This window comes from Schistocerca cancellata, chromosome 9, assembly GCF_023864275.1.
Source record: "Schistocerca cancellata isolate TAMUIC-IGC-003103 chromosome 9, iqSchCanc2.1, whole genome shotgun sequence".
Lineage (NCBI taxonomy): Eukaryota > Metazoa > Arthropoda > Insecta > Orthoptera > Acrididae > Schistocerca > Schistocerca cancellata.
Genome location: NC_064634.1, coordinates 409,908,173 through 410,951,124, shown reverse-complemented (window position 1 = coordinate 410,951,124; position 1,042,952 = coordinate 409,908,173). Strand labels below are relative to the sequence as shown.

General features: G+C 41.9%; 5 protein-coding genes, 1 long non-coding RNA gene and 1 other non-coding gene across 15 annotated transcripts; 4 read left to right on the top strand and 3 right to left on the bottom strand.

Annotated features, from left to right (window-relative positions):
• Nucleotides 1-95,852: 95,852 nt before the first annotated feature.
• LOC126100135 (mucin-19) lies at nucleotides 95,853-625,439 on the bottom strand. Of its 3 annotated transcripts, none has more exons than XM_049910669.1 (10): nucleotides 625,160-625,439; nucleotides 288,373-288,435; nucleotides 160,125-160,244; nucleotides 153,891-154,667; nucleotides 146,944-147,136; nucleotides 146,670-146,816; nucleotides 140,872-140,924; nucleotides 140,650-140,739; nucleotides 118,559-121,097; nucleotides 95,853-97,930 (listed from the first exon to the last, which is right to left on the bottom strand). In XM_049910669.1, exons 1-10 carry the CDS (start codon nucleotides 625,316-625,318, stop codon nucleotides 97,851-97,853), a joined length of 4,221 nt encoding a protein of 1,406 aa, XP_049766626.1. In that variant the 5' UTR covers nucleotides 625,319-625,439; the 3' UTR covers nucleotides 95,853-97,850. The 3 variants fall into 3 exon arrangements, with proteins under 3 accessions (XP_049766626.1, XP_049766627.1, XP_049766628.1); XM_049910670.1 differs by having other exon boundaries at nucleotides 146,944-147,112; nucleotides 625,160-625,438; XM_049910671.1 differs by lacking the exon at nucleotides 288,373-288,435 and having other exon boundaries at nucleotides 625,160-625,438.
• On the top strand, nucleotides 254,794-298,522 carry LOC126100139 (uncharacterized). The gene is made up of 3 exons (XR_007522138.1): nucleotides 254,794-255,064; nucleotides 288,381-288,459; nucleotides 298,169-298,522. It is a non-coding gene; the product is annotated as an uncharacterized LOC126100139 (long non-coding RNA).
• On the top strand, nucleotides 559,714-559,786 carry Trnak-cuu (transfer RNA lysine (anticodon CUU)). Its single transcript has one exon. It is a non-coding gene; the product is annotated as a tRNA-Lys (tRNA).
• A 23,116-nt stretch (nucleotides 625,440-648,555) lies between the features above and the next one.
• LOC126100138 (hsp70-binding protein 1) lies at nucleotides 648,556-695,933 on the bottom strand. 3 transcript variants are annotated; one of them, XM_049910679.1, is made up of 7 exons: nucleotides 695,586-695,933; nucleotides 690,594-690,774; nucleotides 685,493-685,714; nucleotides 680,700-680,852; nucleotides 673,687-673,895; nucleotides 654,245-654,440; nucleotides 648,556-650,722 (listed from the first exon to the last, which is right to left on the bottom strand). In XM_049910679.1, exons 1-6 carry the CDS (start codon nucleotides 695,799-695,801, stop codon nucleotides 654,408-654,410), a joined length of 1,014 nt encoding a protein of 337 aa, XP_049766636.1. In that variant the 5' UTR covers nucleotides 695,802-695,933; the 3' UTR covers nucleotides 648,556-650,722; nucleotides 654,245-654,407. The 3 variants fall into 3 exon arrangements, with proteins under 3 accessions (XP_049766636.1, XP_049766635.1, XP_049766634.1); XM_049910678.1 differs by having other exon boundaries at nucleotides 654,295-654,440; XM_049910677.1 differs by lacking the exon at nucleotides 654,245-654,440 and having other exon boundaries at nucleotides 695,586-695,930.
• Nucleotides 671,360-714,559, top strand: LOC126100136 (transcription initiation factor IIA subunit 1-like). Of its 5 annotated transcripts, none has more exons than XM_049910675.1 (4): nucleotides 671,360-671,379; nucleotides 696,600-697,024; nucleotides 704,673-705,137; nucleotides 712,619-714,559. In XM_049910675.1, exons 2-4 carry the CDS (start codon nucleotides 696,668-696,670, stop codon nucleotides 712,967-712,969), a joined length of 1,173 nt encoding a protein of 390 aa, XP_049766632.1. In that variant the 5' UTR covers nucleotides 671,360-671,379; nucleotides 696,600-696,667; the 3' UTR covers nucleotides 712,970-714,559. The 5 variants fall into 5 exon arrangements, with proteins under 5 accessions (XP_049766632.1, XP_049766633.1, XP_049766629.1 ...); XM_049910676.1 differs by lacking the exon at nucleotides 671,360-671,379 and adding an exon at nucleotides 696,135-696,241 and having other exon boundaries at nucleotides 704,679-705,137; XM_049910672.1 differs by lacking the exon at nucleotides 671,360-671,379 and adding an exon at nucleotides 696,135-696,241.
• A 10,745-nt stretch (nucleotides 714,560-725,304) lies between these two features.
• LOC126100446 (DNA repair protein RAD50) lies at nucleotides 725,305-996,179 on the bottom strand. Its single transcript, XM_049911053.1, has 27 exons — nucleotides 995,722-996,179; nucleotides 968,722-968,868; nucleotides 936,813-936,928; nucleotides 936,616-936,728; nucleotides 935,944-936,156; nucleotides 904,479-904,636; nucleotides 888,661-888,832; nucleotides 867,535-867,688; nucleotides 865,609-865,708; nucleotides 860,244-860,383; nucleotides 850,846-850,971; nucleotides 850,665-850,758; nucleotides 847,609-847,729; nucleotides 846,934-847,022; nucleotides 844,970-845,107; nucleotides 825,502-825,653; nucleotides 823,609-823,811; nucleotides 804,820-804,989; nucleotides 795,923-796,123; nucleotides 791,291-791,497; nucleotides 791,012-791,185; nucleotides 744,553-744,678; nucleotides 738,693-738,876; nucleotides 738,189-738,283; nucleotides 737,920-738,053; nucleotides 725,722-725,850; nucleotides 725,305-725,552 (listed from the first exon to the last, which is right to left on the bottom strand). The coding sequence occupies exons 1-27, from the start codon at nucleotides 995,953-995,955 to the stop codon at nucleotides 725,486-725,488; spliced, it is 3,957 nt and encodes a 1,318-aa protein (XP_049767010.1). The 5' UTR covers nucleotides 995,956-996,179; the 3' UTR covers nucleotides 725,305-725,485.
• A 131-nt stretch (nucleotides 996,180-996,310) lies between these two features.
• On the top strand, nucleotides 996,311-1,034,522 carry LOC126100489 (uncharacterized). The gene is made up of 3 exons (XM_049911097.1): nucleotides 996,311-996,664; nucleotides 1,005,903-1,006,096; nucleotides 1,033,529-1,034,522. Exons 1-3 carry the CDS (start codon nucleotides 996,371-996,373, stop codon nucleotides 1,033,692-1,033,694), a joined length of 654 nt encoding a protein of 217 aa, XP_049767054.1. The 5' UTR covers nucleotides 996,311-996,370; the 3' UTR covers nucleotides 1,033,695-1,034,522.
• The last annotated feature ends 8,430 nt before the right edge of the window (nucleotides 1,034,523-1,042,952 follow it).

Below are 1,042,952 nucleotides of genomic sequence, written 5' to 3'. Positions count from 1 at the left end.
GTTCTTTCAGGGGCTTACATGCATTTAGAATAAAAAATAGCGCATTGAGAATGGCTAGCTACCAACCGAAATCTGGATTTGTATAATAAAATCTAAAAAGGACGACTGATTGCTGCAATCTATAATTTATAAATCAAAGAGCAGTGTCTTAAAGCAAACACGTCGTCTTGGAGAAGCAGAAAAATACGAAATAAACTCTAATAAAAAAACGACACACCAAGAAGGAAGTATCCGCTTGGGACGGAAATCGGTAGATGTGACGAACATGTACAGACAAGCACATGATTACAATTTCAGAAAAAAATGGATGATTTATTCAAGAGAATGTGATTCACATATTAAGCAAATCAATAAGGCGCTGTTCCACCTCTGGACCTTATGCAATCAGTTATTCGGCTTGGTACTGATTGAGGAAGTTATTGGATGTCCGTCCTCCTGTGGGATATCATGCTAAATTATCTCTAAATGACGCATTAGGTCGTCAAAATCCCGAGCTGATTGAAGGATCCTGCCCGTAATTTTCCAAACGTTCTCTATTTGAAAGAGATCTAACGACCTTTCTGGCCAAGGCCAAGGCAGGATTTGTCAAGCGCCAGGTAAATTGTAATATGAATGAGATTTTTTCATTCAACAGCGGAGTGTGCGCTGATATGAAACTTCCTGGCAGATTAAAACTGCGTGCCGGACCGAGACTCGAACTCGGGACCTTTGCCTTTCGCGGGCAAGTGCTCTACCAATTGAGCTACCCAAGCACGACTCACGCCCCGACCTCACAGCTTTACTTCTGCCAGTACCTCGTCTCCTACCTTCCAAACTTTACAGAAGCTCTCCTGGCAGAAGTAAAGCTGTGAGGACAGGGCCTGAGTCGTGCTTTGGTAGCTCAGTTGGAAGAGCACTTGCCCGCGAAAGGCAAAGGTCCCGAGTTCGAGTCTCGGTCCGGCACACAGTTTTAATCTTCCAGGAAGTTTCATATCAGCGCACACTCCGCTGCAGAGTGAAAATCTCATTCTGGAAACATCCCCTAGGCTGTGGCTAAGCCATGTCTCCGCAATATCCTTTCTTTCGGGAGTGCTAGTTCTACAAGGTTCGCAGGAGAGCTTCTGTAAAGTCTGGAAGATAGGAGACGAAGTACTGGCAGAAGTAAAGTTGTGATGACGGGGCGTCAGTCGTGCTTGGGTAGCTCAGTTGGTAGAGCACATGCCCACGAAAGGCAAACGTCCCGAGTTCGAGTCTCGGTCCGGCACACAGTTTTAATCTGCCAGGAAGTTTCAAGTTGTAGAATCTCTCACCGTGTACAGTTGGGCATTATCTTGCTGAAATATAAGACTAGAATGACTTTCCATGAAGGGGAACAAAACAAGGCAGAGAATATAGTCGATGTAGCGCTGTGCTGTAAAGGTGCCGCGAATGACAACCAAAAGAGTCCCGCGAAGAAAAGAAATGGCACACCAGACCATCACTCCTGGGTGTCTGGTATCCAGCCCTTTCCAAGGAATCTCCAGACCCGTCCTCACTGGTCACGGCTCAGTTCGAAGCGGGACTCAATCTACTCCAGTCAGTGAGATTCCAGGCCCCAAATGACCAGCGAAGACGTGTCTGGAGGCGTCCTGGACAATGATGGGATACCGGTCTGCCTGCACCTGCCATACAGCCTGAAAACCAGGTCTGGTGTGCCATTGCATTTCATGGCAGGACCCTTTGGTTGTCATTCACGGCACACTTACAGCACAGCGGTACGTCGACTATATTCTACACATTTTGTTGCCCTTCATACCAATCCATCCTGGGCTTACATTTCAGCAAGATAATTCCAGCCCACATACGGCGAGAGTTTCTACTGCTTGCCTTCGTGCTAGCCAAACTCTATCTGGGCCAGCAAGATCACAGGATGTCTCCCTAACAGCTAACGTTTCGAGCCTTATGGGCAGGGCCCTCGAACTAGCTCGGCATTTTGACGATCTGACTCATAAATTGGACAGAATTTGCCTTCATACCGTCAGGAGCATATCCAATAACTCTATTAATCATTGCCAAGCCGAATAATTGCTTGCATAAGAGCCAGAGGCGGGCCCACGTTACTGATTTCCTCCATTTGTGAAACTTTTTCTTTTTAATAAATCGTAGGCTAGACACAGTTGGCGGTGGCGTGTTTGTCTGTTAGAAGTAGTTTACCTTGTCGCGCAATTGAAGTAGATAGGTCCTGTGAGTTAGTATGAGCAGAGGTCATTCTTGGCAACCGGAATAAAATAGTAATTGGGTCCTTTTACCGACCTCCCAATTCAGATGATACAAAGGCTGAAAGAAAACTTGAATTTGATTTCAAACCCTCATACAGTTATAGTTGGTGATGACTTTAATTTACGTTGGCGAAAATACATGTTTAATTCCGAAGCTACGTTTAAAGCACCATCCGAAGTTGTGCTAAACGCATTCTCTGAATATTATTTCTTGCTGTTAGTTAATGAGTCCAAGCGAATACTAAACAGTTGTGGAAACAAAATTGACCCCTTGGCAACAAATAATTCTGAGCCAACAACGAGCATCAAAAAGGATACAGGGATTAGTGAACACAGGGTTGTCGTAGGAGATTGAATATTGTAACCTCCAAATCCTCCAAAAATAAACGAAAAATATACTTCTCCTTCCAAATTAACAATGTAACGGTAGACCTGATGTGGCTTGAATTTAAAGAAATAGTATCGGCAGCAATTGAGATATTTATACCAAATAAATTAACAAACGGCGGAGCTAATCCTCCTTGGTACACAAAACGGGTCAGAACACTATTCCAGAAGCAACGAAGAAAACACGCCAAAATTAAAACGTTGCAAAATCACCAAGATGGTGATCTTTTACAGAAGCTCCAAACTTAGCGCGGACTTCAATGCGAGATGATCATAATATTTTTCCACAACGAAACTTTGTCTCAAAACCTGGCAGACAGTCCAAAGAGATCCTGGTCGTATGTGAAGTATGCTAGCGGCAAAACTTAATTAATGCCCTCTCTGCGCAATAGCAATGGAGATACTATCGAAGACAGTGCTGCCAAAGTAGAGTTACTAAACACAGCCTTCCTAAATGCCTTCACAAAAGAAGATGAAGTAAATATTCCACAACTCGAATCGAGAACAGCTGCCAACATGAGTAACGTAGAAGTAGATATCCCCGGAGTAGTGAAGCAACGTAAATCACTTAACAAAAGCACGTCTTCCAGTCCAGACTGTATACCTGTTAGGTTCCTTTCAGAGTATGCTGATACAGTAGTAGCTCCATACTTAACAATCATATACAACCGTTCGCTTGACGGAAGATCCATACCCAAAGACTGGAAAGTAGCACAGGTCACACCAATATTAAAGGAAGGTAGTAGGAGTAATACACTAAATTACAGGCCCATAACATTAACATCGGTAGAGGATTTCGGAACATATATTGTGTTCGAACATTATGAATTGCCTCGAAGAAAACGATCTATTGACACACAGCCAACACGGATTTAGAAAACAATGTTCTTGTGAAACATAACTAGCTCTTTAAACGCACCATGTGTTGAGTGCTATTGACAAAGGATTTCAGATTGATTCCGTATTTCTGGATTACCGGGAAGCTTTTGAACTGTACTACACAGGCGGCTTGTAGAGAAATTGCGTGCTTATGGAATATCGTCTCAGTTACGTGACTGGATTTGTAATTTCCTGTCAGAGAGGTCACAGTTCGTAATAACTGACGGAAAGTCATCGAGTAAAACAGAGGTGATTTCTAGCGTTCCCCAAGGTTGTGTTATAGGCTCCTTGCCTATTATAAACGATTTGGGAGACAATCTAAGCAGTCCTCTTAGGTTGTTTCCAGATGACGCTGTCATTTATAGACTAGTAAAGTCATCAGAAGATCAAAACAAATTGCAAAACGATTTCGAAAATATATCTGTATTGTGCGAAAATCGGCAATTGACCTTAAATAACTAAAAGTGTGAGAGCATCCACATGAGTGCTAAAAGGAATCTGTCAAACTTCGGTTACTCGATAAATCAAATCTAAAGGCCCTAAATTCAACTAAGTACCTAGGAATTACAATTACGAACAGATTAAATTGAAAGGAACTCATAGCAAGTGTTGTGGGGTAAGGCTAACCAAGGCTGCGTTTAATTGGCAGGACACTTAGAAAATGTAACATAACTACTAAAGACGCTGCTTACACTACATTTGTCGATTTTCTTTTAGAATACTGCTGCACAGTGGGGGATCCTTTCCAGATAGGACTGACGGACTACATCGAATAAGTTCAAAGAAGGGCAGCACGTTTTGTATTATCGCGAAATCGGGGAGAGAGTATCACTGAAATGATACAGGATTCGGGGTGGATATCATTAAAATAAAGGCGTTTTTCGTTGAAGCGCAGTCTTCTTACGAAATTTCATTCACCAACTTTCTCCTCCGAATGCGAAAATATTTTGTTGACGCCGACCTACATAACGAGAAATGATCACCGTCATCGGAGCTAGCCCAGAAAGATATAGATGTTCGTTTTACCGAGCGCTATACAAGATTGGAATAATAGAGAATGGGGAAGATGGTTCGATGAATCCTCTGCCAGGCAATTAATTGTGATTTGCAAACTATCCACGTAGATGTAGATGTCAATCCATTTTTTCAAATTTAAATCATTTGTTTGTCTGTACATACACGTCACATCTGCCGATTTCCGTCCCTTTCGGATAATTCCTTCGCGTTGCGTCTTTTGTTTTCTTTTTTGTATATTCTGAGAAAGAAAATGTACGACTCACGTTGCTGGCAGCATTTAATTCTTAGAAAAGAGTAAGGTTTTGTGGTTTTAATGTCGATAACTTGCTAGTGAAATGCCTTAATAATTGTATCTAAGTTAATACAAAAGTTGTAAGAGGCAATTTTCTGGAAATGTGTTGCGTTCGACTAAAGCTTTTCAGGTGTCAAGACATTTAGAATATTCTTTGCACTACAAGTGTGAAGTAGAGAAAATAGTGAAAGTTGCTTTTACTGGTCACCCAAAGCTGGTACAAGGAGTTTAGTCAATAAACTGACTGGCAGAAAACTATGATCCGTATCTAAGAAAGTTTATGGAATAACCTACCGTGCTTGGACTGTATCAATCAAAGAGTCTACTCAGATAATATCTCTTGATACGTGTGGGTTGTTTACATCCACAGAATGAATGCTACATGATGTTTGCAACCTTTGGACATCTGGATACCTAGATGCAATTACTTGAGTTATATCAAGAGAAATCTTCTTTCTTAGTTGTTAGCAGGGCAGATCCTGCGAAAACAAAGTAAAACGCTGGAATTGATGAATGTGTAAATAGACCACAATCTTGAGAAAGAGATGAGGAATCCAAAAATAAATGAGCATCTCTCAGAAGCCAGGGTGGCAAAATTCTTTGAAAAAGAAGTCAGGATGAGGAATTTTCAGCGAGATATACATAGTGTCACCACTCAGCGGAGATGGAGTTTAACGTTAAGGACCATAGTTTGATGGAAGCTAAACAGGGAAAATGGTTGTATGAACCTTCATATGTATCTGATATTTCTCCCAATAAATTAATATCCCACACAGTGATAGCAATACTGCTTGAGTACTTCCTTCAAGGAGTTATACGTAATCTCAAAACAGCAGAGGCATATTTGGATAACAGGAACATTGATTCTATAACAGCAGTAGTGGAACTCGTTGTCCAACAGCTCGATCTGAGAAGCTTGTTATTGGGGGTAGAGGAAGTTAAGTGCAAATTGTTGTATAGAAGCGCAAGTGGACTTCAGAAATACGCTTAATCAAAGAGTTCAACTTAAAATTTCTACATCATGTGCAAAGAAATAAATGTATTGAGTTATTTATGAAAAAAAAAGCCGATGGAGGATTTGCCCACAGAAGTCAAAGAGGTAAGGTTCGGGTCCTGGGATGACCCACAGCTTTAATCTGCCAGGAAGTTTTAAAACTTTATAGGCCTGGTGTAGGCATGAAGTTGGCGTATCTTTCTATTCGCTAAGTCAGAACGTATTCCACATTGTCATCTTGCCAGCAGAAAGTTTTTATGCCAATGGCTTCAAGTGGAGAAGTTGAGTTGTAAACCTCTCACTTTGCTTGGTTTAATTAACTAAGCTGTGATTACGTGTACAAAGACCTGTGTAAGTCATGGATTCCGAAGTACATAGCAGAAACGATATGGAAAAAGGTGCCACTAATCATCAGACTCCTAAGTTATTCACCTATCTCAGTAAATACCAAAGTAAAGAATGGTATGTATATTGCAGTTTATATTGAAACCCAATAGCTGGAAGAACGATCAATATCTGTTCTGAAGTGAAATACTAGTTAAACTGCAAATGAAAACGTTAACCAGTCCTAAAGGTTAACAACTTGCATAAGAAACAATTTCTTATGATTGTAACTAAATTCATGCTACAGTCTCTTATACTGCCACTGGTGACATCAGCTGTTACCAGTGGTGTAACAAGTGTTTGGATAAGGGGGGCAAACCTCAGACAATAAACGATCCCCTAGTACCCAGAAGAAAGAAATAAAGAAAGATAAAAATTAAAAATTAGAAATAGAACAGAAATTAATCCTCTTCAGTGATATGGGATAATTGCAACAAAGAAAGCCCAGAAAATAATAGGAAGGATTAACGTCAATATCAAAAGATAAATTTCTAATGATGGAAACAAAATGTGAGAAGACACACTCAAGGGATTATTACAAAATATTTAGCAGGCAACTACAAAGATATGACCTTACAACATTAATGTTAAAGGATAAATATAATAAGGTGGCCCATAGCAATAAAAAATACAGAAATTTTAACAGAGACATTTAAGATATTGTTAAATTGCGAAGATCCGCTAGAAATACTTCAAATAAACACATATGCCCCTTTCAAAACATTGGCAGATAATATAAAACCACCAGCAATCCACAAGGCTTTGGACAGCAAAGTAGACGAGACCAAAAACTTCTGGAGCTTTGCACATATGCAGCATAATCAGTGAAGATACCATTACACCAGTGCATAGCGAAAATTTGAAACAAATAAGAACTATCAGAACATTGGACTAAAGCTATAATCCATCAACTGCACAAGAAAGGACACAAATCAAATCTAGGCAAGTATGCAGGAATATTCCTGGAGCCACTCCATTGCAATTCTGGATGTAGGTGGGGGGGGGGGGGGGATGGGGTCGCATTGTCCTGCTGGAATTGGCAAACTTCATTGGAATGCACAATCGACACAAATCTATGTAGGTAATCAGACAGGAAACTTACATATGTGTCACCTGTCAGAGTTGTATCTAGACGTATCAGAAGCCCCATACCACTGCCGTTGCACAGGTCCCATGCTATTACAGAGCCTCTACCAGCTTGTACAGTCCCCTGTTGACATGCAGGGTCCATGGGTTCCTGAGGCCCCTATACCATTGGTAAGCGGGTATGTTCAGCACACTAGGGGCTTATTTAATGATCTAACCCACCAATTAGCACACACACACACACACACATATATATATATATATATATATATATATATATATATATATACGAGGGCAGTTCAATAAGTAATGCAACACATTTTTTTTCCTCGGCCAATTTTGGTTGAAAAAACCGGAAATTTCTTGTAATATATTTTCAAACATTCCTGCTTCGTCTCGTATAGTTTCATTGACTTCCGACAGGTGGCAGCGCTGTACGGAGCTGTTAAAATGGCGTCTGTAATGGATGTGCGTTGCAAACAATGGGCCGTGATCGAGTTTCTATTGGCGGAAAACCAGGGCATCTCAGATATTCATAGGCGATTGCAGAATGTCTACGGTGATCTGGCAGTGGACAAAAGCACGGTGAGTCGTTGGGCAAAGCGTGTGTCATCATCGCCGCAAGGTCAAGCAAGACTGTCTGATCTCTCGCGTGCAGGCCGGCCGTGCACAGCTGTGACTCCTGCAATGGCGGAGCGTGCGAGCACACTCGTTCGAGATGATCGACGGATCACCATCAAACAACTCAGTGCTCAACTTGACATCTCTGTTGGTAGTGCTGTCACAATTGTTCACCAGTTGGGATATTCAAAGGTTTGTTCCCGCTGGGTCCCTCGTTGTCTAACCGAACACCATAAAGAGCAAAGGAGAACCATCTGTGCGGAATTGCTTGCTCGTCATGTGGCTGAGGGTGACAATTTCTTGTCAAAGATTGTTACAGGCGATGAAACATGGGTTCATCACTTCGAACCTGAAACAAAACGGCAATCAATGGAGTGGCGCCACACCCACTCCCCTACCAAGAAAAAGTTTAAAGCCATACCCTCAGCCGGTAAAGTCACGGTTACAGTCTTCTGGGACGCTGAAGGGGTTATTCTGTTCGATGTCCTTCCTCATGGTCAAACGATCAACTCTGAACTGTATTGTGCGACTCTTCAGAAATTGAAGAAACGACTTCAGCGTGGTCGTAGGCACAAAATACTGAATGAACTTCTCCTTCTTCATGACAACGCAAGCCCTCACACAAGTCTTCACACCCGAGAGGAGCTCACAAAACTTCATGCACCCTACAGCCCCGATCTCGCACCGTCGGATTTCCATATGTTTGGCCCAATGAAGGACGCAATCCGTGGGAGGCACTACGCGGATGATGAAGAAGTTATTGATGCAGTATGACGTTGGCTCCGACAAAGACCAGTGGAATGGTACTGTGCAGGCATACAGGCCCTCATTTCAAGATGGCGTAAGGCCGTAGCATTGAATGGAGACTATGTTGAAAAATAGTGTTGTGTAGCTAAAAGATTGGGGAATAACCTGGTGTATTTCAATGCTGAATAAAACAACCCCTGTTTCAGAAAAAAATGTGTTGCATTACTTATTGAACTGCCCTCGTATATATATATATATGGCTCTGAGCACTATGCGACTCAACTTCTGAGGTCATTAGTCGCCTAGAACTTAGAACTAATTAAACCTAACTAACCTAAGGACATCACACACATCCATGCCCGAGGCAGGATTCGAACCTGCGACCGTAGCGGTCGCTCGGCTCCAGACTGTAGTGCCCAGAACCGCACGGCCACTCCGGCCGGCTATATAACAATTAAATCAATAAAATTATATTTGAAAATTTAAACACAATATCACCAAGGCATTTACCCCCAAAATGAACTCCAAATTGTGAAATTCATTATCATTATTTCTGGCTCTCTTTATTCCTCTATACATTCGCTTAATATTACTATCTTCAAAAAATTGAAAATCCCAGTTAGTTATTACTTTGTTAAACCTGTCTGGTAAAATAATTTTAAATCTATTTTTATCCTCCATACAAATTTTCTCTTCATATCTAGTTTTTAAATATTGACACCCTGTAATGTAATACAATTCATTTACTTATATCTCACTAATCTTTTTAAACTAATTAGAACTGCTTGCATTATTCAGCTTTCTCATTAGAGTTTCCATTTATATAGAACAAAAAATAATAATATGAAACATAGAGTGTGGGATGAATTTAAATTTGTTATTTTTGTTCATAGAAATAATAAGCCAAGAGAGAACAAGCTCAATGTCATATTTGCAATGAATGTTTTAAACCATCTTTAATTATAGAACATTTGAGACGTGAGGACCATACTGAAAGTATCAGTATATTAAAGCAAAATTATAAAGAAGAATATGAAGTGAGATTTAATAGTTATGATAAAACTTATATAGAAATATAGTAGGAAACAGAAAACTCAGATTCTCTCTTTTTATGACTCTAAAAAATGTAGTGCATTATAATTTACCAATAAACAATTTACCAAAAATAATGCAAAACTACATTCAATCCTGTTCATTATTTTTAATACTTTTTCACTCAATAATTGGAGATTTAAATGATAGAGAATACAATTAAAATCAACTAATAAATTTATATCATTAGTATAAGAAATGTAGTATGAATTTTATTTTTACATTAGCAGATACAGAAAATTTACTTTAAACTTATTAAAATTTATTAAATAATAAATAATTTTAATATCCATAAGGTACTGTATCATAATTTTCCAGAAATACTCTTATCATACTGAAATGAGAATTCATTCTTAGCCAGTGTATTAACTACATTTTTACTATCAACATATCTAGTGATCTGACTGTATTCTAATTGTATCTTCACTTAACTCTCAATTAATCTTATCATGGATTTGCCATTCACCTATAATATTCTTATAATTTAATGTAAGTCCCTTTACTTTCATCTCAGTGCTTTTATCATTTTCTCAAAATAATAACTTTTTAGGCCAGTTGAATCCCAATCTTTAGCCCAATAATTTCATAATTCACCAGTCCAACCGTCTAACAATCTTTTTCCACAGTATTTTCACCATTATGAATATATACTATATTATCTGTATCAAATTATATAATAGATTCTCCCAGTTCATCTAACATATCATAAAACCTAAGCCTTGTGTTTGATGTAGTGAATGCAGCTATAAAAATATTTGTAGCTGTGTTATTTTCCACACAATAATCCTTCAAATTCTAATTCATCTGAACTATATTGTCATTAAGAACGTTTATATCTATAATATCTAATCGATCATCCTATGGTATCTCATGAAATTGCTGTAACTCAGTTAAATATTCTATTTGAGTCATATTTTGCCTTTGCACAAATTTCCCCCATAATGAATTAAGACATATCATACAAACAGCTCATTTTCCTGGATTTTCCTTGATTATATCAGGATCTAATTTCTCTTCAGCTGATTGATATACCCTTCATCAGTTTCAAAATTATGTGGACTTGTTTCTAATTTTATTTTCAGAAAATCTTTCACATAATTTTTAAACAGCATATTGCACTTATTTCTAAAATTCCAAACTTCTTAGGCATCTAAAATTTTAATCCTTTTTTGACAGATTTCTTCACATCATCAGTCATCCAAGTTCCACAAAATCTTATTTTGTCATCATTGTGATTGCATTTACTTATTTTTTCTTCCACATATTTAACACATAATGGAAACAACAATTTTTAATTTATTCTTACTGGTAAAACAGGATGATACAATCCTTCAGGTGGCACTGCTTTACATTTTATTACACCATAACGAATTTTAGAATAATATCTTAGTCTCTATATTTTTCTCAGATGTTGTCAGTATCAAAGTCATAAAATTGCACAGTAGGATAAAGACAACATACATCAATATATTTTATTTTTGTGCTAACTCCATCAGTTTTAGTTCTTAATTTTATTGCAGTTGTTGTACCACCAGAAAAAGTATCTTGTGGATTCAATGGTTCAACAATTTCAGGTACCTGTTTTAATTTCTTAAGCCCTTTATACTCTGCTGAGTTAAGTCAATCACATTCCCACACATCTACTAAATTATATCCAGCATTTCGTATTTCTGCACTTCTTGGTAAAGTCTTTTGATAAAGGTCATCCATTGTGTCTTTATTTTTATCGTTAATTGTCTCACTTTTAAAACATTTTTACAACCCTGCCTGAAACACCCATGTTATTGATAAACAGTATAGTTTCTTTATCAAAGCTACATTTATGTTCTTTAGATCTCAAACAAATATTCTTACATCTTTTACATTTGTAACTTGTATCACAAACATCTTGGTTTGAAGATATTCGGGTTCCATTGTTTAATCAAAATATATTTTAGTAACGAATGATAAATGTTTTATTTACTTTTGAATTTCAGTGCCTTGATGCCAGCTGCTGAAAAATTAAAACAAGGGCTGCAGAGCAGCACCCCAGAAAATTTTAAAAATATCAAATGAGATTTAATTAGATCTTTGACAAATTATAAGCTAGAAAATACAAGAATAAACATGATAATCCTTGAGCTTTAGAATATGAATATATCCAAAATAAGAACAAACAATAAACACAAAATAATTTAGTTCATAAAACTTGGATATTACTATCTGTTAGGAATTTTAAAAAATAATAATAAGTTTAAGAACTAAAATTGATGATTAAATAAAGGATTATTATACAGCAATTGAGAATATATTAGTTTATTCTATTAAATACATAAAACAAATATGAAACTGTTCGTGCTAAACAACTAGCCACTGAATTTGAAAATAAATTAAATATTGAATAACAAGAAAAGAGAATAACTACAACTAGAATTAAAAGAAAAGAAAAAGGATGTCTATATTTAAAAGATATAGTACATGATGTAGTGGAAATGAAGAAGAATAAATTATTTACATTGAGATATCTAAGCAATATGCCAAGAAAAATTATTTTAAAGTTGGTGGTGTCATCATCATCATCATCATCATCATCATCATTTAAGACTGATTATGCCTTTCAGCGTTCAGTCTGGAGCATAGCCCCCCCCCCTTATACAGTTCCTCCATGATCCCCTATTCAGTGCTAACATTGATGCCTCTTCTGATGTTAAACCTATTACTTCAAAATCATTCTTAACCGAATCCAGGTACCTTCTCCTCGGTCTGCCCCGACTCCTCCTACCCTCTACTGCTGAATCCATGAGTCTCTTGGGTAATCTTGCTTCTCCCATGCGTGTAACATGACCCCACCATCTAAGCCTGTTCGCCCTGACTGCTACATCTATAGAGTTCATTCCCAGTTTTTCTTTGATTTCCTCATTGTGGACACCCTCCTGCCATTGTTCCCATCTACTAGTACCTGCAATCATCCTAGCTACTTTCATATCCGTAACCTCAACCTTGTTGATAAGGTAACTTGAATACACCCAGCTTTCGCTGTCATACAACAAAGTTGGTCCAAAGATTGAACGGTGCACAGATAACTTAGTCTTGGTACTGACTTCCTTCTTGCAGAAGAGAGTTGATCGTAGCTGAGCGCTCACTACATTAGCTTTGCTACACCTCGCTTCCAGTTCTTTCACTATGTTGCCATCCTGTGAGAATATACATCCTAAGTACTTGAAACCGTCCACCTGTTCTAACTTTGTTCCACCTATTTGGCACTCAATCCATTTATATTTCTTTCCCACTGACATTACTTTCGTTTTGGAGATGCTAATCTTCATACCATAGTCCTTACATTTCTGATCTAGCTCTGAAATATTACTTTGCAAACTTTCAACCGAATCTGCCATCACAACTAAGTCATCCGCATATGCAAGACTGCTTATTTTGTGTTCACATATCTTAATCTCACCCAGCCAGTCTATTGTTTTCAACATATGATCCATAAATAATATGAACAACAGTGGAGACAGGTTGCAGCCTTGTCTTACCCCTGAAACTACTCTGAACCATGAACTCAATTTACCGTCAACTCTAACTGCTGCCTGACTGTCCATGTAAAGACATTTAATTGCTTGCAAAGAGTTTGCCTCCTATTCCATAATCTTGTAGAACAGACAATAACTTCCTCCTAGGAACCCGGTCATATGCCTTTTCTAGATCTATAAAGCATAGATACAATTCCCTGTTCCACTCATAACACTTCTCCATTATTTGCCGTAAGCTAAAGATCTGGTCCTGACAACCTCTAAGAGGCCTAAACCCACACTGATTTTCATCCAATTGGTCCTCAACTAATACTCGCACTTTCCTTTCAACAATACCTGAGAAGATTTTACCCACAACGCTGATTAAAGAGATACCTCTGTAGTTGTTACAATCTTTTCTGTTTCAATGCTTAAAGATTGGTGTGATTACTGCTTTTGTCCTGTCTGATGGAACCTGTCCCGACTCCCAGGCCATTTCAGTTATCCTGTGTAGCCATTTAAGACCTGACATTCCACTGTATTTGATGAGTTCCGACTTAATTTCATCCACCCCAGCCGCTTTATTGCACTGCAATCTATTGACCATTTTTCCCACTTCCTCAAATGTGATCCTATTTCCATCATCATTCCTATCCCATTCTACCTCGAAATCCGAAACATTACTGATCGCATTTTCACCTACATTGAGCAACTCTTCAAAATATTCCCTCCATCTTCCCAAGGCATCCACAGGATTCACCAGCAGTTTTCCTGACCTGTCCAAAATACTTGTCATTTCCTTCTTACCTCCCTTTCGAAGACTGCTAATTACACTCCAGAATGGTTTTCCAGCAGCTTGACCCATAGTCTCCAACCTGTTTCCAAAGTCTTCCCACGATTTCTTCTTGGATGCTGTAATTATCTGTTTGGCTTTGTTTCTTTCTTCAACATAGCTTTCTCTGTCTACCTGGGTTCTGGTATGAAGCCATTTTTGATACGCCTTCTTTTTCCTTTTACAGGCTGCCTTGACTGTATCATTCCACCAAGCTGTTTGCTTCATCCTACTTTTACACACTACTGTTCCAAGACATTCTTTTGCCACTTCTAGTACTGTGTCCCTGTACCTTGTCCATTCCTTTTCCAATGACTGTAATTGGTTACATTCAACTAACTGGTACCTTTCTGAGATCGCTGTTATGTACTTGTGCCTGAATTCCTTATCCTGAAGTTTCTCCACTCTTATCCTCCTACATATGGACCTGACCTCCTGCACTTTCGGCCTCACAATCCCAATTTCACTGCAGATTAAATAATGATCAGTGTCATCAAAGAATCCCCTGAATACACGTGTGTCCCTCACAGCCTTCCTGGATTCCTGATCTGTTATTATATAGTCAATGACAGATCTGGTTCCCCTGCCTTCCCAAGTATACCGGTGAATGTTCTTATGTTTAAAAAAGGAGTTTGTGATTACTAAGCCCATACTGGCACAGAAATCCAAGAGTTGTTTCCCGTTCCTTTTGGCCTCCATATCCTCTCCAAATTTACCCATAACCTTTTCATACCCTTCTGTTCGATTTCCAATCCTGGCGTTAAAATCACCCATGTCCTTCACTCTAACAACTACATCACTGAGTGCCTCATAAAAACTATCCATCTTATCTTGATCTGTCCCTTCACAATGCGAATATACTGACACAATCCTAATTTTCTTGCTAGACACTGTCAAATCTATCCACATCAGTCGTTCGTTTACATACCTTATTGCAACTATGCTGGGTTCCATTTCTTTCCTGATGTAAAGCCCTACACCCCATTGTGCTATTCCTGATTTGACTCCTGACAGGTAGACCTTGTATTCTCCCACTTCCTCTTCTTTCTCACCCCTTACCCGAATGTCACTAACAGCTAAAACGTCCTGCCCCATCTTACTTGCAGCCTCTGCCAGCTCTACCTTCTTCCCAGAGTAGCCCCCATTGATATTAATAGCTCCTCATCTCATTACCATTTGTTTGCCAAGTCGTATCTCGTATCTTAGGAGTCCCTGGTTTGTCAGTTAGAGGTGGGACTCCACCACCTCCAAAGGTCCGAGGCAGTTTGCTCTGATTGTTGCCAGCATCATATTTAAAGTACCAGGGAAGCAGGCTGCTAGCCTTACTTGCCCCGAGTCCCATTGGGTTTTACCCCTAACGGCTGAGGGACTAACCGGTGCATTTGGTAGTCTTTGCCGTATGAGCACAAAGGTGACCACGACTCAGAATATGTCCGAGATGCCCAGCCTTATTCCAAAGTAATTGGTATCCCGACTGTCGGGACCACTTACTTGGCCACTCATACGTTGCCCGTGGTTCATGAACTAGGACATGACTACACGACCCCACACCATGAACCATTGGTGGTGGTGTATTGTCCAAAAATCATTTTTCAAAAAGAGTATCCAGTTATAATAGTGGAAGTGAATGAACTGATTCTAAAGTAGTAGGACATATGCTTAATATTTATTTTCGTGTACACCAAGTAGATAAAAGTAAATAAATGTAAATATTCAGTTTAACAGTCTATCTTATTTTGTTGAGAAATTACGTGATCAGTTCAATGATATAGTTGACGAAATAAATCAGAAAAGAAAAAAAAAATATTTATGACGAAATTTTTAATGTGCCCACAAAAGAATTTTAATTTATCTAATATATTTTTATTCTACATAACAACAAGCTTGCATACAATGGTAAGCAAGCAGCTGTGATTATTGATGAAACAGTAATCTGTGGATAAAAGCAGAAGATGTTAATGAAATATTACAATATAAGAATACTAAAAGAGGAATTAATAAAAATATTGATGTCGATGACACAAATATATTACAAAATATTAAGGGGGCCGCCAGTGCCCTTTAAGAGGCAATGAAAAAATACTATATTTATCAATGAATCTGGATTATATTGTTCAATTTTAAAATCTAAAAAAGAAGAAGCAAAGGCATTCAAAACATGAAGTATTACCAGCAATTAGTGAACATGGTGAATACAAGATTAGGAAAGAAATGATAGCTTCCTATAGAAATCATACAAAATTCAAAAATTATTCTATATAATGACTAGAGAATATAAATAAACTGGCTGAAAACGAGTAAAAAATTGAGAGGAACTGTTGATATGGCTTAAGGACGAACTTTTGTTATTTTGAGATTATATGATTTAAAATATGAATATTATGTTAATTGAGCAAAATTTAAAAAGTACAAAATCAAATAGATATCAGAAATAGACATCTAAATTGTAAAGAATTTTTGTTGTTTGTTGTGGTCTTCAGTCCTGAGACTGGTTTGAGGCAGCTCTCCATGCTACTCTATCCTGTGCAAGCTCCTTCATCTCCAAGTACTTACTGCAACCTACATCCTTCTGAATCTGCTTAGGGTATTCATCTCTTGGTCTCCCTCTACGATTTTTACCCTCCACACTGCCCTCCAATTCTAAATTGGTGATCCCTTGATACCTCAGAACATGTCCTACCAACCGAGCCCTTCTTCTAGTCAAGTTGTGCCACAAACTCCTCTTCCCCCAATTCTATTCAATAACTCCTCATTAATTATGTGATCTACCCATCTAATCTTCAGCATTCTTCTGTAGCACCACATTTCGAAAGCTTCTACTCTCTTCTTGTCCAAACCTTTTATTGTCCAAGTTTCACTCCCACACATGGCTACACTCCATACAAATACTTTCAGAAACGACTTCCTGATACTTCAATATATACTCGATGCTAACAAATGTCTCTTCTTCAGAAACACTTTCCTTGCTATTCCCAGTCTACATTTTATATCCTCTCTACTTCGACCATCATAAGTTATTTTGCTACTCAAATAGCAAAACACCTTTACTACTTTAAGTGTCTCATTTCCTAATCTAATTCCCTCAGCATCACCTGACTTAATTCGACTACATTCCATTATCCTCGTTTTGCTTTTGTTGATGTTCCTCTTATATCCTCCTTTCAAGACTCTGTCCATTCCGTTCAACTGCTCTTCCAAGTCCTCGGCTGTCTCTGACAGAATTACAATGTCATAGGCGAACCTCAAAGTTTTTATTTCTTCTCCATGGATTTTAATACCTACTCCGAACTTTCCTTTTGTTTCCTTTATTGCTTGCTCAATATACAGATTGAATAACATCAGGGATAGGCTACAACCCTGTCTCATTCCCTTCCCAAGCACTGCTTCCCCTTCATGGCCATCGGCTCTTATAACGGGCATCTGGATTCTGTAAAATTGTAAATAGCCTTCCGTTCCCTGTATTTTACCTTGCCACCTTCAGAATTTGAAAGACTGTCAACGTTGATAAACACTTTCTCTAAGTCAACAAATGCTAGAAACATAGGTTTGCCTTTCCTTAATCTAAGATAAGCTGTAGGGTCAGTATTGCCTCACGTTTTCCAACATTTCTATGGAATCCAAACTGATCTTCCCCGAGGTCAACTTCTACCAGTTTTTCCATCCATCTGTAAAGAATTCATATTAGTATTTTGCAGCCTTGACTTATTAAATTGATAGTTTGCTAATTTTCACATCTGTCAACACCTGCTTTCTTTGGGATTGCAATTATTATATTCTTCTTGAAGTCTCAGGGTATTTCGCCTGTCTCATACATATTGCTCACCAGATGGTAGTGTTTTGTCATGACTGGCCCTCCCAATGCTGTCAGTAGTTCTAATGTAATATTGTCTACTCCCATGGCCTTAAGGTCTGTCAGTGCTCTGTCAAACTCTCCATACAGTATCATATCGCCCATTTCCTCTTCATCTTCATGCTCTTCCATTTCCATAATACTGGCCCCAAGTACATCGCCATTGTACAGACTCTCTATATACTCCTTCGACCTTTCTGCTTTCCCTTCTTTGCTTAGAACTGGGTTTCCATCTCAGCTCTCGATATTCATACATGTGGTTCTCTTTTCTCCAAACGTCTCTTTAATTCTCCTGTAGGCAGTAACTATCTTACCCCTAGTGAGATAAGCTTCTACATCCTTACATTTGTCTTCTAGCCATCCCTGCTTAGCCATCTTGCACTTCCTCTCGATCTCATTTTTGAGACATTTGTATTCCTTTTTGCCTGCTTCATTTACTGCATTTTTATGTTATCTCCTTTCATCAATTAAATTTAATGTTTCTTCTGTTACCTTAGGATTTGTACCAGCCCTCATCTTTTTACCTACATGAACCTCTGCTGCCTTCACTACTTCATTCCTCAGAGCTCCCCATTCTTCTTCTACTGTATTTCTTTCCCCCATTCCTGTCAATTGTTCCCTTATGCTCTCCCTGAAACTCTCTACAACCTCTGGTTTAGTCAGTTTATCCAGGTCCCATCTCCTTAAATTCCCACCTTTTTGCAGTTTCTTCAGTCCACATCTGCCCCTGGAAACGTCTTACAATTTAAAACCTGGTTCCTAAATCTCTGACTTACCATTATATAATATATCTGATACCTTCTAGTATCTCTAGGATTCTTCCATGTGTACAACCTTCTTTTATGATTCTTGAACCAAGTGTTAGCTATGACTAAGTTATGCTCTGTGCAAAATTCTACCAGATGGTTTCCTCTTTCATTTCTTACCCCCAATCCATATTCACCTACTACTTTTCCTTCTCTCCCTTTTCATACTCTCGAATTCCAGTCACCCATGACTATTAAATTTTCGTCTCCCTTCACTACCTGAATAATTTCTTTTATCTCATCATACATTTCATCAATTTATTCATCATTTGCAGAGCTAGTTGGCATATAAACTTGCACTACTGTAGTAGGCTTGGCCTTCGTGTCTATCTCGGCCACAATAATGCGTTCACTATGCTGTTTGTAGTAGCTTACCCGCACTCCTATTTTTTATTCATTATTAAACCTACTCCTGCATTGCCCCTATTTGATTTTGTGTTTGTAACCCTGTATTTACCTGACCAAAAGTCTTGTTCCTCCTGCCACCGAACTTCACTAATTGCCACTATATTTAACTTTAACCTACGCATTTCCATTTTTAAATTTTCTAACCTACCTGCCCGATTAAGGGATCTGACATTCCACGCTCCGATCCATAGAACGCCAGCTTTCTTTCTCCTGATAACGACGTCCTCTTGAGTAGTCCCTGCCTGGAGATCCGAATGGGGGACTGTTTTACCTCCGGAATATTTTGCCCAAGAGGACGCAATCATCATTTAACCATACAGTAATGCTGCATGCCCTCGGGAAAAATTATGGCTGTAGTTTCCCCTTGCTTTCAGCCGTTCGCAGTACCAGCACAGCAAGACCGTTTTGGTTAGTGTTACAAGGCCAGATCAGTCAATCATCGAGACTGTTGCCCCTGCAACTATTGAAAATGCTGCTGCCCCTCTTCAGGAACCATATGTTTGTCTGGCCTCTTAAAATATACCCCTCTATTGTGGTAGCACCTACAGTACGACTATCTGTATTGCTGAGGCACGCAAGCCTCCCCACCAACAGCAAGCTCCACAGTTCATGTATTTCTATAGTTTGAAATATTTAACCTGGAAGTCTATTACATGAACTACCAGGTAGTGATGCTGACAGGCTTTCTGTCGACTATCTCTGTGTGGATGATTGTCTATTTGTCATAAGCAAATCAGTATGGGATACAATACCTCCCCAGAGGGTTTTTCAGTATTAAGGATGTGGAAGATTCTAGTCACAGTAAATATGTAAATGGAAGTAACATCTATACATCTCTATGGGGGCTGACTGTCATGCTGACAAAGACGAAGAACAAATTATAACTTCTTGATACATAAAGGAGGCAATCATGTTGAGCAGATTTATACCATTACCTGTTAAAGTCTTCGTAGAAGTACTCCTCATGTCGTTCTGCAGTATTGTCCCATGGGATGTGGCATTAGCATATACGTGGTTGATCACATTATCATGACATCATTTTTATTTATGACCCCTAAGATTAAAATACATAAGTGCAACATTTTTAACTTGATGTGTGCATGTTGTGGAAAACTGTATTTTTTATGGATTATTTCGTAATGGTAGGGCGTGATACCATACCTCGATACTCTCCTTAAAAAGAAGGACAGTAAGGACCTATAAATGTTTATAGAATTATGCATTGTGTGTCTATAGTTTTAACGTGGAAATCAATTACATGAAACAGATACTGGCAGCTGTTCTGTAGACAATCGAATGGTGAAATTCAAAGCTACTGTGTTGGACGACTATAATCATTTCCTCTGCCCCATTATTTCCGATAGAACCAAGACTGGGATACATGCATCATTATGCACCTGCATATATGGCTGCCACAAACGTCATATGCATGGATGTGTTATGGTTCCATCACACAGCCTTAATGCCAGTATTGTGTTTTAAGTAAATACCTATGATTAACTATCTATAATTTCTTGACCATCAACGCTAGCAGACTCTTTCTTTCTTTCTCCCTTTCTCTCTCTCTCTCTCTAACACACACACACACACACACACACACAAACACACACACACACACAGCTGGGATTCTCTGATGTGTACAATGATTTCCTTTCATTACTTAGAGCTGATGAGATGGTGGCACTTCCCTGGGCTAGCACTTGCGTGTACAGAGAGGTGTCAGATGGCCACAGGCGGTCAGTATTCCCAGAGTTGACTGCACTGGAGTCGGTAACTGTAACCCTCAGAGCCTATTGCTATGGGGTGTCGACAGCTCCTGCAGAGAGGTGCGCTGCACCTCGCCCAATATTTTTTCGGAGGTTTATCAGCAGTTGACACATGAACACTGCAGCTCTTATTGATTACATTTTGTCGTGTAGTGGCAGAGATGTTATGACCTATGAGTCGAAAACTTGGTAGGCAGAAATAATTTTTTTCTTCTGAAATGTGACCACTGCTCAGCTTCATTTGGGTGGGGACAGGTACATACACACCTTAGCTACGAGGCTTATACTGACATTTCACACGAATATTGTAAGACTTATATGTCTCTCTACTCTGCCTGGGAACACTGGCAGGCCTGTCAGTGCGTTTGCAAGATTGTATTTTGACGCTGAATTTTAGCCAGTATGCTCAGTACAGTTCATGTGTAGGAGTGGGGAATATAGCAGTTGCGCCGGTCCTGCCCACATTTGAAGAAAATTTAAGACCAACCTTACCAGTAGGATCATCACAGAAGGATTGGCGGCTTTCTTATTCTAATGTCACACACTCTCTAATAATTATGTAATAGTTTATACCATGCTGTGTGTCTTCATTCCACCTTCGATCTCTGGCTGACCGAGAGTAACATCGGCCACACATAATCACTAGTTCTGAAAGCTTCATTCTGATTGATCCACAGAGGGTGAGAGGGGAGTTGACTGCTTGGTACTTGAACTGTTAGCAATGCTTAACTGTAAAGGCATCCACATATCTCCACTGGTGAATATATGGGCTTCACCAAGCTACAACTGGTTTGCTGTGCTGGAATACTTTCTCCCTGAATGCCAGGTTTCGTAGCAGTGCCTTTTGCACCAGACACCATGTCTGTCACATCCGAGACAGTTACATGAACTTATTGTCTAAATATTGCTGATTTCTCTACCATCCCTGGGGAGACGGTCTGGCATAATGTTTGGCAGACGTGTGGAGCTCTCTCGTTCGCAACCTGGGTTTGGTCATGGCCACTCGACGGGTTCCTTACCCAACTGGCATCGCATTCGGTTTGTGCAACCTGCATTATCCAACGAATGCAGAAGGAACGTGTGTTGATATCTGCACCCACATGTTGGAATTTGTTTGCTGTTATTGCCATGTAATCGAGGTCCCTAAAAAAAAAGGGTTCAAATGGCTCTGAGCTCTATGCCACTTAACTTCTAAGGTCATCAGTCCCCTAGAACTTGTTGTTGTTGTGATCTTCAGTCCTGAGATTGGTTTGATGCAACTCTCCATGCTACTCTATCCTGTGCTAGCTCCTTCATCTCCCATTACCTACTGCAGCCTACATCCTTCTGAATCTGCTTAGTGTATTCATCTCTCGGTCTCCCTCTACGATTTTTACCCTCCACACTTCCCACCAATACTAAATTGGTAATCCCTCGATGTCTCAGAACATGTCCTACCAACCGATCCCTTCTTCTAGTCAAGTTGTGCCACAAGCTCCTCTTCTCCCCAATTCTATTCAATACCTCCTCATTAGTTATGTGATCTACCCATCTAATCTTCAGCATTCTTCTGTAGCACCACATTTCGAAAGCTTCTACTCTCTTCTTGTCCAAACCTTTTATTGTCCAAGTTTCACTCCCACACATGGCTACACTCCATACAAATACTTTCAGAAACGACTTCCTGACACTTCAATCTATACTCGATGCTAACAAATTTCTCTTCTTCAGGAACGCTTTCCTTCCCACTGCCAGTCTACATTTTATATCCTGTCTACTTCGACCATCATCAATTATTTTGCTCCCCAAATAGCAAAACTCATTTACTACTTTAAGTGTCTCATTTCCTAATCTAATTCCCTCAGCATCACCAGACTTAATTCCATTATCCTTGTTTTGCTTTTGTTGATGTTCATCTTATACCCTCCTTTCAAGGCACTTTTCGTTCAACTGCTCTTCCAAGTCCTTTGCTGTCTCTGACAGAATTACAATGTCATCGGCGAACCTCAAAGTTTTTATTTCTTCTCCACGGATTTTAATACCTACTCCGAACTTTCCTTTTGTTTCCTTTATTGATTGCTCAATATACAGATTGAATAACATCAGGGAGAGGCTACAACTCTGTCTCACTCCCTTCCCAACCACTGCTTCCCTCTCATACCCCTCGACTCTTATAACTGCCATCTGATTTCTGTACAAATTGTAAATAGCCTTTCGCTCCCTGTATTTTACCCTTGCCACCTTCAGAATTTGAAAGAGAGTATTCCAGTCAACATTGTCAAAAGCTTTCTCTAAGTCTACAAATGCTAGAAACGTAGGTTTGCCTTTTCTTAATCTTTCTTCTAAGAGAAGTCGTAGAGTCAGTATTGCCTCACGTGTTCCCACATTTCTACGGAATCCAAATTGATCTTCCCCGAGGTCAGCTTCTACCAGTTTTTCCATTCGTCTGTAAAGAATTCGCATTAGTATTTTGCAGCTGTGACTTATTAAACTGATAGTTCGGTAATTTTCACATCTGTCAACGCCTGCTTTCTTTGGGATTGGAATTATTATATTCTTCTTGAAGTCTGAGGGTATTTCGCCTGTCTCATACATCTTGCTCACCAGATGGTAGAGTTTTGTCAGGACTGGCTCTCCCAAGGCTGTCAGTAGTTCTAATGGAATGTTGTCTACTCCCGTGGCCTTGTTTCGACTCAGGTCTTTCAGTGCTCTGTCAAACTCTTCACACAGTATCTCCCATTTCATCTTCATCTACATCCTCTTCCATTTCCATAATATTGTCCTCAAGTACATCGCCCTTGTATAGACCCTCTACATACTCCTTCCACCTTTCTGCTTTCCCTTCTTTGCTTAGAACTGGGTTTCCATCTGAGCTCTTGATATTCATACAAGTGGTTCTCTTTTCTCCAAAGGTCTCTTTAATTTTCCTGTAGGCGGTATCTATCTTACCCCTAGTGAGATAAGTCTCTACATCCTTACATTTGTCCTCTAGCCATCCCTGCTTAGCCATTTTGCACTTCCTGTCGATCTCATTTTTGAGACGATTATATTCCTTCTTGCCTGCTTCATTTACTGCATTTTTATATTTTCTCCTTTCATCAGTTAAATTCAATATTTATTCTGTTACCCAAGGGTTTCTACTAGCCCTCGTCTTCTTACCTACTTGATTCCCTAGAACTTAGAACTACTTAAACCTAACTAACCTAAGGACGTCACACACATCCATGCCCGAGGCAGGATTCGAACCTGCGACCGTAGTGGTCGCGCAGTTCCAGACTGTAGCGCCTAGAACCTCTCGGCCACCCAGGCCGGCCGAGGTCCCTCAGCCAGAACTGATATAGCACCAGTGTCTTTTGTATCATCAACCAGGTCGAAAAGGATTACACCTATAATAACGCAATTTTCGTGGCCATTGCTGGGTTGGAGCAGTGTTCACAGTTAAAAAATATATGTCAGCCTTATGGGGGAGAGTCTAGTACAGCAGGTGGCATGATTTTCCCTGGGTGGTCGTAGATACTGGTCAGCTCTATCCCTAGGTGCGCATTTTCTAGTGCTGCACTAATTCTTACACATACGCAGTATATTTGGTTGAAAATCGGTAGCTCTCCGAATTTAGCTATGATGTCACAAAATCTAGTAACGTGGTGGTGGCTTATCGAGGGGGTTACCTGTCGTCGTGTGCTATTTCTTACGCATTAAAATTCCACTTAATCAGATGACTGAGAACTGGACCTAATCCAGATAATCAAATATCCAGATAATTGGATAAATCATGAAAACTGCTTAAAAAAGAAAACTAAATTTGTGTATACACACTACTGCAATATTAATTTAATGACTACAAAACAATGTCGTTTAGATTTTGTCCACAACTGTACTTACATACAGTGTCAGTTCTTCGACATATCCATCAGAATTAGGTGTTTTGATCGTCCCCATTTGTTTTCATACTACAAAGTCACGCATTTGCTTCACGGTAAGCAGCTGCATATATTCACACTCAGTCTGCCATTCCATTAAAGTATGTGCAATGTCAAGACATGCGAACAACTCACCAGCTGACGGTCCCGCATCTGTTTCAGTGTCAATTTCTTCCTCCTAGCCATCAGTCTCTTCTCTCAAACTTTGAATGATTTCACCGTCACTGGGAATCAAGAGTCCAAAGAACCACAAGCAAGTCACTCACCTACATCCTCTACACTGCAGTTGCAACGTCCAGGAATTAACGAAAGGAGCTTTCTTATGCCCTCAAGTGATATTTCGTCTTCTGTTACTTCTTTTTCTTCCTCTTTCTTCTGAAACTACTTATTTTCATCGTCATCATTCTGTACCTCATCTTTCAATTTATGCGAAGCTCTTTCTAATGCGTTTGTCCTCGCTAAATTCCACACTCTACCACAAGGTGGCTTTCTGTGGGTGGGCTGGTGGATGGGTGTGCTGTCTGAATTAACGTCACCTTATTGCTTTCTTTCCCTGTAGTCTCTGGTATTTTAACTTCAGGTATGGAAAGTGAATTGTATCATTCACAAAACAAAGTAGCAGTCATCCAGGCCTTTGGAAGATTATTGTAAAATATGGGAAGCTTTTTAACATTCTTGAAAGCCCAAGGGTTTTTCAATTTTCATATCAACACAAGGGGGTATTCTGTCATATTTATAGTTCTGACGGAATTAGAATTAGCAATCAGCACAGTAACTCACATTTTACTAACCTGATGGATAGTAACACTAAGTTTCCTTTTTGCAGCTAAAGTTGTTTCAGGCAAAGCCTATAAATAACGCCTGTCTCATCCGTGTTGCATGAAAGCTCATGGCCACGAGAGTTTGCATCAATTTTGAATTTTTCAATAAAATTTTCTGCTGCTTTTGCATCTGCTGATAGTTTTGCATTACTTAAAGCGAACTCATGAATACCGTACCTTGCATTGAAAGACCACAGCCAACCATTACTTGCCTTAAATGAAGACAAACTGCCGATTTCCTCGCCTAAAAGTTTTGTTTTTTCGCACTCCGCCCTGAACGCGGTTTCCCAAGGCTCGCTGCTGCAAAAACCACTTGAATACAGCCTTCTTAAGCTCTTGTTTTCTGCTGTTTTTCAAACCTTTCCTTGCCGCTCTCATCTTCATTTTTATGTCTGAAATTGTCGATGTTTCCATGCTAAAAATCTCAGCTAGCTGTTTACCACTCATTGTTCAAGAACTTTTGTTTTGTCTGTCAGCGATATGACAAAGCGTTTTTTTTTATTTGACGACTTATGCTGCACAATAAATTAAAACACATGCACAAAACAAAATAAAAGACATGGAAGATGGAACGAATAATAACAAATTGTAGTGTGTTTAAAATTAGTTGCAACTTTTGACAGTTCAGCACAGGGCGAGTAGAAGGAAGCATAGTTCCCAGCTTAGCGCATCAGCGGCCGGCAACAAAAGCCACGCCTACCTTACGTCGCGAACGTCAGTGGCGGCCAGGCAAACATTCTTTGGCGGTAAACAAACGACAGTAATGAACAGAGCAGTCAAATCAATGGTCTTCTAAACATACTCACAGTTATGGTTTAAGTGGAGCGACCCTTAGGGAAGAGCGTCACTGTACTCTTCCTCAGAACTGGTACTGGCCTTGACTGAAATTATCATATCTTCAATCAGTCCTTCACGAATCCAGGTCTCCTCAACCACCTTCTCCATATGGCTGACAACTCGAGACCACTCCTGTGGGCTACCACTTGCAATGGTTTCTTTTGTCACCGTTTCAAGCTCACTGAGCGTAAACTTCTTCTTAAATGAAATGAATACCCTTAGCTGCACACAGGCGTTGATATAAGTCAACGGGGACAGTTGAAAATATGTGCCCCGACGGGGACTCGAACCCGGGATCTCCTACTTACATGGTAGACGCTCTATCCATCCGAGCCACCGAGGACACAGAGGACAGTACGACTTTGACTGGCACACGTCCCATGAGACCCACATTCGCAACTTATTGTTCCGCACTTTATTCACAGTGCCCCTGCCCATTATACTCATTACTCGCGGCTTTACTGCCTATTCCGGTAAGAGTTCGGGCACTGTTTGTGCATCTGCACAGAAGAAGATGGCCAAATGGCCTGTTAGCCTTAACTATATATATATGAAGAAGGTATCTGTCCTTTCGGACATGTCCAAAAGAACAGATACCTTCTTCATATAAACTTCTTTTTGCCACACTACCTGTCACCTGCGGCCATATGTCCTCAATAGCGTTTAAGTGGGCCTGATATGGAGGAAGCCTGATTACATTATATCCTTTCTTGGTAGCCAGTTCGTCGACCTGATAGCGTGGAGTTTTTGGCTCGTAATGTGCTACAAGTTACATTAACTCTGCCTTATTCATGCCAGGTTCAGCTTTATCCAATGGAACATTTATTTGCACCCAGAACAAAGCTTTCCTCCACTGCATTGTTGGAGCTTTATCTATCGCAACAGAGTGGTATGGCGCATTGTCCATAACAATTGTATTTGGAGGAATATCCTGTAGTAGAACATCAGAAAACCACTTCATGAAAACTTTGGCATTCATTTTCTCTTGACAGTCACCTTGCTTCCTGGAACGGAACAGCAATAAACAATTTGGAATTAAACTACGAGCAGAGCCAGCGTGGAGGGCGATTATCGCTTGCCTATCGGTGCTTTCGTCGTTCCTTGTGTTGGGCGATCCATCCACCACTTTGTCAACGTGTTGCACGAATTAACCCAAGTCTCGTCCACCCACACAATGCCTTCGAACGAACGCTCCTCACTGCACGCAGATATCGGCGTCTCCACGTCAATAAGTCACTTCTCTCGATGATGAATGTCCGAGTCGAAAATTTTTCGTGCCAGAAATTAAGCTCGTCCAAACAGTTTCGAAGTGACGACCTACCCTCACTGAACAGCTCTGCTTCTTTGAAGCTGAGAAGAGATTTATTTGAAATAGGATAATCCTTGCGCTGATAAGGGTACACATGTCTTCAAATTGCATCCTGCTGGAACGCACCGATCTTCGTTACCCATGAGTCACAACAATTTTTCTTGCCAGGAGTTTCTAATAAACAGAGGTTGCTTCTTCACTCGCATCTTCCTTTCTTTCCTTCTTCTTGGCAATTCTCAGCACTGTAGATCGATGAATGTTAAGTTCAGCAGCTGTTCTGTCCACCGCTCTTGTAACATCTAAAATCGGACCGCCGTTATTGCACTCGAGTTCAAAATAATTGTGCACAGAGCACGCAAATTCAAGATCTTGGCCACAGATTGGAATTCCCTTTTCACACCTCGTTACCTTCGCAGCCAGTGAATATGTTATTGCATAACCTCTTTTACTGCGAATCTCATAGTTGGACATGCTGAAATGTTATTATCAACCCAACGCCAACACAAAAACATTCGATCGCAACACCTGACCACTACAGAACACTTCAATGACAAAAGATAACACATCACAAAGAGAGCTAACAAACGCAGAAGCATCTGAAGGGCGACACCACGTGGTACTGTTTATTCCCGGCGTGGCAACAGAGGCACTTTACCAACCGAACTGCTGGCAGCGTGTTAGGGAGAGCCGACTCGCCATTGGCGTTACCTGGGCAACAGCACCACCTCTCCTCCTGTGAGCCAAACGTCAAAGTCGCAACTTATTTTAAACGCATTATAGTGTATACGTTAAGATCATGACACAGACTGATGTAGGCTGCACAATGATGGGCATCACAAATCCAACAGTGCATGTATTACATGTACAACAATATGTGTATTCATTGCCCTGTCTTTTAATAGATTCTTTGCGGATTGATTGCAGTATGATAAAGAAATGTACAGAGTAGTGTACATTGTAACAACTATCGAACAAAACCAACAATTATAGTCATACAGTATCAGTTTCTCTTTCCTCAAAGTCATCAGGATAATTGGTGATCTGGATAGTTGGAATTGGATAACTGGAGTTCTGCTGTACACGTAGTATCTTGCATCTTCAGTTGGAAGCGTGTTATAGAATTTCCTTTGATGACATTAACGTGACATGACATTATTTCTACTGTGTTCATTTCTAACAGGTACACTCTGTAGACACACGTTTGTACACGCACATGCACATGCACATGCACACACACATACAGTCTATACAGCATTGACATGAGATCAAGACAGAATCCATGTAATCCTATAAACTATGTAAAACAAATTACAACATGCAACAATTTGTGAACCCAGAAATCCTTTGCAAGTGCTGCATATGTACAGAAATACGATATATGTCCTAAACTCTGTCTCCTCCATCTTTCTGTCCATCTCATCTCTCCCCCTTTCTTTTTCCATCTGCTCTTTCACCTATCATCTTTGTATCACCACCTCCTCTCACTTTCTGCCATTCTTCTCCTCCTCCCTTCCCCTCCCTCTTTCTGTCCGTCTCCTCCTCTTTCCCCTGTTCTCTGTGCATCTCCTCCTCCCTCTTCCTGTCATTTTTCTCCTCTTTCCTCTCTCACTCTGTCCATCTCCTCTCCCCTCTCTCTTTGTCTCTCTCCTCCTCTTTCCCCTGTTCTCTGTGCATCTCCAACTCCCTCTTGCTGTCTTTCTTCTTCTCCTTTTTCTGTCTCTCTCTGTCCATCTCCTCTCCCCTCTCTCTTTGTCTATCTCCTCCTCTTTCCCCTGTTCTCTGTACATCTCCTCCTCCCTCTTTCTGTCGATCTCCTCCTCCCTCCCTCCCTCTCTGTCTGCCTGTCTGTCTACCTGTCTCTCTCTCTCTCTCTCTCTCTCTCTCTCTCTCTCTATCGCCTCTCCCCTCTCTCTATGTCTATCCTCTCCTCTTTCCCCTATTCTCTGTGCATCTCCTCCTTCCTCTTTCTGTCATTCTTCTCCTCCTTCCTCTTTCTCTCTCTCAGTCCATCGCCTCTCCCCTCTCTCTATGTCTGTCGCCTCCTCTTTCCCCTGTTCTCCGGGCATCTCCTCCTCCCTCTTCCTGTCATTCTCCTCCTCCTTCCTCTTTCTCTCTCTCTGTCCATTTCTCTCCCCTCTCTCCATGTCTGTATCCTCCTCTTTCCCCTTTTCTCTGTGCATCTCCTCCACCTTCTGTCATTCTTCTCACTCTTCTCACTCTCCCTCCCTCTCTCTCTCTCTCTCTCTCTCCCTCTCTCTGTCTCTCTGTCCATCTCCTCTCCCCTCTCTCTTTGTCTGTGTCCTCCTCTTTCCCCTGTTCTCTGTGCATCTCCTTCTCCGTCTTTCTGTTGTCCTTCTCCTGCTACTCCTCTCCCCTCTCTCTTTGTCCATCTTCTCCTCATTCCCCTTTACTCTGTGCATCTCCTCCTCCCTCTTTCTGTCATTCTTCTTCTCCTCCCTCTCTCTGTCCATATCCTCCTTCCTTCCTCTCTCTCTGTCCATCTCCTCCTCCTCCTCCTCTACATTCATTTCCACCCCCTCCCTCTCCATCTCCACTTTGCCCCAATCTCTGACTTTGAGCCTTATCAGTGGTGTTGCACAGGTAGCCTTGATCTGGAATTAACGTCACTTAAAATGATTGGGCAAATCTGTTTGGATCATTTGAATGAAGAGTATGAGAGAGACCTCTCCATGTGTTAGATCAATGCATGGTTTTAATCTTCAGATTGGTACGATTATAAATGTTTTGACAATTCAGACTCTGTAGTATTATTCTAATTATAAGACCGTAAGATACACATACAACTTTCCTGTTTCCTATCAAAATCGACTGTGAGAAATAAAACGAAACAGCACATTGTTGCATATGCAAATTTTGTTTGACCTTAGACATAATGAGGAAATATATGTATGTAGGAGAAACAATTTGTGTAATGGTTTAAATGCCTTGGTAACACAGTTAAAACTGACTGCCAGAAAGAAAACTAAACCACATATTTTCACAGCACAGCATTGCCATTTTATTTTCTTGCAGGTGGTTTTAATGGTACATCCAGACAGTGTTGTTTAGTAAATATATAGCCTATGTCCATCTGAATGTTTATTAGAGTATTGTGCAAAAATTTGAAGTAAATCAAGCAAGAAATTTTCGATATTTTTGCAACAACATTGGTCTATAATATATGCCATACTAAACTAAACTAAACTCACGCCATCTTTCGGCGACGAGTGGCCGTTCGGTACTATCTGGCCGCCGTGTCATCCTCAACCGTGGATGCGGATAGAAGGGGCGTGTGGTCAGCACACTGCTCTCCCACCCATTAGGATGGTTTTCGTTGGCCTGAGCCGCTACTATTCAGTCGAGCAGCTCCTCAATTGGCATCTCGAGGCTGAGTGCACCCTAAAAGATGGCAACAGCGCATGGCCATAGAAGTGCCGGCCATGCCTGACAGTGGTTAACTTTGTGTATGTCTAAATATAAGTTTTATTGCAGTATCATATAAAAATTGAGGTGATTCAGTAAAGAATTTATCGAGATTTGTATGTATTACATGCATATTTATACAGAATATAGATTTAAAAAATATATAGCGATCTCTGCCGAAATATTTAGCAGAATACCGAGCAAAAATTTGAAGTAAATTAGTCAAGTAGTGTTCGAGATTTTTCCTAACATCTATCCCCTTCATTTAATGTGTGGATATTTACAGACCATATATATATATATATATATATATATATATATATATATATAATGAGTTTTGGTCCAAATCTTCATGAGATCATTGTTCAAAAATTTGAAGTGAATCAATCGTGAATGTTTTGAGTATTTTGCTAACTGCTTTTCCCTTTATGTAGTATGTCACATTTACATACCACATATATTGAAAACATGTTACCTATGTCCATCTGAATGTTTGTTTGGGAGTTGTGCAAAAATCTCAAAATAATTGCTAAAGCACTTCTGGAAATTTTTGACTACTACTTTGCTTTTTATATTTTAAAAATATATAGCATATGTCCTTATGAATGTTTATTAACATGGAAAATTTTAAGTAAACCAGTGAAGAGCTTTTAGGGATTTTTGTTGACACCTTATATATATATCCAAATGTTTATTGGATTATTGTGTCAAAATATAAACTAAATGGATGAAGAACTATAACAACACTAAACTATGACTTACTTTTATATAGTAGTATATATATGGATAAGATTACTTACATACATGCCTCAGTGTGGCCTTCTGCTAGTGCAGTAAATGACGAAAATCACTTAACACTAAACTGTCATTAACAAAATGGTTCAAATGGCTCTGAGCACTATGGGACTTAACATCTGAGGTCATCAGTCCCCTAGAACTTAGAACTACTAAAACCTAACTAACCTAAGGACATCACACACATTCATGCCTGAGGCAGGATTCAAACCTGTGACTGTAGCAGTTGCGCGGTTCCAGACTGAAGCGCCTAGAAACATTCGGCCACTCCAGCCGCCTGTCATTAACATATAGCCATAGCATAGAACTCTAGAGATGTGACTTAACAGATAAATAGCCACAGGCTGATTCTCTCCCTAAGCTACCCAACTCCAAAGTGAATCCCACACCCTCCAGTGTGCTGTTTATGAAAGATGAGAATGGCTAGGGGGTTCTTCAATTCCAATGCTCCAGGCGGTGGGGAGGGGAGTGGTGAGGGGTTTATGGTTCCCTGGGTGACATTGAGCAATTACTGTTGGTTCTCAAGAGGAGGGGAGTGGGGGTTACCTCGAATATAACTTGCCACATAGGTAACCTGACACTGGATGTGTAACATGATAAGGGAAGTGATACAACTGATATGTGCCCAGGTTTTCCTTGATAACCTATTTATTCCCAGGAACAAAAAATCACTGAAAGTGACATGTCGCCTGTAGGTGTCCAGGACCAGCCCCTCATAACTACTAGCAGATGATGAATGTAACCCAACTAGTCTTTGCTTGAATCAAAAACTGCAGCTTGCCATTCACAATGTAACACACACAATGTTTACTGCATTACATTCCAAGTCCTTCCAGGATGCTCTACATACACTTTTTCTGGCAGCCCAAAAAAACACCATAAATTGACAGAAATCGTCAAGCCATTGGGAGCTGTCTTTAAAAAATAGGAAGAATATTTGATGTCTGCTGTTGCTCACAAAACCATAACAGAGGTTTCACAAACTGAGACAATCGTCCCTCAACCCCTCCATGAATCACAGCAACTTTTCGAAGACCCCTCCAAAAAGCGGATTCACAGAATTTTGCCATGGGCTTATTACTATTTAGTGATATTCTAGAAACAATGAAATAACTTTCCTTGTACTGCAGGCTACAGTATCTGTATTAGTGCATTAACTGCAACGAAAGACATGCCTGGTGTACGTCTGCAAGCTGCTCAAGGTGAATATTCAGCTACAAAAACATTCATGGGTCATGTTTTATTCAAATCTTCAAATAAAATAGTTGAATTATTCACGAATTTCAATCAGCAGCTTAAGGAATTAGTGGACAACTACAAACTTTTTTTACTCCTGGTGCTAATTTACTCTTTATAGAGTGAGAAGTTTAAAATAAAATGCAGTGGCCACAAGGAGAAAATGATATCTGGTGATAACAAAATCGAGTCATTGTGTAAAACCGAGGATTCAGTTCCTTTGAACAGTGACAGCTCCATTGTTGTAAAAACCAAAGGAATGTCAAAAGTTCAATCAAGTGAAAAAGAAAGATTTTGTTGGCAAAAATTTACACGAACTAAAGCAAAGGATATAAGTACCATCAGTAACTTCATCATTTTTTTCCTTTTCCATCATTCCTTAGTTGTTTCAAAATTCATGGAGGTGTGTTAAGTCTATGCAACTGAATGAAATGCAGTTCGTTTTTTGCCATACAAGTTTTGCTTCTTTTATTTGTGAAGCATCCTCAGTGGCCTGTAATACGTGTTTCCTTTTATATGTAAAATAAAAGTAAGACACAATAAAACTAACTGAAGAAAAGTTACATATATCAACAATCTTCCTGCAGGCATTAATAATGAAATAGACAAAACCTTCAAAGCAATCACATCCTAAAATTACTTCCAATTTGAAAAGGAATTTTATTTACAAAACTATGAGCTTTCGATGTGGTTCCTAATATAAGGAACATTGACAAATATCTTCTTCAGCCATTTAGGAAACATGTTCGATACAGTCATCACATACAAAGGATACAAAATTGTTTATGATAACAGATATGTAGATGAGATTATCTGCATGGTAGATGAACGAACAAGGATAATAGATAAACTTTACACAGACATACACAATATACATAAAGATACTTAGTTCACCATGGAAAGAGAACAAAAAAGTAGTATCCAAATGAGAGTTCTAATGCAAAGAGCATATTGGATTGCACATTCCAGGATGCAAACCAATTTCACACCAGAAATTTATCTATGCAAAATGAAATTTTCATTCAAAATTTATAAATCTAATAAGTTTTATTCTCTAAAAATGAGAGAAGACAAATCCCATCTGCCTATATCAAAAAACCAAATTCTCAATTATTTAAAAAATAACGATCTAATAAATTTTTCTCTTTATAAACAATATCTATCAAACATTACATATACATACCATCACTTGAAATTAAAATTTAAAAAACTCAAAGCTACATTTTAACAGTAAATGTTTTAATTTCGAAAAACTTCAATTTCCTTCTATATAAATACAACCAAAACATGAACTCCAAAGCTGAGCTATTTGAAAACATAGGAAATTATAGTAAAGAAAAATATGGATTGAATTATAGAGATTTAGAAAATTATTGTAAAGAAAATGGTTATTCAAATGTAATTAGTCAAGATCTGATAGAATTTTTAGATTATTTCAACAAGAAAAAATGAAGAAGACGAAACTAAAATATAAAAATAAAAAGAACTTCAACCAATTTGAAGAACTCTGTAAACAAAAATTAATCGATCTTATTGCAAATCGTATTAACAATACTGATAACAAAGATAATGATAAAGATGTGAATGAACTCTGTAGAACATCTTCATAAATTCTGTAAAACAAAAAAATAAAAAATTATTCTAAAATTAGAAAAGGAGAATTTATCATTCTTATCGAAAGCCCTGAAGATAAAATTAATGGTAGCGACAATGGTTTGAGTAAAAAAATCTTTAAATTATCTTCGAAAAATATGTAAGAACAATTAAAACTGTCTTAATAAACAAAAATTAGTAGATCATATCAATAGATCTGAGGGTAAAATTAATAATAAGGATAACGAGAATTATTTTCGAAAGCTTCTACCAGATTAAAATGAAACAAAAAAATTATCAGAAAACTTGACCAGCTTCCTATTTTCTAGATGATGAAGATTTTTTCAAATCACTTAAACATTTTTGTTTGCATTGCGGTTGCGTGTTTCCATATTGCTGGGGTTGTGTGTTATAATGTGCATTTTCGTACTGAGGTGGTGACGAATTATATGTTGGATTGTATCTCTGGCCGTTATTGTACTTATTTTTGTATTTGCTGTTGGAGTACGTAGTGTGTTTATTTTTGATACCGTTGTGGGGTTGGTACTGGCTGTCGCTGTGACGCGCTTTCGCTCGGCAACCATTGTTGCCTGCGTATTCTGTATTGTGCTGGCCGCCTGCACTGAAGCGTCCTCGTAAATCAGATCTAACGAGTCTAACACAGATAGGAAAGTGTCCGTATCGTCCTCAGACACGTTTACTAACTTTTCTCTGATCGCAATCGGTAGCTTAGTTTTTAGAATCATAATAACGTCTTTGGCGGTGATCGGCGAATCCCAGAACTTGATTTTCGCTAAATACTTTTCAAAATATCTTCTCAAACTACCGCGCTTACTGTTAAACACTTCGGCGTTGTAAACCTCTTTTCTCAGGCGCTGCTGCACACCAGAACTCCAGAATTTAGCTAAAAACATCTGTTCAAACTGTAACTTTTACAAGAGTCGACCATTTCGGTTCCCCATAAGGCAGCATCGCCTACGATAAATCCACTAACGAACTGAATTCGCTGGCGGTCACTCCAGCTATTCGGGAAAATTCCCGAAAAATTTCGGAGGAACACTATAGGATGAATTTCTCTTTTCTGTGGGTGAAAGGTCGGAAAAACACGATGTTTGATCACGCTTTCCTCCTACATCAAACTGACAAAAGTGGGTGGGCTGGTACTCTGGTTAAATTGTGCTTCTATAGAACTATGAGTTTGAGCGATATCAAATGGTGAACGGTAATGTACCTGCTGTTGTTCATTACATCGGGGTGGATTATTCCGCTCTCCTGACACGGAAGGTGGGGAATTTTCAACTTGACATTTTAGTGTACGAACTTCATCAACTATCTGTTGACGCCATTCAGGTAAATCTTGAGCTAACGTTCGTCTTATCTGGCCTAATTCTGACATGACCGTGTCTCCAGTTTTTCCAGGGGCTGCCAATATCTCAAAGGTCACGTTTTTAACAGTTTCCCTGAATTCGTTCTTGACCTTGTTTTCTATGAATCCGTCTTTGTTTTTAATCCACTCTAGGTAGTGGTCAGACAATGCTTCAGCATGTGCCTTAACAGTATTCTTTATTTGATCCTCTACATTAAGAGTCTCAATCTGTTTGGAAAGATCATCAACAACATTCTCGATCGTGTCTACTGCGGTTTTAATTCCTTTGACCTCATCAGAGATTGCAGTATAATCTTCTTTTAAGGTCGCAGCTTGTTTTGATATTCCATCACTTTTGAATATATCTCTCCCTTGGCTGCTTCGATTTTTTTATCTAACCGTTTTGAAATATCCTCTATTTTGACTCTACTTGTGTGTCAATTTCTAGCCTCATGGTCGTGATCTGACTACTGATTTGGCTTTGGACATTACCCAACAGGGTATTTAAATCAGCTGTTATGTCTGCCTTTAGTGCGGCCTTTACCGAATTTAAACGTGTATTTAGGTCATTTATCTCCGTTTGCAGATCTGTTTTTACTGAATTTATGTCTGTTTTTACTTAATTTATCTCTGTTTTTACTGAATTTATGTCTGCTTTTACTGAGTTGCACAGATTTGTAAGGACTTGATTTTTATTATGCCGTCTTTCGGCCTTCTCTTTTTCTTCGCGGGCGTTTTCATCTAATCTTTCCTGTTTTTGGCTTTCGAACTTGCGTTCCATTATTGCTTCGATCATTGCAGCCAAGTCATTTTTTTCAAAAGCGGGAATAGTTTGCACACTAGGACCAGCTTCTAAAACTTCGGTCGAGGCTGCTTCTGCCTCCGCTCGTGTACCTATCGCGCGTGGTCGTAATGTATAGTGAGGTCCATTCGCATCACTGCTGTCGTCTGCTTTTGTTTGTGTCCGTTGTTTACCGTCAGCCATGTTCATGAATTATTTGTCAAACGTCAAGATGCTACAGATATTATTTGTCACTGCCGTCAGTCGTTTGTCTGTGACGTGGTGCTATGGCTTACTGGGACCTAAGATGAAATTTTAACTCTAGGTAACAACTGACGTTCATGTACGCCAAGAAGACAAGATAGTTCCTACTAATTACAAACAAATGAAATATCACACGTTTTACCAGTTTTGAGCGTAGTTATCCGCTATATCGTCATTTTTATGCACTGACAACAATGGTACACTTTCACTGAATTTAACTACATAAGAATGGACTATGGACAAATTGAAATAAAGCTGTTTCAAGGCAAGGAAAGACAGGTTTACGTTCTGATCAACTCGAAAGACGCTACGTCACTACGAAAGCTTGGCTACTGCGTATAAAAATTTGACTTACTATGGCTGTCTTGATGATGATACGGCTGGATACTCGCGTTTTTTTGGTAATTTCATCAATCGTTCTTCTGAATTAATTAAAAGGTTTTCCCACTTCTCTTTCTCGGTTGATTGCATCCACATGAAAAAATGAAACAATTAATAGAACAAGCACTGAAAAAATTTTAAACACATACATGAAATGATTTTTTTGATCAAGTCCCTGTTCGGGCGCCAAGTGTAGCGTTGCTCTTCGGGGGGCAAAAAGAAAAAGAATTGTTATTTTATATTTTAAAAAAATGTCGAAAAATGAATATTTTGGTGGACCGCTTGGCAACAGAATCATGGATTGATTACACTATTATAATAACATACGTTGAGCATTAAATACCTGAATAAGAGCAGCATATTGATATATATTTGAGATCGTTCGGAAGAAACATTATCATTTGTATGCATTTTTATAGTCGCGATGTAGTCATACCCGGATCAACACTAAGGGACCAGAAGATTTATAGACTTTAAAAGAAATGCAACACTACACAAAAAAGTTGGTTCAGAAATAATAGGAAAACGATAATGTTCCTTCTGCCTCATGCTGCGTTCGGCCCATCAGCGTGATCGTAATTTCTGATGATGAAGTAACACAAAATAATTATCATCCAGGTAATTAAGGAGATGGAATCATCAAGGTTAATTTACGAAAATAAGCACACTTATCTTTAACACACGTTTTTTTTAATGCTTCGTACCTTTTCATATTAAATTACAATAGATGACCATAGTGGTTAAATACTTTATACATAACAGTCAAAATGTCCTCTTGATGCTGTCTGTTCGTAATCAGTTACCAGGAACTACATGTTTTCTGATTGGAAAAAAATAACATTTAGCATATCCTCTCAATGTTTTCACATAAAATATAAAATACAGTTGCGGAACGCAGCAAGTCCGCGTCCGCCTCTCATGGAATACAAACAGTAAAAGGTGAGGCGCCAAAAGCCTCATTTGTCTTGAAACAACAGAATTCTTTTTTACACCATTAATCGATACATGTACATAGAGATTTACTGGCACCGCGCAAGAACGGTAAAGAAAAAGAATAATAGATTCTGTCGCTGCTATGCAATGGTTCATTTCTTTTACTTTACAATTGTTCGATAACTTTAGGCCATCAGGCGTTTACTATTGAGCGTATATTAATGTTTGTGAGGCGAAAATTACTAATATTACACTAGGTATAAAGAACATACAGGAAGTGGGAAGTATGAAAACAACCATTCTATCTTTGCCAAACACCTGATAAAATATGGACATGAATTATCCAACACAGAACAATACATGAAAATTATTAGAGTGAACATTCACATCAAAAGACTCCTGTAATTACAAGAAAATTTTCCCATACAAACAGCACATGGAACGAAAAAGAAAATAATTAATGACCAAATAAATATAAGCATTAACTCTATGATCATATCAAACCACACACGCAACACATACAAAAGACGAAAAATAAACACACAGTGACAAGAGAGCAGCACAACACACTGTAAACATGCACATATTGAGCACAAAATGAAAATTGCAACTGATGTGTTACAATAAATGTGTGTGGAAAAATGCCGAAATCGGCCAGCTGGAGCATGGGGACTAATTAACACATTTCAAGAAACACACATAGGGACTAACAACACTAGAAACCGTAAGTAACGTCAAATGATAATTTAACATTTCGATATTTGTGATACAGAAGTTGTTTCTAATCCAAAAAACAAGAGAAAAACATGACAAAATGTAACATAGTAACATAATGTCACTTTTAAATAATATTTTTATTGTATATATAAAAAGAAGCCTGCTTTACTGGCCGCTGAAGATAATTCACAAATAAAAGAAACGAAACACGTATGGCAAAAAACAAACTGGTTTTCAGTTTAAAAAAAAAGGCTTCTATTATGTTTAAGTTTATTACGGACCAAGTTTAAATGATTTTCCATCTGAACGAATTGCAGCAGAATGGATAAGAGCTGGACATCATTCCGCAAAAGATGCCTCACATAGGAGACAGCGAGTACAGAAAAACCGCCACGTCAAAGTAAAGTATTTGTGTAAATTTGGTGAGTGTATTGTTCTTAATATTTACATCTAGCAGAACAAGTACATCTTCATTGTTCCTATGCATCAGTCTTAATGGTACTACTAATAGAGGGCGCCGCCGCTAAAACTAGCTCCCCTTCAGTTGAATGCGAATGCAATATTTCGATTTCTGAAATAGTGTAAACAGCTACAACAATGGACAGTTTTATGCAATAATCGATTGTTAGTATTCTTCTGTCGGCGTTTCAGTGTACTTCATCAGTGAAGTTAGACTTTTCTCTTTACGGTCTGCAAAATGAAGAAAACATTGAAACTATGGAAGCATTTGTAAAAACAGGTTCGATTAAGGAAACTCGCGAAATTTTCGGGGTCAAATATCCGGATAAAGGACTACCAGCAAGAGAGCAGTACAAAGTCTGTATAAAAACTGGCGCACCTATGGATCTACGCAAAATGTAGATCGACAAAGAATTCCTTTAGTTCACACGCCAGAAGTTATTGCAGACACTCGCCGAAGAATTACTCAGAGACGATAGAAGTTTACACTTAAATTAACCCAACAGTCGCATGTGAGGAGGAGTAGATACCAGCGGATATTAAAAAGTCTTAATCTGAAGTCATATCGTATAACGGTTGTATAGGAATTACGGCAGGAAGACGGAAATCTGCAGGTTCCAGCACTTAGCTTTTAAATAACATCAGCGATGGTTTGTTAGACCCTTTACATTACAGAAAGAGTGATGAAGCATGGTTTAATGTTTCCAATCACATGAATTCACAGAACACGAGGTACTGGGCAACGTAGCACCCTGACACTGTGTGTCAGCAACTACACTATCATGAAAAAATCGGCGTGTGGTGCGGTACAACAGGGACGCGCATCATTGGACCGATATATTTGGACCGACTGGATATATCAAAATTTTTGACACATTCTATGCTTAACCCACTGAATATGAGAGACAATACTGCTTCTTCCAGCAAGATAGGGCAACATACCACACGTCTAAGGTATCCCTGTAACGGTGTCCACGATGTCTTCACTGAAGAACGAACTGCCAGCAAACATTTATGGCCACCACATTCGCCGCATCTAACAACATGTGATACTTGAAGAAGAAGGTCTATGAAACAAATCCACACACAGTAAAGGAACTGAAAGACGAGACCAGCCCTGAAGTTGCCACCATCGATAACCGACCTTTACGCCGGGTGTATCTGTATGTGCTTAGAGGTGCACAGCTGTGTGTTGATGTTGCAGGCGGACACTTTCAACGCGTTTTTCATTGTAAGTAAACGTAAGTCCATTTAAGGTCTTCGTTTCTGTAATTTCACTGCATTTCCTTTACACTCACATGGGCCACCCTGTACTACTACTACTGCTACTGCTACTACTACTAGTGTCTGTCACGAAATTAAATACCTCAAGGTTAAACCCCTGCAGTCGACCGTCAGTAAGCGCCAGTCATTCGCATGCCTCGTAACTTTGTTGCCCGGCCCCTCCCGTCGGAAATTCGAGTCCTTCCTCGGGCATATGTGTGTGTGTGTGTGTGTGTGTGTGTGTGTGTGTTTTGTTCTTAGCATAAGTTAGTTCAAGTACTTTGTAAGTATAGGGACCAATGACCTCAGCGGTTTGGTTGCTTGCAAAGTCACACACATTTGAACACTTTTGTTGCCGCACATACATTTGTTCACAGGGCAGCATGTCAGCGCCAGATATATGTTCAGTGTTACCACGCAATACCATGTGTTCAGGGGTGGTTTCCGTCTTCCATGGAACGGTGCACTGACGTGCATTTGGTAGTGAGCAAAATGAAGGAGCAAAGGGCTACTCCGGTCGGTGTGCGTATAGGGCTTTCAAATGACATTTGAAAACAATTTAAAATCATCGTATCGAATATACTGCAGCTTTTTGCTGATCTGATCAACAGTGAAGAAGCCAGGAATAACATAAATTTCGTGCTAGTTCATAAAATGACACGTTTGGTATTTCCAAACCGACTGTATTCCGTATTAACAGTGCAGTAACATCGGCAGAATCTCTAGGTGTGAGCACGTGTTTTGATTGTCCAAGGAAGTGATATAAATGAAAACGGAAATTAAGGAATTTGACGCTTTCGACTTAAAGTTTGTGCGTACAATTGTACTTCGATACTACGACAGTGGAGAGCATCTGACGGCAATGGGGATACAGGAATACTACGTTAAAAGTTAATTATTCTCGCTCAGAGACCTCTGTTCTCTGTCTTCCTCGCTCACCTGGATTTTGATTCAGAAAGTGTAACAGTGGACGATAATTTGGAGTGGAATGAGGACACACAGCAGCAGCAGCAGCAGCAGCAGCAAGAACGAAGATTTGGATAAAATGCATTTATTGCCTGCTGAGGACAACAGTCTTGTAGCAGAGTCGATAAAACTCCAGTTTCAAAAAATATATATATTTTCCCCTTCAACGGAAATAGGGACCTGACAGTACCCACAATTACTTTTGTGTAGCGTATATCGGCGATTTGGGTGATGGGTGCTGTGACGAAGAGTAAGGGCTGCAAGAAAAAAACTTTCTGGGAGGTAGGGTGCTATTAAGGTGAGCCGTCAGCACTAAAATCCTTGCGGCGGCGGACTGTCGCACACGGAGTTTCTCGTAAATAAAATGCGTTCATACGTAACACGATACAATAACGATGTCTCAGATGTTGCCAAAATTAATGTCATAGTTTTTTTACAACTTTCTTGCTGGTATTTCTACAAGACCCAAGAGAATCAAATTCATCAGCGACGACATATTTCGTTATATAGGCGCAAAAGTTTCACACATCTTGCGGTATTTTATTTTTTATCTCGAAATGCTTTTATAGGAGAAAATATGCATCACATGCGTCTGTAAACTTTGAGGATGTTCTTATATTATTTTCAGTCTAAATATGGCAGTGGTTCTGTTTTTTCCACAGGCTAAAGTAAAAAACAAATTTTTTTCGAGAATTTCTTGTATCTTTAGCCTACTTTTCCATAGCAGCTGGCAAGGATTTCCTTTTGGAAAGCACTCCATCACTTTCTAGACTAAAAATAGAGATGCCTAACACGTTTCTTCGAAATTTTTACTAACATTTGAAGTTATCACTAACTGGAGATGCTGTAAGACGGTGAGATGACCTTGACCAGCCAATTTTCGTTTTTCTTTAATTTACTACGTTTTACGCAAATAACATACTATTACTGCTGCTACTAGTACTCGTATTACTATTACCGGTATTACTGCAACAAATGTAACACAAATGCTGATTCTTTCGTTTCTCCACCTCATCCGAAGTCTGATTTGAACACTGACTAGAATGTTTTCATTTCTAACTTTTCTTGTACGAAACTGTCATATTTACTAAATTTCTTTATTGTATTTTCTGGATTCCGTAGTTATCCGAAATTCCGGGCAGAGGACTTCAATAAAGTGTATCTCTGTACTGTATTTAGCGTGTCTAAATGTATCGACAATACGCGTGTTTGTCCAGCGTACAATTACAAACAACACACTAGAAACTGAAAAGGTAAGTAAAAAATGGAAGACAACGTAGGCTATCTCAATAAAGAAGAAGCAAATCGTAACCTCTGAAACACTGATTGCTGGTTTAAATAGGAGTTTTCAAGACGCATCTGTAATGCTTGCGCATGAAAAGCAACTTGAAGCAAGTTAGTTCATTGCAAAGAAAATGTTCCATTTATGGCAATTACAGAGAAGTACGACAAAGGAAGTCATATCTGCTATTAGAAATTGTTCAAAACCACACAACAACATAATGCTAGGACAAAAGAAATCTAGCTTACAAATCTGAAATTCTCTTCAAAATCAACGGTAATTATGCCCTCTGAATCAGTTTTAAAACGTTTATTTACGTCTACTACAGTTTTTTTGTCTCTAAATATACACTACTGGCCACTAAAATTCCTACACCACGAAGATGACTTGTACAGACGCAAAATTTAACCGACAGGAAGAAGATGCTGCGATATGCAAATGATTAGCTTTTCAGAACATTCACAAAATGTTGGCGCCGATGGCGACACCTACAACGTGCTGACATGAGGAACGTTTCCAACCGATTTGTCATACACAAGCAGCAGTTGACCGGCGTTGCCTGGTGAAACGTTGTTGTGATGCCTCGTATAAGGAGGAGAAATGCGTACCATCACTTTTCCGACTTTGATAGAGGTCGGATTGTAGCCTATCGCGATTGCGGTTTATCGTATCGCGATATTGCTGCTCGCGTTGGTCGAGATCCAATGATTGTTAGCAGAATATGGAATCGGTGGGTTCAGGAGGGTAATACGAAACGCCGTGCTGGATCCCAACGGCCTCGTATCACTAGCAGTCGAGATGACAAGCATCTTTTCCGCATAGCTGTAACGGATCGTGCAGCCACGTCTCGATCCCTGAGTCAACAGATGGGCACGTTTGCAAGACAACAACTATCTGCATGAACAGTTCGACAACGTTTGCACTTTTCAGCAGCATGGACTATCCGCTCGGGGACCATGGCTGCGGTTACCCTTGACGCTGCATCACAGACAGGAGCGCCTGCGATGGTGTACTCAACGACGAACCTGGGTGCACGAATGGCAAAACGTCATTTTTTCGGATGAATCCAGGTTCTGTTTACAGCATCATGATGGTCGCATCCGTGTTTGGCGACATCGTGGTGAACGCACATTGGAAGCGTGTATTCGTCATCGCCGTACTGGCGTATCACCCGCCGTGATGGTATGGGGTGACATTGGTTACACGTCTCGGTCACCACATGTATGCATTGATGGCACTTTGAACAGTGCACGTTACATTTCAGACGTGTTACGACCCGTGGCTCTACCTTTCATTCGATCCCTGCGAAACCCTACATTTCAGCAGGATAATGCACGACCGCATGTTGCAGGTCCTTTACGGGCCTTTCTGGATACAGAAAATGTTCGACTGCTGCCCTGGCCAGCACATTCTCCAGATCTCTCACCAACTGAAAACGTCTGGTCAATGGTGTCCGAGCAACTGGCTCGTCACAATACGCCAGTCACTACCCTTGATGAACTGTGGTATCGTGTTGAAGCTGCATGGGCAGCCGTACCTGTACACGCCATTCAAGCTCTGTTTGACTCAATGCCCAGGCGTATCACAGCCGTTATTACGGCTAGAGGTGGTTATTCTGGGTACTGATTTCTCAGGATCTACGCACCCAAAATTGCGTGAAAATGTAATCACATGTCAGTTCTAGTATAATATATTTGTCCAGTGAATACCCGTTTATCATCTGCATTTCACCTTGGTGTAGCAATTTTAATGGCCAGTAGTGTATTAACGAACTATATGGATATACATATCTCTTTGATAAATATATATGGCAGCATCTCTAGCGCAAAACACTCGAAATGTGATAAGAGTATATATAATAACCATAAGTACGCGTTATAAACGAATTCGTCAGTACTTACTGGAAAAGGTACATCTGTAACTACAAAAATGCACATGTTTACGTTATAGTCATGTCTTCAGAATAGCACAGCAGCACGCACATAGCAAATGACAAAGTTAAGATGGCACAGAACACGAAAAACGCATTTCGTAATAGGAATTATTTCCCGAAACTTGAACTGTAAGTGCAGCTACTCAAAAAATGGTTCAAATGGCTCTGAGCACTATGGGACTCAACTGCTGTGGTCATAAGTCCCCTAGAACTTAGAACTACTTAAACCTAACTAACCTAAGGACATCACACACATCCATGCCCGAGGCAGGATTCGAACCTGCGACCGTAGTGGTCGTGCGGTTCCAGACTGTAGCGCCTTTAACCGCTCGGCCACTCCGGCCGGCAGCAGCTACTCACAGATGTCCAGTTTGGACTGTAATTATCGTATGGGAGCGAAACTTGGCAGATATGTTAATCCGTTAATGCGGAACCGATCTGCGCTAGAACAAAATAGTTCCAGCTTTGGCCACCAGATGTAAATCTGGCGCGGTACAGTGTCTCATCGACGTCTCCGGTGCTCGTATTGAACAAATTGTGCAAGTGATAATTCCTAATAAAGTCAACACTATTTCTTTCTCACTTGTTCGATCTTTTCTACCCACGTCCTGTTTCTAATTCATTACATAAGTAAACATTTCTACTAGTCTTGCTTATATTTACAGCGCCAGATTTGCACCTGGTGAGCAATATCGGAACTAATTTTTCAACTGTGAATCGGTTCCGCATTAACACATTAGAATATCTACCAAGTTTAGGTGTCCTACGGTAATTACAGCCCACACTGGATTTCCGTGAGTAGCTGCATTTTAATTATAACCACCTAGTTGTTGGAGATCGCCATCTATACTGCTTTACAGCGCGAGCAAACTTTCGCCCCCCACATTTTGTGGTGAGGCATGAACGTCGTGGTTGCAACAGCCGACTATCTCTGCCATTTTAAGAGACGCTCGTTCTCAGACGGCAGGCCATAACAATCTGCCTTGTGTCAAATTCGCTTGTCAGTGGCGTTCCCCATTTGCGACCCTCACCGTCGCTAGAATAATCCCATTTTCTCATCTACTCCCCTTATACAGAGTGAACATTAATAAAACCGACTAACTGCAGGTCCTATGAACATGGGTCCGGAAATGGTCGGTGTGCGCGCAACGACGACAAATCGTCCCGAAACACAGTACAGAGCTGTATCACATCCACGTCACAACAGATGTTCAAAGTGGTCTACATGGGGTTGCAGGCGACAGGGATAATAGCCGTTGTAATGCAGGATTCACATAATCGTTCTTTGGATTACACACTGTTGATGGGCCACTTACCTGGAGAGTGTTCTAGGGTTGTCTCAACATAATGTAGAACCCGCCCCTCCAAATCTGGTGTATGCACAGTCCGCCGTCTCCCTGCACGTTCGTCTGTCTGAAAGGACCCATGATCACACAAACGCCCAAACAGGGCTTCACACGCTGTGTGATGTGGTTGGTGTCCGTGAGAGTACTTGTTTTGGTACAGCGCTGCTGCCTCTCTCCCGCTTCCATCTGCTTGGTCATGTACAAACAACATCTCGGCTTGTTCTCGACATGAATACCGGACCATTCTGCTGCTTACAGAACGGTGCCTCAATCACACAGCTTGAAACACACAAGGAACACACGACACGTGGTCAGATGAAATTTCATTCGTCAGCGCCATTTCCGTGGCAAAGATGCATTTCCAGGTGCATGTTCATAGGGCGTTTTTAGCTCCACTTCCAGTCAGGAAGCCTTTCCTGCAGATTATCGGTTTTGTGAATTTTCACCCTGTGTACATTCCTCGCCGTATCAAGTGCCCGCAACTCCACCAGGCAGCATCCAATTTCGTGTGAGTTTTGTTGAGAGTCCACAGCAACTTAGCACTTTTCACAGCACGCTATCCCCGCCTCGAGTATGGGCTGCTGCGTGAGAGGATAGCAGTTGTGACTGAGTTACTTTCACATACCACCATGCCTACTGAAATGCTTTATCGCTACGGCGTGCAATATTGTTTCCTAGATAACGTTGACAACTGGCGGAAACTATGCGTACATAACGATTTAAATGAAACTAGCTATTGTTTAAGCAAGCTGTTTCAGGGATAGTGTCATGAAAAACAGCTGCTCTAGGTGTTAAGCCACAGTCCAGTTAGGCTGTGGTTACACTGAGTTGAACAAAAATGGCTCTGAGCACTATGGGACTTAACATCTGAGGTCATCAGTTCCCTAGAACTTAGAACTACTTAAGCCTAACTAACCTAAGGACATCACACACATCCATGACCGAGGCAGGAATCGAACCTGCGACCGTAGTGGTCGCGTGGGTCCAGACTGAGGGCCGGCCTGAATTGCACAAATTCGCAACTTTCAAGGTTATGATTAAGAGCTATACCTAACAATTCGCAGTCTTCCACAGAGACTGTGAGATTTAATTGAGGTAACATTTCTGAATAGGTCTGCTTACAGAATTTCATCTGGCGTAAAAGGTGTGCATTATTAAGCGCAATCGTTAAGTAGACATCACACGTAAAATTCGCGACCTCATTATATTTGTTTTGTTATACGCTGAAGAGCTAAAGAAACTGGTACATCTGCCTAATATCGTGTACGGTCCTCGCGAGCACGCACAAGTGCCGCAACATAGCATGGCATGGACTCGACTGATGTCTGAAGTACTGAAGGGAACCGACACCATGAATCCTGCAGGGCTGTCCATAAATCCCTAAGAGTACGAGGAGGGGGAGATCTCTTCTGAACACCACGTTGGAAGGCATCCCTGATAAGCTTAATAATCATCATTTCTGGGGAGTTCGGCGGTCAGCGAAAGTGTTTAAACTTAGAAGAGTATTCCTGGAGCAACTCTGTAGAAATTCTGGACGCGTGGATTGTCGTATTGTCGGGCTGGAATTTCTGAAGTCTGTCGGAATGCACAATGGAAATGAATGTATGCAGGTGATCAGACAGGATGCTTACGTACGTGTCACCTGTCAAGAGTCTTGTCTAGACGTATCAGGGGTCCCACATCACTCCAACTGCACACGCCACACACCATTACAGAGCCTCCACCAGCTTGAACGGTCCGCTGCTGACATGCAGGTTCATGGATTCATGAGGTTGTGTCCACACCCGTACATGTCCATCCGCTCTATACAGTTTGAAACAAGACTCGTCCCACCAGACAACATGTTTCCAGTCATTAACAGTCCAATATCGGTGTTGACGGGCCCAAGCGAGGTGTAAAGATTTGTGAGATGCAGTTACCAAGAGTACACGAGTGGGCCTTCGACTCCGAAAGCCCATAACGACGATGTTTCGTTGAATGGTTCGCACGCTGATACTTGTTTGTGGCCCAGCACCGAAATCTACAGCAATTTGCGGAAGTGTTGCACTTCTGTCACGTTGAAGGATTCCCTTCAGCAGCCGTTGGTCCCGTTCTTGCAAGATCTTTTTCCGGCCGCAGCGATGTCGGAGTTTTTATGTTTTACCGTATTCTTCATATTCACGGTACAATCTTGAAATGGTCGTACGGGAAAATCTCCACTTCATCGCTACCTGGAGATGCTTTATCCCATCGCTCGGGCGCCGACTATAACACCGCGTTCAAACTCGCTTAAATCTTGATAACCTACCATTGTAGCATCAGTAACCTATCTAACTGCGCCACACACTTGTCTTACACAGTATAGGCGTTGCCGTATTCTGCATGTTTACGTATCTCTGTATTTGAAAGCGCACGCCTACACCAGTTTCTTTGGCGCTTCAGTGTGTTAGAAGGTAAGATATATAATTTAGGTGTTACTGCATATAAATACAAAGTGTCACGTGACTGATTATTCACTTGGTAACACTAATAGCAGATATAATGTTCAATTTGAGAAGAAGTATTATTAAAAATCAAGGGTGAAGAGAAGTAGTCAATGAATTGGCACTCAAGATAGTGTCGAGCAAGTTGTTAAAAATTAAATAAAGAAAAAGAATGCTTGTTAAAGTTGAAGGCATCGAATGGAGGAAGATAAAATTAACACTGAAATTTAATATTGGTTATCCGACTTTGCTTCACTGAAGTATCTCTATTGCCGATTGTTGTACAGATACGAAAATGACTTAGATATAAGATAGAGCGAACCATAAATGAGCTCGTTTGCTTGAAGAAAGGTCACAGGACTTTTTGACTTATCCCCCTCAGATTCTACATCTAATATGTGGAAGAAAATGGTCCCTCTTCTGCGTAAGGGAGGTCACCAGATACCCGAGCATGTGACATACATAGAAAACTGCACCAGTTGTTCCAGTCTATAATATCGCATGTTAAATGCCTTTGACGTCCAAAACGTCTTCGACGTAGTTCCGTAATTAATGTTAATCACACAGGAAGGACGAAATTCAGGCACACTTGCAGATGATCAGCATCTGGTGCGAAGATTTTCAGGTTATCGACATAAATAAATACAATACTGTACAATACAATAAGCGTAAATAAACGTTAAGATGTAACTTCGTTCTAAAAGGCGATAGGCGACCAAGGACTGATATTCGTCACAATTGTTTAGGATGGAAGATAGATTCCAGATTCAAAGTTATTGAAAGACTCCTTAGTGTAATTTGCGCACAAAAGAGATCGTTGACGTAACGTTCGTTCGTTCAGGCAATTCTCGTTTGCTGTTCGACGGCCTTAGTTTACAACCACGTTTAATCAAAATTAAGTCACAGAAGATCCCATGAAGCCCCACACGATTCCTCACAGGCTTCTTTACTCCACAATAATGCTTAAAACACTTCAAGAAATTCCTATGCCTATGTTCCGAAAGGGTTGAAGGCAATACTCCTTTCACTATAAATCTTGCGTAATAATCACGACATTAGAATCAGAGAATGGTATAAAGCAGGAGGAAAACGATTCTGCTACCCCACGTACCCTACTCGTTCCCATAGACAGTTTGTCTGGTGGATTCTGTTTGGTACGCTAAATTGTCACATTGCTGTTGCAGAGATTGATGCCAAATACATGGAAATGTCTGCAAATAAGAGTAATGAACTCCTCAATCATGGATATCATCCTATCAAATGCAGATTAAATAGATATCCGGCAACTACCAGGAATCCATGTTAATTTCACTATCCGGTCAGGTACCAGAAAATACATAAATATCCGGCAGATATCGGATTTTCAATAAGTTATGAAAATGTCAAAGCTGACTTAAGTAAATTTATATGTAACACACTATAAACAAAAACAAAACTCCGAGTTCCCGGGTTCGATTCCCGGCGGGGTCAGGGATTTTCTCTGCCTCGTGATGACTGAGTGTTGTGTGCTGCCCTTAGGTTAGTTAGGTTTAAGTAGTTCTACGTTCTAGGGGACTGATGACCATAGATGTTAAGTCCCATAGTGCTCAGAACCATTTGATTTGAAAAACAAAACTACTGTCTTCAAATCAAAAGATCATTTATTCGTTACGCAAAAACAATTAATACTGATTTAAAGGTAAGATATGGAGAATTAACAGTTTCTCTGAATTTAAGAGGTAATAAGCGATTTCACTTGCTCTCGTAATCGCCACTACTTCATAGATAAAGGGTTTGTCTCCGGGCGCTGCCAATCAAACTTTCTCGAGACGCTAATTATTACGAAAAGCTTGTGTCCACTAGCAAGTGACTTCTGTATGCACTTGCTAAGGTGTTTACATTAGAAGAAAAACTTGCTCAAATTTACTTCTTTCAGTCACTGGGACAAGGTTATTTCACAAACTTGCAAGTACGTGTTGAAGCAGTGCAGTTATTCTTAAAAATCAGAGCAGTCGCCACTGTTGTTGCATTATTATTATTATTATTATTATTATTATTATTATTATTATTATTATGGTACGTAATGAACAAAAATCGTGACAGAACACAAAAATAAAAAAAATAGAGAAATATTTATAAAATTACGTATTGATGATACCAAGAAACGCTATTCACTTAATTAAAATCAGAGGACTCAACTTAGATTAAAAACTTCGAGGATTATCGTACGCAAATTTCCAACATCTCTTGTCTATTGTCTAATCAACTATTCGATAACAGGAGAAAAAATGCGGCGCATATGTCATTAAGAGACTACCTTTTAATTATTCTTCGATTTTTGCAAGCAGTGTTTATTTTTTTTATCACATATGTAATGAATTTACGTTCACAGTAACATTAGATTTTAGCTGATTTCTGTTAAAGTTGTCTGTAATGCCATTCTGATATACCTTCTGATGAAATAAATTTATTGGTAAACTCATTTCACACTTCCTCAACTGGTGGTGCCAAGTATGTGTATTTAGGAGATCCAACTTGTGATATTCGCTATTTTTGGCTTAATTAAAATAGCAAATTCAGCCAGAAGGCAAATACTTGTTTATAAAGAATGATTAATATATAATAAGGCGTCGAATAGCGACGGTGGAATTTTCTAAATAATGTAATTTGTCGTCTTTGGGCGGCAATATAAACAGGAAAATACGGATAGGTATGCGATCCTTCACTATTTTGTTCGCTGGAGAACAAATGAAGCCTTGAGCGCTAAAAAGACTTTTACTGTTTTTCTCGAGTAAGACGGACGCAGATTTGTGGCGGTCCGATCTAATTATTTTTACTAAATAAATAAAAACGTGTTCCGTCTAAGTTTTGAGTGAAGTGTAGGAAGAAGAACTGTGGTAACTTACCGTGACGAAGCACGAGCGACTCAAGAGGACAATGGCTATATAAAAGAGCGCTCAATGGACATGATATGGAACCGTCATTGTAGTATTAAGCTTAAGGTACGATATATGTTTTAGTTATAATAAATATTTGTTCTGGGAATACTGAATCATTTAGCAGTGCTCATTTCTATTATCTCCTCAGTATTATTTTTATTTTAATTATGCATTTTGCTAATACTACGGACTCCAAGATCAGCAGTCCAATGTGCGTGTTACATTGATAAAAAGAAAACTGTTTTATCGTCTTCTTGCATCAGCTTTAATATTGAATTTCCCTTTTGTGTGATGTTACAGTTGTTTTTGCGCCCTTAAGAACTTTCTGGTCCCTTAGGAAATTGTTTTGTGATAACAATAACTTCACAACCGGGTATGATCGTATCTAGATCATGAAGTAATTAGAAAGACGATAACGCAACTTCTTAATCAATAGCACGCTAGTTGTGACTGCCTCAAGCCACGCGAAACCGCAAGTAAAAAACTATTCACATCTCATAATGCAATATTTTATGACAATGGTCAATCCATGATTCTTACGCCAATTGTGATTGATAAAACAGTTAGTTAAATCTCAATTTCCAACTTTCCATTGAATAACAACATCACTTCTATTTTGTAACATCACACTTGGCGCCCGAACAGGGACTTGACCAAAAATTAGTTCAAATTCTTGGAAAATTTTCTATGTGCTTGTGTTAATAAATGTTCTGTCGTTTCATGTACACATCGTCCCTCTGTGAGAATAACGATCAATAACGCAGTTTAATTACCGAGAGAAAAGAAAAGAAAAGAGACGTGTATTTGCTGAGACAACATAGCGGTAATCAAGCCATCAAAAAGTAAGTCAGAATTTTGCATACGCAGTGTAGTGCTTCAGTAGCAACGTTGCTTTTCCAAGTCGATCCACATCCTTTCTATCTCCTTCCCGCTATAGAAAATCTGCTTTAGTTTATCTTTCAAAGTAAAATTCTTCGTAGTCTGATAATAGAAATTATTTCTCCCCATTGTTAGTATACCTGTATTGCATTTTCAACATGGTGGATAGTGTGCGCAATTTGCAGTGAAGAGCATCTTCATTCATTCGTCTGAAACGGTTAGGTTCCATCTTGTCTTCTTGCCAGATAGAATTTCATTTGTTGCTCACGCGAGAGCGGTGCTCTTAGCGGACTCACCACGTCACTGACAAACGACGAAAGCCTTGCGTAGCACCTGATTTACTGACGAAAATGGCAGATAGTAAACAGAGACAGGTGACAACAGGAGACGGGAGTGAAGACGTTAATAGTATTCCATACCCTTTACGATCGCGAACGGTAGGTTCCCGTGTGGAAACTGAACTAACCATGTCTGTAACAGGGGAAAGTGACCCTAAAGTCCAAACTCTTCCCGCTGCAGCTACAAATGACCTCGGTGCGTTAATGGAAATGCTGAAACAACAGTTTGACGCAGTAAATGAGAATATAAAAACACAAAATGAGACTATAAAAACACAAAATGAGACTGTTAACGCCCGATTAGATGCTGTAAGCGAGTCAGTAAAAACACAAAATGAGACTGTTAACGCCCGACTAGATGCTGTAAGCGAATCATTAAAAACAGAGCTAGGCACAATCAAAACAGATCTGCATAAAGAAATTACGGCTGAATTAAATACCCATTTGGGTGAGGTGCAAACTAAGATCAGTGATCAAATTCAGAAAATGCAGAAACAGGTGAAAAGTGAAATAGCTGAAGTATCTGGAACATTAAACACAAAAATTCAGGCAGCTACCAAAGAAATAAACTCAGTTAGAAATGCAGTATCTGACATTGAAGGTGTAGTAGAGGATCTGTCGAGGCAGATAGACTCAATCAATATTGAAGAACAGGTTAAGAGCACCGTGAAAGCACACGCAGAGGCATTGTCGGAACACTACGATGAATGGATAAAGGGTAAAGATATTTTTATCGAAAAGAAGGTCAGGGAGGAGCTTAGGGAGACTGTCAAGGATGTAACTTATGAAATCTTAGCTGCTCCTGGTAAGTCGGGAGACACAGTAGTTTCTGAATTGGGACAGATTCGGAGGACACTTACACGGGATCTTCCCGAGTGGAAGCAGCAAGTAGTGGACGAAGTCAGAATGCTGAGAAACTGGGTAGAAAATCCGCACACACATACGCAAACTATAGGGAACAACTCTTTAGACGGTGACGAATGTCAGTCAACTCCTTATCGTTCACCGCCTGATTACATGCAAAACAACAGTCCTGTTGAGTCCCGAGTAGGGAAACTAAATGATCCGCCCACAATTGTGAGTTTAATGCAAGAGGAAAGTGTGATTAAGCATCGCACTTTTCCTGTTTTTCATCCGCAGAAGCGAGAAATACACCCCATCGTGTTCCTAAAGAATTTTTCCGGCATATTTCCCAGGAGCTGGACAGACAGACAGCGTATTCAGTTCGTCACTGGCTTTATTTCTGGTGATGCAGCATTATGGGGAACGGAAATGGTAGACACGTGTAGGAATTATGAAGAGTTTGAGAAAATGTTCTTGGCAAAATTTTGGAGTAATGGGGTACAGCAAAGATTAAGGAAGGAGGTGTATGGTGCGGAAATTTTCAATGAGAAGCATGGAAGTCTCCGGCGATACTTCGAGAAGTATCTAGCAAAAATTAAATTCTGGGATTCTCCGATTTCTTCCAAGGACGTAATTATGATTCTCAAAAGCAAACTCCCTGTGTCTATTAGAGAGAAATTAGTAAATGTGTCCGAAGAAGACACGGATGTATTCCTTTCTGTGCTAGATTCCTTAGATTTAATTAGCGAGGATGTGCGCTCCAAGGTTGGCAGCGGCAAATTCTTCCCTGGCAGCCAGCAGAATGCATCGCACGCGGACAACAATGCGCCCAAGGAGAGAGCGAGCTACTGCGACCGCTGTTACCAACCTGCCAGCGGTTATCAAAACGCAAACGGCAATAACTTTAAACGGAAGCAGAAAACCAATTACAGTAATCAGCAGAGATACCACCCAATTTACAACCACCAGGTACAACATCAGTACGGAAACCCACCCTTCAATTCTGCGCCAGAGCAGTATGGAAATTCTCCACAAACTAGTGGTAATTTTTCAAATGGGCCAGTGTACAATCAAAGTTATAGGTCGAAAAATAGCAAGTGGCATGGGCAAGGCGGAGGCCACCCAGCACAACATAAGAACAACTTTTCACAGGATAGAGGACCGCGGAACAATTTTCAAATGGCACCAAATGCGAACTTTCCTTCACAAGGAAATGATTTTGCCGGCAACCAAAAGATCGGGCGACATCAGCCGTCTCAAGTATTCTATTCACAAGTGAATGCACCCAATGGATTTTACCCCTTTACACCGGCATTTGTACCACATAACCAGCACCAATATGAAACGGAACAAACACTTAAGGCCATGAATGACAAACTGGTTAAACATCCTGCGGAAAATTAGAGGCAGCGCCTTTCAGCCTCCTAGAGGTCGGTGCCGGTTCCAGTGGGGGTACTAACGAATACTCTGATTCTGAGTATGTTAATGCGATACGGTACGACCATGAGACCGACTTACGAGATGACCTTGCACCTGACCTAGAAGCTCAAGACATTAATGACATTTATGATGAACAGGTCCAGGCTTCGATTAAGATTTCTATTGCTAACATTCCTGTCACAGCCATTGTTGATACAGGAGCAAACATCAATGTGATGTCATCATGTCTTTTCAGACAGGTGTCTTCTGTTTCAAAAATTTTATCATTGCCGATTCAGGGTTGCTCCATATCGGGAGCGATTGGTCCATTGAAACAGAGAGTTAGTTTACAGACGCAGCTTCAACTGCAGATAGAATCTGTTTTGGTTTTTTGCCACTTTCTAATAGTAAAGGACTTGTCAGTTCCATGTCTCTTGGGGATGGAGTTTCTTCGACAAACAAAAGCAGTGATAGATATTGAATCTGGAGTGTGTAACTTTATCGTAAATCAACAACAAGTTGTTGTTAACCTGTTAAGGAGTAAGGTGAAGGCAGTGTTGACACTGCATCAGGTTTGGAGACGACAGAGGACAGGCAAACCGTGCTTTGATCAGACAAATGACCTGACTAAATGGGATGACATAAATGACAATGAGTATGAAGACTTACTTCCTGACAAAGACGAGATCGATGCTAAAGCCAAGGAATCGACTGAACTCAGGGGGGAGCAGAAATATGAGTTGTTCCATTTATTAGTAAGTTACAAGAAAATCTTTTCAAAGAAACCAGGAGTAATAAAAGGGTTCGAGTATAAAATGGAAGTGCTTCCCCACTCAACGTTCTGCAAAGCAAGCTATTCAGTACCCTACGCCCGACGAGAAGCTGTAAAGCATGAGATTAGGAAAATGCTGTGTTGGGATGTTATCGAGTTATCGAATTCGCCGTACTCAGTCCCTTGTTGTCCGTACTTAAACAGGACGGTAGTGTCAGACTAGTACTGGACGCCAGATCAATAAACAAAATAATTGTACCGATAAGGACTCGACCTGAAGCACTTGAGGAGCACTTGCAAAAATTTCATGGCGTTAGATTTTTGAGTACACTTGATTTAAGAAGTAGCTATTGGCAGGTGAAATTAGCCAAGGAATCCAGAAAATATACTGCTTTTATATTTGCCGGCCGCTCATATCAGTTTAAGGTCATGCCTTTTGGTTTAAATGTGAGCTCGGGAATATTTATTTCTGCTTTCGATTTTGTGTTAGGACCTGAACTTCTGGATGAGGTAACTGTTTATGTAGATGACGTGTTGATAGCCACTAAGAACTGGGAAGATCATTTAGCTATTCTACGAAGGGTGTTTCAGAGATTTCAAGAACATGGTGTTACAACAAATCTGAAAAAGTCAAAATTTGGAAAAGGTGAGGTAAGGTTTTTAGGTCATGTGATTACACCTGAAGGGATTAAACCCGACCCGGAAAAGTTGTCTGCGATTAAGAATTTCCCTACACCGGTAACTAAGAGGCAACTAAGAGGATTTCTCGGTCTTTCGTCTTTCTTTCGACGATTTCTGTCTGGTCAAGTAATGAACAATCCCGCTTTGCACAATCTTCTCAAGAAAAGTACGCATTGGATTTGGACACCAGAGTGTCAGAAAGCTTTTCAGGCAATTAAAGATGGTCTTTTAAACAATAACATTCTCTGTCATCCACAAATGGACAAAGAATTTTGTATCACCTCAGACGCTTCGTTTGTTGGAATTGGATCTTGTTTGTTTCAAATTGAATTAGTAGACGAAACAGAGCAGATCAGAGTGATTAGTTTTGCGAGTAGGGTCTTAACAGAATGTGAAAAGTCCTATACAGTTACTGAGCTGGAGGCACTTGCAGTTATTTGGGCCTTCAAGAGGTTTAATTATTACATTTTTGGCAGGAAGATAAAAGTATTTACGGACCATCAAGCACTTTCGTATCTTTTGACCTGTAAATTACAACATCCGCGCCTGACCAGGTGGTGTTTATTTTTGCAAGAATACGACTTTGATATTGTGTATATAAAGGGCAAGGATAACATTATTGCAGACGCACTTTCTCGTTCACCAGAAGGTCTGCCTGAGACAAGTGAGTTGGTAGAACAGATGTCGAATTACAAAGTTCTTCTTATGCAGGATCCCATTCATAGAAAATATTTCTTGGAACTGTGCAAGCAAATCCAGACACTACAGAGCACAGATCCTAAGTGGGGAAAAATAATCAGATTTCTTCAAGAAAATCCAAACCATAAGTTGTCCAAATTCTTCAAGATTCATAATCAGGTATTATTTCATCGTACCTCTGTGTCATCAGACAACTGGCTTGTTTGTATACCTAGCAGTTTTGTCGAACATCTTTTGTGGTATACCCACATTTCTTGGGGCCACTATGGTCCAGAGAAGTGTAAAAAGAAGATTGCTACTTACTGTTATGTGCCCAACCTACATCGTCGGATACACAAATTGCTAAAATTCTGTGTCATCTGCCAAAAGGCGAAAGCTCTGAATATTCCTACTTTAATTCCATTGAATCCGATCATCGCAGAAAGACCTAATCAGCTCATTAGCATTGACCTGGCTGGCCCTCTACCGATGGGTAGGGGAGGTGTCAAATACCTCGTTGCTGTTCTCGACAACTTCACAAAATACGTTCGAATGTATGTTATGAAGACATCTTGTGCTCCGCCTATTATACGCTGTCTTGAAAATGACTATTTCCCTCGATTCGGAGTCCCCGAATCTATACTTTCAGATAATGCATCCAACTTTACTTGCCGCAAATGGCGTGAGTTTTTGGCTCATCACAATGTCAAGCAGATCTTAATATCACGTTTTAGGCCTCAGTCGAATTTGACTGAGCGGATCTTCAAGGAGTTTAACAGATTTGTTCGGACGTACATTCCAGACAAGCAAACACGTTGGGTTGATTTTGTGACACCTTTTGAGGAGATAGTTAATAATTTGCCACACACTTCCACAGGTTTTACTCCACACGAGCTGATATCTCGAAAGAAGGAACAGAATGAGTGGGTTGACCCTCTTCCCAAGATACCTAGCCCTGAGATAGATCTAGATGTCAAAATTCGAGAAGCTTTAAGTTCCATTACCACCAATGCTCAATTAAGGAAGAAAGTCTATGATAAAAAAGTAAACAAAGTTGTAAATTACCATGTAGGTGAAAAGGTATTACTTAAGACTCATTTCAAGCCATCCTTAATATGTAAAAAAAATCGCAAGTGGCAACACATGTACCAAGGTCCTTACCTTATTTTAAGGAAACCGCACATAGGGAGTTATTTATTAACTGACCCGGCTACGGGAAGAGTAAAAGGCTTATTTCACCACCAAGACTTAAAGAAATTTTATAATGGTAGTGGTTAAATACTGTCGTGGAAATGAATTCTTGCTTACTGGAAATTCCCTTGTGTGAACTGTTAATGATAAGTATTGTGTTGAACAGCGCACTGACTACATGGTAACGGCTACTACATGTCATCTTTAAGTATTAAATGCTATGTATGGAAAAATTGTTTATAGTGATGAACATGAACTGATATTTCTTCAACAAGCTGAAGCAGGAAATTGAGGTTGCACCAAGAATTTCAATTTAATTTTAAGTTAGTATTAAAAAAAAAAAAAAAAAAAAAAAAAGTGCTTGCGAGGTGATTGCCCGGAGCTAAATAAAATATGTAAAGGTGAGAAATGGAGGAGGATGCGTAAATAAGCACTTCTCTCAAGGTACAAGAATATTTATAGATTTATTTTTAGTAATGTAAGTACTTGAAGTTCTGTTGTAAAAGCCCAAATTACCTGCTTAAAAAAAAGGTACATGTTCAAACAGTCCAGACAGTGGACAGGAGTAGAAGAAATAGCTTAAAGTTCAGTTAAAGCGTGCTGTTAAATGGAAAAACAAGTGGTAACCCACATGTGTTCACGCAAGGAGACAATAAGCTGTAGTAAACTAAGTTAGGTGAAATACAGTACAAATAGAGGCAAACCATGAAGCATCGATAATGTAGCGTAAGTACTCCACGAGGCCACTAATTGCTATGAAAGTAAACTATTTCCCTGTGATCTGAGCCCAATGTAAAGAGTATATGAGGAATGTTAGCTGACGAATTGATTTCAGTAGAATCAAGGTACTAAATAACTACACAGCAAGCCCCCTGTATCATAAATAAGTCCAAGTAAAGATCTTCAGAAGATTTGTAGAGTAATCTAGCGACCATTCAATACCCTAATTGAAGGCTAATCTAAAGAACAAGCAATGCAGTGATATTTAAACTTAATATTGACTATAACCAGAGTAAGACGTAGAAGTAGCAAAGCATGCTGTAATGAAAGAGGTTGAAATTTATATATGTGCCTATGTTTATTAAGATAATTTTATTTACATGCAGATTTTATTGCAAAAATGTCTCCTAAGACACTCCTCTTATGAAATCCATTTTCCTTGTGCCCGTTCCTTTTGATCCTGGTTCATTAACCCAGACCAAGGGTCGACTTGTAAAAGGCACGTGTGCTTCGAAGCAAAGCAGTGCTTATGAGAAATGAGACACGTAGCGTGATGAACTTCGCTAGCTTTGGTAATGTTTGTTATGGACCGGTTGCGTAAACCCAGTGAACTGTCGGTAATTCCATTCATGCGAAAAATAGTAGACACGCGTTACCCTATTTTTTTTTTTAACAGAGAACGATTGCTGAGTACATGAAGCGAAGAGGGAGACTTATTGTTATCCAGTCTGCCCTCAAATATAAAAAAAAAATTGGCAAGCACAAAGGAAAGCACAAAAAGAAAAAAAAAGATTCAGCGTTAAATGTGTACTCGTTAAGTAGTAGATATGCTGCGTGGCAGTAGAAAATGATCTTGGGTGCACTAAAGAATAAATGCAACGAGTGTTGCGAAACCTGTAGTCTTCATAATGAGGAGATGAGCACTTAAAAGAAAGTTTGAAAGAATATTTTTAGGTTCACTAGTGAAAGCAAATCTTGAGATATAAAGAGTCCATTCATAAAGCAGTTGTTCACTGGACTTAACAAAAGGAGTGACCATTAATTGTAAATATTAGCTCGTAAGTGATATTTTGTAAATAGTAGAATATAAGTCTTTCTATACCAGTGGAGGAAACGTGCAAAATTGATTGTTTTGTAAATGAACTCTATCGGAGAAGGAACTAAGCACGAATGCTGTGTGAAGATGCATACCAAAGTGCGACGTGCATAATAAAAATAACTGTTCACTGTATACTAGTGGTAGTGTTGTACTACAAGTGTAAAAAGAAGTCAAGGCTACGACAACAGGTGCAACGCAAAGTTCAGTGTTGTTCTAAGTGCAGTGACAGCTAAAACATTCGCCGTCACTTACCTGTGAGCCTCATGGGAGGCAGTTGACCGAGAAGTATGGAGGCAGCTTCAGTGTCCGGCTCCTCCGATGGGAAACGCGCGCGAGGTGTTTGTATCGATGCACTCGTGTGATACGAAGTTCAAAAAAAAAAAAAAAAAAGCAATCGACGACCAGCAGCTCTGTTACAGCCTGAGCGCGAACGGATACTAAGTATTGGAGCTCACGCAACACTGTGCAGCCGCTGTGAGTGGCTGACGTGTGGATGACGAAACAATCCAAACTTTAAACTGCTAACCGCCATGACTTCAATCGTACATACTGGAGGAAAGACATTTGCACACTTGTGTGACTACATTTTCATACGTAAATTAAGCAATTTTCTTGAGTTGAAGTTAAGATGAGTGAGAAGTAGATTGTTAGATTACTCAGGCCTTAAAGTGATTAATACCGGCACTCCTGAACACTGCTCAAAATGAATTATAATTCTGTCTCTTGATGGACAAAGAAAATGAATGTGCACTATAGGAAGACCCTAAACTCCAGACCAGTCCCGATCCTTAACAAATGTATCCAATAGGTTGTAAGTTATACTAATAATTTTCCACTTCTTCTGTTTCATATTGTAAATAAAAACCCGGGAAGCCACTTGAATTCCTGGCACCACAGTGGAAAGGACAGATGTACTGCATGATGAACGCCGTAGACAGCTAACACAGAAAGTGAAAGCATCACGAAGTGTAGTGCTACGTTATTAAACTGTAATTGAACCACAAGGAGTCAACAGATGCTCGAACATTGTCCACTCTAGTTTAGTGAAAATAAGCACTCACTGTACTCATGTATTAGTTGTTAAGCTCAAGAGAAAGTAATTTCTGAATTCTATCCCCTGAAGTGCGAAATGAACGTTCACTTATTGTTATAAGCAAATATGGACCAAACTTAAATATGCACATAAATGTTAATCTTGGTATTATGGAATGAAGTGACTGATGAACAAAGAATGAAAAACTTTATTTTGAAAAATGATAAATATCTGATATATGTTTATAAATGTAATTTCAATTTATGTACTTTGTACGCCAGTAACATTATGTAAATGTCACACCAAAAATCACGAATATCTCATGAGGACATGAGGATCGAGGTAATCCTTCGGCATTCCCTCTCTCCTCATGGGAGGCAATGTGATATTCGCTATTTTTGGCTTAATTAAAATAGCAAATTCAGCCAGAAGGCAAATACTTGTTTATAAAGAATGATTAATATATAATAAGGCGTCGCATAGCGACGGTGGAATTTTCTAAATAATGTAATTTGTCGTCTTTGGGCGGCAATATAAACAGGAAAATACGGATAGGTATGCGATCCTTCACTATTTTGTTCGCTGGAGAACAAATGAAGCCTTGAGCGCTAAAAAGACTTTTACTGTTTTTCTCGAGTAAGACGGACGCAGATTTGTGGCGGTCCGATCTAATTATTTTTACTAAATAAATAAAAACGTGTTCCGTCTAAGTTTTGAGTGAAGTGTAGGAAGAAGAACTGTGGTAACTTACCGTGACGAAGCACGAGCGACTCAAGAGGACAATGGCTATATAAAAGAGCGCTCAATGGACATGATATGGAACCGTCATTGTAGTATTAAGCTTAAGGTACGATATATGTTTTAGTTATAATAAATATTTGTTCTGGGAATACTGAATCATTTAGCAGTGCTCATTTCTATTATCTCCTCAGTATTATTTTCATTTTAATTATGCATTTTGCTAATACTACAGACTCCAAGATCAGCAGTCCAATGTGCGTGTTACATTGATAAAAAGAAAACTGTTTTATCGTCTTCTTGCATCAGCTTTAATATTGAATTTCCCTTTTGTGTGATGTTACAGTTGTTTTTGCGCCTTTAAGAACTTTCTGGTCCCTTAGGAAATTGTTTTGTGATAACAATAACTTCACAACCGGGTATGATCGTATCTACGATCATGAAGTAATTAGAAAGACGATAACGCAACTTCTTAATCAATAGCACGCTAGTTGTGACTGCCTCAAGCCACGCGAAACCGCAAGTAAAAAACTATTCACATCTCATAATGCAATATTTTATGACAATGGTCAATCCATGATTCTTACGCCAATTGTGATTGATAAAACAGTTAGTTAAATCTCAATTTCCAACTTTCCATTGGATAACAACATCACTTCTATTTTGTAACATCACAAACTGCACATTTGTTTTCGTGCCATTCTCCTTTTCGACACTGATATTTTCGCACCAATGCTGAACACACATAACTTCCGTACATTTGAGAAAAACTTCCACGAAATGACAAATTCTGCAAGTACTTGCAGAAAGATGCAAGAAACTAGAAGGAATTTTCACCCTGCAGTTCACTGTGTGCTCATTTGGAACTTCCTGACAAATGAAGACAGTGTGCCGGCAGAGGAGTTGAACCTCGAACCCCATTCTGGCACACAGTTTCAATTTGTTGGAAGTTTCATGCAAGAAACTTGTTTCCACTAACTAGTGAACTTCTTGAAGTTGACGAAAGTACCGGACGTCGACGCGACGAATAAAGGAGGCGGTGTGTGTGTGGGGGGGGGGGGGGGGTTGCAGACGTAATACTCCACCCAGTTCTGCAGTTCAATGCATGTGCCATACCACAAACTTCGACAGAATGCCTAATAAATATGACTGCGATGTTGGAGTGGTGCAATGACTCAATGAGAAAGGCTGACCTCTATCTAAAATAAAGGAAAACAAACCAGCCGTGAAAATGTACGCTGTGGGTAAAATCGATGAGAGCAGAGAACACAAAGTAGTCCGTTTACGACCCTACAAATGCGACCCAACTCCGATAGAATAGGCGTGCGTCAAAATAAAACAATTTCAGTGAGAACAGTGTCACTGGTGACATTTCGAAGGAAAGATTGGAGAAACTAGTTAATACTGCTTTCCTTTCAGTTACTACACAGGACTGGCAAGGATACTGCAGGAAAGCGCAGCAGCTGGAGCACGAGTATTGGACGCGGGATGGAAGAGCGAAAGTGGCCATCGTTGAAGTTGTCAATACCACGCCCTCTAGCGGATGACAACGGATGATGAATCAACCACAAATAACAGTGATCTTTAGTGAAAGTAATTTTGATAGTTCTTTCAAGAATAGTTAATTAAACTTTGTAAACATTTACTGCTGTGCTGTGATAATAAATATAATGCGCAAACTGATTCTAAAAACGAGTTTTTGACTTTCGATTTATAGTACCATAAGTTGTACATTCATCTGCTTTTGATTTTCATTATTTTCTATAGATAAATAACACATAAATCGCAGGTAAAACTCTCGAGCATACATCAACAAATTAGGTGATTTCCGATCCGACGGATCGTGCAATACCTCCGCGAGAGCTGCCTCCGTTTTCGTGTTAAGCACAAAACGCGGGTAGTGGCGCCAGCACTGCTACAGCAGTCGACGCTGCCTTCCCTCGCCCCTCGGGAGCTCACATGCAGGGGCACGGCCATTCCCGACAGCCACCGCGCCAATCGTCAACTTACCGTACACAATCGGTAAGTCAGGACCCTTTGTCTCATCCTTACCTAAATAAGCCTACTTGTTTAAACCGAGGCTCAGAATTTTTTCATAGAACTATTGGTTTTACTAAAATGGGAGTTTTATCACTTTATAAATACATAAAAATTCGTAGATGAAAAACATTTTGTCTCTGGCCGCAGTGGATCACCGGTTCCCGTGAGATCACCGAAATTTAGCGCTGTCGGGCGTGGTCGGCACTTGGATGAGTGACCATCCAGGCCACCATGCGCTGTTGCCATTTTTCGGGGTGCACTCAGCCTCGTGACGCCAATTGAGGAGCTACTCGACCGAATGGTAGCGGCTTCGGTCAAGTGTATCATCATAAAGGCCTGGAGAGCGGTGTGCTGACCCCCACGCCTCTCCTATCCGCATCCTCCACTGAGGATGACACGGCGGTCGGATAGTCCCGGTAGGCCACTTGTGGCCTGAAGACTGAGTGAGTGGGCTGTAAGTCCGTGCCAAAAATGCGCCTCATAGCGCGTCATGGTTTGCGAGAATCGTTGTACAGACTTGTGGCTATTTCTAACACCCATAATAATAAAAAATCTTAACTTACACCCAAACCTCCAGATGGCGGACCCTCAGATCGGCACCAAACGTTGTGTGTCGATAGAGTATCAACCAACACACCGATATTAGCTCGCGCTGTGTGCTGTCGTCCAGTAGAAGATGCGTAAACGGCAGTTAAAAGTAAAACCAGAACTATGGAGTATAGGGAAATCGTATCTATGACCTGTGAATATGAATATCGTTGGTAGATGCGTAGTTAGAGCGTCATACTACAGGACCCACGTTCAACTGCTTTCGCTTCGTTAGTTGAAAGTAGCAAACCAATAGAGTAAATTTGGATAGATAGGTGTGGTGGTATCTATACAAATGTACACTATAGGTTTGCTACTTTAAATTAACGAAGCGAAAGCAGACTGCCAAAAGAACATCGTTACAAATTCCGAAACGCCCCTTTACATATCAGAAGAATGTTATCCCATATAACAATTTCATGCATAAACTGTTTAAAAAATCGCTATCAATTGGTTTCGAACTAGGGATTTTTAAAACGATGATTTTTTTAAGAAACCTTCCCGGCGCGCAAAGGGAGGTGTGGGGACACTGGTCAGGGGTCGCCCACCCTCCAGGAACAAAGGAAAGCGTAGGGATCGTGAAGAAGAGCTACAATGAACACCATTTATTTATTTATTTATTTTTCTTTTCGTTCTTTTTTATTTTTATTTATTTATTTATTTACTTTTGTCATTAATACAACACAGAATGTCAGAAAACCAGCATCACGTGAGGATGGCGCAGCAAGACGGCACCCTAAGAACAGCATTCCGATTACCAGACGTATATCGGTTTTAAGTGTGAAAGAAATGGAGATCAACTCTTCATGGCAGGAACACCCCAGCTATGGGGTGGCTTAAGAAAGACACTGCAGAGTTGTTGCTGTTGTGGTCTTCAGTCCTGAGACTGGTTTGATGCAGCTCTCCATGCTACTCTATCCTGTGCAAGCCTCTTCATCTCCTAGTACCTACCGCAACCTACATCCTTCTGAATCTGCTTAGTGTATTCATCTCTTGGTCTCCCGCTACGATTTTTACCCTCCACGCTGCCCTCCAATACTAAATTGGTGATCCCTTGATGCCTCAGAACATGTCCTTCCGACCGATCCCTTCTTCTAGTCAAGTTGTGCCACAAACTTCTCCCCAATCCTATTCAATACTTCCTCATTAGTTATGTGATCTACCCATCTAATCTTCAGCATTCTTCTGTAGCACCACATTTCAAAAGCTTCTAATCTCCACTGCAGAGTAAACTGGAGAAAAATTATCTGTATTTTGGATTGCGGATCACTGCCCAGTGGCGTTCATTAAGGAACTGCAAAAAGTCAAGGATACTTTTCTTGCCATCAGCAAATAAGTAGTGTGCTTCATGTCAACAAATCCCCCTCACAGAGTTCGCCTATGTTTGAGGGAGGTATCCCACATCTGGAAAGAGGAGCAGTTGAGTAAGTATCTGATGAGGAGTCTTACTGGTTATTAGGAACAACATCTGTCACACCAAGAACCAGACACATCTCGCCGATCTGCATACCAGGTGGTGCTCGTCGGTGTCTGTAACATCACAGTCAACACACAATGGGGTGTCTCTGACGTGAATCCTCTGAAGGCGTGACTGGCATACTTGCTTCCCACTGACAGTAAGGTACCATGCAGACTGGAAGTCAGTGTCAACATAAGAAAGGCACACAAATCACCAAATGGCACGCCAGTCGACATGGGGAAGCTTCCCTTAAGCCACATTCGGTGATCTGTGCTGCTGAAGGAAACTGTAGATCATCCTTGCGCAGGTGTTAATTTCAGCACATCACAGTACAGATGTAGCTCAGTTCAAGGAAAAAGTGGTGGAAGTAAAATAAGGGTGGTGGGACAGCCAAAAGTTGGGTAGGTGCTGAGTGTGGCACTAGGGCCTCCATCAGTAGGCTGGTAAGGCACGCAGGACTATGGCGCCACAACATAATGTGAGAGCCAATGAAAAGGGCTACTGCTCTGTCAGAGACATGATACAGACCTAGAACATCCCTGCGCCATGGGAGGGTGAGGGTTTTGTACCTTATCTTGAATAGCAAGCTGTGGCAAGCAAACTTACCCAATGCCACTAGCATGCAGCAGACTATGCACACCGGAATAGGAAGTGTGCGTGCCACATGGGGGACACCAAATATAGATTTACATATTGTGTGCGTTGCAGAAGATCGAGTGCTCGTAAATGGTCCTCTAAGAGCCCAGCTCGTAGTTGGGAAAGTAGACGTCAGCAGAAGAGTGCGATTGTCGCTGCAGATCACTTGCGAAATCGAGTCCGTATCATAGGAAGGAAGTCCTATAGCCATGGCGCTCGATTTGTGGACGTTAAGGCTGCTACCAGAGGCTTCGCCGTAGGTGGTAACCCAAGCCAGTGACTTCCTGTCTTCAGCACCTCTACGAAGGATGATAAGATCGTCTGCATAAGCAGGGCAGCTGCATACATGGTCACCAAGACACATCCCAGAGAGGCATTGACGGAGGCCGCATAACTATGTTTCCACGGCAAATGCATACGAGTACAACAGTGCAGACAGCAGGCAGCCTTGATGCACTGACTAATGGATTCAGATCAGAGGAGTAAGACGGCCATTCTAGACTACATGAGATGTAGCTCCATGAAGGAGATGCATTATAACATCGACAGTAGTATCAGGGTAGCCCATATTGCAGCGCACCCCTCCCACAAAGTCGTGATAGATGCGATCGAACACCTGGCTGAAGTCAAGAGCTGCCAAAAATCCAGGCATATGACAGTGTGAGCAAGAGCAGTTATGTCCTGATAGCTGTAGAGGGGATGTTATTGGCACCTCCCAAGGAAGTGTGATCAGGGCAAACATGTACCAAGCTGTCCGTTTAAGCTGCACAACCAATAGCTGGCTGAAGATCTTTGTCTCGCTGTTGAGTAACGTCAAGGGGTGGTAAGCGCACATCTGTGAGGTACCCTGAAGCTTATGGATGAGAATGAGGACACCCCGCCTGGATAGCGTCATGGACTTTGTCCTCCATGACGTTAGCAATCAGATCCATTGTCGCATCCACAGGAATCAAGCCAAAGGAGAGTCTCGAGTCTGTTGTAATGTTGGCAGGGCGGTTACATTGTTCAGAGTACAGCATAACATAATGTGCATGGAGGGCAGACACGATATCCCATTGGGTATCAAAACGCTGCTCGTCATCAGTCGTGAGAACATTAATCAAATTCCTCTGACAGCATCGTCACTCCGCTATGACATGATACATAGATGGACACTCTTGCACTAACCCACTCTGTGTGTGCGCCCTGGCAATAGCTTCTTCAAGGTGGCAGTGAGAGAGGGATGTGAGCTGTGCCTTGGCACAACTCGCTATCACCAGGTGCTCTGGCGAATACAGAGCCATAGTACATCCCTGGAGAATGGTGAAATAGAATCCCTGAGTCCGTCGCCGCCAAGTCGCAACCTCCCTTCCGTAACCAAAGGCCTTGTGGACAGCAGGCTTCGCACAGAGCACCCACCATGAGAAGGCAGACTGATAGGCATCACGGCATTGACGAAAAGCTGCCCATGTGGTCTCAATGAGCTGCTGGCAGTCAGGCGAAGTAAGGTAGACCATGTTAAATTTCCATGGTCACGCCACACCCTTTGGTGACAGAGATTGATGGCGCAGATACATGCGTCATGGTCAGAGAACATAGTGGAACAGATTTCAGCAGCCAGCACCCCACTGACAATATTGCGGGGGATGTGAACACGATCGAGTCGCCTGGAAGAATGGCTACTGAAATGTGTAAACCCCAGACGATCGCCATGAACATGCTTCCAAGAATCCACAACCTGAGGTGCTGATGAACTGTTGCTAGCACTGTGCAGAGAGTGATGTGGTAGTTGGTCTTTGGGTGCTGTTGCAATCGCCTACCGTGATCAATGCATCCTGCCGACCAAGGAACAGAGGAATGACTGTCTCTGAGAAGGAGGTGGAACATTCAAGGTGGGGACCCAAACAAGATGGCGCACAGACATTGACGATCCTGACGCCACTAAACGTGAGAGCCATACCTCTGGCATCAGGGAGATACGCAACTGCATCAGCGAGGGTACCATCATGTAAGAGAATCGCCACCCCACTACAAGTAGGGGAAGCATGAGAAACATGTGCTGTAAAACCATGGGGAGCACAGAAAGTTGCAACATGCACCTCCTGAAGGAGAGCTACATCAACATTCTCAGCATACAGCATGTCATGGACTAAAGCCAGTTTGTGGCATACGTGAATAGTTTTGACATTGACGGTGGCTATGCGATAAGTCTGAAAAGCTGCCATCTCCATGAGGACAGGCGATTCAAACACGGGGGAAGCACGGGGAACTCCTCGTTAGGGCCCCCCGGAAGGGCACATCACTGCGACGGGGAGGGAGCCGACTCCACCACGGGGCTCCATCCTCAGCATCGACATCGTCCGCCCAGGAGACAGACGTGTCACTCAGCCGGTTCAGTGGAACATTATCAGAGGTGCGCCCACAGGTAGCGTCAGACACAGAAAGGAAGGCAACCATATCAGACGGAGGTGGTGGAAGGTAGGTGTCTGGAGGTGGACGCTGACTTGAGATGGAGGCAGGGAAGGACGTCGCATCGTCAAGAGTCAGGGCATCAGAGGACTGCACGCCGTCAGTAGCAAGGTCGTCATCCTGTGCACACATCCGATGGACGCGGTCTTCAGAAGGGGTACAGCGCTGTCTCTTCCGTTTCCTCGGCGAACGTTTTCTTAACATGCTGTTTCATGATCAACAACCATGGGATCGGAACAGACAGCTTGTGCCTACAGACGGTCGTCGTCCGTTTGTACTGCCTCCGGCAGGGGTGTGGGAGAGACAGGCAAAATGTCCATCGCGTCGTCGAGAGGAGCCGACACGGATACCGACTGATCCAGAGGTGGTGTAGCAGGCAGCGCTGCCGCAGAGACAAGTATTACAGCGGGCGCCGCAGGAGGAGCGACGTCTCCGATCAGCGCGTGAACCAGCCTACGTCGGAGGCATTCAGAACGGACATGGGCTTCCTGGCCTCAACCTGAACGAGAGAGCGGCTGGCCATAGTACATGACGACAACGCTGCAACCGGCAATAACCAAGTAGGAAAGCACGTGTTTCCGTAGTTCAATTTTTATCTGACGGACACCATTGAGCAGACTGTACGTTCCGAATGTCTTCCACGTTTCAGCCACATGAGTAACGACGTTGCCCTATGGTTTAAAAGCTGCTACCACAGCATCGGACGGTACTTAAACGTTAGTTCGAAAACCCGCAACGTTCGGAGGCCGAAACCAGCGTGATCAACCACTATAGCACCTGTATGTCCGTCAGAGTATCGAAACTTGAGATCGTTAGCGTGACGCCGGTACCACATCGGCGCACAGTTCGTCATTCCAAGCTTAATGTACACTGCAGTACTAAGGATTGAAAAACGTATTCCGATTAAGTCTTGTGGCGGGAGACGCATTTCGTCCCGTATAAAACGTTCAACTTCATACGCCTTTGGTAGTTCGTAATCTAATGTGAAAGTTAATTGTGGCGTGGCGGTAAGAAAACGCCATGATGGTCAACGAAGTCGGACTCTAGAGACGAGCCGCTACGCTGAAGTAAACAAACGCGCGCTAGCTCGCGTAACAGGCAAGATGCAAACAAGGCATTACGCCTCACAAAAACCAAAGGCCGACTGATCTTAACATTTATAGCTCACAGATACGCTTTTCCTACACTCCGTAGTTCCGCTGGTACTTATAATTACCATTTCCAGATGTTCTACTGGACAACAATGCACAGCATGAACTATATCGGCGTTGTGGTTGATACTCATCGATATACAATGTTTGGTAGCGATTTGAGTGTCCGACAGCTACAGGTTTGTGTGCTAGAATTTGAGGGTCATTACGACAGGGTTTTGTAAAAAATGTCTCTGGAAAAAAGCAGCTAATTGAAAAACATGTCAGTTTCTTTCCCTAACTTCTAATGTTTAAAACATATATAAACTTTGAATAAAAAAAGCCCTCGGTAAAGTCCCCTAAATTTAATTAGCTTTCATTTAAAAAAAAGTGAAATGAATCGGTTAATCTGTAGAGGCGCTTTGGCGCTGGAAAATATTGCTTCGAGATAAACGCGTTTAGTTTGAAGTAACATAAAAACGTTGTTTCGAATGTTTGATAATCTGTGATCCCACGACAATAGAAGCATCGTCCCTTTTCCTCAGACATGCTCTGGTTGTGAATTTGGTGCTGCATTTTTTCCAATCCAGGCTCTTTCAACAAACTGACACGTTCCTAGCTTCGTGGTGGCCATGCGTTTCCTGTCAGATAACTCCGCAAGTTTTTGCTGTTTGTCCCTACGACGATTCGTAACACGTTCATGGCGAGTATTGGCACCATAGAGTCTAAATAACAATGAAGGGGGCATTCGGATGGGCAGAACAATTTTGTCCGCAACATCTCCTGCAACTCAGGTCACATAATTTTGAGACGGTGCATTTTAGTCCCTATGGTGCTTAGGGTATTTTGAATGTCGTTACTTCCCTGCTACAGATAGATCGCCGTCGACAGTACCGTGAAACTTTGTTTACAGACGTCTTAATAATTTAGTATCAGGAACTGAGCTGGCTTCAGGACTTTAATGGTATTGTGCTTCTTCGCCACAGTATCATAGCTCATAGTCCACTTTATTTACAATTTTTCGGTTGCGGCGTAACATGTGACAACATTTTTTACGTTTTCTGTTGCACTTATTCATACTCTCGAATCTCTGTTCTACTTAAATATGTCACAATGACACTGCAGATGGGTTCGATTCCCGGCTGGGTCGGAGAATTTTTCCCCTTAGGCCTTAGGGACTGGGTGTTGTGTTTTCCTCATTATAATTTCATCAGTGGAAGGCAACCGGAAACCACCACAGGAATCACTTCCCTAGCAGCTCATGCGGTGGGCCTCTCTGACGAGGCTTCCCCATGACAAGACCTGCCGTAAGGCCGTGCACAAAGTTTTTTTACACTGCAGAGGCGCCCGAAGTATCACGCGAAAACAACAATTTGGAACTATGAAACTTAACAGTAAATACGGTAAGCGATTTGCACCATCTGCTTGTCCATTATCATCTTCAATTTTTCTTTATTCACTCTTCTGCATGTTATAGACAAGCAAACTTACTATAACGTTTTTTCTGCATCTCATCAGGAAAGTAAAACTATACACTACATACAAAAAAATAAAAAATACGAGCAAAATGCTCGGATTTTGGAGTAATAAATGAAATAACAGCCAAGAATATTCTTTTACGTTTTCTAGTGCACATCATATTGTTAAACACGTTCTAATTATTTTCGTTACAGTGACACTGTAGGAAACTGTCATGTGCAGAAAAATTTAAGATACACACAAGGGTTTGACAACCTGCATTGGATGAAATTAATCAGGCTGTGATTTATAAATTTTATCCGCACATTAACATACCATCAATATGTATACTCTTACAGGCAGTTTACTTAGACTTGCACATTTATCTAACACTTGTCTCGTTAATACATGGAAACGAAATCGCAGGAATTATATGTACAATATAAGACTTCACAATACCGTGTTTCCATATTATTTTCAACATGTAAAATGCCTCATATCAATACGGCATTTACAATATTATACATTTACTGTACGTATCTATGAAAAGTAACTGATTCTTGAAACTTCCTTGCAGATTAAAACTATGTGCCGGACCGAGACTCGAACTCAGGACCTTTGCCTTTCGCGGGCAAGTAATCTACCAACTGAACTACCCAAGCACGACTCACGCCCCGTCCTCACAGCTTTACTTCCGCCAGTACCTCGTCTCCCACTTTCCAAACTTCACAGAAGCTCTCCTGCGAACCTTGCAGAAGTAGCACTCCTGGAAGAAAGGATTCTACGGAGACATGGCTTAAGGTACGTTGTCCAAGACGCGACGCACACTAGCGACTACGACGGGTCGCTACGTGACGTCAGAAGTTGCTAGCTGGCGCATGCGCAGTTCGAGTTTGGGATGCGACGCGCGACTGTTGAAGCAGCTGCCGCAGCACTGCACCAGTGAGCAGTGTTGCGACGGAAGTCGCACGACACAAAGATGTACGGCTGCCAGAAAGATGTCGAGCCAGTCAAGGAAAACTGAAATGAGCCACTCATAGGATGTGATTCTCTGTGAGCTGGTCTCGCAACATCCTTGCCTTTACGATCTGAAGAACCCTAAATATAGAGACACTATGTTCAGAGACAGAATTTGGGAAGAAATTGGTGCACAGTTGAAACTGGCAGGTGAGTGAAATATATAATATTTTCCCATTAATGCAAATTTTTCAGGCCTGTTATGAAAATCAGTATAATCCATGCAGATGTAGAATTAGAATGATGAAAATGAACTTGAAGGTCAATTTTCGCGTTACTCTTTTTTGTGACGATAAAAATTGAAAACGGCAAGTACATTATAAAATGAACAATCTAATGTACAACGAGAAAGTTACATTTTACAATACCTTCACTTTGAAAGTAAACGGTAGATTGGTGTCTCGATGATACCTTCTAGTTGTGAAAAACTACCACCAGATTGTTGTACAGCTTTCTGTAATCAATAGATGCTCGTTTTTGAGGAAGGCGTTTCTCAACAGATTGCGCAAACAGCATGCTGCAATAAGTAATTTGTCACATTCACTTCAATTCATTGGTAGAAGATAGTGCTCAAAAAACTTGTGCCAAAAGTGCACTACTGTTTTACAAGGCCCTTTTGGTCTGACACAGTTCACAATTGAAATTCGTCTTTTGTAAACCCTGGAGTCATCTTTTGAGTGCAGCTTGGCATGATTAAATGTTCATGTCATCCATAACGATGTATGCTGTCAGAATATAAGAATATGTAAGTTCATTTGGATGGGAATAAAGACTCAGTCGGCTATGAAAGTTGCCTTAGCTTGTTCCAAAAGTTTCTGCATGGGAGAAACTGACAAGTATAATTTGGGGAAATTTTGTGAACAAGCACGGACATTATTTCTTCCACATTTCTGCCAGTGTATACTGTAGACGTTCAGAATGAAAATTCTAGAGATGTTTAAGGTGTAACCCTATCTTGTTGTCAAGAACTTGAAACAATGCAATGACGCAAGTGTGCGCTTATTGTTAATAAACTTATCTTTCATTGGAATTTTAGGTGAAATGTGCAAAAACAGATGGAGGAATATTCGGGACTCGTATCAGAGAAATAAAAGAGAAAGAAAGCTTGGAACAGGTTCAGATGCCTCAGCAAAACCACGAAAATGGGTTCTGCTTGATCACTTGGGTTTAAGAAACCTACATTTCGTGGCATTTTAAATGAAATTGTCAAGAGCATATGGAGAAATATTAGTAACTCATACCGAAGAAATATGACATAAAATGGTTTAATTAGGTCCAAATGTGTCAGCGAAACAAAACAAATGCATTCTCTATCGTGTGATGACCACACGATTCTCGTTGCGCGTCGACAGAACTGGCGGCTAGTCGCGACGCTCCTGGAGATATATGAGCCCAAATCTCGCTAACGGAGTTCGATATCATTCCGATCTCAACTTTAAAAATAATTTCGATATGTTAGCTTCTTTTCATCGGCAACGATGTATGACCTAACGTAAACCATACGTAAAGTAGCCAGCGACCACATTTTTCACTGTACACAATTCAAATTTTATGCAGTAGGTTACTTGTAAATTAAGTATCGGGATAACTGTGACGAATATCGGAAAAATAGACACCTCATTATCAAGCTGTGATGTGAAACTGTAAGATACGCAAACATCAATTTTTTGTGCCTTTTACTTTCCTCACAATTGATAGAGAAGTAATATACAGCGAAAAAAACACGCAAAACCGGAAGAGATACTTTTCAATTTTTTAAAGTAAAAGGAGAATCTGTATCGAAAAACTAACTCTGGGAGCCGATGTAACTTTGTTGCATTAACATACAGTAATTTTTTACAGCAAGAAAATCGGAATTCTTATTTTTCTTATGTATTTGAATCCGCCGCCGCCGACCGGAGCTTGGGAAACAGCGACGACTCCAGTCGTCTTGCGGCCGTGTCGCCGTCTGCCAGGGTGGGAAAAGAGGAGGGGGCAGCGTCGCAGTCGCAGCCAACTGTCGCGTCTTGCACAGCTAACTTGCCTGGAGGATGTTTCCAGAATGAGATTTTCACTCTGCAGCGAAGTGTGCGCTGATATGGAACTTCCTGCCAGAGTAAAACTGTGTGTCGTACCGAGACTCGAACTCGGAACCTTTGCCTTTCGCGGGCAAGTGCTCTACCAAGTAGGAGACGAGGTACTGGCGGAAGTAAAGCTGTGAGGAGTGAGCGTGAGTCGTGCTTGGGTAGCTCAGCTCTTAAGTTGTTAACACTGTAATTGCCTGACGAAACAATGATGTATTTTCTGTTTTTTTTTTTTTTTTTTTTTTTTGTGGTTTTAGGGCGCACAACTTCAATGGTCATTAGCGCCCTGACTACTCTAAAAATGCACCGTGAGCCACAAGTTGACAACAACAACTAAAAGGAAAAACACAATAAAAGACAGACTGACAGGCATAGGATTAAAAAACTTCATCAAATGTCCTTAGCAAGGTGTGTCAAATTGATAAAACAAAGAACACGAGCAGCTGCTCGTGGGTCATCCGCTAAAACGGCATCGAAAGTAATAGGCAGGTTAAGATCGAGGCGCAGTTGGTTAAGATCGGGACAGGACATTAAAATGTGTCTAATCGTCAGCAAGTGCCCACATGGGCAGAACGGCGCCGGCGCAGCCGTCAGCAGATGGCGATGGCTGAACCGGCAGTGTCCAATCCTTAACCTTGCTAAAACGACCTCCTCCCGCCGAGAAGGGCGTGAGGAGGACGTCCAAGCCACGGGAAGAGGTTTTAAGGCCCGAAGCTTGTTGTCGGTAAGTGCAGCCCAATCGGCATGCCACAGCGACACAACGCGCCGACAAATGACCCTGCTAAGATCGGACGAAGGGACACAACAAGAAGCTGTCCGAGGCTGGAGGACCGCAGCCTTGGCCGCGGCATCTGCAGCTTCGTTCCCAGGGATACCGACATGGCCGGGAACCCACATAAAGCTAACCGGCGGACCGACGTCCACCAGCTGCTGAAGGGAGCGTTGGATCCGGTGTACGAAAGGGTGAACCGGGTACGGATCACTGAGGCTCTGGATGGCGCTCAGGGAATCTGAGCAGATGACATAAGCAGAATGTCGGTGGCGGCAGATGTAAAGAACAGCCTGGTAGAGGGCAAAGAGCTCAGCTGTGAAGACCGAACAATGGTCATGAAGCCGGTATTGGAAACTTTGTGCCCCGACTATAAAGGAACACCCAACCCCGTCATTGGTCTTAGAGCCATCTGTATAAATGAAAGTCATGGTGATGAACTTCGAACGAAGTTCCAAAAAACGGGAGTGGTAGACCGAACTGGGGGTGACCTCTTTTGGGAGCGAGCTGAGGTCAAGGTGAACGCGGACCTGAGCCTGGAGCCAAGGTGGCGTGTGGCTCTCGCCCACTCGAAAGGTTGCAGGGAGTGAAAAATGAAGGTGTTGAAGGAGGCGACGAAAGCGAACTCCAGGGGGTAGCAGGGCAGAGACATACAGCCCGTATTGACGGTCGAGAGAGTCGTCAAAAAAGGAACGATAAGACGGATGGTCGGGCATTGACAGTAGCCGACAGGCATACCGACAAAGCAGTATATCGCGCCGGTAAGTGAGCGGCAATTCGCCAGCGTCAGCATGAAGACTCTCTACGGGACTGGTATAAAATGCTCCGATCGCAAGTCGTAAACCCCGATGTTGTATGGAGTTGAGGCGGCGTAAGATGGATGGCCGTGCAGAGGAGTATACAAAGCTCCCATAATCCAGCTTGGAGCGGACGATCGACCGATATAGACGAAGTAGGACGGTTCGATCCGCTCCCCACGACATACCACTGAGAACACGGAGGACATTTAAAGAACGGGTACAACGGGCGGCCAAATATGACACATGTGGAGACCAGCTAAGTTTCCTGTCAAAGGTAAGGCCTAAAAATTTGGTTGTCTCCACGATTGGGAGAGCAACGGGACCAAGTCGTAAGGACGGTGGGAGAAACTCTTTGTAGCGCCAGAAGTTAATACAGACCGTCTTCTCGGCAGAAAAACGGAAGCCATTGGCGACACTCCAGGAGTAAAGACGGTCAAGAGAACGCTGAAGACAGCGCTCCAGGACACGTGTACGCTGCGCGCTGCAATAGATGGTAAAATCGTCCACAAAAAGGGAGCCTGATACATCAGCTGGGAGGCAATCCATTATTGGATTGATCGCGATGGCGAACAGAGCGACGCTCAAAACTGAGCCCTGTGGCACCCCATTCTCCTGGCGAAAGGTGTCGGACAGGACAGAACCCACACGTACCCTGAACTGTCGATCCATTAAAAAGGAACGAATAAAAAGAGGGAGGCGACCGCGAAGGCCCCATGTATGCATGGTGCGGAGAATGCCCGCCCTCCAACAGGTGTCGTAAGCCTTCTCCAAATCAAAGAACACAGCCGCGGTCGGGCGCTTCCGCAAGAAGTTATTCATAATGAAGGTCGACAAGGTAACCAGATGGTCAACAGCAGAGCGGCGCCTACGAAATCCACATTGTACATTTGTAAGTAGGCGTCGAGACTCAAGCAGCCAAACCAATCGAGAGTTAACCATTCGCTCCATCACTTTACAGACACAGCTGGTAAGTGAGATAGGTCGATAACTGGAAGGCAAGTGCTTGTCCTTCCCCGGCTTAGGAATCGGGACAACAATAGACTCGCGCCAGCATGCGGGAACATGTCCCTCAATCCAGATGCGATTGTATGTACGAAGAAGAAAACCTTTACCCGCAGGAGAAAGGTTCTTCAGCATCTGAATATGAATAGAATCAGGCCCTGGAGCGGAGGACCGTGATCGGCCAAGTGCGGTTTCGAGTTCCCGCATGGTGAATGGGGCATTATAACTTTCACAATTCGAGGAGCAAAAGTCAGGTGGCCTAGCCTCCTCTGCCTGTTTGCGGGGGAGGAAGGCAGGGTGGTAATGAGCGGAGCTCGAAACCTCGGCGAAAAAGCGGCCGAAGGCATTGGAGACAGCCTCAGGGGCCACAAGGACTTCATTCGCGACCTTCAAGCCAGAAACTGGGGAGTGGACCTTAGTGCCAGATAGCCGGCGCAGGCTACCCCAGACAACAGAAGAAGGAGTAAAACTGTTGAAGGTGCTTGTGAAAGCAGCCCAGCTGGCTTTCTTGCTTTCGTTAATAATACGACGACACTGAGCACGTAATCGTTTATAATTAATACAATTCGCCACTGTAGGGTGGCGTTTAAAGGTGCGTAAAGCACGTCGACGAGCACGTAAAGCGTCTCTACATGCTGCAGTCCACCAGGGGACCGGTACACGACGTGGAGAAGAAGTAGGGTGAGGGATGGAATATTCAGCAGCAGCGAGAATGACTTCCGTGAGGTGTGCGACCTGACGATCGCAGCTTGTGAAGGTTTGATCCTGAAAGGTCGCCCTGGAAGAAAAGAGCCCCCAGTCTGCCTTGGAGATGGTCCAACTAGAGGAGCACGGAGAGGGAGTATGCTGCAGGAGATGGATAACACACGGGAAGTGGTCGCTCGAATATGTATCAGCAAGTGCATACCACTCAAACCGGCGTGCAAGTTGGGGAGTACATATAGAGAGGTCTAAATGGGAATAGGTATGAGATGTGTCCGAAAGAAAAGTAGGGGCGCCAGTATTAAGGCAGACAAGATTGAGCTGGTTGAAAAGGTCTGCTAACAAGGAGCCCCTCGGGCAGGAGGCTGGAGAACCCCAAAGGGGATGGTGGGCATTGAAGTCTCCAGTTAACAAAAATGGTGCAGGTAGCTGAGCAATAAGTTGCATCATGTCTGCCCTGGTAACGGCAGATGACGATGGAGTGTAAACGGTACAAAAGGAAAACGTAAAAGTGGGGAGAGTAATGCGGATGGCAACTGCCTGCAGGCCGGTGTGCAACGTGATGGGATCGTAGTAAATATCATCCCGGACCAGCAACATAACCCCTCCATGAGCTGGGATACCTACCATAGGGGGTAGGTCAAAACGCACAGAGGTGTAGTGTGCCAAGGCAATGTGATCGCATGGGCGTAGCTTCGTTTCCTGGAGGGCTACAACGAGCGGACGATGCAAGCGGAGCAGCAACTTCAAGTCCTCTCGGTTGGAGCGAATGCTGCGAATATTCCAGTGAATAAGTGCCATCGTAAGAAAAGGAGGATGAGAGAAGGGGTCACCTCGAAGGCCGCTTAGGGCCTGGCTTCGAGCGAGCACTGCCGCCGCTATCAGTAGGCGGACAGTCATCGTCCATGGGGTCTATAGGGTCATCGGCCATCTCGGGAGGATGGCCGGGAGGGGGAGCTTCCTCCGCCGGTGAACGGCCAGATGTACGGCTACCGGCGGTGCGGCCAGGCGAAACGGATGACGGCCTGGGGCGGCAACCGCTGGGTGGCGCAGGAGAAGAGATGCGCCGTGGCGGGGAAGGAGAACTGTGCTTCCTATGCGCCTTTTTGGAAGGACGTTTGGTGGAAGTATCGGTCGAAGGCTGGGAGGTCGAGGGACGGAGGAAGTCTGCACGGGATGGTTCCTTCTTGAAGGACCGTGCATCTGACTTCGGTGTCTTCGACTTAGCAGAAGCTGAGGAAGTGGCTGGTGTCTGTGGTGTGATGGGAGGAAGAGGAGACGTCGACCGCGCGATCTTAGCACTGGCCGAACGGACGACCGTGGTGCTGAAGGTCAGATCGCATGTCTGGGTTGCGACCTCCCGGGTAGTCCGAGGAGAGGCGAGGACAGTACTATATTTCCCCGCTGGGAGCAGCGTGGGCTTCCTACTAGCCAATAGCTTGCGAGCAGCCGAGGTTGACACTTTCTCTTTGACACGAATTTCTTGGATGCAACGTTCGTCCTTATAGACAGGACAGTCGCGGGAGGATGCGGCATGGTCACCCTGACAGTTCACACAATGAGGAGACGGAGGTGGACAGTCACCCTCATGGGCATCCCTGCCACAAGTGACACATTTAGCCGCATTGGAACAAGACTGTCGAGTGTGATTGAAACGCTGACACTGGTAGCAGCGCGTAGGTGTCGGGACATAGGGGCGAACAGAAATAACCTCGTAGCCCGCCTTGATGCGCGATGGCAGCTTAACACTATCGAAGGTCAAGAAGAGTGTCCGGGTCGGTACAAGGTCGTTGTTGACCTTTTTCATGACCCGATGGACAGCCGTCACGCCCTGCTCAGCGAGGAAAGATTGAAGCTCCTCGTCAGTCAATCCGTCGAGGGAGCTAGTATACACTACACCACGAGACGAATTCAAAGTTCGGTGGGCCTCCACCCGGACAGGGAACGTGTACAGGAGGGTGGCCCGAAGCAGTTTTTGTGCCTGAAAGGCATTCTCAGTTTCTAGTAATAAGGTGCCGTTACGCAACCTGGTACAAGATTTGACAGATCCGGCTATGGCATCAACGCCCTTCTGAATAACAAAAGGGTTGACAGAGGAAAAATCCTTTCCGTCCTCAGTGCGAGAAACTACGAGGAACTGTGGGGCAGGCGGTAGTACTTTTGTCACTGTTGGCTGGTCACGTTTCCGTTTTTGGGTCGAAGTCGAAAGCGATGGAGTAGAATCCATTGCGGAGGAATCCCCCATGATTGCCAGCGTCTCCGATGGCGCGCTCCTTCCTTGTGGGGACCCTCTCAGAGGGCACTCCCGCCTTAGGTGAATGTTTACACCTCAGGTCACACCTCCCGAGAAACAGACGGAGGGACCAATCGGCATGGTCAGAAGGTATCAGCTCAGGCAATCACCCCTCCCCGGGCCTGGCCTGTACCAGGGGGTACGCGCGTGCCTTACATGTCTACCCAGGGCGGGGACTTACGCGTTACCCCGTCACCGGCTACGCGTGCGAACGCGTGGGTCGGCCTTCAGACACGCACAGGGAGGAAGGAAGAAGAGGAAAAAGAAGAGAGAGAGGGAGAAAGAGGACAGACTGTCTCAAACGCCGAGGCGGAGACCAGAGAAGGCAAGGAGAAGAAGGCAATGAGAAGGCAATGAGAAGGCAAGGAGATAAAGGCAATGAGAAGGCAATGAGAAGGCAAGGAGAAAAAGGCAATGAGAAGGCAAGGAGAAAAAGGCAATGAGAAGGCAAGGAGAAAAAGGCAATGAGAAGGCAAGGAGAAGTCAAGGGAAAGAGTAAGGAAGACAGTGAGGTGGAGAAGAGCAAAGAAAGGGACTAACAAAAGGAAGGAAGAAACGAGAAGTTTAAAACCAAAAGGACCACGATTATAGGTCGTGAAGATCGTCCGTCTCCGGACGCAGGCGCTAACTACCCCCGTGAGGGGGATGGACTCCTTTTAGTCGCCTCTTACGACAGGCAGGAATACCTCGGGCCTATTCTAATCCCCGGACCCGCAGGGGGATGTATTTTCTGTGTGAGCCGAACAACAGTAACTGTACTTATAACACAAGATCGGAAATGTTTATTGTTTTGGCTGTCATTTTTCTCTTATTCATTATGTAGTATTACAATGGCCTTACTTTAATATTATATTCTTTACTACAAAGATGTACCGCATTTGAAGAAGACCGACTCTATAATGCACATTAACAAGTCTATGTTACATCTGTGTCAAAATTTATACATAGCGTCCGGTCGGTGTGAAGGGGGCAAACGCCGATTGTCAGTACAGGTAGAGGCAATGAAACATTCCCCCTACCACATCCTTTAACCACGCAGTGGTGGCGCTACTTAACAACTTTGCCCCTGACGCCTGCGGCCGACTTCACGGTCGAATTCATCGGCGACAAGTAAAATTTCCCAAACATTTAAATTTTGTTTGTTACTGGGCAACAAAACTTCAATCTTAAAAAGCCATTAACGTTTTGGTTTCGGCTATTAGTTTCTAGCTGCATATTACTATAAGATACGACTGAGCAACGCGGGCTGCAATTTGACGAACCCTGATCTACACTGAAAATCCAAGACATTATAACCAAATCCCACCACGACGTTGGATGTCCCTGGTGGCGTTGCGGTCACGTGACGCAGTAACAAAAGTATGCAGCGAAGCAGACAAGGGCGGAGTGTCACCCTAGCGAAGATATGGGCTACAAACGGGGAAATCCATTGAGATAAGCGACTTTGAGAAATGGCAGATTATTATTACGCAGAGTTTATGAACGAGCTATCTCGAAAAGGCAAAGCTGGTCGGATGTTCATGTGCTACTGTCGTGAGCATCTACGAAAAGAAGTAGGAGCATGTGCAAGTGTTTCGGGGCACAGCGTTCATCTCCGCAGCAGACCATACCTGTGTGTTCACATATTGACCCAACGACTTCATCAATTACGATGAACAACGGCTCATAATGTGCAGCAAGCCACGAACGCAGGCTTGTGCGAGCAGTATTATGCTACGGGAGACATTCTCTTGCACTTGCATGGGACATGTAGTAATCGAAGACACCTACATCCATTCCTGCTTGATGTCTTTCCAACGGCGATGTCATCTCTTAGCAGCACAAATGTCCGTGTCTAGGAGCCAGAACCATATACAGTGGTTTAAGGAGTGTTATGGTTAAGTTACGATGCCTCAGCGACCAAAATTCGCCTTGCGTAAGTCGTATGGAACCATCTGGGTCGCCATCACAACGCACGCGAATCAGCGGCCCGTTATTTACGGGAATTAAATGACCTGTGCATGGACATCTAAAGCAATATACTTTCACAAAGCTACCAACAAACTGTCAGATCCCCGATACGCAGAATCAGTGATTTATTTACTTTCAAAAACGGAAACAATCTATTAAGCAGGTGGTCATAATGTTTTTACTCACCAGCGTATATTTCAAGGATGCAAATTACGTAAGAAAATCATTTTTTCATCGGTCTCGACAACCTTCCCTTACTGCTGCAACATATATTACTCTGAATATGCAGCAGAGTACAATAATGTTATTCCTTCAAAAGTTTTCTAAAGCTTAACGCACTGCTCCATCAAACACCACTGATGAGACGCCAAATTACACTGTCCATTCATATTAACGTGACCACCTGTCACAAAAGCCTGAAAAACCACCTTTTGCAGCCTGGACCATTGTAGGAAGTGTGTCTATGAGTTTCTGGAAGGTACTGACAGAAACGCAGAACCATGTCGACTAGTGTCATGGCCAGCTGCACTAGGTTTCACAGTCTAGGATCTATGACGCATACAATCTGATCGAGGTGGTGTGGTACCACCTAGATTGGGTTTAAATCGGTGGAGTTTGACAGTGTGGGAAGTACGGTGAACTGATCCTGGTGCTCTTCAAACCACGCACATACACTTCAAGCTGAGCAACACGTTGGTTTGTTCTGCTGGTAGATGCAATCGTGCCAAAGAAAAACAAGCTAAATGTAGGGGTGGACTTGACCCTCAAGGATAGGTGTATACTTCGGTTGATCCACAGTGCCTTGTAGAATGGCGACATCATCTAGGAAATGTCATGAAAACATTCCCCAGGCCATAATGCCCCTCCTCCCGCCGGTTCCCTCCGACAATTGTTGCAGGGTGTCTGCTTTCAAACGTTCCATTCCAAACACACCAACGCAAAGTAGTCCCATGGAGCATGAAACATTCATCTCAAAAGGCCACCTGTCGCCACTTTGTAGATGTGCAGTTACGGTATTTGTGTGCAGGCCTCCGTCGCTGATGAACAATCAGCATGGGTGCATGAAACAGATGGCTGCTGCAGAGGCCGTAAACAGCAACAATCGCTGAACGGTCATCAAGGTGACGCTGTTGGAAGTCCTTTGGTTCATTTGGGCAGTCAGCTGTCTAACAGCTGTATGTCTGTCTTCCTGTACAAATCTCCACAGCAGTCACTCACCTATGGCCTGTAGTGCACCACAGTTACCTAAGCATGTTTTGGATAGCACAGTATGCTTTAACCATGGTTGCATGCGAACGTTTTACCAACTTAGTCAATTAGAAAAATTGCCACCCTTGGCCCAAAAGCCACTTATCGTGCCGTTTTGGGCGTCAAATAAACCACTCCGTTTCCGCATTAAAACTGCACGGTTTTCCGCATCTCCAGCAACTTGCTTTATGTACCTTCCACTGCTAGTAGTGCCACCTTCCATTCGAGTGGTTGCTGCAAGCTGACATCGAACATAGACGGTGACCACATTAATGTTGTTAGATCAGTTAGTAAGCTGTCGTGATCAGCTAAATGCCGTGACAGCTGTTTTATTCCATCAGGCATTCTATCATATCCTTTTCTTTTTCCTAGCTTTATTTTCACAGGGTTGGCATGTTAATCTAGATTTCAAAACGTTAATGGTGAGAGTAGCAGGATACCCTTTGGGGTTTTTGTGTCTATTATATCGCAAAGGAATGTCCTTTCACATTGTTGAGAGTCAATTTCTCTACTTCGATGCTTAAGACAAACTTTTTCTGCAGGCTGGTTGAACATAGTGCAATCAGGGCAGCATCTGTACCTTTGTTCATTGCTTGGAACATATCTGAATGTTTCATTTTCAAACAATTTTTCCATGGCTTAAGTATCTCTGACAAAAAATATTTCATTTGGTTTTTCCATGGCTTAAGTATCTCTCTGACAAAAAATATTTCATTTGGGTTAAGATAGGTTTATGGTATTGTTATCAGTATAATATATAACCAAAACAAGTTTAATTACACAGGGTATTCAATGCATAGGTACCTACTTAACAATATCATATTTAAGGGCAAACACCTCGCATAGTAAAAACAACAAAAGTAATGCCTGTTACGTACCTCCTCTTTTCATCCACCACGAGAAATTTACCTTGGCAAATGGTGCACACTGTCACAGTTTACATTAAAATTTTCAAAAATGGTGTTTTCTTATTTGTCTATAATTAACAATTCTTTTAACAGTGAGACTGCAATTCACAAGAAATCAGTCAAGTTAATGTCATCTGTTAGTGTCCCATGTCGCAAGATCACCCGTGCCTGACCTCCATTGGCTCCCTCAGACCAACATATTACAAAATGGTCCTTAGCAATGTTTGGCCGATTATCAGACTACTTATAGGATGGCCAGAATTAATGTATCTGGCCTATCAACTGCTGCTGCAAATAGATGTTCTAGGCACTCTTAATGTGTTGCTCATACCAGTCTGACAGGACTTCCTGGCTACTTGCAATAATAGGGTGACAAGAACCTTATAAAGACATGCCACTGCACCCAATCGTAGCCTGATACACCTCCAAGTAGTGTTATAGACCACATCGAAATCCTTAGATTACCTGCTTGTCACACTGGCGAGCCACCTAGCAGATACCTTCACTCCTAATGATACAACAGGTAATTTTATGAACAGTATTGTGATATTAGACAAATCCGCACAGGAAAGAATTAAGTAACTGCAGATTCAAGAACCTTGACGAGATATTAATCATGAACTCTGAAGTCTTTCTCCCAATGCTACTCATGACAAACACCAAGATAACAATGGCTTGTACAAGCACTCTCAGATTGTGGACAGGGGATCAATAGTACATCCCCCACCCCCCAACAAGTTGAAAATATGACCTGCCCTCCAGCAATCAGTTTAACAATGTAAGGATTTTTCTTTAGCCACCATAAAAGGACTACGACAATGTAGTGGATTATACACTGACCAGCTGTCATGTAACCATCCATGCACAACATATCCAAATGATCCTCTTGGGCAAACGTGTACGCCAATGAAGAGTTAAAGTTAGATGTTCGAGGCCAAATGTTCAAGCGCTGCCTGGGTTTTTTCACAACACTACAATATTTGTACAATAAGCGTTACATCTGCTACTGAGCACCTCACACATCACTTAAATCTTATGGCTGGTGTCATATTATTCTCATCGTACTGTTCTGGAATCCACAAAACCTCTTCTTGGCACCTTGGATAGTTCAGATTGATTACACTCTACATGCAATACTCCTAGGTGTTCTCCAATCAGCCCACTTTGCAGACTCACCGACTGCAAAGAAAAGTACTCTTCATTCTCATAGGGATTGCTTGAAGAATGAAGCATATTCATCTTGTGATGAATATGCTTCATTCTTCAAGCAATCCCTATGTGAATCACATCCACACTGTGATTTGTTAATTCCTGAATACTACAACAATACTAAAATGAGCCAACTGACTTGATAGCTTCCTGTTAGTCTTAGTAATACATATCTTTGGTTCCTTTTGGTAAGTATTCAAAATGAAAGGTACATATCCAGCTGGGAAGATGTTACAGAAGTGAAAATTTTTGGCTGCAAAGTCTATGATGCTGGAAGATGGATCTCAATATTTGCAAGGTTGTATACGTAGACGAGGAAAAACAAAATACCGAATTTTTCCCAGAATTCCCAATTAAAAGTACACTTCCTCCCACGTGAAAATACACTTTTTCCATGTTAAGTGAGAGTATTCTTTTCCTCGAAACTGTAAAACTTATCAGTCTTTTGAATGGTTATGGTTTTATACACCAACGTAGGATAGAGATGCACGGAGAAATCTCTTAAAAATGTATTTAATAACTTAAAGAGGCTACATCTTTTATAGATTGAATTAGCTGAGCAATAAATAAATAAAAGACATATATTTGGTCTTAAATGAGTCAAAGCGCAGAGCCACACCTCTTCACACAGTATCCCTCTATTACACGTCACTGTATTTTGCTCTGTGGAATTCAAACGTGTAACATTTTGTAATGGTTGCCATCACACTATATTCAGGACAGTGGAAATTAAAATGTCCTGTGGTGCCTCTCCTCCTCCCAGCCTGCTGCTTTGACAACCTGCCCCTGCTTAAAAAAAACTCGCAATACTGGATGGGGTTATTTGTAACTGGGAGAACAGGAACACTTCAGAAAATTTGCACTCTTTATTGTCTGTTAGCTAATACCTTTATGTTCCGAGTGACAAAGTTAAATATACGATTCATACAACTACTAAAGTCAATAGACAATACAGTACACATTTCTTCAATCCTTAAGTCCTTGCATTGCTTTTCTCACTAACCTTAGTACAGCTTTAAATGGCATGCTTTCCTTTTGGCAAAGAATCTATTAGCTCATCAAAGTACGTCCAACGTTTTGCTACATGAAAAAAACAAATGCCGTTGTCTAATACTGAAAAGCTATAAACACGAATAGTACCCAAGACTGGTGTGGTGCCTCAATCTGATTACATGTATTTTGTCACTGTCTGCTAGATAACACGAAATATGTCTGCCTAATACTGCAGCAATTTTAACACACACTGAATAAACTACACCGTTTTGGTCAACAGGGTCATTTTTATAACACAAAATAATGTAATCATGAAGTAGCAATATCAAAGGCTTATTAGGCCTACTTCCAGCAAAAAGTTTCTTGCTAGGAAATAGTTTCACATTTCATTCATACACTCCAGCTTTTGAAGCACGACATCAAATACTAGTATGAAATTTGTATATAAATTTGGAATCGTCATATTCTTCCATAATTTGTGTGACTTCCTCATTTCTTCTCCTTAACTATTCCTGTCAGGGTTAACACTTATTCTCCAGTTAACTTTACTAACACTGCCACAATCACCGTTTTAGTTATCCCGCGTTTACTCTCCGTTTAGGCGTTATTTCGTGTTCCTACAGCGTTTTTTCCACACTACTCCCAGAACAGAACTTTAGCAGCTGCTAGTTGGGGATTGTACAACTGGCTCTTACCAGGTTAGAGTTCTGGCAAAATATTTTCTGCCAAAATTTCATTTTCTTGGATACACCGAGAAGATAATATGTAATCTTTCCTACCTGTTATTCAACAGGGATGTGTTTCAAACTCATATGAATAATCAATAGACCAACGTGCACTGGATGCTAGACACTTTGTGAAACAAAGTGCCCCCCCCCCCCCCAATAAATTGCCAACCGGGGAAGATACCTCACTTTGTCTCCCACCCCCTATAAATTTTTTTTCCAGATAGTATCTGGCTGCTTGTTGCTATTGCTTATACAGCTAACTAACTGCCACACTTCTGTAGCCAGAAGCAGGAGAAGGTACTACTCACACACGGCCAACTGCGCATGCGCATGAGCTCGGCCACAACTGCTCAAACGAATCTCACGTAAGCAGTTGTGACGTCACACTCATCGGAGGCAATTAACATTTTGCTGTTGGCAGCCACTTGTGCGAGCACTGTGTTTTGTTGTGTATATGGTGCATTTCCTTAGCAACCGTAAGTTTTATTTTTCTTTGTTTTCCTATGTCATGTTTTATTGCTGCAGTATTATTCTGCTGAAGCGAGATACAGTAATATCCCTTGTTAGAGTATTGGTTCTTAACAGTCAATATTACAAAAATTTAACTGAAAACTAAAACAATGAAAAATTCCCAGAATTCTAAAAAACTTCCGGGTTTTTCCCAGTCTTCCCCCAGATGAAAAAATTCCCAGGTTTTTCCCGGATCTCCTGGTTCGTATACACCCTGTGGTAGCGGCAAATTACCCCATAGAAGTCCACAAATCCTAGGTTAACAATTCAAACGCAGATGGAACTCTAGTGAGTCCCTTTAAATTCAACATAAGCCATGGTAAATTAATGTGGGAAGGGAAATGAAGTACAAAGCTTCAGGGGAGCAGGATAAGTGCAAGGCTTGAGAGGCAGGATAGTGGGGAGGGTGCAGAAACACACAGCTTGAGATACAGAAGAAAATCTTTGCGGAGGAGCATTTCTATATTTTCTGCTGATGTGTGGAGTGCTTATGAACAGGACTACCGCAACACTGACACTGAGGTGTTGCTGCTATCAGAGAGAAAATGCTATTTCAGTATTTCAACTTGAGAAGTCTACTTTTATCACTGTCTAGAAGAAGAATGAGGTACGATGATTAGCGATACTTCTCCCTGTATCCAATGGAAGCAATTTCTTCGCACTCTAAAACTACAATGTAACGTTTGCCACCAATATTCATGTAGTAAACCTCATTTTTGTCTACTACTGACTTTTACTATCACACTTACCTGAGTAACATCCAAAAAAATAATTTTGTTAATATAGATGAATAATATTCCACAATGATACATCAATAGCTGCATAATATGAGATTTCAATCAAGTTTGAACTTCAGATCTCTCATCACCAAACTTTCTTTCCTAAATGACTATGCGATACTGAATACAAGCTTCTGAAACTAATAGTCATATAAGAGCAACGTTACAGATAATGCTCCTTTACTCTTAGGGTAGCACATTTAAGTGATACACATTGAATTTGAATAGGAGTGACACTGTCCCATTTTCAGTCCACAGAGCTCTCTCTCTCTCTCTCTCTCTCTCTCTCACACACTCACACTCACACACATTATATATATATATATATATATATATATATATATATATATATATATATAAAGAAAGATGATGAGACTTACCAAACAAAAGCGCTGGCAGGTCGATAGACACACAAACAAACACAAACATACACACAAAATTCTAGCTTTCACAACCAACGGTTGCCTCGTCAGGAAAGAAGGAAGGAGAGGGAAAGACAAAAGGATTTGGGTTTTAAGGGAGAGGGTAAGGAGTCATTCCAATCCCGGGAGCGGAAAGACTTACCTTAGGGGGGAAAAAGGACAGGTATACACTCGCGCGCGCGCGCGCGCACACACACACACACACACACACACACACACACACACACACACACACACACACACACATATCCATCCGCATATACACAGACACAAGCAGACATTTGTAAAGGCAACAAGTTTGGGCTTGTGTCTGTGTATATGCGGATGGATATGTGTGTGTGTGCGCGAGTGTATACCTGTCCTTTTTCCCCCCTAAGGTAAGTCTTTCCGCTCCCGGGATTGGAATGACACCTTACCCTCTCCCTTAAAACCCAAATCCTTTTGTCTTTCCCTCTCCTTCCTTCTTTCCTGACGAGGCAACCGTTGGTTGTGAAAGCTAGAATTTTGTGTGTATGTTTGTGTTTGTTTGTGTGTCTATCGACCTGCCAGCGCTTTTGTTTGGTAAGTCTCATCATCTTTCTTTTTAGATATATTTTTCCCACATGGAATGTTTCCCTCTATTATATATATGAAAATTACAAATGATCGGATGTCACTAAAACCATGCACTTGCATACTTTGGTTACATAAACTAATTTTTGTGTGCATTTTCATATTAACTTGGAATTTTTTCATCTCAAGCACCGAAAGTTTCATTCCAAAGCAAACCTGCATGTTAAGGGCAGATATAGGACAAAATTGTGAAAAAATTAGACATTTTTTATTGCGTAATTTATTAGATTTTGGCTAGAACTATGTTTTAAATAGGTTTTTCTGGACATCTGCACCCACCATGCCACGGCTTTCTACGCTGTAATCCACACCACCTCTACACTAGAAAATTTTTGGGGCATTAATTTCTTGTTCACATAATCGAAACTGCAAATGAGTCTATAAGGCTCTCAGAAAGATTAGCTCTGCTTGTTCCTTTGTTTACAACATCCTTTTTTTAATAGTATGTCCTACAAATTTATTTCATCTTTTAGTTTTGCATATATCAATCTTTCCTGATCCATATGGGTTGTAACAGTGGATGCATATTCAACAAAGTGAGAAAATGGCAAATTTCACTTGTAAAAGGTACAGAAAATTTAAAGTGTTACTGATGCTCCTCCAAAGTGTGGAGAAATTTTCAACAAGAAAATTAGTGAAAGAATTGATGACGCTGTGTACAGTGCCAAAGATGAGTTTACCAGTGGATTTAGGTTAACTGACTCAGAAATACTTGCCCATATGATTAATGTTTTATGTGGTAACTGTGGGTCAAAGGGTCTCAGACTGTATGATGACAGCGACAGAACTGGCTTTGTAAGTAATATGCATATTTTGTGTAAAAGCTTCTAAATATGTTTAGTTCAGTTCAAGAATTCTGCTCTCCACGGAAAGATGTACGAGGCGAATACAAGATTGTGTTACACCATGCGATGCTTACGTGTAAGCGAAGGAGGCACAAATTTGTTTTATGCTAGATGAACCAGTGACTAGATTCAGTGAGTACAACAGAACACTCCTCCTCAGTGCACTTGAAGTTAAGTGCAAGGACGACATGAGAGCAGCTCTTGAGGAAGCTGTAGGTATTAAAAAAGAAAGGAGTGAAGGACACTGCGTAGTGGAGACAGATTTGTGTGTTTCTTGTAATAGGACCTGGATGAAGAGAGGTCATGGATCACTTCAGTGTATCTCCAATCACTGGAGTGGATACAAGGAAAACCTTTAGACTTCCAACTAATGAGCAACTATTGCTTTCAGTGCGAAACAAGAAACAACAATGACAGCAGTGAAGAAGAAAGGTGGCAGCAGGAACACAAGAAAGTGTGCAGTAAGAATTACCAGGGTTCAAGTGGTCAGATGGCGGCAGCTGGAATGGAACTAATATTCCAAAAGTCAGCTGAACAATATGGTGTTAGGTATGTGAAATATCAGGGTGATCGAGATTCCAGGACTTTAAAGACTGTTTCAGAGACCAATCATTATGCCTCACGAACTAAACTTGAAAAACTGGAATATGTGGGGCATATTCAAAAGCAAATGTGAGGAAGGTATCTCTGAGTGAAAAGAAATGAAAGGCAAGAAATTAGAAGATGAAAGGCAAGAAATTAGAAGATGAAAGGCAAGAAATTAGAAGATGAAAGGCAAGAAATTAGAAGATGAAAGGCAAGAAATTAGAAGATGAAAGGCAAGAAATTAGAAGATGAAAGGCAAGAAATTAGAAGATGGAAAGCCATTGGGAAGTGTTAACAGACTGCCAAACAAGAAAATTCACACTTCCCAAATTTGTTATGGACACACTATCCGGGATAATTAATAGAGTGAAAAAATGCAGCAAGCTGTGTGGGCAATATTCTTTCACAAACTTTCCACAGATGATAATCCTAAACATTCCCTTTGTGACATATCATGGTACAAATATCTTCAGACAGAAGCCAGTGGAAAGCCATATACCAACAAACATGGTTCGTCACTGTTTTAGGTGTTATAAAACCAACTTTCAGGTATCTAGCCAATTCTTAACTGCTGCAAAACTATGTACATGGGAAACACAGAATAAAAATGAGAGCTACGATCACCTTACATGGATGTGTTGTCCAAAAACAGTATATGTGTCCTGAATTGTTATGAGGATAGCTGCATGTGATGCAAATCTAGCAATCGGTAGTGGAAGTGTAGGTAGAACTAAGTGCCTGCAGAGATTGGGCTTCTATCCAGGTGCATTCACACTGAAGACACTCAGAAGCATCAATGAAACCCGACTGAACAAAGCTCAGGCAGTAGAATAAAAAATGCAGAAGTTGGCTAGGCAAAGCAGGCAGGGGAGGAGATTCTGCCAGGAACACAAGGAAGAGAATAAAGATTATGGATATGGACTGCATTAGTCACTGAAGGTACAGCTATACTGTCAAAAATTTAAATAAAATCTTTAAATGCAAATTGCTTTAAACTGACTTTTTTGGGCTATACTCCACTTTTTCTTAGGAACCATAAAAGCTGACACCCTGAAATTTGACAGTGTTCTTAAGAATTACTTACTGAATAATCATATGCAGGGGAATATGGAGCAGTCCCATGTAACACGAAACTGAAAAATTAATTTCAAAGCAACCATGACATTCAACAAAAATCTATTCCACACAGTTTATTATTAGCCTCTTACACTGATGTAAACTAGAGATGGGGGATCCGCTCTTGAACTAATTCATAGAGTTCAATCTTTCAAAGGAGTGAACAATCAGTGATTCAGAAAAAAAGAACGGTAGCTCCAAACGTTTCCCACGGCAGAGAGAGAGAGAGAGAGAGAGAGAGAGAGAGAGAGAGAGAGAGAGCATATCAGCAGCACCTCTACTGGTCAGAGCACAGTGCACGCCACACAACACAGCCAGCGCCAGCCTCTGCCCTGCTTCTACCTTGGCTGCCTGCATTGTGCAGTGCCCCATTGGATTTTGTGTTTCACATATGCCGTGCCGTCTCTGTGCGTCGTCTGCTGCCTGCAGGGTCTGGCGCAGCGTAACTTCGCATCGCTCTCTGTCGGCGATCGTTTCAGTCGCACGTCCTGCCCTCTGGGCAGTTGATGCGAGCAACAGGACAGAGAGCCACCTAGCGGATAACATAGGAACTACTTGCAAAAACCTGCTCGCAAGGGAACGAACGATTTGTCTCGGAGCGGGTGAGTTCACCGCTACCCCCACCCTCGGAACTCGCCCGCTCAACGCTCGCCCCACCGTCTCGACTCTAGCCAGAGCGTCGAGCAAAACGACTCAGGTGTCACGGCTGGTCTCTGCGGTCTCAGCTCACGCAGTAATACAGCTCGCGGCTCGACCTACTCGACTCAGCGCCTCTGCATCGGAGTCCGTCTCTACTGGATATTGTTCTTCGTAGTAATACCGCTATGTATATTACATTATTATGTTATATATTTAAAAAGAAAGATGATGAGACTTACCCAACAAAAGCGCTGGCAGGTCGATAGACACACAAATAAACACAAACATACACACAAAACTCTAGCTTTCGCAACCAACGGTTGCCTCGTCAGGAAAGAGGGAAGGAGAAGGAAAGACAAAAGGATATGGGTTTTAAGTGAGAGGGTAAGGAGTCATTCCAATCCCGGGAGCGGAAAGACTTACCTTAGGGGGAAAAAAGGACAGGTATACACTCGCACACACACACATATCCATCCATACATACATACAAGACACAAGCAGACATTTGTAAAGGCAAAGAGTTTGAGCCAAACTCTTTGCCTTTACAAATGTCTGCTTGTGTCTTGTATGTATGGATGGATATGTGTGTGTGTGCGAGTGTATACCTGTCCTTTTTTCCCCCTAAGGTAAGTCTTTCCGCTCCCGGGATTGGAATGACTCCTTACCCTCTCCCTTAAAACCCATATCCTTTTGTCTTTCCTTCTCCTTCCCTCTTTCCTGACGAGGCAACCGTTGGTTGCGAAAGCTAGAGTTTTGTGTGTATGTTTGTGTTTATTTGTGTGTCTATCGACCTGCCAGCGCTTTTGTTGGGTAAGTCTCATCATCTTTCTTTTTAAATATATTTTTCCCACGTGGAATGTTTCCCTCTATTATATTCATAACATTATTATGTTATGTATACATCAATTGTTTTTATTTTATTTTTATTTGTTTAAACTGATTAGATTAGGTTCCTGATGACTCCTCTTACAATAGGATTTTTATTATGGACACTCGAATTTACGCTTTAATTACGAGCGAACCGATAAACGTATCGCAAAATGTGATACACCAATATTTTCCTTGTTTTATTCTGCGTAAGGCTATATGCAGCACTTTCGTTTTACAGTCAAATCTATATTTTTTTTTATTCTGGTACGGATTTTGCGATTTTAGGCGTCTTCGGAAGGAAACGTTCACTTTAAAAATATATGGCTTGCGATGGATTTGTATGAGGTTAACGAAATTTTAATACATTATAGCCAAATATATTGTTAATGTAAATCTCAAGTTACAACATTTTCCGATCACCCAAAAAACCACGATAGTGCAAAACAAATCAATAATCAAAAACTTTGTCATATCGTGGAAATTTCAATAAACAATACAAAATTCTTACTCATTATCTGTGTTACTTCAAAATAGGATCAAATAAGATCAAAATACAGGTATAGTACTGGAATAAACCAAGTTTAAAGGGCAATGTGCCTTCCATTTATTTTCTATTGTAAATGAGCGGTGAGTCATGAAAAAGAGCTAATTCATTTCAGGGAGTGAACAGTTCTGATCCAATCTCTGAAAAGAACAGTTTTGCCCATCTCTAATGTAAACGGTGAAATTCCAGCTTTATTGCTCGATCAGTTTATGAAGAAAGGTACATTATAGAAATAATGGCAATAAAAAAATTCAAATACTTATAAAATGTATGTTGATGCGTTTTCCAAACAAAAATTGCAGAGAATATAAGGCATTATGTTGTACGTAATAGTCTCAGGTTCTAGTGGTTTTTTGCATTTTGCCCTGCATCTGTTGTAAGCAAGTTTGGCCATCACCAATTCTGTGTGTGTGTGTGTGTGTGTGTGTGTGTGTGTGTGTGTGTGTGTGTGTGTGTGTTACCTACTCACAAGAACAGAAGCATTACAGCATTGACAAATCTGGCTTCTATTCGAAACACTGAAAACCGCCTTCTGATTATGACTGGCAATGTCACTTCACTTGTGTTGCACATCTTTTTAGTTAAATCTGTTGATTTGGGTGTAACTTTTGGCTTTGAGGTCTTCTCACAGTGGATGCAATCTGTTAGAACATTCTAGATGCTTACCACAATGCCAAATTTCTGTATTCCCATATTATCAAGACAATCAAGAAATTTATGTTCAGTGTAGAACTGGGTTTTCCCTCTTTTACATGAAGCGGTCATATCCTATAACCGATTAACACACATTTTGCTTGTTACTATGTACAAGTGTGTGTGTGTATGAGTGTGTGTGTGTGTATGAGTGTGTGTGTGTGTGTGTGTGTGTGTGTGTGTGTGCGCGCGCGCATTTGTATGCTATTAAAACAGTTAATATTAAAAAACAGTTAATATTAAAATACAAGTTTTCATCCTTTACGTGCCACCTAGTGCAACGAGACTATACAGTGTGTAAAGGGAAATTTATATATGGTTAGTCCAACTTAATTATTCAAGACTTCATAGGAACACGTTTTGTAAGCCTCACTTAAAACAGAAATCATACTCACTCGCAGAATTTGACTGAATCATCATTTAACGCAAATATGAAATACAAAGTTATATCACAATACTAAATACACAAAGGAAACAAGGAAAAAGGGAACAACAGAACAATAGCACCTCTTATAAGAAAACTGTACAAAGGTTCTAGAACAAAGACTTTACTGCATAAATAAAGAAACCAATGCATGTAACAAAGTTATGCCAATTATCTGAAAATGCCAAAATAAGTTTTCAAAATCTGTCCATTACAGGATCTTTCTCTTATAAATTTAATAAACAGTAAGAACAATTTTGAGTACCGACTGTAGAATACGTATGGGTGTTTTCGAATGTGCAGTTTTAGAATCAAACAGCCTTCAACGTTTTTATAAATTACTATTTCTGTCTTGCAAAACAGATAAAGACTGGTATGGTTAACAACCAAATGATTAAAATGGGCTCAATATACAGAAGACAATACAAACATAGGTTTTTACACTTCTCATATGTCTACCCTCTGTACACATGAGATCCATAAGTTTGTAAACCTTTCCATTCAAAGCCTGTTTTAACATTTTGCTGCTCTTCAGACAGCTTGAAACTTTTATCAAGCATAAGAGCAGAAGATGTAAACAGCCTTTATGCAGTCATTATTTTTTTACTTTATTTTAGACTTACAATGTATCAGACTGCTGGATGTGAGATAGCACTCACACATATAAGGTCTGATGGCAATGCTTAACTGTGTCGCGAAAGCCATTTGCTATTTATAACATCGGATATATCTTGCTTAATTTCATGATTTTATCATTATTACTCAAAACTGGAACTAACAACATGATTTCACATGTCTTGTGGTAATAACAAAGATAGTATTTAGTAACGTCTTTAAAAACTTTGGTCGTGGTAGTCAGTATTAAGCAATTAAATATTTTAAGTAAACCAAAGTATGAAATCAAACTCATTATTCCGTAAAGTCTGATACCACAAGATTTGTGATTTGTTTTCCGGAGAGGGCCATCATGTTCCAACCGTTAACATATACAGTTTTAACATAGTTCCTACAACTTTAAAAAGCAATTTTTGTTTCTTCTGTGGTTCCAAAGCACAGATAAATTACATCTGCAAAAAACAAAAACAGAATACACGAAAGCCACTTCATTCAAATCTCAGTTTCTGACTGCTAATTGTTGCTGTCCATTTCACTAGTATATTTTTACACAAGTTAGCTGTGACATTCAGACAGCGCTGCCGATGTCACACAACGTGTGCCTCTTCACTGATGACACAATATCAGCTTCGCTTGCCACACTCAAAAGTCTTCACGATCATTTATCCACAAAAAATGTTGATTTTTAGCAGGAAAACTGGTATGTGCATTTTCGATTACACATAATATATGTACATACAAACTGATTACATTCGACAGGTCCATGAACCTATAAACTCATAACATGCAAACAAATCAATTTAAAACAACTGCCAACAACAGTTTTTTGCTTTCATTTTCAAAAAGTTACAAGGTAACTTCCTAACACACAATCACACTCACACACATCTGCTCACTCACTCTTCTCAGTACACCCAGAACGCGCGATAATTTATCACTTACTATCACATGCATTCCCCTTCAGGCTGCTTAAATATAACACAATGAATAACCACTGCCTAACAGTCATCTCCCCAGTTTCTCGTAATATGGCGCACAAAGCAAAGCAACTTTATAATTTTCATTTGTGTTATTTTATTGTCTTAGTTTTGAGTCACTTTCTGGGATACGGACAAAAAATACATCCTCAATAATGTGAAGTCTGTCACTTTGCTCTTCAGTGTGGCACAACAGTTTTCAAAATACTATTCACTATTAACTTCCCCAACACTCTCACTTCGGCATGTACAAACACACATTTCAGCAATATTTAACAATAACAACATGCTGAAATATACCTCTATAACACTCATCTGTGACAAACTGTTGCATTCTATGAGCTCCTATTGGTAAATTCACAGTTTTAAATGCAAGTTACTTGCCTGAAGCCCTTTAGTTCCTTGCAACAAGAAACTAAGGAACATAAAAACGCAAATATATGCACAAAAAAGAAAGTTACAATGCACAAATAGCACTGTATTTTATAGCAAATCACAGCTTATATGCACTTTTTCATTGTCCACTGTAATACCGGACTTTGGCTCCAGACTGTACCGCTGTTGATGACATCTCCTTCAGAACATCGTCCCATGCTGAAAGAGAGAGATTGAACTAATTAAAAAAGACACAGCTTCACAATGAAGAAAGAAAACACACATCAGTTATGTTGCTGTAATGTTTCTTACACATCTTTGAACCTCTTTCCACTGGAATGTTGTCTACAAGAATTTTCTCTCTCCTGCATGAAGTTATACATTTCAATATCATTAAGATAAAAGAGAAAATCTATGTTATATTAGCCAAAAATATGTTTGAAGACAGTGAAAAAAAGGCCCAATGAAGTTGGCAATATCATAAACAACAGAATGCTAGTCACCTCTAAATTTCAAAGATATGTTAGTTCTACAGAAGCTTTTAATGGAGGTCTTCAAGTGTTAACTTTAGTATACTGCATGAATCTTTTGTCTTTTTCATCCTACATTCCCTTAAGATATCTTAGTTTTTGATGTAATTTTCCACTAAAAAGGAGAATAATAGCAATATAAAAGGCTCCAGTTATAATTCCATTTTCCTTCTCCCTCACTCTTTAAAACAGTGTCACCAAGGCCAGGCACACACTTCACTTGCTCACTACACAAACTTGCAGCACAGTGAAGACTTGCCAGCCTTTTTAACTACCATACCATAATGATGCAGCAGCACTGACTCTTCAGTACCATTACTGAAAGCTGTTTTGTTGGACTCTCAGATAGCTACAAAAATTTATTAAGTAATTCCTGTTCAAGCCAAAGGATAACTAAACAATTATCACAGATACTTGGGTCACTGGGGTACTTGCTATAAGACTACCCACCACAAGTGCCCAGTTCTTAAATTGTTGATATGCTACATAAGTCAGAGGATTCAGTATTCAGTTGGTCCTAATATTTTTCTACGACTTACAGATTTTCATGTCTGGCCATGATTTTATGTATATAATACATGCAAAGTTGCACCGTGGTTCAAAGTCCATATTAAAATATAGGTGCCCCTTAAACTTGCATGTTAAGTCAGTTCAAAGACCTGTGAAGGCAAAGATAAGCCAACATGTAACAGGATTGTGCCCACGTGGGTCATCAGTATAAAAACAGAATACAGTATTATCTGACTACTTGAGCAAAAGAATTTCACACCTCCACTCACAGCCCATATTGTGATAAACCAAACTTGCTCCCTTCACAATTTGTTACAATTTGAAAGTGTAAGGGAATAGTAGTCTCCATTTAAAAACATCATGAGACAAAGGTGTCCAAAGGAAATATTTTTATAACTCTTATTACAACTGGATTTAAAGTTGTTAATACTATTATACACAACACTGCCCAAAATGTTGCAAGGTGTAGGGACAGTCTACGTATATTTAAACTATGGCAACTCAGAATGAAGTTGCACACATGCAGCAGCAACTATTTATTGTTTACTTTGTCTTACGTAAACCTATCAGGCACGTGCCTGTCCTGTATCCTCCTCCCACCCAGGTTTCTGGCCAATTTTTCCAAACTCCACTAGTTTCCCTGATCTCTCGCCATCCTCCCCCAAAGTCATTTTCCTTCACTCTTCATCCTTCTCCTTCAATTCTTCTGCCAGTGCCACCACTTTGTCAGTAAACTGTTTGTTTGATTCAATTACTTATATCTATGTTGAGCTTTCTTCTCATTAACAGCATATACAGTCAATTCATTCTTTACTCTCATCAAGAGTCACATATATCTATTTTGCTGTGAACTTTCTTTACATCTAACTCTCACTTCCTTACAGTAACGGTACGGCCTTTGTCTATGAAGCCACAATAAATCGACTCATTCAGTAGTCTTTATTGTAGCTAAAAGCATACGAAAATGGCTTCACAACTGGAGAGAAAAACTGTTTTCTAAGTCAGTGTTGTAATTCCAATTTTGGCTGGAAAATGATCCGCAGGTCCCCCCCCCCCCCCCCTCCGTGACTCAATTACACAACATATCTTCAACAATAATGCTCCACATTTTTCAAAATATTGACCATGAACATCTAAAATTTTCAATTAATTGCAACAGTCTGCAATATCAGTGTACATTTCTTTGCTAACACCTTTCAACATCTTTAAGGATGTTGTGAGCCTTTTCATCTGAATGAAAGTACTGTCACTGTCATGACAGGTTTTTTGTCAAAGTTAACAAGTCTTAACAACTGTATGCTAGGGTACTGTCAAGGTACAAAATGAAATTACTTCTTTGGTTTTAGGCAGCTTAATGTTAAAAAAGAAATAGCTACGCAACAAACGTCATAACATTCTGGAGACATGAGAAACAATGTACAGAGCAACTTTATTTCATGTCCACAGCCATATAACCAAGATGGGTTTGGGCAGTTGCTTATCATTTCCATCAACTAAGCAGGCTATTCCCAAACTCAAGAGATGTGAATGTGTGGCATCTACAGCAATCACAATTTATAAAATGTCTTTGACTATTGTGTCGTGCTTTCACATTAACACCCAATGTTTCATCCCCATAAGCGGAGGACATTTTCAAGGGGGATTGTAGCTTCATTGTGTGTGCAGCTCCAGGAACCCCTCAGTCTCTGTTACAGTGCAACTGAACTGAGCAAAATTTTCCTGAACGTTCTGTCCGATACAGAACTTTATCAAGTGCGTTGACAGTTTTAAAAACTTTGTCGGTGAGGCCTTTACTCGGTTACTTATATACCTGTGAATGCTGTGTAAGTCATTAGTCTTACTGTGATACATAGTAAACTGAGTAAAGACACCGCTGACAGAGTGCTTAGAACTACTATTGATAAAAATGTGCTCTATCAAACAGAACATTCAGAAAAGTCTGTTCAATTCAGTTGCACCGCCACCACAACTTTATGGGTGCTTAAGGTGCATAAAGAATGTGTACCTCTGAAGACCTATCGTTAGTGTCACTGGTTCACCCACCTATTCAATTGCAAAGTTCTGGAAAACATTTTTACACTCATGTGTGGGCTTATTCCCCACATTTTGTAAGTAAATTATTAGACAGCATAATGGTCCAGCAGGAGAGCACAACAGTTTTGATATGCATTATACTTACTATCATTCTGCTCAATGAGGTGTCGCAACAACTGAACCACATTTCCCCTCCCAATATTGCACAGAACAGTTTAAGTACTGCCTCACAACCACGTATTTCAAACAGAACAATGGGTCTACAAACAAACAGATAACATGGCTATGGGAAGCCACGTAAGCCCAGTCACATCAAGTTTCTTCATGGAAATATTAGAGGGGCATGCATTTTCCAACAAAAAGCTGAGTATTTGGTTCTGCTATGTGAATGAAGTGTGTTTCGCTGAGGCACTACTGAGAGGAACTAAGTCATTTTCACAGGACTCTCAACAGGATTAATCCAAAGATTCAGTTGAGCATGGAGGAAGAGGCAGGATGGAGATTAAATTTTCTTGACATGCCAGTTTACAAGGAAGATGATGGTAGCTTAGACCACACAGTATACCAAAAACCTTCGCATGGAAGAGTGTTACCTAAACCAGGATTTGAACCACCACCACCACCACCACCACCACCACCACCACCACCACCAACAACAACAACAACAACAAAAATAAGGCATCATAAAAATAATGGCACATAGGGCAAGGAACATCTGCAAACCAGAGCTGCTTGATATGAAATTAAAACATCTTAGTAATGCAGTGCTCAAAAATGGTTACTCATCTGCTCAGGTAAAAAGAGTTAAAGTAGTAGTAATGATGCCAAGCACCAGTGAAATTTAAAGTTTTCTTGCCTTTCATTAAGGACATTACTGATCGCATAGGACAAAAATCTTGAAAAAACTAATCACAGTAATCTACAAATCCACCAAGAAGATACAGAAATCAGTTAAAACTGACCAAGGATGCTTGCAAACTGCTGAAAAAAGTACAGATTTATAGGATTCCGTGTGGTTGTGGGGAGGTGTACATGGGCACTACAATAAGAACAGTCAAAAACTGACAGAGCACAAGAGCAATTGTAGAAGGGGTAGATGAACTGTGGCTCTGCAGCTACAAGACCACCACATTTGTTTTGGCAAGACCAAAGTACTGACAGCCGCAAGCAGGTACCATGAAAGGCTATACAGAAAGGCCATAGATACTTATCCCAGGAATTTTGATAGAAAGGAGAAAGGCATTAAATTGAGTGACATCTGGATCTCATTGCTGAAGATGTGCGTCAGTCTTTCGTCATGGGGGGACAGCAATAGCGGTCAATGGCATCCAACAAAGACCAATTGGGCTCAGGTATTTCAAGCATGTGGCACCATGGTACTACGTGGGAATATACGAAACAGAATTGTGCTGCCATCAGTAGCGAGCCTGGGAGTGAAATAGACATTCAAAAAAGCTACAGTCCCCTTTGGAATGGTCTTCCACAGATGGGAATGAAACATTGGTGTCACTTTATAAATAGGAATGTGACATTTTCAGCCATGAAAGTCCACCCGGGGCTGAACCGCACAATAACCCTGGAAGAGTGGTTCGGTGTGGGGCGGCGGAGGGCTGAAGTGGACTGCAGTAGTCTTCGTGGGGTTGTGGACCACTGTGGCTGTGACGAGGTCAGAGCCTCTGTCATTTCTAGGCCCCCAGTTAACATACAACACAACTACAGAATTTTCACATTTCAATAATCTTAATGTAGGTTCTTCTGATAATCTTTCAGACTGACCCTCACACATTATACTTTTAGCCATACACATCTAAATATGTAAAAAGATTATGTAGTATTATAGTGTAACAGAATACTGTGGGTCACGTCCTGTTCCAATGAATGAAGAATTGTCGCATCTGTTAAAGACGTTTAAGGAAAGTATGGGGCGTAATATCGACAGACATACTGTGTGTACCAACAGAGAGTGTGTACAACAGAAAATGTGTGCAGAAGCCAGGAGATTGCTGAGTACTTGCTGAGCTTCTGGTATGCAGTCCATGTAACCAGAAGAGGCATACACAATAAATAGTATTATGAATATCTTAGGAGAAAAACAAATGATATTTTTTATTGTAATTTAAGAAAGCGTTTGTATTACTGTGAGATCGGTGGCACTCTAGTTTGAGTTCTCATAGAGAAATAATGTCTTAACGTTATGTTAATGGATTGAATTGTAAATGCACTTATGCAATAAACACATGGAAACGAATGGTTGAAAGTCAAAACACAATGTTCAGACGTCACTTGATAATTTCGTATAAGCCATTAGTTGGAAAGCTTTAGCAATTTCCTACAGCAGAGCAGATGAGTCTAAGAATCACACACGGGTGTGGCACAGCATAGCTGGTCCACAAAATTCTACATGGCATCCAGAATTACATACAATCCAGATTCGTAAAAAAAAGTTACTAACTCTGACTCTTTAACAGAACATTGCGACACACACAGTACAGGAGGCAAGTGAAATAGTACTGAGCGATACCAAACTAAACTCAACCAACAAACATGACAAACCCAAAATTGGTATTTTTTTATTTTTCACTAAGCATGTATGCAAAGAAGATTGAAGTTGCTACAGGCAACAAGAAAACAAACGAAGATACAGAGCTATGCAGTTAGTTGTGAATTCAAATTGAAAATTGCTAACCAGTATCAATTATATTACAGTGTCATTTGATGTGAAAAAGGGATAAATCCCATTCCAATTACTGACTAGAAAGAATTTCAACGGAGATCTTATCTGCGAGACACTGAAATCGTCAGTACTGCAGCATGCTACATCTCAACAGAACAAGCCGAGACAATCTTCAACCACGGACGGCACACAGCCACCATTTGATGAGATACATGTGCTGAGCAGTTGTCATACTGTGTGTGTGTGTGTGTGTGTGTGTGTGTGTGTGTGTGTGTGTGTGTGTGTGTGTGTGTGTGATCTATAAGAAAGAAGCCTATACACAATCATTTACGATAAATATGTAAAATATAACACACACACACACACACACACACACACACACACACACACACACACACACACAGAGAGTTATGACCTGTCTATTGTGACAAGGCATGGCTTCAGAAACAAACGTGTGGCTTTGGAAACAGAAATAAGTGAGATTTTTTAAGTTGCTGAAGTAACAACTGGTTGATAACAATATACAGTTAACAGCATTAATAAAAATTTGAAGAAACTAGTACTCATGTAACATCAGATTTAAAATATGAATTGAAAGAAAATAATCACAAAAAATTTTTTGACACTTTATACACTAAATTCAAGACTGAGCACAAATTTCAAAATGTTATCTTTGACCTGACAGACAAACTGGATACTATAAATACAACAGTATGTTAAGTTAAATGCAAAACAGGATACCATGCAAGAAACTATTTCTAGTAAGGTAACTGAAGCAGTAAAAGAGGACTTCACAGCTCAGACAACAGAGCAGGCAATGAAGTTAACAGATATTGACACAAAGGTAAACAGTCTCACAGAAACTTACCTGATAAAGTACATCAAATAGTAAATAAAGAGTTTAAGCAATATTTTCATAATTTTAGAGTTAAGTTTGACAAAGTACAAGTAGAGATTTCCAATACGAATATATGGATACACTCTTTAGAGCACCACAAGCTCTTAAATAATGATGACACACTTAACACTCTAGAAATCAAACTTCAAAATTTTGTAAAAATTGCAAGGAGTTTACAGAATAGTTCAAAAAGTGTGACGACAATGGACTACTCTCGTGACATAAGAAGGACATGGACAGATGGCAATTCAGTTGCATCACATTTTCGAGGGGAATAAAGACTACATCAATGAAATAATGTACGACACATTAAATGAATCACATAAATCATGATGAACGAACCCAGTGGGTTATCAATGCACGTCGAGAACACTTGCATGCAGGAAATACAAATGAAAACAGTTATCTATACTACAGGGCAAGGATAGTGAGGAGGACAGAATACCTAGAGAGAGGAGAAAGGGGGTGTCGAAATTATAACAGAGGAAAATTTGAGGTAACATTAACAAACCTCTTGGTTCTCGTTTAACAAAACTGTTAAAGAAGCTGACCAGTACTGTCTGACAAAAAATAAGGTCTACAAAGAATGTGGACTCATGGGATTGGATATTATGCAGGTAGACAGATCCTGGAGTGACTAATCTATACAGTAGGTCAGGTCCATTCAGAACAGAAATCGTCCCTACCACTTTTATGGAAATAGTTGAGGGTGGGTCACTTTCACGTACAAATAAAAGTAAGTTGTGCCGCACTACCTAAAAAAATGGAAATGGGATGCTTCAGCTATGACGCAATAAAGAATTTAAATAGGAGTTAGAGGGAGAAGTGATCACGCTATGGAAGAGGATATCGTACGAAACTAGAAAAGATAATTAAGGAGATTTATATATCCCCAAATGTAACTTGAGATATCAAGATCTACTCTGTTGTTGAAACACAATATATAATGAGATTTTCACTCTGCAGCAGAGTGTGCACTGATATGAAACTTCCTGGCAGATTAAAACTGTGTGGCCGGACCGAGTGTTTGAGTCTCAGTCCGCCACACAGTTTTAATTTGCCAGGAAGTTTCACAATACATGACGTTCTTGCTCTTAAATATAAGAAACCTTTCCATGTTATAAGCCAATAAAATGAAACATGAAGCTAACTCTAAAGAAATAAATCTGTGAGGTTTTATTTTTCTTATCCGTGAGGATAACACTCACTCACTGTGTACCAGTAATAAATCTATACGTAATAATATTATAAGGAACACTTATTAATGGTGTAACAAAATAATAGAACAATTGTATGTAATGAGTAGAAAGTGACAACCTGGAGAATGAGATATAAGAAAATACACTAACCTATGTAATAATGCAATTAGGGACAAAATTAACATCAACAGGAAATTTAATAAAAAGGCAATTATGTGCAATGAAATATGTCTAAATTGCATACTATAATAGAAAACGATAAAGCGACATCTTTAGCTTGTACACAGGGATAAGTAATGCAACAGGACATTGTGGGTTGAGTCCTATTCCTCTTTCTGAAGAACTGTTGCTTCAGCTAAAGATGTTTGTGATGTTGAAACAAAGTGGGGGGGCGGGGGGGGTCAAATACTGACAGACCTACTGTCCCTACAGAGACGGCATATGAGGAAAGATGAAGCCACAGTGCACGGAGGCCAGGAGAATGACTACAGCGGAGTCCTGATAATGCGAACCCTGATAATCCGAATGTTCGGTTAATGTGAAGATGAAAAAATGTTAGTCTAAGTATGGAAAACTGTGCAGTAAACTGCTGCGCGCGCACGCACGCACGCACGCACATTTACACATTACAGTAAACATGTATTAGAAAAATTGGCAAGAAAACATTAGGTTTAAACAATGCATAAAATTGAACGAAAAGCTTACTAAAATACAGTGGACATTTTATCCCTACTTTTTCGATTACAAAAACTCTGTCATTGTTTTTTGGCATAATGAAGACAGTCTGTTATATGACGCATAGTTGCGCCATTGTCTCAAACATCAAATCAGCAGGTGAAGTAGTGGGCTGTTGCTCCAAATAGCATAGTGCAAGGTCAAGGGCTTCTGCTGCGTCACTGTGTGGTACCAGCTCTCCTTTGTCACTTTCAGGCTCATTGTCACTACCATCACAGTGGTCCACTTCTTCCTGTCTTGAGTCACAGCAACTAAATCTGTGTCAGTAAGGTTCTCCACACATGCCCCATCCACTCATCCATGTCTCTTTCACTAGCTTCTTCACATCCACGGATTGTATCATTTGTAGTAGATTTTCCTCTTCATTTTCAACTATGTTGTCTTGAAATTCAAGACATGTCCACAGTTTCCTCCACGCTTTTCTCAGAGTACTTTGACATATTCTGCCATGCCTCAGCAGCCCAATAAACAACATCCTTCACATTGGTCTTTTTATTTTGTCCACTAAACAAATGCTATTATCTTGGATCAGCATTCTTAAAAATTGTTTTCTGTAAATAGGTTTTAATGTTTGCAGTACACCCTGGTCCATCAGCTGTAGAAGTGGTGTAACATTCGGCAGCAAAAACTTTGCCACAATTTCTCCATCACAATTCCTCAGTGCTGGGGTGAGATGGCGCGTTATGAATCAAAATGATTGCATCGGGGGACAAATGATTTTCCTTAGAAAACCGTCGAGCAGAGGAACGAACTGGCCGTGAAACCATTCTTTGAACAGCTTTCCATCCATCCATCCATCCATGCTTTTTTCTGGTTGTGAAGGCGGCATTCTTCCATGTAATAGAACACCAAAATATCTGGGCGTGACACTCGATAGAACATTGAGCTATAAACAACACCTTGTAAACACTGCTGAAAAAGTCAGAACTAGAAACAACATTGTCCAAAAGCTTTGTGGCACTAGTTGGGGGTCCACTGCCTCCGTTCTGCGTAGCTCTGCACTAGGACTTGTCTATTCTGCAGCAGAGTACTGTTCCCCAATATGGTTAAATAGTGCTCACATCAAGATCGTGGATGCAGTCTTGAACCAAACGATGAGGATTATCTCTGGAACAATCAGGTCAACTCCTGTCCAATGGCTGCCTGTATTGAGCCATATCCCGCCGCCACATTTGCGCAGAGAACACGCACTTGTCAGGGAGTGTCGAAAAATCCAAAATAGCCCAGATCTTCCTATCCACACCGTGAGTAATGGAATTGAGCAAAACAGACTGAAATCCAGACACCCCCTCTCGCAAGTGCCAAAGATCTGGTAAAGAACGCTTTTATTCTTGAGGACCGCTGGAGAGAAGAATGGGAGGAAAAGACACCGCCTCAGGTTAACACCTTATTGGGAACATCTAACAGACCTCGGGGCTTTGACTTGCCCCGCAAAATCTGGTCTACCCTTAACAGGATCAGGACAAGCCACGGCCGTTGTGCGGACTCCTTGTACAAATGGAGCATAGTGCCATCACCACAGTGCGACTGCGGCGCTGACAGGCAGACAATTCACCATATCGTGGTAGAATGCCCTCTGAGGGCCTACCCTGGACCAACAAGGGACTTCATGAATGCGACTAACAGTGCAATCGATTATATTTCTAACCTAGATGTATGTTTGTGATATTGTAACTGTTTTTTGTGTTATGTACTTTTAGATTTTTCATATGTGATTTGTACTTGCCATACGCTAAATAAATAAAATAAATCTGGTTGTGATAATATATGGGCAGGTACTTCATGTTGCAGTTTTTAAAAGCTCTGGGCCTAGCAGATTTGCTGATCAGCATTAAAGGCAGCTTGTGATTACCAGCAGCATTGCTGCACACTAATAAAGTCACACAATCATAGCACATTTTAAAACCTGGAGCATGGTGGTCCACTTTTGATGCCAGGCTTTTTGTTGGCAATGCCCTAAAATTAAGGCCAGTCTCGTCAGCATTATAAATTTGTTGGGGATAATACTTTCCGTCTCTTATTTTTTCGAACTCACCCAAGTATTCCCTCGCTGCATCATGGTCAGAAGAAAGCTTCTCTCTGTAAATTGTTAGCTGACTGATTCGATGACTCTTTTTAATCTGTCCAACTAACCCGTACTCGCACTAAGAGACTTACCACCATTAATTAACTTGTTCAGGTAAACAGCCTTCTCCTGAACCAGTGCTCCACTTAAAGGAGTTCCCCTTTCTCTTTCTTGCATCACCCAACGGAAAAGATCTTCATCCACTGTATCCTACTGGGACTTTCAAAGTCTGCCGAATTTTCGATTGTTTTCCCGAAGACGTTGCACAGGATTGTTCAAGTTTCACTCAGTTTTTCTTTCAATAACAAACGGTTGCTTTACCACACCCAGTTCTGTTACCAGTTTAGATACATTCTCACCATTGTCTATGCACTTCGAAGCATTCAGTTTTTCTTTGAGAGTTAACATTGTATGTGTCCGTTTACTCATGACGAAAGTACGTAAACTGCTACACCTGAACGAGTACAGTACAACTGTTACACGTGCCAGCAATCTATAACTAACATAACCAAGCACTTTGTGAGCCAACTGGCAGTGCACTGACCTCAGTCACTACAAAGGTCTCAACAATGCACAACAACAAGGGCAGGGAGCGAGAGTGAGCCATTGCTCCCACACTTGTTCCCATTTGTTACCATGGTGTACCTACTTATCTGCCTGGTATACTTCAGTCTAGAAACTCGTCGCCATAATTTCAGCTAATCCGAACAAGGTCCGGTCCCAATTAGTTCAGATCAGCGGGATTCTACTGTAGTTCCTAGGCAACTGATACACAGCCCACAGACAGAAGAGGTGCACAGAGAAAACAAGATAATGGAATCTCTTTGGAGAAAAACGAATGATTTTTTTATTGTAATGTATGAAAGTTTTTGTATTATTGAGACTGGCAGCACTCGTTTGAGTTCTTATAGGCAAAGAATGTATTAATGTCATGTGACTGACCTGTAAATGCATTGGTATAAGCCATTAGTTGGAAAGCATTAGCAATTTCCTGCAGCAGAGAAGATGAGTCTGAAGTGCACACTGTTGTGGCACAGCATAGCTGGTCCACAAAATTCTACACAGTGACCAGAACTATAGTCAAGCCAGATTTGTCATTAAAAATAAAAAACATTATGTAATCCTTTAACAGAACATTGTGGCCATACAGAAGGCTAGTGAAGTAGTACTGGGTGATACCAAAAAGGTGTTTACAGAGTTACAAAATCGAGAGACAAAAAAGCCCCACCTCCTCCCTTCTTCAAGAAACAGAATTTATATTTGTGGGAAGATGGCTGTAACACTGAGCACTTTAATTTAGATGACTAATACAGCCTCTGTAGATCAATCTGTAAACAATCTTAGAATCACTACTTTTCACGTTACTTGTGACTATGTATCTAGCAGAAACAATAACATACCGAAAAGCACTTCACACAATTGGCATAGCTGAATCTCAAAAACAACATATGATCACATATGGCAAGGCGTGTCAAAAAAGGTCTTCACTGAAATTTTCTGTCATTTCTGAACACCTCACCCTAGCAAGAGATTTTACATCTATATAAAGTTGCTTTTAAACTAGCATTTGCTTCCCATAAGGCAATCTTAATCAACAAGAACAAAACAATACACAAGATAATGGTACAAGTGAATTTTTTTTTACATACAAAAGCTCCAATCATCAGTGAGATTCAATAAAGAATTATTTTTTACTGGCCTTAATTTCAACAACCCATGAATAATGGGCTCACCACGACAGGATGGAGTGACTTGACTGCCGTAACAATACAGCCAGCCATACTATATGTTCAGCTATGATGGAGGTATATATGGGGAGAGGCCATACTAACCTATGGTTCCTGAACAGGGGCAGGCAGCTGGCTTTTTAGTAGTCACAGGGGCAACCACCTGGTGGATCTAGCTTTGTAACATTAGCCAATATGGCCTTGTTGTGGTGGTACTGCAAAAGACAAAGTAAGGGGAGAAACTACAGCCATTACATTCCCTGACAAAGTCCATCTCTACTGTATGGCTTAATTTTTGTAGCATTCTATGGGTAAAATATTCCAGAGGTAAAAATGTGGGTAATGAGGTGGTGGACTAAAGATGATGTCACCAAGTAAAACCGAACCGTCATTCAATGGGTAGGACCGTGAAATGCCAGCTCCCTTAATCGGATAGGTAGTTTACAGAATTTAATTAATGAGATATGGTTAAGTTGAAGATAGATACACTGGGAATTAAACAAGTTGGTGACAAAAAGAAGAGCAATTGAGGTGAGCACAGAGGTTTCAATACAAAATCAAAGAACAACTAATGAGGGAATAAGGCGAATAAGAAAATAAGAATGTGGTGAAGGTACTATGAATAGCATAAAAAATGTATTATTGTGGCCAAGATATACAAAACCGACACACCAAAGAAGAACAAGTTTTATACACCAACTAGCTTTGAAAACAAGCTGAAAGAATGTATGCTGAATAACATTATTTATGTAATTACGTGAGAGGGTAATTTAATCATGATGAAAGACTGGAATTCAACAATAGGAAAAAGGAAGAGATGGAGAAGTATTATACATGAATTAGATGAAAGAATGAAAGACACTGTCTGGCAGTATTTTTCATGGAGACATTTACTTTAACTACAGTGTATGAAAGACAACAGATTTCGAAACCAGATTTTAAGCTGGAAGACATTTCATGGGCGGATGTGGACTCTAAGTAATTGGTTATGAAATGGAGATTAAAACAAACAAAACTGCAAAATGGTTGAAAATTACGGAGATAGAACATTGACTAGTTTAAAGAATCGGAGGTTGCAGCGAGTTTCAGAACTGACAAACGGAAACAGAACACAAATGGGTAGTTTTAAGATATGAAATAGTAAAGATATCAGAGGCTCAAATACGTGCCAAAAAACTGCTAAAAAACGAGACTGACAGAAATCCAAAACGGCTAAACAGGAACAAGTAAAGGAAATATGCAAAGGTGTAGCATGTATGACTCGGGGAAAACTGGGTACTGCCTGAAAGAAAATTAAGAGAGACCGCAGGAGAAAAGCAGCTGCACAAATATCAAGAGCTCATATGACAAGCCAGTACTAACCAAAGAAGGGAAACCTGAAAGGTGGAAGGGAAAAAAGGCCACAGAAGGTAAACGAACTTTAAAGCGAAATTATAGAAAAGGACAGAGTACAAAAGATGAGATGCGAGACGATATACGGCAAGAACAACTTAACGGAGCACTGGAATACACAACTCCCCTTGAATGGATGGCATTCCCCAAAATTATGGAGACCCTGGTGAGCACAATAAGATACACGTTAAATATCTGCAGACTTCAAGAAAAATACAATAATGTCAATACCCAAAAGGTAATTGCTGACAGTTGTGAATATTACAGAATTATTACTTTTAAAAAATGGAAAATCTAGGACAGAATGACATTATGGAAAGAACAGATTACTGCTCACCATAGAAAGGAGACGCTGAGTTGCAGACACATCAACAAAACGACTGTTCTATATTTGGGCTTTTAGCCAAGCGGCCTTCTTCCAAAGTAGAAAACACACACACCACCTTCTTTGGCTGCTATGGCTGGACTGCATACAGAAACTTCTAACATGTGTGTGGTAAAGGATGGAAGTAGGAGGTGGAGGACTGAAGGTAGGACCGAAGCATGAGTCAATAGGCTGGTTCAAATGTATGTAGGTTGCAGTAGTTATTCAGAGAAGGGGATTACACAGGATTCGTTAGTGTTGAGAACTCAATCATGTCAGTCTTGTGACTTTGAATATCACAACAACAAAAATTCAGTAACAATTGTTGCCTATTTCACTACTGTAAGTCATTTCTTCAAATACATGAAGTAGCTTACACTGAGCATTTCCTTCGAACACTCCCACAGATCGTAACAGTCAGTTCTACTTCAAATACTGTTAACAATTTCTCTCTAATCCACCGTTTCCTGTAGTCAAAATTACAACAATCTTGTTGGTTTTCAACTGCACTGAACTCTTAGCACACGCATAGGAGGCAACAGTATGTATGTCTAGAATAACTAAACCATAACAAAAAATGTCTGAAGGGTATGAAACAAAATTCCTAACTGAATTCCTGGTTTTTCTTTTTACTTCAGATATGTCTACCAATCATTTCCACTAACCAACTGGACCCATGAGAACAAATGTAGCTAATGCCAAATACACACAAAATAAGAACTGTAGGATAATTAAAGTAGAACAAACAATGTTTTGGAGATTGACAGGATATTCTGAACAGAAACTGGATGTATATATGAAAACTATAAATATGTAACATTACTGGACACAGCCTAAAATATATTAGCAAGAGTGCTGAATGGAAAAGTGCACAGAAAATTTCTAATGGGAATACCAGTGTGGTTTTCAACCGAACATACACACTTCAGACAAGCTGCTTGTCCTTACACATACAAAGGAAAACATTGTGTAGATATGATGCACAGCAGCACCTATTAGTAGTCGATTCTTGACAGTCTTCTAATAATCTTTTAGGAGCAAACAGTTAAAGAGGTACTATAAACTGCATGTCTGGGACAAGAAGGTTAGTGACGTTGCAAAAGCAGGACAGAAATGGTTCAAATGGCTCTGAGCACTATGGGACTTAGCTGCTGAGGTCATTAGTCCCCTAGAACTTAGAACTACTTAAACCTAACTAGCCTAAGGACATCACACACATCCATGCCCGAGGCAGGATTCAAACCTGAGACAGCAGGACAGAGGCAAAAGTGAAGGCAAATGACAAAAATGTCAAGTGCATTTAACTTTACAGCTAGAGTGAAACCAGATGATACATCATGCAATGTCAAGTTGAAGAAGACAGCATAAACCAATTAAAAAACAATATTGTGTTCTGATATAGATTATATTGCAACTGTGGCTAGAAATGTGAACACCCTTAACCCTTTAACTGCTCTGGACGTGTTAACACACACGCCTTTGTACCTGTCTCTGTGTGCTCTGAACGTGTTTATGAGCACCACCAGTCCTCCTATGCGCAGACACGTTCAGAGAACGAGGTAGAAGGACTGGTTGCACGCGTTAACACATTCCGAGTACCAGGTAGGAAGACTGGTGGCACACGTAAACACATTCAGAGTACATGGTAGAAGGACAGGTGGCGCGTGTAAACACATTCAGAACACACAGGGACAGGTACAAAGGCACACACGTCAACACGTCCAAAGCACCATAAATAAGAAAATACATAAGATACTGACATAGTTTAAGGCCAGAACACCACCAGATGACATAAGAGCCTCAAACAATTCCATTACAGGTTTCAGCTGCTTTAATTATCTAGGTGTTCATTTAGTTGCAGCTTATATGTTGGTTACAACATGTGGAGAGAGTGGCAGATAACATTATGCCTGAGAGAATAATTACAGATAGGTAACATTCCACTCGGAGGGAGGGGGTGCTGATCAATGGGTACGTGGATGGATCTCATGTCAGTTGACCTATTCACGACACGTTCTATATCGTCGTCATGAATATCATCTATGCAATTGGATGGAAGACAAAAGTAGTGAACAAATGTATGGAGGTGAACCGATGAAGCAGTCAGGGCCCATCAGCAACTAAAGTGGTGGTGGTGGTAGACGGGTATATAACGCAAAATGCAAAATTCATAAATGACATCATCTATCACTGTGCAGGTAAGTGCGAGTACAGTTATTATAGCTGTCCTCTAACATCAGACTAATCTCTCAGCTGTGCGCTCCAAGTTTCTCCCAGCATATACAATGTTCAAATAACTTACAGGAAGCAGACAGGTGACATCGTCAACAACTGCCGATACTTTTGAGAGGTACACACCCTATTCTTTTCAAGGCAAAGCTGCAGCATAAACATGCTATGCAAGGCAATTTATAACCATAAATAACAGAACAATTCTGGAAAGAAACAAACAAGTGCACACACGCACACACAATCTCAGAAGTTATCAATTGTGTAAATTAACAATCAATAGGTAAGGTAGCATTAATTCTGTCTCTGTTTTATGGCACACCCCAACGTAACATTAACTTCCACCTGACCAACACACCAACGTACTTACCCACCTCCATCGTGAAAAGAATATTAGGGTAGATTGAATTCACATTTCTAGAAAGTCGTTCAAATTCTCACTGACATAATGCCAGACAACAGAAGTATCGTCTACATATATGAAATAAACCTACAGGTTTCAAAACTGCCCACTCGAAGGCATGTTCCTTGAACTCTCCATAAACTAGCAATAATCGGCGACAACAGACTTCCCACCGTAACTTTTATCTGTCTGCTTATAGTACCAATCATCGTATACAAAGTAAGCGGGAGTCAGCATGTCAAAATGAGTTCCCGATTCAACACCAGACCTAACCTCAATTAACTAACAAATAAGACCAAGGAATATGACTGGAGACAGAGACCACTTCAAAACTATGGTCATTCCAACTCATTCTTCAGGCTCAACAGAGGCCCAAGTCGTTTTGCTACACGGTATATTGGAGCACCAGTGTTACAATCAGTCTAAGAGCAATCCATCCTCGCTGAGGTCCATAAGGAAGGGATTCCTCTTACACTAACTGTGAATGACTTTGTAAGCAGTAGGAAGTTTTAATAAAGTCTCTGTCTACACTTGTGTTTCTCTGATTCGTTACGGTTAATTGGTGTTGAATTAAGAATCAATTTCAACATGTGTTTATGTCCAGTTACTTACAGGAAGGTGGAGTCGCAATCGGAAGCTCTACATGTTACTTACAGAGGCCCCAAAAAAATGTACTCTCTCTTGGTCAGGCTCTATAGAGATATCAATATTGTCTTTCAATTTGAGTAACAAGTGTGTTGTTGTATAGTCTTCGACTCAACGGATGTTAGCACTTTTATCTCGGTACTGAGAAAACAAGATGGCTGGAGCATGCTCGACATTCGAGCAATGAAGATGTATTGTGAAGTGGTTTTTCAAGTTTCATATTGCCATTGAAGTGCAATGTCAGTTGAGGCAGGAGTATGAAACAGAACCGCCAACCCGCCTAATGATTAAACGCATCATTGACAAGTTTGAATTTCATGGAATTATTTGTGATATTTAGAGAGGAAGATCGGAAGACAGCGTACAGCTACAAGTCCTGCTTCATCGGCTCTCGTGTTGGAAATATTTGCCAATTCACCACAGAAGTCTGCTATGCAATGTGCATATGAAGTGGGGATTAGCAGTACAAGTGTACGAAGAATTCTGAAAGCTGCAAAGTGGAAAGTTTACATTCCACGATTACCGCACCTGATTAATGATGACGATCCTGATCGCCGAAAGCAATTTTGCGAATGGTATCAGCAAATGGTAAACTGATGAACAATTTGTGGCAAAGGTAGTGTAGAGGCACAATTTAAACTTAATGGAACCATGAACTGGCATAATGTGTGAACTGGGCACCGGAAAATCTGCACGTTTATGTGGACAAATTGGGGGGTTCATGTATGTTGTGGACTATCATCTATGGGCTTAATAGGACCCTTTTTCTTTGATGCTGCTGTCACTGGAGACTTGTACCTGGAAATGTTACATCAATTTTGCCAAGTATACGTGCACTTTATTGAAGGGATTTAGAGGTCTTCTACCAACAGGTTGGGGCACCACCACACTACCACCTAGCTGTACGTGCTTTCCTGGATGACAGTTTTCTGTGGCACTCGATTGGCCGAAGAGGGCCCATTGAGTTTCCTTCACAGTCACCAGATGTAACACCTATGGACTTTTACTTGTGGGGAACTGTGAAAGATAACGTCCATTGATATAAGTCATGCATGCTGGAGGAACTTCGCCATGAGATTGCAGAGACATGTGCAGCGATCTCCACTGTAAAACTGTCTGATGTAGTTGCAGCAACCGCTCGCCATTCCGTTGTGTTTATAGCCACCAACGGTGAATATTTTTAACACTTAAAGTAACCATGTGCTACACTGAAGGTTGCACAACATGTGTGATCAATCACTAAATTTTAAATAAATACATAAGTAATGTTTTTCGTTCCTTCAATTGTGTATACATTTCTCTGGTGGACTCTGTATTTTGCCTGTGTTTCTGGAATAGCTAAAGGAACTTGCCTTGGAGTTCATGGCTTTGAAACCCGCGTTTTCAGATACACATATGAAACTTTTGTCGTTTGGCCTCATGGCAGTGAGAATTTGAATGTCACAGTGAGAATTTGAACAACTTTCTGGAACAGCTGAATTCAAAGCACCTGAATATTTTTTTTCACTGAGGTCACCCTTGATATGTTGGTTAGGAAGAAAGCTGATGGTACACTGGGGCTGATGGTACACTGGGACATGCCATTTATAGGAAGCCACTTCACACCGACAGATCTACAGGCCAATAGTTGTTACTATCTGGTTCAATGTGAAGGGTGACTTCATAGCTTAGTTCACAGATCCTAATTCATATCAGACCCTGTGAGTGTCAGCCGAATTTGTCCATTTTGAGGTCACCTTCCATCAGAATGGTTGCAGTGAAAGATCATATAAGAATTGCATTATTGATCAACAGTGCAATGGGTGTGTAATGACAATACCAAGGTGGCATGTAAGCCCACAGTCTTCTAGCCTAATGCAACGAGCATTTCCAAGAGGATTTGTCGTAAGTTGCAGAAACATTATGTGAAATCTGTTCATCCACCATGTAAGATTAGATTCAAATGGCTCTGAGAACTATGGGACTTAACATCTATGGTCATCAGTCCCCTAGAACTTAGAACTACTTAAACCTAACTAACCTAAGGACAGCACACAACACCCAGCCATCACGAGGCAGAGAAAATCCCTGACCCCGCCGGGAATCGAACCCGGGCGTGGGAAGAGAGAACGCTACCGCACGACCACGAGATGCGGGCTGTAAGATTAGGATTTTTATGTTCTGTTAAGGATTATCTCTGTTTGTGTAAGGCGGGTGTCTACCGTATTCTTTGCAGTTTTAGTATGTCATTAGTCAGAATATCAAAGCTGCGGAGAATCGATGTAATGAGCTTAAGTGTCACACATGCTTACAATGGCTGAGCAAATCTGGTATTGCAGAACTTTTGTCTTGGCACCAGTCATTCTATCACACAGAACATGGGAGATTCTGGCATGCACTTCCCACTATTGGGGTGGCGTTCTGGAACCAGTTGGGATTAAATTAGCACGTAACTTTAAAAACAGATATGGAGGTCTCCGTTTAATTTCTGTCTCGAATCCTGCTCTCTCCCCTTGTCAGAGGCACAAAGTTAATGCAATCTTACCCATTAATGATTAATTTTTGAAATAGGTAACTTCAGACGTTAGTTGTCTTTAGTTGTGTGATCGTGTTAGTGTTCACAGCCTGTGTGTGTGTGTGTGTGTGTGTGTGTGTGTGTGTGTGTGTGTGTGTGTGTACTCCAAAACTGTTGAATGGCAAAAGTCCTCCGAGGTGAGGGCTGAGCAGGGAGTGGTCCAATTCCGTCAGATTCTACTTGTTTGTATCAGTGTTAGCAACATTACACTCAATTAGATTATTATACTCCAAAGAAATACCTGTTTAAAATAATTCTGCCCTCACAAAGTCCACAAAACTAACAAAATTAAAAGGAATTACTATGCCTGTTTTAAACTTCTTCCATTCTTCGTTTCAATTTGTAACATTTTTCTTTTCTGGTTGTGATTTGGTTTGTGTGTAAGTCAGTATCCCATTATTATTTCACTGGTTTCTCAAGCTTTCAATTTATTCAGGTCACACTGCTCTCAGTTCTTTACCGATTACTTTATTCTGGCTTGTGGTAAGCAGCCTATCTGACACACACACACACACACACACACACACACACACACACACACACACACACACACACACAACCCTATTTCTTTTGTGATATGTCAGGAGAGAAATAATGAACATTATTTGCTTTTGGTAGTGGCATTCTCTAAAAATAAATCTTAGGTGAAATTTGATACAATCACCTACAGTTACAGTAATTTTGAAAAATCTAAACACGTAGTCCAGTTGTTTTAGGTACTGTTATCAATACTGGCGAAAAAGCTAGAAGAAAAAAAAATGCAACATATCATGACTAACAGTAAACAATACCTCCTTACACAGAAATGAGTCTTATAAATACACTGTCACGTACTTTATGAATGTTAACTGTTATTAACTAGATACATAAAATATTGCAGTTACTTACCCATGCCCACAAAATCTACTATTTTGTCGTAATTTCCAGCTTGGACAGCAGGTTCCCGGAACCTGGCAGAAAAGTCATCACCCACACTGGATGCTCTACCAGTCTTGTCAACCACTGGGGAAACTCTTGGCACAGATGCACCTGTTTCATCACTGGAAATTTGTGCATCATTCTCCAGTGGAGATGACAGGTCATTTACTGCATCAGAACCTGATGCTTCCTCACCATCTAATAGAAGCAGCTGTTCATTCACCTCAAAACCAAATGTCAATTCCACTGGTGCTGAGTCTCCATAGTTTGTTCCACTATCATCATCATTCATAATGATCACTGGTGGACGAGGGCAGCTTACAGATGACACTTTCCTGCTCGCCGACCTATGTTTTGCTGGAGGTGGCACTGTACTTTGACTTACAGGTGTGGGATAAATACAAGGTGTAGGAGACATCTCATGATTTTGAGTCACTGATGAGATGGTATGTTGTTCAGGCTGTGGACTGGGGTTATAATTGGAGGTAGGTTTTGCTTCTTGTGAAGCACTGTCTTGACACGAAGATTTTTGGGAGGATGGGCAAGATTGGTTCTGCAATGGATTAGATTGAAGCACAGTTGGTAACACTGTATTCAACACTTTTGTATCTTGCACTGCTGTAGGCACTTGATTAGGCAAACACACTCCTGCTGCAGGTGAGTTTGCCTGCTGTCCTTGAGGCAGTGAATCACAGTTACCAGATACTGAACTCTGCAAAGGAGCAGCTTGCTGACAAGGAAGTTTACCGAGTTTCCGTTCTGCTTTATCACACACCAAGCTCTCCTCCAGTGACGGATATTCACTGTCAAGTAAAATGTTTACGGGATGTTCTGGTGGTTTCACATGGGTTTTAGGGTTAGACTCTACTTCAGCTGAGTAAGGAGGCACTAATTTGAAATCTGTAGTTGTGTTCGTCATAGCATCCTTTTTCGTACGAGAATCAGGGATGGGGTTTAAAAATTTGGCAGAAGGTTCAACAGGATCCATGTCTTGATTCACACTAGATGCTGGAGAAGTATCGTCACCAGATGTTGAACTATTTGGGGCATTGGTGCTTGCATTGCTGTGACTACTGTTAGCACTGCTAGAGTTTGGTGAGGCAGGATTGTTACCCAATTTTGAGCCACTAACTGGGGGAGCTCCAATATTGACTTTGGGTCCAGTTATAAATTGTGGATTACTGCTAGGAGTACTTGTGGAAGAAGTCGTCGGAGGAGATATAACAACTCCTTTAGGAACAGACACTGCTGGCCACTTACTATTACCAAAACCAACGCCCCCGTAAACACCTTGTGATGTGGTAACGTTTACAGACGCCATTTTTGCAATGTCTGCATACGACGCCTGAGGTGTTGAGCCACTGGATGTCGATGTTTGGTCCAATGTGGGACGCGCAGTTGTAGAAGACACTGGTAGTGAATGGACACTGTCTAAGTCACTACTGTCAGACTTATCTGATGGTGGTACACTGGAAGTCGACTTTCGACGGCAGTGTTCAGGTGAACGTGGACGACGGTACTGATAAAGCACAACACTGCCACCACTATCATCAGCTGTTCTGTCATGTGGAGGGAAGCCACTGTTACCATTGAATGTCTTTTTCTGGTGGTATCCACTTTCACGATTTCCTTGACACACTGCTGGATACTGAGTTGTGTTATACTGCCCCCCACCAGAACGTCTCCCATCGTCAGCAAACAACGTTACACCAGACGAAGGGTTACTCCGAATACCACTGCTACTACGTCGTTTCTTCCGACGCTTCTTGCTTTCAAACACACAGAATCCCGTTTCTTCACCAGTTCCTGAAACACTGCCACTAGCTGGTGCTGGTGTCGCATCGCGTTCAGGTCTGCGCCTATCATCACTCACTGGTCCCCTACGTTTGCGTCCACCACCTGGATGAGACGAGGAACTGTCATCTGTGGAGGAAACAGCAACCTCGTTACAGGAATATTGATGGTCTTCTGGTCCCCACGAGCGTCTGTCTACTCCAGAAGTACGGCCAACTGAATCAATTTCTTGTAAAGTTTGTTTCTTCATTCGACGTTGGACTGAAATGTTTTCTGCATGAAGACCACCTGATTCTGGACCAGCTGTCAGATCCTCTATCTTCCTGTTAGATATTTCTTCCATGCTGTTTGACTTCTTTAGTTTGGATTCAGTGCTTTTGTCAACAGTAGGACCATTCCGATGTTCTTTGGGAATCTGTTTGCTACTTCTAGTACCTTTCGCTGGTTTCTCTTCATCCTCGTCAATTATTATACTGCTGTTGGCACTTTTCTGTTCTTTCCTTGGCTTTGTTCCAGCAACTATCTCATCCTTACGGAGATTATTACGTTGCTGCTTGTTGTTAAAGTTAAGAGGACCATTACTGTGAGATGAACTTTTCGCTTTTCCTTTGCCTTCTGTATCAGACTCTATGAACTTAATAAGTGTGTCCAGATCTCTATCACCTCGATACCCTTCAATGTTATGTGACATGATGAAGTTGCTCTCATTATTTGTCTGTGGAAAAAAGAAAACTTAAGTTACCACAGAGAATACCAATATTGCAGCACACTAGTATATATTCTCTCTCTCTCTCTCTCTCTCTCTCTCTCTCTCTCTCACAACACACACACACACACACACACACACACACACACACACACACACACAAACACACACACACACCTCTAGGGAAAGTAATATTTACTGCTGAATATATAACTTCTCAAAATTGTCAAAGAAAGCTGTTCAACAATGGAATTTTAACACACATTATGGTTAAGGCAAGGTAAAACAGAAAAATTATGTTCTCGGATTTTTATCCCATTATAAAATGTGCAATTTTCTCAGTAAAGTGATATAGAAACGAATTATGAACTAACATGCACTATATTTTATTAGTTTTTTCCTCTAGAGAATGTTTCTATGAGGGGTCACTCATAATAATGCAACAGTTTTTTCTGTAAGCGGCTTGATTTTATTTAGGATCCAAATGCACCAGACTAGTCCCCACTCTCTTGGCTACAAAAATCCCATTTTTCAACATAATAACTGTTCAATGTGATGGCCTTTTGTCACCTACGCTCGCATGGTACCACTCCACTAGTCAATAACGAAGCCTATGTCTTGCTTCACCAATAACCTCACCATCATTCACATACTGCTTTCCACAGAGTGCATCGTTCACTGTGTCAAGCAGATGGAAGTCTGAAGATGCGAGACCTGGACTGTAAGGTGAATGAGAAAAAACAAGCCAATGAAATTTGTGAACTGCTCTAGGGTTCGCAGACTTGGGTGAGGTCTTGCGTTTTCACGGAGAAGCAGACTCACTTGGGTTTTTTACGGCGACAAACACAAAAACGTCAGTTCTTCACTTTCTTGAGGTTAGGCCAATACACTTCACAGTTGATTGTTGCACCACGAGGGAAGACGTCAAACACAGTTAGATCCTCCAGCGTCCCACAAGACTGTCACTATTTTACCAGCTGAGAGTGCAACTCTGAACTTTTTCTCTGGGAGGAGAGGTGGTGTGACACACACCATGGATTATCATTTTGTTTCCTGTGACAATGTTCAACAAAACATTGTCACAATTAGCCTTGTAACAACGCAAGTAATTCTGAACAGGCGATCCTTCATTGCTCTTTATGGTCTTCTATTAATCGGCAAGCGACCCAATGAGCACATACCTTTGAGTATCCGAACTGGTGCACAACTGTTGCAGCACTAAAACCAGAGAGATCCAGTTGTACAGTAAGATGTTAGATCATGATCAGTCTACCATCTCTAATGAGAGCATCGGCACATTCCAACATTGCAGAAGTTAGAACAGCTGTGACCAGCTGGCCAACAAACTTGTGCAACTATGCTTCAATGATTGTAAGATGCCATACCCAATGACTCCCCAAATATTTGTTCACAGACAGGTCACCACAGATATTCTGCAAGTGCCTATGAATATCTGCAGTGCTTGGAAAGCACATCTGTTACTGACAACATTTTGAAGGCTACATATAGTGCCCCCACCTATCTGAATTTCATCAAACTATGGAGACTGAAGAGGGAATTTCCACACTGTCCCACAACACATTCTGCATTTTTTAAACCAAAACTGGCCTAGAAAACATATGTTTGAGTATTTACTGAACACCCCTTGCAGGTGTTTCCAAGTGTTAAAAATTTTACATGCTTTACGTCAAGATCAAAGGAAGTCATTTTTTGTATAGTAGACTGTGGATTGCAGTATCACAAAGGAAGAATTGCCTCTTTCTATTGGCAGCACTGTAGCTTTTAATAAATATTTTGTATTTATAGGAGGGCCAACATTTTTCTCCAGAAAAGCAAAGATTTAAGCAAAGATTTTAACAAACATCATTTTGAATGAAAATTTGATCCACAAATGAAAGGGCATTTGTTACACCCAAGTCCTTAGTTGACTGGAATTAAGAAGCACAGAATACTGTAGTAGCCACTTGAGCCTTACAGTGGAAAGATTACAAATCTTCATGTTGGTCACATCCAGAATAGCATAGGTACCAATCCAAGGAAGTTTAAAGTGATTTTTTAAAACAAATTTTTCTGAAGGTGAAACCATAAGGAGTAAGTCGACAAACTTATTTATGGACTACAACAATACCGTAGGATGGTCATTACATGTAACACTGCTTTGTTCAGAATGAGGTATTCAGTATTAGATTCTTCCACAAAGTGTTTGATGATATGGCAAAGCATTTGATAACAAATCACAGATGACAAACTGATACATCACAGCCTAGATTCGTGGTGCTACTATTCCAAGACCCAGTACTCAACTGAACATATCATACTGCCACAAACATTTCATCCCAGCAGCAGTCATTGAATTCAAAGGCCCACTTACAGAGGCATGGCATATCCTGAAGTGTTTAAATATCTACATTGGCAGACCCGCAAACCAAAACAGTCTTCCAACAGTCTCATATGGACTCACATTCCTAAAATTGTTTCTGCTGGGACACTAAAATGGGGGGGGTCTGTGATGCAGTTACTGATTTTAATGATAGCAACATTGGTATTGTGAAAGTGCTATATGAGAATTAATTCTGCCATAAACAGGACCGAGGAACTTCTACAGATGGACAAGGTACACATCAATAAAGAATAATATGCAGCAAAAAATGCAGGATGCTACCAGATGAGTTGAAGATTAAGCATGCATAGCATGTATTCACTAAGTTTTAGCCATCTCAAATTTAAGTAGCTGCTTTTGAAAAATTGAGTTTTTCTTTAAATCTCAAGTACAGTATTCAAAGTCTCAAGAAGTTTAACACCCCCCCCTCCCCCCCCCACACACACAGGAGGGAGGGGGGGGGAGAGAGAGAGAGAGAGAGAGAGAGAGAGAGAGAGAGAGAGAGAGAGAGAAGGGAGGGGGGCGTAGAAAAATAGCATATTTTAAATACAAATGGAATTATTTTGGATTAAGTACAAAAAATTATCAAAAATTTAACTCACAGTTGAAGTATATTTCCCATTAACCAGTGGTTGAAATGCAATAATTTTACTACAGTACACTAACAATATAACATGTAATGTGCAGTAAGCTTTATAGCCACTGCTACAGCTGTATCTTAAATACAGCATTATCTCAGTTCAAAACCATATCTGATATTAAACCAGGCTAGAAAATGGCCCATCCTGTAGAAAAGAATTTGATATAATAAAACATTCGCAGATGGGTGTTATGCTTCAGTCAGTTGATGATGAGACTAATATTTCCCATAATTTGAATGCAAGCCTAACAGCTGTTGAAATATCACCGTTAAAATTTCAACGAATTAGTGCAAGGGAAACCAAAGGCCACATAAAGCAAAAAATACATCACACTGAAGGTGCAATTAAGAAAATTGCAGCAGTTGGAGGATTTGATCCCAGTGAACTGGAGCCACTATACATAAAGCAAGCGATGCTTGACTTGTTTAGGTTACAGTCAGCTGATCCAACTATTGAAAGAAAAATTACATACTTCAAACCATAATGAGGAAATTCAAATTTTGACCTTAGTTCCCCAAAGCTAGTCTATCAGAAAAAACTACAGAAGAATTGTGTGTTGCAGAAAGAATGGTAAGAAGGGCTAGAAAGTTAAAAGCTGAACAGGGAATATTGGCACAGCCCACAGGTAAATGTGGGGAAAAACGTTATGAAGGCAAAAGGAAGAACTCAGCCAGATTTGTCCAGATAATAAGGACTATATTCCTGTTCGACTATATGGAGGAAATGTTCAAAAACACAAGTACTTGTTACTGAGCATCTTAAAAGTTTGTTTACTGTAATAAAAATGGACCGGAAATTGGATTCTCCAAATTTTGTGAATTAAGGTCAAAGAAGTGTGAGACTAGGTGCAGCTGATTCACATTCAGTGTGCACATAATACATCATCAGAATGTGAAACTAATGTTCGTGCACAGTCCAATTAAGAAACGCTACAAGATTTTGCTACGTAAAACTGTAATTTCGAGAAAGAGGCTGCATGCTTCACAACTGTGAAATAGTCCAGCAACATAAGCTCTAAAGGAATATTTGGAAAGTGTTTTTGCAGATACTGATCCTGAAGATCCAATTTAGTTTAAATAATGGATTCACACTGATATGAGATACACGTGAAACCATTTGGCCCTTTCTACTCACCACTATATTGCAAAGCATCATAGCAAGAAGTTGCAATTGACTAAAGACAGCTACAAATCAAGAGAATTGATTAAATTAATGGATTTTGCTGAAAATTATAAATTATTCTTTTACTATCTAAGATGCAGTTCGAGGATTTCATTGGGAAAATAGCCCACTTATGTTACATCTATTTGTCATTTACTACAATGATAATGAAATAAAAAAGCATCAGCTACTGTATAATTAGTGATTGCCTAACATGATACAGTTGCAGTGCATGTGTTCTTAACTTACTTGATCATATCCCTGAAATGCATTTTCACAGACATTAAGCATATTCATTATTTTAGTGATGGTTCTGCTACCTCGTACAAATATTTTAAGAACTTTCTAAATCTCTGCCATCATAAAAAAAATGGTTCAAATGGCTCTGAGGACTATGGGACTTAACATCTATGGTCATCAGTCCCCTAGAACTTAGAACTACTTAAACCTAACTAACCTAAGGACATCACACAAGACCCAGTCATCACGAGGCAGAGAAAATCCCTGACCCCGCCGGAATCGAACCCAGGTGCGGGAAGCGATAATGCTACCGCACGACCACGAGCTGCGGACATCATCAAAAAGATTTTGGCATTACTGCGGAATGTTTCTTTCTTTCTTTTTTCCAGAACAAGCCCTGGGAAATCACCATGTGATGGAATTGGGGGCGCAGTTAAGCATTTAGCAGGAAGTGCTATCCTTCAGCGTCCAATTGAAAACCAAATCTCAATGTCAACTCACCTATCTGAATATCGCAAAGCAATCTGCATGACACTGAATTTATTTGTATCAAAAAAGAAATTATTGAAGATGAAAAATCAATGAAGAAAAACATTTTGAGGCTGGATGTAACCTTGCTTGTGACAAGAGAGCGTCACAATTTTGTGCCAATCGATGAAAAGCAACTTCAGATTCGTAGCGTATCTAATGAAACATTATCCTGCAAACGCTGACCAAAATGCTAAAGTTACTTCTAAACATGTTCCCATTATACTGAACCATTATGTTGCTTGTATTTATGATGAAGAATGGTGGATAGGAAGTATCTGTAACATTTCATATGAAGGAAAAGATGCCTTCATTAATTTACTGCATCCTCATGGAAATGCTCAACTGTTTCATTGGCCTGTTGACGAGACATATGCTGGATTCCAAAACAACAGATAATTGCAGCCGTTCCACTTCCAGCTCCATGAATGATGGGGCAGGAATATAGTTTGCCAGAAGTAATAGTTTTGGAAGACAGCAACAAATTTAAAGCATTCATCAACTGAAGAATTCTGCATCATGGTTTGGAAACCATAAAGAGACCCAAACAAGGCTTGGGAACCTGCTAGACACCCACATTCAGGCTTGGGAACCTGTAGTAAAGAAACCCACCTGTGGCTGACCTTGCCTGACTATAGGGCATTGCCCCTTAGTAATGGGGTTGCTAGTCAATGCAGTTGGTAGTAGTGGCATAGCCACCATAGACGAAAATGGAAATAAGTATTTCTGTTAAAAAGAAATTTCCTCTATTGACTGGTGGTTAATGAACGTAATGTGGCGTCTATTTTGAGATGTGTGACTTTAAACACTGCTGTAATTTAGTACATTCACATTTTTAGCCAATTTATAGGATGGTAGCACAGTAATTAAACACACAAGCTGGGCTCTGATTTGTGACATACCTATCAGCCCCATTGACAACAGTTTGACAAAAGACCAAGTACATAGTTCCCTTTCCCCAATACTTATGACTTGTAATCTGTGGATTAAATTTGTTGCAACACGATTTGTTGCCCACTTTGAACTGAGATTATGCCAAAAGCATTGATTTCTGAACTTTACTTGCATCATTTGTGTGTTGAGCACAAAAAAGTTTTACAACTATGTCCAGAAGCAAGGGGCTACCTCTTTTAGATTAGGAACAGTGACATACCGAACTTTAAAATTTCTTCGAGACTCTTTAGTCTCCAAAAAAGTGGTCTTTACAAAAATGGCTCCAATACCTCAACCAAGCTACAGGTGAACTTTTCAGAACTTCATGTAGGTCTCTCAGGTACAGACATTATAAGAATCACCAAAATTGAAGATTGTCAAGCTGCAAGCACGTTCTAAATAAGAACATTTGACACAGAATGATCCATTAACAAAAGTTAAAGGCTTAGCCACAGCCTGGGGGATGTTTCCAGCTGTGGCTAAGCCATGTCTCCGCAGTACCCTTTCTTTCAGGAGTGCTAGTTCTGCAAGGTTCGCAGGAGAGCTTCTGGAAAGTTTGGAAGGTACGAGACGAGATACTGGCAGAAGTAAAGCTGTGAGGAGCGGGCGTGAGTCGTGCTTGGGTAGCTCAGATGGTAGAGCACTTGCCCGCGAAAGGCAAAGGTCCCGAGTTCGAGTCTCGGTCGGGCACACAGTTTTAATCTGCCAGGAAGTTTCAGTTTACATAGAATTTCTTAAGAATCCACACACTTATTCCCAAGCTTCTTAACCACCAAAAACACACACAAATAACCATCCTGTCTGTCCTTTTGTAGCACATTTCAAAGTGTCAACTGAACACATCCGAGCTCAGATATATCACCAACTTCAATGCATCAGAGTTTCCTATTCTTAATGAAAGACAACATTCTTGAGCATCTTAAATCTACACCCATCCCCCCCCCCCTCCCGAAAGCTTCCTGTTTTCATTGATGAGTTCTCTCTTTACACTATCCCACAGAACATGCTTCTGAGCCCTATAACACAAACTCTCCCAAAACCCCTTGACAGCCTCCTAACAACCTTTCACTGTCAAAGTAACCAATTATCAACATTAGCCATAGCTGCTTCACCTTTACACACCAGAACACTTAACACACAATAGTGTGACGGCACTGGGAATCAATACAGAGTCATCACAAGTCAACATTAGTTGCAGAGTAGAGGCATTCTGCAACTAATTCAAAGGCAAAAAATTTTAGTAACACTGACTAATGCATACCTGAAGAGGTGTTCCACATTAGCAAAGATGAACAACTGGTTACAGGTATGAACTTCATAGCCCATTTTTTTGGACATTTTTTCTTTTTTGGTCCATACTATCATCTTGTAAAATATGGAAGCAGAGCCCTTGCAGTAGAAGAGACTTGTTTCGCAGTATTGGAGATCAAGTGCTCACAGCTCTCAAGCTATGCATTTTAGAGCCCTTGATTACTAGACTTTTTGCTTCGAACAATCTTTCTTCTCGCATCTCTTAAATATCAGCCATTCCTCCTAGGACACACTGTGTGTATTTCTTGCAGAGTAACAAATACACCCCGAGACCAGGTTCTTCCTGGACACAGTTTGAGGACATTATTATTATTATTATTCTTTCTTTCTTTCTTTCCTCAGACGTTATGTCTGGTCAAAAATGGAAAGTGACGCGGACCTTGATCAAGCGTGACTTCCTTTTAACTGTACGGTATATGTTATATTGCATTTAGGAACTTTTGGGTGATTGAACATGTATCAATAATTACGGATTTCTGTAGTTGTATATATAAGTTTGGATGCAGCTATATTGCATTGATGTACTGGTGGATACTGTGTGGTATGACTCCTGTAGTTGATAGTATAATTTGGTATAATGTCAACTTTATCCTGATGCCACATGTCCTTGACTTCCTCAGCCAGTTGGATGTATTTTTCAATTTTTTCTCCTGTTTTCTTTTGTATATTTGTTGTATTTGGTATGGATATTTCGATTAGTTGTGTTAATTTCTTCTTTTTATTGGTGAGTATGATGTCAGGTTTGTTATGTGGTGTTGTTTTATCTGTTATAATGGTTCTGTTCCAGTATCATTTGTATTCATCATTCTCCAGTACATTTTGTGGTGCATACTTGTATGTGGGAACATATTCTTTTATAAGCTTATGTTGTAAGGCAAGCTGTTGATGTATTATTTTTGCTACATTGTCATGTCTTCTGGGGTATTCTGTATTTGCTAGTATTGTACATTCGCTTGTGATGTGATCTACTGTTTCTATTTGTTGTTTGCAAAGTCTGCATTTATCTGTTGTGGTGTTGGGATCTTTAATAATATGCTTGCTGTAATATCTGGTGTTTATTGTTTGATCCTGTATTGCAATCATGAATCCTTCCGTCTCACTGTATATATTGCCTTTTCTTAGCCATGTGTTGGATGTGTCTTGATCGATGTGTGGCTGTGTTAGATGATACGGGTGCTTGCCATGTAGTGTTTTCATTTTCCAATTTACTTTCTTGTATCTGTTGATGTTATGTGATCTAAAGGGCTGTAGAAGTGGTTATGAAATTGCAGTGGTGTAGCCGATGTATTTATATGAGTGATTGCTTTGTGTATTTTGATAGTTTCTGCTCGTTCTAGAAAGAATTTTCTTAAATTGTCTACCTGTCCATAACGTAGGTTTTTTATGTCGATGAATCCCCTTCCTCCTTCCTTTCTGCTTAATGTGAATCTTTCTGTTGGTGAATGTATGTGATGTATTCTATATTTGTGGCATTGTGAACGTGTAAGTGTATCGAGTGCTTCTAGGTCTGTGTTACTCCATTTCACTACTCCAAATGAGTAGGTCAATATTGGTATAGCATAAGTATTTATAGCTTTTGTCTTGTTTCTTGCTGTCAATTCTGTTTGCAGTATTTTTGTTAGTCTTTGTCTATATTTTTCTTTTAGTTCTTCTTTAATATTTGTATTATCTATTCCTATTTTTTGTCTGTATCCAATATTTATAGGCATCTGTTTTTTCCATTGCTTCTATGCAGTCGCTGTGGTTATACAATCTGTAATCTTCTTGTTTAGTGTGTTTTCCCTTAACTATGCTATTTTTCTTACATTTGTCTGTTCCAAAAGCCATATTCATATCATTGCTGAATACTTTTGTTATCTTTAGTAATTGGTTGAGTTGTTGATTTGTTGCTGCCAGTAGTTTTAGATCATCCATGTATAGCAAATGTGGGTATGTTCCATTAATATTGTATCCATAATTTGTATTATTTAGCATGTTGGATAGTGGGTTCAGAGCAAGGCAGAACCAGAAAGGACTTCATGAGTCTCCTTGGTATACTCCACACTTCATCTGTATTGGCTGTGATGTGATATTATTTGAATTTGTTTGGATATTAAGTGTGATTTTCCCATTTTTCATTACTATGTTTAGGAACTGTATCAATTTAGGATCTACTTTGTATATTTCCAATATTTGTAGTAACCATGAGTGGGGTACACTATCAAAAGCTTTTTGGTAATCAATGTATGCATAGTGTAGCGACCTTTGTTTAGTTTTAGCTTGATATGTCACCTCTGCATCTATTATCAGTTGCTCTTTACATCCTCGTGTTCCTTTGCAACAGCCTTTTTGTTCTTCATTTATAATTTTGTTCTGTGTTGCATGTGTCATTAATTTCTGTGTAATGACTGAAGTTAATATTTTGTATATTGTTGGTAGGCATGTTATGGGCCGATATTTAGCTGGGTTTGCTGTGTCTGCTTGATCTTTAGGTTTCAGATAAGTTATTCTTTGTGTAAGTGTATCAGGGAATGTGTATGGGTCTGCAATGTAACTTAAATAATTTAGTCAGATTTGAATGTGTTGAGGTGAACTTCTTTAGCCAGAAATTTGCTGTTTTATCTTTTCCAGGGGCTTTCCAATTGTGAGTAGAATTAATTGCTTGGGTGACTTCATGTTGCAAAATTATCACTTCAGGCATTTGTGGTATCATCTTGTATGTATCTGTTTCTGCTTGTATCCACTGTGCATGCCTGTTATGTTGTACCAGGTTTGACCATATGTTGCTCCAGAAGTGTTACATGTCTTAGTTTGGTGGATTGTCTATTTTAATGTGTGTGTTATCTATTGTCTAGTAAAATTTCTTTTGGTTTGTGTTGAATGTTTGGTTTTGTTTCCTTCTATTTTCACTTTTTTGTATCTTCTAAGTCGTTTGGCCAATGCTTGTAATTTCTGCTTCTTTTCATCTAATTGGTCTATCGCTTCTTGTTGTGAGATTTTACCTAACCTTTCTCGTTTTTTTTCTGACATTTCATTTCTTATAAATTGTGTTAGCTGTCCGATGTATTTTCTCAGTTTTTCTATTCTGATCTGTAGCCTGTGTTGCATGCTGGTTTTGTGGGTTTCTTCTGTGTGTTGGTTGGTTCTGATCTCTGCCTAGTGTGTATATTTAGTGTAGTGAGTGCTCCTATATAAACCAGTAGTTTTAACTCTTCCATAGCTGTATTTTCATTTATTTTGTTGTGTATGACTGTATTGATAGTTTTTGTTGTTGTTGTTGTTGTTGTTGTTTCGACTTGTGGGTTATTTGGTGGTCTATGCAAGAATGGTCGAATGTCTGTATTTGTGTCTTTGTATTCTATATATGTCAACTGAAATTTCTCTTCTATATCTAACATGTGTGTCACTTCGTGTTCTATTTGTGCTTGTTCTGGTGGCTGCCTTAAGATTTCGTTTTCCTCTGACTGTTTAATTTATGCGTGTTGTTCTTTGTTTGTTTGCTCTGGGATGTTTGAGCCCATTACTGTATTTTCTTCTTCTTCTCATTGCACATTATTTTGTTCCAGTATTTGTTGTACTTGTTGTTTGATGTTTTCTAATTCTGACTGGGGTATCCTGTTATTTTTGATTATTACACGGATCTGATCAGCTAGTCGCCGTTCTGTTAAAAATTTTAATTCTGGGTATCTGGTAATAAATGTTGTGTATACTTGTGATCTGTATCCAGTTGTGTTGGTTCCTAAGTTTGTTGCTTGGTAATAACAGAACTTGAGGTGCCGGTTAACTTCATCTGACCATCTCATCCTCTGTCTTTGTTTTCCTTCTAGAGTGGTTGCAGGAAGCATATCCTGCAAAACACCTCTATTTGGATTTGAATCATTTTCCAGTTGGTTAGCAGTGTCGTTATCATTGTGGGCGGGCATAGGGCTCAAGCGTCGTCCCCGACCATGACGGCGCTTGTCCGAGGCTTCTTTAGTTCTGTCCTGAACCAACTAATCACACTAAAAGGGGCGTTAGCCCTATTAGCGGTTTGTTCTTTTCGTCGCCTTTTACGACTGGCAGAACATACCGGAGGCCTATTCTTTTCCCGGGCCTCCACGGGGTTTATTATTATTATTATTTATTATTATTATTGACTCATATCAAGTTATTAGTGAGGATCCAAACACACTGTCACTCACCACGTTTCCTTTTTCACAGGGCAGTTTGTGCCCGACTTGGGCCAAGTCAAAACCAACTAAGGCTAAAATTCCTTACTGCCAAGAAATTTCACATGCTACAGTTTTGCCACATGGGGGATTGCCAGCTTTCAAATTGTCTTTAGCATTAAGTAGCAGTAGATCTGAGTATGGTCTACAGCATGATAAAGATATCCATGTGTGTGCAATACTGCAGGGTTATTTGGATCCTGCCACCAAAAAAGGGCCCCTAAATTCTATAAATGAGGATGTTTCCTCCAATCTGTCCTCACATCTCATCACCCTTCACAACTTCATTTCTGTTTGACCAACTCCTCACTATAGTGATGTTTGGGGGAATTAAATGTTATTTTCATTAGGTCCTTGTTCATCAACAATCCGTGCGACTACATTTTCTTCTCTTTTTCCTCCCATCAGTCTTCAATTACACTTCTGTTTCCAGTTTTCTACATCTGCGTACATACTCTGGAACCCACCGTGTGGTGCACAGCAGGGTGTGTCTTGTACCACTACTAGTCATTTCCTTTTGTGTTCCAATCACAAACAGAGTGATACAAAAACAATTGTCTATGTAAGTCCAGAAAAGCCTTAGTTTCTCTTACCTTTGTGATCCTTACAAGAAATTTGTGCTGGAAGCAATAGAATCATTCTGGAAGTCAGTTTCCAATGGCAGTTCGCAAAATTATCTCAACAGTATTCCTCAAAAGAATGTCGTCATCTTTCCAGGGATTCCCATTCTGATGGAGGATCCTTAACACGCACGAATCGGTCACACTAGTGTTCTATATGCAATCTCCTTTACAGATGAGCCCCCTTTCCTAATCTCCTCCAAATAAACCATTTTTCTTCCCTACTATTGTCCCTACATATTTGTTCCATTTCATATTGCTTTACGTTACATGCAGATATTTGATGAACATGACTATCATGAGAGATGTAATGAACGCTGTATCTGAACATTCCTACTCATTCGCATTAACTTACATTTTCTACATTTAAGGGCAAGCTGCCATTCATCACACCTACTATAAATTTTGTCTAAGTCATCTTGTACACTCATGCAATCAATCTAACACAACCCTCCTGTACAACACAGCGTCAACAAGCCACAGATTGGTGCTCACCCTGTCCATCAGATCATTTATATGTATCCAAAATAATAGTGGTCCTACCACACTTCCTGTGGCTCTACTGACAATCCCTTGTCTCCAATAAACACTCGCCATCGAGGACAATGTACTGGATTCTATTACGTAAGATGTCTTTGAGCCACGACATATCTGGGAACTTATTTCATATGTTTGTACTATAATTAACAGTCTGCAGTCTAACGCTGTGCCAAAATCTTTCTGGAAATCTAGCAATGCAGAATCTGCCTCACACAGTTGAAGGTTTGCAGGATACAGGACAAGAAATGGTACGCCAAGTTTCGCATGAGCAATAACTTCTAAAATTTTACCGATTTGTGGACAAGATTTTCTTTCTCAGGAAAATTATTATTACCAACTGAGAATATGTTGAATTCTGCAGGAAACTGATGCTAAGGATATCAGTCTGGAATTTTGCGGGTCCATTCCTCTTTATTATACACAAGCGTCACTTGTTCTTTTTCCAGTCGCTTGAAACTTTGCACTGGATGAGAGATTCTTGGTAAATGTAAGCTAAGTAGGGGAGCCAACACTGTAGCATACACACTGCAAAACTTTATCAATATTCCATCCAGACCTGGCAATGGTGGTAGTTGTATGCTTCATGCATTTATCTTTTTACGGACGCATGAATTTTTGCGCTATTTACTGATCCAACAGTACAACAGTCTCGACTTCCTCAGCATTTCCCGTATTTTGTTATGAAACCACAGTGGATGTTTTCCACCCTTAATCCACATCCTTGGCAAATACTTCTACAGAGCACCACCATTCACAAAGGGTTCAAACTCTGCCTGTAATTCCTCTATGTCCATCATATTGTAATTAAATGATGACCATTCATTGCCCAAGTGGTATGGTATCATCATCATCATCATCATCATCATCATCATCATCTATGCACTTTCTACCAAAAATCCTTCACTGGTCTTTTTGATGGCTTTATTAACATAAGTAACCATCATAATCACTAACTCCTGTCTCTATACTGAAACCATGGATAAGTTCAGGCCCGTTTGTAACCAAAAGGTCTAAATATTTCAACTGCATGTGAGCTAGCTGTCTAAGAACATTTTTCGGAAAACTGTGCTCAAAAGTACTACAGAAGATTGCCTGTTCGTACCACCTGCAATGAGTCCACAGACATCCCACTCTATAATTGAAGAGGTCATGTCTGCACGAGGTGTGCCCGCTTGTGCAAGTGTAAGTGTAAGTGTAAGTGTGTGTGTGTGTGTGTGTGTGTGTGTGTGTGTGTGTGTGTGTGTGTGTGTGTGGAGGGGGGGGGGGCGTTTCTTTTCTGAAGAATGCTTTGGCGGAAAGCAATATGTGTAACACACTTTTCATTGTGTCTATCTGCAACTCGACCTGTCATCTTTACTATGAGTAGCCATCTATGCTTTCTTCATTTTGTTGGTGTTCCAACCTGGAATTCCTGTTTGGTCTTCCTATGGCTCATTAATGCTATGGCAGCTGCTGTTAAAACAACTAGCTGTCATTCTGTTTTCTTCATCCAGCTATAATTAGTAAAATTGCCTAAAGCATTGTCTTGCTGATGTAAAACAAAATTAGAAGTCAATACCTTTAAAAAAGGTTTTTTACCTTCCTTTTTTCTTACTGCATGTGTCTTTAGACATAGAGTCTGCCGTGTTTTAATATGTGGGGCCCCGCCCCCTTCCTTCTCCCTCTCACTATGTATTAACAAACCCTTCTCCCACACAAAAATTAGTGTTTGATTCAACTCCTTCCTCTCACTAGGTGATGAAGGTATGCTCCAGCAGGTTTTTTTAGACAATTATGCTTGCTTTTGCTGGCACTTGGTTGACTATGACTTCTACGAACTTGCTGCATTTTCTGCTGAGTGTGGCTATGTCGTCACCCTATACTGCTACCTGTACTGCGAGACTTCGACTGTCCTCTGGGTACTGGATTTACCATAAGGTCAGGCTCTCCTGTGCTGGATATTCCTGGAGCACTGAACGTGGTGATTTTTTTCTGCTGTTCTGGGTTTCGCTATTGCCGATACAAAGTAAACACAGTTACTCTAACTGGTTAAGTTTTTCACAATGAAACTCATTTAGAAATGAATCCCTGCATAAACAAACACAAAGGTACGGCAATATTGTTTTACACCTAACAAGGGAACCTCCCCATCGCATCCCCCCTCAGATTTAGTTATAAGTTGGCACAGTGGATAGGCCTTGAAAAACTGAACACAGATCAATCGAGAAAACAGGAAGAAGTTGTGTGGAACTATGTAAAAATAAGCAAAATATACAAACTGAGTAGTCCATGTGCAAGATAGGCAACATCAAGGATAATGAAAGCATAGGTGCCCCGTGGTCCCGTGGTTAGCGTGAGCAGCTGCGGAATGAGACGTCCTTGGTTCAAGTCTTCCCTCGAGTGTTAAGTTTACTTTCTTTATTTTCGTAAAGTTATGATCTGTCCATTCGTTCATTGACGTCTCTGTTCACTGTAATAAGTTTAGTGTCTTGTGTTTTGCGACCGCACCGCAAAACCGTGCGATTAGGAGAGGAAAGGATGTGCCTCTTCAATGGGCACCGAAAACATTTACTCGCAAGGTCGTAGGTCAACCGATTCCTCCACAGGAAAACACGTCTGATATATTCTGTACAACACTGGTGAGGGCATGTGCGTCACATGACAGGAATATGTTGTCGACCCACCAAACTTGTACACTTGGCGAATGGGTAAAAAGATTCTTCTACATCGCCCAATTTAGGTTTTCTTGTGGATGTGAAATTACTCCCAAAAAAGTGATGAAAACATAAAAGTGTGTCACATAAACTGCAACAAATGAATCCAACAGTTTCACAGCCGCACACTTTTCCCTGTGCTCTGTCAAAACATATGTTTTTAACATTTTCAAATTTTTCCGTGTGTAGACTGTCAAATCCTGCATATGTCCAAGAAAATCTGAACATGTCCTGCAATTTTGGAGAGCGAAGTTGATTATGTGTGAGTGCCTGAACTATGATAATTGTCTGAAGACAAAAAATAAAATTTTACGCTCAAAGGAAGACCTGAGCCAAGGACCTCTCGTTCCACAGCTGCTCACGTTAACCACGGGACCACAGCGCTCCTGAGCTCAGATCATCCTTGATGTTGCCTATCTTCGCACGGACTACTGTTTGTATATTTTGCTTATTTTTTTTTAATAGTTCCACACAACTTCTTCCTGTTTTCTCGATTGATGTGTGTTCAGTTTTTCAAGGCCTATCCACTGTGCCAACTTAAACTAAATCTGAGGGGGGTACGATGGAGAGGTTCCCTTTTAAGTAGTACACTATCACTGGAGTTTTTAGTAGAATTTTAGAAGACTATAAGAAAAGCAAGGTGTCACTTGTATGCACCTCAGTAACCTAAGGAGTGTTCTTTCATAAATCTGATGACCTACACTATGTGATCAAAAGTATCCGGACACCCCAAAACATACGTTTTTCATACTTGGTGCATTGTCCTGCCATCTACTGCCAGGTAGGTACTCCACATCAACCTCAGTAGTCATTAGACATTGTGAGAGCAGAATGGAGTGCTCTGCGGAACTCACGGACTTTGAACGTGGTCAGGTGATTGGGAGTCACTTATGTCACACGTCTGTACACGATTTTTCCAAACTCCTCCCTAGGTCCATCGTTTCAGATGGGATAGTGAAGTGGAAACTTTAAGGGACACGTACAGCACAAAAGCGTACAGGCCGACCTTGTCTGTCAACTGACAGAGACCACCGACAGTTGAAGAGGGTCATAATGTGTAATAGGCAGACATCTATCCAGACCATCACACAGGAATTCCACATTGCATCAGGATCCACTGCAAGTACTACGACAGGTAGATAGGAGGTGAGAAAACTTTGATTTCATGGTCGAGCGGCTGCTCATAAGCCACACATCACACCGGTAGATGTCAAACAATGCCTCACTTGGCGTAAGGAGTATTAACATTAGACGATTGAACAGTGGAAAAAAGTTGTGTGGAGTGAAGAATAACGGTACACACAATGTGGCGATCCGGTGGCAGGGTGTGGGTATGGCAAATGCCCGGTGAACGTCATCTGCCAGCACGTTTAGTGCCAACAGTAAAATTCGGAGGTGGTGGTGTTATGGTGTGGTCATGTTTTTCATGGAGGGGCCTTGCACCCCTCATTGTTTCGCGTGGCACTATTACTGCACACGCCTACATTGATGTTTTAAGCACCTTCTTGCTTCCCATTGTTGAGCAATTCGGGAATGGCGATCGCATATTTCAACACAATCGAGCACCTGTTCATAATGCACAGGCTGTGGCGGTATGGTTACATGACAGTAACATCCCTATAACGGACTGGCCTGCACAGAGTCCTGACCTGAATCCATCCTTTCGAATGCCGACTTTGTGCCATGCCTCAAGAAACCTGCCAGCACCCAATTGAACATATGCCTGAGAGAGTGGAAGCTGTCATCAAGGCTAAGGGTGGGCCAACACCATATTGAATTCAAGTATTACTGATGGACGACACCACGAACTTTTAAGTCATTTTCAGCCAGGTGTCCGGATTCTTTTGATCACATACTGTACATGTAATCTTAACTGTCAAAACTGAAAGACAGGATTGATATACCAGTGATACAACTCTTAATACATCAGCAGCCATCGGGAACCACACTATTAACATTCCAATCTCCCATTTGTTGATTTCGTTCATGAATAGATGGCAACAAGGTTGAGTAGACCTGTGGACCTCTCATGACATATGTATCATCCAATTTTAAGAAAACTACTTGGCGAAAAATTTTATTGTTTCACGTCTTCCAATAAGAGATCTTCACTCGATAAATGGCTAAGTCCCTTTTCGTTATTTGTCTTAATTATTGAGCTGCATACAGTGAGGTAGAGCACTGCTGCATGCAATGAAGTGGAGCACTGAACAATATATAAAAATTTTTGCACAGGTAAAAACGCAATATGGGAAAAATATATATAAAAAAAAGATGCTGTGACTTACCAAACGGGAAAGCGCTGGTGGATAGACAATAAAAATACACGAACACACACACAAATATCAAGCTTTCGCAACCCAAGGTTGCTTTATCAGGAAAGAGGGAAGGAGAGGGAAAGAGGGAAGGAGAGGGAAAGACGAAAGAATGTGGGTTTTAAGGGAGAGGGTAAGGAGTCATTCTAATCCCGGGAGCGGAAAGACTTACCTTAGGGGGAAAAAGGGACAGGTATACGAGAGCGCGTAGACCAATATTGACGCGCACCGAACTCTCCGACCTCTGAACCGAGCCACATGGTGTAACTGCTGATAGTGCTACACACACACACACACACACACACACACACACACACACACACACACACACACACACACCCATCTGCACATATACAGACACAAGCAGACGTGTGCGCGTAATGAAATACTGCACTAATTACGTATTTTTTCATGCTTAGCACCATGCATTTCGAGAATTTTTTTCTCATTGTCAAGTGCAAATATGTATTTTGTATGGTGTTTGAATATGTGTTATTCTGCATCTCTTGCAAAGTAGTCGTCTTTTTGAGGTTATCAGGTACTGTGCCTGATCAGTTATGTAGAAAGCCAGACACACACGCAAACTATCACTCATTGTTTGTTTGTGTAACAACACAACATATACATACATAAATGAATAGAGTGCCCTGGTGTCAAGAAACTTAACCACTTAAAATTTCTAAACAATACTGGATGGCGTACATCATGCCAACATCATATTTGCTCCACAAACATTTTTCGTAACGCGTAAATTGCAGGAAAATTATATGTTGACGAAAAATCAGGGGCAAATTAATGTTGTGGGCACAGGAAATTTGACGGGATCGATAAAAAATGTCAAACAGCGCGAAAACGACAATTCCGGGAACGTAAAAGCGTGGTTATACTGTATTTCATAAATTGTTCAAGACATCGTAACAAAGCTTTTTGCAAATTATAGCACTCGAAGAAGTACCTATATTGTTGTATTATTATTACTCAACTTTGTGTATCGACGAGATATAGATGTAATTACAATTTTTTCGATGGAAAGAATTACTCCTTTTAAAGGCATTGCAAACATTTAGCAAAACCTTTTTCGTGTTGTGTCAGGAGATGTAATCATGAAGTAACTAAATGTTTTAATTATTTCTGTTTCCACTGAGGTCTCTTCTTATTTACAAACATTACAGCTATGTGTAATGATATTAGCTTGCAACTAGTCTCCAGGAACATTATTGCAGCAGTATTTATGTGGAGTTTTCTGGTACGCTACTTTCATCCTGTGACACGAAGTAAAGTATAATTGCCCATCACCATCTTCATGCTTTTTTCCTCTGTACAATCACAACAGCATGCCATTTATGCAGTAAAAAATGAAGATGAAAACAGTAACATCACAGCAGCAAATCCACACAGGCAAAACGACAGAAAGCTGCTTAGCACTCAGGGCGGAAACATGGCTTCTTAGCCGGTAAATGTCTCACACATTAATGCATCCACGGCACACAGAGGTCCAAGCAGCTGACTGTGTTAATATGTAGGCAGCACAAAGGTAGCAGCAAGATGCAGTCATATACATGTCTAGAGTACCTGACTGAAGGATCAAAGGCGCACATAAACGTGTCCACGGCACCCAGGGACAGTAGCACCACTATGCAGTAACACAGCCAGAGCAGTACAATGGTTAAGTAAAAATCCTCTCTCTGTCTGTGTGTGTGCGTGTGTGTGTGTCCTTCAAATTCTAGAATTCTTGCAAAATATTAGTGCTTGTCATAAAAATGCACATTTTGCAGCTTTCTATCAAACTCAGTTTTGATTGTACTCTGAAAAAATGAACCTATGGCAAGTAAATTAATGTAATGTGTGTGTGTGTGTGTACTTGTATAGCCATGTGTGTTTCTGTTATGTTTGTATCACATCATCGTTAACATCCACCAGAGGATTAGATAACTATAGGTAATAATTCCTAGCAGAAAGTACTATGGATAAACCACATTTTAAAACACTGTAATGTTTTTATGATAAATTACCTTAGTTCTTCGAGTTTTGCTCTTCCGTTCATTGCTTTGTCCAGACTCCAGTCGATTCACTGCATTACCATTCTCATCAAGAGATTTAGCCTGCACATAAAGGGACAAGTTATCACTAAATATACATTTAACTCGTGAATGTTGTGGAAACGTTTCCATTCTTCACTCAAAACCTTTACTTGAAACAGAAGAATTAAAATTATTTTCAACTACTTAACACACCTTTATATCTGAAGGGAAATCCTTACTGCCCTGGAACACTCGCCCCACTTGCTCTGAAACAAACGTAAATATTGGCATTGTTAAACACCTGTCTTACATAATCACAAGCAGTAGTAATCAACAACTCTGTTGAGTACAAGTTCCTTTATTTTCAGGACCATATTTTAGATGGTTGTTACTTATAGGTGTGCTTAAAGCTACCAATAAGTAATGTAATATTTCAATTATGTGGAATGATCTGTCAGATTTCAGCAGTGGAAAGGGTCATAGAAAGATAGTTCCATTGCAGATCAACACACTGTGGCCAACGAATGTATTACAGCACTTCAAACTTTCTACTGAGACCGTATCATCGCAAATAACAAGCTTCCTAAAACTGTGCTGGAAGAAACTTTGTGGCATTGTGCACACCTGTTCTTGTCCTGCCTCCACAACCCAGTCATCCAACAAAAACTGCTTCACTCACTCACTCCTTTTACCAGCCCATAAAGGTGGAAATCTCAGAGCTAGCTCAGGATACCAAAAGCCCAACAGTTCAAAACCACAACTTTAATGCACTTAATTGTTTTAGCACTTGCCTGAGAGGAGCTTCCTGGAAACTTGTGCCTTTTGAAAGGTTCTCTCTCTTTCATCTTCATTTTGTGTTTCAGATATCACAGTAACTGTTTATTCACTTCCTGACTTTCAGGAATACTGTGTCAGCAGTGGTATCAAACTTTCCTGATGCAGTTTGGCTTGAACCCCTTTACTGTAGCCACAAAGGAATGTTTCCACAGCTTAATCTGGTTAATAGGGACCGACTAACATCTCCTCCTTTGTTACTATGTGGTCCAAAGTCTTCTCCCACTTCAAAATGACTGAAATCTGGTTTTTGAATGTCCAAACATTCCTGAGTGTGTGTCGTATCAACTGATGTACTTAACAGGCAAAAATTCTGCAGTATTTTAATAGCTTTATAGCTGACTGCAAATTCTGAGCCATGGCTGATGTTCAACATATGCTGAATCTTGACAAATCACTATCTCAACTTTCTTGCTGTCCTTTTGTATTTTTTAAGTAAATAGCTTGAACAAAAACTTAGCTGCAAATACATATCCACTTCTTACGTAATTTACCCTCTGTAATTCTTGCAGAATACTGCAGTTGCAGACCCTTCACATTACAAAAACCAAATCGCTTATCTCATTTTTTCTTAGGTGCATAAAAAGAATGTGGTGATAAAATGCTCTGAAATTTTATTTGAACTGAATCATTCACTAACCAACATAGTAAATGTCCTAGAATTACAGTGAGATTAACGCATGACATTGTCGAGTCAAATGTTGCTAACTACAGAGTGGGGTTGGGGGCTTTTCACTTGTCCCGTTGCCCTCAGATACGCCCATTTTACTCTTGAATCTTAGGGACATGTGTTACATCTTCGTAACTCTGAGTTCCTCTGATGTCAGTCACACAAATATTTTATATTAGAAGGTTGTGAAACTGTTGTTCGGATTGTCACAACATCATTGTCGATCAAGAGGTAGCTGCAGTTATTCGAGATATTTGTTCACCACACATTCCTGTGTTATGTGAATTATGCATGTACTGCAAGTATTGTTGAAGGTTATTATGCTCTGTCCCTGTTGCATTATTCTGTGTTCTGGACAGTATGAAAACACACAATTAAGCAGTAAAATTTAGGTCAATATGGCAGATAGGCATCACTAAACAATTTTAGAACTCTAACAATGGCTTTCAAATTACACATTCTTCCAGACAAAAACAATTTTTTTTAAGATCAATATTATTCATTAAAGCTAGAAAGTGGAAGGTCAACATTGACTGCATTAGCAGTTACTTGTGAATTCCCATAGTAATTGGTTGACAAAGGGGAGCAGAGGAACCAAGTTAAGAGACACACCCAGCATCTGGAGTTGCCACAGTAGACTGACTCTCAGCATATTCTTTTCCTGAGAAACTGCTACCAACAAGCAAGAACACATGCCACTAGAAGACACAATGTTTGTTGTGAATAAAGAAAAGCTGCAAGAAATGAATGTATGACTGTAGAACATCTAGCACAAACTCAGTTTTTTAATTAGTAAAATGAAAAACAAATTAACATTGCACTAAACAAACATTACTTGTAAGTGGAGTGTTTAGCAGTGTCAGATGAGTTATTTCAATTCAGTTGCCTATCTTGCACTGCAAATTACAAAAATTGTGTGAATGTAAGAAAAAAAGTTATAATGCTGGGAAAGAGTATGGTTAGAAATCATATCTACAAATTCATACATGCCTTACCTGCATTAACATGTTTATTCTCAAGGAAGAAGAATTGAAGTTGACGATTCCTAAATAAATTGCTTTTTAGTGAATTTAAAAAAGAAATCAGTATAGCAAGTATAGTAACTCAGTAGTAGTAGTAGTAGTAGTAGTAGTAGTAGTAGTAGTAATCTGCAGATCACTTTTACAAAGATACTGGACATTTCAGGGTATTACAGTTTAAGAATGAAAATATTTAAGTCATACATACACATTTACATACATAAGATTTAGTTTGTTAAGAATGTGACAGGTAGGTGGCTATAGCCCTACAGTAGGTACCATTCCATTGTTTGCCTGAAGTAATTCATGAAAACCATGGGGAACTTTAATCAGTAGCTTCCAGCCTCCTGAATACAAGACCAATTTGTTTAAAAAGGCACACCTCATACTGTTTGTCCCTAGTGTACAATACTGTTTGGTGAAGACATTTCATGCTGTAACACCACACACATTATCAGCTGATTGCTATTAACAGACTAATTTGTAACACTGGCTGATAGAATCAGGTTAAAATAGTTTTCAAGACAGGATGATGATGATGATTCAAAATTTTGTCCAAAAATGCACCAATGGTTCATTTTAAGAGTTATCATTTGATTGTATACTGCAAAAATGACATACCAGGCATGTTCTAATCTTATAACTATTAAATTTCTCCGACAGTGAATATAATTTGAAATTTATGGTTATCTGACACAAATTTCCTTTAAATGACATCCTGTGAAAGGCACTTTTATATTTACTCTATCATTATTATTTTGAAGTGACAATGATACTAGAGAAGACTGTTGTAAACAAAATGGTTGAAGTAAACATGGACAGTTTGTAACTGACAGCGGTTTCTATAATATTACATTGCAAATAAATATAGTCATATCTAACAATACGAAGTCCATGTTAGAATATCAACAAAATTTTACAAGGATAGATTGATAATCACACTGTAAAGAGTTGTAGACAGGCACACTGAAAAGACTTGTTACACACTGAGCTTTCGGCCAAAGCACTCTACTTAGAAAGGGTTTTTGGAAAGATCTTTCACGTGCAGCAACATGTACACTGTGTATTTTTGTACTATGGAAGTGTAAATACGAATTCCACCAAATACTGCACAGTAGCTGCTGAAGCATTGAAACCGAGATTGTGATCCGCTTTTGTCAGCCAATCATACCTCTCCTTATCTCGCATCATCTCGCCAGCCAATGACAGCAGATATTCAGAGCATAGGACATGTGATGTAGTCAGCTAGTAGCAACATCACTGTTAAGTAGTGTGAACACACAAATAGAAATAGTTTATTGTTTAATGAACAAATGGTGTAGCTACAAGGGAACCCAAGCTTTCTGGTCTGTTTTAGCATGTGTTACCCTTTAAGATACACAAGACACGAAAGTTTTAAATAATAGCATAAATAGGTGGTCTTCTGGACACAAAATTTTTCAAGTGGCTTGTCCTCAATGTGTTACATTTTTTTATGTGGGTCAAATGCTCCTTGATTTAAAAAATTCATCAGACATTCTCACATGTAACAATTGATCTTGCAAAAAAGAAATTTGCATTGGAATTAACACTTCTAAAACTAGCAATCACAATATCTTCCCTGTGACCTGCTTGAAAAGTAAACAGTTGTGACATCATGCTCATCAAAAGCAGTCTGTTGTTACAACATACTGAAGAGTCTATCTTAAAGCTATTGTCACATTTTGGTGTGTGTGTGTTTTTCCATTGTTGTAAATGGCAATGGCACATTTTATTGGCAACTAAAGTTTTATTTTGGTCTTATTATCTTGTTTGCGTTTCATTGCTGCAGCGTTGTTCAACAGCAGTGGGCTAATGTAAAATTCTTTGTTACGGTATCACTTCTTACCAATCAAAATTAGAATTTTTAACTGAAAACTAAAACAATGAAAAATTCCCGGAATTCTGTAAAGTTCCCACGTTTTTGCTGGATGAAAATTTCCCAAGTTTTTCCCGAATATCCTGGCGTATGTATCATCATTTTCACTTCCTCTGGTCATTATTTCCATTGTTCTTAATATGTTCGCCTCCTTCCATTTTTCTATTTTAATGCTTTGAATGCAAAAACAGCTTCTAATCTGGGAAAGACTAATGCATCAAAACACCTTAGTACAACAATTTACAAAACATTTGTATCTAGTGACATGAATTGCTCTTTAAATAACTGCTACAAAGCAGTTCAAATCACTGAATACACTTACATCTCTTTTGCCAACAAAGTGGTCCATCCACTACAATATGGTGCACATACCTCAAAGTACTCAATTTTGTCACACCACTTTTCTTCGACCCACATCAATTATCAAAATAGTTAAATAACTGAAATTAGGGCTTGCAGAGTGTATTGCCTGTGTAACATCTGCAAATGGAAAAGGACATGGGAATATGAATCTTGTCCACCATGTACCCTTCACTGCACAAATGTAGAAGCAGTGGGTTGGTCGATCTTGGTTTTGAAAAAATATGCCTCAGTAATTCCCAGTTCCATACCACACCACAACCCTTTCACTACAAATGAATATTTCACAAATTTACCACGACTGTTGCCTTCCCAGTGTTGAAAGCTGGCTCTGTCAAAACAACTATTCCAGGAAAAGTATTGGTCATTAGGCGTCAGATCACCCTAGATCTTTTGAAGTAACATTTTTCAAGAATGACAAATCCCCCACTCCACTTTAACTCAAATGATTTAAATTTTGAACTACAAACAAATTTTACAGGAAATTTGTCAGGCTTCAGCTGCCCATTTTTACCAATAAAGTATGAAATTTGAAGAGTCAGCTTCTGCAGTGTAACACCCTGAATATATTAATACTTTCTGCTAGTCTCAGTTTTATTATCTGCATGTGGTTTCTTATCCATGTTACTACTTTCATGAAATTCATTTGGTTTCTGTTGAAAAATCTCTGATTGTTGTCACACATGTTTCTCAGCATGAAGATAATTGCCAAAAACTAATGAGAGCTTTTCAATTAATATACTCCAAAACCATATCACAGCTCATTCAATTTTAATGTACAGTCTAATGTATTAACAATTACAAGCTATAATGAAAGCACCTACAATCACCCAGCACATGCTGCACCTGCCATAGTAAGTGTGACTACTCATTTAATACCATTTGTTATCATAATAGTTAACACTGAGTTAAAAATGGTCACTCTCAACAATTTCAGAAGAAGCAGCTAAGGTATCGACAATCCAAATTAACAGTCATATCAATCGAAGCTAAATCCTTCGCATACAGGTAAGATCTCCACACATAACAAAGAGCAAATGAATATGAACAGGGAATCTTGCATCAGTGGTAAGAGTAAAATTCAGTTCCAACTACTCACAGATGACTTATCCTCCTGTCAAAGCAACAGAATAACTCAAATATCCATTAAAATCAGTAGCAAAATAATATAATAATAATAATAATAATAATAATAATAATAATTTAATTACAAATGTGATAAATATATTACCTGATCCAAGAGACGTAGCAATCCAGGTATTTGGTGGTAATGATAGGACACTTAAATGTTGCATCTGCATTGGGTAATTGTTATGTATTGCTACACCAGATTTCGCAGCTTCTGCCCCCACTGATCGTTTCAACACTGCGTCATTTCCTGCACTTACACAAAGTAGTGAGTCAGAAACCAGCAATTTCTCACATTTTAAAACAACTCCATGTACTATTAAGGTCACGTCCAAGCTAATACACCACTAGACATTCATAATTACAAAGCTACTGACCTTTCGTTGCAGCAGAGGTAGTGGAGACTGTACGTTCCTCCTGGGCACCACTGCCACTGCGAGCAACTGAACCCATGATGCACTTAACGGAGTTGTAGGACGACGCCAACTGGAGAGGGCTCTGGTCGACACCATTTACCACAGGAACACTTGCGCTGCCCTTCTCCCGCTGCAAGACAACCGGCAGGCTCCACTTTTACATGCAACAAGGATGGAGCCCGAATTTTGCTACCACCATTACATTCTGCTTATTGCAAAACCTATTCTCCTAGTTCTTTTTCTGACACTTAAATCAACAAGCCAACTTTATCTTTAACTCTAATGACATAATACATTATACATTATTTTAATCCAAATGACCTTCATGACCCCCCCCCCAACACACACACACACACACACACACACACACACACACACACACACACACACACACAAAACGCTCATCATACAGAATTCTCAAGGCTGTTTACCCCAAACTGTACAGTTTTAACATTTGACAAACCTACCAGATCAAAGAAACAGATAACACATTCTTTGAGATATTGGTGTCTTAAATGCTCATTTAAAATTTATGTGCACTGCTTGTAATGACATCTCGTTACTGTGAGAAGTACAAGGTTGCAAAAACAGTACAGAAAAGAAATGACATTACAGAGAAAAAGAAATTCGCAAATACTGCCCCCCCCCCTCCCCTCCTAACAAGCTTCATAAAAGTATACAGAAAAAGGAGGCGAGAAGCAATTGCAAATATGGAATTATTTCCTTCAAATGGCATAAGCAATGTGTGGAAAAATAAGTATGCCACTTCCTGCAAGCATTCTTAGTGTTCTCAGACATTGATCTCTGCTTTCTCACATTTCTGTTTAGTAACTACATTTTTAAGGTGTAAATGCTAACATTAGCTGCGTAAGATTCACTTTAAATTTAATAAGACAGATCAGTATTAAGCAGTACACACATGTACATACAGTCGTTTGTAGAATTTTAAAAGACTGTTCATATGACACCCTACTTAACAGTATCAATTATGATGGACAGATGGCCAGTACTGGCCAGCACAATAAATTTAAAATAAATCCTATGCTGCCAATGTCAACATGATAGCTGTCAAAAATTAAGTTCCCCTATTCTGCACAAGTTGCAGGGCACCAAGTGTATTAAAAATTAAATCTTCCTTCTCACAATTTCCTCTCCTCTTATTTCCAGGAAAGCTGAAGGTTCCAACTACACAACTTTACTTATCCACTGTAACTATAGCTTTATTTTTTTATTCATGTATATATAAAAATATGCCTGCATTTTAAACATTTTTTAAATTATGAATGTGAAGCAATGTGTAACTTGTGTACAGTGGCAGTTGTCCAGTGAAACTGGAAAGGTAGAACAACATGCAGCTGTAGAAATAATTCTGTCACAATTTTGCTCTTGAATGGCAAAAAGGCAAATTGTGCTGTGATATCTGGCATCCAAATTCAAATTTTAGCATAGATCCATAAACTAAAGAAACAAACGAAACATGAAATAAAAAATAAATATGAAAAATAGAATTTAACAATCTGATTTCGGTATGAGAACTTGACACTCTAGACAGAAAATACAGATTCTAGCTTTGTTGTTCAGTTCACTGTTTACTACAAGTTCTCTGTTTACTACAAGTTCACTATCAGTTAATCAACAAAGTTACTCAGGGTAAGGTAATACATTTAGCATGTGAATGCGACACGAGCATACAAATGCCATACACAATTTGAATTACAGTATACTTCCAATCATTCAGGGTAATGTGGGGGGGGGAGAAGAGGCACGAATAATCGAGACATTTTGAAATATGAATCTGGGATGACGTCTACTGGACAGGTTAGTGGTAACGTCGGCAGGCGACGTCTGCACATTCTCAGGCACAGTAACCTTCCATCGCTAGTCTGGCTTAGTGTTCACCGCTGCCCCTACCAGCCGGCAACCTGCACAGCTGCTCCCTGTGGCACGACACGTTTGCTTTCTTTTGTAACACACGAAAAATCTGCACAAGAATTATCAGGAGTACACACTGCTGCATATCGTTAAAATGTGAAAGTACCTGTCACCAGCATTCAACATATGTAATCCTTGTAAGACGTAGTGAATTACTTTGAATGGCGGAAAGGGCAGGGGAGGGGAGGGGGGGGGGGGGAGCGAGGGGATTATATATATAAAACAAACAAAGATGATGTAACTTACCAAACGAAAGAGTTGGTATGTTGATAGACAAACACACACACGCAAAATTCGAACTTTCGCAACCTAAGGTTGCTTCATCAGGAAAGAGGGAAAGAGAGGGAAAGAAAAAAGGATGTGGGTTTAAAGGGAGAGGATATACACTCCTGTGTATATGTGTATACCTGTCCTTTTCTCCCCCTAAGTTAAGTCTTTCCGCTCTCGGGATTGGAATGACTCCTCACCCTCTCCCTTAAAACCCACATCCTTTCGTCTTTCCCTCTTTCCTGATGAAGCGACCTTAGGTTACGAAAGCCCGAATTTTGTGTGTGGGTTTTTGTCTATCAACATACCAACACTTTCATTTGGTAAGTTACATCATCTTTGTTTTTAGATATTTTTTCCCACATGGAATGTTTCCGTCTAATATATACGAGAGAGCTGTTGAAAGGCAATTTCATACATTTCCAAGTCACCACATTTCCAAAAGGATAAATGTGAAAGCTGCTGACTGACTCCCACGTTGTACGGAACGCATTCATTTCTAACCAGGCTTTCTGTTGTTATGGACTTCCATCCAGGTGTGTGTACTGAAATACCATGACAATGTAATGTGTGTCACTCTCAACTTGTGGTGAATACTGCCAGAAAATACAAGAGTGACACCCATTGCAATGTCAAGAAATTTCAATACAGTCACCCACAGGAAGTCAAAATGTCAACAAATGTACATACAACCATTTGCAGTTTGAACAAATCCAATTTCAGTGGGCTGCATTACTGGTATCTCCTTTCTGTTAAATGTCTGTATTTCACATCTCTATAGAGGGTCGAAATTATTATTCTACTGTAAAACTGTTCATTTTTCTTTTTCTGGATAAGGCTCCTGAACTACTGAAAATAATACCAAATCAGGCCGATGAAAGAATGTGTGACACCTAATGCACATTATGTGTAAACGGGACACACTAGTACCAATCTGAGCTCAGGGACTTGTAAACATTGCCAGTGATAGTGCCACATTGCTAATCCTACAACTCAGGCCAATGACTGTTGCTACACTTTCTCATAGCTGCAAAGCATTTGTTACAGATCACAACATACTGATTTAGCACAATCTCACAACACAGTGTGAAATGTTGAATTGTGTATTTGACATGTATGAAAGCATGTCCTCTACTTCAATCTGAAGGAAAGTAGCAAGGGGCACTACCTTGAAGAGCCTCTCTCTTAAGTTCGTGTGAAGTGTGCTGGGAAATCTACAGGAACCAACAGCTACTCTTTCAACTATAGATAAAGAGTCAGTGTGTGCTGTTAAAACAAAAGAACTGGATCAGGGTTGCCAAAAGTTTCCCCCAAGTGAAACTGCATTTCCAGACAAGTTTCAACGTTTTTTTTCTGGCAAATTCTGATATCAAGGGTAAGTGAAGATGTAAGTTAACAATCTGTCTATGCAGCTATGGTACAAGAAACAATAGAGCAAACAAGGAAATATCTATAAACAACTTGGAAGCAGGTAACGGTTCTTGACTGGAGCAAAAATCTTAAATACTAAGATCAACATCTTAGATGGAGAAAGCAAGACAAATGGTATATGTTTTTCATTAATAACAGTAATGTTACTTCAATAAAACAACACAAATTTGGTGATAGAAATATGCATTTCCATGGAGTCGCAAGACAGATTTAAAATATCTTCACTGATTTCAGAGATAACCTCATAAAAACGTAGGCCTCTTGAGAAGAGTGTATAAGGTGGGGAAGATTTGTGTAAACCAACACTGTAGGTGACCGCCTATAAAACACTGTTTCTATGTCTGTTATTGTTGGTTATTACCCATGTGTCATAACCATTATTTTACAAGTATTGTGGTTTTTCATTCGAGAAATATACGAGTACATAGTGCACAAACCGCCAGTTACTACCACAATTTTCTTCTTCGTATCGTCCATACTTTCTAACATATAATCTATTTCTGAAGAGCCAGAATATACTAGAAAAAATAAAATGTTTATAAAATGCCACACTGTAGAATGTACTTGCAGTGAGAAGGTCCCAATTCCTGAAATCCATCGCCTATGGCCTCTGGCCTGCTGAGGATCACTATAGTCCTGGGCCCATGGATAAACCATGAAAATCCACTGCATTACGCCACACACAGACCCGGCTTGCAGGCATATCAGTGAGATTGGATCCAATGGGCAGGGCCTGCACATTGTGGGAACCAAATAGCTTCAGGACGGCAGGCCCAATACGTTACAGATATCCGCATATAAGGCCTGCAGTTTCCGACAGTCGTGGAAATCGACTCGTGTGGCCGGCTATGCACGAGCCACAGACAGCATGTTGATGAAATGAGACCACAGTGATCAATTCGTGCAACAGGTTACTTGCTCAAATACTCTGAGAATCAATAACTAGGACAGGCAGCAACTCACTGTAAAGACGATTGCTAAGCCACACACAGACATGTACAAAAGACAATTACACTCTCTCAACAAAATTTTCAGTCATAGCTTTTGTCAGGAAACGGGAGTACACACACCCCCACACAATCACTTAGACAACTCATGCGCACATGACTGCCATCTCTGGCCACTGTGTCTAAGTCTCTGAAGCAAACCTCTCCACATGATTGCTGCCTCTCGTCAGCATCTGGCTGGGCCTAGCGGCAAGAAGTGGTGGCAGCACTGACTGCAAGTTGAGGCGAGTTGTAGGAAGGAGAGAAGAAGTAGTAGTAGTAGTAGTAGTAGTAGTAGTATCAAGAGAGTAGGGAAGCAGCACATGTACTCAACTGCACCCAGCCAGCAAGAATGCATGACACCTCAGTAAACAAACCATTTCATTTCATCTAGCGAGACAAGAAAGGATTTTAAATGAAAGAGACATAAAAATTTTTAATTCGTGAGGCATTAGGCTGTATTATTCCTACAAAATGAAACAACACTGTCACAACTGGCTGATCTTTGAAGAGGCACAACAATGAGAAGGTGCCCTGGAATAGAGACTGGAACAATTAATGAGATTAGGAGATTATACCGCAGCAACAGCAGTGAAAATAGTTACACTGACATAGGAAATATGGATAACTGAGGTGTGCTCTCTTCTATAAGATACAGTTAAGAGACTGCATCTGTGTATGTAGTAGAATACATTGTAATCTCTAACTGCACAAACCCCCCCCCCCCCTTTCTTAAGACAAGGAGTGTCCATTTTGATCCTCTTATTTTATTAGTGCTTTTTCACATTTCAGTAGTATGATGTCGCAAGGGCTCAAATTTTCAGGTAGTTGGGCAATTGACACAGCACTTAAAAAAAAAACACACAAACTGCATAGTAGCATTAGCACCATGGCCGCCAGCTGTCAAGGACATTCTTTTAGAGACCTGACTTATAGACAATCACACAGTGAATTGTCCACTTCAAATGATCAGGACATGTTTCATTTGTTAACTGGAATAAAATTGATGCAATGACAAAAACAACCCTATCATTCGTAAGCTACAGTGGAAAAAAAATTTCAGTATGACTTCAACTTATGCTCATAGTACACTAGATGACAAAAAAAGGTTTTCTTTCTTTCCTAGACATCAACAGTATCTCAAAAGTTTTTGAGGCTGTAGTGAATGTTTAAGGGCGAGAAATTAACACATACATAACTACTAGACATGCTACTGTTTATTGTATGATCAGTCAGCACTGCTACAGACCGTACTTTGTTCACCACAGTGCAAAAATGTGACATGGTGCATATCTGATAGTTTGGTCTACTTGTATCCACATAGATTTATGCGAATTACAAGAATCAGTCTTCACTGCTAAATCATGCAGTAGTAGTTTGTTGGACCTCAAGCTCTCTTTTCACAATGAAAAGTGGCAAATCATACCAATCTCCCCCCCCCCCCCCCTCATACCATGATATTGTAGGTAATTGTAACACTCCTATTAAACAGGGTATGTCTTCCAACACACACTTCTTGACGTTATTTCTTTTTTGCCATCAGAGGTTATTTTGATTACAAATTAACACTTCAACTTAGATGCACTGTCTTAGTTAACAACAGGCATCTAATATGTCGTACTGTTAATTACACTTCTTAAGACAAATTGTGTAGCCTTTCTAAAAACACAATGGCTACAGAGAAGACGAAAGCTTTGGTTAAACAATAATCTCATTTATGCATACAGAGCAGTGCCATCTTATGTGCTGAAAAGGAGAGCTTGTGTATCTGTGCAAAGTGCAAGGGAGACATTTATGGATTACAGACACACACACACACACACACACACACACACACACACACACACACACACACACACACACACACACACACAGAGAGAGAGAGAGAGAGAGAGAGAGAGAGAGAGAGAGAGACTCTTGCTTGCTCTTGTCCTTTGTAGGCTTGCACCCAGTACAGTGAACAGACTCAGAAAGAATGACAGTAACCTTCCTTACTTTCTGAAACATTTGCAAAAGGTAGGAGAGGTGGGCAGCACATAACATCAGAACGAAGTATGAGGAGAACCTTCTTTTCGTATGCACACATTACATCTCTCTCTCTCTCTCTCTCTCTCTCTCTCTCTCTCTCTCTCTCTGTGTGTGTGTGTGTCAATGGGTAACAACAAAATATACATTATTTGTGTGTTACAAATGCTATCTAAGTATTAGTCTGAAAAAGCCATTTACGTGTATTCTAAATGGAAATAACCAGAAAAAGTGCTAAGTAAAAACTAAGAAAGCATCAATGCAGACCTGTAACAGTCCCAGTGGAAGCGTGACGGTGGTGTCAACTTCAGAGTCACGATTCGATATACTTTTCCCCCCAACTTCCAATGTGGCGTGGCTGGTAAAATTTGGCACACGAGGCGCCGTCTCTGATCTTTGCACAACCTCCAGCTCTGTGCCAATTTCACAGTCCGAACCACCAGCCACCCCAATATCTCGTCGGTCTGAGATTGTTGAAGTAGGAATAGGGCGTCCACCATCCGAAGCACCACACACACTATCACTGACAGCAGTACTGTCAGTATCACTCGAGGAGTGGCAGACAGGCAGGCTAGCGATGGCACCCGGCCCGCCCCCGCACCTGGCAGGGGCGGTGGCCGCTGCCGCCAAGTCTTCAACTGGTGCAGATGCAGGATCTCTCCGCCGCCTTCGGCTGTCCTCAAGGAGACAGTCACCACCAACGTTCACATTGCTGGGGAGCGAACCCCCCTCACGCTGACGTGCACTCACACTGGTAGCCCTCTGCTCCTTCTGGCGGGCGCCCCGCCTCCGCCCTGCAGGTCCGTGCCCACCGAAGCCCGTCGTGTCGAACTCTGAACTGGCAGCGTGGACTAGGTTCTGAAGGGAGCCGCCTCTTGTCTGACGCTCAGAAACAGCAGTGACATCTCGACGTGAGGGAATACCTCTCCGGCGATTTCCACTGTAGCAACGTGAACTGGCAACACTGGCAGTTCCGGAAGTAACACTGGTACAGCCACTGCGGCGAGAGTCACTCTCGTCTGCCTCTACTTCCTGTAGAAGCTCCTGTAGTCAACATTAAAATTGTGTGTAAGTAAATGACATATTGAGAAGCAGTACGAAAGTTTCTCTCTCTCTCTCTCTCTCTCTCTCTCTCTCTCTCTCTCTCTCTCTCTCACACACACACACACACACACACACACACACACACACACACACACACACACACACACACACAGGAAGAGAGAGAGAGAGAGAGAGAGAGAGAGAGAGAGAGAGAGAGAGAATCAAGCTTGTACTGTGTGGACAAATAGCTAAAGATACCTTCCTTCCCAAACCATTTAAAATAAGAACCTCTCTACAACCTGTTGTTATCTACCTTCAACAAACTGTAATTCAGAAATTTCACATTTCAAAGAAAGGATGATTGAGAAGGGGAGCAAGCCATCATCCAATCACTCACCTCTCTAAACAGAATGAGAATGGAAACGCTTTCAAGACATTAGATTAATCTAACAGGTAAGTGAACAACTTGACAAAGCTATTAACAGGAGATGAGGTCAAAGAAAGGTTCTTCAACAGGTTAGACCACATGAAATGCAGCCACAACAAACATGCAACAAATAAGCACATCTTGCATTCACAAGGTCATATTTTCTATTAGCCACCTCTTAGCTTTAAACCTCACAGTGAACTACAAGGAAGTTTCTTAAACATTCTTGAATAAATGTGAGTCTGCTGCAATTTATTCGTCTCATCACCATTAATTCTATGAAGATACCATCACTGCTCGAGCATGGCACCGAATTCCCAAGACTGAAATGTATAAACATAATACTGCTCTATAGCCCAAGGTTAATTCAGTACATTTAATAATTCAGATGTTTTGAGTTCACCTTAGTAGCTAGTAGCTCCAAAAGCTAGTAAAATTTTCGACAATCTTCCTGGTCTTGTTCATGTAATCCATATCTGTGGTGTGGCTTTTCCCTGCAGGGAACAGTTATTGTGTGACGAGATCAAAGTCTTAGTCTGATGTTTAAAGACATGAGTAATCTTGCTCTCATCCCCCTCCCTTGTATTTAATGAGATACAGGCATCAAATGAGCAATTTAGGGGCTGAATTTCGAAAGAACATTCTACAAAACAATTTGTTTTTGTTTTATGTTAATGGAATGAAGCTGATTATCTTTGTAATTCTATAGTAAAATGTCCCAGAGAGAGAGAGAGAGAGAGAGAGAGAGAGAGAGAATGTGCAAGCTATCAGTTACATGAGCACCCATGGTCTCTGAAGAAAAATCAGTTTTAAACTGAACTGTTGTGTTTGCCTAGTTTTGTCTCTCTCTACTGCTTAACACTGAGTGTGCAGCAAGGTCAGTAGGTCACCAATTCCACTCTTCATGTCCACAATTTTGCAATATTACAACATAAGACTCTGTCAAAGACTCACAACATTTATTATAACAAGATCACAGTCTAAGGTCACTGTACAGTAGGAGAGTTTGGCATGTAAGAAACTGTAATTAAGGGAACTTATCTGACCTCTCCAAATTCAGTGAAGAGCACTGAAGCAACCACAAATACATGTTTAATTACATTTTGCACACTAAGAACTAAATGCACAATAGAACACTTCAGTAATTACAAAATTAGATAATCCCATCAATAGTATTTACATCTAATGATGATATGAATGTGAACGAAATTAGATAGCTGAAATATTGAAAACTGTGGTAATGTGCATCTACTCTCATTTTTCATGGGCAAGTTACATTTTCATTCATAGGATGCACATTCCTGTAAAGTAAGTAAGAAAGAAAGAATATCTAAGACTACAAAATTTACTCACAAACACCAGTTAATAGAAACAAAAATAAAGTACAGAAGACATAAAATTATAGATAACATCAGTAGACACACACTGAAATACATGCACTACAGCATTTGAATAACTTAACCAAATCTCATTCCCTTCTCCCCCCCCCCCCTTACAAAACCATGGAATGATTAGTTGTGGAAAAACTAATCTTTGTATTTTTATTCTTTGTATTTAATATTCTACTAAATTTCACCTTTTACAATAAATAGAGGGCACTAAACAGAGTACTCTGAGATAAGGGAAAAACGACAGGAAAGGGGCATTTCCAGTGGCATGGTGCTTATAATGAATTAAGCACGTGTATGTAAACTTTACATGTTTCTTAACAATTGCTTGTCCAGCATTATCTTGAAAAATGAGCAATTGTCTTCTCACTTACATTTTTGGTTAAAAATCACTGGGAGCAGTAACTACAATGAAGAACTTAGATCTAACCATCCAGAACAATCTAAACTGAAAGGACTACATAAAAGCTGATGCCAGGCTGAGATTCACTGGCATAATCTTAAGGGAACATAACCAGTCTACAAATGAAGTGGTTGACAAAACTTGTTCAAAGACTGTACATTCCATGAAAGGAGGATATAAGATAAACATCAAAAGCAAAATAAAGGTAATGGAATGCTGTATGATTAAATCAGGCAACACTGGATAATTCAATTAGCAAACAACACCCTGAAAGCACAACCTACTTGTGTACCAAGTAACTGACTATGGCCAAAGTAATGATGATATAAAATGTAGACTGGCAAGGCAAGAAAAGTGTTTCTGAACAAGAGAAATTTGTTACCAGATACAAATTAGTGTGATAGGAAGCCTTTTCTTGAGGTATGTGTCTCGGATGTAGCTTTGTCGGGAAGAGAAACTTGGGTGATTAGTTGTTCAGACAAGGAGAGAATTGAAGCTTTTGAAATGTGGTGCCACAGAATAATGCTGAAGATTCAATGGGTACATTGCGTAATTAATGAGGCAGTACGGAATAGAACTGTGAAGAAAAGAAATGTGTGGCACAATTTGACTAAAATCAGGGATTTGTTGATAGAACATTTTCTGAGGCAGCAATGAATCGCCAATTTAGTACCAGAGTAAAGTGTGATGCGTAAAAATGATGGAGGAAGACCAAGGGATGAACACAGCAACCCAATTCCATAGGAGGTCAGTTCTATAGGTCGTTCAGAGATAAAGATTCTTGTATAGGATAGAGTAGTATGGAGAACTGAGTAAAACCAGTCCTGAAGATGACGACAACAACAACATCCAGGAAAAGTGAAGTAAGATATTACTTCCAACACAAATGTCAGCGTGGTGCTGGTAGACTGCAGAAAAATTTTAACTTCGTAGGAGGATTTAGCAATGATCAGTCTTGCCACGAACCACTGCAAATGGATCAGGGAAGGGAAAGTTCATAGTGTCTGTCGTACCCTCCAATACCGTCTTCTAGGTGGCTTTCGAAGAATATATGCAGACGTGGAGTTTACTATTCTTTACCTTTTGTGAGCAATTCTCTCACATCGAGCATTATTTATTACAAAAATTTGAAGACATATAAAGATGCAACAATATTGACTGGAAGTACAATAAATTTACAGAAAAACATTTCGCGTAAACCATGACCCTAATATAAAGAACCTCACAAGAAAGTGAGTTGTTTAAACCATACAAGGTTCATAAGAATCTGACAACCTATTGTACACTTAGCTGAATTTCAGGAGATGGTGTTTGATCACATAGAAAAATATGAATCAATGAACAACCATCATCCTTCATGCAAAATTAACATTTCCAGCAGCAATTAGACAACCTATCTGTAAAACTGTGTGCGAGCAATGTAGTGAAATTATTTTTAACCAAGAGTTATGTAAACAGTTTCAACAGCACAGTATCACAGTGCCACATTCCCTACAATTTGTATCAACCATCAACAAAGCCTCTCAGCTGTTAAGTTTTTTTTTTTTTTTTTTTTTTTTTTTTTTTTTTTTTTTTTTTTCCAACTGGAGCAGAACACATACCCAAACTGATTAAAATCAGTGTGCCATTTTCATCACAGATCATCAGAAATGGTCACCCTCATGGACTGGAATCATACTGATGGCTTATTTGTTGCCTTTCCATTTAAATTGCACACACTACTTTGAGATCTGCTGCAACAGTGGTGGTTTTTCAAAATGACTGCATGATGCCATACAAATGTTAATAAATGTTATTATCTGTTAGTATCTGAACAACACACCTCAGTGTGTGATTGCCAAAAGAGATACTGTCCTACACTTACAACATCAGAGGAAATAATAGAATCTGTGCAGAAACTCTCAAAAAGTCGTGTAGGTCAATAAAGTTTGTTTCTAACCACTACTTCCTAGTCTCTAGGTATTGTATTGTGATTCTCTATGATTTCTAGTTTTGACCTTTAGAAGTTTGGGACACTATTTATGATCAAATCAAAATTTATATTTCTTGCAAAATGCTTGGAGGTGTGGACTACAAGTATTTTATGGACTCTGAATTACACCAATTAACGAGTCATCCTGGACAAAAGGTTACTTGGTTTCACCTCCAGTGATGAATCATTTTGCTGCAGAGTATGAACAAGTGCTAACAATGTCTGTTAATCAAACAGGGCAACTAAAAATATAATTTCATGTGTAATCAAACTTAGCACTGAATAAAGAACTCTATCCAATTACACAGCGTTTTATCAGTTAAATTTCCAATGCTAGAAGCTAGGAGACATAGAACTACTCCATCTAAGAAGCTCTTACAGTAATGCTGTTTTCACTATGTAAATGTTTTTACATTTATTATGGAAAATAATAAGTGCTTTTGAACCCACAAGAGGTGAATGAATTCATTAAAATATGTTTGTATAGAAAATTTGTACAGAGTATGCCACAGTTCCTTTTCCGCACAGCGTGATAAATTTAGATCTAGTTGAAAGTGGAAGCAATCATCAAAACCATGAAATACAAAAGCAAGATGCCTATCTTCAGACAATCCATACTGGCAATATCCAAGATGAATGGAAACGCAATTATGTGGAGTGACGAGAGATGGAGTGTGGGGTGGAGAATTTCCAACACACTTAATAATGCCAGATACATGAACCAACACACTGCCACTTAAAACAAGTGGAAGTTCACCAAAAATCATGTTAATATGATCCCTTTAATGACACTCCTTCCAACTAACACTGACATTAACTTATAAACCAAAAGCAACGACTTGCAAAAGATACAATTCAGAAGGAACAACGTACCTTTTTTAAAAAAAAAAAAAAAAGGGGGGGGGGAGAATGAATGAAGTGTTTAATATGCCCCTGTTATCACAAATTGATGCACATAAACGAACCACAACATCCGTAAAATTAAGGATAGCTTTGGGATGTGCAAGCTGGATTTTCTTACACAAATTTGTAAAGTTTATACCTGGAAACAGAACTAAGACGTCACATGGAATCAACATACAATTAACACAAAAAAAAACCACTGCAGGCTGAAGCTATTCCATCTGTTACTCACCTTAACAGATAAATACCATGTCACTATTACCCTATTGTGGGCCTATGTTAGTATCTCATTAAATCAAATAAATGGTACGATTTTCACTTATCCTTGACAGAGTAATCAGTAAAATACAGCACCCACACTCACCCGGAACAAATCACTTTTTCCTTCACGATCTTTTGGACACTTGTATGTAATTGCTTCATCCAACAGAGCTTTCAGCTGACCATCATCCAAGTTAGACACATTAGGGTTCTTCTCTTCAACCTGAAACAAGTTTGTCATTAACTGTGCTGGAGAGAGAGAGAGAGAGAGAGAGAGAGAGAGAGAGAGAGAAGACCCAAGACTGTGTACAATACTTCTCAGAACTAGTTCGGCAAGCTAGTTTAAAGATCAGCTAAAAACAATAAGTTAATCTTTTAAATTAATGTAAAACCTACTTTGTTAAACAAGCACCACAATAGCTGACTTCTCGCACATACTGCAGGGGTCAATAATTTGGTAGAAGTCTAGTACTTCGCAAATCATAGAAGAAATACTACAAAAAATGTGAACATCACTTCTCTTTAAAACACACACACATATTTTGTTTCTTTTATGCGGCTGCCTCCCCCATGAGTGGTGAAGGTAAGTGAATTTACAGTTTCCACTCTTCAGCCATGCAGGTCACTGCTAGGATGCCTTTTGTTTGTGATCTTACAGCCTAATCCCAGCTGTCACCGTATAAATCATTTTCTCTGAACATACTCTATGACTGCTCCACCAATACAATAATTTTTGTCAAATGTGCATGCTGATTGACAATCTACATCTGGGGTTAATTTAATGTCTTGCTGAAATCCAGGAATTGCTAAATTAAGTATAGCTGGTTACTATAACATATTTGGCTTTTTCAGCCTAGTTTCAGCACTGGAATAGTTTATATCTGTACACAATCTTTATTAAGGGCTGTCAAGCTAATTACAATCTTGTTTTGAAGCATGGTGTACTTAACTTTTTGTATGCATTTTTCAATTAGCTGTTTGGATATTTCATTCCTGAAATACTGCATTGCAAAGCATAAAATGAAAGAGAGAGTGCCTAAGGAACGAATCTACTAGACCTTTGCTGAAGCAAGCATGAGGTGGTGAGAACTATCATCCTCTTTCCGATCTAATCCCAGCAATGGGCACACAGACAATCTATTTCCTTAAATCAAGTTTCATACTTTTTTACTCCTCCAGTGACTTTCTGGGTTTTGAGTCAATTAAAACAAGTCACTTTTCAGCTTAATCACCGAATCTGCTATTGCTATATCCCAATTTACACCATAATAACTATTAAGAAAAACACGATACTTCAATCTGTTGTACGCAGAAGTACTTTGACAATATACGCAATAAACTGACATAACAGCAGAGATTGAAAGACAAGACAAGACACAAGACAATTCGCATCTAAGAAAGAAAATGTCAGGTTACCTCCAGTGATCTGTATGCACTCAACACAAACCCAGAATACACTTATTTCAGCTTTCTAATTTAAAAAAATTTTGTCTTCTACTTCACAACCGAAGCGAAATGTTTCTTAATTCGATCTGTTGTTTCACTAATTAGTGGACTAAATAGATGGTATAACTAGTTCATTTATACTATTAATTTCACAAAAAAAAAAAAATTTCTTCCCACTAGTCACAAGTATGTTCCACATATGCGCAACTATCTTTAGAATATTTTTAACTTTAAAAACTTACTTCACGTTACACATGATCCAATAAATTAATACAATGGAGCAACGCTTTTAAGAAGTAGCTCAGTTATAAAACTACTACTAATTCCACTGTGAAATTATGATTAGTAGCTAACATCAATTTCCGACGAAACCATGGTACGTTATTTAATGCGATTACAAAAATCCAATAGTAACTTAATAGTTTTCACCCCGAACACGTTTACATCGTCCCTAATCTATAATACAAACTCCACGTGCAAACATCCGATGAGACCCGCGCAATGATACCTTCATGCTTCTTACCCAAGAGCAAACTAATTTAGATTTACAAATTAGAACTGCATTAAATGTGCTTTTTTTAAAAAATACTCTTCGGCAAATACCAGAAACAAAAATTTACCGAAAATATGGAATTAGAATAGCTGACCACACATGCGATTCAACTACCGTACAAAGCACGACTTCACAAATGAAACATGGACATTCATGGTCATTTCTAACTATTTGGAAAGTTTCTCACTTCTGAATAATCTCCCCCTCCCATTTTCCCCAAAACTCGCCCCAAAACTTAAGTTTCCGTTAGACAAAAAAATTCTCCGTCTACCCTCTGAATGTGATTTTAAGTCCTGGAAGCAGTTCTCTGAACATAACACGGATTAGAAATGGTTTCATTACATATTAAAAAACGATTGAACTTAACTATTTCTATTACCTCTATTGCCGGTGACGTAATTTAGGCCGTTCGCTGTCCAACTGGTATGTCATCAGTTGCTGAGGGTGGAGTTTCTGACGTCACAACTTTTTTTATAAAACCCTGATTTACATTTACTTCACTTCGTGGCCACACAACTGCAATAACGAATACGATACACTGAGATAATAACTGAAATACGAAACCTCACTTAGATTCCACAAGTAGGACTGAAACGAGATACAGCAAAACACTGCGTCACTGCGGTTTTAGCTCTTCAAATGCACTGCGTATAATGCTTATAAAATCACCAATTGCATCGGAACACTGTTGACTGTCACCAAAATCTTGCTAATATGTGTTTAGATAGCAGTGTCGAGCTTATATGGCACCGCAATTATTGCACAATTGCGACCACGCTCGTCTTAGGTCCAGTCACAAGGTGGCCGCCATATCTAAGCGATAGTTCCTGTATCGACCGGCAACAGCGCCACGCGTTGTGCGAAGAGATCGCAAGTCAGCTATGGGGAATGGAACTATCGATTTCAGTTTACCAAAGGATAGTACTGTACTTTGGTTTCTAAATATCGGTACAAATAACTAAATATTTTCAAGCCAGTTGCATAATTCCGAACTTGCAGTAATATATCTAAAGAGAGACTCAACCTCTCTTAACAGAAAAATACAAGCTAAAATTCTCAGCAGAAGTAAGCTGGTAAATGCCGATGTTTTAGCTAATCTTTCAAATGGGAAAGTGCTGGCCGAACACTTGCTTGTCAGCATGATACATGGCAGAGGCAGAGACAGAGAGAGAGAGAGAGAGAGAGAGAGAGAGAGAGAGAGAGCTTACATACTGACGGACATTCTAATGATTTCATTTCGAAAGCACATCTGTCTACATTTGAAAATTTGAAAGTGTCTTGCCTGTAGCCTCATAGTTTACTTTCTTGTATGGATTCGTTATTCTTTTAGAGGGAATTAAGAACCTCCAAAAAAAATGTTTCATGGGCGATGGGTCAATATTTACTCACCAGCAATTAGAGAAAATTTTTCCTATTAATGCTGCATATTACGAACGAAACTTAATACACCGACGATTGATCTGTTCACCATTCTCAATATACACCTCATAAAGTGGCGCGTGTCATATTCACCATGAAAGGCACTGGGACAAGAAGTGTTTCAAATAATAAGTGAAATGGCCTTTCATCTAACGTCTTCTGAATCACCTATTCCATTATTAACCCTCGAACGGCAACGCAGGTGCAAATATGTTACCAGCTTTTTTTAAATGCTCATTGTTGTCGCAGTAATGGACATGCTTTAACAATGATTTCTGCGAAGTTCATAACTTTCTAGTTCATAGCAGTGTCTGCCTATAAGAAGTGCATCAGTGGTCCAGATTTGCAGAGCGCCGCCTGTCGTTTAAGTAGTTTCTGTATTATGTCTAGTTTTCCTTGAACATCTGTTTCGTGGCTCTTTATAATAATTATTCATTGTATAAAATTTAATTATATATTAGGATGCACCAAATATTAACTATTTCGTAAAGAGGAGTTAAATTGTGCCATAAACTAAACATCACATGAGTTAAATTCTCGGTAAATTTCTTGCACAATTTGAAAATTAATATCACTCTACAACACATTTCCTCTTCAGGGCTCAGACATGGTTCAGGGTCTAACAAACGAGGAAACAGAAAAACTTCTTTCCACAACTAATGAAGATCTTTCTGATATTTGTCTGTAGTCCTCATAACGCTGCCAACTTAACTGTAGCCAAATCGAAGGGCTCTAAAATGTATTATTATTATTATTATTATTATTATTATTATTTAACACGATAATCACTGTTAACACTGCGAATCAAGGCATTTCTGCGAGCCTTTACTTTCTTTGCTAGTTATATTTTGAAGTTATACTTCTCTTTTGGCTTCAAAGCCTTAACAAGTTCTTTCCTGTTGTCGGATTTTTACAATTTTACCACATTTCATACGGTAGTTAAAATTCGCTAGTAGTTGGCTTTAACCATTTCCACTGTCAGTCTGGTTCTTTCAATGCCCCAGAAACACATCACACGAAATCCACTCTACAAACAGATTAGACGGTGGCACTGCTAGCACAACTTTCAGCAAATTATATACTTTGCATCTCTTAAAAAATATCACCAATTTGTTTTAAATGTTTTGAGTCTAATAAGTCATTAATGAACGGCAAGGGGTCATTTGGTAAATATGTTCGTCACCGCTAGACATTCCAGAATCCTAGTATCGACTCGCTGAGCATCTGGCAAATTTTGCTTGTTCATATTGCGGACATGTTTGCAGTTCTTGTAATCTACATCCATACTCCGCAAGCCACCTGACGATGTGCGGCGGAGGGTACTTTGAGTACCTCTATCGGTTCTCCCTTCTATTCCAGCCTCGTATTGTTCGTGGAAAGAAGGATTGTCTGTATGCCTCTGTTTGGGCTCTAATCTCTCTGATTTTATCCGCGTGGTCTCTTCGCGAGATATACGTAGGAGGGAGCAATATACTGGTCGATTCCTCGGTGAAGGTATGTTCTCACAACTTCAATAAAAGCCCGTACCGAGCTACTGAGCATCTCTCCTGCAGAGTCTTCCACTGGAATTCTCCGTAACGCTTTCGCGATTACTAAATGATCCTGTAACAAAGCGCGCTGCTCTCCGTTGGATCTTCTCTCTCTCTTCTATCAACCCTATCTGGTACGGATCCCACACTGCTGAGCAGTATTCAAGCAGTGGGCGAACAAGCGTACTGTAACCTACGTCCTTTGTTTTCGGACTGCATTTCCTTAGGATTCTTCCAATGAATCTCAGTCTGGCATCTGCTTTACCGACGATCAGCTTTATATGATCATTCTATTTTAAATCACTCCTAATGCGTACTCCCAAATAATTTATGGAATAACTGCTTCCAGTTGCTGACCTGCTATATTGAGCAATATGATAAGGGATCTTTCTTTCTATGTATTCGCAGCACATTACACTTTTCTACATTGAGATTCAATTGCCATTCCCTGCACCATGCGTCAATTCGCTGCATATCCTCCTGCATTTCAGTACAATTTTCCATTGTTACCACCTCTCGATATATCACAGCATCATCCGCAAAAAGCCTCAGTGAACTTCCGATTTCATCCACAAGGTGAATCCGAAGAAATTCTTTCTATGTCTATTAATAATTTCTGTTATATGTATCGAATCACTTTCCACGTGTTTTAATATGCATAACATTGTGGATAAAATAAATGTAACTCTTTGGGAATGTTACTTCATCGTCCACTCCACTGTCGTTTTCATGGGCTACTACTGTCCAAATAAGTTTACCAGTATTTCTTCACCCTGGCTTAGAAATTAGGACTTCTACAATGGTCAGTTCTGGAGCAATCTATCTACAGTAAAAAAAAGAAGAGTCAAAATGCGAGTAGGAACATGACGGTAGTGTTGAGTACTCTGACTGAAAAAAAAGTTCCCGCTCCCCCAAAAAAAGAGCTGGCACTCATAACAAATATCCTTAATTTATTTACACAAAATTGTCAAAGTTACTACACCCCTAGCGAATATGTAGCAATTGTTGAAAAGCTAGAACCATTTGGAAGCAAATGCAGTTTCACATCTTACATTCCAAGTAAACCTGCAGAATATGGCATGAAAATTTATGCTCTACGTGATGCTAAATCTGGCACCTGATAATTGGTACACTGATTATTCACTAGCATTATCTCTTCTACAGAAGGGCGTCACTACTATTGGTACACTGCGTAAGAATAAAAAGTAAGTGCTTAAACAGTTTATACAATTAAAGTATCATGCAGTTGCTTCTAATATTATTGGCTTTCAAAACGCTATTACTCTTGTATTGCATGTTCCTAAAAAGAACAAGTCTATGTCGGTAGGTTTCAACGATGCATGACGAAGGGACTGTGGGTGAAAAGACAGGGAAGCCTACGTTAATTTTAGATTATATGACGCGAGGGGGAGTACACCCAATTGACCAGTTATGTGGCACACACTGTGTTTCCCGAGAGACAAGGAGATCGCCATTGGCTCTTTTTAAGCATTACTGAACATAGCAGCAATACATGCCTCAATAATTCACAAAGCCAATCGGCAAAATGAACCAGCCAGTAACAGAACATTTTTGAAGAATTTGGCTCGTCAAATGATGAAACCACATCTAGTTACTGTATCAACTAATGCGTCACCGCCACTAGATGTCAATGCACTTTTCAGAAGATTAAAGCTGCAAGACGAATGACAAGGAACTTCGATCGCAAGGAACACACAATGACGTGCAATTTGTGAAGAGTTACGCAGAAATTTACACTTTCAAAATGTAGCCCCTGTCATTGTTTCTTGTGTGCAGATCACTCAAACACCACAACTGTATGTCAAAATTGTGAAGAGGGAATCGAATATCACAATTCTGAATTAAATCACTGTATGTGACAAAATGTGTACCAAGTAAGTGACATTGCTGTTATGTTCATGGATTAGATGGTTTTATCGCTTACAGACATAATGGAAATTATAATAATTCTGTCTGCATTGTTAGTAAATACTATGTATGGCCTTTAGCTACATTTTCGGCTTTATTGTGGTTTTAAATTTACTTAAATATGTGTAAAGATTATTGTGCAATCCCAAAATAACGTTACATTTCTTTTATGTATGGGCCTAAAATCATTTATGTACTAATTCAAACACTATTAAATGTTATATGTCTACCTTTATATACAAACTATGTTTACAATTTCTTTCGCTTTGTAGCTATACCGTAGGTTTCTAACTCTAGAAACGCAGTGGTAGCAAATCTGCACCGCGCTGCTGCGCGGAAAGTTGAAATGAGTCGAATGCGAGCAAGATGGAAATATCCAACTAGTTACTTTGAGTGGTAATATAAATGTTTATCGTTTTTTCAATGTCTTTTCTGTCATGTTCACTATTTACCACAGAAACTGACAAGACTTAAATGTGACAATAATGGAGAAACCTTAAAACACTAGTAGTTTAGTGCTTAATTTCGACGGGTTTCGAACAACGGAGTACAAATCTCGAAACTGGTTCAATAATGACGGTGGCAACTTCTAGTATCACCACACCACCACCACCACCCCCCCCCCCCCACCACCACCACCTATTCAATTTGAGGAAATATTATTTCTGAAAAACTTTTTACGTTCCCGCACAAATCACCCTAACGCGGCAAAATTTCCGTTTAGGACTACCCAAATGTGGGCTTATCTGATGTTCCGCAGATACAGAACTTCATCCTTTCCGTGACACTGCCCTTGTACATATGGCGAATAGCCGTTAGCTACTGGGATCGCTATACAGTGAGTAACGTTAGTACTCTGTGATTTTCACTTTATAGCATCATAACTTTATTCCCGATTAAACAAATAGGAAAGTAATCAAGTATTATATTAAGTTATATGTCCCGTGAATAACAGTATGAATTGTTTTCACCCAGCAGTCGTTAAATAACAGGCATTAAATAAAACATTGTTCGATTTTCATGTTACTTAAATATTCCGACGGTTGGTAGTGATTTGATCGTTGACGTGAAGTTTATACTCTTCAATTTGCAGGCAGGGTTTGCTTACAAGAGCGATCGGCTGCCCAGACGATACAATCCCCCGTAAAACTAATATCGTCATTTTTCATAACGCGCAAGATCAATCATACAGACAAACTGCTGCTACGACGGCCCTTTAGAATCTATATTCTAAAGGAGCAACCATAGACGTTAACTAGATGAATCTAATACGAAAACGTTTTACAACCACAACATTATTCACCAGAACTCAACCCTATTGACAGGGTGTGGGGAGAATTAGAGTTATATATTAGAAGAAGAAAAAAACACCAATATCTTCCAAAGAAACTTAAAGAAGCATGGGACGGTCTATGTAATGACTATTTAAAAAAGATCACTAGCAGTATGTTGCAGAATTTGGTGGTGGTGGTGGTGGTGAAGGTGGTGGTGGTGGTGGTGATGATGATGATGATGACGACGACGACTTGAGGTGAGGGACGCTTGACATCTTGGTCATCAGCACCCGGACCTGCAGCTTTTGGAAGAAGTTGCAACAGCTGGCTGTCCGACAAGACATTGAAACATTTTTTGCGCAAAACTTGCCTTGAAATAATTGGTTCTGAAACGTATTCAAATATTAAAAGCGAAAACTGGACCGATTTTATTTAATTATATTATTAAGGATCTATCGTGAGTTATGTTGACAAAGTTTATTCTGATATTTAGAAGGGACATAACTTAATGTAATACTTGTTTGTGAGTTTTGTTTGTTTTGGTAAGGATAAAGTCACGATACCACAAAATAAAAATCTCAGTGTCCGAATATTAACGTTACTCACTTTACGTACATAGGCGTTTAAAAAAAATTCCTCTCGCCGTCAGAATGCGCGTAATTTGTATTCCGTATGGAAAATAGTGGTTGACAGAAAGGTGCTTTCCACAACGGTGCCCAGAGCGAGGAGTGCCCGGGGCTTACTTTGTGCCCAACCTTAAAAAATAAATAAATAAATAAAATTCGTTGATCTTTGTTCGTTCTTTTTAAAGAGCGTCTATGGTGCAAGTAGGGTCCAGAACCTGAAAGTATCATTTAGCACACTCTTAGCAATATCAAGGCACTTTCAATGTTGGTTACAAAACGGGTGTGAGTATGGCGAGTGATCGGAGAACGTCATCTCATAGCGCGTGGAGTGCCAATAGTAAAATTCGGAGGCGGTGGTGTTATGGTGTGGTCGTGTTTTTCATGGAGGGGGCTCGCACCCTTTGTTGTTATGCGTAGCACTATCACAGCACAGGCCTGCATTGATGTTTTACACAGCTTCTTGCTTCCCACTGATGAAGAGCAATTCGGGGATGGCGATTGCATCTTTCAACACGATCGAGCACCTGTTCAAAATGCACGGCCTGTGGCGGAGTGGTTACACGACAGTAATATCCCTGTAAAGGACTGGCCTGCACAGAGTCCTGACCTGAATTCTATAGAACTATGGAACACCTTTGGGATGTTTCGGAACGCCGACTTCGTGCCAGGCCTCATCGACAGACATCGATACCTCTCCTCAGTGCAGCACTCGGTGAAGAATGGGCTGCCATTCCCCAAGAAACCTTCCAGCACCTGACTGAACGTATGCATGCGAGAGTGGAAGCTGTCATCAAGGCTAAGGGTGGGCCAAAGCCATACTGAATTCCAGCATCAGCGATGGAGGGCGCCATGAACTTTCAACTCATTTTCAGCCAGGTGCCCGAACACTTTTGATCACATAGTGTATATAAATAATTTGGTAGACAGGGCGGGCAGCAATCTGTGATTGTTTGCTGATGACTCTGTGCTGTACGGGAAGTTGAGCGACTGTAGGACGACATGACTTACACGAAATTTCTACTTGGTGTGATGAATGGCAGCTGGCTTTAATGTAGAAAAGTTGAAGTTAATGTGGAAGAGTAGGAAAAACAAAGAGGCACTGGCTGCTTGACACTAACGTCGTTTAAATATCTCAGCGTAATACTGCGAGGTGATATGAAACGAAACTAGCATGTGAGGACTGTGTTTGGGAAGGCGTAATGGCCGACTTCGGCTTATTGGGAGAATTTTAGGAAAGTGTGGTTCAAATGGCTCTGAGCACTATGCGACTTAACTGCTGTGGTCATCAGTCGCCTAGAACTTAGAACTAACTAAACCTAACTAACCCTAACTAACCGAAGGACATCACACACATCCATGCCCGAGGCAGGATTCGAACCCGCGACCGTTGCGGTCGCTCGGCTCCAGACTGTAGCGCCTAGAACCGCACGGCGGGAAAGTGTGGTTCATCTGTACAGAAGAACGAATGTAGGACGCTAATGCGACCTATGCTTGAGTAGTGATAGAATATTTGGGATCCGCATCAGGTCGGATTGAAGGAAAGTATAACGAAGATGTTTCGTGAACTCAACTGGGAATCCCTGTAGGGAAGGCGACATTCTTTTCGAGGAAAATTTACAGGACCGACATTTGAAGCTGATCGCAGAACGATTCTATTGCCTCCCAACATATACTGCACGTTAAGGACCACGAAGATATGATGCGAGAAATAAGCGCTCATAAGGAGGCATATAGGCAATTTTTTTCCTCTTTCTGTTTGCGAATGGAACAGGAAAGGAAAGCCTAGTAGTGGTAAGGGGGTGCCCTTCGTCACGCGCCGTAGGTGGACAGCGGATTATCTAAGTATATGTAGGTGGGGGAGGGGAGAGGATGAAATGATTCTGGTATTCCATGTACCCTCTGCTAAATATTGCATGGCGGCCTGCAAAGTAGGAACTTCGTACATAATCTTCGCAGTGCTCTGTAGCATGGTAGAGGAAGAGAGGAAGAGAGAGAGAGAGAGAGAGAGAGAGAGAGAGAGAGAGAGAGAGAGAGAGAGAGAGAGGGGGGGGGGGTGGCGACGCGCTCAGAAACAATTTTTTTCGTGTGTTGTTTTTCATGCACTAACGAGAGCGTTTTCTATTTCCGTAAGTGAATATGCACTGAGGTGTCAAGTCATGTGATACCTCCTAAAATCATATCTTAACTGCCTTCGTCCTGCGTAGTGCAGCAACTCGACGTGGCACGGGCTCAAGTCGTTGGGGCGATTTCATCTCAAATCATACAGGTGAAGAGTGAATGTGTGACATCACTGTTTCAAATTTTGCTGAAAAACATATGTTTAAGTTCCACATGATACCTCTCCAAAACTACTATATTTTGGTCTTCTCATGATTTGTCAAAACGCTACAGATCTCTCTCTCAATGAGGGTATCTGTGAAAATGTCGCAAGGAAAGGAAAAATTGTAATACAAAAACCAAAAGTGATACAGAACTGAATCTATTTTCAACAAATACTTTGCTCCCAATACTATGAGACGCGATTAATGCACACACACTTCTGAGCTTTTTCTTTCTTTTTTTTTTTTGAAAAATAAACTGAAAATTTGTAACTTTTTGCCAATTTCAAAATTAAGTTTGCCTTGAGAAATGATTAACTGGAAGGACTGCTGACTGCTGTCAGCTATGACATTAATGCTTAAAATTCTTAAATTGTCAAAATGTTTGTACATAAAGATGAAAGAATGACATTTTTCGGTTATTTAGAAATTATTTTCTCCATTCTGAAAGTTCCAAGAAATTCATCGCACGTTAGTTGGTCATTGTACTTAGGGAATGTACGATCCCAGTGGGCAATACTTGTCTGTACAAAATGTGACAAACATTTTAGGGAGACCTAGCTCTACTCTAGAGGTCAAAAATCTTTCGTCTATTTTAAGTAAATGTCATAAAACTGGTATTTCTGAATCACAATCATTACTTTACAACATTGTAAGTGAGTGGGACAACAATTCATAATTTTGTTCGAAAGCATTTTACAATAAAAACGAGATATAGAACATTTATACCCATTTTTCTTTCTATGATATTACTCACAAATTATTATTGTCTTCTGTCATGATTTTACTTCACGAATTTTCATGAATTAAAATTTTCTACAACGTAACAATCAACACTGCACTGTTGAAGAGAGTTTTTTTTTTTTATCTGCTTCTCACTGATCTTGTATAGCCGAGCTGAATTTGCACACAGACAAGGATGATCCAACAAGAGCAGTACTTGGGAAATTGGAACTGCACACTAATCTTTTGATGATGGCCATTTGAAACCATTACCAGGACCATGAGGTGTCATAAAGGAGACGGTTATATCTTGCAGCTCATGAGAGACACTAATTATCTGTCCCACCCGCCACTTATTGTCATACACACAAGAAACGAAGTGGCTCACTACAAAGTCTTTTAATGTATGCTGTAGTCTCTGCATTTCACACACAGTAACAGGCCGCGGAGAACCGTTCTTGCAATGTATATGCCACCCCGGGATGCTACCCAGTAGCGACCTGATTGAATTCCTACCACATGCTTCATAGCAGACCACTCTTCTCTTTTTTAAGCGGAATTCCCTTGAAGTACTTTCATTTACAATTAAGAGTTTCATATTTGTTACTAATGTTGACATGGTGTGTACAAATCCAACAGCATCTCTTATAGCACCAACAGCTTCATGCTGAAGATTGAATCTTGTTGCAAGATGTTTACAGAGACCTCCTACCCCATCACATGCACTTTTTTCATGACCTGTTGCTGAGAATACCCATTTTTGTCTCAATTTCTGTACTACAGCGTCGACCAAACTCAAAGCTGAAAGCAGCTTTTAAAACGAAACGCTGCACCATCAGTCACATACACATGTTTAGGAAAGGCGTGGCCGCTAGGTGCTATGTCATCAATTGTCATGCTGACAACGTAGTATGAACTGTGCGCTGTCATGAATGAGATCATCACTGACGATAGCAAAACAGTGTGATGTTCCAAGGAAGTGAGCAACACATGTAAACACTGATACCTGTGATGGGTGCCTGTCGTAACTTTGACTTTCGTTCTGCAAAGCAACAGATCAGTTCTCAGAAAAGCCGAAATGAAGAACCAGTGTATCGATATTCTGGGATAGGCTGATTTTACTTCTGCTATGGCCTGTCTCTGAATCCTCCGTATTTGATGGTGAGCTATTCCTCTGATGACGCCTAACCTCTGTAATAAACTTCTCTGGCGCTACTGTCTTCTTCACCAACTCTCCCTCCCACAATCCCACTGGCTGGTATTCTACCCCTTCTGGCCGTAAGGAGAAGAATTTTGTGAGATCAATTTTTACATTTGGGTTCTCCTTTTTCATTGGGAGATACGCTTCTGTTATTGGTTTGTCGTATATCCTTTTACCTTTTTAACTCTTGCACCATTTTCACTAACAGGCTGGCCGAGCGGTTCTAGGCGCTTCAGTCCAGAACCGTGCTGCTGCTGCTGCTGCTACGGTCGCAGGTTCGAATCCTGCCTCGGGCATGGATGTGCGTGATGTTCTTAGGTTAGTTAGGTTTAAGTAATTCTAAGTCTAGGGGACTGATGACCTCATATTTTAAGTCCCATAGTGCTCAGAGCCATTTGACCACTAAACAGGCATAACATCAGCCCGGATAGGACCTTGCCCGCTGCAATCTTTGTCATCACTTAGATAATATTGCATGGCAACAGTTAAGCATATCATCTTGCAACGGATGCCCACAGTAAGAACCTGGGCATGCCCCAATACCTTTCTCATTCTTTACTTTACAAGCTTTTGAAATCAAATAACGTGATGAAGTGGGTAGGTCTTTCTGTGTCTGCTGTTTAGAGTAGTTACCTGATATCAGTGTCAATGTCAGTGCTTTCTCAGTATAGGTGGTTGCTGAGATAGGAGTATTCAGGTCTTGAAACCACACATGACATTTCGTGCACTTATCACTATCTTCAAATTCTGCATCAAGTGCATCTACATTATACATTTCACAAAGTTTTGACGATGTTGCTTCCATACATATTTCTTTTTACATATTGTTTTTTTCTTGTTCTTCTTACCTTTCCTGTACGTTTAAGGGGGATATAGTAGGGGGCTAGAGCAGAAATGCTAACATTCAAACATTAACAACTTCACACCCAGGAATATAAACACCTGCACTATCTTTTTCAGTTTCACAATCGGGTGCTGGTGATCGTTCAGGTGGGTTGTCACAAAATTTCTTCTTGTAGTGAGCGTAGCAATTCCTGCACAATGGATGTGACGCTAATACCCTTACCGGCACAGAGTTGTTTTTGAGTGATCTCTGACTGGTGAATGTTCTGTTTCAAGTTTTTTGCTACATAAGAAATTAACATTAAGGAATCTCAGGTTTTCATCATTCCCGTCTGCAACTACATTTGTAACGTCATCTCAATAATTTGATACAAAGGAGCCTAAAAATACAGGAAGGGAAGGGCTAGCGTACGGCCGGTATGCAAATGTTTCTCAAAACCCTATTGCAAAATGTTCTAAAATGTGTCTTAAAGTGACGAAGAGAGTCCGTTTTGAAACGTTTTCACCGCGATGTTATATCCACGACAATGCAGATAGGAATTTCTCTTATAAGTTTTTTTGGTGGTTCTTTAAGAAACGATATAGTAAGTTTTGCTACTACTGTTGTCTTTGTGTGTGTGTGTGTGTGTGTGTGTGTGTGTGTGTGTGTCAAGGTTGTGGCCGAATGTGTCGAGTGTCCCTGTTAGCAACTGTCTTCTTTACGGTAAGTTGCAATCTGCCTTTTTCTACATTGCTGGAGTTTCCGTAGTTTGTTGTGTATCACAGATAATAACTGAATACTCTGAGTGCCTGAAAAGGTTTACATGACACAAAAACAGTTTTAATTTATATGTAGGAGCTAAATTTCCTAAGGGGCAAAATTAACTAAATAACAAAGTACAACCACGGAGTGAGGCCTGCCTGACTGGTACCGATTTCGACTGATGGGTGAAGCATAGTGACGGTGATTAGCGACAACCAGCGATTTAATTGATTCTGGTTAAAAATGAGGTCCAATGAGCATTCCTTAGGACAAGGCGAACTACAGGGTGTCTAAATAGTTACTTTACAACTTCAATGTAATATAAATCGTCAGACAAAAGTAAAATTTGTCTGATGCACCAATTCATTTTTTTTTCTTTTTAATATAGAAGACAATGAATAAATCTTCCTTTTTTTCTGTTTTCCATCGTTCCTCAGTTGCTGAAAAATTCACGAAGGCATGTTCCGTCTATGCTACTTAATGAAAGGCACTCTTTATTGCCATACGCGTTTCGCTTCTTCTATTTGTGAAGCATCTTCAGTGGAATGTAATAGAGATGTTTCTTTTTACATTTGTAATAGTTGTATTATATAGCAGTTACAATATCTTACTGTGTTACATTTTGCACACACACACACACACACACACACACACACACACACACACACACACACTCTCTCTCACACACACACACACACACACACACACACACACACACACACACACACACGATAATAATAAACGAAAGAAACTCACAGCGACAGTTGGCAACACTACACACTGTAAACACACACATGTTGATCACAAAATGAAAAGTGCAAGTGACATAGGTGATCTGTTGTAACAACTGTGGGTGGAAAACCGCTGGAAATCGGCCACCTGGAGCCTGGGGACTAATAAACACATCTCCAGGACCACACATATGGGCTAACAGCACTGGAAATCAAAACTAACACCGGATCATGATTTCACCTCACGAAATTTGCGCCACAAAAGTTGATTCTAATCTGAAAAACAAAAGAAAAACCATGACAAAATTTAACATAGTAACATATTGTAACTACCACATAATACATTTATTAGACGTGTAAAAAGAAGCGTTTATTACAGGTCACTGAAGATGCTTCACAAATAAAAGAAGCGAAATGGCAATATACAAAGTGCTTTTCATTTAATTGCGTAGACGGACATACCTCCATGAACAATGAATAAATGTTTCGCCTTTCCAGACGTCTGCGCAGGAATAAGAGGCACAATGTGTCTTATTTTACTGGAACGGTGCCAGACGCTGAGGTTGGGGGAAAATTTCAAAAGGCGGAACGGGAAATCACACACTATCGGCCATCGATAAGAAAATGGCAAAGGAACTTCGTGGAAACATGGAGAACCAGACAGGTTTTCTAGCGTTCTCTACACCAGTCTGTTCGTAAGGCGTCAGAAGAGCCGCAAATTTCTCGTAGAATAGTCCACCGGGTACCCCAAAAGCGCCTTCATCTGTTTTCGTACAAACTGCAATTGTTACAGAAAATCAAACCAGATGACAAGCCAAAACGTGCACGACGTTGCCGATATGGTGGCAAGAATAACAACAGCTATTCCGACAGTCTACTTTGACAGTAGATGGATTCGAAACGAGTTGGGATATCAACTAGATGCTGAATGTGCCACAAGTGGAATGCTTGTAAAACTAGATTAAGGAAACAGATAAAGCTTCTTGTGTTGGTGCATCAGAGAAACTTGTTTCCTCTAAGTTAATTATAAGTCGAGTTAAATGACACTCAACCTACGAAGTATCTTTACGGACAGCGTGTACATTAGATTCGTGATACAATTAGGAAAGGGGTGTGGCTGCCACATGAGAGATTTTTTTTCATTTGTGGGTTCGTCGCTGATATTGCGTTATTGTTACAACATCAAGTAGCATATTGGAAGGAAGCTAATAAATGTTTAGCTATCTATGGAAACCCATGTACCAATTCTAGGCAGTGATTTCTATTTCTGTAGCTAGAGGAACTTTACTTTTAGAGATCACTTCCGTTGCGAACCCGAAATTATGGTGACACCATATGCTACGGTATTACACGCACAAATTAACAATGTGGAATACAATCTGAGCAGATAATAATGTCACAACCGAATTAAAGTAAAAGAAAAAGAAAGAAATTACGCTGCTGTGGTGTAACGTGTTATAGGTAGAACAAATGTGTTGCACAGTGCTGCCCTAGCGTTCAACATATAGAGCAGAATTTTTCTTAAGGGCAAAATTTCACTAAAACTGAACATTAACATGTCATCTTTAACTGCATACTCGATATAGTGGGAAACATACTTCGTGACTGAACATTGCAGCCTTACGAACAAACGGTATGCTTTCGTCATATGCAAAAAGATAGTGCGGTTGGAAGGCATTCGGCTGTGTTCAAATGCTTGTGGTGAAATCAGCTTTCATTGTAGCACTGGGCCAGTAAAAGCAGGGATGTGGTGATTATCAAACCTCTAACACCAGACACTGAACGACAAAAAAGTATACTGAACTACGCGTGCACTGCTCATAGCGTCGCATACACTGGAAAAATATTACGACAGAAGAAACACACACACACACACACACACACACACACACACACACACACACACTCTCTCTCTCTCTCTCTCTCTCTCTCTCTCTCTCTCTCTCTCTCAGGTAAGGTGCAACGTTGTGCAAGAAAGGAATGTATTTCCCAGTAGGCGTTAAAAAGACTGCATGAAGCATTTTCGACTAGTGAAGGAGCATATACAAAGAAAAAATTTGAAAGAATATCTATTCAAGAAGCTACAGGCTTAGATACGAGGCTGCGAGGTACGGCTGTAAACAACTAGCAAAACTAATTATTTTGGACGTCATGCGCTTTCTGTGGCGTCAATCCAGAGATGGTATTAATTATTTTGGACGTCATGCGCTTTCTGTGGCGTCAATCCAGAGATGGTATTAAAAACAATTTTAGACAGTGTCTGCACCTGTCATGACCGAAGTAGCGTCGTGTAAGTGGAAATACAATCGGCAGTAATATATTTATTTTTTCTAACAGTGCGTTAGTGCACTCTTGCTAATGCTAGGCGTTTGGTAATTCGCCTTTTTTTTGGGGGGGGGGGGGGCGATACAGCTGTCTGGAATTTCTTTACCACACTAAACTGTTTTCGATTAATGAAAGTCCTCTTGAGTTGATTATTGTCTGAAATACATTTAAAAATCAAATCAACAGTGTCCAAGGACTATACTGTCAGATAAAAAAGCGAAGAACTTTAGCATAATGTGTAGTAGAGATAAATTAAGCTAGGCGTCTTTTCGAAGCACATCACTCAACATATCTTCGACAGAGCAAACGGCTGTAGTGTGAAGCACAGGAGAGATTCCATAGCTAGTGAAGTTCCAACAGCAGATTCAGCACGATCTGATATAGATACCAGTACCTAAAACTGTGTCAAATGCTGACAGCATTGATTGCTTTTGAATTTGTGCTTTTCTTGTACGCTAGAAGATCACCATAACTATAGCTGAAGAGATAACTACCACACTGGTGTGATTTTAAAATATCAAAAGCAATAAAACCGTTCCCCGGCTAAAAATAAACCCATTCCTCAACTATTGCTACACCAGATCCACAAACGTTAAAATTTAGCACAGTCGTAAAAGAAAAGATACAACTATATTAAACAAATGTTCGCGAACTGGAAAAGCGAGTGAAGGGCAACAGTGAGCACATCTTTAGACGCAGTGCACAATTGCTGTGTGTCACAGGAAGTGCCAATCCTAAGAAAAGTCTGCAATAAAAAAGTGCGTATTCCGTGTGTAGAGGTACATGGTGAAAGACCCCACGGATATGGTAAAGTTAAAATTTATTAAAAATTAAACAGCGATAATGACAGAATCAAAGTCCGAACATAAGCATCGGTAAAGACAATAATTATGAATGCGCAGTAAGGCGCCGACAAATGAACAAAAAACATCGTTCACTTTTTTTGTAGATGATTTTGTTTCAATATCTTGTATGTAGAAGGATGGTTAAGAAGTATTGCTCGAAGTATGAAGCGCAACGATTGTTTTGTATTATATGTGATTCTGAATAAGAGAGGACATTAAGGATTTTTATTGAAGTGGAGCTAAGTTGGGAGTTATTTCCTTCATGTTTATATCATCTTGAGAGGCACTGGTGTTCCCTGGAGTCGGCTGCCTGCATCCATAATGGAAATGTAGGAAAGGAAGTCCACGGTCTGATTTTCGCAAAATTAACAAGAGGGAGAAGCTTTCAGAAGACGACAAATATAATTAAAAAATCTATAGTGATGGACACCGAAAAAAACGAGAAACAACGCAAGGTAAAGTGAATGAACAATAGCACAATTTCGTACACGTAAAACATTTAATAATAATGCAATTGTAATATCCTTTAATTTTTCTATTATATATATCCATTTTTTTATTATTATAATACATCTGCTGACGAAAACTATATTATCTTGCTTCTACTGGATAAGTATCCATTATAAGAAATTTCTAGCTTATGTCTTTACGAAAACGTTCAGCTTATGTAATTTCATTCACGAGTTTTGACTCTGATTACATTTATTTTACGATTATTCATCTGCCATATTTTACTGACGTTTGGGCCGCATTTTACCAGCTATTCCGTAAATTAAGTGGAAAAAATTAAAAACAAACATCGGTGTCTCGTGGCACATGATACGTTAAGTAATTGTTTTCTTTCCGCTAGGGGGCGCTTGTGTATGCAACTGTGAGATGGTAACAACTTTCACAGCAGTCAGTGTCACGACTGTATATTGTGATAGGCTGTGGCATGACTTTGTAATAAAACAAGGCTGCGGCTAGTCAGATGACCAAGTTATTTCCACATAGGATCTACTGTCGATTAATAACTTCTTTACGATCTATATGACTCAATCTCGAGCGAACGACCGCATCGTAGTGGTAAACGTGTGCTATACTTGAAGATTCCTTGACAACATGCCGACCATTCGGTCTCTTATCAAAATGTTGTGCAAGTGTGCCGTGACGATCCGGTCGTTTCTTCAGGAACATTTCATTCATGATATGTGCCCTGAGAAACTAAGAATGACATCTGTACAGTCTTTTCAAAACTACGCCGGCTGGAGTGGCCGTGCGATTCTAGGCGCTACAGTCTGGAGCCGAGCGACCGCTGCGGCCGCAGGTTCGAATCCTCGGGCATGGATGTGTATGATGTTCTTAGGTAAGTTAGGTTTAATTAGTTCTAAGTTCTAGGCGACTGATGACCTCAGACGTTAAGTCGCATAGTGCTCAGAGCCATTTTTTTCAAAACTACATAGGACACCTTTAATCAGAAAGTAAATGCTTCTATATTATTCCAAGACACTGACATTTTAATCATGAAAGAATTAAACGACAGTAAGATTCAAACACTTCATACAATTTTTAACTATTTATGTATTTATTTATATATTTAACTTTATCTGATACTGGGACACACATGTACAGAACCTTTTTTGTACATCACAGTTATCTAAGAAGTAAGAATTTTAATATGACAAATAGCATCAAAAAGATTTGAGAGTTTATAATGACAATGTAAGTAATACTGAGTATGAACGGCTTTGCTCGTGAGAGGCTAAGATCATGCAGACGGATCGGTGACACATGGCAAGTGACGCACATTTTGCTTTAGATTTTTCGACGTGGTACGAGTGGGCGGAGAAGAAAGGTGAGGTTGGTACGGAAGTGCACGTTCCCGTGACATGTGCTTTTTCGTCTTTTGAAATTTGCGCGGGCGTTAAATTTGTCAAGTATGTAACTGTAAATCAAGAGCAAATCATACGTAAATGTGACCAGCGAGTCCTGTTTTTGTAACTACCCAACTATTTCGTCCATGTTTGAAGAGCTATCAACCAATGGATAATGAACTATGGGAATCTGCTGACTTCATAGTCTAAATGATGGACAACTGCAGGACCAAGGTAGTACACAACAATCAGCATATATCTTTATGGCCACCCGCGAACCCCCCCCCCCCCCCCTGCCACCTTCCTCATGAAGACAGATTGAACGCAAAGGAAGCTGCTTCCAGTAGTAATTGAGAACGCATTTGTTTGAAGGAATCTACTGTCAACAGCAATATTTCGTGATTGCTTCACATTACAGTTCGTTTCTTCATAATTTCATTGAGATTCGCGGTGCGGTAATGCGTAATCCGGAAGTTAAGTGTACGGGAATTCAATTACGATTGATCTGTCTACCTTTCTCAGCTTCATGTATCTCTATGCACACCCACATTTTACAGCTACTCACTTGCGAAACTTCATAACCAATGCTTCCCCTCTGGACAGACTTTACAAACGAACACCCTTTTTATTTAACGGGATATGCTCGTCATAGAAAACGACATATAGAACTACTTCCTGTCAGGCACCAGCTACTTGTGTGATCTTTGCCCGACAAATCACAGATGGATGTTATGTATGCCATATGCGGGCCGAATAGATCGGTAGGTGTGTGGTCTACTGTACTGGATCATCATGTTTAAGTTATTATTCTCTGTTTACAGGTGGCATCGTCACTAGTGTCTACCATCCTGATTCACAGAAACAGAACTTACCGCTAAATTTCGTTACGTTTATTTCACAAGAAAAATAAGGCGGTAGTTTCCAGACCGGTGCCGATCCACATGAGACAGACAAAAAGAACTTTCGCTAAGGTATACCGGAGCAAGGACCGTCCCACATGCTGCTTGTGAGTCAGCACCAACCGCCAGCATTGGGCAACGAAGTAGCCAGGCAGGCAGGTTAGCCGCGTAAAAGACACGCAGGAGAAGGAGGCGGTAATGCCGTTGCGTCACGCAACCGCCGGGTGGGGATACAGCCAAGGGGGGGGGGGGGGAGGGGAGGGGAGCTGGGCTCCGATCTCCACTAGCACGTGAGCTCCTGGCAGCCAGACGCCAGTCGCACATTGGCTACCGTTGTGGATGTGCGCGAGCTTTCTGTAGTCTAGTGCGGCCACAATGAATATGGGGAACTTCTTACGACAGCGTCGCCGCCGCGATTGTGATACCTCGCTTCTTACTGCATACGCACAGAGGGCCTTACGCAGTAGTTGCGTCGTGTTTCCCACTGTGCCTTCCTCAGCATGTATTTCCACCCGAAGTTTTGCCTTTTTTTGTTTTTTTTTTTTTTTTTTTGGGAACAGAAAAAATGGCGCGTACGAATATATAACACTGAAGAGTGTGGGAAGTTCTGTATTAGAAAAAATTAACAATAACAGTTGTTAACTATCACGTAGTAAGTACGCTGACAACAATCGGCATTATAAGAGCCATGCAAATATGGCCTGTAAAACGTAACATGCAAAGTTATATATTATTAAACACCGCAAGCTGTTAATTTAAAGAGACTTGCTGCTTGGGTTATCGTCAATATTTTGTTCTGTATGGTCGTGGATTTTTATGCTCAAACTCTTATAGATGGAATCAGAAACTGTACGTCAATTGTCTTAACAACAAATGTTGAAATGTTGCACTGTTATCGATAATGGTGACTTATTAGCAGCAGACGCTATTTTAAAATTTAATATGTATCGTCAAGCACCATATTCTATCAAAGACCCGACATTATGCTACGCCTACTTTATTTTCTGTCGCGTATTATCGTCTAGCGCAAATCGTAGTTTATGTGGTAGTGTTCCGCAGTATTAGTATTAATTCCTTTGGCCATGACTAAGTTAATGTCAGGTAATCGTGTGTAACTGCATCCTCAGGAGCTGTTTAAAAGTGGGAGTGTACTTTCCATAATCTTCCCTCGAAGTCTGGTAAAACATCGAAGATGTTCATAAATTCTCAGACTTTTGAGTGTGTTGTGCAGTGGCAGGGCTACACATCAGGACTTCGCGTTTCATCAGTAGCTTAGGCACACACCCGCGCTGTTTTGGAAAAATTTTACACTTCTCTAGCCAAACGTAATCATGTGCACGCTCTTTTCCAGCTACATTGGCGAAGACATTTTCGCATGCCTCTCTGAACAGCAAATCAAAAGTGCTTGTGGTAGGCAAGAGGGAGACATGCATCTTTCATATTTTCATCTTTCCTTAAATGTGTCATTACGCTCAAAGAATAATAACTGAATAGGTATTTCCCAAATGTCGCATTAACCGAAATCCGTACACACTTTACTCCCTAATCCGCCTGAACAACGCACGTGATAGTTTATTTTCACATATGAGTTATATGCTTAAGCTTGTAAATGTGTGTCCAACTGATGGGAAATTGTGCGCTCCAAGTAAATTATTTTAAAACAAACCGACTGGCCGAAGTTTTCCGCGCTGCACTCATGATACGTTGGAGCAGGTCAAATTAACTATCTCTTGCAACCTGCGCGTTGTAATTTTTGCGTTATAGACGTGTTCAGTCACCGGTAAAATGTAAACTCTGCCACGGACAATCTATTCATTCCTGCGTGATCTGTGACGCGGCGCTAGGTGTGTGTGTGTGTGTGTGTGTGTGTGTGTGTGTGTGTGTGTGTGTGTGTGTGTGTGGTGGGGGGGGACTAAAGCAACAGACGTAAAGTTTATCAAAAATGTAATTAATATTAAATAGTAAAGGCATCATAAGGAGTACACAGACACACACACACACACACACACACACAATTATAAATGCACAGAAGGAAAAAATCTACAAAAATTTGATATGGGGAGTGTATGCATAGGAAAGTATTAGAATATTAATAATAGTATTACGATGACTGCCATAATCATTAATATTGTCATGGTTGTTACAACGATGGTTGCAGCAATGTAAGACACTTCTTATCGACAGACTAAAGACGCCGTGTCATGGCGGAGCCAAAAAGGCACTGAGCGACAATGACTGGCAAGAATCAAAGAATATTTTCCTGTTCTTGCTTTGGGAAAACAAGAAGTAATGATCGTTATGTTAGGACTTGAGAACCCGAGCTCGCGTGTGCTTTCCGAGCAGTGCCTATCTGCCCTTGCAGAGCTCCTCTCTTCTAGCCACATCTCGGCGGCACCTGTTTTACGAGTCCCTCGCGGCAGCGCATGCAAATATTTTGGCCGCCCTTCGTAGCGAAGCCTTCCAAGATGTGCACGACCTCCAGACTGTCTGGTCTCAGCGAGACCCCCACACTGGCTGCCAAACCCTACATGAGATGCTGCTCAGAATCGGAACAAATTGCACCGCGGAGTTACGTTTCACTGCTGATGTAAGGCACTGGACGAATATAAGATAAGGCTTTGATTATTTCCTGAATAGTTGTGTCAGTAAGAGCACTGAGAGATCCAACATATTTTCATGCGTTTCGCGGAAAACAATTTTCATAGTTCCCAGTTCTTCCGCAGTTACACCAACTATTCCGGGCAGCTTACCTCTAGATCAGGTGTTTTAATAAAATCGGCAAGAATTCTTGAGAATGACCAACAAACGCGTCCAAGACGGAGACAAGGTCAGAGGAGGTTTCCCAAGCTGACAACCGCCCATCTCATTCGTTAAAATTGCATAGCTTCAAAGCAACTGAATTATGTTCCTGCAGGTCTGATGTTGCCCCATGTGACTGTCTTGTTTTCACATATGACCTGTTGCCATATACCGTTGCAAACGTTGATCGAGCTCCCCTCCCTCCCTCCCCCCCCCCCCCCCCCCAGCTCGTAGAAACTCACTGAAACCATAAACAAATTATTTTGAAAAACGTATAGGTAGTATTATATTGTAAAACATTCGTTTCACTTTTTTGTCATATTTTAATTATTTACAAGTCTGTCCGACGAAAGGAGATTCAACCAAGGAAATAGCTATAGAGCAGAATGGTTTCGCTCCAAGAGGAGAGTTTAAATAATAACAAATGCTGATAAAGCACTGAATAATGTGCGAGGGAGAAAACAAAAGCGTAGTAAAAATATCTTCAACTTAAGTGTTAGCGAACAATGTTAAGTCATTACAGCCGGCTGGAGTGGCCGTGCGGTTCTAAGCGCTACAGTCTGGAGCCGAGCGACCGCTACGGTCGCAGGTTCGAATCCTGCCTCAGGCATGGCTGTGTGTTATGTCCTTAGGTTAGTTAGGTTTAATTAGAAGTTAAGTCGCATTAGTGCTCAGAGCCATTACACAATGTAGGTGAATATCTCTGACAATGTTTCACTGAAATAAGCGAACGTTAAGAAGTTCCTTTTTAACGTTTAGAAGGCGGTCATTGAAGATGGAGCACGAGCTAGACTGGAAGGAAATCAGCCGCGTGGTTTTGTGAATTGGCGGAAGGGGATTTGAACCCTACTATCCCCAATCACTGGGCCACATCTGTCGATGAAACGAAAAGAGGAGAGCTGTGAACAAAAGAAAGCAACTGAAAGTTGCAATTACTGCATACGTAGGGGATTTGGCCTCTAACATTATCTTCATAAATCATTTAGTAACAACGAAGGTAACAATCGCAGACTCTAGTAGCAATAATTAGATCAGTGTCTTTCTCAATTCTCTGATCTACCGTACAACAATTACTAACATTATCAATTCATCAGTCCAATATAATTAAGGTCTTGGTTGGTTTAAATTAATTTCATGCAACACTTATACCCGTAGTGGAGAGTTAAGAAAAATACCTTAAGTTTTGTTTAGCTGTCGATTTTAATCAGTTACGGGCAACGGATAACCAGTATCATTATACAGTGGTCACAACTTAAATACGCAAACTTTACATATTTGATATTCGGTGTGAACTGGAGGAACTACTTTCTTTTACGTAGGAGGATGGATCGAGTAGTAACTTACAACTGCATATTGCTATGATACTTAACGATAACCTAAGTGAAGAGATTGTATCTTATGTGATGCCCAAGAAATCGCAAAATTTCTCCGAGTGCGAAGTGCTTGCAGTGATTGTCTAGTGAAAAAAGAAAGCATCCGCCATAAAATTTGTTCAGTTTTTGGAAGATAACGGCACCATACTTTTCAGAACGGAAGAGTCTACCGATGTACTTATGCGAAAGATAGAAAAATAGAGAAAGTACACACGAAATTTCATATCGTTTCGATCATGTTTCACAATTCTTCAGTACCGTCAAATTGGACTTCCGCTCTTCGGGTGCGTTAATTTTTTTATAACGACCGCTCCAATACCCAGAATAAGGTAACCGTATTCTCGATCACATTGTTGAAGGTGGTGAAAAAATGAGGTTCCATGCACGAACGTAGGATCTAAACTGTTATTAGGCTCCCACCAGCTCGCCGCGAAGGCCAGTAATACGCTGTTAGACGTTTTCTCAGGAGAATGTGTATAGCTTCCAGAATATATATATATATATATATATATCTCCAGCAGGGCTCTCGAACCTGTAACCTTACCTCGTAAGCAGTTTATGAAATAACGCACACTCCTCAGCAGGTGAAAGATTCATTCTGGAAAGAATCCTTTAGGCTGTGGCTGTGCTGTTTCTCTGCAATTTCCTTTCTTTTAGGAGTGCTAGTCCTGCACGTTATGCAGAAGAGATTTTGTGAAGTTCAGGGGGTAGAAGGGAGACACTGGCAAAGAGAAGCTGTGAGCCCATGTCGTTTCAATATCGTATAATGAAAAGTCTAAAAATAGTTACAAGGATTAAGCCAAAACGAACACAGGGCATGGACGGTTCTGGTGTAGTCCTGGTGCACAGCTTTCGTCCACACAAGAGTGATTTGGTTTGCAGTGATTAGCACATACTGAGTATGAAAGAAAGGCCATCGTCACAGCGTTCCGTGAAAGATGAGGAGCTGTATGACCCCATCGAATCAGCTCCAGCCGCGGGCAACGCGCGTGTGTGCGGCAGGCGGCTGAAAGTACTTTGTTAAGCCTTTTTAGCTACCATTTGGAAGCTACTTTCCAACCTGCCTTCGTACTATCTAAGATCTCTTGATAAGATAGGACGCCATTCATTACACTGCCTAAATATCCATGTCGACTTATCTGTTGTACTTTATACTGCCAGCAAAAATATGTAAACTGCAAAGTCACTGTCCAAGGTCTGTATCTTGCCCTGTGGTTGCCCAGTGAGGAATGGCCAAACGCTTTTGTTTACAACTCTCCTCTCCTTTCGTTTCATCTACAATTGCCTACGATACAGTGAGTAAATCTGACGAGCGAAGATCTGAGTTTAAAATACCGTAGTATTTTTGTTTGTCTGAATTTTTACGACAGTGGAAATTGATTGCAATATTGCGTAACTTTTATACCGACATTATCCCTGTTGCCATTCTGTGCCATAACCGTGTAATAACGAATAACATCCGCGCCGTTTAAAGTGCTCTTCAGTTTAGAGCGCCTAGACTATACAAAGTCAAAAGAAAATTAATAGAGGCAATGGATTAGGGTTGCTTCTATGTGAGCAGCTGTCAACTTTAGGCATTTCGAATATTACCAGCAAAGACCGTGTGATTGACACGGACACCACCTCTCAGCCAGCACATATATAAACGCTCTAAAACGCTTACAATTTTGTCTATCTACTCTAAAAACAAATTTCTGGTTGGCACGGTATGCCTGCTACTTTCAAGCGCTAAAGGAAGCAGAAGCTGAGATATAAAAGGGCTTGCAAATGTACTCGTGTGAGCTGCATCACACTACAGACAAAATCCTGATAGTTTCCAGAACACATTCTCAGTATGCAGCAGATTGTATGTTGATTCGTAAACCCAGAAAAAAAATATCTAAAGGTTTGAAATTAAGTTTAAAGTTAGTTGCAAGTCGCTACCTCCTCTATTCTCTAATAGTGGATGAATAAAGCCTAGTAATCATGTGCTTCTTTTTCACCCCCACCCCTTTGATAAGCAGGTTATTCTACCCTCACAGAGATTGTTGCCTGACAATAAGGGATCCATTTATATGATCGTCCGGAGACACTGGAACGTAGCTGTTTCATAAATTTATCACGCAATACTAAAATAAACTAAAGGCAACCGCCCAGCAGATTTTATTATTATTATTATTGTTATTATTGCAACGTCGCAGAACTTTGAAGTACGGAGACACCATTTTCTGCGCGCAGTTCTACAGAAGACGCTTTCGCTGCCGTTTGAGCAGTGTGTGAACTTTATTCTGAAGTCGAGCTTTGCTGTGCGTACCATAATAAATATATATGCCCTTTGCTCTCTATTATCTCTGCAAGCCACAATAAATATAATGAACGTACTGTTTCATCTTGAAAACAGATGTATTTATGGGCCGATAAAACCAGGAACAATCACACAACCGAGGAAATTTGTATAAGCAGTTTAAAGCAAATCGATTTCTTTCGGAAAATATTTTAAAGCAGCTTTTCGTAACCAATCAACGAAGCCCACATGCGCCCACTGCCACAGCGTTCTCTTCCGCCTTACTGATGGAAATTTAGTTTTAACGAATATGCAAGAGATTCATTTGAACATTTCATAAATGAAGAATTATCGAAAGAAAATGAAGCATATAAAATGGAGGGTATTTCACAGTACGTTTTATATTTTCAATGTATCCATCGATAGCAGGGAAGACGCAGGACGCTCATTTTCAAAGAGTATTTGATAGCCTTGCGGAGTTCAGCGATATGACGCAGACGGCTGACAAACGTGGTAAAGGTTACCCAGAAGCAAAGCGCCGTTTCGCGTTCATTACCCCATAAATATCGCGTAGCAGCTGGAACTGCAACTTAATTTGTAGCACATCACCTAGAGATTTTTGATGATAAATGAAATAGCCGTTTTGCTCTTTGCATACATGATCCAGCTTATTTCCAGTGCCTTCTGCCGACGGGGCGTTAGAAGTATCCGGACACCTGGCTGAAAACGACTTAAGAGAGTTCGTGGCGCCCTGCATCGGTAATGCTGGAATTCAATATGGTGTTGGCCCACCCTTAGCTTTGATGACAGCTTCCACTCTCGCAGGTTTACGTCCAATAAGGTGCTGGAAGATTTCTTGGAGAATGGCAGCCCATTCTTCATGGAGTGCTGCACTGAGGAGAGGTATCGATGTCGGTCGGTGAGGCCTGGCACGAAGTCGGTGTTCCAAAACATCCAAAGTGTTCTATAGGACTCGGGTCAGGACTCTGTGCAGCCCAGTCCATTACAGGGATGTTATTGTGGTGTAACCACGCCGCCACAGGCCGTGCATTATGAATTGGTGCTCGATCGTGTTGAAAGATGCAATCGCCATCCCCGAATTGCTTTTCAACAGTGGGAAGCAAGAAGGTGCTTGAAACATCCGTGCAGGCCTGTGCTGTGCTACGCAAATCAACAAGGTGTGCAAGCACCCTCCATGAAAAACACGACCACAAAACAACATCGCCTCCTCCGAATTTTACTGTTGGTACTACACGCGCTGGCAGATGACGTTCACCGAGCATTCGCCATACCCACACACCGCCATAGAATCGCCACATTGTGTACCATGATTCGTCACTCTACACAACGTTTTTCCACTGCTCAATCGTACAATGTTTACGCTCGACCATAAAATCCAATTTTTCTCACCTTCCGCCTAACTGTCATAGTATTTGCAGTGGATCCTGATGCAGTTTGGAATTCCTGTGTGTTAGTCTGGATAGATGCCTGCCTATTACACATTACGACCCCCTTCAACTGTCGGTGTTCTATGCCAGTCAACGGACGATGTCGGTACGCTTTTGTGCTCCACGTGTCTCTTCACGTTTCCACTTCGCTATCACATCGGAAAAAGTGGACCTAGGGCCGTTTAGGAGTGTGGAACACTCGCGTACAGACATGACACAAGTGACACCCAATCACCTGACCACGTTCGAAGTCCGTGAGTTCCGCGGAGCGCCCCATTCTGCTCTCTCACGATGTCTGATGACTATTGAGGTTGCTGATATGGTGTACCTGGCAGTAGGTGGCGGCACAATGCACGTAATATTTTCATATTATGTATGTTTTGGCGGTGTCCGGATACTTTTGATCACATAGTGTATCTCCCGTCTTCCACGTTCCCAAAGACATTGAAAGACTTTACAATAAACAAGTTAATAATGGAAAACTAGTATAATAAATCTATGTAGAACAGTTTAGCTATCTGAGGAGAAAAATAAATGATAATGGGAGAAGTAGGGAAGATATAAAGTGCAGACTGGCTCTAGCACGAAAATATTTCTGAAAAACAGAAAATTATCATCATAGAATATAAATTTACGTGCTAAGAAGTCGAGTGAAACAACAAGTTTACTCTTACGAGTTACTTTTTAATTTATTTCTACAACGCGTTTCAGAGATGTTTAGACCTCTATCTTCAGGTGGATTTATTTGTATTAATGTGAGTTGTGTGTTGTGCTACGACTTTGGTGTAACCTGTGTAGTTCAGAAAACGAAACACTATTTAAGAACTTGGCTCTTTGGAGATCTTTGACAGAAAAGCTGAACGTAAATGTAAATGTGCAAACAACTAAACGTACCACCAATGGTAACAGGTTCTATATAAACCATCGCATTTTGTAGAGAAAGATGGTGTCTAGAAACTGATAGGTGCAAAGGACATTTAGCAAAAACGGAAACATTATTACAAAGTTCAAAGCACGTAAGGCAAAATAAAACCATTATTTTGGAACAACTCTCCAAGTATTGTGGAGATCTTCGGTTGTAACTGAATAGATGTATCTGATTAAATATTTCAAATGGCGCATGAATTCTTTACCGTCAAGTTTATATAACTTTAACTTCTTACTCAGTTATACAATCAGGCAACTATAAAAAAAACATTATTTGTAATAATTATGTTGCTAACAGTTGCAAAATCGTACATAAACAATTTGCATAAACAACAATTTATGTTGGGATTCAAAGATAGAGAGTAACAAGAGTGACAGAAGGAGAGCGAAGTTTTTGTTATGCCAGCGGTGTGAACTTGTTAGGCTCTGGCGTAACCAAAACTTTGCTCTCCTCCTGTCATTCCTTTCATCCTCCATCTCTGAATTCCATCATAAATTGTTAAGTATGTAATTTTGCCACGGTTGACGACGTAATTGTTGTACGGGGTGTTCAGAAAGTCTCTTCGCAGTGCCGTATGATTGTTAGCCGTGCGTGCCGTATGCCGCAGTGAATATACCGAAATGAAACTCAGTGAAATACAAGTTATCAATTTCATTTGTACTTACAAATTTTCACATTAAACGTTGAAAGTGTCCCCCCTGTTGTTGAATGCAGAATTCAATTCGTCTAATCATGTTTCCAAACACAAGCTGTAACATTTCTTCTGTAACAGAAGCAGTGAAAGTGGATATTGCAGTTTTCAATTCATTGATGGATTCTGGACAGTTTTTATAGACAGTTGCTTTCATTGCACCCCAGAAGAAAAAGTCAGGTGGTTTTAAGTCAGGCGATCAGTGACATTGAAACGCGAGCTGTATGCGTGGTTGCACCATCTTGGTCCCGTGTTCGAATACCAGCCCGACGCTCAGTTTTTATCTGACAGGAAATTTCACTTCAGTGCACACCATGCTGCAGAATTAAAATTCATTCTGGAAACAATGTCCCAGGCTGTGTCTCAGCAATATCCTTCCTTCCAGAGGTGCTAGTCGCGCAAGGTATGCAGGCGAACTATTGCAAAGTTTGGAAGATAGGAGATGAGGTCCTGATGGAAGTAAGAGCTGCATGGGCGGGTCGTGGATAACTCAGTCGGTAGAACACTTGCCGGGGAAAGGCAAAGTTCCCGGCTTCGAGTTCCGGTCCAGGACAAAGGAAGTTGCAATTTGACGTTTTGTTGTTTGGCTACTATGATGCGTTAATGCTGAGGCTCTAGCATGGCGTGGATCCCACCGGTCGTGAGGGTAACGCACATTGAGTCTGTTCGCCAATACGGCAAAGTGCAAGCGCGAGCTCTCAGCAGAAATGTTTCGCGATTCCGCGAGACGTACATCTCAATGGGGCAATAACAAACGCGGAGGAATATATATAGCAACGTAAACATTTCCGTGTGAAACTTTCAATGAACAGAGTATAGTTCCGCATATCTTTACTGCAGGCGTTGGCGGAGGCAACTGGGCACAGCCGTGTATGGTCGCGTGCCCTGCTGACCACGTGGGCCGGAAGCGGCCCAGTCACGTGGGCGCGTGACTTGCCGGCGAATTTGCACGGTTGCGGCGCTGCCAGTTCGCCTCTTCCGGATTGTATTTGCAACGAGCCATATTCTGCTCCGTCTAGCTGCACTCGTTAAGTCGTTGTTTGGAAGTGGAAATTGTCTTCGGCTTGGAGACGACTTCTGATCACTCACTGACTCTTTCGATTAGGCTCCGTGTAACAAGGATACTTAATCTTTAGAAACTTATGCATACCGGTAGCGCTGAACGCATTGGAGGGCATCCTGCAAAGGCGTTCCTTTGGCCCGTCCTCGATGGTATCTGCCGCTGCTCCGACAGCGGAGTGTGAAGATTTGCGAAGTTCCCTTACTGCGACCCTGTCTGTCCTCTCCAGTTGCCGCAACAATGACTAATAATCACACATTAATTAAAGTATCTTCAAAAACAAGTTTAGCTTCCTGAACTGTTGCACACACTGAAATAGAATAAAAATGTTGCCGACTCCCCTCCCCCCCCGGACCGATAATGCCGTATCTTCAACGCGCTGGCCAGTACCATCCGGAAGAAACTTGAGTTGATGACAGGTGCTCTATACAACAGAAGCTAACTAGATAAAATTATTAAGAGTTTATACCTCTTTCATACGTACGTCTACATCTACATGATTACTCTGCAATTCACATTTAAGTGCTTGGCAGGGTTCATCGAACAACAATCATACTATCTCTCTACCATTCCACACCCGAACAGCGCGCGGGAAAAACGAACACCTACACCTTTCTGTTCGAGCTCTGATTTCTCTTATTTTATTTTGATGATCATTCCTACCTATGTAGGTTGGGCTCAACAAAATATTTTCGCATTCGGAAGAGAAAGTTGGTGATTGAAATTTCCTAAATAGATCTCGCCGCGACGAAAAGCGTCTTTGCTTTAATGACTTCCATCCCAACTCGCGTATCATATCCGCCACACTCTCTCCCCTATTACGTGATAATACAAAACGAGCTGCCCTTTTTTGCACCCTTTCGATGTCCTCCGTCAATTCCACCTGGTAAGGATCCCACACCGCGCAGCAATATTCTAACAGAGGACGAACGAGTGTAGTGTAAGCTGTCTCTTTGGTGGACTTGTTGCATCTTCTAAGTGTTCTGCCAATGAAACGCAACCTTTGGCTCGCCTTCCCCACAATATTATCTATGTGGTCTTTCCAACTGAAGTTGTTCGTACGTCTGAAGGCAATGTAACAAGAATATGGTATTCTCTGTCTTACAACCTATTTGATGTATTTTATTCGCTAGCGTAGTTCGAAGTACACTTCTATTACAGAAAGGGAAGAACGGAAGAGGAACTATATGAATATGAGATGGGAGAAAAATTCGGCAGAGCACTGAAAGGTCTATGCCGAACCAGAGTTTCCTTAGGTTAAATTGAAATAATACGGAACTAATTTTACAGTTCAGGTCGGATTTTATGTGCAAAACGTTTTACGTTTGTTTCAGTACTACAACATAAGATAACGGCGACAATTTACAGCATATTTCTCCGTGCTACGTTACTTTATAAACAGAGTTTTCGCCTCAAACTGGAAATTAAGAGTGTATTTTACGTGTACTAGTAGCATAATTTTGAACTTTTGCATCTCGGAAACGGAGAAAATATCACTAAGGTTTTCAAGGTTCTTCATGATCGGGAGCTTAGGTAGATATCGTAAAAAATTCAGCCCTTTGCTATGCTCAGTGTCTCTATTTTCGTACGCCAAATGGCAAAAAAAACTTTTTTCTGGTTTCCAAAGGAACCGTCCTTGAACTGATGGTGCCTCCGTTAGTCCCTCAAGGTCCACCGTAGACCACATCAAATGCAAAAAGAACCAACCGATTTGCTCCATTGGTCTAAGTAGAAGGAAGCGCGTAGTATCATACTTTCACCCTGTACAAAGCGATTCACTGTTGTGTGTATAAATCGTCTTTAGCCCAAGGGCCGTCCAAGACACTTGACCCTACCTTTCTATCACCACCAGACCCTGAGGTATGTGCCCCGGAAGACTCACGTTTGTATGTGCGATGTTTCGGAACATGTTAGGTAGTGCACGCTGTCGGGTGTGTACCAAGACAGTTGTTGGTAGGCAGCACAGGTAATTCACACAAAATTAGCAGAACTGATATAAAACACACGTCATATTACTCCCACTATGGAATTTCTATTCTAGAAACTATTCTCAGTTCGAACAAACACGCCTCGAACCAAATAATCTCTACGTAAACTAGCATGAATTCTGCCTGATAAAACCTATCGTGTGAAACCAAGTGAAACCCAACTTGCTCTTTTCACAGATTATCCTAGAATTAATGGATTGATATAATCAGGTAGTGTATAAATTGACGGGTTGGCAACGCTCACATCCTACACGAAAAACAAATGAACAAACATAGATAACGCACTACTGAATGGAAACACATGTACGTAAATGCAGTTGAATTTCTTAAGTGAGGTAGAGTGCATGAACGCCAATGCATCGCAAGAAAAAGTACTTCCAAAAAAGGCAAGATAATGCCAAATGTTTGTGTACAACAAAGTCTCTTTCGATCTCGACCTCCGGACGACTAAGGAAAAAGCATCGTTTGCAGAATATATGAACAAGAAACAGAAACACCGTTAGTAAATTGGACGCGAACTTTATAAAGGAACACTGTACTTCTGGTTGTTACAGATTAAAAACAAACATACGTACGTCTGAAACTTCCTGGCAGATTAAAACTGTACGCCGGACCGAGACTCGAACTAGGGACCTTTGCCTTTCGCGGGCAAGTGCTCTAAAGTTGTGAGGACGGGGCGTGAGTCGTGCTTGGGTAGCTCAGTTGGTAGAGCACTCGCAGAATCTGAAGAAGATGGCTGGGCGTATCGTCGAAATATTGTGCAGAAAATGGAAACAGCAACTAGACAGGACACTCGGAAAAGGCCGGACCTTATCGACGGCTTCAGTACAGAGGCTGGGATTAGTGACCGTGAAGACGTGACGACTATGGTTACGAAAGTTAATAAAACCGTGAAGACGACAAGGAGAGTGTTTCGGTTAGAAACAGCATATGAGCAGTTGTCAGCATCTCACTTAGACATCTCACTGACATCATGTAGTTCCATTATGATGGACGCAGAGGGATTCTGGGCAAAGTTTAAACAGACTGTAAATCGTTCGTTAGATAAGTACGTGCCGTGGACGAAGGACTGAAAAGACCCATCGTGGTTCAACAACGAAATTCGGAAAATGTTGAGGAAGCAAAGACTTGTACTTTCGATTCAAAACAAACGCGCAAATAACGACAGGCAAAGTTAGTAGAGATTCATGAGTCTGTGAAAAGATCTATGCACGAAGCATACAGCGGCTCTAAGGCTGCCATCCAGTTTTAAATTTCGCGTTTAAGAAATTGTTCATGCAGAAGAATCGTACAGGCATACCGTCATTTGACCATCATCGAACACACTCACGACATCCCCGTGTAGAGAAACAACTGAAGAAAGAGTTGAAAACTAAGAAGTCGCTACATCCGGATGGAATCCCAATTCCGTTTTAGGAAGAGTACTTACGGCGCTGGCTCCTTACTTAGCTTTCATTTATCGTGAATCTCTCGCCCAGCGCAAAGTTCCAAGCGACGAATACCTGAATACATTCTCAGTTCGAGTATAATAAATCTACTTAGAGAGAGAGAGAGAGAGAGAGAGAGAGAGAGAGAGAGAGAGAAGCTTATGTTCTCGAATCAGTACAGATTTAGAAACCATCGCTCTTCCGAAAGTCAGTTTACTCTTGTCACAAGATATATTGCGACATATGGATGAAGGGCAATAGGCATATTCTATATTTCTAGATTTCCGAAAAGCATTTGACACATTGCCCCAATGCAGACTTAACGAAAGCCCGAGCATACACAATAGTTAGCAAATGTGAGTGGCTCTAAGAGTTCTTAAATAATAGAACTCTGACAAGGGTATCACCAGGAATGTCCCAGGGGAGTAAGATAGGATAGCTAATGTTTCCAAGAAAGCGTCTCAGATGAGTGACTGCAGGATGATGAAAGATGACTTAGACAAAATTGCTAATTGGTTTACTGAATAGCAGATGGAAATCTAGAAAAATGTACGTTAATGCACAGGAGTACGAAAACATGTAAGGTTAAGATACAGCATTGGCAGTGTCCTGCTTGACACATGCTCGTCGTTTAAAATCTGAGCGTAACGTTACAAAGCAATATGAAACAAAACGAGCATGTGAAAATTGTGGCAGGGAAGGCGAATGGTAGACTTCGGTTCAATAGGAGAATTCCGGGAAAGTGTGATTCATATGTAAAGGAGACAGCGAATAGGACGCTGATGCACCCTATTCTTAAGTACTGGAAGAGTGTTTGGGATACGCATCAGATCGGATTAAACGAAGACCTCGAATAATCACATCACCTCGAAGCAATTCAGAGGTGAGCTGCTAGATTTCTTACTGGTGGGTTCGAACAAACGCAAGTGTTACGGAGATGGTTCGGAAATTCCAATGGGAATCCCTGGAGGGAAAGCAACTTTATTTTAGAGAAACACACACACACACACACACACACACACACACACACACACACACACAGAGAGAGAGAGAGAGAGAGAGAGAGAGAGAGAGAGAGAACTGGAACAAGACGCTGATTGCAGAACGCTTCTGCTGCCACCACCAAACATTTCGCTTAAGTACCACGGAGGCAGTAGTTTTTCCCTCGCTCTATTTGCGAGTAAAACAGGAGAGGAAATGACTAGCAGTGGTACAGGGTACGCTCCGCCACATACTGTACGGTGGATTGCGGAGTATGTATGTGGATGCAGAAGCACACTGTTAATCAACAGCGCCAAGAAAACTTGAGAGATCGAATCCTGAATGTTGTTTACGTGGCTGCCAATATCCGGATGTCACGTATGGCTGAACAGAGATGTGAAATCGAGGGAAGAGAAAAATCTTCAGTTGTATTTAGTACCAGTGAGTTGCCTTTCTTCAATCGATAACACCTTTTACTTAAATGGTTGTATTTGTCTGATAAGCCGTGGAGGAAAAATGCATAATCTAACACGGTACGTACTTTAGTGATGCATAGTATGTAATGAAACGCGCCTCTAAAATCTTAATAAGTGATTATTATAGTGCGATTTATGAACATATTTGAGCTACCTGCACGACACTGCCGTAGAAAACTTTAAGAGAAAAACAAAAATAGCTCGCACAGAGGGGCATAAACAATAGTTCTTATAACTCAGTGTTACTGTTAATGGAACAGGAAAGAAACCCGAAGCTGCGACGAAGTGACCCTTACGTTAGTCACTTTCTTATAGTAATTTGCAAGGTGTACATGTTTATGTGGTCAGATACTCAGTCTAAACAAGAGTCTGTAGAGCTCGCTGTAAGGTAGGGTGTGTACCTGCAAAACCTTTTTGCACAAAAGAACACCCAAAACGCAGTACCGATGAGGAAATAGAAGCTATACATGGGCAGATACTTTTCCGTAACACGAAACCCAAGGATACCCTTCTCTGACGTAAGTAGGGGAAGATCATTTTATATCTGTTTCTTCGTCTGCACGGGCTAGGGAATTAGACGGCGTCTTATTTCTCACCTACACACGAGCGAAATTTTGTTCTTACCAAGAAGAACCGTCTTCTTGGCACGGTATCACATAACGCCATATAAAATGAGATTATCGATCGCATAAAGCTCTTTTACGTTCTCTAGATATTGCTAACGTTGTTGTTGTTGTTGTTGTTGTTGTTGTCTTCAGTCCTGAGACTGGTTTGATGCAGCTCTCCATGCTGCTCTATCCTGTGTAAGCTTCTTCATCTCCCAGTACCTATTGCAACCTACATCCTTCTGAATCTGCTTAGTGTATTCATCTCTTGGTCTCCCTGTACAATTTTTACCATCCACACTGCCCTCCAATACTAAATTGGTGATCCCTTGATGCCTCAGAACATGTCCTACCAACCGGTCCCTCCTCCTAGTCAAGTAGTGCCACAAACTTCTCTTCTCCCTAATCCTATTCAATAAGTCCTCATTAGTTATATGATCTACCCATCTAATCTTCAGCATTCTTCTGTAGCACCACATTTCGAAAGCTTCTATTCTCTTCTTGTCGAAACTAGTTATTGTCCACGTTTCACTTCCATACATGGCTACACTCCATACAAATACTTTCAGAAACGACTTCCTGACACTTCAGTCTATATTCGATGTTAACAAATTTCTCTTCTTCAGAAACGCTTTCCTTGCCATTGCCAGTCTACATTTTATATCCTCTCTACTTCGACCATCATCGTTTATTTTGCTCCCCAAATAGAAAAACTCTTACTACTGTAAGTGTCTCATTTCCTAATCTTATTCTCTCAGCGTCACCCGACTTAATTCGACTACATTCCATTATCCTCGTTTTGCTTTTGTTGATGTTCATCTTATATCCTCCCTTCAAGACACCAACCATTCCGTTCAACTGCTCTTCCAAGTCCTTTGCTGTCTCTGACAGAATTACAATGTCATCGGCGAACCTCAAAGTTTTTATTTCTTCTCCATGGATTTTAATACCTACTCCGAATTTTTCTTTTGTTTCCTTTACTGCTTGCTCAATATACAGATTGAATAACATCGGGGATAGGCTACAACCCTGTCTAACTCCCTTCCCAACCACTGCTTCCCTTTCATGTCCCTCAACTCTTATAACTGCCATCTGGTTTCTGTACAAATTGTAAATAGCCTTTCGCTCCCTGTATTTTACCCCTGCCACCTTCAGAATTTGAAAGAGAGTATTCCAGTCAACATTGTCAAAAGCTTTCTCTAAGTCTACAAATGCTAGAAACGTAGGTTTGCCTTTCCTTAATCTAGCTTCTAAGATAAGTCGTAGGGTCAGTATTGCCTCCCGTGTTCCTATATTTCTACGGAATCCAAACTGATCTTCCCCGAGGTCGGCTTCTACTTCTCCCTTATTAAAAACACCATAGGTGTGACTTCACAATGTGCGAGCAGTATGTCATTACTGGCCGAATCTTTTCTTGTGTGACCACCGTAAAAGAATGATTACCAGGTGAAATGCATAGGAATCTGAGAGGGGGACCATGATATCTGTTAATCACGGATTTTGATTAATCTTCGATGTGTTATAGAGGGACCTGCCCTGAACAGCTGACTAGCGACTTTTAGTGTGACGGTTTCTAGTTTGCGAAAAAAACTAAGTTTCATGCATAGGGTGACCAGACGTCTGGATTAATCCGGACATGTCCTCCTTTTTAGCTCTTTTTCCGGGGTCCAGGCGGATTTTTAGTGTCCGGCTTTTCGCAAAGGTGAGCGTACTACAGTTAAATTTACAATTCGTCCCGTTCTATTGCTCTTTTCTTAAACACTTTAACTATTGGCACAGCCTTCGTGATAAACACGCACGAAGGCGGTGTTAAGGTGGCACCAGAATTGTCGATGTTATCGTTGATCTACTTATAAGCGAATGCAAATATCGATTATTTACAATTTTCGTTTCGTATCTTCACTTTGTATTGGCTTGGCTTCCTGTGGTGCACGTGTGATTCGTGAGTGTAACCGCGTGAGTTACGTAAAATATTTGGCTATGCCTAAACGAAAGTGTACATTTTCTGATGTCCTTTCCTGCAAATATCAGGCTTTAAGAAAGGGAGGAATGAATCTGAAGCGGAATGTAAGATACATGGAGCTGGAACGTACGTCTCAGTGGCCAATAAAGGTAAGAAATAACTCGACAGATTAACTGTCACGGTTTTATTTCATTGTTTGTCATTCAATTTATTTGTATTCGGAAGGTTAAAGTGCAGTTTACATGTCGTCAGCTGCTGCTTTAATTGTAAATGTAGCGGTGCGTCGAATGAATGGAGGCAAATGGTCTCACGTTTTTCGCTTTGTAAACAATTCCGTGTTGTTGACATAACAAAACAATTGACGCCACACTGTCACCACAATCAATGTTTTTAATTTTTTTTATATTGCTCAGTTAACCACCACCTGACCATTAGTAACAATTAACTACTAGTTTTACCAGCAATTCCCGGCAGTCACGTGACTTGTCCAAACATCTGAAGTGGACCCGTTTGATGTGTCCTTTTTTTTCTTATTTTATCCTTCTTTTTGAAGCTGTTTGTCCTCCTTTCTAAACAATTGCATCTGGTCACCCTATTCATGCGCATCTACTATACCTCTACCGTTAGTAGTTTTTTTTGTTGGTTCTTTAAGGGGCAAAACTGCTAAGGTGATAAGCGCCCGTATCAGAACGTAAGGAGAAACTAGTACTAAATAAAAACATGAGGCGAAAAAGGCAACAAACCAGACAATTAAGTTTAAAAGACGAGCAGCTAAGGACAAGAACTTGAGTACGGAAAACATTGTTGGTGCAGGTCCTCGCGCATGCGCGCGCGGGGTGGGGGTGTCCAATTTGGTTCGCCATGCAGCTGCGGCGAATAAAAAGTAAGACGCGATCGACAGAGCGGATGTCACCTGACGTAGTAGACGGCAAACATAGGCGTAAACTTAAACAGTTAAAAAAATGGCCACCGGATCAGAAAGTGGCTCACCGTCAAGGGCTGAGAGCAGCAGGCACAGCAGAGTGAGGCAGGGTCACCACTTAACATACAGCGGTGACTAAAACGGCACTGACCTACACGCAGCCGGACTAAAATGACAACCTGGCAACGCGAGGGCCGAAAGGAAGTCGACGACACTGTTGGGAGAGGTTTAATGTCCCCGAGTTTGATCCCCTACAGGGAAGACCATCGTGCACTGCCAGCTGCATCGGCAGCCTCGTTCACTGGCACGCCAACGTGACCAGGAACCCACAGGAACACCACGTTAGCTCCCCCCACAGTAAGCAACCTAGGATCCGTTGTACAGGTGGACTGAGTGCATCGCGTGAAGGCTCTGAAGAGCACTAGGAGAGAGTGAGCAGATGTCTCAATTTGGAAGCCCGTGTCGCTGGATGTACGGTGTGGCCTGATGAAGGGCGTAGAGCAACGCGGTAAAAATCCGGCACTGGTCAAGAAGCTGACACAGAGGTATCATCGCGGATCGACTCCGAAATGGACACGTACCTCGGCAGTTACGAGCTCGCACCCAAGGACAACGTGGCAGGCTCAACAGAATCCAAGATTAACAGATCTGATGGCCCCCTTGTAAATTGCAGGACTCTCATTTCTCACGCAATGAAGTATACTTCATTCGATTAGCGGGAACGACACGGTGTTGTTGCAGACTGCATGCAAGCTACTAGTATTCGCCAAAACTGTCAGTAGCGTCTAGATCTAGAGATACAGTAGCGTAGTTGCACTTGGAACATGTGTCATTCGTCTGAAGGCCGCCAGCGGAGAAATACATCACTTATAAAGCAGGCAACTATGTTTACCCTGCTTCGTCTATCACAAATCTTCGTGTCTGTAACTGCTAAGATAACTACGCGAACACACTCAATAGATCTCTAAGCAAATGCGATCTTACTAACACGTTTTTAGTAGATTTTTGTTGCACAATTATAAATGAAATTCATGTGTGTCACTGTGTACGTCTGAACGAATGCCAAATGAGTATGTGCAGGATAGAAAGATTAGAAATTCCAACACGTGGCGAAATCACATAAATTTCAGAGTTTATTACTCAACATCGTAATTCACGTGGCTGTATTCGACGGTTCATGACGTTTACGTTCTACGAAAGTTGCGTTAGTGCACCAATTTCCTAATCAACGCATATATCAATACATCAGACAATGTCAATTTCGCTCGCCTATATAAGGTGAATCAAAAATTCTTAATCTTTAGAAGACTGATTCTCCATACGAAAATAATGGAGCATCTGGTAAATCTACGTCTGAGAATCCTTAGTTGACTAAGTATTAATCCTCTATCAGACCTCGTAGTGCACGTGGCCCAGATAATGGGAGGATCACGTGGTTTTTGCGTATGGGGTTACGTTACATATCAGTCACATTTTTACAGATGCAATGACCTATGTCTATCATTACGGGTGGATGGGTAAAGAAATGACTTTTCATCAATTGTCAATTTTTATCAGAGAGCATACCTAAGAGAATTAATTAACTCCATATACAGTCTATATTAAAATGATTTATCAACGTTACGGAAATCTGTGAAAGCTCCCTACATCGTTTGAAGGAGCTGCTTGATCCATGATTTAATGCATGCGCACGTACAGCGAAAATTTCGTGGGAGTGTCTCATTATATGGAATTGAAGCGTCACGACAAACAAAACAGATGGGCACAGCCCCGAAGTTGAACTGAGCTGTAGTGTGACAAAAAAATTCTGAAGATTAGGTGGATTGCGCATCTAATGGAGAGCTGACACACACACACACACACACACACACACACACACACACACACAGAGAGAGACAGACAGACAGAGAGAGAGGGGGGGGGGGGAGAAAGGAAGGGTGGGAACACGGGGAATTTAAGAAAAATGCTCTACGTGTCAAAATCATGAAATGGAAAAAAATGAGTTTTAAGTATACTAGATAATTAATAGTCATAATTGCACTATTCATGCGTTTTATTTGAAATTTATGCTTAGTATTGATCGACATTCCAAAGGAAATTACAATCATTGTAGTAACAGTACGATAAAGATACTGAACGTGGAAATGCAATGAAAAGCTGTAAATGCCATAATTCAATACTCAGTAAAACAGCAATAGTTCATTTTGCTTTAGTAAAACAGTGTTTGGTCATTATTTGACAGGTACTGCACTACTCCAATTAAATCTTTCTTCTTTTCTTCTAAGATATGGCTTGTAACATCCAAGGCAGGTAGTTGCATTTCTTGATGTCCTTAACCGTGCACCTTTTCTCAAAATAGGGATAGCTTCCCAGGCCTCCTAATCTCACCTACATGAGGCTTATATTTGTCCAGCCATAGCCACTGGACTATGGAAAGGTTTACATTTGCTATGTTATATATATTACGACGTCCTCCTTTCTTGAAATCTGTGCTGTCACATGCATTCATGTTACTGATAATAAATGCCTTTATTTATCTTGATTGCTGTATTGTAACCTTTACATCGTTTGATTTGAAGCAATTCTTTTGATAACTCAAGAATAAACATTTTTACCAGTTATAGCGTAGGTTAGCGATCAGTAATGAGACTTGCTTGCTGTGCTGGAGGAGCTTTTGCAGTAATTAGTTGAACATATGTATTCATTCCTTTCTTCATTGCTGCCACTGTACGTTCTCCTTTCATTTGTCGTTACTTTCCACTCAAGACTGTCACACATGTGGTCTTGTTTTGTTGTTTTGTTTCGTTTCATTTTGTATTAGAGCTCAAAAACAACTAAAATGGAAGTCCTGAACTAAAAATTAAATGGCCTTCGCCATACTGCTACGACGGATAAGAAGTACAACGTGGTCGACAGCCCGCGCGTCGTTTGCTAAACCGGCGGTAATCCAGACGTCAAACCCAAACGAGAACGTAAGAGGGTAAAAAAGGGCATTCCGTCAGGAAACGGCAGACCGTCAAAAGTTGAACACAATGTGCACAAAGTGATGGGGGAGCACCACTTAAATGGCGATGGCTAAAAAGACGATGCCCAATACGCAACCTAGTTAAAATGACCTCCTCGCAGCGAGAGAGCCGCTGGGAGAGGCTTAATAATCTGGAGCTTGTTTCCATTTCCATGAAGGAGGACCAGTCGTGACGCCAAAGTGACACCACCTGCTGACAGACGGCAATAAGAGATTATCGGAGGGTATTTAAAAATTAGTGGGCTGAGGTACGAGAACTGTAGCGTCGGCAGCTGCGTCAGCGGGCTCGTTTCCTGCCAGACCATATGAACATCACAGTGGCTCCATCACGAGTGAGCACGCCACAGATTTCCTGGACGCGTTCACTAAGGGATGGACGGTCTACAGAACACAAGAGGTTTCGAAGAGCACTGACAGAGTCAGAGCAAATGACCCAATTCAAAAGTCTGTGTCGCAGGACGTACTGCGTGGCCTGATACGGGGCTAAGAGCTTTGCTGTAAATACTGAGCAGTGTTCCGAAAGCCGATACCGAAAAACGTCGGCGCCAAGGACGAAGTCACACCCGACACCACGGTCAGTCCGAGAGCCATCTGTGTACACAAAGGTACAATCGCGAAGTTCCATACGAAGGTCGTGAAACTGAAGGCGATAGAGCGAGGATGGAGTAGTGTCCTTAGGAAGCGAATGAAGGCCAATGTGAATAAGGGCCGCCTCACGAAGGTGATGAGGGTTTCTAACCACCGTGAAAGTTGCAATATGCGTAAAAGGCTGCCGGAGCAGGAGCCGAAACCGAACTCCACAAGGTGACATAAGTGGGATACGCCCCATACTGGCGATCAAAGGAGTCATCGAAGGAGAAGGCATAAGATGGGTGGCCACACATGGCAAACAAATGGCTTGCATATCTGCTGAGGAGAAAGTCACAGAGGTAGTTCGGCAGCTTTTTGCATACAGACTCTCAACCGAGCTAGTGAAAAAGTCGCCAGTGGCCAAACTAATACCACGATGGTGGATAGCATTGAACGGTGTAAGAGAGACGGACGTGCAGATCCATAAACAAAACACCCAGTCTTAGTTTCGAACGGATAATGGACCGGTACAAAAGAAGACGGTGGTTTGGTCTGCTGCCCATGAAGTAGACTGAGGGTCCGCGTACAGCAGCCTGTCAAGTAAGACACGTGGGAGGGCCAAGAAAGTTTCCTATCGAGCATGAGCCCCAAGAATTTCGCAGTTTCAACGAACGGAAGAGCAACAGGCCCAAGATGTAAAGTCAGAGGACGAAACCAACTGCGCGACCATAAATTCATACAAGCTGTTCTATAAGTGGAAAAACGAGAGCCATCGTCGATGCTCCATAGGTAAAGACTATCGAGACATCGCTGAAGACGCCGCTCAGTGAGACAGATCCATGGAGAACTGCAATAGATGGCAAAATCGTAATAAAAAGGAAGCCAGAGATGCCCGGCGGGAGACAGGCCATTATAGGATTAATGGCGATAGCAAAGAGGACAGCGTTCAGGAAGGAATTCTGAGGTACACCGTTTTCCTGGATAAAGGTGTCCGACAAAGCAGAACCCACGCGTACCTTGAAAACTCTGTCTTATAAAAATTGATTAAGTAAATGGGCAAGCGGCTATGGAAGAGAGTAAAGAGGATACCAGTCCTCCAGCAGGTGTCTTAGGCTTTCTCCAGATCGAAAAACACGGCCACAGTAAGCGATTTCCGCAGAATACCATTCATGACATGGGTGGGCAAAGTGACGAGATGGTCAACTGCAGAACGGTGCGCTCGAAACACAGTGTGGACTGTGCAGTGGTGAGTAAATTGAGAGGAAGGTGTTTGTCCTTACTGGGCTTAGGTATGGGTTTGACAGTGGCTTCACGCCAGTGTCTGGCAAACGTCCCCTCTGACAAGATGCGGTTGTACGTGTGAAACAGAAAGTGCTTGCCCGCAAGAGAAAGATGCTGCAACATCTGAAAATGAAAAACGTCTGGCCCTGGGGAAGAGGATCAGGATGAAGTGAGAGCATTATCTAGTTCCCTCATGGTAAAGGAGACATTACAGCGCTCACGATTCTGAGAAGTGTATCACACGAGCCGTGTCTGCTCGTTTCCGACGGCGGAAGGCAGGGTGATAGTGGGAGGAGCTCGAAATCTCCGCAAAATAGCGGTCCAAAGTGTTGGGAGATAGCAGTAGGGCCCACGATGACACCGTCTGCTGTGTCAGGCTGGAAATTGGGGAATGGATCTTGGTCCCGCAGAGCCGCCGGAGGTTGGCCCACACGACGGAAGGGGAGTGAAATTGTTGGAAGAACTAGTGAATGAAATCCAGCTAGCTGTTTTGCTATTCCGAAGAACGCGACGACACTGTCCACGCAACTGCTTATAATGAATGCATTTGGCTATAGTCGGATGACGGTTAAAAACGCGGAGAGCACGTCTCCGCATGCGAATTTCATCGCGGTATGCTTCAGTCCACCAAGATACCGGGACTACCATCTGGTGCCTCCCCCAATTTTTGTAACACTTAGGAGTAAGTGTATGTTAACAGCAGTGGCTGTTAAATCGCATGCCATCTGTTGGTTGCATTTGGTACAAAATTTTCATCCGTTGAAGGTTCGAGCCTTTTACATATTACTGGGCTTGGCATGTAGATACCATTTCACACGAAACGTCACGTCAATGTTCCTTACTATGGCACTTCCACCCAAACCTCCAGATATCAGTCACTCTGGTCGGTACCAAACGTTGTGGATCGATGGAGTATCAACCAAAACTCCGATTTACTTCTTACTATGTGCTGTCGTCCAGCAGAACGGGCGTAAGCGTTAATTAAAAGTAACGCCAGAACTACGGAGCACAGGAAAAGCTTAACTGTGAGTAGCTAATACATATTGTTTCCGTGGGGAAGTCTGCAGATCGTTAGATCGTCGTACCAAAGATCCTGGGTTAAATCACAATGGTCAACATTTTTTTCTCCTGTATTATGCGTGAACCCATACTTGTGATGCAGTTGTTTCATTGTTCTACAGTTCCGATTGTTGGTGTCTGTTCTGTTTCCAATGTCCGACAGAACACCACACCTATCTACACAAATTTACTCTATAAGTTTGCTACTTTTGAGTAACTAAGCGAAAGCAGATTGGCAAAAGAATCTTGCTAGAGCTCCGAAAACTCCTTTCAAATGTTAGGAAAATGTTCTGCCATAAAGTTACACGCGTAAACATCTAAAAAAGTCATCAATGGGACTTTAACATAGGACCTTTTGATCGACGACCTCTTGCTCTTCCAACTCACCCACACGAGATCTTCAAAAATGGTTCAAATGGCTCTGAGCACTATGGGACTCAACATCTTAGGTCATAAGTCCCCTAGAACTTAGAACTACTTAAACCTAACTAACCTAAGGACATCACACACACCCATGCCCGAGGCAGGATTCGAACCTGCGACCGTAGCAGTCCCGCGGTTCCGGACTGCAGCGCCAGAACCGCTAGACCACCGCGGCCGGCACTCGAGATCTTCAAGATAATTGTTCACAGATACGTTTTTCCTGTATCCGTAGTTCTGGTGTTACTTTTAATTACTGTTTACGCATGTTCTACTGGACGACAGCACACAGCACGAACTAAATCCGTGTTTTGGTTGATACTCTATCGACATACAACGTTTAGTACCGGTCAGAGTGTCTGATATCAGGAGGTTAGGGTGAACCTTCTTTATTTCACTTCTTCAGCTGATGCCAGAATTTACTTTAAAGATGTTATGTGTTGGAATGACACACGCCAAGGCATCAAGATATAGGTAATTTGGGAGTGCTGCCAGTGAGGGGAGTAAAAATTGTAACGAGACACGAAAGCTTGCGTACACTAAGCAGGTGTAGGATGAAGCAGGTATGTCGAGACCTGCACAAGACATTCTAGCGTGGAGGCTGCATCAAACCGGTCTTCGGGAGGGAACACCGTAACAATCTCCCCCCCCCCCCCCCCCCGGGGCCACCTGCTCCTCCTGTTCCCCACACAGAGTAAGTAGCCATGCTTTTTCAATTAAAGGAAAAGAAGACTTCACGGATTATCCAGTAACGAAGTAGTCGCAGTTCGGCTATACAGCGATCCAGGAATTATTTATTTTATTATGAATCCAATCACAAACCACTATACATTTATCAATCTGGTTACTAATTTCGGTCAACTATGACCAATACACAATCAGAAATCACGATAAGCAAATTTAAATATTTCCATACATGAGTAAATAAAGTATACTATACAATTCGTGTCCGCGTTGTGTGATGGTGAAGTCGCGTTACTTAGCCATAGAAGTGTTGTCAGAAAACGAGAAATTTTGAATACCATGGACATCATTACGCCACACACGTTGCTAGTTTTAAATTAACTAAATATACTGCGTGCAGCAACGACTGACGCACCTGCATTCTGGCACGCTAGATATCGCTGCTGCACCTCAGTTAACAGAAGTTCAATAGAAATATTGTTTTTAATTAAATGTACAAAATCTTCTCCGCAGAGTTTAGCGCAAATAGATTTCAAAACACGGTGTCTCTCCTGAAAGTCGTCAGGCGCATTCTCTCTGGTGTTTCGGCAGTTATTCTGAATTTCGCTTTTGCGTTGTGAAACTGGAGTCAGCCCAGACAAATAAAGCTCACCACGTCTTCCATTCGACGTCCAGTTCGACAGATAAGAATAATTTTTGAAGGGAAATTTTACGTGCCTGTTTGATAGAGCGGTTCCAGATTAGCCTAGTCCGATATTCGCTTTATCGCTTTGTGTTAACAGGGGCAGTAAAACGCGAAGAATAAACAACAATCTAGCAGCGGCAGCACTGCCTTGGTACGCGCTGACCGCTACCGCCAAGCATGTACCGCTACCGAGTCGCTGTAGGATCTGTTTATTCTTCGCGTTTTACTGTCCCTGTTAACACAAATCGACAAAACAAATATCGGACTAGGCTAATGTGGGAAGACGTGATGAGCACTATTTGTTTGGGCTGACTTCAGCAAACACTAAATTCAAAATAAAGTGTAACGCGCAATGAAGCTTTGTTAAACATTCTACTAGGTTACAAAATTACGGAGCATCATTATGCAACGCAGTTTATCTTTAAAACGAAGTGTGCAGCTTGTTAATGAAGCAGAGCAAAAAAAGCCTTTGTAGCGCATACACCGCGCTCACGCAATAACGCAAAAAAATGTATCAAATGTCACTGGACGTATCAGGGCAGTTTGTCAGACACCATCTGTTCATGAGCTTTAGTTAAAACAAAATTGTAATGAAGGTGATTTTATTGAAAATTAGTAGTAACTATGTGACAAAAGACATACAATATCATTGCAAAATGCGGTCGAATCATGAAATAACAGGTCTGCAGCTCACCGACGAAGCAGAACAAATATTTTTTAACGGACAAGCTGTGCCATCATAATCCACCCACTAATCGAGAGCACATAAGACGGTTCACGATTACATGTAATAAAATGAAAAACTATTGTCCTTTGACATAATTAGGGTATTTTATACAAATACCACTTCGGTATTACATTACAAACACGGTTCATTTTTCCAGTTTCTAATAGAAAATTGGCAAAATGAATGTCCGGGCAATGCCGGATTCGTCAAATAGTTGGTAATAAAATAACAGGTCTGCAGTTTGCTAGTGAAGTAGAACGAAGATTTTGTTGTCATATTTGCTTACTGTGACTTCTGGTTCTGTATTTTGTGTAATTTGGAAATACTGTACGTCAAGCTACCCTGTTTACTTATTTTTAGGTCCGAAGTGGTCATCGCTGACCGAAATTAATAATCTAATTGACAAACATTTGTGGTCCGTGACTGGATTTATAATCAAATAAAAATAAGTTCAAGGATCATGGCTATGAGGTTAACTACGTGTTATACATCGCGCTATCATTAGTTGCTAGCAACAGCTTCACACAACCGGAATGAATAGTTGTAATCAGCATTTGCTAAACTTTTTCAGTAAACAAATTTTTCTTACGATTGCAGAAGACAGACAACAACAACAACAACAACAACAATAATGTTAGTGTTCTCCACTATGATGCGATAAAATTAGGGCACTAATTTTGTTACAACCTGCACGGGAAATTTAATTTCGTAACACTTAATATATTCCCCTTCGCATATGCAAGTAACCTATACTGAAAATTGACAAATTTCATAAACTACTGGCGCAAAAGAGGCCCCTCCAATATATTTCTGTGACTTCAAAATTTTACATGCCAACTGTTGTGTTCACAACGGGAAAATTCGGGCACAGAAAAATATTTCACGCGATTGCTGAAAAAGCTTTTTATTACGTCCGTAGGACCACAGACTCTAACTAATTTTGGACTTGGTTGTAATGGATCAGTGTTTTCTACTTCATGTTTCACTATAGTTTAAGGAATTCCCGATACAACATGGCCGCTACGTAAGAAATGGTCGTCACGGTAATGCAAAACCGATTTTATCGCCGTGTAATGCCGTTGCTCCATCAAGTTGAAAGTTGATACACTTCATTACGTCATTACAAGCGCCTCCCCCCCCCCCCTCCGCCCCAAGAACGAACACACACACACACACACACACACACACACACACACACACACACAATACGCGCGCGCGCGCGCTTTCGTTCTGTCAGCATCCCACTCCGTCTACCCCTACTGTTGCTACCTGGTCTCCCCCTGTCGAACCGAAGAAACCTTTTAGTGGTACGGCTCACGCATTGTTCTGAAGCAGCGGGCGTTTACTTTCGGGTTCCGTTAGCAGAAGACTGCTGCTCTGACAAGCAACACTGATGTGTCTTGAAAACAAGTTCACTAGGGTGGTTTCTCAACACGAAGCAGAGGCGAAGTAGTCTCCAGCGTCCGAATTTAAACTGTAACAGTGACTAGCTACAGTTAACTACGATTAGCCTCCTTACAGCAGCCCGTGTGTGTGTGTGTGTGTGTGTGTGTGTGTGTGTGTGTGTGTGTGTGTGTGTGTGCGCACTCTTTGATATTTCTAAATTCGTAACTAATATACAGATTTTAGGCTCGACAGATAAATGCGAAGCAGGGAGAAATTGTGTGTCACAGTGAATCGGAGTGTTACGCTGCAATTAAAATGCTAGACAGCCGAGCACTACAACCAACAAAGGAGAGCAGAGTCCTAATTGAAGTTGTGCATATAAATGCAATATATCGGTAACATTAGCGTCTACATTCGATTCTACAACTTATCTGGTGGCTTCAGCTCCTCCACAGAATATAGCTCTAGTGCTCTGGGTTATCTTACATAATATACTTAACACTAGCAAAAATGGCTGGAGAGATAAATAAATAAAATAAAGATCAATGAAAGAACAGCATCCTGCGGCGGAAGTTTCAAATTGAATATATTCAAAAACAATCAATTTATCACACCTTTACATAAATGATATTTTTCTTTTACCGTTGTTTCCGTAGGTCTCCGAAGGCAAGATTAGACTAATTTCGGCTAACACAGAAGCTTCTATGTAAGCATGCTCAACACGTGAATAGAACGGGAAGATACAATTATGCACAGTACGGGAAAAAAAAAAATATCTGCTGTATGTTTCACAATGGCTTGCGGAGTACCAGAGGTGTACGCGAGATAGTTGCTACACTAGGCCGGCCGCGGTGGCCGAGCGGTTCTAGGCGCTTCAGTCCGGAACCGCGCTGCTGCTGCTGGGTCGCAGCTTCGAATCTTGCCTCGTGCATGGATGTGTGTGATGTCCTTAGGTTAGTTAGGTTTAAGTAGTTCGAAGTGTAGGGGACTGATGACCTCAGAAAGTCCCATGATGCTCAGAGCCATTTTTTTCGCTACGCTCGCCTCCTCCGCCAAAACATGGATAACCAACTGCCTGGGGTACAATAATTTTTTGATGTCACATACACAATTTATTTCTTGTGGCATGGCACGTATCGAATATGAGTAACTTACGTATATAATCAAATGATAATTTCAGCGTCTTGGCTTCTCTTAACGATCTTACAATTATCCTAAAAAATTTATTTTCAGACTGTAATGTCACGCACACTAGCGACGTTCTATGTTTTGTATCTCTGCACGGATCCATCATCATCGTCGTCGTCAACAATAGGTGGCAGCTCTGCATCTGAATCTATTAGACGATGACTTCTACATAATTAGAGACTGACTCCTGTTTTATCTGTACCTTGTTTTAGAAATTCCAATCGCGGTCTTTTACGACATTTAAGAAGTACAGATTCTGGCGCATTATGTGACCAATCCACTTCTTCGCTCGACCGATCTCCTAAATGGCCTGTCTTCATCACTTGTTAGCAGGACTTTTGGTTGACAGTATTATTTGCCCACTTTATCTTTAAACAGGCGTGTCCAGCACCGTAAGCAAAATGCTTAAAGAAATTTCATTTCACTTTCCCTGCTGTCCATGCTTCACATCCTTGTTTTCCAAGCATTTCCGCTTCTCTTAGGAATTTGCAAACATATAACAAATGTCAAATCGTGTGATATAAAACCAGAACTGATACTGTATTTAGCAGATATACTTGGGATAAATACGATGTGATTGTAATACGCTTCCGAGAAATTACATGTTTGACCTGAAACAGTAAAACTTTTTGGAATTTCCGAAAACGGAAAAATAAATTTTTTTGTAAGCTAAGAAATTAAAATACTTCGTTCAAAGCGAGGCATTGTCGTACGTAAGCCAGGTTCTATTTCGTCACTGGTCGAAGTTACAAACAATAATATAATAATAATAATTATTATTATTATTATTATTATTATGAAGTCATCAGTCTATTAAAAACAATTTCAATCCCTTCAACGTCAGTCTGATAGCTTTTTGATTAGGTATTGTTTCGGGCACCATCACATAATGAGACGAACTGTCAAGTATTACAGTTCTGCATTCCACAACGTACTTCAAAATCACTTCAGCATTAATCCAAGCCCAACACTTAGCACCAAGTTTTCCAACAACCGTCCGATATGATTTCCCTGACTTAGATAGAATACGCTGCACATTGAAATGCTAAAATTATACTAAAGGATATGATTTTCAGCGGATTATTTTAAAGTAAGTTTCTAAACTACAGAAGATTGATGATGACGACGACGATCGACTCTTGAAACAAATGGCTCTGAGCACTATGGGACTTAACTTCTGAGGTCATCAGTCGCCTAGAACTTAGAACTAATTAAACCTAACTAACATAAGGACATCACACACATCCATGCCCGAGGCAGGGTTCGAACCTGCGACCGTAGCGGTCGCGAGGTTCCAGATCGAAGCGCCTAGAACCGCTAGGTCACAACGGCCGGCACTCTTGAAACAGTGCACGTAAACGAGACAATTTGCAGCATCCTTATGATCCATTACGATGGAAGTTTCTTTGTGTCTCATACAAGGTAAAAAAAGCAGTGGGTTAGTGAATGGGGAAAAGATCCATCTGTTTCCTTCGATCCCACGAATTCTCAAAGGGAGGACGTGCCTATCGCTCCTCTAATGACTAGTGTTATCAACAGTAGCAACGTGATGTTGGACGTAAAATGCTGTTTGCACGTATTCGTCGGAACAAAGTTTCCAGTGGTATTACATGTGAATGGTAAAGGTAGTTTGTTACATTTAGGGAGAAGCGTCGGCAAATATCTGCAAAGGAATAGCTCAGATTCGCAATACGAGAACAACGCTTGCACTTCGTCGAATACATACAGGCATCACAGGGGAGACTAAACGACTGCTGCCAGACCTCTGAAAACACTAAAACGGATAAACAAGACATAAGATAGTTCGGATATTTTAGTAGCAATTTAGTATGAACAACGGTTGACAAAACAGAGTAAAGCGATGCTTGTATAGAAAATATCACAGGAATTGTGCATATGTGTATATTTCGCAAGGTGATATGTATTAATGAAGCAAGGTCTTGTTCGCACATTATTGGTGAGCTTTCTTCCAAGTTGAGAAAGAGAATATTTCTCCGGAGCTTGATCCAATTTTACGTGACCCACGTGCTCTCAATTGCCCCCTAAAGAAAACTATGATCAAAAATAAATATATTTTCACTTCATTCACATCGGAATTTTTTTTATTCCTCATTACTCCGAATGGACATTTTCACAAGGCTACCTCACCTGAAACGTTCTTTTGCAGTCTTCCCCAATATTGCAGAGCCGTATTTCCGATGTTACTACATGACAAACTTCTGAACTTAATGCGAACCATGCAAGTATTACAGAGAACCCTAGTAGTAAAGTAGTCTAACGAAAAGGTATAGTACATGTTCTGCCAGCATGCATTGTATCTTGAAGGAACTGTGCTACGAAATGTACGTTTCAAATGCCAATGAGAACCATCTTTGCCTTCTACACTGCCAACAGCACTCGGCAGACCAGATGGTCACCCATCCAAGCGCTAGCCCAGGCTGACTGCGCTTAATTTCGGTGATCTGGCGGGAACCTGTGTTACCACTGCGGCAAGGCCGTTGGCTGACAGGTCAACAGATGCATAAAAAAGTTTCATGCTTTTAAAACGACCGAAAACTAAACAGCTAGCGAAGAAAATGTCTGAAATCACAAAAGTAACCGGATAATTGTCGGTACAAATTATCCACTCTCTTCTAGTAAAATTTATTATTTATTTCAGGTATACTTCGGCAGTTTGGGCTTAATAAAAAATGAGTGCACACCGTATCTACAAGTATCACGACTTCTTGTTACTCAACATACATTAAAATAAGGTAATTGGAACTAAATTAGGCATCATAAATGCATTCCTATCGCGTTCATTGCAACAGTACAAATGTACAAATGAAGTTGTTGAATGTGGGGAAATAATTCAGCTTTTTGTAGTCTGTTATCGTTTGCTACTCACAACATTCACGATGGCGCTCTCGACACAGCGCCTGCGAATGGACAATGACGTTAACAGAATTAGGTAAAATAGGAGTGCATGGAACATCCTTCACCGAGTTTCACGTGTGTGCCCGCTGCGAAAAGAGTTACGTGAGCCGCATACTATCGGATGGTTATAATTAAAGAGCAGCTACCCGCAGAGGTCCAGTGTGGGCTGTAATTATCGTACGGCAGCCAACTTTGAAGATATTCTATTGCGTTAATGCGGAACCAATTTATGTTGGGAAAAAATTAGTTCCAATTTTGGACATCAGGTGCAAATCTGGCGCTGTGCAAGAAAGACGTATAGAAATGTTACCATACATAAAATGTCGGCAACGGGTACGTGGGCAGAAGTAGTCGAACAAGTAAGAAAGGCATAATGTTGATTTTATTATTAACCACCATTTACACAATTTGTTCAATATGAGCACCGAAGACTTCGACGAGATGCTGTACACCGCCAAAATTGGAACTAATTTTTTTTCACCGTTAATAGTTTCCGCATTAACGCATTAGCATATCTACCAAGTTTCGCAGTCATACGATAATTATAGTCCACAATTGGTCTCCGTGAATAATTGTACTTTAATTATAACCACCCAGTACTTACTGGACGTTAATACAACTCGCTGCCACATTCGTAATTGTACTATTCACAGCGTATTTAAGCAACACCTGTCAATCCTTTTTCGGTACACAGGTACCAGTTTAGCGTTAAAGAGATTTTACTGTTCTTTCCTGCTCACGTACGGTACTTTTGATTAAATGGGTTACTGAATAAACAGAATTCCTGAAACTAAGAAGACTGGAATCTGGTATCACTACACGATCTGATGTTCAGTGTAGCATTTATTTGCGTAGTCTCACCATTAGCATTTTACAGGATGCTTATCTTATCTTCGGTACAAATTGTAGACATTTTACATGTCTATAAAATTATCGTAAGGGCGCTAAGCTTCGGTTATCGATGATTCCAGTATAATCAAAACTAAATCTTTTAATCATAACGTTACTAGTTGCAGCCAACAGATTGCTTCCTCGTTTCCCCAACAAATAATAAACTAAGCCGACCAAGAAGGGAATTTCAGTAGGCTGTTTATATGTCAGCTATAAAAAAACTGCGCCACACGGATTCGTCGTGGTAAGGTTAAAGCTAAGAAAACTTAAAGTGTAACATTTCAAAACTAAAAATGGTAAAAAAGAATGTTAGCCTATTGTTCGCATTTTTCGTCTCTATTTAATGTGTTGCCGCTTTCATAAAGCAGTCTACAAAACTTTCGCTGTAACTACTAGTCACACATTTAAAACGTGCATCATCTGTAAGAAAATTGCATCAGCTGTGTCACTGGAACTTTTTGAACTATTGAAGTTCTGTCGCTCTAGGAGTCTTTACTACTACTACTACTACTACTACTAATAATAATAATAATAATAATAATAATAATAATAGATGATCTAAAACTACTGGCAGCAACAAATCAACAACTCAACCAATTACTAAAGATAACAGAAATATTCAGCAATGATATAAATATGGCTTTTGGAACAGACAAATGTAAGAAAAATAGCATAGTCAAGGGAAAACACACTAAACAAAAAGATTACATATTGGATAACCACAGCGACTGCAAAGAAGCAATGGAAAAAACAGACGCCTATAAATATCTAGGATACAGACAAAAAATAGGAATAGATAATACAAATATTGAAGAAGAACTAAAAGAAAAATATAGACAAAGACTAACAAAAATACTGCAAACAGAATTGACAGCAAGAAACAAGACAAAAGATATAAATAATTATGCTATACCAATACTGACCTACTCATTTGGAGTAGTGAAATGGAGTAACACAGACCTAGAAGCACTCAATACACTTACACGTTCACAATACCACAAATATAGAATACATCACATACATTCAGCAACAGAAAAATTCACATTAAGCAGAAAGGAAGGAGGAAGGGGATTTATCGATATAAAAAACCTACATTATGGACAGGTAGACAATTTAAGAAAATTCTATATAGAACGAGCAGAAACTAGCAAAATACACAAAGCAATCACTCATATAAATACATCGGCTACACCACTGCAATTTCATAACTACTTCTACAACCCTTTAGATCACATAACATCAACAGATACGAAGAAAGTAAATTGGAAAAAGAAAACACTACATGGCAAGCACCCGTATCATCTAACACAGCCACACATCGATCAAGACGCATCCAACACATGGCTAAGAAAAGGCAATATATACAGTGAGACGGAAGGATTCATGATTGCAATACAGGACCAAACAATAAACACCAGATATTACAGCAAGCATATTATTAAAGACCCCAATACCACAACAGATAAAGGCAGACTTTGCAAACAACAAATCGAAACACTAGATCACATCACAAGCGAATGTACAATACTAGCAAACACAGAATACCCCAGAAGACATGACAATGTAGCAAAAATAATACATCAACAACTTGCCATACAACATAAACTAATAAGACAACACGTTCCCACATACAAGTATGCACCACAAAATGTACTGGAGAATGATGAATACAAATTATACTGGAACAGAACCATTAGAACAGATAAAACACCACCACATAACAAACCTGACATCATACTCACCAATAAAAAGAAGAAATTAACACAACTAATCGAAATATCCATACCCAATACAACAAATATACAGAAGATAATAGGAGAAAAAATTGAAAAATACATCCAACTGGCTGAGGAAGTCAAGGACATGTGGCATCAGGATAAAGTTGACATTATACCAATTATTCTATCAACTACAGGAGTCATACCATACAATATCTACCAGTACATCAACGCAATACAGCTGCATCCAAACGTATATATATAACTACAGAAATCTGTAATTATTGATACATGTTCAATTACCCGAAAGTTCCTAAATGCAATGTAACAATACTGTACAGTTAAAAGGAAGCCACGCTTGATGAAGGTTCGCGTCACTTTCCATTTTTAACCAGACGTAACGTCTGAGACAGGAAAGATAACGATGATAATAATAATAATAATAATAATAATAATAATAATAATAATAATATGAAAATCTCGTTCGTAAGATTAATAGATATGCTTTCGTGTGTGAAATTTTAACAGTCTTACTTTCCATGTGGATTATGAAAAGGTCACACAGATATTAAATAATGTGGATTACCCTTGTTTGCTTAAAGACCCGCCTGGGGATCCACGCGCGTTAGCACGTCGCCTCCGGCATTGGGGAGGCGCGCCGGCCCCCTGGATAGGTAAGGCCGGCTGATGAACGACTACGACAGGCGTGGCAACCAGCCCTGATGTGATTTGTAGGTGGTTTCCCCACATCCGACAAGGTGAATACCCAGCTGGTACCCACGTTCGGCCTGAGTTACACGCTTCACGAACATTTAGAACACGTTCACTCACTTTCACATGGAGTAACACCAGTCGTAGATGGGGTGCATATGTTACTGCCCATGTGTGCGAGTTGGCGACGGCAGATAAGGTGTCCGGCCTTACTGCCTATCGCTAACATTTCAAATCCAATAAATAATCTGCCAACCCCGCAAAGACACAGGGTAAAGCCAGGACATAGAAACAAAAGTGTGTGTTAGCTGACAAAACGTTCTGGTAAACATGTATATAAACACACTGATTCTGAAATTACGAATTGCAAATAAGAGAAATAACTTTTATAAAAGAAGTGTCGTAACTTGTCATTCCGAATGTAGATTAAAAGGAAAGTTTAAAAAAGAATAATGTAAAGCAGCAGAATGCGTCGTTTCGTGCACAAGTTGAAGACTTTCGTTCACACGGAACTTTTCATCCTGTACTTGGGTCTGGAAACTGCATTACGGCTGCAGCGACTTAATGGCTTCCAAACGGATATCCTACACCAGCAACGCCTTTCAAAAGCGACGTGTGCAATCGACCTCTGAACGTGGACGCACAGTACGAGCGATAGGGCACGTTATCTGTGGTGCCATGTCACACTATACTAACTCGCAGGGCTGCGCGCTTCCGTTCTACAAGAGCTGACAGCTCAACAGCAAGTTACAACATGCGAAACAACCCAAGGTCTACATAAGCTGATTGGATAAAGGGGAAACATTCTGCCTCACGCATGCATATTACTTTGCACTATATTCGCAAAACTGTATTTTAACACATTTTGGATAGTTGGTCGCAGACTCGCGGCGTTGCAGACTGTACAGCACATTTCTGAGATCTTAACTGACACGGATACATGAAAACAACGCAAGGAACTGCGGTATTCACTCTTCTCGGTAAGTTACGCAGTTCGCAATTGAATTCGTGTCGATTCAGTCGGCAGTGTCGCTCCTCCATAAAAAAAGCAAGCTTATATAACACTGATGTTATTTACGCCACAAACCGAAATAGTTCTTAAAGCGCTAAATAATCAGTCCCAGTCCACTTCTCTTCTGATTTTGCTTTTAACGATGACATGGCAAGCACTAAAGGAAGGTTAGAAAAAATATGGAAAGGAAATTAAAGTTTAAGCAGAAGAAATAAAAACTTTGAGAATTGCCGATGATATTTTAATTCTATCAGAGACGGGAAAGGACTTGGAAGAGCTGTTTAACATAATGACAAGTGACCTTGAAAAAGGGTTATAAGACGAATGGCAAGGGTAGAGCAAGGGGAATGAAATGCATTCGAATTAAATCAGCGGATGCTGAGGGAATTCAATTAGGAAATGGGACATTACAAGTAGTAGATGAGTTATGTTATTTGGCCAGTACAGTAAGGAGGCCTCAAGCAATGTAGGGCGTCGAAAGTGTAGAGCAAGACCACGGGATTAACGCAGTAAGAAGATGTAGGTTTTATCAGTTATGCAGAGATGAAGAGGCTTGCACAGTATAGAGTGGAGCGCTGCAACAAACCAGCCTTCGAACAGACGACGGCGACATCATCTGCATTAAAACAATGCTGTAGAACTCCAGAATCAGATCTGCCAAGTATTAAGATACTGAGTAATCTTTTAATCTTACCTATCTGACACAAAACTGCACGAATAATCCATCAGGATAATTTTAATTTAGTACTTTAATAGGACTCGTGTAAGAAGGTTCTTTGTCGCCATTGTTCTATAGTCTTAATAGTCTTAGAGGTAATTTTGCAAAACTAACAAGGAACAATGGTTCATGGAACGTGTCCGTAGCATCTGTATGTTTCTGATGACATAGTATATGAAGGAAAAAATTATTACGCTTGGAGACTCAACGCTGATCTACACCATATGTGACTTTCAGAATTTTTTCGCGATTTTTGTAAAACAAGTAAACTTTCAATTTCATAGCTATAACCAGTTAAACATCGACAATGTCAGAAAAATGTTGTTTTACGAAGCTAATACTCAGCAAACGCAATGTGATACGCACCATATCGAGCAAAATGCTTTGGAAAGATAAAGTATTTCAAAAAGTTCAATACTTTGCATGATTCGTGATATGACGTGTAAGTTTGAAGCCGTTTCCCGGAAGCGGAAATTTTACTCTAGAAAAAAAATAAAAAAATAAATCTGGACCTAATTACAGTTAAGAGCATAGTTTAACACCCTTAAACACACTATGGGAATTTATACCCTACGTGAAATTCAGGATTTTTTGTTGGCTTTGCAGATGAAGACTTTAAAAACGCTTCTGTTATCGCTGCGATGAACACAGCGCTGCCTGCAGACAGTACTACTCGCGACAACGTCGCAACTTGTGCCCTTAAACTATAGCTGTGTGTGCTGCGCATGTTGTCTGTTACGCTGGATATATGCAGATGGTCGTAATAAACCTTTCGGCTCTGTCAGAAGTCGTCCCCGACACGATGTTTTTGTTACTTTTTACCGTCCGGTCTACTGTCGCAGACAGTACGAAACGCCAAGTAGTACGGACCCTCCACCATTATATTGCTCTTCCTTAGGCGTGCGATCGTTTAAGTGTGTGTGTGTGTGTGTGTGTGTGTGTGTGTGTGTGTTTATATTCCTAAAGGGACCAAACTGCTGAGGTCATCGGTCCTTAGACTTACACACTACTTAAACTAACTTAACACTAAGGACAACACAGCCATGCCCGAGGGAGGATTCGAACCTCCGACGGGAGGGGCCGCACGCGCGGCCACTCCGCGGCCTAGTTCAAGTGATAGTATGAGATTTCAATGATGAGAATGAACACATAGGATCTCTCCCTCCTCTGTGCAGTACGGACATAGCAGTGAATCTGAAGTTAGGCACCACGAAGAAAAGTGGCGACAATATCTAACCAGTAGCACTTGAATGAAAAGCTTATTATAATTATCGTTCTTGTCTGCCAACAAGGATTTACGGCTCATCAACCTGCTCAGTCAACAATGGAACTGCTTTAAAAAAATAACTTGTTACGAAATTAAACGTAACAAACATAGATGCAGTGGAGAAAACACACATCCTGGAGCTGGGAAAAAAAGTTTAATATTATACTCGGAGACTGAGACTCGCAGATCTTCGTGGTCTCGAGGTACCATCACTGCCTCTTAAACCAGAAATAGCAGCGAGTTCCGTCCTAGCAGTGGGTTGTAGTCTGAGATACAACTGAACTTTCTACTCACAACTAGTGTTTCCGAGTACTAGTCGCCTTGTAAACACACCGAAGAAGTGTACAGCGAGGGAAGAGCGCGCCCTTGCTATTTCACGGGGTACTTAGCGCGTTTGTTTACGTCGCTATCGTAACGCGTTACTGCTGCCGCAGCTCGGAAGATGACTCGACTACGGTCACGTTCTTGGTACCGCCAGTAGCCTTTCAGGCTCCGCAATGGCGCTTCCTGGTGTCAGAACTCTTACTTCGGCGTATGAAGTACAGGGCAATTCGAAATGAAGATGGCGATTACAAGTGGCTATATCTATCTAATTCACAGCGATACATCGATGAGGATTACAGGGAATGGAAACAAATTTACGAACTTCCATCGCAAGCAGTGTGAATTGGATGCCGAAACATGCACGGAGCTGCTTATGTGGCAACTTCTGTATCACAACTGTCCGTAGGATCTGCTGGGGTATCACAGGGATCTGTTTTCGGACCAATGACATACAACCTGATGACAAAGTGAATGTTTCCTGAACTATCCACAGGCACGAATATAGTTGTAAATATTTCCCAAACTACAATCTATAAGGGACTATCAAAAAGTTTGCGTCACGCCGATGCGGGTATACACGGTGGTCCATTGACCGTGACCGGGCCAAATATCTCACGAAATAAGCGTCAAACGAAAAAACTACGAAGAACGAAACTCGTCTAGCTTGAAGGGGGAAACCAGATGGCGCTATGGTTGGCCCGCTACATGGCGCTGCCATAAGTCAAACGGATATCAACTGCGTTTTTTTTTTAAATAGGAACCCCCATTTTTATTACATATTCCTGTAGTACGTAAAGAAATATGAATGTTTTAGTTGGACCACTGTTTCCGCTTTGTCATAGATGGCGCTGTAATAGACACAAACGTATTAGTACCTGGTATCACGTAACATTCCGCCAGTGCGGACGGTATTTGCCTCGTGATACATTACCCGTAATAAAATGGACCGTTTACCAATTGCGAAAAAGGTTGATATCGTGTTGATGTATGGCTATTGCGATCAAAATGCTCAACGGGCGTGTGCTATGTATGCTACTCGGTATCCTGGACGACATCATCCAAGTGTCCGGACCGTTCGCCGGATAGTTACGTTATTTAAGGAAACAGGAAGTGTTCGGCTACGTGTGAAACGTCAACCACGACCTGCAACAAATGATGTTGCCCAAGTAGGTGTTTTTGCTGCTGTCGCGGCTAATCCGCACATCAGTAGCAGACAAATTGCGCGAGAATCGGGATTCTCAAAAACGTCGGTGTTGAGAATGCTACATCAACATCGATTGCACCCGTACCATATTTCTGTGTGTGGTGTCACCGCCAGACACTACACTTGCTAGGTGGTAGCCTTTAAATCGGCCGCGGTCCGTTAGTATACGTCGGACCCGCGTGTCGCCACTATCAGTGATTGCAGACCGAGCGCAGCCACACGGCAGGTCTAGAGAGACTTCCTAGCACTCGCCCCAGTTGTACAACCGACTTTGCTAGCGATGGTTCACTGACAAAATACGCTCTCAATTGCCGAGACGATAGTTAGCATAGCCTTCAGCTACGTCATTTGCTACGACCTAGCAAGGCGCCATTACCAGTTACTATTGATACTGTAAATCATGTACAGTCAAGAGCGACGCTCATCATTAATGGATTAAAGTTAAGTATTCCACCAGCTACGTCAGTCTTTTCTAAAGTCTAATTTCCTTGACTTGTTCCAGAACTCACGCCAGCCTGCGTGAGCTAAAACGCGTGCCTTCCGGCTTCCTCTAGTAAACCGGTGTTGGCTCTCCTGCCAACCCACAACACTATGCATCAGGAATTGCATGGCGACGACTTTCAACATCGTGTATAGTTCTGCCACTGGGCACAAGAGAAATTACGGGACGATGACAGGTATTTTGCACGTGTTCTATTTAGCGACGAAGCGTCATTCACCAACAGCGGGAACGTAAACCGGCATAATATGCACTATTGGGCAACGGACAATCCACGTTGGCTGCGACAAGTGGAACATCAGCGACCTTGGCGGGTTAATGCATGGTGCGGCATTATGGGAGGAAGTTACTACAAGATGTTTCACTGCCTGACAGAATGGGGATGTAGTTCCAACATGATGGATGTCCGGCACATAGCTTGCGTGTGGTTGAAGCGGTATTGATGATGATGTTTGGTTTGTTTGGTTTGTGGGGCGCTCAACTGCGTGGTTATCAGCGCCCGTACAATTACCCAATCTTTGCTCAGTCCAATTTCGCCACTTTCCTGGATGATGATGAAATGATGAGGACAACACAAACACCCAGTCATCTCGAGGCAGGTGTGAAGCGGTATTGAATAGCATATTTCATGACCGGTGGATTGGTCGTCGAAGCATCATACCATGGCCCGCACGTTCACCGGATCTGACATCCCTGGATTTCTTTCTGTGGGGAAAGTTGAAGGATATTTGCTATCGTGATCCACCGACAACGACTGACAACATGCGTCAGCGCAATGTCAATGCATGTGCGAACATTACGGAAGGAGAACTATTCGCTGTTGAGGGGAATGTCGTTACACGTATTGCCACATGCATTGAGGTTGATGGACATCATTTTGAGCATTTATTGCATTAATGTGGTATTTACAGGTAATCACGTTGTAACAGCATGCGTTCTCAGAAATGACAAGTTCACAAAGGTACATGTATCACATTGGAACAACCGAAATAAAATGTTCAAACGTACCTACGTTCTGTATTTTAATTTAAAAAAACCAACCTGTTACCAACTGTTCGTCTAAAATTGTGAGCCATATGTTTGAGACTATTACAGCGCCATTTATCACAAAGCGAAAAAAGTGGTCCAAATAAAACATTCATATTTCTTTACGTACTACAGGAATATGTAAAAAATGGGGGTTCCTATTTAAAAAACGCAGTTGATATCCGTTTGACCTATGGCAGCGCCATGTAGCGCGCCAACCATAGCGCTATCTGTTTTCCCCCTTCAAGCTAGACAAGTTTCGTTCTTTGTAGGTTTTACGTTTGACGCTTATTTCGTGAGATATTTGGCCCGGTCACGATCACTGGACCACCCTGTATAAGCACCGAGATATAGGCAAGGGATTAGTATAGCATTCGTGTCTTTCCGACGCGCGTGCCGTAAATGCGGAAACGCGAACTATGGCGACTTTATTACCCAATGCGTCCAAACAGGACCAACGTGCAGTTATTCTTTTTCTTGCCTGCCGAAGGACGAAGACCAGGAGACATATACCCGGGATTGAAGGTAGTGTATGGGGGCAGCATGTCTGTCTGAAAGCACCGTTCGTGGAGTGGTGCGCCACGTCCCATGCTGGTCGCGATTCGACACAAGGCGCCGGTCAATCTAGGGTGTGGGGGTGAGGCGCCTGAACTGGAAAACACTCAGGCACCCATCCTACAGACCTGATATCTCCCCATGCGAATATTGTCGGTTCCTTAATAAAGGCCTTGAAGGGTCGGCGATTCCAGTCGGACGAGCATGCGCAGTAGGTAGTTAGCTCCAACTTAGTGTAGCGGTGGGATGATTGTCTCAATACTCACGGCGATTTTATCCGATTGGCATACATCTTCTGGACTATACAGCTGAGGCGTGGTAAAAATTGCTGTTTTGAAGAGCGCGCCGCAGCGCGTATAGTGAAGCAGTCGCCCTCCGTTTCTGGCGGTGGCGCCGCTGTGGCAATCGCAGCTTTGGTGTGTCCCTCTGGTGGGAAAGGGGAAAGGTTGCCTGTTCACGTGCATTTAAGGGGCGCTATGAGCTCGCAAGTCGCTCAGTCTGGGTCAGTCTCTCGTCCCCAGCTTGCTAGTCTGTCTCTCGTCCGCATATTTTAGGCAGTTAGTGTCTGTCTGTCGTTCGGATCAACCTTTGGAGCCGGCAAAATGAGTCTCTCCACTCCGCCAGTAAGGGAACTCAGCGAGTGGTCGCCCGGTCGTGGCTTAGTTCCTGCATCTGAGTCTGCGCGTTAGGCCGCCAGTCTGCTGGAGTTTGCTCAGGCAATGGTCATTGGCAGTTGGATCGATCGGTTGGTCGGTCGCGCACTGAGACACGAGATTACTTGTCCGTCTTGAGCGTCGGCGCATGTGAGGTCGCCACGTGAGTCCAGTGGGCCGTGGCGTATAGCGAGGGGTAGTGACTTCGCAGCCGACACGAGAGCAACAGGAGTCAACCCACGACATCAGCCTGGCCGGTGCGAGCTGCGACGCCGTGAGACGCGAGATCGGCGCGCCTTCCTGCGTCCGTTGTAGTGGCCGGCAGCGGACGGTTCGGGAGAGCGATTAGGGGGTGCTGCGCCAGGTCTTCTCGAGAAATCGCAGTTTATTAGAAGTTAAGTGATTGGTAATATGTTGTTTAATTTACTCTTGTTAATTTCTACTTGTTTTCTTGGTGAGGTCACCAGCCATTTTGCTTTGGGGTCGTCCCACCATTCTTCTCCGTTTGCCCACCCGCGGGAAGATAGTTGTTTATAAATTGGGTGGTCCGTTTTTTCCCCTCTTGGAGTAGCGGCGGGTTAGAGCAACCTGCGGTTCGGGTTGTTCGGTAATCTCCCTATCAATCTACCGTGCGTTAGTAGCTGCCTCTGTCATGTTTGTCGGATTTGGTGTGTTAACGAATTTATTGCTTGGAGTGTAACGGCCTAATACCTGAAATATGTTTTGATCTTTGGAAACTTTGATATTATTGCCTATGATCTTGAGAAACGGTACCTGTGTGCTGTAGACCATCTTAACTATTGTTTGGCCAACCTTGTAGAATTTTATATAAGAATGCATTGCATGGGTTTTTATGTAAATGATCATTTTAGTATATAAAGTTGCCACCTTTTCACCGTAAGACTTTTCTTAGAAGTTAAAATCAAGTTTCAGCTTCGGAGGCAAGGTTAATATTTTAATTTTTAGTGTTTTGTACTATTTCCATCCCTCCTACGGGGGGAGGGGGGTGCATAGTTTGTGTGCTTGTGTAAATTGTTAAAACTCTTAGTTTAAAGTTATCTGGTGTGTTGCAGATTTGCACCAGTGTAGTCTTCCAGAGGCTGTTGTGAGCGGTCGTAACTACGGCCGTGTCAAAAGGGAGCGGCAAGGTTCTCTGCCCCAAACCTCATACAGTCAAAACTTGTTTCTTTCTGTCTCTGAATAAATTGTAACTTTGATATTTAGAGGGTGCTTTCTGATAATTTTAAATCTGTTTCTTTAAAAAAATGCTTTTAGGCACCATTAAAGAGAATAAAATTCCCATTTGTTAAAAGGAATTTGGTTATTATTTGATCAGTTACTCCCTGGCAACTACTTCCATGCTTACATAGTGTGATGAAATTGTTAATGTTCTTGATGAATCGCTAGTAAATAAAATAAATTCTTAAGAATAATCTTTGAAAATAAATCACGGTTCAACAGCCTTCCACCAGAAATTTTTTTCATTGCCCTCATATATTACTAAGGGACTATCCCGTAACCCAGAATCTGGTACCAGTTGCTGGTTGCCTACCTTACGGCTTCTGTGGCCAACGAAAATTTGATTTTTAATATTCCGCTTAGTTGTTGATAGAGTTTAGAATGTTGCCGTAGTCCACTCACATTAAAGAGGTACAATTTCATGTTAAAGGTTTATCATAATAAGTATTATAATAACAAACTTTGCACCTCACGAGGCAGCGTAACTGACAGTGCGCAAAGACCCGCACTATATTCATCCAGTATTTGAAAATGAGCGTAATTGCTGGTTTCCAATAAACTTTACACATAATTTCCAAACTTTTTCTCGTTTAAAGCCTTAATGCCAAATAAAAACACACTACTCATTTGTGAGGCAATCAGACGTTTGAAGCTGTTTTATGTAGGGACTGCGATTCCTCTCTAAGAAATCATGAGTTTATTGATACTTGTTAACCCGAGAAGATAGCACGAAGCTAAGTGAAAATGGCGGATCTCGTATACATGGCTAGTGTTCCACCTTTTGCCACTTAGATCTCCGAACTAGACACCCGTGGACTTCTGTTTGTGGGTTCATGTAAAAGATCTTGTGTACGTGCCTCCTTCAGCGAAAAAGTGTTCCGGAACTCAAAATGCATCTTTGTAACCGAGCTTGCGCAATGACATTACGCATGCTTCAGAATGTATGGTGAGAAATGGGCTGTCACTTAGATGTCAGTGTGATAAGGGGTATGATCTAGAACATTACAAAAGGTGTAAAAAAATTTAAGTTTCTTTTATACTATTTGTAATTCTTATCGGAGTCGGGTAAGCACTGTATAGTTATACATGTCTGTAGTAGCTACATTCAGTTTCAATTGTCACGCATTGCTGTTATCACCGACCGTCGCGATTTAGGTGCCTGGAGAGCAACGTTTAACTACTCTGAAAGGAAACTATACAGGCACTGTCGGACCAAGTGGGGTACTGTCTAAATGTCAGCAGCAAATGGATGCAGATACTTGTGACACTACGGACGCCGCCGTCAGTGCATGTGGTAGTTGAGCTCTGAGCTCCGAAGCTAAGTATAGAGTAACAGTGTAAACGCCTCCATGACCTGCTTTCAGATACTTCTAGAAATTTACTCTTAGCCTGTGTGAAATGGTTGAAATGGCTCTGAGCACTATGGGACTTAACATCTGAGGTCATCAGTCCCCTAGAACTTAGAACTACTTAAACCTAACTAACCTAAGGACATCACACACATCCATGCCCGAGGCAGGATGTAGCCAGTGTCAGATAGTAACTATCTGAATGAGAGTATTTTGTGTGAAGACTACAGCGTGTCATTTCTGAGAGATTCTCAGGGAATACAAAACTGTCAAGTAAATACCCAACATAAATTAAACACTGTGTGTGTGTGTGTGTGTGTGTGTGTGTGTGTGTGTGTGTGTGTGTGTTCACCAGTTTCTGGAATGTAACAAAATTTGTATGTATGTGGATGACGATAACCTAAATAATAAGAAAAAGTTGTGTTAACTGAATGAATGCGAAACAACGACAGCAACAACCGCATATCATATCCCCAGGCATAGGAATCCATCAAATAATCTTAATAATAAACGACTATTCACGACAATTTTTTTGAGAAATACCGTTCGTATTCTAACTGAACGTGTGGTTGCTTGACCCAACCTTCTGTACACATTCAGAACTGTAATATGTGGCCGAGCGAGGTGGCGCAGTGTTGAGCTCACTGGACTCGCATTCGGGGGGGACGACGATTGAAACCCGTCTCCGGCCATCCTGATTTAGGTTTTCGTTATTTTCCTAAATCGTCTCAGGTAAATGCCGGGATGGTTCCTTTGAAAGGGCAAGGCCGATTTCCTCCCCTTCCTATCCCAATCCGAGCTTGTGCTCCGTCTCTAATGACCTCGTTGTCGATGGGACGTTAAACGCAAATCTGCTCTTCCTCCTCCTCCTACAATATGTGAAAATTAGGTCATTAATGTAGGAGAATTTTTGCTAGACAGGAACGCAAATCTTGAACTTTCGCGTCTTGTAAGTAGTCCGCTGAAATAAATTGTACTAATTGAGAAGTCTCCACCCTCCTCCGATGACAATAAGGGTTGGTACCTTAGGTAGCGAAACAAAAACCATTATCAGAAGTGAGAATACGCTAAGGAATATCAGTCAGGAAAGTGCAGGTAAGAAAGAAATCCCCGGGCTTGTATGTACTTGTAAAGCACACCATCGGCCAAGACTATGCTATCTCAGGAAGGTCTCGTTTTTATGGTATCACAAGGAAATTTTAAGGAAATTCCCAATTGGCCCTACTAATGGTGTGAGTACTGTTGTTAAACATGACGAAGAAAACCTGTATTGCCACAATGGTAGAACCGAGGCCTAAAATTCCAAGATTTAGTAGCATTTGCCGCACTCCGAAATATTATCTGTAAAGGCGACACTGGTAGCTGTTTTCTTCGCCATAAGAGGAGCTCGAAGTCAAACGGAAAAGTGCTCACATAGATTGATCCCGGCTAGTTCACTCTTTCAAAAGGAAATCTCTCCACAATTTCGATCAAATATGGGTAGCTACTAGTCTTTGATCACCTTTCTTTTAGCCAGGATTTTGTGACTTTGCCTTGTTTCAACAATGTTGGAACGATGACCTTCTGTGCAACGTAGTTTGTCGTGTTTAATGGAGATTTTTGTAGCTATCACAAAGATGGGGCCCTACTGAAAGCCCTCCCAGTGCTACTTAATAAGATGTCTGCATCACATAACAGACCAAATCTGACTACTTGGCAACTTTGCTGAGATACTGAAGAACGTATTCTTTGACAACATGTGAGGATTAAATATGAACGCGTACGAACTACGCATGTCTTGCCATCTAGTGTGAAGGATTCAACCAACACTGATCTTACTGGTGTACTCTAAACAGGAATTTAAAGACGGAAGGAAGATAATGGTATAACGTCCCGTCCACACGACGTCTTTTAGAAACTAATCGAAAGCTAGGATTTTTTTCAAGGCTGGGGAAGGAAATCGGCTGTACCCTTCCTAAGAAACCATTCCGGCATTTCCCTGGAGCGATTTAGGGAGACCACGGAAAGCCTGAATCTGGATGTAATATAAAATCGAAACACCTTTTGCCGTCTAAATTTACAATTGTTATCTTATTTCAGCAACTAGTTTCGGCAATACATCATGCCATCTTCAGGCCGAACGGTCGGCAAGTGATATCGAAGGGATCGCTGCGTCCAAAACCTGCGGATACCAGTCACAGAAAACTGGCCGCTGTTTTGACTGGACCAGACATGGAAATCGTGTTACATATCGTCCAGGGGACCTAAAAATGGGGTAATTTCTGCCCGATTCCACAGGTGGTGGACGTTTTGCCTTGGATTTTTTTCCCCTGGGGTAGACTTTGCAGCCACAACTGCAGTTGAGGGTGTGGCAGCGTACCAGACGGAACCTTTGGAGGGGAAGGGAGCTCCGCAATGTCAGCAACCATCGCTTTTTCTGAAGTTCTTGGGGGAGTGGCAGGCTTAGAAACGACTGCAGCAGCACAAGTGCAGGAGACACGCAGGTACTAGCGCAGATGCAAGGAACCTCCGTTTGTGTAGCAGTGTCAGCTTTCTGCACGGGCTGTTTAACAACTGAAGTGAAGGAGGTGGCAAAACACGGAAGCTGCATGGGTTTATACGGTTTTTTGCCTCAGTATAGGCAATGCACTTCATAGTTTTACGTTCCTGTATCTTTCGTTCTTCCAGATACACGCTGCAGTCCCGTTTCCAGACACGGTGAGGTCCAGAGCAATTTACACACTTCAATGGAGATGAACTATAGACGCCGACGTGGGCGGCCTGACTGCACTTCCCACAAGAAGCTTCTTCACGATACCCAAAGTAGTATGCCAAAAGTGCTGGCATTTGGAACACTGCATTGGGTTGGGTACATAAGGCCCCCCACACTTAAGCGAAGGAAACCTGCCTTAATACGCTCAGGGAGTTTCGGCAGCCGGTCAGGATAAGAACCCCATCCACCCTCTTCTTCATATTTTGCACGTCAACTATTCCTGCTGGAGCCCACTCATCTTTAAGTTCCTTTTTGATAATGTCCACCAGATCCCTGCACGTCACAACACATTTGCTGTAATTCAAGGTGCTGTGCAGCTCAGTTTCGATGACATGTTCCCCAAGGGCTTGCGTGTTCCGTAGATTCTTAGATTGTTGGGAACTAGCAGTTTCCACCTACAGCGTCCCATTAGAAAATTGGAACTTTCTCGAAGCTCCGCCGGCCGGAGTGGCCGAGCGGTTCTAGGCGCTTCAGTCTGGAACCGGGCGACCGCTACGGTCGCAGGTTCGAATCCTGCCTCGGGTATGGATGTGTGTGCTGTCCTTGGGTTAGTTAGGTTTAAGTAGTTCTAAGTTCTAGGGCACTAATGACCTCAGATGTTAAGTCCCATAGTGCTCAGAGCCATTTGAAACATTTTCGAAGCTCGCCTCTTTCCTTTTGACGATTAAAAACACATTCTGACCGCCAGCATGTGTTCTGTTGCTAGTCATGATACCCTGAGATTTCGCTCCCGAGTCAGGAGAACACATACCCCCTTGTTGGATTGGGTGTTGGTACCTACCAGCAGCCCACCCTTTCCGCTGGGAGGAGGCAAAGAAGATTTCGAAGGATTCATCTCAGTCCCACGAGCAGCTACAGAACTTTAAGTCCACCTACACAGAGCGCCGCATGCCTAGGTAAGCCTCATACAACTGATGTGCGGTAGGTTCCCCACAGGTTGCCCGCTAACGACTGTTCCACCTCAACAGCCATGCATCTCATTACCGCGCAGCACACCATGAGATTGAGAGTTTTTTTTATAGAGGCTTATTCCATCCTCGCGATCCAGGCGGTCCAGACAAGATCCCCATTCCCTGAGACACACAACGCTCCACCGTCGCGCCGCGCGGTGGTCACTGAAGCATGCCCAGAGCTTATGGTGACAGGGGACTGGCGGCGCTTACAAGTCACCAGCCCAGGAACCCCGGGGTCGCCAAAGCCCCTACCCGGCAAATGAATGCCGAGCCCCTGAGGGCATGGATAGCGGTGGTCACGACAGTTGACGAGCACAGGTTGCGGAACACAGCGACTTCCCTCATTGAGTGGGTGGCCACAGTCACCACACAGAGGGCCCGTCGTACAATGGGAAGACATATGCCCAAAATGCAAGCATCTAAAACACTTCATGGGTGGCGGAAGATATGGCTTCACGTCACACCGGTAATACATACCCTTGACCACTCTGGGAGCGTACCCTCTTGAAAGCCAGAATAAAGGCGCCAGTACCGATGTGGTTATCTTTACGATCCTTCTGCACACATGGAACAAAATGAACGCCGCATCGCTTCAGATTAACCCGGAGTTCCTCATCATCTCGCGAGATGTGGTCCCTCTGAAAACTCACTCCCTGGACCATATTCAGAGACTGGCGAGGGATAATAGACACAGGTATGTCGCCAAGGCGATCACAAGCACGAAGGGCAGTAGACTGAGAGCGGCAGAAGCAGCTTTGCTCAACAGGGAGCCCGACCGCCTCGTACTGAGACTCCACTTGGCCAAACTTATCCTTGGTACTCTAAACAACAAAATAAAATAAAGGCTTTGTGGCGGTGAATGTGTCCCCGTCCGTCATAGTACACACCAGGTAGCGGGAAAGTATTTGATCCCACGACGACGAAACAGGCACTTCTCCCAGGTTCAGAGAGTCTTTGTCCCACCTTTGGCAGATACTCTTCAGGAGCTAAGATACCGAATTGCTGAAGCTGTCGACTCAATCAACAGGGACTTGTTGACTCGTGTGTGGAATGAAATGGACTACCGCTTCGGTGTTTTTCGAGCAATTCATGGTGCTCATTTTGAGTGTATAGTGTCAGCACGAACATAGAACTTTGATACTTCCTATTAACGGTGACATGCGCAACGTGCCTATCCTTCATAATTTCTAATAAACAACTGAAATCTGTTCTTTCTTTCCGAGTCACTCTGTATTGTTTTCATAGACTGTCCTGAATTCCATTTCGAGATTTAGAGAAAGTTGCCATTTCCTTCAAAAGAACCGCGGACTGGAAGATTCTAGTAAGCTAGAAAGCGTAGTATGCCGCCACGTAATAAGGCAGTCCGCGTAGGTAAACTTCGTTTGAAACGAGCAGCAACACTGATCAATATGCAAGGTCTAATTTAAACCCATGTCCTTTATTTCGGAGCGGCTCCCACGCTGTGGCGTACTTTTTAATCTCGAGTCGAGCCCTAGAAGCTTCCCGCAATCCGGGCACTAATTACAAGTGCGTCTCTCGGTCCGCAAGCGAGGTGGTGCGAGGAAACTCCGGAGCAAGGAAAAAGCGCACGCCAAGGAGGGTCAGTGGCTTGTGTGGTGGAAGAAAGGGGAGAAACGCGCCAAAAGCAGCAACCGCCAAAAAGGGAATCACGATCACAATTCGCTTCTAGTTGTATTCGTCAGTTCAAAGATACGAACTTGCAAGATACTTGGTAACGCAGTTGCTACACGAGTTATTTCAAGGGTCGAAGAGGACTCTAGTGAACTGGAAGTGGTTTCCAAATCAACCACTCAATATTCATTCTCTCTCTCTCTCTCTCTCTCTCTCTCTCTCTCTCTCTCTCTCTCTCTCCCTCCCCCTCCCCTATATATATATATATATATATATATATATATATATATATATATGGCGTAAATAGACCCCTAATCCAAAAGAGTGTAACACGCTAATCAGCGCTAAGAGTTTGGATTTTTTATTACAAGTTTCCTCTCGCGTCAAAATGTTTAGTTTTCTTCTGAACTGTTTCTCAAGAAATATTTACAGCTAACTTATACTGTTGTTATAAGTACGAACTGTTCCATTATCATCACGCATCCTGAGGAGCAAGTCACGTGAATTGCAAAGCCATCGAATACATAATCAAGTCTACACCAAATACCATACTACACGGATATTTTCTTGGTTTTCGCCTTGCGACTCTTCTCCCCACATCTTATGTTTTTAATTTACGTACCGAAACCTACAGCAATATCCACAACAAGACGTCAACTTAAAGACAGCGTCACTGACTGCTTTCGGTCCTGATGACTATATTTTGGTTATGCACTATATGGGAAATAAGGTAAGGCATCCGACTGATATTGTATGCGCTCACAGTACTTTTTCATCATTTGTGTTTTCTGACAGAAACCGGCGTGGTGGCGCAGACACCACACTTTTTCAGGGAGGACGGCGGTTCAGACACCATCCAATCATCCACACTTACGTTTTCCGCAGTTCATCTCAATCGCTTAATGAAAACGCCGGGATTATTCTTTCGAAGAGGATACTGCGGATTCTCTTCCCCAATACGAGTTTGTGCTTCGTTTCTATGACCTTGTCACCGGTTGGACGTTAAACACTAATTTTCGTTCCCATTTCTGTCGTAATCAGTCGCTCGAGAAAGTTTGAATTCTAACGGTGGAAGACAGTGAGCTCCAGAAATTGCGCAGATGCATATGCGTCAACGTCGGTTATTGGCATGTTATCTGCTTGGTATCATCAAGGACGATTTAAAATTAACTATTACATCGATATAACCAAGAAACTGAATGACACGGACTGTCTACCGTTAAAACTAATAGTATAAGGAAATCGACTAAAATCCGTTGAAACTAAGGTACCTTCCATCGAATACGCGTTTTCAAGCCTTACTGTTATCTACTCTGATAACGACAGTATCTCAACAACAGCGCATAGTGGCCCATTTTGCAAATGGGTGGACAAAAAAAAAAATAAAAAATATCAGAAAACTGAAGTTCTAAACGTCACGTGTTAATACGATGTAATCCGATGAAGGTAGCACCAGTGCATAATATAGTGAAAAGGCAGTCATTTGGCCCTTCCAGTATAAACTTGAGAGCAGGATCAAAGTAACTCAGTTGTGCGATGCTCTCGCTGCAGCAATTTGATCGGTGTTTAAAATCGTAGTCATTTTTGTTCGAAGCAAATTTTTTCAGTACTTCTGAGTGGAAAGTATTATTGAAAATACGTGTCATGTATCCGTATGTTGTGTAATATTTATTTTTATAGGTACGAACATTTGACGTCCTGGCGGGCGTTTTCCATTAGATGGCAGTGCAGCAGTGAATGACGTAAGACAGGCGTTGGATCAACGCCAAAACCGTACTGAAGTGGTACTGGAAATACGAAAACGTGATGGAGGTACAACGACAAAGGTATATGTATCGTATCGTATTCGGGATAAATTTTACGCCGACGGTACCGCTCAAGATGTGCATAATGAAAAGTCTGGCTGACCAAAACCATGAACTAGTCCAGCTTCCAGCACTGCTGTGTTGGAACATTTTACTAGGTCACCTGAAAAATCTGTGAAGCAGGGTGCAAGTGAAAGTGGGGTCAGCTGATGAAGCGTACGATGAATTCTGAAGGCTGCGAAGTGGAAAGTGTACAGCACAAGATGGATGAACGAACGAGGACGACCCGTCTTGAAGGACGGAATACTGTGAGTGGTTTGAACGAAATCTTCGTGAGGATGAACGGTTTTCAGGAATGGTTATCTGCTCTGACAAGGTGCAATTCAAACTGAACGGTATGTAAACTGCCAAAACTGCATGTACTGGGCTCCTGAAAATCTTCACGTTCATGTGGGCAAACACGTTACTCCACTGGGTGTTAAAGTGTAGTTAGTCTGTCACCGTAACTGGTGAAGTGTATCTTCATATGCCGATTTTACCTGCCATCTGCGAGGTGTTTGGAAATTACAGCTTTTACCTACCTCACTAACACGGAGATGTCAGAGCACCCACCTCAGATTTAGTGCTAAGTTGGCCTACTGGATAGTCCGTTAAAAACTGAACACAGATGGAGCATGAAGACAAGAAGAAAGCATACTGAACTGTGGAAAAAGAAGAAAATGGCTCTGAGCACTATTGGACGTAACATCTATGGTCATGTCCCCAAAACTCAGAACTACTTAAACCTAACTAACGTAAGGACATGACACAACACCCAGTCATCACGAGGCAGAGAAAAGAAAAAGAAGAAAATAGAAACAGTGGACGGTCTAAGTTTAAGATGTGCATAGATATTGTCTCATGGTTGCGTAGTCTCAGTGTTGGACAGCGATGGAGGAGATCCGGGTTCAAATCTCATTTGATCTCCCCCCCCCCCCCCAAATTACGAACTATCCGTCCGGTCATTGACATGTCTGTTCGCTGTATTCAAGTTTGTGTATGTGTCGCGGCGTAATGTCAGTTTGTAACAGCGACGTGTAATGAACGGACCTCCAGACGTACGTACCTCCTATTTGTTCTACACAGGTACCACGCTCCGTTTTGGACTTTTGACTTTTTAATTCCTTCGTTGTAACGAAGTTCACACTAGTTTATTTGTTGTTTTCATTTCTGTGAGACGTCTATGCGGCGTCTCGCGTGCTTCACTATTCATCACATTTACTTGCGACGGTAATATATTCTTACCACATGACATATTCTATGGTGAATAATGAGAGCGAGATGCCGCATTGACTTCTCACAGAAATTAAAACAAATAATAAACAGGTGCGAACTATGGGGTACGTGTGGAGGTCCCTTCGCCCTCCGTTACATGTCGCTGTTGCAAACTGACATTACGCCACGACACATACACAGCCTTGAAAACGGCAAACAGACATGTCAATGACCGGACGGGAAGTTCGTAATTTTGTGAGTGGAAAAAAAAAAATTGGATCGAGTGAGATTTGAACCCGCATCTCCCCCGTCGCAGTCCAACACTGACCACACAACCATGATACGATGCCTATGAACAATGCTAGATATTGCACTTGTTAAATTTAGACCGTTCACCGTTTCTATTTTGCTTCTTTTTTCCTTCATGTCTGATCTGTGTTCAGTTTTTCACGGGCTGTCCAATGGGCCAACTCACGACCATTTCTGTAAAAAAAATATAAAGTTCAAGTGTGTGTGAAGTCCTAAGGGACCAAACTGCTTAGGTCATCGGTCCCTAGTCTTACACACTACTTAAACTAAATTATGCTAGGAACAACACAAACACCTATGCCCGAGGGAGGACTCGAACCTCCAGCGGGAGGGGCCGCGTAGCCCGTGACATGACGCCTCAAAAAACCGCACTAAATCTGTGGGGTGTGTGATGGGGAGAGTTTCCTTGTTAGATGAAAATCTATCCGCACGCTGGATAGGTCGAAGAAGAGCTGTGAAGTTCCCACCATGGTCTTCAGACCTTACACCACTTTATTTCTACCTGTTGGGGACCTAGAAAAATGACGTTTATCAGCAAAAGCCAGCTACACTGAACGAGGTACGACTACACTGAAAGAGGCACGAGAAACTATCGAGACGTCCCGTGCGGCTATCACAACGGCAACACTGACAGCCGTAGGTTTGGTCAACAGTTCAACGGCATCGACGTTGTTTGTCTGCTATATAAGGGGAGGGTCACTTTGAACACACGAAATATCTCTCGGTAACTACAAAAACTATTATACTTACCGATACATAAGAGAAATATTTGACTATAGATGCAATATGCTCGTCACTTCCCACAAAGGTTTTAACATTACCTATAATACTACGATTCGCGATGCTCGGCTGGTCAAAAGGCGCGCGCTGGAGAGCCGGGACAGTGAAGCTGGTTTCATGGTGTAATACTGTAAACTGAAACCAAATATGTTTGCCTCAATCTCCGTTTCAAATGGCTACCTTTACTAGTTTCTGAAACTGAGTGTTGAGTACTTCAGCTAATACTGCAGATCACAGTCGCAGGGAAATTTTCGATACATTATGCAACAGGAACATAGTGAGAAAGTTGCAAGTATGGAGGGACTGTTTTCTACCAACTAAATTTTGCGCAGATATAAAATGCAAGTCTGTCATGAATATTGGGTGTTAATATTTTATAAACAGTGTTGTGTGTATACTTCGAAAATGTCAGTAGAAAATTTTCCTCGGTATTGTATGGCTACGTCCATTCAGGCCACCCTATTATCATAAGGGCACTACTGCCAATTGGGCAACAATCCGAAGAAGCTCAAGCCTCGCGAAACAAACACACAGAAAATGCCAATAAAGTTAATGGAGAAAATCTAGAAAAAGAGACCACGACATAGTCTAAATTGGCCGCTTGTGTTATCAGATCCGTCATTTCCTGTTTGCCATTGTAACTACCACAAAATTTGAAGTATTGTCATCCGAGGCTACACAATGTTATACTAACTTTCTCACGCCCACGCAACAGCTATGTTACCATCGGATATTTCTGCACTCTGGTGGGTACGACACTTGTACTTATTTTAGCGAGTGTAAATAGTAGACGATTCATTACACAATGGACTGCAAATAAGTTTTTCAAATCAATTGCGAAAAAAAAATGGAGAACAAAACTTTTCAAAATTAACAATATTCTAAAAACCTGGTAGCTGATATTTCTTGAATGAATAAATTTTAATAGAAAATTCCATAATTTTCTATGTGCTGCATTTAATTTAACGGTTAATGTACCAATGAATGACAGATCTCGCAAATGTTCTAATGTTTTTATAATATTGTTGGAGTCACATTTGCCTATTTTCACACTGAATTCGTAGTTTAGGTCATAAGTAATGATTATCTTCAGATCTGATTAATCACGGGCAACAGCAAAGCCATTTTTTTTCGAATAAATGGATTTTTCAAGAAAAAGTCTCCTACTTCCGATCCACCACTTTGAAATTTGAAAAAATATCAAAATAATATCAGAGACCCCATAATGCCAACTATTTTTTTTATTTTTTTTTATAAAAGAGAAACTGCCGCTAGCATCTAAAAATATAAATTGAGAGCAGAAGCGATTCATTAAAAGCAATTATTTGGAATATAGCTCTGAATGGTTGCCAAATATGGACAATGGAGGAACAAAAATTAAACAAGTAGACGCCCAGAATGTGGTGTTACCGGAGACTGATGGAGATCAGGCTGACTGATCGATAAAGGAACTAAGACTTCTTGCAACCACTCTACGAGAGAGAATGTCTCATAAACATACCAAAACGATGACAGATAATAGCTGAGCACATACTAGGATTTATACTGAGAGTGGAAGAGTGACAAACCCGGAAACGAGCGTTTATGACAAGTCATCGATACAGCTTTATGCTACACTCAAGAGGGTAGTCGGGAAGTAACAAAAAAAATGGTTCAAATGGCTCTGAGCACTATGCGACTTAACTTCTGAGGTCATCAGTCGCCTAGAACTTAGAACTAATTAAACCTAACTAACCTAAGGACATCACACACATCCATGCCCGAGGCAGGATTCGAACCTGCAACCGTAGCAGTCCCGCGGTTCCGGACTGAGCGCCTAGAACCGCTAGACCACCGCCGGGAAGTAACAGAGCTGGATCTAACGGATCTCATGGTTTACAACCAGAACAACATGGAAATATTTATTACCGCAAATGGTGTCAACGTGATAGCACCGAGAGAGACAGATCGGCTGCCTAGGGCTGCCTTTTCCTTTTAGGTTTGATTACATTTGATGGTCAATGGTAAAAATGGAAATGTCGTGTGGCTAAACGAAATGTTAAAAAACACCATGCTTACTGAAGTCCAGTTTACTATGAGTCATTTTCTGTATTGGCATCATAATGATCATGTTCTAGGAATTTTCAAGACGATTAGGGGCATCTACCATATTGGATGGCTCAGTCTCCCGACCTGAAGCCCATCGGACAAAGGTGTCGGTTGCATCTCAGATTAATTCGATCAAACACTCCGCAATAGTTCTTCACCACGCCTGCAAAAAGAAAATTGGAATAACTCCCCCCCCATCACACGTAACGCACTTTAAAGGAGTTAAACGCTGCCATGGTAACAAAAGAACACCGTGCGCTATTCATACTTTCGAATTGATATGTAAATAGGGGAGTAAGTTTTACTTTTAGCTAGCCGATGGATATGAACAGAAAGTTTCTGGACGACGAATGAAACAATAAAGCTGTCAACACGAAGGTCTGTTCGAACACCAGTGGTTTACTAGGCATCGTCCTACTGAAGGTGGACCTCCTTGCCTTCCCCCTACCTCTGAACTGACCTAAGGATCCCTTATGGGCTTCGAACCATGCTGTAACCAGGAAGTTTTTACATTGAGAAATACTGCCAGAGATTAAAGATACGGTGAGTGACATGCAAATCCTAGGAGTGATCAGGGATTAAACCAGAGACCTTCCCATCCTCAGTGTGAACGACACAACGAAACATTACCGGGCAATAAAAACTGCCATATTACCACTGACACGATAAGATCATCAGCTTTAATTTTTTAAATTTAATTTCACCTTTTATTCTTGGTGCCATTAAGAATAATACAAGTTTAACGTTTCAGGAATGTAAATAAATTAACAGTGTTAAAAGTTCAACTTCGTAGTTCTTTCCGTTAGCCGTGTTCATAAATTAACTACGCAATCGGTGGACAGATCAGATATAAAATTTCTTTTTAAGTTACAAACTAAGAAAGGTACAGTGAGACGAAGTTTGGCAAGAGCAGTCTTCACAGGCGGTGGTTTTCCCTTTTTGTATGGGACATTATCGGTTGCTCTTAGTGGTTAATGCGGCAGCTTTGACAAAGTTTTACTTATCACTGGTCAAGAAAACTGTGAATCATCAGGTAATTAATACTATCCGTATGAACCACTTCCGCGAGAGCCGCCTCGGACTTCGGACTCTCCAGTGAATCACCTGATATCGAGCGAGTGCCAACAGGCAATGGGATGCAGCCCGGCGAAATCCTGCCAAGTGTGTCGTTCTTTTGGTTCGAAATCTTTCCCAAATACAACTGTTCTTTTCTCTGTTCTACCTCTAAAATATCGATGTAAGACACGCAATAATTAATTTGAAAATCCTGCCGACAGCTGCAGAAGATCCCTGCTGCAGGCGTGATATAAAAGCTCTTAGTTTGGATTTTATTTCTGAAGTACGAAGGTATTTTTGCACTGCTTACGTATGAAAAATTGAACGTCGGGGAAGCGGAAAGGGGGGGGGGGTGAAGGGGGCAGAATGAAGTGATAACTCCAATGAAGTACAAGAATACTAACCAGATTTTGCATAGGGGTGATACTCAGACGAACACATCGTTCAAAAACAACTGTGTGGCGAGGAAAGGATTGAAAACCCAGTTACGTATTCGTAAAGAGAAGGACCTTAAGATTATCAAAATACGTTCATAGAACATGAAAGTTGGAATTTATTTTTGTCAATTTACGGCAGTTCGAGCTACTGGAAATATTCAGTTAGTTGCAGGTTATTAATAAGGTTATTAATTATTTGAAGATAATAAAACAAGATTAGAAACTTTAACTGGTTAATTCACGTAGTTGCAGGTATGACTTTAGTAAAATAAACTGTGCTGTCTAATTACGAAAATCGGAGAAAAAAAATTACTAGGTCATTATGGAGATATTCTCTTGCATAAAATTAAAAACCAATCTGTACGAAACGTCGATTGGTACCAAAAAAGTAATTAAACCTCCTTGCGAGGTGTCAGAATGCCCACTTTAATATCACGAAAATGAGAAGTTGAAAAAGGAGTGAAAGTCATTATCTAATAGTGAAAAGAAGTTTTGTACCAAAAACTAACATTACACACTTCCTTCCATACAGTTTATTAGTGCCGGTCTTACGCCAACTGAAGGCTACTTTGAATTCTCAATTCTGTACCAGGAAAGGAGACTGTAATGAAACGCTACAATCTGTAGGAGGTTATCCACAAAAAAAGGAGCTGAATATATGTCGAAACAGAATGAGCTGCAACTAAAACCATCAGCTCCTAAGAAAAAAAAGTTCGGAATATTCAATCATTTTACTTAGTGTTTTATGTCATTTGAGAAGTGAAATCGTACAGTGTTTTACTGAGAATGAGGGGAGTAGTCAATACTACGTTTATTTTGAAATAGTGTGCCTCCGCACTACAGAATTTTAGAATACAAAACCAATGGAGGTTCGCGATAAGCTGAATGCATTTCTAAAGCGCTTATAATAAACCTGATTTTGATTTCAGTTACAGACCTAGCTACGCTTACGCATCCTGTAACAACACCTCCACAATATACTATCAACAATTTATGTTGTGAATAATTCTGCAACCACCTAAGGCTTATGTAAAGAGGGTGCAAAATTTACGCTTACGCATCCTGTAACAACACCTCCACAATATACTATCAACAATTTATGTTGTGAATAATTCTGCAACCACCTAAGGCTTATGTAAAGAGGGTGCAAAATTTTGAGTAAAAACAGAAAATTCATCGTGTGCCTAAAAGTTTACAGCTCAAGATTTTAATTATATGAGATGGAGAACTTTCTTTCGTCAGAACAGTTACTACATTTACTCTTTCTCCTTGGAGCACGGACAGTTTGGAAACATGTTATGTCTTTAAAAGAGTACATCATGGTATGTTAGTGAATGTACTACGTTAATGTGCACTTTAAGATAAAATCGTAGATTTCGAAACCACTTGCATTCTGGGTAAAGATTAGATACAGCAGTAAGATGTTCTTTTGAAAGATGTTTCAGCTGCGGACCCAGTACCCTATCTTCATTTAGATGGAGAAAGCTAAGCAATAATAATAAATAAAAGTAGAAAATTAACCAATACGCGTTTCAACTCTTCAAGTTTATTTTAGATCTAACAGGAATATTAGGTCAGTGCCTGGGTACCAATTTCTTTAAGCAGTAGCACACACTTCAATACACCGACTTCAAAGATTTCAAGATCGAAGTGCTGATGACTATAAAATGTTGTCCTGCCCGCCTCTGTGGGCGGGGTAAGTTATTGAAGTTATTTGTGAAAAATGGGAAAGTTCTTGGGAAACGTCATAATTGTGACTCGGCTCCGACTCGCTGCGCCGAGGCGGGCGGTTTGAGGTGGCGCTCCATAGGAGACGGCTGACTCAGAGCGTGTGATGTTTACGGACTGCCACAAAGGAGTCTTGTAGGAACAGTTACTGCGCAGCGGGAGTCTTTCACAATGGCTGTCGAGCTGACAGGACCGCGAGGCTCACAGCTGCAACAGCAGAACAGACGAGGAAACTCCAACAAATGCTTCCCTGCGGAAGCCGATGAAACACTACTCTACAACAAAAAGCAATTTACTGCAATGAAATACCCTCTAAAACAAACGCATGTCAAGAACGACTCTTTGGTTTTGTCGATCAGTGAACTAATGGAAAAATCTTTTGCCAGTAGATATTTATTTTTGATGAATGTTCTTCCTCTGGCGTGCTATTTACGATACTGTACCATGGTATCCCAGAATACCCATCGCTGCTTTACTACGGATTATCGCAACACAATAATGGATTAGATATTCAAGTTTTCTTGGCGTGAAAGGTTAATGGTATGACTCAGATGTTCGGCTGAGTCTATTTTTTATGCATTCAAACAACCCGGCTGACACACCCGAAAGCACACCATCAATAACGGATTTGCAAGTGATAAAGGAAGATTAGGGTTTAACGTCCCGTCGACGACGAGGTTATTAGTGACGGAACACAAAATTGGAATGTGGAAGGATGAGGAAGGAAGTCGGCCGTGCCATTTCAAAGGAACCATTCTACCACTCGCCTTAAGCGATTTAGAGAAATCACGGTAACCCTAAACATGCATTTTCGAACCCTAATATTGAATCGCCGCTCTCCCAAATACAGGTTCAGGGTCTTACGGCTGCCCTACCACGTTCGGTTTTGACACAGAATGAGAAGTGGGAAAATGGATGTCACTTATAGACAGATAGCTTGTAAACTATTAAAAGCGTGGCTTTGGAACCATTGAAAGCGTTGCTAGTGCGTCCAATAATGAGAAGACAGCACTGCAATCGCAATAGCGTAATGTTCAAAATGGTTCAAATGGCTCTGAGCATTATGGGAGTCCCCTAGAACTTAGAACTACTTAAACCTAACTAACCTAAGGACATCACACATATCCGTGCCCGAGGCAGGATTCGAATCTGCGACCGCAGGGGTCGCACGGTTCCAGACTGAAGCGCCTAGAACCGCTCGGCCACTCCGGCCGGCAATAGCGTAAGGACACACAACTTAAATGCGCTGGAAACAATTATACTGGATGAACGTTAATAAAACCGACAAACTGCAGGGGCGGATTCCTGACTGGAAATGGACGAAAAAAGGTCCTAAGAACATATGTTCACAAAGAGATCGTGGCCACGGTACATGGCACGTGCCGTGTGTTCCGTGTGTGCTGTGTGTCTGACGCAGCGTACCATAAACAGCAGAACGATATGGTATTCATGTCATGGCTAAAGCAAAACAAGTATTCTCACAGAGATGAACGACGTCACAGAACATTTCAAACCCTTTTTTGGCGTTCTTGTGATCGTGGGTCCTTTCAGACGGACGAACGTGCAGGGAGGCAGCGGACAGTGCTTACACTGATTTGGAGGACTGGTTTCTACAGGAAAATGCCAAAATACGATTATGTGTATCCTGCATAACAACCGCTATCCCTATCACATACAATCCCATGGCGCCCGCTTTGAACATCTGTCGTGGCGTGGGTGCGATGTAGTTCTGTACTGTTTCGGGAATATATCTTGTTGCACGCGCACTGCCCCTTTCCGGACACAGGTTCACAGGACCTTTTTCCCACCTCTTTCCTGTTAGCAATCCTCCATACAGTTTGTTGGTTTTCTTAATGTTCACCCGCCATAAAGACACGGGTATAATTGTCAGATTCGCGTTCTGGGTTGATGCTGTTAAAAGACCACATAGTCAATAACAATGGCAGTTACTGAGCATGCCAAATAGCAGAACTAGTGGCAAATTTACACTGTCGTATAAAACAGAGGATGTTCATGTTAAACAATACTCCTTTCCAAATCCAATTTTGAAAAAACTGAGACCTATATAGTTTCTGTTTGCAGCATCATGTACGAGGTGCATTCAAGTTCTAAGGCCTCCGATTTTTTTTCTAATTAACTACTCACCCGAAATCGATGAAACTGGCGTTACTTCTCGACGTAATCGCCCTGCAGACGTACACATTTTTCACAACGCTGACGCCATGATTCCATGGCAGCGGCGAAGGCTTCTTTAGGAGTCTGTTTTGACCACTGGAAAATCGCTGTGGCAATAGCAGCAGGGCTGGTGAATGTGCGGCCACGGAGAGTGTCTTTCATTGTTGGAAAAAGCCAGAAGTCACTAGGAGCCAGGTCAGGTGAGTAGGGAGCATGAGGAATCACTTCAAAGTTGTTATCACGAAGAAACTGTTGCGTAACGTTAGCTCGATGTGCGGGTGCGTTGTCTTGGTGAAACAGCACGCGCGCAGCCCTTCCCGGACGTTTTTGTTGCAGTGCAGGAAGGAATTTGTTCTTCAAAACATTTTCGTAGGATGCACCTGTTACCGTAGTGCCCTTTGGAACGCAATGGGTAAGGATTACGCCCTCACTGTCCCAGAACATGGACTCCATTTTTTCAGCACTGGCGGTTACCCAGAATTTCTTTGGTGGCGGTGAATGTGTGCTTCCACTGAGCTGACTGGCGCTTTGTTTCTGGATAGAAAAATGGCATCCACGTCTCATCCATTGCCACAACCGACGAAAAGAAAGCCCCATTCATGCTGTCGTTGCGCGTCAACATTGCTTGGCAACATGCCACACGGGCAGCCATGTGGTCGTCCGTCAGCATTTGTGGCACCCACCTGGAGGACACTTTTCGCATTTTCAGGTCGTCATGCAGTATTGTTTGCACAGAACCCACAGAAATGCCAACTCTGGAGGCGATCTGTTCAACAGTCATTCGGCGATCCCCCAAAACAATTCTCTCCACTTTCTCGATCATGTCGTCAGACTGGCTTGTGCGAGCTTGAGGTTGTTTCGGTTTGTTGTCACACGATGTTCTGTCATCATTAAACTGTCGCACCCACGATCGCACTTTCGACACATCCATAACTCCATCACCACATGTCTCCTTCAACTGTCGATGAATTTCAATTGGTTTCACACCACGCAAATTCAGAAAACGAATGATTGCATGCTGTTCAAGTAAGGAAAACGTCACCATTTTAAGTATTTAAAACAGTTCTCATTCTCGCTGCCGGCGGCAAAATTTCATCTGCTGTACGGTGCTGCAATCTCTGGGACGTATTGACAATGAACGCGGCCTCATTTTAAAACAATGCGCATGTTTCTATCTCTTTCCAGTCCGGAGAAAAAAAATCGGAGGTCTTAGAACTTGAATGCACCTCGTAAAGCAACTTAAAAAGTTTTGCGCAGATTTGTTCTATGCGATTCCTTTCGTTTTGTTTGGTCTCGGATGCTAAATAATTACCAAAAATAACAACACCTCGAGAGCTCGATGCCTGGTGTGATATGTGGAAATGGAATCATCCGTCGGCGTCCAAAGGAATTTCCGACGTGAATTTGAAAGGGAGCCACCAAACGTTGAGACGATTAAGGCTCGGTATTACATGTTTTAGTCACTGGATGTGAAAACGGTCAGGTTATGGCAGAAAATGCACATCAGATGAAATGGTAGGTCTCTTGACCTACGAAAGGAAGCCATCAAAGTCAGTACGCCGAGCATAATGAGAGCCAAAAATCCCTCGCTCAACAGTTCACAAGATGCCGCCTAAACGATTTCGCGCGCAAGCTTACAATGTTCAAATTTTTTAAGCACTGAAGCAAAACGACTTGCATGTTTGACACGAATTTGCTACTGAAATGTTAGGTCAGATTGGACAAAACCCGAACTATCTAAGAAATGATGCTTTCTGTGATGAAGTAACTTCCCACACATTTATATGAATATGGTGTGGTGTGGGCTCGGGCACTACAGATGTGTGTGAACAATTTGTATGTGGACAATAAGTTGAAAATGTGGGTCTCACGGGGAGCGTGCCAGAGAGAAGTCCCTGCATTCGCACTATCCTCTGTGTACTCGATGGCTCAGTTGGATAGAGCGTCTGCCATGTAAGCAGCTACAAAAGTCTGGATTTCTATATAATTTCATCCCTCACATTTGGACAAGTTACTCGGCACAACATTCTCATTTAGTGTTCGGGAAACCTTGGCAATTTTCGGGAAAATGTCAATGTCAGGCAGTGAAAAGATGAATGTGTAGAATGCTCTCATGACAGTCAGCTCTGTTGAATATCTTTTATCCTCACGTAAGCAGCAACATGAATCCTTTATCTGGGCCAGTTTGTGCAATTCTTCGTCCCTCAACTTCTTCCCCTTCAGACAAATGTGATCTTCGTGCAGGATAGTGCATCAATGCAGGAGGGGGGGGGGGGGTGGCGGGAGAGGGAGGGGGGCCGTGACATCTTCTAGACATTATACAGCCATGAAGTATAAAGTTTTTTTTACAAAATGTTTTGAGTTGTGTCCCAGTTTTTCTTTTTTTTTTTACTGCATTTGGAAAACCACGGAAGTTTCATGTGAACACCCGTACTACTACGGCATGCTTACAGGGGCATCGCCGCAATGGGACAAAGAAAAATAGACTTCAGTCGCAGGCCACGTGCATCATGTGCGGCAGTAAATCAGGCGCAAAAGGAACTGCAAATTAGGTCTTCCATACTAACACAAGGAAACTCAGTATGCGGAAATAGACCTTAGCAAGCATCAAAACACTTGCTCATGACACTGTTTAGCGTCCGCTTCAATCCTGAAAGCTTTAAGCAGCATTTTCACCATCTGAAATGGTCTTAACTACCCCAAGCGAATGCGGTGAAGAGGGAGCAAGACTATATCATTCTTTCTCTCTCTCTCTCTCTCTCTCTCTCTCTCTCTCTCTCTCTCTCTGTCTGTCTGTCTGTCTGTGTGTGATCTTTTGAGTCAGATGTTCGCTGCAGAGTCTCGTGAAGCATGGAAAACAATTTATTACTCGCTAGTATGAAAACTGCGTTAGCAATCATGTCTTATACTCAACTTTCAGCCGCTAGGATAATACTGTCACAATATACAACACACTACTGAAAGTGCTGTAGGCTTTTTCTTTTTTACCTACTTCCTTTTTGGTGCTATTTATTCACATAATTTTTTAGGGCACAGGTGTCCTGATGGTTTGTGTACAAATACACTTCCCTTGGCTTTTGCTTAGCTTGAGCGTCTTCCTCGCGAACAATTTAGGGTCAACTTAAGAACGGGATACAACTCGTCGTCTTTGACCAATGACGTCATATTTCAGTCACTGATATTAGTTTATTTTCGAGCGGTAGCTAATTAATCGGTTATTTTCTGTGGCAAAGCGTCTTAGTCGTAAATAAAAATAAATGAATAGTTATGAAGAGATATATATTGTGTATACTTTTTGTCGTTATATTAATTTTAAATCATTTGTGTATACATTTTGAATTATAAATTTGTCTGACAGTGAGTCGTTCCAATTGCTGTATACGATATCAGTCATGTGAACATAAGTACCTTAAAACGAATCAATTCTTTAAGCGACTAGAAACACACAAAGGAAATGGGCTAACATGTAAATTATGTGAAAACGGAGGTCATCTATTAGTTTCAAATCTTGCCGGTGACGAATTAAAGCCCTTGACAATCGTTGTTGAATGATAAACAATGTTTAAAGTCACTAAGTCATGAAAGCTATTTGGTGTTTCAACCGGCTAAAAAATATTGTTTGTGTAATATTACCTCCGTATCCAATATAGCCTTCTGAAATCTAAGTGATATCACAGTTACGCTTCCTTCTTGAGAATTTAGTACTTATGTTTGTGAGGTCGTGAGAACCCACGGCTCGTCAGCTGATAAGAATAGGACGAGGAATTCCGCCTTTACAAGACACCTTTTTAGTTTTGTTTTATCCAGACATGTTTTAGCACTTTTTGTGATATCTTCAGTGTTTTTTTTATTTTCTTACTGTACAATTGTTATTACAGGTTAATATTTAGCGAAACCTTTGGTACATAATATTTACAATTGTGAACGAATAATTGTTGTAAATATTATACATCATTTGTTCGTAGTTCACAACTGAGATGTATATTAACGACCTGATGCACTGTGCTTTGTTTATAACATTATGTCTATATTTATACACAATCTGAAACTTCTCATCTGCAAACAACAAAACGTAATTTTTATTTACAAACGGAAATGAGTAATCTCACGTCTTGTGTGTAACTTACGTCTTCGATGTTTTAGTGTTTTATGTTGTTGGCGAGGTGAACAGGTTGATTTCGTGACCTATGGTCGCTTGAGAACGCACTCTCTCCGGTTTTTCGAAACATGGGCAGAGTTTTCGCAACCATTACATGATGTTGTGGCTGTGTAGTATTCATTTGCTTCGTAACGTGTTCAGCTGGGTGAGGCGCGCAAGATTGAAGTGTATTTGGCGCTTGGTTTGTGTGAGTGTGCGTGTGCGCGTGTGTGTTCAGGACTGGAGAGAGAGAGAGAGAGAGAGAGAGAGAGAGAGAGAGAGAGAGAGAGAGAGAATGGGTGTTTTTTTCCCCCCTCATGAGTAGTTTTGATGTGGGTGTTATTTTTATAGTTCTTCAATTGCGACAAAGAGGGTTTTATTGCACAGTGATGTGTATTCATTTAGTACTTTCTTTCCCTGGGCTATTGATTTTTGAATGTGATAGTTTTCTTCTATAACTGATTTTCTGGTATAAGCTGCTACTAGTTTTAAGGATGTGTGAGTCAGTTTCAATGGTTGTTGGGTGGTGATTGTGTGCTATCAGGTGATCTGCGAATGTCTGGTGTGAGCTACTGCATTTCAGTGCTCAGACGTTCTGTATACCTGGTTCTCAAATTCCTGCACGTCTGACCCAGATATACAGATTGACAGCAGTTGAAAGTTAAGTTGGTATACAGTATATCTGATTGGCTGTATTTGTCAGTGTTGGTGGTAATTCTTCCACGTCTGCTTTGTATTGTGTTTTAGGTTCTATATGCTATGTTGAGTCCAACACTTACTGTTTTTTAATTTAACTCCTAAGATGTTAATGTGTTTTGCTGAAGATGGGGCCCTTGACAGCTTGGTATTTTTATTCCATTCGGTGGACCATCTTCAGCTATTCAGGTCACTAAAATCCAAAGCACCTGATAGCTGCGTATTTCTTCAGCTATCATATGCAGTGTTCCGAAAATATATATTGGTATGTGTAAGAGTGCCCATCACTTTGTGGTGGCTATACGAAACACTGACGTGTCCATGCATAACTTTTCCCCCCCACATCAAACAGTTTCTTTGGTGTAATAAAATTACTGTGATAATACAGAGACCGATAAATAAATGGTGCTTAAAGTACTATTAATTTATACTACTATCATTCAGAGTACAATTACCACAATAAACGTCGGAATTTCGGGCAAATGAAAGTAGTATTTATCGCAGTAAAAAAACACAAAAAAGACCAACACATTCCTGAGGAAAAGTAGCACGGTTCTGCAATGGCAGTAGCTGGTTCGGCTCGTCGCAAGAACATGTCTCAGCTAGCTCGTGTCCGCCGGGACTGAATGCAGCGAAGCGTGGGAGGAAAAGAAAGCCTTCGGGCGGTCATTACAAATGAAGAACGGGCTACGACACGTTCTGTACTCCATCAGTGGACTTACAGCAGTTAACAGCGATAAATGTGAGACGATACTGGCACTGAATCAGTTTTATACTACAACTGACACGCTGGAGAACGCCAAGGGATCTGATCGAACGAGGAAATATCCGCCAGCTGCTGATGCAGACCAACTCCAATGACACTGAGTCACAAGGAAAGAGAAATATTAGCCCTTACCGACCTGTCCACGTGTTCTGAGGCCGAATACAAGCTCTGACTGAACAAGGCCGAGGCAGTATAGCTGTTGCTGTGGACTATCCTGACATTCGTATTAACTGACTTACGAAATCACGGAAACGTGGATGGACGCCGACATTTAATATAGCAGAGCCGGAACAGCAAGCTTTAACTGCCTTACGATGAACATCGCGAAATAAACAATTTCTACGCTAAAATTGCGCTTCACACGCACTAAAACCTATGTCGGAGAAAGAATAACTGAAAAGAATGGTCTGCTTGTGGCGCCTGTGTTAGACCCTTATCGCTGTTTTTCATATCAAGATGTGCTGCTACTAGTAATGCTTATCAGTTTTCAATGTTGCCTACAGAAATCGAAAAGTACCAGCAATGAACATAATTTTTGTCTGCCACTCTTGGGGAAAAAAAATATTGCCACCTGAAACACCATGTCACCCTTCCCCCTTTGCTTCTGTTGTGTCCAAATTTGACATCATTATACATGAAGAAATTAACTTCGCATTGACATTTAGACCTAACGCCTCGGCAGAGTACCACAACTACATCTATACTCCGCAAGCCACCTTACGGTTTGTGGTGGAGGGTACTTTGTATACCATCGTCACTTTCTCCTTCTACTGTCGCGGATCAGAACGACTGCTGGTAAACCTCTATGTGGGCTCGAATCTACCTTATTTTACACACATCAAAAAAAGTTTTGCATCATCCCGGTTCCCAAGAACTACAGAAGAAAGACGTTTACTGTGGATATTTTATCACAGACACAATCCCTTTGACTGTTCAGAGATGATACTAAACCCGCCCAAAGACGTAAACAGCCATGCACGAGCAGCGCCTATTAGACGGAGGGGGTCAGACAACCGATCAATTCCAGTCATTCCACCAGTAAGGACGTACATGGCTCGTGTTGTCTTTAGTACAGCCATACCTAAACGGTCAATACCGCGGTTCGATCGCGTCCGCATTCTTACATTGTGTCAGGAAGGGCTCTCAACAAGGGAAGTGTCCAGGCGTCTCGAAGTGAACCAAACCAACGTTGTTCGGACATGCAAGAGATACAGAGAGACAGGAACTGTTGATGACATGCCTCGTTGAGGCCGCCCAAGGGCTACTACTGCAGTGGATGACCGCTACCTACCGATTATGGCTCGGAGGAAGCCTGACAGCAACGCCACCATGTTGAACAATGCTTTCTGTGCAACTACAGGACATCGTGTTACGACTGAAACTGTACTCAATAGGCTGGATGATGCCCAACTTCACTCCAGACGTCCATGGCGAGGTCCATCTTTGCAACGACGACACCACGCAGCACGGTACAGATGGGCCCAAGAACATATCGAATGGACCGCTCAGGATTGGCATTACGTTCTCTCCACCGATGAGTGTCGCATATGCCTTGAACCAGACAATAGTCGGAGACGTGTTTGGAGGCTGAGCGCCTTAGGCACTGTCCAGCGAGTGCAGCAAGGTGGAGGTTCCCTGCTGTTTTGGGGTGGCATTATGTGGGGCCGACGTACACCGCTGGTGGTCATGGAAAGCGCCGTAAAGGCTGTACGATACGTGAATACCACCCTCCGACCGATAGTGCAACCATATCGGAAGCATATTGGCGAGGCATTCTTCTTTATGGACAATTCCTGCCCCCATCGTGAACTTCTTGTGAATTTACCCTCAGGATAACTACATCGCTCCACCATGTTCTCCAGACATAAACCCTATCGAACATGCCTGAGACATCGAAAAGGGCTGTTTATGGACGACGTGACCCACCAACCACCCAGGTATCTACGCCAAATCGCCCTTGAATTGGGACAATCTGGACCAACAGTGCCTTGATGAACTTGTGGATAGTATGCCGCGATGAATACAGACATGCATCAATGCAAGAGGACGTGCTACTGGGTATTATAGGCACCGGTGAGTACAGCAATTTGGACCACCACCTCTGAAGGTCTCGCGGTGTGGTTTTCATGAACAATAAAAAGGGCGGAAATGATTATTATGTTGATCTCTTTTCCAATTTTTTGTACAGGTTCCGGAACTCTCGGAACCAAGGCGATGCAAAACTTTTTTCGATGTGTGTATCTTCATGGTCTTTTCGCGAGATTCACATAGGAGGAAGCAACATATTGGTTGACTCTTGCAGGAACGTATCTCAGAATTTCAACAGTACACCATACCGCGATTCTCAACTCCTATCCTGCAGGGTTTGCCACTAGAGTCGGTTGAGCATCTCCCTGACGCTTTCGCGCTTCCTAAACGCGCTGTTTCTTTCGATTTTTTATTTCCTGTATCAATCCTTCCCGGTACCGATCACAGACTGACGATCAGTATTCAAGTACTGGTCGAACGAGTGTTTTGTAAGCTACTGCCTTTGTTGATACACAATATTTCTTCATGAAGAATGGCTCTGAGCACTATGGGACTTTAACATATGAGGTCATCAGTCCCCTAGAACTTAGAACTTCTTAAACTTATCTAACCGAAGGACATCACACACATCCATGCCCAAGGCAGGATTCGAACCTGCGACCGTAGCGGTCACGCGGTTCCAGGCTGAAGCCATTAGAACCGCACGGCCACACCGGCCGGCTATTTCTTCATGATTCCTTCAATGATCTCTGTCTTGGTCGCGATTAATTTTATAATTATGCCAATTCAAATCGCTCCGTACGTATACTCCTATGCATTTTACGGAAGTAACTGCTTCCAGTAAGTGTTCTACAATCGTGTAATCATGTCACATTTGTTGATGTTAAACGTCAGCTTCGTGGCTGCGCTGTATACAATAGCATCATCCGTGAAAAGTCACATGGGACTTCCGAAGTTATCTAGCAGGTCATTTAAACATATTATGAAAAGTAATGATCCTGTAAAACTCCCATGGGGTACGTCCAGAGATGCTTCAACGATTTCTGTCCGTTCACGACGACATGAAATTGCCCTGAGAGCCCCTCTTGGGAGAGTTTATTCAGTAAAAGCAGATTCTGGCCGCCTTGCCTTTTGCACATTTGTCGGATACTTTTGGGAAAAACAACACAAATATTAACGAGGGTTATATCACAGTATATATATCTTTTCAAGAGCTTTCGAATGTCATTAAAAAGTGTATGTCTGTTTTTCTTACACAGACTTGCTAAAACCTCTCTGTTGGTTCCAGTGTTAAACAGTATTGCAACAAAATTATGTGCCTCCCGGCCTATTATAATTCGCCGAAAAACTCGCTTCGGTATATTGAATCGTTCAGGAATAAATGGGCTGCAAGTTAAGTTTTAGATGATTCAAGCTAGGTCATAGCACTGTCTTAGGGAGCTTCTGAAATTACTTTCACATCTTCCGTGGATCGTATCTGCTAGATAATCCTGAATACAGTCACAAATCTGACCCAGTTATCGGTAATGATGTAGTTCGCAGGTTAAGGACAGCGCACGACTCTTATCTAATGCCTCCCAGAAGTGAACAACCACGGCATTAACCTGGGCACCGTTGTCTACGGTGCTCTGCAACTTATGGACGAAATTTTAAGAGACTTCTGTTTATGAAATTCACGCAGCTTCCTGCAACAGATTTTTGGTCTCTGTTAAGCTCACATAATGTACGAGCATAAAGTTTGTGCCGTAATTCTGTGTACGTGCATTCAAATGAAAACGAGACAGGTGGAAAAGTAATAGTAAACTAGTATTTCAAAAGCAACTGCCGTAACTTAACATATCCCTTCCACTGTGAGACAAGATGGAAAAATATTTGTGGTTGGTTAGGGAAGCATGATTGTACCAAGGCGTACACCCTTCGCCCGAAGCAAATCAGCAGCCACGAATACCTTTCTCCACGGCTCCAAATATATGGAAATCGCATGGGGAACGATCGAGACTGTAAAGAGAAAATGTAGGTTTACCTCGGCAACATGTGGGGAGAGGAGGGGCCATTCTGTTACGGAATTATGCAGTCCGTCAGCATTCCTGGTCAGTTTTTGCAAGTGTCCTTTTACCATGAGTAGTGAAAGAAAAGGGTCATGACTTTCCCGGAGCTGGCGTGTCTTGTATCGACTACGCCGCCGAAGTTCCACTGGCAAGCCCTTACGAATCCTCCATCCAATCCCGACCTCTCCCCATGCAATTTCCATACTTTTGGGAAAAAAAGACATTCGTGGCAGCCGACTCGCTTCGAACGGAGAGATGCACGTCTGGGTACAATCACGCTTCCGCAGGCAACCGCAAACATTTTTCCATCCGTCTGGTCTCTCAGTGAGAGCAATGTATTAACTGTGTGATGGCGAACAGTTTACTTACTTTTTTCTCCATCTGCTCGTTTTCATTTGGCTGCCCCTTATACAACAGATTGAAACCAGGATATATGCCTGTAATTGTGTACATACATCCGACAGCCCTGCTTGGAAAATGGAAATCGCACGGAAGCCTTAACTTTTCCAGTTTCCTACGATAAGCTGCTAGAAGCAGAGCACGTTAGTGTGCATGATCTGTATAGAATATTACAACGTATCTCACTGGATCCAGATACCTCTCCTCTTCCGAGGGATGTCCTGTCGCTATCACTGCCACTGAAGTGTAACGAGCGCTCAAGTCCCGTAGGCTGTCGTGCTTCCGCCTCCAGCGCAGCTTGACGCAACTGCGCCTGGGCGACAGCCGCAGCCGCAGAGGCAGAAGAGACGGCTGAGCTGGTCCAGGTCTGCCGTTGGGACAGGTCCGGCGGGCACGCGCGCGCTATAAATACTGCGCGCTCAGCCCAGACAAGGACGGCACAACGCGCCGAAGGACGACGCCCAACACCAGCCGGCGTCTCGTCCCTCACAACAGCAGCGCTGATGGACGACCTACGTCACGACTGTCGTTTTATGGCACCCACTACGTGCTCATCACTCCTCTCCACAGTAGAATCTTTACAGTGATCAGTGTTGCGAGGTAAAAGCAATGGCCGTTTTCGACTGCAGGAAACACCACTGACGTGCCAATACATTGCCCAGCACGAGACTGAATGCCGTCTGGAGGTGTTGCGGGCGCGTTTCACAGCAAGGTAAGTGTATAGCAGAGCAGACGCGAATGCAGAATCGATATAGCGACCGTATGTGCTGCAAATTCGGAAATCCACTAACATATGCGGCTCTGGCAAAGAGCAGATTGTTATGGCCCAGCGCCTGAACATAAGCTGTTCGCGAGCTACCATCGTGAGCAGATGGAAAGTGGTTGATGTACTGTGAAACCAGGTGTAGGCAACAAAGTACTGGATGTTCACGCCTCATTACAGAACGCGAGGCCAGGAAGATTCCCCGCTTGGTAATGCAGGATAGGCAGTGATCTGTAGCACATCTGACGGCAGACCCCAATGCAGCTGCCGGTACTAGTGTTTCTGAGCACACTGTTCAACACGAGGATCTGTATCAGACAATACCTACGTGTTCCCATCTAGATCTAACGACGTCGTGAATTATGACTGCAGTGATCACGAGATCAGAGACTGTAACGTGGTTCAATGGAAACGTCTCGCCTTGTCTAAAGAATCACATTTCCTGTTACATCAGGTCGATGGCTGTGTCCAGATAAGACGTTATCCAAGCGAATGGCTGCTCGAAACATCCACCGCGCCACTAACAGAGGCCAGTGGGAGCAGTATTGTGCTTTTGCTGAGGTGGTGGTGGAGGGGAGGGGCGACATTCACCTAGGCTTCCATGACCTCTGGTACTTATCAAAGGGAACGCACCGTGGCAGCTATGGACCACATTTAATGCAGACCACCTGCATCTCTTCATGCTTGACGTCTTTCCAACGGCGATGGCATCTTCTAGCACGATATTTGTCTGCATCGCAAGGCCTGAATCATGCTACAGTAGTATGTCAACCGTGACAGGGAAGTCACGTTGATGCTTCGGCCACCAAATTCGTATGATCTGAACCCGATTGAACACATCTGGGACGCCACTGGGGCGTCACCTCTGCGTCCAGAAACTGTTCGTTCGTAATTTAAGGGAGTTGTGTGACCTATCGGCATACATCTGGTGCTACATACCGCTGGGAAACCACCACAGACTTCCGAATCCTTGCCACGCTGAATCTCTGTGAGCCGTGTGTCGGCTCTCAACATATATCGCGCTGTTAATATTGTTCTGAGTCCTTCCATTCCATCGTTAATTGATTCTTTCATATTTATTGTTATGCTGCGTACGATTCTGTTGAAATTCCCCTCTGGTGGCGTGTCTGGTCTTATCGATCTTCGAGTCGTTGCTTCCTGTTAGCCTTGTGTAAGGGAATAAGATCTTTGGAGGGGATGGCCGGTTGGTTGCCTAGCGGTGACGAGTCGGTCGGTCTGCTTTTAAAATCGGGAATTAGAGAATGTCGTACGATGAGATCGCGGCGTGACGTGGCGGTGGAGAGTTTGCTGCTGTTCCGGGAAGCCGCGTGGTCTATCCTGGTGGTGAAAGACGTGTGGGACGAGTTGACGGGACAAGGCTGTTGTAAGCTCTTGCTGTGAACACCCGGGGGCAACGGCTGTGGTTCCGAGTCACTACTTGGGGGGAGCGGCAACGGATGTCTTTAAATTGTCCGTCTGGAGGCGGGAATGATGGACTAGTAACTCGCCTAACCTGAGGAGTGGTATTTCGCCGCCGTGGGTGCAGAGAAGACGAGGGCTCCGGTGACAGAGCCCGTGGCTGCGTGACTGTGCCCAGTTGGGTACGCTGGCGACGTGGACACGATCGGGTGTGAGGAACCTTTGCATCGGAGTTCACCTGCTGTTTCTCTGATAAACTGCGAGTTAAGTTGGTTAAAGGTTTAGATGTTAACTGAAGAATTTTGGTTTGTGCAACCAGCGTCTTTTCTGCCTTGTGGCCTCTGCGTTCGGGTTTCCTGTCCCTGTCGCCGGTGTAATTATAGACAGTGATATTTTGACTTCTTATTTGTACTGCCTGGGAGGAAGTGTATTTTTGGGCAGGGATTATGGTTTCTGATTTGATTCCTCCTCCTCCCCTGGCCTCGCGTGAGGTCGATGTGATTGCTGAATGTGAGGCGTTGTGGGTCGGTTAGTCCGCTTCTAGCCTGAGCATCCTTCGGGAGACAATTGCGTCCGCCCTTACACCCGGTCGGTTAATTATTTCTATCCCAGGACATTTTGGTGGTAGGACATGCTATTAAAGTTGCTAGTTATTGTAAAATGTTAAATGGTTGTATTTTACTCTGTTTTTGGCCACTGTTTAAAAAGGTTAAGTTTGCCTTTCATTGTTTTTTTTTAATTACATGGCTTTAAAATTGTTAGTTATTGTAAAAGGTGAATGACTGTATCTTTACTTTGATTGTTTTAATCTACTTGGCATCCTTTGAAAATGCTAGTTCTGCCTCCCTGTTAGCGAGCCCCTGTAATTTAATATCTTGTTGTGCCAAAATTTAAAAGAACTGGCTCCCTACATGTTAGGTAGCGAAACTGTATGCAAATTGGTGTTTTTGTTTCATTACTTGGAAAGTTTTAATTTTGTTATTAAATGCTTTATCAAAGTCTGTTTTAAGTAAAATGGCTTGACTATTAACGGTAAAGTTTTTAATTTCATTACTTGGAAAATTTTGATTTGTTCAAAATGGTTCAAATGGCTCTGAGCACTATGGGACTCAACTGCTGAGGTCATTAGTCCCCTAGAACTTAGAACTAGTTAAACCTAACTAACCTAAGGACATCACAAACATCCATGCCCGAGGCAAGATTCGAACCTGCGACCGTAGCGGTCTTGCAGTTCCAGACTGCAGTGCCTTTAACCGCACGGCCACTTCGGCCGGCTTTGATTTGTTATCAAACGTTTTATCAAAGTCTGCTTTAAGTAAAATGGCTTGGCCGTTAACTGTAAAGTAAATTGTTTTGAAAAGGCACTCACGCCTGCTGGTTTTTTTTCTTTTTTTTTTTGCTGGTCAAGTGGTAAAGAAATGACTTAATGGTTGAAGTAATCAATAAAGAAATTGTAAATTGCAACTCGACAGTAACCAACTAATTTTGGCCCCGTTTCCCAACTGGGGGTTTTCCTTGATTAATCGTAACACCCGTCTCACTCTGCTACATTACTTTTCCAAAGGTCGACCAACACGTTATTAAGCAGATGGGCACGATGTCTTAGCTCATCAGTATAGACGTAATGCCGAAATGTTGACGCAAGAACGACGTACACAGTAATAAGACGCCTAGTTTCCTGACGGACCGTGCTAGCAGTGTAGGGTCATCTGTTTACAAGTGTCAGAGCAGGGAGATAAATTGGCAGATGGCCGTTACGGACTCAAATAGCTGAGAGAGATCATACCTGGTCGCCCATGAAGAAAGAGAGGGACTATTATCATTATTTTATTGTAACATCGCTTGTTCTCAAGAAGCGCAGGAAACCAACGCTGTTCTAGGATGAGCATGGGATGGTTTACAGTGCTTCGCAATACTTGCCACGAGATGTTTGTTGTCTGAAGGGTCAGGGACGCGGGAGGAGGAAAGCACTCTCTGCAAATGCGCAACCGGGGTAGCGAAGTCACATCGACGAACATCGGCGGTCTAATTGTTAGCATTCAAAGTGGGCAAATGTTGGACGTTCAAGCTGTTGGGTCGGTGCCAGTTGACGTGCCTACAAGCCGCTGGGACTTCTCCTGGTTCACACACAGTACTTACAAGAAAGACTTGCAACTGCATTATCCAAACTTATCCATTTCTGCAACTTTCAAAACTTTGCGTCATTTACGATCGTTGTATGCAAACCTGTACAATTTCTTGCCGACTATCACGAAAGATAAAATTTTCTGGGCTATTAGACAGCGTAGCATTCCTTTTCAACTTCTCCTAATTCGACGTTTTGACTCTTCCGCTGTGATCAGAAGTCTTCTGGTGTGCCTACGTAATCGAAGCAGAGTCGCACCCACTTATAAAAGGATGCTTTTTCGATAAACAGTGGAGTCACTGGGTGTAAGTCAGGCTATCATTGGTGGGCTTCGACAATGGGCAGGTGGTGATAGCTGGTAGAGAAAGAGAGGTACGGATTGTTAACCAAAATATTATTACTGTTTTTCTGCCACCGTTGTAGCTTGCTCGTAGTTGCTTATGTTTCTCGCATGCTCTGGCTGATTAGTTACTTCCTTGATAGTAGGAAGCCACGAAGCCGGAAGCCTACAGCCGTCATCTCTATTAAAATTAGACTTAGAGACTTTTCAGCTGTTTCTCAGTTTCCTTCCACGAATATCATATTCTCTGGATATTGTTAAAATCTATATCCTGGTCACAGTAATCCTGGTGGCTTCTCGTTATCAAGGAAGAAACTACCCAAACAAGGCTTCCCCTTAATTTGGACACGGACACGTTCTCAGATAGGGACGTTGCATAGAACATTGAGCGTTTACTTACCGACGGTAAAGTCCACAGATACCGAGGAATTCGAACAACTCGTTAGAAATTGGACTAATGGCAGTTAGGGACTCCGGTACAACTAAATGCGATCAGTTACTGAAAGGCACCGTTTTCTGGATGCAGAGCGAAAGATCTGATATTTCGGCGAACCTACGAGTCTCCATTAACGCATTACACTCAACTAAATTCATACACTATAGCTGACATAATCGTCTTTACAGATTCAGCAACTGTATTTAAAGTTAACAAAATTCTCATTTATTGTTGTGTCTCACTTGCGCATGTAGATCTGAAGATGATCCAGAGTGGTCGAAACATGGAATCTAAACATGAAACTGAGACTGAATAATAAATGAGAATTATCTTAAATTTATTCATACCCTTTGTCAACCACATACCCTTAATACATGAATGTTACTGTTGCTATCGTTTGTTGAATACCGTAATACGATATTTGCTAAATTACAAAAAATGGCTCTGAGCATTATGGGACTCAACTGCTGAGGTCATTAGTCCCCTAGAACTAGTTAAACCTAACTAACCTAAGGACATCACAAACATCCATGCCCGAGGCAGGATTCGAACCTGCGACCGTAGAGGCCTTGCGGTTCCAGACTGCAGCGCCTTTAACCGCAAGGCCACTTCGGCCGGCTGCTAAATTACAAATTGACAATGTGTCAAATATTTCAGTGTTGGTGTTCTTATGGTAACCTTATATATAATTTTGGACGGTCAATTCAAACTACTTTTAAAACACAATATAGTCCAAAGAAGTAAAGTCATAGTCAGGTTCCATTAGAAAATAAAACCGAAATGCAAATTCCACCGACCAAAGTGACATCGCAGTACCCAATGTTCACCGAATGACGCTTTAGTACTTCTAAATTGCTACAAAGATTTATGCCCACGAAAGCATCGTCATCACTATTTTGTTTCAAGCACGCACTTACCAACCGTCAGAAGAGCGAGTAAGATTTCTAGATGATCTCCGGTTTTGGTTTGTGGGACAAACCACCTTACCATCTTCTCTGCGAATGTTACAGCAAGGACTGCTAGCCAGGCTTTAAAAACTGTTTATGACATCATTGAAGTACAAGAGGACTTTGGTACCTTCACAGTATAAGAAATAAAGACAAGGAAAAATAGTACTATAGGCAACGTACACTTATTGAGAAAAGAGGGATAAGCAAATAAGTATATTATGCCGAAAATTAACGCACATGTAACGGTCCGTTGTCGTAGCCAAGAAGGTGGACTATTATACACTACTGGCCATTAAAATTGCTACACCACGAAGATGACGTGCTACAGACGCGAAATTTATCCGACAGGAAGAAGATGCTGTGATATGCAAATGATTACCTTTTCAGGGGATTCACACAAGGTCGGCGCCGGTGGCGACACCTACAACGTGCTGACATGATAAAAGTTTCCAACCGATTTCTCATACACAAACAGCAGTTGACCGGCGTTTCCTGGTGAAACGTTGTGATGCCTCGTGTAAGGAGGAGAAATGCGTACCATCACGTTTCCGACTTTGATGAAAGTCGGATTGTAGCCTATCGCGATTGCGGTTTATCGTTGGTCGAGATCCAATGACTGTTAGCAGAATATGGAATCGGTGGGTTCAGGGGGGTAATACGGAACGCCGTCCTGGATCCCAACGGCCTCGTATCACTAGCAGTCGAGATGACAGGCATCTTATCCGCATGGCTGTAACGGGTCGTGCAGCCACGTCTCGATCCCTGAGTCAATAGGTGGGGACGTTTGCAAGACAACAACCATCTGCACGAACAGTTCGACGTCGTTTGCAGCAGCATGGACTATCAGCTCTGAGACCATAGCTGAGGTTACCCTTGACGCTGCATCACAGCCAGGAGCGCCTGCGATGGTGTACTCAACGACGAACTTGGGTGCACGAATGGCAAAACGCCATTTTTTTCGGATGAATCCAGGTTCTGGATACAGAAAATGTTCGACTGTTGCCCTGGCCAGCACATTCTCCAGATCTCTCACCAACTGAAAACGTCTGGTCAATGGTGGCCGAGCAACTGGCTCGTCACAATACGCCACCCACTACTCTTGATGAACTATGGTATCGTATTGAAGCTGCATGGGCAGCTGTACCTGTACACGCCATCCACGCTCTGTATGACTCAATGCCCAGGCGTATCAAGGCCGTTATTACGGCCAGAGGTGGTTGGTCTGGGTACTGATTTCTCAGGATCTATTTGTGTGAAAGTGTAATCATATGTCAATTCTAGTATAATATATTTGTCCAATGAATACCCGTTTATCATCTGCATTTCTTCTTGGTGTAGCAATTTTAATGGTCAGTGGTGTAAATAAATTACTAGTCCGATCGATCAGTACGACGATGTTACGGAGATGCTCTGTGAGCTTAGATGGGAATTATTGGAGAGAAGACAAACTCAAATTTCTCGCTAAACGTTATTAGAAAGTTTAGAGAGCCGGCATTTGCGATTGACTGCAGAACGCTTCTACTCGCTCGATGTTCATCCCAAGCAGGAAACGTGTGTGTGAGACCTGCACGGAGGTATCACAGGCATTCTTCTTTCCTCGCTCCAGCGAAGGAATGACAAGTAGGGTTACAGAGTACTCTCCGCGGTATACAGTACGGTAGCTTGCCGAGTAAGTACGTAGGTGTAGATATACACTGTGAGGAGCTGCCGTGACGCCTTGGCGCCGAACGTGCGACACTGTCTCCGGAGACAAAGATGCGCAACGAAGTGAGAGCACGACGGAGGTCCGCTACGCACGTGCCGCGCATACCGACGCTACTCACGAGTCTGCAGGAATTCGCGTAGACGCGTCATCGACCGACCTGGAATGCCACCAGCACTCCGTGCCTATCAACGACAGCCCGATATCGAAAGCCCCTAATGCATCGCAAACGGCACTGAGCGCTGTGCTCCTCACGGAGGGCATTAATACTTCTGTCCTCTGCCACCAAATGGGAAACGGCCATTTGTATTAAGTCGCCGTAACATTTCGATAGCGTCCCAAACCACTGTTTACAGCAGTAGCCGATGTAGTTGTTCAGAGTTTTTCGAAAAGCAAGATACGCGCGCATCGCAAAGGTATTCGTCTTTGCAAAATCAGATCAGCAACCACTTAACCCTGCTATTATCTTCGGGTCAATATGACCCGAAAAGAGCTTTTACTTCCACAATTTTTTAACATTTAAAAGGTATTACTCCAAATTTGACTATCGCTAAACAGTTACAGTGAAGATTAGATGGGTAGATCACATAACTAATGAGGAGGTGTTGAATAGGATTGGGGAGAAGAGAAGTTTGTTGCACAGCTTGACTAGAAGAAGGGATCGGTTGGTAGGACATGTTCTGAGGCATCAACGGATCACCAATTTAGTATTGGAGGGCAGCGTGGAGGGTAAAAATCGTAGAGAGAGACCAAGAGATGAGTACACTAAGCAGATTCAGAAGTATGTAGGTTGGAGTAGGTACTGGGAGATGAAGATTGCGCAGGATAGAGTAGCACGGAGAGCTGCATCAAACCAGTCTCAGGACTGAAGACCGCAACAACAACAACAACAACAACAGTTACATTTTATCAACGTCATATGCAGAGGCAGTTCATGTATCTATCGTAGAAATTTCTGTGTGGCTATCATGACAAAAAGAGTTCTTCCCGACGAGCGATTGGAATCTTTAGTAAATGCCTCTGACAACGAGGAGAATATTTCTGAAGAGGAAAAACACGGCAGTGACGACAACATTCATTGTTCATCTGTTTCTGGAAACACTTCAGATATTGATACCAACGATGACAATGTGCAAGCTGGTCAACTGCTTGGGTAAAAAAAAACCACCTTGATCTTGCAATCTCTTCCGCAAACTGGAGCATCTAGTGCAAACATTATGAAACAGACTCCTGGTCCGACAAGATACGCTATTGCCAGAATAAGGATATAAAATCTTTTTTCACATTATGATGAACGATAGTATTCGCACTATTGTGGTGGAAATGATTAAAACTGAGAGTCGAAGAGTTTATGGAGTCAGCTGGAAGGCATTAGATGCAATTACACTTTAAGCCTATAATGGTCTGTTATTACTGGCTGTCGTTTATAAATCATATGCGGAATAACCAATCAGTCTGTGGGATCCAGAAACAGAGCCACCTGTCCTGCCGTAGTGTCGCTGGAACGGTTCTGTTTTATCTCATGTGTGTTAAGTGTCGATGACAAGCCTCATCGAAGATCACGAAGGGTAAATGACACGTTGGCACCTATAAGAGTTCTGTGGGATAAGTGGGTCGAAATACTTTCAAAACCATATAATCCTGCCACAAATGTAACCCTGGGATGAAAAATGGTGGCGTTCTGAGGACGTTGTCCAATTAAACAATATGTACCGAATAAACCCTCAAAATATGGGACAAAAATATGGACGTTACGTGGTAGTGTTACTTCTTATGTACTGAAGATATAAATCTAACCAGGAAAGTTATCTGGAAAAGCACCTGAGAAAAATAAGGTATGAGGGTTGTCATGGATCTGACCCAAGACCTAAAAAGACAAATTATCGCATACGAAAATTTTCTAACAACTTACTGTAACTCAGCCGGGAAATATTTACGGCGATCGCCGATATTTCGGCGGCAGTACACACCGCCATTTTCAAAGCACAAACTTCCCGTAAGTTGTTTGAAAATTGTATACGCCAGGAGAAACTAAGGTCTTACATATGGCAGTATCTACCAACGATATGTGTTAGGCCAAGGACTTCTCAGAATACATCTTACAGTGCTGGAGACGATGAGAAAAAAGTAAGCCTGAACTTTCTAATAATATACTAAGCAAAGAAGATGTCTACAATCCAAAGCTCTTTTGTTACTGAGGATACCATTGTGGTAACTTACGTTTTAAGAAAGAACAAACATGTTATCCTGATGAGCACAACGCGAATAGTGAAGAAATACGTAACAGAGAAGGCAAAAAACCAAAAATGATATTGGCTACAATGTAAGAGGTGAACCAATCGCTGGCCAATGATGATCATCTACAATATTATTGATACTTCTGCCTAGAATAGTTTGATTCTGTGGAGAGAAATAAATACAGGGTGGAAAAGAAATGTTCTTTACAAAGGAAGAACATTTATCAACGACTTTGGAATACTTACATTGAGGCTGGAAAAATTCTGCCACGAAATGAACATCAGCGGCCAATGTCAGAAGAATACAAACGGGAAGTCCATTAACAACAAGCTCCAGGGGTGGCAACCAAAACTGCAAAGGTGCCAGGGGCAAATTGTATCCATCAACTTGTGACAACAAGACACCAATGATGTGTTCAAATTGTAACAAACGCGTTTGTAAAGCTGACGTCAGATACCATTGCTCAAATTGTGGAATTCAAGTAAAACTCTATTCTGTTTCCTGTGATTGTTTATACGCTAAGTTACTCAACTACGCAACAGCTCGCTGAGGGGCCAGAGCTTACATCACTGTTTCGATTATTGGCATGCAACACTAAAAGTTTGTTTATATTGTAACAAACCTACATTTAAAATTATAGTAGTTTTTAACAATATATAGTCATCGTGCTCATTAAATACCATACCGGAACATTATGACCAGAAAAAGCATATCTGCATAGCTTTCTCAAGGAAGGTAGCTGTGTTATGAACATGCCCTCGCACGAACCATTGAACTGTCCAGATGCGGTATTCCGTCAACCTTTGCGTAAATTGATGATCCAAAAAATATTACATGTGATGACACAGGATGCTCACGACGTGTTGTGTCTTACTAAAGTGGAGACAGGCACGATCCCTTAATTTTCCCACACAAGTAAAAACCTATTCTAGAGCCATAATCCAGCTAAGTGGTGTATCATCATCAACACGTCGCGCGCGTTTGATTCTATCTCGTACACGTCTCTCTGTTACATGATAGCGTGCTAGGTGTGAAGCTTCAAAAGCAGGTAAAAATTTTATGCGGCCAACTATTATTTCGAAACACTTTGTGCACAGGTAATAACTTACAGATCGTCGCAATTTTCAAGCAATGAGAACTCGAGAAACAATTCTACGACAGTGATGGAAGGTCACTGGCAGAATATCTGGCAAAAAACTTAAGATTTACACAATTTTCTATCATTGGAAAATGCTCTTTCCGTACTTAAACGCGCAAGGCGTTAGATATGTCAGTGACAAATTTTTAAGGAACTTCTCGCAAAAGGGTCACGAAACCACTAATGGAGTGTTGACCTACCTCCAGTTACGTCGAATCCCATTAAACCTGTTTCTGTCATGGTGAGATAGCGCTGCGGTTTAAATATATTTTTTCCTATCCGGGAGAAGCGAGAATATAGATAGCCACTTCGTGAGGTTTAATTAAATCTCTGGTAAATGGCAGCATGGATTCTTCAAAACGCTCGCGGCAGACTGCATGAACCTTCCTACTCAAACTGAGTTATTTCGTCGCGAACCACATCGCTGTCGACAGAAACACTTATTTTTAACAGGTCTGTAATGTGAGAAACGAATTGGTCCTCTTGTGAACATAAACTCTATTTCAACGACATCTTAAAGGTGTCACTACATGTGATGTACTAAAAGCAAATTGAAAAATACTTTACTTAGTTCAAGGGCAGTAATATGACAACAAGAATTGAATGCTCATAAAGACAAAGACTGTCAAGCATTACCGATTTCGAAAGGAATGTATAGCATCTGGAGCGAATCACCCCATCACGCAACAAGTTGCCCTGTTTATTGTACTTTGAGGAACACGAGATGATTTTGCGCTTGGCACTTTGCTGTAGGGTCACAGATAGCTTCCTACGGTATCACCGCCTTCGGAAGGTCGCAGGAGTTTCGCAGCTGACTTCTGAAGGACGTAACGGAGAAATTTGAGCGTTTTATTGGCAACATCCATCAGAACTTTTTCCATGTGGCTAGACGTTCACCTTAAATTTTTACGCTCACTCTAGCGGCGAACATTACTGCAGTAACATTTACGAAATGGTATCAGATGGTACCTTAAGTCTGAAGGGAAAGTACAAAACACTGTCGAGTCGTTAGCTTTGTACTGTGCACACGGATGCTATCTATGTGCACCACATATTTTGATGTTTACGAAGCGTGACGTGCTTACTAACATCATAACGACCTCGTGTTCAAATACATCATAAATAAGCGATCTGACCTATCCTTTCAGTACTTACATAATTTTGATGCCTTTAAATTTAATAGAAACAATGACAATTCCATGCGGACATAATTCGTTCCTGCAACGAACGACATCTGCACTCATGCACCAAATCATAATAAGGTATGGTATGAGGAATCTTTCACTGCCTAGCATAGCGGTGGCGTTGGTATCATTGGTGGTGATGCAATTTAGTGCCCTCGCTTAGGGAGGGCTATATAACCTCCATTAGAAGGGAAGACGAGTCTCCTGGAGGCAAAAGAAACAAAGGCCTCAGCAGCGCCTAAACATGTCCTTCAAACAGCTTGCCAATCCATTCCCATTCCACTGTAGTACGGAAAGGAAAAAACATAAGGGTTTCGTGTTCCGTCCACGAGGAGTCAGAGACCGAATTTTAAGTATACCAAGGAAGTCATTTTATCGCCACTCTCATAATGGCTCTGAGCACTATGCGACTTAACTTCTAAGGTCATCAGTCGCCTAGAACTTAGAACTAATTAAACCTAACTAACCTAAGGACATCACACACATCCATGCCCGAGGCAGGATTCGAACCTGCGACCGACCGTTGCGGTCGCTCGGCTCCAGACTGTAGCGCCCAGAACCGCACGGCCACTCCGGCCGGCGCCACTCTCATATCTTGCAATTACACTGAGCATTATCTGAGGTGTGGCAGAGACAGAGGTTTCATTGAGGAATTTCTGGCTCTTCGAAGCACACTTCAAAATTGATATCCTCGCGTGTCCTCTAGTTATTCGTGCTTATCATTTAGATTGTAACGTGGGCGTTGCATTTTGATTTTTTTGTTATCGATGTGCACTTCAGAGACAGAGCAAGTCAAGTTACTGTTCGGTCTTGTGGCACCGTTTTTGCCTCTGCGCGGTAGTGTTGCCAACTTGGTGGATTTTCCACTAAAACTGGTGGTTTCTACCCTCCTTTTAGTGGCGAAATATTGCTTCTAGTGGCTGGTGGATTTTATAATGGTTCAGTAGAATTCAGTTCCGTTTACTGAAAATGCGATCTCTCAACTACTAAGCTATTTATATGTTTCGAAATATGTTATTTCTACTTTATTTGATTTCAGAAGTATTTAACTTTTACTGCGAAGACAACACTGATGCATTACAATGTGATATCAAACGAACCATCACACTCTATGGACTACATGCGGGAATTCCCTGTAGAATGAACAGTAGCACCCAGTTATAGTTTATTTCGCGAGCGAAGGCGGCTTGCGCAGGTGCAGGGAGCGCAGCAACAGATTTCAAATAATGGGTGCCCACTTATTTCATTGGCGCTTCGAATAACGAACGAGCGCTTGTTGGCTCACGCAGGGTGCGTCACGTCACATGCGCAGAAAAATTAACTCGACTGTCGTCATTCTTAGTGTGCACTATACAACTGTGATTCTCAGTGTATGGTATTATTTCACTTCATACGTGTATAACTACGCCGAAACGACAATATACGCAAAAGTTTCCGGATTCTTCGCGCAGTAACTATGCAGTCTAAAATTGCTTTTAAGTCAGCGCCCATTGGGAATAAAAAAAAAATAAAAAAGGAGGAAGCAAGCCTTGCATTATTCACAGTCATGCCTACTAGTATACATGTGGTCGACCATTTGGGAGAGGTAATTAATCACAGTCATGAAAAGGATAACGAAAAAATTCAGCTGCACTGAACCAAGTGCACCTCAGTTATAAAAAAAACTCGTTAGCACAGCTTTTCACTGACTTTCTAAAACAAGATTGTAAAGACCAACCATATAGCTTATTAACTGATGAATCTACTGGTATGCTGTACATGAATACTTGGGAGTGATTACAGTTTATTACAGTAAATTACACCAAAAATATTATCTACATACCTTGACGCTGCTGAACTGCACGAGTGTATGCTAAAGCTGTTGTCTCTGTTATAAAGAAGACACGTCAAATATTCGATTTTCGACTTGAATATTTAATGAGCATTGGTATGGATAATGCCTCTGTCATTGTTTGAGTAAATAATGGAGTATTTACGAAATTGGAAGAAGAGGTACCACACCTGATTTTAGCATATTCCTTGTGCCATTCCTTGCAACTGGCTGTTTCAGCTGCTGCAAAAGAATTTTTACGGGGAAATTTGGAGTTTTTAGTTAGAGGTATGAATGGTTTAGTCGCTTCTCTTCCAGTCAGTATCTTTATGAGTTATATAAAACCGTCAACGATAGACATAAACGGTTAAAAATAGCTAAAGTGTGCCAGACAAGGTGGTTATCAACAGAATCCGCTGCATCAATAATATACACGCAATGGTCAGAGCTAAAAACATATTTTTCCATAGCCAAAGTGCGTGAAAGGTGTGACATAGCAGAGTTATTGCACGCTATGTATGGGAACGAGATTAATTACTCATATATTTCATTTTTATACCCACTATTAATTGAAATAAACAGAATCAATAAAATGTTCGAGTCGAAAGATACACATTACACCAAACTTTGACGAGTTGACCAACCTGATAGATATGATTGCAGCAAAGTTACGTTACCCGCAAATAATGTTAATATTTTTACACAAAATATTCGTGATTTCTCCGATGTTATTTGGGATTCTGCTCTGAAAAGCAGTTTCTTGAAATGAGAGAGAAAAGTTTACCACGGGAAGAAGAAGAAATGTTGCCTAATCGGTAAGACTGACTGACTGACTGAAGAAATAAACAACAAGTTACCACAAAATTTGACGCTGATGAAAAAAAATTCCAGAATTAGTGTTGGACAAGGACTTAATCAAATGTTCAAATGCGTGTGAATTACTAAGAGACCAAACTGCTTAGGTCATCGGTCCCTAGACCTACACACTACTTAAACCAACTTTTGCTAAAAACAACGCGCACACACACACACACACCACACACACACACACACACACACACACACACACACACACACACACACCATGCCCCAGGGAGGACTCATCTCCAGCGGGAGAGACCGCGCAGTCAGTGACATGACGCTTCTAACCACACGGCACAAGCACTTTAATCACAACAAAGAAAATGTAACTGATACAATGGCTCAGTTCAATAAAAGTGCAGAATTTATGGCAAGAGTGTACGATGGTGTCAGATTCATTTGTTGAACTGGAAAAAAATGGAATAAACTATTGCATTTCAAGGAGAATCCAGATTTAAGGAATTCGCGACTTTTGCGAATCCTCTCCTGCCTCATTCCAGTGATGATGTTGAGAGACTATTTAGCAATAAGAATGTAATGAAAAACAAAGAGGAATAGAATGAAGATAAATCTTTTAACTGCTATATTAAGAATACGCTGTGGTTTGGGCTTGGAAGGAAAATGCTGCAATGAATATGAAATCCCAATAAATGTTGTAAAACAAATCAGTAACAAAGAATCGTATCAATCTGAAAACGACGGCGATGATGATGCAGACAAAAATGATTCATCTGCACAAGACGAATTCATTTAAATAATTAGCTGCTGTTATAGAACTTTTTGTATGTTCCTGACCTTGACTTACTGATTTATTTATTGTATGTTCATTTAATGACTGAATATTTTATTACTTAATAATAAAGGAAACTAACTGCTAATATACTTATTGTTTTCTTTCATAATAATTTAAAAAATTCAGTGGAAATTTTAGCGATTATGAGAGTAGGGGCATTTTTGTAAGTGGTTTTCTGGTGGTTTTTACACTTGGAACTTGTGGGGAGCAAACTTTAACTGTTGGCAACACTGCTATATTCTTAACTGAAGTGTGGTAGGTGATAGACGTATTTCGTAGTGCTGTGTTGACTTAAGATTATATCTGTTAGCCGACGAAAGATATATTGTAAAGGACAGCAAGGATGAATATGATGTGTATACCGGAAGGCAAAAAGAATATAAATTTTTAATAATGATGTACTTTTTTTTAAGAGAAGTAGTTTGGGTAAGACTGCAGCAATCACTAATCGAGCTGTTTGGTTTTTATACAAATTCTCTGTTAACATTGTACTCTCTTCAAATCATTGTTCCCTTTGTTAAGCATAGTATTATTCAGACTGGCTTTTCAAATACATACTTCATTCTAAAATCGTTGTCTTGGAACATAATTTCATAGGATTAGTTACTCTTCCCATTCCACTGTTGAAGAAGGTTTATCATTACGCATTATCACACTGCTCCATGTGGCAAGCAACAGTTTGAATATTTATTTCTAAATCTAGCTTGCCGCTGCCTGCTTGCTGTTGTGCTTTCGAGGAATCTGCATAAATCTTGTGAAGACTCAAGGTAAGTGGAGACTTTGATCAGAGCCAGATAACTGCTTTATATCAGTTGTGCGTTTAATATAAAGGCAAGTTGTATTGAGACCAGTTAAGTTCAGTTCCAATTAGGTTCTGTTCCGTCAAAGGTTAGCACTCGAATTTGAAACAGTGAGTACATAGTTTTGTTAATACGTAGACCTTCTATAAAGTGGGAGGTTAAGTTGGGCTAAATTTCATACAGGAACGTGTAATGGGAAGGGTACAAGGCTTGATGTTATTTTTAAATGAACATTTTCATTTGAAGATTGTGAAGCAGTTCGGTAAGAGCTCTTGCAAAACATATTCTATTCGTCAGTTGCTTTTTCCATGATGCCAGATGACATTTTCTGAACATTATGACGGTTACAAATAGTTTGATGAAGCTTATGACTGGAACAAAATCCGGCTAATGTGACGAATGCCTGAAACGCTGAAATGTTTTAAAATATCAGAGAGTCTCTCTCGTGGAATTGCCACAGGTCGAGCACAGGTTGCTCGTGGATGAAGCTGTGACCAGGAGGTCCTGTGGGGAGCGGACAACAGCATCTCAACAGTTGTGTGTGTGTTTTTTTTTTTTCTCGGACGGTAGTCGTGTTTCTAAGACACTAGCGGATTTACGACGTAAGTGTGTAGAATAGGTATGAAGTTATGACTGACATTCTTTTCGCGGCCACCTAATGTGGACTAGACATTAAGACATTTCGAAGGCCTGTGTAGGAGACAACTACCTGGAGGTTCAAATGGCTCTGAGCACTATGGGACTCAACTGCTGTGGTCATAAGTCCCCTAGAACCTAGAACTACTTAAACCTAACTAACCTAAGGACAGCACACAACACCCAGCCATCACGAGGCAGAAAAAATCCCTGACCCCGCCGGGAATCGAACCCGGGAACCCGGGCGTGGGAAGCGAGAACGCTACCGCACGACCACGAGATGCGGGCCTACCTGGAGGTGACCATTGTAAAAATTGATGAAAGGATCGCATACCTTTTAATTATTACACACGCAGTTCCTACAGTTTAGATGTCGTTTTGAGAGATACCAGGAAGACAGTGGACATGACAAGCGTCGTTTTACATTCCGGTCCAGTTGTCTGATCCGAGGGATTATCTAGCCAGCAACCTCAGTTATATACGGCTCATGTTTTGGGCAGGCATCTTAACTCTTTAGCGTCATCTTATGGATGTAAACGAGACAGCTGATTCTTCGAAAGACTGGTACTGATGCAGAATATTGAAAGAAATTCACTAATAAATTTTATTTCGAAAGTGAGTATAAAAGCAGTAGTCCTCTCAAGCTCCCCGTTTATTAGCGGGTGAAGAAATCCTTCATAGCCTTATGAAAAAAGCTTTGATGCCATTCGCTTGAAGTGTTGTAAGGAAACCAAGGGAGCCGGGAACGTTTGTGGAAAGAATAACAGCTGCATCAAATGGCGCTGTTAAATCTGTGGTCGTGGAATGCTGCTGGCAAAAGTAAGCTTTATCATGGCTACGCATTCTACACCGCGGCTGCCTCGGCACAATCACGCCGTCATCTGTGGCGTGCTTCCAGTTCATCTTTGCAAAAGTATCCACGCATTGCTCCCGCTTTCAGTACATGGCGATAATGAAAGATCCTATGCCAACTTCGTAAAAAGATACCAATCTTTACGACGCGCTGCTTCTTTGTCGCTTCCGTTAGCTGTAACGCAATAGTTATAACCGTATATAATCTGTGCAATCCTTTCGACAACATCCAGAATATTGCATCTGCTTTGTAGCGACTGTGAGGCAGTCAGCAACGCCAAAGCAAATGGAAGAGGGCTTTAACAAACACGTATGACCGTGTTGAGAAGTGATACGCTTTATTCTTCGCCCGCCGTAACACAGGAAGGACCACAGTGAACAGAAAATTACAGAATATTAGTAATGAGTTCCTATATAACGTGTGAAATGGCGCTACTTCGCGTACAGTTCAAGGTAACTAGATTTCAGACGAGTGATTAGAAATATACATCCGAGTAATTTGCTCCATTATTTCCAGTCTTAAATTCATAAATAGTATAAAAATTAATGTGTGTGTGTGTGTGTGTGTGTGTGTGTGTGTGTGTGTGTGTGTGTGTTTTTCACATCTCCTCGTTAACCACGGGACCGATTTCAATCAAACTTGGTATTCATACCACTTATTCTCCGAAAAGAACTACTATGGCAGTAAGAACCAACTACCTGTCAAATTGGTGGCGGTAGACGTGAAAGAAACGTGTAGCCCACAACGTGCGAATACCCAGACTTTAGCCATCCAGTATTTCAGAATGAGAGCACTTAGTGACTTGCAACAAACTTACATTAAACTTTTACCCGGTGAAAATCCCCACGAAATGATTAAAGGAGAGAAGTTTGTAGCTCACTGCATTTTCGGTGTTCATGTAGAACTGCCGCATCAGGCGTGACGTGTAAATGCATTACTTCTTTGCTACTATCTGTATTGTGCAGACATTATTCACTTATGCCTCTGAATGTGCCTAGCAGTTATATCATTATACGACACACTGTGTCAAACATTGAGATGCGTCGAGAACTGCAGCATCATGCATGACATTTAAACTTATTACATCTTTACTACTAACTCCATTCGCAACACATTTTGCAGATAGTATCCACATATGTCGCTGAATGTACCTATCAAATTATATCGCTGTACGACACATATATCAGGATATATGACGTTATAAACACTGAGACGCGTGAGAACTGAACTGCAGCGCAAAATTCGCAACAGATACGGGTTAAATTTGTATGTGCAGATGTGTCTTAAATGTGGTACGATATGTGATAAAATTATGTGCGTACTCTGGCAAAGCCGCAAGTAAAAGGCTTGTCTTAACCTATTTCAACCGAACTTGGCACACAAGTTATTTGTATCTGGGAAGCTGTACTATGGGGGCGTAGAACAACCAGACCGCAGCTGAGGTGGGTGAGAGAAGATGGATTGAGACGGGTTGGGGGTGAGGTGAGCAGATAGAGAATGGAATAAATATACACCCCGACAACGCCACATATTCAGCTAGTTTCCTACAGTAAAATTATGCACTATTTCACAAGTTTGAATGTTTTTGCTTCGTTATCAGCACATATAAAAGGGGAATATATTAATTGTAAAGCGCTGTGCAACCATTATTATTATTTTTTTATTTTGGGTTTGCAAGACGAAGCAGAACAGATATGACGGATTCCCCCCCGACACCGTTACTTTGTGCATTATCACTCTTTAAAAAAAGTACGCCACATAAATAAACCGTATATTCTACGAATTTCATCCTTCCAACGCAAAAAAGAAAACGCTAGTACGAGTAGGGTTTAACGTACAAGTAAGGCCAATGCAGAAGGGAGACAAGCTCGCAAGCAATTTCGGGAAAAAAAAGCATAAATCTGGGTGACCGGAAATGAATCATCGTACTCCCGTACGCGTGCGCAGCATCTTCCCATAGAGCCAGTTCGCTCGATGCGGGGAAGGATGAATGCAAGTGTCATATTTTTGGCTAGCGAAAATTATGTAAGAGGAATCATTCAGTGTTGAATATTCGGCCGCGAATGAAAGAAAACATTCCGTATTCGCTCAGCGAGAAAAAATTCTGCTTGGAGTCTGACTAAAACTGTGCCACTGCTTGCCGTCTTTCTGGAAAATTGAAAAGGAATCTCTTGCCTTACTGCTGGTTCTGATTTTAAACTTGTCTGCATTCTAAAGTGAGCAAGGTTAGCTGAATGTTGTAATTACAGAGTGAAATCAACACCGTTTAACGCGTAACTGTGCGAAAGGAACGCAGCGCAACAGATTACATCAGGCACTAAATACCTCGACTAATGGAAACTCAGCTTTAGCTCTCGGATAGCAGAAGAAGACTGTCACGCCGATCGGCGTAAATCAGTAAGACGAATATGGAGCGGCTGCGACCGCCATCCCTATTTAGGGCGGCGAATAAAAGCAAAGGGCGCGAGATTTGTGTGGCGCGTCGCCTGTGTTAGCGCTGGCTAGAGATCGGCCGCACAGCCTGTCCTGGCGAGCAGAGTTACGGCCGGTGGCATTGGACACCATAATGCTGACTCCACTCGCTTCCCATTCTCAGCGAGGCGCCTACTACATGACGCTGTAGTGTGAAAGTTTGGTTGCTAGCGAGCGGCCTAATCAGTATAAGGGGCAGACACATGGACGACAGCATCCTATTAGACTTTATCATAATCCTGAATTCACACATATAACCTCCCTCCCCCCCCCCCCTCTCCCCTCAAGGACTGTTTACTGCTCAATATTTTTCAGACATGCAGTAATAATCTATTGCTTGGGACTTTGAACAACAATGATAACCAGACCAAAAACTTCTTACACAAATTATTGTGCTTGGTAAACACAATAATAAACAGCCTGTGGGCAGTAGTACTGATACTCTTGCCTGTCACAAGTGTCGTTACGTAGAGAAATCGTCGGTGTTTTGCGATATTGCGAGAGATGAATGTGAAACCCAGAAAAATCAATAATTATTCTTTTGAGCTGTATTGATCAATAAAGACAACGGTACCCTACAGCACGTGGAAAAGTCAAACTTATTAAAGAACTAACATAGGGGCAACCATTTCCAGACATATATCTAATGTTTGTTTAATGCGTAGGAGTTCTGTTTTCATCCACCTACATTTTTGTTCCAACAAAGTACAACAATTCCAAAGCAGCAGTGTTCTGATCTTCCAACATTTCAAATCAGGCTAAATCTTATATTATTGCACTTTTTGAGTAGCCTAGAGAAACAATAATATGTACAACACTAAAAATATTATTGTCGGTAATAATGACTGCTACAGGCTGCTGGGTTCTGGCGCATGACGAACTTTTGAAAATCAAATAAAATCTAAAGATAAGAATATAAATTTCTGTAAAGTTTTTTGTATCATTTTGTTGCCACATCAGAAAATGTACATGTTGCTCACCCAGTCTACATCTACATGTAAGCCACCAAGCGGTGTTATTCGCGACAAAGCTCTCTTCCCCCCTTCCCCCCCCCCCCCCCCCACAATCGCCCGTTCCACTCGCGGATCACGGGAGGGAGAGAAGAGTTTTCGTTAGAAATATTATTCAGGGAGTAATAAAAACATATGGTCATCCTTTCAGGAAACATTCATCAGACACAGAGGGTTAAAATGTGTTACAATGACATAGTTCCTTTCCCATTTTCAACTTTTCATAATCAGATTAATCATGGGAAACACATACAACCAGAACTGAATGAACTGTTGCCTGAAATATTCAAAATATCGTCTGCATTACGTTTAGGAAGAACGTCCTGTAAGCTGTTCACCGCCATTGTTGTTCCAGAGGAACCAACGTGATGATAACAAGTGACTCACCTCATCGAGTGTGTTGACAAGCGAATAACTACACTGCTCTACTAACATCAATCACGTAGCATCATTTGTGGATGTATTGCAGGGGACTCCGGTACAAGATGTATAGAGTCTTCCCCATATTGTAGAGGCCTGCGAAACAACACCGAGTTCTCCACGGATACATCAGCGCATCTATGATTCAATCCACAGTGGGTTGATTAACGATCCTTGCTACCGGAACATTTTGAACATTTCACAGTCTGCTGGTATGTTCTTTTCCGCTGTTTCCCATTTTAATGTTATTATTTCCATCTTTGAGCTCATTTTCTAGTTATTTTTATTAAGCATTTCTGTGCCCATATTTATCCAAAACTACTCCCGAACAGGCCATGAAGGCCCAAAGGTACCGACCGGCAGCTGTGCCATCCTCAGCCCATAGACGTCACTGGATGCGGATATGGATGCGGATATGTGGTCAGCACACCGCTCTCCCGGCCGTATGTCAGTGTGCGAGACCGGAGCCGCTACTCCTCAATCAAGTAGCTTCTCAGTTTGCCTCACAAGGGCTGAGTGCACCCCGCTTGCCAATAGCGCTAGGCAGACCGGATGGTCACCCATCCAAGTGCTAGCCCGGCCCGACAGTGCTTTAACTTCGCTGATCTGACGGGAACCGGTCATATTTACCCAGGGTGACTGTAAAAACTCCGAACCGACGCATATGACGCTGGCACAATTAATTTAATACGTGGGTTTGCAAATATCGGGAAACACACCAAAAATGGATGAGAAATGTGTAACATGTGGTGTCATCAGATGATGTATCTCGCGGCATGTGCAGTAGTTGGGCTTGGGCATGAAGGGATGATTGAGTAATGCAAAAGTAGCATTCGAGCAAATGGTGCCAATTTCGAACACCTTTTGTAAACGTTATTTGTTGCAAACGTACGAGTTACAAAATTATTGTTCTCGCCGTAACTAAGTAAAACCTAATACTGTGTTTCTTTCCTTTTATCTCTCTCTCTCTCTCTCTCTCTCTCTCTCTCTCTCTCTCTCTCTCTCTCCCTCTCTCTCTCTCTCTCCCTCTCTCTCTCTCTCCCTCTCTCTCTCTCTCGACGGAATTCTAAAGCTAATAGTCATCTACTTGTGAAGTAATACGATGTATTTTATTGTACCGTACTTTTTTTGCAATAAACCAACGGAGACAGCGAGATCGGTAAATAACAAATCTCACCTCAATGTAAAATCGTAATTGCCTCAAGCAATGGAGAGGAAAAAAAAAAAAAAATTGAAATAAATGGTTGTAGCTCCGTACTAAGTTGCAACTTGTGAGAGAACTACAATAATTTATTTCAATTATAATACAAGTTGCGGCCCTATTTTACACCTGCAGCATACTGCAAGTTCGGAAAAAAATACTGCCTGCAAGACGCAAGACTCCAACTCTGAGCTCCATGGGCTAAAGCCGCGAACGTGGGCCACAGTCACACAGACATGAATACTAGACCGGGAATGAGATGATCACGACCGACAAGACCGACTCAACCGTTGCACGAGCCGCGAGGTACGTCATCTGCTGACGTCATAGTTCAACATTTGTCATCCATCATTTGTCATTAGCGTTATTTCTCGTCATTTGTGATTCTTTGTGTCTTATTTTAAATTACGCCCCAGCGTCGTCTCCGTCGCTTCGGAGATTTTTAATAAGACTCACCCTGTATGTAAAATTCCAGTGTGCGTGTTCGTAATTCTCCTAAACGGCTTTAAAGATTTTTATTAACTTATGGGGTCATCTGGATGGTTCTTGAATGAAATTGGACGCGCTGTTATCAAGATCCAGACTTTTATCATCTTCAGAGCATTTTTATTTCATATTTCACATAATAAACACAATCCCAAATTTAAGCTCTCCCCCATATCTCAATACTGACTTTGGCATCAATACATGAGCAAGCTCATTGCGTCGTAGCTTGGCATGTTTTGTCATTTCGATTTTGTATTGTTGGGTTCCGATATAATCCGCGTATTTATCGATTGATTGGGCATTGATATAATTAGAGTGTATTTGAAATAATATTCTGTGATAATGTTAAGGTGCACTGTTTGAATTACGGTTTATACACATGTTCATTCGCTGGCATGCCATCGAAACTCCTAAATAATTTTTTTTTATTCCCTATTAATTTGTGCGACTTCAGTGTGGTGCAACGTTTATGAAGAGTTACACGTTTTGTATATTCCACGAACCGTTTAAGTGTATTCCACAAATTAATATAAAATAAATGATCAACATTTGGCGCACAACGCAGATGCGCGAGACCCGATTGCAAACGTAGTGCAACAAAAACTCACGAGCAACGCAAAAATCGTCTTCGATCACAGGCGTTGAAATAAAGGGAGGTGCGTGAACCTGCCACTGATACACGCAGAACAGACACCATATGCATGCACATCGTGCATGAACGCGTTCTACATTCGTTCGTCTTGCGTTTGAATATGGACCGGGCATTGAAAATTCAATGCAGCCGAAAATTGCCATCGGCGAAATGTACAAGGAATGACAATATTGTCATGCATTAACATTCAAATCAGAGGCACGCAGCATGCGTTGCGTGTCAGGCAAAATCGTGCTACAAACGTTGAATTCAGCACGAACCACTGAAAGAGCTTATGGATAGTGTGTTTCGGGCTTCAAAATTCTTTTTGCGCAAATTTCGTGCTCCCAAATGGATTCTTTTTGCGCAACTAATTTACTTCATGGGCGGTGAACACAGACCCATAGACACAAATGCCATTCCAATAAGGTCGAACACATCGAGAAATGGGGAATAGCAGCATCGCTGGAGAAATTTCTGAACCATCACAATCAGTTGTTTAGATTATTCAAAACAGTGTCAAGCCGGTTACGCAATGACGCACGCACGCTCGTCATTAAAGCTAAGTGCCAGCTGTAGAGCACGCCCACTATAAATGAAGTCGTTATTGTTATATCAAGCGATCAATTTCAGCGTCGAGCCATCAGAGTGCAGCACAGAGAGAACACAATTCAGGCGGTAGCGGACACACACCGTTCGTACGAAGCTCTAAAGTAACTCCTGTTATTTTGGGAAGGAGAAGACGAGTATCACATTAACATCAAACAGTTGAACACGAGCAATCTGCGTTCGGAGGAGTTTATTCAACTGAGAGACGCTAATGTCGGTAACGTAGACAGAAATTTAAATATCGACAAAACAGGAAGAGCGTTCGTACTTCCATCCACACAAACTGGTACTCCATGTCATATGCAATAATACTTGCAAGGTGCTATGACTTTCGTGAGCGTTTATGGACGACCGGATTTATTTACAACGCTCACATGTAATCCCAAATCGGAAGGAATACAAACTTTGTTATCGCTATGTCAATCAGCAATACATCGCCACTACATTATTTCATGTGTGGTCAAGGAAACATCAAGATCATAGATTAATTTAATAACCAAATTGCACGTTATCGTACCAACACGTTGTTGGCTTATTCTGTCGAGTGGCAAAAACGAGGTTTGCCACATCCGCACATTTCGATATGGTTAGTCGACAAAATACGACCAGAGAAAACAGACAACATTATTTCAGCAGAAACATCAGATAGGTTAACTTATGAAGAATAGTTTCCTGTTGTTATCACAGACGTGAAACATGGTCCATGCATTGATGTGAACATGACACCGCCTTGCATGGACAATGGAAAATCGCCTTGCATGGACAATGGAAAATGTACGAACCGTTTTCCAAAATAGTTTATTAACGAAACTATTACGAACTTCCACAATTATCCATTGTATCGTAGGAGCTTAGACAATGGAGGTAATTCATTTATAATGCGAATCTCAAATAGTATAGCATACAATCAGTTCATCACATTCGCCTCTATTGTCTAAAACTTACAAAGGTCACATTAATTTGTAGTTCTCTGGTTCTGCTAAGTCAATTACTTTCGCAAATACGTTCCTATGGGTGGCGATATGACAGTATTTGCAGTTCAAAATGTAAGTGTAAACAATGAAATAAAACGCAACCAGATGGGCAGGTACATCACCAGCAACGAATCTGTTCGGCGTGTTCTGCGTTATCCCATACATGAACGAGAGACCCCCTGCCACGCATCTAGCTGTACATCTTGGAAACAGTCAAAATTTTTGTTTCACATACTAATGCTCTGCAACGAGCATTCAATTCACTAAAAACAACATTGACTGGTATCTTTGAATTATGTAAACGAACAGATATTTTCCACCAATTCGCACGAACATTATTTTATTCCGGTGTACTACGATATTTCACATGGAAAAAACCATCAAAGAAATGGGAGCGGCACAAGCGAGGTGACCCTGTTCCAGCGTTTCCTGGCATTTTTAGGATGCACACATTTGGCCTATGGTACACGGATCACCCAAATCAATGAGTACTTTTTGCGTGTTATTGGTAAATGTTCAAGGACCACCGAATATTTACGAACTGTTAACGGCCAATTGCGCGATACGTATCATGACGCATGCCGCATTCTGGAAGACGACAATCACTGGGACATCACGCTTGCAGATGCAGCATTTGCTTCTTTATCACATCAAATGGGTCAATTGATTGCCATTTTGTTGACGACAATATCGAATATCTGGGATAGATATAAAAAAATCACATGAGCGAAGACGTAACACACAGAATATGGGAAACAAATCAAGATCCACACCTGGAAATACACAACGATACACTGATTTTGATCGAATACGTTTGATCACTGACGTATTTGAAATTAGGATACAATTTGGGTATGCCATAGCTTAACTGATATTCATAGACAAAGAGGGCAACAATTCCTTATCGTCAATTTGGCTACAGCTAATGAGCACTTGTTAACTGATTAGCAAACGGCCACTTACTATCAGCACTTACTATAGAATTATGTTTACAACTGAAGCTCAGCAAGGTATTTTTTTCTGAAGCGCCTGGTGGCACAGGCAAAACATTCATCATCTTGCACATAATTCAATGAGAACAATCGCAAAATGGCATTCGCCATTGCATCGTCAAGAACTGCTGGTAAATTACTGGATGGAGAAAGAAAAGCACATCCAGATCAAGCTGCCATTCAGGGATTAAGCTGTCACTAAACACTCATAACAACGAAAATGCAGTGTGCAACATCAAAAACTGATCCGGTATGGCTAATATACCCAAAAATGCCAAATTACTATCTTGGACGAGTTTCTCTTGATGCATTAAACAGAACGCTACAAGATTTGAATGGCAATACCAATACTTTCGATGGGGCCTTACTGTTGTTATCAGGCAATTTTCGGGCAATACCACCTGTCATTCCACGTTCTACGCACGCAATTGAGATTAACGCTTGTTTGAAATTATCCAGTTTGTGGCGAAATGTGCACACACAACGACTTACCGTAAATATGAGTGCACAATTTCAAAACTATGCATCAGCAGACACATTCCGCAGATAGCTGCTTGATACTGGTGATCGCCAAATCCGTTTTCATTAAGGTACGCAATTAATTAACGTCTGACCATTTCTGCGACATCGGTGTTCCTAAACATGAATTAATCGAAAGTTTGTTCCCTAATTTCGACCAACAAATCAAGCACAATGGCTCAGTGAACGAACGTTTCTGGCAACTAAAAATGTCAATGTTAATCAAATCATTTTCCAAATGTATGAAATACTGCCCGGCGAATTTGTGCGATTCAGATCGGTCGACACTGTGACTGATGTAAACAAAAGTTGTCAGTTAACACAGAATACTTAAATTCACTACATCTACCTCGACTACAATCCGTGCTTGAAAATTGCTTAGCAGTTTAAATCCACTCGAACTTTGTAATACCACGTTATTGGTGATCAAACAAACTATAGGAAATCTCACTTGAGCGAAAACACTGAGTGAAAATTCAAATGAGAGTATATACTGCTGCTATGCATTCGAACTGTACCTTCAGACGCACCAATTGTGTTCAGGCGATTACAATTTCCTATTGGTTTGGACTCTGCAGTTAGAATAAATCAGGCGCAAGGCCAAAATATTCGCCATATGTGGACTGAATCTGAAAAATTCACGTTTTTCACCCGGAAAACTTTACGTTGTGTGTTCACGACTCGGCAAACCGCCAGACTTGTGCAGTTACACATCAGTAGAAGGAATAACCAAAAGCAGAAATATCATCACCTCTGCAAAGACTAAATGTTCCCAACATGTTTAACCAAATCTGCCTTCTACGTACTCCATCCGTATAGCCATTGGGAGCCAGGGATGGTAATCATGAGCTGTCTCCAGGTCAGGCCGCAAGGGCGTTGCAATGGCTGCTAGCCAGAACATACTTCTTTCCTTAGAAACTGGTTTGAGTGTGCCAAATGTACGCCGTACAAAATTAACCCCTCAATCATCAATATAACACTTCCGCCTTATCCTTTAATGTTCCTCGAGGAGGAACAGGTACATGAACCAGGCACACAACTTCTACGGTGCGAAAGCCGGGTGTATACCGCATTCGATACGAATGTAACGTGTTGTGTATTGGCCAGACTACAAGAACTTTTGAACAATGCGTAAAAAACGTAAGCGCTACACATTACTGACGCAGACAATCAGCTGTCGACAAATATTGCCTCTCTTCTGATAATTACGCAGCAAGATAGCAGCATCGAATTGCAGACGCCAAACTTCTTTCATCGTGCGATGTCTGTTGAAACCTAGAGTCGTAAATCCACGAACTTGGTAATGGAAGCGACAGAAAATAGTGCCGCATTCAAATACGTCGATTCTAAGTAAAACAGTGTTCATTATAAAAAATAAAAAAAGATACGACCGATGCATTCATGTGACAGAATTGCACACACCGTCGTCGACATGGCTATTTTTTTTTTAAATGGGAAATCATGAACAGCACTGCCCACCTCCGTATCTCAGTAGTCTACTTCTTTGGCTACTATGTGGAGGATCCGTTTCTATACCAGATACTGCGAGAGATTTATCCTTGGTGAGAAGACGGAAACGGCGTGCACTAAGCATCGTGAGGCCAACTGAACGTCTCCAAGATCAAGAAAGTCGAAGACACCGAAGAGAGCGGTGTTCTGGTCCCCATGCCCCTTCATATCTCATCCAAATGACGCCACTGGCAGCAGATGACACGGCAGTCGGTCGGTGAAGACTGGCCCATAACGCGGAGCTTTGCTATTTCTATGAATAATTTTTACTGGGTACACTGCTTGTTCATGTAACATACGACAAGTGGGACGTCTAAAACCCACAGCCAACCACCACCTCCTCCTCCTCCTCCTCCACCACCACCACCACCACCACCACCACCACCAAACAGTTATCCTGATACATCTCCCTTTTACTCGCCTGAATATGTCTCGCTCAGTTCCGCTTTCTATACACTACATAAAATCTCTAGCTAATATATTTGTTTTCCTGTCGCCCCCAATCATCACGCATTTCTTCATTACTCATTGATAACCGCAGCTTTTTAACTCTTTTTGCATTAAAAATGTGATGTCTCACTGTTATTGACGAAATTGGTTCTACACACTGACAGAAAAACTTTTTGTTCGGGTACACTGCCCAGTTAGTTTCGAAACGTCTGGTACTCCAGTTATTTTTAAACTTATTTTGTTGTGGGACTTGTCGCTAACTACGACTGCATCACATTTGAAAATTCATCTGGTTCAACGATTCCACTGTTAATTTCATCCATTGTTTATTTCTAAATTCGCACGCGTTTCTACCCCTGACTGTGTGCGATCCTACTAAGCTACAGATTTCGCTTTTCGCAAAACTTTGGGCAGTGCAGCAGCTTTAGAAATCAACCACACCATAACATTTGGGTTCGTTTGATTTTCGCTCTATTCAAGGGAAATTGCATTTTCTTGCCGCGGCGGCGCAATCTGTGTAGCACTGGAGGGGAAAGAGTATTAACGTGATATTTTTTGCAGATTATATTTCTTCCTATCAACAGCATTTTTTCAATCATTTTAATTTTTTCTACAGTATATTTCAAATTTCCAGTGTCTACCTGAAGTTATTGTTATATAAATAAAAATACTCTTTGGAGATACCAGATTTCATTATAAGTAGTATGAAATTCTAAATCGCAAAGTCAAAATCATGTCACGCACATTCTGTTAATAACGTAAAAGGGTATACTTCGCATATACTAATAAAATACGTGTATAATTTAGACATCAAGGTAACCTAGGTTAGAATAACTGAGTGGGTACTTACCAACTAATTACTGTATACCTCCTCCTAAAATCAATTCTTCGAGAACGATAAGTTGTCAAAATAACGAACTAGTTATATAAAAAAAAACTGCATTTTCTGAATTTTGCCTCCTCTTTGATAATTTTTGGGGCGCTCATGCCTATTATAAAATTTAGATTTTACTGTTATTTCACATTTTTCTGGCCAACTCGTAAGCTTGCTTATAACGAATTCCATTAGTTGTTGAAGCGCCTACTTTTTCCCTTCTAGTGCTAATGTCGTAATGTAAAATGTGATGGTTTACGTATGTTCTACTAACCCTAGTTCCTTCTCCGTTTTTTCAGTTTAGTGATCGGGAAACTCACTAAAGAACTGCTGAGTGTAATTCCGATGATATGCAATGTCCTTCCTTCACTCCTCTGCCTCTCTCACTGCACTTTTCTACACTATCCTGCTAAAATCCAATTCATGTCCTTTGTTTATATGTGATTACTGTTGTTGGAGGAATGCTAATCCGGACCAGAGACTGCTCGCCTACACGAGCTGTAGCTTGTAAGGGTAATATTTTTGACAAATATGGAAACCGGAGCGAAATCTGAGCAACATAACCGAAGTAGGCCTATAGGCTTTCGAAGTAGCCCAATAAAACAAAACATGTAGCCCCGGTATACTACGAATCGAGCGAAAATATTTTTTCGTCCTGTCGGTTTCTTTTTCCAGAACCAATCTAGTTTGTAAGTCTATAATCCATATTTCCATCGTAGTTTTGGAAAAAGACCGACCGCGACATCCAATAAAAAGCCGTTGAAACTTTTTCTACACAACTCTCGAACTCTATTTAGTTTTGTAAAATATTGTATACCAAGATGGTGCCTGTTCCACGGTTTCATGATAAATAGGTGACTAACTCTGTTCCACAGCGTTTTTACTTGCACTTCTGAAACGCGTTGTTGGCACAAGTTTTATGTCAAGCTGTGTTCTCGGGGATGTGGGTGTATACTGACCCACGTAGGACGACTTCTTGTCAGAAGCATTTAAATTACTTCGAAATTCACACCATCTTTATTCTGCAACGCTGGCACTCACACTTCACACCATGAAACATATCACTATATCACATGACTATCAACTTCCACCATTTCCTACACACACAGTTAACAGCAGTGACTAAGTCATTTTTATTCAACGCAGTTCCCGTTAAGCCTATCCCCAGGAGGGCAAAACAAGATAATGGAAAAATATGCTAAATAAAACATCAAACATAGTGGGATAGTGGAATAAAGTAACTAATAAATGATTATATTGCAGACTCTTAACGAAAAATAACAAAACAATCGCAGCTACAGTTACCGAAATGTGTACAGATGAAGGCACTAGCGTCGTAAAAATATAATGTGGCTCACGTCTTAGTGTAACCCTTCTGTAGTATCCGGAGCTACTTATTTATTCCATTAATCCCTACATCTCCGAGACTCCAAGGGTAACTGAGAACTGAACCAAGAATCTTTGTGTCAGTGGTCATCAAAGCAATACACACACTACGGAGGCGCCTAATAGTTAGAAACAGACTGACTCGCTTTTGCATTTACAGCCAGATACTGTGAAACGTCGACTTGCGATGCAAGTAGCAACACCTTCAAGGTGACTTAATTGTTTTGCATCCTTTCTGAAGCTGAAGCAAGGGAAACAAATATGAATTGCATAGGTTCACACGTGGTGTTCCATTATTATTTCAGTTTTAACCATATCATGAATAGCCACATTTGTTTCAGGAAGAAAGAAAGAATGAAAGCAACGGACGGAGGGGTTTGGCTACAATCACACGGGAACTGACATCTGACGATCAGGTCGATGACCAACGTCAGTCAACCCGGCCAATGTGTTCAGAAAAGCATGTTAGCACGTGTGTGGTCAGAGTGCAATTGACTTTATCAACGGTTATTGCCTCGGTTATTTCCGGCGGTTGGCTGATCTGGTGATGGCAGCTAGCATCGTATTCCGGAGTCGGCAGCTGTCCTCTAGATGGGAGAAGAGCGGAAGGTCTACACCAGAGGCTCAAACTCGTCGACGATAATCCGATGCGAATTCCTCTACCTTCGCTATCGGGTTGATAACAGTAGCCCTTTCCACTCAATATGTCGGGCGTGCACTACCCACAGGAGGCGGTTACTAGGATAACGGAGTACGCGTGGCGTGCTCTTTTGTCTTGGGTTGGGGGGAGATAGAGGAACTCTATCTTAGTATCAGTGATAAACTGCCAGTTGAAATAGAAGACAGATTCAACCACATTATTCTCACAGAACATTCGTCCTCGCAGATCAGAAAAAAAAGGTTCATACAAGTGAATTGCAGGGGCATCCATGAATCCATGATTACGTCCCAAAATTGTTAACGCTTATTGAAGATAATATTGTCCACATATTCGGTTGAATCCAGAAGCCAACAACAGTGGAATATTGAATTCAGATTAGAATATTTACCGCCAAGGATAGGCTAGGGCCATTGGTAGTGGCAACGTATTCATTGCCGTAAAGAACTCTGTAGTATTTAGTGAGGTTATTACGTATTCCGAATGTGAAATAATCAGGCTGAAGCTAAGCATCGAGGACAGTCTTTTAGCGCGAATCTTCTTTCCTAAGCCCTAGTTCGCCGTTTTAAAAGATTATATTACATATGATATGAAACAGCTTAGCTTTATAAATAACCACTGAGTGTTGCCAATTAGTCAAGCGCGTGCCTCAGATTCACAATCAGAACATACATCACTTGGTACGTAATTTAACTGAAGGTTCATTTACAGTTATACTCCGCAAGGATTGTGGAGGACAGTACCTTGTGTATCACTATAACTTACCACTTTTCCACTCCACTCGCAAATTGTTTGCGGGAAGAGCGATTGGTGGTAAGCCTCTGTGTGTTCTCAAAACTCTCTAATCTTATCTTCATGGTCTTTTCGCGACATATACGTAGGACGAAGCAATATAACGATTGACTTTTCTAGGAACGTACGCTCTCAGAATTTTAACAGCAAACACGGAATCCATAGCGTGTCTATTGCAGCGTCTGCCACAGGACTTGGCCGAGCATTTCCGTGACGCTTCCGTTCTTACTAAATCAACCTGTAACTAAACGCGCTTCTCTGGATCTTCTCTGTTTCCTCTATCAATTTTAGGTGGATATCATACTGATCAGACATATGAAGTATAGGTCGAACACGGGTTTTGTAAGCTACCTCAATTATGAGTGACCTACAGGTGTGTAGATGCTAATGAATTTGAAATGACAATGGTATCTCACTGCTTTCATGAGTAGGTGGAAGTGAAGTACAGACGTTAACACTGCATGGAACTCAGCATGGCATCTAAATTCTGATGCGCTCGTAAAATTGATGCAGTTATTCGAGTAGCTGGATCTCTCCCCACCACTTTCGATGTTTCGGGGAGCCTATGCCACGGTGCATCGCTATCACCGTCGAAGTGAAATGGAATGCAACACACTACTAAATAAATGTATTATCATTGAATGTAGTACGTAGCAGTCCTCGACAAAATTGTTTAACTAAACATTTGGAATCATTACTTGTTTTAGAATACAGAATCATTAAGACTGTACGTTCTAATCAATTCCTAAACACCAGTCCCGATACAGGAATTATATCTCCGTCAACAATGTACCAGAGAACGAACCCAACAGCTTATATCTAATGGCAGGTACGTACTGAATGTATACTACAATTATTGGCGCTGTTACCTATAAAGTGACTATTTTTAGTAGCATTCCCCGCTTACAGATTCTAAGATGCATTTACTTTAAAGTTATCTAACTAATTAAGTTTGTAATAGTTATATTAAATATTTAAATGCAACTTACTCGTGCAGAGGGAAAACTGACTCGCCTTCCGACTACGTCGAGACTCCGCTGCTGGCAACATACCTACAGACAGAAGGGAAAAAATACGTGAGTAACAGCGCTGTACGAATACACAATTAACATCGATTTTACTAATGGTACTCCATCACAGCTGAAAGTGTGCATAGTCAAGTCTCACATGTTAAAGAGAACAGGCAAAAATTGCGACGAAATTTGTGAATTCATATCAATTTCACATTTTTTCGGAAACAAAAATTTGACAGCAGAAGAGACAGACCTACATCAAACATAATTTAATCGAGATAAATGTTTTCTTACAAGCAATAGAGATATCAAGGACTGGTGAAACTTCGCGTAGATGCTCTCCTTGGAAGAGAGAGAAGGGCGATGGTTGGATGGGAGGACGTGTGTGTGTGTGTGTGTGTGTGTGTGTGTGTGTGTGTGTGTGTGTGTGTGTGTAAACCCAAATTTATGGGGCTCAATTTTCAATCGGACCTGCAATTGTATCTTTCACTTCTCCGTCTCTTTCAATGATTCTTCAGCGTGGAAAAGGCACAGTGGCACCACGTTTCAGAGTCGCCTTAAACTGCAGGTTCCCTGTAACTGGCTGGGTAAGTCAGGAGGAAGGTAAGGGCATGCAACGTCCGGTAGGATCGCCGTTAGTAGAAGCACTGCGGTGTTCAAAACATTCTTCGGGTTGAGGACAGAGTCGCCTACGTTAATGTCCTGTATGTCTCCTTAAAATAATGAGAAATTTTGTTCTTGGTCATGATCGCTCATGTAGTAGAAATAATAAGAAGGCAACTCTTCACTTGAGTAAGTCCATTCGTTCTCCTCAGCTGAGCATTACGATGTAAAATCGCACTATCCTTATGGTATCATCGTTGCAATTGGGAAATAAATCCGAGTATCTCTTGGTATTTATTTAATAGAAGACCATATTAAGAACTGAATAGTCTATAGCAGCCCTCAAGACCACTTACAACCGGATAAATAAAAAGTAGTTGTAGGAGTACTGCAAAAATTAGCACATATTGGGCGAGTAGTACGTGTTTCTTCTTAAGGTATTGTCTCTGAAATGTAAGGGGCGTTTAAAAAGAAACGAGCCGGAGGCATAATTACAGAAACCAGTACCTGTAAGTTAAAAGTATTGACCCTGGTCTGTTGAGACCCTTGCCCCACTGTGACACAAGGCGGTGAATGGCTGTCTCATAAAATTCCAGGTGCTGCGATGTTAACTAGCTCCGCAAGTACAGTTGGACGTCGTCGTCGTCCGAGGTGAATCGTTTGCCCCTCAGAACCTTTTTAAAGAGGCCAAAAATGGCGTAATCACATGTACAGAAGTCAGAACTGTATGGAAGGTGGCCGAGAACCTCCCATTTGAATTTTTGCAGGAGTGCCGCTACTGTGTTGGCCAAATGAGGTTTTGCATTGTCGTGGAGCAGAATGACCCCACGGGGGAGATTGCCTGGTCGTTTTGATTTAATCGCTTGGCGAAGGGTGGTCAAGGTTTGCGAGTAAAGCTGGGCATTCACTGTTGTCCCGTTCTGCAGGAACTGAATCAGAAGGGGGCCATTTTTGGTCCCCTTAAGAAGGCTCTGAGGGGCAACGATTCACCTCAGACGACGACGTCCAGCCGTACGTGCGGAACTCAACATCGTAGCTCCGGGAATTTTGTGAGACTAGTGTCTTAACAGCCAGGGTCAATAATTCTAAAATACATGTACTGATTTCTGTAATTATGCCTCCGGCTCGTTTCTTTCTGAATGTCCCTTATACATATTCACATTAGAAGTGAGTCACGTAAGGCTTATGAAATAGACGAAGTGATCTCATATCAACGGGTAAGCAGTTGAAAGAATGTTGATTATAATAAAAACAGTTTAAGAAAATTCCAAGGTAGTGCAAATGGAAGTGGAATGACAACACTAAGACCTCTTATATCACTGTGGGGTAAGAGCCAAGACAGCTGGCCGTAATAGACATCATCTTGGCGTTTTTGATCCATACGTTGTTTGTGCTATCGCAATCCGTATACACCGACGGGATATACTTACTGGGAATTTAGTTTTATACGAAGTATAGCGGTTCTGTGTGTCTCACCTTAATTTATGATTAGCATTCTTTCGCAGTTTTTATTACTGATTTATGATCACTGACCTCCAGTAACTACAATATTCTCAGGTTTTCTATGCGTGACTGATCCTGGCGTTCTTTCGAGTTGTTGGTTTCATTTTACGCACAATATTTCGGCAACAGGCCCAACTATCGTCTTCAGATGCTGCGAGCTGTGCTGTAATGCCAGGCGGGTCTGGCGTACAACACAGAATAGGCAACTTCGGTTGAATACCCGAAAGTATACCGTAACATCAACACGATTTTTCATTCCATGTCAATTTTCATTTCTGTAATGGTGTGCTTTACAATGTGGAGGCCTGAAGAGACAGGAACGAACATCTTTCCCAGACAATGCCGTCCCAGAGTCATTTTAATGGTTTGAGGTTGGGTAGTCGGCATGTCAATGACAGTATTTCACAATGAAAGAACTAGAGATCCAACAAGAGCGTCGTAAGGCATTAACGCTAGTCCGTGGAGAACCTCAAACTGCCTGGGGGCAAGATAGCACTTGGAATCGCAGTCAGGGACACTATGTGTCACCACAGCATGGTCCCCACACACTACTGCAGTGTCCATACCTACAGGCCAGACCCAGCTGGTATTTTTGTGTAACAAAAGACAGGAAGACAAACCTGACAGACTTATTCGATGACAGCATAAAAACGAGCTTGTCAAGGGTAACTGACAAACTTGAAGCTCGACAATACACAGAAACTATATAGTACGGATCAGAAATTCATCGACAAATCTTCAAAAATCGTTGAGTGATGCGTTCTGAGGATTTTAGCACAAGTGGCCCAAGTTGTCCTGTGGTCCGCTATAGAGTAATAATATAATTATGATTTATTTGGTTTGTTACCGCTGTAATTCTCGTTCCTGTAAAAGTATAATCACAACAGTTGATTAGGCCTACAATATGTCACAATCAAAATGTACACAGAACAGTGCAACAACCCTCATACGAAACACTGCGCTGTGGTTTGCGTCGCTTCAAGAACAAAGCATAGCGTCGTGGGGCCGCTTTTCCATAGCATTCAATGAACGCTTGCACTAACTGCATATCGGCCAATTCTTCCTCAGTAAACCTATCCATACAGCTGTTAACATACTACTAACACTGCTGGAAAAAGAAACCCAAGACAGAACTAAGAAATACTGAATTCAAATTTGAAGGCAATAACTTGAAGAAGATAGTACTATTGTCAATAGCTAGTACCGCAAGTGAATGTTAACTAACCTCACGGCGCATACCGTCGGCACTGCACAGTTGTACAGTATTTTCGGCCTAATACAGAAACGTAGCTAGCAATACAACAATACTTTGGCCATGAACTTCCTTTTGTATGCTTGTTCTTCTGCTAGTAAATAATTCCACTGGCGAGATGATGAATCCTACCTGGCCAATCAGATATACACAGATGACAGATGTCAAGGGATAGCGATATGCATATTCAGGGTGTTTGGGGAGGAAGGGTCAATATTTAAAACAGTTATACTATAAGTAATCTGAACAAAAAATGTATATGAACATAGGTTCGCAAATGTTTCGGTAGAGAGGTATGGGAATTGAAAGGAACTTTAATACTGCAAAGCTGATGTGCACAACGTGAACGTATACGCAATACAACTGGACCGTAACGTGATTTTCTAGCAAACAATGCACGGGTACATGCTATGTTTATGCTATGCAACCTACTACGTATTACGGTCATGTGGCGTACGTAGTACAATCACCCGTTATTTGCGTAGTTGTGTCGTGTAAGCCGCATTGTGTAGTGTACAGGAAACGGGTCCGTAAGCTGTGTAGTGTATGGTGTTAACCGTGTTCGTACAAGCGCTGCTAACGATGTCACACGTCTGCAGTAATGAGGAATACGCAGATATGGTGCGCGTTTATGGCTTCTCCGACGGTAGTCCTACCGCTGCAAGAGAAGAATACCACAGGCGCTTTCCGACTCGACAATTACCTGATCGCAGGGTGTTTACCAAAGTGTTTACCACTGTGCGTCCAACAGGCTCTCTTCCAAGTAGGCATTTTTCGTCCGAGGGTGCACGTCAACAAACTTTGCAAGAAAAGAAAGAAATTATCGCAAGTGTTGAGCGAAGTCCCAGTACGAGCATACGAAGAATGTCCCTGGGTATGAATGTCCCACAGACACGTGTATGGGAAACATTACATGTGGAAAACCTGTATCCATTTCACGTACAGCGTGTAGAAAATCTTCAAGTTGGCGACAGAGCCCAACGACTTCAATTCTGTCACTGGGTAATTGAGAATAGTCATTTGTTTCCATACACACTGTTCGCTGACGAAGCCCAGTTTTCACGGCATGGAATAAACACCATACGCAATAATCATCGATGGTCACGGAGAAACACACACGCTTTAGTGGGTAGCAATTTCCAAGTACGATTTGTCATAAATGTTTGGTGTGGCATGATCGGTAACCTTTTCATAGGTTCATTTATTGTCGATCAGCGATTGACGGGAGAGAGGTACCTGTATTTTTTGGAAAATTCATTTGTGGAACTATTGGAAGCCAAGCGAACTGGAATGTACTTTCAAAAATGGTTCAAATGGCTCTGAGCACTATGGGACTTAACATCTGAGGTCATCAGTCCCCTAGAACTTAGAACTACTTAAACCTAACTAACCGAAGGACATCACACACATCCATGCCCGAGGCAGGATTCGAACCTGCGACCGTAGCAGTCGCGCGGTTCCGGATTGCGCGCCTAGAACCGCTAGACCACCGCGGCCGGCCGAATGTACTTTCAACATGAATGTGCTCCCTCCACATGTTACCTTGCATGTGAGGAACCATCTCAAACCGCACCTACCCTAATCGCTGGACTGGCCGTGGCGGTGCTATTAACTGGCCTCCGAAGATCACCTGACCTTTCACCTTTACATTTCTGTTTATGGGGTTGGATGAAATCAGAGGCGCACAAAGTGACGGTAAATACACGAGATGAACTGCTTCGACGCATCATGGATGTTGCTGAATTGATTAGGAACCAACCACAGGCAATTGAACAAGCAACACAACCTGTTACCGCTAGAGCGCGAAAGTGCATTGACGTTCATGGTGGTATATTCGAAACTGTTTTGTGAACTATACCACATCTGCACGGTAAATGTTAAAGCCGTTTGTAAAAGACGTAGTAAAGTCTTTTTCAACCGTGTACATGTAACAAGCATGTTGTAATGCATTATGTGCTAAATGCAAAGTAAATAAACATTATGTAAAAATGTGTAACATAACTGTACTTCTCTGTAACATTGTTTTCAAGAAAATCACGTTACGGTCCAGTTTGCAGAATTGAAGTTCCTTTCAATACCCGTACCTCCCTAACGAAGCTTTTGGGGACCTACGTTCATACAACGCTTTTTTGTTCAGTATTAATTATACTATAACTGTATAAAATATTGACCTTTCCTCCCCGAACACACTGTATACAGGTGGCGGGAGCATCGCATACACAAGGTATAATGGGCAGTGCATTCCCGGAGCTGTCGTATGTACTCAGGTGATTCAGTGAAAAGGTTTCCCACGTGATTATGGCCGTACAACAGGAATTCAGAGACTGAACGCGGAATTGTAGTTGTTGCTAGACGCACGTGACATTCTATTCGCAAAATTGTTAGAGAATTCAATTTTCCGAGATCCACAGTGTCAAGAGAGTGCTGAGAATACCAAATTTCAGGCATTTCCTCACACCACGGGCAACGCATCGGTCGACGGTCTTCATTTAACGACCGAAAGCAGTGGCGTTTACGTAGAGTTGTCAGTGCTAACAGACAAGCAACAGAGTGAAAACCGCAGAAATCAATGTGGGACGTAACACTAACGTATTCGTTAGGGCAGCGCGGCGAAATTTGGCGTTAACGGTTTGGGGCACCAGACGCGTGTAAATTTGCTATCTGCACGAAATCGCCCGCAGCGCCTCTCCTGGAGTCGTGACCATATCGGTTGCACCCTAGACGACTGGTGAACCGTGGCCTGGTCATATGAGACCCGACTTCCATTGGTAAAGGCAGATGGTAGGGTTCGAGTGTGACACAGACCTCACGAAGTCATGGATCCAACTTGCCAACAAGGCGATGAGCAAGCTTGTTGTGATTCCATAATGGTGTGGGCTATGTTTACATGGAATGGAGGGGGTCATCTGGTCCAAATGAACCTATCACTGACCTCAAGTAGATTTGCAGCCGTTCGGGAACTTCATGTTCCCAAACAAGTCACTGAAAAACAATTGTTCGCTAAGCCATGGACCCAAGTTGTCAATAAAGCACTGTACAAGCTCCATAATGGTGTGGGCAGTGTTTACATGGAATGGACTGGAACCTCTGGCCGAGCTAAACCGATCACTGACTGGAAATGGTTATGTTCGACTACTTTTAGAACATCTGCGGCCGCTCATGGACATGGTGTTCCCAAACAACGAAGAAATTTTTATGGATAACAATGAATCATGTCGCCTGGCGGCAGTTTTTCGCGGATCGTTGGAACAACATTATGGACAACTCGAGCGAATGATTTGAACGAGCCGGCCGGTGTGGCCGAGCGGTTCTAGGCGCTACAGTCTGCAACCGCGCCACCTCTACGGTCGCAGGTTCGAATCCTGCCTTAGGTTAGTTAGGTTTAAGTAATTCTAAGTTCTAGGGGACTGATGACCTCAGATGTTAAGTCCCACAGTGCTCAGAGCCATTTGATTTGACCGTCAAGATCGCCCGACATGAATCAAATTGAACATTTATGGGTAAAACGGAAACGTCAACTAGTGCACAACATTCTGCACCAGAACTTTTACGGATGGCTACAGTGGCAGCATTGCTCAACATTTCTGCAGGGGACTTCCAAAAGTTGTTGAGTCCATGCAACATCGAGGTGCTACACGAAGGCCCGGTTGATGAATTCTGTGGTGATTCCCAAAGTTTCGTCTCCGACTGCGGGAGACATCTTCAAAGGGGTCCGTAGCTCGATGGAAGGTCCAACACACACACTGGCTCGCTACTGACTGCCGCTAAATTTCGTGTCCGCGCGCCCCCGCGCCGCGGCGTGACGTCACGTGTTTTGAAAACTTCAGTGCAATTGGCCGCTGTCCGTCGCCGTCGATCGCCGTTGCCATCATCCAGTAGTGGACGAGTGGTACATATCTTCTTTAACATCGGCATCCATATACAGTTTAATTTCACGCCCTCCTCCTTTCGGTTGCAATTATTTGGGTGTTTAGCGATTTCGATTGCCTCCCTGTAGAGCCTATCGTAATGACCGCTCGTGGCCGCTAGTACTTGCGTCTCCTCGAAACGAATATTGTGGTTCCCTGGCTGGAAAGCATGCTCCGCAACAGCTGATCGTTCCGTTTCTCCTCTTCTACAATTTCCCTTGTGCTCTTCCAAACGTTTAGAAACAGTTCTTTTAGTGGTACCCACATAAACATCACCACAGCTGCATGGGATCCTATACACTCCAGATTTTTCCAATGGTTTGCGAGCGTCCTTGGCAGGCCTAAGGTATTCCTGTATCTTCCTGGTGGGCTGTAAATTACGGTACTATTCCGCTTCGTCAAGATCCTCCCTATTCTTTCCGTTACATTTTTAACAAACGGCAGGAAAACCTTAGATTTTGCAGTAGCCTGTACGTCAGTATGATTTCTGCGTGGCTGCCTCAACGGCCGTTTTATTTCGGCCACTGGCGCTAACGCTGGAGGTGCTATCCATACAGGCCACAGCCACGCATACACCAGCCGCAGCATTTAAGCGCACAATGCCTGCCGCCCGGACAATCAGTTAACACGAGCATGCTCAGAGCCTTCATTGCGAGCACACCGTACGCGTCGACTGGCAACAACAAACACTGAATTAATGGCCACTGTTCTCTTTCTCTCCCAGAAAAAGCAACTGTGAGATAAAGCATATACACAAATGGCCATTAAAACTGCTACACCACGAAGATGACGTGCTACAGACGCGAAATTTAACCGACAGGAAGAAGATGCAGTGATATGCAAATGATTAGCTTTTTAGAGCAATCACACAAGGTTGGCGAGGGTGGCGACACCTACAACGTGCCGACATGAGGAAAGTTTCCAACTGATTTCGCATACACAAACGGCAGTTGACCGGCGTGGCGTGGTGAAACGTTGATGTGATGCCTCGTGTAAGGAGGAGAAATGCGTACCATCACGTTTCCGACTTTGATAAAGGTAGGATTGTAGCCTATCGCGATTGCGGTTTATCGTATCGCGACATTGCTGCTGGAGTTGGTCGAGATCCAATGACTGTTAGCAGAATATGGAATCTGTGGCTTCAGGAGGGTAATATGGAACGCCGTGCTGGATCCCAATGGCCTCTTATCACTAGCAGTCGAGACGACAGGCATCTTATCCGCATGGCTGTAACGGATCGTGCAGCCACGTCTCGATCCCTGAGTCAACAGATGGGGACGTTTGCAAAACAACAACCATCTGCACGAACAGTTCGACGACATTTGCAGCAGCATGGACTATCAGCTCTGAGACCATGGCTGCGGTGACTCTTGACGCTGCATCACGGACAGGAGCGCCTGCGATGGTGTACTCAACGACGAACCTGGGTGCACTACGTCAAAACGTCATTTTTTCGGATGAATCCAGGTTCTGTTTACAGCATCATGATGGTCGCATCCGTGTTTGGCGACATCGCGGTGAACGCACATTGGAAGCGTGTATTCGTCATCGCCATTCTGGCGTGTCACCTGGCGTGATGGTATGGGGTGCCATTGGTTACACGTCTCAGTCACCTCTTGTTCGCATTGACGGCACTTTGAACAGTGGACGTTACATTTCAGATGTGTTACGGCCAGTGGCTCTACCATTCATTCGATCCCTGCGAAACCCTACATTTCAGCAGGATAATGCACAACCGTATCTTGCAGGTCCTGTACCAGCACATTCTACAGATCTCTCACCAATTGAAAATGTCTGGTCAATGGTGGCCGAGCAACTGGCTCGTCACAATACGTCAGTCACTACTCTTGATGAACTGTGGTATCGTGTTGAAGCTGCATGGGCAGGTGTACTTGTACACGCCATCCAAGCTCTGTTTGACTCAATGCCCAGGCGTATCAAGGCCGTTATTACGGGCAGGGGTGGTTGTTCTGGGTACTGATTTCTCAGGCTCTATGGACGCAAATTGCGTGTAAATGTAATCACTTGCCAGTTCTAGTATAATATATTTGTCCAATGAATACCCGTTTATCATCTGCATTGTTTTTTGGTGTAGCAATTTTAATGGCCAGTAGTGTATATACACCAACTGCGATGGGTGATGTATCTTAACTGCGTTTTGTAATCAGTAACCAAAATCAACTTGCCATACCCCGAAAGCGGAATATTCAAGGGAAATGAAACAACTGTAATGGATTTTATTTAAATGTCACTCTGTATCACTAGCTACAAAATTATGTCCAATAAATGTAATTAGCAATAATTAGCTTCCAAACGTGTAGCTTAACTAATTGCATAAATGGCGCAACGTGGGGCTAAATTAATTCCGCTATTATGGCTGTATTAGCGTCAGAAGCAAGTCCATTATTTCAGAGCGAGTGGTTGCTAACATAATTCTATCGGTGTGAAAATTCGGAGGTAATCTGCTGAAACGATGATGACAATGGCTATTTATTTTTAATTCCAGGAGGGAGTGATACTGGAGAGCACTTTACGGCTACAGTTGAGCGTCAGTTGGTCATCGCTTACTCTCACGACCAGAGTCATAGCCGTCAGCTGCGTGGTCCAGTCCTGCCCGCCCACGACCACGCAGGCATCGGGCTCCGGCCGCCGATGCAGCCGTCTCTGAGCTGCACCGTGGAGGCCGCGAGACGACCGACGCTGCACGCCGCGCAGCCGCGTCCCCTGCTGGCGAAATACACTCTTGTATCCCAGGGAAAGACAGCCGACCGCCCCTCTCAAAGACGTTCATATTTTTCAACCAACAAAGTGACCTAGAGACGGTACTCGTTTGAGTAAGATTATTATTGTGGCTAAAATACACTCCTGGAAATTGAAATAAGAACACCGTGAATTCATTGTCCCAGGAAGGGGAAACTTTATTGACACATTCCTGGGGTCAGATACATCACATAATCACATTGACAGAACCACAGGCACACAGACACAGGCAACAGAGCATGCACAATGTCGGCACTAGTACAGTGTATATCCACCTTTCGCAGCAATGCAGGCTGCTATTCTCCCATGGAGACGATCGTAGAGATGCTGGATGTAGTCCTGTGGAACGGCTTGCCATACCATTTCCACCTGGCGCCTCAGTTGGACCAGCGTTCGTGCTGGACGTGCAGACCGCGTGAGACGACGCTTCATCCAGTCCCAAACATGCTCAATGGGGGACAGATCCGGAGGTCTTGCTGGCCAGGGTAGTTGACTTACACCTTCTAGAGCACGTTGGGTGGCACGGGATACATGCGGACGTGCATTGTCCTGTTGGAACAGCAAGTTCCCTTGCCGGTCTAGGAATGGTAGAACGATGGGTTCGATGACGCTTTGGATGTACCGTGCACTATTCAGTGTCCCCTCGACGATCACCAGTGGTTTACGGCCAGTGTAGGAGATCGCTCCCCACACCACGATGCCGGGTGTTGGCCCTGTGTGTCTCGGTCGTATGCAGTCCTGATTGTGGCGCTCACCTGCACGGCGCCAAACACGCATACGACCATCATTGGCACCAAGGCAGAAGCGACTCTCATTGCTGAAGACGACACGTCTCCATTCGTCCCTCCATTCACGCCTGTCGCGACACCACTGGAGGCGGGCTGCACGATGTTGGGGCGTGAGCGGAAGACGGCCTAACGGTGTGCGGGACCGTAGCCCAGCTTCATGGAGGCGGTTGCGAATGGTCCTCGCCGATACCCCAAGAGCAACAGTGTCCCTAATTTGCTGGGAAGTGGCGGTGCGGTCCCCTACGGCACTGCGTAGGATCCTACGGTCTTGGCGTGCATCCGTGCGACGCTGCGGTCCGGTCCCAGGTCGACGGGCACGTGCATCTTCCGCCGACCACTGGCGACAACATCTATGTTCTGTGGAGACCTCACGCCCCACGTGTTGAGCAATTCGGCGGTACGTCCACCCAGCCTCCCGCATGCCCACTATACGCCCTCGCTCAAAGTCCGTCAACTGCACATACGGTTCACGTCCACGCTGTCGCGGCATGCTACCAGTGTTAAAGACTGCGATGGAGCTCCGTATGCCACGGCAAACTGGCTGACACTGACGGCGGCGGTGCACAAATGCTGCGCAGCTAGCGCCATTCGACGGCCAACACCGCGGTTCCTGGTGTGTCCGCTGTGCCGTGCGTGTGATCATTGCTTGTACAGCCCTCTCGCAGTGTCCGGAGCAAGTATGGTGGGTCTGACACCGGTGTCAATGTGTTCTTTTTTCAATTTCCAGGAGTGTATTTAGTCATTTTGAGCCAGACATTTCGGAGTGAAGTAAGCTTGTAAAGGGTAACCACCACCATTTTCAGGTGTAGTCCTAAATGGAAAAGTCAGTTGCAAAACAAAGCAATGATTACGCAAATTGCATTTTTTTTAAAAGAGTGATGCTATTTTAACAACTTTTATTTATTGACGACCACATAATAAAATACAAGTTTCAAAATACAAACTCTGAATGTTTCTTTGCTACTTTTTTATATTACAGTTGGTTTTTGACACAGCCATAAAACGATCTACATTACAATGCAACAGGCATCACTAGAAGGAAATGGGTGTTGACAGAATGGTGTGGCCTGAAGTTTAGCGCAACGCCGTTAGATATCACTCATGTACTGATCGTGTTCAAAATCTCAGTCCAACATGAAGTTGACCGCTTAACAGAGTACTTGAAACGTCTTCTTAGTTACGATATTAACAACAACCAACTGCATAAGGAATGAATAAAATGAAAATTTTTGCCAGACCGTGACTGAAACAAAGATTTCCCGTTTTACCGCTTTGGCCATCCGTATACAAATCACGGCCAGACCCAAACTTCCATATGTAGACGTTCATGTGTCATAATCTGTATTCGTACGGAGCATTTAATTCCCGTACAGGTGAGGAGACTTAATTAAAAGTGTTGTTATGAAGAACAATGGGCATGTCGGAAAGAACACTGCATCGTTATTCTTAACACACACACACACACACACTGCAATATCCTGTTTAACAGAAGAGTTTATGCCTATTTCAGATGCACAAGTGTGGATCAGTGACGGAGATCCAGCGCGCTTTTCGTCACTACTATTCCGCCTGGGCGAATAGGATCGTCGAAGGCATAGCCAGTCTGAAGTTGCATGAGAAAAAGCAACAGCCTGAGTCGACCTTTTATTTCTTATGAAAGAGAGAAGAACATTCAATAAGCTTTTAGGCAGTGCCACGAAAGCCCACTCATCGCGCAAGTAGAAATCTTGCATTTCCCAATACGCCAGGTCGGCGAGTGTTTGGTTGGTTGTTTGGGGAAGGAGACCAGACAGCGAGGTCATCCATCGGTCTCATCGGATGAGGGAAGGACGGGGAAGGAAGTCGGCCGTGCTCTTTCAAAGCAACCATCCCGGCATTTGCCTGGAGCGATTTAGGGAAATCAGGGAAAACCTAAATCAGGATGGCTGAAAGCGGGATTGAACCATCGTCCTCCCGAATGCGAGTCCAGTGTCTAACCACTACGCCACCTCGCTCGGTATGAGAGTGTTTAGTCCGCGTTTTGGTTACAAACAGTTTTTTTTTTCATCAGTCTACTGACTGGTTTGATGCGGCCCGCCACGAATTCCTTTCCTGTGCTAACCTCTTCATCTCAGAGTAGCACTTGCAACTTACGTTCTCAATTATTTGCTTGACGTATTCCAATCTCTGTCTTCCTCTACAGTTTTTGCCCTCTACAGCTCCCTCTAGTACCATGGAAGTCATTCCCTCATGTCTTAGCAGATGTCCTGTCCCTTCTCCTTATCAGTGTTTTCCACATACTCCTTTCCTCTCCGATTCTGCGTAGAACCTCCTCATTCTTTACCTCATCAGTCCAGCTAATTTTCAACATTCGTCTATAGCACCACATCTCAAATGCTTCGATTCTCTTCTGTTCCGGTTTTCCCACAGTCCATGTTTCACTACCATACAATGCTGTACTACAGACGTACATCCTCAGATATTTCTTCCTCAAATTAAGGCCGGTATTTGATATTAATAGACTTCTGTTGGCCAGAAATGCCTTTTTTGCCATAGCGAGTCTGCTTTAGATGTCCTCCTTGCTCCGTCCGTCATTGGTTATTTTACTGCCTAGGTAGCAGAATTCCTTAACTTCACTGACTTCGTGACCATCAATCCTGATAAGTTTCTCGCTGTTCTCATTTCTACTGCTTCTCATTACCTTCGTCTTTCTCCGATTTACTCTCAAACCATACTGTGTACTCATTAGACTGTTCATTCCGTTCAGCAGATCATTTAATTCTTCTTCACTTTCACTCAGGATAGCAATGTCATCAGCGAATCGTATCATTGATATCCTTTCACCTTGTATTTTAATTCCACTCCTGAACCTTTCTTTTATTTCCATCATTGCTTCCTCGATGTACAGATTGAAGAGTAGGGGCGAAAGGCTACAGCCTTGTCTCACACCCTTCTTAATACGAGCATTTCGTTCTTGATCGTCCACTCTTATTATTCCCACTTGGTTGTTGTACGTATTGTATATGACCCCTCTCTCTCTATAGCTTACCCCTACTTTTTTCAGAATCTCGAACAGCTTGCACCATTTTATATTGTTGAACGCTTTTTCCAGGTCGACAAATACTATGAAAGTGTCTTGATTTTTCTTTAGCCTTGCTTCCATTATTAGCCGTAACGTCAGAATTGCCTCTCTCGTCCCCTTACTTTTCCTAAAGCCAAACTGATCGTCACCTAGCGCATTCTCTATTTTCTTTTCCATTCTTCTGTATATTATTTTTGTAAGCAGCTTTGATGCATGAGCTGTTAAGCTGATTGTGCGATAATTCTCGCACTTGTCAGCTCTTGCCGTCTTCGGAATTGTGTGGATGATGCTTTTCCGAAAGTCAGATGGTATATCGCCAGACTCATATATTCTACACACCAACGTGAATAGTCGTTTTGTTGCCACTTCCCCCAATGATTTTAGAAATTCTGATGGAATGTTACCTATCCCTTCTGCCTTATTTGACCGTAAGTCCTCCAAAGCTCTTTTAAATTCCGATTCTAATACTGGATCCCCTATCTCTTCTAAATCGACTCCTGTTTCTTCTATCACATCAGACAAATCTTCACCCTCATAGAGGCTTTCAATGTATTCTTTCCACCTATCTGCTCTCTCCTCTGCATTTAACAGTGGAATTCCCGTTGCACTCTTAATGTTACCACCGTTGCTTTTAATGTCACCAAAGGTTGTTTTGACTTTTCTGTATGCTGAGTCTGTCCTTCCGACAATCATATCTTTTTCGATGTCTTCACATTTTTCCCGCAGCCATTTCGTCTTAGCTTCCCTGTACTTCCTATTTATTTCATTCCTCAGCGATTTGTATTTCTGTATTCCTGATTTTCCCGGAACATGTTTGTACTTCCTTCTTTCATCAATCAACTGAAGCATTTCTTCTGTTACCCATGGTTTCTTCGCAGCTACCTTCTTTGTACCTATGTTTTCCTTCCCAACTTCTGTGATGGCCCTTTTTAGAGATGTCCATTCCTCTTCAACTGTACTGCCTACTGCGCTATTCCTTATTGCTGTATCTATAGCGTTAGAAAACTTCAAACGTATCTCGTCATTCCTTAGTACTTCTGTATCCCACTTCTTTGCGTATTGATTCTTCCCGACTAATGTCGAACTTTAGCCTACTCTTCATCACTACTATATTGTGATCTGAGTCTATATCTGCTCCTGGGTACGCCTTACAATCCAGTATCTGATTTCGGAATCTCTGTCTGACCATGATGTAATCTAATTGAAATCTTCCCGTACCTCCCGGCCTTTTCCAAGTATACCACCTCCTCTTGTGATTCTTGAACAGGGTATTCGCTATTACTAGCTGAAACTTGTTACAGAACTCTATTAGTCTTTCTCCTCTTTCATTCCTTGTCCCAAGCCCATATTTTCCTGTAATCCTATTTTTCTACTCCTTCCCCTACAACTGCATTCCAGTCGCCCATGACTATTAGATTTCCGTCCCCCTTTACATACTGCATTACCCTTTCAATATCCTCATACACTTCATCTGTTCATCTTCAGCTTGCGACGTCGGCATGTATACCTGAACTATCGTTGTCGGTGTTGGTCTGCTGTCGATTCTCATTAGAACAACCCGGTCACTGAACTGTTCACAGTAACACACTTTCTGCCTTACCTATTCATAACGAATCCTACACCTGTTATACCATTTTCTGCTGCTGTTGATGTTACCAGATACTTATCTGACCAGAAATCCTTGTCTTCCTTCCACTTCACTTCACTGACCCCTACTATATCTAGATTGAGCCTTTGCAATTCCCTATTCAGATTTTCTAGTTTCCCTACCACGTTCAAGCTTCTGACATTCCACGCCCCGACTCGTAGAACGTTATCCTTTCGTTGCTTATTCAATCTTTTTCTCATGGTAACCTCCCCCTTGGCAGTCCAGTTCCGGAGATCCGAAAGGGGGACTATTCCGGAAGCTTTTGCCAATGGAGAGATCATCATGACACTTCTTCAATTACAGGCCACACGTACTGTGGATATACGTTACGTGTCTTTAATGCAAAACCGTGCATACTAATATTAACGCAAGCTCTTCACGTTGACGATAAAAAGAAACAAGCTGAAATCAACAACGCCCTCTTGAGAGAAAATAGAATACGACAGACTTCTCTGGGCTGAAATTCCGTGACTATTCCGTGATTTCCAGACAAAGTTTTAGCGATTTTCCACTGACAAATTTTAAGATCTGAGGGGCAAAGGAACTGGCAAGCTGACAAAAAATTTAAGAACTTCTGTATTTCTGAACGTGCTTTTAACTCTAATTTCGATTGAACAGCAACTTATTGTCCCCTTTGCAATTTATGATCTGATAAGTAAATTAATAGGTAAGTTGTGTGCCAGCGACATTGCGTGGCGTCTTCATAAACAATTTCATCCGTTAAGCCAAACACGAGATTTTACAGTGTGTTTTCGCTGAATTTCCCTGACATTGCCCTCATTTCACTAACGCATTTCAAATTCTTGCGCCAACTCTGCTTTTACACAGCTATTAATTTCCCGTGACTGAGTGATATTTCTAGTTAGCGCTTAATTGAACTGGCGCTAAGTACCCAGATGGCAACTCCAAGAGGCAATCATTGAGAATGAAATAAATTCGTTTGAAGTCGACGTGTCTGCAGCCGTTACTTATGGTAATTATGCATGGCCGGCTCTTTGAGGTCAACACAGTGACTGGGACGAACTATCCTTAAATGTGGCAGACTACGGTTTTACACACACAAAAAAAAAAAAAAAAAAAAAAAAAAAAAAAAAAAAAAAAAAAAAAAAAACAACCGCATGTAACGTATTCTTGTTATGATGTGTGAAGTAATGTGTTTTCGTCTTCTCTATTGTGGATGATGATGATGATTCAACCAGAAGTCTGTCCTGTGTAAGCCTCCTCATTGCTGCATAACGTCTGGAACCAAACTGACGATTTCTTGATGCCTCACGATGTGCAGACAACTACTTTTATTAAATCTCTTTTCTCCTTAATCCGATTCTGTTCCGATAACGTCTTTTATTAAAATTCCGTCACAAATTTCTCTTCTTTATCCCATTCAGTACTTCTTATTCGTTATTCTATCTACCTATCTGATCTTCACCACTGTTTTGTAACAGTACAGTTCAACAGTTTCTGTTCTCTTATTGTCTGAACCGCTTATCGTCCGCGTTTCACTATATAAATAGCTTCAGAAAAGACCTACAAACACTTCCTATTTATGAATGCAGAAGTTGATATACAGTCTTCGGAGAAAATCCGAAATCACTCGCTGTAAAACAGATTTTATTCTGCGTCTATCTTGTTTTAATTTTTTGAAGTGTGATTTCGCTTTCCCATGAACTATCCTCGGACCCGTGGATACGAATAAAACAACTAACCAACATACACTCTACATGCAGACTTTCGCTATTTTTGTATGGTTTCAGGATGAGTCACAACTGTCATTATCTGACCATAAATGGAGCGGTGATTCACCATTACACCAATTGGACCGAACTGCAGCATAAAGCGTGGGTTGGCGAAGACTAGTATGCATTAAAAAATTGTCGTTGGCAGCAAATGGCAAAGCTGTCACTAGCTCTTACTACAAACATCACTGCACCGTTTGCGCAAACGTTGTTGAAACGTAATGCATTTTCAGAATATTCCACCGAGCTGTCATCATTGAGGACTAGTTCCCTGCCCGGCTTGGCACTGATAGCACGAAATATCTGCAGCCAGTCAACTTTTCCTGCCTTTCCCTTCACAGCCCTTAAACATGAAGTCGTTACCAAAACTTTTATTCTTAGCAGCTTAATATCTGATACGTTCTGCTTCTCAGGTCGTTTAGCAAGTCGGCGATAGCTTGCGTCGTCCTACCGGTAGTGATAGCTCGCGCAGGCCTGACGCTGCAGTCTGATGGCCTTATGTCATGTCTTACGACCACATCCAGTCTACCCATTAGTGAAAACCGTATCAAAATCCCTACAGTAGTTCCTGAGATAGACAAAAAAGCGACGGGGCCTTCAATTATATAAGATGGAAATTATTTAAACCGACAAACTGTGGGAGGCTGTACGGGACAACGAACTAGAGCAACTGCGCAGAACATAGGGATGAATCAAGAAACGTCCTTCTTGAGCAATTGTTAATTAATTTTATTTACAGCATGTACAGAACCTGGAACCAGATGATTATCCACTCAAGAGCACAGTTTCCGCAGTGGTAGCTGGAACAGTGTCAGATGCATCCTACACTTCCGTCCTCTGAGCTGTTTACAACCTCCTTCACGCCCAAACGTTGCTTCATATGTAATCAACCACAACTCGCATGTTTTGAGTGAGGTTAATCCACGTGTCACATTTACTCGCGCTCATCAATTACGATTTTATGTAAATGTGTGGGCAGATGATGTTGGTGACTATGTAACTGGGCCATATCTCCTAACTATGCCACTAAATGACAAACATCACTACAATTTCCTAGCGAGATCATTGCCAGAGTTGCTGGATGACGTGCCACTCGCTGCAAGCCAGCGCGTGTGGTTCCAGTACGATGGGGCGCGGCACAAATTTAGTCGTCCTGGGCGTCGATTCTTGAACTGTCAGTTTCCAGAAAAGTGGATTGGCAATGATGGTTCTGTACCACGGTCTACTCGATTCCCTGATTTGACCCATCTGGACTCTGTGAAACGAGAGACGTGCAACATTGTTTACATAACCCATGTTGAATCATAGTATCTGGCTGGTCGGATAGCAGCAGCAGCAGCAGCAGCAGCAGCAGCAGCAGGAGGAGGAGGAGGAGGAATTAAGGACACTGCTGCCATCTTCGATCGTGTTACAATATTACCCATGGTGTATCCTCTGTTTAAAAGTCAATGGGGCATTTCTGAACCTCTTCTTTAAATGGTTCAAATGGCTCTGAGTACTATGGGACTTAACATCTGAGGTCATCAGTCCCCTAGAACTTAGAACTACTTAAACCTAACTAACCTAAGGACATAACACATATCCATGCCCGAGGCAGGATTAGAACCTGCGACCGTAGCGGTCTCGCGATTCCAGACTGTAGCGCCTAGAACCGCTCTGCCACCCCGGCCGGCCCTCTTCTTTAACTGAAGTAATTGTGTTAATATTGTTGTCTCTCTGTAACAAAGAATTAAAACATTTGTGGTGCTTTTTGCCCTCGAAAACACATTAAAAAAGTAGTTTCATTGTCCCATGCAACCTTCCAGAGTTGCAAAGTTTAATTACTATTCATCCTGAGAAAACTCCCTCTACCGGTTTAGAAACCCTCACAGGAATATGACATTAAAAAAAAATATTTGTTTCTGTGTGTCCCGTGGAAACCCCCAGATTTTCTTTATTTAAATAATTATCACCCTGTATACACTGTCCGTCCAGAAAGTTCCGAGACATTTTATTCCTTGCGTCTTGCGTATAAGCGACATCTGCGCAATAACTGAGATGGCAGCTAGAACTAACAACTGTAAACAACAGATATGCATTCGACAAGTCAGTTGTGAGCAGAAGGGATGGAGTCCTGGACGTGCGACCGTAGTGTATCAATACCGTAGTGTCACAATTCGCACTGGAGCAACATCTCTAATTCAAGCGCTCGAGGCATACTCCAGAATGTTTTGAATAAAGAAGAGAGTGAGAGACCTTTACCTCGCACAACCCGAGTCTAACAAAAAGGGAGACGTGAGGACGCCTGCTGCAAACTGGAAAAAATCATCAGGGATGACGAGACTGTAGTAGCAATAAAACCTACCACAAAACGATGAAGTGCAGAAATTTACATGAAGAATCAATGCTTTCACGACATAAGCGACATTCAACCCAATGTGGCATGCGAGTTGGAAAACATCCCAAGACGGGTTTTTCTCACAGTTCACGTGGTTGCATTAACGTTCAGTGCACTGTACTCAAGTGAGGAAGACTACGTAGAACACGACGCATTAAAATCATCTTAAGGTTTCTCTGTTTTTTATCAGTCCAGTTTCGACACTTTTTGGACGCATTAGTAGGTATGGATAGAAGATATAAACAGTTACATAAAATGTATTCGCATTTGCGAAAAGTAACAACTATCAGCTGTATAAGGGAATGACGACAATGAAAATATGTGCCAGACCGGGACTCCAAACCGGATTTCTCCCTTTAAACGAAGAGCAGCCTCAACCGCTTTGGTTATCCGTGCACGACTGATAGCCAGGCCCAATGTTCCATACGTCGTCGTTCCTGCGTCAAAACCCGTACTCTTACACATATATTCTAATTCCCAAACAACAGGGGAGGAAATTTTAATTGAAGGTTCCTGCATGTGCAAAGGAACACTGCATCGTTCTTTTTAACACAGGCACTGGAATATCGTATATCACATTTGTGTACAACGTGCCAACAGTGTATCTGGTCGATGCAAATTAAGTGGCAGATAGCGTATTAAAATTTACTAAAGCAGTTCTTTGGATAAGCTTTACACTTTTTTTTTTTGGAAATTGAACTGAATTTGTATACTCTTACGCACATGGTTCATATGCAAAAACAGCAACCTAGGAACAATATACCTTGTCTGCACGTAGAAGGCTTCAGCCAAGAAACTGAAATTTACTTAAGCAGCTCTAAGAAATTCTGACAAATCCGATTTGTCGTGGCAGCTTTTAACTAGCTTTCTTTGATTTAGTTCACAAATTGCAATACCTTCTACAGCCGGCCGGAGTGGCCGAGAGGTTCTAGGCGCTACAGTCTGGAACCGCGCGACCGCTACGGTTGCAGGTTCGAATCCTGCCTCGAGCATGGATGTGTGTGATGTCCTTAGGTTAGTTAGGTTTAAGTAGTTCTAAGTTCTAGGGGACTGATAACCTCAGCAGTTTAAGTCCCATAGTGCTCAGAGCCATTTAAACCAAATCAAAAATGTGTGTGAAATCTTATGGGACGTAACTGCTGAGGTCATCAGTCCCTATGCTTACACACTACGTAACCTAAATTATCCTAAGGACAAACACACACACACACACACACACACACACACACACACACACACACACACACACACACGCCCGAGGGAGGACTAACTTCCGCCGGGACCAGCCGCTTAGTCCATGACTGCAGCGCCCTAGACCGCTCGGCTAATCCCGCGCGGCATTTGAACCACCTTCTACAAGTCTCATGTTAATTAAGGCCATACAAGAATTGTCTTTCCCGAATGTACTTTGACCAAAAAACGATTCTGAAAGCTGGAGTCGGAGATCTTCGTTAATACTGCCTTTGAGTTATTGTGGTGAAATTTCCATAGAAACTTTCATCCTCCAACACGTTTCCTAATCCTAATCGAGAAGCCAGATAAACATTTTTACCGATTTAGCTTTAAAAATGCTTACATAATGAAAAATTTGCATAAAAATTTCATTCCCTTAGGGGTTGAATTCCATAAACATTGAAACATGTATTTTTTTATTTCTAACTGAAAAGCCAAATACAAATTTTCATAGATGTAGCTTTAAAATGCTTTATAGTTCTTTAATAATGATTTCCTTAAAAAACTTTCAACCACTATTTAACCTGCCTAGGTATCGAGTTCCAAAAAATGCAGAAAAACTATGCGCCCTACAAGGGATAGCCAAGTTATAATTATTATGTCGAGGAAGCAAAATTTTTGCTTGTTTGCAAGTATATGTCTGCAGTTCAAGTTCGCAATGAAATCGCGGCCGCACAGTTCCGTAACATGCCCCTACAGAAGCCGAAACAAGGTCGCGCAGTGCTCTAGTAAATGGAGATGGGGATCACGTCTTCAGAACTACAGAAAAATACGAGGGGCGTTCAAAAGGTAATGCAACAAATTCTTTTCTTGGCCAAATTCGGTTGAAAAAACACAGAACTTGTTGTGGGACACTGCAATATTCCCGCTTCAACCCCTATAGTTCCATGAAGTTCCGACATATGACGGCGCTATATGTAGAGTTCAAAATGGCGTCTGTAACGGAGATGCGTTCCAAGCAGAGAGTTGTCACCGAGTTTCTTTTGACGGAAAACCAGCGAATCGCAGATATTCATCGGCGCTTGCAGAATGTCTACGGAGACCTTGCAGTGAACAAAAGCACGGAAAGTCGTTGACGAGGCGTCTGTCACCATCGCAAGGAAGTCACGCAAATTTGTCCGATCTCCCGCGAAGCGGCCGGCCGTACACAACTGTGATTTCTGCGATGTTGGAACGTGCGGACACATTCAGCGTGTTTGTCGCCACAAATATACAAACGAACATTTTCTTCTCTATAACAACACAAGGCATCACAAAACTTTAATGGACTGTTACTCCTCATCCAGCCCGGATCTCGCATCTTCCGGCTTCCATCTGTTCGGCCACTCCGGGGAAGCAGTACGTATATGATGGGAAGGTTAAGCCGTCGGCACACGGACATTGCTGTTGAGCGATGAGCGTACCGAAAGTGCAGAGCAATAATATCCAGCATGCCAGATGTTCTGAACGTACTGTTGAACGTTGAGCAGTAAGATGGCAGAGCGCCACCTACGTCACATGCACGCAGTATCCCTTCGGTGAAGAGTTGTGAGGCGCCATAGTGGCTTCCAGTTGAAGCCCGTACGTATATATGCCGTTTTTGACCACCAGAAAACTGGTGAGGTCTCGAAAACCCTCCGTTAATTGTATGATTCGTTTTAATTAAATGACAAGAAACATATTCGTGGTAAGAGTTATTTTAGCCTTGCGCATTCTGAGAGTCGGCCATTTGAAGTCAACAGCATGTTGAGGATCCATTAAAAACTCTTTGATCTTGGTACAATTTGTTATAAATTTCAGTTAGTAATACAGCTACAATTACCGAGCGGTTCTAGGCGCTTCGGTCTGGAACTGCACGACCGCTACGGTCGCTGGTTCGAATCCTGTCTCTGGCATGATTTCTATGATGTCCTTAGGTTAGTTAGGTTTAAGTAGTTCTAAGTTCTAGGGAACTGATGACCTCAGATGTTAAGTCCCACAGTGCTCAGAGCCATTTGAACCATTTTTTTTAAAGCTTGCAGGACATTACAAGTTAGGCAGCTGTCATCCACCACACCAACGTAGTTGAGTTTTGCGGACTCTGGTGAAAAGAGCTTATGCCATTTCTGACGAGGAACATTTGAAAGAAGAACTTGATCATTTGAAGATTGTTTTTAAACAGAATGGCTATACGGAACAACAAATATGCCGTGCTCTTCAGTTTGGTTCCTCACGCGAGCCAATACAGGATACTTTTGAAGCTGTAGATTATTTACCCTTTGCGGGAAGTATATCATCCAAAATTTCAACAATTTTTAGGAAATATTATATTGAAAGTGTTTTTATGCCGGTGGCCAAGACTAGAGCCCTTCTTGGCTCAGTTAAAGATAATTTGGGCTTGAGGAAGCCCGGGGTTTATGAAATTCCGTGTCACTGTTGAAAGAAGTATATTGGTCAAACTATTCGAACTATTCAGGACAGGTGTGTGGAACATCATCGGCACACTCGGTTGTTCCAACCTGAGAAGTCGACAGTGGCGGAACACTGCCTTAACGAAGGACACAGGATGATGTATGACAAGACAATTGATCTCTCCTGCTTCTCGCTATTGGGAATGTGTTCTTAAAGAACAAATTGAAATTAGATTATCAAGTAATATTATTAACAGGGATAAAGGTTTTCCTCTAAGATATGGAATCCGATTTTGTCCGACATTAAAAATAACAACTGTCTTTTTCTCGATCATTGGATTCTTCCAACTAGTGCTGTTGCGATTTATCGTTCCTGCCCTCTTCTCCCACCGGCGCGCTGCGTGTCTACTTGTCGCCAGGAGGCGCTGCCCATCATCTCGCGCACGCGCGGCGCTCTGTCCGTGGTGTATAAAGGTTTCCGTCGTTGTGGTTGGAATTCAGTTCCGGCGAAGCAGTGCACGAACATTAACTCACCTGAAGATGGCGGCCAGCTGGTCCGCCGAAAAAATGTGTCTGGTCGATGACAAGATGCGGCTGCAGACCCGTGAAGAATATCAGCAAGTTAGATATAGTATCGCAAATATCGTTGGCGCGGTAGCGCAATGAGCAGCATCACAGCTTTGTAGCTAAATGGAGGAATGTTAGTGGTGCAAACCCCATTGCACCAAATGTTTTTCTTCAAATCTTCACTTTTTCATAGGTGCTGATATTTCCTTATTTGTTAATGAAAGTATATAGTGTAATATTTGATCTTATGTAAATACAAGGACGCTATTTTTGAGGGGGCGAGTTTGTTCGATTGGCTTAATCGAACAGACACTTGCACTACTTGCAGTAAGATACTTTGCCCTTTTTTTAAGGTTCGTAATTCACATGTAGAGATTCTGCTACTGAGTAGGAAAAGTGATCAAGTAAGAATAACCTTAGGGTTTAATTAAAAAGTGAGAATGATGAAATCCTGTGTGGTGAACTATTTTAAACTTGTATCGCGCTATTTGTAAGGGACTTATACAAGCCAATGGTCTCATTGAGCGGAGATGGAACTTTCCTTTTTACTTTATAACATTTTGACGGACAATGAAGTTTTTATTTATGCATAGTACAGACCAAAAACCTGACTAGCATATGGACAAGAGAGGAAAGTACGTTTTAATAGAGCTAATATAGAAATTGTACGCACGTCCCTTTCGTAAATAGTGTGATTTGCAAGCTAGATACAGCTGACAAATGCCGCTGGAGTGCGTTGCGATCGCGTATACCCGTATGCACAAGTCGTATCGTTTCTGAGCGTTCAGCAGCACGTTGAACTCGGCACGCTCAACGTTGACGTTCGACAGCGCAGTCCGTGTACCGACTGCTTTATTGATGGAGGAAGATGGCTCCGACGATCAGTAGATAGTAACGTCCGGGCGTACACGTCCTTCCAGTAAGGTGGCGTACGACCGTCGCTTTGAACGGAGATTATTTTGAAAAATACTGCTTTGTAGGCAGATGAGTATTGAATAATACGGTGTATTTGAATCCTGAATAAAACGAATACTTGCACAACAAAAATTACTGTCGCATTACTTACTGAACGTCCCTCGTACTTATGGGCAAATTTCATCTTTCTCACATTTTTCCATGTAATATCACATATGCCTGGATTATTTGGTAGGGGTGTTATCCGAAAATATGATATACAAGACACTACATCGTACTTTGCACTCTCCTAGAAGCACATCATGGCTGTCGAACTAGGGCGGCCGAATAGGCTGCCCGATTTGGTGCTCGCTAGTACACGCCTGCCTGTCGCTTGTTACGGACGTGTTACGCTGCGGCGCCGACAGCAATCAACGGCTAACAAGCGAAATTACGAGCGCCGGCCCTCGCATCAGCGCTAGATGAGAACTCGTTGCTGATAACACCGTACCACTCTAGAGGCGGTGCCGAAATTCAACGGCCGCCAGCGCCGCTCTATTTTGACTAGCATTACGTTTCCCCCTCACAATGAGGGCAGCGGCTGTTGAAATACAATCGGTAGAGCAGCCGATACTGTGTGAACACGCATCACTTCAGACATATCCCGAAACTTCATCCTGACGCACAGCTGTTCAACTCCTCCCATTGTTTATTATGGCCGTAACGACGGCCTCTCTATTGTGTTCTTTCTTTGCCCAGTATAAGGAAACTGATTTGTAGTACATATGGTCATTAAACGCAAATCGCTTACGAGCGAGCACTTTGCTGACCCACACGATGCTCTCGATTCTGAAGATGGCTACGTTTAGGTCCGTTATTTTATTAGTTTATCGTATGTATTTCCACATCTGCAGGACGAGTCCTTACCGCCTGTCACTTGGTCAGATGTGCTAGTCTCTACCACATCCATCCAGGGATATTCGTTACAGAAATCAAGTCAAGTCTTCCAGTACAAACATCACCAACGCAGAAGCGTCCTACAGGATAACAACAAAGGTAGTGAAAGAATTAATACCAAAACCCACGCAATGAATGCGGAGGAGATTAAATCTTTTTTACATACTTCTGCTGCGAATGTGAGTATAACACTACGTTTCTTAATGTAACTTAAGCTCTTTTAGGGTTACTTGCGTAATGACTGCAGTTATTACGTTTCTACCGTAATTTGATTACCAGTTGTTACCCTAAAAGACATCAGAGACGTAATAACAGCACTTTATTCATGCCAATCGCTAAATTTTATGGAATATCTCGTATTTTAAGTCTTTTGCTTCCCCAGTTCCCAGGATTCTTGTTATTTATATAGATGAGTAACACAGGAAACCACACACGATACACAATACAGGGCGAGTCTGAAGTCCTTGTACACTTTCATAAATTGGAAAATTAAAGGGAAAATTGAAATGTGATGATGAGAAAACAGGTTTGATGTGGGGCCGCAACTTTTGGAGTGAATGTCATTCATGGACAAAGTTACCTTGATACCGACTCATGTCTCTCTTTCCTCCAGGTGATCTAAAATGGGTCTGACACGTGAACAGAAGACTGAAATCATCCTTATAGCTGGGGAACGTAGCTACCGAACAATAGCAGCTGTCTACAACAGACGACACTCTGACAGAGAACCGGTATCGCACAGCACGGTGGCTCACGTGATCACCATATTCCGGGAGACGGGCTGTGTTCACGATAGGGCACGTAGTGGGCGACCAAGTACTGCCATCAATGAGGAAACTGTAACTGCGGTTGTCGCGTCGTTTGTAAAAATCCTAAACGAAGTACCCGTCGTGTGGCCCTACCATGTGGAATAAGCCAAATCACCTTTGTCCGCATATTGCACACCACACTGCAGATGCAACATAGACTTAACGAGGATGACACTGATCGCCGGTTGGAGTTCTGCCTGTGGGCTACTGCACAGCACGAACTGGAGCCTTCGTTTGCCAATGGCATACTGTTCAGCGACGAGGCGTATTTCACTTTGAACGGGAAGGTTAATCGACATTGTCGATACTGGAGTGACGCAAATCCGAACTGGGTTGCCCCAATTCCGGAACATAGTCCAGCGAAGGTGATGGTGTGGTGTGGCATATGGGACACCCGCATCATTGGGCCATTTTTCATTTACACCTAACTGCGCCACCGTACGTGATGCTCCTGCAGGACCTTGTGTTCCCTTCCACACTGAACGCTGACTGCATTTTCCCATCTTATTTTCAGAACGATGAAGCCCCTCCACACTATGGCACTGGTGTCCGTGAATGGTTGGAGGAACAACTGCCGTGGTCCCGTGGAGTGGCCGCCCAGATCCCCTGACCTAACGCCTCTTGATTTTTATCTATGGGGACATCTTAAGCAGATAGTGTATGCTGAGAGCATCCGTGATTTGAGACACCTGGAGGAACGCATACAACACGCCTGTGACCAAATTGCAGGAGACACTCTCCTGCGTATGCAGACAGAGTGGTTGCGGCGACTACAGTTGTGCATTGCACGGGATGGACAACACGTAGAACTTGTGTTGTAGCAGTCGGTATGAAGGTAATTTCCCAACTTTGAACATTAATAACCTCTAAACAGTACAAGATAGACAAAAACAAATTACACCAGTGAATTCCAGAGCTCAAGCGAGTGTCATTTGATGTGTCATATACCCCCCATCCCACTATAAAAAAAAAAAAAAAAAAAAAAAAAAAAAAAAAAATTATGACTTGGATCCAAAATGGAGGATTTCAAGATGGAAGCCATGAATGACATTCACTCCAAAAGTTGCACCCCCACGTCAGACATATGTTCGCATCATCACATTTCAATTTTCCCTTTAATCTTCCAACTTATATAGGTGTCCAAGGACTTTTGTCTCGCCCTGTATTTCGCTACAGTGACAAGAAAACTTAACGAACATACATTTTAAGGGAAGAGTTATAATTAATACGCCACTTTGAAACGAATGATGGTGAAATAAGACGTTTTGGCGAAGGAGCTACGGTATTACTGGCCTGAACTGATTTAAGGAATCACAGAAACACTAAGCGAGGTACCATATATCAGCCTGTCCATCCCGAACACGAGTCAATAAGTTTAAACTACCAGCTAATGTCCATCTAGGAGGAGGTCGTGATACTCTACATTTACACTACGACGCCGCAAGCCACCGTACGGTGCGTGGCGGAGGGCATCCCGCACCACTACTACTCTTTCCTTACCTGTTCCACTCGCCAGTGGAGTAAGGGAAGAAAGATTGTCTATATGCCACGTATGAGCCCTAATTTCTCGTATCTTCGTGGTCCTTACGTGCTAGCTTCGGCTTTCGTTTTGCTATCATGAACTGCCCCCCATGAACCATGGACCTTGGCGTTGGTGGGGAGGGTTGTGTGCCTCAGCGATACAGATAGCCGTATCGTAGGTGCAACCACAACGGAGGGGTAACTGTTGAGAGGCCAGACAAACGTGTGGTTCCTGAAGAGGGGTAGCAGCCTTTTCAGTAGTTGCAAGGGCAACAGTCTGGATGATTGACTGATCTGGCCTTGTAACAATAACCAAAACGGCCTTGCTGTGCTGGTACTGCGAACGGCTGAAAGCAAGGGGAAACTACGGCCGTAATTTTTCCCGAGGGCATGCTGCTTTACTGTATGATTAAATGATGATGGCGTCCTCTTGGGTAAAATATTCCGGAGGTAAAATAGTCCCCCATTCGGATCTCCGGGCGGGGACTACTCAAGTGGGCGTCGTTATCAGGAGAAAGAAAACTGGCGTTCTACGGATCGGAGCGTGGAATGTCAGATCCCTTAATCGGGCAGGTAGGTTAGAAAATGTAAAAAGGGAAATGGATAGGTTAAAGTTAGATATAGTGGGAATTAGTGAAGTTCGGTGGCAGGAGGAACAAGACTTCTGGTCAGGTGACTACAGGGTTATAAACACAAAGTCAAATAGGGGTAATGCAGGAGTAGGTTTAATAATGAATAGGAAAATAGGAATGCGGGTAAGCTACTACAAACAGCATAGTGAACGCATTATTGTGGCCAAGATAGATACGAAGCCCACACCTACTACAGTAGTACAAGTTTATATGCCAACTAGCTCTGCAGATGACGAAATTGAAGAAATGTATGATGAGATAAAAGAAATTATTCAGATAGTGAAGGGTGATGAAAATTTAATAGTCATGGGTGACTGGAATTCGAGAGTAGGAAAAGGGAGAGAAGGAAACGTAGTGGGTGAATATGGATTGGGGGAGAGAAATGAAAGAGGAAGCCGTTTGGTAGAATATTGCACAGAGCATAACTTAATCATAACTAACACTTGGTTTAAGAATCATGAAAGAAGGTTGTATACATGGAAGAACCCTGGAGATACTAAAAGGTATTAGATAGATTATATAATGGTAAGACAGAGATCTAGGAACCAGGTTTTAAATTGTAGGACATTTCCAGGGGCAGATGTGGACTCTGACCACAATCTATTGGTTATGACCTGTAGATTAAAACTGAAGAAACTGCAAAAAGGTGGGAACTTAAGGAGATGGGACCTGGATAAACTGAAAGAACCAGAGGTTGTAGAGAGTTTCAGGGAGAGCATAAGGGAACAATTGACAGGAATGGGGGAAAGAAATACAGTAGAAGAAGAATGGCTAGCTTTGAGGGATGAAGTAGTGAAGGCAGCAGAGGATCAAGTAGGTAAAAAGACGAGGGCTGGTAGAAATCCTTGGGTAACAGAAGAAATATTGAATTTAATTGATGAAAGGAGAAAATATAAAAATGCAGTAAATGAAGCAGGCAAAAAGGAATACAAACGTCTCAAAAATGAGATCGACAGGAAGTGCAAAATGGCTAAGCAGGGATAGATAGAGGACAAATGTAAGGATGTAGAGGCTTATCTCACTAGGGGTAAGATAGATACTGCCTACAGGAAAATTAAAAAGACCTTTGGAGATAAGAGAACCACTTGTATGAACATCAAAAGCTCAGATGGAAACCCAGTTCTAAGCAAAGAAGGGAAAGCAGAAAGGTGGAAGGAGTATATAGAGTGTCTATACAAGGGCGATGTACTTGAGGACAATATTATGGAAATGGAAGAGGATGTAGATGAAGATGAAATGGGAGATACGATACTGCGTGAAGAGTTTGACAGAGCACTGAAAGACCTGAGTCGAAACAAGACCCCCGGAGTAGACAACATTCCATTGGAACTACTGACGGCCGTGGGAGAGCCAGTCCTGACAAAACTCTACCATCTGGTGAGCAAGATGTATGAGACAGGCGAAATACCCTCACACTTCAAGAAGAATATAATAATTCCAATCCCAAAGAAAGCAGGTGTTGACAGATGTGAAAATTACCGAACTATCAGTTTAATAAGCCACTGCTGCAAAATACTAACACGAATTCTTTACAGACTAATGGAAAAACTGGTAGAAGCCGGCCTCGGAGAAGATCAGTTTGGATTCCGTAGAAATATTGGAACACGTGAGGCAATACTGACTCTACGACTTATCTTAGAAAATAGATTAAGGAAAGGCAAACCTACATTTCTAGCTTTTGTAGACTTAGAGAAAGCTTTTGACAATATTGACTGGTATACTCTCTTTCAAATTCTAAAGGTGGCAGGGGTAAAATACAGGGAGCGAAAGGCTATTTACAATTTGTACAGAAACCAGATGGCAGTTATAAGAGTCGAGGGGCATGAAAGGGAAGCAGTGGTTGGGAAGGAGTAAGACAGGGTTGTAGCCTCTCCCCGATGTTATTCAATCTGTATATTGAGCAAGCAGTAAAGGAAACAAAAGAAAAATTCGGAGTAGGTATTAAAATCCATGGAGAAGAAGTAAAAACTTTGAGGTTCGCCGATGACATTGTAATTTTGTCAGAGACAGCAAAGGACTTGGAAGAGCAGTTGAACGGAATGGACAGTGTCTTGAAAGGAGGGTATAAGATGAACAACAACAAAAGCAAAACGAGGATAATGGAATGTAGTCGAATTAAGTCGGGTGATGTTGAGGGTATTAGATTAGGGAATGACACTTAAAGTAGTAAAGGAGTTTTGCTATTTGGGGAGCAAAATAACTGATGATGGTCGAAGTAGAGAGGATATAAAATGTAGACTGGCAATGGCAAGGAAAGCGTTTCTGAAGAAGAGAAATTTAACATCGAGTATAGATTGAAGTGTCAGGAAGTCGTTTCTGAAAGTATTTGTATGGAGTGTAGCCATGTATGGAAGTGAAACATGGACGATAAATAGTTTGGACAAGAAGAGAATAGAAGCTTTCGAAATGTGGTGCTACAGAAGAATGCTGAAGATTAGATGGGTAGATCACATAACTAATGAGGAAGTACTGAATAGGATTGGAGAGAAGAGAAGTTTGTGGCACAACTTGACCAAAAGAAGGGATCGGTTGGTAGGACATGTTCTGAGGCATCAAGGGATCACCAATTTACTATTGGAGGGCAGCGTGGAGGGTAAGAATCGTAGAGGGAGACCAAGGGATGAATACACTAAGCAGATTCAGAAGGATGTAGGTTGCAGTAGGTACTGGGAGATGAGGAGGCTTGCACAGGATAGAGTAGCATGGAGAGCTGCATCAAACCAGTCTCAGGACTGAAGACCGCAACAACAACAACAACAACAACAACAACAACAACATCATGAACTGCCACATCAGATTGATCAACATGGGGCTGAATGGAAGCCTTAGACCCGCTTAGCGATCTTACATAGGACCAGAACTTTTTTCAGGTTCTCTACCAGACCTTTTGCTAAGGTGTTTAACGGTGGCAGTCGTACACTTCACGTCTATATCTTTTCACTGACGCACAACTCTTTCGAACCGAGAGTGCGACAGCCTCTGCTTCCTTAGCATCTTCTGAATTTCGTAATTAAACCATGGTGGGTCTTTTCCATCCTTTGACTACTTACTAGGCACGCAATTCTCCAGACGACGATTTACAATCTGCTTAAATTTGCCCATAATTCACCAATGCCAGATCACTCTGTGAGTGCGGCTCTAACAACTACTTATTTGCTCTATCTAGAGCGTGCGCTCTCTCTCTCTCTCTCTCTCTCTCTCTCTCTCTCTCTCTCACACACACACACACACACACACACACACACACACACACCCTTCGTGACAGATTTAACTTATCTAACCATATATGCTATCATTACATCGTGATCGTTAATTCCTTCTCCTGAAAGCGAGGGATTTAAAAACCTGCCCGGTTGGGCGGAAATCGGAGCCGCGCTCCTGCTGCTAGATCATTTAGCTTTCTTGTGAGTCATTTATCTACTCATTGGTATAACACGTCCGGCCATGGTTTTGTCATTGTGCATATCTTTTTATCTCAGAAGACGACGTTGCGTAGTGGTTCTCTTCTACTTCCTGCATACTTGGATGATGTGAAAGGCAGTACCCACACATTAGTTTTCTGAATCAGTATGACGCAATTCTTAAACCCCGGAAAAATAGCGTTTGAAAATTAGAAGTTTTCCGATCGCTATGAAGTATACAAAATATCTACGTTCATAACGTCGTTGTCAGTCACTGAGGGCTTACCGCAGAAATCGTTGGATCGAATCTCGTTGGTATTAACTTTTATTTAAATTCCGCATTTGTTAACAAATGAAAATTGAAACTTCCTGGAAGATTAAAACTGTGTGCCGGACCGAGACTCTGACTCGGGACCTTTGCCTTTCGCGGGCAAGTGCTCTACCAACTGAGTTACCCAAGCACGACTCACGACCCGTCCTCACATCTTCAATTCTGCCAGTACCTCGTCTCCTACCTTCCCAACTTCACAGAAGCTCTTCTGCGAACCTTGCAGAACTAGCACTCCTGGAAGAAAGGATACAGCGAAGACACGGCTTAGCCCCAGGCTGTGGGTAAGCCTGGAAGACCGTTGAATGATCACATGAGTCCCAATTCCAGTTGGTAAGAGCTGACGGTAGGGTTGGAGCGTGGTGCAGAACCCGCGAAGCCATGTTGTCAACAAATAACTGTGGAAGCTGGTGATGACTCCGTAATGGCTTGGGACTGTCCCCCCTGGTCGAACTGAACCGATCATTGACGATCTCGACCCATTCAAGGACTTCATCATCCCAGAGAACGATGGAATTTTATGGATGACAATGCGCCCTATCACGGAGCTGAAATGGTTTGAAGAACATTCTGGACAATTCGAATGATTTGGCCACCCAGATCGCCTGACATGACTCTCATCGAACATTTATGGGACGTAGTCGAGACGTCAGTTCACGCACGAAACGTGCAACGGCAACACTTTCGCAGTTATGGACGGCTACAGAAGCAGCATGGCTCAATAATTCTGCAGGGGACTTCCAACGAGAGCTGGCACGTCGGGTTGCTGCTCTCCGCCGGGCAAGAACGGGTCCGACCCGATATCAGGAGGTGCCTCATGACTTTTGTCACCACATTGTAAGTTTGTATGAGACAATCTGAGCATTTCTCCGAACGATTTTGATTTTTATCGTTTCGCCTAGTTTTCTGTGCATATTGTGTAAAACCCATCTGCCTCTACATGTACTACCCAACTATTTCGAATGTTTTGCACAACTTGACGTGGTCGAACGATTTTTTTAGGCCAATAAATCGCATAAAGGCCTCTTGATTTGTTTCTTTAATTGTTGCCTGCTTCCATTATGTAGTGCCTTTACTTCTCAGAAAGAGCACACAGATAGTTTCTCCCTCGACTAGTGGCCGGCGGTGAGGGAGAAGTGGGGGGTTTGCACGCTCGGTAGAGCAGGGAAGCGGGCGCCGCTGGCGGCTGCAAACCGGTCTGCGGTCGCGGCGCGGGGTTCGGTTCCAGGCGCGCGCCCTCACGTGTCCGTCTGGGCCAATGCCCTGGGCTCCACCTGCACCACGAGCGGTCACGCCGCCTACCTCATTTATATGGGTAACTGTTGCGGCAAGACCAAGTGCATCACTAAGGATGTTTCCTGCATATTTTCGGTTTCCTAACAACTGGAAGTTTGAAACAGCATTGGAAAATATGATAATGTAGTTCATATCATTAATACTAATTTACAAAGAATTTTGATTTGCACGACTCGTTTGTTAATATTAAGTACCGTACTAAATTGAATGTTTTTGCATGTGCTGAGGAAATGCATGGCTTGGAAGTATTTAGAGCCCCGGTGCATTCGCTGTCGAAAAGACAGCGAATGCACCGGACGATCTGGTGACTTAATTACAGACTCCGTACAATTTTTTCATTGCTTCATAATTTCTCGTGGTAGCCAGAAAATTACGGTCTTTGACAGAAAGTTTCTCTCTCTAATGTCTCAATTTATAGCAACTAATACCTTTGATCGCATACAGTATTTATTTTCATTATTGATTTTCAATGTTTCCGTCTAAGTTTGTAACGATTCATAAAACGAAGAGCAGATAATATCGAGGAATTTCGCCACAGGCCGCCAGTTTGTTAGAACGGACAGGTGCTTTATAGCTAACACTCATGTGGTTTTAGATTTACGTAACAACATAACATTTATCAAGTGCACCTGTTTAACCAGTCAAAGACGGAAAGTCTGACATAAATGGTGAAAACCCTAAAGATAGAGTTTTGGCTCCGCTATATATATCGAAAATGAAAGTCTGAATACGGAAGTACGGACAGTAGATATCTAATCATCCGTCTATTTACACGTATTACGTTACATTTACCTATATTAAGAAACAGCTACCAATCTTTGAGCCAGGTGTTGAACATCTGAAAGTGTGTGTGTGTGTGTGTGTGTGTGTGTGTGTGTGTGTGTGTGTGTGTGCGTGCGCGCGCAGTTCCTGACGATGGCACTTCCCCATACACAACCGTTCGGCCTGAACAGCCTCATAGAGTTACAGAAAATTTTACATACAGTGTTGCGAAAAGCAGTGACAGTATCACACGGTAAGCCGGGCATCTCTGCTTCCGACGACGTACTGAATAAAAAGGCCGGTGTGGCCGAGCGGTTCTAGGCGCGTCAGTCTGGAACCGCGAGACGGCTACGGTCCCAGGTTCAGATATTAAGTCCAATAGTGCTCAGAGCCATTTGAACCAATTTTTTTCTTCAGTAGAACTGGGTATCTTTGTTCAGCTATTCTGAACCTTTTTATTCTAGTTTACTGTGCACAGCTGTCTCGAAGGTTTTTTTAAATTTTTAAGTCAAGGAACATGGTGTCAACCTCAACTCTGTGATCTACGACCGTCTGAGCTGACTAACGAAAAGAGCAAGCTGCGTTTCACACGTTGGGTCCCGTATAAGGGTGGTGCTGACACCAATAAAATCCTAAGCTTTCGTCGTTTTTGAGCAGCCGTTCCAAACTATTCGGCTACAGAGACGGGGCCATTTAAAATCGTGCAGTTTACAAAACGAAAAACAATGTCCCATAACTACAATACAGTTTTAATCGTTTAACTCCTACAAATACCTGGGCATATGGATTAGTACTGATATGAAATGGAACGACACACAGGCTTAGTGGCATATAAAGCAGGTCGTAACTTCGACTCATTACAACCACGAAAATGCCATCAGTCTACACAGGAGATTGTTTACAAAAGATTCGTATGACTCAGTACAGACTACTACTCAAGTGTGTGATACCAAATAGGACCAACGCAACACTGAATACATACAAAGAAAGATAACCCGAATGGTAACAAGTTTGCTTGATCAGAGGGAGAGCGTCACGGAGGCGCTGAAAAAATGAATTGGCGAATGCTTGTAAATAGAAGTATACTCATCCGTGGAAGCCTACTTCCCAAGTTTCACAAACCAGCTGAAGTGAGGAACCTGTGAATATATTACAGCACCTCACGCACCGTTCCAGTAGAGATTGCAATGGTAAGGTTGAACTAATTACAGTACGCACAGAGACGTTTAAGCAATCATACTTTCCGCACTCCATATGCGAATGGAACGGGAAGCCCTAATAACTGGTATAATGGAAAGCACCGGGTGGTTGTAATTAAATTGAGGTTACTCACAGAGGTCTAGGGTGGGGTGTGATTATCCTATGTCAGCGAAGTTTGGTTGATATGCTACTGCGGAACCGATCTACGCTGGAGAAAAGTTCCAGATGCGTATCGGGCGCAGTGAACACAAGGAAGACGTATAGAAATGTTTCCATACGTAATGGATTTGGAATGGGACGTCCGAAGAAACAATGAGACACGTGAGAGGGGCATAATGTTAACCAAAACTGCAGTCTCTCTTCTTCAGCCTGCTGTTCGCATGATTCTCTTCGCCGATCTACAGATTGTTTTATGTCGTCGTGTTGCTCTTTTACGGCACGCACATTGGTCTACACTTCCCAATAATAAATTGCGGGACGTGAAAGCTCTTCCCCGTGCTTGGACCTCTTCCTTCCGAACGCGTCGTCGGGAGGAGGTAATTTTAACTAGACTACGGATAGGGCACTGTCTTTTTAGCTGTCGACATCTTTTAAGTGGCGATCCTCCCCAACTTCGTCTCCACTGCTCTCAATTGTGGACGGTCAGACACCTTTTAGTTGAGTGCCCCTATTTTACTCCGTTACGTGCCCGTCTACAGCTGTTGCCTGATATATCTTCCATTTTAGCAGATGGCACGCATCCAGCCGATCGCCTTCTCAAGTTTATTAGTGTCAGTGAGATGACGTCGGTAATGAGAAGCTCTTTTTGGGGAATACAACCCCCCCCCCCTTCTATAACGCTTTTCTAAGCTTTCCTTCTGTTTAGTTTCCACACTTTGAGTTTCGCTCCCATCGCTGCTTATTTCCATTTTTTTTTAACCTTTCCCTAGGCCACAAACCGGGCGCTAGAAACCGTAGTAGTTTTGCGCCCTAAAACCAAAACAAAAAAAGGTCAAAATTATTAATCGCCGTTTACATATTTTGTGCAATGTGGGCAACGGGGACGTCTACGAGATGCTGTACACCGCCAGATTTTCACCTGGAAGCCAAAATTCAAACCAATTTTTTTTCCAGCGGTCATTGGTTCCGCATTAACGCAATAGCTTATATACGAAGTTGCGCTGCCATACGACGATTACAGTCCACACTGGGCGTCTGTGAGTAGCTGCATTTTGATGTACCCATCACGTACCTTGTGCCATGCGTACCACGCTGTTTGAAGAGCACAGCTGTAGATGCGCGAAATAAAAACTGCAATCAGAGTAGACAGACTTTTATTCGTGAAACGCATCATTTTCATCCCCTTCGTAATTCTGGCACGGGTCTTTAGGTGGTGCTGCCGGGTACGCGCAGCCTTAAACTCTGTAGTACTTGACGCCGACTCTTGTGAATGCGTCGGCGCGTTCTCGCAGGCGAGGCGCGGCGCGGCGCTGCATGCAGAACGGCGGTGTCCGGCGCCCCCGGATAATGAGAGCGCGCGAGAGACGGGGACCGGGGTCCGGGACAGGAAAGCGACGCCTGCTTGGGTTACGCCGCTGGCCAAGGCTGCTCGGACCCACGCTGTTTTTGTGCCGCTCGCTGCAAGGCTACGTGCCGGACAAAGAGGCTGACCCACTCGCCAGGTACGACACAGTCACTTCCTCTACATTTACTCATCCTAACACCCGAGTTCGGAAACATAAATGGGAAAACCCAACCGATTACTGTGTGCACCAACATTTCTCTTCCTGATGAGTCCAGTTCTCTTTCGCGCCTCCTACGTATAAATTATGAAGAGCAGTCACTGGTATTTTATACCGTTCCTGTTCCAATTCACTGTGAAGTACTGAATGGTGAGTCTTTTTCCCTCTAATAAAGATCACAACGATTCGAAGTAACTTCAGTCGGGGTGGTGTTGGTGGTGGTGAACGTTATTGCAAAGGAACGTAAGTACACATTTACTGATTCCTATATCTTCACACGGCCGTCGAAAGTGCAGATGTTACACTGCTTTTACATGACCCATATTACACTTGCTACGAGGATGATTAATAAAATGTAGGTGCACTACTATTGCCCGATGATAAAGTAATAATAGAAGAAACTGAAAACAATATCCAGTTAGCAGCAAACCGTCTGAGCCAAGTACATACAGAACATAACCTTAAATTTTCATTGCGTACGATGTCGAACTTTAAGCATGTGGTAGCGACAACAGTTACGGCTATGACGATACACACGATAATCTACACACGTTTGAAGCTTTGTTGTTGTTGATGTCTTCAGTCCTGAGACTGCTTTGATGCAGCTCTCCATGCTACTCTATCCTGTTCAAGCTGCTTCATCTCCCAGTACCTACCGCAATCTACATCCTTCTGAATCTGCTTAGTGTATTCATCTCTTGGTCTCCCTCTACGATTTTTACCCTCCACGCTGCCCTCCAATGCTAAATTTGTGATCCCTTGATGCCTCAGAACATGCCCTACCAACTGGTCCCTTCTTTTTGTCAAGTTGTGGCACAAACTCTTCTTCTCCCCAATCCTATTCAATACCTCCTCATTAGTTATGTGATCTACCCATCTAATCTTCAGCATTCTTCTGTAGCACCACATTTTGAAAGCTTCTATTCTCTTCTAAAAAAAAGAGACAAAAATTATTATTTTAAAACTACGGTGACACCACAGCTATTTTAATGAAGCGAGTTTTGGGTAGATGAAAACAAGTAAACAGCATAGTACAAGCACAATCGACAACATCCTTCAAAAGAGTGAAAGGCTGCACAAAGAGATTTAATGAAGAATGAAGACGTTCGAAAAAACGAGTCTAATGTACGTGCAACTAATTAGGAAACTACAGAAGAGAGGTGGAAAGAACGTGTGATCGTAACAACTGCTGAAACACTACCCCAGAAAATCCTGATCGACAATGAATGAGGCGTAGGTCGATTAAGGAAACGATGTGCATAAACTTTGTGCAAGTGGAAGAGGAATATCCGTAATTCCTGTATGTAAGACGACGACAAAATGTAGCTTGGAAGTACAAGGTGGCAAGGTGTAAGGTTGAGGTGATGTTAATTAAGTCTTCGGAGGAGGAGGAGGAGGAGGAGGAGGAAACAAGAAGAAAGTAAATTTAAAAAATAATAAAAGTGATGGAGAACTCATCCTCCACATCCCCTCGCCAGTGACAAAATTGCCATGGGGGCAAAACTAAGATTTATGTGAAAATTTTGAACTTTAAAGAAATTTATGTTAAATGATACAAAATTACTTTATAGCTGATGTTGCGTCAGGCGCGAAGAACTGCTTGGAATCGAATGGGAAGGTGTATGTGAGATGACTGCTCGCTGCTAAACAAGTGGAGTTGTGGGAAACTATCGGGAAACGAAACGTCAGCGCAGCGAAACGTTACTTTTTCCAGAAATAATACACTCAAATTACGAAACAGTTATTTTGCTTTGGCATACAAATCACCTTATTAGCAGTGAGGTGGCGCACCGACCACCAAGCGGTTGTACAAGGTACCCATTCACAGCCCAATTGGTCCGACGACCCGCCCGACTCTGTCAACACCGGCGACTGTTTGACAGGCACCTTACCTGCCTGCTCCAACACCGACTCCGTAGATGAGGCGTTGCCTGTACTGACGGAGCCAGGTAGACTTCGTGGCAAGCAGATAACAGGTCCGCCGGTCGAACCGACGGACCGGAATACAAGCCATCGTACACATACGCACGAACGAGTCGGAGCTGACACGCTCTACGAGCGGGTTAGCGGACCAGCCCGCCTTTGTATGGGGGGCCTTATTAACCACCTTTCGACGGAGCCATTTCTGACCAGGGCGCAGGAGCCAAGCCCCTGTAAGCAGATTGGCATGGCAGGTAGCAGAACACAAGTATCCCAAACAAGTCAGTGCTGGTTTGTGGCCTGAGGTTTCTGTTTACAGCAGATTGCTTCATAATGAATATGTCCCTCGATGATGTTGCAGCTACTGTGAATAGAACTAGAAAGGAAGTGCTACTTCAGAAAGGTTATGCTTTCGGATTCCAAAAACTGTTGGGCCACGCGGGGTAGCCGTGCGGTCTCGGGGCGTCTTGTCACGGTTCGCGCGGCTCCCCCCCCCCGTCGGAGATTCGAGTCATCCCTCGGGCGTGTGTGTGTGTGTGTGTGTGTTTGTTGTCCTTAGCGTAAGTTAGATTAAGTAGTGCGGAAGCCTAGGGACCGATGACGTCAGCAGTTTGGTCCCATAGTCCTTACCACAAATTTCCAATTTTCCAAAAACTGTTGATATGTGGTGTAGTGCAATGGAGTACAACAGTTTTAATAAAACTGCCTCCACTGACTACACCGATGTGCTGAACAGTCTAGACGACCACGACCACAACCACGGAGAATAGCTGATGATAAAATTCAGAGGCAGAGGCAGAGAATAGTTTGTGAGGTAAAGAGGAAAGATACAGAATAAAATATGTGAGAGACCATCAAAAACTAATATATAATCAGCTGAAAGGATAACACACAGAAGATGTCGACAGCTTACGAAAATCCGTCTACAAAGCAAGGCGGAAAATTGCACCGAATTATCTAAAGGTATTCTGGAAGTTCATGTTGTTCTGAACACTTCAAGTGTGAAAACTACTGAGGGGGCGGATTTTTTATTTGACCATGATGCTGACAAGAATACTGTAATATCTCATGAATCTGAAATACTCAGAGTACTTAGAGTGACACAATATGTCGATGGAACCTTCAAGTTTTGCAAAAAGTTTTTTTTTTTTTTTCAGCTACTAAGCGAGCACGATATTATTTCACCTGGAAGTGAAGGCGCTTCCGTCGGACTCTCGCTATTTTTTATTGTGATACTTCACGAGGACACACTGAACCACTTGCTAGTACATGCATAACTGTCTTGAAATCATTCACAATGCGACACACTTTGCTTAGTCACCACAGTACTTGTTCATTGTAATGTCACCGCTTGTTTCTGACAACGGCCACCGGCCGACCAATGTAATAATATGGTGATCGGATTACAGTTACGGTTCATGGGCTTATCAATGGACATTACTTCCCAATGACTTTTTTTCTTTTTTGGAGGATAAGAAAACTCCACCTTACCGGAATTTCATTTCAATAGGTGTTGATAAATGTGATAATTTGCCTACTACTATTTTTGTCAACAATGTTTTCAGTCTTTGAAGAAAGACTAATGAAAGCTGGAAGTGTGGATTAATATAAGAATCAAGGTTGCAAATTTCATCTAACAGAGAACTGGTAACGAAAGATACAAACGTTGGGATTTGCACATAACTACTATTCCAGAAATGAAATAGGGAAGTTTCTGTCATATATTTTGTTTGCCAGTGCTTAATCCTGATATGGTTGGTGACTGTTTTGTTGAGGACATAGTGTCAGCGGTAACTGTGTGAAAAACTACAAACGTTACGTGACTATTAAATATATTCTTACGTAGACAAAAACGCACTCTCTTTCCTTCGCTCACCTCGACAGAACAAAGCTCCAAGAGTCAGAAACCATCAATGCTTGTGAAACTTTCCACAGCACGTACATTAGTCATTTCTTCCTGCAGCCCTGATATACACACGTTTCACTCCAGTACCAACATTGCTATCAGTCCCTAAAAAAGGAAAAACAAGTCTTTATCGTAATTTAAAATTCATGAAGCAAAGGGTGGAAAACTTCAAGGTGGGAAAATTAGAAGAGTGCAATATATAAAATTAGTTTCCTAAAGTGAAACCTGACAGTTCGCCTCATCATTGTGCACTCTGGGTAACGGTAAACGGTTCGTTGGTTGGTTGGTTGATTGGGTTTGAAGAAACCAAACAGCAAGGTTATCAGTCCCTTGTTTCACGGGTGGTCCATTCGGCTGGATTTAAATCTCAGAAGAGTCATAACGATAAAAGGTAAAAGGCTAAAAACGTGGAAGTTCAGTTGTGTTGCCAATGCTGAAAACGAAAGGAGTGATCAAAATTGTTCAACCGCTGGAATGTAAAAGTGCGTATTGTAAAAGGAGACTAACCAAATCTAAAAAGCGATAAAAACAGAGTAAAAGGGAGAGGGAAGAGGACCTTGGCCAGGAAGGGGAGTCAGGAATCTCCAAACACAGCTTACAGTAACGGTAAACGAACTACAAAAACCACTAATTCATATTTATGCAATAGCAGAATAATGCTACCTGCATTGAGAGGGAGGACTTTCTTTCTTCCTCGATCGCGGGAGGGTTAGGTCTCGTGCTCCAGGTGGACTCATTAGGGTCCGAGAGGCATGGTTCTGTTTTTCTGACCGTGGGGAGCCTGGGTCCTGCGCCCGCTGGTCATTGTACCACAGGTACAAACAGCTCCCAAACGAAATGGAAGGGGAGGGCAGACCTCTTCAGTGTTGCCACCGCAGAAAGTGCTAAAATACGGAACACGACAGGGTATTTTGGAATTCTGGAGGCACAGTACCCTTCATGATGTTCACGTTCCCTATTTTTCTTTCGCTTCAAAATAAAACATGAAATAAGCTTCTAATAAAAGCTGTATTTTCTACTCGGCCGGAATTCCAGCTAGCCTGAGCAGATTCATATGATTCGAACGAAGCGCAATTTGTCATACAGCATCCTCCCCAGATATACAGGGTGGTTCAAAAGAAAGAACGGATTTCAATTGTTTACTACAGCAAACTATGAAAGATAAAACCCGAATTGTGCACGGCACTGGATACAGAAAGGTTCAAAGTTTAATGTTCGCATAGACACTATACCATGCACTCACCATGTGCACCATGCGTTGCTCGAGGAACATTGAAACGGTAGTACATTTCATTCCACACACAAATCAACAGGTCGCTGTTTACTGAATCGATAGCTTAAACAATTCGATTTCTCAGTTCTTGAAGAGTAGCCGCCATAGGTGGGACAAAGACACCGTCTTCTATGTAACCCAACAGAAAAAAAAAAACAGAAAAAATTGAATGTATTGGTGTGGGAGGCACTTCAACAATGGACAGAGATCGCAGTAATTCCAACACACAAAATGGTTTCTCTCGTGATGTAGTCGCCATTTGACTACAAACAAACAACAGCGCAGCTGTGTCAAAACTTTGAACCTTCCTCTATCCAGTGACAAGCGCAATGTGTTTCCAAGTTTATAGTTTCTCTGCACCCGGTAAATTGTTCAGACTTGTAAGGTCACGTTACCTATTCCTATACATCGGTAGTCCACGTTTTGTTCTCCTTACGGTAGACGAAACAAAAACTTTGGATACTGCCGAAAATATTGAAATTTTGTCACAGACAGCGAAGGCTTTGGGACACGCAACGAGTTGAAATTTCTAGAAGCGGTTATACGTCCGCCATATTTAAAGCAAACTCAATTTTCGTTCGCCATTTTTTTTGAAATCAAGGACTTCCTCTGCTTTGTTACGTCCCCTTGTAATGGCATTTTAACTAAATTCAAACATCTCATGCTAGCTTTATTTTCGCTACGCTGCTATTTCTGTGTGCACTGCCAGCAATAAGTAAAGATTTATTCGTGGATTTGAATAATTTTTTCGATGCAGATAAAACTGCAGATATTGCGCAACACATTTCTTCCCCCAAATTCAGTTACTGTAAAAGGATGGCCACAAATTTGTAAGTAATAACGGCTCAGTAACTGCACTGAAGGATCCTTGGATGAGAATTTCACAAGGTCAGAGCCAATTTTCTGAGAGTATTGTGACAGTTTACACGAGCTTGAAGTTCCACAAGCTCCTTCAACAGATCCGTTAAGTTTTCACTGTTTAACGTATCAGAAACTGCATCAAATAGTTTTTTTTATACCACCAACTCAAGTTCCTAACTGCACTGTTCTCCTTTTGGTACCATACACAAAGATACTTTACCGCTTCTTCAGTAGTACATCATCCTCCTCCTACTCCTTCATACTCTGTTTTCAGTTTTTTTTCCGACTTTGAAGACAGTAACTGTGATACAGTAAACTTGTGTACTACGCACTAAAAGAATGAAATTCCACATAAAATTATAGTAATAATTTTGGTGCATAAGAAATAGAAATTATTATGATCTGTCAGTGTCTCCAGACTTAATCAAAACCGGGAATTGACAAACTCGTTGGGTTCCTCACGTTGTTCTGAACACAGTAGAAATGGCGGCTGTGTTAACGCTGCAAGGATCGCTGCAGCCCGTGTGTCAGCCAATTTAGGAAACTTCACCTAGTTGGGACACCAGATGAAAGGTGTGAGGTGCCTTCAAAATGCAACGTGAATAAAGTAAAACTGGGGTAATGGAATGCAGAAAAAAATAGAGAATTAGAATCAGACACTAAGAGTAGATGAGTTATTATTTGAGCAATAAAAACAACTGATGACAACCGAAGTAGGATGGAAATACAACGAAGACGGGCAATAGCAAGAAAAGCATATATGGGGAATTTACTAACATCTATACTTATAATAAAATAGTAAAACCGTCGTGTGTCCGAACGAGTTAATCTCAAACTACGATACGAATCTTCATAGGGTTTTAACTTGACCGTAGTTTTAACTCACTGTCAGTGACGGATATAATTCCGAAAGTTTACGTCAGTGACAGAATTAAGTGCCGCAATCTTACCTTTACGACATTACTTTGCTTCTTTTGATAGGTTTTATCTATATTCTTTGCTGGGTAAAACTAATTTATTAAGTTTGCTTTGTGATTTAGTTTTGTTTATGAACAAAAATTCTTAGAAAACGGTCGAGTCTAATCCAACGCTCGTGAACAAGCTTTCACTCTCTATTTGGATACTCCTTCCGAAAACGTGGCGCGATGTAACTCTGATCGAGAGCATCATCACACGTTATCTCACTCCTCAGGATCATTCACTCACAGAGGCTTAAAGTTGCTGATCTCCAACGTAACATCGTACACGCGGAAATTTTGACAATAAGTGGCGCAGGCGAACGAGCTTTTATATCCAGAGTTCTGCTTGTTCCTAACAAATTACCACTTCGCTTCAAACATGTACGATTCTCGATGACCTTATGGCAGTAGTAGCCAACTTTTCCCAATGCCCACTAGCGGGCGTTCCAGCTTTCATGGTGGGCAATAGACGGTAGGATTCAAATGGTTCAAATGGCTCTGAGCACTATGGGACTTAACTGCTGTGGTCATCAGTTGCCTAGAACTTGAACTACTTAAACCTAACTAACCTAAGGACATCACACACATCCATGCCCGAAGCAGGATTCGAACCTGCGACCGGAGCGCTCGCGCGGTTCCAGACTGTTGCGCCTATAACCGCTCGGCCACTCCGGCCGGCAGGAGTTATATAAACATTTCATTAGATCTTCATAAAATTTTGACACGGTATTTGTTCAGTAATTATTACTATTACTTCTTTCCTTTCTCAGGCGTTATGTTTGGTTAAAAATGGAAAGTGACGCGGACCTCGATCAAGCGTGACTTCCTTTTAACTGTACGGTATATGTAACATTGCATTTAGGAACTTTCGGGTAATTGGACATGTATCAATAATTACAGATTTCTGTAGTTGTATATATACGTTTGGATGTAGCTGTATTGCGTTGGTGTACTGGTGGATATTGTGTGGTATGACTCCTGTAGTTGATAGTATAATTGGTATGTCAACTTTATCCTGATGCCACATGTCCTTGACTTCCTCAGCCAGTTGGATGTATTTTTCAATTTTTTCTCCTGTTTTCTTCTGTATATTTGTTGTATTGGGTATGTATATTTAGATTAGTTGTGTTAATTTCTTCTTTTTATTGGTGAGAATGATGTCAGGTTTGTTACGTGGTGGTGTTTTATCTGTTATAATGGTTCTGTTCCAGTATAATTTGTATTCATCATTCTCCAGTACATTTTGTGGTGCATACTTGTATGTGAGAACGTGTTTTATTAGTTTATGTTGTATGGCAAGTTGTTGGTGTATTATTTTTGCTACATTGTCGTGTCTCCTGGGGTATTCTGTATTTGCTAGTATTGTACATTCGCTTGTGATGTGATCTACTGTTTCTATTTGTTGTTTGCAAAGTCTGCATTTATCTGTTGTGGTATTGGGATCTTTAATAATATGCTTGCTGTAATATCTGGTTTATTGTTTGATCCTATACTGCAATCATGAATCCTTCTGTCTCACTGTATATATTGCCTTTTCTTAGCCATGTGTTGGATGTGTCTTGATCGATGTGTGGCTGTGTTAGATGATACGGGTGCTTGCCATGTAGTGTTTTCTTTTTCCAATTTACTTTCTTCGTATCTGTTGATGTTATGTGATCTAAAGGGTTGTAGAAGTAGTTATGAAATTGCAGTGGTGTAGCCGATGTATTTATATGAGTGATTGCTTTGTGTATTTTGCTAGTTTCGGCTCGTTATATAAAGAATTTTCTTAAATTGTCTACCTGTCCATAATGTAGGTTTTTTATGTCGATGAATCCCCTTCCTCCTTCCTTTCTGCTTAATGTGAATCTTTCTGTTGCTGAATGTATGTGATGTATTCTATATTTCTGGCATTGTGAACGTGTAAGTGTATTGAGTGCTTCTAGGTCTGTGTTACTCCATTTCACTACTCCAAATGAGTAGGTCAATATTGGTAATAGCATAAGTATTTATAGCTTTTGTCTTGTTTCTTGCTGTCAATTCCGTTTTCAGTATTTTTGTTAGTCTTTGTCTATATTTTTCTTTTAGTTCTTCTTTAATATTTGTATTATCTATTCCTATTTTTTGTCTGTATCCAATATTTATAGGCATCTGTTTTTTCCATCGCTTCTATGCAGTCGCTGTGGTTATCCAATATGTAATCTTCTTGTTTAGTGTGTTTTCCCTTGACTATGCTATTTTTCTTACATTTGTCTGTTCCAAAAGCCATATTTATATCATTGCTGAATACTTCTGTTATCTTCAGTAATTGGTTGAGTTGTTGATTTGTTGGTGCCAGTAGTTTTAGATCATCCATGTATAGCAAATGTGTGATTTTGTGTGGGTATGTTCCAGTAATATTGTATCCATAATTTGTATTATTTAGCATGTTGGATAGTGGGTTCAGAGCAAGACAGAACCAGAAAGGGCTTAATGAGTCTCCTTGGTATATTCCACGCTTAATCTGTATTGGCTGTGACGTGATGTTATCTGAATTTGTTTGGATATTAAGTGTGGTTTTCCAGTTTTTCATTACTATGTTTAGAAACTGTATCAATTTAGGATCTACTTTGTATATTTCCAATATCTGTAGTAACCATGAGTGGGGTACACTATCAAAGGCTTTTTGGTAATCAATGTATGCGTAGTGTAGGGACCTTTGTTTAGTTTTCGCTTGATATGTCACCTCTGTATCTATTATCAGTTGCTCTTTACATCCTCGTGCTCCTTTGCAGCAGCCTTTTTGTTCTTCATTTATAATTTTGTTCTGTGTTGTATGTGTCATTAATTTCTGTGTGATGACTGAAGTTAATATTTTGTATATTGTTGGTAGGCATGTTATGGGGCGATATTTAGCTGGGTTTGCTGTGTCTGCTTGATCTTTAGGTTTCAGATAGGTTATTCCATGTGCAAGTGTATCAGGGAATGTGTATGGGTCTGCAATGTAACTGTTAAATAATTTAGTTAGATGTGAATGTGTTGAGGTGAACTTCTTTAGCCAGTAATTTGCTATTTTATCATTTCCAGGGGCTTTCCAATTGTGTGTAGAATTAATTGCTCGGGTGACTTCATGTTGCAAAATTATCACTTCAGGCATTTGTGGTATCATCTTGTATGAGTCTGTTTCTGCTTGTATCCACTGTGCATGCCTGTTATGTTGTACCGGGTTTGACCATATGTTGCTCCAGAAGTGTTCCATGTCTGCTATGTTTGGTGGATTGTCTATTTTAATGTGTGTGTGTGTTATCTATTGTTTGGTAAAATCTCTTTTGGTTTGTGCTGAATGTTTGGTTTTGTTTCCTTCTATTTCCACTTTTTTTGTATCTTCTAAGTCGTTTGGCCAATGCTTGTAATTTCTGCTTCTTTTCATCTAATTGCTCTATTGCTTCTTGTTGTGAGATTTTACCTAACCTTTTTCGTTTTTTGTCTGATATTTCATTTCTTATAAATTGTGTTAGCTGTCCAATGTCTTTTCTCAGTTTTTCTATTCTGATCTGTAACCTGTGTTGCCATGCTGGTTTGTGGGCTTCTTCTGTCGGTTGGTTGGTTCTGATCTCTGCCTAGTGTGTATATTTAGTGTAGTGAGTGCTCCTACATAAACCAGTAGTTGTAACTCTTCCATAGTTGTATTTTCATTTATTTTGTTGTGTATGATTGTGTTGATAGTTGTTATTCTTGTTTCGACTCGTGGGTTATTTGGTGGTCTATACAAGAATGGTCTAATGACTGTATTTGTGTCTTTGTATTCTATATATGTCAGCTGAAATTTCTCTTCTATATCTAACACGTGTGTCTCTTCGTGTTCTATTTGTGCCTGTTCTGGTGGCTGTCTTATGATTTCTTTTTCCTCTGATTGTTTAATTGATGCGTGTTGGTCTTTGTTTGTTCTGGGATGTTTGAGTCCATTACTGTATTTTCTTCTTCTTCTGATTGCACATTATTTTGTTCCAGTATTTGTTGTACTTGTTGTTTGATGTTTTCTAATTCTGACTGGGGTATCCTGTTATTTTTGATTATTACACGGATCTGATCAGCTAGTCGTTGTTCTGTTAAAAATTTTAATTCCGGGTATCTGGTAATAAATGTTGTGTATACTTGTGATCTGTATCCAGTTGTGTTGGTTCCTAGGTTTCTTGCTTGGTAATAACTTCATCTGACCATCCCATCCTCTGTCTTTGTTTTCCTTCTAGGGTGGTTGCAGGAAGCATATCCTGCAAAACACCTCTATTTGGATTTAAATCGTTTTCCAGTTGGCTAGCAGTGTCGTTACCATTGTGGGCGGGCATAGGGTTCAAGCGTCGTCCCCGACCATGACGGCGCTTGTCCGAGGCTTCTGTCCTGAACCAACTAATCACACTAAAAGGGGGGTTAGCCCTATTAGTGGTTTGTTCTTTTCGTCGCCTTTTACGACTGGCAGAACATACCGGAGGCTTATTCTTCTCTCTCTTCTCTCTTATTATTATTATTATTATTATTATTATTATTATTATTATTATTATTATTTGCGAAACTTGCTGCAACTCTGCTTTATAAATTTTATATAGGTACTTCACTAATTTGTAAATCAACGGTGGGCGGTTAGAAAATTTTACTATTAGAGATACAGCAAAAGAGGGCAGTTGGTAAAAGAGGATGACTAACCTTGGCTTATGTTATACTATGAATACGGACAAAGCACACGCCCAGACGCTGTGTGCTGCGCGTGTTGACCTTATAGTCAGATGCCATTCATACAGCCAGCTCACCCTGTTATTGAAGCAAACGAACTCTTCGTTCATGTCTGCAATCATACTAATTCAAACACTGTATACATAGTATCTTTGTAAGTCAAATAAATTGCGAGCTTACGAAGTCTCATAGACATTCAGGCAACGACTGATTTTTCAGCTAATCTATACAAATAAAAATAAACTGCTGCATGTATGACTGATCACTACCTGAAAACACATTTTTTTGGGTCGTTATTGTCGGGACAGAGTTTATATGAAGGCAAATTTTTGGAAAATCCAACGTAAAAGTCGGAAATAAAATCAATTGCGAAACATCAGCACTTGCCAACGGCTCCACCGATTTGGTCAACCTTTTTTTGGTCGTAACTGCGGATTGCAGTGGTATTTTTGGTATGAAAAAAAAAAACAAGATCAGTTCGACAGGTTATGTATATATTTGGTAATATCGTTTCTTTCAACTTTTACACGGCACTCTATGCACAATGCCATATCTCGAAACTTTCTTGGACTCGTAATGCGTAAAACAAATCATAGTCATAAATAATGAGTACAAACGGGCGAAAAATTTAATAAATTTCATCAAAAGTACTTACTGATCCAGTGGTTTCATTTCGAAACCACTCATAATCACAACAGTAAAAACAAAAATTTACGTTACAATAACTTCAGATATACTAAGTTTCACTGCCAATGGTCTCCTCAATGTAATGATGATAATAAAATAAAACACACGCACGTCAAAATTTCTTACAATTGCGTACCAGACAAACTACCGGTACTCAAAAGAGTTAAAACCTCCCTGACAATGTTACGGACGTAGACAGAAGCTCCATCGGAAGTCAAAGCGATTAGATGGTCTTTCAAAAAAAATCCTAGGCTTGACCATCATAGACTCACTGGATGAAAGTTCTTCTACGGTACCAGACGCTGTTGTGTCGTCCGCCGAGCAGCTACAATGGTTCAGTTTGGACGTCGCGGCTGGCAGCAGTTGAAAACATGACGTCAAAGTTATGAAGACTTAAGACATTGCTACAGGGGCAGACGGCAGCAGCTGCTATTTGTTATTAAATCTTGTCATTTTATCACTTTGATAGTAAGAAACCTAAGAACCTGAATTTCAGATCAAATTTCTAAAAATATAATTTCTCACTGTAATTATAAGTTTTCAAAAATCGAAATTTGTGATTTTTATGGTGGGGGTGGCGGGCGGGAGAGGGAGGAAGGAAGGGAGGGGAGAGGGAGGAGGGGGAGGGGGAGAGAGAGAGAGAGAGAGGGAGGGGAGAGGGAGGAGGGGGAGGGAGAGAGAGAGAGAGAGAGAGAGAGAGAGAGAGAGAGAGAGAGAGAGAGAGAGAGAGACGGGGGGTTCCGGTCGAAGAGGTGAGTTCCGGCACCTAATATTTTAGAAAATAAGCACAACTGTGTGCATGCTTTACGCAATCACGAAATGCTTTCAGATGCCCTGTATACCCCGAAATAAGAATAGTCAATAGTCATATTTCTACAAAAAATTCAGCATACGGTATTACTGTTTTCCAGCTGCTGTGAGAAACCAAATACGGTATGCTTAACGTAGTCTACGTGACTTAAAACGTTCACAATTTATGGGAAGACGCGGATGATACAGTCGTTAGCCTCAGAATAAGATCCAGACAGCCAATTGACTTCGATGACCAGCAGCTTACTGCTCTCATTCCGTTAACTGCTTATAAAAAAACTTCACGTGTCTGACGCCTGCAGATGCGCCCTGAGATACTAGCGACTCAGAAACAAACTCTTGTTGACACACGTTCAAGTTAGAAAAGATAACGCCACCTGCTTTCTTACGTAGCTACTGCTGCACTGAAATCACCGTCCCATCTTCATAAGAGATACGTCACTCCATATCACCAGCAACGATGACGTAAGTTATCGAGTCCTGCTCGCGTCAGAAAAGCAGGGACCTCCGTAAACTTATTTCGAAAAATTTAGTTCACTGGGACTGTGATACGGTTTTTGTTGGCAAAAAGCCTAAAACCTGTAGAATTTTGTCGTGAACTTTGCGACGTGTACGGAAACAAAGTAATGAGTGGATGTTCCGTCCGGAAATTGTGCATTCGGCTTAAAAATGGCCGAACCAACGTTCATGATGAAGAGAAGGGTAGACGCCCGAGCATTGTGACTGATGATCTTGTCGCTAAAGTTGATGAAACGATTCGTGAAAACCGTCGCTTCACAAGTTTCACCGACTTTGTTGTTTGAAATTGTCACTCAAAAGCTAGGCTACCACAAATTTTGTGCACGATGGGTGCCCAAAACGCTTGCAGAGCACCATAAAGAACAACGAATGGCGGCAACGTTGACATTTCTGGAGGCCTACCAAAAACATGGTATTTCATTACTGGATCGCATCGTAACTGGTGACGAGACTTGGGCGAAACACATCAACTGCGAGACAAAATTACAGTCCATGGTGTGGAGACACACAAGACGACATCCGCCCCCCTCAAAAAAAAAAAAAAAAAAAAAAAAAAAAAAAAAAAAAAAAAAAAAAAAAAACCAAGAAAATGTTTGCAACCTTTGTCAGCAAGGAAGTTGATGGCGACAGTGTTTTGGGATGGGCAAGGTGTGCTTCTTATTGATTTTATCGAACGTGGAGCAACCATAAATTCAATTCTGCCTGGTACTGTCAAACTTGGCACAGCCTTGGAAGAGCAGTAAAAAAAAAAAAAAAAAAAAAAACGCCGAGGATAGCTGACGCCCAAAATTTTGTTTTTACACGACGATGCCCAATCTCACACGGCAAACGGCACTGAAGAACTCCTATTCATTCAAATGGGAAATTTTTCCCTCGTCAGCCCTACAGCCCCGATCTTGTACCAAGCGACTTCCACTTGTTGCCCAAGATGAGGAACTGGTTTGCAACGCAGCGCTTAGATGACGCGGACCTCCAGGCCGGTGTGACTCACTGGCTGAAGTCTCAGTCGGCACAATTGCGACACATTCTGCTCGTGTTTTTGGGATCCCCACCAGGTCGGATTAAAGAAAGACATCGAAGCATTTCAGACACTATCGACTTTTGCCAGTGTGTATAGACTGCAGAATGATTCTGCGAGGGTGGTTTGATAAGGCTGATAAATTTGCTTGAAAGAATGAAACATTTTTTTTACGCCTTCACGGTTGCTAAGCTTGAGTATTCCAAGGATCGCATGAAGAATTTCAAAGATGTACAGAGTACAGTTCATAGTTGCCAGTCATCTGAATTAGTTCGTCGACTGCTATTGAAAATGGAGAAAACTGAGTTTAGTGCTGTTATCAAACATTTTCGTTTGAAGCGTTGGACTAACGCACAAATCTAAACAGAACTGAATGAAGCTCACGCGGGCTCTGCACCATCACCGAAAACCAGACACTTTTTGATTAACGAATTTAAACATGGTCTTGTAACACCAAAGATGATGCTTACTACGGCCGTCTCACTGAGGTCACCGTAAAGGAAACTGTTGACAAAATCCGTGATATGGTATTGCAAGATCGCCGAATAAAAATCATAAGATCGCCGACACTGGAGGCATCACAACTGAGCGAGTGCTTAATATCCTGTACGGAGAACTGGCTGTGAAGATGCTATGTGCGAAGTGGTTGCTGCGACTGCTTACAGTCCACCAAAAGCGCAACCGGCACGATATTTCCAGCACAATGTCTGGCGATATTTAATCGCAATGCGGAAGACTTTGGTGTGTAATGCTGTAACCATGTTTCATCAACAGTCACAGAGTCACAACGGCCGTCAAAATCATGGACAAAAGCTGGTGAAAGTGCATCGAACGAGACAATCATTTTGTCAGCCGGTAAGGTGTTGGTCACTGGTTTTTGGGATTGCCAAGGAATAACTTTCATAGATTTCCTGGAAAAAGGCAGAATCATAACTGGGCCCAATTATGGATCATTATTGGATTGTCTGGAAGTTGTGTTGGCTGTAAGAAAGACCAAGCTTGACATCCAAAGAAGTTCTTTTACCAGAATAATGCGCCATCCCACACATCATTGATAACCATGGCGAAAGTGCATGAACTGGACTTTGAATTTATTCCTCATACACCCTATTCACCAGACTTCGCCTGAAGTAACTACTGCTTGTTCCCTAACCTGAAACACTGGCCTGCTAAAAGCAATTTTCACCAGATAAGGAAGTGATAGTTGCAGTCGGTGAGTATTTTGGAGAGTTTGACAGACACTTTTTCCGATGTGATGATAAATTTGGAGGATCGCTGAAAGAAGTGTGTATCCCGCAAAGGGGACTATGTCCACAAGTAAGGTGAGCTTGCGAAACAATCATTTTTCTTGTTTTTTTTTTTTTTTTTTTTTTTTTTTTTTTTTTTTTTTTTTTTTTTTTACCGGACTTAAACCACGTTCTGCTGCCAACGTACATCTCACAGAAGTACAGCGAAGTGGAAGTTAGGGCTCGTACCAAAGTTTATGTACTGATCGCCAAAACATTATGACCAGTTTTCACCGCGAATTTAGACGACGACGCCGGCCGGTGTGGCCGAGCGGTTCTAGGCGCTTCAGTCTGGAACCGCGAGACCGTTACGGTCGCAGGTTCGAATCCTACCTCGGGCATGGATGTGTGTGATGTCCTTAGGTTAGTTAGGTTTAAGCAGCTCTAAGTTTTAGGGGACTGATGACCTCAGATGTTAAGTCCCATAGTGCTCAGAGCCATTTGAAGAGCCTGTTAACGAATTATCTCCAAAACGGCGAAGATGGTCCAATGTTCACGTGCTACTGTCGTGAGCATCTACGGTAAGGAGGAGGACAGTGAACCTAACATTAGGCGCTAAATGGTTGGACGCCTGCGACTCTTCAAAGAACGTGGGGTTCGGAGGCTTGTCTGATCTGTAAAATAGGGTACATGGTGACCTGTGGCATCTCCGTCTAAAGAGCACAATGCTGGTGCACGCTCAAGTGTTTCGGAGCACGCTGTTCATAGTAGACTGTTGAACAAGCAACTACGCAGCAGACCACCCTTACATGTTCATGTGTTGACTCTACGACATCGTCAACTACGATAGCAGCGGGCACGGGACCATCGGGATTCTACCGTTGACCAATGGAAACCTGTCGGTCCTTCGGGTGAATCACATTTTTTGCTACACTAAGTCGGTGACCGTCTCCACAAACGCCGTCATCGATGTGAACGACGGCTCGAAATGTGCAGCGCGCCGGACGCAGGCTGGCGGGAGCAGTATTATACACTACTGGCCATTAAAATTGCTACACCACGAAGATGACATGCTACACATGCGAAATTTAACCGACAGGAAGATGATGCAGTGATATGCAAATGATTAGTTTTTCAGAGTATTCACACAAGGTTGGCGCCGGTGGCGACACCTACAACTCGCTGGCATGAGGAAAGTTTTCAACCGATTTCTCATACACAAACAGCAGTTGACCGGCGTTGCCTGGTGAAACGTTGTTATGATGCCTCGTGTAAGGAGGAGAAATGCGTACCATCACGTTTCCGACTTTGATAAAGTTTGGATTGTAGCCTATCGCGATTGCGGTTTATCGTATCGCGACACTGCTGCTCGCGTTGGTCGAGATCCAATGGCTGTTAGCAGAATATGGGATCAGTGGGTTCAGGAGAATAACACGGAACGCCGTGCTGGATCCCAACGGCCTCGTAAGACTAGCAGTCGAGATGACAGGCATCTTATCCGCATGGCTGTAACGGATCGTGCAGCCACGTCTCGATCCCTGAGTCAACAGATGGGGACGTTTGCAAGACAACAACCGTCTGCACCAACAGTTCGACGACGTTTGCAGCAGCATGGACTATCAGCTCGGAGACCTGGTTGCGATTACCCTTGACGCTGCATCACAGATAGGAGCGTCTGCGATGGTGTTCTCAACGACGAACCTGGGTGCACGAATGGCAAAACGTCATTTTTTCGGATGAATTCAGGTTCTGTTTAAAGCATCATGATGGTCGCATTCGTGTTTGGCGACATCGCGGAAAAAGCACATTGGAAGCGTGTATTCATCATCGCCATACTGGCGTATCACCCGACGTGATGGTATGGGGTGCCACTGGTTACACGTCTCGGCCATGTCATCTTCTCACTGACTGGACTTTGAATAGTGGACGTTACATTTTGGATGTGTTACGACCGATTCGATACCTACGAAACCCTACATTTCAGCAGAATAATGCACGACCGGATGTTGCAGGTCCTGTACAGGCCTTTCTGGATACAGAAAACGTTCGACTGCTGCCATGGCCACCATATTCTCCAGATCTCTCACCAATTGCAAACGTCCGGTCAACGGTGGCCGAGCAACTGGCTCGTCACAATGCGCCAGTCACTACTCTTGATGAACTGTGGTATCGTGTTGAAGCTGCATGGGCAACTGTACCTGTACACGCCATCCAAGCTCTGTTTGACTCAACGCCCAGGCGTACCAAGGCCTTATTAAGGCCAGAGGTGGTTTTTCTGGGTACTAATTTCTCAGGATCTATGCATCCAAATTGCGTGAAAATGTTATCACATGTCAGTTCTAGTATAATATATTTGTCGAATGGATACCCGTTTATCATTTGCACTACTTCTTGGTGTAGCAATTTTAATGGCCAGTAGTGTAATACGGGAGACCTTCTCCTGCGCTTGCACGGGGCCCGTGTTACTCATCGAAGACACGCTGACAGCTGCAAACCCCCAAACCATCTACATCCCTTCTCCGACGGCGATGTCGTCTTTTAGCAGTATAACGGTCCGCGTCTCGGAGCCAGAACCGTGCTACAGTGGTTTCAGGAGAATTATAGGGAACTTACGTTGATGTCTCAGCGACGAAATTCACCTGATTTAAATCCTATGGGACCCATATGGGTGGCTATCCCCTACCACTGCGAACGCAAATCAGCGGCTCGTTTTTTATGTGAATTACATGACCCGTGCGTTGACATCCAGTGCCACATACTTCCACAAACCTACTGTGATATGTAGAATCGATTATGTATTTCGTTCCAAAGACGGACAAACAAGCTATTAAGCAGATGGCCACAATGTTTTTCATCAGTGTAAACAGCAGTTTTTCCCCTGCTCCATTTGCGTGAGGAATAGAAAAGGGAATGACTCGCAGTAACACGAATTACCGTCTGGTATGTATTGTACATTGGTTTGCGGAGTATATACGTAGGTATCGGAGGGCAGCGTGGTGGGTAAAAATCGTAGAGGGAGGCCAAGAGATGAATACACTAAACGGATTCAGGAGGAGGTAGGTTGCAGTACTGGGAGATGAAGAAGCTTGCACAGGATAGAGTAGCATGGAGGGCTACATCAAACCAGTCTGTGGACTGAAGACCACAACACGTATGTATGTGGATAGCTGTAGTGTGCGGACCGCGAAGACAAGATCAGAGTAGTTAGAGCGCGTACAGTGGCGCTTGGACAACCTTTCTTCCCGCGCTCCATTCTTCGGGCGCTGGCAGTAAGGCGGCTACTGCGCAGTCTCAGCACGTGGTCGCGGCCGCACGGCGGAACGCGGAGGTTCCGCATCCGGCAGCCGCCAGCCACCGGACGAGCCTCATCAGCAGCGGCCGACGCCCCCGCCATGCTGTCAATCAGTGCGCTGCACGCTGCAGCCGACCGCTAGCGCCACCGGGGCTACTGATTAAGTCATTCGCCTCGAAGGAGCGCGCCACGTCGCCTTGCCACTTTGTACAGCAGCAGTGTGGTGCTGTGCCAGTCGAATGCGGTAGACCGCACTGCTGGAAATAGGTATATCATTCCGCTGCAGTTCACACTTAAATGTAAGACCGACTTCGTGTGGCGATCTGTATAATTCAGTGTAAATTTTAATGGGCTCGACCGCAATACACAATGAGCTGACAGAAGTTCCAACTAATATCGTTTCGGGCCTCCTTTTGCGCGGCGTAGTGGAGTAACTCTACGTGGAATGCGCTGAACATGTCGTTGGAAGTCCCTTGCAGAAATACTGCACTACGCTGCCTCTATTGTCTTCCATAGTTGCGACACTGTTGCTGGTGCAGTATTTTCCGCAGAAACTAACCTCTCGACGATGTCACATAAATGTTCAATGGGATAGACGTCGGGCGATCTGCATGCCCAATCATTCGCTCGAATTGTCCAGAATGTTTTTCAAACCAATCGTGAACAACTGTGTCCCAGTGACACGGCGCAATGCCATCCACAAAAATTCCATCGTTGTCTGGGAACATTAAGTCTATGAATGACTGCGAATGTTCTCGAAGTAGACGAACATGACCATTTTCATGACGAGATCATTCCGTGTAAACACAGCCCACACCATATAGAGCTACCATCAGTTTGCATAGTGCCTTGTTGACAACTTGGGTCCATGGCTTCGTGGGTCTGCACCACACTTAAACCCCACTACCAGCTCTTACCAACTGAAATCGGGACTCTTCTCACCAGAACACTGTTTTCCAGTCGTCTAGGGTCCAAGCGATATAGTCACGAGCCGAGGAGAGGCGTTGTGGCGTAGCCGCAAAGGCACTCGCCTCGGTCGTCCGTTACCATAGTCCATTAAGGACTATCCGTACTGTCCTAACGGATACGTTCGTAGTACGTTCCTCATTGATTTCACGCAGTGTTGCTTGTCTGTTAGCACTGATAACTCTACACTAATGCGGCTGCTATCAGTCGTTAGGTGAATGCCTTCGGCCACTGCCTTGTCCGTGGTGCTGCCTGGAATGTGGCATTCTCGGCGCACTCTTTACACTGTGGATCTCTGAATACTGAATTCCCTAATGGTTTCCCAAGTGGAATGCCCCATGCGTCTAGCTCCAACTACTATTCCGTGTTCAAAGTCTGTCAATCCCCGTCGTACGGCCATAATCACGCCGTTTTCACATGAATCACCTGAGTACAAATGACAGCTCCACCAACGTACTGCCCTTTTATACCTTGTGTGCGCGATACTACCGTTATCTGTAAACGTGCGTATCTACCCTCTCAACCACACGTTTCTTTCATAACAGTGAATACGCATTAAGACAGCAAAAGATTTCACACAACTTCTATAGCATGCTTCACATGAAGTAACAGTTTCATATGAAACAAAAGAAAAAGTAAAATAATTAAAGTCAGTTGATGGATCAGAAATCTGGCTCAAAGTAGTTTGCGTCATGATTCCACCAAGCCGGAGGCGCAAATCCGACATTGTTTTCTGTATGCATGGGGGAACAGCAAAAAAAAAGTGCACAATTTACTTGTTACCTAAAGTTTATTTGATTCGTTTTGCGCGAATGTAAAGGTTTTATTACAAAAATGACAGCTGGCGCTGGTAGATTCTATGTCGTTTACGTCAAAATTTATTGCAGCCATACTTCACGCTACCGTGTATCCAATTTGCGCTGGATCTTACCACAGTAGTACAAAGTGTTCCGTGACGCTAATAGCTCAATGAACACGGTGAAACTCTGAGTTTGTCATCAATTTTATTTCAAGAAATACTACCGCCGCTGTAACAATCCGTTAGAGAAGCTCTATGCTCTGCAGTTCTGTAAGTATCTCCAAGGCTAACTTCGTATGTGCAACTGCCGTCTTTAATAAGAAGCTCACGTCTCGTTATCACTGCTTCGTCATAGCTGACGGCAAACATCAGATGCACCTGACGTAAGTATTCGCAGAAAAGGTACAGTCACAATGAAAGAAAAAAAGACCTGTACAATGACGACACCATACGGTGCGAGTAGCTTTTGCCCCCGTTCGTGTCGCCATCGCGAATGCGTTGCAATTTCTTAATATGTATGAACGGTGACTGGAAAAGCTTAGTCAAAGCTCTTATATTATGACAAATACCAAGGGCTGCGAAGGAAATTTCAGAATTAAAATCCGTGCATAAAAAGATTATCAGAAATCTTTGGATTTCTTGTCTTTATTCGAAAGTCGATGACGATATCTAGATCCTAGTCGAACTGGATGCCTCTGCTTCCGAAGTCCCAGAAATACTCTCCTCGGACGTAGAACATGCTATAAACAAGATGAATAAAGGAACCACTCCAAGTAATGATGAACTCTCAGTTTATATTTAAAAGCTGATGGATGAGGCCTCTATAAAGCATTTAGCTCAAGTATTTTCAAACTGATCGGACAGTGGAAAATTACCACGAGCCTGAAATAAGCCAAAATAATATGTAAGAAAGATAGTACTAATGATATAAAGAATAATCGCCGTATCAGACTCCTGTCCGTACTGCTCAGAGTTTTTACTAGAATTTCAGCCACCAGATTGAACACTACACCTGACCTGGCCCAACCCCTTGAGCAAGCTGGAATACGGACAGGGTTTAGTACACTTGATCATATCCTCACTCTATGCGAAAAAATTAGCAAAAAAAAATGAATACCATCTACCTCTTTGCCTTGCCTCCATAGATTTTGACAAGGCATTCGACTCGATCCGTCACTCAGCTGTGTTTGAGGCTCTAACAGAGCAAGGAATAGACAGGCCTGCATCAAAGTCTTATACAACATATACAAAACTTTCAAAGCATTTGTGAATGTAGTTGAAGAAACTAATGAATTTCCCATCAAAATGGGCGTAAAACAAGATGACTAATTCAAGAACTATTTGTAGCAGTCCTCGAAAAAGCAATGTCTAAATTAGTTTGGAAAACAAAGGGGGATCGAAACTCTGGGAAAGAGATTAAATATCCTAATTTTCGCTGGTACTGTACTGTTTGCAAATAGTATAGAAAAGCTTAACATATTGGTTAGCGGACCTTGCGTCAATCTGCTCTGAACATAGAATGAAGGCTTTCATGACCGGGTGACACAGTTGCTTGTAAACCTTTCGGAATGTGAGATCGTGATCCAAGAAACTCTTATGTTCGTGACGTTTCGTCCAGAACTGCGCTGGACATCAGAGGCGCTCCTCCGCTTAGTCTTGCCGAGTGACTGGTCAGACGTCCGAGAACGACACACATACTGTAGAAAAGGGGGTGTGGTCGAAGTAACACGTGATGAGCAGAGAGAATCCTTGTCAAAGATGAAACTTAACTATAGATTGCTGTGAAGTTTTCTGAAACAGAAATTTCATCTACAACGTTAAATTATGATCTACGACTATGTAGAGAAGCTATTGAAATTTACAAGCATCAGGATAATTTGAATAGGAAAGAGGAGGCAATGAAACTTAGCGACATATGGATAGTAGCTCTGCAGAACCGCTAGACAATTTTATCTTTGACAAGACGACGATCAATATTTAAGTTTTATCTTTGACAAGGATTATCTCTGCTCATCACGTGTTACGGCGACCACGCCCCGTTTTCTGAAGTATATATGTAGCTCTCGAACGTCCGACTCGTCAGTCGGCAAGACTCGGCGGAAGAGCGCCTTTGAGGATGTCCAGCGCAGTCCTGGACGAAACGTCAGGAACAGAGTTTCTTGGGCCACAACTTCACATCCGGGAAAGGTTTACCAGCAGATAAATCTGCTCTAAACTCTGCCTAGTAATGAGCTACGATAAAACCAAGATCGTGATGAATGAATGGACACCGCTGGGAAACGTGTTGGAAGTACGCAACTATGAGTGCAAAGGGTCACAGAATATGTATCTGGGTTAACTACTAAATATGAAAGGAGATCTAAAACCAGAAATATTTCCACTTATTAAATTAGGCTGGCAAGCTTATTAAAGATATCCTCGAATTTCTAAGTCCAAGATGTCTGCCGAGCTGAAGGAAACAGTTTTGACTAATGTATTCTGCCTGTAATAACTCATGGCTGTGAAATATGAACATTAAATGCGTTCACTGTTAGATACTTGCAGCCCAAAGAGGAATAATAGAAAGGTCGACGCTGGACGACACAAAGAGATACAAAAAAAATAGTAGTTGATTTTAGACAGACAACAAAGGTCAGTGACATAGCTGAAAGAGTGAATACCTTGAAATGGGAGCGGGCTGGTCACGTCGCTCGAAGAAACGATGCCAAAGGTCAAAACGAATACCAGATTGGAGCCCAATGTAAAAAGCCACCAAGGGGGAGACTAACAGTCAGATGGAAGAGAGATTTAAGGCAGACAGCCGGATTGAACTGACAACACGAAGCTCAAGATGGCAGAAATGGACAAACTGGCAGGGATCCTAGTGCTGCACGTCGACTCAAAGATGTCACATCACCACCTGATCGAATCGTCTAATGATAATTCGAATAAAGCATAGTCTTTTATCGATTGAAGAACAAACTACTGTAGTAGTTAGGGTTTTTCATGGATAGTACGACGCGTTTCGGAAAATGTAGTCCCATTTCCAAATCCTGTGGGAGTTCGCATTATTACTGACGTAATGGCTGCGTTGAGGCGTTCTGCTTCTATTGTCCCACAGTCATCTTTTTTATAGTGTTACTGCAGTAGAAAATGCACGCGCTGGGTTTAATGGAATTAATAATTTTTCCTAATTTTATATTGTGTACAAAAATCATTGTATCTTCATCTACCCCTACAATCTGCAAACCACCGCGAAGGGTACGTCCCATTGCACCAATTATTAGTGTTTCTTTCTATGCAACTCACATGTGGAGCACGGCAAGAAAGACTGAATGTGTGTGTCCGTGATCTTGTCCTCATGACCCCTATGTGAGCGATACGTAGGAGGTTTTAGGTTATCATTTAAAGCTGTTTCTTGAAATTGGTAGTAGCTTTTGCGAGACAGCCTGGTTTAAGTCTCTCTTCAATAGTCTGCGAATTTAGTTTCTTCAGCGTCACACTAATACCTTCCCACCAGTCAAACGACATGTGACCATTCGTGCTGCCCTGCTCTGTATACGTTCAATTTCCCCTGTTAGTCCTATTTGGTATGGGTCCCACAAACTTTAGCAATGTTCTAGAACCTGTTGCACAGGTGATTTGTAAGGCATCTATTTAGTAGGTTGATTAGACCTCTCCAGTATTCTACCAATAAATCGAAGTCTATCACCTAGTTTATCGCAGCTGAGCCTATGTGAGCATTCCGTTTCATACGACTACATAGTGCTACATAGACGTATTTGTAAGTGTTGGCCGATTCGAACAGTGACTCACTTATATTATAGTTACAGGACACTACGTTTCTTTATTTTGTGGAGTGCACAATTTCACATTTTTGTAACATTTAAATCAAGTTGCCAATCTTTGCACCACTTTGAAATCTTATCAAGATCTGACAATATTTATGCATTTTCTTTCAGACAGTACTTCTTCATCGATAACTGCATCATCTCCAAACAACCTGCAAGGTCAGTAACAGACACCTGAGGCTATTTCTACATCTGACGATGACTCTCCATCCAGGAGAACACGCTGCACCCCTACCAAACAGTCCTCAATCCAGTCACAAACTTCGCTCGTTACCCCATACTATCACACATTTGACAATAAGCGTAGGTGTGGTACTGAGTGAAAAGCTTTTTGGAAATCAAGACATGTTGTATCTAGTTGACTGCCTTGATCCAAAGCTTTCAGTACGTTATGTGAGAAAAGTGTGAGTTGGCTAAAGGCAAAGAGCTACGCTTTACTGCTGTGGGGCTTCCAGTATCTCATTTCCTCTGTTTCGGAAATGTATTGTTATAAATGGATTGTAGAGTATACCTTTATTTAAATATCATCATTGTTGTCGCCAAGTGACAATTTAAAGTATATATATGAGCACTTGTTCATCTTCGCTACCATGGAACACATCTCCTTTTATTGAACAGCTGGTCGTAGCGCTTAAAGTAAGTGTGCATTTTAGAGCATACATTTACTAGGCATGTTTTTCTTGTTGTACTATAAGGATACTGTCCTTAGTCTGCAAAGGGAATTTAGTTACACCCTGTATACGTTACATTACAATTTCTGCATTTGCGGCCGGTCTGCACCGATATCATTTAATGTTATTGTATCTTCAGTGACCTCATACTATTCGGTCCATTATGTTATTTCAGTGCATGAAGTACAGTTCACCCGCTGACAAGGCCGGGTGCATTAACACTCCACTTCCGGGATTTAGTTAAGCGCCGCCGGCTCCGAATCGAACGGATCAGGCGGATTAGAGGGCCAGTGTATCGGTCATCCTGGGTGTGGTTTTTAGGCGGTTTCCCCCATCCGACTTAGTGGATACAATGGTGCTACCTCAGATACACGATTTGCAAACATCTAGAAAACGGTCGCACGCTTTCAAATGCGATAACACTAGGCGCTGACAGTTGGATTACACTAAGTGCGCCCCGGGAGTAAACTGTTGGCGAGAGGAAAGCCACCTGACTCCACTTCACCACTAACATTGCCAAATCGAATAATTAACATGCCTTTATCGTAAAGAATGCCCACTGAAACAGAACACCTTTGTATTACTGTGGCTAAAGTAGCAAAGTGTACGAACAGTGGCTCTGTGAACTAATTGTGCTATACTGCTGTCATGGTTGCATTTATTTTCTGTTTAACTTATAACAACGCATTACAAAAATTATTATTTCCTAACATTATTAACTAAAAATTCCAAGTTATATTATTCGCGATTGTAGTTAAGGCCAAAGGAAGACAACTGCACGAAAGCAGCAACACACTACACACGCAGATGTGTCACATACTATATGTACGTTAACTCCCACAGAGCGTGAAAATGAGAATAAATTCCTGAAACGCTTCGTCTTACGAACAAACTTAACGGCGCAGCATTTTATCATTTAAATCTGCATTGCCACAGTTGTAGGCCTACCAAAACCATAGTCTATGATGGATAAAAATAGTCTGTATTTATAAATTTAAGCAAGCACATGTCGTCGTTAGCGGCAGATCCTGCAGGAGAGAGACCGTCACACTCAGCACAACTCGCTACAAACCTTTTTATCGGGACCACATCCTGCTGTAGTCACTCGCAACCGTTAATTCTTCGTACACTACGGCGGTTTATTGCAGCTTAAACTGTACTCCGCCGTAAGGAACGTTTAACAGTACTTGCTCCGCGGGTAGCCCCTGGCAACTGACGAAGCGCTCTGTTCTATTGCTGTTGAGAATGCTGGAGGCTACAACATTGCTCAAGCCGGAAGTAGCGCTCGCGGCGCGCAATCAGCGAGGCGACTAGCCAAAAGATTTTGCGCCTCCTGTTGCCGAAACAAAGGAAGTGCGATACAGGAGGATCACACAGGATACAACGCAGCTGTTAATTCTACAATAAATGCACCTACATCCGTAGCCAGACGCTGTAAATAAAAGTGATATTTACATGTTTATATGCCACTGCCCCACGTGCAATGGGGAAAATGGCCGTTACATTTCCGTCAGTTTTTCAGTTTTGATTCCTTCAAAAAATGGTTCAAATGGCTCTGAACGCTATGGGACTCAACTTCTGAGGTCATCAGTTCCCTAGAACTTAAGAACTACTTAAACCTAACTAACCGAAGGACATCAAATGTTCAAATGTGTGTGCAATCGCATGGGACTTAACTGCTAAGGTCATCAGTACCTAAGCTTACACACTACTTAACCTATATTATCCTAAGGACTAACACACACACACCCATACCCGAGGGAGGACTCTTAACTTCTGCCGGGACCAGCCGCTAAGGACATCACACACATCCATGCCCGAGGCAGGATTCGAACCTGCGACCGTAGCGGTCGCGCGGTTCCAGACTGAAGCGCCTAGAACCGCTCGGCCACACTGGCCGGCTTTTGGTTCCTCTTTATCTTGATAAGTAAAAAGTTTAGCGAATTCCCGAGTCTCCGAACCTAGTTAAACAGGTGTTACGACAATGCTTGTTTCAAACTTCAAGCTAATACATTGCTACAAACACACTGAACTGTGCTGTTGCACTCCTTTTTCCCGGGCTTTATGCCGTTTCTTTACGAGAATGGCATGTTAATTATTCGATTTGGCAATGTTAGTGGTGAAGTGGAGTCAGGTGGCTTTCCTCTCGCCAACAGTTTACTCCCGGGGCGCACTTAGTGTAATCTGTTATCGCATTTGAAAGCGTGCGAACGTTTTCTAAATGTTTGCAAATCGTGTATCAGAGGTAGCACCCCTGTACCCACTAAGTCGGATGGGGGAAACCGCCTAAAACCACACCCAGGATGACAGTTACACCGGCCCTCTTTAATCCGCCTGATCCATTCAATTCGGAGCCGGCGGCGCTTACCTAAATCCCTAAAGTGGAGTGTTAATGCACCCGGCCGTGCCAGCGGGTAAACTGTACTTCATGCACTGAAATTACATAACGGATCGAATAGTATGAGGTCACTGAAGATACAATAACATTAAATGATATCGGTGCAGACCGGCCACAAATGCTGAAATTGTAATGTAATGAATACAGGGTGTAGCTAAATTCCCTTTGCAGACTGAGGACAGTATTCTTATACCACAAGAAAAACATGCCTAGTAAATGTATGCTCTAAAATGCACATGTACTTTAAGAGCTATGGCCAGCTGTTCAATAAAAGGAGATGTGTTCCAGGGTAGCGAAGATGAACAAGTGCTCATAGCTCTCAAATTCTGCATTTTGGGGCCAATGTTTACTAGTGTTCTTTTTATCGTGTAAGGAAACTGTTCTCAAAGTCAGTAAACGAAATTTAGTTACACCCTGTATATCCTTACAGTTTGAAGAGTGTGGCAGTTTGGGACACGCACTCTTAATCCAACTTCCCGCGAGTATTCGCCTTGACTATAGTAATAACTTATACAGGGATAAAGGAAACGCCGCGCGGTTAGAGGCGTCATGCACTGATTGTGCGGCCCCTCCCGCCGGAGGTTCGAATCCTCCCTCGGGCATGGGTGTGTGTGTTGTTCTTAGCACAAGTTACTTTAAGTAGTGTGTAAGTCTTGGGACCGATGACTTCAGCAGTTTGCTCCCTTAGTAATTCACACACATTTGAACATTGTGTTAAGGAAACGTATGCAAAAGTTTGGGGTGTTTAGAAGAGACAAGAAGAAACAATTTTTTGTATGACAAAAATGGTACAGGTGCACTCTTTCCTAACTTGTCACTTTCATAGGTCTTCAGACTGCTGTGTGATGGATATTTTTGTAGAGTAGTTGCTGAAAATGTCGTCCGTCTAACATTAATGACAACTGCAATCTGCATGTTAATGCAAAGAACCAGGTGTTCAATGAATTACGCTGCAATTTCAGTAAGCGGGTAACTACTACTTCGGGAATGTCTATCCGTGTCTCACACCGAACGCTCTATGTAACCCCATAAAATAAAAAATAAAAAAAACTCCAGTATAGCGAGGCAAAAAATGTTCACACTGCACCTGTGACTTATCTGCTAAACATAATAAAATTTTATGTATGTATCTTGTCATGCTATGCACATTTTATTAAATACGCCCGCTGCCCATTATTTATTATGTTTCTTTACGCCACCAGAGGACTAACAAGCCTTCAGAAATTTAGCAGTTATCTTCTATTTTTACAGGGGGAGAATGCACGGAAAGTTCTTTCCTTCACTCATTAATGGATTCCGCCATGTATCCATTCCACAGCTTTTCTTGGTTCTGCCCCCTGCGAAAAATCTATCTTTCCATTAGCATAGCTGAGACAATGAGCCTCAGCTAGTCTTTGCGTATATCTCATCTTTGGATCTTTGAAGAAGCCTACCTCCAGGTAAACAGACAACACGCTTTCTGTTGCTTTCCATGTTTTATAACAGGCGTCGTCGATATATCAGACACTGAACCATTTTTCATCGACTACTTGAGTTCGCCTCCAGACCTAACTCAAACCTTCATTTTCATTGTTTGCTCCGAGTACTGCAATTGTTAAGTTCTACCACGAGTTCTAGTGTAACAACTTTCTCGAATCAGGTCTGGTGGCCTCTTCACTTTATTCAATGCTTAAGATGACTGGTAGCGAAAAGTAGGATTCCGGGTTCCAATTCTAGTCTCTCACATACTTCCGACTGTCACGACATCTTCATTAAAATACATCGAATCAATAGTATATCTACCAACCTAGAGTATAGCTAATTATGTCCGTCACGCGATGTGCACCGGCGAACAGATATATGAAAGGCAGGCAGGCTGCACGCACTTCGCTTACATCTGGCATGAACATATCAAATGATTTATGCAAGTTGTGAAGCAAGGATGACGTACTGCTTTCAGACCGAGTACAATGCTTTTGAAACGGTAGAATTTCTGAAAGGTTCGCGTGCCTCTAGAAATAGATTCGTATAAAGAGTGTAATAATGCCATCCTTGTCAATAATCGTTCGAACTCCGTGTGTTGTTCATGACGCTGTGAACTAAGGACAATGATGGTGCGCAAAGACCAACCGACATGCAATCCTGGAATATTTTACAGTACGTAATACCTTTGCCTTTGCTGCGTAATACCTGTTAAGGTCTAACTGTCTCGAGCACCATGTCTTGGTATGCCCCATTAAATAAGAAACGAAGGAAGTTAAGCTTAATAGCATTGTAAGAGAGAACACGATTTGATTATTTTACCACAGTAATTCACTTATTATTTCTTTCAAACTAACAAATTTACTAGTCTCCTATTTTTAATAAATTTTTCATCCCACATTTTACGTAGTAAATACGGAAGTAGACGGCGAATAAATTTATTGAGCGGAATCGAACCCTGTAAAACAGATTGGTCGACTAACCCATCTACATCAGTTCTACAACTTTCCCTTCAGGTAGCAGAGCGCATACAGGCATGTATTAGGGAGGACAAGCCATCTGAGCTTTGGAAAAGATAAGAAAATACGAGAATTTTCCTCCGCGTTTTAACTTTTCGTTCAAATCATATCACCGTATAACATTTATAGCGTTGCGGCTCATTTGAGGAAAAACTGCAAGAAAACCACAGAAAGACGAATATTAATCCAAAACAAAGTTTTTCAGTGGCAAGGTTGTGAAATGCTCAAACTGCACTTTGCGAAATTACTTTCGTACAAAGCTTGAAGGTTATCGTTAACATAAAAAAAATCTTCCGAATGAAAGCACTTGGAACTGATGCTCGTTATTATATACCGTAAATTCGTTTCTTTAAACACTTTTTCGTCATCCTTTTGTCAAATAGAGTACTTAATATTATACTTACCTTTTTCTAATTTTGTAATAAAAATTTTATGGTAATATTTAGCTTTAAATTGCTATACTCCTGCAATACGCCCTACTGATGTGTTGTTGGGATTGTCAAGAGAAAAAGAAACCCACGTCTGCTACTAGTTGCGGAGATAAGAGTGGTCAGGAGGTAAAAACTGCGGAGTTAGTTGAGCCTGGCTTATTTACACCAACAGTTCCGTTAAATCTGTAACGTATAAGGCTGTGACGTAGATGGATTGGTTGGGTGGTGGTTAAAGGGCGAAAATGTTACACTGCTACTGAAGCATCATAAATTTTATCACTTCATATTTTATTCAAAGGAAGTCATAATCTATAGTTTACGCACTAGTTAATTGCAATTCTGAGATCTCCAATGGTACGTCACTTACAAAATAAGACCATGTCCTGTCTTACACCCTAGACCGACAACACAAGATTGGCGGGAACCGCGAATTGGTACCAACTCCAGTCGCAAATTTAACGAGAGTTTAGTAATTTAGGGTTAAGGGACTACGCAAAAATGATGCAGGAACTGAGGAACAATTTAAAGAGAAGTAAAATATATGGGTCAGTCCAGTAAGCAGGTCAGAGAGCACACGAGCAGACGAGAGCTCCCCAGTGCTGATCTGTGGCGATCACACCCCACCTACACTTGATACCCCACCAACTAGATTAAGAACCAAGACTATTACAGAGTAAAGGATGCCTTCTAGACGGGAGGTTCGTAATAGTACACTATGTTCAGAAGAAATAAAGTACTTTGAACGACGGGAAGTAGCTCGTTCATATTCACAGGACCTGTACATTAATATGTTCTGCAGAAATTATTAGCGTTTCAGTCATCTCGGTTCATCATGTGTCCTGTCGCCTAAGAAACAGAGTCTGCCATGGGCCCTTGTAACTTCTTCCATGCGTGATGGCATCGACGCGTGTAAGGAGCGAATAGTGATTTCGAAGTTGTTTCCAAAGTCCATCTGTAGTAGTTGGCATTGGACAACAGCACTGCACCCGTCGTTTCAGTGTCCCACACGTTTTCGGTTGGGGACAGGCCAGGGCGAAAAGCTGAAATCACGCGACACCAAGAAGGCACACATTTGTGCATCAGCATGTGGTTGTGCATTGTCTTGCTGAAAAATGGCGTCTTAGGTGATTTGCAGAAAGGGTATGGCTACAGATCTCAGGATGTCATTCACATAATTCACATAGATCACACTGGTCACATGCACCAACTGTGATTTGTGGCTGTACCCAATAGCACCCCACACCATAAGGCCTTCTGTTAGTGCTGTAAGTCTTGTGCAAGTGCAGTCCGTGTGTGATGCCTCTCCGCGGCGAACCAAAATGTGGCCATCATTTTCAAACAGAACGTGGATTCGTCCGTAAACACTATCAGATGACAGTCCTGTCATCAGTGACGTCGTTCCATACTCCATTGCCGTCTAACATGATTCTGCACATTCGTTAAACGTAGGAGGAGAAATGGACGACGGGCACGTAACCCATGCCCTAATATACGGCGACGGACTGTCACTCCAGATGGTGTACGATATGTTACATTGTTCTAATGTCGCGCCAGAGCCGAGGAGGACGTAGATCTGTTGCAATGCCATTCACATGAGATGTCGATCTTCTCAGGGGTGGTCTGGGTGGTGCGACCTGACCCATTATCGTCGTATGCTACGTCTCCCGCAAACGATTCTGCACACGCCCGCTACACTGTCGAAATACTTCGTCCGACGCGAGTAGCAATTTCCCTGACGGATGCATCACATTCTCAATATGCCAATAACGCGGCCTCTTTCAAACTCACTGATCTGACGGCACGGTTCCTGGACACGTCTGCGAGACACACCACACGTCTCTCAAGCCACACTGATCCATTACCTTGGGTTTAAAGCGACGACAGCCGTAGGCATATTTTAACGGTAGATAGTGTTGCGCCGCGATGTCAATGTTGACCTTGAACCCGCTGGTCGACATGGTTCAAATGCTAATCATTTCTGCAAAACATACAAATGTAGGCTACGTAACCTGTGAATATGAACGTTCTGGCTCTAGTCCTTCAAGATGTTCTGCTTGTTTTGAACATGAGTATGAAGGTGGTAAGGTTAAATAAATAATGGACAGCACTTGGATCGACAATAATAAAACATGGCGAGAAAAATAATCAGGTCAGAAGGTGAGAGCGGACAGGTGAGTGTCTTCGGAGTTCTACAAACAACACGGGTCGTCTCTTCCACAGACGCTCCATCCGTTATAATCAAAGGGTTAAAGACGGCAACAGCACATTCGTCTAAGTGTTACACCTAAAACGGAAAATGGCGTCCGGCAGAAAGAAGGCCTAAATGTATATAAAACAATATAGAGTGAAAGTAGGATGATCAAGGCAGCTGACAAACTGAGTACGGTTGGAAGCCTTCCACACTCACTCACCCCGGACCGGCCCGCTTCGAGAGTAGTTCAGAACGTTATAGCTGAGAATAAAAACCACTTTCAAAGAGAAGACAAAGAACCAGTTCAACTATCGTGCGGCAACATCAGAGGCAATGAATCCCAAAGCCGATGTTAGACATGGAGAGCCACAAAGCGGGGCATTCCCGCAGAATGTGAGCTACTGTCTGCAAGGCATTGGAACAACAATATGGGGATGGCTCATTACAGAAGATAAAACTATTGATAAATCTGGTATCATCGAGGCGAAATAAGAGCGTCTATTCCTTCAGAGAGGAATGGGAGTAGGAACGCCATGTAACAGTAGCCTCCTCGTTAGTGCGAAATTTATTAGAGAGGGCAGTAGCCCACCCGACGTTGCTTCATCTATGAGTGATCAGGACTCATTTGCACCTTGAAGTCCGCACCTGAGATCTTCAAAGCGAATACTAGGTGAGAATCGCTTATGTACTCAAACCGTCGGCCAGCTCATTTCCTAGGGTACCCACATGACTTGGGACCCAGGAAAGACAACCGAGCAAGTAGTATGACCAAGGTCAAAGGGAGTGTCGTAAATGGCAAATAACACAGAATGATAAGAATAACTTCGATTAATAGCCTGGAGACTGATCATTACTCACTGCAAATTAAAACGAGTTAGAGGGAGGTGCGTGTAATAAAATTTGGGATTCCATTAATGGCTATCATCTTCATCGTAAAAAAAACTACATTTTCCCGGTAATAAAATTTTGTTCCTGAATGGCGGCGGAAGTAAAAATATACCGAAGTACCCATCGTTTCAGAGCTGTCCGTGTGAATGAGGGTACCACCACATTACTCGTAAGGGACAGAGGAACAGACGTCAAAGGGTCATGGGATGTCAAAAAAGGTTCTCGAGATAGACCAACCCTAATTAATGGTCTGGGTATTAACTAAGGAGGGGAGGGGAAAGGAACACAGGAGATCCATTCTGAGAGGGTAAGCGGAGATACCAGCACAGGGGACCAAAGGCGAATTTCAAATGGTAATCTCTGCCAATGGTGGGTGTTACGTAGTCTAAGCCCCTTTTATGCAAAAAGGATTTGGTACGTTGCATAGTTATGGAACTGTCGGATGGTGATTACATAAGTGCAAGAATTGGTACTGGAACTGAAAAGGATACATCCCCATTTCAGCCAGGAGAAATCTCCTAACAAAGTTTTAACTTTTAAGTCAACAGAGTTAAAATTATCTTTAGGATGAGAACACCCCATAGATCTTAACATTTTACTCTTATAGAGTTTTTGGTTAGTCTTTCTGTGTTTAATGTTTTGTTGGGGTGACATGAATAAATGAACTCTCCATTGTCTACGGGCCTAGTCCCGAAGGCAATGTGGCAAATCTTACTCCAAAATGATGGATCGGGCCCAATGATTTTAAAGCCCATGCTGCTGCTCAGCCGCAAACGTTGCAACCATAGTCCAAACTGTAAGAGACTTGGTCGCGATAAATACGGAGTAGAGCTGAGCGATCAGCGCCTCGAGAGGTGTGGGCAAGGGAACTGATACCATAATGCTTTCACGTGCGGCTAGTCTTTGGCAGACGAATATGGAGCAGTCCCAAGAAGCAAGACTGTACAACAACTTTCAAGAGCTTGGTACCGAAGTCGAGTTTTGGGTTAGGATCGACCGTGGTAAGACGACAGAAATGCATGACCCGCGTTTTCGCGGGAGAGAACTGGAAGTCACGGGAAAAGATCCAAGCAAAGGTCCTTCAGATGGCTTCGTGGAGCTGGCATTCAGCCAAGGCTACAGATTGGGAACTATACCAAATGCAAAAGGCGTACCTATATATCGCAGCAGTAACCATTGCTCTGGCAGAGGTGACTAGCCCACTGATGGCAATAAGGAAAAGTGTAATCCTCGGCATGGAGCCCCGAGGGATGATCTCTTGGACCTAGCTCAAAACGATCATAAGGGTAAAATATAATGACTAAAAATCTGTAACGAATCTCTTTAGTCCCAGACATGGACGGCATGGAAACGTAATGGTTGAAAGGGCGTCCTGCTGCAAGGAAATGCTGGCGTTTATAATATGCCTGTTGGACTGATGCTTCCACCGTAACCTGATAGTCGATCGCGAATCTTTCCTCTTAGAACCAAGCTAATATGGGGATAAAAAGCCCCGCGATTGGAAAACCCAGCGTAACCTGCTTTTCAAGCAATTTGTAGAGCCTGTTGGTGAGACAAATCGGTCTCTGGTTGTTGATGTACGTGAGGTTTTTGCCTGGCTTAATAACTGAGACAATGACATCTCGCTACTGCGATGGAAAACACCTTCTTGCAAACACAGTCGAAGACACAGGACACACTCAGTGCACATACGAACCGATTTGTGGAGTCGGAGTAACATTCAGAGGGTCAGCCATACAACGGAGCTGCTTCCAAGTGATGAGGCCGATTTGTGAGTGATGTCGCTTGAGACGTTGCAGGACCCTTGGATGATCTTAAATAGGCATTGATTAACCACGCGCCCGCATCTCGTGGTCGTGCGGTAGCGTTCTCGCTTCCCACGCCCGGGTTCCCGGGTTCGATTCCCGGCGGGGTCAGGGATTTTCTCTGCCTCGTGATGGCTGGGTGTTGTATGCTGTCCTTAGGTTAGTTAGGTTTAAGTAGTTCTAAGTTCTAGGGGACTTATGACCACAGCAGTTGAGTCCCATAGTGCTCAGACCCATTTGAACCATTTGATTAACCACGGCCAGCGCGGAAGTGGGACGTTCGAAAAGGGTATAACAATCCCAGTGGCGCGAGTGGTCGCGTCGTATACGTCTTCCACAACCGCGTCGGTGCAGTTCGGTAGAGGGGAGGGGGGGGGGTTGATGGCAGAGGTATAAACTACTAGTTGGCTCTACGGAAGAGCCCAACGTGGTAAGTGGTCCCTTGAGCTGTGTGACAAGATCAGTACAGTGTTCACACTCACAAGAAGGATTATCATGTAATGACTAACGTAGCGAAGCTACGAAATAGGGCAGAGAGATTTTAAGATTGATAACCAAAAAGGTGCCATGGGCTGCAAAGAAATGGGAAGGGGTGGGGTAGTGTCATTGAGAAGACAGAAGGGGTAGTGTCATTGAGAAGACACTGATCAAGACCGGACAAACGCTTGTCAATCAGAAGGTCCCTATCAGACGACATATTACTTCCCCACAAAGACTCTTGCTTGTTGAAATTTCCAAGCAGGATAAAAAAGGAGTAAGGGGGTACTGTTGGATTAAGAAGATACTCTCAAGGTAAGTACCCAGCCTCCGGCCAAATAAACGTTAAAAACGGTGATCGCACTCTCACTACTATTGCTTCCCTTGTAGTACAAAGGAGAATCACTCACTGACTGCGTGAAGCAAGTACGGTTCCGATAGAATGCACGGTAGCCTCAAAAAGATGGAGAATGATATTCAGTGAAATGTATTTCTCGCAGAGGAACACGGATTGCAGAAAACGATGAAATTAGTAGTTGTTCTGCAGGTGACAGTAATATCCACTACAGTTCCGCTGAATTACCACGTGAAGGGCGCCCCGGTCGGAAATACGGAAGCGTCCGGTCCCGCCCGTCTGCTTTGACCCATGACGTCACAAATATGGCGGAAACAAAAACACCCACTTTCCGCAAGAAGCCTAATGACACTAACGGGACAAGCGCGGGAAATGGGGTGTTTTGGGTGGGGGGAAAACTAAATATAAATAATTTCAGACGCCTTGCGTAGCTACAACGTGTAAGTAAAGACAGCCATGCATGAATACCCACCCATCACCCCAGGGGTCGTAACCCCTGCAACCCACAGAAGATAAAGATGCTTCAGTAGCCGATTAGTGTTTTTTGTCTTTTAAAAAAAAAATCTCCAGGGATAGAACGAACAGATCAGAAAGATAAATATAATAAACTAAAACAGAAGTTGGAGGAAACATACAATTAAAATAAGTAATAAGTGTTTTTAAATTAAAAAAAAAATCTCACGAGATAGAACGAACAGATCAGAAAAGTAAATAAAATAAGATAAAACAGAACTGGAGACAGCCACACTCACCAAACTCCGCGCCGTCATGACGTCACACACAACACCCTTACGTCACGGGTCAAAGCCGACGCGTGGGATCGGACGCTTCTGTCGACCCCCCCCCCCCCCCCCCCCACCGGTCGGCGTGAAGAGACAGCAGGACATACCACGCCTCAGTGTCACTTAAATGTGACATGTAGCCCATTCCTTCCCTTCTAGGACATTAATGAAAGTACGGAATTCGTGAAAACTGTTTGATTAGTATTTTAATCAACTAGTGGTTGCTACAGTGCACTGAACGGTTGAGGCTTAATGAACTCCAGGAGTATCTTGACGAAACTTCGAAAGGTGGAGCCTACACCTGCTGCCATTGGACCCTCCTACCGGCACAATTTAGTCCTACGGACACACTATAGTAGCCAATTTCGACTTGACAACCACAGGTGTGAGCGCAAGCGTTTCAAAGGATAACCTAACCGCCTGGGATAGTTCAAATTCAACATCGCACATGGAACTATGTCGGCACGCCCCGAGTAGTAGAAAATCCGAGTAGCCTTGCCAGCCGCGGTTCCACGACCAGACAGATCGTAGCAGGGAAACTGGTAACACGAATACGCATGTAGTACAAATTACTGACAGGTAGCTTTTGTAAAACTGATGTCTCAGATAATGATTTTGACGCGTTGCAGGTACGAGACCAGTTTTGTTGGCGCAAGAATCGGTATCTGTGCCCAGCAATCACGTTAACAATCCCAGTGGTAACGACTGCCACCTTTAAACAGACTGCCATTGCGAAGCAGATTCCGTCAACTATTCTGTCACCAGTCCAGATAGTAGCAGAAGCTCTTTTCCACTTCTCGCAGGGGCACTAAACCTCCCCCATCCCCCTCATTCTCCGTTGTGCGCTGCCGTTAACACTGCTGTTCAGAAGTAATATAGTACATGGAACCATATGGACGTGCGGACTACATTGCCGCCGTCTCAAATCATACGACTCGTCTACCAGAAAACTGAACTGTACGTTACTAGTACAGTAATGAAGTTCGTATCGTTCCAGGGCATGCCCGAACATCATTGTCCCGGATAATTTTTCGTGTTTGCACTACTTATGGGACAACAGACTGGTTTCAAAAACCGATTGGCAAGTCAATTACTTTTTCGTTCAGTCCGCTTTTTCAGTCTAATAAAGGCCGGTTCTCATTGGCCCCCATGTCACTTCACGTCGCAACATTCCACGACGCATTTCAAATGGCGGCATTCACACTGGCCGTGAACTCGCGGCACCGTCAAGGTTTCTCGGAAACGAAGTTTTGGACTTGACGTGACGGACAGTGTAAATACACCGTAACGTGACGTAACTGTGCCACAGAGTGCCAGTGTGAAATGGCCTTGAGACAACCGAATGCAGTCACATGAGCCATATGAATGTTATTCACTCGCTCTTTGAGTTTCAGTGATTTCACTTACATACTTTATCAGCCTTTCTGTTTACACATGAACCATGACTACAGTTCCAACCTTTTTAGAAGCAAGTAACTTGGACCTATCGTACGTCAAGGTGATGTGAATAAGAAGAATACTTATTGTTTAAAATATTTTTCAAAAATTATTTATTTACTTATATACGAATTCTTCGTACTTCTGGCATTAAATATCGAACTTTGGTTAGTTAACAGTGTTGGCAGAGACAAGCCTAACTGAAGTAACAACGTGTGATGTGTTCATACCCATGATATACGATACCTGCTATTTTTCAAAGGCTGTAAAATGTAAACAGATTCGTGCCCATAGGTAGGATTTGTACATGCGTAGCCGATTACGTAATTTTCTGCACAATGTACAGGTTGCTCAGAAGGGACAGTCAATAATTAAAACATGGAAAATACAGGCAAAAAGTAGCTAAAAAGCTCCATGAAACAACCATTGTCGAAATACAACATATTTTCTGCTGCGGTTCATCAGTGCTTAGGAACACATGGCATCTCTAATCGTTAAAGTAGGTATTCGAAATGTTGTTCATGCATCTGAATGCAACACAGAACTCATCTCTGAAATGTGAATCCTCTCAGGCAGTCCTGGGGAATTCTGTAAATGCTTCAATCTGCAAGCGGAATTCCTCATTAACTTAGACCAGGGTTTTGACATGACCCCACACAGAGGTATCCATGGGATTTAAATTCGGAGACCTTGGAAGCCATGGCACAGGTCGTCTTCTACCAATCCAATGTTGAACATACGTCCGAGTTAGAAGCCGGCGCACTCGTAAATGAAGATGTGTTGCAACACTGTCATGCATGAACCACATTTTCAGGCATTGGTTCAGTGGGACGTCGTCATGTGCATCTGGAAGTACAGTCCGCAGAAACCACATGTACTGCTGTCCGGTAAGTCTGTGTGGGAGGAAGTGTGGTCCCAATTATGCGGTCTCCGAGCAGTCCTACCCAGATGTACAACGAATAACGCTGCTGATGTGATACGTGTGTTGCATTAGGATTAACATCGGCCCAAATGTGAAAGTTACGGTAGTTAAAAAGACCGTCACGGGTAAATCCAGCCTCATCCGTCAACAGAATACTGCTTACAAGCAGCGGATTTGGGGTACACTACTGCTGTTGCACCCATTGGCATAAACTGTCTCTAGGATGGAAGTTTGCATTGTTGAGGGCTTGCACTCGCTGGAGATGATATGGATAGAGTACTTGTCGATGTAAAATCCGCCACACACTGCTATGACTCAGGACACACTCTTTGGTAGCAATCCTCCTTGATGAACTACTCGGACGTTCGTGTACAAAGATTGTACACCCTTTCCTTAACATCGGGTGTTATGGACCTGGGTCGAACTTCTCGTATGTGGTGTGCGAAATTCCTGGTTTCTCTTACGCGCTGTTGTAACCAGCTAAATGTACGCCTGTCGGGCTTCTTCACAAATCGTGCAGCCTCAAGGGCACTGCTATCCGCTTTGCCGCAAATGCAGTGCATGTGAGTGCACTCTTCATTGGTGCAACCTCTGTCCATGATGCCGTCACGTTCGCACCTGTGAGGTCGCTACGGAACAGTGTGCGGAGGGGAAAAGGACAGTAGTTGCGCATGTGTGAACGAATAGATACCAACGAAAATACTGCGGTATCCAGCGGTGTTTTCAGTTAGTTCCGAACTGGAATTTAATGCGATATCTCGGCAACGGTTGAATTGCGGACCCACGTTTATTCAAGTTTTTTTTTTTTTTTTTATTTTTATTTTAGCTGCTTCTGGCCTGTACTTTCCATGCGTGAGTTACTGACCATCACTTTTGTAACACCCTGTATTTACCTTCCAAACAAATAAATAGCTGGACGAGTGTTCAAGGATAGCCACCGCTTTTTTTAAAAATTTGTTTGAAGGTTTTGTACTGTCTAATCTCTGTTTTAATACTTCATACTGTGAACGCATTGTGAAATGGTTTTCCATTATGCCAAAGTGACAGTGTCCCGAAAAACATTGCACTCGTAGCTACAACGTTGAGTAAAATAACATACATTGAAATATTTCTAGGAAGCAGTGTTTAGTTTCCGGTGCTGTTTGTTTAACCTTCGCTCATCCAGAGGGAAACTAAAATATTAGTCGTTCATTCTCTTTTACCACTAGTAGTACAGTTTCTTAGTGGCCACACTCAGACGTACACTTAATGGCTTGGATATCTGTATAATCTGGAGGCAATCACTAAGACTTACATATATAAATCTTATCTGAAGGTGAAAATTGCTCCAAATGTAAAGGACTGAATGGCAGACATTCCCACGTAATCGAATTTACCTCGTACATCCATGACGAATATAGTCACAACAAAGTGCGTCTTACTGGCAAGATAACTACGTATCATTAGACTTTTCTGGGACTTAATTATGAAAAATATGTTTTCCTCCTGTGACGAATTTTTATTTGCATCTACAAATACGAATACTATTCTTAGCGCAACACGTAGACAAACAGTTATTAGTAACACAATTTCAGTTTGATGTTCGCTACAGCCCAGTACACTACGTTCAAAAATGGCTCTGAGCACTATGGGACTTAACATCTGAGGTAATCAGTCCCATAGACTTAGAACTACTTAAACCTAACTAACCTAAGGACGTCACACACATCCATGCCCAAGGCAGGATTCGAACCTGCGACCGTAGCAGTCGCGCGGTTCCGGACTGAAGCGCCTAGAATCGCTAGTCCACAGCGGCCGGCACACTACGTTCACTACATAAATATTTCGCCTCTATGGTTCTCACCTTCCTTAATCTGAGGGCAAGCTCCGTTACACCCTTTCTATAAACTATAAATACTGCAAACTGCAATGTGTAAATGGGTTCGTTTGCTGTTACAATTACTTTGTGTAACACGCAAATGCACAATAAAAGCGAACGCTCTTGTTTAAAATTTATAGCTACCTGAGCTGCTTCACTGCCTACTACGCGCTCGTCTCCGTTTCTCCGTTGGAGAGAGAGAGAGAGAGAGAGAGAGAGAGAGAGAGAGAGAGAGAGAATACCCGGCAGCTACGCTCTTTTTCTTTCCTTTCCCTTCCCTTCCCTTCCCTTCCTCCCCCCTTCGCCAAATGGCGTCCATATCTTGTTATGGTTCTGTATTCGCCACTGGCTTCTCGCAGCCCTCCGACAGCTGACGGCGGCTTCGTTCTAGATTCCGATATCACCGGTGGGCCGCAAGTTCAGTGACCGCACCGCTTTTAAAGCGGACCCCCCCGCGCAGGGCACAGTCGTTTTAAAGGGAAACACCAGCACGCCACTCGGCCGTCACTGGGCCACCGAAATCAATAGGCTCACATCCCTGGACCACGCAAGATGAAGCGTTCTCCTCTCGCCAAGCAGTCTCAGAATCTTCGCGGACATTTGCCGTTGCTGCTTCTATCCAGTTTCTGGACTGCTGTGACGCAGATGGAATGTCAACGAAACTACCACAAGGGGAATTGTTGCTATATATATAGCGGCCAGAGGTTATCGCCTTACACGCATTAAATCACAACCAGTCGCGCTCGGGGCCTCTCAGAATTAAATATCCTATTTCTGACACATGCTTATATCGTGAGAAAGGTAATGGATCTGACTGCTGTGTTAAACGTCGCAGTGTTTACATGGAACTATATGAACCCTTTCTGGCCGCAATTTTGTTCTTGATAGTGTTATACCCAAGAATCATCTATAACACTTGCGAGGACACAATTGTGGCCAGGAAATGTTCGCACACTTTCGTGTAAACACTACCCAGTAGTCATTTGCAGTTCCGATTTACTTTAATAATCTCCCTCAAGGCAATTCTTGTAGACATCGCTATTACGTGCAGTGCAGTTTTAACCGCGGTCATCACACTTGAGCAATTAATTTACAACATTGTGCGCTTTGTGTTCTGCTACAAACAGTTTCAATACAGGAAGACTAGCACACTAAGCACCGGAATGTTTCAAAGTGTAGTTTCCGCCGCAATTGCACCTGATATTAAGGTCATCATAGCAAAAGAGGAAGAAAAGGAGATTAGTGTTTAATGTTCCGTTGATAACGAGGTCATTAGAGACGGAGCACAAGCTCGGATTAGGGAAGGATGGGGAAGGAAAACTGCCGTTCCTTTCGAAGGAACCATCCCCTAACTTGGCCTAAGCGATTTAGGGAAATCACAGAAAACCTAAATCGGGATGGTCGGATGCGGGTTTGACACGTCGTCGGAAGAATGCGAGCAGTATAGCAAAATCACGCTAAGTCGGCTTCGGGAGTAAGCACTGTGTATAGCACGTACAGAATCTGCACTATACACATGCAAGAAGTCGCCGCGTTTATACCCTGTCAGCTGGCGCCGACGTCACAGCCTGAATTGACGCCTTTTGCCTACATCTTCATGCAAGTATACACCGCGCGAGGGAAATATGGTCACTTGGCAAGTCAAGGTATGTAGATACCATTATATGGAGCAGACAAGTTGTACTATCTTACGGTCAGAATCAGCTGTAACTGACGCGACATGTTTGACTGCTTGCGACAGAAGACCAGACGAAACGAGTCTCACCAGACTGGAGGGGAAAGGGTTAAGTGCGGCGGGCAGTCTCCCAGAGCCGTGCTCAACATACTATTCGGAAATCGTATCGTCGACATCCATGATTACAAAGGAAGCGCATTTCCAGTTTTATCTTTACAATTTATATGTGGTTTGTACACTGATAAGTGCAATCAACGACCGCAACTGGTATACAATAACTTTATTTTATTTTATTTTATTTTTTTGCGAGGGTGGTTTGAAAAGTTGTTCACGTGATATTAATTGGATTGTTGCCTGTCAACACGTGCCACATCAGCGCTTTTGGAAGAGAGCTGTGGCGGTGACGTGGCTCTTCTGTTTCCGTGTAGTGATTTGTTAAGACGAAAAAAAATCGAGATTGGAACAGTGAGTAAGTACTTCGTAAAGAGAGAGATGAAAACAAAAGGACATTCATGCCGATTTCCAGAATAAACTGGTGGACTCTGCTCCTTCCTATTCAGCTGTTGCCAAGAGGGCAAATGGATTTGGTCGGGAGAGCTTAGATGACGATCCGCGCAGTGGTGGGTTAAGTTGTGTCACTACTTCAGAAATCATTGCAAAAGTGCAAAAAATGGTCATGGAGGATGGCCGATTGAAAGTGCGTGAAATTGCTCACGCTTGCCAGATGTCATCTGAAGGGGTATACCACATTTTAACTGAAGAATTAGAAACGAAAAAATTATCTGCATGATGGGTGCCGCGACTCTTGACGCTGGATCAATGCGCGGCCGCACACATGTGCCATCGCCACGGCAAAAATTACAAGAACTAAGGTATGAACTGTTGCCACACCCGCCTTATTCATCTGATATGGCTCCGTCAGACTTCCATCTCTTCACAATACTGGAAATTTTTCTTGGTGGGCGACGATTCACTTCAAAAGAAGAATTGATACCTGGAGTTGACAACTATTTTGCAGGCCGAAGGAAACTCATTTTCGAGATGGGAACAGGGCGCTGGAACATCGTTGGATCAAGTGCATTAATCTACATGGAGACTGCATTGAAAAATAAAAAGTTTAAATGATGTAAGTACTTGTTTTCTATTCTGTTCCGAGAACTTTTGAAACTACCATCTTATTATAAATACTCCATTTCCGGAATTCTTATTGCAAAGGCCAACGACTGGATTGTTTTGCTAGTGGCCAGAAATTGTAACGTCACTGCCAATCTATCTCATAAACAAAAGTTACATATTGGAAGTCTTGGCTGTTATGGCACTCTGATACATATACCTGTATTTTGTTTTATGCACTTTCTCATGTTTTATCTAGTCGGTAAAAATATTTTTCAATGAGGGTGAACACTTCGAAAAAAATCACCGCTTCCACTGAAACGAAATTGCGAAGCGAATCTCGATTTTGAAATGTATGTAATGAAGTACGCTACTTCAGACTGATGATAATCCATGCAATATCGAGACTATGGATACTACGGATGCGCAAATTCATTAGTCCACCATACGTAAATTTAAAACCTAAAATAGGATGAAGATTCAATCGAGTCAAGGAGTAACTCCTACTAGTAAGTACGTCAGATCTTTGTGCAGCATCTTTCGCTGTTCAAGCCATCGACGAGTCCACAATCTTCTTCGCCGTTTCCTCCACTTTTCTTCGTCAAATCTCAGAGGTAATGCAGCTATTTGACGCGGCGTCCATTTTCGGAAAGAAACTGATTCACGGGCCAGATGGCACATACTTCCAATGGGCAGCGCTGTCGCTAATAACGATGGGGAAGACGTTCCGTGGGATGCAACAGGACGTTTCAGAGCACGCAGCAACCACGGCTGACACTCCTGTCTAGCGTGCTTCGAGATTTAGCCTGTATGACTTAACGTAACGGAAGCTCGCAGGCAAAGGCGGCACTTGCCGTCCCACTGTAGAATCTGGAATAGAGAGTTTTTATGTAAAGTTGAAGGGGGGGGGGGGAGGAGGGAAAGGTAACTAATGATATCAACTTCAGCCCGACTTTGTGCGTAATCAGCGGCGATGACGAAGTATGTGCCATACCTGAATCCAAAAGAACGGACACCACGCATTCTTTAACCGAGGTTTTATTCCTTACAGTGTTCTCGTACTCTTCTAGAAGTGATATCCGTCACTTCGCTAAACCTCTATTTTAGTTAACTGTAGGATTACGTGGCTGATCGCAGCGAGACAATAGAATGGCTTCAGCAATTGCTGAATAACTTATCATTCCATTCCAAGTTTTGAGTGTCATACATTAACTTCCTCCAACCCTCCCGCGCACGCCGCAGATAATTTTCTGCGGATGTCCGCTCTCGGAGGACGGACCAAAGGAACTTCAGAATAACTGAAGTAGTGCAGAGAAACAATGAAATTGATCAAAATAAACGAAAATATCGTCAAGGTTAAAATCATCATCGATCGTCTATTATCGTTATGGAGAGAAGCAGTTCGACTTTTCGTAGTTTAGCGTTCAAACCCACCGTCCCTAAAGTGAATTCCGTCCCGGGAATCGTTGGAGTGGAACTCTGAAGCGAGTCCAGTACTTGGTCGGATTAAATTGTCTGCTGCAGAGAGGTAGGAGCCGGGCTTTTAGTAAATGAATTTTCACATCTTGGCTCACACGTTCGCTTTGTACGACGCCTGCAGGACACCGCAAGACGCGCCTGCGTAGACCAATATTGACGCGCACCGAACTCTCCGACCTCTGAACCGAGCCACATGGTGTAACTGCTGATAGTGCTACACACACACACACACACACACACACACACACACACACACACACACACACACACACGCACACACACGCACACACTTTTCACGGCCACGACAGGTTTTGTCTTTCCATTTCTGGCTAGCTCAATTTATGTATTCCATCGAAGAAATCATCTTTCCTCAATTTTGAGGTGCATCTTTCTCGTCTGCAGCGCGTGGCAGCTTTAGTAACGGCGTTCAACAATTTTAACTATCAAGTCTGTATACAACACCAGCCAAGGTGTTTGTCCTTTTAAAGACGTAGACTGCCCTGTGAGATGGTTGACATGACAATTTCTACGTGAAAATTTATGTTAGAAAACTCATGATTTCATGCAGTAGTTTCGAGATCAACTGTGTTTTACTACATAAAAGTCTTTAGAAATACGATTGGTAGAAAGATTGTAAAAAGTTTTCTATCCTGGCTCTATGTCTGTTTAAAGACTTACACCAGACATGCTGTGTGCATTCAGTCCATAACAAATTAACGGTGGACACTTAACGGTAGAAATTTACTGTTTCCATCATCAATGACCGTCTTGTGAAGGTTGTAACTTGTGTATACATGATGTAAACGCATATGTTTATAATGTACCACAGTTGTGTAGAGGAAGTCGAGATGAACAATTTGATACGGAACACGTGTGGTCGATCAATTCGAGTAACTACCTCAAATAGGGCTATAAAAGCCACCTAAACGAATCAGCATTCGCGCCGCGCGAGATTCTGAATATCCTTTCGCCCTTTGTTAAGCAACCGGCTTCGACCGTCAGATTTTTCAATTTTTTTTTCGTTAAAATTTGTAATTTGAGCTTTCCCGCGAGAGTAATGAAAAAAACTTTTCTAAACGTTACGCGCAAACTAATTAAGTTTATAATACGATCTAAATTTAAACTTCACAGGCATATGAATCTCATAGTAAAACGCTAGACGAACAAAATGCTTTAATTTTACGCTGTTTAAGTTCACAACATTTTGAGGTACAATTTACGTGAAGGTAATTTTGCAGTTTGTATGTGTTTAATACATTCAAGGGCGATTTCAGCGAGAGGAGAATGGCTGAGACGGACTAAGCCAGCCGGTGGTGTTAAGAGGTCGAGAGGATATTCAATACCTCGCGCGGCGTGCTTTGTCTGTAACTTAGGTAGCTTTTGTAGGCCAGTTTGAGACAGTTTCTCGGCTCCATAGACCACAAATATCCTGCATCAAATAGTTCGTCTCGACTTCCCATGGTGGTAAGTTGTGAAGAGTTATCGTTTTCACCCTGTACATCGGCCAAACAGTTTTACTTGACACTCGCCACAACTGTCGTAAGCACTGGGACCGCGCACTGGAGTAATGAACAAGTGATTGAGCAAGGAAACTTTAATTTATGGGATTAAAACTTCAATGAATACTATAATAGTGGCAATGGAAGGCCTTACACGCCCTACATGCCTGGCGTTTTTGGAACGAGCAATACGTACCTGACGACTAAACCGCATTATGTACAGCGGATGGAGCAAAATATAGAAATACCATAAATGCGACACATCATCATGCCTAACACGTTGTAGGAAAACAATTGGCATTCTAAGCAGTTCCCAGTCTAAGAAGAGATAAGTACAGTTCCTGTATGGTTTTCAAGTGAATCTTATAGCTACCATTCTTCCTAGAAAATATCTGTAAATTCAGGTAATGCTGACGGAGTTGGTTAGATTTTATGGCTTCGGTACCTATGTTTCCTGTTACTCCCATCACTGATGAGAAGTTTTTAATTCCAGCTTGCCCTGTAATTCCCTGCTTCTGGGGGTTCCTTTCGCGCTGTTTTGTTGCTGATGGGGTTGGCGAGTGCGACGCTCAGTTGTGTTTTTATTTTTCGTCACAATACGCTTCAATACCCGTCATCTGACACAATCACTCAATACACCATTTCGTCCGAGCTGTGACAGAGGATGGTGCTTGAAACTATCTCTCTTTATGTAGTACAGATCTTCGTGCCTCTTGAAACTTCAAACACTTCGGCTTCCTTGGTTATGGAAGCACCCACCACGCGACACCAATAATGGCCCACGTTTGAATCCACTTCGCTCTAACATTAACGCACTCACAACAACATACGGGGTGTTCAAAAAGTCTCTCCGCAGTGCCCTATGACTGTTACCGGCGCGTGCCGTATGATTGTTCGCCTGCCTGGGTTACTTCAAGTGGACTCTCCGAACATTCCACTGTTTTGTTTAGATCTCAGCCAGCATCAGTATTATCGTCGGTGTGTGTCTTTACGTGTTGACGTGAACGTTAAGGTTAGTTCCTTTGTTCGTTTCTTTCGTTTTTGTCACTATTAAAATGCTAACCATTGAAGAACGTGTGTTTTTAGCGGAACAAGTGTTCAAAGCTGGCGGTAAATACACAGTTTCAGTTCGTCAAACATTTAATTCAGTTTTCCCGGAGGCAACACTCCCACATAGCGATACTGTGAGAGATTTGATTAACAAATTTCGAAGTACGGGTTCAGCGACAGATGCACCGAGTAGTGGTCGTCCTACCGTTATGTCTGAGGATAAACTACTCGATATTTCCGATAAAATGTTCTTTAGTCCGAACAAGTCAGCAAGAAAACTCGACCAGGAAATCGATGTTAGTGTCGGAACGGCCCACACAACTGTAAGGAAAAAATTAGAACTTTCCCATAAAAAGTGACAGTCGTGCAAGAAATATAAAATACTTATCATGGCAAGAGACTGCATTATTCTCAATGGTTCAAAAATTTCGTTCAACAAAATGGAAGGGATATTCTTAATGAAACGTTTTTCACTGATGAGACATGGTTTCATTTATCAGGATACATGAACTCGCAAAATTCGCGTACGTGGAGTACTGCAAATCCCTTGCGTATTCATGAGGAACCACTTCATTCTGTGAAAATAGGAGTTTGGATTGCAATTTCTAGACGTCGCATTGTGGGTCCCACGTTTTTCAACGAAACAAACGCACAACGATACAACGATACTGCAGTGACATTCTGTACCCATTCATAGGAAAACCTTTAAGTGAAATCCTGAGCGGTCATTTTCAAAAAGATGGTGCAACCACGCAAACAGCAGACAGCTTGCTGATGTTTTTGGTAGACGCATGATTTCACAGGGACTTTGGCATCCACGATCGCCTGACCTAACAACACCTGACTTTTTCTTATGGGGTGCAGTGAAAGCAACTGTCTATAAAAACCGTCCAAACTCCATCGATGAATTGAAAACTGCTATATCCACTTTCACTGCTTCTGTTACAGAAGAAATGTTACAGATTGTGTTTGGAAACATGATTAGACGAATTGAATTGTGTATTCAACAACATGGGGTGGGGGCGGCGGCAATTTTAACATTGAATGTTAAAATTTGTAAGTAAAAATGAATATTCAATAAATTAATAACTTGTATTTCACCGAGTTTCATTTCGGTATATTCACTGCGGCATAGGGCATGCGCGGCTAACGATCATACTGCACTGTGGAGAGACTTTTTGAACACCCCGTAGAACAGTAGAAAAACTACATCTGAATTTCCTGACGGATTTAAAAGAAACTGTTCCTTAAGAAGCCGAGCCCACTGCCTAAATCCACTGTACCAAACTGACTCGTTACAAAAGCTATGTAACCTCAGTCAAGTGGAAATGACTATGGATTAATAGGCACGTCATTTTTTCGCGGCATCCAGGGCATTGATTTCGAGACTCTTTCTATACACAAAAAAAAGGATGCGCATACTAATGTTTCGTGGATTCTTTTACATTAAGGTTTTCGGAAAATAATGCTAGTTTTCTCTTAGTACAATGCACTACGAGGGTATGGATTTTTACGTGTGAGGAACTGTGAGCCTGCTTGAGAAAATGGAACATACATTTTACGAGATAGCACAGATAACTCAGACTAACAAGGGAACAAATTCGCGGCCGACCGATGCACTAGTTATACAGAATATGAGAAATTAGTTCTGACAAAGGGAATATTATAGAATAGGAACGCTGTGTATTTTGTGTTCTAGATCTCCCGAATGCTGCATCATAAGTAATATCTAGGCGTAACTAGCCAGAGCGACCTTAAGTGGAATGACCATATAAAACAGATAGTGGGAAAAGCAGACAAGACTCAGATTCATCGGAAGAATCTTAAGTTATTTCTTTCGTGGATGAGTTATATTTCCTTAAGGGCGGTTGTTCGCCCGATTCTCGAGTATTGCTCATCTATCTGGGATCCCTATCAGGTAGGACTGATAGAGGTGATAGGTAAGATCCAACAAAGTGCGGCGTGTTTCGTCACAGGATCGTTTAGCTGGCGAGAGAACGTTCCGGAGATGCTCAGCACCTCCAGTAGCAGACGTTAGAAGAGAGACGTTGTGCATCACGTAGAGATTTACTACTGAAATTTAGGGGCAGCGCTTTTCAGGAGGAGACAGACAACATATTACCTCCCCCCCATATACATCTCGCGTATTGACCATGAGGAGAAAATTCGAGAAATTAGAGCTAAGACAGAGGCTTAAGTCATTCTTCTCACGCACTATTCGTGAGTGGAACAGGTTCAAATGGCTCTAAGCAATATCGGACTTAACTTCTGAGGTCATCAGTCCCCTAGAACTTCTTAAACCTAACTAACCTAAGGACATCACACACGTCCATTCCCGAGGCAGGATTCGAACCTGCGACCGTAGCGGTCGCGTGGTTGCAGACTGTAGTGCCTAGAACCGCAGGGGACACCCTGGCCGGCAATGGAACAGGGTTGGAAGGATCAGAAAGTGGTACCGAAAGTACTCTCCGCCACACAACATTAGATGGCTTGCGGAGTACGATGTAGCTGTAGATATATAGCAAGATTTCAACAGATATACACGAGTGACAGACTGAAAAATGTTAGATACTATGGTCGTAAAAATAATGTTTGTTTATATATCTTCATACATATTCCGCAAGAAATTTCCTTTCTTGTTCTATTGGCAAACAGAGCGATGGAAAAACTACTCTATGCTTTTCTTTTACCACAGTGGTCCTCAAGTGAAATTTACGTTGGTGGCAATAAAATCGTTCTGCAGTCTGCTTCAAATGCAGTAGTGTTCCTAGGAAAGAAAGTCTCCTTCCCTTCAGGGATTTCCATTTCAGTTACCGAAGTATCACTTTAATACCTACGCGTTTTTCGAATCTACCGGTATCGCATCTAGCAGCCTGCCTCTGAATTACTTCTATGCCTTCCTTCAATTCGACTACGTGCGGATCCCAAACACACTAACAATACTAATGAATGGGTCGCAGTGGTGTCCTATATGCGGTCTCTTTTACAGATGAACCGTACTTTCCTAAAATTCTCCCAATTATCCGAAGTCCACAATTAGGCTTAAAATGCTCATGTGTGTTTATTTGCATATTCCTATGCTCAAGCTAAAACACTGAAGGCAGGAAGTTACAAAACAGTTATGTCGTATCACGATGGACGTCGCTATCTGGCGTATCACTCAGCCGTGAGAAATTTGCATAAGATAACTTCCCTTTCTGGGAGCCCGTTCTTCTCGTCATAACGAAAACAACAACTTAGCGTGTTACGGAACTGGGACGTCATCGAACTTCGTACTGGCCGTAGGTGACAGTCTAACGAAGGACGCGCAATACGCACAGCTCCAGTGTATCTATGTCAGTTCACATCGTGGATACTGCGAGACATACATGCTTCCAATATGTGCAGGAACTGCGTTCTACACGTGTTGAGAGTGCACCTTGACTACATTGTTTAGATCAGAGGAAAAACGCCGCCACCAAGGTGAAGTGGCGTAAGGGCCTCGAAGATAAGAAATTATGGCACATACGGAGGTATATAGACAGTCGTTTTTCCCTCTATCTGCGAGTGGAACAGGAAAGGAAATGACTAGTGGTGGTATAAGGTACCCTCCGCCACGCTCCTCAAACCACTGTAGCACGATTCTGGCCTTGACACGGTCGTTTATACTGTTTGAAGATGCCATCGACCTTGGGGAAGACGTGAGACATGAAGGTAAATGTCCCGCATAGCACAATGACTTCCACCTGCCTGCGTCGATGGCGCAGTACATCTTCCGAGTAGCCGTTCGCCTGGATGTCAGCTTACCCAAACACGACCATCTACTTGGGGTTACAAGAACCGTAATTTCTCCTACCGGGCAACACGTTTCCACTGATCCATAGTCCTGTCTCCATGATGATCGGGCCCATTGCAATCTTAATTGTTGATGCAGTTGGGAAAACACGGGAACACTCAAGAATGCGTAGCTCCATGTTCAATAATGTGCGCTGAACGACATGCTCCACAACATTTTTGGCTTCACCACCATTTTACTCTGTAGTCAGATGTGAAGATCCCCGGTTATACTGTTTTAGAGAGCGAACAAGTCTCTGACATTTACGTTCTGTGGTGGCGCTTGGATGTCCAACACGACGTCCCCTAGTCATGGTTTCACCGTCCTTCACTCTCTTTCCGTAGACGCTCGCCGCGACAGTAGCATGCTTACAGTCAGACAGACTCGCAGTTTCCGAGATGCTCGGTTCCAAGCCCCAGATCATGGCAAACTGCCCTTTGTCAAAGTAGCCCAAGTCAGCGCGTTTCCCTATTTGCGTCACAAAGTTTGAACGATTTCCCACGTATTGCTAAAAGGCTAACTCTGTGCACAGACATACGAGTGACAATTATTTAACTATATGAAAAAATACTTAGATTAGTTACAAACTACGGCGTGCACACACTTTATTCAACACGTGAAGGTCACTAGAGATATTCGGATTTAGGTTACGACATGTTCGATATGCCTGCCATCATTGACGATGATGTGGCGCAGACGAATAGTGAAATTCTGCATGACCTGCTGGAGTGTCGGAATATCGATGCTGTCGATGACCTGAATGCCTGTTTTCACCTTAGCAATGGTTTCGGGGTTACTGCTGTACACCTTGTCTTTAATATAACCCTACAAAAAGGAGTCGCATGTGTTCAGATCTCGAGAATATGGCGGCCAATCGAGGCCCATGACAGTGCCCTCTGGGCACCCCAGAGCGAGAATGCTGTTCCCAAAGTGCTCCTCAAGGGCATCAAACACACTCCTGCTTCTATGGGGTCGAACTCCGTCTTGTTTGAACCACATCTTGTCGAAATCATGGTCATTTTGGGTAATGGGGATGAAATCATCTTCCAAAACCTTCACGTGCCGTTCGGTAGGCACCGTGCCATCAAGGAATATCGCACCGATTATTCCGTGACTGGATATTGCGCACCACACAGTCACCCGTGGAGGATGAAGAGTCTTCTCGATCGCGAAATGCGGATTCTCAGTTCCCCAAATGCGTCAGTTTTGCTTATTGGCGAAGCCGCCGAAATGAAAATGGGCTTCTTAGCTACACCAAACCATACTAATTCCCACCATGCCCCGCGGCCAACCGTATAGTTTGAACGTCCTAACGCAACCCGTCCAGAAGTTCCGACGATATTATTTCTTATAGCTCAGCAGTTGTCACGCCGTAGTTACAGGTTGAATTCTAAAGGCTTTCGGGGAAACAAAAGTTTTATTTCCTTTATCTCACATAATTTTTGAGTGAAATTAAAGTGTTGTTATAATCCACTCATTAAGAGGTATTATCTCATCTTAAAGGTATAAGAGAATAAGGCAAATATTACAGTTACAAACTATGTGTGTCCTGAGGCAGTATAGTGATAAGATGTTTGAAGTTTATTCTTCAAGTCAAAGAAATTATGGGAGTTTACTACTTTGTTACTATTGCGTTTACATGCAGTGGTGTGCAAAACTTAAGGACGAAACTAACTTTCTCATGATGTGTCAATAACAAGTAACATAGCTCGATGAAATTTGGGCCCTACACAGAAAGTACTGCTGAAGTGGAGTACAGAAGGTAACAAAGAAGTAAGAGACTAGCAGAAACGACACTTTTATTCAAAGACAATAATTACACAGAAGTCACCGCTATTTGTGCTCCTCTGGACATTGCAAAAGACGGGGTATGGTTCTTTTACAGAATGTACTGCATGTTACGACACATGCCCCCATGCTGGGCACAAGTTAGATAAGGAGTTCTTGTGGTAAGTAGTTCCATTCATCCACCAGCGCAGTTAACTGCTATCTGGTCTTTTGTGCCGGGATTTAAGTCGGGGGGGGGGGGGAGGAGGGGGAGGAGGAATGGGCAGGGCAGGCCAGTCCATTCGCCGAATACCCTCTCGTCCCGCCTGCGTTTTTCGGTGCGGCAGTGAATTGCCATCCACGAAAATAAAAGTCAGGGGTGACTGCATCCCTGGGAAGAAGCACGTGAGGAAGCAGTACGAGGCTACAGTAACGTTGACGGGTGAATATACCAAGCTCCGGTCAATGTCATTGTGACACTGTATTCGTTCCCATCTTTTGAGGGATGTATTCGGTGGAAAAACATTGCAGCACATGCACCAACAATCATCCAACAGTTGTCGACCGTGTTGGTGGAGGAATGGTACGGCCTACTACAAGAAATCCGTATCAACCTTGTAGCCAGCGTGGAAGCACGTTGCAGAGCATGTACTGCCGTCCGTGGTGATCTCACACACTATGAAGAACCATGTGCCGCCTTGTGTTATAGCCAGGAGATAATCATAAATCGCGGCGACTTCAGTGCAATTGTTGTCTTTGAATAAAAGTGTCCTATCGGTTCGTCTCATAGCTTATTTCTGTTAGTTACCTACTGTACTATACTGTAGAAGTTCTTTCTATGTACGGTCTAAGTGTCATCGAGTATATTACTGGCAGTGTCACATTATACGAGAGTTAACCATCGTGCTTAAATTTTGCACACCAGAGTGCTCTTCCCTTGCCTCGTTATGTTCCTAGAATGTCACCAGGAGGTATTTCGTCTGGCGGTGGGCAATGCTGAGTTCTCGGCGCATATACGTCTGCTCATTGCATATCACAGCACAAGATTTAACACGAGTGAATGAATATAGCCTCTGGACTACTCAGCATGGGTAAGGCGGCGTGGACTGAAAAATTGCGGTACAAATTGGTACATGGCAGAGGCAGGGTACGAATACATCGGAAACCACGTGAGGGGACGCACCCTACTTGCCGACAGGGCACCCCTTCAGGCAGGTAAAGGAGGTATTCTCGTGTTGGTTATGTTTACAAAGTACGCGTGGTACCTCTTGCGATCATCTCTCGTTCGTCCAAGATAAGAATCTCCCGGCCATACGATACACATACATGCCTGTACGTCCACCTACAGCGCCCCAGAAAGGTAATTCACAACACCATCATTTCCAAACTGAGTTAGAATCGTTTGAGGAAGAGGTAGTCATGCACGGTGCTGGTTTTGGCCAAGCATACGAAACGTATGAGAGGTAGGCCGCATAACGTCACCAAGCCGGTGTCACGCCATTATGAGTCCTAATCGCACAGGTTACAGTTGCGGGCTTCATTCTCCTAACAGCCATTTAATGTTTGTGTGAGGACTATCTGCTAAACATTATCAGAATTTTTCCCAAATTTGTTCAGCATCGCATCAGAATATTTTTCACAAAATGACAAACATTAGTCCATACAAAACTTTCGCAGGCTGGAAATATCTGATACTGGGTAAGTTTCAGGTAATCATCTAGAGAATAGGTTCGATGCATGTTGTGTGTCAGTTTGTTACCACGTGATACAACAGCCGTACTTCTGATATTCGATCAAGCTCCAAGACTTTCACAAAAGGTTGTAAATCAAGCAGGTAATCGCGTTAATGGAAAGTTGTGTTTAAGGCAATACTGTTGAAGAATAGTTAGTCTTTATCTCCGTTTCTCAGTTACTTCATTTTCTACTTTTACTTGAATTTTATATCCTTTAAGTACAGTTCCCAGTCACTTGAAAACTCGACTATTCACAACAAATTTAAATCTGGTACATAAATGGAAAATTTCTTTTGTTCAATATAATGAAAACTCTTTTTTCGGGTGTCTTTGTGAAGTGTGTCGCACTGCTTTAAGGTACTGACGTCCTGACACCGAGCTCCAAATCCTGTAAGCACGAAATAAATCGAGGAGTATACGAAATGTATTCGCAGTCATAGCATATACAACCATCAGCCGTATACTAGAACAATGAAAATTTGTGCGGGACCGCGACTCGAACTCTAATTTCCCTCTTATCGCGAGCGGTCGCCTTACCATTAGGCTATCCTAGAGCGTTCCACGGCCAGACCCAAACTTCCAAATGTCGTCAACTGTATGTTTACAACCTGCACACTTACATCCATTATGTGTATTCCCGTACAGGGGAAACATTTTAACTGAAAGTCGCTTGCCCCGATACTTCAAATTCCTGTGTTGCTTTGAATTACGATGCAACGTTCCTTAGGACATGCTTGCAAGGGGCAATGCCGTTAAGGTCTATCGAAAAAAAGATTTCTGCCCTATGAACGTATCCTTGATAGATTAAACGCGGAATTTTTTGTTCCACTACTTTACTTGTAATGGCTGCGTAATACACAAAGTAATCTTATATTGGTTGGCAGAAAAAATACACTCAACAAGAGGAATAAGAAGCGAAAAACTTCTGATATTCGACTCACTATAAAACGAGGTATCCACTTAAATCATTGTCTGTTGAGTATACTAACAAAAAAACACCTACACAACAACGTAAAGGAATTTATTCTGATTTTCACGGTGATGAAAGCACTCCGATGACAAAATGCTGACACTGCAGTTGCCTGTCACGACATTAGTTTCCGTTAGAGGACGGCATTTGTATAATTTGCAGATCTATATTTTCAATATCAGCCGTTGTCGTCCTGGTCTTCAGTCGGAAGACTGGTTAGATGCAACTCTCCATGCTACTCTTATCCTGTGCAAGCCATATCTTTGAGTAAGTACTGCTATCTACATCTTTCTGAATCTGCTTACCATATTCATCTTTTGAATCTGTACTTTATGTTAAATTCCTCTTCTTCAGAAACGCCTTTCTCGCCTTTCCACTATACATTGTATATCCTCTCTACTTCGGCCATCAGTTATTTTACTGTCCAAACAGCAAATTCATCTACTGCTTTAAGTGCCTCGTTTTCCAATACAATTCCCTCAGCATCGTCTGATTCAATTGGACTGCGTACTATTAACCTTGTTTTGCTTTTGTTCGTGTGCACACTGTACCCTCCTTTCAAGACACTGTGCATATCGTTCAACTGCCCTCTCAAGTCCTTTGCTGTCCCTGAAAGAATTACAATGTCATCGGTAAACCTCAAAGTTTTAATTTCACCTCCCTGGACTTTAATTCCTACTCCAAATTTTCCTTTGTACATTGAGCAAGCAGTAAAGAAAACCAGAGTGAATAACACCACGGATAGGCTACAACCCTGTCTCACTTCTTAATCACCGCTTCCCCTACACGCCCTCGACTATTATAACTTCCGTCTGATTTCTGTAAAAAATTTGACTAATAGTGTAATTTTTCTGGTGGTTTCTACAGACGCAGCGACGCAATCTTAAATATTTAGGAAAAAAACTACGAAACCAGCTTTAAAGTTTCGAAACAGAGTTTCTGCAGGAAGGCCGATATCTTAGATGTAAGATTTCTATTCTTCTGAAAATTTATTTTTTGTGTGGTTGAGCCAGCAGCAAACTACCCCTATTCGACGACTCCTTAAGACAACATTAATACTACGCTGTCCGTTGCTACTATTAGGCAAACTGCCGCTGCCATCACGTTTGTGTCATGCGCAGAACGAGTGGTCAAGCGCTGTTGACGTAGCAGTGGCCGTGGTCAAAGCTATAGAATGAACGACAGTATTGCGTGTGTTGTGTTAAGGAACAATGAGGTACAGATATATTTGCAATTTATTAAGGTTATAAATTACGGATACTTTAGAATCCGTGACTTAACTGAATGCAAATACATAAAACTGCAACCAGTCACTTTTTTGAATAGTTATTCACTATTCCATAAACCGGTTTTCAAACATTTTCAAGTTCATCATCAGATGGTTTTCTGAAAGTTACATTATTTCTAGCATTAATGCAGGGTGCTGGTTTGCGACAGTATGGGCGGTTTTTTTCGTTAGTGTCAATTTGTCTGCTTCCATTTTGATAGGCAGTTGCAGGTTTTGTATACATGCAGAATGCTGGCAAAGTTTCACTATCACAGTGAAAATGAACACAGATTATATAGAAGTGTGTGAAGTGATGTACCAACTGGCCATCAAAATGAAAGCAGACTGATGGACACAAACGAAAAAAGCCACCCATACTATCGGAAGCCAGCACCCAGCATTGTGCTAGAAATAGTGATTTAACTTCCATAAAACCATCTGATGATGAACCTGAAAAGGTTCGAAAAACGGTTCACGGAATAAAAAATAACTACTCAAGAAAGTGACCGTTTGCAGTTTTACGTATTTACATATATTAGCAATTTGTTTTTTATAGAAACGAAGACGACACGGTTATACATGATGAATGTGCGGACAGGTTGTCTGATATTCAAGGCGAATTTGAGTATTGCGAAGAAACAGAAAATATTACATCACATCACCAGAATTTTTTTTTTTTTTTTTTTTGTGGTTTTAGGGCGCACAACTTCAATGGTCATTAGCGCCCTGACTACTCTAAAAATGCACCGCGAGGCACAAGTTGACAACAACAACTAAAAGGGAAAACACAATAAAAGACAGACGGACAGGCAGAGGATTAAAAAACATCATCAAATGTCCTTAGCGAGGTTTGTCAACTTGATAAAACAAAGAACACGAGCAGCTGCTCGTGGGTCATCCGCTAAAATGGCACCGAAAGTATTAGGCAGGTTAAGATCGAGGCGCAGTGTGGTAAGATCTGGACAGGACATTAAAATGTGCCTAACCGTCAGCAAGTGCCCACATGGGCAGAACGGCGCCGGCGCAGCCGTCAGCAGACGGCGATGGCTGAACCGGCAGTGTCCAATTCTTAACCTTGCTAAAACGACCTCCTCCCGCCGAGAAGGGCGTGAGGAGGACGTCCAAGCCACGGGAAGAGGTTTTAAGGCCCGAAGCTTGTTGTCGGTAAGTGCAGCCCAATCGGCATGCCACAGCGACACGACGCGCCGACAAATGACCCTGCTAAAATCGGACGAAGGGACACAACAAGAAGCTGTCCGAGGCTGGAGGACCGCAGCCTTGGCCGCGGCATCTGCAGCTTCGTTCCCAGCGATACCGACATGGCCAGGAACCCACATAGAGCTAACCGGCGTACCGACGTCCACCAGCTGCTGGAGAGAGCGTTGGATCCGGTGTACGAAAGGGTGAACCGGGTACGGATCACTGAGGCTCTGGATGGCGCTCAGGGAATCTGAGCATATGACATAAGCAGAATGTCGGTGGCGGCAGATGTAAAGAACAGCCTGGTAGAGGGCAAAGAGCTCAGCTGTGAAGACCGAACAATGGCCATGGAGCCGGTATTGGAAACTTTGTGCCCCGACAATAAAGGAACACCCGACCCCGTCATTGGTCTTAGAGCCATCTGTATAAATGAAAGTCATGTTGATGAACTTCGAACGAAGTTCCAAAAAACGGGAGTGGTAGACCGAACCGGGGGTGACCTCTTTTGGGAGCGAGCTGAGGTCGAGGTGAACGCGGACCTGAGCCTGGAGCCAAGGTGGCGTGCGGCTCTCGCCCACTCGAAAGGTTGCAGGGAGTGAAAAATTAAGGTGTTGAAGGAGGCGACGAAAGCGAACTCCAGGGGGTAGCAAGGCAGAGACATACAACCCGTATTGAAGGTCAAGAGAGTCGTCAAAAAAGGAACGATAAGACGGATGGTCGGGCATTGACAGTAGCCGACAGGCATACCGACAAAGCAGTATATCGCGCCGGTAGGTGAGTGGCAATTCGCCAGCGTCAGCATGAAGACTCTCTACGGGACTGGTATAAAATGCTCCGATCGCAAGTCGTAAACCCCGATGTTGTATGGAGTTGAGGCGGCGTAAGATGGATGGCCGTGCAGAGGAGTATACGAAGCTCCCATAATCCAGCTTGGAGCGGACGATCGACCGATATAGACGAAGTAGGACGGTTCGATCCGCTCCCCACGACATACCACTGAGAACACGGAGGACATTTAAAGAACGGGTACAACGGGCGGCCAAATATGACACATGTGGAGACCAGCTAAGTTTCCTGTCAAAGGTAAGGCCTAAAAATTTGGTTGTCTCCACGATTGGGAGAGCAACGGGACCGAGTCGTAAGGACGGTGGGAGAAACTCTTTGTAGCGCCAGAAGTTAATACAGACCGTCTTCTCGGCAGAAAAACGGAAGCCATTGGCGACACTCCAGGAGTAAAGACGGTCAAGAGAACGCTGAAGACAGCGCTCCAGGACACGTGTACACTGCGCGCTGCAATAGATGGTAAAATCGTCCACGAAAAGGGAGCCTGATACATCAGCTGGGAGGCAATCCATTATTGGATTGATCGCGATGGCGAAGAGAGCGACGCTCAAAACTGAGCCCTGTGGCACCCCATTCTCCTGGCGAAAGGTGTCGGACAGGACAGAACCCACACGTACCCTGAACTGTCGATCCAATAAAAAGGAACAAATAAAAAGAGGGAGGCGACCGCGAAAGCCCCATGTATGCATGGTGCGGAGAATGCCCGCCCTCCAACAGGTGTCGTAAGCCTTCTCCAAATCAAAGAACACAGCCGCGGTCGGGCGCTTCCGCAAGAAGTTATTCATAATGAAGGTCGACAAGGTAACCAGATGGTCAACAGCAGAGCGGCGCCTTCGAAATCCACATTGTACATTGGTAAGTAGGCGTCGAGACTCGAGCAGCCAAACCAAGCGAGAGTTAACCATTCGCTCCATCACTTTACAGACACAGCTGGTAAGCGAGATAGGTCGATAACTGGAAGGCAAGTGCTTGTCCTTCCCCGGCTTAGGAATCGGGACAACAATAGACTCGCGCCAGCATGCGGGAACATGTCCCTCAATCCAGATGCGATTGTATGTACGAAGAAGAAAACCTTTACCCGCAGGAGAAAGGTTCTTCAACATCTGAATATGAATAGAATCAGGCCCTGGAGCGGAGGACCGTGATCGGCCAAGTGCGGTTTCGAGTTCCCGCATGGTGAATGGTGCATTATAACTTTCACAATTCGAGGAGCGGAAGTCAGGTGGCCTAGCCTCCTCTGCCTGTTTGCGGGGGAGGAAGGCAGGGTGGTAATGAGCGGAGCTCGAAACCTCGGCGAAAAAGCGGCCGAAGGCATTGGAGACAGCCTCAGGGGCCACAAGGAGTTCATTCGCGACCTTCAAGCCAGAAACTGGGGAGTGGACCTTAGTGCCAGATAGCCGGCGCAGGCTACCCCAGACAACAGAAGAAGGAGTAAAACTGTTGAAGGTGCTTGTGAAAGCAGCCCAGCTGGCTTTCTTGCTTTCGTTAATAATACGACGACACTGAGCACGTAATCGTTTATAATTAATACAATTCGCCACTGTAGGGTGGCGTTTAAAGGTGCGTAAAGCACGTCGACGAGCACGTAAAGCGTCTCTACATGCTGCGGTCCACCAGGGGACCGGTACGCGACGTGGAGAAGAAGTAGGGTGAGGGATGGAATATTCAGCAGCAGCGAGAATGACTTCCGTGAGGTGTGCGACCTGACGATCGCAGCTTGTGAAGGTTTGATCCTGAAAGGTCGCCCTGGAAGAGAAGAGCCCCCAGTCTGCCTTGGAGATGGTCCAACTAGAGGAGCACGGAGAGGGAGTATGCTGCAGGAGATGGATAACACACGGGAAGTGGTCGCTCGAATATGTATCAGAAAGTGCATACCACTCAAACCGGCGTGCAAGTTGGGGAGTACAGATAGAGAGGTCTAAATGGGAATAGGTATGAGATGTGTCCGAAAGAAAAGTAGGGGCGCCAGTATTGAGGCAGACAAGATTGAGCTGGTTGAAAAGGTCTGCTAACAAGGAGCCCCTCGGGCAGGATGCTGGAGAGCCCCAAAGGGGATGGTGGGCATTGAAGTCTCCAGTTAACAAAAATGGTGCAGGTAGCTGAGCAATAAGTTGCATCATGTCTGCCCTGGTAACGGCAGATGACGATGGAGTGTAAACGGTACAAAAGGAAAACGTAAAGGCGGGGAGAGTAATGCGGATGGCAACTGCCTGCAGGCCGGTGTGCAACGTGATGGGATCGTAGTAAATATCATCCCGGACCAGCAACATAACCCATCCATGAGCTGGGATACCTACCACAGGGGGTAGGTCAAAACGCACAGAGGTGTAGTGTGCCAAGGCAATTTGATCGCATGGGCGTAGCTTCGTTTCCTGGAGGGCTACGACGAGCGAACGGTGCAAGCGGAGCAGCAACTTCAAGTCCTCTCGGTTGGAGCGAATGCTGCGAATATTCCTGTGAATAAGTGCCATCGTAAGGAAAGGAAGATGAAAGAAGGGGTCACCCCGAAGGCCGCTGAGGGCCTGGCTTCGAGCGAGCACTGCCGCCGCTATCAGTAGGCGGACAGTCATCGTCCATTGGGTCTATAGGTTCATCGGCCATCTCGGGAGGATGGCCGGGAGGGGGAGCTTCCTCCGCCGGTGAACGGCCAGATGTTCGGCTACCAGCGGTGCGGCCAGGCGAAACGGATGACGGCCTGGGGCGGCAACCGCTGGGTGGCGCAGGAGAAGAAAGGCGCCGTGGCGGAGAAGGAGAACTGTGCTTCCTATGCGCCTTTTTAGAAGGACGTTTGGTGGAAGTACCGGTCGAAGGCTGGGAGGTCGAGGGACGGAGGAAGTCTGCACGGGATGGTTCCTTCTTGAAGGCCCGTGCATCTGACTTCGACTTAGCAGAAGCTGAGGAAGTGGCTGGTGTCTGTGGGGTGATGGGAGGAAGAGGAGACGTCGACCGCGCGATCTTAGCACTGGCCGAACGGACGACCGTGGTGCTGAAGGTCAGATCGCATGTCTGGGTTGCTACCTCCCGGGTAGTCCGAGGAGAGGCGAGGACAGTGCTGTATTTCCCCGCTGGGAGCAGCGTGGGCTTCCTACTAGCCAATAGCTTGCGAGCAGCCGAGGTGAACACTTTCTCTTTGACCCGAATTTCTTGGATACAGCGTTCTTCCTTAGACAGGACAGTCGCGGGAGGATGCGGCATGGTCACCCTGACAGTTCACACAACGAGGAGACGGAGGTGGACAGTCACCCTCATGGGCATCCCTGCCACAAGTGACACATTTAGCCGCATTGGAGCAAGACTGTCGAGTGTGATTGAAACGCTGACACTGGTAGCAGCGCGTAGGTGTCGGGACATAGGGGCGAACAGAAATAACCTCGTAGCCCGCCTTGATGCGCGATGGCAGCTTAACACTATCGAAGGTCAAGAAAAGTGTCCGGGTCGGTACAAGGTCATTGTTGACCTTTTTCATGACCCGATGGACAGCCGTCACGCCCTGCTCAGCGAGGAAAGATTGAAGCTCCTCGTCAGTCAATCCGTCGAGGGAGCTACTATAGACTACACCACGAGACGAATTCAAAGTTCGGTGGGCCTCCACCCGGACAGGGAACGTGTACAAGAGTGTGGCCCGAAGCAGTTTTTGTGCCTGAAAGGCATTCTCAGTTTCTAGTAATAAGGTACCGTTACGCAACCTGGTACAAGATTTGACAGATCCGGCTATGGCATCTACGCCCTTCTGAATAACGAAAGGGTTGACAGAGGAAAAATCCTTTCCGTCCTCAGATCGAGAAACTACGAGGAACTGTGGGGCAGGCGGTAGTACTTTTGTCACTGTTGGCTGGTCACGTTTCCGTTTTTGGGTCGAAGTCGAAAGCGATGGAGTAGAATCCATTGCGGAGGAATCCCCCATGATTGCCAGCGTCTCCGATGGCGCGCTCCTTCCTTGTGGGGACCCTCTCAGAGGGCACTCCCGCCTTAGGTGAATGTTTACACCTCAGGTCACACCTCCCGAGAAACAGACGGAGGGACCAATCGGCATGGTCAGAAGGTATCAGCTCAGGCAATCACCCCTCCCCGGGCCTGGCCTTTACCAGGGGGTACGCGCGTGCCTTACATGTCTACCCAGGGCGGGGACTTACGCGTTACCCCGTCACCGGCTACGCGTGCGAACGCGTGGGTCGGCCTTCAGACACGCACAGGGAGGAAGGAAGAAGAGGAAAAAGAAGAGAGAGAGGGAGAAAGAGGACAGACTGTCTCAAACGCCGAGGCGGAGACCAGAGAAGGCAAGGAGAAGAAGGCAATGAGGAAGCAAGGAGAAGAAGGCAATGAGAAGGCAAGGAGAAAAAGGCAATGAGAAGGCAAGGAGAAAAAGGCAATGAGAAGGCAATGAGAAAAAGGCAATGAGAAGGCAAGGAGAAAAAGGCAATGAGAAGGCAAGGAGAAAAAGGCAATGAGAAGGCAAGGAGAAAAAGGCAATGAGAAGGCAAGGAGAAAAAGGCAATGAGAAGGCAAGGAGAAAAAGGCAATGAGAAGGCAAGGAGAAAAAGCCAATGAGAAGGCAAGGAGAAGTCAAGGGAAAGAGTAAGGAAGACAGTGAGGTGGAGAAGAGCAAAGAAAGGAACCAACAAAAGGAAGGAAGAAACGAGAAGTGAAAAACCAAAAAGACCACGATTATAGGTCGTGAAACCGTCCGTCTCCGGACGCAGGCGCTAACTACCCCCGTGAGGGGGATGGACTCCTTTTAGTCGCCTCTTACGACAGGCAGGAATACCTCGGGCCTATTCTAATCCCCGGACCCGCAGGGGAACACATCACCAGAAAAACGGAGCGAAGCAGAATCTTCGGATGATTCAAATACGTACATGGAGAATTCGGCGAACGTTACCGTTGGAAAGTGATACGAAAGAATCAAACGAAGTCACAGTCTAGAGTGCTTATGTGTTGATTTACCGAAGAACAATAACGAATTTGAAAGAGCTCCAGATAACGTGTTTCCAAGATATATACAGAACGTCGAGAATGTCGCTGAATTACTTACAAGGAATGATGTGTCTGAAATTATTGGTACCGAAACGAATAGATACTACAATCATAATTCAAACAGGAGGAGGCCAAAGGAAAAAAGTGCCAAACTTGTCGACGTGAAGGCGCCAAACTTCGAAAATGCTTTGGGCATTTTGATGATAAAATAAATAAATTACATTTTCGACAAAATATTAATGCACAGAAGAATGCAAAAACATCCAGATTGCACCCTGAAAAAATTTCATTCAGATTGGTTAATATTTCTGATAAAGTTGGCGAATGGGAACAGAAAAGGATATGAGCAGTCGTGGTACAGTGTACTCTCCATCATGAACCGTACGGTGGCTTGCGGAGTAGCGACGTAAATCTAGAAATACAAACTTATGGAAAAATGGATTTTAACATCTTATCAAAAAATGAATATGACTACCGCCATCATAACGTTTTCCCTTTCTGCTTATATGGGGTTCCTTATTGTAATTTCAAGATCAGGGTACTCTTTTTCTCGAATTTTCTAAATAAAAATCTGTCTTCTTGAGGAGGTGCAGTGTTATAGATATTTGATTGTAAGCTAGTGCCTATTTCCTTGGTGCTTGTTGATTGTACTGAACAGGACTTCAGTGTATTCCCTAAATTTATATTTAGACAATCAACAAGCTAAGTAATTTATTCCAGCCACTGGCTGCCAGCTGTTTCGCTTCAGTTTTCGTGGGAATCTTGCAACGCGTTTTTCCAGTACGAGTTTATGCCAAGTTTGGAGTAAAGATGGTTCTGTTTGATGGTGATAGAAATCAAACATTGTCTCTGGCATCTTTCGGTGTGCCTCAGCCCCTTATGCAGTCCGCGTTCAAACATTTCTTAGACGTACTTTTAACTCTAATACAGTCAAATCGTTCTGAGATTGAAGAATAAACACTCTAAAGACGTGAAATAGTCATTTTTTTAAAATTAAAGTTTTAGGATGATGTCTTCCCTTAAAACGGAGAGTAGCCCTTTTTAAAGGGATGAAAAGGAGCATGATGGTCGGATACGGAACTTAACCCTTTCACTGAACGTGTCTAGGCGTAGACACGTTCAGAGTACTAGGTAGAAGGACTGGTGGCGCGCGTACACGCGTTCAGAGCACACAGAGACAGGTACAAAGGCGCGCGCGGCAACACGTCCAGAGCAGTTAAAGGGTTAAAAGTGGTCAGAGCCATCAACATCAACGTATCATTGCAGAATGCCTTGTCTATAAGTTTATTGTGTGCAATGGTGTCTTGATACGCTTAGTGTTCTAATAATATGCTTCAAAACTTTGAACACAACGAAAAAATTCAGTTTACAACATTACAATAGATTCCACGGAAAGATTGTGGGCCTTTGGAAGGTGAACAGCGAGAAGCCGATGTGCGTGTGTAAAATATTATTCATATATTAATCAAACACTAAGCGTATCAAGACACCACTGCATACGATAAACATATAGAATAGGCATCTTGTGCTGGTACGTTGATGTTTATGTGTGGCCACTTTGAAGTTCCTAGCCGTCATGCTACTTTTCATCCCTTTATACATATACATATTCATTATATGAGGGCAGAGAAACAAATGTCTTCAACAGTTTTCCTAACATTTTCACTATGAAAACATATTTTTATTTTCAGGAGCAACTCTCGGCGAGTCAATCTGCATTTGTATGAAGTTACTATACTGCTTTTCACCTTGCAAAGGGTTGCACAGTTTCACTGATTTTGGCTATATTGTCAGTGCTGAAATTCTGCTACATTAAATCTCATATACCCACTGTGTGACGTTTGCATGACTAGTTTTGTAGCAAAATTAGTCCGGTAGACTTCAGTTTCTTCAATGTAAATTGTCACGGCTTCAGAAGTCTGTAGCTACTATTATGTAGATGTTCAGATTTATATGTACATGCTGCTTGTTTACGCACGGAAGAGAACGAATCCACTCACAGCAGCTCACTGGCAGACTTCAACTCAGCAGCTTGTCTTCGAATTAGCATTACTCGAAAAGTGGTACCAGACATTGATCATTTAGTGAAAAACAAAGTAAGTAATATTCATCGACATTATGTATTTTTTGTTTAACGTTTAAATAAAATGGTAACGAAATATAAATTAATTTCGTCCTAAAGCGGCAGTCACCAAAAGGCTGCAACAGACGTAACAAGAAGTACGACTCCTCTCAAGAGAGACTAGGTTACGTTGTTTCATGGCTCCATCACCCGCGCCTATTTCTGAAATAATGTGTCCTGTCTGGTCCACCACGGATCGTCCTCTGTGTTACAATACGGAGACAAAATATCGTATTCCGTGTAAAAATGTGTAATAAATGTGAAAGTTTGTCTGTGAATATGTTTGTTTCTCCTTCACGCTGAAACGGCTGGACAGATTTGGAGCAAAACTGGAATGGAACAAGCTTATACCGTGACTTAACACGCGGGATACCTTTAAAAGTCAGCAGTGCAAGATATTTATTGATTTGGAGAATATAACGCGAAACGTGAACAATAACTACTCTCAGAAAAAGCTATTTACTCTCTCACTTTCGAGCTGTATCGTATTTGTGAAAATGCTTTTATTGTTTAGTATGTCCTATGTAATGTGATTCAAAATACTTAATAATACTTGTACAATCCTCGAATTGTTAAATCCATACTTTCAAACAAGGCCGTTGTAGTATAGTCGGAGAGCGTCTGGCATATCTGGTAGCTTCAGAGACGCTTGCAAATTCACGACAACCATGTCATTTAAATGCAGCACGACAGAGACGCCCTGCCTGTAAATGTAGATCGTGGAAGTCTTTTAGTGAGGCTGGATCTGATTATGAAATGCGAGCGTATCCATTGGTAACAGGCGCACACGTGAGGGCAGACGACGTTGTTCCACGTACAAATATTATAAAATTTGCGCTGGACTACAGTAGAAATTACTTATTTTCTTTTCTCGTTGAGTTAGTATGTTTGTTACTTCCTTCATGCTGAAGCGGCTAGGCGGATTTGGATAAATTCTATATACTCCCGATTGCAGGTAAAAAAACACGCTCTAAACACTATGGGACTTTACAACATCTAAGGCGATCAGTCCCCTAGACTTAGAACTACTTAAACCTAACTAACCTAAGGACATCACACACACATCCATGCCGAGGCAGGATTCGAACCTGCGACCGTAGCAGCAGCGCGGTTCCGGACTGAAGCGCCTAGAACCGCTCGGCCGCAACGACCGGCGAGTGCAGATAACCTTTATTCTGAATTAACACACAGGCTATCTTTTATTCGGAATTAAAAAAAAAAAAAAATCAGTGTTGTCGTGGGATGGGTAACGTGGTTGAAAAGTCATCCATGAAATCCTATCATCAATCTATCAAATGACTATACTGAGTTTAGCGTAGAGATTAGTGTTTAACTATTTTGACAAGGAAGAATTGCCCACTCAATCTTCAAGCTTCGCTGAATCTTACAAATGACGAAACGCCCATTTGCAATATAAACAAGTACAGTGGACGTGCCGCTCTTTTAGAACAGTGCAAACATAGTGTGGGGCAAAAGCGGGATGTCACACAAGCGTGCGATCGAAGCACTCGATCGGAGCTTGCAAGACATCAGCGGCAACCGAATGTTGATATGTGGAGCGGCTGTCTTGCTCCCAGGCGACAGCCAGTAGGCCCTGTCGGTCATCGAGCGAGGCACTGCGGCAGACAAGATCATCTTGAGTCTCAAGCCTTCGCCACTGCGGGCACACTTTAAAAGATTGCATCTCACAATGTGAGAGTCTAGCTCTACGACCCGGAGCCGCTATTTGCACAATATACCTCCTCGAGATCAGCGAGAGCCGCACTGCAATGGATCATAAATTTTGAAACTCGCTTCTGCCATGTTGTAAGCTCAGATAATCTAACTAATGAAATTCTTCCGAGCTTACAGCAAAACTTGAGCACCGAGGACTTGTTAGGTGAAAGAGCAGTTTTGATGTCCAACAATGAATCAGTGGAAAACGTAATAAAAAAAACTCTCGATCAAGTACCTGGTTAGGTACCACCTACAGGTCAGTCGATACAGTGATACAACAGATGACACTACTAACCGTTTTGTTTCTAAATTCATTAGCCCTGTCGGGGGTGCTATCCGATAAGTTGGAGCTGAAGGGGGATGTGCCGGTCATACTGATGCGTAACCTGGATGCATCAAGGCTGCACGGAACTGAGAATGTACATCGTGCAGGCCACCATCACCAGCGGACAGCACTGATACCACCAATTGCTATCATCCGAAAAACTTGCCTTTCCTGTTTGACAAGGCCTCCTCGATCACAATAAATAAGTCAACGATAAACGTTAAAAATGGCAGGTACTCATCTGGGCACACCATGTTTTTCGCACGGACAGCTCTACGTTGACTGCTCGCATGTATCGAGGTCCAGAAATCTCTACATACACGCAGAGAGCTGGGAAGTCTCGGAATGCTGTTTACCCAGACGTATTACTGTAGATTTCTGGCGCTCTATATACACCAAGACAATTATGATTTTTTTCCGAGCTAGGCATGTAGCTAACAGTTCTGAAATGTGATTTCCTGAAACATTTTGTAATTCGCTACCCGATCGCGTAAACACTTTCCCTCAGCTAAACGAGAGAGTTGGGAGCCACATGTATCCTTCAGCTTGTCCCATCGTTCCAACATTTGTTTTTTTCCCATGTCATGCCGTTTGCTTCGCCGTACGTGGTTCGCGCCTCAACACCTCAAAGAAATAACTGTCGTAGTGGCTTATACGTGTGGATAGTGAGTTCCTGCATTAACATTCCAGTTTAGCAGCGAGTAACACCGCGGAACGCAGGTACTGTCGTATCTTACAACTCAAATCTGTATGGATCGCTTACGAGTTTCGATTCGGTTTTAGAATTCTCGCACAAAATGCGTCAATCTAATGTTTCGATACACGGAGAGAAAACCTCCCAGAAGTGGAAAGAACGAGCATAACTTGTATTCAGTTCTTCATATGGGACAGCTCGTTTTGTAGATGTACCAAAGGTTAAATGAATCTTAAAGTTTCGAGGCGATGTTCGACTGTCTCTAGGGGAATGCTTGACGAGAATTTACTTTCCCCGTGGACGTAGTCGCTTCTGCCCTAAAACATACCGTAATAAATAACGCCGTCGTTTTGCGGCAAAAGGGAATACTAACAAGCTGTGTCCTAGACAGGGTGTAACGCATCTGCTGCCGTTTGAGACAGCTGGATGAACAACTAAGAGCAACCTACTAGCTTTTACGATACGTAATATACGAATCACAGCAGAGTGTATTGTTTTCACTATGCTTGTAGGTAATATGCAAGTACCAGCTGGAGAGCGAAAAAAACGTTTCCTCGTCTTGTCCGACTCCACTACTTCAGTTTCTTACGAGAATTTATTGTAGCTATCGATAGAATGCTTTGTGACATTGTTTCTGACGTCTGCAAGTGAAGTAATTTTTCACATCGTAACTACACAACTAACAGAATGGCACATGTCACATTTTTACTCTGTTCTGTCACGAATAAACATTTAACAGTACACTTGTGTTCCACAAGGGAAGCATACACCCAACGCGTCACAGATTTTGTTCATGTTTTGTGCTGTTGTAGTACATACCTGCAACGACAAATGCTGCGTTAGTAAGATCCGCCTCACAATTTTTGCCGAGAAATCAAGATTAAATGTTTCACGATCCTTTTTAATAAAATACGAGCGCGGCAGATGTGGAGCAGTGGCGTTAGTGCTGTCAGCGTGGCGTTAGTGCTGTCAGCGAAGGCGGAAGATTAGAATTCTGGTCGTGCTGTGTTTTAGCCTTGTCCTATCTATTCGATTCTTCCTCCATACGCCAGTGTCACTGTCACATGTCGTTCCCTAGCTGCCGTGTGTGCTACAGCTCTGTTTGGTATTTTAGTCGCCTGGGCCAGTATCCAGCTACAGCGAGGGGGGCGGGAGGGTGGGGTGTTCTCTTTCAACCTGAATCTGCTGGCCGTCCCCTTATCATTCTATTATTGGGCTGCGGCCGGAGCCTGCACGGCTGCTTTACCGGGAGTGCATTTCCTCACGACGGTAGGTATTTCCAACGCCCGCTGCACAAAACGTTCTTAATGTGCTGCAAAGAGGTAGCATCTTACAAAAATGTGGTAAGCAGGAGCAGAAATAAGAAATAGCGAGTGAGATTCCTTACATTAAGCTGCTGATGACGACAGGCTTAAAAGTCAGTATGCTGAATGATTTGTGCTTTTTATTGTTGACTTGAGTTGTGACACGTTTAACGTAGCCGCGCGCCACCACGCAGGGAGGGCGGGCCAAAAAAGCGTTTCATCGCTAGTACCAGTTCCATTTCTTCGGAAAGAAATAATAACAGAGGAACATTCGTGGTGAAACATAACCGAGGCCCAACAACCAATCGTTATGAAATTTAAATTTATTTGTCGAAACTGTGTTTTTGAAATGGAGCCGTTACCAGGACCTTCCGTGCTGATTTAAGAATCATGGGAGTGTCCGATGCAAAATTAGGGGAGGGGGGGGGGGAAAAACGAAGTGGAAGGCAATACAGGCGTAATTCCTGTGCGCTGTTTAACAATCTCACAAAACTCTGAACCTCGATTTCTCGGAAACTCCCGAGAAGCGCGTCGTTCTGGACTAGCATTTGTTACACTTAATTATTTATTACAATCACGGAAAACATGAGCAAAATCTGTGACCCGTTGGTTGTACGCTACCTCTGTTTACGTTTCCTGGACACCATTCCTCTACCTCTCTCAATTTTCAACCGTTATTACTGTGAAACTTATCAACGGATTTCTGTTATTTGAAAATAAATAGCAACAGTCTAAATATCGCTGCAGAGATTCAACTACTCAGAGATATGGCGAGGCCTTACAGACATTTAACTTTAGTCGAACAAATCCTCTATGAGGACACTATTAAAAAATGGACTGTACAGTATGACTAGTCTTTCCTACGATATGACAAATTTTACATGAATGTCTGCTTCGATTAGCATTCTAATAAAAGCATGCAACGGAGTGCTGCTGCTGGGATCTGGAAACAAAACAGCGACTGCGTTCGCAACAGAGGTTTTGGGAGTACGTGAAGTCCAGTTCACAGACTTCCAAACTAACTGCACGTGTGTTTTAGTATTTACGAAAGAATGTCCGCCCCCCTTAGCTGAGTGGAGAGCACGACTGATCATCATCATCATCATCATCATCATCAATCATTCATCATCCATCATCGTCGTCGTCAACTAAAGAGACTTGCAACTTGGCGGCCAAAGGGACTTCCAGAAAGAATGGATACTGTATACTCTCTCAATTTAAAGGTATCGTATTCTAATCTTACTTCCTCAGCAGGAACGAATTTGTGATTCTTCAATTTCTCCAGGCGTATTTTATGACGAAATAAATCTCGAGTGAACAGCCTGGTATGAGTGTACTAGGTCTTCTCGTTCAGGAGGGTCTGCCGTTATTTTTCCCTCCTCCCCCGAAGTCTGTACACTCTGGGAAATATCTTTTTTCTTCTTAATCTGGGTGATCGCGGGTTCCCACGCCTTGCTAAGGATGTAACCGCTGTCACGATTTAGTTGTGGCTACCTTACTCTGATCTCTATGGCTTCTTTGATGACACAGTTCCAGTATTTGGAAGTCTGTGTCAGGACTTTGGTTTGGTCATAATCCATGCTGTGGAGTTCCGACAGGCAACGCTCAGCGATTGCCGACTTACTGGGCTGTTTTAGTCTACTGTGCCGTTGATGTTCTCGGCATCGGTCCTCAATGGTACGACTAGTCTGCCCTATGTATACGCTACCGCATTGGCAAGGTATCTGATAAACCCCTGATTTACGTAGACCAAGGTTGTCCTTGACACTACCAAGAAGGCTCTTGGTTTTTCCTGGAGGACGGAAGATGGTTTTCACTTGGTGTTTACGTAAAATGCGTCCAATTTTTCCGGATAAGGCACCAGAAAACGGAATAATAGTTAAGGCCGCCTCCTCCTGAGGTTAATCCTGTTTCCGCCGGTGCTGCAGGTGTCGTTCCGAATTTGCCCTTCCTTGTAACCGTTCCTCCGAAACACGGTCTTCAGATGGTCCAATTCTTGTTGGAGACTTTCCCTGTCGGAAAGACATTCCAATATTAACTTTTCCGCATGCGCATGGTATGCGGTATATTCCCGACATTGCAAGTGGGTCCCTTTTCGCCTTTGCCGATCGGTGACACACTTTGCTATTCTTTGCTGTGTTTGCGGAATATACGGCTGATTCTGTTCATTGCTCTGTGAATGTATGGCAGAAAGGCAAGTGAAGGAACGCACCGGCAATGACCAAAGTCCTGGGACGTTGACGCGCCAGTTACATGTAAGCTGCGGCCGCGATCTCGACTCCTGTCCACATCAGCAATGGCCGATGAAGCTTTGACAACGACAGCCACTCACGTTGGCGAAACGTCAGAAAAAAACAAACAAACAAACGTCGGCCGTAGAACCCGAGACAGAACCCAACAGGCAGTTCCCATAAAGTATTTACACTATTCGTTATAAAAAAAAATTATATTTAACTGTCACAACTACATGAAAACTCAAAATCTAGTTGTCCATGTTAAAAAGAACTCAATGGGATTTATTACATTGTCACCCATGAGATTATCAATATCGGGATTAAAACTGGTTAATTTTAGCCGTAAATTGTTATCTACATTCAATCTTGTCCTTATATTTAGCGCAGTTCAAATGACTCGTTCACGAAGATATTTTGTTAGAAGACCCATCAAGCGTATAGGTGAATAGTAATTCAGCGACATCCCCACAGGGACTGAGCGGAGTGGTGTACTGGCTACCGCCCTAAACACGCATTCGAAGGAATCTCATTCAGTATTTGGGTCGGCCATTCGGGTCCTCCATGCAGATACCGGGATGGCTGCTTTCTCCCCCAACTCCCCGTAGTAAGGAATCCAAGCAAAGACACCAGGCATACTGCCTTCTCATGTCAGGATATTAAATGAGCAAAATTTAAGCGAGTCGTTCTTGTGCACAACTGTGTCCTAGAAACTACCAGCTCGACAAATTACGATTGGGATTGTGGCCGTTATAAGCTACGTCATGAGAAGCAAGCCGAAGCCGCGCACCAGGTCTGTATTGCAGCTAGTAGGGGTGTAGACTTCCAGGCATCTAGTTCAAAAATGGTTCAAATGGCTCTGAGCACTATGGGACAACTTCTGAGGTCATCAGTCCCCTATAACTTAGAACTACTTAAACCTAACTAACCTACGGACATCACACACATCCATGCCCGAGGCAGGATTCGAACCTGCGACGTAGCGGTCACGCGGTTCCATACTGAAGCGCCTAGAACCGCTCGGCCACATCGGCCGGCAGCCATCAGGTGGCACACTGTATTGTTAATTTTCAGCCTAAAAAAACATAGGCATTTTTATTTCATTCTGTACTCCCCTCCCTTGACGTGTGAAACCCATGAAGACCACTACAGCTTTCTATCTTGCCTTGGACTCCTGGCCAGCCGGCCGAAGTGGCCGAGTGGTTCTAGGCGCTTCAGTCTGGAACCGCGCGACCACTACGGTCGCGGGTTCCAATCCTGCCTCGCGCATGGATGTGTGTGATGTCCTTAGGTTAGTTAGGTTTAAGTAGTTCTAAGTTCTAGGGGACTAATGACCTCAGATGTTAAGTCCCATAGTGCTCAGAGCCATTTGAACCATCAGAGCAGAGTGAAATGTCAATGATACACTGAGTGTGAACCAGCTAGCCTTGTACAGGACACTTAGAGTGAGGTAACGCTGATGCATCTCCAGTGTTAATTCATCACGTAGCCAACATCAAACCAGAAAAGTCACGTAATGTTCGGAAGACGCAGTTTCCAATTTGCACTAAAGATTTTTACAGTCAAGCACCTGCTGTGTTTTTACACATTAATTTACTAACAACAACAATGGCACAGAATTGTTGCTGCTACACATACAAATTGGAATCCGTCACAGGAGGAAAAGTTACTTTTGAATATGTAAGTACCAAAAGTTTCGAATCCTAGTTGTTGCCCTATAAAGAAGTGGTTGTATTTTATTGTATGTTAACCGGGGACATAGAAACGACGGAGATGCTCCGTCCCCGTCGCAGCCGCAGTGGTCCACAACCCCACTATGACTACCGCAGTCCATTTCACCCCTCCGCCGCCCCACACCGAACCCAGGGTTATTGTGAGGTTCGGCCCTCGGTGGACCCCCCGGGAACGTCTCACACCAGACGAGTGTAACCCCTATGTTTGCGTGGTAGAATAATGGTGGTGTACGCGTACGTGGAGAACTTGTTTGCGCAGCAATCGCCGACATAGTGTAACTGAGGCGGAATAAGGGGAACCAGCCCGCATTCGCCGAGGCAGATGGAAAACCGCCTAACCATCCACAGACTGGCCGGTTCACCGGATCTCGACACAAATCCGCCGAGCGGATTCGTGCCGGGGACCAGGCGCCCCTTCCCGCCCGGAAAAGAAGTGGTTTGTGTGTCGATTAATACCGACACACACTGTAATAAATGTATAAAATCGTAGGGCTTGTTTACGATATTGTATGACCATAAATGTATGAGACAAGTGCGAAATAAATTCTGATAGTGTGCTGCCAGTCATTCCGTTGTATTTTGAGCGATTTTCACCTGCAGATCAGAATTATATATGTCTGAGTGAATACCTCTAGAATATGCAGGTGTCCATTTTGCTAATTTTAAAGTAGTAACAGTAAGGAACTAAATTACTAGTACCTATGAAGTGGAGAATTAGTATGTCCAATTAATAATTTGGTTTCCCTAAGATAGAACGAAGATTAAGAATACAGATGAATTTCCACTTAAAAAAATAGAGGTGGTTAACCTTCCTTTCCTTATATCCAAACAAAATAGTGACGCCTGAGTTGTGACACTTCTCGTCAACTGGTGAAATGCCCTTGAATTTCTGTCTTCAAATCATTAAGAAATTCTCTCCAGATTTCAAATGCAAATTATTAAGATATCTGTGAAATTCGTGTACAAAACCAAGGTACCCTTCAGCAGGGGGTCTGTCTGAACTATCGATGTAAAGGAACTGAAATATGCAGAGTGCTTATTGGTAAACTTTAGCCGCATCATGACCACGGATCAACTTCTGGAGAAACGTCAACATGTATACAGAGTCACCTGCGACGTGGTCCCCATGTGATCCCACATCACCGGTTATGGATCATCACTCGTTATTCCTAACAGTTTCACCATTCAGTATAATTTTTTTTTCGCCGAACCGTAAAAACACAGTAGTCAAGTGGCCCAAATGGACCACCTTCCGCTTCTGCTGTCTGAAATACTCGTCTGCAGATTATTTTCCGCGTAAACAATTTTAAAACGCAGAAATATTGTGCCTATATTATTGCATGAGCCAGCCACAGACCCGACAAGAATATCATCGATTTTGTACCACTTTTTCTAATTACCGCTTAGTTAAACCACCACAGAATGTCGTATCCCATTACTGCACCTGAGACGAAATTATATCCAGACACCTGTATGGAGGCTGCAGAGTATCACGCGTGTTTTAAGTAGCAACCTGGGCAGTTCAGCATGGTGGCCGGTGACTTCCTGTTCTTTTTGGGCTAGGAAGTGCCTAACCCACGAACGCACACAGAAGGGTTCCGCCGGAGGATCGCAATGACAAGAGAACGTGCCCGCATTACCCGATTCGAGAGTTTAAGAAACTATAGAAATACATGGCAAATAAATATGTAAATATAGTGATTACAAGCCGCTGTGACTACTGTATAGCGACACATCGACTTGAGTAACAGAGAACGCAAAAGAAATTATAAACTCCGATCTTTGTGCAGGCGCCGTGTATCTGAATCCGGAGCATGCACGGTAATACGTACGTGAAAATGGTGGGTTCCATACAGAAGGGAACGGGCACGCCTAATCAGTGACAATACGTTTCAAACGTTTCCACAGTGGCACATAACGCTGCTTGTCTTCAATAGAGTAATACAGAATTGGACAGTAGTGACTGTGTAACGTGCTCCGACGAATCGCTGTTTTGCCTCTTTTCAATAAACGGAAGGCGTCGAGTCATTGGTCGAGTCTGTCGGGCCAATGAGGCGTTCAACACAGAACGTATTGTGAGTGCAGTTCAGGCCAGAGGAGGTTCCGTGAAGTTTTGTAGGTGTCTTTCGTAAAATGACTTAGGCTCACTCAGGTTAGAGTGAAAATCAACAAGCACGTCCATTTCAACATTCTATGAGACCGGGTTTTTTTTTTTTTTTTAGTTTGGGGTTTAAGGGCGCTCAACTACTGAGGTCATTAGCGCCCAGTCACAATTGTTAGAGCACATAGAATCTAGTAAAACTCAAGGGGGGGGGGGGACACCAGAAAGTTCTTACAAAGATGCAGATAAAATAAGTGAAAGAGTTAGATGTCTTCGGTCAATCCAGTCACAGTAATGAAACGAAGAACACGAGCAGCTGCTCGCGCGTCATCCGCTAAAATATCCTGTAAAGTAGATGGCAGAGACAGGACAACACGAGATTGACTAAAACGGGGACACGACAATAAAACATGGCGCACTGTTAATGCATGACCACAAGGGCACTACGGGGCTGGGTCACCGGAGAGCAGGTAGCGGTGGCTAAACCGGCAATGCCCAATCCGCAACCTGGTCAGAAGGACCTCTTCTCGCCGAGATGGTCGGGAGGAGGTTGTCCAAGCAGTTGGGAACGGTTTTACTGCCCGAAGCTTGTTTCCTTGAAGTGAGGACCAAGTATGCCACCACAAGGACACAAGCCTCTTACAAACAACCTTACAAACAACCCCACTAACGTCAGATGACGGGACACAATGGGAGGCTGGCCGAGGCAGGAGGACTGCAGCCTTGGCCGCAGCATCAGCAGCCTTTCCCAGGCACTCCTACATGGCCGGGAACCCACAGAAAGCTGACAGGAGAGCCACCCCCAGCAAAAGAATTGAGGGATTGCTGGATCCGTTGCACCAAGGAATGGACCGGATATGGAGCTCCAAGGCTCTGAAGAGCACTGAGGGAATCAGAGCAGAGTACATACGATGAATGGCGGTGGCGGCGGGCATACTGAACGGCCTGATGGAGAGCAAAAAGCTCGGCCGTAAAGCTGGAACACTGGTCGAGGAGCCGGTATTTAAAGGTGACGGCCCCGACGACAAAGGCACAGCCGACACCATCGTCAGTTTTGGAGCCATCAGTGTAAAGAAATGTGTTACTAGCAAGTCGCGCACGAAGTTCGACAAACCGTGAGCAATACACTGCAGCCGGAGTACCCTCCTTCGGGAGCGAGCTGAGGTCGAGATAAACATGAACCGGAGCCTGGAGCCAAGGTGGTGTCGGGCTCTCACCCTCTCTGAATGTGGTAGGGAGGGCAAAATCCAATTGTCGAAGCAGGCGACGAAGGCGGACTCCAGGGGGCAGCAGGGCAGACACATACAACCCATACTGACGGTCGAGAGAATCGGCGAAGAAGGACTGATAAGAGGGGTGGTCGGGCATTGACAACAGCCGGCAGGTATACCGACAAAGCAGTACGTCGCGCTGGTAGGTCAATGGTAATTCGGCAGCTTCAGCATAGACTCTCGATGGGACTAGTGTAGAAAGCTCCGGTCGCAAGACGTAACCCCCTATGGTGTATGGAGTTGAGACGGCGTAAGAGGGATGGCTGAGCAGACGAATAGACGAGGCTCCCATAATGCAGCTTTGATCGGACTATGGACCGATATAAGCGAAGCAGGACAGTACGATCCGCTCCCCAAGATGAGCCACCACGAACTCTGAGGACATTAAGGGAACGTGTACAGCAGGCAGCCAAATAAGAGACGTGCGGAGACCAACGAAGTTTCCTGTCCAGTGTGAGCCCTAGAAACTTAGTTGTTTCCACGAATGGGAGAACAAAGGGACCGAGATGTAAGGATGGCGGAAGGAACGCTTTCTATCGCCAAAAGTTGATGCAAACCGTCTTCTCTTCAGAGAACCGGAAGCCATTTGCCACACTCCATTAGTATAGGCTGTCTAGACAACGCTGAAGGCAGCGCTCCAGGAGGCATGTTCGCTGGGCACTGCAGTAGATCGCGAAGTCATCGACAAAAAGAGAGCCTGAGACATCAAGTGGAATGCAATCCATAGTTGGATTGATCGCTATGGCAAAAAGGGCTACGCTCAAGACGGAGCCTTGAGGCACTCCGTTCTCCTGGAGGAAGACGTCGGACAATACGGAACCCACACGTACCCTAAACTTTCGATCTGTTAGAAAGGAATCAATAAAAAGGGGCAGGCGACCGCGTAGACCCCACCTGTGCATAGTGCGGAGGATACCTCCTCTCCAACAGGTATCATAAGCCTTCTCCAAATCGAAGAACACGGCGACCGTTTGGCGCTTTCGCAAAAAGTTGTTCATGATGAATGTCGACAAGGTCACAAGGTGGTCACAGCGGAGCGGCGTCGACGAAAGCCGCATTGAACATTGGTAAGTAGCCGTCGAGATTCAAGAATCCAAACTAACCGAGCGTTAACCATGCGCTCCATCACCTTACAGACACAGCTTGTAAGAGAAATGGGGCGGTAACTAGAAGGAAGGTGTCTATCCTTCCCGGGTTTGGGTATAGGAACAACGACGGCGTCACGCCAACGCATGGGGACTTGACCTTCGGTCCAGACGCGATTGTAGGTACGAAGAAGGAAGCTTTTGCCTGCCGGAGAAAGGTGTGCCAGCATCTGAACGTGAATGGCATCTGGCCCCGGAGCAGAGGACCGGGACAGTGCAAGTGCACGTTCGAGTTCCCGCATAGTAAAGGGGGCATTATAATTTTCCAGAATCAGCGAGTAGAAGGAAGGTCGCCGAGCCTCTTCTGCCTCTTTCCTGGGAAGGAAGGCTGGGTGGTAATGGGCGGAGCTTGAAACCTCCGCGAAAAAGCGGCCGAAGGCGTTGGAGATATCCACAGGATCAACAAGGACCTCATTACCTGAAGTCAGGCCAGGTACCGAGGAGTGGGCCTCAATGCCCGACAGCCGGCGCAGGCCACAGACCGGGTGGTGTCTTTTCTTCTACATCTCCATGATCAATACGCTGCGGACACTCCAGTCTTAGAAGATGACAACTGCTGTGCTCACATAGGTCTAGCCGCAAGCATATTTGTACGTTTCTAGTTTGACAAAAACTTTTTCAAGCACCTAATTCAACCTCGCCTGGCCCGTTAAATCATCAACTCGTGATCCAAAAGGGTCACGTCTGGGATATTTGGAACAGTGGATGGAATGTAACAATCAAAATCCCCACAATTTTATCTCTCTACAGGATCTAAGCATCAATTGTTGGCTTCAGCTGTAACGTGGTACATCAGAAGAAACTTGTGAACTTTTCGTCGCCGAATTCAGGCCATGTGTATTTTTTTATTACTTAGCAACGTGAGAATCCAATTTACGTGTCGCAAATCTGATTCCGCCCCACGTCGACGTCCAACAGAACAATTCTGGCGTCTTTCTTGTCATCTGAGATTCTTCTCTTTATCTTATGCCGCAGCACAACATTTCAGAACGTCTACTTTCATATATAGCGCCTGTTTCTTGCATGGCTGTGAGGTGAAACTGCGGTTTAAAAAAAAAAAAAAAAAAAAAAAAAAAAAAGACTGCCTTGTGTCTGGCAATATGTCATGCAGAAATAGCGTGATATTTCTGTCAAGCGGCCCTAGCTTCGTCACTAAATATGATTGTAGCAAACCTTTCCGTATGGCAGAATCATTCATATTTAATGGTGGCAAAGCCTGGGCGTATAATGTATACATATTACAGTATCTTCTGATCCACCACAAAAAATCTTATTTCGGTAATAGTAACAGGTAAAACCTGAGGCTATTGCGGTGTTACGTGTGTAGCCGGTACAGACGTAAGAAGACTTAAGGGAAGTTGCACAGCAGAATTATTACTAGAAACCGCGCAAGCGGTTGGTCCCGCGACACAGGAAGCTACTCAGAACGCTAACGGCGTCAAGACTCCCATACGGGTTGCAGCGGGAGGTCTTCGGGCCAAGGCGGCATCGATTGTGCTGCTGCGCCAACAGACGGCGCCAACCCTGCTTCCCTGAACTGTCACGCTTTCCTTGTTGCGGAGGTGTTACCTTCTACGTGTCTGCTGGTTCAAGCTGGACCAGTAATATAGTAAAGTGGCAAGGATATGAAGAGTTCTACTAAACGAGCAAGATGATTCGAAGGGCGGGGTAAATCAAGCAATACAACTTTCAGCAAAACTTATTCTGGAAGAAGCGGTAGAAGACAATAAAAATACAAAGAAAAGAAAATGACTATGAAAATTGGTTGGTCGACGAGTTTTATATGGGGCATCCAACGCGTTTCTTAGTCTTTTTATTTCTCTCCACACTCAGACTTTGGGGAAACTGCTTACTTTCTACAAGGCAAACGTAAAAACCAGGATACTCACGTAGTAGAGGCCGCTTCTGCAGAAACAAACCTGCAGGGACTGCTGCCCCTTATTGCTACTGTGTGCACTTTAAAGACCCTGACAATTCTTTCGACTGTAGTCAACTGTTTCTTTATTCGTGCGAGAAGAATGTAAAGCTATTAGTGAAATGCAGAATGACAGAGGAGTCTCACGTTGCCTTATGTACACTTACATTTTAATGCGATATGTTTCAAACAATTATCGTAAGGAAAGACAAAAACAATTTAAGACAAGATGATATTACTCCCATGTATAAAACACTTTAAAACGTCTAATTACTTTACAAACGAGTTAAAGTGACTTCCGATTAATATGCAAATGAGCTAAAGTGTTGAAAGATTTGCCTTTAAGCATTTAAGCGAGAATATGTTTAGGAAAAACTTGAAATAATGCTTAAAGTTTGTTGGAAGTCGCTAAGTTATCTCATTCTCAAATACAAGATGACTGAAGTGTGTGTATTTTTGGGCGCCGTCAGTTACGCTGCTTGAAAACAAACACACAGTTTGTAGCTATAGTTCTGTGTTAAAGTTTTAAAGTTAAAACTATACTTTCTAGTAAGAATTTTATGACAGCATTTTAAATTTTTAAATTCGGTCAATAATTACACAAAATATTGAAATTGAATTTTCGTTTCCCCTACGCTGCAACAAATACCGGGTTCCCGCACAGCCATACAGTTCAAAAAATCCGAGAATTAAGATGAATCCATTCAGTGCTACTGCTTTTTAATTTTCTATTTTATCTGCTGTTGAAACCACGGTATTTCCACTGCCTTTCAGAACTCTGCGATTGCAGCTACCTCAGCTGCTGTATTTATTTTTTCTTCACAGGGGACATAACACATTCCACAAGCGATCCACACTAAATAGAAGACTGAAAAGAGGGGGAGCGTGCAGAGACAGATTATTTCCAATGCTCTCCACTAAATAATGTCCACACTTGGCGCAGTGTTAAGATACTTGAGGTGCGGGAAGCTACTTGATCAGCTACTATCAAACTTAGTGAATACAGTCGACTGAACCATTTCACTGATGTACACACGTTTAATTACAGATATAGTGTTAACTACGCTTGACAGACCATGTTGCATATACGACTTGGTGAAACGTGCTAGTCCACCGGCACTGCTTTATTACAAGGATCGTTGCAGACTTGACCGTATGTGTGGTATAGTGGGTGGAAGGAGGGACCAAACTACGAGGTCATTGGTCGCTTAATCCTTTGCGTGTCAAGCCGGGAATAGTACCCAGAGAGAAAGGGCACAAAAGACAAATCCCAATGGGTTCGATTGCATCCGTGAATCAAGATAACCAAGAGATAGAAGAAAGTAGAAATGAGAGAAGCGTAAAAGGGTGAGGGTGGGAGAGCTTCTCCACCCAGAAAATAGCTGAAGGCCCCTGGGGACATGTTATGCGAACGGAGTCACACCATCTGCATCCAACTGGTGCTTCCACACCCTCCATTACCACAAGAAAATTAGTAACACACACAAGTTAATCAAAGGACAGGAAAGTAAACCAACGACAGATGTAGAAGAATAATTAAAAAGGTGGGAAGGGCAGGAGCAAGGCTGGACAACCGAGCAAGGGCAGCAATACGCCCTTAGACTGCAGCAGTCGACGAGGCACCCCTCCAATCTCTCAGGCAGCCGACAAGATTCATGTGCTCTACATCACAGAGAGGATTAAAAACCACTTTCACAGATAAAACGTAAAACCAAATCAGCCACTTTGGCATAGTCTGCTAGCACCTGAAGTAGCGTGTCAGCAAGTTGATTTTTTTCGCCATAAGGTGTAGACCTTAGGGCAGCCCAGTAGCATGTGGGTCACTGTGAGATGGTTATCACACCAACAATGCAATGGATCCTGAAGTAGGAGGATGTCGCAGTGGGTCATCTATGTGTGACCATGCGAAACCAACAGTAGATTCCCTGCGAGAAGCACGAAGGGAAGACTGTCACATGGTCGTGGTTCGCAGTTTATTCAGAAACAATGGCATAGCAATCCACATTCTAAGCCTCTAGACGGTAGGCGGAGAGTCCACTAAAGGTCCAGTTCCAGTACCCCCTTCTCCAAAGTCGGCATACTGGTAACAAACTTGACCAATCGGTCAGCATGTTCGTTTCCTGGGATCCAAAAATGACCTAGGGACACCATACAAAGATGAGCGACCGTCCGTCTCGTGTGGGGAGGTCATATAGCAGGTCTGGGTAGTCATGATCAATGGGTGTCGTGCGTAGCGCTGGTCGACAGCTTTGAGACTACTGAAGGAGTCACTGCTGATGAAGGACTGGCCAGTGTAAGAACAAAGATAGCTGAGGGCTCGAGGAATGGCCACAAATTCTGCAGTGAAAACACTGCATCCGTTGGGCAGGAAGCGTTGTTCACTGCATCTTGCAAGTGTGTAGGCAAAACCCGTTTGTCAGTCGACCGTAGAGCCGTCAGCGCATACGATGTCTGAGACCGGAAATGCGTCACGGACGTCTAGAAAAAAGCGGCAAAAAACTATATGGTCTATTGAGTCATTCGGTCCAAATGAAAGGTCGAGGCTGATCCGAGGACGAGTTACACACCATGAGGGCGCACGCTATTTCTCCCTGACAAGGAGTAGTTTATAGCAAACAAACTGCACACGACAGACGTCTTTAGGTCTGTTGTGGGAGGTATATCTCTCTACCAGGGAAAAAAGGACACGATATTTCGGAGGCGCAGGGGAGCAACGAATGTGTAGTGCATATCTGAGTAGTACGTGTTGGCATCAGATCTGTAGGAGAGGGACGCCAGCTTCTGGGAGTAAGCTGTTCACGGGACTGGTCCGAAAGGCACCTGTCGCAAGTCTGACTCCCACGACGGAGTATTGGGTTCAGCATTCGGCATTGCTGAAGGCGACGACAATGATAGAACGCACGGGTCCCATGTTAGTTTCTGGTGACTACTTCTTGCTCATCAGTTTTTGTTTTTATTGTTCAGCTAAAATCAAAACAAAATAAATGGCAATGTTATAGTATTTTGGCCTTAAACAGAAAATCAGCCACGAACCTTGTATAATATATTAGCAGAAATAAAAGGAGATCCACTAGAGATGACACATAGGTGTCTAAACACATTTGTGTAAAGAACAGAATAAAGTACGTTGTGATTTGCAGTATTTGGAGTATAAAAGGCCTAAATTAAATTCGCAAGCACGAGAAAAAACGTTGAACTCCAGCGTGACCATCAGGCAGACTAACATTAACCTGTAAGTGGTACAATCTGCGAGAAGGCACCCCGTTTAAAGTACATGATTTCCATCATCATTCAAAGACAAGTGAAATGTTTCTCTAACCAATTTTATTTCTTAATTTTGGATAAATAATGTCACAAAAAGTTTGACCGTCTTCTTCTAATTTTTTATTTTCATGTGTTGCTTACAAAGCTCAAGATCGATAACTTGTATATTATAAAACGCCGCGCACAGAAACGGGATTCCTCTGGAACTCCTAGTTCGAGTTCTATTGGTGATAAAGAAGGTGGTCGATTGTTCTGGATAGCCATCGGGGTAGGGACCATTTGTATATTCAACAGAAGGCTCGTCTTAGTCCCACTATCTTACAGTACAGGGTCAAAGTATGAATATTACAGTCGCTCCTGCTTGGGCAAATGAAGTATTTGATGTCTACAGTGGGCCTAGGGGTCTTGTGGAGGCACCATTAGTTTGTGTGGCTCCTTAGAAAGCCCAAAAAAGGTTTTTATAGTTTTTATACCAAACACCGAAGCCGCTGATTCCAAGTCGGCTATGCGCAACAAATGGGTATAATTTTTACGGTATATTCTTAAGATCCAATCTCTACGAACCTCCAAAATTTTTTTGATATCTTCCTCCGTTTCCGAGATACCAAGGCTCAACGTTACCCTACTTGTATATGTATCACACGCACGTAAAATCAGGTGTGAGGCGAAAACGGGATTTATGAAGTGATGTAGCACTAAGAAAAACACTCAGTGAAGTGTTATCATCCGGTATATGGTGCAAAATTAGTCTTGCATTATTTCAATTTCACATAAGTAAACTTCACAAAGTTAATTATCCACAAAGCTGTTTTTGGTCCTATCAAAGTACAAAGTACAAAGACTGTCTGAAAAGTGGGGTATTAGCTTCCTCATTCCACCGTCCTCAGCACCTTCAAAAATGATCGCAATATTTTGTCGTGCGAACATATTCGCGCTTTTTTTATGCTGAGAGAGAAGAAGATAGAGGCAGTGGGAAAGAGGCAGAAAAGTAATGAATACTGGGGGATAGTAGACAGTGCCAGTGGTATAGAAAGAGCGAAGGACATAAAGGCAGCGTGAGAGAAAAAGAGGGACATAATAGCAGTGGAACATAATTGACTGTAACGGGGCAGTACTAGGATAAGAATGAAGGAGACAGAACCAGGTGGAGCAGGAGGAAGTGGGTGAGAGCCAATGATAATGAGAGTGTCTATGGCAATGACAACGAGGGGGGAGAGAAATAGTGACAGTGAGAAGAGAGAGAGAGAGAGAGAGAGAGAGAGAGAGAGAGAGAGAGAGAGAAGCATTGGGAAGGAGTGGGAGTGAGTGACATGATAACAGTAAGGGAGAGCAAGAGGGCGACAGTGACAGCGAGAGGAGACAGTAGTAGCAGGGCAGAAGGAAGGAGACTGGCCGTCAGGCAGGAGACAGTGACAGAGAGACACAAAGAAATAACGAAAATGAGTTGGGCTGAATGAATGAGTGAGAATGGGCAAGTGGGGGTGGACGGATGTGAGCGATTTACAGCGATGGCCTTAGTGCTGGACGTGAGCGCGTTACAGTTAGGGAAGCTTGTGGGAGCGAGATGCTTGATAAAAAGAGCGCGAATACGTCGTATTACAAAACTTATGGGAAAAATTTTAAAGGAGCCATGGAAGATATAATGAGGCAGTTGGCACCCCATTTTTCAGTCAGTATTTTAAACACGAACATATTCGCCATTTCTGCGCTCCCATAGCAGTATTTTACTGCTGGTATGATATGTTTAAATATCGACTGGTATTCAATTATTACACAGAATAGATACATGAAGAGAAAGCAAATGAGGTGACTCTTGTGAATGTAAAGGTCAATGTTTAACTTAGAACTTCAATGAGTACTAGGGGCATTTATTTGGTGGAATTTTCTAAATTACCCTGATCATTTTCAAGTAATTCCATCTTTTCCAGACTGAATTTTTACGCTGTAGTAGTGCGTGCGTGCGTGCGCTGATCTGGAGCTTCCCGGCAGATTTAAACTGTGTGCTGGGCCTGGAACCTTTGCCTTTCGCAGGCAAGCACTTTACAAACTGAGCAATCTAAGCGCTGTTTTTGATCCACCCTCACAGCTTTATTTTCGCTCGTACCTCATCTCCTACCTTCTAAAACTGTCTTCCAAGAGTGTTAATATGCAAGATATGCAGGTGAATTTCTGTGAAGTTTGGAAGATAGGAGATGAGGTACTGGTGGAAGTAAAGCTGTGAGGATGGGTCGTGAGTCGTGCTTTGCTATCTTAGTTGGTACAGCACAAGTCCACGAAAGGCGAAGTTCCCACTTTCGAGTCCCATTCCCCCGCAAAGTTTTAATCTGCGAAGAAGTTTGAACTGATACTTTGAAGAGCACAGTTTCAAAACGTATTACATGCAGCCGCGGCCAAAATAGAGTATGATGCAGTTTCACCGCAACTGTTGTATGTTCTATAACGCTGTTGAGTCAGATCGGGCGATTTCATTTTCTTTCCAACAGTAATTTAGTGCTGAAAAACATGAATCTGATCCCATCGTATTATGTAAACCGCAGCCGACGGTTCAGTCTGCACTTTTGTTAGCTGGTCCCACTATTTTGATCTTGAAACCCACAGTGTGTTGTTGATTGCGTGACAGGGCTCATTCGATCATCATGAGCGAAAGGGGGCTATTTACCCGTCGGCGAGTGATTGAAAGGAAGTAGAATGAGAATCAGAGTTGCGAAAACTAAGAGACAAGAGGTGGTCAGTAATTAATAACATCTGATATACTTTGCAAATGAACATTTTCAGTAAAATTTATAATTTCGGTGCATTGATGTGCCATTCGTGTGGGGAAAATAGCATAAATGCGTGTTCCTATACTTCGATCGAGCTTTACTACCTGTAGTTATGACATGAGGAGACGTATTTCACTTTAGGGACTTCAAACGACATCCATATTTAAGTAAATTTCATCTGCCTTGTAATAACAAAGACGGCAGATTGAAGTGTGAAAGCATCCTAGTATTCAACCTGAAGATGCAAAAAGTAAGTTTACAGTATACCAAACAAGATGGAACATGATCGCACTCAGTTACATCTCCAAAACCACGAAGAACTGCGTCGCACTATGCTGGACAGCGCAATCCAAATTCCGTCGTTATGTCGTATGTAGCAGGTTACAGTGGTGTTTATACTACCGCTACTATACAGTGGTGTTTATAGTACCGCTACAAAAGCGTTAAATTGTTCTGCTGTTTTGGAGACGTTATTTGTAAAATCATGAACTGTGCACTTAATACGATTTGAAACTGCTCCACATTTTTGTTTTTACAAAATTAGGTTTCACGCTGGCCAATTTGATTCCCCGTGTATCCGTTTCCCACTCTTCATTTGGCTACATAAACTCAAGAGGAAAATCTATTGTGTAATTTATAGGGAGTCTAAAGACGATAGTTTTTTTTTTTGAAAATTCATAGTTTACAAACCTAAATTTAATTCGTAAACACGGAATTAACTGGTTCAACCTCAACATGGTGACTAGAGCCCTTTTAAAATTACCTGATAGTTGACATCTGTCAGTTGTCGCTACAGTGTTGCCACATCGGCTGCCGACTGGCGCTCGGTTGTGACACACACACACACACACACACACACACACACACACACACACACACACCTGTCACTTCACAAATGCTGTTGCTGTGTAACGTTGGAAGTAGTCGGCCGCGAGGTACGTTGGAAATGCGAGATGCTCTGTCGGAAGCTGATTATAAGTGACCAGTGACTGAACTGGGGCAGACGACGTGTTTTGTAGCCCTGAATTTAAACTCCTGTCGTAAGCGAATCACAACCTCGTAATGTGCAATGTATCCGAGAAAACGGCGGTCTACAATCTGAGGCAGAAGTAATATCACGATCGCTTTGTTCATGGCAATTGAAGCAGGAGTAAACTCAAGAAAGAAAAAATTCTGTTTCAGCGCTAAAAGCAAACCACTAATTTATCGGTATCTGAAATTATCCTCATACAGCAAGATATGTAGATCAACAGCCAAGACCATTTCTTACTGCATCCCAATTCCGTCTAAATGAAACTAGCAATTATCGTGCAGTGACTGAATGCATTAGTTGTTCTTTTGTCAGGTCTACCTCGTACAAGCGAAATGTTTTCTTCATCCAATACATATTCCGCATTTTTGTGATAACTACAGGGAATATACAAGGCTACGCGAGCTGCCTCGTTACTAACTGATCAGCAGTCCTCGCTGACACTTTGTTGCAGATTGTAGGCGACACAGGCTGATTTCAAACGGAAAAGGTATGTTAGGAAAAATATAAGAGCAAATGAAGCCAATACGATGATGAAACTGCCGCGGCAAATAATTAGAAATAAAAAATTACATTTAAAATCAATCAACTGAATAAAAATAATGAAATTCTTTTGATTAGATTTAGAAATAAAAATGATTCGACACAGTCGACGAGATTTGAACCTACGACCTTCTACACGACAGGTTTCTGCGCTAACCAATGCGTTAAACCGCAAAACTTGGTAGCGCGCTCATATTTGTGACTGTGGTGCTGCAGTTGCAACGATGAACTGCAGCCTTCAAAAATTCCGTTTCACGTAATGATCTGTGATTATGACAATTATGAATGTTGCGATGAATTGCGTCTTGTACGGAAGCATACAGCAGCGTTTGGTTAGCGCTGTGCATAAAACGCATATGTTGCATTAGCATCGTTTGGTGCGTGTTTTTTGCTGTGGTTATGTAACACGAAACAGAAGTGTCAGACCCATGATTAGAGATCCGAACACACATCAAGAAAGAATCCCGCATAATGAATTGGAAGTGAACTGACCGACTGTTGAGGCAGTCTGGCAACGGTAAAGGGTTGGGCGTGATGTTGATCTCTCGGACGGGAGGAAACCAGGTCCTCCAAAGCGTGAATTGTGAACTATCAATTTTAATCGGAATACAGATATGTCAACATTAACCAGTACCTGGTATAGTCCGTGAGATAGCTGCCGAACTTTCCGACGGCCATCCTCTCTCCTGCGGCGGTTCTGCCGTTTTCCTTCGCGCATCCTTCAGCAGGAACTGCAACGGATCGTTACCGGAGCCGCGACGGTCTGCGAGTGCCGGTCGCTGTTTTGAGTGACAATGCCAGTTTGCCGGTGTGCGTGGGACTGCGCTACTCCGGTTTGGAGATAAAGGGCGGGTTTTTCTTAATCCGGCTAACGGGTGCTGGCCTGGTCCAAAGGGGTGGTCTGTGTTTCCCACACAATGGCTGCCCTTCCATGGTACCCTTTGAGAACAAAGTTCTGAAAGTGTCGACAGGTAGCAGCACTTCACAGGTGCTCTGAGCGTTAACAGTTGCAACCGCAATCTAGGTTCGTTTGAACAGTTATCAGAATTCCAGAGACTGCGAGAGAACAGGCGCTACTAAGTCCCTAGCTTGTGTTTCTCTGCTCATATCCTTTCCGTCACATTTCTGTTTGGAATTTAGTGCGTGCTGGGGCATCAGGTGACCATGTGAAGCTTTGCGGCGTGTCGTTCGGAGGGACACTTGCGAAGTTCAATGTTCTTTGAATGTTTGTTGTTCTGGATGTGGAGGTTAATTCAGCTTTTTTTTATTTTTAATATAATGCTTGTCATTGATCGCTAGACGGCACATCGCAGAATTATGCTGTCGATTTCGATAAAACGGGTCTTGAATTCTTCTGGAAATGCCCATAAATACTGCCTTGTTGGCCGCGTTTTACGAGAACGGATTTTTCACAACAAAATCATGCTGGAAGATAAGAAGTTGTGTGCACTTTCAGAAGAATTCGAGACTCGATTTATCGAAAATGATGGCATCATTCTTCGATGCGCCGATGCGAAGTAAATATTGCAATCGATGACGAGCATAAAAGAAACAGAATAAACCAGCACATCGAGAACAAACATTCAAAGATTACTGAACCGTTAAATTCATGTCACCAGTAATGGATTTAAGTTTCAACTGTTGAAGCATCACTGTTTAAATTTTAATTGATTTCACAGGTTTTTAAAATGTACCAACTCAAGAAGAAAACTGCCTGCACGATAATGCAATCATTCAACTAGAGTATGAACCTGTGGCCAGGGCATACGATACGAAAGTTAGGCTCTTGGTGACTAAGTACGCTAACTGTATACTTTCGGTTTTCCAACAAATGAAAGGCATGTACACCAATCTCAACCACGTGACATGTACTGCACATGGTCTACGCCGAGTTTGCGAAATTATCAGGAGAATTACTGGGGGTAAATGACTTTGTTGTTGCTCGGATGAAAATTCTAGAAAAATTCCCAATTTCCCACCCGTCAAGTTTTGTATGCATCAAGAAATGACAGGGCACCATCTTGCACAGTTCCTCTGATCACAAGGTGGGGTACGTGAATAAGATGAGCAATTTTCATGTGAGAAAACTAATAAAAACAAACACTTCATATGTACTCTAGGCTCAATTGACGCAGCAGCCATCAAGCAGGCCCAGCAAATGGTCAAAAACAAAGATCTATGGTTGGAACTTTACGTATAGGTGTGTGTGTGTGTGTGTGTGTGTGTGTGTGTGTGTGTGTGTGTGTGTGTGTGTGTGTGTGTGTGTGTCATCTTATGGGACTTAACTGCCAAGGTCATCAGTCCCGAAGCTTACACATTACTTTACCGAAAGTATCCTAAGGACACACACACACACACACACACACACACACACACACACACACACACACACACGAGGGAGAACTAACCTCCGCTGGGACCAGCCGCACATTCCATGACTGCAGCGCCCTAGACCGCTCGGCTATCCCGCGCGGCTTAAGTATAGCTACACGTAGTTACCCGATGTGATGAGTTTGGAAGAAGGAAGGTATATAGGAGTAAGAACAGTGGAAGAAATTGTTGAAATGTTAACAGATAACCTTCACGGGTTTGCTATAGACAAATTCGAATTAAATTTGTAGAGCAATCCAGAGATGGGAACCTTTGCATCTTTGACTGAACTTCCATTATGTATGCTGACAAAATATGCTCCACTGTGTAACACTCTAATGAACCCCAAAACCCAATTAGGAAAGATCATCATGATGTAAAGTAGGGAAAAGTTATCCTGACAGGTACGACAACTTTGCCGATGATATAACACCAGAAAGTCTTGGTAAACACCAACATTAAGCATTACAGAGTGTGTTTTGGTTGAAAGGAAGAAGGAAGAAAGGTCATCTTTAGTTATTTGCCCAACATCTAAGTAATAATTGGAAATTAATACCATGAAAGTTAAGTCCAAAGAAATGTCGGTCAGAGATAACTATCAAGTCATACGAGAGCAGCTCTTGCCATAGTTGAGCGAACGGAGCGCGACGAGAACTGATATTAAGACTAGAGACTTGAACCGAGATAGTATGCTGACTGTGTATACCGAGTTGTTGGACTTTATTAACCGAAGCAGGTAATATTGGACTCAACATTCATATAAGTGAACTTACAGAAAGTAATGGACAAAGTTTCAAAAGACTATAATACACATGTAGTCCCGAGTAGGAGACATTGACACGAATACATGAAGATACAATTACGCCGAAGGTTAAAGCTGTCGTAATGTCACGATACTTTAAACTAACATAATTGCCAGTGCTCATTAAACGTGTGTGCGTGTGGTGTGATGCTTATGAAGTATTTAGCGAAAAGGAACAATAAAATTGTTCATCAAAAGTGGAAATTCAACGTGTCGCTTTCATCATTCTATGAATATTTGGTAACTGCTCATCAAAAGTTAATGAACAGTGACTAACTTGGAAGTAAATTCGTGGACTGTTAGTTGTGACAAGGACGGTTTGGATATACATAATATTACGACGTAAGACAATTAAGACATTGTTAAAGAGTATCTGTGGATCTCGCGTCATATGGAGCGAACTATTTTACTTAGCAACGAACAAACAACAACCAATACGATCTGCTATTGAACTTTTTCCTCGCTTTTGGTGATGTGGACGATGCGCATGAAGGAAGATTCATCAATTACTGCACTAAAGTGTTAACCGGGCACATAATAATTCAACTTCAAACCATAAGAGACAGAGTTTGCAGTTCGCATTAATAAGGAAACTGTGCGGACTCGCAATCAAACTTTAATCATTACGCGAGAAACGATTTCTTAAGAGCTTTTTCAGATCTTTTCTCTCGTTAACCGACGGAGACTTCATAATCGCGCTTCACGTCTCGACTCCACCGACCGAGCTGTCGCAGTAACAACTCCACGGCGTCGACAACACCAGCACGCGGCGAAGAGGTGTCAGACGTCAAAACTGGTTTACGTAGATGTCGAGAGAAATTTCTCCGTATGCGCGGAGTACTGAGCTCGAAGCTCCAGCTAATTGGTGTCAGAAACATTGAGCTGATGTATGTAATCCAGAATGATGGAACCCTGTAAACTGGCCAAAGAAAGTGTAGCTGGCTTAAACCCAAATAAAGTAATTTAATCAGCACCCTTTTTGCACCTTTTCGTAATCTTTCTTCCCCTTTTCGGACCAATTTACTCCTTAAAGTCCCTTCACCAGTTATTACTACTGCTGCCCGTATGATCAATGTTGCCTAACGAAAAAAGAAAAGAAACCTTACGTGTGTACGCCAATGCTCTCTATAGTGTGGTTGACACAGACCAGCAGTTTTGTTTCACAACACAGCTCGCACAATATCACTGTCACAATATTTACTCACAGTGAGTGTGTATGAGTCGCCGTTTCCTCTGGATAAACCACTTGCCGCTCTAGTTCGGATACTAGATTTTTTTCGTAAAATGCAGTATAGATTTTCTGGAACTATATCGTCTGAGTCGCAGATGACTATTTTAACACTTTCTAAATCAAACCCTGCAAACAGAATTGTTTTTCTGAGAGTTTCTTTGCTAGCTTTGAAGTTCAGTTCTGTGTGACGAAAGATTTCAAGGGTTATCATACTTTGCGTTCACTTTCATTGTTGATGACCCAGCAGGAATCTCTGCCTAATAACACGTTTATCCGTATCATTAGCCCCTAATTCACAAGGTGTGGTCCCTCAGACCGCGCGAAAATATTCTAATTCTCTCTCTCTCTCTCTCTCTCTCTCTCTCTCTCTCTCTCTCTCTCTTTCTCTCCCTCCCTCCACGGTCAGTTGAGGCGGAATGCTCCTGTACGCCCCTATCCTCCTTAAATAGCCAACACTACAATGTCCTGTTGTCGACTGCCTTATCGCCTTGTTTGTTGCTGACACGTATTACCGACAGGTGTTAGGGTCTCTTGGATAGTGCCTCGTGAACTACGTACCTATTTTCTTCAGTGCTGCAAAGTACACAAGGTGTTCGCAAGATCGTATCAGTTTAAACTTTCCCGAGTTTAATCGAACTGATAGTCGGTGGATGGAGGAAGGTGTTAGTGATGTAGATAAGATCGAGAAATAGACGACAAAGATGATTTTACAACAGCCAGTGGTCACACTTCTATTATCGAACAAGACTGAGGACGAATTTCAATGTAACTGACGGAGATCTGTCTGTTTATCCAATAAAACACTGAACAAGTTAGTTACAATCGAATATGTTCTGAGTGGTGATAAATGTGGATCCCAGTAGTTAACGTCCATTTATCAAACGTTTTTGTACTTCTCGGGTGGTTTTGCGCAAACATAAGCCCTGGGATTCAGATTTGTGTGTAAATTTACTCGCTACAGAGAGTGTATAATTTTTCAGAATGTAAAATTCAGTTCTCTTTAATAGTCTATTTGCATGTACTATTTAAAAAGCACAAAAGTATGTGATCTTCTGTGATAAATAGTAAAATGCTGCAGGTTTTACTTAGTGCAATAAAGTAAACAAGGAGCATTTAAATAACACTTAAATAACAGTAAAAATAAATTTTGGAACCTCGTAGTATACGTTACAGGAACGTCGCTTCGTGATTTAAGGGTTAACAGGATATTTATTGCTTGCACTTTGCTTCTTTGGGACAGATACTATAAACCTCACTCCCATCAGCACTGTGTCCCTCCAGCCGTGAAGTGCACACCCCGCCTTACTCAACTTGAATACATCGATAAGCAGTAACATTAGCGTGTTGGTCCACTTATCGAACAGCGGTTCTGCTTGGCATGGATTCTTCAAGTCCTTGATACGTTTCCAGAAGTACGTGACACTAGATGTCAACGCACGTAGCCGCAAATTACACGACAGTGGCTTGTGGGCACGCAGCTGGTGCCCGATATTTGTTCCAATAGTTACAGGTCAGGCAAATTTGTTGGCCAATACATCAATGCAAATTCGCGTCCCTCACACTCTTTTTGTTGTTGTTGTTGTTGTTCAGTCCTGAGACTGGTTTGATGGAGCTCTCCATGCTGCTCTATCCTGTGCAAGCTCCTTCATCTCCCAGTACTTACTGCAACCTACATCCTTCTGAATCTGCTTAGTGTATTCATCTCTTTGTCTCCCTCTACGATTTTTACCCTCAACGCTACCCTCCAATGCTAAATTTGTGATCCCTTGATGCCTCAGAACGTCTCCTACCAACCGGTCCCTTCTAGTCAAGTTGTGCCACAAACTCCTCTTCTCCCCAATTCTATTCAATGCCTCCTCATTAGTTATGTGATCTACCATTCTAATATTCAGCATTCTTCTGTAGCACCACATTTCGAAAACTTCTATTCTCTTCTTGTCCAAACTATTTATCGTCCATTTTTACTTCCATACATTGCTATACTCCATACAAATACTTTCAGAAACGACTTCCTGACACATAAAGCTATACTCGATGTTAACAAATTTCTCTTCAGAAATGCTTTCCTTGCCATTGCCAGTCTATATTTTATATCCTCTCTACTTCGACCATCAGTTATTTTGCTCCCCAAACAGCAGAACACCTTTAGTACTTTTGGGCACGTATCTCATTTCCTAATCTAATTCCCTAAGCATTACCCGACTTAATTCGACTACATTCCATTATCCTCGTTTTGCTTTTGTTGATGTTCATCTTATATCCTCCCTTCAAGAAACTGTCAATTCCGTTAAACAGCTCTTCCAAGTCCTTTGCTGTCTCTGGCAGAATTACAATGTCATCGGAGAACCTCTACGTCTTTATTTCTTCTCCGTGGATTTTAATACCTACTCCGAATTTTTCTTTTGTTTCCTTTCTACATCTACATCTACATTTATACTCCGCAAGCCACCCAACAGTGTGTAGCGGAGGGCACTTTACGTGCCACTGTCATTACCTCCCTTTTCTGTTCCAGTCGCGTATGGTTCGCGGGAAGAACGACTGCCGGAAAGCCTCCGTGCGCGCTCGAATCTCTCTAATTTTACATTCGTGATCTCCTCGAGAGGTGTAAGTAGGAGGAAGCATATTCGATACCTCATCCAGATACGCACCCTCTCGAAACCTGGCGAGCAAGCTACACCGGGATGCAGAGAGCCTCTCTCGCAGAGTCTGCCACTTGAGTTTGCTAAACATCTCCGAAACGCTATCACGGTCACCAAATAACCCTGTGACGAAACGCGCCGCTCTTCTTTGGATCTTCTCTAGCTCTTCCGTCAACCCGATCTGGTACGGATCCCACACTGATGAGCAATACTTAAGTATAGGTCGAACGAGTGTTTTGTAAGCCACCTCCTTTGTTGATGGACTCTCTCAATGAATCTCGACCTGGCACCCACCTTACCAACAATTAATTTCATATGATCATTCCACTTCAAATCGTTCCGTACGGATACTCCCAGATATTTTACAGAAGTAACTGCTACCAGTGTTTGTTCCGCTATCATATAATCATACAATAAAGGATCCTTCTTTCTATGTATTCGCAATACATTACATTTGTCTATGTTAAGGGTCAGTTGCCACTCCCTGCACCAAGTGCCTATCCGCTGCAGATCTTCCTGCAATTCGCTACAATTATCTAATGCTGCAACTTCTCTGTATACTACAGCATCATCCGCGAAAAGCCGCATGGAACTTCCGACACTATCTTCTAGGTCATTTATATATGTTGTGAAAGCAATGGTCCCGTAACACTACCCTGTAGTACGCCAGCGGTTACATTAACGTCTGTAGACGTCTCTCCATTGAGAACAAGATGCTGTGTTCTGTTTGCTAAAAACTCTTCAATCCAGCCACACAGCTGGTCTGATATTCCGTAGGCTCTTACTTTGTTTATCAGGTGACAGTGCGGAACTGTATCGAAGGCCTTCCGGAAGTCAAGGAAAATAGCATCTACCTGGGAGCCTGTATCTAATATTTTCTGGGTCTCATGAACAAATAAAGCGAGTTGTGTCTCCAATCATTTGGAGCCTTCCGTTCCTCTAGAGACTTGCGGTATACGGCTGTTAGAAGGGGGGCAAGTTCTTTCGCATACTCTGTGTAGAATCGAATTGGTATCCCGTCAGGTCCAGTGGACTTTCCTCTGTTGAGTGATTCCAGTTGCTTTTCTATTCCTTGGACACTTATTTCGATGTCAGCCATTTTTTCGTTTGTGCGAGGATTTAGAGAAGGAACTGCAGTGCGGTCTTCCTCTGTGAAACAGCTTTGGAAAAAGGTGTTTAGTATTTCAGCTTTAAGCGTGTCATCCTCTGTTTCAATGCCATCATCATCCCGGAGTGTCTGTATATGCTGTTTCGAGCCACTTACTGATTTAACGTAAGACCAGAACTTCCTAGGATTTTCTGTCAAGTCGGTATATAGAACTTTACTTTCGAATTCACTGAACGCTTCACGCATAGCCCTCCTTACGCCAACTTTGACATCGGTCAGCTTCTGTTTGTCTGAGAGGTTTCGGCTGCGTTTAAATTTGCAGTGAAGCTCTCTTTGCTTTCGCAGTCGTTTCCTAACTTTGTTGTTGAACCACGGTGTGTTTTTGCCGTCCCTCAGTTTTACTCGGCACATACCTGTCTAAAACGCATTTTACGATTGCCTTGAACTTTTTCCATAAATACTCAACATTGTCAGTGTCGGAACAGAAATTTTCGTTTTGATCTGTTAGGTAGTCTGAAATCTGCCTTCCATTACTCTTGCTAAACAGATAAACCTTCCTCCCTTTTTTATATTCCTATTAACTTCCATATTCAGGGATGCTGCAACGGCCTTATGTTCACTGATTCCCTGTTCTGCACTTACAGAGTCGAAAAGTTCCGGTCTGTTTGTTATCAGTAGGTCCAAGACGTTATCTCCACGAGTCGGTTCTCTGTTTAATTGCTGGAGGTAATTTTCGGATTCCAAGATGTTATCTCCACGAGTCGGTTCTCTGTTTAATTGCTGGAGGTAATTTTCGGATAGTGCACTCCGTATAATGTCACTCGATGCTCTGTCCCTACCACCCGTCCTAAACATCTGAGTGTCCCAGTCTATATCTGGTAAATTGAAATCTCCACCTAAGACTATAACATGCTGAGGAAATTTATGTGAAACGTATTCCAGATTTTCTCTCAGTTGTTTTGCCACTATTGCTGCTGAGTCGGGAGGTCGGTAAAAGAAGCAAACTATTAACCGAGCTCGGTTGTTGAGTGTAACCTCCACCCATATTAATTCACAGGAACTATCCACTTCTACTTCACAACAGGATAAACTACTACTAATAGCGACAAACACGCCACCACCGGTTGCATGCAATCTATCCTTTCTAAATACCGTCTGTGCCTTTGTAAACATTTCGGCAGAATTTATCTCTGGCTTCAGCCAGCTTTCTGTACCTATAACTATTTCAGCTTCGGTGCTTTCTATCAGCGCTTGAAGTTCCGGTACTTTACCAATGCAGTTTCGACAGTTTACAATTACAATACCGATTGCTGCTTGGCCCCCGCATGTCCTGACTTTGCCCCGCACCCTTTGAGGCTGCTGCCCTTTCTGTACTTGCCAGAGGCCATCTAACCTAAAAAAACCACCCAGTCCACGCCACACAACCCCTGCTACCCGTGTAGCCGCTTGCTGCGTGTAGTGGACTCCTGGCCTATCCAGCGGAACCCGAAACCCCACTACCCTATGGCGCAAATCGAATCTGCAGGCCACACGGTCGCAGAACCGTCTCAGTCTCTGATTCAGACCCTCCACTCGGCTCTGTACCAAAGGTCCGCAGTCAGTCCTGTCGACGATGCTGCAGATGGTGAGCTCTGGTTTCATCCCGCTAGCGAGACTGGCAGTCTTCACCAAATCAGATATCCGCCGGAAGCCAGAGAGGATTTCCTCTGATCCATAGCGACACACATCATTGGTGCCGACATGAGCGACCACCTGCAGATGGGTGCACCCTGTACCCTTCATGGCATCCGGAAGGACCCTTTCCACATCTGGAATGACCCAGTATGCACACAGAGTGCACATAGGTTTTCTTCCCCTCTCTTGCTGCCATATCCCTAAGGGGCCCCATTACGCGCCTGACGTTGGAGCTCCCGACTACCAGTAAGCCCACCCTCTGCGACGTCCCGGATCTTGCAGACTGAGGGGCAACCTCTGGAACATGACAAGCAGCCATGTCCGGCCGAAGATCAGTATCAGTCTGAGACAGAGCCTGAAACCGGTTCGTCAGACAAACTGGTGAGGCCTTCCGTTCAGCCCTCCGGAATGTCTTTCGCCCCCTGCCACACCTCGAGACGACCTCCCACTCTACCACAGGTGAGGGATCAGCCTCAATGTGGGCAGTATGCCGGGCAGCCACAGTCGTAGTCCGATCGGAGGATGCGTGGGACGAGCTGACCGTCCCCGACAAACCCCCATCCGGACCCCCATAGTGATGCCCATTGGCAACAGCCTCATGCTGTGTGACCGAAGCCAACACTACCTGAAGCTGGGGGCGAAGGGATGCCAACTCAGCCTGCATCCGAACACAGCAGTTGCAGTCCCTATCCATGCTATAACTGTTGTGCAAAGAACGTCTGAACTAATCTACAGAGAGTGCAAACAATTCGACACAAAATTGAAACGGTTATTAAAATACAAGATTGCCTAGTAAATGCTTGCTCACACTACTGTAGCGCAATTCTGACCTTGGAACACGGATAGTTATCCTGCATGTCATCGCCGTAGGGGGAGACTTCATGCATGAAGAGATGCAGGTAGTCAGCAATAATGTTCATGTAGTTCACTGCTGTCCCGATGCCTTCGATTATCACCACAGATACCACGGAAGCCCAACTCAATGTACCCATAGCATAGTTCTGCCCTCACTGGCCTGCATCCGTGGCGCAGCCATTCGCCTGGAACTAGTCATCGACCTGGAGCAGCAAGAAACGCGATTAATTCGACCAGGCGGCACGTTTCTATACATCCACTGTGAAATCGCCGTTTTGCTGTGGCCACTGCAATCTTAACTGACGATGTAATTAGGTCAACACTGGAACACACAGGGATTGTGCGCAGTGGAGCTCTATGTTCGACAATGGCCTTTTAACGGTGTGCTCCGGAACACTTTTTCCTGCACGAGCACTATACCTATCACAGATCGCTGCCTATTCTGGACTATCTAGCAGGAGATCCTCCGACTGCTTGGTTTTGTGATGAGACGTGGACGTCTAAAGCCATACGGCCTACTCGTTATTTCACCATCCTTTAATCACTTTCCACATGTGTTCACGACAATAATACGCGAAAAGCCGATCAGCACTGCTGTTTCAGAGATAGTTTAGCGCTTGACACAGCCACGTCGATTAAATATTTGGGCGTAACATTGCAGAGCGATATGAAGTGGGACAAGAATGTAATGGCAGTTGTGGGGAAGGCGATTTGTCGTCTTCGGTCCATTGGTAGAATTATGGGAAGATGTGGTTCATCTGTAAAGGAGACCGCTTACAAAACACTAATACGACCTATTCCTGAGTACTGCTCGAGCGTTTGGGATCCCTATCAGGTCGGATTGAGGGAGGACATAAAAGCAATTCAGAGGCAGGCTGCTAGATTTGTTACTGGTAGGTTTGATCATCACGCGAGTGTTACGGAAATGCTTCAGGAACTCGGGTGGGAGTCTCTAGAGGAAAGGAGGCGTTCTTTTCGTGAATCGCTACTGAGGAAATTTAGAGAACCAGCATTTGAGGCTGACTGCAGTACAATTTTACTGCCGCCAACTTATATTTCGCGCAAAGACCACAAAGATACGAGAGATCAGGGCACGTACAGAGGTATATAGGCAGTCATTTTGCCCTGTTTGGGAGTCGAACAGGGAGAGAAGATGCTAGTTGTGGTACGAGGTACCCTCCGCCACGCACCGTAAGGTGGCTTGCGGAGTAAGTATGTAGATGTAGATGCTCATTTCCAGCAGCTGCGGCGCAACAATGTGGCCTTCGTCAAAACTGCTTCTGCCAGCAGATTTCTGATCTGCAACCCACATCTTCGCTACGATGACTACCCATTCATCTTCGTTCTGTTTCTATTCTTCCCTTCCCGTGTCACTTACCCACACCACCAACAGAAGGTATTCAACCTCACGGTGGGTAGTGTATTTTTCAAGCATGTTCTCTCACTTTTTCCTGAAGCAGTGTCGCTCGTATCTCCTCCACACCGACAACAATTTGATAACGTTAACAGCAAGCAGTCACGGTGGTCCGAGCACATATTTTCCACTGCGAGCTAACAACAGCGCACTATCTTTAACTGGAAAGCCCAATCACGTGACTTAAATTAGTTCCCGCTGTGACCGGGCATAAGGACAGCTTTGTCGAGTAATACTTTAGAAAAAACACAGGTCTCCTACAGAAACTTCTCTGTTACGCCGTAACCAGCCAGACATTTTATAACATCCTGTAGTTTGTCAGTAAGCCTGTTGCTCTAAATCCAATTCTTCGAGTGCAGACGCCAAAGATTAAAGCGCAACATCGATCGCTCCTGCGGCAACAAGAGTGTCGCCTTTTTGGGTATCCGTCCGCATGTGCCAGCGGGGAGGCGACTCACGAGGGGCCTTACTTCAAAAGCGGCAAAAATAGCGGGGCTCTCCTCGGGCCGCCTCGGAGGCGGCGCATCAAATCGTTAGCGGGCGGCGACACATTTGCATCCAAAAGGCGGTCGCCTCGTCTGCGCTGCGCAGCGCACTAAGCCGCAGCCGTGTCACGGCCGCCGCCACGCTCTCACCTAATGGCTACTGTCAACGACATCTACTCGAGATCATCTGCGCCGCAAGCCGGAAAGTTTAACACCTGCGGGCGCCGCTGATTGAACACGCAGGAGCACACCCTTATCAAAAAGCAAATAAACAGCCGTGCAAAAAATTTGAGAACTCAGTATGCAGAGCATACACCTAGGTGACAAAAGCATGGGGTAGCGATATGCCCGTACACAGAAGGCAATGGTATCACGTACACGAGGTATGAAAGGGCAGTGCATTGGCGGAGCTGTCATATGTACTCAGGTGATTCACGTGGTAAGATTTCCTACGTAGTTATTGCCGCACAACGGGAATTAACAGACTTTGAATGCGGAATGGTAATTGGGCACATGCGACATTCCATTTCGTAAACTGTTTGGGAATTCAATACTGAAGGATCCTTAGTGTCAAGAAAGTGCCGAGAATACTACATTTCATGAATTTCCTCTCACCACTCACAATACAGTGCCCGACGGCCTTCACTTAAAGATCGAAAGCAACGGCATTCGCGTAGAATTTTCAGTGCTCATCGACAAGCAATCCTGCAAATAGATAAGCAATGATGCATGAAATCACGGTAGAAATTAAAATGGAACGTACGAGAAACATATCCGTTAGGACACTGAGGCGAAAGCCGGCCGCTGTGGTCGAGCGGTTCTAGGCGCTTCAGTCCGGAACCGCGCTGCTGCTCCGGTCGCAAATTCGAATCCTGCCTCGGGCATGGATATGTGGGATGTCCTTAGGTTAGTTAGGTTTAAGTAGTTCTAAGTTTAGGGGACTGATGACTTCAGATGTGTCCCATAGTGCTTAGAGCCATTTGAACCATTTTGAACTGCGGCGAAATCTGCCGTTAATGAGCTGTGTCAGCAGAGGGCCAAAGCGCGTGCCTTTGCTAACAGCATAACATCGCCTGCACCGCCTCTTCTGTACTCGTGATCTTATCGGTTGGACCCGTAACAACTAAAAAACCGTGTTCTGGTCAGATGAGTCCCGATTTACGTTGTTAAGAGATGATGGTAGAGTTTGAATGCACCACAGACCACACGAAGCCATGTACCCAAATTGTCGACAAGGCACTTTGATGATGATGATGATGACGATGATTGGTTTGGGGGGCGCTAAAGTGCGCGGTCATCAGTGCTCGTACAAAGTCCCAATTTTTACACAGTCCAATTTTTTTAAGCAATCTAATCTAACCACAGTCACACATGATGTTGATGAAATGATAAATCCGGCCGGAGTGGCCCAGCGGTTCTAGGCGCTACAGTCTGGAATCGCACTACCGCTACGGTCGCAGGTTCGAATACTGCCTCGGGCATTGATGTGTGTGATGTCCTTACGTTAGTTAGGTTTAAGTAGTTCTAAGTTCTAGGGGACTGATGATCTCAGATGTTAAGTCCCATAGTGCTCAGAGCCATCTGAACCATTTTGATGAAATTGAAAGGACACCACAAACACCCAGTCCCTGGACAAGGCTCTTTGCAAGCTGGTGGTGGCTCCGTAATGGTGTCGGCTGTGTTCACATGGAATGGACCGAGTCCTCTGATCGAACAGAATCGATCACTGACTGAAAATGGTTATGTAAATCTACTTTGAGACTAGTTGCAGCCATCCATGGACTTCATGTTCCCAAAGAACGAAGGAATTTTTATGGATGACAATGCACCATGTCACTGGATTCCAACTGTTAGCGACTGGTTTGAAGATCATTCCGGACAATTCGAGCGAATGATATGACCACCCACATCGCACAACATGAATCCCATCTAACAGATATGGGACATAATCGACAGGTCCGTTCGTACAACAAAATCCTTCTCCCGCAATACTTTCGCAATTATGGATAGTCATAGCAGCAGTATGGCTCAAGATTTCTGCAGGGGACTTCAACAGCCAGAGAGAGAGAGAGAGAGAGAGAGAGAGAGAGAGAGAGAGAGACGAAGGTACGCTAGTATCACTATATAACCAAAGATAACCAATATCAGAAGTTATCGATTGTAAATATTAGTAACTACAGCCCAGATTTCCATGCAAACTAGTGTTGAATGCGTGCTTGCATGTCTTGGGTATTCGGGGAGTAAATGCTTATTCCTGATATTTTATTGAGCTAACTGCATGAAGAAAGCCATTTATCATGCGTAACACATTTTGCAGTAAGTTGCATGACAGCACCATTTAATTATTTTTTTCGTATGAATTACGCCAAAGCCGCACAACATAAATAACTTCGCGAATTTTGCCTCTAAACTCAATAGGGAGCTCAAGCGCCCTTGTCCCTCTCGTAAATTTAAACAAAAAAGGATCTTATTGTTCAGCGATGCTGCCACGTGTATGATGCAGGCCGGAAAGCAATTAGGTCGTTTGTGTAGAAAAACGTTCTCGTACCGGCCCTGAATGTCCGGTAGGTGTTTTTACGGTGAATCTTATCAGTACACATATCAGTTCAGGAGGTGCCGCAGGTCATCACAAACCCGACCTCTCCTGGTAGATTAGATGCGTCCTTAGCGCTTGCTTTTGCGGCTCGGTAGTTATATTGTCTGTTGCCCGTTCACGGTTGCGTTTATTCGTTGCAACAGTAATTTGTTAATGAAGTGGAAAAATGGTTCAGTGCCTAAAAAACAAGTTTGATGGATTACTAAACTTATAAACGCACTAAATTAAGTTTTTAAAATGAAGATCTAATAGATTAACCACAGAAATTCGATGTCTAATTTTGCTTCCAACTGTTATTTACACTGTGTTCCAGTTGGAGTTACTGAAAGCTGAATTAGAATGAAATTATCATGGTCTGACTTTAGCTCTGATAAATCATTTTGAATATTCCTTACAGGCCGAGTGTCTGTCACTGGGTCTCATACCATGTAAGCCGCTTCTTGTGGAAGAGGGATATTTCGTGAAACGGTTTACACGTAGTGTCCAAGATACGCAGATGACGCGACCTGCGTCAGTGAATAAATGAACGCTCGCCTTTTTACGATCGTGTAAAATCGGAACTTGCTGGGTTAATTTCGTAACCAGGTGCTATCACGTCTTCCTGCACTTCAAGAGATCGATTGCGTTTAAGATAAAAAAACCTTTTAAGCTGTAGATGTGGAATGCATTAAAGTTCAGGCAAACTGGAGCACCCTTAAAATTCGAGCGCGCGCGTTTGTCGCCGTCTCCATGTGACGATCGGGTAATGATGCTTTCTTTTAGGCCTTGTTTCTACTGTTTGTATCAGTCACATTTCGCTGCAATTAGTGCGTTCCACGAAACTCATTTACGTAAAATCATAAGGTCGAGTACCACCAGCAGAGTATGATGAAATAACACTGCATGACAAGAATGTACCGCGACCCGATTCTCGCGCGACGCGAAAGACGGCGGCTCAGTAGCTGGTGGTGGCCGGCCCTAGTGTTTTGGCTGGTGACCAGGAGACGGGCCGTTGGAATGCCGGCCGAGACGGAGCTACCACGCCCATGAGGCACAGTGGCTTCCACAGAGGGCACAATGTGAGCTCTCGGCTTTAATCCTGCTGGGTCACAGACGCTGAATTGTTAGCAAGTTCTCGTACTCAAGAGCGAACGCAGCTATCTACATCGGGTACCAACTTGATAAAACTATCTGTTTGGAAACAAGAGATAAGCCAAAAGTTAATCATCCAGATTAAGATTCAAATGCTACTAGCTGTTACCTATAACATAACAGTAGCTTTGTTACGGTGAGGAAGTAAGCTATTGCACATGCAGTAACGCCAGCTGCCCTCGTGTGTCTACCTATCCGAGTAAGCAGAGATTGTGATATGCGACTTGCCCCCCTCCCCCCAATCCCTCAAGGCACGACGATGTGGTATGGTGTGTGTAGAGGAGCATGGGCATCTATACATTACACAACGTTTACATTACGCAGCGAATTAAATGATTTTTTAAGGTGGCTTATGTTCACAAATGAAAAAAAGATATTCCATTACTTACTTTACCCTTATGGGCGTAGATTTTTTTATTTTATGAAATAACCTATGTTCTTCCTCAGGGTTCACGCTATCTGTATACCGAACTTCATCGAAATCGCCTCATCGGTTTAGTCATGGAAACGCAACAGACAGAGTTACTTTCGCATTTAATAATATTAGTGTGAAAGTAAGGATTTAGCACGTCGAGGATTGTATAAACATTGCAGTCTAGCTGTTAGTCGCGCCTGTAATCGCATATCTATAAATGAAAATGAAATGAGCGCATGGATTTATAGGCCGGGAGACCCCGCTTTGGATTTTCGGCCGTTTAATGCACATCCTTTAACTTGACGCCACTTAGGCGACTTTCGTGTAGATGATAAGCGTAACACACAGTCACGAGCGAAAAAATCCTACAGACGGAAATCGAACCTGGGATTCCGTGATCAACGGTCAGCAACGCTGGCCGTAAGACCATGAGCTGAAGATGAGTCATGGTGAAGACACTAAAAATGTGGACACACGGCAACTATTAAATAGCGTCAACCTGACAAAGGAAATTAATGTGCAGCGCAAATTGTACCTGCAATATCAGCTCCTTTAAAGAATCTGTGTTGCCCATGGCAGCGCACGCCTATCAATCAAATGTAGCCTCACTAAAGGCCTACAACGTTCTACATCTGAAGATGCGTCGTCTCTGTGATACAGTACTTAAATGACGCCATCAGTGTGGATCGTCAACTGTCCCGGAAGCTTTAAAGAGACGCTCAATGCTCAGTGGCTAAAATGGGATGGGCTTGGGACATATTAGTATGGAAGTAAGGATTAAACGCGTTAGGGACTGCATCGTATTTATTACACTGATTCGTACTGTGTAGAATATATCGAACACTGAAAGGATTGTCACGAATACCACAGCTCAAAAGTCAAAGACTAAATAGCCTTTTGAAAGAGTATGTAATGTTCCATATGTCAAGTTATATTCTTCGAATTAATATCTGTTTTTATTATATATTTTATGAAGTGTCGTATGTTCTTCCTCAGCGCTGAAGTTGTTTCCATACAAAATTTCATCAAAATAGGTTCAGCCGTTTCGTCGCGAAAGCATTACGTAGTTACTTTCACATTTACGAGGGGTACACAAAAAAACCGAATTAATTCTTAAATGCTATGTATTGTTTACAAAACAATATTGGCCCCTTTAAAATACTCTCCATTACAACTAATACTTTTGTCCCAACGGTGCCCCCACTATTCGAAACATTTTTTGTAGTCATCTTTAGAAATAGCTGAAGACCCTCCCTCGCTTTTTTCCTTGACTTATTCAATGTTGCCCCTTTTCATCCGTGGAAATAGGAAAAAGTCGCAGAGAGCCAGGTCAGGTGAGTGGAGCAGCAGAACAATGCCATTTTTAGCCAGAAACTACCAAGTAGAAACGGCTGTGTGGGCAGGTGCGTTGTCATGGTGGAAGAATCAGTCTCCTATCTGCCACAAATCGAGTCTTTGTTGACTAACACTGAGGCGCAATCGTCTTAAAATTCCAACTAAGAGGTTTGATTGACGGTCTGACTTGGGGAAACAAACTTTAAATGAACTACTACGTCCTTTGCATCAAAAAGCAAACCAGCATAGTTTTGATGTTTAATTTGGCTTTACGACATTTTCTTCGACGGGGTGACTGTGATATCTTACACTGGCTTAACGTGCTTTGTTTCTAGAACAAAAGAGGCACTGAACTGGCTATGAGTTGCGCTATTCACGCCTAGCGGCAGAAATGCGTACTACACAAGCTCCGCCCACGGCAATGTTATTCCCGGCTTTTTTTATTACCTCACGGTTAATATTATTATGGATTCCACACCCCGAATCCCGTATTTGTAACCTTACATTCTGTTAATCTTTTAAGAACTATATAACAACCAAATATTTCAGTACTCTGCAGTTGTGGAACGTAATCTGTGTGGCCGAGCGGTTCTAAGCGCTTTAGTCTGGAACCGCGTGACCGCTACGGTCGCAGGTTCGAATCCTGACTCGGACATGGATGTGTGTGATGTCCTTAGGTTAGTTAGGTTTAAGTAGTTCTAAGTTCTGGGGAATGATGACCTCAGATGTTACGTCTCTTAGTGCTCAGAGCCATTTGAACCATTTTGGAATGAACTGCTATTACACTATAATGTATCCATCGGTCCGCTGTAGGCTGTATGAGGTTTTCCTGGCGTCTGTAGCCGGCGTTCGCTTCAGTGTTTCGTCTTTGAAACAAACTGTGTAGTGCACTGATCACTGTTGTATTACGTTTAGTACACAGAGTGATTGTAACTAAATTTCTAATTTCAAAACGCTGTAAGAAAACCACTGTTCAGAATGACATCAAATGTGAAACAAATATATAGAAGAAAGGGGAACGTTATGGAAACACCAAAGTTTTGCGAAAATTTTACCACTTGATAGCGCTGTAATATGTACAATAAAAGACGCGGGGTACACGGCTGTTCCTCAGTTTGCGTCTGAGACGATCGGCATGACTGTCTCAATTTACGATCGCGCGTGCTGGTGAGGCTCATAGCTTCCAGACAGTGAGGTTAGGAAAAAAGGTGGTTCAATGTTTGTTATGGGTCTGGAGAAACTGATTACGAAATTCGAAAAGACAGGGATGTTTGAAGTGCAATGGTAGAGGGAGGAAAACAACTGATCCAACGTCAGTACAAGATATACAGCTTTGCAGTAGGAATCGAGCTGTGGCGTGGAAACTAATGCAGTGCACGGGAAATTGCCCGAACTCTGGACGTGAGTGTCATAAAACTCTGAACCGTTCTGCTTTGCTATATACACAAAATTACTCGCTTTCATGAGTTGCTTCATGCTGACCTGCCAGTAAAACGAACTTCCGTTGTAGTATTGCTTACTCACATGAAAATGAACGCTGAAAGGCTATGGAACATTCTAAGGGCAGACGAAGCGAATTTCCATCTCCAAGCACATGTCGATATACATTAACTGCAGAATATGGCCAGCGGAAAATTCGCTCGCACATCAACCGGTACTGCTGATTCTGAGAAAGGTAACTGTAGTGCGGGTCGATGTCATCATTTATCATCCCTGTACAGTCATAGGTAAACGCTAAGAGAGCCTTTAGCGCACCAACGTCATTCCAACCCTTTAACAAGGTGGATGTGTGGGCAGGATAATTTCACTGCGAGATGATGCTCCAACGCACATCACACGGCCAGTGAAGCATCTGCTGTAAAAGCGATTTGGAAATGCTACAATTTTCCGCCGTCATTTCCCTACAGCTTGATCATCCAAGATCACCCAATGTTAATCCGTGTGACTTCTGACTGCGAAGTTACCTGGAAGTTGTTGTGCTTAGTGCTCCGATTAGAAACGCAGGTGAACTGAAGCCACGCACTGCACGACGCATTCTGAACGTAACCAGTGACACACGCCGACCTGATGTCGAACATGGTGTTTCTCTATTTCAACTTTTGGCATAAATCTGTGGACAGCATAATGGACATATCCTGCGCCAGTCTCACGACAGTTAATACCGTTTTTGGCCTATTATCCCATTCGATGTGGTACGACTTTGCTGTGGTTGAACTGTTGAATGCCAAATTTGTGCAGTCATGTATATTGGATAATGGAATGTAGTCGAATTAAGTCGGGTGATGCTGAGGGAATTAGATTAGGAAATGAGACACTTAAAATAGTAAAGGAGTTTTGCTATTTGGGGAGCAAAATAACTGATGATGGTCGAAGTAGAAAGGATATAAAATGTAGACTGGCAATGGCAAGGAAAGCGTTTCTGAAGAAGAGAAATTTGTTGACATCGAGTATAGATTTAAGTGTCAGGAAGTAGTTTCTGAAAGTATTTGTATGGAGTGTAGCCTTGTATTGAAGTGAACCATGGACGATAAATAGTTCGGACAGGAAGAGAATAGAAGCTTTCGAAATGTGGTGCTACAGAAGAATGCTGAAGATTAGATGGGTAGATCATATAACTAATGAGGAGGTATTGAATAGGATTGGGGAGAAGATAACTAATGAGGAGGTATTGAATAGGATTGGGGAGAAGAGAAGTTTGTGGCACTACTTGACCAGAAGAAGGGATCGGTTGGTAGGACATGTTCTGAGGCATCAAGGAATCGCCAATTTAGTATTCGAGGGCAGCGTGGAGGGTAAAAATCGTAGATGGAGACCAAGAGATGAATACACAAAGCAGATTCAGAAGGATGTAGGCTGCAGTAGGTACTGGGAGATGAAGAAGCTTGCACAGGATAGAGTAGCATGGAGAGCTGCATCAAACCAGTCTCAGGACTGAAGACCACAACAATAATGTATATTGCTCTGCATGGTTGGTTTAATGTACAACTCCAGCCATAGCGTCGTACTGCGATTCATGTGTCATTTGTAGCCGAATCCATTTACGTTATGACACACCGCCATCTGGTATGAAAGTTTTCGTTAAATTATTTTAGTTTCCATAACGTTTCTCCCTTCTTCGGAAACATTCCGTTCAAATTTGACGTCGTTCTGAACAGTGGTTCACGTGTGTGTATTTTTATTCATATACATCGTTTTGAAATTGCAACTTTAATTATAATCATCCCGTACACATATGTAAAGTAATAACGTTTAACGTAATGCTAGCTCTCACGTAACATTTAATATAATACTTTGTTTCTCGTGAGAAGCCCACTAGTGTATTTCAGTACTTCTCAAAACAAGAGTCTCTGCAATACTATGTTTACTTGAACTTGCATGTTACTGAAATTTTTGCCCAGTTATCCAGCCTGTCGGCCATGGCTGGAATTGTGCGCTAGCAAATTTGTATTTGGTGTATTCATTTATTCATTCGGCTACAAAACAAAAATGTTTGCACAACGTCCAGTTATTCTGACATTTATTTACGCGCGGATGCAGGAATGGGCCAACACCTATGCAATATGGTGTTCTGTCACCCGCGGCATCCAAAACAGCCAGGACCATCATTGTCGAAAAATCTTGTAAAAACTTAGGGTTTTATGTGCAGTAGAGATTGAAACCCACAGATGTACTACGGCTTGGTGGTCAAAATTAGAATCCCGTGCGGAATATTTTGAAATAAGGAATCAAAGGGCGCAAATTACTGTGAGTCTGCATGAGGTATCTAACGAACCGTACACGTGAAGATAGTGTTCGTACACTTCACAGGGAACAACAGCCTGCCGAAAAGACGTTTGGTCACGCTATGTTTCCACGACGCATTTTAACTACGTTTACGTTTCACGACTGTCTGCCGAAGATGAAGCATTATGCGTTGCAGGAATTCTTAGATACCTATTGTGTTTTATGGCGTTGCAACACGTAATACCTGCAAAGCCGAACCATATACGGAGGAAAGTTTTGCAACTAGCTTCATGCTAAATGGAAGTAATTATCGTCGCAGATGGGAATTTGAGAGAAACTTATTGGTTCAAGACAGACGTTACTGACGTTATCGACAAAGAATTTGTTCGCACAGTAAAATTCTACGCTGCTGGCCATCCAAAATGCAACACCAAGAAGGACCAGGGATTATCACAGCCAAACTGATTTGAGAGATAACACGTTGTACAATTATCACATGGCTGAAAATACGGCCCCATGTGAAGTGAGGAAGATTACGAAATTAGCAATGAGTAGTGTAGCCGCCACTGCTAGCTACGACCGCTGCTACCTGCCTCGGCATTCAATCTAAGAGACTCTGGATGTGCTTTTGAGGTATCGCAGTCTATGCTGCTTCCACATATTGCCAAAGTTGATCTGGTGCAGCGTGTGGTGTATACCGTGCCAACCGTTCCGTTATCATCGACCGGATATTTTCGACAGGCGAGTGATTGGGAAAACCAAGCAAGGAGTCAAAGGCAGCAACGCAACCTGATCGGCGACGTGGGAATCTTTAGAGGACAACAGGCTCCAACGCTTCATAGCTGTAACGCTGGCTGGTTGGTGTACTGGCAATGCGTACCAGGGACGTACGGGAGTGTAACTCAATACCCCTCCAGCGCAGTACTAGCATGGTGATCCATACGGCAAGTCTCACCACTCGCTGTCTTTTATGAGACATATTGAAACTGCTTACGTAAAACAACCGCACGAAGGAACAATTCCAGTATATCCACACGACCGTCTGTTCTCCCTTTACACGGCGCTCGCAGGTGGCGGTACTGGCGCCCTTGATGTGCGCCTGTGCTGGCTTGGCTCTGAGCACTATGGGACTTACGCCTGTGCTGAAATGCTAATCATATGCGCCTCTTGTCGCCACAAACGCATGCTGCAAATTTCACCTGATCTGAATGCTGCTTTTAAGGTGCTGCATTCTGGATGGCCAGCAATGGAAGAAGGTTCACCTCACCCATGAAATGCACACGTCGAATAACAGTGTATGGAGAAATGATTTTAAATTCTCAGTTCAGTTGTGTCAATGGGTTATGTTGTAAAGCAGGTATTGAAGAATAACGGTCGTATCTTTTAACAGTTATCAGCTAAAGTTTTTGCTCGTTGTGTAAGACGTTTATATCGATAAAAAGACTGATTTCCAACCATTATTCTCATGTCGCAAAGTATTCAGTTTAAGATCCTATACCATCTTCACAAGTGTGATTCTAGAGGTTTGGGACAATCTGCATGGTGACTATCAGCCAATGAGTTTAGAATTAACTTTTGGCTAAAATTAACATTTATCAATCGAGATGATTTATAAAAGTAATTCAGTCTCATGAAGAAAGGCTGAAAGCCTAAAACTGAACAGTACGTGGAGTTCGTAATTCATCATCCTGTTTTGCATCCTTAAATGCACCAAGTTTTACAGGACTATCATCACGTATGAGCTGATCTGTCTTCACGACGCTAAATTTGGGGGGGGGGGGGGGGGAAATTGCGTAGTCGCAAATTTTTACACAGTGCCAGGAGGATGTGTTCTGAAAGACTGGAAGCCATTGTTTTCGAGTTATTCGAGAAAACCATAGAAAGATCTTTAAATCCACCCCACCTGAATGCTCACACACCACTTGTTAGGACTTTTAGTATGTTGTTCAGGACACTCCATCGTAAGACTGTGCAAACAGTCTTGATTACGCGATTTTTCCCCCTAATCGAGTCGTTTTGGTCTTCGTTGACTGGGATAGTGAGTCTATATACATTCCATTCGACCCTTAAACGATGAAGCACCATATTTTACATTTGAAGTAATTCCATTACTGCGTTTATCATTAAGACTAAAAAAAGTGGAGCCGTCATTAAGCCGAACGATGTTTGACCACCACAGGGCTTTATTACGCATGGACCTATTGAAAGCTGTATGCTGTTGCCTTCTTACGACCTCTGAATTTACTTACCTAACTACTTACAGGGGCATCAACAAATTAACTTGGGCTCCAACCACGTAGCAATGAGGCATTTTTCGCAATAAACAATGACAGAGGTGAAAGAAGTTATGTGTGACGTAAGAGTACTACGAGGAAGCGGGCTTCGAACTCTGTGCTTTCGGATCCGTAGCCTGGACCTTTACCTGGTCTTTAGACTACGGCCGCTTGTAATTTTATTGAAAGAGGATGTTTGTAGCACAGACTACTCCGTATCCATTCAGACCCACTAATACGTGGCAGCAAAGAGACTGGAAAGATTAAGTGTGATTAACGACGACTGCATTTAGCGCCTCTACCAGACAGCACTAGCCAGCTGCTGTCTCTGGTTCCCTCGACTCGGCCTGTGGAGTGAGAGGAGGCATGCAGGTGGCGTATGGAGCGGCCAAAGAGAAGGAAGAAGCCGTTGTGGAGACTACGCCACGAAGCAAAAGCCTGCTGTAACTGTCAACAAGCAGCCTAACTAGCTCTCCATAACGCCAGTGCCGTGCGTCAGGGTGAGCTTGCCGATTAGTTTGCGTGCTCGGACTGGTTAAAACTGCGGTGTACGGCGATATGGAGCGTTCTTCGCCTACTGGTGTTTTTTGCTGTACAGCAGGAGTGAAAGCTTCTGATGTGCGCCAACGCTTCTGTCACACCTGCTGCAGTGGTGGTGGATGTTGCGCGTGTGAATGTATAATTGACTAAACCTTGTACAATTTTGGATTTAAGCCACTTAAATGAATTTCGTTGATTTAACTACACTGGTTAATTCTCCCATCCTGAACGTACCCCGATCTAGGCTTTTGCGGCTAGCTTATGCAAACAGTTTTGTCCACAGAAGGTGTGCCTCTGTATCTTACATTTATTCTCTATAGGAATATACAGCTGTGTGTGTGTTCGTGTTTCCCATTATCTTGCAATGTCAAATACTGTGTCCAAATCATTTGTAACCTCCTCATTGTTTTTTGTCGTGGGGCTCCGGATGTCACCTTGGGCGGTTCCTACAATATGTCTGTAGCAATAAAAAATTTGTTGTGCTTGAATTAAATGATTATTGCGTTTAGACAATTATTTTGTAGAGGAAAAGCTGTGTGTTATCTTCTCGATTACATGATGAATTTTTTTCTGGTTTCAACGCCTCGAACGCTGTTAATCTGTACACAGTCCTATTGGTAATAAATTGTCTGTAACTCACACGCTTAATGTTGAAGCTCTCTTTTGGGGTTAAAAGAAGGAACTTGTGAACACGGAGACATCACGGCTCAGACATAAGAAACGGAATTTGAAAGATATTTCATTTTTCCGTGAGCAAATCTACACCAGTACGCGCCTCTCCCTATTAATCTGTTCCCTAATACCGTCCCAAAGTGTGTGTGTGTGGGGGGGGGGGGAGGAGGAGGAGGGTCTACATGTATTACCAAACCTTTTTTTGTAAAACGGTCTAGCTGCTATAGAAACCTGAAAAGGAATGGAAGTTGCACGAATAATCATGGTCATCCGTAGGAGTCACTCCATACCGAAAACTTTTTACGTATCGCGCGTATTCCATTCTTGACCCGCTGACTGACTCCAAATATCCCAAAGGCTCGATGCGCCTCTGGTAAGTGTGTTCTAGATTTTATTCGCTAAAATCTTTTGCAGCCCAGGACGTGTATTTAAGGACCGCTCTTCGTCACATGACAATTTACGTTGCCTCATATTGATAAACTCCGATTTAAGAACTCTATTTGTACCTTAAGCCTTGAGCGCTTATGAACTACTCAAACAAGTGCCACTCGTACCTGGTATGGCACAGTATCGCATGAAATTGGGAGGCGGACGTAGCAGCTGTGATGCTTAAAGCTGTTTCAATGAAACAATGCAGCAAACACTTCACAATGGAACAGCTCGGATACAGAGACTTGCGTGAATGTTCCTCTTTTGATTTATTTAAGTCCAAAGGTTGTGACGTGCTATGTAGCATGGTACCGACGTCCACATACGTGTTAATGAGTAATTCCACATTTAGTCGCGAGTCGTGGCATATTTGGTCAAGTATTAGCGGCAAAATTAGCCGTTCGATCTGTGGATCATACTTTACCAAGTGTACGACTAATTGCTTCTTCTGTTTATTACACACGTCTTCAATACTTTCTGGCAATACAACAGAGCTTTCGCTCAACTATCGGCATATCTGACACGCCACTATAACCGGTATCGCCACCTTCAAATCACTTAGAAACTTCTAATAATTTCCGGGTATGCAGCCGGATCCCGTCGACATTCTGCCACGATATTTCGGCCCAGAGACGTCCGGCCATCATCAGGTGAGTACACAACTACTGAAGAGCCCAGGTGCAGTCGCGGTATTTATGCCGAATCTCGCGCATGTGAAATGTACTGGCATCCTACAGCGCATGCGTCAGGTGTTGACATGCGCAGCATAGCCGAGTTGTACGTGCTGCCCTCGGTGGTGGAAATAAAGGTTCATCTAGTCATTGAGTATCGAATGACACTGTCGATTCCGCTGTGATTGTATAATTTTAATAACAGGATTCCAATTTTTATCCAGCTGAAAGCCGTTGTCACGATTTATAAGATTATTGGCAAGACGTATTTCCACTGATTCCTTGAAATACGTCTTGCCAATAATCTTATAAATCGTGACAACGGCTTTCAGCTGGATAAAAATTGGAATCCTGTTATTAAAATTATACAATCACAGCGGAATCGACAGTGTCATTCGATACTCAATGACTAGATGAACCTTTATTTCCACCACCGAGGGCAGCACGTACAACTCGGCTATGCTGCGCATGTCAACACCTGACGCATGCGCTGTAGGATGCCAGTACATTTCACATGCGCGAGATTCGGCATAAATACCGCGACTGCACCTGGGCTCTTCAGTAGTTGTGTACTCACCTGATGATGGCCGGACGTCTCTGGGCCGAAATATCGCGGCAGAATGTCGACGGGATCCGGCTGCATACCCGGAAATTATTAGAAGAAGAAATACGCCGGGAAAATTTCAGAAGTCACTTAGAAACTATTTATTTCCCTCTGAATACCCATCTGGATTGTCCTGACACACGTCTCCATACCCCCCCCCCCCCCCCACCCAAAAAAAACACAGTTTTTGTGGAAGCATCGAACACAAAGAATGATCAGGAACAACTCGCTGTTTCTTGTCGTTCGCCACGCGCTTGGGAGACCATTCTGACCTGCAGGTTTCTTTGCGTTTCTCTCTGAGGGACTGCTGGCTATCTGTGTATACAGGTATACAATGTGCTCATAATTCCAAGCTGCTTGCGGTTGTGGGAGGGGACTTAGTAGACTAAGTTTTGGCAAGGAATCTATGTCCGAAAATTTACTGTTTCGATGTAAAATACGTTTGAAGATCGAATCACTTCCAAATCTCCCAGTGCACGGTACGCACACAGTACAAACAGTTAGCTCTTGGCTCTGAGCACTATGGGACTCAACTTCTAAGGTCATCAGTCCCATAGAACTTAGAAATACTTAAACCTAACTAACCTAAGGACATCACACACATCCATGCCCGAGGCAGGATTCGAACCTGCGACCGTAGCGGTCACGCGGTTCCAGACTGTAGCGCCTAGAACCGCTCGGCCACACCGGCCGGCAGTTAGCTCTGATCTGTAAGTATGCTTTAAGGGTCCCATGACATGTGAATTGTTTCGAGTACACGCCGTCGGGTTTTCTTCTACGAGAAAAAGCACGTCCTCTACGAAGTCTACGGAGTGCGGCGCTTCCGTGGAGCACCACAGCAAATCTCCCGGTAGCCAGCTTCGCAGTTTCTCGCAGCCATCGTTGTTTGGCGAAAATGGTATGTGATGGCAACTACAACAAGAACTAACGACGACGCCCTCTTCTCAGTTTGCGTGCGTACCACGAAGCGGGAGACCTGAAAGCGATCCGATATTCAAACTTATTTTCCATCCAAACGTTATGCCTCCGGACATCAGTTCCTTTGAAAGCTCTTTCTACTAAGCACCCTCTACAACCACTAGAGCATAAAAATTGTGAAGCGCGGAAGTATAGCCATAACCTGTGCGTCTTACCAGTGGTCTTTAGTCCAGGCTAGCCTGCATCAGCAGAAGCCGGACAATTAAGGGGAAAAAAATCTTGTAATCGTTAATTTTTATACAGGGGCAATGGTACGTGTAATGAGTTACGAACTAAATATCTTGGCCGAAGGTAGGTGTGTGTGTGTGGGGGGGGGGAGGGGGGGAGGGCAATTACTCATTTTTTTAGTATTTTGAAAACTGCGGCTCCTAACGAAAATTTTTTCCCAGCACAAAATTAGACTACATTAAATTTCCTAGAAAAAGTCCCCCGTTAATTTCTTGTTAGGACTATTCCACCCACTCTTCGTAGTCGAATACATACTGACAGCATGTTACACTTCGGGCAGGGTTTTTCTGTGTGGTACACAGTTGAGAGCTCCAGCTGTTAATATTTTTTTTTACATAACAGCTCACTTAACAACTGCAAATAAGTACTCAATAAACTGAAAATAACTACACTACATAGCTCAGTGAAGTTATTTTACTACTCTCATGACAGAACTGGACAGGAAACGCTGGGGTGGTATAGTCTGTGAACTGAAAAGCGAGCAGCACTCGTGGAGAAGGTGCCGGAAGAATGCTACAGCTCCCGTACAAGATGACTAATCAATTTGCCTCTAGCACTGTAGAATAGTGTGCAGAGATTTACGTGGATTCCGCCCGTATGTGTTTCTTCTGTTATTAGTAATTCGTATCTGTATTTTATGATAGCGCTAACGCAATTTGCGGAAAATAACACCCCTCGGCATGTCTGCACAATATGTCACTAGTGACTCGGAAGGCAAGCTGCGGAAGAATCAGTATAATTTTATTAAATACCCTTCAGTTGCTTTTTCTGACGTAGTGCGGTAGACAGGTAATTATCCGCTCATACTCCGTTTTTCAAGCTTATGAAGGAGGGAGAAGTGCGTGACCACAATCCAACGACCTTCCTTCCTTCCTTCACGCTTCTAAAGTCGACTTCCGCCTTTCCACCTTGTTACATCCCCGGAAGACAATTTAACCCTTGCTGCGCTTACATGTGTTGCAATTACATGTGGTACAAACATTTAATATTTTTAACCACGTTATTTAACAATACACTTCAATTTTGTACTATTAACACATTATTATTAATAATCACAGTCTTCCATCCCCTGCAGCGCGGAAACTATTAGCCAGAGGAAAAATGACTAGCACCTATTTGCAAGAAATTATCGTTTAATTTTGTACTGGGGAAACATTTTGGCTAGACGACCCGTTTTCGAGATATTCAGGAAAAGCTAAAATGTGACTTTTTCATGCTCCCTCCCTCCCTCCCCCGCACAAAAATTTCGGGCTACACGAATCACCCCCACCCCCACCCCATGGGTCGACATTTACTGATGTTCGTTGGGTGGACTATTCAGTTCGCTAAGGGAGTGTTAGCCACTTGGTTGATTTTTCGGAATGCTCCATTCAACCGACTGACCAGTTACGTTATTGTTGTTGGACTAAATCATATGTAACAATAAGAGGCCAGACACTGAGAACTGCCGATGTCTACGAGTAGTCAACTATGACGAAAATAAGGAAATTCTGACTACGCTATTGATGCATTTGAGGCTCACAATCTGAGAAACCTAAGAATTAACGATTTCGGTGCTTGAAGATGAAGGCCCATATCAACCGAGGCAATGGGCAACTGACACACTCAGCTTCCATATGCATGGGTTCGATTCAGAATTCTTACAATAATTTCCCTGTACAGATCCAAAGTGTGTAAGATATTCAATTATCAGTCTCTTATTTAACACGATTATATTAACGACCATGAGAAGTGTTTTAAAAAAAAGTAAAGATAATTTACTTTCCATCGTATATTAGGCAGGAAATATGCGCGAGCAGGAAAATTGCTTTCCGGTGCGCTCGGTATAAACGATTTGTCGGCTTTCGCTACTTTTATGATGCCGACGACGCAGAACGATAATTTGTCTAAAGAGAGTCGGGGTAGGGGAGGGGGGACTGGGAGGGCCAGCTCATGTTTGTTTCACGGTGAGAAAATAGCTTTCTTCCTTCACGACAAATGTCTCTCGACGCATTAGCTACTAGTCAGTATCTGTTATATGTTCTGGCATTCTTCAAACTGATAGTGAGTTTTACACGGCTGGCTCGCTGGCGGGACAGAATGTGAGCTTGGCTTGCAGAGCTTTTTTTCTTCTTCCGGAGGACGTGGTAAGGGGAGCTCCTTCGCGACAGCCGCACACTCATTCCTATAAAAACCAAGCTCACAGATTTTTGCACTATTTCGCAACGGCTTTCCTGTAAGGGAATCAGCAATAGTTCTGTGAGCCTCTTGTATCCTAAAATTTGTTTTTTGGTGCGCTAAGAATTCCCTCTATTCCTTTCGTAATGATCACAGCTCCAACCTTTTTCTATCGGATGCATAGTGACATAAATAAACACCTTCACAGAGTTAAAACTAAATGCACTTCAGCCGATGCCCTCCTGCCTGTTTCCCCTCTTCTAATCGAACGATGACTTCTTGGAGGCTGTGTGACAATTCGAATTCCACTTTCCCCCTGGGGCGTGCTTGTTGTGCCACCTCGCACCGCCCGCACGTAATTACGTTAGCACGAAGAAAAACGGAAACTGAAGGTCCCTCGCATTTTGCATGAGATAAGTTAATATTAGGCGACGTTCTGCCGCGGCAAGAGAACCTGTTGGAGGAGAATCGCTTGCTCCTCGTATCTGTGGACACTCTCGGAAGTCATCAACACCCTCGGAGGCGCTCTGGCGGGTGATTTATGGGAAGACTAAATCAGGACGGCTGGGCCGAGTATTACAGCCCGGTCGGGCGCCGCGCTCCATTATGAGAGTCCGGAGCTACGACGCGAGCCGCTCCGCATTTGCACCAGCTCCAAACCACGTTTTGTGGTGAATGGTGCATGGATCGGCTTCCCAAAGGTGATTACTCACTCACTTTTATATTAAAACACACACACACATCTACACACACACACACACACACACACACACACACACACACACACACACACACCTACACACACACCTATAGGCTTATAGAAATTTGGAGTGTGTCTAATGCTCGGACATTATGAGCTTTCAGTAGACTGAGAATTTCCTTCGTTGGAATCAACGTGGACTCATAACGATCGTGTGAAATTCAGCATGCTGTGATCGTCCACGAGGCAGTAGATACCGCGATCCTTGAATTCCAGAAGGCATTCGATACAGTTCTCCACTGTCACCTAACGAACAAAATACGTGAGTACGCACCAGACAAGCTTTATGATTGCATTGACGAGTTCTTAGCACAGAACACAGTACTCGCCACGGAGAAGAACCATCAGACGTAGACGCAGTTTCGTACATGCCCGAAGGGAGTGTTATAGTACCTTCACTTTTCACAAAATATATAAATGACTTTGTTAATAACGCCAGAAGTTTTATGCAGCCGTTCGTGGATGCTGGTGTTATCTACAGAGAAGTCGCAACGGTAGAAAATTTTAGCCACATGCTGGAAAACCTGCAGACGATCGACCCTTTGTGCTGGGATTGGCAAATGGCCCTCAACATAAATGTTAATCATATGGAACTGTGTGTTTCAGAGACATACTAACACTTTGCCGTCCGCACGTCTCGTACAAATTGATTCCCTTGGCGCCGGCAGCGCTAATTCGGATTACTTGGCTTGTCGCCTTTCCGTTGATGACGAGCTTCAAACACATTGAGTTCTACGCGCTTAAATTTTCCTCTATTTTGTCGTATCGCTTCACAAACTCGAATTTTCTTTTCAGGTAACTTCTCTACAAGTTCTACGGTGTTATAATAATTATCCATGCAGAGGCGATGTCACTATCCATCGTAAAGTATCAATATTTCCACCACTGTTTTTGCTAAAGGCTGTTCAGCGCCGGAACATATCTTGAATGAGGAAATGTTTCCCGTACTCTAATCACACAGCATCCGATGAGTATGACATATTTCGTAATTTTCGACTAATTTTTAACTTTAAAATTTAACTGTCCACGCCACACTATCATTCCTTCATCAATTGAGATGTTTTGCCTTAAACGTTTCTTTAAACTTTTTAGAAAAATAATCAATTACGAATTGCACTTTGAAAAGCCAGTCGGCATTATCCGGTTTATTGTTGTTGTTGAAAAAATGTAAAAATGATAATATTTGTCTGTATCGGTTGCGGGACATAGTTTTGCGAAATATCGGTGTGTTTATGAACGTATTCGTTGACCAGTAATCATCGATCCTTGCTTTTTTTACAATTCCTATAAGGATAGCAAGCCCAAACGATTTCCTAAGTTCGGGTCTCGTAACGTCGACAAATGTGTCATTTTTATTTTAAATCCAGTTTCCTTCTATTGCAATTTTGACTGTAATACTTGTTGGTTTCGTTGCTAATATATTCAAATAGATCTTTCCCAATATATAATTATACTTTATCCACGACGCTCTGTGTATCTTTGAGAAATATGTGTGGACCCGGAGATCCTTCAAATTTATTATTGGTCCTCAGTAGATCATATAGTCTGTCTTCTTCGTCTGATTCATGCGTATCAGTTGGCAACCGTAGCGTTCGCCGAAATTTTTCTTGGACGCATTTCACCATCTTCCGACGATTCTGCTTCACTTTCATTTTCTATTTTATATCCAATGTCTTCTTCCCAATCAGCCAAGTCGTCAAGAACGTCTGACAAGACGACCGCGCATTCATCGTAAATAATCTTATCGTCTCTGTCGTCTGTTGTGATGAAAATGCACAAGTACTTATAAAAACAAAAAACTTATTGACGTAACTTATTGTTACCTAAACAAAACTCCAACAGAATGAAAATGATACTAAAGTGCTGCCGCCGGCCACTGCGCGATAGCCGTTGACCGCTATTTCGCGTACGACACCACTGTGGTGTCGCCGGACGGCAAAGTGTTAAGTCTCATCTTCATATATGATAATGAAAACAGGCCGAGGCATAGAATTACATTCGTACCAACAGCATGATTCGACCCTTCGTCTCCGGAACATAAAACTGCATACGATTAATTTATCGCATTTGCCTCAGGTACAGGGAGGATTTTCCCCGTTTCTTCCGATCCTAAGGTCCTATTCCAATGTGGAGAGCCTCTGCAATGCCTGTGCGGGTTAAGATGGGGAATATCAAGATCAGTGCCAAGGTAGCGCTGTGGTTAGCGCTTTTCCCTAATGAGCAGGAGACACGGGTTCGAATTCTGGGATTAGTAAAATTTTAAGTCATTGCTGATCACATACAAGGTGGGGAAAATAAAAGTGACCCGGAGGAGTGGGTACGATTGGACGTGAATGTACGCACGTCCACACCAAATGATGAGCACATCACGTGTACGCCCGCCACGTGATCCACACCGATTTAGAACGCAGTGCGGGCTGTGTCAGTGGGAGTGGAGCAGTGCACGGGGGACCATAACACAGTGGAGCCAGCGGGTGTTCGTCGTGGAAAGTTACTTGACAACGAAGTCGTAGAAACAGTGGTCAGTTGTTTGCTGATAAGTTTAATGGTGTCAAAGTGCCAGCAAAGAGCGCCATGAAACACTTAGTCCGAAAATGGCGTAAGACAGGATATAGCATTCCAGCTTCGATCCGCCTTCAGCAACTTTTTGACCAGGACCCAAAAGCATCACGAGATTAATGGTGATTACTTTCGTCTGCTATAGTCAGTTTAGTACTGTATTTCCTTTCCTCTGCTTAGTTTTTTTGTACCCTGTAGCTCTGTTCTCCGGGCTACTTCTATTGGACCCAACCCCTACATGCAAATGTAAGACGTATTACTGTGTGATTACACGACTGCAGAACGAAAACTGGAGGTACATATATAGATTAAATGTCTTTGAGACTGCGCACGGAGCGATTTAAAGTAGGACACACAAACCGCAGGTAAGGCGGATGCCAGACACATTCACTGGAAGTATCTTCAGTTGATATAGTCCACCAATAAAAGCGGTAGCTTCCAAAACCAGATAGGATTGACAGACGAATTAGAGAAGATCCAAAGAAGAGGAGTTCGTTCTGCCACTAGTTCATTCAGTTTGTGCGAAAGCTCACGCAGACGCTCATCCAAACTCCCGTAGCAGATGCTACAACACAGGCGTTGTGAATCATAGTGTGGTTTACTGTTCGAATTCCGAGAGTGTACGTTCCTTGAAGAGTTAACCAATATAGTAGTTCCTTCTACAAACAAGATCGTTTAGATAAAATCTATAAACTTCGGAGGCTTACCAACAATCTTTCTCGCCGGGGACCACTCGCGATTGGAAAAGAATTGGGGGAGAAGTAACAGTGTGTATGGAAAGTAATACGAATGTGATTATAGCTATTTTATCCACTCAAATGGTTCAAATGGCTCTAAGCACTATGGAACTTAACATCTAAATCCGCAAGACTAGAAACTACTTGAACCTAACTAACCCAATGACAGCGCACACTTCCATGCCCGAGGCACGATTCGAACCTGCGACCGTAGCAGCCGCGTGGTTCAGGACTCAAGCTCCTACAACAGCTCGGCCACAGCGGCCGACCCCTTATCCACTCGTGCAGATCGGTGGATCGTTCAATGTATGTGGAATGTTTGATTTTTTCTTTTTAATTTGCATAACTGATTCCAAGTAGAAGCAAGGTACAGTCACAGCATTCTTAGCGAAGAAGACGAGCAAGCTGGCAGATATGCACACAAACAATTTATACGAATATGAGAACTCCGACTAGAACAATCTGCATCCATGGATTAACAATTTTGCGAAATGGAAGCCAGCACCTAAGACAGGCAGTACACTGGGAAATCAACTACGGAAATCAACTACAACCACGGACACTGCTAGGAATGGAGCAAATTCACTAGGACTTGCGCGCGTGCAGAGTGAGTGAGTGAGAGAGTGAGAGAGTGAGAGAGTGAGAGAGAGAGAGAGAGAGAGAGAGAGAGAGAGAGAGAGAGAAAATATCGTAGAGGGGTCATCTGAACCGGATTGAATGGGGAGGAAGGTGGTATTCCCATTTGATTGAAGCGCTAGAAGCCAATAAAATCCTTTTTTTTCCCTTCCGATCTAGTGACAAGTGTTTTTTAGTTCCACGATGCAGGGTCCAAGAATAAACCTGTAGAATATTGTCAGACCTTAGAAAAAAATTGTTATTGTGATCCCTCTTCGATTTCTTTTCATTTAATGGGTAACTGTTCTATTATATCCGAACAATGAACCTTTTCACAAGCATTGAGGTAATGGAAAGTTGTTACACGTATGACCACGCCCTACCAACGTATTATACACCTGTATACCGTTGAAATAGTAAAAACAATAATGAGTAACTATAGTAATTTCTTAACTACGTAATGTGATTCCAAATTACAAACCTATGCAACACCGTGTGCTCCAACAGTCTTGTGCTAAGAATTAATGATTGAGAATCTTATGTTTCATCAAAAAGAGATAGATAAATAAAGGGCCCGAGATTAACGCTGCGAACAAGTAACTAGTTAATGAACAACAGAGTAGACGATTTCGTCTGACGTCAGGTGATTCGTGTGCATCTGTGGAGTCAGAAGTCAAACAATTGATGCGTTTGCTGTGGATTAAGCCTCTCTTGATATTAATGTCCATCTCTTGAAAATATTTTTCTACTAGACACACATTTTTCGATGTAGACTAAGTTCGCGACTGCTATTGTGCGGAAGAATTCCCAGTTTCACGATTGCTTTGTACAGGTTGGCCTGCTCAGCTGAAGAACGGGGCAGCCATTCTATCTTCCAGTTCTGAAGAAATATCTTCAATTTATGGAGGTGTTATGATTCTGTGGGGATATGTATATTTCGCATTCTTATTACTGGATTGTGACATCGTGAGCGATGAGGCAATCATCTGTCCGAAGCACCAGTTTGATGACACCCGTTTGGTAGAACACCGTGTCGTCCTGTGTGAAGAAGTCCCTAACTGCCTGCTGCACATCCTCGTCAGACAGGAATCATCGACCCTAGAAGGCCTTTAGTAAGCCACTAGAAGCATGATGATTGCATGGGGGAGAGACCAGCACTGCAGGGTTGGTGTTCAAGACTCGCACTTGAGTTAACCTAACTTCTGCTTAACTCCCAGATCAACCTGCGCCTTGTGTCGAATCGCGACCAGTACGGAACTTGGCGCACCATTCCACAATGGTGGTTTTCGGCAGACATTCTCCTACAGATGTCCACCGGGATTTGTCCTCCAGCAGCCAAGAAAAAAGGAACGGCTTGTTGGTCCTGATTGGACGCATTGGGTAATAACGTCGCTATAACTGTCGTTGTCGCATTTAATACACGCAGGTCAAAAAGACACGAATGCCACACTAATCCCTTGAATACATGCCGGTGCTTAATTATCCGCATCAGAATCGCGCGATGTTGCATATACACTGTTGCAACGCACTCAAACGGAAATTTTTTGATCGCCCTGTTACTACGTGTTCTTTGAGGAATGAACGATTCCATTGTTGCAAAGTTTCGTCCTCTCGTCGTCTGAGATGTCTCCCAGAATAGGGCACCATTCCTCTCATTGCCTCTTTTACTACGGTGCAACTGCTCTGAATCAAAGAGCGCTCCTGAATCAAAGAGCGCTCCTGAATCAAAGAGCGCTCCTGAATCAAAGAGCGCTCCTGAATCAAAGAGCGCTCCTGAATCAAAGGAAACGAACTGTCTGAAAGTAGTATCACATAAGGGATACCTTATATATGCATAATATGTGGGAGTGATCTCATTTCTGCCCTGATAAAGCGCAAACGTGATTATCTTCCTGGTGCAATTTGTAATTGCTACAGTGCTGCACTACCAAATAAGTTTTTGACCTGCTAACTGTAGGTGAATGTGTGTCAGATTCCAGGGACGTAATTTCATGTCTACGTTGATTCACTCACTAAGTTTGTAACAAAGGTGGTGTTTTTGCTAACAAATGTTTGCTATAAAGTATATTTAGAACATCAACGCGTACTGTACACGAAGAAAGAAAATGGCTTATCCACAAAGGTTGTCAGTTAGACAAGCTATTTTTATTTTATTCGCACCCTGATCGGTTTCGGGATCACTGTCAAGCGCACCTGTATTGTAAGTAACACAAATTAGGTCGGTCAAAAAATACAAAAATGTACACTAGTCAATAGTACATTTTGCGCGCTCACTTAGTTATATCTGCGGCGATTACCGGTTTACAAGCTGTACGGTTTGCCAGCGCAGCTGTTATCTGCGCACATGCATTGGAACAGTTTAAGTAAAACTTGCGACTCCACGTGTAGACCTTGCGCAGCTCTTAAAATCGGCGCAGATTTTCGTTCCACACGCTGTATTTAGTCTGTGGAGACAAGACGTAGATATGGACGGGCCTGTGTGTATTTCAGCGGCAACTCCCAATACTGCCACCCCGCCGAGCCTGAAGTATCTGCGGCACTTATGGCACCCCCCCTCTCCCCCCCTCCCAAACAGAAATGGTGATGCAGTTAGGCAGCCGCTCCCACTTCGCGCGTACACTCGCACTTGAGACTTGGCGGAAATTACAGCTGCCGAGCAGTACACATCAACACACTGTGCCCCTTCTAGCCACGTTATATGTGGAACAGAGAAATCTCTGATCAGTAACACAGAAAACACCGAGCTAGAAATTTTGATGCCTTTCAAGACGCAGTACTCATTTATTAATAAACCGAGAGGCTACTGTATTCTAGATTGAAATTTTCACTCTACAGCGGAGTGTGCGCTGTATTATTGTAGCCCTTTAACGACACTGCCGTTACCACGGAAAGTACAGTACCAGACTCATTTTACTACGCCACAAATCATGCTCCGTAAACGGTTTTTAATTGCAAAAGATCGACTATACGTTTTCACAGTTTATGACTGTATCAAATGACTTAACTCCCACGACGTGGTCTAAAAGTTGTATTTATTCGGAGCGTGCAGTTGCGATGACCACTGTCTCTGGACAGCTTAGTTGACACCCCGTGGCAAAGCTGAATAGCTATAGCATTGGTCTCGCCAGTCAATACTATTGTTACGTCGGCACGGTAGTTCAGCGTGTTCGGTCAGAGGGCCGATTGTCCTCTGTAATAAAAAAAACTGAGTAAAGGAATCAACGATCAACTTGAACACGCAACGAACTATACTGAACAAAAGGGAAAAAAAGAAAAAAGAAAAGAAAAAAGTTGTCAGAACGTCTGCCTAGTAAGCAGGAGACCCGGGTTCGAATCCTGGTCTGGCACAAATTTTTACCTTTGCCCACTGATTTAAATCATTGTTCACTGGCAGCCAACGTCTGCAATTTGGGTCTTTGTTCAGAACTTTTCGTCTCGCAGTATATGTACTGTGTGCACACACGGCAGACAGTGTATCTTATGGCCAGAACGAAAAGTTTTCTGCGATATCCCTTCATGCATCCTGGTGTTGCGTAGATGTGCGTTCAGGAATCAGTTACAGAAGAACATAGTAACACTTCTGAGGATATGGTAATACGATATGGAAACATGCAATTACTAATACGTGTGTGTATCTGTATGCAGCACACTTTCGGCAACTACATTTGTTAAATGCTCGTAATTAAATGCACTGAGAACAAAATTTTGCACACACACACCTTTCAAGTTTAGCCATCGTAAGGACATGACAATGTTCACCTTCACACCATATCAAACTAACAATGATGATGTCACCTATGTACCAAAAATGATTGTTTAGCCTTGCAATCACAGCTCAGCACTACGAGACTTGCATTCAATTATTTAACTTCATAATAAACTAGATAAACTAATTCTGCAAGAAGTGCTTTCTGCGTTCATTCCGCAACACAAGGACAAAATTTAGACACTACATGGTCAATTAACCATCTAACTTTAGCATAAAGGAACTATACGCTCCATGATTAAATTTATTGACATTAAAAGTAACGAAAGGATTATGTTGTTATAATGTGTCAAAAGGCGCTTAAAGCATTTAAATTATGTTGAGTCATCTTAAAGAAAACCGAAATTTATGCACGCTTGCAGGAACGCCAAAATCTGTTTGCTACATAATATCACTTGACGGTATAGAACGAACAAACATGTAGAGAACATTTACTGTAACTTACAACCAGAGAAACCTCGCGTAACTAGTATAATTTTTTGTAATTGACTAATCAGCGACATAGTTAATGTATATATTATTAATTTCAAGGAACTTCTGCAACTCAACGTGTTTACTGTTTCTGTTACAGTTGTTAAACATACTTACTGCAGCGGAAACTTTGATACAGTGACAAAACAACAGTTTCACGTAACGGTCTGAGTGTGACCGAGCTATAGGATTGATGCAATTCGTACTATTCAATAACCCTTCGTGCATTTCGACACACACACACACACACACACACACACACACACACACACACACACATACGAGTAGACAATGATGGTAAGACGTCGTTACCTTACGAAAAACTTTCACATTTTCAGATCTTTGAAGTGAAGATGCTTCCGACAGTCCACTTTCTTCCACGGAGGGCAGCTCGCACAGAAGCATTATCGGTAAGACCACACTAACGAGCGGAACTAACTGTACTCCGAGAGCTACGACCGCTTCGCGGTATGTGGTGCTGATTTGACTGCCGGGAAAGGAACTCCTGGATATTGACAGCTACGACATCTATTGACACAGTTAGGCATTACTATGTACAGTCGGGTATCCATGCTCCGGAAACAGACTACTGCTTTGAAAAGGAGATAACTTACAAAACCCTTGTCCAACAAATACTTTAATATTGCTCGTTAGTATGAGAGAGTTAATGGGGGAGAAGAGAGGGAATCCAAAGAAGACCAGCGTGTTTCATCATAGATTTATTTAGCAAACGCGAAAGCATCACTCTAAAATTTTACTCTTAAAATGTGGCGAGCGTATGTTCCAACACGAGTTAACCAACATACTGCTTTCTTTTAAATACAGATCATGATGGTAAAATTGGAGAGATTCGAGCTCACACGGAATCTTACCGCCAATAGTTCTTCCCGAGAGAGAGTGAGTGGTACATAAAGCACCCTCCACGGTACATCACAAGGTGGCTTGCTGAGTATAGAGCTGTAAGTTTCTAAACACTCGTTTTTATACGTTTCTGGAAGTATTTGTATGGAGCGTAGCCATGTATGGAAGTGAAACATGGACCATAACTAGTTTGGACAAGAATAGAAGCTTTCGAAATGTGGTGCTACAGAAGAATGCTGAAGATTAGATGGGTAGATCACATAACTAATGAGGTGGTATTGAATAGAACTGGGGAGAAGAGGAGCTTGTGGCACAACTTGACTAGAAGAAGGGATCGGTTGGTAGGACATGTTCTGAGGCACCAAGGGATCACCAATTTGGTACTGGAGGGCAGCGTGGAGGGTAAGAATCGTAGAGGGAGACCAAGAGATGAATACACTAAGCAAATTCAGAAGGATGTAGGCTGCAGTAGGTACTGGGAGATAAAGAAGCTTGGACAGGATAGAGTAGCATGGAGAGCTGCATCAAACCAGTCTCAGGAACAACAACAACAACAGCAGTAGTTTCCATAGCAGTGATACTGTGTTGATAGCTTCTTCGTAACCTACATTGTAAGCCACGAAATAATAACAATAATAATATCGACATATTAGCATTGTAACATCTACTTTTTTATTATTGAAACACTTCCTAATGTTCTGCAAAATTATATTTATTTGGTCACGAATGCGCTTTCGATTTCTCAGGCAATCTTCAAGTGACAACGGAATGTCGCAAACACAGATAAACATAATGTGCGACTTACACTGATATTATTTGTACCAAAACTGACGCAGTATTTACATAGGAAAATATTACAATAACTACCTTAACTTAAGGAAAGGGGGTACGCGAAGTTTTTCTATGGAGATACATGTAACAAAAGAAGATAAATAAAATGAATTCACACTTTGAATCTAGTAATTTTAACGAAAACTTAATTTAACAACGCGGGAAAATAGAAATTGTGTCTGACTATTTAATACTAGGCTGGCATTCTGTGTCATGTGTTGGTTGATTTCCATTGTTTGCAGTCGAGTCAACTTTGTTTTTTTTTTTTTTTTCTCCAGAAAGTAGAACTTCACATTCTACATTACTAGCTTTATCAGGATGGTGTTCTGCTAAAAGATGATCAGCAAAAGGTCTAATCTTTCTTTCTTAATGGCCAGCTTCTCTGATGTTCACGTAGCCTAATTGCCACAGCTCTGCCTGACTGACCACCACACTTCTCCCCACTGCTTGCAAGCGGTTTGATATACACCACTCTGCGCCAAGGGTTGCATGTATAAAATGCGCATCTGTAGTTGCGAGACTAACATTTTTAGCAAGATTGAAATGTTGCAAGTCTGTGGAATTTTGTACCAAGCTTTGAAGCTGTTGATTGATTGCTGTTAGCCAGCGTACAGAAGTACTGTAATTATATTCATTTTCTTTTTTCGCAGAATATTGTGGAAATTGAACAATCACCGGCGAGGACTATCAACCTACGATTTAGGTGCCTGACACTGTGGTCGCGCCACGGAAAGTCCGCTTTCAAAGGAGCGAGGGGCGAGGGGGGTGGCCTTGCAGATGTCTAACACGAGTAGCAAAGTAACAACGGCAACCGTAAGCCGCTTCGTTGTTTGCGTGGTAAGTGGGCCAATGTTGGCTGTTCTGGCTGTACCATCGGCGCCAGCTGACGTGACTACAGGCCGCCATCAGGGTGAAAGGAGATGTTACACGCAACTAGGTAGGTGTGTCTAATGTAATTGCTCACGACTGTGTGCGCTTGTCACGGCCGTTAACAGGGCGCAGCTCAGCCCACGCACAAGGTAGTGTCAAGTACTCCTAATCGTTCACGTCTTCTCAACGTACCTCATTTGAAAATTATATGCTGCCTTCATAAAATTACTATTTTCGTAACGAAGATGGTACAAAAATGCAGACTAAATTACATCCGACTACGAGAAAATTTCTGCACCTGCATCTACATTCTGCAAACCAATATAAAGTGCATTGAAACAGGTACTTCCGATTGTACCGTTTATTGTGGATTCTTCCCATTTCATTCGCGTGTGGAGTGCGAGAAGAATTATTGCTTGAACGTCTCTTTTCGCTCTTTAATTAATCTAATTGCGTCTTCATGATACCAGTAGGAGTATGTGTACTAGCCTGTAGCACGTTCCTAGATTCCTCACTTAAAGTTGATTCTTGGAACTTAGGACGTAGGCTTCCACGAGATAGTTCTGCGTGTATCTTTAAGCAACATCCAGTTCAGGTTTTTCTCCCGAGCGTTAAATTTGCTACTATTCGCGTTGCTCTTCCTTTTATATGCAGAATATTCCCTGTTAATCGTATTTAGTATGGATTCCATGCACTTCAGTAATGTTTCACTAGGAGTATGGGTTGGTTTGTTGGTTGGTTGGTACAAAGGGTGTGCCATAAAGTTTTGCACAATCGTAATTTTTTTTTTTTAAGGAGGGAAATGAAATTTTTTGTGGACATACTTGGGACATTTAGCTATACATTGAGCCTACTCAGCGTAGCCTCCATCAGCTGTGACGCATCTGCCCAACGTTCTTTCCATGATGTAAATGCCCTTTTGTAAAATTCTGGGGACTAACTTTTACATCATCGCCTGACACAGGAAATTAGGTCTTTCTCACTATCGAATGTTTTACCACGCAGCCTTCAGACGACCGAAGACTTAAAAATCAGACGGTGTCTAGTCCGGACTGTATGGAGGATGAGGAACAATTTTCCAACTCATTTTCCTGATTTTCTCCTGCGTCATAAGGGCTGTATGGGGGTTTGGCATTGTCATGGTGTAGTCAGATGAGCTGAACCTGCACCTGTGGTCTGTGGGTCTTGATGGCACGACGCAGCTTGTCCAATGACAAACAGTAACGGTCCCGGTTAATTGTGGAGCCAGGTTCCAGAAAGTCCATGAAAATGACACCACACTGATCCCAGAAGAAGGACGCCATCACATTTCGGCCTGCAGTTCGTGAAAGTCTTGGTTTCTTCTTCCGAGGGGAACCCGGATGACGCCACTCCATGGACTGGGTTTTGCTCTCAGGTTTGGACAAAAACAACCATGTTTCATCCTAGATAATGACGCCATCCAAACACTGTTTCCACTCTTCAGTAAAGGTCTTCATGAGACTCTCGCACACATTCCTCCTCATCGTTTTCATTTCTCTTGTCAATAATCGAGGCACCCAAAGTGCACTGATTTTTCTGTACCCCAGTGACTGTACCAGTGATACCACACTACCCAATGACAAACGAGTCATTTCAGCACGCTGTCGTGTCGTCACACATCTGTCATTCTGGATGATTTCATCAATGGTCTCCTTATTCACGTCACTCACTGCCGTCGATGGTCTACCGCATCGTGTATTGTCCAGTAGAGAGAAATCACCTTCTTTAAACCTCTCCAACCACCGCTGCATACTGCTGCGATCCACTGTGCCCTCCCCATAAACAGGGAGCAACTTCCTGTGAATCGATGTGGCATAGTCATCGCCGGTCTTGAAGAGGAACTCCATCACTGACCATTGTCGCAACCTGATATCTACTTCATGGTCCATTATGGCTTACCTGTAAGTAAAAGAGAATACTTTTATATACTAAGTTATAGCTAAATGTCTCAAGTACGTTCACAAAAAATTTCATTCTCCTTCTGCAAAAAATAAATTTAGAGACGACTGTGCAAAACTTTTTGAACGCCCTTTGTATAAGAGTTTTGTACGCTCTGTCCTTTTCCGGCTGCATTAGCCTAGCATCCTAAAAATGAACCGAAGTCTGCCACCATCTGTACCTACCACTGAGCCCATTTGATCGTTTTAATTCACATCTCTACGAAATGTTTAACCTAGGTATTCGAACGAGTTTTCCGATTCCTACTGTAACTCACTAACATTTTAGTTCAAGGACACTACGTCATTTCGTTTCTGGAAATAATTTACATTTATAAACATTTGACAGAAGTTAGCAATCTCTGCAACATTTTGAAACCTTATCAAGATATTAAAGGATAAAAGTTCAGTTTTTCTGAGGCACTACTTCTTTACAGAGAAAGTCAGATTGCTATTAATATGTATGCTATGTCATTAATACACTTTTTGAACAACAAGTTCCTCAACAGACTTTCAGAAACATGCCTAAAGCTATTCTACGTCTGTCGATCATATTTCATCCAAGGCAACATTCTGTGTCCTCCCTACCAGAAAAGCATCAATTTACTCAAAAACTACACCTGATATCACATACAATCATACTTTCGATAGTAAGTGTAGATGCGGTACGGAATCAAACAGTTTTCGGAGTTCTACCTGACTGTAAAAATCCTGAGTTTCGGGAAGTCACGTGTGAAAAGTGCGGGATGAGTTTCGCATGAGCGGTGTTTTCGAAATTCATTCTGCTTGACATGGTGGAGGTCATTCTCTTCGAGATAACTCATTACATCTGAGTTCAGAATCTTTCTATGCGTCTACAACAAACGGATGTCAAGTATATTGGACGGCACTGTTTTGCAGATGAGTGTGATCGTACTTTCTTGCAACTGCTGGGCACACTATTTTGTTGGATGGATGTAAGATATATTATATTAATCATCATCATCATCATCATCATCATCATCATCATCATCATCATCATCATCATCATCATCATCATCTAAGACTGATTATGCCTTTCAGCGTTCAGTCTGGAGCATAGCCCCCCTTTATTTATTAGTCCGAAGACTAATAACCATTAAATTGAATTAGCCTCACTAGTATTATAATCACTAGTGAGGCTAATTCAATTTAATGGTTATTAATCTTCGGACTGATGTCAACAACAATATTAATAATATTCATTAACAATTAACAATATTAGCAACAATATTTATTACATTTATGATGGTAACGTTTGTTTTTTTGTTACAGGTCTACTAGGGAAGCCACGAACTTTCTGTACAGCTGTGTCTCACTCAACACTTCAACCAATGGGGGTGCTGTGTGAGCTATAGCGTGAAAATGGCTTCCCCCACCAGAAAGCTCAATGTGTGGCTAAGAGACACCAAATCACCGTTTACTGTGTAGCAAAGGTTTGTGTTCCCTTACGCAAATGAAACACCTAATGTCACGTTAATTAGAACACGGATGGAAACTTTTTTTGCAACGGGATCGGTTCAGAAACCGACAAGCAGCGTCAGACTATGTTGCGGAGGAGACTTTGCAAGCAGTTCAAACCGCATTCACGAGGTCGATACAGAAATCGATTAGACAAACTTCGCGTGAGCTTCAAGTGCCAAAGAGTACAGCGTATAAAGTGGTTAGCAAACGTCTTAATTTGTTTGCGTACAAGGTCCAAATTGTTTAGGCATTACAAGCAGATGATGGCCCAAGACACGAACAATTTGTAATTGACATGCTGAGCCCTTTGGATTAGGACAATTATTTTTTGAAGCGTGTGTGGTGTTCCGATGAGGCTACTTCTCACGTTTGTGGCTCAGTTAACCGCCATAACGTCCGGACTTGGGGATCAGGAAACCCTCGTGTCGTACGAGAACATATTCGGGACAATCCATGTATGGATTGGGTTAATTTGTGATCGGCCCATTTTCTTCCTTGAAATCAATGGAAGTGGATATGTTTACCTAGGCATGTTGATAAATTATGCCGTTCCCAGCTACAACATGTGCAAGACACTGTCGTCTTTCAGGAAGATGGCGCTCCCCCTCGTTGGACTCTAGAAGAAAAAATAACTTAGAGCCTATGAGGTGGAGCGCCATCTTCCTTCTAAATGAAATATTCCCCAATAGTTGGACTGGCAGAGACGGGCCAATTCCTTCGAGATCACCTGACATTACGCCCTGAATCTATTTCTTTGGGGGTATGTGTAAGATACTGTATGAAACTGCAGTTCCTGATATCGTGACACTGCAATAACGCATCAGAGGTGCCACTGGCACAATCACACCAGACATATTGCACAATGTGTGGCAACAGATTCAATACCGGCTTGATATTTCGCATGTTTCCAGTGGTGCTCATGTTGAAATGATTACATGAATTAAATATTTATGTAAGATTCAAAACTTTACCGGCAGTGGCATATATTTCATTAACTGCATCCAATAAGAAGTTATCAGGGTAAACGGTTATGGACACCCTATACTGAACGCTGAAACGGGCATTTACGATGTATCGAAATTTTCTGCCGCATTAAGAATCGAACCAGAGTAACTGCTTCCCATATACGCAGTGCTCTTCCAAATGATCCATCCGCAGCATCTTTAGTACGAAACTGCACGGCGACGCTGTCCCATCACTGAGGCATGCTCTCAGAAACGTATTGGAAGAGTGATATCCTGAAATAACTAGCTCATCGACTAGATTCTTGCAAGCATTTAGTTTTCAGCTTTCAACACCAAGTAGGATTTACGTAAATCCGTAACTCACTTCAACAAATGTGTTTTTTCTTCCTCTCCCCACAAACACTTTCTATCTACAAAACGTTAAACGTAAGGAACTCCATTGACGATGAGATTGTCGTCTTGTCCTCAATCAGCAAACCTCGCGACATGTATGAGTCTCTTTTCATTCTCAGGCCTCTTCGCGTCCAGTCTCATTAGCGACGGATTTGCGTGAACACAGAAACCACGATGCCTTGACTCAATGAGTCTGAATGAACAACGGCCACTTTGTTGCTAAACAAAGCGCACAGAAAGTGCTCCCAATGCTACTCTCACGCGAACAGTTATTTTGGTGTCAGGAGTCACTTTTCTCCAGCGGTTTCTTTTTTTTATTTTTGCCAACTCTCTTCATCTGACAAATCAGGGGTAGTCTAAAACTCCATATAATCGAGCAAAGAAAAGAAAAGACATTTCGAGCACAAACATTTCAACATAGAATTGGTTATTAGCCACTGATTTCTTCTCCCAGTGGTAATTTAAGAATATAGTAGGTCTCAGTCCTGAAACATTTAATGAACATTTGGCATTAGTTGAGGAGATATGGGGTAAAGAAATTTCACAATAATATGTAACTTTCTAATAATCAGACTGTGATTCGAACTACATGGGCTGAAACAGCACAGCCTCATAAGAATACCAGTTGCATGGGATTGTCGGTTGGGAAATCCCTAAGTGTAGTACTCAGTCGCCTAAACAGGGATGGTGTTTTTTCCTCCGCGTATTATGGCTCCTTTCCTCGCCGTGTATGAGAGATGTGCCCTAAGTATGTAGTTGTGGTGCTATGTTTGAGTTCTATGACGAGGGGGGGGGGGGGGCAAGAAACGCCGCTGTTCTATAGTCCACTACTTTGCCGTGTTACGAATGCAGTGTAATTCGGAAGTACTTCTAGGGTTTCAGAACACGACTACGTGAAAGCTACAAGATATACAGAAACAGACACGTATCACCGTATTGAGAATGTCAACGTTTTTAACTCGCTTTACAGGTGTTCAATACGGGGCACCACATGTGACGCGGAAAACGTCAATACTGCAGTCAAAGTCTTTTCATACACGTCCCAACACATCGTGGTCGATATAAGTGAATGCAATAGATGTATCTTCTTGCAACTCTCACACATTAAGGGGGAGCGAAAGCACGAACACATGACCTTTCAACGAAACCTCCTTAAGAAGAAATACCTGAATCGAATCAAGTGACTGCGATTGTCACGGAAGAACAGAAGAGTCAAGATGGCACGCACGTCCAATCCAACGCTGAAGCAGTTTAACCATGAAATAATAGCTAACGGAACGCCTGAAAGAAAAAGTAGTGGAGCACCGTCTTCTTGTAGAACGCTGTGTCCACTGTCTTGTAATTGTGGCATAAGCCTGCAGCATGTCCAGTTACACAAAACCGGTCAAAAATTTGTGCGGCATTAACGTAACTAATCTCTCTCTATATGTTAAGAGGTGCTACAGGAAGTCAACACATGGCGAAGGTGCGAGACAACATGAAGGGAGGAAATACGCTTACAATCTATTCGTAATATGAAACCACTACATTTTGTGATGAGACACATGTGCCTATGAAGTTTGTACGTATATTTGTTCATACTGTTCCGCTACATGTTTTGAGACAATGTGAACGTTGTGCGACAACTTAAGCGCAATACATACAAATCGCGGAACGCTTGGAAGAAAACAGCATAAAGACTGTCAAAGAAGCCGTAGTCGCCCTTAGCAGCACTGCAGCCGTCAGCCACGTTCGGTTTCTTTTTATACAGACAAAGCACTTCTTTTACCGTATGTTGCTGTGAAAAATTCCGCGTTCTACCGCGGATCGCAGTTCACGTTGAGCTGTAGCAAAGAGGTCCAGGCGAAAGTTCAGAATTAATCTGATGATGCGTTTACTATGGCTTACCAGAGCACACAGCAAACTTACTGTAGATAGCTCAAAGAATAAAGCACTGATCTCCTGTTACAGCCGTACAACAGACGCATACCTTGCGCTTCTCAGTGGACGACCTATTTCTGGTTGGGCTCATATTGGAGAGGCCGCAGACCCGCGCCCACAGCTACTTTTATTATTGCGGCAGCCTGCAAGCCGCCGCGAGTGCATTCGGAGCGGCTCTGGCCGGCCGCGGTCCGCGCTAAACCTCCGAGACGGGCCTGTGCCGATACGGCGACTTTAACAAAGGCGTCTGTCTCGAGGGCGGCATCGATCTGCCTCCCCCCGCCAGAAACAAGTCCGTAGACCAAGAAACTCGACTGGGGCACTGGGCTTCCAGTCGCTTATAACTGCCCACAGAGACGCGCTAAACGAAGGAAAATTGCCGACTTTTCAAGCGCACAGTAAATAACACAATTTCGGGTATAGCTGATTGCAACAATACAGCATCGTCCACCTCGATAGCTGCGCGATCAGCGCGGCGGATTACCAAACGAAAGGCGTGGGTGTTGTGTTGTCCTTACGAGCATTAAGTCGCAACTGACAGTTCACTATTGAGCTGGCCGATGGGCTACTGGACTGCCAAGAAAACACGCATGGCAAGGAGTCATGATCAACAAAGAAAATGAATGTAGGACTTCAGAACATATACAGGTTGGTCCATTGATCGTGACCGGGCCAAATATCTCACGAAATAAGCGTCAAACGAAAATACAACAAAGAACGAAACTCGTCTAGCTTGAGGGGGGAAACCAGATGGCGCTATGGTTGGCCCGCTAGATGGCGCTGCCATAGCTCAAACGGATATCAACTGCGTTTTTTTAAATAGGAACCCTCATTTTTTTATTACTTATTCGTGTAATACATAAAGAAATATGAATGTTTTAGTTGGAGCACATTTTTCACTTTATGATAATTGGCGCTGTAATAGTCACAAACATATGGCTCACAATTTTAGACGAACAGTTGGTAACAGGTAGGTTTTTAAAATTAAAATACGGACCTTAGGTACGTTTTAACGTTTTATTTCGGTTGTTCCAATATGATACATGTACTTTAGTGAACATTTCTGAGAACGCATGCTGTTAGAGCGCGATTACATGTAAATACCACATTAATGCAATAAATGCTCAAAATGATGTCCGTCAACCTCAATGCATTTGGCAATACGTGTAACAACGTTCCTCTCAACAGCGAGTAGTTCGCCTTCCGTAGTGTTCGCACATGCACTGACAATGCGCTGACGCATATTATCAGGCGTTGTCGGTGGATCACGGTAGCAAATATCCTTCAACGTTCTCTACAGAAAGATATCCGGGGACGTCAGAACCGGTGAACGTACGGGCCACGGTGCTTCGACGACTAATCCACCTGTCATGAAATATGCTATTCAATACCGATTCAACCGCACGCGAGCTATGTGCCGGACATCCATCATGTTGCAAGTACATCGCCATTCTGTCAGGCATTGAAACATCTTGTAGTAACTTCGGTAGAATATTACGTAGGAAATCAGCATACAATGCACCATTTAGATTGCCATAGATAAAATGGGGGCCAATTATCCTTCCTTCCATAACGCCGCACCATACATTAACCCACCAAGGTCGCTGATGTTCCACTTGTCGCAGCCACATCGTGGATTTTCCGTTGTCCAATAGTGCGTATTATGCCGGTTTACGTTACCGCTTGTGCCAAGTGGCAGAACAGTACACGACGTTCAAAGTCGTCGCCATGCAATTCCTGGTGCATAGAAATATGGTTCGGGTGCAATCGATGTTTACGTAGCATTCACAACACCGACATTTTTGAGATTCCCGATCTCGAGCAATTTGTCTGCTACTGATGTGGGCACAAATTATTTAATGTTTACAAGTTTTTTACAAATGTTCTGAATGCTTAGTACACTCAGCATCATCATGTGTGTCTGAAGTGCCACCACTGGTAATGGCTCGGTTAGTAAATCAGCCTGCTGGTCCTTTGATGGAACATGCTCCGGCACAAACTCACGCTCCTTCTACTTTATTGCGCACAAAATGATGAAGTACATCAATATGCTTGCTTCTCTGACGGAACTCTGAGTTTTAGTAAGTTTAACTGCATTTAAATTGTCAGTTTCAAAGTTGTCTTTATTTTGTTAAACCCATGTCACTGAGCAGTCTTTTCACTTAAACAATTTCTCTCTCACAGCCCAACTGGCTGCAATATATTTACCCTCAGTTGTAAAAAGCGCTACCACTTTCTGTTTTGTTTAACCTCATGCAATTGTGGATTCACCGAGCTTGAACAACATACCAGTTATTGATGATCTAGTTTCGACGCCATCAGCGTAGTCTGAATCACTGTAAGCAAAGACGTGATTTTCCTACTTGGAATGAAAATAAAGGTCATAGTCCATAGTGTCTTTTACATATTTTAGGATCCTTTTTACAGCACTCCAGTGTGTTTTCGTTGGTTTTTCAAGGTGCTGATTGGCAATGTTGACTGCAAAAGCAAGTCTGGCGTTCGTATTGAGAAATACAGCAGACTAACCACAGCTTGCCTATATGGAACATTGGAATGTCCTTCTCCCCAATCTGCAGGTACTGCCACATCCTCCATCTTGAAGCGGCATAGAATCTTCCTGGCATTAGCCTTTTGATGCAAAAAAATTGAACTATCTGCTAGCTGTTCTGGTTGCAGGCCCAAGTAGCTACCCAATTTTCGGGATGTGATGTCAAATTCCCCTCATAGTTCACTTATCAAAAATTTGATGGTGGTAGGATCTTTAGCAGCTATTTGATCGTATCAGTATTCGTTGGCTGAAGTCCAACCTTGCATAAAACTACTGTGAATCGTCGGTTCCAGCATCTGTAAGCTTGTTTCAGGTCATATAAGCTTCCATTTAGTTTACAAACACAATCAGCTTTTGGTTGATTCATATAAAAGTGTTCTGATAAATTTCTACAAACAAAAGCATTTAGGAACACCGAACTGCTCAAGATATGTTTCTAGATACTACAATGGATAAACTACATGAACTGAGCCAAATCTAGTACTGGAGTGTACGTTTCCAGATAATCTATACCTGTAACTTGCTTGAAACCTCTAGCCCCAAGTCTAACTTCGAAATATGGAGCATCATCACTGTTAGAACACTTTATTTTCTACACCTAATGGTTGTCAATGACTGATGTGCATGTAGGGCCACTAATGTCCACGTTTGGTTAACTTCCAAGGAATTAACTTCTTCGTTCATTGCATCTTTCCATTTTCTGCCTTATCACAAATAACTACTTCGTCATATGTTTCTGATTGAACAACATCTAAGACGGATACATGAATCTAATATATTGATGGAAATCTTAATGATCTGCGATCTCCGAATTGATATTTCCTACCAGATTGAACAGCTTCATCTGCTACTGCCTCCTGTTCACTGATATCATCAGAATGTGGATCACTGTCTCTCTCTCTTCACACACTTCTGCAGAATCCTGCCTTACAGGAACATTCTGACGGTGGTCTTCTACAGATAAGTAATCTTCAACTATGACAAAGTCCATTATTCTTCGTGTTGATGTTCTGTGTGTGCTGCAGTTTCTTTCAAAAGTCTTCTACACCTGGTAAGCAAAATATGAAATACAAAGCAATGATTGTATTGTTGCTATTTGATTTTAGTTAAATTTGTCATTAAACTACTACTATTATGCACCTATCCTTTTGTGTATTGTCTTTAATTTCCTTGTCTATGTAGGATGGCGTTTGGTAAATACACTTCCCCCAGCGACGACAGTAGTCTTTCCGTTTGCTTTCGTGGAAGCTTGGGTGTTTCATGATAGTATTTTTCTGGTAGGATACTATCTTTAGGCAGATGTATCGCTGCTGCCATCATTCTTTGTCTGATGGAGAACTTTATCTCTGACTAAATAGAGTTCCTCGGCATTTTTTACCCCTATTAATCAAAGCATATTTTATGAATCGCTAGCATTTGGCTGACTATGTTACCATTTTCCTGGAGCAAAGCAAACGTAATCCTGTGACGTCGCTTAAAAATATATCACGTAATCTAAAATACAGGGAAGAAAGGCACAGGAATAGATAGCTGAAACCAGATAAATAATTATCTGTAGCATAGGCTTGACGTGCTTCCTGAATGCGAATGCCAATGCCAATACCAATAACGTTCCTGGGCAGACAGCGATGTGAAGGCGGGTGGCCATCAGTGTCTCACAGGAGGCAGGTCATCTACATCTACATGGTTACTCTGTAATTCACACTTAAGTGCCTGGTAGAGAGTTCATCAAACCATTTTCATACTACTACTCTACCATTCCACTCTCGAATGGCGCGTGGGAAAAAGGAACACCTAAATCTTTCCGTTCGAGCTCTGATGTCTCTTATTATGATGAAAATTTCTCCCTACGTAGGTGGGTGGGTGTCAACAAAATATTTTCACATTCGGAAGAGAAAGTTGGTGACTGAAATTTCGTAAATAGATCTTGCCGCAAAGAAGACCGTCTTTGTTTCAGTGACTGCCGCCCCAACCCGCGTATCGTATCAGTGACACTCTCACCCCTATTGCGCCTGTGTACATGGACAAGTGCGTCTGGCGCGTCACGTTTCCGCAGGCGCAGGTGTTGGTGTAGATGTAGGTAACGACTTCGGGTTATCCTATCAGACTCGCTGCTCGCCCCCACACCCCCAACGGCAACTCCAACCCTGGCTACGCAGTAATGTCCTCCCTGGGACCTCGTAAAACTTCGTCACTGTCTCAAATGCAGTTCCCGAATAGCTCCAATTGTTTCATTAAAAGCGAGCATGCTTTTACACAGCAGTTACGAATTCGATACAAAACTACGAGACGTTGCAGAACGGAACGGTGGGCCTGCTAGAAACACGAATCGGCAAGGTAGCACGACAGCTTAAGGCGCCCGTCTACACGTCCCGATGTGAGATTACCTGAATGAGATCACAGGAATGTCAATAGTTCGGAGCGGTAAATAGATCCTAATTGGACCCACTACATTTTGTGAACAGATATATGTTTGTTATGTAGATGTTAGCAATTCATATGAGACAGTAATTATATGGATCATCATAATACTGGCACGGCTTTTACTGATATTTAAATCCTTCTCAGTATTCATTTATACCGCCTACTCATTTTCTTCCTCAGTCTAAACTTGCGTTCCTCATCCAATAACTGAACTTCAAGCATTTCTGGTTCTTTCATGCTTTGTTCTGATGTATATAAATACCGTGATGAAAAGCAAACAGCGGCGTATCGTGGATCAAAAAAATCTATGTCGTTAAACACTGCACTATATATATTTCTTCTTGCAGTATGCGAGACCACACAGAGACCATCACTGGTACTACGTTATAGTTTATGTTCATGTTAACCGAGAAGACATTCTTCCTAAAAACTGTACCATCGTCCTCTTCTGCTACGATGTTTTATTCCTAGCCCAGACGCAAAATTAGTGTTAGTTCACTAGAGCTATTTCTGTATAGAATAAATGAAGTTGAAATCTTCGGATATAATACGTCACCTATTTTGAGCGGCGTCAATATCCCTGGCGTTCAAAGCGTCCAAGTAGGATGTATTTAACGAGAAAAGTTTGACTTTAAAACGTAATTTTATTATGTACATAATAACTAACCAGAAATGATGTCCTCCCCCCCCCCCTCCAAAAAGTTACTCATCCTCAAAGGCATTTACGGTATAAATTTCCTTCTCGTCTGTGGTCACAAATTTTTTGGCATCAGACTACCGATTTCGGTCTCAAATGACAATCTTCAGATCTGTTTTACAAAAACATGTCCCAATATACTGGCCCTTAGTGGCACTTATTGTGTCTGATCAAAACTATCCGCATACTCAGTCTTGCACATTAATACGGGGTATGTCAAATCCTTTCGTTTATGATGGCTTTAACTCTGTCGGGGACACTTTCAATGAGGTATCTGAATGTCTATGGAGGAATGGCAGCTCTTTTTTTTCCTCCAGAGTCTACCCAGAGACGGCAGTAATGTGGGCACTAAGATCATGGGCGAAGTCGAAGTTCTAGCTCATCCCAAAAGCAGTCCATCGAGTTCAGGTCAGATCTAAGGGCCAGTCCATTTCAAGAATATTACTGTCAACAAATCGTTGCCTTGCAAATGCTGCTTTATGACAGGGTACATTGTCGCTCTGATTAACCTCTGTCTCTGAACTGTTCTCTACTGTATGCAGCACACAATGCTATCTAATGTATTCATACCTTTCCTCATTTAGCGTTTTGGTAAGTACCTTTTGGGGACCACACACTAATCTCGCAAAACACTCCACCATTTCTTTCTTTCTTCACTGCTGGCACTACACATTACGGCAGGTACCTTTCTCCACGCTTTCTATCTGACTGCCAGAGGTTGTAGCGTGAGTCATCACTCCAAATTACTCGTTTTCAGTTATCCACTGCCCAGTGACATCGCTTTTTGTACCAGTGCCATCGCTTTTTATACCACCTGACTACAGAAATGTGTCTTATGAAGGGAAGATGCGCTTGAGCACTGTACCCCATCATTTCTTTCTCGCGCAAATATAACTTTCCTTCGCGACATCTATTATATTCATACGTCTACTGTAGACAACGGATGAACGTGTGTACAAAGTAAAAAGTAGCGCATTGTATGTGGAAGGAAGGAAAGAAAGAAAGAAGAAATACAGCAGGGGGGGGGGGAGAATACGGCGGGAGGGGGGAGGGGTTGTGTGTGTGTGTGTGTGTGTGTGTGTGTGTGTGTGAGAGAGAGAGAGAGAGAGAGAGAGAGAGAGAGAGAGAGAGGTGAAACTGCTGACGGTACGGGTGAGAATTTAATGTGGACATTGATGCCTAGTCTCATGGTGAACTGTACGCTGCCACCTCTGGCCCCTTATCTCTAAAATACTGGAGATGATTCGGACCAGCTACCACACAGAGGCGCTTTAGCGACCTAGACCACGAGGCCGGTTAGCAGTTTCTTTTGCGTTACTATGGAGTTAATCAACCTGCTATGTAGCTGACGATTTCTTATGCCGTCGTCAGAAAACTGAGCATCTTAAAATTTCATGAACTGTTCCGAACGTCCGTTGACCGGCCCATCCGACATCGGTCGAGGATTGTTATTTAACAATGCGAATTACTTTCAGTATAACAAAATTTTTAAGACCCATATATCAAACCTACCGATTGACCACGTGGTTGGCTGTAAAAATGTAATGTGTAAAGAGTTTGTATTTCTTATCGTACTGACTTACAAAAATGAGTATCGTTTGTCAAATTCTCACCTTTTCACTAATGGGGCAGCAGAGAGCACAGCAAAGGACTTTAAAAACACGAGCACGCAATAAAAATTACGAGGAACTGCTGTTGACAGGCCGTAAAAACCGGTAATATGCACATGCAAAGCTTAAAAGTAGTCGTCAAATTTACTGCCTTATGATTCTAACGTAAAATAACGCAACTAAAAAATAAAGAGAAAAAGGTTCATCTGCGAGACTCCTAATGATGAATTCTCGAATAACCAAACGACTGATTTCAGAACGTATCATCAGGTAAGGAGTGACATAATAACGGCTCCGGCACATGAAACCCTATTTCGATTTTAAGTGTTTTACTGAAAACGTATACGCTGCCAAAAATGTAGAGCAGTAAAATTACACGTCGATTACGAGAACTACATTGATTAAATTTTCCAACAGAAAATCCACGTGAGAAAAAAAAGGTAATTTCTCACATTTTTCGAAAAAACACCCGTCTCATTGCTATAAAACGCGCAGCATCTGAGAATTGGCCAATATGACGCGTAATTTTATAGGAAGTACGTTATAGCGCGTCAAAATTTTTTTTCAGAAAGTCAAAGTTACAATATAAATATAGTCATTATTCAATTTTACGTAAATTATATGATTAACGATCAAAATCAACTTTCTACGTTCTCTTCGCTGAATTTTTTCGAACATTTATTTTTGCTACTGGTACTAATCCCTAACCTACACGTTATAGAGATAACTATCGAATTAGCGGAGTAATCCATATTAATACCATAGATGTGGAAGTAAATCTGTTACGCTTCCCCGACTAAACCGCTGAACCGAGTTTCTACATTTTTGGTAACCTTGGCTTTTTTAACCGAACGCTTAGTTTCGGAGGAACGGCTGAAGCTCCACTCAGAAATAGGGACAAACGAGATTATTAATATTAGAGTATGACTTCAGTGATTAAAACAGTTTCCAGAATGTCAATTTCTGGAATATACAACTAATATTCTTGGCCTATATGGGGAACGATGTAAACGTTTTGTAACGAATTTTTTATTATGTCTTTCACGCTCGGGACACAGATCGTTCCATTACCGGTTCCAGCAGCTAGCACTTCACCATCCGATGAACTGTTGAAAAAAGAAAAAAATTAGTAAGTACGATAATAAAATGCCGAGAAAGCAATTTACAAATATAACTTTGTACATAAGTACAAACGTGTTCCACAGTAGCTCGTCAACCGAAGACCATAAGTGGCGCTGATTATGTGAACATATCAACGCTCCGATAGTGCTACTGTTCACTACGCAATAATACAAAATCCATTACTCTTGAAATAGCAAATATAAGATTAAATCGTGGCCTGTTAGGCTGACGAGTTGCGAAATAACATTTTCGAGTGCATATAAAAGTGTATAGCAATTTGGTTTGTAATTTAGTTTCCTATTATTTTATTAGTACCCACCTTTTTCTTTCTTTTTGGTCAAGTGTTTTGGGCTGAGTGAAAACAAGACTCCCAGGAAATTAGACAGCTGATTTTTGTCCAAATTTTCAAAGCCACAGGTAGAGTGGGAAATTGACAAACGGGGTCTCAAACCGTCCAGCGAGACATCTAATTAAGAAAAAGTTTAATTGCTTGAAAGTAATAACGGTAATTTAGAAAAAAGTTATTTGAGAAACAACTGAAATATTCCAAGAACGGTCGCCGCTAGTTATGAAACTGAAGTGTCAAAAAGTTGGTCTCCTCAAGGCCAGCAATTTTGCGCATAAAAAGTTACATTGTTGTGGTATTCATTTGTCTAGATGGCTTCCTTCAAATCAAGCACAAAATTTTGGACATTTCGAGAACAGAAGACGCTAGCAAAGTAAATAAAGTGTAAAAAAATTGATCTATTCAAAACCGAGCTACTTTGCCTAAAAAAGTGCACTGGTGTGATATACTTGATTTTTAAAATTAGTCCTTTGAATCGAGAACCTAATTAAGGTCATTTCAAGTCTCGCTGGTCCTGGAAATAAGAAATGCGTTTATGATTTCTTTGTTATGCATGTTTATCATTTTACGGTAGTAAAAATTTAGTAAGAGAAACTGTTTTCTTGAAAGCGGCTTTAATAATGGGTAAAATGCTTCAGGAGACCACTTTCTGATTAATAAAGTCGCGCTGCCCACGCGTCATCGCGTAGCATACGCAAATACTTCATGCTTAGACACTCCAAAGGCGGCAATGTGGACAAAGTGAAACTACAAAAATAAAATAAACTCTGAAGGATGGTATGAGTAAACAAGTGGACTGCACCAATGGAAACATCCCGCAACTGTATTAAATATGTATTCTGGGAATCCTCATAAAATGAAATCCATCTCTGAGTAATGATTCTAAGCAGCAAGCGCTTTATGTGCGGATCTCATTTCTATAGAGATTTGTAATTATTATGTCAAGACAATTTAAGATTTATGTTACAGTGAGACTACCCCACATTTCTGATTTTTAGTAGCTCGCTTTAAACTTTGAGCCGTCCGAAAATTGTTTTGACCATCAAAATGGCTCAAATGGCTCTGAGCACAATGTGACTTAATTGCTGTTGTCATCAGTCCCCCTAGAACTTAGAACTACTTAAACCTAGCTAAACTAAGGACACCACACACATCCATGCCCGAGGCAGGATTCGAACCTGCGACCGTTGCGGTCGCGCGGTTCCAGACTGTAGCGCCTAGAACCGCTCGGCCACCCAGGCCGGCGTTTTAACCATCACAATGCTTTACTGAGCATTGTCCTATTGGACGTGGTCTACTCTTGCCTTCCTCCGGCCTTTGAACTGACTTATCCAGCCTGGTATAGGAAAACCTACTGTTTGACGGGCTTTCAGAACCACGGTGCCACTCCGTATTTATCAATAAATATTGCTAGAGTTGTGAGAAATGATAAATGAGATATACAATCCTCGGACCTGTAGTCTGTTTGGCACATTATCACTTAGCCACTTCCATTTATGACTTAGGAAAATTAGCACTGGAAATTAAATGATTCACTCACGGGACACTTTGGAATAGCAGCACTGGCAGGGGGTGGGTGGAGGCAGAGGGTGTAACGTAAAAGAGCGTGTAGAAGACCTTGGCCTTACGCTGCCTACGATGCAGGTTCAAAATCTCTGACCGTCGTTCTGTTATTTCGTGTCAATTGATTTTTAACGATTTCATCCCAATGATTACATTGATTTCAACGACTTCATCCCATTATACAGTCATTTGTTGAAAGGTTGCTCCTCAAGACGGCGTAAACTAATGGCTAACTTAATTAAATATTGATAACTGATCGAACAAATGCTCGTTGTATAGCTCCTAGTGTCAAGCAGTCCTGTTATTGAGCTTCCGTGGGGACGAAAAATCCATCGAATGAATCTTAATGCATGCGATTTCAGTCTTTCTCGGCATATTCCACTCATGAATTCTTCTCGGGTTATCAGCCGATTGGTGGCATCGTCTTGTCGCAACGTTTCAATGAGCTTCGTACCCATCATCATCTAACCCGAGAAGAATTCATCAATCATAATGCATTTTCAACAGCTTTAGGAGTAACCTCTGGCTTTACCTAGAAACACACCTGCTTAGTTTACATCACTACAGTGTTTGATCAAAACTATCTGGATATATACACGGAGTGTCACGACTCGCTTTTATGACAGCTGTAATTCTGCCGAGGACATTTTCAATTAGATGCCTGAATGTCTGCACAGGAATGGCTGTTCATTTTTTCTCAGAAGTCGACTCAGAGGAGGCAGTGTTGTTCAATGCTGAGATCTGGAGCGAAGTCTACGCTCGACGTTCTAATTCATCCCAGAAGTGTTCCAGGAGTTCACGTCGGGACTCTGGACAGGACAGCCCGTTTCAGGAGTCTCATATCCACAAACCATTACCTCACAGATGCTGCTTTATGACAGAATGCACTGCCATGTTAATACGATCATCGTCTCCGAACTATTCCTCTCCTGCATGTAGTACACAAGGCTGTAAAATGTTTTCACATCCTTCGCATTTAGCGTTTTCTTAAGCGCAATAAGGGGACCACAAAATAACCACAAAAAACACCCCCATACCATAACACTACCTCGTTTTATTTCACAGCTGGCACTACATTCAACAAGTACAGAGTTCTCACGGCATTCGCCAAACCCAAACCTTTTCATCGGATTGCCACAGGACACAGCGTGATTTGTTACAGCAAATTAGCCGTTTCCTGTCATCCATCGTCGAGTGGCGTCGTTCAAGCGTCACTCACCGTAGGCTAGGAAAATCTGCGGTTTATGAGGAGCTGCTCGGCCATCGTACTCCATTCATTAACTTCCTACGCACTGTCACTGTGCTAGCTGGACTGGTGGGAGCATTTTGGAACACGAGTGGTTCCTTCCGGTGATTTCATGCGGTTTTTTTTTCCCCTCCCCAGCGCCCTCCGCACCATGAGTTTTACAGTGGACTCGGGCAGCTTTAGAAGGGTTCAAATATCCCCGATGGATCTGTTACTCGGCTGGCATCTGATGAATAGTCCACGTTCGAAGTCATGGACTCTCCTGACAGACCCATTCTGCTGTTACTGCTTCCCCACTGACAACGCAGTACTCCTACCACCTTTTACTGACCGATGCGCCTCTCGTGACATCTAGTTGTCAACTGCCCATTACCTAGATCTGTCTCGGTACGTTTTATATTATATATATTCGTGACAGCTTTTGAATTAAACATTTATCACGACATGGATTCGTCTCCAATGGGAAAGAACAGATAGGAGTTTACGTCGAGAACGAGGAAGCGAATCAGCAATGGCCTTGTTACGGGAGCTGTTCCAGCATTCCTCTGAAACGATTTTTGGAAATCAGAAAAAAATTTTGAGTGCCAGGATAGGATTTTCAAACAACTTATGTTAACTCCGTTGTTGTTGCTACAGCGAGACCAATGAAGAGCTAGAACTGCGTCTATGTCTACACTCCGCAAGCCACCTCATGATGTAAGGCGGATGCGACTTTGTGCACTGCTGTCACTTTGGATGGTTGGTTGATTGATTCGGTCGAGGAGACCAAACAGCGAAGTCATGGGTCCCATCGGATTAGGGAAGGATGGGAAAGCAAGTCGGCTGTGCCCTTTCAAAGGAACCATCCCGGCATTTGGCTGAAGCGATTTAAGGCAACCATGAAAGCCCTAAATCAGGATGGCCGGACGCAGCTCTTTCCGAATGCGAGTCCAGTGTGCTACCTGTAACTTTCTATCTGTTCCTTCAGTCGTGAATGCTGCGCGGAAGGAACTACTGTTGATAAACCCCCATAAGGGCTCTGATTTTTAAGTCCACAATTCTTCAGTAGGATGTGTGTAGGAGAGGTAAATATGTTGCTTTAATATTCTATGAATGTATGCTCTCGGAATTTTAATAGTAAACCACGCCGCAACGCACAATTCTTTTGTAGCGTTTGTCACTGGACCTGAGACACTCTCGTGTTTACTTAATGAGCCCGGACCGAAACGCAATTCTCTTCTTCTGATCTCTATCGAATGCATCTGGTAGGACTAGATGAATAGGCAAGTACATCATTTAGTAATCACGCCGAGAAAATGTGAGAGACCGCAATGCCTACATCGGTGTACTGTATTTCCTGAAGATTTTCTCAATATCTGGCTTCTGCCTTTCCGGAGATTAGCTTTACGTGGTCGTTCCGCTTTAAATTGGATTATTTAATGGATGAGACTGCTTCCAGAGACTATTTACAGTGTTTGCAATACGTTGATTTGTTTACGGTGAGGAACAACTGACAATCCCCATTAAGCACTGTTCTTGCCAAATGCAGGTCTCTCTGCATTTGGCTACAGTTCTCAAGCAGGCTACAGTTCTCAAGCATTGCGACGTATCTATATACAACAGCATGTTCAAGGGCAAGTTTCGACCAAACACAGCGCGCAAGAGAAGTTTAAAGAACGATTCTTAATGCGGTCTATATGTGACTGGAATAGGGATGTGCCCTAATAGCGGTACAATGGGAAGTATTCTCTGCCATTACTTCAAAGTGGTTTGCGGACTATGAAGGTAGACGTAGAACTGTACTGCGGTACATACACGCTGTAAAATTTAATCGATGGCAAGCATAGCAGAGTGAAGTATCAGATATCCGAAAACTTACCAGTGGCCACAAGCAGAACTGGAATGTGTTAGGAATGGTAGCAGGGCGCTAGCGCCAAGGAATGCCAATCTGGCCAGGCTTCACCGATCTGCAGCTGCTCCACAATGATGTATCTTCCGGCATACAATGCAAATACCGTGTCGCAACACGGCACTCGTGACCGCTTCCGTCCATTGTGCGCGCCCGCGGCACGAGAAACGCGCTGCCTACCCCTGGAGGCGCATACCGCCGCAATGGCACTGCCGTTAGCCACGGTAGAGTCAACAGCGTTTTAAAAGTGATCTCGGTACTCCGAATGAGAAAGTTTCCGTCACCTCTTTCTCGACTCTGCTCAGCCTCGTGATGAGGCTGGCAAGACTAATTTCAAAAACCGAAGCTTATCGCTCAAGCGACACGACTAACACCTGCCATCACTATGGTTTTAAGGGTACCACACCATGCCTATATAACCCATGTTAATTCAGGCAAGTATTTGACGCATTTCTGAAAAAAACTATTTGATGCAGGACCTTAATATTTTTACTGTATGTAACATGATGCTAATAGAGTCAACTGTAGTAAAATCTACTTCATCCATTTTATAGTTTTTAGGAAATACTTGTTTAAATGTATTAACAAAAATATTAAGTTTTTTCTGCAGAAAATATTTTTGTGAACTTCCTAATGGAGAAACATTAATGAATGTAGTATCAGAGGTGGCTTCTTATGTTATGCAGAGTCTCTGAAATTTCATTCATTTATCTATGACAGTTTTTGATATAATGGAGCATATGTACTGAAAATTTTAGTTTGCAGGAAATTGACTTTAAAGAAAAAAAACTTTTGAAATTTGTTACTTACAGTTAATTAGAACTGTCTTGCTGCGTATGATGGCCTTCTTTTGCCTCTAGCAGGTCTTCCAGCTTCTTTTTCACCTTTCTGGATGTTTGTCTTGCTTTCTTAGCCATATTAGATGCAGACCTGTCTGTATCGGCTATCCTCATTTTATCGCAATGTTGCAGCCCAGTGATCATATTTTCACCAGGATTAGTTCCCAGCTTTTTCAGTACCCAACACTTTCCAATAATACCACTATTGAATGTAATAACAGCATCATGAACTTCTAGTTTCACTGTATGCATACCTACAAATACAGTTTTAGGAAGGCGTTTCCAAATTATGCTGTTGAAACATTTATTTGGGTTGTGTGTCTGCCCAGGTAGACATTTCTTTAGAAGGTCAGGATGAGCCAAGTCTCTGAAAATAAGTTTAATTGCTGTAATAACAGCAACAGGAAGAGCATGCTGTTCACCAGTTGCCTGAGCCCTATTGTATTTGCACCACGAATTTTCTCCTGATGGACACAATCCGTGACATGGCTTATCAGCAGTAGAGGGCTTATGGAAGAATACGGCCCAAACTTTTCTCTCCATTGCCTGCCATAGTATACCTGCAAGTTTTCTATAACAACTACTCGCACCACACGAGAAATAAAACTAACCGTGTGTTTGAAAGCGTGTTGTTTACAAACACCAGAAACAAAAGAATACCAACCGTTGCATTCCAAGGATAGCCAACACACTCGGGAGGGAAAAAGCTAAAACCTAACGTGCAATGTTGGGGGTATAAAGATCTAAAATATATGCAGAAATGTGGGTGACAAAAGTGGACGTGGCACATAAATACTGGTGGTAGGAAAATGCTCTGTAAATGTTCGAAAAAATTTTTTTCAGCAAATCCTTTCCAGAGTACTTCCATAAAACCTTAATCTATCGAAATATGATGAAAACCGAATATCTACTTTTTTCGACTTGAACCACGGTGTGGTCCCCTTAAGGGCGCCAGAGTGCTCTGTAATCTGCACCTTCACACAGAATGAGACGAGTGTTGTTAAAGGCGACTAAAACAACCACTAAAAACTAACAAGGACGCAAACTATCATACAGGAAAAGTGGTAAGAATAATTAGAAAACTAATTTATTACGCCTTCTTGTTATTATCCAGTGCTGCAGGGTACAATACGATGCAATTCCTTAGGGCCACCTAAAGAATGCAACTAATGTACAGGGCTATTACAAATGATTGAAGCGATTTCATAAATTCACTGTAGCTCCATTCATTGACATATGGTCACGACACACTACAGATATGTAGAAAAACTCAAAGTTTTGTTCGGCTGAAGCCGCACTTCAGGTTTCTGCCGCCAGAGCGCTCAAGAGCGCAGTGAGACAAAATGGCGACAGGAGCCGAGAAAGCGTATGTCGTGCTTGAAATGCACTCACATCAGTCAGTCATAACAGTGCAACGACACTTCAGGACGAAGTTCAACAAAGATCCACCAAGTGCTAACTCCATTCGGCGATGGTATGCGCAGTTTAAAGCTTCTGGATGCCTCTGTAAGGGGAAATCAACGGTTCGGCCTGCAGTGAGCGAAGAAACGGTTTAACACGTGTATCTGGACATGCTAGAAAATTGGCTCATGCCACAACTGGAGACCGACAGCGCCGACTTCATCTTTCAACAGGATGGTGCTCCAACGCACTTCCATCATGATGTTCGGCATTTCTTAAACAGGAGATTGGAAAACCGATGGATCGGTAGTGGTGGAGATCATGATCAGCAATTCATGTCATGGCCTCCACGCTCTCCCGACTTAACCCCATACGATTTCTTTCTGTGGGGTTATGTGAAAGATTCAGTGTTTAAACCGCCTCTACCAAGAAACGTGCCAGAACTTCGAGCTCGCATCAACGATGCTTTCTAACTCATTGATGGGGACATGTTGCGCCGAGTGTGGGAGGAACTTTATTATCGGCTTGATGTCTGCCGAATCACTAAAGGGGGACATATCGAACATTTGTGAATGCCTAAAAAAACTTTTTGAGCTTTTGTATGTGTGTGCAAAGCATTGTGAAAATATCTCAAATAATAAAGTTATTGTAGAGCTGTGAAATCGCTTCAATCATTTGTAATAACCCTGTATTTAAACTACAAAACAAGGCACTGAGGACAATATGCAGCAAGGTACCCAGAGCTCATTGTGAACTTAGCTTCAGGAAACTAGCTATTGTGACTACTATAATAATGTATCATGCAGTGTGCAATTCACATCAAGCACAACTGCAGTAAATAACAACCGTATGCACGTTCTGTAGCTACAGTACCAAACCAAGCATGATGTAGGTTATTTATTAAATAATCAACCCGGCAATCTAATTTTTATAATTTGTTTATATTTACGAACGAGTATCAGTGCGGCAAAACAGTTCGACCACTCAAAAATTCCAAGGAATTTTAATTCATTAAAGATAAGACGAATTTTAGGCTCTGTCGTGTGGCTCATTCGATAGCGTTCGACAATGGTAATTGGGTGTTCATTGGAGTGCCGGTTCCAATCTTTTATTTCGTTTTGTTTTTTCGATCAATTCGAGTGCCTACATCACTTGAGTATAAAATTCGTCAATTATATGCTAATTAACACATAGCTATTTATGATTTTTTTATTAAAGATGCATTCCGTCTTATTTCTAACCACATATAAGACGCGTTGAAATAGTTATCTTTTATTTTCCTAAAAGAATGTTAACAAAGTGTTTACATTTTAAAAAATTCCAATTTGAAAATAATTTTGTATTTTATAAAACTTAAACAATCTTTATTAGAAATCTTTTATAAATATTGATAATTAAGAATTTATGATGAAGTCTTCTCGCGTTATAGCTTCGCGTGAAGATAACGAGAAAGAAACTTGTCGAAACGTTGCCGCAGAATGACGCCCTGACTCGGCTGATAACCGGAGAATACTTCCATCATCGAAATTTGAAGAGAAAGCCTGCATTCTCATACTGAGAATTTGTGTTTGCAAAGCACGTAATATTACGAACAATACATTCATTTTTCATAAGAAAATAATTAAACATGTTAATCAGCATACAATTCACGAGTTTTATATTTCAATGATGTAGGTATTCTAACTGCATGAAAAAATAAAACGAAATAAAAGACCATAACAAGATTCGAACCAACAATCCAATGAATACCGTATTACCTGTCCACAACGCTACCCAGTGAGCCAGAAGGCCTGGTGTCAAATTTGCCTTAACTTTGGTGAATTAAAGTGCACTGAACTGCTTTGCCACACTGATATTTGACTTATGAACTTCACGTATCATAAATATAAAATAACCTGCAAAAATCCGACTGCCGGTAGTCTCCGTGGGAGTCACTTGGGGTCTTGAGGCCCTCTTGGAGTGATATATGATTAATATTCCATGTTTTTAGCTGCCAAAATAAGAACATATATATGACCCTCCTTCAAATGGAAACAATGTTTTCTTCCTTTATAATGGCGGTCGATGAATGTACAGCCACAATGCTCATTCAGTATTCACGTGAGCTTTCTAATATCTGCGAGACCCATATAATGTCATAAAAAAGTGTTACAAATATGAACTTATCGCTTATAAAATAGTTAACTGCACAACAATGTTCACCCTCTTTACTATCATTTGGTGCAGACATAGTTTTATCTTCGACCGACCATGAATTATTACACGGATACTTCACATATTATTCAAACATTGTAAATATATATGGAGGTGATGCATACTGGGCCCCATCATGGAAAACCACAGTTTCCACCGCCAGTATGTCTATATTACCTGTTCCGAAGAAAATTTGTATCAGTGGAACTCATGTACCTTTTTTTATACGGAAGCTGCAGCGTTCGTTCTTTCACTAATTAATATTCCATCCAAAAGAAAGGCAGAGTTGATGAAACCAGCGACAGCGCGAGTAATAAACTTGAAAAAGTATGGTTGCGTACATAAACAATTTTTCGTTGTTTATTATAGTCACGTGTAGCCACTGTGTACTATACATATGAAAAATTTTGGTACCTACAAAAAATCCACATCCTTTCATGGATGGGACCTCGATAAATCTAATTTCGATGCAATGGAATTAAATCAGGACTTAAAATGCATTGATGATATCGGCTCATCTAATCGAAACTTTCTACCGTGTTATTTTATAGAATTTTGATATTACATTTCTACATTGCCATACATACTTCCTTGTAAATACTTACACACTTTATATTCATTCAATAGTTAGACACTTTTCTTAACATAAACGTCCAACAAAAAACAAATGTTTCTCTGTGAACCAATTACTTTTCTTGAGTTTTAACACTTACATTTCCGTTGACGTTATAGCTACCACCTCGGACGTACCTGCAAAAGACAAAAAAAGCATGTGTGAAACGTCACTGCATCTACTAATTATAGGTTGCGATTGACTGCAAATAACAACGTTTACTTGAACGTTGCTGTAATTATTTTATTTGTGTGTACGTATGAAAAGCGTTTTTCAGGAAATGTGCAGACGTCTACTCGCAGAACAAAATTCTTACATCTGGCGAATATAGGAAAATGAGCATACGGCAGGGCCCCAAACATCGCGTCGTATTATCGACCGTTGTTTTGGTACTCCGAACAAGCTACGCACATACGGTCTTCAGAAAAAAAAGTTACACACGTCGTCCCACGCTAAGAACATTGTGCAACAGGAGTGGCACTTTGTCAGAAGACAGTACATGTTGTCAGTTTCCTGCAGAGAAAGTTCTGGAATGGAGAACAGATTCATCATAGTGTGTGAATGAAATGGTGTGGCAATTGGAGAAGTACTCCGAAGTTGAAGTACGCGGGACAGTATGCTATTTGTGGGCAAAACGTCTATACTGCTCTCATATTCTGCATTAAATTCTGGATACATATGGACCAAATGCCGTATTACGATCAGCTGTAGAGAAACGGTGACAACAATCTGACCAAGGCCGCACAAACTTGCATGATCCTGATCGAGAAGGAAGACCATGGACATCGATCGCAGAGGCGATATGAAGCCAATCTACGAAGAATATCTGGCGCGACAGAGATTTTCTAACGATGAGGATGTTCAGACAGCGGTTCTCTGTCATCAAGGAGGCGATTTCTAGTATCAAGAACTGAAAAATTGGAGGAACGTTCCGACCGTTGTTTACAGAGACTGGAGGACTATGTTGACAAATAGTGGGATGTGTTTGTGTCACTTTGAAACGTAGTGTAGAATTCAATAAAAGTTACTTTACATGCCACAATAATGTGTAATTTGTATAAGAGAAAAAGTACCACCACAGCTGTATCTTGAGAATGTCTTCATTCTAACACCCGACAAGTTTCGGCGGAACTTTACCAACATCCTCAGGTCCCACTATTGCCAACAGAGTATTTTATTTCCTTGGCGCATTTACTGTGGGATCCTTGCTACTAGCACACGTGGGCTAGCCTTCATCAGGGGTCTATACTCCACATCGTGCTGTCTCCAATGCCAATGGGCATAAAGATATTCTGAAGATATAGGTGTGTTGGTACTTTTTCTCATATAGTCCCTTGACCATGCAATAACATGAACATCCATAGAATGTGTAAATTACTTTTGTAAGTCCCCTCATACGTTTTCCATGCGACTCCCCACGCCAATTTAGGCATGCAGACTATTTACAAACACAACATTACTTCCCTTTGCGAAAGAGCGGCGTCCTAGCATCAGAAACGACAATGCGAAAGAAGTGTCTGATATACGACAGACTCTGCGAAGGAACACAGGTGAAAGCAGAAAAAGATGGTGTACAATTATTATCTGCACTGTAGGCCATAAATGAATTATTCTCGGCAACGTACATTGCCTCCAAAAGTCGCGTGACTATGGTGCGACGCAAGGAAAATTTTGGAAATTTGCAGTACGGACTTATGGGACCAAACTGCAGAGGTCATCGGTCCCTAAGCTTACACACTACTTAGTCTAACTGATACTAAATTAGTCTAACTGATACTAACTTACACTAAGGACGACACACACACACACACACACACACACACACACGGGAGGACTCGAGCCTCCGACGGCGGGAGCTGGCCGGACCGTGACAAGGCGCCCTACACTGCGCGGCTACCCCAGGCTGGGCTGCGACGCAAGATTTGCCAATACGTGCTCTGCCGATTTTCATTGTCATTACATCGCTAATATATACAGTTCAAAAGTATCGACGGTTATGCACTCATGTTTCATAGATTCATTAGCAATCTGAATTCGGTACCCAGAATGAACTTGGATAAGGTTCTGAAGAGAGGCTTGAAAGGACATTTTCGCTGTTATGCGATGTCACACCTCAGGCGTTGAATTTTTTTATTATTGTAGGATGAGATTGCCTCCACTATTTTTAAGTTTAGTGCAGCACTCTATCGCATTGCCAACACTGTTTCATTAAATCATGCTACAGCAACATCGTGAAATGGGTTACTAGTAAGCCGAAGAGAAATTGTTCCGAAAATGGTTCAAATGGCTCTGAGCACTATGTGACTTGATATCTGAGATCATTCCCCTAGAAAAACCTAACTAACCTAAGGGGATCACACACACCCATGCCCGAGGCAGGATTCGAACCTGCGACCGCAGCAGCAGCGCGATTCCGGACTGAAGCGCCTAGAACCGCTCGGCCACAGCGGCCGGCCGTTCCGAAAAACACATCAAATTTGGAGTTATGGAGCAATTCTGTTTTTCCTGTTTTGGTTCCAAATGCTTGATCATCGTACAATTTTCGGGAACTAAAATATTGTTCGCACGAAATGGCACTAGTGCTACAATTTCATATTGCGACTACAAAAGAAGCACAACGGTTTAGAGATCTTCGTAATCTGCTTATTTGCGGTTGGAAACTGTTATAAATGGTTGTATATTTAGCGGATTGGCTGGCAGCACATTTCCACAATATAGGATTTGTCTGGCACTTATCTAACAAATACACAGAAGTCGTCGTCACCGCCTTTAGTATTACGACTGGTTTCATGCAGCTCTCCATGCTGGTATTTTTTTTTGTGCAAGACATTTCATCTCTGCTAATGGAATCTCCATTAATTTCAACCTGTTTACTGTATTCAAACCTTTAACTCCGCCCCCCCCCCTCCCCACACACAGCCTTCCATTACCAAACGACGATTTCTTGATATATTAGGATGCGTGTCACCAACAGATTCCTTCTTTGACTCGATTTGTCACAAATTTCTTTTTTACTCACTCAATACTTCATTAGTTATTCGAGCTACGCCAATGATCTTCAATATTCTTCTGCAGCGCCACATTTACAAAGCTCCCATTCTCTTCATATCTACACTGGTTGTCGTGCATGTTTCACTTCCAGACAAATACCAACGCGCTCCAACATTTCATTTATATTCAATGTTAACAAATCTCTCTTCAGAAATCCTTTTCTTGCTATCGGCAGTCTGCATTTTATGTCCTCTCTACTTCGGTCATCGACAACTGTTTTGCCAGCCGGAGTGGCCGAGCGGTTCTAGGTGCTACAGTCTGGAACCGCGCGACCACTACGGTCGCAGGTTCGAATCCTGCCTCGGGCATGGATGTGTGTGATATCCTTAGTTAGGTTTAAGTAGTTCTAAGTTCTAGGGGACTGATGACCTCAGAAGTGAAGTCCCATAGTGCTCCGAGCCATATGAACCATTTTTTGACAACTGTTTTATTGCCCAAAAGGCAAAACTGATCAGACTGCTTTCATTGAGATTTTTTAATCTATCAGCGTCACTAGCTTTATTTCGACAATAATCAATAATCCATCGTCCTTGTTTTACTTTTATTTGTGTTCATCTTATAATCTCTTTTCATGGCACTATCCATTCCATTCGACACGTCTTCCAAATTCTTTGCCATGCCTAGCAGAATTACAATGTCATAGGCAAACCTCAAAGTTTTAATTCCTTCTATCTGAATTACAATCGTCGTACCAAGCTTTTCCTTTTTCCCCCCTTTTCTGCTTGCTCCATGTACAGATTGAAAAACATCGAGGATAGGCTATAAATGTGTCCCATTTCCTTCCCAATTACAGCTTCCCTTGACTCATAACTGCAGTCTTGTTTGTGTACAAGTTGTCAGATTATCATTCGCGCCCTGTATTTTATCACTGCTACCTTCAAAATCTCTGTGACTATGGTCCGATCAACATTGGCAAAAGCTTTCTCTTGATTTTGAAGTGTTATAAAAGTAAGTTTACACTTCTTAACCTATTTTCTCAGGAGAGTCGTACGGTTGGCGTTGTCTCGCGTGTTCTAGCATTTCTCCGGAACCTAAACAGATCTTCCGTGATACATTAAATTATTCGCAACTGCGAATATGGACAACCAGCATCTATATAACGGAATGACGGACAGGGACTCGAACCCGGATTCATCGGAGCGGTCGCCTTACCTTTTGGCTATCCGTGCACGGCTCACGGACAGACCCGAACTTCCACATGTCGTCAACCAAGCGTCTACAACCTGTGTTCTTACATCCACTATCTTCCGTGAGACGGCTTCTTCGGGTTTTTCCACTCTTCCGTAAATTATTCGTTTCAGTATTTTGCAACCATGAGTTATTAAACTATACATACTTATCAGCATATTTTTCTTTCAAAAATATATTATTACAGTCTCCTGAAATGAGAAAGTATTTCGCCTACTTCATATATCCTGAGTACTATGTGTAATTGTTTTGTCATAGCTGGTTCTCCCAAGGATGTCAAAAACACTGAAGGAATATAATCAAAGAAATTAGTCCTAGGATATTAACTTTTCATTACACCCTGTCTCAATATCTGTGTCATGGTGATCTGTGTGATTTCGTAAGCTAATTGATGGCAGCAGCTGTTATTTACTATTATTAACTATTTGTTACTAATAAATATATGTTTAAAAACGGAGCAGGTAAGTAAACTACTACTTAGCTCAAACAAACAAAAAGCGTTAGGCGTTAGTCGCGTGACTATTTTGGTTTGATGCTGGCAGTATGCGCAGTGCGCTATGCTCACTCCAATCCTACTCTATGCCGTAGACCAGAGACGAATGTAGACAGCCGCGAATGGGTATATTCTAGTCTCGTCTAGAGGCCCAACTACTGATAAAGAAGATGATAGCCTTGATCTTTCCAGAGTTCTCAGTGTACCTGATAAATGGTGGAGTTTTTAGGTGTTCAGCCAAGTCACGAGGGGCATTCAATAAGTAATGAAACACTTTTTCCACGGCTAATTTGGTTTGAAAACATGCGGAATTTGTCCTGGTACATCGTGCAATACTTTCAGCCCTTATAGTATCATGAAGCAGCGATAGGTGGCGGCGCTGTATACAACTTTCAAAATAGCGACTGTAAAGGAGGTGCATTCTAAGCAGAGTTCAATTTGGCAGAAAACGCAGATATTCATGGGCGCTTGCAGAACGTATACGGAGACCCGCAGTAAAAAAAGCACGGTGAGTCGTTGGACAAGGTGTCTGTCGTCGCAGCAAGCCCGGATCCTCGACCAACCTACAGCCCGGATCTCGCACCTACAAAATTCCATCTGTTTGATCCAATGAAGTATGCACTTAGCTGGAAGAGTACGTAGATAACATTGATGCAGCAAGACGTTGACCAGTAGAGTGGTATCGTTGCGGGTCTCCCAGTATGACGGCGTAAAGCTTTCGAAGTGAACCGAGATTATATTGAAAAATAGGGTTTTGTAGCCAAACGAATGGAGAATGATGGAATCATGAATAAATCCAACCTGCTATCAGATGTTCCACAACGTACAGAAGCTAGATAATCTCTGCCAGAAGAAAAATCGATTTCTCAGTACGCTAGCTCATAATCTGGTGTATATGCGACGAGCACGCACAACGCACCTTGCAGCACCTAATACTGACACCAATCAAATCAACTACTCAGGTGAACATTAATTGAGACCAAAATACGAAATGGAGCAAAGAATTTTACCTTAGTCAGGAAAATACGTCATAGTCCTAACTTTTATAGATTGAATAACAGGTCTCCGTCAGTCAACGAACTGCAGTTTTGATTAGTGAACACACATTTTAGACACCTTAGGCATCATACTACGAGCGCGAATGGCTGGCGAACATGGAACTAACGGGGCCCACAGTGAACGGCAGTACGAATTGTCGGAGACTCATGGGAGAGCATCACAGAATTGCTGATAAACTGAACAGGCAGACGCATGAAGATAGACGCAAACTATCTCACGGAAGTCTGCTTATGAGGCTTCGTGAACCAATAGTAAGTGCTGAATCCACAGAATTCTGCAACTACCTACGCATTGCTCCTTTGAGAGCGCAAAGAGAAAATCTGACCGTTTGCAACGCGCAGTGAAGCAATTAAGCAGTCTTCATTGGCAGCTCTATACATGAGTGACATGGAAAGAACGCCTGATATGCAATAAAATGGAAACCTCTGTCAAGCACTTCAGAGGTTGGAGAGTGCGGATGTAGACAAAAGTTACTAACCAATACACCCCGTCAAAAGGTCTAGAGAAGGAAAATAATGTTTACTGGCTGTGAACTTTCAGCCTCCACAGTGCTCTTAAAAATTAAATGTGCTCATCTCCTGAATCGCTTCGGGCATCATTTATTCGCTACAAAGTCAGACTACCATCAATCTACAAGTGAACTTCATTCCGCCACTCCAACAGCACTACCCCAATTGTGCACGCTTAGAATTTTATAGGTGGGTGTTTTTTTTCCCAAAGCTCACATAGGTCGCGAAATGGAAACTACAGTGAAAATCAAAAATGTTTTATTTGTAACATTTTGCTCTACCTTCCAGCAGTTTCTCTGCATACCAAATTTCCAATACCCTCACCTCGACACAGAAGGCAGCCGTCTGTGGTTTGGGCCAATTCCCTCCACAGGTCTGCAGCTCGTTGTCTCTGCCAAAATGCTGTCCTCATATCCAGTGGTTCATGTGAGCGAAGAGAGGAAAATCAGAGGGAGCCAAGTCTGGGCTGTATGGAGGGTAAGAAACATTTCCCATCGGAAAAAACATGTCGTTGGCATTGTCGTTATTGAAGACTAGACGTCATAGACAAGTAATCGAACGCATATAGTAAAACAATCTTCCTTCCCTTCGGCGACAGTGATTTATGGAAACGAAAGAAAATTTAAACATCTAGACAGATTTGAATTCAGTTGTACTACAGGGAAATCATGACCTTTTACACGTGCATTTATTTCATTGCAATTTTAGGAACATGCTATTTATACAAAACGTTTCCCTGCACAGCTGGATACGCCTTTGGAGGTTTAAGCTGAATAATGACCACTGGTCGGTCGGAACGTTTGCAAGCCTACGTCCACTTTCACATGGAGTTGCGTCATGGAGCTTTTAATTTCAAGTTCTGCAGCGCGCTTTCTGGTAGTCTTGCGGAGCGAATGCATCTCTGGCCCACAAACTGCAGCACATGTTTCCCTTTGGGTTAATGAAAGACCGGTGCGGGAGCCATACAAAACACTTTCCAGGAGAAAACCTTTCTTCTTCCACGTGATCGAAGTCTGACAACGTGGTGGCGTCTTACTGAACCGTTCATAAAACTTGTGCTTCACTTGTGTCACCTTTTCTTTTGTTGAGATTAAGTTCATGAACTTGTATACTTGTCACTCGCGTTCCTCCAAAGTGAAGTCGCTGGTATCTGTCACTGTTCTTCACCAAACACAGAAAGGGGAAAAATAAACTTTACTCTCTTCCCCGAGCAGACATCTCAGTCACGCAACAATTACGTTGCAGTTCACTCTCATCATCCGCATGAGAGGCCCAGGTGACTGCAGATAAAAAAGTAAAATATGCTGCAGACTTCCTGTTGCATAAAACTTTCCGAAGTGCATTACTGTCGAATTTATTTAAATTTTTGTGAAATATAAACTGCTATGAATCAAAAAAGTAAATTTTTAAAAATGTTGCACGAGTTTTGAAAATGATGTTAAAAACTGGTACATAGATTTGTTTACCTAATTAATAAGAACAACCTACCACAATTTGGAAATGATGAGTAAAGTAATCTTCGAGAAAATTGTACTCTTGTGAAGGTTGTGTTCTGAAAGCACGCAGCAACGACCCGATTAAATTATTTGACAAAATATTGAAAAAATCCGAATTATAGCCAATAGCATAATGACAACACGTACAAAATTTGAGTCAGTTATTTCTCAAGCAGTAAAAATATATGTATGCGTGTATTTTCTCATACGTCCGCCCTTAGAAGATCCAATTCGCATTATTCCGGGGCAGTTCCTTCGTCGAACTTTTCTTCGACATTCCCCATAAAACAAGTACGTTTCAGTGTTGTGAAGGAATACTATCTCTCCTAGAGAAAACTAAATATTGGGCATGTTTTTCGATACCTTGTTTCCTAACACTCTCCACTGTAACAGTCGGTTCTACTGTACTATTATCGTCCACGTGAATCAAAAGGATAAGCATTCTACTCTTTGGGTTACTCGGGGAAGTACAGGCTCAGGGAACAACCATGCGATCACTGCATTGTCAGATGGGCCATAGTAGTTGGGGGACATAATGACCACGTCGCGTTGCACTCGTTTCTGTGTTAGCTTTTTAGCAGTAGTTGTCCATGCACTGAGAATGCGTACGTGATCGTCATACATGATGGGTAAGGTGCAACCTACGGTGGCCTCACCAAACGATCCGCTCTACAGACCAATTTTGAAAATAGAAAAGGTAAGTCAAAGTGGAAAGCAGGGGCGAGATTAATTTGCTGAAAGGTTGATAGAAGAAAGCAAATGGCAGGATCCAATTCAGAATCTATAGAATAGCCAGGTCGGCATTAAGATGTACGTAAAGTTACGGTTACTAGTCTCATTTTAAGTAATGGGCAGAGAGAGGGTGGGAGAAGAATTGCAGCACATAAAAGGAAGAGAAAAATGCTGCAATCGCTGAGAGTCCCAAGCTTGCCTATCTCGTACTCACCACAGTCGTGGAGAAAGGGGATGGGAGGGAGGGAAGGAGGGAGGGAGGGAGGCAGACTGGAACGACCTATGAGCATCCTATAACTACCACCTAGCTTATGGCTACGAAAGCACTAGCGTCGCAAATTCCCTCGTCCGCACATCACGGGGCACACTAAGTAACAGCTCGTCTCGTTAACAGCGTCGTTCTCCATACGTCTCGTTTATGACGGAAAGAGCATTAACTAGGCATTCAGCAGAGGAGCCAAAAAAGGAATGCATCCCACTTCGAATTAACAGCATTTACACGACAGGGTTACCAGCTGTGTTCATCATGTTTATCTCAAGTGATTAAATTTTTATTCTTTCCTCTGATTTAAGTACTCTTTTACGTCTACGTCGTTGGAAGCTCTTTCAGATTTAACGCTAGCTACGTGAGTAATTCTACGTTTAGTCACTCAGATTTCATACGGAAACCACTGAAAAGAAATTCAGGGAGCGTAGATTGCGGCACTTTAACTTCTGTATCTCTGAGTTATAGAAATGCATCCTTCCTATTCCATGCACTGCAATAGAGCTGTCAATCTATACACCGTTCTTTCGTGTACAATGTGTCTGACGAAACCCATTATCAGGTGTGTGGGGAATCAGCTTTATTACCATTTTAGTTGTATTTTAGTATGACACCGTCTTTCAAGTGGCTGACGTGATAAATACTGCACTATAACCACAGACATTTTCAGAAAAATCAATTTTAAGTTCCGAGTCAGTAGTTGTCTAAATAATGAAACACAACACCAGTTTTTTTCATGTATAGCACGACGAGTTTCAGGAGTTTATTCCCATTATCAATTACTGCATGAATTTATATTAGTATCTTATATAGTCTCCGTGTGAGGTAATACTTCTCTTACCATGCAGTCGCATGTTTTATGGTTTTACTTTTCATAAATATTGGAATTTTTAGACGATAATGTTAGAAAATACCGTTGGGTATACTTACTTAACAGGTGTTGTCAAAGAAAATGCACAGGCTCCTAAAAGCGGTAAAACTGCGAAAGAAGAGAATGAAACAAAGCTTTTCAACTGCAACTACTGTTAGCAACGCCGAAACAATTTTCTTTCAAAATGTATAAAAAGGTGGAAGAAACGCTGAACACTGATGATGCTTTATCAATAAAAGTGATAGGTGTCTGCTTTAGCATTCCCTTAATTTACAGGACGTCCAACACAGGACGGGGAGGGAAAGTTAATATATATTGAGCTTTCTCGTAAGGAATCCACCTGTGCAGCTATCACGGACGGTCACTGCTACTTTACCAAGCTGCAGTCAATTGTTAAGCCAATGATGCTGATATTATGAAGTTACATGTAGATGAAAAGTGCACTTAGTTTTTAAGCGATTCGTGTTATGTGATTCCTGTATTTCGATAGGTCCAATCTGTAAGTAACATAGCCGAACTGATTACTCATTCCACCATTCTAGGATGTCTAGTACCGATTTTAAATTCTCATTAATAACGGCATCTACTCTCGTTGCTGTTTACCGCGTAATGTGTTTTCTTTATTGGAACACAGAATGTAATGGTTCAGATGCACAGATGCCATCATTGGGCCAAAATCGACCTCTTCTTTCCAGGCGTATTTAGTTGTTTTTTTCTGGAAGTGCATACTGTATTTAGAAAAATGATCAGAAAGCAAAGATTGAAACGTAAATACCACGCACAGAATGATAAGAAAGAAAATGTGAATGGAATGATTAAAACGTAAATACTGTACGTAGGAAGAAAACGGAGAACGAAGTACTTTAGCTGTTCTAGCTTTAGTGCACAATGAGATCACAAAAGCCATGGCATAGCGATAGTGCCGCGTACACAAGGCATAATAGAGCCAATGCATGGGCGAGCTGTCATTTGTCCTCAGGTGATTCATGTGAAAAGGTTTCCGTTGTAATTATGGCCGCAAGACAGGAATTAACATATTTTGATTGCGGAATAGTAGTTGGAGCTAGACGCATTGGACATTCCATTTGGAAAATTGTTAGGGAATTCAGTATTCCGAGATCTACATTATCAAGAGTGTGTCAAGAATACCACATTTCAGGCATTAATTCTCACCAGGACTACGGAGTGGCTGGCGGCCTTCACTTAGAGACCGGAGTTTTCGTAGTTTCCAGTGCTGACAGACAAGCAACACTGCGTGAAATAACCGCAGTAATGAATGTGAGACACACGAAGAACATATCCGTGTGGCGAAATTTGGCGTTAACAGGATACAGCAGCAGACAACCGACTCTAGTGCCTATGCCGACAGCACATCGCCAACAGCGCCACTACTGTACTCGTGATCATGTTGGTTGGACCCTACACGACTGGAAAACTACGGCCTGATCAGGTGACTCCCAATTTCAGTTGCTAATAACTGATGGTAGGGTTCGCCCGAAGCCATGGATCTATGTTGTCAACAAGGCACTGTGTAAGCCGGTGGTGGCTCCATACTGGTGTAGGCTATGTTTACATACAATGGACGGGGTGCTCTGGTCCAAGTGAAGCGATCATTTACTAGAAACGGTTATGTATGCCTACTTTGAGACCATTTGCAGCCGTTCGGGAACTTAATATTCCCAAATAAGTGACCGGGCCACAATTGTTCACAACTTGTTCGAAGAACAATCTGGACAATTTGAAGGAATGATTTGGCCACCCACAAATTACCTGAAATGAATCCTACTTACGGTACATAACCGAAAACTGCACAAAATACTGTACCAGCAACACTTCCGCAATTGTGGATGGCTACAGAGACGGCATGTTGCAGTATTTTGCAGGGGACTTCCAACGACTTACTGGATTCACACTACATCGGAGGCTGCACTACACCGGATAAAAGTTGTTCCGACACGATATCAGGCGGTATCAATGACTTGTCACCTTAGTCTACATTACGTGATACTCAGTAGTCATGAGAAAAATTACTTTGTAAATAAAACCAATGTATACACGGTGGTCCAATGATCGTGACCGCGCCAAATATCTCACGAAATAAGCCTCAAACGAAAAAACTACAAAGAACGAAACTTGTCGAGATTGAAGGAGGAAACTAGATGGCGCTATGGTTGGCCCGCTAGATGGCGCTGCCATAGGTCAAACGGATATCAACTGCTTTTTTTTAAAAATAGGAACCCCCATTTTTTATTACATATTCGTGTATTACGTAAAGAAATATGAATGTTTTAGTTGGACCACTTTTTTAGCTTTGCGATAGATGGCGCTGTAATAGTCACAAACATACGGCTCTCAATTTTAGACGAACAGTTGGTAACAGGTAAGTTTTTTAATTTAAAATACAGAACGTAGGTACGTTTGAACATTTTATTTCGGTTGTTCCAATGTGATACATGTACCTTTGTGAACTTATTTCTGAGAACGCACGCTGTTACAGCGTACCTGTAAACACTACATTAATGCAATAAATGCTCAAAATGATGTTCGTCAACCTCAATGCATTTGGCAATACGTGTAACGACATTCCTCCCAACAGCGAGTAGTTCGCCTTCCGTAATGTTAGCACATGCATTGACTAGGCGCTGACGCATGTTGTCAGGCGTTGTCGGTGGATCACGATAGCAAATATCCTTCAACTTTCCTCACAGAAAGAAATCCGGGGACGTCAGATCCGGTTTACGGGCGCGCCACGATATGGTACTTCGACAACCAATCCACCTGTCATGAAATATGCTATTCAATACCGCTTCAACCGCACGCGAGCTATGTGCTGGACATCCATCATGTTGCAAGTACATCGCCATTCTCTCATGCAGTGAAACATCTTGTAGTAACATCGGTAGAACATTACGTAGGGAATCAGCATACATTGCACCATTTAGATTGCCACCGATAAAATGGGGCCCAATTACCCTTCCTCCCATAATGCCGCACCATACATTAACCCGACTAGGTCGCTGATGTTCCACTTGTCGCAGCCATCGTGGATTTTCCGTTGCCCAATAGTGCATATTATGCCGGTTGACGTTACTGCTGTTGGCGAATGACGCTTCGTCGCTAAATAGAACACGTGCAAAAAAATCTGTCATCGTCCCGTAATTTCTCTTGTGCCTAGTGGCAGAACTGTACTCGACGTTCAAAGTCGTCGCCATGCAATTCCTGGAGCATAGAAATATGGTACGGGTGCAATCGATGTTGATGTAGCATTGTCAACGCCGACGTTTTTTTAGATTCCCGACTCGCGCAATTTGTCTGCTACTGATGTGCGGATTAGCCGCGACAGCAACTGAAACACCTACGTGGGCATCATTTGTTGCAGGCCGTGGTTGACGTTACACATGTGCCTGAACACTTCCTGTTTCCTTAAATAACGAAACTATCCGGCGAACGGTCCGGACACTTTGATGATACCAGGATACCGAGCAGTATACATAGCACACGCCCGTTGGGCGTTTTGATCACAATAGCCATACATCAACACGATACCGACCTTTTCCGCTATTGGTAAACGGTTCATTTTAACACGGATAATTATCACGAAGTAAATACCGTCCGCACTGGCGGAATGTTACGTGATACCACGTACTTATACGTTTGTGACTATTACAGCGCCATCTATCACAAAGCGAAGAAAGTGGTCCAACTAAAACATTCACATCTTTTTACGTACTACACGAATATGTAATAAAAATGGGGGTTCCTGTTTAAAAAATGCAGTTGATATCCGTTTGATCTATGGCAGCGCCATCTAGCTGGCCAACCATAGCGCCATCTGGTTTCTCCTTCAAGGTAGATGAGTTTCGTTCTTTGTAGTTTTTCGTTTGATGCTTATTTCGTGAGGTATTTGGCCCGGTCACTATCAATGGACCACTCTGTACATTTAAGAAAAATGGCTGTGTAATACATCAACAAAAAACTGTAAATTACTTTGTTGTTGTTGTTGTTGTTGTCTTCAGTCGTGAGACTGGTTTGATGCAGCTCTCCATGCTACTCTATCCTGTGCAAGCTTCTTCATCTCCCAGTACCTACTGCAACCTACATCCTTCTGAATCTGCTTAGTGTATTCATCTCTTGGTCTCCCCCTACGATTTTTACCCAACACGCTGCCTTCCAATACTAAATTGGTGATCCCTTGATGCCTCAGAACATGTCCTACCAACCGATCCCTCCTTCTGGTCAAGTTGTGCCACAAACTTCTCTTCTCCCCAATCCTATTCACTACTTCCTCATTAGTTATGTGATCTACCCATCTAATCTTCAGCATTCTTCTGTAGCACCACATTTCAAAAGCTTCTATTCTCTTCTTGTCCAAACTATTTACCGTCCATGTTTCACTTCCATACATGGCTACACTCCATACAAATACTTTCAGAAATGACTTCCTGACACTTAAATCTATACTCGATGTTAAATTTCTCTTCTTCAGAAACGCTTTCCTTGCCATTGCCAGTCTACATTTTATATCCTCTCTACTTCGACCATCATCAGTTATTTTGCTCCCCAAATAGCAAACCTCCTTTACTACTTTCAGTGTCTCATTTTCTAATCTAATACCCTCAGCATCACCCGACTTAATTCGACTACATTCCATTATCCTCGTTTTGCTTTTGTTGATGTTCATCTTATATCCTCCCTTCAAGACCCCATCCATTCCGTTCAACTGCTCTTCCAAGTCCTTTGCTGTCTCTGACAGAATTACAATTACTTTATGTAAGAAAAATTACGTTGGTATGAAAACAACTTCGTATATAACAAATAGCTTTGCAAATCTAAAAATTATTAATAAATTATTGTAAATTAATGTTCAGCAAAGAAAAAAGACTTAATAATAATCCGTTTTTAATTTACTACATCAATCTTATTTGCCAATCCTACCCCTAAAGAACTACTGTCTGTAACAAACCTGTACCTCTCCCCTTGATGTACGGACCACGAATGAAAAAGCCTACACAATTGAAATAGTTGTAATGTATGATCAGTGCGAGCTCGAATCTTATTGTCCCTGGGGGAAGGAGAGAGGGTTTTGCACCATTTTGATGTGCCCTGTTGGTCCACGGATTTTCCACCAATGTTTGTATCACGCAACTGTTATTGAGTTCCGTCTTGACATAACCCATTTTACTAGGGTTTGTGAATAGGCCTGCGATTCCCCGGATGATCTAAAATGTAACTCTCAATTGCCTCAGGGGTGTGGGCATTGCTCAGGAGGAGCTTGATCAATTACCGGTGGTTCCCTGCGAGGGAGGGGAGTCGCACTCAATGTAGGTCAGCTAAGTGTGTAGCCTGCCACCATATGTCCTTGTCAGTGACCTTGACCTTACAGGGACGTGCGAGTTGCCTGTTACCTTGCCCATGCACTTGAATGAACCCGACTATCCTATCTCCAAAGCAGATGGGCACTTTTTACATGTTTCTCTACCAGGTCAACCACATTTTACGAATAGAAAAGTTTTTGTATCTTGGTGCACGAGTTACTTGCGAGTTACAGACAGCCATCAGACAGTAAATAAAAAATCAAACTGTTCAAAAGCAAAGTAGATGTCTCCATTATGTATGGACGCAATGTGCTTGTCTCCAATGTTAGTAGTGAACAGGTCTTTATATTGTCAATTTAAAGACAGCTGATACCATTCCATGTACCGTCAAGTAAATGGATACATTTCATTTCATATCGGAACAGCGGTGTTTATCAAAGAAGCTTCTTATAAAGTAATATGAATATAATTCCCACGGTTATGTGAGGAGATTAGCACTAGTTATTTGTTGTTAGTATACATAACACGAATAGCCTGCGATGGTGTCTTGACTTGTTTGATTTCCATAAAGGCTCTCTTCCACAATCACCAGAGCAGTGTTTGTGAATGAATGAATGAATGAATCCCAGCATGTATTTAAAATAACGCTGAAAAATCTTAATTTGAAAAGCCTGAAAGGAATCTGAATCGGGTCCAGTGCCTTTGATTATTGCCACATCTCACGACTCAGGAACAACGAAATAGCGTGAGTGCTACAACCTCATAGAAACAGTAAAAATATGCAGCTTCAGTGAACTTTGGGGGGAGTAGCTGCAGCGAACAGTTGAAGTAAATCGGAAAATGTCCTGACAGTCTATGGCACCACACTACAAGATGCGCATGCGAATACCGCGGAGAATTGTTAAGCAAAGCACGTGACACTGTTCACTTCAGGCGACAGCTGCGAGATGCCTGCGACTATGTTACGCAGCGAGCATAACAATTTCTAACGCGAAAACTTTTCGCAGCATGCCGTCAACGCAATCGACAAGAAGCAGCGAGCTCACAGCATGCTAATGCAGCCGTTTTATGCCAAGGCCGGCGCCATCCTAGGATTGCTTTTGGTATGTAATTAATGGACGTTCCCTTAAGAAAATGATGTCCAGGTAGTGACATATAAATTCTCTAAGTATGAAGTAAATCGGAGAGGCTCAGTCACGTCCTTTGTTACATGAAAAATGCCAAGCAGTGCTACACAAAAAAAATTAAACTGCTCATGTTAGCTTATCAGACCGACTACTTGGTGGGGTTGAGGAAAATTGGTATTTGACAGTTAACAGTAACCTGTTAAGCTTCATACAACATTAACTTGGTAGTACTGGACAAATGGATGTTTTTGTGAGGTATGTAATGAGAAACGAAGTTCATTTTCCATAAAAATGACAATTTATTGATTAGCACATATTTGATGAATTTTATCTTTAAATGAACTGAACGAAAAAAAAAGAAAAAGAATAAATGTAGACCGAATTGACACCCGCAAAAATTGTCTTTGGCCGGGAAACGAACCCACGCCACCCACGTGGCAGGTGAGTACCCTACCACAGTCACACTACCTGTCGGAAAACAGACCTTACGTTGTAAGATATTACACACTCTAAAACATCCAAGCCAAACTCAAAAATCAGTCTCCAGAAACATTAGATGCAACTCTAAAAAATTCTTGAGTTCTGAGCTTCACGTATCATAAATACAAAAAGTTACAAAAATCTGACTGCCGTATGATTTCTTGTTAGTGGGGACTGCCACGACCTTAATATTACGGGCACCACTCCTCAGTTAACAGTTAACTCACTGGAATAATATCGCTCGCACAAATACAACACAAAACACAAATACTCCTAGTACATATTTATGCGTGTTTCATTCGCCAATGCAGTCTGATAACCGGAAAACTTAATTAATAAGCTGTGTGCGAGACGCCACTGTTACCGCAGTGTGTACTCTACGCGCTGTATCTGGCAATATACCATTTACTGACAAAGAGATTATTCGCGTTCTCGAAAATCTGGAGATGACCGTGACACGGATGAAGATCCGATATGAGATTTATCTAATACAGATAACAAAGTTCCTGTACTTTTTATGCTGTATACATACTTTGTTAGCGTAATGTATCTGATGACGTACCGTAATAAGATTGTTTTCTTTGATATCTCTTCAGTTATAATTTATGTATCATTTCAGTATCTAGTGTGGAGGGCGAAACTGTGATACCTGCTGAACTGCAGGCCTTTCCCACAAGCAAACGGTATATATATATATATGTAACGTTAGGTTTTGTATGCGACCATGTTTCCAGCACTACCACACAAAAAAGAAATACCGGAAATATTAAACCATTCCAATAATATATTTCTCTCTTCACTATATATACGAAACTCATGCTTTTTAATTCTAAACTGTAAAAGAGATGCTGAAACAATTCTTTTAAACCTGAAAAGGAGTATTTTACACGTCCTTTGATGATCAGAGGTTTACCAGAACACACTAATGCACAATTTTTTTCCAAAGGTAAAAAAAATAGTATAATGTATCTTGAATTTATACCACACTTTTAGTGAAAAGTGTCTGGCACTGTATGTAAGAGACAGTGATAACACTTCAGAAAGCTCCCGATAAGAAAGGGACATGAAAAAATGGAATATCCACGTAAAATTTTTAGTTGGAAGATTAAATGCCATATCTGTAAACATTGCCTCGAATCACTTCGTCCAACTTTGGTATTCACTTTCAGAAGAGACTCAGCGAAACTGGTTCGTAGAATTTCGTCGTCGTACTGACGTCAGCGATGAATTTTGTGAACGTCAACCCATATAGGCTATTCCAAGAAACATGGATTCGTGCGCAACGTAAGATCTGCAAATGAGTTAGGTGAGGTCGCGACATCATTACGTTCCTTTGCTGTTGCATCTGTTGCATGAACATTTAGCTGTTCAAAATATTTGTTCGCAGCTGATTCCGTACAATTTGAACGAAGCTCAAAAACGAGATCGTATCAATTGTTGTAAGGAAACGACCATCTTGCGTGTATTCGTCCGAGCTGGACACTAAGCAGCAATGAACTGTCTGGTAGTACGTTCGCGAAGCACTTCCCGCAAAATGTTCGCTTGAATCTTTGGTTACACGCCACTGAGAGGAACCATGATAAACCGCAATACAGTATCAAAACTGCTCATAATCTCTCTTGGACTCACCTGTCAACTTCAAGAATTTTAGTTGTTCTATAAAGTGAGCAGAACGTTTAACGTAGGAGAACATTTTTCCTAAAAAAAATGATTGCAAGAGAGTCGCCAAGTGTTTGGTGTTAAATAGGCCGCAGCCCATATGTAATGCCCATGTAACAAAAACCACCACGACGTATTATCACGAACGAAATAAATCTATTGTTATCAGACACTATTTATTCAATTCTATGACGCGTTTGGACGTTTATACCTTTGCTTATAATTGTGTGTTGTGTAAGTACATCGGCGTGATGTGTGGTATTGTCGCCAGCGCCAAAGTAGCATCACAACACATACATACTACCTTAATCCACGTAAATTAATGTAATTAGATTTCGTGTGTGTGCGTGTGTGTTAAAAAGATCGCCGCGCCAAGTATACAACTACCACCATCATACGCTAGCGAAACATCTTGCCGAGAACACGAGAAAATTTTGCTGATCTGTAAAATCGCTAAGTGGGTCGAAGACTCCTACCCAGTCACTCGTTGACCTGACGCTGTGGTGTATGGGAAGGTGTCGTCGTTGAATGGCTGTAGAAGGATACGAGATGACAGATTCTAGTTGGTGTGATGAATGGCGGCTAGCTCGAAATGTAGAAGAATGTTAAGTTAGTGCAGATGAGTAGGAAAAACAATCCCGTATTTTCTAATACAGCAGTAGCAGTGTCCTGCTTGACACAGCCAGGTTGACTGAATATCTAGACATTACGTTATAAAGCGAAATGAAGCGAGCGCTTTTGGATTCTACATGGTGTAGTTCGGTTTACTGGTAGGAAAATGTGGGTAATCTGTAAAGTAGACCGCGTATATGAAAGTAGCACAACCCATTCTTAGTACTACTCGATTGTTCGGGATCCCCAAAACGTCAGATTGAAGGAAAACGTCAAAGCAATTCAGATGTGGGCTACTTGACTTGTTACCAGTACGTTCGAACATCACACAAGTATTACGAACATGCTTCGGGTTCTCAAATGGGAATTAGTGGAGGGAAAACGACATTCTTTTCGGGGAGCTCTACTGAGAAATTTTAAGAGAAAAGGCATTTGAGGCAGTACAATTGTACTGCTGTTAACATACACTTCTCGTACGGACTGGGAATTCAAGAGGATTAGGGCTCGCACGGAGGCAGACAGACAGTCGTTTTTCCCCTCGTTCTATTTGCGCGTGCCACGGGAAAGGAAACTACTAGTAGTATAATGTTCCCTCCGTCACGCGCCATACGGTGGCTTGTGGAATGTGTATGAGCATGTAAATCCATCAGATGATAGAGACTCAAACTTTGAAAACGCGTCGTGGAAATAAATAAATAGTGCCTGGTAACAGTGAAGTTGTTTGATCAGATATTAGTAAGTCACGGTAAAGCCTAACCAAGAATGTTCTTATCTGAAATTAAAATTTTATAATCAATCGACGGGGAAAACCATAAAATTAATGTATGATTAATTAACCAATGGAGAAAACCACCTAATTAATCTCATTTTCCGCATGCATCGGATTAATCGCCAAATGACTTTTTTTGTCCTGCATGTCAAACAAAAGAAGTTTTCATCAGACCAGCTGAATCGTTAAGAAACAGCGTTTTTGAGCTGACAGAGTGGAAAGAATGTTTTCACATTTGGTTCGAACATATACTGAAAGGTATAAATTTGCTGACGAAGGTTTTGACAGACAACCATTGTACCGTTATTTCTCATTTCTGTTAAATCTTGAAAGGCCCCACTTTTACCTAAATCTATACTCTGACATCTTCAAGTGCGTGCATTTGCCATTCCATCCAATGACAGAGCACGGAATGTTGACTGCTTGCATGCCTCTGTGCGTGACGTTACTTACCTAATTTTTCCGTATGATCTTTCCGTAATACACTACTGGCCATTAAAATTGCTACACCAAGAAGAAATGCAGATGATGAACGGGTATTCATTGGACAAATATATTATCCTAGAACTGACATGTGATTACATTTTCACGCAATTTGGGTGCATAGACCCTGAGAAATCAGTACCCAGAACAACCGCCTCTGGCCGTAATAACGGCCTTGATACGCCTGGGCATTGGGTCAAACAGAGCTTGGATGGCGTGTACAGGTACACCTGCCCATGCAGCTTCAACACGATACCGCAGTTCATCAAGAGTAGTGACTGGCGTATTGTGACGAGCCAGTTGCTCGGCCACCATTGACTATACCTTTTCAGTTGGTCAGAGATCTGGAGAATGTGCTGGCCAGGGCAGCAGTCTAACATTTTCTGTATCCAGAAAGGTCCGTAAAGGACCTGCAACATGCGGTCGTGCGTTATCCTGCTGAAATGTTGGGTTTCGCAGGGATCGAATGAAGGGTAGAGCCACGGGCCGTAACACACATGTAACGTCCACTGTTCAAAGTGCTGTCAATGCGAACAAGAGGTGACCGAGAGGTGTAACCAATGGCACCACATACCATCACCCAGGGTGATACGCCAGTATGGCGATGACGAATACACGCATCCAATGTGCGTTCACCGCGATGTCGCCAAACACGGATGCGACCATCATGATGCTGTAAACAGAACCTGGATTCATCCGAAAAAAAGTTTTGCCATTCGTGCACCCAGGTTCTTCGTCGTTGAGTACACCATCGCAGGCGCTCCCGTCTGTGATGCAGTGTCAAAGGTAACCGCAGCCATGGTCTCCGAGCTGATAGTCCATGCAGCTGCAAACTTCGTCGAACTGTTCGTGCAGATGGTTGTTGTCTTGCAAACGTCCCCATCTGTTGACTCAGGGATCGAGACGTGGCTGCACGATCCGTTACAGCCATGCGGATAAGATGCCTGTCATCTCTACTGCTAGTGATACGAGGCCGTTGGGATCCAGCACGACGTTCCGTATACCCTCCTGAACCCACCTATTCCATATTCTGCTAACAGTCATTGGATCTCGACCAACGCGAGCAGCAATGTCGCGTTACGATAAACCGCAATCGCGATAGGCTACAATCTGACCTTTATCAAAGTCGGAAACGTGATGGTACGCATTTCTCCTCCTTACACGAGGCATCACAACAACGTTTCCCCACGCAACGCCGGCCAACCGCTGTTGGTGTATGCGAAATCGGTTGGAACCTTTCCTCATGTCAGCACGTTGTAGGTGTCGCCACTGGCGCCAACCTTGTGTGAATGCTCTGAAAAGCTAATCATTTGCATATCACAGCATCTTCTTCCTGTCTGTTGAATCTTGCGTCTGTAGCACGTCATCTTCATGGTGTAGCTATTTTAATGGTCAGTAGTGTAGATATATTGGAGGCTGGAGAAAGTTTCAAGATTTCGATTTGAAGAGTGGTTCTAAGAAGTTTTACACCGGGTGCACGCGATATGGACTTCTCTCTGGGAGTTCTGCTAATCTTGAGTTTTTGAAGCTCCTTGCCAGTCAAACACACCTCGCCTCGACTAGTCGTATGCTCTCCTTTGCAAGTCTTTCCCGTCTGTTACCAATGAATCGCAGCCTACAACTTGCTTTACACACAAGTAATCCGATGTGATCTTTTCACTTATAACTCATGGTAAAATTTTTCATTTCAGACGCAAGGAAGCTTAATTTTCAAAACATTATTTAATAAACAAAATATAAAAGCACTTCAGGTCGTTTAAACTTCTGTATTTCTTTCGCTGTTAATCCAGTCCCAGTTTTTAGCCACCCTTAATACAAAATTTCGTAAACTGATCCTACAATTTTTTGACAGTCTGTGCTATTTTCTGTTTCGTTTTGTTGAAAACTGATTTTTAATTATTCTTGTCCCACATTTGTATGTGAATGCATTATATTCCTTATCTCGTGTTGGGACGTATATTCTCGGATTTGTAACTACAAGCTTTTGCATCACACTCTTCTTTACTGCAGCGTCATTCATTAGAGATCGTTCAGCTGATTAGTGCACTGACTAAAAAAAAATTTCTAATAAACTGAGGGGCTCTTTATTTTCCCAACCCTTTCATTGAGTCAGCTCTGTGTGGAGCAACATTCAGGTATGTGACGGACGAGTCTTTGTAGGCGATCTCCTCCATGGACGTAAGACAGTTTCTTAGCAATCCTCCTACATGCCTCAATCTGGCTGCTGCCTTCTCCGTAACTACATTTACGTGGATGTTCCACTTTACACCGCCTCAAATGGATTCCCTTACATATTTAACACCCGCCATTTAGTCAATATGGTTACCTAAGTCAGTGGGCAGTCTTTGCGTCGCGCGTTAATCCTCTGCAGGTCTACAGCTTGCAGCAATAATTTCTTGCATGTGATCTTTATGTGTACAGTCGTTATTTCCATTTCCGTCACTGCATATTTACGGCATAATATTTTCAAGTTGTTGCTGTTGTTGTTTATGGAAATTTGTGCTAAAGTCTTACGGGGCCAAACTGCTTAGGTCATCGGTCCCTGAGCCTACATACTACTTAATCTAACTTAAACTAACGTACGCTATGGGCAACGCACACACCCATGCCCGAGGGAGGATCCCCGAAGGGAGAAGCCGCACGTACCGTTAAATGGCGCCTCAGACCGCGCGGCCTATTGTTTGTGTTTTCAGTCTGTTGACAGATTTGATTTAGTTCTCTATGCTACTCTGTCCTGTGCGAGCCACTTTACCTCCAAATAAACACCTTTTTCTTTTAGTCAAGCTGTGGCACAAGTTTGTTACTTCCCCAGATCGATTCAGTACCTGACATTCAATTTACCCAACTACTCTTCAGCATTCTTCTGGAGCATCACATTTCGAAAGCTTCTGTTCTCATCTTGTCTGAACACTTATTGTTTCCGTTTCACATCCGCCCACCGCCGCACTCCACGTACCTTCCGAAAAGGCTTTCTTACACATTTGTGTTACATATTAGTAAATTTCTCTTTTTCAGAAATGCTTTTCGTGTTAACGCCAGGCTGCATTTTAAATCCCCTCTATTTAGGTCATCAGTTATTTCTCTGTCCAAATAACAAAATTCATTTACTCATCTAAATCGTTCAGCTTTGCCCGATTTAATGCGGTTACTTCCTATCGCCCTTGTTTCACTTTTGCCGTTGTTCATCTCAATTTCTTTTCAAGACACTAACTAATCCGTTCAACGGCTCTTGCCCGTCCTTTGCCGTTTCTGGCAGAATTACGCCATCGGCAAACCGCCAAGTTTTTATTTCTTCCCCCATGATCTTTAATTCCTTTTACATTTTTTTCTTTGGTTTCCCTTATGGCTAGTTCATTTTCAGACTGAATAACACCATGGGATAAAAGAATAAAAAAACCTGTGCAGGGTATCCACCTCGATCCGTTTCCCCTACCTGTCGAACCACTCATTCCCCTTTGTTGTGTGTGTGTATCCATGACACCACGCATACGCTTCTCCCGGTTTTTAATTGTTGATATACGCAACCATTTTGTTGAAAATGGTGTATAAGGTCTGTATTTGTTGGTACAGTAAAATGTTCTGTCATGTTTTCTTTGTCGACTTTTCATTTGTACACCTTCTAAAAACAAAGAAAAAGAAATTTGCGTCTCTGAATGTTAAGTTAGCACTGAAACGACTTCATGAAGGAGAAACAAGAAAAAATTTTTATCCCATATACAGCGTCGGAGAAATTACGGTTGGTGACTGGCGAAGAAACAGACTAACTGGAACGGTTTTCTTTGAAGAAATACTCTTAAGAATCTCTTAACCGAAAAATGTAGATGAAGAAATACTCTGAAGAATCTCTTAACCGAAAAATGTAGAGAAGTCTGATTTTGAAAATATACAAGTGAGGTGGTGTTCATGTAGTTTACCCAACAAAGACAGACGGAGGCTCAGATTACAGGAGGGAGATGGCAGTTTCGCCGTTAGTGTGGGCTGGCATGTCACGAGAAAGAAGAGGCGTGGAGTGCGTCAACTAGACGTATGCGGAAAAAACTGGCGACTCTGAGGCCGTTTCCGAATTTGTGAAATTTAAAAATCATAACAAATTTATCAATCGACAAATTAAAAACAGCAACAAAACTTGTTTAAATTTCAGAATACTGCCGGCAAAAGCATTTTATTCGCGTGAAGGAAAACGTGCTCCTGGACACACAAAAAAGTTAAGAGCGGCTCTTAGTTATGGCAGCTTCTAGTGCAATTGGAAACCACGAACTGAAACTGGCTGTGACTGGGGAAGTCTGCCAAGCCAAGAACATTCACGAATGTACCGTGTCAGCTCTTCTGGTTATCTACACGCCTCAAAATAATGCTTAGATATTAGGAAATCTTTAAGAATTTGTTTTTCAATTCAATTGTACCAGAGTGCAGAAAGTTTTTTTAAAGGAAAGGGATTGCCAGGCAAAGCTTTTTCACAATCCCATTTGTTTCATCTGCAATGCGACGGCATCCGCGCTTTGTTTATCCAGTTTGATTTAGCCAATGGATCAGGACGTTCTAGAATGGCTGAAGAAAAAAAAAAAAAAGTATCGTCGGCTTTTACTACAATCAGTCTTGCATTCGGTAGACAAAGAAAGCATTGTAGGAGCTATAAAGAAAGTGACCGAAGGAGGTTATGCACTGAGTCTGAGTCTTGAAGCGAGGGAGTCAGAAGATACAATTTCTAAGTCACAGAGAAAAATTCTACAGTATAGTACGCCTAACACCCAAAGTGAAGATTTTGACGATGAGGCCGGTCGTCCGTTGTGTGATTTAATGAGAAAGTTGCCCGTCTGTGAAGAGGCACAAAATGTGGAAATAACTGAGGGGTTAAATTTAGACCAACAGTTGGAAGTTAACAGTGATGTGGCCGAGACTGCACCAACGATGCGTCACACGGGCGGCTACGTTATACTTGAGGTCGCCATGCGCACGTGGAACAGCCCAAGGCGACACCAAACGTTATTTCACTAAGTAAATTGCTATCAGACATACGTTAAAACATTTGTTCTGTCTATGTAAACACTTCATTTCACTTACTCTTTTCAACATAGATTTATTTATTTCTCCCCACATAAATTTCGATAGTCCAAGCTTTCAAACAGTTCGAGATGTTCCCTGTCCTGTTTACCTCTAGCTACAGAGACTGAACTGTACTACTACTAAAATATTTCTGGACATGCACCAACACTGGAAGTATGCATGTGTGTGTGACTGGAAATTGTGCAATAGTATTGAACAGGTCAAAAACTTTTATAATATATTGCGCTAATTGGAAAACATTAGGGAGCCCGTATTGACGGTACTCCTGCCAGTTGCCCATATGCTTCGTTTAAGTACAATGTCTGAAAAAATATCAAAACAAGAAGTTTTGTTGCTCATAATCGCAGCAATTAATTGGTCGTTTTTGATCTGTAGTTTGTGCTGGTGTTTAATTTATTTCATTCAGCACACAAAATGGCTGATATTTTCATATAAATGTATGTTTCGCTCTGAACACCTCTCACTGTTATCTACATGGTTATACTATATTAAAACTGGAAAGGTAAAAAATCGACTGTACTTATTTTTCGATACACCAGTAACAAAGAAAGTAAAAGCAATACATGTAAAAAAATAAACAAAAAATTGCGGAACTGATGGATTAATGGTAATGTCGGACTAAGCATCTACACACACACACACACACACACACACACACACACACACACACACACACACAGAGAGAGAGAGAGAGAGAGAGAGAGAGAGAGAGAGAGAGAGAGAGAGAGAGAGAGATGAGTGTAAGAGTGTGTGGATACTAAATGGAACGTTTAGGCCTACTTAGTCTTAGACAAGTGTCAAGACTTTGGTTCATTCGTGGGATACCAGGAAAATGCTATCAGTCTACAAAGCAGACTGCTTACAAAACACTAGTGTAACCGGCCCTAGAATAGTGCTCTAGCGTGTGGGACCCGAACCAAATAGGGCTAAGTTTCCTTTAATTTACGTCTATGGTCACAAACTTTTTGTTAACAGATTACCGGTTTCGGTCTATAATGGCCATCATCAGATCTGTAGCAAAAAATGAGAAAAGTCATAAATACACTCTCGGATTGTCTACAGCTTAAAAACAATAAATAGACCATAATGAAAATTGCTAACGACAAATATATGCATTTATGCGCTTTAAGTATGAAGAGGCATACCTGTTTTGTAAAAACAGAGTCCTAATGTGCTGCAACCATAGTGGCATCGTCAAATATTAAATGCAGGATCAGCACCAGCATAGTCAAATATATAAGATCATATGACGAGTCATGTTGTCAGTAGCACTACTGTTCAAAACAAACTGACGTACAGTAGCCACAAGATGTTTGTGTTTTAAGTTTATCAGATGTCGCAAAATGTCGGCACACACTAGTTTTCAATAATTAATTGAACAGCGAAAATAAAGGGGGATACAATAGTTGAAGTCTGTAATGAGCTTATAGCGGGAAAAAAGGCATTACAGTAATAAAAAGAAATGACATAGAACACGACGAAAGTAAGATTGTTAAAAAGAGGAAGAGTTAAAAAACAGTAGTTGACATATGCTCTAGTGCCAATATTCTAGATAATGATATAAATAATAAACACCTTTTATAGTGCATAGGATAACAGGCCAGGAAAATAGGGCTAACTTGGGATATTTACAGGATACAAATAAATGCACCACAAAAGGTGACACCTTTGTTTAAATCCATAGAAGAAAAATTTGCACCGTCAGATTATTTACGAAGCCAACTTTCAAACCCAATTGTAAATGAGGAATTTAGGAATACACTACAACCCCTACTTATCAATCTTGTATGTGTGGCGAAGACAAGATTAGACTATCCGAAGTTTTCCCGGCGTATTTCCAATTTGAACAGTTCTCGTGGCCGGCCGAAGCCGTGAGGTTCTAGGCGCTGCAGTCTGGAACCGCGAGACCGCTACGGTCGCAGTTTCGAATCCTGCCTCGGGCATGGATGTGTGTGATGTTCTTAGGTTAGTTAGGTTTAACTAGTTCTAAGTTCTAGGGGACTAATGACCTCAGAAGTTGAGTCCCATAGTGCTCAGAGCCATTTGAACCATTTTGAACAGTTCTCGGGTATCCGACCGGGAAGCGTCGTAATTTCTCCACAATATTTCGGCAGACGTACACGCTGAGATCTTCAGGTGGCTCCTGACGATTCGTCAGGAACCACCTGAAGATGGCAGCGTGTACGTCTGCCGAAATATTGTGGAGAAATTACGACGCTTCCCGGTCGGATACCCGAGAACTGTTCAAAAAAGATTAGACTATTTGCAACGAGCACAGAAATTTAAGCAATCATTTGCCCACGCTGCATGTTAGAATGGTCCGGGACGACGCCTGGTACAATGCGAAGTATATTCTGCCATGCGCTTCACAGTGGTTTTGGGGGAAAATAAAGAAGGTTTGGGAGTTTCTCGAGCCGAAAAAATATGTCGCAACGTGAGTGAACTCCGTCGGTGGCAGTGGAGAGCAAGCGAGAGGAAACCGACAGGTGTGGGGCTTCAAGGACCGCTGGGTGCAACGCTCTGCGGGCGAGAGAAAGCGCTACTGTGTGGCGTCTGGGCTGCTTGGCAGCCGCAGTGTTTGTGCAGTGCGGCAGCGATCCGGGTCGCCGGACTGTGACTCACCCGAGCCAGAGTCGCGGCCAGCTTCCTTTTGCGGTGCAACCCGCTGCTCGCTGCACACTGGCTGCTGCCGGCCCGGTTCGTGTACGAGATTCCCCGCCGTTCTGTGCTCTCCTTTCCTCTCTGCTACAGCTGCATCTTTACCTCGCAATCCCTCTTCTGGAGTACGGGGTAGAGTACTTCTGATACCTCTGTCATCTACCATCAATATAAATACTACGGAAGCCACTGTACACAGTACATCGTACCAATACTGTCTATTTTCTTTCCCATTCCCTTTTGCGCATTGAGCGAGGAGAAAGTACTGTCTAAATGCCCTCGTACGCACCCAACATTGTCTCTTTCCCCCACGATCCCTATGCGATACGCAAGGTGATGATCTACATCTACATTTATACTATGCAAGCCATCCAACGGTGTGTGGCGGAGGGTACTTTACGTGCCACTGCATTACCTCCCTTTCCTGTTCCAGTCGTGTATGGTTCGCGGGAAGAACGACTGCCGGAAAGCCTCCGTGCGCGCTCGAATCTCTCTAATTTTATATTCGTGATCTCCTCGGGAGGTATAAGTAGGGGGAAGCAATATATTCGACACCTCATCCAGAAACGCACCCTCTCGAAACCGGGACAGCAAGCTACGCCGCGATGGACAGCTCCTCTCTTGCAGAGTCTGCCACTTGAGTTTGCTAAACATCTCCGTAACGCTATCGCGTTATCAAATAACCCTGAGACGAAACGCGCCGCTCTTCTTTGATTTTCTCTATCTCCTCTGTCAACCCGACCTGATACGGATCCACGCTGATGAGCAATACTCAAGTATAGGTCGAACGAGTGTTTTGCAAGCCACCTCCTTTGTTGATTGACCACATTTTCTAAGGACTGTCCCAAAGAATCTCAACCTGGCACCCGCCTTACCAACAATTAATTTTATATGATCATTCCACTTCAAATCGTTCCGCACGCATACTCCCAGATATTTTACAGAAGTAACTGCTACCAGTGTTTGTTCCGCTATCATATAATCATACAATAACGGTTCCTTCTTTCGACGTATTCGCAATACATTACATTTGTCTATGTTAAGGATCAGTTGCCACTCCCTGCACCAAGTGCCTATCCGCTGTAGATCTTCCTGCATTTCGCTGCAATTTTCTAATGCTGCAACTTCTCTGTATACCAAAGCATCATCCGCGAAAAGCCGCATGGAACTTCCGACACTAACAGTTATCTTCGAATACAGATTCTCTAAATTTATCCAACATGGTTGCGTGACAAGTCAACTTTCTTTCACGATTTGAGACGACGAGCATTCCTGTTACGCTTTCATATTGGCTACAACTAACTGTCGCGTTTTTGAATTCATTCGATGTCTGTCATGTCTCCTTGATAATGAATCCAAGCACTGGAACAGTGCTCTAGAATTGGTTGCAGTAATCTCTCCTACGCATAACGCAGATGCACTGCACTTTCGTAGAACCATTCCTACAAACCAAAATTTTCCATATGCATTCCCTAATACTGATTTTAGGTGATCGCCCCATCTCGTATGACTTCTTACAAGGGAAATTCCCCATCGCGCTCCCTTCAGATTTAGTGATACGATAGCTCACTCAGTAGATAACCTGCCACAAACTGAAAACAGATCAAGCACGAAAATAGGAAGAAGGTTTACTGAAATATGACAGAAGAGACAAAATATAAACAGTGAACGGTCCAAGCTGGAGATGTGCAACGTCGAGCGAATTTGAGTCGCCACGGCGTCATGGTTATGTGGTCACGGTGTTTGACTGCGAAGGGGTAGATCGGAGTTCAAATCTCCCTCGTGACCCCCCCCCCCTCTTTTTTAACAAAATTATTAACTGTCCGTCCGGTCAATGACGTGTGTGTTCGCTGTATTCAAATCTGTATCTATGTAGTGTTGTAACGTTCATCTGCAACAGCGAGGTGTACGGAAGTAACCTCTAGATGTACGTACCTCCTATTTGTTCTACTCAAGTATCGCATGTTATGACTCTTGCGTTCCGTTTTGGAAGTTCTGGCTCTTGAATTTATTGAATTTATTTGTAGTAGCGCAGTTCATCCTCGTTTATTATTTGTTTTCATTTCTTTGAGATGTCTATACAGCATCTCACCTGCTCACATTATTCATAACATTCACTTGCGACGGTAATATATTCTTACCATATGATTCATATTTCATAGTATGATAACTACCAACACTACAGAAGAAAAAAAAGCAGACACATCAACGACCGTACGCACAAGTCATAATTTTGCGAAAAAAATTACGCATAAGGGAGATTGGAACACTGTTGTTCCACTTAGGAGTCCAACACCATGACCCCACAACCACGACGCCGTGATTCTTGCAATTCGCTCAATTTGCACATCTTGAGCTTCGACCGTTCACTGTTTATATTTTGCTCTTTTTTTCAGTTTAGTACACCTTCTTTACTACTAAATCTGAGGGGGCGCGATGGGGTGTTTTCCTTGTTAGTTTTATCACTCAATATGGGTGTTAAGGGTAATGGACGGTAGTTTTATGGACTACCACTGCTACGCTTCTTCAACTCTGGGCTTTCTTTTTTCCCCTCTCGCTTCGAGAGAACAACAGCATATTATGGTGACAAAGAGGAGCTAACTTAGCTTCAAATTCTGTACAGAACCAAACAGGGAACCCTTCAGCCCGTGGAGCAACGTTACATTTTAGCGGTTTCATTGTTTCTAATATATTTGCAGTGGTGTGAGATTTAAATTGGGGCAATAATAATAGATATCCTTTTAAAAGGAACTTTTATGAATGGACTTCAGTATTACTGCTTCTGCCTCGATTTACTAAATTTCATTTATTGTGTCACTCATGAGTGTATGGACATTACTTTGGAGTCATTAACTGACATCAGTAGAATTTCTTTATACGTCCCAACATGCTTGAAATGTTCACTACTAACTTCTCAGTACGTACTACTTGACATCCTCGCTCTGTTGTAGGCATTACCTTACATTTGTCCATATTAAAACAAGAGTTGGTATTCATCATACCAAGTAGAAATTCTAATTCTGTCGAAGTTTTTGTTCAGTTTCTTACGATTCTACGTCGAGATACTTTCCTGTACACAAGTCCACAGTCAGCGAACAATAATATGGTTCTCTTGCTAAAATACAGGGTGTTTGGAAACGTACCCTTTCCATTCTGCGTCGGTTTCATTTCAGATGTTTAACTCGACCACTTCAGACTGAGGAATTTAATTAGGCATGGTTGGGTTGTTTTGGGGGAAGAGACCAAACAGCTAGGTCATCGGTCTCATTGGATTAGGGAAGGACGAAGAAGGAAGTCGGCCGTGCCCTTTCAAAGGAACCATCCCGGCATTTGCCTGGAGCGATTTAGGAGAATCACGGAAAACCTAAATCAGGATAACCGGACGCGGGATTGAACCGTCGTCCTCCGAATGCGAGTCCAGTGTGCTGACTACTGCGCCACCTCGCTCGGTTAATTAGGCATGACGCAGTACAATTCGAAAGGAAACAGTCATTTATATGTAAAGGGACATTGTATGTGAAATTCGTTGAAATTGGACATTTTCTGTTTTCTACTCCATAATGTGCTTTGGACTTTCCTGAACATTTTGGTATATAATACATTAAAATCATACAATTTTGAGACCTTCAAAAATATTTTTAATGTTGATGTTGTCATGCGACTGTCAAATTTCACGACTACGCATTCACTGCCAGAGTTGAGCAGTCATATCTTGGTAAGTACAGTGTCTAGAAGGCTGTGAATTGCTTTGTTTTGTGCCTACTGCGACGTCTCAGAAGTTGGCATTACGAATAAACCTAAAAACCAACCTGGGTAACACAAAACTGTCTGATAGTAAGACAATAAAATGTGCTGAAGACTAACGGAGCAAGTAATTGATCAATTACAGGAATATTTTGGGAAGGCCATTAGAGATAACTGTGACAATTTAGAGAAGATGAGAAGAGCTGTATGAAGCACTTTCTTTCATCTAATATCAACCGATGAAAAGCCATGTCATGCTTTGTGTCCACCTCCACTAAACACTTGGTGTAAATACAGGCAAGCTGAATTTTCTGGCACCCTGCATGAATTTACACAAACATCCTCTTCCTTTGGCAGTAATGGAGGCTATCAAACCTATTTACAGAGAATTGGCAAATCCTGAGCTACTAAAGTACATGGGAAGACCCAGAATGTGGAACAGTCCTCAAATAATGTTGTGTGGTGCCGTGTGCCTAAAAATGTATTTGTTGCCCTCATAATTCTAAAGTTAGCAGTGTCTGATGCTATAATAACTTTTAATGGTAGGAACTATGAAAGACTTAAGGTTCTGGAGAAGTTAGGGGTAAGATTTAGACAGAACACACTTAGAGGACTGCGGGAACTGGATGAGCTTCGTGTACATGAAGCTGAGTTAGCTGCTCAGCAAATGACAAAAGAAGCAAGAAAGAAAAGGAGGAGGCAAGCACTGGGCTGTTGTGACACGATACAGACTATGGGCCAGGGCAATTCTAGTGCATGATAGACGCAAAAATGTTAAGTGTATAAGAATTTGTAATAAAGTTTTAAACCTAAATATCTCTGCAATAAATGACCCGTTTTCTAAAAAAGTACTGATGGTAGAGACATGAAACTTTCACGTCACGTCACAGGACATACTATGTCCCCTTAAGCACATTCGTTTCTATTAACACTTAAAGATTGCGTGTTTACGTTATTCCAAAATAATAAATAACCCAGCATACTGTACGTACAGAACAATACCGCTGAATTATAACAGGGGCTCAAAGTGGCGACCACAAACGTTGTCACATACATTGTACCTACGAAGCATGTTCTGGTACACATTCTCCTCCCACCTGGTGTCCCTTCAATTTCTAGTGCAGCGGCCAGAACTCGTGCCAGCAGATCTTCCTCTGTCTCTATAGGGAGTATCGTAAATTACACTTTGCATACGACCCACGAGACGTAGCCCATTGGGGTTAAATCCAGCGATCGTGGCGGCCACCTCCAACACCTCCGCCTGGCCATCTTTCGCTGTATCGTCTGCTGAGATGCCTCCAAACCGCTCGTGACAAGCGAGGTGGTGCACCATCATGCTGAAACCACATTTCCTGACGGACATTCAGTGCCACAGCTTCCAAGAACGAGTCCAATACGTTTTGTAGGAAGATGAAGCATGCAAGACGAGTTAGCTCGAGTGGAAAGAGGTATGGCCCAATCACATGACCGTCCAGAATACCTGCCCACACGTTAATACCGAACCGATGCTGAAATCCCTGAACACCGTTCTATGTGTGTTTTCGTCTGCTCAGACATGAATTCGGAACAGATTCCTTACTGAACTGGCATTCATCTGTGAACAGAACTCGACGTGTAAGTGTTAGAATTGAAACCGTCGTAAAAAGGTACGTTTCCGGACATGGGTTCCTATTCAAAATATTATGTAATTACTCCCCTCTACAAGTCCTAGAAGTTTGTTAACGGAAATTTCCGAACACCATGTATTCCTGCAATTAACCGCATATTTGTGAAGCTACGCCAGATGATTGTATCTAAGAAAAAGCCGTCTGTTCACCTGCATCTACTGTTAGCAAGACGCCGTGAATGAAAAAAGTAAGCTACGTTTCATGCGACTGTTTTTTCTGAGAACGTTCAGATTGTTTGAGAGATGTCTGTTTTTACATCCAGGAACGTCATACTCTCCGAGCTTGGAATATGCTCTAGGATGCCGAAATATACTGCCGTAAGTGGTAATTAGTATACAATTCTGTGCTCCCAATCTATTATCGCTTCTTTAAACGTGAGTGACCCATGCCCTTTACGAGCATTATTCGATAACAGTGCGGAGAAAAGAACAACTAATGGCGTTCCCTGATATGAGCAATAATTTTCTCGTCGTTGTCATTTCGCGAGACTGGGAGGAAATAATGCGTTGCAAGATTCTTCTTGGAACTTTTGACGGAACGCGTTGACCTGTATCTTCTACAAGCTGACAAACCCGGCACTGCCCAGGTATTCCTTTTGCCAATGTTCTATTACAAACGAAAACAAAAAAAAAATACTGTATCTATAGTGAAGTACCAAAAAAATTTCATTTTCATGTATTTGTAAAAACATCTTTCAAATTGTGATACAGTCGCACAAAGAAATATGCATAATGTACAAATGTTTAAGGCCTGACAGTAAGGGACTAGTGTACCAAGTTTGGTTGAAGTCGGTCCAGTATAGTGTAGTGTAGGAGATGTGAAATTTACACACACACACACACACACACACACACACACACACACACACACGTACGTACATACGTACGTCCATTTCTGTAACATGTATGGATTAATCCAACTTTGTAATGTGTCTAGACTGATGCGGTAGCGAAGAACCGGTAGGAGTGTTTTAGAAATTATTTCTTTCATAGATCAATGAATTTCCATAAGGCTCTTCCAATCAGTCTTTGCCAGACAAAGGCCTTTACAATAACTTGTTTCATGCTATCATTCCACTTAGTAGTAAGCGTATGGAGCAACCTCTTTTAAACGGTCGATTCACTCATTTAAGGGAATAATGAAGGCTCTTTCCACCAATTTACACCTAATACGTTACATTTTCGTTGAGGGTTAATTCCCACTCCCGGGCTTCTGTCTCTTATCTTTGCAGGTCCTCCTGGAAAAAGTACTCTACCGTTGCATTCTTACTGTAGACAACAGCATACTCCGTTAACGGCCTCACGGGCCTTTCTACGTTATTCATTATATATCATTTATATACCGGGTGGTTGTAAAGAAAGTGCAGCTACTCACAGAGGTCCAATGTGGGCTGAAATTAACGTACGGCATTGAAACTTGGGGGATATACTAATGCGTTAATGCAGAACCGATTTACGCTGGGAAAAGTTCCAATTTTGGCCACCAGGTGTAAATCTGGCTCTGTGAATGCAAGAAAGACAGCGGAATGTTTACGTATGTAATGGATTAGGAACGGGACGTGGACAGAAAAGATCATACAAGTAAGAAAGACAATATTGCTTTTATTATCAATCGTCGCCTACACAATTTTATTCAATATGGGTGGCAGAGAGGTCGAAGAGATGATGCACAGCCAAAGGTTTTCACCTGGTGGCCAAAACTGGAACTATTTTTTTTTTCGTAATGTAAATCTGTTCCATACGATTATTACAGCCCACACTGGACCTCTGTGAGTAACTACACTTCAATTAGAACCACGTGGCCTATTGGTAAGCCAAAACATTACGACTATTAGCTACTGCTGGACTCTGCCATCTACAGGTGCTGCAGGCACGTGGCGCAGCAGAATAAGTATGCGAGTGGAACAGAGGCGAATGGGAAATTTTTCCAGCGACGATAGGTCCCGGGCCGCAAAAGACGAAATTCAATGACGTCAGCGACTTTGACAACGGACTGACTGACTTATTACCCGTTACCTGGGAACATCTCCGTCTGCTCGCGTGCTATGGTGACCATCTATACAAAGTGGCTGGAGGACAACGAAACCTCTAGTAGGCGACATGGTGTTTGACGTTCGCATCTGATCACTAAGTGCAGAGGTTGGAGAGTTGCCCACTTTGCAAACCAGGACAGGCAGCGACCTGTGGCAGATCTAACGGCATAGTGCTGATTTATTTGGCATATGGCTGACACAATTTTATTTTATTTTACATGTACACACGTACACACATTTAGTTTGATTCGAAGTAAGATACGAGTGGCGTTAAGTAACGCAACACCTTCTTGCCGCTAAATGTAGGTTGCTTTCATTCAAGATTCCAATACACCGTATCAGTCCCCACTCTTCTGGCTACAAACCCCTGTTTTCAACATTATCTCCGTTCAATGCGACGGCCTTACGCCACCTTACTAGGAGGGCCTGTATGCCAGCAAGGAACCGTTCTCCTGGTCGATTTCGGAGCCAAGGTCTTGCTGCATCAATAACCTCCCCATCATACACGTACAGCCTCCCGCAGAATGCAATTTTCTTTCGGCGAAAGAGAAGAAAGTGGGAAGGCGAGAGATCCGGGCTGCAGAGTGGACGAGGAAGAACAGTCCAATGAAGTTCCTGTGACATTCCCTCGTGTGCACTGACTTGTGTGAAGCCTTGGGTTGTCGTGTTAGAGAAGTTCGTTTGCATTTTTGCCGCGGCAAACACGATGAAGTTGTTTCTTCAATTCCCTAAGCGTAGCACCAATACACTTCCTTTTCAGAGTCCCAGAAGACCGTCGGCATCACTTTACCGGTTAAGGGTGTGACTTTAAACTTTTTCGTCGTAGGAGAGGTGGTGTGTTGTCACTCCATAGATTGCCGTTTTGTTTCAGATCCGAAGTGATGAACCCAGGTTTCATTGCTTGTGACAATGTTTGACAAAAAACTGTCAGCCAGCCTCTTCTGTTAGGCGGCGAAGAATCCAGCGGGCACACACCTTAGGGTGCCCAACCCGGTGGACAAGTGTGGCATCAGCACCACCAAAGGAGGTCCAGTTGAGCAGCGAAATGTTTGTGATCCGTCGATCGCCTCGAATGAGAGTGTCCGCACGCTCCAACATTGCAAAAAACTGCTGTGTGCGGCTGGCCGGCACGAGGGAGATCTGACACGTCTGCGCGACCTTTTTGCAATGGCAGAGCATCGCCAAACGACTCGTTCGTGCTTTTGTTCACTGACAGGTCTCCGTAGACACACGAATATCTGTGATGCTCTTGTCAGCCTAAAGAAACTCTGTGACAGCTCTTCTGTTACAGACGCCATTTTGAAGGCTACGTATAGCCACCTATCGGGTACTCCATGAAATTATAGGGTCTGAAGGGGGATTATTCCACCCTCTACCACAACCTAATTTTTTCAACCGAAACTGGGCGAGAAAAGAGTTGTTGCATTACTTACTGAACACTCCTCGTAAAATTACACGAATCAGCACAGATATATATATATATATATATATATATAGATGAAAAGTTAATAATGAAACTAAAAGAAGCCGAGATATACACTTTCAATTATAGTTGGATATCCCAAAACTCTAGCCGTGTTGCTGCAGGTGTTGCGTCGACAAAGTCTTTCCCGGTACTCATGAATTTTGTTATTGGGCAGTCGTGCAAAACGTGGTGAAGTGTTTGTTTCTATGTTCCCCAATCGCATTTAATACCGGCAACCATGGTATTGGTGTGGATTTAAGGTTTCCTGTTACGAGCCTCATCGCGCCACTGACGGCTGGTTCTACTCCAAACAGAACAGTATTCGACGATAGCAAACGCAAGTGCTTGTGCTGCTGTTCTTACGATGCGCAATCACGGTCCAGAAGAAGTGTTTCAGATCACACAGTTCTGTGGACGTTGAACATTGGGTTCCGCAGCAAATAAACCCTGATTGTTCCCACGTTGACCCAACGCAAGAGTCAATAACGATTGCAGTGCGCATGGGGTCATCGAGACTGGACCGTGGATCAGTTGAAACGTGTCGCCTGGTTAGATGAGTTCCGTTTCTTATTACATCAAATCGAAGGTCGTAACTGAATACACACTCATCCAGACGAACAGCTACTTGAAACATGCACCACGCCCAGACGCAGCCCTCTGGTGGCAGTATTCGCAGTGGGAGACATTCACCTGGCATTCTATGAGGCCCTTTGTAGCAATCGAAGGCACCATCAACAGCTGTGGAAAGACTGTCTGAAAACTGAAGGTGACCTACGATAAGAAGGCAACCTTCAGTGTCAAATCTGAGGCAATATACAGGATGCGATACTGACAAAGTGCTATCCAAAGATTAAGAGAAGAATTTAAACAATAGTGGCGAAATGGTCGACTTTCGGTATTTTTCCTGTTACAATCATGAATTTGTTTCTAGTTAACATTTAGTGAGGTCGTTAATATAATGAATGAATTCATTCTTGCTAATTCTGTAAGGATGTGTCTGAAATGTCAATATAGTGTGTGTCTTGGTTACGAAACCACGGTCGGGAAACAACTCCGAATGGTCCCAGGAGTTTTTTTCTCGGGTGTTAACTTCTGCGAATGTCAAGTACGATCGCAGCTGGGTTTCCATACTAAACTGCAGTTTACTACGTGGATCTGTATTCTTCAGGGGGGGGGGGGGGCGGCCGCTGTGCCCGAGCGGTTCTACGCGCTTCGTCCGGAACCGCGCTGCTGCTACGGTCGCAGGTTCGAATCCTGCTTCGGGCATGCATGTGTGTAATGTCCTTACGTTGGTTAGTTTTAAGTAGTTCTAAGTCTAGGGGACTGAAGTCCCGTAGTGCTCAGAGCCATTTGAACCATTGGGGAGGCGGGGAGGGATTTGGAGGCAAGGACATTTCCCCCCTTTCAACTTGTCAATTTCTTGGAAAGCACAGTCATATTTAAACCTAACTTCGAGATGGCTGCTTTATTTAGAGCGTTAAAAAGTTAATGTTGACATATTACCGTTAACAGAAAAATGCCAGCATCGAACCACTCTACTAGCCGATGTCGAAGCCACGGTCTTGCTGCGTTAACAACCTCCCAATCAGCCACATACTGCTTTCCGCGGAGTGCATCCTTCATTGGGCCAAACTGATGGCTACTGGAAGATGTTAGACCCAGACTGTAGGATAGATAAGGAAGAACGTTCCAATAAAATTTTTTGAGGTCCTCTCGGGTTTGCGGACTTTTGTAAGGTCTTGTGTTGTCATGGAAAAGGTGAAGTTCGTCTGTGTTTTTGTAGCGACGAACATGCTGAAGTCGTGTGCCGGACGGAGACTCTAACTCGGGACCTTTGCATTTCGCGGGCAAGTGCTCTACCAACTGAGCTACCCAAGCACGACTCACGCCCCGTCCTCACAGCTTTACTTCCGCCAGTACTCTCCTACTTTCCAAACTTCACAGAAGCTCTCCTGCGAACCTTGCGGAACTAGCACTCCTGGAAGAAAGGATATTGCGGAGACATGGCTTAACCACAGCCTGGGGGACGTTTCCAGAATGAGATTTTCACTCTGCAGCGGAGTTTGCGCTGATATGAAACTTCCTGGCAGATTAAATCTGTGCGCCGGACCTAGACTCGAACTCGGGACCTTTGCCTTTCGCGGGCAAGGTTCGCAGGAGAGCTTCTGTGAAGTTTGGAAAGTAGGAGACGAGGTACTGGCGGAAGTAAATCTGTGAGGACGGGGCGTGAGTCGTGCTTGGGTAGCTCAACTGGTAGAGCACTTGCCCGCGAAAGTCAAAGGTCCCGAGTTAGAGTCTGCCAGGAAGTTTCGTATCAGCGCACACTCCGCTGCAGAGTGAAAATCTCATGCTGAAGTCGTTTCTTCATTTTTCTGAGGGTAACGCAACAAACTTCTGAATTGATCGTTGCGCCATGAAGGAGGGCGTACAGACGAATAACCCCTTCAGAGTCCCAGAAGACAGAACGACCGTCGCCGTCACTTTACAGACTTTTTTGAAACAGGTGGTGTGGCTAGCTCCATGGATTGCTGTTTTGTTTCCACTGCGAAGTAATGAACCCATTTTTCATCGCCTGTGACGATGTTAGACAGAAGAAACTGTCGTGATCAATCTCATAACGTGCATGCATTTTCGCACAGATGCCCCTTCGTAACTACACTCCTGGAAATGGAAAAAAGAACACATTGACACCGGTGTGTCAGACCCACCATACTTGCTCCGGACACTGCGAGAGGGCTGTACAAGCAATGATCACACGCACGGCACAGCGGACACACCAGGAACCGCGGTGTTGGCCGTCGAATGGCGCTAGGTGCGCAGCATTTGTGCACCGCCGCCGTCAGTGTCAGCCAGTTTGCCGTGGCATACGGAGCTCCATCGCAGTCTTTAACACTGGTAGCATGCCGCGACAGCGTGGACGTGAACCGTATGTGCAGTTGACGGACTTTGAGCGAGGGCGTATAGTGGGCATGCGGGAGGCCGGGTGGACGTACCGCCGAATTGCTCAACACGTGGGGCGTGAGGTCTCCACAGTACATCGATGTTGTCGCCAGTGGTCGGCGGAAGGTGCACGTGCCCGTCGACGTGGGACCGGACCGCAGCGACGCACGGATGCACGCCAAGACCGTAGGATCCTACGCAGTGCCATAGGGGACCGCACCGCCACTTCCCAGCAAATTAGGGACACTGTTGCTTCTGGGGTATCGGCGAGGACCATTCGCAACCGTCTCCATGAAGCTGGGCTACGGTCCCGCACACCGTTAGGCCGTCTTCCGCTCACGCCCCAACATCGTGCAGCCCGCCTCCAGTGGTGTCGCGACAGGCGTGAATGGAGGGACGAATGGAGACGTGTCGTCTTCAGCGATGAGAGTCGCTTCTGCCTTGGTGCCAATGATGGTCGTATGCGTGTTTGGCGCCGTGCAGGTGAGCGCCACAATCAGGACTGCATACGACCGAGGCACACAGGGCCAACACCCGGCATCATGGTGTGGGGAGCGATCTCCTACACTGGCCGTACACCACTGGTGATCGTCGAGGGGACACTGAATAGTGCACGGTACATCCAAACCGTCATCGAACCCATCGTTCTACCATTCCTAGACCGGCAAGGGAACTTGCTGTTCCAACAGGACAATGCACGTCCGCATGTATCCCGTGCCACCCAACGTGCTCTAGAAGGTGTAAGTCAACTACCCTGGCCAGCAAGATCTCCGGATCTGTCCCCCATTGAGCATGTTTGGGACTGGATGAAGCGTCGTCTCACGCGGTCTGCACGTCCAGCACGAACGCTGATCCAACTGAGGCGCCAGGTGGAAATGGCATGGCAAGCCGTTCCACAGGACTACATCCAGCATCTCTACGATCGTCTCCATGGGAGAATAGCAGCCTGCATTGCTGCGAAAGGTGGATATACACTGTACTAGTGCCGACATTGTGCACGCTCTGTTGCCTGTGTCTACGTGCCTGTGGTTCTGTCAGTGTGATCATGTGATGTATCTGACCCCAGGAATGTATCAATAAAGTTTCCCCTTCCTGGGACAATGAATTCACGGTGTTCTTATTTCAATTTCCAGGAGTGTATTTATGGTCTGGTAGGCGGCGAGCAACCCAGCGGCCACACACCTTAGAGCACTCCCTTTGTTGGACGAGGGTGTCAGCACTACCAACAGAGACGTCCAGTTGAGCAGTGAGATGTTTGTGATTCGTCGGTCACCTCGAATGAATGCGTCCGCACGTTCCAACATTGCAGGAGTCACAGTTGTGTGCGACAAGCTGGCAGCCGCGAGATCGGACAGGTTTGCGCGACCTTTTTGCGATGACAGAGCCACGCTGAACGACTCCTCGTGCTTTTGTTCACTGGTAGGTCCCCGTTGACATTCTCCAAGCGCCTATGAGCATCTGCGATGCTCCCGCCAACGACACTCAAAAGGAAACTCAATGACATCTCTGCTTGGAACGGACCTCCATTATAAACATTTTGAAGGCTACGTATTGACCTTCTACCTATCGGAACTTCAGAAAACTATAGGGACGGAAGTGGAAATAATCCGCAATGCGCCGTAACAAATTACGCATTTTTTTAAACCGGGAGTGATGGAGGAAAAAATGTGTTGTATTACTTATTGAACTCCGCCCGTATTAGGGCACCTTCCCGTTCCGTTCAAGTACGGAGCGCGGGAACACAGTGCTTAAATGCATCTTTGCGAACTCTAATTACTCCATACTTGTCTTCCTACGGGAACGAGAAGTGGGATGTCTTAGAATATTCCTAGCGTCCTCACTTAAGGATACAGGGTACTTATAAATGGTCGAAAAATCGAAATTTTTTTATTGACTTTATTAAATTCTGTAATCTTTCCTGATTACATTGCTATATACATTATAGGGGTTTCAAATTAAAAAAGATCTATATACACCAAATTTTGAAGTTACGGTCATGTATGCCGCCACGCCCCCTTTATTTCTGTTACAGAAACCTCCGGTACATTGTATATGTTGGTAACAGCGCAGGTTTCTAGTGTCTGTATGTGATTATCTCTGCAAGTATTTACTTTTTTTCGCTGAAGCAGTTTGTTCACGTGTTACTGAATGTATCTTGCCCAAGTGCTACATATATTTGTTGAAGTACATATCCTTTAGTGTGCAATAAATACGAACTATGTCACGCATCAAAAAATTCAATAAAAGGAAATTCCGTGGTAACCAATTCAAGCCACATTGTTGAAAGTAGCCTATGTATCAGTTTTTCAGGGAAGAGACTCCTACATAGCACCCCTCCTGGTGATTCAAATTTTTGTGTTAACAATGACGCTGTTTGTAGTGGATTTGTTGCTGTTGATGTGGGCATCTTCTTTGATAAACGAAGTGGCGAAATGTAAACAATGTGATGGTGTAGGCTGTCTGGAAATAATTTAACAACAAAGTAGCAGGAAGGGTTTAGCATCAAAATTACCTGTTCTGTGTAGATCCTGAAATAAATCTACCTCGAAAATTACTTCGAACAGTGCATATTTCATATGATGTGAATTTGAAGTTAGTGTATTCAATGCGTGCAATAGGAAAAGGAAAAAAGACTGCTTGAACGTTTTGTGGTTTGATGGAACTTCCTCCTTCTCCCAGTAGGTTCAGCCAAGTACATAAAAATACTTTTAGGTGTCTTGATGGTTGTGTCTAAAGCATCTATGAAAGGTGCAGTAAAAGAAACTGCAAATATAAATGGAACCAGTGGGCATTACCGTTGCACTTGATGGGACATGGCAACGTCGAGGACATCGTTCCTTGAATGGTGTTTTAAGTGCTACTTCTCTGGAGAACGGAAAAGTTGTTAGTGTTGACTGATTATCTAAGTACTGCCACACCTGCCATGTTAACACTGAAGGACTATTAAACATTAGTGTTCTAAGAATTATGATGATTACAGTGGAGGTATGGAGCTCTAAAAATATTTCAGTGGTCGATGCCCGTATATAACGTTAGATATACGAAGTACCTAGGCGATGGGGGCTCTAAAGCTTTCAATAAAATTAATGAGTTCAATGTTTATGGTGATACCATGGTAACAAAACTGGAGTGTTGTGGACATGTGCAAAAAGAGGATGGGTACCAGGTTGAGGAAGCTACGAAGAGAATTTAAAGTTGCTATCTGCTGGAAAATCTGTCTGGCCGAGCAGATTGACAGAAACTGAAATAGACCACCTTTAGAGTTATTACGGACTGGCCATTAGACGAACTGCACCTCTGAATGATGTTACAGCAATGAGAAAAACTGTATGGGTCACCTACTTTCATAAGTTGTCCACAGATGACCACCCTTTTCATGGGCTTTGCCCTAAAGGAGCAGATTCTTGGTGTGGTTACCAAAAAGCAAAAGAAAGTGATCAAATACACCATCATAAGCATTCTCTTCCTGAGCCTGTTATGAATGAAATAAAACCAAGTTTTAGAGACCTGTGTGACCCTGTTTTGCTCTCAGTAAATGTCTTCATGGGGGGCAGTCAGGATACAAATGAAAGTTTCAACCACTGCACATGGGAGAGATTACCCAAGAATGTTTTTGTAGGACTAAATACATTAAAAGTTGGAGTATTAGTTACAGTGATATGTTTCAATGTTGGGATGATAGGAAGTCCTGAGAAATTTAGGCATAAAATTTAGGCATAAAATGTGGCTCTAATATGCTTGCGTGTAACAGAAAACGGACACATGAAGCTGAAAGATTCGCTCTTCAAATTACCATAGAAGCAAGAAGTGCTAAAAGAAATGCCAAGAGGAAGCTCGAAGATGAAGAACTGCTGCAGGATGAAGACTACCATTCAGGAATGTTCTGTGGCACAGTTTAATTGGACTCATCTTCATTCACAATTCCCCGAAAATTGAATTTTTCAGAATTCAGGCATAAACATTTGCTAAAGTTTATAAAGCATTGCTCTAATTTTTTTCTGTAACTTGCAGTAGTCCATACTTATGTAGTAGACCAAAGCTTTATTCCAGAGTCAACTAAATTATAGAAAAAATAATATTAGGAAAAAATTAAAATGTAAGACGTGATATTTTGTATCCTTGTAATATACATAATAGGTGGAATTAAATAGGTCTAGTACCGCAAGCATCGTGTCATGCATATCTGGTAAAAATCTGGTCTCCTTCAAATGTATAACATTGGATTACATCGTACCTCAATCTGAGGAAGCATTTTGGAAAAAATTGCATCAATTTCTTTGTAATATTTTAATAACCCTAAACAGGTTTCAAAAATATTCAAAATTACTTCTAATTTGTTTAGAAAGTGTGCTGCGTACCTGATATCAACAAAAAAATCTGTAAAACATACACATTATAAACAGTGCCTGAAAGAAACAGGTGTTTATTTTTACAAAATATTGAGCCGGAAAATCCTTAAAGATGGTTCTTGCAACTTTGTAAGAAGGCTTTTGTGAACTTGCTTGCATTGTCTTCAAGCGTGTGCTAGTTCTGATTTTTCAGCGTCTCCGCAACGCTCTTCCATGGATCAAACAAATCTGTGACCATTCGTGCTACCTTTCACTATTCTGTTAATCTTATTTGGTACGTGTCCCACAGACTTTAGCACTATTCTAGAATGGTTCACACAAGTATTTTGTAAGCAATCTCCTGTGTATATTGATTGCATTTCCCTGGTACTAATGAATCTAAGCCTGTCATCTGCTTTATCCGGGAATGACCTTACATGATCGTTCCATTCGATATCCCTACCAATTGTTACACCCAGGTATTCATATAATCAGTTGACGTATTGCAGCTGTCGCTGATTTGTAGTCAGAGTACCATACTTTTTCGTTTGTGAAGTGCACAATTTTACTTTTCTGAATATTTCAATCAAACTGCCAATTTTTGCACCACTTTGAAATCTTATCAATATCTGAATGTGCTACTTATATACAGTATATAGATAATTGCATCATCAACAAAACATCAGAGGTTACTATTAATATTGTCCGCAAAGTCATTAACATAGAACATTAACAGCAGGAGTATTTACACTTTCCTGGCTCACACCTAAATTAACTTCTACATTTCTGACTGCCCACTCAGGGAAACATGCTGTCCGACCTGGCACGAAATCCCCTATCAAGTCACACGTATCGTTTGGTAACAATTTTAAATTCGCCAATAAGCGCTGGTGTAGTACGGAGTCAAATGCTTTTCTGAAGTAAACAATCTATCTGGCTCTCTTGATAAGTAACTTTCAGGATGTGAGAAAAGCCCAAGTGTGAGAAAAGCCTAAGCTGCATTTCGCATGACCGATGTTCTCGCAGTCGATTTATCTAATTACGTTTGAGATGAAAGTATGTTCTGTACGAATGACACAAGGGGAAATTTGAATGTGCTACAATGGTAGGCACACTCTTCCACCCACTTCACACTGGTTTGCACAGTTTGGTTGTTGAAGAAGTACACAATATCTTGGAAAATAAAGTTATCGTTCTATTAACGAGACCAGAGAGATTAACACTTTGCCGTCCGGACGTCTCGTACCAATTGATTCGCTTGGCGACGGCAGCGCTAATTCGGATTACTTGGCTTGTCGCCGGCCGTTCTTGACATTATCGGGAGATTATAAATTCTTAAATGTTACTAACATCGTTAAAGTTCTCAACCCTGTTCCCCCAATTTCATGAAATTTCGAAGATATACATACGTAAATAAACACAAAATTTGTTTCAAATGCTCTTATTTAAACATTTTGGAAAATTAATCAGTTACGAATTGCACTTTGAAAATCCGGTCGGCATTATCCGGTTTACTGTTGTCGAAAAAAATGTAAAAATGATATTTGTCTGAATCGGTTGCGGGACATCGTTTTGCGAAATATCAGTGTGTCTATCAACGGACTCGTTGACCAATAACCGGCGATTTTTTTTTCTTTTTTTTTTTTTTTTGGCGCCACAATTCCCGTAATGATAGCAAGCACAAACCAATTACTCGCAGGAGAGCTGCTGTAAAGTTTGGAAGGTAGGAGACGAGATACTGGCAGAAGTAAAGCTGTGAGTACCGGGTGTGAGTCGTGCTTCGGTAGCTCAGATGATAGAGCACTTGCCCGCGAAAGGCAAAGGTCCCGAGTTCGAGTCTCGGTCGGGCACACAGTTTTAATCTGCCAGGAAGTTTCATATCAGCGCACACTCCGCTGCAGAGTGAAAATCTCATTCTGGAAGCCCAAACCAAGTTCGGGACCCGCAACGTCGACAAATTTGGCATTTTTTTATCCAGTTTCCTTCTATTGCAATTTTGACTGTAGTACCTGCTGGTTTCGTCGCTAATATATTCAAATAGATCGTTCCCAATATATAACTCGACGATATCCTTGACGCTCTGTGTGTCTTTGGGAAATGTGTTTGGACCCGGAAATCCTTCAAATTTATTATTGGTCCTCAGTAAATCAAAGTCTGACCACTGTGCACTGTCTTCTTCGTCTGATTCACTGAATCGGTTGGCAATCGTAGCGTTCGCCGAATTCTTCCTGGACGTATTTCACTATCTTCTGACGATTCTGCTTCACTTTCACTTTCATTTTTTCTATATCCAATGTCTTCTTCCCCATCGGCCAAGTCGTTCGGAACGTCAAAGACGTCCGAGCATTCATCGTAATAATCTTATCGTCTCTTTCGTCTACCATGATGAAAGGACACAAGTACGTGTAAAAACAGAAAAACTTGTGTGTATTTTATTGTTACCTAAACAAAACTCCAACAGAATGCCAAAGATACTGAAGTGGTGTCGCCGGCCACAGGGCGATCCATGCACACGACACCACTGTGGTGTCGCCGGCCGTTGACCGCTTTTTCGCGCACGACACCACTTGTGGTGTTGCCGTACTGCAGAGTGTTAAGACTGGCCACTTACATATAACAGTGGACGACTGACAGTCTTCACCCTCCCCCCTACCAAGGAAGGGTTGTGGGCAGTTTGCATAAAAAAACCGCTTAAAAGGAGAATCACTTTAGTAGGCGGTATTCAGTCTCGTCGAAAGTACGATGAACCAACAGCAAGTACACTCACACTTTTACGTGTGTTGTGTTTTGTTGTTTAGCTTTCTGCCAAATCGTGCGCCGAACTTGCCAAAAGGAGAGTGACTGTTTTATCAATAGAAACAAGATTTTTTTAGTTCATCATCAGCTATGAGGTAGCCTAGTGAATGGCACATTCCATAATCTCTCGCTCGTACAGAAAAACCTGCTCATGCAGAGGTCTGAGTTCGTTTCTGATACGCTGCGAGAAGGAATTCGCGCGTGTGTTGCACTCTTCTGATAGTTACGGTATAGCATACGTACGTCATTTTATTTTCAGTCAAATCTAGCCAAGAAGAAGCGACTATGGAAAATGACGGCCGCGTCAGCGATTGCCAAAATGTGCTGAGAGACAGAAAAGAGCTTGTCCCTTTTTGTTCCCTTCCTCTCTTCTTTGTGGAGGGAAGAGGATTCCCGCTGGCGTTTGTTGAGTACCTTCACCGACGAAAAACCGTGAGCGCTACGTGCTGGTGTTTGTTTTTGTATGGCACGGGCCTCGTCCATAACAATGAGCCCCTCAGACAGGAACTTCGACGTATCAGACCGCACGGCGCTCGGAATACACAGTGACACTTTAAAGAGCGATATTCCTAAACAAGAAGAAACACACTGGAAAACTGACTACTAATATACCGTTCCTTTAGCAGGCACACGTTTAAAAAATTTGTGCACGAGCTATCACAACCAGACACTCAAAACAAAATAAATTGCTTCTATTTGAGAACAATGCGCAATGAAAGTTAAGAAAGCTTCTACGCAAAAACACAAAACCTAAGGAAAAACGGGCACAATAATAGTTACAAGCAGATGCCATCCCACAACCGCCATAAAATAAGAAGAGAGCATGAACATTAATTACATATGAAATATCCAATTAAGCTCCTTAAGTTCAAGTAAAATACAGGTTGTTTCAAAACGAACATTCGGGTTTTAATGCTATGTAGAATTTATTGCATTGAAATTACAGTAATAAATAACTCATCAAATGAAAAGGCAATCAAGTTTTGACTTTTTCATGTGCCTTCCGTTAGAAAGACCTAGTACAAAGCAAACGAGCGAGAGGGAGGGGGGGGGGGGAGAGAGAGAGAGAGAGAGAGAGAGAGAGAGAGAGAGAGAGAGAGAGAGCGCAGGTGTTTCTCACACACAGCCCCAAGAAATCAGTTCGTAAGGTTAGTCGTGAATTCCAGTAACGTCCTTATCATTCGCTATTGTTACAAGCTCTAAAGCCTGCCGCTTGCGTGCCAGTGCCAACTTTGCAAACGAAATTTTGCTGCATGACGATAAAGATTTTCTGGAACATGTCGTCTTCAGTGATGTATTCGCATTTCCACGTAGGGTGAAATGCCATTTCACGTAATGTGCACATCGACGGGTCATCAAATCAACACGTGATGGTACATTATCAGCGAGGCCACGTCCTCCTCCCTTCCGCAAATTCAATGTTTCTTGTGGCATACCCCTGCGGAAAGGATATGGGCTGGCTTTTCTTTTTCGGTGAATCAACTGTAACTGATGTTTCTTATCTCGAAGCGGTAGAACTATGGCTCTTTCCTCAACTGGAAGAAGCTGAACCACAGAACTTTATTTGGCAACAAGATGGTGCGCCACCTCACTGACGTAATTGAGTACGCGAGTGGGTAAACGACGTTGTACCCGACCGCTGGATTGGGCGGAAGGGGCCGGATAACAACATGATCCTCACGTTCACCCGATCTGATGCCATGTGATTTTTACCTTTGAGAGGTTCATAAAGGATCATGCGTATGTGCCGCCGCTACCAGCTGATCTACCCAACTTAAGAAACAAGACTGATGCAGTTGTTGCAACAATTATTCCAGACTCACTGATAAAGGTTTGGAAAGAACTTTCCTTTCGACTGCGTGCCGTGTGACGATTGGTGCTCACAATGAACGCTTATAAGAAAAACTATTTGAGTTATTTCATTAGATATATTATTTATTGTTGCAAGGGGAACAAGTCCTAAGTTCCATGTTCACTTTGTGTGCGCACTGGGAAGAGTCGTTCCAGATGTGAAACGGATCCTTCCGGTTGCCTTGAACAGCACACGGTGCCGCCAACTGCAGGTGGTGGCTCGTGTTGATACAAATGATGTGTGTCGCATTGGATCGGAAGAGATTATCTCAGAAGTGGTAAAGACTGCCAGCCTTGCTTCCAGAGCCCACCTTTTGCAGCATTGTCGACAGGACCGACGGCGGTCCTTTTGTACAGAGCCGAGATGAGGAAGCTGCTACACGGGTAGTGGGGGTTGTGTGGAGGGCACCGGGCTGTTTTATATGTTAGAGGTACTCGAGAACGTGCAGAAGGGGCTTCAGTTTCAAAGAGTGCAGGACGAATACAAAAAAAGGTAGACATAGAACCAATCAGTACTGCAGTTGTGAACTGTCGTAGCTGTGATGGAAAAGAACCACATCTCCAAGTGCTAACAGAAATTACTGAACTAATCGTGATAGGTACGGTAAGCTGCCTAAAGCCAGAAGTAAGTTCAACCGAAATTTTTATAAAGGACCGAACCGTGTTAAGAAACGATAGTTAAATACAGTTGGTAGCGGAATGTTTATTGCTGTCAGAAGTAGTTTACCTTGTTATAGCAGATAAGAGGGTAATCCCAAAAGCAAGGTCTCCTTTTTTTTAGTAAGTACATAGACCTGTTTATTTCTATAATGGTTTACATCAGTTTACAGCTTTAACATTTAGCTATTTTTCGACATAATCACCATTGCTGTCGATGCATTTTTGTAGGCGCTGTGGCAGTTTTTGTATGCTCATGTCATACCAGCTAGCCGCCACGGTGTTCAGAAAGTTATGAACTGGCGTGATTGTCGCTTGGTCTCGGGTGTAAAGTGGTATGCCCAGGCCCAGGTTTCGTCACCCGTGACAACTGAGTCCACAAAGTTCTTCTGTTCGGCTGCAAAGCGGTGAAGAAATGCGCGGGAAGCATCAACTCGTTGCCGCATGTAGTCCTCAGCATGCGTGGCACCCATCTTGCGCACACCTTACGGTAGTTCAATGTTTCCGTTAAAATTCTGTGAGCGGTGCTTCGGGAAACCTCAGGGGCCAACGTGCAGAGATCATCCAGGGTGATCCGCCGATCTTCACGCATTCTTCGCTCAACCTTCAACACTGTCTCCTCAGAAATTGACGGTCTCCCGCTCCTTTGTTCGACGTGAATTTCGGTCCGACCAGCTACAAAAGCTCTACACCACTAACGAACATTTTTGACATCCATGCACGACTCACCATCCCCTTCCGTCAATTGGCGATGGATTTCAATCAGCGCAGTGCCCTTTGCGTTCAAAAACCGAATAACCGCGCGCAACTCGCACTTCGCGGTAACATCCAACGGGAGCTCCATTCACAACTGCTGCCAAGACTGAGCGCCTCAGCGTGGCGTGCACATGTTTACACACGGCGCGTGAAGCACTTCGTAAGTGTGCCTAACTGCCACACAAACAGAGTTCTGTACTTATAAAGAAATAGGAGACCTCACTTTTGGGATGACCCTCGTCGTTCCTGTGAGTTAGTACGGACAGAATTTGACAAGCGCAATAAATTAATAATTCGTTCCATTCACCGACAGCCCTCCTCCCTCCCCGCGACTCTGAGGATACAGTTACTGAACAGTTCAAAGAAAATTTGAGTCTTATTTCAAATAGGTATCCATTGGCACAATTATGGTTGGTGGTGAATTCCATCTACTCTGAGGGAATGCCTCCTGTCTCCTCACGAAGCTATTTTAACAACGAAATCCTGACCAAATAAGAAGCATCATGACAGGTACAGGGATTAATGACTACAAGGTGGCTGTAGCTACAATGAATACCGCAACATCCAAATCCACCAAAACTAAACGCGAAATATAACTACTTAAAGAAGCAGATAAGAATTCGCTTGACATCTTCCTAAGAGAATCTCCACTCCTTCCAAGATTACTATGTGAGTGCAGGCCAGATGTTTAAATTCAAAGGAATAGTATCGACCGCAGTTGAGAGATATGCACCAAATAAATTAATAAGAAAGATATGGTACTGATCCGCACAGTACACAAAGGTCCCGAGTTCGAGTGTCTCGGTCCGGCACACAGTTTTAATCTGCCTTGAAGTTTCATATCAGCGCACACTCCGCTGCAGAGTGAAAGTTTCATTCTAGAGACGAGAATCAACGAGAAGTATGCCAAATTTAAAAGAACGCAAAATCCCCAAGACTTGTTAAGTTTTACAGAAGCCTGAAATTTAGCGCGAACTTCAATGCGAGATGCTTTTAACAGTTTCCACGGCGGAAATCTGTCTCGAAATCTGGCTGAAATCCCAAAGATACTCTGATCGTATGTAAAGTACACCAGTGACAAGATGCAGTCAATACCTTCACTGCGCGATAACATTGGTGGTGTTACTGATGACAATGCCAATTAAGCATACTAAACAGGGTTCTCCGAAATTTCTTCACAAAAGGAGGCAAAGTAAATATTCCGGAAAATCACGAACAACTACCAACATGAGTAACTTACATTCGATATCCTCGGTGTAGCACGTAAGTCACTTAATAAAGGCAAGGCTTCCAGTCCAGATTGTACATCACTCATGTTTCTTTCGGAGTATGCCGATTCAATTGTTCCGTAATAAGCAATTATACACAACCGCTCGGTCGTAGGAAGATCCGTATCGGGGGACTGGAAAGTTGCACAAGTCACACATATACACAAGAAAGGAAATAAATGCAATCCGCTGAATTACAGACCCATATCACCAACGTCGATTTGCATTCGGATTTTGGAACATGTACTGTGCTCCAACATTATAAATCACCCTGAAGAAAACGATTTGACGTATAGCCAACACGCATTCAGAAAATTTTGTTCTTGTGAAACACTGTTCTCATGAAGTAATGAGTGCTATAGATAGGGGACGTCAAATGGATTCCATATTTTTAGTTTTCCGCAAGGCACAATTCCTCACATGCGACTTCTAATAAAATTGCATGCCTAAGGAGCATCGTCTTGGTCGTGTCACAGGATTCGTGATTTCCTGTCAGGAGGTCACAGTTCGTAATAACTGACGGAAAATAAATCGAATAAAACAGACGTAATATCTGGCGTTCCCCACGGAAGCGTTATAGGCCCTCTGTTGTTCCTGATCTACATACAAATGAGCAGTCTTCGATTGTCTGCAGTTGATGCTACCATTTACCATCATGTAATGTCATCAGGTGATCATAACGAATTGCAAAGATGATTTATACAAGATATCTGTACGACACATGGTGAGAAGGGTGGCAATTGACTCTAAATCATGAAAAATTTGAAGTCATCCACATGAGCACTAAAATGAATCCGGTAAATTTCAGTTACACTATACATCAAATGTAAAGGTTGTAAACTCAACTACATGAATGAGATTTTCACTCTGCAAAGTAGTGTGCGCTGATATGAAACTTCCTGGCAGATTAAAACTGTGTGCCGGACCGAGACTCGAACTGGGGACCTTTGCCTTTCGCGGGCAAGTGCCCGCGAAAGGCAAAGGTCCCGATTTTGAGTCTCGGTCCGGCACACAGTTTTAATCTGCCATGAAGTTTCAACTACATGCTTCGGGATTACAATTGCGAAATGTTGCGGGAACAGCAAACCAAAAACTGCGATTTGTTGGCAGAACACTTAGAAAATGTAACATGTTTATTAAAGAGAGTGCTTATACAACGCTTGATTCACATCACATAGGATTGACGGGGGGCATCGAAAAAGTTCAAAGAACGTTTTCTATTATCGTGAAATAGGAGAGGGGGCCGTGGATATTATACATGAATTGGGGCGGCAGTCGTTAAGACAAAGGCGTTTTTCGCTGCGGCAGGTCCTTCAAGAAATTTCAGTTAACTTTTTCGTTTTTATTTTTTGACGCCCCACTACACAGCGAAAAATCGAAATAAAATAAGAGAAAACAGAGTGCACGGAAAAATGTGTGTTCGTTTTTCCCTCGCGCTGTTCGAGAGTGGAACGCTACAGAAGTAGCTTAATGATGGTTCGATGAATCGTCTGCCAGGTATTTAATTGTGAATCGCGGAGGTATCATGTCTATGTAGACAAATGTAATAAATGCTACAAAGAGTTAAAACTCAAATATTCATTATGAAGCACTCTGTATGATACCTCCGCATCATCCACATCGATACTTCACAAGCTACCTTTTCATGAAGTGTCTGTGTACCAATGACACTTCCTCTACCTCCTGGATCAGCCATGAATGGTGGGCGAGAAGACTTAACAGTGTGCTCTTACCCTATTTCCTGTATAAAGCCTTTCTGGTACAGATCCCAGACTGAGTAGCAATATTTAAGGACTAGTCCAACGAAGGTTTTACCTTTTGCTCTGTCGGTAGATCACATTTCCATAGGGTCTGTCAGTGAATCTGGCATTTACCTTACCTGCGATTAGTCTGTAGTGGTCGTTCCTCCTCACATCGCTCCATACGCATTCTCCCACACACATAATCGACGTGGCAGGACTGGTGACGCCCGAGGATCACTGCCTATCATTAATGAGGATGGAACCACATGAATGAGCATGGTTCAGAGTCCGATACTGTGAGAGGATCTGTCGCCTCCGGGATCACCAGATTGGCCTTGTCTCGATTCTCCTCCTCCCCCGCAATCTTTGGTGACCGGGATTCAAGAGCAAAGGCCTACCCGTGACGAGCGTGGGGGCGGATAAGCCTGGGCGCCCTGGAATCCACAGGTCGCAGTTCTTTTAACCACTGGCTGGTGTCAAGACTCTAATCTGAGTGTTTCCAGGAGAGGGGTCCCGAGAGGGAGCCGCCACTGGTAGAGGCTGGAGATGGAAGCTGCTTTTCTGGCGGAAACCAGAGGAGAGGGCAGTGGGGGAAAATTTTAGGTAGTGGGAGTCATGTCTGTGACTTTCGCATGAATCTACGTCGTATCAACCGTATATAGATGTTCCTATCTTTTTTACATACCTCAGTACTCGATAGGCTCTCAACGGATTTATATTCATGTACTGCCTTTTCTTTCTCTAAGACTGGGCAAACCAGTGAATTTGGGAGGGCATTGTTCCATGCAACTAACATACTAAGGTGGTGGTTCGCAAGGACCTACCTTCATGGTGTGATTGCCCGCAGTTACAGTTTGGGTCCGCCACGCAGCGGGAAAACAAACCACCAAAGTGCAAGCATTGAAAGCGTCTACGGGATGGTGGGACATACGTTTCACGTTACACCTGTACAATATGATTTTTCTGGGAGGACATTCCCTTAAAAGGCAAAGATGCAAGCGCCTCTATCAATTATCCTTAGGGCTCTTTTGAACAAAATGTACGCCTCGTCGCTCAAGTTTATCCAGTTGCTTCTGTTTTGAGTGTAAGGTCTCTACTGAAGATGATTACTTGGACCATGTTCAAAGTCTCGTGTGGGGCAACGATCACTAGTATGTCATACAGAAATTCACATGCCTGAAGAACTGTAGATTGTGCAGCAGAAGCAGCTTAAATCAATAGAGATCCACATTTTTCCTAATGACTCAACTTCTCCAAATTTTTCATCAATATGTTCCACAGAAAATAAGCAGTGAAAGAATTCACTGGAGTGCATACTAAGCATTAAATAAATTGTTTCGTTCGTAGGACTTCCGGTTTGTCACTTTTCCCATGGGGTAGCCAAGGTAGGAAAACTGTAAGGTTGTAACTGTCCGCACTGAAATTTTTGTACCTATCTGAAGACACGGCCGGATCAGGATGGCCATTGTTCTGGTGTAGTTGGATACGTTTCATGTATGAAACGTCCGCCCTCATGCCATCTACTCCAATCACAAGGGCTCCCCCCACGAGCGCCATACAACTGCAGCAAAGGCCATCTAGCACGATGGCAGTTGCCCCAGGAAGACGGCGGTCTACAGCTCAAGCATCAGCAGTGTTATTCCTGTGTTGTCAGGGGGCTGGACTGAAAGGGTGCATAACGATCGCACCACCTCAGACTGGCTACTGTGTTGCCTCTGAAATGCATGTAAGAGTCTACGCAAGTATTGTACGCAGATGATCTTTAACACGGCATGCATTGGGCGCTATAGAAAGTGTTCTTCCCCAGTTGGTCCAAACTACAGACAAAACTGGTAAAATAAAGATCAAACTCTGAGGGGCCAAAAATTACTTCGCAGAAAAGAGTGAATGAAAATATTCCAAGAAAGGAAGGCAGAATCTAGGGAATGGCCATATCGGCATTAAACAGAGGAAGATAAGGAAGGATAGCGATGAGAGATTGCAGTACAGGAAAGGAAAAGGTGCTTCAATAGATTGGGGCCGCGTGTTCGCCACGCACACACTCACGAAAGCGTTGAGAGTCCCCCTGAGAGAATGTGATACAAAAATTTGATCAATGCATGTTTCTTTTCGTGTTCTCTACATCTACGTGACTACTCTGCTATTCACAATAAAGTGCCTGGCAGAGGGTTCAATGAACCACCTTCAAGCTGTCTCTCTACCGTTCCACTCACTCGGCACGCGAGACACGCGAGCACTTAAATTTTTCTGTGTGAGCCCTGATTTCTCTTATTTTATCGTGATGATGATTGTTCGCTTTGTAAGTGGGTGCCAACAGAATGTTTTCGCAATCTGAGGAGAAAACTGGTGATTGAAATTCCATGAGAAGATCCCGTCGCAACGAAAAAACGCCTTTGTTTTAGTGATTACCACTTCTATTTACGTATCATGTCTGTGACACTACCTCCCCTATTCCGCGATAATACAAAAACGAGCTGCCCTTCTTTGTACTTTTTCGATGCCATCCGTCAGTCCCACCTGATGCGCATCCCACACCGCACAGCAGTACTCCAGAATAGGGCGGACAAGCGTGGTGTACGCAGTCTGTTTAGGAGACCTGTAGCACCTTCCAAGTGTTCAGCCAATGAATCGCCGTCTTTGGTTTGCTCTACCCACAATATTATCTATGTGATCGTTCCAATTTAGGTTTTTTGTAATTGTAGTCCCTAAGTATTTAGTTGAATTTACAGCCTACAGATTTGTGAGAGTTATCGCGTAATCTAAATTTAGCTGATTTCTTTTACTACTCATGTAAATAACTTCACACTTTTCCCTATCCCGGGTCAATCTGATATAAAAGTAACCGTATATGGCTAGTGCTTTTAGATCAAGCCTCTTACATCTTACTTCCATTTTCCAGTTTCAAGTACACATTCTGTAACTTTAAAGTCATTATCTGCATCGTGCACGGTATTCATTGAGTTTTTGAGTAAAAGAACCACTTGTACGTGAACGATTACGTACTTCTGACGAAAAATTTCGGAAAAGCTCCTTTCAGAATATAAAAATACGTTCGAATGGAAATACTTCCCTCACCACTTTCACCATCATCGCTAGATGCAGATGTAAGTAGCAGTATCTATCTGTACTCATTTCCACGCTATGTGCAGATACTTAGATGCTTTGTCAGATGACTCTTTAGCTGTAATGAAGGCTAAACTGCTGTCATAATAAAGAAACAAGACAGACTTTATGTCTTGGCGAAGAATGCAATTTTAAGGTATTGGGGTACAGAAGTTTGAGCGAAGTTTAGCCAAACACAATGACACGGTAAGAAATAAAAATTGGATTATTGTTTAAAAACAAAGTACATCCCGTGAGTCTGGTGACGTAGACAGATTCTTAAATTTATACATATTTGCTGAAGTCATATTTTATTTTATTTGGCGATTTTCTGAACGGGGTAATCACGGTGTTTAGGTATAAGCTACACCAGAATTTCCGTGTTTGTGTGAAATGTACTGGAATGTTTGTGATTTGATTACGTGCATGTATAGCACAGTTCATTTTCCACTCCGAACTGGCACTTTTTTCGACTAAAACATCGCATCTTTTTCGTTACATTATTACACTCAAATATACTAGGTCTAGTGATGAGTGAAATCGCTACGAGCATCCGGTAGTTAGAAAGGCTGCCACTTTAAGATAAGCCATTTCCATCTGTATAAACTGCAACCTATCAATGGTTTAGTGATGTACTTTCACTAACTAAACAGTTCTGTCGTTTGCTCGGCACTCAACCACCGTTCTCGGATTCCTATCTTCCATCCTACACGCAGAATGATACAATTTAAACAAAGCTTGCAATGTCAGGCCCTGCACAGATCTGCATACGACTAACGGTTGATCTAGGAACTGGCAATTGACCAACATAAATAAATGGAAAGTATTGCGTTTAAACAGGCCAAGAGACCTAAGATTGTTCGATTACATTACTACCGATAAACTAATGGAAACAGTAATAACCGCAAAACACCAGAACAATCGTTCTGTGTGACCTACAGTGGAATGAAACTATATGTAGAAAAAGCAGTTGTCAGGATAAGTGAATCTTAGTAATTGAGAAAATTTGCTTACATAAAAACCATTCAATCCCTTCTTTAGTACTGTCTTTCTGTATTTGATTTTTACTTCATCGTATTCAAAGAAGAGATGGAGAGGAGATTCGACGAAGAGCGGCATGTCTCGTAATGGCTTCGTTCAGTAATCACGAGAGCGGTACAGATACGACCAAGATAGATACAACAGAGGCGGTGGTGTTTCATCTAAAATTTCGAGAATGTACGTTCGAAGAAGTGTCCTGCAACATGCTACTTCCTCCTTCCTCATCTATCGTGAATTGGCAACTATGGGAAAATTAGCGATTTTATGCAGGTTTACAGGCGCTCTTTCTTCCCAAGCACTATTTGCAAATGAAGCAGGAAAGTGGGAAAATGATGGGGTAGCTGAAATACACCACACCGTAAGTTTGTGCAATGTAGATAAACAATAGTCCTGATGAATATACGGACGAGAATTTAGGAACATTCAGAACAACTCTAGGAGAGTAAGAAGTCGCCAAACATGACGTTGCTTTATATGAACACACACATAAAACGTAATAATAGTCTATTTAAAAGGAAATGTCCTGATTGATTCCATGATTCATCACCTCCCAGTCCAAACCGTTAAGGATGGAAACTTGAAATCTAGAGACGGTGTTGATGTTATACTGCAGGCATCGTTTAGGACGGCGTTTTTCAGATTTCCGTCCCTAAGAGGAAGAAACCAAAAAATGAAAGGTTTTTTGGAAAGTACGTCGCTATTAATGTGATTTTGGTGCTAGAACCACGAAAATTAGTATTTGTTTCTCTGCCAGAAATAAAAAATAGGTGTTTCTGCATCTTTTGAAAATTAAGTCCCTAAGGGGGTGAAACTACAGGTAGGAGTTTGTTTAAATAAATCACTATTAGAGAACTACTGAACCATTTTTAAAGCTACTTCTATGAAAATTGGTATTTGACTTCTCAGTTACAGATTAAAAAAAAAGAGCTTTTATCAGTGTTTTGGAAACAAGGGATGAAGAGTTTTATAAAAATATTTCATTATGAAAGCAGAACAATTTTTTCATCAGTACATTCTAAAATTACCGTGCTTCAACGTCCTTAATTAGCGTGAATACTTCAGAAATTGATCATTAATACGTTAATTTTTCAGTAGGCATAATACATGTTTATCGAACTGTTTTTGTAATTACTAGCAAAGTAATCAAAATTTATGACAAAATAGATACCACGTTGAAATCTGCTATGTACAGGAACATCCGCTTGAGATGAAAGTATTCAGCAACGGGTGTAATACTGGCACTAATAATTATAGAACCACTTATCCGAGGTCTCTCTTTTTAACTCGGTATATTAAACTGAACACGTTGGAACACTTTCAGTATGCAAAGACTGGCAGCCACGGAAAGAGCTCAAGTCTTTTGCAGATTTTACACCCTGTAGATTTACACATGAGTAATGAGTGTAATATAAAAATTCAATTACAGAAAAACAAAATCTGTACAGAGCCTACAGTCTACTCGAGCGAAGCAGCGAGCGCTAAGTTAAGTTTACATACGAGTAAACAGTAGTAGTAGTAGTAGTAGTAGTAGTAGTAGTAGAAGAATCGTGGAGGTGATATTAGTAACCGCAGTGTTGAGGTACGCACAAAATGTACAATAGTTAAGTGCCATGTTGAACACTGCATTCCTCCACTACCAGAACACAAATTAACACTGGTCACTCATCCCATTAATTACTCAATTTACAAACTCCCATGTATTGCTTGTTCATCCAGCATTAGCACGAGTGTGAAACACATTGTCTCAACTGTTCCTTCTAGAATGACGAAAACTTCGAGTCTACAGGCAACGGTACAGAGTTATTTATGAAGCAAGCACTACGCTTCATGTTGGGAGTTCGTAAGCGTTATTTACAAATATTCATTTACAAGCATCGAGGGTATGTACGAGATAGTGTCTTGTTCGATCTCTAAGATGAAATCCAGGAAAAGTTAACGCAGACCCCCTCATGTAAGACATTGTTCAGAGCTCATAATACAAGTTATCATGCTTCGACTGCATCCGAATCAATAATTAAGCTGTTAAGCGCGGCTCAAACAAAAGTACTATGAGAAACTGTCTTGCTGGCACAATACTTGAAGTGTCATCGTGCTCTGCAGAATACTTTAACAGCAGATTTAAAGTAATTTGTGTGTTTCCTTCAAGTGGATAGACTGGAATAAAATGCAGTCATACATTTCTCACCTTTTGAAAATAAATTTATAGGCAACTGAAATTCTTCGAGTTCCATTTGCAACAATTCAAGAATGTGTGGCTTAACGTAAACTTTACCGTTTCTTGTAGATCACTGACATAAAATACGAACAGCAACCACACATGAAAATGTACATAATGTAGTGTTAATTGATTTGCGATTAAAGATATATGGAATAAATGACTCCACGTGTTTATCGTGAACAAAGACTGGGCAAATTTTAAACGAAGGAAGTTCTGTGGAGAACGGGTCCCGCTATTATCCAGCTCTGGCAAAACGCAAAGTTACAGTGGATGTAACATGGGTCACAGAAATGAAACAAAGAAGCGGGTAGAGACCGTTGACCGTACACCACGGAGGGTTAAGCTGATTTCACCTCGTGGTAACATGTTTTTCGATAGAAAATAGATTCTTGTTACTGTTTACCGTGCAAATGGTTAATCAATACCTCTTTGACGCTATCCAAGTATTCTGGATCAACTAAGATCAGGGTACTTTTGAGAAATTCAGTATTTCATTGCGTGGGCAGGTACTTTTCAGCCCGTCCTCTTACGCTTAACATAAAACGTCAAGAGAAGAGTGAAAGAGTTGCGTTCGGCGACTCGTCGACCGTGCCTGGAGCCAGCTGGAGAATCGACAGCTGCAGAGCCACAGATGGTCCCCTCCTGAATATGGAGGTTGCGAGATGTTGAGTTCATGGTCTCCGTGCTCCCCTGCATATCTGCGAGCTTCACAGAGGTGCCTCGAATTTTTGCTGCTTTCTACCTGCAGTGCTGTGGGGTGATTGGGGTTGAGCTGGCTTTGTTCAGCAGGCAGCTCGACCATTCTACGGGTGCTGCAGAGTGGGTGCTGCCCATACTAATAGGGACTGTAAATGAATCGCTACGCTGTATTACCGATGTCTACAATAAACGTGGTTGTAACTGACAACAATAACTAGTCTGATATGGGCGCAAATACGAGAACAGAAATAATACTGACAGTTTTTTTTCTTTTATAATTATGTAGCACGTTATATCAAGCAATACAGGTCTCGAAGCAATAAATATCGAAAGACAAAGACGCGGAACTCTGATATATAAGGTGATAGTGACTCAAGTTTTCAAATTTGAACAGACTATCATAGCATGATTTGGGTATTCTGATTGGTACAGTGGGAACGCGTATCAATAGCACGAAATATGGCTAACATTGTTGCCTACTAATTGGTAGGTTACACACGAGTTTGAGCTAATTTAGATTTCAAAACAAACTACCGATATATGCGGGCGTTTCTAACTACTACGTCAAAATTAGTTTGATTTTCTGATATTTCGTATGCAGTGCAATGGTTTTGATGCTAAATGTACCTTTACCATATCCAAGCGGCAGCATTAGGGCCAAATGGCTTTCGCAATACAGGAGTCGACAAAGGCACGGCTTTTATTACCATTGCTGTTTATTCTTGCGATGGACACTGACATCAAACCTGCACATGCCACTACCATGGACACTTCTTTATGCTGATACAGTATGTGATCAAAAGTATTCGGACGCCCACCAAAACATACGTTTTTCGTATTAAGTGCATTGTGCTGTCACATACTACCAGGTACTCCATATCAGCAATCTCAGTAGTCATTAGACATCGTGAGAGAGCAGAATGGGGTGCTCCGCGGAACACACGGACTTCGGACGTGGTCAGGTGATTGGGAGTCACTTGTGTCATACGTCTGTACGCCATATTTCCACACTCCCAAACATCCCTAGGTCCGCTGTTTCCGATGTGATAGTGAAGTGGAAACGTGAAGGGACACGTACAGCACAAAAGCGTACAGGCCGACCTGTTCTGTTGACTGACAGAGACCGCCTACAGCTGAAGAGGGTCGTAATGGGCAATAGGCAGACATCTATCCAGACCATCACACAGGAATCCACACTGCTTCAGGATCCACTGCAAGCACTGACGTTGAGGTGGGAGGTGAGAAAAGTTTGATTTCATGGTCGAGTGGCTGCTCATAAGCCACACATAACGCCAGTAAATGCCAAACGACGCCACGCTTGGTGTAAGGAGCGTATACGCTTGGACGATTGAACAGTGGAAAAACGTTGTGTGGAGTGACGAATCACGGTACACAATGTGGCGATCCGATGGCAGAGTGTGGGTATGGCGAATGCCCCGTGAACTTCATCTGGCAGCGTGTGTAGTACCAACAGTAAAATTCGGAGGCGGTGATGTTATAGTGTGGTCGTGTTTTTCATGGAGGGGCCAAGCACCCCTTGTTTTGCGTGGCACTATCACAGCACAGGTCTACACTGATGTTTTAAGCACCTTCTTGCTCCCCACTGTCGAAGATTGAATCTTTCAATACAATGAGCACCGGTTCATAATGCACGTCCTGTGGCGGAGTGGTTACATGATAACATCCCTGTAATAGACTGGCCTGCACAGAGTCCTGACCTGAATCCTAAAGAACACCTTTGGGATGTTTTGGAATGCCGAATTCGTGTCAGGCCTCACCGACCGACATCGATACCTCTCCTCAGTGCAGCACTCCGTGAAGAATGGGCTGCCATTCCCCAAGAAACCTTCCAGCACCTGATTGAACGTATGCCTGCGAGAGTGGAAGCTGTCATTAAGGCTAAGCGTGGGTAACACCAAATTGAATTCCAGCATTATCGATGGAGGGCGCCACGAACTCTAAGTCATTTTCAGCCAAGTGTCCGGATACTTTTGATAACATAACGCAGGCAGCCTGGAAGAAGTGATTAACGACAACAGGCGTCATCTACATCTACATTTATACTCCGCAAGCCACCCAACGGTGTGTGGCGGAGGGCACTTTACGTGCCACTGTCATTACCTCCCTTTCCTGTTCCACTCGCGTATGGTTCGCGGGAAGAACGACTGTCTGAAAGCCTCTGTGCGCGCTCTAATCTCTCTAATTTTACATTCGTGATCTCCTCGGGAGGTATAAGTAGGGGGAAGCAATATATTCGATACCTCATCCAGAAACGCACCCTCTCGAAACCTGGCGAGCAAGCTACACCGCGATGCAGAGCGCCTCTCTTGCAGAGTCTGCCACTTGAGTTTGCTAAACATCTCCGTAACGCTATCACGGTTACCAAATAACCCTGTGACGAAACGCGCCGCTCTTCTTTGGATCTTCTCTATCTCCTCCGTCAACCCGACCTGGTACGGATCCCACACTGATGAGCAATAATCAAGTATAGGTCGAACGAGTGTTCCTCGTTCCTGCGTTCCTCGGATTAAGGATCGTATGATGTCAAAGATCTACCTGACTGTCATCTGTCCTTTTGATCTCTACGGCACTGAGTGTTGGCCAGCAACAAAAATATGCAGAAATATGATTGGGGGTCATGGATAATAAGATGCTTAGATGGACAGGTGGCACCACTCGACTGGATCATGTCTCAAATGGCACTATCAGGGAACTTTTCAGGATCGCACCGATCCAGAGGAAAATGCGAGAAAACCGTCTGCGAAGGTTTGGACATGTGCTGTGAGCAAACAACGACACCATTGCAAAAAGAGCGAACACAGTGGAAGCCATGGTTAAGAGACCCAAGGGACGACCTAGACAACGATGAGTCGACACTCTGCACAACGACATGAAGGCTGTAATCTTCATCCAGACATGGCCCACGATCGAACAAAATGGAGACATCTAGTCCTGCCGCCAGGCGGACAAACGCTAAAAAAGGAAGACCCTCCAACATGCTGTTTTCAAATGCAGTAAAAAAAAATATTAACGTATACTATTGCAACGTACGAGTGGCCAAGTAAGTGGTCCCGACAGTCGGGATACCAGTTACTTTGGAATAAGGCTGAGCATCTCGGACATATTCTGAGTCGTGGTCACCTTTGTGCTCATACGGCAAAGACTACCAAATCCACCGGTTAGTCCCTCAGCCGTTAGGGGTAAAACCCAATGGGACTTGGGGCAAGTAAGGCTAGCAACCTGCTTCCCTGGTACTTTAAATATGATGCTGGCAACAAGCAGAGCAAAATGCCTCGGACCTTTGGAGGTGACGGAGTCCCACCACTAACTGACAAACCAGGGACTCCTAAGATACGACTAGGCAAACAAATGGTAATGAGATGGGGAGCTATTAATATCAATGGGGGGGCTACTCTGGGAAGAAGGTAGAGCTGGCAGAGGCTGCAAGTAAGATGGGGCTGGACGTTTTAGCTGTTAGTGACATTCGGGTAAGGGGTGAGAAAGAAGAGGAAGTAGGAGAATACAAGGTCTACCTGTCAGGAGTCAAAGCAGGAATAGCACAATGGGGTGTAGGGCTTTACATCAGGAAAGAAATGGAACCCAGCGTAGTTGCAATAAGGTATGTAAACGAATGACTGATGTGGATAGATTTGACAGTGTCTAGCAAGAAAATTAGGATTGTGTCAGTATATTCGCATTGTGAAGGGACATATCAAGATAAGATGGATAGTTTTTATGAGGCACTCACTCAGTGATTTAATTGTTAGAGTAAAGCACAAGGACAGTGTTCCGCTCATGGGTGATTTTAACGCCAGGATTGGAAATCGAACAGAGAGAGAGAGTAGAAGGGTTGTGTGGGCGCACGACAGCAAGGTCTTCAGCGCCCGTTCAGTATCATAGTGAGACGGGTGTCAAGAAAAAACTCAGAACATTTACATATAACGGAACAGAAAACACGGGGAACAATCATTGAAAAAACTTGTGCTCACCCACACCGAAGCGTGGGATGAAGCAGGGCGTCAACAGTAAAACATGGACAACACGGGAAGAAAAAGGTAGAGGGTGCTAAAACAATGTAGCAGATGGAGGTGGCTGGCTGACCGCAAGGAAAAAAGGGAGGAGTCAGCCACTCTGCAATACACTAACACCTCCAGCCTAAAAGTTTAGGCCAGAGTCCAGACGCATCACAAAACGTAAAAACCCTAGACACACACGTCTCATCGTTTGCTAAAACATAGGGCAGATCCCCATCAACTTGTGCTTCTGCCCTTGCATCACGGTATAAAATGCAGTCTGTTAAAATGTGCCGGACAGAGATGTGCACACCACAAGCATCACAAAACGGAGGATCCTCCCGCCGTAATAAATAGCTATGTGTCAGGACAGTGCCCGATCCGAAGACGTGTGAGGGCCACCTCTTCCCGCCTGAGCAGCCGGCAGGAGGAACGCCACGGCCGAGTGGTCGACTTTACCGACCGCAGTTTATTGGCCGTCACCGCCAGCCATTCGTCCTCCCACAACTCCATGCACTTCCTGTGGAGTGCAGCGATTACTGACTACAAGGGGATGGGACACTGGACCACATCCTGCTCTCTGCAGGCCTCCTTGGCAGCCCGATCAGCCTGTTCATTGCCCCATATGCCGACATGACCAGGCACCCAGCAGAAGGATACCTCTTTACCCCGCCGTTGGAGCAAGTACAGTTGGTCATGTATCAGCTGGACCATCTCTTCAGTCGGGTACAGGTTCTGCAGTGACTAAGGCACTAAGAGAATCGCAGCAGAGAAGAAATCGATCGCCCCGAACACGATGCATCTGCTCCAGTGCCGTCAGGATCGCGTGGAGCTCCGCTGCGAAAACGGTATATTCAGCAGGGAGGCGAATCCGGGTAACATGATCAGGGAACACCACAGAACAGCCAAGGAAAGTCTCCTGTTTGGAGCCATCAGTATAAACGACAGTGAAACCGTGATGCACATCTAAAATGTTAAAAAACAGAGATTGGAACGTAAAATTTGGTGTGCCAGCTTTCTTAAAATTAGTCAAATCTAAAATAAGTTTGGGTCTCCGGAGGAGCCAAGGTGGAGATCTGCTCCAACCGCGACGTAAAACATGAAGACCAGCCATAGACATCGCACCGAGGCAATCCTGTGCGTGAATCCCATAGGGCTGCGTCGCACGTTGCCGGTGATGAAACAATCGTGCCAGAGGAGGCTGAGCAACGGTATGGTATGCAGGGGTGTATGGTGTGGACAAAGTTTTATACGCCTGGCGCACTGTAAGTAGCCGTCGCCGCATATGAAGTGGCGATTCACCAGCCTCTGCACAGAGGCTTGGTATGGGGCTAGTTCGGATGCGATGGGTGCAACCGTTTGTCCTTTATGAGCGATGAATTGTGCGGTTCGCAGGCGCGGCGCTCTGTCAGTGCGGTCGTCTCAGTTGCAGGTGTGAGCTCGTTAGTGGGTGTTGTACAGCGGCGATTTCAGGATGTGCGCACCCAATAACATCACATGGTTTCTTATTTTATATATTCACTTATTTCATTAGCATCACATACGGCTGTCCTTATTATGTCATCCACGGATTCAGCGAGCGAGGTCGACGTGTCAGTTTTGAGTCCACCAAAGAAGCGAGCAAAAAAGAAATCATTAAGTTCTTCTGAGAAGCACATGGTGCTTAATGTGTATAAAACCGAACTTTTACATCCAGAGCAGTCGATGAGTGATATTGTTTCGAAAACAGCTGCAGCTACAGGTGTTGGACGTTCTTCAGTGTATCGTGTGATAAGTGAGTACAAGGCCACACACACTTTGAAGTCTACCAACAAAGGAAAATTAGGACAAACTTTCTGAAAATGTTGATGACTTCGATAGAAATGCGATACGAAGGAAAGTACACGAATTTTTTTTTCGTAACGAATTGCCATCAATTGACAAAGTGGTTACAGTCGTGAACGAAGATGCAGATCTGGCCAATTTTCGGAGAACTGAATTGGCGTGAGAAATGAATTTCATATGTCCGGCGTGCGCGCGATAGCATGCTAATAGACAGGGATGACATCTTTTTATGGAGGCGGCGTTATCTTCGAACCATTAAACGGTTGAGAGATGAAGGCAGACCCATTTACTATTTGGACGAGACGTGGGTGAACGCAGGACATACCCGAAGTTACGTCTGGGTAGATGATACTATAAATTCCTCGAAACGAGCGTTTCTGTCCGGGTTATCCACCGGAAGCAAGGGCCCATAAGGTAAAGGGAAACGTCTGATTATCGCACACATTGGCAGCAAAGCAGGGTTCGTTGAAGGATGTTTGTGGACTTTCGAATCCAAGAAATGTGGAGATTATCATGAGGAGATGTCCGCCGAAACCTTCGAGAAGTGGTTTCAAGATGTTCTTCCTCGGCTTCAGGAAAATGCAGTTATTGTTCTTGATAACGCGCCATACCATTCTCGGAGAAAAGAAAAAGTTCCCAATGCGAACTCCAATAAGCACGAAATATCAGAGTGGCTAAAATCTAAAAACATCGATTTCGAAGACGGTATGTTGAAGAAAGAACTTTTAGATATAGTTAAAAATCACAGAAGAGCGCACAACGAATACGCAATAGATGAAATGGCGAATAATGCAGGGAAAACAGTTCTCATAATTCCTCCGTACCACTGAATTAAACACCATCGAGTTAGTGTGGGCCAGAATCAAAGGCTATGTTGCAGCGAAAAGGAAAACATACAAAATGCCGGAAGTTAAAGTACTGCTAGAAAAAGCAGTACGTACAGTGACTGCAGAGGATTGGAACAAGTGCGTCCTCCATGTCGTAGAAAAAGTGGAAACTCAAATGTGGAAATTAGACTGCATTATAGAGGAGAGAGAGGAGCGGTTTGTTATAAATCTCAATGAAAACAGTTCAAGTTCGACAGAGTGAACCTTGTTTCGTCCTTTCTCATTATTATTACTGGTATTGTTATTAAAATTAACAATTAATAATGTTTTAATGGAGCGTTTTGTTAGCAACCTGAATGAAAATAAATCTGCTTCGACAGAATGAACTCAGTTTAACATTATTTTAACATTATTGTTAAATTTATTTCGTACATTGTTGCTCAGGTTTCTCACGGTCCGCTGTGCCAGCTCGGCAGCCAGCCGAACGCCGCCAGCTGCAAAGCGTCCGCCAAGGATTTTCCACACCCCTACGTATCACGTGAACACCGAATGCTGGAAACGAGCGTAGTCGCTCACGTGACACTGTTTATGTTTCGTCCCAGCTCTCGGTTTTTTTACAACATTTCAGCTTCGTACTAAACACTTCAAAAAGTGCAATCTGTCCATTTTGCCATAGCATAATTTTGTTCTGGATGACCGCACATTTCTTTAGCTTTCTTGATAGTTTTTGGTACGGAACCAGAACCGATATTATTTATCCGGATAAACAGTGTCTGTATCCAACTGTACATTTTGCAGCGAGATGATTCAAAGAAAGCGAAAACGAAAATGGGGACTCTTGCACATGTATGTCGTTCTCAATAGCGCACAGCACTCACTGCACAAATACAGGGCGAGAAAGAGGCATCTTGCTCGTAAATATAATTTTCTATGAAGTAGACAGCGAAATGTGTGCAGTAATGGTCTTCAAGCATGATGCTCATTAGGTCACAGACCGCATCTCCTACTTCATGTTTCAAATTAGCGAGTAGCAGTAATGAAGTAAATTCTTTTTCACACTAGGTTGCTTTTTTATTGCAGTTGTCTATTTCCGGTATCTGTTGCACTGAAGATGGTCATGAAATCTCATTTTCGGCGTGTCTAGACAAATAATGATCTTTTTCTATCGTGAATACTTTAGCATTAAAACTGTTCTTGTTCCAGCATCTCCTAGTACGTTCAGCGGTAGATTTCACTTTCCTATAAAGTCTGAATACAAAAATTTTTATGAAGTCGAATTGTCTGGCCCCTTTCATTGTAGATCACTTTTACACTACTCTTAATCTTCAGTATCACTACCTTACATGTCTAAACACAATTTTCGTTTAATTACGTTCTCGGCACCAGACTAAAACACTACTATGCCCATATCTGCACCAGATTAAAAGTGACGTTACCGGCGGAAAACACGCTTATACCTGAAGGAGGATTATTTGATTTAGGGAAGGTCATCGGTCTCATCGGTTTGGCGAAGGATGGGGAAGGGAGCCGGCCGTGCCTTTTCACAGGAACTTTCCCGGCAATAGCCTGAAGCAATTTCGGGAAATCACCGAAAATCTACATCAGGACGGCCGGACGCGGGTATGAACAGCCGTCTCCCGAATGCGAGTCCAGTGAGCTAAGCACTGCGCGACCTCGCTCGGTACCTCAGGTGCGAGTTGCGTAGTTCGGGTAGGGTTGTTCGTGAACCCTTCGACCTTTTCTGAGTTGTGGAGTTCTTATCTGCCCACTAAATCTGGAGACGATAGCGACGATAATTACTCACAATCTTACTTTACAGCCTCTGTTATTGTTTAACACGCAACTGGCATCTTCAAAGATAGCCGCTGATCATCCGCAAGCATCCGACGAACTCGTGTCACTGAAAAGCGGACAAACGCATCAACATGAAGTTTTGCTACAAATGAGAGAAAAAAGGCGACGAAGACGTGTGTGTGTGTGTGTGTGTGTGTGTGTGTGTGTGTGTGTGTGTGTGTGTGTGTGGAGGGGGGGGGGGGGGGGAGCGAGCGAGCTTCAAACGTTGTAGAGACGGAAAGACCTATGTCGAGGATGAGCTGTGTTCGAGCCAACACGCGCGATACCAATAACATCGAACTAATGCACCGGATCTTTGCGGACGATCGGCAGCTGATTCTGAGAGAGAGTAGAAGCGTTGAACATGAACGAAGATAGTGTGAGCACCATTGTTCATTCGCAGACGTTGCGGATATCAAACAACGCGTGACCACGATACTTCGACTGATTCCACAAGAAGCGTTTGCTGGAGAGTTTCCAACAGTTTTACAACCGATGCATTTTACACTGTAAACTGTGACACAAAAAACATTGTTTTGGAGATTCAGCGGCTTCATTAGGCAGTTAAAATGATTATATCCCACTATTTTTAGTTCGGCATCAGGAAACAGGTGACAAATAAGATGAATACCGGGAAGAAGATAATGTTTTTTCCATCAAAAATCCGTTGTTTGATGTGCTGTGACACTGGCATGATGAAGTCTGAAACGACGTTTCCGGTTTTTTTTCTAGTCTTCATCGATGACTGGAGACAAACAAATCTTTGAATACCACTGAGCATTGGCTGTTGTTCGATCCTCTGAAGCAATAGGCTCTACATGCCCAGTGCAACCGGAGGAACAAACGATTTGTTTCCAAACACTTTAATTGGTTTCGGTTCATCTTGCAACACCAAAACAGTTGATTGCTGCTTAGTTTCTTTCTCGTACGAATACACACACACACACACACACACACACACACACACACACACACACACACACACAAATACTTCCTGCTACGACGTTTTACACTGTTTTCCTACGATTCAAACATTTTCCTCACACCGACTGCTGCGAGCCTATTTTTCAGCTGAGGTCAAACTGTTCTGAATCCACCGCTAATAGACTTTTTGCACAGCTAAATGTTCATGAAAAGTCGAACTCTTCAATAGGCCACTAGTTCACAAAAGGTCTACCTGTCGATCCTCTTCAATACATTTGAGGAACAGCACTAATGTGTTTTGTAACGGACTATATTGATCGACCTTAACGATTTCTAATTCTGCAGATCAATTTAAACTGTATTACACAGTAACAAGCAACAGTTTTTAAAAAAAATATTTTATTGTACCGTTACTAGTTTTGGACCTGAGCCCATAGTCAGATGGTACCGTTGATTACGTTTGCGTCTTCACAAATAGCTCTCCTTTACATATTATAAGAAAGAGGTTTGATTCTTTCGATTCATGAGTTAAACTAAATACAATGTAATTTATGAAAACAACTGTAGTCTTTTTTAAATATGAATGAAGCGATTTGACACACTTAAATTAGATCTTCATGAAAATCGTAAAAAAATATTACCCACCGGAAAGCTGGAAGCGAAATTTCTATTTTGACAACACTTTCTTTAAATGCTTACTGTACGCCAAGTACTCTGTCAATGTCTGAAGTGCCACTGTTTTATTAATAAGAAAGGACACATTTTAAAACACAGAAATGTCACATCTCAACAGCTCTAAGTAAAAACTTAAGAAATACACTGAAATCCATTAACCAATTTATTAAATTAACTTTTTTTATCGGTCAGAGTTCCACTGTAAGGCATGTTTAACTTTCAGGTAGCATTGAAACGCATACAGTGACATAAAACTCTTCAGTGATAACGTGGACAACGCTGACTTACTTTTATTTTTCTTTTCATATACATAACCTTTATGTAAACTGAATGAGCTATAAACCAAAGATACAGCATAAAGTAAATTAACGAGTTGTTTTGCGGCAAGGATACATCGTTAAATATCTGTATGAAACAAAGTAAGAAATGCGCTCTTCAATTTATTAATTCAAGCATCTTCACCCTTTTGTTTCGGCAAGTGGTAGCGTACGGACGTATGTTTGCATCCGTCGCACCAGCATTGTTAAAAATGCTTATTTTAACCGTTCATTAAAAGTATTATGAAAAGTCTTTAGAAAAGGAATATTTATTCGTACGGTTATAAGTTCAACTATCTTATCATTTCGCTCCCTGCCGAAATCCTGCATAGATCAAAAAGGGCTCCAGTCTCAAAGTGTACAGGGCAATGAAACGACGAGAATAGACCAAGCAACAGTCGGTATTGTAGTTGTAAATTGTCGTACCTGTGTTGGGAAAGTACGAAGAGCTTCACGCGCTGATAGAAAGCACTGAAGCTGAAATTGTTATACGAACAAAGCTAAAGACCGGAGATAAATTCTGCCGAAATTTTTACAAAGGCGCACACCGTATTCAGAAAGGATAGACTAAATAAAGTAGTAAGTGGTGTGTGTGTGTTTCTGTTGGTAGTACTTTATCTTGTAGTGGAAATAGATAGTTCCTGCTAATTACTATGGGCAGAGGTTATACTCAACAGCGTACCAAAATAATAATTGGCTACTTCTACCGACCCCCCCCCCCCCCCCCCCGACTCAGATGATATAATGGCTGAACTCTTCAAAGAAAACTTGAATCTCATTACAAATAAGTACCCCACTCATACAGTTTTAATTGGTGGAGACTTCAATCTACCCTCGATTTGTCGGCGAAAATACATGTTCAAAGCCGGTGTGGTAGACGGAAAAATCTTCCGAAATTGTACTAAACGCTTTCTCTGACAATTACTTTGAACAACTAGTTCATGAGAACACACGAATTATAAATGGTTGCGAAAACACATTTTACCTCTTAGCCACAAATAATCCTGATCTACTAGAGAGCGTCATGACGGATACAGCGATTAGTGAATACAAGGTCATTGTAGCGAGGCTTAAAACCATATCAACCACTATAAATAAACGTAAAATGTATCTATTTAAAACAGATAAAAATTCGCTTGATGCCCTTCCGAAGAGTGTCTCCATTCCTTCCAAGCTAATTATGTAAGTGTAGACCAGATATGGCTCAAATTCAAAGATACAGTATCGACAGCAATAGATTCATACCGCAGAAGTTAATAAGAGACGGGACTGATCCACCATGGTACACAAAACATGTCAGAACACTGTTGCAGAAGCAACGAAACATGCATGCCAAATTCAGAAGAACGCAAAATCTCCAAGACTGGCTAAGTTACACGGAAGCTCGAAATTTAGTGCGGACGTCAATTCGAGATGCTTTTAATAGTTTCCACAATGAAATATTGTCTCAAAATTGGTAGAAAACCCAAAGAGATTCTGGTCGTATGTAAAGTACACCAGCGGCAAAAAAACAGTCAATACCGTCAATGAGCGATAGCGATGGAAATGTTACCGATGATGGTGCTACTAAAGCGGAGTTACTAAATACAGTTTTCCGTCATTCCTTCACGAAAGAAGACGAAGTAAATATTCCAGAATTCGAAACCAGATCAGCTGTTAGCATGAGTGATATAAAAGTAGATATCTTGGGTGTTGTGAAACAACTCAAATCACTTAAGAAAGTCAAGTCTTCCAGTCCAGATGGTATACCTATCAGGTTCCTTTCAGAGTATGCAGACACAATAACGCCTTCTTAGCAATCATATACAACCACTCAATTGACGAAAGGTATGTTCCTAAAGACTGGAAAGTAGCACAGGTCACCCCAATATTCAAGAAAGGAAATAGGAGTAACCCATTGAATTACAGACCCGTATCACAGACCTCAATTTGCAGTAGGATTTTGGAGCATGTATTGTACTCTTAACATTATGAATCACCTTGAAGAAAATGACTTATTGATACATAACCAACACGGATTCAAAAAAACTTTGTTGTGCAACACAGCTAGCTCTTTATTCCTATGCAGTAATGAGGGCTGTCAACAAGGGATCTCAGATCGATTCCATATTCCTAGATTTCCAGAAGGCTTTTGATACTGTTCCTCAGAATCCACTATTAATCAAATTGCGTGCATATGGAGTATCGTCTCAGTTGTGTGTCTGGATTTGTGGTTTCCTCTCAGAGAGGTCACAGTTCGTAGTGACAGACGGTAAATCATTGAGTTGAACGGAAGTGATATCTGGCAAGGTAGTGTCATAGGCCCTCTGCTGTTCTTGGTTTACGTAAATGATCTAGGTGATAATCTCAACAGCCCTCTTAGATTGATTGCAAATGACGCTGTAATTTACCTAGTACAATCATCAGACGATCAATTCCAATTACAAAATGATCTAGAAGAGAATTTCTGTATGGTGCGAAAAGTGGCAGTTTGCACGAAATAAAGAAAGTGCGAGGTCATTCACATGGGTGCTAAAAGAAATCCCATAAATTTTGGGTATACGATAAATCGCACAAGTCTAAGGGCTGTCAATTCGACTAAATACCTAGGAATTACAATGACGACCAACTCAAATTGGAAAGACCACATAGATAATATTGCGGGGAAGGCGAAAAAAAGACTGCGCTTTGTTGACAGAACACTTAGAAGATGTGATAAACCCACTAAAGAGACAGGCTACATTACACTTGTCTGTCCTCTGCTGGATTATTGCTGCGCGGTATGGGATCCTTACCAGGTAGGATTGACGGAGGACATCGAAAAAGTGCACAGAAGGGCAGCTCGTTTCGTGTTATCGCGCGATAGGGGTGAGAGTGTCACTGATTTGATATGCGAGTTGGGTGGCAGTCACTGAAACAAAGGCGGTTTTCTTTGCGGTGAGATCTATTTACGAAATTTCGATCACCGACTTTCTCTTCCGAATGGGAAAATATTTTGTTGACACCCACCTACGTAATGAGAAATGATCATCATAATAAAATAAGAGAAATCAGAGCTCGAACGGAGAGATTTAGATGTTCCTTTTCCCCACGCGCCATTCGAGAGTGGAATGGTAGAGTAGTAGTATGATGATAGTTCGATGAACCCTCTGCCAGGCACTTCAGTGTGAATTGCGGAGTAGCCATGTAGATGTAGATGTTCTGCTTGTACGGCAGAACGATGTCTCATCTCTCTGGCCGCATTCCCCTCCAAGAAGCAACATTTGACATGCGAGATTCTTTATTTCACGCTCCGCTTTGTAGTGCAAAGTTGACGACCACGCTGTGACCTCACCTCACCAGCTCCTCATTGACGTACATCTACACGTCTCGCGAGAGGACGATTTCGTCCCGTGAGGATGGCTTCAGCGTGAGGGCATTACGGACGTGCTCCACAATTTCCAGTGGCAGACGCTATAAGAGACGTCACGCATCACGGCGGCGTTTACTATTTATAATCAGAGCACGTTCCGAAAAGAATCGGGAAACGTGTAACTTCTTCCCACATGCGTCTCGCGAAGTGACTGCGACGAGAGAATCCGAGAAATCAGTACTCATACGGCACTATACCGACAACAATTCTTCCCATATGCAACAGGGGGGGGAGGGAGATGGATCAGATAATGGTATCAGAAGTATCCTCTGCCACACACAGTAAGATTGTTTGTATAGTATAGATATGGTTTACACAGACAGTACCAGTATTTAAATAAATTATTTTTCGCCTGGTGGGGTTCGTTGCGTAGATTTTCGTGAAAACTTTGTGATAAAATCATTTGGTAAAAATACCTTAGCTACCTATCTCTTTAACAAAGGGAGTTTAAAAAATGACCTGATTTAAAACTCCGTATTTACTGAAAATACTTACCGGGAATGAAATGCAAAATACTTACAAAATCTTAAAGTTTTAGCAATGCTATTACAAATGCTCTGTGTGCCCAGCAAGCAGCATGAAAACCACCCAGACGATGGTTAAACTCGCCATGAAGTTTACACATTGTATCTGCTTTTACAGAAGTTTATGGCAGGTGTTAGTCCATTCTTTACTTGTACGTTAAGGGGTAAGGGAGTAATTAACACACTTTCCTTCACACATCCCCGCAGGAAAAAACCGCGTGGTGTCATGTCTGGCGACATTGGGAGGCTAAAAGCAGGGCAGTGTCTCTGTGTCCCCGAGTGCCCTATGCAGCGTCGAGGCAGAGCCTGATTGGAAAACTGATACTTTGTTGTGCCAGCGTGTTGGAGCTCCATCCTGCGGAAAATAAAGTCATCGGAGTGGTCCTGAAGTTGAAAAAAGTCAGTTCCGCGGCATCTGAAGATAGCTCAAGGCTGCATGGGGCGCTCGGGCCCCTGCGACACTGTCCTGCAATCCTGGCCTCCAAGGTCGCCAGATATGACCCCATTCGACTTTTTCTTGAGGGAAAAAGTGAGGAAAAGTGTGTTCATTGTGTAAAGGTTGCGCCGAATTTAACTATGGTCTAGATTTTGTGTGTGCTGCTGCTGCCAGCCTTTGTGGCCGAGCGGTTCTAGGCGCTTCAGTCTGGAATCGCACGACCGCTATGGTCGCAGATTCGAATCTTGCCTCTGGCATGGATGTGTGTGATGTCCCTAGGTTACTTAGGTTTAAGTAGTTCTAAGTTCTAGGGGACTGATGATCTCAGATGTTAAGTCCCATAGTGCTCAGACCCATTTGAACCATTTTTGTGCTGCTGCTGGTGGACACACATAACATCTGTAACAGCATAGCTAAAACAAGTTTTTTGTGAATAATATGCAATTCATCCCATGTTTGAAGTATGCTTTTTCAATAAATATTAAGTTTTGAAATCAGGTAATTCTTTTTGAAAAACCCTGTACAACGGTTACACAGTAAAATAATGGCTACAGAATGCATATATACCTAGTTTAGACTGTATGCCTTATGGGGCAGCAACGTAATCGCTCCGAACCATCTTTCCATTTCCTTTTCGACGCTGACGTAATTGTCGCATTGGCTGGGCACTGGACTTTTTAAGTCTGATTCTTTTAGACGCGAGCTTTCCTCTGACTTCCGTTTTCGATAATTCTGAGCATATTTACGAGTCACATGGAACGATATCTTTCATTAATTTGTGATTTTCAGTTTTCTACCGATTTCACTCCGAGAATCGAAAGTGATAAAACAGAAATATTCTACGAAGTGCTCAGCAAGCTTTTCACATTGACACCCGAATCAGTGTCCTAGCGAAAAGCGTTTCAACCCTACACCGATATAGCTATTTCGTAACGATCACGCGTGTGGACTTACAATGGTGCGATGGCAAATGCAAAACAAACACTGAGCGACCAACATGTACCGACATCCTCTATTCCTTGTGGGCTTTACCACTGCTTACGCATTATCACTATTGTAGTTTTTGGCGATAAAAGTCTGACGGTATTTCATCACATAAGAAAGTTGAACCGATGAGCAAATAAGACGTTTTAACACCAAAAAGTATTATTTACAGCTTTCACTGAAACTTCAGTTATCAGTTTCCTTCTTTCTGGGTGCTGGTGAAACAATTTTATACCATTGATTTTCGTTCTGTTCTGTGATATTTTTCTCCTTTATAAGTGGTACAGACAAGCAACACGCACATAGCACACAATAGACTATTATCCTATGTCAAAAATATGGTTCGAAGAGTGTTGATATTCTGAATGCTATAAAATTAAAACAGCAGTTTGGGTATATGTTTCAGACACGGAGTTATTTTTGTACGATTAAAGCATACAAATTATTAAATTTCAAGATTTGTTCAGTGATTGAAAGCACTGTGTTACTGGATGAAGACGAAGCTTTAATATACTCACAGGCTAAGTTGACGTTCCGCTCGTAATAGCATCTCCCATTTACATTTGTTCCCAGTGGACACCACGTCGAGTGTCAACTTAGTTTGCGTACGCAGTATGGGTGAAACTGGAGCGTTAGCCGAAGTTACTAGTATTTTTCGTACTTTTTCGCCAACGGTTTAGTTCTTTAGTGACAGATAAGGCATTTACAACTTTTAAGTAGCAACAGAAAGGAATGTTGTTAAGAATGCAAATGGAAACCTTCCGAGCTTTTATATTCCAGAAATATGGAACCCGAAAACTCATTTTAAGTAAAATATACCTACACTTTAAAACTAATTATTGCTAGAGATATTTTATACAGTTAAAACAAGTACTTGTTTGTGCCGATTGTGTCGAGATACTGACTCTGAAGTCCCTGCAAACTACAACAGCCGGCCGAGGTGGCCTAGCGGTTCTAGGCGCTGAAGTCTGGAACCGCACGACCGCTACGGTCGCAGGTTCGAATCCTGCCTCGGGCATGGATGTTTGTGATGTCCTTAGGTTAGTTAGGTTTAAGTAGTTCTAAGTGATTGGTTTGAGAGTAAATCGGAGAAAGGCGAAGGTAATGAGAAGTAGTAGAAATGAGAACAGCGAGAAACTTAACATCAGGATTGATGGTCATGAAGTCAATGGAGTTAAGGAATTCTGCTACCTAGGCAGTAAAATAACCAATGACGGACGGAGCAAGGAGGACATCAAAAGCAGACTCGTTATGGCAAAAAAGGCATTTCTGGCCAAGAGAAGTCTACTAATATCAAATACCGGCCTTAATTTGAGGAAGAAATTTCTGAGGATGTACGTCTGTAGTACAGCATTGTATGGTAGTGAAGCACGGACTGTGGGAAAACCGGAACAGAAGAGAATCGAAGCATTTGAGATGTGGTGCTATAGACGAATGTTGAAAATTAGCTGGACTGATAAGGTAAGGAATGAGGAGGTTCTACGCAGAATCGGAGAGGAAAGGAATATGTGGAAAACACTGATAAGGAGAAGGGACAGGATGATAGGACATCTACTAAGACATGAGAGAATGACTTCCATGGTACTAGAGGGAGCGGTAGAGGGCAAAAACTGTAGAGGAAGACAAAGATTGGAATACGTCAAGCAAATAATTGAGGACGTAGGTTGCAAGTGCTACTCTGAGATGAAGAGGTTAGCACAGGAAAGGAATTCGTGGCGGGCCGCATCAAACCAGTCAGTAGACTGATGACCAGAAAAAAAAAATGACTGATGACCTCAGAAGTTAAGTCCTATAGTGCTCAGAGCCAAACTACAATAATACATACACCATAAAAGTGTGTAAAAATAAGGATTGCTACTTTGATTTAATAGTCGTTTTTCTATCACATGGTTTGCGAGGGTGCCCACTACACGACTGTCACTGTTGTACAATCTATCCTTGACATTTGCGCTAGTGTCTTACTTAAAATAATGAAAAACTTGGGCTGGCGGAAGACGAAGAGCATGGGGTGTGCAACATTTCCCTAAATTGTGTGCAACCACCTCTTTCGAAGAACGCGGCACTGGCGTAAGAGAGAGAGTTATTACAACCACTAAAGTCGCCGAGAAGCAAGCGCCCGGCTAGCTCAGTCGGTAGAGCATGAGACTCTTAATCTCAGGGTCGTGGGTTCGAGCCCCACGTTGGGCGAATATTTTTATTTCTTCGTTACTACCACAACATTAACGCCGAATACAGCAAGTTTCGAATAAGGTAAATACATAGACCGTGGACACATTTTTTATTGGCAAATAATGTTAAAACGAATGATGGAACAATTGAATGGGAACAGTAGATTCAGTTGATCGTTCGAACAAAATCGAATAAAAGCAGTCGACTCAGTCATACTTTGATGCATCAAGTACGAAAACTGCGTTTCGCTTGTAAACGAACATTATTATATGAGAAGTCACGGTACTGTGTGTTATCTAGACACTAGTCTCACTCACCAAACAACAGAAGCACTGCAGAGTGAAAATCTCATTCTAGAAGCACACTAATTTGCACATAATACTTTACACTTTTGCAGCTGCAGTGCGTGATACTTAACAATGGTCTAATAGAAGAATAAGTTTCATATGAAGCGTTTGCTTACATCAAAACGAACATCACAGAATTAAACACACTACCTCATCTGCATCTGTACGAGAGAGTTGCACACATTTTATGCATCTTCTCATTCTTTGGAACGTTTGACAATGTTTACACAGTCACAAATTGGGAAAGCTAGACGATAGTGGACCTGGACAAACCACCAGGATGTAACTGGCCTCATTAGCCTTTACAGTCACCGCAACACTTCAGTATCGTCGCTGGAGACTTCAACAGCCATCATACAGTGTGTTGCAAAAATCGATGGCAAAACTTCAGGCTGGCTCTGAGCACTATGGGACTTAACATCTGTGGTCATCGGTCCCCTAGAACTTAGAACTACTTAAACCTAACTAACCTAAGGACATCACATACATCCATGCCCGAGGCAGGATTCGAACCTGCGGCCGTAGCAGTCCCGCGGTTCCGGACTGAGCGCCTAGAACCGCTAGACTACCGCGGCCGGCGCAAAACTTCAGGAATCCATTTATCATCTAACAAGGAGAAATAACAGTCTTGTAAATGTGGGCTCTAAGACGCAAACGTTAAGAGTTATAGGCACCTCTTCGCCTCCGATACTATGATTCAGTTCTCTTCTACTGAAAGCTCTTTGCTTTCAGTGTTTATGGAGATCGTACTAGGGCCAAAGCAAGAAAAACATTTTTAGTAAACATGAGCTCTAAAATGTATACTTTAAGAGCTACAAGCAATTGTTCATTATAAGAGAAGCGTTTCACAGTAGCGGAGATCAACAAATGCTCATAGTTCATAAGATATGCGTTTTAGAGCCTATGTTTACTGGATTTTTTGAGATGTGGCATTCATTCATAAGGTTTTGCCGTCGATTTTGGGAACACCCTGTGAACTCTGGGGATATCAAGAATGAGACTAAAATGGACAAAATCTCAAACTTACAGCCACCTTCAACAAATACAACAGATTCATTGGTGTATTGAAAAGCGCGTAGCAAAACGATTCTTAACTAGAGGTTATCGCAAAGAATACATTCCTGGCTGGAATGAAGACGGCAAAGGCTTCTCAAAGAATCTGAAGATAGTGGTGATTCTGTTACCTGCCTCCGACCTTGTGCAGTCACTAAATAAGAGCAGATAAAACAGATGGAAACAAACGGTAACTTCCTAGAATCATATTCCCTCCAGCTGGAAGGCCTGGTCTTTGATTAGAAAGCTGAACACATCGAACACCACCACACGACAACGAAGTAACGAATTTAGTTGATATGGTCAATTGCATGGTTTCTATCTCCACATCAAACAACGATAAACACATCAAAAGGGAAGTCAGACATCTCTTAAAAGTAACGACACGGTCGGCTCCGCAAACATCTGAGTTTTCCACCCGCACTTCAACTGGAAGAGGCCTTAGAAGCTGTAATGAACGTAACATCTAGGAATGCAGCAGGCGTGGATGGTAACTGCCTCGAGTTTCTGTTGCACTTTGGTCCTGCAACAATCAAATGGATGAACACCTTACTTTCAAATAGCGGCCACCTCTTTACCAGGTAACTTAGATCACTGCTGTACTGAAGACAAACCAAGATCCATCCAAAACTGGAAACTACCACTCCATTATTCTCCTCAGTGCCAGGTTCAAGCTCTTGGAGAGGCTCATTCGTAACAGAATCTGTTCACCCATCAGCAAACACGTCCCAACAGAGCAAGGTGGGTTTAGAGCAAGAAGAGGATATGAGAAACAGGTACTAGCAACAGCAACTCATATCGAAAACGGCTTTGAGAGGCAGATGATAAACATGCTGGTGGTCTTCTTAGAGCTTACTGGGGCCTATGATACTGTCTGGCGTGACAAACATATGCTCAAATTTCATAGTCTCATTCCGTGTCTGAAAATGATGATGATTCGGACTGTGGAGAGCTCAACTGCCCGTACAAATTCCCAACTTTTACTCAACCCAACCTCGCCACTTTCATGAATGATGAAACGATGAGGACAACACAAACACCCAGTCATCTCGAGGCAGGTGAAAATACCTGATCCCGCCGGGAATCGAACCCGGGACCCCGTACTTGGGAAGCGAGAATGAGACGACGAGCTGCAGACTCCGTGTCTGAAACTAACCACTATAATTAGCATTATGTTGAACAGTCACTTCCACGTTTTCTTCGAGAACTCCAAAAGTAGTGTTCTTAAAATAGATGATGGTATCCTACAGTGTCCTGTTTTGGCTTTACACCTTCTTAATTTTTATACATATGACCTTCTAAGAACCAAGTCCAGGAAATCTATCTCCGTAATGTTGCAGCTAAAATCGAAACTCCCAACAATATACCTCAGAAATTAACTGGAACTGCCTTGAGTGCCACTCCAATAGTGGTCAGACCATGAACTCTAGCTCTCTCAAACTCAGTCGCAGAATACTGCGATTCCACCTGGCTAAACAGTGCTCACACTAAAGTAATAGGCATATAGCTCAATCAAGCACTGCGCCTCATTACAAGAGTGTATTCGTCAAACACACACATACTGGCTACTGGTACTTATTAAAATTCCGCTTCTGTCCACAAGAAGCCCACAGTCGCTGTTGAACGTGTGAATAAGAACTTAAAAAAATCAGAATTACCAATTCACTGAGAAATATCATCAAAAAGCGAGTGACTGAGGTCTATAAAACTCACCGTGGCGTGAAGCACTCAGCATGCAGGCCACTAACTTCAACATGCAAGAAGCCTGGAACAGTCTTCCCTGAAGCACCACCCACTAATCAAAATTCCCTGGAAGCGACCAGTAGGTCTTTATCTACCCCAACGACACTGGTGCATACTGAATCACATCAAAACTGCCGGGGACAGATGTGGAGCACTGCTGCACAAATGGGGATGGAAGTCCTCCCCTGAATGTGTGTTGAAGAGCAGCAAAAGGTACATCTTGTAACATTTGGATGTTCCCTCAGAGCATTCACAGGGACAATGGAAGATCTTCACAATTTCTCTACCATATGAGAAAAAAAAATTATTTGGAACACTGAAAAAGAATTTTTCAATAGTTTTAATAAATGTATTTTTACACCTTGGTGCTAACACCATCTGTAACCCATTTTTCGAAACATCCAGAACAGGGTATCACTGTGAATGAGCTTTACTACAGTAGGAGCAGTGTGCTAGCCAGTGACGTCACAGGCATCACATGACCCAAACTGAGCATTTAGAGGGATTTCAAATTATTTTAATTTCCGTTTTATTAATAGCAAAAGTCACGAGCAAAAACCATGTTACGAGCATAAAATAACATAATTAACCATTTAAGACGATTTCCAGACAACTTACAAATATCCTATTATTTCTAAAGTCACATCTCATATACAGGGCTATTACAAATGATTGAAGCGATTTCATATATTCACTGTAGCTCCATTCAGTGACATATGGTCACGACACACTACAGATACGTAGAAAAACTCGTGAAGTTTTGTTCGGCTGAAGCCGCACTTCAGGTTTCTGCCGCCAGAGCGCTCGAGAACGCAGTGAGACAAAATAGCGACAGGAGCCGAGAAAGCGTATGTCGTGCTTGAAATGCACTCACATCAGTCAGTCATAACAGTGCAACGACACTTCAGGACGAAGTTCAACAAAGATCCACCAACTGCTAACTCCATTCGGCGATGATATGCGCAGTTTAAAGCTTCTGGGTGCCTCTGTAAGGGGAAATCAACGGGTCGGCCTGCAGTGAGCGAAGAAACGGTTGAACGCGTGCGGGCAAGTTTCACGCGTAGCCCGCGGAAGTCGACGAATAAAGCAAGCAGGGAGCTAAACGTACCACAGCCGACGCTTTGGAAAATCTTACGGAAAAGGCTAAAGCAGAAGCCTTACCGTTTACAATTGCTACAAGCCCTGACACCCGATGACAAAGTCAAACGCTTTGAATTTTCGGCGCGGTTGCAACAGCTCATGGAAGAGGATGCGTTCAGTGCGAAACTTGTTTTCAGTGATGAAGCAACATTTTTTCTTAATGGTGAAGTGAACAGACACAATGTGCGAATCTGGGCGGTAGAGAATCCTCACGCATTCGTGCAGCAAATTCGCAATTCACCAAAAGTTAACGTGTTTTGTGCAATCTCACGGTTTAAAGTTTACGGCCCCTTTTTCTTCTGCGTAAAAAACGTTACAGGACACGTGTATCTGGACATGCTGGAAAATTAGCTCATGCCACAACTGGAGACCGACAGCGTCGACTTCATCTTTCAACAGGATGGTGCTCCACCGCACTTCCATCATGATGTTCGGCGTTTCTTAAACAGGAGATTGGAAAACCGATGGATCGGTCATGGTGGAGATCATGATAAGCAATTCATGTCATGGCCTCCACGCTCTCCCGACTTAACCCCATGCGATTTCTTTCTGTGGGGTTATGTGAAAGATACAGTGTTTAAACCTCCTCTAACGTGCCAGAACTGCGAGCTCGCATCAACGATGCTTTCGAACTCATTGATGGGGACATTCTGCGCCGAGTGTGGGAGGAACTTGATTGTCGGCTTGATGTCTGCCGAATCACTAAAGGGGCACATATCGAACATTTGCGAATGCCTAAAAAAACTTTTTGAGTTTTTGTATGTGTGTGCAAAGCATTGTGAAAATATCTCAAATAATAAAGTTATTTTAGAGCTGTGAAATCGCTTCAATCATTTGTAATAACCCTGTATAAGAACTACGTTCACTTTCCACGTTCATATTTTTCACTTAAGTGGTTTCGCATATTTTATCACATCATTTCGGTGGGCAGGACGATGGGTACAATGACGCCAAACCTGTACGAGGATGGTTTGGTAAGTCTGGCAAACTACCATGAAAGAATGGAGCATTTTTTGTGCCTACATGGCTGGTAAGACTGATTATTCCGCGAATCGTATAAGGCGTTTTAAAGATGTAGAGCGTACAAGTCACGTAACAGCTGGCTGGCCCGCTCAGTGCGTCGACTGCGATTCAAAAATGGGGAAGTTAAGAGTTTCGTACTGTTATTAAACCTTTTCATCCGAAGGACTGGACTGCCAAACAAATCAAAACAGAACTGGATGAGTTCACACAGACCCTGCACCATCACTGAAGACCATTTACTTTTGTATTAATGTATTTAAACGTGGTCAGATAAGCACCGAAGACGAAGCGCATTCCGGCCGTCGAACTGAGGTCACCACAAAGGAAACTACCGACAAAAAGCAAGAGTGCCAAATAAAAATTAGTGGGACTTCTGAGACTATAGGCTTCTTAACAGAGCGAGTGTATAATATCCTGCACGGAGAATCGGCTATGAAGAAGCTGTGTGCAAGATGGGTGCCCGATTACTCACCGCTGAACAGAAGCTCATCTAGCACATTACAAAATTATGTCTGGTGACGTTTAATTGCAATCCCCAAGACCTTTTGCGCCGATCTGTGACTGTTGATAAAACCTGGTCCATCGTTACATACCATAATCAAAACAGCAGTCAAAAGAATCAATGGACAAATGTTGGTGAAAATGCACCGAAGAAGGAAAACATTTTGTCAATTGTTAAGGTCATGGCCACTGTTTATTCGGATTCCCAAGCAATAATTCTCATAGCTTACTTGGAAAAAAAAATGCAAAACCATAACTGTTGGATCGTCTGAAACTTGTGTTGGCTGAAAAAGACCACCAAGGTTGTCAAGCAAGAAAGGGCTCTTTCAACAGGATAATGCAGCATCCCACACGGCAGCGACAGTTCCTCATCCAATCTGTTCATCATAATTAGTCCTCAGGTGACTTCTTCATGAGTTTGATAGAACCTGTTTTTCCCATGAGATGAAAAAGCTGAAGGATCCCTGGACCAAGAGTAGATCCCTCAAAGAAGAATATGTCGAGAAGTAAAGCGAGTTGTTTACAAGACAAATAGTTTTTCTTGGTATTTTACCAGACTCATCAAACCGCCCTCGTAAGAGCTGAAATATATTATTTTCCCAAATTACAGGCTATTCTCTGTTCTCCGACGGCGAGCCACTGGAAAAAGTTTCATGGCCGGCGCTACGCGAGTAATGAATATCTCGTTCATAAACCGCGTTCTCCGGTGGCACGACAGAATAATGGTGTGTCACAGGTTACCAATATTAACCCCATTATTCTATGAACAAATTCCTCACTAGAAGTCTAAGAGATTCAACGGAATATAAATTTCTGTGCAACAACTTTTTTGTTGCGAGAGGAAGAAAGTGAAGCGTTTACGGGTTCTGTCGACCACAAGGTCTTTAGAGGGTTCGGGAAGGAAACAGGTCGCAATCTTTCAACGGACTCATACCACATTCACCTTAAACGATATAGGGAAATCATGGACAAACTTAAAACTGGAGAGCTTGAGGGTGTTTTTTAACTGCAGTAATTTTTTCGGCGAATTACTTGTAATATTATTTCCTTCTTTTTCTTTAAGAAGTTATTAAACATTCTATTTGAAACTGACCTCAGAAATTTTTTTCGGACTTACATATTTGAAACTGTAGCATTTACTACGTTTTAAGTAGGTGTTAATCCTGATGTACTTGCTCCCGTTACTAGTACTATCAATTAAATCCTAGATTCTTCACACAATCGAACTACCAAGTATTAAAACTGATCCAAACTTCTGATTACCTTACAAATGAGTTAATATATTAAATAATTCACGTTAAGCATTTACGCGAGAAAAAATTGAGAATACATTTGAAACTACGTTCAAAGTGTTGGAAGTCGCAAAGTAGTCTTTCTCAAATATAGACCGGGTACATGCGCGCCTTTAGCTACACTGCGTCGAGATATACGAGGTGTTCGGAAACTCCCGTTACAAACTTCTAGGGCTTGTAGAGGGGAGTCAGTAGATAATATTTTGCATAGAAACCATGTTCTAACACTCCGTGTTTACATTATTCCACAAGAAAAAAGAACCCACCATACTGTACGTAAAGAACAGTAGTGATAAATTACAATAACGGTTCGATGCGGCTACCAGCAAAGGTGTTACAGACACTGTACCTATGAAGCATGTTCTGGTCCACACTCTCTAACCCCCTCTGGTATGTCTTCAATTTCTAGTGCAGCGGCCAGTACTTAGGCCCGTAGCTCTTCCTCTGTCCCTGGAGCAGTCTCGTAAATTAAACTCTGAAGAGGAACTAGTCGGTAGGAGTTAAATCCTAAGATCGCGGCAGCCACGAGGTTGGACCACCTTTCACCATTACCTATTGGTATGTCCCCGAACTGCACGTGACAAGTGAGGTGGAGCACCACCATGCTGAAATCAAATTTCCTGACGGACATTTAGTGGCACAGCTTCCAAGAACTGATCCCATACATTCTGTACGAAGATCAAGTATGCAGGACCATATTGATGGAAGGAGGTATGGTCCAATAACATGACCGTCCGGAATATCTGCCCACACGTTAATACCAAACCGGTGCTGAAATCTTATGAAAATGCGTGGCACGAGGGTTTTCAGCTGCCCAGACATAGCTGTTTCGCGAATTCAGAACACAGTCCCCAGAGAACTTACAGTCATCTGCGAAGAGATCTCGGCGTGGAAAACTAGGTGTGTCGATGCTGCGGTGGAGGAACCACGTAGTGAAAAATCGGCTGGACCCAAAGCTTGTAACTTTTATAAGGGATGTAACTGTTGTTCACGCAGAACATCCCAGACGATACTGTGTCTAAGATTAAATGCACGCGCAAGTGTAAAGAGCACTCGTTGATGAGTTCTCTTGCGGTTCAGTACATTATCAAAATCCCGGGGTGCGACGTTGTCATGGATCACCACAGTCCCGCTCCCTCACGGCGGAAGTGCCTGTTCCTCGGAACCGCTGCGTGACTTTGGACAAAAAAAGTACGGTGGCGTGCTATTTTCCGGAAAATGTTCGTGATACGGCCAACTAGCAGCTCTTCCGTTATCTCTAGCTTCGCCATACACAAGGGGCATGTCTGTGTATTCCGAAAATGAGTGTCGAAACATGCTGAATGTATCGGAGACGCACAGGCATTGAATAGGTCTCGCAGCAAGGCAAGCGTTAAGTGACACCACGTGGCCGTCTGACGCACTACACGTCATCCTGTGTACACTATTGCATACTAGGACAAGCAACTCAAGACTTTTCTCTTTCCCCCAGAAGGCGTGGATGCGTTACACATCTGCACTGAAAACGACGCAGAACGAAGACGGTACGTTTCCAGACAAGAGTGCCTATTCGAAATATTATGTACTCGCTCCCCTCTTCACGTTCTGAAAGTTTGTAACGGGAATTTACGAACACGGCGTTTTAAATGTTTAAATTTGCTCAATAATTATACAAAATACAGAAAATCACATTCTTGACCCTGGAAGCAGATGGCAACCTGCAACTGGGACTGGGTACCATGAACCAGGTCAGCCGTTCGGCTATACACGGTGTTCTGAAACTATTCGTTCAGATTAATAAAGGAGGTAGAGTACATCACAACAAATATACTTCGATACAGAACATATCGTCTCTGAGGTCAACTTGTAATGTTAGGGAACATTTTGTTAATGGTGCTGACATAAGCTGTTGTTTCGGTTTCGGTGACTGGGAATATGTACAGACATTCAAAACATTAAGCATTGGGACGTCTAAATCGCCTGCTATGTGAAACGGACCCTTTCCATCCACATATGCACGATACAGGTCGGTATGTAACAGTGCGAAATACCTAAATGAAAGAAGAGATTCTGTGGCGCGTTGAATACACTACTTGTAAGTACACGACGTACGGCACACATCCTTGGCGTCGGACATAGCCTTGTATGGAACGTGTTACGTAACCAGCAGCTCAACCCTTTCCATCTTCGGCGCGTGGCAGCACTAGCACCTGAAGATTTTCCCCAACGCGAGCAGTTCGCACAGTTGTTTTTGCAATAGACCGTCCTGCACCCCAAATTTCCGGCACAGGTTCTGCACATCGACGAGACTGTTTACTCGTGAAGGCTGTTTCAATACCCACACTTGGCATGTTTGGGCATACGTGAATCCACGAGGCACTCGACCTCGTTCTCAACAGCGATAAGGTGTTAACGCGTGAGACAGCATTCTCGGTGATAGGTTGATGGAGATATCTCATACTCCTGGAACATGTGTTGCCAGAACTGCTGGATATATCTAAAATGTTAGACAGAGGATGTACTTTAAGCACGGTGAGGTGCGGCCCATGTCAGCATTGCTTTGAGAAATTATCTGAGAGCTACCTCCAGGAATCGACGGATCGGCCGAAGTGGCACTATGGCCTGGCTATCCAGGTCCACTAACGTCATGTGTCTGGATTTCTTCCACTGGGGGCATATGACACTAAGTCACAGCTGATACCATTGCCGACTTTACAGGAATATTTGAATGAAGACGACAGTCAATGGTCCGACGATGTACAGTGTGCACAAAGACCAAAGGTACAGCTGGAATTAGCACATTGAACTGCCTTACAACTGAACATGTGTGTTCTGATTTTCTCTGTCTTCTGTATTAATTTGAATAAATAGTTTCAGAGCACACTTGATAGATAACACAATCAAGTTGAAGCAGGAAGCGTATGGGAGTTCCTTTGAGTATCTTGCGAAAGGTCTTTTCGTACACCGCAAAGCAATACTTGGAGGGTGGTGGTACCGCAGCGTTCTAACTGGCACAACAGTTCCCGGGCAGACAAAGCTCTTCACAATACGTGTACGGATCGACTGTTACTGCGGCACACCGCTTTGCGCCGTTAGTCATCTCCGACAGTGACTTCGCTCTCCTCGGCATATCCACCCCCTCCTCTCCCTCATGGTTTCCCACTCGCAAACACGAGCATTCAGAAAGCCACGAGCCGAGGGAGTAATTGCGCGTAGACTGGGCGCAGTTCACGTTTCCCTGAAACTGCCGTACGACGGCGGCGGCTGCGGGAGTGGGTGAGGGTGGTGGGTGGGGAAGGGAAAGGGGGAGGGAGGGGGGGGAGCCGTCAGCTATGAATAGCACGCGCAGCCGCACGGAGCAAGAGCAGGAGCACGAGCGCGCTAGACGGCCGCCTAAGTTAATTACCAGTGGGAACCACGTGACGCGGCCGCAAAGGGCTGTCACGACATCGCTGTCCTAGGCCGATATTCCTTAGCTAACCGCACTTCACTGCGAACCGACAGACCATATGCAGATCAGATTAACTGGGAACACCACACCGGCCTTCAAAAGATCGAGGTTAAAACGATAAAGGGCTATTATAACCTGTTTACAGTATAGCGTCGAGTATCCGAAACAATTTGGGGCGTGAACGTACGAATAACTTTTTTTCGGATAACCGATCATATGTTATGAAGGGATATATTGATGGGGCAGATTCTGAGGTATCAAGAAGTAGTTCAGTTGGTAATAACGGAATACGTTTGTGGAAGGGAACGGGACGGGGTAGAAATTTTAGAGAGACCAACGATCGACAACAGTAAGTAGGTTGAAATGTATGTAGGGTGCAGTAGTTATTAATCAGGAATGAGAATAGTCTAGGGTGGGAAGTGCATCAAACCAGCCAAAGAGCACGACAGAACAAGCCATTTTACTCTTTTCTGACAATTTTCCATTCTACTGTGTCTTAATTTTCACAGTCGCTTTGAATATTGCCGATATATCTTTTGCGCAGGCGTCCAATGGGTTGTTGTCCAGTACGAAGCTTCTCTTGGAATCTGGCTAGGTCGTCGTCAAATAACATACTCTATTCAGTGCAATCTTGACGCCTTAATTTGACGAAGTACATCTGCTTACTTATAAAGTTTAGGAGCTTTACTGTGTGTTAGTCTGCGATCACTTTTTATCCAGTTTCTTCTGGTTCCAGAGCTCTTCCGTAACATATTGCGTTCAAAATGGCTTTCTTTATTTTTTGTGCAAGTCCAGATTTCAGATGTATACAATTAATGATTTGCAAATACGCAATTTAGCTTTGTTAGGAAGTAAATTGCTTTTGGAAATTTAAGGCCCTAATAACGTATGTTGCGCTTTTGAATTCGCTGTCTCCAGTTTAGTTTGGAGCTCCGGAGGATTAACGAAATTTTGAAAGCATTGCTACACTCGCCTCATCTGAGCTGTGGCGCCATTAAGTTAAAAGACTGTTCTGTCTGGCGCCAGTAGCTCAAGGGTAGTATCGACTATCCCTCTTGCGGCCCCGTTGCCAATATCTATGAAGAAGAGATGGTATCTGTGGGTCGTGTCCTCAGAAGCTCTTTGCCGGCCGATACATATACGGGTTCGCTGGTCCGATGAGGAGGCACCAAGTCTGGGGATTTGCGGTGGCGTCGCGACAAGAAGCGGTCACGAGGTCCGAGCGGCCGAAGCCACGAGCTACGCAAGGAGGGCCTGCGCAAAGTAAAGATACCGCATTATTTCACCGGGGTCAGCGCCGACTACAAGCAACAGGCTGACATGCCGTCGATTGGTTGGCAACATTTGTGTCCGACGATCGCTCGTGGCCTGGCTGGCCCCTTCTACCTAGCTGTCATCGGCACCACTCAGTAATTGCCGTGACGCACCGTGGATTCATGGAGCCGCTTGCTGATACAGGGGAGTAACATTCTGTAATCCTCATGGTGAATGGTGTCACTGACTACCCCATCTAATTATTTTCTGGTTTGTACCCGACCCTCAGTTTCACTCGGTCGGCTCTTTGGTCGTAAATATAGACCATAGTATTGTACTAACACTAGTTTTCGTTTGAAAATTTATACTGATATTATATTGCCCTTCCTTTCTAGTTTATACCCAATCATTAATGTTTTAATTAATCGACGGCCGTGGTGGCCGTGCGGTTCTAGGCGCTACAGTCTGGAACCGCAGGACCGCTACGGTCGCAGGTTCGAATCCTGCCTCGGGCATGGATGTGTGTGATGTCCTTAGGTTAGTTAGGTTTAAGTAGTTCTAAGTTCTAGGGGACTGATGACCTTAGAAGTTAAGTCCCATAGTGCTCAGAGCCATTTTTTTTATTTAATCAACTCCTGGTCGGAAATACAGTTGAATCAATTGTACCAAGGCACAGGTTGCCGTTGGCAACTACCTGTTGTACTAAATTGTGCATTCCTGTCTTTCAAAGACTGGGTCATTATTGGTGTGCTTTTGACTGGATTTTGTGGTTCTGCCGAGTGAGTGCTCTTGTCATACGTGCTCATACGTAATATTTTAAAACTTTCGTTCAGAGCGGCCTTCATAACTGAGAAGCAATTTAACTTTTGAAATCGGCCTTCATAACTGAGAAGCAATTTAACTTTTGAAATATTAACAGCCAACTGTCACCAGGGCTTTAGTCAGAGTAAGATTGTCAAAAGGGATGGGTTGGAATCCAGTCGCGCCTTGGTTGCTAATTGAAATGAAGAGGTTGCTAGTTTTTAAGCAAGCCTTATCATTGTCAGAATTGTTTCCTAATTTGTTTAACCTTTGAGAATATGTGCGCATCTTATCCCCGAACCTTACAAGTTAAAAAAAAGTGTCACGTCATTTATTTGAGTAATTGAAGCACTTTTGTCATCAATATTACTTGCATGTTTTCATGTGTTGCAGAAGGGCATTGAATGACAGAAACTGTGACCAGCGCGGTAGTCAACACCCCTGTTTCACCAGGTAACGGGCGGGCTGCAGGTCCGGGCCCTTTTAATTATTGCGGTGTTGCTCTTGTTTTGATTGCTCTTGCAAAAGCTTATTCATTTCAAAAAATTCGTTGATTAGTGGAGAAAACAGTTTTATAATTATATATTGTCAAATAAACAGGTTGTGTGAAATGAAAGATACATTGGTGGGTCCTCCCTCCCTTAATGCCAGTGAATATCACTTCAGCTAAAATGGAGATGCCAGTTAAATTTCACTTAGAAGTGGACAATGAATGGCCGAGGAGCACGATTCTACGAAACACCGCGATTTTTCTATCCGTACCAAACAACCTATACTCAGGGGTGGCTATCTATAGAAAATTATCCATGCCCAAGGGCAGCTGCCTACTGAAGCCATGTCGCAAGTCAAGGTATGTTGCAATTTACAACTCTGGACAAGAAAATCCTATGCTTTCAATGCAATGGAAGTAAGGAATTGTCTGTATTCGTGCTAACACGTCGAGAAAAATCAGAGGGAAGAAATCTGTGTGCAAATGAAAAATCGGTGTAACAGCATTGAATATCGGAGATGCATTGACGGCGGAAACGTGATTTTACATTTACACCTTACATTACGTCCAGACAGTGCAACCAAGCCAACAGGCCACATCGAATGACAAAATAAGACGAGGCGCCTGACAATTATTGCAACAGGCATCTTCCTCAAGGACGAGACAACGCCATCACAGTTCACTTTTTTTTGCACTAGAAACCTTTGCAATTGGTTTTCATACAATAGCTTTAGGTTCCTGTGGCTGAAAGTGTAACCCAAAACATAATATACCACTCCATTTCAGGCGAGCTTCAAGTGCGGCCTGATTAAATGTCACATGCAAACGGAAATACACTTATCAGCCACAACATTATGACTACCGAACTGCTAACGATATAAACCCGCCCTAGCGAATAGCTGCGTCACCTGGCGAGGAACGATGCTAGTCAGACACATGCACTGTGCATGTAGTTATCAGTGAGCGTGCTGTCCGCATGTAAAATAGGGAAGGCTAGCGATCTGAATTTTACCGAAGGCAAACTGTAACAGCCCAGGGGCTCGGCACGAGCATTTCGGAAATTGCACGATTTTTCGGGTGTTCTACGAGTGCTGTTGGGTTGGGTTGTTTCGGGAAGGAGACCAAACAACGAGGTCATCGGTCTCATCGGATTAGGGAAGGGCGGGGAAGGAAATCGGCCGTGCCCTTTCAAGGGAACCATCCCGGTATTTGCCTGGAGCGATTTGGGGAAATCACGGAAAACCTAAATCAGGATGGCCGGACGCGGGATTAAACCGTCGTCCTCCCGAATGCGAGTCCAGTGTGCTAGTCACTGCGGGCGAGTGCTGTGGTGAGTATCTTCAATACGTGGTGAAACCACGTACAAACGTCGTAAGGTTGGGCGGCCATCCTCATTACAGATGTCTAACGTCGTATGCTGCGCGGACTGATAAAACAGGACACGCAGCGAACCGTTGTGGAACTAACATCAGACTGTAATGCTGGGCATAGTACAAGCGAGTCTGAACACACAGTATAGCAGACACACCTAAGATGGGCCTCAACAGCCTATGGCCCATGCAAGTGCTACTGTTAACATCACGGCATCGGCAACTACGACTGAAATGGGCACATGACCCTCGGCTCGTTGGCGTAGTGGCAGAGTGCTGCACAGTCTGATTAATACCGATACCTTCTTCATCATGCCGAATCCTTCGTCTTCCGGGGATAGCTCCTTGGTATCTGTACCGCAGGACGGAGACAAGCTGATGGCGGCTCCATTATGCCTTGGGAACGCTCACGTGGGCATCCAAGCGTCCAGTGGAACCTGTGCATGACGGCCAAGAAGTACCGTACGTTGGTTGCAGACCATTTACACCCCTTTATGATGATCATGTGTTCAGCAAGATAATGCGCCTTGTCAAAGGACCAGAAGTGCGATGGAGTGGTTCGAGGAAAACAGTGGCGAGTTTCACTTTATGTCCAGGCCCCGCAACAATTGCCGGCACGTCAGCTCAGCGGGTTCGATCAGAGGGTTAGCTGCCCACTGTAGTAAAAAACTGAGAATGTATCAACGATGAACTTCAACAAGTGTCATAGGACGTCCGCCCAGAACAAATACAACAATCAGTTACAAACAAAATGAGATTTAAAAAAACAAGGCCAGATCAGAGCCCGATCAAACACATCTGGGATGGCATTGAGCGTGGCGTCACAGCTCATCCCCCCGTACCCTGAGTTCATGGGGATTGGGTGACGTGTGTGTGTGTGTGTGTGTGTGTGTGTGTGTGTGTGTGTGTGTGTGCGCGCGCAGATGTGATGCCAACTTCCTCCAGCAACCTACCAAGCCTTCGTTGTTTCCACGTCACAACGCATTGCCCATATTATCCCTGCCATAGGTGGTCTATTAGGTAGGTGGTCATAATGTTCTGACTGATCAATGTATAAACCCTCCGAGGGCCGTACTTCCTTTTCACAACCATAGCACACATCCTGCAGTCACAAATTTCCAATCTGTACAGTCTAGTACATAACCTCTAGTGACCCCTTGTATCATATACGATACATCCGTTCAAATAATACGCCGTGTGCCAGTTTTTGTAAAGCGCCGACTGCATTGTACTCGATACACTATGCAGAACGAGCAGGCAGCCTACTCTTAGTTCTCAGAATGACCACTAGTTGTCAGGAGCAGTCAGTAACAAGTGTGTTTTGGATGAGTAAGCATGGCTTCGAGAAAGGAAGGTTAGTATTGTTCATTCATCATTTATTTTCTTCTAAAGCAGTATTAAAATATTGTTAATAGTTCCCTGAATATAATTTTATACAAGAACATGATGTGAAAGAATTTTACTTCCGAAACATCGCATTTTAGTAGATGTATCACACTTGATACATTGGTTCTATGTGACTGCATTTCATATGCCTGTGAGCAAATGGCAGTCAGCTTCATTGTATATTGTTCATTCGTTGCTTCACGGTTATTTTATTTTTAGTGTGCATTTCATAACTTTAATAATGGGATAGACATTTCTAATACTTTCTATACAAATAAAACTTTGCAAACGTGATTTAAAAATGAAAATCTAAATATTATTGAACTGTCTATCTGATTCTGAAATAGTTCAGCTTCTGCATGAGGTCTTTCACTCTAATTGTTCTGACATAGAAATTGATGACGATGATGATGATAATGGTGATGATGCTTAAGTTCACCTTGAGGGATCACAACTGACATTATCTGAAGAAAAAGAAGTTTCAGACAGTGAAAGTTCACAAGCTCATGAAACTCCCATCACCTAGAGATCCAACACAACACCGGCGCCACAGAACAGAGTACATGATGTTTTTAGTATTTTTAATAGTCATGAATGTTAATTATTGCAAAACAATCGTTTTAAAGCAATATTGTTCTTTCTATTTTAGATTTTTGCCCAGTATCTCAACTGCCACGACATCGAGCTGTGATGTAGAATGTCGTTACAAGAGTTACGAAACCGTCTGAATATTTTAATAAATATTGAAATGAAGATTTCTTCAGTGATATGACAGAAAAAACTAACATAAAGCATGTTTCATCGCATGGAAAATCTCTCAACACCTCCCCTGATGCGATCAAGAAATACTGGGCTCCAAGTATTGTGAATTCACTTCTTGCTTTTCATAAGCTTAGAATGTGTTTGGAACAACGTACTGGATATCCAGTGGTTTGTTGAAAACGTCAGCAGAGATAGTTTCTACTGCCTTAGAGCATCTATCAAGGTTGTTGATGACGATGGTGTCAGTGACAATGAAGAAACAACTGACAGTTACTGGAAATTAAGACCAATGTTGTCAATGATTGGAAATGCGTGTCTGCAACATCCTCGTCCAAAAATAGTTTCTACTGACGAACAAATAGTGCCATTCCATGGGCAAGTCCGCATGAAACAATATGTTACACGAAAACCTCAACCTGTGGGCCTGAAAAACTTTGTAATGGCTTCATCAAGTGGACTACCCTTAGATTTTTTTATGTATGAGGGTGGACAGAGACCAATTAATTTAGAAATGACACCTGTGCATGAAAATGAGATATTCGAGGAAAAGTGGTATTGAAGTTGTCTGATACATTGTCAGCAGGAACGGCGATTTTCATGGACCGATTTTTCACTTTTTGCCTCTTCTGAGTTCTCTCATCAATCACACAGCAATTCGAGGGTGTTTAACAATGATAGCTCAAGGTTACCAAACAGCGTTGGTCTGGAGAAAAAAAAAAGAAAAAAAAAAGAGACGTCTCAAACGTGAGGGAAGAGCAAGTTTCGACCAAATGGTGAGAGGTGATGACGCAATTGCAATCATAAAAATGGCACAATAATTGTGCTATTCATTTGGCTTCTACCTCATGCGGGGAAAATCCTGTGTAAACTTAAAGGTGGGGCAAGCATTGGCATGTTTCCTTTTGCTGTAAAGATGTATAACCCTAACATGGGCAGTGTGGATCTTATGGACAGGGTCATTAGCGAATATGCCAAGAGAGGTAGAATGAAGAAGCGGCCAAGAAGGGTACTGCACCTTTATTTTTTATTTTGCTATTGCTGCATCATATATTGAATACAAGAATGCTGCACTTTAAGACAAATGGCAAAGGAAACAAATATTTCTCCTTCAAGATGGATATTGCTGAAAATATCATGTTCAGCACCATCGAAAGAAACACGAACAACCCAGATAGATATGAAAAGGAAGGTGATGAAGAGGAAAGTGAAGAAAGGAAAGAGGACAATGGAAAGAAGATTTGTTCAGCCTATACCATCAATGGCCAACAGACACAATGTGCTTTGCACATGCCAGAAATGGGGACTGAAAAAAAAAAAAAAACAAACAAAAAACAAAACATCAAGATGCAGAGGAATGGTTTGTTCAAAGCTAATGAATGTAAGATGTTCTAAATGTATGGCGTTTTTGTGCTTTACTTAAAAAAGAAACTGTTTCAAAAAGTTTCGTACTTCATAAGAATATCCTGCAACAGTTTTAAAAATCATTAAGTTTTTGTAATTTTATTTATTATATTTTTAACAATTTATATTTCAACAAGAACATGTAATGAGACAACTGTAACAATTAAGTGCATTTTCTAGCACGAGGAGGAATGTATGTCACTCAAATAAGTAACATTTATTTCTTCAGTGTGCGGCAGATTTTCTTGTTACCAACCCGCGATGTATCGTATATGATACATCGCCTACAACAATATGTAAATATATTCGTGAATATATTTTGCAAACAGTGATGCTAACCAACACATTGAGCTTGTTTTGTTCGATTTACTGTACAACTCTGACTTCACGTCTGTAGAGGATAAAATACGAGATGACGTACTGTATACTTGACTAAACTGAAGGAGAGCATTTAAAAAATAAAACTCAGTACATCTGTCTCAACGGTAAAAAGTGTAAATGAAAGTAGTATACCAGCGACGGGTTTGGGCTGATAGTATTCAAAACATGTTGGTGAGCCACAACAAGATAGCCTGCTTACTACGGCATATTGGTAAATTTTTAGAACGCGATGCAGCTGACGACATTCTGCGTGGCATGGACTCGAGAAGTCATTGGCATGTTTCTGTAAGTACGTCGTACTACATGTGTACGCGCAAATCACACAATCTGCATTAGTTATGGGCCAATGACTTGTGCTCGGAGAGCTGGCGCCCAAGTGCACCTGACGTATGTCCCACCAGGGTCAGATAAGGCGAATGTGGTGGCCAACACATCGACGTGAGGTTCACTATCATGCTCCTGAAACCACTGTTGCACGATTCTGGCCCCTTAAGACATGCAGTCATCCTGCTTGGAAGATGTCATCGAAGTCGGGGATAACGTATGGTCCGCAACGGTGTTCATGCAGTCCGTAGTAATTATGGTGCCTTCGATTATTATCAAAGGTCACATGGCAGCCCAGTCCTATAGCGTAAGTAATCCGTCAGCCTGCAACCGTGGAGCGGTAAACGACTGAGCAGCTGTTCGTCAGCACCGTAATCTGTCTTCGGATCAGCCACAGATCGCCACTTAGACTGCTTTAATGTGGGAGCGATTCTCCGACCTTCACATACTATGATGAGACATGGACATCTATATTATACCTTCTCGCCTACTTGTGCTTTCCAGCGTCCTTCAACTACTTTCCACCGCTTCTCACAACACTAGCACGTGAACAGCTTCGCCTTTTACGAGATGTTCGTTCTCACCGCCGAAACGTAATTAGTCCTTTGTAAAAGGCGCCTATGTAGGTGGACCTCCCCGTTTCTGGCCAATATCGACGCTGGAATGATTCCACACTCCTCTGGGGTCCGTTTATATATTTTCCTTATTGCGTTACGTACCCTTAACGTCAACAGACGGCGTTCAACATCACGGTGGTCAAAGGTCATAATGTTTTGCCTCATCAGTGTATTCTCAGGTGCAAGAAAAGCACTTTGAATTCACGCCAGAGCAAGATAGGCTATAGGAAAATTTGCTCTTTTACCGTAGGTCGGAAACACGTCCTTAAATTATTGTTGTAATCAATATGCAACAAATGTGAGAAAGTTTGCGCATTTATCCACACTTATTCCAGATATCAACATGTGGCAACACAAAAATTTTAAGCTCAACATATCTGAAAGACTCACTGATTATTTCACGTCACTGCATTTCTATTAATTTATCCCCATCGATACATCAGTTTTTTGTCAGTGTATTTAATTCATTTCTTATTTATTCAAGTCAGCATAAAATCACGCTACAGACGAACTGGTTACTTGCTTAAGCTAACAGTCCAATCTGATATCTCGTATTTAAGGGGAGACCAACACATGCTAGATTATCAGCCCGATCCATCGCAAAAATCTCTGCCAATATTCTGATAGTACGCAATTATGACCTTCTGAAAGTAAGGCTTTCAAATACGCGCGCATCGCTTTCTTGACTCTCGCTCCGTCCCACTGCGCCCGCTTCTGGTCCCAGCGAGAAGTACTGTACAGGGAGTCGATAAGAGCTTTGTATTTATAATTTCGGTGAACCAACCAGCGATACCTCAAGGAGTGATACGTAACCACGCGACTGGTAAACATAATCATATGTGCCTAACTGATATACAAGGCAAAGGAAAGCTTATGGGGGCCTGTTTAGTGCTATCATTTAAACATTTAATTTCATTGCAGAAACAATAGGCAATTTCACGATGGAAGATGTGCTAGATACAGAGCAAAATAGTGGACTGACGTTCACTGGTTATTTACCAGAGGATGAGGACGATGATAAAGAGGTTGCCCTTTCACCGAAGTCACATTCGTCGAACAGCGTCATTACTGTAACAGAACAAGGACTTGAAAACGAGGAAGAAAGTAATGATGAAGCCTCCTTCCAAGATGTAATATCGTCGGATACCACTTTGCCTCCATCCGTATCAGAGGAGTATATGGAAAGTGCTGTCGCCTTTTGGAAAAGTGGAAAGGAGGGGAAATGTCCCCCAGCACCGTCAAAAAGAATTTTAAATTATTAAAATAAAAAAGTTATCTATAAATCAGGAGTAGATACCTTGAAAAGCAGCGTACGCGCCAACAAAAGCTATCTTAGATAAACACGTTTAGATGAATTTCGTAACACATTCAGAGAAAAAGACGACGATCCAAGATGTTAACATCCAGGAGTGGCGCGTTCAAGCTGCAATGCAGGTGGCACTTAAGTTTAAAGCATCAGCTTCGTGGGTGTACGCTTTGGGGAACAAACCGAAAAATAACCCGTTACTACAATTAAATAGCTGGGTTATAAGACAGACACATTTACTGCATCTGAGAAGTTTGTCGCTAATACCAGAGCTATTATGGGAACAGACAGACAAGACTGTGGTTTTAATTTAGAGATCACGTCTGGCCGATCTCTTGCTAGAAAAGGGAAGAAAGACGTCGACACACTCGTACGGTGTCAGTAACACGAAGCATAAGTACACAATAATGCCAACGGTATCTGCAGATAGACACTTGCCGTCACCTCTGCAGTTTTAAATGAGTGGCAGTATTGTAGCACTCGTCTCGTCTTCTGGAAAAGGTAACAAGGGACATTTGCGTATGTGGCGACAGAAGATGATTTCTAAAATCTTACATGATGACAGCAGAACAGTTAATCGTGGGTCATTTTCCGGCCACAAAGCTTGTCAATGCATGAAGAGATCCGAAATCAAGGCACCGCCGTTTACGTATTGGCGAGACCATCAGATGGAACAGGATGCTGTCAACCGCTGGATGTATTCGGCTTTTGCGTATTCAAGGGTATTGTTCGCAGACTTATCAACTCGACACGACTTCCAGGCGTCGATGTGAACTTCGGCCAGCGTGACAACATTCTTCAAATGCAGTCTCCTCTTTAGTCAGTTATGAGCACCAGTATAACGACAAGTCTTTCAGTACGCTTGGTTTGAAGCGGCTACACCAATGACCGGCCAGTTTATATTGAACATCCACTATAATATAGGGTGTCCCACTCAAACCTCCCTGTTTTCAAGGACCCAGGAGAGGTAAACCACAATAGGTACGACAATGAAAAATGCAACACATTGTAGGGCATCTCAAATAATTTATATTCCCGCGTCAGAGGTGCCAGTATCGTCGCCAGCGTGCAGCATGGTCGCATGAAGTGAAAATGGCGACTCCACAGCTGTGCGTGGAAGCAGTAGTGCGGTTTGCAGAAACAAAATCGCCGATTACTGTACAAAGAAATTATCGTCGTGTGTATGAATGTGATCCACCTGATGTGAAAATAATTATTGTATGGTATAGGACGTTGATGGCAACAGGAAGTGTTCCCGAAACATTCTAGCGGTGCACGTTATGGAATTTCAGAAGAGACAGTAGAGGACATCAAACGTTTCTCAGAAGCCCACGTAAGTCAATTCGTCAAGTATCTAGTCAACTTTATGTAAGCTCAATCAAGCTCATCGTGTAGTTCACTAGCGTCTTCATATGTGTGCTTACAAAGTGCAAATTCTGCAACATCTGACAAGCCACGCCAACAACAATTTGCTGCGGATATGCTGCAGCGTATTGATATCGGTGTCAGAGTCCTGAAAAAGACGTTTATTCTCAGATGAGGCAACCTTTCATCTATCAGGAAGGGTTAATACGCGTAATGTTCGGATTTGGGGTTCGAAAAACCCGCACGTTGTCATTGAACATGTTAATGATAGCCCTGAAGTAAACGCCTGGTGCGGGCTAATGAACGACAAGATTGTTGGACCGTTCTTCTTTGCGGAACAAACGGTGAATGTGTCAGTGTATTTGGACATGTTGGAGCAGTTTGTGTGCCCTCGAGGCAAGACTCGCAACCCAAAATTTTACAAGGTGGAGCTCCGCCGCATTGGTCAACGGCTGTTCGCAAGATCCTGGACAGGAAATCTGCCAATCGTTGGATCGGACGCGGAGGACCCATTTCCTGGCCACCACGTTCACCTGACATTACGCCGCTTGATTTCTTCGTGTGGGGATTCGTAAATGACCGCGTGTATGCGACCAAAGTGGCGGATAATCCTATGTTGGGACATCGTATCAATAATGTGATTGCAATAATAACAGAGGAAATGTTATAAAGAACTTGCCAAGAAATTGAATATAGACTCGATATTCTCCGCGCTACAAATGGTTGACATGTAGAGGTGTACTGATGATTGATAAACTCTTTGAGATGTTCTACAATGTGGTGCATTTTTCACTGTCGTATCTACTGTGGTATTTTTTTCCTGGGTCTTTGAAATCAGGGAGATTTGAGTGGGACAACCTGTACTGTTTTGACATTGTTAACGTGCTGTCTTCACTGTATCAAAGTGCGCTATTTCTAACATGTAGCTGGCGCCAGAGATCTCTGTTGTGAACATTTTTGTTACTTACTTATCCATGGCTTGGGCCTTAGTGACCATATGCCTGCTCTACACTACTACTCCATCGTTCCCGATTGCGAGCCTCCTGTCACCACTCGCCCGCTCCTAGTACAATTTCCTCAGTGCCCTTGTCAATATTGTCCTTCCATCTTGTCCGCGGTCGTCCCAGGTACCTCCCAGAAACACATCATGGGGTATCCTCCCTTCATTCATCCATGCTACATGTCCAGTCCGGGTCAACCTCCTCATTCGTTTTATAATGTCAGGCTGTGCGTAAACCTCGCAATTCTAGGTTTTTTCGAACTCTCCTTTCCCCGTTTGTGAATCTATCACAGGACCATATATTTTTCGGAGGATTTTTCGTTCGAAAACAAGTAGCTCCTCTTCATCTGTTCTCCTAAAGGTGAATGTTTCACAACTGTACATAACCACTGGCATAATCATACTTTGGTACAGCCTGATCTTAAAACTTCTTGACAGGGATATTTTCTTCAGCTCATCCTGAAGGCTAAAGTATGCTCTGTTGCCTCCGACAATTCTTGCATTTATTTCAATTTCACAGTGGTTCTGATCACTGCAGAGACTACCAAGGTATTTGAAAGTATCTGACCTTTTGAATCGGAGACGGTCCACCGTGAGCGGGTCACCATCTCTCGATCAGTACCATGTATTCTGTCTTCTATATTTTTATGTTGCAATGCAAAAATGCAACGTAAATTAATGAGTGTGTCATTCAAGAAGTAGCGAAGCGCTATTCAATCACAAACTGAATTACAGAGGTTGCAGTGTTTTAGTAGAGTACATCTGCAGGAGTTACGCTATTCTTCAATAGGGGGGCATGGATGTTAATCTGCTGGACAGTACTTCGCTCTCGGTCCTTAAGCGGGTCCAGTGGGGCAGAGCGAATGACAAACCAGGAATGTGCGCGGTGTTTAAAAGCTGTAATTGCAGAAAGTACAAACTGCGTACTGACAGAATAATGGCTCAAACTTTCGCGCGGGATCGAGTGCTGTGGTTGGTCTCTTGCTCGCATGGTTTTTATCTCCGTAAAATACGAGGTCGAGTTAATAATGTTTCCTTGCGAGTGAACTTTCGCTTCAACATATCGAAGGTAATTTCTTTCGTAATATTTACGGGGTAAAATTTACTCAGTTTAGCCAAGTGGGGATTCCTCCAATAATTTTTTCAAACTATACGCTTGGCATCGCGACAAGGTCCCAGGCATGTGATCATTTGGAATACCTCAGCAGCACCTCACCTCGCTCCGACATCGCAATCAACTGCACAGAACACTATTTTGTCACGATTGACGTTTGCAATATACCGAGGACATTGTACAGGTGCCGTTAGTGGACAAATACAGGGTGGTGCACGAAATGTGTTACCAATTGTTTCTTTCACAATTTACGACGCACATTAGATATCCCACTGGGATCTCTACAGCAGTACCAGCAGAGCTTAGAGAAAAACGAGTTACGAAATGACTTGTAATTCACGATACTGCCGCTTGGACACAAGAATCGGGCGAACGAGCGCTATGTACACCATTTCTTTCGTGGATGAATTTCACTTCCGTAATATTCTTTCCAGTCCTGACAAAACTCTACCACCTGGTGAGCAAGATGTACGAGACAGGCGAAATACCCTCAGACTTCAAGAAAGAATATAATAATTCCAATCCCAAAGAAAGCAGGTGTTCACAGACGTGAAAATTACCAAACTATCAGTTTAATAAGTCACAGCTGCAAAATACTAACGCGAATTCTTTACTGACGAATGGAAAAACTGGTGGAAGCCTACTTCGGGGAAGATCAGTTTGGGTTCCGTAGAAATACTGGAACACGTGTGGCAATACTGACCTTACGACTTACCTTAGAAGAAAGATTAAGGAAAGGCAAACCTACGTTCCTAGCATTAGTAGACTTAGAGAAAGTCTTTGACAATGTTGACTGGAATACTCTCTTTCAAATTCTGAAGGTGGTAGGGGTAAAATACAGGGAGCGAAAATCTATTTACAATTTGTACAGAAACCAGGTGGCAGTTAAAAAAGTCGTGGGGCACGAAAGCGAAGCAGTGGTTGGGAAGGGAGTGAGACAGGGTAGTAGCCTCTCCTCCGATGTTATTCAATCTGTATATTGAGCAAGCATTAAAGGAAACAAAAGTAAAATTCGGAGTAGGTATTAAAATCAATGGAGAAAAAATAAAAACTTTCAGGTTCGCCGATGACATTGTAATTCTGTCAAAGACAGCAAAGGACTTGGAAGAGCAGTTGAACGGAATGGACAGTGTCTTGAAAGGAGGATATAGGATGAACATCAACAAAAGCAAAACGAGGATCATGGAATGTAGTCGAATGAAGTCGGGCGATGCTGAGGGAATTAGATTAGGAAATGAGACACTTATAGTAAAGGAGTTTTGCTACTTGGGGAGCAAAGTAACTGATGGTCGAAGTAGAGAGGATATAAAATGTAGACTGGCAATGGCAAGGAAAGCGTTTCTGAAGAAGAGAAATTTGTTAACATCGAGTATTGATTTAAGTGTTAGGAAGTCGTTTCTGAAAGTATTTGTATGGAGTGTAGCCATGTATGGAAGTGAAACATGGACGATAAATAGTTTGGACAAGAAGAGAATAGAAGCTTTCGAAATGTGGTGCTACAGAAGAATGCTGAAGATTAGATGGGTAGATCACATAACTAATGAGGAGGTATTGAATAGGATTGGGGAGAAGAGAAGTTTGTGGCACAACTTGACAAGAAGAAGGAACCGGTTGGTAGGACATGTTCTGAGGCATCAAGGGATCACCAATTTAATATTGGAGGGCAGCGTGGAGGGTAAAAATAGTAGAGTGAGACCAAGAGATGAATACATTCAGAAGGATGTAGGTTGCAGTAAGTACTGGGAGATCAAGAAGTTTGCACAGGATAGAGTAGCACGGAGAGCTGCATCAAACCAGTCTCGGGACTGAAGACACCAACAACAACATTCTTTCTATGAATCTCAGCCTAACATCTGCTTATCATACTAGTTTTGTCATTTCACTTTAGATCGCTCCGGAATGTTACCCCCTAGGTATTTTACGATGGACACCGTTTCCAGCAATTTGCCGACTATAGTGTATATATACTGTAGTGGATTTCTTATGCGTGTATTTATTTACGTTCCGGATCAACTGTCTGACACTGCATCATTCATCCATCCTCTGTAGGTCATTCTGTAAATCAGTACCGTCTTCCTGCGTCGTTACTTTGTTATCGACGCCCACATCGACAGCGACACAGTCTTAAGAAGCTTACGACGATTTCTACTAGATCACATATGTACGTAGTAAACAGTAACGGGGTTTTATCACACTTCCTTGGGGTACTCCTCAAATTAACTTTACATCTGTCAATTTTGTTATGTTAAGGGCGACGTGCTGCGTTCTCTCTGCCAGGAAGTCTTGAATCTGGTTGCAAATCTGGTCCGATACTCGATAAGCTCGTATCTTTTTCATTAAACGGCAGTGCGGGACAGTGTCAAATGCCTTCCTGAAGTCTACGAACACGGAATCAACCCGAGAACCGATGTCTACAGCACAGTGAATCTCAGTGAGGAACAGAGCGAGCTGAATTTCGCAAAATATCTGATTGCGGAATTCATATTTATTTTCATGCAGGCGATTTTCCTTCTTCAAAAACTTCAAAATACGTGAGCAAAAAAACATTTGATAATTCTACAGACTGACGGCAACACGAGCCCAGTCAACGATGGAAAATTAGGGGAAAAATTCGTGTAGTCTCCAATCTTTGTACAGTGGTAGGAGAGAGCCTATGATCAGAATACTGAAAATTCTGACCGACAAGGTCAAATTTGGCGTTTAAAGGTCATTTATGTTTTCCTGGAATAACTCGAAAACCGTGACTTCTAATTAAAATGTTTCCCAGTAAAAAAATTACATTAAATTCGCCACAAAAAAATTTCAATTTTTGCTCTACGAGCGTTGCATGGAATGACAAAAAATCAAAAAATAAAAAAATATCAGATGTGTTTCAGCAGTATAATGTTCATGTTTACCATTAAAAACAAATATTAAATGTGTGTATTACGTGTTGCATTACTTAACGGATAAACTGTGTTCTGAGAGTGTAGCACGGTGGAAGGGTACGACGTGTGGGGTATAAGCTCAAGGGAAGGTGGATCGCCGGATTCTGTTCATGCACACGTCCCTTGGTAATAAGTCTGCGAACTGAAAATCGAGCAGGTGAATCCCCAATATCTACCCCGCTACGTTAGAAGAAGAAACTACACGGTGTTTCTGAATGTTATATCAACTCTCCACAGTTCACGTAACAGCTGCTAGTAAGTACCGAATGAACTGAAAACTTTTCCGGAAGAACACGACAGCTGTCGTAAGGGATGATTAAGTATTGAATGCATTGAATAAGTAATGCAACACTTTGTTCTTTCAGGAGTCCGGTACACCATATTATTCCTCACTCTACTGGCTACAAAACTATTTTCCAACACAATCTCGGTTCAATACGACGGCCTTATGACACCTTAATGGGAGAGCCTATACGCCGCAGGGTACAACTCTACTGGTCGATATCGGCGCCAACGTCTCGCTGCATCAATTACCTCCCAATTATCCACGCACTGCTTCCCGCAGAGTGCATCCTTCATTGGGCCAAGAATAGGGAAGTCGGTAAGTGCGAGATCCGACCTGTAGGTTGGATACCAGTGGGTACACACGTCTTTGAATAACCGTAAACGTGGACAAGTGAGTCAGCACTACCAACAGGGACGTACAGTTGTGCAGCGAAATCTTTGGTTGCGATCCCTCAATCACTTCGGATGAGTGTGTCCGCCCGTTCTAACATTGCAGGAATTACAGTTGTGTGCGGCGGCCAGCACTCGAGAGATCGGACAGGTTTACTCTAGAGCATCGCCAAACGACTCTTCGTGCTTTTTTCAGTTGCAGGTCTCCGTAGACATTCTGCAAGTGCCTACGAATACCTGCGATGCTCCTGTCCGCCAAAAGAAACTCTGAAACCGCTCTCTGCATGAGCGCAGTTCTGTTACAGTCGCCATTTTAAGGGCTGCGTATGGCGCCGCCACCTATTGGAACTCCGTGAAGCGGAAATACCGTATTTTACGGACTATAAGACGCGCCTTAATTTTTATGCATTTTAAATAACATTTTAACCATTTTTATTCTTAGATTGCAAAGCCAGACTAAAAAATCTTAGTTTAAAAAACCGAAATGACCTTTAAAAATGACTGAAAATCGTCAACTGCTTCTTATTCCTCTTCATATATAACATGGTCTTCACGGCCATCGAGAGTGTTACTTATGCCGCACTTTTAAAAAGATTTAACAACAATGTCTTCTTTCACTCTAGACCACGACTGTTTTATCCAATACACTTGTTTGATCGACGTAGTTTTCAAGTTCCCTTCGGCGTGAATTCTTGATGGGATTAATCAATTACTCATTTGTTTCACTCCTTTCTCATGAACACTTTAAACTTTATTTATCAAGACACCAACAGGTTGCAATTATGAAGTAAGTCCTCCAGGAATGACAGCTCAAATGTTCAAATGTGTGTGAAATCTTATGGGACTTAACTGCTAAGGTCACCAGTCCCTGAGATTACACGCTACTTAACCTAAATTATCCTAAGGAAAAACACACACACACACACACACACACACACACACACACACACACACACACACACCCATGCCCGAGGGAGGATTCGAACCTCCGCCGGGACCAGCCACACAGTCCATGACTGCAGCGCCTGACACCGCTCGGCTAATCCCGCAGCAGGAATAACAGCAAGGTCTGTAGGGGTCTCAATTTCTCTTTCACATATTTTTTTGAAATAATCACCAAACTGATCTAGCACATGAAGACATTCTTGTTCTTCAATAAAGCACGTTCTCTTTTCTCCCACACACTGTTAATCCATAATTTCCTACCGGCCTCGTCAATCCAACCCAACGGCGCCTGGCACTATTTCAGAAGCTTTTGGCTTTATTTGCGCTTGAAAACGATCGTTGGATTCACTTGCTTTTACAGCTACTGTTTTAGAACTTATCATGGCACCTGTTGCTCGGCACATCAGTTGTCAGAGGCGTTTCGTCCACGTTCACTATTTGGCGTAGTTCTAAACAAGTTTTCTTTCGGCATTGAACAATAAGGCTATGGATACCCTTTTGGCATTTTCTGAGATATTTTCGTTTCGGTTCGCATACTACGTCCATGACGCTTCATAAACCTATAGCAGCAACCAAGTCCACCCTTAAGGCTGTTAAGTTCCACTGTAGCGCTAGCTTACGAGAGTTTATTTTCATCATTTTTGTATTAATTCCAGTGCTATTTTGAGGGTGTCCTTGAATCCATTTGAATACCTCTCCTAGTTTTGGCCAATCAGGCTTTTTTCACTACTTCTTTACTAGCCCGCCCGTTGGTGGAGGGTAGAGACGTCGCTCAGCTGCTGTGTTTCCAAGTTCTCCTGCATGTGTTATTACTTTCAATTTATAGCCCGCACCATGTTAATATCTTTTTTTCCTTTAAGATACTAGCTACTAACAAAAATATTGTACTGTTATCGATAACGCAGATCACTTTCAATTCAAATTCACTGGCACCGCGGACTGCAATGACGCACCATAGGCTAGACAGTGTTCTGAGTTTGTGATGGCGGCGCGGAAGGGAAACAGTATCAGCAAGCTTGTGAATCCCCACACCTCCTGTTCGTCGCATCGGTGCAATGCTGCTGCCTATTGAACCCAATGTTGCCAGATAGAGATAGGTTCCCCGCGGCATCAAATATACGGCTACTACGGGAATTTGAAATTAAACACTGGACATTTTTATATTAATTTCGAGCATAAGATGCCCCTTAATTTTGGAGGCAATTTTTGAAAGAAAAAAGTGCGTCTAACAGTTCTAAAATAAGGTATTCCAACATATCCCACAACTAATTTCCCATTTTTTTCAACCAAAATTGGCTGAAATTTCCCCTCTAGCATTGCTGAAATTTACGTGGATTCTGTCCATATGCGTTTCTTCTGTTAGTATTACATGTAATTAACTCATGTCCGCATTCCACTGGCGTTAACGCACCCCGGCATGTCTCCCCCACCGAACATGCCTGCGCACAGCGTCGCCAGTTATTCATATTTTGTGAAATACCTTGTAGCTTGGGACCTACTGAAGTGGAAAGAATGAGGATCATCTGTTCGTTCTTCAGTTTGCAGGCGGATGAAGCGGGGAAGTGCTTAACCACAATCCGGCGATCTGCTTCCTTGACGATTCTAGTCATCACCCCCACGTTCTCCCGTAACACGGTTCCGCTGCACTTAAATGTTGTACTCAACATTTAATATGTTGTTCATAACCCACTTCGTGTAACAATATACATCAATTTTATACATATAACACTAGTTTCAATAACAAGCTATTTTTTCATCCCCTGCAACGTTGGATCTATCAGTTCTAGAAGAACGATTATGCGGACGTTCTTCGCAGAAAATTTAATGTAGTTTAATTTTGTACTGCGAAACATTTTCGCTGGAAGCTGCCGTTTCCGAGGTTAAAAAACAAACTGATCACTAGAAGTGCCCCCCCCCCCCCACACTCCAACGCACACAATCCGTCGCCCAGGATTTTTAGTGCGTTTTTCATGGAGCTCCTACCACCGGACAAACATTTGTGACTACATCAACTTTTTTCCCCACCCGACCTTTTTTTTGTTTTTGTTGACGGGGCTAATATGGGCCTGTAATTCTGTATATGTCTTACAACCCTTCTTGAAAACGGGAATAATCTACTTTTTTTTGGTACCCTTCGGCTCTGCAGCGACCTACGCTGAACTGCTGCTAGAATGGCTGCAAGTTCTTTCGCGTAATCTCTGTAAACGTGTCGCATCTGGTCTAATGCCTGTCCGCAACTAAGCGATTGATCCCATGTGACTATATGCCTGAGACAAGCATTGCTACCTGGCCGCCTCCATCGTCTTTTACCACAGGATATGAGCGACGTCTCGTGACTGAGTTAATAACGAGCATAAAAACCGATTCAGAGAGTAGTGAACACAGGGTTGTCGTAGCGAGATTGAATACTGTAATAACCAAATCCTCGAAAAATAAGCGAAAAACATATCTATCCACAAAAGCAGATAAAAATTCACTCGACACCTTCCTGAGAGAATCTCCACTCATTCCAAATTAATGATAGACGTGTAGACCAGATATGGCTTAAATTCAAAGAAATAGTATCGGCAACAACTGAAAGATTTATACCAAATAATTTAACAAACGACGGAGCTGATCCTTCTTGGTACACAAAACGTGTTAGAACACTTGCAGAAACAACGAAACAAACATGCCAAATTTAAACAGACGCAAAATCCCCAAGATTGGCAATCTTTTACAGAAGCTCCAAATTTAGCGCTTTGTCTCGAAACCTGGCAGAATATCCAAAGAGATTCTGGTCGTATGTGAAGTATGTTAGTGGCAAGAAACAATCAATGCCTTCTCTGCGCGATAGGTATAGAGATACCATCGAAGACAGTGCTTCCAAAGCAGAGTTACTAAACACAGCCTTCGGAAATGCTTTCCCAAAAGAAGAACAAGTAAATATTCCAGAATTCGAATCAAGAACAGCTGCTAACATGAGTAACGTAGAAGTAAATATCCTCTGATTAGTGAAGCAATTTAAATCTCTTAACAAAAGCAAGTCTTCTGGTCCAGACTATATACCAATTAGGTTCCTTTCGGAGTATGCTGGTGCATTAGCTCCATACGTAACAATCTCATACAACCGTTCGCTCGACGCAACATCCCGTAACCAAAGACTGGAAAGTTGCACAGGTCACACCAATATTCAAGAAAGGTAGTATGAGTAATCCACTAAATTACAGGCCCATATCGTTAACGTCGGTATGCAGCAGGATTTTAGAACATATAGTGTGTTCGAACATTATGAATTACCTCGATGAAAACAGTCCATCGACACACTGTCAACATGGGTTTAGAAAACATCGTTCTTGTTAAACACAACTAGCTCTTTCCAGAATGAGATTTTCACTCTGCAGCGGAGTGTGCGCTGATATGAAACTTCTTGGCAGATTAAAACTGTGTGCCAGACCCAGATTCGAACTCTGGACCTTTGCTTTTCGCGGGCAAGTGCTCTACCAACTGAGCTACCCAAGCACACGACTCACGCCCCGTCCTCACAGCTTTACTTCTGCCAGTACCTAGTCTCCTACCTTACAAACTTTACTCTGCCAGTACCTCGTCTCCTACCTTCCAAACTTTACAGAAGCTTCTGTAAAGTTTGTAAGGTAGGAGACTAGGTACTGGCAGAAGTAAAGCTGTGAGGGCGGGGCGTGAGTCGTGTGCTTGGGTAGCTCAGTTGGTAGAGCTCCCGAGTTCGAGTCTCGGACCGGCACACAGTTTTAATCTGCCAGGAAGTTTCAACTAGCTCTTTATTCGCATAAAGTGTTGAGTGCTATTGACAAGGGATTTCGGATTTCGGATTGATTTCGTATGTCTGGTTTTCCGGAAGGCTTTTGACACTGTACCACACAATCGGCTTGTAGTGGAATTGCATGTTATGGAATATCGTCTCAGTTATATGACTGGATTTCGTTCGTAGTAATTTACGGAAGTCATCGAGTAAAACAGAAGTGATTTCTGGCGTTCGCCAAGGTAGTGCTATATGCCTTTTGCTGCTCCTGATCTATATAAACGATTTGGGAGACAATCTGAGCAGCCGTCTTAGGTTGTTTGCAGATGACGCTGCCGTTTATTAACTAATAAGTCATCAGAAGATCAAAACAAATTGCAAAGCGATTTAGAAAAGATATCTGAATGGTGCGAAAAGTGGCAGTTGACCATAAATAACGAAAAGTGTAGTTCATCCAGATGAGTGCTAAAAGGAATTCGTTAAACTTCGGTTACACGATAAATCAGTCTAATCTAAAAGCCGTAAATTCAACTAAATATCTTGTTATTACAATTACGAACAACTTAAATTGGAAAGAACACACAGATAATGTTGTTGGGAAGGCTAACCAAAGACTGCATTTTATTGGCAGGACACTTAGAAAATGGAACAGACCTACTAAGGAGACTGCCTACACTACGCTTGTCCGTCCTCTTTTACAATACTGCTGCGCGGTGTGGGATCCTTGGCAGATAGGACTGACATACATCGAAAAAGTTCAAAGAAAGGCAGCACGTTTTGTATTGTCGCGAAATATGGGAGAGTGTCACAGAAATAATACAGGGTTTCGGATGGACGTCATTAAAAGAAAGGCGTTTATCGTTGCGACGGAATCTTCTCACGAAATTCGCATCACCAATTTTCTATTTCGAATGCGAAAACATTTTGTTGACACCGACCAAGAGAGAGAGAAATGATCACCACGATAAAATAAAGGAAATCAGAGCTCATACAGGAAGATATAGGTGTTCTTTCTTCCCGCGCTATAGGAGATTGAAATAACAGAATTGTGAAGGTGGTTCGATGACCCTCTGCCAGGGACTTAAATGTGATTTGCAGAGTATCCATGTAGATGTAGATGTCTTCGAAGAAAACTTGATCATCGACGTTCCATTATAGGTGTTCCACACGCCACTTCCTCCGTTTACCAGGATACTGGGAGGTGGTTACTACCGTACGTAATGGACGCCTACAGGCCAAACTGGTCCTGCAAAGGCGGTTGTGTAATGCACGAGTCGACACGGCCCACCGAGTTGTCTCCAAAAAGACAGCGCACAGTCCTGTTGCACTCTGCTCCTGGTGCCTACGACCCGTAATGTAGAGTATCGTTCATCAGCTGGTGTTTTTGAGAGTGGGACGATCACTGTAAGGCAGATCCTCAATGTCCTGTGCCTCACGAAAGCTGCTGAATCTTCAAATGACGGTTCTGTGGCGTGCTCTAATTTGGCGGGCAACTTCCCTTGTTGACAAGCCGCCTTCTAAAGTGACAATGCGCACATAGTCTAAGCTTGAAGTGGTCGACGTACGTCGACATACTGTGTACACAAAGCCGCACTGTCGCCTGAACTGGAGAGACTGTGCGCTCTAAACAAACAGCAGCGAGAATGCAGCTTTACTTTACCATCTATTACATGGATGGCAGCATGTAGCTCGTTATGGTAAAAAGAATATCCAGGAGGTGGTCACCGGTTAAAAAAAATATCTAGCCGAGTTATTAGGGCACTGAAAAGCTTTTTTCAAGGGATTATGTGACTTTGGAGTAGAAATATTCTGTAACCACTGGCATGTGCTTCATTATCGTATTCTACAGGGTGAACCCGAACTGTGAATATTCTGGTGCAAGAGACCATATGTCTCCGTTGTCCCAATTATACGGTAATAGTCGAATTATAATTTATTCGGTTTATTACCACTTCCAACCTTGTTGCTATGAAAAGAATCTTCACAACAGTGAAAAACCACGAAATATGCTATAACCAAAACCTTGCACACACAACTGTAGCTCCAAAAACACGTTAAAATAATGTGATATGGTAACCACTGCTGCGAGATCAATCAGCACAGTGTCGTCACTTAGCGGACCCATACACGAAGTGCATTACGGCCGACTCTGCCTGCACCATTAAACTCAAAAATATTGCTGTATACTATATTTATTGTATAACTAACACAGGTGAAAAAAACATTCGAGGCAGAGTGAGCATTTCTGAATGCAAGCTTGGGATTGAAGATTAAAATATACGTAACTTATCAATTGGGTGCAATAACATACACAGTGCATACCGTTGATATCTGCTCTGTTGTGCACATATTTTCAGTGCAGGACAGATAAAACAATTAATACGAGTAAGAAACAAACGAAATACAATTTTCCTTAAAGAGCCACCACAGATCACGAGACACTTATTAAAAAAAATAGGTATCCCTGTCAACATTGGCATACTGTTAAGAGGAGATCAAATCACCCACTAGGGGGCCTATTTTCTTGACATGGGAAGGAAAGACGGATGAAAACTTGCAAAACTGATAGTAAGAGATACATAGCCCACCCTTCCCCCCTTACACTTGCTTTTTTCAAACCTTATTTACCATGTATGTAGAATTCAGATGGAAAGTCAACCAAATCCATTTACATATCTTTTGAGAGAAAGGAATGACAAGATAAACCAATTAAACATACGATTTAAATCATTTTCATGTTTTACATACATTTATTGAGCGCTTAAATGGATTATTGTACAATACTATACAGACCAACATATTACAGTTATTCTTAGGAAGGATGAAAATTATCGATGTACGAGACTTAATTTTCCTTTAGAAATTTTAAGAAAATATACAAGATTTATATCATCTAGGAATCCCAAGCTTCGTAGGTACATTCTAATAAGAAAGAAGGAGAAAAATGCAACGGGAAGGAGTTATCTGAATGGGAGAAAAATCCGTAGATGTGATTTACACACAAACAAATAACTACAGTTTCAAAAAAATTGGCTGATCTATTCAAGAGAAATAGCTTCACAAATTCAGCAAGTCAGTAACACGTTGGTCCACCAGTGGATCTTACACAAGCAGTTATATTGCTTAGCATTGTTCAGAGTTGTTGGATGTCCTCCTGAAGGATATTGTGCCAAATTCTAAATGGTGCGTCGGATCATCACAATTTCGAGCTAGTTGGAGGGTCCTGCCCATAATGCTCCAAACGGGGGGGGGGGGGGGGGGGGGGGGAGCCGAGCAGGGGAAGGATAGGTGAGCTGAGCGGAGGGGAGCGGTGAAAGGTCGGTTGGTTTAAACGGGGGGGGGGGGGGGGGGGAGGGTTTGCGGGGTTTTAGGGCGCTCAACTACTGAGGTCATTAGCGCCCAGTCACAAATGTAAGTGCACATATAATCTGGTAAAACTCAAGGGGGGTGGGGGTGGGGGGTGGGGAACCACCAGAAAGTTCTTAAAAAGACGCAGATAAAATAATTAAAAGAGTTAGATATCTTTGGACAAGTCCGTCAAAGTAATAAAACGAAGAACACGAGCAGCTGCTCGATTGTCATCAGCTAAAATTTCCTGTAAAGTAGATGGCAGAGACAGGACAACACGATATTGATTAAAACGGGGACAGGACAATAAAACATGGCGCACTGTCAATGCATGACCACAAGGGCACTGCGGGACGTGGTCACCAGATAGCAGATAGCGGTGGCTAAACCGGCAATGCCCAATCCGCAACCTGCGAAAAGGACCTCCTCCGCCGAGATGGTCGGGAGGAGGTTGTCCAAGCTGTTGGGAACGGTTTTATGGCCCGGAGCCTATTTTCTTGAAGTGACGACCAAGTATCCCACCAGAATGACACAAGCCTTTTACAAACAACCCCACTAACGTCAGATGACGGGACACAATGGGAGGCTGGCCGAGGCAGGACGACTGCAGCCTTGGCCGCAGCATCAGCAGCCTCATTCCCAGGCACTCCTACATGGCATGGAACCCACATAAAGCTAACAGGAGAGCCATCATCAGCAAAAGAATGGAGGGATTGCTGGATCCGTTGCACCAAGGGATGGATCAGATATGGAGCTCCAAGGCTCTGAAGAGCACTGAGGGAATCAGAGCAGACTACATACGGAGAATGGAGGTGGCGGCGGACATACTGAACGGCCTGATTGAGGGCAAAAAGCTCGGCCGTAAAGCTGGAACACTGGTCGAGGAACCGGTATTTAAAGGTGACGTCTGCGACGACAAGCACAGCCGACACCATCGTCAGTTTTGGAGCCATCAGTGTAAAGAAATGTGTTACTAGCAAGTCGCGCACGAAGTTCGACAAACCGTGAGCAATACACTGCATCTGGAGTACCCTCCTTCAGGAGAAAGCTGAGGTCAAATGAATGTGAACCGTAGCCTGGAGCCAAGGTGGTGTCGGGCTCTCACCCTCTCTGAATGTGGTAGGGAGGGCAAAATCCAATTGTCGAAGCAGGCGACGAAAGCGGACTCCAGGGGGCAGCAGGGCAGACACATACAACCCATACTGACGGTCGAGAGAATCTTCGAAGGAGGACTGATAAGAGGGGTGGTTGAGAATTGACAACAGCCGGCGGGCATACTGACAAAGCAGTACGTCGCGATCGTAGATCAATGGTAATTCGGCAGCTTCAGCATAAAGACTCTCGACGGGACTAGTATAGAATGTTCCGGTCGCAAGACGTAACCCCCGATGATGGATGGAGTTGAGACGGCGTAAGAGGGATGGCTGAGCAGACGAATAGACGAGGCTCCCATAATGCAGCTTTGATCGGACTATGGGCCGATATAAGCGAAGCAGGACAGTGCGATCCGCTCCCCAAGATGAACCACTAAGAACACTGAGGACATTAAGGGAACGCGTACTACGGGCAGCCAAATAAGAGACATGCGGAGACCAACGAAGTTCCCTGTCCAGTGTGAGCCCTAAAAACTCACAACGGGTCCGAGATGTAAGGATGGTGGAAGGAATGCTTTATATCGCCAAAAGTTGATGCAAACAGTCTTCTCTTCAGAGAACCGGAAGCCATTTGCCACACTCCATTGAGTATAGGCTGTCAAGACAACGCTGAAGGAAGCGCTCCAGGAGGTATGTTCTCTGGGAACTGCAGTAGATCGCGAAGTCATCGACGAAAAGAGAGCCTGAAACGTTAGGTGGAATGCAATCCATAATTGGATTGATCGCTATGGCAAAATGAGCTACGCTCAAAACGGAGCCCTGAGGCACTACGTTCTCCTGGAGGAAGACGTCTGATAATACGGAACCCACACGTACCCTAAACATTCGATATGTTAAAAATGAATAAAAAAAGGGGCAGGCGACCACATAGGCCCCACCCATGCATAGTGCGGAGGATACCTCCTCTCCAACAGGTATCATAAGCCTTCTCCAAATCGAAGAACACAGCTACCGTTTAGCGCTTTCGCAAAAAGTTTTTCATGATGAATGTCGACAAGGTCACAAGGTGGTCAACAGCGGAGCGACGTCGACGAAAGCCGCATTGAACATAGGTAAGTAGCCATCGAGATTCAAGAATCCAAACCAACCGAGCGTTAACCATGCGCTCCATCACCTTACAGACACAGCTTGTAAGAGAAATGGGGTGGTAACTAGAAGGAAGGTGTCTATCCTTCCCGGGTTTGGGTATGGGAACGATGACGGCGTCACGCCAACGCATTGGGACCTGACCTTCGGTCCAGACGCGGTTATAGGTACGAAGAAGAAAGCATTTACCTGCAGGAGAAAGGTGTGTCAGCATCTGAATGTGAATGGCATCTGACAGAGGACCGGGACAGTGCAAGTGCACGTTCGAGTTCCCACATGGTAAAGGGGGCATTATAACTTCCAGATTCAGCGAGTGGAAGGAAGGACGCCGAGCCTTCGAGGAGTGAGCCTTAACGCCCGACAGCCGGCGCAGGCCACCCCAGACGACAGAAGAGGGAGTAAAACTGTTAAAGGAGCTTGTGAAAGAGGCCCAACAAGCTTTTTTGCTGTCTTTGATGACTCGACGACATTGCGCTGGGAGTCGTTTGTAACCAATACAATTCGCCAGCGTAGGATGGCGGCGAAAGGTGCGTAAAGCACGTCGTCGAGCATGGATAGCGTCTCTGCAAGCCTCATTCCACCAGGGGACTGAAACGCGACGTGACGAAGAGGTATTACGAGGAATGGAACGTTCGGCAGCACTGATGATAACAGCCGTGAGGTATTCGACCTGACTGTCACATCTGATAAAATCTTGGTCCGGAAAGGTCGCCAGGGAAGAGTAAAGTCCCTAGTCAGCTTTCAGTATGTTCCAGCTCGAGGGACTTAGGGATGCGGTGTGGTGCAGGAGACGAACGACACAGAGAAAATGGTCGCTCGAATAAGAGTCAGAAAAGACATACCACTCGAACCGACAGGCAAGAGTGGTAGAACAGATCGAGAGGTCCAAGTGGGAGTAGGTATGAGTACAGTCCGAGAGGAAAGGCGGGGCTCCAGTACTGAGGCAGTCAAGATTGAGATGGTTGACAACATCCACCAAGAGGGAGCCTCTCTGACAGGATGCAGGAGAACCCCAAACGGGATGATGGGCATCGAAGTCGCCAAACAATACAAACGGCGGAGGAAGCTGAGCAATCAGGTGCATCATGTCAGCCCGACTAACTGCGGATGACGATGGAGTGTAGACAGTACAAACAGAAAAAGTAAAGGCAGAAAGAGTAATACAGACAGCTATTGCTTGGAGTGGGGTGGTCAATGGGATGGGATGGTAATAGACATCGTCCCGAACGAGCAACATGACCCCACCATGAGCTGGAATACAGTCCACAGGGGTAGGTCAGACCGCTCGGAGGTATGGTGGGTAAAAGTAATATGGTCAGTTGGGCGTAACTTTGTTTCCTGGAGACCAATGACGAACGGACAGTGCAAGCAGAGGAGCAATTCTAATTCCTCCCGATTAGATCGAATACTTTTTATGTTTCAATGTAACAGAGCCATCACAAATCAGAGAAAGGGGGAACGAAACGGGTGAAGAGCTGGTCACCTCGACGGCCGCGGAGGGCCAGTTTTCGAGGGAACATCGCTACAACTGTCGGGAGGCGGATCCTGTTCCATCGAGTCGTCGCCAGCTGCGGCCACATTCCCGGGTTGCGCAGGAGGGGCAGCGTCGTCCACCGACGACAGGCCAGCTGAGCACCTGGCAGCAGAGCGTCCTGGCGAAACTGAGGACGGCCGGGAGCAGCGACTGTCGGATGGAGCATCAGACGAAATGCGCCAGGGTGGAGAGGGGAATAAAGACTTCTTCTTTGAGGCCTTCTTAGAAGACCGATGAGTCACAGGGATGTGGGCTGTGGGGGCTGGACCCAAAGAAAGTCATCAAGTCCTCACGCTTGGGGTCCCTTTAGCAACACCAGACCTCGGAAGCCGGGGTCCGTAACGTTTCCCCCAATGGACGCTTGAGAAGAGGATCGCTTCTCAGGTGGTGGTGGTGGTGGTGGTGGTGGTGGTGGTGGTGGTGGTGGTGGTGGGTGAGGAGGAGGAAGGGTGGCCCCTGGGGCAGAGGGGGCAGGGGCCGCGAGGGAGGAGGATTTGGAAGGGAGGGATTTGGGAGGCGGAGGCATAGACCCGGGATGATGGGGTGAGGAGGTGGAGGGGGGACAGGATAGGGATGAGGATACTGCAGAAGCAGTGGACACGACCGAAGCAAACGACGTTGATATTTCTTCCTGGCCTCAGAATAAGACAGACAGTCCAAGGTTTTCAATACTATTATCTTCTTCTCCTCCTGATATGCGGGGCCATCGAAAGATCTAGGCGAGTGGAGGCCAGGACAACTGATGCACCGAGGTGGTGAGGTGCATGTATGTCCCTCACGAAGAGTACGTCCACAATCGCCACAAAGGGGCTCAGCTGCACACCGTGATGACATGTGCCCGAAGCGCAAACATCGAAAGCATCGCATAGGAGGTGTGTGACGTAAGGTCACACGTCGCACCGGTAGCACATCACCTTTACCTTCTCCGGGAGAACATCCCCGTTGAAGGCGAGGATAAAGGCTCCAGTGTCGACAGGACAATATTTGGGGCCGCGCTGGACTCGCCGGACGAAATGCACGCCACGGCGCTCCAAGTTGGCCCTGAGCTCCTCATCAGATTGCAGCAGGAGGTCCCGATGGAAAATAATCCCCTGCATCCTATTGAGCGCCAGATGTGGGACAATGGACACTGGGATGTCCCCTAGTCGGTCGCATGCCTGTACCAGAGGTGGTCTTTATGAGAATGGACCACGAACACATTTTACTAAGACCCTCGATTTCTCCGAAAATATCCTCGATATGCTGTACAAAGAACATGGGCTTGGAGGTGGCGAACGTCCCCCATGGGTCCGAGAACAGATTAAATAGCAGGGGAAGTATTTTGCCCCAAGCTGGCGGGCCTGTCCATACTCCCAGGGAGTGGCCAACGGGGGAAAGGCAGAAGTACCAGAACCAGAGACAGAACCTTTCCTCTTAGAAGACGCGGCCGCAGAGCGACCTGATGCATGTTGACGTTTCATCTGCGAAACGTCTGCCCCGATACCACCCACTCCGACCAGGAGCTTCCCCACAGGCGCAACCCAGCCTCAGCAAGGGCCACCTGGCAGGATGACCGTTGTCGGGAGTCCTGATGCCCCAGGTAGACGGGCATCTACTCCTTGGCTGACATGGGGAGGGTGCAGCTCGGGTATCGGCAGTACGATCACTGTGTTGTCAGGGGGCTACAACCTAGAGGGTACGTGATGACCCCACCACAACGGGCTGGCCACCATGCTGGTTTTCGGGTGCCATGGAAAGTCCATCATGATTGTAGGTGCAGATAGGGACGCACTATGGGCGTAACTTGTGCAACCCATCAGGTGTTTAGGCCCAAATTGATGAACAGTGCGTGCAGTTACGACGCCGTTACGATGATGAGTGCCAAGGTCTTAGTGCACTGAGGACCGGTAATACACCGCGTACGGTGTCCTTCCCCAAAAGGCTCGTACTTCTGTAGAATTTTGAAAAATGGAGGTCAAACCCCAATGGGGACCATCACATTGAAGGCCGAAATGGTTGAAACTCCTTTTAGTCGCCTCTTACGACAGGCAAGAAAACCTCAGGCCTATTCTTATTCCGGACCCGCAGGGGGAGAAACTGTGGGCTAGAGCCCATGACTGCGCCTTGTGGATGGCTCCCTGTAGGCGCCACTCAGCAACTCCAGTACTGGTGGAGAAATATGAAATGAGAAGTCGCCTGATTACAGAGAGTGTGAGACAGCCCTACATCTGCTGCTAGACCATTAATAGTGATTAAAAATAGAGTAACACTCAATACAGTGACCTGCAGGAACCATTCTCCTGGATATGGGCGGAACTACCGGATACACCAACATGGACATGGAAAGTAAAAAGCGACAGGAAATTTTAGATAAAAATCGAGAATGGGCCTCAAAACCCCACTCGTATAATGTGGCAAGGGTATGAAGTCATCAGGTGTTTGCGTCTGGAAAAGGCTGTTCGGATGGCATACTCTAGGGACACAAGATTATCAATGGTAGAGCGACCCTGGTGGAAGCCGCCCTGATATGGAGCCGGTAGGCCACGTGACTCCAGGACCCAACACAACCACCGACACACCATACGTTCCTGCAGCTTACAAAGAACAACGTCCGCCTTGTTTAAAGCCCATCTGGGCACGCGTCTGTGGACTTGACGCCATGCCCATGACAGGAAGATAGGGAAATGGTCACTACCACACAGGTCGTCACGGGCATTCTAGTGGATAGATGGGAGAAGTCCTCAGCTGCTAATTGAAAAATCAATGGCTGAGCAACTACCTCGATCCACACTGAAATGTATGTCGGCTGCAGTATTTAAGAGGCAGAGGTCGAACTGAGACATCTCTGCTTCGGCCAGTAAGCATGGCGCCACCCCACAAGGAGTTATGGGAGTTGAAATCTCCCGTAAGTAGGAAAGGTTTAGAGAGTTGATCAATCAGTGCAGTTAATACACTCAGGGATACGACACCATCTGGAGGAAGGTATACACTGCAGACAGTTATTTCCTGTGTCATCCTTATTCTGACAGCCACAGGTTCAAGAGGGGTTTGAAGGGCACATGTTCACTACAGACTGAATTTAGGACATAAACGCGAACTCCACCTGACACTCTATTACAGTCACTTCGATTCCTGTAGTATCCTTTATACCCGCAGAGTGCAGGTGTCCGCATTGCCGGGAACCTGGTTTCCTGGAGGGCAATGCAGAAAGCAGGTGCAAAGCTTAATAGTTGCCGTAACTCAGGCAGGTGGTGGGAAAAACCGCCACAATTCCGCTGGAGAATGACTTCATCGTGAGACTGGGGAGGCATGGAACATTCAATAAGGCAGTTTACGTCTAAGGGTCACCTGTTGCCACTAACTTTTTGCCTGAGCAGTCTGTATCCATTTTGTCTGAGGGTCTGGCAAGATCTAGGCCCTCAGCAGACGCCAGAATCTCCACCTCATCCACAGACGCAGAGCTTGGAGGTAGTGGTGGTGTGGGTTGGTTGGTTGGTTTGGGGGATGAAAGGGACCAGACTGCTACAGTCATCGGTCCCTTTTTCCAAATACAAATAACACCCACAGAGAATAAAAACGAGGAACAGAATAGATCACAGACGATACAGAACAAGAGAAACTGAGACAAAGACAAGACAAAACGAACTAAAACCACACAGAGTGTGACAGTGGTTGACCGACCATAGAAATAAAAAAGGAAAATCCAACCACTTAGAAACACATTAAAAGATCAGTTTAAAATCATAGGCCAAAGGTCAGAATCAACACAAAACAAAATAAAACAGAAACACTCAGATTAAAGAATAAAAACTCCCTGCCCTAATAAAACGTAAAACTAAGGCAGCCATAACAGGGTCATCAGATAAAACGGCAGGGAGCGTATCAGGCAGCGCAAATGTCTGCCTGACCACAGCTAAAAGGGGGCAGGCCAACAGAATGTGGGCCACCGTCAAAGCCGCCCCGCAGCAACATACAGGAGGGTCCTCCCGGCGCAGTAAATAACTGTGTGTTAGCCGGGAGTGGCCAATGCGGAGCCGACAAAGGACGACTGAGTCCCTGCGGTTGGCTCGCATGGAGGACCGCCACACAGTCGTCGTCTCCTTAATGGCACGGAGTTTATTGGGTGTAATCCGATCGCGCCATTCAGCGTCCCAAAGCGCAAAAACTTTTCGGCGGAGGACTGCCCGCAAATCAGCCTCTGGGAGGCCAACATCCAGAGATGGTTTACTCGTGGCCTCTTTCGCCAGGCGGTCAACATGTTCATTGCCCGGGATACCGACATGACCAGGGGTCCACACAAAGACCACAGAGCGGCCGCAACGCGCAAGAGTATGCAGGGACTCATGGATAGCCATCACCAGACGAGAACGAGGAAAACACTGGTCGAGAGCTCGTAAACCGCTCAGGAAATCGCTACAGATAACGAAGGACTCACCTGAGCAGGAGCAGATATACTCTAGGGCTCGAAAGATGGCGACTAGCTCAGCAGTGTAAACGCTGCAGCCAGCCGCCAAGGACCGTTGTTCGGAATGGTCCCCTAGAGTTAGCGCATACCCGACACGACCAGCAACCATCGAACCGTCGGTGTAAACAATTCCAGAGCCCTGATACATGGCCAGGATGGAATAAAAGCGGCGGCGGAAGGCCTCTGGAGGGACCGAGTCCTTCGAGCCCTGTGCCAAGTCGAGCCGAAGGCAAGGGCTAGGAACACACCACGGGGGTGTACGCAGAGGCGCCCGGAAAGGAGGTGGAACAGGGAAAAACCCAAGCCCGCAGAGAAGCTCCTTGACGTGTACGGCGATCGGACAACCCGACTGGGTCCGACGGTCTGGCAGATGGACGACTGACTGCGGGAACAGGACACGATAATTTGGATGCCAGGGCAAGCTTAGAACATGGGCAGCATAAGCGGCCAGCAAACGTTGGCGCCGGAACCGCAGTGAAGGTACACCTGCCTCCACTAGTACGCTGTCCACAGGGCTGGTGCGGAAAGCACCAGTGGCAAGGCGTATCCCGCTGTGGAGAATTGGGTCCAGCACCCGTAACGCAGATGGGGATGCTGAGCCATAAGCCAGGCTCCCATAATCCAGACGGGACTGGATTAACGCCTGGTAGAGCCGCAACAGGGTAGAGCGGTCGGCGCCCCAGCGGGTGTGGCTCAAGCATCTCAGAGCGTTTAGATGCCGCCAACACGTCTGTTTAAGCTGCCGGATATGAGGCAGCCAAGTCAACCGGGCATCGAAAACCACCCCCAAAAACCTGTGGGTCTCCACCACAGCAAGGAGTTCGTCGGCAAGATAAAGCCGCGGCTCAGGATGGACTGTTCGGCGCCGGCAGAAATGCATAACGCGGGTCTTGGCTGCCGAAAACTGAAACCCATGCGCTACAGCCCAAGACTGCGCCTTACGGATAGCGCCCTGTAGCTGACGTTCAACAGCTGCAATGCCAGTAGAGCTGTAATAAAGGCAGAAGTCGTCAGCATACAGGGAAGCAGAGACAGAATTTCCCACGGCTGCAGCGAGCCCGTTAATGGCTATTAAAAACAGGCAGACACTTAAAACAGAACCCTGTGGCACACCGTTCTCCTGGACGTGGGTGGAACTATAGGAGGCTGCGACTTGCACGCGGAAGGTACGATACGACAGGAAATTGCGGATAAAAAGCGGCAGAGGACCCCGAAGACCCCATCCATGAAGTGTAGAAAGGATGTGATGACGCCATGTCGTATCGTATGCCTTCCGCATGTCGAAAAAGACAGCGACCAGGTGCTGACGGCCGGCAAAGGCAGTACGGATGGCCGACTCCAGGCTCACCAGATTGTCGGCGGCGGAGCGGCCTTTCCGGAACCCACCCTGAGACGGAGCCAGAAGGCCCCGAGACTCCAGTACCCAATTCAAGCGCCGGCTCACCATCTGTTCGAGAAGCTTACAAAGAACGTTGGTGAGGCTAATGGGGCGGTAGCTGTCCACCTCCAGAGGGGTCTTTCCAGGTTTCAAAACGGGGATGACGACGCCTTCCCGCCATTGCGGCGGAAACACCCCCTCGACCCAAAGACGGTTGTAAAGATCGAGAAGGCGCCGCTGGCAGTCCACTGAAAGGTGTTTCAGCATCTGACAGTGGATGCCATCTGGCCCAGGAGCGGTAGCAGGGCAAGCAGCTAGGGCACTGCGAAATTCCCACTCACTGAATGGAGCATTGTAAGATTCTGGGTGGTTGGTGCGAAACGAAACGCTCCGACGTTCCATCCGCTCTTTAATGGAGCGGAAGGCCTGGGGGTAATTCGCAGAAGCGGAACTCATAGCAAAATGCTCTGCTAAGCGATTGGCAATGACGTCGGAGTCAGTACAAACTGCTCCATTCAGTGAGAGCGCAGGGACGCTGGCAGGGGTCCGATAGCCGTAGACGCGTCGAATCTTGGCCCAGACCTGCGAAGGAGTGACATGGAGGCCAATGGTGGACACATACCGCTCCCAGCACTCCTTCTTGCCTTGGCGGATAAGGAGGCGGGCCCGCGCACGCAGCCGTTTGAAGGCGATAAGGTGGTCTAAGGAGGGATGTCGCTTGTGACGCTGGAGCGCCCGCCGGCGATCTTTAATCGCTTCAGCGATCTCAGGCGACCACCAAGGCACAGCCTTCGCCGAGGGGACCCAGAAGATCGGGGAATGGCAGACTCGGCGGCAGTAACGATGCCGGTGGTGACCGATTGAACCACCGCATCAATGTCGTCATTAGAGAGAGACTCAAGAGCGGCAGTGGAGGAGAACACGTCCCAGTCAGCCTTATTCATAGCCCATCTGCTAGGGCGCCCAGAAGAGTGACGCTGTGGTAGTGACAGAAAGATCGGAAAGTGGTCACTACCACACAGGTCGTCATGCACACTCCATTGGACAGACGGTAAGAGGCTAGGGCTACAGATTGAAAGGTCAATGGTGGAGTATGTGCCATGCGCCACACTGAAGTGTGTGAAGGCACCATCATTTAAAATCGAGAGATCGAGCTGCGACAATAAATGCTCGACGATGACGCCTCGACCTGTTGCCACTGACCCACCCCACAGAGGGTTATGGGCGTTGAAGTCGCCCAATAGCAAGAAAGGTGGCGGCAATTGGGCTATCAGCGCAGCCAGGACATGCTGCGAGACATCACCATCCGGTGGAAGGTAAAGACTGCAGACGGTAACAGCCTTTGGCGTCCACACGCGAACAGCGACAGCCTCTAAAGGTGTTTGGAGAGGGACAGACTCGCTGTGCAGAGTGTGAAGGACATAGAGGCAGACGCCACCCGACACCCTTTCATATGCTGCCCGGTTCTTATAATAACCCCGATAGCCACGGAGGGCGGGGGTTCGCATTGCTGGAAACCAAGTTTCCTGAAGAGCAGTGCAGAAGAAAGGGTGAAGGCTGATAAGTTGTTGGAGCTCAGCTAGATGGTGGAAAAAACCGCCGCAGTTCCACTGGAGGATGATATTGTCCATGGCTGAGAAAGGCGTGAAAGGACTGGGAAGGCAATTTACGCCGCTTGTTCAATCACTGCCACCGATTGAGTACCCGTACGAGAGGCATCCGTGGCGTCTGAGGGACCAGCGAGATCAAGGTCCTCAGCGGACGCTAGAATCTCGACTGCATCCTCAGACGCAGAGCGCGAAAGGTGCGGTGGGGTTGGTGCCACCGCAAGTTCTTTGGCCTTAGAGGTCTTTCTCTTGGACTTCTCTCGCTGAACTTTGGGTTGCACCGGCTGGGAAGGCTTCACCGATTCAGTCTCCGGGACAGAGGAGGATCGTGAAGCCCTACGCCCGGCCGCTGGTGAGGACTTATGCCACTGGCGGCCGTCATCCTTCCCGCTGGTGGAACCCTGGGAAGGGAGGGTCCCAAGGGAACTCTTATGGGCGAGAGTAGCCAAAGAAGTTAGACGCTTCTCCGGCTGAGAAGCGGGGACGGACGTCCCCGACGGGTGGGAGGAGGTTGCTCCTGAGGTAGGTGGTGCAGGAGCAACCGGTTGGGTAGAGCCCCCCCACAGGCAAGGGGGCAGGAGGAGTCCTACTGCTTATCGAACTGGCTGGACGTCTCGAAACTGATGGGGCTAGCACAGTTGTCGTAGCAGCTGCATAAGAAGATGTCATTCTCACAGGATGGAGTCTGTCATATTTCCTTTTGGCCTCAGTATAGGTCAGCCGGTCCAGGGTCTTATATTCCATGATTTTGCGCTCTTTCTGAAAGACTTTGCAGTCAGGCGAGCGAGGTGAATGGTGCTCCCCGCAGTTGACATAGATGGGAGGCGGGGCACATGGAGTATCGGGATGAGACGGGCGTCCGCAATCTCGACATGTGAGGCTGGAAGTGCAGCGGGAAGACATATGGCCGAACTTCCAGCACTTGAAGCACCGCATCGGGGGAGGAATATAGGGCCTGACGTCACATCGGTAGACCATCACCTTGACCTTTTCCGGTAACGTATCACCCTCTAAGGCCAAGATGAAGGCACCGGTAGCAACCTGATTGTCCCTCGGACCCCGATGAACGCGCCGGACGAAATGAACACCTCTACGTTCTAAGTTGGCGCGCAGCTCGTCATCAGACTGCAAAAGAAGGTCCTTATGGTAAATAACTCCCTGAACCATATTTAAACTCTTATGCGGCGTGATCGTAACAGCAACATCCCCCAACTTGTCACAAGCAAGCAACCGTCGTGACTGGGCAGAGGATGCCGTTTGGATCAGGACCGATCCAGAGCGCATTTTTGACAAGCCCTCCACCTCCCCAAACTTGTCCTCTAAATGCTCGACGAAGAACTGAGGCTTTGTGGAGAGAAAAGACTCCCCATCAGCTCTCGTACAAACTAAGAATCGGGGCGAATAACTATTACCTCCATCCTGAGACTTACGCTCCTCCCACGGCGTGGCCAGAGAGGGGAACGTTTTCGGATTGTACTTTTCAGCATTAAATTGAGCCCGAGAACGCTTAGAGACTGCTGGCGGCTGGCCGCCAGCGAGAGATGATGTACCACGCTTCATTGCGGGTCATCCGCCCTGATGCCACCTACTCCGACCAAGGGCCCTCCCCACGGGCGCCACCCAGCCGCAGCAATAGCCACCTGGCAGGATGTCCATTGCCGGGAGTCCTGATGCCCCAGGGAGACAGGCATCTACCCTTGGCATACGTGGGGAGTTAATGGCGCAGGCATCAGTAGAGCGATCCCAGTGTTGTCAGGGGGCTACAACCAAGAGGGTACATGGCGGCCCCACCACAACGGACTGGCTACCGTGCTGGATCTTAGGTGCAAAACTGTCCAAGGTCGTCGTCGCAGTTAAAAGAAACACTGCAGAGTGCAGCGTGGGAATCGCACCCAGGGACGTATCCTCGCCCAAGAGATGGAAAACGAGGGGGACACCATTGCAACGACGAAAAAGCCGGCTAAAGGTCTCAATGCACGACGGATACAGTGCACCACGTAAGGCGCCCTTCCACAATTGGCTCGCTCTTCGGAATAATTTAGAAAGATGGAGGTCAAACCCGAGAGGGGACCATCACATAAGGCCGAAACATTTGAGACTCCTTTTAGTCGCCTCTTACGACAGGCAGGAATACCGCGGGCCTATTCTAACCCCCGAAACCGCAGGGGGGGGGGGGGGGTGGTGTGGGTGCCATTGCAGTTCCCTTGGTCTTTGTGACTTTTTGAGATTTCTCTCGCTGTTCCTTGGGTTTCCCTGGCTGGGAGGATTTCACTGATTCAGTCTCCAGGGTTGAGGATGAGCGTCAAGACGTGTGACCAGTTGCTTTTGGGCTTATCTACCACTGCGGGTGTCATCTTTCCCACTAGCAGAAACCTGGGAAGGTAGTGCCCCAAGGGACCCCTTCCTAGCGAGAGCAGCCGAAGAAGTTATATGCTTCTCTGGCTCAAAAGTGGGGACAGATGTCCTCGATAGTTGCAGGGGTGTTGCTCCTGATGTAGGTGGTGCAGGAGCAACAGGGATGGAAGTGCCCCCACCATCAAAGAGGCAGGTATAGTCTTCTGGCTGTGAGAAGAGACTGGGGTTGGCAGAGCTGATACGGCTAGAACTGTTGTAGCAGCGGTGTAAGACAATGTCATGCATACAGGATGTAGGCGTTCAAATTTCCTCTTAGCCTCAGTGTAGGTCAGTCGGTCCAGGATCTTTGACTTCATGATTTTCCTTCCTTTCTGGAGAATCCTGCAATCTGGCGAGCAAGGCAAATGGTGCTCTCCACAGTTGACACAGATGGGAGGCAGGAAACATGGATTATTGAGATGTGATGGGCGTCCGCAATGTCGACGTGATGCTGGTAGTACAGCAGCAAGATATATGGCCGAACTTTCAGCATTTAAAGCACCGCATTGGGGGATGGATACAGGGTTTTACATCACAGCAGTAGACAATCACCTTTTATCACCCTCGAAGGCCAAGAGGAAGGCACCAGTAGCAACTTGACTATCCCTTGGCCCCAGTGGACATGCCGAACTAAATGTACAACTCACTATTCTAAATTGGCGAGTAGTTGATCGTCTGACTGAAAAAGAAAGTACCTTTAAAATATGATACCCTGGACCATATTTAAGATCTTATAGGGTGTGATGGTTACAGAAACATCCCCCAGCTTGTCACAAGCGAGTAACGCCCATGAATTAGCAGAGGATGCTGTTTTGATCAAGAGTGACCCAGATCTCATTTTGTACAAGCCCTCCACCTCCTCGAACTTGTCCTCTAAATGCTCAACAAAAACTGAGGCTTAATTGTCATGAAAAATTTCCATCAGCTCTCGAACATACAAGGTACTGGGGGGACAAATAAGAGCCACCACCATCCTTAGCCTGATGTTCCTACCATGGTGTGGCCAGGGAGGGGAACGATTTGCGGTCATACTTCTGCCCACTGAATTGAGCCCATGAACACTTGAAGACCCATGGTGTTTGACGGCCAGCAAGAGATGATGTACTACACTTCATCGCGTGTCATCCACCCTGATGCCACCCACTCCGACCAGGGGCCCTCCCCATGGGCGCCACCGAACCACAGCAAAGTCACCTGAGAGGATGGCCATTGCCGGGAGTCCCGATGCCCCAGGGGGATGGGTTGGTTGGTTTAAAGGTGGGAGAAGGGACCAAACAACGATGTCATCGGTCCCTTGTTCCTAATAAAACAGTGCCACAAGTTTGAGAATAAAACGAACGAAACATATAAAAAGGAAAGAAAGGAAAAGTCACAAGAACGAAGGGAAGGCAATGAACACTGAAAGGAACAAAAGAGGACAAGAAAACAGAGACGCTACAAACAGAAGAGAGTAAAACATGAAAGCAATTTACAGTGGCGGGCCAACCACGAGAATAAAAAGGGAAAGCCAGCCACTCTGCAACACATTAAAATCTCCACCCCAAAAGCACTAGGGTGGAAGAGACAGAGGGACAAAGGACATGCGCTAAAACCTACATAGAAATATAAAACCCACTCTCACGGATAAAACGTAAAACTAAAGGTGCTGTGGAGGCATTGTCGCCCAACACCGAAGGCAGGGTCCTGGGAAAGTTAAAAGTCTGCCGCAGAGTGGCTAAAAGTGGGCAGACCAGCAAGAGGTGGAAGACTGTCATTTGGGAGCCACAGTGACACTGAGGTGGGTCCTCGCAACCGAGTAGGTATTCCTGTGTTAGCCACGTATGTCCAATGTGGAGCTAACAGAGGACAACTGATTCCCTGCGAGAGGCCTGCATGGAAGACTTCCACACATTCATAGTATCCTTAATGACACACAGTTTGTTATGCGTGCTGTTGTGCCATTCCGTCTCCCAAAGTCAGAAAACCCTAGCAGTGTAAGACAGAACGCAGATCAGCACCGGAGATGCCTATCTCCAGAAGCGGTTTCCACGTCGCCTGTTTGGCCAGCCTGTCAACAAGTTCGTTGCAGGGGATTCCGACGTGTCCTGGGGTCCAAACAAACACCACGGGACGGCTGGACTGTTCCACGGCATACATGGACTCCTGAATTGACGCTACCAGAGGGTGGAGAGGGTAGCACTGGTCGATAGCTTGTAGGCTGCTCAGTGAGTCAGTACACAGGAGAAATGACTCGCCAGGGCATGAGTAGATGTACTCAAGAGCACGATATATGGCCACCAGCTCTGCAGTGAAAACACTGCAATCAACTGGCAAGGAGTGTTGTTCAAAATGTCCTACATGAACATATGCGAAGCCTACGTGACCATCAGCCATTGAGCCGTTGGTGTAAACCACTGCAGAGCCCCGGAACACGTCAAGAATCGAGAGGAAGTGACAGCGGAGAGCAGTGGGGTTAACGGAGTCCTTAGGGCCATGCAAAAGGTCCAGACGAAGCTGCGGCCGAGGTGTACACCATGGAGGCATATGTGAACGTGCCACAAGCAGAGGTGGTAAAGGGAAGGACTCCAGTTCGGAGAGAAGGGACCGCACGCGAACCGCAATCATTAGCCCCGATCTGGGCCGCCGATGCGGGAGATGAGCTGCCATGGGCGGGGAAAGCAGGCGGTTATTCAGATGCGCAGGGGAACTATGAATGTGTGCTAAATAACTGGCGAGTAGTTGCGCACGTCTGATCTGTAGTGGAGGGACACCAGCCTCCACCAGTACGCTGGTCACCAGACTCATCCTAAAAGCTGTCACCAATCGAACCCCACAGTGGTGCACTGGGGCGAGTAAATGCAATGCTGAAGGCGCTGCCGAACTATAAACCACACTCCCATAGTCAATTCGGGATTGGACAAGGGTTCTGTACAGCTGCAGCAGCGTGCAACAATCTGCATCCCAACTGGTGTTGCTCAGGCAACAGAGGGCATTGATGTGCTGCCAGCACTTCTGCTTAAGCTGACAAAGATGAGGGAGCCAAGTCAATCGAGCGTCGAAAGCCAGTCCTAGGAACTTATATGTCTCCACTACAGAGAGTGGATCGTCATTAAGGTAAAGTGTGGGTTCCGGATGAACTGTACGACGCCGACAAAAGAGCATAACACATGACTTTGTGGTGGAATACTGGAAGCCGTGGGCTAGAGCTCATGACTGCGCCTTGTTGATGGCTCCCTGCAGGCGCCGATAAGCAACAACAGTACCGTAGCAGCAGTACAAAATGCAGAAGTCGTTTCCATACAGGGAAGGTGGGACAGAGGGATCGACTGTTGCTGCTAGACTGTTAATGGCCACTAAAAATAGAGACTTAATACAGAGCCCTGCGGGCCTCCATTCTCCTGGATATGGATGGGACTATGGGGGTCACCAACTTGGACACGGAAAGTACGGAGCGACAGGAAGTTTTGGATAAAAAGCGGGAGTGGTCCCCGAAGACCCCACCCATACAATGTGGAAGGATATGATGGCGCCAAGTCATGTCGTATGCTTTACGTAAGTAAAAAACGACGGCAATCAGGTGTTGCCGTCTGGAAAAGGCTGTTCGGATGGCAGACTTGATGGTTACAAGATTATCAGTGGTAGAGAGACCCTGGTGGAAGCTGCCTTGACATGGAGCCAGCAAGCCATGTGACTCCGGGACCCAACCCAACAGCCAACATACCATACGTTCCAGCAGCTTAGAAAGAACGTTGGTGAGGCTGATGGGCCGATAGCTGCCCACATCAAGTGGGTTTTTACCGGGTTTCAGCACTGGAATGATGGTGCTCTCCCGCCATTGCGATGGAAAGACACCATCGCACCAGATCCGGTTGACGATGACGAGAAGGTGTCGCTTGTAGTCAGATTCGAGATGTTTTATCATCTGGCTGTGGATGCGATCAGGCCCAGGAGTGTGTCGGGGCAATGTGCAAGGGTGCTGAGGAGCTCCCACTCTGTAAATGGGGAGTTATAAGATTCAATGCAGTGTGTAGTGAATGAGAGGACGTTCCATTCCAGCCGCAATTTGAGAGTGCGAAAGGCTGGGGGGTAATTCTCCAACGCAGAGGCTCGAGCAAAGTGCTCGGCAATAGCGTTTGCGTCGGAACATAACTCGCCACTTATGGTAACACCGGGAACACCTGTTGTGGCCTGGTACTCGAAAAGCCGTTTTATCTTTGCCCAGACTTAGGAAGGTGACGTGTGGCACCCAATGGTGCAGACTTATCTCTGCCAACACTCCTCCTCCCGTTGTTTGATAAGGTAGCGAGCACGGGCACGGAGACGTTTAAAGGCTCCAGGGAAGGGTGCCGGCTATGAGGTGCTCCAGGGAAGGGTGCCGCTTATACCGCTGTAGAGCTCGGCGACGCTCCGTAATTTCTTCAGCGACTTCCGGCGACCACCAAGGGACTGCCTTACACCTTGGGCACCCTAAAGAGAGCGATCGCATTTTCTGCAGCAGAAACAACTGTGCTAGTCACTTGCTCAACCATAGCATTGATGTTGCCGTGTGCGGGAGATTCAGTGGTGACAGCAGAGGTGAAAGTTCCCCAGGCTGCCTTGTTCAAAGCCCATCTGGGCAGACATCCGTGTGCCTGATGCTCAGGCAGCGACAGGAAGATGGAGAAGTGGTCAGTACCACACAGGTCGTCATGTGCTCTCCAGTGGATAGATGGGAGAAGTCCTGGGCTGCAAACTGATAAATCAATGGCCGAGTAACTACCATGAGCCACACTGAAATGTGTGGCTGCCCCAGTATTTAAGAGGCAGAAGTCGAATTGCGTCAGTCAAGTTTCGACATCTCTGCCTCGGCCAGTAAGCATGGTACCACCCCACAAGGGGCTATGGGCATTAAAATTTCCCAAAAGTAGGAAAGGTTTAGGGAGTTGATCAATCAGTGCAGCTAATACAGTCAGGGGTACTGCACCATCTGGAGGGAGATATACATTGCAGACAGTTATTTCCTGTGTCGTCCTTTTCTGACAGCCACAGCTTCAACAGGGGTTTGAAGGGGCACATGTTCACTACAGACCGAGTTTAGGACATAAACACAAACTCCACCTGACACTATTATAGTCGCTATGGTTCGTGTAATATCCCTTTTAGCTGCGGAGGGCAGGGGTCCGCATTGCTGGGAACCAGGTTTCCTGGAGAGCAATGCAGATAGCAGGTGTAAAGCTTAACAGTTGCCACAGCTCAGCCAGTTGGTGGAAAAAACCACCGGAATTCCACCGGAGGATCACATCGTGAGACTGGGAAGGCATGGAACATTCAATGAGGTAGTTTACACCTCAGTCACCTGCTGCCACCGATTTATTGCCTGAGCAGTCTATATCCATTGTGTCAGGGTCTGGCGAGATCTAGGGCGTCAGCAGACACCAAAATCTCCACCCCGTCCTCAGCTGCAGAGCTTGTAGGTAGCGGTGGTGTGGGGTGCCACCGCAATTTCCTTGGTCTTAGGGGGTTTTCTTTTTGGATTTCTCTCGCTGCTCCTTGGGTTTCCCTGGCTGGGAGGACTTCACTGGCTCAGTCTCTGGGACTGAGGATGAGCGTGTAGCCGTACGACCAGCTGCTTTTGGGCTTTTCAGCCACTGGCGGGTGTCGTCTTTCCCACTACAAGAAACCTGGGAAGGGAGGGAAACCGAAGAAGATTACGCTTCTCCAGCTTAGAAGTGGGGACGGATGTCTCCGATGGTTGAGGGGGGCGGGGTGTTGCTCCCGAAGTAGGTGGTGCAGGAGCAACAAGCAGGGAAATGCCCCTCACCATCATGGAGGCAGGTGTAGTCTTCCGGCTCTGAGAGGTGACCTGGGTTGGCGGAGCTGATGGTGCCACAACTGTTGTAGCAGCAGCGTAAGACGATGTCATACGCACAGGATGCAGACTTTCAAATTTTCTGTTAGCCTCAGTGTAGATCAGTATGTCCAGGGTCTTGTACGCCATTATTTTCCTTTCTTTCTGGAGAATCATGCAGTCAGGCGAGCAAGGCGAATGGTGCTCTCCACAGTTGACACAGATGGGAGGCGGGGCACACTGAGTATTGGGATGTGATGGGCATCCGCAATCTCTGCTTGTGATGCTGGAAGTACAGCGGGAAGATATATGGCCGAACTTCCCGCACTTAAAGCACAGCATTGGGGAGGAATATAGGACTTTACATCACGCCGGTAGAGCATTACCTTGACCTTCTCGGGCCACGTATCACCCTCAAAGGCCAAGATGAAGGCACTGGTGGCAACCTGATTATCCTTTGGACCTCGGAGGACACGCCGGACAAAATGTACACCTCGCCACTGTAATTTGGCGTGCAGCTCGTCTGACTGCAAAAGGAGGTCTCTGTGAAATATGATACCCTGGACCATATTTAAGCTCTTATGGGGCGTGATGGTTACAGAAACATCCCCCAACTTGTCACAAGCGAGTGACGCCCGTGACTGGGCAGAGGATGCTGTTTTTATCAAGACTGACCCAGATCTAATTTTGGACAAGCACTGCACCTCTTCGAACTTGTCCTCTAAATGCTCAACAAAACTGAGCCCCCGCCAGCTCTCGACCATACAAGGTACTGGGGTGAATAAGATCCGCTGCCATTCTTAGCCTGAAGTTCCTCCCATTGTTTGGCCAGGGAGGGAAACGACTTGGGGTCGTACTTCTGTGCACTGAATTGAGCTCGTGATCACTAAGAGACTGCTGGTGTTTCACCACCAGCAAGAGATGGACTACACTTCATCGCATGTCATCCGCCCTGATGCCACCCACTCCGACCAGGGGCCCTCCCCACAGGCGCCACCCATCCTAAGCAAAGGCCACCTGAGAGGATGGCCTTTGCCGGGAGTCCCGATGGCCCAGGGGGATGGCCATCTTCCCCTTGGCATACGTGGGGAGTTACCGGTGCAGGCATCAGCAGATCGATCCCTGTGTGGTCAGGGAGCTATAACCAACAGGGTACATGGGGGCCCCACCACAACGGACTGGCTACCATGCTGGTTATCAGGTGCAAAGAAGTCCGTGACATTGTCGGCGCAGAAAGCGACACTGAATAGTGCATGGTGGAAAACGGACTCAGGAATGTATCCTCGCCCAAGAGATGGAGAATGAGCGGGACTGCAATGCGAAGACAAGTAAGTGGGCTAAAGATCTCCATGCACGATGGATACGATGCACCATGTAAGGCACCCTTCCCCAACTGGCTCCATAACCAGAAAAATTTTGAAATGCCGAAACATGAGAGACTATTTAGTTGCCTCTTACGACAGGCAGGAATACCTCGGGCCTATTCTTACCCTCAGATCTGCAGGGGGCCCACTGTTGTGACCCGCACAGTTCCGACAGAATGCACTCTAACCATGGAGCATAGGACGAGGAGGAGATTAGAGTTTAATGTCCCACTGACAGTGAAGTTATTAGAGGGTGGGGGGAGGGAGCAGAAGCTAGTATTATGTATGGAATGATGGGGAAGGAAATCGGCCATGCCCTTTTCGAAGGAACCATCTCGGCATTTGCCTGGAGCGATTTAGGGAAATCACAGAAAGCCTAAATCTGGATGGCTGGACAGTAGAGAGTCCAGTGTGCTAACCACTGCACCACCTTGCTCAGTGGAGTGTTGGAGAATGGTCATCAGTGAAGTGCCATTTCTTGGACAGCAACAAATTTCAAACTGGGAAGGATAGAAGGTGCTGTAGTTCCAGCAGCAGATGCCAGTAGTACCCATTATTATTCCACTGAATGATCAAGTGACTGGTCAGAAGGTCTGCTCATGCTGGAGTATCACTGCCAGTCACCAGTAGGGATGGAACTACATCAACAAACATCTGCTCAGAATACTACTACATGGTCGGTTCTGATGCCTCTGCGTGCACCAGAGGAACCTTTTCCCAATTCTCATTCTACTTTTCCTTTGTAACCTTTGATGGGCAAGGTTCGTCCAAGTGGCTATCCGCACTGAGCACAGAGATGGATGAGGAGCAGACAGCCCTGGGACCTTCAGGCTGTGGCTCCTGCAGCCATTGTTCGATGTACAACCGTTGGTCTGGTTGTTGTCAGGGAGACGGATCATGAGAAGGATCCCAGTCACCAGTCGACACTGATTGAGAACACTTCTCTTTTCAGGTGCAGAAAGTGGTTCCCGAAGAAGGTATCCTGGAGACCACAAAAGATGACGTTGGTGGAAGATCTGGTTTGGGTAGAGTTGTTGATAAAATATCGATATTTTTCCGACAGGTTTTTAAAGGCGGCATTTTAGCCAATGATTTATCGATATTAAAATGTCACTATCGAGTACCAATACTTTTATATATTTTTTTCACAATTTTCGGTAAATATTTGAAGTTCTTTCGAAATTTTAGTAGAACATAATTTTACTTTCACTGTGTGAAGGAATCTTACTACTTGCTGAGCTTTCACCACGTCCAATCTTTCACTCTGACTGTGTGGAGCAAATACATGTGGCACAGAAGTAGTAGTCAAATGGCTCTGAGCACTATGGGACTTAATATATGTGGTCATCATCAGTCCCCTAGAACTTAGAACTACTTAAACCTAACTAACCTAAGGACATCACACACACCCATGCCCGAGGCAGGATTCGAACCTGCGACCGTAGCAGTCGCGCGGTTCCGGACTGTGCGCCTAGGACCGCATGGCCACCGCGGCCGGCGAAGTAGTAATCAAATTGAACTAGGAAGAGGGGGTGAAGAGAATAACAAGATTTCCGATTTGGAAGGGGGGGGGGGAAGAGAGAGAGAGAGAGAGAGAGAGAGAGAGAGAGAGAGAGAGCACACCAGTATGTTAAATAAAAACAAATAAAAATTAACGAAAGTTGTGTGTTATTTCTTCACATCGGAATTCTTCAAAAACAGTTGCTGAAAATGAACTAAAATTTAATGGCAGTTGGGCAGAGGCGTGTGTGGGGAAATGCTCACGTATTTGACGGTCGGCGCTACCAACAGAAACTGCAACGTTTCGCTTCACCACGCAATTTTGACACTACAACTGCTAGGTCACTGGCGTTGGCAGAAATGAAAAAACTGGGGAGTCTACATGAAGTGTTCCGAACAAATCCGATATGTGACGAAACTGAACGATGTACCCATTGGACACCTTTTATAGCGCCACTTCCGTGCAGTTACCATTGTTAGCAAAGTAGTTACTGCCAATCGTGAACTTGCATCGTCTTACTTTCAGTTCTTGCTCTAAGGATAGGGAGGCTGCTAGCTTGTTGAAGTACAGAATATCTAATAATAAATACTGTAATATACAGCTCTAAAACTGGCTGTATATTTACAATGTGAAGCCGATATTATTATAGGCAGGTACGTCGGTATTCTTTCAGTCGACATACCTATACTTCTTTCGATATATCGAGGGCCGATAACGATATTTTTTTGAATATAGATATACCTGATACCCGGTATTTTTAAAAATGCCAACAGTCCTAGTTTGTGGTAGGCAGAGGTAGGGGAGGCGATGTTAGCATGATTGATCATCTTCAGAGGAGGCATTCATATTTCTTCCGTGCATCAGTATACGACAGTCAATAGATTTGTACAATAGATATTCCATTCATTCTTGAAAACTAGGTAAACTGGCAAAGCTGAAGGGTGATATTCCGCACTTCTTCATGTGCCGTCTCCTCTAAGAAGGTTGGCTGTCATCATGGCAATTTCTGATCTTGATTTGGCCGATCTAAGGAGTTCTGACGTTGAGCAGTTGTACCAATTTTTTAAATTGTCAATCCAGGATGTCCGTCTTCTACCCCTCGTTCTCTTCCCACAAATTTTCCCTTCTAGTATTATTTGCAATATTTTGTAATTTACTCCCCTAATAACATGGCCTAAATATTGTAGCTTCCTTACTTTAATAGTTTTAATTAATTCTTTTTCCTTTCCCATTCTTCTTAGGACATCTTGATTAGTAATCCTCGACACCCAACTATATTCCGCACAGTTGGACACAAAGGCGGTTGTTCGCAAGGACTACATTCATGGAGTGATCATCCATATATGCTGCATTTTGGGTCATCCTTGCAGCGTGATGACGTATACCCAAGCATAAACATCTGCAGCATCTCCTACGCAGTGGGACATACAGTTTCAGAATGGGTAACTTTCTCCAAGAGGACATTCTCTTTAACGCCTTAGATAAAGGCACTTGTATGCATACGATTATCATGGGTCCTTTTTGTACAAATCTGAAAATACGTTCGCCTCAATACTCGAGATTAGTCTAGAGCTCCTTATCTGTTTGGAGCTTAATACCTCTGGGGAACATGATTTCTTGGACGACCTTCGCAGTTTTGTCTGGGGGCAATGGTCACAGGAATGTCACCTAGATGATCACATGCTGAAAAGCTTTAGATTGGGCAGCAGAGGAAGTTTTAATTAACAACGAATCATTTCGCATTTTCACCTCGAGACTCAACTTCCCCAAATTTATTTTCTATATTTTCGACAAAAAAACGTTTTCTTTGTAGTAAAAGTATCCCTACTAAGTGAAGTGTTTCACACCCAGAAGTCTGGCTTGCCCCTCTGCTAACGCTGTAGCCACGGAAGGAACGTTGTGAGGTTGTTTCTCTCTGTATTATAATTATCTTTCCCGTCTTAAAAATGTTGTGTTGGCAGAAGAGCCAACACCGTGTTACTAGTAGAGGCCGAAATGCTCACGCAGGCTGGCGTGAGGAGGGAAGAACTCTACTGACTTGAGGTCTGGAACATGACAAGGAATTAGAATTCAGAAAGCGGACATAATTAGTTTGATACTTAACTTTAATCCATTAATGATGAACGTCGCTCTTGACGATACATGATTCACAATATTATCTTTTCAGAATAGTAACTGAATATGGCGCCTTGCTAGGTCGTAGCAAATGACGTAGCTGAAGGCTATGCTAAACTGTCGTCTCGGCAAATGAGAGCGTATGTAGACAGTGAGCCATCAATAGCAAAGCCGGCTATCCAACTGGAGCGAGTGCTAGGGAGAGTCTAGACTAGACCTGCCGTGTGGCGGCGCTCGGTCTGCACACGCGGGTCCGACGTATACTAACGGACCGCGGCCGATTTAAAGGCTACCACCTAGCGAGTGTGGTGTCTGGCGGTGACACCACAAAAAGAGTGCTGGGGCCTTGAGGTCACCAGCGGAAGAAAGTTTAACTGGCTTCACGTGTTAATCTTCCATCGTGCTACTACCCACTCCAAACAGGGTCTCCACCCATGGTTGCCACCCTGCCACAGCAAGAGCAACGGTAATTTGGCCAGTAAACCGTTGCTCAGAGTCCCAGTGCCCCAGCCATGACGAGCACATGCTCCTTGGCTTGAGTTGGGAGTTTCCAGCTCTGGCACTAACAGTGCTATATCCCTTTGTGGTCGGGCGGCTACCACGGTGCAGGTACCCGACGACCAACCCTCCCCCCAACAACGGGAGGGCTACGGTGCTGGGTTTTGGAACCAGTACCTTTACAAGAAAGCAAGGGGGCGAAGAGAGAAAGGCACAAAAGGTGGGAGGCCTTCCCTGCACGATCTAACTTCTGTAAAATCTGGAAATGGAGTATCAAGTCAAACAACAAGGGAACCACATAGTTAATAACAAAAATCATTAGAGTATAAACAACGAAAAGGCAAGGAGGAAAAGTTAATAGTTAAAGGATAGACTTGCAGCACGGAAAGGCAAGTAATGGTGCAAAGGCTGGGCCCCGTGGTGGCCAAGAACGTATTCACAAAATAGATGAGGGCCCTGCAGGGGGATTTGGGAGGCTCGCGCATGCCTTCGACTACAGTAGCTTTTTACGATACGGCACGCATGATAGGAAGATAGTGGATCAGGTCACCAGACAAATTGTACTTTGCAATTTTTACTCATAAAAAACGTGTGGTGGATCCGCCTCTGAACATTGGTCCGGAGATATATTACATGGCAGATCCACACTCTAACGCTAACTTGGATGTGGTGTATTGTGGATCTGAAGCCCAACACCGCTTCGTACATTGTGCGTGGCAGATCCACCTTCAAACTCTGCGCTGAGCGTGGCATACTGTGGATCCGCATTCCAACATCGCTCTGGATATAACGCGTGGCGGATCCACACTCAAACGCTAACTTGCGTCCTGGGCGCTTTCCGTGACATGTATGTACACAGACATACAGAAAACAGAGCAAATGTCCAGCTTGGAGGTGACTGGACACAATCGAGTACAGTGCTATGCTACACCTCCTGATCAGTGCATCTGGGCTAGGTGTTGGCATCTGTGCTACATTTACAAGCAATTTTAGAACACAGTACGAGAGGTTATGTCATGATCGCATGGATAGATCTGACATAAAATCTATATAATTGCGAAAAATGACGGAAGATGTATAAATTGACCGAATATACACCGAAATGCGTGGAAATTGTGGAAGTGCTTGCGTATCTTCTGGTTCGCGCAGAACAATTTGTACATGGGAACAAGTATGCGGCAGCAAGAGCAATCCGGGAAAACGTCGACGTGGAAGCGAAGGGAATCAGGGAAGCAGTCAATTTTTCTCCATCGGGGCAGCATTATACTGTATGTCTATTGAGGTGCCAGTGATACAAGCGAGTTGACTATTGTATCTGACACTTTTCAGGAAGACGAACACTTACCACTTCAAAATATAAGTTGCAGCCACCACCTTATACAATAAAATGGATACATCAATGTTTTACACAATGTAGTTTTTCCCTCGCCTTTTTTCCAACGATTTTCTGCATTCTCAATCCACTCTTCATACTTTGACAATAATTTGTTTTAAGTATGTCTTGGTACCGCGAGTGATTCACCGCTCTATACCCTGGGTTCATCTGAAAATCTCTTTAGTTTCAGTAGTCTTCGGTTGTAGAGAAACCGAATTCAATCCGTAGGTAAGGAATATTACGAAAAAACATTTAGAAGAGTACAAAAGTGACTGTACTGGGAAGCAAGTAGGCGAAAACAGACAAGTGTCAGAACATAATAATAATAATAATAATAATAGTAATAATATTTTACGACGCATCCACAGGCTAGACCCTAAAAAATACTACCGGTATGTCTGAACTTAGCAATGAAGAACGAACAGTTTGTCTCCATTTGCAATGGATGGTCGAAAATACCTAATGTTTCGCATACGGCTTCCGCGTGACGGGTTTTTGAGATTTTAGCACCAGAGTTTTAAGACCCTTAACGATTATTAAAAATGTTCCCGTTCGTGATTGGCTCGGTACGGGCATACTCGCGGCACCCGGTTCTAGTTTTGCGACACTTTTACTCAAAGAGTATTATATACCCAATCATGTTTCTTGCACAGCAAAGTTCGCTCTAAATTTTTGGTATATCTCGGAGGCAGAATTCGGATCTGACTTATCGAGTGTGGTAAGCTGTAAGAATTTAACTGCTTTACACTTATCTGCTCTCGTGTGGTACAGCACAATTTGAGCGCACAAGCACGGAGTTTAAAGAGTCTGGAGGTAATACACGCATGTCTTTTCCGCCAGTTCGTATACCAGTGTTACTCTCTTCACTGACCTGCTAGTTCTGAGTGGGAAGAGTCGTCATGGTTGAGGGTTTCTCTTCAGACACTTAATAATTTGAATATAGTTGCACTCTTTACATAGAATGCACCCTAAACCACTGAGAAAATTTGTACCACGAAATTGGTTGCTGGTCTGTTTTTCAGAACGGTAATTCTTGATGCCAACAGATCCAATAACTGATAATCTCTCCTGGATGCGCTACGGCTACGTTAACTGAACGTGTTCACTTTAGAGTCCGTTATAGTACCCTTTTAGTCCAAACTAGCCTAGAAACATTTCAAAGCAGTTTTTAAGTTTCACTAAAAACTCCACTGCGATATGGAATTTCGTATTTATGGGTACAAAGCCACACAGGTAACAGGAGAAGACGTAAGTATTTGTCCACTGCGAAGATCCAATCACGTACCATGCATGTGTAGATGTGTGAAACGCCGGTGCAGTTGCTCTTGTGCGGCCGTGGAGTGTGCGAATGACAGCTGGCGTACGGTAGGTCGGTCAGCTTTTGTCTGTCAATACAAACGCATCATTTCACTAATACTGCGTTTTTTTCTATTCTCCAAACACTTCTCGTGCCAAAGCAGAGCTAGAGATGTCATATCATCTCTCGATTTTTTTATTATTCGGTAATACCCTCGTGTATTACTTACCTATAGAAAGGTTAAATCCAAATTAAACGTCGAATCCTTTAACATTAAACACACAATCTGAAATGTGCGAGAGGAAAAACAGCACTAATTAAAGGAAATTTACAATTAGCAAGTATGCAGACAAACCTCGATAATATCCACTCTGAACATCCCCCCCCCCCCCCCCCCCACAGTTTAAATAAAAAGACTAATGTCAGTAAATGACGTACACTACAAATTTGGGACTATTCAAAGGAAAAGCTGACCCACATACAACACTTCCAAATAATATTCTGGGGCAACATATATTACAGTAATTCCACAATCCGTTATAGTTCGAACGGAAATAAAGAGCAAGCAGGTGACAAATACTGTTCCCGATTATCGGTACTAACATTTTGATAGTAAAACTAAATTATACGGTGTATTAAGCGAATGGTGGCTGGCGATGTTACTTTGACGCGAAGGCGAAGAATTCCAGATATTAAAGAGTAATACTGCTAAGGTATGGTTATTAAAAATTACACACAGTGTCCTATCGAAAGGTAATTCAGTTCAGAATTTCCTGTCACCATACAGACGAATCAAACACCCCTCCCCCCCCCCCAACCTACACACACACACACACACACACACACACACACACACACAGAGAGAGAGAGAGAGAGAGAGAGAGAGAGAGAGAATTTGTTTTCTCGACTTCCACTTTCATACGATATATAGGCCTAGTTCATTTATGATTTTGCATAAAAATTTACAAGTTTACATTTCTTTCGTCTCAACAGGTTACGGAGACAACTACAATCCTCCACAAAATTCAAGCAATAAAAAAGTCAATGAACGTAACTGTTCAGATTGTACGGGAAGCATAAGTGGCACCTTGATATTTTACAGCACGTCGATAGTAATTATTTTTCTAAAATTAAGCGGCTATAGAATAAAATTCCTCAATTACTTGACGTAACTTTTACATACAGGTGCTTTGACATCAAACACTGAATGTTCATGTCACGTAAGATCAAACAACGAAAACAGCGTTAAACAGACAGTACGAATCAGCAACACCAAGTGTGGATGTATAATCTGCTTAACATTTATGGGCGTTCTGTCTTAAAAATTTTCCATTCAATGACAATATATTTGTAGTGCAACTAATGAGTTACATTTTGCTAGCAGAAAATTTATAGCCAGAGTCCTGTAGCTACACCGAAGTGTCATTTTCCGCAGCAATACAGTAACGACAGATTATTTCTCATCCACTCCTGCGACAATGGTACACTAAATGTCGGGTTCTGCATTTTCTGGTTACCAATGAACGAAGACCGACCGATTTATAGTCCCAGAAAGGAGTTAAGTCTGCAGAATGTGAGAGGTTATCATTTAAAATTGTATTTTACCGGGCTGACAAAGGATTCTTGAAAAGCTAACACGCGTCCGTAAAGACAAGCCGGTTTCAAGCAGCAATGTTGCGTTCAAGAGTAATCTTTTTGTACAGCATTCACATTGTCTACTGTAAACAATATCGTCACTTGACATTAACAGCGAAGGGAACAAAATTCTTAGCCGATTCACATAACGGAAGTTACAAATTGTAAATAATTCCTTATCTGCATTTGTAGCAGTCTCCAGGAACTGAACTTTAATGTCAAAAAGCACATTCACTATTTTACTTACGAAAAGTACGTATGCCTGTTCCTTGTCCTTGAATGTCACGTAATAAATATCCATCTACGGCACTCAGAACGAATATAAGCAAATGATAAGCTATCTCAGATACACGCCGCAAAATGCAAACTCCTTTATAAGCGATTACTAAGGATCAAAGCTGACAAATACATTTAACAATGAGCAGATACATACAATCATGAACTTCCATACCTGTTTATCATCACTTTTGTTCAAAGTGGCACTCACTTCAGCGTCATCTGAAGCACAGCAACTCACTCTCGATGTGTCCAATAAAGCATTTTCACCAGTTTTACCACAAATTTTATCAGGTGCCTTGGGTTCGTTGCCTTGTTCAGGCCATGGTGCCATCTTGAATGTCAGGGTATCTAGAATAAGCTGATTGGCTAAAGGGGAAACATGCTGCTTCACGCATGCGTATTATTTTGCACTATATTCACATAAGTGTATTTTAACACATTTTGGATAGTTGGTCGCAGGCACACGGCGTTGCAGACGGTACAGTACATTGCTGAGATCTTAACTGACATGGATGTATATGTCTTCTGTTTTCAGCGAAATCGAAACACATGTAAACCAAGGAGTATCCACATGCAGACGATTTTCTTGTTTTCCCTAAGATCATCAATCAAAGAAATCATTATCGACATGATTATAGCTCCCCAAAGTATTTGTGGTAAAATCACATGTTTTCAAGGCATATTTTCACCTGCTACATGTCACATATTCGTAACACCATCATCCCTGTATTTTAACTGACTATAACCACAACACTAACCTAGCGCCTCTTAATCATGTTAGTTCGCATAAACTGCAGTCACATTTAGCGTTTCTCATGTGATTTACACTATAAGCAGACAAATGACTGCAGTATTTATAATGTCATCCTAATTTAGTCAGTCATGAAGCGATTGTCTTTACAAAATGTGACAGCCATAAGGCACGTATATCATTGTTACCAACGTAATGTGCAGTTACGCTATACTTAGATAATGGATTAATAGTTACTATAATTACATATAGGTTTCGTGTATTCTCATTGTGATATTGTCGTGTATGATGCAAATATGCCAAATAAATGTTAATGGAGGTAAGATTATTTCGTCCCTATGAAACTAAACAACAAAGGACCTAGGAGGTGTAATTATTTTATGTTTGTTTACGGTTTTTCACAGACGACATTGTGTTGTGTTACATTATCAATTACGTTAAAATATTATATATTGCTGAAGGTAGCTAACATGTGCCGGTTTAATTTGCACGTTGAAAGAGAAACCGAGTAACACAAAACACACTGCATTTATATTCATTATTTTATGTAATATGTTGGGTTCATTGAAATCCGTGTCGTATTGACACACACACACACACACACACACACACGCACACTCTCCTTGTGGCTTTAGTTCCGAAATTACCCATACATCTCATGGAAAAGCTGTTTCCTTGCAAGTTGAAAAAGCTCTGTGACATCACGTATTACATTCAGATGGATGATAAAATTAATATGGTAGTTTGTAGTACTGCTTATCAGAACATGTACACATTCTATGCAAATTGTATTTGTTGTGAAACTAATTTCAGGCCACTTAGTAGGCTACCTTGGGAAGTTAAAACTGGGTAGTTCCACACTTTTTGTTCATTGAGTGTGCTGGTTCATCTGTCTGCATTCTCAAAGATATAAAAATTATCTGAAGTGGAAGGGAGCTTGTCCAAACACTTACCATTGATTTCTCCACAACCAGAAAAATGAATTTTACGGCTTTTTCGTCACTGGTCAGAATATCATCAGAGGAAGACAGATATATCAGTCGGGCCTCTAACAATCCTATCCAGTATACACTAGGTGCCACAGCCAGAAGAGCTTGGTGTGACATGTGAACAGTGCTGCATTCCAGCAGAAACAGGCTCTTAGCTGTCTCAGCCCATGACCAAGTGCTTCCGAGGTGAGACTTTTACATAAACACAATCAGTGTGCATGTTTATTACATGCTTGGAGAGCCCTTAAGTCAGTACTAAAATTTAGCTGCCAGTTTCTCTACAATCATTGAAGTGGAGGGGTTGCAGACATTGACTTACACTGTTTGCATATGGATGGTGAGCAGCCCATCAATGTGTATTCCCCACTAAACAATACATCAAGATGGTTACCTACAGATACTGACGGCTACAAAGCTTGACATTAGATAGAGTAATATTTTCCACCTTTGTCTCATTTTCAGAATGTCATTGAAATTCACTTTTATTTATTTATTTTTAATGGATACCAAACATGGGAGGAAGTGTTTAATAAAAAGATCAATAATTCGACAAATTCCACAAGTAGGATTAAAGTATGTTATTGGATTCCTTCAGGAATCTTGATTGAGGTGACAGACTGATCTGTAGTGCAGCCTGAGGTCTAGGTTAGTTTGAAAGGTGACAGTTTGGATGTGAGTTGGCAAAGCCACTGAATCTGAAAGCCAAATGAAGATTATGGTGATAAATTTACCTATAGGGAAGCCTAATGTTTGTCAGTGCCATATTGAAAAATGCAGGGGGGGGGGGGGGGGGAGTCCCAGTAATGTAACTTTTACCCACACAAATAGAGCTGTCACAACGAAGATGATATAATAGAATACCCACCCCTTCACCTGTACATTGACTTATGAAGTATTTGTGTAGCTGTAGAGCGAAGAGTTTGACTTTATCACAGCTGATTAACCCTTTACATGTCCGCTGCTCATGGCCTTGTGGTTAATGTTGCTGTCTCAAGATCACGGGGTTTCTGGTTTGATTCCCAGGCTAGTGAAAGGTTATCTTCACTTAGGAATTGGGCTTTTGTGTTGTCCTAATTATTTTGTCTCTTCTTCATCACATAGATGCAAAAGATCCTGAAGTGTCAAATAGAAAGACTTCCATCTGGTGGCCAAAAAACCACTGACAGGGTCTCCTAGCCAATAATGTTATGTGGTCATTTCATTTCAATCCATACATACATTTTATTCAAGACTGTCATCTTTAACTATTCTTCCTTTTCTTGCTCTCTTTTTCATTATGGCAGCCTTTGATGTTGACCTTGCTATTTCATAGGTTCTGCTTCCCTTTCGTGAAATGTTCATTAATTAATCATCTTTTTGCGGAAGTAATTTTTGGTCTCCTTCAGGGTCTGATCTTTATTTTCCAATTTTTTTTCTGTAGTGTGGACCAATTGGGGAAGAACACTTTCAATAACACCCACTGCATGCAATGATGAAGATTATCTGTGCACAATACCCACATAGGTCTTATATGTGCTTCAAAGCCAATATGGTGTCCAGTCTGACATGGTGGGCTCATTGTGTACCCTTTCGGTTGAGCCCCAGGCAACACAGGGATCACACTGCAGATGCCTTAGCCTCTAGCTCCCCACACAGGTCTGACTGCCTGGGGCATCATGACATAAAACATATTAAATTACCCCATTACAATGGCTGTCTCATCAGACAGGCATAGAAATTTCAGTGTGGACAGTTATAATCCTGTTTTCCCTATCCTTGCTACCATATGGGAAGAGGGATAAGCCAGATGTCTGGGAGCAAAACAATATCCAATACTCAGTATGTTCTCAGAATGATGGGAATACTTTTACTGCAACAAAGCCATTATTTTTTGTGGAGCATATTGATGATACATTTAAAGAAGTTGAGTCATTAGGAAAAATGTGCAATGGATCACTGTTAAGTTTCTTCAGCTGCACAATCTATAACTCTTCAGGCATGTGAACTAGTGCATGATGCACCAGTGACCATTGCCCACACAAAACTTTGAATGTGAATCAAGGAATCTTATTCCACAGAGCCTTGACACTTCAGTCAGATGAGGAGTTATGGGCTAATCTCGAGTGTTGAGGTGTACATTCTGCCCGATGCATCCGAAAAAGTCCCAAGAATAATTGAACAGATAGAGGCAATTCAAGGGAATGTCCTCTCAAGAAATGTTAGTCATGTGTACTAGTGTGACGAGAGACATTCCACCACCCGTGAGCTGCTTCCGACACTTACGCTTTGTTTATTTGTCATCTCACTTTGTTTATTTGTCATCTCACTGCACGGTGTACCCAAAATGTGGTAACTGTGGACAATCACTCTACAAAGGTAGTTGATGTGAACAACCACCTTTGTTTGTCAATTGCAAGGAACACCATCCTCCACATTCTCAGCTTTGCCCAATCTTTAAGAAAGAAAGGGACACAAATTACAGGAGTATAAATCTATGGAACGTATTCATATACTGAGGCATGAAAGAAATACGAATACTTACATATTGTTCCTGTGACAACTAGTCATGAAAATCACAGCCATCATTCCCACTACCTCAACTTTTTCCAAATAAGTTCTGCCACCACCCTCCTCTCCTGTGGTTCCAATGCTACGATCTTTGGGAACCACTTCCTGCATGCAGCTGGAGTAGCAAGTTCCTCTTCTGGCACCTCCAGAAACCCACATTTCAGAAGCCCAGTGCCAGCCAATGGCTGCAGGAACTGCGACCTTTGGGTCCCAGGGCTACCTGCTCTTAATCTGTTCATACACTCATCACCGATAGGCTTTGCAGGAATTCTGATCAGCAAAATCTATGGAGGAGGAGGACGAGAAAAAGAAGAAGAAGAAGAATTAGGACAAGGCTATTCCCCTATTCTCCCCCCTCCACAATTTGTGTTGTTCTACAAAAAGCGTTCTTCTCTGATGACCATTTCCCAATGCTCCATGGATATTGTTCATTCTTTCAGAACCATATGGGCCACGAGAAGACATCTGGAGGAGTTTGTACATTGGTTAGCACAATATCATCAGTGAATGGATTCCCTTTCATGCCACATTGGAAGCAGTAGCAATGCAGGTCCAAACAGCCTCTGCAATCATCATTTGCAAATTGTGTACTTACTTCCAGGGAGACCACTTACTTACACTGAGTTGACCTCATTACCCCCCCCCCTCTTTTCCTGCTATTTGGGGACTTAAAGGCACCCTCCCCCCCCCTCCCCCCCCCCCTGTGAAGCAGTACCACTTCGTCTGGTAGGGACTTCTACAATGGAACCTTGCTTATGAGCACTTCCCATAATGTGCAATCTGCATAATGAGCAAAGAATTTGTAAAAAAGTGACTTGCATAATGAGCAATGTTGCACATGAGGAATGAGGAGTGATGGCGATTTAGTGTATTGTCATCGGCCATTTATGCGCAGCGGGAAAAACTTTCAGCAATATGGACACCTTTTATTGTTGGCAGTGACATATGAACAATGTCTTTAGTACGTACTGCAGTCTTGGTTTAGTGCTCTTTCTGCTTCCATCTTCATGCAGCTTGTGATCACAGATTTTTCAAAACTTGTGTTCACACAGTGTTTCTTTTTTTTTGTGCAAATTTCAATAAACTTTGTAGAAACGTCTCTGAAGATAAAGCTGCAAGAAGATGACCATAAGAGAAAGAAAATTACCTTAGAAATGACATGTAAAGTCATTGAAAAATACGAACATCGTGTGAGCATTGCTGATTTAGCATGCACATAAAATTGGTCTACATAAACTATTTACACTATTCTCGAGAACAAGGACAACATTAAGGAGATAGAAGCTTCAGAGGGAGTGACAAAGAGTAAACAACAGTTTCATATTCTGGGCGATGTCAAAAGGCTGCTCCTTATATGGATAAATGAAAAGCAATTGCAAGGCGACACTATTAACAAGAACATCATTCATGAAAAGAGGAGAATGAATTCGCTGACCTAGTTAAGAAGATGCCAGGATCATCAGCGGGCTAAAAAAGTATTTAAAGGAAGCCATGGGTGGTTCAAGAAGTTTAAGAGAAGATCCGGCATCCACAGTGTAGTGAGGCACGGCAAAGCAGCCAGGTCCAACACACGGGCAGCAGAGAACTTCGTCAGCAACTTTAAGATGCTTGTAGATTCTGAGTGTTATCTGCCGCAAGAAGTTTTTAATTGTAACGAGACAGATCTATTCTGGAAAAGGATGCCAAAGCGTATGTTTATAATAGGAGGGCAGAATACATTGCCCAGTGACAAGCCAATGAGAGACAGCCTCTCACTGCTGTTCGGTGCCAATGCAAGCAGTGTTTTGAAAATTAAAGTGCTGCTTGTTTAGCATTCAGAAACTCCATGACCTTCAAGAAGTGTAAAGTCCAGAAGAGCAGGTTAAATGTGATGTGGAGGTCCAACAATAAGACTTGGGTGACACATGATCCTTTTTGTCAGTGGATCAGTGAACTGTTTGGTTCTTCAGTGAAAAAATATTTGCTTGAGATGAATCTCCCACTCCATTTCTTGCTCATTATGGACAATGCCTCTGCCCATTCTCCAGGTCTACGAGACAACCTCTTTCAAGACTTTCAATTCATCAAGATTCAGTTTCTGCCTCCCAACACCTCTCCTTACACCAGCCTATGGACCAGCAGATTATAACTAACTTTGAGGAGCTCTACATTAAATTACTCCTCGACCATTGCTTTGAGTCGACTGAAGCTACCAATCTCACTCTCAGAGAGTTTTGGAAATATTACTTCAGCATCGTTGCCTGCATCAAGATGATTGAAAAGCCATGGGAAGGGGTTGCCAAGAGAACTCTCAATTCTTTTTGGAAGAAGCTTTGGTCGAAGTGTGTTGCCGAATGTGACTCTGGATCATTTCGGTCAGTACCTGTGGAGCCTGTAGTCAATGAGATTTTATCTGTGGCCAAGAGCATTGGTCCAGAAGTGGATAACAATGATATTGATGAGCTTGTGGAAGATCACAGCCAAAAAACTTATGGAGTTGCATTGTGTTTCACAGCAGGAAGTTGTGGACAGGAGTTCTTCAGAGGAGGAGAAGGCAGTAACAGCAAACCAGCAGTCTTCTGGTGCAATAAGAGAAATGTTGAAAGCATGGGAATCAGTTGCATCATACAATGAAAATCATCACCCCAATAAAGCAGCACCAAGTGTTGAAGTGTCGACAGAGACAAATGACTATAGATAGCTTTCTAGTAAAAAAGAATTATTTATGTATTGTTAATAATAAAGTACATAATACTATATTTATAATTTCCTTTGAATAAATGGGATGAATCTTGTTGGCCTACATAAAGCATAAGGCACTGCCTGGTGCAATAACATTTCGCTTACCCTCCACGAGTGGAGCTTCCAAGGCTCCCTACTAATTTTTGTTCATCAGTTTTTATCTCGCCAGTTGTTCCAGGTTCCAGTTGGTATTAAGAACTTAGCTATGTGCACACTGCCCTTTGCGCCTAATCGCTATGTTATAACCAGTGAGAAAAATTATTTACAAATGGAAGGAGTTCTTGATAGCATTGCTAAGCCACATCATCAGAAATAATGAATGGGGAACTATCAAAAACACGCCTTTCTCTGACACACACTACAAAAAAGTCTCAATTTACTGATACCTCTAACCCCAAGATACTTGTCCAGTGTATTGTGCGCCATGAGCTCTCTGGTACGACTGACTTACTCATACTTTCTGGGTCACAGTTGCTTTCCAGCTATCCTCCAGTGCTCTTAGTAAACCTACAATACTTTATAATACAGGGCTATTACAAATGATTGAAGCGATTTCATAAATTCACTGTAGCTCCATTCATTGACATATGGTCACGACACACTACAGATACGTAGAAAAACTCATGAAGTTTTGTTCGGCTGAAGCCGCACTTCAGGTTTCTGCCGCCAGAGCGCTCAAGAGCGCAGTGAGACAAAATGGCGACAGGAGCCGAGAAAGCGTATGTCGTGCTTGAAATGCACTCACATCAGTCAGTCATAACAGTGCAACGACACTTCAGGACGAAGTTCAACAAAGATCCACCAAGTGCTAACTCCATTCGGCGATGGTATGCGCAGTTTAAAGCTTCTGGATGCCTCTGTAAGGGGGAATCAACGGGTCGGCCTGCAGTGAGCGAAGAAACGGTTGAACGCATGCGGGCAAGTTTCACGCGTAGCCAGCGGAAGTCAACGAAGCAAGCAAGCAGGGAGCTAAACGTACCACAGCCGACGGTTTGGAAAATCTTACGGAAAAGGCTAAAGCAGAAGCCTTACTGTTTACAATTGCTACAAGCCCTGACACCCGATGACAAAGTCAAACGCTTTGAATTTTCAGCGCGGTTGCAACAGCTCATGGAAGAGGATGCGTTCAGTGCAAAACTTGTTTTCAGTGATGAAGCAACATTTTTTCTTAATGGTGAAGTGAACAGACACAATGTGCGTATCTGCGCGGTAGAGAATCCTCACGCATTCGTGTAGCAAATTCGCAATTCACCAAAAGTTAACGTGTTTTGTGCAATCTCACGGTTTAAAGTTTACGGCCCCTTTTTCTTCTGCGAAAAAAACGTTACAGGACACGTGTATCTGAACATGCTGGAAAATTGGCTCATGCCACAACTGGAGACCGACAGCGCCGACTTCATCTTTCAACAGGATGCTGCTCCACCGCACTTCCATCATGATGTTCGGCATTTCTTAAACAGGAGATTGGAAAACCGATAGATCGGTCATGGTGGAGATCATGATCAACAATTCATGTCATGGCCTCCACGCTCTCCCAACTTAACCCCATGCGATTTCTTTCTGTGGGGTTATGTGAAAGATTCAGTGTTTAAACCTCCTCTACCACTAAAGGTGCCAGAATTGCGAGCTTGCATCAACGATGCTTTCGAACTCATTGATGGGGACATGCTGCGCCGAGTGTGGGAGGAACTTGATTATCGGCTTGATGTTTGCCGAATCATTAAAGGGGCACATATCGAACATTTGTGAATGCCTAAAAAAACTTTTTGAGTTTTTGTATGTGTGTGCAAAGCATTGTGAAAATATCTCAAATAATAAAGTTATTGTAGAGCTGTGAAATCGCTTAAATCATTTGTAATAACCCTGTATTTTCCTTAATATCTGATACAGTCTCCCATAGTATTATATCTTTGTCTTGGCAGACATCAAAGGCAGATTCTCTGCTATTGTGCTCTTTGTATCTCGAGACACCTGGAGTGATTTGATTAATGATGACACGGTCGATGGCTCATCTCACATCCCTAGCATCTCAGGGACTTGCTGCTTTGAATCAGTGGTGGATGATGCAAAGACAGGAAAGTCTAATCCCACAGTAGTATTGTGTCACTTGATCCATGTTGTTATTTGCCAGCAGTGTAGTACTGTTTACATCTTCATTACTAGAACTAAATAGTATTCACTAGCTGTTGCCTTTGTGGCTCTCAAACTACCAGGTTATACATTCTGTGTCAGCTAATAGTTATCCTATTTCCTAGTATACACTTTAACTAATCTAACTCTACTTAATGTAGCTATATCATGCACATTGCTGCAGACTGCAAAATTCCTATTTCTTTATCTATAGCAACATTGACGTAAATTTTCTCATACCCTTGGCTGTCCTTACCTTAGCCACAAGGTTTCTCTACACTGTCTGGCATAATGCTGTTTCTGTTGACATACCCAGTATACTAGGTATATCAGGCTAACTGGTGCATGGGGCTGCAAATTACACCAGTTTACACACAGCTGGTGTTATCTCTTCATCTCTTAGTTACTCCCAAAAACCATACCTATCTATCAGTGACATAATGGGATCAGGATGGTGGGAAGAGGACAGCCCCAAGGACACAAAGTTCCTTTGAGCGGTATGAAATGCACTTGCTGCTACTTACATGTGCGACTGTCATCCAAGTTGAACCTCACACAGATCTCACTTCTGACACAAATTGTAATGGTGTCAGGGAGCATGGAGTGGGCAAGTGGTTCTCTGCTGGAGGCAGGTGGAGGTGTTGACGATGAAGGCAGCTAAATGTTGTCAAAGTTCTTTGATGTTAATGATAAATAGATGTAGTACAACCCCCGTGCCGTAAGCAGACAACAAGCGATGGGCATTGAGCCCTGCAACAGGTACACAGGTGCTGTCATGACATTGTAAGCACTTCTCGAATTGGTAGCTTGGTAGCAAGCAATCTTGACAACTAGCAAATTCAAAGTGGGTGGCTGTAGCTGAGTCAGGATAGTGTGACAGCGTCCTGACTTGGGTGGCCAGAGTGAAGCAGGCCTAGTGGGAGACAGCGGTAACATCCAGATGATAAATCCTGGATGAGTGGCTGGGACACTGCATCTGACGACATTTGACCCCAGCACCACAGAGCTGGAAGGACCTCAGTTCATGCCTATGACCATAAGGCAGTGGTAGGATCCCCCTTCTGGCTGTCTTCTGGGGATGGCAGCAGAGTTAAGGTGACCTCATGAGTATGTCATCAGGCAGCGGTTATTGGTTCGCAGCCTGGCTGTGTCAAGGATAGCAGCATTAGAAGAGTGTCAGTGAAATTAAGGCAGAAACCAACACATGGTGGGTGGTGACCAGCAAGCCAGTGACATATGTATCTGTGTTAGTTTTATCTGTGAAAAAGAGTAACAAAATAGTTTTATCTGTGAAAAAGAGTAACAAAATAGTTTTATCTGTGAAAAAGAGTAACAAAAATTTATCTGTGTTAGTTTCATTTGAGAAAAGAAGATCCCTGTGTTTGGGATGTTATGTTGCAATACATTATAGTACATGTGGTTACACGGACAAAAAAGAAACATTTTGTATTGTTTCAAATTTTATGAAACAACTTAATCGTAAGTACTAGAAAAGTTGAAGTTTCTGAAAAATATTAACTAGGTTCTGTAGTTGAAAAGACTAGTGTATATAGTCTACAAGGAAAAAATAAAAGTGATATAAATGTTAACTTTTTAAAAATTAATTTAAAACATTGTTAACACCTTATCAAAATTCTGTAGAAAATTTAACAAAGCATTGTTTTATCATCCTGAGTAACAAATGTAACTTAAGTAGTACTCAAGTGTGTTGTTACCTAACATTATTTCAGCTTTAATACTGATTAGCAACACTAAGACATTTCAGTATAAAAAAATTTTATCTGAAAACAAGAAAAACTGAAATAAATAAACTGAGTTATGGACCAAAACAGAGTTGCTCCTTTGCTTATTAAATCAATCACATATAAAGAGGAGAAAAAAGTTTGCTGTTAGATAGAAACAGAATAATTTTATGTTTCTAATTCGAAAAGTTACATTTCTGAATTATTGTTTTCAATTTCAAATTAGCAAACTATTTGAAGATACAATAAAATTGGACAGACAAAAAAATGTACTCACCAAGTGGCAGCGGGAGGAAACACGCATAGAAGTTAAGGAAACGTGTCAGCTTTTGGAGCCAGTGGCTCCTTCTTCTGGCAGAATGGTTGAAGGGGGAGGAAGAGGGATGAAGGAAAAGGACTGGCATGTTTTAGAGAATGGGGAGAGTTATGAAAAATCATCCAGAACCCCAGGTCTGGGGAGACTTACCAGATGGGATGAGGAGGACAGACTGATTGTTGGGCATTATGCCAGATGAGATTTGAAAACCTTAGAGCTTACAGAAGGAAAAAAGGGTAATAAGCAAGACAGAGATTACTGACGAACATCATGCAAGAGTTAATAATAGTGCAGTGCTAAGTGTATTATGCGTGGTAGGTATGTGGAGTAGGGCACAGGAAAAAATAGACAGGTCACGAAATAAAATATATAGAAAACTATAAGGGACCGAACAAAGGGATAATCACTGAAAAGAAATGCTGAGGCCAAAGAAATTAACATTAATTAAAGCCAGGTGGGTGGTGAGAACAAAGGACAGGTAATGTCTCAGCTCATGGAGTTCTGAGAAGCTTGTGTCACAGGAGAGAATCCAGATGGAACTTGTGGTTTTACAGGCACCAAGGTCACAACGGCTATGTTGTAGAGAATGCCCTGTAACAGCGTATTCTGTGTTCCCAGTATGCATCCTCTGTCTGTGCCCATTCTTCTTGACAACTTAGTGGTAGTCATACCAGGGTAAAAGGCAGAACAATGTTTACATAACAATTGGCACACGACAACAGCAGGTACATGGCATGTATCTTTTACAGGTGGCTCTCCCTTTGATAGTATATATTTGGTCAGTTACAGGACTGGTATAGATGGGAGTACATGGGTGCATAGGGCAAGTCTTATGACTGGGATGGTCACTGGGGTAGGAAGCCATAGGGTAGGAAATGGGTGCCGAAGGAGTATAGGGTCTGACTAGGATGGTTTGAAGACTGAACAGGGATGGTAGGAGGGGAGGGGAGCATAGGGTTGGGAAGGGCTCATGAAAAAGCTATTTTATGTGTGGTGGGCGAAATGTCAGACAGAATGGACCTCATTTTGTAGCTTAATTTCAGGAAGGTATAGCCTTGTTGAAGTTACATTCAAGGCCAGGATAGTACTGACTGACAAGAGATGTACTAAGTTGTTATTGTGGAGGGATCAGCATTACCAGGATTGGATGTGATGGCGCGGGAAATCTGCTTTTAAACTAAACTGGTGGGGTGATTGGTGAGTATGTCCAGTGAAGACTGGGGTGAGTATCCTGAATCGGGCGCGAGGCTTTTGGCACATGGTACTGTGGCAGCTTCTAGAGGTTCAGTTGCAAACAACCTGGCATATTTGTGTGTTGCTACATGTTTTTTATCAGAGCTCCAGAGGAAGTGTCGTTAGCAGGACAGAGATGCGGGAACCTGCAGATCACAACTATAAGGTAGGTGGTGGTGACGCTGGGGGTTTGCTGTCTCTTCTGCCCCCTTCCCTGCCGAGGAAAGAGATGGCGCAGGCATCCCAAAGAAGATATGGCTGCTGAAGGGAGGAGGCACCCTGGAGTTGGGAAGGTGGCCCCTGTGATAGGTGGAGGTCTGGACCCAAGGAGCATTTGACAAAGCAGATGGCTTTAATGTGGCCATGATGGATGGATCTGGCTCGGACAAGAATTGATAGGAGCAAGCCTAAAAAAGAGAGATGTGCAATTTTGTCATCTTAGAAGTTGGAGCTGGCCACTGGAGGCAGCAATGGAGACACGAAGTCATCATAGTGGAAAGGCGACTGAGGTGAGACCCAGTGAGGCCCAGCTTTGCATCAAAATTCCCAGAAGTGCTTAATTGCAGGGCCAGGGAAGTTGTTGATGGCCCAAGTTGAGTGTTTAGATGAGGAATAGGTGCAGCCCTGCATGACACAAGGAGATCTTGTGGCCAATCACAGTGCCACGAGCTTGAGGGGTCCTGGAGAGGCAACCAAGTAGGGGCAGTGCAGAGCATGGATTGTTGGAAGGCGTGTTCCATCTTGCATTATTGCTCATCTGGAAACAGTACAGAGCACGAGGAGTGTCTGGGAGGAGTGAGAGCAGGATGATAGGAGATCCCACAGAACAGTGCAGAAGGGGTGCAACAAGTATGGGTCATGGACAGGCGTAACCAGAGGTGGATGGTTTGCAAGAGCCACATTGGAAACACGTATGACCTACACATGCTGCTGCAGGTGATGGTTCTGCTGGTGCTGTGAAAAGGACGCCACAGGAGGAACAGAAGAAGCAAGAAAATGTCTCCTTGTCAGCATGGATTAATGGGAACTTGAAAAGGTGGTGCACCTGAGAGGTGGGGAAAGGCTGTGATGATGTGGCAGGAGTGCTGGTGGCTTTGAGTATGTAGACAAGAATAAAGGAACAGAAGATGTCGAGGAGTATGTGGATGATGCTGTGGAATGCATAAGGTGTTGAAGAGGGAGGAGCAGGATGCAGCGGAATACGTAGTGTGCAGATGAGCACTGAGAATAGGAGGAAGAGGATTCATTAGCCTTGAGGAAGATGCTGTGGAATAGCAAATGTGCACTGTAGCACAGGGATTGAATGAGTCCTGTAAGTGTATACAGAGCAAGGTTAAGGAACAAAAGTATAAAATAGGGATGAACACCAGAAAAAGCAAGAAGAAAACTGAAAAAGACAGCAGGCATTGAGAGTACACATGTGCAAGAAAAAAGAAGAAAAAAAATGGGGGGGGGGGGGGGGGGCAGCATTCTGAATCAGTACACGGGGATGGAAAGCTGGATTCGGCAAGCACAGAAAGCCTGGCAGTCTGGATGGTGAATCTTTGTTCCTTAGTGTTGTAGACTGTGACTGAACTTTGCAATCTTTTATCCTTGCTGCCATTGTCAAATAAGAAACAGACAGAGCGAATGTTGAACCTCATTGCCATTATTGTGGAGGAAGTAGTGTGCAAACATTGTCCCTTTCTGCCATTGTAGTGTGGGACAAGGAGGGAGAAAATGTTGATCCTCATTGCCATTGTAGTGTGGGACAAGGAGGGAGCAAATGTCTATCCTCGTCACTGTTGTAGTGTTCATAACCAAAGGGAACAACACACTACAAGCACTGTGCCCAGATAGTCAATAACAGTTGAACCTTATTGAGTCTAACAAACAAAATACAACAGATGTCTGGAATGTGGGTCCGCACTATTCGGTTTGGTCTGATAGTTCATAGAAAAATCTTCTGCAGCCATGATTGCTTGGTATTTTTGTTTTATTTCACAGTGACTGGTTTCAACAGACTGTTGCTGTCACCACTGTATCTTCAGAAAATTCTTAACAACATGCATAGATGCCAATACAATGAGACTACTTTCTACTCGTAGGATACAACAGCACATTGGCTTGTCAGACACATAAAAAATAACACACAAAATATCCATCGTACAACTGTGTCCAGGAGTGGAATCATGGCCCAAGCACATCATAGAAAAGACCCCCTTAAAACTCACTTAATCACTGAAGCACTGGAATGTTGTAGCAAGTAGGCATCGAAATTGTCATGAAATGTCCTAGTGGGTAATCACTGAAAATGCACCGAGATGTTCATGTGTGGATGAAGTCCATGATGATAGTCTCCCGTTGGGCAGTGCACTTGGAAACTAGTCAGAGACGAAGTCCGCAGAAGCGTTGAGCTGTGGTGGACTGCTTGTCAGCTTAGGCCGAGAATTGTCAGCTTAGGGCGAGAAGGGCAGAGGATGCTTGGCAGAACAACTCTGTTGAGGGACTGCTAGACACAGTTGGCATAAAGCTTGGAATGTAAAGTGGCTGCAGAGAAGTCAGGCAGTGGCTTAAATTCTCAACTGGTGGAAGAATACTGAAGGAGGCACGTGACTCACGTGCCATTTGTGGCGATGCTTCTGCCTCTGGTGTTAAGGATGGCACCGTGTGGTACTGTGTTGTCTGTGGCATTTTGGTTGTAAAACAATGTGGTGTATTTGTGCATAGCTTCGGGTTGTTTTTGTCTTATCTTCAGAGGAGCTTTCATCAGCAAGTCATAGCTGCAGCAACCCACAGTACAGAACTCTATGGTAGGTGGCTGTGTCACCAGGGGGGTTGAGGATTAATCCTAAATGTAGCACACAGCATTGGTTTATTTTGAAACAACTCGTATTGATTGATCTTCATGACCTTGATGAAATTCTGCATAATGGTTGTAAACAGTTTTATCTTGAAATGATTGATTATTGTTGTAGAACAAAGCAATTTGAGGCATTATTGTTGTTATTAGGCTTTTACGAAAATTGTAAAAAAAATCATCCAATCAAACTGTCATTTGAAATTTCTATATTTTTTGTAACACTTTCCTTGAAAACTCACTTTAAAAAGTACTGGGCCAATTTCTAAGCTGCCTTAAATGGCAAACTTTAATACAATAGTTATGTCACATTGCAATAGCACCACCACCTAGCTTTTGATTCTAAAAACGTAAAAGGCTCTGCTTGTGGTATCTGTATCTCAGAGGAACACAGGCTTAAACAAGTATTGTGATCTTGCTGTTCTCTACACGGGTGGGTCAAAGTAGGGGGTTCCTCCAGATGTCAAGCTACTTATGCTCCAAGTATAATTACTAACTTAGTTTGACAAAGAAATTGGTAAGTTACATTATTGTGCAAATTTTCCTTCATTGATATCCAGTGGGATAACATTTTGTGGTAACTTATAGGCAAAAACCATTCATTGGACAAAAACAGGTAATTATTAAAATTATATGATAGATTCACACACGCGTACGTACTGCAAATGTCTGCTTAACAAATTGTGAGTATTAACCACAGCCTCATTGTTCATTTTAACTGATGATACAGAAACAGTGTGAATACATTTTTCTAAATTTTACAGGAGAGCAAAAATATCACTTTCTTTCTGCACTGAACAAATATCTCTTAAAAAAAGAAGAAGAAGCTATTTTTAGAGGCAGTAACTATTTCATCACCAAAATGAATGGAACTCAAAATATCATACAGCAGGTATTTTCCAGATGAAAAGCAAGCATTGAAATAATACTACATAACATTTGACATTTTCAACACTTTTACAATTAGCACAAAAAACATGATGTACAAAGCAACATACAGAATATTTACGACAGTAGTGTAAATAATACACAATAGATTCTGTGAGAGTGATAAATAAATAAATAAAAAAAATAGCAGCAGTGTCATTGTTCGCCTTGCAGGGGAAGTACAGCTAAATGCCAATAAAAATGGTTTTAAAATACAGAGAAATGTCTGCCCTGTTACCCAACAAGGTCATTTATCTGTGAAACTCCACATTTGTATCCAGTTGATGTTTGGAGGTGAATGAATCTACAGACTACAGAAGGTTGCATTTGGCGGAAGTCTAAACATTTGTTTGAAATGATATATACAAGGTGGTCAGAAAAAGTCTGAAAAGCTTGTAACAGTGTTTCAGGGTAGGTTATGCTGAAACATAACTGTTAGAAAGAAATTCAATAAGTTGTGCCATTTCAGAGTTAATTAGCATTGTAATTAACCAATCGGGCCATTGTGTATGCAAATTCAAGTGGCCCATCAGAAATAGTGTCAGTTATTCTTTCCACATCGAGGCATATCAACAACACCTGTCGGCAGCTGAGGTTTTCAGTTAGTCATCATTTATTCCAGGGATAAGCTGCACGGTCATCAACAGTAACTGTTCTTTCGAGAACAGGTTACCTTCGTCTATCCCTCTCCTTCCCTCTTTCCTGACGAGGCAACCGTTGGTTGCGAAAGCTTGTCTGCAATGTCTGCTTGTGTCTGTGTATATGCGGATGGATATGTGTGTGTGTGTGTGTGCGCGCGAGTGTATACCTGTCCTTTTTTCCCCCTAAGGTAAGTCTTTCCGCTCCCGGGATTGGAATGACTCCTTACCCTCTCCCTTAAAATCCAAATCCTTTTGTCTTTCCCTCTCCTTCCTTCTTTCCTGACGAGGCAACCGTTGGTTGCGAAAGCTAGAATTTTGTGTGTATGTTTGTGTTTGTTTGTGTGTCTATCGACCTGCCAGCGCTTTTGTTTGGTAAGTCTCATCATCTTTCTTTTTAGATATATTTTTCCCACGTGGAATGTTTCCCTCTATATATATATATATATATATATATATATATATATATAGAGAGAGAGAGAGAGAGAGAGAGAGAGAGAGAAACAAAGATGATGTGACTTACCAAACGAAAGCGCTGGCACGTCGGTAGACACACAAACAAACACAAACACACACACAAAATTCTAGCTTTCGCAACCAACGGTTGCCTCGTCAGGAAAGAGGGAAGGAGAGGGAAAGACGAAAGGATTTGGGTTTTAAGGGAGAGGGTAAGGAGTCATTCCAATCCCGGGAGTGGAAAGACTTACCTTAGGGGGAAAAAAGGACGGGTACACACACACACACACACACACACACACACACACACACACACACATATACAGACACAAGCAGACATATATATATATATATATATATATATATATATATATATATATATATATAGCGTAGATGATAGCGCACAAGACTCTCAGCCTTCGACTCAGGTTCTCAGTAACAGGAAACCAAACAAAGAACACATTTGGTAGCACCGTTTCTTGCAAGCACCTTGAATTTGTGCGTGTGGTGGGCTGATTAGCTAACTTCGCTGCTAATTAACTTGAAAACAATGTAACATATTGAATTTTATTTGAACAATTCCTTCTCAGCACAACCAACCCTGCAACGGCCTGACAGGCCTTTGGGACTTCCTGACCTCCCTGTATGTTAGCACATGCATTCCTAGTCAAAATGTACATGGCTGTGTTGTACGTGCTGCCATTGTTCATCACATAACTGCAAATGTGGAGTCTCAATGAAGTAATTAAAACACAGTGGAGTCAAATTGAATATTTTTTATGTTCATTATTTCAAAGACCCCTTTTAGAAGGCACAATAAATCAATATTGTTTCTGCTTCTTTGTTTTCAACTGCTTTTTCCTTTTGGCCCACACATCTTTTAGTCTTTAAGAATGTTGTTCCTTCTCTTCCTGGATCCACTTTCTTCCAGTTCTTGATTTTTCCTGCCCTGAAAACCTACCTTTTCTATTACTTCTCCAAATAGTGTTCTGTTTCTTATTGTGTCCGTATCAACTCCCACATTGTTATCCCTTTTCCTATTTTGTAATTCTGGATTTTTAATTGTGTAACAAGTCAAAGATTTATTTTTATTATTATTTGAAAGGTCCTCTCCATTTTATGTATTATAGTGCCTATTTGCTATGTTTTCCTTCAAGTTGTCTTAGATCCTTTCTCAAACAATAGAAAGTCCATGGTGGTATAGCAACATCATAGAAACAGTAGATTGCTACCGAACAACACACAGGGGAGGCATTGAGTCGCAGAGAAGCACAGTGAAAATGAGTGCTAAAATATGTTAAGCTTTTGGATGAATTTGTCGTTCTGAAATAAAACAAACACACACACACACACACACACACACACACACACACACACACACACAGAGCCGCTGTGTCCGGGCAGTTGGGCCCCGGTGCCCAGACATAGTGGCCATTTTGTGTTTGTTTCTATTTCAGTTTTGTAAGATGAATGTCTAAAAGCTTTAAATATTTTAGCCATCCTTTTCGTTGCGCTGTCTGCCACTCAAACCACCTATTTGGTGAGCAGCGATCTGTTCTTTGTGTATTGTTGATATCTGTTCTCCTGCACATTTAAAAAAAACCACTTTAGTTATTGTGTTATTTATTTAAAGCTTTTGAGATGCATTACTCATCTTTTCTCATGAACTTTTTTTTCCCCCCTGCCAACTTATATGTGTAAGCATACTTTCCCTGTTTGATGTTGTGATTCTGGGATTGGTTCTAGTGCACTTTCAAGTGGGTCTGTAATAAGCACTGTCATCTGCAAATGCCAAGCAGTCTAGTGTTCTTGTTTGAATTTCTTCCTACTTTTATACCCTTTGTATATATGGCCTTCCTCCAATATCCAACAAAGTCTACTTTAACACTATAGTAGATGTTGCTATATGAAAAATTAGATTTTTTGAACACAGCATCTCATGCTTATTACAAGTCCTTACAACTTCTGAGAGAGAATAAAGATGTATTTGCAAATAAATCTGAGATGGTTGACCTAGTGGATCAACTCCCTCATTTCCTTAAAGGGGGCACTTATCCACACTCAAACCCATGTGCAGAAGGATTAACAAATCTAGAAGAGGCTATCTCAAAACTCAAGTTCCAATTACTTAACAGCAGAGTCCTCACTCACTTCAATGTAGCCCTTGGGATATATATTGCCACATACCATTTAGTTGGCAGTCCAAATCACTCTCTTATGTATGTAACAACATATGTGACAGCAATCACTTTCCGATTGTTGTGTCACTTTCCACACCATAACAAATACAAAGATGCTCACTTAAAAAATCTGTGATCCACCACAGTGGAGTGAGATTTATACCTGGAGCATTTCAGCAAGCCCAGTTGACACATTTCTAGCAGATGCAGGCCTCCTTTCACTGTGGGTGATAAGTCATCAACTACTCTAACGTTTTGACGACACGAGAAGCAGTGCAAAACTGGACTGCATTCAAAATTCACACCTCCCTCTCATCAGTTGACTTACTTGATGCGTCTAGCCAATCCTCTTCTCTGGATAATCAGCTAGCTCGATCTTCCAAAACTTCTTCTCCGAAGACCTTCGCCGGTTATAGGAATTTAAAAGACTACTTTTGAAGTAATTGGTTGCTCGCTGAATACTTTCAGTTCAATCACAATATATTTTCAACTATCACAATAAACAACTTTGCCATTTCTCGAATGAACATTTAAACTTGTGCAAGTCAATTTAGTCATCAAACATTAGAATTCATTAAACACAGTTTAGTGTCCAAATAATTTATGAACATGACATACGTCTTGCTTCGTTCAGAGCTAAGACATGAAGTAAGTAAAAGTCTATGGTCAATTGTTCATTTGTCTTTTTTACAATAATCACAGATCAAAAATTATGGAATATTACACAGACACTCCTTGTACTTTTAATACAACTTCCAAGGAGTGGCCGGCAAACACTTGTTGATGCCACTTGTCTGATGCAGCTCCTGTCTTTCCAAGATAAACATCAATCCTGCACACACAGACGTGTTGTGCAGTAAATAGGCTCTCTCTCACACTTGTATTTAAAATATCTCATGTTCGAGGCGGCAGAAGGTCGAGTGGTTCCAGAATTTACGTATAAATTCTCGAAGCACTACACTACTACTAAATATGGTATGCCCAGAAACACAAGTTCCCCAGAACTGTGCAATAATTGTTTCAACTCTACATTATTTATTTTAGAACAGGCAGACACAATGAAAAGACTGCTGTACACATGTATAGCATTCTTTTCATTGTGCCGGTCTGCGATTTAATGTCTCCGCTATATGGTAAGTAGCAATCTATGCTTTTCATGTATTGTTCTTATTCCATCCCTGACTTTACATTGTTTTCTTTTAGAACAGGTAGAGCAATTGGGGTATGAGTGGACAGTACGTACAGAGCTCCTTCGTGAGCTTCCCAATATGTATAATGTAGGTTGGTTCCTAGGACAAAAGAAAAGTACTGACTCCACAGTCAAAAGAAATTTATTCATCCCGCTATCAGTCACATATGAATATTCTGATTCAGGAATAATGTGCACAGATATTCTGAAAGTTAATGTACAGTTTGGTTAGGTTTTTTACCCAAATAGGGTGTCATGAACAAGACTCCTCATCAAACACTATAACATGTTCATAACCATCACCAGAGACATGACACAAGAGCACACGAACACTGAAAAACTTCATGTACAGCAATTCAATTGAGACTACAATGTAAGTCAATGAGATTGTGATTATTTTATTCAGTTGTTATATGGCACAACTATCAGTTTTTCTGTAGTGTATGTACACGTTATAGCATATGCAACCATTATTTTTGTATACTTGCAGTAGAAAAATAGTAGTAGGTCGAAAGCTTTTCATGTCTCTGTGCTGTAACTAGTGTACCCATGCTGCATGCAATTGGCTGTATTTGAATGCTTTACTCATTTTTGTTTATTATTTCAGTCTTAAAATTTCTGTTATTGCAGTGTTCTTCAGCATGGACTTGACAGAATTTTGCAATCATATTCAGAATTGGTTCCAAAGAGACATATGAATTAAGCTGCTTTTTCGTTTTTGATATTCGATTTTGTTATACAAAACTAGTGACGCAAATTTTGATGTGTGATAAATGCAAGAAGTGTTGGACATGTAAATTTGTATTCTGAACCATTGGAGCTATGTACATCACCAAAACACCGTGAACTGGTTACATGGCCAAGGTGGCAGCACCATCATCTTTATGATCATGAAGCAGGAAGAGGAGATGGTAACAGTATGCACACTAGTACTCTTACAAGTGGAGTGCTGTCACATGCTACACATCACTACACAACACTTGAGTGAAGTGCCCATTTAGAACAAGAACACAAATGGGACATACAGTATACCTTACCTTGGATGCTAATGACACTTCATTGGCAGTACTTGTAAAACTACCTTTCCAGTTGATGTCACTGTCTTTCACAACTGTGTTTGTTAATTCATTGCCTGGCATTTCAGTTGTGGGTGAGAATGCTGACTCTTTGTTCGAATCTATGCCAAGTGATTTTATTATATTTTTGGTTTCTTCATATGTCGAAGTATTTATCATTCAGTAGTCATTACACCTCCTTTGGAGTGATAAACAAACTTTGAAGTCACAGCAGTAAAAACCAACTGGTCTACTGGTTGGCATTTTTGTCTAGTAATGCTGAGATCCCAGGTTTGATCTCTGGTGACATAATCAAAATATTCACTGTTGGAAAGGCCTGAAAGGAAGTCCACTCAGCCTTTTGAGGCCAACTGAATAGGTGCATGAATATAAAAGCAGCTAAACTGACACTCAAGTTCCCAAAGTAGCCTAATATTGAAGGTCTTGTATTAGGCTAAATGACACATGACATTTACTTATTAGCAATAAAAGCATAATTCATTATTTTTTCAGATTAGAGAGCGAGATGGTTGACAGTTTTATGTATACTAAAGTTTTCTTGTAATAACCATAGGGGAGAAGTGAACCCAAAATGGAACTCTACATTCACAACAATGAAAGGTTACTCTTTGTACAACTTTGCAACTTCCATTCACAATGACGTGTACGAATTCACGGTTCGTATAGATAAACAAGTGGACACTTTCATTTTGATGCTTTTGAAGATCTTTAGTAAACAATCAATTTGTAAGTACTGTATGTCCCCTAGTTCACGCACAATGACTCACTCATTCTGGCACCTTTCAAAATCAAATGCTAAAGATGGAAAACTTTTCCTCATAATTTCTTTGCTACCTTGTAAGTCTAGTTCTGTGTGACAAAAGCTGTGAAGTTTTTGCACAGATGGTATTTCCTTGTATTGTTCACGATTATCACAGAAATTGAAGTTGATTAACACATTTATCTATATCATCAATGAAGTATTTATTGTGAGCATTTTGATTATTCCACTTGAGGGCAGATACTTAATCTTGCTGCACTCTGCATTGTGTCCTCCCTCCTGTAATTTGCATGCCATTGACTTATTTAACCTTTGCTTGTCGATATTTCGTTGCCCATTCCATTGTCTTCTCTGTCAGTGCTGTAACACTTTTCTCATTCTCATTGTCGGTAAAATTGATGACCTTAACAGCAACTTGGCCTTGGCTGCCTGTGTAGGTATTTTACGCAATAACTTCTCATGATCAGTTTTTGTGCTCGCACTAGAAGGTAACTGCTTTGAACTGGATCGTGACTGTACTTGATCACATTAGTTCCTATTTTATGAATATAAAATCTCGAATGCATTTTTTTAAAATTGTAATGAACGGTGTTTGGCAAACTAGGCTGTCTTGAGTTCTAAAATACAGGATAAAATGGTAGCCACCAATGACATCACCTGGCATGTGTCTCTATGCAGTTTATGTTGTGACAGTTGAAAAATAAAAATGTGGCAATGAATTTCCAGGTCACATGTAAAAAGAACTTTGCCCTCCTATGCACCACATTCTGGTATCATGCACGCTGGGAGATATGACTACCAGCCATAGAGAATTCCTTTACATTTCATTTTCTTAGTGTAAAGGTATTTTGGGCTGTTCTAAATCTGTTTACATTTTGGAAGCAAAGCTCCATGTTACAAAAGTACTCAGAACCCCTGTTTTAACAAATGTCTATAACAAATGTCTATAACAAATGTCTATAATGAAATTGGCTGGTTCTCTTTGTAGAAGTGAGAATTTCATGTGCAAAAAAATACTGTAGGTTTGTTTTTTTATGATATTCTAATAAACATTTCAATTTTTCAACACAGTGGTACAAAAATTTATTTTGATGTTCAATTCATATACAACTGTTTTAAGTCCATAGTGTCTCATCTATTACATGAACCGAAAGTATAAATTGGCTTTATTTCAGTAACAAAAACAACACTTGAAGTCCTAAGCACAATGAACTTTGTGGATGAAATTAATGCATGTACACAGGGTTATTCATAAGTATCTTCAGGATTTCAGAAGGTGACTGTGCGAACAGCTACACGACATACAGAAAATATCCACACATCAGTGGATAGAACACCTCTCCTAGTTTTTAACTCATCTTACAGGTGATCATTATGGGCAGTGAATAACAGTCTGGGAGGAGAGCATATATATGTAATTCATTGCTGGGACTGCCCAGGAAGGGCTATAGCAATAGCCAGCTTTGGAAATCAGTTCATTGGGTTGCCTATTGGCATGAATGAACTAATTTGATGCAATGATACAGAGTGGATGATTTGTCTACCATGTGCTGACATCTTTACCCCACAGCGATGTGCTCTGCAACTACACCACAGAGCATGTCACGTATCAAAATTTGGAGAGGTTCTCCATTCACTGACGTGTCCTCTTTTCTGCCACATAAAAATAATTAAGAATGTTTTAAGAACTAGTTGAAGAAAAATTTGAAACATTGTATGAGAGAATATTTCAATGTATCATCAATGCACACATTCAAAGCAAGTTTAAGTGTGTCTTTAGTTTGATGATCTTATATGTAATAATGATAATTTTAATAATAATTAGTTAAATTATTGTTGTAGAACAGCTAGCATATTTGTATGTAACTTTACAATAAAGTTTCATTGAACTCTGTAGATACACTGCTATTTGCCCATTTATTGGACTGCAGTCATTTCTAGAGTTTTCGCTAGTTCCAGTCTTTAATCTCCTGTCAGTTTAACAAATAACTTTTACGTGTTCTCTGGTGCTGCAGAATTCCTTATTATTTATGTTTGGTTTTCATTGATAATTATGCAGGATGCTGGTATCCTGACTTTAAAAGGTGTGAAGTGATCGATTTAAGAAATTTGTAACTAGATTTTTGCTTCTCTAGTTTATTTTCCTGATCAACCCATTTCTTCCATATGTATTGCTATGCTTTCTGCTCATTACTTAATTTTTATGCTACTAATGGGTTATATATAACATGACTTTATTAATGAAAAATAAATTTAGGAAGATAAAACATGAATGACCTGTACTCTGCAGAGGGAGAGGTGATAGTTGTATAACAGTTGTCATTTGTGTACATGCCACATAATTTTGTTGTTGTGATCTGTTAAAGCACTTTTTTTCCTTTCTTTTGCTAATACCAGCAATATAAGGAAAAGCTAGATTGCTACTCACCATAAAGATGACACGCTGAGTTGCAGACAGGCACAACGGAAACACACTTACACATTAGCTTATAGAAACTAGCTGTGAATTGCAGTAGTAAAGTTGTTTTCTACACAATTAGTCAAATTGTTTTTCTGCTAAGCAGCTCTAGCGTCTACTGTACACTAAGATGAAAGTAAGTGGCCACTGGAAGCTAAGTATTGGATTTTGTCAGCACTTGTGTTTCTGGTACTAACTCATCTACAGTGATATTTCTCACGTGAGAGAGGAGTTTGATGGTCTGATCCCATGTTACATGGTTAAGGACATGATTATTATTCTATATTATTTGCTCACTATGGTATTGATGGCTTTGATTAATGAAATAATTAATGTTCTTGGCCTTGGTGTTTTTTGAAGGTTGGTAGAAAACAAAAACATTTAGCCTACATCTCACCTGAAAAAATAAAGGTATCAGTGCGGATAGTGCAGTATAAAGGGAAATAAATTACAAGAAACATAGTATGCAATAAAATCCTTATGTGAATTAGTACAAAAAGCACTATTTTTAATTTAATCTATGAAATAGTTTTTAAATATAATTCACATTTTAAATTAAATACTGCATTATAATAACAATGATAAAATCTAATGACACAACTTTCATTTGCTGAAACTGAGTATTGCAGTAGTTTTGCCTGCAGACTCTACACATTTTTGTGGCCTTCCCTCATGAGTGTGGTTCTCAAACGGTGAAATTATAAGTAGTAAGCTTCACTAACGTTCTTCTTCATCACCACTAAAGACAATCCTCAACAAGTACTGGGCATACTCACGTATTTCCTAAATAGGAAGAAAAATAACTGTGGTTAGTGATCTGTACTAAACACTATTTTCTAAACAGTAGGAAAACATCTCTCTGAAATAAAGGTAATAAATAATGTCAGCTATTAAACACAAAATAACAGATGTATTATCCATACATATTATTTATGTACTTACTGAATATTTTGGGAGCTGGTGGTTCAATTGATATTTGTTGCAGTCACTGAGCAGAGGTTTCACTCTTTCAAGACTCAAAAGGTAAATGGGGACAGAGAATAGAGGGAAGAATATTTTAGAGACAGTAACATGCAGTTTTCAAAATCTGCTGCACAAAGGGGTAGTTGCCTCAAAACAATTAGAAAAGACCAACTACAGAAAATGAAATGAGGTGAGAGTAACACACAAATAATGAAGCCACGGAGAAGAAATAATCATGGTCAGTTGAGACAGTGAGATATAGGACTTGGTCAAATATATAAGAACATTTTGTAATGGAAGAAACATATATACAGATCATAAGCATAATGCAGCTAATTTTTTTTTCACTTAGAGAGTTGGACAGTTGATGGTAGGAGTGTGTGGCACGCCCCATGCAAAAATCGGCCAAGTGGGAGCTTCAACCACTGCTTCATGATTCATACGAGACACTTATAATGATAATCTATGATTGATTCTATAAACATTAAGTATTCCTTGTTGGATCAAGTTTAGCAGATAAATCACTGGTCCATATGATTATTCCTTTGGTCAGCAGTCTGTTGGGCGCATGCATTATTCTAATTTGCCAAAAGGTTTGGCAGTTTCAACCGTTATCCATTAATTTCTGTAAACTGTAAGTGTATATGTTAACCTCGAAGACGGTGCAAAAGTATTTGAAAATGCAGTCTAGGGACCACGCTCCCTTTCCTGCCAAATAATATAAGAGAATGGATGCCTTATAAACACAGGTACGATGATAGATGTTCTACACTTTTTAATACACATTTCTCTATCAAGTGACATCAAGGAAGCCTATTCATACACTTTGTTCTCATGTTCAAAGTAATACCCCAAAGCAATGAATTATGTAGCATATTTTTGAAGCCTTTTTCTGTGTTTTAAAGACAACTTTAAGAAACATTTATAGGGAGTGGTTGTAATAAAACAATATCAACATCAACACAATATGGAGTAACGCTACTTTCAGCATTCAGGGCAGCCTGAATCATCCTAGTTATCAATGCATATAAATCTTGAATAGCAGTCAATGGTATTTCAGACTGTCACAAAGAAACTGTTCACATTTCTTGAGATGTTGGAATGAGGTAATACAGGGTTATTACAAATGATTGAAGCAATGTCACAGCTCTACAATAACTTTATTATTTGAGATATTTTCATAATGCTTTGCACACACACACAAAAACTCAAAACGTTTTTTTAGGCATTCACAAATGTTCGATATGTGCCCCTTTAGTGATTCGGCAGACATCAAGCCGATAATCAAGTTCCTCCCACACTAGGCGCAGCATGTCCCCATCAATGAGTTCGAAAGCATCATTGATGCGAGCTCGCAGTTCTGGCACGTTTCTTGGTAGAGGAGGTTTAAACACTGAATCTTTCACATAACCCCACAGAAAGAAATCACATGGGGTTAAGTAGGGAGAGCGTGGAGGCCATGACATGTATTACTGATCATGATCTCCACCACGACCGATCCATCGGTTTTCCAATCTCCTGTTTAAGAAATGTCGAACATCATGATGGAAGTGCGGTGGAGCACCATCCTGTTGAAAGATGAAGTCGGCGCTGTTGGTCTCCAGTTGTGGCATAAGCCAATTTTCCAGCATGTCCAGATACATGTGTCCTGTAACGTTTTTTTCGCAGAAGAAAAAGGGGCTGTAAACTTTAAACCGTGAGATTGCACAAAACACGTTAATTTTTGGTGAATTGCAAATTTGCTGCACGAATGCGTGAGGATTCTCTACCGCCCAGATTCGCACACTGTGTCTGTTCACTTCACCATTAAGAAAAAATGTTGCTTCATCACTGAGAACAAGTTTTGCACTGAACGCATCCTCTTCCATGAGCTGTTGCAACCGCGCTGAAAATTCCAAGCGTTTGACTTGGTCATCGGGTGTCAGGGCTTGTAGCAATTGTAAACGGTACGGCTTCTGCTTTAGCCTTTTCCGTAAGATTTTCCAAACCGTCGGCTGTGGTACGTTTAGCTCCCTGCTTGCTTGTTTCGTCAAATTCCGCGGGCTACGCGTGAAACTTGCCTGCACGCATTCAACCGTTTCTTCGCTCACTGCAGGTCGACCCATTGATTTCCCCTTACAGAGGCATCCAGAAGCTTTAAACTGCGCATACCATCGCCGAATGGAGTTAGCAGTTGGTGGATCTTTGTTGAACTTCGTCCTGAAGTGTCGTTGCACTGTTATGACTGACTGATGTGAGTGCATTTCAAGCACGACATACGCTTTCTCGGCTCCTGTCGCCATTTTGTCTCACTGCGCTCTCGAGCACTCTGGCGGCAGAAACCTGAAATGCGGCTTCAGCCGAACAAAACTTTATGAGTTTTTCTACGTATCTGTAGTGTGTCGTGACCATATGTCAATGAATAGAGCTACAGTGAATTTATGAAATGGCTTCAATCATTTGTAATAGCCCTGTATATAGCAAACAGCACCCCCCAATAATAATCAAACTTCATAATAATGGACGGCAGAAAAGGCATCTTATTTCATACAGTCTTGCACATGTACTGCTGTTTAATTGATGACATTATCACACTGCATAAACTCTCTTCTTGGAACAATTCCCGTCCCAGTAAATGGATATAAAAACCTAAAATTGTTTCATATACATTGCCCTTTCTTGGTGTGAAAATGATAATGACTGCTCAAACTATTAAAAGCCCGAACACGTAAATCACTCAGAACCACTCTCATTATGTTCTTCACCTGTCGACAATGGATTGTTGTCACAACTGTCTGATTCAGCAGTAAAATTAATCATTTTGTCTATTGTGAGTACCACGAGACTGATGCACATGTAGTAATCTTCTTCCAGTTGTTGGATCTTCCTGCAATATCCTTCCCAGTCACCAGCAGTTACTCACAGAATGGATTCAATTGCAGTTTGCATGAGACTGTCGTTCGACATGGCCCCTGAAATGCTGTGCTCCCTAAACAGTTGTTTTACTTTTGCCCATGCCTGTCGTTCTGCACTCAAATTACAATTATTAGGTGGCAAGCAGACAAACATGTGGCCTTTATCATTTGCCATTTTGTTGATCATATACATATTTTTAGCAGGTCTATGTTCTTGAATTAAAGCGAACAGAGCCTGCTTCCTCATATTCTCATTACCACCAACATGCCTCTTTTGCAACAATTCTAATATCTTCACTTTGGTATCATACTGTGTGGGTGTTTTGTCCACCACAATGACTGACTCTGGTGGAAGATTCAGGAGAACCATATTTACAAACCACCTTACAAAGTTAACATAAATAATAATGTATTCACACTCTAGCAGTAAAGACCTCTTATTACGCACATTTCCGCTTCATCCCATGGACGACTAAATATTCTACAGAGATTTAATACCCAAAATCCAAGTCCAGCCAAACTTTTTCTTGAGTATTGGTCAAAGTTTTGCGGCAGTCTTCTGCACCAAGCTGAAGTCTTCAATTGTTTTCCTCAAGACACCCCTGTTGAAGTTATCCAACTGGATTTTCCCAGTAGATCTTGGCCTAAGGGAAAGAGAATTAAAAGAAAAAGTCAAAAAGTACAATTCCATTTTATGCAGAGTGTGTGACTACAAATAACACAGAGAGGTCTCCAGTGAAAAGATTGGCTTTTTGAAACTACTTATACAGTAGTATAGGCTATGATCCCAAGTATCTCAGGATGGAGTCACAATTGACTGAATAAAAACATAGCCATTTCTATCGTGATGTAAAAAAAGACTGACACATGACAGGACTCATGCCCACTACTTCCAGCACACCAGCCAAGTATCTTAATCATTACTTTACATGGGGGTTTCTGAATAACTGACTTTGTTATTGAATCTGGATGACAAGAAATTCTTTTACACATGCAAACAAAGTGCCCACTTTAACACTACCAATACCAAGGCATTTTCCACAATCTGCATTAACAGTGAGGGGCTGGTGTTCATGTCCACAAAAAAATTACTTAACTGCTCTTGAATTATATTAACAACATACTTTTTACTGATTTGTAAGTAGGCTTCAGAAGCTGAAAATACCTTTCAGCACAAACTTACAAGTAACCCCTTGAGTCTGAAGTTATAAAAGGCCAATTATGTTTACAACATTTGATGCTCCATGTATTGTCTACAAGCAATCACAATATTGGCTGCTAATGGCAACTGGGGCAGAACTGGTGGTATCCAATGGTAAGCATAGCCTGAGGCTACAGAGCATAGTTGAACTGCTTAGTCAACAAGTAACTCACAGCAGTGCTACAGTGCTAGTGTTCTTGGTACAAAGCACAGCAATGGCAATGATAAAGAAAGCCAAACACTGTATTATATCTATGACAACAGTTGCCATAACTGACATTTCATCAGAAATCCCAAGGAATTTCGCGACTTGAAATGGAAGTGGCAAATGAAATATTTATGTTTCTGCAAGATGAGTCAGTGGAATGGGTGGTGTCATGTACGCTCAACCGTAGGAACAATGTACGTAAGGAATAAAATGATGACGATACATGCTTGACAACTGAAGGTGATATTAAAACAGATGTCAAGCCGTGTTCTTAATCATCCTTGTCAGACGGGGAGCCACAAATCCTGTCTCCATTGAAACATAGTAAAGGACAATTGTTGTACAAGAAGTGGGTACTAAACATAATTAGGTACATGGAAGATCATCTGCAGCATAGAAGGAAAAATGAAAAAAAAGAAGATTATGACAATATTTTGAACAATTCTGCAAGCAACATGACAATGTAGTGCATAAGAAAAACTATGGATATTCAAGGGAGGACAAGGCTTTGATACAAAAGCTGGTGTTTGTGTGTTTCAAGGTTGCACAATACAATTTACAGGATGTGCATAATAGTGACCTCCTACATTATGCACATCAAACTGCGCATGACATAGATTACAGTGATTTCAAGGGAAGCAGTGGATAGTTGCATAACTTCAAACAGCGCTACAGAAATGGAAAATGTAAGACAGCGAAATTACAAACAAAGCATCAACTTGACAAAGCACAACAAAATGTGGAATCAGCCTGAAAATTTGTAGATGAGATAAACAAACTTACTCCTTCATTCAGTAGGGAATTTGTTTTCAATCCCAACCAATTGGGATTTGAAGAGGAAATGCATATGATAAAACAAAATTAGAGGTACCAAGAGAGTTTTATCAAGATCAACTAAAATCAATGCCGTAACGCATTGGTATACAAGTATTATGACTGTGAATCTGGATGGTATATTGGCTGGAAAGTTATTTATTGTGCTGCAAGAGGTCAGAGGTGTTCTACTCCTACGCTTCTTTCTCATGTGCATGATCTTGTAAGGGCAGTAGGGAATATTTATGTCACAGCAAGTGAGAGTGGGAAAATGGGTGTAAGAGAATTACAACTATGGTAAGAGCACTGCTTTTGGCCAGTAGCTGGTCATAATAGCTTGCTTTCACTTGATTCCTGGTCTGTGTATTAATGTCCTGCACTCTTTGTAACACTTAAGGAGTTCGCCTTCGATCTTGATGGTGAGAACCTTTGTGAACACTGGGCACATCATTTTTCATTTGGTGTTCATGGTGCAAATTAATGGTTTGTTTTGAACATATCTTGAATGTTGACAATGTTCATTTTCCAACATGAATATCCCATAGAAGGCTGCATCTCACGGATGCTTGTTCTCTGTTGCCCTCCTGATGCACTTGTTGCATCATTAGCAGATAATATTTTTCCTGTCATACTTGTTAACACAACCCTTTCAAATGAACACAACCCTTTCAAATGAGCCTTAACAAAGACTGGAATTGTGATCTTACACTCGAGTGGTTCCTTATTAGCAATATCAATGCACTTTCTGTATTGTGTACTACTGACTTCATGACCACCACAAAACATTTAAAAAATGCAAATTTAGTTCATTGTTGTTGACTTTTACTCTCAACAAAATTTTTAAAGAGATGCTGATGTGGAAGTAAGGCCCTGAACCTGGAAATATTGAATAAAACATTAACTGGGGAAAGTGGGATCTGCTGCGGGGACTTTTTTTGGGTTTAGTTTAACTGAAAAGATTAAAACTTGTGGAGTCTGGTAGAAGAACTATTACAAAATAAATATTTTTTTCAAAATTTTAAAGTATAAAGTAACCGACTCGAATATAATATTGTCAAGAGGTAGACACAGAGTACATGCTCCTTAGTATTGTGAAAAAAACTTTGTGTTCTGCCTTATGGCAGATCTTGTCACGGGGGAAGCCTTGTCAGAGAGGTCCACTGCATGAGTGTCCAGGAAAGTGATTCCAGTGGTGGTTTCCGATTGCCTTCCACTGATGATGATGAAATGATAATGAGGACAACACAACACCCAGTCCCTGAGCAGGGAAAATCTCCAACCCAGCCGGGAATCAAACCCAGGCCCCTTGGTGTGACAGATTGCCACGCTGACCGCTCAGCTATCGGGGTGGAGTATTGTGAGGGTTAAAGTAATTTAGGCAAAGGAGGAGGCAGCTTCAAAGCATTGTAGAATAGAAAATTTTGAACTGAAATTTACCTCTTTTTTCCCCGAGAGATTCTGGTGATTTTCCAGGGTTATCTTTACAAAATTTGTGAATTCCTTTCGTGATTTACTGCCCCTTGCCCTCCTCCAAGGAATGGACGGAGTATCTCGTGTTGCCCGTGATGGGCCAGGAATCACTTCGTTGCTCATCGAGAGATGTATTACTTTACTATGGAACACAACGCACCACAACAATCACTTCACAATACCTACATACATAAGTTTCTGTATTAGAATGGTGAGGTTGGGACGTAGGCAGGGGCCGGATGCATAATGTGAGCGCACCGAAGTTGACTGACTTGTGCTAATTCTGGACTAGGGAGCTCTAGCTCTTCTCACTATGAGCAAACCATAGATATCCGTAATTGATCTGAGCCTGTTGACATTGACATGACCAAGTTGATACTGACAGCTAGACTATTCCTCCATTCCCCCCCCCCCCTCCTTTCCGCTAGTTTGTTGGTGATGGATAAAATTACCAAAGGAGAAATAATTACTTTTTTCCATGTGATGAGCAGCTTCTTGATCCTTGCATGAACAGAGAAGCACTTGTACAGCCAATTATACTTGTACTCCTCAACCAAAGCAAAACTGGTGCATTTTTATTAACCTACCACCACCTTCTGAAGCCTAAACATGCTGTAGTCATATATGGGAAAATATCAAGAATTTATGTATTTTTAAGAAGTGTCCATCCAGTATATTTCATAGATTTTATAGCTGATTAAGGCTAGTGTGTATAGAAGCATAATATTTCCTGAAATAAACAACCTTCACCTCAACCATGAGCTGTGCCGAGGTGGATACACCAGTTCCCATCAGATCACCATTGGGTGTAGCCAGTATTTGGCTGGATGACTGCCCAGGTTCACCATTTGCTGTTGACAGTTTTCCCTTCACCTTTACAGTCCCTTCACAGCAGAGGGGAGAGGAGGAGGGGTGGTGGCATAAAGTATCTGATCACCTGTTTTTGTGCAAATGTCCTGGATTAAATTCCAAACCTTGTGAAGTGAAGATATGTGATACTGTTGGTTGGTGTCTCTCTCTCACACATGCGTGCGCACGCGCACCCCCCCCCCCCCCCCCCACACACACACCATTACAGTGATCTACACTTAACAGGTACACTTCCACACAAAGTACTCATATTTTGCGAAGCAATGAAGCAAAGATGCCTTTCCAATTGGATGGCTGAAATTGCCCTTTGGGATTTATCAGCCATTCATGTTGTACAATTTCACTTACCAAGAGCAGGTAATAATATGCTGCATTCAGCTGCATTCATTGTGCATCCGTTGTGAAGAGAAACAAAACTACTGAATCACAGAAGAATGTTGCTAGAAAATTTCCTCTCAAAGGGAGATTTCAGGATTGAACCCCTCTCCCTCCTCTTTTCTATATCTGTTCTCTTGTGTTCACTGATGGATCCATATCTTATCACAGATTACAGCCATCGTAAAAACTTTTCTGCATCTTCCGCAACAAATCAAATCAAAAACCGCGAACAGCTATTCACCCGAACAGTTCTCTATCTGAATGAGATGATATGGTACCTACTTCACAAAATGCAGTTGTGCTTTCTGAGAATGGTGTGAACACTAGCAACATTTAAACCTGCCTCTAATGAGATTTCTGTGGTAGTTAAATATGGTTTATATTTCATAAGTCTGCAAGCAGCAATATTTTCATTTGCGACATTCGACCCCAATGCTTATGACCTCTATTTTTAGCTACATCATGACCAATGAGCAATTCTTTAATTTGTAAACTGTGTACTGAATCTAATGAAAATTTCATAAGTTCCATCACCTTCTTTCAAGACAAAACAAAAAATGTGTGGACAACAGAGTAATGCATATCTTACTTATTGTTACAAATAATGAGGGAAAAGGTGTTGTGGGATGATGCAAGAATATAGATAGATCTTTTATATGTCCCTAACTAACTACCCGGAAATTGTAATTGAAGTGCAGTTTCACATGGAGGTTGAATGTGAGCTGCAATTACCATATGGCAGTGAAACTTTATAGATATGCTAATGTGTTAATGCAGAACTGATTTATGCTGGAACGAAATTAGTTCCAATTTTGGCCACATCCCGGTGAAAATCTGGCAGTATACAGCATTTTATCAATGTCTCCGGTGCTCATATTGAATCACTTATGAAAGCAGCAGTTAATAATAAAATGAACATTATGCCATTCTCATTTGTTTGTCCTTTTCTGCTTGTGCGCCATTCCCAAACCATTGCATATGGAAACATTTCTGTACAATTTTCTTCCATTCACTGCGCCAATTTGCATTTGGTGGCCAAAACTGGAATAATTTTTTTCCAGTGTAAATCAATTCCACATTAAAGCATTAGAGTACCTACCAAGTTCTGCTGTCATATGATAATTACAGTCCACACTGGACCTCTGTGAGCAGATGCTTTTTAATTACAACCATCTCATACGTCTAGTGCCTTAATCAAAAACTGACTCCTCTCTTATCCAAAGTGCAAAAATCCCATTTACATTTTAATGGCTCTCCTATGTTAGGTATGGGTCCCACTCACTAGTGAGATCCATCCTATATCATTGTTCAAGTTTTTTATAAGCACTCTCCTTTGTAGACTGACTCAATTTCTCAATATTCTACCATCAATTCAAAATCTACCACCTGCTTCACTTACAACTGAACCGATTTGATCACTTCATTTTGTATTGCCACAAAATTCTGTGTGTGCAATATTTTCTCTAAAACAAGTAGAAAGATAAATATATCTTCAATAAACTAGGGGAAAAAAAAGACCAGTAAAGTCATATCTCAATGAGGAACTTGGAACTACCAGCACATGACAGGAGCATGTAGAGGAACTACAGTTCAAGTTTAAAAGAATAGTCAACTGTGCAATGACTTTATGTGTACTCAGTACAACAGTTCATAATGGGAAGGACCCTCCATTTTATACAGTCACTGGAAAGAAACTTCATTGAGGGTAGCGAAGCAAAAGCAGAAATGTTTAACTTTGTTATCGAAAGCTCCTTTACAAAGAAAAGCCTAGGAGAACTGATCCAATTTCATTTTCATACCTCTTTGTGAAATAGATACCAGCGCCAGTGGCATTGAGAAACAGCTGAAATGATTGAGACTGATCAAAGCTCCAGGGCCCGATGCAATCCCTGTCGGATTCTATTTGCAGCTGAGTTAGCTCCTCTTGTAACTATAATCTATTGTATCGAACAATGGAAACTCCTGGTAGGAATAAGACAGATTGGTACTTACCAAAAAGAAGATATGTCAAGTTGCAGGCAGGCAAAATTGAAAAATACACTTACATATTGCTTTCGGCCACGGCCTTAGTCAGCAACACACACACACACACACACACACACACACACACACACACACACAAAAAGTAAGCACACATGATTGCCAACTCCAGCATCTCAGGCTGGAATGCAACATCAAGTGAGATGCAAGTAGCAATCTGGAGGGAGTGGGGGAGGGCAAGGGATAGTAGTGTACAGGTGGGAAGAGAAATGAACACTGTCTGGTGGAGTGTGCAGGGACTAGACTGCCAACAGGTGCAGTGTCTGGAGATTGTGGGGAAAGAAGGAACATGAAGGAGAGGAGTGGGGAAAGACGGGCAGATGTGTTGGCAGAGGGCTGCAAGTAAACTGGATGGGAGATGAGAATGGAGAGGAGACGACAGGACAGAGTGTGTGGAAAATGTTGGATGGAGGGCATGGGGACAGTATCTTAGCATAGGTTGAGGCTGGGATAATTACAGGAACAGACAATGTGTTGTAAGGATAACTCACATCTTTGCAGTTCAGAGAAGCTGGTGGTGGAGGGAAGGTTCCAAATCAAATGTGTTATGTTCGGCTGCATGTTGTGCCACAGGATGGTCTACTTGGCTCTTGGTCACATACTGACAGTGGCCATTCATCCTGGTGGACAGTTGGTTGGTAGTCATACCAATATACAAAGCTGTGCAGTGATTGCGGCAGAGCTGGTAAATGACATGGCTGCTTTCACAGGTGGCCCAATCCCTGATGGGGTAGAATAAACCTGCGACACTACTGGAATAGAAAGTGCTGGGTGGGTGGATTGGGCATGTTTTGCACCTGGGTCTTCCACAAGGATATGATTGTTGTGGCAAGGAATTGGGATTGTGAGTGGCATAGGGATGGACTAGGATGTTGTGGAGGTTGGGTGGACAACAGACTACCACTTGAGGAGGCGTGGGAAGTATCTCAAGTAGAATGTCCCTCATTTCTGGGCATGATGATAGGTAATCAAAGTACTGGCTAAGAATGTGGTTCAGTTGTTTCAGTCAGAGGTGATACTGGGTGATGAAGGGGCTGGTTCTTGGGGTTGGTGGGAGGATTGGGGGTGTGAGGGGAAATGGCATGGGAGATCTGTTTGCAAACTAGATCTGGGAGATAGTGTCTATCTGCGAAGGCCTTGGTTAGACTCTCAGCATACTGAGCAAGCGAGTTTTTGTCACTGGAGATATGCTGTCCATGGGTAGCCAGGCTATATGGGATGTACTTCTTGGTGTGAAAGGGATGACAACTGTCAGAATGCAGGTAATGTTGGTGGTTAGTGGGTTTAATCTGGACAGAGGTGTGGATGGAGCCATGAGAGAGGTGGTCACCATCTCGCTGGGTTGAGGAGGACCACGTGAAGCGGGTGGGAGAGGTGTTGAGATTGTGGAGGAACAAATATAGGGTTCCTTAGCCCTGAGTCCACTTCATGAAGATACTGTCAATGAAGCAGAACCAGAACCAGGCAAGGGGTTTGGTGTTTTGGAAGGCTAGGAAGGCCTCCTCTAGATGACCCATAAAAAGGTTGGCATAAGAGGGTGCCATGCAGATGCCCATGGCTGTGCCGCAGATTTTTTTATTCTTCCCTTAAAATGAGCAGCAGTTGTGGATTAGGATAAAGTTACTAAGATGTATGGGGTAGTGGGTTTGGAGTCTGAAAGATCTTGGGAAAGGTAGTGTTCAATAGTGGTAAGACCATGGGCCTGAGAGATATTTGTGTATATGGAGGTGGCATCAACACTGATGAATAGGGATCCAGGAGGTAAACGGATGGGGATGGTGAAGAGTCGGTGAAGGAATTGGTTGGAGGTGTTGGCCAACGAGGACCAAAATTTTTCAGTGGGGGCACAATAACCAGCCACAATGGAACATCCAGGATTCTTGGGTTTGTGGAGCATGTGGAAGGTGGGTGTGCGACGTGTCATAGGGGTCAGGAGGGAAATGGATTCAGGAGAGATGTTCTGGGAAGGGCCTAAGGCTTTAAGCAGGGATTGGAGTATGTGATGGACTTCTGGGATGGGATCACTTTGGCAGAGTTTATAGGTGGAGGAGTCAGATAATTGGCAGAGACCTTCTGTGATTCATAACAACAGTGGTGGAACTTTAGTCTGCAGATAGGATGATTATGTCAGGATTTTTTTTTCAAGGTTGTGTATGGCTGTTCTTTCTTCCGCTGAATCGTTGATGTTCTGAGGAAGGGACCTGGGGAATATCCCATGACAGTATCAGTGAGTCATAATGGAAATCAATCAAGTCATACATCTACATCCATACTCTGCAAACCACTGTAAAACATATGCCAGATGGTACATCACACTATGGTTTCTTCACATTCCATTCATGTACGGAATGTGGGAAGAATGATTGTTTAAATTTGGAAACTCTGTAAGTAGGCTTTCTCAGGAATGTACACTTACATCTTCAGAAGTCCACCACATCAATTTCTTCAACTTTTCTGTGACACACTGTCACTGGGCAAACAAACCTGTGACCATCTGTGCTGCCCTTCTCTGCATAAGTCCAATATCCCCTGTTAGCCCTATACAGTACTGGTCCCACACGCTTGAGCAGTATTCTAGATTTGGTTGCACAAGTGATTTGTAAACAATATCCTTTGTAGGCCTATTTTACCAACAAACTGAAATGTACCACGACCTTACTCGTGGATGTCATCATTCCATTTCATTTCTCTTCAAAGTGTTACACGGAGGTACCTGTATGAGTTGGCTGATTCCAAATGTGATTCACTGATATTGTAGTCATAGGACGCTGCATTTTATCATTTTGTGAAGTGCACAATTTTACATTTCTAAACATTTACAGCAAGTTGCCAATCTTTGTACCATGTTGAAATCTTATCAAGATATTACTGAATATTTAGGCAGCCACTTTCACACTATACTTTATTATAGATACTGCATCATCTGCAAAAGTCTGAGGATACTATTAATAGTGTACACAAGGACATTAATATGCAATACAAACAGCGAGGGTCTCAACACACTTTCCGGGGCACACTCAAAGTTACTTCAACATCTGACGATGACTCTCCAAGATAACATGCTGCATCCTCCCTACCAAAAAATCCTCAGTCCAGTCACAAATTTTGCTTGATACCCCATATGTTCAAACTTTTGATGTGGTACTGAGTCAAATGCTTTTCAGTAATCATGAAATACTGAATCTACCTGACAGCCTTAATCCAAAGCTTTCAGTATGTCGTGTGAGAAAAGTGAGGGTCGGGTTTTGCATGATCTATCTGTTCAGAATTCGTACAGGTTGGCATGGAGTAGTTCATTTTGTTCAAGCTCAGGATATGTTCAAATATTCTACAACAAATCAGTGTCAAGGATACTGGGAAATAGTTCTGTCGAATCACTTCTACTACCATTCTTGTAAACAGGTGTGACCTGTGCTTTTTTCCAACTACTCAGCACAGTTCTTTTGTTTGAGGTATCTACAGTTGATTATAACTTACTTACAAAAAAGAAGACATGTCAAGTTATAGACAGGCACAGTTAAAAGACACTCATATATAGCTTTCAGTCACAGCCTTCATTAGTACAAAAACACACACACACACACACACACACACACACACACACACACACACACACACGACTGCTAACTCCAGCATCTCAGACCAGAATGAACATCACATGGGATGGAAGCAGCAATCTGGTGGGGGAGGGGGAGGAATGTTGCCTATGGTCAGCTGAGTGTGATACACAGAAAAATGAAAGGAGTTTACAAATGTATAGGCAGGTACATCTAGTGTATGGGTGCCACAAGATATCCAAAGTAATATCCCTGCAGTGATGGCTGTTGTTCACTGTTGCAATGACTGCTGCTCTGACACCACTGACATCTCGAGCTGCAATGGAAACTAAATATAGATAATTACATATTCAACGGGAGTGGATCTTATCTTTCCAAGATAAATCATCAAGCATAATGATCACAAATATTTTTCACACAGTTTTAGTAGTAAAAAAAAAGACATGTCATTGAATTCTAACCAATATCTACTGCGGTAATATCGAGTCTCATGTTGTTTGTGTTGTACAGGGGGTTTCTGTATGCAGCCAACACAATTCCTTTCTCATCATCCATGTTCACTCGAAATGCCACCAACTGACTCAGCTAGTTTGCCTGCATTGCTTCCCTGTGCTTGTTTCAAATATGGCTCATAAAACAGTGATGGACTGGCATTGAATGAGTCTGGCAATCCTTGCCTCAGCAAGATTTTCAGAACTCAGGCGGAAACCAGTGGAACATGAAAGGCCTTATGAACCATTAAATTAGTGTTTAGTGCTGTTATAGTTTGGTTCCTTCAATGGTTCTTTGTACCCTACTCAGTACAATACTTGAATTTGGTGTAATAGCTGCTGCAAAAAGGTAGGAATTAAGGAGAAGGGACCTGGGTAAACTGAAAGAACCACATGTTGTAGAGAGTTTCAGAGGGAGCACTAGGGAGTGACTGACAGGAACAGGGGAAGGGAATACAGTAGAAGAAGAATGGATAGCTCTCAGAGATGAAATATTGAAGGCAGCAGTGGATCAAGGAGGTAAAAAAATGAAGGCTAGTAGAAATCCTTGGGTAACACAAGAGATATTGAATTTAATTGATGAAAGTAGAAAATATAAAAATGCAGTAAATGAAGCAGACAAAAGGGAATACAAACATCGAAAGAATGAGATTGACAGGAAATGCAAAATGACTAAGCAGGAATGGCTAGCTGACAAATGTAAGGATGTATGGGGTGTTCAAAAAGTCTCTCTGCAGTGCCATATGATTGTTAGCCACACGTGCCATATGATTGTTCGCCTGTCTGGGTTACTTCCCTTCAAGTGGATTCTCCCAACATTCCACTGTTTTGTTTAGATCTCAGCCATCATCAGTATTATCATCGGTGTGTGTCTTTACGTGTTGACATGAACGTTTAAGTTTAGTTCCTTTGTTCATTTGTTTCGTTTTTGTTACTGTTAAAATGCTAACCATTGAAGAGTGCATGTTTTTGGTCGATCAAATGTTCAAAGCTGGGGGTAAATACACAGTCTCAGTTTGTCAAACATTTAATTTGGTTTTCCCAGAGACAACACTTCCAAATCGCAAAACTGTGCGAGATTTGACTAACAAATTTCGAAGTACTGGTTCAGTGACAGATGCACTGAGAAATGGTCATTGTAGCATTTTGTCTGAGGCTATACTCGATATTTCCGATAAAATGTCCACGAGTCCAAACAAGTCAGTAAGAAAACTCGCCCAGGAAATCGATGTTAGTGTCGGAACAGCCTACACAGTTGTCAGGAAAAAATTAGAACTTTTTTCATACAAAGTGACAGTCATGCAAGAACTGAAAAATACTGATCATGGCAAGACTGCGTTATTGTCAATTGTTCAAAAATTTTGTTCAGCAAAACGGAAGCGATATTCTTAATGAAACGTTTTCCAGTGATGAGGCATCGTTTTATTTATCCGGGTTCATGAAATTGCAAAATTCTCATATGTGGAGTACTGCAAATCTATTTTGTATTAACAAGAAACCACTTCATTCTGTGAAAATAGGAGTTCGGATTGCAATTTCTAGACGTCGGATTATGGGTCCCATATTTTTCAATGAAACAATAAACACACGATATGCAGTGATATTTTGTACCCATTCATAGGAGAACTTGTGTTTAGTGAAATACTGTCTGGTTATTTTCAACAAGATGGTGCAACCACGCATACAGCTCGCGTTTCAATGTCACTGCTTGCTGATGCTTTTGGTGATCGCATAATTTCCTAGTGATTTTGGCCTCCACGATTGCCTGACTTAACACCACCTGCCTTTTTCTTCTGGGATGCAGTGAAAGCAATTGTCTATAAAAACGATCCAAAATCTACCAATGAATTGAAAACTGCAATATCCACTTTCACTGCTTCTGTTACAGAAGAATTGTTACAGCTTGTGTTTGGAAACATGACTAGACGAATTGAATTGTGTATTCAACAACAGGGGGGACACTTTTAACATTTAATGTGAAAATTTGTAAGTACAAATGAATATTCAATAAATTAATAACTTGTATTGCACTGAGTTTCATTTCGGTATATTCACTTACTGTGTCATACGGCATGCGCGGCTAACAAACATATGGCACTGCGGAGAGACTTTTTGAACACCCTGTAGAAACATACATTACTAGGGGTCAGACAGATGCCACCTACAGGGAAATTAAGGAGACCTTTGGAGAAAAGAGAACCACCTGTATAAATATCAAAAGCTCAGATGGAAAACCAGTCCTAAGGAAAGAAGGGAAAGCAGAAAGGTGGAAGGAGTATATAGAGGGTCTAGGGAAGGGAGATTTACTTGGGGGCAATATTATGGAAATGGAAGAGAATGTATATGAAGATGAGATGCGAGAGATAATACTGCATGAAGAATTTGACACAGCACTGAAAGACCTATGTTGAAACAAGGCCCTGGCAGTGGACAATATTCCGTTAGAACTACTGATACCTTTGGGATAGTCAGCCATGACGAAACTCTTCCATCTGGTGAGCAAGAGTTATGAGACAGGCGAAATAACCTCAGATTTCATGAAGAATATAATAATTCCAATTCCAAAGAAAGCAGGTGCTGACAGTTGTGGAACTTACCAAACTATCAAAATTTAATAAGTCACGGTTGCAAAATATTAACATGAATTATTTACAGAAGAATGGGAAAACTGGTAGAAGTCAACATCAGGGAAGATCAGTTAGGATTCCAGAGAAATGTAGGAACACGTGAGGCAATACTGACCCTACGACTTCTCATAGAAAATAGGTTAAGGAAAGGTAAACCTACGACAATAGTATTTGCAGACTTACAGAAAGCCTTTGACAAAGTTGACTGGAATACTCTCTTTGAAATTCTACAGGTGGCAGGGGTAAAATACAGGTAACGAAAGGCTATTTACAATTTTTACAGAAACCAGATGGCAGTTATAAGAGTCGAAGGGCATGAAGGGGAAGCAGTGGTTGAGAAGGGAGTGAGACAGGGTTGTAGCCTATTGCCGATATTATTTGATCTGTATATTGAGCAAGTAGTAAAGGAAACAAAAGAAAAATTTAGAGTAGGAATTAAAATTCATGGCGAAGAAATAAAATCTTTGAGGTTTGCTGATGACATCGTAATTCTGTCAGAAACGGCAAAGGACTTGGAAGAGCAGTTGATTGGAATGGAGAATGTCTCAAAAGGAAGATTTAAGATAACCATCAACAAAAGTAAAATGAGGATAATGGAATTTTGTCTAATTAAATCAGGTGATGCTGAGGGAACTAGATGAGGAAATGAGACACTTAAAGTAGTTGATGAGTTTTGCTATTTGGGAAGTAGAATAACTAGTGATGGTTGAAGTAGAAAGGTTATAGAATGCAGACTGGTAATGGTAAGGAAAGCATTTCTGAAGAAGAGAAATTTGTTAACATCCAGTATAGATTTAAATGTCGTGACGATTTTCTTCCGAAAGTATTTGTAGGGAGTGTAGCCGTGTACGGAAGTCTAAACATTTTAGACAAAAAGAGAATAGACGCTTTTGAAATGTGGTGCTGCAGAAGAATGCTGAAGATTAGATGGGTAGATCACATAACTAATGAGGTACTGAATAGAATGGGGGAGAAGAGAAATTTGTGGCACAACCTGACTAGAAGGGATCAGTTGGTAGGACACATTATGACGCGTCAAGGGATCACCAATTTAGTACTGGAGGGAAGCATGGGGGGTAATGCAGTAAGCAGATTCAGAAGACTGTAGGTTGCATTAGTTACTTAGAGATGAAGATACTTTGCACAGGATAGAGTAACATGGAGAGCTGCATCAAATCAGTCTTTGAACTGAAGACCACCACCCACAATAACAACAACAACATAACAACAGCTACTACTACTACTTTTACTACTAACAACACTATTCACAGTCAACCAGTAGCCCCACCCGCTGTGGAAGTGCCAGGAATAAGTTATCAGATTAATAGTGAATGCCTGAATGGTATGCGAACCCTGATACCTTTTTAAGTACATTGCTGGTTGTGGTATCTGAGCAGACCTTATGGATGGACTCAACACCGCAGATTGTTATGCAATGAGTACCACTGAAAGAAAGGCTACATCTGGGAGCTTTAGCTTACCAATAGCTTCACAGTTGTTACTGAGAAAGATAGTTTTTATCTCTTACTATGATTACGTGCTGCACTGAATGTATGTAACAAGTTAAACCTGTGAACCCCAACATCTGAAAAGTATTTCTCATTAGTAACATATGACCTTGAGAGCTTGGATAAGCCGAAACTCCTTACTATGCAATTTCTATTGGAGATGCTAAACGTATAGCACTGTAGGAGAGCATTTGCTGAGTTTGGAAGTAAGTTTGAACTTTGAGCAACTCTGTCAAAATGTTTGGCGGTGCACGTAATTTGTCACATATATTCAACACGGAGTAAAAGATTTCTTTTTCAGAACTGGTAATGTTAACTACAGTATAAAGTTGTTTTTGTTCATGTGCAATGTACAAGAAATATTAGCAAATTAAGTGCAATACAAGAATATTGCAAGTTTCATAAAATAAGTTAGGAAGACAGTACACTAAATTAATTGTTGTTAAAATTTTATGCATCACATTAATTATTACTGGTGATGGTGTTAACAATAATCAAATAATTACGTAATTACAATATTAGAGAAGGAAAGTGGGTACTCACTGTATAGCAGAGATGCTGAGTCGTGATAGGCACAACAAAAAGATTCACAAAATTATAGCTTTCGGCCATTAATTTCTTTGTGAGCAATAGACACACATACGCACACACTCCGCAAATGCAACTCGCACACATGTCTGCATTCTCAGGCAACTGAAACCTGTCCCAAAACCTGTCCCATTCCTATCACCATCTACTCAAGTCTGGTCACTAACATCACCTATCCCATCAAAGTCAGGGCTACCTGTGAAACCAGTCATGTGATTTACAACAAGCTAACCACTGTGCCGCATTGTATGTAGGAATTACAACCAACAAGCTGTCTCTCTGCATGAATGGCCACCGACAAACTGTGGCCAAGAAATAAGTGGATCACCCTCTTGCTGAACATGCTGCCAAACACAATATCTCTCATTTCAATGACTGTTTCACAGCCTGTGCCACATGGATCCTTCCCATCAACACCAGCTTTTCCGAATTGCGCAGGTGGGAACTTTCCCTGCAATACATCCTGCGTTCCTATAACCGACCTGGCCTCAACCTTTGTTAAGTCACTGTCCTCACCGATCCAGCCCCCTCCCTGTTTCCATTCCAGCACTACACAGCTGTCATTTCACCGCCACACCCATTCTTTTAATTTCTTTTTATTTCTCTCCTTTCCACTACTCTCCCCCCTCCCCACCGTCTCTCCTGCCCTCCGTCTAAACTGCAGCACTTCACTGTCTGCCACCCCCACCATACTATCCATCCCCCTCGCTGCCCTAACCTCCTCCTTACCCCCACCCAGTTGCCACTCCCATCATGCACTGGAACTGTTGCTCGCAGAATGGTTTCAGTTGCCTAAAACTGCAGACGTGTGTGCAAGTTGCGCACGTGTGTGTGTGTGTGTGTGTGTGTGTGTGTGTGTGTGTGTGTGTGTGTGCGTGCGCGCGCTTGTGTGTGTCTATTATTGACAAAGGCCTTAATGGCCGAAAGCTATAATTGTGCGAATCTTTTTGTTGTGCCTATCGCGACTCAGCATGTCCGCTATATGGTGAGTAGCAAACTTTCCTTCCCTAATACTGTTACGTTCCATCCTGGATTTTCCATTGTTTAATTGTGTACTTACATATGTTCATATCCAGAATTGCAAACAAATTCTTCATTTCTATTGAACAAGTTTGTAATTAGTGATTTATCTTCATGGCAGTTTTAAGGAATTCTGAGAGTTACTTTTATTATATGGTCTGAAATATACTTGGAATTAAATACAATAATTTTGTGTAGTTTTGAGACTATTGTGTTTCTCGCACTTTATTTCAATGAAAACTATGGGGAAAATTGTATGAAATACAATTACATAACACAACTTCTGCCTGTCTCTTGTTCATACTAACAGAGCATTGTCAACTCTTCATTAAATGGCATCCTACACTTTTTATGCAAGTTTTTAGCATGGACACTTCACAAGCTCTGTTATCACACATTTGACATGCAGAAGAGTTATGTCTAAATGACGCATACGGTTTGCAGTATGCAGCACTGTACTGATAATATGAACTAATACACCATCAGTAATACTGAATATTAAACAATTACAGGACAAAATATTAGTCACCCATCTCCCTCTTACGAGAGCACACTGGTATCAAGTGATGATGTGACCAGTACGGACATAGGTCATGACAGTGAAGTGATGTGTGTGTACAGAACCAGCATGATAAGATGGGTAAAAATGGAGATTTATTAGAATGGCAGAAGGGAGCTATTGTATTTGAATGTGTCCAAGACCACATTGTGAATTAAGTCGTCAGATTTGGTGATGAATCAACGTGGGCTGTCCAACATGTCTGCAAGGAATGGAGTACCACTTGTAGCCATGAATGAGGGCACTTCAAAAAGTAAGTTACACATTATAACACTGCGTAACACTTCAAAGTGATTCAGGTACATGATGCTATCTTTCAATATAGTTACCAAGTTTCCAATAACTGTCAGAATGTTCTGTCAATTGTTCAATACCTCAACACTGGATATCTACTCCTTAAGTCATGGAACCATTTCTGAAGCAATGTGTGAATGATCTCATTGTTGGAAAATCTCCTTCCACTCAGACGCTATTTCAGCTTTCTGAAAATGGTGAAAATCATATGGTGCAAAATCTGTACTTCCTGATAAGCATCATCTATGACTGTGTGGCCTTGGCACCATTTCACTATGGCTGGACCTGACACAGCATTTGATCTGTATACTGCCAGAATTTCAAGGTGAACCTGTGTGCAATTTAGACTTTTGTCCACAAGAATTGTACTGTCCTGTGCACTTCTTTCCACGAACAATACGAGACTGGAATAGAAGGGAGAACCGATAGAGGTACTCAAGGTACCCTCCGCCACACACCGTCAGGTGGCTTGAGGAGTATGGATGTAGATGTAGATGTAGAGATACATTTCCAGTTACCACACCATTTCACATGCACACTGTAATGCACCTGTTATGTGTACTGCCTAAAACTGCCTGCACAAAATGCAGAACATGTATTCTCACCTGACAATGTGTTAGTGTGCAGTGGTCTTAGTGTGGGATCAGATGTACGAGTTACTTTCTGAAATCCCTATGTAACACAGCTTAAGAACAGCGATTGTAAAAAGATCCTACCTGCAAGAGATCTGGGACAAATGTCACACCTCGTCAGTGACAACTGGTTTCAGATCTGACAAGAATTGCAACTAGCAGTGAATGCAGGTCCATTTCAGCCAGCTTTCGAGCAAACAATGTGAAGGGAACTGCATTCAATGGATATTTGCAGACTGAAATCTCACAAAAGGCCATTGCTCACAGTGGGACATAAAACTGGAGTGGAAGCTTTTAGTATATCCAATGGGTCGGCATTTTGCCTCTTTTCAAGAGAGACAAGGCACTAAGTCACTTGATGGTCCAATAAAGTGTTTAGCTCACAGTGTGTAGAGGGTGTAGTTTACTCTGGAAGTAATTCTGTGTTATTTTGGGATTGTGTTTTTGTACCGTGACTTAACGTTAGCTAGGATGTTTTATTTCCACATTCTCAGTGACCAAGTGCTACTCTTTCCTATACATCTTCATGATGAGTAAACTGTGAACATTTCCATCTGCCAAAATCGTAACATCCATGTTCACATGGCTTCACGTATTCGCCATCGGGCACGCAACTGTACCTCAATTGGCCTGCTAAGTCGTCTGATCTTAACCCTGCAGTAAATTTTTGGGACTGTAGCACTCAACATCCTTGCAATTTGGTAGCTCTAAAGGATTATAATTATCAGTGAGTGGCTTCTTTGGGATATGCCACATTGGATGAAACTTGCAAATACTCTTCCTCCCAAAACTGAGGCCATTATGAAGGGAAGATGTGTTATGCTGTATTAGCATGATATCTCAAGGGAGTGACAACTTTTTTGGCAAGTGTGCTTATGAAAACAAATATTTTTGCAGTATATTGTTACTCATTTAATTACAATTCTAATTTAAGTCAGCTAGTCCATTCTGGGTCATATAACACCCTGAGAAAATCACAATATCTTCGGTTAAAAATCACGAGTAGTTGTAGAACGCTCTACATGATGAATGTCAATACCTGTATTTATGAATACCAATTAATCATGTATTTCTTCCTAGTAGCTTTGATATGCCTGAAATGGGTGACACCATTTTAACGGACTTCTGCTACTCAATTTGTGTGATTTGTCATCTAATGAGAGATATCATGAGATCATCACTCCCTTCACCCTTCCCCCCAAAACTCACACACTAAATGAGGTCCACTACTATGTTGCCAATGCAATGAGACACAAGTCATTCAGAGAAAGATGCAGAATGCAGCCAACAATGGTCTACTTAAGGTCCCATCCTATTATTTAAACTGTGATGATTTAGCGAAAAACTATGAGAAACCTAAATAAAGATAGACACATGATATTTGAGTCTCAGTCCTCCAGTGTCTTAATCATTATGCTAGCTTGCATAAAATGTATAAAAAAGGAGAGGAGAATATTTGAGGAGAGGAGCAATACTTGATCCCTTTTAAATAGTTTAAGTATAAAACTATATTTGATGACATTCCAAGAAGCAAAAATAATTTAAAAATATCTTCAAACACAGATTATGTAGGCTTGAATGATGTAAACTTGTTGGAACAGCTGTTTCAGGTTGTATTTCCCATTTTTACTTACTCTGAATTCCTCCTTGCCAGACACATTTTGCATAAGCTGGAACAGTTTATCGCGAAGGTGCAGTTCTGGCCTCCGACACTCTTGCTGAGATAATTCATGATCTGACACAAGTGCAACAACTGCTGATAGCAGATGTTCAACAGCTGGGCTGCCCTCTGGTCCAACCAGTCCTATGAGCTGTTCTATAAATCCCATCTTACAAAGCTCATCTGAGAACAGAGATTTGATAGATATTTTGCATTTGTTATATTTTGAACATAAATATAGCAATGACAGTCAAAAGTACACATTTGCGTACAAGAGAAAGAAAAGGGATAAACATGATTTATTACTGCTTATAATACACTCCTGGAAATGGAAAAAAGAACACATTGACACCGGTGTGTCAGACCCACCATACTTGCTCCGGACACTGCGAGAGGGCTGTACAAGCAATGATCACACACACGGCACAGCGGACACACCAGGAACCGCGGTGTTGGCCGTCGAATGGCGCTAGCTGCGCAGCATTTGTGCACCGCCGCCGTCAGTGTCAGCCAGTTTGCCGTGGCATACGGAGCTCCATCGCAGTCTTTAACACTGGTAGCATGCCGCGACAGCGTGGACGTGAACCGTATGTGCAGTTGACGGACTTTGAGCGAGGGCGTATAGTGGGCATGCGGGAGGCCGGGTGGACGTACCGCCGAATTGCTCAACACATGGGGCGTGAGGTCTCCACAGTACATCGATGTTGTCGCCAGTGGTCGGCGGAAGGTGCACGTGCCCGTCGACCTGGGACCGGACCGCAGCGACGCACGGATGCATGCCAAGACCGTAGGATCCTACGCAGTGCCGTAGGGGACCGCACCGCCACTTCCCAGCAAATTAGGGACACTGTTGCTCCTGGGGTATCGGCGAGGACCATTCGCAACCGTCTCCATGAAGCTGGGCTACGGTCCCGCACACCGTTAGGCCGTCTTCCGCTCACGCCCCAACATCGTGCAGCCCGCCTCCAGTGGTGTCGCGACAGGCGTGAATGGAGGGACGAATGAAGACGTGTCGTCTTCAGCGATGAGAGTCGCTTCTGCCTTGGTGCCAATGATGGTCGTATGCGTGTTTGGCGCCGTGCAGGTGAGCGCCACAATCAGGACTGCATACGACCAAGGCACACAGGGCCAACACCCGGCATCATGGTGTGGGGAGCGATCTCCTACACTGGCCGTACATCACTGGTGATCGTCGAGGGGACACTGAATAGTGCATGGTACATCCAAACCGTCATCGAACCCATCGTTCTACCATTCCTAGACCGGCAAGGGAACTTGCTGTTCCAACAGGACAATGCACGTCCGCATGTATCCCGTGCCACCCAACGTGCTCTAGAAGGTGTAAGTCAACTACCCTGGCCAGCAAGATCTCCGGATCTGTCCCCCATTGAGCATGTTTGGGACTGGATGAAGCGTCGTCTCACGCGGTCTGCACGTCCAGCACGAACGCTGGTCCAACTGAGGCGCCAGGTGGAAATGGCATGGCAAGCCGTTCCACAGGACTACATCCAGCATCTCTACGATCGTCTCCATGGGAGAATAGCAGCCTGCATTGCTGCGAAAGGTGGATATACACTGTACTAGTGCCGACATTGTGCATGCTCTGTTGCCTGTGTCTATGTGCCTGTGGTTCTGTCAGTGTGATCATGTGATGTATCTGACCCCAGGAATGTGTCAATAAAGTTTCCCCTTCCTGGGACAATGAATTCACGGTGTTCTTATTTCAATTTCCAGGAGTGTATATGCTACGCTGTTCCTGCTGTACCATTCTGCATGCAGTTTGTGTTAAGCAACAATTATGTATTCCTTTGTTAAATAAAAATCTTACACAGCTATTTATGCACAGCATTCATTATTCATAGTAAGACTAAACTGTTCTTAATCAAGAGTCAATGAGATGACATGCTGAGTAGTGGGCAGATGCCCAGCTGAATAGTGTTCTTAGCTTTTGAATATGATTAGGCCTACATATTTAAGGTACTCATTAGTTTTCTAGATTCTAATTGTAATTATCACAACACTAATATTATTATTGGAATTATTTTTTCTTGAAGAATGGCAACATCAATCAAAAGCTGTGTAGATTTATTCACAGGTGACTAGTTAATCAATTGTTTTTAGTTTAAGCATGTCATGACTGCAACTAAAAACAGTTATGTATTTGATGCCAAGGACTTTTCATTAAACTTGATGCACTGTTAATTCATGAAAAAGATGCTTGCTTGACCAAAATTCACTGTCCATGAATAAATATACACTATGTGATCAAAAGTATCCAGACACCACCAAAAACATATATTTTTCATATTAGGTGCATTGTGTTGCTGCTTACTGCCAGGTACTCCATACCAGCGACCTCAGTAGTCATTACACATCTTGAGAGAGCAGAATGGGGTGCTCCACGGAACTCACGGACTTCGAACGTGGTCAGGTAATTGGGAGTCACTTGTGTCACATGTCTGTACGTGATATTTCCACACTCCTAAACTTCCCTAGATCTGCTGTTTCCAATGTGATAGTGAAGTGGAAATGTGAAGGGACACATACAGCACAAAAGCGTACCAGCTGACCTCATCTGTTGACTGACAGGGACCGCCAACAGTTGAAGAGGGTCGTAATGTGTAATGGGCAGACAGCTATACAGACCATCATACAGTAATTCCAAACTGTATCGGGATCCACTGCAAGTTCTATGACAGTTAGGTGGAAGGTGAGAAAACTTGGATTTCATGGTTGAGCAGCTGCTCATAAGCCACACATCACCCAGTAAATGCCAAACAACAGCTCGCTTGGTGTAAGAAGCGTAAACATTGGATGACTGAACATTAGAAAAATGTTGTGTGGAGTGACGAATCACGGTACACAATGTGGCGATCTGATGGCAGAATGTGGGTATGGCGAATGCCCAGTGAACGCCATCTGCCAGTGTGTGTAGTGCCAACAGTAAAATTCGGAGGCGGTGGTGTTATGGTGTGATCGTGTTTTTCATGGAGGGAGCTTGCACCCCTTGTTGTATTGCGTGGCACTATCACAGCACAGGCTTACATTGATGTTTTAAGCACCTTCTTGCTTCCCACTGTTGAAGAGCAATTCGGGGATGGTGATTGCAACTTTCAACATGATCGAGCACCTGTTCATAATGCACGGCCTGTGGCACAGTGGTTACACGACAATAACATCCCTGTAATGGACTGGTCTGCACACAGTCCTGACCTGAATCCTATAGAACACCTTTGGGATGTTTTGGAATGCCGACTTCGTGCCAGGCCTCACCGACCCACATAGATACCTCTTCTCAGTGCAGCACTCCATGAAGAATGGGCTGCTATTCCCCAAGAAACCTTCCAGCACCTGATTGAACATATGCCTGCGAGAGTGGAAGCTTCAAGGCTAAGTGTGGGCCGACACAACATTGAATTCCAGCATTACCGATGGAAGGCACCACGAACTTCTAAGTCATTTTCAGCCAGTATCTGGATACTTTTGGTCACGTAGTGTGTATTACAACAGCTTTTGGAGAGTCCATGATGCCATTATTAAATACATTGAAGATATCCAGTACTGTCTACAGAGGAATTACTGATGGTATTGAGAGTGCAGTGTGGGCCAGATGCTGAAACATTACAGGTATGTTGACTAATTAGTTTCACTTTCTGCCACCAGGTGAAAATGTGGTGCTGTAAGCAGTCAGAATGTGATGTGGGCAGGAAAAGGGGAGGAACAATCAAACACATGATAACGGTGGTTCTGGCACGTTCATTAAGATATACTGTCAAGTTACAACACCTGTTCAATATGGTCTCCCGACTTAGCAACATGCTGCATCCTAACATGGCAATGTCGACAGTTGCTCACAGCACATCCAGTGTAATCAGAGCAATATGCTATCTTTCAGATCTGGAAGAGTCCAGATACACTACTGGTCATTAAAATTGCAACACCACGAAGATGACGTGCTACAGATGCGAAATTTAACCGACAGGAAGAAGATGCTGTGATGTGCAAATGATCAGCTTTCCAGAGTATTCACACAAGGTTGGTGCCGGTGGCGACACCTACAACATGCTGACATGACAAAAGTTTCCCACTGATTTCTCGTACACTAACAGCAGTTGTCCGGCGTTGCCTGGTGAAACGTTGTAGTGATGCCTCGTGTAAGGAGGAGAAATGCGTACCATCACGTTTCAGACTTTGATAAAGGTCAGATTGTAGCCTATCGTGATTGCGGTTTATTGTATCATGACATTTGCTTGTGTTGGTCGAGATACAATGACTGTTAGCAGAATATGGAATCAGTGGGCTCAGGAGGGTAATACAGAACGCCATGCTGGATCCCAATGGCCTCGTATCACTAGCAGTCGAGATGACAGGTATCTTATCCGCATGGCTGTAACGGATCATGCAGCCACGTCTTGATCCCTGAGTCAACAGATGGGGACGTTTGCAAGACAACAACCATCTGCACAAACAGTTCGATGACGTTTACAGCAGCATGGACTGTCAGCTCGGAGACCAGGGCTGCGGTTACCCTTGACACTGCATCACAGACAGGAGCGCCTGTGATGGCGTACTCAACGACGAACCTGGGTGCGCAAATGGCAAAACGTCATTTTTTCGGATGAATCCAGGTTCTGTTTACAGCATCATGATGGTCGCATACGTGTTTGGTGACATCGCGGTGAACACACATTGGAAGCGTGTATTCGTCATCGCCGTACCAGCGTATCACCCGGCTTGATGGTATCGTGTGCCATTGGTTACATGTCTCGGTCACCTCTTGTTCGCATTGACGGCACTACATTTCAGATGTGTTACGACCCATGGCTCTACCCTTCATTCAATCCCTGCGAAACCCTACATTTCAGCAGGATAATGCACGACCACATGTTGCAGGTCCTGTACGCGGCTTTCTGGATACAGAAAATGTTCGACTGCTGCCCTGGCCAGACATTCTCCAGATTTCTCACCAATTGAAAATATCTGGTCAATGGTGGCCGAGCAACTGGCTCGTCTCAATACGCCAGTCACTACTCTTGATGAACTGTGGTATCGTGTTGAAGCTGCATGGGCAGCTGTACCTGTACATGCCATCCAAGCTCTGTTTGACTCAATGCCCAGGCGTATCAAGGCCGTTATTACAGCCAGAGGTGGTTGTTCTGGGTACTGATTTCTCAGTATCTATGCACCCAAACTGCGTGAAAATTTAATCACATGTCAGTTCTAGTATAATATATTTGTCCAATGAATACCCGCTTATCATCTGCATTTCTTCTTGGTGTAGCAGTTTTAATGGCCAGTAGTGTACATCCCTGGTAGACACAATATTTTACCCCCACAACGACCCCATTAAGTTTTATTTACATTCCCTCCGCAAACATGCCTTCACCCTAGCCAGATTACGCTCACATATTTCATTTTCTCAGGCTTGTCTGACATTTGGCATTACCCCCCCCCCCCCAAAAAAAAAAAGCTGTATATGTGTGGATGGATATGTGTGTGTGTGCGCGAGTGTATACCCGTCCTTTTTTCCCCCTAAGGTAAGTCTTTCCGCTCCCGGGACTGGAATGACTCCTTACCCTCTCCCTTAAAACCCACATCCTTTCGTCTTTCCCTCTCCTTCCCTCTTTCCTGATGAGGCAACAGTTTGTTGTGAAAGCTTGAATTTTGTGTGTATGTTTGTGTTCGTTTGTGTGTCTGTCGACCTGCCAGCACTTTCATTTGGTAAGTCACATCATCTTTGTTTTTAGGTATATTTTTCCTTCGTGGAATGTTTCCTTCTATATATATATATATATATATATATATATATATATATATAGAAAGATGATGAGACTTACCAAACAAAAGCGCTGACAGGTCGATAGACACACAAACATACACACAAAATTCAAGCTTTCGCAACAAAAGGTTGCTTCGTCAGGAAAGAGGGAAGGAGAGGGAAAGACGAAAGGATGTGGGTTTTAAGGGAGAGGGTAAGGAGTCATTACAATCCCGGGAGCGGAAAGACTTACTTTAGAGGGAAAAAAGGACAGGTATACACTCGCACACACACACACATATCCATCCGCATATACACAGACACAAGCAAACATTTTTCACATTATATTCATATCATTATATATATATATATATATATATATATATATATATATATATAATATATATATATAGAGAGAGAGAGAGAGAGAGAGAGAGAGAGAGAGACAGAGGGAAACATTCCACGTAGGAAAAATATATCTAAAAAGAAAGATGATGAGACTTACCAAACAAAAGCGCTGGCAGGTCGATAGACACACAAACAAACATACACACAAAATTCAAGCTTTCGCAACAAACGGTTGCTTCGTCAGGAAAGAGGGAAGGAGAGGGAAAGACGAAAGGATGTGGGTTTTGAGGGAGAGGGTAAGGAGTCATTCCAATCCCAGGAGCGGAAAGACTTACCTTAGGGGGAAAAAGGACGGGTATACACTCGCGCGCGCGCACACACACACACACACACACACACACACACACACACACATCCATCCACACATACAGAGCTGTGTGCGTGTGTGTGTGTGTGTGTGTGTGTCTATATATATATATATAAACAAAGATGATGTGACTTACCAAATGAAAGTGCTGGCAGGTCGACAGACACACAAACTAACACAAACATACACACAAAATTCAAGCTTTCGCAACAAACTGTTGCCTCATCAGGAAAGAGGGAAGGAGAGGGAAAGACGAAAGGATGTGGGTTTTAAGGGAGAGGGAAGGAGTCATTCCAGTCCCGGGAGCGGAAAGACTTACCTTAGGGGGAAAAAAGGACGGGTATACACTCGCACACACACACATATCCATCCACACATATACAGACACAAGCAGACATATTTAAAGACCTAAAAAACCCACACGTTACTGCATCTAGTGCAATCAGAATCAGTGGATAGCGTGATCAAACTAATCCTTAATAAAACAATGGAAAATCTGCGATATGTTGCAAACCTTTTATTTCTGTGCTGGAACAGAGACTCGACAATAGGAATGCAGATTTCACCTGCAACTTCTCAACATTGCTCTGCATAGCACGGAGGAGGACTGAGTATCCCGCATGTTTTATAAACTCTTGAAGAGCATTTTTATTCTCACGTACAAGACCTAAAATCAAAGGATGATGTCAGCCAATAAAACTACATAAAGTCCCAATGAGATAGGTAAATGTGAAACATAAACATGCACTTGCAGAAGAAAAGTGAGAATCATACATTTAAGAAACCAAACTTTCTATAAACAGGACTTATGTAATGCTCCAATAATTCGTATAAACATTTTTTTTGCATAAAGGTCTTCAGTATGTCACAACTCCTCTCAGATATTGAAGAAAAAGCATTTTTTCAAAGTTTATACCATTATTATTATTATTATTATTATTATTATTATTATTATTATTACAGGATAAATCAATACAAAGATTAATTAATGACATCATCATCTTGTATTCCTGTTATCTTCCGCCAAGCCTCTTTATCCAGCGCATCTTCCTTGTCGATTCTGCGATTTTCCATTACTCCATTTATGTGGTCTGTCCAAGAATGTCGTGGCCTTGCGCACTTACGGCTGCCAGGTGGTTTCCATTCGTAAACCTTCTTTGGCCACCGATGATCTGGCATTTTTATCATAGGTCCGTACCATTTTAATGATTTTCTTTCAATTCTATCCATCACATTATCATTTGCCTTCATTCTAGCTCTTACTTCATCATTAGTTTTTCTTTCGATTCTTGATATTCTGGCACTCCATTTCCACAGCTATTAGTCTTCTTTTGAGATATGCATTTAAGATCCATAGTTCTGATCCACAGCATAGCACTGATTCAACCATTATCTTACCTATTCTTTTGTTATTGCTGTTGGAAATATTCTTATCCCACCAAAAAGAATTCATACACCGTAACACTTTTCTGCTTCGCTGTATTCTATATTTTACTTCTGTGTGGACCAAACCATTTTTATCCATATGTGCCCTGAGATATTTAAATTTCTCAACCTGTCTCATAACTGCTTTGTCATTGATGTGTACTTCAAATTTAGCATCACTATTCACCACCAGATACTCTGTTTTTGTTAGACTCATTTGTAGTCCCCATCTGTTGTATTCCTGATATAATCGTCGTATCATGAACTCAAGGTCATAATCATCTTGTGCTATAATAGGCTGGTCATCAGCAAAACCTAATGAAACTATCTGTACATTGTCAACAGTGATTCCCATTCCTCTGCAGCTGTTCTTCCCATTTCAGAGAGCCGCTTCTACATATAAATTGAACAAGATGTGTGATATACTGCAACCTTGTCGCAAACATTTAGTGACATTAATAGGTTCTGATAACTTTAAACCTCGTTTAATCTGTACCACATTATCTCACATTTCAATAATAATTTGTAAAAGGTGATCATCCATAACTATATCTTTCATAGCTTCCCACAGCTTAGTTCTAGGAACTGTATCTTAAGCTTTTGCTAAATCTACAAAGCCAGTGTGTAGCTCCTTCCCTACTGCTATAAATTTCTACATTAGTTGTTGTAAAATAAATAGGCTATCTGTACAAGATCTGTTCTACCTAAACCCGCTCTGGTTTTCCACAATATGGTGGCCAACATTTTGTCTAATTTTTTTCAAACATTATCTTGCCAAATAAGCTGCTCATTGTACAGTTGACACTAATGCCTCTATAGCAGTTTGTGTCTTTTCTATTCCCTTTCTTGAAAATAGAAACCATATATGACTTTTTCGACAAGGGAATTTCAATCCTTTTACGACAGTTGTTCATCAGGCAGGTTATTCGATTCTTCAGATATCTTCTTTCAGCCTTCAATAATTCAACAGGAATGTTTCCTGGACCAGGTGATTGGCCAGTCTTTATTTTAGTTCATGCACATTTCACTTCCTCTATGGTAATGTTTATATTTCGATCAGTTACTTCCATCTTCTCTTCATTCCCTTGCATGTAATATGGCCTATCTTCAATCAAAAGGTCTGCATAATGCTTTTTCTATTCCTTTAAGGGAGTTAGGTTCTCTACTGATTTGTTTACTTGTTTTTTCTCCATACTGGTAACTGTCCTCCACACTTCTGTTGTTTCTGATCCACCTATTAAGACTCACAATTTCAATACATTTCTGTTCCCACATCTTTTCTAATTTGATTCTGTTTCTTAATTCATAATTTGTTGTCTGGTAGTTTTGCCTGTTCTGTAGTGATTTAGTTGATAACCATTTTTTGTAGAGATTTTTCTTTTCCCTATTCAACATCTTCAGGTCATCAGACATCCATGGAGGATCCCATTTACCTAGACTCTTACTCTCAGTCCTTATTACCTCTAGAGAAATTTTGTAAGTGCTTTTTTTAAAAATATTTTCATATTCTACTTCAACATTTTCATCTTCTGGAAGCACTTTTAGTTCATTTTCTAATCTAATTTGAAATAAATCCTTGATGCTAAACTGCTTCAGGAGAAAGAGCTTATACCTTTCCTGCTCTAATTTCTCACGATTGCTGTGGATCGACTTGTCCAGTTGTTGATGGTTTTCTCCTAAATGGGAATGTCAACTTTGCTAAAACTAAGCAGTGATCAGACCCACAGTTGACTCCTCGCATGACTCTACAGTCTTGAATTACCACTTTTGGCTGTTGCTTGGTAATGATGTAATCGATTATTGATTTCTACTGTAATAATGGTCTCTCCCATGTATACCTATGGGTATCTTTATGTGAATAGCGTGTGTTCAGAATTTTCAAGTCGTATTGGTTACAAAATTCTACAGGATTTTCTCCAGAACTATTCATGACATTTCCTCCATATCTTCCTTGTCAGTATTATCAAGTTACATGGCATTGAAACAGTTATAATAGGGGTGTATGCACAAAATGCCGATGCGGCACAGCAAACCAAAGATCATTTCTACCAGAAATTAGACCATCTACTCAACCAAGTCAAAAAGCACCAAGAAGTAAAAGCAGCAGGAGATTTTAATGTAAAGGTTGGCTCACAAGAAAATGAAGTTTATACCAAACCTCCTAATTATTTATTGGCTGACTAGCTTTCAGATTTGGCCATTTCCTCGAGCCACCTATTTACAGAGAACAAAATCTGGAGTGAGTCGTTATGTTGAATGTGGAGAATAAGGTATCAGTAATTATATTATCCATGTGGTAATTACTTATTTTGTAAGGTGCTGAAAAAGAAAAGAAAAAAATTACTGTACAACTGTGATGTGATGGAACGCTGTGTTTCATACTGAATATTGACAGTGAGATTAATGCAATTGTGAAATAACTGGAATACAATAGAGATTATAATGACCTTATAATAAAATTCTTTGCATCAACATCTGTAAAAATTATAATAATACCTACAAAAAATAAACCACCTGTGACACAGTGTAATCCAGTGAGAAAAAATACTCAATTTCTCCACACCAAACATATCCTACATAAAAAATACGTAAGTAGTTCCCACAGGAACCATATTATTACGGATACCTTTATTAGCCTCTTTCAATGCATCCACTCATAACAAAAATGTTGTTCCCTGTAATAGGTGACTTGTGAAAATTGGGCAAAGTTTGAAACTAGTCAGCCAATAAATAATTAATAGCTCTGAGATAAACTTAAAAAAAAAAAGTCTTTCCTTCAATCATTTTGTTTGTCTACATCAACTCAGGCTTGCAAAACTGCTCATTGTTAATGCTTTGTGTAGTCTGATAAACTGAGTACCCTCAGGTATTTTCAAGATTGACTTTCCCAATACTTCACAAAATCTCTAAGACTTATGTCAAACACTGGTACAAATTAAATTGAAATCATGAAAAATACTGGCAAACTCATCTTGAGGCCTCTAATTAATAACTCCTCTTGTTAATACATGAATGATAACTGCACCAATTAAAAATATAGTCATTGTAGCAAAAACAAACTTTACCATTATTATGATATGGCTATATCTAAACAATTTGTTTGTAATGAGTGCTGTTTACTGGTTTTCCTTTCCCAATTACCTGCATGGATAAAGGCTTATGAAGAATGGCATAAATTGTAATAAATTATACAAATATAATTTAACTACTGTATCTGAGAGTACAAAATACAAAGGACTATGATATTTTTAATAAGATTTTACAGTATCATGACTCGTTTGTCTATTTCTTTTCTACAGTCATTTGGATATTTTGAACCAAGTAATACAGTAAAATATAATTATAAATAACTAAAATTAAATCAGAAAAATGCTTAATGTAAGAATATTGGTTGTTGGACTGCTGGTAGAGGATAGCTCTTGTTCTGGTTTAAGAAAATGTGAAAAAGTGTGAGCTAGGCTCCTAATAGTTCCTTCCTTGGGAAGGAGGGGGAGGGGGAGAGAGGGGGTGTGGGGAGAGGGAGGGAGAGGGGGGGGGAGAGGGAGAGAGAGAGAGAGAGAGAGAGAGAGAAGAGGGGGGGGGGGGGAGGCTGGGTAGCGTTAAAAAAGAGGGGCAGGTCACTCAAGGCTCCACGATGAGAGGACAATGGCAGACAAATATTTTTGTATACCATCAACCTGACAACAGGTCTCAACCTATCCCTTTCTCCTCCCAAAGAAAGGAACTTTTAGTTTTGAAAATAGAAGAATGTAAGCACTTTTATTTAGGTCTATGAGCAATACTGAAATTATGCCTCTCAAAGGTAAGTACTGGCTAGCAATTCGTCTCATAATTTTCTCAACTGAATTATCCTTTTGGTACAATAAACACAAGTAAACTCACAAGAAATAGCATAGAGGGCCTTAACGCGGACCTGGCTGGCTGGATCATTATCTACGAGGTTCAGCAAAGGCTGTAATAAATTAGCCTCCAGAATGCGTTGCTGGCAGTAAGGGTTATTCTGCGTCAGTTCGGCAATGATTTCTGCAGCACGCCAACGTAAGCTGCTGTGTGCCGAGTCCAGGCATGGATGGAAAATACAAAAGCCTCCAATTTTGTGGAAATCTGTAAGATGGAAGAAAGAAGTGTTATAACAGAAAGCTCACAAGCCTACTTAACCTCTATTCTTTGTTTTGAAAAGAAATACACAGTAAACACTACCTTTAAAAATAAATACATGTTCTAAACTACAAATATTTATCACCATAAGGTGATCTGTGTACTCTCCTTGTGAAGGTCTTCATTTGAACTGTGGGAGTGTGAGGCTGACTCAATTGCTAAGCCTGATTTCCGCTTTTCTCACATGATACACTGAAAGCCATGGATCGAGGCAATCAGATGTATGCAGTATTTTTTGACTTCTGGCAAAGCACTTGATTCAATTCCACAAAAATACTTCTTAATTAAAGTAATACCATATGGGGTATCAAACCGAATTTGGGGGCTGTATTGTGGATTTGTTGGTAGGGTGGATGGAATTATTGACAGAAGAGTAGCAGTTTCAGGCATGCCCCAAGAACATGTGTTGTGATACTTGCCATTCACTGTGTACATTAACGATCTGGAAGACAATATTAATAGTAAACTTAGACATTTCGCATTTCCTGCAATTATCTAAGTACTCTACCTAAACAGTTGCACAAATATCCAGTCATATTTTGATAAGATTTCAAAATGGTGCAAAGAAAATCTGCATAAATATCCAGTCACATTTTGATAAGATTTCAAAGTGGTACAAAGATTGACAAGCTTTAAATGGTTAGAAATGAAAACTGTGCACTTTACAAAACAAAATGTAGGATCTTATGACAATAATATCATTGAGTCACAACTGGAATCAGTCAACTCATAGAAATAACTGGGTACAACAATTTGAAGGAATAGGTAATGTAATGAACACACTGGCTCAGTCATAGGTAAAGCAAGTGCCAGGCTTTGGTTCATTGGGAAGATACTAGGTTGATTTGACTCAAGGGGGAGCATCAAAGAAATGGCAAAACACTTGAAGTGGCGAACACACAGTGACATTTGATGGGTTCTTCTTCACACACTCCATTTGCAATCGGAATGGGAAGGAGATCTAACATGTGGCACCATGCTAAGCATTCTCTACCATACATTTAACAGTGGTTTGCAGAGTACGTACGCATATATCAAACCAGTGCTGTGTACATTACCTAGCGCAGTCATGACCAAAATCATTTGCAACTACTGTTAACCAAATCCTGTTCTCTCCAATAGACATTATGTCAGAACTTATCGGTCATGACTCTGTGCACATTATTTATGCTGTGTTACAATATCGTGACTCTTCTGCTACGTGGATACAAAAAAATCCGACTACACCTACATGAGATTGATAAAGGTAATTTCTCCTTAAACTGCATTGTTCTTGATGATGAATTCTGGATTGGGTGATTCAGGAGGAAAGGTACATATTTTGAGGAGAGGTAGTATTAGTGACATAAAATACTTACAAAGGTGATATTAAATGTGTTCTATATTAGAAACCATTCAGAATAGGGCATATGTCCATATGAAGTTTTTTATTCAGAATAATTAATAGTATCACCTGTCAAAACATGTACCTTCCCTCCTGACTCACCCTGTGTGTGTGTGTGTGTGTGTGTGTGTGTGTGTGTGTGTGTGTGTGCGCGCGCTTGCTTTCCTGTGCCAGCCTCTTCATCTCAGAGTATCATTTGCATCAAACATCCTAAATTAATGGTAAATATATTCCGATCTCCACCTTTCCCTAAAGTTTTTATCCTGTGCAGGTCCATCAAGTACCATGGAAGTTTTTCCTTGATATCTTAATGACATGTCCTACATTCCAGCCCTTCTTCTTGTCGATGTTCTCCACATATTCCTCTTGTAGCTGATTTTATGGAGAACCACCTCATTTCTTATATCTTATCAGTCTACCTGGATACTTAACATTCAGTTAAGACACTGAATTAACAAAGAGCCATGACTGATGTATTTGCTGATACACCATACAATTCTTTCTTCTGGAAAAGTAACACTCACACTCTTTTGAGATGGAATACAGGAATCTCTAAACACTATGTTCCCAATGTTTGCACAGTAAACAGCCAATCTTAATGTGATTTGCTCGACTATTTGAAACCTGCAACTAGATAAAGTTATCACAGATTCCTGAGAGAGAATATACATTATGTGATCAAAAGCATCCAGACACCTGGCTGAAAATGGCTTACAAGTTTGTGGCGCCCTCCATCAGTAATGCTGGAATTCAATATGGTGTCGGCCCACCCTTAGCCTTGACAACAGCTTCATTCTCATAGGCATACATTCAATCAGGAACTGGAAGGTTTCTTGGTGAATGGCTGCCCATTCTTCATGGAGTGCTGCACTGAGGAGAGGTATTGATGTCGGTCATTGAGGCCTGGCATGAAGCTGGCGTTCCAAAACATCCCAAAGGTGTTCTATAGGATTCAGGTCAGGACGCTGTGCAGGCCAGTCCATTACAGGGATATTATTGTCATGTAAGCGCTCTGCCACAGGCCAGGCATTATGAACAGGTGCTCGATCATGTTGAAAGATGCAATCGGCATCCATGAATTGCTCTTCAACAGTGGGAAGCAAGAAGGTGCTTAATATATCAATGTAGGCCTGTGCTGTGATAGCGCCATGCAAAACAACAAGGGGTGCAAGCCCCCTCCATGAAAAACACGACCACACCATAACACACCGCCTCCAAATTATACTGTTGGCACTACACACGCTGGCGGGTGACGTTCACCAGGCATTTGCCATAACCCACACCCTACCATCGGATCGCCACATAGTGTACCATGATTCATCACTCTACACAACATTTTTCCACTGTTCAATCGTCCAATGTTTACACTCCTTACACCAAGTGAGGCATCGTTTGGCATTTACCGGTGTCATGTGTGGCTTAAGAGCAGCCGCTCGACCATGAAATCCAAGTTTTCTCACCTCCTGCCTGTCATAGTACTTGCAGTGGATCCTGATGCAGTTTGGAATTACTGTGTGATAGTCTGTTATGATGCCTACCTATTGCACATTACGACCCTCTTCAACTGTCGGCAGTCTCTGTCAGTCAACAGATGAGGTCAGCTTGTACGCTTTTGTGCTTTATGTGTCCCTTCACTTTTCCACTTCACTATCTCATCAGAAACAGCAGGCCTAGGGATGTTTAGGAGTGTGGAAATTGCACGTACTGATGTTTGACACAAGTGACACCCAATCACCTGACCACATTTGAAGTCCGGAGTCCCACGGAGTGCCCCGTTCTGCTCTCTCACGATGTCTAATGACAACTGAGGTCGCTGATATGGAGTACCTGCCAGTAGGTGGCAGCACAATGCAGCTAATATGAAATATGAAAAAGTATGCTTTTGAGGGTGTCCAGATACTTTTGATCACATTTGGTATAATTCTGAATATTTAACATGTCTTGCACATCCATCTGGTCTGATGCAGCACCAAGTAATTGCCAAGTCTCGGGTCCACTCAAGAAGTAGCCAAGAAGTTTCAAATCATAGATGAAGGGCAGAGGTGATGCATGGTTTCAGTCTGAATAATTTTTCTTGTGGAATTTAGGCATTAATGAAATTCAGCACACTTATTAATCACAACAGAGAGTACGTTCAACAGCAATAATTCCTTTTTACTCTTTGAGTAGTGAATGCTGTATCTACACATATGAGATGCAAAAGAATTACCAAAAATTAAATTACGACAATGGATAGCAAGTACATTAAATAATATACAACAAGCAACCGATTATCTGGTTTTCATATTACCTGTTCATAGTGCAAAATTAAAAATGAAGCTTGAAGTATTCTGTTGTAATTACGACAAAATATTTTCATTTAGAACAGACTATTATGCATGTGACTTGTGTTTTACTGCTGAAAACAACGCAGCTCACAATACCACAATCATGTATCCCTAAAATATTTTTGGGTTGTTTCACATTTCATCTTCATGTAAATTTACAGACTTTAGCCTTGTAATGTGCCTGTGGCTGGCTTTCTGTCTATATGTTTGCCAAGCCCTTTCCATGTGAGCTAAAGGGCAACAATTCCATCTCACTCAAGGTCAACAGGAGAAGAAAATTACTTGCGTTTTGTCCGAGTAGGTTCCTTCAGAATATTTGGTCATGTTGGCATGAAATGAAACCATAATGTTAAACATCGCCAGCAGGAATGCATTGTTGGTTGCACTTTTCTATTTGCAAACAGATCTCAGTAACATGAGTAGTTCCTAACCTGGATCATTGACAATATGTATTAATGTAGCTCACCTTTCTTGTCTCCCCTGAAGTTACATGGGCGTGGAAGCTGACAGATAAATGCAAATGTATTGTTTCAAGGATTGAAAAGATTGTGTGTTTGGAAGGTGACAGATAAACACAAATGTCTTGTTTTAAGGTTAAAAAAGAAATCATTGGTGAAGGGCGTAATAAGCCATGCTTATGAAACTGGATTTGAGCAAGTCAGTGAAGCAGAGATATAGTGGCCAAAGTGTGCTTGGTAGAGGAAGATGAGGTGATTGAGGAACATGTTGTCATGCATACCAAGGCACTGAAATATATTAATCTGTTACTATAGTATGCACGACAAAATTTGTTTTAACTAGGCTATACTGTTGTTATGACTCCCCAGAAAATGAGAACCGTCATCAGGAAAAAAGTGAGTGTAAGCAACTAATTCAGAAGGCTTTGAAATGTGGCATGACTTTTTTTGCAAATAAATTAATGGCAGTTTCTGCCAAAAAGTGGATACTTTATATTATCCATGTTTTTCAGTCATCTGTGCAGTCTTGGGTCCACATTAACCTTTATAATCAGAAGCTTGCTGAAGTTACAAGGACATAAGATAGTGACAAAGACTTGGAACTGACCTAGTTTCAGCTGATAGGTAAGCCTGTTACTTTATAAGAAGAAACTTACCATTTGCAGTGTCCATGTTATCAACATGCTGTGTAATAGTATCCAATGCTGCTTCACATACAGAGGGATCGTCCTCCAGCTCCAGCGTACCAGCATTTTTCAGGATGTTTATTGCCTTTAACAACTCTTCTATCACATCAAATGTCAGACTCTTCAGAGCTGCTTCCAAAAATTTTCGTCTCTGAAAAAAGAGGTTTGGAACTTTAATTAAAACTACAGCAGTTAGGCAGTGCAAAAATAACCCTAGCTCTTAAATTACATGCTTAGTAAAGTTTAATCATTATATCTCAACATATTTAAATATTTATCATTATTACTAAGAACAGTTGGCTGCATACTTCTTGTGAAACATGCAAATGAAAATAGTCATCTTATTCAAAACTGTAAATGTGCATAAAAAGTTTGAGAAGAGTTGCCCCAAAAAAAGTGTGTGTGTGTGTGTGTGTGTGTGTGTGTGTGTGTGTGTGTGTGTGTGAGTATAAATATACAGAAGAAAATTTAACAGCAGTTAAGTCAGGAATGAAGAAATTACCTTTTGCACCATTCCATGTCAATGCAACCATAAAAATATGAATATAATAAAGGGAAACATTCCACGTGGGAAAAATATATCTAAAAATAAAAATAAAGATGCTGTTACTTACCAAACGTTGGTATGTTGATAGGAGACAATGAAAAACACACACACAAATTTCAAGCTTTCGCAACCCAAGGTTTAAGTAACCATAAAAATAATATTGTGAGAAGGAAAGTTGCTACTTGCCATATCGTGGAGATAGCGAGTCGCAGATAGGCAGAACAAAAAAGACTTTCACAATTAAAGCTTTCAGCCATTGGCCTTCGTCAACAATACACACTCACACATGACTGCAATCTCAGGCAACTGAAACCACACTGCGAGCAGCCGCACCGGTCCATGATGGGAGTGGCGACTGGGTGAGGGTAAGGAGGGGGCTAGGGCAGCGAGGGGGAGGGATAGAATGGTGAGGGTAGTGGTCAGTGAAGTGCTGCAGGTTAGACAGAGTGCAAGTGGGAGGAAAGGTAGGTGGGGGGGGGGGGGGGGGGAGTAGCGGAAAATGGGAGAAATAAAAAGACTGGGTGGTGTGGTGGAATGACGGCTGTGTAGTGTGGGAATGGGAAGAGGCTGGATGGGTGAGGGCAGTGACTAACAGCATGAATAGCCACCGGCAAACTGTGGTCAGGAAACAAGTGGACTACCCTGTAGCTGAATACACTGCCATCCTTCATTTCAGTGACTGCTTTACAGCCTGTACCATATGGATCCTTCCCACGAACAGCAGATTTTCTGAATTGTGCAGGTGGAAAATTTCCCTGCAATACATCCTACGTTCCTGTAACCCTCATCGCCTCAACCTTCGTTAGTCACTGTCCTTGTCCATCCAGCCCCTTCCCTGTTCCCATTCCAGCACTTCGCGGCCATCATTCCACCACCACACCCAGTCCTTTTATTTCTTTTCTTTTCCACTACTTCCCCCCCCCCCCTTCCCTACCTCCCCCTTGCCCTCTGTCTAACCTGCAGCACTTCACTGTCCACCAAGCCCACCATACTATCACTCCACCTCCCTGCCCCAGCCCGCTCCTTACCCCCACCCAGTTGCCACTCCCATCATGCACCGGTGCTGCTGTTCGCAGTGTTGTAGTGTTGTTTCAGTAGCCTGAGACTGCAGTCACTGACCTGTACCACCAAGACTTGATGGACTCCCTCAGGTCCACAAAGGGGGGAGGGATTGCCATTACACTCCACTGACAGCAACATCTAGGCTCCTACACATTTGCTGGTGAAATATGGGGGGGGTGTTTCAATAAGTAAGGCAACACTTTTTTTCTTGGCCAGTTTCTGTTGAAAAAATGTGGAATTTGTTATGGGACATTGTGGAATATTTCCACTTCAGTTCCCATACTTTCATGAAGTACCAAATAGGTGGTGGTGCTATGCATAGCCTGCAAAATGGTGTCTGTAACAGCGGTGCATTCCAAGCAGAAAGCTGTCTTTGAGTTTCTTTTGACAGAAAACCAGAGCAATACAGATATTCATAGGCACTTGTAAAATGTCTATGGATATGTGGCAGTGAGCAAAAGCACGGCAAGTCACTGGAGGAGGTGTCTGTCGTCATAGCACGCTCGCGCAAACCTGGTGATCAATGGATCACAATGAAACACCTCGCTACTGAACCGGACATCTCTGTTGGTAGTGCTGACTCATCCACTATTTGGGGTACACAAAGGTGTGTGCTATTGGGTTCCTCGCCACCTGATGGAAGGCCATAAATAACAATGAAGGACTGTCTGTGCAGAATTGCTTGCGTGTTTTGAGGATGATCATGTCAATTTCTAGTCGAACTTTGTCATAAGGGAATAAACATGGATTCATCAATGGGAAACAAAATGACAATTCATGCAGTGGCACAACACCACTTCTCCTCTGAAGAAAAAGTTCAGACTGTCCCTCAGCCAGTAAAGTCATGGCAATAGTCTTCTGGGACACTGAAGGGGTTATTCTGTTTGATATCCACCATCATGGTGCAATGATCAACACTGACTTCTCCTTCTCCATGACAATGCCAAGCTTCACACAAGTCCGTGCAGCAGACAGGAGCTCACAAAACTTCACTGGACTGTTCTTCCTCATCCGCCTGACAGCCCAGATCTTGTTACCGTCCAACCTCCATCTGTTTGGTCCAATGAAGGATGCTCTGTATGGGAAGCAGTACGTAGATGATGGGGAGGTTATTGATGAAGTAAGACGTTGGCTCTTAGGTTGACCAGTAGAGTGGTACCATGCAGGCATACCGGCCCTCCCAGTAAGGTGATGTAAGGCCATGGCATTGAACATAGATTATGTTGAAAAAGAGAGTTTTGTAGCCAAAAGATTGGGGAATATGGTGTACAGGAATCCTGAAAAAGACAATCTATTTTCATAAAAAAAACTGTGTTGCGGTACTTACTGAATGCCCCTTGTACCTGAAAGACATACTAAATCCGTATGTGGGTAAATGCCTGCATCACACTCAAAACTCTGTGGATTTTCTGAAATTTCTTAACATCTTGCTTAGCTTTGCTGCTGTTACACCAGGATGTCATATGTCATTAGAACTCGTTAGTCAGATATCTGACTCTAAGACCCTCCCCCCTCTTTTCAGGCGTAGCCTGCCCTTCATATATTTTCTATTTAATGGAGAATATTGGATGGATGGAGTTGCAATGGGCAGCCCACTCTCACCTGTGGTTGCAAGTCTGGATATGAAACACTTTGAGGAGGCAGTCCTGAAGTCACCCAAATGGAAACCCACTTGCTTTTTTCATTACATAGATGATACTTTTCGTGGAAAAGGCAAGCTCCATGACTTCCTTGCACATCTGAACTCCACTGGCTGCATGCAAATATCAGATTCTCCATGGAGACCAAAATAAAGGGTTTCATGATATCCAGAAGAGTGGATGGCACTCTGGGTCACTGTGTATACTGGAAGCAAATGCAGACTGATATGTACTTACATGCAGACCTCTGTCACAACCAGTAGGGTGTTGAAAACATTAGTATACAGGGAGCACATCAACTCAGTTAATAGTGTCTCTCCCAGGAACTGGAACACCTAAAAACAGTGCTCCAGGAAAACAGTTATTCAGAACGGGAGATCAGACCAATCCTGCATAACCTTTTTCAAGACAGATGAAGTTACACAGAAAAAAAAGCCACTGCCTTTTATACTTTACACCAGTGTGGTATTGGGCACATACTGAAAAAGCACTGAGTAAGAACACCCACAAATGCGTAACGAGCGATGCCTATGAACTGACATTCAAGCAACTCAGTGATGCAGATATAGTGACCAAAATGTGTTTGGTAGAGGAAGATGAGGCAATCGCCCAACAAAACATGGGAATTATTGTGGAACACCATATATGACATTGGTTTACTGAAGACCACGATATACCAGATTCCGTGAGAAAGTAGCAAGACATTTACTGGACAAACAGTGTGCACCATCATTTATTGACACCAACAACTGATGTGGCATACTTGACTAAGGTATTCTAATGAATCAGAGGTCACAGAGAACTCTTTGTCTGACACTCATATGATGGAATGTGAATGCACCAGAATTTTAACACACACTGAAATAATGGGCAGCGTCATTACAGGAGACCTGAAATGTGCACTAGGGACAATCTCATCAACAGGACTGTGGGTATAATCTCAACAAGCCTTGAGAACTAGCATAAGCTCTAAATAAGGAGACACTAAACAAATACAATGAACTGGTAGACAGAGTGACTAAATCCATACTACTTAGCCTACTGCAACTGGGGTGCCCTGCCAGGTATTGCTGGTCACAGAATCCGATCCACAACTGCTTCAGTAGCTGCCTTCATGCATTCTTTTGGCGGTATATGTACTGAGTGGCCCGCAGGGTGAGGGGTCGTAGGTTGGCTCTGGACCCCCAAGGAAAGTCGGTTTGTCAGCTAACCTAATGATGGTAACATGTCTAACCGGCAAATATTGTGCCCTTTGAATACTGTGAAACAACAGTATACCTTAAGACTGTTTAAACATGTAATATGCTGGGTGAAACCAAACAATCACAGAAAATGGGTATTTTGTTCTGCTGTTATTTCTTTAACAAATGTTAGTTTTTAATTTTTTGTTGGCAATCTAAAATAAACACTGAAATTTCTGAATCCTTAAACAATATGCATTTAACAAAACTTAAGTTATAGTGATTACATTTATTAAAAAAAACAGGCTCAACCAACAGAACCTAACAAAAAAAAACCTCAACTTCATTCAGTTTTCTTAGACGACACCGCATACATACAGCACATGAAATTTGCAACACGCACCTTTTTGTCTGAATAACACACATACTCTCCTCTGAAAATTTATAATTTCAAATTGGAAATATCGCGCCTGTTTTACAATCAGTAATGTGACTAATCTGTAGACTGTGTATAAAACCTAGAAAACCGTACCTCTTCGTCTATCGCAACAGCATTATTCTGCGTCATTTGCCCACCTGCCGCCTCGACGCTAAATCTTAGAAGGTCCTGCAGTGTTGTTGGTTGTCTTGGCTGATTTGGTGAAACTGTGATGTTATTCGGTCCTGGATATTCTATAGCTGGCGGAAGAGATTCGCGTGCTGCATTTCTATCAACATTTTCACCCGCACCACTGTTATCAGATGACATTTTAGGAGGTTCCAACACTAACCACAAATTTACAAACAAAAAATTACACTACCTCTACCCTTCCTACAAGCATGTAGAGAACTAGTGATATAAACAAAACATAATCTTTCAATATGTCACACAGTACTGCCAAGTTAATCAAGCAAAACAACCAACGTTGTTGTGTAAGCTTACGTCCTTACGGAATTATAAATAAATTAGAATCAATAACGAAAAGACTTAATTAGCAGAAATATAGAGAGAATTAGAGATTAGCTGCAAAGCTAGAGTGTTCTCTACACGAATCTTCGATGTTAACTTGGTAATCTCTTACTATTATCTAGAAAGTAACATCACGTCTGCACAGTTGCAGTATCTTTGAAATGCGAAGTTAGTGCTGATAAGGCTTGCTGCTATATATTCGTTTACGTGATTCGTAGAAGGAGGGGTGCGCATTATTGGTAAGCGGAAAAAAATGTAATGCTCTTGTGGTTTGGTTGATGTGTATAAGGAGCGATTGTAAGCAGCATAAGCGACACTTCTCAAAAATATGTAATGTGGAGCTTGATAAAGCATCGTTTTCTAAAATACGAGCAGCGCAATGTGGTATAAATACGCTTTTGGCATTTATTTCTGAGTAGCTAGGTGATCACCCTTTAAGCTGTTTTTGCTACTTTCTGAGAGTTGTAATCAATGATAATTGGCTTCGTGCCCGTGCTTGTGTGTTGAACGATTAGCATAATACTTGGGACAGTTCTCAAGGTTTGATCATGTGTTGACGTATGAATATTAAAAAATACATGTACTTTGCTTTCGCAGGAAATTATACTGGAAAGTCACAGAGATCACTGTAGACTGGAAACACCCAAAAGTCTACATAAAAAATAATGGCTCATAGTCAGATGAATGTGGTGAAGTTCTATCAAAGCGTTATAGACGATGTCATATCTGGTGTACGGGAAAACTTCCTTGATGAAGGAATGGATGAACAGGTATTGCAAGAATTGAAGCAGTTATGGGAAACGAAAGTCCTGTCTAGCAAAGCTGTCGAAGTAGGTCCAGACAATTCAGAACCTCAGCCACCTCAGCTGTTAATGACAAAAGGTAATGGTGTGAGCCTTGGCATGGTAGCGAAAACTGTTGCAATGCCTGGACAGACGCAAATACTAACGCCCGTTACGACGTCAATGCATAATGCCAACAATTCCCAGCTCCATCTCCAGCAACATCATCAAACACAACAGGTAACTATTTGGTATCTTAAAGTATTCCACTACTTTATTCATGGAATTGTCATACTTATGTGACATGATAACGGGGCTCATAGGATAAAAATCACCTACTTGATTTGCAGACCTAATTTCTATTCTGTGCTGCTGGTGAATTATTAGAAGCACCTGAGAAAACAAACGTCATATCCTGATACACCAAGGAAAGAAATAAGTCCTTGTAGTATTGTATTTAGTATGAAGTCCACTGATTACTTTTTGAATAAGTCAGTATATATGGTGCTTGCAAGATATTTTATTTTCCACTTTGATACATTTCTAAGTAGTGAATTGGATGTACATGCCCTCTTCCCTTCCTCCCTTAATGGTTGCCAGCTATAAAAGAATCATGCACAAAGAAAGGTTTGACACGGACATTGATTTGTCTTGTAGAATGGGAATATGTGCTCAAGGAAATTTCTTATTGTGTGTTTTAACACTGTTCAAGGCACACACGTTGGATGTGGCTTAAGGAATTTCAAGGTGTAAATGAGAATGAACAAATTGTCTAAAGTGTTATTTTTAATTTTTGATTTAGCCTACTGACTTGTAGGAACCTGAGGTTAGGATAGGATTTGAATCTCTGTTAGTAAGTTGTTACATTAGATTGTTGCAACTCTGCCAGTGTTCAGAATGGTTTTGATTCACTTTAATGTCTGCAAATTCTCTGTATTTAATACTTACGTTGTTTCAAAGGAGCAACTTAATCCCTCAAGGTAGGGGTTAAGTGTTTCTTTTCAAAAAGCATTTTTTTTATCTTTTTCGGCATATAGTAAATTGACAAAATCATGTCTCAGTATTACAATAAACCTGTCACTTGCATTCAGTATATTAACAACTGATATTTAACCAGTTGTAATTAGTAAAGAGATGAGGGGTTTTTTGAAATTACAGTAGGCTTAGCTTTGTTGTGGATGGCTCCTGTGCAGAGGGGATAAAAAAAAAAGTAACAGCCAACAATGAAACCATAACTTGAAATGTTGAACTCCGAGCAGTGATATTCACGTTACAAATGAGGAAGCTCCCCTTGCACTGCACTTAAACAAAAGGGAAAAAGGGCAACACTATACTCAGTTAACAAGTGTGTGGTTGGAAGGCAAGTCAATAAAATGGAAGGATTTCCTCAGACATACTCTGTATATAACAATTTTTGTGTTAAAACAGTGTTTAGTGAGAAGATTTTGTCATAGGTGACGGGAAACAAAAATAACACAGGTGAAATTATAGTGTGTGGTGGATATGTATTTTTACAGTTGTGTAAAGTTTTTAAATCCCAGGTACTTTAGTTATAAACATATTTTGAGGCCATTCTAAATAAAGATTGTCAAAAATATAACATTTTCTGTGATCTGACATGTTTAATGTATTCCACAGTGTAACAGTAACAACTTTTTGTAATGTCTTGCACCTGTAAATATTTATGCATAAAGGGTTCATAAATTGGTAACAACTCAACAGAAACAAGTTCCAAAGAAATACCAGCAATGTTTAATCGAACATCGAAAAGATCTGAATGTCATTTAGCTTTGTTTTGCCCTTACACCAAGGCACGACCAACTGTGGTATCAAGTATTGGCCAGAAGAAATGTTGAGAGAATGTGCAGTATACAGCATACCAAGTGCTTAATTTGTTTCTTTGGCATACCCTAAAGTGAAAGGTGTGTGGCAAGAACATTGTACTTAACAGCTTGTACTTCGAGACACACTAAAGAAATGGTACAGCCTGTGAGTTACAATTGTTATTGTACCTGTGAGAATGTGTAGCTGAGTTGCTTTTTGAGGCCCAATATAGTCTGTTGCTGAACTGAAATTGATGGTCTTCAATAAAAAAAATTGTGGTACAGTTGTGTGTTTTATATTTTTAATCTTCCCAAAAACTGTTGAATACTGTCTACACAAAACAAAAAATAACTCGCATGCTCAATGCACAGCACTGTAACTTGTGAATTGGAAGTGCACTAGATTAATCAAAGTGTGTGTTTATCTGGTAATAAGTATGCAAGCAGTTGCTTTATTACCACATAAATGCCAATTTAAATCACAGTTCGTCATCCACAATGGATATACTGAAAATGATCAAAGTGTATTATCCAAGCTGACAGCTTTTGCTCACACTCTAGGTAATTGCTAAACATAAAACACCAAACGATTTATCAAACGGAGAAAACGAAACAGGACTCATCTGCTGTGTGGTGCTTTGGAAACCAAATCCTATGTAATAAATAAGTTTACAAGGTGTAGAGGTGATGGTTTTTATATAAAACCACAAATAAGTCCACATACTGTACAGAAAATTCATGTTCTGAGCAATCAATGTAACAGCATTTTACTTGGCTACAAATAAAACAAATACAAACACTTTATGAATCAAACATGAGCAGATCTTCCTCAGAAGATACAACATTCCATTACATTACGGATGTGAAATTGTGTAGCAGTTCAAACAGAATCAATGTTTGTTTGGACACGTTATGCACACATTGTACATTGCTTCCTCACAGCTTGCTTCTTCCCTTCAATTGTGTCCCACTTTGCACAACGTGTGTGTCTTTACGGTATTTGTTATGCACACCTTTTGTAACGTCCATTGGTGGAAGTTACTCCCTTTATTATTTGTATTCTATAATCGTACATCATTTTATGCACTGAATATTTATTATATAGGTAATGTGAATTGACCATTAGCATGTCAACTACATGGAAGAATAGTTACTTTGGCCAGCAGATAGTCTTTTGTTCACATAAATAATACATCATCTGGTCCTGTCTATCGGTCCCAGACATACTACTATTATATTTGATAATTGGCAGTGGTTTTGAGACTATTTGCTTTGCTGGCTTGCATTCAGCACACGTCCCATAGTATTATGATAGTCTGTGGAAATATAGGAGACCTCTCGTCTATCCTTCTATCTGCTGATCATTATGCCATGCGAATATTGTTCAATGGTGTCTCCTTTCCCGAGTTTTGCGCATACCACATCTTTAGGGGTATTTCTCCTATTAACCTTAGTGTCCTGGTGCAATTGTGTTTTTGCATTCAACAGGGCTTTAGCTAAATCAAAGCTGTTGTAAAAATTGTCTATGTGAACGTGATGGCCAACATGCAGCTTCTCTTCCAACAAATGTAATACTATCTTTTCAACACGTCCTTTTCCTCCCATATCACCACACATTCCCGTGTACACAGCGCATTTATTTATGAAATTGTCTGGATTATTTAGCATATACAATTTGATGCCATATTTATTCCTTTTGTTCTTTATATATTGTCTAAATGACAATCGCCCCCTCCAAAGAATCATGGATTCATCTAAAGATAGGTCCCTACCTGGATAATACACCTGACACATGCTGTTGTTGAAATAATGCAGTATAGGGCGTATCTTACATAGTCGATCATCTGGTTTTGGATCTCCTGAATGAATTTTTTTGCAAAATGCAGTGAGCGTAAGATGAGCAAATATCTGTCTCTGCCCACAATCATCACTATTCCTCTATTTTCGAACAGCAGGTCTTTCTTCCAGTAGTCTTGTAATTCGGCGTATTTGACATTACCCGTGTGTAATTAAATATCCGGGAAGACTATTATTTCTCGTATACTTATAGGTTTCCAATTACTAATCTTAGAGCCCTCTTTCATATTTTCGCTCACAAATATGTTGCATGTGTTACCATTCGTTTCATCAACTACGAGTGTGGTATGTCATCTGTAACCAGTAGCCTAAAGAAACCCATTGGCGTATTGTCAGCAGGATTTATCTGCAGACATTCTGCTTTTGTAAACAGACAATATTACATCCCATGTGGTTCTTCATGCCAAGTCGCACCTGGTTTGCTTACGTCGGCGAGCTCGAGTTCTTTATCGTCAGCGGTTTCCTCATCATTATTGTCTGATTCCAAACTGCCGCGAAACATATTCGACAGTTCTCCTTCCACACTGTCATCACTATGGTATGTTTCTGCAGTCTCCAAATTCCAGCCACCCTCCTCTGGTTCGTCCCCTCTGAACTCTACATCACTATCTTCTAACACACTCAGTAACTCATGGTCGGTATATTGTTCACTTTTCCTACTGTCTTTCAGGTTAGAAGGTGCCGGTACATTCGCCACCATTGCAAACAATGCACAACACAGACGATTAAAGACAAAAACACACAACTGCAGGCAGGAAAATATTACATGATATTTCGTTGGTTGCTTGTATTAACACGAGTGCACAATCGAACAAACTAAACTGAGTATTCAGTTAGTAAACGCACGGCTTGTAAGCCGTACTGGCTTGTTGATTGCAGAAACTGTTATAAGCGTTGGCCGCACTGGCGTATTGATCGCAGAAATGCTTATAAGCATTCACTAGCTGACATACGCCAATATGAATGGCATTGAGGACCTGCTAAATGTCAACTACCCCGTTCCTGCTCTAGGGTTGACAGTTTTTAAGAAGTTGGTTTTTATTTGTGTCTTGCTGCCCCTACTGCTTCAAGCTATCTGGGAAATGTTTCAGAACTGCAAGTTAATGCACTGTACAAAATATTTGAGGTTCTGTATCAGTTCAACATACATTTATGTATAGTGTTTAGGAAAGAATACCTTCTTTCCCCTTTTCTGGCACAATGAAGATAAATCATTTTTGCCATTTACATTTGCAATTAAATATGATCTCATGAAAATAAAGTTGACTGGATGAGTGAAGAGGTCTGACATTGAGGTGTGGAGAGAGGTGAAAGGATAAAAAGATGCACAGCTTATTAACAGAGCAAAATTACTTTGCACAGAAATAGATGATGTACGAAAATAATTTAGTGAGGAGGGAGCACTCCAGCATTATATGATTGGTAACTATAAAGTTTTAATTATTACTTTGAAATATAGTTATGTAAGTAATTTTTTTAGAGATACATGTGTGCAGTCGTGGTACAGACTGAAATCCTCACATAACAAAACTGTAGAATGCTGCTAGAGGAGCTAAAAAGAAAATGATGCAGCCCATCTCCACTTTACCTGCGGCCTTGAGCCAATTTTTGTCTTTTGTCTCCTCTAGCAGCATGCTGCAGCACTGAAGCATGGAGATTTCAACATGTACAAGGACTGTACACATGTACTTGCAGCTAAACAAAATAATTATGTAACTTTATATTTCTGTGATGATAGTGTCTTTGATTTCCCATTGTATTTGTGTAAAGAATCAACAATATTGAGAAAAGGGTAGATTGGCGCATACCATAGAGAGACAGGTTGAGTTGCAAACAGCCACAAGAATAATACTGTTACTTTTTAGAACTGGTCTTAAATTCTCAGTCTACATGGAGTCCACATCTTTGCCAGCTTAAGGGAAAGTGCTGGCTGCACATTAATACGTTTTGCTGCCCGAGTAACTAGCAGCTGGGGTGTTGATTGTGCTACCATTCTGCAGCTTTACAAAGTCCTTATACAGTCCTCTCTTGATTATGGGAATCTGGCATACAGTTTGGCATACCCCTCAGCATTGTGATTACTGGATTTGATACACCACTGCTGTGTTCAGCTTGCGACAGAAACCTTTTAAACTAGCCTTGTGAATAGCTTACTCGTGGAGCTGACGTCCCTCCATTGCAGATCAGGTGCCAACAGCAGCTTGTCAATTATGCTACCAACATACGCAGCTACCCTAAGCATCCAAACTATTATCTCACCTTTCCAAACATGAAAATCCAACTCCCACAATGGTGTCCCCGGTCAGAGATCATGATCGCAATCTTCGTCCGGTCCCTCCTCTATGAACTCCACGTTTCCTCTTCTACCTGTCCATCGACCCCACTCACATACACCTCCATGGTGCATCACTTGGACCCTGATTTGTCTTGATCTCTGTTGAGGTCTTTTCACAGGTCTATTCTTGTTGACACCTGTTTTGGACAACATTCTAGTGATGCGGTACAGTTCTTTTGCATCACTCCTTGCTGCGGCTGTCTCTGCTCTCAGAGCTTGCTCATCCATCCACTTTCTCTAGTCATTCCTCACACTCCTCTTTATTTGAGAGTTAGTAGCTGCTTACTCAGCTTGCATTCGAGTTTTCTGCTGTCTTCTTTTACTCATATTTAATTTTGCCTTGATCTTCTTCCTACAGCTGATCAAATTCCATGACTGCAATGACTCCTTAAGCGGTTTACAAGCCCTTCACCAGTGTTACCCTCACCAAGACCTTTGTCTGGACGCGGGCCACATTGGGAACCTGGGTAATGAACTCGCTGATAGCCTCGCCAAACTGGCTACCAGTAAATGAACTCTTGAGATTGGTATTTTGGAAAGATCAGTATTACGGTCAAGTTTTAGTAACCCGGAATACAGAATGGCTCATTCTGACTTCACTTCACCAAACTAACTGTGGGTGATAAATGAGACTGAATCTGTGGAGGTCCTCCATGCAGGCTTTTGACAGGGACTCTATCATCTTATGCTGGCTGCACATCAGCCATAGTTCACTGACTCTTGGCCATCTCGTCCGTCATGAGGACCCACGCCACTGTCATTGTGGTTCCCGTTCGATGGTTGTCCACATTTTGATGGACTGTCCCAATCACGCCACCCTGTGGGCAGACTCTTGATCTCTCTGACTCACTACCTCTGTTGTTAAGAGACGATGCCTCGGCAGTTGACTTAGTTTAATGTTTTTTTTTGTGAAGGGGGCTTTTACAACTCTTTTTAACAGAGGGCCAATTAACCTTATCGACCCATTGGGTGCTGGCAGAACACATACTGTGGCGGTCTGGGCTTGATGGGTCAGCCTGGCCCTCAACCTACCTGTCATTTTATTCCCCCCCCCCCCCCCCCCCCCCACTCTTGTGTGGTGTGTTAGATTTCTTCATCTCCTGTCTCTTTTTGCTTCTCTTGCCCTCTCCATGTTGCTAGCATTTCCTGGGAAGTTTCATAGTGGAGTATCTTTGGTAAGTGGTGGGAGTTGGGGGATGTATGTCCCCTCATTGCACTCTGTTTTCAGGGATTCTGGCTGCTTTCTAGATCAGGCACCTTGCCTGCCTTTCTTCCCCCATCTCCCTTTCTTCTTTTTGTCCCTTATCTGTCTTCATTGACCTTGGGGTTTTCTCTCCCTAAGTTTTGTGTGGTAGGCTATCTGTGATCTACAGTCATGTAGACCTGTCTGAGGAAAAGGGGCTGATGACCTAGTATTTTGGTTCCTTTAATCATCCAACCTACCTCACACACACAACTGCTACTTCCGGTGCTCTGACCACAATTGAATTCTGGCTGAAATGGCCAGAGGTAGTGATTTTGTGTGTGTGTTTGTTTTTTCTTTGGAAAAGGCTTTGTGGGAAAGGTGAATGTGTGCAGTCTTTTTGTTGTACCTGTCTGCATGTCTGTGTTATCGATGGTGAATAGCAATCTGTTTTTTTCACAGTATTGTTGATATTCGAACATAGACTTTCCATTGTTTCAACAAGAAGTCAGTAATTCAAACATTTAAATAAAACAAACAAACACACACACACACACACACACACACACACGCGCACGCACATGCAAAACCTATTTCCATCGTCTGTTAAACCTACGACTTGTGACAAACATAACATATACATATACTTCTAAAGTTTAAAGTGTTGCTGAAGAAATATGTGTTGTTTAGTTACAGCAGCAGCAGCAACAGCAGCAGCAGTCTCATCAGCAGCCTCATCAGCAACAAACCTTGCAGCAGCAACTGGTGCATCAGCAGACGCAACAAGCCAGTGCCCCTCCACAGCCCACACAACAAACTGTAATTGTGGCAGACCCAAACAAGACAGTGCCAGTACAGATAACACTGCCTGCTCCTGCAGGCACTGTAACCATCCACGTTCCTGTATCAGCTTTGCAGGGGAATACACTACAGACGTCGCTGACGGGGCCCGTCATTACTGCTGCAATGGCCCTGCCTCCCCAGGTTGCTACCACATTGCTGCAGCAACATGTACTGGCTGCATTGCAGGCTGCACAACAGCAGCAGTCCCAGCAACAGCAGCAGGCTGCAATACAACAAATCCCACGACAGACTGATGGCCAGGATGACTCTGACACACCTGGTGGATCAGGTCATTCTCAGAGAACAACCGAAGTAAGTACAGTGTAAACACTCCCCCCCCCCCCCCCCTCTTCTCTCTCTCTCTCTCTCTCTCTCTCTCTCTCTCTCTCTCTCTCTCTCTCTCTCTCTCATGAACATTTGGAATTCCTAGTAAAAACTGCTCCTTTTTTCAGTAGTTGAATCATTGATCATGCTATGTCTATGTCAGTGCACACTTGAAAGTATCGTCAGTAGAAATTCGCACTACATAGGAATGCCTGCAGTTCCCCCTCATTTATCAGTTCATCAGTTCTGGATAGTTCTTGGCTTCTGTCAGTTTTAAGTTAAGATGGAATTCATGTGCCATTATCTTGTATCTTAAATATTCTACTTGAGAAACAGCACAATGTCATGGATAGGGGAAGATTCCAGTGCACAGTGTCTCAAATATGGCTCAAGGTAAATCAGACATTGAGTTGGTGTTAACCCTCAAGTGAACCACTCACAAATAACATTGTACTACCCATAACTATTCCTTCATTATTGCTTCAGCTAACATAGTGTGTTGGCATACGTCCAAGTGAGCAGCAGTAGTATAAAATAAACGGCAAGCTAAGTGAGAAAAAATTTGCGATTGGTGCAACAAAATGGCCCAGATTACAAGCTAGTAGTGCAGTCCCACAGTGAAGCAGTTATATAAGAGATAATTAGTAATCAAATAAACAGGTGGCAGGGATATGATGGAACTATGCTGTTTCATGTTTTGAGTAGGTCATTGGTGGTTGGTTGCAGCATTGGGCCTTCAGAGGCCTGTTTGGACAAAGTTTAGTTTTTTTTGAGTAGTGCTTGCAAAGTTATTGGCTGCTCATCAGGTGATAACATTTAATTTAGTAAACAGCTCTTGTACGGTTGGTTAGAGTGCTTCGTGAGTTGATTTCTTGACGCTGTTGTTTGATGGACAATAATTTACTACCTGCACATATTCCTTCTTGGTAGGTACTTCTATCACATCTTGTGAATCTATGTTCGGCATTGTGATAGTTCTGCTTCTGCGTTATTCAAATTGCCAATGCTTCCTGGAACACACAATTTTCCACTTGGTTCTTCTTTAATGACACTGACATTTCTCACTGCATAGCCATGCCTCTGGTGTAGCAAGTTACCATTTACTGATGTCTCAGTTAAAAACAAATGCCTTCTTTTGCATTTTGGCATTTTCACATCAATATACAGAGTTTATTGTGTTCCTGTGGGGATTGGGGGGGGGGGGGGGGGGGGGAGGGTTGCTCTTACATTCAGTCAAATGTATGTCAGAAAGGAATAACTGTGTCACTACTAGGTTTGCCCATTATGTCAGCAGCATTGACATTCCTCTGAATCTGAGCCTTAGAGTTCTCATTGCAGCAATAATCGTTAAGACCAAATTCGATTTCCCTTTCTCTACATATATCTGAGCATGGTTAGCTGCCAGGAAATCTAACCCCAATACACTTTCATAGCATTTCTCTCTCCTCCTTATCACTTGCATTTTCACCACATATTTATCTTGGCCAGTCACAAAATTAATCACAACTTTGTGATTGCGCACCAGTTGCCATTTAATTGTACAGCTTGGGTGCCGCTGGTTTTCTTTCTTAGCACCACGTCAAAGAAATTTGAAGTGCAATGAGTGTACAAAGGAGATTGCTTACGGATCACTCATGACATCCATACTAAATAGGACTAACAGGGGATGTTGAACGTATATAGAGAAAGGAAGTACAAATGGTTACAAGTGGGAGAGTGTCGGAGTAATAATGAAGAAACTGATGTGGCGGACTCTTGAAGATAGACGTAAACTATCCCAAGACAGTCTACTAACAAAGTTTCAAGGACTGGCTTTAAATGATGACTCCAAGAATATACTAAAATCCCCTGTGAATCGCTAACATGGAGATTGTGAGGACAAGATTAGAAAACACACACACACACACACACACACACACACACACACACACACACACACTAGAACATTCAAACAAACAGTCGTTCTTCCCGTACTCCATAAGAGAATGGAATGGGAAGAAACACTAATAACTGGTACAGTGGGATGTACTCTTTCCCATGCATTTCACGGTGATTTGCAGAGTGTAGATATAGATGTAGTGGTGGCACTTCCATCACCTCTGTTGTTTAACATACTCCTCTCAAAGCTATCCATCTTCGGCCTTGCGTCCCCCTTATTACTGTTTCATGCTATGTGACCTTCCGCTCCATAGGTGCAGTATTGAATCTTTTTCTTACAAGTTGGGCTTTGTTCATGTGGTAGCTGGTTCCTGAATAAGCTTCAAACACACGGTGATCCAGTTTGCAATCAATTTGGGATCTGTGTAGCTTTTCAGCAAATTGAACTTCTGTTTGTCTTGCAGTGAGGAATGTTACGTGCTTGGCCAACTTTGCACTCTCCAGCTTCAAACAGTGTTCTCTCTTTGTGCTAATCATTGTCCCTGGTGTGAGACCCGAGTTTCTCCTGGCATATATAATGTTCAAATAACTAACAGGAATGCAGCCAGCTGCCTTCCTGTAAGTTATTTGAATATTCTCACTGACTTTTCTAAAGCAAAATCCTTGATGGATTCTCTGTCCAAGATAAACGTGCTGTGGAATTGCTCCCTGTAAAATCATGCTGTGTGTCTTTCTTTTCCCCCTTTTGTACAATTTCATAAATGTCTGTTTAAATTCACTGTAGGTAGCTTCATGACTGCATGTTGTAGTACATGTAACGAAAGTGAGTCCATCATCTTGGAGTCACAGTTTTGCCAGTTATTTTATTAGTCATTCCACTGTCCTTAACTTGCTTTTTTTTCTAAAAAGCACTTGAGCCGCCTCATTTGATCTTCTGCAGACAACTGCAAAGGTTCTTAAGTATCACAGAGTCCATTGGACTTTCATTGGGTACACTCAGAGGGCTGCTGTTTACTTGACTTGCGTCTCTCCTGCCTTCTGTATCTGCTTTAAATTGTTGAATTTTTAAGGGTATTTGTGCTATAACAGTCTGCAAATCCACACCTTGCTGTGTGTCTGTCATGATTGATCACCTGGTTACTCAAGTTATTAAAAATTTACCATCATTGCTGCTTGCACGCATGCTGATCAAAGTCAGTATCTGCAGCAGTTCTACCTTCAGTGCTGGATCTCATTGTGCTTTATTACCCAAGAGAAGTTGGTAGAATGGTGTCTGCATCAGCCATGCACTAGTTCCACTTACAGATACCCCACATAAACTTCCTTCCGCCAATAATTCTGATCTCTCCTGCAACCTATGGAAGACTGTAGGTTTTCTTTTCTCCTCATGAATAGTGATGGGTAAAAGGACACTGAGGGTCCCACTGCTAACAACATTTTATAAGGGATACGGTCAAGGATGAGTGGTAGCAGGGTGTGGGATCATCAGGGTAAATAGGTGACCAGGACTCATTGCCATAGTCCGGTTACTTTTACATAGCTTTTATGCATAACATGATAGATACGTACACACTAACGGATAACGCCTCAGTGGCATACTGACGCAAATGCAACAAGGATGAGCTGTGATTGGTGATACAACACAAACCAGCCACCAAAAGTACCACTTCTATTCTGCATAGCTAGCTGTTTTTTTGCCTTTCAGAGAAAGAGTGTCAAATAAAATTGGTATGTTATGCATACTGTGCAACATACCACCGTAGCTTGCAAAGAGTTGAAATTCCTACCATGCTTTAAGAGGTAATGGCTTTCTTGCAGTATCATGTCCTTGTTTTGATAAAAATTAAGACTGTTTGTAATTAATAAGTGCTGTCTTAATTTTTATTACTTGGACAAATGGGTATTAGGATACAACAGGAGGTCTCTCTCTCTCTCCTCTCTCTCTCTCTCTCTCTCTCTCTCTCTCTCTCTCTCTGTCTGTGTGTGTGTGTGTGTGTGTGTGTGTGTGTGTGTGTACACACAATTGAACATGATGCATGATGTTGAGTTCAGTTTCACTAAATTGTCTGTTTCATTCATTGTTAGTGAATAGAATAGTTACTTTAAGGAACACTTAATATGGAATAAGGTAAGAAACTTAAGAATGAATTTTTCACTCTGAATTGGAGCGTACATTGTTGTGATCCTTCCAACAGATTAAAACTGTGCCAGAACCATACCTTTTGTGTCTACTTGCTGAGTTATCCAGATGCAACTCAAATCTCATCACAGCTTCAGTTGTCAGTGAAAGTGAAGGTCCAGGTTCAGATCCCAGTTTCATTCTGTCACAAAGTTTCAGAATTGCTCAGGGTAGGTTCTTATTTACTATTCATAAGGTAACTCACTTTTTGAGGAACAAATGTTGGCAGGCTGCTCAATAACCCACACTGCAAACAGCTTGATGTGTTGATGCATAACAAGACTGGCTGCTTGCTAAATGATGATATTGACTGGAGACTTGAGGACTTTGCTTTCATGTGAGTTGCACACAAATTGAGATTCAGGTACTTGGTTATGGACTGAGATTGCTTAGAGCATAGCTCTGCTGAGATTTGTACTGTTCCTGTATCTCGCTGAACTCTGAGTCCTGGCAGGCTAAAGAATTACGCATAGGTTTACTAAAGGCCCACATAAGAGATCTTGGGCTGTTTATATTCTAGCGTACATGCAGAAAAAAAAAAAAAAAAATTGGGGAAATGGACTGATGAAACTCTGGTACTGGCTTTATTCCATGGGAGGCACTCCAACACTACCGTGAAGAGAAAGACTTGCGTAAAGAGTTACAGAAATACATAAATGGCAGCAAATAACACTACATGATGTTAATGGGAGATTGCAGTGCAAAGTGGAACAAAATCTGTAGAAAGAGCCTTCATTGGGAAATGTTATAATAGTAGAAATGCCAGGTATCATGTCGGTCAAATTTGCTGATAGGAACAAAATGTTTCTTATTCTAAAAGAAAATAGGAAATTGATATTCAGTGCAAATACATTTTCCATCAGCCTGAATGCACCACCTCATCTCATTTTTGTTGTGCTTGTACCCTCTGTGTATCATTACTCATCATTTCAGGCAAACTTCATTTTTAATTTGGCATGGGGTGAGCATAGGTGCACACATGGAACAGAAGCTTCATTACTACCTGGTAAGTTGCTAGTTCAGGATGATATAGCCCTTCACTGGATATTATGCAGTATTGACGTTGGAAAAGACTGCGCTGACCCTTGTAGTCAGCATGTTGCTCATGGCACTCAACTCTGGAGCAGAAGATATTTCTTGTACTCTCTTGACACAGTGGCATGTGAAAAGTCCAGTGGCAGCATAACCTCAAAGATGGAATGATCTGTGAATATCCATGATCTTTGCAGGATAAAGTGTACAGAAATTGTGTGTTTGACAGTTATGCAGACAACTGGCACAGTGTCTAACAAAATAATCCCATCTTGTTATATGCCATCCCTCCCCCCCTCCCCAATCTCTCTCTCTCTCTCTCTCTCTCTCTATGCTATATCTACAGTGTAATTAAAATTACTTGTTACTTGACCGTTCATACTTTGTAGCCTGCAACATGCATGTACTAACTTCCCACTGTTGTCAACGTGTCTGTTGACTTGCAGGATTAGAGAAATGCAGAGCAGTCAATGCTTCAGGAACAAGCACCATTTAACCACTGGAAAGCCGAGCTCTACTCATGGGCTGTTTTTTCTATTGGTGACCCCAGAGGGCAGCAGTTCTTTGTGTCTGTGCGTGTTACCCATTACCTGTTCAGCCGAAGGGAGCTTACAGCTGTTGGGGCATTACTGTAATGGCATGTGACGGACATCAAGGAAAAATTATTTTAATAAACTGCAATACAGTTGTTCACAACCACTTATCAAGAAAAGCAGTGATGGACCAACAGCACAACTCTACAGTATCTCGTAAAGTAAACTGGCATTACATCTACCTCAGTGCTTTTGAAATTACCAAATTAGTTGTAGGTTCTTTCCCCATTAGAAATTCATTCAAGGTAAACATTTCTTCTTGTAATTATGTTTTTTGTTGGCAATATCTACAATTAGGTGTTGTGTTATTACATTTCTTATGAAGAAGTTGCTCAGGAAGACGCCGGTGAAGATTATAATTTCTACTAAAGTATTGTTTATGTGTAAAACTTTATATTGATACATCGAAGAATTGCTTGAAATATTATATTACAGATATATAAAAAGGGAACAAGAATCAAACTAGAGTTAAAGCCTAAAAGAGCAGTATTGCATGAAAAAAAATAAACATGTAGCAACATTGCGACTCTCGTATATCGTGCTGGCCCAGTCATTCGCATCATTTCTGCACTTAATAGTATGGCAACAGGTTAACACAGCTGTTTGCTATGAAGTTCAGCTTGTCATAATTTTATATAGTTCTTCACGTGCCTTGTTATATTTTAAACATTGAAACTATAAATCGTGACCATTTGAGGTGAGGCAGGCTTGCATAACATAAATTTCTAAATATTCGTTACCCTGAAATGTTTACTACTATGATGTGAATTAAGACTAACGTTGTAACAAGTGAGGTAACTCAATTGTTAGAAGTCATAATTTTGCATTGGGATGACCAGGATTTAAATCATTGTCTGAATATAAAGGTTCGGACCCTAAATCATTTGAGGGAAATAATGGAATTGCTCCTTTGAAATCTAGGCTCACAAGTTGCGAGGCTATGACATTAATTTTTAAGCTTTAGATTTCCAAGGTTGCCACAGAGTTCTTCACTGTATTTTGACAGCTTCCCCACTGTCTCCTTCAGGTGACACTTGTGTCAAAGAAACTATTAGCATATCTTTAAACAATTGTTTGCTTCTGCTGTAATTTAGTTTCTCTTGGGGATTTTCATATGGCTATCCATCTTAAAGCTGCTTTCTCTCATGTTTCAATTTGAGAAATATAACAATTTCTTGAAAGAGCCATTCAGGCTGCATCAATGAAATCACTAATTCAAGAGAACCGTGTTGCTTAACTCGGCATTTATTGAGTCTTAAAAGATTTTAAAGAAAGGGTTGTACATGGATAAAAGAAGAAATATTTGTATGTATCAGTGAAGCTTGTGCTAAATGAGATGTATTATAAGAACATTGATATCTCTACTTCATACACTTTAAGCTCTTTATTTCTCAGTAAAATAATTTAAATTACATTTTCCTTCATATTACAGTATTTGCTCTAATAAAATTCTGCAATAGTCCAAATTATTGATATCTCACTTTCATGTGAGGTGATTAATTACTATGCTGCTGAATAGCCTACTTTGTAACAGTATAGCTGATGTGAAGTATTGAGATTACAACACTGTGCCAGCACAGACTTTTAAACTGTCTGGCTTATGAGGAATGTTAGACAGTAATAGTGCATTATACAAAGCAAATTTCTGAATGAACCTATTTGCTACTTATTCTCAGTACAAACAGAGCATCATTTGGTGGGATATACTACAGTTGTGGCCATAAAATCACTTTGACTCCCTCATAACCCATATAGTTTTCCTGCTGAAACACTTGCCTTATTTGCAGGTAATATTGCAGTTAGATGGACACAATGATACATCTGACGAAGAGGATGAAGATGTTGACGATGATGGTGATGATGATGATGAAGACGAAACGGAGGACCGTGTTGATGATGATGAGAATGAGGATGAAGCAAATGGTGGTGGCCAAGAAGAGGAGCCACTCAACTCAGGTGATGACGTATCAGAGGATGATCCAACAGATCTCTTTGACACTGACAACGTCATTGTTTGCCAGTACGATAAAATCACTCGCAGTCGCAACAAGTGGAAGTTCTATTTGAAAGATGGTATAATGAATCTAAACGGCAAAGACTTTGTGTTCCAAAAGTCTAATGGTGACGCTGAGTGGTGAGCCATGATACTTGAGACAGAAATTAAGTCAGTTGTTTGTGCACGACTCACCGGGGAATTATTTTTTTGTTTATTAGGGCATTTTGTGCCCTATATTTCTATCTTTGGTTTCTTCTATGGACATTTTCAAACACAAAAGTGCACTGCTGAGAGATGCAATTATACAGATAGACTTTTAAGTTTCCTTTTTGTCACATACTTGTATGTATTTTCATGCCCCTTTCTGAAAACATAATTAATTACAAATTATGAAAATTTGTTGAAATTATCACATACCAAATATATATCTATACATATGTACATGGGTGAATGAATGATTGAGTGGATGAGCGTGTGTGGAAGTCAAATGAGAATGCTGATGACAAACTCCCTCTCAATCTGATTTAACATTATAACATACTGGTCTTGTAACAGGTTTAGTGTTGGAAGTTTTGTGACGTTATTCAACAAAGGTGGTGTAAACTTCACTAACTGAGTGCTGAAACTTAGACCTATCAGTGGACTTTGTTAAAGGCAATGGAATGATTAATTCTGATCTCTAAAATAACTGTAATTGATTCCTACCTTTGCGAGGAACTGTGACTTGTTAAAGTAGTGTAGATACAGAACATTTAATGTGTAGTGGTGCCACTAGGTCTGCCAGGGTAAACTAAATCCCATCTTGGGCTGCTGCTGATTCTTGTACTTGCTCAATTGAAATCTTTCATTTATTGCAGTACAATTACTTTTCATAGGTTCAAGAAGAGAGTAAGTAACAATTTATTGAATGAGGCAATGCTTTTAGCGTTTGGTTCTTTTAGTGCCCTACTATGCGTGTGGCCAGTGTTCAGAATAAGGCTGAGAAAAAGTTTTTATTTACAATATTAATGTATTGTAAAAGACTGTCATTATGTATACTTCTAAATATAAATTAAAGCAGATGTAAGAGGTGTTAAGATTCTACTCTCTGATGCAATATGCCAAATTTTTAAGTGTGATCTTGTTTTTATTATGTTTATTGAATTTATTGTTTAAATATTTACAGTTGGTGCAAGGGAAGTCTGTATCTTGTGCATAAGGTGTGCCCGTGATGCCCTATAACTTTACATAACTTAAGTATGTGAAGGTATTTTCAACAGAAGATACATTCCTGTCCCTTTTAATCTGAAATAGATCATTACATTAAAAAACTGTAATGTTAGTTGTCACTATATGGAAAGAGATGCCTTTCCATATTTCACATGGACTGTAACAGTGATCTTTAAACAAAAGAAGTGGAAGATATATCAAATGTACAGTGCAAAATGAGACACTTCTAATGGACTGCAACTTAGTCACAGTGTTGCTTTTTTTTTTTTTTTTTTTTTTTTTTTTTTTAGATAATGCCATCATTTTGTGCACTTGGAATAGGCACTTTCACTGAGAAACTCGAAAGACTTTTTATATTCACAATTATTGCTTGCTGTCATAGGTCACTGCATCATGGATATGAGAGGGAGTGGGATATTTGTCACCTGCAAATTTGGATTGAAGCTGTGAAAAGTTACTATTTAAAATTTTTCTGTATAAAATGTTAAATTTAAGACTATTTTAATAAATTATTATATGGCTATCTGATGTATTTTTATTTATATTTGCTGGAAGAGTATTTAAGACTACCCAACCCAAAGTTTCAATTTGAGGTAAATTTTCATCATTACTTTTGTGTAGCCATCACCATAATTTTTTAGATATCACTTATAACGGCTGTACTGTAGAAGTTCTACATTTTGATGGAAATTATTTAATTCTGAAAATCCATTTTCATAGTGCCTATAGAAGAGAATGTTCACTTGTAGTGAAGCTGCAGGAAATGTTATCTGCAGCCCAAATGCATAAGATACAGAATTCCAAAATGACATTACCTTCTGATAATCACAGAAAATAAAGGTTTCCTCTCTTACCATAGACATTAAGGACTAGGCAAAAATCTGCAAATTACTGAGAACTATGGTAACTATAAACTCAATTCCATGTTTAATTATACAGGGTGTTACAAAAAGGTACGACCAAACTTTCAGGAAACATTCCTCACACACAAAGAAAGAAAATATGTTATGTGGACATGTGTCCCGAAACGCTTAATTTCCATGTTAGAGCTCATTTTAGTTTCGTCGGTATGTACTGTACTTCCTCGATTCACCGCCAGTTGACCCAATTGAAGGGAGGTAATGTTGACTTCGGTGCTTGTGTTGACATGCGACTCACTGCTCTACAGTACTAGTATCAAGCACATCAGTACGTTAGTGTTCATCACGAACGTGGTTTTGCAGTCAGTGCAATGTTTACAAATGTGGGGTTGGCAGATGCCCATTTGATGTATGGATTAGCACGGTACGTTTGTATCGAGACAGATTGCCACAACGAAGGTGTCCCGACAGGAAGACATTCGAAGTAATTGATCGGCGTCTTAGGGAGCACGGAACATTCCGGCCTATGACTTGCGACTGGGGAAGACCTAGAATGACGAGGACACCTGCAATGGACGAGGCAATTCTTCGTGCAGTTGACGATAACCCTAATGTCAGCATCAGAGAAGGTGCTGCTGTACAAGGTAACGTTGACCACCTCACTGTATGGAGAGTGCTACAGGACAACCAGTTGTTTCCGTACCATGTACAGCGTGTGCAGGCACTATCAGCAGCTGATTGGCCTCCACGGGTACACTTCTGTGAATGGTTCATCCAACAATGTGTCAATCCTCATTTCAGTGCAGTTGTTCTCTTTACGGATGAGGCTTCATTCCAACGTGATAAAATTGTAAATTTTCACAATCAACATGTGTGGGCTGACAAGAATCCGCACGCAACTGTGCAATCACGTCATCATCACAGATTTTCTGTGAACGTTTGGGCGGGCATTGTTGGTGATGTCTTGATTGGGCCCCATGTTCTTCCACCTACGCTCAATGGAGCACGTTATCATGATTTCATACGAGATACTCTACCTGTGCTGCTAGAACATGTGCCTTTACAAGTACGACACAACATGTGGTTCATGCACGATGGAGCTCCTGCACATTTCAGTCGAAGTGTTCGTACGCTTCTCAACAACAGATTCGGTGACCGATGGATTGGTAGAGGCAGACCAATTCCATGGCCTCCATGCTCTCCTGACTTTCATTTATGGGGGCATTTGAAGCTCTAGTCTATGCAACCCCGGTACCAAATGTAGAGACTCTTCGTGCTCATATTGTGGATGGCTGTGATACAATACGCCATTCTCCAGGTCTGCATCAGCGCATCAAGGATTCCATGCGACGGAGGGTGGATGCATGTATCCTCGCTAACGGAGGACATTTTGAACATTTCCTGTAACAAAGTGTTTGAAGTCATGCTGGTATGTTCTGTTGCTGTGTGTTTCCATTCCATGATTAATGTGATTTGAAGAGAAGAAATAAAATGAGCCCTAACATGGAAAGTAAGCGTTTCCGGACACATGTCCACATAACATATTATCTTTCTTTGTGTGTGAGGAATGTTTCCTGAAAGTTTGGTCGTACCTTTTTGTAACATCCTGTATAAAGAGGGCTTGGTTCTATAGGTGTCCAGTATATACACATTAAGCATTTAGTAAGAAATTGAATTAGTGACTAAATGTGTATATGTATGAAATGGTCTAGGCATGATAGACATCAGGTAATTCATTAGTACTTGTAAATTGGAGGTCACGTGGTGGCAGTTTGTGAAGGACAGCATTTGAAAAAATACTGCCTGAAATGGTAGTGGAGACATGACATGTCCTAGTAGGACTGTTCTTCACTAATCAGCCACATGTCAGTACACAAATAACAGGCTAGTCATCTTGAGTACATATCCCGCACAATATGGAAAGAATAATTTTATTACAGAAGGAAAGTTGCCACTCACCATGTAGCAGAGATGCTTTCAGTCATTATGGCCTTTGTCAGCAATACACACACACACTCACGAAAACACAACTTGCACACATGTCTGCAGCCTCAGATAACTGAAACCACACTGTGAGCAGCCGCACCAGTGCATGATGGGAGTGGCGACTTGGTGGGGGTAAGGAGGAGACTAGGGCAGTGAGGGGGAGGCATAGTACAGTGGGGGCGGCAGACAGTGAAGTGCTGCACTTTAGACAGAGGGCAGGAGAGAAGGTGGGGAGGGGGGGGGGGTGTAGTGGAGAGGAGAGAAATAAAAAGAAATTAAGACTGGGTGTGGCGTAAAAAGAAATTAAGACTGGGTGTGGCGGTGAAATGATGATGGCTGTGTAGTGCTGGAATGGGAACAGGGAGGGGGCTGGATGGCTGAGGACAGTGACTAACGAAGGTTGAGACCAGGAGGGTTACGGGAACTTAGGATGTATTGCAGGGAAAGTTCCCACCTGTGCAATTCAGAAAAGCTGGTGTTGATAGGAAGGATCCATATGGCAAAAGCTGTGAAGCAGTTATTGAGATGATGGATATCGTGTTTGGCAGTGTATTCAACAACAGGGTGGTCCACTTGTTTTTTGGCCACAGTTTGTCAGTGGCCATTCATGCGGACAGACAGCTTGTTGTTTGTCATGAGAAGTTCTCTACTGCCCTCCGTCTAAACTGCAGCACTTCACTGTCTGCCACCCCCACAATACTATCCCTCCCTCTCCCTGCCCCAGCCTCCTCCTTACCCCCGCCCAGTCGCCACTCCCGTCACGCAATGGTGCTGCTGCTCGCAGTGTGGTTTCAGTTATCCGAGACTGCAGACATGGGTGCGAGTTGTGTTTGTTTGTTTGTTTGTTTGTGTGTGTGTGTGTGTGTGTGTGTGTTGCTGACAAAGGCTTTAAGGGGACCACATCCTGCCTATCTAACCCATGTTAATTTAGGCAAGTATTTGACCCATTTCTGAAAAACTATTTGATGCAAGACCTTAATATCTTTACTGTATGTTACATGATGCTAATAGTAAACTGTACTAAAATCTACTTTATCCATTTTATAGTTTTTAAGAAATACTTTTTTAAATTTACTAACAAAAAAATATTTTTTTGCAGAAAATATTTTTTTGTGAACTTCCTAATGGGGGAATATTAATGATTGTAGTACCAGAGGTGGCTTCTTATGTTATGCATATATAAATTTCGTTTATTTATCTATGATAGTTTCTTATATGGGGCATACATACTGAAAATTTTAGTTTACGGGAAATTGACTTGAAAGGAAAAACTTTTGAAATCAGTTACTTACAGTTAATTAAAACTGTCCTGCTGCACATGTGATGGCCCTTCTTTGGCCTCTAGCAGGTCTTCCAGCTTCTTTTTCACCTTCCTGGATGTTTGTCTTGCTTTCTTGGCCGTATTAGATGCAGACCTGCCTGCAATGGCTATCCTCATTTTATCGCAATGTTGCAGCCCAGTGGTCATATTTTCACCAGGATTAATTCCCAGCTTTTTTAGTACCCAACACTTTCCAATATTACCACAATTGAATGTAATAAAAGCATCACGAATTCCTAATTTCATTGTATGCATGCCTACAAATACAGTTTTAGGAAGGCGGTTCCAAATTATGCTGTAGAAACATTCATTTGGGTTCTGTGTCTGCCCATGCAGACATTTCTTTAGAAGGTCAGGATGAGCCAAGTATCTGAAAATAGGTTTAATTGTTGTAATAACAGAAGCAGAAAGAAAATGCTGGTGAGAGTAAGATTCTCCAGTTGCCTGAGCCCTATTGTATTTGCACCACGAATTTTCTCCTGATGGACACAATCCATGAGATGCATTATCATCAGTAGAGGACTTATAGAAGAGTATGGCCCAAACATCTCTCTTCATTGCCTCCAGATTTTTTTTATTCTCCTAATTGCCTGCCCATAATATACCTGCAAGTTTTCTATTTCAGTTTTAGTTAACTGACCCTGTCTGGTCAACAATTTTCCATCTTCTAAATTTTTTCCTCTCATATCAACAATTAGTTTTCTCAGCCTTGTTCCCAAATGTTTTTGAACATGGCCTACACATTCTATTGTTAATAATGGCATCTCCATATAGCTTAGAGTTCACCACATTGTTGTATGCCTTACTGTCACCATTGTCCAAATATTTGGTGTACCGTAGCATCTTGTTTCTATGGAGCGATGAAATATTTGTTGTTCTCCATGAACTTCTGTACCACCACTTGTTCCTCTAAAATTAGCCACCCAGTTGTGTTCTTTATGTTCATTGACTTTATAACATTTGCAATATTTAGACATTATCTCCACATCTAACACTTTACCGGTGTCTACACTTGTGGCAGTCACTACTCCATTCAGAGAAGTATGTCCTCTTTTCTGCCAACTGCAGTATCTGAACATCCATCATTTTCTTCCACTGCTTCCCTAGCAGCCAGTTTCATGCTTTTCTCACTGACCTCACATATAGCTTTCTCTAATATTGCAGTCAGTTTTTCAAATTTATTTGGTGGTTGATGTAAGTTCATCACTGAACAAAATGTTCTCCCTGCAGCCATGCCCTTGCCAATGGATCGTAAGGCGTAAACTAATCGAGTATTGATTCCATAAGGGCCACTTGCACCTGGTTTTGAAGAACTCATAAATGAAATCACAGCTGAGCATTTGGTCCAAATTAAATCCAAAGCAATTGCTAGGCCTTTTCTCCCACTGGCACTCTCACAAATTTTCACACTCTGTGACTCACCACACTGTGTACAGTGTACAAATTTAGAAATTACATCAGATAATATTCTCAAATTTATAATAATGTTACTGCATCCCTTGTCACCTACTGTAAATTCATTGTAACTATCTTGAAATGGTGAGAGCTTCTTTGATGATGCACTTGTTGAAGAATTACAATTAGAAACATCGTTGCCAGGTGACATAACCTCTTGTACAGAAAGCTTTCTAAACATGTTTCCTCTAAATTGTCATTTCTTGAAAATGCCTTTACGTTTCGTCAAACAGCAGAAACAAAAGAATACTGACTGTTGCATTCCAAGGATAGCCAACACACTCGGGAGTAAAAAAAAAATCCCTAAGGTGCAATGTAGGGGATATAAAGGTCTAAAATATATGCAGAAAAGCGGGCATGGCACATAAACACATGTGGTAGAAAAATGCTCTTTAAATGCTCGAAAAAAATTTTCTCAGCAAAATCCTTTTCAGAGTGCTTAAATAAAACCTTAATCTATCGAAATATGATGAAAACCGAAAATAGGTTTTATTTTACCTGAACCACGGTGTGGTCCCTTAATGGCCGGAAGCTATAATTGTGTGAATCTTTTTGTTGTGCCTCAGCAACTCTGCTATATGGTGAATGGCAACTTTTTTTCTAATATTGTTACATTCCGTCCTGGGTTTTCCATTGTTTGAAAGAATAATTTCTTTTATAGTTACTAGCTGTACAGTGCCAAAAGGCAATCTTGAATGTGTATTTTGTAATAAACCTTTTATTCCCTAGTGTATACTGAAGGACGATGAATGGAGAAGAAATCTGTGTAAGTCAGAAGTAGTTCGGGAGCCTGTCATCAGAAAACTGACCATTTGACTTGATTTTTGATGGGAAGGTGGAAAAAGGGAGCAGTGGGTCCCATCAAGTCCCTCTTAAATCTTGATTCTTATAGCAGATGCCATTTTTTCTACTTATCCCCAACTTCCACTTGTGTACTTGATGGGAATGATGTTCTTTAAATGCTAATTCGTGAGTTTCCATCAGCTGTTCTCTTTACAGATTTTATGACACTTCACGAAAATTATGAACTTAAGACTCGTAGTGAGACTGGCAACAATTTTGGTGTATTAGCACCTGCTTTCTTCATGATGGTGATGGCACTTAGTGGCACGGATACACTGAGACAATTTAAGTGTTGGAAAGCAATCCTGATCCATTAAAAGTCACATGCTGCCCATATTTCATGATGAGTTGGAGCTGGGTTCAAGGTGCACAAATCTCCCTTAATGGAATCTCAGTTTTGCTGATAATTCATGTCCATGAAGTGTCAACAAAATTTGGTGGCAATGTGAGACATAGTCTTGTGGAGGTACAGGTTCTCTGTAAAGTGGCATAGTTGAACAAATGGATGGATACTCATTAGACAGTAGGTTCCCGTGATAAATCCAGGTATATCAGGGATCACATTTCATTCCATGTTAGCGTCCTTAACACTAGAATAAGCCTATCACCTACATGAATTGTGTCCTGCCAATAGGCGAGTGGGATTCATGGCTTCAGTGGGATTCATGGCTTCATACTTTCAGCATGCTATTAATCCTCCTTTCCATTAATGCATGTACAACATCTAACATGTTTCAGAAGTCAAGACGATCTTTTACTAAAGCTTCAAATGGTAATGTTTCTGCAGCCATGCTAATCTTTGTAACATGCAGTGAAATCTTCGTAACATGTAGTGAGCAGAAGTACGTGTGTTGGCAGTGGCATCTGTGCCACACAGCGAAGTAGTGGTACTGGATCCCATGGGTGCTCACTAGATGATGTGAACAGTGAATTTGTGAGTAATTTTATGCAATGTGGCCTATAAGTGTGCTGATACAACCTGCGATAGTCAGTGGAAGTACCTGACATTAAAACCTTGTGTCCCTGGCAGATGCTTTCCCCAGTTTTAGGCACTCATGGTAGACAACTAACATGGTGGCGTAGGAAGAGCACAGCCTCAGGAACGAAGTGTCCCATGTGTTAGAGACCTACAATTGGTCTGCAAGTCTTACCTATCTTGCACTTGGCTGTCATGCTGATGACAGTACAAGAAGGAAGTGTTGATCGTCTCACTGATGATGATGTCATTAGACAGAGCCAAGCTTCCACAGTACAATAATAAAGAAAATAGTTTGTGGTTTTCCAAAAGAACCATTTGGATTTACCTTAACGGGTGTGTTGAAGGAACTGAAAATGGTACCCAGAACTAAAAATGAAAAATAAAGAAATGGAGAAAGCATGCACAATGAATGAGCTCAAAGAGAATCCCAAAATCTACACTACAATACCACCCCAGTGGCGCAACATCGCCACGTCGACAAATGAAATGATGTCAGGAGAGCTGCTCGACCAAACTGTAACAGATCGAATCTGACACTGCACCTTCCAAATGAGACAAGTGCCACCCCATCTCTCAGACTATTATGTTTGGCGTAGTGACAGGCACATCCACCGTCAAAGAGCAGCTATTTTAAATTATTACACTGTTCATAGGACGGTGGCAAGTAGATAGTAGAATTTGTGGCATTAATAAAAGTGTCAATACTAAGCCTTTCTTATCTAAAATACGTGCTCTAACTTAAAAAAAAAAAGCCATCAATTAAGATAATATGCTACGTAAATTGTTTGCTCATAGTGTGATATGATGGGGAAAAAAATTAATTTACTGCTAGTAATAGCAACACCCAAACATTCCAAATCAAGATTCACACAGCACGTGGACACGCGCGCACATACACACATGTAGTATGACATAAATGGCTACAAGACTGCAGTCTGTGTAAACAAGTTTAAGTGTGTACATTTGATCATATGAATTCTAGTAGAAGGAAGGCTGACACCAGGTGAAATAACCACACAGGAGGCATTTAAGGCACACTATTTTTCCAAACACTGTTCCTGCAGTTATGGAAAGGGGGCACACAATATTGCAGTACACTGACTGTGGAGAATAACAAGTCATACAGCCTCTAAATTTTTAAGCAGCAGTCCTTTCTCACAAGAAAGAGGAGCCTCTGTGAAGAACCACCGACACTGCAGTGAACACTCAATGATTTATTAGGTCCCACTTAGTGCTCTCTGGTGCGATATGTTTCTGAGATATATATATATATATATATATATATATATGAATATAATAGAGGGAAACATTCCACGTGGGAAAAATATATTTAAAAAGAAAGATGATGAGACTTACCCAACAAAAGCGCTGGCAGGTCGATAGACACACAAATAAACACAAACATACACACAAAACTCTAGCTTTCGCAACCAAAGGTTGCCTCGTCAGGAAAGAGGGAAGGAGAAGGAAAGACAAAAGGATATGGGTTTTAAGGGAGAGGGTAAGGAGTCATTCCAATCCCGGGAGCGGAAAGACTTACCTTAGGGGGAAAAAAGGACAGGTATACACTCGCACACACACACATATCCATCCATACATACAAGACACAAGCAGACATTTTATGTCTGCTTGTGTCTTGTATGTATGGATGGATATGTGTGTGTGTGCGAGTGTATACCTGTCCTTTTTTCCCCCTAAGGTAAGTCTTTCCGCTCCCGGGATTGGAATGACTCCTTACCCTCTCCCTTAAAACCCATATCCTTTTGTCTTTCCTTCTCCTTCCCTCTTTCCTGACGAGGCAACCTTTGGTTGCGAAAGCTAGAGTTTTCTGTGTATGTTTGTGTTTATTTGTGTGTCTATCGACCTGCCAGCGCTTTTGTTGGGTAAGTCTCATCATCTTTCTTTTTAAATATATATATATATATATATATATATATATATATATATATATATATATATATATATATATATATATACAGAGATCAAAATAAAACTGGCCCGGAAAATGCATATAAAACTGACACAGAAAATTCTGAAAACTGTGATTTCTACCTCAGGGGCAAATTGAAGAGTCAGATGCACTCAAAAATTTCTCACACACTGGAAGAACTACAGCAGAACATTGAAAATGCTATTCCTGCTATCCTTCAGGAAGAGCTGCTCCACATGTCTCAGTTTGATAAATGGAGCACAGCGCTGCATTGGCATAAAGTGGGGGCATCACCAAGTGTCAATTCTACGCTAGTCTTCTTATTGTGAATATTTTCCATGCTAGTTTTATTCTGTCCACCCCGCATATCCTTTACTTTATTGGAAGATATCTCACTCAAACTCTGTGCATGTTTGTGGTACTGACTGGCAGAGCACCAGGTCACCTGCCTAGGCATTGCCCAATTGTCTGAAAGAGGGTTGACCAGGGGAGACGCGTGTACGCGCGCGCGCGCACACACACACACACACACACACACACACAGAATTGTTTTGTTATTAGCTCATTCACCTAATCTAATGTCACCTGATTTTTCTTGTGGTATCGTATAAAAAATTTGTGAAACAAATACTAACAAAGAGATAGAGGGGCTGGCCAGTACTTACCTCAGCTCAGTACAGCCAATAGATCAAAACAGAATAGAAAATTTACATTCCTAGCTTTCGGAACTTTGTTCCTTCATCAGGGAGGGGGGGGGGGGGGGGGGGAAGGGAAGAAGGGAAAGTGGATTCAGTTACTCACAACCCAGGTTATGAGGCAACAGGGAAAGGAAAACAGGGAGGGTAGCAAGGATGGAGGCATGGTTGTCAGAGGGAAGCCAAAGATATTCTACTGTTAAGTACTGTGCCAGCTTCAAACCAAAGAGGATGCATGCAGAAGTAAAGAGGTATATAGTATAAAGATAAACACAACTATGTAGGATGAAAAGATGTGTGAATGGCTAAAGAGGAGAGGGAAAAAGGACAAGACTGAAGAGTAAAAGGGAGTGAGGTTGGTTAACGTAGGTTCAGTCCAGGGGGATGGTGGGATGAAAGGATGTGTTGGAGTGCAAGTTCCCATCTCCGCAGTTCCGAGGGACTGGTGTTGGGTGGGAGAAGCCAAATGGCATGTACGTTGTAGCAGGTTCCTAGGTCCCTAGAATTATGCTGGAGGGCATGCTCTGCTACTGGGTATTGGACATCTCCTATGCGGACAGTTCATCTGTGCCTGTTCATGCTCTCAGCCAGTTTAGTTGTAGTCATACTGATGTAAAAGGCTGTGCAGTGCAGGCATGTTAGCTTTCCCTTCTCCCCCCACCCCTCTCTCCTCCCTGATGAAGGAACAAAGTTCCGAAAGCTAGGAATGTAAATTTTCTGTTCTGTTTTGTGTATCTATTGGCTGTACTGAGCTGAGGTAAGTACTGGCCAGCCCCTCGATCTCTTTGTTAGTATCTGTTTCACATCTTTATATGAGATTTTCCATTAATTATTCATATAAAAAATTTTGTCTATGAGATATCTGCCGAGGCTGAGAAGAACTAGCCACCTGTGACATTGTTAAAACAACATTAGAGTTGTTCAAATGCATGAAATTGAACTTTGTTCAATGATGTCATGCCAGCATGTGTCACTTTGAACAACCATAGTGAATGTAGCAACTTGTGGAGGTAAATAAAACTATAAAATGATTGTTATCAGCATTGGAAAATCATCAACAAATGTATATTCACTCATTTTTGCCCCAGTCTTTCTGGAACTGGGTTCCCCTATCTCAAATTAATACATCTGTCCTCTACTATCCTTAAAAGATTGTGTGGTAATCACGTAACTCCCCTTGTATAATACAACAAAAGTACTCAGAAATGAATGTTCTTTATTTACACATAACAGTGTGAAAAATGCTGCTGCATGGGCATGGATGTATTATAACAAACAGAAAACCACAAAAATCTATAAGTACTTTCTTTCACAGAGCGTTCCACAAGATGAGCAAATTAGAATAACAAAATCAGTCTTGATGCATTCTTATTTCAAACTTTAGTTGAAGTTTCTATGTTGGGTGCTCCTTTCTTCAAAACGATACTTTTCAATGACGGAGTTTCCCCTGGAAAAAAGGGAAAGAAAAGTCACTAGCATACACTTATTAATGAACCAATATAATCATCTAATATGAATATAATTTTCCTTTTACTACATTTAACTGCTACACAGCTTCACTAGTTACCATTAGCACTTAGCACAATTGAGAATACCTTCAAGATCAGTCAACTTACTTTGCATTTCTTGTGACCCTGTAATAGTACTTCAGTTTTTCAACATTCATCAAACGATCCAAGAAGTCTTCATCGTGTGTTATCAGTATGAGCTGAAAATTCTTGTTCTCCCTCCTTAAATTTATAAGGCTAAAAGAAAAATAAAAGCAATATAAAAAAAGATATATGTAAGATTTGACTGCAAAGTACCGTAGATTGGATCATAGCAAAGGACAAGCCTAGACTGGATAAGGATGAGGAAGAATCAGCTATTATCTATTTCAGAAAATCATGGGAAACTTAGTCGGTATGGCCAGATGAGAAATTCCACTGTCTCAATTACTGAAGTATCTGGTCAAGTACTAGTTATAAATCTGCTAGCTCCAATTAAATCCAACAAAAAATTAAAATAAATAACATTAAAAATGCTGCTGTTGCAATGTCTTATGATTCGTTTATGGGCATCTAAATGTTTTACAAAGACTGCAATAACTGAATTGAAAATATAAAATTAAATATTGGGGAATGGCAAGGTAAAAAGGAAAACAGACTCTAGGACAGTGTGAGGTGGGATTTGTATTTGTTTCCTTGGTTTGTAAATTGTGAAATATTTCAAGGATACCTAAATGCTAAATACAGGGCACTATGCATTATAATGTAAATTATGGAACACACAGGACAGTGTGAGGAAATACAGCAACCTAAATACACATCACCAAGCCCTACTGGAGAAACTTGCATGCCACTTGTTAATCTAAAGTTTTACTTTCACAACCAGGTTGAAGAAAATACTGTTCCTGTAACACACAGCTACCATTCCAAAACCATCAGCTTAATATCAGATGCAAAGAAAAATGTGTACATGGCCACTGAACAGTAATAAATGGAAAAGAGAGGCAAGCAATATTAATACTTGCCCAAAGTTAGTGAATGCATTGTGCAAAATAGTCACAGATCACCTTAAGACCATAATGTTGACTTAAAATCCATCAGTGTTAGAGTCAAAGAATTTACAGTGGAAGTCGATAAAAATGTGACTAACATCTGGGATCAAAATACATTGTACTAGGAGGAAAAATAGCTTAATTACTGCAAAGGACTAGCTACAATCAAGACTTAAAAATGCTGTACAAGCAATATTGCAAAAAAACTTCTGCCTGTTGTTAAAAAAAAGGCAAAACCCAGGTACTATACACTAAAAAATCAAAATTCCAATAATAAGTGAAGGAGAAACTGGAACATTGTTAGGAATAAAACAATCATGGTAAAGCTTAGGATATTGTACTCCTAGATGAGAGTAGCAATAAGACAGATAATATGAAATTCAAATAATTGGCACTAAATTCAATGAATTCTACACAAACAGTAGGTGAAAATATGGAGGAAAAAGATTATCAACTGAAATCAGATCTGTAAAACAGCAAGGGACATAAGTTTTGCCACCTCATTTGTTAGACATAACTATGTAACAAGGCCCTGGTGGTCACATTAGTACCATCAACTGCCTTGGCATCACTGGATGAAATATGGAAAGGCGTGGGATCAGCACACTGCTCTCCCAGATGATGTCAGTTTTTGTGACTTGGAGCTCCCACTACCAACCAAGTAGCTCCTCAATTGGCATCAAAAGGCTGAGAGCACGACATGCAACTCCTCCCACCAAGGAAAAATCCATAGTACTACCAGGAATCGAACTCATGCCCTCTGCATGGCAGTCGGTCATGCTCACCACTCAGCTACAGAGGTGGAGTCATTTGTTAGAGTGCTCAGAAAAATAATTTGGCACTAAAAAGTAACAACTCTTCTGGTTATGATGGTACCTCAGCTGCAGTGCTAAAATCTTGTGCTGACTTGGTAGCACCACCCCTGAGTTATCTTCTGTACCCAGTTAATAAGTCAAGATAGATTTCCTTAAATACTGAAGTACCCAGTAGTACCACCAACATACAAAAGTGGAGACAATCAACTGACCTCCAATTATCGACTCCTCTCCCACGTTCTTGTGTTTTCAAATGTTTTGGAGAAGGTAGCTCACATGAGAATACTGGACAATTTTTCTACAGTTAAACTTTTACTTTCCTGAATTGGCTCTTGTTTTGAAGATAATTATGTTTTTGGATTTTATTTAAATGCTCCCAAAGATGCTGATTCTCTGGCAGTATTGTTGATCTTCATTTTCATCTAATTTTTTACCCTCTTTCGTATTTCACAAACATTGTATTAAAATCCTTAAATTTTATTTTGTATTTTTATTTTAGCTGTTCTGAATAAATATGACTCCCTTATAAAGAGGATGCATAAACACTCGCAATGTGTTTTGTTGTATTTGTAGTGAAAACACCTACAGAACCAAAGACAGAATATCACAATGTTTGTAAGGAATGCATATCTTGCATATTTTGGGATACAGCTCGGAGACCAAGAAAGACCATGGGCTCCCCACACTGTGTAGATTTTCTTTGACAGTGGAGAAATGGACGAATAGAATGTTTAAGTTTCGGTGCACCAATGGTCTGGCGAGAACCAAAAAACCACTATGACTGTTTCTTTTGGGTTGTAGATGTCAAAGGTTTCAATCTATTAAAAAAAAGTAAATGGGAGTATCCAAATTTAGACTCAGGCAGGATAACTGTGGCACACATTGAAGTAATTCTTATACCAGTGTTTACTAAACTACCTGAATTATAAGAACCTGAAGAGATACAGAATTTGGAGAACAAAAGGAGCATCAGCAGTGGAAGTGAATATGAAGGAGAAATTTCTACACCTAAACTGTTCACTCAAAAGAAACTAAACGATCTGGTATGTGATCTTAATATGTTAAAGGAAGGAGCAGAACCAGGCTAAAGGAAAGCAACTGTCTTAGTCCAAGAGCAAAAATTTCAGAATACTGTACAAGGGAAGTAGGTCTTCTTCAATACTTTAGTCATGATGAAAATCTTTATATTTCAATAACAACTGCGGTCTACTCATTCAGATAGGGTTACAGGAATATCACCCAAATGCTGGCAGCTTTTTGTGGACAGCTGAAAGCCTGAAATGTGTCTTGCTCCACAACAGTAACATCCTTGCATCCATTCCCATTGGCCACTCAACAAAACTAAAAGAGGAATCTGAAACTATCCAAATTAAATTGCACAAAGTACACTGACATGAACATCAATGGTCTATTTGTTGTGATTTGAAGATGGTAAACATGGCCAGCAGTGTGGGTACGCGAAGTACCCTTGTTTTATATGCTTGGGCAACTTCCCTCTAAAATAGGATGCACTGTACTATAAATAAAAAAATTACATTAAGTACAGTATTACAAATCTGAGTATGGTCCCTATTTTTGTGGAATGAAACACATTGATCTATTCTTTACCGATTCCTATGGAAAAGAGTAGTTCATGTAATGAGAGTGAGAAATGAATAATGCTCATTAAGTGAAGTAAAAATGTACACTGTAAAATTTACAACGCAAAATATGTTCAATTTATTGTTTTTATTTCATGACCAATTAAGATATGCATTAACTGATGTGTGTAATTAAAGGACATTTTGAAGTATTCAACATCACTTCTTGTTCTCAAGTATTCACCTTATTACATCTTGCACAATTGGCCAATTTCGGCCTTGCAGGTCATTTTCAAGTGGAGCAGGTGTCGAAGTGTTGTGCAATTATTACTCTGTTAAAAGAGATATAGCCAATCTGAAAGTGAGCACATAATGAGCGAGTGTCGGAATTAAAAATGGGAAACTTACTGGATGCAGTAATAGTTGTCTTTGTGGCTAATGCCATCTTATAGGTCGATATGTGTGTTCACATTCATTGTCAAATCAGTATTCGACAATGAAAGCGATACAAAAACATCTGAACTGTACCGAACAGTTCGAAGCAGTATTGGGGTAACAGACCTCAAGAAAATTTAGTCAATAGCTAGATCTTGGCCCTTGGGACTTACTGGAAATCCTAATGTGGCCCTTAGGCTAAAACGTTTGGAGAGCCCTGGTTTAAATCAGCTACTCGTGTCCTCAATCCTGATACTTCACTTCTTTTAAACAAATCTAATGCTGTATGCTCAGTTTGCAAGTGTGGTCTCCAGTCTGCACATGATGACTTATTCATTCTGGTTCCTTTCACAATCACATTCCATAGGTGAGCACTTTTTCTCTGAGTTTCTTGTTAGATTAGAATTCCTGTTGTGTGTGACAAAAAGTGTATATCACCAGTGAAATATTTTTTGTTGGCATTTTACTTATTGTGCTCTGGGCAGATACTCAGATCCTACTCCACACACAGCATTATGCCCCTCCATCTATAATTTTAATTTTACACACAGTCAAGTCACTTAATTTTTCATTGAACTTTCTGTTGCCTGTCCTGTTGGTACTATCACACCTCTCTCTTCATTTGTGTGTAAAATGAATTGCATTAATAGCAGGTTTTCTGCAATCACTGTTCATACTTTCACTGTGAGGTAACAACATGCACTAGTTTGAATTAAACACTAAGTTCATTCCTGCCGCATCAAGTAATGCTTGGAATTTACAATACTGGGCCCAAATATTCTAATAAACTGTAGGAGGAGTGGCTGATGAAGGCCGCCATACAAGAAAAAAATTTCACTCTAGAGAGTGAAACATTGTATATATGGAAATTATTTCCACTTCTAATGTTGTGGTTGTGAATTTCTGAGTTAAATCTTATATTCAACAAATCTTATATTCAACATTGTTATTAACCACCAATATCATTAGAAAGTAAATTTAGCTGTACCTGTAGAGTCTTATGTAAGATGTTCAGTCATCAGCTATATACACTATTCTTATTGCATGCTTCTGTTGAATACAATCTTATCTGCAAGTCATTCAGTGAAATAATTTATTAAGTGCAAAGCAGGTGAAAACAGAACTTATCCACATGCTGGACCACTTCAGTTTATTATCTAACTGGATGTCCAGAAATTTTACATACTGAGTCTCATCCAGTGTATGACCATTATTTCCACTTTTATTTGTTTGGAATATTAGTTTCTATAAGATTAAAGTTGAATCTGCTGGATGCAAACCCATTGTAAACTGTTCTGTTTTACGCTGCTAAACACAGTTTTTCTTCCCAATGATTTTTAATGGCTTTTAGGACCATCATGTGTTGCTGAATGCAAATATGGCCTCAGTTTTCCTATATTGGCTCCTGTTTTATGGCAGTTTAACATTTATTGATGAATATAAACAAACAGCAATACAATATCATATGTGAATAGGTTTATCCTGATCGCAAGTCACATGATTACTCTCTCAGATAACACCAAAATGACATAATAAGTACTGTAATTAACTAATTATGTTGCATTACTTCATAATGGAGAAAACTGTATGCCTACATTTAGTGAGACTATAGTAATAACTCCTCATGAAACAATGTTGGTTTGATTTTCTTCTGTACTGGTCTTCAGGACAATCGCATTGGAGGCACCAACAGTAGTCAGCCATCATACGTGTGTCCCACCTGCCTTGATATCTGTCTTCCATTATCTTAATTTCTTGGTGGAACCTCTCCCCTTACGCCTTGCTGTAATTGCCTAAGTTGTCTGGAAATCTGGATAAGAGCCTGTGAAGGAAGTGCACTTTAATACTTGTATTAACACCCAACTTTTTAAAGGCTGTCAACATGTTCTGCACAATTTCTTTGTAATTGTCTGTCATATGATTGCTAAGAAGTTCTCCACAAGTAAGATATAACAACGCCAGGCTGACAGTTATAAATCATTCATGAAATTTCTCACATTGGAATCACTCACGAGTCTGCAAATCTGCAGCCCATCAAATATAGCTGCTTTCAAGTTTTCAGTGTTCAGTGCAGGAAAAAATATACATAGGTATTTGAAGCAACTGCCTCCTCTATCTGGGGCCGTAACAAATTGCTTCATCAATTCTAGCTTTATATGCAATGGAGGGAGAATTATTTTCTCTTTTCACCAATGGCTCCCAAATGATGTTGGCTGCACCTACACCAAGACTTTAAGGGAAAGTCCATGTCACTGCCTGTGCTTCAAAATATGTCCAAAAAGAGACATAGCCTTATTGTTAATTAAATTCATATCACGCATAGCTACTGTCTTATGGGCATTTTTAATGCATTAGAGTTAGTTAACAATGTCAGATTAGAACTGAAATTCATAAACACATACTGCAAGGGACAGGGTTACCACACACTGACAAAGATAAGATCCTAATGTTGCAGAGGATTTTCAATATTGCCATGGAAGGCAGAGTAGTTGCACAGGTGACAACAATTGTGGCACGAAGTGCATTGCGACCTGTACAGCTGAATGAAGACAGCATTGTCAGAGCTTCTACTTTATAGAGTGGTAGTTTATAGGAGAACATGTGACTTAGTGTTAATTTATAGTGTCCAAAGAGACCGATCCAGGACAGAAGGTAGTTTTTGAAATGGTTATTAAATACTGAAAAAATAACACTAAACAGACTCTTTATATGAAACATCATTCGGTAAGCGAGTTAATTTCTTACATTTTCACCTACTTCTTGTGCAAATCACACATTGCGAGAGATGCTCAATAAGCAAGGTTCGACTGTAATAAAAAACACAATTTTGACAGACCAGATACCATGCATGTCAAAGCCATTGCTGTGGGGTGGTGTTGGTCAGCGGTCCGTAGTTGGGAGACACCTGATTCAGAGGAACCGCAGGTCCATACACACTAAACAGCGAATAAATGTTGCAAAGTTCAGTGTGGGAAGACTGTTCTTCAAGAACAGAGCCAGATAATGTTGTAAATGTACAGTTTCATTAGTATTCACTTCTCTTCTACTGACTACAATGAACAAATAGACAGGAAAAAACTGTTAAAAATACATAGACACAAACAAAGCCTAACTTTTGGCAGAATTTTGCAAGAAAATGGTTCCCTTCCTACAGCTGCCATTCCATCTAAACTTAAATCCCATATAACTGGTCTGTAATCCTTCAAAGAATAAGATCTGTGCCCTCATATATATGCCCACCTCACATGCCCCCATATGTCATCAATTCAGTCTTAGTTGTACCCTGGACACTACCTTTTCTATGAGTCAGGGAGAGGAACCTAATTACCACTGCTGCAGCAATACGGAAATTGCTGCAAAGATTGGCAGTGATAGCATGAGTACAGATAGTTCTGCCTGTGTTGGCCATGACTACAGAGTTTGCAATACACATGACAACAGAGATGGCCCCTGGGCTAAAATAGGAACTAAATACACAACCCAAAGCTTGCTCAGCAGTTTTTATGTCATCAATGCACTTATACAATGTCCATTCAATAAATAACTGGAAGAGTTGTATAAAAAATACAACTTTTACAAAGTTTGTGCTTCTTTTTTTATTTTCTATTGGTGACCTATAACTACATTATCACATGGGGCTGGCATGCCTGTCTCGCAAACGTGATGCTGAGAATCAATTAAACAAGATGGTGGCCACTTTGTAGGTTTGCACCTATGTGGAGCAGTGGAACGTCTTTAGATTCCTCACTGAAACCAATCTAAATTCACCGTTAGGTGTCAGTGCAATATTGTGAAAGCTGAATCCAACACAAGTGTGTGAGAGGACAGATAAGTCAAAACAAGATATAACAAGTACTGAAGATTTTTGCCATGCTCAGGATGCTCTGCCTGTTCAGTGACAGAGAACAACATTTACAGAGTTGACACAGAAAAGCAGGCATACCATGGTGACATATATTGCAGCAGTGACAAATATTAGTGTTGGATCAGTTCACCATATTGTTTATGACATACTAATGTGCAAGAAAGTGTATGCAAGATGGTTTCCACTATACCTGGTGTCAGAAATGAAAGAGAGGCACATAGATATGTGCAGGGAGCTTTTGCAATAGTATGAGGGTGAAGGGAAGGCATTCTTCACTGTACTACAAGTTGGGTGCATTTTTTAGCCCACTGAAAGAGACCCTTAGTAGTTCAAAGTCTGATGATGAGAAATTCCAGCCAGTATTGCGTAACTCATTACAAACACGTCCCTAATAATTCTTAGCACATGGAAATGAGAAGCCTGTCTAACACTGGCACAAGTGCGTAGAATTTGGTTTTTTGTTGAATGACACTTGTATCAGAACACAACTGTTACCTTACTTTTTCGAACTGGATTTTGATTTTTTGAACTCTGATTGGGTCGTATGAATAAAAATGAGAACATTCTCCACAGTAGATACTCAGAGCAAAAGCACATTCTCAGAGAAATTTCTCAATTTCATATGAATAAAAACTACGGAGCATAATCTCTGACCCGGGAGTACTTTCTCACTACCTCCCCTCCTTATTGAGTAAGCTCTCAGCAAAGATATTAAAATCTAACATCTTTGGTTCACAGTTTGTTTTCATTTGCACGTGTGTGTGTTACCAAAAGTTTTTCTTAACGTTATTTCAGTGCCAAAATGAAAGATTTCAAATTAGCCTTTGTGAATATTATAAGAGATTATACTGCTATTATCAGCAAGTCACAAACTCTGCCCAAGAAGGAAGAGGGCAGATAGTATAAAGGAAATACAACATAGTTACAGGGGCTAGTTTTGGAAAAGACATTTCAGGTGGGCAGATTATGAAAAAACTGTACAATATGAAGTCGCGCATCAAGTCTAAGACGGATGTAAATAAGACGGGCAACATTAAGATCTCACTAAAAAATTGGGAACAAATGTTTTTGAAACTTTTAGAGGGATATGACTGCAACTTAACTATCCACGGAATTCCTGGTAAGTCCCATTCTTTCCATTTTTTTATGATGTGCTTAATGTTTTGAAATTGTGTACCAGCAAAATATTTATTTTTAACATGTGAAAATAAAACAATGTTTGGTAAAATGCATCTGATATTTGACAACTTTTCTATAAAAGTATCACAGTGTACTATACATGAAATCAGACAAACCCCTCCCACAGTTCTGCATAAAATTGCTTGCTATATGTACAAACTAGAAACTGAATTGTGACACACACTACTATTATTTTTTTATTTTTTAAAATTTTTATTAGGAGTTGGTGTAGTGGGTGGTTCCACCTCTGCTATCATCTATTCCCCAGAGAGTAGTTGATACCGACTGTACATTCTTTGAACCATAATTAGTTCTGCAGCAACCGCAAATTGTCACAGCAGATGCTACAGATCTGATGGGTCCAGAAATCATCATAACTTTGCAGTCGCCTGTTTTGGGGCCTGCGAGAGTGTTGAAACAACGCAGACTAAGCATGAAATGGATGAGACGATGAACTTGTTTAATTCTGAGTTGCAACGACTAGTTTTACTGTAACAATTATATATCCTGAAGACAAAGCAGCAGAAACTGATGCATCAAGAAAAAGACAACAACATAATGAATTCTGTAGTCACAGTACAAACTGTTTTTATGAATAAAAACATGTTTTTTAAGTGAATGTTTAATTTCATTCTTCATTTACCAAATTCCATATTCTCTTAAAGAAATAATTCAATTCAAATTTCTTTTCAATGAAACAATAACTGTTGCATAATCCAATTTGAACTGTTAAAAAATGTGTGCACTTATTTACTGTTGTTCAGGCAAATACCTTGAAACAGTTTTTGGGAAAGTGGAACAAACAGATTAACTCATTCTTTTTTAAATATTACACATAAACAGTTAGTGCAATTATTTACTGTAGCACCTGGCAAATACCTTCACCACATCCTTGAAACAATTTCAGGGAAAGTGGAAGAAAAAGATTTAACTTTTTCATGTTTTAAATGTGCATGTTAAAACAGTTTGTGCTCTTACCACAGCATCTGGCAAATACCTTCACAGTACCCATGAAACAAGTTTTGGTTAAGTAGAACAAAAAGAGTAATTTGTTCCTATTTTAAATGTTACAGGTTAGACAGTTTGTGCACTTATTACTGTAGCACCTGCCAATGTCTTCACCATATCCTTGAAACAATTTTTGGGAAAGTGGAACAAAAAGATTAACCTTTTTTTCTGTTTTAAATGTTACTGGTCAAATAATCTGTGTATTTATTTACTGTAGTATCTGAAAATTCTGTTCCAGTTTGGACTGTTACAGGTTAAACAATTTTTGGTGAAAGTAAAATCAACGAGAAAGGATGAAGAAAAACATTAAACTGCATTTTATTATGTGACACAGAGCACTGTTTTTTATTTTCATCAAAATATTATTTAATTGTACCTGAAGAAGAAAAAATATTTTAATTACAAAAAATACATGAATCAGTTTTAATTATGCAATGTTTTGACAGATTTCCATACACTACAGTTGACATATTATACTAACAATTTACCGTCCTCTATTTGTTCCACGTACACATACGTTTGTTACTTCCTCTTCTCCCAAGACTGGAAGATTGTTGTCATTGTCACTAGGTGCCTGAAAATCCTCAACCCCTCTATGTTTTACTACACTGCGCAAAACAAAACAGGCTATTATTACACTGGGGATTTTGTTTGGGCAAGCATTATTTTATTTTGCAGAATTGGGTAATGCCTTTTTATCTGTCCAAAGCATAATTCATATCACCCTATCCTTTGAGTGAAGTCTGTTGTACACCCTCTTATCAGGCATTTCGGGATTTTGAAACAGTGTCATCAACCACAGTGCAATGCCATATCCTTCAACTCCTAAAATTAGGCATTGCACTAGTTCTCTTGCAATATATGGTACGTACCTGAGCTTTTCCATATCCTAGCATCATGTACCGACCCAGGCCATGAAGCATCAACACTTGTAAACATTTCACATAATCACATGTCGCCTGCGCATTTATAGACGGAAAGCCCTTTTGATTAACATATTTGTCTCTCTGTGCAGAAGGTTTCATTATAGGTATGTGCATGCAGTCTAAGGCCCCTACCACGCATGGAAATTTATACCTACACTGCCACTTAACTTTAGCTGTTTCTAGTTCGTTAATGTTTCTCGGGAATCGGATCCACAATGGTGATTTTCTGTTAACCTGCTGCAGAACATACGAAAATGTTAATGATACTGCTGTCTGGTTATTCGTAAGTCTTCTCCTACACCAGTTTGAAAGCCTGTATCTGATAAATAGTGCAAAAATGTTTTAATTTTGCATTCATTGGAAAGGGCGCCTTCTCTTCTTTCTTGATTTTCGGGAAGAAAGAGATTTGCCAACCAAATAATGTTTTCACTGTTAAATCTATATAAACTTCTACAGTTCCTTGCTTCTGTGTTCCTTTGTACTAGGTGTACCTTTTTTTGCCTTTCGAGAACCATAAGTTCCACCACTTTCACTAAAAACACTCGCTAACACTTAACTACACAACTTACCCAGCTTGAAGTATGCTATGGAGCTCACTCACAAAAACAGAGAATGTTCTCCGCTTGTGAGAAACTTATCTCGTTTTATTCATAAGATATCGTAGAATATTCTTTATTTTGAGCAACTACCCCCATCCTTCAACTCACGGAGAGAATATACTCAAGTAAAGTATATTCTCAGACTTGCTTTTTTCACACAAACCGGAGAACTTTCTCCAAACTTCTGAGCATGAAGTACATTCTCCATTTTAGTCATATGACCCATTGTATGTGGTGTTGTTTAAGATGATTCTAGCTTTACTTATTGGCACTGACTTTTAGCTCAATATTCGGAGTCTTGACATTCGCTTCCTACTAAGATTTTGGCCAACTTAGCATTGACCTTTGTTTCCATAGAATATAATTAGCAGCAGTGACCTGCTTATTTTCTTTATGAGAGAAATAAATACCTTTGCATTCCTCCAATCTGATAACTGGCTCACTCAGCCAGTCATGACAGAGCATATACTTAGTATGGAATTGCAGCCATAAAACTACTTTATTTTTGACACTCCTCAATATTTACTACCCACCAAGGTAAATCTTACCAACTAAAGTATAGCAGAAACATCTGTGCCTTGCCTCCAGAATTTCTTTCTTTTGTACGCAGCAAATGGAATGTGCATGGATGTCTGCTGTGGTAATTTTGTACAACTCACACAATCAGAGGTAAGAGGAATCAAACTTTCCAAACTACCCGTAACCACCACAAGGAATAAATTACATTATGGTCAATTCTTTCAGATATTCATTACTATGCCCAAACAGAATTTACTTGAAAGACTTGCTTTCCCATAAAATTCATCAATGGTAGGCTTACTGAGTAAATGACATGCTTTTTCAATGAATGAAATGTCTGAAAACTTACTCTGTGAGTGTTTCTCCAAGACTGTCTATGTTCTCCCTATCCAAATTTGTGGTTGGTTCATCCAGAGCTAAGATTCCACAATTAATACTTAGAATTTCTGCCAAAGCAATTCGGATAACAAGCGACGCTAGAACCTGCAGAGACAGTATTACAGATGAGAATCTTGATAAATGATTGCAGGAGATATGTTACTTAAACTTTATTACCAAAAAAATAATTTAAGTGATATACTTTAAATACTTAAAATGAGAATAAAGTAACAACACTACCTTCTGCCCAGCACTGCAGCGTCCCTTCATATCAATCTCAACATCATTCTTCACCTGAACAACCCGATAGTTGAATGTTCGCTTCTTGTCTGCACCTGATGATTGAACAATGAATATATATGCCACTTGTAAGAAAGATAATAAAGTTACGTAAATATACAAAGTTAAATGTCCTAGATCACACACTGAGCTGCTACTCTACAAAACATTCAGCATGAAACACACAATCATTCCTCCACTTCATATCCCTTCACTTTATAAATTCTTTAAGAAATTTATATTTTGGAGGTTTTACTGTGGCAAAATATTTAGTGGTGTGTTTAGCACTTTATCTGTCTGATGATTTCTGATTAGTCAACTGTCCACATTCAGACATGTTACACTAGTCTTTATTTAATGTTTATAAGTGTCTTAATAGTATTTCGACATGAAAAGAACAGACAGCAACCTAAGACTTTACAAACTGCCTCATTAACTCAGCGAAGGCAAATGTCATTTACTTACTCGTGGTTTCAGGAGCATCTGTTTTAATTTCTATATAATCAATATCATTCCCACGATAGATTTTTCGCCACAGTTCTCTTATAATCGTATTAATCTTCCTCATACGCTCCTGATGAAAGTAAATGAGTGACCAATCCAAAGCGACAAAGTATTTGTTCAGATCAGCTGATGCTAGCTGGTTTACCTGTAAGTAGAGCAAAGAATTATGTCCAGCAACATAAACACATATCAGCTGTTTATCTGATTTCATTTAGACTGCCAATTTCTAAGTAAAGTGTATATGGACATACCATAATTTAAACTGAAATATTACTATTTTCCACATTACACAATTCCAGGCACATTATTGCAATTTAATTTGTGTAACTTTTAAATACATACTACACTTCTCCACTGACAGCTTACAGTGTAATCTCTTCAGTGGATCAAGTTCTCCATCCACTGCATTCCTGTCTTATATTTTGTCATGTACGTTTAGTTCCATATATGAGCATGTAATTTAAAACAATCTCTAATTGTCTCTGCACTAAGAACTGCAACTAACTTGGAAATGGAAGTGTGAAGTTGTTGACAGTTTACTAAACCAAAATTTTCAAGGTGTATGACAGAAAAGTTTGTGTTACTAGGTTTTTCAAACTTAGTTACAAGACATTCTTTGACAGACAACCCATATTTTTGTGCAGTATTAATAATCTTGATATGTTATTTAAATGTCCATAGAAAGTTATATCAAACCTAACTCAAAGAAATATATCTAAAAACAAAGATGATTTGACTTACCAAACGAAAGCGCTGGCACGTCGATAGACACACAAACAAACACAAACATACACACAAAATTCTAGCTTTTGCAACCAACGGTTGCTTCGTCAGGAAAGAGGGAAGGAGAGGGAAAGACGAAAGGATTTGGGTTTTAAGGGAGAGGGTAAGGAGTCATTCCAATCCCGGGAGCGGAAAGACTTACCTTAGGGGGAAAACAGGACGGGTATACACTCGCACACACACACATATCCATCCACACATATACAGACACAAGCAGACATAAACAGAGGCAAAGAGTTTGGGCAGAGATGTCAGTCGAGGCGGAAGTGCAGAGGCAAAGATGTTGTTGAATGACAGGTGAGGTATGAGTGGCGGCAACTTGAAATTAGCGGAGATTGAGGCCTGGTGGATAACGGGAAGAGAGGATATATTGAAGAGCAAGTTCCCATCTCCGGAGTTTGGATAGGTTGGTGTTAGTGGGAAGTATCCAGATAACCCGGATGGTGTAACACTGTGCCAAGATGTGCTGGCCGTGCACCAAGGCATGTTTAGCCACAGGGTGATCCTCATTACCAACAAACACTGTCTGCCTGTGTCCATTCATGCGAATGGACAGGTTGTTGCTGGTCATTCCCACATAGAATGCATCACAGTGTAAGCAGGTCAGTTGGTAAATCACGTGGGTGCTTTCACACGTGGCTCTGCCTTTGATCGTGTACACCTTCTGGGTTACAGGACTGGAGTAGGTGGTGGTGGGAGGGTGCATGGGACAGGTTTTACACCGGGGGCGGTTACAAGGGTAGGAGCCAGAGGGTAGGGAAGGTGGTTTGGGGATTTAATAGGGAAGAACTAAGAGGTTACGAAGGTTAAGTGGACGGCGGAAAGACACTCTTGGTGGAGTGGGGAGGATTTCATGAAGGATGGATTTCATTTCAGGGCAGGATTTGAGGAAGTCGTATCCCTGCTGGACAGCCACATTCAGAGTCTGATCCAGTCTCGGAAAGTATCCTGTCACAAGTGGGGCACTTTTGTGGTTCTTCTGTGGGTGGTTCTGGGTTTGAGGGGATGAGGAGGTGGCTCTGGTTATTTGCTTCTGTACCAGGTCGGGAGCGTAGTTGCGGGATGCGAAAGCTGTTGTCAGGTTGTTGGTGTAATGGTTCAGGGATTCAGGACTGGAGCAGATTCGTTTGCCACGAAGACCTAGGCTGTAGGGAAGGGACTGTTTGATGTGGAATGGGTGGCAGCTGTCATAATGGAGGTACTGTTGCTTGTTGGTGGGTTTGAGTGGACGGATGTGTGAAGCTGGCCATTGGACAGGTGGAGGTCAACATCGAGGAAAGTGGCATGGGATTTGGAGTAGGACCAGGTGAATCTGATGGAACCAAAGGAGTTGAGGTTGGAGAGGAAATTCTGGAGTTCTTCTTCACTGTGAGTCCAGATCATGAAGATGTCATCAATAAATCTGTACCAAACTTTGGGTTGGCAGGCCTGGGTAACCAAGAAGGCTTCCTCTAAGCGACCCATGAATAGGTTGGCGTACGAGGGGGCCATCCTGGTACCCATGGCTGTTCCCTTTAATTGTTGGTATGTCTGGCCTTCAAAAGTGAAGAAGTTGTGGGTCAGGATGAAACTGGCTAAGGTAATGAGGAAAGAGGTTTTAGGTAGGGTGGCAGGTGATTGGCGTGAAAGGAAGTGCTCCATCGCAGCGAGGCCCTGGACATGCGGAATATTTGTGTATAAGGATGTGGCATCAATGGTTACAAGGATGGTGTCCGGGGGTAACGGACTGGGTAAGGATTCCAGGCGTTCGAGAAAGTGGTTGGCATCTTTGATGAAGAATCGGAGACTGCATGTAATGGGTTGAAGGTGTTGATCTATGTAGGCAGAGATACGTTCTGTGGGGGCTTGGTAACCAGGTACAATGGGGCAGCCGGGATGATTGGGTTTGTGAATTTTAGGAAGACGGTAGAAGGTAGGGGTGCGGGGTGTTGGTGGGGTCAGGAGGTTGATGGAGTCAGGTGAAAGGTTTTGTAGGGGGCCTAAGGTTCTGAGGATTCCTTGAAGCTCCGCCTGGACATCAGGAATGGGATTACCTTGGCAAACTTTGTATGTGGTGTTGTCTGAAAGCTGACGCAGTCCCTCAGCCACATACTCCCGACGATCAAGTACCACGGTCGTAAATTTTTACCCTTCCTTTTATGTATTCAACATATATGAATGGCACCAATAATGTACTACTTGCAAATGCTAGGTTAGTTAATTTATAAGTTCACATCCCACTTCACATGGAATGAGGTGAGATCTTGTGCCTGGTAGAGAGGTCAGGGGGACAAAAAAGGCAGAGAGGTCTGGGGAAGGATAGCTGACGGTCAGAGGAAGGCAGCAAGTGTACGAGATCAAAATGCGAGATGAAGAGGCAGCAGGAGCATGGGACCAGAGTGTGGCACATAGGCACCAGCACCAGTGTGTTCTTGCAGTGCACAAAGTAGACTGGATTGGAGGACCTAACAGAGGAAGGACAGGCTGAGGTGAAGAGGGTGCGGGTACATAGAAAGTGTAAATGGGGTACTGGGCAGAGTGGACTGGGGGTGGGGGTGGGGCAGGGGTTAGTGGAGACTGAGGTCAGGGGCAAAGTTGGAAAACCAATGGGTGTTATCCTTGAAATGCTCTTCCCCAGTCTTTCCTTCTGTTGTTCTGTCACACCTTCCCAGTCCATTATCCAATTCCCCCCCCCCCCTCCCCCCCAGATCACCTTCATCATGCACTGCAAAAATTCACCAGTTCCAGTGCCACGCGTCACACTCCTTTCCCGTATACCTGCTGCCTCTCCCTCCTGTATTCCAATCTCTTACAAGTGCTGTCTCTCTTTGAGACATCAGACAATACTCCTCCTCAATCCGTGTGCTCTACCTCAAAAAAAGTCTTTTTAGAAAACTAGCAATCTTGTTTGTATGCCTGTTGCCAAATTAGCATCTCTACTATTCTTTATTTTTTTATTTGTTAAATCTGAGCCTCATAATTGTGAAACACTTTTCTTGACGTGACACCTGTGAAGTTTACAAATTAGATATAACTGATTTATTAAAATGAATGCTTTTGTCAAATTACAAAAAAAAACATGCTGATCTTTTGACTTTTGCTTCTTGGGGGAATCTCACGCTGTAATCTAATTGATGGTAAGAGTAACCCTATTACTTTTGTCTTTCTGGAATAAAGCTGACCTTACTCTTAAAGGGTTCTTTAGTTATACTTTGAAGTTTTTTTAGAGCAGTCGTTTCAAATACTTTAGCTAAGACTAGCATGACAAAGTTAAATATCTTCTGTCTATTTATTTTGGAACAAAGGTTACTCTTGGCATAACAGAAAAACACACACTGTATGACTAATTTCTAACTGCAGACAGTGCATATGGATATAAATTGCTGAACATCACTTAAAATGACAGATACTTCATCCCATACTATATACTATTTATACACAGTATGTGGTGTATGCTTTTTTGGACATTTCTTTGTGTCTTCATTCATAGTGCCTGCAGGATCGAAATGTGTGCGACAGGTCTGAAAGAATAGACACCACATATATAATTAAGGTGAGGACAACCAATTGTTCACTTCAGTGCAGATGCACACCACACTTGAACTCTTATGAGAATCTATGAAATGACCTGAGTAAGGGGCACTACATCAGTGGTGTGAGGATAAAATGAGAATTTGGTTCTGATTGAAGGCATGCTAGGGTAGTCTGAGTGGTTGTGATGACCACCATGTGCAGATGGTGCATTGGACTGTGCATCTATGTAGTAAGCAGGAGACCTGAGTTTGAATCCCGGTCTGTCAAAATTTTCGACTTTCTCCATTGATTTAAATCAAAGCTCACTAGTAGCTAAAGCCAATCTTTTCTTTGTGCATAAAATGCATATTTGAACCATCAGCTGTTTTTATTTTATACCCAAATATCTATCAGTTTTGTTCTTGGCCCATCTTCATAGATGAGGGTTAAAATGATTTAAGCCACCATACGGCATCAGTTTTTACTTAAAATGTGTAGTGCATGGCATGAATTTAAATATATGACACAGGACTTTAAAGGCAAAAATAGAAATCCTAAATGTATATAGAGCAGTACTGAAGAGAAGATCAGGACTCACAGCTGATGGTTCATATATGCATTTTATGCACTATTTAACAGCTGTTGACAGTCACCTTCCAACAATGTTTTGTTTGTGCCTTTATACAATTTGTATTTGTGCTTTTTGTGTCATTTCATTAAATTCTATTCAATGGGCATTCTCTTGCTCACTCACTAACCTCTACCATTCTCACAAAATGCAGTGTTCATGTTTTTTCTGCTAATTATATATTACTCATAAAACCTTCAGATAAACAGGTTTTACTTACTATTGTGCAGACAATTTAACATGGCAATTTTAAGTGGGGGATGTTTTGAAGTATGCTTTGCAACATATTGTACTATTAGAGTTTGGGAGTTTGCCACTTTGTTTATGGCACTGCCAATCTCAATAAGCAACTAATGATGCCATTACCAAATTCTTTGTGTGCGCCACTTTGCAGTGTGTTGCAAGATGTTACAACAGGTCTATTATGAGGTTAGAGTATGACACCCATTACCACAAAAAGTATTAGTGATTGCTATCACTGCATATCAGTTCTGCTTTTGCAGGAGTGCAAATTTAAAATGTACAATATGGGACGGAGAAGGTTTGCTGCTCTTGCATGTCTCTTCTCCTTATGGCAGTCTAAGTTGTTTTTTTGTTTATGCTTGCTGTCGACTGACATTGAAATATCTGCACTACACACTGCCATCCATGTGATAATGATGATAAAAATACACAACAAGACACTCAGTTAAAATTCCTGCAGCATTCAAAGGAGAGGAAAGTAGCACAGGGAAACAGGAAATTTTCATCTAGAGATTTAAGGTTTTTATTTCAATTTGCTATTGCAAATGTTTTTTGGAGTGCATTCCCCAAAAAATAGAATTAAATAATGTCTCTACTTGGTTATCATTTCATTTTAGAAATAATTTTCTTAGAAATAATGATTCCACCATAGTACAAAAAGACTACAAAAATTACCTTAATTTGTCGCTGCAGATCATTGTATTTTTTTTCTGCATTTTTATATATGTCCTTATTTAGATCTCGTCGCAGAGTATTCACACTATCTCTTAATTCCTTAAATCGTCCTTCTGAAATTGATTTCTGAAACAGAAAGAAACTTTCCAGTATGTTGAAACTGCTAGACAAAGACAAATATTAAAAATACACACTGAAATAATCTGCTCATGTCATAAAATTTTCTATTTTTATTATTCTGTTCAAATTACCTAGACTATTTGTAGAAGTAACTGTTTAAGTGTTCTGAGAATTCACATGCCATGATTAAAATGACAAATGATGACACTATTTGCAGTTTCCAATCCTAGAAGATTTTTCTTGACAGTGTAACTTTACATCTGGTTTCAAAGAAAACACAACATTTCACATTTGTTGTTGTTGTTGTTGCGGTCTTCAGTCCTGAGACTGGTTTGATGCAGCTCTCCGTGCTACTCTATCCTGTGCAAGCTTCTTCATCTCCCAGTACCTACGGCAGCCTACTTCCTTCTGAATCTGCTTAGTGTATTCATCTCTTGGTCTCCCTCTACGATTTTTACCCTCCACGCTGCCTTCCAGTACTAAATTGGTGATCCGTTGATGCCTCAGAACATGTCCTACCAATCGATCCCTTCTTCTAGTCAAGTTGTGCCACAAACTCCTCTTTTCCCCAATTCTATTCAATAGCTCCTCATTAGCTATGTGATCTACCCATCTAATCTTCAGCATTCTTCTGTAGCACCACATTTCGAAAGCTTCTATTCTCTTCCTGTCTAAAGTATTTGTTGTCCATGTTTCACTTCCATACATGGCTACACTCCATAGAAATACTTTCAGAAACGACTTCCTGACATTTAAATCAATACTGGATGTTAACAAATTTCTCTTCTTCAGAAACGCTTTCCTTGCCATTGCCAGTCTACATTTTATATCCTCTCTACTTCGACCATCATCAGTTATTTTGCTCCCCAAATAGCAAAACTCCTTTACTACTTTAAGTGTCTCATTTCCTAATGTAATTCCCTCAGCATCACCCGACTTAATTCGACTACCTTCCATTACCCTCGTTTTGCTTTTGTTGATGTTCATCTTATACCCTCCTTTCAAGTAACTGTCCATTCCGTACAACTGCTGTTCCAAGTCCTTTGCTGTCTGTGACAGAATTACAATGTCATCGGCGAACCTCAATGTTTTTATTTCTTATCTCTGGATTTTAATACCTACTTCGAATTTTTCTTTTGTTTCCTTTACTGCTTGCTCAATATACAGATTGAATAACACCGGGGATAGGTTACAACCCTGTCTCACTCCCTTCCCAACCACTGCTTCCCTTTCATGCCCCTCGACTTTTATAACTGCCATGTGGTTTCTGTTCAAATTGTAAATAGCCTTTCGCCCCCTGTATTTTACCCCTGCCACCTTCAGGATTTGAAAGAGAGTATTCCAGTCAACAGTGTCAAAAACTTTCGCTAAGTCTACAAATGCTAGAAACGTAGGTTTGCCTTTCCTTAATCTTTCTTCTAGGATAAGTCGTAGGGTCAGTATTGCCTCACGTGTTCCAGCATTTCTATGGAATCCAAACTGATCTTCACGCAGTATCGTATCTCCTATTTCATCTTCATATACCTCCTCTTCCATTTCCATAATATTGTCCTCAAGAACATCGCCCTTGTATAGACCCTGTATATACTCCTTCCACCTTTCTGCTTTCCCTTCTTTGATTAGAACTGGGTTTCCATCAGAGCTCTTGATATTCATGCAAGTGGTTCTCTTTTCTCCAAATGTCTCTTTAATTTTTCTGTAGGCAGTATCCATCTTACCCCTCATGAGATGAGCCTCTACATCCTTACATTTGTCCTCTAGCCATCCCTGCTTAGCCATTTTGCACTTCCTGTCGATCTCATTTTTGAGACGTTTTTATTCCTTTTTGCCTGCTTCATTTACTGCGTTTTTGTATTTTATCCTTTCATCGATTAATTTCAGTATCTCTTCTGTTACCCGTGTATTTCTACTAGCCCTTGTCTTTTTACCTACTTGATCCTCTGCTGCCTTCACTATTTCATCCCTCAAAGCTACCCATTCTTCTTCTACTGTATTTCTTTCCCCCATTCCTGTCAATTGTTCCCTTATCTCTTCCTGAAACTCTGTACAACCTCTGGGTTAGTCAGTTTATCCAGGTCCCTCTCCTTATATTCCCACCTTTTTACAGTTTTTTCAGTTTTAATCTACAGGTCATAACCAATAGATTGTGGTCAGAGTCCACATCTGCCCCTGGAAATGTCTTACAATTTAAAACCTGGTTCCTAAATCTCTGTCTTACCATTATATAATCTATCTGAAACCTTCTAGTATCTCCAGGGTTCTTCCATGTATACAACCTTCTTTTATGATTCTTGAACCAAGTGTTAGCTATGATTAAGTTATGCTCTGTGCAAAATTCTACCAGACGGCTTCCTCTTTCATTTCTTAGCCCCAATCCATATTCACCTACTACGTTTCATTCTCTTCCTTTTCCTACTGTCGAATTCCAGTCACCCATGACTGTTAAATTTTCGTCTCACTTCACTACCTGAATAATTTCTTTTATCTCATCATACATTTCATCAATTTCTTCATCATCTGCAGAGCTAGTTGGCATATCAACTTGTACTACTGTAGCAGGCGTGGGCTTCGTGTCTATCTTGGCCACAATAATGCGTTCACTATGCTGTTTGTAGTAGCTTACCCGCACTCCTATTTTTTTATTCATTATTAAACCTACTCCTGCATTACCCTTTGTATTTATAACCCTGTATTCACCTGACCAGAAGTCTTGTTCCTCCTGCCACTGAACTTCACTAATTCCCACTATATCTAACTTTAACCTATCCATTTTCCTTTTTAAATTTTCTAACACACCTGCCCTATTAAGGGTCTGACATTCCATGCTCCGATCCGTAGAATGCCAGTTTTCTTTCTCCTAATAACGACATCCTCTTGTGTAGTCCCCACCCGGAGATCTGAATGGGGGACTATTTTACCTCCGGAATATATTACCCAAGAGGATGCCATCATCATTTAATCATACAGTAAAGCTGCATGCCCTCGGGAAAAATGACGGCTGTAGTTTCCCCTTGCTTTCAGCCGTTCGCAGTACCACAACAGCAACGCCGTTTTGGTTAGTGTTACAAGGCCAGATCAGTCAATCATCCAGACTGTTGCCCGTGCAACTACTGAAAAGGCTGCTGCCCCTATTCAGGAATCACAAGTTTGTCTGGCCTCTCAACAGAAACCCCTCCGTTGTGGTTGCACCTACGGTACGGCTATCTGTATCGTTGAGGCACGCAAGCCTCCCCACCAACGGCAAGGTCCGTGGTTCATGGGGGGACATTTCACATATATGTGTGCAATCTCAGTTCAAAATCTCATTCATTCATTTGTTCTGTACATTCTATCTAGATTTGGAATGAGTCAAGTTATACATTAACAAAAGAAAACCAACTCTAAAAACCTTTATCTGTATGTTGCTTTAATAATAAACTATCACCATACTGTTCCGTATTATTCATGCATACATTAGATAACTTTCAACTACCAAATTGGAAGGAAAGCCAATACTTTAGCATAATCTGCAGCTTATAGTTTTATATAACATACTTGCTAATTATCTTCTATCAGAAGTTTCATATTTCCCACCAAAGAAAAGTTACTACAAACCTACTACCACTTATCATGCAACTATACAATAAACACTCTTGCCTGCCACATAGATAACAAGAAATTTCAATATTTGAGCCTGACCAAATATTCAGGTAAATTTTTAATTTTCTTTAGAACTGGTAGGAAATCTCGATCTCTTTCTTTGTATCGCTTTGGAACTTGCTGAATGCCATTGCATGGAGTACACAACTCCACTTTAGATCTTACTCAAGGAGTGCTCTATATGAAACTATTTTCATGTGTAGAATTGCAACTGTACAAATCACAGCTGAAACTGACTTTTTTATCAGTTCCAAAATCTCAAGGTAATTGGACTGTAAAGTGGTTGTAAGAACTTCAGTATCGTTACAGAGATCTTTCCAAGATGAACTGTTACCTATTTTAAATAATGTTATTATTGCTGAACAAACATCTTATTCATTTTAAGTGAATTAGTCCAGAAGACAATCCTGTAACACAACATGGACTGACAACATGCAGAACAAGCCAACACCCTTGGCTTTACGTCAACATTGCTTCTAATGTCGAAACATGCTGAACTGATATTCTTGATCAATTTAACTGGATGATTATTCCATTTTGATTTCTAATCCATTTGGACCCAGAGGAGTTTTACACAAAATGTATCAAATAGATTATGGTCGTGTCAGATTTGCTAGTTTGAAATGGCATGAGTCTTCATGAAATTAAGGCTTAAAACATTACTCTAACTGAAACACCCCTTAAAGTCACTAGAAGGACATTTACGGAGGTTCAGAACAGAGGCGAACCCAGTACTGTACATGCAGCCCTAATAAAATAAGATTGTGGTTGACAGATGGTAGGGCCTGGAGGGGAGGTGTTGTCCGCTGGTACACAGTATATCACATACTTACCTGACTAAGAGTTGCACTCACACTACAAAATCAAACAAAAGATTTAGTGACAGACTGTTGCCACTGTCTTTACTGGAAGTACAAGGTTATCATAAATGATTAAAGCGCTTTCGCAGATTTACTGTAGCTACTATTTGACATACTGTCATCTCAGCTGTACAATATCTACACAGAGTGTGTAATAAGGAAAGTGTTGGATGGCTGGAACGGTGGGATTTCAATTGGCGGCAGGAAAGTCAACAATTTACGCTTTGCAGATGATACTACACTCATAGCAGGAAGTGAGAAAGAAATTGGTAATCTGTTCTCAAGAGTGAAAGATTTTAGTCTAAACCTTGGCTTAGAGATAAACATGAAAAAAACCAAACTAATGGTTACAAATCGCCAAGGCATCGATCGAAACTATCTTACAGGATGCTTAAGGAATCTGGAGATAGTGAGTGATTATATATATCTAAGCTCTCAGATCAATTGCACAAGATAGTTTGATAAAGAGATGACGAATCATTCTTGGCTGAGTCGTAATGGTCAAACTCACTAAGATATGTCAGAATTGGGCAATATCCAAGACAATGAAGATGCACTTGTTAGAAGCATTGGTGTTTCCTGTATTCTTATACAGGTGTGAGATCTGGGCCGTGAAGGGTAGTGATAAGAGCCGCACTGATGCCTTCGAGATGTAGTGTTTGTGGAGGGTGCTACGAGTACTGTGGACACAAAAAAGGAGAAATATTTCAATAGAAGAACTTAAAATCACAAGAAGGTTTCCTTCTCTTGTCAGCCAAAGATACCTTCAGTTCCTTGTACACATCTTTAGAAGGAAAGGAGATAATTTAGAGAAGACCACTGCACAGGGAAAAGCTGAGGGCAGGATACCATGTGGGAGAGCTGCAAACAGACGGTTGGATCAAGTGAAGAGTACCAGCCTGCCTCTACACATCATATTAAGAAAGGCCGATCACTGTGGATGAAGACAACTGTCTGAAGTTTCAACTACGTAAGAATGAGTAAGGAAATGAGGTCACGACACTCAGAAATGAGTAAATTGACAAATGATGATGACTATCTGACATACTGTCACGGGACTTTGCGCGTGTAAGTAACACCTCCAGCCAGTTCTTGCAGGTTAGTGTTTGACGATCACATAACCACCATCAATTACTGCAAGTTACTGCTTCAGCATTAAGACACCTATCGATCTCTAACATGCCAGTAATACCAGTAGTGAGCAGCCAGCAATCTAACTGAAATCCAGGGATTTAACATCAGCATTATGACAGAGTGACCACGTGACACCTGGGGCATCTAAATGACAACATGCTAGGTCAAGATGCAAATGAAAAGTGCCTGTCCAGCCTACAAAGGGCACTGAGTCCAGTCACCACCATTGAGCAGGCAACTGCCATGTTGTCCAGATAAGCATCCTCACTCAAATCAGTGCCTACTGGAGCAGCCATCGGTGCCTGACATAGTCATTCAACTGGACCATTTGCTATACGGTCTTCCATCTGGCATCAGAGGCAAATTGGGACCCTAGAAACCACTGCCCGCTTAGGGACTGCCATCATTACCTGACACCACCAGCCAGATGTCAGAAGACAGAAGCAGCTTTCTAAATGACACCGCCCCCTTCCCCCCTCTAGCCACAGTGCGAGCTTCAAGCACAGCTGCATGGCCAACATTGACTCAGCAGTCAGCTAGCTCAGGGAGGGCCTGCCCAGTAAGTATGTTCTCCAAGCCATGCTGTGCTGTTTACAACTGTGGCCAGTATCGCAACAGTGCACCAATGCCAAGGACCTTGAGTTCAACACCCACCCTCCTGTTGGGTAAGTGCCTGGAGACAGTACTTGGATGAAGGCTAGTAAATGAATCCAAGTATAATAAAAACATTGACAAATTTGCTCCTGCTGCCCACTAGAGAACCCGAACGCTCAGAGCGGATGAGGGAGTCGGAATAGCCACCCTGAAGAGTCTGTACATGCTCCCCCTACCCTACAACAGTGGACAGTACCTAATTCAATGACTTCATTACAGTTTGGTGTTAAAAGAGGTTGTAGGGGCTACACTAGGACCAGGGGAACTTCGCCTCTGGCACACTATGTCACACTGCATTGACATCACATCCTGGTAGACAACCAGCGGCACAATATCTACTGCAAGTACTCACAATGAGAGCTAAAGACAATGAAATGTCATGTTTTCACTAGATTGTTCAGAACAAGTAGCACAGGACCAGCATTTCATTAAGAGAGAAAGACTTAGGTTAGAAAACCTAAAACAAGTATAATTTACGAGGCTACTATGCAAGGGATTGCCGCCGAGCAGTGGGTCAGCAGTGCGCAAGTAGCAGCAAGTGGCTTATTTAGTGTTCATATAAGTGTAGTAGTCAAGTTGAAAATTTGTTCGAGTGTTCTTAGCACACTTGTTAAGTTAAATCTATCAAATCATTGTGTAGTTTCGTATTTAGCAGGGGCAGATTTGCATTTTAATATCTGTGACGTGTAAAGTCCCGTAGTCATCTGTCGTTTGTTTATTTCTTGCAAACAGTCTTTGTACATTACCGACAGTACAGTTAGCCTTCTGCAGCCGAGCAGTGTGTCAGCAGTGCGCAAGTTGCAGCATTACTGCATTTACTAGGCAGTCTTGTATTTTAATAACCGTTTAAATTTTGTGTCAAATTGTTTGTGCTCTCTGTAGATTAGTTCAGACGTTCTTTGCACAACTATATTTAGCATGGATAGGGACTGCGACTGCTGTGTTCAGATGCGGTCTGAGTTGGCATCCCTTCACTCCCAGCTTCAGGCAGTGTTGGCTTTGGTCACACAGCTTGAGGCTGTTACCAATTGGCATCACTGTGGGGGTCCGGACGGGGGTTTGTCTGGGACAGCCAGCTCGTCCCACGCATCCCCCGATTGAACTACGGCTGTGGCTGCCCGGGATACTGCTCACATTGAGACTGACCCTTCACCCGTGGTAGAGTGGGAGGTCGTCTTGAGGTGTGGCAGGGGGCGAAAGACATTCCGGAGCGCTAAACGGAAGGCCTCTCCAGTTTGTCTGACAAACCGGTTTCAGGCTCTGTCTCCGGCTGATACTGATCTTCGGCTGGACATGGCTGCTTGTCCTGTTCCACAGGTTGCCCCGCAGTATGCAACATCCGGGCAGTCGGAGAGGGTGGGCTTACTAGTAGTTGGGAGCTCCAACGTCAGGCGCGTAATGGGGACCCTTAGGGATATGGCTGCAAGGGAGGGGAAAAAAACCAATGTCTACTCCGTGTGCATACCGGAGGGAGTCATTCCAGATGTGGAAAGGGTCCTTCCGGATGCCATGAAGGGTACAGGGTGCACCCATCTGCAGGTGGTTGCTCATGTCAGCACCAATTGTGTGTTGCTATGGATCAGAGGAAATCCTCTCTGGCTTCCGGTGGCTATCTGATTTGGTGAAGACTGCCAGTCGCACTAGTGGGATGAAAGCAGAGCTCAACATCTGTAGCATCGTCAACAGGACTGACTGTGGACCTGTACAGAGCCGAGTGGAGGGTCTGAATCAGAGGATGAGATGGTTCTGTGACCGTATGGGCTGCAGATTCCTCGACTTGAGCCATAGGGTGGTGGGGTTTCGGGTTCCGCTGGATAGGTCAGGAGTCCACTACACACAGCAGGTGGCTACACGGGTAGCAGGGGTTGTGTGGTGTGGACTGGGCAGTTTTTTAGGTTAGGTGGCCTCGGGCAAGTACTAAAAGAGCAACAGCCTCAAAGGGTGCGGAGCAAGTCAGGACATGCGGGGACCAACCACCAATCAGTATTGTAATTGTAAACTGTCGAACCTGCGTTGGTAAAGTACCGGAACTTCAAGCGCTGATAGAAAGCACCGAAGTTGAAATCGTTATAGCTATGGAAAGCTGGCAAAAGCCAGAGATAAATTCTGCCGAAACTTTTACAAAGACACAGATGGTATTTAGAAAGGATAGATTGCATGCAACCAGTGATGGCGTGTTTGTCGCTGTTAGTAGTAGTTTATCCTATAGTGAAATAGAAGTGGATAGTTCCTGTGAATTATTATGGGTGGAGGTTATACTCAACAACCAAGCTCGGTTAATAATTGGCTGCTTTTACCGACCTCCCGACTCAGCAGCAATAGTGGCAAAACAACTGAGAGAAAATCTGGAATACACTTCACATAAATTTCCTCAGCATGTTATAGTCTTAGGTGGAGATTTCAATTTACCAGATATAGACTGGGACACTCAGATGTTTAGGAAGGGTGGTAGGGACAGAGCATCGAGTGACATTATAACGAGTGCACTATCCGAAAATTACCTTGAGCAATTAAACAGAGAACTGACTCGTGGAGATAACGTTTTGGACCTACTGATAACAAACAGACCGGAACTTTTCGACTCTGTAAGCGCAGAACAGGGAATCAGTGAGCATAAGGCTGTTGCAGCATCCCTGAATATGGAAGTAAATAGAAATATAAAAAACGGGAGGAAGGTTTATCTGTTTAGCAAGAGTAATAGGAAGCAGATTTCAGACTACCTAAGAGATCAAAATTAAAATTTCTGTTCTGACACTGACAATGTTGAGTGTTTATGGAAAAAGTTCAAGGCAATCGTAAAATGCGTTTTAGACAGGAACGTGTCGAGTAAAACTGTGAGGGACGGGAAAAACCCACCGTGGTTCAACAACAAAGTTAGGAAACGACTGCGAAAGCAAAGAGAGCTTCACAGCAAATTTAAACGCAGCCAAAACCTCTCAGACAAACAGAAGCTAAACGACGTCAAAGTTAGCGTAAGGAGGGCTATATGTGAAGTGTTCAGTGAATTCGAAAGTAAAATTCTATGTACCGACTTGACAGAAAATCCTAGGAAGTTCTGGTCTTACGTTAAATCAGTAAGTGGATCGAAGCAGCATATCCAGACACTCTGGGATGATGATGGCATTGAAACAGAGGATGATACGCGTAAAGCTGAAATACTAAACACCTTTTTCCAAAGCTGTTTCACAGAGGAAGACCGCACTGCAGTTCCTTCTCTAAATCCTCGCATGAACGAAAAAATTGCTGACATCGAAATAAATGTCCAAGAAATAGAAAAGCAAGTGAAATCACTCAACAGAGGAAAGTCCACTGGACCTGATGGGATACCAATTTGATTCTACACAGAGTACGCAAAAGAACTTGCCCCCCTTCTAACAGCCGTGTACCGCAAGTCTCTAGAGGAACGGAAGGTTCCAAATGATTGGAAAAGAGCACAGGCAGTTCCAGTTTTCAAGAAGGGTCATCGAGCAGATGCACAAAACTACAGGCCTATATCTCTGACATTGAACTGTTGTAGAATTTTAGAACATGTTTTTTGCTCGCGTGTCATGTCATTTCTGGAAATCCAGAATCTACTCTGTAGGAATCAACATGGATTCTGGAAACAGGATCGTGTGAGGCCCAACTCGCTTTATTTGTTCATGAGACCCACAAAATATTAGATACAGGCTCCCAGGTAGATGCCATTTTCCTCGACTTCCGGAAGGCGTTCGATACAGTTCCGCACTGTTGCTTGATAAACAAAGTAAGAGCCTACGGAATATCAGACCAGCTGTGTGGCTGGATTGAAGAGTTTTTAGCAAACAGAACACAGCATGTTGTTCTCAATGGAGAGACGTCTACAGACGTTAAAGTAACCTCTGGTGTGCCACAGGCGAGTATTATGGGACCATTGCTTTTCACAATATATATAAATGATCTAGTAGATAGTGTCGGAAGTTCCATGCGGCTTTTCGCGGATGATGCTGTAGTATACAGAGAAGTTGCAGCATTAGAAAATTGCAGCAACTGACCCTTAACATAGACAAATGTATTGCGAAAACATAGAAAGAAGGATCCTTTATTGTATGATAGCGGAACAAAGGGTGCCAGGTTGAGATTCATTGGGAGAGTCCGTAGAAAATGTAGTCCATCAACAAAGGAGGTGGCTTACAAAACACTTGTTTGACCTATAGTTGAGTATTGCTCATCAGTGTGGGATCCGTACCATGTCGGGTTGACAGAGGAGATGGAGAAGATCCAAAGAAGAGCGGTGCGTATCGTCACAGGGTTATTTGGTAAGCGTGGTAGCGTTATGGAGATGTTTAGCAAACTCAAGTGGCAGACTCTGCAAGAGAGGTGCGTTTCTGGATGAGGTATCGAATATATTGCTTCCGCCTACTCATACCTCCCGAGGAGATCACGAATGTAAAATTAGAGAGATTCGAGCGCGCACGGAGGCTTTCCAGCAGTCGTTCTTCCTGTGAACCATACGCGACTGGAACAGGAAAGGGAGGTAATGACAGTGGCACGTAAAGTGCCCTCTGCCACACACTGTTGGGTGGCTTGTGGAGTATAAATATAGATGTAGATGTAGAATGGCCAGTGTACAGAAATAAGCGCAAGCTGAAAATGAATGTAATGTGATAAGAAATATAATTGCTCTTTGGGTACTCTTTTTTTCCTTTCTATTACAACTGCTTGCTGTCCTAGTGTGTACTCTTTGCAATGATCAGTACAGAGACTAACCACACAGGAGACAGTCCCGCTTTAGCTAGATCAAATGACTCAGATAATATTCAACTAAGTAAGCAATTAAGTGCATTAAGAGAGGGAAAATCAGAGAATATCTTACCTAGAGTTTCACTGCCCATTCTAGACATCAGTAATGCCAACCCAGCCACACTTTCCTCTGGTAAGTCATTAGAGGATGTCATGACATTTGTAGACAACCAGATGACAGCATGAAGCTAAGGAGTGTAGCTGAACTGCTTAGTTGACAAGTAACTCACAACAGTGTTAGTAGTGTTCATACAAAGCAGAGAAACGGTAATGATAAACAAAGTGAACACTGCACTATATTTACAACAATAGTTGCCAAAGTTGACATTTTTTCAGAGAGGAACCCAAGGAATTTCACAGAATGGCAAATGAAATATTAGCATTTCTGCGGGATGAGCCAGTGGAATGTGTGGTGTCGTATAAGCCCAACTGTGCGAACAGGGTGCCGAGAACTACAATGATGACAATAGGTGCTCAACAACTGAAAGTGATATTCAAACAGGTGTCGAGCCATGTAATCAATCATCGTTGTCAAACAGGAAAACACAAATCCAATCTCCAGTGCTAAGTTCTAACAGGGAGGACATGGTGTACTTGTTATTAAAAAAAAAATTAGTGTTCGTACGTTTCAAGGTGCTTGATACACTTTACAGGACCCGCGTGACAGTGACCTATTACATTATGCAATCAAATTTTATGTGACATATACTACACTGACTTCAAGGGAAGCAGTGGATTACTCCATAGCTCCAAACAGTGCTACAGAATTGGAAGCCATCAGATAACAAAATTTCAAGCAAAACATCAACTTGGTGATGTACAGCAAACTGCAGAATCGGCCCGAAAATTTGTAAATGAGATAAACTTATCCCATCGTTCAGTAACAAATTTGTTTTCAGCTCCGACCAACTACGATTTGAAGAGGGAATGCCTATGAAAGGAACCCTGGAAAGTAGAGGTACAAAGAGATTTGTCTAATGTCAATGGCTTAACACACTCATATACAATTATGCTGAATGTTAATCTGGAAGATAAATGGGCTGGAAAGTTATTTATCATACTGCAAAAAGTTGGAGGTGCTCAGTTCCCTACAATTCTTTATCATGTTTGTGATCTTGCATGGACAGTAGGTAATACACTGAAAAGCCAAAGAAACTGATACACCTGCCTAATATTGTGTAGGGCCCCCGTAAGTACGCGTAAGTGCCGCAACATGATGTGGCAGGGACTCGACTAATGTCTGAAGTAGTGTGCTGGAGGGAATTGACACCATGAATCCTGCAGGATTGTCCATAAATCCATAAGATCATAAGGGGGTAGAGCTCTCTTCTGAACAGCACAATGCAAGACACCCCAGAAATGCTCAATAATCTTCATGTCTGGGGAGTCTGGTGGCCACGGCAAGTATTTAAACTCAGAAGATGTTCCTGGGGCAACTCTGTGGCAATTCTGGATGTGTGGTGTGTCACATTGTCCTGCTGGAAGTCCATCGGAATGTACAATGGACATGAATGGATGCAAGCGATCAGACAGAATGCTTACCTTACATATGTGTCACCTGTCCAAGTGATATCTAGACATATCAGGGGTACAATATCACTCCAACTGCACACGCCCCACACCATTACAGAGCCTCCACCACCTTGAACAGCCCCTGCTGACATGCTGGATCCATGGAGACATGAGGCTGTCTGCATACCCGTACATGTCTATCCGCTCGGTACAATTTGAAACGAGATTGTCCGATTAGGCAACATGTTTCCAGCCATCAACAATCCAATGTCGGTGTTGAGGGCCCAGGAAAGATGTAAAGCTTTGTGTCGTGCAGTCATCAAGGGTACAAGAGTGGGCCTTCTGCTCTGAAAGCCCATATCAATGATGTTTCATTGACTAGTTCGCACGCTGACACTTGTTGATGGCCCAGCGTTGAAATCTGCAGCAAATTGCGGAAGGGTTGCACTTCTGTCATACTGAACAATTCTCTTCAGTCGTCATTGATCCCGTTCTTGCAGGATCTTTTTTTTGACCACTGTGATGTTGGAGATTTTATGTTTTACCATGTTCCTGATATTCACGGTACACTCTTGAAATGGTCGTACTGGAAAATCTCCATTTCATCGCTACCTCAGACATGCTGTGTCGTCTAAGGGTGGCTGGTCCCGGCAGAGGTTCGAGACCTCCCTCGGGCATAGGTGTGTGTGTTTGTCCTTAGGATAATTTGGGTTAAGTAGTATGTAAGCTTAGGGACTGATGACCTTAGCAGTTTAAGTCCCATAAGATTTCACACACATTTGAACATTTTTTTGATGCTGTGCCCCATTGCTCATGCGCCAACCATGACACCACATTCAAACTCACTTAAATTTTTATAACATGCCATTTTAGCAGCAGTAACCAATCTAACAACTGCACTAGACACTTGTTGTCTAATATAGGCACTGCCGACTGCAGCGTCACATTCTGCCTGTTTACATATTTCTGTATTTGAATACACATGCCTATACCAGTTTCTTTGAGACTTCAGAGTATTTACGTCACAGCTAGCAAGAGTGGGAAGGTGGACATAGATGAATTACAACTATGGTATGAGCACTGTTTTGGCCAATAGCTGGTCAAAATAAATTACTTTTGTTTGAGTCCTGGTCTTGTATAAAAATCATACTCCTTTTGAGCAAACATCCCTCCTGAAAAGCATGTTACATTGCACTTGATACCATTTGGAACCACTTCACAAATTTAGCCTGTGGATGTTTGTTTTTTTCCGTGTCTATAAAACACTATGAGTTTGACTGAGAATAGATTGTGATGGCTCAGAGGCTTGGTATAATCATTTTGGAATTTGCATGACTTGTCGGCTGTTCAAAGAGTCTTACAACATGTGGTGAAATCGAGATGACCTCCAGACATTGTGGCATCGGGAGCTCACCCCTCATTACAGATATCTGATGTATGTAGTCTGGACACACGGGTAAAACAGGACAGATGGTGAACTGTGGCAGAAATAACACAAGACTTTAGTGCTGGACAGCGTACAAGTGTATCTGTACACATAGCACACCAAATACTCATAACAAACTGTCTCAGCAGCCGACGGCCCTTGCATGTGCCAATGTTAACACCACGACTTCGACAACTGTGACTGAAATGGGTATGTGACCATCAGCACTGGACATTGGCATAGTGGTGGAGCGTTGCATGATCTGATGAAACCCGATACCTCCTTCATCATACTTGTGGGAGGAGACAAATCTGTCACTTCCAGGGGAACAGCTCCTCGACACGTCTACTGCGGGACGGACACTAGCTGGTGGCCGCTCCATTATGCTATAGGGACATTCCACGGGTCCAGTGGAGCTCATGCAAGGCATCATGATGGCAAAGAAGTATTATACACTGGTTGCAGACCACGTATACCCCTTCATGATGATCATGTGGTGTTCAACAAGATAACATGCCATGTCACATGGTCAGGAGTGTGATGGACTGTTTCAAGGAACACAGTGGCAAGTTCCAATTGATGTGCTGGCCCCCAACTTACCAGATCTGGACCCTATCAAACACATCAGGGATGCAATTGAACATGGTGTCAGAGCTCATCGCCACCCTCCCCGCAATTTACAGGAATTAGGTGACTTGTATGTGTAGTGTGATGCAAACTTCCTCCAGCGACCTGCCAAGGCCTTACTGCTTCCACACCATGAAGTATTCCCGCTGTTATCCGTGCCAAAGGTGGACCTACTGGCTATTAGGTAAGATGGTCATAATGTTTCGGCGGGTAAGTGCACATAGCATCTAAAATAAGTTACGTTGTATAGAAGTCTTAACATTTCCTTTTCTGAAAGTTATTTTTCTCTGCTTTGTTTAGCTGATGTGAGTCATATGCCTCAGGATATTTAACCATATCACCTGCCTTAGTACCTTCCAATGAGTGATTAAATGTGTCGCAAGACAGAATAACTTGTTTTTGATAGTCTGGAAAGGCCAACGCAGATCCCACTGTTAATACATCCTTTAGCTGCTTGAAAGCAACTAAACCCTCTGCTGCTCAATTTAATTTTAGTCCATCCTCGACTAAATTTGCTAGTGATGGCACAATATCAGTGACTTAAGAACATATATCCTATAATAGCTTGCTAGGCCCAGGAAAGATAGCTATTCCTTTTCTGTGTGTGGGACTGGAAAATACTGTACAGCCTCTACAATTCTGTGGTTTTTTCGAACACTCTCTCGGCTGATCTATAGTAAAGGCAACTACTGAATGAAAACGATCACTTCTTTCAGTTGTAGTTACGTGTATTGACTGAATTATTCATTCTTTCTTTTGCGTGAAACTAGTCTGTGGTAGCAACTGAATGAAAACAATTGATTCAGTTGATTGGACCACTGATGCATTCTTTTGATTGAAAACAGACTGTAGGAGCAACCAAATGAAAACAATCATACAGTTGGTCAGACTACTCATTCATTCCTTTGAATGAAACCGGTATGTGGGAGCAACCCAATGAAAACTGCCGTGTCAGGTGGTTGTAGTTTTATCTGTTGGATGGATTATTATTTATTTACTTTTTTTGAGTGAGGTCAGTAAATGTTAGCAATCAAATGACAAGATTCAACACTATTATAGCTTGACATATTGGCTCAATTATTCATTCTTCCTTTTCAAGTGTAAACAATCAACAGTTTTTCTGTCAGTTGAACATGTGTTTAATCTGTTAACTGATACCACTGTTTAGTATTTTAGATGACCAAGCCATATCTGTTCAGTCTTCTGAGTGAAACCAGCCTGCAATAATTTAATTAGTTGAACTAAAGCAATGCTGCATTATACTGACAGACAGTGGTCCTAAGTGAAAACATATCACAGGGGTATGCCAAAGTTAAAATAAGCAGTATGTGTGTTCATTTAATTATGTACTGAATGGAGTAATTTTTCTTTTCATCATGTAAAACTGATTCATGTATTGTTGTGGATTAAACTTTTCAGGTGCAATTAAAGTGTGATTAACCCGACATATTGCTGGGGTAGGACTGCCATCATTCAAATAGCTGACCTCAGACAAAAACTTCAAAAGCGCTGAAGATCTGGGTCAAATCGGATTACTTTCCCAGACATAAATTCTGTAGTTGATAATCTGGTCCATGGCCATGACATTGTGTGAGTGGCAGGGACATGACAGGGGGGAATGTTTTCTCACTTGCATTTTAGTGCCGACATTGCCAGCGGGTGCACGCCTCCATCCGCCAGCAGATACAAGTTATATACGAGAGTGACAAGGACTTGTGAAAGTGCATTACAGAGATGTTCATGTTAAGGCGTATGGAATCAGTTTTATACAGCTCACTGAGTAGAAGGCAAATGACAAGATATTCAATTGTCTGGTGAGTGAGGCAGCATCACAGTGTATGCAATTTTCCTTTGGTGGTAGTTTCTCGTTGTCTCAATAAAGCAGTATGGGAAAATACTGGGTGTTCTAAAATTGTCTTCACAACTTTGATCGCACATATTCAGAAATGGGAATTGGCAGAAAAGCATGGTTTGTGGCATAATGTTGATAAATACCTACAATTTCAGTAGCTGCTTAACAGAATTCCATGTGTTAAGGTGACCACATTTGCTAGAGCCAAATTTTGGACATATTAAAAAATTTTAATATTTCAAAACAGTCTTAAGTGACTGTAATAGATGCAAACTATCACTTTAATGTGTTACAAAAAGAACATTAATTTCTACTTTAATAGTACCTTCTAAGATGAAGGGCTGTGAGCAGATATACAATATTCATCAGTGGTGTAAATTTTCTTCAAAATGTCTATATTCTTCAACAGCACTATGAAACACTCACCTCAAGTTTCATCATAATTCACTTAAGTCACTACTACTGCTTTTGTGGTTTCTGCAGCAAACTGTATTTTGTCATTGCTTCATACATTACTAATTTGGGAAAATACTCTTTCAGTAACAGCATAGCAATAAAGGTGAAATGAACATATGACTCAGGATAAATCATTTCATAAGTGCTAAATCAACAACAAATAAGTGTCCCAAATTTCTTTTAAAAGATTTCAGTATAGGTGGTCACCTCAAATAAGTACACAATCTGCAGCACACAAATTATCTAAGGAACAATCCAGTTCCATGTCCAGTGTAGGAAGTCCTCATTGAACTGTGCCATTGCTGCTCTGATGCGAGCTCACAGTTTATGTCAAGTCCCACCCAAGTGAGGGTTTGCAGGACCTGGTTGTCAGATATGGTCTTTACCAACCATTCCATACACTGTTGCAAATGCTGGAGGATGGCCAGTCAATAACTAATGTGGGGAAAATGAGGAAAAAAATCAGCTTCAGATGTGTGGGAACAGTATGCCATAAACTGCATCTTTCTACCTACTCCTATTTATAAAATATACATGATCAAGTTTGTGAAGATCATTTTGGAACATACTGCACGCATGTAGGAGAGCATCTAAGTATGCTTGCCACTGTATTTTTAACTGACTAAAATGAAAAAACTATCTGTGTTTTAAAACTTTGAACATAGCTGCTAAGGTTCAATGACCGTGTCAGAATTATATTGTAACAAATAAGCCCTCGGTCACAAATATTAAGTAAAAATTGACCTGGTTTCGGCACTACTATGAGCGTCGTCTTCAGAATTAGACTAACTGAACTAAAACATTAGGTATATAGTACATTAATAAAATTAAAGTTTGTACTGACTCGAAAAGATGCAGTACTTACAAGTCACATATTAAAAGAGATTTAAGCCAGAAAGGCGATGTCAAGAACACTTGTAAGATGGCGAGCCGCTAAGGGCTGCTCGTACTGTGGACAAGAGTTGCAACAAGACTGAGGTGCCCACTTTAGAAAGTGTGGGCAAGTAAACATGGTGTTGCTACGAGCGCCATCTAGTAGCCACAGAAACAACTAGGCTACTGTACATTCAAAATTAGACACATGAAATTGTGATGCAGCTGATTAAGGCATAACGTAAGCATTAATAATAACAGGATGAAGTTACATATTTATCTGCTTTAAATAGAGATACATTTTGTAACATAAAAACGTTAGTTATGACATACAAGAAAACAGCAAAGATGTGACAGGAACACATTTTGGTAAACTGCATGAGGAAATCTGAATCAAAGATAAAGCAATGGCTTTATACAGTCAAACATCTCACTCGTCATGATGGCCTCATTCTCAACGAACAGATGCAGCTGCGAAATAAAAACTTTTTTGACTGTATAAAGCCATTGCTTGATCATTGATTCAGATTTCCTCATGCAGTTTACCGAAATGTTGATTTCCTGTCACATCTTTGCTGTTTCCTTGTATGTCATAACTAACGTTTTTATGTTACAAAATGTATCTCTATTTAAAGCAGATAAATATGTAACTTCATCCTGTTATTATTAATGCTTACGTTATGCCTGAATCAGCTGCATCACAATTTCATGTGTCTAATTTTGAATGTACAGTAGCCTAGTTGTTTCTGCGATGACTAGATGGCGCTTGTAGCAACACCATGTTTACTTGCTCACACTTTCTAAAGTGGGCACCTCAGTCTTGTTGCAACCCTTGTCCACAGTACGAGCAGCCCTTAGCGGCTCGCCATCTTACAAGTGTTCATGACATCGCCTTTCTGGCTTAAATCTCTTTTAATATGTGACTTGTAAGTACTGCATCTTTTCGAGTCAGTACAAACTTTAATTTTATTAATGTACTATATACCTAATGTTTTAGTACAGGTGGTCTAATTCTGAAGACGGCGCTCATAGTAGCGTCGAAACCAGGTCAATTTTGACTTAATATTTGTGACTGAGGGCTTATTTGTTACAATATATCTGTGTTTTGGTAGTCCTTAAATGAATTTTAACTACTGCTTTGCATCTCGACACTTCGAGTTGAAGAGACAGAGGCAACCCCATTTGGCAGTTAGCATGTATAGTTGTGAGGCGTTGCCAATGTAGCTAGAATAAGTAGTGTAGGTGCAAATTTTTTGAATATCACAGAATTTGAACTTCTACTACAGAAATGAAGTTTTGAGTGGGTGATCAGCCATCGGCTCTTACATGTTCATCTTACAACGCTCAAAAGCTAACCATTTGAAAAAACCGACTGAACAAAACACAATCGACTGACAAATTGATTGTTAAAAGCAGTTGATTGTCCCATCACTACTGATCAGATCTCCCAAATACCATATCTCCTCTAAAGCTGCATCTGCACCTGCTGCAGTGTGTGGCGCAGAATGTTGCTGAGCAGCACAGCACTGCACAGAATGGGGCTGAGTGTTCGCAGGAGCATAGCAACGTTCTAGCTTGCACATGTGGGCTTCAACAACAATGGAAAACTAGAGGCACCAAAAGGGTATATACAGGGTGGCACATCTGAAGTTTCGGATGAGCTTATATCGAAAATTATACATCAGTTAAAAATAGTGGGTGAGACAAGTTCGTAAGCTCAAAGGGGAACATCAAATGATACTACACGTGACCTCCAGCCCTTTGGGTGGGGCGGGGGCAACTTTTAAATCTTAAATGGAAACACCCATTTTTATTGTAGATTCCGATTCTCCATAAAAAAGTAATAAAGTTTTGTCTGAAACATTTTTTAAACCATTGACAGATGGCGCTGAAATCGAGAAAAAAAGGAAAATTGGGGAAGAACTCTGATTTATTTAGAATTGCCCGAGAAAGATGCATCAAATCGATAAAAAATGTGCACCAATTCTTTTGTTACGCCAAAGTAAGCTATTTTTGTACAAAATGTGCTGTATCCTGCTTTTAACGTTACCCAGGAACAATGACATGGATGTAGTAGAATGATGTTCCCATGGGGTGCTTCATTAGTGTGAGTCCCCTTGCCTTGCACATGTGGGTGCTTCTTTAGTGGGAGTCCCTTTGCCTCTCACATGTTGGGGTGCTTCAATAGTGTGAGTCCCCTTGCCTCTCACAATTTGGGGTGCTTAATTAATGAAATTAGCAATGAAGAAATTGTTTTAAATTATCCCCATTTGCTTCAATGCATAAAGTCAATCGTCTGCAAAAGTTGTCCTCAGTTTCGAGCAGCACATCTCGTGGTACGGCTGCACACACTCTTCGAATGCATTGCTCCACATCGTTTCGGGTTGTGGGCTGTCTTTCATAAACAATATTTTTTAAATAACTTCACAAGAAAAAAATCAGATGTTAGGTCTGGTGAATGTGGAGGCCACTGAATTGGTCCACTATGTCCTATCCACTAACGAGGGTACTGTAAATTTAAAACGTTCCGCGCATTTTTAGCATAAGGGGGAGCTGCTCCGTCCTGTTGGAACCGCATTCATTGCCTTGTTTCTGAATCAACACCTTCCATTAACTCCAACAAATCATCGCAGAGAAGTTGTAAGTAAGATTCCCCAGTAATATTTCGGTCAAAAAAATATGGTCCTATCAAGTAACTGTTTAAAATTCCACACCAAACTATTAATGACCATTTGTGTTGATTGTCAACGGGTCTGTGCCAGTGTGGATTGACAGGGGACCAATAATGACAATCATGTCGATTTAATTCGCCAATGTTTTTGAATGTGGGTTCATTGGTGAACATAACGTATCTGAAAAAATCATTGGCACCTCGTATCATTTCCAAGGCCCATTGGCAGAAATGCACACGTCTTTGCATATCTTTCGGCGTTAATGTCTGTGTCAGTGTGATATGATATGCACAATATTTATGTGCCTTCAAAATCCTGAAAACAGTTGATTTTGGTATTCCCGTTTGTCTTTGAGTCGCACGACTACTAATTTCGGGATCCAGTTGAACAAAGACGAGAATGGTAAGGGTACGACTGTCATTTCCATTGCATTCGCGATGATGAGGTGGACGGCGCACGTATCCTCTTCGAGCTCATTGAGTGCAATTCAGAATAATGTTTTTGCTTGGATGTCATCTGTTTGAGAAACAATCCACATACAATTGTGCAGCTGCAGCATAATTGTTATGGCATTCACCTAAAATTAATATCATATCAACAGTCTCTGTAGGAGGATAGCGAGCCATGTTTCGCTAAAGAATAATTTACTTTCGTCAATTGATGTTTACGGTTAACAATCTAAAAGTGAAGTGATGTCTGATTGCATTGCACCGACCTTTATACTGAGCCATAGTTCACAGTTTGGCCATGGTAGCGCCAGTCGGTTGAGTAATGCAATTGTGAAGAGTTCCCTAACGAGATTTTAATACCATTCTGCCTCCTTCCATCAAAAACTGTGGTGGGTAGGATACATTTTGTAAAAAAAAAAAAAAAAAAAAAAAAAAAAAAAAAAAAAAAAAAAAAAAAAAAAAAAAAGCTTAATTCGGTGTAATGAGAGAATTGGTGCACATTTTGTATCGATCTGATGCATCCTTCTGGGATCATTCTAAATAAATCAGAGTTCTTCCCCAATTTTAATTTTCCTCGATTTCAGCATCATCTGTCAATGGTTTAAAAAATGTTTCAGACAAAACTTTATTACTTTTTTTATGGAGAATCCGAATCTGCAATAAAAAATGTGGGTTTCCATTTAAGATTTAAAAGTTGGCCCCCAAGGGGGCGGGGGCTGGGGGTCACGTGTAGGGGGAGAGAATGTGTGTGAAATCTTATGGGACTTAACTGCTAAGGTCATCAGCCCTAAGCTTACACACTACTTAACCTAAATTATTCTAAGGACAAACACACACATTCATGCCCGAGGGAGGACTCGAACCTCCGTCGGGACCAGCCGCACACTCCATGACTACAGCGCCATAGACCTCTCAGCTAATCCCACGCGGCACCTGGGTGGTCAAACAGTGGACCAATATTGTTTTCACAGATGAATCCCAATTTAGTCTGAAGATTGATTCTTGATGGATTCGCACCTGGAGGGAATGTGGAACACTATTTCAGGTCCCAAACACTGCGGAAAGAGGTCGATATCGAGAAGGATCCCTAATGGTGTGGGCAGGGATTATGTTGACAACTTAAAACCCTCTTCATAAAATTGTACGGGTGGATTGGCAAGATTTAACCGCTGTCAGGTACCAGGACAAGATCTTGGGACCTCATTTGCGGTTGCTGCGAAGTGCTGTGGATCCAGACTGCTTATTGATGGACAATAATGCTCGACTTCACAGAACACGGGTGGTTGATGTTCTTTTGGGAATGGAAGATATTGCATGCATGGCATGGCCTGTTCACTCTCCTGACTTGAATCCCATAGAGTGATGTCTGGGGTGCACTAGGGAGATGGCTTGCATCACGTCAGCATTCACCTACCACTCTCCAAGACTGTGAGCAGCTCTAAGGAAGAATGGGTGTTACTGCCTCAACATTAGACTGATTACATCACACACATGACCCGTAGTCAGATCTGTATTGCTGCCAGAGGTTATCGCACCCCATACTGAGCCCATTAATCAGTTGTCAAAATGTGTATCCAAATCCGTTAAATTAGAAGAAACGAAGAACATTTCTGTCTGCCATTATGCATGTTGCAGTTGTTTATGTTCTATTTTCTTGACAGTTTATTCTGTAGTGTGACAAAATAAATGCAACCTTGCAAAATTTCCGTTTGTTGCTTTAATTTTGGACACCACTGTATTACACAAAGGAAGAGACAAGAAAATCAACAGTAGTGTGAGATAGTTTCCATAGCATGTCTACCCTGAATAGTTAACATAGGAATAATGTTTTCATTTCTCTAATTGCTGCTTACTCCACATATCACATTTTATCTTTTTTTCCGTAACACAAGCAAAAAGGTTGCCGGAGCCAACATACTGTCATCTGAGCTTGACACTTTCTGATAAACTAACTAATGCTTATGCTTGTACAAGCATGCTTGAACTGTGTGTAGGTGCTAGGAATTTGTGCATGCTTGCTTGACCACACTTGTGCAAGCATGCTTGTCAAGGATGCAGCTGAGTGGGGTCACCTTTACATAGTGCGAACACACAAACAGAAAAAGTTAATGGTTTAAATTCACATACTTACAGAACAACCACAAGAAAAACTAAGCTTTCACATATAATATTGATTGTTAGAAATCCCCCCCCCCCCCCCCCCCCCCACTCGAAAATGTGGTTAGGCAGTATCCTAAAAGCACCAGCCTCAATTGCGGCAGCTGAACATTTCTGACAAGCACACTTATAAATTTCACTGCTGTGCATTGTGAATTTCGTGGGTTATCTGGTTGAATACATGTTATGTCAATCACTTTGACTTTTCCTGTAGTAAAGCCAGTTACGTGTGAAATTGCACAGAATCACTTCACACTTTTTTCAAAGGTAATTATACTTTTTGCCATCGTTATTGTATAATTTGTAATCTGTGAAAGAACTAAAATAAATATGAAGAACCAACCCTGAAACTTGGCCTTTTTTAATGTGTGTTAATTTTTAAGATATTTCAAAATAAAAATTTCAATAAAATTTTAAAAAACAGCATAAATAGCTCGTCTTCTGGGCCCGAAATTTTTCTAAGTGGCTGGTCCTCAGTGTTAAGTTTTGAATCAGAGACTAATGCTCGGTGATTCAATAAATTCATCGGACATTGTCACATGTAACACAATTCATCTTGCATAAAAGAAAATTTATTTTGAAAGTAATGCTTGTGTAATCACCATTCGCAATATTTTCCCATGAGCTGTTAGAAATGTAAACAGTTGTGATGTCGCGCTCATGAAAATGAGGCCCATGAGAAAGACGCATTCAAAACAGTTTGTTGGAATGAAGTATCGCAAATTGTTTGTCCCAAAGCCTTTGAGACATTTTGCTGTTAGCAGACGCTTGTGGGTGAATTGTGTTTTGTTGCTGTAAATGACACATTTTCTTTGCAAGTAAAGTTTTATTTTGGCGTTATTCTCCCATTTATGTTTTATTGCTGCAGTATTATTATGCAGTGGCAGGATAAAGTAAAATTTTTTGTTAGAGTATCAGTTTTTACCCATCAAAATTACAAAAATTTAGCTGAAAACTATTTCTGGAACTCCTAGATTTCCCCTGTAAGAAAATATTCCCATGTTTTTCCCAGATTTTCCAGGGCATATACACCCTGGCCAACCAAACAGAGCCACGTACGCATGAGCAGTTTTCTCTGATGTACCGATAGGCACAGAACTTTTCTCTTGTTGTGCGGAGTAACGCAGTTTGATGAACACACTAGCCATGCCGAAACTCTTTTTCTTGGTTTTTGGTGGCGCGGCCAGAGTGGACTTGGCTTAAAGTGAAATGCAATTTCTTGAGACTAAACATTAGATGTGCTGTGCGCAATTGTCTGAACACTTCCCTCAACCTGTAAGTTTTTCAAAAACATGATACTGTCATACAAATTAGCCACGTATTCGTTCGGGTTTAACCATCACAATATGCCATCTAATAAATTTTGAAATGTGATTGGTGGATTTTTTAACCACAATAACACCTGAAACTACTGGCAGTGGCTGATGGAACAGTAAAGCTATTTTTGGACAATATACTCCACTCCATAGATCCATCCATTGTTGCACCATACCTGCATTGTCCCAAGTTATCCAATGTTTCTGTAATGTTTGGGATTGGATACACATCTGTAACTGCTCATAAATTCAGGCACCCCTAATCACATCAAAACTGATAGGCTTTGTTTCTGTTATGTGTTCTCTTTTTGGTGCAGCCTCTACCATTGCTACCCATGGACTAACACTTTATTCCATTTTATAACTGCAGGGTGCCTAGAGAGTCAGTCAGCATGCATGAGATCAAAATGGCAAAGTTATACCTGCTCCCCACCATCTAATGGGGGTGTCACTTTCCAACACTGTCGGCTCTGTTATTGGTGCAACAGGCTATAACACCAATGGATGCAATCCACTTAATTTATGTAGAACTTTCACTGTCATTTGTATGGTTACTGAAGTTCCTATCAGACTATAGGAATGCAAAGAGTTGCTCAGTGTTGTTGTTCTCAAAACATTCATTCTTACACTTTCATTATAACTTCTTTTGTTTTACTGCATCTGCCACCCCGGTAATGGAGGTTTACTCCACTTCCATCAGTATGTATCTTTTACTGTCATATGATAGACAGCCCTCTATTTTAACTATTTAATCTCTATGTATGTAGTGTAGAAGTGACATAGTGACAGTCTCATATCCCCCCCCCCTTTTTTTACACACATTTTTGATAGTTCACCTACAAGAAGAGGTAATTTAAGCTTATCCCAAGCCACAAGAACATATACTTCACCATTTTTAGTGTCTTCTGACGTGGTACATTTTAGCTTCCTTTTTCTTTTTTTGTTTTAGCTAGTTGATATTGTCCTTTTGTTTTGTTTTGTTTTGTTTTGTTTTAGGGCACAAAAACAAGTAGGGTCATACACGCCCATTCCATAACTGTAGACCACAAAGACAGAGAGGAGTTAATTCCAATCCACGGAAGAGAAGACAGCTACAAACAGGGACGTGGGGAAAGGTCTATAAAATACGTCATAGAGAAACGGAGGTCCTGAACTAAACATTAAATGGCCTTTACGATATTGCTACAATGGAAAAAAAGTAAAACGTGGTCAACAGCCCGCGCATCATTCGCTAAAACGGCCAATAATCTGACAGCAAACACAAACGAGTATGTAAGTGGGTAAAAAAAGGTCATTCCGTCAGGAAATGGCAGACCATCAAAGGTTGAGCACAAAGCGATGGGGGAGCACCACTTGACACATGGTGATTGCTAAAAGGTTGGTGGCCGATACGCAACCAAGCTAAAATGATCTCCTCACAGCGAGAGGGCCGAGAGGAGGTCGTCCAAGATGATGGGAGAGGCTTAATAATGCTGGGCTTCTTCCCATGAAGGTAGGACCAGTGGTGATGCCAAAGTGACACCACCAGATGACAGACGGCAACACATGGATCATCGGAGGGAATGGAACTAGCAGGCCAAGGTACGAGGAGTGCAGCCTTGACAGCAGCATCAGTGGCTTTGTTCCCCATCAGACCAATGTGACCAAGAACCCACATAAATAGCACAATGGTCGCTCAAGAGTGAGCAAGTGACAGCTCTTCTGGCTCTGTTGCACTAACGGATGGACGGTGTACAGCACACAGAGGCTCTGAAGGGCACAGAGTGTCAGAGCAGATGATGCAATTGAAAAGCCTGTGTCACCCGATGTACTGCATGGCCTGATACAGGCAAAGAGCTCCCCTGCAGTGTTCCTTAAGCAGATACCAAAAATCGTCAGTGCCAATGACAAAGGCATATCCGACACCACACTCAATCCGAGAGCCATCCGTGTACACAAAGGTACTATTACGAAGTTCCATGCAAAAGTTGTGAAACTTACAAAGATAGAGTGAGGCTAGAGTAGTGTCCTCGGGTTGCGAATGAAGGCCAAGATGTAAATGGGCTGCCACTTGAGGGCTAGGGGGTGAAGGGTTCAGCCCTAAGGGGAACGTGGCAGGTATCATGAAGTTAAACTGCCAGAGCAAGAGCCGAAAGCAAACTCCAGGAGGTTACAAAGCAGAGGGACGTGCCCCATACCAGCGATCAAACGAGTCATCGAAGAAGGAGGCGTAGGGGGGTGGCCACGCATGGCAGACAAACGGCAGGCCTATTTTCTGAAGAGAAAGTCACACCAGTAGGACAGTGGTAGTTCGTCGGCTTCTGCATAGACTCTCAACCGGGCTAGTGTAAAAGGTGCCCGAGGCCAAATGGATGCCACGATGGTGGCTAGTATTGAGACGGCATAAGAGGGTCGGACATGCAGATGTATAAATGAAACACCCATAGTTTAGGTTCAAATGGACAGAGGAGGGGGGGTTTGATCTGCTCCCCAGGAAGTACCACTGAGGACACGTATGACATTGAGGGATTGGAGACAGTGGTCTGCCAGATAAGACACATGGGAGGACCAAGAAAGTTTCCTATCGAGTGTGAGCCCCAGGAATTTCAAAGTTTCAATGAATGGCAGAGCAACAGTCCAAGATGTAAGTAAATACGGTGGAAGAAGCCAACTGCATGGCCAAATGTCACTATCAATGCTCCATGAATGAAGACGATCGAGACATCGCTGAATATGCTGCTCAATGAGACAAGTCCATGGAAAACTGCAATAGATGGCAAAATCGTCAATGAAAAGGGAGCCGGAGATGCCCGCTGTGAGACAGGCCATTATAGGGTTAATGGTGATAGCAATGAGGACAATGCTCAGGACAGAACCATAAGGCACACCGTGTTCCTGAAAAAAGGTGTCCAGTAAGGTAGGACCCACATGTACCTTGGTTACTTGGACTTTTAAAAATTCCTGAAGGAAACAAGGCATGTTGCCATGGAAGTCCCACGTGTAGAGATTACGGAGGATACCAGTCCTCCAGCAGGTGTCATAGGCTTTCTCCAAATCAAAAAATACGGCCACAGTCTGGGATTTCCACAGAAAACCATTCATTACATGGGTGAATAAGTGACGAGATGGTCAACTGCAGGATGCCACGCTATAAATCCACACTGTACAGTGGTTAGTAAACTGCAAGGCTCGAGCCACCACACCAACTGGGCACAAATCATATGTTCCATCGCCTTGCAAACACAGCTGATGAGAGAAATGGGGACTGTGCCTAGAAGAAAGGTGTTTCTCCTTAATGGGCCTAGGTATGGGTATGACGGCGGCTTCATGCCAACTACTGGGAAATGTGCTCTCTGTTCAGATGTGGTTGTACGTATGAAGCAGAAAGTGCTTGTCCACAAGAGAAATGTGTCGCAACATCTGAATATGAAAATCGTCTGGCCCTGGGGCAGAAGATCGGGATAAAGTGAGAGCAAGAGCTAGCTACCTCACAGTAGAGGCAGAATTGTAGCATTCACGATTCTGAGAAGAGAGAGGCATCACTCAAGCCCCCTCTGCTCGTTTCCTATGGATGAAGGCAGGGTGATAATGGGAGGAGGTCGAAATCTCCGCAAAATGGCAGCCCAAGCTGTTAGAGATAGCAATAGTGTCCACTATGAAACTGTCTGCTACTGCAGCGCCGAAAATTGGGGAATGGATATTGGTCCCAGAGAGCCGTTGGAGGTTGGCCTACATGACGGAAGAAGGAGTGGAACTGTTAAAAGAACTAGTGAATGAAATCCAGCTAGCTATCCCGAAGAACGTGACAACACTGTGCACGCTGGTGTTCATAATGAATGCAGTTTCCCACCGTAGGATGATGGTTAAAAATGCGGAGAGCACATCTTTGCGGCCTCCAAGGGACCAGGATGCAGCGTGGAAAACAGGAAGTGCAAGAAATGGAACATTCTGTGATGATAAGGATAACATTTGTAAGATATTCTACCTGATCATCACAGCTGGGCAAATGTTCGTTGAAGGTCGAGAGGGAGGAGTAAAGCATCCAGTTGCTTTAGAAAGCTGACATCTGGGTGCGCATGTAGGTGAGGTAGGACTCAGTAAACAGATAGCATACGGGAAATAGTCACTTGAGTATGTGTCAGAGAGAACAGACCACTTGAGACTACGGGCAAGTTGGGCAGGACACAAAGATAGGTCCAAATGGGAATAGGTGTGCGTGGAGTCTGAAAGGAACGTGGGTGCTCCTGTGTTAAGGCACAGGAGGTTAAGTTGATTGAGGAGATCAGCCAAGAGGATAGGTTCTGGCAGAACCCCAAAGGGAATTGTGCATATTAAACTCACCGAGCAGCAAAAGGGGTGAAGCAGCTGCCCAATAAGCTGGAGGAAGTCTGGCCTGGCGACATCGAATGATGGAGGGATGTAAGCGGTACAAAGGGAAAAGGTCAAGTGAAGAAGGAAAGGGTGAACTGCAACAGCTTGAAGGCTGGTAGTCAGGGAGATGGGTTGATGAACAGCACGACTCCCCCATGAGATGGAATGCCATCCTCAGGGGGAAAATCAAAATGGACTGGGAAGAAATTCCTCGGCAGCTGCGGAGTGCCAGCCTTCAAACACTCACTGGAGGATCATGCTATATGAGAGCTGCAGAGGCATCGGCATTCTTCCTCTGTCGATCTGTGGAGCCCAGGACAGAAATATGGTTGGTGGTGCGCACTGGCGACACAGAGGTTGGCCATGCGAGGGTATTTCTTGGCGACACCATCGAAGATGATCTCCGAGTCAACCAAGGAGAAGATCGTTTGCCTTTGTTTGACTTTTTGGAGTCTTTCTGGTTGGGCAAGTAGGACTCAGATGGTTGTTGGGTGAAGGGATGTAGGAAGTCTTTGAGGGAGTATACCTTCTGTCATTTCCATCCTGCCGGTTGTGTAGCAGGTGACTTCGGCCCAAGAGGCGAAAATCTGGTGGCTTGTCGCAGAACTGGACAAGGAGACGGCAATGCTATCATGACACTGGGAGATTTCACAAGTGCAGTGCTGAATTTGAGTTTGCATGTCAGCATGACCATGTCCATGTACTGTAAGTGCCAGATGGTAGAATGCAGGGTTTCAAACTAGCCAACAACTTGTGAGCGACCGGCTAAGGCACTTTTCCTTTACCAAGATGTCCTGGACAGCCTGCTCATCGAGATACACAGGACAATCTCGAGAGGTGGCGGCTTGGTTGTCACTGCAGTTGATACAACGGGAGAAAGAGGCGGACAATCTCATCCACTGGTTACACATTTTGACGGGTGTCAACAAGACATTCGAGTGTGGTTGTAGAGATGACACTGTTAGCAGCGCATCGGGTTCGGAATGTACAGTCGAACTAGGATAACTTAATAGCGTGTTTTGATCTTGGACTGAAGCATCAGCCTACCAAAAGTAAGAAAAAGAGTGCATGTGAACACTATGGAGGCGTCTACCTTTCTCATCACCCAATGGACTGCAATGACACCCTGATCAGAGAGGTACATTAGAATTTCTGCCTCGGTCAGACCATCAAACAGCCTAGCATAAATAACACCACGGGAAGAATTCAGAACTCCCGGCCTTTAGGAGTGCACAGGGAGCAAGAAGAAAAAGAGGATCCTCACACGCCCAAACGGAGGAAGGATGTTCCCCAAGACAGGGGAAAAAGAATAGCAAGAGGATAGACATGCAGCACAGAAGGGAAGAGATGCTGCAAAGACTGGGATTCCGTGGTCGCCAAGTGCAAACCCGCCAAAGAGCAGCGAGCCCCCTGTGTTCTGTCAGAAATACCTTACTGAGGATCGCTATTATTAAATGTTAAATTTAAGCTAGCCCAAATTCTTACCTCAGATTACTGATGAAACGGTACTTCCGTTCATTTTTTCTCATCAGTCAATGGTGTTCTTTGATCTGAACACCAATACAAAGTTTTATCTGAATGTTGCCAATACACTTTCATGTAGAAAATTAATTATACTAGCTATTAGAATGGGTGGTGGTTTGTTGCCAGACACAGTTTTTGTGATAAGTTTCCCTGTAAATATTGGTTTTTGTTATACCAAGGCACTTCTCTTTTCTTAAGCTTTCAAATGTAGTTACATTGTTTCCCTTGAGAGAGTGAGGAAGAGAGGTTGAAGAAGTTACTTCTGCATGTTCCTTTAAAAAAAAAAAAAAAAACACACACACACACCACTTTCAACTGCTAGCTTATAGCAAAATAATTGCCACTTACATACAATACCTCAGTCTGACAAGGGCTGCTTGTCATATGACGGTAAAAAATAAATACTGATGGAAGTAAACATCCATCCCCAGAGTGGTAGAATGTAGTAAAACAAAAGAAGTTACAATGAATGTTTTGTGAGCAACACTGAGCAATTCACTGTGTTCTTACAGCAATTTCAGTAACCATACAAATGACAGTGGAAGTTTTATATAATTTAAGTGGACTGCATACATTGGTGTTACAGCTTGAGTTGACAGTATTGGATACTCTTCACTTAAAACTTCTGGGATGATAGGCCATGGTCGATGTATAAAACTTGACCCTGATGTTTTGTCTCCAACTGCAGGAGATATCCTCTGAGGTAATGCGCTGAACTACAAAGAGAACTCGAGGAAGTGCTGATTATATAGACAATGCAGAAGGCGCCATTGTCCATCATGTGGCGTCAGCTATGAGACTGTCTGGTAATGCCAACATTCTCAATTGCAAGTAATTGATCGTCATACTTCTGGTGCAATGCTGATATCCAAATTTTATCCAATTTAACACCTTCCTCTTTCCTGTTAAAATAATCATGGTGTTTATCAATTTTGATAGCCTCTGTATACATGTGCACATAATAATAACCTTATTAATGAACAGAAGAAAAACCTTGCCACTGGGCAGCTGTTGTTCATCGTTGCTCCTGATTCTATGCCTAGAGCCTGCTGTTGGGCCGCTGTTGTTCGTCATTGCTCCTGATCCTCTGCCTGGAGCGAAGTGCTAGCAAGGAGATAGATCGAGCACTTCGCTCTAGGCAGAGAATTAGGAGCAACAATGAACAGCCGCCGAATGGCAACATTTTTTTCCGTCCATTAGTATGGTCACAGATTGCATTGGGAAAGTGTTAAGCACGTATGGGGTGGAAACTATTTTTAGACCCGCCGGAAAAAATAAAAGAATATTTAAGATCGGCAAAAGATCTACGACATCCGTTGGCTACACCGAGGTTATATAAAATTCCTTGTAGCTGCGGGCAGCTTTATATCGGAATCACAAAGAGAAGTATTAACACCCGTCTTGTTGAACATAAGAGGAATTGCCGCCTGGGTCACATGGATAAATTGGCTGTAGCAAAACATGTTTTCCAAGAAAGTAATCATGAAATAAAATTCAGCGAGATAAGCATCATACCTAAAATCTCGCATTACTACGCGAGCACGTATAGAGAGGCTATCGAGATTGATAAACATAGTAATAATTTTAACAGGAAAAAGAAAGGTGTTATATTGGATATAATTTGGATGTCAGCATTGCACTGGAAGTGTGACAATCTATTACCTTTAATCGAGAATGTTGACATAACCAGAGACAGTCTCATAGCCGACACCACGTGATGGACAGTGGCGCCATCTGCATTGCCTATACAGGGTGTTACAAAAAGGTATGGCCAAACTTTCAGGAAACATTCCTCACACACAAAGAAAGAAAATATGTTATGTGGACATGTGTCCGGAAATGCTTACTTTCCATGTTAGAGCTCATTTTATTTCTTCTCTTCAAATCACATTAATCATGGAATGGAAACACACAGCAACAGAACATACCAGCGTGACTTCTAACACTTTGTTACAGGAAATGTTAAAAATGTCTTCCATTAGCGAGGATACATGCATCCACCCTCCGTCGCATGGAATCCCTGACGCGCTGATGCAGCCCTGGTGAATGGCGTATTGTATCACAGCCGTCCACAATACGAGCACGAAGAGTCTCTACATTTGGTACCGGGGTTGCGTAGACAAGAGCTTTCAAATGCCCCCATAAATGAAAGTCAAGAGGGTTGAGGTCAGGAGAGCATGGAGGCCATGGAATTGGTCCGCCTCTACCAATCCATCGGTCACCGAATCTGTTGTTGAGAGGCGTACGAACACTTCAACTGAAATGTGCAAGAGCTCCATTGTGCACGAACCACATGTTGTGTCGTACTTGTAAAGGCACATGTTCTAGCAGCACAGGTAGAGTATCCCGTATGAAATCATGATAACGTGCTCCACTGAGCGTACGTGGAAGAACATGGGGACCAATCAAGACATCACCAACAATGCCTGCCCAAATGTTCACAGAAAATCTGTGTTGATGACGTGATTGCACAATTGCGTGCGGATTCTCGTCAGCCACACATGTTGATTGTGAAAATCTACAATTTGATCACGTTGGAATGAAGCCTCATCCGTAAAGAGAATATTTGCACTGAAATGAGGATTGACACATTGTTGGATGAACCATTCGCAGAAGTGTACCCGTGGAGGCCAATCAGCTGCTGATAGTGCCTGCACACGCTGTACGTGGTACGGAAACAACTGGTTCTCCCGTAGCACTCTCCATACAGTGAGGTGGTCAACGTTACCTTGTACAGCAGCAACTTCTCTGATGCTGACATTAGGGTTATCGTCAACTGCACAAAGAATTGCCTCGTCCATTGCAGGTGTCGTCGTCATTCTAGGTCTTCCCCAGTCGCAAGTCATAGGCTGGAATGTTCCGTGCTCCCTAAGACGCCGATCAATTGCTTCGAACGTCTTCCTGTCGGGACACCTTCGTTGTGGAAATCTGTCTCGATACAAACGTACCGTGCCACGGCTATTGCCCCGTGCTAATCCATAAATCAAATGGGCATCTGCCAACTCCGCATTTGTAAACATTGCACTGACTGCAAAACCACGTTCGTGATGAACACTAACCTGTTGATGCTACGTACTGATGTCCTTGATGCTAGTACTGTAGAGCAATGAGTCGTATGTCAACACAAGCACCGAAGTCAACATTACCTTCCTTCAATTGGGCCAACTGGGGGTAATCGAGGAAGTACAGTACATACTGATGAAACTAAAATGAGCACTAACATGGAAATTAAGCGTTTCGGGACACATGTCCACATAACATCTTTTCTTTATTTGTGTGTGAGGAATGTTTCCTGAAAGTTTGGCTGTATCTTTTTGTAACACCCTGTATAATCAGCATGTTCTCGAGTTCTCTGTGCAGTTCGTCACTTTACCTCAGAGGATGTCTCCTGCAGTCGGAGACAAAATGTCAGTGGAAAGCTTCATACATCAATCAAGGCCTATCAGCCTAGAAGTTTGAAGTTAAAAGAATATTGCCATGAAAGCCTACATTGTATAATCAGTATTGGATAGTGTCAGCCCCATTAGATGGTGTGGAGTAGGTGTACGCTTTCTATTCCATCCTCACCTTGAACATGCCGATTCTCTTGTCGCCCAGCAGTTACAAAATAGAATTATGGAATAAAACATTAGTCTATGGGTAGCAATCATAGAGATTGTACCAAAAACAGAACACATAAGAGTACCAAAACAGTTTTGATGTGATTAGAGGTGCTCGAATACATGAACAGTTACACATGTGTATCCAATCCCAAACATTACAGAAACATTGGATAACACTTGGGGTACTTTTTAGGCTAAGGTGACTCTCACAGCAAACAAATATAGAACTGGGTCAGGAACAGTATACCTCCAACAGACACCTAAACAAAATTAAAGCAAATATTAATGCAATACAAACTCTGATTGTGACTGAGTTCTTGATAAACGGTGAACAAAAGAGAGACACAGAACACCTAAATGATTTTGGCACTGCAGGTGATAGTATCAACTGCAGCAAAATATGGTGTACTGAAGCTATAAATATAACATATTTACTCCAGATTGGAGTGAGATATTGCTGCGCACTCCCTTCTTTGCCTTTGACAATGTGTTGTGGCTAGCAAGACTCTACTTGCATGTGGAAAATCAGGTAACTTAATGGGCACATACCACTCAAGGAAGAATGATCTCTGATTTCTGGCACCTACCACTATTCACTGAAACGTCCATTACAAAGTCATTTTTACCAAAGTATAGTGGGACTCATGTTTTACATTCCACTATTCTCAGTTGAGCTTTATTCCTGCAATGCAGTCTGTCAATGTCACACTCTGGTTTCTGTTATGAATTTAAGATTCCATACATGGACGAGGAATGCCATGATTGCTGTGACAGTTTAGTTAGCAAAAACAATCTTGTAGCCCACATACTCTAAATCTTTGCCAAAGCACAGGTTTTATGAACAGGATAATTCATCTCATTCATATTTGCTGGATCTTGTATATAGAATTCTTTATGAAGTCAAACTGAGATGTAATTAACAAATTATATCAGAAATTAGTCAAGAGTCTGTCATAGGCTATATGGTCAAATACATTGAAAAGAGTGAAATGGGTCTGTAATTACAGATGGTTTGGTGATCTGATGTTTTATAAATGGGTGTTACTACAGCATACACCTACGTACATACTCCGCAAACTACTGTACAGTGCATGGCGGCGAGTACCTTGTGCCGCTACTAGTAATTTCATTTCCCATTCCACTCGCAAATATAATGAGGGAGAAATGACTGTCTAAAAGGATCCATATGAACCCTAATTTCTCAAATCTCTTCTTCATAATTCTTATGTGAAATGTGCATTGGTGGCAGTAGCATAAAATGCAGTCAGCCTCAAATGCATGTTTCTAAATTTCCACAACAGTGCTTCGTGAAAAGAGTGTTGTCTTCCCTCCAGGGAGTCCTGTTATGTCACAAAGCATCTCCGTAATACATGCGTGCTTGTCAGCAGTACACCTCTGAATTTCTTTAATGTCTTCCTCTAATCCAATCTAACGTGGGTCACAAACACTCTACCAGCACTTAAGAATGGGCTGCACAAGCTTTCTATACACCGAAACTTCCAGGTAGATTAAAACTGTGTGCCGGACCAAGACTCAAACTCAGGACCTAGAGCACTTGCCCGTGAAGGTAAAGGTCCTCAGGATGGCTCACAGTTTTAATCTGCCATGAAGTTTCATATCAGCGCACGCTCCACTACAGAGTGAAAATTTCATTCTGGGTTTATATACCATCTCCTTCATGGACTAGCTACACTTTCCCAAAACTCTCCCTATAAAATGAAGTCAGTCATTTGCCTTCCCTACTATCAACCGGATGTACTCATTCCCTTTTATATCGGTGTGCAATATTACACTTCGATATTTAATCTATCTGACTATGTCAAGCTGCAATCTACAAATGCTGTACTCAAATGTTACAGGACTGTTTTTCCTACTCAGCTGCACTAATTTACATTATTCTACATTTAAAGCTAGCTGTCATTCACCACACCTACTAGACATTTTGTCCGAGTCATCCTGTATACCGTAACCTTACAGTCACTTAAAGACACCATCTTGTACACCAAAGCATCATCAGAAGAAAAACTGTAATTTTATAATCAGCCAATCCGTCACACTATTTGTGTATATAGAGAATAAAAGAAGTCCTATTACACTTTCCTGGGACACTCCTGAAGGTGCCCTTGTCTTTTAGAAAAACTTGCTGTTGAGGACAACATACAGGGTTAAATTATTTAAAATGTCTTCGAGCGACTTGCATATCTGGGGACCCAAACCGTATACTCGAACCTTTGTCAGCCGACTGCATAGGGGCACCATGATAATTGCTTTGCAGAAATCTAGGAATATGGAATCTGCCTGTTTCCCTCCATCCATGGTTTGCAGCATATCATGTGAGAAAAGGACAAGCTGAGTTTTGCATGAGTGATTCTTTCTAAATCTGTGACAATTTGTGGGGAGAAGCTTTTCTTCCTCAAAGAAATTTATTACGTTCAATCTCAGAATGTATTCAAGAATTCTGCAGTGAACCAATGTAAGAATATTGGTCTGTAATTATGCTCTTTTTTCCAGTCGCTTCAGACTTTGTGCTGGGCGAGAGATTCACAATAAATGTACGTTAAGTAAGGGACCAATGGCAAAGAGTACTCTCTGTAAAACCGAGTTGGAATTTCATCAGGATCTGGCGACTTTTTTGTTTTCAACTCTTTCAGTTACTTTTCTATGTCATAGATGCCAATTTCTACATCCTGTATATGGGAGTCATATGACAGGCAAACAACGGTGTATTTGTATGATCCTCTTGCAAGAATGATCTCCTAAATGTGAAATTTAAAACTTCAGCTTTCCTGATTTTATGAATGGTTAGAATTTTGTTTTCGACAAGATCTTTTGCTTAGGTATGATGATGGAAATTATTGTTTGCTGAAGCATTGATCGTCTAATGGACACACAAACTACTACTATCTTATCCCTGTCAACATTAGTGTGCTCATTTTTGAACCAGGGTTGCAATAGTCTGTTTCCTCACCCTTTTCTGAATTTTGTTACTGAACCACAGATGATCCTTTCTGCTCTTATCCACTTCCTTGGCACATACATTCCCAAAGCACAATTTACAATCAGATTAAACTTTGCCCATTCAGTAACTGCTTATCTGCTTTTTCTGGCATAAACCGTTCCCTGGCATTCTTGATTGATATATTAACATTAGTAACCATTTTCCCAATGATGGACCACCATCACTAATTCCTGTCTCTATACTGATACTATCAATAAGATCAAGCCTGTTTGTAGCTACAAGCTCTAAATTGTTTCCATTGTATGCGAGTTGTCTAAATAGTTCTTAAAGGCAGTTTTCTGAAAATGTGTTCAGAAGTACTTCACAAGAATGTCTGTCTGCACCACCAGTAATGAATCCATAGACATACCAGTCCACACTCTATAGATTACAGTCACCCCCATCTGGTTATTTCTGCACTACTGACCATACATTTTTCTTTAAGTGATTCTAAAACTGTGACAGCTGAATCAGGTGTATAGCGTCCCCAGCGAAATAACAAGAAAAGACTAAAAAAACAGTATTTATCAAGAAGAGACATTTAAAAATTGAATAATATACATTTTTCTCATGTATCCGTTTTATAATAATTTCTCTGTGTAAGTTTCGAGGGCAAAGAAATATAACAAAATGATCTAAAGAGACATCAAGATATGCTCTTTTGTTAATTTTTTAGTCGTCTTCACTTCTTCTCTTGTCTTGGTTGTGTGTAGATGGGCATCTTGCGAGTGCTGGCAAATGTAAGCATATTTGTACTAATTAAGCAGATAATATATTGATTTAATATTATTGTGCACTTTTAATTTGTAAGAGGTGATCCCGATTTCATGTCCACCTTCCTTTAATTAACCTGCATTCGAGTAATTTACAGTGCAACAATCGCAGCGGCTGATGCAGCCAATGACGCCATTACGTGGCGATATCAACTTATAAAAAATTAGCAGAAGCAAAAAACTCACCCGCTATTAACATAACATTCATTTTTCTCCACAGCCGCCCGATGCTGCAGAAAATATGTAGCTTTAAGATTCTTATTTTCAGTACCACAGCCGAGAGCCAGAGCCAGACTCCGACTACAATGCAATGGTTAACGGAGGTAAGAAGAAATACTCTCGCGCATGTGTGGGCCGCAGTTGTAATTAATAACTAAAGATTTTTTGCTTTAAAGTGAACTGACTAGCCGAGGAAATTAATGTGAATAGTTCATTCCATTGTTTAACTTATATACTCATGTTTTAAGATTCAGCGAGTCTAATTCCACTGAAGATCAATATATTGTTTTTTTTTAAAAAAAAGGGAACTTCACAAGAGCGTTTAATTGTAAATCAAAATTAAAATGAAGTATCATTTTGATTAAGGTCCACCACGTAAGTCGGCAACAATTAACGTTACCAATAAATAATATATTAAATTACGACGGCCGACGGACGCGAGTTTGGTGCCGCAACTTTGGGGCTCGATCAATATGATACTTTCTATTGTAATGAATGTAATTATGTATGCGCCTAATTGTTGTAAAATATTAATGCCTATATGAATTCTTTTACATGTACAACAACAAAACCACACCCTGAGGAGATCTGGGGAAGAAAAAGTGTAGAAAAGAAAAAGGATTACGTGAAAGAGAAATAACAAAGGTAAGGCCTATTGTGCCAGCATCCTGTGCAGCTCTGTGTGGAATATCGAACCCATATGCACATGAGATACCTTCGGTGAAAAAGTAGTAAGTAAAGTGCAAATTAAATTGTGAGTATTTGTGTGTTCATGTGTTTATTTTTGGAGGGGATAGTTATTCGTGTATGTATCAGTGTTAAAGATTTATCAGTGGCTTAAAGTGAATTTATTATGGGTAAGATAGGACAACCTAAAGCATCTGTACCAGACGGACAAAATTCTGTGAACATGGAACATGAGGATCAATTGCAAAACGTAAACGAATCCCAAGCCACCGCCTCGGATAACATAATTCATAATTTCCGGAGCGGGGGAGGGGGGGGCATCTGTGGACAGTGAATGACGCTCCACAGCAGAATGGGTATAGAACAACAACATCTCCACTGCATGGGCAGGGGGGCCAATCGAGTGCTAGATTAAACGGGGCACCAGTATGCTCACCGACTGCAAACCCATTTGCAGAATTCCTGCGCAGGTTAGAAGAAAGACATAGGGAGAGAGATCAGAAATTTGCTCAGATGCTCTATGAGCAAGAGCAACAAAGAGAACAGAAAGAAAGGGAAAAAGAAAGAGACGAAAAACTGGCTCAGATGCTACACAAGCAAGGGAAAGAATTTACTCAAAAGCTCAGTGAGCAAGAGCAGTGCAGTGAAGCGAAACTAGGCAGTATCCAAAGCGAACTTGCCGAGATGTGGGACGCTTACAAAGAAATACCCGAACTTGTGTAAATCTTAGCCGATGAGATGCAAAAATTACAGACATCGCACGCTAGGCTTGAAGACAATATCCAGACTTTAACCAACCGCGTGGATAATGTGGAGATAGATGCACGGAAAAATATTGATAAATATTTGGAAGTGCAAGCTCAAAAAGTCGAAAAAGAATTTAATGAATGGCTAGAAGTAAAGGATTGCGAGATATCTGCAAAGATTGAAAGTGACGTAAAAACAGCTGTAGAACAAGCGACTGTGGTCGCGAGTGTAAATATTGACGCTAACGCTGCTGCACTACATGCCGAATTAACACAGATCAAATCCCGTGTGACAGCAGAGTTGCCGAATTGGCAACAGGGGGTCACGCAGAGACTGTCTGTGTTGGAAAGCAATGTAAACAGTGGCGGACAGATGAATCCGACTCCACGTACGGATTACTATAATAATGCTGACGGTATGCAGGGTGCGAGTCAGCAACTGCAACCTAATGGGAATTATGGGCACGAACAAAATGAGATACCGTGCAGCGCACATTGCGAAGTAATGAATGCCACAAAAGGTAGCAATCAGATGTGCAAAAAGGAGGACAATGTGATAAAACAGAGGACATTCCAACCCTTCAATAGCGAAAAATGAAATGTCCACCCTGAGCTTCAGGAATGTGTTTCCCAGGACATGGACGGAAAGACAAAGAATACAGTTCGTGGTCTCCTTTATTCAAGGTGATGCGGGACTGTGGGCCACCGACGCGTCCAAAAAATGTCTAACAATGCAACAGTTTGAAGGTGCATTCTTGCAAAAATTCTGGTCCGATAGCGTCCAAGAAAGACTATGCAAGGAGTTATACAGTTCAGAAATGTACAATCCTAAGGTGGGAACATTACGTGAATATTTTGAAAAGTATATAAACAAAACCAGGTACTGGGACGAGCCCATGTCTGATCGTGACATAATCAGATTAATAACAATGAAGTTGCCTAGTGAAATTTTAAGATATTTCATCAATGTGCCGGAATATGATATAGAACAATTCATGGAAATAGTGGATTCTGTTGACTTATTGATCGAAGACATGAAAACCGAAAGCAAGTGGAACCATGCAGGCTGTAATCAACAAAAAGCCGATTACAATGGCAGCAACAGTAACGGTAGTAACTTAGTACCAAATGGTAACGGGAATAAGCAAGAGCACCGGTGACAGAATCGAGGCACAAACAATGGGAATTGTTTATAACGGCAACGGTTATAATCGTCAAAATCGGAAGAGACATCATGATGGATGCATGACTAATGGATATAATGGTAACGGCAATCTGCAATGGCAGAACAACCGAAACCAGTGGTGTGGTTGTAATGAACCGACACCACAGTGGCAACAAAAGACAGCGCCACAATGGAACGCCAACACAGGTCCATCACAGAACATGTCAGGAAGTTACAACTGACCACCGCAAAACCAGAGCCATACACAGTATCAAAATACACCATTTGGGAGGCGGGGAGGCAGGGCGGCCAACCCAACAGTAGCAACAACAACCAGAACCATAATGTGAGGTTAGTGGAAGTGACAGACAACTGTCAACCCACTAATGCTCATCCGTTAAACTAAAGACAGCCACAATACGCTCTCCGTTGTTGGCTGCAGGATGGTGTAGTGAGGGCACATTCACGGATTACAGCCATAAACTTTGTATGCTGAGATACAATGAGGGAATAAAAATAGAAAAGGAACTTGTAGACATACCGCAAAAATGTAACCGAACCGACAAAAGTGTTCTGCAGGCTATATTGCAAGCAGATATGTACGGAGCACCAATACAGATAATAGTCTATACCGGTGTGTCAACCAATGTCATGAGTGCAAATCTTTACAAGTACTCAAGTCAAAATAATAGAATACCAGTATTGCCAGTGAAGAATTGTCGTGTAACTGGTGCAATAGGTGCACAATCTCATATCATAAAGCACCAGGTGCAAGTCAAGTTTACGGTAGGAAATGAAGCAATGAAACGCTCGTTCCTAGTACTTAAGGGATTAGGTGTTGCTTGCATCCTGGGGATGGAATTTTTACGCCACAGAGACACAAAAATCGACCTCTTGTGCTGGTAAGTAAGCCTTATGAATGAGGGTAGACATGTAATTTTGCCATTGTTGAGGACACGGGAAGTGCACAGTAAATATTGCCGGAGCTTTTAGTCTAGATTCAAAGGAATACAGGTAATAAATTTATATTCTGACTTAAGTACAAGACAAGCATGTAATAAAGAGTTTATTACTGAAGACAGAGAGGAGAAAAGGAAACTGATAGCCATGAAAGTCAGGGAGTCAGAATATTTGACTGAAGCACAACAAAACGAATTGACTCAGCTACTTACAGATTATGAGAGTGTGTTTGCGGAAAAACCCGGTGTTATCGAGGGCTACACCTATAACGTCGAAGTGGTACCTCACGATACTTTCTGGCACGCAAACTACACCATCCCGTGATCAAAGGAGGAGACAGTTACGAAGCAAATAAGAAAAATACTTGCAAAGACTTAAAGACGTTCACTCAGTAGAGCAACTTTTACATATGTGTGAAGTAGGTTAAGTTTAGAGTGTATTTTTTTTTTTCTGTGTGTAAATGTTCAGATTTTAGTGTAACAGGTAAAGACAATGAGTCTCACAGGATTGGTGTGATTCAATTTTGTAGATGTTGAGGAAGAACAGTATTTTTAAGAAATTGCATTTTGAAAGAAAAATAAACATAGGTTTAAGAATATTTTACAAATTTCATTTTTAAAAATGCTTTAAAATGTTTTTAAAAAAATTCAACAGCATGTAATGATGAAAGAATTTTTCATTAGTGTGTCATGAATATTTTTCAACTGTAGTAGTAATGAAACTTATGAAATTCAATATTATAGTGTATATATTATTCCATGTATTTATGTCTATACCAATCCTGAAATATGATCAATCATAATTTACTAAACAACATGAATGCAGGGTGTATATCACCCAAGGTACCTCATGTGTTGTGGACAAGGTACAAAGCAAATTAGTAAACGCGACTAATGCTAAGCACTGTTAAAATATATTGTCATCTGCTATGGCAGAGATCTGCATGAATTTATCGTGTAAACAAAAGTCACAAATCTAACACTAATCTAGGAACTTGCACGCTAGGCCTAGATTAAAAAACGTGTAAAATAATGCGAGAGGCAAAGTTTTGTGAAATCGAGTCTGGCTCTGGAGGGCAAGTACGCAATGAATAGGCAGACATGACATGGGGACTTACCTCAGATCAGACGTCAATACAATTGTATAGTCAAAAGTCTGAAGGTAAGTACGGCTCTGTAAGTGGAAAATGGAATGAGGTAATTAGTGCAAGAGACCGGTAAATCCAGCACGAGCCAAAATCCAGTTCAGACTGAATGAAATACATTAGTGTTTGTGAACTAATCAAAACAGTTACTTTAAGCAGTGTGAAAAACTGTGAATGTGAAACTGTGATATGGACAGTGGAGTGCTAGTATTGAACATTCAACAGCGGTGAGGACGCCAAATGCCAATATTACGCACGAAAAACTGTGAATTTGCTTATAAATGTGAACTGTTAACGTGAAGTGAACCCACAGTCAATATTTTTGGGACAGACTGTAATTTCAGTGAGTACAATAATAAAAGATTGGAATGCGATGCGTGGACTGTTGCAAAACAGAGACCGCAGAAACGGCTAATGTTTGTGCTACGCTCATATTGGGACTCTCACCAGTGCCGGCGAGTGCGGTGAAAAAAAAGACACCACGATCTGATGTGTAATAGAAACAGTATCGCATCAAACTGCATTCATGGGGGAAGATCCATGTCATGTATTCTGCAAGACAATGCTGGCTTCACACTCGGAAACTGGCGAAAACTTAACAACAACTGCCGCACTAATAAATGCTTCTTTTCCACTAGCGTAACCATCTGAAGCAGGAGGGAAATATTACGTTGGTTGCGTGTATGTTTCATGTACTACGTCGAAGATGCGTAGCAGAGCTGACTCCTGCCAACAAGCGCGGGGGGCGGATATCATCCCACTCCGCCACACCCGGCCGAGACAGAAGCACATCGCCAACCGTGCAGCCGATTCTGTCGTTCCGCGTCGGTGAGAGGCACACTGGCATTGAGTGGGCGTTGACCTCTCTGCAGCTGCCGCGAACGCTGAGCACCGAACACACCAGCTGGCGCCATCGCAAGCTAAATGTCGCAGTGTAGATCATGAAGGACACCACAATCAATAACGACGATATATTAATTCTTATAATGACCTCATTTCTTTGCATAGTGCAACGAAAATTTGTTCGTAATGTATGCACATCCTGTACCCAAATGACATCCCATAAAGAAACCAAAGCAGTTACTCTGTCGCTCCGCCGAGGTTTTCCCCAGGGTTTTCCTACGGCCGCGCCAAATGGGGAGCAAACAGTTGACACCCATGGGACTGGTAAAATTACAGACTAACTCGTAATTGTATACCTTTGAACACTGCATAAGCTGCAACCCCAAGAAGAAGCAGCCAAAATGAATGCACCAATGTAACAGGTCATAACGTAACTATCAAACTAATTGTATTCTATGTCCTTTTCTTTTGTACATGACTATATTCGTAACCAATTGTATATTATATTGTTATGTAAATAACTTCATCTGTATTACACTTTGTGTGCAACAAACATTATTAACTACAATGACTAAAACATACGATGTGACATATGTAGACTGTGAAAGAAAAAAACTGCCTGTGGACACTGTGGACATGAAATAGTAAATATTTATGTCAAAAAACACGAACATTTTTTATGACATAAACATTTTGGGGGGGGGCAATATAGCGTCCCCAGCGAAATAATATGAAAAGACTTAGAAAACAGTATTTATAAAGAAGAGACATTTAAAAATTGAATAATATACATTTTTCTCATGTATCCGTTTTATAATAATTTCTCTGTGTAAGTTTCGAGGGCAAAGAAATATAACAAAATGATCTAAAGAGACAAGAAGATATGCTCTTTTGTTAATTTTTTAGTCATCTTCACTTCTTCTCTTGTCTTGGTTGTGTGTAGACGGACATCTTGCGAGTGCTGGCAAATGTAAGCATACTTGTACTAATTAAGCAGATAATATATTGATTTAATATCATTGTTCACTTTCAATTTGTAAGAGGTGATCCTGATTTCATGTCCGCCTTCCTTTGAATTAACCTGCATTCGAGTAATTTACAGTTCAACAATCGCAGCGGCCAATGCAGCCAACGATGCCATTACGTGGTGATATTAACTTACAAAATTTAGCGGAAGCAAAAAACTCACCCGCTATTAATATAATATTCATTTTTCTCCACAGCCGCCCGATGCTGCAGAAAATACGTAGCTTTAAGATTCTTATTTTCAGTACCACAGCCGAGAGCCAGAGCCAGGACTCCGACTACAATGCAATGGTTAACGGAGGTAAGAAGAAATAGTCTCGCGCATGTGTGGGATGCAATTGTAATTAATAACTAAAGATTTTTTGCTTTAAAGTGAACTGACTAGCCGAGGAAATTAATGTGAAAAGTTTATTCCATTGTTAAACTTACATACTCATGTTTTAAGATTCAGCGAGTCTAATTCCACTTAAGATCAATATTGTAAAAAAAAAAAAAAGGGAACTTCACAAAAGCGTTTAATTGTAAATCAAAATTAAAATGAAGTATCATTTTGATTAAGGCCCACCACTTAAGTCGGTAACAATTAACGTTACCAATATATAATATATTAAATTACGACGGCCGACGGACGTGAGAGGTGGATGGTAAAAACATCCAACAATTAACATGATTTCACTTACACCTGTTATATGCGTTCAGGCAATGTCACTGCCACATCAAATACTTTGATGGAGCACAAAATGTGGTTTGTCAGGAAAGGCCACCTGCTCCTACTCACTGGACGTCCAGTTGCAATGTTGGCATGCAAATTCCAGCCTTCATTAACGACAAACAGCAGTCAGCATCAGTGCACGAATCAGATGCCTGCCACAGAGGACCACAGGCAGCAATGTTCGCTGAACTGTCACTGAGGAGACCCTGTTTGTAGCCCCTTGGTCCAGCTGGGAAGTCAGTAGATGCTGCATAATGGCAATGCCCTATGTCACATGGCCAATTCCATCATGGGATTTTTGACTGCAATAGGCATTCCTGTTGTTCCATAGCCCCTTCCTCCTCCCCCCCTCTCCCATTCCTGTTCACCTGACCTGAGTCTTTACTGTTTATCTATTCCTGAAATTGAAAAATTTCTTACAAGAACGTCATTTTGGGACTCTGGAGAGCATTCAAAAGGATGGTGACAAATGTGTTAAAGGCCCTACTCACTGAAGCCTTTCATCACAGCCACCAAGACTAGGAACAAAGACTCCATTGGCTTATAGCTGCCAAATGGAACTACTTTGAAGGGGACAATACTGTTGTTTGAAAAAAATAAAAACTCTGGTAGATAAAAATAATTTCACTACCTTTCTCAAACACATTGTATATATGTGGCAATATTTCTGAATATCACACTAAATAAGTTCTGTGGGAGATCAGTCTAGCAGAACATAATTCCTAATGCTTAAATGAAGTTTAGACATTGAAATGGAGTGAAACAAACACCTGCTGAGTATTAGTTACATCACCTGTGCCTTTGGACACACAACAATCTGTGTCCAAAGACTTTTCGTCACAATGTGTATATACTGACCTTCCTTACTACAGCCATTTCATTATTATGTTTGCAGGCACTATGTGGTCCAGTTAACTCCAAAAACTATAAAATTTACTTCACTCAATGCTTATATACATGAGTATTCCTATTAAGACTGACTGGTCATTATCAGTTCTCCATAAAGGCTTTTTGGGCTATTGATAATGACTAGTTGGTATTAATAGGTATACCTACTCAACAATGTATGTAAGCGCTGACTGAAATGTTCTCTATAGTGTGTTCACTGATGCTCTCTGCAAATAACATGGCAAATATTCCCCCAGACTTATATATTATATTATTAGTTCCCAAATTTTCATACTTTTACTATAATTTCTCACCTCCTCTTTGACAGCTGAAATTTCTCTGCAGAGACGACTTTTCTCTTCTTCGATGGTTTTCACTTGGAACTTACCGAGGCGCTGTTTTACTTTATCTATTACACTCTTCAGTTCTTCAGCTTCTACCTGTTTCTCCTTCAATATTTTGTTATCTTCAAGTTCTCTTGCTTTCAGCTGCAAAATTTCAGTATCAGAACATATTACAGATCATTCATTACATTCATAATTAATACAAAGTATACAACATTCAGAAAAAGTACCAAGTGGAAGAATTCTTACCTGCTGATTTGAAATTTTTTCTTTAAGCTTATCAATGTTTTCACACGTTCTTCTGTTTTTATCTGCAAGGGTCTCCTTTTTAGAGTCCAGTTCTATCAACCTTTCTTGAACTGACATAAGTTTCTCTTTCATGCCGCTCTGTTCATACCGTTGAATGCTCTTATGCCAATTACAAATTTCATCATGTTTCCTTCCTTGCTCAACAATCTGAAAACATTACACAATCAGTTAACAAAGAAAGTTTGCAAAGACATGCACTCTGTGTATGTGATTTTCTTTTCACATCTGGAAACATTTGCTACCTGAATTACTTTTAATTATAACATTGTTGAATGCATCAAACATGTAGCACAACTGCTAATTACACTATAGTTCCTTCAGTTCAGTATTTCTAGAAAAGCACATTTTAACACTGTAAACACATACATTTATTTGGCTACACCTCATTCATTTACGCACAATTTACATGTAACGTGCCTGAACAAAAGCTGGTCTGATACAAGATAGGCCAATTCTGCTGGTATAGAAATACTTTTAAATTAAGAATGCAACCACAGACCATTTACATCTGTCATCACTTGGTCCGCTGGCAGAGTGGAGCTGCCTAAAGCTGTCCAATTCATCTTCCAGTGCCTGTATCATTTTGGCCCTCCTCTTGATGGTACCATATATTCCTGCCTTGCCTATATAAGCAGATCACAATGCCAACCTAAAACTTAAGATTTTATTAAAAATTATTTACCTTTAAAATTGGCACGATTTTATTCATACAGGATGTTTCAAAAAGAATATTCATTGTGACCATGTTGCAAATAAGGGAGATATGAAAAATACCTGCTGTTGTGGTCTTTAGTCTGAAAACCCAGTCTGACACATGTCTCCAAGCTAGTCTCCCCCTCCCCCCCCCTGCATGCACGCACGCACGCACACACAATTTCCCTTTATTTTGAAACAGACAATTCATTGATGCCTCAAGATGTAGGCCATCAACTGGCCTCTTCTTTTAGTAAGGATGTGCCATAAGTTTCCTTTCTCCCCATTCGATTCAGTACTTCCTTATTAGTTATCCATTCCACTCACATGACTTTTGGCATTCTTCCATGGCACTACATTTCAGAAGCTTATATTCTCTTCTAGTCTGAACTATTTGACTCCTTATTTCATTTTGGTACACGGCAATACTCCAGACATACACTTTCAGAAAAATAATTCCAACATATATTCAATGTTTCTCTTATCACAGAAACCTTTCTTACTATTGCCAGTCTACACTTTAAATTTTCTCTACTTCAGTCATAGTTAGTATTTTTGCTCCCAAATAAGAGGATAGCTATCTTCTAGATTGGTGCCACAACTCTTTCACACAGATAAAAAATACATCAGAATGCAAATGTCCGAACAGTTATCAAAACAACCAACAAGGCTTTTTGAGCCAGTGTGTGACTACTGATGGAATTTGGGTCCACTACTATTCCACAGAAACAAAACAGCAGCCAAAGCAGTGGAAAAATGTTGATTCACCATCACCAATGAAAACAATGACCATACGGTCAGCCAGAAAGGTCGTGGCTTCAGTGTTCTGGGATGCAAAAGTTATTGTGCTGTAGATTATCCTTCCACTGATCAAACAATTATGGAACAATGCTATGCTAACCTGAACCAACTACAGCAACCGAGAACCGATTCCACTGTTAAAATCTGATATGCCAGTTCAGATGACATCCCAAGCTTCAGCTATTTCTTGGATTTTCAGTTAATGATCTTCCGTGACCATTCTATGCACTTTTGCAATAATTTCTGAGACACCTTGGCCAGTCATTATACAGATCATCATCAAAGCTGCCTTGACTAAATTTAAACTCGCTTGTCCTCTAGCCAACAGTTGAATGTGAAGGAGCTAAAATCAGCATTAATTTCCTTTGCTTTCATACCTTCCTTTATGAAGTACTTCATCAACACTTGATTCTTGGCCTTTTTCATCTTCACAAATCGCTACATGGGAACAACAGAGAGGCATCCACACAAGAGATTTCTATTCTAAGCTCTGATCTGTCACATTTTTTATCATAAAAGATGATTTATTATTATGTGGGAACCTCACTGTGCGAGCTCCAACATTTTGTGGTTATTCTGCGAATTCTTCAAGCTATCCCCGTAGCATAACTCATCATCTATTTTTAGTGTATCATTTCCTGATCTAATACTCTCAGCAAAGCCTGATTTAATTTGACTACATTCTATTATTATTGATTTACTTTTGTTGTTGATCATCTAACAATTTTTTTCAAGACACTATCCTTTTTTTGCCCACCTAGATTGCAAGCCCTTTGCTATCACTGATAAATTACAATGTCATTATCAAATATCAAAGTTTTAATTTCTTCTCCCTTAACATTAAATAACTCTCATAATTTCTTCTTGGATTCCATTGTTGTTTTCTGAACATACGGACAGAATAACATCGAGGACAGGCCACAACCCTGTCTCACTCCATTCCCAACTATTACTTTCCTTTTGTATCCTTCAACTCATATAACTGCAGTCTTGTTTCTGTATAAGTTATGGATAACCTCTTGTTTTTCATATTTTAGCCCTATTACCTTCAGAATTTCAGGAAGTGTTTTCCAGCTATATTTTCAAAAGCAAAATACTCATGAAACCTTTAAGTTTTTTTCTATGTTATTACAACTGTTCTATGGCCCAATTATAAGCAACAATGGACATTCCATGACTGAAATGTGTCTTGGCCATGCTCAAACCTGTCTGAAGCACAATGGCACTATTCAGAAGCACCTTTTTACCTGTAGTTAAACAAGCATGCGTCAGTAATGTGATGCACTGTGTTTTTCATTACTGTTTTGGGATTGTTCCACCTATAGTGCAAACCGATGATACTGGAATTTCCAATCTGGAAGAGACAGGATGTCCGTGCAAAGTGAAGAGTCAAGATCAGCCTGACATTACTGACGAAAAAATGGAGAGCATTTGGTGAATTTTTGAAAGGAGCCTACAAATGACAGTTACCCACACAAGTGGAGTACATGTTATTCGCCACATGGCTATCTGGCAAGTATGAGACACCATTTTGTCTACAAACAATACTGACATAGCGTAGTCAATCTCTTCAAGTTGATGATAAAAATATGTTTTGGTATCAGCAATGCTGTCTAAGATGCCACAGAAGACAACATACGTGCAGAATCTACATGATGAAGCTATCAAGAATATTGTTATGGAAAGGTGGATTAAGTAGTTTTGCCATGCTGAAAACTTGCATGAAGACAACCCTCTGTTTGAATGCAGCCGACAAAATTTTGCAAAAAGCACTGTCATTGGTTCAAATGACAGTTCCAATACTGAGTTTGCTGATAAAGTTAGTTCTTCAGAATGGGATAATTAAGAAATACTATATCGCATTACATGATACATTTTTTTGTTCCTTTTATTGAACCAAACTTGTGAACACTGCCTCCCCCTCCCCCTTTCCTCTCTCTTCCCATATTTTTTGTCTTTTAACATGGTTACACCTAACAGACATGGCACGTAAATGCAGGCCAAGATTACTGTATAAACAGCAATAAAACACATTTTGCTACAATATACCTTATGATTAACACAAAAATATATTAAAATGTAGAAGTGTGGAGCTATGCCTACTGTTTCATTACATTATTTTGAAGCATTCCTTGACATATGAGTCTGCAGCAATTGTTGACAATAAATCCCTGGCAACTTCTGGCTATAAAATTTTACTGAAATGCACAATCAGTAGATTTTGATTAACAAGCCATTTTCAGCAAGTATTTCGCTGACACTTCATACTGGCAGTTTGCGGAGGAGGATGTTTAGATCTATGATTGCTTAAGACATCGGCAGAGATCAGACCTGAACTACCAACTCTGAAAACTTTAGCTAACAATTGCATTGTAGCCATTAGCAAATGCCTTGTGTTGTGCACTGCTGATTTTTTTATTTTGCAATCGGTGAAGAGATTAATCTTTGTCTTCATGGGATTTGAGTACAACTCTCGCAACACCAGAAGGGACTGGCAGTCCCTATGATCATTACGAAAGTTCTGCTTCTGCAGGAGCACAGAATATGGACACAGGCTGCAGATCCTGAGAGAGGCGGGGTTTGTTCCCCTGCCCCACTTCTTTCCTCTCCAGTCGTGCAGTGCAGCCCATGTTGTTACTTGTTTATGCTGCGACTGACTGCCATAATTTAGTATCACCACTGTACCTAGTAACGCACTGTGCATGGCTATCTCACACGTCAGGCAGCATGGTTGATTGTATTATTCAGTGGCATAGTTTGGTCAAAATGCTTATGATTATGGGAACTGTCCCAGTAACACAATCTTTAAAAACAAGTATAGATTACATCTAGAATTTTCCATTTTTTTGTACCAATTACCACTTAGTGATACACAATTCTACAATAAATTACTTGTGCAAATGGCTTAATAATACATCTTACAGAAACAGGAATCTCAAACTACACCGTATATTAAAAAATAATACTTCTATATCCCCTTCCCCCCTAATTCCCATTCGTAAGCTATTGCCAACACAATCATTACACAATCTTCAGAACAGTTGAAGCGCAGAACAGCAGTACAAATATGATATTTACCTTATTTTGTCCCTGATCTACATTTTTTCGATTTTCTGTAACTCTAATATTTTTTGACTGCACTGCAGAATCAAGTGTCTCTCTAGCTTCTTGAAGTCGGGTCTCGAGCACCTCAATTTCTGACTGTATCATCACATGCATACTTTGCAACTCCTGCAAACGTTCCTCCAGTTGTCGACGTTTCTGCTGTCCACTTTCGAGCTGAAAAACAAATGAGACTGTCAGTATTTATGAATTTTCAAAACATTGCCACATTATTTTTCTCTTAAGTTGACCAACGTATCTCCAATATTTAGGTATCAGTTTTGTACCATGCAGTCAAATCTGTAATGGACCAGAAATGACACATTTGTAGCAGGCCATGGTTTTAACTACTGTTTACGCCATTAAAACCAAAGTTTCTTCCACATGAAGTTATTTGAAAGATGCAGAAAATGGCTCTCTGGTGAAAGTAAAGGGAAACGGAATCGGTGAAATATACAAGAGATGATTCCTGTTTTGGCAGCAGCAGACCAGTTTTATCTTTTTGAAGGTGTGTCTGTGAGATTAAGATTTAAAAAGTCTATTGTCAGTCAGTTGTAGGCCTGTTCACTTATTGCTTGGCCTGTGTCTGGTATTACTGAGTTTGGGTCCTTGATTAGAATACTTATTTCATCTGCAAACATTAATTTTTGAACAGTCTCTTAGTCACTGGAATTTATGTAAATTAGAAATCAAAGCAGACTCAGCCTCAAATCATGAGGGACTCCTTTTACTGCAGAATTTGACAATTTTGGATACTATGATTGCAGATGCATGAGAAAGCAATGGTACAAATAGAACACACTTCTTTTTGCCAATTGGAGCCAATGTTTCCAATATTTCATGAGAATTTAAAAAGCACAAAACAAAGTGTAACTTTTTAATCGCTCTCCACCAGTCATTGAAAACCAGGCCTAAAAATAATATAAAAACATCATCACCTTGTTTAGCTTCAAATAAAATCTAATCGTGATGTGAAATTCTCCCAATGAATTCATTTGTGATCTAATTGAGATGCTGCTCTCGATCTCCCACCGTCTCCACTTTTTTTTAGTGAAGGCACAGATTTTCATGTTTCTATGTTATTAGTATTGAAGGAAGGCTCAAGAATCATTAACATGTTATTCTTTTTGACTGTGGATGCAAATTTCAAGCAACTTTATTATTGTTGCTGTTATTGAAACTTTTATTCTGTCACGAAGTAAGAAATTACATTTGAACAAGTGTAATGTTGTCAATGATACAACATATTGCATAAGCAAGCAATGATTTGCTGGTTATGTAGAGTGTGAATATGATTTTAAAATATACTGTGCTACTAATTACACTTGCTTTTATTCCTTGAGTCAGGGGTGTGTGACAAATAACAATGAAGAAAAAATATGAAATGTGGTTTTAACTAGTGATATGTGGTGACTAGATACTTCACTGTAGAAAGCTGTGGCATTCCGCAAGTTGAGGACAACATACTATTAGTATCTACATTTATACTGTTTAGAAAGTTTAAGCAAAAAATTTGGTAGGTTCAACTTTATGGAACCACTTATATGGTGGTGCAGGATTGGCTCCCAAGTATCACATCCTGCAAACATTTACCATTGTGGGCCTTCATTTACAGTTAATCAAAAAAAAAAAAAAAAAAAAAAAAAAAAAAAAAAAAAAAAAAAAAAAAAAATTTCAGAATTATCTGTGATCCACCAGAGCCACAAAAATAGCAGCAATTTTAAAATGAGGTCATAGTTTAGCATTCAGTTATTTGAATAGACTGCTGAAGATTGTAGGTTTGAATCTAATCAGTGCAATTACTATTTTTCACGTCTTTATAGAAATGACTGATCATTATTTTCATTCAGTTTCTTGATTTAAATACATTTTTTTTCATTTCTAATCCTTTGCTGCACCAATTTAATCATCATATCAACATCCTTATTTGCTCTCTTTCTTCCTAACCATTTTGTTCTTTTTCCATATGGAATCTTTGTCCTAGTGATTTTACATATTTTTATTTTTCATTGTAATATTAAACATTTGAAAACACCAATCTATTGGTTAGAAAACAAAATATGAAAATACTATTTATACTGGTTATGCAATGGTTTCAAAAAAGCTTTTTCATTACAAGATGTATATTTTTTATGGTAGTTAAATTCTGTCCACACCCTGGAGAAAATAATGCAGATAAAGATTTACATCAAAGACAGTTTCATAAAAAAATTCAATGAGTAACTGATACAACAACAATAATGTAAATATCAATAACAAAACATGATAAGGACGAAGCTAAATCAAAGTAAATATGCAAGAATATTTAAAATCGTATGGACAAAGATTCCAAATGCAAAATAAAAGGCATTAAGTATTAGACTAACGGTAAGACAGAGATTTAGGAACCAGGTTTTAAATTGTAAGACATTTCCAGGGGCAGATGTGGACTCTGACCACAATCTATTGGTTATGAACTGTAGATTAAAACTGAAGAAACTGCAAAAAGATGGGAATTTAAGGAGATGGGACCTGGATAAACTGAAAGAACCAGAGTTTGTACAGAGTTTCAGGGAGAGCATAAGGGAACAACTGAGAGGAATGGGGGAAAGAAATACAGTAGAAGAAGAATGGGTATCTCTGGGGGATGAAGTAGTGAAGGCAGTAGAGGACCACGTAGGTAAAAAGATGAGGGCTAGCAGAAATCCTTGGGTAACAGAAGAAATATTGAATTTAATTGATGAAAGGAGAAAATATAAAAATGCAGTAAATGAAGCAGGCAAAAAGGAATACAAACATCTCAAAAATGAGATCAACAGGAAGTGCAAAATGGCTAAGCAGGGATGGCTAGGGGAAAAATTTAAGGATGTAGAGGCTTATCTCACTAGGGGTAAGATAGATACTGCCTACAGGAAAATTAAAGAGATCTTTGGAGAAAAGAAAACCACGTGTATGAATATTAAGAGCTCAGATGGAAACCCAGTTCTAAGCAAAGAAGGGAAAGCAGAAAGGTGGGAGTATATAGAGGGTCTATACAAGGGCGATGTACTTGAGGACAATATTATGGAAATGGAAGGGGATGCAGATGAAGACGAAATGGAAGATACGATACTGCATGAAGAGTGACAGAGCACTGAAAGACTTGAGTCAAAACAAGGCCCCGGAAGTAGACAACATTCCATTAGAACTACTGACGGCCTTGGGAGAGCCAGTCTTGACAAAACTCTACCATCTGGTGAGTAAGATGTATGAGACAGGCGAAATACCCTCAGACTTCAAGAAGAATATGATTCCAATCCCAAAGAAAGCAGGTGCTGACAGGTGTGAAAATTATCGAACAATCAGTTTAATAAGTCACGGATGCAAAATACTAACGCGAATTCTTTAGAGATGAATGGAAAAACTGGTAGAAGCCGACCTCGGGGAAGATCAGTTTGGATTCCATAGAAATATTGGAACACGTGAGGCAATACTGACCTTACGACTTATCTTAGAAGCTAGATTAAGGAAAGGCAAACCTATGTTTCTAGCATTTGTAGACTTAGAGAAAGCTTTTGACAATGTTGACTGGAACACACTCTTTCAAATTCTGAAGGTGCCAGGGGTAAAATACAGGGAGCGAAAGGCTATTTACAATCTGTACAGAAACCATATGGCAGTTATAAGAGTCGAAGGACATGAAAGGAAAGCAGTGGTTGGGAAGGGAGTGAGACAGGGTTGTAGCCTCTCCCCGATGTTATTCAATCTGTATATTGAGCAAGCAGTGAAGGAAACAAAAGAAAAATTCGGAGTAGGTATTAAAATCCATGGAGGAAAAATAAAAACTTTGAGATTCGCCGACGACATTGTAATTATATCAGAGACAGCAAAGGACTTGGAAGAGCAGTTGAACGGAATGGACAATGTCTTGAAAGGAGGATATAAGATGAACATCAACAAAAGCAAAATGAGGATAATGGAATGTAGTCAAATTAAGTTGGGTGATACTAAGAGAATTAGATTAGGAAATGAGACACTTAAAGTAGTAAAGGAGTTTTCCTTTTTGGGGAGCGAAATAATTGATGATGGTCGAAGTAGAGAAGATATAAAAAGTAGACGCAATGGCAAGGAAAGCGTTTCTGAAGAAGAGGAATTTGTTAACATCGAGTATAGATTTAAGTGTCAGGAAGTCGTTTCTGAAAGTATTTGTATGGAGTGTAGCCATGTATGGAAGTGAAACATGGACGATAAATAGTTTGGACAAGAAGTGAATAGAAGCTTTCGAAATGTGGTGCTACAGAAGAACGCTGAAAATTAGATAGGTAGATTACATAACTAATGAGGAGGTATTGAATAGTATTGGGGAAAAGAGGAGTTTGTGGCACAACTTGGCGAAAAGAAGGGACCGGTTAGTAGGACATCTTCTGAGGCATCAAGGGATCACAAATTTAGCATTGGAGGGCAGTGTGGAGGGTAAAAATCGTAGAGGGAGACCAAGAGATGAATACACTAAGCAGATTCAGAAGGATGTAGGTTGCAGTAAGTACTGGGAGATGAAGAAGCTTGCACAGGATAGGGTAGCATGGAGAGCTGCATCAAACCAGTCTCAGGACTGAAGACCACAACAACAAACAACATGAGACTAAAGAAAGTTAAAACAGTACAATGATTTAGGTGATGTGGCAAAAGATTAGAAATGAATGAAACTTAAATGTTTATAAATTAACTGAATTATAAATGGTATTTGTCATTTCGGAGAGGGTGAGTGTGGGAGGAAGAGTAGAATGCGCTCTATGGTATTCAAAACCATAAGCTCCAGTATTCCACTCAAATAAATTAACTGCTAGTCTACTGCACCCTTTTGAAATCATTGCTCTTGTTAATGCTCTAGTGAATCACAAGGAATTCTAAAAACTTTTTGTTGTTCAGTATTTGATACCGAAGAATCACCAAGACAAATAGCTGCAAGTTACACCTGGTACCCTAACCTATACCACCTGATAAGTGATTTCAACAAGGATCTGTAAAGTCTGCTATGAAGCTCATGCCAACCAACGATGTTATTGTGTTCAGTGGTGCAAAGAGAGAGAGAGAGAGAGAGAGAGAGAGGGTTGCCTGTGAATTTTTATATGATTTTGTTTGCTCCCCCCCCCCCCCCCCCCCCCATTACACTTTCTGCCTAACACTTTCAGAAAGGACTAAATGTTCTTCCAGTGCACATTTTACAAAATGTGTTATGTACAAGAAAAAAAGTACAGCACTCTTTTCTTACAATATTCACAGAACATTTGTGTGATTTCAGTTGGTTATTCATCTGGACGCCCAAAACCTCAAAGATGCAGTTTCAAGAGAGTAAGGAAAAAACTAAGTTGCCACTCACGATGACTGAGAGAGGTGGCGCAACAGATAACACAGTGGGTTAGCATTGGGGAGGACAATGGTTCAAACCCATGATTTCTGTGGTTTGCCTAAATCACCTCTGGCAAATGCCAGGGTGGTTCCTTCAAAAGGGCATGGTCGATTCCCTTCCCTATCCTTCCCTAATCTGATGGGACATATGACCAACACACACACACACACACACACACACACACACACACACACACACACGAGCAAGCGCGCGAGCTCGCGAATGCCTTCTCTGGCACTTTGGACCAGAATGCATTCTGGTCTGATGTGTCGGAGATTGTGGTCATGTATACGTGAGATATGCTTGCTTGTGTGAATGTGTGTGTGTGTTTGTGTTTTTTTTCTTTGCTGAAGAATGCCTTGGCCGGAAGCTAAAAATGAGGTGCCTTTCCATTGTGCCTGTCTGCGGCTCGGCGTATCACCTTTATGGAGAGTGGCAACCTACATATATTAATGTAGAATGAAGAAATTTCAGGAATACCTTTTTCTAGGTAACATACTTAGGTTATTAATGTTTCAAGATCACAAATAAATGTAAGCGCAAGATAAGCTGTTGCATATGTGAAATGCTGGTACATTAATAACTGATGTAACTGCCAAAATGTTGAATGCAAGCATGCAGATGTGCATGCATTGTGTTGTACAGGTACTGCATATAAGTTTTTGGGGTGGAGTTATATGCCTATTGCACTTGGTCGGTCAATACAGGGATGGTTAATGCTGTTTGTGGACGTCGCTGGAGTTATCATTCAATGATGTCCCAAATGTGCTCGAATGGAGAAAGATCTGGGAATTGAACAGGCCAAGGCAAGACGTCGACACTCTGTTGAGTATGTTGGATTACAACAGCGGTATAGAGGTGAGTGTTATCCTGTTGGAAAACAATCCATGGAATGCTGTTCACAAATGGCAGGACAACAGGTCGAACCACCAGAATGACATACAATTTTGCATTCAAGATGCATGGGATAACCACGAGAGTGCTCCTACTGTCATACGTAATTACACCTCAGACCATAACTTAAGCTGTAGGTCAAGTGTGTCTCACATGCAGGTATGTTGGGTGCATGTCCTCAACTGGCCTCTTCCTTGTCCAACATATGCCTATCACTAGCATCAAGGCAGAACCAGATTTCATCAGAAAACACAACAGACCTCCACTTTGCCCTCCGATGAGCTCTTGCTTGACGCCACTGAAGTCACATATGGTGGTGGCTTGGGATCAGTGGAGAGCACATTGCAGTGCATTTGACTCTGAGCTGTCCTTGAAGTAACCGATTTGTAACAGTTCATTGCGTCACTTGCTGCTGCAGATGCAGTATGATACAACAGAGCCATACACTGAACATGATGGTCTCCCCCCTTGGTACTGCCATGTGGTCATTCAGAGCCTGGCCACCTTGCGCCCACACATTCTCGTAACCACCGCTGCCAGCAATCATGTACAGTGGCTACATTCCTGCCAAGTCTTTCTGCAATATCACACAAGGAATATCCAGCTCCTAGTAGCCCTATTACACAAACACAGTGAGGCCTTAAAGACATTATGGACTAATCTTAACTCACCATGTCCAATGTCAAAAGTAATTAATGTTCACTACAGTTACACATCATGTATTTAAAGCAAAACTGATTTGCATTCTCATAGTGGTGCTACTAGTGCCACTCTTATGTGACTGACGTGAAATTTGAATAGACATCATCTTTCAGATGTAGAAACATGTCTACCTACTTTTGTTTACATTGCGCTACTCATTCTTGGTGTTGCGATCTTTTTGCCCCGTCAGTGTCTGAATGTGGATATCAACATCAATTCTTGAAGTTGTAAGTCATCATTTGTTTGCAACTTCATAAAATCATTTTCTGATACACTGTAGATAAGTGAGATTAAAGACTAGTATCTTGACAATGTGGAGGTCATTAAATACAGGGAAATCATGCCAACACCAGAGGGTTATTTGTACCTTGCTCCTTCAGAACACGAGTCCAGTGCCTTCTTCACAGCAGTACTATTTTGAAAGATGCAGAACTATACAACATAAGGATACAGCACCAACATGGCCTAATTTTATAAACTAAAATGAAAAGCAGCCCGTATACAGTAGAGAGTGCTATTTATGAAGGTCGATTCAAAAGTTCGGCACACTGTTCATGCACAACCGTTAAAGGTGGTGTGATCAAGTTGAAAAAGCGTCAGTTGTAAGTGAGATTTTGTGTGTGACAGTCGTACATGTGTTTACTAGCTTACGTGGTTGTGTTTTGAGTAATTCAGTTTTAAAATGGAAGTTGAAACAGAGTCAGGTCAGATTAGAAATAGTGACCAGTATTCCTACATCAAAACTGTATCCCTAAGTGGAAAGAACCAACATAAATGTACAATGCTTTGAGAGAGGTGTGTGGGAATAGTGTGGTGGGTCAAAGCAAAGTACCACAGTGGTCTGCTCTTTTCTGTTAAGGTCGGGTAAGCACTGAGGAGAAACCAATTAGTGGAAGGCCATCAACTGCAACACACTATACCTCTCAAGTGATTGTTAATTATATTTTGAGAGAGGGCCAACAAAAAACTTACGGTGAAATTTCATGCGAGGCCTGAATGTCTGTCATTTTAGTTTACAGACTCATGACTGAGAAGATGAAGACGGCAAAGTTACTGTCAGATTGGTTCAGCATGATATGAGTGAAGAGCAGGAAGTAGGTTGAAAAAAGAATTGCAGGAGAACTGTTTCAATTATGGAACAGAAAGAAAACAGTTTCCAATCAGGATTGTTGCAGCTGATCAAACCTGGTTATGAGATTTTGAGCCAGAACTTAAGTCTCAGTCATCACAATGGAAAAGTTTCAATTCTTGACACTCGAAAAATTCTGCTGCCAAGAATTAAGGGTGAAAATGATGATGATCTTTGTGTATTATGTGAATGGATTCATAGCTACAAACAGAGTGCCCCAGGGGACGCTTGTAACAGGTGCGTACTACGAGCTGTTTCTGCAACATGTTTTGCACCTGAAAATTTGTCAAACAAGGCCTGACATGCTTGCAGCTGGTGTCCTCATTTTGCGTGATAATGCAAGACACCATTTTGCAACATCGGTGGCAGAAACGTTTGAGAAATACAGATGGGAAATACTTCCCACCCATGATTCAGTCGTGATATGAGCCCATCAGACTTCGCTTTTTTTACCAAATCGAAGGAACAACTCCACGGAAAATGTTTTGATACAACTGATGAAGCTTTCGGAGAGGTCAGCCAAGTTACCAAACAGCTCAACAACAAAGGTGTCTTATCCGGAATACAGAAGTTGCTAATGTTCAGAAGCTGTCACAAGCAAGAATTGAGATTATATTGAAGGCCTGTAAAGTTATTTTGCAAAATAAATTATTTTCTTCAGTTATATCTTATAGGGCGTAGAACTTTGAAGTTACCCTCATAATGCATACACCTACTAGACTCTAAGAGAAGATGCACATTTTAGATGTGTGAGTAAAGTTCAATGGCCGAAGAACAAACCTTCAATTTCTTTTCCATAAGTACATTTTTGCGTTCCCTCAGCTGGTTGACTCTCTCTGAATGCCTTCTCAGTGACTCCTGTTTCGTGTGGAGTGCGCGCTGAATTGCACTGACTTGTGCTCGAAGCTCCTCCTGCTCTGCCAGTGCTTCCTCCATGGAGCGTGATGATCCTGTTACAGCCAAAAAATGTTGGAGATTCAGTATCATTTATATGCCCTAGAATGGTCTGAATGCTAGCCAATAACATCATAATTCTGCAAGACATTTTCATTATCATTTCAGCAGATTCCACTATAAAGTCAATGTATTCTTAAATCCCTCCTCGATAGAATTGTTCCATGTTTACGAAAATGTTTAAAATTTCTGTGTGCGCAGCAAGGTGACTACCTAAACCAGAATCGACACATTGAAAAGTTGAACAAGAGGTGCACTTTTTAACAGCTTATGTTTAGGAAGATGTTATTCTATTTACCTAAGGTCAACTGGAGTAATGAAGCTTGAGTCAATGAACACATTAAATGTATTTGCAATTGTTTTTTTTTTTTTTTTTTTTTTTTTTGTGGTTTTAGGGCGCACAACTTCAATGGTCATTAGCGCCCTGACTACTCTAAGAATGCACCACGAGGCACAAGTTGACAACAACAACTAAAAGGGAAAACACGATAAAAGACAGACTGACAGGCATAGGATTAAAAAACAGCATCATCAAATGTCCTTAGCGAGGTTTGTCAAATTGATAAAACGAAGAACACGAGCAGCTGCTCGTGGGTCATCCGCTAAAATGGCATTGAAAGTATGTGGCAGGTTAAGACCTAGGCGCAGTGTGTTAAGATCTGGACAGGACATTAAAATGTGTCTAACCGTCAGCAAGTGCCCACAGGGGCATAACGGCGCCGACGCAGCCGTCAGCAGATGGCGATGGCTGAACCAGCAGTGTCCAATTCTTAACCGGGCTAAAACGACCTCCTCCCGCCGAGAAGGGCGTGAGGAGGACGTCCAAGCCACGGGAAGAGGTTTTAAGGCCCGAAGCTTGTTGTCGGTAAGTGCAGCCCAATCGGCATGCCACAGCGATAAAATGCGCCGACAAATGACCCTGCTAAAATCGGACGAAGGGACACAACAAGAAGCTGTCCGAGGCTGGAGGACCGCAGCCTTGGCCGCAGCATCTGCAGCTTCGTTCCCAGGGATACCGACATGGCCAGGAACCCACATAAAGCTAACCGGAGAACCGACGTCCACCAGCTGCTGAAGAGAGCGTTGGATCCGGTGTACGAAAGGGTGAACCGGGTACGGATCACTGAGGCTCTGGATGGCACTCAGGGAATCTGAGCAGATGACATAAGCAGAATGTCGGTGGCGGCAGATGTAAAGAACAGCCTGGTAGAGGGCAAAGAGCTCAGCTGTGAAGACCGAACAATGGCCATGGAGCCGGTATTTGAAACTTTGTGCCCCGACAATAAAGGAACACCCGACCCCGTCATTGGTCTTAGAGCCATCTGTATAAATGAAAGTCATGTTGATGAACTTCGAACGAAGTTCCAAAAAACGGGAGTGGTAGACCGAACCGGGGGTGACCTCTTTTGGGAGCGAGCTGAGGTCAAGGTGAACGCGGACCTGAGCCTGGAGCCAAGGTGGCGTGTGGCTCTCGCCCACTCGAAAGGTTGCAGGGAGTGAAAAATGAAGGTGTTGAAGGAGGCGATGAAAGCGAACTCCAGGGGGTAGCAGGGCAGAGACATACAACCCGTATTGACGGTCAAGAGAGTCGTCAAAAAAGGAACGATAAGACGGATGGTTGGGCATTGACAGTAGCCGACAGGCATACCGACAAAGCAGTATATCGCGCCGGTAGGTGAGTGGCAAATCGCCAGCATCAGCATGAAGACTCTCTATGGGACTAGTATAAAATGCTCCGATCGCAAGTCGTAAACCCCGATGTTGTATGGAGTTGAGGCGGCGTAAGATGGATGGCCGTGCAGAGGAGTATACGAAGCTCCCATAATCCAGCTTGGAGCGGACGATCGATCGATATAGACGAAGTAGGACGGTTCGATCCGCTCCCCACGACATACCACTGAAAACACGGAGGACATTTAAAGAACGGGTACAACGGGCGGCCAAATATGACACATGTGGAGACCAGCTAAGTTTCCTGTCAAATGTAAGGCCTAAATATTTGGTTGTCTCCACGATTGGGAGAGCAACGGGACCGAGTCGTAAGGACGGTGGGAGAAACTCTTTGTAGCGCCAGAAGTTAATACAGACCGTCTTCTCGGCAGAAAAACGGAAGCCATTGGCGACACTCCAGGAGTAAAGACGGTCAAGAGAACGCTGAAGACAGCACTCCAGGACACGTGTACACTGCGCGCTGCAATAGATGGTAAAATCGTCCACGAAAAGGGAGCCTGATACATCAGCTGGGAGGCAATCCATTATTGGATTGATCGCGATGGCGAAGAGAGCGACGCTCAAAACTGAGCCCTGTGGCACCCCATTCTCCTGGCGAAAGGTGTCGGACAGGACAGAACCCACACGTACCCTGAACTGTCGATCCATTAAAATGGAACGAATAAAAAGAGGGAGGCGACCGCGAAGGCCCCGTGTATGCATGGTGCGGAGAATGCCCGCCCTCCAACAGGTGTCGTAAGCCTTCTCCAAATCAAAGAACACAGCCGCGGTCGGGCGCTTCCGCAAGAAGTTATTCATAATGAAGGTCGACAAGGTAACCAGATGGTCAACAGCAGAGCGGCGCCTACGAAATCCACGTTGTACATTGGTAAGTAGGCGTCGAGACTCGAGCAGCCAAACCAATCGAGAGTTAACCATTCGCTCCATCACTTTACAGACACAGCTGGTAAGCGAGATAGGTCGATAACTGGAAGGCAAGTGCTTGTCCTTCCCCGGCTTAGGAATCGGGACAACAATAGACTCGCGCCAGCATGCGGGAACATGTCCCTCAATCCAGATGCGATTGTATGTACGAAGAAGAAAACCTTTACCCGCAGGAGAAAGGTTCTTCAGCATCTGAATATGAATAGAATCAGGCCCTGGAGCGGAGGACCGTGATCGGCCAAGTGCATTTTCGAGTTCCCGCATGGTGAATGGGGCATTATAACTTTCACAATTCGAGGAGCGGAAGTTAGGTGGCCTAGCCTCCTCTGCCTGTTTGCGGGGGAGGAAGGCAGGGTGGTAATGAGCGGAGCTCGAAACCTCTGCGAAAAAGCGGCCGAAGGCATTGGAGACAGCCTCAGGGGCCACAAGGACATCATTCGCGACCTTCAAGCCAGAAACTGGTGAGTGGACCTTAGTGCCAGATAGCCGGCGCAGGCTACCCTAGACAACAGAAGAAGGAGTAAAACTGTTGAAGGTGCTTGTGAAAGCAGCCCAGCTGGCTTTCTTGCTTTCTTTGATAATACGACGACACTGAGCACGTAATCGTTTATAATTGATACAATTCGCCACTGTAGGGTGGCGTTTAAATGTGCGTAAAGCACGTCGACGAGCACGTAAAGCGTCTCTACATGCTGCGGTCCACCAGGGGACCGGTACGCGACGTGGAGAAGAAGTAGGGTGAGGGATGGAATATTCAGCAGCAGCGAGAATGACTTCCGTGAGGTGTGCGACCTGACGATCGCAGCTTGTGAAGGTTTGATCCTGAAAGGTCGCCCTGGAAGAGAAGAGCCCCCAGTCTGCCTTGGAGATGGTCCAATTAGAGGAGCACGGAGAGGGGGTATGCTGCAGGAGATGGATAACACACGGGAAGTGGTCGCTCGAATATGTATCAGAAAGTGCATACCACTCAAACCGGCGTGCAAGTTGGGGAGTACATATAGAGAGGTCTAAATGGGAATAGGTGTGAGATGTGTCCAAAAGAAAAGTAGGGGCGCCAGTATTGAGGCAGACAAGATTGAGCTGGTTGAAAAGGTCTGCTAACAAGGAGCCCCTCGGGCAGGATGCTGGAGAGCCCCAAAGGGGATGGTGGGCATTGAAGTCTCCAGTTAACAAAAATGGTGCAGGTAGCTGAGCAATAAGTTGCATCATGTCTGCCCTGGTAACGGCAGATGACGATGGAGTGTAAACGGTACAAAAGGAAAACGTAAAAGCGGGGAGAGTAATGCGGATGGCAACTGCCTGCAGGCCGGTGTGCAACGTGATGGGATCGTAGTAAATGTCATCCCGGACCAGCAACATAACCCCTCCATGAGCTGGGATACCTACCACAGGGGGTAGGTCAAAATGCACACAGGTGTAGTGTGCCAAGGCAATTTGATCGCATGGGCGTAGCTTCGTTTCCTGGAGGGCTACGACGAGCGGACGGTGCAAGCGGAGCAGCAACTTCAAGTCCTCTCGGTTGAAGCGAATGCTGCAAATATTCCAGTGAATAAGTGCCATCGTAAGAAAAGGAAGATGATAGAAGGGGTCACCTCGAAGGCCGCTTAGGGCCTGGCTTCGAGTGAGCACTGCCGCCGCTATCAGTAGGCGGACAGTCATCGTCCATTGGGTCCATATGTTCATCGGCCATCTCGGAAGGATGGCCGGGAGGGGGAGCTTCCTCCGCCGGGGAAAGGCCAGATGTACGGCTACCAGCGGTGCGGCGAGGCGAAACGGATGACGACCTGGGGCGGCAACCGCTGGGTGGCGCAGGAGAAGAAATGCGCCGTGGCGGAGAAGGAGAACTGTGCTTCCTATGAGCCTTTTTGGAAGGACGTTTGGTGGAAGTACCGGTCGAAGGCTGGGAGGTCGAGGTACGTAGGAAGTCTGCACGGGATGGTTCCTTCTTGAAGGCCCGTGCATCTGACTTCTGGGTCTTCGTCTTAGCAGAAGCTGATGAACAGGCTGGTGTCTGTGGGGTGATGGGAGGAAGAGGAGACGTCGACCGCGCGATCTTAGCACTGGCCGAACGGACGACCGTGGTGCTGAAGGTCAGATTGCATGTCTGGGTTGCGACCTCCCTGGTAGTCCGAGGAGAGGCGAGGACAGTACTGTATTTCCCCGCTGGGAGCAGCGTGGGCTTCCTACTAGCCAATAGCTTGCGAGCAGCCGAGGTGGACACTTTCTCTTTGACCCGAATTTCTTGGATACAGCGTTCTTCCTTATAGACAGGACAGTCGCGGGAGGATGCGGCATGGTCACCCTGACAGTTCACACAACGAGGAGACGGAGGTGGACAGTCACCCTCGTGGGCATCCCTGCCACAAGTGACACATTTAGCCGCATTGGAACAGGACTGTCGAGTGTGATTGAAACGCTGACACTGGTAGCAGCGCGTAGGTGTCGGGACATAGGGGCGAACAGAAATAACCTCGTAGCCCGCCTTGATGCGCGATGGCAGCTTAACACTATCGAAGGTCAAGAAAAGTGTCCGGGTCGGTACAAGGTCATTGTTGACCTTTTTCATGACCCTATGGACAGCCGTCACGCCCTGCTCAGCGAGGAAAGATTGAAGCTCCTCATCAGTCAATCCGTCGAGGGAGCTAGTATAGACTACACCTCGAGACGAATTCAAAGTTCGGTGGGCCTCCACCCGGACAGGGAACATGTACAGGAGTGTGGCCCGAAGCAGTTTTTGTGCCTGAAAGGCACTCTCAGTTTCTAGTAATAAGGTACCGTTACGCAACCTGGTACAAGATTTGACAGATCCGGCTATGGCATCTACGCCCTTCTGGATAACGAAAGGGTTGACAGAGGAAAAATCCTTTCCGTCCTCAGATCGAGAAACGACGAGGAACTGTGGGGCAGGCGGTAGTACTTTTGTCACTGGTGGCTGGTCACGTTTCCGTTTTTGGGCAGAAGTCGAGAGAGATGGAGTAGAATCCATTGCGGAGGAATCCCCCATGATTGCCAGCGTCTCCGATGGCGTGCTCCTTCCTTGTGGGGACCCTCTCAGAGGGCACTCCCGCCTTAGGTGAATGTTTACACCTCAGGTCACACCTCCCGAGAAACAGACGGAGGGACCAATCGGCATGGTCAGAAGGTATCAGCTCAGGCAATCACCCCTCCCCGGGCCTGGCCTTTACCAGGGGGTACGCACGTGCCTTACATGTCTACCCTGGGCGGGGACTTACGCGTTACCCCGTCACCGGCTACGCGTGCGAACGCGTGGGTCGGCCTTCAGGCACGCACAGGGAGGAAGGAAGAAGAGGAAAAAGAAGAGAGAGAGGGAGAAAGAGGACAGACTGTCTCAAACGCCGAGGCGGAGACCAGAGAAGGCAAGGAGAAGAAGGCAATGAGAAGGCAAGGAGAAGAAGGCAATGAGAAGGCAAGGAGAAGAAGGCAATGAGAAGGCAAGGAGAAGAAGGCAATGAGAAGGCAAGGAGAAGTCAAGGGAAAGAGTAAGGAAAACAGTGAGGTGGAGAAGAGCAAAGAAATGAACCAACAAAAGGAAGGAAGAAATGAGAAGTGAAAAACCAAAAAGACCACAATCATAGGTCGTGGAACCGTCCGTCTCCGGACCCAGGCGCTAACTACCCCCGTGAGGGGGATGGACTCCTTTTAGTCGCCTCTTACGACAGGCAGGAATACCTCGGGCCTATTCTAATCCCCGGACCCGCAGGGGGGATTTGCAATTGTGAAAATGGCCAACTATCAGCTGTAGAACGGAAGGACGACAACGAAAATTATTTTCAGACCAGGACTCAAACCAGATTTCCCTCTTATTGCGAGCAGTTCCCTTAGCATTTGGCTATCCGTGCACGACTCACGGCCAGGCCATGCCGACACCAGTTTCATGGCCAGCTGCGATAGGCTTCTCAGTTGAGGAACCATGGAGTGAACAGCCCGATCAATGTGGCTCCACAGATTCTTGATGGGGTTTAAATAAGTGGAGTTTGGTGGCCAGGGGAGTACGGTAAACTCATCTTGCAGTTATTCAAACAAAGTACGTACACCTTGAGCCGTGTGACACATTGGATTGTCCTGCTGATAGATGCTATCATGCCAAGGAATCAAAAATTGCATGTAGGGGTTGAAATGGTTTCCAAGGACAGATGCATACATGTGTTGATCCACTGTGCCTTCCAGCATGAAAAGATCACCTAGGGAATGCCATGAAAACATTCCCCAAACCATAATTCATGCAGGGCATTTGCTTTCAGGTATTTCATGCCATGCATGCCAATGGCCATCTGTCTGATAGAGCATACAAGTGACTCATCTGAAAATGCCATCAGTCACCACTCAGTGGAAGTCCAGTTGCAGCATAAGCTAGCAGATTCCAGCTGTTGTCCCCAATGAACAGTGGTCAGAATGGATGCACGAGTATACACCTGCTGCAGAGGCCCGTGTGCAACAATGTTTGCTGAGTGGTTATTGGAGAGACACATTTATTTATGCTGTCAGTAGTTTAACAGTTGCTTGTCTATTCTGCAGCCATTTTTTACCCATCACTACAGCCCACATCTACTTCGGTGCCTGTTTTGGATAGCACCATTTTGCCATGCATGTATTCTTTCACCACAGTGGCACACAGACCACTTACTTTGCCGTTGCTGAAATGCTTCCATCTTTTTCCTACAAGACAATGATCATGCCCTTTCGGATGGTGGATAAAGTGCTCAGTTTTTGTGTTATGACAAAGATTGCTGATAGAAGTCACAATAATACGTACTGCAGAAACAAATAATGTGTTTCAACTTCACAGTAGTGATCTCATGACAAAAAGAAACCGATTGCTATAGCAGTTTTGATACACCTGCTGCAGTGTACTAGCACAATGTCAGGCACATCCAGAGGTGGTAAGACATATTATCATGAACATTGTGTAAAACCACTAAGTTGGTCATAAGTATGTTTCCCCAAGTCTTCAAAAGAAATATTAATTTTTTGGTAAGTATACATCCAATGTTTCATGGATGATGATGATGATGATGATGATGATGATGATGATTGGTTTGTGGGACGCTCGACTGCACGGTCATCAGCACCCGTACAAAGTCCCAATTTTGACAAAGTCCATTTTTTTCGCAAGCCAATCTAGCCACAGTCATGAACAACGATGACGATGATGACGATGAAATGGTCCAGTCCCTGGGCAGGCAAAACCCCCAACCTGGCTGGGAATCGAACCCAGGACCCCATGATCCAGAGGCAGCAAAGCTAGCCACTAGACAACGAGCTGTGAACATGTCTTGTGCAGAAACTACTTTAGTGGTAAGCACACTTCCCAATAGCGTTTAAAATAAGATCATTCGGTAGTACGTATACTTCCCTTACACTTCATGCAGTGGACTACTACCAGATGCCAAGAGTGTACAGAAATGGTACAGCACATTTATATGAACACAGTAAAGAAATACTTTCCACGATCTGTGAAAGGGTTAATGAGCTAGATTACACTTACAGCTGCACCTCTCCCCTGCCCCAACACTCTTGTGCAGCTGCATTGCGCCAGCTGGACACAGAATAGGTGTGTGTGTGTGTGTGTGTGTGTGTGTGAATTGTCTTAACACTACTTAAACTAACTTATGCTAAGAACAACACACACACCCATGTCCGAGGGAGGACTCGAACCTCCGGCAGGAGGGGCTGCGCAGTGCATGACATGGCGCCTCAAACCGCGTGGCCACTTCGAGCAGCTGGACACAGAATGTCAAGAAAGCAGTTTGGCAGGTAGACTGGGTGGAGAGGTTGTGTCAGGTGGTGTGGTTAGAGGGCAAAAAAGGGGAGAAGCAGATGGAGCTGGGAAAGGGTATCTGATGTCTTAGCAGATCACAGAGCTGCAAAATAGGAATGGAACACATGGACACCGAAGGTAGTGGGTTTGTGCAGCACACGATGACAATGACATGAAGGAGTGGTTTGGGAGGAGGTAACAGGATTGGGGAATCAATTGTGGCCAGGAGGATTATGGGAGTGAAGGATGTGTTGCAAGGATGACTTCCATCTGTGTAGTTCAGAACAGCTGGTGTTGGTGGGGGAGGGGGGGGGGAAGGGGGTACTAGGGAGGTAGTGAAGGGTCAAAATGGCACAGGTTGTGAAGCAAATACTGAACTCTAGCAGCATGCTCTATTACTGAGTAGTCAACTCTATTCTTGGTCACAGTTTGAAGGTGACCATTCATTCTAGTGCACAACTGGTTGCTGGATTCTTGGCCACAGTTTGAAGATGACCATTCATTCTAGTGCACAACTGGTCACTGGATAACTGATGTGAAGCTGTCATACAACTGTTGTTCAAGCAATATTGAGGATATTCAGTCCAGCTGCCAATTGTGTGATTATTTTACCACAATATGTTTCGGGACAACATTATACTATTTTCAAGTGCTAATAACGAACAAACCATATAGAACAATCCTCCTTATACTGGCAGACATATGGGAATTACAGACGCCCTGAGTTAAAAGTTCGATGGTAAGTTTTATGTACATGATAAGGTTTTAGCAATGGGATGTGCACTAGCAGGGTACATGGCAGACATCATCTCGAATAAGTATGAAACGGCTTTTTTAAAGGTAAATGTTAAATACAGTGACAAAGTGCAGATGTACAGGAGATATGTTGTTGATATTTTCATAGTATATCAGAGGTCCAAGGAAGAAATAAATGAGTTGTTGAATGACTTCAATAATATGCATAAGGGCATAGTTTTTATAGTAGAGCATGAACAACATGGAGTCTTAAATTATCTGGACCTGAGGACCGATACAATCAAGACAGGAATTTTTTGGGGGCTCAAGTTCACAGGGGCAGTTAATAGTAGGTCCTCATGGTACCCCCAACAAACATGAATAGCACTTTTCAAAAATGTGGTGCACAGGGCTAATTCCACACCTCTAAGTCTGGAAAACAAGAATGAGGAAATGAAAACCCTTAGACAAATAGTGGTAGAAAATCGTTTGGATGTAGCAGCTAAGCATGGTAACCAGCAAGATGATAAAAATCCTGACAAATATAGAATTGTGCCATAATGCATGACCAAGTCACAAGAATTAGTGAGGTTGTTTAGCAAGAAAGGGGTTAGAATTGCTTTCAAGATCGACACAAATCAGGACAGAGGCTGAGGCATAAGATGGACACAGGTGAGAACTTGATGAGAAAATCAGGTGTGTATGAAGTAAAACGTCAGGATTGTGAAGTGAGATATGTGGGGTAGACGGGAAGGAATTCTAAAGTTAGATTTAAAAAGTATAATAATGGAGAGAATAGCTTGTCAGCTGTAGCAAAGCATCTCAAGAATGAGCAGCATTTGTTGGGAGATATAACAGAAAGAATGACGGTGTTGCGTGTTGAAGCAAAAGAGCAGTCGCTATCAAATTTAGAGGAAGTAGAGGTTTGTTGTGCCTTGGAAGAGAAGTGCGTCAGAGGGTGGCAGTGTCTAAAGGCCATTTCTGGGCACACTTTAACGATGTCTTCCTTAAGAAGCAGCCACCAATGTATTTTACCTAATGACATACGATTCACAAATGCTGTTTCCATTCAGATTGCTGCATAAAGGGAATTTTACATTAGAATAGGGTAGGACCAGACAGGCATTTCTCAAAGATTTAATGAGAGACAGTAGTATCGTTGGTCCTGAACAATAGGCTTCAAGTAAATATCATCACTGGCAGGCGAGGGCAGCAGCTTTCAGTTTGCAACTGTACCTTGGGGATAGTGGATGCACCGGCTTGTGATGATTCAGGTTTTATGGTCACTCTGGACGGTTACCCCTATACCCAGGCAGCTGAAACTGTGCACTTGATGCAGGCGTTTCAAGCTGGTAGTGCAACAGTTTAACAAATGATGAGTGAGAAGCATAAGGCACCCAGTGTGGGGAGTGAACCAGTCCCAACACTGTAATCACTTCCAGTGATGATGTCAAAGCTCCCACACTGCTGGCTTTGTTTTATGTCAACATAAACAATGAGAACTTTGGTTGGTTTCTATCGTGTGCTTGCAGTATACTGTAATTTATAAAATTGTGATACATGGAAAATGCCACAGAAAAAAGTTATTTCATCCAGTGACAATCCTTTGCATTGAGGTGTTCTGCTAAACAGCCAGGCATTGGAGTAGCTATGAACTCTCAAGTTTTACAAGCAGGAGAAAGAATGTGTAAGTATTCATGGACAGCCATCAGATTCTGCCGATCAAGTTGTGGAACAAACAAAAAACCTTGTGATTAGTGCAAAAACTGAAGAAAGGGGTATGTTGAGAGATGTAGACATCAGCTGTAATGATTACAAGCCGTCTGGATCAAATAATATATTTTTAGCTATGGATATTGGTTACTTGTTGCATCACTGACTTTATAAAACACAAAGTGGGTGCATAAATAAAAATTTCGATGTGCAGCATGCAAAAAAGGCATTTTCTTTGAAACAACTGCAATTTATATACAGCTGCTGCGAAAATGGCCACTACAAGAAATGTGCTTTTTATAATGTTCTTAAAAAGTGAGATGCCTGTCTGTACTTATGTTTTTCAGTTGTGTTTAGCCAGTAATATTCCTGTTTAAGTTGATCTGCAAATTGAGAGGTTAGTACTGTGATTCAGAAAATGATTCTAAATGTTGCAAAATGCTGTGACACTGAAAAACAGCAGAACAAACTGCAAAATACGCTTGCTGAGTCTAGAAAGTGCCTATACAGTAAAAAGTGTGGCCAACCTGAAATTTAGTAAGACTTATCCTGGCAAACTTTGTGTGTTGTGTCTACTTTCATACACTGGTACGAAGACATGCTGAATTCATCTGCTAACTATGGTTGGCTGTGCCAAAACAGCTGTTGCTATTGACTAAGGCCATTCAGTTAATAAAGGAACAGTGACTCCCATCAGTAGCTGCAGCATGGTTCTTTACAAAGTGAATAAATAGTAATATACCATATTTAGCCAATAAGACAAGGTTTCTCCCAAATTCGTCATTCGAAAAATACGGCGTCTTATACTTACAGATTAAACTATTGCTGCTGAGGTCAACATTTTTACATCATTTAGCAGAGTACATAAAGATAGTCACACAGTTACAGAGGCTGCCTTACATTTAGGGATGAAACTTTGGTTGTTGAGGTGATGTGCAGATTTATTTTCAATAATTTGGAAGAGCAGGGTTCTGTCAACAATACTCGCTTGAGATTTCTCAATACACCAAAGCACTTGATATGGCATCGATACTGCTTGAACAATCATGTGATACTAACTCGCGTGGTGCTAGTGCATGAGATACATGAGAAACTGTGAACTAGCCACTACATCAGTCTATTGCTCTGACTAAAAATTTGACAATTTTGCAAACACAGGAGGAAATAGCATTAAATTCTATCAGCTTACGATCATTTGTTGTATCTGAACAGGTTTGCAGAGACCACTGTCATACATGTATGGATACCACACCCAAACATTAATGACAGTTTTTAAATAAAGGTAACATTCAAAATCACAAATATTGTCCTTCGAAAAACATAAGTTGATTCAGAACCAATATTATATTTGGTTATGAGATACTGTAGTGATTTACTAGGTAAATGGCAAATGAAAAATTTGGTTGCTGCTTACATATTAGAATACCAGGTAAAAATCAGCTTTAGAGCATGATGATGATGATATTCAGTTGAAACACGAATCCAGAATGAAATGTCTAACAAAGAAAATAAATCACATTAAACTGACTGTAATTGTTATCGCGGGAATAAATGACAGCAGAAAAACCTGTTGTGTAGATAGCAACAACAGATGACACTAGATTGAGGGAGAAGAGAAAGTTCGAGAATCGTAGTTGTGATCTTTATTTATGTATTAGTTAGTGATGTTACACATGACCTGCACACTAGATGATATTGCAGTCTGCTTTGCACAGTTGTTCAAGCTCAGCACTATGGAAGGGTTGGAAGGCAAACAGTGCCACCAACTTGGCTGAGAGCTAAGATAACTGCAAGGAAGGGAGTTAGAGTGAGAAGCAAATTTTGCATTGCCAACCATGAGACTCTATACTACGTACTTTGGATTTTTATGAACATCTGCCACGTTTAAACTGCAATTTGCCTGAGTTTATTTGTAGTTCGAATCTAACTGACTAAAGTTGGACAAATATTCAACAAGAGTACCAATTTCTGCAGGAGATGGTAAAAGTATAGATAGGGGGCAGTGGTGTACTTAAGTGCTTCTTGCTACATTGTTGTCGACACTCACCATGACATATAATGGGAATGGAAGGGTGTGTGACAGCTGGTTCTACACAGCCAATGAAAGAGCATCAGGCAAATGATTTGTTTGGAAGCAAGAGACATTGTAACAATCCCCACATTAGTGTGTAATACAAATCTGATATGTATTCAGTAAAAAAACAACTGTGTTCTCAGGTACCACCACAATGACAACCTCGGAAATAACAATATACTTGGAAGAAACCGCCAAATATTTGTGACAAAAAAAAGGTATTAATTTCACAGCTGTACTATTAGGATGATTATTGTTATTGTTTCTCTCCTTTCTCAGACGTTACGTCTGGTTAAAAATGGAAACTGATGCGGACCTTGATCAAGCGTGACTTTCTTTTAACTGTACAGTATATGTTACATTGCATTTAGGAACTTTCTGGTAATTGAACATGTATCAATAATTACAGATTTCTGTAGTTATATATATACGTTTGGATGCAGCTGTATTGAGTTGATGTACTGATGGATATTGTGTGGTATGACTCCTGTAGTTGATAGTATAATTGGTATAATGTCAACTTTATCCTGATGCCATATGTCCTTGACTTCCCCAGCCAGTTGGATGTATTTTTCAATTTTTTCTCCTGTTTTCTTCTGTATATTTGTTGTATTGGGTATGGATATTTCGATTAGTTGTGTTAATTTCTTCTTTTTATTGGTGAGTATGATGTCAGGTTTGTTATGTGGTGGTGTTTTATCTGTTATAGTGGTTCTGTTCCAGTATAGTTTGTATTCATCATTCTCCAGTACATTTTGTGGTGCATACTTGTATGTGGGAACGTGTTGTTTTATTAGTTTATGTTGTATGGCAAGCTGTTGATGTATTATTTTTGCTACATTGTCATGTCTTCTGGTGTATTCTGTATTTGCTAGTATTGTACATCTGCTTGTGATGTGATCTACTGTTTCTATTTGTTGTTTGCAAAGTCTGCATTTATCTGTTGTGGTATTGGGATCTTTAGTAATATGCTTGCTGTAATATCTGGTGTTTATTGTTTGATCCTGTATTGCAATCATGAATCCTTCCGTCTCACTGTATATATTGCCTTTTCTTAGCCATGTGTTGGATGCGTCTTGATCGATGTGTGGCTTGCCATGTAGTGTTTTCTTTTTCCAATTTACTTTCTTCGTATCTGTTGATGTTATGTGATCTAAAGAGTTGTAGAAGTGGTTATGAAATTGCAATGGTGTGGCCGATGTATTTATATGAGTGATTGCTTTGTGTATTTTGCTAGTTTCTGCTCGTTCTATAAAGAATTTTCTTAAATTGTCTACCTGTCCATAATGTAGACAATTTAAGAAAAATTCTTGTTATTGTGATTATTATTAATACTACTACTACTATTAAAAATAGTGATACCACAAACAACAGCGTTAGCAAGCAAGAAAGGCAGAAAAGCAAATGGTCTGAAAACTAATGTAAACCATTTGTTTCTGCTTATTTTATTTCTCCTCGTGTTATCAAAATGTAGACAATTAATAAATGGTGAAAGTTTAGAGTATGCATAATGCTAACTTTTTACAGTTACTTTACATCAATAAAACAGTTTGTAGTTCTGATTAGTCAGGATGTGTTAAAAATAAATTTTTGGCTCAGATGGTTTGTCTTATTCTCAGGTAAATATAGTAATGAAAAACAGGGTATAAATGTTGCCTACATTAAGAATAATTCAATAGAGGTGCACATCTCAAAAACCAAAACGAGACTAATACCAACAACCTGGTATCTACCAGTTCAATTGCAAGGACTGAAGTGAAATCTATATCAGGATGATTTTGACAGTATAAAGAACACACCAGAGGATGGAAATACAATACTAACCTCTCAATTTGCAGATAAACTTAAACAGGAATATTACTGGCTAAACACAACAGAAAAACATAAGTACAGACAGACATCTCACTTTTTAAGAACATTATACAAAGCACGTTTCTTGTAGTGGCCATTTTCGCAGCAGCTGTATATAAATTGTAGTTGTTTTAAAGAAAATGCCTTTTTTGCATGCTGCACATCAAAATTTTTATTTTTATTTATGCACCCAGACGCATTTCACCTTGTAATAAAGGTGAAACGCGCCTGGGTGCATAAGTAAAAATAAAAATTTCGAAGTGCAGAAGGTGAAACGCGTCTGGGTGCATATAAAAAAAGGGCATTTTCTTTGAAACAACTGCAATTTATTGTACAAAGCGTTAAACCACAATAAATAGTTGATTAATGAGCAGATAAATATTTGAAACGAGACATTATGTAAAATCACTGAACACATCACATAGAAAAAAGTAACAAAAGTAAACCACCACCTCCTGCATTTCATCTCTACCTCTCCTGTTCTTCCATTTTATTATCAACACATTCTTCTTTCCTCCTCTTTGAATTCACTGTTCACTACATTTACTCGTCTTTGCTGCCTCTCCTTTTTCTACAATACTTTCCACTTAGATCAACTTCCACACTTCTCCTTCATTTCAATTATATATTTAATAAGTGCCCACTAACATCACTAATGAAGAGAACATTTTTTAGATCAAGAGAAAACCAAATCAAGCCATTAAGTTCACAATACCACACGCGCGCGCACACACACACACACACACACACACACACACACACACACAGATGTTTAGCCATAAGTATGTAAAGTAATGCTAGTGGTGCTATATTGCATCATATTACACTTCGAGAAATGTGTAGAGCAGCAAATCAAAGTGAACCTCAGAAATGTGCTAACAGATAATACTTCCTGGCATAAGTGAAACTCAGACATAAAATGACGCAATACAAGCAACACCTCAGTAACCTGAATAACAAACAGACTTTAGATCTAGAAAGCAAACTAAAATTGTGACGTCGTATCACAGAAAGCAACTGATTATGTTTCATATCAATAAAATGAAATATGTACTGTGATATATGTATGTTCTAGTAGTTTAATGCAGAAATTTTAAATACCTTTAATATTGGTTAATGAACGTCTGTGTTTCACTTGAGTATTGTAATGGATCTGGGAGATGTTATTTTTTTACCATATTTGTCGATACCGAATTGTAAATGTTTTCTTATATTTTTGTCAGGATTTATTATAATTTGTCTTATTATATGTTAGTTTACTTCTGTTTTTGAGAGTAAAAGCATATTGATTACTATTAGAAAATGTATCGAAGAATAGCAAAGAGACTGATTACAACTGGAAGATTGTGTGTGGTGTAAAACATCTTTGACGTTGGAGTCTTCTTTGACTGTACTTAGTCGGCAGCTAACTCTTGTGTGTGTTGACGGAAGAACAATGTGAAGGTCACCGTCATAAATAATTTTGAAGTATGTTACTATTATTTTTGTATTAACTAAAAAAGAAGAAACTACATTTGAAGAAACTGTATTTGAAACACCAAAATGAGAGAAACACGTTGAACCACGTCAATTCTGCAACCAACAAAGATGCATTGTGGAATCATACTTAGACAACTGAAGCCAAGACTATATCGCCGTGTAAACGTCTAATGTAAAACGTACTGTCACGAAATATGGCAAATTTAAGTAAATAAAAAATAGTGAGCATATTTTCAACTTGTGTCTCGTCCAGGATATCATTTGCCGTATTTCAGTATGTAGACAGGCCCAAATAATTTTCAGTGATATCTATGCAGCATGTGTAATATTCATGTACAGTTACAAATGCTGGAGAAGTTTAACTGCTGTAAGGCTGATTTCATGTATTTTTCAATGAGCACAGACAACAATACTCCTAATTTGGTATCTTGTACTAAAAGCAGCATAGATTCATCCAGTTATAGCGTGGAGAAACTTGAACAGTTGAAATGAAGATGCAACAAAACCATACTCACCTGTCCCATTGTAAAGCATCCACTGAGCAAAGTAATATATCAGTGGCATACGCTGGTGAGTCAAAACACTAAGATGACTGCTCACTGCAATGTTAAATGCCATCTGGTGGTGTTGCGAACAAGTGATGCACTAAGAAAACTGTGTAAGCAGAGGAGAGACAAACGAATAATGATTCCAGTGACAATAACAGTCACAGAAAGGGAAATTTATGTAAGTGACTTTAAATTGTTGCGGTATGACACCTGCTAAAAAAGCATTTCAATAACAGTAAAGCTAGTCACAAGTTAGGGTTCTAATATGCAGGTGGCCTTTTTTAAATTGATTTCTTTGACTAAGCTTGCTGGTTACTGGGAGACTGCTCCGACAGCTTGTTGCTGTAGCTGTCCATGTTGGTGGGCTGGCATTATTCTCAGTTAAGGAGTGTTGTTGGACAGACACTTTGTGGACATCATCTGTAACACTCTAATGACGAGAGCATAGGAAATTCCTCACATGAGGTCTTGGGACTCAGGAACAGAGCGCCAGGCTGAGACAAGCTAGTTCTCTCTGCTGGAGACTCCTGACCTGACAACACATCTTTTTCCTACCCTCCTATGATCAACTCAATGATTTGGATGTAATGGCCTCTACAGATGTCTGGCATTTACCCAGAGTGTGCCTTACAAACCTCTGAACTGATGATAAAACTGACAACATGTTTGAAGAATGTTTTGGTTATCATTGAGAAACCACCCACTCTGGATTCCTACTCCCTGTCATGCTCTTCTCCCATCCTGCACATCTTGTGTCAAGTATGGAAAGTGTCTGAAGCAGCGTGAAATCGTGACTAAGGGACAATATGTTGTAGTTCCAGACCTCATCACAAAACATGGGGGCATGCCTACTCTGTAAAGCAGGACAGGCAGCTATATGTGACAGATTTGACAAAGAGAGTAAAATGCTGGTGTAGGTACAGAGCATACAGTTCAGTACACATTGTTGAACATTGGGCTCTGCAGCAGACAACTCCTGCGCGTTTCCTAATAGACCAAAAGACATTTTCAATTACAATTGCAGTGGGCATAGTATCATCAAGACTGGATCGTGGATCAATGGAAATGTGTAACATGGTTGGACGAATCACGTTTATTGTTCCACTTGCATGACAAACTTGTATTCATGCACATTCATCCAGGTGAAAGTTTGCTCGAAATGTGTACCGCTTTACAGATGCAGCCGGTAGGGCAGTATTACGCTATGGAAGACATTCACTTGGGATTCCACAGGGGATGTAGTAGTAATCGAAAGCACCTTCACAGCTGGGGACCACGCAAACATTATATGGACCACGTGCATTGCTTCACGCTTAAAATTTTCCGCAAGGGCTGTGGGATCTCCCAGTAACATAACTCTCTGTGTTGCTAGACCAGAATTACGCTACAGTGGTTTGAGGAGCATGATAGTGTATTCACTTTGATGTCTTGGTCACTAGATTTGCTCGATCTGAATCTGACAGAACATATCTGGGACACTTTTAGGCATTAGCCCTGAGCTCATGCACCAATGACCCATAATTTAGAGAAAAAGCCAGATCTGCGCGTACATACCTAGTGCCACATTCACCTGGAACCTTATCAAGGAATTGTAGGAATCCACACCATGCAGAATCACTACTGCACTGCATTTAAATGTGAACCAATTGACTATTAAGCAGGAGGTCATAATGTTTTGGCTCATCAGTGTATGGGCAGTTCAAGATGGCAAATTCTTAAAATAAAAGATTGGTTCTATAGGAAATTGACTGTTGGAAGAGGTCCAATAATATTTTATCAACCTGTGGGCATCTTAGACTGCAGCTCCTGAATTTCTTTGTCAATGCGGCGCAGTTCTGTCTGCAACTGATCAATGCGAACTACATCTCCTTGGATATCCTTTGCCATCTGCTCCTTTGCTTTTGGACCCAGTAACTGCTCCTTCAAATCTTTAATCTGTTTCCGAGCTGCATCTAAAGCCTCTTCTGTTTGATGAAGTGACTCTCTGAAAACAAGGAAATACACCATTGTAAGATGAATAATAACTAGTAAAGTTATCAATTTACTGTTTAAATCCAATAGAATTTCACAAGCAGACATGTGTTTACCAGGTGTACCAGTATGAAATGAGCGGTTTTTTGAGAAAATGAAACACTAATTTTGAATTGAAAAGTAAAAACATTTTATTCAAAGTACTGACCATTGCTTTCTATACATTTTGACCACCTTTCTGGCAATTTGTGGACACCACACCAGTAGAAATGTTTGTCTTTTGAAGCAAACCAATCAGACACACAATTTTCGACTTCTTTGTAGGAAGTGTTCCTCAGCCAATGCGTGTCCCATTGATGAAAACAAATGGTAGTCGGAAGGGACCAAGTCTGATGAATACGGCGGGTGGGGTAGCAGCTCCCAGCCAAGTGTTTTGATTGTATCCTGAACCAGTTTTGCTCTGTGTGCAGGTGCATTGTCATGTAAAAAAGATACTTTGCCATGTCTTCTGGCCCATTCTGGTCTTTTGCCTTTTTTTGATCAATGCATAGTTCAAATTGATCATTTGTTGCCTGTAGTGATTAGTATTCACAGTTTCACTGGGTTTTAGAAGCTCATGAGACACCACACCTTTCTGATCCCACCAAACAGAGTATTGTCTTCTTGCCGAATCGATCTGGTTTTGCAGTCGATGTTGATGGTTGCCCCGGATTAAATCATTATTTTTCCCATTTAGGATTCTTAAAATAAATCCATTTTTCATTACCAGTAACAATTCTATGCAAAACTGATTTTCTTTCAGGTCTTTCAAGCAAAATTTGACAAATGATTTTTCGGTTTTCCATCTGTCTTTCATTCTATTCATGTGGCACCCATTTTCCACACTTCTGGATCTTTCCCATAGCTTTCAAATGGTCAGAAATTGTTTGTTGTGCAACATTTAGCATTGCTGCCATTTGCTTCTGATTCAAAGTATCATCTTCATCCAATATTGCTTGCACTTCAGCGTCTTCGAATTTTTTTGGTGGTCTTCCATGTTCTTCATTTCTTACGTCAAAATCATTATTTCTGAACCATTGAAACCAACTTTTGCATGTTGCTTCTGATAGAGCATGATTGCCATATGCCTTGACAAGCATTTGATGTGACTCTGCAGCACTTTTTTCCAAATGAAAACAAAAAATTAATGCTTTCCGCAAATCATCACTTTCTGGTACAAAATTTGACATTGTTAACACGATGAAAACATATGATGTTGTTTGTTCCATGACTTGATGTATACCAAATATCTTTGACAGATGTCATACCAACAAAAAAAAAACAAATAAATAATTAAGTCTAATTCACAACAAATGTTTCCTATCGACACATTTGTATCTTAACGCTCATTTGATACTGGTACACCTGGTAGCACAATATTTACTGAAAATGTGGTGTGCCTTCTTGTGCATTTACGGCAATGCATAAATTTCTATTATTATGATAACTGCTCATCCTCCCTTTAATGTCTACTCACATTTTCTACAAAGTCAATTTGTGGCAAGATAAGAAAATGGTTTTGGTAATCCTAGATTTCAAATATTCTATTCTAAATCTGTAGTTATTTAGTGCAACTACAAACTACATGACTATATTTTAATATTTGTCAATATTTAACATCCATTCTGAATATATGAAGGTGAAAGCATGAAACTGATGCTTACTTCAATTCTGGTATCTCCTTGGTGCGCATGATATCAGTTCTTTCATAAGCAGGTTTCATTTGCAAAAGCTTATCATATTCCTTTAGCTTATTTTCTAGTTCTTTCTTATTGTCCTGAAGGCGTGCTGGGACTTCACTGACTTTATTACTCAGCTGTAAATGCAGAAAAATACGTTGTTGCAGGTGGTACTTCATACATGAAATGGGTATAGTTTCTGCAAAAATGAAAAGCACTCCTAATTTGATATCCATAATGACTTATTTATAGGGATGGGAAAATTTTGCAAAAATGGTAACGCGAAAAATAACGCCTAATTGGTGTTTTCTTTTGAAATTGACAATTTGCCCCTTTCCTGTATGAAAAATAAAAAATTGGAGGACAATAGTTTACCAATATTCATAACCGATAAGAACTGAATGTTGAAACTGCATTATGTTATTCTTTTTCCTCAAGACTGAGGTTCTCGTATAATCTGAAAATAACACTTCACCTCCAACATAACTATGATGCAACGCCAGAAACATCACTGAAATCAACAAAAAAGTATAATACCGAAATTGGCAAAAAAACACTGAATTTGGTAATACACATACCTAATTTGGTAATAAAAACAACGAATTTAATAATAAACACATCAAAATGGGTAAAAAAGACTATAATTGGCAAAAAACAGAGAATCTGGGGAAAAGTACCGAATCTGGAAAAAATTAGACTGAATTTGGCAAAAGAAATACTGAATACGGAAAAAAGTAAGATGAAATTAGGAAAAAATGTATCACTGAATATGGAGAAAAAACCCACATTGAATCTGGCAAAAAAACTAATGTCAAATCAGGCAAAATCACAGAAACTGGAAAAGAATTAGTACCAACATCCTAAAAAATTATACCAATTTGGTAAAAAAAATATCAAATTAGGCAAAAAGAAAAATGAAGTCTACAAAAAACTCACAGAAACCGGCAAAAACAATGAATTTAGCAACAAAATTACTCCAATTGTGGAAAAAGTAACATTAAAATTAGCAGAAAATAATCCCAAAATGGGTAAAAATAACACCTTATTTGGTATATGAATTTGGAGGGAAAGAAAGGGGCGAAATTGGCAAGAAAAAAAAACACTGAATTTGTAAAAACAAAGGGAAAAAAAGACAAAATCCTTAAAAAAAAGCACTGAAATTGTCAAAAAAATAACACCAAATTTGGCTATCAAATAGAATGATTGTTTCCTTTTCCTGCAAAAACGCAAAGACTTTGTGTGCGCTCATACATTGCTGTTATGAAATATATATGACGTATTTAAGTTTTAGTTAAAACTGAGAATAGAACTATATCTCACTTAGTTCTCGAGTTATTGGTTTTTATATCTGATGGATAACTGCACACAGTGCACCCAATTCGGGCCCTACACACTGGAAATCATCTCGTCATAACAATCGTCATATTTGATAAATGGTTCAAGGTATCAAAACTAGGCTTATTGCAAATGATACCAAACAATGTTGCATGATAAATTCTTGAAAAAGTTTTTATTCACTGGAGTATGGAAGTGACTTGTCTGCAGCAGTGTGAGGGTCCTTGAAATGAGATGCGTAAAAATGTCAATAGCGCTTGGGAGACAAAGCCGGAGCATAGCTCGGGCCAATACTTTGTGTTAAAAAGACGGCTGAATTTTCTCTGCATGCGAGCCATTTATCACTTCATGTGAGAATAATCTATGTACGCCCCACTCTCCGTCCCTTGACTGGTGCTGCATTCTGTTGTCAATTTCTAGAATTATTTCAAAAGAAACATTAGTGGACTTATGGCTTAGTCAATATGATCACACTAACATAATTTAGTGTGTGTGTGTCACAGTTTGCTGTATTTCTGCAACAAATATACCCCTTTGTTGAGTGAACAAGAAATTTTGGAAGCTCAAGTGGAAGAAATTGTTCAATAACTCATTTCTTACTTTTTTTTGGAGGATAATTATACTTTCTGCCACCATTATTTAAAAATTTGTAATCTATCAAAGAACTAAAGTAAAAATGAAAAATAAATCTTTTAGCTTGGTCCTTTTTCAGTATGTGTTGCTCTTGGAGATAGATCAATTACATATGTTCCATTAACACTTTAAATAACTGCATAAATGGCTGGTTTCCTAGACCCTATATTCTTCTAAATGGCTAGTCTCCAAAACATTAATTATCCTATTGGCTGGCAACTGGGAAAACATTTGATGAGAAAACTAATTAGAAACGTGATTTACAGTATCAGATTACAATTTTCCTACAAATATAACACATTTACTGAAGCCCCTGTCACAGCACTGTGTAAATTTCTCTACACCCTCTGTATCCTGAGCCACCAGGTCATGTGTCCACTCTTTCATATTGGGCCGAGGTTATATATTATTGCAATGGTCTTTCTTGTTAAACTTTGCTACAGGTGGGAAAACAGTGAAAGGTGCTGGTTTCTAAGTCAAGCCAATGACATAGATGATCAAATATGTCCCAAGTGAACTTCTGTAGCATCAAAATTCCCCTCAGTTTGCTCTTTAACGGCCCTTTGCTGATACTGCAAAATTTCAGTGTATGTGATTGTAGTTACAGTGTTTTCAGGAGCCACAAAAAAGGCAGGAAGACTGTGTTTAATTTATCACTGATGATGGGTCAGTAGAAATTATTGACACACAACATCTAAAGGAGAAACATAGCATGCCAACGATAAGTAGAAAAATTCAGTCCTGATTGCAATGAAGTAACAGAATGAAATTACCTGTGATGCTGTTCACACAGCTTAAATGTTAATCAAAGGCATTAAAAATGGAGTAAAAGCTGAGACTGGACACGGATGGGGGACGGAATTAGCCATGGCCATTTCAAAGCAAGTCTAGGCAGTCACTGTGGTCTTCATGTTGTCACGGCGATGTTAAGCCTTAGTTTTCCTGTATCACAATGATATTCCCTGCAATCTGCTCTATTTTAAATTGGACTACTGACATCTTGACAGTTAAACAGTTTTATCACAACTGGACACAAAATATTGTGCCATCTATTAATTATCGTTTGGAATAAATTATAAATATGTATCCCTGAACATTGGTTCTAATGCTTAATTAGATCAGAAATAAAGAAAGGTGCACATAATATTGTTAAATGAAATGGTATACTTTTTCCAATAGCATTTGAAAGCTCTTGAAATATCAGGATTGTTGTATGACATTTGTTAATGATCATATTAAAAATTAAAATAAATAAATAAATAAATAAATAAAATTTGAGGAATGTGCTAAAATTACGAGGCAAACCACCTAGAATCCACTATGGCAGTGCCAGGGACAGTTGCTGTTTAAAGCCTTCTGGCTATTTCCTTATTTGCACTGCAGAACTAGCACAAAATGTGCTGTGTATCCATCATGCTGTCAAGTGATATCTGCTTCAGTGTTTCATGGTTGCAGGTATGTACACCATTGAGGAGAAGTATATGGTGAATGACAAACAAATGCTGTCCAAACTGTGTGGTGTTATAACACATATATACCCCAATTGCTTGTGTCCAGCTTGCCATGCATTTACAGCATTATCAGGACAATGATGCAAATGATCAGCTTGAATGTCAAACAAACGATGAAGAAGCTAACAGTAAACTAACAGAGCACGTGAAGCCTTTCTGTCAGTGACACATTCCACATCATGGCGCAAGGCTTATCACCATGGAATGTGGCATCAGCCAGGCTTATTGATCAAACTTACAGGTTGCATCAACATAAATTCCATTCCTTTCTCCTTCCTTTACACTCAAAGGCTACGATTTCAAATGTCACAAGGAACATTGACACTTCACTTGGCAATACCTGAGAGACAGTGCTACATCTTTGAAATGTTTGCTAACTACAGTCGTGTAAATTTACTTAATGTGTATTACTAGGTAGCGGGAAATTCCCACTGATGTCATGTATAACAGCAATGACAGTAGACGATATATGGTGTGGCATTGCAGAAAATTACGTTGTGGGAAATTACTTTATTCCAGGAACATTAAATATAAAAATGCATGCCCACCATTTTCACAAATATGTCATCCATTTTTCTAGAAGAAACAGCACTGGGCAAGTGACAATGCATATGGTTCAAACATAATGGCTGTCCAACTAATTCTTAACATGTTGCAACAAATTTGCACTGAATAAAAAATTTCATGGTCATCCGATAGGATGAAACAAAATGCTATAGTCTTACACCTGTCAAGTTCAACAGTTGGACTCCTCTTCAATGCTATGTGGTGGAGGTTCAAATGGCTCTGAGCACTATGGGACTTAACATCTGAGGTCATCAGTCCACTAGACTTAGAACTACTTAAACCTAACTAACCTAAGGACATCACACACATCCATGCCCGAGGCAGGATTCAAACCTGCAGCCGTAGCAGCAGCGCGGTTCTGGACTGAAGTGCCTAGAATTGCTCGGCCACAGCAGCCGACTATGTGGTGGAGGGAGGTAGAAGCACTCTACCATAAAGACCCCATGATACCAAATGATTTGTGCTAATTAATCTTCTTCTTCTTCTTCTTCTTCTTCTTCTTCTGCTACTGCCTTTATCCCGCATTGTGCCGCCACCCCATACCCCCTGGATGGAAGTAGTGTACCCCTGCAGTCTGCGTCTAGTGTAAATCGGGAAATAGTGTGAAGGTGTTTCAAATGTCTGTGAGTTGTGTGACTGAGGCGGGACGTCGCGACCAGCCTGGTATCCACCTAGTAGGATGTGGAAAAGATTTGTGCTAATGAATACCTGCAGGAAACACTGCTGAACACAATTTATTATTTTCTGGTATATCTCAAGCTCTGATTTCATCTGTGTATTTAAGTCACTGGGAACCAGCCTGACCACATGCTACAATTAAGGAACTTACTCATTTTGTAGGTGTCCAATATTCATCAATTCAGTGAGAGTAAAATATTTCATTCACTGAAGTGTTGTCCACGAACGAATGGAGGAGAATACAAGATGACAGACTGATTTTGTTTTTGGCATGATGAACTGTAACTTGCTCTGAATGTAAAAAAAGGTAAGTGGGGAAAAACAATCCTGTAATGTTTGAATATAATATTAGTGGTGTGCTGCTCGACACAGTCACACTAATTAAATATCTTTGTGAAATGTTGCAAAGCAATATGAAATGGAACAAGCACGTAAGGTCAGTTGAAGGTAATGCGAATGGTCAACTTCTGTTTATTGGGAGATTTCTTGGGAAGTGGAGCTCATCTATAAAGGAGACCACACACAGAACACTAGTTCAGCTTATTCTTGCGTACTGCTCAAGTCTTTGGGATCCTCATTAGCTCAGATTAAAGAAAGACACAAAGCAATTCAGAGATGCGCTGCTAGATTATTACCTGTAGGTTCGATCAATAAGCTTTTATTTTGGCAACATTCTGTAACACAAAGGACAATGGCTGGAAGGAAAGGAGATGATGCTCTATCGAAAATGCTTAACGAACCAACATTTGCGACAGACAGCAGAACAATTCTACTATCATCAACATACATCTTGCGTCAACATACACCTTACATGAGGATCGCAAGATAAGAGAAGTTAGGGCTGGTTGTGGAGCACGTAAACAGTCATTTTTCCTTCGCTACAGTTGCGTGTGGGACAGGAAAGGGAATTACTAGCAATGGTACAAGTACCCTCTGCCATGCAACATATGGTGGCTTGTGGAGCACAGATGTAGATGTAGATACAGATCACCACACTAGTGAATCCTGTTTAAGTCTCTCCTGCTCTGCATAACTAGTGCAATCAGCACAAAAATACTGTTTGATCAGTGTTTGGTGTCTGTTAACAAGAGTATGTGAATTGTAATTTAGCTTTAATGCCAATAATTAATTATTAGTAACATGATATTTACAAATAAGTGTGATAACTTGACATTTTTGGCGAGTCATTAAACAACTGAATAATTAGTTATTATTACAAAAGTTTGTGTGTTTCACATCACATGGATATGTACAATAAAGGTAGGAAATGAAGGGAAAGCTCAAGTGTAGGTTATTTTCCCACTCAGTGCAGGCAAAACTCAAAGGAGTACTGGATAGCAACATAATAGAGATTGTCTAGCATTACTCACTTTGGTTTTTTATATTTTACCTAACTACTTAGGTTTTCTTTACATATATACAGGGCTATTACAAATGATTGAAGCGATTTCATAAATTCACTGTAGCTCCATTCATTGACATATGGTCACGACACACTACAGATACGTAGAAAAACTCATAAAGTTTTGTTTGGCTGAAGCCGAACTTCAGGTTTCTGCCGCCAGAGCGCTCGAGAGCGCAGTGAGACAAAATGGCGACAGGAGCCGAGAAAGCGTATGTCGTGCTTGAAATGCACTCACATCAGTCAGTCATAACAGTGCAACGACACTTCAGGACGAAGTTCAACAAATATCCACCAATTGCTAACTCCGTTCGCCGATGGTATGCGCAGTTTAAAGCTTCTGGATGCCTCTGTAAGGGGAAATCAACGGGTCGGCCTGCAGTGAGCGAACGGTTGAATGCGTGCGGGAAAGGTTCACGCGTAACCCGCGGAAGTCGACGAATAAAGCAAGCAGGGAGCTAAATGTACCACAGCCGACTGTTTGGAAAATCTTACAGAAAAGGCTAAAGCAGAAGCCTTACCGTTTACAATTGCTACAAGCCCTGACACCCGATGACAAAGTCAAACACTTTGAATTTTCAGTGCGGTTGCTACAGCTCATGGAAGAGGATGCGTTCAGTACGAAACTTGTTTTCAGTGATGAAGCAACATTTTTTCTTAATGGTGAAGTGAACAGACACAATGTGGGAATCTGGGTGGTAGAGAATCCTCACGCATTCGTGTAGCAAATTCGCAATTCACCAAAAGTTAACGTGTTTTGTGCAATCTCACGGTTTAAAGTTTACGGCCCCTTTTTCTTCTGCGAAAAAAACGTTACAGGACACGTGTATCTGGACATGCTGGAAAATTGGCTCATGCCACAACTGGAGACCGACAGCGCCGACTTCATCTTTCAACAGGATGGTGCTCCACTGCACTTCCATCACGATGTTCGGCATTTCTTAAACAGGAGATTGGAAAACCGATGGATCGGTCGTGGTGGAGATCACGATCAGCAATTCATGTCATGGCCTCCACGCTCTCCCGACTTAACGCCATGCGATTTCTTTCTGTGGGGTTATGTGAAAGATTCAGTGTTTAAACCTCCTCTACCAAGAAACGTGCCAGAACTGCGAGCTTGCATCAACGATGCTTTCAAACTCATTGATGGGGACATGCTGCGTCGAGTGTGAGAGGAACTTGATTATCGGCTTGATGTCTGCCGAATCACTAAAGGGGCAAATATCGAACATTTGTGAATGCCTAAAAACCTTTTTGAGTTTTTGTATGTGTGTGCAAAGCCTTGTGAAAATATCTCAAATAATAAAGTTATTGTAGAGCTGTGAAATCGCTTCAATCATTTGTAATAACCCCGTACTTATTATTAAGTCATATTGGATAAATTAGTATTTTAGTATTGCATTATTACAAATAAGAAAAATGTATAACATTATGTAGAAAATTTTTAATGTACTTACTTTTGGCACACAGGAGAGCAGGTTTTATGACTGCAATAAATAAATAGTGAAATCTACACCCATTTGAAGCTACTTACTGTAAGCAAGCCTCGGATTCCTACATTTTTTAGCCCCCCCCCCCCCTCCTTTCACCTTCCTCAATGATCAAATTAATTATTCCTTAGTGGCTCATGATGTGTCCCATCAGCCTCTCTCTCCTTTTGTTAAGTTTTACATATTTTGCTCTCCTGCTCAGTGCTTCGAATTTGGTGATTAGTGACTCTTCCTTTATCCATACCTACATTGACAGTAACCATTTGTAGCAGAACAGAAGAGTGTAAGGATTAAAAAAGACTGTGATCAAGCTACGTTAGTCTCTTGTTACAATAATGGGCCCAAGTAGCAATGATGCACGTTTCAATTGAAGTTGAGATTAGAAGAGTAATCAGTCTATGCAGTTTTGACAAATTTCGTTACATACAAGGTATAAAGATGAAGATTTAACGCTGTTGAGGGGGTCACTAGAGGCAGGGCATATGCTAGAAAAAGCAAGGATGAAGAAGAGAATCAGTAACAATCCCGACATTATCCTAAGAGAAACCATGAGGATTTAAACCTGCTGTTTCTCAATGTGAGTTCAATGTGCTAACCACAGTGTCAGTCACAAGAAACTGCCTCCTGTGCAACACTGCCGATAAGAGAATCACTAAATAACAGATTGATATTTATATGTAAGTGTGCATCTGACATCTGAGTAATCATGTGAGCCAATGTGAACTGCTCCTTACGGAAGACAATGAATGATGCTGGGTGGTGGTTCTGTCCTTCCTGCAACATTACATGCTCCAATTTTAGCACCAATCCCATGGTGGATATCCAGGATGAAACAAATAGTACATCTGCTGGGCTTGTATGGACGACAATCTTACAGTTGCAGAGTCGTTCGACAGTGCGCTGTTTGTCAGGCACACAATCTGACCTCACCGCAGTTATCCTCTCTGCAGCTCTTGCCGACACAGATGTGAGAACAGCTCCACACCGAGTAATTAACCATACGGACCCCAAGGAAGAGCCTCTCTCCACTTCTCGTGCACCAGACACCGCCAAGACACGACAATCGTGGCCACAGTGGGAGCCTTGGAGCAGATATTTGAAATTGAGTGTGCATCCTGCAAGCTGTGGCAGACAGGAGACCCCAACTCACAAACTAATGATTTCAAACGATTTGCAACTACAATGGAATTAAAAATCTTACCCCATGCCCCTTGCACCTAGCCTCACACAAACTGACAGAATGGTTAGTTTTTGCACTCAAAACTCAAATGTCGAAATCATTAGGGTCTTCTGAATTGGCTTCAATGTGATTTGCCATCCAAAGTTCTTTCCTGTCAGCACCCGTCAATGACCAAAGCCCAGCAGAGCATCTCCACCTGTACGATAAAAAAGCTCTTCTAGATGTTGCTTCCAGCCCCAGAATATGAAGCAGTCACAGCCACACTGTGAGGACATACATTTGGATGGAACCTAAGTGGATCTGTGGGAGAACGACAGGGGTGCCAGGTGGCAATGAATGCCTACAACACTTGGGCTGTCGCAACTAGATCGCACCACTCTTTACTCCCAAACAACAGAAGACGGCTGTGTGATTCTCCCTGCCCAATAATTCCTGGAAAAACCCATGGATAGTGATCCAATTTCACAGATTGTCGAACTATCAGATAAATAAGTCTCTGAGGCTATGGAAGGTGCTCTGGATATAGCACCACTGTACTGCTGTTTCTGAGGGTAGAAGGGATTTAGTACCACTGCTGAATGTGCAAATGGAAATAATGGACATTCAAATGTGTAACATTGCCCATGTAAATAAATGTTTGTTGGACCTAAAGTAAGGATTACAATAGCTTTTATCGTTCCCCAGCACCAATACTTTACTGTGAGGTTACACATATTTTTGCTGCTTAATTTGCTCATTTATGTGTTGAGAGTAATGCACCTTATGGTAGCTAACTCTAAATTCCTCAGTTAATCTGGCTGATTTATCTTTTTATCTTCTTGGCCAACTAGCTCTGCAGATGATGAAGAAATTGATGAAATGTATGATGAGATAAAAGAAATTATTCAGGTAGTGAAGTGAGATGAAAATTTAACAGTCATGGGTGACTTGAATTCGACAGCAGGAAAAGGAAGAGAATGAAACGTAGTAGGTGAATATGGATGGGGGAAAGAAATGAAAGAGGAAGCCGTCTAGTAGAATTTTGCACAGAGCATAACTTAATCATAGCTAACACTTGGTTCAAGAATCATAAAAGAAGGTTGTACACATGGAAGAATCCTGGAAATACTAGAAGGTATCAGATAGATTATATAATAGTAAGACAGAGATTTAGGAACCAAGTTTAAAATTGTAAGACATTTCCGGGGGCAGATGTGGGCTCTGACCACAATCTATTGGTTATGAACTGTAGATTAAAACTGATGAAACTGCAGAAAGATGGGAATTTAAGGAGATGGGACCTGGACAAACTGATTAAACCAGAGGTTGTACGGAGTTTCAGGGAAAGCATAAGGGAACAATTGTCACAAATGAGGGAAAGAAATACAATAGAAGAAGAATGGGTAGCTCTGGGGGATGAAGTAGTGAAGGCAGCAGAAGATCAAGTAGGTAAAAAGACAAGGGCTACTAGAAATCCCTGGGTAACAGAAGAAATATTGAATTTCATTGATGAAAGGAGAAAATATGAAAATGCAGTAAACGAAGCAGGCAAAAAGGAATACAAACATCTCAAAAATGAGATCGACAGGAAGTGCAAAATGGCTAAGCAGGGATGGCTAGAGGACAAATGTAAGGATGTAGAGGCTTATCTCACTAGGGGTAAGAAGATACTGCCTACAGGAAAATTAAAGAGACCTTTGGAGAGAAGAGAATCACTTGTATGAATATCAAGAGACAAGTTCTAAGCAAAGAAGGGAAAGCAGAAAGGTGGAAGGAGTATATAGAGGGTCTATACAAGGGTGACGTACTTGAGGACAATATTCTGGAAATGGAAGAGAATGTAGATAAAGACGAAATGGGAGATATGATACTGCGTGAAGAGTTTGAAAGAGCACTGAAAGACCTGAGTCGAAACAAGGCCCCAGGAATAGACAACATTCCATTAGAACTACTGACGGCCTTGTGAGAGCCAGTCCTGACAAAACTCTACCATCTGGTGAGCAAGATGTATAAGACAGGCGAAATACCCTCAGACTTCAAGAAGAATATAATAATTCCAATACCAAAGTAAGCGGGTGTTGACAGATGTGAAAATTACCGAACTATCAGTTTAATAAGCCACAGCTGCAAAATTCTAACGCAAATTCTTTACAGATGAATGGGAAAACTAGTAGAAGCCGACCTTGGGGAAGATCAGTTTGGATTCCGTAGAAATATTGGAACACGTGAGGCAATACTGACCTTACGACTTATCTTAGAAGAAAGATTAAGGTAAGGCAAACCTACATTTCTAGCATTTGTAGACTTAGAGAAAGCTTTTGACAATGTTGACTGGAATAGCCTCTTTCAAATTCTAAAGGTGGCAGGGATAAAATACAGGGAGCATAAGGTTATTTACAATTTGCACAGAAACCAGATGGCAGTTATAAGAGTCGAGGGGCATGAAAGGGAAGCAGTGGTTGGGACAGGAGTGACACAGGGTTGTAGCCTCTCCCCGATGTTATTCAATCTGTATATTGAGCAAGCAGTAAAGGAAACAAAAGAAAAATTCGGAGTAGGTATTAAAATCCATGGAGAAGAAATAAAAACTTTGAGGCTCCCCGATGACATTGTAATTATATCAGACACAGCAAAGGACTTGGAAGAGTAGTTGAACGGAATGGACAGTGTCTTGAAAGGAGGATATAAGATGAACATCAACAAAAGCAAAATGAGGATAATGGAATGTAGTCGAATTAAGTCGGGTGATGCTGAGGGAATTACATTAGGAAATGAGACACTTAAAGTAGTAAAGGAGTTTTGCTATTTGGGAAGCAAAATAACTGATGATGGTCGAAGTAGAGAGGATATAAAATGTAGACTGGCAATGGCAAGGAAAGTGTTTCTGAAGAAGAGGAATTTGTTAACACCGAGTATAGATTTATGTGTCAGGAAGTCGTTTCTGAAAGTATTTGTATGGAGTGTAGCCATGTATGGAAGTGAAACATGGACGATAAATAGTTTGGACAAGAAGAGAATAGAAGCTTTCGAAATGTGGTGCTACAGAAGAATGCTGAAGATTAGATGGATAGATCACATAACTAATGAGGAGGTATTGAATAGAATTGGGGAGAAGAGGAGTTTATGGCACAACTTGACAAGAAGAAGGGACCGGTTGGTAGGACATGTTCTGAGGCATCAAGGGATCACAAATTTAGCATTGGAAGGCAGCGTGGAGGGTTAAAACCGTAGAGGGAGACCAAGAGATGACTACACAAAGCAGATTCAGAAGGATGTAGGTTGCAGTAAGTACTGGGAGATGAAGAAGCTTGCACAGGATAGAGTAGCATGGAGAGCTGCATCAAACCAGTCTCAGGATTGAAGACCACAACAACAACAACAACAACAACAACAACAACAACATCTTATTAGCAATGTTTGTGTTTCCACATTCCTTCATTTTTTCCAGTCGCCCTCCAAAATAACTTTCGTTTGTTTAATTTTTGTTTATTGATGTGCTGTCTCTGTGACTGACATCTATATCTACGTCTACATGGATACTCTGCAAGTCACATTTAAGTGCCTGGCAGAGGGTTAACATCTCTACACCTACATTTACCTCCTTACTCCACGTCTTCCCTGCCAGAGTCCTCACATATTTGTTCCATTTCATATCACTTAGCGATGTTACACCCAGATATTTAAACGACAACTGTGTCAAGCAGTACACTACCAATGTTGCATATGAACATTGCAGATTGTTTTTCCTACTCATTCGGATTAAGTTAAATTTTTCCACATTTAGAGCTAGCTGCCATTCATCGCACCAGTTAGAAATTTTATCTTCATCTCTCTCTTCCTACAGTCACTCAACTTCGACACCTTACATACACCACAGCACCATCAGCAAACAACTGCAGATTGCTTCCCACTCTGTCCACTAAATCCTTTATGTATATAGAGAACAACAGTGGTCCTATCCCATTTCCTGACAATACCCTCTTCTCCGTTGAACACTCACTGTTGAGAATAACATATTAGGTTCTATTACTTACAAATTCTTCAAGTCACTTGCATATCTGTCAACTTATTCCATATGCTCTTACCCTCATCAACAACCTGCAATGGGGCACTGTGTCAAATGCTTTCCAGAAATCTAGAAATATGGAATATGCCTGTTGTCCTTTATCCACAGTTCACAGTACTTCATGTGAGGAAAGGGGAAGCCGAGTTTTGAAGAAGCGATGATTTCTAAAACCATGCTGATTCGTTGAGATAAAGTTCTCGGTCTCAAGAAAATTTAATATATATGAACTGAGAATGTGTTCAAGGATTCTGCAGCAAACCAAAGTTATGGATAATGGTCTGTAATTCTGTGGGTCCATAGTTTTACCCTTCTTATATACAGGAGTTACTTGCACTTTTTTCCAGTCATTTTGGACTTTTTCCCGAGAGAGATAGATCTGCGATAAATGTAAACTAGGTAAGGGGGCCAAAGCCACAGAGTACTTTTTGTAAAACCGAACTAAGATTCCATCTCGACCCAGTGATTTATTTGCTTCCAAATCTTTCAATAGTTTCTCTATGTCAGGGATGCATATTACTATGTCGTATATACAAGAGTCTGGCCAACTGTCAAACGATGGTATGTTTGTACAATTCTCCTGTGTGAATGATTTCTTGAATGTGAATTTAAAAACTTCTGCTTTCATTTTGCTCTCTTCAACTGCCACACCAGACAGGTCAACAACGGACTGAATGGAAGCCTTATACCCACTTAGCGATTTTACATAGGACCAGAATTTTCTCGGGTTCTCTGCCAGATCTTTTGCTAAGGTATGACAGCAGTGGATGTTATATGCTTTACGCATAGCTCTTTTCGTACACACACGAATCTGTATGAACTTTGGTTGTCATCATTTGTGCATCCTCTTTTGAACCGATAGTGCAACAGCCTCTGCATCCTCGGCATCTTCAGAATCTTGTTACTGAAATGCCATTTATGTATATAATGGTATACAATGCTGGAAAAAAAATTCAAAATCAAGCAATAATTAATGCAGAGTAATGAAATGAAATTTTGGGAATACATTTGTCTGTGTAACAGAGTTAAGTCATTAATGTTGCAAGATCACGGGTTAACGAAAGCGCGAGATAAGGCCATTGCAAACGTGAAATGCTGGTACGTTCATAACTGGCATAACTGCCAGAATGCTGAGCCCAAGTATGCAAACCTGCTTGCATTTTGTCACACAGGTGATGGATGCCAGTTTGTGGGATGGAGTTCCATGCATGGTTTGGTCAATATGGAGACAGTTAATGCCGATTTTGGACAACTCTGCACTTGGCATCTGACAATGTCCCATATGTACCCAACTGGATACAGATCTGTTGCTCCAGCAGGTCAAGGCAACTTGCTGACACTGTAGACCTTTTTGGGTATGTGGGTGAGCATTATCCTGCTCGAAAACATCCCCTAGAATGCTCTTCACGAATGGCAACACAGTTGGTTGAGTCAGCATACTGACATATAAAAATGCTGTTGGAATGTGTGGGATAGCCATGAGAGTGCTCTTGCTGTCATATGAAAATTGCAGCCCAGACCGTAAGTACAGGTGTAGGTCCAGTGCGTCTAGCACACCGACAAGTTGGCTCTAGGCCCTCAATTGGCCTTCTCCTAACCAAGAAAAACAACCATCACTGGCATTGAGGCAGAACCAGCTTTCATCATAAAACACAACAGACCTCCATCCTGCCCTAACCTGTGCCCTTGCCTGACAGTACTGAAGTCACAAATGGCAGTGGTCTGGGATCAGGGGAATGCATGCTAATGGGTGTCTGGCTCAGAGCTCTCCTTGACATTACCAATTTGTAACAGTTCGTTGTGTTGCTGTGGTGTCAGCTACTGCTCAAATTACTGCTGCAGATGCAGTACAACACACCAGAGCCATATGCCAAACATGAAGGTCTTCCTTCTTGGCACTGCCATGTGCAGAATCCAGTCTTCTTGCGACTCATTCAAACTCAGCAATGTGTCGATACTTCTGTCTTAAATGCATTCTTGACTAACATCATCCGAGCATGTCCAATCTCAAAGGTAACTATGTTCACGAACATTACAGCGTGTTTTTAAAGTGAACCTGATTTGCATCCTCATAGGGGCACTATTACCGCGACTCTTATGTGACTGGCACGAAATACGAATAGAAATCATCTTTCAGATGTAGAAACAGCTTTCATTTACCTCGCACAATACCTTTTTGGTATCGTGATTTTTTTTCCCCCTGTCAGTGTATTAATTTGTTTGCAAACTACAGCTCATGTTGCTTTTGAAAATTTCATGGATCTTTTGATAAATGACATTTTCAAATGGAAGTATGCAACCATCATCAACATTTGTGTAATAATTTATTATGTCACAATCACTTAAAATATGCAATCCTCACATTACTATGAAAAGTAAAGTTGCCACTCACCATATAGCGGAGATGCTGAGTCACAGATAGGCACAACACACGCAGCCGCGCACGCTCGGGCTCCGGCCTGGGCCTGGGCCCAGGCCCACGCACACGCGCACATCCACACGCAAATTCAACTCACACACACGACTGCAGCCTCTGGCAGCTGAAGCCACACTGTGAGCAACAGCGCAAGTGCATGATGGGAGTGGCAACTGGGTGGTGGTAAGCAGGAGGTTGGAGCGGGGAGGGGGAGGGATAGCAGGGTGGAGTGGGGGACAGTGAAGTGATGCTGGGGAGCATGGAAAGGTGAGGTGGAGAGACAGCAGGGCAGCTAGGTGCAGTTGGGAGGTTAGATGGAGGGCAGGGGAAAAGTGGGGGCGGGGTTGCGAAAGGGAGAGAAGTTAAAAGACGGTGCGTTGGTGGAATGAGGGCTGTGTGCTGGAATGGGAACAGGGAAGGGGCTGTATGGTTGGGAACAAATGACTAATGAAGGTTGAGGCCAGGAGGGTTATGGGAACATAGGATATACTGCATGGAGAGTTCCCACTGGTGCAATTCAGAAAAGCTGGTGCTGGTGAGAATGATCCTTACAGAACAGGCTGCGAAACAGTCACTGAAATGAAGGATGTCATGTTGGGTAGCATGCTCAACAACAGGGTGGTCCACATGTTTCTTGGCCACGGTTTGTCAGCGGCCATTCATGCGGACAGACAGCTTGTTGGTTGTCATGCCGACATAGAACGCAGCACAGTAGTTGCAACTCAGCTTGTAGATTACATGACAGGTTTCACAGGTCATCCTGCCTTTGATGGGGCAGGTGATGTTTGTGATCGGACTGGAGCACGCAGTGGTGGGAGGATGTATGGGACAGTCTTGCATCTAGGTCTTTCACAGGGATATATAAACCATGAGGTAAGGGGTTGGGAGAAGGGGTTCTGTCGGGGCGGAAGAGCGTATTTTGTAGGTTCAGTGGACGGAGGAATGCCACTGTGGGAGGGATGGGAAGGATAGTGGGCAGGACATTTCTCACTTCAGGGCACAACAAGAAGTAGTCAAACTTGGCAGAACTCTGCCAGCTGTCAGATACATCGACCTACAAACCTTGCCACAGTGACCCCATTCCAGAAATCCAGCAGAATCTCCAGTCTCTCCTCAAATCCTTGGGCCCACTGCAGAACCTCTCCCGAGTCCATCTCTCTGCTCACTCCTACCACTCCTGGCACTTTCTCTGGATAGTTTACATCTATCCTAAAGAGTCTTCCAGTTAAGTTCCTTCAGTAACTCTTTGGCACTCTCCCATGGATCAAACAAACCTGTGACCATTCGTGCTGCACTTCTCTGTATGCGTTCAATATCTTCTGTTAGTCCTATTTGGTATGGGTCCATCACACTTGAGCAATATTCTAGAAATGGTCACACAAGTGATTTGTAAGCAGTCTTCCTTTGTAGACTTACTTAACTTCCCCCGTATTCTCCCAATAAACTGTAGTCTACCACCTGCTGCTTTAACTGTGACTGAGCCTGTGTGATTACTTCATTTCATATCCCTACAAATTGTTACACCCAGATATTTGTTATGAGCTGGCTGATTCCAATAGTGACTCATTGATATTATAGTCATAAAATACTATGCTTTTGTGTTTTGTGAAGTGCACAATTTTATATTTTTGAATATTTAAAGCAAGTTGCCAAACTTTGCACCACTTTGAAATCTTATCAAGATCCGACTGAATATTTATCCAGCTTTTTCAGGCATTGTCGATGACTGCAGCATCTGCAAAAAGTCTGAGGTTCCCATTAAAATTGTCTGCAAGGTCATTAATTCTTGTAGATGGTTGTGAATTGCGGTTTTCGCAAGGACTGAGCATGGTTTTTGTTTGAGGGATTTACAATAGTTTGTAGTTAAGATTATAGTTACATAAACAGCAAGGGTCCCAACACCTTTCCCTGGGGTACACGCAAAGTTACTTTTACATCTGATAATGATTCTCTGTCCAAAACAACATGCAGCTCCTCCTCATCAAAAAGTCATCAATCCAGTCACAAATTTTACTTGATATCCGACGTGATTGTACTTTTGGCAATAAGTGTAGATGTGGTACTGAGTCAAATGCTTTTCGGTAATCAAGAAATACTTCAGATACCTGACAGCTGTGATCCAAAGCTTTCAGTATATCGTATGAGAAGAGTGCAAATTGGGCTTCACATGATCAACGTTTTCAGAATCCATGGCACTGGGGAGGCCATTCTGTTCAAGGTACTTCTTTATGTTTGAGCTCAGAATATGTTCTGGCTTCAACAATAAACTGATGTCAAGGATATTGGATGGTAGTTCATTGAATCACATCTACTGCCCTTCTTGTAGATGTTGTGACTTGTGCTTTTTGCAAGGACTGAGCATGGTTTTTGTTTGAGAGATTTACGATAGACTGTAGTTAATATTATTGTTACAAGAGTGGCTAACTCAGCAGCAGATTAAGTGGAGAATCTGACAGGAATCCCATCAGGCCCTGGAGATTTGTTCAATTTTAACAGTTTCAGCTGTTTCTCAACACCACTGACACTAATAGTTATTTCATTCACTTTTTCAGTGCGACTAGGATTAAATTGGAGCAATCTACTAGGTTTTCCTTTCTAAAGGAACATTTGTAAACAGAGTTGAGCATTTCAGCTTTTGCTTTGCTACCCTCAATTTCAGAGCCTGCCCCATTCTCTAGGGACTGGACACTAACTTTGGTGCCACTAACAGCCTTTACATATGACCAGAACTTCTTTGGGTTTTGACAACATCCTGCTATGGTAGCCATTGAAGGCATCACGCATGGCTCTCTTGACAGCCAAACATGTTTTATTCAGCATCTCTCTATGTATAGGCCTTTACTTTGTTTTACACCTATCATGAAGTAAGCTCTGTTCCTTTACACTGACTGTACAACATGGAGGTTCCCTCCCATTATGAACTCACTGGATGTCTTATCACACTCACCATTAACAAAATTGTAATTTTACCAATTAATTGTTGGATGATTTAAGTCTCCACCAATTATTACAATATGACTGGGGAACTTGTGTATAACTGAACTGAGAATTTCCCCAAAATTTTTGGTTACATCAGGAGATAAGTCGATAGAAGAATCCAGTTATTTTATGCCCCCCCCCCCAAAAAATTGAGTCTTGCCCTAATTTCAATTTCTTTTTCCATGTGATGGGATATGATGTACTATCATTAAAGTATTTTAGCTTTCACAGTGTTTACCATGCCTAATGTAATTACTATATAACTTGATGATGCCTTTTAGTGGGTAAATCACATCAGAAGATGACAACTTGGTGCCGAAACCAGTAATGAGACTATGACATATTTTTAAGCAACTGAGACATAATAAACTACTGCATAATTTCATTTTTTTTCTTTTTTTTTGTTAGAGGTTTTGGTCATTTTATTTTCCATGTTTCCATTTCCACGCCTCTTTTGCGGTATGTCCTCCAGTACGCCAAGACATATTGCGACACATGCTAATAAATGGTATTAAGGCATGAATCCTCAACAGAAGTATGCTGCTAATTCCTGGGGATTAATGCATGAAAGAAAAGTAAGACAATACAAAGAGAAACAAAATGGGAAGTAGATCACATTTTGAACCCAACATCAGGGAGGAGTATTAAAATTTAGTACCAAACTGGTACTTGAAGTTGCAACCTTGCTTTTCACATCAATAATACTTCCAACTAAGCTCTCCTGGAATGACTGCAGACCAAACTTCACAGTTTTCATGTCTGACAGAACCTCTCTCCCACTTTCTACTATTTGCAGAAGTTCTCCAGTATACACTGCAAGCCAGCACTCCTGGAGTAAATGATATTGTAGAGAAATGGATTGGCTAGAGCTTGGCACAGCGTACAAAAGCGCTTTTGAGAAGTTTGGAAAGTAGAAAGAGGTGTTATGGTACAAGTGAAGCAGGGCAGGTAGCTTACAAGTCATTCCTGGAAAAGCAAGGGTCAGAATTCAGATCCCTATTAGGTACACAGTTTTAATCTGCCAGTATGTTTCCAAACACCGCATAATTTTTCATTCTGGCTGTAAATGAAATAAAGAATCTTAATGAACATAGGTTTATCAGCACACAGGTCTCACATGGTGTTACAATTAACCATTCTCTGAATATTGCATACCTTACATTTACACTTCTCAATCATTTTTCATGCTCATAAGAATAATGTAGGAAGGAACAGCTTACTTCATATGCAAGTTCAGCAGCTTCAGAAGCAGCTTCAAACTCCCTATGACACAATGGACAGCAAGGATCTTCCTGTTCCAGTTTCTGAATGTAGCGACGAAACATGTATTCCGAAGCACTGAGCGTTCCTTTTTGGTCCTGTGAATACAAGAATTAGGCTTAGAGAATGTCTGCTAAAAATAAAATTACAAAAACAGATCGAGAGAGAGCAAGCTGGAATCTTCCATCTGTTCTTATTGCACTTCTACTATTAATTGATTTTTTTCTTATTTTTCAATTTCTGTACATTTTCTAAGTGGTATACAGGTGTAGGTGCTCAAATATTTTAAAACACTAACTAATCAAACAATGGAAAAGCCAGGATGGAATGTAACAATAAAATAATGTTGTTACAAAACATTAACTAAGTTTTTCACCACTTAAATTCATTATTCAAGACATTATTTTCAATGCACTTATCCCAATGATGTATCCAGTTTTTCTGGAGAAACTATCAATAAAAGATATGACTAACTGAACTGTTTACTGCGGTTCGATTTTGCAATTTTCGTGTGAGCTAGTATGTATTGAAGGATTTAACAACACATCTCATCACAAAAATTGACATTCCAACTCTTCAGTGATGTATTTCAATTTCTGTGAAACTAATGAACTTACAAGGTAATTAACATCACAGTTCAGGAGTAGCTACACTTTTTATTCCAGATGTTGCCTCTGTGGCTGTTAAATTCCATTCTTTATCATTATACACTTCTTGATCTAAGTTTTATGCACAAGGTGGCATACTTCACTAATTGACTAAGCTGTTAACTAGGATTTTTGCCTAATTAACTGTAATTTACAATATGACTCTTGTATTGTAAATAGGGTATTCCCAACGCACATGCATAAAATCATTTCATAAACTTTTCCAATTTTCTAGACCATCACATACTTCATAAACAAAATTACAGGTAACATTTATAGATCATTCTGAGTGGAATTATTTATTATTTTTCAAATGATTATGTTGTTTCCGAAGTTACAATACATTCATACACCAGTCTTTAAATAGTCCGTTAACACCACCTACAATTTTCAGTCTGAGCTCATATATAGCAAGCATGTATGTGCAGCTCACCCATAAAAAAACAGCAGTTGGGAAGGAAATGCAAAACATCCATGCTTAACTTTATCGTGAAATTCCCAGTCGAGCAAGTAATGGAGAAACGTCTATGCTGAAAGCATCTGGGTTCTGCTAGCACTCGCGTTACATCTACGCAAGATCTCGAGAAACCACAAATACCCTTAGCTGTTTTTAAAGTTGATTTTTATGTTCTATATTTACAGCGTAAGTCATTTACTTCATTAATATATATACTGCCATTCAGTATTCATGAAGTTCACATTTAATATTTCCATGAAAACTGTTGCATGGTGCACATATTTATGACTAGCATGTGGGTGTGGATCATCTGACACATTTTTATCAAGTCTGTCTCAAGTCTTCTGAACTGATGAATGTCTTTTACTTGGGTCTGCTATAGAGTTATGTCCTTGATATTCAATCATCTCTGTGACTTTCTCAAAACTTGAGTGTGTGCACTGTTTACACAATTCACAGCCACTGCATTTTGCAAATACTGTGTTTAAAAAGTAAGCTGTGATACTGTGCCATATTACAGTGCACTTGTCTAATTGCATAAAAGCTTTTGATTTGTAATTGAATCTGGTCATCACAGTGTTTGTGATGGTACTAACTGGGGAAGGAAGCCACATTTCATGGAAATTGTGTAGTGTATGCAATTTTTACACATCCAAGGCATCAATCTACAGATATTCCACGTGACTTTGATCATGGAGTCTCTGAGAGCTTAATGAATAATGCATGTAGGCACTGTCACAAGATGAATGTTTGCTCATAAAAAGTAGCTTTCTAAATAAGACTACAAATGTCAGCCAAGAGTTTACAGCAGAATACGAACCTGCAGTTCTTGTATTCTATCAGAAACACTTTGTATGTACTCATCAAAATCTTGCCTGCCACACAAATCATATATTTCTTCTTCAAATTCTGTAAAGAAAGTATGAAATCAAATTAACAGACTGAAAGCTGGTTCCACAAAAACTCAATCCAATGATATGCATTAAAACAGAAGTATTTTTACATATCTGACACTTTTTTGGAAACAGGAAAAGAGAGAAACTGTTATGACTTAAATAATTAAATTAAAAAAATGCAAATTTCTAAATTCTTGACAGACAAGTAAAATTACTGAGAAATAAAGACAGAATAAAATTTTTATACACAGCTGTACATCAACCTCCCACAACTGCTGCCAGCCAATGAGATTTAGTATCCTTGCACGTACACGTGCGCGCGCGCAACACAGAGAGCATTCACTTCCACAGTCAAACATAGTGCCACAGAAGAATGTTGAAGATGAGGTGGATAGATTGAATAAAAAACGAAGAGGCTATGAACCTAATTGGGCAGGAAAAAATTTATGGCACAATCTGACTAAAAGGTGAATTTGGTCTATAGGACACATGTATGTGCAGGTGTGTGCACACACGTGCGAGCGCGTACTCGTAAGTGTGGGGGGCAGAGTTACAAGTATAAAGGGAGACCATAGCACTGAACTCAAGTTTCTACTTACTTCGCAGCTCTCTTTCTTTCAAATCCAACTGCTCCTTGTGATGGGCTCGTTTCACTTCAAGTGCAGCCGCCTCATTCTGCTTACTATTTATCTTGTCATTGATGTTGTTGATCTGACGAGTCTACAGCAGGTAGAAAATTGAAAAACATATGTATCTTACCACCAGCAAGAACTTATAAATTAATAACTACCCCACATCATATATTAGGTCTACAACTTTGTTTCTGCCGTTTTGCAACAGACGGCAGTAGCGGCAAGTGGGATTCGGTTGGTTGGTTATAGGTGCAATACAATAAGCTTAGGCAGATGTAAACATATTCGTGGAGGTATGTACTGTCTACACAACTAATTGAAGGCAGTATCTTTATTGCCATATGCATTTTGCTTCTTTTATTTGAGAAGCAGCATCAGTGGCGATTTCCAGTCCTGTTAACTCATGTCTGTGGTCCTGGAGATGAATTCGTTAGTTTCTAGGCTCCAACTGGCTGATTTCTGGTGTTCTTTCACCCACATTTGTCACATCGCATATATCACTTGTACTTTGTGTTTTGTGTGTTGATGACAAAATGGAAGATGTAAGCGATATATGTGACACGATAAACGTGGGTGAAAGAACGCCGGAAATCGGCCAGCTGGAGTATGGAAACTAACGAATACATCTCCAGGGCCACACACATGAGCTAACAGCACTGGAAATTGCCACTGATGATGCTTCCCAAATAAAAGAAGCAAAATGCATATGGCAATAAAGATACTGCCTTCAATTAGTTGTGTAGACAGTACATACCTCCACGAATAATGTATGTGTTTAATTTTCCCAATTTCTTGCCTATATTCAGTGGGGGTTCCTTCATTACCTTTATATCTGTGTACATAAATTCATTCTGAACCCTAGACAAGAAGGCAAACTCTACACAAAAATAATTTTTGTGTCTTACCTTGTTTTTATGCAAATCATTGTGTTAGTAGTAAATATACTGTGAAGTGAGTGTAAGAATTCTTAGGTACTTTAAGAGAACTCTGCAAGATTTACTATCTACTTTGCACAATATCTTTACCAGTTACTTCTGTTGTATAAATATTTTATTTACTTTGGGTGTGCTGTCTCAGAGGATAATCTCCCAACACACTTGTCTTAAAGTCAGCACAGTGAGAAATGTTTCTAAAGACAACAAATGCAGCGCTAAATTTCTTAATTCCCTTAGCCACATGTTGACTATTTCAATTTGTTATCCAGTTGGATGTCTAGGTACTTTACACACTGTTTTTCATCTGGTGTAGGACAATAATGTCTTACTTCCAGTACCTGCAGATCGTTTTTGTCAATCTGAAGCTGCATATGAGTATTTGTGAGATAAAGCATCAAAGCATCTGCAGTGAGCCAGTTGTTGGGTGGTCATCAACTCGACTTGCAGTTGTCCCAGCCTCCCTTTCTATGGGCGATAATGCCTGCCTGCATCAAGCTGCCCAAATGGATGAATTTCTTGATGATGGTGATATCCACTGCACAGGTAGTCCAGCAATGTCTCTTGATCTGAAACCTTTAGCCCAAGTCTCAGATGCACTGGGAAGAACCATCAAGTGCCACCAAAGACACTCCCAGGTCTTCCCAGATCAGCTTCTTGGGAATGGAGCAGACTGTATACAGAGTCTTCCTTTTTGAGAGAAACCATATTTTTACTAAGCATAATGCATATCTTTGGTCTTCAAAAGCTTTTTTAATCCCACACTTTCAACAATGCTGTATGCCAAGTTTCTTGTGATTAAATTTACTCTTATTATGTGAGTCTTATAACTTCCTGTTCATTAAACTGCTCTCACCTCTTTACTAAAATTGACATTATCATAGATGTGGAAACAGAACTGCTACTACAGGTCTGAACTGTTTCCTACATATTAAAACATACAGCGTTTCTGGAATGGATGATGAAAACCTTGGTCATACAATAAACAGATAAACAAATGCTGTCCCAACTCTAGCTTATCTATGTTACTAAGCGGCTGTCCCAGAAACTGTTACCATTTTCAGGTTACCTATCTAATGGCTAATTTCATATAATTATTGATGGAGCTTAAATATTTCAAATGCTGCCATAACCTACTAATTATGGGGCATAATCTTATGTTAAAAGTTTAATGCAATAAGATAAGTATTAAAGTTGGAAACTGAGTGTGTCTCGAAGCAGCATCCGTTGCATTGTGTGAATACCCAGACTTTATTCATCCAGTATTTAAGAATGAGAGCACTTAGCAACTTCCAGCAAACCTTTACGAAACTTTCTCTCACTGGCAACCCCTAAAAAATGACAAAGGGAAAAAAGTTTATTGCTTACCACATTTCCGTCGTTCATGGAGTAAAACCAGCATCAGACATGACATTTTCATTTATTACCTCTTTATTATTGACTCTATTTGCTACAAAGTTTGCAGACAGTATCCAAATATCATGGTGAACATACTGCAAGATTATTCATATAGTTCAGGATATAGGATGCCATAAACATTGATATGCATGTAGAAATTGCTTTTATTTAAAATGGAGTGCAAACTACCCATGCTATATTCATCCACTGTTTCACAATGAGACCATTTGGCAACTTCCAACAAACTCTAATCATAATTTCAAATCTTTTCTAAACTTTTTCTTGCTTAAATCAAACAATGGAAAATCCAGGATGGAATGTAACAATATTATAAAAAGTAAAGTTGCTACTCACCATATAGCAGAGATGCTGAGTCGCAGATAGGCATAACAAAAAGACTATCACGAATAAAGCTTTCGTTAACAACAGAAAACACACACACACACACACACACACACACACACACACACACAACCACAGTCCCAGGCAACTGAAACCACATTGCATTTCTTGCTTACTTGCTTAATGTCAAATGTTTAATATATTAAATCATTTGTAAAATAATCAGATGTTTGAAAGTGTTTTGTGAAAGCGAACTTGGTTTTTAAAGAATCAGGGGGTTTACCGGTGTAACCACTTGCAATAGTTCTTTAGATGTCTACTGTGGTAAGAGGGCACTCTGAGAGTACCTACCAGTTGAAGCATGCAAGCATCCAAGTCATGTTTCAAATTCTGTTGTGGCACTGTAAACAAAAGGTGGCGCAGTGCTTCATTGTGTTTGTTCTTCCTGGAAGGTAAAATTGGAAATAACAGTCAGTGTTCAAAATGGAAAACATAAGACTCATAGGAACAAAATAATTACAAAAACGCTTACAGTTTTTTGAGTTCGGACTCCTTAGATGCCTTCAGTTTGTTCTGGATATCGAGCTGTGCCTGCTCACTACTCAACAGCTGCAATGTCTGAACTTCTTTATCCACAATAACTAGCTTATCATCCAGCCTAGATCACAGAAACAGAAGAAATAAGTGTCACAAATTGTCCTAGCACTTTAGTTTTCCATTAGTTTAAATCTCAGCTTGTTATGTCCATGATTCTTTTGACATTCTGCAACTTTTGACACCTCTTTAAGATTAAAAATGACACAGTGGACATAACACTGCTAACACCCTATGGAAAAAAAATCACAACACCAAAAAATAATTAATATAGAATAATGAAAGTTTGCGAATAGATTTGTCTAGGTAACATATTTAAGTGATTAATACTGCAAGATCACAGGTTAATGTATGCACGAAGTAAGACATTGCAAATGTGAAATGCTGGCACATTAATAATTGGTGCAACTACCAGAATGTTTAATGCAAGCATGCAAACTTGCTTGCATTGTGTTGTACAGGTGCCAGACATCAGTTTGTGGGATGGAGTTCCACAACTGTTTTACTTAGTCAGTCAATATACGGACAGTTAATGCTGTCTGTGGATGATGCTGGAATTATTGTCCAATGACGTCCCATATTTGCTTGATTGGAAACAGATCTGGTGATTTCGCAGCCAATCGCAACATGATGATGCTCTGTAGAACATGTTGTATTACAACAGTGGTATGAGGGCGAGCATTATCCTTTTGGAAAAACTTCCTGGATGGTGTTCATGAATGGCAGAACAACAGGTCAAATTAGCAAACTGACACAATTTTGTAGTCAGGGTATGTCCAGTAACCAAGAGAGTGAACCAGCTGTCATACAAAACCGTGCCGCAGACCAAAATTCTCCATGTAAGTCCAGTGTGCGTAGCATCAAAACATACTGGTTGCAAGCCCTCAATTGGCCTCCTCCTAACCAACACAAGGTTATCATTGGCACCGAGGCAGAATCAGCTTTCATCAGAAAACGTAACAGGTTCCACCCTACCCTCCAATGATCTCTCACTTGACACAACTGAAGTTGCAAATGGTGGTGGTCTGGGTCAGCGGAATTCACACAACACGACGTCTGGCTCGGAGCTGTCCTTGAAGTAACTGTTTGTTGTGTCACTGTGGGCCAACTGCTGCTCAAATTGCTACTGCAGATGCAGTATGATGCACCAGAGCCATACACCGAACACAATGGCCTTCCCTCACAGTAATGGCACATGGCCGTCCTGGGCCCGGTCGTCTTGCAGCCATTTATTCTCGTGACCACGGCTGCCAGCAATCATTTACAGTGGCTACATTCCCGGCAAGTCTTTCTGCAATATCGCAGAAGGAACATCCAGCTTCTCGTAATTCTATTATGTGACTTTGTTCAAACTCAGTGACATGTTAATAACAGTGTCTTTGCTGCCTTAAAGACATTCCGGACTAACATTGACTCACCACATCCATTCTCAAAGGTAACTAACATTCTCAACCATTACATTGTGCATTTGAAGTAAACGTATTTTGCATCCTTATAGAAGTGCAACTAGTGCCACTGGCATGAAATTTAAATAGACAGCTTTTAGATGTACAAATACGCATACCAATTTCTGTTATGTTGTACAACTCCTTCTTGGTGTTGCGATCCCCCCCCACCCCCCACCCCCCCACCCCCAATCAGTGTATTTACATAAGAATTCTGCTTTCTGTTTACGACACTGTTCTCAGGATGGCTGCCTCAGGACGGCTTTATGGGTGAAAGTTGGAAAAATGAGACGACGTGTTTTGTCGTTCCCAGATATGGTATTGTTCCCATGCAAGCCAGAGCAATACTTAAACATTCTGAATAATTACACCACAGCAAACTTACACTGCATTATCTGGTAGGTAGCCCGCAACTCATGGTCTAGTGGTCAGGGCTGCTGCCTCTGGACCATGGAGCCCTGGATTCAATTCCTGGTCGGCATGGAGATTTTCTTTCCTTGCAGACTGAGTGTTTGTATTGTACTAGCCATTCCCATTCATCCTCATCACAAAAACATGTAAGTCACCAGAGTGGCATCAAAGAGAGAGACTTGCACCGGGTGTCCACATGACCCTAGATAGCATCCAACCTGTCCGTTACTGCAAATAATTTCTCTCTTTTACCGAAGGAGCCTCAAATTCTCAGAGCTAGTGTTTAATCATCTCCACCACTGCAACCATTGCTGCCTAATATTAACTACAGAGCATAGATAAAAAGTTTTTGCAGCAATTATTATGTTGGAAACTTAATGTGGACTCCTACAAAAATTGTAGACAAACTGAATTACATGAAAAAGAGAATATAGAAAAAGACACTCTTCAAGACCCATCAAATAAGGTAGACAGACATAGATGATCACAGTTTCAGTGACCCAGATGTCTAATTTCATTGCTTCACTACATGGGTCGTCATCAGACTTTTTCTACTAAATGAGTGCTGGGGGGATTGATATGTTTCTCTGTTTCTAATTTCTGTATCCTTAACTGCTGTGATTAAATTTGTTGGCTGTTGTATAAATCTGGCTTCACAGGTGCATCTGCAAGCACAGCTATTACTAATGGCATTGCTTGCTTGAGTCTGAGTGGAGGTGTCAACCATCAGATGGTATGAGGGGCTGTCAAATGAAAACTGAACACCCGCCATAACAAGCCATGGAATGTTTGTTTGTTTTGCTTTACGGCACAAAAACATCGGGAGTCATATGCACTCAAGTCGAAACTATAGAATACAAAGACAGAGAGGATTTAAGAAACGACTTTACGTCAGTCCCAACTGACGTAAGAGAAAACAGCTAAAAACAGGGACCTGGAGAAAGGGCTAAAAGAGACACCATTTAGAAACGGAGGTCCAAAACTAAAAATTAAATGGCCTTCGCCATACTGCTTTGACGGATGAAAAGTAAAATGCGGTCGACAGCCCGCATGTAATTTGCTAAAATGGCCGATAATGCAGCTCTCAAACCCAAGCACGAATGTAAATGGTTAAAAAAAGGGCATTCCATCAGGAAATGCCAGACAGTTAAAACTTGGGCGCAATGTGTACAAATTGGTGGGGTAGCACCAATTATCACATGACGATGGCTAAAAAGACAGTGCCCAATACGCAGCCTAGTTAAAATGACCTCCCGGCAGGAGGACCGAGAGGATATCGTCCAAGCTGCTGGGAGAGGCTTAATAAGCTGGAACCTATTCCTGTGAAAGGAGGGCCACTGGTGATGCCAAAGGGACACCACCTCCTGACAGACGGCAACACAGATATCATCGGAGGAGATGTAGGAACTAGCGGGCTGAGGTACGAGGACTGCAGCTCTGGCGGCAGCCTCGTTTCCTGGCAGACTGACATGACCAGGAACTCCATTAACATCACAGTGGCTCCACCAAGACTGAGCAAGTGACAGTTTTCTTGGACCCACTGCACTAAGGGACGGGCGGTGTACAGCACACAGAGACTTTGAAGGGCGCTGAGTGAGTCTGAGCAGAGGACACAATTGAAAAGGGTGTTTCGCCAGATGTACTCTGTTGCCTGATACAGGGCAAAGAGCTCGGCTGTAAATACAGAAAAGTGTGCCAATGACGAAGGCACACTCGACCCCCACAGTCACTCCGACAACCATCAGTGTACTCAAATGGTACTATTACAAAGTTCCATGCGTAGGTCGTGAAACTGAAGGTGATAGAGCATGGCTGGAGTACTGTCCTTAGGAAGCAAATAAAGGCCAAGATTAACATGGGCCACTTCACGAAGCCAAGGTGGTGTAGGAATCACACCCACCAGGAAAGTTGCAGGTAGTGTGAAGTTAAGCTGCCGTAGCAAGTGCCGAAAGCGAACTCCAAGAGGTAACAGAGAAGAGGGATGCGCCCCATTCTGGCGATCAAAGGAATCATTGAAGAAGGAGGCATAGGATGGACGGCCAAACATGGCAGATAAATGGCATGCATACCTGCTGAGGAGAAATTCATGGCAGTAGGACAGTGGTAGTCCAGCAGCTTCAGCATACAGACTCTCAACCAGGCTAGTTTAAAAGGTGCCAGTGACCAAACGGATGCCACGATGGTGGATAGTGTTGAGATGGCGTAAGAGGGATGGACGTGCAGACGCATAAACAAAGCATCCTTAGTTGAGTTTTGAATGGACAAGGGACCAGTACAAACACAGGAGGATGGTTCAACTGGCACCCTAGGAAGTACCATAGGGACACACAGGACACTGAGGAACCGCATACAGTGGTCTGCCAGGTGAACACATGGGAGGACCAAGAGTGTTTCCCATCGAGAATCAGCCCCAGGAATTTCATAATTTCAACGAACAGTAGGGCAACAGGCCCAAGATGTAAAGATGGTGGAAAAAACAATTTGCGTGGCAGAAATTCATACAGACTGTATTGTCAATGAAAAAACAAAAGTCATTGTCAATGCTCCAGGAGTAAAGATGATCAAGACATCGCTAAAGACGCTGCTCAGCGAGACAGGTTTGTGGAGAGCTGCAATAGATGGCAACATCATCAACAAAAAGGGAGCTGGAGATGCCTGGTGGGAGACAGGCCATTATAGGGTTAATGGCGATAGCAAAGAGGACAACGTTTAGGACACAATCCTGAGGCACACCATTTTCCTGGATAAAGGCATCCGACAAGGTAGAATCCACACGCACCTTGAAAACTTGGTCTTTTAAAAATTCCTGAAGGAAACAGGGCAGGCGGTCATGGAAGCCCGACTTGTAAAGAGTACGGAGGATACCAGTTCTCCAGCAGGTGTCATAGGCCTTCTCTAAATGGAAAAACGCCACCGCAGTTTGGGATTTCCGGGCAAAACCATTCATGAGATGGGCGGACAAAGTAACGAAATGGTCAACTGCACAATGCCGCGCTCGAAATCCGCACTGTGCATTAGTTAGAAAATTGCGAGACTCAAGCCACAATACCAGCCAGTCATGAATCATACGTTCCATCACCTTGCAAGCACAGCTGGTGAGAGAGATGGAGTGGAAGCTAGAAGGAAGGTTTTTGTCCTTACTGGGCTTCGGTATGGGTATGACGGGGGCTTCAGGTCAAAGTACGGGAAATGTGCCCTTTGTCCAGATGCGCCTGTACGTGTTAAGCGGAAAATGCTTACTCGCAAGCAACATCTGAATGTGGACAGTGTCTGACTCTGGGGTGGAGGATTGAGATGAACTGAGAGCATGATCTAGCTCCCTCATAGTAAGGGTGGCATTGTAGCACTCATGATTCTGAGAAGACAACGGTATCGTCCAAGCTGCCTCCACTCGTTTCCAATGAATGAAGGCAGGGTGATAGTGGGAAGAGCTCAGAACTTCCGCAAAATGGCGGCCCAAGGTGTTGGAGACAGCAACAGGGTCCACGATAACATCATCTGCTAATGTCAGGCCAGAAATTGGCAAATGGATCTCGGTCCCAGAAAGCCATCGGAAGTTGGCCCACAAGACAGAGGAAGGAGTGGAACTGTTAAAAGAACTAGTGAATGAAATCTAGCTAGCTTTTTTGCTATCCCGAAGAACACAATGACACTCTGCATGCATCTGTTTATAATGAATGCAGTTTGCCATTGTAGGATGATGGTTAAAACTCGGAGAGCATGTCTCCGTGTGCGAATTGCGTCGTGACACACCTCAGTCCACCAAGGGACTGGGACACGGAGTGGTAAAGAAGAAATGTGAGGAATGGAACGTTCTGCAGCAGTAAGGATAACGTTTGTGAGGGGATGATGTGCATTAAAGTCACCGAGTAGCAGAATTTGGGGTGGTAGCTGCCCGATAAGCTGAAGAAAGTCTGCCCTGGTGGCATCGAATGATGGAGGGACATACATGGTACAGAGAGAAAAAGTCAGGTGGGGAAGGAAAAGGCGAATTGCAACAGCTTGAAGATGGGTAGTCAGGGTGACGGGTTGACTATGAATATCATCCTGTATGATTACATAACGCCCCCACGAAATGGAATGCTGACCTCAGGGGGAAGGTCGAAACGAACCAGGAAGAAATGTGAAAGCACAAAGCGGTTGTGAGGGTGCAATTATGTTTACTGAAGGCAGAGTACGAGGGGATGCTGGGATGCTAAAAACAGCCATAAATCCTCTCTGTGAGACTGAAGGCCACAAATGTTCCATTGGAGGACAGTCATGATGAGGAAGAGATGTAGGGGTGTCACCTTGGCGGCTGCTGAGTGACAGCCTGTGAAGAGTCGCTACTACAGGGCACAGAAGCAGGAGAATCCTGCTCCATGGGGTTGACAGAAGCATCGGCTTGATTGTACTGTGTATCTGTGGTGTCCAACGCTGAAAAATGGTTGGTGGTGCGCACCGGCGACACGAAGGCTGGCCGGACTAAGGTATCACGTGGCAACACCGTCGATGAGGATCTTCGAGTCGGCGAAGGAGAAAACCGTTTGCCTTTGGTGGACTTCTTTGAGCCTTTCAGATTAGAGGAAGACTGAAGTGTCCTTTGGCTGAAGGGGTGTAGGAAGTCTTCACGGGAGTACTCCTTCTGTCGTTTCCATCCTACCGGTAGTGTAGCTGGTGCCTTCGCCCCTTGAGGCGAGAGTTTGATGGCTTGTTGCACAGTTGGACAGGGGGATGGCAATGCTACCTTGACAATGGCTGATTTCACAACCTCAGAGCTGAAGTTGAAGTCGCATGTCTGCGTGGCCATGTCCTTCATAGAGAAAAGGGTAACAAGAACAGAACTATAGGCGCCAGATGGGAGAACTCAGGGTTTGCGACTAGCCAGGAACTCGTGAGCGACTGGGTACGGAACTTTTTCCTTTACCCAGATCTCTTGGACAGCCAGCTCATCAAGATACATGGGACAATCCAGAGAGGAGGTGGCACGGCCACCATTGCAGCTGATACAGTGGGGAGAAGGAGACAGAAAGTCGCCCTCATGTGCATCCCTACCAATGGTTACACATTTGGCTAGGTGTCCAGAAGATGTTCTAGTGTGGTCGAAATGATGACACTGGTAGCAGCGCATCGGGTTCTGAATGTGCAGCCAGACTGTGATAATTTCATAGAGCAGCCTAGTGTGAACAACACCACGGGAAGAATTCAAAGTTCTACGCGCCTAGACACGAACATGGTAGCCGTGGAGAAGCGAGGTGGCAAGCTGTTGTGCTTCAGAATAAGAAGTAGTCTCCAAAAGCAAAGTGCCATTCCATAAATGAGAAGAGGATTTAACAGGGCCAGCAATTGCATCAACACCTTTCTGAATAATAAACGGATTTACTGTGGCGAAGGACTGACCATCTTCAGTATGAAAATCGTGGTGCAGCAGGAAGGGTCTTTGAATGATTAGTCTTATTACGTATAGGTTTTGTAGGCGTTGATTGTGTAGGTGATTGGCTCATTGTGAGAAAAACCCTCATGATTGCCAGCATCTCTGATGGTGGGCTTCTATCAACTGGGGGCCCTCCTTCACAAGGGGATGCAGCCACCTCCTGAACACAAGACAGAGGGCCCAATGGGTAATTTGGGAAGATAGCAGCCCAGGCAATCACCCCTCCCTGGGCCTGGCCTGGACCAAGGGATACGTGTGAATCCAACCTGTTGACCCGTGGCTGGGAATTACGTGTTACCCAGTCACCTGTTATGCACCAGATGTGTGGGCTGGCCTTCAGGAGTTCTCTAGGAGGAGGAAGAAAAAGAACCTCAAATGCCGAAGAGAAGGAACGAGAGAAGGAAACAAAGAAAGGAGACTGTTCTTACATCAGGGACAGACAATGCAGAACATTGCCAATAACATTCCAGACATGTTCTCCAAGGGAGGGGAAAAAGAACAGCAAGAGGATAGACATGCAGCACACAAGGGAAAAGATGCTGCAAAGACTGGGGCCCCGTGGTAGCCACGCATGAACCCGCCAAAGAGTGGCGAGCCCCCTGGGGAAAGCCATGGAATGATTCCATTTAAAATTGATCACCATACACATTAAGACATTTATCCCACTAGGAGACAAGAAGATCAATTCCTGTTCTGCAGAAAGTGGTCGGCTGCTGCTGGATCCACAAATGCACTCACTCTTGCACTTCCTTGTCCGATAAAAACTGACATCCCTGCATGTATTTCTTCAGCTCACCAAGGATATGAAAAAACATGCTGAAGGATCCAAGCTGTACAGAGGACATCGCAATGTTTCCCAATCAAATTGCTGAAGTGTAGACTTCGTCTGATTGGCAGTGCGCGGGTGTGCGTTATTGTGCAACAGGATGATTCTGTCCAACAGCATTCCTGGGCGTTTTGGCTACATGATGGGACTCAGTTTCTGCAAAGTGGCTTCAAAATACTGCACACTTGTTTTGGTTCCAGGATTGAGGAACTTGACAAGCAGAGGACCTCTGCAGTTGAAAGAGGTGGTCATCATGACTCTACCAAACTTGAGTGAACAACTTTAGATTGCTTTGGCAGGAGGAGATGAGGTATGTTTCCACTGATGGCTTTGCTGTTTGACCTCGGTCTACTGGACAGAATCATCCTGTTGCATGATAATGTCTGCCCCCAAACCATCAATCGGATGAAGGCTATGCTTCAGTGATTTAATTGGGAAACACTGCAACATGCCGCATACAGTCTATATCTTTCACAGTGTGATTTTCACATCTTTGGCGACATGGCGGAAGACATGTGGATGTTGGTTTCATTCGAACAACAAAGTGCAAGAGTGGGTGCAGTGGCGAGTGTCAGCGGCCAACTGTATTCTACGAACCAGAATTTGAGTGTCTTGTCTCACAGTGGGATACATATCTTCAACGTGTGTGGTGATTAGTTTTGAATGCAACCATTCCATGGTCTCCCTGTGGCATGTGTGTGGTTTGCATTTGACTGCCCCACATGTAAAGTCCCATCCACAGACCGAAGGCCACTGTATGATGGTTTGAAGAAAATTGGTTGGGTTTGTGGGGCTAGCCTGCTAACGGCCCCAATCTACACAAATGGAACTTATCTGCTATTAACTAAAGCTTTGGTCTTATTCTAGACCAGTTTGCCAAAAAAACTTGGCAACAACGATTCAGCTCACTTCAGGAAGAAGGCAACCAATGACACATTCAATGTCTCAGAACTTGATGGGGCACTTCCTTGAGGTTTACATGCTGTAATAGGGCAGAAGCAATGTAAATACAAACAAAATTAAGTAAAATAGGCAATATTAAATTCTTACACCTTAAATCAGAGCACATTCAGGAGAACTCACGGTATTATACTGTTTTAAAAATTAATATGTATTTAGAACATTTCAATGTCAAGCTCAAATCATTATGCAAGTGTAGTATCACCAAGGCACTTCAAAACAAAGGATGACATAAACATTGAAGAACATTTAACAAAACATTGATTACTGTAACTTATCACCTGTTGCTCTCTTGATGCTGATCTCTAATTTCTTTTTTCAGCTGTTCTTCATCAAGTTCTTGACAAGCAGTTTCCCAGTTAGTTTTTGCTTGCTCCAGTTCTCTTCCTAATTTGACAAGTTCTTCACCAGATTTCTCTATCTATAAAACAAAACAACAAGCCAGTTTTTCAGCAGATGAGATTTTGGAAGCACCCTGGGTGTGGTGTAACATATGTTATTTTTAGCAAACAGCCTCTAAACTGATGACATATATTTTATTGAATAAAATGTTCTCGGGTTTCCAGCCACGTCAATTGCTTAATACTACATGAGCTTTCGGCCAAGCACTCCTTGGCCATTGTCAAGTGGTATGACTGCCACTGCCAGTGGGCTGTTGGTGCGCCCTTATATATGCTAGCCGTCGGCTGTGACATCACTGGTGCCTGTGACATTGCCATATATGGGCATGTTTTGAGTCGACGTTCGATGTGCCCTCTTCGACTGCGCGATCGCTGGATCCCATGCAGCGCTAAGCTGAAAGCCACTGTCTCTATCCAGGTTGTTTGCGGTAATTTTTATTTCAATAGCTTCCTTTATTTAACTGTCCCAGAAGCCATTAGTGAGAGCCACGACAGAGGTATCGTCAAATTTTATGTGGTGACCGTTTTCTAATGCATGCTCAGCTAACGCAGATTTCTCTGGATAGCTTAGGTGATAATACCTCTCATGTTCTTTCCTGCGTTGTTCCACAGTGCGCACTGTTTATATGATGTACTTCTGGCCACACTCACAGGGTATTTTGTAGACTCCAGGTGTTCTGAGACATACTGCATCTTTAACTGGTCTCAGAAATTGACGGATTTTCATTGGAGGCCTGAAGATTGATTTGATCTTGTGTCTTTCCAACATCTTTTCAACAGGTGGCTTATCTTGTCCGACACAGAGCCACAGAATGGCAGCAAAGCAAGTTTCTTTTCCTGACGACACCTCTGTCATGGCTCACACTAACGGCTTCTGGGACAGTTTAATAAAGGAAGCTATTGAAATAAAAATTACCGCAAACACCCTGAAGAGAGATGGTGGCTTGCAGCTCAGCGCTGCGTGGTATCCAGCGATCACGCGGTTGGAGAGGGCACATCAAACACCAACTCAAAACATGCCCATATATGGCAATGTCATGGGCACCAGTGACGTCACAGCCGGCAGCTAGCATATAGAAGAGCGCACCAACGGCCCACTGGCAGTCATACCAACTGACAATGGTCAAGGAGTGCTTGGCCAAAAGCTCGTGTAATTTTAAGCAATTGATGTGGTTGGAAACCCGAGAACATTTTATTCAATGTTATCACCGCGAGACTCTGCATTCATACATATATTTTATTATTTCTTTCTGTTATCAGTTTATAACATTTTCATCGTCACATGATGATTGCACTGCATTTACAGAATGAACTACTAATCAACTGTTGAATGTTTTGAGTGCCATGGTGCCAGTGAAAGTGTCACAATTATTTCAGAAAACTTTAAATTTGATATGGTTACAAGTTAAATAACAAGTTTCATAATAAAGTCCAAGTCTAGTTATACAATAATTTCTCTTGTGAGCAAATTTTAATGAGTGAATTATACCCTTCCTACCAAACAAAGGCAACGGCCGGAGGGGGAGAGTGTAAGGAAGAGAAAAGGAAATAAATAATTATGGAGTGAAAATAAAATCTCTTCTTGAATTATACACTATATTCTTTGCTCTGGTTTACTAAAACTGCTTATTCTTTACATCTTGGATAATGTATCCCTACAAGTGATACACAGTGAAACTTCTGTTGGCAAATTGTTGAGAGATATGCTGTCATTTATCGGTTTGTGTATCTCTCTGTGGATATCTTATACCCAACATCACAACATAATAACTGAAGTGTTCAGATACGCATTATTTTCATGAAGTATCTTTTGTCATGTGTCTTATTGAATGGAAAATAAACAACTTTTGTAGAGACCATCTCCCACTATTGTCACTTTTATCTCTGCTATTTCTAACACTGAAATACATTCCACAAGCCATCATATAATGCATTATGCAGACCATTTCTTAATATTACTAGTTATTCAATGCCCTATTAGATTTGAATATGGACCAAGGCCAAATTGACCCACTATATGCCTCTGATTTTTACCTTACTTTCACCATCCCTGAGAGAGAATTAAGATGGAGTCAGCTAGAAATGTTGCACCTTGAATATCAGTTTATGACATTTATCCAAAAAGGTTCTGCTACATTCTAAGGCAATATGAGTAATCTTGGCCTAGCAGTGAACTTCTTTTCTTTTTGAGAAAAAAAGATGCATATATTTTCCAGCGCATTTTCATCTGCGCAGCATTTTAGTGAGTAGATTCCATCTACAATTAACGGCTCTGTGAAGTCTGAAAAATATCAATCTATGGTTCCCTAGATGTCTTCTCTGGCCTCAAAAATGGTTTCAAGAAACAAATCTCATTCGATGCAGGAATGGGTAGAAATATGAAGGTACCAAATGCGGTGAGCACTGTGCATGTTCAACAATTTTTAATTCAAATCTCTCATTTTGTAAGGCATCAAGTTAGTCAACAATTTATGTGGACCTTTTCCTCCTTAAATACAATGTTCTGCAACAATATGACAAAGTAATACAGTTGTTGACAGATTGAAATTATATGCCACATGACACTATTCTCATCAGTAAAAGGATTATCTTAAACTATGAATCACCTTCTTCATTTATTTTGTATTAATTAATTTTTAAAAAAACCTTGTGGTTTTGGTTGGGTAGGAAAATACAATAGTAAATATATTTTTCCAATAGATTTCTAGTCACACTGTTTAGCTTTTGCGAACTGCAGGTCCTTCAACAACCTTGAAACTATAGAGCAGAAATACCCGCATCTCAATGACAGAAATTAGTTGATCAAACAATGGAAAATACAGGATGAAATAATTAAAATATTATGAAAAAGGAAGATTTCTAGTGATCATACAGTGGAGATGCTGAGTCGCAGACAGGCACATCAAAAGCCAAAAGGCTGCTTCTGCATTGAACAACATACACGCACACATGTCCATGCAAACTCAAGCCCCATTTGCATGTCCACTGTCTCTGGCAGCTGAGGTGAGACTGCAAGCAGCAGTGGATGATGGGAGAAGCAATCTAGTTGGACAGAGAAAGGAGGAGGCTGGGGGGTGGATAGCAGGGTAGAAGTGGGGGACAGTAAAATTCTGCTTGTGGGAGAATACAGGGACAAGGCAGGGAGAGGAGAGGGTAGGGCAGCTAACTGCAGTCAGCAAGTTGACCAAGGGCAGGGAGGGTTGGGGGGCAGTGGGTGGGGGTAGGGGTGGGTAGAGGAAAAGGAGAGAAGTAAAAATATTTTGGGTGCGTTGGTGGAATAGAAGGTTGTGAGGTGTTGGAGAGGGAACTGGGAAGGAGATAGGTGGATAAAGGATGGTGACTAATGAAGATTGATGCCAGGAGGATAAATGGAAAGTAGGATATATTGCAGGAAGAGTTCCCACCTGTGCAATTCAGGAAAGCTGGTCCTGGTAGGACAGCTCAATATGGTACAGGCTGTGAAATAGTAATTGAGAAGAACTTCTGTGATTCAGCATCTCCACTATATGGTGAGTAGCAATCTATCCTTTTCATAACACTGTGTAGAAATGGGTTACTTCGACAAAAAAGTAACTCCCTTCACTTCTTTCTTTACAAACGATCAAAGTTTTTACTTTCTGCACTAATAACTTAAATGTCATGGTGATTTATTATCACACACACACACACACACACACACACACACACACACACACACACCTTATAATTTTCAATCCCCACCCCTGTTCCATTGCAAAATTATCATTACGAAGATACTCTTCTAGAGCCTGGAAAATATTGGCCACAACCTTTCCTGCATATGAAATCAGTTTCACCTCTTTTGCCACAGGACCACCACTTTTCCCCTACTGCTTTGATGGCCGTTTTATTTTTAAATCGAAATTGTGGGCACATGCAACACCAACAGTAACAAACTGGCACATCAAATCAGTTGCATTCTTTTCAAATTGGGCAAAACGTTGACGACATATTGTCACATTTGCTTTTGACCAAAACTCAACAGGTACAGCATCCATCTTGCACAAAACTGAGATGTGTCAATAATCTTAGTAGATGTGATACACAGTGAGATATGAACTAATAAAACCAACTAAAAAAATCACACACCATACCTGACCATAATATCCCCGTAGCATCTTAGGTTTTCTCAGTGTGACTGATGGGACGTTTTCAGTTTCTAACTGAGGCAATGATATATGAGTGCAATTTCTCATGACAATATCCTTGTATGATTAAAAAAAGAAAGAAAGAAAAGCAAATGTTTTGTGAAATAATTTGTCTACAAGTAATTTATTTATTTTGTTCATTTATTCACGTTTGATAGATCCAGTATCCAAGAGAATTATAAGGATATGGAGTGAGTTATAATTATAGATGAGAACAGTAGCCTACTTACAGATGATAATAGAAAGTAAGAAGTAAAATCAGGGAATAATGACATGCCTCTGAAAGATGCTCACAATCATGTACAGTAAATGAGATGCCAATTGACAATTTAAAGTTTAAGGTTTAACTTAGATTTTGATGATGATGATTGGTTTGTGGGGTGGTCAACTGCGCAGTCATCAGTGCCTGTACAAAGTCCCAACTTTTTGCAGTCCAATTTCTTAGACAATCCAATCTAGCCACTGTCACGAATGGTGATGATGAGGAAATGATGAGTGCAACACAAACACCCAGTCCCCGGGCACAGAAAATCCCCCACCTGGCCAGGAATCGAACCTGGGACCCTCTGATCCAGAGGCAGCAATGCTAGCCAGTAGATCATCAGCAGCGGACTACTTAGATATTATATATGACATTAGAGGATATTTGCCCGGTGGGACTTTAAATTTTCATTAGCAACTCATTTACTGCACATGACTTTGAGCGTCATTCAAAGATGTGTCAAATGTTTCTCTAATCTATTTTATGTCTTGCTTTTTGAAAAATCATTTCATACAACATTTGACCCCTCTTTCTATTTTTTCTTTACTTTCAAGTTTTGTCCTTAAATAACTTGATTACTTTCAAGCAATCATTTGTTTTCCTTTTTTTCACGTTTTTATTCCCCCCTCCAAACCAGACCGGTCAATTTGATAACCCATTTCCCATTCTTTCATTGGTTATGAAAATTCAAATAAAAATTTTTCCTCAAGTGACCTAATTTTTTCTTAAATTACCATAACTTCTTTAAAGCAATTAAAATGCATTGTTTCATTCTACATGTACATCTAGTGCAACCATAAAAACAAATAGTACTTACATCTTCAATTTCTGTTTTGACACTCCATTCTTCAGCTTTATTATCTTCTGCTTGTCGTTTTTTTGAAGTGATTTCCTGCTCTAGCTTTGCTTTAGTGTCTCTAGTGAACAGAAACATAAGAGAAAGAAAAATAATGTCCAATAGAACAAAGGAGAGTTAGATCCAGCAACATAAAACTATGAAACACAAATACAGTGAGAGCATACAATATGGAGAAGGTAATGTAAATAATAAATTATATTATTCCACCAAGAAAAAGGAAATTTCAGGACAGAAGCTATTAAATTAAATTCAAAAAACAAATGCTTCATCCTATTAACTGTTCATTACACATTTTACTGCATGTGCTGTTGCACAATTTCAAACTACAGCTACAAATGTAACGTTAGTTTTGCTGTAAAACAGATAATCCACATATTTATGTGATGTATGAAGTAACCAAAAAGAAATTGTGGTCAACTCATAATAGAACTGTCATTGTAACAAGGCAGCTGCTGCAATGGTGTGTTGGTTACTTGGACCAACATAGATGCAATCTTTTTCTAAAAGCTTAAAAGATTTTGGAAAGATAGATTGTGCTTTAATATCTGAGAATTCCTGACAGACTGAAATGCTTTGTAAATAAAAGTGAAACGTGTCTGGTGTAATTCTTTTTAATTAGATTGCAGGCAGCTCAAGACAGATAACCTATAACAGATATTTGCAATTAGTTTGAAGTGATATACAGAGTGTGCCACAGTATCTACGATACCCACGTAGGAGAGACCACTCCATCAACTAGTGAATATGATGGGTTGTAGTCTAGGACACTGATAATTTTATCAGTCTCAATCAAAATGGGGTGTTGGATTCACAAGTCACATATGTTAAACATGTAGAAATTACTTTCTTTACAACAACATGAATTATGGAAGTCTTAAATGATCCTGTCCACTATTCAACAACTCCTATATATGGTGAGTAGAATCTATTCTAATCCATATTACTATTATTCTAGCCTGTATCTTCCGATGTTTGATTCTTTTTACAAAACCTACTTTATTTGCTCTATTCTTAGAGCACTACCAGTTTTGATATAAATGATTTGATTTTGATGTTCATGCCATCGGGTATTCACCTTAGCCATAAAGAATGACAAAACTACCAACCATAACTTTGCTTCAGGGATATCTCTTCTGAAAATCCTGTACAAATCTTGCACAGTCACCACATACATCATATGACTAAGCCATTAAGGATGGGGAACTAGCAAGCACTCCGCCATGGACAAATTTCCTTAAAACTACACTCAAGCTAGCCACTATATCAGAATAATAATTGTTAACTCATTATGTACATTCTGTCTGTGTCTGGTTCACTCGCTGTCTTCTGAGTTAGGATGCTGCAAGTTAACTTAGAAACATCTATGTGTAACTTACAGAAGCTATAGCACTTTTCAACAAAAAGGAACGGAACTTTTTCTTCTTCCAATGCCTAACAGATTAATTCGCGTATCAAAATAACAATATGTCACACCGTATGAATTTAGTTGAAGACAAAAATGTCACTCCAAAAATTTGTCAGGAATAACCCTTTACCTGTTACAGCTTACATCTCTTGTAACTATGTCTCTAATTCAAGATTTACAAATTCAAACAGTCACAACTAAAATACTGTACACAATAACTTTTTGATAGTCATAAGACACTGCTGGCTCTGAAAAACATTAAAGCAATCAGCACAGATGTATCTACTAATATCTAAAAGGATATGAGTAAATATTATTTCTTCATTTATCTATCTCTTAGCCAGAAGTCAACGAATATGTTATGGTTCATGTATGAGTTACCATAAAAGATAAATCATGAATCTCAGCTGTTGTGATGAAACTTCAAAGTGTGAAAATAATTACATTGATTCCCTTAGTGAATAATTAAATCAACTTACCTAGCAATATCTATTTTACTTTGAAGTTCCTGCTCTTCTCTTTGAAACCTGTTCCGTAACTGCTCAAACTGTACCTTTGACTCTCTTATTTTATCGTCGACTTGATGCATTAAATTTGAGACAAGAACTTCTGAAGAAAATGTATCTTCTTTTACTAAAACAAGGAAAAAGAAAGTTCACACTGTGTAATTACCTCAAAAATTAGAATGTTTAAAAGAACAGGAAAACCACACTAGAATTTGATCACTGCTTTCTTATACTCAGACTGACGTACATTTTTCACACTGTGTGTACATGTTGTTGCACAGTGCATGAGATTAAAATCATGGATGGGTAGTTACTTAGAAAAATGCTTATACAAGTACTCGATACGAAACAGGCCTTTGGCAACTGTCTGTAGCGTAAGGCTTTAAATGATGTCCTTCAAGAAAGAAAATGAGAGAGGTGCATCAACAATCATTACTAACATTTCTGTGCATGGCATTTTCGTGTATCATTACCTTTTCCAATATCATTGATCATATGCAGTCACCGGAGTGCAATATCAGCTTGATATTTCAGCAGTAAATCTTCGCTCCAGATTGTCACTCATAATATTGTGACCCAGTCATAAGTAGAAGCTACAACTAAACCTTTTGGTAGTCAACAGGGGACAATACTGAAATGTGGGCAGGGAAGGAGAGGGGAATGCGGGCCACGCTCCGAGGCATTTAAGAATATACGTGAAGTTCTCCAATGTTACGCATTTTAACCATTATGAATATGGTCTAACATTCATAATGAAAGCGACAAAACAAGAGGAAACAGTCTGCCTAGTTTCATTAATATGATGGATACTGTAAATATTGCAACTAAGTGCACTGTTTCACTGGTTGTCCAGACTATAAGGAAGGCTTTAAATAAATACAGCGACAGGAAGGTTAATACTTAGTCAAAATACCCGCTCGTCACAAAAACTGCATAGAGAACATGTAACGACACATGAAAAAAATGAGAGAGAGAGGGGGGTGGGAGGGAGAGAGAGAGAGAGAGAGAGAGAGAGAGAGAGAGAGTGAGAGAGAGAGAGGAAGGAAGGAAGGAAGGAAAAAGGCGCCACATTTACAACATGGTCTTTAGAGATTGAAATCGACCTTGGTTGGATAAGGATGGTGGGACAGATTACTCGTGACCTATTTGGAAGGAATTTTCATGTTATAAACTGATAACCAATTTGGGGAAATAAAAGAAAATCTGCAACGATGGATAGAAATCAGAACTCCATTCCCCTGAGCATGCATTCTTATAGGGAACTAGCATCTTTTTAGCTCAACATATTTCTTTACTGCCTTGCAGTACATGGCAATGGCCTTGCCGCAGTGGATACACCGGTTCCCGTGGGATCACCGAAGTTAAGAGCTGTCGGGTGTGGTCAGCACTTGGATGGGTGACCATCCAGGCCACCATGCGCAATTGCCATTTTTCGGGGTGCATCCAGCCTCATGATGCCAATTGAGGAGCTACTTGACTGAATAGTAGCGGCTTCGGTCGAGAATACCATCATAATGACCGGGAGAGCGGTGTGCTGACCCCACGCCCCTCCTATCCGTATCCTCCACTGAGGATGACACGGTGGTCGGATGGTCCCGGTAGGCCACTCGTGGCCTGAAGACGGAGTGCTTTTTGTACTACATAGTACCAGCCAAAATGCAGCCCCACTGTGAATGCTGTTCTCAAACACGGGATGAGTTGTTTGATGTTTGTAAGCAGCCAGAAATTGCCCTGTCTGCTGCCAACCGATCGGCAGCTGCTGCAAATAGGTATGTTGGAAGACCTCCCGGGAGTTGTGTACGTGTGACACCTCTCCAGTGGGTCCTGTCTGCTGTGCACAGGATTTGTTATTGCCTGTCCACCTGAATGCAAATGATGTGTTAATAGTAGATCTAGGTGTCCTGTACAGGATGGACGGGGACCAGGGAGGACGCAGGGTGTCGTACTGATCCCCCTAACAAACAAGTTTGAAGTGTTGTCTTTCACTGAAACCAAAACTGAGCCAGTGGCACTCAGTTCACATGTTTTGGGGAAAGCTGTTTCGCCCAGTGTCAAGAGCAGACAAGCAAAAAAGGGCATGGGTCAATTCATTGTTGGCGTTCAATTGTACGGCGAATGATGGTAACCCTTAGGGGACAGGAAAGGACACCAGGTGCACTCAATGTGTATGCTTGCAGGAGGGGGGGGGGGGGGGGGGGAGGGTCATTCAGCATGCTGAAGAGGCTATTCCAGCAGCCATTGAGGGAACAGGGTTCAACCAACTGCAGATTGTGGAGCATGTAACAAATTATGCCTGTCGTCTGGGCTCCAAGGTCATTTCCGGTCATTGTAGCAACTGGAAGAGAAGATCGAGAAGACCAGCCTTGTGTGTTAAGTTTCAAAGAATGTGGACCTTTGGTTCTGAGTCGAGTGGAAAGACTGAACGAGAGACGATTCTGTGACAAGCTAGGCTGCTACTTCCTGGACTTTATGAGAACAGTATGGTCTCCCTAAATATGTCGCACATCAGAGGCTGCCACTCAGGTAGATGACTGCGTGTGGGGTGCCACAAGGGTTTTATAGATTAGGCAACTCTCCATCCAATCCAGATAACAATAGCTGCAGGAAACTCAGAAATATCAGCGTAAGATCAAAAGAAATGCCTCCCACAGATGAGATAATTTAAATGTTAATGGTGAGCTGGCAAAGCTTTCGCAACCAAGTGTCAGCGTTTGAAGTGCTCATGAAAAGCAGTGAAGCTCACTCAATACTAGGTACAGAAACCTGGTTGAAACCTGAAATTGATAGCAGTGAGATTTTTGGGGAATATTTTGGATGTGTATTGAAAAGCTAGGCAGATGGGAAATGGAGACGGTGTTGTTGCCAAGGTAGGTAAGAAACTCAAATCCAAGAGAAATTGAAGCTGGATGCGGGATTGATTGTGCAAGCCTCAGTTTCAGGGCTGGGCATAAACTGATAATTAGATCCTTATATTGCCCACCAGACTCAATTCCTGTAGTAACCTTGTAATCATCGGTGGAGACATTAATCATCCTACGACGACCTGGGAAAATTACAATTTTGTTAGCAGTGGCCATGATGAGATATCATGTGAAACTTGACTGAATGTCTTCTTTGAAAACTATCGAGAAGAGATAGTTAGGGATCCCAATCATGATTGAAATATGTTGGACCTAATGGCAACAACTGGCATCAGTGACCATGATGCGGTTGTGGCAACAACGATTATAATGTTCAGTGAACTAGATAAAAAAATCAATAGCGTCATATCTCAATGAGGAACTTGAAAACATACATCACAGGGCAGGAGCATGTAGAGGAACTCTGGCTCAGGTTTAAAAAGAATAGTTGACCGTGCACTGGACAGATCCAGTAGAACAGTTCATAATAGTATGAAACCTCCATGGTATACAGTCACTGTAAAGAAACTTCCAAAGAAACAGATAAAGATGCTGAAGGAAATGCGTTTGGCTGTTAAGAGAGCAATGCATGATGCCTGGCCTGTGATATACCGTGCGTGGAGGTCTACATCAAAATAATGTTTCGTTCTGACGGCACTTCCGCCTTTGCTCTTCGACATTTCCAGTCAAAAAAATTTCAGTTTGTAGAGGAAATATCACTAAATACTTTGCCCAAATTTGATATTGATATCTATAACACATCCCAAGAAAAAAATTCTCAAAGAACATGCTTTTTTCGGGCCAAAGATAATAAACCTCCCCTTAAGCAGCACAAATACACAAATAGAAGAAGTTGATGGTTTAGAGTTGTATATACACAGTATAGCTACAACAAAAGCTAAGGATTCACATATAATATTGGTCATTAAAATTTTTTTGCTGTTTCTTCTTAGAGTGTGGTTAGGTAGGACCCTAAGGGCACAGCTTAAATTGCAGCAGCTGAATGTATCTGACAAGCACAAAATTTCACTTTTGTGCACCAAATGTTCTTTGGGTTACCTGGCTGGATAAATGTTCCGTCCAGCACTTCGGCTTTTCTGTGGAGAAGCCAATCAAATGTGACATTGCTCAAGAACTCACCTTGCACTTGTTCTTGGTGGGCAATTATACTTTTTGCCAACTTTATTGCAAATATTTATAATCTATGAAAAAACTAAAATCAATAAGAAAAACTAACCTTGAAGCTTGGCCTCTTTTAGCATGTGTTCATTACCTTTAAGACACATCAAACACAAATGTGCCAGTAATTTTTTAAATAATAGCATAAATGGCTGGTTTTCTGGGCCCAAAAATTTTCTAAGTGGCTGGTCCTCAGAGTGTTAAATTTTGAATGACAGTGAAATGCTTGGTGATTTAAGAAATTTATCACACCTTTTCACAAGTGACATAATTCGTCTCGCGTAAAAGGTAATTTCCTTTGAAAGTAAAGCTTCTCAAATCACCACTTGCAAAATTTTCCTATGAATTACTAGAAATGTAAACAGTTGCAGTGTCATGCTCATCTAAAGCAGTTTATTGCAACGATGTACTGCATAGTCTTAGTACTGGAGCCTTTGACACATTTTGCTGTCTGCAGATGCTTCCATGTCCATTTTGTTTTTTGTAAATGGCACATCAACTGAAGTTATACTCTTGTTTTATGCTGCAATATTATCCTGCAGCAGCAGGCTAAATTAACATTCTTTGTTAGAGTATCAGTTCTCACCAGCAAAAAAATTACAAAGAAACTGAAAATTAGAAAAATTGTCAGAATTCTAAAAAATTTCCTTGTTTTTCCCAGATTTCCCAGTTGTCCCAGGGCATATACACCCTGTGTATCACTGTTTATGAGGTGACATAGGAAAGTAGACTCCTTCAGGGAGGAACACCGTGAAACTGCAGTCTCCTTGATAGTACAGTGTTTATAGGAGGAGTGATAACCCACCAGATGATGTTCCATCTCTGACTGAGTAAAGACCTTAACCCACATCTGAACATCTACATCCAGCATCGTCGAAGTGAATTTTGGGTAAGCAATTGGTTCTCCAGTCAAATAGCTGATTCCTTGTGTCACTCACCTCACTTGGAACCCAGAGAAGAATCAACTGAGCAGGTAGTACAACTAAGGTCAAGGAGAAGAGTAGTACAACTAAGGTCAAAGAGAAGACTGCGAATAGCAGATATCACAGGACAAGGATAAGATCGATCAATAACCTGCAGACTATCAACTGATCGAAGGACGTATGTTTAATAAAACATATGGTTCTATTAATGGCTGTCAGCTGTGCCTTAAAAAACACTACATTCTTGGCAACAAACATTGTTCCTGACAAGCACAAGATGTAAAAGTATGTACTGTCCTATTCCTGATTTTGGAGCCACTGGAATAAATGACACTAACAACTCAATATTACTGAGGAATGGATGCTGTAAGCTCATGGGGGTAACAAACTCTAGGTCCTTCAAGTATGTAGATTGGACGTAAATCGTGGTACTGAGACCAAGTTTCAAGGGGTCACACTCCCTGTATCAAAAAAGTATTCGCTTCGTTGGATGATCAGAGAACTGTCCTATGTTGATTGCAGTGAATTAAAGTTGGTTCCATTGGAACTGACGAAAAGCTCCCTGCTTCAGTGAATAGACTGTCTACAGGATTAGGCATGAAAAGTGCCGGTGGCCAGTCTCCCTTCATGATAATGTACTGAATCCAATAATTTCAAAATGTCACTGAGTTATAAATGTGGCAACCATTGTCCAGCTGGGATGAGACTAATGCAGGGTAAACATGGGTGAATATAGGACAGCTGTGTCAGCTTTCAACTAGCAGAATGTCAAGTGTTGGGTGTCTAAATAGACTTCATGACCAGGATGAAATATGGTACAAGGCCAGAAATACATGTCATGTTTCTGGAGAAGAAAACTGGATGCCTTGGCAAGCAATTCTGTAATAAATCCAGCATTAATAGAACAGTCACATCTATTAAATATTTAGGCATAAGTAACATTGCAAAGTTATATGAAATGGAATGAGCAGGTCAGTTTGTCAGTAGGAAAGACGAATGCTCAAGTATTTTAGGAAAGTGTAGATCACCCATAAAGGAGATGGCATATAGAATGCCAGTACATTCTTCAGTACCCTACCAGGATGGATTAATGGAAAACATTAAAGCAATTCAGAGGAATGCTGCTAGATTTGTTACTGGAAGGTTCTATCAACATGCAAGTATTACAGAGGTGCTTTACAAACAAAAATGGTAACTCCAGGAGGGAAGAAGATGCTCTTTGTGTGAGGTACTATTGCAGAAATTCAGAAGACTGGCATTTGAGGATGTCTGCATGATGATTCTGCTGCCACAGATGTATACAGGGTGTATCAAAAAGAATCTTCACATTTTGAAAAAATAATAACTATTATGTTATTTGAGATATGTACATGAACAACATACTGCCGGAAAAAGCAAACTCTTTGAGTTCTACATGGTTCCCAATAGGTAGAAGCAGTGTGCACCTACTTCAGTTCTAGTAAAAAAGGTGTCAGGACAACAGAAGCATTCTGTGTTATAAGCTTTGTGCAGTGCGGATCAGTAATAACTGTACAGCGTGACTTTCGTACTAGGTATGGTGTGGATCCTATTACAGTTCAGAGCATTAGATGATGGCATGAACAATTCTGAGAAACAGGTTGCTTGCGTAAAGACAAACTGCCGGGCCGTCCCTGAGTGTCTGACACATCCGCCATAGTTTCACAAGGAGTCCACACATATCTCGATATGCTTGACAACTTTCTTTTCTCATAGTTGAAGACTGATTCGAACGACTTGATTTAGCAACAGGATGGGGCACTGTCACACTGGCATTTGTAACTGCTACAATTTTTAAATCAAAGGATTACTGAATAATGGATTGATCACACAGGACCAAATGATTCAGCCTTACATTACTGGCCTCCAAGGTCACCGGACCTGACTGTACGTGATTATTTCTTGTGGGGATTCATAAAAGACTGTTTATGTGCCTCCGTTACTAACAACAATGAATGAACTGAGACCTCTTCTAATAATTTCCGGGTATGCAGCCGGATCCCGTCGACATTCTGCCACGATATTTCGGCCCAGAGACGTCCGGCCATCATCAGGTGAGTACACAACTACTGAAAAGCCCAGGTGCAGTCGCGGCATAAATACCGCGACTGCACCTGGGCTTTTCAGTAGTTGTGTACTCACCTGATGATGGCCGGACGTCTCTGGGCCGAAATATCGTGGCAGAATGTCGACGGGATCCGGCTGCATACCCGGAAATTATTAGAAGAAGAAATACGCCGGGAAAATTTCAGAAGTCACAACTGAGACCTCGCATAACAGCAGCTGTGAAAACTGTAACTCAAGACATGCTCGCTGCTGTGTGGGAACAACTTGAAATACTGCATTGACAAGTGCCTTGCATCTCAAGGGGGACATACTGAACACCTATGAAAAGGTATGGAAAAAAAAAACTTGAGTATCCCGTTCACCAAAAAACAAAATTCATTGTATATGTTTATTAGTTTCAGAAATATAGATGTTCCAAAACGGATGAATCTTTTTGATACATCGTGTATTTCATGTAAGGACCACGAAGATAAGAGGCGAGAAATTTGGGTTGATGCAGAGGATTTCAGACAGTATTTCCCTTCACTCTATTTGCAAGTGGAACGCGAATGGAAATGACTACTAGTGCTACATGGTACCCTCCGCCATGTACAGTAGTATGGTGGCTTGCGGAGTATGTAACCATATTTAGATGTAGAAAGTGTTCAAGCAGAGGCCCTTCATATGGCTTCTTGGGGCTGGCCCTCAGTCAGGAGAAAAGATTGGAAGCTACATAAAATACAAAAACCATTTTGACATACAGTGCAGGGATGACCATGGCTATCAGGAAGATAGTAACACTCAGCAGGAAGCCCGGGGAATGCTATTCTTTGGACCTTAAGGGTGTCGAGCAATGTACCAACTCTAACCCAAAATGATCAGGAGGATAAAAGATGAATAAATATCTGTTAGGAGTCTCAAAGGTCCCAGTCATCAAAGATAAGCAAAATTTGATGATGCCAAGGGGTAGTGTAAGCCTTATGTAGGTAAAAAAAAGGAAAAAAAAAAAGAAGAGTGCAATGAGATGTTTGCGTTTTGAATAAGCCCATTGGACTGCTGTTTCTAACCTATCCAGATGGCTGTATGTTGATCACCTCTTCCATAAACCATAACCATACTGATTGGCGGGATGAGGGGCTGGGGGGGAGGGGGGGGCGGTCCAAGGTTCCACAATCTGAGGCAGCTTAACTGTCAGGCAACCATCATTTCAAGCAGTTTGCAGAGCACATTGATGAGGCTCACTGGTCGGTAGCTGTAGACAGACATTGTGTTTTTGCTTGCTTTATGGACTGGAATGACGGCACCATTTTGTTATTGTGGAGAGAGAACATATGTGAGCCAAGTAAGGTTGAAGATCCTGAATAAATTGAGCCTGTGAACTGCATTCATGTGCTAATCATCTGATTATGAATAGAATCAGAGCCTGGCGGTGTATAGCGAAACGAGTTAAGAGCTTGAAGTAGTCACAGTCAGTGAAATGTTCATTATATAATTCAGGGTTACAAGGAGTAATGAATAATGTGATGTCTTCAACTTGTCTTTGTGCATTTGATAATCAGCCAACTAAGAAGTGGATGCCGATATTGTCACAAAGTGCGTTGCTAGGTGTTCACAATACATCAATAGAAATACACCATGAAGGAACAATTGTTGATCTTTGGCAGCCCAGTGGGCTATAGAGGTTGGCTCACACCCAGGATGAAGGCGAATGTGTTCCCAGCCCAGGGAGAGACTCAGCACAGACAAAATTAAAAGTGATGTTTATGGTCTGTGAAAGATGTTAGTTGAAACACTGCAGGGCCCTTCAACGTGGAAACCAGTAGCAATGGGACCGAAACTCGAAAAAGTGGGGAAACTAAAAACAGAATGAAAGCTTAAAAAACAACTATAGAAGAGCAGGGGGGGGGGCCTTGTTTGTCCCCAAAAAGAGCTTCAAATGACTAATGTCATCTCACTGGTACTAATAATCTCGAGAACGCGATCGGCTGAGTGCGTGTCATCTGCTAAAATGGAAGATATATCAGGCAACAGCTGTAGACAGGCGCGTAACGGAGTAAAATAGGGGCACTCATGTAAAAGGTGTCTCACCATCCACAGTTGAGAGCAATGGGGACAGAGTGGGGGAGGATCGCCATTTAAAAGGTGTCAGTGGCTAAAGAGACAGTGCCCTATCCAGAGTCTAGTTTAAATTACCTCCTCCCGACAACGAGTTCGGGAGGAAGAGGTCCAAGCACAGCGAAGAGCTTTCACGTCCCGCAATTTGTTATTGGGAAGTGTCGACCATTGTGCGTGCCATAAAGGAGCAACACCACGACATAAAACACTCCGTAGATCGGTGAAGGGAATCATGCTAATAGTAGGCTGAAGAAGAGAGACTGCAGCCTTGGCCACTGTATCGGCCGCCTCATCAGAAAGAAATTGATCAATTAGAAGGCACCTACCGGATGATGTGATAATCCTCCTCAGGGTGCAGTGCGCACTGAAACACCCAATTAGGAGAAAGAGTTGGGAGAGTTATTGGATTACAGTGGCTATCTTGAGGTATGTAAGTGTCCCGCTCAGGGGGAAATAGACATCACAAATGGTGATTGCTGGTGTTGATTGCACCTATGTGGTGTCCCGCTCAGGGGGAAATAGACATCACAAATGGTGATTGCTGGTGTTGATCGCACCTATGTGGGAATCCACACAATGTAGATATCTGTGCAAACCAACACTCAGACCCCCTCAAATTCTCCATCGAGGACAGCACGGTTTCAACAGAATGCACAGTAACCTCAAAGTACTGGAGAATTGTCATCAGTAATTTTTTTTTCTTATTTTTTTTTATAGAACACATATCACAGAAGAGAAGGACATTAGTTGGTGCAGTTCTGGCAGGTGACAGTAAAATCCATTGCAGTTCCATTGAATAACTTTCAAATCACAGGTGGAAATGGAAAATCGACAGACATAGATTCCTAGTCCAACAATGAAGGAGGATGTGGGGCTCCAGGTAGAGTGGGAGTGGGGGTGGGGGTGGCGTTGAGGGAGGGAATGAACAAACTTTCCTGAGATATCTTTTTTTTCTCCTTGATTACTGCAGAGGGTCAGGACTCCTGTGAGGGCTTATTCACTGTAGGAAGCGGGCGCAGGAACTAAGAGGAGCAGGCAAGCCCTTGGACCTGTGTTCCATGGCGCCTTCAGCCACTGGCTGAGCTCCATCATTGGTAGTCAACAGGGGGAGGATTCTGCTTTTACAAGCAGGTGTGGGGAGTCGAGGCCTCTGAAAATGGTGTCACAGCAAGCACAAGACCAAAGGTTAATTAAGTTGCATGACTAGCAGAGATCAATGTTGAGGCAAAGGAGAGAGTAAGTACTTGAGGTACTGTGAATGACCGGGCTACAGTAGATGCAACATTCAATGCCTTTGGGACAGGATACAAGCTCTCTCACTTTATCCAGGCTTCAAAGTATGAGAAGCAATGGAAGATCTTAAGTTCAAGTACTTATCAACCTGATCTGGTGGGACTCAATGTATATGATATACGAAGTGGACCCATTGCTTCTTGAAGTTTTCACCTATTTCATCATTTTTTACATGGTTAAATCCTACTGAAAAGTGGAGATTCTTGTGGTGTCACAGTGAAAGGTACACATCATCAACTTTCTTACATGGCAGTAAACTTGGGCCTTGGTAGGATTTGCTGTTTCAATTAAAAGGCAGAACAGCTTCATAGCTTACTGAGGAAAGAGATTTCTCCAAATACATTTTTGAGATTATCTATAAAGAATGCAGAACACAAGCATAGCATACAGAAAGGACTTTCGATCATGTGGGCACACATCAGGAAATGAGGGAAGCATGTTTCTGCAGTTTCCTTAATTTTGCCTTCCTTCCAAGGCATGGCCAAGGGGGAATGTTATTGCAGATCATAACAATCTGCATTGAAACTGAAGAGACTGCCAGTGCCTCACAGCCAATGGCTGATAATTTGGGCCTTCTGATTGTGCGAGATACTTGCCATGATGCCGCCTGTGCCGCCTGCTTCAAACAAGGGCTTCTCCTAAGCGCACCACACAGCCACAGCAGTGACCCAGCTGGATTGATGGCCAGTTCCTGGAGTACCAGTGTCCCCAGAAAGATAAAACATCTACTACTCAGCATGCAAGATGAAGTAACGGTCTGGGCATCAACAGTGCATTCCTCACACAATCAGGAGGCTATCCACCAATATGGATTGGCTACCATGCTGGGTACTAGGTAACTTTCCTCACACTACACCCTCTTTCAGAGTGTAGGTTCAGTCTGGATGGAATTAGTAAAAATGAATATAGTAAAATAATGTTTTGGAGAAGGATAGGTGGAAAGTAGAAAGAACCATAACTGACGTCCTATAGGCAAGCCAGGCTGTCAATGAGGAATCTGTCAGAAAGACCAAGACTGAGAAAAGACAATGGTCACAGAGTAAAGCTGTAGCACAGATAAGGTAGTACTGCAATGGACCAGGGCCACAAGCTCACCATGCACCTACTCCCAAAAGACTTGTGTGGCCCCTGGGGCAAAAAGAGAAGGGACGTGCTGGGAGTGTAGTCCTGGCTACAGTAAAAATGCTACTTCAAGAGGACCAGCAGCAAGAGGTAGCAGCAAGTATTAAGCATGTTGCATAATCATTTTATCCCTACTAGGCCCACTCTGGAAAGAATTATCCCTCATTTGATGCCGTTTTGTCGCTCAAAACATTCAGTTGGTTAAGAAGCTTAGCCTTCACTATTTTCTCTGAAATTATTTCCTCAATAACTGTCCATTTCCACTTACTTAATGTTACCATTCATGTTTTCAGTGTTGCCAGCAATTTCATGTGTCACCTAATCCTAGATTTTCAGAACCTGTTATTAACAAAGTGACTAACTCATAGCTAATTAGAACTAATCACTATCTGCATAAAATGATATTATTTAATGTGTAAGTGTTCTTCTCTGTTTAATATCAAATGTAGCACACTCTCAGACTGTTAACACTTACACAATTTCTGTTTCATGTCATCTTTGTCTATTACTTGTTTGTAGTGGTGGCTCTTGTACATTTCTTTCTGATGAGTTACACACAGAAATCCATGTGACAGGCTGTTTTTTACAAAATACAGGCATTCAGTAACGTCTGCATTAGGTCTTCTAGCTTCAGCCAACCCGGATTGAGTAGAGTTTCTCTCATTAGTGGAACATTTATGGGCAGTGTGGACTACATGAACTTTATAGCTACTCAATGACAACATGTGCATGTTTGGATTCTGGTACTCATGACAAGTTTCCGAGCTGAAGAGTGAACCTTTTCAGGTAATACAAGCTATCATTTCAACACAAGCTATCATTTCAACCCAAGTGTCTGCAACTTACATAATTTAAGGAAGGTTCTTTTCATCAGTTCCCCTTTATAGTAGCCATGTAACAATCACCAAGGTGGTGTTCTATACCGTGTCTGCTTACTGTAGCAGTGGATCATGTTTGCCCACCACAATAATAATTTACTGAATTTTGCCTTAATTCTGACATCAACTTTTCAAAAATTTTGGACACAGTCATTTCTATTGATGAGAGTAAATAAAGTGGCACCAGGTTTCTGTAAAACATAGTGTGTTGACCACTATGTGCTTTTGCTCTGTGAGGAAAATTAACTTTATTGTTTTTTTTTAATATGCAAAGTTCATTTATTCCTTTCATAAATGTCAAAGCACTTCCTTCACACCCAAGCTACAACTAAATGATTAATAGCTCAACAAGTCTTCAGTAAATGTTACATCCACCAACATATAATAGTGCTTACACTCCAATTGTATCATATCCATCCTAAATGCTCCTTCCCCGGTACTCTCAACATTTGTGGTACTCACACTTATTTGGATGCAAAGTTGCTTTACAAATACAAAGCAATCACCACCACTGCATTTCAGATTATAATTATAATGCTAGTGTGGCTATGAGGATAGTGTTTTCATTCCATCACTGCTATTTCTAGAACTGATTACGCATTGCTGTAGTGTAACAAAATTACTAGAGCCCTGACCTAACAATGCCATAAAAGACCGCAATCAAACTAGTTCTCTATAATGACAATAGACTTCTTAAACTATGGCAGAAAATTAGTCCTTCCTTAAACAAACAATTTGGAACCAACCTCTTTTGCTTTAAGAAGTACCTTGTAAGGTCTTGATGTCTAGAAATAATAGCATATTTGGCATATTTCTTGTTTTATAGGGTAATTTCATAGGGCATGACAAAAAAGGAGAAAAATATATTTATTCTACAAAAACAAGCAGAAAGAATAATCTCTACCCAGTGAAGTGAATATCTACATCACATACATATTCCTCAAGCTACCATATGGTGCATGGCAGAAACTACCCTTTACCACTACTAGTAATTTCTTTTTCTGTTCCACTCTAAAATAGAACAAGGGAACACCAAATATCAAAATCCCTCCATACAAGCCCTAATTTCTCTTATTTTATCTTCATTGTCCTTGTGGGAAATGTACTTCGGCAACAGTAGAATCATTCTGCAGTCAACTTCAAATAGTTATTAACTAAATTTTTGGGGTGGGGGGAACAAAAACAAAAACGCTGTCTTCTCTCCAAAGGATTCCTATTTGAATTCATGAAGAATCTCCTTAATATCCATGTGTTGTTCAAACCTACCAGTAATAAATATAGATTAGATTAGGTTGGATTCAGTTTTTGCTCAATAAACCCAAAAATGAGATTACCCATGGTGTGGAACACGTCAGAAAGCATAGCATGAAAAAAACATACAACATTTGAATGTAACACTCACTTCCCTGATCATTTGTCAGGAGACTGTCAACATATGTGAATACATTACAATAAACTGGGACAGCTAATATTTATGGGATACATACATTGTCAGAATGAAACTAGTTATGCACTTTTAATAAATTTATCATACACAAAATACCTGATCTTAAGTGCTGTCAAAATTGTTATCTAAACATACATCTATACTTAAGATGGTGATGGATGGATGGATGGATAGATGGATGGATGGATGGATGGATTGATGGATGGATGGATGGATGGATGGATACGTGGCTGGAGATGTTTGTATGGGCACATGACAGCAAGGTCTTTAGCACCTGCGCAAAAACAGATTGAGACGATTGTGAGCAAAATACACAAACTGGGAAGATAAAACAGCATGTAAAACACAGGTAACAAAAGTTGGAAGACTATGTGTGTATCCACACAGAAGTTGAGATGAAGTATTGCATCAGTAGTAATACATTAATGACACAGGAAGAAAGTGGTATAAGGAGCTCAAACAATATAGCAGATGGATGTGGCTGGCTGGCCGCAAGAAAAAAATGGAGGAACCACCCACTCTGCAACACACCAAAACCTCCAGCCTAGAAGTTTAGACCAGAGTCCAGACACATCACAAAAATTTAAAACCTTGGTTACACTCGTCTCATAATCAGCTAAACTAGACGGCAGATGACCAATATTTGCTTCTGCCCTTGCACCATGGTGTAAAATTTGCTCTGTTAAAACATGGCGGATAGAAATGTGCACACTACAAGAATCACAAAACGGGGATCATCTCACCATAGTAAAAAGCTACTTGTGAGAGGGCACTGCCCAATTCTAAGATGTGCGAGGGTCACTTCATCCCGCCTAAGCAACTGGCAGGAGAAAAGCCACTTCACTAACTGCAGCTTATTGGCCGTCACCACCAGCCATTCCTCATCCCACAATTGCATGCACTTCTTGTGGAGTGCAGAAATGACAGCCTACAAGGGTATAGGACACTGCGCCACATCCTACCCTCTGCAGGCCTCCTTGGCAGCCTCATTGCCCAATATCCTTACATGACCTGGCACCCAGCAGGATGACGTCTGCTTACACCACCATTGGAGTGAGTATAGTTGGTCATATATCAGCTGGACCAACTCCTCAGCTAGGTACAGGTTCTGTAACAATTGTAAGGCGCTAAGGGAATCGGAGCAGATGAGAAACTGTTTGCCCTGAATATGATGGATCTGCTCCAGTGCCTTCAGGATTGCGTGGAGCTCCACTGCAAAAATGGTATATCTGCCGAAATGCGAACCCTAGTGACATGGTCAGGGAACACTACTTGTTTGGAGCCATCAGTGTAAACAACTGTGAAATCGTGATGCATATCTAAAATGTTAGAAAGCAGAGACTGGAATGTAAAATCTGGTGTACTATCTTTCTTAAAATTAGTCAAATCTAAAATAAGTCAAAGTCTCTGGTGGAAGTCTGCTCCAACCTCAAAATAAAACATTAAGACCAATCACACCCATCTCTAAAAGGCAATCCTGTGCACAAGTCCATTAGGGCCTCATTGCTTGTTGCTGGTTATGGGAAAGCCATGCCAGTGGAAGCCGAGCAACGGTATGGTATACAAGTGTGTATGGTGGGGACAGTGTTTTATATAGCTGGTGCGCCGTAAGTATCCGTCACCTGATATGAAATGGTGGTTCACCAGCCTCTGCACACAGACTTGGTGTGAGGCTTGTTCTGAATGCCCCAGTGGCCAACCAAATCCCTTCATGGTGCACCATATCCAACATCTTTCAATAAGGTCTCGCTGACCCATACACCGTGCACCCATAATTGAGCCGATATCGCACAAATGGCCTGTAAAATTGGAGCAGACAAGTCCTGTCAGCTAAGACACTTTAAAATACTGAGAGCCTTAAGAAACTGTTTCTTCAAGTACTTAAGATGTGGCAACCATATAAGTTTACAGTCAAATATGAGGCCCAGAAACTTCAATGTGTCTTTCATATTAAGAACAGTGTCCCGCATCCTCAATTCACGAAAGTTTAGAACGGAATGAAAACGGTTAAAAAGAACACAGACAGACTACTCGGTTGAAAACTTAAAACCACTCATCTGCACCCATCCATCTAGACATCAAATAGTAAGTTTCAAATGACACGTTATTGCAAGGCTAGAAGAAGAGCAAAGCACACTGAAGTCGTCCACCAAAAAGAACACTGGACAGGACTTTTCACTATTGGTGCAATCCTATTAATACCTATGGCAAAAACAGTCACACTTAAACAATACCCTGACGGACGCCATTCTCCTGCTCAAAGCGATTAGACAGGACATACCAAATCAGTATTGGAAATACCGTGGTAAGAGAAAGGACCGAATAAAAAAGGGAAAGACAACCACAAAAACCCCATTTGTGACACTGCTTGAGGATAAAATACATCCAAGTAGTATCACAGGCCTTCTCGATGTAAGAAAATATACTAAGAAGGTGATGCCAGTGCAGGAAAGCCTGCTGTATAGCTGCCTTCAGGAGGGCCTGGTAGTCAAAGGTGGAGCGATACCTCCTGAACCCACACTGAAATCGACTTCAGAGTTGCCTGGATTCTAAGATCCAGAGAAGGTGGTGGCTGACCATCCACTCCAAGGTCTTTGCCATGTAGCTAGTGATGGCAATGAAAAGTACTTGGGCACGCTCAGTCTTTCCCAGGTTTTAAGTGAAGCAATACAGTTGTCACTTTTATCCTGGTTGCTAGTCTTGAAGTTTCTGCTGAACTGGGTCATGGCCGGTCGGGTGTGGCGCTTATATTCTTTTCGCATACAGGCTGCTGCTGTAGTGTTGTTGTCCTGTAGAGGGGTCTATCAGTGTGCAATTGGCTGACGTCTTCTGCACAGCCCTCTCTGCTCTCTCGTTCCCGAATTGCGTGCCGGTGCTTGACTTTATGCCGTAACACATATCAGTGTGGTTTCCGTTGACTTTATCAGTAGACGAGACTATACTACGCTTGGCCTCCTACTTGTGAAGGGGAGGGGAGGGGGAAGGGGGAGGGAGAAGGGGGGAGGGGAGGGGTGGGGGAAGGGAAAACTGTCTGTGCTAATCAGTATGTATTATAAAAGTTAGTGTACAATGTGTGTGCTGCTAAAAATCAGAAACGAGTCCCAGTACAATCAAGGGAGTTATAAGACGTAGTAGCCTTCTATCCCCTACCCTTGAAGAAGTTTCCCGTTTTCACCTGAAGAGGGTGCTTTTGGAGGTATAAAGGCTGGGAAGTTTCGCCCTCTAGAAATTTCTAGAACATCTGAGAATATTTCAAGAGTGTTCCAGAACATTCCATAATGTATCGGAATGTTCCACAATGATCCAGGATGTTTTGGAACGTTCAGGAATAGTCTGGAACATACGGGACGATTACAGAATTATCTGGAACATTCCCAATCATTGTGGAAAATTATGGCCAATCGAAGCCTTTTGATATGTTCTGCAATTCACCATGGGTGGGGCTACCCCTTGGTAGAGGTATACAAAGCAAGACATGTCATGGGTTTAAACATCACTCCTTACAGCACTCAACTGGATAAAAGGTTTTACAATACTTCCCCAGAATTCATTTCAACAAATGGAGGTAAAATTAGGCCTGCAGAAACTCAGTTGCCAACAGCATTAAATTCTTCAGGGAAATTATAGCAATATCATTTGAAGACAGTGAATTAATGGGATCATTCATTAGATAGATGAACAATGTAATTGACGCACTTTTATGTTTGTAATGATGCTTTGTGCAAAAATGTTAATGAGATGGAAAAGTGTTCTCACCAATAAAAGTAACAGCTTTGCTTCTGAAAGAACTCTCCAACCTCTAAGAGTAGCCAATGGTAGTACCTTAGGAATGTCTCAATACCTAAAGAAAAGAGGTCTCAGTTCTCTTGCAACAGCAACATCCTTTCAGTATCGTAAAGTCTCTAAGTTGCAATGACCATTTGTCTGTAATGGATATCCTCGGCTCAGACAAATTACAGTTAGTTTACATTCTTGTACAACTTTCATTATCTCTCTGTGGAAACTGGGAACATAATGTGAATTTTCATTGACAACACACACAAGCCAAATGTGGACATTAGTTAGATATTTGCAACAAAAGAACTGTGGCAAAGTTTTGGAACAACAAACATAATTAATAAAACCCTGAGTATTCCACATAATTTCACAAAGGCTCAATCCAATCCAAAACTTAAGTTTATCTGCCACTTTAGCCGTAGTAGCATGTACTTCCATGGATCACATGCAGAGCAACTGACATCTCGCAGTTGGACCACTCAACTAGGGCAGTCAGCACACTTCCCCCTCTTCTCGCTATGCAAATACATTCAAAAAAAGACTTTGACAATCTGTATTCAATGTTAACAAATTTCTCCTCTTCAGAAATGCTTTTCTTGCCATTGCCAGTCTAAATTTTATATCCTCTCTACTTCGGCCTTCATCAGTTTTTTGCTGCCCACATAGCAAAACTCATCTACTACTTTTAAAGTGTCTCATTTCCTAATCTAATTCCCTCAGCATCACCTGATTTAATTTGACTATAGTACATTATCTTTGTTTTGCTTTTGTTGAGATTCAACCTTATATCCTCCTTTCAAGACACTGTCCAATTTGTTCAACTGCTCAGTCAAGTCTTTTGCTGTCTCTGACAGATTTACAATATCATTGTCAAACCTCAATGTTTTTATTTCTTCTATCTGAACTTTTAATTACATCTTTGAATTTTCTTTGGTTTCTTTAACTACTTGCTCAGTGGACAAATTGAATGACATTGGGATAGGTTACAACCTTGTCTCACTCCCTTTTCTCAATCATCGCTTGATTTTCATGCCCCTCGACACTCTATAACTTCTGTCTAGTTCCTGTAAATGGTATAAATAGCCTTTTGCTCCCTATATTTTACCTCTGTTACCTTCAGAATTTCAAGGTAGTATTCCAGTCAACATTGTCAAAAGCTTTCTCTTAAGTCTACAAATTCTATAAACCTACATTTGCCTCACCTTAACATTTGGTCTATGATAAGTCGTAGAGTCAGTATTGCCTCACATGTTCCTACATTCCTTGAGAATTGAAACCAGTCTTCCTTAAGGCCAGTTTTCGTTAGTTTTTCCATTCTTCTGTATAGAATTCCTGTTAGTATTTTGCAGCCATGACTTTTAAACTGATAGTTCGGTAATATTCACATTGGTCAGTACCTGCTTTCTTTGGAATTGAAATTACTTAATTCTTCTTGAGGATATTTCACGTGTCTCATATACCTTGCTCATCAGATGGAAGAGTTTTGTCATGGCTGGCTCTCCAAAGGCTGTCAGTAGTCCTGACAGAGTGTCACCTACTCATGGGGCATTGTTTTAACTTAGGTTTTTCAGTGCTCTGTCAAATTCTTGCAGTATCATATCTCTCATCTCATCTATGTCCTCCTCCATTTCTATAATATTGCCATCGAGTTCCTCCCCTTATACAGACCATCCACATACTCCTTCCACCTTTCAGCTTTTCCTTCTTTGCTTAGGATTGGTTTTCCATCTGTGCTCTCAATATTCATATAGCTGCTTCTCTTCTTCAGACCCAAATTCAATCAGGATACTTCTTGACAAAAAGTTCTGTTTGCTAAGGAACAAAAGTTTAGACCGAATAATCTGAATGATGAGATGAAGAACCGTAATTGGCTGATCAATTGTAGAGCCATGTCCGCAGAAAACTTTGCAAATGACAGGTGCTATTCTCTAGTACATCACTTCAATGTTTGCTGGGAGGTTGCGGAAGACTTGGCTTGTGCATGAAAGTAATGGTCGTCAGTTACAGTCATCAATAGTAGCCGCCCATCACTATCCAACCCAGCCACCACAGCAATGCTTGACCTCCACTTCTGCAGAGATTACTGCTTTTTTTAACATGCCAAAGACATTGTACAATGGCCACACTGCCAACAGACCTATCATTGTAAGGTGAGGAAACAGACTTACGCACCTCCAGTCACAGTCCACTTCCCAATGTTTCACTTGTTTCCAAGCTATAACTGAAACCTAGGACAACTATAATTTAATATGATAGGCATATTACTGATTTCCTATTGTAGTCTTGGTGTTGGAAAAATGTTGTACAAGAATTTTTTAATAACTGTCTAAATTAACAGGTGTGTTATTACATGCCCATTATTGCAAAATTCATTGTTATGTTGCCCATACTAGCTTGATGTGCTATCGTACTATCCGTATTCAAAGCTTTGACATATTAATTTTCTGAATTATGAAACAATTTGTTCCATATTATTTTAGTTTAACAGGTTAAGCACTTGGTATGGCAAGAAGTAGGCAGTAAACTCTCAGAGTGCATGTGTGTATGTTGTACACTGTCTTCTAATGCATGTGAACTCAAATGTTGTTTTAATAATGTCCACCTCCCAGACCCCACTATCTGCATTTGCCAATTCTGTGTCATTAGCGTAGTCTCTTGATCACCTACTAGTATTGTGTCAGTGTTATAGTCATCTTATTTAGTAGGAGTTAGTTAGAAAGAATAGCAGAGTCAAAGACTGAACATAATTAATGATTTTGAGGTCTGGGACAAAAATTAACTCGAGTTCAAAGGAAGCAATAGTGAGTATGTGTTCCGCACTGGGGAACTGAGAAGCAGGAAGTTTGACAGAGCATGAAGACAGTAGAAATGTATATCACAGGCAGGGAAATATGTCCCAAAATCTAATGCAAAATGAAACAATACTGTAGCTGTTTGCAAAAGTAGAAGGATGCTCATCAGAGAGAGGCACAGTTCAAAGACACACAAATTCGCAATTTTTGGAGATCAGGAAAGTCTTTTTTTCCCTAAAGATTTAAAATATATCTAAGAAGTATCTTATTATTAATTCTAATTACTTTGGCTCTGTACTTAACTCATTCATAGAACCTTCTCTCTCTCTCTCTCTCTCTCTCTCTCTCTCTCTCTTTTTTTTTTTTTTTTGGGGGGGGGGGGGGGGGTTGGTTTCATTCAACGGCCATGCAAGCTCTCTACTATTATATTTTTCTTTATTCAAAAATTCTCCAGGAGTGTTTTGAGTTGTTCTGAATGAAACAAAAAACAGAGCAACCTTTCATTTTCAAACGCTGATTATCACAATGGTCACTCTATAAGATGATGATCATTGTAGCTTTTACTAATGACAATAAATGAAGTAACATTAATAACAATTATATTCATACCTCTTATTTGAAATGTTTCTGCCAATCTCTGTAGATTCTTATTGCGTGCGTCTACTCGCGTATTATGATCTTCTTCTTCTTTCTGAAGTTTTCCAAGAGTCATCTGCTCTTGGCTTGTTTCTTCCAATACTCGCTCCTCATCCCTAGATATCTGCTGAAGTTCAACCTCCATCTGAAAGCAAATCAAAATACAACACTCAAAGAAGAAACATAAACACAGAGCAGGGGATGTGATAGGCTATGGATAAAATACATGTAATCTTTATAACAACAATATAATTCATATACTCCCATAAAGCATATCTTCTATGCTAAATTTAAACTTTTATTAGGAACATAGTTGATACAGAAAATCAACACTAAACTGTTTTCATCGCAGCATAAACTATGTATTTATTTATTCTTTCTTTCAAACAATGGAAAATCCAGGATGGAATGTAACAATACCAGAGAAGGAACGTTGCTACTCACCATATAGCGGAGATGCTGAGTCGCAATAGGCACAATAAAGAGATTCACATACTCATAGCTTTCGGCCATTAAGGCCTTTGTCAGCAGTAGACACACATACACACATGCATACATACACTCACGCAAACACAACCTGCACACACGTCTACAGTCTCAGAGAGCTGAAACTAAACTGCGAGCAGCAGCACCAGTGCATGATGGGAGTGGCGACTGGGTGGGGGTAAGAAGGAGGCTGGGGCAGGGAGGGGGAGGGATAGTATGGTGGGAGTGGCGGACAGTGAAGTGTTGCAGTTTAGACGGAGGGCATGAGAGAAGGTGCGGAGGGGGGAGGGGGGTAAGTAGCGGAAAGGAGAGAAATAAAAATAAATTAAGAGACTGGGTGTGGTGGTGAAACGATGGCTGTGTAGTGCTGGAATAGGAACAGGGAGAGGGCTGGATGGGTGAGGACACTGACTAACCAAGGTTGAGGCCAGGAGGGTTACGGGAACGAAGTTTGTATTGCAGGGAATGTTCCCAACTGCGCAATTCTGAAAAGCTGGTGTTGGTGGGAAAGATCCATATGGCACAGGCTGTAAAGCAGTCATTGAGATGAAGGGTATCATATTTGGCAGCATGTTCAGCAACAGGGTGGTCCACTTGTATTTTGGCCACAGTTTGTTGGTGGCCATTTATGCAGACCGACAGCTTGTTGGTTGTCACGCCTACATAGAATGCAGCACAGTGGTAGCAGCTTAGCTTGTAAATCACATGACTGGTTTCACAGGTAGCCCTGCCCTTGAAGGGATAGGTGATGTTAGTGACCAGACTGGAGTAGGTGGTGGTAGGAGGATGTATGGGACAGGTCTTCCATCTAGGTCTATTACAGGGGTATGAGCCATGAGGTAAGGGATTGGGGGCAGGGGTTGTGTAAGGATGGACGAGTATATTGTGTAGTTTCGGTGGACGGCGGAATACCACAGTAGGAGCGGTGTAGTTTCAGCTCTCTGAGACTCTAGACGTGTTGCAAGTTGCGTTTGCGTGAGAGTGTGGGTGTGTGTGGGTGTGTCTGCTGCTGACAAAGGCCTTAAGGGAACCCGGAACCTAAAAATGATGAAATTTTGGGTTTTCAGTTTATTGGGAAACAAAATGATACAGATCTTCCTCTTTAAAATGATATATTAATCTTACCTGTCGCTCAACTCCAAGTATTGAAAATATTATTTTCAATAATGTTCTGTAGAGGGCATGTCGCGACATTGAATTTCCATGGATACATGTTCATTGAAAACATTTCAAGACTTCCTGTCTTTCCAAATACTTTATATTATGTTGGCAACGTGATTTGATAGGCAATTGTTTTGTCTGCATATTGTAGTCTTTGGATACTGTTGTTTACATTGAGCATTTGGTGGTTATTGCACGATTTGTGTTGTATTTCTATTGCGTAACTGGAACTTATCAAATATGCCTCGATTTACTAACAGAGTTTACAAGAGGAAGAAGCCTCCTCCGAGGTACACTAGTGGAACTGTGACAATTTCTCCGACCTTGGGAAATGATTCTGAAAATAGTGAGGTTATTCATGAAGTGAAATCTACTCCTGTCTCCAGCACAAGCAAGAAGTTGCATGGATCAACTGAAAAATACTGCAGTTTATTAGAGAAGTGTAGTAAGGATAATGTGAATGAAATAATTAACATTTCATTGCTCTCAAAGGTGATTGAGAGTTCAATACTGTGTAAGGAATGTTGCAAATTGAGTATGTCAGTAAATGTCAAGCGACACATAGAACTTGCAGCAGAAATCTGTCTCCATTGTACAGTTGTCATTACAGTGTTTCATTTTGGAACTCAGAATATGTCGTAATAGGCCAAGGTGAAACTGATAGTGAGAAAAGCAAGTATTATGGTGTAAATATTAGATGTGTTAATGCTCTAAGGTCAATCGGTAAGGGATACTCTGCTGGTCAAATGTTTTGTAATGTAATGAATCTACCACCACCAGCAACGAAATTCTCAAAATATAACTCGGTTGTTGGATCCTGTGTTGAAGATATTGCCTAAGAATCCATGAAAGAAGCAATGGAGGAGGCTGTGGCGGTGAATGAAGAAATTCCAAATGTTCAAAATCCTTGTTACCTGACTGTTGCACTAGATGGTACGTGGCAGGAACGCGGGCACACTTCACATAATGGAGTAATAACGGCAAGTGCTGATACTACAAAAGTTTTAGATGTTGTAATTAAATCCAAGCACTGTAGGTGTCCTAAAAGAGTGAAGGATGAGCATGCAGAAAACTGTCGAAGGAATTACAGTGGGTCTAGTGGGGCCATGGAAGTTTCCGGTGTGAAAGACATTTTCAGTCGCTCTCTTCTGTGGTACGAGGTCAGATACCTACAGTTCTTGGGTGATGGTGATTCGAAGTCTTTTGCTGCTGTATCTGAGCTGAAACCTTATGGAAATGATGTTACCATTACTAAACAGGAGTGCATAGGTCACGTTCAGAAACGTATGGGAACAAGGCTGCGTCGACTGAAGACCACAATGAAAGGCCAAGTACTCAGTGATAGAAAACCTTTGGGTGGAGCTAAAAGATTGACAGATGAGGTAATCAACAGATTGCAGAGAGACTATGGACTGGCAATAAGACAAAATACTCACAGTGTTGATGCAATGGAAAAGGCTGTAATGGCACTTTACTACCACACCTTATCAACTGACAAGGAACCACTACATGGACTATGTCCACAGGGACCCAATTCCTGGTGCAAGTACAACAAACATCAGGGATCTGAACGTGTATACAAGCATCATCAAGTCTACCAGAAACTGTCATGAAGGCTATAAAACCAATTTTCAGAGATCTTTCTGCAACTGAACTTTTGAAGAAATGTCTCCATGGACGTACACAAAATCAAAATGAGAGTGTGAATAATGTAATTTGGACCATAATCCCAAAAAATGTGTTTGTGGAAATTCATACTCTTCATTTTGGAGTATATGACGCCATTGCTAACAACAACAAAAGTAATATTATAAAGTTCAATGTGCTGCAGAAATTGGATGTGATGCCCGGAAAGTACATGGTGAGTGCAATGATGTCAATAGACAATGAGAGGAAACGGGATGCTGAAAGGAAAGACAAGGAGTGTGAGAGGCAAGCCAGACAAAGAACGAAAGGTGTGAAAAGAAGGCTAGATGGGGAGATGTCTAGTGACAGTGAAAACCCCTCTTATGGTGCTGGACTCCACTAAAATGTTAGTGAAACTTTGAAACTCATTTTCCACAAGTTCACTTTTTTGCCATATAAGGAACATTTCCTGCTAAACTATTAGAGATAAAGACTTAAAATTTTCAAGGAATGTAAGCAGTGCCAATATAAACCTTGTATCATAGCCTTTTTGTGATACATAATTGATAACAGATTTTATTTCAAAGATACTATGCCAAAAAATGTGTCAATTATTTTCAGTAACAAAATAATTAATATCTTCCCAAAAAACAGCAATAAATTAAAATCCATATGGTACATGGTATTAAATATATAATATATTATACTGTAAAAGTTTCATCATTTTGGTGTTAATAGTTTGTAAGAAAATGTTCCTTACATTTAACATTGGAGGTATAGGACGTTGCGGGTCTCCTTAATGGCCGAAAGCTATGAGTGTGTGAATCTTTTCATTGTGCCTACTGCGACTCAGCATCTCCGATACATAGTTTGATTTGATTTCTTTATTAATCCATGTAACAATTTACATTGTGTGGATTTCGTCAGCAAAATCATATACAATACAATATACCTACAATTTATACACACAAAATTAATATTTACACACATTTTTAAGGTATCTTACATTAGTTTTATATCCTTATGTAATTTTCTTATAGTACTGAACATTTCTTATAGTACTGAACAATTCTGGATTTCATATTATAATTTTTTCCTTGTGTATTACAATGCAGGCTACTTTAATTACACTACGTGTTTTAATTCATACATGTTTTAATTCAGATAGTCCATTAATGTGTAATAACTTTTATTTAATAAAATTTTTTTTTAGTTTTGTTTTGAACTTTCCAATTGTGTCAATATCTTTTATATTTTGGGGTAATTTATTATATAATTTAACGGCATTGTACAACAAGCTCTGCTGAGTTTTAACTTTATTTTTTCTCTCTAGGTGCAGATTGTATTGGTTTCTAGTTTCATAGCTGTGTACTAAAGAATTTTTAACATAGCAGTCAATATTTTTTTCTTTTACATACATAATACTTTGAAAAATGTATTCATAGGGGACAGTTAGGATTTCCAGCTTTTGGAAATGTTCAAGGCAGTGAGCCCTACTGCCACTCTAGGTTATTATACGAATTGCTCTTTTCTGTAATTTGAAAACTATTTGAATATTTTTACAGTTGACTCCCCAAAATATTATTCCAAAGGTAATAACAGAGTGGATATAAGAAAAATATACAGATCTGACACATGTAGTATCACACACTGCAGTCAGAATTCTAAGAGCATTTTTAATATGTTCTTCCCACTTTAACTGACTGTCAACATGCATATCAAGAAATTTTGTGTAGTCTACACATTCTATAGTTTCAGCGTTTAACTTAAAGTTGTTATAGTGTGTTTTTTTTGCAGACATAGAAGTTAACAGCATTTGTTTTTTTAAATTTAGTGTTAGTTTATTATTGGATGCCCACTCACGTACACTGTTTAGTGTCTGTTCGGATTTTTCTTTCAGTGCATCTGGTGATTTGTCACTGATTAGAACATTTGAGTCATCTGCAAACAATGTTGTTTGTCCATGCTTGAAGCTCTGTGGGAAGTCATTTATGTAAATGAGGAATAGTATTGGGCCAAGGACACTACCCTGTGGGACACCTATATTTACATAATTTGGGTCTGAAGTATACTTTACAATAGTTTGAGCAACTTGAAATATGTGAGACTTCAGTTATCTGTCTTCTATTTTTTAGATATGACTGGAACCACTTTTTCACAAGTCCCCTTATTCCCAGTTCATCTAACTTATTTAACAATATGTTGTGGTCTACTGTATCAAATGCTTTAGTTAGATCAACAAATATACCTGTTGTGTAGTTCCATTTATCTAATGCTTCTAGAATGTGTTTTGTGAGGTGTGCTGTTGCTGATTCTGTGCTTTTCCCTGATCTAAATCCAAACTGGTCAACAGACAGTATGTTGTATTTATTTAAATAATTCATTAGCTTATCTTTCATAATAGTTTCTAATATTTTTGCAAGCATGAGAGTAGAGAAATTGGCCTACAATTTTCAATTTTTCCTGCATCACCTTTTTTAAAGAGAGTAGCAACTTTCCTCCTCTGGTATTATTTATTCTTTCTTTGTTTGCTAATAATGTATGTCAATATATATTGAAATTGTTATCTTATGTAGACTACCAGTTTAGTTTCAGCATTTCACTAATGCCATCTTCAGGTGCATAATAGGAGCCATCAATAAAACTTTTCCTTGGTAAATACCTGACTGGCAGCTGCCCCCTACTCCCAATAGATCAAAAGGGACTGCCACCAATTGTTCAAGCGTGCGGCAGCATGCACTATGCTTTCCTCTATTGTAGGTTAACCATAAAGCTTTACTCATTTTCATATTGGTCAAGATCTTATGAATGTTTTGGTGTCTGTGCATGCAAGGGTTTGTGAAGATGAAGTTTAGTACATATGTTAACAGACTATGATGTTCTGCAAGTTTTGAGGAAAATTGCTATGAATGAGACAAGTTCATTCTTCGAAGTGATAATACGGTATCTCTCCTCCAAAAACAATTACAATTCTTCGAAGTGATAATATCTCTCCTCCAAAATCAATCACGTTGTGCCTCACTGTAAACAGCATGAGAAAGTGAATGCATGCTAATCAAGGACTTGCTAGGATTTGTTAACAGAATCTTCCATCGGTTCTTGGTAGAACAACATTATAATAAATGAAAAGCACCAGTTTGCTTTTGTTCCTACAATATTACTTTTATTGTTAATTGGTTTTCAGCTTACAAGGCCATCTTCAGACATTTACTGTTGTAAGCCGAAAACCAGTTAATAATAAAAGTAATATTGTAGTACTGAAGCAAACTTGCACTTTTCATTTATTGTTATGATTTGCTTTTGATTACAAAAAGCAGAAATAATCATCAATGCAGAGACAAATTTCTTACACATTAAAGTTGGTAGATAAGTTTGCTGGGAAAGGTATCACACTTCTTAAAAATCATTTCCAATAATTGCCCAATAACACTAGTCAACAACTATTTTGCATCTGGGATGTGATAAATCAACTAGTATCTATTTTGGTGTGTAGAATCCCAAGATACCTTTCAAAATGTTCTAGAACATACCATTTTTGAGTTTTTAAGGGTTTCTTAATTTTTCGTATTCAGTATTTCTCTTTTTACTGTTCTTCTGTTATGATGTTTAATTGTTTGTTTTTGATTTGCAGAGGAGAGCTAGAAGATCTACAAATCGTCAGGAAATGGTTGATGTGGTAATCCAATGGTGTGAAAGAGATCCTCAGTAAGTGTTTCCTGTGAATGATAGTGCAAACTTTTGTGTTTAAAACTTACACTAAGAAAAAAGGCAACTAGTAATTCTCGTTGTCCAAACCACCCCGACAACTTTTGTTACGTGTATGGGAAATTCACTCCAAAAGTCCAACGAAAACCAATCACTGATTTGGTTAAGAAGGCATGTACATTATATTTTGATTGTCCTGTTGGTGATCAAGATAAAAATTTTGCACCTCATATTACCTGCATAACCCGTACTACAACGTTAACCATGTCGTTGAAAGGAAAACGCCGAGCCATGCCATTCGCTGTTCCGATGGTGTGGTGTGAGCCTACAAACTATTATTCAGACTTTTACTTTTGTCTTAAAAGTATTTCGGGACATTCAAACAAAACTAGACATAAAATAAAGTATCCAAATGTATCCTCAGTGCATCTGCCTGTGCTCTATGATGAGGGGTTGCCTGTTCCTATCTGTAACTTGAAAGCCACGGAACCAGACACGACGTCAAGAGAATCAGAAAGTATTGAACATATACAAGAGTACTGCCCTCAATATCATGGCACTTCACCTCAGCTCTGTAATCAAAAGGAATTGAACGATTTGGTTTGCAATCTAAAGCTTTTGAAGCAGCTCTTGGGGTTGAGACTGCAATAACGGAATCTTCTAGCTCCATGAACAAAAATTTCCTGTTTCAGATCAACAGGTGCTTCGTTCACTAGTATTTCGATATGCAGAATTCAATGTGTGTATGTAGAGATGTCAATGATCTGATGATGCAGCTAGGTGTACAACATAACCCACAGGAGTGGCGACTATTTATTGACTCCAGTAAAACCAGCTTGAAAGCAGTGCTACTGTATAATGGCAATGCATTTCCATCGGGACCTTTGGCTTACGCAGTAGACACGAAAGAAACTTATGAAACCATGGCTTTGCTGCTACAGGCAATTACAGATAAGGATCATGAATGGCTGCTTTGCTACTTATACTTTGGGTCATTCCTTCAGTTGTATCTCCATCCTCATGCTTCTCTCGTACATTTTTCTCGTCCAATAGCCTTTCAAAGTACTCCCACCACTTATTCAGGATTTTCTCAAGGTCATGCAATACTACACTTGATTCATCCTTTATCTGCTCAAGGACCTAATCTCAATGAGGCAGATAAAGGATGAATCAGCCATAAGCAATGACCATGGTGAACACTTCCACCAAGACATTCTTACCATAGAATACCGTTACCGAGGCCATTGGAACCCTCTGACGATGGGTAACTAATGCAAGGATCTTTTTTGGGAGAGTGATGAAATGGCAAACAACAGAAAAGCTCTGTCATTGCATTTTTCAAAAACCAAAGACGATTAAAGGTGAAAATATCTTCTGAACTAATTTGAACATTTTATTGGCATCATTCACATATATACATACAAAAAAGTATTGTTTCAAATGTTCTGAAGGATTCTTGTTTGACTTAATTGGGTCAATTTTCGCTATTAATATTTTTTATTCTGCTGTGTATCTAGGACATGTGATGTCATAGAGAAAAAAAGATTTTGCCAGTGTACTCAGCACCCCAAAATTAGGGAAATCCACCCATTTACAAACAAGATGCAGAATGTTGTTGTTGTTGTGGTCTTCAGTCCTGAGACTGGTTTGATGCAGCTCTCCATGCTACTCTATCCTGTGCAAGCTTCTTCATCTCCCAGTACTTACTGCAACCCACATCGTTCTGAATCTGCTTAGTGTATTCATCTCTTGGTCTCCCTCAATGATTTTTACCCTCCACGCTGCCCTCCAATGCTAAATTTGTGATCCCTTGATGCCTCAGAACATGCCCTACCAACCGGTCCCTTCTTCTTGTCAAGTTGTGCCATAAACTCCTCCCCTATTCTATTCAATACCTCCTCATTAGTTACTTGATCTACCCACAAATACTTTCAGAAACGACTTCCTGACACTTAAATCTATACTCGATGTTAACAAATTCCTTTTCTTCAGAAACCCGTTCCTTGCCACTGCCAGTCTACATTTTATATCCTCTCTGCTTCGACCATCATCAGTTATTTTGCTCCCCAAATAGCAAAACTCCTTTACTACTTTAAGTGTCTCATTTCCTAATCAAATTCTCTCAGCATCACTCGACTTAATTCAACTACATTCCATTATCCTCGTTTTGCTTTTGTTGATGTTCATCTTATATCCTCCTTTCAAGACACTGTCCATTCCGTTCAACTGCTCTTCCAAGTCCTTTGCTGTCTCTGACAGAATTACAATGTCATTGGCGAACCTCAAAGTTTTTATTTCTTCGCCATGGATTTTAATACCTACTCCGAATTTTTCTTTTGTTTCCTTTACTGCTTGCTCAATATACAGATTGAATAACATCGGGGAGAGGCTACAACCCTGTCTTACTCCCTTCCCAACCACTGCTTCCCTTTCATGTCCCTCGACTCTTATAACTGCCATCTGGTTTCTGTACAAATTGTAAATAGCCTTTCGTTCCCTGTATTTTACCCCTGCCACCTTCAGAATTTGAAAGAGAGTATTCCAGTCAACATTGTCAAAAGCTTTCTCTAAGTCTACAAATGCTAGAAACGTAGGTTTGCCTTTCCTTAATCTTTCTTCTAAGATAAGATGTGAGGTCAGTATTGCCTCACGTGTTCCACCATTTCTACGGAATCCAAACTGATCTTCCCTGAGGTTGACTTCTGCCAATTTTTCCATTCGTCTGTAAAGAATTCGCGTTAGTATTTTGCAACTGTGACTTATTAAACTGACAGTTCGGTAATTTTCATCTGGGATTGGAATTATTATATTCTTCTTGTGGTCTGAGGGTATTTCGCCTGTCTCATACATCTTGCTCACCAGATGGTAGAGTTTTGTCAGGACTGGCTCTCCAAAGGCCGTCAGTAGTTCCAATGGAATGTTGTCTACTTCCGGGGCCTTGTTTCGAATCAGGTCTTTCAGTGCTCTGTCAAACTCTTCACGCAGTATCGTATCTCCCATTTCATCTTCATCTACATCCTCTTCCATTTCCATAATATTGTCCTCAAGTACATCGCCCTTGTATAGACCCTCTATATACTCCTTCCACCTTTCTGCTTTCCCTTCTTTGCTTAGAACTGGGTTTCATCTGAGCTTTTGATATTCATACAAGTGGTTCTCTTTTCTCCAAAGGTCTCTTTAATTTTCCTGTAGGCAGTATCTATCTCACCCCTAGTGAGATAAGCCTCTACATCCTTACATTTGTCCTCTAGCCACCCCTGCTTAGCAGTTTTGCACTTTCCCATTTGGTAAGTCACAGCACCTTTGTTTTTCATATATATTTTTCCCATGTGGAATGTCTATATGCTGTAACTAACCAAACGAAAGCATTGTCTGCCTGTGTCTGTATATGTGTGGATGGATATCTGCGTGTGTGCGAGTGTATACCTGTCCTTTTTTCTCCCTAACGGAAGTCTTTCCGCTCCCTTAATAATTTTATTTTATTACAATGCTTACTGTCTTTGGAATTATTTAAGACCAATTACAAGTTCCCAACAGACTGGAGAAATGTGATATAAGCATTTTTGAATGTGTGTGTAATTTTTCCAGAAATTGGGAAGTGACACATATTATTTCTTTTGTATTGTCCTTTCTAACATTACTGCTTAAATAATTACATGTCTGTTAAGTATGTGCTTCTCTTAACTTATGAAAACAACTCTAAATCAAAACCTTCAACACCTGAGTTATGGGCATTTATGTAGGTAAGTACCATTTTGCACTGACAGTCTTGCAAACTCCAGTTATCAGAGTATCACTACATTCAAAATTCGATATGAAAAGAAGTTTTAGCCTGAGAGCAAAAAGATTTTGTACAAGTTGTTATGTTATAAGTATAAGCAAATGTGCACAGTTTCATGAAAATCTGAGATGATGAGTGACGTGACCTGCACGATTTGACATGAAATGACGCTGCAGCAATTTGCGGAAGAGTTGCACTTCTGTCACATTGAACAATTCTCTTCAGTTGTCATTGGTCCTGTTCTTGCAGGATCTTTTTCTGGGTGCAGTGATGTCGCAGATTTGATGTTTTACCAAATTGCTGATTTTCATGGTAAACTTGTGAAATGATTGTATAGGAAAATCCCCACTTCACTGCTACCTCAGAGATGCATTCAAACCCACTTAAATCTTGATAACCTGCCATTGTAGCAGCAGTAGCTAATGTAACAACTGCGCCAGACATTTGTTGTCTCGTATAGATCTTGCTGACTGCAACGCTCTATTCAGCCTGGCCTATACAAGTTTCTTTGGCACTTTAGTGTAGTTTTGTCATATCACTGAACAAGCTTCCATTTTCTACACAAACCAGCGACCTGTCCCAGCTTCGCACAGTGGTCAGATGACTTGTCTGGCATAGCAGTAATTTTGTTTATGGACCAGTCCATACAGTTATGATTAAAATTTATACAATTATGTTAGATATCCCAATATATATCACTACTTTCATATAATTTAAATGATTTAAGGAGCACAAACAAGAAAGTTCTCACGTGGCGCGAACGTTATTTACACTGCCAGGAAAACAATAAATAAATCTGTACACCTAAAAAGACAATGTCAGTTTTGATCTGGTGACAGCATATGCCACATGGGGGACAGAAGATGTACTGATAATGGTTTCAGCATCGTCTGCCAGCAGATAGTAATGGCATTGCTGCCAGAGTATCTTGTGTGTCTACCACTTAATAAAGAATGCTTACAACCAGAAGGCTCAGTGTGGCGCAAATGCGTGAAGCAAGCAGGCAACAGTGCCAAAGAGATGCACTCGTGCTTACTACAGCCAACTGAGCGAGAGTGAAATGGGTCAAATTGTGGCCTTCCGAGTAATAGGATGGTCCTTTGGAGAATTGGCACACAAGTTTTATGTGCTGAATCAGTCGTGCAACAACGCTGGTATCAGGTCATGTGATCATTGTCACACCTCTAGACAAGGTTCTGGACATCCAGGCAGCACAGGGACAGATGCCCACCAGGACTATCCTATTTTAAGGGCAGCAGTGGCAGATTGTACAGCTACCAGAGAACAGTTAAGAGGGCTTGTGAGACTAGATGTGTCAACATGAACTGTTGCGAACCAGTTATTAGCAGAATGAGATTTTCACTCTGCAGCAGAGTGTGCGCTGATATGAAACTTCCTGGCAGATTAAAACTGTGTGCCGGGCCGAAACTCGAACTCGGGACCTTTGCCTTTCGCAGGCAAGTGCTCTGCAAACTGAGCTACCCAAGCATGACTCGCGCCCCGTCCTCATGCACACTCCGCTGCAGAGCGAAAATCTCATTCTGGAAACATCCCCAGGCTGTGGCTAAGCCATGTCTCCACTATATCCTTTCTTTCAGGAGTGCTAGTTCTGCAAGGTTCGCAAGAGAGCTTCTGTAAGGTTTGGAAGGTACGAGACGAGATACTGGCAGAAGTAAAGCTGTGAGGATGGGGCGTGAGTCGTGCTTGGGTAGCTCAGTTGGCAGAACACTTGCCTGCGAAAGGCAAAGGTCCCGAGTCCAAGTCTCGGTCCGGCACACAGTTTTAATCTGCCTTGAAGTCTCATTTATTAGCAGTTGAACTATGGGCACGCACATCTCTAACACGTCCTCCACTCATGCCACAGCATCAATGTGCATGGCTTGAATGGTACTTTCAGAGGATCACTTCAGAGATGGAATGGAACGCCATGTACTTCGGCGATGAAAGCAGATCCTGCTTGCACGTAAGAGATGGTTATTTGTATGCACAACGTTGACCTGGTGATCACTGTTTTGTACAGTGCATTTGCCCAAGACACACTGGCCCCACCACAGGCTTTGCTACAACTCTTGTTTATCCTTGCTACTTCTGGGGAGGACATTAATCAGCACTCAGTACATGCTGGATGTTGTTAGACCCATTCTTTTTCTGTTCTTACACCAGGAAGGTGATGTGTTATTCCAACAGGATAATGTTAGCCCACACACTGACCGTGAAAATCGACATGCTCTGCAAGACATGCAGCTACTGCCCTGGGCAGCTCAGTCTCCAACTTGTCTTCGATCGAGAATGTGTGGTATGTGATGGCATGTTAAGTGACTTGTATGACTCATCAACGAAAATCTCTTACAGAACTGTGTGAATAGGTTGAGCAGGAATGGCATAATGCATCCCAGGACACCATTTGTACAGCAGTCTGGATGACAGAGCCTGTGCACACATTGGTGCATTTGTACACCACATAGTAATATGGGTGTTTCAGCAAGGGTTGACATCTGGTACCTTAGAACTGCTTGATCTGCAAATGTAATCTAAAATGATTATTTTTTTTCTGTCAGTATATTATCTATTTAATTGGCATTTGAGTAACATCTCACGGCACTTGTGAAAAGACATCATGATGTAACTGATCTCTTTACTACCAATGTACATATTCTATGCAAATCTTGGTTGTAAGTGTGTGTGACTGGATTTATATTTTAATTTGTAGCATATCATGTACTGGTGGATGGCTGAGTGAATCGTGTCTCAATGCCACATGCTGTTGAGACTCAGTGCCGAAATTCTGTCACAGACCTTTCATGGCAGACTGTCACCCTATCATACAAAGAATCGTGTTTGTATACATGTTTGAATTGAGAAAAGCTGAGCCATCTCTATCTGCTGTGCTGCTGAAAATTTTTCTTATGTAAATTAAGCCAAGTTGCATCCCATGCTGAAATAGTGTTTCAGAAAACATTCTACTTTTTGGACAAAAAACTGAGAACTACAGATTTTGGATTCACATGTTTTTTCACTATCCATTTGTTCTGAAACGACTGCAGTCAACTGAAGTCACTTAGGTGATTTGCAAGTCCATAACCAGTTATCAACTGGGGAAAGGGGATCTATGGTGTAACACAGAATCCAAACCACACTGCATCCCTGGCGAATCTCCACACCACAGAGGGGTGAATGCAACATAAAAAGATAGTGTGGAATAACAAATAGACCGCCAGGCCCAGTATAGCATGTAGTCTCCACTATGTAATCAGAAGTATTCGGACGCCCCCAAAAACATACGTTTTTCATATTATGTGCATTGCGCTGCCACCTACTGCAAGGTACCCCATATCAGCAATCTCAGTAGCCATTAGATATCGCCGGAGAGCAGAATGCGGCGCTCTGTGGAACTCACAGACCCCGAATGTGGTCTGGTGATTGGTTGTGTCTTATGCCTGAACGTGCGATTTCCACACTTCTAAACATTCCTAGGTCTACTGTTTCCAATGTGATAGTGAAGTGGAAATGTGAAGGTTAACGTATAGTACAAAAGCATACAGGCCAACCTTGTCTGTTGACTGACAGAACCGCCAACAGTTGAAGAGGGTCGTAAAGTGTTATAGGCAGACATCTATCCAGTCCATCACATAGGAATTACACACTCTATCAGGATCCACTGTAAGTACTATGACAGTTAGGCGGGAGGTGACAACACTTGGATTTCATGGTCGAGCAGCTGCTCATAAGCCACATATCATGGCGGTAAATGTCAAAGATGCCTCGCTTGGTGTAAGGAGCATAAACATTGGACAATTAAACAGTGCAAAAATGTTGTGTGGAGTAACGAATCACGGTACACAATGTGGCGATCAGATGGCATGGAGTGTGTATGGCGAATGCCTGGTGAACATCATCTGCCAGCACGTGTAGTGCCAACAGTAAAATTCGGAGGCGGTGCTGTTATGGTATGGTCATGTCTTTCATGGAAGGGGCTTGCATCCCTTGTTGTTTTGTGTGGCACTATCACAGCACAGGCCTACATTGATGTTTTAAGCACCTTCTTGCTTCCCACTGTTGAAGAGCAATTCAGGGATGGCGATTGCATATGCTAAGGGTGGGCCAACACCATAATGAATTCCAGCATTACCGATGGAGGGCGCCACTAACTTATAAGTCATTTTGAGGTAGGTGTCCGGATACTTTTGATCACATAGTGTAGCTCTGCTCTGCTGCTCTTTTCACTCACTGCCACTCCCTAGAGTTGGGGCAGCTGCAATGATAGGTGGCAACGACATCATTTTCAAAGTATTGCAGGATTTCAGTTCATCACAATTCAGACAATTTCCATCTAATATTTATAAATTATTTACATAGACCTTCCTTGTAAATCAGATAACACCTGATAAAAAACCCAGACAATTAGTTCCTGAGATTACCCCGAACATACAAATGAAAGTGAGGAGGCAACTTCAATTTATAAGTGTAAAGATTACATGTAACTTCCAGAACATTTATTACCAAAATATATTTGAGTTTGTTTCACTCTGCATGTGTTGCCTGCTGTTTATGTTAAATGCCTCAAACCGTACAGTCCACAAATGAGAAAATAAATTACTCTACCGTTATTTACATTTCTGTGTAAGGAGACTGATGACGATGTGCACACCATACAGCACTTCGAAGTGCACTATAGTACCTAAGAAAAACGATTAACAACACAAAAGAAACTGACGTTTAGTAATGTTCATGACACTCTGTAATGCTTACACTATTTGTAGCTCAAGACTAGTTCAGTGCTGACTATCATCATACTGAAATCACACTATTGCAGAATAAAACAGCTGATGGGTAAACTAAGAGTAACCATGTCCAATTCTTGCTAATTTGGAGGTGAAAGACACTCATAATTTGAGATCAATGGGATAAAATACTATCTTGCAACACAGTAAGAACATATATTCATTAGATTTCAGTTAAAACCTGCCCTTTTTTAATTTAATTTAAAATTTTCAAATACAAACAAAAAGAAACTGCTCCAGTCACAGCTTACAGATTTCAAGTGCTCCTGCCAGTTCCTTGCTTCAGTTTTAAAACTGTTGATTAAATCAGTTATTTCTTCTAAAGTTTTCCACTCAAGTACTTCCTTAATATTCTTCTTTAAGTCTGCTTGTTGTGATTCTAGTATTTTCAACTTGTCTTCAGCTCTTTCTGGAAAATAAAGAAAAATTAATTACAAGGTTTATGTTTTCTACCATTTTCTCAAGTTTCTTTTTCACTACATTATAACACAATTACCTCTCTGTAGACAATTTGTACCATTAAGCACAAGGTACACATTTAAAAATGGTTCTATAACTGCTGAACACATGATGTCCATAGTTAAAGTTCCAGTTTCGACACACTGTAGAAACGAAACCACTCCTCAGAATGATTTCAAATTTGAACAGCATATTATTAATACAGGGGAAATGTCTTGGAGAAAAAACAATTTGACCAATAGATCGTGCTGTATGTATCAGAAAATGCACACCAAAAGATGCATGGCACACGGCTGTCGTCTCTCAGTTTGCATCCACGACACCCAACATGAAAGTCTGTATGAACAATTGTGCGCTGCTGGTAGCTGTTTTACAAAAACGGTGACTGTGCACCACTAGCTCTGCAGAAGTTCCAGGCACTCGAGGGTATGAAAAAAGGCATTAGTCCAATGTTTGTATGGAAACGATGAATACAAAATCGGAAAGACAGGTTCTTTTGAAGTGCAATGTGGCAGTGGGACAAAAGCACCTCATCCAATATCTGTCAAAGATGTGGCCACAGCACTGCAGGAGGAGTTGAGCGGAGGTGAGCAAACTTGCAGTGCACAGGAATTACCTGAACATTGGACATGACTGTGAGCACAGTGCATAAAATTCTACGTAACATTATACACTGCTATCCATACAAAACTACCCATTTGTTTTGTTTTGTTTCAGAGTGAAAAAACAACTGACGTCACAAGCGCCCATGTCATAACTCTAGAACACCAATAAGCAAAAGAAGTTAAAAGCAACTATACGTCAAGCCCAATCAATGGAAGGAAAGAGAGCTAAAAACAAGGACTTCCCCTTGGAGAAAAGTCCATAAAATATGCCATAGAGACAGCTGAGATTCCTAACCAAAGATTAAATGTCCTTCCCCCATATTGCTAAGATGCACAAAAAGTAAAATGTAGTCAATAGCACACTCGTTCGCTAAAATGGCCAATGACTAAGATGTGAAATATACACTGGAAAGTAAGCATTAGAAAAAGAGCATTGAATCAGGAAAAGGCAAACCATCAATGGTTGGTGGCAATCAGCACAAAGTGGTGCAGGATCTCCACTTACCAAATGGCGAGGGCTAGAAAGATAGTACCCAACAGGCAGCCTAGCTAATATGATCTCACGAGAATAGGGCAGAGAGGAGGTCGGCGAAGCCATTGGGAGAGGTTTAATTCCTTGGAGCTAGTTCCTATGTACAGAAGACCAGTGGTGATGCCAAAGTGACACCATCTGCCAACAGACGGTGACACAGAGATCATGTGAAGGAATGGAAAAGCTAGTAGACTGAGGTAGGAGGACTACAGCCTTGGCAACAGTGCCAACAGCCTCATTTCCCATCAGACATGTGATCAAGAACCCACATGAACATCACAGTGGCTGCTTTAGCAGTGAGCAAATGGAAGCTTCCTAGGACCCATTGCACTAAGGGATGGACTATGTACAGCACACAGGGGCTCTGAAGGACACAGAGAGAATCAGAGCATATGACACAATTAAAATGCCTGTGTCAGCGGATGTACTGGGTGGCTTGATAGAGGGTGAAGAGCTCTGCGGTAAAAATTGAGTAGTGTTCCAGAAGCTGGTATCAAAAAGGGTCAGTGCCTTTGGGGAAGGCACACCCGACATCATGGTTGGTCTTGGAGCCATCAGTGTACAGAAGGTGGTATTGCTAAGTTGCGTGCGAAGCTCAAGAAACTTACAACAATAGATTGAATCTGGATTAGTGTCCTTAGGAAGCAAATGAAGTCCTACATGAAAATAGACGGCTGCATGAAGACAGGGCTGTGAAGAGTTCCATTGAGTAGCGTGAAGTTAAGCTGCCGTAGCAATAGCTGAAAGTGAATTCCGTGAGGTAAAGGAGAAGAAAGGCACACGCCATACTGGTGGTTAAGGCAGTCATTGAAAAAGGGGGTATAGAATGGGTGGCTGTGCAAAACAGACAAACAGCATGCATCTCTGCTGAGGAGGACATCATGACAGTATGACAGTGGCAGTATGGTAGCTACTGCATAGAGACTCTCAACAGGGCTAGTGTAAAAGGTGCCAGTGGCAAAATGTGCTGGTGCAATGATGGATTGTGTTAAGATGGTGTAGAATGGATGGACAAGCAGACAAATAATAATAAAAAAAGAAAAACACCCATAATTTAGTTTTAAATGGACAAAGGATTGGTGTAAGCAGAGGAGGTTGGTCCAATCCACTCCTCAGGAAGTACCGCTTAGGACACATAGGACACTGAGGGACCAGGTACAGCGGGTGGCCAGGTGACACTTGCGGGGCGACCAGCAGGCCAAAGATGTAAAGACGGTGGAATAAACCCATCGCGCCACCAGAAATTCATAGAAATGGTTTTGTCAGTGGAAAACAGAAAGCCATCGTCAAAGCTCCACAAGTAAAGACGATTGAGATATCACTGAAGATGCTGCTCAAGAAGATAAGTCCATGGAGAACAGCAACAGATCGCAAAGTTGTCAACAAAAAGGGAGCCGGAGACACATGGCGGAAGGCATGACAGGGGTTATGGCTATAGCAAAGAGGATGATGCTCAGGACAAAGCTTTGAGGCACCCCATTTTCCTGGATAAAGGTGTCCAACAAAGACGAACCCACAATTTCCTTGAAAACTCAGTTTTTAAGAGTTACTGAAGGAAGTGGGGTCGGCAGCCTCGGAAGCCCCACATGTATAGAGCTAGATCAATTATCCAGCAGGTGTCATAGCCTTTCTCCAAATCAAAAAGCACAGTCATAGTCTGGTATCTCTGCAGAAAACCAATCATGACATGAGTTGACATCATGACATGATAGTCAACAGTAGAATGGCACACATGAAATACGCATTGTGCAATGGTTAGTATATTGTAAGATTCAAGCCACTATACCAGCCAGCCATGAATCTTATGTTCCATCACCTAGCAAAAACAGCTGGTGAGACAAATGGGCCAGTAGCTAGAAGAAAGTTGTTCTTACTGGACTTGTTAGGGGTATGACAGTGGCTTCACGCCAGTGTCTGGGAAACTGGGAAATGTACCATCTGCCCAAATGCAACAGTGCGTATGAAGGAGAATGTGCTTGCCCGCAAGAGAAAAGTGCTGCAAAATCTGAATGTGATCATCATCCAGCCCTGGGGCAGAAAATCGGGGTGAGCTGTGAGTATGGTTAAGCTGTCTCACAGTAAAGGCAGGACTGTGAAATTCACGATTCTGAGAGGAGAATGATATCACCAGAGCCTCCGCAACTGTTTATAACAAATGCAGTTCGCCATTGTATTATGACAGTTAAAAATGTGCAGAGTATGTCTCCGCATGTGAATCGAGTCATGGCACACCTCAGTCAACCAGTAGACTGGGACACGGCAAAGTAAAGAAGAAATGTGAGTATCAGAACATGCTGCAGCACTAAGGATAACATTTGTAAGGTGCTCTACTTGGTCATCACAATTGGAGAAATGTTGTTCACCGAAGGTCACCAGGGAGGAGTAAAGCTTCCAGCGGGCCTTAGAAAGCTGCCAATTGGGTTTACACACACGTGGGTTAGAAGTCAGGAAACAGATAACGTGCGAGAAGTAGTCGCTCGGGTATGTGTCAGAGAGAACAGGCCACTCAAGACAACAGGCAAGCTGAGCAGTGCAGAACAAGAGGTCCAAATGGGAATAGGTGTGTGTAGTGTGTGACAGGAACATGAGTGCTCCAGTTTTAAGACAGATAAGGTTGAGCTAACTGAGAATGTCAGTCACAAGGAAACCTCTCAGGCAGGTTCTTGAAGGGCCACAAAGGGGATTGTGGGCGTTAAAGTCACCGAGCAGCAAAGAGAGGTGAGGGAGCTGACCAATAAGCTAGAGCAAGTCTTTCCTGGTGACAGCGAATGACGAAGGGATGTAGACATTACAAAGAGAAAAAGTGAAACGAGGAAAGAAAATGCAGACTGCAACAGCTTGCAGCCAGATGTTCAGTGAGATAGTTTAGCTATGGACGTCATCCCAAATGAGCAGCACAGTTCCTAATTTCGTTTCCTGGACACGGAAAGCAACCATACACTGTAAGTCCAAGAACAGTCATAATTCCTCCTTGTTGGATCTGATGCCACCAATGTTGTATTGGAGAAGAGTTATAATGGGGAATGGGGAGGGGCAAACAAATGCAGTCACCTCGGTGACTGCCGAGTACCAACCTTCAAAGACCTCCTGCTGCAGAGCCCAGAGGCTCCTGATCCCTGAAATTTATGCAGGTGTCAGCATTCTCCCTAGGCCAGCCTGCGGACTCCAGGACTGAAAAACGGTAGGTGGTGTACAGCAAGGTCCACCGGGTGAGGGTATCATGAGCCAACACCATTTAAGAGGGCCTCAGGAGTCGGGGAAGGAGAAAATCGTTTGCCTTCGTTTGATTTCTCAGAGTCTTTATGGTTGGCAGACGAAGACTCAGGCATTTGTCGGCTGGAGGGACATAGGAAGTCTTCAGGGGAGTGTTCCTTTTGTCCTTTCCGGCCTACCGGTAGTGTAGTATGTGATTTCACCACTGGGGGCAAAAATTTTGTGGCTTGTTGTGCAACTGTGGGAGAAGAAGACAGGTATGCTACAATGACAGTGAGCGATTCACAACTGCAAAGCTGAATTGGAGGTCACAAGTCTGCTTGGTAATGTCCTTCATGGAGCGAGGTGTAGCAAGAACTGCACTATAAGTGCCAGATGGTAAAATGGAGGGCTTACTACTGGCCAAGGACAACTTGCAAAGGACAGAGCAAAGTACTTTTTCCTTCACTCAGATATCCTGGACAGCCTACTCATCGAGACACATGGAACACTCACAGGAGGAGGTGGCATGGTTGTCATTACAACTGCAACAGCTGGGAGGAAGAGGCAGATAATCATCCTTACGAGTATCTCTACCATAAGTAACACATTTGGCCGAGTTTTGACAGGACACGCAAGTGTGGTTATAACACCGATGCTGATAGCAACACATCGTATTCGGAATGTACAGTTGGGTCCTGATGACTCTGTAGCCTGTCGTAACCTTTGATGGAAGCACTACTCGGTCAAATATGAGAAAAAGAATGTGTGTAGGCACTTTTAAGTCTGTACTAACCTTTTTCATTACCTGATGAACCACAGCGACACACTGATCAGTGAGTGAATTTTGGATTTCCCCCTCAGTCAACCATCAAGCAGTTGAGTGTAAGTAACACCACACAAAGAATTCAGTGTAAATGGGGCTCGACATGAACAGGGTAACTATGAAGGAGCAACACTGTTAGGACTTGTTGGGCTTGTAAATCACAATTGGTGTCCAGAAGCAAAGTCCTATTACGTAAGTGAGAGCAGGATTTCAAAGGGCCTGCAATTGTGTCAACACCTTTCTGAATAATAAACAGATTAACTGCTGCAAAAGACTGACCTCCTTCAGTATGTGACATCACCTGAAACTAAAGTCCATTTATGTTTCGCGGACAGACTGAATGAATATGATTGGCTCATTGTGAGAAAATCCCCCACGACTGCCAGCGTCTCTGATGGCATGTTCCTTCCATCTGAGGCCCCACTCAGAGGGGAACACCCACCTTAGGTGATTGTTCACACCTCAGGTCAAAACCTCCGAACTCCAAACAGAAGGACCAATTGCCAACTGAAAAGATAACAGCTCAGGCAATCACCCCTTCCTGGCCCTGGCCTGTACCAAGGGGTATGTGCAAACTCTACCTGTCAAACTGGAGCTGGGAGTTAAGCATTAGGCAGTCACCTGTTATGAGCCAAACACATGGGCCAGCCTTTGGGAGTGTACAGGAAGGATGAAGAAACAAAGAGAGATCTCAAGCACCAAAGCAGAGGAAGGAATGGGATAGAAAATGAAGAAAGAGGGAAAAAGAAGACTAGGGACTGTTCTACTACCTATCTACCGAAACTTCAGAATGCATTTCCGAAAATATCTAAGACGCATGCCCCAAGGGAAGGGAACAAGAATAACAGGAGGACAGGGTGCGGTAGGGGAAGGGAAGAGATGCTGTAAAGGCTCTGGGCGTTTGATAGCCAAGCACAAATTCATTAAAGAGTGGCTAAAGAGCCCCCTGAAAAGGAAATCACCTGAGTTGTCCTCCTGCTGACCTGCCGGCACGACAAACATTTTCTCTGGAATTTCTTGCTTGCATGGAAGTGGGTAATGCACAGAATGGTAGAATATGGATAACGGAAAATCTGCATGCACATCAACCTGTACCACTTCATTCTGCAAAGGTGACTGTGCAGTGTGGGTTAATAGCATTGTTTATCACGGGTTTGTCTTTTTCTGAGGAGGTAAGTCCTGCGAGTCCTGTTACCTGGCGTCACTGATAAAACAGGTATGAGAATCTTTTGCATACAAACATCATTCCAACCCTTCAACAGTATGGATGTGTGGTTAGGATCATACTTATGCACGATGGCACTCTTCCGCACATTGCACAGCGAGTGAAGCCGCTTCTGCAGAGGCATTTCTGAAATGCTAGAATTATCAGCTGTCATTTGCCCTAAAGCCTGGCCATCCAAATCACCTGATCTTAATCCATCTGACTTCTGGCTGTAGGGTTATCTGAAAGACATTGCATTCAGTGATCCAATTATGAATGTAGCTGAATTGAAGGCATGCAATGCGCAATGCGTTCTGAACGTCACCCCCGAGACACACTGATATGTTGTGGAACATGCTGTTTCCTGATTTCAGCTTGCAGAAAACAGTGGATAGCATACTGAACAAGTCTTGTGCCTGTCTCACGACTGTTAGAAACCAATGTCATTCTGCTTTTTATGCGGGGTTTGGAAACAGGACAATTAAAAAATGATGTCATTTTGCTTTTGATGCAGTTTTTAGCTTTGTGACAATAAAAAACTGATTTTTTCCCATTCAATGTGGTACGACCTTCCTGTGATAGACGGGCTTACCTAACTAACAGTGCCACAACTGGTCACTGCTGAACTTGTGCAGTCATGCACATTGAACAGTAAAGATGGTGTAATGTGCAGCTCACACAAATAGCCATCATACTGTGATTTTCCTGTAATTTGTAGCTGACCTGATTTATGTTAAGACGCTTACAGCGCCATCTATTGGTTAAAAATGCTTTTTAAATTTCTTTTTGTTCCATGATGTTTCCCCATGCACCAATAATAATATGCTCTTCAAATTTGATGCCATTCTGAGCAGTGGTTCTCTTTCAAGATTGTTTTGAAAATTGAACTTTAGTTAGAGACACCTTGTATATCATATTGGCTGCCCATATTAGCTTACGGCAAATAATGGAGAACTGTTACGAGTGGAACAGGGAATTGTATCTATGTTTTATAGACCTACAAAAGGCATATGATCGGGTTCCTAGGAGGAAGTTATTGTCTGTTCTACATGATTATGGAATAGGAGGCAAACTTTTGCAAGCAATTAAAGGTCTTTACATAGACAGTCAGGCAGCAGTTAGAGTTGATGGTAAATTGAGTTCATGGTCCAGAGTAGTTTCAGGGGTAAGACAAGGCTGCAACCTGTCTCCACTGTTGTTCATATTACTTATGGATCATATGTTGAAAACAGTAGACTGGCTGGGTGAGATTAAGATAGGTGAACACAAAATAAGCAGTCTCGCATATGCGGATGACTTAGTTGTGATGGCAGATTCTATTGAAAGTTTGCAAAGTAATATTTCAGAGCTAGATCAGAAATGTAAGGACTATAGTATGAAGATTAGCATCTCCAAAACAAAAGTAATGTCAGTGGGAAAGAGATATAAACGGATTGAGTGCCAAATAGGAGGAACAAAGTTAGAACAGGTGGACGGTTTCAAGTACTTAGGATGCATATTCTCACAGGATGGTAACATAGTGAAAGAACTGGAAGCGAGGTGTAGCAAAGCTAATGCAGTGAGCGCTCAGCTACGATCTACTCTCTTCTGCAAGAAGGAAGTCAGTACCAAGACTAAGTTATCTGTGCACCGTTCAATCTTTCGACCAACTTTGTTGTATGGGAGCGAAAGCTGGGTGGATTCAGGCTACCTTATCAACAAGGTTGAGGTTACGGATAGGAAAGTAGCTAGGATGATTGCAGGTACTAGTAGATGGAAACAATGGCAGGAGGGTGTCCACAATAAGGAAATCAAAGAAAAACTGGGAATGAACTCTATAGATGTAGCAGTCAGGGCAAACAGGCTTAGATGGTGGGGTCATGTTACACGCATGGGAGAAGCAAGGTTACCCAAGAGACTCGTAAGTTCAGCAGTAGAGGGTAGGAGGAGTCGGGGTAGACCAAGGAGAAGGTACCTGGATTCGGTTAAGAACAATTTTGAAGTAATAGGCTTAACATCAGAAGAGGCACCAATGTTAGCACATGGAGGAATTTTATAAGGGGGACTATGCTCCAGACTGAACGCTGAAAGGCATAATCAGTCTTAAATGATGATGATGATGATTCTAATGCTACTCACTTTTTCCAGTTGGCTTTCCACACTCACAATTCATCATTACCAACCCCCCCCCCCTCCCCCCCAAATTCTATGCCCACCTACCATATTTTGGCCTTACAGTCAACTCTCAGGCTTGTCAACAGCCTAATTTCCAGAAATGGTTTATCAGATACTTAGAACATGTGTTACCGACACATCTTCCACATAACACACCTCTTACATATGCCTATGTGACAAGCAGTATTTCCTTCATTGTGACACATTTCTCTTTATCTGCATAAAGTATCAAGGCTTGATTTGGGATACTTACATTAATCTTTCTACGGTTCACAAGATGTTTAGAGAGATTTTTGAAAAGAGAATATTTGTGTCATCGGCTGTACAATTGCAAGTTTATTCTCTACCATTTCACGGGACAAAAACAGAATACATCAATAGATGAAACATACATGTTCATCAAATATCACCCAACCAAAAGTATAAGATGCATAATCATCATTATTATCCGCCTTAACACAGTTGATTTAAACACAATGTGCCTTGGCACAATTACTGTAGTGCACACTTTGTGATAACTCCACACATAATTTAGAGAGAGAGAGAGAGAGAGAGAGAGAGAGAGAGAGAATTCAAACACCTATAGGAGGGTGCAAATAACAGTAATTTTACAAGGAAGCTCAAATATTATTTAGTGAAAAAGGAACTGCAATGTTCAATAATATCTAATAAATTAAATATGCAAATAATGTTCCATGCAATCATTAGGCGTCAGAATGCTGAATCAAAATAGTTGTTCTTTCAACTCTTTCTACATCCCATATCACTTGTAGACTTGCTGAACACAATGTAATCCTACAGGATCAAATTAAATTGATTTGTAGCGTGACTGCCTCAGGATAAAAATTGAGCCTTGTTCCCCCAAATAAGTGACCCTTATCAGAGTTCAAACACTCACTTGATAGATCACGATATTTAATGTACATCTATTTAACTAGAGTCCTAAGTCCCATTTAATTCTGATCATTATATTTATAATCTAGAAACTTAAACTACAGGTGTGTTAAAGACTGTTTTTCTCATTTATACTGCATCAACATACAAGAAGCCAACATTATACAGGGTGGTTATAAATGAATATCAGGGTTTTAATGCTTTATAATATTTATTATATTAAACTTATGATTATAAATGATATGTCAAATGAAAGAGCAACTCAAACAGCTTTACCAAGAACCTTATAAATGTTCAATGTGAGCACCATTTGTCACACGGCACACATCAAGTCTATAGCCAAGTTCTTCCCAAATGTTGATAAGTGTGTCTTCAGTGATTGTACCAACAGCTGCTTCAATTGGGTTTCTTAATTCAGGGAGGTCTGCTGGTAGTGGAGGCATGTACACACGATCCTTGATGAAGCCCAAAAGGAAAAAAATCGCATGGCGTTAGGTTGGGTGAACGTGGAGGCCACGCAAAGCAAGCCCTGTCATTGGGCCCCTTGCGGTCTATCCAGGGCTTGGGTACAGTGAAGTTCAACCAATCGCGTACTTCGCTATGCCAGTGAGGTGGCGCACCATCTTGCTGGAAAATGAAGTTCTCTGGTTCATCTTCTTCCAACAGAGGGAAGAGCTATTGCTCCAGTGTATCAAGGTAAGAAGTGCCAGTTACAGTAGGTTCACCAAAAAAGAAAGGCCCATAAAATTTCCAATGGGATACGGCACAAAAAACAGTCACTTTAGGCGACTCTCGTTGCAATTGTACCATCTTGTGAGGATTTTCTGCACCCCAGATGTGCACATTGTGAGAGTTAACATGTCCACTAAGGTGAAAGGTTGATTCATCACTGAAGACAACATGATCAAGGAAATCTTCATAGTCATGAAACAACATTTCGTTTGCGAAGTTGGCACATAATACATGGTCTGCTGGCTTCAGAGCCCGTAATAATTGTAAACGGTACAGACGTAGTTGTATGCTTTTTCTTAAAACTTTCTAGTTAGTCCACATAGGATCTTGTCATTCACGACTAGCCTTCCGGACTGATTTCTTTGGGCTATGAGTGAACGACTCTCTCACTCGCTCAACAGTCCCTTCACTAACTCTTTGTCGTCCTGTGCTCTTCCCTTTACAAAGGCAGCCATTCAAATTGATGATAACATCTACGAATGTTATTATCACTTGGAGGATCACAACTGAACTTCAGCTGGAATGCACATTGCACAGTAGCTACAGATTCGGTCTTTGCAAACTGCGAAAAAAACGCTTTCTGTTCACTAGTCGCCATCTTTGCTACTACCGCTGTCTAGTGGACTGCGGCGGGAACATTGCGCGCTGTGCATGCACACTGACCTGCTTACTACATCTTAATATGTAAATCATAGTTTAAATCAAGCCTTTATCCAATTACTTTGCCATAGTGCTTGTGCTTCAAAGTGTCTAGCTTTATCTATTCATGTCTCTAAGACCCTAACTATAAAGCTACACCGATGAAAACCATGCTATTGACCATCATAACTGTGTTAACGTTATCATAATTGCTACTGTAATAGCAACAATACCTAATAATAATAATAATAATAATAATAATAATAATAATAATTTATTGTCATTGTTACTACACTTGTGTGCCCTCAACCTCAAGTAATTTTCCAAAGCAATACTATTTGTAACCTTAGGACAACATAAAAACGTGTTAATTTTTCATATGTGACTTTAATGTTTCTTGTTGGTTCTGTGAGTAAGAAGAGGACCCAAATCCAAAAGGAAAGAGTTTGATCAAGTTGGACTTGAGGTTTTTTTTCAGTCACCTCTCACTTGTTTCACCTCTGCAATGATTTGTGAATATGAAAAACACCAAGCTGCATCATGGTTCAGCAAGCATCTTCATCTTTACATAATTACTATAACCTGTATCCACTTCAATCTGTTTACTGCAGTCATTCACTGCACTTTTTATAGGATTGTTACATACCATACTTCCCTCCATTACTACATGGCTGTTTCATGCTGCCTCAGCATATGTCCAGTCAACTGATCTTTTCTTTTACTAACGTTTTACCATAATTTCTTCTCTCCCCAATTCGATTCAATACCTCTTTACCAGTTATCTGATACGTCCATCTAATCTTTACCATTCTACAGTAACATCACCTTTCAAAAAGTCTCTATTCTGTTCTTGTCTGCATTGTTTACCGGCCATGTTCCAGTTTCCAATAAGGCACGACATTTAACTATTTCTATTTCGCAGAAAAGTTTCAGTTGCTATTATCGGTATGTATTTTATACTTTCTTTACTTCTGTCGATGTCGGTTACTCTGTTGCCCAAGTAGAACTACTCATCTACTGTTTTAGCCCCGTATTTCCTACTCTAATCCCACCAGCAGTAATTCATTTAATTCAGGTACATTTCATTATCCTTATTTTACTTTTGCTGATGTTCATCTAATAATTTCTTTTGGAGACATTAATCATTCCACTCAAATTCTCTTTGAAGTCCTTAGCTGTCTCTGACATATTACAATGTCATTGGTAAACCTCAAAGCTTTTACTTTTTTCTCCCTGAACTCTTAATTTCCTTTCCAAATTCCTCTTTGGTTTCCTTTACTATGTACTCAATTTACAGAATGAGTAACATCAGGGACAGGCTACAACCCTACCTCATTCCCCCATCAACCACTGGTCACCTCTCATGTTCTTTGACTCTTGTAACTGCATTCTGTTTTCTGTTCAAGTTGATATAATCTTTCACCCCTATACTTTACTCCTGCTACTTTTAGAATTACAAAGTGTGTATTCCGGTCAAGATTGTCAAAAGCTTACTCTAAATATAAAAATGCAATAAATGAAGGTTTGCCTTTCTTCAACCTAACTTCTAAGATAAGTCATAGTGTTAGTATTTCTTCAAGGGTTCCTACATTAAACTGTCGATTCCCCTATAAATGACTAGGCAAGTCACTCAAATGAAGGCAACAGGGTCATATCTACTGAAGTACTGTGGTATATAAACCAATATTCAACCTGAGAACAGTTTGACTTATGTGATTATTGATGCATTCTGATCTGTCCGCAAACTGAATTCCACACAAGAATTTCTGCTGCTACCTTTATGAAAAATTTAGTGAATTGATACTTTTGAACATCATAACAACTATGTATGCAGATTATTTAATAGTGTGGGGAAATGGAGGAGGATAGCCACAAGGAAGAAGTGGAACAGTATTGTTTGAAATTTATTGCAAATAACTGTGAAATTACACTGATAGCATGGAATAAGTTGACAGCAACAGTGGATATACGTATTAAAGGGCAAGTGCTAAAGAGAGTGAAAAATCTTCAAGTACAATATGTGATCAAAAATATCCGGACAACTGGCTGAAAATGACTTATAATTTCGTGGCATCCTCCATCGGTAACGCTGGAATTCAATATGGTGTTGGCCCACCCTTAGCCTTGATGACAGCTTCCACTCTCGCTGGCATATGTTCACTCAGGTGCTGGAAGGTTTCTTGGGGAATGGCAGACCATTCTTCATGGAGTGCTGCACTGACGAGAGGTATCGATGTCGGTGGTGAGGCCTGGAACGAAGTCGGCATTCCAAAACATCCCAAAGGGGTTCTATAGGATTCAGGTCAGGACTCTGTGCAGGCCAGTCCATTACAGGGATGTTATTGTCATGTAACCACTCCATCACAGGCCGTGCATTATGAATAGGTGCTCGATCGTGTTGAAAGATGCAATCGCCCTCTCCAAATTGCTCTTCAACAGTGGGAAGCAAGAAGGTTCTTAAGACATCAATGTAGGCCTGTGCTGTGATAGTGCCAAGCAAAACAAGGGGGTGCAAGCCCTCTCCATGAAAAACACGACCATACCATAACATTACCGCCTCCGAATTACTGTTGGCAGTACACACGCTGACAGATGACATTCACTGCACATTCGCCATACCCACTCTGCCATCGGATCACCGCATTGTGTACTGTGATTTGTCAGTCCACACAACATTTTTCCACTGTTCAATCATCCAATGTTTAAGCTCCTTACACCAAGCAAGGCATCATTTGGCATTCATCGGCATGATGTGTGGGTTATGAGCTGCCACTTGACCATGAAATCCAAGTTTTCTCACCTCCCGCCTAACTGTCACGGTACTTGCAGTGGATCTTGATGCATTTTGGAATTCCTGTGTGATGGTCTGAATAAATGTCTGCCTATTACACATTACAACCCTCTTCAACTGTCAGTGGTCTATCTCAGTCAACAGACAAGGTCTGCTGTACGCTTTTCTGCTATACGCGTCCCTTCACGTTTCCACTTCACTATCACATTAGAAACAGTGAACCTAGGGATGTTTAGGAGTGTGGAAATCTCACGTATAACTGTATGACACAAGTGACACCCAATCACCTGACCACGTTCGAAGTCCGTGCACTCCGCGGAGCGCCTCATTCTGCTCTCTCACAGTGTGTAATTACTACAGAGGTCCCTGATATGGAGTACCTGGCAGTAGGTGGCAGCACAATGCACCTAATATGAAAAACTTATGTTTTCGAGGGTGTCTGGATACTTTTGATCACATAGTGTATTTGGGAACATAATGGAAGACATTGGGGTGCATGATACAGAGATTAGTGAAAGGAAAAAACAAACATGGATTTCTGCACGCTGTAAGGAGGATGGTATGGAGCTAGGATGTGCTACCAAAAAGCAAGCTAATGTTATACCAAGTATATTATCCTCCATTATTCATGTATGCATTAGAAATGCAGTTAATGACGAACAGAATGCATAGGATACAGGCTTGCTAGACAAAATTTCAAAGAAAAATGATAGACTTACAGGAATGGACAGATTAAGGAATGAGATAGAGTTATACTGTAAGAGAAGCCCATGCAAGAGGCAACAGAAGAAACAAAATTCAAGTAGTACGAGTATGTTGAAAGAATGGGAGGTGTCAAGATACAAAGAAGGCCTCATGAAATGATAACAGGAGGCAAAAGACCTAGACGAAGTCCGAGAGACAGATTGATCACTGCAATGAAGGAATGGGTGATTAAGAGAGGAGAAGACTGCACAGTGTGTAGAGGGAAACATAGTTTGAAGACAGGAAAAGATGGACGGGTAGAGGCTGGAACTATACAGGAGGAAGAAGTAGATGATTATGATGTGCACCTTAGAAATATAAGATAAAATTGTGAGAAATACATTTTATCACAGTCTAAATTAAAAAAAAAAAAAAAATAGAGCAGCAGTAGAAGCAGTGTGCAGCTTAATAATTTTTTTTTATTTGTTTTATCGTACACGTAGTTTGTCCTGGCGAATTTCTTTTATTCAACATAATAGTTTTTAACTCCGAATTTTTATCTTTTGTAGTAAAAATAATTACATATTTCTTGTCCGATTCAAAAGTGTTTTACTTGCAAAGGTTACAGATGACTTAAAATACAATAAAAATAAGCCAAAAGGGTTGATAACTAACAGCAGAAAGAAGCTGTAATTTTCTCTCTTATGCTAAAGAAAGGGTCTCCTAGTTCCAGCAACTTTATGGCTTTCTGTGGTTTGCACCTGTTGCCACTTAGTGAGCAGACTTTTCTGTGTCCCTGTTATAATCTTTTTCAGTTTACTGATCATTTTAATTTATGCAAATATTTTTACTGTTACAATCAATGGGAAATGTGGGATCGCTGTGTACAAATGCGAGATGAGTTGGCGACTCTTCGTTCACAGCTTCAGGCTGTGTTGGTTACCGTCACACAGCCTGAGGCTGCTGCCAAGGGACATCACTGTGAGGGGGTTGGATCCAGGGATGTATGGGAAGTTGAGCACGTCCCATGTGTACCCCGATCGGCCCACTGCTGTGGCTGCCCCAAGTGCTGCCTGCATTGAGGCTGACCTCTCACCTGCGGTTGAGTGGGAGATCATTATCATTCCAAAGTCTGGCAGGCAGTGAAAGACTTTCCGAGGGGCCGATAGTATAGCCTCCCCTGTTCATTTGACGAACAGGTTTCAGGCGTTATCTCTGGCTGATTAAGTCTCTAAGCCAGAAGCAGTCATCCACCATGTTCCAGAGGAAGCTTCTTAACCTGCAAGGTCTGGGCATTCACAGAGGGTGGGTTTGCTGGTAGTTGGGGAGCCCCAACGTTAGGCACATAATGGGGCCCCTTAGGAACATGGCTGCCAAGGAGGGAAAGGAAGCCAGTGTGCACTGTGTGTGCATTCCAGGGGGGGGGGGGGGGGGGGGGGTCATTCTGGATGAGGAGAGGGTGCTTCCGGATGCCATGAAGAATACAGGGTGCAACCAACTGCAGGTTGTGGCTCATGTCGGTACCAAAGAAGAGTGTTGCTTTGGATCAGAGGTGGTTCTCTCTGGTTTCGGGCGGCTAGCAGAAATGGTAAAGACTGTCAGTCATGCTTGCAAGATTAAGGCGGAGCTCACCATCTGAAGCATCATCAATAAAACCGACTGTGGTGCTTTGGTGCAGAGCCAAGTGAAGTGTCTGAATCAGAGGGTGGAGGGTTTTCGGGTTCCGCTTCACTGGTCAGTAGTCCACTACACACAGGAGAAGGCTACACGGGTAGTGGGGGCTGTGCGGAAGGGACTGGGCGGTTTTTTACATTAGAGACTCTCAGGGAACCACACAAAGGGTGTCCGTCTAAAAGGGGTCCGGTAAAACATAGTAAGGTAGTTGTAGAAACGATCAGTATTGTAGTTGTAAATTGTCTTAGCTGTATTGGGAAAGAACTAGAGCTCCAAGCCCTAATACAGCACTGAAGCTCAAATAGTTATAGGTACAGAAAGCTGGCTTAAGTCAGAAATAAGTTTGGACGACATTTTTTCAAATGATCTAACAGAGTTCAGAGAGGAAAAATTAAATACATTTGGCAGTGGAGTATTTATTGCTGTCAGAAGTATTTTACCTTGTAGTGAAATTGAAGTCGATAATTTCTGTGAATAGTGAAGTAGTAATCGGACTAAACTATTAATTGGATTGTTTTACTGACCGCCCAACTCTGAAGATATAGTTGCTGAACAGTTCAAATAAAACTTTAGTCTCATTTCAAATAGGTACCCCATTCATACAATTATAGTTGGTGGCGACTTCAATCTACCCTCAATAGGCTGGAAAAATTATATGTTTAAAGCCAGCGGCAGACATAAAATGTGATCCGAAATTGTTATATCCTCGCCAGTGGTGCCAGCCGAGCCCGCTGCCAAAAGGTTGGCAGCATCAAAGTCCGGACGCCGTCCGCATAAGCAGCGCCAGCGATACAGGAAATCGCCGCAAGTCTGCGCGTGCCACTGCTGGCTTCTGGCTTCTTAAGCGCTGGAGTCGCGAGCGCCAGGACAGTTCTGTATTCGCCGCTCAGTGGTATGCTCGCCACCGTTTTGTGTACTTACTAGTCCGTTGTGTGTTCATCGCAGCAGAGTTGATGTTTGTCGTCAGCCGACGCTGACCTAGCCGCTCCGACTCGATCTAGACAGATTTCTGTAGACACGGAGTTCACTACTGTGTTTCTGTATCTTCGTTAATAAAGATAAGTACCGACTGTTATTTAATCAGAGTGTTTGGGTTTTCATCTTTCTGTTCACTGTTCCAACGGACCGGTCGGCCCGCTATTAAAAGTGTGGCGGTGACTTCGTAAGCCGTTTCTACAGCGAAGTGTTTGTCGCGACACCACCGCCACAAAACTGGCGACGAGGACTTCCGAACTCGTGTGCAGGGCTGTTTCAACTTGTTTCTTGTTATACTAATTATAGCGATAAAATTTTGGGGGCTGGTTTAATTTGTGTTCACTATGTCTGCCGAATTACAACAGTTGATCTTGTTACAGAGTCAGCAAATACAAAGTCTGGTGGAAGCAATCGCCAAACAAGCGGCTAATCCACCTACACAAAAGGAACAAGCACAGGCAGCACCACCTTTCCGTGCTTTTGATGCATCAAGAGAAGAATGGCGAGAATATTTCGCGCAGTTGCAGGCGCACATGACAGTCTACAAAATCACAGGTAATGAGCGGCAGCTTTATTTAATTTCCACTGCAGGCGTGGAAGTCTATAGACTACTTTGTAAGTTGTTCCCGGAATCCAAGCCAGAAGCTTTAGACTATGACGTTGTTGTTAACAAGCTTGCTGAGTATTTCGAGTCGCGAGTTCATGTGGCAGCAGCCAGATTCAAGTTCTTCAGATTAAAGAAACTGCCACATCAATCTAATAAACAGTGGTTAACAGATTTACGGGGCCTCACCCGTCAGTGCCGATTTAATTGTGTGTGTGGAGCTTCCTACAGTGATGTCATGTTACGAGTCGCTATTACTCAAAACATTGCAGATTCTCGTATTCGTGCTGCTATCTTAAAGTTGCCTGACCCGTCATTAGAGACTGTGATGAACATCATTGAAGCCCAAGATACTTTTGACTATGCTGAGTGTGAGTTAGATCAGCCATGTATTTCTCAAATTGCCTGTGCTAAGCAAGTTATGTCACGCCCGCGGCCCCACCGGCAGAGTCAGACTGTAAACACTAGCCGGCCGCGTCATGTTAAAAACATTTGTCAGCCGCGTGTGCAAAATGATAGAGTTAAGTCTTGCCCTAAGTGTGTTCTTGCTCATCCTCGTGAACGTTGCCCGTTAAGAAACGCGGTTTGTCACTTTTGTCAAAGGAAAGGACACATCCAGACTGTTTGTTTGCGTAAACGCAAGAACAATTCTAGTGCTGCCCAGCCCATGGATATTCATGTTATTCAAAGCCAGCCCGGCCAGAAGGTCACGTTTAGAGACTCTTCCACGGTTTGTGTGGGTAATAAACTTGTTCGCAATAAGCCACCCACCCAGCCCTCTGCTATGCGACCCAAGCGTAATTCAAACGCTGTAAAAAGTAATGTACAGACGGCAAGTGAAGCGGGCGTTGTTGTTCCACCCGCCCAACCCACGAGTTGTCGTAAGCAGCGAACACGCGCTAAACGCGCTGATTTTGTGTCTTCCGCCTCCACTGCACAGATCCAGAGACAGTGTAATAAACTATTTGTGAAGCTACGCATCCAGAATAAGACCTTCAATTTTCAATTAGACACTGGTGCATCTGTGACTCTCATAAATAGTGCTACGTATGCGGCTATCGGCCATCCTAAACTTTCAGCGGCAAAACATTCTTTGGCTACTTATAGTGGAGAACAAATTCCTGTGTTAGGTGTATGTACCGTGCCAGCCACATTCCGTGGCAATACAAAAACAGTTTCATTCACAGTGCTCCGCGTTACAGACAGTGTAAACATTTTCGGATTAGACTGTTTTGACTTGTTTGGCCTGTCTATCCAAGACAATGTGTTGCACATTAATTCTGTTGTTGTTCCTCAAGACAGCATAACCGCTTTGTGTAAACAATACAGTGACATATTTAAAGATGAACTAGGTTGTGCTGCGAACTTTGCCGCTCATATTACGTTAAAAGATAATGCTCAGCCTCGATTTTTTCGTGCTCGTCCAGTGCCTCACGCCCTCCGGGCACCTGTAGAAGATGAACTTCGTCGTTGGCAAAACAACGGTGTTATTCAACCCGTTTCAGCGAGCCAGTGGGCTTCTCCCTTAGTTATTATAAAGAAACCGTCTGGCAAGTTACGTTTGTGTGCTGATTTTAAGTCGACAGTTAATCCTCAGACTGTCATTGATTCTTTTCCTTTCCCTAGACCGGACGAGCTGATGGATAAGTTAGGGGAAGCTCGTTTCTTTTCCAAAATTGATCTCCGTGAAGCATATTTGCAATTGCCCCTCGACGAGCAATCACAACAGTATTTTGTCATAAACACGTCGTTGGGGTTGTTCCGTTTTCTGCATTTGCCTTTTGGTTGTGCGTCAGCTCCAGCTGTTTTTCAGCGTTTTTTGTCACAACTTCTGGCTAATGTGCCATCGTGTTGCAACTATTTAGGCGATATTGTTGTGTCCGGTCGGACGCCTGCTGAACATCTCCGTAATTTGGAGTGTTTGTTTACAGTGTTGTCTCAGGCAGGCCTACGTTACAACATCGATAAATGTTCATTTTTCCTTACGGAGATGGAGTATCTGGGACATGTTATTAATGCTCAAAGCATTCATCCCTCCCAGTCACATTTAGCAGCTATTCGTGATTTGCCCGCCCCTCGCAATCTGCATGAATTGCAAGCAGTTCTTGGCAAATTGACATATTATATTAGGTTTATACCTAATGCATCACAGATTGCTGCACCGTTGCATCGTCTCCGCCGTAAGAATGTTCCGTTTGTGTGGTCCGCTGATTGCCAATCAGCCTTTCAGCAGCTTAAAGAGGCTTTATTGAATGATCGTTGTCTGGTCCATTACGACCCAAACAAGCCTCTAGTGTTAGCTTGTGATGCCTCTTCTTTCGGCCTCGGTGCTGTGTTGTCTCACCGAGTCGGTAACACCGAACGTCCTATTGCGTTCGCATCTAAATTGCTAAACAAGGCTCAGTGTAATTATAGCCAATTGGACAAGGAAGCGTTGGCTATTGTGTTCGGTGTCACAAAATTCCATCCCTACCTCTATGGTAGACCATTCTATTTAGTAACGGATCACAAGCCTCTGACGTCACTGTTTCATCCGTCTAAACCAGTTCCTCAGCGGACAGCTCAGAGACTACAACGTTGGGCTCTTTTGTTATCACAATACCAGTATGAGATACTGTATCGCCCTACAGCTCAGCATGCAAACGCTGACGCGCTTTCTAGATTGCCGATTGCTGCGGATGATGTCTTCGATTCCTCTGAAGACTCTTGCCATCAGATTGACGCCGATGAGCATCAATCCCTCCGGGATTTTCTGATTGCTTATCGTCAGGTGGCACGTGAGACAGCTACGGATCCTCATCTGAGTTTACTATTACGTTTTGTTCAACGTGGTTGGCCGTCCAAGGCAAAGGACATATCGGATCCTGTGGTTCGTCGCTATTATCCGCAACGTTATCTTTGTCTGTTTCACAAGGAGTTTTGCTGTTACGCACCGAGAATGACCAGCTTCGTGTAGTGGTTCCCCAAGTGCTCCAATCCAAGGTCCTCGACTTGTTGCATCAAGGTCATTGGGGAGTGGTCCGCACCAAGCAGCTTGCCCACCGTCATTGTACATGGATTGGCATTGATAAGCAGATTACGCAGATGTCTACAGATTGTTCGACGTGTGCCGACCACCAAGCTGCTCCGCCTCAACGCTATTTTGAGTGGGCACGCCCTGCCGGCCCTGGCAGCGAGTACATATTGATTTCGCTGGTCCATATTGGACTTCTCGTTGGCTCATCGTGATAGATGCATTTAGTAATTTTCCGTTTGTTGTGCCCATGCAGTCTACAACGTCTGCACAAACTATACAGGCGTTGACTTCAATTTTTTGTATTGAGGGTCTTCCCGAAGTTTTAGTGTCTGACAATGGTCCACAATTTACCTCTGCTGAATTTGAAAGTTTTTGTTCTGCCAATGGCATTCGCCATGTTCTTACTCCGCCGTTCCACCCTCAATCAAATGGTGCAGCGGAACGTTTTGTACGCACATTCAAGGATCATATGGACTGCCTTCGTGCTACGCACTCTCGTCAGCAGGCCCTCATCACGTTCCTGTCGTCGTACCGGACCACGCCACGTGACGGCCCTTCGCCTGCGGAGCTTCTCCACGGCCGTCGTCATCGCACCCTACTACGGTTGTTGCACCCCCCGGATCGACCCGCCGCTTCCAAGCATCGCACGCGTTTTCAGCGCAACGACGCCGTTTTTTTCAGAGTTTATCACGGTCGCTGTCGTTGGGAACGAGGCACCGTGATAAGTGTCCAGGGTCGCGGTTTTTATACTGTTCAAGGTGCTACTGGGGTGCACAGGAGGCATCAGAACCAGTTGCGCCGCGCTGGCCGCCCGGATTCTGCCGCTCGTTCTTTGTCCACAGATTTGGTCCGCGGCGGGTTCCAGCCACGCCTTCCGACTTCGCTGCCGCCTCCAGGGCAGTCTGCGCGCGCCACCGCTGGCTTCTGGCTTCTTAAGCGCTGGAGTCGCGAGCGCCAGGACAGTTCTGTATTCGCCGCTCAGTGGTATGCTCGCCACCGTTTTGTGTACTTACTAGTCCGTTGTGTGTTCATCGCAGCAGAGTTGATGTTTGTCGTCAGCCGAAGCTGACCAAGCCGCTCCGACTCGATCTAGACAGATTTCTGTAGACACGGAGTTCACTATTGTGTTTCTGTATCTTCATTAATAAAGATAAGTACCGACTGTTATTTAATCAGAGTGTTTGGGTTTTCATCTTTCTGTTCACTGTTCCAGCGGACCGGGCGGCCCGCTATTAAAAGTGTGGCGGTGACTTCGTAAGCCGTTTCTACAGCGAAGTGTTTGTCGCGGCACCACCGCCATAAACGAAATTGTAATGAATGCTTTCACAGAAAATAATTTTGAACAATTAGTTCACGGGCCCACTAGAAGCGTAAATGGCTGTGAAAGCATTCTTGACCTCTTGGCAACAAATAATCCTGGACAAATAGGGAGTGTTGTGACAAATACAGGGGTTAGCAACCACAAGGCAGTTGCTGCTAGGTTGAGTACCATAACACCTACAACCATCAAAAATAAATGCAAAGTACATCTACTATTTAAAAAAGCTGATAAAAACGCTCTTAACACCGATTTAAGAGAGAGCCTTCACTCCTCCCGATCTGATCATGTAAGTGTAGAAAAGATGTGGAATGATTTCAAAGAGATAGTATCAATGGCAATTGAGAGATATATACCACATAAATTAATAAGTGATGGTACTGGTACCCCATGGCACACAAAATGGGGGTCAGAGCGCTGTTGCAGAAGCAATGAAAAAAAGCACGCCAAATTTAAAAGAACACAAAATCCCCAAGATTGGCAAAGTTTTGCAGAATTTCAAAACATAGCGTGTACTTCAATGTGAGAAGGATTTAATAATTTCCACAACAAAATTCTGTCTTGGAATCTGGCTGGTCATACTTATAAAGCACGCCAGTGGCAAGACACAATCAATACCTTCATTGCATGATAACAACAGTGAAGTCACTAATGACAGTGCCACTATAGCAGAATTATTAAACATGGGTTTCCAGAACTCCATCACAAAAGATGACAAAGTAAATATTCCTGAATTCCAATCAAGAACAACTGCCAAGTTGACAAACACAGAAGTAGATATCCTCAGTGTAGCAAAGCAGCTTAAATCACTTAATAAAGGCAAGGACTCCGGTCCAGATTGTATACCAGACAGGTTTCTTTCAGAGTACCCTGATACAAGAGCTCCATATTTAGCAATTATATACATCTGCTCGCTTGAAGAAAGATCCGTACCTTAAGGCTGGAAAATTGCTCACGTCACACCAATACCAAAAAAGGGAAGTAGGTTTATTTTTTTTTTTTTTTTTTTTTTTTTTTTTTGTGGCGCACAACTTCAATGGTCATTAGCGCCCTGACTACTCTAAGAATGCACCGCGAGGCACAAGTTGACAACAACAACTAAAGGGAAAACACGATAAAAGACAGACTGACAGGCATAGGATTAAAAAACAGCATCATCAAATGTCCTTAGAGAGGTTTGTCAAATTGATAAAACGAAGAACACGAGCAGCTGCTCGTGGGTCATCCGCTAAAATGGCATCGAAAGTACTTGGCAGGTTAAGATCTAGACGCAGTGTATTAAAATCTGGACAGGACATTAAAATGTGTCGAACTGTCAGCAAGTGCCCACATGGGCAGAACGGCGCCGGCGCAGCCGTCAGCAGATGGCAATGGCTGAACCGGCAGTGTCCAATTCTTAACCGGGCCAAAACTACCTCCTCCCGCCGAGAAGGGCGTGAGGAGGACGTCCAAGCCACGGGAAGAGGTTTTAAGGCCCGAAGCTTGTTGTCTGTAAGTGCAGCCCAATCGGCATGCCACAGCGATAAAATGCGTCGACAAATGACCCTGCTAAAATCGGACGAAGGGACACAACAAGAAGCTGTCCGAGGCTGGAGGACCGCAGCCTTGGCCGCGGCATCTGCAGCTTCGTTCCCAGAGATACCGACATGGCCAGGAACCCACATAAAGCTAACCGGAGAACCGACGTCCACCAGCTGCTGAAGAGAACGCTGGATCCGGTGTATGAAAGGGTGAACCGGGTACGGATCACTGAGGCTCTGGATGGCGCTCAGGGAGTCGGAGCAGATGACATAAGCAGAATGTCGGTGGCGGCAGATGTAAAGAACAGCCTGGTAGAGGGCAAAGAGCTCAGCTGTGAAGACCGAACAATGGCCATGGAGCCGGTATTTGAAACTTTGTGCCCCGACAATAAAGGTACACCCGACCCCATCATTGGTCTTAGAGCCATCTCTATAAATGAAAGTCATGTTGATGAACTTCGAACGAAGTTCCAAAAAACGGGAGTGGTAGACCGAACCGGGGGTAACCTCTTTTGGGAGCGAGCTGAGGTCAAGGTGAACGCGGACCTGAGCCTGGAGCCAAGGTGGCGTGTGGCTCTCGCCCACTCGAAAGGTTGCAGGGAGTGAAAAATGAAGGTGTTGAAGGAGGCGACGAAAGCGAACTCCAGGGGGTAGCAGGGCAGAGACATACAACCCGTATTGACGGTCGAGAGAGTCGTCAAAAAAGGAACGATAAGTCGGGTGGTCAGGCATTGCCAGTAGCCGAGAGGCATACCGTCAAAGCAGTATATCGCGCCGGTAGGTGAGTGGCAATTCGCCAGCGTCAGCATGAAGACTCTCTACGGGACTAGTATAAAACGCTCCGACCGCAAGACGTAAACCCCGATGTTGTATGGAGTTGAGACGGCGTAAGATGGATGGCCGTGCAGAAGAGTATACGAAGCTCCCATAATCCAGCTTGGAGCGGACGATCGACCGATATAGACGAAGTAGGACGGTTCGATCCGCTCCCCATGACATACCACTGAGAACACGGAGGACATTTAAAGAACGGGTATAACGGGCGGCCAAATATGACACATGTGGAGACCAGCTAAGTTTCCTGTCAAAGGTAAGGCCTAAAAATTTGGTTGTCTCCACGATTGGGAGAGCAACGGGACCGAGTCGTAAGGACGGTGGGAGAAACTCTTTGTAGCGCCAGAAGTTAATACAGACCGTCTTCTCGGCAGAGAAACGGAAACCATTGGCGACACTCCAGGAGGAAAGACAGTCAAGAGAACGCTGAAGACAGCGCTCCAGGACACGTGTACACTGCGCGCTGCAATAGATGGTAAAATCGTCCACGAAAAGGGAGCCTGATACATCAGCTGGGAGGCAATCCATTATTGGATTGATCGCGATGGCGAAGAGAGCGACGCTCAAAACTGAGCCCTGTGGCACCCCATTCTCCTGGCGAAAGGTGTCGGACAGGACAGAACCCACACGTACCCTGAACTGTCGATCCATTAAAAAGGAACGAATAAAAAGAGGGAGGCGACCGCGAAGGCCCCATGTATGCATGGTGCGGAGAATGTCCGCCCTCCAACAGGTGTCATAAGCCTTCTCCAAATCAAAGAACACAGCCGCGGTCGGGCGCTTCCACAAGAAGTTATTCATAATGAAGGTCGACAAGGTAACCAGATGGTCAACAGCAGAGCGGCGCCTACGAAATCCACATTGTACATTGGTAAGTAGGCGTCGAGACTCGAGCAGCCAAACCAATCGAGAGTTAACCATTCGCTCCATCACTTTACAGACACAGCTGGTAAGCGAGATAGGTCGATAACTGGAAGGCAAGTGCTTGTCCTTCCCCGGCTTAGGAATCAGGACAACAATAGACTCGCGCCAGCATGCGGGAACATGTCCCTCAATCCAGATGCGATTGTATGTATGAAGAAGAAAACCTTTATCCGCAGGAGAAAGGTTCTTCAGCATCTGAATATGAATAGAATCAGGCCCTGGAGCGGAGGACCGTGATCGGCCAAGTGCGTTTTCGAGTTCCCGCATGGTGAATGGGGCATTATAACTTTCACGATTCGAGGTGCGGAAGTTAGGTGGCCTAGCCTCCTCTGCCTGTTTGCGGGGGAGGAAGGCAGGGTGGTAATGAGTGGAGCTCGAAACCTCTGCGAAAAAGCGGCCGAAGGCATTGGAGACAGCCTCAGGGGCCACAAGGACGTCATTCGCGACCTTCAAGCCAGAAACTGGTGAGTGGACCTTAGTGCCAGATAGCCGGCGCAGGCTACCCCAGACAACAGAAGAAGGAGTAAAACTGTTGAAGGTGCTTGTGAAAGCAGCCCAGCTGGCTTTCTTGCTTTCTTTGATAATATGACGACACTGAGCACGTAATCGTTTATAATTGATACAATTCGCCACTGTAGGGTGGCGTTTAAAGGTGCGTAAAGCACGTCGACGAGCACGTAAAGCGTCTCTACATGCTGTGGTCCACCAGGGGACCGGTACGCGACGTGGAGAAGAAGTAGGGTGAGGGATGGAATATTCAGCAGCAGCGAGAATGACTTCCGTGAGGTGTGCGACCTGACGATCGCAGCTTGTGAAGGTTTGATCCTGAAATGTCGCCCTGGAAGAGAAGAGCCCCCAGTCTGCCTTGGAGATGGTCCAACTAGAGGAGCACGGAGAGGGGGTATGCTGCAGGAGATGGATAACACACGGGAAGTGGTCGCTCGAATATGTATCAGAAAGTGCATACCACTCAAACCGGCGTGCAAGTTGGGGAGTACATATAGAGAGGTCTAAATGGGAATAGGTGTGAGATGTGTCCGAAAGAAAAGTAGGGGCGCCAGTATTGAGGCAGACAAGACTGAGCTGGTTGAAAAGGTCTGCTAACAAGGAACCCCTCGGGCAGGATGCTGGAGAGCCCCAAAGGGGATGGTGGGCATTGAAGTCTCCAGTTAACAAAAATGGTGCAGGTAGCTGAGCAATAAGTTGCATCATGTCTGCCCTGGTAACGGCAGATGACGATGGAGTGTAAACGGTACAAATGGAAAACGTAAAAGTGGGGAGAGTAATGCGGATGGCAACTGCCTGCAGGCCGGTGTGCAACGTGATGGGATCGTAGTAAATATCATCCCGGACCAGCAACATAACCCCTCCATGAGCTAGGATACCTACCACAGGGGGTAGGTCAAAACGCACAGATGTGTAGTGTGCCAAGGCAATTTGATCACATGGGCGTAGCTTCGTTTCCTGGAGGGCTACGACGAGTGGACGGTGCAAGCAGAGCAGCAACTTCAAGTCCTCTCGGTTGGAGCGAATGCTGCGAATATTCCAGTGAATAAGTGCCATCGTAAGAAAAGGAAGATGAGAGAAGGGGTCACCTCGAAGGCCGCTGAGGGCCTGGCTTCGAGCGAGCACTGCCGCCGCTATCAGTAGGCGGACAGTCATCGTCCATTGGGTCTATAGGTTCATCGGCCATCTCGGGAGGATGGCCGGGAGGGGGAGCTTCCTCCGCTGGTGAATGGCCAGATGTACGGCTACCAGCGGTGCGGCCAGGCGAAACGGATGACGGCCTGGGGCGGCAACCACTGGGTGGCGCAGGAGAAGAAATGCGCCGTGGCGGTGAAGGAGAACTGTGCTTCCTATGAGCCTTTTTGGAAGGACGTTTGGTGGAAGTACCGGTCGAAGGCTGGGAGGTCGAGGTACGTAGGAAGTCTGCACGGGATGGTTCCTTCTTGAAGGCCCGTGCATCTGACTTCGGGGTCTTCGTCTTAGCAGAAGCTGATGAAGGGGCTGGTGTCTGTGGGGTGATGGGAGGAAGAGGAGACGTCGACTGCGCGATCTTAGCACTGGCCGAACGGACGACCGTAGTGCTGAAGGTCAGATCGCATGTCTGGGTTGCTACCTCCCTGGTAGTCCGAGGAGAGGCGAGGACAGTACTGTATTTCCCCGCTGGGAGCAGCGCGGGCTTCCTACTAGCCAATAGCTTGCGAGCAGCCGAGGTGGACACTTTTTCTTTGACCCGAATTTCTTGGATACAGCGTTCTTCCTTATAGACAGGACAGTCGCGGGAGGATGCGGCATGGTCACCCTGACAGTTCACACAACGAGGAGACGGAGGTGGACAGTCACCCTCATGGGCATCCCTGCCACAAGTGACACATTTAGCCGCATTGGAACAAGACTGTCGAGTGTGATTGAAACGCTGACACTGGTAGCAGCGCGTAGGTGTCGGGACATAGGGGCGAACAGAAATAACCTCGTAGCCCGCCTTGATGCGCGATGGCAGCTTAACACTATCGAAGGTCAAGAAAAGTGTCCGGGTCGGTACAAGGTCATTGTTGACCTTTTTCATGACCCTATGGACAGCCGTCACACCCTGCTCAGCGAGGAAAGATTGAATCTCCTCGTCAGTCAATCCGTCGAGGGAGCTAGTATAGACTACACCACGAGACGAATTCAAAGTTCGGTGGGCCTCCACCCGGACAGGGAACGTGTACAGGAGTGTGGCCCGAAGCAGTTTTTGTGCCTGAAAGGCACTCTCAGTTTCTAGTAATAAGGTACCGTTGCGCAACCTGGTACAAGATTTGACAGATCCGGCTATGGCATCTACGCCCTTCTGGATAACGAAAGGGTTGACAGAGGAAAAATCCTTTCCGTCCTCAGATCGAGAAACGACGAGGAACTGTGGGGCAGGTGGTAGTACTTTTGTCACTGGTGGCTGGTCACGTTTCCGTTTTTGGGCAAAAGTCGAAAGAGATGGAGTAGAATCCATTGCGGAGGAATCCCCCATGATTGCCAGCGTCTCCGATGGCGCGCTCCTTCCTTGTGGGGACCCTCTCAGAGGGCACTCCCGCCTTAGGTGAATGTTTACACCTCAGGTCACACCTCCCGAGAAACAGACGGAGGGACCAATCGGCATGGTCAGAAGGTATCAGCTCAGGCAATCACCCCTCCCCGCGCCTGGCCTTTACCAGGGGGTACGCGCGTGCCTTACATGTCTACCCAGGGCGGGGACTTACGCGTTACCCCGTCACCGGCTACGCGTGCGAACGCGTGGGTCGGCCTTCAGGCACGCACAGGGAGGAAGGAAGAAGAGGAAAAAGAAGAGAGAGAGGGAGAAAGAGGACAGACTGTCTCAAATGCCGAGGCGGACACCAGTGAAGGCAAGGAGAAGAAGGCAATGAGAAAGCAAGGAGAAGAAGGCAATGAGAAAGCAAGGAGAAGAAGGCAATGAGAAGGCAAGGAGAAGAAGGCAATGAGAAGGCAAGGAGAAGAAGGCAATTAGAAGGCAAGGAGAAGAAGGCAATTAGAAGGCAAGGAGAAGAGTAAGGAAGACAGTGAGGTGGAGAAGAGCAAAGAAAGGAACCAACAAAAGGAAGGAAGAAACGAGAAGTGAAAAACCAAAAAGACCACAATTATAGGTCGTGGAACCGTCCGTCTCCGGACGCAGGCGCTAACTACCCCCGTGAGGGGGATGGACTCCTTTTAGTCGCCTCTTACGACAGGCAGGAATACCTCGGGCCTATTCTAATCCCCGGACCCGCAGGGAAGTAGGTATAATCTGCTGAATTACAGACCATATCACTAATGTCGATTTGCAGTAGGGTTTTGGAACATGTACTGTGCTCTAACATTATGAAGTATCTCAAAGAAAACAATTTATTGACACATAGTCAGCACGGATTCAGAAAATATAATTCTTGTGAAACACAACTAGCTCTTTATACTCATGAAGTAATAAGTGCTATAGACAGTGTATGTCAAATTGATTCAATATTTTTAGATTTCCAGAAGGCTTTCGACACCATTCCTCACAAGCGTCTTCTAACCAAACTGCGTGCCTATGAAGTATCGCCTCAGTTGTGCGACTGGATTCGTGATTTGCAGTCAGAAAGGTTACAGTTCATAGTAATAGATGGAAAGTCATCGAGTAAAACAGAAGTAATATCCGGCGTTCCCCAAGGAAGTGTTATAGACCCTCCATTGTTCCTAATCTATATTAATGACATAGGAGACAATCTGAGTAGCCGTCTTAGATTGTTTGCAGATGATGCTGTCGTTTACCACCTTGTAAAGTCATCGGACGACCAAAACAAATTGCAAAATGATTTAGATAAGATATCTGCATGGTATGAAAAATGGCAATCGAGCCTGAATAAAAAAAAGTGTGAAGTTATTCACAAGAGTACTAAAAGAAATCCACTAAATTTCGATTACGCGATAAGTCACACAAATCTGAAGGCTGTAAATTCAACTAAATACTTAGTGATAACAATTATAGATAACCTAAATTGAAACGATCACATAGATAATGTTGTGTGTAGAGCAAACCAAAGACTGCGAAACACTGGCAGAACACTTAGAACATGCAACAGTTCTACTAAAGAGACTGCTTACACCACGCTTGTCCGCTCTATTCTGGAGTATTGCTGTGCAGTGAGGAATCTGCATCAGTTGGGACTGACAGACGACACTGAAAAAATTCAAAGAAGGGCAGCTCGTTTTGTATTATCACAAAATAGGGGAGATAGTGCATACAGACATGATATGTGGCAATTATTAAAACAAATGTATTTTCCATTGCAACGGGCTCTTCTCATTAAATTTCAACCATGAGTTTTCTCTTTTGATTGTCAAAACATTCTGTTGGTGCCCACCTACATTGGGAGAAATGATCATCACAATAAAATAAGAGAAATCAGGACTCAGAACAGAAAAATTTAAGTGCTCGTTTTTCCTGCGCGCTGTTTGAGAGTGGAATAGTAGAGAGACAGCTTAAAGGTGGTTCACTGAACCCTCTGCCAGGCACTTTATTGTGAACAGGAGAGTAATCACATAGATGTAGGTGGGAATAACAACAACATGAACTCATATTGTTTCTACTGTTACACAAGTAAATCCATAAATCATTGCCAATTGGACATTTATACATAAAACTCCATCATCCAAAGTAGCCTGTACGCAACCTATTTAAATATGGATTACATTAAAATGCCCGTGAATTGTCTTTTATTCATATCATAATGATACACTGCGCAAAATAAAGTAAATTTAACAAAGAAATACAACTAAGTGCAAGTATATGTTGTGCCAAAAGACACCTTACTATTATGTGACACAAATATTTTAATGAACTGAGCATGATGATTCACATCAACTTTCTTCACGAATCAGAGGATGGGTAATAATTATGATTATGATGTTGGTATTGGGGCACTCGATGGCAACGTCACCAGTTCCCTTGCTGAACATGGCTGTAAGTTTTATGTAAAGTCTCTCCTAGTAAATAAGGTTACAATGATGATGTACCAGCAAAATAAGATTAGGAGCTGTTTTGAGAATTTCTGAGAATGTAAATGCTTGAGAAGGTATGAGGAGGGTGCCAATCAGCCCCCCCCCCCCCCCCTGTCCCCAGCAATAACCATCACCAAAGACCAATGCTAACAGTGTCCAACTCAATGCTGTCTCAAGAAAACATTATATCAGATGGGTGAGTCAAAAATAAGTGAAATGTTAATTTTTAATTTTTTGAAATCTGAAATATTAAACAGATTAAAGCAAAGATATGAGAGTCCAGCTGATTGTTAAATATAAAGAAACGGGAAAGATCCAATAATATCGATTTTGAAATCTGCACCCATAGGCTATGGAAGGAACATCACCATTTCCTCAAAAAGTTTAAAATCCTTGCTACATATGTACACAAGCCATAACATAATGGATTTACATTCACTCTAAAAGTAATGTTCTATTAAATACAGTAAGCTGCTTTATTTTGAATTAGTTTTTATAGACATGGGGGTTAGAAACCAGTTTCTGATTCAAAATATTAGCCACAAGTTCGTGCCTCACAGAATTAAGTTGCCCATACACAAGAATCATCACACTCTAATGATGAAATATCACAGTAAGTGCAATTTACCTTTCTCCCTGGTGAGCTGAAGGAAATCCTTTTCCACATCACAAATTTCATCTAGTTTTTCTAGCAAAGGTGATAGTTTATCACTCAAGTTATCTATTTTGTCCTGAGTTACTGCCAGACGACTCTCTGCCTCTTGTAAATCCTTCTTTTTTGAAACAGTCTCATCTTTTATCTCTTGTTGTGATTTTAGAAGTTTCTCATCAGTGCTGATTTCTGCTTGTGATTCACAGTCACATAAAAAAAAACAATACATAATAAATAAATTTGATTTTCACAGAGCAAATTGCTTACAAATTAGTGGAATTTCAGCTTCACAATCCCTACAAAACCACATGAATGGAACTAAACAATATTTCTACAGTCAACTTTGACAAAATAACTGTTTGAATTTATCATGAATGTTTTCATCAGATGGTACTGATGTCTGACGCATAGGCACACTTCACATCAAAGAGACTTTATTGTTCAAGCACTGCTCTCTTTTTAGTTTGTGTACACACTGTCAGACAAACAACCAAACATGTGCCCAAACACATCCATCCCAGGTACCCATGGGTTGGCGTGTTAGAGCATGTGTGTGGTTGTGTGTGAGAAAGCAACAAAAACCCTGAAGAATTTTAGCTACATATATTAATTTGACAGAATACTTAGCTCAGATGACAACTGACTGACCTGTATTTACGGCTTTCCTAAGATCTCTGATGTGTTCCAAACATTTATTAAGTTTTGTTGCATCGAATATGGAATCAAACTTCTCCTTGAGTTTCTTTCCCTCATCCATTGGCCTACAAAGACAAAAAAAATTTTTTTTAACTTTCCTCATAATTCAGTACCTCAGAGATGTAGCAACAGTCTAGATATATACTGACCAGTTAGAATCTTCTTGATGGCAAAATATAACATTGCTCAAAACAGCTTTTGATACACCAAAAACATGAGACATTTCTAAATTTACATCAATGCACCGTCCACCAACCTGTACAACCTGTGAAGAAAAGCATATGGTTGACATGCAATATGAGAAACAAACTAATTTAATGATAAAGTAAGAAGAGTCTCAGTGATGTTGAAAATATAAACAGTGCATCAAGCAGAGTGAAAAGAACACATATTTCTCTTTTTCTTACCTGAGACTATACTTGCAGAGACATTAAATGGAAAGTTTCAAAATGTCAACATCTGGCACTTCAGATTCCCATGAAAAGTACATTTATGACAAACAGCCAGGACTACAAAAACACAGATTGTTGCATTTTTTTTGTATTCATTGAGAGTAAGGCAAATTGTCCTGTGCTTGCAACACAGATAGCACTGGCATCAATGAAATATTGTTTTTGTTATGCTGTTACGTGTCTCACAATCAATTATCATCTGAACTGTAGAGTAATTTTTTGAAAAAGTTGTTTTGCGTGAATTTCATTTGACTGGATAAACTGGAATAATATCCCAATGTAAAGTTCTTTTTTTTTTTTTTGTTTGGTTTATCACCAATGAAAATTCTTGTAGAGTGGCAAACATTTATTACCAACCTGTTAATCAGTTTTAAACAGTTGAGAACTGGGAGACTAAATTCACATGTAGCTGTACGTAATTTTTAAGATGACCCACATGAAGGATGCTCCATACAATATTGGATGATCTACAATAAAAGGTGTATGAACTAGTTCTCATAGGCATAATGTTGGAAAGAGATTGTACCTGACTGATCAGTCACAACAAAACATTTTCCCATGACAAAATCATGTTTTTTAAAAACGAAGGGACGTGTTAACTCTCTGATGAAATTCACATTTTCATCATTTGGTTCACAGAAGACTAAAGCTGTTAATGCAGCACACCATACATATTACATTGCAAAACCATATAATGTATAATCATGGCAAGAAGCGAAACGAACAAAAACTTTCTTTAGGCTTCACTTTGTCAGATCAGTTACAACCTTTTATATGTTCACTTTTTACAGTATTCAATAAACACAACCTACTGAAGATGATACAGAGGTGCCGAAACGTTTTGATAAAAAGATAAAACAGTGTTTTTAAGTAAAAGCAGAACCTACAACTTACCTGTAAGATTTACTCTCTTAATTAGTTAGATTTTTGCTTGACAACTTACAGTAAAACAGGGAACTGTCAAAAACTAGAACTAAGAGGAAATATAAAGCAAATGTGGCTGGGTGGTCAAAGAATAATACATATGTTCTCAAACACTGCCAGAATTATGCGCGTCATACACAGCCACCCCCCGCCCCCGCCACACTAGAGTGGAGCTCCAGGGATGTGCGGCTATTTGCGTCATACCTGTTGACTTGCCCTCATGTAAGTTACTGGCTTCTTCAGCACTTCCTGTGGGCTTGTTCGCTGAGCCAAGTCAAGGGTGACATAACTGTGTGCAGACCAGTAGCATTATCCGGTTGACTCAAGGTCGCTGAGGTAGTACCCAAGATATCTTGTGTGGGTATGTCTGGAGTTAGCAAATATGCAGGTTTCATCCATTCTCATGACATCATCAATGGCTTGTTGTTATACATTATCTGCACCATATGTTACTCATGCTTTAGCACCTGGAAAGGTACAAAGTACAGAGGTTGCAACAGCAAGCATACTGCGTCTGTTTGCAACAACACATGTGAGCATGTTTTAAGGTCTTTATGGATGAACTCTCTCCAATTTTCATGACAGGACACAGCTTAGCTACTTCAAGCTTGCCTTGTTGCAGCATGTATGGTAGCTCTGTATCCATTTGTGTGGGTGCTGCTAAAAGAAAATTCCAAAGGCAGGCACATTCCATAAACCATCTCTGCAGAAGATGCCCCAATGTCCAGCTTAAAGGCTGTGCAAAGTCCCAGCAACATTAGTGGTAGTACAGCTGTTGAGCTATTCTTGTGGCACATAAGTGCAGCTTCAACGTTCTATGCCAATGCTCTACTATCTCGTTGCTTGCAGGATGGTAGCTGGTTGTATGGTGATGCTGGAACCCACTCAATCTAGATAGTTCCAGGAGCATATCAATTCAAATTGTCAGCCAGTGTTCACAACCTCAGCCATTCTACTGCAAATGCCACCATTAAACTGATGAATGAGAAATATGTATGGCCTTGTATTAAGAGTATGTACAGCGTGTCTGTCTACAGTGAAAAGTTTGCAGACATTATTCAAGTTGATGGGAGAATTTCCTGCATCAACAAGTTCTTTCTCTCAAATTCACATAGACCTCACGGGCCTGCTTTCACCATCAGAGGGATATCTTTATATGTTTACAGCCACAGATAGATATAAATGCAGGGTGGAGGCAATACCAATCTGTGATGTACCAGTGAAAGTGACATCAAAGGCCTTCCTAAAAACACTGTCAAAAATGTTCTTTGTAGCATTCCAGGAACAAATGGTCTAGGTGAGGGTCTAGACATGTCACACCAAACAACATCCTTTGTGCCTAGTGTAACTGCACTTGTTTGAGCTGAAGAATTGTCGAAGCATTGTGCACAAACTGTTGTAGCTGCTCATCTGTAACTTATGCTGCCATTAAGTTGGCCATAATTTACTGTGAATGAGATTGTGCTGATACTAGGGAAAAATCTACCACTATATATTCCTCCTCCTAGTGTATCTTACATCTGTAGTGAACTGCCCAATAAATCCTAGCTGGCAGAATGCCCAGGGCGAACAATTTTATTTTAATTGCTCAAAGCGAAAGTGATGGCTTATGGTCTGGGTAGATTGTAAATGGTTTAGCCCCAATACAAGGGCGGAAGTGTTATATAGCTTCATTAACGGCCATGGGTGACTGGAATTCGGTAGTAGGAAAAGGGAGAGAAGGAAACTTAGTAGGTGAATATGGATTGGGGGGAAGAAATAAAAGAGGACGCCACCAGTTTTGCACAGAGCACAACTTAATCATAGTTAACACTTGGTTCAAGAATCATGAAAGAAGGCTGTATACATGGAAGAAACCTGGAGATACTGACAGGTTTCAGATAGATTATACAATGGTAAGACAGAGATTTAGGAACCAGGTTTTAAATTTTAAGACATTAACAGGGGCAGATGTGGACTCTGACCTCAATCTATTGGTTATGAACGATAGATTAAAACTGAAGAAACTGAAAGAAGGTGGGAATTTAAGGAGATGGGACCTGGATAAACTGACTAAACCAGCAGAAAGCAGATGTTGACAGATGCGAAAATTACCGACCTATCAGTTTAATAAGTCACGCGAAAATTCTTTACAGATGAATGGAAAAACTGGTAGAAGCTGACCTCGGGAAGACCAGTTTGGATTCCATAGAAATATTGGTACACGTGAGGCAATACTGACCCTTAGAAGAGAGATTAAGGAAAGGCAAACCTACATTTCTAACAATTGTAGACTTAGAGTAAGCTTTTGAAAATGTGGACTGGAATACTCTTTTTCAAATTCTGAAGGCGGCAGGGGTAAAATACAGGGAGCGAATGGCTATTTACAATTTGTACGGAAACCAGACGGCAGTTATAAGAGTCGAGGGACACGAAAGGGAAGCAGTGGTTGGGAAGGGGGTGAGACAGGGTTGTAGCCTTTCCCCGATGTTATTCAATCTGTATATTGAGCAAGCAGTGAAGGAAACAACAGAAAAATTCGGAGTAGGTATTCAGATCCATGGAGAAGAAATAAAAACTTTGAGGTTCACCAATGACATTTTAATTCTGTCAGAGACAGCAAACGACTTGGAAGAGCAGTTGAACTGAATGGATAATGTCTTGGAAAGAGGATGTAAGATGAACATCAACAAAAGCAAAACGAGGATAATGGAATGTAGTCAAATTAAGTTGAGTGGTGCTGAGGGAATTAGATTAGGAAATGATACACTTAAAATAGTAAAGGAGTTTGCCATTTGGGGAGCAAAATAACTGATGATGGTCGAAGTAGAGAGGATATAAAATGTAGACTGGCAATGGCAAGGAAAGTGTTTCTCAAGAAGAGAAATTTGTTAACATCGAGTATAGATTTAAGTGTCAGGAAGTCGTTTCTGAAAGTATTTGTATGGAGTGTACCCATGTATGGAAGTGAAACATGGACGATAAATAGTTTGGACAAGAAGAGAATAGAAGCTTTTGAAATGTGGTGCTACGGAAGAATGCTGAAAATTAGATGGGTAGATCACATAACTAATGAGGTGGTATTGAATAGAATTGGGGATAAGAGGAGTTTGCGACATAACTTGACTAGAAGAAGGGATCAGTTGGTAGGACATGTTCTGAAGCATAAAGGGATCATCAATTTAGTATTGGAGGGGAGCGTGGAGGGTAAAAATCGTAGAGGGAGACCAAGAGATGAATACACTAAGCACATTCAGAAAGATGTAGGTTGCAGTAGTTACTGGGAGATGAAGAAGCTTGCACAGGATAGAGTAGCATGGAGAGCTGGATCAAACTAGTCTCAGGACTTAAGACCACAACAACAACACCAACAACAACAACAGCCAGCAGCTCAACAGTACGCACTCCTATTTGTTTGACCCTTTGTCAGCTTCCAGGAGAAAAACCCCCAAAGGTTCTTAATCATTCTCAATATATTGACGGAGAGCTGTCCTGACAGTCTATTGGTTGGCATCCATCACTATCATTAATGGTGCATTATGGATTGGATGGAGTACGAGCGTTGCTTTTGCAAACTACCCCGTAACTTTTCACAAGCTTCCTGCATCATGGGTATGTGGCAGGACTTTCCTGCCAGTAGCGTTATTACTTGCCAGTGCGTATACCACGGTCACATGCATCTCTGCTGCTCCTGGTAGATGATGTCAGTAACAGTTGACAAAGATTTTTAATTGCTGTTAATACCGGCAGCTGACAGAGTATGGCTGAGAAAAGTCACCTGTTTTTGAGGTAGAACACATTTTGCCCAATTTATTATCAAGCTATATTTATGTATTCTGTCAAACAGTGCCTCAAGATGCCCTGCACATAATTTTGCTGTCTCTGAAAATATCAAAATATCATCTTGGTAGACGAAGTAGAAATCTGAACCCCTCAGTACTTTGTAAACCTCTCCCATGACTGAGCTGCATTCTTTGAACCAAATGACATGTCTAGATACCTGAGGAGACCAAAAGCCATAATTACAGCCATCTTGGGAATATCTTCATTTGCAATCGGAATCTAGTTATAAGTTACCTTGCAGTCCACCATGCTAAAAATTGTAGCTCTGACTAAAACATTCATGAAATCCCTTAGGTAAGGTACGGGAAAACATTGGGGTTTTTTCATGCATTTAGAATCTCACAGGGCCTCCTGGTACAGACTTTCTTGTCAAGTAAGTATAACGGTAATGCCCATTGGCTGTCAGACCTTCATATGATGCCCGCATGTAACATCTCTTCAAATTCTGTCTCTGCTGCCATGAAATGGTTAGGTGCTAGTCTCCTGGGCTATCGAGAGATTGGTGACCATTGTCATCTTAATGTGATCCACCTTGATTTGCAACACTTTCTGTACCTGGCCAAAAACTTCTTGTTTAGCTTCTGGACTAACTGAACTACTGGCTGAGGTGACAGGATTGTAAGCACTTCTGCCAGACAACCGGTTACCACTTCACTGTCCAATATGATTTGTAACATATTTAGCGTTATTTCCAGTCCTTCGTGTTATATGAAGTCTGCACCACATATTTGTTCACTAACATCTGCCTGTATGAAACTCCCCTTGGGTTGGGGGTAGGTATGGGGTTCAATGAAATATGAGTGGAACAGGAAGGTACAGAAAATCACATCTGAAAATATGTGAGGGTGACAAGGACGTGTAATCAATTTGGAGGTATAAGGATCATTACATTGCCAGGAGGAATGTGGGACACAAGATGCTGCACTAACGACCATGCAGTCATGTAGCCAACTTGTAGTTGTGGACAGGTTTACATCGGTACCACAAAGAGAAGTGTGAACACCCGTCTTGTTGAATATAAGAGGAATTGCCGCCTGGGTCACACGGATAAATCGGCCGTAGCGGAACATGTTTACCAGGAAGGTGATCATGAAATAAAATTCAGCGAGACGAGCGTCATATCAAAAACCTCGCATTATTATGCACACTTGTATAGAGAGGCTATCGAGATTGATAAACATCGTAATAATTTTAACAGGAAAGACGAAGGTGTTAAACTGGATAAAATTTGGATGTCAGCGTTGCACCGCAAGCGTGACGATAGATTACTTTCAATCGAGAATGTTGGCATCACCAGAGATAATCTCATAGCCGACGCCACGTGATCGACTGTGGCGCCTTCTATACTGCTTATATAATCAGCGCTTCCTCGAGTTCTCTTCGCAGTTGGCCACTTTACCTCCGAGGATGTCTCCCGCAGTTGGAGATGAAACGTCAGGAGAGAGTTTTATACTTCGACCACGGCCTATCAGCCCGGAAGTTTTAAGTGAAGACATCATTTCAGTTGTTATTCTGTTTGATGTTGACCTCATTTTGTTGTGATGCTGTAATACAAGTAATAAAATGCAATCTGGGAATCATCAGTCATCAATCAACTATATGCATGCAGTTTGCAAAAAACGAAACAAAAATCACAGTGAGGAAAAGCTCTCACAAATAGGGTTGTCAAATCCGAAAATAGAGAAGCCAGACTCAGTATTATACTTGGCCAGACATTTCGCCCTAAAAGTCGCACTGTCCATTTTACAATAATACGAAAAGGATGGTTGCTATCCACCACACAGCAGAGATGCTGAGTTGCTGACAGGCAAAACAAAAACAGTGTCAGAAAATGAGCTTTGGGTAGGAGCGAATACAGCAGGGTGGGGCAGACTGGCATTGGCTGATTGGCACATTCTGCAGTACTTTCTTTGCCTTGCGTGTTCTGCATGTAGCGTGTCTGTGACTGTGTGTTAGACTCGTTCAGCCTCCAGATAAAAACATAGGACACAGGCATAAAAAAACAGTGTTGGTCCGTATATCTATGTATCCTTATTTCTCCTTACACTTATTCTTTGCACTTCTGTCATTACCTCGGAACAAGCCTTAGTTGTGTGTTCTCTACTTCATTGCTAAAAAGACCAACAAAATCGGTGCATTCGGAACTTCTATATATTTTGCCAGACACAAGCGTAAAAAGCCATACATGTCTGGCTGAAGCCGACACCTGACAGTGCCACACAGAAAAATAACTTAAAATTGCTAACTATTGAACAATGCAGATTATCATGACAAACGAGGTGTTAGACTGTAGCAAAGCACAACAGGTGTCATCACTGAATGGCATATATTTATACATACTTTATTTATTACCTTATTATGTATTTTTAGTTATACAAATGTGTCAGAGCATTATATTCTTCACAATCACACAACAAATGAATACAATATTACATCTATATATATAAAACAAAGTCGGTTTGTTACAACACTTATAACTCGAGATCTGCTGGACCAATTTTCATGGTTTTTGATTTGTAGGATTTGTCTCCGCCCCGAATAGCAGAATACATCTTAAAAATAATGAAAAATTGACGAATACTTGAAAAATGCGTTATTTTCCCTAAAAGTTCTTTAGTTTCGGAGCTGTCAAATTTTTTTGTCAAAATCTGTAAGTAATGATTGACATTTATGCATGCGTTCATAAACTATTTAAAATGGATGAATAAACTATTATGTGTACTTTTTTTTAAAAAAAGATTGAAAAATATTACGCGTGTGTTCAGAAATGTGTAATGAATACTTAATCATTTCAATAAATGCTCATTTGTTTATTACATGTCAAACATTTGTTGTCCAATCCTGTCAAATACTGTAACAACTATTTATGTGTGTGTTCAGAAATTTATTATGTGTAAAATGTCTCAAAAGTTCAGGTAGGTACTGTTATATTTGTTTGTTTTAGACATTAATTTGTGTAAATTATTTATTAAATTAATTAAAGATTTATTCTACAGGTTACCAAAAGTGTAAATGTCTTTTCATAGGTTGTCTATGATTTTTCTTGATAAGCTATTGTCTATGTCTCAATTGTTTTATGTGGTTTTGTGCGAGTGCATATTCAGTATTACTATTAATAAAAATGCCGCGTCCTAGAAGATCTAATCTTTCCCAGCGGAGCCATAATGCAATTAGGCAACGGAATATCGCGAGTCAATTATCTGACGAAGAACGAGAAATTGCCCGAGAAGAGCGCCGCGTTAGGGTGGAGCAAAGAAGGCTCACTCAGTGTTAAAATTGCCATTAAACCTTCAAACTACTGAACAACCGACATGTAACATTTCGAAACACTCCGCAATGGCCAAAGTTTTAGTAGCATCAAAAATCATCATATAGGAGGAATGCACAATGGCGCACAAACGCGCATTGGAAGCACTAGACCGAACATTAAAAGATCTGCGCAATGACTCGAGATGTTTTGGTGGTTCAATGATTTTATTATCTGGCGATTTCCAACAAACACTACCAGTAATTCCAAGATCTACTGCTGCCGACGAAATAAACGCTTGCCTCAAAGCATCAAATCTGTGGCGATATGTAAACAAACTTCAACTGTCTGTAAATATGAGAGTTGCATTGTTGAACGATCTATCTGCTGATGATTTCTCGAAGCAATTGATGATTATCGGTAATGGCCGTGTTCCTGTTGACGAATCGAGCGGTTTGATTTCATTTCCTCCAAATTTTTGCAATTTCGTCTCATCAAAAGACGAGCTTATCAACAAAGTATTTCCGGATATCATTGCTAACCACAAAAATACTAAATGGTTAAGTGAGCGAGCAATTTTGGCGGCTAAAAATAAAGATGTAGATGACCTCAATTTTATAGTTCAAAATCAAATCGTAGGTACTCTGTATTCATTCAAATCTATCGACTGTGTAACAAACGAAGAAGAAGCCACTAATTATCCAACTGAATTTTTGAACTCCTTGGATGTGCCTGGTTTACCACCGCACAATTTACAACTGAAGGTTGGCTCGGTAGTCATCATGCTTAGAAATTTAAACCAACCAAAACTGTGCAATGGAACGCGTTTGGTGATAAGAAAACTGATGAGCAATGTGATTCACGCGTCGATACTTAAAGGAAAATTTAAAGATGAGGAAGTTCTTATTCCAAGGATTCCGATGATCCCAACAGATATGCCCTTTGAGTTTAAACGAATTCAATTCCCGATTCGTCTTGCCTTCGCCATGACGATCAACAAATCACAGGGCCAATCCTTGACTATTTGTGGCCTCAATCTAGAAAATGCATGTTTTTCTCATGGTCAATTGTACGTGGCATGCTCACGTGTCGGCAAACCATCCGCATTATTTGTTCTTGCGCCTGACCAAAAAACAAAGAATGTCGTTTACCACAAGGTGCTTGAATGAAAATCCGATTAATGAATTAATCAGAGTGTATCCCAACCTGCACAACATAGTTTTCAATGATTTTTTTCTGACATGTGTTTGAAATACTTAATTATTATTATTTTTTTAATTTTTATTCTCATTCTGTATGTATTCATCATCATTCATCACAATAAAATACTTTTATATTTCTATCTATATTAATATTATTTTGTATCATTGTATTACGTTCATCAAAGCCTAAATTAGTTCAGCTAAAAGGTAACACGACATTCATTGACTGTTAGGCGGTACAAAGTTCGCCGGGTCAGCTAGTAGAAAATATAATGTACATTATTAAATTACATTACATTAATACTTGATCCGTAGAACACAAGTAAAACATTTCTTAGTGATGTAGAACGTGTCAGTTTAACGTAAGTTTTCTTTACGCAATAAAAATTCATTTATTAACTAGAAGAAGATGTTATTTGGAAGTTCTTTTAATTTGTTTTTAAATGCTGATTGGCTATCTGTGAGACTTTTAATACTATTTGGTAAATGACGAAAGATTTTTGTGGTAGCATAAAATTCACGCCTTTCTGCGCCGAGGTCAGATTTAATCCAGAATAGTGAAGATCATCCTTTCTTCTAGTGTTGTAGTTATGCACTTCGCTATTATTTTTGAACTGGGATGGATTATTAATATGACCTTGAGTGGGCTCCAGCTATTATTTTGATTACACATTTTTGCGCAATGAATGCTTTTTCTCTTAGTGATGAATTGCTCTAAAATATGAAGCCTTATGAAAGCAGTGAGTGAAAATAGACACAGTAGGCTAATGTACCAATATTTTTACCATTCAAATTCTCAATAACCTTAATAGCATAGGTAGCTGAAAGTAAACATTTCAGTAGATCATCAATACGTTTCTTCCAATTCTATTTCTCATCAATGCACGCACCCACAGATTTGAATATTTTGCCTTAGCAACAGACTTCTGTTCAAAGTCTATATTTATCAATGGTGTTATGCCATTTGCTGCACAGAACTGTATATACTGCATTTTCTCAAAATTTAATGAGAGAACCACTTAACCATTTGCAGAGAACCACTTAATAATTTTGTGAAAGAATTTATTTATATTTCCTCAGCTAATTCTTGCTTGGTGAGTGTGATTACTAGATTTGTATCATCAGCAAAAAGAATTAGCTTTGCATCTTTGTGAATACAGAGTGGCAAGTCATTAATACATATCAAGAACAATAAGGACCCAGGTTGAACCTTGTGGGATCCCAAGCTTAATACCTACCCCGTTTAAGCAATCTGCTGATTTTTGCACATTATGTGAACACTTTTTTCAACCTTCTCTACTCTTCTAGTCAAATATGAATTTACCCATTTGTGCACTGTCCCATTAACACCACTACACTTAAGCTTGTCTAGAAGAGCTTCATGATTCACGTAGTCCAAAGCCCTTGAGAGATCACAAAAAATCCCAATGGGTGATATACGGTCATTCAAAGCACTTAATATTTGATTGGTGAAAGCGTATAAAGCATTTTCTGTAGAAAAGCCTTCTGAAAACCAAACTGACATCATGTTAGTATTTCATTTTTACAAATATGTGTAGCTACTCTTGAATACATTACTTTTTCAAGAATTTTGGTTAAAGCTGTCAGAATTGAGATTGGGCAGTAGTTGTTAGCATCAAACCTATCCTCTTTTTTATGTGATGGCTTAACAACAGCATATTTCAGCCCATCTGGAAAAATGCCGTTTCAGTGAGCTAAAACAAATGTGACTGAGAATCCTAATTATCTGTTGGGAACAAGCTTTTAGAACTCTGTTGGGAATGACTTCAATTCCATACAAGCTTTTATTTTGAGCGAATTTATTATTTTTGTAATATCTGTAGGAAAGGTGGATTAAATTTCAATTTTATCAAAGTGCATAGGTATTTCCCCTTTCCTAGATGACCTAGCATTTTTTAATGAACAGCTGGATCCTATTTTCTCTACAACACTTAAAAATTACTATTTAAAATATTTTCTACTTCTTACTTTTTGTTAACAAACTTTTCACTGGATTTAACAGAAATACAGTCTTCCTAGCCTCTTGGTTGCCCTGTTTCATTTTTAACAATATTCCAAATTATTTTTATTTTTATTTTACTATCAGAGCTGCTAATCTCGACATATTACACATACTTCTGGACTTTTTAATAACTTTTATTAACACACTGAAGTAGTTTTTATAATGTTTGACTGTTTCTGGATCATTCTCATTCTGCCTATATGATACATTTACCTATTCTGTTTACGACATATTTTTATCCCTTCAGTAAGCTGCAGCTTTTTAAATGGTTTCTTACAATTGTGTTTCACTGTTTTCTCAGGGAAACTTTTTCAAACGTACTCACAAAGTCATCATGAAATAGGTTAAATTTTAAGATTCCCCGTGCACCTCATCCCAGTCTAACTGTCACATGCTTTCCCTAAAATTTTCAATTTTTAAATCGTTAATTGAATGCACTACTTTGGAGAACTGTTTTGCATTACTGTACGGCGCTATGTCACATACTGGAACTAACTGACTATCATGATCAGAATGACCATTTTTAACAAGAAAAGTTTTTATTGCATTACATTTATCTTGGTCAATAGAAACATTAGCCACCAAAGTGAACAGATAAAAAAATCTACTTGCAATGCGGTGGTAGGACAACATACGTGTAAAGGTATTAAAGTTGGCAAGCTTTCAGTGCTACTGCCTCCGTAAGCTCGCAAACTTTAACACTTTTATATGTGCATACTCCTGCTGCCACTTGGTAAGTAGATTTTTTTTGTCTACCCTATTACAAAATATTTTCAAAAATTGATCATTTTCTTTTATATGTAGAATATTGTACTTGAAGAAAAAGAGCTTTTATTTCAGTGATATGTCAAATCTTTAACTTCATAATTATTCAAATGGTGGTCCATTCTCCATATTTTTAAATAAGTTGAGCGTTTTGGTGAGGGAACACAAGATCTCACTGGCATGACCGGACAGTCACTCGGCCATTCTGGATCTGAGTCATGCCTAAGGTCGGTATTACACTATCAAATTTCTTTGTCCAATATCTTTGTCAAAGATATTTGATGGTCTAATAGGGAACTTTGTCAAATGTCATCCAATATTTGATCAAATCTAGGGCCTCACTGTAGATTTGATCAAAGAAGTCGCTTGTCTTCTTTTCACTGCTATGTGACATGTTACCACATGGAGCGCTAGCATCGCTGCATTCTGTCGTCTGTAGTGTTTTTATAAACATTGCCGGTAAATACAATTGGTGTGTGCCGACAACTACAAAATTAATAGAGATGTATGAAGCTGATGAGGCGCTTTACAATGTGAGGCTCGCTGAATACAAAAATAGATCACGAAGATTGGAGACCTGACCTGACCTAACCTAAACTAACCCTCTCCTGTAGCAAGGAATCTGAGTGTTACAGTGAGCCTGTCTTCTGCAGATGTAACAGTTGTTAAGTCAATATTGTGCTTTGTTATCTGAGGATACACTTCATTGAACACATAAAGAAATGTATGCTCATCCATTCTTAAGTAATTGATGTACGACTAGACGTCCTCCACTATAAGCTCACGTAACAAGTTTTGTTGAATGCTTTTATTGTGTCGTCGTAAAACCCACGGCTTCACCCAGGTATGTTTCCTTTTTTCCCCCTGCTTCTCTTCCGCATGTCACACAGTGGAATTGTGGTACGTGCAATTGCTCAGGTTAATAACAAGTTGTTGTCAGCCATCTTGAACTTTGACGAAAAATATGATGACAGTGTAATACCCCTTCTAGCGCTACGTCAAAGATTTTTGTCAAATATATTTGACGTAATATTTGATCACATCTTTGACCAAATCTTTGACAAAGAAATTTGATAGTGTAATACCGGCCTAAGAGTCATCCTTCAGAAGTTGCCAGTGGGGTACAGCAGTCTGCAGGTAACATCTGCAGGTAACGCACCGGGGAGCTGATAGTGCTGTAAAGTGTTAGTTTTTGAGTGGAAAATGGCTGCATGAATATTCTAAAATTTGGTTGTGCTTAGAAAAATTCTGATGCAAGCAGGGTTTTGATTCTGAGCGTTAGCAGAAATTTTAACAGCTCATGATCATCATAAAATTTGCATAATACAACTTTGATGTTATATGCTTCTTGTTTTGAAATTAATACTAAATAGATTACGCAAATCGGCTCATATTTTTGCAAACTTTCATTTGTTGATTTCCATTATGGACTATATTTAATAACGAGTTCCCCCCCCCCCCCCCCCCACCCCCCGGACAACTGAATGATATCTGGGGAATATGATACTATTCTAGTTATGCATCACACAAGTTTTATTGCAACTGAATATTTTTAGTAGTTTATTTCTTGTTAAACTCAATTATTGTAGGACCACCATGCCTACATTTTTTTTTTTAAATGACCATCTGAATAAATTTAATGTTTGGTCATAATATATCTTGTGGTGTGGTCTACATCCATTTATCAGTAGATAGTGCTTTTTGCAAATTTGTTACTAGATATTTCATTGCAATTTGTTATTATTTTAAATTCACATAGCTTGCTACAGCATATACTATTTAGCTGTATGGCCACAGACTACAACTATTTCTTCAGATAAATTAGCAAATGCGCATGAATACAGATGTGTACAGCTCGACCCTTTGATTACATCAAACCAGAGTTTCACATAGACCTGTGCATCTCCAAACACTGAATGTCCAGGCCCTATCGCAGTTGGTTGATCTCGTCCGAGATTAATCAGTGATAACGACGGGTGAAGTTGCAACTTGCCCTGAGGAAACTACACATTTGCGTTAGTATTCTAGAGCCAAAAATTGTGCTTTAAGTCTAAATACATTGTCATGTAGCATATAATACCATTCTGCAGGGGCAGCAAAAGGCTACAACCAATATACTCAAATTAAAAAAGTAGGCAGTGAGGATAATATGCAACATGACACCCAGAGTTCATTGTTGATCTAGCCTCAGAAAACTAAAGATTATGACTCTACCATCATTATATACTATACCATGCGTAATGCACATCACTGAGAACTATTGCAGATACAAGCAATATAACACATACCATAAGGACAAATGCAAGGCTATAGAAGTACACATAACTAGGGGAAAGATAGATGGTGACTATAGGAAAACTGAAGTGACCTTTGGAGGATGACACACACACACACACACACACACACACAAGCAAGCAAGCATACATGACCGCCAACTCCAGCGTCACTGGCCAGAATTTGTGGCTTGCAAGTAGATGCTGTTTTGCGGCTTGGAAGACAGTGAATGAATATAAAAAAGATTCTGGCCCGAGATGCGGGAGTTGGTGTGTGTGTGTGTGTGTGTGTGTTTGTCTCTCTCTCTCTCTCTCTCTCTCTCTCTCTCTCTACTGACAAAGGCTATGGACGAAAGTTTGATGTTAGTGCCTTTTAATCATGCCTGTCTGCAACTTGATGTGTCTTCTTTACGTAAGTAGCAATCTATCGTCTTCTACATTATTGTTTGATACTGTGAGGTGAATTTGACACATGTTGAGAGATCAAAGTCGAAACCAGGCCCCTGAAGTAAATGGCAATATATCAAAATTAATTATATTCTTGGGAAAGCCAGCCATGGTGAAACTACTCCACCTGCTGCTTAAGATATGGGAGACAGCTGGACTACTGTCAGACTTCAGGAGGGATGTACTAATTTCAATTCCAAAACAGACAAGTGCTGAGTTGTGTGAATATTACTGACTCATTAGTTTAGTAAGTCACGGTTGTAAAATATTAACATGAATTATTTAGATTACTAGATGGCTTAAACAAACACCTGCTTAACTAATCCCAGATGTATGTTGCCCATCAAAAAGCTTCTAACAGCAACAAAAATTGGGCTTTCAGTATTTCACATAATCAATAAATGAATTTAAAAATTTAAATTCTGTAATTGTGCACTCCTTAAGACATATAATCTGACATTAAAAGTTTAACACAATAATTCAAGTCCTCTAGTATTTGAGAATGTGACCACTGAGTGACTTCCAACAAACTTTAAACATAATTTCAAACCCTTCTGAAACTTTTTGTCATTAACATTACACATAAAATAATGGAAGAAAAAAAGCTGATCGCTTACTACACTTGACTTTTTAGCTAGCCTACAGGTGAATAATTTGAAACTATTAAAACCAACATAATTAGGGTTCTGCATCTTCAATCATAGAAGTGTTACATGCTTAATGTCAAACACTTAGTAGATTAACTCATTTGCAAAGTAATCAGACATTTGACGCTGTTCTGTGCATGGGAGTTTGCTTCTCCAAAGAATCAAGGTTGAGAGGTTTTTGATTTACAGAAGAATGGAAAAACTGGTAGAAGCTGGCCTCAGAGAAGATCAGTTTGGTTTCCGCATAATGTAGAAACACGCAAGGCTATACTTGCCCTACGACTCATATTAGATGACTGTAGATTTAAAGTAAGCTTTTGACAATATTGATTGGAATTATGAAGGTAGCAGGGATAAAACATGGGCATGAGTAAGGTTATTTAAGACTTTTACAAAAAAGGGACTGCAGTCATACGAGTCAAATAAATGAAAGGAAAGCAGTAGTTGAGAAGGGATTGAGACTGCTTGTAGCCTATCCCTATGTTATGCCATCTGTATACTGAGGAAGCAGAAGTGGACACTGGAGAGTAATTTGGAAAGGGGTTAAAGCTTGCAGCGAAGAAACAAAAACTTTGAGGTTTGCCAATATCATTGTTCTTCTATCAGACACAGCAAAGAACTTGGAAGAGCAGTTTAACAAAATGGATAGTGTCTTCAAAAGAAGCTATAAAATGAATACAAAAAAATGTGAGACAAAAGTAATGGAATGAAGTCAAATAAAATCACACAATGCTGAAGGAACTGGATCAGGAAATCAGACGTTAAAGTAGTTGATAGGATTTGCTTTTTGGACAGTATAAAATAACTAATTATGGCCAAAGGAGAGAGGATATAAAATGCAGACTGAAGTACAACAACCCTTTGGGATCCTATATCATTTTACCAGTCTCATTCCCATTTTCTTGAGGAGGGCATATGTGTAATATCAGAATGCTTAATATCAGAATGCTGCTTTGATTTTGTCATTTCTGGTCTCTGGATTTGAATACACTGATGATTTTCTTTCGCAGCAAATTAATACTTTGCATTAATTTAAGCTATTGTTCTGACATTGTTTACATCGTGCCTCACCAATATGCAGAATGAAGGAAACATGTTGGACTAAAAGCTGACGGACTATCACAATTTGTACATTATACAAACTTCAGGCAATTGCTATTATAATTGTGGAGTAATTAACAATTAAAGTTCTGATATTTCTAGTCACCAAAAGACAGCTATTTTTATGTTTTCCAACTAAAAACAAATTGTATCCATAATAGAAATATGACATGATAATTTTTCAGTCAGAATTAAGCATACTAATGTTTTAATTGGTGTTAGTTAATGGCATTGTAATTACAACTACACAGAAGTGTAAAGTTTTACTCGTACAAAATTTAATTAATTGGATCTCAGCCTTTCATTCAATAAAACTAATCTTTCTGTTCACATGAAAATGATAGGATGATTATCCATTAAGTATGTAAAATGATATATACAAATTAACGAAATATATTTTAGTAATGACAGAACATGTGATATAAAGTCTTAATAGGAACAGATTGTTTCCTGTCTTTGTATGAAATTATTCACTTTTATTTCATGTTAATTTCTATGTAAATTGGGAAGATGAACATAAAAGTTTTAATTGTTAAACCAAAAAATTTAATATGTAACAATGTCAGTACTTGTTTAAACTCACATAAATAGAGGCGATTTGTACGCCGCCGTACCTCAGTTGCAGTTCAGTTTGATGTCAGTCATGAGACAGTCTTAACTCAATTTCACATGAAGTTTGCCGGCAAACATCTAGCAAGCGAAATAAAACTCATTGTGAACACAAAATCCCTGAGATTATTTCTACCATTGCACGATTCCTGAGTGGCGATGCAGTAACATCAAGATGAAGCTACAGCAGCATTAAGAAGCAGCACCCCGGATTACACAAGATACGTATTATTTATTTGGTGGAGGATATCCGTAACATGACATGGTAACCTGTTTTCTTGTGATAAGCAACAATACACATCCCAAACTTCACCACACAAAATCATTTTTGCCATGCTGTATTACAACTGGCAATAATAAGAAAAGCATTTCTGAAAGAGATAAATTTATTAATATCTTACATTAATATAAGCATCAACAGGTCTCTTCTGAAGGTGTAGCCTCGTGCGCAAGTAAAACATGGACGATAAACAGTTCAGAAAAGAAGATAAAAGAAGTTCTTGAAATGTAATGCTAAAGAAGAATGCTAAAAATAAGATGGCTAGATTGAATAACTAATTGAGGTGATAGTGAAATGAACTGGAGAAAACAGAAATTTATTGCACAATCTAACTGAAAGGCATCAAGGAATCATGAATCTGGACTGATAAGGTTCAAGGGACCAAACTATGAGGTCATCAGTCTCTCTCTCTCCTATATCCGTCAAGCTATGAGGAGTTCCCAGAGAGGAAGGGCAAAGAAGAAAAATCTTGATGAACCTGACTATAACCAGAATGCATAAAACCAAGAGATAGAAGCAAGTAGAAGTTAGATACAGATGAGATGATGAAAGTGGGAGAGTTGCTCTACCCAGAAAGCAGCTGGAGGCCCCTGTAGCACATTATGTGAAGCATTCTCAGCATTCGATCAGTGTTTCCTCATTCTCCATTACTACAAGAAAACTAATAAATCAGACAAGTTGTTGACAATATCTAAGGAAAGAGAAAAACTATAATGGGGCATTAAAACATCATCAAATGCAAAAGAATAAGAAGAATAAAAAGGTGGAAAGGCAAGGACCCAGGCCTCACAACCAAGCAAGGACAGCCGTGGGACCCTGGATTGGAGTAGACGACAGGGCACCCCACCAATCCACCCATGTGGCCAACGAGGCTAGTGTGCCCTATCTCATAGTGAGGAGTAAAAACAAGCTTCATGGGTAACATGGAAAACCAGGCCACGACCATGGAAACAGGATGGCTCCTTCCTATGCCACCCTTTTCACAGGTCACTTGGAGGGGGCTGTCTCTGAATCCATAAGCCTTCAGCCCCTGGTTTAATTTAGATGCAATGATGACATCTTTGCCATATGGACTCAGGGTGAAGCTGACCTGTTAAAATTCCTGGAATCTCTAGATAAATTCTTCCAATTAAATTTCATGTAGTCCTATTCCAAATTCCATGCCCCTTTCCTTGAGGTTGATCTCACCCTCACAGAAGGTCAGCTATACATTTCTGTCCATATTGAACCTACAAACAAACAACAGTACTTACATTTTGACAGTTTCCATCCTTCCCTCATATACAGCCTTGTAATTTGAGGCAAACGTATTTGTTTGGAAGCAGGCCCTTTAAAGCAATACAACACCGTTCTCACCTCAGCCTTCATTCGCCGTAATTATCCCATCACTCTAGTTCACACGCAGATTTCCTGGGCCATCACATTCAATCCTGGTACTGCTGATCCCTCCAAAAAATAGCTTCAGAGCACACCACTTGTCACTCAGTATTTTCCTGGTCTTCAATGTATTAACTAGTTATTTAAACAAACTATTGACTTCCTAAAATCATGCTCTGAAAAGAGGTCTGTTCTGTCCGAGATTTCGATGCCCTCTCAATCTCCGCAATATCCTTGTCAGATCTTATGCTTCTTCTGCACCCATCTCCCTACCCTATGACCTCTACCCCTGCAACCGTCCGCGCTGCAAGACTTGCCCTATGCACCCTTCAACCACCACCTATACCAGCCAAGTAACCAGGTAATCACTGTTCCGCCCTTTAAATCGGCATGGCTACCACCAAATTATCAGTTAGGATGAGTGGACATAGGCAGAGGGTGTATACTGGCAACACACAATATCCTGTTGCAGAGCATGCTCTACAACATGACAGTCATGACCTTGGTGCCTGTTTCGCCATACATGTCATCTGGATTCTTCCCGCAGACACCAAATTCTCAGAATTCCACAAGTAGGAACTAGTGCTACAACATGTCCATGGTTCCACCAGTCACATGGCCTTAATTTACATTAATTCCTTCCATCTCAGCATTTCTTCACAATAACTACTCCACTCTTCAATCTGTTTTAGTTTTCTACATCTTTCATTTTCCAATCTGTCTATTTTTTACTGTCCCTCTCCCACCTCTTTTACAAACAATGCAGTTAGTCACTTAGCTTTTCACCCTTAAAAACTCATGCATGATGTTTTAGCAGTAATTTCTTACATTATATTGTAAAACCAGAGCAACTGCCACGCCATTATCTGCTAGCACCAGAGGCAGCGCATCAGAAAGTTTAAGGTTTCATCATACGGTGGATAAATTCGGGCAGTCCAGAAGGATGTGGGCCACTGCCACACTGACAGTGGCGTGGATCCTCATGCCACATGATATGACTATGGGTCAGCCAAGTGATGCCAATGCGATTCCAACTAAATAGAATTCCCCGCGAGAAGTATGAAGGGAAGACTGCAACATGGTCGTCGTCCCCTTTATTGTGAACAAGTTTTTCGGAGAAACTCAGGCTCACCAATCCAAGTTCCAAGCCTCCAATAATTATTGACGACAGAGTGTTGACCAGAGATCCAGCTCCAGTACCAGTGAACACGACCAACCTGAAGCAATTTCCACGAATTCTGCAGTTAATTCACTACATTTATTCGGCAGGAAGTGTAGCTCACTGCATCTTGCAAGTGACTAGGCAACACCAATTCGTCCACTGACTGTGGAGATGTCAGTGTATATTACTTCTGAAACAGGAAATGCATCAAGGACAGCCAGGAACAGTTAGTAAAAAATCGTGGTGTCAACAGAGGGGTTCTGTGGGAAGCATCAACTTGAACCCAGGAAGTATGGTGTGACAAGAATTTAAAGACAAAAATTGGGAGTAGGCCCCAGAGAACCCCACTCTTGTACAGTAATGAAGATATGATACCATGTGGTGTCATACACCCTATGCAAGCAAAAGAAACCAGTGATAAGATGTTGACGCCTGGTAAAAGCTGATCAGATAGCAGCCTCCAGGCACACCAAATTGTCAGCAGTAGAAAGAGCTTGGCGAAAACCACTCTGGAAAAGAGCCAAAACACCCTGAGACTCAAGGTACCAACACAGTCACCATCTTGTGGCGAAACAAGCGTTGTATCATTTGAGAGACACAGAGGCGAGCGAGTGTGCTGGGACTTACCCCAGTTTACTGCTACTAGCGCCACATCGTCATCATGCGGCTGTGCGTAGCATACAAAATATTGCACCATAATCTAAGGACGAAATTAAAGTAGCTTTTCCAAACTTTGTCAACATATGCTTCAGTATATTAATGTTTAAATTACTAAATCTCAAAGTGATCAGATGAATATGTTTTCCTAAAAACATTGTTTTAAGGGGACAAAACAAATGGTGCTAAATAATAAAGGTAGAAAGCCAAAAATTGTGGAGAATATGCAAATGTATGTCAAAATAAACTCTTACAAGTCTCAACCTGACTGCAGCAATAATTTGGTCAATTTTTATGAAAAATTGAAGGCGCTAAATATCAGACTTAGAAAGATCAAAATTGGTACAAAGTGTTAGTTTTATATAAAAATCTTAACTATGTGACCCCATTAAGCTACCTCTAATAGTTCTCACGTAATTTACTAAAAGCTAAATGTGGAACAGAAACATCGTTATCTGTAATAGATTAAGTACCATTTACAATAATGATAGAAATTTCTGATTACAGCACCTGATTACATCCATTAAATAGTGAAGATCTAACAAGAACTAATTTCAAGACTTCGATGTAAATAACAATCAATACAAGGTCTCTTAAAGATGTAGTTGTCAGTTCTAGAAATTCTAGTCAGCAAAGTTTAAATGCAGTACAGATAAAACCTTTTCTGTGATTAAACCCAACTTAACTCCATTCATATAAAAATTACAAAGATTGTAAACTGATTCATGATCGAATTATTAAATTATACAGTCCAAGAAAATGGCCATTTAGATGCTATTACCCAGGGATAGAGCAGATGATGGCAAATGTTCCGTTTGGCCATCCACTGCAACCACATGTAAATATGGCTGAGAGGCAGTACCACTATATTTCACATCCCGCTATCATATGGTCTGCGTCAGTCAAATACTGGCTTACGCGCTGCCTCGGATGGTGTCACAGCCATGTTTTCGGTACAAATAGAAAGTGAACTCGCGAGTACTGTACACTGTCCTGGATCGTTTAGGTTTCACGGAAGTAACAGTTTATATGCTGCCCATAATGTTAACAAAACTACGTGACAAGTGTGATATTATTTTCCAATTACCTTTGATTGTTAGAAGTCAGGGTGAAAGACCATTTAATGAGAACTTACAGTACAGCTCTTCTCTGAAACGCTCATATTGCTGTTTATGATAGAGAATTCAGTACTATTATTATTATTATTATTATTATTATTATTATTATTATTGTTATTATTATCATCAGGAATATAACTATGTTTGTGTGTGAAACTATTTACTTAATACATGAATCAGTTAGAACTCAAAACTCATATTTATAATCACCGTTCCTGCTCCCACTGACAAGGGAACCTCCCCATGCCCCCCCCCCCCCCCCCCCCTCAGATTTAGTTGTAAGTTGGCACAGTGGATAGGCCTTGAAAAACTGAACACAGATCAATCGAGAAAACAGGAAGAAGCTGTGTGGAACTATGAAAAAATAAGCAAAATATGCAAACTGAGTAGTCCATGTGCAAGATAGGCAACATCAAGGATAATGAAAGCATAGGTGCGCCGTGGTCCCGTGGTTAGTGTGAGCAGCTGCGGAACGAGACGTCCTTGGTTCAAGTCTTCCCTCGAGTGATAAGTTTACTTTCTTTATTTTCATAAAGTTATGATCTGTCCGTTTGTTCATTGACATCTCTGTTCACTGTAATAAGTTTAGTGTCTGTGTTTTGCGACTGCACCGCAAAACCGTGCGATTAGTTGACAAAAGGACGTGCCTCTTCAATGGGCACCGAAAACATTTAATCGCAAGGTCATAGGTCAACCGATTCCTCCACAGGAAAACACGTCTGATATATTCTATACGACACTGGTGACGGCATGTGCGTCACATGACAGGAATATGTTGTCGACCCGCCTAACTTGTACGCTTGGCGAATGGGAAAAAAATTCTTCTACCTTTCCCGATTAAGGTTTTCTTGTGGATGTGATAATCACTCCCAAAAAAGTGATGAAAACATGAGAGTTTGTGACAAACTGAAAATAAAAAATTAAACTTTCCACTCGAGGGAAGACTCAAACCAAGAACATCTCGTTCTGCATCTGTTCACGCTAACCACAGGACCACAGCGCTCCTGAGCTCACCCACTCCTTAATGTTGCCTATCTTGCGCATGGACTACTCAGTTTGTATATTTTGCTTATTTTTTCATAGTTCCACAGAACTTCTTCCTGTTTTCTCGATTGATCTGTGTTCAGTTTTTCAAGGCCTATCCACTGTGCCAACTTATAATTAAATCTGAGGGGGATGCGATTGGGAGGTTCCCTTGTGAGTAAACAGAGAGTACTTTCAATGAGCACAAGAAGAATGTGGACTTGCAGACTGGAAATTATGCTCAGTATGTTCTCCATCGCTTTCTGACACACCGCAAAATGAATTATCAGGCTCTCATAAAAGAGGGCAACACAATATAATTAAATCAATATTCTTATTCCAACCACCGCGCCACATATTGTGCATTGGCCAGGAAATTGAACAGTGAAAGTGACCGGAATAAAACAGCAAACTTGGTTGGCATTAACAGGTTACTGAAGTGAAAGATGGTGAAACCAGTGTGAGGACAGTGCTAAGATTTGCTCACGAGTGTGGAAACTAAACTGTGAATGTTAGCCATAGTAACCTCGATCGTGACAGGAGGAGGGAAGAAGACGACACTACATAGCAGCTACCAACAGCATCGAGATGAGAAGACGATGCTGTATCATCAGGGAGCTGCGTGGAACTGCGAGTTACCTACAAGTTACTGCCCACGCTCACCGGTGTCCAGCCCCCTCTGGAACTACTGCAGTGGGTGATACTCACCGCCATCATCGCCTCCTTACTCGCAATGCGTCGCATCAAATTTGCTGACACACCGTGCCGGCATCGATCGTCGAGGTCCAGCAATTAAGTTAAGTCGAGAATATTTCAAGTATTTGTTAGCTCCTTGCAATAGCCTACTAACAATCGAAAGTATTGACAAGAATAATATGGAAGTTAAGATGGAACCAGTCTCTGACGATGAATCCCCAGAATCAGAAACTGAAATTAATGAGGATGGTTCTGTCAAAGTAATAAATTCAAAATCAAAGTGTGATTTGTCAAAAGTAGAAGTGTAAATAATACCACGGAAAGAATCAGAGTTCTATGGGCCTCAACATGAATAGGATAGCTGTGGAGAAGCGAAGCAGCAAGCAGTTGTTGTGCTTAAGAATCAGAGGTAGTCTCCAAAAAGCAAAGTGTCATTGTGTAAAAGGGAGCACGATTTCACAAGGCCGGCCTGAATAAGAAATGGGTTTACCATTGGAGAGGACTGACTGTCTTCAGTACATGGTTGGTTGTTTGGGGGAAGAGACCAAACAGTGAGGTCATCAGTCTCATCGGATTAGGGAAGGACGGGGAAGGAAGTCGGCCGTGCCCTTTCAGAGGAACCATCCCGGCTTCAGTACATGAAACCCGAGGAACTGTTGTGCAGCTGGGAGTGTCTTTAATCGGGAACTTCAATCCGTTTACGTTTGGTAGATGTGGACTGTGAAGACAATGATGATTGGTTCATTGTGAGAAAATCCCCTATGACTGCCAGCATCTCCAATGGCACGCTCCTGCCCCAACTGCCAACTGCTCCCCCTCCCCCCCCCCCCCCCACCCCCACCACCCACTCTCCTCCCCAGAGGAGGGCTTACCCACTTAGGTGATTGTTTACGTTTCGGGTTTCACCTCCCAGACACCTGACAGAGGGAATCAGCAATTTGGGAGGTAGCAGCTCAAGCAGGCACCCCTCCCTGCGCCATGGCCTGTATCGGGGGGGTACTTGCAAACCCTATCTGTTGACCGAGGGCTAGGAATCACACATTACGCAATCACCTGTTACGCTTTAGACGTGTAGGCCGAACTTTTGGAGCACAATCGAGGAAGAAGAAAAAGAGGAACCTCAAACACTGAAGCAGAGGAAGGATATGAGAAGATGAACGAACAAAAAAGGTACGAAAAACAGTGGTAAGACTGTACTGATGGCAGGTACTGTAAGTACGGAACACAGTCCCAAAAACACCCCAGACATGTTCCCCGAGGGAGAGGGAAAAAAGAACACTAAAAGGGTAGACATGTAGCAAGGAAGGGAAGAGATGCTGCAAAGGCTGGGACCCCATGGTAGCGAAGCACTAACCTGGCAAAGAGTGGCGAGCCCCCTGTGTGTGTGTGTGTGTGTGGGGGGGGGGGGGGGGGGGGGGGGGGGGGGGCTCTATATTTTGTAGACCTGAAGAAATTCTGTTCTGCCTATACCAGCTTCTGTAGGGAGTCTGCCATTCTTTGGCAGATACACAGTTTGGCATACCGTGCAGTCCCTGCTGGCTGAAACTTTATTTCCCTTTCACATTCCATTCTCTCCTTCTGTCCTATCGTAGTAAGGTATATATGTATTCATGTTGTACATATGCTATTAGCTTGTAATGTCTTCCTAGTGAGTAAGGATGATTCCCAAAAATGACTATAACCAAATGAGAACTTACAAGAGAATATGAGAGGTAGTTTGCAGTTGTAAATTCTAAATTTTAAAATAACAATGGGTAAGTACTGAGCATCAAAGACAAAAAATTAATAGCTAAAGTAAGTAAATAGTAACTACAAAATACGGAACACTTTGCATTATGAGAAGTTATTGTAGCTGGAAAATCCTAAAATCAGGACTGATAGACTCTGCATAAATTAAGAATTTTCAGTTGGGAGTAGGGCTGTCAGAAGGTAAGAGAGAGTAGTAAAATGGTGCCACTAGAGGCAAGCCAAAGCGTTTCGATATTAATTAAAGGAGATGTGTGGAAGTGGTGTGAGGATAACAGCAAAAATACATGTAATAATGAGGTCAGTAGGCTTACAGAAATAAAACGAAGAAAGATGAGTCGAAATAAATTGATAAGGGAAAAGAGAGAGAAATAGGAGTAATGAAGTCTGTAGCCTAACATATATGGCAAACAGGTGGAAAATTGTTGAGTAATTCCCTCACATCTAATAAAACAGTTTGAGAAACATGTAATCTCACTTAAGGCAGATGGTCAAATAACAGATAAATAAAGACAACAAAATACAAATAAACAAATGTGTTAAAAAAATGCAGATCGTAAAGTACTGATAAGGTATAATAAAAACAGCTTTCTAATTATGCGTGTAACAAATAACTGTAACTGATGTCGAACAAATGACTTCTTTCGCATGCTAATCCAATGGCAAGATTAGTGATTTAGGCTCAATAATGAAGTAAAATGTTACGATTTTCTGATTTAATGTATAGCAAAACAATTGTTTTCAAAAATTAATAACAATTTTCCAAATAATGAAATTCTTTCTGGTAACTTCTCAATTATTTGAACGGTAGAAGGAAAATAGAATATAGAATGTGTTTTTTCCTCCCTTGGATGTAAGTTGAGAACAGGAGCTTATGTTACGTTATCTGTTTCTCATGGACCTGGAGACCGTCATGAAAGGCAGCCTGCAAGCTGTAGTGGAAGAAGGAAGCGAGATGGACACGATCTACATTGAATCCTCCCATTCCCTTTTTTTATATTGGAAAACACCATACAGTAACTTCCCACCCTCTACCTCTAATGTTTTAGTGAAAGTGGTTCGTATAGACACTAACAGTGGTGCCTACAGTTGTGATTAAATAAGTGAATAGTGAAAAGTGAAAATTTTTGTATGTTTATCTTGAGGTAAAGACTGAAAAACTTGCATAAAAAAGTACTATTGTAATTACTGAAAAGTTTATTTCATCTTTCTATGTAATTTGTGTACATGATTTGTAAAATTCCATTATGGTAGGTTTTTCTATATATATTGAAAAAAGATGCTGTGACTTACCAAACGGGAAAGCACTGGTAGATAGACACAATAAAAAACACACAAACACACACACACAAAGTGTGTGAGTGTATACCTGTCCCTTTCCCCCCCCCCCCCCCCCCCCTAAGGTAAGTCTTTCCGCTCCCGGAATTGGAATGACTCCTTACCCTCTCCCTTAAAACCCACATCCTTTCGTCTTTCCCTCTCCTTCCCTCTTTCCTGATGAAGCAACCGTGGGTTGTGAAAGCTTGAATTTTGTGTGTGTGTGTTTGTGTTTGTTAGTGTCTCTATCAATACACCAACGCTTTCGTTTGGTAAGTTACATCATCTCTTTGTTTTTATATAAATATGAAATTAAAAACTAAAGTAGCTTTTCCAAACTTTGTTAACATATCCTTCAGCATATTAAATTATTAAAACTCAAAGTAATCAGATGAATATGTTTTCCTAAATATGGAGAAAAAAAGTGCAAATAATAAAGCCAAAACTTATTCAGAATGTGCAAATGTATGTTGAAATCAAATCGGAGGTTTTAAGAAAAACTGAAGGTGCTTAATATTAGACTTACAAAGATGAAAATTGGTATGCAGCATCAATTTGATATAAAAACCTTAACTATGTGACCCCATTAAGCTACCTCAAATAATTATCAGGTAATTTACTAAATCTAAATCTGTAGAAAACCCGTCATCATTTGTAACAGATTAAGTATCATTTATATTAATGATAGAAAGTTCTGATTACAACAGTTGATTACATCCACTAAATAGTAAAGATCTAAAAAGTTTTAATACTTTGACATAAATAACAATCAATACAAGGTCTCTAACAGTCCTAGTTCAGAGGTCATGTTCTACTGTTGGTTCCATCTAAAAATTCTAGCCGGCGAAGTTTAAATGCAGTAGAGCTAGAACTTTTTCTGTCATTAAAGCCAACTTAAATCCATTCATATAGTAATTACAAAGACTGTAAATTTATTCATGACCTAGTTATAAAATACTACAAGTATGAGAAAGTGGCCATTTAGATGCTGCTACCTGAGGGTAAAAAGATGACTGCAAATGTTACATTTGGCCGTCCACTATGCCCATATATAAATACGGCCCGAGAGGCAGTACCAATAGACTTCACAACCCATTATGATACAGTCCACATCAGTCAAACGCCGACTTACACGCTGCCTCAGGTGACACCACAGTCCAGCTGCTACTAAACGTGTTTTCGGTAAGAGCAGAAAGTGAAATCACGAGGACTGTACACCGCCCTGGTTTGTTTAAATTTCACTTAAGACACACTTCACACCGAGCTATCACTATGTCGGCATCAATCAAACACTGGCTTGCACCCTGGCTCGGATGACGTCACAGCCATGCTGCTGCTAAATGCATGTTTTTGGTACATGTAGGAAGTGGACTCGCAACAACTGTACACTGCCCTGGATCATTTAGATTTCATGGAAGTAATTGTTTGTGTGCCGCCCTTAAATGTTAATGAAATCTCATGGAAAATGGTGATACTATTTTCCACTTTTGTGGCAAGCAATTACCTTTGATCAGGGTGAAAGACCATTTAACGGAAACTTATCGTTGTCGTCACCTCTGAACTGTTCGTAGTGCTGTTTTGATAGAGACATCATCATTATTATTATATTATTATTATTATTATTATTACTGTCAGGAATATAACTTTGCTTGTGCTTGTGAAACTATTACTTAATATATGAATCAGTTAGAACTCAAAATTCATATTTATAATCACAGTTCCTGACCCCACTGAGTAAACAGAGAATAGAAACATTTCTTTCAGTGAGCACAGGAAAAATGTGGACTTGCAGACTGGAAATTATGGTCCGTACGTTCTATATCAGTTTCTGGCTTACCACAAAAATAATTTTCAGGCTCTCATAAAAGACGGCAATAATTAAATCAATATTCTCATTCCACCTGCTATCGAACAACAATCACACCATACATATGAGGAACTTGCAGAGGGCACTAGTGAGACTAAGTGGGAGATCGCTGTCCATCAGAAAGTGGTGTTTACCTAGTTACAGTACTGGGATGATCATGCTTTCTTGACTGAGATGGGGAACTGACCCACGTTCCAGATACAGCTGAAAATGGCAAGGTCATGACATTGGCTATAAACTGACAAATCGTTGAACATTTGACTGTGGATGCAGTCTATTCCTGGAACTGTACCAGGACAAAAGGCTAGGACACTGAGGAATTCCCACTCACAGAATGGAGTATTATATGGCATCAGGTGATATGTAGCAAAACGTAAGTGAAATCGCTCCGCCCAACTGTGGACCAGTGCCCAGAGACAATGAATATGTTTGTGCAAGTTGTACTTGTGTGAATGTGTATGTGTTTTCTATTTTTGAAAGCAGACTTTCCCAAAAGCTTAATACTCCATATCTTTCTTTTTCGTTGTGCCTATGCCTGTACCATTGTCCCTGCCTCCTCTATGTGATGAGTGGCAATCTATTCCTTCCGTATTGTTGATGTATCTCCCAGGTGCCACAGAATCCATGTACAGCACAAATATCATGAGATACAATATGCAATGTGCAATGGTGACTTACGTATAAAAGAACTGAAAAGATATTTATCCAGCTTGTGGCAGCTGCCATTCGTAATGAAAAATCAGTCACAAAAAGGGATGATCCTTGCCATTCAGGTGAAGAGCATTAGTATTTCCCAAATGACAAAATCTGTGAGCACAATGCAGGTAACTTAACTGAAAGTGAACTGTGAACAGACAGTCAGCACTATTGTGAGTAAAAATCATGGAACTGTAACTTCACATACCACTGATGTCCAAGATAAGAGACAACGAAGGGGTGAGAAGGCAACAAATGTTACAGTGACTCTGGGGCTAGCAGTCTGTGCATACCTCTACAACACAGTGAACCTGCATACAGGGCTCTGAAATAGTTCATGATGTCTGTGCTCACACTTCCATGGTCCACTGACAGCTAAGGCTTGTATCTGCTCAACAACATCAATGGTAAACTGCAGCTGATGGGTGATGAGTAACTACGGTCTGATGACCTATATTTCCTGCTCCATATTATCAATAGATACCACAGTGTCCAAGGAGAAATGTAGCGGAAATGCTGCAACCATTGTTGGAAGAATGTGGGACAATGGTGGTAAGACAATGGCCCAGGGAGGGTTATCATGGCATTCTCCAAGACATTAAGCCATATAGAGGGGGGACTAGAGTCACTTGGTTACTAATCTACGTCTACATGGATACTCTGAACATCACATTTAAGTGCGTGACAGAGGGTTCATCGAACCACCTTCACAAATCTCTATTATTCCAATCTCATATAGTGCGCGGAAAGAACAAACACCTATATCTTTCTGTATGAGCTCTGATTTCCCTTATTTTATCATGGTGATTGTTTCTCCCTACGTAGGTCAGTGTCAATAAAATACTTTCGCATTCGGAGGAGAAAGTTGGTGATTGGAATTTCATGAGAAGATTCCGTCATAACGAAAAACACCTTTGTTTTAATGATGCCCAGCCCAAATCATGTAACATTTAAGTGACACTCTCTCCCCTAGTTTGCGATAATAGAAAATGTGCTGCCCTTCTTTGAACTTTTTTGATGTACTCCGTCAATCCTATCTGGTATAGATCCCACACTGTGCAGCAGTATTCTAGAAAAGGACAGACAAATGTAGTGTAGGCAGTCTCCTTAGTAGATCTTTTACATTTCTTTAGTGTCCTGCCAATAGAACGCAGTCTTTCATTAGCCTTCCCCACAACATTTTCTGTGTGTTCCTTCCAATTAAAGTTGTTTGTAACTGTAATTCCTAGGTATTTAGTTGAATTTATGGCCTTTAGATTTGGCTGATTTATCGTGTAACTGAAGTTTGACGAATTTATTTTAGCACTCATGTGGATGACCTCACACTTTTTATTACTTAGGGTCAACTACCAATTTTCGCACCATTCAGATATCTTTTCTAAATCGTTTAGCAATCTGTTTTGATCTTCTGATGACTTTATTAGTCGATAAATGACAGCGTCATCTGCAAACAAACTAAGATGGTGCTAATGCACCCTTGGACATTGTGTTCATCCAAACACATTCTTCACTGGTAATAAAAGTTTAAACAAGTAACTTCAAAGAACAATCCCTTATCCAAAAATTATCCAATCCACCCTCAATGACTATCTATGAGGCGGCCTCAATTCTCACGTTCACTGATGTGTATCCTCCACTATGCATCTTCTGACATCTATGTGGAACACTGCAAAACATGGCTCTAGATATACTCTAAGACCTAGCAGCATCTAACTGAATCACTTCAGTTTCATCGAGCTGCTGTGTGTGCAGCAACCCTGTTACAATAGGCAGCTGTTACAACAGGCAGTTACAATGATGTGAATGGACAATGTACATAGCAACATACATATGCCTCAGTTTGTAAGGTAATTCATACTCTGATAACATGGAACATTTAAATATTGTATTAATCTTCAAATATGCTTTGTTGGAAGCACCAGATTCCTTTGGTCTTGTTTACGAGTACAACACCAATCAATGACACTGAACTTATCCTCTTGGATGGATGTCACTTATTGCGGCTAGCAAGAGTTGGTGCTTGCTCTCCGCTCCCAACACCTCCTGGTGCACCCCCTTCTCCTACTTTGGTTGGTTATAGTAATTCTTTCTACATTTCTTGTTTTTCTTCTTTTATTTCTTACATACTGACTGCTCTGTTTGGCACTTGAAGTAACCACAGAGTTCCAAACTTCAGTATTCAGTTCCCTTTTATCCAAATGCAAATGCACTACCATCATTATTTTTATGCTTTGTCTAAAGTTATCTCATAACTACAGCATCATTTACATTCTGTGGTAACATGTTCTGTAATTGTTCAATCACAGGTCCCAATGTTCGCTCCCTGGATGACAAATAAACTGACATTTAATGTGCCTTTCACCTCTAATAGGGCTTCGTGAATATGAAAAATGGCAGTGCGAATGTTGATTCAGATTTGACAACGAACTTTAAGTCCTTCTAATATAGAAGATGGAGACAGTGCTCGGATAGGTAAAGGTGAAGACCCTATAATAGGAATGTGCATGTTAAGGCATATTCTGCGAACAGTGGCCCCACAGCTTCATGAATATTACTTTTAATTACAGAGAGAGTAAAACAAAATTCAAAATGCAATATTTTACTTACTTCACCACTAGACTTCTTCCTATGAATTACTGGATCCAGTGTTTTAAATTGCAATGTTTTTGCCTTCTGTGTTGTTTGTAACGTACGTGTGATGACAACTTCTTCGCCTTTGCGATCAGCCATCAACAATTTTATTTGGCCCCTTATCTAAACAATAAAACCAACAAGATCAATGACATTTAACTTTAAAACATGCAACATCTATTACTTAGGTACTTAACAATGAAAAATGAGTCAGTTTACCAGCAGTGTTATATGGATGAAACAGTGATAAAGTAACTTCATGCATAATTCACAAAGATCCAAACAGACTGTTCCGTCCTTACCTTCAAGTGCCACACCTCCCAGTACTGCCAATACCAACTAATGGTACTCCTAGATTTCTGAACGAGAGAGAGAGAGAGAGAGAGAGAGAGAGAGAGAGAGAGAGAGAGAGAGAGGGTGGGGCAGGGAGGGGGGGGGGGGATTCCAACGGAGTGCTACTGTTTATGACATAAATAAATTAATATGGTGGATAATATCAAAATCTCCCTGAAACGGCTCATAAATGATACTACTATATACGGTGCAGCAGAAAGAAATCCCTGATTTGAGAGGCAGTGTGCAGTGACAGAGTATTGTGGTGGGAGGGGGGGGGAGGGGGGGGGGGGCACAGCCCTGAATAGCTGCATATGTGCCATTTTCAGTGTATGACATGACTTGGTTAGGTGAACTTCGCACTTTTGTCATGGAGCAGTTTATTCAAAATAATGGATCACCAATAACTACTGAATGTGCCTTCTGCATTCATTTTTCACTTTGTCAGCAGGACCCTGTTCCTGATAAGAAACCATTTATTCACTGGTTTCGAATTTTCAAGAGACAGGATCTGCATTAAAATGAAAACCCCAAAGTAGGCGACAGTCTACAACAGGCCCATAAAATGTTGCTGCAAGAAAAGGCGCATTAGCCTTCTGATCATCTGATTGACATGTGAGAAGAATCTTGCAATGAGATTTGAAAATTTATCCCTACAAGACATGTTGGTTCAGGAACTGAAAGGATGAGATTATAAAGTCCGTACAACACTGTGTGAAGACATGCTTCAAAATGTTCACCGAGAAGATGTGTTTTTTTAAGACGAGGCACATTTTCATCCATCAGTCACAGTAAACAAACAAAATTAAAGGTACTGCTCCGAAAACAACTCCCTAGGAACTCCGCCAATGACCACTCCATAGTCCCTAGTAACAATGTGGTGTGCTGTTTTTAGTTTTGATGTGATTGGTCCATATATATATGACATCATACCCAGCAGCACTCATTAATGCATCAAAAGAAGAGGTGAGATATGAAAGGGTGGGGTGTACGATGTGATACTTGAACACTCTGTGACACAACTCAAGGAGATACAACTATATAGGCTTCAGTTAACATAAAGTCTTTGGATATTGTACTAAGTGACATTGTGAATACTTGACAAGAAGAAGGGACCGGTTGGTAGGACATGTTCTGACGCATCAAGCGATCACAAATTTAGCATTGGATGGCAGCGTGGAGGGTAAAAATCGTAGAGGGAGACCAAGAGATGAATACACTAAGCACATTCAGACGGATGTAGGTTGCAGTAAGTACTGGGAGATGAAGAAGCTTGCACAGGATAGAGTAGCATGGAGAGCTGCATCAAACCAGTCTCAGGACTGAAGACAACAACAACAACAACAACAACAACAACATTGTGAATAACTATCATCAGAGTGCTCCCCCACGAACCATGGACCTTGCCGTTGGTGGGGAGGCTTGCGTGCCTCAGCGATACAGATGGCCGTACCGTAGGTGCAACCACAATGGAGGGGTATCTGTTGAGAGACCAGACAAGTGCGTGGTTCCTGAAGAGGGGCAGCAGCCTTTTCAGTAGTTGCAGGGGCAACAGTCCAGATGATTGACTGATCTGGCCTTGTAACACTAACCAAAACGGCCTTGCTGTACTGGTACTGTGAATGGCTGAAAGCAAGGGGAAATTAAAGCTGTCATTTTTCCCAAGGGCATGCAGCTTTACTGTATGGTCAAATGATGATGGTGTCCTCTTGGGTAAAATATTCCGGAGGTAAAATAGTCCCCCATTCGGATCTCCGGGCGAGGACTACTCCAGAGGATGTCGCTATCAGGAGAAAGGAAACTGGCGTTCTACGGATCGGTGCGTGGAATGTCAGATCCCTTAATCAGGCAGGTAGGTTAGAAAATTTAAAAAGGGAAATAGATAGATTAAAATTAGATATAGTGGGAAATAGTGAAGTTCGGTGGCAGGAGGAACAAGACTTTTGGTCAGGTGAATACAGGGTTATAAATACAAAATCAAATAGGGGTAATGCAGGAGTAGGTTTAAAAATGAATAAAAAAAATAGGATTGCGGGTAAGCTACTACAAACAGCATAGTGAACGCATTATTGTGGCCAAGATAGAGACGAAGCCCATGCCTACTACAGTAGTACAAGTTTATATACCAACTAGCTCTGCAGATGACGAAGAAATTGAAGAAATGTACGATGAAATAAATGGGGTTAAGGAATGAAAGAGGAAGCCGCCTGGTAAAATTTTGCACAGAGCACAACTTAATCATAGCTAACACTTGGTTCAAGAATCATAAAAGAAGGTTGTATACATGCCTGGAGATACAGACAGGTTTATATAATGGTAAGACAGAGATTTAGGAACCAGGTTTAAAATTGTAAGACAGTTACAGGGGCAGATGTGGACTCTGAACACAATCTATTGGTTATGAACGGTAGATTAAAACTGAAGAAACTGCAAAAAGGTGGGAATTTAAGGAGATGGGACCTGGATAAACTGAAAGAACCAGAGGTTGTACAGAGTTTCAGGTAGAGCATAAGGGAACAATTGACAGGAATGGGGGAATGAAATACAGTAGAAGAAGAATGGGTAGCTTTGAGGGATGAAGTAGTGAAGGCAGCAGAGGATCAAGTAGGTAAAAAGACGAGGGCTAGTAGAAATCCTTGGGTAACATAAGAAATACTGAATTTAATTGATGAAGGGAGAAAATATAAAAATGCAGTAAATGAAGCAGGCAAAAAGGAATACAAACGTCTCAAAAATGAGATCGACAGGAAGTGCAAAATGACTAAGCAGGGATGGCTAGAGGACAAATGTAAGGATGTAGAGGCTTATCTCACTAGGGGTAAGATAGATACTGCCTACAGGCAAGTTAAAGAGACCTTTGGAGAAAAAAGAACCACTTGCATGAATATCAAGAGCTCAGACGGAAACCCAGTTCTAAGCAAAGAAGGGAAAGCAGAAAGGTGGAAGGAGTATATAGAGGGTCTATACAAGGACGGTGTACTTGAGGACAATATTATGGAAATGGAAGAGGATGTAGATGAAGATGAAATGGGAGACATGATAATGCGTGAAGAGTTTGACATAGCACTGAAATATCTGTGAGTCGAAACAAGGCCTCAGGAGTAAACAACATTCCATTAGAACTACTGACAGCCTTGGGAGAGCCAGTCCTGACAAAACTCTACCATCTGGGGAGCAAGATGTATAAGACAGGCGAAATACCCTCAGACTTCAAGAAGAATATAATAATTCCAATCCCAAAGAAAGCAGGTGTTGACAGATGTTAAAATTAAACTATCAGTTTAATAAGTCATGGCTGCAAAATACTAACGCGAATTCTTTACAGACGAATGGAAAAACTGGTAGAAGACGACCTCGGGGAAGATCAGTTTGGATTCCATAGAAATACTGGAACACGTGAGGCAATACGAACCCCCCCCCCCCCTTTTTTTTCTTATGGTTTTAGGGCACAAAACTTTTACGGTCATTAGCGCCCGGTATGTGACTTAGGAAAAGGTAAAAAAACTGGAAACCAGCAGCAATGGAACGAAACTCAAAAAATTGGAGAAACTAAAAACATAATTGATCGCTAGTGGCAGGAATGGAACATTTTATGATAGAAGATGTCCTGTAGTGGAGCGAGTGGGGTGCTGCTATTTTCTATTACTTCTTACAGTGGTAGCCATCAACAAATGGGGTGCAGATTCTTATTTTCCTCCTGCTGGATGTGGGCCGTGAGGTGGCAGTTACTTGCTGGTAACATCCATGTTTCATGTTGTTAGTGTGGCCTGTTGGGCATCGATTATAGGCAGCCAGGATGGTGCAGGCCCGAGTCCATCTTCTCTATTTACATTGTTAGAGTGTTTTAATATCTCAATGGTCTTCCTGATCAATTTTACCCACTGACATCGTGACAGCTTTAACATGAAACTGTTATTTACAAATATATCAATGGACAAAACTGTTCACATTCTGCAAGAGCATGTCCCGCCAGACATATGTGATCCGGATGATTTATGTTTGTCATCAACATAATTCAAACAGCAAGGAAAATACTATGAGCAGATGGGTGATATAGCAATGAATCCCCCCCCCCAATCCCAGTTAGCAGCTGACATGTTCATGGAGGCCTCTGAAACAATGGCACTTTGTTCAGCTCCTTTATGCTCCTGCAGCTGATTCAGATGCATGATCCCATGGTAAGACGCAGCTACACAAGTTTCATGAATATTTGCACAAAATTCACAAGGACATTCCGTTTGTGTTCACAGAAGAGAAAAATGATGTAATTCCATTCCTAGACATGGAAGTATATAGGATATCAGATGGCACACTAGTGGTTACAGTATATCAAAAGCCAACACAGCAGTTAGCAGTGCACTTATCTTACGTGACAAATGTCACTGACTGGGTTAGTGAACACATACACAGGGTTGGTGTCCAGCCTTTCTTCTACAGCACCTGCAAGTTCCATAATGCACTACGTTGCACCAGTGACATGATAGATGCTCTGCACACTACAGGATCATACAAGGTAGACTGTGACTGTGAAGAAGTTTACATTAACAAAAGTGGCAGGCCTGAAGCAATGTACATAACATAGAATGAGCGGTACATTTGACTTGAGCAGGCCAACAAAACTGCAATGGCTAAACACAAGAAGGTTGGAGCAAAAAAAACAAAATTCAACGAAACATGTGTTCTTGCCAAGCAGCCTGTGATGCTGAAATGCAAGATCAGAGAAGCCACTGAGAGATTAAAACACCCCAGCAACAAGAACTGATGAACTCAGGCTTGCACCATCCTGGTTGCCAGCCATCAGAGCCCAACAGGCAACACTAATAACACAAAATGTGTGTGTTACTGGCAAGAAACTGCTGCTGCTTGGCCTACATCCAGCATCCCATTTGTTTATAACTATTAATCATAGCACACATCGTAAGAAGTAATAAAAAACAGTAGACCCCCTTCCTTCACCACAGGACACCTATATTATAACAAAGATATTTTTTTTTTAATTATGGCTATGTCGTGCTCCACTGAGCAGGCTACAGAAAGTGTAAGTGAATGTGTAAAACAAGAAATACAGCAAGGAAGTGAATATCGAAAAAAACCAGTGAGACAGATTTACATAAATGTTCATACATACAATGTGGGCCTACAGCACAGATAACCTGACCCACCATAAGATCAACAGACATCAGAAGCATGAAGATATGTTACAGCCTCACAATCGATGATGATGTACTTTATGGTTATCAGGACCTCAAATGGATTACTGTATGATAAAATCAGAAACTTAATATACTATATCCCATCAGAGTCTTACAAAATAGGTTTTTCTGTCAGTATAACATATATTGATGTCCAATCTAATTTCACTACATAGTGAGTGAATTGGCATATCTGAAGAGCGTGCTACCGTCAAGTGGAAGTTATGCCCAGGGAACAGGCATAGAAGTCTGCTGCAGTGTGCTGCCACCTGGTGGCATTGACATAAACTTGCAGTTGAGTGGTAAGGACAGCATACTCAACTTCAGAGAGTACTCATTCTATTAAGAAGCCTCTTCTTAAATGCTTAGCATTTCCCCAAACGGGGTTGTCAAACATTAAAATCCTTTGAAAGAAAGATTAGTGGTGATAATTGTTGCATTAAATTGAATATCTGAAGAAATTATCTCCCTGTCCAGGGTTGGTAATCATTCACAGTATTATAAACATAGTTGCAAACTCAATATGCAAAGGGAGACAGCTATCTACAGTACATAATGAGACAGTCGAGGATGGAAACATTTTTTGATGACCTCTGAGAATCAGCACAGTTTTAGCAAATATCTCTTTTAAGAACTACACAGCTGCCTGATAAAATAACAACTGGCACAATTAAGCAAAGGATGAGGGGACTAAATGTGAACAGACAAGTAAATTATGTCCTGGTGTCTTCACTTTCTGCTGGCTGAGGAATTATATCAGCAATCAACACTGACACCACCTTCACCAAAGATTCCTATTTTTACTTTATTTTTCTTTCCGTACCATAAGGCTTTATGTGATTCAAGTTCTGAAACTGAAAAGGAATAGGCAACTCTATTACCTGTGCTCCACCAGTCTACAGAATTGTGGTGGGGGTTTGCCCAGAGAACTATCTTCCACCAAGGGACTCCAGTTGAATGCAGTGGTTCTCTGGCCAAAATTGAGGGGTTATGGTCATCAATACTGAAGAAGAAAAGTTTGGATAGGTTTCCACTCATCATACAAAGAGGAAAGATGTCAGTTGGTTGGTTTGGTTGGTCTAAAGAAGGGCTGAAGGGACCAAACTGCTAGGTCATCGGTACCTTGTTCCCGAAAATAATTACACAAGGGAAAGAAGAAAAAAAGGAGACATACAGCACAATAACAGGAGAATGGAAGTATCAGAAGAATGACAGAAGGACAACCAACACTACTATGGACAAAACAGGAAAAGAAAACCACAGAGAGAAGCAAGAAACAGGTAGAAAGGATAAAAACAAGAGAGCAGATGATCATGGCTGGCCAACCACGAGAATAAAAAGGAAAAGCCAGCCACTCTGCAACACATTAAAACATTCAGCCTAAAAGCATCAGCGTGGAGAACACAACGGGACAAAGGACATGCGCAAAAACTTACATAGAATGATAAAACCCACCGTCACATATAAAATGTAAAACTAAATTAGCCAATGAGGCATTGTCAGCTAAAATTAATGGCAACGAGTCCAGTAATTGAAGAGTCCATCACATGGCAGCCAAAGAAGGACAGCTCACCAAAATATGGGTAACTGTTAGCCGGGCGCCGCACCGACACTGAGTTGGGTCATCACGGCACAGGAGGTATGTGTCACCCAAGTGTGGCCAATGCAGAGCCGACAGAGAACCACATAGACCCTGCGAGAGGCCTGCATGGAGGTCTTCCAACACTCATAGCCTCCTTAATGGCACGCAGTTTGTTGTGCGTACTGAGGTTATGCCATTCCGTCTCCCAAAGCCGCAAAACCTAGTGGCATAGTACTGAACGCAAGTCAGTTGCAGAGAAGTTGATCTCCATAAGTGGTTTCTGCGTAACCTGTTTGGCCAGCCTGTCGGCAAGTTCATTGCCTGGGATTCTGATGTGACTTGGGGTCCAGACAAACACCACTGAACAACTGGACCACTTCAGGGCATAGATGGACTCCTGGATGATCGCTACCAAGGGTAGCACTAGTCGATAGCTCGCAAGCAGCTAAAGGAGTCAGTAAACAGGAGAAACAACTGCCCAGGGCATGAACGGATGTGCTCAAGAGCACGAGATATAGCCACCAGCTCGGTAGTGAAAACACTGCAGCCATCGGGCAAGGAATGCTGTTCAATATGTCCTCCATGGACATACGTGTAGGCCGACGTGATCATCAGCCATCAAGCCATTGGTGTAAACCACATCAGGGTGTCGGTACGTGTCAAGAAATGAGAGAAAGTGGCAGCGGAGAGCCACAAGGTTAACTGAGTCTTTACGACCATATGAAAGGCCCTGGCGAAGCTGCGGTCTAGCTGTACACCATGGAGGTGTATGTGAATGGACCTCAAGTATAGATAGTAAAGGCAAGGACTCCACTTCGGAAAGAAGGGATCGGACACGAACTGCAATTGGAAGTCCTGCCCTGGGTCGCCAATATGGGGAGATGAACTGTCGTGGGTGGGAAAAGGAGACTGTAATTCAAATGCGCAGGAAAACTATGAACGTGTGCAATGTAACTCGCCAACAGTTGTGCATGCCTAACCTGCAATGGAGGGACTCATGCCTCCACCAGGATGCTGGTCACCAGACTCGTCCTAAAAGCTCCTATTGTTAAGCAAACGCCACAGTGGCGCAGTGGGTCGAGTAAACGCAAAGCACAATGCTGAAGGTGCCGCCAAACTGTAAACCAGACTACCATAGTCAAGGTGGGATTGAACAATGGCTCTGTAGAGCTGCAGCAGTGTAGAGCGATCTGCACCCCAATTGGTGTCGCTCAGGCAGCAGAGGGCATTGAGGTGCTGCCAGTACTTCTGCTTAAGTTGACAAAGATGAGGAAGCCAAGTCAATCGGGCATCAAAAACCAGTCCTAAGAATCGATATGTCTCCACTACAGTGAGTGTATCATCATTAAGGTAAAGTTCCGGTTCCAGATACACGGTACAATGCCGACAGAAGTGCATAACACAGACTTTGCAGCCATAAACTGGAAACCGTGGGCTAGAGCCCATGACTGCGTCTTGTGGATGGCTCCCTGTTGGCGCCACTCAGCAACACCAGTACTGGTGGAGCAGTACGAAATGCAGAAGTCGTCTCAGAAAAGGTGGGACTGAAGGCCCTACAGCTGCTGCTAGACCATTAATGGCCACTAAAAATAAACATACACTCAATACAGAGCCCTGTGGGACCCTATTCTCCTGGATATGGGGGGAACTATGGGAGGCACCAACTTGGACATGGAAAGTACGAAGTGACAGGAAATTCTGGATAAAAATCGGGAACGGGCCTCGGAGACCCCACTCGTATAATGTGGCAAGGATATGATGTCGCCAGGTGGCATCATACGGTTTTCATAAATTAAAAAAGACGACAACCAGATGTTGCCATCTGGAAAAGGCAGTTTGGATGGCAGACTCGAGGGACACAAGATTATCAGTGGTAGAGCAACTCCAGCGGAAGCCGCCCTGACATGGAGCCAGCAGGCCACATGACTCCAAGACCCAACCCAACTGCCAACAAACCATACGTTCCAGCACCTTACAGAGAATGTCGGTGAGGCTGATGGGTCGATAGCCATCCACATCGAGCGGGTTTCTACCAGATCTGAACACCGAAATGATGGTGCTCTCCCGTCATTGTGATGGAAAGACGCCATCGCACCAGATCTGGTTGAAGATAACGAGATGTCGCTTGTAGTCAGTTGAGAGATGTTTAATCATCTGACTGTGGATCCGATCTAGCCCAGGAGCAGTGTCGGGGCAATGTGCAAAGGCACTGAAAAGCTTCCACTCCGTAAATGCAGCATTATAGGCATTATGTGACATGTAGTGAACGAGAGAACTTTCCCTTCCAGCCGTTGTTTGAGAGTGTGAAAGCCTGGGGGTAATTCTCCGACGCAGACGCATGAGCACAGTGCTCAGCAAAGTGCTCGGCAGTCGCAATTGCGTCGGTAGATAACACGCCATTTACATTAACACCGGGAACACCTGTTGGCGTCTGGTACCCAAAAACATGTTTGATCTTTGCCTAGACTTCAGGAGGTGATGTATGGCATCCAATGGTCGAGACATATCTCTCCCAACACTCCTGCTTCTATCATTGGCAAACGCGTACACAGAGCCGTTTAAAGGTGCTCCAGGGAAGGGTGCCGCTTATGCCACTGTAGAGCTTGTCAACGTTCCTTAATTGCTTCAGCAACTTCTGGCAAACACCAAGGGATTGACTTTCACCGGGGCCACCCTAAAGAGCAAGAGATTGCGTTTTCTGCCACAGAAAGCATTGTTGTAGTCACCTGCTCAACCATCACTCTCTGTTATTGTGTGGGGGAGATTCAACTGCGACAGCAGAGATGACAGTTTCCCAGTCTGCCTTGTTTAAAGCCCATCTGGGCAGGCATCCGTGTGCCTGACACCAGGGCAGTGACAGGACGATGGGGAAGTGATCACCACCACACAGGTCGTCATGTGCTCTCCAGTGGATAGATGGGAGAAGTCCTGGGCTGCAAATTGATAAAGCAATGGCCGAGTAACTACCATGAGCTACACTGAAATGTGTGGCGTCACCAGTACTTAAGATGCAAAGGCCGAACTGAGACAGTAAAGTTTCGACATCTCTGTCTCAGCCAATAAGCATGGTGCCATCCCACAAGGGGTTATGGGCGTTAAAATCTCCCAAAAGTAGGAAAGGTTTAGGGAATTGATCAATCAGTGCAGCTAATACATTCAGGGGTATTGCAAGATCTGGAGAAAGATACACATTGCAGACAGTTAATTCCTGTGTCGTCCTTATTCTGACAGCCACAGCTTCAAGAGGGTTTTGAAGGGGTCTGTTCACTACAGACCGAGTTTAGGACATAAACATAAACTCCACCTGACACTCGATTATAGTCGCTACGATTCCTGTAATATCACTTGTAACCGCGGAGGGCAGGGGTCCGCATTGCAGGGAACCAGGTTACCTGGAGAGCAATGCAGATAGCAGGTGTAAAGCTTAACAGTTGCCGTAGCTCAGCCAAGTGGAGGAAAAAACCGCCGCAGTTCCACTGGAGGATGACATCGTGAGACTGGGAAGGCATGGAACATTCAATGAGTCAGTTTACACTTCAGAGTCACCTGCTGCCACTGACTTTTTGCCTGAGCAGTCTATATCCATTGTGCTTGAGGGTCCGGCAAGATCTAGGTCCTCAGCAGACGCCAAAATCTCCACATCACCCGCTGACGCAGAGTTTGTAGGTAGTGGTGGTGTGGGTGCCACCGCAATTCCCTCGGTCTTGGGGATATTCTATTTGGATTTCTCTTGCTGCTCCTTGGGTTTACCTGCCTGGGAGCACTGATTCAGTCTCTGGGACTGAGGATGAGTGCGAAACCGTAAGACCAGCTGCTTTTGGGCTCTTCAGCAACTGGCAGGTGTCTTCTTTCCCACTAGTAGAAACCTGGGAAGGGAGTGACCCCAGAGACCCCTTCCTAGCAAGAGGAACCGAAGAAGATTTACACTTCTCTGGCGCAGAAGTGGGGACTGATATCCCCAATAGTTGGGGGTGGGGGTGTTACTCCCGAAGTAGCTGGTGCAGGAGCAACAGGGAGGGAAGTGGCCCCCCCACCATCAAGCAGGCAGGTGTAGTCTTCTGGCTCTGAGAGGTGACTGGGGTTGGCATATCTGATGTGGCTATAACTGTTGTAGCAGCAGTGTAAGATGATGTCATACGTATGGGATATAGGCATTCAAATTTCCTCTTAGCCTCAGTGAAGGGTCTTGTACTCCATGATTTTCCTTTCTTTCTGGAGAATCTCGCAGTCAGGCAAGCAAGGCGAATGGTGCTCTCCGCAATTGACACAGATGGGAGGCGGGGCACATGGAGTATTGGGATGTGATGGGCATCCGCAATCTCGACATGTGATGCTGGAAGTACAGCGGGAAGACATATGGCCGAACTTCCAGCATTTAAAGCACCGCATTGGGGAAGGGATATAGGGCTTTTACATCACAGCAGTAGACCATCACTTTGACATTATCGGGTTATGTATGATCCTTGAAGGCCAAGATGAAGGCACCACTGGCAACCTGATTATCCCTCAGACCCCGGTGGACATGCCGAACGAAATGTATGCCTCGCTGCTATAAATTGGTGTGCAGCTCATCATCAGACTGCAAAAGAAAGTCCCTGTGAAATATGATACCCTGGGCCCTATTTAAGTTCTTATGGGGCGTGATGGTTACAGAAACATCCCCCAGCTTGTCACAAGTGAGTAATGCCCATGACTGGGCAGAGGATGCTGTTTTGATCAAGACTGACCCAGATCTCATTTTGGACAATCCCTCCAGCTCCCCAAACTTGTCCTCAAAATACTTAACAAAAATTGAGGCTTCATAATTGTGAAAGATTCCCCATCAGCTCTCGAACATACAAGGTACTGGGAGGAATAAGATGTTCCTCCCATGGTGTGACCAAGGAGAGGAACAATTTGGGGTTATACTTCTGTACGTTAAATTGAGCCTGTGAACGCTTAGAGACTGCTGGTGCTGGCCACCAGCAAGAGATGATGTGCCATGCTTCATCACATGTCATCCACCCTGATGCCACCCACTCTGACCAGGGGCACTCCATACGGGTGCCACCCAGCCACAGCAAAGGCCACCTGGCAGGATGGCCATTGCCCGGAGTCCTGATGCCCCATGGTGACAGGCATCTACTCCTTGGCATATGTGGGGAGTTAATGGCGCAGGTATCAGCAGAGTGATCCCTGTGTGGTCAGGGAGCTACAACCAACGGGATACATGGCAGCCGCACCACAACGGACTGGTTACCGTGCTGGATATTGGGTGCAACTAAGCACACAAGTCAATTATCATCGTCAGTGTAGAAAACTATACTGCACAGTTGATGGAAAACCTAGGAGGATGACCTCGCCCAACAGTTGGAGAGTGACCAGAAGTGCAGATCCATGTCAAGAAGGATGCAATAGGTCTCAGCGTGTAAAGGACATGACACACCATGTAAGGCACCCTTTCCCAATTGGCTTGCTCTTTGGGAAAATTTGAAAAATGGAGATCAAACCCTACAGGGGACCATCACATAAAGGTCAAAATGTGTGAGACTCCTTTTAGTCGCCTCTTACAACAGGCAGGAATACCTCGGGCCTATTCTAACCCCGGACCCACAGAGGGGAGGGGGGGAAGATGTATTATCATGCTGTGAAGATTCAGTAACTAAGGAATTGCAAGCTTAATTACTGAGCTTTCTCGTGAAGCTGGTTTCGATAGCAGAGGGAGGCATTCACACAGTCTCACTGTGCCGAAGTACGGCATTTAGTCAAGGCTCTAGTTTTCTTGTATTTTTCCATCTTTTTGATAGATGTGACACAGCAGCAAACGAGAAGGGTTTCGACCTTGTTGGTTGGCGCAGTAAAGAGATATTCACAAGTTGTTCCATGACCCTGTAATCACTCAAAATTTCATTACATGGGGGCATTCATCCACTGGAAACCATGGAAGATGTACAAATGCAAGACATTTAAAACACTGCATAGCTAGAGGCGCATATGGCTCAATGTCATACCTGTGAACCAAATTTTCCACCTTTTACAGCAATGTGTTCCCACTCAAATGACAGAATGTGTGTCCCAGTATCCACTCGTTTTCCTTAGGGCCTTTTCAGATGCAGCAGATAACTGAAATCCACACTCTTCCAGATTAGCATGCAGTTCATATGATTGCCATATGGAATCAAGGTGGACAATAATGCCCAGAGTCATACTGAGTCTTTTGCGGGGAATAATGGTGAACAGAATGACGTCCAAAGTTGTACAGAAGAGTAAAGTCTGTGATTGAATGGAGTTCAGCATCTTGGTTAAAATGCTTATCATCTTCTCTTGCACTGCTACGACCACTAATTTGTCTTCACTGTATAAAAATGGTGGGGATGGCGGGGGTAGGGGGTGGGGGGGAACCACTTAGTCATAGAGAAGATTTCATCATATCTTCGTACAAACCAGACATTTAGGTAAATATGTTCCTCCACGTCTTTGGGACTGGCCTTCCTCCAATGGCACAGTCGGGGGCCAGGGTATGACAGACAGTAGCACAACAGTGTCCATCTCAGTTAATGAAATTGCCTCTCTCTTAACTCACGAGAATTTTATCCACTTTATCAAAGACCGTCTGCCCTGGTGTTACCCATTGTTTCCACAGGTTCCAACCTACAATAGCTGCTCTATGTAAGGGCACCGGTGATTATCTTGCAATGGCTGCTGGCCCTTGTAGTGCACTGGGTGACCTTCCCCATATGTTTTGCATTTCTGTACAATACAGAAAGTCGTAGAGCAAATCTATATGGCTCGATGGCACAGACAATCTGTGTCTGGCAACAGATTCAACAGTTTACTGTTCAGTTCCAAGATGATTGTTAAGATTTTTTAGTAGTAAACTCTTATATCACCTCAAGCAATGATTTGTTAATATGAAATAATGCCAAGTTGACAGTCCATGTTAAACTGCAGATCACCCCTTTAACTGCTTGGCTAACTCAGTTCCAACGCTGGAAGAAAGTAAGGTCATAGTTTGTGAAATGGGACCGTACTCACAAGAGAAACTCCCCTTTGCAACCCCCAACCCCCTCCCTCCGATATAGTTGTAAGATGGCCCAGTGGATAGACTGTAAAAAACTGAACAAGAAGACAGGAAGAAGGTGTACTGAAATGTGAAAAAAAGAAGCAAAATATAAATAGTGAACCATCCGAGCTCAAGATCTGCAACATCAAGTGAATTTCAATAGTCACAGCATCATGGTTATGTGGTCACAGGCTTTCTTTTCCCCACAAAATTATGAACTGCCCATCTGGTTACTGTGGTGTCTGTTCACTGTATTCAAATTTGCGTCTGTGTCATGGTGTTACGTCCGTTTACGAAAGCGAGGTGTAAGAACAGGACTTCTAGACGTACATACCCCCTATTTGTGCTACAGACGTACCACATGTTATGACTCTTGCATTCAGTTTTGGAAGCTTTGGCAGTTGAGTTCCTTTGTTCTAACATAGTCCTCACCCATTTATTTGTTGTTTTCATTTCTGTAATAGGTCTATGCGCATGTCGCCTGCACTCACAACTCATCACATTCTCTTACCGCATGAGTCATATCGTATAACTGGTGCATAGTATGACAATAGGCAAGACTACAGAAGGAGAATAGACATATCAATGACTGGACGGAAAGTTCATAATTTTGTGTGTGAGGGAAAGAAAAAAAAAGGTCCAACACCATGACCACACAACCAGAATGCCGTGGTTCTTGCAATTCGCTCGATGTTTTACAACTTGAGCTTGCACCATTCACTGTTTCTATTTTGCTTCTTTTATCACAGTTCAGTTAACCGTCCTTGTGTTTTCATGCTTGATCTGATCTGTGTTCAGTTTTTGACGGGCTATGCACTGGGCTACTTTAGCACTACATCCGAGGGCAGTTTCCCCACTGGTAAAGCATTGCGGTGTTCAAACTAACCTTTGGATTTGAAAAACTTTACATACAAGTAAGGAACCCTTTAGTCAGTGTGAAAATAAATGTAAAGGGACGTTTACACGTGTGCAGCTTAGGGCTCGCTCACTGCTGTGTGGTTGTAGCTTTCCCCACATGCAATTAGAGGTATGCATGTAGGTTGCACCCCTCTTCCTCAACATGTGCATGCGAGTGACTGCATTCACACCTGTGTTCACATTGAGCGCTGCTATTTCCGTGTGGGGTAAGCTACAGTTGCAAGGTGACAAGCGACAAGCTGCACAGGTGAAAATGTACCATAAGACATCAAGAACACATCACAACATGTCTAAAAGTAAGCTGTAATGTCACCAAAACATCTAACCTTGAGTTCTAGTATGCAAGAAAACAAGGCATCTAGACACTAAAAGAGCAGTACAGAAAAGGAAAAGTGTACTGTAAAGGCTTGGCGTTCCATGCTGCCAGGTACATAATTGCGAGCCCTTAGGAAAGAAGGAGGGTGGTTTGTGTGTGTGTGTGTGTGTGTGTGTGTGTGTGTGTGTGTGTGTGTGTGTGTGTAAAAGTGTACACTTGTACTAGAGTAAGAATCACAGCTTGATATAAAATTCAGTCTGTCCCTCCATTTTTTATTCTGTCTATCCACCCCCCAACCTTTCCCAGTCTGAGAGAGGGGTGGAAAGGATAGTGGGTCGTACATATCTCATTTCAGAACAAAACGAGAGGTAGTCGAAATTCTGGAGGAGAATGTAATTCAGTTGCTCCAGCAGTAAGGTCATGGACATTAGGGATGTTGGCATAAAGGGAGGTGGCATCAATAGTGACAAGTAGGGTTAATGGTTTATGACACCTCTTCCAAAACGAACTTTTCATTGACAACATGATGAAGCAGTCATTCTTAGATGCACTTACTTTACAGGCAGCTGTTATACATGGTCCAGTCACATTATGTGACCATGGCATACATTTTACATCAATGTGCAATAACCATACCCACACACCAGGTGGCTGCACTCGCAGTTGAGGATATATAAAGTGTCAATGCAGTCATTGTCTTCATACGAAAATGGAATAATTTATCTGATCTCCAAAAGGGCACAACCACTGGCTTTTGGAGAAAGGATAGATGCATTTCCAAAACAGCTAACTTTGTAAACTGTCTGGGTGCTGCTATGGTTAAAGCATACTGTTCACTTCAAAATGGTGCTATCTAAAACTGGCCCTGGGACACAAATGACATGGGTGAACTGCAGTTGCTGAGATATGGTAGGGTGAACATATGTGCAACTGTTCAGTAACAGACTTTCCAGATTAAACAGTGAGCTAAAAACTGTGTCTTCTCAAAGACTGTTCGATGAATGTTGCTGTGTATGGGTCTCTGCAGCAGGTGCCTGGTCCATGCACTCATGCTATTCATGGACGATGAAGGCTGGAATTTGCATGCCAATACCGCAACTGGACGTCTACTGAGAGGTGACAGTTGGCCTTTTGAGATGAATTACATTTTCTGCACCATCAGAATGAAAGCAAACACACCGCAACAATCGTTGGAAAGGTTCAGGGCAAAGGTGGGAGTGTTATGAGCTGGGGAATGTTTTCATGATATTTCCTCGGTGATTTTGTCATTCTGTTATGCACAGTGGATCATTGCAGATACGCGTCTATCCTTGGGGATGACAGCCACTCCTACATTCAGTTTACTTTTCCTCCTCAGGTGGCATCTACCAACAGGAAAATGCCACATTTCCACAGTTCCCAATGTATATGTGTGTGGTTTGAAGAGCACCAGGATAAATTTACCATACTTCACAGGCCACCAAACTCCATGGATTTAAATTCAGTCAAGAATTTGTGAGACTATCCAATCAAGCTGTTCACGCCATGGATCCTCAACTGAGAAATCTAGTGCAGGTGGCCACAGCACTAGAGTTGGCTTGGCTCCAAATCCCTCTCAATATCTTCCTGCATGTCTTGCAGCGGTCTGCAGTGCAAAATATGGTTATTCAGGATTTCAACTTGTGGTCACATTAATGTGATTCATCGGCATAAGAAGAGAAAGGCATTCATAATAATGTGCAGGATTGAAACAGTTGTGATTATTCATTCTTGAAAGCAGGAAATATGAATAACCCATATACTTCAACTCTTCCTGGCATGTGAAGTTTACTATTTAAAATGCACCAATGGGCATCAATCACTGGAAACAGTTGCAACAGATTTTGTCTGGAGCAGTTTATGGCAGAATTACTACATGGGAACTAGTTGTAGGGAAGGAGGATGCCACACAGGGATGCACTGGAAGAAACTCAAGAGAATGCAATTCTATACCTACATCCATAGCCTGGAGAGAGTACTTCCCACGGTTCCATTCATTAGGGGGTTCTTTCTGTTCCATCTCTGTACAGAGAAAGGACTGCCAAGATGACTGTGATTATTTTAACCTTTATAATTTATGTCACCATACTTGTTCTTGAAACCATGCACACAGATGGCAACCATATGACTAAAACTTCCTGGCAGATTGAAAATGTGTGCTGAAACTGAGACTTGAACTCGGGACCATCTGAGCTACCCAAGCACAACTCACACCCCGTCCTCACAGCTCTGATGGTAGAGCACTTGCCCGCGAAAGGCAAAGGTCCTGTGTCCGAGTCTTGGTCCGGCACACAGTTTTAATCTGCCAGGAAGTTTCATATCAGTGCAGACTCTGCTGCAGAGGAAACTCTCATTCTGGAGGTGTTTTTTTTTTTTTTTGTCCCCCCCCCCCTCTCTGCTCTATTTGATGTGAGTTCCACATGCTTGAGCTACATTCTAAGATGCATGGTGGTGGCGGCGGCAGCAGCGATGGTGGTGGTGAAGACGGTGACGATTATGACTGTGACTGTAAATATAAAGGGATTCAACTATGTTGTTATTAGTCCCTGAATCCTCTCATGGCATTTGAAGATGTAGGTATGAGCTGCTTTCTTTTTTTAATAGTAATACATCTGTCATATTTTTGTATTAAGTACATGAATGGTTAACTACACTATTAAAATTCAGCTGTCAAAATCATACTAAGAACATTGCATAGAAAGTTAAAATGGCTGCATAGTATATATAGCTAGTATTTTATATTCAGTGATAGAAATAAAAAAAAATTTTAGTCCATGTTAGATTCGGATGTGTAAAGTGGATTGGCTGATGCCTTGGGGCTAAATCGTTTACGAAGGGTATCCCTTCCCATCCCTGCTGCCTAAGCCAACATCTCGGTGTGCTAACTCATCACAATATCCACTCCTTCATAGGGAGCAAACTATGAGGCTTATGGCTGTTACATCCTCCAGCGGAATACTGATAGATGGTTCCCTAGTTTCAGATGACATCATATGTCTTAAGAGGTTGAATCGCCTTCACAGAAGTGATGAAAATGCTAGAGCTGCTCCATTGACATGCTCTTAGTTCAGAAATAAGAACAGAAAGATATTTTGTCATTCTTGTCAGTTTCATGTGCTAAAAGTAGATTGGGTATAGCCTCTGGGCTGAATCCGCAGTGACAAGTATCCCCTTCTACCTTGGTCTCTGAATTGAAGTATGGAGGTGTTTACTTTAAATATTATTGCAATATCTACTCCTTTGCAAGAAGTGTAGTACACAGCTTGTAGCTGCTTAATCATCCTCCAGAATCTCCGACAGGAGGCATCCTTGGTCCATGTACCACTGCAGGTCTTAGGAAACAGTACAATCTTTGATGATGTAGTAAATGGTTAATGTTCCTCCACAATTCATGAGTTATTTTTGTATGTCCAACTCTGTGTTATCATATTGCAAATGTTCTCTTCTTCATATTTGTAATGAAATCTTCCAAACCATGGTTAAAGGAAGACTGTTGACATTCCCGTACCACAGAGAGCATATAATTGATCATGGATGACAGATCAATGGATGTTTTGGACAACGTTCGTCTATTCTCTCATTGTACTAATGCATTCCCTATGTAGAATGTAATACTGTTGAGGAAAGATGTTAAGTTTTCTAGTGCTCTATGTATGGCTATTTGCTCTGCAGTACAAATGCTGGATTCTTTCTACATGTTGTTGTTGGTTCTGTTTGTGTACATATGCATAGCTGACTCACTTATTATTTTTGGAACAATCTGTATAAAGGAGAATAAAATGTAGGTACTCGTTCATGGCTGAATAAAATGCAGCACACTGATAAAAATTGGGAGCTACATAGTGTTTGGTGTTGTACCATAGATTCATCCCTACTACTAGTTGCGGAACATGCCAGGAAAGCTTTCACAATAGGGAGAATTGCATGCAGATAATCAGAAGAAGCTTAAGTTCTCATCAGATGTCTTGAAGCCTTACTGCTGATGGTCATCATGCCCTAAGGCTTGTTGTTGTTGTTGTTGTTGTTGTTGTTGTGGTCTTCAGTCCTGAGACTAGTTTGATGCAGCTCTCCATGCTACTCTATCCTGTGCAAGCTTCTTCATCTCCCAGTACTTACTGCAACCTACATCCTTCTGAATCTGCTTAGTGTATTCATCTCTTAGTCTCCCTCTATGATTTTTACCCTCCACACTGCCCTCCAATGCTAAATTTGTGATCCCTTGATGCCTCAGAACATGTCCTACCAACCGGTCCCTTCTTCTTGTCAAGTTGTGCCACAAACTTCTCCTCTCCCCAATTCTATTCAATACCTCCTCATTAGTTATGTGATCTATCCATCTAATCTTCAGCATTCTTCTGTAGCACCACATTTCGAAAGCTTCTATTCTCTTCTTGTCCAAACTATTTATCGTCCACGTTTCACTTCCATACATGGCCACACTCCATATAAATACTTTCAGAAACAACTTCCTGACACTTAAATCTATACTCAATGTTAACAAATTTCTCTTCTTCTGAAATGCTTTTCTTGCCATTGCAGTCTACATTTTATATCCTCTCTACTTCGACCATCATCAGTTATTTTGCTACCCAAATAGCAAAACTCCTTTAACACTTTAAGTGTCTCATTTCCTAATCTAATTCCCTTAGCATCACCCGACTTATTCGACTACATTCCATTATCCTTGTTTTGCTTTTGTTGATGTTACTCTTATATCCTTCTTTCAAGACACTGTCCATTCCATTCAACTGCTCTTCCAAGTCCTTTGCTGTGTCTCACAGAATTACAATGTCATCGGCGAACCTCAAAGTTTTTATTTCTTCTCCATGGATTTTAATACCTACTCCGAATTTTTCTTTTGTTTCCTTTACTGCTTGCTCAAAATACAGATTGAATAACATCGGGGAGAGGCTACAACCCTGTCTCACTCCCTTCCCAACCGCTGCTTCCCTTTCATGCCCCTCAACTCTTATAACTGCCATCTGGTTTCTGTACAAATTGTAAACAGCCTTTCACTCCCTGTATTTTACTCCTGCCACCTTTAGAATTTGAAAGAGAGTATTCCAGTCCAGCCCTAAGGCAGTTTATAAGAAATCAGGTCAATAGAGAGTGAAATAAAATGGGACGACAGGCGTCATACAGCATGTAATTAATCATGGTTGTGTAGTTATCTACATTTTGTTGTGTCTTTTTTTCAATGTTGGTATTCCCACTACCACAAAAACGCTATCAACTAGGCTCATTTGGAAAGCTCCAATTGTCAGACTTACTCCATTGTGGAGTACAGGATCTAGTTTTTCTAAAATGGACAGGCTTGCTTGCTTACTTACTTGTTGACAATAAAGGCCATATATGGCCTTGGCATCTCTGATGATTGCAGTCCAATACTGACAATCTCCTGCTCATTTCCTCCATCTTCTTTTCCCATCTTTCTCAAGTCAATTCCCACATCATCCAGCCTTTGATCTGTGGTCTAACTTTGTGCATTCTGCTACCAGGATTTCCTCTGTAGACCTCATTGACACATCCATAACCTGAAATTCAATTTAGATTACAAAATCATTTTAATCGATAGCTCTTGATTTCCGACTCTAGGTCAGCACAGCTGTATAATTCTTCCAATTCCTTATTTTTCAATATTTTTCGTTGTCCTGCCTCATTCATTCCTCCAACTTTTTTTAAAATATTTTCTTCTCTAGTTTCTCTCTTCTGCCACAATCACTGACAATGTTTCTGAGCCATACATTACCACCGGCCTTGTAACTGTCTGAGAGACAGACACCTTTGATTTTCTGCTCAAGTTATGTGACTAAATAACCTTAATCTGTGCTCAGTAAGCTTTATTTACTACGGCAATACTTTTATTTCCTTCCTTACATTGTTATCAGTTACCAGTGCTCCCAAGTACTGGCACTTCTCAGGTCTCCCACAGTCAGACCCATTCAGTTTGATATAATATATCTAAAAAGAAAGATGATGAGACTTACCAAACAAAAGCACTGGCAGGTCGATAGACACACAAACAAACACAAACATACAAAAAAAATTCAAGCTTTCGCAACAAACGGTTGCTTCGTCAGGAAAGAGGGAAGGAGAGGGAAAGACGAAAGGATGTGGGTTTTAAGGGAGAGGGTAAGGAGTCATTCCAATCCCGGGAGCAGAAAGACTTACCTTAGGGGGAAAAAAGGACAGGTATACACTCGCGCACACACACATATCCATCCGCATATACACAGACACAAGCAGACATTTGTAAAGGCAAAGAGTTTGGGCAGAGATGTCAGTCGAGGCGGAAGTACAGAGGCAAAGATGTTGTTGAAAGACAGGTGAGGTATGAGCGGCGGCAAATTGAAATTAGAAATTAGCGGAGATTGAGGCCTGGTGGATAGCGAGAAGAGAGGATATGTTGAAGGGCAAGTTCCCATCTCCGGAGTTCTAACAGGTTGGTGTTAGTGGGAAGTATCCAGATAACCCGGACGATGTAACACTGTGCCAAGATGTGCTGGCCGTGCACCAAGGCATGTTTAGCCACAGGGTGATCCTCATTACCAACAAACACTGTCTGCCTGTGTCCATTCATGCGAATGGACAGTTTGCTGGTCATTCCCACATAGAAGGCTTCACAGTGTAGGCAGGTCAGTTGGTAAGTCACGTGGGTGCTTTCACATGTGGCTCTGCCTTTGATCGTGTACACCTTTCGGGTTACAGGACTGGAGTAGGTGGTGGTGGGAGGGTGCATGGGACAGGTTTTACACCGGGGGCGGTTACAAGGGTAGGAGCCAGAGGGTAGGGAAGGTGGTTTGGGGATTTCATAGGTATGAACTAAGAGGTTACGAAGGTTAGGTGGACGGCGGTAAGACACTCTAGGTGGAATGGGGAGGATTTCATGAAGGATGGATCTCATTTCTGGGCAGGATTTGAGGAAGTCGTATCCCTGCTGGAGAGCCACATTCAGAATCTGATCCAGTCCCGGAAAGTATCCTGTCACAAGTGGGGCACTTTTGGGGTTCTTCTGTGGGAGGTTCCGGGTTTGAGGAGATGAGGAAGTGGCTCTGGTTATTTGCTTCTGTACCAGGTCGGGAGGGTAGTTACGGGATGCGAAAGCTGTTTTCAGGTTGTTGGTGTAATGGTTCAAGGATTCCGGACTGGAGCAGATTCTCTTCTCGCTATCTGCCAGGCCTCAATCTCCGCTACTTTCTAATTTCAATTTGCCGCCGCTCATACCTCACCTGTCTTTCAACAACATCTTTGCCTCTGTACTTCCGCATCGACTGACATCTCTGCCCAAACTCTTTGCCTTTACAAATGTCTGCTTGTGTCTGTATATGTGTGGATGGATATATGTGTGTGTGTGTGTGTGTGTGTGCGCGAGTGTATACCCGTCCTTTTTTCCCCATAAGGTAAGTCTTTCCGCTCCCGGGACTGGAATGATTCCTTACCCTCTCCTTTAAAACCCACATCCTTCCCTCTTTCCTGATGAGGCAACAGTTTGTTGCGAAAGCTTGAATTTTGTGTGTATGTTTGTGTTCGTTTGTGTGTCTGTCGACCTGCCAGCACTTTCATTTGGTAAGTCACATCATCTTTGTTTTTAGGTATATTTTTCCTTCATGGAATGTTTCCTTCTATTATAACCATATATATATATATATATATATATATTAAAAAAAAATCAGTGTTACTCCTGGAAGTGAAGAGATAAAGTGTTTTGGTGTTATTTACTCGAAACCCCAACTGTTATGCCTTCTTTTCTAGTCTGCCAAATCCTTCTTCCATCCTTTTTAAGTCTTCTAGGCAGCATATAAACACCATCGGCATATGCTTGGTTTCCCTTTATACGGTTAAACATAGTGCCACCTGGGTTATTGATCTCCAGCTTTCTCATCACTCTCTCAAACATTGTGTCACCTGTCATAACCTTAGTTAACTTCAAATTCTTTAGTGAGGTTTCCTTCCACTTTCGTTTGGCATTTCATGCTGGTGAGGGTGCCTGTTGTCTGGGCTCCAAGGTCATACTTGAGTCATTCCAGTGACTGGCAGAGAAGGTTGAGAAGATCAGCCTTGCGCATGGAGTTCCAATGAACTCACGATTTGCAGCATTGTCCCCATAACTGATTGTGGCCCTTTGATACTGAGTTGAGTGGAAAGACTGAACCAGAGACTTCAAAGATTCTGTGACAAACTACGCTGTGACTTCCTGGAATTGTAGGGGCCCCCTAAATGGATCAGGTGTGTACTACACATCAAATGATGCTACTAAGGTAGCCGATTATTTATGGGGTGCACACAAGGGTTTTTCTACATTAGGCAACTCTCCATCCAATCCACATAACAATAGCTGTAGGAAACACAGAAGCATGAGTGTAAGATTGAAAGAATGCCTCCACACAGCTCAGGGTACTGAAATCCTATTGGTAAATTGCCAAAGAATTTGCAACATAGTGCCAGAGTTTGAACTGCTCATAAAAAGCAGTGAAGCTCAGATAATACTATGTTCAGAAATCTGGTTGAAATCTGAAATTGATAGTGATGATATTTTTGGGGAAAATTTAAGTGTATATCAAAAGCGGAATTGGAGCTGGCGTATTTGTCGCAGTAGACAAGAAACTCATATTCACCGAGATAGAAACTGCAGTTGCATGTGAGATTGTTTCATGAAGACTCAGTATCAGGTGTGGGCATAAAATGATAATTGGACCCTTCTATCACCTAACAGAGTCGTCTGCTGCTGTAACCAATATCCTTAGAGAAAGCACTACTTCACTTGTAAGTTAGTTCAGTTGTACATAATCAAATTACCTATCATCATGCCCTGAAAACGAGGGACATCCTGCCCAAGATACCTCCCACTCCCTCGTAAAGTGGTGTTCTATTGCCTAACCAATCTCCACAACATTTTGGTCCATCCCTATGCCACTCCCTATTTCAACTCTTTGCCACAAGGATCATACCCCTGAGGAAGACCCAGGTGCAAAACCTGCCCTATCCAGCCAACCAGCACTTTCTATTCCACTCAAGTCATAGGCTTATCCTACCCCAACAGGGGCTGGGCCACCTGTGAAAGCACCCATGTTACTTACCAGCCCTGCTGCAATCACTACATACGTTTTATGTTGGTATGACTACCAACCAGCTGTCCACCAGCATGATTGGCCACCTTCAAACTGTGGCCAAGAGAAAAATAGACAACACTCTGGCACAATAAACAGCTGAACATAACACACTTGATTTCAATGGCTGCTTCACTACCCAAGCCATAAGGATCCTTCCCTCCATCAGCAGCTTTCCTGAACTGCGCAGATGGGAGTTACCCTTACAATACATTCTCCGCTTCCGTAATTGTCCTGGCCCACATCCTCCACCCAACAGCTTACATCCTCTCTGTCCAAACATCTCCGTCCCTTTCTCATCTCCCACCCTGCTTATTTGCAGCCCTCTGCCAAAGCATCCAGCCATCTTTCACAGCTCCTCTCCTTTTTGCTCCTTTCTTTTCCCACCTCCCTGCCACACAGCCCCCTGACACTGTGCCCGATGGCAGTCTAGTCCCTGTACACTCCACCAAACAGTGTTCCTCTCCCTCCCCGTACGTACTGTCCCTTTCCCTTCCTGCCCCTTCCACCAAACAGCGTTCCTCTCCCTCCCCGTACGTACTGTCCCTTTCCCTTCCTGCCCCTTCCACCAAACAGCGTTCCTCTCCATCCCCGTACGTACTGTTCCTTTCCCTTCCTGCCCCTTCCAGATTGCTGCTTGCATCCCATGTGATAGTTACATTTTGGCCCGAGATACTGTAGTTGGCAGTTATGTGTACATGGAGTGTGCTTTTGTGTGTGTGTGTCTTACTGACGAAGGCTGTGGCCGAAAGATATATGCGAGTGTCTTAATTGTGCCTGTCTGCAACGTATCTAATCTAATCTTGTGGGAACTTCTTAAAGGTAAGTAGCAATCTGTGTTTTCCTATATTGTTGTTTTTCTACCTGGAGTTTCTATTGTTTGATTTTTGCTTATCGTCAAATGTTTGATCATATGGAGTACCATATGACTGGATTGACGACTTTTTGGTAGGGAGGAAACAGCATGTTATCTTGGATGGAAAGTCATCATCAAATGAAGTAACTTTGGGTGTGCCCAGAGAAGTGTGTTGGGACCCTTGTTGTTAAAATGTAAATGTCGTGTGACTAGGGCCTCCTGTCGGGCAGACTGTTCGCTGGGTGCAAGTCTTTCAATCTGACGCCACCTCGGCGACTTGCGCGTCAATGGGGATAAAATGATGACTATTAGGACAACACAAAATCCAGTCCCTGAGTGGAGAAAATCTCCAACCCAGTCAAGAATCGAACACGGGCCCTTAGGTTTGACATTATGTGACACTGACCATTCAGCTACCGGGTGAGGACGTCCTTGCTGTTCATCTGTATACTAATTACCTTGCAGAAAATATTAACAGTGACCACAGGCTTTCTGCAGATAAATCAGTTATTTATAATGAAGTACTGTCTGAAAGAAGCTGCATTAATATTCAGTCAGATCTTGATAAGATTTCAAAAAGGTGCAAAGATTGATAAATTTCTTTAAATGTTCAGAAATGTAACATTTTGCACTCCACATAAGAAAAAGAACACAGTATCCTATGACTGTAATATCAATGAGTCCTGTTGGAATCGGCCAACTCATAAAAATACGTGGTTGTAAAAATCTATGGATATGAAATGTAATGACCATATAGGCTCAGTCATGGGCAAAACAGGTACTAGACTTTAGTTTATCAGTAAAATACTGGGGGAAGTGCATCAGTCAACAACGGAGATTGCTTACAAATCACTCGTGTAACCCATCCTAGAACACTGCTCAAGTGTGTGCGACCCCTAGCAAATGTGACTAACAGGGGATATTGAACATATACGAAGAGGGGCAGAACAAATGGTCACAAGTTTGTTTAATCCATGGGTGAGTGTCACAGAGATACTGAAGGTGTTGGACTGGAAATCTCTTGAAGATAGAACCGACTAGGCTATCCCAAGAAAGTCTATTAGCAAAGTTTCAAGAATCAGCTTTACTACAATCCCCTATGTATCGCTCACACAGGGACCATGAGAATAAGAGTAGAATAATTACTACATGCACTGAGACATTCAGTCAGTCTTCCCATGCTCCATATGTGAACAGAACAGTAAGAAACCATGATACCTGGTACAACAGGACTTACGATCTGCCATTGTGGTTTGCGGAGTATAGGTGCAGATATGCACTGCAAACATTCTCAGTGGTTCAAATGCTCAGCTGTTTTGAGTCAGCAGGTGCCTGACAACAAATCCAAATGTTAGAAGATTTGATACCTTGTTTTGTAACATCACTTTTTTTGTTATATTTGGAAGTGTTTTCATCTCTACTAATGGTCACTAAAGCAAGATGTTTAAAAACACAAACAGTAATCCTCGTATAAGCGACCTAAAGTGGCTTGTCACAGGTCGGGGGAAAGCAAAGCAAGCAATAAATAGCAAATTGACTTCACAGATATGTAAAACACAAAGACAAACATTAAACATAGCCCAGTGAATAGATTGTAACGTCAACTACTTACCTCTGGCTGACGAGCCATCTTCGGGTCATGAACAAACGACTGCCCTTGTTTCGTTCCTGCTGGCACCTCACCTGTAGCTGCGTACTTCAGGGCTTCAATTGTCGTTGTCTTACCACATCCGTTCTGCCCTAATATCAACGTCACAGGTGATTGAAACGTAATCATCTGCTGATCACTGTCGTTCGGACCAAAGCTTCGGATTCCCTGTATCTGCATCTTAAGTAATCTAGCCATTATATCGAATTTTAAAGGACCGAATACGAACAAATAACTGTAAACAATATAATAGTGATACAATCCGTCACATCACGGAAGGGCGCCTAACCTCTAATCAGTGGTACCTATATTAATGTACCAATGGCGCTTTCATAATATGACACTATCTTTAAAACACAAATCATCAACAATTTCTGACAGCCAAATTTCCACGCTGAAAACACATGCCATACACCCGCCAATATCTAATCATGTTTACCAACATGCACCTCCAAGTTTGGCCAGACGTCTCTTCCAGTTTCCAAAGATATTATTGCATTATTTGTAGTATACTGTTAGTAGATTATTTGTATGTTGGTACACAGTTGTAATCAATGGTGCGCAGAAAGTAGCGGTTGGTTTTGAAATTTGGTTTTGTGTTGCGAGGAAAATAATGATGTATCAAGAAGCGTTTTGCGACGCGTTAAAATTCAGACGTAATGAACTTGTTACGTCCACCAGAAGAACCACTAGAAGAAAGCTTCAAGACAAATACGACAGAGAACAATCGTACCCGTCGGAACTGAAAGTGCAAGGAAAAAGAAAACGCGAAAAATTGTGGAGTGGTTTAAATCTCTCGAATATACAAGTGACTCGTGAAGATGCCACGCGAATATTAAGATCAGGAGCAAATAAAATTTCAAAGACTCTGAGTTCCATGCAAACAACATTTGGTGTAATATCACAAGTAAGGATTGATCGTTTAATTTATGGGTTCTGTAAGTTGAAGTGAGTAATGTTTCTCGTCTTCGTGTAAATTATTGGAACTAGTTAGTATGATGATGGTGACATCATGCAGGACAGTATTTTGACTGGCCCAAACAAATAGTCGTTGTGTTTCTGTAACTCATATTCCTGTTCTCGGCCTTATTAGTATAAGTGCCCCAGAAGTAAGTCACGGGTATGTTGTAGATTTTGCAAACCGTTCAATCGGATCTAATCTTGGAATAAATTTCTGTGTAAGAGTGCTAAAATAAGCTTATAATATGAAAAAAGTGCATAGTATTTATTTATTTATTATCCTTTTTAGTCATTTATTTAATTTTTTGTTCATCAGTCTTCTGACAGGTTTGATGCGGCCGGTCACGAATTCCCTTTCTGTACCAACCACTTCATCTCAGAGTAGCACTTGCAGCCTATGTCCTCAATTAATCTCTATCGCCCTCTACAGTTTTTTCTGGCTACAGCTCCCCCTAGTACCATGGAAGTCATTTCCTGATGTATTAAATGATGCGCTATCGCTCTGTCCCTTCTCCTTGTCAGTGTTTTCCATGTATTCCTTTCTTCTGCGATTCTACGCAGAATCTCCTCATACCTTACCTTATCAGTCCACTTAATTTTTAATAATCATATGTAGCGCCATACCTCAAATGCTTCGATTCTCTTCTGTTCCCATTTTCCCACTCTCCATGTTTCACTGCCATACAAAATACTGTGCGCCAAACGTGCATTCTGAGAAATTTCATCCTCAAATTAAGGCCTATGTTTGATACTAGTAGACTTCTCTCACCCAGGAATGCCCTTTTTTGCGAGTGCTAATGTGCTTGTGATGTCCTCCTTCCTCCATCCATCATTTATTTCATTGCCTAGGTAGTAGAATTTCTTAACTTTACCTGCTTCATAACCATCAATCCTGATAAGTATCTCGGTGTTCTCATTTCTGCTTCTTCTCATTACTGTAGTCCTCCTTCAGTTTACTCTCAGTCCACATCCTGTACTCATTAGACTGTTCATTCCATTCAGGAGATCATGTAATTCTTCTTCATTTTCACTCAGGATTGCAATGTCATCAGCAAATGGTATCATTGATTTTCTTTCACCATGAACTTTAATTCCACTCCTGAACCTTTCCTTTATTTCCATTGTTGCTTCTTCAGTGTACAGACTGAACAGTAGGGGTGAAAGACTACATCCCTGTCTTGCAATCCAAGAACTTAATTTTTGGTTGTCCACTCTTACTACTCACTCTTGACTTGTACACATTTCATGTTGTGCATCTCTCCCTATAGCTTACCCCGATTTTTCTCAGAATTTCACTTTGCATCATTTTACATTGTCAAACACTTTTTCCATGTTGACAAATCCTATGAACGTGTCTTGATTTTTCTTTAATCTTGCTTCTATTATCAATCGCAATGCCAGAATTGCCTCTATGTTGTGTTTATGTTTCCTAAAGTCAAACTGATCATCTAGCACATCCTCAGTTTTCTTTTCCATTCTTCTGTATATTATTATTCTCAGCAAGTTGGATGCATGAGTTGTAAAGCTGACTGTGCGATAATTCTCAGACTTGTCAGCTCTCGCAGGCTTTGGAATTGTGTAGGTAATATTTTTTCGAAAGTCGTTCTGTTGCCATTTCCTCCAATGATTTTAGAAATTATCTATCCCTTCAATGACAAGAATAATGTGAGTGTATTATCCCTCTAAATTAACCATTTTTAGTGGATCCATGATTGGTGGCATGTATGCAGGGAGTATCTGTACCTGTGTACACAGAAGAACATTAACAATTGTGAACAGAAGTTCAAGTAAGTAACAGAATGAAAATTCTTTCAAGTGAACATCCAAATGGTCGCAGCGATCTCCTTCCCCCCTTTTTTTTCTCTCAATTGGCTAAATGAGTTTGTTGATTGGAAATGTGAATATGTATATTGATGTGAAAAGTAAATTATGTAAGAGAAATAAGTTGTGGGTCATTCCATGTCAAGTGTCCTAGGGCTCCCAGTTCGACCATCTTCAAGTTTGATATATCTTATACAGCCTGTACCTGTGTACCTGAGGGACATACATGAACTTCTGCAAAGTGTCAGATTCACCTATAGCTTGGTTGAGGTGCTGGAACAATTTTTGTGAAGACTACTTTTTCGAAGACCGAACAGTCACGAAGAAGTCTTCAAGTTCTGCATGTCACTGTTCCTAGTCTAAAAGAGGTAGCCCCTTGCTTCTGAACATTGTGGTACAACTTTCTGTGCTCAACACATAAATGATGGAATTAAAGTTCAGAAAGTAATGCTTTTCTCATAATCTCAGTTCAAAGTGGGCAGCAAATCATGTTGTGACAAATTTGCCCCATAGTTTAACAAGGCATATAAGTAGTGAGGAAAAGGAACTATGGACCTGATCCTTTGCCAACTTATTGTCTGTGTGGCTGTTAGATATTTCACAAATTAGGGCTCAGCTTGTGTGTTTAATTACTGTGCTACCATTCTGTAAATTTGCTACAAGTGTACCAAATTATACACATGTTCAAAGTCATATGTCTCAAAATGGACACCTACCACATTACGTTCATTAACACCAGCATTAGAGCACATTTATTTTAATTAGAAATACATATTTCCATTTTTGTGTCTCTTTGGGTAAGGTGCAAAAATTGTGCCTAAACTATTAACATTTTTTTTGTAATTCAAGAAGAATCCTTGTGTTGCTGCACAGTAGCAATCCCACTACCGGTCTCAGTGACTGGTAAGCCCATTGCCAAATTGCCTTGCACAATAGCCAGACAAGGTCAGCCACGGGTGCAGTTTCTTTACTGCAGGTTCCCAAGCCTCAACATGGGTGTCTAGCATGTTCCTAAGCCTTGTTTGCTTCTCTTTTGGTTTCCAAGCCATAATGCAGAATTCTTCAGTTGTTCAGTGTTTTAAATTGGTTGCTAATGTCCAAAACTATTACTTTTGGCAAACTGTATTACCACCCCATCATTGATGCAGCTGGAAGTTCTTAAAAATTTTGTAATGGGCAGCAGAACCACCACTAAAATAATGAGAATGCTTAATTTCTGTGAAAGTTAAAGACACATTCACCGCAACTGTATATCACATCTGAAGCAATCACTGATTATGCAGTAGCTGATGCATTTTAGTTAATCATCATTATAATAAATGACAAATGGGTGTAACGTAGCTTAGCTATCTTCCCAATGAAGTCCTCGAACTGCATCTTGGACAATAAAGGAAAATTTCCAGCAAAATCCATTTTGTGTAATCAATTCTCCTGGTTTGAGACCTTCTTTAGTCCATTGCAAATGCTTGCTCCGATGCTTTGCAATGTAGTGGTGAGCAGAAAGGACCAAAAGTTTTGTAACTAATTCTTCAATGTGTTAAACTGTCATTTCTCCGGTTTCAAGTGTAACTGTCAATGTGAGTCTATTGTTTAAACTGAATTGGATCCTCAGGTTCAATACCTGCAAAAACAGGTTCCAAATATTCCTTTAAAGCTTATATTCCATGACATACTTCACAGTGATGAAGGATGCAGTCCTTCTTTTCCAAATTCCAGACAACTTTATTCAGTAAAATTTTATAATCTTCTTTTATTGGCCTGTGTGCCAAAATTAGTTTCACATTCTAATGTATTGTGCAGATGCGAACTTAAAGTGAACCAGCTGCGTCTTTACAGCAACACACCATTTTGGCCTTAATTCACAATATCTGGAAAATCCATTTTTATTGCAGTAAGCAACAAACATTTCTTTTTACCTGCTCAGTAACAAGTAGGCCTATATTTGTTTTTGAACCTTTTCTCCATCTGTTCAAACATTAATACAGTCTTATTACTTGGACAAATCTGGCTACATTCTTCATCATACAAATACTTTGTGACTCTTGCCTTCACAGACTCTGAAGATTTTTCCCCACATTTACTGTTAGGCTCTGCCAATACTCCTTGTTCGGCTTTTTACTTTCTAGCATTTCTTAACATTCTGTCTAGAACACAAAATTCTTCCATAGTCTTTTGGGTCAAAATTTGACTTTTCTCACTATGGTTTGATATCTGTAATTTTTCCTTCAGTTGTTGGATCAGGTAGCTGTAATCTAAAAAAGTCAAGCATTGCTTTCTTGTGCATAGTTGCTCCAGTTCACTGGGATCAAATCCTCCGCCAACTGCTACAATTTTCTTAATGACTGCAACTTCAGCTTGATGTATTTTTAGCTTGGGTCATTCCATGCCAAATATGCAGTAATTCAAAGGTTTGTGACTCTGTATCTCAGATTTTCACTAAACCTTGTGCATTGGCTTATACTTATAACATAGAAACTAATGCAAAATCTTTTTCGTCTCAGGCTACAACTTTATTTTATATCAAATTTTAAATGTAGTGATACTCTGATAACGGCTCTGCCACATTGTCATTGCAAATGGTACTTATCTACATAAATTCCCATAACTCAGGTGTTTAAGAAGCTTTTGAGTTTGAATTTTTTTCATATGTTAAGAGAGACACATTCTTAACAGATGTGATTATTTAAGCAGTAAAGATGCAAAGGATTTTTTTTTTTTTTTAATGTATGACAGTTTTTGATTTCAGAACAATTACGAGGATGTGGAATAATACTTATATCACATATCTCCATCCTGCTGCTGGGAACCTGATTTTGGTCTTAAATAATCCGCTAGATTGTAAATTTTCTAATAAAATCACAATTTTAATGGGTCTTCTGTTAACCGATACACAGTTCTGAAATCAAAAAACTGTTTGGCTGTGGCAGAAAGGGGTCATCATTTTGAGTAAGTTCATCCACTCACTGCCTCAAACGCAAGGGTATCAAATTAGCATATTTAAGTAAAACTCATTCTAGGTGGGCAAGTTAACATTAAGCGCGAATATTTATTTCTTTTTATTTGACTAATTCAGTAATTTTTTAAAGACTATAATATGTATGATTTATGTGTTCAACCAAACACCTGCTCACAGTGATAAAAAATGTTCATAGTCAGCAGTAGCTTGTTTGAAATCTTTATAAGCATGAAAACAATGCAACACTTGCTTGAAATTCATTGTTGAGAATAACTGGCATGCAACAATTAGTCTATTTGGCCTAAGCTGCTCTTTGTCTTTCTGTGACACAGGTCATATCTGTTTGTAGTGCAGCCCGATCATTCCACATGTATAAAGTATGTTTTAAGTGAATTAGTGCTGAGTTAATTGCAATGGAAAATGTGAATTCATGCACTGTTGGAAAATTACTGAAAACACCATGTCATTTGACAACCTGTACCTTAGTAAAAACTCTACAAAAAAAATAGAAGACCTGAATGAAGACCAATGAGATTTGGCATTGCTGTGATCAAATATAAACTTTCCACAAGATCAAGAAAATGCTACTATATGTGGACATTACAGATACCACTACTTAAGTTTTTTAACGTCATCAAAGAACTTGTTGCGATCCTTTCAAAAACACAAACAAACAGTTAAAAAATCTTTGACGTCAGTTTGCTTGTCTTTGTCTAAAGCATTAAGTGCTAAACGTATCTATGTAAAACAGGCCAAAATCTGTGCACAACATGTCATAAATTGGTGAATGGAAAACTGACATGACATCAGTGATAGAAATGAAAGTGATGCAGATGATCCAGAGGTGACATTTCACAAATATGTACTAAAAAGTCAAAGTATTGAGGATGCAAATAAAGCTTTACATGATGTGGGGTGCTCTCCCTCAAAAACTTCACTCCACTCCAAATCACAGCATGGCTTCATATGGCAAAAAGAAGCTAGAAAAAGTGAAGCATGTTTTGGAAAGAAGCGTGTGCCAGGCATTAGATTTCAGTGTTGAAGATTCTGGTAGTAGAGAAGAAAAATTTGATGGTGAAATTGTTAACAAAGCCAAAGATTTTGATGGCATGATATTGTTAATGAAAGAAAAAGTCACTAGTGTAAGAGTACTTGAAAAAATTCAAATTTTAACTTTAGCTCCACTCTCTTGGTCAAAAGAAAAGATAATGTCAGAATTCAGTGTTAGCGAGTATGTGGTTCGACAAGCAAGGAAACTGAAAACAGAAATGGGTATTTTAACAATTCCTATACCAAAAAGGGAGAAAGCTATTACTGGTGAAGTGGTAAAGATCTTCACTGATTTCTACCAAAACCATGAATATACTCAAATCTTACCAGGAGCAAAAGACAACGTTAGCATTCGGAAGAATGTGTATATGCAAAAAAGACTCATCCTTTGCAATTTATGAGAACTGTACTCTTGTTTTAGATGGGAGGACTGAAATGGTGTATTTTAGCTGGTGCTGCCGGCACTCATTTAAAGGGGGGGGGGGGGGGGGGAGGTAATCAACCAAAATGTAAAACCGCTTTTGGATGCGGAACACATTGGAGAAACATACAAGGAACTTATAAAATTTCTTGTATATGACTCTGAAAACTACAGCTGCACACTTAATCGTTGTGATAATTTTCTCAGTGATGACAAAGTGTCAGAATTATTGAAACAGAAATTAGTGTACAAAGATGCTGATGATGAAATTGAATTCAGCCAGTGGATAAACACAGATCATTGGGAAGAATTGATAAAGCAGTCTGCCACTGATGGTGAATGCATAGACTTGTTAGTAAAAGATTACAGGCACTTAAACCACACTCATTTATATCGAAGTGTCAGTCTAAAATCCTTGAAAAAACTGAAAGACAATCTAACCCCAGAAAAAACAATTCTCTTAATGGACTTTGCTGAAAACTACAGTTTTGTAATTCATAATGAATTTCAGAGTTACCACTGGACAAAAAGCAACTGCGCAATCCACCCATATGTGTTTATGTGGCAAATGAAGAAAGTAAATCTTGGTAATAGTGAATCACTGCTTTATAAGCGATTATATGTAACATGATGTAGTATTTATAACTGATGTCAAGAAAGAAATGGTTAAGTAGCTGGCAGAGCATTACCCAGAAGTGAAGAAAGTCCATTATTTTGCTGATGGATGTGCTGCTCAATATAAGAAAAGAAAAAGCTTTAAAAATTTGTATGAGCACAAATAAAATTTTTCTATTGATGCTGAGCGTTCCTTTTTTGCTACTAGCCACGATAAATCTGTGTGTGACGGTTTGGGAGGAACTAAAAAAATGTGTATTGAGAAGAGCTAGGCTTCAACTAGTGGATAATGCACAAATGACAATTGCATCTGGTATTTACGATTTCTGCAAAACTAATATTGACCCTTTTCTTCTATTAAAAAAAAAAAAGTTTTAGTCTGAATACAAAAAGATTTTGCACAAGCTGAATATAAGCAAATGTGCAAAGTTTCATGAAAATCTGAGATGGTAGGTGACATGACTTGTGTGATTTGACATGGAATGACCCACTTTGCATCCAGCCTTTTGTATCCATTGCACCAATTCATTCAAATTTTAATGATGATATTCCCACAGCTGTTAAGCAAGCACTCAAATTGTCAGAGATATCAGTTTCATCATTCTCATCTGACTAATGTGTAACTTCCATTTGTGAACATTTCATTGTATCAGATTCTTTGCTACAGGATGGGCCCATTTTCTGTCCTGGTTTAATATCAGACATGATTATCCTTTCTATCTACTCAGCTGTTTCCATGTTGATTGAGCGCAAACTTTTTCATGCAGTATGGTTTTTGTTATGAAAAGGGTTTCAGCATGGTCTTTGCAAAAATTTAAACCTTTGTAGGAGTAAAGCTTGCCAACAGCCTTGCCACAATGCTTACACTGGTTCCCGTCAGATCACCGAAGTTAAAAGCTGTCTGGTTGGGCTAGTACTGGGATGGGTGACCGTCCAGTCTGCTGAGCACTGTTGGCAAGCGTGGTGCACTCAGCCCTTGTGAGGCAAACTGAGGAACTACTTGACTGAGAAGCAGTGGCTCCAGTCTCGTAAACTGACATACGGCTGGGAGAGTGGTGTGCTGACCACATGCCACTGCATATCCACATCCAATGACGCCTGCGGGCTGAGGATAACACCTCGGCCGGTCGGTACCATTGGGTCTTCCAAGGCCTGTTCGGACGGAGTTTAGTTTTAGGAGTAAAGCTTCTTGAAGGAAGCATAGTTCAGCACTTTCAGCAATGTGTAAACCACTTCGTCGAGTAAGAAATTCTTGTTGTTCTAATGAAAATTCCTTTACAGTTTTCAGTCCTTTTAAAGCACTGTATTTCATTCAGTGGCATGGGGAATAAGCACTTCTATAACTGCATGCATTGGCTTGATATTGTTTCTTCATTTTAATGACAACTTGATAAGCTTCGGACACTGATAATTTGTTGTTAAGTCCTAAGAAAAGAAGCAAAACTTATAAGCATGCAGTTAATTTTCACAAGAGAATTATGTAGCAGTTTTTAGTACAGTTATATGTAGCAATGAACCTACTACAAACTAGCACAATGACTCACATTTGGGAAAACGACAAAAAGCATTGCTTTCTGAACTTTACTGGCATCATTTATGTGTGGAGCACAAAGGAATTGTACCACTGTGTCCAGAAGCAAGGGGATAGCTCTTCTAGATTAGGAACAGTAGCATGCCAAACTTGAAGATTTTTTTTGTGGCTTTGTTGTCTTCACAACAATGGTTCTAGTACCTCAACCAAGTTACAAGTGAACCTGAAACCTTTCAGAAGTTCATGCAGGTTTCTCAGGTACAGACTGTATAAATTTGATCAAAATTGAAGATGTTCAAGCTGGGAGCGTGTTCTAAACTAGGACACTTGACGTGGAATGTCCCTCATTAGAAGGTATCCTTTGAGGTCTATTCTGCACGAGAATGTGGTAGGCTTTGTTTAAAAAGACTGAGTTGTCTTAATTATGATATAGGCCCTAGAGATGAGAGACACATGTACTATGTTCAGCCATGGATATAAAACTGATGGTTTGTTGAAAATGTTTAGGGCCCTATTGTGTATCTTATACTAGGGGAAAACCCCTTGCTTTCTCTAATTTTGTTTAGGGAAGTAGCTGGAAGTGTGTTACACCTTTATACATAAGAAGCAAAACCTCTTATTGTGTAGACAGTAACCCTGTCAGGTAACAGCAGCAGTGCATATAAGCTTCCCAAAAGTTGTTTCAGTTCATGTTGACATGCCACCGGTAACAATATATAGTTTATTGTATTTTGATTGAATGATAAAAGATCTAGCTTTTGAAATCAATATTTCCTTCTTCTTGTTTTTAGAAATTTCGGCGCTCAACAAGACGCAGGCATCGCTTGAAGAGTGATTCTCCCCGTTCTCCACTGTCTCCACAAACAAGATCACGTTGTCTTTTAGGTCGCACACCTACGAAACTCTATAGCCCTTTTGGTATAGAAACTCCATGTTTGAGTGAAAAAGAAAATGGGAGACATATTAAAGCTGTAAAATCAAATGTGTAAGTAAAAAATAATTGTTACTTTCTTACCTACAGTAATTTGATTTGAGAGAAAAGTTCGCGGTTGAACGACCAGATGTCAGTGTCCACAAGGCACAATATTTACCACAGTGCTATTATCATGTTCACTCATGAATTGACTGATAGGGGCCTCTGTGACCAGTGCCTTTTCTTTTCCCTCTCTCCAACCTGCCATTGCACCTAGCATGTACTCCTCTACTGCTCCCAGCGACACATTGCTTGATCTTTCATTCACACCCATATATACTTACTGGCAGCACCCCCACCAATCCTTCAACCTACTCCTGAAGTCAGCTTCTTGTAGGATCCCTCTCTCTCCTATCAAGTCGTGCCACAGTTCGGTCATTGTTCAGTATTGTCATGTCATCTGCATACAATATTTTCTTCTCTCTCTTTTCAACATCTGTGTGATTGATAAACACAGGGTTCCCACAAGTTCTGGAAATCAGGGAATTTCAAATGTACGAGGAAATGTGGAGAGAGAGGGAAAAAAAACTGGGAAAAATCTCTTCTTTTTTTTTTTTTTTTTTTTTTTTTTTTTTTTTTTTTTTTTTTTTTTTTTTTTTTTTTTTTTTTGTCTCAGTAGATGAAATGATTTGTTTATGAGATGTCATGCATTGTTGATGGCTGTGCGCCATTTCCCTACTTCCTCATTCTTATTGCTTCTCCCCTTTCTAACACTCCCCTCAGCTTGCAGTCAGTGCTGCCACCACTTCTTGCCACTAGCCTAGCAGCTGCCGATGAGAGGCAGGGAGGTGTGAGGAGGGGTTTGTTTGGATCTGATTCTCAGAGACTGTTGACACAGCAGCTGGAGATGGCAGTCAACTATGCATGAGTTGTTTCTGAGATATTGTGTTTGTGCTTTCGTTTTCTGACAAAGGCTATTGCCAAAAATTAAGTTGAGAGATTGTTATTGTCTTTTCTATAGGCCTGTCTGCGGCTCAACAATCATCTGTAAGGCGAGTTGCTACCTATCCTCATTAGTACTGGTCATCAGAGTATTTGCGCAAGTTATCTGTTGCATGAATTGATCACTGCGGTGTCATTTCATCAACATGGTGTCTGTGACACTCGAATAGCTGGCCACACAAGTAGATTTCCACGATGGGCCAAAACTGCAGGCCATATCTGCTTATCTGAAGCCCATCGTTTCACACTAATGTGCAAGCACTGCCTATTGGATCTATTCGCACTGATCAACCTGCAGGCCGGATCTGTTTGTGTGTGGCATAATGAGGCGGATTATCCTAGGTTATCCATGGACCTGGGACTGCGGTGCTCCTCAGCAGGCCAAAGGCCATGGGCAGTGGATATCAGGAATTACGACTGTCTCCCCACAATTTCATTGTACAGTGCGGTGTTCTATAGACATTTTATTTATTCTAGTACATTTTGGCACCTCGAAAGTAGTTTATATTTTAGAAAGTATGGACCATAAGAAGAAGAAAATTGTGGCAGTCACTGGCAGTTTATATGCTATGTACTCATATATTTCTTCAAAGAAAAATCACACAATACCTGTAAAATAGTAGTCATAACACAGTGGGTAATAACTGTAAATAAGGAACATAGTAGAACCAACATTTTATTGGTGGTCATCTATAGTGTTCGTTTACACAACTCTTCCCCGCCTTATACACTTCATTAGTACTTTTGCTAACACAGGGGAGAATGTCTTTACTTACCCTCGAGATCTCAAAATTTATCAGGGAAAAATGCTAAAACTTGTCTGGAAATCAGGGAATCTCACTTGGGGAAACTTGTGACAAGCCTGAAACAGATTAAACAGCACTCCATATTTGATAGTTTCGATTTGTGACTGATATTTATCCCCTATTGATACATACTACTTTCTGTTGCATAGGTATGATTCTATCCACTTCCTGCTTGTCCTCAAATACCATAGTTTTCCAATTTTCTTATCAGTATTTCATAGTCAATAGTGTAGATAATCAACTAATCTGTTACACATAAGCTTTTCCGGGATTTTTGAGAACCCTGCTCACTTGCTTGCTTTATTACATGATTCGATATTTCATCACCAGCTGATTTCTTGGACTTAAGTTTTCGTGTAGTTTTCCTCAGTTCATCTTCTGTTACTAGTTTCAAGAACATGGTTCTGCTTAATTTTTGTGATAACTTAGTAACCTTCTTTTTTGGACTATTTCTTTCCAATTTTAAGTTCTTTCCTGATTTATGTAGTTATCATTAAGTATGTTTGCCATTTCTCTATCGCCTATTTTCATTGACCTGATATGTTTCTTTGTTTGATCCAACTTTTTCCTGTCTTTCACCATTAATTGCATTCCGGGCTGCCTTTGTCTTGTTTCTTGAGTTCACTACAGTAGCATTAATTGCTCTTGATTTTGCTTCTCTTATTATTTTTCTATACTTATTTTGTAGCATTTTATAATTTTCAGCTTCACTCCTCCATCTCAGATCTTGCAGCTTCCTTTGCAGTTCTGTTATTTCACTGCTAATCCACTGTGTCTGATCCTGCATCTTTTCTTGTCTCCTTACTTTTGGGAATGCTACATTAAAATGGTATTTAATTATTGTAATAAATGAATCATATTTTTCATGGACATTCTGCACCGGTGGGGATTCATTACAGGTCTCCCGGCTATATTGATTTTTGTGGTTGTTTGTTTTGGTTCAAATATTATGTCCTTCACCAACTGCGACATAATCACGTGTGCAAACAGTGATCCAATACGATCACAAATGAATTCTTTAGACGATGACCAGTTTCAGTCTGTTATGACCATTCTCAGATCTTTAGGACATGTGTAAAAAAGATCTGAGGATGGTCATAACAGACTGAAACTGGTCATCATCTAAAGAATTCATTTGTGATCAGAGACTGGAATAAAAAAAAAACATATTATGTCCTTACTTCTGCAGAAGCAGGTCAGCTGTCCATGACGATCAGATCAGATATTTCTGTTTGTACTACGTGTGACTCATGGTTAGACCTACTAATATTAGTAATGACACTGTCAATAACTGTCGGACATTGAGAAGCCACTCTTGTTTGTGCAGATATTGTTGCCTCCACATTGTATTGTGTTAACAATTGACAAATGCCTGTTGGCTTCTATCTCAGTTCTTCGGCCGACATTCGTCTGATGATTTTTTTGACGTTTTGCCAGCACGAGTGGCTGGCATTGAGAAAGTTTCACCCACCACTGCTGGTGGTGGACTGGAAGGTGAAACTATGACAATGCCAGCCACGCGTGCTGGTGGAATGTCAGAAAAATCATCAGACGAACCTCGGCTGAAGAACTTGAGACAGAAGCGAACAGGCAGTTTTTCAACAAGTGGCCATTGAAAGCCTTCACAATTTTGTATTAACAATTCTTCAAAATCTTGTCTTGGTTTTGATTGTTTTCCCAATAATTATTGAATTCTCCACATATAACAATGTTTTTCTTTATGTTCATTCATTTCTCTTCTTCTTCCCCCCCCCCCCCCCCCCCCACTTCATCTTTGTTTTTGCAGAAAGACGCTAATCTTGCCACCTGGTGATCTGTACACACAAAACAATCTAAAGTCATCATTCACTACACAAGTTATTTCAAAGCCTTTTTCCCTAGCTATAGGTAATTTCACACCTATGCTGTTTCCAGCCTATAGGGGCTTTCTTGTTTTAATATATATGGAAACCCCACCACCTTTATGTTTAGATCCACAGAAGTAGCTTGATGAGATATAGTCCTTTCTTGTCAAGTTAGCTAATTGGGTTTCACTGATACATAGTATGTCTTGTTGTATTTCACTTAGGACTACTTCTGCTTCAAGTTTATTGGTACCAACATATGGAATATTCTGCTGTAGTACTTTTATATAACTTTTTGTTTGTTGACTTACATGTTGCGGGCTGCATCCTGGGAGCATGTTCTGTTGTTGTTGTTGTTGTTGTTGTGGGCTTCAGTCCTGAGACTGGTTTGATGCAGCTCTCCATACTACTCTATTCTGTGCAAGCTTCTTCATCTCCCAGTACTTACTGCAACCTACATCCTTCTGAATCTGCTTAGTGTATTCATCTCTTGGTCTCCCTCTACGATTTTTACCCTCCACGCTGCCCTCCAATGCTAAATTTGTGATCCCTTGATGCCTCAGAACATGTCCTACCAACCGGTCCCTTCTTCTGGTCAAGTTGTGCCACAAAATCCTCTTCTCCTCAATCCTATTCAATACTTCCTCATTAGTTATGTGATCTACCCATCTAATCTTCAGCATTCTTCTGTAGCACCACATTTCGAAAGCTTCTATTCTCTTCTTGCCCAAACTATTTATCGTCCATGTTTCATTTCCATACAGGGCTACACTCCATATAAATACTTTCAGAAATGACTTCCTGACAATTAAATCAATACTCAATGTTAACAAATTTCCCTTCTTCAGAAAAGCTTTCCTTGCCATTGCCAGTCTACATTTAATATCCTCTCTACTTTGACCATCATCAGTTATTTTACTCCCCAAATAGCAAAACTCCTTTACTACTTTAAGTGTCTCATTTACTAATCTAATTCCCTCAGCATCACCCGACTTAATTCAACTACATTCCATTATCCTTGTTTTGCTTTTGTTGATGTTCATCTTATATCCTCCTTTCAAGACACTGTTCATTCCATTCAACTGCTCTTCCAAGTCCTTTGCTGTCTCTGACAGAATTACAATGTCATCGGCGAACCTCAAAGTTTTTATTTCTTCTCCATGGATTTTAATATCTACTCCGAAGTTTTCTTTTGTTTCCTCTACTGCTTGCTCAATATACAGATTGAATAACATCGGGGAGAGGCTACAACCCTGTGTCACTCCCTTCCCAACCACTGCTTCCCTTTCATTCCCCTTTAACTGCCATCTGGTTTCTGTACAAATTGTAAATAGCCTTTTGCTCCCTGTATTTTACCCCTGCCACCTTCAGAATTTTAAAGAGAGTATTCCAGTCAACATTGTCAAAAGCTTTCTCTAAGTCTACAAATGCCTTTCTTTAATCTTTCTTCTAAGATAAGTCGTAGGGTCAGTATTGCCTCACGTGTTCTGATATTTCTATGGAATCCAAACTTATCTTCCCTGAGGTAGGCTTCTATCAGTTTTTCCATTTGTCTGTAAAGAATTCGCGTTAGTATTTTGCAGCTGTGACTTATTTAACTGATAGTTCAGTAATTTTCACGTCTGTCAACACCTGCTTTCTTTGGGATTTGAATTATTATATTTTTCTTGAAGTCTGAGGGTATTTCGCCTGTCTCATACATCTTGCTCCCCAGATGGTAGAGTTTTGTCAGGACTGGCTCTCCCAAGGCTGTCAGTAGTTCTAATGGAATGTTGTTTACTCCTGAGGCCTTGTTTCGACTCACAGATATTTCAGTGCTATGTCAAACTCTTCACGCATTATCATATCTCCCATTTCATCTTCATCTACATCCTCTTCCATTTCCATAATATTGTCCTCAAGTACATCGCCCTTGTACAGACCCTCTATATACTCCTTCCACCATTCTGCTTTCCCTTCTTTGCTTAGAACTGGGTTTCCATCTGAGCACTTGATATTCATGCAAGTGGTTCTTTTTTTCCAAAGGTCTCTTTAACTTTCCTGGGCAGTATCTATCTTACCCCTAGTGAGATAAGCCTCTACATCCTTACATTTGTCCTCTAGCCATCCCTGCTTAGCCATTTTGCACTTCCTGTCGATCTCATTTTTGTGACGTTTGTATTCCTTTTTGCCTGCTTCATTTACTGCATTTTTATATTTTCTCCTTTCAACAATTAAATTCAGTATTTCTTCTGTTACCCAAGGGTTTCTACTAGCCCTCGTCTTTTTACCTACTTGATCGTCCGCTGCCTTCACTACTTCATCCCTCAGAGCTACCCATTCAACTTCTACTGTATTTCTTTCCCCCATTCCTGTCAATTGTTCCCTTATACTCTCCCTGAATCTCTCTACAACATCTGGTTTAGTCAGTTTATCCAGGTCCCATCGCCTTAAATTCCCACCTTTTTGGAGTTTCTTCAGTTTTAATCTACAGTTCATAACCAATAGATTATGGTCAGAGTCCACATCTGCCCATGGAAATGTCTTACAATTTAAAACGTGGTTCCTAAATCTATGTCTTACCCTTGTATAATCCATCTGAAACCTGTCAGTATCTCCAGGATTCTTCCATTTATACAACCTTCTTTTATGATTCTTGAACCAAGTGTTAGCTATGATTAAGTTATGCTCTGTGCAAAATTCTACCAGACAGCTTCCTCTTTCATTTCTTACCCCCAATCCATATTCACCTACTATGTTTCCTTCTCTTCCTTTTCCTACTCTCGAATTCCAGTTACCCATTACTATTAAATTATTGTCTCCCTTCACTACCTGAATAATTTTTTTTATCTCATCGTACATTTAATCAATTTCTTCATCTGCAGAGCTAGTTGGCATATAAACTTGTACTACTGTAGTAGGCGTGGGCTCCGTGCCTATCTTGGCCACAATAATGCGTTCACTATGCTGTTTGTAATAGCTTACCCGCACTCCTATTTTTTATTCATTATTAAACCTACTCCTGCACTACACCTATTTGATTTTGTATTTATAGCCTTGTATTCACCTGACCAGAAGTCTTGTTCCTCCTGCCACTGAACTTCCCTAATTCCCACTATATCTAACTTTAACCTATCCATTTCCCTTTTTAAATTTTCTATCCTACCTGTCCAATTAAGGAATCTGACATCCACGCACCGATCCGTAGAACGCCAGTTTTCTTTCTCCTGATAACGATGTCCTCTTTAGTAGTCCCCGCCGAGAGATCCAAATGGGGCACTATTTTACCTCCGGAATATTTTACCCAAGAGGATGCCATCATCATTTAACCATACAGTAAAGCTGCATGCCCTCGGGAAAAATTACGGCTGTAGTTTCCCCTTGCTTTCAGCCGTTCGCAGTACCTGCACAGCAAGGCCGATATGGTTAGTGTTACAAGGCCAGATCAGTCAATTATCCAGACTGTTGCCCCTGCAACTACTGAAAAGGCTGCTGCCCCTCTTCAGGAACCACACGTTTGTCTGGCCTCTCAACAGATACCCCTCCGTTGTGGTTGCACCTACGGTACAGCTATCTGTATCGCTGAGGCACGTAAGCCTCCCCACCAACGGAAAGGTCCATGGTTCATGGGGGCATGTTCTGTAGTCCCTCCTTTTTTGTGTTGTGCTTATATTTTGCTTTTTCATTCATCTTGCCTCATCAGTGTGCCATATGACAAAGATGTCTTCTACATACCAGAAAAAAGAGGTAAGTTTCCATTGGTTTGATTCCAATTCTTCCTCCTTGAAATGTTCTATATGCATGTCAGCGACAAATTGTGAAAGTGGACTCCCCATGACAACTCTTTCCATCTGTTCATATTAGCCACTGTTGGAAGAATGTATGTCAGTGTCAGTAAACATCTAAAAAGTTGATAGTCTCTGTCTCAAATTTCTTGCCAAGAAGTTCTAAGGGCTCTTGTAAAATCACTTTTGTAAGAAGAGAGACAAAGTCAAAGCTCACGATAGTGTCAGTATCCTTAAGCTTAAAGTTTTACAGGTGTCCAACAAACTCCAAAGAGTTGCAAATGTGATGTGAACAATTCCTGACATAGGGTTAAGTGAAGACATAAGTCGGGGCACCAGTGTTGTTAACAGTGTTGTGTAAAGGCACCCCATCTTTGTGAACTTTCGACGGGCTATAAAATCTTTGTGTAACTGGTGCTCTGTGTCATAGCTTCTTAAGGATCTTGTATGGGGAGCCGGGTCTGTTGAGAAGTGCCATAGTTGTCCTCTCCACCCATTCGGTAGGATCATTGTTGATTTATCTTCTAGAAGGCTCCGCATTTTGCCAACGTAATCCTATTGTGGTAGAACTGTAGCACACTCCTTAGGGGTAATGAACCACGTGTGGTAAGCTCAGTTTAAGCACACACAAACTACAAAATATTGGTGACCCCTGCAGTCCAGCAAATCTAACTGGCATTGCCAGCTGAGTATATTCAGTGGACAAACAGCAACAAGCTGAACACACATGAAACACAAGCTATCGCCACTTAACTCTCACACATAGAGGCTGATTTTATAATCAAATTGACCACTTGGATGACAACTTGGCTTTTTATTGGTATACAGATGCTGAAGCTGGCCCAGGAGATATGGTCAGTGCCCAGCTACATCGGTACCTCTTATCGATTGGATTGTCAGTCTTATGATGAAAACTGGATATGACACTGGTACTGAGCACTCCACAATATCTGCTACTAACATATACATACCCTTGAATGATCTGTCGCAGATGGAAAGAAAATAACTTCTGCTGTTACTACCTACCTATACTGTCAAATAGGTTTCTTCCCTGGCGCTTGCTATGGCACCTTTTTTTCCCTCTGCACTTAAAACTGCTCTTTTTCAAGCAATTTTCGACCACTTATGTCACCCGTTGGTCCCATGTTAGTGGATAATCCTACCCAGACATATGGACAATATCGCATCCCCATGTCCTGTGAACCCCTCGATGTAATTACTAACAAATGCGGAGGTGACAGTAGAACTTTTGTGATGGTCACCTTGCTAATTAAAACATGGAAGAACTCTACTCTTCTTTCTTTCTTTCTTTCTTTCTTTCTTTTTTAAAGGGCCATTCCATATCAGATCAACACACTAAGTTTAATGTCCTCAGATCTTAATGAAACTAGGTGTATGCAATGTCCCTACATAATTATGAATGAAAACCATAACAAAATTATAAATTTTCAAATTTTTGCTAGAAATCGCAGTAGTGGGTTTTCATTTAGTATGCAACATGCTGGGGTTAAAAAATTAATTTTAAAAGAGTTAAATACATTTTAGAGTTTAATTTTCTGAAAAAGACATATTTTTAAAATTTTGAAAAAAAATCGTGAAATTTCCCTGTTCTCTACTCTTACACCACTGAAAGTTTTATTTTTTGGATCATTATGGGACCACATATCGTAAAATTTTCTTCCATGTGTTGTGTGAAAAATGATTTTCATAAGGGTTCTACATTAATAAATCACCAAATTAACTTGAAAACTGGGGTTCGGTGGTCAATTGTTGTAATGAACTTTAAGCATATGAGAATATCTTGACAAAGATTTTTGTCATATCTTAAACTACAGGAATGACTGTATGAAACATTTGAGTCCCTAGAATTGTTAATGCTTTGCAGAAGCGACTGTTTAGAAATGTGGCTGTCTCTATGTATTTGTCCGGAGGTACAAGTGTAAAATGTACTCGAGAGATGTTTTCCACTGCCCAATAGAAAGGCTGCCGAGGTGTAAGAATTTGATTGTCATGTGGATGTTGCAATCTTTCTTGTGCTGCCAACCTCTTGACTGTGCCACTAACTCCACCACAAAGCTCTTTTTCATGAGCTCTTGCTGAAAAACACCATTTAACCTCTATGTCAAAATAAGCTTGATGAAAACATAGATTTAAAAAGTTTTTCTTGTTTTTGTACTGAGTAGCAGCACTATCAGATAAGTAGTATATTTTTTTTAGGTTAAAGGTACTCAATGAGCTTTCTCTGGAAGCAGTAGACAGCCACAGTGTTATGTTCAAGACAGTCTGAAATAACAACATAAGTGAGATGTTCTGTTTCCATTTCTCATTTGTAGCACAGAACAAATGGGTGAACAGTGGCTTGCTGACTTGTCTTGTAGCTCTGGACCTCATCCTGCATCAGAAATGAGTAGTTCTCTGAAAAATCACAGTACACAGCAAAATGTCAATCTTGTAGGCTTTCTCTAATGTGTTTCGTAAATGAACTTTGTTGTTTCACTAAAAAGTCATGACAGACCAACATAGACAGCTTATTGCAAAATAAATTGATGAACTCTGTTGATTTTTGTAAAGTTTCAAGTTTACATCTATCCACAAAAATCCGCTGTCAGAAGGTGACATTGTCTATCAGCTTTTCTTTGCATATCTTCTGAAGTATGGTCTCATCTCAATTTCCTTATTCTCAGAGAATGGATAAAAGTCTCGCAACTGACAATCTATTGATGCTGGATTGCACAGAATCTTTAGCAGGCAATGCTTATATGCCTGTATGTCTCCACTTGTTACGGAGTTCAACCTCGTATTTTTTAAGTCACAAGTTTCAAATTTTGGTGAATGGCACATACACACACTGTGTGCTAGACTAGTTTGTAGGCCTCAACTCTGCAAATTTGGAAAAATTTTGTTAAACATTCTGTATGCCTTCTTTAAATTACAAAGAACAAGTCTCTTTGAAACTTTAACTTTCTGACCACCACTATCCTTCATTGAATCACAGTCCTTTATTCCAGGCATGGCCCTGCTGATTTCATCACTTTCATATAATGACCAGATGGTGTGGACAGGTTCTACTGGCAGACTTTTCCCTAGTTTTTGATCTGGATTTTCCAAAATGCCTCTGTTCTGTAATAGCTGCTTTGCGTGGCAAACCATGTACTTACCTTCCTTGCATTCCATGATTCAGGCAGGCATGTTAAAATCATGATTTGTGAAGTTGGTCTTCAGATTGTTTAAAACTGCATTTTCTGAAACCTCAGTGTCACTTTCAGAAGACTCTGTGTTGAGGAACAGATTCCTTTTCATAACAGAATCGATTCTTTTTCCCTTTCCTGCAAAATATCTCTCGGATGCTCTTTCTTGTAACTACAGGAGACTCTCCTAACTCTAGAAGACAAGTGTTAAAGTACTTCAAAACCTGTGCCTGAGAAGTAAAAATGGGATTTTGAAGGAAGTCTGACCCCATATTGTGCTCAGCATCTATTGCAGCCTCCTGTTCTTTCCAAAGTATACCAAGCTTTTTTCTATAGCTGTCACATAACATTGCACAATTTTTGGCATGTCAGAAAGAAGTAAACACGTCCATTCTAAAACATTTTGATCCTTTTGTTTGGCAACAATGGTTCATTGTTCCCAAAGAACCGAAGTACTATAAAATTACACATCTGCCACTTTTATCCATCTTGTTATCTTAATGTCTTAAAAAAGCAGCATGTGGAAATTATGTTCCCCAATTTTACATTTTTCACAATTCTTTGCCATAAATTTGTGGTCCCTGCGAAAAATCCATAAGATTGAAGCTAAAAATTCCCTGAACTTACGTTTCTTCCTAGGAAGGCTTACCTCAATTCTACATTCTTGAGACAGTTCGTGCTGCGGGTGGTGGTGCATTTACTTAAGCCGTTGCGGAGAGGGGAGACATGAGAGAGGAAATATGGGGTGATCTCGGACATCACGGTAAGCGGACATTATGGTTGATTTGCTCTTTCCTGCTGCATTGCAACAAATTGCCGCTAATTTTCACCTCTGCTCCCAATTATTTTAGGCACGAGACTGTGTTTGCAGTGTTCCGTGACCTTTAACTTGTGTTGAATGTTTACCTAGGTAAATATCTGAGGAACAGTCTCGCTTGTTGAAAGTTCACACAGTATCATCAGGTGGGAACTTTCTGTAGTTGCACCTGGTGGAAAAGTATTATAACTGCAGTCGTCAACAAGATCAGTACCCTACAGCATTGAGACAATCGCCATACAAGTTTGTCAAGTTTTTCATGTAAAATTATAAAATAGTGACAGTTTTTACAAAAATGTGTGATGTGATTTTGGACAATGCTGAGAACACACAAAAGCTAGAAAGATGGTAAAGTGTGGTGTAATTGTGACCTGGGACTTTTAGATAGAGCTGCTCAGGATATTAATTGAGGCAAAATATCATATTTAGAAAAGTGAGTGATTTCTATGGTATAACTGCATCAAAGCCTCCATGCTCCCATCGTGTTCACCCCTGCCGTTCTGCCGACCCACTCTCTACTGTGGACGACCTACTTTCATATCTAGTTGAATAAAAATTTTTGGGTGTTTATCAAACAAGATATCTGTATCTTTTTGTGTGCTACCATTTGCAAAAAAAAAAAAAAAAAAAAAAAAAAGTTTGTTTCAGTAACTTGAATTGTTTGTGAAATATGGCACTCGTTATGATCACGATTCCTGATCTGCACTACACGTGACTGTCTATTGGATATAAAAACCAAAATCTTGAGAACAAAGTGAGATATCGTTCTGCTCTCAATTTTAAATAAAATGTTGATATCTTGTCTAGAATTTTATTTGCTGCATTGTATTAGCTAAAATCAACTGTACACAAAATCTACACAAATTGATTTTATCTCCACAAACACTTCCAGTACTTTACTCAGTTTTATGCTGCATAGTAACAGTTAGGAGTAACAAAAAGAAATGTCGTCCTTTATTGAGCAAATATATCAATTTGTAAGGTGAACAAAAATTTAATTTTTTCACTGGGTGGGGCCTGTAAAATCAGTTAATAAGTGTTTCACAGCAGCCGGGACACCGTCTCTTAGCACAGACGAACCGTATACCATAAGTAGCACTCAGCACCCTGTCTGAGGGAGCCCCACCAGTTGGAAGGAGCGCACTATCAGAGACGCTGGCAGTCATAGGGAATTTTCTTGCAATGAGCTGACCATCATCTTCGCAGTCCATGTCTACCAAACATAAACAGAATGAAGCTCCCGATTCAAAGATCCTCCCAGCTGCACCACGGTTCCTCGTGGTTTCACGTGCTGGAGATGGTCAGTCCTTCGCTATGGTCAATCATTTATTATTCACAAAGGTGTTAATGCAGTTGCTGGCCCTGTGAATCCCTGCTCTCGTTTACGTAATGGCAGTTTGCTTTTGAAAACTACTTAAGATTCTCAAGCACAACAACTGCTTGCAGCTTCACTTCTCCACGGTTATCCTGCTCATGCCGAGGCTCATAGAACTCATAATTCTTTGTGGTAGGGATATGCATGAAAGCGACTGCCCACCTCCTTTTCCCTGCTTTATCAACTGAATGGCGACCATTCTGCCTCCTCTCGAGATTGTCCCATGTATCTCGACGAGTGGGCTGTCAAGGAAATCTGGGTAAAGGAGAAAGTGCCCTAGACGGTCGCTCACAAGTTTTTGGCTAGTCATAAACCCTGCGTTCTACCATCTAATGCCGACCGTACTGTTCTTGCTACATCTCGCTCCATGTAGGACACCACCACTCAGACATGCGATCTCAAATTCAACACTGCAGTTTTGAAATAACCTAGTGTCATAGTAGTATCCCTGTCTCCTCTTCCAGCTGTGCCGCAAACCATTAAACATTCGCCTCCTGGGGCAAATTCACCTGCTACGCCACTGGCAGATCGGAAGGGACAGAACAAATACTTCCACGTAGACTTCCTACGTCCCTCCAGTCAACAAACACCTGTGTCCCCCTCTGCCGGAAAGGCTCCAAGAAGTCAAACAAAAACAAATGGTCCTCTCCTTCGCTAACTCAAAGTCCTCTTTGATGGTGTCGCCACACGATACCCTCACCTGGGTGACCTCCATGTCACTGGTACGCACTGTCAATCATTTTACTGTTCTGGTCCTCACAGATCGACAGAGGGAAAATGCTGGTGCCTCTGTAGATATCATGGAGCAGGATCTTCCAGCCTCTGCACCCTGTAGCAGTGGTTCATTGAAGGCTGGCACTCGGCAGCTGCAAAGGTGACACCCCTTCATTTTTTCCGTCCTCCCCTTTCCTTGTTGTGACTATCCTTCAATGGAATGTTCATGACCTATGATCAAAAAAAGAGGATTTACGGCTGCTCTTAGAACCGCAGCATCTGCTTGTTCTCTGCCTCCAGGAAATAAAATTGCGCCCTCACAACTGCATTGAGCTCTCACATTTATTCTTTATTCCTGGTCCATTCAGATCTCCGCGCCCCCCCCCCCCCCCCCCCCTCCAAGTGCAGCATTCCATCTTGTGGGGGAGTCGTGCTGCTTATACAGGATGACTTTTATAGTCAACCCATCTCCTTGACTATCTGCCTTCAATCTGTTTCCCTTTGTACCACTTACATCCCTCTGTTATTTAATGTCAGCAGGGCAGATGCCCCCAGCTTATTGGGCAGCTACCTCGCCCCTTACTAGTACTTGGTGACTTTAAAGAACACTATACGCTTTGAAGTTCTCCTAGAACCTGTTCGAGAGGTGCCCTCTTGGCTGCCCTTCTCAATCAACCTAACCCCCTCTGCCTTAACACAGGAGCACCCACGTTCCTTTCAGACTCCATGGACACCTATTCCGATGTGGACCTATCCTTCTGCACTGCCCAGCTTGCCCATCGTTTCGAGTGGTCTGTTTTCGCTGTAACATACCCGAGTGACCATTTCCCGTGTGCCATCTGTTTGCTGACTCCTACCTCAATTATGTGCACACACAAATGGCAACTTATTAAGGCCAATTGGAGGCTTTACTCCTCCCTGGCAACTTTTGATGAACATTTCCCCAGTTGTGATGACGACCAGGTAGAATTTCTTACAAATGTTATCCTTACTGCCACAGAATATTCCATTTCTCGCACTTCCTATTTACCACGGCATGTCTCGGTGGCCCCTGCGGATCCGGGGGTAAGAATAAGCCTGCGGTATTCCTGCCTGTCGTATAAGGCGACTAAAAGGAGTTTCAAAAGTTTCGGCTTTATGTGATGGTCCCCTGTCGGGTTTGACCTCCATATCTCAAAATTCTTCCGAAGAGCGAGCCGATTGGGGAAGGGTGCCTTACTTGGTGCATTGTGTTCATCTTGCGGTCAGACCTTTCGCCAGCTTATTCATTGTTGCATTGCAGTCCTGCCCGCTCTCCATCTCTTGGGCATGGACACGTTCCTGCGTGCACTTTCCGCCATGTGATGTGCAGTGCCACTTTCTGCACTGAGGGCGACCATGGACTACATGTCACCTAAAATCCAGCACGGTAGCCAGTCCGTTGCAGTGAGGCCGCCATGTACCTTGTTGGTTGTAGCCCACTGACAACACAGGGATCGCTCTACTGATGCCTGCGCCGTTTACTCCCCATGTATGCCAAGGAGTACATTCCCATCTACCTGGGGCATCAGGACTCCCGGCAATGGCCATCCTGCCAGGTGGCCCTTGCTGTGGCTGGGTGGTGCCCATGGGGAGGGCCCTTGGTCGGGGTAGGTGGCATCAGGGTGGATGACACGCAGTGAAGCGTGGTACATCATCTCTTGCTGGTGGCCAGCCACCACTAGTCTCTAAGCGTTCGAGGGCTCATTTTAAAGCTAATGTGTATGACCCCAAATCGTTCCCCTCCCTGGCCACACCATGGGAGGAACGAAAGGCTATGAATGACCGTGAAACGTATTCACCCCGGTATCTCGTCTGTACTAGAGCTGATGGTGAATCCTTTGTATCTCTGAAGCCTCAGTTCTTTGTAGAGCGTTTAGAGGACGAGTTCGGGGAGGTGGAGGGCTTGTCCAAAATGCGGTGTGGTTCGGTTTTGATAAAAACAGCATCCTCTGCACAGTCACGGGCCTTGCTCGCTTTTAAGAAGCTGGGGGATGTTTCAGTTACTATCACGCCCCATAAAAGCTTAAATATGGCCCAGGGCATTATTTTCCACAGGGATCTCCTTTTACAGTCCGATAACAAGCTGCGTGCCAACTTAGAGCGACGAGGTGTCCATTTCATCCGGCGCGTCCACCGGGGTCCAAGGGATCATCAAGTTGCCACCGGTGCCTTCCTCTTGGCCTTCGAGGGTGACACATTACCTGAGAAGATCAAGGTGATGGTTTACCGCTGTGATGTAAAGCCATATATCCCTCCCCCGATGCAGTGCTTCAAGTGTTGGAAGTTCGACCATATGTTTTCACGCTGTGCTTCCAGCCTGATGTGTCGCGATTGTGGTCGTCCATCCCATCCTGATACTCCATGTGCCCCGCCTCCCATCTGTGTCAACTGCGGAGAGCACCATCCTCCTTGCTCACCGGACTGTCCGATTCTGCAGAAGGAAAGGAAAATAATGGAAATCAAGACCCTGGCCCGACTAACCTACACGGAGGCTAAGCGGAAATTTGACCGGCTTCATGCCGTGCGCATGACGTCTTCTTATGCCGCCACTGTCACTCCTGCTACAGTTCTGTCAGCTGCAACACATCCAGTCAGCTCTCAGTCGAAGGACCACACCTGCCCCCTTTATGGTGGGGGGCACTTCACTCCCTGTTGCTCCTGCTCCATCTACTTCAGGAGCAACACCCCTCCCCCCCCCCCCTCCCTCCCCAACAAAGGGGGACATCTGTTCCCCCTTCCCAGCCAGAGAAGCATCAGACTTCTTTGGCTCCTCTTGCCAGGAAGGGGTCCCTTGGGGACCTCCCTTCGCAAGTTCAGACCAGCGGAAAAGCGGACACCCGCAAGTGACTGAAACAACCACCGGTCGCTGGTCGTAGGGCCTCACAATCGTCGTCTGTCCCTGAGACTGACCCAGGGAAGCCCTCCCAGCCAGAACCACTGAAGGCACAGCGAGAGAAACAGAAGAAGAAAAAGGTTCCCAAGAATCCCGACATTGCGGTGGCACCCGTCCCACCGCTTCCTGCAAGCTCAGCATCTGAGGATGAAGTCGAGATTCTGATGTCTGCTGAAGACCTGGATCTCACCGGACCCTCAGATGCCATGGATGTCACTCGCACTGGTACTGAATTGGTGGCAGCAAGTGACCTAGTGGCGTAAACTGCTTCCCCAGTCCCTTCACGCCTTTCTCAGCCATGGACAATACCATCCTCCAGTGAAGCTGCAGCGGTTTTTTCCACCATCTAGCTGAGCTCCGACAACTTATCAGCCTTCACCCTTTCATCTGTATTGCTCTACAAGAAACTTGGTTTCCGGCAATGCGAACCCCTGCCCTCGGTGGCTATTGGGGTTATTATAGGAACCGGGCCACTTATGAAAGGGTATCTGGTGGTGTCTGCATCTATGTCCTTCACTCCCTTCACAGCGAGTCTGTCCCTCTGCAAACACCTTTAGAGGCTGTCGCTGTTCGGGTGTGGACGCCACAGGCTGTTACTGTCTGCAGTCTTTATCTTCCACCGGATGGTGATGTCCCGCAGCATGTCCTGGCTGCGCTGATAGCCCAATTGCCGCCGCCTTTCCTGTTACTGGGCAACTTCAACACCCATAACCCTTTGTGGGGTGGGTCAGTGGCAATAGGTCAAGGCGCCACCGTTGAGAATGTATTGACACAGCTCGACCTTTCCATTTAAATGATGGTGCCTTCACACATTTCAGTGTGGCACATGGCACGTACTCCGCCATCGACCTTTCGATCTGCAGCCCTAGCCTCGTACCTTCTGTCCAATGGAGTGTACATGACGACCTGTGTGGTAGTGACCACTTTCCGATCTTGCAGCTGCTGAACGTCAGCTGCAGGGCGCTATCCGCAAGGCGCAGTCTTGGGCTGTAGCGCATGGCTTTCAGTTTTCGGCTGCAAAAGCCTGCTTTATGCATTTCTACCGGTGACGAACAGTTCACCCTGAGCCGCTGCTTTATCTTGCCGGCAAACTTCTTGCTGTGGTGGAGACACATCGGTTTTTGGGTGTGGTTTTTGATGCCCGGTTGACTTCCCTCCCACATATTCGGCAGCTTAAACAGATGTGTTGGCGGTATCTTAATGCTCTGTGGTGCTTGAGCCACACCGGCTGGGGCGCCGACCGATCTACCCTCTTATGGCTCTACCAGGCATTAATCCAGTCTCATCTGGATTATGGACCAGCCCCGTGGACAGCATACTTGTGGAGGCAGGTGTCCCTCCACTGCGGTTACGGCGCCAATGTTTACTGGCCGCTTATGCTACGCATGTTTGTAGCTTGCCCGGGCATCCTAATTATCGTCTCCTGTTACCTTAGTCAGTCGTCCGTCTCCCAGAACATTGGCCCCGGTCGGGTTGTATGATCGTGGTCCGCATCAGAGAGCTTCTCTCCGGGCTTGGGGTTTTCCCTCTTCCACGTCCTTTCCTGGCCCCTCTGCGTACACCCCTGTGGTGTGTGCCCCGCCCTTTCCTTCAGCTTGAATTGGCACAGGGCCCGAAGGACTCAGTCCCTCCGGAGGCCTTCCGCCGCTGCTTTCTTTCCATCCTTGCCATGTATCAGGGCTCTGGCGTTGTTTACACTGACGGTTCAATGGTTGTTGGTCGTGTCGGTTATGCTCTGACTCTAGGGGACCATTACTAACAATATTCATTGCCGGCTGGCTGCTGCATTTTCTCTGCTGAGCTGGTCGCCATCTTTCGTGCCCTAGAGTATTCCGCTCCTGCTCAGGTGAGCGACTCCCTGTGCAGTTTACGAGCTATCGACCAGTGCTTCCCTCGCTCTCGTCTGGTGATGGCTGTCCAGGAGTCCCTCCATACTCTTGCCCGTTGCGGCCGCTCTGTGGTCTTTGTGTGGACCCCAGGCCATGTTGGGATACCCGGCAATAAACATGTAGACTGCCTGGCCAAACAGGCAACCAGTAAACCATCTCTAGACATTGGCCTCCCGGAGACTGATTTGCGAGCGATCTTATGCCGCAAAGTATTCGAACTTTGGGAACACTGAATGGCGCAACCTGACCTCGCCAAACAAACTCCGTCCTATCAAGAAGACGACGGATGTATGGCAGTCATCCATGCGAGCCACTTGAAGGGTCTCAGTAGTCCTTTGTTGGCTCCCCATTGGCCACACCCGCTTGACCCACAGCCATTTACTGCGCCATGAGGACCCACCTCTATGTGGCTGCGGGTCGGCTTTGACGGTGGTCCACATTTTGTTGGCCTGTCCCCTTTTAACTGTGCTCAGGCAGACATTTGCGCTGCTTGATACGCTCCCTGCCCTTTTAAAAGATGACACTGCTATGGCAGGCTTAGTTTTGCGTTTCATTCGGGCAGGGGGCTTTTATCACTCAATCTAAGTGTTTGTCCTTATTATATTGATTCTGGCCTTTGGCCTGCGATTTTAGTCTGAGTTTTTAGTGTGGTTCTCGGTGGTTGGCTTTTCCTTTTTTGTCTCTATGGTCGGCCAACCACTGTCACACTCTGTGTGCTTTTAATTCCTTTTGTCTGGTCTCTGTCTACGTCTTTCTTGTCCTGTGTCGTCTTTTCCATTGTCGTTTTTATTCTGTGTGGGGTTTTTAAGTTTTGGAACAAGGGACCGATGACCGTAGCAGTCTGGTCCCTTTAATCCCCCAAACCAACCAACCAACCATGTCTCGGTCCCTAAGTGGCCTGAGGCGTGCCGAAACGCAATTCGCTCACAGAGACGTGCTGTCCTGTGTTTTTAACTGTTATCCTACGATGGCAAACTACATTCATTATAAACAGCTACATGAACAGTGTGTCGCGATATTTGGGATAGCAAAAAAGCTAGCTGGATTTCATTCACTAGTTCTTTTAACAGTTCCACTCCCTTTGTGTGGGCCAACCTCTGACAACTCTCTGGGACCAAGATCAATTCCCCAATTTCTCGCCTGACAGCAGCAGACGATGTCATTGAGGATCCTACTGCTATCTCCAACACCTCGGGCCCCCATTTTGCGGAGATTTTGAGCTACTCCCACTGTCACCTTTCCCTCGAGCAATGCCCATCTCTTCACAGAACCATGATTGCTACAATTTTGCCTCTACTATGAGGGAGCTAGATCATGCTCTCACTTCATCTTGATCCTCCACCTCAGGGCCAGACATTGTTCACATTTAGATGTTGCAGCACCATTCTCTCGTGGGCAAGCATTTTCTGCTTCATACATATACAACCACATCTGGTTAGAGGTCACGTTTCCCAGACGTTGGTGTGAAGCCACTGTCATACCCTTACCTAAGCCCGGTAAGGACAAACATCTTTGTTCTAGCTACCTCCATATTTCTCTCATCAACTGTGTTTACAAGGTGATGGAACATATGATTCATGCCCAGCTAGTATGGTGGCTTTAGTCTCGTAATTTACTAGCCACTGCACGGTGTGGATTTCGAGTGCGCAGCTCTGCAGTTCACCATCTCGTCACTTTGACCACCGACGCCACGAACGGTTTTCTTCCGAAATCACAGACTGTCCGTGTTTTTTGATTTAGGAAAGTGTACAACACCTGCTGAAGGACTGGTATCCTCCGTACTCTCTACATGTGGGGCTTCAGTGGCTGCATATCCCATTTCATTCAGGAATGTTTAGAAGACCGAGTTCTCAAGGTACAGAGAGGCTTTGCCTTGTTGAACACCTGTATCCAGGAAAACTGTGTGCCTCAGGGTCCTGTGCTGAGTGTCGTCCTCTTTGCTATTGCCATTAATCTTATAATGGCCTGTCTCCCACTGGGCATCTCCGGTTCCTTTTTCCTTGACGATTTTGCCATCTCATGCAGTTCTCCACAGACTTGCATCATTTATGTCTCGATAGTCTTCACTCATGAAGCATCGACAGTGGTTTTCGCTTTTCCACTGATTTCCAACTGATTTCACTTTTCCACGGATTTAACAAAAACAACACGCAGGGTGTCGACTGCATTTTACATTTTATCCATCATAGCAATATGGAGAAAGACATTTAATTTTTAGTTCAGCACATCTTGGGCCTGTTACTCTTCCATTCGTTGAAACTACAAAATTCCTGGGACCAGGCTCGATAGGAAACTTTCTTGGTCCTCCCACATTTCTTACTTGGCAGCCCGCTGTATGCTGTCCTTCAGTGTCCTACATGTCCTCAGTGGTACTTCATGGGGAGCAGATCAAACCCCCCCTCCTCCATTTGTACTGGTCCCTTGTCCGTTCAAAATTAGACTATGGCTGTTTTGTTTATGCATCTGTACATCCGTCCCTTTTACGCCATCTCAGTGCTGTCCACCATTGTGACATCCATTTGGCCACTGGCGCCTTTTACACTAGCCCGGTTGAGAGTCTGCATACAGAAGCTGCTGAACTACTGCTGTCCTACTGCTGTGATTATCTCCTCAGCAGATCTGCATGCCGTGCGGTGCAAAGGGTCCAAGAAAGCTGTCACTTGCTCAGTCTTGATGGAGCCACTGTGATGTTTATGCAGGTTCCTAGTCATGTCGGTCTGGCAGGAAATGAGGCCACTGACGCTGCTGCCAACGCTGCAGTCCTCGTACCTCAGCCTGCTAGTTCTTATATTACCTTCGATGATCTCTGTGATGCTGTTTGTCAGCAGGTGGTGTCACTTTGGCATCACCAATGGTCCTCCCTTCATGGGAACAAGCTCCAGGTTATTAAGCCTCTCCCAGCGGCTTGTACGATCTCCTCTTGGACTCTTGCCGTGAGGAGATCATTTTAGCTAGGCTGCTTATCAGGCACCGACTTTTTAGCCATCGCAATTTCTTAAGTGGTGCAACCCCGCCACTTTTTGCCCATTGCACCCAACCCTTGAAAGTCCGCCATTTCCTGATGAAATACCTTTTTTTTTTTTTTTTTTTGCCGTCTGAGTTATCGGTGGGTTTAACAAATGACTCAGCACATCCATTTCTATATGATTTTATAGGCCTTTCTCCATGTCGCTGTTTTTAGCTGTCTTCTCTTCCGTCAATTGAGATTAATGTGTAGTTGTTTTTGACTCCTCTCTCTGTCTTTGTGTTCTATAGTTTTGACATGGGCGCATATGACCCTAGTTGTTTTTGTGCCCTAAAACAAAACAAAGAAACAAACAACTCTCCTTTCATTCATCTTTTCAGTGATATGGGGGTTAAATTGGGCAATTCTCTTTGGGTTTCCCTTGGTAAAGGAACATTTCAGAACAGATGTAAGCATTCAGCTTTTGCTTTGCTACCCTCAGTTTCATTTCCTGTCTCAGTTGCAAGTGACTGGACACTAACTTTGGTGCTACTACCAGAATTTGGGTTTTGTCAAATATCATTGGAGAATATTCTGCTACAGTAGTCATTGAGGGCATCATGCATTGCTCTCTTGACAGTCAAAAGCCTTTCATTGAGCATCTTTCTGTCTGTAGTCATATGCTTTGTTTTATACCTATTATGCAGTAACTTCTGTTTAAGTAGTAGTTTCTGTGCAGTGACTGTCTACCATGAGGCCCTTCCCAATATGAAGTTTTCTGCTGTGTACATATCTGTCTAGTGTGTGTTCAATTATTCTTTTAAACTTGAGCCGTAGTTCCTCCACATGCTCCTGCCATACGCTGAAAGTTTCAAATTCCTCATTCAGATACGACTTTCTGTCTTTTTGTCTACTTCACTGAACCTTTATACTTGTTTTGGATATAATAGAGGGAAACATTCCATGTGGGAAAAATATATCTAAAAACAAAGATGATGTGACTTACCAAACGAAAGTGCTGGCAGGTCGATAGACACACAAACAAACACAAACATACACACAAAATTCAAGCTTTCGCAACCAATGGTTGCTTCATCAGGAAAGAGGGAAGGAGAGGGAAAGACGAAAGGATGTGGGTTTTAAGGGAGGGGGTAAGGAGTCATTCCAATCCCGGGAGCGGAAAGACTTACCTTAGGGGGGAAAAAAGGACAGGTACACACTCGCACACACACCCATATCCAACCGCACATACACAGACACAAGCAGACATTTGTTTTAGTGGAGTTGCTGAGCCATGATAGGCACAAGAAGAAGATTCACACAATTATAGCTTTCTGCCATTAAGGCATTTGTCAACAATAGACACACATACACACAGGCCCACACACACTCACACAGATGCAACTTGCACACACGTCAGCAGTCTCAGACAACTGAAACCACCAAACCTCTAATATTGTTACATTCCATCCTGGATTTAACATTGTTTGTTTTCTACTTGTTTTAGTTTCATTTTTACTTTGGTAATCTTCGTTACTACAACTGCGCCTTGGTCATTGATACCTGTTTTGACGTGGGCATCCTCAAACAGGTCAGGCCTGTTTGTTGCCATTAGATCTAATATACAAGGCGTCTCGTGAAAGATGCCCAGTAGGGGTTCGCGGGTCACACGGCATGGCCACCGACTACCACCAACTCATCTGCCAGCCACTGCCTTGCCCAGCTCTTGGACACTAATCTGCCAGCTGTGCTCACACTTCCCCTGAGTTAAGCAAAAACAATGTCACCATCTGATTAACATTAAGCTTACCTTTATTTAAGACAGGTGCTCAAAATGATGTCCCTCTGTGGTAAGAGCAGCCTGATATCTCCTGAACACATTAGCAAACACACTATTAATTTCACCTACCGAAATCTGGGAAATGACTAGCCAAACCATGTCTTCCAACTTGTTGAGTGTTTGGTGATTAGTTGTTCTTGTCTTTTAACATTCCTCGAAGATAAAAATCACACAGATTTAGATCCAGAGAACGAAGAGGCCAGTCAACTATCCTATTATCAAAAACACTTCGTACTGCAGTCTTTGAGACATTGGTGACTTGTGGTGTTGCATTGTCCTGCATGAGGTAACCATATATCCCTTCATTAGGTGTTCTCGAAAAAAAGGATGCAGTATATTGTTTACATACCTGTCAGAACATATTGTTTTGTGGAAAAAGATTGGTCCAGTAATTCATCTTGCACTAACTGCACACCATACTCCTGTTTTCGCATCATGCAGAGGTTGCTGATATAATTCAGGAGGATTCATAGAGCTCCAACATCGATTATTCTGAGAATAGAAGCCATGCTTCATGAGGAAAATAGCATCTCAGGATCAACTTCCGTATCGTGCACAGGTTGTAACAGCCAGCTGCAATAACAATATCAAGCAACAGTATCTGAGTTCCTCAGTTGATGCCCTTCCATTATTTTGTATGGTTTCAATTTCAGTTTGTGCGCAGCTCTGCGCATTATTGAATCATTGGGAGCACTCACACAGGGAAATTTTTGTATGAATTCAAGCAGTCATTCCACATACGGTTCTGGTTTTACATAGTTCAATCCAAGAAACATTCATAGATCCTTCATGTATAACATACCAAATGGAAACTCGACAGGAAATTCAAAGCAAAACACTCGAACACTCCGTCACACAGTGAAGACCCGCATGGTATTTCTGTCAGAGGACCGGGCCCAGCAACATACGGGCAGGGAAAGTCCTTGACTCGGTGCAGTTGCAGTAATGATGTTCAGCAACAATATTTGAAACGCATAAACTTGTCAAAAAGAAAACTCCAAAGGAAGCACCAGTACACTCAGTCGCACAGTGTAGGGGGCACACGCACGGTATTGGTGTCTGAGAACTATGCATAGCTACAACCAGTAGACACAGCGGCAACAGCTGACAAACACACTCATGACAAGCAGACCACTCCAAGGCCTCGTTCATGAGACACCTTGTATTTCGATCACGAGTGGGGTTCTGAACGACTTGTTCTAGGTGGTTTTCAGAGAAGGCATTTAGTAATGTTTCGCAAGATATTTTACCACACCCACCACTAACAAAATTGCAATTTTCCTAGTTGATTGTTGGATGATTAAAGTCTCCACCGACGGTTACAGTATGATTGGGGAATTATATACAAGCCAACTGAGGTTTTCTGTAAAGATTTCGGGTACATCAGGAGGTGAGTCTGGTGGACAATAAAAGGATCCAGTTACCATTTTATGCTCACCCCTGCTACTGAAGGTTGCCCAAACAATCTTGCATGCAGCTTCAATTTCTGTTGGATTTTAGTTTCTTATCTACTGTAACAAATACACCACCTCCATTTCCCTTCCACTTAGCTTTTTGATATACATGTAAACTTTCCCCAAAAATCTCACTGCTATCAGTTTCAGGTTTCGGTGAGTTTTCTGTAGCTATTATTATGTGAGTTTCACTGCTTTTCAAGAGCATGTCAAACCTAAGCATTTTGTTGTGAATGCTTCAGTACGTAACTACTAGAATTTTAACACTCTCACCTGTGCGGTGCATGCTTTAGGCTCTTGCACTTATATTTCTGGGTCCCTACAGCTGTTGTTATCTGACCAGGATGGAAAGTCACATAATCTAAAAAGCCCTTGTGTGCACCCCACACACAGTCAGCTACCTGAGTCCCAGATTCTGATGTGCAGTGCACACCTGACCCATTTAGGCGGACCATACAGTTCTCAAATCTATGGCGCACATCTAGGAAGTTGCAGTCTAGCTTCTCACAGAACTTTCAAAGTCTCTGGTTCTCTCCTTGCACTCGAATCAACACCAAAGAGCCACAATCAGTTCTGGGAACAATGCTGCAAATTGTGAACTTCATTGAAACTCCATGCCAAAGGCTAGTGTTCTCAACCTTCTGTCAGTTGTTTGAATGACCCAAGAAAGACCTTGGAGCCCAGATGACAAGCACCATCTGTTCCAACATGTGCCGCAATCTGCAGTTAGTTGCACTGTTGCCTCAGTAGCTGCTGCAGTAGTCTCTTCAACGTGCTGAGTGAGATCCATGGCATACACAGTGAGTGCACATGGTGTCCTTTCCTGTCCCTTGCTGTCATTTCCTGTTAGTTAGGGGTATAGTCATTCGTTGTATATTTGAACTGCCAATGATTAACAGATATCTGCCCTTTTGTGTGTGCCGCCTCCTGATGCTGAACAAAACAAGTTTCCCCAAAACAGGTGAACTGAGTCCCATAGGCTCAGCTTTAGTTTCAGTGAGAGACGGCACCTCAAATTTGTTGGTTAGGGGGATCGGTACAGCACCCCGAGTCCTCCGTGGTCCCCATCCACCCTGTACAGGACGCCTAAATCTACCATTGACACACTACTCGTAGTCAATTGGACGAGTAATGACAGTTCCTGTACGTTCTGCAAAGGAGACAGGATCCACAGGAGAGGATAGCACATGATGTACCTTTGGTAAGGTATCACAGGTACATGACTCTCAGAAGCTCTTCCAACACACTGATTCTCAGCAACTGCCAGCCATTTGACTGTGGTCAGGGCAGTTTCCAGCTGCATATGAATGTCAACCAACTCATGCTGTATTCGAGAACAGAGTACAATGTGGGATTGCGTTTTGGGTGGCGCAATGTAGTATAAGACAGTGAACAAATAATTTTAAATTAAGCCAACTGATTGTGCTTTAATCTGTTGAGTTATTAAATTGCTAAATCACAAATGCTGATTTACTATGAATTATATTATCACAGAACGGTAGTAACTTCCAAAAATTCTTTAAAATGTATGTTTATTTGCATTGATATACACTGAAACTTGGGGAAATCTACTGTGTGGCAGTAACTGTGCATCACAAACCTTGGTGTGTTATGAAATAAGTTACCCACAACACTTGTACCAGAAAGTTTTTGTCAATATAGAAAAAATGTGAAACAACCCAGCTTAACTTACTGGGTTGATTTATTTTAACAATATCTAGGTTTTTCTCAACCATGCAGATGCATGCCCAAAAGATGATGGAATAATCTACACACAGATAATAATTTAAAAAACTCAAGTTATAAGATGATTATACAAATTGCAGGAAGTGTTTGAAAGTACATGGTACAGAACCCAGTCATCTGTTGGTACCAAACCTATACTTTGCATTTGTTTAGTGGTGAAACTACATTGTCCCCTTTCTTGCTCAGCCTTTTTTAGTGGCCAGCAAAGTAGCTTTACTAAATACCCCTGTTTCTTAGGCAAATGGGATGGTACTGAAAGGATCAAGATAGGTCAAGAATATACTAACACATAAGAAAAGCTTTGGAGGCTGGAGAGAGGAATGTTTTGCACAGTTACCTCGTGGACCCAGAAAAGAAAACCAGTTACCACCTCTTCAAATTAAGTTAGGCCTAAGCAAACCATTTGTGAGGACAATTGCATCTATGCATTCATAGAAACTTGTTTTGGAAGATGAGAGGATGGAGAATCCAAGTAATATGAGTCAGTAGGAAAGCCCCATTTGCAGTTGAGTGTCTTGTGCGCACAATGTTATTGTGCCATGGGCTATCTACTTTGCTCCTGGCCACAGTTTTATGGTGGTGTTCATTCATTTGGGTGGTCATGGCTGCACCAGAGCAATCTCACAAGTGCCACATTCCTGTTCTGTCCCCTTACATTCTCTCCCACCTACCATTGCCTTCCCATTTTTTTTGGTGAAGTGTATATCTCCATGCATTCTTCACAGACATGATTAATGCTGGTTTTGTGTACAAACATTGTTACTTGTAAGTAATTGCTTAATTCAGAGGCACATGTTGTGACAGGCATTCAATATATCTATTTTTCTGACAGCTACATTCCATTGTTTTATACATCACAGTCCAAAAGCCTCAATATTGTGCCTCCTTTAAGTGTCAATTTCTAGCATGTCGGGGAAGATATCCATTATGCAAGATTTATCTGTGAAGTAGTGTCATAATTCCTGTTTTCATCTTTGAAATTTCAAGTTGTGGACAATTTTAATTTAGCACATATCATTTCCTGGCTGTTGATGATCATGCATCAGTGATTGTGCTGAGTCACTGATCTCTGAGAGCAAGATTTTTGTGCATTTTTCTGATGACTGTGAAACATTTGGTACATGCCATTATTTTCATAAGATAAACGTGCTATTAGAGACTCACAACACCGCATGTAATATTAGATCAACTTTGTATATTGTTTCAGTAAAGCTTGCTGCAATTCAGCAGTGATTCACGTGCCAGCGGGAGCGTTGTGTAGATCAAAACGATGTCGATACTCGACTGTGGAGAATGTGTGCTGTCATGGCAGTTGCAAGATGGAGTACCATGAAAACATCAGTGCAGCTGCCCAACATAGGATGTGTTACTGAGATAATTTTTGAGAAAAAGTCTGCTTTTATTTCTTGCTGAATTTGTCAACTGTGTGACTATTGGCAGCTATAATTATTATTAATGTTTTCATTTGTACACATTATTATGATTTATATTTCTGTCATATTCTGAGAACTTTGGTAGTTGATTAGTTCATGTATAATTTTAAAGCAGTTTCATGTATGGAACTGTAAAATATTTTTCAATGTTTTGTTTGTCCCTCTATACACCATTATAATAAGAATTTATATATTTTGATTGATCAAGTTCAACTTTATGACAGTGAAAAGAACTATGCTTCATTGTGGTAACTATTTTCTAGAGTTCTATTTACAAGATAAATTAGGAATTACGTTTTTCTCTTCAATCCATGTTGCATGTTTGATGTAGAATAATGTAGAAGGCTTTTCTAAATTCTTTGCTAAAATGTCAGTTGCTTATGTTTTAGTTCTTGTTCTCTGGCAAACACAAAAATTAGTTAGCCATGTTCACATAAGTTATATGCTATTGTATATAGATTTGTATTTTCCATCTATTCTTTCAGAACTGATTGATTGACACTTTCATTTGACCACTGGAACCTTTTTCTATATATAAATTTAACTAGTGAAATACTTTGTGGTTGTAAATCTCTTCACCTTCAAAGTGTGCCGTGTAAAATGGTAGCCTTAATCAACTGATAGTTCAATTATTTCTGTTCATCACATTTTGGTTTTAACTGCATTAGCAGATAGTTTTCAGTTGTTACCTATATACTACATCAAAGACTGTTGTATGCCAAAGTTTTTAATAATCCTGAATAGTTACAATGTATGTAGATTACATTAAATATCTGTTTAAATGTAAAATTTATGTCTTTTTCAATACAGATGAGTCACTGACTTTCCTGTAGGTTGGTTAAATAGCAGAATACTGCTTTGAGATAGGTAGTAAACAAATTCCCCATTTCATGGCTTTGTGGAAGGTAGTGAACTCCCAAGAGCTGATGTAATTTATCCGTTATATCCAGAGTGGTGCTGTATGGAGATGCTTTTAAATGTCTTATTAAAAGTGTTGGTTTGAAGGTAGACGCCGGCCGGGGTGGCCAAGTGGTTCTAGGTGCTTCAGTCTGGAACCGTGCGACCGCTACAGTCGCAGGTTCGAATCCTGCCTTGGGCATGGATGTGTGTGATGTCCTTAGGTTAGTTAGGTTTAAGTAGTTCTAAGTTCTAGGAGACTGATGACCTCAGTTGTTAAGTCCCATAGTGCTCAGAGCCATTTGAACCATTTGAAGATAGACTATGGAAGTATGCGTGGTTACCTTGTTTGTGGGCCACACATGGAGAGTAACACCGGTACTTAAGTAGTATCTGCTGCTCACCAAACAAATGAACTAAGCTAATCCTTCCAAATGCCACAGCTACTTCCAACTGCTCTCCACGTCATAACCATGTGAAAGTTCCAAGGGAAAGGCCTATTCCACGCGTTTACCTAGCACATTCATGTCACTAGGATATTCAATGACAGGTGCATTAGTTTAAAGAAAGGTTTGTTATGGACGAAACTAGTTAGTTCCACAAACACAGCTTACCCTTTTATGGAGAACTTTGAAGATATTGCCTTGAGCATAGCTCCAGCAAAGCATAATTGTAATTCACCATTACGTTTGTTACATGGCTGCATGAATCTAAAAAAGCAATTGGGATTTTGGAACAGCAAACATAGCTATGTAAAGTTCACCTCCTTGTTGTCATCCTCCACTGAAAGATCAGTACAGTTCTCAGCCATATTGTGTACAAGAAACAGATCCATACTGACTTATCTGCAAGTGTTTGGTCAGTGAAATTCAGCAAAGAAGCATAAGATTTTTGGAGGCTTTAATGAACTAAATAAAAGCTTTCTCAGATGCTGAGACTCATTCACAAAATGTAAGCCACATACAAGTTCTTGAAACATTCTACATTTACTACCAGGTTATTAGACTATTCACATAAGGTGTGCAAGCGGAATATATCTCCCTCCAAGTCCAAGAATGTTGCGTTTTTTAGCTCAGTGATGGGAAATATTATCTAGCTTTTCTATGAAAGGTGATATGACTCAAAACTCACAACATATTCTGGGTGGGCAAAAAAATAAATATTTATAAGACTGATGCAGAGATGACACTCATTAATGAACAGAACTACCCACACAGAAAAGTAATTTTGGTGCATCAGTCAGTCCAGTCATGTATCTGCTTGCGTATTTCCCACGTGCTCTCTTGCGTATTTCCCACATGCTCTTTCAAGAGTACTTTGCTGTGTTCTTTCATTTGAGTTTGTGAGTGGAGATGACATGTTTATTGACCAGTTATATGCAAAACACAATGAAACAGCACATGCTCATTTTAAAGTATTAAGTATAATTTGTTCAAAATTCATGCAGAACTGTTTGTGTAAGAGTTTAGGCAAAATCTCATGAAAAGGGCTCTGTAGCAAATAAACTGTGATGTTTATTAACAAGGGTCAGTCTCTCATCAACCTTATTGTGGATTAGTTTTATTTTTTCTACCTTGTATAACATACCTTGTCATTGTGGCTCTGGTTACATTTGAAAATAGGATATACTCTATGACATGCACTTCAGAAAATGGCCACAGCAGAAGACACTTTATGAAAGTGATACGGAATCGAATTTCAAGACACTTATGTGGTTGTACAAGGAAATGGTCTCTGACATAGCATAATGAATTGGGTGATTAAATTCAGTGTCAGAAAACACCATCAATAACAACAGCTTGCATTTTAGAGGAATTCCAGATGTGCCAGTCATTGTGAGATTAAAACTTGCTTGGCATAATCACACAACATTGCCTTGTTGCAGGACTGAGCATCAGTGATATCACAGACAGCAGCATGGCTCTGTAAGGGTGAGACCATATGTGGCACAGCAGACAGTTATCTCTTACCAAAACCAAGAAGTATTTGGTCAAATACCGGACAGTGGTGGAAATCACATTGTCATCAGTTGAAACACTGTGCAGCACGAGTCAAGTAGGTACACGCGAACAGCTGCTGCAGACCTAGTTCACTTGTAGAGATGAAGTCAGGTAATAGCAAATGACAATGTGTCTGCCACTGGGCAACCTTATATTTGACAAACTGCCTGTCTCAAATACTTTGCTGATATCTGTCTGATAATTTCTCTGATATGTTGCCAGTACAAGTGCCTGGCATTGTAAAAGTCTCTCCCTCCATTGATGATGGTGGACTGGAGTCAAGCTCACTGTCACAGATTACCACACCAATGTCCAAGGGCTTTTCTGTGGTCATTTCCGGTGCATGTCTCCCATTGCTGACTGCAACGGTTGTTCACTGCAGTGTGGGAATCCATTATGCATTCACCTGGAGTCTTTCTTCTTTCTTATTGAACATATTGTCATGTTTATGTATTTACATAGCTTCTGTGAGCAAGGTGTGATAACTCTTGTCTACAGAAAGAACTTCTGACAGGAAAGTTTTTGCTGCAGAGAAGAGTTATTACACTTGCTTGTCAGGGTCTGGTACTGCTGGAAGGTGAAAAGTGAATTTGCCATTAGAATGATGAGCAGAAGTGTGATAGTGAATGTGGTATTGGAAATTTGTCAGATAGCCCATTGATGAAGGCTATAAGCTCTGCCTTAACTCCAAAAAGGGACAAACAATGTTGACCTTATATTTCCTTGTTATGGACATTCACATGACTGACCTGCAATATCGGTGATGTTCCTGCAGCAGGTGACATCGGCAATGTGGATGATGTTAAACATAGATAAATTGTGCTGTCCATTTGATTGGGATTACCAAATCTCTGCCCCCCTTGAACTGAGATGTAGGGCTGTTGCAGGGGAGGGTGGCATGAGTGGTGGCTGAGGGATGACATGATGGAAGGCTCCAGGGAACCATCTAGTTTGTTGGCAATGATGATTCTAGATTCAGAGTGTCTTGTGTAGAGACTTCTGTTTAGTGGAAGTGACCCTGGGGGACATGGTGATCCTGGTGATTTATCTGTGAAGCCAGGTCATTGTCCATGGACATGCCCCTCAGCTCTGTGACTATAAGTTGAGATATATACGATGTAGTTGTGGTGGTGGACAGGCCAACAAGGAAGGCCATTAACCAAGTTGCTGCTACTGGAGTTGATTGTTGTGTCAGAGCGGCATCCCACATTTTATAAACACCACCATGTGGCACCAGGGCTGTTCTGGCACAGACCTCTGGATCCGTCTCAGATGTGGTCCAAATGAGTGTAGGCTCATGTTCTGGTGCAGTTGTGGCTGTGTCTGCTTCATGTACCAGGGACGGAAGCTTGAGATCCAGAGGTGCCCTGTGAGGGCACACATGAAGGAGTGCCACCTGGCTTCAACCACTGATGGGGGGTGGACCTGTAAGAAGCTGGGAAGGTCTTTGGTGCTGAACATGATTTAGCAGACCCTAAGGCTTTTAATATTCACACTTTGAAAGTGCAAACAGACCGTTCTCTTAGCCCGTTTGAGGCTGATTAGAAAGGAAGTGTGGTAAAATGATATGTTCCATTGCTGGTTCAAAATCTTTTGGCTTTGGTTGTTGTGAGTTGGGTACCGTTGTCTGCCACAAATGTGCAGGGCTCCTGCTGTGGCTGCTATTGTCTGCTATAGGCAGCCAATATATGGCAAGTTGGAGTAGTAGTCCACAACAGTTAACTACATGGATCCTGAGAAAGTGCCCGTGCAGTCAATTCCAAAGCTGTGTCATTGAGAGAATGGCTGGTGTGCCTTGAAATCCCCCAGTAGTTTTAATGCAGGAGTTGGAGCACCTGACATTGCTGGGAGGGTTTATGGACCTGTTAAATAAGCTGGTTGCACCTAGATGTCATAGCGGTGTCCCGGTAATTTATAGGGAATCTGTGAATCAATTGCTCAAGTTGGCTGCCTAACTGGGGGGAAAAAAAAACTGTGCCCTCGTGGTCAAATTCAGGGTCTGGATCCTGTGGGAGGCGAGAAAGTGGAGTATTGGAAATTTGTCAGATAGCTCATTGATGAAGCCAATGTGCTAAGTGCTCTGCCTTAGGTCCAAAAAGAGATGAACATTTTAAGTTTTGGGATAAAATCAAATTTGAACTGTTTAAAAAGAAATTTGTGGTCACAAAATATGGTCAGTACTTCATTTTCAATCTGTGAGTAATGTTCTTGAGCTGGAGTAACGTCTTGGAACACAATTGACCTCTCCATACCAGCTTCAGCTTATGAGAGAGTACATCTCAAATGCCATGTGGGGATGCAGCTGCTGCCGGTACTAACAGCAAGTAGATCTGGTAAGTCACCAGACAGGATGTAACTTCTAGAAAGCTAGAGGGCAGTGTTCTGATCATTAAAAAAGGATTGTTTTCACAGAGATGATCTAATAGGTGGTCTTCGGAGACTGCTTTGAGAATAATTTGTGCATATTAGTTCACTTTGCCAATAAACACTTGGAGGTCATGTTCTGGTCTGAAGACCCTCTTCACTGACAGCATTGCCAGATAAGTAGCATATGTCTGATATAAAGTGCATTTGAAAAGTTACACATAAGGTATTTGTGTGCAAACTGCAGAAACGAGATGTGATTGGCCTAATGTTCTGTTATACAACAAATGACGAATGTATCAGTGAGATAACTCACTTGATACAGAATTCTTACTTTAGTCTGTTCAAGGAATGTTTGGAACATGGTGAATACACTAGGCACACCAAAAGGCAACCTGTAATATTGATACCATGGTGCAGTGTGTTCAATTCAAAAATTTTGCTAGAGCCTTTGTCAAGAGACAACTATAAATTTACCTCCACTAGATCAATTTAAATAAGTTTTTCTACTGATTGTGTAGAAGAAATTCATCAGCCTCCTCTTTAATGGCCATATCAGGCAAACTTTGCAAAATCTCAGACCTGTTCTTGACTCCAAGGCAATGAGAGTGAAAGGTGACTGCCTTCCCCAAACCTGCTTCAAACAATGGTGCAGATTGCGTACAAAGCATATCAATAGCTGCACAGTGCACTGGAGTGCATTTGATGATGTAGGGAAAAATGAATATGCATCAAGACCAAACATATTTCCAACTGAGGGCTCAGCTCCAACTAAAGATGACATTTTGAGACATCTGATTAGAAGGGACTGTCAGTTGCACATGATCTGAAAATTGGTAGCTTACGGTGACAGTGTGCCCACAACTTTGGATTTTGCTGAGTGAGGGTGTGCCCATACTAAAGTGTGTAAATTAGTTACCGTATTTACTCGAATCTAAGCCGCACTTTTTTTCCGGTTTTCGTAATCCAAAAAACCGCCTGCGGCTTAGAATCGAGTGCAAAGCAAGCAGAAGTTATGAAAAATGTCGGTACATGCCGCCACAACTAACTTCTGTCGCCGAATATATGTAGCGCTACGAAGGCATGTTTTGTAGGCACAAGGATAAATACTGGCGCCAAAATCTCAGCGTCAGTAAATAAATTTAAAAAAAAAAGTGGAAGAAGAGTTTTTTTTTCTCCGCCGCGAGTTTCGACCACTGCATTTTCATACATTATCCAACGAAGTAAATACAAATTCCGTATTGTTCATCTTCGAATGTAGCACAATTTCAGTGTACTACGAAAATCTGACTGGCAAGACTGTTTGGGATGTTTGTCAATATGGCCAACTCTACGTTCCGAATTTTTTCCTATCTGTGAGAAGAGATGGTTGCTAATAGGAACCTGATGAAATTTGAATCATATACAGTATTCTCTTCACCATAAGAATTATACGAATATAAACATTTTGCCATGTATTCTTTCGTGTTTGCTGCTATCTCATTTAAATCCTGTCTGCCTAATAAACTACGAAACTAGAGTGAGACAACAGCAAACGCGGAAGAATATACGTATCGTGTCATGTTTATATTCGTATTATTCTTATGCCTAATAGTGATACAGTCAGAAATGAAGCACGGCAAGTGACTAGATTTTTAAATCTAAAATGACTAATTTCTGTGCAGAATTTGATGTAATAAAGAAGCGACCGCAAAGATTTTCAAACGGAGAAAAATTTTCGCCTAACTTTCGTTCAGAACATGTTCTATCATACGCAGTCTATTATTTGATTCTTGTTGATCATTATCAAAGAAAGCAGCAGTGTAAGTAACAACAAATTGCGGTCTCTTGCCATTGTTTCGCTAATGAGACGATTCCTCTTTTTTTTTTTTTTTTTAATTGTACGCGGCGGTAGCGCGCACAAAAGCAAGCCGAGCCGCGACAGGCCGTAAACACGCACTATCAGAATGCGACAAACAATGCATGACACAGTGCAGTAATGCATTTTCAGCTTAAGAGTGACGCAAACACCTATAACAAAGAAAACGGCAATTATCAGATCAAAGCAAAATAAGCAATCGATTCAAACCAGACGAAGCACGTGAAAAAGGAAGGGCACCAGTATAAATACGGACGGAGTGCCTGACGCATAGCAATGGCTACGTGGTAAAGCTTAACTGCTAAGCTTAGACTCGAACCAAACTACTGTAGCTGTATCGTCATTCATTCGACCTAAATTGTGTCTCATATTACAATGGACAAACTTTGTTTCGATTTGGAGGTGCGGTCTAAAACTTTTCTCTCCCCTTGAATTTCGAGTCTCAAATTTCAGGTGCGGCTTAGATTCGGGAAATTTTTTTTTCTTTTATTTCGAGTCTCATTTTTCAGGTGCGGCTTAGATTCGAGTGCGGCTTAGATTCGAGTAAATACGGTAATGGCTGAGAAAGGTGGGTGTTATTGAATAGTCACAGAAATTTTTTGCACTGTTTCATGTAACATTTTGTGCAGTGCAAGCACATTATCACTGCCTGAAATGTTCATCTGACTCAGTGGGGGATGATGTCCGCTGCCTGCTGTACAGCATACTTTTGCAAAGTGACTTCTGTACAAATGCTGATAATGCTTGTATTCATAAGGTGGACATTCCCATCTCTGATTCAAGAAAAAAACAGTCATGACCACTTGCACTTGAAAACAAAGTGGATCACCACAAACAATGCCTGGTACTAATCCAGGATTGTGCTGGGAGCTGGGTAGTGGCCCGGTCTTTTTTAAAAAATCCTGTTACAAAGAAACATCTGTACTATATCACTACAGCTGCGGGCACATGTGAAATATTAAAGTCCACTAAAAAAAATTTGTTGCTCTACTTGTGATATATTGAATACACATACAGCTCTTTTCAGCCATGGAGAGATCAGACTGTATTAAAGCTTGTCTGTGGGTATTAAAGCTTGTCTGTGGATCTCTTTATCCAGGACTGAGTGAATCACTATAGCATGTATCAACTTTTCGCATAAATAGGATTTGCCAAAAACATACACACACACACGAATTTTCTAAACAGCTCCTGCAAAACTGCTATCCAAGAAACGTAACTTGGAGCATCTGACTTGCGATATAAGAATTCTATCATTGTGCTACAACATGTATTATGCTAGAAAAATAATTAGATGATAAAGAGACTGTCAGAGGATAGTAACAGATGGATCAGACAATGGGGCCTACTTTCGGAATAAGTAAAGTAATTGTGGATTTGTAGACAGCAAAAAGGCCCAGTGGTGATCCTGATATTTGATATAAATTACTTTGAAGTACAGTTGGAGGCATTTTTTATGTACTTCCCAGTCTTCTTGAGCTTCATTAAATGGCTGAAATGCCAGGATGACTGGCAGAATCTGTGGTTACTGCAAAGTCGTGGACTACTTAAGTGCTTGAACATTCCTGATGCTGGTTTAGCTGTTACTGCCAAAGTTCTAGAAATTTTTCGTGCTTGGTAGTGCCTGCTGAATCAAAGATGGGACCACGTTGTTGCCAATGTTGTAATCCTGACTTTAGGACCAAAAACATTTCTTGAACACAAATAAACTTATGTAATAGATTAAAATTGTCTATTAGTCCTGAAACCAAACAAAAATAGTTCTTGTTGGGAAATAATATAAGCCATAGTTCCACATGGAAATTAATATGCAGTAGTTCCTGACTGAAATTCGTGGTAGCCCAAGCACTACTCTTTCTCTATGCACATATGTAATATTGTCACGTTATAACCACAACCCACTCCAAATCCAAAAGCAGGTCATCAGTGAAGTGCAGTACTTAGTGCTGAAAGCACATTTATTATAGAGACCAACTTACAGACAGAACAGAACTGACTCCTTCATAGGGTGCTAGTGTATGTGCAAACATCGGACATTGTAGGAAATGGAAACAATACAAATACAAAAAAAATTGAGAA

Bases quoted from the DNA above. Each gene is read 5' to 3' on its own strand.
- LOC126100136 (XM_049910675.1), top strand. From the start codon at position 696,668: ATGGCTCATAGTCAGATGAATGTGGTGAAGTTCTATCAAAGCGTTATA. The intron at 697,025-704,672 runs GTAACTATTTGG...TGTGTTGTTTAG, and splicing joins AACATCATCAAACACAACAG to TTACAGCAGCAGCAGCAACA. The intron at 705,138-712,618 runs GTAAGTACAGTG...CCTTATTTGCAG, and splicing joins ATTCTCAGAGAACAACCGAA to GTAATATTGCAGTTAGATGG.
- LOC126100138 (XM_049910677.1), bottom strand. From the start codon at position 695,801: ATGTCATCTGATAACAGTGGTGCGGGTGAAAATGTTGATAGAAATGCA. The intron at 690,775-695,585 runs GTACGGTTTTCT...CTCTTTTTTCAG, and splicing joins CTGTTGCGATAGACGAAGAG to AGACGAAAATTTTTGGAAGC. The intron at 673,896-680,699 runs GTTTGCAACATA...CTCTGTTCTCAG, and splicing joins TTCCAGCACAGAAATAAAAG to ATGAGCTTTGTAAGATGGGA.
- LOC126100489 (XM_049911097.1), top strand. From the start codon at position 996,371: ATGATGTATCAAGAAGCGTTTTGCGACGCGTTAAAATTCAGACGTAAT. The intron at 996,665-1,005,902 runs GTAAGGATTGAT...TCTTGTTTTTAG, and splicing joins CATTTGGTGTAATATCACAA to AAATTTCGGCGCTCAACAAG. The intron at 1,006,097-1,033,528 runs GTAAGTAAAAAA...ATATTGTTTCAG, and splicing joins AAAGCTGTAAAATCAAATGT to TAAAGCTTGCTGCAATTCAG.
- LOC126100135 (XM_049910669.1), bottom strand. From the start codon at position 625,318: ATGGCACCATGGCCTGAACAAGGCAACGAACCCAAGGCACCTGATAAA. The intron at 147,137-153,890 runs GTCTGCATTGAT...TGCATGTAAAAG, and splicing joins TTCCACTGGGACTGTTACAG to TGGAGCCTGCCGGTTGTCTT. The intron at 121,098-140,649 runs GTAATTTATCAT...TTTTTTCCACAG, and splicing joins GCAAAACTCGAAGAACTAAG to ACAAATAATGAGAGCAACTT.
- LOC126100446 (XM_049911053.1), bottom strand. From the start codon at position 995,955: ATGGCTAGATTACTTAAGATGCAGATACAGGGAATCCGAAGCTTTGGT. The intron at 850,759-850,845 runs GTAAGCGTTTTT...TTTACCTTCCAG, and splicing joins GAGTCCGAACTCAAAAAACT to GAAGAACAAACACAATGAAG. The intron at 738,877-744,552 runs GTAATTTTTGTA...CTCTACTTACAG, and splicing joins ATCTGCAGCGACAAATTAAG to GTAAACCAGCTAGCATCAGC.